The 925,508-nt window shown below is 43.4% G+C and overlaps 1 protein-coding gene and 1 pseudogene across 1 annotated transcript; one reads left to right on the forward strand and one right to left on the reverse strand.

Annotated features, from left to right (window-relative positions):
- Nucleotides 1–24,664: 24,664 nt before the first annotated feature.
- On the forward strand, nt 24,665–846,371 carry LOC126281320 (protein Fe65 homolog). The gene is made up of 15 exons (XM_049980168.1): nt 24,665–24,681; nt 348,293–348,464; nt 604,880–605,198; nt 784,605–784,754; nt 796,364–796,491; nt 798,001–798,119; nt 798,271–798,392; nt 804,465–804,663; nt 804,780–804,907; nt 813,337–813,503; nt 818,748–818,849; nt 820,316–820,518; nt 823,146–823,325; nt 830,340–830,510; nt 840,687–846,371. Exons 2-14 carry the CDS (start codon nt 348,308–348,310, stop codon nt 830,487–830,489), a joined length of 2,124 nt encoding a protein of 707 aa, XP_049836125.1. The 5' UTR covers nt 24,665–24,681; nt 348,293–348,307; the 3' UTR covers nt 830,490–830,510; nt 840,687–846,371.
- Nucleotides 49,445–49,562, reverse strand: LOC126282586 (5S ribosomal RNA; annotated as a pseudogene).
- Nucleotides 846,372–925,508: the final 79,137 nt, after the last annotated feature.

Consider the following 925,508-nt stretch of genomic DNA (forward strand, 5'->3'; position numbering starts at 1 on the left):
CCATTAAAATTGCCACACTAAAAAGAAATGCAGATGATAAACGGGTATTCATTGGACAAATATATTATACTAGAACTGACATGTGAATGCATTTTCACGAAATTTGGGTGCATAGATCCTGAGAAAACTGCACCCAGAACAACCACCTCTGGCAATAACGGCCTTGATACTCCTGGGCACTGAGTCAAACACAGCTTGGATGGCGTGTAATGGTACAGCTGCCCACGCAGCTTCAACATGATACCACAGTTCATCAAGAGTAGTGACTGGCGTATTGTGACGAGCCAGTTGCTCGGCTACCATTGACCAGACGTTTTCAATTGGTGAGAGATCTGGAGAATGTACTGGCCCAGGCAGCAGTCGAACGTTTTCTGTATCCAGAAAGACCAGCACAGGTCCTACAACATGCGGTCGTGGATTATCCTGCTGAAATGTAGGGTTTCGAAGAGATCGAATGAAGGGTAGAGCCACGGGTCGTCATACATTTGAAATGTAACGTCCACTGTTCAAAGTGTCGTCAATGCGAACAAGAGGTGACCGAGAAGTGTAACCAATGGCACCCCATACCATCACGCCGGCTGATACGCCAGTATGGCGATGATGAATACACGCTTCCAATGTGCGTCCACCCCAGTGTAGCCAAACACGAAGGCGACCATCATGATGCTGTAAACAGAACCTGCATTCATCCGAAAATATGACGTTTTACCATTGGTGCACCCAGGTTCGTCGTCGAGTTCACCATCGCAGGCGCTCCTGTCTGTGATGCAGTGTCAACGGTAACCGCAGCCATGGTCTCCGAGCTGATGGTCCATGTTACTGCAAACGTCTTCGAACTGTTCGTGCAGATGGTTGTTGTCTTGCAAACGTCCCCATCTGTTGACTCATGGATCGAGACGCGGCTGCACGATCCGTTACAGCCATGTGGATAAGATGCCTGTCATCTCGACTGCTAGTGATACGAGGCCGTTGGGATCCAGCACGGCATTCCGTATTACCCTCCTGAACCCACCGATTCCATATTCTGCCATCAGTCATTGGATCTCGACCAACGTGAGCAGCAGTGTCGCGATACGTTAAACCGCAATCGCGATAGGCTACAATCCGAACTCTATCACAGTCGGAAACGTGATGGTACGCATTTATCCTCCTTACACGAGGCGTCGCAACAACGTTTCATCAGGAAAAGCCGGTCAACTGCTGTTTGTGTATGAGAAATTGGTGGGAAACTTTCCTCATGTCTGCACGTTGTAGGGGTCGCCACCGGCGCCAACCTTGTGTGAATGCTCTGAAAAGCTTATCATTTGCATATCTCAGCATCTTCTTCCTGTCGCTTAAATTTCGCGTCTGTAGCACGTCATCTTCGTGGTGTAGCAATTTTAATGGCCAGTAATGTACATTCACGTCCAGCTTCTACTGTGAATGGACTCAGTCTCTTCAAAGTTTCAGTCATTCCTCACATAATGGGTCATGAAAAAAATTAACTGTAAGGGTTGGACGCAAAAAATCGCTACTACGCAGACTATAGGAACTCTGGTGAATGGAGATTTCTTAACTTGGAAAATTGTATACTGGGCGGGGCAAATAAAAGTGGACGGACGAGTGGATACCACTGAACGTGACCACAAGGAAAATATCTACATCTACATCTACTTCCAACAGATGAGCGACTGCCCTTCCTTGAAGCACAATCACACAATCTTCACGCCTGACAGAGTTGTTAGCAGACGTCGTTCTGGTCGCGATCCTAGCTGGCCACCCAGGTCATCTGACCTGCTGTGCGATTACTTTGTGTGGGGAGCCCTCAAGTCAAATGTGTATCACAACCACCCTCATAACTGCAGCAGAACATTTCGGATGAGATTGCAGCAATTCCAGCAGTCCAGCTTCGATCTGCCTTCAGAAATTTGCTGACCAGGACCCCAAAGTGCCAAGAGATGAATAGTGGTGAAAAAATGGTTCACATGGCTGTGAGCACTATGGGACTTAAGTTCTGAGGTCATCAGTCCCGTAGAACTTAGAGCTACTTAAACTTAACTAACCTAAGGAGATCACACACATCCCTACCCGTGGTAGGAATCGAACCTGCGACCGTAGCAGTCGCGGGGTTCCTGACTGAACCGCCTAGAACCGCTGGGTCACAGAAACGGTGGGAGTGAAATGTGAATGTGGATTCATGTAGGCACTGTTAACCGAACGTAAATCAATTTTATTAAACAATTTAAAACAATGAAAATACTCTCAGCGCATACGCGAGTAAGAACAAACGAGGAAATAGCGCTCATTTTTTCAAAAAGCGTAATGAAGCAATACTGTATATAACTTTCGTCCCCAGCTTTACAAATGGACGAATTACAAATATACAAAAATAAGAAAGCACTAACCTAATGCACTGCACCAGATGTTGGTATTAAATCCGTCTGAGATCAAAACTTTAAAGGATGCGCAAGTTATTTTATGAAAATAAAAACAAATGGTCGAACAAGAGAATACAATTGCACCTCAAGAAGACAAAACATTTAAACAATTTCTCTGAAGTTTTTTGCGTTTTTGTAAGTGTAATTATGTTCAGCATAAGTATACACTTTTGTATATTTTACCACAATATAGTTGTCGACAATGATTGTACGCCCTGAGAAATTCATAACTTGGAAAGTTTAGTTATTTATGGAATTTGTAAGGGTGGTTAGACAATCTCGTTACTGAAACTTCCTGACAGATTAAAACTGTGTGCCTGACCGAGACTCGAACTCGGAACTTTTGCCTTTCGCGGGCAAGTGCTGTACCAACTGAGCTACCCAAGCACGATTCACGCCCTGTCCTCACAGCTTCACAACTGCCAGTAGCTCGTCTCCTACCTTCCAAACTTTGCGGGGCGTGAGTCGTGCTTGGGTAGCGCCGTTGGTAGAGCACTTGCCCGCGAAAGGCAAAGGTCCCGAGTTCGAGTCTTGGCCCGACACACAGTTTAAATCTGCCAGGTTGTTTCATATCAGTGCACATTCCGCTGCAGAGTGAAAATCTCATTATGGAATCTCATTACTGTGAAGAGGATAATGACAGACCAGATATTGACATATAACATACGTAGTCACTTTGAAGCACTTTTGGGATTCTAATTGGAGGCTTTTGATATCACTACATCATATTAGCACATAGTTTACCTTTTTAAAATATGAATACTGATGTCAAGTAGGAATAAAAACTTTGGTATACTTGTTACGGTGTAAGTTTTTTTTAGTTTTAAATAAGCACACAGCTTCTAAATTGCTTTTATTAATGTTAATGAACGATAGCAACACATAGTTAATGTTGATTAGTGAATAAGTAACAACGTAAAGCTTGTTGCATGCAATCATTAGTCGTATTATGGAGCATTGTTGGAGTCTTTCATATGTCAGCCCATCAGATTCCCACAGGGCGTGGCGTGATTCGTAACTACAAATCACTCGGTTCCACTGACTCAGGAGTTCAATGGTGTGAGTCTTTACGTCAGTCCAAGGGTCGCCTACTGCAGACTCCAGAAATGTGTGGCTTACGAGGAGCCGTTCCACTATTGTGCCCCATTCTTTTCACCCCACTACGCACAGTCATTGTTTTAGCTGGACTGCTGGGACTACATTGTAGTTCACGAGTGACATCTCACTCTGATTCGTGCTATTTTTTACTGCCATCTGCTCGACAGTCCCTTTTCGTTTCTAGGTATATCTTAGGTTTAGTTGTGATTGCTCTTTCGCGTTTACACTCTGACTCCGAATCATTTCACCAACAGCTTTAGGAGGACTGAAATGTCCCTAGTGGATCTGTTATTCTGATGGTATGCAGTGACTACTCCACGTTCGAAGTGACTGAGCTGTTGTGACCGACCCATTTTGCTGTTACTGCTTCGCTACTGACAACACAATACCTCTCCCTCTTCCTCCTTTTATAATGGTGGGTCTGCCTCTCATGACATCTACTGTCCAATTCCTCTGTGCAAAGGGGTGTCTAGATGTTTTTGTTGCGACAGTGTAGAAAAATGCTTGAATATATATATATAAGGTGCGACAATAAAGTAATGAGACTGATTTTCTTTGCAAGATGTGGCAACCCTGCAGGCTTGCATAAGGTGCTTCTAGTCCAAGCGGCACATCAATGCAACTCCTCAGATGTGAGGGGGTATATACAGGCTATATCTGTGATGTAACCCCGCAAGAAAAAACCGAAAGGCGTCATGTCTGGCGACCGTAGTGCCCACTCTAGTTAGCGCTGCGCCAGCGACGGCAACGCGGCCTCCAAGCGACGTGGCAACGTCTCGTTCAGGTAAATGTCGTGCATATTTGTGAAACTGTGATGCGGCACCATCTTGTTGAAAGATGAAGTATCTGCTATCAGTTTTTAGGCTGTCACATGAGCCACAACTGCAGCACGTGGACTCAATAGGTGATAACCGCTGGCGTGCCGTCACCGCCAGTAAGGGGTTCGCAGTCTTGTTGGACAGGACACACAACACGTTAACTTCCTCAAAATCTCGGAAGTGTTCGACAGTTGCATGTAGATTCTCAGCGGTGTGTCGGTCGACCTTTTACCGGACCCAAAAAAAAAAGTGGATGCGTCATTGTGGATTAATTTCCCCACAAAAAGATCAGTGCAGAACTGCAAACGGTGCAGTTTGTGCAGGTTTATGGCTAGCAGGAGCTACAATTTACATCTCTTTACTCTCAATCGCTTACGAGAAATTTTGCACACCGTTGGCTAAGGGACAATCAGTTTTGCACCAGCTCGATTGGTAGACGTTGTGGGACTGTGCAACATTGTGTGCTTGACATAGATCACTGTCAGTTTTGAAACACGCGCTCAGTCCGAATGTTGTGCATCGCACAAACAACCATGCTCCTAGAATTTCCTGTACCATTTCACTATTCTGTTGTAAACTGGTGGTGTGTTGTGAAATTTTCCACGGGGATGTTTTTTAGACACACACACACACACACACACACACACACAGCACCGATTCGTAACAGGCAAATTCTAGCCCACAAAACACTTTGTCTGCCTCACTGGCCACCAACTACGGTCGGTGACGCACCTGGCTGCGGTTTCTGAATTAACTTGCTGGCCCGATGTTAAAAAAGTCTTTGAAAATTTATCTGTCGCGTACTGCATCATTTGTTACGTTCGTATAGCCATTCACCTGTACCGATTTAAAAAAAAAATGTTTCATGGACTTTATAATTATCTTGTGTTCAAGGCTCGTCTCCTACTACCGTGTTGTATACTGATATTTCATTCCCTTGGTCGAATTATTTGACCGTTTCTTTGCTGTAATAGTCATGAACCTTTTTATGAGCGTTGATCAAATTGTGTAGAAGCCGTCGAGAACCGATCTTTTCCACACTCCAGTGTTCATGCGAAACAGAATACACTAGTCTTAAATATGCCTAAGGTTCCCTCTGACGTGTCGGCCTTGTTGTGCACTGCTTGTTCATATGTGTGTGAATTCCTAAAGGAACCAAACTGCTGAAGTCTTCGGTCCCTAGGCTTACACACTACTCAAATTAACTTATGCTAATAACAACGCACACACCCATGCCCGAGGGAGGACTCGAACTTTCGGCGGGAGGGCCGCGGAATCCTTGCGTGGCGCCTCAAACCACGCGGCCAATCCACGCGGTTGCACTGCTTTGGAATAGCCACTGATTTTCGTCGATCCGAAGCACGACCATAACGAAATTCTACAAACCCATTGTGCATTGTTATCTGAAGGTAGTTAATTCCAAAATTTGAACGAAGCGATCAAGACATTCTTGTTCAGTTAGGACTTAATCGAATTCGTAAAATATAATGCAGTGGAAACCTTCTTGTGAAATTTACGTTTCTCATTTTTTCCCCTCAAAACACTGTTTCTTTTTATGATGGTTTACATTCAGAGAACAAAGGATATCTCTTAACTTTCAAAAATATTAGCTTATATTTGCAAGTCTTATATACTTAACATATTTATACATATCACCATTCACACTGAAAAGCTATGATTAAATACGTTGTACTAGAAATACAGAATAAAACGGTTATGACAATTAAAATTGCAACATGAAGACAGCATGCAACAGATGTCAGTATATATGATGTTCCCTGCTCGCTTCTTTTTATATGTACGGGCTAACCGCAGGAACTACTGTGAGGAATATGACCAGGTTTTCATTAATAGATATATTGATTCACAAGGAAGATTCGTGTATATAATTTATAAATGTTTTGTGGAAGATGGCGGAACTATAGTGAATTAAAATCTGCTGCCGCTGTGAAGATGGCTGCATTACCCAACAGCGGCGAAGCCTGAGCAGAATCCGAGTCGCGTCTTGTGGAGGTCGCTGGATCGAATCCCAGGTGAACCGCATATTTATCTGTGTTTTTTGACCTAGCATCACCTGTAGATGATGAGCAGATTGACCAGAAGAGAAACGTGTTTCAGATGGCACATTAAAATGTAGGTTACCTTTTGCCCGTCGGATAACTTGCTACGGAGACACAAGTTGCCAAAGTGACGTCCAACTGAAAGACTCGCACCAGGAAGCTGAGCCACACGAAATTATTATTACCAGAATCTATATGTATATGCATACAGTCTCCTTCTATCGTATTATAAATTAAATTCTATACGTGCTATTAACCAAAGTACCCTGTCGTCTTTTCCTGCCTATGTATGAAAGCTTATTTCAGGAACTGTTGCAGTGCTTTTCAAAACGTTTTCGCTAATAGATACATTGACTCACGAGGAAGGTGCGTGTATATAATTTAGGCGCTTACGCTTCGCCAGACAAGTCGTCCGGCCGTAGTTGCGTCGCTGAGTGACTTGGAACGTGGATTAGTCATTGTATGTCGCCTGATTGATAAATCTCCGAATAACTACAGCAACCTACATCTTTCTGAATCTGCTTGCTGTATTCATCTCTTGGTCTCCCTCTACTACTTTTACGATCCACACTGTCCTCCAGTACTAAATTGGTGATCCCTTCATGTCTCAGAATGTGTCTTACCAACCGATCCCTTCTTTTTGTCCGCTTGTACCACACATTTCTTGTTTCCGCAATTCTGTTCATTATTTCCTCATCAGTTACGTGATCGAGCCATCGAATCTTCAGCATTATTCTCTAGCACCACATTTCGGAAACGTATATACTTTTTTTATCTGAACTGTTTATCGTCATTGTTTCATTTTAATATATGGCTACGCTCCAGACAAATAAATACCTTCAGAAAAAAATTCGTACCACTTAAATCTATATACGAGGTTAACAGATTTCTCTTCTTCAGAAATGTTTTTCTTGCCATTGCTAGTCTACATTTTAAATCCTCTCTTTTTCGGCCGTCCTCAGCCTACAGGCGTCACTGGATTCGGATATGGAGGGTCATGCTGTCAGCACGTCGCTCTCCCGGTCGAATGTAAGATCAGGAGACCGGAGCCACTAATTCTCAATCAGGTAGCTCTTCAATTTACCTCACAAGGGCTGAGTGCACCCCGCTTGCCAACAGCGCTCGGGAATTCGAATGGTCACCCATCTAAGTGATAGCCCAGTCCGTCAGCGCTTCGTGATCTAACGGAAACCGGTATTACCACTGCGGCAAGGCCGTTGGCGCTTGTTCAGTGTACAGATAGAATAACATCGGGGATAGGCTACAACCCTGTCTTACTCCTTTCTCAACCACTGCTTCCCTTTCATGCCCCTCGACTCTTATTACTGCCATCTGGTTTCTGCACGAGTTGTAAATAGCCTTTCGCTCCTTGTATTTCGCCCGTGCTACCTTCAGAGTTTCAAAGAGAGTATTTTTCTCAACATTGTAGATGTTTTCTCTGAGTCTACAAATCCTATGAATGTGGGTATATCTGCCCTTAACTATCTTTTAAGATGAATCGCAGAGTCAATATTTCCTCGTGTGTTCCTACATTTCACCGGATTCCAAACTAATCTTCTCCGAGGTCTGCTTCTATCATTTTTTTCCATTCTTCTGTAAAGAATTCGTGTTAGTATCTTGCAACCATAACTTCTCAAACTTATAATTTGACAGTCTTCACGCATTTCAGCAGCTCTTTTCTTTGGAATTGGAATTACCACATTCTTCTCGAAGTCGGTTGCACACGATGTGTTGTTGTTGTTGTCTTCAGTCCTGAGACTGGTTTGATGCAGCTCTCCATGCTACTCTATCCTGTGCAAGCTGCTTCATCTCCCAGTACCTACTGCAACCTACATCCTTCTGAATCTGCTTAGTGTACTCATCTCTCGGTCTCCCTCTACGATTTTTACCCTCCACGCTGCCCTCCAATGCTAAATTTGTGATCCCTTGATGCCTCAAAACATGTCCTACCAACCGATCCCTTCTTCTAGTCAAGTTGTGCCACAAACTTCTCTTCTCCCCAATCCTATTCAATACCTCCTCATTAGTTACGTGATCTATCCACCTTATCTTCAGTATTCTTCTGTAGCACCACATTTCGAAAGCTTCTATTCTCTTCTTGTCCAAACTAGTTATCGTCCATGTTTCACTTCCATACATGGCTACACTCCAAACAAATACTTTCAGAAACGACTTCCTGATACATAAATCTATATTCGATGTTAACAAATTTCTCTTCTTCAGAAACGCTTTCCTTGCCATTGCCAGTCTACATTTTATATCCTCTCTACTTCGACCATCATCAGTTATTTTCCTTCCTAAATAGCAAAACTCCTTTACTACTTTAAGTGTCTCATTTCCTAATCTAATTCCCTCAGCATCACCCGATTTAATTTGACTACATTCCATTATCCTCGTTTTGCTTTTGTTAATGTTCATCTTATATCCTCCTTTCAAGACACTGTCCGTTCCGTTCAACTGCTCTTCCAAGTCCTTTGCCGTCTCTGACAGAATTACCATGTCATCGGCGAACCTCAAAGTTTTTACTTCGTCTCCATGAATTTTAATACCTACTCCAAATTTTTCTTTTGTTTCCTTTACTGCTTGCTCAATATACAGATTGAATAACATCATGGAGAGGCTACAACCCTGTCTCACTCCTTTCCCAACCACTGCTTCCCTTTCATGCCCCTCGACTCTTATTACTGCCATCTGGTTTCTGTACAAATTATAAATAGCCTTTCGCTCCCTGTATTTTACCCCTGCCACCTTTAGAATTTGAAAAAGAGTATTCCAGTCAACATTGCCAAAAGCTTTCTCTAAGTCTACAAATGCTAGAAACGTAGGTTTGCCTTTTCTTAATCTTTCTTCTAAGATAAGTCGTAAGGTCAGTATTGCCTCACGTGTTCCAACATTTCTACGGAATCCAAACTGATCCTCTCCGAGGTCCGCATCTACCAGTTTTTCCATTCGTCTGTAAAGAATTCGCGTTAGTATTTTGCAGCCGTGGCTTATTAAACTGATAGTTCGGTAATTTTCACATCTGTCAGCACCTGCTTTCTTTGGGATTGGAATTATTATATTCTTCTTGAAGTCTGAGGGTATTTCGCCTGTCTCATACATCTTGCTCACCAGCTGGTACAGTTTTGTCATGACTGGCTCTCCCAAGGCCGTCAGTAGTTCTAATGGAATGTTGTCTACTCCGGGGGCCTTGTTTCGACTTAGGTCTTTCAGTGCTCTGTCAAACTCTTCACGCAGTATCGTATCTCCCATTTCGTCTTCATCTACATCCTCTTCTATTTCCATAATATTGTCCTCAAGTACATCGCCCTTGTATAAACCTTCTATATACTCCTTCCACCTTTCTGCCTTCCCTTCTTTGCTTAGAACTGGGCTGCCATCTGAGCTCTTGATATTCATACACGTGGTTCTCTTCTCTCCAAAGGTCTCTTTAATTTTCCTGTAGGCAGTATCTATCTTACCCCTAGTGAGATAAGCTTCTACATCCTTACATTTGTCCTCTAGCCATCCCTGTTTAGCCATTTTGCACTTCCTGTCGATCTCATTTTTGAGACGTTTGTATTCCTTTTTGCCTGCTTCATTTACTGCATTTTTATATTTTCTCCTTTCATCAATTAAATTCAATATTTCTTCTGTTACCCAAGGATTTCTAGCAGCCCTCGTCTTTGTACCTACTTTATCCTCTGCTGCCTTCACTACTACATTCCTCAGAGCTACCCATTCTTCTTCTACTGTATTTCTTTCCCCTATTCCTGTCAATTGTTCCCTTATGCTCTCTCTGAAACTCTGTACAACCTCTGGTTCTTTCAGTTTATCCAGGTCCCATCTCCTTAATTTCTCACATTTTTGCAGTTTCTTCAGTTTTAATCTACAGGTCATAACCAATAGATTGTGGTCAGAGTCCACATCTGCCCCTGGAAATGTCTTACAACTTAAAACCTGGTTCCTAAATCTCTGTCTTACCATTATATAATCTATCTGATACCTTTTAGTATCTCCAGGGTTCTTCCACGTATACAACCTTCTTTCATGATTCTTAAACCAAGTGTTAGCTATGATTAAGTTGTGCTCTGTGCAAAATTCTACTAGGCGGCTTCCTCTCTCATTTCTTAACCCCAATCCATATTCACCTACTATGTTTCCTTCTCTCCCTTTTCCTACACTCGAATTCCAGTCACCCATTACTATTAAATTTTCGTCTCCCTTCACTATCTGAATAATTTCTTTTATTTCATCGTACATTTCTTCAATTTCTTCATCATCTGCAGAGCTAGTTGGCATATAAACTTTTACTACTGTAGTAGGTGTGGGCTTCGTATCTATCTTGGCCACAATAATGCGTTCACTATACTGTTTGTAGTAGCTTACCCGCATTCCTATTTTCCTATTCATTATTAAACCTACTCCTGCATTACCCCTATTTGATTTTGTGTTTATAACCCTGTAGTCACCTGACCAGAAGTCTTGTTCCTCCTGCCACCGAACTTCACTAATTCCCACTATATCTAACTTTAACCTATCCATTTCCCTTTTTAAATTTTCTAACCTACCTGCCCGATTAAGGGATCTGACATTCCACGCTCCGATCCGTAGAACGCCAGTTTTCTTTCTCCTGATAACGACATCCTCCTGAGTAGTCCCCGCCCGGAGATCCGAATGGGGGACTATTTTACCTCCGGAATATTTTACCCAAGAGGATGCCATCATCATTTAATCATACAGTAAAGCTGCATGTCCTCGGGAAAAATTACGGCTGTAGTTTCCCCTTGCTTTCAGCCGTTCGCAGTACCAGCACAGCAAGGCTGTTTTGGTTAATGTTGCAAGGCCAGATCAGTCAATCATCCAGACTGTTGCCCCTGCAACTACTGAAAAGGCTGCTGCCCCTCTTCAGGAACCACACGTTTGTCTGGCCTCTCAACAGATACCTCTCCGTTGTGGTTGCACCTACGGTACGGCGATCTGTATCGCTGAGGCACGCAAGCCTCTCCACCAACGGCAAGGTCCATGGTTCATGGGGGGTTGCACACTATATGGAGTAGTATTGTCATAGCTGGCTCTCCCATGGCTCTGAGTAGTTCCGACAGAATGTCTTATACTCCCGGGGTCTTGTTTCTACTTAGATCTTTCACAACGTTGTCAGATTTTTCTCGCAGTATCATATCTGCAATCCCATCTTTATCTGCGTCCACTTCGCTCTATAGGGAGTTTAAAGGAATGGGGTACAGTGGTCGAGCAGGTCATCCTAAGCCACCCATTTGTGTAGTGCCCTATGTGACGCTTGAAGTGGTGTAAAGATTGATGTCACTGCCCAATGAATGAGTGGAAACAAAGCCGGAGTCTCTCCTCCATTGCAGGTTAGGCGTGCACACCTGCTGGCCAGTTACGTTGCATTCGTTCGCAGTTCTCCTGCGCTTCCGAATTACCGTCTCCTTTTCCCACCCAGGGCGGTACATCTCCCGCATCAGCGGCCCAGGTCAGGGCTTCCAATTGCAGTTCTGTCCGATCCCTTCTTTCCGAACTGGAGTCCTTGCCTTTACCACCAATACTTGAAGTCCATTCACGTACACCTCCATGGTGTACACCTAGTCCGAGGCTTCGCCGGGACCTTTCACATGGCCCTAAGGACTCAGTTAACCCCGCGGCTCTCTGTTGCCACTTCCTCTCGATTCTTGACATGTACCGAGGCCATAAAGTGGTTTACTCCGACGGCCAGAAGGCTGATGATCACGTCGGCTTCGCGTATGACCATGGAGGTCATGCTGAACAGCATACCTTTCTCGATGGCTGCCGAGCTTTTGGTTATATCGCGTGCTCTTGAGCATATCCTTCGTCCCCTGGAGATTCGTTTCTTCTGTGTACTGACTCCTTGAGCAGCCTACAAGCTATCGACCAGTACTACCCTCGTCATCCTTTGGTAGCGCTATCTGTACCCTGGAATGGTCCAGCCGTCCAGTGGTGTTTGCCTGGACCCCAGGTCAAGTCGGAATCCTAGCCAAAGAACTTGCTGACAGGCTGGCCAAACAGGCTACGCGGAAACCGCTAATAGAGATCGGCTTCTCTGCAAGTGGCCTGCGTTCAGTACTACGCCGCAAATTTTGCGATTTGGGAGACGAAATGGCATAACCTCAGGACGCACAACAAACTGCGTGTCATTAAGGAGGCCACGAATCTGTGGAAGACCTCTTGCAGGGACTGTGTGGTTCTCTGTCGGCTCCACATTGGACACGCTCGGGTGCCACGCAGCTGCCTCCTGCGCCGTGGTGACCCACCTCAGTGGCGCCCGGCTGACAGCGGCACATATCTTGGAAAGCTGTCCATCTTTGGCTGCCCTGCGACGGATTCTTTAGTTATCTGACTCGTTGCCATTAATTTTAGCTGACAACACCTCTTCGGCTAATTTAGTTTTACCTTTTATACCTGACGGTGGGTTTTATCATTCTATATAAATTTTCGTGCATGTCATTTGTCCCTTTGTGTTCTCCACTCTAATGCTTTTAGGCTGGATATTTTAATGTGTCACAGAGTGGCTGGCTTTTCCTTTTTATTCTCTTCGTCAGCCAGCCGTGGCCTCTGCTTTCTTGTTTTTATCCCTTCTACCTGTTTCTTGCTTCTCTCTGTGGTTTTCTTTTCCTGTTTTATCGATAGTAGTGTTGGTTTTCCTTCTGTCGTTCTTCTGGTTCTTCCATTCTCCTGTTATTGTGCTGTACGTCTCCTTTCTTTTCTTCTTTTCCTTGTGTAATTATTTTATCGGGAACAAGGGACCGATGACCTCACAATTTGGTCCCTTCCCTCCCTCCTTTAAACTAACCAACCAATCAACCAACAAGTTACACTCCTGGAAATTGAAATAAGAACACCGTGAATTCATTGTCCCAGGAAGGGGAAACTTTATTGACACATTCCTGGGGGCAGATACATCACATGATCACACTGACAGAACCACAGGCACATAGACACAGGTAACAGAGCATGCACAATGTCGGCACTAGTACAGTGTATATCCACCTTTCGCAGCAATGCAGGCTGCTATTCTCCCATGGAGACGATCGTAGAAATGCTGGATGTAGTCCTGTGGAACGGCTTGCCATGCCATTTCCACCTGGCGCCTCAGTTGGACCAGCGTTCGTGCTGGATGTGCAGACCGCGTGAGACGACGCTTCATCCAGCCCCAAACATGCTCAATGGGAGACAGATCCGGAGATCTTGCTGGCCAGGGTAGTTGACTTACACCTTCTAGAGCACGTTGGGTGGCACGGGATACATGCGGACGTGCATTGTCCTGTTGGAACAGCAAGTTCCCTTGCCGGTCTAGGAATTGTAGAACGATGGTTCGATGACGGTTTGGATGTACCGTGCACTATTCAGTGTCCCCTCGACGATCACCTGAGGTGTACGGCCAGTGTAGGAGATCGCTCCCCACACCATGATGCCGGGTGTTGGCCCTGTGTGCCTCGGTCGTATGAAGTCCTGATTGTGGCGCTCACCTGCACGGCGCCAAACACGCATACGACCATCATTGGCACCAAGGCAGAAGCGACTCTCATCGCTGAAGACGACACGTCTCCATTCGTCCCTCCATTCACGCCTGTCGCGACACCACTGGAGGCGGGCTGCACGATGTTGGGGCGTGAGCGGAAGACAGCCTAACGGTGTGCGGGACCGTAGCCCAGCTTCATGGAGACGGTTGCGAATGGTCCTCGCCGATACCCCAGGAGCAACAGTGTCCCTAATTTGCTGGGAAGTGGCGGTGCGGTCCCCTACGGCACTGCGTAGGATCCTACGGTCTTGGCGAGCATCCGTGCGTCGCTGCGGTCCGGTCCCAGGTCGATGGGCACGTGCACCTTCCGCCGACCACTGGCGACAACATCGATGTACTGTGGAGACCTCACGCCCCACGTGTTGAGCAATTCGGTGGTACGTCCACCCGGCCTCCCGCATGCCCACTATACGCCCTCGCTCAAAGTCTGTCAACTGCACATACGGTTCACGTCCACGCTGTCGCGGCATGCTACCAGTGTTAAAGACTGCGATGGAGCTCTGTATGTCACGGCAAACTGGCTGACACTGACGGCGGCGGTGCACAAATGCTGCGCAGCTAGCGCCATTCGACGGCCAACACCGCGGTTCCTGGTGTGTCCGCTGTGCCGTGCGTGTGATCATTGCTTGTACAGACCTCTCGCAGTGTCCGGAGCAAGTATGGTGGGTCTGACACACCGGTGTCAATGTGTTCTTTTTTCCATTTCCAGGAGTGTATTTAGAGTTATGAATCACTCTGTACTCTGTGAAAATCTGACGGATGGGTTTGGGTTTGGCGAATTCCTGGAGAAAGTTACCTGCCATCGTGTGTGGTGCAACAGTGAACCAAGGAAGTGATGATATTATGATATCGTGATGTTTTTCGTACATAGAGTGTGGCCTCCTTATTGCGCTTCGGAAAACAGATTTGAACAAATTTTACAGCATTGTGTACTGCATACAGTAGAGAAAAAGTGGTACTACGATGATTGTTTGTATCAGCATGACAATGCCTTCTGTCATAATGCAGCGTCTGGGAGGCACTTTTAGTCAATAATAACATGCCTGAAATGGACTGGCCTGCTCCAAGTCCCGATCGGACCCAGTGGAACACCTTTGGCATGAGTTAAAACATCATCTTTGCCCCAGACTCAACCTCCAACGTCAGTTCTTACATTGGTTTCGACTCCTGAGGAAGATTGAGCTGGCATTCCACCACAGACATTCAGAAGCCTCATTGAAAGTGTCCACAACATAAGCCATCATCAAGGCGAAGGGCAGACACATCTCATGTCAATGTCCACTACTAGTTGTCCAGATGCTTAGATCAAAATGTGTTTGTAGTTAGTTTCAAGGTTTGTTTTACAATTTGACTAGTTCATTATAAACAGTGGTAGGTTTATAAGGATTCTAACACTAAAGTAATGGATAATATGCTTCACTGATATGAATACAGAACGAACCTTTATCTAGAACGATTATTGATGTGTCTAAATACATGTTTATGTGGTTAATATATGTTACTGCGGTATCCTCATTTTGTTTTACAGACGTGATAACAGTATCAGCTCCGGGCGTGTATGATTGTGCTGCTCGTGGGTGCCATATGTTGATAACTGACGGTGTAGTCTATCGACCGAGTAGGGAAGTTTCTTATAAAGGCTTTTGACTTTGGAGGATATAAGATGAACATCAACAGAAGCAAAACGAGGATAATGGAATGTAGTCGAATTACGTCGAGTGATGCTGAGGGAATTAGATTAGGAAATGAGACACTTAAAATAGTAGAGGAGTTTTGCAATTTGGGGAGCAAAATAACTGATGATGGTCGAAGTAGAGAGGATATAAAATGTAGACTGGCAATGGCAAGGAAAGCGTTTCTGAAGAAGAGAAATTTGTTAACATCGAGTATAGATTTAAGTGTCAGGAAGTCATTTCTGAAAGTATTTGTTTGGAGTGTAGCCATGTATGGAAGTGAAACATGGACGATAAATAGTTTGGACAAGAAGAGAATAGAAGCTTTCGAAATGTGGTGCTACAGAAGAATACTGAAGATTAGATGGGTAGATCACATAACTAATGAGGAGGTCTCGAACAGAATTGGGGAGAAGAGAAATTTGTGGCACAACTTGACTAGAAGAAGGGATCGGTTGGTAGGACATGTTCTGAGGCATCAAGGGATCACCAATTTAGTATTGGAGGGCAGCGTGGAGGGTAAAAATCGTAGGGGGAGACCAAGAGATGAAGACACTAAGCAGATTCAAAAGGATTTAGGTTGCAGTAGGTACTGGGAGATGAAGCAGCTTGCACAGGATAGAGTAGCATTGAGAGCTGCATCAAAGCAGTCTCTGGACTGAAGACCATAACAACAGCAACGGCTTAGGAGCAACACTCTTCTGAAAGAGCTACAATTTTAAGTCATTCTGGATCGTTACGAACCACGGAGCATTTAGTATTATTCGAATTTTTCTTATTGTGGACAATACGAAAGTTATTAATTTGTGTAAATTGGTCATTCCCCTTATGATACGGTATACAACATCTGTGGTTTTATTACTTATTTTTAAAGTGGGAAACCTTTTTTTCCTGTTTAGAAACAGACCCCTGTGTATTAAGGGAAAAAGAGCAGCGATCTCACTGTATCTTGTATTCGCTATGTTCATTATGAGTTTTTGAAGATAAGCAGTTTGTTCACGTGGACCCCATGATGTTTTGTGGATTCTTTCCATGGAATGCTTTCATTGAATAACAGCAGAAGTATTTATAAATCTAGCCTTTTTCTTGTATAAAAAGTGCGTAATTTCTGCTGACATATATTTTCGCCCATTACTCTGCAGATCATTTTTCAAGCAAAGGTAACGCTCTTTTGAGTTTGTAATGAATGTCGGTTACGTTTTAATATATTGCTGTGTCATCAGTGATGGGAAGTATGTTAACTACAGACAAGTCTTGGAGTCAGATAGACGTATATTGAACGTGTCTGTGCTAAAAGAGAGCCTTGTCCTATGCCGCCGCGCATATAGGGTAAAATGGAACAGTGTCATCAATGAATATAGCGTACGAATATATTATCGTCACAACGTACGAGGGTCAGTCAAAAAGTAATGCCTCCTATTTTTTTCTACGTTTAATTGTCAGGAAATTTAAATGCAATTACATAGGTTGAAAACCACAACATTGAGGATCATTTTGTCATTTTTCAATGTAATCTCCGCCCATCTCTACAGTTTTGGTCCATCTTTGAACAAGGGCATGTATCCCAGCACGGTAAAAATCACAGCTCTGCTTCCTAAGCCATTGACGCACGGATGTTTTGACGGCCTCCTCATCTTGAAAATGAATCCCACGATGAGCTTCTTTTAGTGGCCCGAACAGATGGAAGTCTGATGGTGCCAGGTCAGGGCTGTATGGGGGATGAGGCAAAACTTCCCATCCAATTTTGACAATCTCGTCAGAGGTGTGACGACTGGTGTGTGGTCTTGCATTGTCATGCAAAAGAAGAACATCTGCCATTGATTTTGTTGGGCGAACTCGCTGAAGATGTGCTTTAAGTTTTTTGAGGGTTGTGACGTATTGAACAGAATTTATTGTGCATCCCTGCTCCAAAAAATCAACCAGAATCACACCCTCTGTATCCCAGAAAACTGTTGCCATAACTTTCCCTGCCGATCGCACAGTTTTGAATTTTTTCTTCCTCGGCGAGCTTGTGTGACGTCACTCCATTGACTGCCTCTATGATTCGGGTTCAAAAAAATGCACCCATGTTTCGTCCCCGGTCACAATTTTTTTCAGAAACTCATCTCCCTCCAAACGGAAGCGCTGCAAGTGTTGGGAGGCTATTGTTTTCCTTGCCTCTTTATTCTGATCGGTTAACATTCTTGGAACCCACCGTGCACAAACTTTTGAGTACCCCAATTGTTTAATAATCGTGATCACACTGCCTTTACTAAGAGAAATAATGCGACACACTTCATCTGCAGCCACCCGACGGTCACCACGAATGATGTCATCAACTTGCTGAATGTTGTGTGGAGTCACTGCACTCACCGGCCTGCCGCTCCGCTTTTCGTCAGTCAACGGTGTTTGCCCTTCAGCTTCCTTACAACGACGAACCCATCGTCTAACAGTGCTGACATCCACTGTCACAACACCATACACCTTCTTCAGTCTTTCATGAATGCGTATGGGCGTTTCACCTTCTGCATTCAAGAATTCAATCACACAACGCTGTCTCAAACGAACATCGATGTCGGCCATCTTACAAACTTCTGCTGTGCTGCCACCTGTTGACACAGAGTTACTACTGCAGTGGATTGCAGAAGAAGGTTTGAGGAATGGCGCCAAATTCAAATTTTTCACTTAACTTAATTTTTTTAAGTAGAAAAAAAATGGGAGGCATTACTTTTTGACCGACCCTCGTATATTATCCTGCAGGTAACAACATTATAAGCGAATTATCTTACAGCATTGTTTAACGTCTCGCTTACCTCTTTTGAGACTATTTGTGGTCCTATTACGCTTCCATGCAGCAAGCTCACTTATAGTTCAGTTTCTGCTTGATATTCGCTGCTCCAAAAAACGTACTGGGTTCTATAAGAATTCTTCGAAACAATCGTATATCTGTGAAGATACTCCGCATGGTCATAACTTTGTCAGTTACTGTATCGAACATCACGCAAGTGGTGTACAGGAGATTGAGGGTGGGGGGGGGGGGGGGGCAGCATATCGACGATGAACATTTCAGCACCAGGAAAAAAGAATCGATGTTAGATTGATACCAACTGCGCGGGGGCTACCGGTACAGGCAATTACACCCGAGTGCATCAGAATAATTCGCTCAAAGCAGTGAGGAAATTAAAAACAAACTGTAGTTGTTTGGTAGAGGCTGCTGAATTAAGTAAACGTGGTTTACTGCTGCAGATAAAAAACACCATCAAATATTCGATTACGTGAGCTTACACGCAAACGAAATTTGCAGAAACCCTGGAATCAATTTTACAATTTGTACCGTAGTAAAATGCTTCCTCATACACCGAAAGCCATTTCTCTGTTGAAGTGGCCGTGCGGTTATAGACGCTACAGTCTGGAACCGAGCGACCGCTACGGTCGCAGGTTCGAATCCTGCCTGGGGCATGGATGTGTGTGATGTCCTTAGGTTGGTTAGGTTTAAGTAGTTCTAAGTCTAGGGGACTGATGACCACAGATGTTAAATCCCATAGTGCTCAGAGCCATTTGAACCAAGAATTGCAACAAACATTAGGTTGACCTGAAGTTTATTACAAGCTTGCGTGTTATGCGTATCATTAGTGTTTCAGGCAACTGCACAAACTAGATGGGAATAACGCCGTCTAAATTCTGCACATAAAGAAAAATTACGCGGCGCGTTTCTCATTCAGAAATCTCTTTCGAGTGCTGCTTGTTTATGAGAAGACCGTATAATGCCTCTAGTAAAAGGGAAAAACGTTTACCAGCACGTTGTGCAAATTCGACAGCAGCATGAACATGGCCTATCGAGACTGAAGCTTACAGTTCCGCGATATTGCTGCGCAGGTTTTCCGGAATCCGTCACTGTAGCACAAATATGGAACAGGGTGTCAAATTAAACACCTTTCTTCCGTGAAATGGTTCTGAGCACTATGGGAGTTAACATCTGAGGTCATCAGTCCCCTAGAACTTAGAACTACTTAAACCTAACTAACCTAAGGACACCACACACATCCATGCCTGAGGCAGGATTCGAACCTGCGACCGTAGCAGCCGCTTGTTTCCGGACTGAAGCGCCTAGAACCGCTCTGCCACACGTGGTTACTACAGCGATACCTTCAACCATCATCTCATGGTTCAAGGTATCGCTATAGCAACCAGATACCTACCACTGTTTTGACCAGCATCGATATGGAATCTTCCTATGCGTCGGTCAGGGGCCTGAAGATGGCTTGGTAAATCGCCGAAACTGGTAGCTAAATGAAATAAATTTGGAAACTAGGCGGCTGAAAGTGTTTAAGTTGACGTTCTGTATCGAGCAGCCGAGTCCCGCAATCATCTCTAAAAAGATGGAGATATAGAGACCAAATACCCAACGAATGGGTTGAGGAGGTCCATACGCTACGACATGCAATTACTAGCGCCCGATAGGTCAGATATATGGGCTGAATAAAAAGTAGTGGCAACACAGTTGAAATTCACAACAGCCTTTATTGACAGACGTTCACCATATTACATGCCCTCATTATAATCGCATCTCGACCACCTTCCCCTACTCAGATGGAGGGTGTCGCGCACCGGTTGATCGTGCATCTCTGTCGACGTATCATCAGGGCCACCTTGTGGCACGGATGATGTCGTCTCTTCTGTTGTAGCGCATGCCACGAAGAATTTCTTCATTTTGGCGGATAGATAGTAACCGCACGGACTCACATTTAGTGAGTACAGTAGATGTTCCAGTATCTCCCAACCGCACATATGCAGGAGCTCCTCCATTGGGTTGGCAGTGTGGCATTGTGGATTGTCATGAAGGATGATGGGATACAGTCCATCGTCGAGCCACATACAGCAGGGGGAAGCAAGGAGCTCTATTGTCATGTTTACTATGGGGGTGGAGTTGGGGGGGACGTCTCGAACGGGGTAGATCTTTACTGACATCCCTGCCATCCCGAAACACTTTCACCCATCTCCCAACTATACGGCAAGCAATGCTGCATCACCACACATCTGACACAATCCCTGCTGCATCACCACACATCTGACACAATCCCTGAAAACACTACTGTGCGCTGATATCAAGTGCCACTTCAGTCTGGATCCATACATTTTGTTTGTTTCCTAACGTACTGTTAGGATACTAGAACTGGTCTCCCGCCATTTTAGACAGTATAGGCCGTATCTGACTCAAATATAGCCGTTGCCGCTCACTGCACTGCTTTGATTGACCTGGCAGCGCGCGTGCACATCTTTCACAATGTGGTAGTATTGCCACTACGTTTTTATCCAGCCTTAATACATTATTGACTTAACCGTGTCGCATCATACACCTTGAAATCAGGCAGTGGGCTTGTATGGAGCAAAACATGTTACCAGATAGATAGTGCGACGACGTCTGGAACGCCACAGACTATCAGCACGTCACCACTGCTACGTCTGGTATTGAGGGGGCACCAGAGAGAGGCGCACAGACAGAGTCCACACTACACACTGTGCACGGGAAAGACACCACGTCCTCTTTTCAGACGATTCTCTCTTCTTTGTGCACCATCATGAGGGAACGTATTCGTGGGTGGAGCCTCGGAGGGGAGTTTACGTGATCTGATTGCCTTCGTTATCGTCATATGTCTCAGCTCCTGACGTGATAGTACTGAGTGCCATTAGCTACACAACAAGGTAATCTATAGTTCACACAGCCGGTAATTTCCATAGCTGCCGTGAAAATTTCTGGCATGTCAAGGCCAGTGGTTGTGTCCTAACTCTGAGATCTCCGTTACGTTATCTTTCAAGAAGATAACGCAAGATCACACTATTTGTGTTCTGCTGACCTAATTTGATGCAGAAGGTGTTCTGTTGTTACCGTGCCCATCATGATCTCCAGATCTCTCAGCCATTGCAAAAATCTGGTCATGGGTCGCCGAGAGGTTGGCACGCCACCACTCGCTAGACACTGTGAGTAATGAACTCTGGCACAGGGTACCAATTCAGGGTTATTCTAAATGATGGATGCATTTTCAAAAGTTCGTATGAATTGAAGTACAAGTCCAAAATGAACAAGCTTGATACCGATAAAAAGAAGAAGTTTAAAAGATTTTGGCGGGCGGATGGTGATGATTTCACATACGGCGCGGCAACAGGGCCGTCATTCCGTTTCACTGTCAGTTGTGAGTGAGATGGCGACTGTGAAACACAGGGTGTTCTGCGTTCTTGAGTTCGCGAAAAGTGAGTCGTAAACTGCAGTGCAACAGGCATTTCGTACCAGATTCGGTATCCAACCACCAACTCGCAAAAACATTATCCGTTGGTTTAAGCAATTTAGAGACTCGGACTGTGTGCAAAGGAAAAAAGCACAGTCCGACCGCATGTGTCAGAGAATTATGTCCGACAAATCCAAGAAAATTTTCTGTGCTGTCCTAGTACGTCTACCAATAGAGCCAGTCGAGAACTTGGAATGCCCCAACCAACTGTATGGAAAGTTCTCAGACGGCATTGGCTGTAAAAGTCCTGCCGGTTACAACTTGTGCTGGCTCTCAACCCCAATGACAAAGAGAAGCGTCTCGGATTTTGTGATTATATGGTAGCGAAGGTAGAAGATGACGCTTTTCTGTAGCGTGTAATTTTTAACGATGAAGCTACGTTCCACCTTAGTGGAAAAATCGACAGACACAAGTTCGCATGTGGGGCTTGGAAAATCCACAATCACCGTTGTAACACGAAAAAGACTCATGGAAGAGCAATGTGTTCTGTCCCGTACCCCATACAAAGGTTTATGGACCATTTTTCTTTGCGGAAGGAACTGTAACGGGCATCACCTACCTGGACATGTTGGTACAACGGCTGTTCCCTCAAGTTATGGAAGATTCCTAGGGCTTCATTTTCCAGCAGGATGGAGCTCCGCCCCATTGGTACCGTGATGTACGAGGTTTTTTGGATGACTCTCTTTCTCATCGCTGGGTCGGTCGCAGGGAACTGTAGGGCCTGGCTCTGCACTTCTGGCCACCGAGATCTCCTGACCTCACACCCCGGGACTATTTCTTTTGGAATTATGTGAAGGACGCTGTTTATGTCCCGCCCCAACCACTCTAAACTATCTCCGGAACCGGATCACTGCTGCCGTGCACTCAGTAACAGCAGGTACGCTTTCGCGTGTGTGGGACGCGTTTGGCTACCGCATCAATGTTTGCCATGCAGCCACTTGTGGCCACATTGAACATTTACAACGTTTACCTCAATTATTACAAATTATTATATTTATTAAATTGATATAAAACATTGTGGAAAAAACATTGAAACCTCGTCTTTTCAATGGTATAAAGCTTGTTCATTTTGGATTTGTACGTGAATAAATACGAAGTATTGAGAATGGTTCCATCATTTAGAATAATCCTGTATATCTCAACCACGCAGAGTTCGACTTGATTCCCGACCGAGTTAGAACCACTGCTGCTGCTAGAAGTTACAGCCCATTGTACTAAACTTCACATCCTGTACGCTCCCAAATTAACTACAACTTAAATCAAGTATACCTCTTGTGTGTCCCGGGAGGAATGGTAATTGTTCAGGAATATGACAGGAACGATCATTCGAAGAACTATGAATATTTCATCCTCGCTACTGTAACACACATCTCTTCTACTGAACTCCTACTCACAGCTCGAAGGTATGTACTTTCGAACCCATTTTTACTAAACCATTTTTTCTTGTTTTGGTCCATACTACATCCTTCCAAAATACGGAAAGCAGAGTGCTTTCAGTAGAAGAGATTTATTTCAGAGTACTGAAGATAAAAAAGTGCTCGTAAGGTATGCACTTAAGATCCATGTTTAATAGAAATTTTTACTTCCAGTGATCCAGATATCCCTGAATATTGACCATTCCTCCGCCGGCCTGAGTGGCCGAGCGATTCTAGGCGCTACAGTTTGGAACCGCGCGACCGCAAAGGTCGCAGGTTCGTATACTGCCTTGGGCATGGGTGTGTGTGATGCCCTTAGGTTAGTTAGGTTTAAGTAGTTCTACGTTCTAGGGAACTGATGACCTCAGCAGTTAAGCCCCATAGTGCTCAGAGTCATTTGAACCATTTTATTGACCATTCCTCCGGGACACCGCGTACACGAAGAATTAATAAAATTTCATTTTTCTCCTTTGTCTTCATTTCCTAGTTGCTTCCAAACGCAGGGAAGTATGTTTCGTTTTGCAGTTATATGAAAGGCAGTTTTTTTTTTGCCATCCCCCCCCCCCCCCCCACACACACACACTTTCAATACACAATGGATGTAGAAGTGAGTGAAAAACGCCGAAAATAAACCATCTGGAGTATGGGGACAGAAAACACGTCTCTAGGGCCACACACTTGGACTAAAACATTGAAAATAGAAAGTAACATCAAATGTTACTGTAGCCCGAAAAGCAAGAGTCTAAACGTATCGTACGTGTACTGCTATATAACGCATATATCGTATACGCAAACATGTATTAAAGGCCACTGAAAATGCTTCATAAGAAAAAGAAGCGAAACGTGACGGCAAAAAAACTAACTGCGTTTCGTTAACTGCATAGATGGATCATACCTCCATTCAGTAAAATTTCATTAATTATTACCCTTCCTCATACTGACATTTTAACGGCCAGCAGTGTATTTCTTTTTCTAGGTATTTAAGTCTTTCTTTTCTTTGCACGTTACATTTCTTTGTGGTTTTGTACATTGCTCGTATTACAAAAGCGCCAGATTCTATCATCGGGTATCAGAAGTATCGTCTGTTGGCTTGCATTATATTTAAAACGTGTTTGCAGTAGCTGTGAGCCTGTACCTTTTACAAGAAGTTTGCCCGCAACGTTTGTGGGTAGTGTGTGGATCGGTGTGACTCCACTTCTGTTGCCTCTCAGGATTAGCTCGTGTTAAAATTCTTAAGTTCCGTGGTTTTCTTGCCATGTCTCTTTGTTATCTATGCTGCACAAGGCGATGGTTTTGTTCTCAATTGTGAAATCTAACGATATTGCATCACGTAGTAATCGAGATTTCTTTTTCTCGTTTGCAGGTCGTCTTTCTGAAACCCAGCGAGAAGATCATATCAGGTAAGTAGCGTTCTCATTAGAACCAATTTAATAATTTTGTATTGTAGTGTGTGTTTATGTTGTTTGTGGTTAGAGGGAGACATCTTGAAACATTAATTCTTCTAAGTGCAAAATGTAATATTCGCTATATGAAGCGAGTTCTTTTCTTTCTTTTTTTTTTTGCATATGCTGAAGATGCATTTTAACACACTGTGCCGCTTTTCAGATGGCATTGTATTTCGTCTAAAGCACGCAGAAGCATGCTTTAGGCCTTCTTGAGAAGTGCTGCCCCGTGTACCTAAATGATCTCCTGAAAGACAATCGACAAAATACTCTCTCGCTTTACTCCAGTTGCAAAAATTGGATGGACAGTTAGCTACGCTCTTGCCGAAACATTGTCACTGCTCCTATATGTAGTGTGGTCATTTCCTAAAACAGGATACATAATTTTGATTTACTGCGCCTTTTCACATGGTTTCGAAATATGTTTTGTAAACTTCAAATTGAATCTGCTGGTGGTGCCATAACGTCAAGGAATGGCGACATTTAGAGAACAGCTAATAAATACGTAGGATTAAATAGGAGAAGTGATTGAGGTAAAAGTTATTAACAGATATTTTTAGTTAGTAAGTGCTGAAATTTAGATATTAATTTTACATATGTTTCCAGTCTGTGCTAGAGATGATCATAGCATATTGATGTTTCTCAGTTATAGAAGCTCTGTCGATCGATTTTTGCGGATCGGGAAGTAATAACGTTACTATGCTATTTTGTTGAAACCTGACATTTTGAAACCGTGAATTAGTTAGGAAAAATCGTATCAAAATCCTTACAGTAGTTCCTGAGATTAGCCCGAACATACAGACAGAGATATGCAGCGGGAGAATTTAATTTACACTCCTGGAAACTGAAATAAGAACACCGTGAATTCATTGTCCCAGGAAGGGGAAACTTTATTGACACATTCCTGGGGTCAGATACATCACATGATCACACTGACAGAACCACAGGCACATAGACACAGGCAACAGAGCATGCACAATGTCGGCACTAGTACAGTGTATATCCACCTTTCGCAGCAATGCAGGCTGCTATTCTCCCATGGAGACGATCGTAGAGATGCTGGATGTAGTCCTGTGGAACGGCTTGCCATGCCATTTCCACCTGGCGCCTCAGTTGGACCAGCGTTCGTGCTGGACGTGCAGACCGCGTGACACGACGCTTCATCCAGTCCCAAACATGCTCGATGGGGGACAGATCCGGAGATCTTGCTGGCCAGGGTAGTTGACGTACACCTTCTAGAGCACGTTGGGTGGCACGGGATACATGCGGACGTGCATTGTCCTGTTGGAACAGCAAGTTCACTTGCCGGTCTAGGAATGGTAGAACGATGGATTCGATGACGGTTTGGATGTACCGTGCACTATTCAGTGTCCCCTCGACGATCACCAGAGGTGTACGGCCAGTGTAGGAGATTGCTCCCCACACCATGATGCCGGGTGTTGGCCCTGTGTGCCTCGGTCGTATGCAGTCCTGATTGTGGCGCTCACCTGCACGGCGCCAAACACGCATACGACCATCATTGGCACCAAGGCAGAAGCGACTCTCATCGCTGAAGACGACACGTCTCCATTCGTCCCTCCATTCACGCCTGTCGCGACACCACTGGAGGCGGACTGCACGATGTTGGGGCGTGAGCGGAAGACGGCCTAACGGTGTGCGGGACCGTAGCCCAGCTTCATGGAGACGGTTGCGAATGGTCCTCGCCGATACTCCAGGAGCAACAGTGTCCCTAATTTGCTGGGAAGTGTCGGTGCGGTCCCTTACGGCACTGCGTAGGATCCTACGGTGTTGGCGTGCATCCGTGCGTCGCTGCGGTCCGGTCCCAGGTCGACGGGCACGTGCACCTTCCGCCGACCACTGGCGACAACATCGATGTACTGTGGAGACCTCACGCCCCACGTGTTGAGCAATTCGGCGGTACGTCCACCCGGCCTCCCGCATGCCCACTATACGCCCTCGCTCAAAGTCCGTCAACTGCACATACGGTTCACGTCCACGCTGTCGCGGCATGCTACCAGTGTTAAAGACTGCGATGGAGCTCCGTATGCCACGGTAAACTGGCTGACACTGATGGCGGCGGTGCACAAATGCTGCGCAGCTAGCGCCATTCGACGGCCAACTGCGCGGTTACGGGTGTGTCCGCTGTGCCGTGCGTGTGATTATTGCTTGTACAGCCCTCTCGCAGTGTCCGGAGCAAGTATGGTGGGTCTGACACACCGGTGTCAATGTGTTCTTTTTTCCATTTCCAGGAGTGTATAATGTGTATAGATGCGTAGATTTTCGTTTGTAGGAGGATGAAGCTGAAGATCACAACTGAATTTGAAGTAAGTGAGACAGTGGGGGTGTAAGAGGAAAATCAAATGATGTAGCTTATACAGTTTCAAATGTGGTCCATCAGAGGAAAATTTTCGATGCTTCAGACGAAAAACGTACAAAGGTTGTCGAATTCAAACAAAACGGTTGTATTCTTGTTTATTCCACCACTACCATCAGAAAACATATTTGCTTCGTCAAAATAAAAATGGGCAGATAACAACGTCTTTGTTATGTCCTTTCTACCAAAAAGCGCTCCATTTGTGTTTTCTTTTAACCTTGGCAACGTTCGTTTATGAATTAATAGTGAGTTGTGTAGCGTATCAATCATTTCTGCAACTTTCTCGAAGACTGGTGTAAATTAATTTTAGTAATTAAGTACCATTTAGAGAATACTCCTCATTCTCGTGTCCTATTTTCTTGTTCTGTCTTCACAGATACAGTAACGCGTGGAAAGCGCGTCTATATCGACTTCATTCTTAGACTTTCTTCCCTAGAGATTAAATATTAAAATAAATTTGCAGCAGTTCTCAAAATAGTTTTTCACATATATATACAAACACATATGTGCATTCATATGTGTGTGGCTCGCGCGCCCGCACACACACACACACACACACACACACACACACACAAATGGTGATTCAGCTGCTCCTACCACTGTCATTTTATGCAACCCGCATTGTTATATCTGTCCTCCGGAAACCAAGCGCGAAATTTTCATATTCTCTGTCTCACTTCGGGGAAGCTATTGGTCCTACACAAAAAATGAACAAGGCTCTTATGTGAAGGAAATTGAATGTAGTTAAATTTTGTATCGTGTTAGGTTCCCACTAGAGACCGTAGTTCTCGAGTTATTCAAGAAAGTCGTACAAAAGTGATCTTCAAATGCACACCCACTCCCACACTCAGCTCCCACCGATCAGGACTTCCAGTATGTTGTTCATGGCACTCCCTCCTACCACTGTACAACAATTTCCGACTGCACGAGTTATTTACCGGCGTAATTGAGAGCTTAAGAATTGTAGAATTGATGTTTCTGTAACTTTTACCTAACAATTTTGTGAATTTTGACACAAAAAATAAACAGTTACATCGTTGTATTTCACGGCCGCTGACAAAGAAACTACTGTGCTTGGAAGGGTCCAGTTTGAATCGAACTGTCAACGTAATTAGTTTTGGCGTAAACATTACAGAATTCGTTATCCTTTCATTACTTTCACGGGCATGTTTAAATTAGTAATGTTAACAAAAGGGCGTAGTATGCTGCTGACATAACCACTCAATCATTCGAGACCAAAAAAGATCAGATATCGGGAATAGTTGGTGCCGTCGAAAATTTTTTGGCTATGGTAGGAGGGTGTGCCACGAACAGGATACTAGTAATCCTGGCTGGCGAGAGATGAGTGTGGGGGCGAAGGTGCGCATGAAGATCACTTTTATACGTTTTTGTTGACTGACTCGAATATGGTGACTCCCAGCGAAAACTTATCTCAGTACAAAATTTAAATACATTAAATTTCCTTGTAAAAGCCCGCTTCATTTTTCTCTGTAGAAGTAACAGTTTGTGCGTAGTGAGCGAGAGAATAAGAAAATCTGGCGAGTGGTTTTTGAAGGCGAGGTATGACATTGCGGGTTGCAGAAATAACAGTGGCAGGGGCAGCGGAAGGAATTGCCACTGGTAACCGATCAGTCATTGCTCTGATTACCCTGGTATCGTCCACTTGTACCCGACAACAGACTCAGGCGACGAGTTTTCAGTTAAATGCACAGCGGCGGATTTGTCGGGCCGAAGCCCTGAACCTACTGAGACGGCGAGTTCGCAGATGACGTCACCGCATCCACTAGCGAGTCTGTAGCCAGTCTGCAGAGCTCATCTATGATCTCTTCCTTGCAATCTAAATGAAACAGTGGGACTGATAAAAACGCATTGAAGGTTTGCTGGAAACAGCAGCTTCAGACACAAACATTATCCATGTCTTGTCGCATACCTCCTGCCGAGCCAACGATTCCCGCGTGCACCACGATGGAACCAAGCGACAGGGTTCCGACTGCGTATCGGTTGGGTATCGCTCGTGCCGGCGCATTACGACGCGATAACGGAATAACGCGTGCGCGTTCGTTCTCGGTCCAAATTATGCGTAGTGAGCGGCCTCGCCCGTCAAAACAACGTGCCCGGAGTGAGTGGGCGGAGTCGCGTGACCCTCCGCTATAAACAGCTGCCCTTGCCGAGTTGCTGCACTACAAGTCGATCCTCTGGCAGCTCCGAGTTTGTCCGCACTTTCCGGGCTTCTGCAACATTCTGGGCAGCCTAAAATTAGGCAGCAGCGGCATTAGGTACCAGTACTGCGCTTACTCCGCACGCCACCTGCCATTCGTGTTCACTTCCAGGCAGCGTCGTGCTGGAGCTGGAAGTAGCAGCCCCAGCAGTACAACGAAGTTCCAAGAAACGCCCAGCACAGCCATCAAACCGGCTTCGTTCCAGTATTAAGACACAATGCTCAACATCTCACACGAAACGATTAATATAATTTTTTTATTCGATAACCGCCATTAATACTTACATTAGGTCACAGTTACACTTGACTGGAATCCTTATTGTGTAGTAGTACATCTTACTATAAAGCATAGCCGCCACCTGTCTCATTTTCCTTATAATAGCCTGATGGAAGCTGTGCGGGTCGAAAACGTTACTTTGATTAGTAGTAGCGTAAAGAGCATCTATTGTGCCAAGGTTTGTTGGAATTTATGTGCAGATATGAGAAAGAAAAATGCGGCAACAGCGCAGAAAGCGACGTCGGATGTGTAATTTAGAGTCGCCAGTGAGAGGTCGCTTGTACTTTGCTGCTGTGCTTTGGAGGTGCTGTGGACTCCAAAGGAGAAAGGATTAAATTTGAATTATATTAATACCTTCAGCTGTGAGGGGCTGACGGGCGTTGGTATATATCAAAGGCGACAGGTGAAAATGTGTGCCCCGACCGGGACTCGATCCCGGGATCTCCTGCTTACATGGCAGACGCTCGATCCATCTAAGCCACCAAGGGAGACGAACATTTTTATCATGTCCAAAAGAACATACACCATATACTTATAAGTTTAAAGAAGAAAGGAGCTTAACGAGAATGGTGAAGCACCAAAGAAAAATGAACGTTTTAACATAAAATTTATGCCAGGCTATCTCTAGCTAAGTACGAACTTACGGTTTGGTGAAGCATAGGAGCACCATGTATGAACGTGATGTGTGAAAAACTTTGTTAGTTGTCAGTTGTCGTGGATTGAGAACCTATTTGAATATAGAAGAATTATGGAATCAGTGCTTTATGATTTTGTAGTTAATTATTTAAATGTAGAATTCTACTATAGCTCTCACCCTCTGCTATCGGGAAAGGAGTCCACGGTTAAATACGTGGCACCGCATAGCAGGACCACAAAAATGGTTCACATGGCTCTGAGCACTATGAGACTTAACATCTGTGGTCATCAGCCCCCTAGAACTTAGAACTACTTAAACCTAACTAACCGAGGCAGGATTCGAACCTGCGACCGTAGCGGTCACGCGGTTCCAGTCTGAAGCGCCTAGAACCGCACGGTCACAACGGCCGGCGCAGGACCACATCTTCAAGAGAAAACAAGATGGCGACCGGGAAATTCGAAAAAGAAGATAACCATTATTACATTGGAAGGAGTAAACACTTGGCATCTCGCAGTATATCGATAACTTAAAGTCAACCCACAACAAGAGACAAACACCCAGCTTGGTAGCGCAAAATCTTTACATCTTTTTTTCTGACAGCCTGTGTTCTTTCCACTGCTCATCTCTTTCTTACTTTATGTTGGCCGTTGCGGCGGCCCTCCTACCCTTTGGGCGCGCACTGTACTTAGGGGACAGGTAGTTGATTGACCAACTGGCCCACCGGCACCTAGGCGCACTGGATAGAAGTTATCGACCTAGGCAGTAAAGTGGCCTGGACAAGTCCCCTGTGTAACTGCCACCTAATAACAGCAGATTAAGCCCTAAATTAATTAAAATCTTACTTCGTACTCAGGGTCGTAAAACGATAGCTCCCACGGCTGTTACTGTCAAAGTAATTAAAGCCACACCGAATAACCGTCTTCCACGGAATAAGCACCTTGATACTTTCATAGAAAAGACTTTCAACTCCCTGTTAAATATGTCGCAGGCCAGTTCTGCGTTCGAGCAGGTAGGAATTCGTCCCATCGGTCCATCTAGACACTTCTCTAAATTCAAGCACAAATCACTGTCAAAATTAGTTTAAATACACTTCACTATATTTATGGTCTACTGAGACACCACACAAGAAGAGTTTGCGACAGGTGATACGTTAGTACTGCGGACTTGGGTGCGCAGCAGGAACATCGCTGCGCGCAACCAATGACGCTGTCCGGTGAGCGGGAGCACCACCAGGAAGAGAGATAATCTGTTTAAGTAACCGTGCACAAGCAGAAGTTGTCAGTTGCAAGTTGTAGGTCTTGCTAGCGAGTTCCTGCAGAACGTTCGCCGCGACTTCAGGTCGTCGAGTGAGACAGAAACAGTGGCCGACAGATAGACAGTGGTTAACTTCAGTAGCAAAGAGTAGTGAATAGAATTATCGTGTATGGGCAGAGACCGCCTGCCTAGAGATGTCACTGAGCACTTTTACTTTGGTACTGTTCTTTCGAATAGTAAATCAAGACAGAAGATTAGCTTTCTTCCGACTTTTGTTCAGAGAACATTATTTAATTTGTGTTCATGGAACTGTAGTCAGCGTAGGACAGGCAGACTAAACCTGCAGTCAATTGCCGTAATAAGTGCTACCAAAGTTTTTTTGACTTCGTTTACAAGAGATCGTGCACAACTTGCAGTAGGAGATTTTGCTCTTGTTTCACGTCTCTTGTGTTTCACATGTTCTACACATAGTGCTACCGTATTGAATAGAACCAGTTACCTAATAAACTTTTAGGGTTTTAATAAGAAGTGAGAATGATGAAATAATTTTTGCCTTATCTAGAAGATCATTGTATGTTTTCACCGCAGTCTTTACACTGACGGAAAAAAAATCGCGACACGAAAGAGGAGTTGTGCGACATGAACGAAAGTTGGTAGGTGTGTTTCTACAAAAGCCGCTATGAGGATGAAAATCAGGTTTGCTTTAAACAGACGCTGTAACTGTCGTGAGCGTTAGTTACGTTTGAGAATCTAGGTAATGAGTTCACGTTAGTCATGAATGACTTTAATGCGACAAAGACGCCATTGTCATCGCCTCATGGACTTTGAACGATGTCGTGTCATAGGGATACGATAATCTGTATGTTCCTGCTGCGATATTGCGGAAAGACTTGGTAGGAATGTAGCTACTGTAGAACATTACTGGAACGATGGCCACGAGAATGTACATACGGTTGCAAGAAGACCTGTCTCCGGACGGCCACGTGGTACTACCGAGAGGGAAGACCATCGTGTTTGGCGTATGGCTCTGTCGCATCGTTTCACACCTGCATCAGCGATCTGAACAGCAGTTGGCACCACAGTGACACAACCAACTCCAAGCTAGACGCCCTGTAGTGTGAATTCCACTGACCTCAAACCACCGCTGTTTGCGACTTCAGTGGTGTCGACCGAGAGCTCGTTGGAGGGCAGGGTGAAGGTCTTCTGTGTCTTCTAATGAAAGCTGGTTCCGCCACGGTGCAGTGATGGACATATATTGGTCAGAAGGAGACCCATTGAAGGCTTGCAACCAACCTGTCTCTGTGCAAGACACACTGGAGTGTCTTGCGACAGGTGATACGTTAGTACCGTGGAGTTATTGTCGTTATTGTCGAGGAACAATTTCTTATGACAGCAGGCGCACCCTGTGGCTATCCTTCACATCCTTACTGCAAATCTGTAGGTTGATCTGGTGAATCGACATTTTGTGCTGCCATTCCTGAAAGTATTCCTGGGGGTATTTTCCAACAGGATAACGATCACCCACATACTGCTGTTATAACCTAGCGTGCTCCACAGTGTGTCGACGTGTCCTATGGCCTGCTCTATCACCTGATCTGTCTATACAGTGCGCGTCATTTATGACGGCGGCCGAGTTTAGGTTCGTTCTGCGCATCTGACGTCACAAAACACAGTCAGCCAATGAACAGAGAACGACGTTGCCAGAGCTCGACTGCAGTGCAGACCACGGACGAGTGTCTTCAGTTTTAGAAACGTTCAGTCATAATTAAAGTAACTGAACAAAAGCAATGTCTTGATAGCGGACCTTCTTTTATAGGAAGTTTGGAAAAAGCATTCTTTATACCAATTGCTTCATATTCTATTAATTAATTAAACCAAACAAGCAATAAGCCTCCTAATTCAGGCGACAGCAAGGAAAGGTGTTTGTATCATTCTCACTAACCGGTTTTTCGCAATAAAGAGCAGCGGTAATTGTATATTTCCTATTGTACTTCGACGAAACGTGGGTAATTCATTGTCATACGAACAGTGTTTGTCAGTATTTTGCGTGATGTTTTACAGTCCTCCAGGAAAGGCGGCACGGTAGCTCAGCCAGTGTGACCGCCCCGAGCAGATTGAACGAACTAAAGCGAATAAAATGAGATTTTAAGATCTTGATGGGTGCTTAAAATTTTCTTTATTTAAAAACAATATCGAATTGCCTTACTTCATAATTTTTTTTCGTTTGAATGTAATTTTTTGAAATTTCTAGTGGCAACTGAAATCGACCATATGGAAAGTATACGCTATGGACTTTACCTCTGCAAACTCTTAAAAACTTCGTGCTATGGTGTACTACATCTAATGCTGCACAATAACTGCGTTGAACATCTAAACAAAATTAAATCATTTATGGGGGGAGGGTATCAGTCAAGAAGATGTGTAAAAATCAAATTTTTGGGCCAAATAGTTCTTGTGAAATAGAATGATAAGTGTGTCAAAGCAGTCGGAACACCATGTGTCTGCACAGGCGAGCAGTGCAGTGATGACAAAATCGCGCACAGCGCGGAATGCGGGGAGCACGTCTCTGTAGCAGCGAAAGGGTTAATGCGGCCGTGGTGGGTTTACTTAATGAACTGCGCGCTCCCCCCTAAACGTTAAGTTTTGCGAACTATACTATCACGCTGCTTCTCTTGGCGCGTACAACTGACAACGCAGCAATCTCCCGCATCTGGGCGGGCATGCGCGAACCGCAAAGATAAAAGAATTGAACTGTAGTCGAGCACATATGGGACATCATCGGACGAAACTTCCAGTGTCATTCATAATCAGCATTGCCATTTTGCCACAAACTGACATTTTGAGCCCGTGGCTGTATATACACTCCTGGAAATGGAAAAAAGAACACATTGACACCGGTGTGTCAGACCCACCATACTTGCTCCGGACACTGCGAGAGGGCTGTACAAGCAATGATCACACGCACGGCACAGCGGACACACCAGGAACCGCGGTGTTGGCCGTCGAATGGCGCTAGCTGCGCAGCATTTGTGCACCGCCGCCGTCAGTGTCAGCCAGTTTGCCGTGGCATAAGGAGCTCCATCGCAGTCTTTAACACTGGTAGCATGCCGCGACAGCGTGGACGTGAACCGTATGTGCAGTTGACGGACTTTGAGCGAGGGCGTATAGTGGGCATGCGGGAGGCCGGGTGGACGTAACGCCGAATTACTCAACACGTGGGGCTTGAGGTCTCCACAGTACATCGATGTTGTCGCCAGTGGTCGGCGGAAGGTGCACGTGCCCGTCGACCTGGGACCGGACCACAGCGACGAACGGATGCACGCCAAGACCGTAGGATCCTATGCAGTGGCGTAGGGGACCGCACCGCCACTTCCCAGCAAATTAGGGACACTGTTGCTCCTGGGGTATCGGCGAGGACCATTCGCAACCGTCTCCATGAAGCTGGGCTACGGTCCCGCACACCGTTAGGCCGTCTTCCGCTCACGCCCCAACATCGTGCAGCCCGCCTTCAGTGGTGTCGCGACAGGCATGAATGGAGGGACGAATGGAGACGTGTCGTCTTCAGCGATGAGAGTCGCTTCTGCCTTGGTGCCAATGATGGTCGTATGCGTGTTTGGCGCCGTGCAGGTGAGCGCCACAATCAGGACTGCATACGACCGAGGCACACAGTGCCAACACCCGGCATCATGGTGTGGGGAGCGATCTCCTACACTGGCCGTACACCTCTGGTGATCGTCGAGGGGACACTGAATAGTGCACGGTACATCCAAACCGTCATCGAACCCATCGTTCTACCATTCCTCGACCGGCAAGGGAACTTGCTGTTCCAACAGGACAATGCACGTCCGCATGTATCCCGTGCCACCCAACGTGCTCTAGAAGGTGTAAGTCAACTACCCTGGCCAGCAAGATCTCCGGATCTGTTCCCCATTGAGCATGTTTGGGACTGGATGAAGCGTCGTCTCACGCGGTCTGCACGTCCAGCACGAACGTTGGTCCAACTGAGGCCCCAGGTGGAAATGGCATGGCAAGCCGTTCCACAGGACTACATCCAGCATCTCTACGATCGTCTCCATGGGAGAATAGCAGCCTGCATTGCTGCGAAAGGTGGATATACACTGTACTAGTGCCGACATTGTGCATGCTCTGTTACCTGTGTCTATGTGCCTGTGGTTCTGTCAGTGTGATCATGTGATGTATCTGACCCCAGGAATGTGTCAATAAAATTTCCCTTTCCTGGGACAATGAATTCACGGTGTTCTTATTTCAATTTCCAGGAGTGTAGAATATAGGTTGACTCTTACACAGAAGATTACTGCAACCAGCCACTTTTTACAACGCTATTTATTTATTTCATCAGCGCCGTTACCGGTTTCGAGCCGACAGGTTCATCTTCAGTCGGCTAGTTCACGTTTTATATCAAATTTTTCCTTTTGTTCCCCCACGTGACGAAATGTACTTGGGGTGTTGGTGCCCAACAACCAAAACAAGATGTGAGAAAACGTCTTTTTACCCGTAAGTGTGCCTGACAAAGATTTTAAGTGACGTAAACAAATTGTTATTATTAAAGGGAAGACGTTTCGGTGACTTACGATGAAGAATCCGCGCCTTTATGATCCAGTGCAGGTTGCTCATCATCTTTCAGCAGCAAAAACTAATATATGTGTTTGTGTATGAGTGTGTGTGTGTGTGTGTGTGTGCGCGCGCGCGCGCGCGCACATAATGTAAGACACCACTTACAGACTAAGTAGTTTCTTCACGTGGAGGTATGTATACAAAGACGGCAATATTACAACCATAACAATGCTAAAGACTTCCACTCTCAGAGATATTTGATTATGTACATTAGATGACAGTAGAAATTTACAATTTGCTAATGTTACATTACTTCCTGTTCACATTGAAAGCGTACTGTTTAAAATCAAGATAAACAAATAAAGCAGTCAGTCATAAAGGGTTACTGTAGTGATATTACGTAAATATTATGGCATACATTTTGAACAAAAGTAAATGATAAGGGCTAGATCTACAGAAACTATGGACATATTATGGCATAAATGAAAACACAGTAAGTGGGTTGGAATGGACGTGAATATATAAATACTACAACAGTGGACACTTTATTTTTACTTTAAATTGGAAAGCAGGCAAATCAAATTTTGGAGAGAGATACGGGAAGTGCGTGACTGCATTTCCATGAACCTTAGTGCACCTCGGTTCCAGTCACAGCTTAAGACCCATATCGAAATCTGTCCTATCAGGCCACTTATGTACTCTAGGAACAGTCCTCCACATAGGTTGAATAACGAACTGCTTGCTCTGCTGAATACGTACTATACCTTTGAAAACAGATTCTCCATTAAGAACACATAGGAACTCATTGACAAAATTAAAGATGTTTATATTCCACTGACAGCCAGATTTGAATCACTTGACATAGTAAACCTTTACGCTAACGTCCCTATAGAGGACTCCATAAACATAATCAGACACAATCTACTCAAGCATTAGAAGCTCAGTGTGGCAGAGATCTGCGAGCTCATTGAGTTACGTTGGTACTGTCATACAATTACTTCAGTTTCAATAACAAGATATACAAACAGAAAGATGGGCTGCCAATGGGTAGCAGCCTACCTGGGATGTTAGCAGATATTTACACAAATCACTTAGGGCAGACATTATTTTGAAGCTAACAGTCACACTAACAGCAAAATCATCTACTACAAAAGATATGTTGTTGGTAAAATCATACTTTTTGATGGCATTAATGAGGACGTAGACACACTAACAACAAATCTGAATAGCATGCCCAAAAACATTAAATTCACCGTTGAATATGAGACCAACAACAGCATAAATTTCCTAGTCGTAAAATTCACCAACAAAAACCATAAACGTCAACAGCTCATCTTGTCATCCAAACCAGCATAAGATGGCATATTTTAGATTCACATTGAACCGCCTACACAAACTTCCACTTGAACCAGTTAAAAAAGAAATAGAAATCAGTACCATTAAAACCATAGTCTCAAACAATGGATACAGCCCTCTCATGATAGTTTGACTATCAGAAAAAAATCCAAAAACAATCAGCCGACAAAGCTGCACACGAGACAACCATTCAACTTACTTGACACAGTAGAAAATAGCAGAAAATCCATTGCGCTATTTTTCTTAGGGAGCATATAAAATAAGCAACCTATTCAAAAACACAAACATTAAAATAAGCTTCTACACTGACAACAAACTCCAGCAGTTAGCAGTTCACAACTTAAAGAATAACAAACCCCCATACAAAAATCTGGCATATACAAACTCAGCTGTCAAAGCTGCCCCTCTTACTATATATAGGACAAACTGACAGAACCATTGAGACACGGTTCAAAGAGCATATAGATACGATACGTTTGAACAAAATTTCAAAATCCACATTTACCATCACACAACAGCTAACAGTCATGAAATAAAGAGCATTGAAGGCCACGTACAAGTATTGCACCATGCTGAGAAAGGTAGCCTTATGAATTTACTTGTGGAGATTGAAATATATCTACATAAAAGCAAATCACCCCAAAATAACCTCAGTGAACAAACCCAGTTAACCAGTGCAGTCTTTCTTCAGAATTTCATTCCCCTGCTTTCCAATTTAAAGTAATAAAATAAAAAGGTATCCACTGTTGTAATATTTATTTATTCACATTCGCCCCAACCTGTTTACTGTGTTTTCATTGTTGTTGTTGTGGTCTTCAGTCCTGAGACTGATTTGATGCAGCTCTCCATGCCACTCTATCCTGTGCAAGCTTCTTCATCTCACAGTACCTACTGCAACCTACATCCTTCTGAATCTGCTTAGTGTATTCATCTCTTGGTCTCCCTCTACGATTTTTACCCTCCACGCTGCCCTCCAATACTAATTGGTGATCCCTTGATGCCTCAGAACATGTCCTACCAACCGATCCCTTCTTCTGGTCAAGTTGTGCCACAAACTTCTCTTCTCCCCAATCCTATTCAATACTTCCTCATTAGTTATGTGATCTACCCATCTAATCTTCAGCATTCTTCTGTAGCACCACATTTCGAAAGCTTCTATTCTCTTCTTGTCCAAACTATTTATCGTCCATGTTTCACTTCCATACATGGCTACACTCCATACAAATACTTTCAGAAATGACTTCCTCACACTTAAATCAATACTCGATGTTAACGAATTTCTCTTCTTCAGAAACGCCTTCCTTGCCATTGCCAGTCTACATTTTATATTCTCTCTACTTCGACCATTATAAGTTATTTTGCTCCACAAATAGCAAAACTCCTTTACTACTTTAAGTGTTTCATTTCCTAATCTAATTCCCTCAGCATCACCCGACTTAATTCGACTACATTCCATTAACCTCGTTTTGCTTTTGTTGATGTTCATCTTATATCCTCCTTTCAAGACACTGTCCATTCCATTCAACTGCTCTTTCAAGTCCTTTGCTGTCTCTGACAGAATTACAATGTCATCGGCGAACCTCAAAGTTTTTATTTCTTCTCCATGGAGTTTAATACCTACTCCGAATTTTTCTTTTGTTTCCTTTACTGCTTGCTCAATATACAGATTGAATCACATCGGGGATAGGCTACAACCCTGTCTCACTCCCTTCCCAACCACTGTCTCCCTTTCATGTCCCTCGACTCTTATAACTGCCATCTGGCCTCTGTACAAATTGTAAATAGCCTTTCGCTTCCTGTATTTTACCCCTGCCACCTTTATAATTTGAAAAAGAGTATTCCAGTCAAGATTGTCAAAAGCTTTCTCTAAGTCTACAAATGCTAGAAACGTAGATTTGCCTTTCCTTAATCTTTCTTCTAAGATAAGTCGTAAGGACAGTATTGCCTCACGTGTTCCAGTATTTCCACGGAATCCAAACTGATCCTTTCCGAGGTCGGCTTCTACCAGTTTTTCCATTCGTCTGTAAAGAATTCGTGTTAGTATTTTGCAGCTGTGGCTTATTAAACTGATTGTTCGGTAATTTTCACATCTGTCAACACCTGTTTTCTTTGGGATTGGAATTATTATATTCTTCTTGAAGTCTGAGGGTATTTCGCCTGTTTCATATATCTTGCTCACCAGATGGTAGATTTTTGTCAGGACTGGCTCTCCCCAGGCCGTCAGTAGTTCTAATGGAATGTTGTCTACTCTAGGGGCCATGTTTCGACTCAGGTCTTTCAGTGCTCTGTCAAATTATTCACGCAGTATCGAATCTCCCATTTCATCTTCATCTACATCCTCTTCCATTTACATAATATTGCCCTCAAGTACATCGCCCTTGTCTAGACCCTCTATATACTCCTTCCACCTTTCTGCTTTCCCTTCTTTGCTTAGAACTGGGTTTCCATCTGAGCACTTGATGTTCATACAAGTGGTTCTCTTTTCTCCAAAGGTCTCTTTAATTTTCCTGTAGGCAGTATCTATTTTACCCCTAGTGAGATAAGCCTCTACATCCTTACATTTGCCCTCTAGCCATCCCTGCTTAGCCATTTTGCATTTCCTGTCGACCTCATTTTTGAGACGTTTGTATTCCTTTTTGCCTGCTTCATTTGCTGCATTTTTATATATTCTCCTTTCATCAATTAAATTCAATATTTCTTCTGTTACCCAAGGATTTCTACTAGCCCTCGTCTTTTTACCAACTTGTTTCTCTGCTGCCTTCACTACTTCATCCCTCAAAGCTACCCATTCTTCTTCTACTGTATATCTTTCCCCCATTCCTGTCAATTGTTCCCTTATGCTCTCCCTGAAACTCTGTACAACCTCTGGTTCTTTCAGTTTATCCGGGTCCTATCTCCTTAATTTCCCACATTTTTGCAGTTTCTTCAGTTTTAATCCACAGGTCATAACCAATAGATTGTGGTCAGAGTCCACATCTGCCCCTGGAAATGTCTTACAATTTAAAACCTGGTTCCTAAATCTCTGTCTTACCATTATATAATCTATCTGACCCCTTTTAGTATCTCCAGGATTCTTAAATCAAGTGTTAGCTATGATTATGTTGTGCTCTGTGCAAAATTCTACCAGGCGGCTTCCTCTTTCATTTCTTAACCCCAATCCATATTCACCTACTACGTTTCCTTCTCTCTCTTTTCCTACAATCGAATTCCAGTCACCCATGATTATTAAATTTTCGTCTCCCTTCACTATGTGATTAATTTCTTTTATTTCATCATACATTTCTTCAATTTCTTCGTCATCTGCAGAGCTAGTTGGCATATAAACTTGTACTAATTGAATAGTCCCCGCCCGGATATCCGAATGGGGGACTATTTTACCTCCGGAATATTTTACCCAAGAGGACGCCATCATCATTTAATCATACAGTAAAGCTGCATGCTCTCGGGAAAAATTACGGCCGTAGTTTCCCCTTGCTTTCAACCGTTCGCAGTTACAGCACAGCAAGGCAGTTTTGGTTATTGTTACAAGGCCAGATCAGTCAATCATCCAGACTGTTGCCCTTGCAACTACTGAAAAGGCTGCTGCCCCTGTTCAGGAACCACACGTTTGTCTGGCCTCTCATCAGATACCCCTCCGTTGTGGTTGTACCTACGGTACGGCTATCTGTATCGCTGAGGCACGCAAGCCTCCCCACCAACGGCAAGGTCCATGGTTCATGGGGGGTGGTGTGTTTTCATGTACGCCATAATATGTTCATAGTTTAAATACTTATTTCAGTGCATCCGGCCCTTATCATTTAGTTTTGTTCCAATGTATGCCATAATGTTTACGTAATATCACTATAGTAACACTTTATTTGTTTATCTTAGTTTTATTTAGTTCTCTTTCGATGTAAATAGTAAGTAATGTAAAACTAGCAATTTGTAAATTTATAATGTCACATACATGTACATAATGAAATATCTCTGAGAGTGGAAGTCCTTGGCATTGTTACGGTTATAGTATCGCCGTCTTTGTGTACATACCTTCATGTGATGAAACTTCTTAGTGTGTGAGTGATGCCTTAGATCATATATATAAGTGAATTATACAGGTTTCGTTGCTGCAAGATGATGAGCAATCTGCACTGGAACATAACGGCGCAGATTCTTCATCGTAATATCGTAAGTAACCGAAAAATCTTCCCTTTAATAATAACAATTTGTTTACATCATTTAAAATTTTTGTTAGGCACAATGACAGTTAAAAAGACGTTATCTCACATCTTCTCTTGGCTGCAGGGCTCCACCATCCCAAGGAACCTGTCGGTTCGAAGCTGCTAACGTCGCTGTTTAAATAAATAAATTGCATAGTAAATGGTGGCTGGTTGCTGTAATCTTCTGTGTAAGAGTCAACCTATATACAACCGGCATTAATCGTCCCTGTATTCACCGACTAAGTGCAACGGGCATGGAACCCCATCCCATAAACTGATATTCGACACCTGTACAACATAAAGCAGGCACGTTTGTATGCTTGCATTCAACATTCCGGTGGCTATACCGGTTATTAACGTACCAGCATTTCACATTTCGAACTGCTTATCTCGCACTTACATTAACCTGTGATTTTGCATTGTTAATCACATTAATATATTGCCTAGACAAATGTATTTTAGAAATTTTGTTACTCTATATTAATTATTTTTTGTTGTTGTGTTTCTTTCCGTCATTGTAGAAATTTTAAAAACTGGTGTCCTTCCTGAGAGGACACGAATCTTTCCTTTTTGCCTCGTATCACGTTTATGGATACTGAACTGTTACTTCTGTAGGGTGCAGACAGGACCTCATGAAGAGGGCATGGAGAAAGGACGAAATACGCTTTTTAATATCGCTAATCGTGTCCATTTTCAGCTGCTGTCATCCGTTTATTCGCCTGAGTCTATCGAACAATCCTACGATCTTCTCGCGGTGTAGTATTTCCGGAGGGACCCATTCAGGAGTCCATCTCATCATCAATTGTTTTGCTGTCATCACACTGCAGTCTACTGTCAGTGCAGTCTGTTGGTGTGATGATGCCATGTCCATCATTCTAATGACTCGAACTGTCACAGAGTCTGAAAGATGGCGAATATCTGCAAGTGCGCATCGGCAGTAACGTTGTACACACTCAATAGCCTTCATGTGCTCGCTCCATTCGTTATATCTAGGAATGTTTTATTTTCTCAAACTGCGCTGAAATAAAGATAAAATTTCAATGAATGTATTCCGGAGGCGTGCAAATACTGTAGTATATACCAAAATCCAGGTAATAATTGTAGGCCGAAGCACCTGCAGTTTTCGCCCCCACGACTTACCATTTACGACCGCCCCATCCAGTCAACTAACACACTCTAAAACACCTCCGACTAACTCTTGATCGCTGACCAAAATGGGAGCCCCATCTGCTAACTATTCAACAGAAAGCCCTTAACTGACTGAAATTACTAACCGACCAAGTATGAGAACTGCACGCTTCCACACTCTTTCACACCTACAAATCCCTAATCGGACCCATCCGCCGCTATACCACTGTGACATTCACTTTCGCCCCTTCTTCCTCTTATTCCACCCTACAGATCCTCAAACGTCGCGTACTCCGATTAGCCTTTCGCATCCGCTTATCCTCCCCCACCTCAATCTCTACCAACTTACCATATCCTCTAGCCTACTCTTCCACCTTGAATACCTCCGAAAATCCTAAGTTACCTGTAAATTCGACACTATCCAGACCTTGTTTCCCCCTGCTTACTGACCCTGGTACTCTTCCCTGCCTGTACCACCACATTCTCACAAAGCAACACCTCCACACCCTCCACCAACGACACTTTAATCGCTTTTTCCAATCCGACTATGAAATCCATTCTGATACCTATATATCAGTCCTACCAAATGTAGGAGATCCCTTCCACCCTCCCCTTGTCAGAGCTCCCCTCCTCTCCACCCATTTTAGAAGTCTTCGTTCGGAACCGCATCCCTCTAAACTCTCCACCCACCGCACCTCCAAACATCAACCCACACAAACCCTTCCTTCGCACTACTTTCAGATGCCACATTCCCATGATATCCTTATCCCTGGCAAGCTACATCCACTCATCACTTCACTCCTGTTTGCATCTATTTCAGTCAGTCAACTCATCGGCATTTCCATTTTACCCTATGCAACTATCTAGCAGTTTCTATACATTTGTGTGTGATACTCATTATCCTTTCACCTGTGTCGATATTGTAATTAATCACTAAATCTACCTTGTATATTTTAACTTACGACTTACAGCTCGGTTCTGATACTGTTAAAGGGTGTCATAATATTAAGTACTTGGGAGTGACAATGTCGTCCAATGGTAGAAGTATGGATGATGTAAACAACAAAATAGGCCAGGGAAAGCGAGCCATAACACAACTAAATGGTATTCTCTAGAACAAAAACATAACGTGCAGAAAAAAACATACCATCTCCCACACAATTATTGAAAGTATCACAACATATGGTGCAGAGTTGTGGGAACTAACTCAGAGGCAGAAAGATCCCCTGCTGGCTGTCGAGATAGATTTCTGGAGACGGAGTTGTGGATACTCCAGACTTGACCATATTAGAAATGATAGGATCAGAGAGTTTATGAATGTCAAAAGCACACTCCTATACTACATAGAAAGGAAGCGCCTTCTCTCGTATGGTCACTTACAACGTATGCCAGATACAAGATAGCCAAAACGGGTATGGAAATTGACTCCACATCAAAGAAGACAGCGCGGTAGCCTTCGAGCTGCTGGAAAGACGACGTCAACGAAGCAATGACGGTGAGAGGTCTTAATGAAGGAGAATGGAGCTTGGAATTCGAGAGGCGGCGGCAGCCGTATATAACTGCTGTTATGTCTTTTGCTATTACAAAACAAATGTATCCACTGACACCCCATCCCCTGCCGATATTGGCCGGGGAAATGAAATAACAATAAAGAAAAATATTCTGGGGTATAGTGTGGTGACGTTTGTGAAAGATGTTGGCGATGTAACACTTCCCAAATGCGTCAGTGCTGAAACATTGAACCATACGGTTGCGTCACGTTCTGAACATCTGCTGTAATGTGACAGGACAGTATACATTACTGAAGTGAAAAGCTGTGTTAGACTGGACTAGATCCGAAAATAAAACGCAATTATGGATTTTTTAATTAATTCCGAGCGCTTTTCAAGTGACGGTAAAATCCTGCCTTCGTCCATTCTCCACTATGTAGCGTGATAACCGGGCGTTTTTCTTTATTTTACAGCCGTGCTGGTATAAAAATGCATTTTTGTCGGTCCCGGGTGCACGTGGAGTCGGGCGGCCGTATTAGCGGCGTTAGGGCGGGGGCTGTGCAGCCGCGTCGGCCGGCTGACGTTTATTGAGCCAGTGGACGCGCCGGGCGGGGGTTCACCGCCCTGCCCTGTTAATTAGTGGCCAGATGCGGTGCACGCGCGCAGATACCACCGCCGCGCCCTGGGGACACCGCCCCCATTTTTCCAGGCCCTGCTGCACTCGTCGGCGCCCAAATAAATGGCTAAAATCTGTCCGGCCGGTCGGTTCATTCGTCACAGCGTCAGTGTCGAGCGGCAGTCGACACAAGCGATTCCACGCGATATGCGCGATTTCTTTTTTCTCGCCGCCCTGGGGACTCGATTTTTTTTCCATAAAGTTGGAAGCACTGCGTTCAAGAACAAGGTGTCAGCAGTACAACGCACGCTTGTCTGTCTTAGTCGGATGAGAACACACGTCATATTGCCTTGTTGAAATGCGTATATTCCAATTCCAGTCAGCTGTGAGGTAAGGAGAGCCATCTAGATTGCCGGGAAGAATTAGTACAGCCTTTTAGAGGTTTCAAATTCACTCAAGATCTATAGTTGCAACAGTGTGTATGGACTACATGAAATGATTATGTTAGCAGATCAATAGGGCAAGTGCTGCTGATGTACCAGGTATCGACCCGTGCTGGTTCAAAATGGTTCAAATGGCTCTGAGCACTATGCGACTTAACATCTGAGGTCATCAGTCCCCTAGAACTTAGAACTGCGTAAACCTAACTAACCTAAGGATATCGCACACGTCCTTGTCTAAGGCAGGATTCGAACCTGCGACCGTAGCAGTCTCACGGTTCCAGACTGAAGCGCCTAGAACCGCTCAGCCACACCGCCCCATGCTGAAACACGCATATTATTACATGGTGTAGCCACCAGTAGCAGCAAAGGCGCTGACATTGGCATCCAGGCGATATGTTATGCCACGTCTTCTCAACCTAATAGCTTTGTAAGAGTTGACGAGTCGCAGGAGTCACTTCCCATCCCATCATATTCCAAACGAGCTCGATTAGAGACAAGTCGAGATATAGTGCTGGCCAGGGAAATGACTGCACGTCTTGCACAGCATGTGTGTGGGCTAGCATTACAATAACGGCAAAAGAACGGTGTAACAAGATTCTGAACGTACCTGGCGCTGGTTATCGTCCCCTCCAGAAGCACCAATGATGAACGAGAGTTGTTGTTTGTAGCCCACAGACCATACGCCTTGGCATGGGGCCGTTGTGTCTTGGAGGAATGCACTATACATGACAGCGCTCACCATATCTACTCGTACACGCGAACGACCGTCACTTGTATTGTGTGGAACTGGAGATCTAGAACTTCGGAGGGGTTTGTCCCCGCCATAGCGCGCAGTGTTACACAACCCCACAACAGGCTACAGCAGTCCACTTACCCCACCGCCGCACCACACCGAACCCAGGATTATTGTGCGGTTCGCGGCCCTCAGTAGCCCCCCCCCCCCCCCCCCCCCCCGGGAACTTTTCGCACCAGATGACAGACGAGTGTAACCCCAATGTTTCCGTCGTAGAGTAATCATGGTATACGCGTACGTGGAGAAAGTGTTTGCGACATAGTGTAGCTGAGGCGGAATCTACATCTGCATCTACATCTAAGGGGAACTAGCCGCATTCGCCGATGGCAGATGGAAAACCGCCTTAAAAACCATCCACAGACTGGCCGGCACACCGGACCTCGACACTTATCCGCCGGGCACGCCTTCCCGGCCGGAAAGCAGTGCGTTAGACCCCACGGCACTTACGTGCAGGTAGTATCTGCTTTCATCGTTGGAAACTACGGCGCGTTTCAGTCTTCCAAGTGATCCCCTGTCGGCACCAGTCGAGCAGAGCACATCGATGTTGTGACGTGAGTGGATCACTGGCTAGAGGTGTGTCGCTGTTGTGGTCTTCAGTCCTGAGACTGGTTCGATGCAGCTCTCCATGCTACTCTCTCCTGTGCAAGCATCTTCATCTCCCAGTACCTACTGCAGTCTACATCCTTCTGAATCTGATTACTGTATTCATCTCTTGGTCTCCCTCTGCAATTTTTACCCTCCACTTGCCCTTATTCCCACTTCTAATAACCAGCTCGGAACAGTTCGTATTGGCACAGCTGGGGACACAAGCACTCTTATCTGTGCTGTGATCGCTTTACCATCCACCGCCGCTGCCACTACGAGTATGACGGTACTAGTGGTCTTCTGTACTGCGTGGACATCCAGAACCTCAACTACGGGTGTGAGAATGTTCATGTGACCGCTATACCAGCATCGTTGCACAACTGACTCGCCACATTAAACTTGAGTGTCAATTCGAAAGTACCATCCGCCGCTCGGAACACCACAATTTGGCCCTTTTAAAACTCGCTCAGTTGGCTGTAGGAAGCACGAGTGCGTCTCTGTGGCATGGTTGCCTGCTTGCTTCAGACTTTTGCTCCGCACTAAACCTTCTGTCTGTGAGCATTTCCTATTACAGGGTTGCACAGGTGGCAGTCTGATTGCTGTGGCACTGCACTGTCTGTTGGTAGAAGGCGCTGAAACCATTATCAGTACATCTGTTGTCCCCCAGGTGGCATATGCCGTCATCGGATCAAAATCGTCGCCGTCTTGTCAGATGTACTAATTTCTTTCCGGCAGTGTAGTTTCTGCTTGCCTCATTAAACTGCACTCACGGTGTAGGCGGCTCTTCCGCTGCGTGCTGCTGTTGGCAATTTGTTTCCCTTGGTGATAGCCAATGGGTGATAGTATGCAATATCCAATGAGACTCACTGAATCTAATGACTTGTTTCGGTCGAAGAGCCGGCCGTGGTGGCCGAGCGGTTCTAGGCGCTTCAATCTGGAACCGCGCGACCGCTACGGTCGCAGGTTCGAATCCTGCCGCGGCATGGATGTGTGTGATGTCCTTAGGTTAGTTAGGTTTAGGTAGTTCTAAGTTCTAGGGGACTGATGACCTCAGATGTTAAGTCCCATAGTGCTCGGAGCCATTTTTTTTTTCGGCGGAAGACGCGAACTGATTACTTTTGTTTTCGACATGGATAGTGCGAGATTGACAATTACTGATCTAGCGATTACGGATTATAAAACTACTTACTGATTTTCGTGTGTATCTCTTGTAGTGTCGTTTTTCGGAATACGACAGGAGTTCTTAGCATATTGTTTTCGTGTTCCAGTGTTACAGTTTTGTTGTGAGCAGGCGAAACCAACAAATGTGACTGGAGGGAAACTGTGTGTGGTAACGAAGTGATCTGTAGCTTAGCCCGAGGTATAGGTTACGTTGAAATGTTGTAGTTTGGTAGTGGATTGTCGAAGCCATTGGATGTGACTAGCTGTGGTGACGGACTGATCTAGAGCATAAGCCAGTTGTTGTTTCAAAAACTTTGTCGATTTTTTTCGAAATGTCTCGATTTCCGACGTTGTAGCTACGCAGGAATCAAAGAAAACAGCTTATATTTTACGGAATAGACTCTTTTATATGGCAACATTGTGCACAATATATTCGATTGTGCGACCACGCAATTTCATACGTTACACATTACGACGACGTTTATAGAACACTACTTTCTCATTGATTCCGCCATTTTGTCTGATCATATTCGAGTTGACTGCACATCATTCACCGCGAAAGCAATTAATAACTGCACCACGCAGCACGAAAGCCGCGAACACCGTAAGTGCACTTTTACTCTGCGCTGCTCCAGCGTTTTAACAATATGAGGATATTTATGGGAATTCTCTAATGAATCGTACTTATGTGGACGAGTTGCATGCTGAGTTCAAAGCTGACAGTACGAATGTTCATAATGAACAAAGCACAAAGGAAAGAGGATTCCTCTATCATGACCGATGAAGCGGCGAACAATTTCGAACCGTCGATTGACTTTGGACGAGATAAACGCAGTGTTCCCAGAAGTCTCCGAAATCACTACTGGGAAACTTGGTTTCCGAGTGCTGTGTATTAGCTTGATATCAAAGCAGCTCACAGATCAACAAAAAGCCAGCAAAATCACAACTTCAAGGGAATTTCTGGAGAGCTTCCAATTGGAAGGTGAACAGTCCCTTGACTCTGTTTTGGTTGGCAACTGAATGTGAGTAGCCACTAGACGTCTGAGACCCCCGAGTCACTTCTGAGTGTACTTATGAAAATTTAGGGTCCAAATCAGTAGATAGACACCGAAACAAATAAAACATAATAGTTTACCTGTAGCTATATCAACAAGCCTTTTTCAATTCCATACATATTTGAATTGTACAGATTGAATTGTAATTTAATACCGTAATTTAACATTCTTGCCGGACGATATGTGTAATGAGCGCTCTGTCTGACATTTCTCATCAAATGTCACGAGCGTAGATTGTGTTTATTACGATAGTAATTTTGTTTGTAACGATTGATTTTTTATGTACTAGTGTTTCTTGAGGATCCTAGTCAGCTAGTTCCTAACGACGGCCCAATACGCTAACAAACTAAACTCCTACCACACAGGCCGTGAAGGCCCAAAGGTACCGACCGTCCGCCGTGTCATCCTCAGACCACAGGCGTCAATGGATGCGGATAGAGGGGGGGGGGCATGTGATCAGCACACCGCTCTCCTGGCCGTATGCCAGTTTCCGATCTCGGTGCCGCTACCTACCAATCTAGTAGCTCCTCAGTTCGCCTCACAAGGGCTGAGTGCACCCCGCTTGCCAACAGCGCTCGGCAGGCCGGATGGTCACCCATCCAAGTTTTAGCCCAGCCCGACAGCTCTTAACTTCGGTGATCTGACGGGAACCAGTGTTACCACTACGGCAAGGCCGTTGGCCCAATACGCTAAAAACACTTTCGAAATAAACAATACCAATTTTTGAAACTTAAGTGTGTGAGAAATCCTAACGAAGCAAATGAGAAACCCTCAGGGAACACGCTTACAGCTACTTTCACTAGAATCTAATACCAATAATTTTGATAACAACGAAGCGTGTTTCCAACTGGATGCGCTTCACACATTGGAAATTGTTAATTTGAAGCATGACATTACTAGATGTTGCACTGATATTAGTGAAAAAGAATCAAAGCGTCAATATTTAGTGCTGATCTCCAAAATATCTTGTTCAAATATATATATTTGTGTACTGATGATCCAAAACATTAAGAACACTACCCACCGCAACATTGAGTGCCACAAGTAGAGCGGTGAGAAAAGTATACACTGAAGTGACAAAAGTCATGGGATAGTGATAGGAAGATGTACAGATGGCGGTAGTATCGTGTACACAAGGTACAAAAGAGCAGTACACTGGCGGAGTTGTCATTTGTACACAGGTAGTCCACGTGAAAAGGTTTGCGACAGGATTATGGCCACACGACGAGAATCAAACAACTTTGAACGCAGAATGGTAGTTGGAGCTGGACGCATAGGACATTCCATTTCGGAAATCGTTAGAGAATTCAGTATTCCGAGATCCACAGTGACAAGAGTTTGCCTAGAATACTAAATTTCAGGCATTACCTCTCACGGACAACGCAGTGACCTACGGCCTTCGCTTAACGATCGACAGCAACGGCATTTGCGTAGAGTTGTCAGTGCTAAAAGACAATCAACACAGAGTCCAACGTATCCATTAGGACAGTGCGGCGAAATCGAGTGTTAATGGGATATGGCAGCAGACGATCAACGCGAGTGCCTCTGCTAACAGCACGACATCGCCTGCAGCGTCTCTCCTGCGCTCGTGACCCTCTTGTTTGAACCCTAGACGACTGTTAAACTGGCATGGTTAGATGAGACCCGATTTTAGTTGGTATGAGCTGACGGTATGGTTCGAGTGTGGTGCAGACCCAATTTGTCAACAAGACATTCTGCAAACTGGTGGTGGCACCGAAGTTGTATGAGCTGTGTTTACGTGGACCCAATTTGTCAACAAAACATTCTGCAAACTGGTGGTGGCACCGAAGTTGTATGAGCTGTGTTTACGTGAAATGGACTGAGTCCTCCTGTCCAACTGAACTTGTCATTGACTGTAAATGGTTATAGTCGGCTTTTCATGGGCTTCATGTTCCCAACCAAAGATGGAATTTTTATGGATGACAATGCGCCATGTCACTACCCCACACTTCTTCGCGGTTGGTTTGAAGAACATTCTGTATCATATTCCTCCCGCCGGCGGTTCGAGTCCTCCCTCGGGCATGAGTGTCTGTGTTGTTCCAGCGTAAATTTAAGTTAGTAAGTCTACTGGCCGATGACATTAGCAGTTTAGTCCGTTAGGAATTCACACACATTTGAACATCGCTCAATATGATTCCCATCGAACATTTATGGGACATAATGGAGTGGTTAGTTAGTGCACAAAGTACTACTCCGGCAACACTTTCACAATTATGGATGACTATAGAGGCAGCAGGGTTCAATATTTATGCAGGGGACTTCCACGTCGAATTGCTGCGCTACGCCGGACAAAGGGAAGTCCGACAGACATTAGGAAGTTCAAAATGGTTCAAATGGCTCTGAGCGCTATGGGACTTAACATCTGAGATCATCAGTCCCCTAGAACTTAGAACTACTTAAACCTAACTAACCTAAGTACATCACACACATACATCCCCGAGGCAGGATTAGAACCTGCGACCGTAGCGGTCGTTCGGTTCCAGACTGAAGCGCCTAGAACCGCTAGGCCACAACAGCCGGCCATTAGGTGGTATCCAATGACTTTGTCCAATCAGTGTATAAGCAGAGTAGTGCCGAATGGGGGAAAGGGGTCAATATGGTGACATAAGCGAGTTCGAGAAAGGGCAGATTGTTATGGCTTGGGGCCTGGGAGCGAGCATCTCGGAAACGGCGAATGTAGTCGGCAATTGGCGAGCTTCTGTCCTAGGCTTCCATGAGAACTGGTTGAAGGACTGTGAAACTACGAGTGTGTGACATTATGTTGGACATTAACCCCCATTACAGAAGATGATGCAGGGCAGGCGATTGTATGTGGCAGATCCAGCGACTGATTACAGTGTTGGTGCAGGGGTAAGAGTTTCGAGGTGTACAGTTCAGTGCACGTTGTTCAACATGGGTTTCTGCAACAGTGACCCCATGTTGAGCTTTAAAAAGTTGAAACAGGACTATGGAGAACATCCCTTATCATCAATAGCGTAGCTTCTCGCTGGTACAAATCATTTTTTGAAGGCCGAGAACATGTTAACAATGAACCTTGCTGAGGGGTTCCTTCAACTTCAAAAACCGACGAAAACTTCGAAAATATGCATACTCATCTGAGATGAGACCGATGTTCAACAATAAGGACGATTGGTGACCTATTAACTTAAACACTTCCACCGTACATCAGCTTTTGAGAGAAAATTTTGGCATTGCAAACAAATGGATGCTGCATCTTGGCAACGCCCCATGTCACATGGCCACTTTCATCACGGAATTTTTGACTTCAAAAGGCATACACGTTTTTCCATACCCTTCGTTTCACTTCATCTGAGTCCTTGTGACCTTTTTCTTATCCTGAAATTGAAAAATATCTTAAAAGGACGTAATTTTGGAACTCTGAAGAATCCTCAAAAGAATGTGACCGACATGTTCCTTTCACCGCTGCTGTCAAATTAAATCGGGTGATGCTGAGGGAATTAGATTAGGAAATGAGGCACTTAAAGTAATAAAGGAGTTTTGCTATTTAGGAAGTAAAATAACTGATGACGGTCGAAGTAGAGAGGATATAAAATGTAGACTGGCAATGGCAAGGAAAGCGTTTCTGAAGAAGAGAAATTTGTTAACATCGAATATAGATTTATGTATCAGGAAGTCGTTTCTGAAAGTATTTGTATGGAGTGTAACCACGTATGGAAGTGAAACATGGTCAGTAAATAGTTTGGACAAGAAGAGAATAGAAGCTTCCGAAATGTGGTGCTACAGAAGAATGCTGAAGATTAGATGGGTAGATCACATAACTAATGAGGAAGTATTGAATAGGATTGGGGAGAAGAGAAGTTTGTGGCACAACTTGACCAGAAGAAGGGATCGGTTGGTAGGACATGTTTTGAGGCATCAAGGGATCACAAATTTAGCATTGGAGGGCAGCGTGGAGCGTAAAAATCGTAGAGGGAGACCAAGAGATGGATACACTAACCAGATTCAGAAGGATGTAGGTTGCAGTAGGTACTGGGAGATGAAGAAGCTTGCACAGGATAGAGTAGCATGGAGAGCTGCATCAAACCAGTCTCAGGACTGAAGACAACAACAACAAGTAATGTAGCACGCCGAGGCATAGCAAACCACGTTCCGGAAGTGTAGCTTATAACCTGAACACAGAAGCAAAAGAAAGACTAGAAAATAGACAAGAATGAAATTTTATGTAATTTTGCTTCAACAGTTTTGTAGTACGGCTGAGGGATGTAAATGCTAATGTTTATGTGGTTAATATATGTTACTGCGGTATCCTCATTTTGTTTTACCGACGTGATAACAGTATCAGCTCCGGGCGTGTATGATTGTGCTGCTCGTAGGTGCCATATGTTGATAACTGACGGTGTAGTCTGTCGACCGAGTAGGGAAGTTTCTTATAAAGGCTTTTGACTTTGGAGGATATAAGATGAACATCAACAAAAGCAAAACGAGGATAATGGAATGTAGTCGAATTAAGTCGAGTGATGCTGAGGGAATTAGATTACGAAATGAGACACTTAAAGTAGTAAAGGAGTTTTGCTATTTGGGGAGCAAAATAACTGATGATGGTCGAAGTGGAGAGGAAAGCGTTTCTGAAGAAGAGAAATTTGTTAACATCGAGTATAGATTTAAGTGTCAGGGAGTCATTTCTGAAAGTATTTGTTTGGAGTGTAGCCATGTATGGAAGTGAAACATGGACGATAACTAGTTTGGACAAGAAGAGAATAGAAGCTTTCGAAATGTGGTGCTACAGAAGAATACTGAAGATAAGGTGGATAGATCACGTAACTAATGAGGAGGTATTGAATAGGATTGGGGAGAAGAGAAGTTTGTGGCACAACTTGACTAGAAGAAGGGATCGGTTGGTAGGACATGTTTTGAGGCATCAAGGGATCACAAATTTAGCATTGGAGGGCAGCGTGGAGGGTAAAAATCGTAGAGGGAGACCGAGAGATGAGTACACTAAGCAGATTCAGAAGGATGTAGGTTGCAGTAGGTACTGGGAGATGAAGCAGCTTGCACAGGATAGAGTAGCTTGGAGAGCTGCATCAAACCAGTCTCAGGACTGAAGACAACAACAACAACAATCAAGACTGGGAACAACGTCTCTGCCGGTGTTTAACCGCCGAAGGAAACTACTTTGAAGGGGACAACAGCTTGAGAAAAAAAAAAAGCTCTGTTAGATAAAAATCAGTCTCATTACTTTTCTCACACACGCCGTACATTTTTTTTCGTCGAAACTCTCCACCGAGGTTCTCTCAAAGATTTCCCTGACCTTTCCAGTAAACCAATTTTTCCTCGTTATTCATGACTTTCCAGGTTTTCCGTAAAAGTCACCTACCTGTTCAGTGATCGAACGACTTATATCGCTGCTTTCAAATCCTAATAAAAAAACGCTTGCTACTTGTCTAACAATCGTTAAAAGTTTTGTAAATGGAGCAGCTGTAGGTCGATGAACGGCCTTCCACGTTCGAGCTTTAAGGTACTGTGCACAGATATGAGAGTAATGCCGCTGGAACTCTTGTGCCCCTAAAAGCAAGTGGCCTGGAAACTTGCCCCCGCAGGCGCTGGGAGCCAGCCAAGAAAGAAACTGGAAGAGCGCTCCCGGGCACAAAAATTCGATTTCATATCCACCCAACTGAAGGACACGAGCACGAGAAACGGCGGTGCTGCGTTGCGTGGGTCAGAGTAAACTCTGAAAAGACCGTCCATTTATTTAGGGCTATCAACTTATCGAACTAAGCACGAGATTAAACAAAAATGTTCATTTGAAAAAAAGAACGAATTTGCATCAGACTGCAATTAAATGAACAAATTTTTATTTGTAACATATTTGACTTAGGGGCTACTTGCCTGATCTTCGCATGTATCTGTTCACGCAAAAAAGTGACCCAGTGCATTATTTGTTGGCTTATTTATTACAACTTCCTCGACCTCTTCCGGTCGTAAGATCAATTGATGCTCTTATGTTCAAGTCAAAATGTACATAAAATTACAATTCGACATTGTCATAGGAAAGCAATATTTATATAATGATATTGTCCATTTACGTACATTTAGTGTCGTTTGATGTTGCTGGTACTTAGTTTCTACCTTGAACTGAAATACATATACAGTGAGAGTGTGTTCTAGTCTCGCATTTTTTCGCCGCGAACAAAGTCAAAAGGTTGTGTTCAACAGGATAACATTTTAATTCTGAAAAGCACAGAAATATAAAAGTCGAACCAGAAAAATTTCTAAAATACCATAATGGAGTTCTGCTGCAACATCGTAATAGTGCGACGTTGCATCCATGGCAGGTAAAGATTGATACTAGTCTACGCTACAATGGCTAGATGCTCATAGACTAAAATTTGGTATTTTGTTCACCTGTCTTGACATAATACGAGTTAGTAAAACCAATAGGAAGCGATTATGTTTAATACACGATACATTATATAGTTCTGTCATGGGTTTGACTTAATTCTTTGAAAGTAACCATGCTCATATAAGATATAAACGTAAGTCAGCACAGTGCTGTAACGAAAAATCATAAAGTACTATCGCGGAGGTGTTATAACTTGTTCAATGCCCAATTGATAATCGGTCCATATAGGTAACTGTTATATTTTACACCTTGCCCTCCATCCTAAAGCTGTCTGACAAACCCCAACTTTTTCTCAAGGAAAACGTACCGACCAATATAATACTGAAATAAGGATACAAAATAAAGTTGTTTTACACTGAACACCACGAAACGGGTACGTATTTTGTAGCCGGCTGCTGTGACCGAGCGGTTCTAGGCGCTTCAGTCCGGAACCGCGCTGCTGCTACGGTCGCATAATGCTTAGAGCTATTTGAACAATTTTTTTGATCTTATTTTGTATCTTAGTTATAAAAAGTGTGATACATAAATTGACTGAGCGAAGCAATTTTATGTTAGCACTCAGCCCGATATAAAGCTCCCTCTGTTATGTAACACCTGAATAGAACCGACGTTTTCTGTATGGCATCAATCATAAGGAATATGCACAAGATATGAACATTTTTGTTGGAAAGACCGTAAGGTCATGTAAATACAGTCTGAGGCAATGTAACACACGTGTTTCCGAGCTTCCGCCAACGATGGAAAGTTTAAAATGTTCATATATACATAAAAATTACTAAATACCGTCTTGACTTTTATAGTCTATAATTAGGAATTCATTTACGGAAATACACTACACTTGGTACGTTTCGCACTTCAGTGGAGAGTCTGTCACTGAGCCAGAAGGAGTAAGAGTAGGTTCCAGTCCCTATCTTGCCATCCAAAATTAGTTTTTCGATGGTTTCTCGGAGTTACTTAACTTGAAAGCTCTGGAGTAGATCAGGCCGTCTTCCTTCCCCTCACGCGGGGTGATTCAAATTATGTCACCTCTGAAATGGTAGATACTGTATGTTTCTGATCATAAAATGTGTATTTAAATAAATGTAAATGGAATTGTAATAATTTGTAGTTTACACTGAAGTCTAAACTTGTTCGTCATCGAGTGTAACACATAGAAACCATCGGTTACCAACAGTACGTGAAGCCTGTATACACATTTACCGGAAAATAGGTACTATGATTTCTCATATTCGATACCTCAGCTCATTGATGTTGCTAATTTTCCTGTTGTACGCACGCTGTGACCACTCCTCACAACCACAAATCACGGTGTGTGTAGCCTGGTGATCTTGGAGACCAGCGCATTGGTCAACCACGAGCGATCTATCTGTCGGGAAATGGTCAAGATAGGCACCATCAGTACTCGCATAAGGTGGTCGTGCGCCATGTTACTGGAAGAAACCCGCGCGTCGTGCTTGTAGCGGAACGTCATCAACGTAGTGAAGCGGATCCTATTTCTCCAGTGACGGCCACACCGCACCAAATATTCACCTTTGTCGAGTGACAGTCAGTTTCATAAATTTCATGAGGATATTCAGTGCTCCGCTTGTATGAAAGGTAGCCTCATCGCATAATGCCAATATCTTCCAAATGTCGTTCTGAATATCGTTAATTCAGTTAAAATCTTACAACTTTTAGCTCAACTACCTGTTTTGTTCCATTGTCATAGACTGGGCGATCTGAATGTGGCTGGTCGCATAAAAGTAGTAAGATCGTATTTCAAGATACTGGAGGAATTTCAGTTTCATAACTGCACCGTCTGGGTCTCGATGGACTATGCACTACATCTTGCTGTACGGCAGCAAGTTTCATTTTATCTTCCTGATGTTGGGAGTACTGCATTTCTTTCATGGTTGTCTGGTGCTGATCCAGCTGCCGCAAACATTTGACAAATGTGGCGAATTGCTAAACAGCTTCGTGGCTCACGTACAAATCGAACCTGAAACGCACGTTAGAACTCTTTTTTTCCTCCAAAGTAAATCAGTCAGCCTTTATGGAACCTCGGGTACTAACAATAAAAACAATAAAGCTCGGCCGGCCATTGTGGCCGAGCGGTTCTAGGCGCTTCAGTCTGGAACCGCGTGACCGCTACGGTCACAGGTTCGAATCCTGCCTCGGGCATGGATGTGTGTGATGTCCTTAGGTTAGTTAGGTTTAAGTAGTTCTAAGTTCTAGTGGACTGATGACCTCAGATGTTAAGTCCCATAGTGCTCAGAACAATTTGAAGAAAGCTCATGACAAGGTTATTAATAGCCTATATGCTAAAGTTTGTTTGATTATTATGTTAGAGTTTCGCATGGTACATGTTTGGCACATATTTAGTTTTGAATCACCCTGTACAGTTACAGCTATACTGTGCAAGTCATTGTGAAACGCATGGCAGAGGTTACATCCCATTGGACCATATGTTAGGAATTTTTCTCTTTCCATTTGCTTATGGGGAGCGGGAATAAAGACCGTTTCAGTGCCTCCGTGCGCCCCTGAATCATTCTACTCTTGTCTTTGCGATCCCTACAGGAGCGATACGTACTGGGTTGTAGTTTATTTGTACAGTCGTCACTTAGTAGTGACTCTAGAAACTTTTTAAGAAGATATTCCCGGCGTGATTTGTGTCTGTCTTTAAGCGTCTACCAGTTCAGTTTTTATTTCACTATTTCTCTGACTCTCTCCCACGTGTCAGATAAACTTGTTTTTCTGCGTATATGTTCAGTATCACGTGTTATCCTACTTGGTGCGGGTCTCACACAACTGAACAATGTTCTAGGATTCTGACGACATTTATTCCAGTGTGCCACCAGTGAACCTGCTTTACCCACGACTAAGGCTGTGTGATCATTTCATTTCATAGCCTCACAAATTGTTACAACCCGATATTGATATGAGTTGAGTGATTCGAGTAGTCATTCATTGATATTGTGCTCATACGATACTATCATTCTGCGTTTTGCGGAATACTCTGTTGTACATTTCTGAACACTGGAAGCAAATTTTCCGTCGTTGCATGTCTGAACAAGATGTGCCTGAACATTTGTGCAGTTCTTTTCCGTATTCATTTTAGATAACTTCATCATCTGAGGGAAGTATTGATATTATCTGCCGAGTCATTAATAGAGACGATGAAGAGGGAGGGTGCGAATACAGTTCCCTGGGGCACGTCTAAAGTTACTTCTACTCCGGTCTATTCCTCTCCACTCAGTATACATCACAGCGGTCGTCCCTACCAAGAATTGCCCAGTCCAATCGCAAATTTAGTTTGGTATCCCATTTGATCTTACATTCGGATATGATCGTTGGTCTGGTACTGAGTCAAAACTTTACGGAGGTCAAGAAACATCTTCGAGGTGCTTTGATCCACAGCTATTACGATGCCATGAGAAAAAAAAAAAACTGGGTTTCGCATGACTTGTTTTCAGAGTCCAAGAAGGTTGGCACCGAATATTCCGAAAATGTGAACTATCTACGACGTCGTTGCCAATGAAATGGAAAACAGTGATCATCCTTCTGTGGAAGTACTCTGTGAGACAGGACACACACACATTGGATTGAAACTAAAAGTTGTTTCTTACAAATGTAAGGTTTAAAAATATCAGTATAAACAGACCTTTTGTGATTTGTGCGGATCACGATGTGATAAAGATGAACGCATCGATAGAGATGCCGTAAGCAAGCTGCACGTGGCGGGGGTGTGCAGGTCTCAGGTTAATCGTGTTCTCGTTTCTCCGCTCCTCCCGAAGCCATCCACCGATGGACGCACACGCAGACATACGTTTCAGCATAAACTACCTGTTTAATCTCTTTTCCCCGGTGACTCATGTATCACACTCTTGTGAGATTAGAGGACAAAATATTACTCGTTCTCTTAAAAGAGCACAGTGGTCGCTTTGGGGCGCCTTAAATGGTGTAAAACTGGCAGCAGGCGGTCATGTGACCCTCCACGCGTGACGTAAGTCGTGTCAGTGTCGTGGTGTGCATGTGCACGGCACCTGTGCGGGATCAGCAGTGAGATAGCTCCAAGTTGAGTTTGGCCGAAAGAAATAAGAGGTATGGTGTTCGAGATGACCGTGAACACACAGAGTGAATGGAGTTAAGAGATTTGTTGATGTATAAACCCGGCTGTCGAACGTTTTTACAAGGAGTGGTGGTCCACTGAGTGCCGTGTAACGCAGCATCAGAACAGTGGCCATAAAAAGATACTAACCATCCGAGACCCGAGTACAGTGTGCAAAATCCCCTCGCTTCTAAACTGATACTGTTATTACTCAGCTTAGCCGCGAGCCCGTAGAGGGTGGTACAACTGGTCAGCATCTCCACCCGGAATTTGCGAGTGTAAGTCGGACCTTCCTTGATCCGCCTTGGTGAGTCGTGTCGTCGGATTTCCTCCTACCTGTGCGCAGTGCAGCTCACGTAAATACCGCCCCGTGCAGATTCTTCATTGGCGCAATGGATGTCTCTGTCGGTGGAAGCTAATTATCTGAAATTGCCGTCGATCAACTTTGGGGTATCTATTTACTCGAAATAAACATTCAGAATGCCGTAATATCACTTTTATTCCTATTAGATCAATAAGGAAACACTCATCTCCCAAACTACTCGTAACCGAGAGCAAGGCTACCATCGAACAAGACAGGAAGAGCTCTTAATGCCGACTGCCGACTTTGGCACGCAGTCCGTATCTCTTACCAGTTTCGTCATAGTTCGTGGATTTCCGTAAGTTCGCACTTACTAAGATATGCATTTGTTAATGAACGGGTGTGAATTTTAACGAGGCAAAATTATGATAAATAGTTTTAAACATCCTGAGGCTCCTCCTAGTATTCATGTTGTCATAAATGACTTTAATTATTAAATATAAATAAACAAAATCGGTGACTTTGGCGCCAAGATGGCGGTACTTCCCGTCATGTATATTTCCCAGGCTGACGCTTGTTGCTACGGTCCAGCACCGAGCCCCACCCCACTACGTGCGACTTATGGTCGCTTCGTCACCTAGCCAGCCAGCGTGGGAAATGCTCTCCGACTCATGGCCGGCTACCGACTACAGCACTTCCCAACTGTCCTGAATACATCTATAAGAGACAATAATTTATTAAAATTGGTAAAAATGTCTTCCTCGCGTAAGAGGCACCTTACAAGTGTCACGTTTTCTAAGGGAAAATCAGTTTCAAACCGATCAGAAATTACTATTATCAGTTAACGCGGCTTGATATAAACTTTTTTCCCAGCGAACATTGCGAAAGGAACTGCATGTAATGAACACTTGGAGTCAGGTACATCACTAAAAACCATTTCCCACAGCGGCATGTAATGGGTTAGTTCATAATTTCCTAGCGTTTTTCCATAAGTTAGTAAACATAGCAGAGAGGCATAACAGCGACCTTAATCGTCAACAAGATATTGTCCTTCACTATTTACAACAGTCTCCCAACGCAGGCGTAACTTTCCGATTGTGCGGCTGTAGAAATCACGTGGCTTTGAGGCGAAGAACTTGTCGTCGAGCATTTCGGAGAGCATTTTCATCCGGAAAGAAAGTTCCTTGACGCTTGTTCGATAGAGAAGGGAAAAAGGAACAGTCTGAGGGAACAAGATCAGATGAAGGTGGGGGTGCGGAATGGCTTCCCGACCCATCTGCTGTGCTGTGTGTTTTGTCTGTCTAGCAGAATGCGGCCTGGCCTTATCACTTCACACAGTGTCCCTGGTCGCTGTTCTTGGGCAATGTTGTTGACAATAAAGGTCAACAGTGACGTTTACACATCGGGGAAGCTATTCGTACTACACCAAACCGTCTCTGTTCCATCAGATGCATAGCAGGTCGTTGCATGGGCAGTTGCTGCTTTGTTTGGGCTCAGCATCCCTTTCTTTTCCTGATGTTAGCATAAAGACACCATTTCTCGTCACCAACAAGGATGCAGGATAGGAATGGTCGGTGTTGTTCACAAGCCAATTAACGACGAGCAAACAGGGTTGCACATATAACTACCCGCTGATATTTGTGATTTTGGCTTAGAACATGCAGTGCCCATTCACCCTATTTTTGAACCTTCTCCATTGTATGCAAACGTTACATGGTGATTGAATGATCACAGATCGTCAAATTTGCCATTTCTCGAGAACACTGACGTGAATAACTATGGATTAATGCCTTTAAATGGATAAGTCTTCTTGAACGTGGATTCTCACTAATATCAAAACGATCCCCCTGAAAACGAGAAAACCCTGTCCTTGCAGTGCTCTGTTCAATGGCATTATCCGCACACCCGGCGCAAATGTTTCTGGCTGCCTCCGCTGCTGCCACCTCTCAGCTGAACCCAAACAGCGTAATGTGTTGGAAATATTCCGATTTCTCCCCTTGGCACTCCATTTTCTAGCGTCCACAGCTCCACTCACTATCTCCAAATCACAAAATGGCAATATGTAAACTCAAATAGCAACAGTGAACAATAAGTAAAAAATGACAATCGATAAATGGACTCAATGGGCCAAACAAAAAACAAACTGGACTGTGACTGACTCTAGGCTTGCAGTGTGATCCAAGTGGCAATTTTTGCCTCCTTCCATATCATGCAAGGCGTCGAGTTTATCGACGGCTAAATGAGATTTTTAACCCCCAATGTGTGGAGGGTACAGTTACGGCCGGAGCTGGTTCTGCGATTTTTAGGGAGTGATTTTCGTTCCATGACTTGGGTCCACTCGTTCATAGTACAGTGGATAAGAGCCACAATGTTTATTTCACCTTTCTCGGTGACGAAGTGTTGTCCTTTTTTCTACACCTCCATGATGACTATGATGTGGTCACTACAAGATAACAACAGCCTTCTAGGCGGAGCAGAACACATGCCTGATGAGCACTCGGGCATCCTATCGTACCTTGACTGGCCCGCTCTAAATCGACAGATTTCATTCCTGCGGAAAATGTGTGCGGCTGATTGGAAACGCAGATGAATTGTAGCAACCAAGTATACGACTGGTTTCAGGTGGATATGACATGCCAGAAGAAATCTGCATACTCTCGTCCTCGCCGAATTAAGCCTTTATCATACGATAATAGTGTGATGTATCCTGAGAATGATTAATTATTTGTCTGTTGAGCGTGTGGCTCGCTCGTTTCTTTTAACTTCGGAGAGATCGCAATGAAAGAAATGGAAATGAGCGTATGCCATCGTTTGCCGGGAAGCCTCTATTCGGGGAAGTTGGGCCGCCAAATGCAAGTCTTATTTCATTCGACGCAACATTGGGCGAATTGCGCTCCGGGGATGACGATGAAATGATGATGAGGACAACACAACACCTGGTCCCCGAGCGGAGAAAATCTCCAACCTAGCTGGGAATGGAACCCGGGCCCACTTGCATGGAAGGCGAGCACGTTACCATCCGGCTAAGCAGGCGGACAATGAAAGAAATGTATGAGTTCTGCATGTCACCGTCTTGCCTTCTGTCAGATTAGAAGGAACTCTCCCGATAATCTCCTGCTCTCCGAACCGTAATGGTGTCAGATTCTTCTTCACTTACTGCACGGATATCGATAGCTGATTGAAATTAATTGGGTAATGAAGAGAACAGGGGGGACTGAGGACCAGTAACAGGCCAGCTAAACGAAAAGCAGATATATTATCGTAAACACATCGAAATAGAGAAGCAGTCTCGGTACGAATAGGTGATAACTAGCTAGTCCACAATTCCGGGCTACACAGTCGATCCTTAGGCTTGTAGTGGGTGAAGCCACAGTTACATGGACAGACATAAAATATAAACAAAGATAACGGTAACTATTTCACTCGCTAGAGAGAGTGCTGATGCAACTTAACAAAGATGAACTCTAAGACTCGAATCACATTTATGGGAAAGAACCTTGAGTGTAGCATACGGACAGGAGCATGGTCTCTTGCGGTACATCTTAAACACTGCCGAATTTGCTATGAGCAATCTGCTGCGAATGATTTGATACAAACTGAGCATAATAGTGCATGTTTCCTACCATGGCGGTAGAAAAGAACACATTCAACGCAAAATGGCGACTGCTGGTAACGAAATATATCCTACAATATGGTGCCACGAACTGACCCTAACAAGTACTGTCACGAAATGAGCACTAGAAGGATACTCTCAGTAATTTTGTAATCTAGAGTCCTCCTCCTTCTTCTCACAGCAAACGGTCCCTGCTGCCAACATGGGCAAAGGCGGAAAAGGCAACAATCGCTTAGACTTTCAGCCGAGGGGCAGTTCAGGCCGCCCAGGCACAGGTTGGCGTTACTGGACTGGTGTCAGGCATCTGGTCCCCGGAGGGACCCATTCTCTCCGCGCTACCTTCGCCTTGGCGTGGATTTTTTGAAACCAACGGCCACTGTATCTTCTGCATCGCTACGCCGTTTTGACGAATTTCTGAATTAAATGACTGGTGAACGCAGACGTTTCTCCGCCCCCAACAACTGTTAGTCCTATACTCAGACAAGCTATCTTTGGTTAGCGATGGCTTGAAAAAATTAATGCATAACTAAGCGAATTTAAAATCCTTATCTTGCAGTCCAGTGCCTACTGCCATTGAACTCAAAATTGTATAAGAAACCCGAATCTGTGGTTGGAACAGCAGTATTAGTTTTACTTCATCCCCTCTCTTTATATACGAACTGGGCTGGACCGTTACAGAGACTTCGACAAGTGCTCTAAACGTCTATGGAAAGTCTCCATGTTGCAAACGCATCTGAGAGTATGCTTGTAATGCGCATTAAAATGGAATTTACATGAAACTAATCTTACGGAAGGCAATGCCAGATTGAGTTTCATCAGAAAAATCCTCGGGAACTGTAGTCCATCGGAAAATGACGTAGTTTGCAGATCGCTCGTTCATCATCGTGGAACCCTTACGAGGTAAGATTCATAGAGGAAAACATCACGGAGATGTTCGTCCAAGTCCAGTGGCAGGCGGTACAAGCAAAGCGATGTTGGTCGTGGAATGGTTTACTGTCAAATTTCAGAGAGCATAAGTTCCTACAGGAGTCAACCAACATATTGCTTCCACACTCATCATCTCAGGAAAGGATCGCGATTGCAAAATTAGACAGATTAGAGTTCCTACTGAGGTTACCAATACTCTATCTTCCCGTGCACCATTCGCGACTGGAATAGGAACTGGAAGGAATGCTGGGCAGGAAGATAACGGTTTCACGACCCACTTACGACGTGGTCATTAGAGGCGGAACGTAAACTTGAATGGTGGATGGAAATCGTCCGTGACCTCTCAAATGAACGGGCACGGCGTTTACCGTAATTTAGAGCGTCCGCGGAAAACCTAAGTATCGATGGCCAAACAGTTGTTTGAACTGCGTCCTCCTGAACGCGATTCTAATGCCTCAGGGCTAGTGACAACGGCACACGACTACAGGTAGATGCGATAACGATGTGTGGATGTATCTGAAATACTCATATTTTGTAGAAATGTAATTGATTTAGACATACTGATATGGATGATGCGGTTATCAGCGCCCGTACAAATTCCCAACCTTTGCTCAGCCCAGTCTCGCCACTTTCACGAATGATGATGAAATGATGAGGACTACAGAAACACCCAGTCATCTCGAGGCAGGCGAAAATACCTGATCCCGACGGGAATCGAACCCGGGACCCTGTGCTCTGGAAACGAGAACGCGACCGCGAGACCACGAGCTGCGGAAACACTGATATTGAGATGTCAGTATTTCGATGTTGTCAATACTTTTACGTGACGTATTGGGATTCTCATAATTACATTTACTACGCGCTTGGATTTTAAATGAAGGTAACATAACAATGTTCCATTAAATATTTCTCGTGTCATGTTGAGGTGACACGTGATAAAGAAGATTAGACATATTGTTTGATTCAAAAAGCGCCCCGTAAATACCAGTGATAATTTGGGGCGAGTAAAAATAGAGAGGATTTCTCGAAGGTGAAAATTTGAAAATGGTGCGGGGCGTGTGTATGCCTTGGAGTTCAAATTCTGCATGACGGTATGATTTTTGGTCCCGTCGGGCGATGTCAACACTTTCCCTTTTTCTAGGTCATGTTCCCTACCCATTGAGAGCTATGAAGCTGGATAGGTCCAAGTAACGGAAGAACTTATAGCGTTGGTCTAGTTAACTATCAGAACAAACCTATGCCATAGCTCGTAAGGTAATTCCACTGCGTAATTGTTTATCAAATAAAACGCGCCTTGGTTACATTTGAAGAGAATATGTTGTAGAAGTACATCTGTATATCTGAGTTTTCGTACATTCCAGTTTAATTTTAATTTGGAACTTACCATCAGTGGTACCGTTACATGAAGAAAAATATTTCTTACGACTAACTCGTTGAAGGATGTAATTTCAAAGAGTAGAATCAAAATGGCGTATTTATATCCATATTAATCTTTTTGTTCTATTGCTTACTGTTGATCGCATCTAGCGTAGGGTCCTCTGTACAAGATCAGGAAAATTTTTTTCATTTAATTTTGTGGCAGGATGCCTTCCTGTCATCGCAGCTTTCAGTTACCAGCAGGAAGGAAGTCGTGCGCGCCATTTGTCGATGAATTGTGTAAGTTTTGTAAGTAGGCTGTTTGGGTTTTTTTATTGGTAACGCCGCCGCCACGTAGCGCTCTGTATGAAAATCACTGGCTGTGCTGTGTGCAGCCAGTGGCTGGTTGGCATTGTTGTAATACTCGCCATTGTAGTGTTGGGCAGAGGCAGCTGGATGTTAACAGCGCGTAGCGTTGCGCAGTTGGAGGTGAGCCGCCAGCAGTGGTGGACGTGGGGAGAGAGATGGCGGAGTTTTGTAATTTGTAAGACTGGATGTCATGAACTATCATATATATATATTTTAACTATTAAGGTAAATACACTGTTTGTTCTCTATTAAAATCTTTCATTTGCTAACTATACCTATCAGTAGTTAGTGCCTTCCGTAGTTTGAATCTTTTATTTAGCTGGCAATAGTGGTGCTCGCTGTATTGCAGTAGTTCGAGTAACGAAGATTTTTTGTGAGGTAAGTGATTTGTGAAAGGTATAGGTTAATGTTAGTCAGGGCCATTCTTTTGTAGGGATTATTGAAAGTCAGATTGCGTTGCGCTAAAAATATTGTGTGTCAGATTAAGCACATTCGTGTATAATTTTTCAAAGGGGACGTTTCAGTTTATACTGCGTGTGATCGTATTTTAACTGTTTGCATACCTTCTTTTGGGGCGGAAATTGGGGACCATCTCAACATTTGCCTAAACGAAGTGAGAAAAGGCCTGAAAGTTACACTGAAGCTCTGCCGTTGCATCAGCCACGATCGTAAATCTGCTGCACAGATTGAATCGCCTGACCTTCCCGTTTCTCAAACTACATCGCTGCGCTTTACGCTGTGCGAACAGGTAATTCATGTTCTTATTAATAATACAAAAAAATGTATTTTAAATGTACCAAAGAAATTTGCTTACCATTTCGTTATCGAAATAGTCTACCTAAAAGAAAACTGATTGGTACCTATCAGCTGTATGAGATGCAATAAGTAATTCCTACTAAATTTAGTTTTTTGGGAACTGTATTGTACAGCCGGTGTAGTCAGTCGCAACGTGAACCTATGAAAATTAATAATCCTGATATTTTCTTTGCTTGTTGAGATCTTAAGTGTAGTACGCAGACGTCGTATATCTCACACAGGATACGGTGTGCGATGCACAGTGATCAATTTTCGTCCAAAGCGCTGGTCGAGTTCATCCGTTTGCTCGGAAGAGAAAGGCGGCAGTATCTGAAACATTTCGGCCGGTCGGCGATGACAGAATCGATGTGCACGCTCTGCGATCTTTTTCACACGATTTTCCAGAAAAGCTATGACGATGTGTTCAACATTTTGTTATTCGTCATAGTTATTGTGATATTTACGTGGAAGGGAGACACTACAGGGAATTCGAAAAAGTTTGTAATGAAAAACAGAGGTCGCTATGATTTTGCGTTTGGTGCATATTACATAATATGATGCAGCGTATGAAGTTTAGCTAACATATTAAATTTTTCTTTATCTGTCTTTATCTATCTGTCACCAATCTCGAGAAAATTGATCTGATGTAGCACACTCATTTGCGATCGTGCCGCGCCAGCGATAAAGCTAGAATGAAAGTTCCGCAACATTCCTCATATTTCATTAATAGTTTGAGATATCGGAAAGAGATTTTAACAAGTAATAGCACACAAGAAGAATACTATTTGTTATGCGAGCCTTCATTAACAACTGTGTTATTCCACTAACTACAGACTTTTTCGATGAAGGAACGCACTTTTCAAGAGCTATCGATTGCTGGTGAAATGAGGAATGCTGTGGATTTTGTAACAGCATAGGTTAAGACACTGCACATTCATTTTGTACCGAGAATGTGCTTTTTCATAAACCAATGACCTTGATTTTCCTCAGTTCCTCACATAATAAACATAATAAATCGCTTTTTCAGAATTCTCTTGCAACTGCATCTGCACAATACGTCAGTGAAGTGGAAACTACACTTTGTTTTCGTAAAAGAAGCAAATTTTAACATGACAACGAGACAAATGTAGGTCTTACTCAATATTCGCCGCTTATGATGCCCCTCTGAAAGTTACAAATGGTTAACAAGCCAGGCGAAAATAAATCGATGTGCATTGTCAGCGAAACTCTGATTGGATACTAACCAAAGCAGAGGTGACAGAAGATCTTTTGAATAGCCATCACGCAACTGTGGACATAAAGAGTTCGCACTTAATACTTAAGCAAATGTGAGCATAGGCTTCCGTTTAGTGCAGCACTTGCCCCTCCAGCGCTCGGGATTTCCCCTACAGCGTCTGCCTATAACCCCCCAACACTAGCGCTCTCCCCACGTGTGCCCTGCCGTCTGCACATCTAGCGACTACAGCATTCTATGTGCACTATAGCCAAAGACACAGGTCACTACGTGGGTGCTGAATGTTGTTGTTGTTGTTGTTATCTTCAGTCCTGAGACTGGTTTGATGCAGCTCTCCTTGCTACTCTATCCTGTCCAAGCTGCTTCATCTCCCAGTACTTTCTCCATCCTACATCGTTCTGAATCTGCTTAGTGTATTCATCTCTTGGTCTCCCTCTACGATTTTTGCCCTCCACCCTACCCTCCAATGCTAAATTTGTGATCCCTTGATGCCTCAGAACATGTCCTACCAACCGGTCCCTTCTTCTTGTCAAGTTGTGCCACAAACTCCTCTTCTCCCCAATTCTATTCAATACCTCCTCATTAGTTATGTGATCTACCCATCTAATCTTCAGCATTCTTCTGTAGAATCACATTTCGAAAGCTTCTATTCTCTTCTTGTCCAAACCATTTATCGTCCATGTGGCCAGGGTGGCCGAGCGGTTCTAGGCGCTACAGTCTGGAACCGCGCGACCGCTACGGTCGCAGGTTCGAATCCTGCCTCAGCCATGGATGTGTGTGATGTCCTTAGGTTAGTTAGGTTTAAGTAGTTCTAAGTTCTAGGGGACTGATGACCTCAGAAGTTAAGTCCCATAGTGCTCAGAGCCATTTGAACCTTTTTTTTTTTTTTCTTACATGCCAGCGGAGTAGAGGAGATCGTGTGTCAGACGTCTTCCATACTGGAATTCTTGAAGTCTGAGGGTATTTCGCCTGTCTCATACATCTTGCTCACCAGATGGTAGACTTTTGTCAGGGCTGGCTCCCCCAGGGCTATCAGTAGTTCTAATGGAATGTTGTCTTGTTTCGACTTAGGTCTTTCACTGCTCTGTCAGACTCTTCACGCAATGTCATATCTCCATTTCAACTTCATCTACATCCTCTTCCATTTCCATAATATTGTCCTCAAGTACATCGCCCCTCTATATATTCCATTTTTACAAGTACAGTCAGTTTCTAGGGATACAGCGGTTTTCCTCCCGTCATCATGGTGTGGAGATCCATGGAGTACAATTTCAAGGCACCGTTGGTGTTAATTGAGGAGTGTACAGTCCATGAATGCGTCGTGTCTGTTCTTTCGAACATGTCCGAAAGAACAGACACCACTCATTCATATACTTCATTCTCCTATACGGAAATTGGATCCGCTTTCCCGCGGGAATCTCAGAGTAGTGAGCAAGGAGGAAATAGGCAGGGACTGTGGATAGGTGGCGCTCGATGGAAATGTGGGTCGGTCATGAGGCGCGCCTAGATAGTCCGCGCAGTTCGATAACACTGTGGCGCAGATGCCGCAGTCGTTAACGCACCTGCCTAGTAAGCAGGTTCGAATCCCGGTCCGATACACATTTTCACTCGTCGCCGCTGATTCCGCGTACCGTCCCGATACAGCGGACATCAGTAACCCCTTTCCCTTCCTTTCTCCTCCCATCCACCTTCCATCAGCATACGAAGTACAGTCTGTTAAGTAAGTCATCGTCGGGATAATCGCAGGAAAATATATTTGACAACAAAAGGAAAATTATGGATATATAGCATATGAACAAAATTAAAATGCAGTTAAAATCTATAATACACCGATTCACCCGCAGCGTCTATAATTTCTTGGCATCTCCGAGGTATGTTTGCAACCAGGTTTTAGCCGGCCGCTGCGACCGAGCGGTTCTAGTCCTTCAGCCCGGAACGGCGCTGCTGCTACGGTCGCAGGTTGGAATCCTGCCTCGGGTTTGGATGTGTATGATGTCCTTAGGTTAGATAGGTTTAAGTAGTTCTAAGTCTAAGGTACTGGTGACCTCAGATGTTAAGACCCATAGAGCTTAGAGCCATTTGAACCATTATTTGAAACCAGGTTTTCTGCGTATTCACGTGTAAGTGATCCCCAAATGCGTGGAAGTTGATTTGACAGCTGCTGCAAAGTGAAGACCTTTGTTCCTTACAACTTCTTTTTGATGTCAGAACATACGTTTTGAATAGTCGTAGTGTCAGGTGACTTTGATGTTCAATCCAGTACCAGCACACCTCTTTTTTTCCATTCGTTGCAAATACTGGTGCGGTGCTTTGGATCATTTTTCTCCTATAGTATCCTGTCTTAATTTTTGTAGATAAACCAACGTTTGGCAGTCGGCTTCAAACATCTTCCATAATCGCGATGCGCAAACTGCGCTCATATCCCTTCTTGTGTATCTCTGTCGAGAATTCAAAGTAAACTAGTGCTATATGGACATTCCACGAACGAGAGAGGTTGCCTCTGTTGAGTTGTGAAGAAACTAAGGCGATATCTTTTACCATCTCTGTTTAATGCCTACTTCCATCTTATTTAACAGACTGTACGTCGTCCGTCCTCATGCCTTACCTGTCAAGCTACAGAACCGTGGTTCCATTTTTGTTCAGGACATTACTCATACGCACGTAACAAGTGTCTTACTGTCTGCGAAATGCTGATATTGCTGTGCGCAGCGAGAACCCGAGATCTGTTCCCATTAGAAGGGCGTCAACTCCATCCCAGTACCAGTATCCGCGCGGTGGCAGGTTCGAATCCTGCCTCGGGCATGGATGTGTGTTGTGCCCTTAGTTAGGTTTAAGTAGTTCTAAGTTCTAGGGGACTGATGACCTCAGATGATAAGTCCCAGAGTGCTCAGAGCCATTTGAACCAGTATCCTCAATATCAAGGATCAGCTGGAACAGTTGTCAACCAGCTTGCCTTAAGAGAGTGTACAACGGCTTCATAACATTCTTCCCGACTGAATGAGTACATGCATCCGAGTACGGGGTGGAACATCATAGATTGTTGTCCAAAATGAAAGCAACAAACTGCTGTTTCCTCGTTCTGTGTGTAATTTACGATATAATTATACAAACTGTCAGCAGAAGTTGATACGATCGTATTCTGCACGGAAGATGGCATTCCGATCAACGGACAACAATGCCTGTAATGATGTCAGGGCACCTGTGAAACGGGGTAGTGTTTGCCAGGTAATCCCTCATCCCCAGTTTGTGTGTACACGGTCACAGCTGGTGCAGCATGGCACAGAGAAGACGCCTGACAGACTTGCTGCAGTGGAGGGTCACAGGAAGAATGCAAGCAGGACAATCACAACAGCTGTGGCTCGATGGCTTAATGTGAATCGTGCTGTTGTTTGTCGGATGTGGCGACAGTTTATAGAGACCGCAACAGTAGCCCAAAGACCAGGGCGGGGCCGATCAAGTGTGATATCAGAAAGAGAGGACGGTTATTTGGCTGTGAGGGCACGACTGTTCCACCTTAGTACGGCACAGCAACTGGTGTCTGCCCCCGCAGCATCCACCGGACGCGTTGTATCGAGGCAAACGGTGTACAGGCTTCGGCAGAGCCTTTTCTGTCAGAGACCTGATGGACGTGTACTTCTGAGACGTCCTCACAGAAGGAAACGTCTAAAGTGCAATCGTCAACATGCCTCCTGGACGGTCGAACAGTGGGCCAATGTCCTTTTCACAAATGAGTCCTCATTTGTTCTGGAGAGTCATTCGCGACGGATTCGCACCTGGAGGGAACGTGGAATTCGCTTTCGGGACTGAAACGCTGTGGAAAGAGACCGATATCAAGGAGGATACCTAATGGGTATGGGGCAGGGGGTTATGTTAACCGTACGAACAGCACGAAATTGCACAGGTGAAGTGGCAATATTTCACTGCTGTCAGGTATCGAGACGAGATCTTGTGATCTCATGTGCGGTTGTTGCGAGGTGCTGTGGGCCCAGACGTCGTACTGATGGACGATAATGCTCGACCTCATAGAGGACGGATGGTTATGTTCTCTTGGAGACGGAAGATATTGCACCCATGGTGTGGCTTGTTCGCTCTTCTCGCGATTTGAATCCCATAGAGAATTGCTCAAATGGCTCTGAACACTATGGGACTTAGTATCTGAGGTCATGAGTCCCCTAGCACTTAGAACTTTTTTTTTTTGGTCATCAGTCTACTGACTGGTTTGATGCGGCCCGCCACGAATTCCTTTCCTGTGCTAACCTCTTCATCTCAGAGTAGCACTTGCAACCTACATCCTCAATTATTTGCTTGACGTATTCTAATCTCTGTCTTCCTCTACAGTTTTTGCCCTCTACAGCTCCCTCTAGTACCATGGAAGTCATTCCCTCATGTCTTAGCAGATGTCCTATCATCCTGTCCCTTCTCCTTATCAGTGTTTTCCACATATTCCTTTCCTCTCCGATTCTGCGTAGAACCTCCTCATTCCTTACCTTATCAGTCCACCTAATTTTCAACATTCGTCTATAGCACCACATCTCAAATACTTCGATTCTCTTCTGTTCCGGTTTTCCTACAGTCCATGTTTCACTACCATACAATGCTGTACTCCAGACGTACATCCTCAGAAATTTCTTCCTCAAATTAAGGCCGGTATTTGATATTAGTAGACTTCTCTTGGCCAGAAATGCCTTTTTTGCCATAGCGAGTCTGCTTTTGATGTCCTCCTTGCTCCGTCCGTCATTGGTTATTTTACTGCCTAGGTAGCACAATTCCTTAACTTCATTGACTTCGTGACCGTCAATCCTGATGTTAAGTTTCTCGCTGTTCTCATTTCTACTACTTCTCATTACCTTCGTCTTTCTCCGATTTACTCTCAAACCATACTGTGTACTCATTAGACTGTTCATTCCGTTCAGCAGATCATTTCATTCTTCTTCACTTTCACTCAGGATAGCAATGTCATCAGCGAATCGTATCATTGATATCCTTTCACCTTGTATTTTAATTCCACTCCTGAACCTTTCTTTTATTTCCATCATTGCTTCCTCGATGTACAGATTGAAGAGTAGGGGCGAAAGGCTACAGCCTTGTCTTACTCCCTTCTTAATACGAGCACTTCGTTCTTGATCGTCCACTCTTATTATTCCCTCTTGGTTGTTGTACATATTGTGTATGACCCGCCTCTCCCTATAGCTTACCCCTACCTTTTTCAGAATCTTAGAACCACTTAAACCTAACTAACCTAAGGATATCACACACATCGATGCCCGAAGGACGATGCGAACCTGCGACTGTAGCGATCGCGCGGTTACAGACTGAAGCGCCTAGAACCGCTCGGCCACTCTGGCCGGCCCATGGAGAAGGTCTGGGTTGCACTAGGAAGACGCATTGCATCACATCAGCATCCACCAACCACTCTAAAACATTTGTTAGCAGCTCTGTTGGAAGGATAGGCGTTATTCTGTCAACATGAGATTGATGACATCATTCACCGCGTGTCCCGTATTGATGAAGGTTTCTCGGGTCTCCAGTCGGGTGGCAGCGTTGATATCTCGCGACGTTTCGGGAAGTGTCATACTACTCATGTTCGCCTCCGGGTGGTAGCCTTGATATCTCGCGACGTTTACATATGGTTCAAATGGCTCTGAGCACTATGGGACTTAACATCTATGGTCATCAGTCCCCTAGAACTTAGAACTACTTAAACCTAACTAACCTAAGGACAACACACAACACCCAGCCATCACGAGGCAGAGAAAATCCCTGAACTAAGGACAACACACAACACCCAGCCATCACGAGGCAGAGAAAATCCCTCACCCCGCCGGGAATCGAATCCAGGAACACGGGCGCGGGAAGCGAGAACGCTACGGCACGACCACGATATGCGGGCGACGTTTACATATGTCCCGTATTGCCGCCAGAGATGATCACACCCCATACTGAACCCACTAACCAGGTTTCAGAATGTCTACGTAAATCCGCCAAGTTGGGAAAAACGAAGAACATTTTTGTCTACCGTTATGCATGTTGCAGTTCATTATGTTCTGCATTCCTTACATTGTTTCTGCTTTACTACAGTCTGGAACCGAGCAATCGCTACGGTCGCAGGTTCGAATCCTGCCTCGGTCATGGATGTGTGTGATGTCCTTAGGTTAGTTAGTTTTAATTAGTTCTAAGTTCTAGGCGACTGATGACCTTAGAAGTTAAGTCGCATAGTGCTCAGAACCATTTGAACCATTGTTTTCTGTTTTACTGTCAGCTGTTTATACTTTTTCGTGGCAAAATAAAGGCAACCTTGCAAAATTTCCGTTTGTTGTTTTAATTTTGCACATCCAGTGTAGGGCTAAGTGAACCCGTACTGCGTCGTTCTTTGTAAATTGATCTTCATTTTTGTAATCACTGAAATAATATCACATACCATGTCAATGCATGAAGTTGCGTGTTATTGTGTTTTCTCCTGCCATTGTAGGTGGTAGCGGTTTTCTTTTTTTCTTTTTTTGTCAATTAATTTCGTTCAGGGTTTTGAAAAAACGAAGTTGATAATTTGATATATGGAGACCTGTGCGCGTCTCGGAGGACCCTGTAGACCTGGATACATACCCCGTGGGAGGCGGCGGCAGATGGCTCGCGTGCCGACGGCGCGGAGGCGCAGCGCATTCCTCCGACTTCATCAGAAGGCGGCGCGGCCAGGACGTGTTGTTTGGGCCGGGGACTTGTGGCGCATTGTCGTGGGGCCGCAAAGCGAGAGGCGAGGGGCGCGTCCCCGTGACGTCACCGGGCCGGCCCTCGCGGCGCGGCGCGGCGCGGCGTGCGAGAGGGAGAGTCGGCAAAAATCAATACGTGGCAGCGGGGCCGCCGACGCCGCCGGCACTCGGCACAGCGCACGGCCCGTACTACAGGCAGGGCGTCGCGACGCATCTGCCGTTCCCTGCTGTGACGCTCGACACCGGACGCCAGTGGTCGCCGCTTTAGTGTCGTCGCCGTCGCCGTCGCCGAAGTCGTGAGCCGCTTCTGGTGAGTAACCGCCCCAGTCGAGAGACACGCCCTCGCCAGCGTGCATGCGCTTTGGCCGTGGCCGGCGCCACAGGTCCCCCTCTCTATCGTCTCTTCGAGAAGGACCACCGCTAGCTGCGCTCTCTCCTTGTCACTTTGGCGCATTGCTCTTCCACGGCTACAATTCGAAGCATCTGCGGTAGAAAGTGTTAACCTTCATCCACATGGATACTCTGCAAATCACATTTAAGTGTCTGGCACACCCTTCATCGAACCACCTTCACAATTCTCTATTATTCCAATCTCGTGTAGCGCGCGGAAAGAATGAACACCTATATCTTTCCGTACAAGCTCTGATTTCCCTTGTTTTATCGTGTTGATCGTTCCGCCCTATGTAGGTCGGTGTCAACAAAATATTTTCGCATTCGGAGGAGAAAGTTGGTGATTGGAATTTCGTGAGAAGACTCCGTCGCAACGAAAAACGCCTTTCTTTTAATGATTTCCAGCCCAAATCCAGTATCATTTCTGTGACACTCTCTCCCGTATTTCGCTACAATACAAAACGTGCTGCCTTTCTTTGAACTTTTTCGATGTACTCCGTCAGTCCTATCTGGTAAAGATCCCACACCGCGCAGCAGTATTCTAAAAGAGGACGGACAAGCGTAGTGTAGCCAGTCTCTCCTTAGTAGGTCTGTTACATTTTCTATGTGCCTGCCAATAAAACGCAGCCTTTGATTAGCCTTCCCCACAACATTTACTATGTGTTCTTTCCAATTTCAGTTGTTCGTAATTGTACAACCTAGGTATTTAGTTGAATTCACAGCTTTTAGATTAGACTGAGTTATCGTGTAACCGAAGTTTAACGAGTTGCTTTTACTACTCATGTGGACGACCTCACACTTTTCTTTATTTAGGGTCAACTGACACTTTTCGCACCATTCAGAAATTTTTTCTCGATTTGCAGTTTATTTTGAACTTCTGATGTCTTTATTAGTCGATAAACGACAGCATCATCTGCAAACAACCCAAGACGGCTGCTCAGATGGCCCCCAAATCGTTTATATATATGTGGAACGGCAGAGGGCCTACAACACTACCTTGGGGAACGCCTGAAATCACTTCTGTTTTCCTCGATGACTTTCCGTCAATTACTACGAACTATTCGTTCAACAAATACTAGCTACTGTGATACTACCTCTTGTGTTTTCGAATTGACCACGTGCTGGAAATGCGTTTTCCCGTGTGTACCGCTAGAAAGAGCTGTCCGCTATAGCATTTGTCTTACGGAATTCATGCTCTTGTCTTAGAATTTAACCAAACATATAACGCGCAGTAATACAAAATACGCTCTTGTAGGTTAACACTTTCTTCCGCAGTCTCCTTCAGTTGTTTCCTTACTGCCGTAACTACTTTCGAGATTTCAAGTCATCAGTTTAGTTTCCTTCACTGCGTAAATTAACAATTCTTGTGCCATTTGACTGGTATTTTATTTCCTTCAATATTGCACTTTCAGCTTCATACCTGTTTTCTGCAATTCAGGTACAGATTTCAGCATTAGTACGTTATTACAACAGTACAATTACACCCTGATAAGTCGTACTGAGTATCCCTACTAGGTAACATATCATTAGTGTCCTTTCGAAATTAGTTGCATTTCGTGTGGTGTTATACGTCAGAAACATCGTTATTCATTATCTGACCATAGAGGCCACTGATACCGAATGTATCAGTGCGAAGCGAAAGTATTCTATACGTAGTCACTGATGTTACAGAACGGCAAAATAAATAAATCTTCCGCGGCTACAATATAGCTCTTTGCTTATTCTGTCATAACCAGTTCGCAGCCTGACTCCACGTCATTTTATTTTATTATGTAAATGATAATGCATACGCTTTTTGACTTATTGTGTGTCCTCCTGTACGCAGTATTACAATGTTATATTCATTTTATAGATTCCAACGCCTTCCTCTTGTTGGCAGTGGATAAAATTATGCAAAGTTGCTTCTTTTATTCTGCCAAAACGTGCGTTTTCTCTCACTTGGCAGGACAAACGAATAAACTAGTAACTGTAATTACTATTTTATTCCTGTAGGAATTGTGGTGTGATCTATGTCCGATCTGCAAGATTCGAATTAAAAGCAGAACTAATTATTCCAGATTAAATCCGTTGAATATGCCTTAATATAAAAAGCGAAACACGTAAATGAACACTAGACTGCAGCAAGAAAAGGGCATTTCAATTTATAAAACGATTATTTATATACATGCTGCGAAAGTGACCACATCAATTTGGTGTTGGCTTTGTAACTAAATTTGAGAGGCCTTCACAATTAACATATACATTTCGGCATTAGTACGTGATTACAACATTATAATTTATACCGTGAGAACTCGTACCGATTATCAGTTGAATACGTAACGAGCTCTTATTGTCATACACAAATCAGTTCATGCCATGATAAATGTCAAGAACATCATATTAATAATTTAACCACACGGTATGTTACAGAACGAAACGAAAGTATAATGTATGTTGTCAACAGTTTTTCAATAGGACCAAAGATAATTCTACAGGGAATAAACCTTCCACGGCTACAGTTCAGTCGTTTGTTTATTTTGTCATAATCCGTTTCGCTGTTAGACCCTCATTTGTTAATTTGATTTTATTGTCCAAATAACAATTGTTTCGCCATTCAACTGTTTTTTGGTTTCCTCTTGTATATACTGTTGCAATGTTACGTTCCTTTTATATTGTCAAACGCCTTTTTCTTCCTGTATTCTAATATTTATTTACGTTCCGGGCACCTTAACATCAAAGGCATCTTCAGTGGATTTTTTCTCATAAGTACGGTTTTGTCTTTGCTTACATATCCTAAACAGTTGGAACCATTATTGTTACATGAATAAAACAGTAGTTATAGTTGCTCGTATGGTGTGCCAAAATCTGTTTTTCCTTAGGGCAAACAACTAACTGGATTTTTGATTAAACCCACTGAAGTTGCCTTTAAAAGGCGAAACGCATCTGCAACGAAATAAATAATAGACTGCAGCAATACAGACGTTTGCATTTATAAAACTAACATTTATGTACTTTCTGTGGAAACGGCCATAAATTTCTTATTTGGTACTCAATTTTGCTCTGTAGCCATTTTCAAGAGTTTCTTCAAACAACATGCACAGTTTAGTGTTAGTACATCACTACAACATTACAATTTACATCACGAAAAGTTGTGCATTCATATTTCATGTCGTTTTACATGTCAAGAACGTCATATTAATCACTTGACCATACAAGGATCGTCCTGTTAATGCAATATCTCTGGTAAGTCAGAGCACGAAATGAAGTTGTCAATATCTGGTCAACAATTTACAGAAAGACTGTAGGTAATTCTGCAATAATACCATAAATGCAGTACATCTTTGGCATATATGTCTTCAGTGGCGTCATTAGTAACATGATACGTCGTGTATGACCCCTAATAACAAGCACAATTTTTGCATAGGAAACAAGATAATTATTCTTTTATAAATTACAGCCAATTGCAATTCGTATAAATTAAGCAAAAATGTTAACCCGTATCGCTTTTAAACCTGCATAGCTATATTTTGTCAAGGATCAACATATTCCTGTTACAGGGTACTAAATATTTTAATTAATAACGTTCACCTTCTTGACACATTACTCACGAAAATGGTAATTGAGTAAGGAGGGAGGGAGGGCATACGTAAAGAAAAAAAAGCGAGAAACCTTATATTCCGCAGTTCCATCTGGTCACTGAACAGTACATCCAGAGCGCTGTGTAAGCAGTTATGTATTTCAGATTCTTCCGTTGTATCAGTTTGCTTACTCTTGGGAAGTACTTGTAAGATGTTAAAGCTGAGTTTCTCTAACCTGGTGTCCATTTTCGCGTAAACGCTTTCCAAATGTAGAACGTTTATTCTGAGTCAGTCTTATATGTTAATTAAGGCTTCCACCGAATGTGAGGTCAGTTTTCACTGACACTCATGTACACCTGATCTTCTCGCCAGATAGGTCGTCTCGATTTTCTATGTTAAAAAACTCTCATAGTTACTAGTTTTATGGAACGCAAGAGGTGCACTCGTTTTGTTAAAATTTTTTGCATTGTTTCTGATATGGTACCAATATATGGCAAGGTATTGAATTATTGAATTTATATTCTGTCGTCTGTCTTTTCCCTGATTGTACCCAGAAAGAACTCAAAGAACATTCACATAGCAAGTGCATTATGATTTAGACAACTCTACATAACTGTAAGACCTGATAGTATGATATTCGCGATAACTCGCTGTGATGCATGTTTCGTTCTATTCATTTAAAACACTTTAGCGCTCTGAACTGAGCGTATGTGCAGTTCTGGTTTGCTTCTAGATCTAAAAAAGTTTGTTACAAAACTTAGATTTATAAGCAAATACGGATACAGTAGCCGCACTAATGAAGAACACATACTTTATATTCAGAAGTTAATCTGTGGAACAGATGGACGTGTCGAGTAGAAATTATTTCAGTTAGTAATTGTGCCAAATCAAGATTTTTCAAAAAACTATATTATAAATTTTCCTTTGACTCAAAGGTTCTCAATGCCTTTTACGTCTACTTGCTCTTCTAGTACGTGTGAAAGAGCAGGATTAAGTTGTGGGCAGTGGAGGCTATTTTGAGACCCCTACGATTATTTTGATATTGTTCATGATCCTCCATAACAGACTTCAGTTCATTGTGAGACTGCTGTCATTCTGATTAATTTTTGTAAAGAGCTGCCTACTCGTAGTTCGAGGTTGGGTATCTGATTTTAGCCTTACAGCACGCTTCTGTGCAATGAATACTTTCTCGCTGTACGGTATTAGAATTGCCCCAGAAAGCTATTCCATATAACAATTAATGTAAATACACATAGTAAACTAATTTTCTAACGATTTCATGCAGTCCTCATCGTAAAGTCTGAACACTTATAGAGAGGTCACAAAGTATAGAAATGAAGACAAAAATTAAAATAAAAAAAATGCTCGTTGAAACCAAGCCATAAACTGACATCCTATCATTTCTTCCATTCTCTTGATTGGTCCATGTGTGCAGGAATGTACGGTTTGTGAATCCGACTGGATGAAAAATACTGTCTGTCTGTCAGGTTCCATCTTCTTCGAGGAGCATGTGTAACTTCAGCCTTCGTTTCCCTATTTTTTGGCCTCTTTTCAATTGTTAAGGCTATATGATGATAAAACATTTAGTGATGAGGCTTTTGCATCGGAACTGGTTGTGACGAAATAAATAAAGACGTAAATTCTAGCTGTAAAAGATTTATTCGCTGAAACTGTATCAGCTGCAAACCCACGTTTGTTTTTCCTGCAAGAATGGTGATAATCATTAAGTTTCCGTTTTACTTATTCGGAGGTACTATCAGAGTATATTGCAGTGGCCATTCTGTCAGTTATGCTTTTATCTCGACTGGTCTGTACACAGGAAAGAACGTACGGGTTATGGATCGACCTAGATGAAAAAATATTCCGTCATATCAAATTTGTTTAAGTAATTTATTACCATTATCACCGGCTTCTTTACAGTTGGGAACATGTGAAATACAGAAAATGTACAGTCAGATTAATTTTTTGATGTTACGGGTTACTAATAACTACGCTGAATTATTTCCTGTGCCAGTCAAAGTATTTGTACTGGTTAATCATCCACTAAAGATGACGACACCTTGCTGCAACTAATTTGGATGAGACGAATAAAGTGTTTCACGTCGAGGGAGACCCGTAAACGCATAATTTGTACGAGTTATTCGCCAGGAATGTTGGCACAAAGTAAATGGTCTTTTTCAGTAAGGAAATAAATGAGCTTTCCGTAGCCACTGTTGCGATTTTTTTCTTCAATCACATGACCAGTATCAAAATTGTAAACCTCATTATCATTTATTTTATACTTTATTTTGACATATACTCGAGCACTGGAAATCAGAGTCGGCCGTTGTGGCCGTGCGGTTCTAGGCGCTACGGTCGCAGGTTCGAATCCTGCCTCGGGCATGGATTTGTGTGATGTCCTTAGGTTAGTTAGGTTTAATTAGTCCTAAGTTCTAGGCGACTGATGACCTCAGAAGTTCAGTCATTTCGTGCTCAGAGCCATTTAAACAATTTTTGAACTGGAAATCATATCAATACAGTGCAGCCCGCCTTACATTTCCGATTGAATAACTAGTAATAGAGCTTCATTTATTGAAATGATCCTCGTCATTTTAAGAAGTGTTTGAACGAAATACACCAACTGTTATGGACATGTCCTAGTTATCTCTATCCCGTGACCCTGAAGATATTGCTACTGTCATAAAGGTGTTAATTTAGGGGTTCGTCGTAACTTCCTTACACCCATGTGGAAGTAATGTCTAGTTTATACATGTGGAATTTTCATGCAAACGAAGCTGACAGACATGAAACTTCCTGGCAGATTAAAACTGTGTGCCCGACCGAGACTCGAACTCGGGACCTTTGCCTTTCGCGGGCAAGTGCTCGCAAAGGTCCCGAGTTCGAGTCTCGGTCGGGCACACAGTTTTAATCTGCCAGGAAGTTTCATATCAGCTCACACTCCGCTGCAGAGTGAAAATTTCATTCCGGAAGCTGACAGACATACACAAAGCCACTCGGACTTAGTTTTTAAATGAATTCTACATTTACAGTTAACCACTACGAGTCGCTGTAAAGTGTGTGATAGGGTACTTTTAACTGTGCTACAGTCTGGAACCGAGCTGCCGCTACGGTCGCAGGTTCGCCTTCAAAATAGCAGCGTACGAAGAAAGATCGCAGTAAGCTATTGGAACAGCTGTTATTAGTCCAAGTTAATCTCCGTGTCGCTGCGCAGAAAGCTGATCAATATTTATCGTTTTTGCACTGGTAATGTGTACTCGGAATTACCTAAATCCATTTTCACAACCGATAAACCTTCTTCCTTCCCATGTTATTCGTCTGCATATTTGTACCCTTCGTGCTTCGTGCGCGCTCATGTCTACTGTTAATCTCTCTTATGTGAAAACTTCACACACGAGCAATAATTCAATATGTGAAGTGTTTTATAAGGAGAAGAACTGAATCGAAGTCTCCATACGCTTAATGTAAAACTGACCCATTAATCGTATAGTCTAAAGTAAACCCATTTTTACGTTTACTGAAGCGTAGAACTGTACATTCCTCCAAATAATGTATTCGAAACAACTTAATAGCTACGGCGATGGCTAATATACATACATGAATGTGTCTTTCAGCACCACATTACTTACATTCCATATCAACATTGATCTTAATGTTATTTAAACGTCGACAGTACCAGCTTGGTAATTCGAGCTTATAGGCGCCATAACTACAGTCAGTCAGTGTGTTTTTAACACGCTTTACGTAGTTATTGTTCACTGTCCGTCCAAAATGCTTTGAGATTGGTTCTATTCCTGTCGTATAAGCGACGTCAGCCCAGTAACTACGGTGACAGCTTGAACTAACAATTGTAAACAACAGATGTGCATTCGACCAGTTACCTGTGAGCAGGAAGTGTTCAGTAGTGGACGTGCAGGCGTTATGCGTCGATGTTCTTGCGTCAAAAATCCCAGTGGAGCAGCACCTCTACATCAGATGTTCAAGATATTATGATCAAGAACAACAATGCATGAGCTCCTGCCGAGACTTGACTGAAACCCAAAACCCAGACAGTTTTTTTCTGGAAAAAAATTGCAACGGGTGACAAAACGGTGTTATCAGTACAAACCTACCAAAACACGTCAAAGTGCAGAAATTCACATGAAGGGTCAACGCTTTGACGAAATAACAGACATTCATGCTAGTGTGAAGCACGAGTTGAACAATATCCCAAAGGAGGAGTTTCCTGACAGTTTCACATGCTTGTATGAACGTTATTAAAGCCTACAGCTTAACGTCTTTTTTTTTAATTATTAATTCAGTCCTGAAACCTTTTGGACTGACCGGGTACATACTTCGGAGTGAATCTCTTCGTTAACTCATAATTTCCATATCATTATTGGAATACCGTAATTTGCAGAAATTATGGCGCATTCAGTATTATACGCAGTTGTTTGCGATCATATGGAGATACTTGATGTCTGTGGAGGTATCATGTATCTTTATGGGGACCAGCGTGCAGCGTGACTGATAGTGGAAAATCATAAACTAATGTACAACTTGAAAAAGCACAATATTCTGCTGCAATCACGAAGACGCTTAATTATATATTTTTTTAAATTCTGATTGACAGTCGTAGGCCTCAAGACATAATTCGTAATGGATGTAATTAATGAGATGCAACTTTCTGCTATTTATTGATAATCTCCTACCTGCTGAGGTGTACAATACAGTAATATACTACTTGTTTTAGTTGAATTTTCTTTCGTATGTTCATAGAAGGTAGGACTTCTTTGGTATTTCTTCTGTAGCTGAAGCAGTGTGAAACATTGGCTCTTCGGCTCACGCATGTACCAAGAACGTCGACTTTGTTTTGCAGTGCAGTATACACTCTCCGCCATTCGGGAGCACTACAGTACATGTACATTTTTACACGACAGCCTGCGAACAAAAAAGATTAAGAACTAAAAATTATTATTTTCTGGAGTTGCTTTGTAATTTAATTTGTAACCGCTATAGCAAGTTACTATATTTAGTTAAATGAATAAAGGTACAAGGTGACGACAAATAAACTTAGACTTGAATGACTTTAAAATTGCACTAGAACAACGAACCCGACAATGATATATATATATATATATATATATATATATATATATATATATATATATATATATATATATATATATAGGGCGAGTCACCTAACATTACCGCTGGATATAATTCGTAAACCACATCAAATACTGACGAATCGATTCCACAGACTGAACGTGAGTAGAGGGGCTAGTCTAATTGGTTAATACAAAGCATAAAAAAATGCACGGAAGTATGTTTTTTAACACAAACCTACGTTTTTTTAAAAGGAACCCCGTAAGTTTTGTTAGCACATCTGAACATATAAACAAATAAGTAATCAGTGCCATTTGTTGCATTGTAAAATGTTCATTACATCCGGAGATATAGTAACCTAAATTTGACGCTTGAGTACCAATCCTCCGCTGTTTGATCGTGTGTATCAGAGAGCACCGAATTACGTAGGGATCCAAAGGGAACGTTTATGGACCTTAGGTACAGAAGAGACTGGAACAGCACATTACGTCCACATGCTAACACCTTTTTATTGGCCTTTTTTACTGACGTACATGTACATTACCATGAGGGGTGAGGTACACGTACACACGTGGTTTTCGTTTTCAATTACGGAGTGGAATAGTGTGTGTCCCGACATGTCAGGCCAATAGATGTTCAATGTGGTGGCCATCATTTGCTGCACACAATTGCAATCTCTGGCGTAATAAATGTCGTACACGCCGCAGTACATCTGGTATCATGTCGCCGCAGGCTGCCACAATACGTTGTTTCATATCCTCTGGGGTTGTAGGCACATCACGGTACACATTCACCTTTAACGTACCCCACAGAAAGAAGTCCAGAGGTGTAAGATCAGCAGAACGGGCTGGCCAATTTATGCCCGTGTTTGTTACAACACGCAACTGAACGTCGGAGGTTTCAAGCGTCAACTTTAGGTTACTATATCTCCGGATGTAATGAACATTTTACAATGCAAGAAACGGCACTGATTACTTATTCGTTTATATGTTCAGATGTGCTAAGAAAACTAACGTGGTTCCATTTAAAAAAACGTAGGTTTGTGTTAAAAAACATACTTCCGTGCATTTTTGTATGGTTTGTATTAAACAATTACACTAGCCCCTCTGCTCACGTTCGGTCTGTGGAATCGGTTCGTCAGTATTTGATGTGGTTCACGAAATATATCCAGCGGTAACGTTAGGTGACTCACCCTCTACATCCCCACTCTGTCCATCCCTCATCCCTAACTAAGGTTAGTTGTGATAGAGGTAACAAATTAAATTTCAAACCAATTGCAGAAAATCTTAGTCTTTATTGTTCGCAAGCTGTTGTGTAAAAATGTTATTGACGACGAAATCATTATTGGGAATTGAAGTTGCTTAAAATGAATGAATAAGTCGGTTGGGATCATTGGCACACGGGGTATGAGAGCGACCTCTCAAACTGCTGCATCTGTGAGGACAGTAGCTTCCAAGACAGTATTTCGCATGCTTTTAATCTGCGGACGGATATGATTACAAAGTTTCTCACGATTCAGATTCCTTAGGAGTATTCTAATCATAAGCCGACAAGCCATAAACACAACACTTTAAACCGATTGCAAGAAAGAAAACAAAGTAGGACATTCACTACTGGCCATTAAAAATGACCAAGTAGAAATGCAGATGATAAACGGGTATTCATTGGACAAATATATTATACTAGAACTGACTTGTGATTACATTTTCACGCAGTTTGGGTGCATAGATCCTGAGAAATCAGTACCCAGAACAACCACCTCTGGCCGTAATAACGGTCTTGATACGCCTGGGCATTGAGTCAATTAGACCTTCGATGCCGTGTACAGGTACAGCTGCCCATGCACTTCAACCCGATACCACAGTTCATCAAGAGTAGTGACTGGCGTATTGTGACGAGCCAGTTGCTCGGCCACCATTGACCAGTAGTTTTCAGTTGGTGAGAGATCTGGAGTGTGTGCTGGTCAGGGCAGCAGTCGAACATTTTCTGTATCCAGAAAGGCCCGTACAGGACCTGCAACATGAGGTCGTGCATTATCCTGCTTAAATGTAGGGTTTCGCAGGGATCGAATGAAGGGTAGAGCCACAGGTCGTAACACATCTGAAATGTAACGTCCACTGTTCAAAGTGCCGTCAATGCGAACACGAGGTGACCGAGACGTGTAACTAATGGCACCCCATACCATCACGCCGGGTGATACGCCAGTATGGCGATGACGAATACACGCTTCAACGTGCGTTCACCGCGATGTCGCCAAACACGGATGCGACCATAGTGATGCTGTAAATAGAACCTGCATTCATCCGAAAAAATTACATTTTGCCATTCGAGCACCCAGGTTCGTCCTTGAGCACACCATCGTAGGCGCCCCTGTCTCTGATGCAGCGTCAAGGGTAACCGCAGCCATGGTCTCCGAGCTGATATTCCCTGTTGCTGCGAACTCCGTCGAACTGTTCGTGCAGAGGGTTGTTGTCTTGCAAACGTCGCCATCTGTTGACTGAGGGCCCGAGACGTGGCTGCACGATCCGTTACACCTCTGCGTATAAGACGCCTGGCATCTCGACTGCTACTGATACGAGGCCGTTGGGATCCAGCACGGCGTTTCGTATTACCCTCCTGAACCCAGGGATTCCATATTGCGTTAACAGTCATTGGATCTCTACCAACGCGAGCAGCAATGTCGCGATACGATAAAGCGCAATCGCGATAGGCTACAACCCGACCTTTATCAAAGTCGGAAACGTGATGGTACGCATTTCTCCTCCTTACACGAGGCATCACAACAACGTTGCACCAGGCAACGGCGGTCAACTGCTGTTTGTGTATGAGAAATCGGTTTTAAACTTTCCTCATGTCAGCACGTTGTAGGTGTCACCACCGGGGCCAACGTTGTGTGAATGCTCTGAAAAGCTAATCATTTGCATATCACAGCATCTTCTTCCTGTCGGTTATATTTCGATTCTGTAGTACGTCATCTTCGTGGTGTAGCAGTTTTAATGGGCAGTAGCGTAAAATTATGTATGATAAAGAATATATGAAGGGAACGATTTGTGTAATGGTTTAAATACACTGCTGTCGCAGTTAAAATTGACAACGAGAAAGAAAATGTAACCGCACTTTTTCACTGCACATTATAGCAATGACGTCGGTTTTAACATAAAACCTGTTCATTGTTGTGTAGCTTATGTCAGTTCGGACGCTTATTGCAGTATTGTGTAAAAATATGAAGTAAATCAATCAAAAACTTTTCGATATTTTTGGTAACAACGCTAACGAACCCCTGGTCTTCATGCCCTAGTGTAGATGATAACAACTGCTTTTGAACATATGACAAAAAACTCATAAATTTTTGTTTCTTAGTTCATTCACATCAGCCCGACATCCAGGTACGATAATCTGGGGTGCCTTTTCTTTCCTTAGCACGACCCTGTTTGGTTTGTTATCCGCGGCAACCTTACAGTACTGCGGTACGTCGACGATATTCTACGAGGCTTTTGTTGCCCTTCATGGCAAACCATCCTGGGCTTACGTTTCGGCAAGATAACGCCCGCCCACCAGCGGCGAGAGTTTCTATTATTTGTTTTCGTGCTTGTCAAACCCTGCATTTACAGTAAGGTCGCTGGGTCTCTTCGCAAAGGAGAGCGTTATGGGCAGGGCCCTCCAAGCAGCTCTGTTTTTGACGATCTAAAGAGCCAATTGAAAGACATCGGGAGGATACCTCTTCGGAGGACATCCAATAACTCTATCAATCAGTGCCAAGCCAACTAACTGCCTGTATAAGGTGGACTAACGCGATATTGACTTGCTCGATTTGTGAAGAAGCTTTTTCTGTTGAATAAATCATACAGTTTTTCTGAAATTCTAATCATTTGTTTGTCCGTACATGTACATCGATCTCCGTCATATTCGGACAAGTGTTTCGTTCTGCGCCCTTTTTTTCGGGTACTTGAGGAAATCAGTGCACCCTTCGTTGTAAACAGATGTATCTGTTGCTCAATAAACATCGTAGTTTTTATTTTTTTTCCATAGCAAAATTGTTTCTCCATCAGGCGCCACAAAAGTGAAGAATGGCGTAAAAGAGAGTAATTATTCATTCGTGATGTTATTAAATTATTAAATTTCCTTCTTTTTTCAGATTATCTCGGATACGGTCGTTCCACTTTTTCTCCTACGCATGAGATTTTCTCGTACGACATACAGTATATTGTGAGTCAGCGATGCTACTTCATGTAAACAAACAAACGGAAAAGAAACTCCACGTACGTACGATTTTAAATTGAGGTGCCAAGTGTTGACTCCATTCTAAAACACTCACAAACAAAAGCACATTGTATCATGTAGGCTTACATGGAATGTGGTTACTTCACTTAATACTTCAAGGCTGAGAGGCCTTGGTCGATATGTACAGCATGACAAACACGTGAAACACCCAGGAGGGGAGGAAGAAACGAAATGAAGCTTTTCTGGTTGAGAAGGTACTAGATTTTATTTTAGTGAATACAAAATCGAATCAAATTTAGAAGCATGTTTGCAGAATAAGACCACATATTCATAAAACTGTTATCTCTTCTCCCGAGGCAAGATAGCCCACAAATTTTGCAACTGGTCCTTTATATCCTAACACTGGCACCGGGACGGAGTAAACGTCCGGGCTGACACCACACAGTTTCTATCGGGGACAGATCTGGGGATGTGCTATGTGTTGACGAACATTGTCTATTAAAGAATGGCGCCGTGGTACTGTCGCACGAGAGGATGCAGGATGTCCGTGACGGATGTTGTGGCGTCGAATTCCCTCTGTTACTACCAGCCGTTGCGTGAAGTCATACCATGTGGCTCCACACACCAACAGTGTTATCCCTCTCCAAAACATTGCGGTAGTTGGGTCTCTCCAGGTCGCTGACATAGCCGCGCGGGCTTAGCCGAGCAGTCTTAGGCGCTGCAGTCGTGGACTGTGCTGCTGGTCCCGGCGGAGGTTCGAGTCCTCCCTCGGGTATGGGTGTGTGTGTTTGTCCTTAGGATAATTTAGATTAGGTAGTGTGTAAGCTTAGGGACTGATGACCTTAGCAGTTAAGTCCCATAAGATTTCACACACATTTGAACATTTTCGCCGACATACTCGCCAGCGATGGTCATCCGGGGTAGTGCAGAACCACTATTCATCACCAACACGGTTCGACGTCATTCATCAGCTGACCATGCTTTTCAACCTCGGCACCACAGCTGTTTTTGTTTTGGTGTTAATGACAGCTTGTATATGGGATGGTAATTCCCAAGTACTCTCTGTCAATGGTACGGTACGACACAGATTGTGGTAGTCAGTCCATTAGTTGTTCTCTGATAGCCGGCGAATATGTGAAGGAATTAGGATGTGCTTGGTGCACAATGCAGTCCAACATTGGGCCACTGTCATATGTGGATGCCCGATAAACATGGATATTGAACAATTCGACCGTTTGTCCAAACAGAGCCCAACAATGAGGCCCCTTTCAAACTCTGTTACTAGCTGATAACGCTTTCTCACATGAGTAAGTGGCAACTCCGTGCCATTCACAGTCGTCACTCAGCATCTGGCAGTGTTCACGTCCCTTATGTCCCGTATCAGGCCTCATGACAACACTAAAACGACCAGCACTGGGGCACTTCTTGTGCCGTTCTACCTGCCACGAAGATTACAACTCTGTTCATTTTCATACCCGCAGAAGGCATGTACGTGTACGAAGATACACTGACATCCTAACATTTTTTATGTACATTTATTATAAAAGCAGTCCTCATCACGATTTATTTATTAAGGTGACCGGTTTCGACCACTACTGTGGTCATCTTCCGACCATTGAGTAGGAACTCCCATAATGTATTCAAAAGTAATTAATTTTTTATGGATGATTCATTTTTTTGTCATGTAGTCTATAAAAGTATTCTCTGAAGTTTCGTCTCCGACAGTGGAAGACATCTTCAGAGGTTAAACAGCATGTGCACTCGAGGACGCCAAGCAGTTGCTATTTTACCTTCAAATATGTCTTCTGCTGTCGGAGAATAGTTTTGTATGTTGTACACCGTCTCTCAGCTCGGAAGCTGTAATTGGAGAAAACTACTTGCTTCTTATCTATTCCACACGTCAGATTCTGGAACGGGATATCTCTTCCGACATCATTCCATGATTAGATCACATCTCCTTCAATCCCATCTTGCTGAAAAGAACACAATCATGCATAATTTGGGGCACGCAAATATAAAAACAAGGAAAAACTAATGTCTTTCAATTTTTTTCTGCACCTCCCATTTTATACTTCAATTATGGATGGTTGGATTACATCACAGACATGATTTGTTCCCGAATAACAAACTGTTGCGCTCTGCATACCCAAATCTACAAAATAAGATATTTCAAAGTGGCTGGATTTCGCGGCACTTGTTATTGATAAAATACTCAAACTGTTTCATACTTTGGAGTCTTGACAGAAACGGAGAAACTCTGCTCCTTGCCTGAGCATGAAAATGGAATGTTTTCATTCTCTAATTTATACATTTGGACCATATTATCGCTTGTTCCCGAAGTACACTTGATGTATGTTTAACGGAACAAGGCGAAAATAAATCCGTCATTGTTTAAGGCATTATTTCAGTCCCTACAAGTTTGCTAGGCATGTAAGACTGCGATATACAGTAGTCGCTCACGCTAAGTTCAACTCAGGTTGCAGCTACTGTGCACCAGATTACCTCGCTTTACCGTGAAAGGTCACTGAGAAATGCAACGCGAGCTCCGTATTTCATTTTGTTCCATCTTTAACTTCTGTTGCCCTGTCGACCTCAGTTGCGTTTAATATTATGTTGATTATTATTGCTGTGGATCCGTCTACTCACATGTGAATAAAACGATTCATTTATATGCGTTTCGCCTTTATTATTTGCAAGGCATCTTCAGTGGCTTGAATTAAACTCAGTGTTTGTTTTAATTTGAGAAAACTAAGTATTTTTTATTTCATTTATTTATTTATTTATTGCCAAATTATAGACCTGCTACCTGCTGTTTAAAACAGGTCGTACACCTTACAATTTTCGTTCTTCATCTTTTTACAGTTTTCTTTTGTTTTATCTAGAGAATTTACAAAGAATGATACTTTTAAAAATAACAATAATTTAAGGTTGAAATATAAATAATTTTTTAAGAAGAATATAAAAAGATGATAGGATAGAGGAGAGATTTGTCGGTACCATGACCATGTGACTGACGGTGAATACCTCGGAATGGTTTCTTCGAGCCGTTGACCGCCAGTCGCACACACACAGAAACACACACACACACACACACACAAACACACACACACAAATGATTATTAGTAGAGAAATAATATTGCTTATTCTATTTATTACTAATCATATGTATTAACTACTGTAGGTGCCCATCCATGTACAGCATTTGGTGATTTCTTGGCTAGATCGCCAGCATCTTATGCTTATTAACTGTCACATCTTAGCTTCCTCCTCCTGTTTCTCCTCATTGTCACTATTTTCGCTGTCACTTGGGTATCGCTGTCCACCATCTGGAGATTGTCGTTACGCTGCACATAGGCATGTCTGTTATGTCGTGTCCGCATGTACTCTTCCTGTGTTGTTTTTGAAATACTGTTTGTCAGTGCCTTTAATTGTGCCCATTGTTCTTCGTCTCACATTGCTGTGTATATATCTGTCTGTATCTGTGTAGTCTAAGTGTAGTGTATGTCTATTGTTCGCGTATTGCCCGCAGAAAAAGACAGTGTGTTCTGGGGAACCTTCTTCCCCGCATGTGCATGTAGGTGTCTGCCTCAGACTCACGCGGTTTAAGTGCGTGGGATAAGGTCCGTGTCCGGTTAAGAAATGTACCATACCGTGGCTGGGATCCATATGTCTCATTCTTAACCGCTCCCTTATGTCAGGGAGAAAGTCGTGCAGTCTACGTCCCTTATCACTTACATCCCACTCACCTTGCCATGTATTCAAACGCCAACTTTTAAGGTGACGTATCGTCTCTATGGGCACACCGGTTATTGGGTGTACCTTATCTAGTCTCCCCACCTTTAACCAGTACCTTGCAGCTCTGTATTTGATCGTGATATCTATGGAGCATATTCCGAGCACCACACACAGTGCATCCGCTGAGGTGGTACCGAAGGCTCCATATAGCCTAAGTAACACACTTCTCTGAACTCGTCTGACCAATGCATTGCTGGTGACCACTTTCACTGTATGTGCCCACGTGCTAGCTACGAAGCTGAGTACCGATTCGAACTCAGTATCTCGAAAACGGCGTATCGCACGAAAAAGATGTTCTAGGTGACAAGTTATGTTAGTAAAGGGGACATCTGTCTGTGCTACAGCTGGCCACCTCCTAACCAGCCCTTCAATCCCTCCTGCATGAGAGGTATCAACTTTGTTGCAATTTAGAAGCATGTTTGCAGAATAAGACCACATATTCATAAAACTGTTATCTCTTCTCCCGAGGCAAGATAGCCCACAAATTTTGCAACTGGTCCTTTATATCCTAACACTGGCACCGGGACGGAGTAAACGTCCGGGCTGACACCACACAGTTTCTATCGGGGACAGATCTGGGGATGTGCTATGTGTTGACGAACATTGTCTATTAAAGAATGGCGCCGTGGTACTGTCGCACGAGAGGATGCAGGATGTCCGTGACGGATGTTGTGGCGTCGAATTCCCTCTGTTACTACCAGCCGTTGCGTGAAGTCATACCATGTGGCTCCACACACCAACAGTGTTATCCCTCTCCAAAACATTGCGGTAGTTGGGTCTCTCCAGGTCGCTGACATAGCCGCGCGGGCTTAGCCGAGCAGTCTTAGGCGCTGCAGTCGTGGACTGTGCTGCTGGTCCCGGCGGAGGTTCGAGTCCTCCCTCGGGTATGGGTGTGTGTGTTTGTCCTTAGGATAATTTAGATTAGGTAGTGTGTAAGCTTAGGGACTGATGACCTTAGCAGTTAAGTCCCATAAGATTTCACACACATTTGAACATTTTCGCCGACATACTCGCCAGCGATGGTCATCCGGGGTAGTGCAGAACCACTATTCATCACCAACACGGTTCGACGTCATTCATCAGCTGACCATGCTTTTCAACCTCGGCACCACAGCTGTTTTTGTTTTGGTGTTAATGACAGCTTGTATATGGGATGGTAATTCCCAAGTACTCTCTGTCAATGGTACGGTACGACACAGATTGTGGTAGTCAGTCCATTAGTTGTTCTCTGATAGCCGGCGAATATGTGAAGGAATTAGGATGTGCTTGGTGCACAATGCAGTCCAACATTGGGCCACTGTCATATGTGGATGCCCGATAAACATGGATATTGAACAATTCGACCGTTTGTCCAAACAGAGCCCAACAATGAGGCCCCTTTCAAACTCTGTTACTAGCTGATAACGCTTTCTCACATGAGTAAGTGGCAACTCCGTGCCATTCACAGTCGTCACTCAGCATCTGGCAGTGTTCACGTCCCTTATGTCCCGTATCAGGCCTCATGACAACACTAAAACGACCAGCACTGGGGCACTTCTTGTGCCGTTCTACCTGCCACGAAGATTACAACTCTGTTCATTTTCATACCCGCAGAAGGCATGTACGTGTACGAAGATACACTGACATCCTAACATTTTTTATGTACATTTATTATAAAAGCAGTCCTCATCACGATTTATTTATTAAGGTGACCGGTTTCGACCACTACTGTGGTCATCTTCCGACCATTGAGTAGGAACTCCCATAATGTATTCAAAAGTAATTAATTTTTTATGGATGATTCATTTTTTTGTCATGTAGTCTATAAAAGTATTCTCTGAAGTTTCGTCTCCGACAGTGGAAGACATCTTCAGAGGTTAAACAGCATGTGCACTCGAGGACGCCAAGCAGTTGCTATTTTACCTTCAAATATGTCTTCTGCTGTCGGAGAATAGTTTTGTATGTTGTACACCGTCTCTCAGCTCGGAAGCTGTAATTGGAGAAAACTACTTGCTTCTTATCTATTCCACACGTCAGATTCTGGAACGGGATATCTCTTCCGACATCATTCCATGATTAGATCACATCTCCTTCAATCCCATCTTGCTGAAAAGAACACAATCATGCATAATTTGGGGCACGCAAATATAAAAACAAGGAAAAACTAATGTCTTTCAATTTTTTTCTGCACCTCCCATTTTATACTTCAATTATGGATGGTTGGATTACATCACAGACATGATTTGTTCCCGAATAACAAACTGTTGCGCTCTGCATACCCAAATCTACAAAATAAGATATTTCAAAGTGGCTGGATTTCGCGGCACTTGTTATTGATAAAATACTCAAACTGTTTCATACTTTGGAGTCTTGACAGAAACGGAGAAACTCTGCTCCTTGCCTGAGCATGAAAATGGAATGTTTTCATTCTCTAATTTATACATTTGGACCATATTATCGCTTGTTCCCGAAGTACACTTGATGTATGTTTAACGGAACAAGGCGAAAATAAATCCGTCATTGTTTAAGGCATTATTTCAGTCCCTACAAGTTTGCTAGGCATGTAAGACTGCGATATACAGTAGTCGCTCACGCTAAGTTCAACTCAGGTTGCAGCTACTGTGCACCAGATTACCTCGCTTTACCGTGAAAGGTCACTGAGAAATGCAACGCGAGCTCCGTATTTCATTTTGTTCCATCTTTAACTTCTGTTGCCCTGTCGACCTCAGTTGCGTTTAATATTATGTTGATTATTATTGCTGTGGATCCGTCTACTCACATGTGAATAAAACGATTCATTTATATGCGTTTCGCCTTTATTATTTGCAAGGCATCTTCAGTGGCTTGAATTAAACTCAGTGTTTGTTTTAATTTGAGAAAACTAAGTATTTTTTATTTCATTTATTTATTTATTTATTGCCAAATTATAGACCTGCTACCTGCTGTTTAAAACAGGTCGTACACCTTACAATTTTCGTTCTTCATCTTTTTACAGTTTTCTTTTGTTTTATCTAGAGAATTTACAAAGAATGATACTTTTAAAAATAACAATAATTTAAGGTTGAAATATAAATAATTTTTTAAGAAGAATATAAAAAGATGATAGGATAGAGGAGAGATTTGTCGGTACCATGACCATGTGACTGACGGTGAATACCTCGGAATGGTTTCTTCGAGCCGTTGACCGCCAGTCGCACACACACAGAAACACACACACACACACACACACAAACACACATACACAAATGATTATTAGTAGAGAAATAATATTGCTTATTCTATTTATTACTAATCATATGTATTAACTACTGTAGGTGCCCATCCATGTACAGCATTTGGTGATTTCTTGGCTAGATCGCCAGCATCTTATGCTTATTAACTGTCACATCTTAGCTTCCTCCTCCTGTTTCTCCTCATTGTCACTATTTTCGCTGTCACTTGGGTATCGCTGTCCACCATCTGGAGATTGTCGTTACGCTGCACATAGGCATGTCTGTTATGTCGTGTCCGCATGTACTCTTCCTGTGTTGTTTTTGAAATACTGTTTGTCAGTGCCTTTAATTGTGCCCATTGTTCTTCGTCTCACATTGCTGTGTATATATCTGTCTGTATCTGTGTAGTCTAAGTGTAGTGTATGTCTATTGTTCGCGTATTGCCCGCAGAAAAAGACAGTGTGTTCTGGGGAACCTTCTTCCCCGCATGTGCATGTAGGTGTCTGCCTCAGACTCACGCGGTTTAAGTGCGTGGGATAAGGTCCGTGTCCGGTTAAGAAATGTACCATACCGTGGCTGGGATCCATATGTCTCATTCTTAACCGCTCCCTTATGTCAGGGAGAAAGTCGTGCAGTCTACGTCCCTTATCACTTACATCCCACTCACCTTGCCATGTATTCAAACGCCAACTTTTAAGGTGACGTATCGTCTCTATGGGCACACCGGTTATTGGGTGTACCTTATCTAGTCTCCCCACCTTTAACCAGTACCTTGCAGCTCTGTATTTGATCGTGATATCTATGGAGCATATTCCGAGCACCACACACAGTGCATCCGCTGAGGTGGTACCGAAGGCTCCATATAGCCTAAGTAACACACTTCTCTGAACTCGTCTGACCAATGCATTGCTGGTGACCACTTTCACTGTATGTGCCCACGTGCTAGCTACGAAGCTGAGTACCGATTCGAACTCAGTATCTCGAAAACGGCGTATCGCACGAAAAAGATGTTCTAGGTGACAAGTTATGTTAGTAAAGGGGACATCTGTCTGTGCTACAGCTGGCCACCTCCTAACCAGCCCTTCAATCCCTCCTGCATGAGAGGTATCAACTTTGTTTTTCAAATGGGATCCCCGTATCTTAAGCCATATTCGGATTCTGTACAACAAAAAAAGACAAACGTACGTTTTACTCAAACCACTGTTTTGCGTTCGTGGTAGATAGCGCTATAATCGACAAATATCAGCTGTGCTTGTTGTTGTAATTAAGAACCGACGAATTTGATCCTACATTTCACTCATTATAAATTTAACCCTTTGTGTTCTAACGGTTGATATTGATGTTCAGACGCTACTTGTGTTGCAGATGTGATTGTGCAGTACATTTCTGGCAAATAAGGTACTTGTTTGGTAACTCAGTTTTCTGTTCTCTACTGGATTAATTGTGGTGAGTTCTCAAACCATCGGACAGCATGATTACGGTGGCCGCCCTCGAGTCCTTCAATCAGGATGACTGATTCAGGTGCGTATTTCCATCCATCTTATCACTCGCCCTGGCCGCACGTGGCTACCGGAGGGATACAAACCAGAACAATTACAATAAGGTAAAATGTCCATGAAGTGATAGTGACAGGTGCATCTGTCACGGGTACTCACCGAAATCAAGCAATCGTTTTTTGCCTTATCATTTCCTTTATTAAGGTCTCTTCGTTATAGCGGAAAATGCGATGTGTCTTTTTATATAGGCAAGTAATTTTTTATATTTATAAATGCCGGATTACGACAATGATTTTAATGGAACTCATGCACTTTTGCCATGGTTGTCGCTGATGTCTGGAATGGTGTATTATCGTGGGGAAAGAACACTTTCTTTCCGTGCCAACCTTTGTCTTGAAACTTGCTGGCAGATTAAAACAGAGTGCCGGACTGACACTCGAACTAGGGGCGTTTTTCCTTTCACGGACAAGTGCTCCTCCGGCAGAACTACCCAAATACGACTCACGACCCGTCCACACAGCTTTACTTCTGCCAGTACCTCATCTCCTACCTTCCAATGTTTACAGAGGGTCCCTTGCGAAACTTGCAAGACTAGCACTCCTGTAAGAAAGGTCCAAATCGGCGCAAAAAATCTTGCGCTTTGCGATTTAACATCGCCAGAATTTTTCTTGAAACGTTGTTATGCGCTTTTGGACGACTATGAGCAATCGCGGCACCCACTTCGCACACATCATGTTCACAGTGAGGTCTCCATGCAAGGTATTATACACTCGCTCACTTGAGTCTTAAATTAGCATATCATGGGTTTTGTCAATGATTTCCTTGGTGTTGACCTCAGTTTGACGGCTGGAGTACATTTCGTATTCGGTGTTCATCCGACCACGTTTGACTTTAAAAACCGAAAGCTAATGGTCTTCAGTGATGGTGCAGACTCCATGTGGAAGTCATCCAGTTCTGTGTTGATTTGTGTGCCATTTCAACCCTTCAAATGAAAATGTTTAAGAACAACACGGCCGGCCGGAGTAGCCGAGCGGTTCTAGGCGTTTGAGTCTGGAACCCCGCGACCGCTACGGTCGCAGGTTCGAATCTTGCCTCGGGCTTGGATGTGTGCGATGTCCTTAGGTTAGTTCCGTTTAATTAGTTCTAAGTTCTAGGGGACAGATGACGTCATATCTTTAGTCCCATAGTGCTCAGAGCCATTTGAACCATTTTAATAACAGCACGAAAATTTGTTTTCTCCATTTTCAGTTGCAGTCGACATACCGACCAATTCAGTCAATAAACTGTACGCTATATATTGTTGAAATCCTTTCTACGATCCTTACCAACCATGAAGGTGCAATAAACGTGTTCCATAATTCCATGGAAATTTTGCAGGTGTAACAAACCGCCCCCGTACTTTTTCTGTGGCACTGGAAAAGCCTTCGCAGAGAACTCCAGTGACGTAAGGTGTCTGCAACTTTATTAAATGGTAAAAAGATAACAGCGCCACAATCCACTGTCCCGCCATCAGCATCATATGTTTCACAAACGTCTGCCCGTCTGCACCAAATGTATACAAACATGTCGCTCAGGTACTGTCCATGTGTTTACCTGTGCATCCAAAGCCGATCGCTCTGTGTTCTGATGATGTGACGATCAGACAACTTGCTAACCAAGCTCTTCAACCTTCCACAATGTATATGACAGGCAAAAAAGTGGACATGGCTTCCAATTAGGGCGAATGTTGCTGACCTTTAGTACAGCGGTGCGGTTCTATGCAGATGGGATCCTGATCGTAAAAGACGAATCGGATGATTCACTCCTAAGAAGCGCTCCCAGTCACACTGTAAAGTGATACGTTGCATGCTTAGTTGGGGGAAATGCACTAGACGCAAGATAGGTTACAGCTATGTGGTACACTAAGTGATCAAAAGTATTCGGAGACCCCCCAGAAACATACACTGTGCTGCCACGTACTGCCAGGTACTCCATATCAGCGACCTCAGCAGTCATTAGACATCGTGAGAGAGCAGAATGGGGCTCTCCGCGGAACTCACGGACTTCTAACGTCGTCAGGTGATTGGGTGTCACTTGTGTCATACGTCTGTCATACGTCTGTACGCGAGATTTCCATACTCCTAAACATCCCAAGGTCCACTGTTTCCGATGTGACAGTGAATTGGAAACGTGAAGGGACTCGTACAGCACAAAAGCGTACAGGCTGATCTCGTTTGTTGACTGACAGAGAACGCCGACAGTTGAAGAGGGTCGTAATGTATAATAGGCAAACATCTATCCAGACCATCACACAGGAATTCCAAACTGCATCAGAATCCACTGCAAGTACTATGACAGTTAGGCGGGAGGTGAGAAAACTTGAATTTCATGGTCGAGCGGCTGCTCATAAGCCACACATAACGCCCGTAAATTCAAATGACGCCTCGCTTTGTGTAAGGAGCGTAAACATTGGACGATTGAACAATGGGAGAAGGTTGTCTGGAGGAACGAATCAGGGTACACAATGTGGCGATCCGAAGGCAGGGTGTGTGTATAGTGAATGCCCGGTGAACGTCATCTGCTAGCGTTTGTAGTGCCAAGAGTAAAATTAGCAGGTAGTGTTGTCTTAGTGTGGTCGTGTTCTTCATGGAAGGGGCTTGCACCCCTTGTTGTTTTCCACGGTACTACCACAGCAGAGGCCTACATTTATGTTTCAAGCACCTTCTTGCTTCGCACTGTTGAACAGCAATTCCGGGATGACGAATGCATCTTTGAACACGATCAAGACCTGCTGAAAATACACGACCTGTGGCGGAGTGGTTGCACGGCAATAACATCCCTGTGATGGACTGGCCTGCACAGAGTCCTGATCTGAATCCTATAGAACACCTTTCGTGCGAGGCCTCACCGTCCGACATCGATATCACTCCTCAGTGCAGCACTCCTTGAAGAATGGGCTGCCATTCCCCAAGAAATCTTCCAGCACCTGACTAAAAGTATTCCTGCGAGAATGGAAGCTATCACCAAGGCTAAGGGTGGGCCAACACCATACTGAATTTCAGAATTACCGATGGAGGGCGCCACGAACTTGTAAGTCATTTTCAACCAGGTGTCCGTTTACTTTTGATCACATAGTGTATCTCTACACTAGATATCGAAAACGGAGTGAGTACAACTCCAGTGTTGAGAGTTGCATACTTTAGAAACGAAGGCACCACTATTACGTCAGAGCAGTACTGTCATCTTTCCATTCCTCTGTAGCTCTGCAAGTATGACGAGCCTGGAGGAGTGTAAAGCAGTGGCGTGTCCTGGAAGTCGAGTGCACGGTGTTGCTGTTGTAATGTAGCAGCGGTAGTACGGAAACGACCGACTCTCGGGATCAGATGGCCTCTAACGAAGCTGTGCTTCGTGAGGCTGTGGAGCGTGTAAGGCGAAAGTTAAGTGATGCAGAGTATCTCTCTTTTTCTCTCTCCACTCGTTTAGTCGATATCGACTCTCCCTGACGGCATTAACCAAAGCACGCCAGTTTCTTCTGCCCCCTCTCCCATAGACTTTCCATGTCGGTATCCATTACTTCTGTGATGCCATCCATCCCCCTCATCCTCTCCCGCCCTCTTCTCTTTGTGCGTTCGACTTTCCCCAGCATGAAAGTCTTTTCCAGTGAAACAAGTATTTTCAGGATGTGCCAAAAGTAGGCCATGTTTTGTTTCCAAGGAGCCATCTCGTATTACTTGCTGTAATACTGACCTATTCGTTCTCTTTGCGGTCCATGGAACTCTTAACGAGTATGCCGTGAAATGATAAGTGTAGTTGCCATAATTTTCGTGTTCTTGGCGTTCAGCATTGGATAAGCCTATGCTATTTCTCTTTTCGCCAGAAGACGCGACTCCATATTTTCTCCATAAGCGGAAGAGTGATGTCTGGAATACGTTCGATAGTACAATCCAGACTTCAGACGGTAAACATACAAACTTCATCCAGTGCGGACAACATGGTTGTGTTCTTGTTTAGTAAATTGACAGCAATCTTCGAATATATTCTCCCACTGTTCAGGCAGCATATAAATCTCGCGGCAGGAGAACTGGGAGCCTTTTGAGGAGACTCATGAATCGTTCCAGTTTTGGATTTCTGCATAAAACCAGAATTACTTGTCAGCGAGACCATGTGTCACTGATCGAAAAAGATGGTAGTCAGGCGTAGCATTGTCTGAAGAAAACGGTTGGTGGGGTAGGACTTCCCATTTCAACGTTTCTAGGTATGTTTTTACGGATTTTGCGACGTGGGGTCGAGCAATATCATGTTGCAGAGTCAATTTTTAACTGTACTGAGTCCATTTGTGTGTCAGCGCTCAAACGCATCAGTTGCTTTCGATAACGATCTCCAGTGGTTGTTTCCGTCGGTTTCAGTGGCTTTGAAAGTCTCCTCACTTTCACTGCTATGCCCGTCTTCAACACCAAAATCACCGTTCTTGAAGCGTTCAAACTATTCTATGCACGTTATTGCACTAAAAGGTGCTCACCATAGAACTTACACGGCAGCGTCAGCCGCCGATTTCTTCATGTTAAAGCAGAAAATTAGAACACCCCGTAAGTAACGAGAATTGGGCTAGTATGTCGATAAATTCAGCCGAGAATAACTTCACTATGCAATCGCAAATCAAGCGAAATTTTGATGGCGTTAACTTTAGAAACTCTGAAGGTTATTGTATGATGCCTGCGTCTCACCGTTTGCACCACAACTTGCCGCTCATGCCATTTATTACAAAACGGCGGAAATGAAATTGCAGAACTTATGTATATACCCGACGGTTTGCGCTTGTAGCGGCGGTGCCACGATGTCCCAGCTGTACTTGTGATCTCGTGTACTCGCTCTCAATTCTACGCTGGTACAGACTACTTGTATCTCGCAACAGACTTAAGCCACGAGTTTTCCATTCTACATCTACATGCATACTCTGCAAATCACATTTAAGTGCCTGGCAGAGGATTCATCGAACCACCTTCACAATTCTCTATTATTCCAACCTCGTATAGCGCGCGGAAAGAATGAACACCTATATCTTTCCGTACGAGCTCTGATTTCCCTTATTTTTTCGTGGTGATCGTTCCGCCCTATGTAAGTCGGTGTCACCAAATTTTTTTCGCATTCGGAGGAGAAAGTTGGCGATTGGAATTTCGTGAGAAGATTCCGTCGCAACGAAAAACGCCTTTCTTTTGATGATTTCCAGCCCACTTCCTGTATCATTTCTGTGGCACTCTCTCCCACATTTCGCGATAATACAAAACGTGCTGCCTTTCTTTGAACTTTTTCAATGTACTCCGTCAGTCCGATCTGATAAGGATCCCATACCGTGCAGCAGTATTCTAAAAGAGGACGGAGAAGCGTTGTGTCGGCAGTGTCCTTAGTAGGTCTGTTACATTTTCTAAGTGTCTTGCCAATAAAACGCAGTCTTTGGTTAGCCTTCCCCACAACATTTTCTATGTGTTCTTCCAATTTAAGTTGTTTGTAATTGTAATACCTAGGTATTTAGTTGAATTTACGGCTTTTAGATTAGACTGATTTATCGTGTATCCGAAGTTTAACGAGCTCCTTTTAGCACTCATGTGTATGACTTGACACTTTTCGTTATTTAGGGTCAACTACCGCTTTTCGCACAATTCCGATATTTTTTCTAAATCGTTTTGCAGTTTGTTTTGATCTTCTGATGACTTTATTAGCCGATAAACGACTGCGTCATCTGCAAACAACCGAAGACGGCTGCTCAGATTGTCTCTCAGATCGTTTATATATATAAAGAACAGCAAAGGGCCTATAACACTACCTTGGGGAACGCCTGAAATCACTTCTGTTTTACTCGATGACTTTCCGTCAATTACTACGAACTGTGACCTCTCTTCAGGAAATCGCAGATCCAGTCACATAACTGAGACGATATTCCATAACCACGTAATTTCCCTAGGAGCCGCTTGTGTCGTACAGTGTCAAAAGCCTTCCGGAAATCCAGGAATTCGGAATCGATCTGAAATCCCTTGTCAATAGCACTCAGCACTTGATGTGAATAAGGAGCTAGTTGTGTTTCACAGGATCGATGTTTACTAAACCCATTTTGACTGTGTGTCAATAGACCGTTTCCTTCGAAGTAATTCATAATGTTCGAACACAATATATGTTCTAAAATCCTGCTGCATATCGACGTTAACGATATGGGAGTGTAATTTCGTGGATTACTACTACTACCTTTCTTGAATAGTGCTGTGACCTGTTCAACTTTCCAGTCTTTAAGTACGGATCTTTCGTCCGCCGAACGGTTTTATATGATTGCTAAGTATGGAGCTAATGTATGAGCATACTCCGAAAGGAAACTAATTGGTATACAGTCTGGACCAGAAGACTTGCTTTTATTAAGTTATTTGAATTGCTTCAGAACACACGTTGAATGGGCAGGCGCGGAAACTGGTGAGTCGAGTCTCCGATCGTAAGAAGAAGACGAGGTCGGAGTTGACGTCATGGGACCTGCTGGCAACGTTAAATCGAGTGTAGAGAGTCATTTGTGAGCTCAGCTCTACACACGTGGAGTGGCTTCCTCTGAGCTGCGTCGTAAGCAGACGTTGTCGGCTCTGGGAAGCGCGTGCGTTTCGCCGCCACAGAAGGGGAAAGCGTAATTACGACGTTAGTAGGGCGCCGTAACTCAGCTGTGCCGTGCCAGTGCTGTTGCAGCTACAACAGCCGTCCGTCACACGCAGTGCTGCCCGCCACACGGCTTTTGGAGTGCTGGGGCGCTGACTGTCATCTGCTGTCCGGCGCACGCAGGCTGCACAGAGCAGCGATTTACACGCACCGCCATACGTCTTGCTACTGCAGAGGGGCCCATCTCGAATGCCGGCGACAGCTTGGTCAGTGCTCCGCCTGCAAGCACTTCACGACTGCTCCCTCGGGCTCATCGCCAGCTCCGCCATTCCGTACAAGAACACCGTGCACCTGACGTTGATTAGTATTCGTATGGCTATACACGATTTTGACTGGAATAGTAGATTTGCAGTTTTGAACTTAAGAGGGACAGCTAATTGTATCTCAAACTTGCACAGAAACCAGTCTGCGGATACAAGACCGAAGGATATCAAAAGGAAGCTATGGCGACGGGGAGTGAGTGGTGCTTGGGTAGCTCAGATGCTAGCCGGCACGGTAGCTCAGCGTGTTCGGTCAGAGGGCTGCGTGCTCTCTGTAATAAAAAAAACTGAGTCAAGGAATCAACGATCAACTTAAACGGATGTCTTCTGACGTCCGCCCAGACCAAACGCAACAAACTTTATCGAACAAAACGGGAAAAAAAGAAAAATATGGTAGAGCACTTGACCGCGAAAGGCAAAGGTTCCGAGTTCGAGTCTCGGTCCGGCACACAGTTTTAATCTGCCAGCGAGTTTCTTAACACATTGGCGTCCGTACGTCTCATACAAATTTATTTGGCTTGGCGCCGGCAGCGATAAGTTGGATTATTTGGCTTGTCGCCTGCTCCTTGCCACCTTTCCGTTGATGACAAACTTCAAACACATTGACTTTTCCGCGCTTTCATTTCCCGGAAATCCTCTATTTTGCTGTATCGTTCCACAAGCTCGAATTTTCTTTTCAAGTAACTTCTCTGTAAGTTCTACACTGTTATTATAATTATCCATGCAGAGGTGACGCCACTTCCCATCAGAAGGTGTCAATAGCTCCATCACTGTTTTTGCTGAAGGCAGTCCTGCGCTATAATGCACACTGCTGGCCATTAAAATTGCTATACCAAGAAGAAAAGCAGATGAGAACCGGGTATTCATTCGACACATATATTGTACTAGAACTGACATATGATTACATTTTCACGCAATTTGTGTGCGTAGATCCTGAGAAATCAGAAAATAGGAAACACCAGCTCTGGCCGTAATAACAGCCTTGATACGCCTGGGCATTGAGGCAGAGTTTGGATGGCGTGTACGGGTACAACTGTTCACTGGCTTCAACACGATACCACAGTTCATAAAGAGTAGTGACTGGCGTATTGTGACGAGCCAGTTGCTCGGCCACCATTGACCAGACGTTTTCAATTGGTGATAGATCTGGAGAATGTGCTGGCCAGGGCAGCAGTCCAATATTTTCTGTATCCAGAAAGGCCCGTACAGGACCTGCAACATGAGGCCGCGCATTATCCTGCTGAAATGTTAGGTTTCGCAGGGATCGAATGAAGGGTAGAGCCACGGGTCGTAACACATCTGAAATGTAACGTCCACTGTTCAAAGTGCCGTCAATGCGAACAAGAGGTGACCGAGACGTGTAACCAATGGCACGCCATACCATCACGCCGGGTGATACGCCAGTATGGCGATGACGAATACACGCTTCCAATATGCGTTCACCGCGATGTCACCAAACACGGATGTAACCATCATGATGCTGTAAACAGAACCTGGATTCATCCGAAAAAATGACGTTTTGCGATTCGTGCACCCATGTTCGTCGTTCAGTACACCATCGCAAGCGCTCCTGTCTGTGATGAAGCGTCAAGGGTAACCGCAGCCATGGTCTACGAGCTGATAGTCCATGCTGCTGCAAATGTCGTAGAATTGTTCGTGCAGATGGTTGTTGTCTTGAAAACGTCCCCATCTGTTGACTCAGGGATCGAGACGTGGCTGCACGATCCGTTACAGCCACGCACATAAGATCCCTTTTATCTCGACTCCTAGTGATACGAGGCCGTTGGGATCCAGCACAGCGTTGCCTATTACCCTCCTGAACCCGCCGATTCCATATTCTGCTAACAGTCATTGGATCTCGAGCAGCAGGCGGAAACGTGATGGTACACATTTATCCTCGTTACACATGCCATCACAACAACGTTTCACCAGGCAACGCCGGTCAACTGCTGTTTGTGTATGAGAAATCGGTTGGAGACTTTCCTTATGTCAGCACGTTGTAGGTGTCGCCACCGGCGCCAACCTCTTGTGAAAGCTCTGAAAAGCTAATCATTTGCATATCACAGCATCTTGTTCCTATCGGTTAAATTTCGCGTCTGTAGCACGTCATCTCCGTGGTGTAGCTATTTTAATGGCCAGTAGTGTATCTTGAATGAGGAAATGTATCCCGTACTCGCATCACACAGCATCCGAATGACTATGCCGTATTTCGTAATTTTCGAGGGATTATAGTCTTTAAAATTTAACCGTCCGCGTCACGGTATCATTCCTTCATCATTTGAGATGTTTTGGCTTATTTTAAACGTATCTTTAAACTTTTTGAAAAAATAATCAGTTACGAATTGCACTTTGACAACTCGGTCGGCATTATCCAGTTTATTGTTGCTGTCGGTGAAAATGCAAATATGATTATATTTGTCTGAATCAGTTGCGGGACATCGTTTTGCTAAATATCGGTGTGTCTATCAACAGATTCGTTGACCAATAATCGTTGATTCTTGCTTTTCTTACAGTTTCCATAAGGACAGCAAACTCAAACCATTTTCGAAGTTCGGGTCCCGTAACGTCGACGAATTCGTCATTTTTCTTTAAATCCAGTTTCCTTTTATTGCAATTTTGACTTTAGTACTTTTTGGTTTCGTTGCTAATATATTCAAATAGATCGTTCCCAATATACACTCCTGAAAATTGAAATAAGAACACCGTGAATTCATTGTCCAAGGAAGGGGAAACTTTTATTGACACATTCCTGGGGGCAGATACATCACATGATCACACTGACAGAACCACAGGCACATAGACACAGGCAACAGAGCATGCACAATGTCGGCACTAGTACAGTGTATATCCACCTTTCGCAGCAATGCAGGCTGCTATTCTCCTATGGAGACGATCATAGAGATGCTGGATGTAGTCCTGTGGAACGGCTTGCTATGCCATTTCCACCTGGCGCCTCAGTTGGACCAGCGTTCGTGCTGGACGTGCAGACTGCGTGAGACGACGCTTCATCCAGTCCCAAACATGCTCAATGGGGGACAGATCCGGAGATCTTGCTGGCCAGGGTAGTTGACTTACACCTTCTAGAGCACGTTGGGTGGCACGGGATACATGCGGACGTGCATTATGCTGTTGGAACAGCAAGTTTCCTTGCCGGTCTAGGAATGGTAGAACGATGGGTTCGATGACGGTTTGGATGTACCGTGCACTATTCAGTGTCCCCTCGACGATCACCAGAGGTGTACGGCCAGTGTAGGAGATCGCTCCCCACACCATGATGCCGGGTGTTGGCCCTGTGTGCCTCGGTCGTATGCAGTCCTGATTGTGGCGCTCACCTGCACGGCGCCAAACACGCATACGACCATCATTGGCACCAAGGCAGAAGCGACTCTCATCGCTGAAGACGACACGTCTCCATTCGTCCCTCCATTCACGCCTGTCGCGACACTACTGGAGGCGGGCTGCACGATGTTGGGGCGTGAGCGGAAGACGGCCTAACGGTGTGCGGGACCGTAGCCCAGCTTCATGGAGACGGTTGCGAATGGTCCTCGCCGATACCCCAGGAGCAACAGTGTCCCTAATATGCTGGGAAGTGGCGGTGCGGTCCCCTACGGCACTGTGTAGGATCCTACGGTTTTGGCGTGCATCCGTGCGTCGCTGCGGTCCGGTCCCAAGTCGACGGGCACGTGCACCTTCCGCCGACCACATCGATGTACTGTGGAGACCTCAGGCCCCACGTGTTGAGCAATTCGGTGGTACGTCCACCCGGCCTCCAGCATGCCCACTATACGCCCTCGCTCAAAGTCCGTCAACTGCACATACGGTTCACGTCCACGCTGTCGCGGCATGCTACCAGTGTTAAAGACTGCGATGGAGCTCCGTATGCCACGGCAAACTGGCTGACACTGACGGCGGCGGTGCACAAATGCTGCGCAGCTAGCGCCATTCGACGGCCAACACCGCGGTTCCTGGTGTGTCCGCTGTGCCGGCGTGTGATCATTGCTTGTACAACCCTCTCGCAGTGTCCGGAGCAAGTATGGTGGGTCTGACACACCGGTGTCAATGTGTTCTTTTATCCATTTCCAGGAGTGTATAATTGTGCGATATCCTCGACGGTCTGTGTATGTTTGTGATATATGTTTGGACCCGGGGATCCTTCAAATTTGTTATTGGTCCTCGGTATATCAAAATCTGACCACTTGCACAGTCTTCTTCGTCTGATTCAGCCATATCAGTTGGTAACCGTAGCGTTCGCCGAATTCTCCTTGGACGTATTTCACTGTCTTCCTACGATTCTGCTTCACTTTCGTTTTTTTATATCCAACGTCTTCTTGCCTATCGGCCAAGTCGTCCGGAACGTCAGACAAGACGTCCGCGCATTCATCGTTAATAATCCTATTGTCTCTTTCGTCCGCCATGATGAAAGGGCCCAAGTACTTATAAAAACAAAACGCTTGTTGACGTGTGTAACTTATTGTTACCTAAACAAAGTACCAACAGCATGCAAAAGATACTAACGAGCTGTCGGCGGCCACTGAGCGATACTATGCAGACGACAGTACTGTGGTGTCGCCGTCCGTTGAACGCTATTTCGCGCACAACATCACTGTGGTGTCGCCGGACGGTATAGTGTTAATCTGCCAGGAAGTTTCAAAAGAAAAAAAGTAGTTTAGAAGAGGGCGATGCTGGGTTGTAATCTGTCACTGATGTTTTTCGATATGCACATTGTGAAAACAATAAAGAAAACAAGTAGAAATTGGGGAAGGAATACTTGGAACAGCAGTTGAACAGAACAGAGTGTGAAATGTGCTTATAAGATGAACATCAGTAACAGCTAAACGAAGTTGACCGACAAGAGCTGCTGATAAAAATTTCTGTCTTATAGAACCAGTTCTGGTCCATACCATCATGTATTATAAAACACACTTACAAAAAAAAGAAACAACTCACCATGAAGGAATTGTCTGAATGGGGCGGAAATGGACAAAAATGGTTCAAGTGGCTCTGAGCAATATGGGACTTAACTTCTAAGGTCATCAGTCCCCTAGAACTTAGAACTAATTAAACCTAACTAAACTAAGGACATCACACTCATCTATGCCCGAAGCAGGATTCGAACCTGCGACGTAGCGGTCGCAGACTGTAGTGCCTAGAACCGCTCGGCCACCGCGGCCAGCGGAAATGGATAGATGTGATGTACGCGTACAGAAAAACAAACGTTTACAATTTTTGAAAAATTGCATGATTTATTCAAGAGAAAGCCTTTACAAATTGAGCAAGTTGGAATGGTTCAAATGGTTCTGAGCACTATGGGACGTAACATCGGAGGTCATCAGTCCCCTAGAACTTAGAACTACTTAAACCTGACTAACCTAAGGACATCACACACATCCATGCCCGAGGCAGGATTCTAACCTGCGACCATAGCGGTTGCGCGGTTCCAGACTAAAGCGTCTAGAACCGCTCGGCCACAACAGCCACACTGAGCACGTCAGTAAGGCGTTAGACAATCTCAGGCCCTTATGCAAACAGTTATTCGGCTTGTCACTGATTCATAGCGTTATTGGATGTCCTCCTGAGGGTTATCGTGTCAAGATCGTCAAACTTCCGAGATGGTTGAAGGGCCATGACCATAATGATGCGGTGATTTGTTGGCCAAGGAAGTGTTTGGCAGGTACACAGACAAAGAGTAGAATGTCTCATCGTGTGCGGACTGGCATTATCTAGCTGAAATGTAAGCCCAAGATGCTTTGGCATGAAGGGCAACAAAACAGGGTGTAGACTATTTCCGAACTACCGCTGTGCTCTAAGGGTACTGCGGATGACAACCAAAGGGATCCTGCCATGAAAAGAAATGAAACCGCAGACCATCACGCCTGCTTGTAGGTCCTTATGGCGGGCTATAGCCAGGTTGGTATCCCACCACTCTCTGGGACGTGTCCAGACACGTCTTCGTTCTGGAATTTCATTGACTAGAGTAGAATTTTCTTCAGTGATGAGCCCCACGTCGGAATGAGCCCCGATAACTGGCGAAGACATGTCTGCAGACCCTCAGACAATGGTGGTATGCCAAACTGGCTGTCGTCCTCCATATGACCCAACAGCCATGAGTGATGATCTGGGATGCTATTTCTTCTCGTAGCAGGTCCCCTTCGATTGTCATCCGCAGTACCCTTACAACATAGCGGTGCTCCTATGATATTCTACGCTCCATTTCGTTATCCTTCATGGCAAGCCATTGGCTTACATGTCAACAAGGTAATGCATGTCCGCACACGGCGGACAGGTGTTTGCCAGATCATATCTTGGCCAGCAAGGTCGCCGGTTTCTCCCCAATTGAGAATGTTTGGATCACTATGGACAGGGACCTCCAGCCATCTCGGGATTTTGAAGATGTAAAGCGCCAGTCGGACATAATTTGGTACGATATTCCAGTAACGCTATGAGCCAATGCTAAGCCAAATAACTGGTTGCATAAGAACCAGAGGTTGACCAATGCGGTACTGACTTACTCAGTTCGTGAAACTCTTTCTCTTGAATAAATCATAGAATTTTTCTGGTCATCTGTTTTTCAGTGCATGTACGTTACATCTGCATATTTCCGGCCAATTCGGAGAATTCCTTCTTGGTCAATTTTTTAATTTTATTTTCAATTTTTTTGTTTTCTTAGATTTTATTTACAACGGCATACAAGGCGATGGTAGTCTGTGAAATGTTTGTGTAAGAAAAGAATTTTTGTCAGCAGTTCATGGCGATGAATAATGACTCTCAATATTTATAAGCTGTTAGGTACCACCATCTTAATATGTTATGAAATGTAGTCGGATGAAATTGGGCGATATTGAGGGATACTATTTCTACGACAGAGCACGAATAGAGAGCAGATGGGTATTGCTGTTCGGGCAGCAGAATACGTAATGACGACCGATGTTGAGAGGATGTCAAATTCCAACTGACAATAGCAAGGAAAACATTTCATAAAAAGAGAAATTTGTTAAAATCCATTATAAGTTTCAGGAAGTCTTTCCTTTTGTATGGAGTGTAGAAGAGAGGAGAAATTTGGGCGATAGTAAAAGACGGGAGAATCGGTAGTTAGAGCACGTTCCCGGGCATATGAGGCATCTAAGTGGAGGCTGGGGGGGGAGGGAGGGTTGGCGTAAAATGGTAGAAGATGACGATGACTTGGCTACAGTAAGCGGGTTCTGATGGATACAATTTGTAGGAGGTACACAGAGATGAAGAGGCGTGCATCGGATTGACTAGAGTGACCGTCACTAAATACCTCAAGATCTCGGCCTCTACCCACTGTCCTGAGGCACTGAGCGTAGTGATTCGCCCGCCTCATAACTTTGTTGCGACATACACACTGTTGACAGTGCAGTACATCAGCTCCAGCCTGTACGTACAGTGTTTCTGTGCATTGTGTGTTCACTGTTTGGTCGGGTCTTCTGTGGAACGGGGCATTGGAGTGTGCTTGGTAGTGAGCAAAATGAAGGAGCAAGAGGCTACGTGTAGTGCTACTCCAGTCAGCGTGCACAAGGGGCGAAAGGACATTCGAAGACACTCTAAAATTATCGCACCGAATGCACTGAATTTTTTACTGATTTTGCCAATAGTAAAGAAGCCTCAAATAACAAATTTTGTGCTGGTTCATAAAACTACAACCAAGTCGTATGGCATGTCCGAATTGACTGTACTCCGTATTAACAATGCAGTGACATCCACAGAATCCCTAGACCTCAGCACATGTTTTGAATCTGGAAGAAAGCGATATAAATGAAAACGAAGATCTACGAAATGTGACGCTTTTGACCCACAGTTACTGCGTAGGACTAAGATACCACGACAGAGGAGAGTATCCGACGGCTAGAAAAAGACAGTGTGATCTCTGAAGAACACTCAATATTGTAGAACACTCAGTATAATGTCGTTTATTGAAAACTGAACTACACTTCTCGAACAATTACTATATACACACAAAGAAAACAAGTAACATGTAGACGACTATTCATCAAGAGGTCCGTCGGACCTGGTCCTAGCTCGGCGAGGAACTGGGGCTCCACTGCTGCTGCACTGGCCTTATAAAGCCGGCGGAGGTCGGCGGAGTACTCCAACTTCCCTGTGTCTGTGAGGCGACCTCAGCAGAAAAAGGTTCGCATTTGTCTCTAGCAAGTTCTGTTTATTTTGAAAAATTGTTTCCCTCTTGGTTGGTTGCGCCTGCAAGTGTTTGTGTATGTGATATGGTACGCAGGGATGTCTTCAGTGTAGTCTGCCTGGCAGGGGCCGGCTAGTGGCAGACGTAACAATCTCCATGAAAAAATTATTCTGGCTCAGAGACTTCCATTCTTTATCTTCTCCGTTCACTTGGTTTTTGATACAGAAAGTGTAACGAAGGACGAAACTTTTTAATGGAGTGCAGAGACATTGTTTCAGCAAGAATGCAGTTTGGTGTACAGTGTACTTATTTCGTTCTGAAGACAATAATCTTGTAGAATAATTCGATAAAACGTGGGTAGCACAAAACCATACAAATATATGAGTATTTTGCTCGACTTCGAAGGATGTACTGACCTGCAGCTACTTTTGTATAGTGTACATTGGCGATCTGTGTGACGGGTCCAGTGACGAAGAGTCCGTAAGAACTGCAAATAAAAAATTTTCAGGAAGTGGGGAATATGTTCTGTTCTATTAAGGAGAGCTGTCGGAACAATTTCTGGCGGCAGCGCACAGAGTCTCTCGTAAATAAAATGCGTTCATACGTGACACGATACAGTAATGATGTCTCAGATGGTACCACAAGTAATTGTGTATTTTTCTTAACAACTTTTTCGCTGGAAGTTTTCAGAATGTCCAACAGAACGCAGATTCATCAGCGATAACATTTTTCGTTACACAGGTGGAACACTTCCACACCTCTTACGATACTTTTTTTTTATCTCGGAATACTTTTACGTTGTCACAACAAAGTATGTATCACATGTTTCTATAAACTCGCCATATTGGCATTCATTTCAATTCAATATGTATATATGCCGTTTCTGAGCACCAGCAAATTGAAAATCACTGCAAAACCCGTTGTTAACTGTGTGATTCGTTGCAATAAAATAATGAGAAACATCATATTTGTGGCAAAAGAATTATTGTAACGAGCGTATTATGAGAGTAGGCTATTTGACGTCAGTGACACACTGAAGATCAACCCAAAACACATTGTTCTTGGTACAATGTTATAATTAAATTTCAATTAACATAATTATCTAAGATTAACGTTTTTAGCTATAGGTACGATTACCGTTTTGAGCAAGGGGTATCACAGTACAATTAAGGAATCTGAGTCCGTTGTTGGTTTAGCGTAATGGGTAGCGTCTCTGTCCAATAATGAGCCTTTGGGGCTTAACAGTCTCAATTTTTTTTCCTAACATTCGCGTTTTTTTATGTTCTGATACTTTATTGTTAGATTAATATAGGTATATGCTATAATATTTGATGTTATGTAAGTATATTTTTTGAGGGGTGACTTTGTTCGATTGGCTTAGTCTACAGGACAGGTTACGCTACTTGTATATTTTGCTCCTTTTTCTTTTACTTTTCGTTATTCACATGTTGCAAAGATTCTGTCACTGGGTAGGAACAGTTACCAAGTAAGACTGACCCTGGAGTTTTACTAAAATGTGGGAATGATGAAATAATGTTTATCTTATGTGAAGTATCGAAAATTTGTATCTCAGTGTATGTAATGGATCTTTTATAAGCCTGTGTCTTTATTGATTGGACATGATGCTTTCCTTTTCGTGGACGATGGAGGAAATGTGTGTTTTAATAGAGCTAACGTGGTAATTTTACTCGCGCTTATTGAGTAAACAGGGTGATTTTCGAACTAGGAACGTCGCTCAACTGCCGCTGGAGTGCGTTGCGATCGCGTATACCACGTTGGGGCCCACGTACCGTATGCACAAGTAACATAGTTCCTGAGCGTTCAGCAGCACGTTGAACTTGGCACGCTCAACGTTAACGTTCGACAGCACGGTCAGTGTGCCGACGGCTTAACGAAGTGAGCCGCTGCGAGTCGAGCAGCGGAGTGCGTGGCTGCTGGCACTCGTAAGTCCTGCAGTGTCACGTGCTCTAACGCAGGCGCCACGGCCTGTCTTTCTTGTGGGGATCAGTCGGAGACAACTGTAAGGAGAGGTGGCTGGGCAAGACCGCTCTGGAAGTGGGTTGGGGGACGGGCCCGTGGCGATTGTGGAGCGCGCGGTTAATTTAGTATAGTGCGGCGGGCTAACAAAACTAGGAGCACGGCGGCAACTAGGCCGGAGTTACGGGGAGGCCCCGGGACTAACGAGCTTAGGCCGAGGCGCGCCGCGCCGCGTCGCGCCGCGGCTGGCCGGCGCGCCAAGTTTGGCAATTTGAGTTAAGCCGTAGCCCGGCACGGCGCGCCAAGTTTTTGCCGCGCACGGCAGGGCAGGGCAAGGCAGCTGGCCGGGCCTGCTGCTGCTGCTGCTGCTGCTGCTGCTGTTCCCTGGTGCAGGCATCACGGGCGCCACGGTCTCCGCCAGATGCTCCCAATATCGCGGCCATACATCATACGGACCGGCCTATCAGCGCGCGATGAAGAAAAACTGCCGCCAGCGCTTCCCCGCTATCTCCCTCCCTCCCTCCTTCTCTCTCTCTCTCTCTCTCTCTCTCTCTCTCTCTCTCTCTCTCTGTCTCTCTCTCTCTCTCTGTCATCCTCCCTCCCGCTTGGCGCGCGACGTCCGACACACACAGCTCAATAATTTTCTCTCCTGTCGAGGGCCAGTCTGGCTCGAGTGGCGAGCTAGGTCGAGATTTTTTTTTTTTTTTAATCTTTGCTTTCGGTGAAGAGTATTCAGCGTTGTTACTGACTGCCCATTCTCCTCTGAGTGTAACGTAGTGAACTTAGAACTACTTAAACCTAATTAACCTAAGGACATCACACACATCCATGCCCGAGGCAGAATTCGAACCTGCGACCGTAGCGGTACGCGGTTCCAGACTGTAGTGCCTAGAACCGCTCGGGCACTCCGGCCGGCTTTACAGTAATAAAGAGCATTCTTAAAGCTGCTTCTGCTATCATACCCATCAATTAAAGTCGTTAAAATAGTACCTACTGAATTTATTTAATTGCAGTCTTTCATTTATAAATTTCTGTAAACATTCAAAATTAGCAATTCCCGAGTGATAGGAACCTTCGACCATTCGATTCATATGTATATTCAAATTGTAAGCTGTGGACTCATCAGTATCTGGCCTGTAATGCGGCAACTACGTGTACGAGCTCCTAGACAACGAAACCAGCCAAAACTTTTAATATTTCAACTCTGAGTCTTCAGGGTACGCAGATGAGGGCCATAATACCTCATTCATTAATTCAAAGCCCGCATGCTCCACCATTGTACCCCATTCCTTTTAACTGCCTACGCACAAACAGTTTGCCGGCTGTACTGCTGGTAGCACTTTGCAACTGACGAGTCGCTCCTTCAGCTGCTTTCATGTGATTTTTTACCACCACCCGCGTAATGATCTACTGTCTCCCGTCCTTCATTTCTGTCTGCTCTTGGTTTAGGTGTCGTTGTTCATTCGCATTCCCCCGTGACAGTCACGTTACTAACAGTCAACTTGGGCAGTTTTAGAAGGATGGAAATGGCCATGAAGGATTTGTTACTCAGGTGACATCGAAGGATTATTCCACGTTGGAAGTCACTGACCTCTCCTGTTCGACAAATTCCACCTTTAGTGCTTCTCCACTAGCAACAAAGTGTTGCCTGTCTCCTTTTATACTGGCGGGTCTGCCAGTCGTGATTATTTCCGGACAGCGGTCTGTTCCACATTACGTAGATAGTGTTCTGTTTGCTAGTAGGTACGATACATTAGAGTATTACTTTCGTAGCTACGTTAAATATTGCCCCTGGTTAATTCCAAGTTAAGATTTGATAAGGTCCAGCAAGTAACGTATTATTTGCTTAATAGATATGATTCATTCAAGCTGATCAGTATTTGTGCTGCATTTTAGCGAGGTCCAGGCTTTTGGGCCTGTGTCTGTGGAAACCCGTTTTCTTGAGGTCTACATGGAGGTTAACTAGCCAACGTGGCCCACCAGGTCTCCCAATAAGTCACATACCATCGGCTTTCAACAAAAACCTACGTTTTGCCAATGTTCCTTGATCTGCTCTAAGTACGTGTGCACACTATTTTAGACTGCCTGCCCCCATCTTCTTAACGATAGGTGGCACTAAGTACTGCTTCCGATTTTCATCATTGGTCGGACCATCATGACGTGTCGGCTAAATGTCGACCGAAGTATTTTGAATTCCATTACAGCAAGATACGATTCATTAAGGTTGTTATTCGAATTAGTTAGTAAACCATCCACCGTCGCTAGTTAAAGCGACGTTAATCCTCTTCCACTAGGTTGAGTGTGGTGACATTTGATTCGAGTACACCGATAAACTTTTTCTTGCTCGTAATTGGTGCAATCTGTCTAGCCTGCCGCACATCGCTAGGACCGACCGCGGTCGATAGTGACATTTCGCGCGACGCCCGATCGCGGATGAACGTTTAAGTCTCTCAGACGAAAACGTCGCGTCGTGCCGAGTGGACTACTTCGCTTTGCTGTTCCTTATCTATATAAACGATTTGGGAGACGATGTGAGCAGCCGTCTTTGATTGTTTGCAGATGACGCTGTCGTTTATCGACTAATAAAGTCATCAGAAGATCAAAACAAACTGCAAAACTATTTAGAAAAGATATCTGAATGATTCGAAACGTGGCAGTTAACCATAAATAAAGAAAAGTGTGATGTCATCCTCATCAGTGCTAAAAGGAACACGTTAAACTTTGGATACACGATAAATCAGTCCAATCTAAACGCCGTAAATTCAGCTAAATACCTAGGAATTACAATTACGAACAACTGAAATTGCAAGGAACACATAGAAAATTTTGTGGGGAATGCTAACCAAAGATTGCGTTTTATTGGTTCAAATGGCTCTGAACACTATGGGACTTAAATTCTGAGGTCAGCAGTCCCCTAGAACTTAGAACTACTTAAACCTAACTAACCTACGGACATCACACACATCCATGCCCAAGGCAGGATTGAACCTGCGACCGTAGCGGTCTCGCGGTTCCAGACTGTAGCGCCGAGAACCGGTCGGCCACTCTGGTCGGCTGCGTTTTATTGGCAGAACACATAGAAAATGTCACAGAGCTACTAAGGAGACACTTGTCCGTCCACTTATAGAATACTGCTGCGCGGTGTGCGATCCTTACCAGATAGAACTGGCGGGGTACATCGAGAAAGTTCAAAGAAAGGCAAAACGTTTTGTATTTTCGCGAAATATGGGAGAGAGTGTCACAGAAATGATACATGATTTGGGCTGGAAATCATTAAAGAAAGACGTTTTTCGTTGCGACGGAATCTTCTCACGAAATTTCAATCACCAGCTTTCTCCTCCGAATGCGAAAATATTATGTTGACACCGATCTACATAGGAAGAAACGATCACCACTATAAAATAAGGGAAATCAGAGCTCGTACGGAAAGATATAGGTGTTCATTCTTTCCGCGCGCTATACGAGATAGGAATAATAGAGAATTGTGAAGGTGGTTCGATGAACCCTCTGCCAGGCACTTGAATGTGATTTACAGAGTATCAATGTAGATGTAGATGTTTATCGCATTGAAAAGCATTCGTATTTAGCCAAGGAAGAAAGAAATCCCTCCGCCGGTAAGGGCAAAACCCCTCAGCAGCAATTTCGCGGTTAGCAAGTGTGAGCAAAAATGGAAGGCTCTTAATCCGAAGTGCCTTTTCGCAGCGACAGTCGGCAGGAGCGCGAGGTGTCGATAAAACGCGGTCCAGGTGCGTTATTTTTCGTAGTGCCGAACCTCAGAGGCGGTGCTCGTTAGGCCAGTAAAGGTGAGCTGTGAGCCGCGCCGCGCTCGGGCGCAGGTTGTAAGAAGGGGGAGCGAGTGTTGTGGCGTTGTGTTTGTGAGCGAAAGGAAAGCGGCGAGGGGCGGCCGCACTTTGCCCAGTGGCGCGTGCACTCGTTTTGGCGGAGTTAAAGCGCTGCGCTCAAAAACCCTCCCTGCCCGGTCCTACACCTCACCTATTCGCAACACGTGTACACGCACCCGAAAGTGCTCAGCAGAGGCACTGAAATACACTCGAATTTCTTTTGACTCGCACCTCGAGGCACTACTACGTGTGACAAAAGCAGAGATTTTAATAAGTATTCGTTGTTGTTGTTGTTGTTGAGGCCATCAGTCGGAAGACAGGTTTGATGGAAATATCAGGTTAATCTATCGTATGCAGGCGTCCTCCTCTCTGCGTAACTACAGCAGCCTGCATCCTTTAGAACCTGCTTACTGTTATGAGGTCTTGGTCTACTCCTACAATTTCCCCTCTCTTTCCCCCCACACTTCCCACCATTGCCGGCTGCTGTGGCCGAACGGTTCTAGGCACTTCAGTCTGGAACCGCACTGCTGCTACGCTCGCAGGTTCGAATCCTGCCTCGGGCATGTATGTATGTGATGTCCTTAGGTTAGTTAGGTTTAAGTAGTTGTAAGTCTAGGGGACTGATGACCTCAGATGTTAAGTCCCATAGTGCTTAGAGCCATTTGAACCATTTTTGAACCTACTGTCACCAGCTTACCGATTTTGTGATGCTTCAGTTTGGGACCTAGTCATCCGATCCCTTCAATTTTTCTACATCTACATCTACATTTATACTCCGCAAGCCACCCAACGATGTGTGGCGGAGGGCACTTTACGTGCCACTGTCATTACCTCTCTTTCCTGTTCCAGTTGTGTATGGTTTGCCGGAAGAACGACTGCCGGAAAGCCTCCGTGCGCGCTCGAATCTCTCTAATTTTACATTCGTGATCTCCTCGGGAGGTATAAGCAGGGGGAAGCAATATATTCGATACCTCATCCAGAAACGCACCCTCTTGAAACCTGGCCAGCAAGCAGCACCGCGATGCAGAGCGCCTCTCCTGCAGAGTCTGCCACTTGAGTTTGCTAAACATCTCCGTAACTCTAACACGCGTACGAAATAACCCTGCGACAAAACGCACCACTCTTCTTTGGAATTTCTCTATCTCCTCCGTCAACCCGACCTGGTACGGATCCCACACTGACGAAACGCACCGCTCTTCTTTGGATCTTCTCTATCTCCTCCGTCAACCCGACCTGGTACGGATCCCACACTGATGAGCAATACTCAAGTATAGGTCGAACGAGTGTTTTGTAAGCCACCTCCTTTGTTGATGGACTACATTTTCTATGGACTGCAATGCATGTCAAAAATGGCTCTGAGCACTACGGGTCTCAACTGCTGTGGTCATTAGTCCCCTAGAACTTAGAACTACTTAAACCTAACTAACCTAAGGACATCACACACATCCATGCCCGAGGCAGGATTCGAACCTGCGGCCGTAGCAGTCCCACGGTTCCGAACTGCGCGCCTAGAACCGCGAGACCACCGCGGCCGGCTGCAATGCATGTCATTTCACTCCAATTCGATTTATTACCTCCTCGTTAGTTCTTTCATCTACCCGTCTGATCTTTAGCATTTTAGATATTTCAGTATCTTCCCACCGTTTCAGTATCTTCCCCACGTTTCCCTTGCACTCATGGCCGTAATCGAGGAAAATACTTTTACAAAATACTTCCTAAGACTTAAGTTCGTAGCGGCCTACGGTTCCAGACTGAAGCGCCTAGAACCGCTCAGCCACTCCGGCCGGCCCTTATCTTGTCTTCGCGGTTCTTACTCAAAGTGTACGTTGGCGGCAGTAGAATCGTTCTGCAATCAACTCCTACAAGTGGCGCTTCAGTAAATTTCCTCAATAGTATCTTCCATTTTCTTCTGTCCAATTATTTACATTTGAGATCCGTATTACTCGCTTGTTGAGCGAACCTACCCGCAACAAATAGCAGCAGGCCTCTGAATTGTGTCGAAAAAAAGAAATAAGGAAGAAAGATTAGGATCTGATGTCCTGTCGACATGGAGGTCATCAGAGACTTTGCAGAAGCTCGGAGCGTTTCAGCGATGGGAAGGAAATCGGCAGAGGACGCATCGCGGCATTTGTCTGGAGCGATCTAAAGGACACCACGGAAAACCTAAACCTGGGTGACCGGACGGAGATTTCAACCGTCGTCCTCCCGAATACTAGTATAATGTGGTAACCACTATGCTACCTCGCTCGGCGGTAAATTGCTTCGATGTGTTCCTTGAATCCTGTGAGGACCCTAAGCACTCGACCAGTACTCAAGAATGGGTCACACGTATCCTTCATGGATGAAATTCGTTCTCCATTCTCGTATAAACCAAAGTCTACCGTTCGCCTTTCCCACTACCGATCTTACGTGCTCTTTTAATTTCTTATCGCTTCCAACGTTACGCCTAGGTATTTAATGGACGTGAATATGTCATGCAGCATGCTACAAATACTTGGAACATTATAGGATTGTTTTCGCCGCTCATATGCGTTAATTTACGTTTTTCTACATTTAGAGCAAGCTGTCATTCATCACACCAAATAGAAATTCCGAGTCATTCTGTATTCTTCTACAGTCACTCAGTGTACTACAGCGTCATCCGCAAATGGTCGCAGACTGCTGCTCAACCTATCCGTCATATCATTTATGTAAACGGGGAGTAAGAGTGGTTGTATTTTGGTTCCCATATTATTGCTGGTTATATTGAACAAAAGCGAATTCTACGTATAATACAATTACGATATTATCTAGCTTCCTGTGCGGTTGCTTACTATACATGCTTGAAGCGTTCTTTAATTAAAATTACTCACTAAAATGAAGCATAATCAGATCAATCCTCGAATCTATAACGAACGATTAGTAAATTTGTTGTCCTTAGAAATTGATGAACCCTCTATTCAATAGTAACCCAGCGACTTTTCTAAAAGGTAGGTTGAAGAAAGACAAATGTTTCTTATTAACAATGTCTGAAGAAACAGACATTAATGACGACCTTGCAGTTGTATTAATTTTTTGAAATTTATTCGCCATTATGGTACCTCTCTGACACTATTACTTTATATATGAAGCTGTTACCTATTGCTGACACATGAAAATTAGTGCCGGACCGTGCATCGAACCTGGATTTCCCGCTTGTCGCAATCGGCTATCCTAGTGCGCTTCACTGTGGCAAGAATCCAAGTAAAAGTTGGGAACAGTGGGGTCGTAGTCAGTATGGAAGTTTGGATTGGTCCTGGAAACGTACTCATGTAGCCGAAGTTTTTAGGCGAATGCTTACGACAAGCGGGAAATCTGGGTTCGAGTTCCAGTCGGGCACTGATTCTCATGTGTCGCCAATAGGTAATATCTCCATACCTAACGTAGCTAATGTCAGAGAGACTCTGCAATTGTGAATAAATTTCATAAAGACAAATGTTTTGACACTGTTGATTGAAATATAATATTTGGAATTTTGAAGTTATCAGAGGTTAAAAATGAGAGACAAAAGGATATCTGCAGTTTATCTACAGATCTAAGAGTCGAATGACATTAAAGGGAGCCAGTAGTTCGGCACGTATCGAGCCAGGATTCCTCGTGCTATTCCATATGTCTAAAAGAAATTAAGGAAAAACTTGAAGTAGTAAGAAAAGAAACAAAAATTTTTAGGTTTGCTGATTACAATGTAATTCTGTCATAGACAGCAAAGAATCTTGAAGTTCATTTGAGGGGAATGGATGGTGTTATAAGAGGAGCGTCAATAAAGGGGAACAAGAGTAGTCGAATTAAATTATTTTATGTTCAGGAAATTAAATTCGGAGATAAGACACTGAAAGTTCTCGTCGTGTTTTGTTATTAGGGCAGAAAAAATGACAACGGCAAAAGTAAATAAAGTATAAAACGCCCAAATAATCGTATATCATAATTGTCATCATATTGATGGTCTCTGTTTCTTTTTGAGTGGTGTATCTAGTACTCCACTTTTCAACATTTAAAACTACGTGTGGGAGTGACGCCCTACTGGGTGCGAGTTTCCGGCAGCTCGTCAATACCTGCAAAGTCTGCTTAGGTGCGTTACACACTCGCAGCGACGCGCTGTGTGAGTTTTTGAGGCCGGAGAGGAAGCATAAAGCGAGATGGCTCCGACCCATCCTTGTTGCAGTTCATCCTCTCCGCCATCAGCGCCTTCCCCAGGGCATTATCGCCGGAGTAAACCGATAAAATTATACGAGGTGCTATGGCGGAACGGAGAGGCGCGCCGCTTTTGAATTATGCGCCCAAACTAAATTACCCATCCATTAGCGTCCCGCGGCGCGCGCGCCACGGTTTGTTAGCGCTTAGATTCTTCTCTCCTCCCTTAACTTCCCTACCTGCGCCGAATTTCCTCTATTCTACGCCGTGATAGGAACTTCAGCCCATCTCGCTTCCCTACGGGACAAGGAGAGGGCAAAGAGCGGAACCCCCACCCCGTGGCAGCCTTAGGCGCAAAATCAAAACCAGCGTCGCAGCTGCACCCCTTCTACATCACACACACAACACACACACACTAGCTCTCTCGTCAAATTCTTTTTAGATCCCCAGGGGTATTTGCTACGTATTCTGTGGGAGCAGGTAACAGCCGAAATGGGAACACAGCGAAACGAGCTTTTCGCGGCCAAGGAGACTTGCTCTCTCCATCTTCCACCTCGTTCAGTTATCACATATGCGACGGGCATCTGTTGATCGGTGGCCGATTGGCTTTTTCATGAGAAGCAATAAGATGTCGTCAGTTAAAGCTACAGTGCGACAGTGACTAACGTTGATGTGGGCATCCGGCCCGGACGAGAAACAGCGCGATCGGCACACGTGAGGAGGTGGTTAACGTGGCTTTGTACTGGTCCGTGACTGGCAGTACCCAAGATCGATTGACAACGACAAGGGATCGTCCTGTACCAACGTCTCTATGCCGTTATTGCAGAGTATCCTGTTGCGCAAAGTACTTAGGCCACCAGCCGACGACCACACCTTTACTTAGGTATAGTTTCTTATTTTTAAATAGGTGTTAAGACTGCAGAAGGCTATCTAATTGCAAAAGATTCCAGTTGGAGAGGAGCCTCTGATGACTACAAGAATCTAGCCCGCGCCACAATCACACTGCCAATGAACTAATCGGACACGAAATCAGCCTTAGTACAATTAATATTGCAGCCACCTCAGCAGATGACTATGCAAACAGCCTGTCTGCCAAATAAGGGGAATAACACCCTCCCTAGAGACGACGCCGAAATCGTACCAAGCCACGACAGAACTACGAATAATCACTTAACAATATTCACACACCAATGATTACTTAAGTTAAGCAGTAGTGAATAAATGGGCCTCTTTGGCTCTGAGCACTATGGGACTTAACATCTATGGTCATCAGTCCCATAGAACTTAGAACTACTTAAACCTAACTAACCTAAGGACAGCACACAACACCCAGTCATCACGAGGCAGAGAAAATCCCTGACCCCGTCGAGAATCGAACCCGGGCGCGGGAAGCGAGAACGCTACCTCACGACCTGGGCCTATTTAATGAACCACTCTCGTTGTCTACGATACTGATCTCGTCAGAGCAACAAATTATTTTAATTTCAGTACCTGATTATCTTTCGTGATGATAAATGCGACGTCCAACTAGCAAATGCTATCTTTCACAACGAGCTTTTCACAACGCAGTACGCACTCTTTGATATAAACTCGGAACTATTTTATCACTTGTACTAAAATACCAATCTGTCTACCGTCTTGAAATGATTATTATGTTTATGGAAATTTCCATCACTACTGTTAGGAATTAAAACATTTTTAATTCTCCCTTACATATTTTTCCAACTCGACGCAGCGATAATATGTCAGTGATGAGACTTCGCATGCGTCACAGAATAACGAATCTTTGTTAGTAGCAACATCTTTGGCCTTTCCGTAAATAACTCCTGGAAATGGAAAAAAGAACACATTGACACCGGTGTGTCAGACCCACCATACTGGCTCCGGACACTGCGAGAGGGCTGTACAAGCAAAGATCACACGCACGGCTCAGCGGACACACCAGGAACCGCGGTGTTAGCCGTCGAATGGCGCTAGCTGCGCAGCATTTGTGCACCGCCGCCGTCAGTGTCAGCCAGTTTGCCGTGGCATACGGAGCTCCATCGCAGTCTTTAACACTGGTAGCATGCCGCGACAGCGTGGACGTGAACCGTATGTGCAGTTGACGGACTTTGAGCGAGGGCGTATAGTGGGCATGCGGTAGGCCGGGTGGACGTACCGCCGAATTGCTCAACACGTGGGGCGTGAGGTCTCCACAGTACATCGATGTTGTCGCCAGTGGTCGGCGGAAGGTGCACGTGCCCGTCGACCTGGGACCGGACCGCAGCGACGCACGGATGCACGCCAAGACCGTAGGATCCTATGCAGTGCCGTAGGGGACCGCAACACCACTTCCCAGCAAATTAGGGACACTGTTGCTCCTGGGGTATCGGCGAGGACCATTCGCAACCGTCTCCATGAAGCTGGGCTACGGTCCCGCACACCGTTAGGCCGTCTTCCGCCCACTCTCCAACATCGTGCAGCCCGCCTCCAGTAGTGTCGCGACAGGCGTGAATGGAGGGACGAATGGAAACGTGTCGTCTTCAGCGATGAGAGTCGCTTCTGCCTTGGTGCCAATGATGGTCGTATGCGTGTTTGGCGCCGTGCAGGTGAGCGCCACAATCAGGACTGCATACGACAGAGGCACACAGGGCCAACACCCGGCATCATGGTGTGGGGAGCGATCTCCTACACTGGCCGTACACCTCTGGTGATCGTCGAGGGGACACTGAATAGTGCACGGTACATCCAAACCGTCATCGAACCCATCGTTCTACCATCCCTAGACTGGCAAGGGAACTTGCTGTTCCAACAGGACAATGCACGTCCGCATGTATCCCGTGCCACCCAACGTGCTCTAGAAGGTGTAAGTCAACTACCTTGGCCAGCAAGATCTCCGGATCTGTCCCCCATTGAGCATGTTTGGGACTGGATGAAGCGTCGTCTCACGCGGTCTGCACGTCCAGCACGAACGCTGGTCCAACTGAGGCGACAGGTGGAAATGGCATGGCAAGCCGTTCCACAGGACAACATCCAGCATCTCTACGATCGTCTCCATGGGAGAATAGCAGCCTGCATTGCTGCGAAAGGTGGATATACACTGTACTAGTGCCGACATTGTGCATGCTCTGTTGCCTGTGTCTATGTGCCTGTGGTTCTGTCAGTGTGATCATGTGATGTATCTGACCCTAGGAATGTGTCAGTAAAGTTTCCCCTTCCTGGGACAATGAATTCACGGTGTTCTTATTTCAATTTCCAGGAGTGTAATTCAGTTACTTCAATTAAACTAATTCATCATTTAGGAAGCTTTTTCCCTTAATTGAAATCTTTTCCTTAATACTGAATACCAAGCACATTTAAAAACACCACATTATACGTGATATCGACTCCACTGTATCAACATCTCTGAATTACACTCGCTTATTTTTCCGAAAATTCTATAGATTTATTCACACTAGATACCAATTAAATAGACTGGAAGGTCTCATTTAACTCCAATAAAATTGGATTTATTTTCCTTCTAGGTATCTCAATACACTTTGGTTATCACCAGTGAACGAGTGCCAAAAAATATATTATCATTCCCCACAATAAGGAAACAAGTAATAAAAAAATCTAACAAAAATCCTAAATGTCACCATCACTTTTCAACTAACCTCAAGTTACAATTTAAAAGCAAAGCTTGACCTCTTAAGGGGCGTTGACCACACGCGACCTGCTAAGTTCCCTAACATTTAAGTCGGCCACTCGTCACCTTGATGAATCAAGTTTTGGTTTAGCTACGTGTAGCTCGTTGAATGGTTCCTTCAATTTAGTATCGCTTGTCTACTCAGTGATGCGTGCACACCATCACCGTATAGTGAAACAGTTCGTCGTTCTATGAGCCACTTCGCTGTCCGCTGCAAGCTAGTGGTCTTGAAAATATAACTACCAACACGTGTTCGAGGCTTTCCCTTCTCGTTACACACACGCACAATACCCAAACCACCTCAATAAAAACGACAAGCAACCCAATTGCCTCTGGGCGCGTCGCGACCACTCAACATACAATGCAGACGGGATATCGGTCACACCGATTCCACAAAGCTCAGCACCTAACAAATCAATTCTCAATTAAATCAGGCTCACGCGGGACTAACCCCAGCAAATTTTACGAACGAAACTGTTCCTACAACTATAATCGACAAAATTCCGTGCACTCTCCCAAGACTTTCGTTTCAACTGAGTAGCCTCACTACACCACGCAGTGAAACGCTAGATCAGACCTGATATACACCACTACCACCACTCGGTCGGTGAGAGGTCTATCCGAAACTAAGTAACCCTTTTCGTTGTACAATAGGAACCATTTAAAACGAACAAACACGCAACGCCACGCCAACTTTTAACAATTAATGTAATAATCATCGATGCTGTCGATTCTTCGCAATAGCGGCCTGCTACAGCGCGTCGCTCAGGCAGCATCTCTGGACGCAGCGAGGGCGATATGGTATGCATGCTCGCCACCTGCTATTCCGTAGACGCTCTCATATTATCTAGAAAACAATTTGATTTTGGTTTTACCACTTCATACACGTATATCGTGACCACCAGGTGTTATCATTGATTTAATACGCAGGACGCTCAGCACCAGTAAGGGCGAGCGTACCACGTGCGTTTTGGCACAGCACAGCTTGCGCACAGCGCTCTCCAGCAGCCGTTGTCGGCTTTATTTGGCTCGTAAACCACCCAGTTTCTTTACGAAATGGACACGCGTAAAATGGCTGCGTTAGGTCTGTTAGCGATCGTCCAAGAGGAGCGGAGAAAATTGCGAAGAAGGTTCTGGACTCGTCGATGGGTTGAACACCGAATTGCTGGTAGAGGAACGTGACACGATGCTGTACAACGATCCGAAACACGTACTAGCAGAAGTCATTCGGTAACTCAACTGCATTTTCATCTCATTTTTTGTTTTAGATTTAATATAGTTAAAGTATAGTGTCTATTGTCAGTTTGCGCGTGCATAGTCTCCATATTCTCGATGTTGCATTGACTACTAACACTTTGAAATTATGCCCTTCATCACATAGATTTCAAGATCGAGATTCATTTCGTAATTTCATTGAAATTGAAGAGGAGTTGTTTTTGGAAGCTCCTTGCGATCATTGTAGAAGGTATTTATCGGAAAGATACGAACATGAGTCAGTCCATAAACGCAGAAATATGTATATATTTTAGAGGAAGTTTCATAGTAGCAAAAGCTTTCAGTTTGTAACTTCTCTTTTCGACATACCTCCAAGTTAATATTTCCGGCCACTGGTGAAACATTACATTCTTTGGCCTTTGCAACAAGGATTGCACGAAATACATTATTTATAGTAAATAATATCGATTTTGCAGACAATACTTCAATAAAATGAATAAGAAAGACCCAGAATCTGAAGAAAACATGAAAAGAAAAAAGTTTAAGAGCTGGACGTGGAACCAAAGGTGAAAAGGAAAAAACTGTAAGAGCTGGAAGTGAACCAGCTTTTTTAATAACGTATATAAACTTTTATTTACTGATTTAATAATTACAAGTGTCTACATGAAATTTTATGATTTTAAAAAAAGTAAGTATACATTGTTCTCGTTTTTGTTTGTGGTTATCATACTCTTGATAGTTCACAGTTCACGACGCAATGAACTGCGGTACAATTTCGACATAGCTACCACACCTCCGTATGTGATATACACTGTCTAAATACCCTATCTGCAAATATCATTATTTGATATTTAATATGTAAATTGTACAGAAAGACGAGCTTTTGATAGATCATCATAGTGCCGTAACACTGAAACGGCATACTCTCGTAGCACATAAGTTATAACAATAAAAACATCAAGTACAGGACGTAGATACCTACTGATATAGATTTGTAGTTTTTTTGTCATTTTATTATAACAAATCGTAGCTAAAACGACGCGTTTTCGAGAGATCCTCAATTTGCTGGTGCTTTGAAACTGGTTATATTCGTACCACCTCTATCAGAAAGAAAATCCAGAAAATACGATGTTTAACGCCATACAGTACGGCGCCTCCTACTTTCAGCGTGTAACATAAAACGATGTCGCACCTCACTGTCCACATTCCTCTGCACATTGCAAAAATGTAACGTGCCAGCTTCTTTATTTCACGCTCCGCTGCGTAGTGGAACGTGGAATTTCTCGCTGTAACCTCACCAGCTCCTCGTCTACATGCTTTTTAACATCACATAAGAGGACGGCTTAAGAGTGCTACATTGTCATGTCACATAAGGATTGCAACTAGGCGGTAGAAAGCACCTGTGGGTGCGAAGGTTGTTTGAGTCTATGTTACTTGATATTGTTTTTAGTTGCCTTCTTAAGGTGACTACTGTGTTTTAAATTTTGTTAGTTGTGATCGTGTGTTGTTTGTTTAATTTTAGAGACTTTTAGAGTTTTCTTAAGAATTTCTTACCACATTAATCTCTAATTATTTTATGTAAGGCTGCTGATAACCCAGCTCCCTAAAACCGTAATAATCATCACCAACAACGAAGAGTTCGCCGCCTTGTCGAACAGGATGTACCGTTGACGGGGCTCTTCCCTGTATGGTAACCGTACACGACAGTGAATGGTAACCGTACTCGACAGTGCAACGCGCTTCACAAAAGGTTAGAAGAATAGTGCAGGGAAAAGAGTAAGAAAAATACAACCGAATTATTTTTTGTAAACAATGCTACACAGCATTTCCATCTACAATTCTGTATTAATATTAGAGTTCCAGCGCCGCGCGGGATTAGGCGAGCGGTCTAAGGCGCAGCAGTCATGGACTGTTCGGCTGGTCCCGGCGGAGGTTCGAGTCCTCCCTCGGGCATGGGTGTGTCTATGTGTGTTTGTCCTTAGGATAATTTAGGTTAAGTAGTGTGTAAGCTTAGGGACTGATGACGTTTGCAGTTAAGTCCCATAGAACTATAAGAGTTCCAGCTAACAGTTTCATATGTACCTTTCAGGACGTCCTTTTCCTGGAGAACTATTGGATGAATTCGTTCACGTTTTGCTCTGCAGCCACATTCAGAATCGACATGTGTGGTATAGCCTAGAGGACCCTCCGAATTTTGCCGGCCTTTGGTGGCCGAGCGGTTTTAGGCACTTCAGTCTGGAATCGCGCAACTGCTACGGTCGCAGGTTCGAATCCTCCCTCGGGCGTGGATGTGTGTGATGTCCTTAGGTTAGTTAGGTTTAAGTAGTTCTAGGGGACTGATGACCTCAGATGTTAAGTTCCCTAGTGCTCAGAGCCATTTGAACCGTCCGAATTTTGTTTAGGCGTCTGTATTTCAAACTTTGGCGCTGGTGTAGTGGGATAGTGGAAGCCGTTATCATGGAAACTTCCGTTTGACTTCATATCTCTCTCCACGCTACCTCCAGGAGAAAAGGTTGACGCTGTAACAGGACATCATCTTCCCGCACGCAGGTGTACGGGACTTCTGGACCTCTGGCGGACGCGTGAGGCCTTATCCATTAAGGTACGGTATGAGAGCGTGAAGCTTGCCTACTATCGAGAACATTTCCTTTCTCCACCAAACTGGATAACGCTACACGCTTCCGCCTGAAATTCTGCAAACGTATGAGAGGGAAGATGATGTTTTATTTTGATTTTTGTTGTATTATAAGGACATTTCAATACAGTTTCGTAGTCGAAAGTGCACAGTGTTGTGCTGAGTAATCGTGACAGGCGGTCATTGAAGATGATTGTGACGAAAAAGACGGCCGCTGCAAAAGTCACTGCAGAACTGAAAGTCGCACTCGCGGACTCTGTCAGCAACAAAACGAAGGCAATAAAATGGCTCTGAGCACTATGGGACTTAACATCTGAGGTCATCAGTCCCCTAGAACTTAGGCCTACTTAAACCTACCTAATCTAAGGACATCACACACATCCATGGCCGAGGCAGGATTCGAACCTGCAACCGTAGCAGCCGCGCGGTTCCGGACTGAAGCGCCTAGAACCGCTCATTCACAGCGGTCGGCCAACACGAAGGCAGCTCCCTAAGTTGAGAACTTCAGGTCGAGCAGGAATTCGAAATAAACATGTCAGTGAATCAAATGCCTGCGGCAGGAAAACGTGATGCTGGAGCCAACAAATCTGGACTATGAAGCAATGGAAGAATGTCATTTTGTCGGATGAGTCTTGTTTCACACTGTTTCAAACTTCATCTCAATAGTGAAACACGGCGGGGGTTCGATGATAATCTGGGCAGCCATATCGTGGTATTCCAAGGGCCACATCGTTACTCTACTGGGTCGCCGTACTGCCAAGGGTTATGCGACCTTTTTGGCTGATCAGGTCCATCCCATGGTACGAGGGTAATCACTAAAGTAACGTTTCCTATTTTTTTATAAGTACATAGACCTGTTTATTTCTACAGTGGCTTACATCAGTTTACAGCTTGAACATTTAGCTATTTTTCGACATAATAACCATTTATGTCGATGAATTTTTGTAGACGCTGTGGCAGTTTTTGTATGTCCATGTCATACCAGCTCGCCGCTATGTTCAGAAAACTATAAACCTCATCTTTCACCTCGTCGTCGGAGGTGAATCGCTTTCCGGCCAAATGTTCTTTTAACCTAGGAAACAGGTGATAGTCACTGGGCGCCAAGTCAGGACTATAGGGTGGGTGGGTGATTATATTCCACTGAAGCTGTTGCAGGAGAGCAACGGTTTGCCGAGCGATGTGTGGGCGAACGTTCTCACGGAGAATGTGTACGCCCTTGCTCAACATTCCTCTTCTCGAGTTCTGAATTGCCCGTTTGAGTTTTGTCAGAGTCTCACAATACGTGTGGCGTTAATTCTGGTGCCAGTAGGCATAAAGTCGACCAACAATAACCATTTCCGAACCCAAATAACGGTTGTCATGGCTTTACCGACAGACTGTGCCTGTTTGAATTTCCGCGGCTTTGGCGAAGAAGGATGCCGCCATTGGCGTGATTGTTGCTTGGTCTCAGGTGTAAAATGATATGCCCAGGTTTCGTCACCCGTGACAACTGAATCCAGAAAGTTGTCCTGTTAGGCTGCAAGACGGTGAAGAAATGCGCGGGAAGCATCAGCTCGTTGCCGCATGTGGTCCTCAGTCAGCATGCGTGGCACCCATTTTGCGCACACCTTCCGGTAGTCCAATGTTTCCGTTAAAATTCTGTGAGCGATGCTTCGGAAAGCCTCAGGAACCAACGTGCTGACATCATCCAGGGTGATCCGCCGATCTTCACGCATGCTTTGCTCAACCTTCAACACTGTCTCCCCAGAAATTGACGGTTCTCGCTCCTTTGTTCGTCGTGAATTTCGGTCCGACCAGGTGCAAACTCTCTACACCACTTCCGAACATTTTTGACATGCATGCACGACTCACGATACACTTCCGTCATTGGCGATGGATTTCAATCAGCGCAGTGCCCTTTGCGTTCAAAAACCGAATAACTGCACGCAGTTCGCACTTGGCGGTAACATCGAACGGGAGTTCCATTCTCAACGGATGCCAAGCCAAGACTGAGCGCCTCAGCGCGGCGTTCGCATGTTTACACACGGCGTGACCAACTGCCACGCAAACAGAGTTCTGTACTTATAAAAAAATAGGAGATCTTACTTTTGGAATTACCTTCGTAGAAGCTTTGTTCCCCAATGGTGATGCTGTGTTCCTCGAAGACGGGGCCCCGGTTCACACAGCTCGCTTAGTACAGGACGGGTTTTTTGAGCAATCTCAGTATTATTGAGCCTTTTCGGTCTACTTTGGAAAGGAAGTCCATGATCACAACCCTCCTTCATCATTGTTACCTGAACTTACGAATATTTTTGCGGAAAAATAGTATAAAACTCCCGTTAAAACCATATAGGACCTGGTATTTGTCCATTCCTAGACGACTGGAAGCTCTTTTGAATGCGAAAGTTTTGGTTATGTGTTGTGCTTTTGGTGCTGCCATGTGCGCCCCCTGTAAATGACAGAGTGGATATCGTCCTAAGTTGCGTGAGGCTTTCCACGTACGATGCTGTTACATACAGAGAAATCGTAAAGCTAGAAAATTGAAGCGAAATGGAAGAAAAACTTCAGAGGATCGACGCTTGATGCAGTTGAGCCATAATCTGAACAAATGTAATATATTTAGCATAAATAGGCAGAAAAGAAGCATTATTGTTTGATTACGCGATTGCAGAGCAACCAATAGAAGCAGTTACTTCCATAACAGTATATGTAGTAGTATGTGTACGGAGCGATGTAAAGTGGAACAACCACGTAAAACTGATCTCAAGTGCGGCAGGTGCCACGCTTAGACTGACTGGAAGAATCCTTAGGAAATGTAGTCCACCTACAGAGGAGGTAGCTTACAAACCCTCGGTCGAATAATACTTGAATATTGCTCGTCTGTGTGGGCCCGTACGAGGTAGAGTTCGTAGAGGAAATATGGAAGACCTAAAGAAGAGCAGTGCGTCTGGGTACAGATTCATTTACGAAGCACGAAATCTACAGAGGTGGCGCTCGGAGAACGTACATTCCTAGAAGAGTTAACGAATGTATTGCGTCCTCTTACGTGTATTGTAAATGGAGGGAGACTGGAGCACGCACAGAGGCTTACCGGCAATCGTTCTTCCCACGAATTATTCACAACTGTAACTGAAAAAAAGCGACGTGACAGTAGTACATAAAGTGCCCTCCGCCACACACCGTAAGGTGACTTGCAGAGTATAAAGATAAATGTAGATGAAGTGGTTCAGAACGCTTTCTCCGAAAGCTGTCTTCAGAAGCTACACTCATGCTCATAAATTAAGGATAATGCTGATAGATGGTGAAACAACGCTCTGGTGGGCGGTTTGCGGGTTTAAATCATTTAGGGTATGACCATACGGTGCGTGTGACCTGCGATCGTCGCACGGTGGCGCTGACAGCAGACCACATATGCAGAGGTGTGTTGCTGCATATCAGAGAACGGTGCAGCGAGTAAGTGTGCAGACGTTTTCAGACGTGCTAATGGTAACTGTGTGTTGAAAATGGCCCAAAGAACACACATTGATGACAGTCTGATGGGTAGAATACTAGAGCGACTGAAGGCTAGTCAAACGCAGCAAGTCGCAGCGCGGGCCCTCCGTGTGTCACAAAGATTATGGCAACGATTCCAGCAGACAGGAAACGTGTCCAGGCGCTACATTATGGGACGTCCACAGTGTATAACTCCACAAGAAGACCGATATCTCACCATCAGTACCCGCAGACGGCTACCGAGTACTGCAGGTAGCCTAGCTCGGCACCTTCCCGCAGCCACTGGAACAGTTGTCTCCAGACACATAGTCTACAGACGACTCAGCAGAGATGGTTTATTCGCCCGGAGACCTACATTCCACCGACCCCTGGTCACAGGAGAGCCCGTAAAGCTGGAACAGTGGTCCCAGGTTATGTTCACGGACGAGTCCAGGTATAATCTGAAGAGTGATTCTAGCCGGGTTTTCATCTGTCGTGAACCAGGAACCAGATACCAACCCCTTAATGTCCTTGAAAGGGACCTGTATGGAGGTCGATGTTTGATGGTGTAGGGTGGGATTATGATTGGTGCACGTACACCCCTACATGTCTTTGATAGAGGAACTGTAACAGGTCAGGTGTATTGGGACGTCATTTTGCACCAGTATGTCCGGCTTTTCAGGGGTGCAGTGGGTCGGTCCCACCTTCCTCCTGATGGATGATAACGCACGGCCCCACCGAGCTGCTATCGTGGAGGAGTACCTTGAAACAGAACATATCAGACGAATGGAGTGGCCTGCCTGTTCTCCAGACCTAAACCCCATCGAGCACGTCTGGGATGCTCTCGGTCGACGTATTGCTGTATGTCTTCAAAACCCGAGGGCACTTCATGAGTTCCGACAGGCACTGGTGCAAGAATGGGAGGCTATACCTCAGCAGCTGGTCGACCTCCTGATCCAGAGTATGCCAACCCGTTGTGCGGCCTGTGTACGTGTCCATGGTGATCATATCCCATATTGGTGACGGGGTACATGCGCAGGAAACTGTGGAATTTTGTAGCACATGTGTTTCGGGACGGTTTTAACAACTTATCACCATTACCGTGGACTTACATATCTGGATCGTGTGTGTTCGCTACGTGCCTAAGCTATTAGCGCCAGTTTTGTGCAGTGCCGCGTTGTGTGGCACCACATTCTGCAATTGTCCTTAATGTAGCATGAGTGTAGTTCGAGAACCCAAATGCAGTGGAGATGTTTTAGGCCCTGTAACTGCAAGGCTATACGTGTCAGATGAAAATCATAGAAGATCGAATATGGGACCTTTGAATCAGTAGTCTTGCACTTTGCCACCGAGTCACACTGGCGGTATGCTATACAGGAGCAGGCGACGTGCTCATGGCGATTCTAACGCATTTGCAAAATATTTGGAGCTGTCTTAAGACATGATAATGGCTCGGAACCGGTCATGGCGTTAAAGTAAAAATTTTCAAAATTATTTGTGGCTGGTTTGCGTTATCACTCAACAATTCTTAATAAAATGGTGCGGTATTTTAAGCCGTGAAATGAAAGTCAGCGACGCAGAATGTCATCATCGAGGCTACGTGTGGAACGGATGCAGCACTCCGCCCTGCGGAAAGGGAAGCGCGGCGGAAACAAATTCGGGCGGCAGCTGCGGCAGGTCCCGCGCTGTGCCGTGTAGCCGCAGCTGTCGCACCTGCAGCTGCAGCCAGCTGCGGCGCCGGCGGACGGCCATGTAAATCGCGACACGCGCGGCCGGCCGCCTCTTTTATATTCGGTCCACCCCTCCTCCTACACTTGTATTCCCTCGCAGCGGTATCGTTCCCAGCCAGTGTTTCGTTGTGTCTGCCTGCTCTCCAGCCACTCACCGAGCTTCTACCTCGCTTGTCGAATTGTCTAAACCATCGGTCGTCAACCTCTTTTGCTCGGGAGCCAATATCGCCCTCGGGCCGTTAATATTTATTGATTGGTGTTACTGATGGGTAACAGACATAAATTAATACACTAATGGCCATTAAAATTGCTACACCACGAAGATGACGTGCTACAGACGCGAAATTTAACCGACAGGAAGAAGATGCTGTGATATGCAAAAGAGTTTCCAACCGATTTCTCATACACAAACAGCAGTTGACCCGGCGTTGCTTGGTGAAACGTTGTTATGATGCCTCGTGTAAGGAGGAGAAATGCGGACCATCACGTTTCCGACGTTTATAAAGGTCGGATTGTAACCTATCGCGATTTCGGTTTACCGTATCGCGATATTGCTGCTCGCGTTGGTCAACATCCAATGACTGTTGGTAGAATATGGAATCGGTGGGTTCAGGAGGGTAATACGGAACGCCGTGCTGGACCCCAACGGTCTTGTATCACTAGCAGACAACAACCATCTGCACGAACAGTTCTATGACGTTTGCAGCAGCATGGACTATCATCTCGGAGACCATGGCTGCGGTTACCACTGACGCTGCATCACAGACAGGAGCGCCTGTGGTGGTGTACTCAACGACCAACCTGGGTGCACGAATGGCAAAACGTCTTTTCTCTTTACAACACCATGATGGTCGCATCCGTGTTTAGCGACATCGCGGTGAACGCACGTTGGAAGCGTGTATTCGTCATCGCCATACTGGCGTATCACCCGGCGTGATGGTATGGGGTGCCATTGGTTACACGACTCGGTCACCTCTTGTTCGCATTGACGGCACTTGGAACTGTGGACGTTAGATTTGAGATGTTTTACGACCCGTGGCTCAACCCTCCATTCGATACCTGCGAAACCCTACATTTAAGCAGGATAATGCACGACCGCATGTTGCTGGTCCTGTATGGACCTTTCTGGATACAGAAAATGTTCGACTGTTGTCCTGGCCTGCACATTCTCCAGATCTCTCACCAACTGAAAACGTCTGGTCAATGGCGGCCCAGCAACTAGCTTGTCACAATATGCCAGTCAGTACTCTTGATGAACTGTGGTATAGTGTTAAAGTTGCATGGGCAGCTGTACCTGCACACGCCATCGAAGCTCTGTTTGACTCAATGCCCAGGCGTATTTTTTTAACATCTTTTTAAATTTATGATGGCGCCATCTATGAACTATGTAGTAAATATGATAAAAAATATTATGTTTAAAAAAAGGGAGATATAATATAAATGTATTTAAGGAATATCAACTAATAGGTGTGTCGGCGTCGGTGGCCGAGCGGTTCTAGGCGCTTCAGTCCGGAACCGCGCGACTGTTACGGTCGCAGGTTCGAATCCTGCCTCTTACATGGATGTGTGTGATGTCCTTAGGTTAGTTAGATTTAAGTAGTTCTAGGTTCTACGGGACTGATGACCTCAGATGTTACGTGCCATAGTGCTCAGAGCCATTTGAACTAATATTTGTATACAGCACGTGTGTTCTAGTGTTTTTTACATTTAAAAAATGTTTTAAAAAATCACGAAAGTTTTACCCACCTGACGTAAATTAAATGTTTTAATAATAATAATAATAATGGACTCACAAGGAGTGAACTTGAAAATTTTATTACTTGATGAAAAGTATGAAATAAGTCTGGCGACAATCCCGCCTTCCTCAAACAGTAGTATTCAATGAACTGTGGATGAAGCGCAAGCAACAGGCATTACATGCATTGATAGAAAATGATAGCGGATTGAGAATGGCTAGTTTCTAGCTGAAATCTAGATCTGCCAATAAAATTTAAAAAGGACGACCGATAGCTGAAATCTTTTGTTTACAATCAATATAACGGTCGCCGCGTGGAAGGTAACCTGATGAATAAAAGAAATATTGTGTATGGCGTTCTTTGCTAGTCAGGCGTGTCGTATGCTACAATAGTTGACTCTGGATCGATTGCATTACAGGATCGGTCCTGTGTAGTAGTTTTCACATTGTGAATGGCCTGAAATCACCTACAAATTTAATTACTTATTTTTTTCTTTTATACTGCATACTCCAATTAAAAATTTCATTTTTGACAATGCTTGCTGGCATTCCGATTTAAATAGCTGACTGCTTTTGGTGATGTGTGCAGATTGCGACTATTTGATCTGTTCTTATCTCTGTGTCCAACACCACGGCAGTACAATGGTTGGTCGGTTCATTTGGAGGAAGGGAGCAAACAGCGAGTTCCTACGTCCCAGCCGGCCGGTGTGGCCGTGCGGTTCTAGGCGCTTCAGATAGGAACCGTGAGACCGCTACGGTCGCAATTCGAATCCTGCCTCGGGCATAGATGTGTGTGGTGTCCTTAGGTTAGTTAGGTTTAAGTAGTTCTAAGTTCTAGGGGACTGATGAACTCAGATGTTAACTCCCATAGTGCTCAGAACCATTTTCCTAGGTCCCATCGAATTAGGGAAGAAAACCGGCAGTACCCTTTCAAAGGAACTATGCCGGCATTTGCCTGAAGCGATTTAGGGAAATCACGGAAGACGTTAATCAGAATGGCCAGACGCCTGTTTGAACCGTCGTCCTCCCGAATGCGAGTCCAGTGTGCTAACCACTGCGCCACCTCGCTCGGTGCACTACAATGTAAGCGATCTGCTCAAAGTGAGAATCGCTGTCGAGTATCTGATAAGCCGTGCAGTGTCGTCCATTTAGAGACGCGCGAGCCCTGGTACTTTCGCCCCAAGCGGTCCTCGCTCCCCCAGCCAACACACACACACACACACACACACACACACACACACACACACACCTCCGGCAGCCACATTTTGACGTGCTCGCTATTACAGGAGGATTCGGCTTACCCCAGCTCCCAGCCCCCTCCAGCAGATAGGCCGCGCACGCAAATTGCTGCTGCTCGTCCCTCGCCCGCTCCACAGAGTGCAGAACACACAGTAATCGATTTGAGCCCCGCTCTAGGGATCGGATGCGCCCCGCTATCACGGGCGGACGGGCGTCCCGACGACCTGAAATACGCGCCGGCACCTGCTAGCCCTGCCGTCAATCGTGAACTCCCTGCGCACACCCAGCACCGAGCTGGACGACACGTGGGACTCCGTTTCGTTCCTCTCACTCTACCCCTCTTCCTCACTCGTGATGGAACAGTCCGTAGCGATCAACTTACAGCCCTACGTTGGAAAGCTACTTTTGGGGTCAGGAATTTACAATGTTTCCCAGGTAGACTGGCTTAGTTACTCTAATTGCACTTGTTGATTCTAAACAATGCACATAAGGGGGCAACTTTGCAGTCAACAAAAAAGGAACAAGTATTACAAAAGAAAACACAGTTTCTCCAGCCGAGCGGTTCTAGGTGCTTCAGTCTGGAACCGCGGGACCACTACGGTCGTAGGTTCGAATCCTGCCTCGGGCATGGATGTGTGTGATGTTCTTAGGTTAGCCACGTTTAAGTAGTTCTAAGTTCTAGGGGACTGATGACCTCAGATGTTAAGTCCCATAGTACTCAAAGCCATTTGAACCATTTGAAAAGATTCTCCCTAAGTTTCGCATCTTGTATCATTTCGTGGCAGTCCATACGTGCTAGCCCTTTTCGATAATCACCTACGCCAGTTTCTGCCTGCTGGATAGGAGTAAGGTCGCATTTGTTCGCCCTAAGATGATGGGCTGGTCTTTCCGTAATCATCCTACATAGCTGTGATCAGAGTCGCCTGGGCTGATTTTAAGGGCGAGTACGATGGTGGTTTGATAAGTCTGGTAAAAAAAAGCAAGAAAAATATTTGTTCCGCCAACAGCTTAACTCACTTCTCGACATCGTCTACTTTGGAGGAAATGCGCTTGGTCTAGCAATCGTCCAGCTTTTTCATCCCATAAGAAAAATATGTTCCATCAAACTCTGCAAAGTACTTGTTGACTACAAGTATCTCTTCATCATTTGACGAAAATTTCTTCGCAACAAGCGGAAGTTTCAGTTTAGTGAACGGGATCAAGTCACTTAGGTCTAAGACAGTGAATAGGCAGGATGAGGATCCAATTCAAAGCTCAGTTCATGCACATTTATCATTGATAGAGATGATGTTTGAGATTCCTGCGAAAGAGCAGATTGTTGCATATCAACATCGATCGTTTTTCAGCCAACGGTTGCTTCAGTCGCAGGTTCGAATTCTGCCTCGGGCATGGATGTGTGTGTTTGTGATATCCTTAGGTTAGTTAGGTTTAAGTAGTTCTAAGTTCTAGGGGACTGATGACCTCGGCAGTTAAGTTCCATAGTGCTCAGAGCAATTTTGAACCAGCTAATGCAGGTTTCAGACGATTCAACAATGAAACATTGTAGGCTCCAGTTACGGTTCCGCCTTTTTCCAATAATCTGTTAGGATTATTCGTGGGGAATCCCCAAAAAACAGTGACCATCACCTTACCAGCTGACGAAATAGTCTTTGCCTTCTTCGGTGCAGCTTCTCCAGTCGTTGTCTTTTGTTTCGACTGCTGTTTTGACTCTGATGTGTAAGGATAGGCCCAGATTTCATCAGCATCCAGAAATCGGCGCAGAAAGTCTTACGGCTTGCGATCAGACATCGCCAGACATGTTGAAATGGTGTGCCGGATCCTTAGCCTGGCACTTTTCCACCGACCCATGGAATGGAATTACGAGATCCGACCGCAGGTGAAAATTCAGGTCAGGCGCAATCGTACCGCCAGAACTCCGATGTACCGAATGGGATAACGTAGTTGACAAATCGAGGGAGCACATAAAAGGCAGGCGGAGTGTGATAAGGAACTTGCGGACAAAATGTTTTTGAAATTTTTGGAAAACATAGTCAGCAATCTTAAAATTTGTTAAAATTAAAATTTAAAACGGTGTTGATCTCAATTTTTTTTTTTATCGGAGTGAGTGAGCGGTTTCTACTCTTTCATAGAGTCATCTTCAGACTCCAGAGTGGTGGATAGAGGGGTGGATAGACACTGCCAGATGAGTTCCATGGACACTCGACGCACGTGTAACTGCTCAGCTGACTGGGGATCGAACCCGAGAGCTTTGGATCGTTTACTCGGAACTCGTCTGGCAGTGTCCATCCACCGCTGTGGAGTCTGAAGATGACTATGAAAGAGTCGAAACCGGTCACTCACAGCAATAAAAAATTGCGATCAAGGCTGTTTTAAATTTTAATACTTGCGGACAAGGTGCGGATTGCAATTCTCCTACCCGCGTAAGAAGATGCGTTCATGTCTTCGTGTGTGTATCAGGGGTTTGGGAGAAATACTCTAACTTAGACATCGTTGGGGATCTTACATGATAAACTCTTTGCCAGTAGTAGTGAAATGAGCAACTTTTGTCGCTTGTGTATCGTTTTACTGACTGCTGGAGGAAAACAATTCGGATGGAACTTTTCTCCAACTCGAAGTAAGGACAGTATGATGTGCTAGCAATTCCCTGTTTTGGAATTTTTTTTCGTAATACAAACACTGTTGTTAAGACGGTGAATCAGAACTCATTAGAGACTTGTATTGCACAGTTGTACAATGGCACACTATACTAGACCAATTAGTTGTGCAAACAGATCGAACAATGGCAATCCCATGGCACGTAGCGCCTAGAAACACACATACACATACGCGCGCACACACACACACACACACACACACACACACACACACACACACACACACACACACACACACAATGCCACCATTAACTCCTACATATCTGCTGAGCGATCGCGCTGCACACAATGGCCGCAGCCAGCAAATGAGCTTATCCATACCTTTATGAGCATGCTATTCCGGATGATTGCAGCCGTCTTTGCACCTTGACTGCAAACGTGACTTCGAGTGCCTCTGAGTTGTTGTACTTCTTAGTGACATTACCAGCCGCCGATGACATTGCCTTATCAGTCAAATCTTATGGTCTAACTGTAGGTCGAATAAAATACACTGCCGGGAAAAATTAGTACACCTGAAAAGACGACGGCAATTATTGATCCGATGACGGCATAGGCCAGCTGTGGGAGAGCAGATGTACTGTAATGGTTTCAGCACCGTCCGCCAACAGATAGCGTAGTGGCCTAGCTACCAGAGCGCCATCTGTGTGTATCCTTTAATGGGGGACGCTCACGGACAGAAGGCTCAGTGTTCTGCAAACGTGTGAAGCAAGTAGGCAACCGTGTCACACAGACGCACTTGTGCTATCTACAGTCAACTGAGCGAGTTTGAAAGGAGTCAGACTGTGACCTTCCTAGCGGCAAGGTGGTCCTTTTGGTGAATTGCCACACAAGTTGGACGTGCTGCGTCGGTTGTGCAACTAGGCTGGTATCAGTGACCACATGAACACTCTCACAGCCGTAGAGGAGGTTCTGGACGTCCACGCATCACAGACGTCCGCTAATACCGTCGTATTGTAACGGCAGAAGAGGCAGACCGTTCTGCTACCACAACACAGAGCCTGTGAGCCCAAACGTGTCGACACGAACTGTTGCATAACTGTTATTAACAGTGGGACTACGGGAACGCACACCTCTAGCCCATCTTCACTGATGGCACAGCATTCGAGATGAGCGGCTCTATTGGTGCCAGAGGGAATATGGAATGGTGCTAAAATGTAGACTTTCACGGCCGGAAATGTCAATCCCATTATAATTATCCGGGCTGTTATGCCGTGGTCGGTTGATGAATTCTGTGTCAATTCCCAACGTTTCGTTCCTGTCTGCGGAGGACATCTTCAAGGGGGTCTGTAGCTCGATAGAAGGTCCAACACAGCCACTAGCTCGCTACTGACTGGCGCTAAATTCCGTGTCCGCGCGCTCCCGCGCCGAGGCGTGATGTCACGTGTTTTGAAGACGTCAGTGCAATTGGCCGCTGTCCGCTGCCGTCGATTGCCGTTGCCATCACCCAGTAGTGGACGGGTAGTACACATCTTCTTCAACACCGCCATCCATATACCGTTTAATTTCACACCCTCCTCCTTTCGACTGAAATTATTTGGGTGTTTGGCGATTTCGATTACCTCCCTGTAGAGCCATTCGTAATATCCGCTTGTGGCCGCTGGTACTTGCGTCTCATCGAAACGAATATGGTAGTTACCTGGCTGGAAAGCTCCGCAACAGCTGATCGTTCCGTTTCTCCTCTTTTATAATTTCCCTTATGCTCTTCCAAACGTTGTGAAGCAATTCTTTTAGTGGTACCCACATAAACATCTCCACAACTTCATGGGATCCTATACACTATACACTCCAGCTTTTTCCAAAGGTTTGCGAGCGTCCTTGACAGGCTTAAGGTATTCCTGTATCTTCCTGGTTCATCTTGATCTTCAGCGGTGAAAGAAGATGCAAGTGATGGTCATTTGCACGCGTATGAAGTACACCTAGTGAGCGCTGCCTCGTAGAGAGCATCCAGCCAATACACACATGCCCTATCCCAGGCATTATGGCCTGCCGTGCGGCAAGCTACAACTCTCTTTCACCTTTAGTGTTTCTGAGTGGACGCTGACCAGCGCTCGGTACGGGTAGAATGTTATTGGATTAGTTCTTTTGCAGTTATTACAACAGGAAAGCGATGTGTTGCTGCATCAGGATAATGCTGATTCGCACGCTGTCCGTGAAACTCAACGTGCTCAGCAACTTCTCTGGTCAGCAGGATCTTCGGACTTGTCTGCAATCGATCGCGTGTCACGTGTGGGACATGATGGGACGAGAAGTGACTCAGTTGACCCATCGACCAATAACTCTTACAAAACTATGTGAACAGGTCGAGCAAGAGTGATATAACTTGTCCTAGGACAGTATTCGCCGTCGGTACCGTCGCCTGTATGCCAAATTAGCGTCTGTATTGCCGCCTATGGAGGCCACACCACGAACTAATACGGGTCTTCCAGCATGGTTCGATACGTACTCCACATATATTGTTGCAACAATATATCTTCAGTGAATTGGAAACCTCTTAAAGGGTGTACAATTTTTTTTGGCAGTATAACTGTTTGATTGACATATTGTAATGGTGTGATTCCAATCACACTTGATAAGGCATTGCATGGAGTCTGTCGCAGTTGAGCTGAATGATTCTTGTGCAGAGACAGACATTTATGCGAAGCTCAAGACACTCCAAGCACCTTTTTGTTTTCTGACATTCAAACTGTCACATTCGAACATAACCTAAACCTCGGGCTAAGCTACAGATCACTGTCACCCCAGCTAGGTGTTTTTTTGCACGTTTGTTGGGATCGACCATACACAAAGCGCCTACCGGCAGACGTCAGTCACAGAGTAACACTCTTAAAAAAATTAAGAAAACTGCATTACTAAGAAGATATCCGAATGAGACAGAAATCTTTATATGTGATGCACATTTATAGACAAACAACATTCCAGAAAAGCTGGGTGATTTATTCAAGATTAAGAGCTTCACAAATTGAGCAAGTCAATAACGCATTGGTACAGGTCTGGCCTTTAAGTAAACAGTTTTTCATCGTGGCATTGTTGAATGTGCTCTTGAGAGATATCGTGCCAAGTTCTGTCCAGTTGGCGCGTTAGATCGTCAAAACTCTCGAGATGGTTAGAGTCCTCCGCCCTTAATAATGCAAACGTTCTCAATTAGGGAGTGATCAATGAAGCCGGCCTTTGTGACCGAGCGGTTCTAGGCGCCTCAGTCAGGAACCGCGGTGTTGCTACGGTCGCAAGTTCAAATCCTGCCTCGGTCATGGATGTGTGTGATGTCCTTAGGTTAGTTGGGTTTAAGTAACTGTAAGTCAAGATCTGGTGATCTTGCTGGCCGACGTGGGGTTTGGCAAGCACGAGGAGAAGCACTAGAAACTTATGCCGTGTGCAGGCGGGCGTTATCTTCCTGAAGAGTAAGCCTTAGCTTGGCTTGCCATGAGGGGCAACGAAACGGGGAGTACAATATCGTCGCTGTTCCGCTGTGCTATAAAGGCGCCGCGGCTGAGAGCCAAAGGTGTTCTGCTATGAAAAGAAATGGCATCTCAGGCCATGATTCATTGATGTCGGGCCGTAGGATGGGCGACACTCACGTTGGTATACCACTGCTGTCCGGAGCGCCTGCACACGGCGAGTGTTTCCACCGCTTGTTTTCGTGCCTGATACCTTGGCCACTAACGCCGTCCCATCTCTCCCCAATTTAGAATATTTTCAGCATTATTGTCAGGACCCTCAAATCAGCTCCGTATTCTGACGATGAAACACACCAATTGTACATAATTTCACACGATACTTTTCAGGAGTACATCCAACAACTCTATCAAGCTGTGCCAAGCCGAATCAACTGCTTGCGTAAGGGCCAACGCATTTTTGAGTTACTCAAATCGTGAAGCTCATTCTCTTGAATAAATCAACCACTTTTTCTGAAATTGTACTCATTTGTTTATCTGTAAATTTAAATCACATGTACCTATTTCCGTCCCATTTCGATAATTCCCTCTTACAACGTCAGTTTTTTTCTCCTTATTTCTTAGAGTGTATTTTAATCAGAGTGTAACAATATGCACTCTAAGAAATAAAAAATAAAATAAAAAAGCGACGTAGGAAGAGGGACTTAACGAAATGGGATGGAAATATGAACAAACCTGATGTGCCGGCCGGGGTGGCCGAGCGGTTCTAGGCGCTACAGTCTGGATCCGCGCGACCGCTACGGTCGCAGGTTCGAATCCTGCCTCGGGCACGGGTGTGAGTGATTCCTTAGGTTGGTTAAGTTTAAGTTGTTCTAAGTTCTAGGGGACTGATGACCTCAGAAGTTAAGTCTCGTAGTGCTCAGAGCTATATTTGAAGCCTGATGTCATGAGAACTGATGAAATGACATACACTGCTGAATTCGCTAGGTTTTTCGGTGGAAAATACCTTGCGTCACTATTCATTGAAGCTCTCGTGACTCGAATGGTGGCTGGTAATATACCCTGAAGAGCCAAAGAAACTGGTACACCTGCCGTGTACGGCCTTATCCTCGTAGAAATGCCGCAAAACGATGTGGCATGGACTCGACTAATGTGCGAAGTAGTGCTGGAGAGAACTGACACCATGAATTGTTCAGGGCTGCCCATAAAACCGTAAGAGTAAGACGGGGTAGAGCAGTAAGTTGCAAGGCATCCCAGATATGCTAAATAATGTTAATGTCTGGGGTGTTGGATGGCTGGCGGGAGTGATTAAACTCAGAATGGTGTTCCTGGAGCCACTTTGTAGCAATTCTGGACGTGTGGGGTGTAGCATTGTCCTGCTGGAATTGCCAGAGTCCGTCCGTCGGAAAGCACAATGGGCATGAATGGATGCAGGTGATCAGACAGGATGCTTACGTACGTGTCACCTGTCAGAGTCGTATCTAGACGTATCAGGGGTCCAATTTCATTCCAACTGCACATGCCCCATACGATTACATAGCCTTCACCAACTTCAACAGTTTCCTGCTGACATGCAAAGTCCATGGATTCACGAAGTTGTCTCCATACCCATAAACATCCATTGGCTCTATACAATCTGAAACGAGACTCGTCCGATCGGGAAAATGTTTCCAGCCATCAACAGTCCACTGTCGATCTTCAAGGGCCCAGGCGAGGTGTAAAGCTTTGTACCGTACAGTCATCAAGGATACACGAGTGGGTCTTCGAGTCCGAAAGCCCATATCAGTGATGTTTTCGTTGAATGGTTTGTAGGCTGACAATTGTCGAGGGTCCAGCTTTGAAATTCGCTCCAATTTACGGGAGGGTTGCACTTCTGTTACATAGAATGATTCTTTTCAGTCTTCGTTGGTCCCGTTCTTGTAGGATCTTTTTGCGGCCGCAGCGATGTCAGGGATTTAATGTTTTACCGGATTCCTGATATTCACTGTACACACGTGAAATAGTCTTACGGGAAAATCCATACTTCATCACTGCCTTGGAGATGCTGTGTCCACTATAACACCACGTTCAAACTCACTTAAATCTTGCTCTTGAATACGCATGCCGATACCAGTTTCTTTGGCGCTTCAGTGTACATAGGGGTTGCACAAAAATATTGAAACACCGCGAGAAATGCATGCTTGAACATACCCGCCGATGGTAGCCAAGCCTGCAGGTTGTGCTATTGTATTTCAGCACAGAGGCCGCCTCTGCACATTTGTCAATACTATGCAAGTGTCAGTTGTGGTCAGAACATTGTTCTGTGTGGTGGTGAGTGCGTTATGTCGGAGCTAAGAGAACTAAACGCGGCCAGTTTGTGGGTGCTCGTATGGTGGATACTTCCGTAACCAAGTTAGGCGAAGTATTTGTTGTTTTAAGAGGCATCGAACGGAAAATTTATACCGCATGTGGGGAAAGAGGAAAAGCATCCAGTAACTCATAACGCGAACGCAGCCGTGTTTTAAGTGATCGAGAGAGTCCGTCACTGAAGAGGGTTATCATGAAAAATAAGAGGACGACAGCTGCAAAAGTCACTACAGAACAAAATGTTGCACTTGCGAACCGTGTCAGGACCAAAACAATACTAAGGGAGCTCCATAAGGAGGGAATTGCATGGAAGCAAAACTCAAGACATCAGTGATGCAATAACTCTTATCAGGAAAACGTTGTGCCGAAGCCGTAAGACCTGGACTGTGGAAACAGGAAGAACATCATTTGGTCGGATAAGTCTTTTTCTCACTTTTTACAACTTTTGACCGAGTTTTTCTACGTCCCAAGAGTGAAAGGTGACGAGATCTCGGTGACATTTGGGCATTTATATCGCGGTGTTCCATGGGCTCTGTCGTTATTCTGCAAGGTCGCATTACTGACAATTTTGGCTTATCAGGTCGATCCCATGGTACAAGTTTGTTTGCCAGTTGGATGCTGTGTTCCAAGACGACACGGCTCCTGTTCAACCAGCTCCCATCTTCGAGAACTGGCTTTTTGAGCACGAGTATGAACTGTTGCTTCTCCCCTGCCACTACAGTCACCAGATCTCAACATTATTGAGCCTCTTTGATCTACTTTGGAGAGAAGGATACGTGATTACTGTCCACCTCCGTTATCGGTACCTAAACTTGCCACTATTTTGCGTGAAGAATGGTATAAAACCATATAGGACCAGTAAACCTCGACTGGAAGCTGTTTTGATTGCCACCTATTTTCCTACACTGTATCACGCATGGACTGTGTTTTGTTTTTGGTGTTCCCATATTTTTGTCCACCCCGTATATATACAGGGTGCAAATTTTAAGTTGACAAACTTGAATAACTCGAAAAATAAGCTTCACACGAAAAAATGTGTAGAATCCAAAGTTGATTATTTTCGAGGGGGACATCTGCTGGTGCTAAAATAAGCCCGCCACCCCAGCCCCCTGGGTGGGGGGGGGGGGGGAGGCAGCTCTAAAATTTCAAATGAGAACCCTTATTTTTTATTGCAGAATCTGGTTCTACATAAAAAACTACGTACATTTTGTCTTAAACATTTGTTTTGATTCTTGGTAGTTGGCGCTGTAATTCAAGAAAATCCATGTTCTCATTTTTGCGTGGAAAATGGTGACGGATTAATAAAAAATACTTACTTACTTACTTCGTAAATTTTGATTCGCTAAAACTAAAACTCTCCCTCTCTCCCCATAGGGTGGGGTTTGAGAGAGAGTAATTAGAGTTTTACAAATGTTGACCCAAATATTAAATTTTTCCGCAGATTCGGGTAAGTTTTGTTTGTTTCGTGGTCATGAGGCCACACAACTTTTAATTATCAAACAAATCATCTGACTAGCTAACTAACCAAAAATCCTACTTACTAACGAGTGAACTCATTAACTAAATAACTAACTAACTCACGAACATAATTTTTTATTAGATTTCGAGTAATCGCTCTTGTTTGTCGACAAGTCTCACAACTGGGGTGCTTGCTTAATTTGAGTCTTATAGTTTCGGGTGGAAAAACGTAGAAAACGACATTCATAATTCTATGGCCTTAAGTCACATTGTTCACGCCTTTATTTTATTTCGGATTATCGCGGCTGTTACGTCGTTTACATTTTTATAATTATGTACGATAATCGATATCCCACTCAGCCCTGATCGACAATCGTTGCTCTTTTCCAGCTCTTGCCGATGAGCGGCGTAATGTTTCGGGGTTAGTTTCGTGAGTTATTTAGTTATTTAGTTAATGAGTTCACTCGCTAGTAAGTAGGATTTTTGGTTAGTTAGTTAGCTAGTCAGATGATTTGTTTGATAATTAAAAGTTGTGTGGCCTCATGACCACGAAACAAACAAAACCTATCCGAATTCACGTAAAAAATTAATAATTGGGTCTACATTTGTAAAACCCTTAATTCCTCACTCTCAAAGCCCACCCTACGGGGAGAGAGGAAGAGTTTTAGTTTTAGCGAATCAAAATTTACGAAGAAAATAAGTATTTTTTATTAATTCGTAACCATCTTCTATCCAAAAATTAGAACATACATTTTCTTAATTACAGCGCCAATTATCAAGAGCCAAACAAATGTTTAAGACAAAATGTACGTAGTTTTTTTTAATGTAGAATCTGATTCTGTAATAAAAATGAGGGTTCCCATTTGAAATTTTAAAGTTACCTCCAGCCCACCCCTATCGGGCTGGGGTGGTGGGCTAATTATAGTACCAGCAGATGCCTCCCTCGAAAATAATCAACTTCTACACATTTTTTCGTTTGAAGCTTATTTGTCGAATTATTCTGGTTTGTAAACTTAAAACTTACAGACTGTATATAAAAAAAAAACGGAATCGAACAGATTAATTTCACAGGTTGTGGAATTTTAGGAAACGCGCAGTAAAGCTATAATTGAAACAATAAAATGGATAGATACAGTAAATGAAAGCGTGAAGTAAGCAATCGGCCTGGCAGAGAAACCCAATAAGAGTCGAACAACTTGGATCTGACAAACGAAGTGCTCATTCCGAGTAATGTGGGTACAAAGAAAAGCGGAAACAAAAATCTGAAAATGCGTACTTCGCGCTCTCCCGCAGGACCCAAACGCCCTGTGGTGCTACGATCTCTGATACTGTTGCACGCAGCGATGCTACAATTTGAACCCAGAGTACTGTTTATAAGTGTTGTGTACATAGTTACGCGGTAAGTCAGCGCGTACACAACTTTCCCACTAGAGCGCGCCCCGCTAAGCACCACAGCGCAGGTACTCCGCACTACGAGATGGCGCTGTCTTACAGACCGATCAAACTCTGCTTCTGCCGATCCGCGTATTAATATGTAACGCAGCCAATGAGATTGCTGCTAACGTAGAACCTTTTCTCCTCGCGGATCACATTCGCGCAGTGATACCTGAACGCTCGAGGTATTATAACGAGTGTACAGGCCTCCGATTAGTCAGTCTGCATTAGTCTGCATTAATCTGTAGTCAAGTTTCAGTCTGCGCCTAATAAGATTATCATATTCCTGTACATAGCAACGAAGAGAAATGTATAGATATTTTCTCAAGTATCAGAGATATGTGAGAATAAGATTAACTTACCAAGACCAAAGGAACTTCAGAGTGTCAATTGTAAACAGCCTCCATAATCAAGTTAAGTAATTTCTATGCTTTTTATTATTTTAAAAAATGTGTGTGAAAATTAATCAAGTTCTGTTTAAAGTTGGTCACTATCAATCTGCTACTCTAAGCGTGCAAGTGCCATTTCTGTCGTCTGACCTAACAGCAGAAGATAAACACGCCACGATAAGACTACGAGACATATTGCTGACACTCGCCTACTTCGTTAGAGCGACAAGTCAAATAATCTGATGGTGTGTGTACCGAAGGTCTTACAGTACGCACACCACAATAAGATTGATGCTTTCTCCTAATGTAATATTATGACTTAGTCATCTGACTTCTCAGACCACGAATCTGTTATAAGATTATAGAACTAAAGTGCACGTAGAGGTGGGTTACACATGAATGGAGAAGTTAGCGAGCACTAAACTAAACAAAACAAAATTTCGTTCAAAGACGGCTGTTTTTATTATCAACATTATACTCGTGGCCTGAAGAGGAGAGGCCGAATGATTACTGGATTATCCGCAAGTTTGACACTGATTCTGAGCTTACCGTGCTCACTAAATTAAAATTTGATCGTTTTGCAAACTTCGTTCTTGATTAAAAAGCGCTTAAATTGCAATCTGTCGATTTTACGTCCGGTACTGCGGGGCGGGCTAAAACCCAATATACTTGGAATTTATCAGGAAATTAAAAATTTACGAATAACCACAGCAGTTTGCATTATTTAATTCAACAAAACATCTACCCATATCGAAATGAAGGTCCCAGAATTAGTATCGGTAATTGAACGTTATAACGGCCAGGCAGAATTAGAAGCTGGTTGAAACTGGAAATGAATAGCAATGGAACAATAAATTCAGTTAGGAATACTTGTCGCCAATTGTGTCAGCGTATTTATTGCAGTAAAGAATTTGGTAATATCTAGCGAGGTTATCGCGAATTCCGAATGTCAATTGATCTGGGTGAAGCTAAGCAACAAAAGTGGGTCAAAAATGGTAATCGGGTGCCTTTACAGACCAACTGCGTCAGGAGCTGTAGTGATAGAGAGCTTCGGTGAGAACTTGCAGAATTTCCTGAATAAGTTTCCTGATCATGCTGTTGTAGTGAGGAGTGATTTCGGTTTGCAAGTTACGGTCTGCGAGAGTCGTGCTTTAAAAATTGCTGCCAGAGACAGGGATTCGTGTGGCATCATTCTGAATGTCTTGTCGAAAATTACTTCGTGCAGATGGTTAGAGAACCAACTCGTGAAGGTAAAGGCTTAGACTTCCTAGCAGCAAAAAGGCCTGAGCTTCCTGAACGAGTTAATATAGAGGAGGGAGCATCTGTGTCTACGGGTATTACAAGGACTGTTAGGTAGGAAAATATTTTTGCTTAGTAAGAGTAACAGAATACAGATTTCAGACTATCTTAGTAGTCAATATCAAATATTCAGTGTTGGATACGAATATGTGGAGCACAAATGGAAAAAAAAAAATGAAAAGCACCGTTCAGTATATTTTAGACAAGTATGTTCTGAACAAGGCCTTAGGGTTGTGAAGGAACCACCGTGCTGTAATAGCCGTATTAGAAAATTGCTACGTTAACAAAGAGAGCTTCATCACACATTTAACAGAAGTCAAAACCTAACTGACAAGCAAAAGCCGAACGAAGCGAAAATGGTAGTAAGGAGAGCGACGTGAAAAACGCTCAATGACTTTTAAAGTAAAACTTTGTCAGTCGGTCTGGCTAAAAGCCCTAAGAGGTCAAGTCAGTAAGCTGTTCGAAAACACTTATTGAGTCACTCAATGACTATAATGGTACCGAAAAGCAGAGTGACGGAGAGGAGGCGAAATACTGAATTCGGTTTTGCGAAACTCTTTCACCGCCGGATATCGTTACACAATATCTCCTTTCCATCATCATATGAACCTAGAAATGGCAGATATTCAGATAACTGATCGAGAAATAGGAAAACAACTATAATCGGCTTGTTTTTAAATGATCAGGTGAGATATCTGCAAGATTGCACATCGATGATGGGAAATAACTTGCTGCTCTTCTAGCAGCAGTTTATCGTAGATCGCTAGAGCAACGAATGGTACCTAGCGACTAGGAAAAAGCGCTGGTCAGTCCCGTTTTCAAGATGGGTTCTAGGCAAGACACACATAATTATAACGAAATTATAATTCTAGTAACACCTTCAGCTGCTAACGGGCGTTGATATATATTAACGGGGACAGGTGAAAATGTGTGCCCCGACCGGGACACGAACCCGGGATCTCCTGCTTACATGGCAGACGCTCTATCCATCTGAACCACCGAGGGCACAGAGGATAATGGGACTGCAGGGACTATCTCGCGCACGCCTCCCACGAGACCCACATTCTCGCCTTGTATGTCCACACATTACATTCGTAGTGTCCCACCCCAACACACTCATTACTCGTGGAACACATTCTTACCAAGTCCCCTAAGAGTTCGGGAAATATGTGTGCCTTCACACAGAAGGAGTTCATGGCTAGTGTTGCCAGAACTACGAGGGTCGGTCAAAAAGTAATGCCTCCCATTTTTTTTCTAGTTAAAAAAATTAAGTTAAGTGAAAAATTTGAATTTGGCGCCATTCCTCAAACCTTCTTCTGCAATCCACTGCAGTAGTAGCTTTCTGTGTCATCAGGTGGCAGCACAGCAGAAGTTTGTAAGATGGCCGACATCGATGTTCGTTTGAGACAGCGTTGTGTGATTGATTTCTTGAATGCAGAAGGTGAAACGCCCATACGCATTCATGAAAGACTGAAGAAGGTGTATGGTGTTGTGACAGTGGATGTCAGCACTGTTAGACGATGGGTTCGTCGTTGTAAGGAAGCTGAAGGGCAAACACCGTTGACTGACGAAAAGCGGAGCGGCAGGCCGGTGAGTGCAGTGACTCCACACAACATTCAGCAAGTTGATGACATCATTCGTGGTGACCGTCGGGTGACTGCAGATGAAGTGTGTCGCATTATTTCTCTTAGTAAAGGCAGTGTGATCACGATTACGTATTAAACAATTGGGGTACTCAAATTTTGTGCACGGTGGGTTCCAAGAATGTTAACCGATCAGAATAAAGAGGCAAGGAAAACAATAGCCTCCCAACACTTGCAGCGCTTCCGTTTGGAGGGAGATGAGTTTCTGAAAAAAATTGTGACCGGGGACGAAACATGGGTGCATTTTTTTGAACCCGAATCAAAGAGGCAGTCAATGGAGTGGCGTCACACAAGCTCGCCGAGGAAGAAAAAATTCAAAACTGTGCGATCGGCAGGGAAAGTTATGGCAACAGTTTTCTGGGATACAGAGGGTGTGATTCTGGTTGATTTTTTGGAGCAGGGATGCACAATAAATTCTGTTCAATACGTCACAACCCTCAAAAAACTTAAAGCACGTCTTCAGCGAGTTCGCCCAACAAAATCAATGGCAGATGTTCTTCTTTTGCATGACAATGCAAGACCACACACCAGTCGTCACACCTCTGACGAGATTGTCAAAATTGAATGGGAAGTTTTGCCTCATCCCCCATACAGCCCTGACCTGGCAACATCAGACTTCCATCTGTTCGGGCCACTAAAAGAAGCTCATCGTGGGATTCATTTTGAAGATGAGGAGGCCGTCAAAACATCCGTGCTTCAATGGCTTAGGAAGCAGAGCTATGATTTTTACCGTGCTGGGATACATGCCCTTGTTCAAAGATGGACCAAAACAGTAGAGATGGGCGGAGATTACATTGAAAAATGACAAAATGATCCTCAATGTTGTGGTTTTCAACCTATGTAATTGAATTTAAATTTCCTGACAATTAAACGTAGAAAAAAAATAGGAGGCATTACTTTTTGACTGACCCTCGTATATACTTATATGGATATTGTGTCTGTTCTTTGTGACATGTCCGTGTTCTTTCAGACATGTCCGTGTACATTCGGACACATCCGAAAGAACAGATACCATATCCATATAAGCACATAATTATAGGTCTATGTCGTCGACGTAAATCTATTGTAGACTTACGGAACACGTCTTACGCCTCGAGAAATATAACGTTTTTGGAGAACGAAAGTCTCTTTTATAAATATCAATGTGGATTCTGCAAACGGAGATCGCTCTGTTGCTCCGTGAGATCCACAGCGCTGCAGACTTCGGCGCTCAGGTTGATGCCGTGTTCCTCGACTTCAGGAAGACCTTTGACACCGACCCGCACTGCCGATTAGTGAAAAACATACGAGCTTAGCAGAATTGGACGAGACTTCCGACTGGTGTCACGCCTTCCTTGGAGACAGAACTCAACACGTCGCTCTTAAACAGAACAAATTCGACAGAGGTAAAGGCAATTACAGGGGGACCCAAGAAAGCGTGATTGGACCGTTACTGTTTACAATGTAAATAAATGATCTGTTAGAAGGCGTCGCAAGCTCTTCAATAGTGTGCATATGACGCAGTTGGCTATAAGAAGGTAGCAACACCAGATGACAGTACCGATTTGCAGAAAGACATGCATAAGATTGATGAACGGTGCGGGGACTGTAAGTTGATCCTGAACATCAACAAATATAACGTATTGCGCATCCATTGGAAAAGAAAGCCAGTACTGTATTACACTGTTGATCACAAATTTCTGGATACAATAACTTGCTTCATACTCCCCAACCTACCTAATGGTATGTGGCAGAGGGTACTTCTGATACTGATCTCCTCTTCCCTGTTCCGCACCCGAATGGCGCGTGGGAAGAATGATTGTCGGTAACCCTTGGCATTGGCTCTGATTTCTCGAGTTTTCTCGTCGTGGTCATTACGCGAGATGTATATGGGAGAAAGTAATATGTTGTCCTACTCTTCACGAAACGACCTATCTCGAAATTTCAGTGGTAAATAACCCCGAGACGAATAACACCTCTCTTGTACAGTCTTGCACTGAAGACTGCTGAGACTCTCTGTAACGGTCTCGCGTCGACTAAGCGATCCCATGACGAAACGGGTCACTCTTCGTTGGATCGCCTCTTGGCTTGTGGTGAGTCTGGTGGGGACGTGGTGTTGGGTGCTGGCGCAGCTCCACTCGCAGTATGTGCGTACATACGTGATACGAGCAAAACTTTCCTTGCGACATGGTGGCCTTCTCACTCTCAGGGAAAGAACACAGTTTCGTGTCACAAATACTCGATAATGTGATATGGGACACAGTGAATCAGTAGTAACCAGATTGTGATCATATAGCATGTAGCTACAATGAGAAGTTACACTTTTCTTTTCTTTAAAAATTAAGTATAGATTCCGAGTGCCGGAGCTACAGTTGCCCCAGAAACGCCGTGACGTAATTCCATCTACTCAAAGTGACTCAAAGCTTTACGAAATTAGTGTTTGGTTCTTAAAACAGATTTTGTTAGCTAACTGTAGAAAACCTTTTGAATAGTCAAAAATGGTTCAAATAGCTCTAAGCACTATGGGACTTAGTTTCTGAGGTCATCAGTCCCCTAGAACTTAGAACTACTTAAACCTAACTAACCTAAACCCGTCACACACATCCAGGCCAGAGGCAGGATTCGAACCTGCGACCGTAGCGGTCGTTCGGTTCCAGACTGTAGCGCCTAGAACCGCTCGGCCACTCCGGCCGGCAATCGTTGAGAGGGACAGGAGCAAGCCGATGGCCGGTAGTTCGTTGTCCGCAGCAAGTAGTTGTAGGCTTTCGCGGTGGCTACCAATTTAGCATGTTTTCACTTGTCAGAGTAGGACCCTGAACAAAGAATTTGGTTGAAGACTTCGGTGAGAGGTCGATGGACTCCCGGTGACAAGTTCTTGAGCAGGACGTCGTTTTTCCCATCGCTGCCTTCACTCCTCCTGGTGGTTTCTCGGAAGCTGAAGCGGACGTTACAGATCGTGGACTACTTTGCGTCACATGACTTGCAGGATACAGAGAGAAATAGTGTCGTGCTGGCTGGGCCTCCTGTCGTCGGTTGGAAAGCCACGGGACAGCGAGAGTAACGGTGGCTTCCTGAGTTGCCGGTGATAACAAGCCACGACGGCGATGTTGGGATAGCTTGTTACCCGGAAGTCGTAGTCACAGGTGGCCTGCGGACGCCTGTGCAGTTGAGACTAGGCCACCCACAGGAAGTGCCTATGTAGGCGTATGCTGTCCAGTCAGAGAGTATATATGAAGACAGTAACAGAACAGATACCATTGATGACCATGGAGGTTCTCTAGAATAAATGATAATTAATTGAAGCCCTCAGCTGCCGACAGGTGTTGTTGATTCACCTCGATGGGGACAGCAGAAAATGTATGCCCCGACCGGGGTTCGAACCCGGGACCTCCTGCTCACGCCGGCCGGAGTGGCCGAGCTGTTCTAGGCGCTACAGTCTGGAACTGCGCGACCGCTACGGTCGCAGGTTCGAGTCCTGCCTCGGGCATGGATGTGTGTGACGTCCTTAGGTTAGTTAGGTTTAAGTAGTTCTAAGTTCTAGGGGACTGATGGCCTCAGAAGTTAAGTCCCATAGTGCTCAGAGCCATTTGAACCATTTTTGAACCTCCTGCTCACATGGCAGACGCTCTATCCATCTGAGATGCCGAGGACACAGATGAATAGCGCGACTGCAGGGACTTAACCCTTGCGCGCTTCCCGTGAGTGGACGGGCAAATATGTATTTGGTACATTACGTATGTAGACTGTGGACAGTTGGGAATGTGGGTCTCACGGGATTTGGATTCAGCTGCTTTCAGTTAAGTGACGTACAAAACGCATCAACTATTTCTGTGGATCCACTGAAAAGTTGTACTATTTTCTTCTCAAGATGTTGATTACGCTCTATTTCTGTTTAAAAACCTTTCATTCGTTGATGAACTTTAACTCCGCAAGAGATAAACAATACAAGAGCGAAGCAGAGTTGGCTCAGGTAAGGTCTATCAACACATAATCCTACTTTTTTCCTGTCTAGGGATCAGAATACTTTTTCTGAGGCTGCTGTGAATAGAGTGGGCCACATGTATTACACTTGTTACTATATGCGTTGTGATTAATTACTTGGGTTGCGATATACACTGTATGAATACTGATTTCGAATAATATAGACAGACGTTGAGAATTGCATTTAGTGATTGATAGGTTCCAAACCGAGGCAAGAGAGAATCTCAGTTAGGCTGCTGGTCTGTCTATTCAGTATTTGTCAGCGAACAGTACCAAATGAGTCGTATCTTATTTTGTTGATTGTTGTTGTTGTGGCCTTCAGTCCAGAGACTGGCTTGATGCAGCTCTCCGTGCTACTCTATCCTGTGCAAGCTTCTTCATCTCCCAGCACCTACTGCAACCTACATCCTTCTGATTTTCTTGATTATTGTTGTTTTTGTTTCGTTTTTGTGTTGGCTTAATTTGCATATTGAATGTGACTCATAATTAAGTTCTTGAAGCAAATGTATTACGTTGGTGTGTAAGGCTGTAGCGTTTTTCTATAAGCTTAATAAACACAACTGATACACGTAACAGAGACCTTAGTCTTAAATAATATATTCTCCTTCACTATTTACAAGTCTGCCAACGGTGGGGTAACTCTTCGATTCCGCGACTGTAGAAATCACGTGATTTCGAGGCGAAGAAGTCGTCGAGACTTCTTCGGAGCGCATTTTCATCCGGAATGGAAGTTTTTTGAAGGCTGTTCGATAAAGCGCCCGAAAGGTACAAATCTGAGGACGCAAGATCGGCTGAATAAGGTGGGTGTGAAATGACATCCCAACCCAACTCCTGTAGAGCGTTTTTTTCTCAGTCTAGCAGAATGCGGGCGGGCTTATGGTGCAGTAGCATCATTTGACACAGTCTCCCTGGTCGTTGTTCCTGGACTGCATGTGCAATACGTCTCAGCTGTTGACAATAAATGCCAGCAGTGATTGTCACATCTCAGGGGAGCAATTCGCAGTGCACCTCACTGTCGATGTTTCACCAGATACATAACATTATGTTTTGTGGATGCACGCAGGTTTTTGTATTTCTTTCTATTTGCTTACGCTACCATAAACACATCATTTCTCGTCACCAGGAACGATGTAGGATAGCAATGGTCGGTGTCGTTCACGAGAAGATAAATGACGAGGAAGTAGAGATGCGCATACGGCCAACCACAGATTTTTGTGATTTTGGCTTAGAGCACGCCGTCCACATGCACCCTGCTTTTGAACCTTCCCCATTGCATACAAATGTTGCACAATAGTTCAATGATTACAGTTGCGGGCGAAGTGGCCGAGCGGTTCTAGGCGCTGCAGTCTGGAACCGCAAGACCGCTGCGGTCGCAGGTTCGAATCCTGCCTCGGGCATGGATGTGTGTGACGTCCTTAGGTTAGTTAGGTTTAACTAGTTCTAAGTTCTAGGGGACTAATGACCTCAAAAGTTGAGTCCCATAGTGCTCAGAGCCATTTTTGAATGATTACAGTTCATCACATTGCCAGTCATCGAGTACACAGATGTGGATCATTGTGGGTTAATGGGATTAAACGGTCTTCGTGCAACCTGTAAGGTCTTCCTCGACGTAGAGAGTCACTAATGTCAAAACGATGCTCCTTAAATCGAGAAAACCATTTCTTGCCGTGTTCTGTCTTGTGGCATTGTCCCTATCCAGGGCGCAATCTACTTCCGCTGCTGTCACCCTTCTGCTAAACTCAAATAGAACGGTATGTCTGAAATGATCCGATTCCTGCACTTGGCTCTCCATTCTCCAGCGTCCACAACTCCACTCCATCTCCAAATGACAAAATAACAATATGTAAGCAAAAATAGCAACAGCGAACTACAAATAACAAATGATAATCGATAAATAAACCCATAGCAACCAGAAACCAAAATGGTTCAAATGGCTCTGAGCACTATGCGACTTAACTTCTGAGGTCATCAGTCGCCTAGAACTTAGAACTACTTAAACCTAACTAAACTAAGGACATCACACACATCCATGCCCGAGGCAGGATTCGAAGCTGCGACCGTAGCAGTCGCTCGGTTCAAGACTGTAGCGCCTAGAACCGCATGGCCACTCCGGCCGGCAACCAGAAACCAACATGCAAAACAAGAAAACTACGAACTTCTGCAACAGCTTAATAAAAAGGGTGCAGAAGGCACAGCGTATACTATATATGAATTCTAAATGAATAACAAGTGTTCAAATACCTGCCAGGGTAGCCGAGAGCGGTAATTAGCTGCTTCCTGGACTCGGGTAGGCGCACCGGCCCCGGATCGAATCCTCGTGGCGGATTAACGACGAGGGCGGTATGCTGGCCAGCCTGGATGTGCTTTTTAGGCGGTTTCCCACATCCCTCTAGGTGAATACCGGGCTGGTCCCCAAGTTCCGTCTCAGTTGCACGACTTAGACATCTGAAAAACGTTCGAACTATTTCGTGACTTACACTAGACGCAGACAGCTGGGACACACTACTTCAGTCCCAATTGGTTCGGGGTGGCGGCAGGAAGGGCATCCGGCCACCTCTGCAATTAACACTGCCAAATACGTCATAACAGAGCCGACCCCGCGTTGGAGCGGGACAAAGGCCCGAGAAAGAAAGAAAGAACAAGTGTTCAAATGTATCGGAGAGAGCCTTTCACAAAATTTCGGGAGTCCGCATTCCAAAACCACTAATTGCAGATATATCTACTTCGAATATACATCTTGCTCAATGACCAGAGTGCTCAAGGTAGAAAAAAAAAAATTTCCCAATCTTTCACGTACTTCAGTTGAAGTGTATGTTACATCAGGCGCATTTCGCTTCTCTTTACAAAGCGTCATCGTTGTCATTGGAGGTTATTACTGCTTTTCTCGTGCTGTGAAATCAACTGTTGTTTTTCCTCGATATTACCAGAGCTTGAAGTCGAAAAAACTTGGTTGCAATTTCACTCTTCGTGATTTTCCAGCTATTATCAACCTATTTTCTTTTTTTCTTTGCTGCGTTTGCCTTCGTAGCATTTCACTTTTTTTTTTTATTTAGCATTCGTTGCTGCCATAGAAATTTGTGTGAAGTTTTAAAAAATGGAAATTAAGTGCAAAAACGTTTGTAAATAATAATTGATATACGAGTATAACAGCTACTGCGGAAGACAGCCAATCAAACAAATATCATAAGCGAATGGAATGCGAAAAGGGGTGGGGCTGATCGAATGTGGTACGTTGTGTACCTTTCACCACAGCTCAAAGAAAATATGTAAATGTAGAATTCATGAAAGGTAGTAACACAAAAAGCCTCCAGTGCGCGTATTTCTGATAAATGTGTTAGGACGTCTTTGACCTGGGGTTTCTAGTGACGCTTTTTGCCTGTTACCGTTTGCTGCAGGAGTTGTGACGAGCAGCCCTTGTGCAGTAGCAGCAGGGAGGGAGTTCCGCGCCGTGTGAAAGGCCGTATTAAGCGCGCCGAGGGCTGGGTGTGAGGTAGGCTCACACACGTTCCAATCCCGTACGTGCCGGCACTGCGCGAACAGGTGGCCCCACCTTGCCTTGCTCACCACTCGCTGAAGGGATCGCCTGCCCAACAAGGCGACCCTGCCCTGCCCTCTGTCACCGCCGTGAGGGGTGGTGGGATGGGGTGGGGCTGATAAAGGGAGATTGTTCTCCATACCCTGTGGCACTCACATCAAGCAAGAGAACCATCTGGCGCATTTACGAGGGTAAGTCGAAAAGTATCCGCACAACATTATTTTAAATTTTTTATAGAAAACAGTACCTTAGAGAATGGAAAGAAAAGACGACTTCTGCAGTAGACAGCTGCTGAAAAGGCAGGTATACATTTTTTTTTTTGAAAAGACCGAATAGGTGACAAGTCACAGCAAGAAAACAGGCAACTTTAAATATCTGTGACGAAAATATAAACTTAAAAAGTAAAAAAAAAGCAATAGCCTTCAACGTCGAAGCGCGTCAGCAATCGTTGGTTAATATATTAAAAAACTAAAAACCCGCCTCGATTGCGAAAAAAGTACCTAGAGTTAAGTGTTAACCTAGGTTTCGGCGTAGATAACTACACCTTCTTCAGAACAATTAAACCCACAAGTGCCTAGAAAGACGTTTGTCAATGATTAAAAGAACACCATACCTCTTTTTCGTTTATAAATGTGTAGGTATGGTGTTCTTTTAATCATTGACAAAGATCTTTTTAGGCACTTGTGGGTTTTATTTTTCTGAAGAAGGTGTAGTTATCTACGCCGAAACCTAGGTTAACACTTAACTCTAGGTACTTTTTTCGCAATCGAGGCGGGTTTTTAGTTTTTTAATTAAAAAAAAGCAGTTGAAATAGAATGGAAAAATGAATAGGGCATATACAAATTATGAGTTTTCAAACCAGAAATCCTATACAGGGCGGAAGCACTACTTTTGCTAGGATGCAGAATCGTATTAAAAGATTTGGAAACGAAAGAAAGAAGAATATATCGAAAGATATTAGGGCCAGTCGAGAACAATATGTCAATTAGATATGAGACCAAATAAGGAAATGGCCTGATTTTGCCCTAAAATAACAGATGAGAGTAGGAAAAGATATGGTACATATTACATCGGCCTTTGGAGAGAACGTAGGAAGACAGGTTAACATAGAAGATCTATATATTATTTCAAAACAGGAAAGCAGTCAGAGAAAATGGGTACGGAGGCAAGACAGGAAAGGACTTAGAAGAAATGCTGATTGAACAGGAGACACTACTCAACAGAGACAAATTGAACGTAGAAGTTAAGAAATTCAGAGTTCTTTCAGGAAGATAAAACAAAGAGAAAAAGAACTGGAATTTAATGTCAGACGGGAAGAAAAGAGTTCATTCCAAGAAAATGAGAAAGGTTCGGAGAAGGATGAAGGAAAAAACAAACAGTTGTTGAAGTCTTCCTTAGTTCGCCTCAAGCGAAATAAAAAAGATATTTACAAGGATGTTGTTTGCAACCGTGCAATCCTGCTTTTCAATGCAAGTTGTCCATCGTTGCACAAGAATTCCAATACCTTCAGAAAAAAGTTTTCGGTTACGCAGCAAGCAATGTATGCACTGTTTCCATCACCCCATCATCTAAAGTGATTCACCAATCTCTTAAATCATCTTTCAATGGCCCAAACAAATAGAAATCCGACTGGGAAAGGTCAAGGCTTGTGGAAAACGCTTCAACGCCTCGAAACACACATTCTGATAAAGTGGGCGGCGATAGGTGGACTCGCGATGTAATGAAGAAAAAAAATGTACCGTTTGTTCAAATTGTAGGCTTCAGATCATTGCAAAGCATGTCACTGTGACGTTGACTGCTTATCGTTGATACCTTTTCAAGAAGTAACACTCCAGAATCGTCCCTTGGCCCTTGCGTCTCGCAGAACACTGTGGACATAAATTTTATGCAGGCTGTAGACTCTTGAATTTCTTTTTGGCTGGACAAATGAGGCGCTTTTATTCCGTGCAGTGGAGTATTCTCTGTGATTCAAAAAGGTTCACATGGCTCTAAGCACTATGGAACTTAACATCTGAGGTCATCAGACCCTAGACTTAGAACTGCTTAAACCTAACTAACCTAATGACGTAACACACACAGCCATGTCCGAGGCAGGATTCGAACCTGTGACCGTAGCAGGGCAAAATACCCTCGTAAGGAAAAAAAAAACCAAAAGAAGAAAAAGACGCATCACTAATTATCGAATTGGAACGGAAATGGGCAGATGTGACGTACATGTACAGGAAAAAGTATTAGAATTTCAGAAAAACTGGATGATTTCTTCACGAGAAAGAGCTTCACAAACTCAGCGAGCCAACAAAGCATTGGTCTGCCTCCGGCTTTTATGGAAGCAGTTACTAGGTTTGACATTGATTCACAGAGCTGTTGGACCATTTCCTGAAGGCTATCGTGTCAAATTCTCTCCAGGTACCGCGTTAGATCGTCGGTGGTGGTTGTTGGGATGTTTAAGGGGGACTAAACAGCTAAGGTCATCAGTCCCCCTAGATCGACGTAATCCAGAGTTACTTGGATGGCCGTGCGCGTAATGCTCCAAACGTCGTCAACTGGGGAGAATCGGCGATCTTTCTGGTCGAGGCAGTCTTTTCCAAGCACTAAGACAAGCAGTAGAAACTCCTACCGTGTGCGCGCGGGCATTATTTTACTGAAATATAAGTCCAGGATGGGCGTAGAATATTGTCTATGAAAAGAAATGGCATCCCAGACCACTACTCCTGGCTGTAGTGCCGTGTGACGGGCGCGAAAAGTTCGTCGGTATCCCATCGTTGCCGGGGGCTCTCCAGATACGTCTGGAATCTCATCTCTGATTGTCTTCACTGATGAGTTCCGCTTCAAAACGAACCCATATCACCAGAAAAAAACTTGTCTGGAGACTCTCCGGACAGCGATGGACAAGCCTGACTGTAGTCCGCCATCCGACCCGACAAGTAAAAAGTGTTCAGAGGTGTGTGGAATCTTATGGGACTTAACTGCTAAGGTCATCAGTCCCTAAGCTTACACACTACTGAACCTAAATTATCCTAAGGACAAACACACACCCATGCCCAAGGGAGGTCTCGAACCTCCGCCGGGACGAGCCGCACAGTCCATGACTGCAGCGCCTTAGACCGCTCGGCCCGACAAGAAGGAGTGATGTTCTGGGTTCCCGTTTCTTTCCGTAGCAGGACCCCTTTGATTGTCATCCGCTGCACCCATACAGCATAGCGATACGTCGATATTCTACTACCCGTTTTCTTCTCATCCATGGTAAGACGTCATTTTGGGTTTCCCGCCATGGCGAGCCATTGTGGGCTTGTATTTCAGTCAGATAATGCCTGCCCACACACGGTAAGAACTTCCGTTGCTTGTCTTCGTGCTAGCTTTGGACAACAAAGTCGCCGGGTCTCTCCCCAGTTGAGAACGTTAGTAGCATTATGGGCAGGGCGCTCCAACACATGCGTCAGGAGGACACCCAGCAACTCTCTCTGTCTCAGTGTCAAGCCGAATAACTGCTTGTATATGCGTCGGAGGTTGACCAACGCATTACTGGCTACCTCAGTTTTTGAAGATATTTCTCGTCAATAAATCACCTAGTGTTTCTGAAATAATAATTTGTTTGTCTGTACATGCACGTCACATCTACCGATTTCTGTCCCAGTCGGACAATTCCTACGTGGTGTTTCGTAGTCACTCCCTTAAGAAACGACACATTCAGTTAGGAGCGCTGAAGAACTGTTGGCAGGTGCCAGCGTGACTCTCCATTGTTTAGGCGAAAGCCACTGTATTCAAATGGTTTGTACGCGCGAGTCGGCTGTAACGGAACAGCTCGGTACAATGGGTCGACGGGGAGAATGGTGTACCGTGCGACTGCTACGGTCGCAGGTTCGAATCCTGCCTCGGGCATGGATGTGTGTGATGTCCTTAGGTTAGTTAGGTTTAAGCAGTTCTAAGTTCTAGGGGACTGATGACCACAGCAGTTGAGTCCCATAGCGCTCAGAACCATTTGAACCATTTTTTGGAGAATGGTGTACCAATCGCAGTCATGTAACGCGGCAAGAGAAGTACTGTTAACCTTGGGACTGGAAGCGAGCGCCACGTCTGTTTATAGCAATCGGCTTCAGAAACTGCTGTCAGTGAACGCAGGTCCAGCTCAACCAGTTGCCGACGGAGCATTGCAAAGGGAACTGCATGCAGTGGGTATTTGAAGTCGGGTACGTCGCAAAAGCTATTACTCACAGCGGTACCTCTGCAGTGGACCATGCAACGCAGAAGTTGGACAGTAACTGACTGCAAGTGTATAATGTGGCCAAATGATTCACGATTTCCAAATGATGCAAGATGTCATCTATACGAACGGCCCAATGACTCATTTAACCCGCAGTGATTCCAACCTTTCAGTTTACTTTGGCCACATTGGAAGAAAGCAAGTATTTTTGGAACGCACATATCATACATAACACAACCAATAACCGCTGGGGGAAAGAAGCGGGATGAACCGATCGTGTGATAGATTCAACTTCTTGGACCTCACTGATATTTCCTATGGGCCGAGGATTGGGTACAGCTGGTGTAGAGGGTGTAGTTCAGGCCGAACTTTTTTACATATACAGGTTACCGTGAACATGAACCAGTATGTTTATTTCGACATTCTCTGTGACCAAGTATTGCCGTCCCTTCTACATCTTCGTGATGAGTTTGCTCGTGCAAGCCTCTACTCCGAAGATGACGCAAATGTTTCTGGCTTGAGGAACGCTCAGGCCCGCTAGCGCGCCTCGACTGACCAGATAAATCATCCGATCTTAATGCCATAGGTGATGTCTGGGAGTTTTTGGAGCAACTGGTGCAACAGTCCCTCAATTTGATAGCTGTACGAGACGTCGATTTCGGTGTATTTGGAGAGACTGAAGAAAGAGTGGTTGACCTGTAAAGGAGGTCGCATTTAGGACGCTGAAACTACCTACCTATTCTTGAGTATTGCTCGAGTGATTGGGATCAGTACCAGATGGAATTGATAAAGACATCGAAGCAATTCAGAGGCAAGTTGTGTGTATTTGCAGATGTAAAGACGTAACGATGAATGAGCTGCTTCGGCATTAGATGGTATACCTGAAGAAACTTGTGGAATATCTTCCCCTCTAACTTCTGTAAACTACACCAACGTCCACAAGCCATGGCGGCCCCATCGGTCAAACAGCTCCTCATTTGGCATCACGATGCTAACTGCACCCCGTTCCAGTCATTCCACCAAGGAGAAATCCCTGGCAGGACCGGGCTCGAACCGAGGAAAGTCCGCTTTGCAGTCAGCGACGCTGAGCATTCAGCTGTGGATGCGGACCGCTTTCTAGTGTACTCTCTTAGAAACAGATGTAACACTCGTAACACATCCTTAAGCTCATTAAAGAGCTGCCCTTGCTTTTGTCTTGGCTAATGTGTCAGTTATATTATTAACATTTGGTTGAAGAGCCAAAGTCAATTTTATAGCAGGTGCACCTAAATTTTGTAAGCTTTTTTTGTGGATACTATGTCCCAAACATTGCTTCAGCCTTGGTGACTGACACTCAAAGGAAACCAAATATTCTTTGAGAAACACAGGCGTTAAGGAATATGTTGCTCAGTTTTTTGAACTGGAGTAGAATCAGACGGCCACTGAATCTCGCGCCTTAAACTTTCAGATGATTCATTTACTCTAGTGCATCATCTTTTACGCCACTGGTATACACGTGAGATCTCACTTTCGTCCTCTTTGAGATCATTATCAAAGCCAGAGGCGATGTTAGGGTGGCACACAGAGGTGACAAAATCGTGGGCTACCCATGTGCACGTATACAGATGGCAATAGAATTGCCTACACAAGGTATAGGGTAAATCCGACGGAGGCGCCGCATCCGGTGTAGACTGCACGCCCCTCGTAGTTACACACAGTTACACACAGTGTGCGTCAATTGCCACTGAAGTTTCTCAGTGGACGCCAGACCGTAACAAAAGTGTTTACGTTTCGATAGAGGTGTTTATACGTACGCTCTGGGCGAACAACTGACGTAAGTCTATAAACAATCACTACTGGTCATTAAAATTGCTACACCACGAAGATGACGTGCTACAGACGCGAAATTTAGCCGACAGGAAGAAGATGCTGTGATATGCAAGTGATTAGCTTTTCAGAGCATTCACAAAATGTTCGACTCTGTTTGACTCAATGTCCAAGCGTATCAAGGCCGTTATTACGGCCAGAGGTGGTTGTTCTGGGTACTGGTTTCTCAGGATCTATGCATCCGAATTGCGTGAAAATGTAATTACATGTCAGTTCTAGTATAGTACACTCCTGGAAATGGAAAAAAGAACACATTGACACCGGTGTGTCAGACCCACCATACTTGCTCCGGACACTGCGAGAGGGCTGTACAAGCAATGATCACACGCACGGCACAGCGGACACACAAGGAACCGCGTTGTTGGCCGTCGAATGGCGCTAGCTGCGCAGCATTTGTGCACCGCCGCCGTCAGTGTCAGCCAGTTTGCCGTGGCATACGGAGCTCCATCGCAGTCTTTAACACTGGTAGCAAGCCGCGACAGCGTGGACGTGAACCGTATGTGCAGTTGACGGACTTTGAGCGAGGGCGTATAGTGGGCATGCGGGAGGCCGGGTGGACGTACCGCCGAATTGCTCAACACGTGGGGGGTGAGGTCTCCACAGTACATCGATGTTGTCGCCAGTGGTCGGCGGAAGGTGCACGTGCCCGTCGACCTGGGACAGGACCGCAGCGACGCACGGATGCACGCCAAGACCGTAGGATCCTACGCAGTGCCGTAGGGGACCGCACCGCCACTTCCCAGCAAATTAGGGACACTGTTGCTCCTGGGGTATCGGCAAGGACCATTCGCAACCGTCTCCATGAAGCTGGGCTACGGTCCCGCACACCGTTAGGCCGTCTTCCGCTCACGCCCCAACATCGTGCAGCCCGCCTCCAGTGGTGTCGCGACAGGCGTGAATGGAGGGACGAATGGAGACGTGTCGTCTTCAGCGATGAGAGTCGCTTCTGCCTTGGTGCCAATGATGGTCGTATGCGTGTTTGGCGCCGTGCAGGTGTGCGCCACAATCAGGACTGCATACGACCGAGGCACACAGGGCCAACACCCGGCATCATGGTGTGGGGCGCGATCTTCTACACTGGCCGTACACCTCTGGTGATCGTCGAGGGGACACTGAATAGTGCACGGTACATCCAAACCGTCAACGAACCCATCGCTCTACCTTTCCTAGACCGGCAAGGGAACTTACTGTGCCAACAGGACAATGCACGTCCGCATGTATCCCGTGCCACGCAACGTGCTCTAGAAGGTGTAAGTCAATTACCCTGGCCAGCAAGATCTCCGGATCTGTCCCCCATTGAGCATATTTGGGACTGGATGAAGCGTCGTCTCACGCGGTCTGCACGTCCAGCTCGAACGCTGGTCCAATTGAGGCGCCAGGTGGAAATGGCATGGCAAGCCGTTCCACAGGACTACATCCAGCATCTCTACGATCGTCTCCATGGGAGAATAGCAGCCTGCATTGCTGCGAAAGGTGGATATACACTGTACTAGTGCCGACATTGTGCATGCTCTGTTGCCTGTGTCTATGTTGCTGTGGTTCTGTCAGTGTGATCATGTTATGTATCTAACCCCAGGAATGGGTCATTAAAGTTTCCCCTTCCTGGGACAATGAATTCACGGTGTTCTTATTTAAATTTCCAGGAGTGTATATTTGTCCAATGAATACTCGTTTATCATCTGCATTTCTACTTTGTGTAGCAGTTTTCATGGCCAGTAGCGTATTTTATAAACGCCGTAACGCTGTAAGTGTTGTCTCTCAGCTTCCGTATGCCTCGGGCGGTTGTTGAGTGTGGTGCTGACGAGAGGAAAACGAGCCCGGCGGTGGCCCAGCTGGATTCCGCTGGAGGACTGGGTGGCCTGGGGGCTCGCGTGAGGCCGGCCGCCTATCGCGCAGCGCTGGCGCCGGCCCGTCTGCCACGCGCCGTGCCGCATCGATCACCGGACGCCGCCCCCGCACCGCCCCCACGCAACGGCCACGTGAGGCCAACTGCCCCACCGCTCTGCTCTCCTACCGACCTCTTCCCTCCCTCTGCCTCCCCGTGCGCTGCAGGTGGACGCATGCACTGGTGCTTGACGAGATTGATGAACTCTTATTGACAGCACTTCGTAGAATGAACCGCGAACAATAAGTAATGCAGTATACTTTTATCTGAAAGCCAGTTGGTTTTATTCAAAATTCTAATACACCCTATTATTTCCCCGTTATTTTCGCTTTCCGTTCAATGCGGCACCCTTACGCCACCTTACTGGGAGGGCGTGAATGTCCGCATTGTACCACCCTACTGGTTATCATCGGAGACAACGTCTTCCTACATCAAGAACCTCCCAATCATCCACTTACTTCTTCCCGCTGAGTGCACACTCTATTGGGCCAAACAGATGGAAAGTGCGAGATCCCGGTTGTGGGCTGGATTAGGAATAACAGTCCAGTGAAGTTGAGTGAGCTCCTTTCGGGGGTGCCCAACTTGTCTGAGGCCTTGCGTTGTCATGGAGAAGAAGAAGTTGGTTTGCATTTTTGTGGCGACGAACACTCTGAAGTCATTTCTTCAGTTTCCTGAGTGTTGATCGATGCGCTATGATGGAGGACATCATACAGAATAATCCCTTGAGAGACCCATAAGACCGTCGTCACGATATTACGCACAGAGTGTACGGCTTTGAACTTCGTGTTCGGAGGAGAAGTGGTCTGGCGCCACTCCATAGACTGCCGTTTCGTTTCCGGTTCGAACTGACGAAGCCATGTTTCATCGCTTATAATGGCGTTCGACAAAAACTCCGCACAGATTGTCCCTCGTTGCTCGTTACGGTCTTGCCTTAGGAGGCGAGGAACCCAGCTGGAACACACCCTTGAGTGCCCCAACTGGTGGACGAGTGCGAAACCAACTGTCCGACCGTGCTCCGTCTGTCACCTGGAACTGGAGTGTCCGCACAGCCCAGTGTGCGACCGGCCGGCACGAGGGAAATCGATCAGCTTTCCGCGACCTTTTTGCGACGATGATAGATGTCTCGCCCGGCTACTCACCGTGCTTTTGTTCAAAATCTTCGTAAATATTCCTCAAGCGCCTATTAGTATCCGCTATTTTCTGGTTTTTTCGCCAAAAGAATGTCAATGACAACTTTCTTCTTGGAACGCTATTTTGAAGGGTGCCACATAGCAACGCCACCTATAGGTAATTTCATAAAACCGCAGGGACTGAAGCGGAAATATTTCATGATGTCACACAAAAAATTCCGCATTTTTTCAACCGAAACTGGTCGAGGAAAGAGAAATTGTTCCATTACTTAATGAACGTCCCTCGTACAGGAAACAAACAGTGATAGTGCCCAACTCGCCTCGCTTTGTTTGTTCAGGATATACGCAAATTAGCAGGTGGCCACGTGTTCCCTGCCTTCTGCGAGGCACTCAATATACAGCTTCGCGCAGTGATAAAATAATGTTTTCAGAATGCATTTTCATACTGCCGAGGGATTTGAGATTTATACTGAATATCGGATTGAGACTCGAATCTGGTACCTTTGAAATTTGCGGGGAGGTGCTCTACCGACTGAGGTAGCCAAGCACGTCCCACAACCATCCGTAACAAAATTATTTCCGGCGGTTCCTTCTACCTTTCAGACTTCTCATCAGAAGCTCTCCTCCTTGCCTTGCGGAATTGGAGCTCCTTCAAGTAATGATATTGCGGAGAATTAACTTACCCGAAGCCTAGAGGATTTTTTTCAGTAAGTTGGAGACAAGGTACTTAGGAAGTAAGGATTTAAGGACGGGCAGTTGTAGTTCAGGGTGGTTGAACAGAGATGTGACAAAACGTATAGAATACCTCTTAATATTGTGTGGGGCCTCTTTTTTCCTGGCGCAGTGCAGCAACTCGACGTGGCACGGACTCATCGAGTCCCCTGCAGAAATAATGACCAATGCTGCCCCTATTGTTATCCGTAATTTCGAAAGTGTTGCCGGAGCAGGATTTTGTGCACGAACTGACCTCTCCATTATGTTCCGTAAACGTTCGATGGGATTCATGACGGGCGATCTCTGTGGGCAAATCATTCGCTCTAACTATCCAGAATGTTCTTCAAACCAATAGCATATAATTGTGGCACGATGACAGAGCACATTTACACCGATAAAAATTCCATCGTTGTGTGGGAATATGAAGTCCGTGAATGGCTGCAAATGGTCTCCAAGTAGCGTAATATAATCATTTCCAATCAACGATCGGTTCAGGTAGACTAGAGGACCCAGTCCATTCCATGCAAACACGGTCCACTCCATATGAAGCCGCTATAATCTTGCGCAGTGCCTTGTTCACAACTTGGGTTCATGGCTTCGTCGCAACTGCACCTTACTCGAACGCTACCATCAGCTCTTACGAACGGAAATCGTGACCCATCTGACCACGCCACGGTTTTCCAATCGTCTAGGGTCCAACCAACATCGCAGAGGCGCTGCAGGCGATGTCATGCTGTTAGCAAAAGCACTCGTAAAACAATATACTGGTAGCCAAAATCGCAGAAATTCTTTTTATTCCATCATTACCGGTTTCGGCGAAACTAAAGCCGCCATCATCGGATCTCAGTACACATACAGGTTACAACGTAAAGGCAAACAATGCTGATATTGCCTTGATGTTGTAACCTGTATGTGTCCTAAGATCCGATGATGGCGGCTTTAGTTTTGCCGAAACCGGTAATCACGGAATAAAAAGAATTTCTGCGATCTTGGCTACCAGTATGTTGTTTTAAAAGCATCTAGATCGCTCCCACATGAGGACAGTGTGGTCCCTACAAAAACATTCTTGTCAATCGTCTACTGCCATAGCCCATTAGCGCCAAATTTCGCCGCACTCTATGCAAACGCCGCTGCTCTCGGTCATTATTTGAAGGCCGTCGACCACTAATCCGTCTGTGGTGAGAGGTAATGACTGAAATTTGGTGTTCTCGTCACACTCTTGACACCGTCGATCTTGGAATAATGAACTGCCTAACGATTTCCAAAATAGAATGTCATTTCCGCGTAGCTTCAGCTACCATTGAGCGTTGAAAGTCTCTTAATGTCAGTCGTGGTACCATAATGAAGTGGGACACATTTCACATTAATCACCCGGGTACAAATGACAGATTCTCCAGTGCACGGCCCTTTTATACCTCCTGTATGCGAGCGATACTACCGCCGTCTGTATATTTGCATATTGCTATCCCATAAAGTTTGTCACCGTAGTCTATACGCTTTCACAGTATCGATTAGTGAAAAAAGGACATGTTTAAGAATGAATTTTCGCACTGCAGAGGATGCGAGATTAAGACTGTATGAGGATGCGAGATTAAAACTGCTTGCCGGACTGAGACTTGAATCTGGGATCTTTGCCTTTCGCAGGGAAGTGCTTAATCGACTGAGCTATCCAGGCACGACTCACAACCCGCCCTCACAGCTTTACTTCTGGCTGTACATTCTCTCCAACTGTCCACTGTGGGGTCCTGTCTACTGGTCCCATATAGGGTGCCTAAAGGATGCTGCGTTCTCAGAATGCTATATAACAATTCAAGCAAATCGCATTAATAGTACAAGAAAGAAGATTGACAGTACTTAACTTGGGATTTACAATAACGTGTCGCAAGCGGTGGTTGAAATGCAAGTAATGAAAGTCCTTTGCTATATACTATGCCCATGTAAGCAAAGGATGTGGATTACACGTCACTGCTATCGTAGTGCAGGTCTACTACTGTGCCGTCTAATAATGTCCCGGTCTGTTACTGTGCGGCCGAGGCGGGCAGAAGCGGCGCTTATATTCTCTTCGGCTAGAGGGCGATCCTGTCGTGGTGAGGCCCTTGTCAGCGAGCTATCGGCTGACGTCGTCTCACTGCCTTCTCTGCTCTCTGCGTTCTTCGTCTTCGTGCGGGGCTTGTGGTTACGCCAGAACGTTCAGACTCCCCAAAAGTTATCCTGTATACATTGCGGCTTTAGTGCTCGTCGAAGAATCGATATTACGGAGAATTAGGTTAGTCACATCCTAGGGGATTTTTTACGACAGGTTGAAGAGAAGGTAGTGGCGGAAAAGTTACAGGTTGGTTATATAAGTAAACTTCCTTCCTTGAGCCAGTGTAGGTGGAAAACTACTTACCGTATGGGTCCCCAGCTTTATAGGAATGACGTTCAGACTGCGCGCTGCAGGATTTGTGTTGTTGGTAGCGCTGTTATCATGACTTGCCGTGAGGCGCTTGTACTGATATGGTGACGTAACTGGAACGCGACCCAGAACATCTACATCTACATGGTTACTCCGCAATTCACACTTCAGTGCCTGGTAGAGGGTTCATCGAACCATTTTCATACTACTTCTCTACCATTCTACTCTCTAATGGCGCGTGGGAAAAAGAAACTCCTAAATCTTTCCGTTCGAGCTCTGATTTCTCTTATTTTATTGTGATGATCATTCCTCCCTACGTAGGTGGGTGTCAACAAAATATTTACGCATTCGGAAGAGAAAGTTGGTGATTTAAATCTCGTAAATAGGTCTCACCGCAAAGAAAACCGCCTCTGTTTCAGTGACTTCCACCCCAACTCGCGTATCATATCAGTGACACTCTGACCCCTATTTCGCGACAATACGAAAGGAGCTCCTCTTCCTTGCACTTTTTCGATGTCCTCCGTCAATCCTACCTGGTAAGGATCGCACACCGCGTAGCGATATTCCAGCAGAGGATGGACAAGTGTAACGTGGCTGTCTCTTTAGTGGGTTTCTCGCATCTTCTACGTATTCTGCCAACAAAGCGCAGTCTGTTTCGCCTTCTCCACAATGTTATCTATGTGGTCTTTCCAATCTAAGTTGCTCGTAATTGTAATTCCTACATATTTAGTCGAATTGCCAGCCTTTAGATTTGTGAGATTTATCGTAGACCCATGTGGATGACCTCGCACTTTTCTTTGTTTAGTGCTAATTGCCACTTTTCGCACCATACAGAAATTCTCTACAGATTACTTTTTAATAGGAATTGATCGTCTAATATTTTACTAGACGGTAAATCACAGCGTCATCTCCAAACAATCTAAGGTGGCTGCTCAGATTATATATATATATATATATATATATATATATATATATATATATATATATATATATATATATATGTATATATAAAAGGTACAAATGCCTCTGAGCACTATGGGACTTAACATCTGCAGTCATCAGTCCCCTAGAACCTAGTACTACTTAAACCTAACTAACCTAAGGACATCACACATATCCATGCCCAAAGCAGGATTGGAACCTGCGACCGTAGCGGTCGCGCGGTTCTAGACTGTAGCGCCTAGAACCGCTAGGCCACCCAAGGCCGGCTCTCAGATTATCACCGAGGTCATTTATGTAAATCAGGAACAGCAGAGGGTCAATGGCACTACCTTGCGAAACGCCAGATATCACTTCTGTTATACTCGACGATTTACAGTCTGTCACTACGAACTGTGACCTCTCTGAGAGGAAATCACGAATACAGTCACACAGCTGAGACTATTCTCCATATGCACGCAATTCCATTAATAGTCGCTTATGAGGAACGGTATCAAAAGCCTTCTGGAAATCTAGGAATATGGAATCTATCTGAGATCCCTTGGCGACAGCACTCATTACTTCATGGGAATAAAGAGCTAGCTGTGTTGCATAAGAACGATATTTCCTGAATGCTTGTTGGTTATGTATCAATAAGTCATTTTCTTCAAGGTGATTCATAATGTTAGAGTACAGTATATGCTCCAAAATCCTACTGGAAACTGAGGTTGTGATATGGGTCTGTAATTCAATGGGTTACTCCTATTTCCTTTCTTGAATATTGGTGTGATCTGTGCTGCTTTCCATTCTTTAGGAACAGACCTATCGTCAAGTGAGCGGTTGTATATTATTACTAAGAAAGGCGCTATTGCGTCTGCATACTCTGAAAGGAACCTGATTGGTATACTATCTGGACCGGGAGACTTGCCTTTAAGTGATTTGAGTTGTTTCGCAACACCTAAGATATCTACTTTTATGTCACTCATGCTAACGGCTGTTCTGCTTTCGAATACTGAAATATTTACTTCGTCTTCTTTCGTGAAGGAATTACGGAGAACTGTGTTTAGTAAATTCGCTTTAGTGGCACCATCATCGGTAACATTTCCATCGTTATCGCGCAGTGACGGTGTTGACTGTTTTATGCCACTGGTGTACGTTACATACGACCAGAATCTCTTTGGGTTTCTACAATATTTTGTGACAATATTTCATTGTGGAAACTATTAAAAGCATCTTGCATTGACTTCCGCACTAAGTTTCGAGCTTCCGAGAAACTTATCGAGTCTTCGGGATTTTGCGTTCTTTGGCATTGTCTTTTCGTTGCTTCTGCAACAGCGTTCATCAAGACCGAGGTCATGCAGCGTGATCATCACTCGTTACTATGATCCGCATCGCCAAAATGTTATACCAGCTGTAAGAGAGAGACGTGCTTTGGGCTCTGCTGGTTTCGAAGCACAATAGAGCTGCACCTCCCATAGCTCCTGACGCCTGTCGCTTATTCTGTAACACATTTGCAGAAAATCTAATCACTGGGCGACCGTTGCTCACTGCGTAACCATCAAGATCACCAGATTCGAACACGTGTGGTGTATGATGTGGGGTTACCCGAAGGACACGGTTTATGAACGGGACACAGAGAAATGTTGGGGATTAAAGGTGAGCATATGGAGAGCGGTAGCCAACATCCCACGTCTGATATTTGGGGCAGTAATAGAGCAATCCTTAGTGCGGTTCCTGCCTGTCGTGTGTGCAGAAGTCCGTCACAATGAGCAACGTTTGTGACGGAAACGTAGACATGCCCTCTCGTGTGGGAATTAAAACGTATGTTTTTGGATATGGTCCCCCTTCAACAAAACACAGTTTTGTTTTTTAACTCAAACATGTTTCACTGCAGTTGCAGCATCTTTAGTGGGCTTTTATTTTTCATCTGTTGAAGATAAACATTGTTCTATACCGTTTACATAAATGTAACTATTAGTTTTTAAATCGTAATTACAGATATTTGAAGAACACATAAATTGTGAATTTATATCATTCTGACCAGGCCACGGGTTTCCAGTCTTGGGTCCAACCGATATGGCCAAGAGCCAGCAGACGCACTGCTGGCGATGTCTTCGTGTCAGCAAAGGCACTAGCGTCCGTCGTCTGCTGCCGTAACCCATTAACACCAAATTTCGCTGCAATGTCGTAACAGATATATTCGTTTTACGTTTTACATTGATTTCTGCAGCTGCTTCACGCAGTGTTGCCTGACTGTTAGTAATGATGACTCTGTGCAAACACCGCCGCAATCGGTCGTTAAGTGAAGGTTGTCGGCTACTGTGTTGCCCGTGGTCAGAGGTAATGCATGAAATGTGGTATTCTCGGCACATCTTCGAACATTCAATTCCCTTAACGGTTTTCGAAATGGAATGTCCCATGCGTGTAGCACCAACAACCGTCCTGCGTTCAGAGTCTGCTAATTCCGTCGTGCGGGCACAATCACATCGGAAACCCTTTCACATGAATCACCTGAGTCCAAACGACAGCTGCGCCAATGCACTGCCCTTTTGCACCATGTGAACGCGATACTACCGCCGTCTATGTACGTGCCCACGACTTCTGTCATCTCAGTATAATTCACCAGCATTACTTGATTCCATTACACTGTGTTACCGGTGCTTTGCTCTTATTGATGTCCATCTCACATGTATAGGCCATTTTCAGGAAATCGTCCGTGTCGTATAACTAATCTTCGAAGTTTATTATCATCTCTGTCAGAATTGTAATGTCAAAAAAATTTTTAATTTCTCACATTGGGTTTTAATTGATTTCCAAGGTTTCTCATTGGTTTCCTTTAATTCAGTTACAGTAACTGAATTGCCTTCCATTACAATTCATTTTTGTCCTTTAAGATGTTTATACCTACCACCCAGTTGCTCTGTCGTGTGACTACGCACGTACACTACTGGCCTTTAAAATTGCTACACCACGATGATGACGTGTTACAGACGCGAAATTTAACCAGCAGGAAGAAGATGCCATGATATGCAAATGATTAGCTTTTCAGAGCATTCACACAAGGTTGGCGCCGGTGACTACACCTACAATGCGCTGACATGAGTAACGTTTCAAACCTATTTCTCATAAACAAACAGCAGTTGACCGGCGTTGCCTGGTGAAACGTTGTTGTGATGCCTCGTGTAAGGAGGAGAAATGCGTACCATCACGTTTCCGACTTTGGTAAAGGTCGGATTGTAGCCTATCACGAGTGCGGTTTATTTTTATCGCGACATTGCTTCTCGCGATGGTCGAGATCCAATGACTGTTAGCAGAATATGGAATCGGTGGGTTCAGGAGCGTAATACGGAACACCTTGCTGGATCCCAATGGCCTCCTATCAGTAGCAGTCGAGATGACAGGCACCTTATCCGCATGGCTGTAACGGATCGTGCAGCCACGTCTCGATCCCTGAGCCAACAGATGGCGACGTTTGCAAGACAACAACCATATGCACGAACAGTTCGACGACGTTTGCAGCAGCATGGGCTACCAGCTCGGCGACCGTGGATGCGGTTACCCTTGACGCTGCACCACAGACAGGAGCGCCTACGATGGTGTCTCAACGACGAGCCTGGGTGCACGAATGGCACAACGTCATTTTTTCGGATGCATCCAGGTTCTGTTTACAGCATCATGATGGTTCCATCCGTGTTTGGCGACATCGCGGTGAACGCACATTGGAAGCGTGTATTCGTCATCGGCATACTGGCGTATCACCTGGCGTGATGGTATGGGGTGCCATTGGTTAAACGTCTCGGTCACCTCTTGTTCGCATTGACGGCACTTTGAACAGTGGACGTAACATTTAAGATGTGTAACGACCCGTGGCTCTACCCTTCATTCATTTTAGCAGGATGATGCGCGACCGCATGTTGCAGGTCCTGTACTGCCCTTTCTGGATACAGAAAATATTCGACTGCGTTATTACGGCCAGAGGTGGTTGTTCTGGGTACTGATTTCTCAGGATCTATGCACACAAATTGCGTGAAAATGTAATCACATGTCAGTTGTAGTATAATATATTTGTCCAATGAATACCCATTTATCATCTGCATTTCTTCTAGGTGTAGCAATTTTAATGGCCAGTAGTGTATCTCGCTTGATTCCCATCGCCACGGCCCTCCTTAGTCTGTTTTTGGAGGGTCATAGACCGCCACTGCGCACAGACAGCGCGGCTCCTGGCCGCTCATTTGTCGTGGCTTCCACGTGACGATCCGGCATTCGTCTCTCCCGACAGCCCCGCAGCACGCTTAGTGCTGCTATCGATCACGCGGCCTAAAGTTGGCCACGTAACGGCTATCCGCCCAGCACTAACCGATAGCGTTCACCCTGCACAGACCGCTTACAACTACCGACCACCTGCAGGTCTCGCCTCTCTTTTAGTACCAGTGGGTGGTGCCTCACGGTGACAAAAATGTCGATCGCCCACGACTAGAGCTGCAAAGCTATAGTAGCCTACCGTAGACTATCATAAGTTAGCGTAGACTACGGTAGTTTTCTTGGTAACTATGGTCAGATAGGTTAGTAACCGCTTCACTTGTACATTGGATGTGTTACATACCTATCAGGCGTTACCTCATAATGATAGTTTTCGTTACGTATGCAATCAGTGTCTTATCGGGTTCCTCTAAAAACTGGAAGCGGTGTACTGTCTAGAAACTGAGTGAGGATATACACAGAACTGGGTAACCTACAGAACATTTTCGTTCTGCATTCTTATCCTTCTGTCTGTTACTTAAGAATAAACAGTATTTACAACAAAACTGAAATTGTTAATGTTTAATTCAGGTTTTGGTCGAAAATTGTTGATTCGTAATGTTAAAACTTCTTTATTAAGTTTTTACTTGGACTGAAATAACTGAAAAGCTGGAACGTCTTAATTTAATTCTGAAACTCCTAAGAGTTAAATTGCTTAATGCAACTGAACCATCTGAAACTGCTGAGTAAAATTGAACGTACAGTCTCTTTGCGATTTTTTTTATCATTTCTGACCTACAGAATTATTCCTGACAAATACAATTCAAATTTATTTATTTATTACCCACAAAATACAAGGATAACGCGATCTGATTGCTTTAAGAGTAAGTCAAAAGAATGGCCCTGAATTGGAAAAAGTCCTAACAATAACCCATACATCTCAATAAGTCACTTACTTCACAGAAAATCTTCATTATACGAACTACAGCAATACAGCAAGCACAAATACAGCCATCTAAATAAAAGATTCTAACTAATGTAGTCTCTAACTACTAATACGCATGTGGTTAGCAAAGGAAAGATTTTGTTGCAGAGCAAACAATGTATTTCGCAGATTTTACCTTAATCATGTGATATCCAGTTCAAAAAACTATATAATCGTCCGTGACATCCAGTTCCAAAAATCATATAATCATCAACAATATTTTATCTCCATGACGGACAGACGTCCAAACCGACCGCTCCTGCTAATACTTCAGATATCTAACCTCCATCACTACTAACCACACACTTCCAACCTCCATCACTGCTGATTATTAACTTCCATCACTGCTGGCTATTCAACTCAAACTGCGAGTCCGACCAGCCACAGCTGTCACTGACTTACAATGTGAAACAGAGGGATGTTGTAGTAAAAATAGAGAAAAGAATACAGTTTTATCATATTGTGCTAGTTTACGCAATTTCCTCAACAAAAAGGTTAAATTAAAATAAAGGAAAATAAAATAAAAATATATCAGATATCGTTTCAGTTCATTTTCGTGACCCTTGACCTCACGTATGTAGTCTGTGTAAGATAATTTCAGATCCAGCACAGTGTGTAAAGACGTCGCTTGCTTGGCTAATGCATCAACTTCCTCGTTACATAGGATAACTGCTGGGGGGGGGGGGGGGGGGGGTTGAGAGTCAGAACACAATAGAGAAATAAATAAATTTTGAGGTTAAAATTCAGATTTTGAATCCGTGTTTGCTTTCAAAAAATACGTCTAGATCGAATAGAATTTTCTTCTTGAACACCTATTCATGTTTTCACATTCCCTTCATTGTCAGTTGAATAACACGTAATTCAACAGAAAATAAAGGCAATCCATTGATAATGATCAAACAGCGTTGAATCCTTTTGCAAAACACATTTACAGAGGTGAAGAAGCTTCAGTTTTTAAGTGACTTTTTTCGGTTGTAAATTATGCTTTTTGAATTTATTAAAACGCGCTACTTCCCGGATTGCTCTCGTACATTAGCTAATAGGCTCTGAGCACTATGGGACTTAACAGCTATGGTCATCAGTCCCCTAGAACTTAGAACTACTTAAACCTAACTAACCTAACGGCATCACACAACACTCAGTCATCACGAAGCAGAGAAAATCCCTGACTTCGCCGGGAATCGAACCCGGGAACCCGGGCGCGGGAAGCGAGAACGCTACCGCACGACCACGAGCTGCGGACATTAGCTAATAAAGTAAGCTGTTGTAAAGGCAGTAAATTGATTTTCGTCATTACTTTGGAGTTGTTACTGACAACTTTTTATTCACCTCGCACATACCCCTTCAGCTAACACATTGACGTACTTGTTGTAATGCGTATACATTACTGAAAGCGAGCCGATTACATGAATCGATTAGATGTTGACGGCGGTCGACCCTGCAGGTAATACAGAGAGTGGCGCCAGTAATGTGGCGTGGGTGGGCTGCGCGTGCATTATCCATCACAGCTGAGCGACCTGACCCGTGTAAATGTTTACGTCCTCCGCGGCCGCCGTATCGATTCCCCGCGCACTTGCTGCCCGGGCGACTACTTGCTCTGGCGGTGAATGTTGTCAGCTTCAGGCCGATTCCTAGTTGTTCGCTGATATCTCAAGGAGCACTCACACGCTCAACACAGGGCCTTTCAAAAAGTATTATTTTGTCAAAAATATCGATCGCTGCGCCACTGCTCGGTTATTGGAGGAACGAATACATTACCTAGTTTATATTCATTGTCGCTAGAAGTCAGTTGTCTTCTGTTTGCTTGATTACCATCACATGTTGCAAAATGGCTACTCCGTAGCAGAAATCATTTTGTGCTCTCGAGTTTGTGAATTTTAATTTTGTGATTACATTGCAAAGACGCGTCTGGCTGAGGTTCCAAACTTATCCCCCGAATGGATGGAATATTCGTAGATGGTATCCACAGTTTGTAGACACTAGATGTGTATGTAAAGGAAAGAATCCTAGCCGCCCTCGTGTTTCCGATGAAAATGTCGTACAAATTCAAACTGCTTGCCAATCTAATCATAGAAAATCAACTGATCGTTACACCTGCGTACAACAACAATTTGACGTGCTCTGAAACGTCGGTTGCTTATGAAGCCTTAAGAGTTACAGCTGTTACAATCTCTACGTCATGTCGACCAACACAAACGTGTGGAATTTTTTGAAGAGTTTGAGAATGCTATTGACAGTGATAGGTAACACTATCGCGCAGCGCAACGTGTTCAGTGACGAAGCCACTTTCCACCTTAGTGGAGAAGTAAACAAACATCGTGTTCGAATTTGGGGCCCACAGAACTCACATCCACACAATGAATACGTACGAGATTCATCCGAAGTCAATGTGTTTTCAGAATGAGATTTTCACTCTGCAGCGGAGTGTGCGCTGATATGAAACTTCCTGACAGATTAAAACTGTTTGAGTCTCGGACCGGCACACCGTTTTAATTTGCCAGGAAATTTCATATCAGCGCACACTCCGCTGCAGAGTGAAAATCTCATTCTGGAAACATCCCCCAGGCTGTGGCTAAGCCATGTCTCCGCAAACTCCTTTCTTCCAAGAGTTCTAGTTCTGCAAGGTTCGTAGGAGATCTTCTGTGAAGTTTGGAAAGTAAGAGACGAGCGAAAGTAAGGCTGTGAGGACGGGGCGTGCGTCGTGCTTGGGTAGCTCAGATGGTGGAGCACTTGCCCGCGAAAGGCAAAGGTCCCGAGTTCGAATCTCGGTGTGGCACACAATTTTAATTTGCCATTAAGTTTCGATGAGTTTTGTGCAATATCCCACTCATCAGTTCACGGCCTATTCTTCTTTGATGGAATCGCGGTTAAGGGCCAGCAGTACCTTGCTGCATTACAGATCTGGTTGTTTCCGAAACTGAAAGAGGACAACGTCAATGTTAAACAGTACGGTGTAGCCAGTCACCGGAGTTGCCAAGTACGTGAATATCTGAATAAAACTCTACCGGACCGTTGGACTAAACGTCAAACAGCCGGTGACTTAGGATTCTTCAGTTGGCCTCCACGGTCATCGGGTTTGCCGCCCTGTGAATTCTTCCTGTGAGGTTTCATTAAGAACAATATTTACGCACCAACACTACCACAGAACCTACAGTAGTTGAAGAACCGGATCCGTAGTGCCATAACATCAGTAACGATAGGCACGCTTGCCCGAATACCGATGTAATATTCTTCGACTCGCTGGTGGAGAATGTATTGGCCATCTGTAATCTAAACTTGAGAAATTCGTAAATTTATGTTCCAAGTTTCGTAGTTGTATATCTTATTTAAACAAATATATGCGTTCGAAATATGTATTAGTAGTAGTCAAGTCTGGATTTTGTCTTGGATAGAGAGTGGAACCATTCAAGGTTAGGTTAGTGTTGTTTAACGTCCCATCGACAACGAGGTCACTAGAGACGGAGCGCAAGCTCGGGTTAGGGTAGGATGGGGAAGGAAATCGGCCGTGCCCTTTCAAAGGAACCATCCCGGCATTTGCCTGAAACGATTTAGGGAAATCACGGAAAACCTAAATCAGGATGGCTGGAGACGGGTTTGAACCGTCGTCCTCCCGAATGCGAAAATATGTATATTGTCTGTGAAACACCCTGTATATTGCGCAGTAATATTGATGTCTGATATCGAAATTGAAGTTTTATGTAATGTACTCAAGAAGAAATTAGAGCCTTAAAAATATTGACGCTCGGTCAGTATACTGTAAAGTATGTGGAACATCGTTTGAAAACGTATTAAATGCAGCTGAGCTCAAAACACAGTTTGATACATTTTTATCCAACTGTGGTATATTCTTTAATGCTGTGAGTCAAATCGTGTTATTTCTTTTTCTTTCCCCTAGTAATTTAGTGCTTAAAAACATGAATCGTATTAAATCTTATTGTACACACCGTAGCCGACGGTTCAAAACGTATTCTGTTCAGGACATGTTTACCAGCCTTCGCTATTATCCGGCTCTGGTTGCCTGTTCCCGCTGTTTTCATGTTGCAGCACACAGTGTGGCGTTGCTTGCCTGACTGTGCACTATCGATCAGCACCGAGGGCTGTGTACCCGTGGCAGTGCGATCGGAAGAAAGTACAACGACAAATGGAGCTCCAAAAACAAGACAGCGTAAAAAGGAGGCTCAGTAATTAACGACATCTGACGCATTTTACGAACAGTCTATTTCAGTGAAATTTGTAATGTCGGTGCATTAATGTGTTATTCGTGTGAGAAAGATTGCATAGATGCATGTTTTTATACTTTGATTGAGCTCTGCTCGCTACGTTTATGACTTGAGAATATGAATTTCGTTTTAGGTACTTCAACCGAGATCCACAGTAAAGTATTATTGAACCACGTTGAAATCTCAAAGAAGCCAGATTCATGTGTGGACACATACCAGCATTATACATGGTGAAAGCTGAAGTAAAACTTAAGGTACAAACAAAGTGCAACAAGGTCGCAGACTCAGCTATTTGATGAAAGTTACACCCCACAAATTACGGAAAACTGAGGCTCATCATACCCGAGAGCGTACGAACTCTGGTGTTTACGTGGATCCGCTGCATTGCTTGTTCACGTGGCATGTTACATGTTTGTGATCGCCTTCCTATCTCTGCACCAAGGTTGTCCTCCTGGTCCAAATTTAATGTTTACATATTTCGCTCTAGCCATCTGTTATTGAGACTTCCCATTATCTGACTAATGTGGCTTCCGTTGTTTCAATATATTCTAAAGATGCGCCAACCACACAAAACGCGTCATTAGCAACAGAACTTTTTTCCTTTTGTAACATCTTACTAACTTGTTTTCTTACGTTTATTTTCTTATGTGATGGGCTTCGTCAAACAATGAAAAATTGCTGTGAATCTATGTGAAAACATGATTGCATCAAAACGTATTTTATTCAGTGAACTGATTCAAAACCTATTAAGTGCAACTTAAAAATGAAGATGGCGTCAAATGATTTCACTCATGGCTAGTTCTAGAACATAATCTAAATACCTACGACGTTTCGTTGAGAATTTTGACATATTTCATTTGGTTAGGAAGCAAAACGTTTTTTTCGCTTCCTGTATAATTATGATATTCCCACTTAATACGATTTTAAAAGATGTTCGTCATATGTTATACCGTGTAAGGATGACACTGCGAAATACACCGAGATAAATTCAGTTCACTCCGAACAAACTTCAGCAAAGAATTTCAAAAAGTAAATTAGAAATTCAGGAAGTGGGCTCAAATATTTGAATGAAAACGTCGTGCGGTACTTTGAGAAATGAAGTTTCTCATTGAATACGAAACGCCAATTACCTCATTGTCTACAGCTGCAGAGGGAAATTAAGATGGGGATGTCATGAAAGTAAGCAGAAATGTTTATTTTACTTGTAGTAATAATCGTAATTGACGAATTAGATGACGTCAGCTGTCCAGTGAGCGCACATGTTTACTTTTCTTGCAACAGTTGTCGCAGCACAGGCGTGATATCATGTAAGCTTACAATCAGTAATCGGTAAATAATTCCTTTATTTCGTTTACAACAGTGGTTGCAGAAACAGCACATATACGCGATAAATTGCACAGTTAGCTCGTGTAATTTGTGGTTAGTTGCTGTTGTGGTTTACGAATCTATGTTTCCGTGAATGAGTCCCTGGACCGCTGATACGTTCACTGGAAGCTTGTCAGACGTTTGTCTCCCGTTCTGAATCATTTGCGCCTGTGTTTTGTAAGGCAGGCAGTTCATTTGCAATACATGCGAGTTCCACATCGCCTATCGCAGACATATTAGCTATGGAGGCTGAATTCTAACTGACGCTTCCCGGACATTAATAATGCACAGTATTATTGTGCCGTTGTGACACAGTATTATTGTGTCAATAATACTGAGCTTGTGATGGTGGCTTCAGTTTATCCCATATGCTGCCGACTAGTAGTTTCGGACTCACAAATTGGTGCATGAGGCTTCTGAATTCCCACGCACAATAAACCTGTGTCTACATATACGAAGTGAAGCCGCATACCCCCGCCAAAATCCTGGTGGCTATTCAGTGGTATTTCTTGAGTATTTTGCTTGACTCGTTACAGAGTAATCTAGTAACGATTTATTCGGTTTGTTACTCCGCTTATCTTTGTTTCTGAGAAAATACCTTCAAAACAGCGAAAAAGCCCGCAAGATGCAATCACCAAACGAAAATAACACAAGAACCCTCGTCCGTGAAAGTACTGTGAAGTGGTTGCCATGCTGTGCCATTTTGCCCCTCTTACATTGCAGTCAGTGAGCCCGTTTCCGAGGTGCATATCTACTAATTCAGCGTCATTCAGTCATCCATAATGTTTATTATCACTGTTAACGCACAACTAGCAGTGTCGGATAAACAAACACGAGACAGAAGCAAGCAGTACTGAAGACAAGGTTGAGGGCGAAGAGCCAAATGTAAATTACTGTTGTCAGCAACAAGTAGGCCTATTGTAAGTGAAACAAGGCTTTTTATGTAAATAGACTGAAGCGGCGAGTGAAAATTTGTACCTAACCTGGGTCTCTTGCTTACTAGGCAGGTGTGTTAACCACTAAGCAACCTCAGCCCAGCAGTTCACACAAGTGCATGGGTTACCCTGGAGCGGCAGTGAGAATTTGGGTCCAGGGGGGAAGCATATAAGGGTAATCCATGCAGTTGTGTGAACTGCTCTGCTGAGGTTGCTTACTGGTTAACACACCTGTCTAGTAAGCAGGAGACACAGGTTGGATACAAATTTTGACTCGCCGCATCAGTCTGTATACATAAAATCATATCTGTATGTGACCAGTGAAGTCTATGAAATTGGTCATTTAATTTATATAAGTACTTGCCTCTGGGTTTGGGGCTGGGTACCCCCTTTACCTTCGATACTGAAGTGCTTTTCCAGAACAGGGAAAAGTAGACTGCGGTGGCAGTGAGAATTTTAATCAAGGAGAAAGGTGTGCCAGGGTAATCAGTGCAGATGTGTGGACTGCAGTGTCCAGGTGGCTTAGTGGCTAACGCACCTGCGCAGGAAGGAGGGAATCCTGGTTCGATTCATGGCCTTGTTACAAATTTCCAGTCGCCGCTTTAGTCTGTATACATAAAATCATATCTTTATGTGGCCAGTGAAGTCACTGAAATTGTGTCATTTCAACTGTATAAGTTGGTTTTGAGTCTAGTCAATTAAGCAAAATTAATGGAAAAGATTCGTGTAGTCGGAAATTTTTGTACACTGGTAAGAGAGTGTGCCATGAAAACGTAGTACAAATCCTGACTGGTGGGATGTGAGTGTCATGGTGGAGGGTGAGGGGAATGACGTTTGAATGTCACTTTTTTTTCTTTTTCTTGAATAACTCGAAAATCGAAGCTTCTAGCGAAAATTTGTCCCGGTACAAAATTAAACTATATTTTTAAGTTACAAAAAAAAAAAAAAATTCTGTTCATTTTTTCCCCTCTAGTTCTAATCCTTTCAACGTTGTAGGGGTTGGAAGACTCTGGTTAACACATTTAATTTTTGTTCTTAACTCATTTCATTTAACAGTAAATATTAACATAGTACCATTTAAAAACTATTTTCAATACTAGTGTTTAAATGGTATAATATTAATGTTTACAGTTAAATGAAACTGGTTACGAACAAATATTAAATGTGTGACCTAGATGTAAAAGCAGTAGAGGAATATTAAGGGACAAATTGTGCTCAGCAATTATAATGGGCTGGAGGTGGACGCATGAGGGAAGATACGATGGCGGATTGCGGTCAGGTCTGGAAATTGAACAGTGAGAAGGAGATTCCCCACACTCTTTGCACCACTACATCACAAGAAGCAACCATAAGGTGTTTTTGAAAATTATACTGACTGTTCCACAGCTCGCCTTATGAATCACTGACGCCGTGCGCAGATATGCCCGGGTGATGGGGGGGGGGGGGGGCGGTGTTTATTTTCCACAGTGTGGGTTAACTATTTTCTCCATATCCGCATCCAGTGACGCCTGTGTGCTAAGGATGACACGCTGGCCGGTCGGACCGTTCGGCCTTCATGGCCTGTTCGGGAGGAGTTTTTTTTAGTTTTTCTTTAAGGTTAACTATCATACTAATAATATTAACGAAAGAATCGCTTATAGACAGGATCTACGTAAATCTTTGAACACTGTTCTACATTGCTGAAGGGGAAATTTGGGCTTAATCATTCTCTCCAGCAGCTGAAGCAGTCTCTGGGGAAAGGCAAATTCCTCTACCACATATGTTGTTCACTTTTCAGTATACAGACTGAGTATCCGTCACCAGAATTTCGAACTTATTCGGATCCAACTGCGCTAACATCCCATTTTGCTTAACACTGCATGAAATAATTAAAGGGCTGATGCAAGCAAGGCTTCTCGTTGACTATACCAAGTTAGCCCGTCCGGTTGGCCGTGCGGTCTAACGCACGGGTTTCCGGGCGGGAAGGTGCGCCTGGTCCCGGGCACGAATCCGTCTGGCGGATGTGTGTCGAGGTCCTGTGAACCGGCCTGCCTGTGGATGGTTTTTAGGCGGTTTTCCATCTGCCTCGGTGAATGCGTGCTGGTTCCCCTTATTCCGCCTCAGATACACTATGTCGGCGATTGCTGCGCAAACTTCTCCACGTACGCGTACACCACCATTACTCCACCACGCAAACATTTTCCCTTGGGGGTCCACTGGGAGCCGAACCGCACAATAAACCTGGGTTCGGTGTGGGGCGGCGGTGGGGTGAAGTGGACTGCGGTAGTCGTCGTGGGGTTGTGGACCACTGCGGCTACGGCGGGGACGGAGCCTCTCCGCCGTTTCCAGGTCCCCGGTTAACATACAATACAATACCAAGTTATCTCTCTCTTATAAAAACTCAATCCACTACTATAATTTCATTCAGATGTCTTCTGCTGTGGAATTTCCGCCCGCTTAGCTGAGTGATAACGTGTTTGCCTACCAAGCAGCGGGCCCGGGTTTGATTTCCAGCTCGGTTGGAGATTTTCTCCGCTCGTGGACTGGGTGTTGTGTTGTCCTCATCATCACTTCATCATCACCGACATGCAAGTTGCCCAATATGGCGTCACCTGAAATAAGATTTGCACCCGACGGCCGAACTTCCCGGGATGGGGCCTCCCGGCCAACAATGCCGCACGATCATTTCATTTTCTTTTTCCTGAGAAATATTCCAGTAGAGAGTTATAACGTACAGTTTGTAGAAGTGGAAGGGGAAAATAATACAGGGTCATTCATAAGTGCCTCCAGGGTTTCAGCAGACTACTGTGTGACTACTACAAGATAGGCAAAAAAATTACACATACCAATGGTCGGCGGTTCTAGTTTCGATTCGTAATATGACCCGTGGCGTAGTTGCAGATCGCTCCACTAGGGGGCAGTCGTGTCAGAACAAAGTGCAAGATAAAGCATTTTGTGTCCTTGAATTCGCTAAATGTGAGTGAACTGTGACGGTCCAGCGACGAGTTCATATTAAATATCAGCTGAAACGTCAAACAGAATAAGCAAACCGTGGGTGGTACAACACTTCCAGTGAGACCAGCTGCTTGTGTGGCGCAAAGGAAACAGACCGGAGCCGTCAGCGAAGGTGCAGAGTGAGCGTGAAACATTCACCTAGAGCATGAAGAAGTAAACGACTCGCGCTACGAAACTGCAGATAGCGCAGTCAACTGTCGAGTGCATTCTACTCAAACGCCTGCGTGTTAAACCATACCGGCTGCATTCGTTACATGCGCTGACTGCTGACAGTGAGCTTCGCTCCGACTTTTGTAATGACCATCATTGGTAACTGGTGGCAGACAGTTTTTAACAGAAGCTTGTTTTTAGTGATAAAACCATGTTTCATTTATCTGGAGATGTGACTCGTCATAACGTACGTGTGTGATGCACAGAACTTTTACACGAGATTACGTAACGCATTCCTGACCGACCTAAAGTTAGCGTCCTTATGTGCTGTGTCCTCGTAAAAAGTTTATGGAGCATTTTTCTTTATGGAAAAAACTGTGCCAAGTTTCGAGTACCTGGACATGCAGCAGCAATGGCTTATGACATAACTACGGCAAGACAGTGGAGGCTTAATTTTGTAACGAGATGGCGTTCCAGGACAGTTTCTTTCAGACCTTCATGATAACCTCGGTGCTGAAGCGCCTCAGCGTTGCACTGAATGTGCTTCCCATAGCGACTCTCCTTAAGTGGCTGCCACGGTAATCTGACTGAAGTATACTTGATTTTTCCTTACGGAGTTTATGTCAAACTCGTCTGTTCCTGCCTTTCCTGCCACGTAATTTTGAAGAGTTTCAAAGGAGGACAATTAATGCGGTCGCTGATATCGTCCACGATGATTTGCAGCGTGTGTGACAAGTTTGACTATCGCACTGACATTTGTAGCGTCGAAGACGGTGCCCGTAGTAAGTACCTGTCTGTTTTCTGTATTTCTTGTAGTTTTCGCTCAGCCCTCTTCAGAAACCCCAGAGGAACTTATGAACAATCCTGTACTGTGTATCATTCGTAAGATTTAGCTTATAACGATAGTAGCTTGTAATATTTCTAGCTTTGGGAGACATAATATTCAATCCCAAGCTCAACTTTGGGGCTGAGACAGAACACCTCTGCTGATGATGTAAGAAGTGAACTGAAGTGTGGGCACCGTGTGGTAGAACGGATTGCAATTCCTTGTGAAACTGTGTCAATTTATTAGTCGGGTAATGTGATTGATTGCCACAACAGGAGACGTAGGGATTAGCCTTGGGCGAGCGTGCCAAATTTCGGATTTTAATTTATTAATATGTAGAAAAAAATATAAGTCAGATTTAACTGTGAATTGTAGCAGCTATCGTGTCAATAATAAGCTGCCATAGACTCAATTCACATTTCATTTCTACAGCCATTTTAATAACATTAGAATTGCGATATGCAGACGAATCAATTCTTGCGTTACGGCTCCCGCCATAACTAGGCACCCAGTGAATTGCTTAGCGATGCCCAGTTCAATTGAGCTCGAGAGTAAGGGCTACACGATGTAGGTGTAAGCTGTCCGCCGTAAATGAAAACCATCTTAAGAAATTGCGACTCAGTGAGCAATACGGAGACGAAGAGACTGTAGGATGTATTACTTAATCTCTGAATGCTATGTCTGCAATATATATTATTTTACTAGTATTAGAACTGTTATGCCGGTCGTTGTGGCCGAGCGGTTCTAGGCGCTTCAGTCAGGAACCGCGCTGCTGCTACGGTCGCAGGTTCGAATTCTGTCTCGGGAATGGATATGTATGATGTCCTTCGGTTAGTTAGGTTTAAGTAGTTCTAAGTTCTAGGGGACTGACGACCTCAGATGCTAAGTCCCATAGTGCTCAGAGTCATTTGAACCATTTATAACTGTTGTGTTTGAGCTACTTTACGTCTGACTTTGTAGCTGTACGTTTTTATCCTATTTTTAGCAAGTTATGGCTTTTTGTGTTTGCTGTGTCATTAATAAAAAGCAATCTGCATCCCGCTTGACACTGTATGTGTGTTTAGTAGCTTTGTGAGCACGCTCTGCATTGGCAGTACAAGTTTGGTCAGTTACGCACGACATGTGGGTGCACAGAGGACGGAATCTGCGAACTGAATTTTGCACTGGACCCTGACTGACGTCATTTTCAGTTGCTAAAATTTTAATACGCTCTTATAGTATCGTACCGTTGTAGGCTGTGCCGTCTTGTATATTAATATGCGAACACTACTGTACTACGCTCTCGTTATTCACAACTTCTTCTTATCGGTTTGGCTAGAGCTTGTGTATTAGTTTGCATATGTTACGATAGTGAGCGTGTATGGTATGCGGGATGTGCTGGCATCAACTTGGAGAAGTTACACTTTTAAGTTTATTAAAATAAAGTGAAACCAATTCAGGATTTTACATCCGACTCAAAGAGCCCCTCTACAGTAGCAAAGGTGAAGAGCAACAGAAATGAAGCTCATAAAAAATAATGTAGTTAATCGTAACCAAAGCTCGAGGCATGTGCCACCCATACAAAATTGATTCAGTAAGTAATCTGAGTGATATTTTTTTAAGCTACACACTCAATTGTTGTCAGGATATGTAAGTATTTTTAAACTTCAATTATTCTGACATCAAGGAAATATATTTTCCTTAAAACAACGCCAGTTAAAACGTAAATTTTAAACTGGAATAATATGCAGTACCAACAACGCTTTACCACTTTGACACAACAGTTGATAGCCACATGTGGACACTTTCCATAAATCGTGTAACAGATTAAATATTACACTAAAATATATGTAGTAATCCGTTATTAAAATTTGAATGACATTTGACAGTGCTCATAACAGGGCAAAACATGTTATTCTTAGTGAACTGGGGAATCAATGAACTTATACTGAACACACATGCAATTAAAAAAAAAAGCAATGTGGTACTCTATTCTAGGACACAACTTCCTGCCACATGCATTGACAGTGTATACGGATCAGAATCACACTCAAGAAACTAGGGTTATTACCGGTTGTCAAGCTTTAGGGTTCGTCTCCGTATCCTGTAGAACGCAGTCCTCCAAATCTGGTGTACGCACAGACCGCCGCCTCGTTGCACTTTCGTCTGTCTGAAAGAACTCATGCCGAAAAACGGCTTGAAATGTTGTGTGGTGTGGTTGGCTGGGATTGTTTTGGTATAGCCGTGCTATCTCTTGACCGTTTACACCTGCTTGGCCGTACACAAAGATGATCACGGCTTGTTCCCCGAAAGAATACCGGACGCAGCGTCATTCACACAGCCTGCAACACGCAATTAACACACTGTAGAGGAACTTTCATTCGTCAGCGCCATCTACCGTGGCAACGACGGATTTCCGGATGTTCACAGGACCTTTCTTCATTCATTTCTAGTCAGGAATTCGTCCCTGCTGTTTAGGTTCCGCTCCACCATCTTGCTTCCTTGTTGACTCTTCGCTCACTGCCCTCCAGCTTCGTGCGCATGCCTTACTCTGCCGTCGGCCAAAGAGGCTGCTAGTCCATCTCAGCACTAGCCTCAAGACGTCGCAGTAACGGCTCAGCAACGTGTAGTCGCACTCAGTCTTCACGCCTGTCCACCGTCCAACGATAGAAAGGTGACAGGCCTTCCGCTCCTTGGCGCACCTTCCACACTCGTTTTACCACGTTTGAAGTCGGACACCCAGTTTTTCACTGTTGCATAAGACGGAGCACTGGCATTAAGTGTATACCGCAGGTCCTGTGCAATCTATTCGCCATTTTACTTACACTACGGTATACAACGCATCCTAGCACCAAAACCAACGAAGCTGGAGCCACGGTATTTGACTTGTATACCCAAAAAGGGGCACCAAAAAAGTAGGTGGTATTGTTTGTGCGAGACATTACGGTAACTATCTCGGGCTAGCAACTTTTCGACCGCTCCTCGTACATGGAATCGCCAACAGCAATCTGATTTATGCTGATATTTGGTGTTAAACTACGGGTTGATGTGAAAATATCTAAAGCCCAGTCAACATACTGATAACAAACAGACCCGAACTTTTCGACTCTGTAAGCGCAGAACAGGGAATCAGTGATCATAAGGCCGTTGCAGCATCGCTGAATAAGGAAGTAAATAGGAATATTAAAAACAGGGAGGAAGGTTTATCTGTTTAGCAAGAGTTATAGGAGGCAGATTTCAGACTACCTAACAGATCAAAACGAAAATTTCTGTTCCGACACTGACACTGTTGAGTGTTTAAGGAAAAGATTCAAGGCAATCATAAAATCCGTTTTAGATACGTACGTGCCGAGTAAAACTGTGAGGGACGGGAAAAACCCACCGTGGTTCAACAACAAAGTTAGGAAACTACTGCGAAAGCAAAGAGAGCTTCACAGCAAATTTAAACGCAGCCAGAACCTCTCACACAAACAGAAGCTAAACGATGTCAAAATTAGCGTAAGGAGGGCTATGCATGAAGCGCTCAGTGAATTCGAAAATAAAGTTCTATGTACCGACTTGACAGAAAATCCTTGGAAGTTCTGGTCTTACGTTAAATCAGTAAGTGGCTTAAACAGCATATCCAGACACTCTGGGATGATAGTGGCATTGAAACAGAGGATGACACGCGTAAAGCTGAAATACTAACCACCTTTTTCCAAAGCTTTTTCACAGAGGAAGACCGCACTGTAGTTCCTTCTCTAAATCCTCGCACGAACGAAAAAATGACTGACATCAAAGTAAGTATCCAAGGAATAGAAAAGCAACTGAAATCACTCAACAGAGGTAAGTCCACTTGACATGACGAGATACCAATTCGATTCTACACATACTACGCGAAAGAACTTGTTCCCTCCCCCCCCCCCCCCCCTCCCTTTCTAACAGCCGTGTGCCACAAGTCTCTAGAGGAACGGAAGGTTCCAAATGATTGGAAAAGAGCACAGGTAGCTCCAGTTTTCAAGAAAGAGTCTTCGAGCAGATGCGCAAAACTATAGGCCGATATCTCTGACATCGATCTGTTGTAGAATTTTAGAACATGTTTTTTGCTCACATATCATGTAGTTCTTGGAAGCCCAGAATCTACTCTGTAGGAATCAACATGGATTCCGGAAACAGCGATCGTGTGACACCCAACTCGCTTTATTTGTTCATGAGGCCCAGAAAATATTAGATACAGGCTCCCAGGTAGATGCCATTTTCCTTGACTTCCGGAAGGCGTTCGATACAGTTCCGCATTGTCGTTTGATAAACAAAGTAAGATCCTACGGAATATCAGACCAGCTGTGTGGCTGGATTGGAGAGTTTTTAGCAAACAGAACACAGCATGTTGTTCTCAATGGAGAGACGTCTACAGACGTTAAAGTAACCTCTGGTGTGCCACAGGGGAGTGTTATGGGACCATTGCTTTTCACAATATATATAAATGACCTAGTAGATAGTGTCGGAAGTTCCATGCGGCTTTTCGCGGATGATGCTGTAGTATACAGAGAAGTTGCAGCATTAGAAAATTGTAGCGAAATGCAGGAAGATCTGCAGTGGATAGGCACGGAGTGCAGGGAGTGGCAACTGACCATTAACATAGACAAATTTAATGTATTGCGAATACATAGAAAGAAGGATCCTTTATTGTACGATTATATGATAGCGGAATAAACACTGGTAGCAGTTACTTCTGTAAAATATCTGGGAGTATGCGTACGGAACGATTTGAAGTGGGATGATCATATAAAATTAATTGTTGGTAAGGCGGGTACCAGTTTGAGATTCATTGGGAGAGTCCTTAGAAAATGAAGTCTATCAACAAAGGAGGTGGCTTACAAAACACTCGTTCGACCTATACTTGAGTATTGCTCATCATTGTGGGATCCGTACCACGTCGGGGTGACGGTGGAGATAGAGAAGATCGAAAGAAGAGCGGCGCGTTTCGTCACAGGGTTATTTGGCAAGCGTGATAGCGTTACGGAGATGTTTAACAAACTCAAGTGGCAGACTCTGCAAGAGAAGCGCTCTGCATCTTGCTGTCCAGGTTTCGAGAGGTATCGAATATATTGTTTCCCCCTACTTACAGGTATACCTCCCGAGGAGATCACGAATGTAAAATTAGAGAGATTCGAGCGCGTACGGAGGCTTTCCGGCAGTCATTCTTCCCGCGAACCATTCGCAACAGGAACGGGAGGTAATGACAGTGGCACGTAAAGTGATCTCCACCACACACCTTTGGGTGGCTTGCGGAGTATAAATGTAGATGTAGAAGGGAAATGTAGAATATTGGAAACTTTAAATGGTTGCTGGTTGATTTGAACCCTTTCTCGGCTGCATAAGTAACGCCAAGATTCAGATGCAGAACCCCCTATGAGGTACTAGTGGAACGTCGCCCGTTCCTCCTGCTTCCAGTTACTTTATCGTGTCGGTCGTGTCCACGAGAGCTGCGAAGAAGAGCGCGTGGCGGCCGCGGGGGCGGTGTTTCTTGAAAGGCGGCGCCGGGGCCACCTCGGCCGGTCGTTAGGCGCGCCCCAGGGCTCGTTACGCGCCAAATTGGCTCCGGAAGCAATCGCGGCGCTGCCCGCCGGCGGCCGTGTGTTCCAATCTCGCGGCCGTCCGCCAGACCGCGAGGTAAGCGCGCGCGCCGGCGCTCACACACCGCCGCCACTGTGCCGGCCCGGGCCCCGCCGAATGAATATTGCAGCGCCGCTTTCTTCCATTACCTGCGCCCGCGCGCCTTTCTTCTGCCGAGTGCACTCTCCTTATTTTCTTCGCGTCCACCTCTCCCTCCCCGCCCTACCGTTCCAGACGCCGTCGTATACCGTTGTGTTCGCCCCTTCAGCCACCGACCCGAGCAGCCCTTTTATGTCGAGTTTCTTTCAGGCAGCCACTAGCAGAGGTCCGGCGTGCCTCGAGCCAGTGTGGTAGGACCGCTGCTATTTACTATACACACTGCTAGTCATTAAAATTGCAGCAGCGGCAAAGACAGCTAACGAAATTTTTCTTATTGTCCTTGTTGTACAGCACATCAAGTCCACGTCATTTCATTTGTAGGTGATTCGGGGGTCTACAGGTTAATTTAGTACGGACAACTACCAGCTCTGGGGCCAACAACGTCTCTAACCAGGTTGGGCATATAGTCCAACTGACAAGGGGAGGCCACAACACAACAATCAAAACTTGTGTGTGAAATCTTATGGGACTTAACTGCTAAGGTCATCAGTCCCTAAGCTTACACACTACTTAACCTAAATTATCCTAAGGACGAACACACACACCCATGCCCGAGGGAGAACTCGTACCTCCGCCGGGACCAGCCGCACTTTCCATGATTGCAGCGCCTAAGACCGCTCGGCTAATCCCGCGCGTCATAACGCAAGAATCTTCATTTAACTTCAGACATTGCACACTTCCAATAATATATTAGAAAACATAATGGCGCAAGTAGTAAGGGGTACTACTTAAAGGCGATTTCCAGAAAATCACAAGAGAATTTTCATGCGTCAATCATGTACATGTGCGTTTCTACCTTAAGATCGAGCTGGCGGCGTTCATGTGATGAATGTTCAAGCTGCGTAATTCGTTGGGTCACGTCCAGCTCACGTTTTGTAACTTTTTTCAACACTGATAATTTTATCTCGTACTTATTACGTTTGATAGGTAATAGGATGAAAAGACACATGTATTTCCGTGGTCTTTTGTTCAACTTCCAACGTCATTTGGCTGTTTACTGACTTTCAGATGGTTCAAGTGGCTCTGAGCACTATGGTACTTACCATCTGAGGTCATCAGTCCCCTACACCTTAGAGCTACTTAAAGCTAACTAACCTAAGGACATGACACACATCCATGCCCGAGGCAGGATTCGAACCTGCGACCGTAGCAGTCGCGCGGTTCCAGACTGAAGCGCCCAGAACCGCTCGGCCACAGCGGCTGGCTACTGATTTTCATTATTACAACCTTTATTTCTATTGCCAAGCAAAATACTTTATCAACCGCCTCCAAATTAGTTCGTATTTGACTGACAACGAACGTGAAATTGCTTCTCGTGAAGATTCCGTTCACCGAAATTTACGAAAATGTTGCTCTACGCAAGTTTTCCATCAAATTGTCGGAACAAAGAGAAATTTTACAAACTGTCAACGAGATTTTTCTTCCTTAGAAACTCTGAAGACTCCTTGTGCATACGGGAAAATTGCATTCATTCTATGTAGTAGATATCGTTTCCGCGTGTGTATGAAAAATTTCGTCCTGCAACTTGTAATGTTGAAAGCATATCCTACAATTAATCGTGCATTACCCTCATATTCGGTTGTACCCGTGGTCTAGGGGTAGCGTCTTTGATTCATAATCAAAACGTCTGCGGTCCCGGGTTCGATCCCCGCCACTGCCTAAATTTTGATAAATAATCAGCATTGGCGGCCGAAGACTTCCGGCATAAGAAGTCAGCCTCATTCTGCCAAAGGCCTTGTCAAAGAGGGCGGGGGAGCGGATAGACGTTCAGGGCACTCTCTTGTCCTAGGGGTGGGAAATTGCCCCTAAAGGCGGAAGAATCAGCAATGATCAACGACATGAGGATGCAGAAGGCATTAAAGACACGTAACGTGTATCCACAGGACATGTGGCCTGTAGTTAAAGAAGTGTCATGATGATCTCTCCATTGGCAAAAGATTCCGGAATAGTCCCCCATTCGGATCTCCGGGAGGGGGTTGAATAATCAACGAAAGGATAATGCTCTACGAGTCGGGGCGTGGAATGTCAGAAGCTTGAACGTGGTAGGAAAACTAGAAAATCTGAAAAGGGAAATGCAAAGGCTCAATCTAGATATAGTAGGGGTCAGTGAAGTGAAGTGGGAGGAAGACAAGGATTTCTGGTCAGATGAGTATCGGGTAATATCAACAGCAGCAGAAAATGGTATAACAGGTGTCGGATTCGTTATGAATAGGAAGGTAGGGCAAATGGTCTGTTACTGCGACCGGGTTGTTCTAATCAGAATCGACAGCAGATCAACACCGACAACGATAGTTCAGGTATACATACCGACGTCGCAAGCTAAAGATGAACAGGTAGAGAAAGTGTATCAGGATATTGAAAGGGTAATGCAGTATGTAAAGGGGGACGAAAATCTAATAGTCATGGGCGACTGGAATGCAGTTGTAGGGGAAGGAGTAGAAGAAAAGGTTACAGGAGAATATGGGCTTGGGACAAGGAATGAAAGAGGAGAAAGACTAATTGAGTTCTGTAAAAAGTTTCAGCTAGTAATAGCGAATACCATGTTCAAGAATCACAAGAGGAGGAGGTATACTTGGAAAAGGCCGGGAGATACGGGAATATTTCAATTAGATTACATCATGGTCAGACAGAGATTCCGAAATCAGATACTGGATTGTAAGGCGTTTCCAGGAGCAGATATAGACTCAGATCACAATATAGCAGTGATGAAGAGTAGGCTGAAGTTCAAGACATTAGTCAGGAAGAATCAATACGCAAAGAAGTGGGATACGGAAGTTGTATGGAATGACGAGATACGTCTGAAGTTCTCTAACGCTATAGATACAGCAATAAGGAATAGCGCAGTAGGCAACACAGTTGGAGAGGAATGGACGGCTCTAAAAAGGTCCATCACAGAAGTTGGGAAGGAAAACATAGGTACAAAAAAGGTAGCTGCGAAGAAACCATGGGTAACAGAAGAAATACTTCAGTTGATTGATGAAAGGAGGAAGTCCAAACATGTTCCGGGAAAATCAGGAATACAGAAATACAAGTCGCTGAGGAATGAAATAACTAGGAAGAGCAGGGAAGCTAAGACGAAATGGCTGCTGGAAAAATGTGAAGACATTGAAAAAGATATGATTGTCGGATGGACAGACTCAGCATACAGGAAAGTCAAAACAACCTTTGGTGACATTAAAAGCAACGGTGGTAACATTAAGAGTGCAACGGGAATTCCACTGTTAAATGCAGAGGAGAGAGCAGATAGGTGGAAAGAATACATTGAAAGCCTCTATGAGGGTGAATATTTGTCTGATGTGATGGAAGAAGAAACAGGAGTCGATTTAGAAGAGATAGGGGATCCAGTATTAGAATCGGGATTTAAAAGAGCTTTGGAGGACTTACGGTCAAATAAGGCAGAAGGGATAGATAACATTCCATCAGAATTTCTAAAATCATTAGGGGAAGTGGCAACAAAACGACTATTCACGTTGGTGTGTAGAATATATGAGTCTGGCGCCATACCATCTGACTTTCGGAAAAGCATCATCCACACAATTCCGAAGGCGGCAAGGGCTGACAAGTGCGAGAATTATCGCACAATCAGCCTAACAGCTCATGCATCGAAGCTGCTTACAAGAATAATATACAGAAGAATGGAAAAGAAAATTGAGAATGCTCTAGGTGACGATCAGTTTGACTTTAGGAAAAGTAAAGGCACGAGAGAGGCAATTCTGACGTTACGGCTAATAATGGAAGCAAGGCTGAAGAAAAATCAAGACACGTTCATAGGATTTGTCGACCTGGAAAAAGCGTTCGACAATATAAAATGGTGCAAGCTGTTCAAGATTCAGAAAAAAGTAGGGTTAAGCTTTAGGGAGAGACGGGTCATATACAATATGTCCAACAACCAAGAGGGAATAATAAGAGTGGACGATCAAGAACGAAGAGCTCGTATTGAGAAGGGAATAAAACAAGGCTGTAGCCTTTCGCCCCTACTCTTCAATCTGTACATCGAGGAAGCAATGATGGAAATAAAAGAAAGGTTCAGGAGTCGAATTAAAATACAAGGTGAAAGGATATCAATGATACGATTCGCTGAAGACATTGCTATCTTGAGTGAAAGTGAAGAAGAATTAAATGATCTGCTGAACGGAACGAACAGTCTAATGAGTACACAGTATGGTTTGAGAGTAAATCGGAGAAAGACGAAGGTAATGAGAAGTAGTAGAAATGAGAACAGCGAGAAACTTAACATCAGGATAGATGGTCACGAAGTCAATGAAGTTAAGGAATTCTGCTCTCTAGGCAGTAAAATAACCAATGACGGACGGAGCAAGGAGGACATCAAAAGCAGACTCGCTATGGCAAAAAAGGCATTTCTGGCCAAGAGAAGTCTACTAATATCAAATACCGGCCTTAATTTGAGGAAGAAATTTCTGAGGATATACGTCTGAAGTAGAGCATTGTATGGTAGTGAAACGTGGACTGTGGGAAAACCGGAACAGAAGAGAATCGAAGCATTTGAGATGTGGTGCTATAGACGAATGTTGAAAATTAGGTGGACTGATAAGGTAAGGAATGGGGAGGTTCTACGCAGAATCGGAGAGGAAAGGAATATGTGGAAAACACTGATAAGGAGAAGGGACGGGATGATAGGACATCTGCTAAGACATGAGGGAATGACTTCCATGGTACTAGAGTGAGCTGTAGAGGGCAAAAACTGTAGAGAAAGACAGAGATTGGAATACGTCAAGCAAATAATTGAGGATGTAGGTTGCAAGTGCTACTCTGAATTGAAGAGGTTAGCACAGGAAAGGAATTCGTGGCGGGCCGCATTAAACCAGTCAGTAGACTGATGACCAAAAAAAAAAAAAAACCCTCATATTCTGGCATAATGGAACTCGTGGTGGCACTCGATTCAGCGATCCACGGATACAGAGCCTGAAGGCTAACCACATGACCGCCACCTTCTCATGCTCAGAATCTCAACGCACCGGTACATCACTGATGCGTTTTTTCTCGAAATCGCCTACATAATACATCTTACTACGTGCACATTATGTTGTCCTAACGGAATATTAAAAGTGTACAATGTCTGAAGTAAATTCGTGATTCGAACCTCGCGGCCTCCACTTGTGATGGTGGATAAGGCGTGGTTCGTGGTTTCCAACATGAGGAAGGCTGTGACATTCATCAAATGGAACTACGGTCCCAGGTTTTCCTAAAAAGTTTACAGACTGTAACACTTTTTCTTTTCATAATCAACTACTAAATAACATCAAAAGCTAATTCTAAAATAAGATCTACAAGTAGCTTGTTTAGCCGCTGTTGTTACCATCCCCGACGTTTAATCACAACAAACGGTATTGCAAATGTGGCGTTTTGGAGAGTCTTTATGAGGTGTATGCTAGTTTCGGTGCGTGCATAATGCTTTTCGTGTTTCCATTTTGAAATTGCAACGTTTATTTTCTTCCGTGCGTATTAAGTCCACGGCGTCTATGAGTTCGCGCGATGAAGCAGCGACGTTTCCGTGACGTCACTCATCCTATGCTTCTCTTGGGTAAGTCAAACCGAGCAGGCGATAATTTAAGTAATTGAGGATCTAACATGCCATATTTCGTCATTTTCGTATTTATACTTACGTATTACGGAAATATGTAGTTCGAGGAATGCACCACATTATACACTGAAGAGCCGAAGAAACTGGTACACCTGCCTAATATGGTGTAAGGCCCCCGCGAGCACGCAAACCGGCCACAACACGACGTGGCATGGACTCGACTAATGTCTGAAGTAGAGCTGGAGGGAACTGACATCATGAATCCTGCAGAGATGTCCATAAATCCGTAAGAATGCGAGGGTGTGGAGATCTGAACAGCACGTTGCAAGGCAACCCAGGTATGCTAAATAATGTTCATGTCTGGTGAGTTTGATGACCAGCGGAAGTGTTTAAACTCAGAAGGGTGTTCCTTTAGCCACTCTGTAGCAATCCTGGGAGCGTGGGGTGTCGCATTGTCCTCCTGGAATTGCCCAAGTCCCTGAGAGTACACAATGAACATGAATGGATGCAGGTGCTCAGACTGGATGTTTACGTACGCAAAACCTGTCAGAGTCATATCTAGACGTATCAGGGGTCTCATACACTCCAACTGCACACGCCCCACAGAGCTTCTACCAGCTTGAACAGTCCCCTGCTGACCTGCAGGGTTCATGGGTACCCGTACACGTCCATCCACTAGATACAATTTGAAACGAGACTCGTCTGAGCATACAATGTGTTTACAGTCATCAACAGTCCAATGCCGGTGTTGATGGTTCCAGGTGAGTCGTAATGTTATGTGTCGTGCAGTCATCAAGGGTACACGAGTGGGCCTTCGCCTCAGAAACCCTATATCGATGATGTTCCGTGGAGTGGTTCGCACGCTGAGGCTTCTTGATGGCTCAGCATTGAAATTTGCAGCAATTTGCGGAAAGGCTGCACTTCTCTCACGTGGATGATTCTCTTCAGTCGTCGTTGGTCCCGTTGCTACAGGATCTTTTTGTGGCCGCAGCGATATCGGAGATTTGTTGTTTTACCGGATTCCTGATATTCATGGTACACTCGTGAAATGGTCGTACGTGATTATTCCCACTTCATCGCAACCTCGGAGATGCTGTGTCCCACCTCTCTTGTGCGGAAACTGTAATACCACGTTCAAACTCACTTAAATCTTGATAACCTGCCATTGTGGCAGCAGTAACCTATTTAACAACTGCGCCAGACACTTGTCTTTCATAGGCGTTGCCGACCGCAGCGTCGTAATCTGCCCGTTTACGTGACTCTGTATTTGAATACGCTTGCCTATACCTGTTTCTTTGGCACTTCAGTGTAGATCTCCCCCAAGACGTGTCGTTTTTAGCGTCATTTTTAGTAAGATTTGTTGTGCTAAGTTGTCGGAAAATGTGACGTGACAAGCTAAACTTATTACCTCGTGTTGTGCCATTTTCAGGCGGTAGCATTTGATCTTTGGTGGAAGTAACTGTAGCAGATTATTAAAGGCGCTCCAACTAACAATATTCCCTAGCAGATCACTCAGCTGAGGATCTTCTGTCTCAGGCGCCGGAGTTCGACCTTTCTGCAGGTGTTTCGTAGCCTGGTAAAAAATTGTTTCACAAATGGGATAGTAGGGAAGTCACAGGCAATGAAATTCGGGGTAATTTGGTGAAACATATAATCAGATATGAACACATGAATTCTGAGGTAGATCTGTCACAGGTATTCATAACTTGTTACACACGGAACGTAGCCGCTGGGCGAGCATACTTGCTGTGGAACAAGTTGAAAGTACACAGGATCACTCACAAACTCGTCTCCAGTATGAAGACCAGTCTCCAGAGAGAGCACAGTAATGAAATAGCGGTTATCACTATAACCAGATAAACTAACTATGTGTCACAATGATTTTATCTTGGAACTCTTCCATTTGGTCCCTGTTTCCATAGAAAAACAATAATACCGGAATATTGAGTCCGCCTTGATGCAAAACACCTTGTTATACGTTTATTTCTTTATTCTCCCAAACTAGTTTCGGCGACAAATATCACCATCATCAGTGTTCTTTTTTTAAATCTAAAACATGCAGAAAATAGCATGGTTATACAAACACAGTAGCACGTTATTACAATTTTACTATTCGTTTTTTAAATACAGTTTTTTATATACACTTTTATACTGCCTTATTTTTTTATGTTGCAGCATGGTTTAAGAAGTTATTGTCGCTGTCTGCGACATATTTTCTGTGCACTTTTTGTTTCTGTTGCCGTTTTTTACTTAGCGAACATCATGTCATCTGCAAACATGTGAGCGGCTGTTAGTGAACAAAATTTTAAAAGGTGAACTTGGTATGTCAGCAATATATACTTTGGGTTGTGGTAGTGTTGTGGAAAACCAGTTATTTGGTGTGTATTAAGCTGTTACTTAGCTAATCGTATACTCACGTTCGTTAGATGGTATGTAGCTGCTTTTATACACCGAAAAACAAAACTTTCGCACTCTGTTTCTGATCCAGAACATTACGCCATCTTGCTGTTCGCATGTGTCGCGTGAGGTGTATCGCATGTGGCGAGAAAGGCTATGCAAAACTGTAGCGCGAATTACGACGACTTCTGTTCATTATTTATGTCTCTGTGAGTGATGGGGAAGTGGTTCTTTTGCGCGTGTGTGCTTTTTGTTCTGTGTCGTTGGTCAGTTCTCTCAGAGCGGTAAAGAGTGTGTTGTTACAAATTGTTGTGTTTTCGTTTATTACATTTTTCCCTTCGACTGTAGCCTTTTGTATGTAGTAATTTTTTTCTATTGTTAGTTGTCGGTATAGACTGTTGCTGTTTCTCAGAATGTGTCGATCGTTTCCGATATTAGTGGGGTTATGGTTTTTGTTCATTAGATGTTCTGCAAATGGTGAATGTGTGCTGTCACTCTTTAAAGCTTTCATGTGCTTTGTGTACCTCGTTCGGAAATTTCTGCTTGTCTTTCCTATGTGTCAGGCTAACTGCAGCAGGGGTCGGCCAAAATAGCTGTCGACGCTACTTGCCGGTCTGCAGCGCTAGCATCTTGCCGTACAGACGTAGCGCTAACGCAGTCACGACCGTCGTAATTGCGGAGTGCTTCAGAAACAGCAAGAGTCCTCCTGGATAACTAAACCGGTGCAATTCCCAGGGCAGTGGGAAGCACTAGCCATTAAAAGACAGTAACTGCCGTACACTGAACTTCGCGATGTTGACTCCTCTAGAAAATGCAACAGAATGGGCCTGGAGAGCTGCTCTCCAAGTTATTTAAAGGCTCAGTCAATAAGCTACAGTGCACCTCACCGGTACACGAGAGTGTACTCGTAGCTAATCTAACGGGTCCGAGAGGTGGTTCAAATGGTTCTAAGAGCTATGGAACTTAACATCTGATGTCAGCAGTCCCCTAGAACTTAGAACAACTTAAACCTAACTAACCTGAGGACATCACACAATCCATGCCCGAGGCAGGATTCGAACCTGCAATCGTAGCAGCAGCGCGGTTCCGGACTGAAGCGCCTAGCTACCGGCCGGAGAGGTAGAACAGTTCCTACTTTTACGGCCGGCAGGAGTGGTAGAGTTCGCCCCTGGGTGCCCTGAACGCGCGAGAGTCCTCAGAAATGAAATGAAATGTCGGGTGTCTACGACCTCCCGTCAGGTAGACCGGTTGCCGGGTGCAAGTCTTTGTAGTTGACGCCACTTCGGTGGCTTGTTTGTCGATGGGGATTAGATAATGATGAAGACAATACCTAGTCCCTGAGCTGGAATCGAACCCGGTCCCCTTTGCATGGCATTCTGCCGCGCTGACCACTCAGCTATCGAGGCGGACGGAGTCCTCAGAAGGTGGGAGAACCGTGTGTGCTTCGCGGCAGAGTGACTCCAACGACGATTTGAAATAACGGCCAGAACAGCAAGCTAAATTTGGCTCGCCATCTTGGGGATTTTCTACTTTAATTAAACGGGGAATGCTAAAATTATCCTGCCCCCGCTAACCAACGGTACTCAATGTAGTCAAAACCGTGGAAGTATCTGCGGACTTGGAAAATTAATTTAATGGTGTTAATTCACTGAGCAAGTTTGATGAATTGTTAATTAATTATTCGAGTGGTCGAAGTTAGGTATCAGTTGGAATTTTATATAGAATTCGAATTATCAGAAAAAACATTATTTCTCTTCCTTTCCCCTGTGAGAGGACTGGACTGGACAGATTTTGTGGCCTTGCCACATGCGTGACGAAGTCACTGCATTACAAGGTTTTTTTTCCTTTATTGTAATTTCATTCCTCTGCCCCATATGGGCAGGGGAGGGCTGACAGTGGCACAGTCCACCGCTCTTCAGCCAAATGATTTTACCAAAAATACAAGGGGAACTCTTAGAAGCAAAAAGGGGGACATAAAAATACAGTAAGTGGAGATGATGGGAATTAAAATATACACTAATACAGGGACATTGGGGGACTATTAAAAAGTCGATATAAGGTTAAAAGAACACAGCTGGCAATTCGTTGCGTACTTAAAATCAATAGGGTCAAACACAAGGTAAAAGTGAGCCACAGTATAAAACTCACACAGAGCAACACGCTTAAGAAACAAAACCACTGGAAACGATGAAACACTCACAAAGAATTTAAAAAAAAAACCACTGGTAGGGACCTGCCGAGGGATTGGAGTGTGGAGGGAAGGAAAAGAAGGCGAGGGGAAGGGTGGAATAGGAAGAGGGAAGACAAGGTAGGAAAGAGTGCAGAGACACTGAAGGGGAGTATGGGAGATGGAGGGGAAGTAGGAGTGGGAAAGCCACTCAGGAGAAGGGAGGGGGAGGAGAGGGAGCCCTGAGGAGGAGGTAGGAGGAAGGTGGGGTTAGAGTTGGTAGGAGGGCTAGACATCAGGGCAAAGCTCATCATCCAGGAGGAGTAGGTGTTGGAAGTTGCATTGGGAAAAAAGTTGGAGAGTGTAGAAATGGAGAGAGGGTGGGACACAGTGGTAAAGGCATGGCAAGGGGCCCGGGGTGGATAGGAAGGGGGACCCCAGGGAGTGGGGGGGGGGGGAGGATTGTGTTGGCTGGCAATATACAGGTGCGGATGTGTTCAAGGAGAAGATGGGGAGGGGGATGAGGTCATAGAGGATGTGTGTGGGGAACAGAAGGCAGATATGGAAAGCAAGGCAGAGTGCATGGTGCTCGAGGATTTGGAGGGCGTTATAGAATGTGGGAGGGGCGGAAATCCAAGTAATGCTGGCGTAACAAAGGATGGGGTGAATGATAGATTTGTAGGTGTGAAGGATGGTGGAAGGATGCAGTCCCCATGTTTGGCTGGACAGGTGTTTCAGGAGGTGGAGTCTGTTGTTGGCTTTGTATTGGATGGTAAAGAGATGGGGAGTCCAAGTGAGGTGGCGGTCGAGTATGAGGCCAAGGTATTTGAGGGTAGGAGGGAAGCAGATAGGATGGCCATAAATGGTTAGGTAAAAATCGTGGAGATGGAAGGAGCGGGTGATACGGCCTATGTTGATCGCCTGGGTCTTGGAGGGGTTCATACCAACGAACCACTGGTTGCATCAAGTGGTGAACTGGTCAAGGTGGGTTTGGAGGGTACGTTGGGACAGTTGAAGGTTAGGATAAAGGGCTAGGGAGGCGGTGTCATGAGCAAGTTGGAGGAGGCGAACAGGTGGGGGAGGTTTGGGCATATCAGCAGTGTACAGGAGATAGTGGAACAAAATAAAGTAAACATCTCACTAAAGCCACTTTTTCACAATCAGCCAACCGAACATAAAACAGAACTCTGATTACATTTTCAAAACGATGATGTTGGTGCGTCAGTGTCATAACCTGGCTTTTGCCAAACGTATCCTTACATAGGCTTGTGTTTTCGTGTAGAAAGGAGATTGTGTAGCGCATAGTTAAGTCTGATGATGAAATGGCGGTCGTCTAACATTACTTGTGGCTTTTCACATTGCAGTATTACAAAATGAACGCTCTTTCTCGTGTAGAGCTAATATTGCCTAAAGAACTACACATCAGGAAATAGCAATATTTTGTCGCCTGCGTCTGTTACACCTTGAATAGGTGACCATTCAAGTGGCTATCGTGGTAATAGCGCAGTTTTGCACGTGAATGACTCATAGTACTGTTTATGAGATTAGCTATTTGTGTTCGAAGCCCATTTCCGAGCGTTACTAGCCGTTCGAGGTTATGAACCTTCCTTGTTGGTCTACTACTACTACTGCTGCTGCTACTACTACTACTACTACTATGTGATCAGGCCCAGTGGACCACACGCATCTACAAGTTTCCTCCTCTGTATTCTGTTCATTGCTGCTATCCGCCATCCGTTCACATCTATCGACAGTTGGTTTAAATCTTCATGGAGTCCATCCTTCCAGTGCTTCTTGGGTCTCCCTGGTCTCTTTCCTGTAGGTGTGAAATCCAGAAGCTTCCGAGGCCATGTGTGATCCTCCATCCGGGCAACATGGCCGGCCCACTGCATTCATTTGGCTTTGACAGTTCCTCCTATGTTGGGCTGCTAGTATAGTTCCTCAAACTCTTGGTTCTATCTGATCCTCCATTCCGCTATATCTGCATCCCCGTCAGTCACGAAGGCTAATCTTCTTGCTGCACACATCGACGGAGCCTGGTATGAGAGCACCGGTTTCTGGTGTCTACATCACAGTAGCTGACTCTTACCGCCTTGTTTTCCAGTCTTAGCACATTTCTCGGATATCTGTGCCAAAAGTTTCAGCACCAACTGCACTCATCTTTTGAAGATTTTTCGAATGTACTTAATAAAAGTCCCGAGGCAACGGCCTTGCCGCAGTGGATACACCGGTTCCCGTCAGATCACCGCAGTTAAGCGCTGTCGGGCTTGGATGGGTGACCTTCTGGGCCGCCATGCGCTGTTGCTATTTTTCAGGGTACATTCAGCCCCTTGATGCCAACTGAGGAGCTACTCGACCGAATAGTAGCGGCTCCGGTCACAGGAAACGTTCATAACGACCGGGAGAGCGGTGTGCTGACCACACGCCCCTCCTATCCGCATCCTCAGCTGAGGATGACACGGCGGTCGGATGGTCCCGATGGGCCACTTGTGGCCTGAAGGCGATGTGCTCTAATAAAAGACCCAGGTTCAGTGGTATGTTACAACCATTTAATTTAGGCTCTTTACAACAAATTATACATCAAATTGAAGATAAACATATTTTTTCGTACAAATGTTCAGTATATGCACCTTTGTTTATGTGGCACACATCCATCCTAAAATACAGTTCTTCACTGAACCTAGAGGCCTGACAATACGAACTGTTGTGAATCGGATGTTAGCAGTGGTACTATGGGCACACACATCTCTATCCCGTCTTCCACTCACGTCACAGCATCGACGTGCCGGTTTGACTGGTACTGTCAGAGGGTCACTTGGAAGATGGAATGGCGGGGCGTGGTCTCCGGAGATGACAGCAGATTTTGCCTCTACACAAGTGATGGTCGTTTGCGCATAGACGTAGAACTGGTGAGCGCTGTCTCATAGAGAGCTTTCGTAAGACCTCATTCTGTGGGACGACTGTTCAGTCCCGTGTCCAGCCATCCTGATTTAGGTTTTCCGTGATTTCCCTAAATCGCTCCAGGCAAATGCCGGGATGGTTCCTTTGAAAGGACACGGCCAACTTCCTTCCCCGTCCTTCCCTGATCCGATGAGACCGATGACCTCGCTGTCTGCTCTCCTCCCCCAAGCAACCCAACCCCAACAATGGGCCGACGCAGGGCCTTATGGTCTGGAGTGCGATGAATTATAACTCTTGTTTTCCTTTTGTTATTTGTCGAGGGGTTGCTAATCGGCACTCGGTATGTACAGAATGTTTTAGATTCGTTCTGTTGCCGTTCTTGTAACAGGTAATTGATATGTTTTTCAAACAAGATAATGCTCGCCCACATTCTGCCCTTGAATCTTAAGATGCTTCGTAAGACGTGCAGCAACTTCGCTGGCTAGGATGATCTCCGGAATTGTCTCGAATCAAGCTCATGTGGGGTACGATGGGACGAGAAGTGATTGATGCGACTCATCAGTCAACACCTCTTACAGAACTACGTGAACAGTTGGAGCAGGCGTGGCATAACGTATCCCAGGACAGTAATCGCCTTCTGTACAGTCGACTGGATGCCACAGTCAACACGTGCATTGGAGCTAGTAGAGGCTGCACCATTTTGTGATACGGATGTTTCAGCAATTGTCGACACCTGGTATCTCAGAACCCCTTGTGGCAGTGCTCTGTAAATGTAATCATTTAATGTGCTCCATATCCGCTGTTACAAAATGGTTCAAATGGCTCTGAGCACTATGGGACTTAACTGCAGTGGTCATCAGTCCCCTAGAACGTAGAACTACTTATACCTAACTAACCTAAGGACATCACACACATCCATGCCAGAGGCAGGATTCGAACCTGCGACCGTAGTGCCCCGCGCTTCCAGACTGTAGCGCCTAGAACCGCTCGGCCACCACGGCCGGCGCGCTGTTACAACAATAAGTCTTGAGTAAATTGGGAACTGAACCGTGAATTTACTTTCAAAACCTTTTCTTAAGAATTTACTTTATCTACTAGCGATTTATCAAGAACAACAACACATTTAATCACACTATGTGAGCCTGGAAGTAGTTGCCAGAGGCTAACTGATAAAAACAAATTAAATTTCTTTCAACAAATGGAAATTTTATTCCTAAAAGCCCCACCCCCTTTTTTTAAAAAAAAAAATAAACAGATTTAACATTATAATTAGAAAGCACCCTCAAAATATCAAGTTAAATTTTATTCAGAGGCAGAAAGAACAAATATGGACAGTATTAGCTTTCGGGCTGAGAACCTTGCTGCTGCCTTTTGACACGGCTGTAGTCTCGACCGCTCAAAAAAACCTCTGAAAGACTACACTGGTGCAAACCTGCAACACACCAGATTACTTTAAACTAAAAATTTTAACAACTCACAGAAGCATATAAACTATGCACCCCCTAGAAGGGGTGGAAATGGTAAAAAACACTAACATTAAAAAATTAACTTACCACCGAAGGTGCAACTTGATTTAAAAAACTCTTGCGGTGGAAGGGCGTCAACTTTATATACTAAAATGACTCTTTTAAATAAAAACCCATGAAATGCAGTCTTACATAAAATATAAAAACATGCTCTACACTACACATATACTGCCTCACAAGATGATAGACTAGATAAAAACATATTTCAGGAATTCGGCCGTTACACTTCAAGCAATAAATTCGTTAACACCGAATCCGACAAACATGACAGAGGCAGCTATTAAAGTACGGCAGGCAGGCAGACAGACAGACAGACAGACAGACAGACACACAGTAACTGCCTAACAAATGCGGACGAGAGACAGACGAGCAAGCTGGGCACGAGAGACTGACCAAGAACACAAGTAGAATTAAAAAAAAAAAATGTTCAAATGGCTCTGAGCACTATGAGACTTAACTTGTGAGGTCATCAGTCCTGTAGAACTTAGAACTACTTAAACCTAACAAACCCTAAGGACATCACAATCGATGCCCGAGGCAGGATTCGAACCTGCGACTGTGGCGCCTAGAACCGCTCGGCCACTTCGGCAAGTAATGAAACAACGTATCGCGAATCATTTGACTTTTTATAAACTGCGATGTCTGGCGAAGACCTGGCGCAGCATCCCCAAAACGCTCACCCGAACCGCACGCTGCCAGCCGCTTCAACGGACGCAGGAAGGCGCGCCGATCTCCCGTCTCACGGCATCGCAGCTCGCACCGGCCAGACCGACGTCGTGGGTTGACTCCTGTTGCTCTCGTGTCGGCCGCGAAGCCACTACCCCTCGCTATACGGCGCGGCCCACTCGACTGACGTGGTGTGGCGATACCTGTAAGACACCGCTAGCCCACGCCTCTCGCGGTGTGCGTTTAACCCCATTTAAATGACGCGCCAAGCGCGCGCCCAGCGGCTGTACGATTAATTAAATAATCGGCGTGCTAATCACAGTTGAAATCTCTGGTCCAGAGGGACGTGAAGAGGCTGTGGTCCAGAGAGAGAGTAGAGTCAGTCGAGTCTTGTTCAGTCTTAAGAGTCAGTCGAGCTAGAAAGTGTCTTGTGAAACGATCATTCTGTGGATAATATTAGTGTGATGATTTCTTTTATATGTGTTGTGTTGTCTTCTTCGATGAAAAAAAAAATATAGGTAAAATAAATTTTTGTGATGTCCATCAATAAGTTCATTCCAGTAAAAATAGAACCACTTCCCTTCACCTTTATTCACCCTTTTTTCTTTCTTTCCTTACAACAAACAAGAAAACAAAAAATTACCACCCTCCCTTTTTTTTTTTTAATTCCGGACATCACAGTGGCGACCTCACATGCGCCGACGCTCAAGACGGACAAGTCATCTTGTGTCTCAGTGCGCGACCGACCAACCGATCGATCCAACCGGCAATGACCATTGCCTGAACAACTTCAGCAGACTGGCGTCCTAACACATACTAGCAGTCCGGACGACAGACAGGCACTGACTGACCAACTGATCAGATTCGCCGAGACTGACAGACTGACTGACTGCCGAGTTTTTTTCTTCTTCTTTATTGTAATTTTAAAACCTTTACAACAGGCAGGCTGGCAGCAGCGTTCTATGCTGCTCTACAGCCAGAGGAGACAAGATGAGAAAAAACAGAAAGATTACACATAGGTTACAGAACGGTGGGCAAGAAAACAGTTGACACAGAAAGGCAAACACGGAGCCGTTCACACTTGACGGTAGTCCACACTTAAAACTGGTGACACGACGCACAAACACGGAAGACGGCGATGGCACAGGTGAACGATGGAGTGCGACGGTGAACACTGAACACTAAACACGACGGCACACACGAGACACTGATGGCGATGATCTCCGGCGCGCGAAAGTCCACGTAGCGTGTGCGAGTCCGGGGACCTGCCAAGAGGGGAAGAAGGGCGGGGGGTGGGTGGAGAGGGGAGAACAAAGACGCCAATGGCTGAGGACATGGGAGGAGGAGTAGAGGGACAGGGGAGGGGAAGCCCGGGGGGGAGGAGTGGGGAGAAAGGGATGAGGGAGGGAGAATGCCCAAAGGAACAGAGACAGGAAGAGGGAAGGAGGATCAAAGTTGGTAGGAGGGGTATATGGAGGGAAGGAGGACATCACCAGGGAGGGGGAGCTAGCGGAAGCCACCTTGGGGAGGGTAAGGAGGGTAGAGAGATGGAGACCGGGTGGGACGTGGGAATACAGGCGCGGGGGCGGCCGACGGCCGAGCTCATAGCGCCCCTTAAATGCACGTGAACAGGCAACTTTTCCATTTTCCCACCAGAGGGAGACACCAAAGCTGCGATTGCCACAGCGGCGCCACCGCCACAAACGGAAGGCGACTGCTTTACACTACGCGCTGCGGCGCGCTCTTCAAAACAGCAATTTTTGCCACGGCTCAGGAACATCTGAAAGAGTGTGCAATTTTTTTTTTCAGTGTATTTTTGAATCTTCATGAATAAGTTACCATGTAAGTGAACGAATGATCCTCCACAAGCACAGACGCATGAGAATCACGAAGCCTGCTTCAGCAGGGAGCTGCTGCTTCAGTTTACAGTGCGCAGCGAGAGAGGCAAATGAAGTGTTAACGTGAACGGAGCGCAGAACAGCAGCTAACAAAGAGGATAAGGCCGCCTCTGGTACCACCGACCGCAACTGCTGTTTTCGAGGAGGCAGGCGGGCAGGCGCAGACTCCGGTCTGAGCCTGGAACGGCTGGGATGGCTCGCTGTTCGGTGAGCGCCTGCCGGGAATTGGGCGGGAGGTAGCATTTAATTTGCATCCCAGTCGCGGCTACAGAAGTAATCACGGGCCGACTGCGCCGCAAGAATTGGCCGCCCAGCGTTCCGCTTATAGCGGGCGCGTTGCAGGTGCGCCGTGGGGACGCAGCCGAAACGCCAATTCTACGTTTTTGTGTTCCACACTCAGGGAGTCGTTTCGCGGTTACCAAGGAGACGGACGACGAGCGCTACTCGAGAGGCTGGTGCCGAATTTGGCCACGGTGGCGTAAAAATTCTGATCAGAAGATTCCTCTCTTCTTCTTCTTCTTCTTCTTCTTCTCTTTGTCCGTCTCTTCTGTGGGTCGTCACTGTTATGCGGTTGAAGTAATGTTAGTTTTAGTTGGTGGCCATATGCCATTTGTAACCACTCCTCCTGGAACGGAATGTACGGGTGTTCAGCTTAAAAAAGGCTCCATCACTTGCTTTATTTTATAAGTAATATTTTATTACATCGTAAGTTGTTATAAATCACAGCAGGTTCAAAAAAATGGTTCAAATGGCTCTGGAACTATTGAACTTAACTTCTGAGGTCATCAGTCCCCTAGAACCTAGAACTACACTACTGGCCCTTAAAATTGCTACACCACGAAGATGACGTGCTACAGACGCAAAAATTTAACCGAGAGGAAGAAGATGCTGTGATATGCGTATCATTAACTTATCAGAGCATTCACACAAGGTTGACGCCGGTGGCGACACCTACAACGTGCTGACATGAGGAAAGTTTCCAACCGATTTCTCATACACAAACAGCAATTGACCGGCGTTGCTTGGTGAAACGTTCTTGTGATACCTCGTGTAAGGAGGAGAAATGCGTACCATTATGTTTCTGACTTTGATAAAGCTTGAATTGTAGCGTATAGCGAATGCGGTTTATCGTATCCCGACACTGCTGCTCGCGTTGGTCAAGATCCAATGACTGTTAGCAGAACATGGAATCAGTGGTTTCAGGAGGGTAATACGGAACGCCATGCAGGATCCCAACGGCCTCGTATCGCTAGCAGTCGAGATGACAGGCATCTTATCCGCATGGCTGTAACGGATCGCGCAGCCACGTCTCGATCCATGAGTCAACAGTTGGGTACCTTTGCAAGACAACAACCATCTGCACGAACAGTTCTACGACGTCGAATATGGAGTTGGTGGGTTCAGGAGGGTAATACGAGGGCTATCCACAAAGTACATTACGTTTTGGAAGTAAAAATAAATAAAGTATTGGATTTTTTAAAAATTATATACAGATTAAAGCCACACTTAAATACTACTTTTCTACATAGTTGCCATTTAAAATAAGGCACTTATCGTAGCGATGGACGAGTTTGGAAATTCCTTCGTCGTAAAATTCGGCCGCCTGCGCCTTCAACCACGTGGCGACTGTCTTTGCACTTATCGTAGCGATGGACGAGTTTGGAAATTCCATCGTCGTAAAATTCGGCCGCCTGCGCCTTCAACCACGTGGCGACTGTCTTTTGGGACAGAAAAGGTGTGATTTATGTGGATTTCCTGGAAAGAGGCACTACAATAAACTCCCAAAGGTATTGCCAAACTCTGCACAACCTCAGAAGAGCAATACAAAACAAGCGCAGGGGAAAGATGGGCTCAAATATCATGCTGATTTACGACAACGCCCGGGCCCACGCGGCAAATGCCACTCGTGAAGTTCTCAAATCTCTTAAGTGGGAGTTGTTGCCTCATTCACCGTACAGTCCCGACCTGGCACCGAGCGAATTCCACTTATTCCCAGCAATGAAGAAGTAATTGGCTATGCAGCGTTTTGATAACGACACACAGCTTCAAGAAGAGGTAACCACGTGGTTGAAGGCGCAGGCGGCCGAATTTTACGACGAAGGAATTTCCAAGCTCGTCCATCTTTGGCTCTAACTAGTTTTATTGTTTCTCAAAGTATTGGCATTTAAAATTTAAGTACTTATGCATGCGTTCAATATAATTCTGGCCTCATTTCTTCCCACCCTTATGTTAGTACCTCTGAAACACGTTTTTGAAATGCTTCAACAGCTTCTTGAAGTTATGGAGAACCTTGTCCAAGCATTGTTAGTTTGGCACAAGGAAACAAAAAGACGATAAGCAATAAATCTGATGAATATCGGTAAGAATGCATTAGTTACATGTCTTCCTATAAGGTGGGCAAAATCAAACCGTCTCAGAAAATACACTCCTGGAAATGGAAAAAAGAACATATTGACATCGGTGTGTCAGACCCACCATACTTGCTCCGGACACTGCGAGAGAGCTGTACAAGCAATGATCACACGCACGGCACAGCGGACACACCAGGAACCGCGGTGTTGGCCGTCGAATGGCGCTAGCTGCGCAGCATTTGTGCACCGCCGCCGTCAGTGTCAGCCAGTTTGCCGTGGCATACGGAGCTCCATCGCAGTCTTTAACACTTGTAGCATGCCACGACAGCGTGGACGTGAACCGTATGTGCAGTTGACGGACTTTGAGCGAGGGCGTATATTGGGCATGCGCTAGGCCGGGTGGACGTACCGCCGAATTGCTCAACACGTGGGGCGTGAGGTCTCCACAGTACATCGATGTTGTCGCCAGTGGTCGGCGGAAGGTGCACGTGCCCGTCGACCTGGGACCGGACCGCAGCGGCGCACGGATGCACGCCAAGACCGTAGGATCCTACGCAGAACCGTAGGGGACCGCACCGCCACTTCCCAGCAAATTAGGGACACTGTTGCTTCTGGGGTATCGGCGAGGACCATTCGCAACCGTCTCCATGAAGCTGGGCTACGGTCCCGCACACCGTTAGGCCGTCTTCCGCTCACGCCCCAACATCGTGCAGCCCGCCTCCAGTGGTGTCGCGACAGGCGTGAATGGAGGGACGAATGGAGACGTGTCGTCTTCAGCGATGAGAGTCGCTTCTGCCTTGGTGCCAATGATGGTCGTATGCGTGTTTGGCGCCGTGCAGGTGAGCGCCACAATCAGGACTGCATACGACCGAGGCACACAGGGCCAACACCCGGCATCATGGTGTGGGGAGCGATCTCCTACACTGGCCGTACACCTCTGGTGATCGTCGAGGGGACACTGAATAGTGCACGGTACATCCAAACCGTCATCGAACCCATCGTTCTACCATTCCTAGACCGGCAAGGGAACTTGCTGTTCCAACAGGACAATGCACGTCCGCATGTATCCCGTGCCACCCAACGTGCTCTAGAAGGTGTAAGTCAACTACCCTGGCCAGCAAGATCTCCGGATCTGTCCCCCATTGAGCATGTTTGGGACTAGATGAAGCGTCGTCTCACGCGGTCTGCACGTCCAGCACGAGCGCTGGTCCAACTGAGGCGCCAGGTGGAAATGGCATGGCAAGCCGTTCCACAGGACTACATTCAGCATCTCTACGATCGTCTCCATGGGAGAATAGCAGCCTGCATTGCTGCGAAAGGTGGATATACACTGTACTAGTGCCGACATTGTGCATGCTCTGTTGCCTGTGTCTATGTGCCTGTGGTTCTGTCAGTGTGATCATGTGATGTATCTGACCCCAGGAATGTGTCAATAAAGTTTCGCCTTCCTGGGACAATGAATTCACGGTGTTCTTATTTCAATTTCCTGGAGTGTATTTCAAGCACCTTAAGATAGACAACGCTCATCTACAACTTGGCAAGTTAGTTTGTCTATCTTAATGTGCAGGAAATATTTTACAGTCCAGCTTTAATTGCCCTCCCTGCAGTTCAAATAGTTAATTGTTTGGGGTGCTGTGTGAAAGCCGGCCTTGTCGTGATGAAGAAACACAGTAAATCATTACAGGAGCCCATAAAGAATAGCGCAGCCCATTGTTTCTGTTCCTCTAGAGGCGTGTTGCGGTACAACGTCGCAGGTATTTCGTGTTTACAAGGACTGCAGACTTGTACCTGGAAATAACGTGAAATTTAATTACGTAGATATATTTTTTCGTAATGATGATTGAAACTTCATGACTACCCATCGTAATTGACAGTCGATGGCTCGTTGCGACTGAAAGGTATTTTTCTTTTTCATGATGCGTATATGTTCCTCAGTGTATTGTACATTTATATATTTGGTGAGAAGCTTGTTTCTATCTTTTAAATGCAAATATATTTAAACTTTTTTACTTATTCACATACATGAGGCTCATTGCTCTTGGGATCTGTGGAAGGTAAATTCTCTCTCTGCCCCCCCCCCCCCCCCCCCCCAAACAGGCCTCGGAAGGCCCAACGGTACCTACTGACCACCGAGTCATCCTCCGCCGACAGGCGTCGCTGGATGCTGATACGTGGGGGCATGTGGTCAGCACACCGCTTTCCCAGCCATTGTGAGTTTTCGTGACTTGAGCCACTAATTCTCAAGTAACTAGCTCCTCGGTTGGCCTCAGAAGGGCTGAGTAAACGCCGCTTGTCAATAGCGTTCGGCAGACCAAGTGTTAGCCAAGCCAGACAGAGCTTAACTTCGGTATTGACGGGAGCTGGTGTTACCACTGTACCAAGGCCGTTGGTGTAGGTTGCAGTAGCATACCTTTTTTCCTCCGTAAATATTTATTGTGTGTTCTTATGTTTTTATATGTTCCACAGCCGGGAGGATCTCCTCACTACGGAACTTTTGGAACGAAAAGTACATTTAATCTAATCTATTTTCATCAAATTACTGTGTCTCGAGACACTTTAGTATCCATTTGGATGTGCTTACTTTTTTTATTGAAATTTTGTAACGAAATTATTTTCTTTACTAAGTCATTATCTCTGTAATTAACATTCCGAGTCATGAAGACAAAAAAATTATATCGCTGGTGCCAGTCCACATGCTGACATTTGTTTTGAATTAGTTATTTAGTTATCAGACGTCTGTATGATCTAGAAAGAGCGGTACGAATTCTGACTACTTCTTTGAAGCTGTAATTTTTTTACATCGAAGAATAAGATATATTCAATCTTTGACTTAGCTCTTGATCTTTCAAACATATTTAAATTGCAGCGCTGGGTTACTGTAATGAAACAAAGGTAAAAGTTTAATCTTTTCACAGTTCATAGTCTGGTCTACGTCTACATTTACACCAATATTCTGCAAACTACTGTAGAGGGCATGGCAGAGGGTACGCCACATTTTACCAATTCTTAGGGTCTCTTCCCGTTCATTCACGTATGGAAGGCAGGAAGAATGACTGTTTGAATACCTCTGTGTGTGCAGAAATAATTCTAATCCTATCCTGACGATCCCTACGTGAACGATGCTAGAGGATTGTTGTATATTCCTACAGTCATCATTTAAAGCTGGTTCTTGAAACTTTGTTAATAGACTTTCTCGGGATAGTCTTTGTCTGTCTTCAAGAGTCTGCCACTTCAGTTTGTTCAGTATCTCTCTGACGCCTTTCCCATGGATCAAACAAATCTGTGACCATTCGTGCTGCCCTTCTCTGTATACTCTCAGTACCCCGTGTTAATCCTATTTGGCACGGGCCCACACACTTGAGCAGTATTCTAGAACCGGTCGTACGAGTGATTTGTAGACTGACTGCACTTCCCCAGTGTTTCACCAATAAACCGAAGTCTACCGCCTATTTTACCGATGGCTGAGCCTATGTTGTGGTCGTCCCATTTCTGCAAAGCGTTACATCCAGGTTTTCTTATGAGATCGCCTATTCCAACAGTGACTCATTGATGTTACAGTCATAGGATACTACGTTCCTTCGTTTTGTGAAGTGCACAATTTTACATTTCTGAACATTTAAAGCAAGTGGTCAGTCTTTGCACCACTTTGAAATCTTATCAAGATCTGACTGCATGTTTATGCAGCTTCTTTCATATAGTACTTCATTACAGTTAACAGCATCGTCTGCAGAAGGCCCAGTGGAGTACTATTAATAGTGTCTTCGAGGTTATAAACAAACAACATGAACAGCACGGTCCCAACGTACTTCCCAGGGGCACACCTGAAGTTACTTTTACATCTGACGGTGACTCTTCATCCAAGAGAACATGCTGCGTCCTCCATACCAAAAAGTTCTCAGTCCAGTCACCAATTTTACTTGATACCCCTTATGATCGTACTGATCGTACTTTTGTCAATAAGCATAGGTGTGGTACGGAGTCAATTGCTTTCGGAAATCAAGAAATACTGCATCTACCCGACTGCCTTGATCCAGAGGTTTCAGTATATTATGTGAGAAATATGCGAGTTAGGTTTCACATGATCGATGTTTTCGGAATCCATGCAGATTGGCACTGAGGAGGGCATTGTGTTCAAGATACCTAATTTGTTTCAGATCAGAAAATGTTCTGAGTCTACAACAAACCGATGTCAAGGATACTGGACGGTAGTTTTGTGAATCACTTCTACTGCCCTTCTTGTAGACGAGTGTGGCCTGTTCTTTTTTCCAAGGACTGGCACGGTTTTTTGTTCGACGGATCTACGATAGATTAAAGTTAGAAAAGGGGCTAACTCAGCCGCAAATTCAGTGTAGAGCCTGACAGAGATTCCATCGGGCCCTGGAGCTCTGTTCAGTTTTAATGGTTTCAGCGGTTTCTCAACATCACTGACACAAATACTTATTTCATTCATCTTTTCAATGGTTCGAGGATTAAATTGGGGCAATTTTCCTGGGGTTTCCCTTGTAAAGGCACATTTGAAAACGGAGTTAAGCATTTCCTACCCTCTATTTCAGTTCCTGTCTCATTCGATAGGGATTGGACACTAACTTTGGTGCCGCTAACACCTATACATACGACCAGAATTTCTTTAGGTTCTGTGAAAGATCATTTGACAATATTCCGGTATGGTAGTCATTGATGGCATCACGCATTGATAGACATCCATACTCGTTTTATTCAACATATCTCTATTTATATACCTAAGCTTTGTTTTACACCTATTATGCTTTAATGCATATTTCTTTACAGTGAATTTCCACCATGGATGTTCCCTCCCGTTATGAACTGTTCTACTAGGTGCATATCTGCATATCTATTCAGTGCATGGTCAACTTTTTTTTTAAACCTGAGCCAGAGTTCTACTACATACTCCTGCCCTTTGCTGAAAGTTTCAAGTTCCTCAATGAGATATAAAACTGCTGATTTTGACTCTAGTTTACTGAACATACATATCTTTCTCTTGTTTTAGTTGTCCTTTATACTTTGGTAATCATTGTTACCACAACCGCGTCATGTTCACTGATACCAATTTCGATGTGGCCATCCTCAAAGAGGTCTCTTTGCTGCCATTAGATCCAACATATTTCCATCACGAGTGGAGTTCCAAACTATCTGTTCTAGGTAGTTTTCAGAGAAGGAATTTCGTAATGCTACACAAGACGTCGTATCACGCTCACCACTAACAAAACAGTACTCTTCGCAGCTAGTTGTTGAATGGTTAAAGTCTCCACCAATGGTTAAAGCATAATTGGGGAACTTACGTACAAGTGAACTGAGGTTTTCTCTAGAGTTTTCGGCTACATCAGGAGGTGAGTCTGGTGGGCTGTAGAAGAATATAATTATTATTTTATGCCCACCCCTGATACTACGTCTTGCCCAAACAATCCCACATGCAGCTTCAGTTTCCATCTCTGATTTGAGTTTCTTTTCTACTGTGACAAATATACCACCTACATACTTACCATTTGCCTGTACTTTGATACAAACTTAAATTTTCCACAAAAATCTCACTGCTGTCAATTTCAGATTTCAACCTGCTTTCTGCGTCTACTATTATGTGAACTTCACTGCTTTTCATGAGCATTTCAAGCTCTGGCAGTTTGTTGGAAATACTTTGGTAATTTGTAATTAGGATTTTAATATTATCACCTGTGGGAGTCATTTCTTTTGATCTTATATTGATACTTCTGGGCTTCCTACAGCTACCGTTATCTGGATTGGGCCACGATCAGTTCTGGGGACAATGCTGTAAATTGTGGACTTCGTTAAAACTCCAGGCGCTAGGCTGGCTTCTCAACCTTCTATGCAAGTCGCTGGAATGACCCAGGTATGACCGGAGCATAGACGAAAGACATTATTTGCTCCAACGTGCCCCACAATCTGCAGTTGGTTGCATCCTGTTCCCTCAGTGACTGCTGGAATAGCCTCTTCAACGTGTTGAGACTCCCATGCATACAGACTTGAGTACAGCTGGTGTCCTATGCTGTCCGTTGCTGCCATTTCTGTAACGGATATCATCATTCGCCGTACGTTTGAACTGTCGATGATTAATAGACCTGTACCCTTTTTCATCTGCCTCCTCTTGACACCGTGCAAAACAGGTTCCTCCAGAACAGGTGAAGTGAGACCAACTGGCTCAGTTTCAGCGGTCAAGTCCATTGTTCAGTTAATCCTGGCAGTTTACGAGTCTGGGAGGCCTGCATATTAAACGACCTCTGGTGGTGGGAGATAGTTTTTTGTGTATTTTGCGAAACTATTTATATATTCGTCACCGTATGCAAGCGGGCACAGATTGTGGATGTGCCGGCCGCGGTGGTCTCGTGGTTCTAGGCGCTCAGTCCGGAACTGCGCGGCTGCTACGGTCGCAGGTTCGAATCCTGCCTCGGGCATGGATGTGTGTGATGTCCTTGGGATAGTTAGGTTTAAGTAGCTCTTTCTAGGGGACTGATGACTACAGATGTTAAGTCCCGTAGTGATCAGAACCATTTGAACCATTGCGGATGTGCCTTTGTACTAAAGGAAATGAAATCGTAAGAGAAATTCAGACCAAAAGCATCTCATGCTTATATCTATATGTTGACCCTAAAAGTCCATTTAAATTAGTAGCACATTTTCTTTTCTCATTGAAGAAATCACGTCACACAGCATATGTTGTCAGTGACATCAAGGTATAATCTATAGGATATGTAATGAAATCCCAGTTTGCTCGTCTCGCCTCAAATCTCCTAATAAGGAAATTATTGGTCCTGACGCAATCAGACTGTATCATGATCATATTAGTATATGATGTCGGTTTTGTGGCAACTTGGTGTAGCAATTCCTGGCTATGAACTGTTGGTAGCTCAGTAGTCATTGATAGCCATCTGGTTGCCGGGACAGAGGCTTATTGTCAGCATACGTAATGCAGAGGAACGCAGATCATTAAAACAACAGACTGTGGCAACAATATGATAACAAGCTGGCATTTGAGTACTATGCACAGTCGCACCAGCAGCTACACACGGTAAACATACGTACATGTGATGTAACGTAGGAAAAAGCACCATAAACGGTAGTAATAGTTGTTAAGCACCTACTAAATTTGTAGCAGGCACTGTGGTTCTCTGTTAGCATGCTTTACCAGTAATTTTAAGCAGTGTAATTGTGTCTAGTTTTTACATTTACATTAACTATGTGAATATTCAGTTTACCGCGTAGCAACGTCAGCTGCGCGACATTAGTCCACACGCAATAATAATGTTGCTCTGGTGTCAACCAACGAGTTCATAAAATTGCAGCCTGAATTATTTACAGTTTTAAGTATACATGACGAAATACAACTTTAGCAATTGATTATACATACTTTGCCTAAGGAATAACACTTGCAGAACTAATGATGTTTTCCCTATGTGTTTAGTACCCTGAAATCACAGCAGAGTTCACATAAGGAATTTGAATTGCACATTTGAGTTCCAGAATAAATGTGTCAAGTCAGTACACTGTATTAAATCCACTTATATAGCGGATGATACGAAATCAAGTTACTATTAGATTTCAAGAAGAAATTAGGTCATAGAATTCGATAGTGGAAAACATTTCAGATACAGTCAACTATCATTAAAATGCAAATAAAAGGTTTCACGCTTCGTCACTCACTGTAAGTTACTGAACAAAATAAAAGTGTTTGTGTGAGAAGTAGGACTGAAACAGTTCCGGCTGACTTTTTACAACCAACAATTTTACTTCTGTTAGTGCTAAAATCGCGTGATGGTGTCAGATTTTGTAAGATTGACTTGAAGAATTCAGTATAGTGAAAAAAGCGCACTTCAGCTATCTATAGTCCGCAGCTCGTGGTCTTGCGGTAGCGTTCTCGCTTCCCGCGCACGGGGTCCCGGGTTCGTTCCCGGCGGGTCAGAGATTTACTCTGCCTCGAGATAACTGGGTGTTGTGTGTCTTTCATCATCATTTCATCATCATTGACTCGCAAGTCGCCGAAGTGGCGTCAGCTAAAAAGGACTTGCAATTTCGGCGGCCGAACACCCCGCATGAGGTCTCCAGGCCAACAGTGCCGCACGATCATTTCATTTCAGCTATCTATAAACCCAAGGAATCCAAAGTCTGGTGTGGCAATTGGAAAACAGACCAATTGTAAAACATGGTATTGTGGAGTAATGGTTAAGTGTACTAATATTTGTTTGTTTGAGGACCAAAATTACACAATTTCAGTTGTCATAGCAACGACCTGCATACTGCCATAGTTGTTGGGTAAGTTGTCCTCAACCTGAAGGTCGATTCGAATATTACGGAGTGTTGTTATGCAAGATCCTATTGGAGGAGCTCGCCCTTGTTTTCCTCTGACCGTTGTGTTTGAATTACCTTGCCATTTACAAGTGACCCTACATTTTAATATGGACCCTTTATCATAGAGCACCTTGGTTTACCTCGTATTAATAAATCATTACCGGAAGTGAAAGAAGTGATGAATAACGGAACAAATCCTAGGGATGACTGAAGATTGGCCCCTAAACCTGTGGATTTGTAATCTCACACCTAATCTTTCAGCCACTCAGCCACACTACGCTAAAAAATTAATCGTAATTGCATGTTCAAATACAGCTTGCGAGTCTCCGTCACCATGTTGCTCTCCTTCCCTCTGAATTTAAATCTGGATCTACAGATCACTACGATTATGGCCACATTCTGTCTTTGTTCATCGTTGGCAAGAGACGAACCAGTTTTTCCCTGCTGCAATGTCATCGGAATCAGGAGAGAGTCAACATGTGACGAAAATACTTTCTTCGCCCTGAAATGTGCATGATTTCCATTGACACCTCGCAAAATAACAGCTGGGGACTCTTTCCTGCGATCGCAATACACACAACAAAAATCAGTAGTAGGAAACCAGATGTGATCTTTACACAGTTTCTTGTTTTTACTGAGTGATGTTTTTGTATCACTATTAAAGTCCAACACCTGAATGGTCCGATAATCTATCATCTTCCTACCCTTTCTCGTAATTGAATAATTAAATATAATTCTAAGATTCGGGGCAAATTTGCGACTCTGAATAATCATGTGGGCTCACTGTCGTTCTTAGGAGTGGGTCACACACCACTACCATTCACACAATGCGGAAACACCGGCTGAAATTCATAAACATTGAAGTGATCTTACGGTCAAATGCCTAAATTGGCGAAATTTCAAAATTATGTGAATGAAATTATCATGAAAGAATAAACAGTATAAATCTCAAAGTATTAATCAAGTGTGCCAGAACAAAACAAATAAATTTTAAATGAAATCAGGTTTGTTTAAACCAGTTCGAAAACATTCTGTGAATGGTGGCCTCACACAGTGAAATACAATAAATGAAGACCTAAAGTGCTGTTGACTTTTACAAAATATGCAATCCAGAAAAGGAACGTCTGTACCACACTTTAAAAGCATTCACTCCAAAACGCTGGAAAAACAACGTTCAAAGCTCCACAGAAGTTAAACTGTCTTAACCGTTAATCAGATTCAATCGCCAAACTCGCCGAAATTACGTTATCTCATCAAGAGTTAAAGTTATTTCACATGCACGAGCTACTCAGCACCCAAAATTGATTACTTCAAAATCCACACCGCACCGCCAAATGACCCAGGTCCCTTCCAAACTGACGGCTAGATACATAAGAATTTACAGTAGAGTCACCCAGTTCCATTGCCTAGCGTCTGTATTACGTGCCAGGATAACTGCTTACCCAGATCATCGTTACGTCCGATAGAAAAAAAACATGCATTACATATTAAAGCCAAGGTTAAAGAGAACTAGGTTTCGTGTACTGGTTCATATATTGTACAACTGCGGAGAACTGAAAATTCTGATATGATTTGCATATTCATTATTAATTTATCTGGTTGTAACTAGTTCTGCAGTGGCCACAGATATGAGACAGTCGGTGGCATTAGCTGACACCTTAAGCTAACATCTGATACACTGATTGTGTAGAAATCTCTACCGATTACTTAGTTATTTATTTTTATTTGCCAGGAATACACGTTTCATAAACATCGTAAATACACTACTCGCCATTAAAATTGATACAACAAGAAGAAATTCAGATGATAAACGGGTATTCATTGGACAAATACAGTATACTAGAACTGATATGTGATTACATTTTCACGCAATTTGGGTGCATAGATCAGGAGAAATCGGTACCCAGAACAACCACTTCTGGCCGTAATAACAGCCTTGATACGCCTGGGCATTGAGTATTGTGACGAGCCAGTTGCTAGGCCACCATTGACCAGACGTTTTCAATTGGTGAGAGATCTGGAGAATGTGTTGGCCAGGGCAGCAGTCGAACATTTTTTGTATCCAGAAAGGTCCGTACAGGACCTGCAAACATGCAGTCGTGCATTATCCTGCTGAAATGTAGGGTTTCGCAGGGATCGAATGAAGGGTAGAGCCATTGGTCGTAACACATCTGAAATGTAACGTCCACTGTTCAAAGTACCGTCAATGCGAGCAAGAGGTGACCGAGACGTGTAACCAATGGCACCCCATACCATCACGCCGGGTGATACGTCATTATGGCGATGACGAATATACGCTTCCAATGTGCGTTCACCGCGATGTCGCCAAACACGGATGCTACCATCATGATGCTGTAATCAGAACATGGATTCATCCGAAAAAATGACGTTTTGCCATTCGTGCACCCAGGTTCGTCGTTGAGTACATCATCGCAGGCGTTCCTGTCTGTGATGCAGCGTCATTGGTAACCGCAGCCATGGTCTCCCAGCTGATAGTCCATGATGCTGCAAACGTCGCCGAACTGTTCGTGCAGATGGTTGTTGTCTTGCAAACGTCGCCATCTTTTGACTCAGGGATCGAGACATGGCTGCACGATCCGTTACAGCCATGCGGATAAGATGCCTGTCATCTCGACTGCTAGTGATACGAGGCCGTTGGGATCCAGCACGGCGTTCCGTATTGCCCTCCTGGACCCACCGATTCCATATTCTGCTAACAGTCATTGGATCTCGACCAACGCGAGCAGCAATGTCGCGATACGATAAACCGCAATCGCGGTAGGTTACAATCCGACCTTTTTCAAAGTCGGAAACGTGATGATACGCATTTCTCCTCCTTACACGAGGCATCACGACAACTTTTCACCAGGCAACGCTGGCCAACTGCTGTTTGTGTATGAGAAATCGGTTGGAAACTTTGCTCATGTCTGCACGTTGTAGGTATCGCCACCGGCGCCAACGTTGTGTGAATGCTCTGAAAAGCTAATCATTTGCATATCACAGAATCTTCTTCCTGTCGGTTAAATTTCGCGTCTGTAGCACGTCATCTTCGTGGTGTACCAATTTTAATGGCCAGTGGTGTACTATAATGCTGATGCTACGTTGAGTTAATGAATTCCTCTCATTGTTGCATTATTATCTGGTTATCGTGTATGGCCTTCCTAAAGCGTAGTTATAAATTTCATGAATAGAATACGTCGCCATACTTCGTTGCTTTCACCTATTCCGCCATTGCAAGCCACTTCACAAAAGAAGCGTGGTTCTGAAGTTTTCACACCTTTCCAGACTCAAGGAAAACAGTAGTACTGCTCTTCTCTTACCTGCGGTATGGTCCCCCCAGCGTGGGTGACCGATGTTCTCTGCTTTTAACAATTCTATATTAGCTTCAGGCTGCAATGACCAGTCCCAGTCTGATTTCTTCAGAACCCGTCCTCGCGGCTACCAGTCACAAGACAGTGGGCGTAATCTTCGAACTCCTAACCACATTAATCATGTTTTACCACATGTTCAGCCACCACCACCGTGGGTGTTGTGTTACACAATGATGCGTACTGCAGTGTCGGCTGGACGTGACCAGCTTTGAGCCACGTACCTGGAGATGTCGGCGCCGGCCTGGACGGAGAGTTGTGCATTGGTGTGGTGTGTGTTGCAGGTGTTCGCCGCGCCCTATCATGGAGCTGTCCGCGCTGCCTGGTCCCGCCGTTGACAGCGCGTGCTGTCACCAGTGAGTATCGCCGCCATTGGCTGCATGCGGTGCTCTCCAGTTCCCAACCAGCATGGTCTCCATCCCACGTAGATACTAACTGTGGCTGTGGTTTGCTGTTGTGGTTGTCTGTTGCCCTCACTCTAAATGTTATTTCCATATACCTGTAGCCCCTTGGACGTAGCACACCGATGTCCGTAGAGCTAAGAATGCTGTCCGGCCTATGTGATTGCTGCTGTACTCTCACTGTAAGTTGTTCACAGCTCTGTGAAGGATTGCCAGCATGTGTCTCTCTTCCTTGTTAACCTCTGTGTTCATCTAGTAATAACGTGATGTTTCTTCATTGACCTACGCTTTTGATTTCGTCGAACTTCGAATACCTGTTTTGCTCACTATTAGTCCCTAAAATGTCTTTAGCTGAAACTGTTCAGAGTTGTTCGAGGAGTTCAACCGCAAGCTGATACGAATTTTAATGTGAAAATTTCTGGCGTATCTGGAAGCGTCGTTGAGTCAAATGCACTCTGTGTCGAACTCACTGTTGGAATCTGTTTATCCTTTTCTGTTGAGGGACTGGAAGCTGTCACTCAGCATGAGAAGGGAGTCCTGAAGAAGGTCCCATTAAAGGCACAGAAAAGTCAAAACGGAGAACAGAGTATTTATAGTACCACGTCGTCAGAGTTTTGAATATCGGTAAGTGACACATAGAGAATTAGTTTGTTTTTAACACGCCGTTTACGTAGTGTGCTGTGAGACTAAAGCTGTGACGCTTCCCTTGGCCTATCTCAAAGGAATAGAGAGCCCGCCGGCCGCTGTGGACGAGCGATTATAGGCGCTTCAGTCTGGGACCGCGCTGCTGCTACGGTCGCAGGTTCGAATCCTGCCTCGGGCATGGATGTGTGTGTTGTCCTTAGGTTAGTTAGGTTTAAGTAGTTCTAAGTTCTAGGGGACTGATGACCTCAGATGTTAACTCCCATAGTGCTCAGAGCCATTTGAACCATTTTGAATACATAGCCATGATCCCAACCGCTAATGCCGTGAATATAATTTAGATCTGTCTAATATTATTATGCTACAGTGTACCACAGCTCTTAAGGGAACGTAATAAATTGCCAGGAGAGAGTATTTTCTCCAACACAATGTACGCTCGGGATCCTAAATAATATTCCGCCGCTGCACGGAATGTCTCCCCAAATAGTTAAATTAAACGTTGACATTCCGAAGAATAAACAACTATCATAGTTTGGAAACGGCGATTATGATTTTACGTATAAAGCTTTGTATCGTTTGAAAAAATGTGACTATCGCAGACACCCTTTTCTCATCAGTTCGCATATGCTTCATAAAGTGCAAAATCAATAGAAAGGTAAATGTTTGATATATTCTTGTTTAAAAACTGCGCCCCTTTGTTTTCTCTAACCTCCAAAATTGAAAAAACCCGAATGTATGATGCAAATGGGTCACAAATTGATATTGATACGGGTACCGACGGTAAATACAAACTTGTGAACTTTGTTGGCCGATGTATGAACATGTCATGTTGCAGCACAGTTTCACCCCACAGTTGACAAGGATAATAAACAGGTGACATGTCGATACCAGGGCATCAAGTCATCGGTCTGACGTGCAGCTGGTACTTTAGGGACCACAAGGACTGTTACTAGGGGGCTCACAGAAAGAGGGCTGAGCCACCAATTCAGCCGACTACCATTGACCTCTGTACACCAACAAGCGCGGTTGCAGTGTTGTGTGCACATACGGCCAGGAATCTCATCGTCTTCAGTGATGAGCCCCATTTCGATCGGAGCCCCGATAACCAGCGAATACATGTCGATGGAATATCAACCTGACTGTCGTCCGCCATACAGCTTGACTTCTAGAAGTGATGGGCAGGGGCGCCAGTTCATTTTATAACAGAACCTCTTCGTTAGAATGCGCGGCATCCTTACAGCGCAGTGGTACGTCGGTCGACGATATTCTGCGCCCTGTTTTGTTGCCCTCTATGGGAAGCCATCCTGGAGCTTATATTTCAGCAAGATAATGCCCGCCCACACACGGCGAGAGTTTCTAATGCTTGTCTTCGAGCTTTCAAAACCATACCTTGGCCAAAAGGTCGCCGGATCTCTCCCTACTGACAATCTTTGGAGCATTACGGGAGGGCCATCCGACCAGCTGGGGGTTTTGTCGATGTACAGCTCCAATTGGACAGAATTTGGCACGATATCTATAGTTCATCAAGTACCGATAGCAGGAGGCGCTATACGCAGCCTTCAAAATGGCATCTGTAGCGGAGAGCAGTTCCAAGCAGAGATTGTCACTGAGTTTCTTTTGGCGGAAAACCACAGCATCGCAGGTATTCATAAGCGCTTGTCGAATGTCTACGGAGACCTGGCAGTGAACAAAAGCACGGCAAGTAGTTGGGCGAGGCTTCTTTTATCATCGCAACAAGGTCGCGCAAACCTATGCGATCTCCAGCATGCCGGTCGGCCGCACAACTGTTACTCCTGCAGCGTTGGAACGTGCGGACACACTCATTCGGGTGATCGACGGATCACAATGAGACACCTCGCTGCTTAACTGGAGCTCTCTGTTGGTAGTGCTGACACACTCGTCCTTCAGTTGCGGCACTGAATTGTGTGTACCCGCTGGGTTCTTCGCCGCCTAACAGACGACTGTAAAGAGCAACGAAGGCCAATCTTTGTGGAACTGCTTCCGCGTTACGAGGCTGATGGTGATAAAACGGTTCAAATGACTCTGAGCACTATGCGACTTAACTTCTGAGGTCATCAATCGCCTAGAACTTAGAACTAATTAAACCTAACTAACCTAAGGACATCACACACAGCCATGCCCGAGGCAGGATTCGAACCTGCGACCGTAGCGGTCGCTCGGTCACAGACTGTAGCGCCTGAACCGCACGGCCACTCCGGCCGGCTGATCGTGATAATTTTTGTCACATTCGATAAAACCTGCGTCCATCACTTCGAACAGGAAACAAAACGGCAGTCCATGGAGCGACGTAACAGCACTCTCCTCCAAAGAAAAAGTTCTAAGCTGCACCCTCAGCCGGTAAAGTCATGGCGACGTCCTTTTGGGACGCTGAAGGGGTTATTCTGTGATGTTATCCCTCATGGCACAACGATAAATTCTTAACAGCATTGTGCTATCCAAGGAAATTGCCAAAGAAAGGCAAATGAACTTCTTCTCCATGACAACGAAGCGCCCCACAAAAGCCTGCGCTCCGGAGTGGAGCTCACTAAACTTCACTGGACTCTTCTCCCTCATCCACCTTACAAGGCGGAACTCGCACATTTCGTCTTCCATCCATTTGGCCCAATGAAGGCTGCACTCAGCGGGAAGCAGTACGTGGATGATGGGGAGGTTACTGATGCAGCAAGACATTGCCTCCGACGCCGACCAGCAGAGTTGGACCATGCAGGCATACAGACCCTCCCAGTAAGGTGGTGTAAAGCCGCCACACTGAACGGAGACTGTGTTGAAACATAGAGTTTTGCAGTCAAAAGAGATGGGAATAATATGGTGTATTGGAAGCATGACTAAAACGAAACTGCTTTCAGAAAAAAATGTGTCGCATTACTTACTGAGTGTGTCTCGTATACTACACACAGTGATCATGTTCACTCACTCCGTCTGCAGGCCACAAGTGGTCCATCGGGACCATCCGACCGCCGTGTCATCCTCATTGAGGATGCGGATAGGAAGGGCGTGTGGTCAGCACACCGCTCTCCCAGTCGTTATGATGGTATTCTTTGACCGGAGCCGCTACTGCTCGATCGAGTAGCTCCTCAGTTGGCAGCACGAGGCTGAGTGCACCCCGAAAAATGGCAACAGCGCATGGCGGCTGGATGGTCACCCATCCAAGTGCCGGCCACGCCCGACAGCGCTTAACTTCGATTAAATAAGATTAATTATTCATTCCATAGACCCATAAAAGAGGGAATCCTCCTGGGTGTGGAACATGTCAAATAAATACATTACAAAAATATAATAAGAAAAATTTGAGTTTCATCAATTTTAATGATACTCTCAGTCAATAAACAGAAAAATTATGTACATGAATTAAATTTAAACTTCTAATATTTACTGGTATAATACTTACATCTGCTTTCGTTAAATCCATCATTCAGACATTTGCTAGTTTCTTTGCTATTACAACCACGTATTGTCAAAAATTAAAGTAAATTATTCATTTCAGTGATCCTCAGTTAAGAACAGTTAAATTATGTACAAGATTTGGAATTATACTTCCACTATTTACAGACTTAAGACTTACATCTGCTTTCCATACATCCATCATGCACCTAGTACGTAGTTACTTGGCTGTTACAACCAAGTATTGTCAAGAATTAAAGTATAATAAATTTTCATTAAAATGCTCTACTGCACTTGTTGAGAAACTCATGGATGGAAGGAGTTGGCCACCAAAAATTCTTCTAAATTATGTTTAAAATGTGCCTTGTCTGAAACTAAACTCTTAGTGATTGATGGTAACTTATTGAAAATATGCGTTGCTGAATAATGGAATCCTTTCTGGCCACGAGTAAGTGACTTTAAATCTTTATGTATATTGTTCTTATTCCTAGTATCGATACTGTGTACTAAGCAGTTAATTGGAAAAATAGATGTATTATTTACAACAAACTTCATTAAGAAATAAATACACTGAGAATCTGTGGTTAATATGCCTAATTCTCTGAATAGGTTTCGACATGATGTTCTTCGATCCCACGCGAACCGGTGTATCCAATGCGGCAAGGTCGTTACCCAGTGATCATGAGAATAAAATATAAGAGATTACGATGCGTAGGTAGAGATATAAGTGTTGGTCAAAAATAATGAAACACCAAAAACACAACACATTTCCAGCCTAATGAGATGTAGGAAAATCGTTGACATTCAAAACAGTTCCCTTTCGTCTCTGATTGGACGAATACAGGTAACGCGTCGTTTTCAGTGGAATCTTGTACTAATCTTCATGCAAAATAATGGCAACTCCAGGTAACGATAATGGATCTGGGTAGTGATCACACGACCTTCTCTCCAAAGTAGACCACTAAGGCTCAGTAATACGGAGATCTGGTGACTGAGCTGGCCAGGGGAGATGCGAGAATTCATGCTCGTACTGACAGAACCAGTCGTGGATGCTGCGAGCTGCGTGAACACGAGCCCTGTCGTCTTCGAACACAGCATCCTGTTGGGGAACAAACATTGTACATTACTGGCCACTAAATTTGCTACACCAAGAATAAATGCAGATGAATAACGTATATTCATTGTACAAATATATTATACTAGAATTGACATGTGATTACATTTTCACTCAATTTGGGTGCATAGATCCTGAGAAATCAGTACCCAGAACAACCACTTCTGGCCGTAATCACGGCCTTCATACGCCTGGGCATTGAGTCAAACAGAGCTTGGATGGCGTGTACAGGTACAGCTGCCCCTGCAGCTTCAACACGATACCACAGTTCATCAAGAGTAGTGACTGGCGTATTGTGACGAGCCAGTTGCTCGGCCACCATTGACCAGACGTTTTCAATTGAAGAGAGATCTGTAGAATGTGCTGGCCAGGAGTGCAGTCGAACATTTTCGGTATCCAGAAAGGCCCGTACAGAACCTGCAACATGCGGTCGTGCATTATCCTGCTGAAATGTAGGGTTTCGCGGGAATCGAATGAAGGGTAGAGCCACGGGTCGTAACACAAATGTAACGTCCACTGTTCAGAGTGCCGTCAATGGGAACAAGAGGTGACCGACAAGTGTAACCAATGGCACCCCATACCATCACGCCGGGAGATACGCCAGTATGGCGATGGCGAATACACGTCTCCAATGTGCGTTCACCGCGATGTCGCCAAACACGGATGCGACCATCATGATGCTGTAAACAGAACCTGGATTCATCCGAAAAAATGACGTTTTGCCATTCGTGCACCCAGGTTGGTCGTTGGGTACACCATCGCAGGCGCTCCTGTCTGTGATGCAGCGTCAAGAGTAACCGCAGCCATGGTCACCGACTATAATAGTCCGTGCTGCTGCAAACGTCGTGGAAACGTTCGTGCAGATGGTTGTTGTCTTGCAAACGTCCCCATCTGTTGACTCAGGGATCGAGACGTGGCTGCACGATCCGTTACAGCCATGCGGATAAGATGCCTGTCATCTCGACTGCTAGTGATACGAGGCCGTTGGGATCCAACACGGCGTTCCTTATTACCCTCCTGAACCCACCGATTCCATATTCTGCTAACAGTCAGTGGATCTCGACCAATGCGAGCAGCAATGTCGCGATACGATAAACGGGAATCGCGATAGGCTACAATCCGACCTTTATCAAAAGTCGGGAACGTGGTGGTAAGCATTTCTCCTCCTCACACGAGGCATGACAACAACGTTTCACCAGGCAACACCGGTCAACTGCTGTTTGTCAGCACGTTGTAGGTGTCGCCACCGGCCCCTACCTTGTGTGAATGCTCTGAAAAGCTAATCATTTGCATATCTCAGCGTCTTCCTCCTGTCGGTTTAATTTCGCGTCTGTAACACGTCATCTTTATGGTGTAGCAATTTTAATGGCCAGTAGTGTAATATGTGAGGGACCTGATCAGACAAAATGGGCATATAATCCATGGCAGTAATGCGAGCTTGCGGGGCAATCATGGGGTCAATCGAATATCCTAATACGGCTGCCCTCATGTCACAGAACCCTCCCAGTATTTCACTGTTGCGACGTAAACTCTGCCAGAATTTGGAAAGAGTGTGGTACAAGATTTGTCCGACCAAATGATTTCCTTCCGTTGCTCCATAATTCAGGTTTTATGACTGTGGCAGCACGTTCTTCTGGTACAGGCGTTATCATCAGCGATGACTGGTTTTGGAATTCCAGCTGGCTCAGGAATTGCCTGCCTATGGAGCAACCTTCGTGTTATTTTGGTGATGATAGTGTTCGCGATTGCGAAATTCCACTCTGCAGTGGCTTTTGCACTTTTCGTCCTCTGATTTTTGTCACAATCCTCTTCAGTGATCATAAGTTACGACCTCCCAACGCGCACTTTCCTGCTCCTGTGAGGAGGCTGTCGACAGGACTAGTGTGAAAGACGCTGGTAGCCAGATGCACCCCATAATGATGAACAGGGCCAGGTAGATTCAGAGTGTAGCTGCCAAGCCATAAACCTGATGACTGTAATCTAAATTGGACAAAGTAAAGATGGAGAAGAAAGTAAAGATGGAGAAGAATAGCACGGTCTGCACCCCAAGATGTGCGGGCGACGAGGCGGAGAGCATTAAGCTTCTGCATGCATGTAGTCTTCAGGTGACGAGTATGGGACAGCCACATCAGCTTTTTATCAAAAAAAAAAGGCTGAAGAAATGGAACTGTGCTACAACATCTATGTGCTGGTGGCCTAAACGAAGTTATGGATCAACAGAGAAAAAAGGAAGCATAACCTGAGTTTTGTAGGTAGAAAACTGGCAGCCATGGGAAAGGGCCCAAGCAAAGGCCCATTAGATGACAGCTTGAGCTGGCATTCAGCAGATACTACGGAGGGGGAGCTGCGCCAGATGCAAATATCGTCATACAATTCTGGGGTTACCAGAGGCCCAACAGACAGTACAAGCCCATTGATGACGATGAGGAACAGTGTGATACTTTACACAGAACCTTGTGGAATACCATTCTGCTGGGTCCAAGTGCTGGGTGAAGTAGTTTTGAGCAACAAGGAACCCGATAATCTTATTGAGAGACTCCACTTTGCCGAGCTTGTGGCTTTGTGGCAGTGAATGTGTACCCATCTGTACTAGTACAGACCAGGTAGCGGGGAAAGGATTCATCCCAAAAACGGCAAGCGAATTCGCTTAGGTTCGACATAGTGCACTCACAATTAGAGATCTGTTCTGATCACTACTCACACTTTCACCCTACTGACGACATTGGACAGGGGCCGCTCGTGGTCAAAAATAGCAGCGCTTACGTTCAGGCATGAATTTCTCGCGGTTTTTCCATATTTATGTCCAATTCCTTCGTATGAAGTGGAGAACAGTTACCTTGAAGACTACATAAATTGTTGAATTGTACTATGTGACAAAAACTATCAGTTTTAAAATTGCGAAACAAGCTGTTGTGGTTACGAATTTCCTCCAACAATACACCTGCGCAGTTGATTGTAGTGTATAATTGTACGAAAATTGTAAATTTTTCTCGCCTATTACAATCTGAAATTGTAAACTGTAGTGAGGAGGAAATGCTGGGGTCAACCGAGAATTCCCAAAATAAGACCATGTTGTTAGCCTTGCATTTTATTGATCTAGCCGTCACTAAGATGCCAAGGTCCTCCACTAACATGTGAAACGGTCGTGCCCTCTGACCATTTAGTCTTGGACAACAAGCTGCCTCTTTCGCCAGCATCGCACCTCCGAAGTCCATCTCCTCCGCCTCCCCTGCCGTTAACGTGTTCTGCCACTGTTTGCTTTCCATTTCTAGTATCCACGTTTTTACCGATTTATTATTTCTTCTGCCTTGAAAATCTTGTATAATTAAGAATGAAATACTAAATTTAGACGGCCCCTCTTTGGAAAATATCGTTTACTAACTCTTCTGTTGATTTCTCTCTAAAGGGGGTTATTATGACACTAGCATCGTCTGCAAAAAGTACCAATTTGGTTTGCTGAACGGTAAGTAGAAAGTCATTCACATATATAAGGAATATGAGTGGTGCGAAAATTGAACCCTGTGGGACTCCCTTTGTGATAAATTTTTTTTATCCCAATCGCTATAATTTTCTACCTGTCTAACATTGTATGAATTATTAAGAACAGCCTTTAGCATTCTGTCTGTCAAGTATGTTTTAAACCACCTAAATGAAAAGCCATCAGTTCTAAAAAACCTGAGTGTCATGATCTATGCAATAGAAGGCTTTGGAGAGATCACAAAAAATACCAGCTGGCGATATTATTTAAAGCTTGTACTATTTTATGAGTGGATGTATAAATAGCATTCCCAGTCGAGTAACCTTTGTGGAATCCAAACTCTGATATGCTAAGCAAATCGTTTCTACTTAAATATGCGACTAAATACATTACTTTCTCGAATATTTGGAAAAAGATGTCAGTAAGGAAACTGGACGATAATTATTAAAGTCTGTCTTATCACCTTTCTTATGAATTAGTTTCATGATTGCATATTTTGAACTGTGTGGAAAAATTCCCTGTGCCATTGATTTCTTGCATATATCACAAAGGACATTACTTATTATTTGGAACAACTTTTCAAATTCTGTTTGAAATTCCATCTTTTGTTCTTTAGTATTTTTATAATTGTATTAATTTCAGTGAAGGATGTTTGTGCTAGTCCTAATTGAAACTTCCTGGCAGATTAAAATTGTGAGCCGGACCGAGACTCGAACTCGGGACCTTTGTCTGGGCAAGTGGTCTACCATCCGAGCTACCCAAGCACGGATCACGACAAGTCCTCACATCTGTACTTCCGAAAGTACCTCGTCTCCTACCTTCCGGACTTCAGAGAAGCTCTCCTTTCTTCCAGATGTGCTAATTCTGCAAGTTTCGCAGGAGAGCTTCTGTGAAATTCGGAAGGCAAGAGACGTGGTACTGGCGGAAGTAAAGCTGTGAGTACGGGTCGTGAGTCGTGCTTGGGTAGCTCAGGTGACGTTAGCACGGTATCTCAGCGTGTTCGGTCAGAGGGTTGCAGCCCGCTGAGCGAGCGGTTCTAGGCGCTTAAGTCGGGAACCGAGCGACTGCTACGGTCGCAGGTTCGAATCCTGCCTCGGGCATGGATGTGTGTGATGTCCTTAGGTTAGTTAAGTTTTAAGTAGTCGTAAGTCTAGGCGACTGATGACCTCAGATGTTAACTCACATAGTCCTCAGAGCCATTTGAACCATTACCCTCCTGTCACTGGTTTGCGAATTCCAGACTCGAGCTCGTTTCTTTTGCCGGCATGGTAGCTAAGCGTGTTTGGTCAGAGGGTTAGCTGCCCTCTGTAATAAAAAACTGAGTTAATCGATCAACAACGAACTTAAACGGATGTCTCACGACGTCCGCTCCGAGCAGATGCAAAGAACAAAAGCGAACAAAATGAGATTTAATTAAAAAAAAAAGGAAAAAGTGGGTTAGCTACTCTCTGTAATAAAAAAAAGAAAAATACTGAGTGAACGGATCAACGAACAACCTGAGGGGGTGTAATCGGAAGTCCGCCCTGAACAAATTCAACGAACAATATCGAACAAAATGAGATTATTTCTTTTTAAAATAAATGTTGTAGAACACTTTCCCGCGAAAGGCAAAGGTCCCGAGTTCGAGACTCGGTCCGGCACACAATTTTAATCTGCCAGGAAGTAAGAGCATATGCTCCGTTGCAGAGTGAAAATTCTGGACACTACTTCTAGTTGTTGAAACATTTAAGTTCGGTTACTTTTGCCCTTAGTATAATTGTACATCTTGATACAAAAAGTATCAATCTCGTGACATATTTTGCTTATTTCCACTCAGTAATGTCGTACGGAATAATTTTCTAGATAACTCCTCGATAAGAAAGAAACTATTGATTTCACAAAAGCGGAGAAGTAAGAATAATATTTTGTGTTAACCCACGGACGCTACGCAGGTACCTCTTCAAGGAGGTAGGCATTGTAAGTGCCAATACATATTCTCGCTATTGAAATTCGTCATAAATAATCTGTCATCATCTGAGAACAGTGATTTGCATTCCTACAAGACTGGAAGGAAAAATGATCTTTGTTACCCGTAGTTAAAACTGCCAGTGGCTCAGAGAGTTCAGGGTGCAGCAATAAAAATTGTTGATCCTTGGCCTAGTAACAATATGTCTGATAGGTAGCAAAGCAAGTTTAAAACGTAATTTAAAATTATTTCCTGTGTAAATTATTCCTTATTCATTGACGAGTTTATTCTTAAAAAGTGGTAGGCTGTGAAAAAATTAACATTTTTTTATAATGTAGTTGCATAAGTAGGAATAAAATAATAATGTGTTCATTAATGTTAATACTAACCATGTATACATATCCTGTAAACTGAGTCGTTCTACATCATTTCGATTAAATAATCGTCCAAATGATCTGTGAAACATGATGTAACTAAGTAACTAATTAACTCACCTAGGCCGCGCGGGATTAGCCGAGCGGTCTAAAGGCGCTGCACTCATGGACTGTGCGGCTGATCCCGATGGAGGTTCGAGTCCTCCCTCGGGCATGGGTGTGTGTGTTTGTCCTTAGGATAATTTAGGTTAAGTAGTGTGTAAGCTTAGGGACTGATGACCTTAGCAGTTAAGTCCCATACGATTTCACACACATTTGAACATTTGAACTCACCTAGGCAGAAGAAGTAGTAGATGGGGAACAAAACTTGTAGGAAAAAGGAGAAGACAACACTGGGAGCGGATGGAGCTGTTCTGGAAAAAAAGGGGATGATCAAGAAAGAAGAAGAACTGAAGTTGTTACTGGATTCTAGATGGTCAATCGAAGGAAAAAAAAATCTTCCACTGTGGTTGGTTATAGGAGTGAGTCTCTGCCATGGACGTCTCGGGGAATTTTGATAACAGTTTTATGCGGTCGTATATGCGTCAAGTACCTAGGAGGCCACAGTCCGCAAAAGCCTTACTCCACGTACTTCGTGGAATCCTTCGAACGCTTTACGTCGTTTTCAGGCGGCCTGTATGGCGAGAGAAAATGGTATCTCTTCAGACAATGGAGCTTCCTCACAAAGGGTTATTTACTCCGGCAGGCCGCCGCAGGCTCAGAGGAGCTTTTCGGCGAAATGAGAATCAAAGCGGTGGAGCGATGTCGGGGGATGCTTCCCTGGCTCCGGCTTTGCCGCTCAGCGCGGCGTAAACAGCCCGCGGGAGAAGCCACAAACTGGCGCTCGCTGGCCGCGACGGCCGCTCCGCGGATATTGCAGCCAGCCGCCGTGGCACCGCCTACCGAAACAGCAGGGTCGCTATTTCACAGCGCAGAAGAAACTCCAGGTCGATTAGTATCTAACTGTTCACGAAGAAATGCTACAGCCGAAAGAGACAGTCAATACAGTCTTCCACTGCGCGGTAGCGGTGGTTATGTTACCGATGACACGGCCACTAAAGCCGAATTACTAAATACGGTTTTCTGAAACTCCTTCACCAAAGAAAACGAACAGAATATTCCATAATTCGAATTAAGATGTGCTGCCAACATGAGTAACTACAAAGTAAACCTACCCAAGGGATATACTTGGATTTTGATCGGCTTTGAATATGTTGTAGTGTACAGCAAAACAACTCAAAATGATCAGATGTGTGTGAAATATTATGGGACTTAACTGCTCAGGTCGTCAGTCCCTAAGTTTACACACTACTGAACCTAAATTATCCTAAGGACAAACACAGACACCCATGCCCGAGGGAGGACTCGAACCTCCGCCGGGACCAGCCGCACAGTCCATGACTGCACCGCCTTTAGACCGCTCGCCTAATCCCGCGCGGCGCAAAATAACTCACGAGAATATTTTTATACGGGACAATACCACCGTTAAATACATGAAACACACCCTTGAAAAAAAAAAGAATTTAATGTATCTGAATGACTACTGTTGAAACGGTAACACTTATGAAATAAAACTTCAAATAAAAGTTCTATAGTTTTTAATGCACGTTACAATCGCGCATCCAGATTTGATGAAAAAGTAATTTTCGCCGAAATCTCATGTACCCCGCTATTTTGTTTTTCATTTTGACATCTGATTAATAGCAAAACTTGTAGCATCACAAATACCAAATTCAATCATATATGATGAAGTGGTATTCCAAAGATGTATTTGTCATAAGTAAGCTAGAAATATCTCTATATCGAAGTGCATTCAGCATTTTTTGACCCGAAAAATTGGCTCTGAGCGCTATGGGACTTAACATCTGAGGTCATCAGTCCCCTAGAACTTAGAACTACTTGAACCTAACTAACCTAAGGACATCACATACATCCATACCCGAGGCAGGATTCGAACCTACGACCGTAGCTGTCGCGCGGTTCCAGACTGTAGCGCCTAGAACCGCTCGGCCACCACGGGCGGCCTTCTTATCATGGACTGAGCGGTATTGACATGAAAACACCGTTAGACGGTTTTGCAATACAACACTAATAGACACGGTAAGACTAGTATCGTCGAATCAAGCGAATGTGAATGATGTATTCCTTTGAAGAACAAGTCGATATGCTTCTCATTTACGGAGAATGCCTACGAAATTCAGTGGGAGCTGGAGACTTATACGCTGAAAGATATCATCAACGTACTCACCCTACACGTCGTACATTTAAATATGTGTATGATAAATGGAGAACAACTAGATCTTTAACGCATCGAAAAGGTATCCGGCAAAGGAAAGTTACTAACGAGCAAACGCAAATTGGTACTCTTGCCACTGTGGTCCGATATCCTTGTGTTAGTTCGCATCTGCATCGCCATAAATATCATCCTTACCATATCAGTCTCCAGCAAGAATTAACTGTTACGGATTGTATGCGTTGCATTGAATTCTGCCGATGGGCTTAATTTCAGATTCAGAGGGATGACACATTTATTAACTAGATTTTACTTACTGACGAGGCGACATTCACGAACCATGGAAATGTTAATTTGCATAACACGCATTGCTGGGCAACTGAAAATCCATGTTGGCTTCGACAAGTTGCACACCAAAAATAGTGGTCGGTGTATGCATGGTGTAGGATTCTGGAGGACAGAATTATAGGCTCATATTTCATCGAAGGAAATTTTAATGGTAGGAAGTACACCACATTCCTGCAAGAAACATTTGGCTTTTATTGGAAGAAATACCTTTAGGAACAATGAACAGAATGTGATATCAACACGATGGGTGTCCGGCACATTTTTCGCTAATGGCTAGAAATGAGTTGCACAGACAATTCCCATATCGTTGGATTGGACGCGGAGGAGATGTGTCGTGGCCGGCACGTTCGCCAGACTTGACGCCTCTGGATTTTTTCTTGTGCGGTTTCGTGAAACACATTGTTTATAAAGACGTTCGAACTACACCTCAAGATATGCGAGAGAGCATTGTCAGAACATGTGCTTCGATAAGTGCCGAAGTGATAAGGAATACCACTCAATCCATGATAAGAAGATTGCAGCACTGAATTGATACCAATGGTCATCACTTCGAACACCTTCTGTAAATGGACGTTCATACTATCTTTGTGACCTTCGTTGATATTCAAAGACCTTACCGTCACACATCGTTGGATTCGTCTCGATAGCCGCCATCAGGAAATAAGTGCCAAACTATAGCATACAATTTAAAAAAAAAAAAAAGCAAAGTTGACCTTCATATCTCTGAAGTGACCTCTTCTAGCAACAAAAAAACAACGTCATATTATGGCCCCCGTTGTCCCATGCATCATTTGTCCCACAAACCTTTCAGCTCCTATCGTACTTTTGGAGTTAATCTAGGTGGCAATAATTAGTGACTCATCCTGTATATCCTCAATGTAGCGAAGCAATTGAAGTCACTTAATAAAAGAAGTCCTCCGGTCCAAACTGCATACCAGTTCGATATTTTTCAGCATATGCTGATATAATAGCTCTATAATTAGTAATCATATGCAACCAATCTAACGACGAAAGATCTGGACCTAAAGATTGGAAGCTTACAGATGCCACATCAATAATCCATAATGTATATAGGAGTTATTCGCTGAATTACAGACCCATGTCGCCGACGTTGATTTTGGAACATACATCGTATTATCAACAGAAAGAAAACTGTCGTTCTACGTATCGGAGCGTGGAATGTCAGATTCCTTGATCGGGCAAGTAGGTAGGAAAATTCAAAAAGTGTACTGGGTAGGTTAATGTTAGGTACAATGGGAATTAGTGAAGTTCGGTGGCAGGAGGAACAAGACTTGTGCTCAGGTAAATACAGGGCTATAAATACAAAATCAAATAGGTGTAATGTAGGAATAAGTTTAATAAAGAATAAAAAAGGAGTGCTGCTAAGCTAATACGAATACCATAGTGAACGCATTATTATAGCCAAGATAGACACGAAGCCACGCCTACCACAGTAGTACAAGTTTACATGCCAACTAGCTCCGCAGATGACGAAGAGATTGATGAAATTTATGATGAGATAAAAGAAATTATTGAGATAGTGAAGGGAGACGAAAATTTAATTGTCATGGGTGGCTGGAATTCGATAGTAGGAAACGGAAGAGAAGGAAAAGTAGTAGGTGAACATGGAATGGGGATAAGGGATGAAAGAGGAAGCCGCCTGGTAGAATTTATCTTAGACAGTAGATTAAGGAAACGCAAACCTACGTTTCTAGTATTTGTAAACTTGAAGAAAGCTTTTGACAGTACTGACTGGAATACTTTCTTTAAAATTCTGAAGGTGGCAGGGGTAAAGTACAGGGAGCGAAAGGCAGAAGCCAGATGGCAGTTATAAGAGTGACATGAACAGGAAGCAGTTGTTGGGAAGGGAGTGAGACAGGGGTATAGCCTATCCCAGATGTTGTTCAATCTGTATATTAAGAAACCAGCAAAGGAAACAAAAGAAAATTTGGAGTAGTAATTAAAATCCATTTAGAAGAAATAAAAACAAAATTAAAGACCTTCCAATACCATGTAGTGCAAAACTAGTATCCTTTGACGTAAGCAGCTTATTTACAAACATACTTACACAAGAGTACCTTGATATTCTGACAAAACTATTATACAGAGCAGGTGTCAGCCCAGTACAAATAGAAGACATAAATTTTGCCACCCAAACATGTTTGAAACAAAATTATCTCCAATTTGAAGGTACCCATTACAAACAGCTAGAAGCACTGGCAGTGGGATCCCCTCTCATTCCCCTCTTAGCCGAAACATTCATGGACAATTTCGGAAAACAGTTTCTAGATAATGAACCCCTCAGTAATAATATTAAATACTGGTACAGATATGTAGATGATGTACTGTGTAAGTGGACAGGTGCCAACAGACAACTGAACACATTCCTAGAACATCTAAATTCACAACACTAAAAAATACAATTCAGCATGGAGCTAGGTGAAAAATCCATTAACTTTTTAGACTTCAACATAGATATCACCACAAATACACATACTTTCAAAATTTACAGAAAAACCACAACAGACACAGTAATATCCTCGTGTTCACAACACCCAATAACACACAATCATGCAGCCTTCCATTCCAAGGTACATCGCCTTACATCCATACCAAAGTCAAAACAGAATTTCCAAACAGAAGGAAACACCATTAAATATATTGCATATAACAGTGGATATAACCCTGAATTAGTTGACAAAATCCTGCACAAGAAATCCTGCCCTACATTTATGTTGCCTCTGCAATTAAAATTATACCTTAAAACCAACTGTTGCACTATACCACATCTAGGATAGCTATCAGACAGACTAGTCAAAATACTGAAAGCCCAAAACTATAAAACTACATTTTATGTAATAGGTACTACAGTTAATCATCTACTCAACAACAAGGACAAAACAAATAACGGGCCAGGCCATATCAACAAGGCTGACTGAACATGAACGCACCCAGAGATGAAATAAATCAGACTCCACCTTTGCTGAACATGTGCTCAAAGAAGGACACATATATCTAACACACACAGAAGTACTACATATAGCCAAAAAAGGCATAAAACTCAGCCTACTAGAAACACTTGAAACTAACAAACTCTTAGCCCTAAATCCCCAGCTGGTCCTAAATGACCAATCGCAGCTGAGCACATCACCACTCGTTAAACTTTACACAATAAAGTAAACCTGCTACTAACCACAAAGTGTCCCAATTGTAAACAAATTCACACCCCAATATACTGTAATACCCCTAATGTGTTTACATTCCTAACTAACTCAACTGTAACAGTGTAATATTTGGTATATATTAATGCACAATTTTGTATTAACAAAATGTAACCCCCCAAAGGAAACATCTCTGTTGTACAACCAAGAACCGGCCGGGGTGGCCGAGCGGTTCTAGGCGCTACAGTCTGGAACCGCGCGACCGCTACGGTCGCAGGTTCGAATCCTGCCTCGAGCATGGATGTGTGTGACGTCCTTAGGTTAGTTAGATTTAAGTAGGTCTAAGTTCTAGGGGACTGATGACCACAGAAGTTAAGTCCCATAGTGCTCAGAGCCAGAATTAATGTCCAGTGCAACTGTTCACAACAAATACCAAAAAATTTTAATTTGTAATAATGTGTATTCTAAATAATTCTAACTGTTGTCGTACATGGTACTGACAAACCATAAAATGTGATTTTTTATCTTGAAGGACAGTTTTACAGAACAAAAAGTCAAAAGACCCGTTTGACAATTCCAAAGACCATACCACAACTAAAGATCGTATGTAAGTGCGTTGTATCTTAGTCCAGAATGTTTGGTTTATAAGAACACAAGCTCCTTGTAAACAATAGCCAGTAGTTATCTGAAGACGGCATAGTAAGCCAAAAACTACAAATCAAAATCAGTAGCACAAAAAACCGCCCAAGTGTTGCTCAACCCTCAATATCCCATGATTTTTGTGACCTCAGTGTAAGCCTTGTTACACTTAAGAATTACATAAAAACGAAGGACAGTAACGCAGACAACGGCAGTATTGCACCGAGCGGTGTCTGGTTAAATTAGTCATCTCTGGCGCTTGCTGTTACACCTTTCGCGTTGAACTGTACAGGTGCGCACCTCAGTAAAGCGTTATTGCCACTTGTTATAAGTTTACACATGAAATAAAAGGAGTCTGTACGAATCAAATACTTCATAAAGAAAGAGCAAGTGCTGAAATGGTTTCTAGCAGGTTGGTGACGCGGATAAAATCGGAACAGTAGGACAGAGACGCGCCCGCACAGACTGGATTGCGTGCGATGCGACGTAGAACTCCTTCCTCGTCTGAGATTGCGGCTCGCAGAGATCCTCCTCCAGTCTGTTCCAGCTTACTGCGGCCGCCAGGCAGACGACGATGGCGCGGAATGGATGAAGTTGCCGGAATGAGGGATACGCCGTGACTGCGCCGTAACAAGAATTCATTCCTTTCCCGGGAAAGAAGCCCGGCTTGCGGCCGGGATGCACCGCACGTCGGTGCGAAAGCGCGGCGTCTCAACTGACTGAAATCCCAACGCCCTGAGTACCTGTAGCACTCTGCTTTAGACTAGTGAAGGGCCAGTGATATCGGCACCACGAAACCTGCGGAAGAGATTTCATCTGCATCTGAACTCTGCAGAAACGTCGAAGTGCAAGCAGAGGGTGCTTCCGTCTCTACCATTTATTAGTTCATCTTCGCATTCCATTCGCGTATTGCTTAAACACCTGTGTGAGCGCTGTAATTAGTCTAATCTTGTCTCGTCAGGTTTGCAATACATTCCCATATTCCCAATACTGATTCTTCAGCCTTTATTAATTTTAATTTTAACCAGAAATGGTTCAAATGGCTCTGAGCGCTATGGGACTTAACTTCTTAGGTCATCAGTCCCCTAGAACTACTTAAACCTAACTACCCTAAGGACATCACACACATCCATGCCTGAGGCAGGATTCGAACCTTCGACTGTAGCGGTCGCGCGGTTCCAGACTGAAGCGCCTAGAACCGCTCGGCCACCCCGGCCGGCACTCTGCAGACAACTTCCAAGTGCAATCAGGGGGTGTACCATTTATTAGTGCATCTTCACATTCCATTCGCGTATTGCATAAACACCTGCGTGAGGGCTGTAATTAGTCTAATCTTGTCTCGTCGGGTTTGCAGTATATTCCAATATTTCTAATACTGTTTCTACAGACTTTTGTAACTGGACGTACGCGGTATAAGTTCAGGCTTATCAGATCTCAGTGACGCTCTCTTATGAGTTAAGGAAACTTGTCACCATACGTGCTGCCCTTCTGTGTTACTTCAGTATCCCCTGTTACTCTTAGCAACAAATAACGCTGACCAAATAGGTACTATCATGACAGATGTCGGGATTAATGACCACAAGGTTATTGTAGCGAATCTGAATACCGTACATCCAAAACCACCAAATATTAACGCAAAGGACATCTACTTGGAAAGGCAGACAAAAATTCGTTTGACACCTTTCTAAAAGAGAGTGTCTACTCCTTGCGTTCAGGCTATACAAGCGTAGACCAGATGTGGTGTAAATTCAAGGAAATAGTACCCAGTCGAGAGATATATACCAAATAAATTAACACGAGGTGGCACAGATCTCCCATGGTACACGAAACAGGTCAGAACACTGTTGCAGAAGAAACCAAAAAGGCATGCCAAATTTGAAAGAATGCAAAATCCTCAAGATTTTCTAATTTTTACAGAAGGTCCAAATTTAGCGCGAACTTAAATGCGAGATGCTTTTAATAGTCTTCACAACGAAACTCTGTCTCGAAATACGGCAGGAAAAAACCCAGAGAACTTCTGGTCGTATGTAAATTACACCAGCCTTTATCCCGCATTGTGCGCAGGGTCAAGTACGGATTTGGCATGGTGAATTTTAAGGGGTGGCCGGATGACCATCTTGCCGCCACCTCATACCCCCCGGGACGAATTTAGTGTACCCCAGTTGTCTGCGTCTAGTGTAAATCCTGAAATAGTGTGAATGCGTTTCAGATGTCTGCGAGTCGTGTAACTGAGGCGGACGTGGGGATCAGCCCGGTATTCACCTAGTAGGATGTGGAAAACCGCCTAAAAACCACATCCAGGCTGGCCGTCGTCGTTAATTCGCCGGTCGGATTCGATCCGGGCCGGCGCGCCTACTCGAGTCCAGGAAGCATCTCGTTAGCGCTCTCGGCTACCCCGGCGGGTCATGCATGTGAAGTACACCAGTGTCAAGGCATAATCTATACCTTCACTGCTCAATAACAATGATGATGTCGTTGATTACAGCACCACTAAAGCAGAGTTACTAAAAACGGTTTTCCGAAATTCGTTCACCAAAGAAGACGAAGTAAATATTCCAGAATTCGAATATAGAACAACTGAGAGCCTGAGTACTTAGAAGTATATATCCTCGGTGTAGCGGAGCAACTTGAATCACTTAAGAAAGACAAAACCTCAGATCCAGCTGGTATACAAGTCAATTCCTTTCAGGGTATGCTGATACAATATCTCCATACTTAGCAGTCTCATACAACCGGACGCTCGTCGAAAGACCCGAACCTGAAGACTGGAAAGTTTCACCAGGTCACACCAAGAACCGAGAAAGGATATAATGTAACCTGCTGAATTACAGGCCCATATCGCTGACGTTGATTTGCAGTAGGATTCTGGAACGAATACTGTGCTCGAACCTCGAAGATAGCGGTTTATTGATAAATAGTCAGCACGGATTACGGCAATTTCGTTTTTGTGAAACACAACCACGCTTGAGTTCCCTCTTCTGGAGTATTACTGTGCGGTGTGCGATACGCATCAAATAGACCGACGGAGGATGTCAAAATAGTTCACAGAAGGGCTGCTTGGTTTGTATTATTGCGAAGTAGGTGACAGAGCGTCACGGATATTATACGTGAATTTGGCGGCAATCATTCAGACAAAGGCGTTCCTCGTCACAGCAGGATCTCCTCGTGATATTTCAATCATTGACTTTCTCCTCCGACTGCACAAACATTCTGTTTATGCCCATCTATATAGGGAGAACTGATAATCATGATAAGATAAGAGGTCGGCCGCTGCATCCGAGCGGTTCTAGGCGTCTCAGTCCGCAACTGCGCTGCTGCGCCGGTCGCAGGTTCGAATCCTGCCTCGGGCATGGATGTGTTTTGATGTCCTTAGATTAGTTAGGTTTAAGTAATTCTAAGTCTAGGTGACTGATGACCTCAGATGTTAAGTCCCATAGTGCTTAGAGCCATTAGAACCATTTGATAAGATAAATCAGAGCTCTCACAGAAAGATTTACGAGTTTGTTTTCCCTGCGCGCCGTTCAAGAGTGGAATGGTAGAGAAGTACCTTGAAGGTGGTTCGATGAATCCTCTGCCGGGCACTAATGTGCATTGCAGAGTAATCAGGTTTACTCATATTTGGAATGATTTCCATATACTTTAGCAGTATTCTGGGATGGATCGCATCAGTGTTTTGTGAGCAGTTTCCTATATTGGTTAGTTGCATTTTCCCATTATCCTACCAGTGAATCGAACCCTCTCGCCTGTTTTGTCTACGTCTGAGTTTCCTCCATACCGTATCAGTACAAACTGTTACACTTTCATAGCGGTGTGAGTTGACAGAACCTAATTATGGATAACTGATGATATAGTGATAGGAGACTACGTTTTTTCCGTTTTGTGAACTTTTATATTTCTAAACTTTTAAAGCACGTTGTCAGCTTCTGCACACTTTGAAATCTGATAGTAAATTTTGAATTCAGTTATCTTGTATCCTAATGTAACAAAAAAAAAACAATAAGTCCAGATCGCAAATGGTGTTTATTTTTATTGAATGGTAACCGGTTACGGTCGCACTTAGACCACATCCAGACCCAGCCTGAATATAGGTTGCACTTGTCGTCAGCACGCCTCCTTAGCTGAGAGCCGGCGCGGTAGCTCAGCGTGTTCGGCCAGAGGGTTAGCTATCCTCTGCAATAAAAGAAACTGAGTGAACAGTTCAACGAAGAACCTTACCGGGTGTCACTGGATGTCCGACCCGAACAAATTCAACGAACAATACGGATCAAAAGGAGATTTAAAAAAAAGTTGTAAACGCGTCTCCCATGTAGCAGGTCCGGGTTCGATTCCCGACCGGGTCGGAGATTTTTCTCCACTCGGGGACTGGGTATCGTGTTGTCATCATTATTTCGCTATCATCGATACACAAGTCGCTCGTTGTGGCATCACCTCAAAACACCAGCAGCTTCGCGGCCGAACTTCCGGCCATCAATCTTGTACCATCATTTAATTTCTCTCTCTCTTTTTTATTCCTTTTTATTTATTTTCTCCTCCACCAGACATCAAGTGCGGTTCCTCGCATCGCCTCCACGCTGCACCAATAGAGACATTACTGGTTCTAAGACGGTGTATGTGCGACTGAAATTGGTTAGCATACCATAAAAAGAAACAACATTTGCGATCTGGACGGTTTATTTCTTTGAAATCTTACCAAGAGATTACTGAATGTTTGTGCAACCTTTTCTTTCAGACAATACTTCATGGTAGATAACTGCTTCATCTGTGAAAAATCTGAAATTAGTATTTATATTGTCTGCATTGTCACTAACACACACTATAAACAGCAACGCTCAGAACACATTTCCCTAGGACACACCGAAACTTTCGTTAGTTTTTCTTTTGTTGACGACTTTCAGTCAGAGATAACATGTTGCGTCCTCGTTGTCAAGAAATTCTGGCTCAAAAACGGCTCTGAGCACTATGGGACGTAACATCGGAGGTCATCAGTCGCCTAGAACTTAGAACTACTAAAACCTAACTAACCTAAGGACATCACACACATCCATGCCCGAGGCAGGATTCGAACCTGCGACCGTAGCGGTCGCGTGGTTCCAGACTGAAGCGCCTAGAACCGCTCGCCCACACAGGCCGGCAATAAATTATAAATCCAGTCACAAATTTCGTTTAGTGCCACTTATGATCGTACTTTCGGTAATTAGCGTTCGTGTCGTACTGAGTCAAAGAAATACTGCATCTACCTGGTTTCTCTGATCCATGACTCTCAGGATGTTCCCTTTCGCACAATTCGTATTGGTTGGCACGGAGGTGGCCATTCATTTATATGTGGACATGCTTTCGTGGTCCTACTGTATTTCATTAAAATTCTTTTGATCGTGTATACAAGGTGAAGCAGAACTCCACAGACATTCAGAGGCTGTTCATGGATACCTCCACGGACCCACGGTCTCCCGCGGCTCGTTACAGAATGAAACTATGATTTATTCGGTTTGTTACCTCAGTCACCCGTGTTTCTGTGAAAATACGTTCACAAAAGTGAAGAAGCCTGTACAATGCAATAACCAAAACGGACGACACATAACATAGCAATGACCAACCATCAGATGCGAAAGTAAGGTGATGCGGTTGCTGTCGGTGCCGGGAACAGTTGAGCAAAGAGTCGTTGTGCTGCCCTTCCATTGCATTCAGTGAAGACGCACACGATGTGCGTATTGGCCAGCTCCCCACCAGTAAACCTATTTATAGCATTTCTATTTATCACCATTAACGCACAACTAACGCTGCTGGACAACAAATCAGTAGGTCAGCCACTGTGGCCGAGCGGTTCTAGGCGCTTCAGTCTGGAACTACACTCCTGCTACAGTCGCAGACTTGAATCCTGCCTCGGGCATGGATGTGTTTGTTGTCCTTAGGTTAGTTACGTTTAAGTAGTTCTACGTGTAGGGGACTGATGACCTAAGATGTTAAGCCCCATAGTGCTGAGAGCCATTTCAACCATTTGAACCAACAAAGCAGTAGACAGAACCAAGCAATACTGAATGAAGGACAGAGGTGAAAAAGTTAAAAAGGTCATTAATGATGTCAACAGCCGCTATCGTGAGTGAATTTAAACAAAAGAAACAGTGCATATCGTCGACATTTGCACTGCTGTGCACTATTTTCATTGCAGTGCAGATACAAACCTAACTGCCGTTAATAAACCAAACTAAATGCAGTAGGTCCCAAACGAGCAACTAGAGCCTTGGGTCTGTCATACCAAAATACCCAGAAGACATCCCTGAACAGCCTCTGAAAGTTGGGCAGTACACTTCTGGTTCACCCTGTATATGCAGGGCGCACCCCCCCCCCCCCCCCCGCCCCCCCCCCACCCCCTAAAAAGAAGACAAGCTTTAGTTGATGTTTTCTTACAAAAATGGTTCAAATGGCTCTGAGCACCACGGGTCTTAACATCTGAGGACATCAGTCCACCAGAACTTAGAACTACTTAAGCCTAACTAACCTAAGGATATCACACACATCCATGCCCGAGGCAGGATTCGAACCTGCGACCGTAGCAGCAGCACGGTTCCGGGCTGAAGCGCCTTGGACAGCTCGGCCGCAGCGGCCGGCTGGTTTCTTACACCAAAAAAGAAAATATGTCTAGTAAACATGAGCTACGAGCAGTTGTTGGTCTTCGATATTATGGAACAGATCTATCACAAGGTTTTTGCCTTCTATACTGTAGTGGTTCAAATGGGTCAAATGGCTCTGAGCACTATGGGTCTTAACATCTATGGTCATCAGTCCCCTAGAACTTAGAACTACTTAAACCTAACTAACCTAAGGACATCACACAACACCCAGCCATCAAGAGGCAGAGAAAATCCCTGACCCCGCCGGGAATCGAACCCGGGAACCCGGGCGTGGGAAGCGAGAACGCTACCGCACAACCACGAGATGCGGGCTATACTGTAGTGGCAACTTCTGCCACCGACTGTATCATGATGACCAATGTAGCGGGAAGAGGTAGAAGGCACCGTATTAAGACTCGTCCGAGCATTCCAAATGATTTCTTTGCTTCCACTACCGTGCCCCATTCAGCTCGGTCCGTGTCACAGGGTCCCGCAAGTCTGAGGCCAGCGCCTTCTTCCCCGTTGACTCAGCGCCGCTCCGCTGGGGAGGCTCTCGTCCCGGCATGCCTCCAGCGTGCGTTGGGAGCCACGACGACTGCTCACGATAGTGAGCCGAAGCGTGGCCCGCCGCTGGATGGCTGGCTTCCTACGGACCCCGCGTCGGCCTCAGAGGGTCGAACCAACGACCTGCCGTGGACTGGAAAGCTGACGCACCATCTGCTGCTGCTGTGGTGTGACACGCCCCGCCGCCCAGGAGAGCTGTCACACTTGAATGAATCTCGTTAGAAACCTGCACCTATGCTAACGCGCTGCTCCGAATCACGTACTCACAACACCTAAATTGCGCCAGTGGGCCCCTTCTGCCTGTAACTTGTGCCATGCAAGCCGCTGCGTTTACACCAAAACAAGCGGAAAGGTCTAGTAAACATGACTTTTAAAATGCATACCTTAAGAGCTATAAGCACTTGTTTATCTTCGCTAGTGTGAAAGACATCTACTGAACAAGTGTTCATAGTTCTTAAGGTATGCATTTTAAAAGTCATGTTTACTAGACCTTTCCTCTTGTTTTGGTGTTAGGAATCCGTCTCTAAATATTGCCGAGACCCTGTAGTAATGGAACGCTTCAGCAACTGTGCGTGCCTGACCATTAGCCAAAGACTTACTACATTGCAGTTTATATCTGCTGCATGCGTGAAGAGATTTACTTGTAGGTAGCATATTAAACGTTTATATTCCTTCCCCCCCCCCCCCCCCCCCCCGCTCTCTCACTCTCTCTCTCTCTCTATCTCTCTCTGACACACACCACACACACACACACACACACACACACACACACACACACACACACACACACACACACACACACACACACACGCGCGCGCGCGCGCGCGCGCGCGCGCGCGCGCGCGCACCAGAATCTAACAGCACTGAGAAACTTCGGAAGGTTGGAGAGGCTTTATTGTTTGGCAAAGTGAGTATAGGACTCCATCTCTGGAAAATTCTTTGCCGACGATACAGGTTGTTGCGTTGTTGTAGGTACAGGGATCAACGCCTTCCGTTAGGTCACCCTTTGGTCAGTGTTCTTACGCAGGCAGATCGGAACCGGATCTTCCCGCAAGGCACCTGGCAGTATTGCAGGCCATAAGGGGACATTGGGTGCGGACACGTATGCTACAAGAACGATATATTGTGTGAACCTCAATCCACCGCCAAAATTTCGGTAGTTGTTCAGGGGTATTTTCTGAGCATTTTGTTATAAGGAATCCCTGGAGTCCAGTGGCGTGTTACAGATGTCTCAGTATTACTATTACTCTGAAAATATCTGCATAACAGTGCAAATATTGGTCGTTTGCCATGTGTGTCTTATTTGGAACCAAACTCGTTCGACTTTGCCCTTCGGCCTCAAACTTGCATTTAGAACGTTCCATCTCGCTTCATTTCTCCGGCAGTGATAGTTGTATGTTATCAGTGATACATACCAGTATGGGTAAGTTTACTAATGAAGAGTTAATCGATATGAATCTTAAGTGTGTATACACTGGATGCAATGCAAAAAGTGTAAATGTCGTACGACATTTTTAGCTGGGATGTCCTGTGGGATGGATTCAGCCGGCAAGTGAGAAAGATTTTACTTTTACAATGCACATTGACTGCTTTCTCTGCGGATATACACTAAAGCACCAAAGGAACTGGAACAGGTGTGCGTATTCAAATACAGGGATACGTAAACAGGGAGAATATGACGCTGCGGTCGGCAACGCCTATATAAGACACCAAGTGTCTGGCGCCGTTGTAAGATCGGTTGCTGCTGCTACAATGGCAGATTATTAATATTTAACTGTGTTTGAACGTGGTGTTATAGTTGGCGCACGAGCGATGAAGTGGGAATTTTCGCGTACGATCATTTCACGAGTGTACCGTATCAGGAATCCGGTAAAACAAAATCTCTGACATCGCTGTAGCCGGAAAAAGATCCTGCAAGAACGCGTCCAACTACGAGTGAAGAGAATGGTTCAACGTGACAGAAGGTGCAACCCTTCCGCAAACTGCTGCAGATTTCAGTGCTGGGCCATCAGCAAGAATCAGTGTGCTAACCATTCAACGAAACATCGTCAATAAGGATTTTCGGAGCCGAAGGTCCATTTGTGTACCCTCTATGACAGCACGACTCAAAGCTTTACGCCTTGCCTGGGCTAGTCAACACCGACGTTGGCCTGTTAATGCCTGGAAACACGTTGCCTGGTCGGGCGAGTCTCGTTTCAAATTGCATCAAGCGGATGGACGTGTACGGGTGTGGAGACAACCTCATGAATCCATTGACCCTGCATGTCAGCAGGGGACTGTTCAAGCTGGTAGAAGCTTGGGCGTGTGCAGTTAGAGTATATGGGACCTCTGATACGTTTAGATACGACTCTGACAGGTGACACGTACGTAAGCATCCTGTCTGATCTCCTGCATCCATTCATGTCCACTGTGCATTCCGGCGGACTTGGGCCAATCCAGCAGGACAATGCGACACCCCACACGTCCTGAATTGCTATAGAGTGTCTCCAGGAATACTCTTATGAGTTTAAACACTTCCGCTAACCACCAAACTCCCCAGACATAAACATTATTGAGAATATCTGGGACGCCTTGCAACGTGCTGTTCAGAGGAAATCTGCACCCTCTCGGATTCTTACGGATTTATGACAGCCCTGTAGGGTTCATGGTGTCAGTTCCCTCCAACGGTACTTCAGACATTAGTCGAGTGCATGCCACATCGTGTTGCGGCACTTCTGCGTTTTCGCAGGGCCCCTACACGATATTGGGAAGGTGTACCAGTTTCTTTAGCTCTTCAGTGTTTGAGTGCTGTTTGTTGTACGGTAGTGGAAATCAATATAAATGGATAACTGTAGGAAAGTTAACGTTGTCGGTTGGGGTGCACAGTGTATATGAAATAGTCAGAGATCCCGTATAAGTCAAATGGTATCGCATTTGATGCCAGTAGCATAATATATAACATTAACGATTCAGTTGGTGGAGGGTGCAAGTCGACGTAAGGGCAGTCGCTTCTGTGCGATGTTAGTGTATGGGTATGTGCCTTTACTGCAGATTGGAAACAGACACCATTGTTTACAGTACGTGTTACGTACATAAATAACGACTGTGATAATGCCACACGAAAAAGTCATGATGTGACGAAAAAGCTAAAATCGTTGCGTACAAGGAAACGAGACTCTTCCTAATCCTCAAATCGTCACGAAGTTAGCCGGCCGCGGTGGCCGAGTGGTTCTAGGTGCTTCAGTCCGGAATCGTGTGACTACTACGGTCGCAGGTTCGAATCCTGCCTCGGGGATGGATGTGTGTGATGTCCTTAGATTAGTTACTTTTAAGTAGTTCTAAGTTCTAGGGGACTGATGACCTTCGGTGTTAAGTTCCATAGTGCTCAGAGCCATCTAAACCATTTGTCATGAAGTTGAACTGTTGAAGTAGAGTGATTCGTAATTTCGTTAGACTGATCTAGCGGTGTGAAGAGAACGGAAAGTATGGGCAAAGCAGAAAATTATCTGATGCATCGAAACGGTTACTTTTGCACAATTTATGGACCGCAAACCGTTAATTCGTTGCTGATTTACAGTTGCCGATAATTGTCAGAAGTGTACGACAAATTCTGTCAATCGACGGTCATCTTGCATTCATGAAACGACTGGAGAAACCGCTTCTAACAGCCAAACATAAAAATGCTCGATAGGAGTTTGCTGAAATCATATGTCATGGACATCAGAATGGGATGAAGTGATGTTTAGTTATGAGAAGAAGTTTAATTTAGATGGATTGGATGGATATCATTATAACTTGCATGATTGGATAATAGAGCAGCTGGTAAGTATGAGGTGGTTGAAGGGTTATGATTTGGGCAGTCTTCTATGCTAAAGGTAAATCATGCATTGCCTGGCTGAACGCTGGAATGAATCGGAACATGTACACTTATTAAAATATATGAGGACCAAGGGCACGGAAGTCTAATGTTTCGAAAAGATAATTTATCTGTGAATGTTTCTGCTACAACTAGGAAGTGATTTGAAGATAAAGATACCAACGGCTGGCCCTGGCTTGCAGGTAACCCGGATTTGAATCCCGTGGAAAAGCTTTGGGGAATATTTGCAAGGCGTGTTTATCGCTATTGAAGGCAATTTGAGGCCGCATGAGAGTTGAAAAGAGCGATACGAGAACAGTGGGGGCAATTTCACTGCAAGAACTACAAATCCTAACAAAATCGTTCCTGAAGGTAATTTTGAGATAGTTAGGAAGAATGGAGGTTCGATAAAGTACTGACAATGCAGTTACATGATAGGACGGTGAGTGAGTGCTTTTGTACCCGTTTCCATCCAGGAAATGCAAACGCCTTATTCTGTTACCTGTGTTATGAGAAAACTATGTAATTCCGTCATGATTGTTTGTCTTACATGAACCTACTACTTTCATAATAAATTCGATACATGTATCCTTCAGACATTATACTATTACTTTGCATGATGCTGCTGCCGCTGCTTATGATGCTGATGATGAGAGAAGGCTGAGCGTAAAACCCGATGGCGTCACATAGCCTTCTCCCTTGGAACAGCACCAAGGGGGGCTGCCGTGGTTAAGGTCCGCATCCGCCGATCGGATCACCATCGACTGTGTCGCTTGCCGTCACTTCAAGACACTCTTCAAAGAGGTTTAGAATGTAAACCAGGATACTGACGCATAGGCCAATGACCAGGAACCTTACGACACCACCTGTCCTTCCCTTACCTGCCAGATACTGCAGTGATCCGGCGTACCTCAGAGTCGATCGTCGCCGCACAGGAGTGTTAGCAAACACAGCACAATAGTTTCTCACCGAGAAACTAGATCTCTCAGTGCTGGATTGGAAGACTGGATTTTACAGGATTCTTCACTGTTGCTAATCTGTTTCCACATAAACAAAGGTATTTGGGGCAACAAGAGAAAAATGCATAATCAGGTTATAACTAGCCATTAGAGACTACGGTTCCTGATACAAAAGTGCTCAGAAGATATCCCTAAACAACCTCTGAAATTTTATCGGTGAGTAACCACTCAGCCTGCAGATATTGTTAACCACAGTGCAGAGATGTCAGTCCACACTATCTAATTTTACTGGACACTAACATAGCTTGTGTCCTCTTTTTACTTTTATAACGGCTTGAACTGTATTGGGGGCTATTTCAGTGAGGTGTTCAAAACGGTTCAAATGGCTCTAACCACTATGGGTCTTAACATCTGAGGTCATCAGTCCTTTAGAGCTACTTAAACCTAAGAACATCACACAGATCCATGCCCGAGGCAAGATTCGAACCTGCGACCGTAGCGGTCGCGCGGCGCGGTTCCGGACTGAAGCGCCTAGAACCGCTCGGCCACAGCGGCCGGCTCAGTGAGGTGTCTGAAATTCTGTGGAGGAAAGGCAACCCATTCTTCCTCAAGAGCCGAAATCAGAGAACGTAGTGATGTTGGACGCATGGGTCTGGAGTAACGTTGACGTACTAACTCATACCAACGGTATTTCATTTGGTTCCTATCCTATCCAATCCAATTCAGGAATGTCACTAAAAAATGGTTCAAATGGCTCTGAGCACTATGGGACTCAACTGCTGTGGTCGTCAGTCCCCTAGAACTTAAAACTACTTAAACCTAACTAACCTAAAGACAACACACACATCCATGCCCGCGGCAGGATTCGAACCTGCGACCGTAGCGGTCGCGCGGTTCAGACTGTAGCGCCTAGAACCACTCGGCCACTCCGGCCGGCCCGAATGTTACTATCCCCAAACTATTGTCTCACAGATGTTGCTTTATAACAGGGTGCATTGTCATGCTGGTAGAAACAATCCCCGTCTCCGACCGGATCCTCTACTGTAAGCAGTCCACGAAAAACAGCCCCATACTGTAGCAACACCTTCTCCATACACCACTGTCAGCCCTACACATGGTGGCAGGCAAATTTCTTCATATATTAGCAAAACTTTTTCGTCGGACTGGCATAGGGTATAGCATGATATGTCTCTACAAATCATCCGTTTGCAGTCATCAGCTGCTCAGTGGAGTCGATTTCTTTATCACCCAAAGTTTCGCTTAGCACTGAATACAGAAATGTGTTCTTTTTAACTTACTACGCACAGTGAATGTACTACATGGACTGCTGGCAGCACTTTGTAACAGACGAATCATTCTTCCCCTGATTTCACGTGATTCTTAGAACCATCCTCCACAACAGTCGACGTCCCCTATCTACACTGCAGGCCATTCAAATTGCTGCACCAAGAAGAAATGCAGATGATAAACGGGTACTCATTGGACAAATATAGTATACTAGAACAGACATCTCATTACATTGTCACGCAATTTGGGTGTATAGATCCTGAGAAATCAGTACCCAGAACAACCACCTCTGGCCGTAATAACGGCCTTGATATGCCTGGGGATTGAGTCAAACAGAGCTTGGATGGCGTGTACAGGTACAGCTCCCCATGCAGCTTCAACACGATACCACAGTTCATCAAGGGTAGTGACTGGCGTATTGTGACGAGCCAGTTGCTCGGCCACCATTGACCAGATATTTTCAGTTGGTGAGAGATCTGGAGAATGTGATGGCCAGGGCAGCAGTCGACCATTTTCTGTATCCAGAAAGGCCCGTACAGGACCTGCAACATGCGGTCGTGCATTAACCTGCCGAAATGTAGGTTTCGCAGGGATCGAATGAAGGGTAGAGCCACGGGTCGTAACACGGCTGAAATGTAACTTCCACTGTTCAAAGTGCCGTCAAAGCGAACAAGAGGTAACCGAGAGGTGTAACCAATGACACCCCATACTATCACGCCGGGTGATACGCCAGTATAACGACGACGAATACACGCTTCGAATGTGCGTTCACCGCGATATACGTTCGCCGTCGAGTACACCATCGCCGGCGCTCCTGTCTGTGATGCAGCGTCAGGGGGAACCGCAGCCATGGTGTACGAGCTGATAGTCCATGCTGATGCAAACGTCGTCGAACTGTTCGTGCAGATGTTGTTGTCTTGCAAACGTCCCTATCTATTGACTCAGAGATGGAGACGTGGCTGCACGATCCGTTACAGGCATGCTAATAAGATGCCTGTCATCTCGACTGCTTGTGATACGAGGCCGTGGGATCCAGCACGGCGTTCCGTATTACCCTCCTGAACCCACCGATTCCATATTCTCCTAACAGTCATTGGATCTCGACCAACGCGAGCAGCAATGTCGCGATACGATAAACCTTAATCGCGATAGGCTACAAATCGACCTTTATCAAAGTCGGAAACGTGATGGTACGCATTTCTCCTCCTTACACGAGGCATCACAACAACGTTTCACCCGGCAACGCCGGTCAGCTGCTGTTTGTGTATGTGAAATCGGTTGGAAACTTTCCTCATGTCAGCACGTTGTAAGTGTCACCACCGGCCCCTACCTTGTGTGAATGCTCTGGAAAGCTAATAATTTGCATATCACAACAACTTCTTCCTGTCGGTTACATTTAGCGTCTGTAGTACGTTATCTTCGTTGTGTAATAATTTTAATGGCCATTAGTGTAACATTACATAAGTTCTGCCTGGTCGTGATTTAGTTGTGAGAGCTTCTTCGCGTTTCCACTTCACAGTCACATCACCAACAGCAGAAATAGGCAGCTTTAGAAAAGTTGAAATGTCCCTGATGAACCTGTTACTAGCTGACATCCGACACTAGCGCCCACTGGAATGCAAGTCACTGACTTGGCCTGTCCGACCCAGTAGCCTGTTACTGTTTCTCTACTGACAGCGCAATACTCAGCGTATCCTTTTGCCCTAGCGGGTTCGCTTCTCGTTACACCTAGTGGTCAGTTCGGCGTTACAAAATTGTGCCCGGATACTTTTAATGGTATAATGTGTACACGCATTTTTTGATGCGAACGGGCGGCCTAGCAGCAGGCATTTTCCCTGTAACTTCGACGAAACGGGGTGTCATTGTACGACGTTTGTGTAAATGGGGTTCTATCCTCAATTTGTTCCTCAGTAATCACTCCAACTTTCTTAGTATTGTGTAATTACACCCCTTTGAATGGAGCTTTGATTAGCGTTTTTACAGTAAAAAAACCAAATAAGCTAAACAAAATACAACAATAACGACCACACATGTGTCTCCTCTTCAGGCGTTCATTAAATGTATTGGAAAAAGTAGATTCTCGTACAAAACAGATGCTTCTGTATGGAACGAACGTTAATTTCTGTCCGTTTATAAAGGATGAGCTTTTCTGTTGCTGAATCACGCACCATACATCGTTCTGCTAAGCCTGTTCTGAAACTCAGAGGCACCCTAATAATAAAATTTTAATCTAGTTTCTCGACATAATAAACGGATTTTAGTTGAATCAGCCTCATTTCGTTCTAGTTATTGGATTCCTTTCACAACTGAAGTCGTAAGTAAATGCTCGTAATACTATTTGCTGAATGTTCCTTCAATCATAATATTTTTTAAATATAAAGCGATAATGGACCTGCTAGGTGACAACTTTAAAACGGAAGCACGTAAGTAATGTTTTTGAGTATAACAAGCTATTTTATTCGGTTATCAGTTTTGATTAAAACCACACACAAAATGTTATTTCCCCATTTTTTAGCTGCCATCTAAAATTCATATCAAGTGACCTTGTCTCATCAGTTTTGTACAGGCATGCAAAACTTAAGTTAAATTGGTAGCCGGCGTGTGTGGCCGTGCGGTTCTAGGCGCTTCAGTCTGGAACCGCGTGACCGCTACGGTCGCAGGTTCGAATCCTGCCTCGGGCATGGATGTGTGTGATGTCCTTAGGTTAGTTAGGTTTAATTAGTTCTAAGTTCTTGGCGACTGATGACCTCAGAAGTTAAGTCGCATAGTGCTCAGAGCCATTTGAACCATTTTTAAATTGGATTACAAGAAGTGGAGAAACCATTGCTGAAGAATTTTGAACCACAGAGATACTTTCGGCAACAACTCAGGTCCTCTTTTTTATTTTATTGTAGCTAGGTGCATTTTTAAATTTGCTTTTTGTTGGTTTTCACTGTTCAAAAATGTTTTCTGTCATGGTCAGTAATACCGGCCGGCATGGTCAGTATTACTTACTTTCTGAAAGTGGATTTGTTTATCAAAACCTCGAACAACTTTCTGTAGGTTTAGTCCCGGTAACCGTTGTGGTATTGTGAAATTCTGGCAATAGCGTTATGGCGAGGGAGCTTTGTGGGCAGTCATTTTACAGCTTAGCACTAGTACCTTGGCTTGCATTAGAAGACTATAATCACGCTGCACATTAAAGAAGTTAAACTGAACAAATATTGGAATACTTGTGGATCATCGCTTTTAATGTAACAAGTCGATCATCCAAATGCACTAGTCCTATATGTAGCCCTACGCTTAATTTTTATGTACTGTGTATGTATGTTTGTGTGAAATATTTCTCTGTTCTATATGTGGACTGAAGTATAGCCAGCATCTGTAACCGAACCTATTCGATATTCTTTTCTTTCTAGACAGAATGCCGACTGCTTGCACTGTGTTATTTAGATTCATTTACATCCAGAGAAGATAATTTTTTTTAACATCTGTAGTAGCATTTCGGACGCAGAGGCTGAGGAAATACATGTCAGTGAGTGCTTCTTTCGTCTTCCGAACGTATTTGGTCCGAACTCTGCTAGTTGACATGAGATATGAATGCCGACACATCGTTAAGATAACGCCTGCGAAAAATATTTCCGAGGCGAAACTTTACACAGACAACAAATATCCATTAGAATGAAACGGTGAATAGCTGTCAAGGGGCGGGAGAAGAATGTGGCCATTTTCTCCAGAAAGCTTGCTGGCACATTTCCATGAGTTGGTCTTTAATATCAGCATTTGTTGGTAAGAAGAACGTAAAGATAAGCTAAAGGAACTCCTTACAGATTCCCACAGGCCATCCTTTTCGCGCCGTCTTATTGTTGCAGAAAAAGTATCGGTAACTTGCTGAGTCGGTAAGCAGCGACGGTTGATTTATAGGACAATATAAAACCGTATTACACAGTCAGTTCCTTTAATCGTTTACTAGTCACAGGAGAATAATAAATAGCGGTATTTCTTGATGGGCTTCTAAGAAACGCATTTCGCCACTGCCACGCGCTGCAGACGACCTAACAGAGATCTTCAAAATGACAGAGTTAGCATATATATGGTACAAACATGGTTGGAGGCAGAAGCTGTAATGTATTCTTCGGGTAGGAAAAGCTGAAAAATCCGCCAAGTCAGCAGCAGGTGTAGAAGTAATGTAAGCGGAATTTCCCTATAGATGGTGATAGCAGTCGGTGTAGGGCCCGTGAGACACCATCTGCAGCGGCATCTGCTTCTTGTAACGGGTGACGACGAATGTCAACACACACTCACCCAAGTTCCATACATCGGTATCTGTTTCAAACCAGTAAACGTGTCGAGTTTTGTGCCTACGAACTGCGATTTGCGGACAGCGCTGGTTTTCTGTTATCGTTTGAAGAAAACTGCTGCAGAACCGCATCGAGTGCTTGTCGAAGCTTTCGGCGAACATGCTCTTGGGAAAACACAGTGTTTCGAGTGGTTCAAAAAATTCAAAAGTAGTGATTTTGACGTGAGAAACGATGAGCGCGGGAAACCACGGAAAAAGTTCAAAGACAACGAATTGCAGGCCTTATTGGTTGAAAATGATAGTCAAAATCAACAGTAACTCGTGGAACAATTGAATGTGTCGTAGAAAGCCGTTTATCTTCGGTTGAAAGCTATGAGAAATGTGCAGAAAGTGGGAACACGCGTTCCGCATGAACTGATCGACAGACCATGTATGAAATGCTGCTCGCCAGATACAGAAGAAAGTTGTTTCTTCATCGAATAGTGAAGGTGATGAAAAAGGGGTATGTTTTTAGAATCCTAACGGCCTGTTTGCTACCAACAGCAAATGATAGATTTAAATCGAGTATTACGTGAAAAACGACCGGAATATGCAAAAAGGCAACACAAAGTCATACTGCTCCATGATAACGCCCCATCACACACAGCAAAACGGGTCAGGGAAACGATCGTGGCGTTCAGTTGGGAAATACTAGGCCATGCGGCATATTCTCCAGACTTGGTTCCGTCCGATTATCATCTATTTGCATCACTGGGACACGCTCTCGCTGAACAACGCTTCAGTTCGTATGAAAATGTACGAAAATAACTCGCTGACTGGTTCGCTTCAAAAGAAGAACTTTTTTTTGGCGTGGCATTCATAGTCTTCCGGAGAGGTGGAACACATGTATAAATAGTAATGGAGATTATTTTGAATAAAATATTGTTTTTCAGTTTCAATCAACAGACATGTAATTATTGCAACCAGATTCCTGTTTCATACTTCTGCACCTGGTAAAAGGTTTGTTGAAAACCCATTGATCTAGATTTCGACGTCTTTAAAATCGTCTTCTCCAGAGGGCTCAATGATTAACTCTGGTTAAATGATGTCAACGGACAGAAAGAAAACCGGACTTTGTCGATCATTCGTAATTTTTTGCCATTGACCGACTTACATCGCGGTAACGTAGTACTGTTCGTAAGTGAAGGCTATGTTAAACTACGAGGTAGCCGCAAGAGGATTTGTTTAATACCTTAGCACTTAAGTAGAGGCATGATGTCAGTAGCTGATCAGTTGTGTTGCCAACAATGGAAGGATATTGTTTCGAGTGCAGTCTGTACCTCATGCGCAAATTGTAGCACTTCTCCTTTGGTTTTGAGGGATATGGTGTAAATGTTTTGGTTCAGACTGAACAATAAAGCCACGCGTTTTCACCTCTTGTAAAAATGCCTGGCTTCAATGAGATTTTAAGAACCGTGATCTCACGAAATGCAGTGCACGCCGCCAAAATCAGAGCTAAGCTGCACCCAAATCGGACACAGGTAGACGTTTGACGCGTGACGGTCCAGAGAAGGTCTAATTCAAATCGAGATTCACACGACAAAACGATACAATTAACGTAACAGCAACGTTTCTCTTCCGCACAGTCTCCTAGCCGCTCTCCAACAATTAAGACTTCCAATCAGTCATTTGATTCACAGGTCAATTTCAGTCCAACAGTATAGTTCTGGAGGAAGCTTTCATACTTTGATTCTTAAATAAGCATAAAATTAAAAACTGAATTTCTTTTCATAAACAGTACGCCCCGCATAAGAAACTATGACGTTTAAGAATTTTTCATACGTTTTTTTAGATTTCTATTTTAAATTACTAATATCCATATTTTAATTTCTTAACATCTAAACACGACAGTGAAAAGCGATTCCAGAAATTTACATTTCGTCTTCCCGAAGTTGTTTCGCATGTAAATGTGGCGAGACAAAAACGCGTCGTATTTGGTACGATTTCTTTCAGTGAAATAACGGGAAACGACACGTTGGTGATTGAAGGTTCTCATGAGGATGCATAGAGCGAACACCCCGATCGTGGTGGTCCCACAGATTCTGGATAGGACTTAAATCCGGGAGTTTGGTTGGCAGGGGAGTACTGCGAGCTGTACAAGACGTTGCATAGTCCTGCGGGTAAAATACCATCGTGCTGTTGAGGTCGACATGGTTCCCAAGGCTAGATGCATACTTGTGTTGATCCATTGTGCTTTACAGAATGACGATGTCAACCAGGGAGTGTTACGAAATTATTCCCCAGACCATAACGCTCCGTCCTGATAGCCGGATGTTTGCTTTCAGACGTTGCATGCCACACATGCCAACGGGCATCTGTCTGATCGAACATAAAACGAGATTCACCTGAAAAGGCCAACTGTCGGCACTCATTGAACGTCCAGTTGTGGGTGAACATATGGCAGCCTTCGTCGTTGGTGTACAGCGTACAGCAAATGGTCCGCCCCCGGTAGCTGAGTGGTCAGCGTGACAGAACGTCAATCCTAAGGGCGCGGCTGGGTCGGAGATTTTCTCCGGTCAGGGAATGGGTGTTGTGTTGTCCTAAACATCATCATTTCATCCCCATCAACGCGCAAGTCGCCGAAATGGCGTCAACTCGAAAGACTTGCACCCGGCGAACGGTCTACACGACGGGAGGCCGCAGTCACACGACATTTACATTTTAGCAGCAAGGGTGCATGAATTAGGCGCCTGCAGCGGACACCATACGCAGCAGCGTTCACAGCACTGTCGTTGACGGGACACTGATGGCAGCTCTTTGGTTCATCCCGGCCTTCAGTTACGTCTATTCGCCCATACTAATCTGTGCAGCCGTCGTCCACCCTTGTCATCTGTGGCCCATGGTTCACCACAGCTGCACCGACGTCGGATGTGGATAGTGCCATTTTGCTATGCACGATATACTTCAACCACGGAGGCATACGAACAGTTCACAAACTCAGCCGCTTCTGTAATGCTTCCACCCTTGATCCGAAAGCCAACGACCATTCCATTATGGACGTCAAGTGAATCGCTCCGTTTCCACATTATGACAACGACTACACTGTTTTCCGCTTCCTCCGGACACGATTCACACAACACTAACTGCTGGTGCTGCCACCTTTCATCTGTGTGTGGTTATTGCACGTAGACGTCGAACGTAGGCAGTGGTGTGCAGTACGATCAGAGACAGAGACTGATTGAATATACAGGGTGGTCCATTGATAGTGGCCGGGCCAAATATCTCACGAAATAAGCGTCAAACGAAAAAACTACAAAGAACGAAACTTGTCTAACTTGAAGGGGGAAACCAGATGGCGCTATGGTTGGCCCGCTAGATGGCGCTGCCATAGGTCAAACGGATATCAACACGTAATATTCCGCCAGTGCGGACGGTATTTGCTTCGTGATACATTACCCGTGTTAAAATGGACCGTTGACCAATTGCGGAAAAGGTCGATACCGTGTTGATGTATGGCTGTTGTGGCCAAAATGCCCAACGGTCACGATCAATGGACCACCCTGTACAGCAAGTCTCACCGGAGAGTTATAAGGCGCATTTTATCTGTCGTTTCAGCAGCTATTAGCAATTTCGTTTTCCATTGTGTAGCTGGAGTCAGCCCAAACAAATAGTGCTGATCACGTATTTCATGCGATCCCCAATGTCGAGGGAAAGAATCGGTTTGTTTCCTTCACAAACAAAGTAATTTTCAAAGCGGAATTTTACGTGCGGTGCAAGGTCAGTGACGTATTTGTTCTATCGATATACAGCAGTCACACAAAACATTATGACCACATACCTCCTAGCTGGTATGTCCACCTTTGACTCTAACAGCGGCGAAGCGTCGTGGCATGGAAGCAATGATTCCTTGTGTCACTGGAAGGAGTTGGCACCCCGTCTGTACCCACAAATGTTCTAATTTCCGTAAATTCCTGGGAGGGGGTGATGAGTTCCGACGCCATATTGTCACATCACAAATGTGTTCTATTGGGTTCAGATCTGGCATGTTGGGGCGCCAGAGCATCAATTGGAACTCGCCACTGTGTTCCGCAAAAAACTCTATCGTACTCCTGGCCTTGTGACATGGCGCATTGTCTTGTTGAAAAATGCCACTGTCGTCGGGAAACATTATCGTTACGTGACCTCCAGCCGGAGAACGGTGCTCCTTGGCCGTCATGGTGCCTCGAACGAGCTCCACTGGACCCAAGTTAGTTAGTTAGAGACGAGATCAGTCTCACAGTAACCGTTGTGATGTGGAACGTGTCAAGTGCACAAGAAATGCATACATGAACCAAGGGTATTTTGTAAGATAAAAAAGCTTAAAATTTTTATTACCTATCGCATTCCCTTAAATGGCACAAAATGCACATATTATACCCATAGATTTATTTATTCCTATTCAAGAATTCGTCTATGGTATAGAAGGAACTGTCAAGAAAATGATTTCAATTTATTCTTAAAAGTATTACGGGTGTCTGTCAGGCATTTTATTTCATCTGGTAATTTATCGAAAAGTTTTACAGCAGCATATTTTACTCCTTTCAGTGCCAAAGATAGGTTCAAGTAGAGGATAGTGTAGGTCATTCTTTCTGCTGATATTATAATCGTGAATATCACTGTTGTTTTTAAGCTGCTCCATGTTGTTGAGAACAAATTTCGTTACTGTGTAAATGTACTGTGAGGCTATTGTAAGAATCACTAACCTTTTAAACAGAAGACTACAAGATGTGCGACTATGAAGCCCACGCATTATTCTAACCACTTTCTTTTGAGCAGTGAATACTTTCTGGCTAAGTGCTGAGTTAACCCAAGATATTATTCCATATCATAGAGTGAAAGTATGCAAAGTATGCTAGCTTGCTAATTTTTATATCCTCAGTGTTAGCAGTTATTCTGATTGTAAAAGTTGCTGAACCTAATCGCTGTAATAAATCCAAAATATGAATTTCCCAGTTAAGATTCTCATCTATACGTACATCCATAAACTTAGTATGTTCTATCCTGGCTACTGACTTCTGTTGATGTATTATATTTATTGAAGGACTTTACTCTTTGCAGTAGAAAATTGAATTTATTGTGTTTTTTCTAAGTTCAGAGAAAGCCCATTCTCAGAAAACCATTAAATAACTTTTCCAAGGACATTATTGGTATCATTTTCTATTGGAGTTTCTTTTACTGGGTTAATAATGATCAGCAAACAGTGCCAGTTTAGCTTCTTGTTTCATATAAGAAGGGAGGTTATTGACATACTCGTATATCAACAACAGAAGGGGACCCATGATCGAACCCTGTGAAATATGTAATGTAATTTCACCCCATTTAGATGAAGTGGGAAATTTCCTTAAATCGCTTAAACCGTCAGCATCACCGTCGATTGTAAGTTACAGCATTTATTCATGCTTCCGACATCCGTTGATCTTATGGTGAGTCACATTTATTTGTGCTGTAGGCCCACATTGTAGACACGAATAATCATTCACGAAAAGCTGTGTCAGTTTCCCTGATAGTCACTTAAACGTGGGATTGACGCTGTTAACTTTGGGTCCTTATGGTTCTCGGAGCCTCATTTGCATTCTAGTCAAGTGACCATGTTTGTAGACATTGCTATTTGACTTTAACCATTATCACAAACGTCAGTTTATGTTTGGAGTTGGTTATGTACTATGGGGAAATCGGGTTTCGTGTGTAGTGTCAACATGAACTCCATTGAATCATTGTTAAGTGCTAATAGAAAAGTAAATTACCAAGGGCAGTTAGCCGCAAAGGAACTAAGACCTCAGAAACCAGATCCGTTGATTGAGAAAGTGGCGAAATCAAATAAGCGGGACTACAAGCTAACATTTAACGAAAAAGTGTACAATAAGCGTAACTGTTGTGTAGGTGCAACTAAGAATGTCCGATTTGTAGCCTCTAAGTTAAATTGTGAACTAATACCGGTGTTATGGATCTTGTACATTTGTCCGAAGAAATAAAATAGCACAAAAACTCCCACAAACACAAAACTACGAAACGGAGAGTGACGAAAGGTTATACATTATTTCGCTCTTGCCCTAATCTGTACCTAATTGGGTACAAAACAAACAAATTCCACAGAAACAATATTTCTTTAGTCTGACAAGTAATGCGTATTATTATTATTATTATCGTTATTATTATTTTTATTGTTGTTATTATTAGCGGCAATGGATGTAGATGTAAAAATTTGTTCATAATCGTAACTGTTATACAGAAGATGCATTTCATGCCTCGCGGTGTAGCCGCGCCGTCTCAGGCGCCTTGTCACGGTTCACGCGGCTCTTCCCGTCGAAGGTTCGAGTCCTCCCTCGGGCATGAGTGTGTGTGTGTTGTCCTTAGCGTAAGTTAGATTAAGTGGTGTGTAAGACTAGGGACCGATGACCTCAGCAGTTTGGTCCCATAAGAACTTACCACAAATTTTTAATTTTTTAACCATGTCACATTCTCACGTTTATCTGAATCTAAAAATTTGTGATCATCTAGAATACTTACTCAAGAGCCGCCCCTGATCGAGATTCCCAGCCTACGACGTCCGACATGTGTAATGAGGGGCGGACGCCCAACCCCACGACGTCTGGCCGTGGTATCACCTTGGTGTCGCCACGTGTTGAATACATTCACCGTATCACCTCAAACACCCAGCAGCTCGTGTAGTTTCCGAAATGCTCGTGCCGAGCCTCCCGACCATCACCGTCTGCCCTCGGTCCAACTCAGGTAGATCGCGTGATCTACATCTACATGACTACTCTGCAATTCACATTTAAGTGCTTGGCAGAGGGTTCGTCGAACCACAATCATACTATCTCTCTACCATTCCACTCCCTAACAGCGCGCGGGAAAACGAGCACCTAAACCTTTCTGTTCGAGCTCTGATTTCTCGTATTTTATGTTGATGATCATTCCTACCTATGTAGGTTGGGCACAACAAAATATTTTCGCATTCGGAAGAGAAAGTTGGGAACTGAAATTGCATAAAAAGATCTCGCCGCGACGAAAAACGTCTTTGCTGTATGACTTCGCGTATCATATCTGCCACACTCTCTCCCCTATTACGTGATAATACAAAACGAGCTGCCATTTTTTGCACCCTTTCGATGTCCTCCGTCAATCCCACCTGGTAAGGATCCCACACCGCGCAGCAATATTCTAACAGAGGACGAACGAGTGTAGTGTAAGCTGTCTCTTTAGTGGACTTGTTGCATCTTCTAAGTGTCCTGCCAATGAAACGCAACCTTTGGCTCGCCTTCCCCACAGTATTATCTATGTGGTCTTTCCAACTGAAGTTGTTCGTAGTTTTAACACCCAGGTACTTAGTTGAATTGACAACCTTGAGAATTGTACTATTTATAGAGTAATCGAATCGCGCGCCTTCCCCATTCTACATACGGACTGCACGCGTACAGATACTAACGACATGCACCGTGCGTGCGGCTGACTAGCAGTCATTCCTCGCCAGGTGACGTTGCTATCGCCTGGACGGGTTTATATAGATGGTAGGTCTGTGGTCATGGTGTTCTGTCTGATCTGTATGTTAACAGGGAAGAATGATCAGTACTGCAGCAGCGACTGGTGCCGCCAAGCTTGCAGCTCTACAGACTCACTGCTAGGCTGCTGTTCATTCTTCGTGTTTTACTGTCCCTGTTAATACTTATCGACAAAACGAATATCGGAGTAGGCGTTTTTGAGAGCGCTCTATCGAATGGGCACGTAAAATACCGATTTAAAAAGAAATTGTTTACTGTGGGTAACAAAATTGCGCTTTCAGCTGTCACTGGGTGTCACATGAAAGACGTGACGAGCGGTTTTGGGCTGATTCCAGCTACACAGTTCAAAAGCGAAATTGCAGATATCTGCCGAAACACCAGAGAAAATGCGCCTCGCGTCTCTTAGGAGAAACACGCGGTGTGTCAACTGTAGTGAAGTGAATAGAGACGTGGACTGCGATCTGAAAGGTTGAACATTCAGCTTTCTGCAATTCTTTTTATTCACAGTCTGTGACGCCTGGCCACCAAGAGCTGTTGCAGAACGATTTGATTCACGGATCCAATTACATGGCTCCTTCCGTGTATAGTGTTTTTACGAGTATGACGAGTGTGACCTGAAGATGGCACCAATGTAACGCCGAAACTGGTAGCACATACAAGTTCATAAAATAAAATAAATTTCTGCAATACATACGGCTGTTGGTAAATTGTTGCATCAAGAAGGACATCGAAAGCACGTCACGTCACAGACTGACTCGGCTCATGCGCCGACTCACTCTCCTCGACTTGCGCATGCGCGCCACCATAAATAGCTTGCCTCAAAGACGCAAAGCGAACAAGTCACAGGGACAACGATCAAAGATGGAAGTAACAATCGATATCACCTGGCGCCAGAAACTCACCGGCTCATCTAGAATGAGTGAATAATCTCCAGTTCTCTGAGATATAGTAAGCTTTTATGGTCGCCTATGAAGTTTTGTTCTTGTGGCATGACGTGTGTCAAAAAATTGCAATTTTGGAGCCTCGCCGTTTTCCCTGGATAAATTTCTGCGGACACCCCTGGGTAATTCTTTCACAGTTCAGTTCGGTATATATTACAGACTAAACGGCATGGCTATCTTGTCGAAAATGGAGAAAATGCCTGTTTTAGTATGCGCAGTCAGAGAGGAACAGTGTTTGTGTAATATTAAAAGTAACAGTTAGTTGAGTAAATATTACCGAATCGAGGCACTTACTTGCGTATTTCAAAAGGTAGAATGCCTTAGGTGCATTTAATGACTCCACAGGAATGTCAAAGCAAGTTTTTAAAAATGCGTTAAATGTCGCAAGTAGAAAAACAAGTGAGAGCAAAAGCGTGAGTTGAGTTAGAACATCTCATCGTCGGCGATCGCTAACACAATTAATGTAGCTATTTTCCGCGCGTCCATTTTCATAACAAATAGTGTGGTTTTGGGCATCAGATGTACCGACAACTGCCGCCGGAGAGCGCTGTGGTCGCAAATCACTCGAGGAGCACCTCCCGTGTGAGGTAGAACTTCGTTTCCGAGCGTGCACCAACCACGTAGGAATCTGCGTATGGCGTGCTGCACGTCGAGAAACACGTCCCTTGTGAGTGTGGCATTACGGACTCGATATATGCAAGTAAACATGAAACGTACTCCTTTCACTTTACACAGCCGAATCTCATCCGTGTGCGTTTTCTTGTGGAGCTGAAGGCTGGGTAACTTGGACGACGGTTCTATTTGACTGATGTTATGCAAATGAACAAAGCGCGGGCTGAGATTGTGTCCTGAGGGGGTGGGGCTGCAGGCAGGTACAGATTGGCTGGTGAGGGCGCGACTGGCGCGGAATATGAATGGCGCGCGGCCATTGCGATGCGGCGCGCGCGCCCGAGATTGCAGTAAGACGAGCGGGGGCCTAATTCACCTCGCGGAGGCCGTCCAAACAAGGCTGCTCCCCGCGCCAGATTGTATTCCTGCGCCGCACTTCTGCGTCTCGCGGCGGGCGCATCAGCCGACAGCGACCGCCCATTCGCTTCGGCCCGGGATCCTCGGCGCGTGTGATATACGGAGAGGGATTTGGAAGGCGGCGCGGATCCCGTATATCAGGCCGCCTCTACTTCGTTTGGCGCCGCCACTACGGCACCAGGTGCGCATAAAATGTGGCGGAACAATGGAGATTCTTCTTAGGTACTTGCGTCTTTCGTGATTCTGCGTTACGTAAGTTCCGTTTCCGCACCAAATAAGATACTTTTAATATTGGACTGACGTTTCGTTTTATCTTCAGCGAACCGTAATATTCGACTGGTACTAGTATAGACCAGTTGTTCTCAAGCTTTTTTCCTCTGGCATTCCTTCACGAGCAAAAATAGTATCAGACCCCTGCCTCAACCTATTTTATTAATAAAAATAGTCATTTTTGATATTTTTCCCTTATTCTTTGTTTTAGCAAATTCAATTTAGAAGGATTTTACGTAACTGAAACCAAAATTGCATGAATTCTTACAATGAAGCCGGTCACTGTGGCCGAGCGGTTCTAGGCGCTTTATTCCGGGATCGCGCTGCTGCTACGGTCGCAGGCTCGAATCCTTCCCCGCACATGGATGTGTGTGTTGTCGTTAGGTTAGGTTTAAATAGTTCTAAGTCTAGGGGATGTTAAGTTCCATAGTGCTTGGAGCCATTACTACGAAAATACGGAACAAATTGTTTATTTTCAGTTATTCAGACTTTATGAAATGAGTAGTATTTACAATATAGCAAATGAGAATTACAAGAGCATTAAAAACTTAAATCACAAAGTTGATTGTGAGGAGTGAGCTTATCTTATAGCTTCGAATAGCAGTTCCACTACATAGTCGTAGCTGCCAAAGCAGAAAAGGCAGTCACGCAGAAGTATGGTGTTGCGAAAGGAATCAAGATCTTTACTGCATTTTGGCTCAGCTTTAGGAATTCTCTGCTAATACGTATCCAAATATCCAACAGAGACATTTCATTAAACTTGCTCCTCAGTAAAGAATCACAAGTAAGATCAATAAGCTGTTCTTGCTCTTTTGTTTTCTGACATGATGGTCCAGCACCATTTTGAATGGATTTTGGATCCAGTTAAATTTTATCAAAATAATCGCTGAAATACTTGTACTTTCAGAAGTCAACTTTAAGTGTTTCAAATTGATGAAATAGGCAGGCTTTAATCTCCGTTGGAAGTAATGGATTATCTGTCGCCGGCCGGAGTGGCCGAGCGGTTCTAGGTGCTTCAGTCTTGTAACCGCGCGACCGCTACGGTCGCAGGTTCGAATCCTGCCTCGGGCATGGGTGTGTGTGATGTCCTTAGGTTAGTTAGGTTTAAGTAGTTCTAAGTTCTAGGGGACTGGTGATCTCGGATGTTAAGTCCCATAGTGCTCAGAGCCATTTGATTACGTCTTCTCTAACGGCGACACTAGAGTGGGGAACATCTGTAGCATACCACTTTCCATTCAGTTCTACTACAGCTCTAATTTTTTTGTGAATGCCTTCACTTTGTCATTCCAAGTTAGTACAGTTGCCTCATTACTTTGAAGTGTGGTATTAAGAATATTTAGTTTGTTAAGAACGTCAGTGAGGTAAGCAGTTTTGAATTGAAAATTATGATAGTGAGGTAATCCATTTTCAGTAGAAAAGCTCCGTTGCTGAAACATTCTCCCTTAGAGTAACTTCTCATCTTTAAAAAACACAGTATCTCATTCCACAGCTTAAACTTTCTCTTTAGTACTTCACCCTGTGAAAGCCATCTAGTATTGCTAAAAAAGGGCAGCTGAGTGTGTTGAGCACCCATCTTCTCACACAAATTTTTAAAAAAATTGGATTTATAGATTTTTACCTTAATAATACTGTTTCTATAATTGTTTTTAGCACTTCATGAAGGGTTGGTCTAAGTGTTTTATCACCAAGAGCCTCTTGATGTATCCTGCAGTGTGTCCACACTGCTTTAGGAGCAACAACTTTAACTTTGAGTGAGTTTTATCTGAGCACACTCAAATGCACCTATACCATGATATTCCATTTTGATTAAAAATATATATCATGACAAAAAATCTTTGACATCTGGCTGTTTTCACTGCCAGCTGACAGAAAAAAAGTGCAAAACAGTTACGCAGTTTATCGATTAGCTGTCGGAGTAAATTGTCAGAAAGATCTGAAATTCTTCTACGCAGTATTGTCATTAGAGATGGGGATACTTTCCAGTTGTTGAGCAAATGAGTCACCAAACATTGTTGATAATGCATCAGTTGCTGCTGGTAAAGCCAGAGTTTGAAGAACCGTATATGGTTTCTTGTATTTAGTAGTCCCTTGTGAAATCTGCCAAGAGGCTAAACGGTCATTATCTTTAACTTATTAGCTTTCATGCTGTCAGCATCTAAAATACTTAGACAAATTACACACTGCGGATGTTCTTCACCATTGGCTATTTTCGTGAAGCCTAGCAATTAGTAGTTCTCATCTACCTTAACGTTTTCGCCTTTGAAGCGCCTCACTCCCTTCCACCAGTTGTTGGACCACTGTTATCTCCATGTCTGTCAGTAAGTAGGAACCTCTACATACTGCACGGAAGCCTTCCTCGCGAAGTCTGGTAGGCTGTAAGGCGTCGACAACAAATCTTGCGCTGCGCGCATTAGTTACGAGCCAGTCATATTAGGCAATGAGACACTAAATGTGGTAGATAACTGGGAGAAAACACAGGTCACTCCCGTTTTCAAGAAGGGTCGTCGAACAGACGCACCAAACTATAGGCCCGTGTCTGTTAGGTCGGTGTGCTGTAGACTCTTGGAACATGTTTTGTACTCTGTTTTTCTGCAGACGGAAAGTGTCGTTTGTAGGAAACAACATGGATTCCGAAAACAAAGATCGTGTGAAACCCTCACTCTGTTCGTCCGGCCCCTCCCGCCAGAGGTTAGAGTACTCCCTCGGGCATGGGTGTGTGTGTCGTCCTTCGCATAAGTTAGTTTAAGTAGTGTGGAGTCTAGGGACCGATGACCTCCGCAGTTTGGTCCCTCAGGAAACCACACATATTTGAACGTTTTGAACTCTGTTTGTCAACGAGACCCAAGAAGCAGTTGATACAGGCACCAAGGTTCATGCCATGTCTCTTGAGTTCCAGAAGGCACTTGATAAATTTTCACACTGTTTCCCAGTGAAGAAAATACGAGCGTACGGAATATCAGGCCAACTGTGTGGTTGGTTTGAAGAGTTTCTAGTGCAGGGAGTAGCAGCTGACCCTCGACAGCTATAACGTAATGTGAGTATATGGACAAAGAGACCCTTTGTTGTATGATTACACAATTTCATAACAGTCATTGGAAGCAATTAATTTCATAATAAATCTAGGAGTATGCTACGGAATTATCCGAAATGGAACGACCGCATATAATTAATCACGAGTTAGCCTGATGCCAGACTGAGATTTATTTGGAGAATCCTCAGGAAATATAATCAAACAACAAAGGAATTGGAACATGTTTTGTACTCTGTTTTTCTGCAGACGGAAAGTGTCGTTTGTAGGAAACAACATGGATTCCGAAAACAAAGATCGTGTGAAACCCTCACTCTGTTCGTCCGGCCCCTCCCGCCAGAGGTTAGAGTACTCCCTCGGGCATGGGTGTGTGTGTCGTCCTTCGCATAAGTTAGTTTAAGTAGTGTGGAGTCTAGGGACCGATGACCTCCGCAGTTTGGTCCCTCAGGAAACCACACATATTTGAACGTTTTGAACTCTGTTTGTCAACGAGACCCAAGAAGCAGTTGATACAGGCACCAAGGTTCATGCCATGTCTCTTGAGTTCCAGAAGGCACTTGATAAATTTTCACACTGTTTCCCAGTGAAGAAAATACGAGCGTACGGAATATCAGGCCAACTGTGTGGTTGGTTTGAAGAGTTTCTAGTGCAGGGAGTAGCAGCTGACCCTCGACAGCTATAACGTAATGTGAGTATATGGACAAAGAGACCCTTTGTTGTATGATTACACAATTTCATAACAGTCATTGGAAGCAATTAATTTCATAATAAATCTAGGAGTATGCTACGGAATTATCCGAAATGGAACGACCGCATATAATTAATCACGAGTTAGCCTGATGCCAGACTGAGATTTATTTGGAGAATCCTCAGGAAATATAATCAAACAACAAAGGAAGTAGCATACATTACCCTCGGCCGGCCGCGGTGGTCTCGCGGTTCTAGGCGCGCAGTCCGGAACCGTGCGACTGCTACGGTCGCAGGTTCGAATCCTGCCTCGGACATGGATGTGTGTGCTGTCCTTAGGTTAGTTAGGTTTAAGTAGTTCTAAGTTCTAGGGGAGTGATGACATCAGAAGTTGAGTCCCATAGTGCTCAGAGCCATTTGAAACCGATGTTATTCAATCTGTATATTGAGCAAACAGTAAAGGAAACAAAAGAAAAATTCGGAGTAGGAATTAAAATCCATGGAGAAGAAATAAAAACTTCGAGGTTCGCCAATGACATTGTAATTATGTCAGAGACACCGAAGGACCTGGAAGAGCAGCTGACGGAACGGACAGAGTCTTGGATATAAGATGAACATCAACGAAAGCAAACGAGGTTAGTGGAATGTAGTCTAATTAAATCAGGTGATGCTGAGGGAAATAGATTAGGAAATGAGACACTTACAGTAGTAGATGAGTTGTGCTATTTGGGGAGCATAATAACTGATGATCGTCGAAGTAGGGAGGATATAAAATGTAGACTAGCAATGACGTTTCTGAAGAACAAAAATTTGTTAACTTCGAGTATAGATTTATGTATCAGGAAGTCTTATCTAAAAGTATATGTATGGAGTGCAGCCATGTATGGATTTGAAACATGGACGATAAATAGTTTAGATAAGAAGAGAATAGAAGCTTCCGAAATGTGGTGCTACAGATGAATGCTGAAGATTAGATGGGTAGATCACGTAACTAATGAGGAGGTATTGAATAGAATTGGGGAGAAGAGGAGTTTGTGGCTCAACTTGACTAGAAGAAGGGATCGGTTCGTAGGACACGTTCTGAGGCATCAAGGGATCACCAATTTAGTGTTGGATGGAAGCTTGGAGTGAAAAAATGGTATAGGGTGACCAAGACATGAATACACTAATCAGTTTCAGAAGGATGTAGGTTGCATACTTACTTGGAGATGAAGCAGCTTGCACAGGATATAGTAGAATGGAGAGCTGCATCAAACCAGTCTCTAGACTGAAAACCACCACAGCAACAACGTAAATTCCGTAGTGATTAGTAGTAGTGGTAGTACTGGTTAGAAAAGAAACACAAATGAAGGCATAAGACAGAAACTAGGAGCCGACGACTACGCTTTCTTTTTTGTTTCTTTTTCATATAATTAGAACCGCACGTCGTTCGCTGTTAATCCAGTGTATATTTTATATTCTTAAAAAATCTGAATTGCTATTTATAAATAATAAAAATTCGTTAATCACGTAACTTCTGCGCTTTGATGTAACCAAAGCAATTAATTTTGGTGCAAGTAAAGTTTATATGAACAAATATAAGTAAATCTGTATTATTACAGGCTGGAAATTTTCGAATAAAACTTGTCTTAAACAGTGACAATTTTAAAATTTCAATGTTGCTATAAATACTGTTTATTTTTAAGTAACAGACAGGAGCATAACTGTGTAGAACAAATAGGTTCCTTTTATATATTCTCACTCAGTTTCTTGACGTTTCACCGTTTGCAGTTTCTGGGGGAAGCTACTGAGACATTGATCCTACACGAAACAAAGAGATTGAAATGAGGCATCTCCCGATAGGTATGCAGCATACCTACTTTACAGGTAATGCAGTTATAATCTTAACTAACAAAGGCTGCTAGGAAAACTACCGTAGCCTACGCTTATTTATGATAGCCTTCGGTAGTTTTACAACTCTAAGACAGAACGGTGAACGTGGAGAACTACGTCAAACCATTGTACGAATTGAAGACCAAAACAACAATATCTAAAAGAGTCTGCTACTTCAGGTTTTTCAACATTTCTGTAACTCTCTCCCCTGAGTCAAACAAACTTGTTTCCATTCGTGCCGTCCGTTTTTGTACGCGCTGAACAGCCCCCTCCCCCCCCCCCCCCCCCCCCGTGCCCTATTTGATATAGGTTGCATATATGCGTAAGAAAACAGCATTCTTCATTATCTGTGTGATAGGACGTAGCAAATCCTGTAACAATTTCTGCTGTCGTATTAATGTCAGTACTGCACTCTTATTTATCATTGAACTTGCACCGGGTGTGATGTTTGACAAATGTCACAGTGATAAATAACACTGTACTATGACTAATGCTGCGCCATCCTTCCTTGTTTTTGAGAGTTTCCATTTCTTCTACAACTTGTTTCATCCAGTTTTCTTTCGCTTTTCTACGTTTATTCGTTTTTTTTTCATATTTCCGAAATGTCTTAAAGCGGCTGTGTCTGCACACGATGTTATAATTTCCTCATCACAGTGGAGATAGTTATTTTATAAGTACTGTCAGAAATTCAGTTACGGTCCAAATTAGGATGATCCACATTGACGACCCGTAATTATCTAAGGTTCTTGATGAATCTTTCATCATCAATTGTATTTGATATTGCCAGGATATGTGTCTTACAAAAAATTTGGAGATCGTATTGGTTTAATGGCTCAATGTAATCCAGCCAAATTAACCTGAAGATGCGATTCATTATTGGGAATCCGTCTGTATCTTGATCCCACAATAAATGAGAATTAGTTGCTGCAGACGAACTACACAATTTTTAGAAGATTTTACCACACAGTTTTTAAAAAGATATTTTAACTATATTCTTAGAAAAGTTCTCAAATCACTTCCCTTCCTAATCTTTTCCCTGATGTATATAAAATTTCATATTTCTTCCACTGCCCAAGATTTCTTAGGCTTTGTGTTTACCTCGAATAAAATGTCGACTTTGGCTTTTGGAATTGCAAATAGTACTAGGTTCACTGTCTTTTACCTTCTCTGTTCTTTTTCCTGGCTACATTGAAAAAAGTCCTCCACTGTTTCTGCTACGCTATTCCGGTGCTGTTTTTATATAATACTTCAAACCAAGCTTCAGTATAACTTTAGACAGTACATCATCAATTGTCTGTGTACTAACGAAGTCAATAAGTTTTTAATATTAACATCAGTCTTGTGTAATTTATATGCCTGAATATAATAATTATGATAAATTATAGGAGTGAGTAATAATAGACCTTTTTTGTAATAGCCAGGAACATTCATTTCATTTCTGATGTCTACCGGCAATCTGTTATAGAGTTTTGCATCAGAATACAAACTGCATTCTGAGCTCTCAACAAGAATGCATAATCCATATGTAAATTATTTTTACTTTTTGAACTGTGGTTGCGATTTTCACAGTTCATCCTAAACTGAGTCCTGTTTTTAACCATTATACCGTTAGGGAGAAAATAAATTGTTATATAAGTGTAAGAACTCCTAAGTACATGAATAACGTTTGACAAGATGTTCTGCAAGCAACTTCTTGTACGCGCTTCTGTAGAGTTTTCGTCATACGTCAGTGTTAAGTGGAAGTATGCAAGACACGATAGCAGTCCCGACTGCTGTTGAACACCTACGAAGAAGGCAGAAACGAAAACAGTAGGATAAACAGAAACAGAGGGAAACAGCATGTGAAGTGAATGAGAAACGGAAGACTTCTTAAGAAAACCTTTAATTATAGTCCTGGACGAAAAAGGCACTTAAGAAGACGAAGACCTTATAACTGTTGTCAGGACGAAAGAGACAGAAGTGTAACACATGTAACGTAGAACTGCTGCGCCTAACAGAAAACGTAATTGCGAAGCAGTTGTTACTGCATTTTTGCTTTCCCCTCTGGTTAGCGAACCTGGTTTTGACTTACATGGTCATTTACCGCTATTCAGGCTTCGTTTGCCTTGATCCCAAGCAGGATTAAGTCGGTTCTCTTGCATAAATAGGATCTGCAGCGGAGGAGAAGAGGGGCGTAATAAAATGTTTTAAAAAATTGCAATAATTAACGGCATTAAGATAGGTAGTAGCAGAATGAGTCAATTAGCGAGGTACTTCTCTATGTTCGGAACAGAAATGTGTCGCCACTCTTCCCCGCGAATTGGCGTGTAAAAGATAACTAAGAATGTGAAAAATCTTCTATGCTACGTGTTCCGCAGCATTTATTTGGTGAACGATATCTTGCTGTTGTGACAACCCAAGGTTAATTCCCTCTTTCAAACTGACTCTATGTATGCCGGTCTCACTGTTCATCAATTGCTCGATACCACTTACTGTCCCTATGTGCGTAGCCTAATTCTCGGCTTTAACTGGGATGTTGGTTTTTATTGTATTTATTCATAATTTCTATTTCTTTATCGAATTGAATAATTGTGAAAATATTCGGTACGCTTTTTATATAAAATTATGTGCATTCGAAAAAGACCAGTCATCGAGATATATTACACTCAACGTAAAATCGGATAAACATAATTACTTTTGTTAATATAAATTATATTTTACACTAATGTTTTTCTAACGAAGGAAATTGCCACAGAATCAATAAACGTAACTTCTTTAAAAATCATCTCTGATATGCGAGAATCTTCGATTCTAAGTTGCTTCCATGAGCTGCAGTCTGTATTTAGTTATGGTTATGGCTCTACTGTATTAAGTTTCGTCCCTATTTTGTGAAGTAATGTCATGTATAGAAGTTATGAGCTTGAGTTCAAGGACTATATGATGAAAAGCATTGACAAGTATTAAGATTGGTTTCCTGAAAAACGCCGAAATAAATCAGGAACAGTAAAGGAAAATTAGTTTTTTCTGTTCTTTAAAAATCATGGCTCGGGCCAGCAAGTTAAAAATTTTTTGTAGGTGTATTACAGCCCCTGGACACTGAAGGCATCAAACTACAAGATAAGTACAGATCGATGTTTTAAGTACCGTTTTACTGGATTATTCTTGTGTTGCAAAAGTACTTTGGTTCGAGAAAATGGAAGATAGATATTTTACGTTGATTTTCAATGAATTATTGTGGAAGTACTTTATACTGTACATCATCATGGGCTGCATGTAAAAATATTTGTCAGACCGGTACTGAGGCATGTAGCTCATAATGAGCCGGCATATGTTGTGTACGTCTGTATCAAATGACGCGTATCTCAAGCATGAAATCATACCATGTTAAAGTTGATGTGGATCTCTTTGGTACACAGGTTGTCGTGTGTGTGTGATATAGCTGTCAGACACTAAATGGCCACACTTCTTGGTCGTATTCGACACTATTGTTCCATGTGATCATCCCGTGACGGTGTGTCCAATACGATCAAGAAGTGCAACCTTTAGCGTTGATAGCTATAACATGACACATGACAATCAGTGCACCACGGATATCAACATCAAATATAACATGATAAAATCTTGGCACACATTTAACTTCATAGTGGCATACACAATATATGCCACTGATTATGGATTATATGTCCGAAACCAGTCTGCTAATAAAATATTTTTTCATGCAGCTTGTGGTGTAAGTGTTTTAACAGATAGCGAAGAATGTACAAAACAAATTAGTTTAAACTGCAGACGCTTTTCCAACGAATTTGTGTGGAGGTACCGCCAATATCACTAAACTAGAAATTATGATATTTGCGTATGTCTTGTTCGAGCCTCCACAAGCGACACTAAACTATGCACAGTCTCCTGGGACATGTCGTAAGCTAGCTACTCTAGTACGCCGAACGGCCGTCCGTGCCGCTGATGTCGTTTGCCGCCGTTGTCGTGTGCTGCCGTCTTGCGCGACCGAGTGAAACTACCGCTTTCGTCCGAATCAATACGAAACTCTGCAAACTAGGTTGGCAAACAGTCAGCTGGCCATAAGAAACGGGTCACTTGGACGTTATGTCTGTCGTCTTGGCTCCTAATGCATGACGATAGACTCCGCAGGGACGTCAACACTGCAATCGCAGATCTTCGAAGTTAAAGAATTTTACTGTCATTACATGCATGTATAGAATGATATTAACTTGTCTGATAGTGAGTAAAATGTCCTTCACAGCGTCTTGGTTTTACTTCGTATTACAGTTTTTAATTACACCATGCTACAGGAGTAACAGCTTAACAGTTTGATGATGACTCACATGAAATCAGGCTAAAATTATGAATCGAAAAAACAAGGTTTAGAAGCTGACATCAGTTTCACATAGCTTCTGTAACAACTATACAAGTTAAATCGTGAGTCAGGAAACTTAGCAGCGCTGTCGCAAATCCTAATGTAATTCAATTCCAGAAGAATGAACTTGTAATTACCATATAAATTATTAAATCTTATAAAAGGCGTTGTAGCAAATTTCACTGCGGTGAACAGTTGCAAATCCTAATGTAATTCAATTCCAGAAGAATGAACTTGTAATTACCATATAAATTATTAAATCTTATAAAAGGCGTTGTAGCAAAGTTCACTGCGGTGAACAGTTTTTTAAAAGAGCAACAATAATTACACAACTTCAGTTAGCGAACACTTAAAAATTTAAACTCGAATGCACAAATACCAAATAATGTAAGCAACAGGCACACAGCCTTTTCAAACAGTATCTACCTATAGGAGATGATGCATCTCATTAGTTACAGTGGCAGTTCCAAGAAAACAATAGTGGCTGCTATTTTCTGTAACTAACACCAAGTAATAATTACCACTGACTGGCTTACAACACGACAAATTAAAACACAGGTACAAGCCTCACTGTCAGATGGCTCCTTCCTGGGCTTTTAACAAGACATCAGTCATCAACGCTGGCTTTAGAGTGCATTAACAAACACCAAAATTTGAGTAGAAATAGATGAAACATAACAAATTTATCACAAGCAACGAACGTAACTAAGTGGTGGCACTTATACACTTGTTACGTGGAAAGGCTATTTATTGGAAATCACTACGAACTTAAGGCTACGGTACTGTTCAGACATTGCCACGAGAATAAACAAAGCTCGGCTTTCAAATTAATGATAGCGCAGGAACAGTATAAGTGATACAAAAATTCTCGCCGCTTTCTTGAGGAATCTGTAGAAGAAAACCGTCCCACCGGCACAAAGGGTAGCTCTCTAGACCAGCTAGAGTTAACATGGTGGCTACAGGATACTAGAGTAGGAATAATTGACGAGTGTCCCACAACGTGCCACAACATCACCAATTCATCACAGGCTCCAGAAGAATCCTCTCCACAGAGTTCCAAAATAGCAGTGGCAAGCCGGACTACGCTACTACACAGGTACACTATATGATCAGAAGTATCCAGACACCTGGCTGAAAATGACTTACAAGTTCGTGCCGCCCTCCATCGGTAACGCTGGAATTCAGCATGATGTTGGCCCACCCTTAGCCTCGATGACAGCTTCCACTCTCTCAGGCATACGTCCAATCAGGTGGTGGAAGGTTTCTTGGGGAATGGCTGCCCATTCTTCACGGAGTGCTGCACTGAGGAGAGGTATCGATGTCGATCGGTGAGGCCTGGCACGCAGTCTGCGTTTCAAAACATCTAAGGTGATCTATAGGATTCCGTTCAGGACGCCGTGCAGGCCAGTCTATTACAGAGATGTTATTGTCGTATAACTACTCCGCCACAGGCCGTGCCTTATGAACAGGTGCTCGATCGTTTTGAAAGATTCAATCACCTTCCCCGAATTGCTCTTCAACAGTGGGGAGCAAGAACGTACTTAAAACATCGATGCCGGCCTGTGCTTTGGCGGCGCGGCACGTTTCTTTTTGCCGTCGTGCCAATGTCCAGCAATGTTCATTTGCCTAGCTAAAAGCTGTAGTAGAAAATACTAGACCACTACTGTCTATTGCAGGTCGCAACATACATAGAATTGTCCGCTAAATGGGATGTGGCTAGTACTGAAATAAAAGTTTTAACTTGGCAATGTAAATTTTCAGACGTATTTTTACGATCAAGATCACAGTTAATACTGCCAAGTCCGTAGTAAGTGGTAACACAATGTAAAAGTTCACACGCACACAGCCACCACAATCACACATGTAGCCAGTTTATGGCATTTACATCCGTTACCGAAGTTAAAAGAGTTCACCGTATCGTTTAATTATGAAAATGCTCGCTCAAATGTTGTGCACTCTGATGTACACATAATTCCTGTTCCAGTGTTAGATCGCACAACACGCCACGAGGTTTTAACTAACAGTCAAAAGCAATATTTTGATATTCCGTCCGAAATTCCACACGACTTTCACTATACTGTTCACTTAAATACACTTTGAACTACTTCGCGAACTCGTAATTAGCATTTTCCCGCGATTTTATAGTACTTTCGTCGGACCTGCTTTCAATGACATGTTACTAGTTCGAACCCTCAGCCCAGACTTACTTAGATCACACCAAACGCTTTGTTCCCAGCATAGATTGGCGCGAGTCTGCATTTTTCTTATTGGCTGATACCACACACAGCAAATCAGGTTGCAGTATTATCCCGCGCTAACCCGCGCTTTACTTCAATGATCAATCATTGTAAAACATTTCTTTCTATGGAAATTGCTAAATAAATAAATTTAGAAAAGTATCAAATATAAAATTACTCCTTCCGAAATTACCGATTAATTTGTGTTCTACTCACAATTTATTAGTACGATAAACTGACTGCACATTTAATTATAGTAAATCCCCTGTATAATTTAACTGGTACTTCGTGAATCAACAAAACAATTTTCATTTACTTCTGTTCTTCTTCACTCATACAACACTCACACTGCTAATTACTACACATATAAAACAATTATAATTAGGCAAATACATTCAATATTAATCAAACATAACTTAACAACATTGTTTTGACTACGACTTCTAGCACTGTCCGTCAACTGCTGACCTCTGCCGCCTACTAGTACAACTACGTGCAACTGTGTAACTCAAGTCCATGTCAGCTGGTGACATCTGTCGATGACTCATGCCTATAACGATATCGTCCGAACAAGTGACAGGAGTGATGCGAAGGCGCTACGCCTCACTGTGATAAACAACAAGGGGTGCAAGCCCCATCCATGAAAAACACGATCACGCATAACACGCTGGCCGTGGTGGCCGAGCGGCTCTAGGCGCTTCAATCCGGAACCGCGAGACTGCTACAGTCGCAGGTTCGAATCCTGCCCCTGACATGAATGTGTTTGATGACATTTGCTTGGTTAGGTTTAAGTAGTTCTAAGTTCTAGGGGACTGATGACCTCCGATGTTAAGTTCCATAGTGTTCAGAGCCATTTGAACAACAGCACCACCGCCTCCGAAATTTACTGTTGGCATTACACATTCTGGCGGATGACGTTCCCCGTGCATTTTCCATACCCGCACCCTGCCATCGGATCACCACACTGTCTACCGTGATTCGTCACTCCACACAGCGTTTTTCCAATCGTCCAATGTTTATCAAATGGGGCTTGGTTTGGGATTTACTGGCGTGATGTGTGGCTTACGAGCAGCCGCTCGACCATGAAATCCAAGTTTTCTCACCTCCTGTCATAGTACTTGCAGTGGACCCTGATATAGTTAAAAATTCCTGTGTGATGATCTGGATAGATGTCTGCCTATTACGCATTACGACCCTCTTCAACTGTCGGCGGTCCATGTCAGTCAACAGACGAGGTCGGCTTGTACGCTTTTGTGCTATACGTGTCCCTTCACATTTCCACTTCACTATCACATAAGAAACAGTGGATCTACGGATGTTCAGAAGTGTGGGAATCTCGCATACAGACGTATGAGACAAGTGACACCCAATCACGTTACTACGTTCGAAGTCCGTGAGTGCCGTGGAGTGCCCCATTCTGCTCTCTCGCGATGTCTAGTGACTACTGAGGTAGCCCGCATCTCGTGGTCGTGCGGTAGCGTTCTCGCTTCACACGCCCGGGTTCCATTCCCGGCGGGATCAGGGATTTTCTTTGCCTCGTGATGGCTGGGTGTTGTGTGCTGTCCTTAGGTTAGTTAGGTTTAAGTGGTTCTAAGTTCTAGGGGACTGATGACCATAGATGTTAAGTCCCATAGTGCTCAGAGACATTTGAACCATTTTTTGAACTACTGAGGTCGGTCTAAGGCGCTGCAGTCATGGACTGTGCGGCTGATCCCGGCGGAGGTTCGAGTCCTCCCTCGGGCATGGGTGTGTGTGTTTGTCCTTAGGATAATTTAAGTAATGTGTAAGCTTAGGGACTGATCACCTTAGCAATTAAGTCCCATTAGATTTGACACACTTTTGAACATTTTTGAACTACTGAGGTCGCTGATATGAAGTACCTGGTAGTAGGTGACAGCACAGTGCACCTTATATGAAAAACGTATGTTTCTGGGGTTGCCCGGATACTTTTGATCACGTAGTGTAACAGCCACCAACGTAGACACTTTACACCTCGCGGTGAGCCACCACGCAACCCACGGCGCTGCTATCGAAGCCAGAACAACGGCAACACGTGCGAGTTCACAGTGTCTCGTGCTCGCTGCACAAGAAACCCTCTGACGGGAAAATTTCGAGAGAACAATCGAATTATCCAACATGTTCATCTACATGTGCATGCATACTCCACAAGCCACCATACGCTGCGTGGATGAGGGTATCCTTTATCACAACTAGTTGTTTCCTTTCCTGTTCCACTCGCAGATTGAGCGAGAAAAAAACGACTGTCTATATGCCTCAGTATGAACATTAATTTCTCGTATCTTACCTTAGTGGTCCCTACGCGAAATGTATGCTGGCGGCAGCAACATCGTTCTGCTGTCAGTTTGAAATGCGGCTTTTATAAACTTTCTAAGTATTTTTCTTCGAAATTGTCTTCTTTCCTCCAAAGTTTGCCAACTGTGCTTCCGAAGAATTTCCGTTACAGCTGCGTGTTGATCTAACTTACCGGTAACAAATCTAGCAGCTCACCTCAGAATTGCTCCGATGTCTTCTAGCAATCCCACCTGATGCGGATCCCAAACACTCCATCAGTACCCCAGAATACGTCGCACTATCTTCCTATATGTGGTCTCCTTTACAGATGAACCACACCTTCCTAAAATTTTCCCTATTAACCCGAAGTCGACTATTCGCCTTCACTACCACAATCCTCACATGCTCGTTCCATCTCATATGGCTTCGCAGCGTTGCGCCCAGCCGGCCCTTGTGGCCGAGTGGTTCTAGGCGCTTCAGTCCGGAACCTCGAGACTGCTACGGTCGCAGGTTCGAATCCTGGCCCGGTCATGGATGTGTGTGATGTCCTTAGGTTAGTTAAGTTTAAGTAGTTCTATGTTCTAGGGGACTGATGACCTCAGATGTTACGTCCCATGGTGCTGAGAGCCATTTCGCTGGCCGACCCTTCCGTGTTAAATCAGCCAAGTTTGATTGCCCTTCGGCTCCTCTGTCGCGCCGAAGCGATTGTCTAACGTTGCTGTGCACCACTGTGTTAGTTCTTCACCCTTCAGTGAATGCGACTGGGCATTTCTCCTTCGGCGGTAAGGAATTCAATCACAGACCGTCAGTACCACTAATTTTCTAAATTTATACAGTGCTGCGCTCTTTTGGTGTAGGGCGCTGTTACTGGAGTGGGCTGGATGGATGGTCGTGTGACTAAGGCCTCCCGTCGGGTAGACCGTTCACCGATGCAAGTCTTTCGATTTGACGCCACTTCGGCGACTTGCGCGTCGATGGGGATCAAAGGATGATGATTAGGACAAAACAACACCTAGTGCCTGAGCGGAGAAAATCTCCGACCCAGCGGGGAATCGAACATGAGCCCTTAGGGTTGACATTCTTTTTTTTATCTCATTTTGTTTCATATTGTTCGTTGAATTTGTTCGGGGCGGACGTCCGATGAAACCTGTTCAGGTTCACCGTTGATTTCACTCAGTTTTTTTTTATTACTGAGTATAGCTAACCCTCTGACCGAACACGCTGAGCTACCGTACCTGCGAACCACTCAGCTACCGGGGGCGGACTCTGCAGTGGGCTGTACGAGGCGGTTTACCGAAGTACAACAAGTTCATGATGACTACGAGGGACGTTTAATCAGTAATGCAATACTTTTTTCCGTCCAGTTTCGGTTGACAAAATGCAGAATTTGTTGTGGAACGTCGTTGAATATTCTCACTTCAGTACCTACAGTTTCATGAAGTCACGGTTGGTGGCGGCGCTATACGAGGCGTGTTTTTTTTTAAAGTAAGTACCGTTTTGAAATTAAAAAAAGACGTGCGTAGATAGCTGAGTAATTTTAATTTTTACATGACAGCCTGTACCTTAATCTAATTTTCTACATAATTTCCGTCATTATAGAGGCACTTGTCATAACGTTGTACCAGTTTTTGAATACTCTTCTCATAGAAGTCTGCCGCCTGACTTGTTAACCACTGCATCACCACTGTTTTGACTTCGTCAGTGTCTTGAAGACACTGACCGCCCAGGTGTTTCTTCAGGTGCAGGAACAGGTGGTAGCCATTGGGCGCAAGATCGGGGCTGTACGGAGAATGATCTAGAGTTTCCCATCGAAAAGATGTGATGAGGTCTTTGGTCTGATTCGCCACATGCGGACGGGCATTGTCTTGCAGCAAAACGATGCTCTTGCTCAACTTCCATTGACTGTTGCTTTGATTCTGGTGTGACATAGGCCACGCATGTTTCATCGCCCGTAACAATTTGGCTTAAGAAATCATCAACGTCGTTGTGGTACCGCTCAAGGAAAGTCAATGCACTGTCTAAACGTTTGGTTTTGTGCACCTCTGTCAACATTTTCGGTACCCAACGTGCGCAAAATTTTTGGTAATTAAAGTGCTCGGTCACAAGGCCATACATAACACTACGAGAAATATTAAGAAAGTCATCCCACAAGGAGAATATCGTAAAGCGTCTGTTTTCTCACCTTATTGTTCACTTCCTGCACCAAACTTTCATTAACGACCGAAGGACGCCCACACCGTTGTTCATCATGCACATTTTTGGGGCCATCTTTAAATGCTCTCACCCATTTTCTTACCATTCCATCACTCAATGTTTTCTCCGTAAACTGCACAGATCTCACTATGAATATCGATCGCTTTTAGGCCTTTAGCACTACGAAATCTTATAACAGCCCGTATTTCACAGTCGGCGGGACTCAACGATTATCGGAGCCATCTTAAACACTCAGTACACAACTTAAAATAGGGAAAACAGACTGTAATGGCGTCAGTGCGTAGATTAAGGTACAGGCTTTCATGTAAAAATAAAATTGAGATATATTCGCACGGCCTTTTTTAAATTTCAAAACGGTACTTACTTAAAAAACATGCCTCGTACATAGCCCTCAGCCTGGCATCTGTAATGAAGGTGTACTCTGTGGTATCACGTATCAATAGCACCGCACGGGCGTTACGGCAACGTAATTGCAAGTTTCCGTCTAACGCCGACAGCGGTCTCGCGGGATCTGGCGACCAGTGGTGCGCGACCACTGAGCCTCATCTTCATCGGCCTTGTACTTAGAGCGCCGCCTGCCGCCGCAGAATGGGGTGGCGAACGGCAGCTGCGCCTTGTGATGGTAAGCAGACGACGCCTAGTTGTGGCACTGAGATCATCCGTTAGGCTCCACCTGATTCCTTGTTCACACCGAGACGTGGAGTCTATTTGTTGTCGCATTTTTTGTAACGAGTCTTCGTATGTTTGGCGAAATACACTCCTGGAAATGGAAAAAAGAACACATTGACACCGGTGTGTCAGACCCACCATACTTGCTCCGGACACTGCGAGAGGGCTGTACAAGCAATGATCACACGCACGGCACAGCGGACACACCAGGAACCGCGATGTTGGCCGTCGAATGGCGCTAGCTGCGCAGCATTTGTGCACCGCCGCCGTCAGTGTCAGCCAGTTTGCCGTGGCATACGGAGCTCCATCGCAGTCTTTAACACTGGTAGCATGCCGCGACAGCGTGGACGTGAACCGTATGTGCAGTTGACGGACTTTGAGCGAGGGCGTATAGTGGGCATGCGGGAGGCCGGGTGGACGTACCGCCGAATTGCTCAACACGTGGGGCGTGAGGTCGCCACAGTACATCGATGTTGTCCCCAGTGGTCGGCGGAAGGTGCACGTGCCCGTCGACCTGGGACCGGACCGCAGCGACGCACGGACGCACGCCAAGACCGTAGGATCCTACGCAGTGCCGTAGGGGACCGCACCGCCACTTCCCAGCAAATTAGGGACACTGTTGCTCCTGGGGTATCGGCGAAGACCGTTCGCAACCGTCTCCATGAAGCTGGGCTACGGTCCCGCACACCGTTAGGCTGTCTTCCGCTCACGCCCCAACATCGTGCAGCCCGCCTCCAGTGGTGTCGCGACAGGCGTGAATGGAGGGACGAATGGAGACGTGTCGTCTTCAGCGATGAGAGTCGCTTCTGCCTTGGTGCCAATGATGGTCGTATGCGTGTTCGGCGCCGTGCAGGTGAGCCCCACAATCGCGACTGCATACGACCGAGGCACAGAGGGCCAACATCCGGCATCATGGTGTGCGGAGCGATCTCCTACACTGGCCGTACACCTCTGGTGATCGTCGAGGGGACACTGAATAGTGCACGGTACATCCAAACCGTCATCGAACCCATCGTTCTACCATTCCTAGACCGGCAAGGGAACTTGCTGTTCCAATAGGACAATGCACGTCCGCATGTATCCCGTGCTACCCAACGTGCTCTAGAAGGTGTAAGTCAACTACCCTGGCCAGCAAGATCTCCGGATCTGTCCCCCATTGAGCATGTTTGGGACTGGATGAAGCGTCGTCTTACGCGGTCTGCACGTCCAGCACGAACGCTGGTCCAACTGAGGCGCCAGGTGGAAATGGCATGGCAAGCCGTTCCACAGGACTACATCCAGCATCTCTACGATCGTCTCCATGGGAGAATAGCAGCCTGCATTGGTGCGAAAGGTGGATATACACTGTACTAGTGCCGACATTGTGCATGCTCTGTTGCCTGTGTCTATGTGCCTGTGGTTCTGTCAGTGTGATCATGTGATGTATCTGACCCCAGGAATGTGTCAATAAAGTTTCCCCTTCCTGGGACAATGAATTCACGGTGTTCTTATTTCAATTTCCAGGAGTGTACAAGTTAAGTAAATCTTCTACTTGTTGTGTTATCTGTTCGCTAATCATTTCTGCTCCTATCCAGCTTTCCTACGACTGTGTAGTCCACCACTCCTTACCAATTTGAGTGAAGTACACAATACACTTCAAGTAGAGAGCTATCACTGAGTTTCTTTTGGCGGAAAATCAGAGCATTACAGGTACTCGTAGGCGCTTGCAGAATGTCTGCAGAGACTGGCAGTGTACAATAGCGTAGCGAGTCATTGGACGAGGCGTGCGTGTCATATCACAAGGTCGTGCAAACGTGTCTGATCTCCCACGTGTCGGCCAGCCGCACACAGGCGTGACTGCTGCAGTGTTGGAACATGATGACACTCTCATTCGAGGTCCTCGACGGATCACAATAAAACACCTCACTACACAACTGCACGTCTCTGTTGGTAGTGGTGACACACTTGGCTACCACTTGGGGGTCTCGAAGATGTGTGCCTGCCGGGTTCCTTATCTAGCCAACAACCCGCATCTCGCCCCTTTCAAACATTGGGCTCATTGAAGGATGTACTCCATGGGAAGCAGCTCATGGATGATGGAGAGGTTATTGAAGGAGCAAGACATACAGCTCATTGAAGGACGCACACCATGGGAAGCAGCAAATGGATGATGGAGAGGTTATTGATGCAGCAAGACATACAGTTCATTGAAGGACACACTCCATGGGAAGCAGCACATGGATGATTGAGAGGTTATTGAAGGAGCAAGACATACAGCTCATTGAAGGACGCACTCCATGGAAAGCAGCACGTGGATGATGGAGAGGTTATTGATGCAGCAAGACATACAGCTCATTGAAGAACGCACTCCATGGGAAGCAGCTCATGGATGATGGAGAGGTTATTGAAGGAGCAAGACATAGAGCTCATTGAAGGACGCACTCCATGGAAAGTAGCTCATGGATGATGGAGAGGTTATTGATGCAGCAAGACATACAGCTCATTGAAGGATGCACTCCATGGAAAGCAGCACATGGATGATGGCGAGGTTATTGAAGGAGCAAGACATACAGCTCATTGAAGGGTGCAGTCCATGGAAAGCAGCACATGGATGATGGGGAGGTTATTGAAGGAGCAAGACATACAGCTCATTGAAGGACGCACTCCATGGGAAGCAGCACATGGATGATGGAGAGGTTATTAAAGGAGCAAGACATACAGCTAGCTCATTGAAGGACGCACTCCATGGGAAGCAGCTCATGGATGATGGAGAGGTTATTGAAGGAGCAAGACATACAGCTCATTGAAGGACACACTCCATGGGAAGCAGCACATGGATTATGGAGAGGTAATTGATGCAGCAAGACGTACAGCTCATTGAAGGACGCACTCCATGGAAAGTAGCTCATGGATGATGGAGAGGTTATTGAAGGAGCAAGACATACAGCTCATTGAAGGATGCACTCCATGGGAAGCAGCACATGGATGATGGAGAGGTTATTGATGTAGCAAGACATACAGCTGTTTGAAGGACGCACTCCATGGGAAGTAGCTCATGGGTGATGGTGAGGTTATTGATGCAGCAAGACATTGGCTCTGACGTCGACCAGTAGTTCCTTGCGAGCATTTAGGCCGTCGCAGTAAGGTGGTGTAAGACCCTCGCATTGAACGGAGATTATGTAGTAACATAATGTTTTGTAGCCAGAAAAGTGGGGAACAATATGAAGTACTGGAATGCCTGCTACTAACTGCTGTAATCGCCGATTACAGTAAGCAATAGGATGCTTTTTTATGTTTGAACATTCTTGTTCCCTCTCTTTTTTTTTTTACAGTTAGGGGCATAATCCACTTTTGTAAAAAGTGCTGTTAACAAGAGAATATTCAAGACGTTAATGACTATAAGAGCGACAGGCGCCAGTTTGGAAGGCCACAGTCGCTGGTCAGCTACACGCTAGATACCTGCGACTTCCAAGCAACAGCGATTAGCGGTGCTCGCGCGTCCCATTGCAAGGTCCATCCCCTCTATCGCTTCCGCTAGAGCAAGAGGAGGAAGAGGACTACGCAGCTGTTAAAGATAGTTGAAAATCGTGTAGCGCCTACGATTCTCTAGATCTTTTAAAGACACGTGTGTTATTCTTTCGCGCGTTACAGTGCTGAAAGTGTACAGATATAAATCAGGGTACATATTTTAGAGTTTCATAGTGTTTTAGTACGTATTATGATTTACTCATAATAGTTTTATGGGAACAGGTATATTTTAATGATTTTAATTAGTTTATGCGTAAGTATGAAGTTGGGTTATTGTAGGAACGTGGACGAAGTAGCGGACTCCTCAAAACATACAAACAAATCAGACTCTAAGGGTGTGCTGAATAGTCTGTGGCATCATCCATTTTGAGGACTCAGTTTTGCATGGATATGTGACGTGATCAAACAGGAACGGCCAACATCAAATGTTCCACATCTAAATACAGCAACTAAAAATTGTATTAAACATTTTCAAGTAGCTTGGTACTCCTCTTATAAATGCTTATGTGGCTGTAAAGAGACACAAAAATTGTACTGTTGCTCGTATGTTTTGTTTTCTTCCGATATGTTGTGGGCAAACAATTGAGTGGAGAAAGGGCACGAAAATTCAAAGGACCATATTACATCTCTTTGGGCACTCACAAAATTTGGCAGTACAAGGGAAGCTTTTTGTTCGAAAAATAATTAACAATAAATGTTGAGAAGCATAACGAACAAGCGAACGAAAAAAATTGTGAGCTGTTTCATTGATGTCATGTCCTTGCTGGCTGCACAAAAACTTCGTTTCAGAGGACACTATGGAACAAAGAACAGTGATAACCATCGAAATAATGTTGAACTGTTAATGACTCAGAAAGATGGATGTTTGTCAAATCACTTGCAGAGTTCGCCTGTTTTTCAAGCTATCAGATGAGTCCCAATGCTGAAAACATTCGTATAGAAATTGCGAAACAACTGAAATAAACGCCATTTGTTGCGGTTGTTTGTAATAACTCTACATGTTTCGAGCCAGACCAACTTTCATTTGTTTTGCGATATGTCTTACCCACCGGTGAAGTGTGAGAGACTTTTGGGATGTATTGCCGTTAGTGATAACCGAAGTGTTGGTAGCTTAGAGGATCACCCGTTTTGCTGCATCCGTAAATTTGATTGTGGTAGAAAACCTGTTGTTCACAAGTACGATGACTGTGCCGTCATGGCTGGGCAACATATTACAAAAACTTGTGAGAGATAAATACTCCTCAGCTCTCTTCGTACATTGCTGTGCTCATAAAGTGTATTTAGTGCTGAAAGAGTGTGGAACATAAACGGGAGTACAAAATATTTTTTTTGACTCTTTTTTTCTCCAGATCGTCTAAAAGATCCAACGCTTTGGATGAATTGGTGAGGCAATTCTTCCCTTCAATATCCAACACCAGAACACCGAACTCGAAGAGCTTTTCAAATCTGCGAAAGATGTGTGGGATGGCGACACATGAGAGAGTGCCAAAGGATTGTACCTGGCACTCTAGTAATTTAGTTTCAGTTTCTTGCTTAATGATTTTTCGTATATGCTTCCCAAGTCAGCAGATCTCTTCAAAATGCTACATACTAAACTCTTTGATGTCGTCTATTGTGTGAAGAAAATAGGCTAGGTTCAGAATGAGTTACAGGAACTTCGCGATACATTTGAAGAAATGTGGTCCAAAACCGAGCCCAAAGAAAGCGATAGTGAGCCTCGAAGAAAGAAGCAATAGGATGGCATGGCTGACAGAGAAATATCGTACCGTGCTTTGGTTTGTGAAACTGGTACTATGTCGTGTCAGTTAACTGACAGGCATGCTGACTTGCATTATGAATTATGAAGAGTATAACCAATATAGAGATAACTTCCCTGAGGCTTCATTTAATTTCTTTAAGCTATCCCATGCTGGGAATTTTGATGCCCCTCGACTAAGCACGAAACTGTCTGTGATGTATTCTTGAGACAAATTCCAGAACCGGCCAGTATTTAGACAAAGTCAACATCTCACCTCATGTTGTCTGCGGTCATGGACTGTGCGGCTGATCTAGGCGGAGGTTCGAGTCCTCCCTCGGGCATGGAAGTGTGTGTTTGTCCTTAGGGTAATTTAGGTTAAGTAGTGTGTAAGCTTAGGGTCTGATGACCTTAGCAGTTAAGTCCCATAAGATTACACACACATTTGAACTTTTTTTTTCATGTTGTCTCAGTGAAGCAATACCTCAAGCATCAAATTAATTAAATTAATTTTAACCATTCCTGCAACCAGTGCTTTGGCAGAAACATCATTTTCGACAATGAGGAGACCCAAATCAATCTTCGGAATAAACAGTTGCAAACCAGACTTTTTCACTTTGCTTTGTTGTTCATTGAGAAACGTTTCCTCAATCCCGTGAAACAAGTGTCATTCTACGATTCTGTGGTTGAAGTTTTCGACAAGAATGATCGCAGAATTGACCTCCAATATAAATTAAAATGTGAATACTTGCACTTTTAGCATGATCTTTATTCGTGTACTTAGATATGCTAACAGATATTTTCCAAATATTCGGCAACGCTCAGTAGGCATAATTTTTATGAGGTTGAGAGTTGTACTTTAATAGACGGCACAGAACGTTAGTCAGTGTAATACCAGGGCGTGATGAAGCTAAACTCCGTCCGAACAGGCCTCGAAAGGCCCAACGGTACCGACCGGCCACCGTGTCATCCTCATCCACAGGCGTCACTGAATACGGAGATGGAGGGGGATGTGGTCAGCACACCGCTCTCCCGGCCGTGTCTCAATTTACGAGACCGGAACCTCTACTTCTCAATCAAGTAGCTCCTCTGTTTGCCTCACAAGGGCTGAGTGCACACCGACTAGAGCGTGATGCGACGCAGTAATGGATATTCGTAAACAGTAACGTAATGATACTAATAATAATAATTGCGACAGCAATTCTGTTACTTTGAACATTTTTTTTTTAAATCGATTACAGTTACGAATTCCTTACGGCTCGCCACTGACTGGAATGTTGAATAAAACCAACATTTTTTTCAGAAAAAAGAAATGTTCTGCGTTACGTATTGAACGCCCCTCGTACATATGTGGGACAAAACGAAGTAGGTGGCATTACTGTTTGACTGCCCCTGGTAGGTGAATGAATAAAATTCTTTCCTTGAAACAACTTTCCCGGCATTTTTTGGATACACTTTTCACAAGCGATTTTTTTGGATTGGTCAGGCATGTACTGAGATAGTGAAGTGTACTACAAATTCTGTGAGACTGTCGTTGTGCGCTTTGGAGCGCCGCTGGTGAGTCCCCCGTAGCTCCTTTCGGTCCCCGCAGCGTACCGAGTGGCGCGCACAGCGACGATTGAAAGCGACCGGCAGACATTTGCGGGAAGGTGGAAAGTTTCACCGTGGAGGCGAGAGCGCTCGCCTACGGGCGCTGTCCCAGTGGGCGCCGGGGACTTGTAAAACTTTGATTACGGGTCCTTTATGGCTCGTATCTGCTAAACACATCTGCAGGCGCGCCCCTTCCGCAAATAGCCGGTCCTCTGCAGGCGAGCCGTAGCGCCAGACTCATCTGTGCAGGCGCGCTCACGGCCGCGCAGCTTCGCCATCCGCCGCAGTATACGGCGTTCTCCCTGCCCAGCTTGTCACGAGAACGTCAGTTCTTCGCCATTACGTGACGCGATACCCGCGTACAGCGGATCACTAGCCTCTAACTAGACGACCATAAGCCGTCCTCATACGCGGCGAGAAGGCGGTCGTGGGCCAGAACCTGGTCGAGTTTTGCGACGTCACAACGTAGAATTCATGTTCCACAGCATTCTGTGGCGTGGAAGATTGTTGTCACCCCTCTATTGGATATACGTTGAAAAATTTGACACTCAATCTTCAAGCGTCCACAGCTCCACTCACTATCGCCAAATGACCAAACGAGAATATGTAAACTCAAAAAGCAACAGTGAACTACAAATAAAAAATGACAATCGATAAATAACGCCGTAGCAACCGGAATACCAACATGCAAAACAAAAGTGTAACAGACACTTGCACCAATCTAATATGAATACAGTTTTTACACACACACACATAAAAATTTGATACAGTAATAATGAAGCAAATGAATGATTTTTTTTTTTTTTATCTAGAAGCGAGCTTACACTACTACGATATTTTCCACTTCCATGTTCCAAGTCTTGTATTTCACATGTTCTATATATTCTGCCACTAAATAGACGCAAAGTTTTAGCAAGAATGACCTTACGGTTTCGCTAGAAATTGGAAATGGTGGAACAATTTTAGTGTGGAAGACTGTTGTAAATATGTATCAAACTACTTGTAATCGAACTTTTATAATTTTATGTTCTCCCTGACTAGATACGGAACCCTCCTCTTTTCCTTATTAAATGTCCACGGATTTTGAGTTCTTCATTTATTCTACAGGCAGAACAACGTGGCTAGCATAAGGACAGGAGAGCAAATGTGGATTTCACCACCTTCAATTTTCGTAAACAGACTGTATGATTCGCAGGCCAGATGCAACCGACAGCTGCCACTGGAGAGCGCTGCGGTCGCAAATCATGATGAGTAGAACGTTCTGTGTTAGGCACCAGCTCGTTTCTAAGCGTGCGCCAGCCACTATACAAACCACGTCTGGCGTGCTGAACGATGAGATACACGGCCCAGGTGAGCCGTGCTTTAACGGACTATCGCTCTTCAATCTCTTAACACTTATAGAGTTGGAAGGTCAGTGCCTGGACATCGGCTTCCTAAAACAAAATAAAAATAATAAAAGTGAAAAACCGCCTTTGAAGTAGCCGGCAGCTGTGGTTTGGCATAGAAGTCTTGCAACCATGAATTCACTGGTTCGATTATCGGTTGGAGTAACTTTACTTTAAAGTTATTGATTTATTATCAAAAAGGAATATTACTGTATCATTAAAAAAGCATTTACTTCTAATTAATAAAGCAGAGGCAACGTGCAGAAACGGTGTATAAATGAAGAGACGACAATACATTGACTTGTAAAATTTTGATTAAAGGGTCTTGACACAGACAGACTCACAGACATGATCAGAAACGCCGACAGACATTCCATGGATGCGTACATAGAATGACTGACAAAGAGGATTTGTGATGTAGTTAACAGCTCAGTCAAAGAAATGCAATTGCCTTCAAGAAATAGAAAAGGACTTAAAACAAGCAGGAATCAATAGGGAAATGGTGAATGAAAAAGACAAATTCAGAAACAAAGTTATGAACAGGAAATCTGAAGTAAAATAAAGGACGAAAACAGGGAAAATATGAATAGAACAAAGGAAAGACGGGCACAGTTAAAGAATGAAGAGATTTTGTGAATAGCTAAAGAAGGAAACAAGAAAAACTTGAATAATCATGTGATGTCCAAGTTCAGACACTGTCTTCAAGGCAAAAATGTGTCATAATTATAGCATTTGATTGTTTATCGTTACTGAGGACTGTGACTGTTTGCAGTAGAATATAAAGAACATGTAACACAATGTTAACACTGTCGTGAAAAGCGAAGGATAAGAAAATTGTGTTTTGTTAGTTTTGTGAATTTTGACTGTGATGGAGTTACTAACAGTCAGATTCAATATTACTTATTCGTCTCTGGAAACATGTTATAATCAGGATGTAAAATAATAAAAATTGTAAAACGTTTCTGTTAGGAACCACAAAACTGTCATTGCAAGTTGTAGCAATCTTCAGTTACGGTCGCCAGTCCTAATGGAACTACATTTCAATAAGTAAGGAGATTGCTGCATTTAAACCAAACGTATGAATAAGTAACTAAACCTTTACATCGACTCTTCTGTGATAAATTACAGAATCAAATTTTAACTCTAGTACTGATTATGCACTTTTGTGTCAGGCACTAACCAACCTGAAAGCCATACCCTCACATTAACGATTACGAAAATAATGCAGGTGGTTCTGAGTGAAGCAACATGACCGGCCGGTGTGGCCGAGCTGTTCTAGGCGCTACAGTCTGGAATCGCGCGACCGCTACGGTCGCAGGTTCGAATCCTGCCTCGGGCATGGATGTGTGTGATGTCCTTAGATTAGTTAGGTTTAAGTAGTTCTAGGTTGTAGGGGACTGATGACCTCACATGTTGAGTCCCATAGTGCTTGCAGCCATTCAAACAATTTTTTTGAAGCAACATATAAAGCAAGGGCCCCCAATTATTTGGCTCGCGAGCAGTGCCCTGGAACGAGTGCCGTAGTGTTCAGCCTCGCTGCACTTTCCTCCACCTCCACAGCACGCTGAGTGCGAGGAGGAGAAGCTGCAAACATGCCGCATTTATAGGGCAGCGCAGTAACACTGCATATGATTTCGTGTTATATTTCAAATTTTCCAACAAGACAGATCACAAAAACAACAAATTTTTGGTGTTGTGCAACTGTTTTTTGACACTCTCAAGCGTGTCAAAAATTAATTTTTTTGTCTGGTACGTAGTCAGCATACAGACCGACACCGACAGTTTCACAGATATTTACACTCATGTTGCCACGTAATAGCGAAATATTTAGTTGCATGATCGAGAAAGTGTCTGTTACACAAATATGTCTATCGAAATAAAGTAGCACTTTTGCAACCTCATAATGGAGACCTGGAAACTATCTAAGGTAACCACCCTCTATGTTCAAAATGGCTCTGAGCACTATGGGACTCAACTGCTGTGGTCATTAGTCCCCTAGAACTTAGAACTACTTAAACCTAACTAACCTAAGGACATCACACACATCCATGCCCGAGGCAGGATTCGAACCTGCGACCGTAGTAGTCGCACGGTACCCTCTATGTCTCGGACAGTTTCAACGTAAAAGGATTTGTCATTAAAACTTGAATTACCTTGCCCGTCAACCAGTTACATCTGCACATGGAAGGGGGCACTTTTAAATGATGTGGCAAACGGGCTCGAAAAAAAACTGGAAAGCAGATGTAAGACTGTCCCAGCCGGCACGGTAGCGCAGCGTGTTCGATCAGAGAGCTGGTTAGCCTCTGTAATAAAAAAAAACTGAATGGACGGGTCAACAAAACGAACTTGAACGAATGTCATGTGACTTCCGTAACGACCAAACACAACGATCAATAACGAAAAGATGCAAAAAAATAAAAAAAAACAAAAAAAGGATGGTAGAGCACTTGCCCGCGAGAGGTAATGGTCCGTAGTTCGAGTCTCGGTCTGGCACACAGTTTTACTCTGATAGGAAGTTTCATATAGCGCACACTCCGCTGCAGAGTGTAAATCTCATTCTGGAAATATCCTCGTAATTCTTTTAAGGCCACAATGAATAACAATGAATTCTTGAAGCCTCGCGTTTTCTTTAACGGCAGTGAGCTTAGCGAACTAGATTATATGTTTCAATATGTGTCCATTCTATAGTGCTATTTTCTTTTTAAATGCATCTCCATTAAATCAGAGGGATGTTTTTTCTCGCCTTGAAATGTCTTAATGGCTTAGTGTGCAGACTAATTCAGTAGAATTCGAGGTCTGCAATCCATCTTGGATGTTCTTATTTTCATTCCTGTGCCTTTTCCTCCATAAATTCAACAATAGCTAGTTTTAAACCGAAAAGTCGGTCAGGCTATGCCCGTCGTCTTAACCAATATTTTTTGCAGTAACATAAAAACGCTCCATACTCTTCTTTCAGTTAGTTCAAAAACTTTTGCCGTTCATTTCCGACCCCAACTATTGCAACTGACTGTGGATTAATGCATGTGACTTTTACTGTGAATTTTACTATTCGTATTCGCCGCCAGACAGCATCGTAGTTTGGAATTCCACACAAGCAGTCCTAACGAAAGCGAGACACATGGTGTACATCTTTAGAAATTGTTCATATCCAGTAAAAAACCATTAATAAACGTAAATAGTGAGTAAATATACACACGAGACAGGTAATACATTACTTATAAACAACCAAAAATTACAAACGACATGAATTGTTTGTGTTACAGCCAAAACTGTTCGCTCAACCCACTGTTTGAGATATATGTTCTACACTGCTCAATCACACTATTAACGTGTCTCTCGGCCAACAATAAAATGCCTAACTATATAGTCGATTCGAAGGGGCGACGATACAACTGTTGTTTGTACTGTAATTGCTCGTACAGTGTCTATTACGACTGTGGCTGGTTCCAGACACTTATGGTCAAAGGTACGAGCAAAACATGTTTATTTGTTTAATCTCACGACGCCGTATAGATAGTAGCCTGAGACAGGTGACATATTGGCTGTGGACGAGAAACATCCCTGTCACTGAAGCAACGGGAAGAAAAGTTCATTTCAGGTGCGAGCTCGTGCGGTCATACGCGCCACGCAGAAAATAATAAATCAGGCAGTGGCGCAGGGAAACGAGTAAGGCGTAGGCCCGTAATGAAGGAGGAAGTGGCGGCGGCACTAAAGTGTCTAACAGGGCGCTTTTTATTTTACGACTGCGCCGTAAAGGGCGGCCGCAGCCGCAGGGCGATCGCACGCAGCAGCAGCAGCAGCAGCAGTAGTAGCCGGATACACGACGCACCTGCACGCGACTCCACTTCCCCCTCTGCAGAGCGTGTGACGCTGCGCAGGGATGCGGCGTCTCGGGAGCAACACTAGTGGCACCGATGGAGGTGCTGGAACGTTCAAATGAAAATGTTTTTGCCTAGAATTGGCTCATCACGAAAACAGTACCCCTCTAACAACGGGCTGTTGTTGTGGTCGTCTATCCGAAGGCTGGATTCATGCAACTCCGCATGGTACTCTGTCCTGAGCAAACCTCTACACTCTCGAACAACTACTACAACCTACATACATACGAACCTTCCTACCGTATTCATGACTAGGTCTCCCTCCGCAGTTTTCATCCCCTTTCCCCCTTAAATGGCTGTGAGCACTATGGGACTCAACTTCTGAGGTCATCAGTCCCCAAGAACTTAGAACTACTTAAACCTAAGGACATCACACACATCCATGCCCGAGGCAGGATTCGAACCTGCGACCGTAGCGGTCACGCGGTTCCAGACTGAAGCGCCTAGAACCGCAGGGCCACACCGGCCGGCTCTTTCCCCCTTACTGTGCGGCTAGTCCCGGCGGAGGTTCGAGTCCTCCCTCGGGCATGGGTGTGTGTGTTTGTCCTTAGGATAATTTAGGTTAAGTAGTGTGTAAGCTTAGGGACGGGTGACCTTTTAAGTCCCATAAGATTTCACACACATTTGGACATCTTTCCCCCTTGACTTCCATCCATTTCCATCAACACCACTCCATGATGCCTCAGTTTGTGTCCTGTCAACTGATGCCTTCTTTCAGTCAAGTCGCGTCATAAATTTCCTTTTTCCGCAGTTCTGTTGTGTATCTCCTCAATTAGTTACGCGGTATACCCACTGAATCTTCAACGTTCTCCTGAAGCACCACCTTTCAAAAGCTTCTATTTTTTACTGGTCTGAAATCATTCTAGTCCATGTTTTACTTCCGTACAGGACTATACTTGTGACAAATACCAAATTATCAATTAAGTCATGAAAAGTTTTTCAGTTATAAAATGACTGTTGTTGCTAATTAACATAAAATGTTATTTACAGTTATTCTTTTCAAGACGTTGAATAGTATCAAATGCATTTTTAATTAAGGTAATGTAAAGCTTCCATTACAACTATAACAAAACTTCGAGTAAGGTTTTATTTATATACATTTTTTAAACAATGATTTTTATTTGTCAGTTTCGTATTTTTACATACGAGCACCAGAGTGATACAATATCATAAAAACATTTGAAAGCAAAAATTATTTTGACACTTTGCTCAGTTTATGAAGGACGACTGTTTGCACGAGCCGGCCGGAGTGGCCGAGCGGTTCTAGGCTCTACGGTCGCAGGTTCGAATCCTGCCGTCCGCAGCTCGTGATCGTGCGTTAGCGTTCTCGCTTCCCGCGCCCGGGTTCCCGGGTTCGTTTCCCGGAGGGGTCAGGGATTTTCTCTGCCTCGTGATGACGTGGGTGTTGTGTGCTGTCCTTAGGTTAGTTAGGTTTAAGTAGTTCTAAGTTCTAGGGGACTGATGACCTCAGAAGTTAAGTCCCATAGTGCTCAGAGCCATTTGAGCCATTTTTTGTTTGCACGAACAACCTATTTTTCTGAAAGATCTGTAGGAAAACATCTCTCTTTCATCAGAAATCCTGGAAGCTTTCCAGGCATACCTGATGGTTTCATTAAAATTGGCTATGATAATTTATGATGCACTATTAAATGTATTTTTATACAGTCTTCTATTTTTTCAATTAGACAAATGGAATTTTGTATACGCGTTATCAGCTTTTTTTAGCTGTCTATAAAAATGGTCTGCAGGTTGAATAGGAGGAATTTATTTTGGATAAATCATTTTCATTGTACACGTCGGTGATTTCTCGTCATCCCGAAAGATTTCGGCATATAATTCAGACTTTGTTTGTCCTCCCCAGCAAACAGTAAGTTATAAAAGCTGTTCTTTTCGCACCTGAGACTTTAGTAGAGATTGTCAATATACAGCCGTGTCAGCTTCCCAGATTTCGATGGTAATATTTTAGCTCATGACGTTAATTAAAAGTTATTATTTTTAAAGCAACTGAGAAAGCAAAATAAAAAGTCAACCGAAGGTAGGATGATATGCGCGTGGAACTTTAGAGCCATTTCCTCTGAATCTTCGAGGTACTGCACTTTACAACTTTTATGAGGTGTTAGCCTTGAAATATACTACTACCCCGTGAAGTCACATTCTGAATTTCCGAGACTAAATGTTCCGCAAAAGTTGAGCGGCTTACCCCATATTTCACTGTTGAAATTTCAGCCACGGTGAACGTTAACAACAAATGCAGTGCTACTTCAGCACGTTCCACGTTACGGTTCAGTGAACACTCATACGAGTAAACGAGGTGCTCCAAGTGTCGCCGTGCAATTTGTTGCAGAGTTGCAATGGTCTCTGCAGTGAGTAACGAATTCTTCCAAACAGCGCCGGAGTATCTCGTAGATCTTGACCAGACCGTACAGTTCGCTGCCGCAGTTCTTCAATCGTGTCGATGGGATTCCTGTATACTTTTGGCCGGCCGCGGTGGTCTAGCAGTTCTAGGCGCGCAGTCCGGAACCGCGCGACTGCTACGGTCGCAGGTTCGAATCCTGCCTCGGGCATGGATGTGTGTGATGTCCTTAGGTTAGTTAGTTTTAAGTAGTTCTAAGTTCTAGGGGACTGATGACCATGGATGTTAAGTCCCATAGTGCTCAGAGCCAGCCTGGATACTTTTCTTTCGAGATGACCCCAGACAGAACAGTCCAGAGAGGATTGAGGTGACCTTTAAAGCCTCTTCGTTTGAGGCTCCATGTCACAGATTGCGAGGCTCCTCCCGCCGGAGGTTCGAGACCTCCCTCGGGCATTGGTGTTTGTGTTGTTCTTAGCATGAGTTAGTTTAAGTAGTGTGTAAGTCGAGGGACCGATGACCTCAGCAGTTTAGTCCATTAGGAATTAACACATTTGAACATTTGAAAGTCTCTTCCCTTATATTCGCGCTGTTAACCGCTCCGTATATCTCTTCCCTCTTCCTTGTTCTAAACCGGGATGCAATTCAAATCGGGAAATTGAATCTAATTGTCTCACACGAAGTTTCCGATTCGTAATAACTGATTATTGTTGCTGTTAGTTTTCTTCACTATAACCAAACTACACTGGATAATGTATGCCTGTGTTTGTAACTGAGCCGTGCGATTAGAATTTAATTAAACCTTACTACGTTAGCTCCCAAATTGCTGTGCCGACTGACTCCTACTACCCGCTGTGCTTAATTATAGAGCACATGCCGACCATTCTTGTGGCCAGAGAAGCTATTGCTATGGGAGTGTGGATCCGCCTTGATACAAAACAGTTTTGTTATTTATTTATTATTGATTCCCGACCTGTTTTGTATTTGCTTACCAACAGCCACTCATACAGCTGCAGATGACATGATGTATACCGAGAAAATCGATAAAACAAAACAAAAAACCCTGCAGAAATTATGCCGGAAACAGCGGCAGCAATCGTAAAACCATGCTGTGACGTATAGTAACTAAGATATTATCAAATTATTCACAGAAAACAGTATCTGGAACCAAACAGTACACATGTAATAATGTTTTACAGTGTTTTATAAGTATGTTATTTCTGCATGTTTTATAATCAAAGAACTCAGTGATGATGGGTGATACTTGTCGCTGAAACTAGTTAGGCAATATATAAATAAATAACAAAAGTGTTTTGCATCAAGGCGTACCCACAATCCCATATTGTTGTTTTTGTGCGCAAACACGGGTCAATCAGAGTTCCAAGACAAAATTCGTGAAGCTATAGCTCGCTAGGCATGAATGCGCTTATCAGTTTTCGCACTAACTCTGAGAATACCAAACTTTCATCCTGGAAGCAAAGCCTGCTCGACCTGTCCACATTGCATCATGCTGGCTTTTAGACATCGTCTTAAACCAGCAGTAGAGTTGTACAACTACCGTATGCTACAGCAGACTACCATACGTAAGCACAGACTACGGCTGCTTTCCTAGTAGCTGTCGTTATTTAAGGTCGTACCAGCGATGCTTGTATGTTGAGTGTTTTACCTCGTAACGAACGCCATCCTTACGTGTGCTATCAGTGTCTTACTGGACTCCCCCCAAAACCGGAAGCGGTGAACCGTCTAAAAACTGAGTCACGATACGTATAGAGCCAGGTAACCTAAGAAACTTTTTTGTCCTACATAGTTATCCACTTATCTGTTTGTTAAAAGTGAACAGTATTTGTAGCAAAACTGAATTAGCCAATGTTTAATTCACATTTTATTCGAAAATTGTTGATTTGCAACATGAAACAGAGGGCTCTTGCAGCAAAAATAAAGAAAACAATACGGATTCATCGTACAGCACTAGGAAACGAAATTCGCTCAACAAAAAGATAAAATAAAAAAATTGCAATAATATATGAAACATTGCTTCAATACTTCGTCGAACTTTAATAAAACATGTTTTTATCATTCATAAACAACTTCCGCCTTTATCAATAATAACAGGAAACTCTTGCCTTGGATCATGATGAAGAACGTTCTGCTGAGTACAAATTAACAAAATAACTATATGAATTTCTTATATTTGTAGATGTAAACATTACAAGTAATTGCTTTTGTTACATAAAAGTGCATAAGTTAAGCCATCAAGAAATTTTTGTTATATATAAAATGCAATATATATTTTGTAACGATATAAAATACACTACTGGATAACACTGAATGATGTGCAGTTAAAACTATGTGCAAAACAAACTATCAAACAAATAAAACGAATAGCAAAGAGAAGTCGTCGGCTCTCATTTTCTTTCTTACACATTCATTTACATTTCTTTCCTTACCAAATCTACCTATACTACCGGTAATCGTACCTTTTACTACGTCATTGGGAAAAAATGGAAATGATCTAATGGCATTGTTGGCCCGGAAGCCCCATTCGGGGGAGATCGGCCGCCGTATTGCAAGTCCTCTTTAGTTGACGCCACCTCGGCGACTTGCGAGTCAATGGTGATGAAAATGATGGACTAACAACAGCCAGTCCCCTGTCGGGAATCGAACCCGGTAACACTACCGCTGTGCTACGGAGGCGGACAATACGTCATTTATGTACTGTATCAAAACCACCTAGCCCGTAGTTTTGGTAAAGAGTAACTCTGATCAGCAGCAGGAGAAGCAGAATGTGCCAGTGCGCCATCGTGCGTGTAACACATTCCCTAGTCGTGGGCCACGGATGGAATTTGAGCCATATGAGATGAGAATTTTATTGAAATTATTCCTACTTACTAGGACACTCTTTCAAATTGATGTCAGTGGTGATCCGTAATTATGGATTCGTGCTAGCGGATACATGTTTGTTAGAACTTGTTCCTTCTGTTATCGTATACTTTCATGCGTGAGAGTTTTCACCCTTAATTATACACCTTATGTACTGGGAGATGAAGAAGCTTGCACAGGATAGAGTAGCATGGAGAGCTGCATCAACACTTCATCATTAGTTATGTGATCTACCCATCTAATCTTCAGCATTCTTCTGTAGCACCACATTTCGAAAGCTTCTATTCTCTTCTTGTCCAAACTATTTATCGTCCATGTTTCACTTCCATACATGGCTACACTCCATACAAATTTGTAGACTTAGAGAAAGCTTTTGACAATGTTGACTGGAATACTTTCTTTCAAATTCTGAACGTGGCAGGGGTAAAATACAGGGAGGGAAAGGCTATTTACAATTTGTACAGAAACCAGATGGCAGTTATAAGAGTCGTGGGACATGAAAGGGAACAGTGGATAGGAAGGGAGTGAGACAGGGTGGTAGTCTCTCCCCGATGTCATTCAATCTGTATATTGAGCAAGCAGTGAAGGAAACAAAAGAAAAATTCGGAGTAGGTATTAAAATCCATGGAGAAGAAATAAAAACTTTGAGGTTCGCTGATGACATTATAATTCTGTCAGAGACAGCAAAAGACTTGGAAGAGCAGTTGAGTGGAATGGACAATGTCTTGAAAAGACGATATAAGATGAACATCAACAAAAGCAAAACGAGGATAATGGTATGTAGTCGAATTAAGTGGGGTGATGCTGAGGGAATTAGATTAGGAAATGAGACACTTAAAGTAGTAAAAGAGTTTTGCTATTTGGGGAGCAAAATAACTGATGATGGCCGAAGTAGAGAGGATATAAAATGTAGACTGGCAATGGTAAGGAAAGCGTTTCTGAAGAAGAGAAATTTGTTAACATCGAGTATAGATTTAAGTGTCAGGGAGTCATTTCTGAAAGTTCTGTATGGAGTGTAGCCATGTATGGAAGCGAAACATGGACGATAAATAGTTTGGACAAGAAGAGAATAGAAGCTTTCGAAATGTGGTGGTACAGAAGTATACTGAAGATTAGATGGGTAGATCACATAACTAATGAGGAAGTATTGAATAGGATTGGGGAGAAGAGAAGTTTGTGGCACAACTTGACCAGAAGAAGGGATCATTGGTAGGACATGTTCTGAGGCATCAAGGGATCACCAATTAAGTATTGGAGGGCAGCGTGGAGGGTAAAAATCGTAGAGAGAGACCAAGAGGTGAATACACTAAGCAGATTCAGAAGGATGTAGGTTGCAGTAGGTACTGGGAGATGAAGCAGCTTGCACAGGATAGAGTAACATGGAGAGCTACATCAAACCAGTCGCAGGACTGAAGACCACAACAACAACAACAACAACAACAATGTATAAGATTTTGAAATGTTACATTGTAACCATTTTGATTGTCTTAGTGTTTTGGTTAACAACCAAAAACAAGATAATGTGGCGGAACCTAACCTGTGAGCGGTCTTCCGGCTTGCCTGCTGCATTTCCATAGCCGCGACTCACACTAGGGGAAGGGGAGGGGGGGTTGGAGGGTGGCGAGCCAATCGCCAGGACCGCGTTTTAACAAAGCCTCCTAGTTAGGGTGGTGTTGCCTTTACTTCCGGGAAATGTCTTGTTCTAAATGTAGAAAAATGTAACTTAATGTGGATGAGTAGCAAGCACGTCAAAAATGTTCAAATGTGTGTGAAATCTTATGGGACTTAACTGCTTAGGTTATCAGTCCCTAAGCTTACATGACTTAAACGATCCTAAGGACAAACACACACACACCCATGCCCGAGGGAGGACTCGATCTACGTCAATATCTACGCGTAACGTTGGAGTGCGACATGAAATGGAACGAGCATACGTTTTAGGAAGGAATCTGAATGGCCGGCGTCGGTTTATCCGGAGACCTGTGGGAAAGTGTATTTCATGTGTAGAGGAGATCGTATGTAGAGCACCAGTGCGACCAATTCGTTAGCACTTCTCGAGTGCAGGGATTTCCCCCCCCCCCCCCCCCCCCACACCTGCCTACGCCCTCCCCCCCCCCCCCCCGGACTAAACGAAAACATCGAAAGAATTCAGAGACGGGCTATTAAATTTTTACACGCCGTTTCGAACAAATCGCTAGTATTACGTAGGTGCTTCGGGAACTCAAACGGGAATCCCTGGAGCGAAAGCGCCATTTTTTGCGAGGAACACCACTGAAACCATCTTGATCATGTGGAGCAACACATCTGACACTAATGTTAATAATTATTGAAAATTATTTTAGCTGTATCACTACACATTTTTTGTGTTACAATTGGGTTCGTTCACGATCTTCAGCTTTTAGAATTGTGCTAAATGCATGGCCAGACTATTTGTTCAAATGTTTGTGAATTCGTAAAGGACCAAACTGCTAACACACTGCTTAAACTAAAAGAATGCTAAGAACGACACACACACCCATGCCCGAGGGAGAACTCGAATCTCCGGCGGGAGAAGCCGCGCAATCCGTGCATGGCGCGTCAAACCGCTCGGCCACTCCACGCGACAGATCATTATCGTGACTTTAGCACAACCCGGCAACCTGAACATAGTAGACGCACAAAACCGGTCGTAAGAGAATAAACGCGTAGTAATACAGCTTAGACGATTTTCGTTAATCATTAACACTACTGAGAAAATTTAGTCAACGGCAGAACGATTCCGCTGACGCCAACGTACATTTCGCCCCAGGACCACGAAGAAAAGATAGGAGTCTTAGGTCTCGTACGTAGGCGTAGGGCCGGCCGTTGAATCCGAGCGGTTCTAGGCGCTTCAGTCTGGAACCGCGCGACAGCTAAGGTCGCAGGTTCGAATCCTGCCTCGGGCATAGGTGTGTGTGATGTAGTTAGGTTTAAGTAGTTATAAATTCTAGGGGACTGATGACCTCAGCTGTTAAGTCCCATAGTGCTCAGAGCCATTTTAGAAGGCATATAGACAATCGTTCTTCCTTCGCTCTATTCGGGAATGGAACAGGAAAAGAATCGAATAGCAGTAGCATAAAGTACCCTCCGCCAAGCACAATACGCTGGCTTGCGGACTATGTATGTAGATGTAGATGTGTATAGCAGGCTGAGTACAGCCCGGGGCAGTTTTGGAGGGGCTAGAACGAGGAATAGTCCCCGCCCTCTGTCGGGGGCTGAAGCCGGGACCTCCAAGGCATCAACTTCTGTAACTACAAGGAAAAGTAATTCCGGACGCTGTCTGGGGGACGAGTGCTGTCCACCAGAGTGGTGCAGCGCCGCAGTGTATCGCACGGCCGCCGAGCCTCTGCAGCACGGATGGCGGGCGCTCCTCTCTCGTCCGCAGAGTTGGGAGGCGCAGCCGTTTTCCACGCAGTTGCGCCGACAACTTTGCCAAGATTGCCGCCCTAACTTCCTTAATGCTCAGGGCGTGCGTGCCGCCCACCATCTCTCGAGGGAGCGACAAACAGATCGATGCTTTCATTTAAGAGTCTAATAACGAGGTTTTGTCCATTTAATGAAAGCAACTTCTTCCTAACTCGCCAAACTTGGCAGATTCGCCGACCCGCGGTGAAGGAGTAAACCTTCTACCTTCTAATAACGAAGAGCTCTTCTCTTCTTTATCCCCGAATTTCAATTTCTTCTGAAACACTCACTCGAAAACCATAGTTACACCATGCCGTAGTTTCTTTGCTGTAAGGGAATGTCTAAAAGATGTTGTTGCAACAACATAGAGGGAGGCGTGTGTCACTCTTTTACATACTGCAGTGCTTCGGCGTGAGTCGTCAGTGCTATTCAAATAGTGAAAATAAATATATATAGTCCGCTTGTACCTACTACTCTTCTTTTATTATAGAATCAAGGCACAACCAGTTCAGTGATAATGATTCACATCTTCAGGGCAAATCTAGCTGTATTACGTTAAGCCATTAAATCAATATCTACATCTACATCTACATCCATACTCCGCAAGCCACCTGACGGTGTTTGGCGGAGGATACCTTGAGTACCTCTATCGGTTCTCCCTTCTATCCCAGTCTCGTACTGTTCGTGGAAAGAAGGATTGTCGGTATGCCTCTCTGTGGGCTCTAATCTCTCTGATTTTATCCTCATGGTCTCTTCACGAAATATACGTAGGAGGGAGCAATATACCGCTTGACTCCTCGGTGAAGGTATGTTCTCGAAACTTAAACAAAAGCCCGTACCGAGCTACTAAGCGTCTCTCGTGCACAGTCTTCCACTGGAGTTTATCTATCTTCTCCGTAACGCTTTCGCGATTACTAAATGACCCTGTAGCGAAACGCTCTGCTCTCCGTTGGATCTTCTCTATCTCTACTGTCAACTCTATTTGGTACAGATCCCACACTGGTGAGCAGTATTCAAGCAGTGGTCGAACAACTGTACTGTAACCTACTCCCTTTGTTTTATGACTGCATTTCCTTAGGATTCTTCCAATGAATCGCAGTCAGACATCTGCTTTACCGACGATCATCTTTATATGATCATTCCATTTTAAATCACTCCTAATGCGTACTCCCAGATAATTTATGGAATTGCTTCCAGATGCTGACCTGCTATATTGTAGCTAAGTGATAAGGGACCTTTCTTTCTATGTATTCGCAGCACATTACATTTGTCTACATTGCGATTCAATTGCCTTTCCCTGCACCATGCATTAATTCGCTGTAGATCCTCCTGCATTTCAGTACAATTTTCCATTGTTACAACCTCTCGATATACCACAACATCATCCGCAAAAAGCCTCAGTGAACTTCTGATGTTATCCACAAGGTCATTTATGTATATTGTGAATAGCAACGGTCCTTCGACACTCCCCTGCGGCACACCTGAAATCACTCTTACTTTGGAAGACTTCTCTCCATTCAGAATGACATGCTGCGTTCTTTTATCTAGGAACTCTTCAATTCAATCACACAATTAGTCTGATAGTCCATATGCTTTTACTTTGTTCATTAAATACTGTCTCCCAACGTTCTATAAGACACATACCCTGTCATCGTCAGATGCAATGGATGTTGAAAGGTTCATCAATAATTGTAGATAATTACAGGTCATCACTGAGACACACTCTAATTTGGACAAGTGGTGAATTACTGATCTAGAACAACAGCTGTCTCGGCATGCGATGAAGAAGTGATAACATCGTTTGCAGACGCACACGATAGTACGTCATAGCGGAAACAATGATTACACAATAAACTGGATTTAGATACTACAAGCGGACTCTACATTTTTAGAAGATTTTACCACAATCACCTTCTTTAAAGAATTTTCAACTATGATTGCATTAAGCCAAGATAGAAAATTTATTTGACCGTTTAAATGTTCTTCACATGTAGAGCATCGTCAAATTCATCATCATCATCGTCGTCGTCATTCTTATTTCTCCGTTCCTTAGGTGCTTGTCTATTATTGTCACTACTAATACTTCTTGCAAATACGCTCCTTCTGTTCAACTAAACAAAAGGCTTTCTATTTTTATGTAATATGCGTTTGGGTTCTTTTTATTCGCTAAATGTCCATAGTAGCCTGTAATACATGTTAGTTATATGCATATAAGAAATCTGTTCACACACGTACAGTAGAGCCCCAATAATTCCTGATAATTGGGAATGAGGCTACCCCGATTTACAAAAAAACTTCCATAAAACGGAAGTACCACTAAATCAATAGGTAAATCATCAATAAATGTTTAAAGAGCACAATAATGATTTAAAAAATAAACCAAGAAACAATATAGCACATATCCGTGTAGCATGTACATATATGGGCACACATTTCCTAGTTGCAAAAGTATAAGTTACGTTTTAAAAAAAAAAATTGCCATAGTCTTTTCCTTCAAAATAGAACTTCATTTGTCGCCCGGAGTGGCCGAGCGGTTCTAGGCGCTACAGTCTGGAACCGCGCGACCGCTACGGTCGCAGGTTCGAATCCTGCCTCGGGCACGGATGTGTGTGACGTCCTTAGGTTAGTTAGGTTTAAGTAGTTCTAAGTTCTAGGAGACTGATGACCACAGCAGTTGAGTCCCATAGTGCTCAGAGCCACTTGAACCATTTAGAACTTCGTTTCTTAGCAGCAATGTCACGCCATGTTCTAAGAAGCTTGGTGTCAGTTGGAGGAGCTTCCTCTTGATGCTTGACATAAAGCAATGCCACTTCTCGCGCTGTCAAATCCGAGGCGTGAGTGATCACATTTACAATTTCTTCAGACAATTTCTCGTCGTCACTGTCTTCAGCTGGTTCACTAACCATTTCAACAAAGATCGGTCACTGCAAACTGTTCATCACTGTTCATCCATTCTGAAACATTACTCGCATTCACATTTTCACATCGAGCAAGCTTTTTCATCAGTTCTGCCACGATAGGCTGTCTTCTTCTGCACTGCAGGTATCCTGTTCATTTCATGAAATATGCTTCCAAGACTTTTTTAGAGTCTCCGCCTGTTTTTCAGACCATGGATCTGCTGTCCAGAAAACTACGCTTTTATCGTAGCTTTTTTTAGAAAAATTCGTTGATGCTTTCTTCACGTTATGTTTGTAGAAACGTCTGAGCCAACGACGATAATACGTTTTTGTTTTTCAAGATTGTAAAACGCCTTGGCCCATAGTCTGTATTAAAATACACACGTTAGGGGGAAATAACAATGCGCGAATACAATCACATTATAATTCTTTCCTCATTAGCGTTTCAACTATCGTTGTCAAGCGTTAAGATTGCTTAGCAAGGCAAGCACTCTTCCTTTAGGTATCTTTTGGTCTCTGGAACAAATTCTTCGAAAAACCGGTCCTAAAAAATATTTTTGTCCATCAAAGCAGATTTTTGGTGAACATATGTAATAGGCGGTGCAGAAGCAGTGATACATTTTAAAGCTCTTGGCTTAGTAGACTTCCGTTTTACCAGCAGCTTCAGTTTATTGGTCTCCACTTCAGTGGATGCAGCAAGAACTGTTAACGTCTTTTTATGCTTTTTGTAGCCCAGGACAGCTTTTTCTTATTTTGAGACTAGAGTTTTAGATGGCAGCATTTTATAATTTAGCCCTGTTTCATCGCAGTTATACTGTTGAGTAGAATTAGTAAGATTTTCTTCTTGTATATTTTATCTTAATTTCTCACAAAATAGTATAACAGTTTGAGAATCCACAGAATGTTTTTCACGGCAAATTTCAAATTATCTTATGCCATACCGCTTCCTCCACCTACCCAACCATCCTCAACTTGCAGTAACATCGTCCTTACCTTCCTTTGACTAATTTCTAAGAAATGCAGCTTTTTCTTGCAGAGTAGGCCCTGAAATTGGATTTCCTGTTTGTCTTTGTTAAGCGAACCAAACAAAAAACGCTTCACTCGTTTTTACGTACTCAGATTTCTTCACTGACTTCCGTTCAAATGACGAAATACAACACTTGTTTCATGACAATTTCTCAGGTTTCCCTGTTTCTACGCCAATCTCGAACTGTCACTTCGCCGACTTTATACTCACCGGTAAGTATTTTTAAATGTATCTCCTTTGCCGTCTTTTCAGAGCCTCCAGTTTCACATTCAGCGGCACAAATTTCCTCTTACTCCTACCGCTTATTATAACGTATGAATGAAAACGTTAAGAAACACACAGTTATGTATCTACACAACACTGTGTATACATACAGCTCTTTAAAATTAACGTCATACAGATGGGCTCAATAGAGTACAGATGTTATTACACAACCAACTACAATACATGCAACAATGGTCAGCAAATGTTGTAATATGGTTACTGTATTATAATTTAGGCGACTGTATTTCAATGACCACTGTTACGGAATAGGCACAGCAATAAGGATGGTATGCACTGTACAACAACTGATTGTCGGACTGTCCCAATTAGTCATAGGTCAACAAAGTAAAAGCAAGCGCATTCCTCGAATCTTAATGGTATCTGTCAGTCTGTAATAGAAATGCATTAGCAGTCTGAGACCAAGATTATTTTTGTGCATTACGAACGAAAACCCCAAGTGAGACAGTTTTACCCACAGTGTAGGTGGAAAATTGGAAGAAAGTTCAAAATATAATATATTCGAAAGTGCGTAAAGCATGCATGTAGACAACCCATGGAAACGGATTTTTACTCTAGTTTTACGTAAAATTTTAATTTTCTTAAGACAAGCCCGAATTACATGGAACCTCGAAATACCGGGGTTCGAATTAACGGGGCTCTACTGTGTTACTGTTTTATCGCTATTCTCTTACTGTTGGGTAAGATACAACTTCTTGCAGCGCAAGTTTTGTGACATTAAGTTTGTGTTACAATCTACTTACAACTTTTTGGATCTTGTTATCACATATCTTTTGCGCTGGAGTGGTGCCTCGTCGTCTTATGTACACCAGTATGTCCGATTTTCAACGCTGGCGGCCACATTTCACCTCAATGCTTCGCTTTCAGACTGTGTGTTTGCTGTATACGTTTACAATTATATACAGGTGACTCATCTGCCGCTACCTATTGGTTTTATGCAACCCGTAACGTCATCAAAAATTAAGCGCAAGATTTTCATATTCTCTCGCTCGCTGTTTGCAAACCGTTAGCCCCACAAAAAAAGAAAAAGAATGGGACTTTCTTAAAATTGTGTGGTGATGATGACGGTGATGTTTGGTTTGTGAGATAAAAGGCACGCGGGTGTTTCGAACGCGGCTCATCCGGTTTGCACTCCAACACCGTGACCGCTTAAGCACGATGCCACGTTAAAATTGTATTGAGGTACGTTTCCACTGGACGCCATGGTTTTCGAGTTATTCAAGAAAATCACATTTGAAGGTCAGTTTTGTACGTTTTCTTGCACAATTCGAAAGCAATCTGCGACATGGTCGCTTATAAAACAGTGACCCGGATATGGTCACAAATTTTTTGTCATCAAACTACCAGTTTCGGTCTATGATGACCATCTTCAGATCTGTTTTATAAAAAAATGTCCTAATGTACTGCATTCCTGGTTATATCGTCAAATGTTAAACACTAAATTAGCACCAGCATCATCAAATATAAACAGTATATATAAATAACAGTACACGCAAGAGCCATCTTGCTTCTGACTAGATACTATGTCTTTGAATTCTTTTCACGTATTCAGACACCGTGTCTGACTGCTGTAAGTCTAAAATTGCAATACACATGTATAGTAGACTTTTTATTTTACCTAAAGTGCTCCAGGTCACTTATGATATTCTATTCTTTTATTATTTTTACTCTTCTGTTTATTTGTTGTCCTGTGCATTCTGCCGTAATCTTGAATCGTCCTAAATACAAAAACAGATCACCTGGTTTTATATCTTATTTTGAAGTTAAACTGTTGCCTTATTGATATTTGTCTTCCACTCGTTGTTGAAAATTTACGTGCACTTTAGGTGAACAGTATAAATCATCAGGTAGGTAAGGGTTTCACCCTCCATTGAGTTCATTAGAGTCTTAACAAAAGCTCGAGTTGTTTGAAGGATGGGAAAGGGAATCAACCACCCCTTTTAAACAAACCATCCTAGCATTTGCCTGGGGCATTGTAGCGAACGCACGGAGAACCTAAATCTGAATGGTTGGACGTGGATTTGAACCGTCGTCCTCCCGAATGCGAACCCAGTGTGCTAAACGTTCCACCACCTCACTCGGTACAAGATCATCAGCAAAATGATGGTAATTCATGTGAGTCCCGTCAAAAGGCTCGGCTCCCGCCCCATTTCGGAGATCTGAAAACCTTCCATAGGGCTGATAAGAAATCTCCGAGTTTGAATACTTTATTAAATTCAGATCTGATACAATTCTGTAAAAGTCCAGTGCTTCAATAAGGTATGCAAGTTATACCGTTTTAATTTTTGCACTAGAATGCCTGGAGAAACATACATGCTAGGAGAATAGAGTTGCGGATGAAGGGGGTCACAGCTTAACCACATTGGTTTACATCGTAGATGGACCTGCAGCCAGTAAAAATTGTTACAACTTCGTATTGTGGATATACAGCATGACCGCTGACCGCCACTAGTTCGCATAGCTGGCGATTTGGGTAGCAGCCGGTGGATATGTTCTGTCTCAGTCGTTCAACAAGATAACGCAAAACTCCACATTACCCATTCATACCGGACGTACCACGATAATAGAGGGTGTTCAACTGTTCCCCTTGCCAACATGTTTTCGATGTCTCTTACGTACTGAAAAGATCTAGTGATGGGTGCTATACTGTATACGGACAATAAGTAAAATTTCCTCATTTTCTGTCCTTCCTGTTAATACATTTTTTAATGGTCAACAATGTAACTTGAAACGTCCCCTTAGAAAAACTGTACACGACTGTGCTTAAGCTGACACACAATATTTTTAGCGCAACGCAATCTGACTTCCAAAAATCCCTACGAAAGAATGGCCCTGATTAACATTAACCTATACGTTTCAAAAAATCACTTACCTCACAAAAATCTTCGTTACTCAAGCTACTGCAATACAGCGAGCGCCACTACTGCCAGCTAAATAAAAGATTCAAACTACTGAAGGCACTAACTACTGATAAGCAGAGTCAGCAAATGAAAGATTTTAATAGAGAACAAACAATGTATTTACCTTAATAGTCATAATATAAGTATCAGTTCATGACACCAATTCTTACAAATTTCAAAACTCCGCCATCTCTCTCCCCACGTCCACCACTGCTGGCGGCTCACCTCCAACTGCGCGACGCTACGCGCTGTTAGCATCCAGCTGCCGCTGCCCAACACTACAATGGCAGACAACAATGCAAACCAGCCACAGACTGCACACGGCACAGTCAGTGATTTTTATACAGAGCGCTACGTGGCGGCGACGTTACCAATAAAAAAACCTAAACAGCCTACTTACAAACTAACAGCTACTATGTACTCAGAGTCTACTAACAAAACTTGATGTAGACACGATGTAACCACTTATGTAATATCGTAATGGCTGCATGATTTGGACACCAAGCACCAATGAATTAATTATAGGGTGTCAGATTGACGAACAATAATCAAAGATCCATCGGACAAGGTTTGTTTCTTCGTGTGTGCACTACATTTCCACGAAATTCTTATTCTGAACCTCAGTCTTGAACCAGTTTTTCGTAACGTTCGCACTGTAGTGTATGATCCATCGCCAGTCGTGTAATAAAGTAAAACCACCTGTTATTGCGTAACACTTTGTATTTGTTTGTATTGAGAATTCATTGCTAGTCCCTGCACGATGCATAGTAATTTATATTGCCCCCACCCTCCTTCCTCCATGCGTTCGTCTCACCTCCTTTTGTTTCACTTTCATAGCTCACGATGTGATTTCCCCGTACTGGCTCTACACAACACACTGCCTTTTTTTTTAAATCGATGGATAGCACGTTTAGATGCACCGAGACTTCTGTGCTGACATAACAGCGCGTGACACATCGACAACCTCTCACTGCAGGTAACAGGCAGCGCAACACCGGCGCTGTGGATTGTTCCGGCATTGTTTTTGCTTTCTTGTTGCTAACAAGAGCTTTGTCATTGTCAGCTATTGCGACTGCAGCGCAGTAATCGTAGCGATCGTCCCCACACAAAATGCACCTGTCACGTAAGCAGTCCAATTTTTCCATTCATCTCTTTCGCGCTGTTACTGTCGACGAAACGGTGATAGCAGTACGCTATGCCACAGTTGCATAACAATCAGCTTTTATTTCTTCTGTTTTTCCGTACTTATCCCAGATAATTCTGTCCGAACCTTGTGATGGGTTCATGATTGACACTTTTCACTTTGAATAAATATTTAAATGTTTAACGAAGGTCCTGGTCCCCAGAAAAGGCGTTCCTTGAAAAAAAAAAAAAAATATAGCGAGGAGCGAGTAGGATCGGGTTCCGTACAAACTAATTATGCAAATACATAGTTCATCCATCCTGGGAATCGAGAAGCTCAACAGTTATTGCGTGTTATCGATTTCGATACTGGCAAAATCCTGGTTCCGGGAATTCTAATACCATAGCAGAAGCTCAACAGTAGTTCCTCAGACTAGTAAGGACAAACAAAAACAAGCGAACATGGGACCTCAGTAAATATATGTGAAGAGAGAAGATTTAATTAAACATTTTTATTTACTTACTAAAACATGGGATAACTTACGTTTTATGTTTCCACGCGCTAATGTGCGTCTCTTCTACTTTTGTCGGATGATGAATGCAATATTTGTTAAAATGGCAAAAGATTGTTCGCTGTTCGCTCAGACAAATTCAGCAACGCTGGAATACATCAACTCACTTGCAACTCCTGTCAGGCACAATACATAGGACAAACAAGCAGAAACATCCGAACAAGGTACACAGAGCACATGAGAGCTCTCAAGAGTGACAGCACACATTCAACTTTTGCAGAACATCTAATGAACAAAAACCATAACCCCACTAATATCAAAAACGATCTACACATTCTGAGAAACAGCAACAGTCTATACCGACAACTAACAATAGAAAAAATTACTACATACAAAAAGCTATAGTCGAAGGGAAAAATGTAATAAACGAAAAACAACACTTTGCAACAACACCCTCTTTACCGCTCAGAGAGAACTGACCAAGGACAAAGAACAGAAAGCACACACACGCAAAAGAGCCACTTCCGCATCACACATAGTTTTTCATAGCCTTTCTCGCCACATGCGATACAGCTTTCGCGACACACGCGGATAGCGTGATGGCGTAATATTCTGGATCAGAAACAAAGTGCGAACGTTTTGTTTTTTTGTGTATAAAAGTAGCTACATACCATCCAACAAACGTGAGTACACGAATAGCTAAGTAACAGCTCAGTGCACACCAAATAACTGGTTTCCACAAGACTACCAGAACCCCAAGTATATATTGCTGACGTACGAAGTTCACCTTTTAGTATTTTGTTTACTAACAGCCGTTCACATTGCTGCAGATGACATGATGTTCGCTAAGTAAAAAAACGGCAACAGAAAAAAAGCGCACAGAAAATATGTCACAAATAGCGACAATAATTGCTTAAAACATGCTGTAACATACAATAAATAAGGTAGTATGAAAGTATCCATAGAAAACTATATTTCAAAAAACGAATAGTAAAAATGTAATAATGTGCTATTGTGTTTGTATAACCATGCTATTTTCTGCATGTATTAGATTAAAAATAAGTCACTGATGAACGTGATATTTGTCGCCGAAAGTAGTTTGGGAGAATAAATAAATAAACGAATAACGAGGTGTTTTGCATCAAGGCGGACTATTTCTGATATTACTGTTTTTCTATGCAAACACCGACCAAATGGAAGAGTTCCAAGATAAAGCTATAGCATAAGTTGTTATAAAAATTATTTGTTTGTGCCAATAAAAAAAACTGTGAGGGTGAATCAATACGTAAAGGCATATTCTTTCCTCCATAGATAGGCATAAACTCACTGCTGTTCACGTGTATTGGCTGTGCTGGTTCAATGAATAGCTTTATTCGTAGTGACTCCTTGTCCGTTTTCACCCAGGGGTAAATGATGGAGGTAAATTGTGTACTTCTCATGGAATAAAGTGGCAGAGACTAAAACTTTCTGGCAGATTGAATCTGCGTGATGGATCGGGACTCGAACCCGGAACCTTCACTTTTTGCTGAAAAATGCTGTACTTACTGAAGCTCCCAGGCAGGACTCACGCGACGCCCCCCCCCCCCCCCCGCCGCCCCCCCCCCCCCCTCCTCACAACTTTACTTCCAACCTTTCAAATTTTACAGAAATTCTCGTGCCTACCTTGCATGCAGGAGTAGCACTTTCACAAGAAAGAATATCCCGGAGAAACCGCCATTGAGTTTCAAATCAGTGCTTACTCTCCGCTGCAGAATGAAAATTTATTCTGATGGCGGCGATTATTCATGGAATGTAGTGCAAGTATGGTAACAGCTCCCTTAACGATGAATTAGTTTTTGGGTAAACTGTCCATTTTAAAAACGGACAGGAACATCAAGACAAGTTTTATTGCACAATTTGACTTAAAGCTTTATCTTCTTCCGTCATCAGTTTAGCTTCCCTTTCTGTGTCTTTATCATCCCATTCTATTTACGTTTTGTACTTTCAATCTCATTTGCTAATCGTACACCACCACTACACACTCTTCAGTTGGTCAGTCAGCTTCTGTTCCACAATGATTCCTTCTGTACTGCTGTCAAATTTTCTGTTACTGTGATTACTCACATTCGGAACCAAGCACTCTTTCAAGTAAACTTCCTCCATTCAGATTGCGAGACATGAATTGGTCACATGCTAATGTAACGTCTACACATTGTCGGCGAGCTTAGCATAGACGAATTCCTTTAAATGTCCCTACAGCCAGATATCCAACGAATTCAGTTACACTGAATACGGAGGCCATGCCCTCCTAACCACCACGACAAGTCCATTGCCGGTGAAACGTTACGGTGAGGTACTGTCGCACAATCCGTAGTAAATAGGTTAGTGCCCCATTGTGCCCAACAACAGTCTACATCTACATACATACTCAGCAAACCACCGCACGGTGCGTGGCGGAGGGTACCCTGTACCACATTTAGTCATTTCCTCTCCTATTCCAACTGCAAATAGAGCGAAGGAAAATGACCATCTATAAGCCTCCGTGAGAGACCTAATTTCTCGTATCTCACCTTCGTGGTAGTAACGCGAAATGTTATGTTGGCAGCAGAAGTATCCTTTGCTGTCAGCTTCAAATACTGGCGCTCTTAATTTTTTCAACAGTGTTTCTTCGAAAGAAATGCGCCTTCTCTCCAGTGATTCCCCTTTGAGTTCCCGAAGCATCCCCGTAACACTTGCGTGTTACTCCAACCTACGAGTAACAAATCTAGCAGCCGGCATCTGAATTGCTTCCATGTCTTCCTTTAGGCCGACTTGGTGCGAATCCCAAGCAGTCGAGCAGCATTCAAGTATAGGTCGCACTAGCGTCCTCTATACGGTCTCCTTTACGGATGAACCACACTTTCTCAATATTCATCCAATAAACCGAAGTTGACCATTCGCCTTCCCTGCCATAATCCTCTCATTCGCATTCCATTTGATATCGCTTTGCGACTTCACGCCCAGATATTTAAACGACGTAACTGTGTCAAGCAAGTCACTACTAATTCCGTATCCGAACATTACGGGTTTGTTTCTCTAGTCATTCCCATTAACTTACAACTTTCTACATTTAAAGAGTTTTCTTTCTGCAAGGATAACATTCTCCTGTAGAGCTGGTAATTCATCGTGCAACCTCGACAGCCTACATCAACGAATACAAGACATTACTCGTCACAAGTAAAACGGACCGTGTCTCAACAAGTGTTGGTTTCCAGACATGTAATTACAGGAACTTTCGTTCTAGTCTCGATCATTACTAGTTTCTGTAGCGATATGTGGCAGATTCTTTTAACTCCCTGTATATCGTGTGGTTTTAGATACCCTGTACACTGCTCATGTGTCATACAAATTGTAAATCATAAATAACTCTCTGTATATTATAAAAATTATGTGTGTATGAATGTATGCATGCACAACTTTTCCTTCTAAACACTGGATTGAGTCAACCAAACTTGGTACGCATAACAATTACTGTCTGGGCAGATGTGCCGTGGATGTCAGAACACCTACGTCCCAAAGGGATGGGAGTGCAAAAGGAGCTCTTCCTTGCCGTGAAGTGTACAGAGAACAGCTTGTCGAAATGGATTTCTTGCAGAATCATGATACTGTGGGGATAGTATTGGAGTGTGTTTCAGACGGTACACGAGGGGGGACTCAAAAGAAATCGGATTGTTGTCAAAGAAAATTTATTGATGAACCTTTTTACAAAATTACTTCAGTCACCTTCAAAATACTCTCCATTACATGCGATATACTTGTCAAGTATCTTTTCCCACTGTTGGAAGCATGTTGGGAATTCTTCAAGTTCGATATTCTCCAGCGCCCTTTGCGAAGCTGTTTTTACCGCCTCCACATTGCCTTTTAGCGTTTTTCTCATTCGTGGAAATAGGAAAAAGTGACACGGGGCTAGTTACGGCGAATACGGAGCGTTGGGAACGACAGACCACCTCTGAGGTGCGAAATAGGTCAACGTAAGGCCGTGTGTGCTGGAGCGTTGTCGTGATGCAGAAACCAGTCACCTGATCGCCAAAGTTCCGGGCGTTTCCTCTACACACCCTCTCGCAGACGCCTTAAAATATCCAAGTAAAAGTGCTGGTTTACAGTCTGGCCAGGGGGTACGAATTCCTGATGCACAATTCCACGAACATCAAAAAAGACAATGATCATCGTCTTCGCATTTGACCTCACTTGCCTTGCTTTTATTCGTCTGGGAGAGTTGTGAGTTCTCCACTGGCTTGACGCTTGCTTGGTTTCTGGGTCATACCCGTAGCACCAGCTCTCATCCCTTGTAATGACTTTGTTCAAGAAGTATGGATCACGAACAGTCTCTGTTTTCAAGTCCTGACACACATTCATGAGGATGGGTTTTTGCTCCTGTGTGAGAAGACGCGGAACAGATTTAGCAGCAACACGTCTCATGTGCAAATCCTCACTCAAAATCCGCTGGCACGAGCTGCAGCTGATTCCTGTCTCTGCTGAAATTTGGTCGATCGTTTGTCGACGATCCTCGTTGATCTTTTGGCGGGCCTTTTCAATGTGCTCCTCATTTCGCGATGTTAAAGGGCGTGCAGAACGAGCTTGGTCTTCAACACACATCTCACCACGTTTGAAGCGCCCAAACCACTCGAAAACCCCTGTGCGGCTCATAGCGTCCTCCTGAAAAGCTTCGTTGAGCATTTGGTGTGTCTCCGTTGCAGTTTTTTAAGCAGGAAATAAAATTTCACCCACACTCTTTGTTCTTTTAAAGTTGCCATAACGACTTCGCAGAGGTAACCCGCCAACAGTCAGAGAAACACAATACCACACTTGCACGCTCAGCTCTACACTGACGCAGTCTGCACAGCTGTTTCATGAAGGTCTCTACTAACACCATCTAGCGAGAGAACCTTGAACTACCCCTACGAGTGGTAGCGCCCTCGTAAAAGAGGACCGCCGCAGCCTTGTAGAGAGAGGGGTAGGGGGAGATTGTTGTTGAGGAGAGTGGAAGCAGAGGAAATGGACAGAGTATGGGACGAAGAGGGTACGGACAGACAGGGCGAGGAAGAGATGGACGTGGACAGAGTGAGATAGTGGAAGAGGAGACAGACAGGGACACGGGGGGGGGGGGGGGGGGGGTAGAGAGTGAGAGGGAGCAAGAGGAGGTGGATAGAGAGAAGGGGAGAGGGAGGAGGAGACGGGTTAAAAGAATGGAATAAAAAATATCCAGGAAACACCAGCTGGAGTATAACTTAAAGAAGAGACGGTAATAGGACACATTCTGAGGTATCAAGGAGTATTTATTTCCATAATAAAGGGAAGTGGAAGTGGGATAAGATTGTAGAGAGAGACCAAAGCTTGTCAAATGGAGATAGAATCAACAGGACGTAGGCTGCAGGAGTCATACAGAGATAAAGAGACTTGCTCAAGTCAGAGTAGCACGGAGAGTTGCGCAAAGCCATTCTTCGGACCGAAGATCACAGGAACAAGAGCTGCAAGGTTACGACTCTTCCTTAGAAACAGTGGAGTTGGGAAGGGAACTGAGAGGCTGAGTACAGACGAAGCGGAGTGCCGCAGCCGGCGAGAGCGCGGCTCGGCTGTGTGGACGTCCGTGTTGTCGCAGTCACTTTGCGGACTGTTTGCGGCCGTGTCATTAGGGCCGGTCGGCTGTCAGGCAGGGTCAATCACGGCCGCGCGGCCGGCGTGGCGCTGGGAGATTGGCACGCGCCCACACCACCAGCCTCCCACCACCCGCTAGCGGCCTGCCGCCGGGTCGATACCAGCAGCCGTATCGCTGCCACACACGCTCTCCCTGAATGCCGACATCTCAGCGCCCAGTGGACGCCTCACTTTACCGACCACCCACACCTCCACCCCCGCCGTCCCAACCCCGATAATGGCAACACGACTTGTCCGGCTGCTCTACCCCGGCATGGAAGCACGGGGGCGGGGAAGGGGGTGGAGAAGGGTGTGGTGGTGGTGGGGGGGGGGGGGGGAGGGTCCCTACGAAAGCAGGAGGCCTATGCTAAGTGTCCGAGGAGGGATAGCCTTTTTCGAGAACTACACTACTGGCCATTAAAATTGCTACACCAAGAAGAAATGCAGACGATAAGCGGGTATTCATTCGACAAATATATTATTCTAGAACTGACATATGATTACATTTTCACGCAATTTGGGTGCATAGATCCTGAGAAATCAGAAAAACCACCTGTGGCCTTAATAACGGCCTTGATACGCCTGGGCATTGAGTCAAACAGATCTTGGATGGCTTGTACCAGGTACAGCTGCCCATGCAGCTTCAACACGATACCACAGTTCATCGAGAGTAGAGAAACATAGAATGTGTCATCGTCGTGGCCCTCAGTCGTTAGCTGCAATAACCCAAAACTGTCCCTTACCTGTTTTACTGCTACTCGATTACCATCTAACTGCTACATCGAACTGCGACATGAATATACTTACTCTGTTTTACTATCCTGTATTAGCTGCTGGTGGGCTGTCATAATAAGAGGCTGTATTTATTACCAAAGCTGACGTTATTCCTTAATGGCAAATGGCAATAAAATTTTGCAAAGTTTTACGTTGATGGTTTTTGGGCTCGATTACAATCAGTAATGCAATATTGCTGGCAAAAATTAATTATATTCTGAAAACGATTCTTCAAATATTTACTGTTGGTAATGAAATGATTTTACAAACGTTCAAATGGGACTTACTTTTTACAACATACCTTCAGTAGTCTTGAGTTTCCCAAAAAAAAAAGCAATAATATTAGTTCCTCTTATGATAATAGTTAGCTGATGTGTCTGTACATATGTACATCCGTTTATAATCTCTTGTATATCATAGTTGGTGGCTGGCAGGCACACTGCTCCTCTCAACCTCTCGCTTTAGACCTGCTACCGACTCGCTTCACATCTCGCTTACTACTGACTTCCTACGAAGGCTAAAGTGCGGTCTCTCGTGCCAACAATGCTTTCTGGTGCAGACAATCCCTGCTACTATTACAAAATGCATCAATGCGCGGTCTTTCGCGCTCTTTTCTTAAAATGTATCCATACGCGGTCTCCCCTGCCCTTTTTAAAATTATATCAATGTGCGGTCTCTTCCGTCAACAATACTTTGGTGTAGACATTCCCTGCTACCACAATTATTTCCAAAATAACAAATATTAATTATTCCTAATTAATCCAATTAATAAAATATAAACATCTTTCATAAATTGTGGTTTGACAATAGACAATAAAAATATACACGTCTTACAATGTTTAAGTAGTTCTAAGGCTAGGGGACTGATGAACTCAGATGTTAAGTCCCATAGTGCTTAGAGCCATTTGAATTTAGCTGGTTTGTGCACAAATGTTCCGCATATTTCAATTTATGCAATCAGCTAATTGGAAGCGAAATTTTAATTTACCTGTAGTTAACACTAACTTTATACTTAATGAAGAAACAGTGTTGCGGATTTGAAATGAGAGTGGAATGAAAACCATTTTATCACAAAATATCGAATTACATTTTTCACAATATAGATAAAGGATTGTCCTCATTCGGCCAAATCAACAAAAATTGTAAGTTCGTGTAGTTTCCGATAAAGTATTCATTTCAGGCCATAAATATTTTTCATCCTCAGTATGCGACAACTCCTTCATCCTTGTACTAAACTTATTAGTTTCTTACAATTAATGTTTCTATGTGGGACCGTCACAAGATTCAACCGAGAAAAACTACTGATTTGGATTACGCGGGCCTTTGTTCGAAGTCTGTTCGGGCGTTTAGGTCGGTTGCACTGAGAATGTACACGTACTAGGTTGCTGATTTGGAGAGATCGGTTGCCATTGGCAGATGTTGGTCGTCGGCGGAGTCCTCTGATGGTGCCGCTGCGATCACAGTCTGAGGTGACGTCGGAGTGACAAAGGGGACTACAGCCGTCATCTTGGTGCCACAACGTTCCTGCACTCAGTACGCATCCAGTGGTGGTAGTGTGTGGTCCATGTCTCTGATACTTTGCTTTCTGTGACATGTTAAAATGTGCGCTGCAATAGAATGTCCCATCAGTTCTGAGGTACGTCGTGTGATTAGATTTTTGTCAGTAAAAACTGCAAACTAATTGCAGTTTATCGCGACCTTTATGATGTATACGGAAAAGGTATGAGTGAAAGCCGAGGGGGTGTAATGATGCATTAAAAATAGCCGTACCATTGTTCACGATGAGCACGCGGTGGTAGGCCCACCTTGAGACTGACGAACTGGAGATGAAAATCAACAACAAAATTCGTGAAAATCGTCTTTTCACGGTTATAGCACTTTCACAACATTTTACCCAAATTTCACAGAGTTTGGTGTATGAAACTGGCGGAGAAGTTTAGTTACCACCAATTTGTGCTGGGTGGGTTCCCAAAATCCTGACGGAAGACCACAAAAAACAAAGATTGGTTCCAGCAGTGACCTTCCTCGAAGATTACGAGGGAAATGAGAACAAAGTTATGGATCGTATCGTAATTGGGGACGAGACTGACGTGGAGCATGTTACTTGTGAAACAAAAAGGCTGTCGATGGAATGGGAACTCATAAATTCTCCAACAGCCAGGGAAGTGGTTGCATACGCTGTCAACAAGAAAGATGATGGCTACTGCATTTTGGGGCTCCAGTGATTCTCGTTGATTTCCTTGAACGTGGCGCAACAACTAATGCAGAGAGGCTTTATCAAACACCTACAAAGTTAAAGCAGGCGATAAAAAACAAGCTTTGGAGAAAACTTAGCGGAAAACTTTTGTTTCTTCACGACAACGCACATTTACCCACGGCCGATTATACACGAGAGCTCCTACGGGGTTTGACCATACACCATACAACCGGATTTGGCACCGAGCGACTACCGCTCTTCCCAGGAATGGCGACACGGCTGAATGCACAACGTTTTGATACTGATGCCGAACTGCCTACCGCTGTAAACCAATGGCTGCAATCAGCAATCGCTTGCGGCAGTTTTTTTGCAGGGCTTCACTGAAAAACGTATTCTTGGCTCCATTTTGCATTCTATGTAATTCTTTTCGATGTATCGCTGTGCATTAAATAGTTACGTTGTTGTTGTTGTGGTCTTCAGTCCAGAGACTGGTTTGATGCAGCTCTCTATGCTACTCTATCGTGTGCAAGCTTCTTCATCTCCCCATAGCTACTACAACCTACATCCTTCTGAATCTGTTTAGTGTATTCATCTCTTGGTCTCCCTCTACGTTTTTTACCCTCCGCGCTGCCTTTCGATACTAAATTGGTGATCCCTTGATGCCTCAGAATATGTGCTACCAACCGATCCCTTCTTCTAGTCAAGTTGTGCCACAAATTTCTCTTCTGCCCAGTTCTATACAGTAACTCCTAATCAGTTACGTGATCTACCCATCTAAACTTCAGCATTCTTCTGTAGCACCACATTTCGAAACCTTCTATTCTCTTCTTGTCTAAACTATTTATCGTCCATGTTTCACATCCATACATGGCTACACTCCATACATATACTTTTAGAAAAGACTTCCAGACTCTTAAATCTATACTCGATGTTATGAAATTTCTCTTCTTCATAAACGCTTTTCTTGCCTTTGGTAGTGTACATTTTATATCCTTCCTACTTCGTCAATCATCAGTTATTTTGCTCCCCAAATAGCAGAACTCATCTACTACTTTAAGTGTCTCATTTTCTAATTTAAGTAGCTCAGAATCACCTGATTTAATTAGACTACATTCCACTATCCTCGTTTTGCTTTCGTTGATGTTCATCGTATATTCTCCTTTCAAGACACTGTCCATTCCGTTCACCTGCTCTTCCTGGTCCTTTGCTGTCCCTGACAGAATTAGAATGTCATCGACAAACCTCAAAGTTTTTATTTCTTCTCCATGGATTTTAATTCCTACTCCGAATTTTCCTTTTGTTTCCTTTACTGCTTACTCAATATACAGATAGAATAACATCGGGGAGAGGCTACAACCCTGTCTCACTCCCTTCCCAACCACTGCTTCCCTTTCATGCCCCTCGACTCTTATAACTGCAGTCTGGTCTCTGTACAAATTGTAGATATCCTTTCGCTCCGTGTATTTTACCCCTGCCGCGGTTATTACTCCATTCATTTTGTATTGCGTTCTGCAAAAAAAGTGCCGGCCGGAGTGGCCCAGCGGTTCTAGCTGCTACAGTCTGGAACCGCGCGACCGCTACGGTCGCAGGTTCGAATACTGCCTCGGGCATGGATGTGTGTCATGTTGGCCCTGAGCACTATGGGAGTTAACTGCTGAGGTCATCAGTCCCCTAGAACTTATAACTACTTAAACCTAAAGACGTCACACACATCCATGCCCGTGGCAGGATTCGAACTTGCGACTGTGGCGGTCGCACGGTTCCAGACTGTAGCGCCTAGAATCGCTCGGCGACGCCGGCCGGCGATGTGTGCCATGTCCTTAAGTTAGTTAGGTTTAAGTAGTTCTAAGTTGTAGGGGACTGTTGACCTCAGCTGTTAGGTCCCATAGTGCTCAGAACCTTTTTGCAATAAAGTGTTTGTCATATCTTGTGTTGTCCACCGGTAACGCACCCCTCTGAGCGTAATAATGCAAATTTGTGCAGTTTGTCAATACTTTTTCGGTAACTTAGTACGAAAAAGCAGCTGAAAACAGCGATTTTGGAGGAGATGTGGGTGGTTGCGCTGTGTAGGATTGCATCTCCCGTGACGGCGCTGCGGGTTGCCTATTGGGTTTGCGCTTCGTAAACAGGCCGCCGTGTCGGTCGCTGATTGATCCGATAATGCCAGCCTAATGACGGCCGGTGAAGCCGAGGGTGGCCACCAGCCGTCAATTAGCGGCCGTCTACTTGCGTCACTGCGGGCACCAACCAACACCCAGCACGGCTCAACAGCCTGCAGGCGGCTACTCGCGGCCAGCAACGCATCGCAGCTGTCTTCTTTTACGACCTAACCTCGTTACATTTTCTTCATGCTTAACCGAGCAGTGGTGTGTAGGGATGTCGTACACCGCTTATGACGAATTTCTGTACTTAACTGCTGGCTGGCATGTCTCACTGTTTTGTGGTTACAGATAGAGTGGTAGAAGTGAGTTCTTGTGATTTTAATTGAGAATAGGACTTCGTGAAATGCCGCTGAAACAGGGTTGAGCAATCCATGGTTTGTGAAACCCCAACATTGTTCCATAAGAAGAAAAAAATCAACGTAGCTACTGCATTTCGACGAGGTAATGTAAGAACTACGGTCTTGCCGCAGTGGATACACCGGTTCCCGTGAGATCACCGAAGTTAAGCGCTGTCAGGCGTGGTCGGCGCTTGGATGGGTGACCATCCAGGCCGCCATGCGCTGTTGCCATTTTTCGGGGCGCACTCAGCCTCGTGACGCCAATTGAGGAGCTACTCGACCGAGTAGTAGTGGCTTCGCTCAAGAATACCATCTTACGACCGGGAGAGTGGTGTGCTGACCCCACGCCCCTCGTATCCGCATCCTCCACCGAAGATGACACGGCGGTCGGATGGTCCGGTACGCCAAAATGGCTCTGAGCACAATGCGACTTAACTTCTGAGGTCATCAGTCGCCTAGAACTAATTAAATCTAACTAACCTAAGGACATCACACACATCCATGCCCGAGGCAGTATTCGAACCTGCGACCGTAATGGTCGCTCGACTCCAGACTGTAGCGCCTAGAACCGCACGGCCACTCCGGCCGGCTCCCGGTAGGCCACTCGTGGCCTCAAGACGGAGTGCCAATGTAAGAACAATGTTGCACAATATTATTACCTTCTTTCGGGCATCCTTGGTGATGCCCAGCCGGTGTGGCCGTGCGGTTTTAGGCACTTCAGTCTGGAACCGGGCGACCGCTACGGTCGCAGGTTCGAATCCTGCCTCGGGTATGGATGTGTGTGATGTCCATAGGTTAGTTATGTTTAAGTAGTTCTAAATTCTAGGGGACTGATGATCACAGATGTTAAGTTCTATAGTGCTCAGAGCCATTTGAACCATTTTTTGAACCATGGTGATGCAAAACAATGGTCTCCACCATGAGAGAGTTTAGTCTCTTGGTATTTTCTGATATTATTGAAAAATATTTTTGATTGCAAATAATGATATAGAGGGAAGAGAAGCATTCACAAGAAAACGTACTAAAACCTATAACGAAGCACGAAATTATGGCAGTGGGCTTCAGACTGAGTCTGAAAGAAATTGGGGATCTGGCGGATCTGGGATAAAGATTTTTTGGGGCTACTATGTCCCTCCAAAGATTCAGATTACTCTGCGCTGCCGTCGTTTTGATGACCAACATAATCAAGCAGCCAGGAAGGAAGTAAACTCATTGGCTCCAATTAGAGACGTTATTGACCAGTTTGTAAATGTAAGAAACTTTCCTGTGTCAGTAAATATGTTAAATTCGATGAGAAATTAGTAGGTTATGACTCAATATATGTAATTATTATGTGACTAATAACTGATAAATAATATTCCATTTTATTATTGTCACCTTTTATTAAAAATATACAACAATATTAATCTATAGTAAGAACTTATAGTTGATTAGACCGCTAATTTAAATGTTAAAATATTCGAAATGTATAAGCAAATAGATGCCGTGTTCTACTCCTCACACACCTCTACCGGTAGAATCCCAGGCCACGCCACTGTCTGGTTAAAGGATTTAAGGTCGATGGCCGTACCGTGGGTGCAACCACATCGGAGGGTTAACCTCGAAGAGACGGGTCTGACGTGTGGTAGCTGAAAAGGGACCAGAGCCTTTACAGAAGTTGCAGTGGCAACTGTCTGGATGAGTAGCTGCCTTCGATCGTCCCATCTGCTTGTAGCTGAAGGGGTCTTCGTCTCTGCAAACTACGCTGAATTTTTATTTTCGCACCTGATACCATTCTTACGCCAGTCCTCTAACCTACCTGACGGCCCACTCTGAACTCCAATTCTTCCTCCCTACTGCACGACAATTTCTTGTGGCCGTTGATATCTACCTTCCATTCTGATATTCAAGTGAATCAAAATAAAACTGCCTCGTGACACCAAACTCAGATCACGACGCGGTTCCCACCGGTCTCTCTGTTATAAAAGTGGACATTCATGTGCATAGGTTTCCATCTGCTTCCATATCTGTTGTAGACTGCAGTCCTAGTAACTCTGAAATAAGCGTGTGCAGGGAAATGACCAACCAGTGCCAGGGTTGTAGGTTGAAATATATAGCATCGGGCGTTATTTTTTAAACAGTTTATTTAGGCCACTAGTTTCAACACCTTAGTAGTGTCTTCTTCAGCCCCCAATACAACGAACGTCCACAGTATTCCAGCATTATATGTGCATAATATAGACTACTGGCCATTAAAATTGCTACTCCAAGAAGAAATGCAAATGATAAACGGGATTTCATTGGACAAATACACTCCTGGAAACTGAAATAAGAACACCGTGAATTCATTGTCCCAGGAAGGGGAAACTTTATTGACACATTCCTGGGGTCAGATACATCACATGATCACACTGACAGAACCACAGGCACATAGACACAGGCAACAGAGCATGCACAATGTCGGCACTAGTACAGTGTATATCCACCTTTCGCAGCAATGCAGGCTGCTATTCTCCCATGGAGACGATCGTACAGATGCTGGATGTAGTCCTGTGGAACGGCTTGCCATGCCATTTCCACCTGGCGCCTCAGTTGGACCAGCGTTCGTGCTGGACGTGCAGACCGCGTGAGACGACGCTTCATCCAGTCCCAAACATGCTCAATGGGGGACAGATCCGGAGATCTTGCTGGCCAGAGTAGTTGACTTACACCTTCTAGAGCACGTTGGGTGGCACGGGATACATGCGGACGTGCATTGTCCTGTTGGAACAGCAAGTTCCCTTGCCGGTCTAGGAATGGTAGAACGATGGGTTCGATGACGGTTTGGATGTACCGTGCATTATTCAGTGTCCCCTCGATGATCACCAGAGGTGTACGGCCAGTGTAGGAGATCGCTCCCCACACCATGATGCCGGGTGTTGGCCCTGTGTGCCTCGGTCGTATGCAGTCCTGATTGTGGCGCTCACCTGCACGGCGCCAAACACGCATACGACAATCATTGGCACCAAGGCAGAAGCGACTCTCATCGCTGAAGACGACACGTCTCCATTCGTCCCTCCATTCACGCCTGCCGCGACACCACTAGAGGCGGGCTGCACGATGTTGGGGCGTGAGCGGAAGACGGCCTAACGGTGTGCGGGACCGTAGCCCATCTTCATTGAGACTGTTGCGAATGGTCCTCGCCGATACCCCAGGAGCAACAGTGTCCATAATTTGCTGGGAATTGGCGGTGGGGTCCCCTACGGCACTGCGTAGGATCGTACGGTCTTGGCGTGCATCCGTGCGTCGCTGCGGTCCGGTCCCAGGTCGACGGGCACGTGCACCTTCCGCCGACCACTGGCGACAACATCGATGTACTGTGGAGACCTCACGCCCCACGTGTTGAGTTATTCGGCGGTACGTCCACCCGGCCTCCCTCATGCCCACTATACGCCCTCGCTCAAAGTCCGTCAACTGCACATACGGTTCACGTCCACGCTGTCGCGGCATGCTACCAGTGTTAAAGACTGCGATGGAGCTCCGTATGCCACGGCAAACTGGCTGAAACTGACGGCGGCGGTGCACAAATGCTGCGTAGCTAGCGCCATTCGACGGCCAACACCGCGGTTCCTGGTGTGTCCGCTGTGCCGTGCGTGTGATCATTGCTTGCACAGCCCTCTCGAAGTGTCCGGAGCAAGTATGGTGGGTCTGACACACCGGTGTCAATGTGTTCTTTTTTCCATTTCCAGGAGTGTATATTATACTAGGACTGACAAGTGATTACATTTTCACGCAATTTGGGTACATACATCCTAAAAAATCAGTACCCAGAACAACCACCTCTGGCCGTAAAAACGGTCTTGATACGCATTGGCATTGAGTCAAACAGTGCTTGGATGGCGTGTACATGTACAGCTTCCCATGCAGCTTCAACACGATACCACAGTTCATGAAGAGTAGTGAATAGCGTATTGTGACGAGCCAGTTGCCCGGCTACCATTGACCAGACGTTTTCAATCGGTGATAGATCTGGAGACTGTGCTGGCCAGGGCAGCAGTCGAACGTTTTCTGCATCCAGAAAGGCCAGTACAGGACCTGCAACATGCGGTCGTACATTATGCTGTTGAAATGTAGGGTTTCGCAGGGTTCGAATGAAGGATAGAGCCACGGGTCGTAACACATCTGAAATGTAACGTCCACTGTTCAAAGTGCCGTCACTGCGAACAAGAGGTGACCGAGACGTCTAACCAATGGCACCCCATACCATCACGCCGGGTGATACACCAGTATGGCGATGACGAATACACGCTTCCAATGTGCGATCACCGCTATGTCGGCAAACACGGATGCGACGTTCATGATGCTGTAAACAGAACCTGGATTCAGCCGAAAAAATGACGTTTTGACATTCGAGCACCCAGGTTCGTCGTTGAATACATCATCGAAGGCCCTCCTGTCTGTGATGCAGCATCGAGGGTAACCGCAGCCATGGTCTCCGAGTTGCTGCAAACGTCGTCGAAATGTTCGTGCAGATGGTTGTTGTCTTGGAAACGTCCCCATCTGTTGACTCAGGGATCGAGACGTGGCTGCACGATCCGTTACAGCTACGCGGATAAGATACCTGTCATCTCGACTGCTAGTGATACGAGGCCGTTGGGATCGAGCACGGCTTTCCGTATTACCCTCGTGAACCCACCGATTGCATATTCTGCTAACAGTGATTGGATCTCGACCAACGCGATCAGAAATGTCGCGATAGGATAAACCACAATCGCGATAGGCTACAATCCGACCTTTGTCAAAGTCGGAAACGTTGTGTTGTGCATTTCTCCTCCTTACACGAGGCATCACAACAACGTTTTACCAGGCAACGCCGGTCAACTAATGTTGAAAAATCGGTTGGAAACTTTTCTTATGTCAGCACTTTGTAGGTGTCGCCACCGGCACCAATGTTATGTGAATGCTCTGAAAAGATAATGATTTGCGTATCACAGCATCTTCTTCCTGTCGGTTGAATTTCGCGTCTGTAGCACGTCGTCTTGGTGGTGTAGCAGTTTTAATGGCGAGTAGTGTATGAACCATTGTTGCAACTGGATTTTATAGAAGTATTTCAAACAGTGTGTGCTCTACAAACACGCGACAGAAACTATCAAAACAAAGAAATTACTCTTTTTGAAACATTCTGACACCGGTAGACGAGGTTCTGGACGTCGACGCAGCATAGATGGCCGCCAGGATCGTAGTTTTGTGAGGCCAGCCGTGGCAGATCGTACGGCTACCACAGCACGGGGAAGAAGGCTTGTGAGCCCGGATGTGTTAACACGAACTGCTGCGAACCGGTTATTAGCAATGGGACTACGAGCACGTACACCTAGCCCGTCTTCCATTCACGCCACAGCTTCGACTTGCACGACTGTACTGGTGGTGTCAGAGGATCTCTTGGAAGATGGGATGGCGCGCTGTGGTCTTCAGCGATGGAAGCGGATCATGCCTGCACGTAAGTGATAGTCGTTTGCGCATTGGCAGAATGTTATTATACCCGTTCTTTTGCCCTTCTTGTAACTGGAATGTGAAGTGTTGCTCCAACAGGACAATTCTCTCTCTCTCTCTCTCTCTCTCTCTCTCTCTCTCTCACACACACACACACACACACACACACACACACACACACACACACACACACACACTGCCCGTGAAACTCAGCGTGCTCTGGAAGGCGTGCAGTAACTTTACTGGCCGGCACGATCTCCAAACTTGTGTCCATTCGAAGACATGTGGGATATGATGGTACGTGGAATAAGGTATCCCCGGAGAGCATTCGCCATCTGTAGGGTCGACTGGATGCCAAAGTCGGCCGGCCGCTGTGGCCGAGCGGTTCTAGGCGCTTCAGTCCGGAACCGCGCTGCTTCTTCGGTCGCAAGTTCGAATCCTGCCTCGCGCATGGATGTGTGTGATGTCCTTAGGCTTAAGTAGTTCTAAGTCCACGGGACTGATAACCTCAGATGTTAAGTCCCATACTGCTTTGAGCCATGCCAGAGCCAGCGCGTGCATTGCCGCCCATGGAGGCTACACCACGTGCTGAAATGGATGTTTCAGCATAGGTCTATAACTGGTACCGCAGAACCGCTTATGCTCTTGATCTCTAAATGTAATCACTTCATGTACTCCATATACACTGTTGCAACAATAAAATTTGAGTGAATTGGAGAGCTCTCAAAACGTGTACCAATGAAAAATGGAAAAGATCAATAAGTGGTTCAAAGGTATACCTAAGTAAACGTTAACTGCATAAAAAACGCATTGACAACGCCTATTAGTGTTAGATAAAACATCATGCGACGCAGTAAATGTTGATAAATTTGCTGCAACCGAGATACTGAAACACTCAAAGCAGTTTGCTTCTTGGGCGTTACAGTAAGTTACATAACAGAACGCTCAAACTTTGCCCTGGAAGAATACATACAGTACATTGAAAGTCAATTCGTTAGAGAAATTCACCCACTGGGCATACAGAAACAATCGGCAAGTGGCTGAAGCTAATGTTACAGTACAAGGGAAGAAATGAAAGGAAAACAAAAGAACAAAAGGGAATTTTACCTTTTGTCTTCCATTTTACCTTTATTATTTTATACATTCCTGTACATTTTAAAAATGTTACTATAGATACTTCTGCCAACTTAAAGCATTTTAGTTAGAAGGAAAAAAGGCCTCCCGTGTCCAAGGTTCTCGGTGGGCGCACCATTCTGTGGCCGCGTCAAAGGAAGGCGCAACGTTACTTGAAATGTTGAGAGCATCCCGGGTACTGGCGTGCATTTTTCGTACTCCCTCCGCTGCCCCAGTGGGTAATTCTCCCTGTTGCTGTCTGCCACAGTCGTGCGACGTGCTTTGCGCACTCATTAAAACGTTTCTTCCTTCCAGTTGGTTTATAGGCCAACATAAAGTCAATTAGGATCGAATACATGTATTAAAGAAGAGAATGAAATAAAATTAAATGTCGTTTTCTGTGAAATGTTTGAAAGCCTGGAGCTACACGTACAGTAACTTCACATTCTGTACTTCAGTAAGATGTATTTTTTGGAAGACCTCTTCACGTGCGTACTGTGCAGCTCGTTGTTGGCGTTTTCTTTTTATGTTTGGAAAAAATTCTGCAAAATTCGGGGCCATATGACGCCAACACGGTATTTATACAACCAAATAGCTGGTACATTGACCTGAGTTTCGGCACCCACTAAGAGTGTCTTCATCAGAATGAAATTTTGAGAAACCGTAAAATTACATTGCGAGAAAGCAATGGTCAGAATTTAGAGCAGCTATACTCAAGTGAAAAGTAAAATAAAACAAGTTCCAGCCTCTGGCACGTATGTCTAGCAAGGAACAACATCAGACTCAAGTGTTTTACACTCTGTCTCCTTTACGGGCGAGCCACACTTCCCCAAAACTCTCCCCTTTAAAATCAAGACCAGCATTCGTCTTCCCTTCTACCAAACCGACATGTTCATTCCGTTTCTCATCGCCTTGCAACGTTGCGCTTAAATATTTAATTGAAGTGACAGTGTCAAGATGCAGCCTAGTAATACAGTATTATTCGAACATTAGAGGACTGTTTTTCCTACGCATCTGCATTAACTTACTTTTTTCTACATTTAAAGCAAACTACCATTCGTAACACCAAGTAGAAATTTTGTCTATGTTACCTTGTATCACTCAACTACGACACCTTCCCGTGCTGCTCACCCTCTCCATCAGGTCATTTACGTGTGTACTGTCTACATGTCGTGTACATTATTTAAGGAAACTAAACATTGTGGAGGCACGGTTTTCTTCTGCCTACCTGCTTACATGGAAACTGCTCACCTTAGTGAGTTCTTCAGAAGTAGAGGCTGTCATGAAGTGTCGTATTAAGTTCCTCGCCCGAGAAAAACTGTGAAAAATTTAGGTGCAGTACACGTGTCAACTAGATACTCCGGTGTTTGTCGTATTACTTCTGCTCCACACTGCTGCTGGCTAGCGTGATATTATGTCTATAAATATGCAAGCGCGTTTAGGGGAGCTACTCAACACTAAACACAACACTGTCCCACGTCTGGTATGAATAATTATATTCTGAGACGATAAGAAAATTGCAGGTTGCACTGTTTACACTTGTAAGTGTAGATGCCCATGAACATTCTTGCCGTTTTGATGAGAGGTCTTAATTACGGTTCCCTTATTACAGTAAAGTATTCTTGACGGTGATAATGTCTGTCACTGTAGTGCTTCATGTCGTCATACATATATCACAGTTTTACTCTGGCCGAACCTTCGGCGTTAGATACGCAGGCAATGATGATGTTTATCTGCCCACAATTATCACTAGGACGAGCGTACACGTTACCGACACGACGGGGCTGATTGTTGATGATGCGTACACACGATGACCGAACGCATATTCTCACGCTCGCTACAATACACTGGCGCTAGAATACTCTTCTTTGTGGTAACTATTTTACTGATACACATTAATTCCACTCTTGGAGACCGAACACGACGCGGATGATTGATGTACGGTACGACAGGCAATGTGCGGCTACTCAAAATAGGTTATCGGCGGCACTGCTCATATTTAATTACGTCTTTACGCACTTTTCTCTGAGACCACTTCCATATCTCATTACTTCACTGTAACAGTACTTGTAGCAACACTTGAACTTCCATAATAATACCCTTCCCATGTAGAGCTATCCACAAGACGACATAACAGATCCGTGTCCTGTGCTCGACTCTGCAAATGCAGCCACTCTGAAAGACATTTCGCATCAAGCCAGCGATATGACAATACGCTTACAAACTGACACTAATGGTATATGACAGGCTGCTTGAATCTGTGCGCGCACTGATGTGACTGGCTAATTTCAGCGTTAAATAACTCGGAAACAACGCAACCTATCGATTTTTGTTTCGTAACTATTATTTCTCAGCACAGCCTACTCTGAAAAAGACTTACAAGCTTTTCACATTATTTCTGACTATCTTATACGAGGGTGATTCAAATGAAAACCTTAAATACTTTTTAAAATATTATTTATTGTGCAAAAGTGGTACAAAGCTGTATCACTTTTCAACATAATCTCCCCCACGCTCAATGCAAGTCCTCCAGCGCGTAGAAAATGCATAAAGACATTTTTAAAAAAATTTTTGGTTGTCCGCGCAACCAGTCATACACCGCGTGGCGTAACTCTTGATCAGAACGGAACTTCTTTCCTCCCATTGTGTCTTTGAGTGACCCAAACATATGGAAGTCACTTGGGGCAAGGTCGAGTGAGTATGGTGGATGAGGAAGACACTCAAAATGCAGGTCCCACATTGTTGAAACTGTTGTACGCGCAGTGTGGGGGCTTGCATTGTCGTGTTGCAAAACGATACCTCCTGACAGCAATCTAAGTCGCTTTGATTTAATTGCAGGCCGCAGATTATTTTTTAGGAGATCTGTGTATGATGCACTGGTGACAGTGGTCCCTCTAGGCACATAATGCTCCAAAATGACGCCATTTTCGTCTCAAAAGAGATTCAGCATAACCTTCCAAGCTGATGGTTCTGTTCGAAACTTCTTTGGTTTTGGTGATGAGGAATGGAGCCATTCCTTGCTCGCTCTCTTCGTTTCCGGTTGGTGGAAGTGAACCCAGGTTTCGTCCCCAGTAACGATTCTTGCAAGGAAGCCATCACCTTCTCGTTCAAAGCGCCGAAGAAGTTCTTCACAAGCATCAACACGTCGTACTCTAATTTCAGGAGTCAGCTCCGTGGCACCCATCTTGCAGAAACTTTGTGAAACTGGAGCACATCATGCACCATGTGGTGTACTGATCCATGACTAATCTGTAAACATTCTGCAATGTCATTCAGTGTCACTCGGCGGTTTTCGTTCACTATGGCGTCAACACGTGCAGTGTTCTGTGGAGTCACAACTCGTTGTGCCTGACCTGGACGAAGAGCATTTTCCAATGAAGTCACAAAATTTGCGAACTTCCTACTTCATTCGTAGACTTGCTGCTGTGACAAACATGCATCACCGTACTGAACCTTCATTCATCGATGAATTTCAATAGGTTTCATACGTGGACTACGTAAAAACCGAATAACAGAACGCTGTTCTTCCCTGGTACAAGTCGCAAGTGGGGCGGCCATCTTTATACTGATACTGCGACGCTGTGTGTGCATCGACACCATGCTGCCACCTACATGCCATTCTGCACGATGTTTGTAGCACGCTTACCAACTTACAGGATAACGGCACGAAATTTCGATTTGTTATTACAAATTTAAGGTTTTCGTTTGACTCACCCTCATATATAAATGCTGTATTTTCTCGACTAACTTTCGGAGAATAAAGTGCAACGGAAATTTGTAGTCTTGAAACCGGCAAGAAATTTTACAATTTGAGATTTACGTTAAACAAAGGGTACTTGTGGTTTGCTTTTCTGAGGCCGTGCCCACTTGGATCGCTTGTGGCATAACCGTCTGCAGGTAACATTCCTCCTAGGTAAAGACACACTTTCACGGCATGACCGTACCTGTTGTGAACAACAAATCCGCAACTATTCACGGCCCGAACGTAGGCTGAAACATCTGAAAAGGGATACCATTATATTTATTTACATGCTAGAAAAAGCATTGCCTATGAGGCCGTGCTCTCAATGGTAATGTTAAGTATAATACTGACAATGCTGAGTGTTAAATTATGACATAGACAAAGTTGTAAGAGTTATTAGCTACCATTTTTTTAAAAAATCAATTGCATGACTTCTAAAATTTACAGACGAATTCTTCTTTGAAAATGGTGAGTTTCCTCGAATTGCTATTTCTGGAAAGGTGCTACATGTACAATATGCATTTCAATAAGTAATACAATACTTTTTTTCTGAAAGCAGGTTGATTTTATTCAGGATTCCAGTACATTCATATTATTCCCCACGCTTATGGCTACAGAACCCTGTTTTTTACTTTGTTTTATTTTTTCAACGTGATATCCGTTCAATGCGAAGGCCTTATGCCGTCTAATTGTGAGGCTCTGTATCCCCAATTGTGCAGCAAGGTGTTTAATTGTGATCCGTTGATCGCCTCGAGTGAGAGCGTCCGCACGTACCAACATTGCAGGAGTCACAGCTGTGTGCGACCGGCCGGCACGCGGGGAATGGGACAGGTTGGCGCGACCTTGTTGCGGTGATGGCAGACACAACGCCCAACTACTCACCGTGCTTTTGTTCACTGCCATGTCTCTACAGTCATTCTGCAAGCGCCAATGAATACCTGCGATACAGGCGTCATTTAGAAGGCTACGCATGACACCACCACGTGTCGGAACTTAATAAAACTATAGGGCCTGAAACTGGAATATTCCACAGCAAATTCCGCATTTTTTCAACTGAAACTGGCCGAGAAAAGCATGTATTGCATTACTTATTGAACGCCCGTCTCTTATATGCGTAATAAATAATACTTAAAAATGTTAGTTTTTATTTCACTCTCTCTTGCATATCATACCGCTTTTATTCTATTTATCGGCTATAAACCACAAGATTCCATTGTCTCAGTACTACTAGACTGTTTTCCGCGGTCACCTTTCTCAGGAGAAGTGCAGTATCTCGTACAATCCATCTCACGTTCGTGCGGACGTTCAGGAACGCAGTTTCATTACCGCGCCCACCACCTTGCCGCCGGGCACGTGGTAAGTGGGCCGACGAGTGCCGCAGTGCCCTGGCGTGGCCTGACCGGACTCGCTGACGGTTCTCCCTCCGCCGCCAAGCGTGGGAGGTGTCGCGTGGGCAGCCGCTGCCGCTGCCGCTGGCGCTGCGTGGCGCGCGGGGGTGTGTGTTCCGCCTCGCTGGTGCGTTCCTCCGCCCTGCGATAACATGCCGACGCGGCCGCCACGTTGTTCTTTTTCCCAGCCATTGATACGCTCGCCATTGTATCAACATCGGACCGTCTGAAGCGTTGCCTCTAGAACGTATGAAGTTTCATTTTTGTTTTTCGCAGCCGCACTGATTGTTTTAAGGTAGAGCATTGTGTACGTACCAGGTACTGTTTCTTCTCTTCTTCCCCAATCAATCAAGATTAATTTTAAATGTCATTTATCAGTGGCTAACTACACTACTGCCCATTGAAACGGCTACACCACGAAGTTGACGTGCTACAGACGCGTAATTTAACCGTCAGGAAAAGATGCTGTGATATGTAAATGATTAGCTTTTCGGAGCATTCATTCACACAAAGTTACCGCCGGTGACGGCACCTACAACGTGCTGACATGAGGAAAGTTTCCAACCGATTTCTCATACACAAACAGCACTTGACCGGCGTTGCCTGGTGAAACGTTGTTGTGATGCCTCGTGTAAGGAGGAGGAATGCGTACCATCACGTTTCCGACTTTGATAAAGGTAGGATTGTATCCTATCGCGATTTCGGTTTACCGTATCCCGACATTGCTGCTCGTCTTGGTCGAGATCCAATGATTGTTAGCAGAATATGCAATCGGCCTCGTATCACTAGCTGTCGAGATGACAGGCATCTTATCCGCATGGCTGCAACGGATCGTGCAGCCACGTCTCGATCCCTCAGTCAACAGATGGGGACTTTTGTAAGACAACAACCATCTGCACGAACAGTTCGACGACGTTTCCAGCAGTATGGACTATCATGTCGGAGACCATGGCTGCGGCTACCATTGACGCTGCATCACAGACAGGAGCGCCTGCGATTGTGTACTCAACGACGAACCTGGGTGCACAAATGGCAATATTTCATTTTTTCGGATGAATCCAGGTTCTTTTTACAGCATCATGATGGTCGCATCCGTGTTTTGCGACATCGAGGTGAACGCACATTGGAAGCGTGTATTCGTCATCGCCATATTGGCGTATCACCCGGCGTGATGGTATGGGGTGCCATTGGTTACACGTCTCGGTCACCTCTTGTTCGCACTGCCGGCACTTTGAACGGTGGACGTTACATTTCATATGTGTTACGACCCGTGGCTCTATCCTTCATTCCATTCCTGCGAAACCCTGCATTTCAGCACGATAATGCACGACCGCATGTTGCAGGTCCTGTACGGACCTTTCTGAATACAGAAATTTTCTACTGCTGCCCTGGCCAGCACATTCTCCAGATCTCTCCCCAACTGAAAACGTCTGGTGAATGGTGGCCGAGCAACTGGCTCGTCACAATACGGCAGTCACTACTCTTGACGAACTGTGGTATCGTGTTGAAGCTGTATGGGCAGCTGTACCTATACACGCCATCCAAGCTCTGTTTGACTCAATGCCCAGGCGTATCAAGGCCGTTAATATGGCCAGAGATGGTTGTTCTGGGTACTGATATCTCAGGATCTATGCTCCCAAATTGCGTGAAAATGTAATCACATGTCAGTTCTAGTATATTTGTCCAATGAATACCCGTTTCTCCTTGCTGCAGCATTTTTAATGACCAGTAGTGTACTTCTGCTCACTTTTCCCATTTTCCAGCCAGCCGGAGTGGCCGAGCGGTTCTAGGCGCTACAGTCTCGAATCGTGCGACCGGTACGGTCACACGTTCGAATCCTGCCTCGGGCATGGATGTGTGTGATGTCCTTAGGTTAGTTAGGTGTAAATAGTTCTAATTTCTAGGGGACTGATGACCTCAGAAGTTAAGTCCCATAGTGCTCAGAGCCATTTGAATTATTTGAACCCATTATCCAGTGACCACCTTTAGACTTCTTGCGTGGCATTTGACGTTGGGAGAATTCATTTAAACTTCATTCACTTCGGTCAATAAGCTCACCAGACATACATTGAGGTAATAAAAGTCATAGGATAGCAAATGTGCACATATAAAGGTGGCGGTAGTAACGCATAGAGAAGGTATGAAAGGGCAGTGCGTTGGCGGGGCTGTGATTTGTTCTCAGATAATTCGTTCGCAAAGCTTACCGACGTGATTGTGACCACACGACAGGAGTTATCAGACATTGAGCGCGGGAAGTAATTGGAGCTAGACACTTGGGACATTCCATTTCGGAACTCGTTAGGGAATTCAGTATTGCGGGATTCACTGCTTTCCTCAGAAACGGTCGAGTATCTGTGGATAAGCCGAGAAACGTGTTCGGTCACTTTGACTCCTCTTCCACTGAGGAAAGTTTCTGGATTATGGGATTATGGCACTTGCCATGTTCTCCTCGTTAGTGCCATTCATTCAGAGCACCGTGAACGTGAAGCAGCATGTTCGTTTCGACAATTTGGGTTACCAAGTGTTGTAAAATCGGCAAAATATCTTTCAAATATGTAGAAAACAATAATATGTAGGGAAGTAAATATAAACTTACGTTGGGTAGATGTCACATTTCTTCGGTTAAGATGGTAAATGGCTCAGCAGCTAAGAACAGATAGGAAATGCCTCGGCTCTGTAACGTTATGAGACGGATCAGAAATACACGTGTTAGTCAGTAATGAAATTGACATTCAAGAATTAATTCCACGTGAGACGGACAGGGGCATTTTGTATATGAGGAAAGGGAAACGTGTGCCATAATAGAAATTCTTAATTCAAGAGGGAGAGTAAGACGAAAAGAAGTGGCAAAGTCATTAACGGGATGTCTGCGGAAGCTACTTCTCATCAGACAGAGGAAACTATAGACACCAGGAACCTCCCATTCGTAAAGTACAAGGTGTTCAGTAAAATTCACATCAACTACATACAAAGAAAGAAACACTGGATTTTAATCAAAGAAAGGAGCAAGCAATTGCAGAAGAAGATTGATGCAATCTCTTCATCAGAATGATGGGAAATAGAGAGTAGAAATCAAGCAACAATAACCGCTATTCTCAACATCTCTGTAGGCATAGACTGCGAAGACAAAAAGATATTCTTATTAATGGTGCATTTTCGTTCGTTTTGCTGGTGCCATTTTACTCTTTGTGCCCAGAACTGATAAAGTTCAAAATGTGTTGTTAACAGCAGAAGAAGCTTTGAAACCAAGCGTAAGAACCTGTTATAATAAGACTAAAATAAAGTATAGTCAATTCAGCTAAAAGAAAACTACACAATTTAGCAGTATAGTGATAGAATCAGTTGTGTACTTAGGGCAGGTGAAGAATGGTCCGATGCAACAAGATAAGGAAGTATGGCATGGTGTGCATCCATTTCCGAAGTGTAGAAGCACTGTGTACTGCAAAATTTGACTTACAGAGGGGAAACGGACTCCAAAGGCGAAATCTCTTTTTAAAAACTGCAGTTTCTCATCTAGCAATGAAGAAAGGCATGTTAAAAATTATTGTTAGAGGAAGGAAAACCAGTCGAAAGATCTGGGATCAAACTGGAATGGAAGACGAAATTACAGCAATAGTGCAAATGAAATAGAGGTGGATGCTATATATAGTTGGCGGATCGATGGTGGATGGACGAAGGAAGCTCGCCGCTGAATTCCGAGAGATAAGCAAAGATCTTATGGAAACAGATAAATGCAGGACCACTTTGAGGCCTAAACGACAAAAGAGGTCGCTTGGGGCGCCAGACGCATCCGTGCCCTGTATTTGTACACTGGGCAAATTGTCATTAGTAGTGCAAATTGACAAGTGTTAAAGTGTGCAACAGTAGCATCAAAATCGGTCCAGTAAACATATGCCCACGTGGGAGCCGTGTAAAGGATAATTACTAATGTGTGGTTGTGCGAGGACACTGATTTCAGAATCAGATGTTGTCGTAGTTAGTAGAAATGCGTTTTTAATGTAAACTATCTAATTTGGCTTAAATTTCACCAAAAGATGGATTCGAACTTACGGTTCAAATGGCTCTGAGCACTATGGAACTTAACATCTATGGTCATCAGTCCCCTAGAACTTAGAACTACTTAAACCTAACTAACCTGAGGACAACACACAACACCCAGCCATCACGAGGCAGAGAAAATCCCTGATCCCGCCGGGAATCGAACCCGGGAACCCGGGCGCGGGAAGCGAGAACGCTACCGCACGACAACGAGATGCGGGCTGAACTTATGGACAGTCACAGTAAGAGCTTCAGTTTTGTTTACCATATTCGTGGCCTCCAGATATGGGATGGTGGGCAACTAAAAGCCGCATTCGTGCCTCTCGAGATGGTGGTGATGATCGTGATGAATGTGACATTGATGGGGAGAAACTAAACAATGAATTGTTCCTCATGCAAAGTTAATTAGATTTCAAAGAAGCTATTTTATTGGCATTTTCCCAATACTTTTGTTCGCTTACAATTTCTTTGGATTTTACCTATACCGGTGCGTCCGCAGCATATTGAACAACTACGGGACTTACTCATGACTTTATTAATAGACTATTTCTCTATGGTATAACAGACAAATTTGTGTTTTTATTTTCACGTACGTACATGAAAAATTTGACCATGTTTGTCAATTTTTAACTACTTTGATGGCAAATGTTCTAAAATATAACTACTTACTGGTTAATTTTCTTCACATTTAACATACAATGTGTTCAGTTCAACAGCGTCTCATGTTTAACACGTCAGTATAAAAGTAATTATTTTGTGTGCTTATGTCCTACTTTTTCCGATGGAAAATAGAATAATTTGTAAATTACAGAATCTGGAAGTACCATTATTAAATTAAAAACAAATCAGTTTTTCTGTTTTTATTCTTCCCACTGAGTTTAATACGTTGTACGTATTTAACGAAGCCAGAACAATACAGTAAGTCTGTCAGCAACAGATTTAAACATCTCAGTAATTATCTTAAGTCGGAATTAATTTTTTTCGTTTGTTATTCAGCAATGGAGTAAGATACATATGAATGTCTGTGTATTATTTATTTTAAAAGAAATGCAGTCCACATCCGCGATCACACTTAGATTTACTTTTAAATGTCTTATAAAAAGGCCAAGGAAACGTACCGAAGGCGGAAATCGGGCGCTGCCATGATAATTGGCTTGTGTGGAAAAGTGTTCTCGCACCAGCCCCTAGTTACTTAGTAAATGGCATTGCAAAGCATGCAGGAGAAACATGGAAGCCTCCGGCTAAAACTGATGATGCGTGGAGAAGCCTGGAGGAGCGATTTACACAGCAGTAGAGTCAAATGGCTGATGATGATGATGATGATTATACCAACCTTGTAAAGTGGCCCCCAGGAACCGAACCCTAGATCCGCAACTGCAATGATACAGACAGTACCATGCGCTACATTCTGTACGATGGCTTGAATAGATGTGGATATAGAGGGTGGCCAAAACACACAGAAGCGCACAGAAACAGTTATAGGCATGCGTATTTAAATACAGAGATACATAAACTAGAGATGGGTCGTTCGCGAACTAACGGGTCCAAGTAAATAGTTCACCAAGGTGAACGAAAGGAGAGAGTAACGTATTCTAAGGAACGTTGTTTCATAGTTCACTTGGGTCGCGGCTTTCTACTTATAGTTCCCGGGAAGGGAAAACGATCGGTCTCGTTTCCGCAACGGCACGTCGGCCGGTCTCGTTCCGTCTTCGGTCCTGCTCCAGTCTGTCCCGGCCTCGTTCGGCCGTACTCGTGCTTCTTCGCGAGGCCATTGGTCGCAGTTCCACTGCCGACTGCTCCTAGTTAGTTCAGCATCGAGTTGTTGCTCGTTTCCTTCGCTGCGCACGCCCGTTCTAGATCTGTTTCAGACCTTTTTTGATCTCTGGACCGCTGGTTCTTTTCGTATTCTATTCAGCGTCCACACTACATTGATAAACAGCAGAAGACATACTTATAAAAAGCCAAGCTTTTTTTTATTACACATGGAAAGGAAGTCGGCACGGCACGGCACACACGACTGACCGTTTTCCGTCTTTTTTTGAATCAAGGTAAAACAGCATGTTCATTTGTTATGGAAGACAGAACGACTTACAACCGAAAGAAGCCCGCGCTCCGCAGTAGTGTGTCTTTTCTCACATTTTATACGGAGAATAAGATAACTTCAACAATATTATTTCAATGGTACAGGGTGGCGCACGAAAAATCTGCCCCGAGTACTAAACTGCTCATTGTCGCCCACAAATCGTCATCCGTTGTTTCGAAGTTGTTGTTAGCATTGGCTTAGCTTATTTGTTATTTCTTTACTACCTAATTATTACATGTTTATCAATTCTGCTCGTAGCGGTCAACAAATCACGCGTAATTGACGAGCAGTCTGTGCTCGAAGCCAGCTTTTCGTGCGGCAGCTTATATTGTTTCAGTGCGACCAGCCACATAACGCTACAGTTGGCTAAACGAGAGGTTTTGCAGAATCACAAAAATTACTTCTACAAGTGTGTGAGAATTCTGTAATGAATAAAAACTCTGTACTCCAGGGGCGAGGCAAGTGCCCCCTCTTGGAGCCTTCCATCTCCAGTCACCTACGCTACTAATTTTCAATTTTTCATAAGAACCATATACTATGCACAAATGGACGGTGAACGAGTAAAAATGAACGTTTCCAAAAAAAGTGCGATCACCAGTGAAGTAGTTCCCAAGGATGAACGAGTTTGCCCATCACTAATATAAACAGACAAGCGCTACAGTCTATGAAAGACAACAAGTGTCTGGCGGAGTTGTTAGATCGCTTACTGCTGCTACTATGGTAGGTTATCAAGATGTAAGTGAATTTGAACATGGTGTTATAGTCGGTGCACAAGCGATGGGACAGAGAATGTCCGATGTAGCGATGAACTGGGGATTTTCCCAATACGACCATTTCACGAGTGTACCGTGACTATCAGGAATCCGATAAAACATCAAATCTGTGACATCGCTGCGGCCTGAAAAAGATCCTACAAGAACGTGACCAACGACGAATGAAGGGATTCATTCAGCCTGACAGAAGTGCATCCCTTCCCACAAATTGCAGTACATTTTGGTGCTGGGCCATCAACAGGAGTCAGTGTGCCAACCATTCAACGAAACATCATCGATATGGGCTATCGGAGCCAAAGGTCTACTCGTGTAGCCGACTGCACTATACAAAGCTTTACGTCTCCCCTGGTCCCGTCAACACCGACATTGGACTGTTGATGACTGTAAACAAGTTGCATGGTCGGACGAGTCTCCTTTCAAATTGAATCGAGTGGATGGACGAGTACGGGTATGGAGACAACCTCATGAGCTGGCTGGAGTGGCCGAGCGGTTCTAGGCGCTCCAGTCTGGAACCGCGCGACCGCTCGGGCATGGATGTGTGTGATGTTCTAGGGGATTGATGACCTCAGAAGTTAACTCCCATAGTGCTCAGAGCCATTTGAGCCAACCTCATCAATCTATGGACCCTGCGTGTCAGCAGAGAACTGTTGAAGCTGGTAGAAGCTCTGTAATGGTGTTGGGCGTGTGCAGTTGGAGTGATATGGTACCTGATACTTCTAGATACGACCCTGACTGGTGACACGTACATAAGCATCCTGTCTGATCACCTGCATCCATTCATGTCCGCTGTGCATTCCGACGGACTTGGCCAATTCCAGCAGGGCAATGCGACACCCCACACGTGCAGAATTGCTACAGAGTGGCTTCAAAACCCTCTTCTGATTTTAAACACCTCCTCTGGCCACTAAACTCCCTAGACATGAACATTATTGAGCATATTTGGGATGCCTCGCAACGTCCTATTCAGGAGAGATGTGCACCCCCTGGTACTTTTATGGACCTGCAGGATTCATGGTGTCAGTTCCCTCCAGCACTTCTTCAGACATTAGTCGACTGTATGCCACGTCGTGCTTTTTGTCTCTCGCCTGGAAGGCGGCGCTTGGGTCTGCTCCTGTAAACTGAAGGGTTGGCCGAATGTAGGAAGTGAGTAGGAGGAGGAAGAGGTGACATGCTTCGGTACTGCGTTTAACTGAACAGAACGTTTAATACAGAATATAGTCAATGGCATACGTAACTTTGCACTAAAGATGAGCAAGTAGGTGCGAAGTCGTACATCAATCAAACATCGGCTAGAAGGCAAATTCCGAAGAGGCTCGCCCACTATGAAATAGAAACAATGTTTCTTGGTCGTCTCATCTTGGTAGAATCTGGAGCGGCGCTCGTAGAGCTGCACAGCGCCGGCTAGAGGGCGCTGTCCCGGGGCCTTAGTGCCAACCTAGCAGAGCGCACCTACATTGTGGCATCGTAGTTATCGATATCAGTGTTGCGGCATGCTTGCGTGCTCACGGGGGCCCTACACGATATTGGGCAGGTGTACTAGTTTCTTTGCCTCCTCAGTGTAAAATTGGCCTGGGGAACACATCATGCACGTTAAGATAGGCAAACCAACATACATGATCCGCTTCCGCTCCAGGGGCTGTTGAGGTATGTCGTGTTGCCTACGTTTAGGTGCGTGAAACACTTTTCAGCGCCAGCTTTACTCTGCCCACGCTGTAAATTAAAGCTCCCGGCTCCACGTGCCTTGTACGCCGCTGCAGCGCAGTCTGCTGTTGTGTGTTGCAGGTGAGCCGTAGCGGGATGTTGTGCGGCGAGTTCTCGAGCCGAGCATCGCCCCTCAGCCTGAGTCTGCACCTGAGCCTGGCCGACACGCGCAGCCCCTACTTCACTCTGCTCGCCTTCTGCCAGGGCATGGCCGCCTTCACCGCCGCCCCCGACGACGACGACATCTTCCTCGGTGAGTACCCTCTTCAGTTACCTCACACTCCTTCCTGCGTACGAGTCCTCTGGTCATGAACACGGTGTCACGCTGCGAAATGGAGGACCGACGTTTCACCCACTGTTGCGAGTGTCTTCGTCTGGGTGTCCACACTACGGGCCATTGCTACACCACGAATATGACGTGCTACAGACGCGAAATTTGACCGACAGGAAGAAGATGCTGTGACACGCAAATGAGTAACTTTTCAGAGCATCCACACAACGTTGGCGCCGGTGGCCACACCTACAACTTGCTGACATGAGGAAAGTTTCCAACCGATTTCTCATACACAAACAGCAGTTGGCCGGCGTTGCCTGGTGAAACGTCGTTGTGATGCCTCGTGTAAGGAGCAGAAATGCGTACAACATGTTTCCGACTTTGATAAATGTCTGAATCGGTGGGTTCAGGAGGGTAATACGGAAAGTCGTGCTGGATCCCAGCGGCCTCGTACCACTAGCAGTCGAGATGACAGGCATCATATCCGCATGGCTGTAACGAATCGTGCAGCTACGTCTCGATCTCTGAGTCAACAGCTGGGGACGTTTGCAAGACAACAACCATCTACACGAACAGTTCGACGACGTTTGCAGCAGCATGGAGTATCAGCTCGGAGACCACGGCTGCGGTTACCCTTGACGTTGCATCGCAGACAGGAGCGCCTGCGATGATGTACTCAACGACGAACCTGGGTGCACGAATGGCAAAATTTCATTTTTTCGGATGAATCCAGGTTCTTTTTACAGCCTCATGATGGTCGCATCCGTGTTTTGCGACATCGAGGTGAACGCACATTGGAAGCGTGTATTCGTCATCGCCATATTGGCGTATCACCCGGCGAGATGGTATGGGGTGCACTGGTTACACGTCTCGGTCATCTCTTGTTCGCATTTACGGCACTTTGAACAGTGGACGTTACATTTCAGATATGTTACGACCCGTGGCTCTACCCTTAATTCGATCCCTACGATACTCTACATTCCAGCAGGATAATGCACGACTGCATGTTACAGGTCCTGTATGGGCCTTTTTGGACACAGAAAATGTTCGACTGCTGTCCTGGCCAGCAGATTCTCCAGATCTCCCACCAATTGAAAACGTCTGGTCAATGGTGGTCAAGCAACTGGCTCGTCACAATACGCCAGTCACCACTCTTTATGAACTGTGGTATCGTGTTAAAGCTGTCTGGGCAGCTGTACCTGTACCCGCCATCCAAGCTCTGTTTGACTCAATGCCCAGGTTATCAAAGCTGTTATTACGGCCAGAGGTGGTTGTTCTGCATACTGGTCTCGCAGAATATATGCACCCAAATTGCGCGAAAATGGAATTACATGTCAGTTGTAGTATAATATATTTGTCCAATGAATACCCGTTTATCATCTGCATTTCTTCTTGGTGTAGCAATTGTAATGGCCAGTAGTGTATATATCCACTGCCAAGCGCGTAGGTGCGCACTGTAGAGTAGTGATGTAGATGCATCCAGCTGTGGAACAAAGCCGCACCAACTTGGTCTCGCCGTTATATCTTTCCTGCTTGTAATGACCGCAGGTAGGATTTTTTCGTTGCATCCTCCTGTAATGTTGCTCTTGACCGGCACGAGCAAACAGATTACATCGAAGCGTTATCTCCGGTTTGTTTCATAGAAACGTATCTCCTGCTTTCCCCGTTTTGAGCACCTTGTTCGAGCTTTCGAACAGTTTAAAATTCAGGGTCTGCTAACATATTGATTTCCATGTCCGTCTTCGATGTATTCGCTGCACCCTTAATGAATATAGTTTTTAACACAAAATAATTCATCAGTCCACCAAACACTGCGAGTACGAGTTGCTTGTAACTTCGGTTTTCGCACAAAGCAACAGGTAGCTGTGACGAGTACGGGCGTACAGAATGCAACAGGTGTCTCGGACATGAATAACGAATTTCTCACGTTGCCTTCTGGTTCTTTGCAACGACCAAGCGGAACATTGCAAGAGGAGACCGTCTGGAGAGCAGTTGGCATTCAGTAGTAAGCTAATAATTTAATTTACAATATCTCTTTTAAAGTCCAGAAAAGAACCTTCAGGGAGATATATGTTGATTCAAAACCACGCCAGCACCTACATATTTGCTCAAAAACCTTCTATAAAGTGTAATATATGTCGTAGGGGATTTATTACTAATATTAAGAGACTATCTCTATTCCGTTCACTTGGTAGTGTCATTCGGGAGGAAGACAGTTCAAAGCCGCGTCCGGCCATTCTGATTTAGGATTTCTGTGATTTCCCTAAATCGCTTAAGGAAAATGCCAGGATGGTTCCTTGGACGGAGCACGGCCGCATTCCTTCTCCGTCCTTCCTACTCCGACCTTGTTCTCCGTCTTTAATGAACTACTTGTCGACGGGACGTTAAACACTAATCTCCTTCTCCTCCTCTTCCTCCTCTTCTTCCTGCTCTTCCTCTTTTCCATTCACATATGTTTGTTGTTGTTTAGCCGGTCTGGTGCAGCTCACCATGCTACTCTATCGTGTACAGGCCTTTTCAGCTCCGCATAACCATCGCGACGTACGCCAATATGAACCTTCTTGTAATACACCATAACCTTCTAATCGTAGTTGTCTGTTATACTGTACTCTTTCTTCAGCATCTTGATCTTGAAATATACTCTTAAGATTAGTCTGCTTTAAAACATCCATTGCGTACCTATACAGAGCTTAAGCCAGGCGGTTTGAGCCCCCATGTCACGGATAGCACGGCCCCTCCCACCAGAGGTTTGAGTCGTCCCTCGGACGTGGATGCGTGTGTTGTTCTTAGCATAAGTTAGTTTAGGTAATGTGTAAGTCTAGGGACCGATGACCTCAGCTGTTTGGTCCCTTAGGAATTCACACACAACTGAACATCTCAACAGAGCTTAACCGATAGTTGACATTTATGGATGGTAGAAAAGGCACATCTCTATATTTTAAAATCATTTTCGTTCGGTTATAGCCTTTCGGGCTCTGGAATTCCCTTGTGAGGCACATGACATTCAGGCGCCTAATTTCTCATCGGCGCTAAGCCACTGATTGTGTTACGCAACTTCGTGATAATGTGGTGTGGCCGGCCGGTGTGGCCGAGTGGTTCTAGGCGCTTCAGTCTGGAACTACGCGACCACTACGGCCGCAAGTTCGAATCCTTCCTCGGGCGTGGATGTGTGCGATGTCCTTAGGTTAGTTAGGTTTAAGTAGTTCTAAGTCTAGGGGACTGGTGACCGCAGATGTTAAGTCCCATTGTGCTCAGAGCCATTTGAACCATTTTTCAATGTGGTGTGACTTACGGCGGGTGGTTGGGCGATGCGCCGTGATAAACAGTAGTGTGGAACGGGACTCTCCATCCAGTAGCGTTGTAGATGGTTTGGCTTCAGAGGGATTTCCATGGAAGAAATAAATGAGTTCTGCGTCTCACCTTCCTCCCTACTATCAGATTAGAACGACCCCACCTACTGATCCATTGATCTCTGGGCCGTGATGGCGCCGGGTTCTTCTTCAGCTACTGCAGAAATTTCGATTTCTGGAGAGACTACAGACCAATGGCAGACTGCTAAAAGAAAAGCACATTTAGTCTTGTAAACACATTGAGATGACAGGCAGTCTCGATACATATAGATGGTGAAACTTCCTGGCAGATTAAAACTGTGTGCCCGACCGAGACTCGAACTCGGGACCTTTGCCTTTCGCGGGCAAGTGCTCTACCAACTGAGCTACCGAAGCACGACTCACGGCCGGTACTCACAGCTTTACTTCTGCCAGTATCCGTCTCCTACCTTCCATTCTGGAAACATCCCCGAGGCTGTGTCTCCACAGTATCCTTTCTTTCAGGAGTGCTAGTTCTGCATGTTTCGCAGAAGAGCTTCTGTAAAGTTTGGAAGGTAGGAGACGGATACTGGCAGAAGTAAAGCTGTGAGTACCGGGCGTGAGTCGTGCTTCGGTAGCTCAGTCGGTAGAGCACTTGCCCGCGAAAGGCAAAGGTCCCGAGTTCGAGTCTCGGTCGGGCACACAGGTTTAATCTGCCAGGAAGTTTCATATCAGCGCACACTCCGCTGCAGAGTGAAAATCTCATTCTGGAAGCATATAGATGGTAACTAGCCAGTTCACATTTTCGGACTGCGCAGGCGATCCGCGGGCTTGCTGTTGTTTAGCTCACAAGTACAGGGAGAGACATACAACAGAATGTAAACAGGGATATCTACACCAGTTCTTAGAGTTTGGATGCAGCATAATAAAAAGCGAGCTCCAGGATTCGAATAACACATTAAGGTAAAGAGCCGTGAGTTGAAACATGTTGGGAGCACACGGACAGAGGCAGCACGGCAAGGATTACCGAGTTAACATTGATAAAACTGCGAAGCTGATCTCTCGCAGTCTAAATCGAATGTTTGCATCTTCAACACGGTTGGCTTTGCTAGGGGCGTTCTACGACGAATGATTTGAGCGTAACTGTCCACAGTTGCTTCCAAGGCGGTGGAAATCAACACATGGTGGTTACGGCCGCGCGATTGCTGGTCGTGAAGTAAAGCTTGCCAAGTAGTGCCACGAACTAAGAGCGACACGGCGTCTCTCAGCACTTTTGTAACGTCAGATGCACGCACACTGCGTGCTTCCTCCGAGAGCAAACGATCCTTGCTGCCACCATGCCAAATGCTCACGGTTACTTAAGCTGTCGGCACATGGACCGTCCCGAGTTCACCGTGTTGCTGAACGCTCAGAAACAATGCAACTTGTGCATACGGTACGGTGGCATACGCGATCATAGCGCGCTCCAGCGTCAGTTGCCGGCTGTATCTGGCTCACAAGTCATGAAATAGGCGGGCATAAAATTACTACGTACCTTTAATAAATACATGATCAAACCTATCGTTAACATCGATATGCAGCAGGATTTTAGAACATATATTGTGTTCGAACATCATGAATTACATCGAAGAAAACGGTTTACTGACACACAGTCAACATGTGTTTAGAAAACATGGTTCCTGTGAAACAAAACCAGCTGCTTATTCACATGAAGTTTTGAGAGCTATTAACAAGGGATTCCGGATCGATTCCTTACTTCTGGATTTCCGGAAGGCCTTTGACACTGTACCACACAAGCGGCTCGTAGTGAAATTGCGTGCTTATGGAATATCGTCTCAGGTATGTGACTGGATTTGTGTTTTCTCTTCAGAGAGTTCACAGTTCGTAGTAATTGCCGGAAAGTAATCGAGTAAAACAGAAATGGTTTCAGGTGTTTCCCAAGGTACTGTTATAGGCCCTTTGCTGTTCCTTTTCTATATTAACGATTTTGGAGTCAATCTGAGCATCCGTCTTCGGTTGTTTGCAGATGACGCTGTCGTTTATCGACTAATAATGTCAATATAAAACCAAAACAAACTGCAAAACGATTTAGAAAAATAATCTGAATGGTGCGAAAAGTGGCAGTTGACCCTATAAAACGAAAAGTAGGATGAGTGCTAAAAGGAACTCGTTAAACTTGGGTTACACGATAAATCAGTCTAATCTGAAAGCCGTAAATTCAACTAAATACCTAGGTATTACAGTTACGAACAACTTAAATTGGAAGGAACACATAGAAAATGTTGTGGGGAAAGCTAACCAAAGACTACACTTAGAAAATATAACCGATCTACTAAGGAGACAGCCTACACTACACTTGTCCGTCCTCTTTTAGAATACTGATGCGCGGTGTGGGATCCTTACCAGATAGGACTGACGGAGTACATTGAAAGAGTTCAAAGAAAGGCAGCACTTTTTGTATTATCGCGAAATATGGGAGGGAGTGTCACAGAAATGATACAGGATTTGGGCTGGAAATCATTAAAAGAAAGGCGTTTTTCGTTGCGACGAAATCTTCTCACGAAATTCCAATCACTAACTTCCTCCTCGGAATACGACAATATTTTGTTGACACAGACCTACATAGGGAGGAACGATCACCACGATAAAATAAGGGAAATCAGAGCTGTTACGGAAAGATATGGGTGTTCATTCTTTCCGCGCGCTATACGAGATTGGAATAATAGAGAATTGTGTAGGTGGTTCGATGAATCCTCTGCCAGGCACTTAAATGTGATTCGCAGAGTACCCATGTAGATGTAGATGATGTAAGGTAAAAAGGGAAGTACCATGTCCGGTAGATTAAAAACAAAGCGATAAAAATTCACAATAGTTCTCCATATAAGATAAAAATTATTTCATCGTTCACACTTTTTAGTAAAACCCTAAGGTCATTCTTAATTATCACTGTTCTTCTTCAGTAGCAGAATATTTATAACATGTGAAATACAAAACTTGAAAGAAGGAACTGCAGAGATCTTATTGTGTTCTGGATAATATCAATCGTGCACTCACTCCTCAGAAAGAGCTCACATATACAGGATTAATCACCTAAAATTTGGGGAAATGGAAAGTTCTGTTGGTGTGCCGTTTTCACATAATGAACTGGTAGTCAGGAGGTCGTATCGTTAATCAACGGTTTGTGATAATACTTGGAATGTGTGTTTTTTGTGTAAACATAAACCTTTTAAATGGTACAGTGCCTGTTGACATTAACAGACTAAAAGTAGGCTAAATTAGAATGTCAGTGTGTTTGTTGCAGGATTCCAGTGCGCATCGTTTGTGAGATATGGTATTTTGAAAAATTCGCATACCGACATTTGAACGATACCTGCGGTAGCACACACTAAAGAACAGCCCAAATGCGTACACTAGTTAAGTGGATCCTGATCAGTACCGAGGCGAGTGACCACCAGAAGTTGCGTTCAAAATAACCACCGGCAGCGGCAGTATAGGCTTCCAGTTTGGTCTGGAACGACTGCTGCACGCGTGCTAGCATTTCAGTGGAGATGTTCGAGCAGGCTCCAGTAATACGTTGTTGCATATCATCAGATGTAGTTGGAGTGTCCTTGTAAACAGCGTCTTTCAGCTTTCCCCGAAGAAAAAAAAAGACTACGGGCATCAAATCTGGGTTTATTTATTTATTCGTATGGCTAGGGCCCCCCCGTCGGGCAGACCGTTCGCCGGGTGCCGGTCTTTCAATTTGACGCCACTTCGGCGACCTGCACTCGATGAGGATGATAGGATGACGATGACATCAAAACGCCCAGTCCCTTGGCGGAGAAAATTCCCCGACCCAGCCCGGAATCGAACGCGGGCCCAGAGGATTGACAGTCAATCACGCTGACCATTCTGCTATCGCGGGCGGACATCGAATCTGGGTAACAGGCTGGCTAAGGTCCAGGTCCTCTTCGTCCACTCCAGCGATTTGGAAATAATTCATGAAGAGGTGCTGTAGTACTTCGTGCACTTTGGGCTGGACAGCTATCATGCTTGTATCACAGTTCCCTCCTAGTCTGCAGAGGAACGTCTTCTAGCAACTGTGGAAGATGATCTATTAGGAGACTGCGATACCTGTGCGCGTTCAGAGTTCCGTCTATGAAAAACGGGCTTATGAGCTGATGGTTCACTATTCTACATCTACGTTTACATTCCATGGACGCAGACGTCCCATCTGACCAAGCCAACATGGACCGTCAACGGACCAATAGCGCGGTTTACCTGGCCACGATTGAAAAATGTGGCTTCATCACGAAACGAGATACATTCCCATGCAGAGAATGTAACACGATTCTCATAACCTTCTGCTCAGCTCTTCATGGAAGGAGATGTGATAGGGATGGAACGTGTGTCGAAGGAGAATGCGTAGGTCACTTGCCTCACTCATGCCACTTCTTCGTGTGATTGCGCGGGAGGACCTAACGGTCCGAATCAACTGCAGCAGTAGCAAGAAAATTAATTTCTCCCTGTTCTGTCGTCACTTGTTTCTTTCTCTTACGTTGTCTACTTTTACTCTACCACTTTCACATAATTGAAGAGGTGATAAATAACTGCCGAGATAGTTGACATACAGGGTGTTACAAAAGGCACGGCCAAACTTTCAGGAAACATTCCTCACACACAAAGAAAGAAAATATGTTATGTGGACATGTGTCCGGAAACGCTTACTTTCCATGTTAGAGCTCATTTTATTACTTCTCTTCAAATAACATTAATCATGCAATGGAAACACACAACAACAGAACGTACCAGCGTGACTTCAAACACTTTGTTACAGGAAATGTTCAAAATGTCCTCCGTTAGCGAGGATACATGCATCCACCCTCCGTCGCATGGAATCCCTGATGCGCTGATGCAGCCCTGGCGAATGGCGCATTGTATTACAGCCGTCCAGAATACGAGCACGAAGAGTCTCTACATTTGGTACTGGGGTTGTGTAGGCAAGAGCCTTCAAATGCCCCCATAAATGAAAGTCAAGAGGGTTGAGGTCAGGAGAGCGTGGAGGCCATGGAATTGGTCCGCCTCTACCAATCTGTTGGTCACCGAATCTGTTGTTGAGAAGTGTACGAACACTTCGACTGAAATGTGCAGGAGCTCCATCGTGCATGAACTACATGTTGTGTCGTACTTGTAAAGGCACATGTTCTAGCAGCACAGGTAGAGTATCCCGTATGAAATCATGGCGGTGAATCGAGGAAGTACAGTACATACTGACGAAACTAAAATGAGCTCCAAAATGGAAATTGATCGTTTCCGGACACATGTTCACATAACATCTTTTCTTTATTTGTGTGTGAGGAATGATTCCTGAAAGTTTGGCCGTACCTTTTTGTAACACCCTGTATATTGGGATATTTAGCCGCATACAACGTACAAGAACGAACTGCAATCTTCCCACGCTCTCCATGCTCCACACACCATGGACCATGAGCATGTCGACTTGTTCTGCGTTGGTAAATCCCATCGACCATTCACGATCTACTGCTCTGATGGAACACAGAGGCACACTGTAAACAAACATGACATCATAACTAACAACTACCTATGGTTAATGGCACAAGCCAGTATCGGTGTGGAAACTTTGCACAACACGATATCTCGTAAGCGACTCGTACTAGACTCCTGCAACAATCGCCACTCAGATTCTAATTTACCCTGCGTTTAGTTTGTTAATGTGAGTAGGCATTGTTGCATTCAAAAAATGTATGTTTGCACAAAAAAATAAACTTTCTAATTATTACTGCAATATTTTTATTGGCTAACAATACGAGCTCCTTACTACAATCCCTTCTGTGAAAACCACACATCAATAGCAACTTACCACTCGCTAAAAGGCACATAAAATCCCTAGAAAACTAAGTTTGTCGTTTTCTGAGCAACGGCCGAGTATCTACGCATAAGCCGAGACAGCTCTCCGCTTATTTTCACCCCTCTTCCACTGAGCGAAGATTCTGCGAAATCGGGTTATGGCATTCGCCGTGTTCTCCTCGTCAGACAGAGAGGACATCAGCGCCGCCACAAAGTATTCTCCGTCGGTCTCTGCGCGGAATGCTTGATGCAACCGCCTTCTTACTTGCCACACCACTACACCGACAGAGTGGTGCGTTTGTGAGGCACTTACAAGGGAACCTCCCCATCGCACCCCCCTCAGATTTAGTTATAAGTTGTCACAGTGGATAGGCCTTGAAAAACTGAACACAGATCAATCGAGATAACAGGAACTATGAAAAAAATAAGCAAAATATACAAACTGGGTAGTCCATTGGCAAGATAGGCAACATCAAGGATAACGTGAGCTGAAGAGCGCCGTGGTCCCGTGGGTAGCGTGAGCAGAAGCGGAACGAGAGGTCCTTGGTTCAAGTCTTCCCTAGAGTGAGAAGTTTACTTTCTTTATTTTCGCAAAGTTATGATGTCCGCTCATTTATTGACGTCTCTGTTCACTGTAATAAGTTTAGTGTCTGTGTTTTGCGACCGCACCGCAAAACGGTAACAGATAGGCAACATTAAGGGTAACGTGAGCTGAAGAGTGCCGTGGTCCCGTGGGTAGCGTGAGCAGAAGCGGAACTTGTACACTTGGCGAATGGGTAAAAAGATTCTTCTACCTTGCCCGATTTAAGTTTTCATGTGGATGTGGTAATCACTCCAAAAAAGTGAATAAAAAAATTAAACTTTTCACTCGAGGGAAGACTGGAACCAAGGACCTGTCGTTCCGCAGCTGCGCACGCTAACCGCGGGACCACGGCGCTCATCAGTTCACGTTAGCCCTGATGTTGCCTACCTTGCGCATGCACTACTCAGTTTGTATATTTCGCTTATTTTTTTTCATAGTTCCACACAACTTCTTCCTGATATCTCGATTTATCTGTGTTCAATTTTTCAAGGCCTGTCCACTGTGCCAACTTATAACTAAATCTGAGGGGGGGGGGGGGGGGGGTGCGATGGGGAGGTTCCCTTGTTAGTAATTGCGTGGTCTCTTACGAACAGCAAAGTGAGTTTTGTCTCGAGTGATACAGCCTACCTGTGCCTCGCGGAGGAGGGTCGCTCATAGCGTTTGGTGCGCCGTGTGCTGCCAGGTAATTGTGCGGTCGCGTATTCTACGGGCAGAGACAATGGCGGCAGCTTGTGCAGTAATTGCGCGAGCAGCCAATCACTCAGCGAACGCACAATGCGCTGTAAGAGCGCCAGATGCTTGCCAGCGTCTTCTCTGTCACAGAAGGAGCATAGCATGCACTCACCTCCCCGTCTCAACACTTATAACACGTACAAATACCAATACGGCCAGTAACCTTCTCAGGTTTGTGCTTTCCTCTTCATGTTTTCGTATCTCCAGTGGTTGCGCTACAATTTTCTTGCTTTTCCTTCCCAAAATTATTCGTCCTAACATACGTGTTAAAAAAAATGTTTCTGAATAAATATAGTGATGTTGGATTTGACTGAGGTTAAGGCCACACATTGGGCAGCGATTTTGTAGTGATAGAATTTGCTCAAGTTAACGTTTAAATTATGTATATATATAAAATAATTGTTCTTGCGTAGAGTATTTGCAAATTAGTAATAAATGAAGGGCCTAGGTGCGCCAGGCACGAGAACATAATTACGAGGGATAGTCGTAAAGTTTCAATCGTCATCACAGAAATAGTAAAGAGGAGAACACGGCAAGTGCCATAACCTGATCTCCCAGAAACCTGGCTCAATGGAAGGGGAGTCAAAATAACCTAATGCGTGTCTCAGCTTATCCATAGATACTAGACCGTGTCTGAGAAAAAGATGGTCAAAAATTTCGAAGTGAGTGAGATGCCTTTTAACTGGGGATAATATCAGACGATATGTTGGCACAGTGACTAGTGTTGCAGTCTCTCACTTTTGCGCCTCGTGTTCGAAACCCGATTATTGTATTTTTTTATTCATGTGAAAAGAATATTGCTTATCTAGCTGTAAAATCACAACTAGGTTTCACGATAAGTGCCGTACGTTTGTTACACAGGGTGTTACAAAAAAGGTACGGCCAAACTGTCAGGAAATATTCCTCACACACAAATAAAGAAAAGATGTTATGTGGACATGTGTCCGGAAACGCTTAGTTTCGTCAGTATGTACTGTACTTCCTCGATTCACCGCCAGTTGGCCCAATTGAAGGAAGATAATATTGAACAAGTGCCTTTACAAGTACGACACAACATGTAGTTCATGCACGATGGAGCTCCTGCACATTTCAGTCGAAGTGTTTGTACTCTTCTCAACAACAGATTCGATGACCGATGGATTGGTAGAGGCGGACCAATTCCATGGCCTCCACGCTCTCCTGACCTCAACCCTCTTGACTTTCATGTATGGGGGCATTTGAAAGCTCTTGTCTACGCAACCCCGGTACCAAATGTAGAGACTATTCGTGCTCCTATTGTGGACGGCTGTGATACAATACGCCATTCTTCAGGGCTGCATCAACGCGTCAGGGATTCCATGCGACGGAGGGTGGATGCATGTATCCTCGCTAACGGAGGACATTTTGAACATTTCCTGTAACAAAGTGTTTGAAGTCACGCTGGTACGTCTCCTTGCTGTGTGTTTCCATTCCATGATTAACGTGATTTGAAGAGAAGTAATAAAATCAGCTCTAACATGGAAAGTAAGCGTTTCCGGACACATGTCCACATAACATATTTTCTTTCTTTGTGTGTGAGGAATGTTTGCTGAAAGAATTTAAAAAGATTGTAACCCGAAAAATACCATAGAAACATGTATTATACAGGGTGTTACAAAAAGGTACGGCCAAACTTTCAGGAAACATATTTTCTTTCTTTGTGTGTGAGGAATGTTTCCTGAAAGTTTGGCCGTACCTTTTTGTAACACCTTGTATAATACATGTTTCTATGGTATTTTTCGGGTTACAATCTTTTTAAATTCTCATGTTCGTATATTTCATTCTTATACAAGTTCTTCTATTAATTTTAATATTTTATTTTGCACTGAACACACAGTGTGTAGTTGGGCGATCACTCTGTTGTGGATATAATTTAAAAGCCAAGATCGCTTAAACACTGTTTACTGGATAACCGGTTTCAACACACTAAAGATGCCATCATCGAATCTCAATGTAGATTCAGATCCGATGATGGCACCTCTAGTGTGTTGAAACAGGTTATACAGTAAAAAGTGTTTAAGCGATCTTGATTTTTGTATTATTTCTTAATATTTTATTCTTCTGTTCATCGTCCAAGAAGATCTGGCGTATTCCCGTGGATAACACCGATCGTAGTGTAAGCGTATTGTCATATCGTTGGCGTTGTTGCGGAGTATCTTTGGGAGCGGCTGCATTTGCACAATCGAGCACGGGACACGGAATTGGATATGGAAGTGGATTCAGTGAAAAGCGCGTAAAGAAGTAATTAAAAATGAGCATGCCGCCGATAACGTATTTGAGTATCCGCTCGTTTGCGTGTCGCACCTTACATCAATGATCCGCGTCGTGTTCGGCCTCCCAGAGTGAACCTAATGTGAAACAGTAAAATAGTTTACCACAGAGGAGAGCAATCAAGTGCGAGTGTCTTGTAGCGAGCGTGAGAACATGCGTTGGGCCATCGCGTTTCCGCATCATCAATAATCTGCCGCGTCGCGACGGTTACGCGCACTCACGTATTGGTGAGACTGTAAACTGTAAATTAACTTTTAGAACAGTGTTTCATTATTACAAGTGTCAAGAAGGACTGGTACCAAGCATATGTGTGTACGTGACGAGCGTAAGAACTGTCGTTCGAGCATTCGGCTTCCGGATCATCAACTATCAACCGCGTGCACTCGTCCAAGTGATGACTGTGGACAGATAATCATCATAATTGCCTGTGTATCTATCACCGAAGGTTCGCCCAGAGTAAGACTGTGAAATACGTGTGATGGCGTGAAGTACAATAGTGACAGACGTGAACATCGTCAAGAATAATGTACAGTAATAAGGGAATGATAATTATGGCCTCTGAACAAATCAGCAAGAATGTTAATTGGCTTCAACACTTACGACTTAGTGCAACCTGAGATTTTCTTATTGTCTCAAGGTATAATTGTTAATACCAGACGTAGGACCGTGTTGATTTTATTGTTGAGTGGCTCCCCTAAACCCGCTAACCTATTTAATTTCAGGCAAGCCAGCAGTCAGTGTGGAGCAGAAATAATACGACCGCCGCGAGAGAATCAGGTACGTGGCGTCAAAGAGAGTACACATTAAGGGTCTCCCACCAGTTGTACCCCCGGGCGTGTTACAGTAGGAACATTCGAAACATAAAAATTCCGAGCAACAAGAGCATTTCGCGATGACAGGATTGCCACAGCGATATTTCTTCTTATGAATCTCACTCTGGAAAGAACCGTCATTGACATTACTGAAGATTTCAAGCAATGACAGTAATTTCATGGCAAACCACGCATACCAGATCATTTTATCGAATACTTGGCGGTTGAAACTATATACTACTGGAATTTTGCAGAAAACAGTTTCAAAAAGTCAACGGTGGATAAATGAAAAAAAAATTGTAAATTTGTGGTAAGATCTTATGGAACCAAACTGCCGGGGTTATCGGTCCCTAAGCTTACCCACTACGTATTCTAAGTTAAATCAACTTACGCTTTGGACAGCACACACACCCATGCCCGAAGGAGGATTCGAACCTCCGACTGGAGGAGCCGCGCGGACCGTGACAGGACGCCCTTGACCGTGCGGCAACCACGCGCGGCATAAATGAAAAAAAGTAAAAAAAATATCTGCATCTACATTTATACTCCGCAAGCCACCCAACAGCGTGTGGCGGAGGGTACTTTACGTGCCACTGTCATTACCTCCCTTTCCTGTTCCAGTCGCGTATGGTTCGCGGGAAGAACGACTGCCGGAAAGCCTCCGTGCGCGCTCGAATCTCTCTAATTTTACATTAGTGATCTCCTCGGGAGGTATAAGTAGGGGGAAGCAATATATTCGATACCTCATCCAGAAACCCACCCTCTCGAAACCTGAACAGCAAGCTACACCGCGATGCAGAGTGCCTCTCTTGCAGGGTCTGCCACTTGAATTTGCTAAACATCTCCGTAACGCTATCACGCTTACCAAATAACGTTATGACGAAACGCGCCGCTCTTCTTTGGATCTTCTCCATCCCCTTTCTCAACCTGACCTGGTGCAGATCCCACACTGATGAGCAATACTCAGGTATAGGTCGAACGAGTGTTTTGTAAGCTACCTCCTTTGTTGATGGACTACATTTTCTAAGGACTCTCCCAATAAATCTCAACCTGTCACCCGCCTTACCAATAATTAATTTTATATGATCATTCCACTTCAAATCGTTCCGCACGCATACTCCCAAATATTTTACAGAAGTAGCTGCTACCAGTGTTCGTTCCGCTATCATATAATCATACAAAAAGACGATCCTTCTTTCTATATATTCGCAAAACATTATATTTGTGTATGTTAAGGGTCAGTTGCCACTCCCTGCACCAAGTGCCTATCCGCTGCAGATCTTCCTGCATTTCGCTGCGATTTTCTAATGCTGTAGTCTAGTTATAATCGGGTTTCGAACGCGGGTCGCAAAAGTGTGAGGCCGCGACCCTAGCGACTGTGCCATTGTATCAGTTGAACTTCTTTATTTATAGTATGGCTACAAATATCTGCAATTTACAATTATATATTTAAGGAGTCAGGTGCAGAGCTAATATGTACAAATTCTTAAAGTTAATAATTCAATAGTACTAAAAGGAGGACATTTGAACTATAAAATTAGGACTCTTAATTAAGACAAATACATTTAACCAATCCATAGCTGAATGGTCCTTGGTACCTTCTCAGAGGCCAGTCTCTGACAGTATGCTGAACGGTTTCTTTTTGGGCTCCACAATCACAGGGGTCCCCACTTGTGCATCAGGGCATTTCACCAGGCGTGACTGATTCTTATCCTGTTCAGTCGCGTCCACTCGCTTCTGTTCAGATCAAATCCTGGTAGACTGGCAGATGAATCTTGCACTCCTAGATGTTTTGTTGCTGCAGCATTCCGACTCCTGTGCCACTCTTCTTTAAGGTCAAATTTCTTGTTCTTATTTCTTCCATTACTCTACAGTGGAATCCGTGACATCAAGCGGTGTGGAGGAGGATCATGTAAGACCGTATGAATTGGAAGGTCTCGGGTGTAGTCGGAGTAATGCAGCTTCCTCCATTCTCCATCGGTTGCTTCTTGGCGTCGCAGCTTAGGTGATGGAATGTTACTGACGGTGTGCAGTCAACGGATCGGTCTGGATTTTAATGTATTAGTAATAATTCCCATTGATCCATGTAGATGAATATCTAGTTTGCTTGTATGAACACTGTGTTGCATTACTGGAGCACACTGTTTAGCTACAGGGTATTTTTTTTTTTCCTTTATTGAGATTTCATTCCCCTGCACCATATGGGCAGGGGAGGGCTGTCAGCGGCACAATCCGCCGATCTTCAGCCGAGTGACACTACAACTAAAACAAGAATAAAATGATACATACATAAGGAGATAAAAAAGGGGAACATAAAACAGACTAAGGGGAGAAAATGGAGGTAAAAAGGCACTGACATGGAGACGTCCATGGGGGACAATTAAAAAAAGTCACCAGAAAGTTGAAAAACACAGTTTGCGATTCTTAAAACACAGAGAAGACACTGAATGCACATGCACAGGTTAAATGTCGGCCACAGTATTAAAAACACTCCAGAACAGCACGCTTAAAACCCACTTGGAGCACACACGATGAAAAATAAAACTGCCAGGTGGGACCTGCCAAGGGAGAGGTTGGAGAGGATGAAAAAGGAGGGGAGAGCAAGGGACAGCACTACAGGGTATGCTAGTGTCATCAGCTGAACTGTTTACTCGCTTAAAGGCACAAAAAGTTGCTCGAACACTTTGACGTCGTTTTCTCAGAATCGGCCGAGTGTGCATGGATAAGCCGAGAGACGTTTTTACTTATTTTTACCACTCTTCTACGGAGCGAAATGACTCGTAAACTGGGTTCTGACACTTGCTGCGTTCTCCTCGTAAGTTATGTACTGATCGCAGGTACAGCACGCTTAGAAATCCCAGCGCTGCAGCACCGTAACAAATCGCTAGGGGAGCTGTGTCGCCTTTAGCGCCGTGGGTATTTCAATACTCTTTATGACCGTAGATACCGGGTGGTTATAATTTAAGTGTAGCCACTCACGGAGGTCCAGTGTGTGTTGTAATTATCGTATGGTAGCGAAACTTGGTAGATTTTCTAATGCTTTTATGCAGAACCGATTTACGCTGGGGAAAAAATAGTTCCAATTTTGGTCACCAGGTGCAAATCTGGCACTATGAATTCAAGAAAGACGCAGAGAAATATTTTCATATGTCATGGATCAGGAGCGGGAGGTGGGCAGAAATGGTCAGACAATTGAGAAAGGCATAATGTTGATTTTTTTATTAACCGCCTCTTAGACCGTTTAATATGAGCACCGGATACGCCGACGAGATGTTGCATCCGTAAAACGACGTGATCAGTAGTTGCTCGCAGCAGTTCCAGTGGAATATGTGCAACGCTTTTCTGTCTACTGGCCTTCAGATTACGTACAAACCAAAAGTGTTCTTGGTAAACGGGCTCTCCGCGTCGGAGGTTCGAGTCCTCCCTCGGGCATGGGTGTGTGTGTGTGTTGTCCTTAGCGTAACACAGTTTTAGTTAGATTAAGTAGTGTGTAAGCTTAGAGACCAGTGACCTCAGCAGTTTGGTCCCATAAGACCTTACCACAAATTTCCAGTTTTCCTAATAACGCGTGCTTTAAATATCCCACAGGGAAAAGTCAGAGGGATTCAGAAGAGGTGATCTTGCAGGCCACGCATGTGGGAAACCTCTGTAGGTATCAAGCAACATCGTGTTGCAGGTAAAATCTTTCATTCCCAGATACCTCTCGGGTGGCAGGTAAAATGGATGTTTGCGGCATATGGAATGGCTCTGAGCACTATGGAACTAAACATCTGTGGTCATCAGTCCCCTAGAACTTAGAACTACTTAAACCTAACTAACCTAAGGACACCACACAACACCCAGCCACCACGAGGCAGAGAAAATCCCTGACCCCGTCGGGAATCGAACCCGTGAACCCGGGCGTGGGAAGCGAGAACGCTACCGCACGACCACGAGATGCGGGCTACGGCATGTGGAGATACACCCCACCGGTTACGGTATCTTCAATGCAGAATGAGCCAATCAAACCGCGCGATAACAGACCACACCATACATTAAGACTCGGTAGATTAACATGTTTGTCTACGTGAACGTGAGGATTTTCAGGAGCCCAGCACGCGCAGTTGTGACTTTTTACGGTACCGTTCAGACTGAACTACGCCGGATCGGATGACCGTCCGTTCAAACAGTTCATCCTTGCGAAGCATGCCTTCAAACCACTTGCAGTACTCCATCTTTCGATACGGGTCGCCCTCGTTCATAGTGTGCACCGATCTTGGAATTTACACTTTCCGCTTTGCAGCCTTCACAATTCGTCGTACTCTTGATCAACTTACCCCACTATCTTGTGCACCATGCTTCACATTTTAGGTGACGTAGTAAAATGTGGCGACACAGAAGCGCTGGAAGCTGGACTCACTGACGTTTTTGGTCGGCCAGATGTTTTCTTATGCACATCCTGAACAGTTCCGTCGGCTTCAATTTTATCCTGAGTACGACAAATTGTTGCACGTGTTGGCGGCTTAGCTCCGTACACCTTACGCCATTCCTGTTGTACCTGCATCATGTTTACACATAACCAGCACCACTTCAATATGGCCTTGCCTTGCTCAAACGACAGTCTCACTTCAATCATTTCTACACCGTCACCTGCTGGAAAACGCGCACCAAGATCTATTGAGAAAAAAATGGACTACGCTACCGCGCAAAATTGCAACGATATGTCTTTTGTTCCAAAGATACACTACTGGCCATTAAAATTTCTACACCAAGAAGAAATGCAGATGATAAACGGGTATTCATTGGACAAATATATTGTACTAGAACTGACATGTGATTACATTTTCACGCAATTTAGGTGCATAGATCCTGAGAAATCAGTACCCAGAACACGCAACTCTGGCCGTAATAACGGCTTTGATACTCCTGGGCATTGAGTCAAACAGAGCTTCGATAGCGTGTACAGATACAGGTGCCCATGCATCTTAAACGCGATACCACATTTCATCAAGAGTAGTGGCTGGCGTATTGTGACGAGCCAGTTGCTCGGCCACCATTGACCAGACGTTTCCAATTGGCGAGAGATCTGGAGACTGTGCTGGCCAGGGCAGCAGTCGAACATTTTCTGTATCCAGAAAGGCCCGTACAGGATCTGCAACATGCGGTCGTGCATTATCCTGCTGAAATGTAGGGTTTCGGAGGGATCGAATGAAGGGTAGAGCCACGAGTCGTAACACATCTGAAATGTCCACTGTTCAAAGTGTCGTCAATGGGAACAAGAGGTGACCGAGCCGTGTAACCAATGGCACCCCATACCATCACGCTGGGTGATACACTAGTATGGCGATGACGAATACACGCTTCCAACGTGCGTTGACCGCGATGTCACCAAACACTGATGCCACCATCATGATGCTGTAAACAGAACCTGGATTCATCCGAAAAAATGAAATTTTGCCATTCGTGCACCCAGGTTCGTCGTTGAGTACACCACCGCAGGCGCTCCTGTCTGTGATGCAGCTTCAAGGGTAACCGCAGCCATGGTCTCCGAGCTGATAGTCCATGCTGCTGCAAACGTCGTCGAACTGTTCGTACAGATGGTTGTTGTCTTGCAAACGTCCCCATCTGTTGACTCAGGGATCGGGATGTGGCTGCACGATCCATTACAGCAATGCGGATAAGATGCCTGTCATCTCGACTGCTAGTGATACAAGGCCATTGGGGTCCAGTACGGCGTTCCGTATTACTCTCCTGAACCCACCGATTCCATATTCTGCTAACAGTCATTGGATCTCGACCAACGCGAGTAGCAATGTCGCGATGCGGTTAATCCGACCTTTATCAAAGTCGGAAACGTGATGTTACGCATTTCTCCTCCTTACACGAGGCATCACAACAACGTTTCACCAGGCAACTCCGGTAAATTGCTGTTTGTGTATGATTAATCGGTTGGAAACTTTCCTCATGTCAGCACGTTGTAGGTGTCGCCACCGGCGCCAGCCTTGTGTGAATGCTCTGAAAAGCTAGTCATTTGCATATCACAGCATCTTCTTTCTGTTGTTAAATTTCGCGTCTTTAGCACGTCGTCTTCGTGGTGTAGCAATTTTAACGGCCAGTAGTGTATTAAGTCTCAGAAGAATGTATTTTTTCTGGTCCCATCTGTACGCAGAAATGAACTAAATAAATGTGGGATATAGGCAGTGTTTCGTCCAGCTCTGTATTGCTGCTGCTGTTGTCGGCAGTTTGAGCCTTCGTAGCCGCCTGCGCCGCGGCAGAAAGGCAGGTACGTGACGGCCTCACAAGCGGGATGTCCGGGTTGATTTCAACGTGTGTGCCCTGATAAGCCGGGCGATATTTCCGGGGGCGCTCTTTACGGCGCCGGCAGCCGTGTATATTGCCGCCGGCTTATCGCCGCTGCCGCCGCCGCCGCCGCCGCCGCCGCCACAAAGCGTCACCCACCCCCGCAATATCGCGCCGACCCGTGTTATTGGCACCCGCAGACGGCTGTTTATGCTCCACTTAGCGCTACGTCGCGCCGTGCGGTTCCCAGCCCGGCGCCGGAACTGGGAAAGCAACACGGCCTACAACCAAATGTCGGCCTGTATGCGACGCGCCGCGCGCTGCGAGACCCCGCATCACCACGCGGAAGTCGCCAGCCTCAGCAACGACCATGTTTCCCTTGCTTTGCCTTCCTCGCCCTGCTAGCAGACGTGGCAGAAAATCCTAAGGAATTTTGGTCTTATGTCATAGCGGTAGATGGATCAAAACAAAATATCCAGACACTCTGCGACCAAAATGGTAGTGAAACGGAGGATGACAGACTAAAGGCCGAAATACTAAATGTTTTTTTTCCAAAGCTGTTTCAAAGAGGAAGACTGGACTGTAGTTCCTTCTCTAGATTGTCGCACAGATGACAAAATGGTAGATATCGAAACAAACGACAGAGGGATAGAGAAACAATTAAAATCGCTCAAAAGAGGAAAGGCCGCTGGACCTGATGGGATACCAGTTCGATTTTACACAGAGTACGCGCAGGAACTTGCCCCCCTTCTTGCAGCGGTGTACCGTAGGTCTCTAGAAGAGCGTAACGTTCCAAAGGGTTGGAAAAGGGCACACAGATCATCCACGTTTTCAAGAAGGGACGTCGAACTTATGTGCAGAACTATAGACCTATAGTTGTAAAATTTTGGAACACGTATTATGATCGAGTATAATGACTTTTCTGGAGACTAAAAATCTACTCTGTAGGAATCAGCATGGGTTTCGAAAGAGACGGTCGTGTGAAACCCAGCTCGCGCTGTTAGTCCATGGGTTCACAGGTGGATGCCGTGTTTCTTGACTTCCGCAAGGCGTTCGATACAGTTCCCCACAGTCGTTTAATGAGCAAAGTAAGAGCATATGGACTCTCAGACCAATTGTGTGATTGGAATGAAGAGTTTCTAGATAACAGAACGCAGCATGTCATTCTCAATCGAATGAAGTCTTCCGAAGTAAGAGTGATTTCAGGTATGCCGCATGGTAGTGTCATAGGACCGTTGCTATTCATAATATACATAAATGACCTTGTGAATGAAATCGGAAGTTCACTGAGGCTTTTTGCGGATGATGCTGTGGTATATCGAGAGGTTGTAACAATGGAAAATTGTACGTAAATGCAAGAGGATCTGCAGCGAATTGACGCATGGTGCAGGGAATGGCAATTGAATCTCAATGTAGACAAGTGTAATGTGCTGCGAATACATGCAAAGAAAGATCCCTTATCATTTAGCTGCAATATAGCAGGTCAGCAGCTCGAAGCAGTTAATTCCATAAATTATCTGGGAGTACGCATTAGGAGTGATTAAAAATGGAATGATCATATAAAGTTGATCGTCGGTAAAGCAGATGCCAGACTGAGATTCATTGGAACAATCCTAAGAAAATGCAATCCGAAAACAAAGGAAGTAGGTTACAGTACACTTGTTCGCCCACTGCTTGAATACTGCTCAGCAGTGTGGGTCCCGTAGCAGATAGGGTTGATAGAAGAGATAGAGATCCAACGGAGAGCAACGCGCTTCGTTACAGGATCATTTAGTAATCGCGAAAGCGTTACGGAGATGATAGATAAACTCCAGTGGAAGACTCTGCAAGAGAGACGCTCAGTAGCTCGGTACGGGCTTTTGTTGAAGTTTCGAGAACATATCTTCACCGAGGAGTCAAGCAGTATATTTCTCCATCCTACGTATATATCGCGAAGAGACCATGAGGATAAAATCAGAGAGATTAGAGCCCACACAGAGGCATACCGACAATCCTTTTTCCACGAACGAAACTAGACTGGAATAGAAGGGAGAACCGATAGAGGTACTCAAGGTACTCTCCGCCACACACCGTCAGATGGCTTGCGGAGTATGGATGTAGATTTAGATGTAAATGAATCACTTTCAGTCGCACGAACGTGCAAAACCCAGTTGTGAAGCCATCGTAGCAATACTGACTCTTCATTTCTGACTGGTAGCATTCTTTCTTACACAAGCACAACAGACAAAAAGTAATTAGTCGCCCTCAGGACGCATCTCTCTAAGGTTGCGTTTACAGTGGCACCAACAATCGCCAGACTCCATCGCCGGAGGTCGCCCGATAACATTGAGCGACAGCTTTTCCACACTGCGTCCGATGCCCTTCGTCAGTCTTCGGCAGGACCAAGGAATCTCGGCTAGTTTTGGTTAGAATCTATTCCATCGAGGAGGTTACAATCTACCGGGTGATCAAAAAGTCAGTATAAATTTGAAAACTGAATAAATCACGGAATAATGTAGATAGAGAGGTACAAATTGACACATATGCTTGGAATGACATGGGGTTTTATTAGACCCAAAAAAATACATAAGTTCAATAAATGTCCAACAGATGGCGCTTCATCTGATAAGAATAACAATAATTACCATAACAAAGTAAGACAAAGCAGAGATGGTGTTCTTTACAGGAAATGCTCAATATGTCCACCATCATTCCTCAACAATAGCAGTAGTCGAGGAATAATGTTATGAACAGCACTGTAAAGCATGTCTGGAGTTATGGTGAGGCATTGGCGTAGGATGTTGTCTTTCGGCATCCCTAGAGATGTCGGTCGATCACGATACACAATCGACTTCAGGTAGCCCCAAAACCAATAATCGCACGGACTGAGGTCTGGGGACCTGGGAGGCCAAGCATGACGGAAGTGGCGGCTGAGCACACGATCATCACCAAACGACGCGCGCAAGAGATCTTTCACGCGTCTAGCAATATGGGGTGGAGCGCCATCCTGCATAAACATCGTACGTTCCAACAGGTGTTCATCAGCCAGCCCGTCACGGTAGCAGTTACAAAACCAAAATCACGCATTTCCTCGAAGAAAAAAGGCCCCATAACAGTAGATGTGGTAAATACAACCCATACCGTGACTTTCTCGTCGTGTAATGGAGTTTCCACGACAGTTCTAGGATTTTCAGTAGCCCAAATTCTGCAGTTATGGGCGTTGACAGACCCTCGTAGCGTGAAATGAGCTTCGTCGGTCCACAACACGTTACTCAGCCAATCGTCATCTTCCGTAATCTTTTGAAACGTCCACACCGCAAATGCCCTCCGCTTCACTAAATCGCCAGGTAACAGTTCATGATGCCGATGGATTTTGTACGAATAGCATCGGAGGGTACGCCTTAGTGCCAACCAAACAGTAGTGTATGGAATGCCGGTGCGACAGCAAAAGCGCTGACTTCCCCGTGCATAGACGAACCCGATACAGTCCCCATTTCGTCCTGAACTGTCTCAGCAGCATTACGCCTTGTGCTCGGTCGGCCACTATGGGGTCTATCGTCTAAAGAACTCGTGGCTTCGAACTTCGAAAACAGCTGCATTTGTCAACGGACCTTTACCCGTTCAAATTCCCTTCCTATGGCGATAGGATCGTAACACTGAACTAGCACATTCCCCATTCTGATAATACAGCTTCACTAAAAGCGCCTTTTCAGGTAACGTCAACATGCTGCGACTGCCGGCGCATCTGATTCTCTCTCTCTCATTACAGCTCCTTTTATACACGTTTGTAATGCTCAGTCACTGACGTTTCGCTGTCCAGCGCCATCTGTCGGACATTTTGTGAACTTTTTTTGTTCTAATAAAACCTCATGTCATTCCAAGCATGTGTGTCAATTTTTACCTCTCTATCTACATTATTCCGTGGTTTATTAAGTTTTCAAATTTATACTGACTTTTTAATCACCCGGTATTTTAACCTCCGGGAGAGGGATGGCTGCCTCGACGTCTCTGTGTTTGGAGAATAATACTGCATTGTGACTTTTGCCATTAAAAAGACGCCGTGTGTATGAGATTGAGCTTTATCTCCCGAGAACTGTACACTTTTTCCTGAGTTAGTGCAATTCCCAGACAAGTTTTACCAATATGAGAGATGAAGAGAGGAATCTTGTATTAGATACGAGGGTTTGTATCAGCGTCTCATGCATATGCTCTGGATACGAAAAGTATCAGATTACGAGGCTCAGCAGTGCCAGTTGTGTTGACAGTTCGAGCGGCGTGGTCTATTGCCCGACGAATCTGTAGTAGTTCTGAAGCGAATGCCGTGAAGTGTTTCCTTCAGTTTAGAAATCGAGTTGATGTCACGATGGCATAAGTCAGGGGAGTGCAGTAGTTGGTATAGCACATAGCAGCCCCATCAGTCAAACAAATCAGTAATAGCTTGCACTGTACGTGCTTGAGCATTGCCTCACAAAATGATGGTCAGGTCCTACAGAAAGTGTCATCACTTCCGTCTCTATGCTGTTCATTTTTGGAACACATTACGACCAGCATAGACAGATCTCTCAGGCACTGAAAACATGTGGCGACGGGTTGTCTGGAGACAGGCGGGCCAGCCGAAATGATTGAACTCTGGCGTAGAGTTGAAGCTTGATGGAATGATGTACCAGTATCTGCCATCTAAACTCAATTCGATTTGTTTGTCTAGCCATGAATGAGCGATTGTTACTGGCAGAAGTGTCAGCTGTGGATAGTAAATTTCACTCCTTGAACACCCACAAATTAAGTACCAAATTATTCGTGTATTGTCATTTCTTTTCTTCCTGGCGTCGAATTTTTTATGGCCAGAAGTTTACGTTTTCTCTGTTCGCTTTTGTGGGTGTCAACCTTCGACCGAAGCTTCAAAGGAACAATTAAAATACGTCAGCGTCTCATGCGTATGCCTTGAATACTAAAAGTATCAGATTACGAGGCCCTTAATCGAATGAAAAGGCAGAAGTAAGTGCCACATTTCATAAAACAAAGAAAGACTCAATACATAGGACATGTAGCGAAGGGTAGAAATTGACATTGTTATAATTTATTAGTGATGGAAATATAAATGCAAAACCCATTGAAAGAAGGCAGTCTCGCTTTTGAGAGACATCCAAAGACAGCACAGATGTACACCATGCTGCACTGTCAACTTTCACTAGTCTACGGCGTATTAAAAAGAAAAAAAATCGTGCATCTTTACAAATACCTTGCGTGTAGTCTACATGCCTAGTATCTCAGGTACGGATGTCGCGCATAGCTTCTCTGGAGCGTACGCTAATAGGTGTCTTAAGTGTCACAACGTAAGCATCCAGCTACATACAGGATGGCCAAATGAACATGACCCGAAAAATATTTCATGATAACAAGGTGTAAACAACCAAAATATTATTACAAATTCATCCGAAAAGAGTCGGTGGTCGTGAGGTTCTAGGCGCTTCATTTCGGAACCACGCTACGGTCGCAGGTTCGAATCCTGCCTCGGGCATGGATGTTTGCGATGTCCTTAGGTTAGTTAGGTTTAAGTAGTTTTAAGTCTAGTGGACTGATGACCTCATATGTTAAGTCCCATAGTGCTTAGAGCTATTGGAACCATTTTTGAAGAGAGTCCGGAAGATCGCTCAATCGAAATAAGGCCAGTAATATCGCGTCAGCCTTTAGCTATGAGCATGATAAAACAGCATCACTTGTATCTTCATCCTTTTAATGTTTTGTGTTATGTGTGTATCAAAGTTTCGCCCGCATCTCGTGGTCGTGCGGTAGCGTTCTCGCTTCCCACGCCAGGGTTCCCGGGTTCGATTCCCGGCGGGGTCAGGGATTTTCTCTGCCTCGTGATGGCTGGGTCTTGTGTGATGTCCTTAGGTTAGTTAGGTTTAAGTTGTTCTAAGTTATAAGGGACTGATGACCTTAGATGTTAAGTCCCATAGTACTCAGAGCCATTTGAACCATTTGTATCAAAGCTTCCAGAACAACTTGTGCATGTTCAATTCCTCAGGAGCTCCTGAATGGAGCTGTAGCGGAAGATTTTGATCCTTAGTTACGGTTTAGAGTACGGTTGTCGCTGTTTGATCGAAAACTTCCCCTCCCCCCCACTCCTCTCTCCCTCTCCCTCCCTCTCTCTCTCTCTCTCTCTCTCTCTCTCTCTCTCTGTGTGTGTGTGTGTGTGTGTGTGTGTGTGTGTGTGTGTGTGTGTGAGAGAGAGAGAGAGAGAGAGAGAGAGAGATAGAGAGAGTTTTCAGTAAGTGCTTTGTTGTAGGAATCGAGGACTGAACGTGGACTGCTGCGCAATGGTTCCGGGTAGCTATACTTACCAAGTACTGTTCGTCGATTCCCGGAAAAATCGTTTCCACTGACAGCGTCGCGCTTCCTCTACACACACTGCTGCGACGCTCGCCCTTATTAACGGGGTGCTATCTCTACTTCCTACGCCTCGTACGGGACGCTGCTAGTACGTAGCAGCTCATGAATGATTCGGGGAAAACTGTCCACCGTTACGTTCCGTGGAGCATCTCTATGAATATATTATGTAAGTAATTTGCAAACTGAATTGCACTGTTCTGAGAATGTGTCACCTCACTTTTCCACACGAGTTCCTCTTCTTCTGTTTTTGCCTTTCTGCTGTCAGCGCCTTAGATCTCACAATACTTGCTGTAGTTCAAAACAACTTCCTCTTCCCTGCTGGGTGTGACAAACTGGTATCTTTATGCACATATTAGCCACAAGCTATAAATTGTTCTGGTAACGCAGTTCACATAAAAGAGCTTATTTTCAAACTGATCATCTCAGACCAATATTCAATTTATAATGCCAAACCGTTGGCTAGATGTTTTTCTGCCGTGCTACTACTTTTTCTGGGGAAGCCATTATATTTGCTGAAACATTAATAGAAAATTGATGTTGTTTCCAAAGAGAAGATCCCCTTCCCCACTCCCAAATTGTCGCATTTCCCATCAGCCAAGAGAAAACGTTTTTGCAAATCACGTGCTGTTTATTTTACATTTCTCACACGTCCTGTTGACTTTGTTAGAGACCGGCAGACGTCTATCCCGTACTGATTTGTGGAGCTTCGTACGAATTTCTTGGGCTGTGTACAATATGGTGATGTGTTCACTGAATACACTTGATGTCCAACATAAATGTGGCAGGAAGAGGGACTCCAACCGCTGAAAGTGGGTGCTGTTATTGAGGTGACTTGCTGAACAGAGTCGTCAGAGGATGTACTACTGTGCAAGCTTCTTCATCTCCCAGTACCTACTGCAACCTACATCCTTCTGAATCTGCTTAGTGTATTCATCTCTTGGTCTCCCTCTACGATCTTTACCCTCTACGCTGCTCTCCAATACTAAATTGGTGATCCCTTGATGCCTCAGAACATGTCCTACCAACCGATCCCTTCTTCTAGTCAAGTTGTGGTACAAACTCCGCTTCTCCCCAATTCTGTTCAATACCTCCTCATTAGTTATGTGATCTACCCATCTAATCTTCAGCATTCTTCTGCAGCACCACATTTCGAAAGCTTCTATTCTACTCTTGTCCCAACTATTTATCGTCCATGTTTCACTTCCATACATGGCTACACTCCATACAAATACTTTGAGGAACGACTTCCTGACACTTAAATCTATACTCGATGTTAACAAATTTCTCTTCTTCAGAAACGCTTTCCTTGCCATTGCCAGTCTACATTTTATATCCTGTCTACTTTGACCATCATCAATTATTTTACTCCCCAAATAACAGAACTCATCTACTACTTTAAGTGTCTCATTTCCTAATTTAATTCCCTCAGCATCACCGGACTTAATTCGACTACATTCCATTATCCTCGTTTTGCTTTTGTAGGTGTTCATCTTATGTCCTTCTTTGAAGACACAGTCCATTCCGTTCAACTCCTCTTCCAAATCCTTTGCTGTCTCTGATAGAATTACAATGTCATCGGCGAACCTCAAAGTTTTTATTTCTTCTCCATGGATTTTAATACCTACTCCGAAATTTTTCTTCTGTTTCCTTTACTGCTTGCTCAATATATTGAATAACATGAGGGAGAGGATACAACCCTGTCTCACTCCCTTCAAAACCACTGCTTCCCTTTCATGTCCCTCGACTCTTATAACTGCCATCTGGTTTCTGTACAAATTGTAAATAGCCTTTCGCTCCCTGTAACGACACTTAACAACGATTTATTAATGGAATCATTACACTACTTAACTTTAGTAGACTATTGTTGCTTGACAATGTGGATAAAAATTCACTTGCGCTCTTATAACTATGAACACCGGCCTAGTCCTGACTCCTGTGAACGATGACGAACTTAGCTTGCAGAATAACAAGTGAATCTCTCTTGGCACTGACGGCACGTGAGTCCTGATGCCATCTTCACGGACTGTTGATGCTGGCAGACTGCAACATCGTGCGGATGCTGTGAACATTGTGTCTAATAAGGAGACCGCACAGCAATTGGATTTTCGTGTTTTTATCTTATATTTATGGCACGTGAAGTTCAGAAGTCAAATATCAGTCAAAGCGGTCCCATGCAAGTCTCAAAATTTTTTGAGAAAACTGACTTTCGATTGCCTGGAGCGACTTTAATGCCGTGAAGTACGGTCGATTTTTCTATTGGCAGCTTTGGGTGGTTGATGACCTGAGTTCGATTTCCGGCTAATGCAAAATTTTAAATAAAGTTGCATGTTCCACCAGCATTTCTGTGGAGCGTAAAATACATAAAGATGGCAGAAAACTCGGTAGACTGTTTATCACGGATTCGAGTCTCGTTTCGATTATCGTTGTTTTTCATTTTTCCGTTCAATTCGAATACCTACGTCATTTAAATATAGAAATTCATCAAATGTATACCAATCGCACACACCTAAATGCCATTTTTATAAAAAATGCACGTCGTCTTATTTCTCATTGCGTATCACATAACCTGAGGTGACAAAGTTCATGGGATACCTCCTAGTATTGTGTTGGACCTCCGTTTTCCCGGCGTAGTGCAGCAGTTCTGCGTGACGTGGAGTCAACAACTCGCTGGAAGTCCCCTGCAGAAATAGGGGGCCATGCTGCATCTATAACCGTCCATAATTGCGAAAGTGTTGCCGATTCACGATTTTCTGCACGAATTGACCTCTCGGGTACATCCCGTAAATGTTAGATGGTGGCCACACCATTCACTCTAATTGCGCAGATGGTTCCTCAAACCAGTCGCGAACAGTTGTGGCCCGGTGTGTTGGAGCATTGTCATCCATAAAAATTCCATCGTTATTTGAGAACATTAAATCCACGAATGGTTGCAAACGGTCCCGAAGTAGACGACAATAACCATTTCCAGTCAGTGATCGGTTCAGTTGGACCAGAGGACACAGTCCATTCAAGGTAAACACAGCCCACGCCATTATGAAGCAACCATCAGCTTGCACTGTGCCTTTTTGACGTCTTGGATGCATAGCGTCTTGACGTCTGCACCACACTCGAACCCTACCATAAGCTCTTACCAACTAAAATCGGGAGTCATTTGACCACGCCACGGTTTCCCAGTAGTCTAACGTTCAGTCGATACGGCCAGGAGTCCAGGAGTGGCGTTGCAGGCGATGTCGTGCTCTTAGCAAAGGCACTCGCTTCAGTCGTCTGTCGCCATATCCCATTAACTCAAAATTTCGTCGCACTAATGGATGCGATTGTTGTACGACCCACGTTGATTTCTGCGGTTATTTCGAGAAATGTTGCCTTTCTGTTAGCACTGACAACTCTACGAAACGCCGCTACTCCCGGTCGTTAAGTGAAGGCAGTTGGCCATTGCGTTGTCCGCGGTGAGAGATAACTTGGTGTCCTCGGCACACTGTTGACACTGTGCCTCTCGGAATATTGAATTCCCTAACGATTCCCGAATCGGAATGTTCCATGCGTCTCGCCTCCCACTATTATTCCTCGTTAAGAGTCTGTTAATTCCCCTTGTGCGGTCATAATGACGTCGGAAACATTTTCACATGAATCATCTGAGTGCAAATGACAGTTCTGGCAACGCACTAGCTTTTTATACCTTGAGAACGCGATACTATCACCATCTGTATATGTATATATCGCTATCCCATGACTTTCGTCACCTCAATGCACAAAAATCCACTTTTTACTGAAAACGCGGTTTTTTGAAGAAAGATTGTTAATAAAAATCGTTCAAGTAAACAAAAAAAAATACAAATTAAAATTTCTTCTTCAGGGAAATGATCGTCGTACATGCATTTTTGTTTAAGAATTTATCACGACTCCATATTTAGCCATTACATACAACCACTTGCTCACAGAAAGATCCGTACCTAAAGACTGGAAAATTGCTCTAGTCACACCAATACCCAAAAAGGGAAGTAGGAGTAATCCGCTGAATTACATGCCTATATCACAAACGTCGATTTGCAGTAGGATTTTAGAACATATAGTGTGTTCGAACATTATGAAGTACCTCGAAGAAAACGATTTATCGACATATAGTCAGCTCGGATTCAGAAAATATCGTTATTGTGAAACACAACTAGCTCTTTATACTCATGAAGTAATGAGTGCTATCGACAGGGTATGTCAAATTGATTCCATATTTTTAGATTTCCAGAAGGCTTTCTATACCGTTCCTCACAAGCGGCGTCTAACCAAGCTGCGTGACTACGGAGTATCACCTCAGTTGTGCGACTGGATTCGTGATTTCCTGTCAGAAAGGTGACAGTTCGTAGTAATACACGGAAAGGCATCGAGTAAAACAGAAGTAATATCCGGCGTTCCCCAAGGAAGTGTTATAGGCCCTCTATTGTTCCTGATCTATATTAACGACATAGGAGACAATATGACTAGCCGTCTTAGATTGTTTGCAGATGATGCTATCATTTACCGTCTTGTAAAGTCATCAGATGATCAAATCGACTTGCAAAATAATTTAGATAAGATATCTGTATGGTGAGGAAAGTGGCAGTTGACCCTGAATAAAGAAAAGTGTGAAGTTATTCACATGAGTAGTAAAAGAAATCAGCTAAGTTTTGATTACGCGGTAAGTCACACAAATCTAAGGGCTGTAAATTCAACTAAATACTTAGCGATTATAATTACAAATAACCTAAATTGGTACGGTCACATAGGTAATATTGTGTGTAGAGCAAACCAAAGACTGCGATTCGTTGGCAGAACAGTTCGAAAAGGCAACAGGTCTACCAAAGAGACTGCTTACACTACGCTTGTCCGCCCTATTCTGGAGTATTGCTGTGCGGTGTGGGATCCGCAAGAGGTGGGACTGACGGATGACATCGAAAAAGTACAAAGAAGGGCAGCTCGTTTTGTATTATCGCCAAATAGGGGAGATAGTGTCACAGACATGATACGTGAATTGAAGTGTCAATCATTAAAACTAAGGCGATTTTCATTGCGATGGGATCTTCTCATGAAATTTCAATCACCAAATTTCTCCTCCGATTGCGAAAACATTGTATGGCACCCACCTACATAAGGAGGAATGATCATTACAATAAAATAAGAGAAATCAGGGTTCTCACAGAAAAATTTAAGTGCTCGTTTTATCAGCGTGCCGTTCGAGAGTGGAACGGTAGAGAGACAGCTTGAAGGTGCTTCATTGAACCCTCTGACAGACACTTTATTGTGAATAGCAGAGTAATCACGTAGATGTAGATGTAGACGACTAGGATTAAAACTAGCCCACCGACATAGCATGCAAAGATTCTGCTGTAGAGCCACATTGCCTGTTGAATAAATCTACTTTTCTTGACGGCCTTAAAAATGGTCGGAAAATTTCACAGTAGATTTTCCCGAGTATCTTTGAGTATTGCGTCGAAATGCCCTATACGATTGATATTTGAGATCTGAACTTGAGGCATCATAAATATCTGGTTGCCGGATGGTCCCCCGAGAGCTTAAAACGCGCAGTCAAGAATTATTAAATGCACCTGAAATAATTACTCCTTCTCAGCCGGAGACAGCTGCTGAGACCCCTTTGTATCTGCAGTGTCACGTGCTGTGACGTTCGCGCCACGACCTGTCTTTCTTGTGCGCCTCGGAAGCATGATATGGTCACCTCCCCCTCTGTGGCGGCTGACCTGAACTGTGTTGCAATACACTGGAGGCTGGCCTTGTGTGACGCACTTTATGTGCCTGTACACCATCTCTCTGGTGGACAGAGAGCACGGGCACGTTTAAATAAGAAATACTGAAAATATCCACCCGGAACACCAGAAGAGGTCAAATATTCCGTCAGAACGACAGAAGAATAAAGATAAAGTGCAGGGTTGTCCTCATCATGATCAGTAGCCAGCGCTGGCTTGTAAATAAACACAACGATGGACTTACCCAATCAGTGACATTCCAGCTAGAACATCAAGATGATCACCATAGATGTCATGCATTGTTATACAGTCATAAACGTAAACCTCAACAGAACCATTTTATTAATAATGTTGTTCTAAGAAAGGAAACTACAAAAAACTGAGGGAACAATGATCAGCAGCAACTGTTTTTAACGACACAGTTTGCGCGAACACGCTATGGGTATGTCTTGTTACCTTTTGCAGCATATTCATGGCCTTTGGAAGGGTTGATGACGTTATTCATCTTTAACATAAATTTGAGATAAATGATGGAAATTATTCTAAAGTATTTTATAACAGCTTTGTTTCCAGGAATTGATCATTGCTATTTTTTCGACATTTTTAGCCCAGTATCAATATTTTTTTCTTAAATCCTTTGACTTAAACAGTGCTCGGAATGATAGAATGGCGAACCTTTAAAATTATGCTTGTTTTGAATGCCAGTACACGAGCAAATCCTTTTTGAACGCCGGTACACGAGCAAATCGTGTGGTTTTGCTCCCAAGTGATTTAATTCCAAAACTTAAATGGCATTATCTACCACGCCTCAAGAATCCAGACAAATAAAGCCATGGCCAAAAAACAGACCTGAGGAATGAAAATTAAGCACATTATTTAAAAATTGAGTTACCGGAAAAATTTAATTTCTCGGACACACATCACTCCGGAAATAGCCTCTTCTATTTACAGGCTTTTATTAAAATATTTAAATTAAGGGTATCATGAGTTTCTTGCCGATAAAACACCGGAGCGATGGGAATGCGTACAGAACAGCCCGAAGAGATGCAAAACAGGCTATAGCAGCAAGCAAATCTTCACGTTATGCTGATCTATATGCAAAACTTGACACACGTGAAGGAGAGCGGGATGTAAAGCAAGACATCGCAATTCAGATGTTCATCGGTACTACTGAGTCAATGATAAAACTGCTAATCAGATCGTTGACTGGAAGAAGGCCAGAGAACGATGACGCAGCTACTTCAAGAAGATCTCAACAGAAGAGTTCCCCTATCCACCAATACCCACCGGCCATGCTGTTGAAGGGCCCGTAAGAGTAATTGCATTCGAAGAGGTCAAGACTTCTTCGAGGAAAATGAAGCCTGGGAAAGCCACCGGCCCATATGACTGACCTTCCAGCAGAGTTATGGTGTTCCCTTGATTGGAAGACAGTCGAATGGCTAACGGAACTCTTCAGCAAGATCATTGACGAGGGACACACACCAAGTGATTGGCAGCAGAGCAACACCGTGCCTATCTTCAAGAAGAAAGGAAATCCCGCTGAGTGCACCAACTACCATCCAGTTCGACTTCTCTGCCATGGCATGAAAATCTTCTAGCGTGTTCTGGACCAAAGAATCCGTGAAATCACACAGATTTCCAGAAACCAAGCTGGACTTGTGAAGAACTGCGGCACAACTGATGCGAATCATGCGGCAAAGCTCTTAGTCGGGAAACATCATGAGAAAGGCAAGCCGCTGCATCGCATTCCTGGATCCCGAAAGTGCCTTTGATCGGGTGCAACACAGTCTCATCTAGCTAGCACTTATTAACTGGGTGCAGTTATGCACAGCCGAGAAGTTATGTCCGTACAACCTCATGAGTATCCAAGGACTTCCCCATCATAGTTGGCGTCCATCAAGGTTCTGCACTATCACCACTTCTGTCCATTCTCGTAAAGGGCGCGACTGCTACGGTCGCAGGTTCGAATCCTGCCTCGGGCATGGATGTGTGTGATGTCCTTAGGTTAGTTAGGTTTAAGTAGTTCTAAGTTCTAGGGGACTGATGACCACAGATTTTAAGTCCCATAGTGCTCAGAGCCATTTGAACCATTTGAACTCGTAAAGGACACTGTGACATATGACCTGCACCGGTCATTACCATTGAAGAAAACCCAGTACATGACATCAGACATACATGAAATCGGAACCATCACGATTATTGGTGAAGATCTGACTCGTGTGACTAATTTTAAGTACCTTGGTTCCACCTTTGACGGCACACTCGCCGAAGAGGTCAACACTAGAAGTCAGCCATCCTGGATGAAGTGAACAACAACCAGAGTCACTTGCGACCACAGGATGAAAGATAATTTAAAATAAAAAAATCCATCTCACTGTCATCCGACCAGTCGTTTTGTTCGGTTGTGAGTGTTGGCCGACTACAGTTGAGACAGAACGCCGCCTAAGTGTAATGGATGCTAAGGTGGACAGCGGGCCTCACTAAGAGTTAGATCACGTTTGTAATGACAACATTAGGAAGCGGTTTGGTGTTGCACCGATCCAAGACAAGATGCATGAGAGTCGTCTTCGATGATATGTGCATGTTTTACGGTCCAGGGACGACTCTATTGCCAAGGTGAGTTACACACTTGAAGTCGTCGGCAATAGACCCAAAGGACGACCTAAGCAACGTAGGGCCGATACAGTTCATAAAGAGCTTAAATAAGTGAGCATCCACCCAGATGCAGCCCTTGATAGAGCGAAATGGAGACAACGTACCCATATAGCGGACCCCGCAGGCACGCGGGACAACGCTGAAGGAAAAGAAGAAGATTTACATTAAGGGTCCCCGTCTTTATCTGAATGGTAGGGCGTGAGTGATTGCCGCGGGGAAGACTAGCGTTGATCCTGAGTGTGTGACACTTGTACTGAGCCAAATACACTGCAGCTACATCTACATGGATACTCTCTGAATCACATTCAAATGCCTGGCAGAGGGTTCATCGAACCACCTTCGCAGTTCTCCATTATTCCAATCTCGTATACCCCGCGGAAATAGCTCTGATTTCCCTCATTTTATCGTGGTGATCATTCCTCCCTATGTAGGTCGGTTTCAACAAAATATTTTCGCATTCGGAGGAGAAAGTTGGCGATTAGAATTTCGTGAGAAGATTCCGTCGCAACGAAAAACACCTTTCTTTTAATGATGTCCAGCTGAACTCCTGTATCATTTCTGTGACACTCTCTCCCATATTTCGCGATACTACGAAACGTGCTGCCTTGCTTAGATCTTTTTCGATGCACTCCGTCAGTCCTAGCTGGTAAGGGTCCCACACCGCGCAGCAGTACTCTAAAAGAGGACGGACAAGCGTAGCATAGGCGGTCTTCTTAGTAGGTCTGTTACATTTTCTAAGTGTCCTTTGGTTGGCCTTCCCCACAACATTTTCTATGTGTTCCTTCCAATTTAAGTTGTTCGTAATTGTAATACCTAAGTATTTAGTTGAATTTACGGCCTTTAGATTAGACTGATTTATAGTGTAACCGAAGTTTAACGAGTTCCTTTTAGCACTCATGTGGATGACCTGACACTTCTCGTTATTTAGGGTCAACTGCCACTTTTCACACCATTCAGATATCTTTTCTAAATCGTTTTGCAGTTTGTTTTGGTTTTATAATGACATTATTAGTCGATAAACGACAGCGTCATCTGCAAACAACCGAAGACGGCTGCTCAGATTGACTCCAAAATCGTTAATATAGAAAAGGAACAGCAAAGGGCCTATAACAGTACCTTGGGAACACCTGAAATCATTTCTGTTTCACTCGATGACTTTCCGGCAATTACTACGAACTGTAACCTCTCTGACAGGAAATCACAAATCCAGTCACATAACTGAGACGATATTCCATAAGCACGCAATTTGACTATGAGCCGCTTGTATTGTACAGTGCGAAAAGCCTTCCGGAAATCCAGAAATACGGAAGCGATTTGGATTCCCTTGTCAATGGCACTAAACACTTCATGTCAATAAAGAGAGAGTTGTGTTTCACAGGAACGACGTTTTCTAAACCCATGTTGACTGTGTGTCAATAGACCGTTTTATTCGAGGTAATTCATAATGTTCGAACGCAATATATGTTCTAAAATCCTGCTGCATATCGACGTTAACGATATGGGCCTGTAATTTAGTGGATTACTCCTACTTTTTTCACATTCTTTGGATTCGCCGAATCAAAACCAGTGTGTCACATTCCCGCGTAACCTAGACGCCGGGCTATAAACTACAGATCTGTCTGTCACCACAACCAGGTTTTTTGCGTTCACAATCGTTGACTTCCCAGCAGCAGTTGGGTTTCCGAAGCTACGAAGAAGCGTGCCCCCGCAGAAATGTGACTCCGTACAAGTGTTCCAACCCCGTTGATTGCAGCTACTGCTAAGAAATTTTCGTTAAGAACTGCAGTTAGTTGCAGTCAGTCACGCGAGGACATCTGATGTGTTACACGAGTAGCGTCTGCGGTTAGCTGAAAGCCGACGTTACGCGCTGTGTACTGTCTGTGCTGTTTGTTGTGCTACATTGCTGTCACGCGACGCATTAATGGCTTTATTTCATCCACAACTACTACTATTAACAATTTCGTTGCTTCATTTTTAGGGTTCCGTGCCTCAATCGCTAAAACCGAGCCTTTATACGATTCGTCTGTTAAAAACGCTTTTTTCTCGGTAATGGGTAGACATATGAAATTGAAATGTAAGTCGCATACTGAGATCTATGGTCCCTTGGAAGTTTATAAAATTGAAGCTTCAAGGTCAAAACAGTCCCGCAGGGTTTCCGACGACTCGTTACAGAATTGTTGCATTTTGTTTGGGCAGCAGTACAGTGGTCGCGGCGGTCCTGTTCAATGGAGAGACCGTCTTACCAGACACGGCACTAAAGTAGTTCCTCTTCAGTGGGAATTCGAAGGGCCTAGCTTACGAGATTCCGATAGATACTCGTACTGACCTGGTTGCCAGGATTGCAGCAGCCTCGGGAGCCTTAGGTCAAACTCCTGGGACTGTTGGGCATGTAACACAGATGGTGGTGGTTCGCTGTACACTCTGTTCAAAATTCCGACCACCGTGATCAAAGCAGTGTCTGTGAAGGAACAGATCCGCATTTGTTACGTGTACACTGACGCATGCACGTTTACTCTACAGTTTCGTGAAGAGAATGGCTGTAAGGTTGACAGTCGAAATAACAAGAGTTAATAATATCACGGATGCACGCCCGAACGATGATGAACTAATAGCGGGTCAACTATTTTTGGTTATTACTCTTATCGCTCTTTTTTTTGTAATTCTAAAACTGTGTCCGTATTTTGAGCCTTTGTTCCCCAGAGAAAAATTCCATAGCTTAAATCGAATGTACAGATGAAGAGAATGTAACTAAAAAACGTTAGCTGTTGCACATTAATGACAGGACTCTAAGGGAAAGTCCGGCTGATGATATCTGTTTTCAAGTATCTTTGTGTGTTCACACTAATTCAATTACGAATCGGTATCCATTCTAATAAATTTTGTGTTTGTTACCCAGTAGGGTGAAACCACCTTCTTCTAGGGTTTCAGTCACTACTCTTGTTTTATATTTCTCCGTGTCTATTCTGCAGTTGAGATTGTCTCCAATAATGGTGGGTTTGCTGTCGCATTGTTTGATGAGTGTCGCTACTTCGTCAATTATTTCTACTGCATTTGTGTGCGGTTTGGAAAAGGCTGCAATTATATTCATGACTGATGCTTCTACTAGCATACTATTTTCTTGTTTTTTAATTTATTTGGTGGGGGTTATCCAGCGTTTCAGTAGGGTAGATATTCCTCCCATGGGTCGTCCTCTTTCTCCCTTCTTTGTCATTACGTGAAAATTATAGAAATCTGTATGTTGTGAGTTGTCTATCAGGGAGGTTTCTGTCAGAGTTGCAAGATTTGAGTTTTGCAGAATGTCTGTTGGTGTTAGATTAAGAGCACTTTTTATTCCCTCTGTATTCCACAAGAGTGCTTTTATTTCTTGTTCTTCTGATTTTCTTCTTAGTTCAGTTGATCTCTGCTCTCTCTTCCATTGATCTTCTTGAGAAACGAAATCGACGTATTTGCATGTTTTCAGGCCACAATTCTGGTTCTTGTGTGGGTTGTGGATCTTCAAACGGAATGCCTACTTAGAAAACTTTTTCGTTCCCCAGTGTGCGCAGTTCTTCACATTCTCATTGTCCCAGTATTCCGTTCTTGTGATTGGGCAAATGTTCAAAAAATTTATTTCTGCATATTGAACTCTTCTCTGAGCCACTATCAGCTTTAACAATAGGTAATAAAGGTCTTTTTCTTCTCTAGTGTTGTAAATATGTACAATGAAAAATTCTGGATGTTTCTTGAATTTCACTAGCGGAAATATGTATTGTGACGGCACATTTAACATACCTAGCTCCTGGAAGAGGTACCTAAATGACGTCCATGGTTGAAAACCACGTATTACTCACACTGCTCGCTTTTCTGCTATCAGTACTTTCTTCCTAAGTGATGAGTTAGCCCAGAAAATTGTTACGTACATTATTGAGTGGAAATATGCAAAGTACGTCAGGAGACTGATTCGTTTGTTGCCAAGATTACCAATTATAAGTAGAGCAAAAGTAGCTGAACGTAGGTGGGCATATCAGATAAGGAAAGAGGTGATTCTCAGCAGAACTGTCGATGTAAGGACATATGAAAAACACTGACAAGAAGAATGGAAGTTCGCACAAGGGAGGAATTCATAGCGGGTGACACAAAAAAAAAAGAGATACGTCTTCAAACTTCTCCACATTGAGGTAATGTTCATAAACATTAACGTTCGCGGTGGTTCTACATACCAGTGGCAAATCGACGGTTTGTGAACAGGAACCGAATCATGTCTCTGTATTGCCATAGCTGTTAGTTCAGTTTGGATTGACAGCCTTGTTATCCAAGATGTAAACAGATATTTTCATGTACCGAGATTTTTGCGCAGATTAAAAAACACGGGAAGGTTCAGAAAAAGAAGCGCTTGCACTAAAGAGTTTACTTTATATTTGTTTTCTCTCTCTTACCCCTTAAGAAGCCAAGGGGAACGTAAACGCAGCTACGTTTAAAAATTCGTAAAACGCATGGGATGAGTGGTCACCAGTTTCTGCTAAAGTAACGCAGATTGCGTAGCCATTGCCTGCGCGCGGATTACGGTACTTTATAGTGCTAGAAGTTGCCGAACCATTTCCACAAATTTCGTTGATTGCGCGGTGTTTCGCGTTAATTCGGAACACTGCAGTCTGCGCAAATTGAACAGATAATTCGAGTGATCGCTGGCGGACTTTATAACCAGCTCCACTCCATTTTAATCAGTCAGAGAGCGGTAATTGTACAGGCGCCATTCTCACGCGCCAGGCACTTCTGTACATTTTGTGGCGAATTATCGCGCTCTTTCACATAGTGATAGAGCGCGTCCCTGACGATGCCAGCAACTAAACTAATATGTCCCTAAGAACATACGTGGGGCGTTTGAGAAGTCTGTGCAAAGTCCGAGAGATGGAACCTCCGGCGCGTATCAAGGTCATGTTTAGTTAGTAGCATCTTTGGAAATAACGCACACTAAGTGCCAGCCATATTGGTCTATTTCTTTGTGTTTGGCATTCATGTGAATCAAGGAAGTCGAGTGACGTCAAAAACTGTGCGAAAAAGAATTTCGTGTGGTGATTAAACATTACTTTATGAAAGACAAAACGCCTCAGGAGACTAAAGAGAAGCTTGATAAACATTACGGTGACCCTGCACCTTCGGTTAGAAAAGTTTATAAGTGGTTTCTAAATTTTAGGAGTGGCCATATGGGCACAAGTGATGCTGAAGTTTCTGGACGCCCTGTGGAGGTTACGACTCCAGAAATCATTGATAAAATCCATGACATGGTGATGGATGACAGAAGAGTTAAGGTGCGTGAGATTGCGAGTTGGGATGGAAGTCATTACAGCATAGACGTTTTTCGTCGCGGCGAGAGCTTTTTACGAAATTTCAGTCACCAACTTTCTCTTCCGAATGCGAAAATATTTTGTTGAGCCCAACCTACATAGGTAGGAATGATCATCAAAATAAAATAAGAGAAATCAGAGCTCGAACAGAAAGGTTTAGGTGTTCGTTTTTCCCGCTCGCTGTTCGGGAGTGGAATAGTAGTGAGATAGTATGATTGTGGTTCGATGAACCCTCTGCCAAGCACTTAAATGTGAATTGCAGAGTAGTCATGTAGATGTAGATGTACTATGGGCGTCTTGAATGAACGGGTACATAGTATTTTGCATAAACATTGGGACATGAGAAAGCTATCCGCAAGATGGATTCCGCGATTGCTCACACTTGATCAAAAACGGAATCGTGTGAAGTGCTGCAAGGATTGTTTGCAACTGCTCAGGAAGAATTCGCAGGACTTTAAACGTCGTTTTCTCACTGTGGATGAAACGTGGGCACATTAATATACTCCTGAGACCAAAGAACAAATTAAACAATGGGTTACCAAGAATGAATCTGCACCAAAAAAGGCGAAGACCATTCCTTCGGCCGGAAAGGTTATGGAGACTCTCTTTTGGGATTCGAAAAGGATAATTCTCTTCGACTCTCTGGAAAAGGGTAAAACTATTACAGGTGCACATTATTCATCGTTATTCGACCGTTTGAAAACCGAGCTGCAAGAAAAACGGCGGCGATTGGACCGTAAAAAAGTCCTCTTCCATCACGACAATGCACCAGCACACACCTCAGCAGTTGTGGTCGCAAAATTAATGGAAATAGGATTCCAACTCGTTTCACATCCCCCCTATTCTCCAGACTTGGCTCCCTTGGTCTACTATTTGTTTCCCAATTTGGTGTCTGGTGGGACAAAGATTTTATTCAAACGATGAGGTGATTGCAGCAACTAATAGCTATTTTGCAGACTTGGAAAATTCCTATTATTCGGAAGGGATGAACAAATTACAACAGCGTTGGACGAAGTGTATAAGTCTAAAAGGAGACTATGTCGAAAAATAAAAAAAGGTTTCCCCCAAAACACGTAAGCAGTTTTTATTTTTGCACGGACTTTTCAAACGCCCCTCGTACACTGAGATGACACTGTTCATGGTATGGCGATAGGCACACATGCAAATGGCGGTAGATCGCGTACACAAAGTATATAGTGGCACTGTAGTGACGGAGCTGCCATTTGTTCTCAGGTGATTGTTCTGAAAAGATATCCGACCTGATTGTGGCCGCACGACCTGAATTAACGGATTTTGAATTCAGAGGTAGTTTGAACCTAACGTATGGGACACACAATTCCGGAAATCGTAGAGATTTCAATATTGCGAGATCCACAGCGTCAAGAGTGTCCCGAGAATCACAGATTTCAGTCATTACCTCTCGTCACGGACAACGCAGTGATCGATGGCTCAAATGACTGTAAGCACTATGGGACTTAATTCAGAGGTCATAAAACCCCCAGTGCTCAGAGACAAGCAACCCTGCCGGAAGTAACCGCAGAAATCAGTATGGAACGTACGACGAACGTATCCTTAGCATAGCGCGGCCCTATTTGGCGTTCTTGGGCTATGGAATGAGACGACCGACGCGAGTGCCTTTGCTAACAGCACGATATCGACTGTAGCGCCTCTCTTGGGCTCGTGACCATTTCAGTTTGACTCTAGGCGACTGAAAACCGTCGTCTCGTCCCGATTTCAGTTGGCAAGAGCGGATGGTAGGTTCGAGTGTGGCACAGACCCTACGAAGTAGTCAAAGCACTATGCAAGCTGGTGGTGGCTCCATAATGGTGTGGGTGTTAGTACATGGAATGGACTGGGTCCTCTGGTCCAATTGAACCGATCATTGACTAAAAATGGTTGTTTGGCTGCTTGGAGAGCATTTGCAGCCTTTCATGGGCTTCATGTTCCCAAACAACAATCCATTGTGACCGGACGTGTTCCCAAATAACAATCCAATGTCACCGGACCACAGTTGTTCCCGATTGGTTTAAAGAACATTCTGGACAATTCGAGCGAATTATTTGACCACCCAGATCGCCCAACATGAGTCCCACCGAAAATTTATGGGACATAATCAAGAGGTCAGTTCGTGTACGAAATCCTGCACCGGCAACACTTTCCCAATTAAGGACGGCTATAAAAGCAGCATGCTCAGTATTTCTGCAGGGGACTTCCAACGTCTCGTTGAGTCCATACTCTGTCGAGTTGCTGCACTACGCCGTTCAAAAGGAGCGCCGATACGATACTGGGAGGCTCTAAATGGCTCTGAGCGCTATGGGACTTAACATCTGAGGTCATCAGTCCCATAGGACTTAGAACTACTTAAACCTAACTAACCTAAGGACAACACACACATCCATGCCCGAGGCAGGATTCGAACCTGCGACCGTAGCGATAGCGTGGTTCCAGACTGAAGCGCCTAGAACCGCTCGGCAACACTGGCCGGCATACTGGGAGGTATGTCATGAGTTTCGTCACCGCAATGTTGGTGTTGGGCCTGCCCCCTACGACCTGAGAGGTGTGTTTACTCTGACGTTTCAGCAGATATTTGTAATTTTAATTTTAGCGAAGCGTAGCTGGAGTCACGGTAGAAATTACTGCTTATAAGATGTTTAAAGTGGCACCTAGTTTTAACAGGAGACTTGGATTTATTTCTCGTTAGAAACAAAACGATTTTGTTTCAACCATTAGAAATGGTTGGTGAATACCTGCGAGTGAAAAACAATGAGTTTGTTTATAAAAGAACTTTTTATATTACGAGTCAATATTTTCTTTTTATTTATTTTTTGCACGATGCATTTCCGGAAGTTACTACCATTTTTAAATTCGGTTTCCGTGCGTTATACCATTTATTTGTAATGTTTTCTATGCGTGAGATGCATCACTGTTCTGTTTCTTTTAGATCTCTTTACACTGGAATTTTTCCTGTGCCCATTTGATAGAGCGGTTCCAAACTGGTGTAGCGCGAGAATCCACTAGATGTTTCAAAAACCGGTTTCTTGTTAGACGATTTTCCTGTACCGCTCTATGTTGGCTATGTAGACGCTTAGATACCGTTGTTGGAAATGCTGGTTTCACTACCGGATTTCTACTCCCGCAATCGATTTTCGCTCCACGTAATCGATTTTGCGTATTCGAGTCGTTACTCCATGATAAGGTTGCTACTTGTTCTTTAAAATTTGTTTCACAGTGGTGAAGTGATTTTGATGTTTGCACAACATGGTTGTGGAGTAACAGCGATTGAAATAAAATTAACTTATTATTAAGAAAACAGTCGTAATCGCGATTACGACTGTTTTCTTAATACTAATTTAAAGTGATTTTGTGAAGGAAGAAACTGAAGAAAAAGAAGTACTGCACTGGTCACGCAACTGAAAAGACGCGTTTGTTAGATGTAAATGCTGATATATTTGCCGAATGCTGGATAACAGTCTTATGTCGTGTATAACTGGGTAATTTGTTCACTATCATACGCAAGAGATTGCGGCAGTTGTGCGAAATGACACTTGCCACGGAGATCGAACCCAAGACACTTTAGGTAGCTTTTTGCTTTCACATCTTGTGCCTTCACCAACTCGCAACCAAACTGTCGCATTCCATACGAGCCCGAGCGGTACTAGGCGCTACAGTCCGGAACCGCGCGACCGCTACGGTCACAGGTTCGAATCCTGTCTCGGACATGGATGTGTATGAAATCCTTACGTTAGTTAGGTTTAAGCAGTTCTAAGTTCTAGGGGACTGATGACCTCAGAAGTTGTCCCATAGTGCTCAGAGCCATCTGAACCATTTTAACCAAACGAGCAAGAATTCGGGATAATCTGTAGATTAGTGTGTCACCGATTTTGCTTCAGAATTTGGTGCCTTCGCCATCTCAAAACTGCCCTAAAACTCGGGTTAAGCTGCAGTTCCGTTAGTCAACGTAAACACTTTCTAGAAGCCGCTAACCCCAGATAGAGCAACCCGTCTTACAGAGATCTGTCTTTTCAGAAGTGTCACTTCGCTCAAGTGTTCCAACCCCTATATACACACTATCTTTTAGAGACAGACTCATATACACGTATGGCGACAAGACAGCCGATAATTTTATGCCCAGAAATAGGCACGCGTCTTTAGTTAAAAATTTTCAAATGTGTGTGAAATCTTATGGGACTTAACTGCTAAGGTCATCAGTCCCTAAGCTTACACACTACTTAATCTAAATTATCCTAAGGACAAACACACGCCCCTATTCCCGAGGGAGCACTCGAAGCTTCGCCGGGATCAGCCGCACAGTTCATGACTGCAGTGCCTTACACCGCTCGGCTAATCCTGCGCTGCGCGTCTTTAGTCATTCGCAAGTTTTCTGTCCATTCCAAGTCTTCATAATGCTGGGGTACATTAACGTTACAGCTGTAAGCTCTTCACTTCTTTCCACAATGTAGTGATCTAGGTTAGTGTAATAAGAATTCCTTATACAGTAATTGGATCAGACAAAGTTTTAAAACAATTCTTCTTGAATTATCTTCCCGCCCTCCTCCTCCTAGCGAGTTTAGTGACGCATGCTGCTGTCGTAGGAAGCGCCTGGACACGGATGACGCGGTCATTTGACGAAAGATAGCAGACTGACATTGATACAGTCTTTTTTAATAAACTTTTCGGTCATACAAAGAAACAGGTAAGTTACGTTTATATAGACTTGTGGATTCTTCATGCAAAAGTTATTTAGCGGAGAATATTGCTACATTTGTGGTCGTAAAATATAAATAAAAAAGGATTCAGGGCGTCAGTTCCGTCCATCACTATTTCAGACATTAGTCGAGTCCATGCCATGTCGTGTTGTGGCGCTCCAGCGTGCTCGCGGGGGCCCTACATGACATTAGGCAGGTATGCTAGTTTCTTTTGTTCTTCAGAGTAGCTGATAATGTCCTAATTTATGGGTAATGTATAAAGAGAAACATAACTTATCAAGAACTAGTACTCTGCAACAAATACGGCAAAGCTTAATTCAATAAAAAAACATTGATAACTTCACCTTGGCGGTTAGCAAGGTTACCGTAACACGCTGCTCGTTAAATTTATTCGTCAGTGTACATCACCAGTTTCTGTAGCATCTTGAAAAATACGCTAAGTCACATAGATGCCTCACCCTGTGCTGTGCTGTGTCCTGTGGTAGGATTTACCTTAGCAGCGAGGTTTGCTATGCCTCAGCATTCTGCAACGCTTCACGGGCATGAAAATACACTGAGGAGCCAAAGAAACTGGTACACATGCGTAACATCATGTAGGGCCCCGCGAGCACGCAAAAGTGGCGCAACGCGACATGGCATGGACTCGACTAATGTCTGAAGTAGTGCTGAACGCTATTGACACCATGAATCCTACAGGGTTCTCTATAAATCCGTAAGAGTACGAGGGGGTGGAGATCTCTTCGGAACAGCACGTTGCAAAGGATCCCAGATGTGCTGAATAATGTTCATGTCTGAGGAATCTGATGGCCAGAGGAAGTGTTTAATCTCAGAAGAGTGTCTCTGGGCTTACTCTGTAGCGATTCTGGACGTGTGGGGTGTCACATTGTCCTGCTGGAATTGCCTAAGTACGTCGGAATGCACGATGGACATGAATGGATGCAGGTGATCAGACAGGGTACTTACGTACTTGCCACCAGCCAGAGTCGTATGTAGACGTATCAGGGGCCCCATATCACTCCAACTGCACACGATCTACACCATTGCAGAGTCTCCACCAGGTTGAACAGTCCCCTGCTGACATGCAGGGTCCATGGATGCATAAGGTTGTCTCCATAGCTGTACACGTCCATCGGCTTGATACAATTTGAAACGAGACTCATCCGACAAGCAACATGTTTCCAGTCATCAGGAGTCCAATGTCGGTGTTGAAGGGCCCAGGCGAGGCGCAAAGCTGTGTGTAGTGGAGTCATCAAGATTACACTAGAGGGCCTTCGACTCCGAAAGCCCATATCGATGATGTTTCGTTGAATGGTTCGCACTTGCTGATGGTTCAACATTGAAATCTGCAACAATTTGCCAAAGGATTGCACTTCTGTCACGTTGAACGGTTCCCTTCAATCGTAGTTCGTCCCGTTCTTGCAGGATCTTTCTCCGGCCACAGCGATGTCGGAGATTTGATGTTTTAGCAGTTTCCTGATATTCACGGTACACTCGTGAAATGGTCGTACGGAAAGTCACCACTTCATAGCTACCTCGATGATTCTGTATCCCATCGCTCGTGCGCCGATTGTAGCACCACGTTCAGATGCACTTAAATCTTGTTGTGGCAGCAGTAACCGAGCTAACAACAGCGCCAGACACTTGTTGTCTTACATAGGCGTTGCCGACCGCAACACCGTATTCTGCCTGTTTACATATCTCTGTATCTGAATGCGCATGCGTATACCAGTTTCTTTGGCGCTTCAGTGTATGTCATGTCTACTAAGGTGGCTACGAATAATGCAACTCCTGTGTATTCAGAGTGGAAGTTCACACTATTACATATCAATTGTGTATAGTATGTAGGACTTCACGTACAATATTTCATAAGCACCACTCTGAATGAACGTCGTAATCTGGTTGGTAGATACTTTCAAGAAAGTCTTCTGAATCCAGTCATGATGCGATGAGCTGTTTGACTTGCGGCGGACGTCGAAATTGTTTGTAGGCTCTTGTCCGATGCTGTACGTTCTAATTATAAGACTGAGCTTCAGCTGATTCTCCAATCAATCTGTTTGTCAGTCCGTACTGACCACACAAATAGCCACAGGGCTGAATGACACCGAACAACGGTCTATTTGACCACGTGACAGTCGATGAGTAACGTGGCGAAGATGAGTTCTGTAGGCCAGACAGGTACCACGGCCTTAGCCGTAAGTCGTTCCGCCGCTAAACGCCTTCGGAGGTGGCAACCCGAATTACACTGGTGTACCGCGTGGAGCCTCTGTGTTCCGTGGTGTACACACACTACGGGGTATATCAGGGATGACCAAGAATTCATCTTGCAGACCTTGCTCTGGAACGAGAGCCATAACGTTCACTGTAGCTGGCACATTTCGCCACCGCCAAGCCAGGTTGTCTGAGCGTGAATAGGGGAAAACCTTGAAAGCGCAGTTGCATCCCGTACAAGTAGGTGTCGTATTTCAAATTTATGTTACAACTTAGGTCAAAAACAAAAAAGTGCTGAATTGATTAATTATTTTTGACACGCTGAAGACGTATAATTTTTGTTTGGTACAAACTGTCGGCATACGTACAGATGCAGACAATTTTAGAGATTCTCGTACTCAGGTTGCCATGTAATTTCTCACTCGTTTATTTTCACAATAAACGTCTTTTATACATATATGTTGATCGAAATATTTTAGCACTTTTGCAACGTCGTTATGAAGACGTGGATACTTTACGTGAGGAAAGCAATGTAGACGTTCTGGAAAATTGTAACGTAAAAGGGATTTGTCTTTAAAATGGGAATTACCTTGCAGATTTGTCAGTGACATCTGCACATGGGCAGGGGTGCTTTCAACCGACACGGCAAACGGTCTCGTAAACAGCTTGAAAAGATATGTAAAACTGGCTGTGTCATTAAAACGATTAGGAAACTAGCCTCGTAATTCTTCCCAGTCCACAATGAATTCTTCAAATCTCGGGTATGTTTAACGCCAGTGAACTTAGTCAACTAGACTATGTTAATCAGAATGTATCTCTTCTATAACGCGTTTTTATTTTTAAATGCATTCCTGTCAAATCATAAACGAGTTGTTTCTCTTCTCGTAATGCCTTACTGTGGGCAATGTGCACTGAACTGTACTTAAATTGCGAAGTCTGCAATCCATGACGGGTGTTCTAATTTTCGTTCCTGCACTCCTTTTTCTTCATAAATTCAACAATAGCGAGTTTTAAATTGAAAAATCGTTCCACGTGTTCTCCTTGAATTAAACAATCTACTTTGCAGTGATATATAAAGTCTCCATACTCTTCGTTCAGTTTTACGTTTGCAACAGCAAGCCGAATAGTGAGTGCGACTTGATAAATTTTACTATTCGTCGCACTAATTACTTCACGTGCTCAATGCGTGCAAATTTAGCACAAAGTGCTTCTTGATGTACAGAGGAGTCAATCCCATTTGTCAATCGTTGTAATTTTTTTGCTCTTTCATTGATTTCTTTGTGCATGATATTGTAATACCATTTCATACGAATGTAGTTCATACCCGTCGCTCATGCGACTGCATAATAGGCACTGAGAATTATCACACCACTCTTCTGTCATTCCTACTCATTCTTAAAGACTTGTTTCAGTAGAGCGCAGGCTACCTGTTTTTGTAGAAACAGCCACTGGGCCTGAGAACGCCCTCCAAACCACGAACAAATAGCGAACACTAAGCGGTCCTGACAGCACGATTATGCGGAAGTGAAGAGCGTTATGACGACCGAAAAATGCCGCAATGCTAAATGAAATGTCGCCCTGTACCGAGTCCTTCCGAGAAGAATCGAGCAAAGCCGAGAGAGACTAGGCTTTGGACCGAATGCGGCCCGCACACGCTGCACGCGTAAATTTTGTCTCGCTTTGGCCGGCAATGCTCTGTAAGTAGGATTCTCAGGAACGACACTACTGCTGTTTGAAATCCCCTCGCTCTCTATTTAGTCGCAGCTACTATGAGGCTCTGACTGAAATTTTGTAAAAGCTCCAATTGCACTAATACCGCCCCATAGGAGCACAAATGCTGACGCAAGCCAGACAGCTGATTTACAAATATGAATCCCCTCAAACAACTGACACCGGCAGTGCCGACATTTGATATGACTTGCAAATTCTCTTCGGGCGCTACACATAAACACGCCAAAGAAGTCCGGTTTCCGCAATTCGACGTTCGTGTTCGTCACGTTGTGTGGCGTGTGAACGTAGTGTGTGCCCGACACGAGTGCAGGAGCTACCTGTTAGTGGGCGTGCTCCGGCAACAGGTAGCGCCGTGCCCGAGCGCGGCCGTTGGGGCAGGTCGCCCGTACGCCGCACGCCGGCTTTCAGCTTCCGGCTGCGGCCGTATTGATCGCCACTACCGCCGCCGACGACGACGCCGCCGCCTGGGCTCGAATCCCGGGCCGGCGCTGACTCACGCCTCCCGGCTGCGGCGTTGCGACAGCCTGCAACTCGGACCACACACGGGTTAGACAAAAAAAAGGGAAACACCACCAGAAATACACTACTGGCCATTAAAATTGCTACACCACGAAGATGACGTGCTACAGACGCGACATTTAACCGACAGGAAGAAGATGCTGTGATACGCAAATGATTAGCTTTTCAGAGCATTCACACAAGGCTGCCGCCGGTGGCGACACCTACAACGTGCCGACGTGAGGAAAGTTTCCATCCGATTTCTCATACACAAACACCAGCTGACCGGCGTTGAAACGTTGTTGTGATGCCTCATGTAAGGAGGAGAAATGCGTACCATCACGTATTCGACTTTGATAAAGGTCGGATTGTAGTCTATCGCGACTGAGGTTTATCATATCGAGACATTGCTGCTCGCGTTGGTCGAGATCCAATGACTGTTAGCAGAATATGGAATCGGTGGTTCAGGAGGGTAATACGGAACGCCGTGCTGGATCCCATCGGCCTCGTATCACTAGCAGTCGAGATGACAGGCATCTTATCCTCATGGCTGTAACGGATTGTGCAGCCACGTCTCGATCCCTGAGTCAACAGATGGGCACGTTTGCAAGACAACAACCATTTGCACGAACAGTTCGACGACGTCTGCAGCGCCATGGACTATCAGCTCGGAGACCATGCCTGTGGTTACCCATCACATACAGGACTGCCTGCGATGGTGTACTCAACGACGACCCTGGGTGCACGAATGGCAAAACGTCATTTTTTCTGATGAATCATTCTTCTGTTTACAGCATCAAGATGGTCGCATCCGTGTTTGGCGACATCGCAGTGAACGCACATTGGAAGCGTGTATTCGTCATCGCCATACTGGCGTATCATCCGGCGTGATGGTATGGGGTGCCATTGGTTACACGTCTCGGTCACCTCTTGTTCGCATTGACGGCACTTTGAACAGTGAACGTTACATTTCAGATGCGTTACGACCCGTGGCTCTACCCTCCATTCGATCCCTGCGAAACCCTACCTTTCAGCAGGATAATGCACGACCTCATGTTGAAGGTCCTGTACGGACCTTTCTGGATACAGAAATGATTTGAAATTATGTGTAAATATTTTTGGAGATCGCTAAGCGGTCTCATTCCCAAATACTAGATGAATATAGTCTGGGCCATTTGTTTGCCGTGTGCCTCGTGCATCATGACTTGCAGGGTGATTCAGGTGCCCCTATCACTGCCCATTTATGCATTCCGCAATGTTTAATGTGGCTTTCAAAACCGACGCGCAAGGTTTGCATATTCTATGGCTCACTACGTGCAAACTAACTCTTACAGAAAAAATCAGCAAGAATTTTTTTTTAGCCAATTAAATGTTGTTACGTTTTGTACTGGAATGTGTTGTCATTGGAGGGCACAATTTTCGAGTGATTCACGAAAAAAAGTATAAAAGTGCCCTTCAAGCGCATCCCTGCTCCCACACTCAGGGCTCAACGGCCAAGATTTCTAGTATGTTGTTTATAGCACTCCTTCCTACCACTGTGCATAATTTGCGACTGTACGAATTATATCCTAAGTTTGATCTTTTTTGGTCTTCATTGACTAACCTTATTACGCCACCAGCTTAGTAGAGCATTTATAAATAGTAAAATTTGTTTTTTTGTAAATTCTACCTAACAGTTTTGTGAATTTTGACAGCTTAAAATAAACAATTACGTCCTGGAATTCGTTAGCTCTTCTGACTACAAAACTACTGTGCTGGTACGAGTTAAATTTGGATGGAATTGTCAATGTAATTCGCTTTAGCTTAACGTTTACAATAGTTAGTTTTCGTTCAATACCCTCAAGGGCACGTTTGAATTAATAATGTTAACGCAGCAGGCGACTATGCAGGTGGCGTAAGAGCCCAATCGATAGAGACCATGAGAACTCGAATATCGGGAATAGTTCTTGCAGATGGAAATTTTTGTACAATGTTAGGATTGAGCGCCGTGAACAACTTACTAGAAATCCTGACTGGTGAGCGATGAGTGTGGAGTGGAGGTGCGCTTAAAATCTCTTTTGTGCGGTTTTCTTGAGTGGCCTCTAGCGAAGACGTATTCCAATACAAAATGTAATTTCATTGAATTTCCCAGAAAAGTGTTCTGTTCATTTTTTTTCTGTAGGACTGTGTTGGTGCGTAGCGAGCGAGAGAATGTGAAAATCTCGCGGTGGTTTATGTAGGCCAGACATAACATTGCGGATTGCATAAAACGTCAGCGGTAGGGGCAGCTGAATCACTCTGCGTTTACAGTTTCTAACTTTATTACTTGCTGTGTTCAACCTTTAACGTAAGATTGTTCTTCTTTATGAGTTTATATCAGCATCCCAAATTTGTAAATTCGATCAGTAGTTATGCGATTTAATGAAAACTAAAGTTTCGTTGCCCCTGCAGACCGTTACATGGGCAACTTGCACTTGGGTGACCGATTTAGCCGTTTAGTAATATAGAGTGCTCTTGCTCAACGTTACTGTCTCTTCTGTTGATCGTTCACCGTCCAGTACGGGATTGTGACTTCTATTAATGAAAATTATATCGAGGCAGGCGCATATCTATGGAGATACTCCGCAGTATTGTATTTCTGTTATTAGTCGACGATATAGTTCAGAGTCTTCAATCCAGGAGTGCAGACTCTACTTGTGTACCTGGCTCTGTAGTAAGCAAGAAGGGTGGATGAATAAAGCAAGCTGTTTTCCTCTAGAGTGGTTTCTCTGAATCTGTGCCGATTGTATGAGACAGCCCTTCCTTGGTGACTGTTCACGAAGGGATTAGGGACGAGTAGTAAGATGAGTTGCGAAATGTACAGGGGGGACATTTATTAACTATTATTATTTATTTATTATTTATAAACTGCAGGGACCCATTCCTGACTGGAAGTGGAGGAAAAAAAGTCGTATGAACATGTATTTGAAAATGCATCGTTGCCACGGTAGATGGCGCTGACGAATGACAATTCCTCTGACCACGTGCCGTGTGATCTTTGTGTATTGCAGGTTGTGTGATTGACGCAGCGTACTGCAAGCAGCAGAATGGTCCGTTATTCATGTCGGGAACAAGCTGAGATGGTGTTCATGTGCGACCAAGCAGACGGAAACGGTCGAGAGGCAGCACGGTCCTCCAAATTCGGTGTACGCTACGCACAGACCGTCACCTCCCTGCACGTACGTCTGTCTGAAAGGACCCATGATCACACAAACACCCATAAAGGAAATGTTGTGTGATCTGGTTGGTGTCTGTGAGGCTACTTGTTTAGTATAGCCGTGCTCCCTCTCAACCGTTTCAATCTTCTTGGCCGTACACTATCACCAACTCGGCTTCTTTCTGACACGAATACTGGGCCATTCCGCTTTTTGCAGTATTCTGCGTCAACCACACACCCTGCAGCACACAAGGAACACACAGTATGTGGTCAGAGGAAGCTGCCATCTACCTTGACAACGAAACATTTCCGGAAACATGTTCATACGAACTTTTTTCCTCCATTTACAGAGAGGAATACGTCCCTGCAGTTTGTCGGTTTTATTAATATTCACTGCGCATATGGAGCAATGAATTAATGCTGTAATTTGTGATCTTCCAGATGTGCTTAACACTTTTTGTAATGAAACTACAACGGCAAATGAGAATTAGCGCCAGATCGGGATTTGAACCCGGTTTGCAGTTTGAACTCGGATTCTGTTCGCGAGCAGTCGCTTTGAAGATTACAATCTTCCGGCTTCTGTTCCGGATATGCCATAAAAGTTCAGTTCCCGCTGTAAGTTCCATACGCAGTATCCACGGCGCACTGTGGCTTCACGCGGTACAATAGAGTCAGCGGGGTTGCCTGCAAAGCAGGCGTTTGCGGCAATAACACACCTTAGTGGCAGTTTGTCGTACACAGGCCGTCGGTTATACCGCACAATTTTGTAACGCCGGTCACACAGGCGGAATCAGAGCGTTGTTCAGTGTCCTTCCGCCACAGAGTGTCTAACGGGTTGTACGGACCGACAACAGCGTAATGAAGTGGAGAGTCAGATGGAACTCAACTGGACACACAACGCTTCTACTCCAGGAGCCAGCGTCCAGTCAGGTGGTACGACGAGCACTACCACCCATCTTCGACGGCCGCCACTCGCCCACCAAATCATGGCTCCGCTGATGTACTTAAAACTTCTTGGAAGTCTAACTCAAACTGATTAGGGCGTTGGATCTTGTCAGATATTGTGTCTAATGTCGGTATTCTTCAGAGAGAGCTAAGCACTTTATTCAGCAATAAATGTTGTCAACGTTTACTCGGAACTGATTATACGTGCTCAATATAGCACGTAACATGTGTAGTTTTCACTGAAGTTCACGGTTTAGCTAGTCACTACCTCAGGCATTAACTAATTCGTTACTGTGCATCATGTTGCATCAGAGTCTCTAATTTTCTTCGACGGCTTCCGCCTGACAGACTCCGAACGTTTGGTTTCCTTCTGTTCTTTATCAGTATTATCTAGCATTTGTGTTATTTTTAGTGGCTATCACTCCGAAGACTGGTTTGATGCAATTCTCCTTGCTACTCTATCTTGTACAAGTCTTTTCATATCTGAATAACTGTTGCAACCTAATTATTCTTTGAGTCCTCTTTTTAGTCCAGGTGTTCCATGAGCTTCTTTTTCGCCAATCCACGTCTTTACCGCTGCAGTAGTTGCTTGATTTTATCTCCAGTAGCAGCACATTTGACAAGCTGCTGTTCCCTTGCATTTGTCTGCATTTGAGGCAAGATACCAATTACTCCAAGTAGTACTGCTATGTCATTCAGCATTTTCTTTGTCATCCTGCGACGATAAATTCATGTATACAACTGCATCATCATCGAAAATTGCGAGATTACTGCTGGCCCATTGTGGTATCCCACCAGTTGCTAAGGATGTTCTTTTGTTTATAATGATATAATTTTTGTTTCCTTCTTCTTACTGTCGTTAATGTGTCATCAGACTGGTTACTCCTGCTGAACTTACTGGATTGAAAATGTAATTTATCAATTTTTTTAAATTTTTTTTACAGCACACTTCAGTACGAGTAGGTCACTGTATGATTACAATGAAAATAGAGAATTAAGTGATTCAGTTTCATTATTTATTCACAATATGAATTGATTTTGCGTGCGTTCAAATAGTAAGAGCTTATCGATTCTCCAAGTCAATAGATAATACCGATGCTTTTCCGGATACTTCCCTTTCATTGAGTTAATTACAGCTTACCTCCTTTTAAAAGACACTAATTTTTTCCTCCTTGTTAAGAAGCAAACCAATGAAAATAAAAGAAAGGATCAGTGATGAAAAAGTTTTAGGTAAAATATCGATTGGTAACAATTCCTACCACAAACTACATAAAAATAATCATTTGACGAACATTTTTGTGCAGTTAGTTGTGCGGCAAACACTGCACTGTCTTGTAAATCGCTTATGTACCCTGATAACTTACATGAATGCGAAATGAGAACACACACACACGCAGAATCCGCAGCTGTGAAACATGTAAACTGAAGGGGGATAATTGCTGCCAACTGCAGTGGGACGTTAAGCGGAATCAGCGCCGACGAGCGAAATGTGTGCCGGACTGGGATTCGAACCCGAGACCTGCTTACTAGGCAGGTGCGGTAACTACTGCGCCATCCGGGACACAGCTTTATTACAACTGCACCGACTATCTCGGTACGCCTAACGGCCGATCCTCGCTCGCACCGAGCGCCACCTATCTGCAGTCCCTCTCCATTATACAAACTGGGCAACGCATTCACATTGTTCAGTGCGAATGCAGAAATACGTCTGACCTGTGGGCATCTCTGAGTAGCGAACGGGAATAGAGCAAGTGGACGATTTAGCCGGCAACCCGCACAACTCCGCTGCTTAGCGGATTGCTCCTGTCTGCGCCTGTCGACTACGAGGCTTAAACTGTGCTGCATAATTTCTGCATTTCAGTTTTTGATCTATGAACTTTTTTTGTTGCCTTCATTACTAGTACTTAAAATCCATTGTGATAGCAGACTGATATGACATCCAGTGCTTATTAGAAAATTCACAGCAGTTGTTAACAGTATGCGTATGAATATGTCGTTAGACTTTAATAGGCGCGTGCGTTTCGGTAGGAAGGAATTTTAATTACTCTTCTGGTGGCGGAAGGCATGTCCAATTTTCTCATTTTCACATATTACGCGTTATTTTGCGCTACACTAGCCACCAGTCGCTGATTGATGAACTGAGGCAAAGAATGCGTATCACGTCAGCCAGTACGGTGAAACGATTTTAATATAATGCGTAGATCCATATGATACGAGACCGGCAAAGCTATCCTTATAGCATTTAGTTGTGCCCATCTGAGCTATAGAACAAAAGCTCTGTCGAGGATGGCTTTTACAATGTTAACAAATTAATTAATAATTCTTTTTTCCCCTGTGTGGTATTCCAATCATTGTTACGGTTTCTTCGGTCTTCTGCTTGCTTTAGGGCTGGAATTTAAGAATTTCGTAACACCACAGTGGACTGATGATGATTCGCCCAAGAATTTAAAGAAAAAAAGAAAAAAAAAACGCGTTGTCGCTTCAAGATTACGATAATTAGAGCTAGTGAACTTCTTATCTGAGGAACTTAACGAAATTACAGACGGAGTTGATTATACTGCCGTACCAAGAAGGCTCCTTTTTAAGGAACACAACGTGAAATTTCCTTAAAAATTCATCATTTTGCTAATAACATATTTTAAGTATCTATGTCAGAAAATTGATCACGAACACGAATAAGAGGTGGGAATCATGCTTTAGACATTCACATCACGAACCAGAGACTCTAATGGCAAATACGACGGTCTGCTTGTACCAGTGTTCAACGTAAAAGAAAGTAGATGATGTACTGAGTTTATGTTCGAAGAGAATTCTTAGACGCCATGTATTTCGAAAGAGCATATGAAAATCAAGTGCCGATACTTAAAATGAAACGGAAATACCATCTATAAAGCTGTGTGTTATGGAGGGTGTTAAGAATACCATCACTCTCCTCTTTTTTTCTTTTCGAGAATGGTGCGAAGGACAAATGAATCACGGTAAGTCTTTGTACGAGTTCCTAGTTCTCTGACTTTAGCGACCTGTATGTGGGACCGAGCGAGGTGGCGCAGTGGTTAGCACACTGGACTCACATTGGGGAGGACGACGGTTCAATCCCGTCTCCGACCATCCTGATTTAGGTTTTCCGTGATTTCCCTAAATCGTTTCAGGTCAATGCCGGGATGGTTCCTTTGAAAGGGCACGGCCGATTTCCTTCCCAATCCTTCCCTAACCCGAGCTTGCGCTCCGTCTCTAATGACCTCGTTGTCGACGGGACGTTAAACACTAACCACCTGTATGTGAGAGGAAATCATATATTGCCTGCCTCTTCTTGGAACGTACGATCTCTGAATTTTAAACGTGAACTTTAACACGATGCACTACGCGCCTCCCTGATAACATATGGCGCTGGAGTTTTATGACAGCCTACCTGAGGCTCATGCGATTACTAAACGAACCCGTAAAGAAACGTGGTAAAGCTAACGACCGCTACTGAAGAATCTGCCGAAAGAGGGTTCCGAAAGCTACTTATTTCGTAAGTGTTTTATATTTCTTTTGGATTATTCTAACGAATCTTAGTCTGGCATCCGTGTTTCGAGATGCATCTGTATGCAGTCTTTCCAGGTAAGAATGTTAGGTAGTTGTATAATCAAAAAAAGTAACAGTTTTTTCCTCCCATTTACGGGCAGTACGTTACGTTTATTTACGTTTACAATGAACAGTCAGACTCTGTGTAAAGTGTTGACAGCTTCGTTCCACATTCCGATACAATTTTCTGGCGGCTGATCATTCACATACATCACGAGGAGCAGAGGTTCTATAATATCACTTGCGGCCCGTCTGAAGTTACATTGACATGCAAAATTTCCTTCCCGGTAAGAAGGGTGTGTCGAGATCTATCTACCAAGGTTTCTCAATCTTATCGCGAAGGTTCTCCGATATTCCAGAATCTCGTATACTGTTCACTGCGTAGCTGTCTGTATAGACATAAATATAGTATTGTAATCGTTGTTGCACGATCCAGAGAGACTTGTGAAAGAAGAAGAAGAAGAAGAAGAAGAAGAAGAAGAAGAAAGAAAGGGCCTGATAGTATGCAATTACAAGGTTACTGATGGAAATATTGATAACGGCCAATTGTACAGGTATTTACAGATAATGTTAAAAAACTATAATAAATGACCTGATGACATAAAATCATTATTAGGGAAGCCGAATGGAAAACTTGAGTTAGTTCGATGCTGTCTGGGAAAATGTAATCCATCTGTAAAAGAAATAGCACAAAAGACGCTTGTGTGATCATTTCCAGAATATGGTGCCACTATTCGGAGTCCGTATGAGACAGGCGTGGCAACAGAAATAGAAAAAATTCAGAAAGGCGCTGCTAGGATCATTGTAACTGTTCGGTGTAACCCCCACGAAAGTGTAACATAAATACACGGGGAACAAAATAGGATCCTTGGAAGACTGATTTCTCGCGAACTCCTGTTGATTACTTTTATTCTAACACGACTGTGCGAGCATTATGTTGCGGTATCGTATATCTCGTGTAGTAATCACTAGACTAAGATAACGGTGGTTAGACGCAAATAGTCATTTTTCCCTCGCCCAATACGCGAATGGACTAGGATGTAAAATCGCTGATACAAGGGGTGGACAAAAACATGGTAGCACCAAAAATGCAACACATTAATAGGCTTCCAGTCGTCTTGGAGTAAAGAAATACAGGTCCTGTACGGTTTTCAAGGGAATATCATTCGAGTCTTCCCACAAAATAGTTCAGTTAACGATGATGGAGGTGAATAGCGATCACAAATGACTCTGAGCACTATGGGACTTAACTTCTGAGGTCATCAGTCCCCTAGAACTTAGAAATACTTAAACCTAACTAATCTAAGGACATCACACACATCCGGGACCAGCCGCACAGTCCATGACTATAGCGGCCTAGACCGCTCGGCTAATCCCGCGCAGCTGCGAGCTTATTGTTGGTTAGTTGCCGGAGAGCGTATTTACCTCGTCCTGTTCCTGTGAGTTTGCAATTTTTCATTGGCTCACCTGAGAGATCAGCTTAATCCGAAAAAAAATTGTTATGAACTACCGAAAGCTCCCTAATAAACGGACCAAAGATTGAAACAAGCTTTTGGAGACTGCGTTTCATCGACTGATGACGACTGTCCTGGTCGGCCATCAACTGGAATCACTACTAATATGTTGAGGACGTGAAGGGTCTGACTCTGCAAGATCGTAGACATACCATCCAAGATTTTCACATCACCTTACGAGTAAGCTGTGGTAGACAGAAGATATGAACATTGGAAGGATCGCAGCGAAGTGCGTGCCATCATAGCATCGAGACAATCAGAAGCATCACCGCGTGGAAAAATTTTAAACAACTGTTTTCACCGCCGGCCGGTGTGTCCGAGCGGTTCTAGGCGCTTCAGTCTGGAAGCGCGCGACCGCTACGGTCGCAGGTTCGAATCCTGCCTCGGGCATGGATGTATGTGATGTCCTTAGGTTAGTTAGGTTTAACTAGTTGTAAGTTCTAGGGGACTGATGACCTCAGATGTTAAGTCCCAAAGTGCTCAAAGCCATTTGAACCATCCTCCTTCACCTCAGCTCGACAAGTCAAGAGTTAGATTATGTATACGGCGTTGTTCATAGAAATGTGCATCTTCGCGTTTTCGCGGCCCAGTAACTGACCCATCAGATTTATGGCGTCTTTATGGCGTCGAACCGCCAAAACCCTCTTGTTCTCCTAATATTTCGGCCGTATATCATTCGGTCATTTTCATAGTGAGTCGACAGACTGAATCTACAGCGCTCGCTCCGCATTTTTAAATCCACGGATCGCCGCACTGTGTAAGCGGCCGCTTGTATAAGCATGAGAGACGTTGACCGGCGACAATGAATTATGCATAAACTGAATCTGTGACTACGCGGTCGATCCATGTTGGGCTGTCGATGTGTTATTGTGAGCTGCATTGTCACGTCACAGAGATGAAATCGATGCTAGAACTGGCAGAAACTTTGGGATATCTACAGTCGCTCTTAAGGGGCCTACTTCGAAGGCAATGGTCCAACATAAGTTCTGGGTTGGACATAATTTTAATCAATATATTTCGAGACCCTTCGGATTCCACTTTGTATAAAGTGTCTTTCAAAAATAAAAGTACCGCTGCAGCTGTGTCTCTCTCGACAGACTGACAAGTTCTTGCAGCGTCGCTGCCTTCCCTCCCCCCCCCCCCCCCCCCCCCCCCTTCCGGGCGGCGGGAGCTTCCGGCAGAGCCGTGCTCAAGTGGCCGTCCAGGGCGTTTTCAATCTCCAGAATTGGATTTGCAGCTTTTGTTTTTGGCTGCGCCTCGGAGCGGTAAGTGCGTTGTTCCGGCCGCTGGAGGGGATTTGTCGGACAGGCCGGGCGAGGCCAGCAGGTAGCAGATGAGCTGCGCCGGCCCGCCATGTCATTTCCCGACAGGAAATTTCGCCGGCTGATTTGCTGCCGCCGGCGAGCAGCAGTAATTGGCAGGGGTGGCCGCCACACTATCAGCGCTCCTCCCCCACCACCCGACAACCTGACGGTCCCCTAACCGTGCGGGGCTCAGATGTGCTGCCGCTTATCCCCTGCGGCTTCTGCTACACGTACAGCTCAAGTGCTGGTCGTAAATGTATAATTATCGCCTCGAAAACATACACTACTGGCCATTGAAATTGCTACACCAAGAAGAAATGCAGGTGACAAACGGGTATTCATTCGACAAATATATTACACTAGAACTCTTATGAGATTACACTTTCACGCAATTTGGGTGCATAGATCCTGAGAAATCAGTACCCAGGACAACCACCTCTCGCCGTAATAGCGGCCTTGATAGCCTGAGCATTGAGTCAAACAGAGCTTGGATGGCTTGTACAGGTACAGCAGCCCTTGCAGCTTCAAGACGATACCACAATTCATCAAGAGCACTGACTGGCGTATTGTGACGAGCCAGTCGCTCGGTCACCTTAACCAGAAGTTTTCAGTTGGTGAGAGATCTGGAGAATTTGTTGGCCAGGGCAGCAGTCGAACATTTTCTGGATCCAGAAAGGCCGGTATAGGACCTGCCACATTCGTTCGTGCATTATCCTGCTGAAATGCAGGGTTTCGCAGGGCTCGAAAGAAGGGTAGAGCCACGGGTCGTAACACACGTGAAACGTAAAGTCCACTATTCAAAGTGTCGTCAATGCGAACAAGAGGTGACCGAGACGTGTAACCAATGGCATTCCATACCATCAAGGCGGGTGATACGCCTGTATGGCGATGACGAATACACGCTTCCAATGTGCCTTGACCGCGATGTCGCCAAACACTGATGCCACCATCATGATGCTGTAAACAGAACCTGGATTCATCCGAAAAAATGACGTTTTGCCATTCGTGCACCCAGGTCCGTCGTTGAGTACACCATCACAGGCGCTCCTGTCTGTGATGCAGCGTCAAGGGTAACCGCAGCCTTGGTCTCCGAGCTGATAGTCCATTGTGCTGAAAACGTCGTCGAACTGTTCGTGCAGATGGTTGTTGTCTTGCAAACGTGCCCATCTGTTGACTCGGGGATCGAGACCTGGCTGCACGATCCGTTACAGCCAAGCGGATAAGATGCCTGTCATCTCGACTGCTAGTGATACGCGGCCGTTGGGATCCAGCACGGCGTTCCGTATTACCCTCCTGAACCACCGATTCCATATTCTGCTAACAGTCATTGGATCTGCCCAACGCGAGCAGCAATGTCGCGATACGATAAACCGCAGTCGCGACAGGCTACACTCCGACCTTTATCAAAGTCGGAAACGTGGTGGCACGCATTTCTCCTCCTTACACGAGGCATCACGACAACGTTTCACCAGGCAACGCTGGTCAACTACTGTTTGTGTATGAGAAATCGGTTGGAAACTTTTCTCATGTCAGCACATTGTAGGTGTCGCCACCGGCTCCAACCTTGTGTGAATGCTCTGAAAAGGTAATCATTTGCATTTGACAGCATCTTCTTCCTGTCGGTTAAAGGTCGCGTCTGTAGCACGTCATCTTCGTGGTGTAGCAAGTTTAATGGCCAGTAGTGTAATATTCAGTATTTTATTAAATTTATATGCAATATGGATGTCTGTAGTCCTGGTAGACTTTGAAATCCCGGCGCCACTGACCGTAGCACGTCACTAGAGGATCCAAAACAATCCGGTGCAGCCAGCTGATAAATTGGAATATCTTGCGGTGGTTTGAAGAGGAACAACAGTTCAACAATCAGTGCAGAGTTGGTGGACGTGTACGGCATCAACGAAGTATTGTGACACTGAGGTTAACTGGCGCAGACACGTACGCTTTCTCATCAAATATTCCGGACATCTATTAGTGGAAATTAATACGGCTGTAACCATCCTTCGACTTTATGACCGCTTGAATTCTACTGGCGAGACATTCACCGATGGGTGTGAATGTTTATGGAACAATGGCAGTTCAAATGCCTCTGAGCACTGTGGGACTTCTGAGGTCACCTGTCCCCTACACCTGGAGGTTCTGGATGTCCACGCAGTACAGAAGACCACTAGTACCGTCGTACTCGTAGTGGCAGCGGCGGTGGATGGTAAAAATGGTTCAAATGGCTCTGAGCACTATGGGACTCAACTGCTGTGGTCATTAGTCCCCTAGAACTTAGAACTACTTAAACCTAACGAACCTAAGGACATCACAAACATCCATGCCCGAGGGAGGATTCGAACCTGCTACCGTAGAGGTCGCGCGGCTCCAGACTGTAGCTCCTAGAACCGCTCGGCCACTCCGGCCGGCGAACAATGGCCGTCCATTCCCCTCTACAGCCGAAACTAGTAATGTAGGACACTGCGGTCTGAAGCGAAGACGGCGTTCCAATTCACCTCGAAGGTGCCCCGACTGTTTCTCCACAATAAACAGTACACAATAATGAAAATGATTTTTATGTCATCCTGCATTCAGCGTTTTCATAACCGTAATAAGGGGACCAGACCCTAACGCCTCTGCCCTCTCACCATAAGGTAACACCACCTCCTCTGTACATAATTATTGGTACTACACTACAGTGTGGTCCTTTGATAGTGAACGTGACAAATATCTCACGAAATAAGCGTCAAACGAAAAAACTACAAAGAAAGAAACTCGCCTAGCTTGAAGGGGGAAACTAGATGGCGCTCTGGTTGGCCCCCTAGATGGCACTGCCATAGGTCCAACGGATATCAACGTTTTTTAAAATAGGAACCCCCATTTTTATTACATATTCGTGTAGTACGTAAAGGAATATGAATGTTTTAGTTGGACCATATTTTTCGCTTTGTGGTAGATGGCGATGTAATAGTCACAAACGTATATGTACGTGGTATCACGTAACATTCCGCCATTGCGGGCGCTATTTGCTTCGTGATACATTACCCATGTTAAAATGGACCGTTTACCAATTGCGGAAAAGGTTGATATCGTGTTGATGTATGTCTACTGTGATCAAAATGCCCAACGAGCGTGTGCTATGTATGCTGCTCGATATCGTGGACATCATCCAAGTGTCCGGACCGTTCGCCGGATAGTTAACGTTATTTAAGGAAGCAGGAAGTGTTCAGCCACATGTGAAACTACACGAATATGTAATAAAAATAGGGGTTCCTATTTTTTAAAAACGCAGTTGATATCCGTTTGACGTATGGCAGCGCCATCTAGCGGGCCAACCATAGCACCATCTGATTTTCCTCTTCAAGTTAGACAAGTTTCATTCTTCGTAGTTTTTTTCATTTGACGCTTGTTTCGTCAGATATTTGGCCCGGTGACGATCAATGTACCAGCCTGTATTGGCGAGGTTCTCCAGACGTTTGCCAAATCCAAATCTTCCATCAGACTGCTGCACTGTATAACGTGAATCGTGTTTCAAATCCGCTAGTTTCCAGTTATCCACTGTACACTTAGGTTTTCGAGCGAGATGGCGCAGTAGTTGGCACAATGGAAACGAATTCTGGAGGACAACAGTTGAAATCCTAGTTCTGCCATCCAGATTTAGGTTTTCGTTATTTCCCTATGTCACTCCAGGCAAGTGCCGGGATTGTTCCCTTGAAAGGACACGGGGGACATCTTTCCCCAGCCTTGGAAAAATCTGACCTTCTATTCCGTCTCCAATGATCTCGTTGTACACGGGACGTTCCATCCTAGTCTTCCTTCCTCCCACTAAGTTCACAACACAATCTCATCTGATTCGCATAGCCAATAATTTGGAAAGCAAGTGCTACATTTCTGACGTATTAAAGCCGGCGGCAGCCTCCGTTACGTTATCTTTCAGGAACATAGCTTAAGACCGCTTGTACGTCGCTCGCCGAACTAGATGGCGCGGTGGTTAGCACATTGGGCTCGCATTCGGGAGCTCGGCAGTTCAAATCCGCGTCCGGCCGTATAGATTTACGTTCCCTGTGAATGCCCTAAATAGCTCCAGGCAGGGGCATGGCCGATTTCCTTCCACAATCTTCCCAAACAAGAGCTTGTGCTCCGTCTCTAATAACTTCATTGCCGACGGGACGTTAAACTCTAATCTTCCTTCCTGCCTTGCAGTCGCGTCGCGCTCCAACTCAAGCGTTACTTAGCACTTACTACAGAAGTGTGTGGCTTATGAAGAGCTGCTCCACTATTGTGCCTATTCTTTTTAACTCAATCGTGCTGGTGGTACTTTGGAATTCCGAAGTAATTTCTTCCGCTGATTTCATGCGGTTTGTCATAACCACCCTCCTCAATGCTCGGCGGTCCCTATCCGCCAGCACAGTCCGTCTATTCTTCGTTTACCTGTGGTTATTCCTTCGCTTTTCCACTTCACAGTCACATCATCAACAGTCGACTTCGGCACGTTTAGAAGGATGAACTGTCCCTGATAGATCTATTTCTGAGCTGTTAATCAGGGACTAGTCCACACTCGAAGTCACTGGCCTGTCATGACCGGCCATTTCTGTACTGAAAACACTATACTCGCAGCCTCCTGACGGTTCCACCTCGCGTTACATTCTAGTGGTCAGTTCTGTAGTGCTGTTGGGATACTTTTGATCAAATAGCGTACATTGTCGCCAAATAATTCGGATGACGAAGATCGAAGCGGCGGACTATCCCACTGTGAAGAAGTAGGAATCGCAACGGAAGTGGAGGTGTGAGTGTTCGAAGACCACCGTGTCTCAATCGACATGACTGTGCAACAGGTGAAGAACAGTCATGGATCATCATACAACGTCTTGTACGACAGTGTGATCATGAACGCCACCGCCCAGCTAGGTTTCCTGTCTGCTCGCTCTCGTTCAATATGCCTACCACATCAACGTAGCTTTGTAAGGCAATACCGTCGACTTCCTCAGACACCTAATCGCCACGAACGTGTGCGTAGTGTATTACTACGCGCATGAGACAAAAGAGCACAGTAGGAGCAGTGGAGACATTTTGATTCATTACCACCGAAAAAGGCGAAGATCCAACCATTATTGGAAAAGGTAACTCTGACTGTTTCTTTGAGACTGCCACGGTGTGGTGCTAACAGATTATCCTCGTGAAGGGAAAATCGGCCCAGGAAGGTGCTACCATAACTTCCTGATGACGAGACTGGGAAGTCATAGTATCGCGGGAAACTGTTGCTCCAGGGCAACGCCCGAGCTCATTCTGGACAGGACGCAGTGACACACTACTACATTAGGCTATCAAATTTTGATTCAACATCTTCCTGCCCTCTCACACACCCCCAATCCTCCACCACATCTTACGTATTCTTCTCGCATGGCACCCAGTGTGTTTTTCCACTTTCATCAAATTTTGTGTCGTGCGGTAGCCACTTCCTTAGCCACTTCCTGAATGACGACGAACTGTATTTTGACGGGAAGGGAGGGGGGCACACATTTCCTAGACACCCACAATGCAGACTTATACAATCAAGATCCCCAAAAAGTCATCTACACTTTGGAAAGTATATCGTATTGACTCTCCAATATGCTAAAGAGGACTGAATCTATCGAAAAGTTTCGTGTTCTCATGTTGACTTTTCCGATTTGATTCTTAAAACTGTATGACTGACCCTCCTACTGCAGATAACTACTCACAGTCGTATCCAAAAAGACAAAGCACAAGTCGAAAGAGATAAGCGTATTTCCTAAACAGCAAGACTGTAAGTTACAGGAGACGCCAAATCTGGAACGGGAAACGGGGGAACTGGCAGTGGTAGACAAAGTACCCTTCACCAAACATTGTAATGCGGTTTGCGAAGATGATCATGATGTTTGGTTTGTGAGGCTCTCGACTGCGCGGTTATCAGCGCCCGTACAAATTCCCAACCTTTTCTCAGTCCAATCTCGCCACTTTCATCAATGATGATGAAATGATGAGGACAACACAAACACCCAGTCATCTCGAGGCAGGTGAAAGTCCCTGACCCCGCCGGGAATCGAACCCGGGACCCCGGTGCTCGGAAAGCGAGAACGCGACCGAGGGACCACGAGCTGATGATGGTTTGCGAAGAGCAGATTTAAACGTAGAAAGCTTAATCACTACATATTAGATGTACAGGGTGACCTAAAAGTCCGTCAACATTCAAAAATGTACTAATTCACGGGATAATGTAGGTAGGGAGGTAAAACTTGATATATACGGCTGAAATGGCATGGGTTTTTACTGAAACCAAAAACGAGCGCAAAAACCGGTTAACAGTTGGCACTAGACGGTAACACTTCAGTGACGCTGCATGAAAATCGTTGTGAGAGAGGGAGTCAGATGCATCAGCAATCGCGGCGTATTGATTTTACGCGAAAAGACACTGCTAGTGAATCTTTACTCTCAGAATGGAGAATCCGCTACTGCAGATTTATGATCTTGTCGCCATAAGAAAGGTATTCGAACTGGTGAAGGTCCTGTGACAAGTTTCGCTGTGAAGAAATGATTACGAAGTTCAAAGCCATGCGTTATTTAGACATTCGGTCCCGTAGTGGGCGACCACACACAAGTGTTTGTGCTGCTCGGACAGTTTGGGAAGAAACGGAGACTACGCAGGTTCATCTCCACCGGGGCCGCCAAGATACACGAGCCCTGCAACGAATTTGTGACGTTACGCTAGTCAGCCGCCACACTTCGTGAACGATCGACTTCGTGCAGTGCCCGCGGAAAATCAATATTTAATTAAAGATGCACCCACTAAATGTCTTAACTTTGTCTTGTGCTATCGAGAACTTGCATGCTTTTAAATACGCAGTCAAGAATTATTAAACTCCTCTGAAACAGTTACTCGCTCCCCGCCGGAGACGGCTTCTGGCAGTCAAGACCTGCAGCGTCGCGTGCTGTGACGTACGCGCCGCGGCCTTTCTTTCTCGGGAACTCGATCTCCGCATACCGCTGTGGCCGAGCGGTTCTAGGCGCTTCAGTCCGGAACCGCGCTGCTGCTACGGTCGCAGGTTCGAATCTTGCCTCGGGCATGGATGTGTGTGATGTCCTCAGGTTAGTTAGGCTGAAGTAGTTCTAAGTCTAGGGGACTGATGACCTCAGATGTTAAAGTCCCATAGTGCTTAGAGCCATTTTTTTGACTCGTTCTCCGCATGGTGGAGTCAGCCTCGTGAAGTCGCCCTGCCATTCCGCTCACTACTGTTTGGAAAGCCTCAAGGCGTACCCTCAGTGCTGTCTGTATCCAGCGTCGTCATGGACTGTTAGTCGGTGATTTTTGTGTACTGGAGAGCATTTACGGTGTGGACACCCCAAAAAATGGAGGAAGATGACGATTGGTTGTCTAACTTGTTGTGGACGTTCGAAGCATATTTCACACTCCTAGGGTCTGTCAGTACCCACAACAGCAAAAGTTTGGCTACCGAAAATTGTAGAACAGATTTGCAAACCCCACTTCATGACGAAAAAGTCACGGTGTGGTGTGGATTTACCACATCAGTCGTTGTTGGGCTCTTTTTCTTCTAATACACGCGGGTCTATGTAGTAGTAGTAGTAGTAGTAGTTGTTGTAGAGGGGTTTTGGGCGCACGACAGCGAGGTCTTCAGCGCCCGTTCAGTAACTTAGTGAGACGGGTGTCAAGAAAAATCCCAGAACAGGAATATAAAACGGAACAGAAAACATGGGTAACAATCGTTGAAAAACATGTGCTCACCCACAGCGTGGGATGAAGCAGAGCGTCAGCAGTAAAACATGGACAACACAGGAAGAAAATGATAGAGGAAGCTAAAACAATGTAGCAGATGGAAGTGGCTGGCTGACCGCAAGGGAAAAAGGGGAGGAATCAGCCACTCTGCAATACACTAAAACCTACAGCCTAAAATTTTAGGCCAGAGTCCAGACACACCATAAAACTTAAAAACCCTAGACACACACGTCTCATCATTAGCTAAAACAGAAGGCAGATCCCCATCAACTTGTGCTTCTGCCCGTGGTTTTTAAGACTGTCATCATGAAGGATGCGATATGGTATGGAATGGCATCCCCAGCATTGTTGATAAACACGCGCTTTAAAGGATGACTTTTATGCAGAATGGGGCTCCATCCCATTTTGCTACACTTGTGAAAGATTTCTTACGCACATTGTTTGGTGAAGATCGCGTGCTGAGCCGCCACTTACGTCACGGTTGACCTCCCAGGTCCCCAGACCTCAATCTGTGTGGTTATTGATATGAGACTACCTGAATTCGCAAGTCTATCGCGATCGTTCGACCTCTTTAGGAATGCTAGAAGACAACATCTGACGGCAATTTCTCATCATACCTACTGATACACAGTGGTGTTCACAACATTGCCCCTCGACTACAGGTATTGTTGATGGATGACGGCCGACATGCTGAGCATTTGAATAAAGGGCATCGTCTGTGCTAAACATCAATTGTTTTGCTAAGTGGCGCATAAGCTAAGCGGGTCACCTGCTTTGTAGAGGATGAGGATTCAGTTCCCAGTCCGGCCATCCACATTCAGAGTTTTCGTCTTTTCCCTAAATCTCTCAGTGACAAATCTCTGTATCCTTTTTTGATAGGAACGCAGACAATATCCTAGAAACCACTTCTCAGTCAAGCAGCTGCTCGAATGGCATCACGAGGCTGAGTGCATCCCTGTCCAGTTCTCGCACCAAGGAAAAATGCTTTGCAGTACCCCTAAATGGGGTCTGTAGCGTACTCGGCTACGAAGGCGGAGCGCTTTGTTCATAGGATTCTGAATATATTATGATCAGCAACACTGTAGTAACCATTTCATTTTTAACACTTCATATAACCTCTCAATTTAAATTTACACCAAGCGTTAAAAATTCGACGCGGTTCGTGTCTTAAGTCCTCTTCGGAAGAGATTATGGAAACTTAACAGCGGAAAAGCTTTAAAAATACTGCTGCAAATAGTAAATAATGAAGGATTGGTTATACAAAGTGTTGACGATAGAAACTGCTGTAGGGAGCGAAGTGGGAGACTATTTTCGTCTCAGGGTGAGATCGTATTCTAGATTCATAGTCATAGCGAAATGAATAAGAAATAACGAAAGAGAAAACTTATTTTACGTTGTCTCTTCCTTTTTTGTTTATACAGTGTGGTCCATTGATTGTGACCGGGCCAAATGTCTCGAGAAATAAGCGTCAAACGAAAAAAACTGCAGATAACGAAACTTGTCTAGCTTGAAGGGGGAAACCAGATGATGCTATGGTTGGCCCGCTAGATGGCGCTGCCGTAGGCCAAACGGATATCAATTGCGTTTTTTTAAATATTTGTTGTCACATATTCGTGTAGTGCGTAAAGAAATATGAATGTTTTAGTTGGACCACTTTTTTCGCTTTGTGATACATGGCGGGTAATAGTCACAAACATATGGCTCACAAATTTAGACGAACAGTTGGTAACAGGTAGGTTTTTTAAATTACAATACAGAACGTAGGTACGTTTGAACTTTTTATTTCGGTTGTTCCAATATGATATATATACCTTTGTGAACTTATCCTTTCTGAGAACGCATGCTGTTACAGCGTGATTACCTGTAAATACCACATTAATGCAATAAATACTCAAAATGATGTCCGTCAACCTCAATGCATTTCGCAATACGTATAACGACATTCCTCTCAACAGCGAGTAGTTCGCCTTCGGTAATATTTGCACATGCATTGACAATGCGCTGACGCATGTTGTCAGGCGTTGTCGGTGGATCACGATAGCAAATATCCTTCAACTTTCCCCACAGAAAGAAATCCGGGGACGTCAGATCTGGTGAACGTGTGGGCCATGGTATGGTGCTTCGACGACCATACCCGTCATGAAATATGCTATTCAATACCGCTTGAACAGCACGCGAGCTATGTGCCGGACATCCATCATGTTGCAAGTATATTGTCATTCTGTGATGCAGTGAAACATCTTGTAGTAACATCGGTAGAACATTACGTAGGAAATCAGCATACATTGCACCATTTAGATTGCCATCGATAAAATGAGGGCCAATTATCCTTCCTCCCATAATGCCCGACCGTACATTAACCCGCCAAGGTAGCTGATGTTCCACTTGTCGCAGCCATAGTGGATTTTCCGTTGCCCAATAGCGCATATTATGCCGGTTTACGTTACCGCTGTTGGTGAGTGACACTTCGTCGCTAAATAGAACGCTAGCAAAAAATCTGTCATCGTCCCGTAATTTCTCTTGTGCCCAGTGGCAGAACTGTATACGATGTTCAAAGTCGTCGCCATGCAGTTCCTGATGCATAGAAATATGGTACGGGTGCAATCGATGTTGATGTAGCATTCTCAACACCGAAGTTTTTGAGATTCCCGATTCTCGCGCAGTTTGTCTGCTACTGATGTGCGGATTAACCGCGACAGCAGCTAAAACACCTGCTTGGGCATCATCATTTGTTGCAGGACGTGGTTGACGTTTCACATGTGGCTGAACACTTCTTGTTTTCTTAAATAACGTAACTATCCGGCGAACGGTCCGGACACTCGGATGATGTCGTCCAGGATACCGAGCAGCATACATAGCACACGCCCGTTTGGCATTTTGATCACAATAGCCATACATCAACACGATATCGACCTTTTCCGCAATTGACAAACGGTCCACTTTAACACGGGTGATGAATCACGAAGCAAATACCGTCCGCACTGGCAGAATGTTACGTGATACCACGTACTTATACGTTTGTGACTATTACAGCGCCATCTATCACAAAGCGAAAAAAGTGGTCCAACTAAAACATTAATATTTCTTTTCGTACTACACGAATATGTACTTAATAATGGGTGTTCCTATTTTAAAAAAGGCAGTTGATATCGGTTGACCTATGGCAGCGCCATCTAGCGGGCCAGCGATAGCGCCATCTGGTTTCCCCCTTCAAGCTAGACGAGTTTGTTGCATTGTAGTTTTTTCGTTTGATGCTTATTTCGTGAGATATTTGGCCCAGTCACTATCAGTGGACTACCCTGTATACTGTTCACATAAAAATGACTTTAGCTGACTATACTATGACGATATTAATGAATCGTAAATAAAATCTCGGTCATTATTTTTAATTAAGAAAACGAGATACAGCACCGGAGCTTTGAACGGGCGCAGCGAGGGTTGGAAATCCCTCGCCGTTTCGTAGGACACACAGTCATAGGGATGCTGCAAGTCGGGCGCATCCCCGCTACCGGGGAAGTCCAGGCCGCGTCGGATCCGGAGCCGCGGTTGGGCGGCTGCGCGCGTCACGTGACGGCCCGCAGCGCTCCGGTTGGTCGGCGGCGGCAAGCGCCGAGCACGCCGCTCGCGGGCCGTCAGCCAGTCTTGCGCGGACCACGGGCAGAGTGCGATCAGCGAGCAGCGGGCAGCGGACCGCCGCAGCAGAAGCGCAGCGCCGACAGCTGACGGCCGACTCGCAGCAGGCATGGTGCTCCACCGCAGCGCGGCCGCCGCAGCCGCCGTGCACCCCAGGCGTAAGTACAGGGGAGGCGCCTCCTCCGCTGGACACTCTACTCGCTACGGCGGCGGCGTGCGGGCAGCGCCGCCGGACATCGATCGCACCGGCTGTCGCCACCTGAGTTATCGCCGGTCGCGCCCTCGCAAGAACTTCATTTAAGGAACGGCGGCCGTGCTTCCCGCAGCATATGATTAGCCCACTGGATGTCACTACGCAGTTCTTACTATGCGCCCTCCTTCCAGCAGCAGGAAATATTCGCGGTGACTGTATTATTGTTCGACTGTCTTGTTTCCACGACAGAATCTCGGCTACAGACAGACGAGAACTAATGTCATTTAGCATGCGCCGTATGTAACTTTGTCATTGAAGGAACTGTAACAGGATTGAAGGACCGTCAATTTAACGTGCGAAACGTTTTTCCATGACCCCTAATGTTACGTGTTGTCTATCACATATGTGGACAATCAATCGCAATCTCGTCTTTCATTTGTATGTAAAGCAACAAATGAGGAATCTATCGTGATTATTCTTTCCAAGAATTCTCATCAGTGCTCCCAAAAACAAGATTAGTTCGCTCAGATGTTACCGTCTTCGCAGCACTTGTGCTCCCATGTAGTACGAACTAGTACAGTCCAACTGCCATATGAATTTTGCGCATATTGGTATTTCGATTCCGCCTTGAAGTTACACATAGGGTACGAATTGCATTTTTTCTGATTTCCTTTTGATTTGTGTATAGTTGATCGTGAAGATTTCCAAGATATTGTGGGCACAGTTTGCTTAGTTTGTTGCAGAATCGTAAAGCATATGCTAAGTTTAAATATAATGACGCTCCTGGGGAAAAAGGCGCTTGAGAATCGGCAAGTATTTTACCAGACGCCACTCGCGTGAAGAACAGGTCACATTTTTCACACACGAACGTTGCAAATAGTACGTACATATCGTTAGATTTCATGCTTATAGATTTCTGAAACGATTGACATATCACTGCAAAATCGGCTTATAACCGTCATGTGAACTTATGGAGTCTCTTTACAAAATCTCTCATCGACATGACAAAGTTTTTTTAACATATACAATCTAGTACGATATGACGGAAGCGAGTGTTCTATACAAGTGAATATAACGTCGGGTGTGGCTCAATAAAACATAGTGCGGTCGCTACTGTTTTGAGTATATAAAAACGAGTAATCGGATAAGATTACCACCACTCGCAGGCTCTTCACTGACGGTACTTTAGTCAACCAGAAAGTAGCTCTGTGGATGATTCTAAGGAAACACAGAATTACGAAGTCTGTTCGGAAAGTAAGGTCCGATCGGTTGCGAAATGAAAACCACAGTGAATTTTTTTTTCGCATTTAATTTTATTCATATAACCTCTCAATTGAAATTTACACCAAGCATTAAAACTTCGATGCGTTTCGTGTCTTAAGTCCTCTTCGGAAGAGATTATGGAAACCTAAAAGCGGAAAAGTCTTAAAAATACTGCTGCAAATAGTAAATTACGGAGGAATGGTTATACAAAGTGTTGATGATAGAAACTGCTGTAGGGAGAGAAGAGGGAGGCTGTTTTCGTCTCAGGGTGCGATCGTATTCTAGATTTATAGTTACAGTGAAATGAATACAAAAGAACTAAAGATGAAAACTTATTTTTTGTTGTCTCTTCCCTTTTTTGATTATATATTGTTAGTAAAAATGACTTTAGCTGACTATAGTATGACGATACGAATGAATCGTAAATAAAATCTCGGTCATCATTTTTAATTAAGAAAACGAGATACAGCCCCGCAGCTTTGAACGGGCACAGCGAGGGTTGGAAATCCCTCGCCGTTTCGTAGGACACACATTCATAGGGATGCAGCAAGTCGGGCGCAACCACACCTTCCAGCTGCCTCACTAAAATAGTCGCCGTTCCGTCTTAGATAATTGCCGTGTCGTTGTACAAACTTTCCAGTACCCTTATCACAGAAAGCAGCCGCCTGTGCTTTCCGCCAATTCTCTACACTGCTCTGCCTTTCGTTGTTGGTGCCAAAATGTTGTCTTCGTAGCCAGAGGTTCATGTGAGCAGACATGAACAACGGCGGGAGCCAATTAAGGGCTTTATTGAGGGGGATCAAACACTTCCCATCTAAAACGCTGCAGGAGCGTCTTCATTGCCCCTGCAAAATGCGGATGAAAATTGTCTTGAAGAAAGAAACTCATGACATTTATGTTATGTGGGCTGCATCGCTTTAGGCGAAATCTCTTACCAGATCCACATACTTGGCGGGAGACGCGTTGCTGCGTGATCACTTTGCGCTCTGAATGAAATATGCGACGTGAAGCAATCGACAGGCACAGTAAAGACATTGCCCAACACATCTGTGCAAAGTTCCATTGGATTTTCACAGTGGTTTTCCTCCGAATAGGACCTTACTTCCCGAATACGCCTCGTACTTCGATCTAAATTGCTGCCGATGTAATGAGTGACAGCTGTCTTTGAATGTGAATAAATACAAGTTGAATCCCATAACAAAGGGATAAAACCCAATAGTACCCAATTGTAACATAAGTGGCACAATTCAGGGGACAATTACATCGTTCACAAAGCGATATCAAATGACTCAAAGAGTTAAAATCATAGGGAAGGAGAATGAAAGAGTTCTGGGAAAGTGCAGTTCACATGTAGGAAGAATCACACACAAGATGCTAGTGCGAGCGATACTAAAGTGTTGACACAGTGTTTGGAATCCTTAACTGAGTATGCTTGGCAGCAGAAAGCGATGGAATTTAAGAGACGCGCTGCTAGGGTCATAAAAGTCAGTACTGTCGCAACAGAAGTGTAACAGTGATGTTCAGGGAAATGAAATGCGATTCTTCGGAAGGAAGGCGACAATGTTCTCTTCAGGCACTTTGATGGCCGGTATTCGAAGAAGACTTGACAACCATTCTACTGCCACCGTCGCGTAATTTGTGCAGGGAGCGTAAGAGTGGGGTAGGAGGTATTACGTTACAGACGGAGTCTTACAGCCCACGTTTACCTCGCTCAGTGCTCGAAAGCAATAAGACAGGCAGTCAGTGATATTGTCGTGTCCTTTACGGAGGTCTATGGAATCAGTTGGCAGATACAGAATGAACTATTATCCAATCGTAACGAGATTAAATCCTATCTCCCACCACCAGTCAGTTGGATATATTCATCGTGCAGCTTCCTTTCGTTTCCTAAAGTAACACGAGTGGGTCTTCTAGCACATATTTCTCTAGATTTTGAAAAACGAAAATAATTTGTGTTGTTGTTGTTGTGGTCTTCAGTCCTGAGACTGGTTTGATGCAGCTCTCCATGCTACTCTATCCTGTTCAAGCTTCTTCATCTCCCAGTACCTACTGCAACCTAGATCCTTCTGAATCTGCTTAGTGTATTCATCTCTTGGTCTCCCTCTACGATTTTTACCCTCCACGCTGCCCTCCAATACGAAATTGGTGATCCCTTGATGCCTCAGAACATGTCCTACCAACCGATCCCTTCTTCTGGTCAAGTTGTGCCACAAACTTCTCTTCTCCCCAACCTTATTCAATATTTCCTCATTAGTTATGTGATCTACCCATCTAATCTTCAGCATTCTTCTGTAGCACCACATTTCGAAAGCTTCTATTCTCTTCTTGTCCAAACTATTTATCGTCCATGTTTCACTTCCATACATGGCTACACTCCATACAAAACTTTCAGAAATGACTCCCTGACACTTAAATCTATACTCGATGTTAACAAATTTCTCTTCTTCAGAAACGCTTTCCTTTCCATTGCCAGTCTACATTTTATATTCTCTCTACTTCGACCATCATCAGTTATTTTGCTCCCCAAATAGCGAAACTCGTTTACTACTTTAAGTGTCTCATTTCCTAATTTAGTTCCCTCAGCATCACCTGACTTAATTCGACTACATTCCATTATCCTCGTTTTGCTTTTGTTGATGTTCATCTTATGTCCTCCTTTCAAGACACTATCCATTCCGTTTAACTGCTCTTCCAATTCCTTTGCTGTCTCTGACAGAATTACGATGTCATCGGCGAACCTCAAAGTTTTTATTTCTTTCCATGGATTATAATACCTACTCCGAATTTTTCTTTTGTTTCCTTGACTGCTTGCTCAATATACAGATTGAATAACATCGGGGAGAGACTACAACCCTGTCTCACTCCCTTCCCAACCACTGCTTCCCTTTGATGTCCCTCGACTCTTATAACTGCCATCTGGTTTCTGTACAAATTGTAAATAGTCTTTCGCTCCCTGTATTTTACCCCTGCCACCTTCAGAGTTTGAAAGAGAGTATTCCAGTCAACATTGTCAAAAGGTTTCTCTAAGTCTACAAATGCTAGAAACGTAGGTTTGCCCTTCCTTAATCTAGCTTCTAAGATAAGTCGTAGGGTCAGTATTGCCTCACGTGTTCCAACATTTCTACGGAATCCAAACTGAGTCATTTGTGTAATATACGGTAAATGTGATGCCGTCTCAATACGAACTTAGTCCAGAAAGTAATGACGACTGAATAAATCGCTCAGCTCACAAAGTGTTTTGTGTGCATTACAACTCTGCTTTTAGATTTATTACCGGAAATTGTAAATTTTTTGTGAAGAAAGAACGGCATGAGTATTTAGAATTTGTTCATCCTTTACTTTCGATTGCCTGCATTCCCCCGTTCGGCCACATGAAACCGGATGGAATTGAACGAATAAACCTCTACAAATCTCACACTGCAAATGTAACCCTCCTCACAACTGTACCTGACAGAGAATGAGTACAAACAGAAGTAAATTGGGGAGATCTATTGATTTTGTTCATACGTAGAAACGATTATTAATCTGTTTTTCCCGTATGGTCACATTTTAAACAGAGGTGCGAAATATTTTAAACCACACTTTAAAAGTGATTCTTCAGACTCATTTGGACGATTTCATTAACAGTTCTTTCGGTACTGAAAGACCTGAAATGCTCCTTTATATTTGAAAGTTATTGCCACATTTAGCTGGAAGTAATGACTGTATCATTCAACTGTATAGGTGCTTGGTTGCGATTAGTGATAAACTGCTTATGCCTGCGAAATATTGTGATTTCCTTATGTAACCTTTCACCTAAATCTCGTCACATACGAGGCAATCTTGTTTCAGAACCAACAATAATTACAATCTCATATAAATCAGTGAGGAAATACGAGTATATAGTGGGCGTATCGTAATTAGTAACGAAAACGGAGAGGAATGAAAGTATACGATAGTAGAAGCAAAAACCATATGATGAACTTGGGTATGCAGACTAATCATTTACGACATAATAATTGCGGATGTATGATTACTACCCGCCACTGACTTCAGCATGAAAATTAATATTGTCCTATTTATAACAAATGTACTGTAGATGTAAACTTTTCAATTAAGTCTACATGTAACTGGACTCGAATTTCACCCTTCGTCTAACTTCGCAAACCGTACAATATTGCTTTAGCACGTTACATATTAAAATGTACTGTACGCTCGCACCTAAGAGCTATTCCATGCCTCGTCGTCGCATTTGGATGCAGGACTACAATTAACTCTACAGGGAGACACGAATTCTTTAAAATACTCCCGTAACTTCTCGCAAAACTAGACAAGATTGTGCAATTCTCCGCTCCATTTCTTCAACCATGTCAACGGGGGTACTGTACACTTCGCTTCTGAGTGCCAGACTGAAATATCCAGGAGATTGGTGTGAGGTGATCCTGGAGATCGTGTTCGACCTATTAATAGTGAACCATTATGTTCGCGTGAGCAGCAAAATGTGCTGGTGCCCCATTTTCTCCAACCGTGGGCCCTGGTAAAATTAAGCCCAGTCACATGGGGACTTGATCGAAAACGTTTCAAATACATTTGTATACCAAAGTCGGCGTCCGAGTAGCAACTACACATGTGCGGTTGCCTCGCAGACAGCCACTTTGAGGCCAGATGTTTAGTGGAGCGTGTTTGCTTCTGACGCCGTATACTGTCCGCCGCTTTATTATTATACGGTTCTCCCTGTTTCAGGGAGTGCGACACCTTTGGGTCAATATTATACATACGGCAGAGGATCCTCGTATACTCAGTGTTTTGCGATGAGAAACAAATGGTCAAAAATTAATATTTCAGACAGTACAAGATATGCAGTATGTGCGAGGGAAGTGTCTGTAAGTTGATCATTTTTCTGCAAAGTCTCTGTGGCGCTCGCCGTTTTGTAAAACGGTAAACAATCTTCTGTGATGTGTCCACGATAGATTTTTTGCTTACGGGCTTACATTGTGTACGAAATCCTAGTAGAAACTGAAGAGGAACTGGTCTTTTAAATCCGGTTTTGCAGCTGTTTACTTTACTATACGCGTTTTGTTTTGTTTTATTTAAAACGTCGTCAGTTGTCTGGAAAGAAGCATGTTTACAGTTTGGTTTATTCTAGATCAATAACTTTTAGTTTAAAAAGGTAATGAAGTGTGATTTGTACTTTCAGCATTTCATATCATTTCCGCTTACGTGTAGAAGTGTTGTCTGCAAGCACATTTTCCACGTTTTTCTGCATTTGACACTAATTCCAGCGAAAATGATGCAAGCGAAAATCACGACTCAATATCATTCGCAACAAAGTATTTTTAGATCTAGAAGCGAACCATTGTAAATACGTTTTATTTCAGACCACTGATGCCGTTTAAAATGAGATAAACAAAACCCGCCTTGTAAAGCAAAGACTCGTTTTTAATAGTTGCAAAAACGGATTTAAAATACCTTCAATAGCCAGTGTTGGAAGTTCTTTAGTCTGTAAATTTATTACCCAAATATTCAGCACATCCTGTGAGTTCTCTTTGTACTGTTATTAGCACCACATTATTTGTGACAAGGACATTGCGTTATTTTAGTCGAGCTTTATCCCGGTGCTGACACGCAATTGTTTCTTACGACTGGCAGAATTAGGTCAGCAGCACAAGATAAGGTTTCTCGATGTCTCCGAAAGCGCTTCAAGGAGCTAGTTATGGCGAATGCTTTTTCAGTTAGTAGCGTCATCCGGCAGTACATCTAAATCTACCCTCTCCATCTACATAATTACTCGGCAATTCACAATTAAGTGCCTGGCAGGGGGTTCATCGAACCACCTTTAAGCAGCTTCTCTACCGTTCCACTCTCGAAAAGCGCGCGTGAAATCTTTCCGTGCAGGCTGTGATTTCTCTCATTTTATTATGATGATCATTTCCCGCTCTGTAGGTCGGTACCAACATAATATTTTCACACTCTGAGGAGAAAGTTGGTGATTGAAATTTCATGAGAAAGTCGTGCCGCAGCGAAACACGTCTTTGTTCTAATGACTGCCACCCCAATTCATGTAATATATCTCGGTACTCTCTCCTTTATTTTGCTATAATACAAAACAAGCTGCCCTTCTTTGAACTTTTTCGATGTCCTCCGTCAGTAATATCCTAACTGACAGTGATGTGAGTTAGGCGTTTCCAATGGACCTGCATTCGAGACGATCGTGGTTTAAATCCCGGCCTATTTACAATCAGTTACACTGCACATGGCTTCCCTAAATCTTCTCAGGCCAGTGCTGGGATGTTTCCTCAGTACATGATATTGCAAACTGCTTCAATCGTTAGTTGCCAACTGTGCTAGTACTCCGTCTCCATCGATTTCGGTAAGGACGACATGTGAAGTTCCTACCGTTCTTAGCTCTCTGTTGAATTACACTTTGTATGTGTACCTTAACGTGTTACTTCTGAAAACATCTAAATCCATTCTGTCTCCAAACTTCCTGCGCACAGCAGAATATTTATCAGTGAAATGACGGAAGTACGGACATGTAAACCGTTCCATAAAGTGTCCCAAGTAATTCATTTGTGCTAGTTGTACTTAGCCGTTCGATTTCTCGACAAGAGCACTCATAGTGTTAATAAATAATTCACGACGGTTCTAAATTGTGTTTACCTGGTTATCGATGAAATACACAAACGGACTCTTTTTGAAGATTGCTTTATTGATTGGCAGAGAACCTTTACAACTGGGTGACATTACTGAAGAATATCGTGTAGCGACGCACAATGCCATTACGGTGCGCACCGAATAAGTAGCTGGTGTGACGAATGTAACAAGACGTATCGTACGTAATACTCAGTGGATTCGAGGTGTGTTTTAATAAACTTGACGATGAGCGCAGCGGATAGTGTCTTGAAGATATGTTTGAAAGTGAAACGAGAATGATGGTATGTATTCGCATAAATCAGGTGATGCTAGGCGAATTAGGCAAGGAAATCAGACTCTGAAATTAGTAAACTGGATTTGTTATTTGGACAGGAAAACAACGATTGACGACAGGAATAAAGAGTATGTAAAATGTAGTTTGGTAGTAGCAATAAAAGTTTTTGAAAAACAGAAACATTTGGACAATGAACAGAAATTTTTTAAAAGCATGTGTTTAAAATCGCTTTATATTGAAATGTATAATGCAGACACTAAACAGCACACTCTGGAAGCGAATAGAAGCTTCTGAAACGTGGAATTACAGAACAGTGTTGACGATTAGGTAATTAGATGTAGTAACTAATGAAGAGGCACTCAATCAGATTGGGAAGAAAAGTCCTTTACGACACAATTTGACTAAAGTAATAAACTGAATGATAGAACAATCTTGAGGCAGCGCGTGAATGGAAGGGTGAGGGTTAAAACTTATTGAACGGGAACAAGGCTTGACAACAGTAAAATCGTTCAAATACGTATAGGTTTAAGATTTGTATCAACCCAGTCCTTGGACGATTATTGGCTTTGGGGTTACCTGAAGTCGCAAGTGTATCCTGATCGACCGACATCTCTAGGGATGCTGGAGACAACATTCGACGCCAATGCCTCACCATAACTCCGGACATGCTTTACAGTGCTGTTCACAACATTATTCCTCGGCTATAACCATTATTGAGGAATTATGATGAAAATAGTGAGCATTTCCTGTAAAGAACATCATCTTTGCTTTGTCTTACTTTGTTATGCTAATTATTGCTATTCTTGTTAGATGAAGCGCCATCTGTCGGACATTTTTTGAACTTTGTATTTTTTTGATTCTAATGAAACCCCATGTCATTCCAAGCATATGTGTCAATTTGTACCTCTCTGTCTACATTATTCCGTGATTTATTCAGTTTTCAAATTTATACTGACTCTTTGATCACGCGGTATTTTCTCTCTTCGTAACCTCTTGTCTGTAGGTCATGTGCGTTATTCTGCTTTTTTATCTTTTGCCAATAGTCGCAGTTTTACAGGCGACAGGCAGAATCAGAAAAACTGTTCACAGAATGCGCTTTACGTTCAGTTACTGACGGCGATTCTGCTTTCTTGCATGTCGTGTTTTGTTCATCCGCCTCAATTTTACATCAGACTAAACCCTACGATGACAACATTTTGACTGATTTGCGCTCTAGAGGTTCAATAAAGTGGTCAAACTCTCCTCGAAAAAACATCAATGGAACATACGCTACAATATCTGGCTCTAGACTTAACTATTTTAGATAGTGCAGTATCTATCATCTCTGCGTCGTCGTCTATTTACGCTTCATGTCCTTGTAATATTGTTCATACCATAGCATGCATATCTTCGTGTACGTGGCCTAGGAAATCACAACTGCGTTACAGTAAACTGTGAAGCACGTAATCCCACTGGATAAAAATGTCACGTACCACGCGGTACATGGTCTATGGCGCCTTGCCATGGTCCGCGCGGCATCCCCCGTCGGAGGTTCGAGTCCTCCCTCTGGCATGGGTGTGTGTGTTGTCCTTAGCGTAAATTAGTTTAAGTTAGATTAAGTAGTGTGTAAGCCTAGGAGCCGATGACCTCGGCGGTTTGGTCCCATAGGAACTTAATACAAATTTCCAAACATTTCACCTACTGTGAAAAAACTATCAGGTACTTCTGGGTGTCGTGCGGCAAGTTTGAGCGGTAGGTAGGGTACAGATTAATGCCCGCACTAATAATATGGCACGCCGGTGTTGATAATGGCGCAGCTCATTATGCTCGTACAAAGCATTTTGGTGCCCAATGTCTTAGCGTCTGCGACGTTGTCATGTTGTTTTGACATATATTGTAGTACTTGTGTGCTGAAACGATTACAACAAAATCACTTAAAACGATACCAAAACAGATGATGTAAATAATGCATTACATTTTCTTACCGTTCATACCGTCTTGTACCTGATACGCTGTAATCAAGATTTGGGAAGTTTGTTTTATTCTAGTCTTTTTCCGCCTGCTTCGCCCGCGTACGGGTATGACACGTACATTGCTCATTTCTCCCTCTCTCTGCCCTCCTCCTCCTCCTCCTCCCTCTTTCTATCTCCTTATTCCCCATATCTCTGTCAATTTCCACCTCTCCTCTCTCTGTCTTCTCCTTCTTCCTCATGTTTTTGTCAATCTCTTCCTCTCCCATCTCTCTTTGATCTCTTCTTATCCTCCCCTGAGTCAGTATCTTCCTCTCCCCTCTCTCTGCCCATCTCTTTCGACCCCCTCTTTCTATCCATCTCCACCTCACACACTCTCTGCCCATCTCTTCTTACCCTCACCCTTTGTCCGTCTTCTCCTCCCCGAACACTCAATCCATCTCATTCGCGCCCTGTCTATCCATCACTTCCTCCCTCCTCTTTCTCTGTCCATCCCATCCTCCCAGATAACTTTTCAGCCCATTGCTCTTCCTGTCGCCACAGTCGTCAAGGTAGCCTAAGAAGGAAATCTGTGTCCCCAATCTGTCTGTGAAGTGTGTAAACTTTGTTCAGTGTGTGATCGTATTTTAACTGTCTGTGCATCGCATTTTCTGAGGTGGAGACTGGGGACCAGCTCAATAGTTGCCTAACAGAGAGTCGTAAACCACCTAAAATCCACACGCAGGCTGGACAATGTAACAGCCCACAGTCCTGTAGTACGCCATGATGATTCGGTCCGAGACTGTCTCTCCGCCCTGTTTCGCAAGCTAGCGCAATGTACACTGCGCTATATGAGCAGGCCGTGTAAATACTGCCTTATTCCTGAAATGAATTAAATGTACTGAAATACAGTGAGTGGACGAATGGGGATGAAATTAATGAAAAAGATGGTTGCAGTGCAAACTGTTCACGTGTTCTGAACACTCAGGCTCAGCCTAATGAACCTGCAGTGACAATCGAGAAATTGGGTTTCAAGCTCCGGTTTCCTGCTTTTCGCGGAGAGTCGCCTTAAAGATTAGGCTCTTTGAGCACGAAATCCGGGTTCGATTCCCAAACTGGCAAATGAACAGTCGGTTAGAGGAAGTATTGTAGTGGTAACCAAGTAGTACACAGACTTTTACAGTCTCCTTTCTACTAAAGAATATTGAACAGCAATTCGCGAGTAGTGAATGTCTACAGAGATCGAACCATTCATGAAATCAGAAGTTTTATTCGAATCCTGTGCCATGATTTTGTTACTGTAATTCAATAGGCAGCTTTCAGCATATCAACCGATCACCAAATGAAGAATGGAAATGGAAAATGTTCTATGATAGGAGAATGAAAAAACAATGAATTTTTGTTTGTTCGTAACTGATTTCTTCAAAAAGTTGATAAGGTGTTCTGATACGATAGAAGTACGCTGCACAACGCATTATTTCAGAAAATAATGAGTCCAATTCGAAAATAAATACTTCATTAAGACCTTTCTGGGTCGCATACAAATAAAGTAGCTGGTTCTAAGTGCCAATGATATAGTTTTTACAAGTTGATTCTTGCAGAGAAGAAAACAGCAACCAACTATTGGTGCTAATGGTATCTGTTTCCACAAATAGCGCCGTTCTCGGTTTCGGACCGACAGATTCATCTCCAGACGGCTGTTCATGTTTATATTACATCTGTTGTTCTTTAAATTAGTTGATGGCTGTTTTCTTTTCCACAACTAACATAAATAACAACAAACGTAATACTAACGTACACAGTCGTCTGAAGATAAACTTATCAGCTAGAAATCAGTACTGACGTCATTTGTGCAAATAAATAGCATTAACACTGACTGGTTGCTGTTTTCTTCTCTGCAGGAATAAATTTGTATTTTTACACAAACACGCTCTCAAAACGTCAATTTTCGACAAAATAGCAGAGAGAAAGTTTTTGGTCCAAGTGCCATTAATACTAAGGAACAAAGTTTTAAATGTGATCCTGTAAGTCGAGAAATACAGCACTAGGTTTTTAACTACTAGAACTGTAGTCAACAAAAAGCACTTACATTTTGAAACTCCATAGGAAAACACAGATTGTTACAAAAAACATGGACCATCTGCTAGCGTATTTTTGAAAACGTCCTCCATGGTTTGGCATCTGGATAACGTATAGTGTCCTACAACATAGTACCGGGTTTAAACAATACCACAGAAAACGCATTTTTGTGAAATGCCATTTAGAAAGCACTTCATTGCCACACTTCAAATAACGCTAGCGGTGAAACAGTTCATAATCGACAAGGAGAGGAATAATTACCAATTCTAAGTGAGCGAGCGAGGGAACTCAGGATGAAAGTTTGAGTCAGACCAGGAGGCGTGTTTAGATAGATCGGTGTTTAGGGAAGTGCACTCTAGAAGCATGAATTCCAGCTATGAGTCACAATGTGGCACAAATTTACAATTGTTACTACGGGTTTACCATCTGGTTACGATGTATTCAACTTCGGAAAACGTTATGAGCAGATGGCAATATTAACTTATGACCGAATACTATGCATTATTATGTGTTTTTTATTTTTTTTTAAGTGCTGTTGTTACTATGTAGCTTTGTGTCTAAGTTCAGGGCTCGCTCTGGCGGTTACGTTACCCCAGGCAAAATGACAAATTGCCGCCCTATTAAGAACATGTACACCAATTTCTTGGTTTTCGTAGATGCTAATCAAGGCATCGTATACATCTCCCAATTGGAATCTCAAAGGTTTTAAGGCGTCTTAAAAATGGTTCAAATGGCTCTGAGCACTATGGGACTTAACATCTATGGCCATCAGTCCCCTAGAACGTAGAACTACTTAAACCTAACTAACCTAAGGACATTACACAATACTCAGTCATCACGAGGCAGAGAAATTTAAGGCCTACTCTATCATCTAGTGCACTCCATGGTTTCAAAGTTAAACTTGAACATGTTTCAAAAATATTGTCCATGGAAAAGTAGATGCCTAAAATAAATATATGTTTTGGACAATATTGGCAAAATTAGTGGCTTCCAAGAGTGCTTTTGTCATGTCCTTAACAATAAGATCGAGAGAGTGGCTACTAGACAGGGCATAGAATGCTCGCATGTTATAGTGTTAAATTCTAGATTCCACTCCTGCTTTATTGACCCTCATTGGAGCCTTTGTCGTATGCCTGCCATCTGATATCGTGAAAATTTAAACTGAAGTCATTAAGTCCTACAACTATAACGTCAGACATTTGTAAATTGTAAAAAAAAAAAAAAAAAAAAAAAAAAAAAAAAAGGTTTATGCTAGTTATTTATAACCGTAACTTCAAAATTACCTTTTGTCAATTGATATAAAAATATTTGTGGTCTACACAAAATACTTCTCGTATCTTGTTAACATATAATGTATTTTATAGCAACAAATATATCAACGCCGGCTGGAGTGGCCGAGCGGTTCTAGGCGCTACCGTCTGGAACCGCGCGACCGCTACGGTCGCAGGTTCGAATCCCGCATCGGGCATGGATGTGTGTGATGTCCTTAGGTTAGTTAGGCTTAAGTAGTTCTAAGTTCTAGGGGACAGATGACCTCAGAAGTTAAGTCCCATAGTGCTCAGAGCCATTCATTCAAATATGTCAGCAAATCACCAACAATAAAAGACAATTGTATAATTCTTGATCTTGAAATTTCATTCAATGCAGTTATTTAAATACAAACTCGTTTTATAGACTCAATGAACTTAATAACTATCTTATATTACCAATTCAAAAAAGTATTCTCGTCAAACAGAAATATAAGTAACTTTACCTATAGATTACTTTCAAATTTTATACTAATTTTATTGATTCAGTGACACCCTCTTTGGATAAATTAGGTATTTATTTTATTGTTTTGATTCGATAATCGATTTACGATAAACTGTACCTATCAAACTAAACAACATCTTGACGGGGCGTGAGTCGTGCACGGGTAGCTCAGTTGGTAGAGCACTTACCCACGAAAGGCAAAGGTCCCGAGTTCGAGTCTCGGTCCGGCACACAGTTTTAATCTGCCAGGAAGTTTCTTAAACAATAGCTTGACTATAGATGTTCAAATGTTCACAATGTGTGTAAAATCTTCTGGGACTTAACTGCTAAGGTCATCAGGCCCTAAGCTTACACACTACTTAACCTAAATTAACCTAAGGACAAACACACACACCCATGCCCGAGGGAGGACTCGAACCTCCACCGGGACCAGCCGCGCAGTCCATTAATGCAACGCCTTAGACCGCTTGGTTAATCTCGCGCAATTATAGATGTATTTGCCGTTAAAAAACCGGACAAGTACGAGTGTGAATCGCGCTCTGAGGCGAATGCCGCTTTACCACGATCCACGTAATAGCAGGTCACACGACCGCGGCAGTGGCGTCTCGGAGCGAGAGCAGAACCTTCGCCAGCAAGGGGAGCGTCGAAGGTCAGACGGACACACTCGATGACGCGCAGCGAGACACGTCGACGTAATAATGATGTAGGTGGCCGACACGATGGAAACCACTCGCAAGACTACAACTTAACATTTCATGTTCGCACGCAGTAATATTATCCGGTTATTTAACAAATCAATACGTTTCGTACACTTACCGGCAAAATGGCGCCCCTAAATTTTTGGCACCCCTACAGCGGGTTTGCTAAGTGAGTGAATTAGCGTCGGAGTCTGTGTCGCCTGGCCACTAAGAGCTGTTGCATACCGATTTGACTCACGGATCCACTTACAAGGCTCCTTCTGTGTATAGCGATTTTACGACTATGACGTGTGGGGCCTGAAAATGGCATCAATCTAATGCCGAAACTGGTAGCACATAGAGGTTCATAAAATAAATTTCTACAATGCATACGGCTGTAAGTAAATTAATGCATCAAGAAGTTCATGCCAGCCGATGTCCTACGGTCCATAATGGATCAATGAAGAACAAATCCAGAGGTTCAGTATTTAAACCTAGGTGAGCTCTGAATTTTTTTCTGTCACTAGTTGTTTCATTCACTTAGAGAAAAGATATAAGTGTGCGAAAAATGCAAAGTTTCGCCTGGTTGTGAGGTCGCGTTAAATTGTAGATCCCCGTGTAACTAGCTACGTGTTGGAGGGAGGCAACGGACCACATCCAACAGGACCACGCCTAGCAAAGCGCTGTGGTGTCCAAACTAACCTACGGGTTGATGACAGTGTTACTTCTTACGTGGTTATTAAGTACATCGTTTTCGTACGAAAGCAGGTCTGACTCTGCACTCGAACCCCTGTCGTGTTCTTAGAGGGCGTCGCAATACAGCTCCACGGAATTGCAGCGCAAACTCCACGCGCGGGTCGCCGATCAGATCCAGAGCCCTTTTTGAACTTGCCTTTGTCATTATTATTAATGACATGATCGTTAACAGGTTAACAAACTTCAGCATAACGCGAATACAATGAGGTGCGTTGGGTCGTTTTAGAACAGGTCAGCCGTGCGAGGTTTGTGTGAATTTTTTTCCGCGCAGAGCGATGTCTCGCAATGAATATTCAAAAGGCGTTGTATCCTGCCGCTGTTAGCGGGCTGTGTTTATATTGCGACAGGAATAGATGCGACTCGTGATGCGGCAGAGTAATGATGGGCTAGCAGCTGACAGGGACGTAAAGACCTCTGTAATTCGCGGCCGACAGCGGCAATTTTTTCCATCTGCATGGCAATCGACATTCTTGGAACTTGCAGTGGAAAGGGCCTAAGCCATTTTGTTTGGGTTCTTCTAGCGGCGTGCTAGGGTACTGTGCCGCGGGCGTTTGAATGTGTGCCATGATCGCAGACATGTACGTGCAGTAAACAGAAAATAATTACTTACCATTGTTTTTCCCGGATGATGATTGAAATTTAATGACTACCGCACGTAATATGTCGCCTGACTCTTTTTTCTAATAGAATACATATTGCAATTTCAACATCAAATCTCGCCGCGATCTGCAAAGTATCTCTTGTAGCGTGATGCTCTCGCTGTTACTGAATGAAGCCGTTACGAAATACGCTGCTCTGCTTTTGACCATTTCTACACGGTAAGAGATAATAAGGGACGAATGATACTCAAGAATCGGTCCATCGCCTATTTTGTAAGCTATCTAGGGTAAAGTAGACTTCCTTCTGATTCGTGCTCATTGTCTTATTGCAGAGTTAACTTCCCTCTGTACGTGATATACTGACTGAGTAAAAATAACCACACATCGGATAGAGCTCTCATCAGTCCGACGGTGAACAGTAGAGCCAACAAAAGAACAGACAGTTTTCAAATGTGATTATACAGAAGAATGCTGCAGATTAGATGGGTACGTCGAGTAACTAGAGATTCTCATTGGAGTGGGGGAAGAAAAGAGCTTTATAGTAGAACTTTAGTATTGTAAGGAATGGGCAGATAAGACAAATTTTGAATCAGAAAACGAAAGTTGATCTGGTAATGAAGGTAAGTGGGTGTGTTTGTAAGGGAAGGAGAGAGGTAGTAAAAATTGCAGAGGGAAAGCGAGGCTTGAATAACAGTAACCGGGTTCAAGTGGATGTAGGTTGCAGCACTTACGCAGACATGAAGAAGCATAGCGTGGAAGAGATGCGTCAAACTAGTCTTCGCGCTAAAAGCAACGAGAAAATTATTCCAGTTACTCTTTTGCTTGTTAAATTTCCCACCACGTTCTTCTTCCATTCTTTCGTTTGTTTTTCCCCTACTTTAGGTCACTCCAGACGCATAATCATAGATATTTTACTATTGTAATTGTTTCAAGTGATCGATCACTAGTCGTGTAACCAAACAGTAAGGAGATCTTTGGCGAGTTTATCCACTCGCCGGAATTGACATCTTGCACTTCTTAACACGTTTTGCTAGGTCGATTTCTTTTCTGTCTTGGCTTTAAATTAATTTCTCGGTGAGCTAGAGATTCGAAATTTTAGATATAGCTCAGAAATAGACGACAATGCAGTAGAGTGGGGGATAAGAACCACCTACCTGCAGTAGGGTAAGGGGGCGGGGCGAAAAACAAGCTACAAAGGAGCCTATCCAATTATTGGGTTCCTATATGACGACTGGGCGTAGCAGAATGCGTCACTGCCCCTACAAGCGCAATGTGCATAAAATGCCTGGCATAAAATGCCTGCGTTGCCGGAAAAGTCTGCGACAACTCAGTCCATTTAGAAGTGCACCTCTTTAACGCCAGTCTCTACCAAACTGGGCACTTGAATCGTTTGCAACCTTGAAAAGAAATTGCTATGACAGTAAGACCATCTAGCACTGCTACAGCTGAGGGTGGAGGGATGAACAGGGGTGATATAAACGCTTAACACAGCGATACATGTAGCAGTATTAATCAAACCTGGCACATACAATACTCATTTTACCATGTTTCTATTAACTTGGTGTCTTGTCTGTTTGTCTTTTCAAGTTCAAGTCTTGGAATTGATTTTAAGTTAACTTTCCTGCGAGCTAGAGACTTGAAACTTTCAATATAGCTCAGAGCTGGAGGACATTGCCGTAGTAACTCGTTTTCTTGTCTGGCGTTTGGCAGAGGGTACTTTGTGTAACACTGCAATTCCCCCCTCCCTCTTCCTATCACCAACGATTCGTGGGAAAATGGTTGTGATTGAACTTTATTGAAAAATTTCACACTTATAAAACTAAAAAGGAGAAAATAATTATTTAAATACTTTTTTCAATGTAACAAGTTTTTAAATCCAACAAAAAGATATAAAACAATTTCTCCTAGCCCCATGCAAATTCCTAAACCCATATGTATGGTTCTGAAAATATATTGTTGTCAATTTTTAATATGATGGGCACATAGAACATTAACAAACATTGTGAAAAGCTTTGAGAATTTGTCTTTGATGACTTACAGTATCATTTGTTACGTTGTTCGTGGCCATTTACTGTACTGATTTTTTAAAATGCTTTATGTACTTTTAACTACCCTTTATATAGAGCGGTGATAGGAAAGTGGCGTAGTGAACGACAGATGAGCAATTCGTCGAATATAGATTCGGAAACAGACTTTGATGGAGAACTCATCCTGTTTGTTTAGCAGTTTTTCAGTTTTTCTTCTTTTTGAACATAAATTTCCATTTCTTTAAAATTTCTAAGCGTCTCACCTTTCTCCTTGACATGTAAGATCTTTTGCAAAATGTGCGCCTGTTACCTGTGTAGGGGCGTTCTTTAAATGTTGTACTGAATGATCCACACGTCTGGCCTGTTTGTTTCATATTATAGCGGTATAATGAACTTTATAATTTCCCGAGCGTTTGTCCTTACCCTCCTTCTTTGATAACATCTCATCTGTGTGTATAACCAATCCTCAGTAGTTTGCGAGGTATAGTTTTACTTGGAATCCGACCGACGGTGTATACCGCTATTTATTCCGTGTAAAATTCGGTGCCAGAGGTAAAAGGAGCGATAAGTAATAGAAAAAAATCTTCGGACAGACTCAGGAACAAACTCTGAATCTTAGAATTTATAGAATAACGTCTTCTCATTTCACACTTCCATCATCAGCGTAAAGCGTGTCGATACGAGACTGCCGAGAGGTTTTTATTTGGCGCGAGACACTGTGTCGCAGTTTAGTGACAGGGACAAGAGCTGTCTACCCTTATCGGCCAAATTCACCTGATGAAAAGATTGGCGCATAATTTGTGCCAGTTTGTGTATGGTACCTGTATCTCATTAATGCAGTTTGCTGCAATTCCAGTTTAAGTTCCATTTATTTGTGCGTTTTGTGAAGTAGATATTTCTGTTGAAAATGAAGAGGAGGAGCGGAAAAGGAAGCGGATTTTCTATCTGCCAGAGAGTATATATTGCGATCGCTAGTTCTCCTGTTCAGACTTAAGCGTCAATGTGGCGGACACACTTATATAAAACTTCCTGGCAGATTAAAACTGTGTGGCCGACCGAGTCTCGAACTCGGGACCTTTGCAGAACTAGCACTCCTGAAAGAAAGGATATTGCGGAGACATGGCTTAGCCACAGCCTAGGGGATGTTTCCAGACTGAAATTTTCACTCTGCAGCGGAGTGTGCGCTGATATGAAACTTCTGCAAGTTTCGCAGGAGAGCTTCTGTAAAGTTTGGAAGGTAGGAGACGAGATACTGGCAGAAATAAAGCTGTGAGCACCGGACGTGAGTCGTGCTTCGGTAGCTCAGATGGTAGAGCACTTGCCCGCGAAAGGCAACGGTCCCGAGTTCGAGTCTCGGCCGGGCACACAGTTTTAATCTGCCAGGAAGTTTCATATCAGCGCACACTCCGCTGCAGAGTGAAAATTTCATTCTGGAAACACTTACATAAATGTGTGTGTGCGTAGCATGAGGGACAATCTGGCAGAGGGGGCAACCACATGCCTTCATGTATACTGACAGTCCTGTGTGCATGGAGGAGCTACTGTGTAGGCCCCACGTGAGAAAAAGTACTTTAGACCAGTAGTACCTTTGACGCCATGCAACACACGTTATTTACGTCCGGACACAATTTTTGCCTCAGATTGTGATTACACTCCAATTAAGGGCCGGGAGCAATGTGCCAAACTTTAGAAAACGCAAGAAGTCAAAAATTCCATTACCGCTGGCAGGACATTTCGAACTTACAAGGTTTTAGATATGGCAGGACAAAGCTTCGTTTTTTATAGTCCCACAAGAAAATACATAGGCATTTGAATACTTGCTGTCAGCCAGGCATCTTGGTTGTCAACTGTCGTTTATTTGTAGATAGTCTCCTTGCGTGGAAGAACCAGTTTATTCAAAAAGTAGGTATCCCTCTCCCATCACGTGAGATCAGCAGAATTTTCGTTGTTGCTTTGTATAATGTCTTTGACTAAAACAGAGAAAGTGAACAGTGGTGCTATGCTTGAAATATGTAGTGAAGAAAACAAGAGATATTACAACAACATTCAAAGCATCTAACGACTTATTTAAGGACTGGACTTGGATCACGTTGGGCATTTCAACATGGACATAGACCTTCTTTGAGTTTGGAAATTTTTAAAAAATCTGTGTGGTTGTGTGTTCACAAAATTGTCGCATTTTCGCGGCGACATGCCCGTATAAATACTTTTCCGTTTACAAGCGGCGTCATTTTGAATAAAACACTCAAGCTTTCGACTGCTATCTCCTCCACCATCGTGGGTTGACTGCCGGGGCTGCACGGTGTTCCGATTGTGTTGGCATGATTGCATGTAATAATCTACTACTGCCATCTAAATTCGCTGCGCTTAAGAAACTCCACCAGCGCGATCAGCAGATAATGCTAACGATGAAACAATTCATAATCGACGAGTAGTGGAATAATTTGTCAATGAAGTGAACAAACGAGGGAAATCACATGGTGGAAACATTAGTGACGAATGTTTGAGTCAGCTCTGGAGGCGTGCTTAGATAGGATAATGGTTACGGTGAGTGCAGGCAAATAGCTCGAATTCCACATATGACTCTCCATGTTGCATAGATTTACAACTGTCACTGTATTTTATTAGGTGGTTTACATATCTGACGATAATGTATTAAACTTCAGATAATGTTGTGAGCAGACAGGACTATTAATTTCTGACGACATAGTGTGTGTTATTTTTTTTAAAAACTAGTGTAGATGTTGCGTAGCTTTGTAGGTAAGTGAGTAAATAACGGTAATGTTACAAATCCAAAGATTCAGTGTTCAAAGCTCAGTTAGTCCTGCAATTTCATCTGTCATTAATTGCTTCTTTCGTTCGAGTAATGAACTCTATGTGTGAAGAATGCGAGTTTGCATCTGGTTTCGAGGCCACGTTAAACTGCAGTTCCTCCTGTAACTGGCTAGGTAAGTCAGTTCGATGGTCGGGCGAAGGCGTATATCACCTCCAGTAGAATCGTGCTTAGCAAATCACTGTGCTCTCCAAACCAGAAGAAAACAATGAATTTTATAACAGCGTTCAAAGCGCCTAACAGCTTATTCAAGGAGTGATCTAAGATTACTTTTGGCAACTCAACATGGGCATCTTTTCTGACCTTGGAAAACTTAAAAAAAAAGACATTGGGGTTTTGTTTTCACGAAAGTCTTGCTGTTTAACGGCTTGCCCAAATAAACTATTTTCGTTTCTCAAACCTCGTCATTTTGAATAAAATACCTGAGATTTTGACGGCTATCTCTGCCATCGTCGTCAGGAGTAAACAGGGATGATTGCCGTGGCTGTTCGGTGTTTCGCTTATATGGGCACGATTGCAGCACCTGGAACCAATCAAAACGGGGCAAACTGACGCCTGCACGAGAGATGAGTTGCGTAGCTCGTAGAAGCTCCGGTCCGCCGAGGGACCAATGGCGTCACGGACAGACGACGTTTCGAAACTGCCGCTCTTACTAAGTGCTTTGTTTTCGCTCCATATCGAAAGCTGTAGTGTTTTATTTCAATTTTTGCGGCCTGTAAACCGAGAAGAGCGTTCAAATTTCTTGCAGTACATAAACTTTTGTATCCCGCCTGGAAGGCGGCGCGTGGATCTGCTCCTGCAAACTGAAGGGTAGGCCGAATGAAGAAAGCGAGTAGGAGCCGAAGGGGACAAGCACTTCGGTACTGCGATTCAAATTATAGATGTTTACTGTAGGCAAAAACAAGTTAATAAATGGTTACACAACTTTGCGCACATCCCGTCGTGAGTAGTACAAAGTCTCGATAGCAAGTCAACACACACTGTAGTTCAAGCGATGTTCCAGGCCGTCTGCTCTAGATGAAATGTGTAGAATCTGTGGTGTCACCACCAAACACCACAGTAGGTGGTAGCCTTTAAATCGGCCGCGGTCCGTTGGTATCCGACGGACCCGCGTGTCGCCACTATCAGTGGTTGCAGACCGAGGGCCGCCACACGGCAGGTCCAGAGAGACTTCCTAGCACTCGCCCAGTTGTACAGCCGACTTTGCTAGCGATGGTCCACTGACTACAGACTCCCTCAAGCGCAGAGACGACAGTTTGGCATAGCCTTCAGCTACATCATTCACTACGACCTAGCAAGGCGCCATATTCAGTTACTTCAAGAATGTATTCTGAGCAGATAAGATTGTGAATCATGTACCGTCAAGAGCGACGTTCATCATTAATGGATTAAAGTTAAGTATGAAACTAATTACGTCCGCTTTCTGAATTCTAATACATTGTCATGTTCCGGACCTCACGTCATTATATTCCTTCCCTCCTCACGCCAGCCTGCGTGAGCTAAAACGCGTGCATTTCGCCCTCCAATCGTAACACGGTGTTGGCTCTTCTGCCAACACAAGAGAATCTGCAGCGGAGCTCGTAGATCTGAACAGCGCCTGCTAGAGGGCGCTGTCGTCGGTGTCTCGTAGTAGTGCCAACTTAACTTACGCCGTGCCATCGTAGCTATCGATACCACATAAACGTGTTCGTCTTTATAATCAGGGAACAAAATAATAAATAAAGAATTTGTTTGAGTTCTTACCACCACATGGTTTTTTCACTCTCCTGAAAAAAGATTGTACCACTTAGACCAATAACTTTTTCTGCTCTATAAATTTTCTGCCATTTGGGGTCGACTCCAGGTGTACCCTCCCTGCCGAGACGAGTACTGGCTACCAATGAACAGAGTTTGGAAAGACCGTATACCGTTTTAAACGTGACCCGCTACACGTGCAAGATCGAAACTTGTCTTGTGACGGAGAACTTTTCCTGTTTTTTCTTCTTTTTTTTCCCTGAAGGCAGCAAGCGGCACGGGAACTCTTTTTCGCATGCGGCAGCTGGCATCCCTTTGTGAGGTAGCGACGTGGAAGACAAGTAAGGTAGGCGGCCTGGGCGCCTGAGAATTCCGGGGAAGGGTGGCGCGTGGTGTGGTGTGGGCGGAATTCCGGGATCGATGCTTGTTGCGGGTTACGCCACACGGCGCGGCGCCTCTGGATAGAGAGCGTGGGACGGCGGCCCGCCTTTGTGCCTCGAGTGCCCTGCTTGTCCACAGCGCGGGGCGGCCGGCCGTCTCCCAGCTCAACGAGTTTACGTGACGTCCGCCCGCTGTTTCCTAAGACTCCTCCTCGCGCGCAACACCTCGCCAGCGGAAGCCAGCCCCTGTATTCCGTCTCGCCTGCCGAGCATGTTCGTGCGGAATGTGTCTCAGAGATGTTTCTACCTTTCTCCGGCGGGCATTCATGAGACCTAAATCTACACCTGCAGGAGTAGCAAATGTTACGGACGAAAGCAAATTTCTCATGGATGTATCATTACCAAGTAACGTAGTTATATGAAATTTGGCCCGTGCTTCTAGAGTGAAGTACAAAAGGTTCCTGAAACAGGTTGGAAGATACCCTCGCTTCTGAACTGATACTGTTATTACTCAGCTTAGCCGCGAGCCCGTAGAGGGTGGTATATGTGACGTACCGTACAACTGGTCAGCATTTCCACCCGGAATTTGCGAGTGTAAGTCGGACCTTCCTTGATCCGCCTTGGTGGGTCGTGTCGTCGGATTTCCTCCTACCTGTGCGCGGTGGAGCTCACGTAAATGTCGTCCCGTGCAGATTCTTCATTGGCGCATTGACTGTCTGTCGGTGGAAGCTAAGTATCTAAACTGCTGTCGATCAACTTTGGGGTATCTATTTACTCGAAATTAACATTCAGAATGCCGTAATATTACTTTTATTCCTATTAGATCAATAATGAAACACTTATGTCACATCTACTCGTAACCGAGAGCATGGCTACCATCGAACAAGACAGGAAGAGCTCTTAACGCCGACTGCCCACTTTGGCGCGCAGTCCGTATCTCTTACTAGTTTCGTCACAGTTCGTGGATTTCCTATCAAGTTCGTACTTACTAACATATGCATTTGTTAATGAACGGGTGTGAATTTTAACGAGGCAAAATTGTGATAAATAGTTTTAAACATCCAAAGGCTCCTCCTAGTGTTCATGTTGTCATGGTTCAAATGGCTCTGAGCACTATGGGACTCAACTGCTGTGGTCATTAGTCTCCTAGAACTTAGAACTACTTAAACCTAGCTAACCTAAGGACATCACACACATCCATGTCCGAGGCAGGATAAGAACCTGCGACCGTGGCAGTCGCACGGTTCCGGACTGCGCGCCTAGAACCGCGAGACCACCGCGGCCGGCCATGTTGTCATAAATGACTTTAATTATTAAATATAAAAAAATAAAATCAGTGATTTTGGCGCCAAGATGGCGCTACTTCCAGTCATGTATATTTCCGAAACTGAAGCTTGTTGCTACGGTCCAGCGTCGAGCCCCACCCCACTACGTGCGACATATGGTCGCTTCGTCACCTAGCCAGCCAGCGTGGGAATGCTCTCCGACTCATCGCTGGCTGCGGACTACAGCACTTCCTAACCATCGTGAATACATCAATAAGAGACAATAATTTATTAAAACTGGTAAAAATGTCTTCCTCACGTAAGAGGCACTTTACAAGGTTCGGAATGAAATGCACAGGCATGACACTTTACGGTTTTTAATACGGTGTGTGATCACTACAGACGCCAATGCATGTTCTGCAACGTGCTCCTTTGCTGTGCGGAAGGCTGGCACGGAATTTTTGTGGTAGAGTGTTCCATCTCTCCGACGGCGCGGTTGACAACAGCACTATGGTGAATATGTAGACTTTCTGCAGTAGGTCTGTCCAACGTCTCCCACAGGTGCGTGGAGGAACTGAAGCCCGGGGCACTGTCGGCCAGTCCGTTCCCAATATTATCATTCCCACAGCTCCTCAACCTCCGCTCTTCCATGCGGTCGCACACTGTCGTCTACACTACTGGCCATTAAAATTGCTACACCACGAAGATGACGTGCTACAGACGCGAAATTCAACCGACAGGAAGAAGATGCTGTGATGTGCAAATGAGTAACTTACAGAGCATTCACACAAGGTTGGCGCCGGTGGCGACACCTACAACGTGCTGACATGAGGAAAGTTTCCAACCGATTTCTCATATACAAACAGCAGTTGACCGGCGTTTTCTGGTGAAACGTTGTTGTGATGCCTCGTGTAAGGAGGAGAAATGCGTACCGTCACGTTTCCGACTTTGATAAAGATCGGATTGTAACCTATCGCGATTGCGGTTTATCGTATCGCGACATTGCTGCTCGCGTTGGTCGAGATCCAATGACTGTTTGCAGAATGTGGAATCGGTGGGTTCCGGAGGGTAATACGGAACGCCGTGCTGGATCCCAACGGCCTCGTATCACTAGAAGTCGAGATGGCAGGCATCTTATCCGCATGGCTGTAAAGGATCGTGCAGCCACGTCTCGATTCCTGAGTCAACCGATGGGGACGTTTGCATGACAACAGCCATATGCACGAACAGTTCGACGATGTTTGCAGCAGCATGGACTATCAGCTCGGAGACCATGCCTGCAGTTACCCTTGATGCTGCATCACAGACAGGAGCGCCTGCGATGGTGTAGTCAACGACCAACCTGGATGCACGAATGGTAAATCGTCACTTCTTCGGATGAATCCAGCTTCTGTTTACAGCATCATGATGGTCGCATCCGTGTTTGGTGACATCGCGGCGAACGCACATTGGAAGCGTGTATTCGTCATCGCCATACTGGCGTATCACCCGTCGTGATGCTATGGGGTGCCATTGGTTACACGTCTCGGCCACCTCTCGTTCGCATTGGCGGCAGTCTGAACAGTGGACGTTACATTTTAGATGTGTTACGACCCGTGGCTCTACCCTTCATTCGATCCCCGCGGTACCCTACATTTCAGCAGTATAATGCACGACCGCATGTTGCAGGTCCTGTACGGGCCTTTCTGGATACGGGAAATGTTCGACTGCTGCCCTGTCCAGCACATTCTCCAGATCTCTCGTCTGGTCAATGGTGGGCTAGCAACTAACTGGCTCGTCACAATACGCCAGTCACTGCTTTTGGTGAAGTGTGGTATCGTGTTGAAGCTGCATGGGCAGCTGTACCTGTACACGCCATCCAAGCTCTGTTTGACTCAATGGCCAGGTGTATCAAGACCGTTATTACGGCCAGAGGTGGTTGTTCTGAGTACTGATTTCGCAAGATCTATGCACCCAAATTGCGTGAAAATGTAATGACATGTCAGTTGTAGTACAATATATTTGTCCAATGAATACGCGTTCATCATCTGCATTTCTTCTTGGTGTAGGAATTTTAATGCCCAGTAGTGTACGTTGTCTTTGTCAGCTCCTTCGTAACTGGAAACGTACCGAACCCGCCCGCAGTTAACCGAAGGAATGTACTTTTTCTTCTGTGTTCCGTTTTCTTCGAGCTGCCGCTCTTCTAGACCGAGTTTGAGTATTGTCGTCTGGTAGTGACAAATGCCTCTGACCACTATGGGACAACTTCAGAGGTCATCAGTCCCCTAGAACTTAGAACTACTTAAACCTAAGGTCATCACACACACCCATGCCCGAGGCAGGATTCGAATTTGCGACCGCAGCATGGGCCCAGCAACTTGCCGAGTGGACCGCTCAGGATTGGCATCACGTTTTCTTCACCGTTGAGTGTCGTATATGCTTTTCACCGGACAATCGTCGGAGACGTGTTTGAAGGCAACTCGGCAGGCTGACCGCCTTAGACACTTTATCCAGAGAGTGCACCAAGGTGGAGCCGGCGTACGCCGCTGCTGGTCACCGAAAGCGCCGTAGCGGCTGTACGACATGTGAATGCAATCCTCCGACCGATAGTGCAACCATATCGGCAGCATATTGGGGAGGAATTCGTTTTCATTTACGGCAATTCGCGCCCCCATTGTGCATATCTTGTGAAGACTTCCTTCAGGATAGCGACATAGCTCGACTACAGTGGCCATCATGTCCTCCGGACATGAACCCTAGCGAACATACCTCAGATAGACTGAAAAGGGCTGTTTATGGATGACGTGACCCACCAACCACTCTGAGGGACCTACGCCGAATCGCCTTTGAGGAGTGAGACATCCTGGACCAACAGTGCCCTGATGAACTCGTGGATAGTATGTCACGACGCATACAGGAATGCGCCAATGCAGGAGGACTTGCTACTGGGTATTAGAGGTACCGGTGTGTACAGCAATCTGGACCACCACCTCTGAATGTCTCACTGCATGGTGTTACAACATGCAGTGTGTGGTTTTCATGAGCAATAAAAATGGCGGAAATGATGTTTATGTTGATCTCATTTCCAGTTTTGTGTACAGATTCCGGAACTCTCGGAACCGAGCTGATGCAGAACTTTTTTTTGATGTGTGTATTTTCGAATAAGAGATGGAGTCGAACATGAAGCCACACGAGAAGCAAGTCTCACTAGAATAAATCCAACCCACCATGGCCGACCCGCATCATCAGCGGATAACGATGGAACTAAATTTTCCCACTGCTTTGCTAATAAAGGTAGATTTGAACATGCTGATCGTGCGATATGAACGAAAGTGTGCTTGTTACAAATAAAGTATATTCTACAATGATAGCATTTTTCTACTTCGCTTATTACGTCGATATCAATATCTCGCCCTCAGTTATACTCATGTTTCTCAGCGTCAAACAAAAAAAGATAACAACGACACACAGAAATTACGTGTGGTCTCGACGGAAACGTGCGACCACTTTTACAGCGCATGGGCGCTACCTATCTGTCTAACAGCGCATCTCCTCTATGTCTAGGCTGTAGAGAATTTTCCCTTGGACACTGCGTCGTTGCTCCTTCATATAATCGGTTGTAAGTTCGATGTTAGATATCTAATCGCACGTCATATTGCCAGCATCTCAACTTAATTTAAAACACTACGTGATCGATAACGCGTTCTTTGTTGCGTCTGCCCTGACGGACGAGCAATATGTCTGGAAGATGGCTGTTCAGATCCCCATCCTCCATCCTGTCACCAAATCTAGTTTTTTTCCACGGTTCCTATGAGTCGTCTAAATCAGATGCATGCATGGTTCTCCTGATGATGTCACTGTCAGTTTTGCTCCCTGTCCTAGCTAGTACTGTTGATATTTTTAAAAATATTGGGAATCCGATAATCGTTATTGAAAAAAAAAATATTATTTCCGGTTGTGACGTATCGAGTAATATGTCTATATATCGATATATCGACGGAAGAAATATCGTCCTTCTTGCCTATAAAAATATCGCCTGCACAGTGTAAATATAGTGCCGGTTTTAGAGCTGTATGTTCAAGTACTCATTTATTATTAGATAATCTGTACACCAACAAGCTAGCAGCCTGCCTACCCCCCTGAAAGCAAGAACTGAAAGGAAAACGATGGACTTTCACGGAACACTTCATGTCGACTTCCCCGTTTTTCCATTTCTGCCAACGCCAGCGATCAAGCAGTTGTGGTGTGAAAACTGCGTGGTGAAAGTAAACTTTGCAGTTTCTGTTGGCAGTGCCGAGTGCCAATTATGTTAGCGTTTCCCCTCACACGTCTTGTCATTTAGATTTTTGTTCTTCATTTTCAGCAACTGTTTTTGACGAATAACAAGAAGAAATAACACACTAGTTGCGTTAAAAATTGTTTTTTGAACATAACTGGTGTGTTGTTTCTTCACATCGGAAATATTGTTGTTCCATTCACACAGTCACCCCTCAGTGCAATCACACTCCTTCCCTTATGCCACGAACATTAGCTTCACACAGTCAAAGAGAAAGATTGTACGTGATTAAACCTAAAAAAATATAGGAGTCCTTCACACAGTGAAAGTAAAATTACGTTCTACTACAATTGCAAAAGAAAAACTTCAAATACTTACCGAAAACTGTGAAAAAATATACTATAAAATAAAAGTATCGACACTTGATATTATCATTTTGATATCGATATATTGTGGTGAAAAACATAGCCGACATATTTCGATATTTGTTGGACGAAGTGTCGATATATTGACATTTTTTTATCAGCAGCCCTAGTCCGATTTTTGCACCGTCTAAGTGGCATCACTGTCGACGTGACGTTAAACGCTGATGCTCCTTTTTGTGTCTCTACTTACGAAGTTCTGGGAAGTCAGGTGTAACCAATTCTTATCCCCCTGTGATACTACGGCTGTGAAACTGCCAACCATACTCTGAACTTAGCAGAATGCAGCCAGAAGGAGGTGTCAGCAAGAATGACGAAACGTCGGATCCATAGTTTCTGGAAAGAATGGCACGGTAGGGAAGCGTAAGAACTTTTGACTACATCCTTATTGCCCATAAGATTGCTCTGTGTTTTGTGGCTGAAATATCAGAAACTGAGAAAAATTGGTTACGTATGCATTTGGGGGACTTCATTGGCAAGGTAATCATGTTGACGAAATAGTTCGCATACAAGAAATATGCATTGGCTTCTCATCAGCTTTCTCTGCAGACAGCGTGATCAATCCATGTCTGAAGTCCTCTAGACTTGAAGGCACTGCAAAAGATGGGGTTAGTGCCAAATGGCTGATGATTATGGTGGTGATGATGATGATGAGAATGAGTTGAAGCGCAGCACTAAATCTGTTCTGTCTACAGTGGTATGTGCCCTGCTGTCAAACTGTTATTGACGTATGGAAACTGTGAACCGTGCCGGGACTTGAACAGACACCCTCGCTTTTTGTGGGCAATGTTATTATGATCTGAGCTATCAAAGCGTATCACTTGCGGTGGTATCGAAATATTTTTTTCTCCATGCAGAAAATTTAAGAAACTGCTACTTCCAGTGCTTTCTCCTACACTCGCGGGTCCACGTTGGTACGAAATCCTTTGTTTTACCCGATCTAGTTTCAGCAAGGTATCTCTATTAGCAGATACCTCTCCCTCCTTCATGACTTCCCCGTATCTCCGTGCAGGTTTCCCACGTGAACTGCACGCCACGTTGTACCATCAAAAACTCAGTGATGGAGTGCCGGGCACATCTAAACACAGATACAGCCAATGCAAATTTCCCAGCTGCAGATGGGTTCTACATTGGTAGCAACAGTTTTCAGTATGCTGCGTGAAGGAGGCTTCTGCATTGAATGTGTGTATTTTTCATGCTGTTGACAAGCCGCTGAATATTCACTGTATGTAGCTTTTCCCTTCACTCCAACCCCCACCCCCCACAAAACCTTTCAACGGTCTCGTTTGGGATTTCGCCTTCGCATTTAGACTTGTGTTTCGAGACTATTATCTGTTTGTTCAGTATCGTGGGGATGCATGTTTAAATATTTTACATTCGTTGCGCAGTATTTGAATATGCTATTAGGAGGCATATTTGCGGAAGTCGTGTCGTTCGTACTGATTTATTGAAAGAGCGGCAGTCGTTGTATATGTATTCATTTACTGCGCTTTGAAGGGAAATCTACATCCCTTCTCACAAAAAAAAGGTTTTATAAAATATATGGTTCGCTTACAACTCGCTTAAAAACCAGTGGCTTTCTGAGAGTGATTTTTGATCGTTGATTTCATATAAAATGGAAAAATCGGGTGATTTTTCGTCGTTCCTGATACAGTGCCATATTTTTCTTCGCCACCTTTTAATCCTCGACTGTGGAGTCTTATGCTTACCATTTTATGATGATTTCATTCAACCGTCAATGGAACAAGAGGTATACTGCCACATGTGTAAGGAGAGCTAAAGTGTGGTCGAGAACTTCATTTTTGAAACCTAAAAAGTTAATCATTCGACGGGAAAAGCAGACGGTGACATCAAATAAGTCGAAAGAAGAATGCCTTATGTCTTCATACCGTCTTCTCTGCGACACCATTAGAGTTTCTGAGTCAGATGTAGCATATCGATGAGTCTTTCGATGTTTAGTTTGCCATTCAAATATGGCATACCACTAGCATGTCAATTATTACACTCTTCCTGGTCTAGAAGATAGAAACGCGTACATAAATGTGGAAGCTTGATGACCGAACCAACTTTTCCTGCGGTGAAATTGTGTTTGAGGCCAGAGGGTCTAGTGAGAGCAAGAATAATCCAGCAGAGAGTTTAAGCTGTTAAAGGGGGTCGTGTTGAAAGGCTTACACTGAAATGTGAATGATTCCAAATGGTTCAAATGGCTCTAAGCGCTATGGGACTTAACAGCTGAGGTCATCAGTCCCCTGGACTTAGAACTACTTATACCTACCTAACCTAAGGACATCACACACATGCATGCCCGAGGCAGGATTCGAACCTGCGATCGTAGCAGGAGCGCGGTTCCGGACTGAAGCGCCTGGAACCGCTCCACCATACGGCCGGCCGAAATGTGAGTGAAGTACACGCTCTTTTGTCGCGGCTTAGAAACTTTTTAGCTTCCAGAACTTAAAAATTAAGTTTTCATTGCAGCTGTGCAATTGCTAGTGTAGTGTTGATTCCTGGATATGCGGCGAAATTGGTAATAAATTTACCAGTGCTTCATATACTTGAGTCGTACAAGGGAAGGAAGATTACTGAATTTTACATCCGTCGCTGTCGACGCCTTTCCAGGCGAAGCACATGCTCATACTGGACAAAGACCGGGAATAGAACCAGCGTTTGTCTGCTACTCATCTTCAACTGTATTCGACAAGCAGCCATATGGTATCTGGCTGAAGGTGCATTGTGTAACAGAGTAACACACTGGTGTGCAAAATTTAAGGACGAAAAAGACTTTCGTATGATGTGTCATATCCAAGTAATGTAATTCGATGAAACTTGAACGACACATAGCAAGAACTGCTACAGCGTAGTACAGGAGGTAAGTGAAAGAAATCGACAATGAGATGACGAAGATGGTGATGATGTCTGGTTTGTGGGGCGCTGAACTGCGCGATCATCAGCGCCCGTACAAAGTCCCAATGTTATCGCAGTCCAATTTATTCACTGTCACGAATGATGCTGATGAGGATGAAATGATGAGGACAATACAAACACCCAGTCCCCAGGGAGAGAAAATCTCCAACCCGGCTGGGAATCGAACCCGGGACCCCGTTGTCTAGAGGCAGCAACGCTAGCCACAAGACGATCTACTGACCCGCAGTGAGATGAACGCAAATAACACTTTATTAAAGACAACAATTAAGAGGCGTGTTTTTTAAGTAAGTGCCGTTTTGAAATTAAAAAAGGACGTGCTAATATATCTCAATAATTTTATTTTTACATGAAAGCCTGTACTTTAATGTACTTTTCTTCATAATTTCCGTCAATACTGAGGCACTTGTCATAACGTTGTTCCAGTTTTTGAATACCCTCCTCATAGAAGTCTGCCGCCTAACTGTATCACCACTCTTTTGACTTCATCGTCTTGAAGACGCTGACCGCCCAGGTGTTTCTTCAAGTGCGGGAACAGGTGGTAGTCACTGGACGCAAGATCGGGGCTGTACGGAGGGTGATCTAGAGTTTCCCATCGAAAAGATGTGATGAGATCTTTAGTCTGATTCGCCACATGCGGACGGGCATTGTCTTGCAGCAAAACGATGCCCTTGCTCAACTTCCATGGACTGTTGCTTTGATTCTGGTGTGACGTAGGCCACCAATGTTTCATTGCCCGTAACAGTTTGGCTTAAGAAATCATCAACGTCGTTGTGGTACCGCTCAAGGAAAGTCAATGCACTGTCTAAACGTTTGGTTTTGTGCACATCCGTCAACATTTTAGGTACTCAACGTGCGCACAATTTTCGATAATTCAAGTGCTCTGTCGCAATGCCATGCAAAACACTTCGAGAAACATTAGGAAAGTCATCCCGCAAGGAGGAAATCGTAAAGCATCTGTTTTCTCTCACCTTATTGTCCACTTTCTGCACCAAACTTTCAATAACGACCGAAGGACGCAGACTCCGTTGTTCATCATGCACATTTGTGTGGCCATCTTTAAATGCTCTCACCCACTTTCTTACCATTCAATCACTCAATGTTTTCTCCGTAAACTGCACAGATCTCACGATGAATATCGATCGCTTTTAGGCCTTTAGCACTAAGAAATCTTATAACAGCCGGTACTTCACAGTCTACGGGACTCACGACTATCGGAAGCATCTTAAACACTCAGTACACAACGTAAACAAGCAGGAATCAGGCTGTAATGGCGTCAGTGCGTAGATTAAGGTACAGTCTTTCCTGTAAAAATAAAAGTATTGAGATATCTTAGCACTTCTTTTTTAATTTCAAAACGGTACTTACTTAAAAAACACACCTCGTACGTTGGAGACAATTCGGTTAATGGTGGTCCCCTGGACATTACAAAAGGCTGGACATGGTTCTTAATGCGGTGCGCGATCACCACGGACGCAAATGCAAGCTCTATAATGTGTTCCCAGGCTGGTCATGAGGTTAATAAGGATTTGTTGTGATAAGGCGGTCCATTCCTCCAACCGCGGTTGACGCTGCTTGACGGTCGTTTATACGTTTCGACGTTCTGCAGTACGTCTTCCCAACGCATCTCACACGTGCTCGATGGCATTCAAGTCGGAGGAACGGGCAGGTGTCTCCCTTAGCCGAATATCCTCTCGTTCCAAGAGCTCCGCAACCAGCGCAGTCAGATACGGTGGCGCGCTGTCATCCATAAAAATGAAGTCAGGGTCTAATGCACTCCTGAAAAGACGCACAACGTTGAGGGGTGAGTGTACCGTGTTCAAAGATTTAGAGGTCAGTACCCCCATGCAACATTATGCCTTTCCACACCGTGACACACGGACCACCAAAACTACCATCTTCGATCGTGTGTTCCCGTCTCATATACGAGTTCCCACCTATATGAGGGTTCGTAATCCTATTGTTTAAACGGCAGAGGGTTTTTCCCCTTCTCGTAGACGGGCAAGAGGTCGATCTGCTAATCAGTTCATAAGGTATAACAACATGACTAGAGACAGGGCTCCGGCGAAGGAAACCCAGCAGGGACTACATGGGAGTGCTGGAATTCAGCGCCAGAAGCATGCAATCACACGCGTCCATTTTCGACATTCACTCTGCAGAAATTATCCTCTGCTGACAGAACGAAGCGGTGTGCTCCAAAGTCAGATATACTCTCCTCATCACTAGCCGCGCGGGATAGCCGTGCGGTCTGAGGGCACTTTGTACGGTTCGCGCGGTTGTCCCTGTCGGAGGTTCGAGTCCTCCCTTGGGCATGGGTGTGTGTGTTGTCCTTACATAAGTTAAAGTTACATTACATAGTGTGTAAGCCTAGGGACCGATGACCTCAGCAGTTTGGTTCCATAGAACTTACCACAATTTTCCAATTCCCCTCATCACTGGTGAAGAATGTTCTCTCTCTCTCTCTCTCTCTCTCTCTCTCTCTTTCTCTTTCTCTTTCTCTCCTCTCTCCCTCTCGCTCACTCGGGAACAGACTGAATAGTAGTAGGAGAAGGAAAATGTGGACTGGGCAGATTATGAAACGCCAATCCTAGCGTACACGTTCGAGGTACATCCCACACTGATACATGCGTTGTTTCACGCTATGTTACTTGTGTGTTAGCGCTGAAAACTCTACGCAAACGCCGCTGCTCACGGTCGTTAAGTGAAGTCAATCGGCCACTGCGTTGTCCACGGTGAGAGGTAGTGCCTAAAATGTGATATTCTCGGCACAGTCTTAATACTGTGGATCTCGGAATATTGAGTTTGCGGATTTCTTTTAGTTACCTCCTGTACTACGCTGTATCAGTTCTTTCTATGTCTCGTTCAAGTTTCACGGAGTAACATTACTTGGCGGTGACACATCATAGGACAGTTTTTTTCGTCCTTAAATTTTACACATCAGTGTGTTACTCTGTTACACAATACTCCCCCGCCAAATACCTTTCTCTTTGTCCAGTATGAGCTTGTGCTTCATCTGGAAAGGCGTCGACAACGACGGACGTAAAATTCAGTAATCTTCCTTCGATTCAAGTATATGAAACAGTGGCACATTACTTCCCAATTTCAGTGTATTTCCAGATTCTGAAGGTGGACGTTTTCTCTATGACTGACTGTTTGAAGAATTCACATGAGAACTCTGTACTCAGTTAAAGCTTTATACTCTCGCTAAGAGTAAAAATGCACTCACTTGTGCAATATGTAGAGGATTTAATGGCAAGAACGTGTAAAAACGATTAAGCTCTTATTTTTCTTTAACTGGTACTCTAGCCGAAACGCCAATATAACCCAATCAAGTGTAATAGTACACTTAATAATCTAGATATAGGTTGGCGTATAACTCACGTAAGTCGACAATGTAACTGAATCGCACTTCGGGAAGTCTGTGCTGTCTGCTGTTTATTGGGAGTTTTTCGCTTCGACCAAGCTACCGAATGAAGGGCGAGACGAGTGCAAGCAGAGTCCGGAATGAGTTTTTATTTAGCCACGGATTGTAGATCAGAGCCGGCCAGCTGTTGCCTGTGTACGTAGTACAGTTCCTCGTGTTTGATCCTACACTGAGGTAAATGTCAATGTCGTGTGACTAGGGCCTCCCGTCGGGTAGGCCGTTCGTCGGGTGCAAGTCTTTCGATTTGACGCCACTTCGGCGACTTGCGCATCGAGTCGATGGAGATGAAATGATGATGATTAGGACAACACAACACCCAGTCCCTGAGCGGAGGAAATCTCCGGCCCAGCCGGGAAACGAACCCGGGCCCTTAGGATTGACATTTTGTCGCGCTGATCACTCAGCTACCGGGGGCGGGTGACAAAAGTGAAGTACAGATGGCGGTAACATCACGTACACAAGGTATAAAAGGACAGTGCATTGGCGAAGCTGTCATTTATACTCTAGTGATTCAGATGAAAAGTTGTTCGACGTGATTATCGCAGCATGACGAGAATTAAGTGACTTTGAACGCGGAGTGGTGGTTGGAGCTAGACGCATGGGACATTCCATTTCGGAAATCGTTAACGGATTCAATACTCCGAGGTCCACAGTATTAAGACTGTGCCGAGAATACCACATTTCAGGCACTACCTCTCGCGACGGACAACGCATTGGCCGGTGGACTTCACTTAACGACCGAGAGCAGCGGCGTTTGCGTAAGGTTTTCAGTGCTAACAAACAAGCAACATAGCGTGAAATAACGTAGGTATCAATGTGGGATGTACGACGAACGTGTACGCTCTGAAAGTGCGACGAAATCGTTAACAGGCTTTGATAGCAGACGACCGACGCAAGCGACTTCACTAACAGCACGACGCCACGTGCAGCGCCTCTACATTATCGGTTGGACCGTGGACGGCAGGAAAACCGTCGCATGGTCAGAGGACTCCCGATTTCAATTGGTCAGCGGTGATGGAGGGTTCGAGTGCGGTGCAGATCCCACGTAGCCATTGATCGAAGTTGTCAACAAGGCACTGTGCAAGCTGGTGGTGGCCCCACAACGGTGTGAGATGGATTACAATGTGCCATGTCACGGGGTCGTAAGTGTTCGCAATTGGTCTGAAGGACATTCTGGACAGTTGGAGCTAATGATTTGGTCGCCCTAACCGCCCGAAATGAATCCCATAGAACATTTATGGGATGTAATCGAGAGGTCAGTTCGTGTACAAAATCCTACACCAGCAACTCTTCCGCATTTACGGACGGCTGTAGAGGCAACATCGTTCAATATTTCTGCAGGTTATTTCCAACCACTTGTCGAGTCCATGGCACGTCAAGTTTCTCCACTACGGAGGGCAGAATGAGGTCGACACGATATTAGGAGGTATCCTGTGACTTTTTTCAGTTAATTTTATATGAGGGCAGAAAGTGCGAGAAAGTGTTGTAGGTACATTAATGATTAGCGAGAACCATGACGAAGCCATATGCGAGGGCGGACCGTTGAACGACCTGCATCATTCTGTGAACCGAAAGAACTGATGTTTCAAAGTGAGGCGGAATACAACCCGCGTCACTGTTGCGCCAATTTGTCGATCGCTAAAGTCGTTTCACGTATCGGCACCAGAACAGCGGAGAGTGATGAAGAGGCGCTAAATCAGATTTCAGTTCACGCCAGTCTCCCTAAAACGCGATTAAGGTTGGAGATGCAAGGTAGGAGCTAAGTTAATTTTACGTTAATCTTACTGGTATATCAAATGCGAAAGTCGGTAAATTATGTTTCCGAGTAGAGAGTTAACGCCATAGGATGAACCCCAACGAAAGTGACAGAGGAGATGAAGCAAGAGCGGAGGAAGCAAGGCAGATAGAAGATAACGTTATGACCTCAACACGTCGTCGATGTCCATTAGAGTCACTTAGTTCGACAATAACAGTTGAAACAAGTAGATGAGGCTCATTAAAGTAACCTTACTGGCATTTACGTGAAATTAATTACTGAAACCTTGAAAAACTCTGTATCTGTCGGATGAACCGGGATATGAAGGTCGATCATCAAGCAAAATGACCCAGCGCTGAAAGCAGTGAAGTTCTGTCAAAAGGCTGGGATTCAGTTCCCCGTCCGGTTATAACTTAGATTTGACCTTATTTTCCTAAATTACTTGATGCGAAATGAAATTTTCACTCTGCATCAGGTAACAGAAACTTACTGGTAGATTAAAACTGTGTGCCGGACCGAGACTCGAACTCGGGACCTTTGCCTTTCGCGGGCAAATGCTCTACCATCTGAGCTATCCAAGAACGACTCACGCCCCATCCTCACAGCTTTACATCTGCCAGTACCTCGTCTCCTACCTTCCAAACTTCACAGAAGCTCTCCTGCAAACCTTGCAGAACTAGCACTCCTGAAAGAAAGGATATTGCGGGGACATGCTTTGCCACAGCCTGGTGATGTTTCCAGCCTTCGCATATGCCTTCGTCATGGTAGAGCACTTGCCCGCGAAAGGCAGAGGTCCCGAGTTTCTAGTCTCGGTCCGGCTTATAGTTTTAATCTGCCAGGAAGTTTCATACTTGATGCGAAGTTTGCGATAATTTCTTACAAACCGCGATGTGCGTGACAACTTGAGTGACAACGTTATTCCGTGTTTGTGATTGTTCGCAGACGAGTTGTAAACAGGGATATGGAAAACTGTAACAAAATACAGATGCATATTCTCGTTATTGCTATTGCTTCTGCTGCCTTCTGTACTGCTGCTGCCTAGTAATTGGTGATACTTCATAAAATGCCGCTCTGGTGAGTACTCTTGCCCGAAAGTCCACTAGTTAACAAAGTATCGTCTCGTTCCATCATCTGATGCAGATATCCCATATTACGTGGACAAGGGGCAAAACCATTTACACTTGACAGCTAATCGAATAAATTAAACTGCATTGACTGTTTAAAACCGCTTAAATTACGAGCTGCGTTTTCTTACTTGAGATAAAAACGCTTTCTTACCAAGAAATAACAGAGGAGCAGCAGCAAATGTCTGGTCTGTGACACTAGCGTAATCAGTCTTCGTCAGTCAAAAATTCTTTGGAAAAACTGTATATATTTCCATCTTTGTCACCTGAAATTGGCACCATTTTGCGGGAAGAATGATATAAGGCTCCCTCATAAACCCGTGTCCATTCAGACACGATTGGAAACAGTTTTGAATGCCAACATTTTTTCCTACATCGTAGTAGCCATGGCAGTGTATTGTGTTTTTCGTGTTTCCGTATTTTTTCCCTCAAATAATGTCTTTGTGATCTAGAGTTGTAAAGCACACACACTCGTGGTCGCGTATGAGTTGTTACTTGTTATTTGTGGATGGCTGGTTCCGATCTCCTACAGAGATCATCAGATACGCATTCCTTGGTGATACTAAAGATCCCTGGCGTGGAGCAGGCTAGTCCGTACTGGCGTTCAGAGCATTGCTCACGCCAGGGATCCCTAGTATCACCAAGGAATACATCTCTGATCATAATCTCCGTAGTACCTCGAAACCAGTCATCTACAAATAAATAGTAATAACTTTTACGTGCGTTTGATACGCTGAAGAGCCAAAGAAAGTGGTACACCTGGCTAATATCGTGTACGGCCCCCGCGAGCATGCAGAAGTGCCGCAACACGACGTGACATAAACTTGAATAATGTCTGAAGTAGAGCTGGAGGGAACTGGCACCATGAATACTGCAGAGCTGTCCATAAAACCTTAAAGGTACGAGGGGGTGGAGATCTTTTCTGAACAGCACGTTGCAAGGCATCCCAGATATACTCAATAATGTTTATGTAAAAGTGTTCCTGGAACCACTCTGTAGCAATTCTGGACGTGTATGGTGCCACAGTGTCCTGTTGGAATTGACCACGTCCGTCGGAATGGACAATGGACATGAATGGATGTAGGTGATCAGACAGGATGCTTACGTCAGAATCAATCTAGACGTATCAGTGGTCCCCTATCACTCCACACGCCCCACATCATTACAGAGCCTGGACCCACTTGAACAGCCCCCTGCTGACATGTAGGGTCCATGGACTCATCCGCACGATACAATTTGAAAGAGACACGTCCGACCGGAATACGTGTTTCTAGCTATCAACAGTCCAATGTCAGTGTTGATGGGCCCAGACGAGGCGTAAGGCTTTGTGTCGTGCAGTCATCAAGGGTTTCGGCTCCGAAAACCCACATCGATGATGTTTCGATGAATGGTTCGCACACTGACACTTGTTGACGGCCCAGCATTGAAATCTGCAGCAATTTGCGGAAGGATTGAACGATTCTCTTCAGTCGTCGTTAGTCCCGTTCTTTCAGGATCTTTTTCCGGCCACCGAGACGTCGGAGATTTGATGTTTTACCGGGTTCCTGGTATTCACGGTACTCTCGTGAAATGGTCGTACGGGAAATCCCCTCTTCATCGCTACAACGGAGATATTGTGTCCCATCGCTCGTGCGCCGACTACAACACCACGTTGACACTCACTCAAATCTCGATGACCTGGCATTCTGGCAGCAGCAACCGATCTAACAACTGCGCCAGCCACTTGTCTTTTATGTAAGCGTTGTCGAACGCAGTGCAGTATTCTGCCTGTTTATATATCTCTGTATTTGAATGCGCATGCTTATACCTACACTACTGGCCATTAAAATTGCTACACCACGAAGATGACGTGCTACAGACGCGAAATTTAACCTACAGAAAGAGGAGGCTGTGATATGCAAATGATTAGCTTTTCAGAGCATTAACACAAGGTTGGCGCCGGTGGCGACACCTACAACGTGCTGACATGAGGACACTTTCCAACCGATTTCTCATACACAAACAGCAGTTAACCGGCGTTGTTTGGTGAAACGTTACTGTGATGCCTCGTGTAAGGAGGAGAAATGCATACCATCACGTTTCCGACTTTGATAAAAGTCGGATTGTAGCCTACCGCGATTGCGGTTTATCGTATCGCGACATTGCTGCTCGCGTTGGTCGAGATCCAATGACTGTTAGCAGAATATGGAATCGGTGGGTTCAGGAGGGTAATACGGAACGCCGTGCTGAATCCCAACGGCCTAGCAGTCGAGATGACAGGCATCTTATCCGCATGGCTGTAACGGATCGTGCAGCCACGTCTCGATCCCTGAGTCAACAGATGGAGACGTTCGCAAGACAACAACCATCCGCACGAACAGTTCGACGATGTTTGCAGCAGCATGGACTATCAGCTCGGGGACCATGGCTGCGTTTACCCTTGACGCTGCATCAGAGAAAGGAGCGCCTGCGATGGTGTACTCAACGACGAACCTGGATGCACGAATGTCAAAACGTCATTTGTTCGGATGAAGCCAGGTTCTGTTGACAGCATCGTGATTGTCGCATCCGTGCTTGGCGACATCGCGGTGAACGCACATCGTAAGCGTGTATTCTTCATCGCCATACTGGCGTATCACCCGGCACGATGGTATGGGGTGACATTGGTTACACGTCTCGGCCACCTCTTATTCGCAGTGACGGCACTTTGAACAGTGGACGTTACATTTCAGATGTGTTACGACCTGTGGCTCAACCCTTCATTCGATCCCTGCGAAACCCCACATTGCAGCAGGATAATGCACGACCGCATGTTGCAGGTCCTGTACGGGCCTTCCTGGATACAAAAATTGTTCGACTGCTGCCCTGGCCAGCACATTCTCCAGATCTCTCCCCAATAGAAAACGTCTCGTCAGTGGTGTCCTAGCAAATGGCTCGTCACAATACGCCAGTCACTACTCGTGATGAACTGTGGTATCGTGTTGAAGATGCATGGGCAGCTGTACCTGTACACGCCATCCAAGCTCTGTTTGACTCAATGCCCAGGCGTATCAAGACTGTTATTACGGTCAAAAAAAATGGCTCTGAGCACTATGGGACTCAACTGCTGTGGTCATTAGTCCCCTAGAACTTAGAACTACTTAAACCTAACTAACCTAAGGACATCACACACATCCATGCCCGAGGCAGGATTCGAACCTGCGACCGTAGCAGTCGCACAGTTCCGGACTGCGCGCCTAGAACCGCGAGACCACCGCGGCCGGCTATTACGGTCAGATGTGGTTGTTCTGGGTACTGATTTCTCAGGATCTATGCACCCAAATTGCGTGAAAATCTAATCACATGTCAGTTGTAGTATAATATATTTGTCCAGTGAAGACCCGTTTGTCACCCGCATTTCTTCCTGGTGTAGCAATTTTAATGGCCAGTAGTGTATCTCTGTATTTGAATGCGCGTGCCTATACCTGTTTGTTTGTTGCTTAAGTGTACATAAATTATAAGTTTAGATCACCGTTTCCCTGAATAGAGTTCCAAAAAATTGTAAATGGCTTAGGTGTTGATTTAGAGACAGCTGTGCATGGAAACTTGTGAGGCTGAAGAAAAATATCGCTGGGGTGTGGGAAACAAGAAAGCTTCGATCAAAGCGAGTTTCTCCGCAGCACTGAAATTGGCGGCACCATACTCGAGGCTGAGTGAGCCAGTGAGGCAGTGTGCCGGCGCTTGCAGATGTGTGCCAGCAGTAGACCTGTGGGTCGGGTCACCGCGCCGTGCATCGTACGTGCCCTGGTGACATGCGGCACGCTTTCCCGCACAGCTTCCGTATCCCCCTTTGTCAGCGCGCTTCTCCGAGTACCCATTACACGTTGCCACGTTTAACATCTGACACGGCACCATCCGTCCTAGCGTAAACCGGAGGCCGCCGGTTCGAGTTCCGCCTCGGCCATGTTCTACATCTAGCATGTTCCGCTGCATTTACACTGCGAATGGGCTCCGAAACTAATTGTTCAAAATGTATCTCAATAACAGAACAGATTTATAAAATCATTTTATTTGTATGTAAAGTTTGCCGTCTGGTGAATATGACAAACCGTGCTGGCTACCACACAAAAAGAAAGTTATACCTAGTTCTCATAAAGCAGACTCGGCTATTACGTAAATTAAAGCATAATACAGTGTGAGTCAGGAGGAAATGCACATGCTTTGAGGGGCGTTAGTATTGGTGATTCTGCACAAAAACTTCTTATGGACATATCCCCTATTTGAAAGGTTCCCGAGGTAGAACATCATTGTTTATTTTCTGTATCATTCAGAACATTGTCATTGTTTACAAGCTGCTACTAGAGGCGGGTGTAAAGGGAATGTGCGCAACCGAAAATAATAAACGCTAAAATGATGATTAGGTCCTGTCTGACTACCCCTTGAAGCAGATCTTAGGATCTCTTAATTCTATAAATTACAATCTATACATAAATGAATGATGAAAGCAACTAATCTTACTAAATGATAAACGATGCCGCGCGGGATTAGCCGAGCGGTCTATGGCGCTGAAGTCATGCACTGTGCGGCTGGTCCAGGCGGAGGTTCGAGTCCTCCCTCGGGCATGGGTGTGTGCGTTTGTCCTTAGGATAATTTAGGTTAAGTAGTGTGTAAGCTTAGGGACTGATGACTTTAGCAGTTAAGTCCCATACCATTTCACACAAATTTGAACATTTTTTGATAAACGTTGTTGCTTAATATACTTTATTATATATTAAAAGCAACCGTCTAAGTACAATTGTCTATATTTCCTAACTAAAATTATTAATCAATTGCCCAATACTGCCTCATATTATGACTGCTCGATCTAATATCAATAACGCGAAATGACTGACATCATCTATGTACCAAACACTAGAAGACACTACTTTCAAAGATGATATACGGTGGTGTGGAACCTCAGTGGAAATAAACTAACGTGATCACAGCTGTTTAGCTTTTGTAGCCCTAATATGCCGAATCAATTTCCGATATCACCGTATGTACTGCGTCCGATGCGTCGAAGTGATGGTTCTTGTACTCGTCTCCGACGATGGAAGAACTCCAGCCACAAATAAACTCTTTCAGACGCTAGGACGGCAGAAGGCGTTCCTCTGAATAATATACCCTATTATAATGCCTTCTGCTCTGTGTGTTCTACAGACGAGAAACGCCAACTCCCAGCCACAAGGACGGAGTTCTGATAACGTCTCAACATAAGTATAGGCAGAGGAAGTGCCCTCAATTACTGAACGCTGCGTACTCAACGACGACTTCTAACCCGGAGATGAAGTTCAGAATCGTATAGGTTCGCAACAGCACAGTGCCTAACTGTTCTAACTATGAACTCTCCTGACAGCAAAGACAGCAAGTCCGTCCGTATCAACAAAGCTGATATCGAGCGACCGTCACACACGGGCGCTCACAACGGAAGACCTCGTCTCTCCACCCCTGGCCTCCCAGCAAGGCTCAGCTCCCCACCATCGTAATTCCGAAAACGAATCATATTCCCGAAACCATGGAATATTCTCCGTCTAAGCAGATTCTTCCGACAGCCAACCAACCATATTTTAGTCTTTTGTCGTCTAGCGTGGGAAGTTTGCGAGGAGAAACCTATACTCATACAATGGTACGCTTCTGAGTAAAAATCCTTGGAAATAACCCAGCCTGCGTGGTTTTCCGAGCTGCCGATTCTTCGTTCCTCTCACCTGTGTCCAAGATCTGCAGAGGATTCAGAAGTATTATCCGCTTATCCTTCCGGCCCTACTGCAGTAGCGGCCGGTCGCCCCTGTATTGTTTCTTCGCGCTCAGGTGTCCAGACTGCCCGTCTTGGCGCTTCCTGTATGGAGCTGAACCACCACACCTATCTGGGCCTTTCACTCAGGCCTTGAATTCCGCCTCCCGTAGTTAATCAATTGAGAGCCAGTCTAAGCTCAATGTATACATCAAAGATCGCGATTTCTATCACTTATCAAGCACCATGAAAGTTAACAAAAACATCTCCACACGCTCTCGATGGCAGTACAGTGAAAGTTACAAAAATATGAATATCTCCATACGATTTTGATATCCGTACGACACTGTACAAGAACATTTCCCGAGGCCGAACAATACTTTCACTTAACTGGAATAACACAAAATACCCACTCGCCGTACGCACAGGATGTAGGCGCGAAGATTAGTGCTAGACTGCGTTTAAAAATATTTTCAGAGGCTAGTTTTAACTTTGATTCACTTTTGATAAAATGAAATATCACTCGTAAGAATAACATGTTACTGGCATGAATACGTCTGCTAGACTTCCTACTAAACTAACCTGTCGTTTTGCTCCTGCCCGCACAGGGAACGCTGGTTCAATCCGTCAATAATTTAGTTTTTTGGAACATTAATTGAAGTCTTTACTTACGTTTTGAGCGTGTTAGTTACAAAGCTGTCAGTGTGGTTAAGGTCTTCAATTTTTAGAACTCTGCGTAAGGGTTTAAACAGTAAGTGTAGCTAATCAGACACTACCGGCCAAGTTGATGCACCAAGAAGAAACGCAGATGATAAACGAGTATTCATTGGACAAATATATTATGCTAGAACTGACATAGGATTACATTTTCAGGCAATTTGGGTGCATAGTTCCTGAGAAATCAGTACCCAAGACAACCACCTCCGGCCGTAATAACGGCCTTGATACGCCTGGGCATTGAGTCAAACAGAGCTTGGATGGCGTGTACAGGCACAGCTGCCCATGCAACTTCAACACGATACCAGAGTTCAACAGGAGTAGTGACTGGCCTATTGTGACGAGCCAGTTGCTCGGCCACCATTGACCAGACGTTTTTAGTTGGTGAGAGATCTGGACAATGTGCTGGCCAGGGCAGCAGTCGAACATTTTCTATATCCAGAAAGGCCGGTACAGGACCTGCCACATTCGTTCGTGCATTATCCTGCTGAAACGTAGGGTTTTGCAGGGATCGAATGAAGGGTAGAGCCACGGGTCGTAACACATCTGAAATGTAACGTCCACTGTTCAAAATGCCGTCAGTGCGAACAAGAGGTGACCGAGGCGTGTAACCAGTGGCACCCCATACCATCACGCCGCGTGATACGCCAGTATGGCGATGACCAATACACGCTTCCAATGTGCGTTCACCGCGATGTCGCCAAACACGGATGCGACCATCATGATGCTGTAAACAGAACCTGGATTCATCCGAAAAAATGACGTTTTGCCATTCGTGAACCCAGGTTCGCCGTTGAGTACACCATCACAGGCACTCCTGTCTGTGATGCAGCGTCAAGGGTAACCGCAGCCATGGTCTCCGAGCTGATAGTCCATGTTGCTGCAAACGTCGTCGAACTGTTTGTGCAGATGGTTGTTGTCTTGAAAACGTCCACATCGGTTGACTCAGGGATCGAGACGTGGCTGCACGATCCGTTACAGCCATGCGGATAAGATGCCTGTCATCTCGACTGCTAGGCCGTTGGGATTCAGCACGGCGTTCCGTATTACCCCCCTGAACCCACCGATTCCATATTCTGCTAACAGTCATTGGATCTCGTCCAAAGTGAGCAGCAGTGACGCGATACGATAAACCGCAATCGCGATAGGCTACAATCCGACCTATATGAAAGTCGGAAACGTGATGGTACCCATTTCTCCGTCCTACACGAGGCATCACAACAACGTTTCAGCAGGCAACGCCGATCAACTGCTGTTTGTGTATGAGAAATCGGTTGGAAACTTTCCTCATGCCAGCAAGTTGTAGGTATCACCACCGGCACCAACCTTGTGTGAATGCTGTGAAAAGCTAATCATTTGCATATCACAGCATCTTCTTCCCGTAGGTTAAATTTCGCTTCTGTAGCACGTAATCTTTGTGGTGCAGCAATTTTAATGGCCAGTAGTGTAGTTAAGCTCTTGGCGCCAAGCCAAGTTGGTGAGTCACTGCTCTCTTTCTAGACGCTCAAGCATGACACCGCTTCTACTCACACCACCGTTCTCATGTTTCATGACTATGTGCCGCTTTGTGGGATGGATCTGTCTACCGATCTTGATTGCTCCCTAACTCACATCAGTGTAAGTCTTCACATATTGTATGACAAAACATGACCTGAAATGTCGCATAAACGCCACAACATACTGGGCACACCCACAGAATCATCGATGCTCTTGTGTTAGTGTATTCTTTTGTCTCAGTATGCACCTTTCTTCGTTTGTTACATATCTATGCATTGCATACTTCATGATAATATTCTCTGGCGATCCAAACTGTTCAGACACATGCATCACCGTTTTGTTTTTTAAACCATTGTAGGTACTCTGCCTTTTAGCCATGACATGATATAAAGTGCGTCACCCTCCAGGTTCGCGAGATCGCTCCCATTAGTAATCATTCCTCGATTTATCCAGTATCGCTATCATCCCACGCTTCCTACCACTTTTCACTAGCTTGTCTCTTATTTCTAATTTGCTATCAGCAAAATCGTCGAAAATGTTACGGAGCTCCTCTGTCGAAAATGTTACGGAGCTCCTCTGTGTGTACCGTCCGGGGCCAGTTTTCTGATACTCTTATATCGCACAATATAGCCAGTTGGCCATATCCCTAAAACCACCGTGAGGGCATAACAACATTGCCAGTCATATTTGAAGAAACACTTCAGAGCCAAACTCGCATATTTCAACTATCTCTTACTCTGTTTTGATTGGTTGGTGGGTTAATAGACTTTCATATGACGCATTAATTTGAATTTATTATTGCATCCATTAGGGTTAGTGCAGCCAGTATTCCATTATATAGGGAGTGCTTTGGCGTCCAGTATTTGTTACCACCAGTTTTGTAGATGTGCCAATAATTGAGGTCCTGAGCATCTGCTCGATGCAAACCTGACCCAGCTTTAAAACCGTCAAATTCTGGTTAAATTCAGTTCTGGTAGCCTTGGGGACCTAACCGTACAGTACGGGTCTTTATGCGTTTAATAGGTTTAGAATGTTGCTATTTGTAGTCTACAGCTCTTTCACACATGCTAGATCGATCCCTTCCTTATCCTAGTTCGAGTAATTCACTCATTTCGATAGCATTTCTCGTGCCGTTTAACTGCACCCTCTGTTTGGACTGCCAGCCATTTTAGTAGCGCAAATGTCATTTCCCCTTCATAATCGGTAGAGAGACGTCATAATGTTAAACGCCCACGAGCCGGAACTAGATGTCTATACAGGATGGTCCATTGATAGTGACCGCGCCAAGTATCTCACGAAATAAGCGTCAAACGAAAAAAACTAAAAAGAACGAAACTCGTCTAGCTTGAAGGGGGAAACCAGATGGCGCTATGGTTGGCCCGCTAGATGGCGCTGCTATAAGTCAAACGGATATCAACTGCGTTTTTTGAATAGGAACCCACATTTTTATTAGATATTCGTGTAGTACGTAAATAAATGTGAATGTTTTAGTTGGACCACTTTTTTTCGCTTTGTGATAGATGGCGCTGTAATAGTCACAAACGTATAAGTATGTGGTATCACGTAACATTCCGCCAGTGCGGACGGTATTTGCTTCGCGATACATCTCCCGTGTTAAAATGGACCGTTTACCAATTGCGGTAAAGGACGATATGGTGTTGATGTATGGTTATTGTGATCAAAATGCCCAACGGGCGTGTGCTACATATGCTGCTCGGTATTCTGGACGACATCATCCAAGTGTCCGAACCGTTCGCCCTTATTTAAGGAAACAGGAAGTGTTCAGCCACATGTGAATCGTCAACCACGACCTGCAACAAATAATGATGTCCAAGTAGGTGTTTTAATTGCTGTCGCGGCTAATCCGCACATCAGTAGCAGACAAATTGCGTGAGAATAGGGAATGTCAAAAACTTCGGTGTTGAGAATGCTATATCAACATCGACTGCACCCGTACCATATTTCTATGCACCAGGAATTGCATGGCGACGACTTTGAACGTCGTGTACAGTTCTGCCACTGGGCACAAGAGAAATTACGGGACGATGACAGATTTCTTGCCCCTATTTAGCGACGAAGTGTCATTCACCAACAGCGGTAACGTAAACTGGCACAATATGCACTATTTGGCAACGGAAAATCCACGATGGCTGCAACATCAGAGACCTCGGCGGTTTAATGTATGGTGCGGCATTATGGGAGGAAGGATAACTGCGCCCCATTTTATCGATGGCAATCTAAATGGTGCAATGTATGCTGATTTCCTACGTAATGTTCTACCAATGTTACTACAGGATGTTTCATTGCATGACAGAATGGCGATGTATTTCCAACGTGATGGATGTCCGGCACATAGCTCGCGTGCGGTTGAAGTGGTATTGAATAGCATATTTCATGACTGGTAGATTGGTCGTCGAAGCACCATACCACGGCCCGCACGTTCAACGGATCTGACGTCCCAGGATTTCTTTCTGTGGGGAAAGTTGAAGGATATTTGCCATCGTGATCCACCGACAACACCTGACAACATGCGTCAGCGCATTGTCAATGCATGTGCGAACATAACGGAAGGCGGAGTACTCGCTGTTCAGAGGAATGTCGTTACGCGTATTGCCAAATGCATTGAGGTTGACGGACATAATTTTGAGCATTTATTGCATTAATGTGGTATTTACTGGTTCTAACGTACCTATGTTTTGTATTATAATTTTAAAAAACCTACCTGTTACTATTACAGCGCCATCTATGGCAAAGCGAAGAAATTGGTCCAACTAAAATATTCACATTTCTTTACGTACTACAGGAATATGTAATAAAAAATGGAGGTTCCTATTTAAGAAAACGCAGTTGATATCCGTTTGACCTATGGCAGCGCCATCTACACTCCTGGAAATGGAAAAAAGAACACATTGACTCCGGTGTGTCAGACCCACCATACTTGCTCCGGACACTGCGAGAGGGCTGTATAAGCAATGATCACACGCACGGCACAGCGGACACACCAGGAACCGCGGTGTTGGCCGTCGAATGGCGCTACCTGCGCAGCATTTGTGCACCGCCGCCGTCAGTGTCAGCCAGTTTGCCGTGGCATACGGAGCTCCATCGCAGTCTTTAACACTGGTAGCATGCCGCGACAGCGTGGACGTGAACCGTATGTGCAGTTGACGGACTTTGAGCGAGGGCGTATAGTGGGCATGCGGGAGGCCGGGTGGACGTACCGCCGAATTGCTCAACACGTGGGGCGTGAGGTCTCCACAGTACATCGATGTTGTCGCCAGTGGTCGGCGGAAGGTGCACGTGCCCGTCGACCTGGGGCCGGACCGCAGCGAAGCACGGATGCACGCCAAGACCGTAAGATCCTACGCAATGCCGTAGGGGACCGCACCGCCACTTCCCAGTAAATTAGGGACACTGTTGCTCCTGGGGTATCGGCGAGGACCATTCGCAACCGTCTCCATGAAGCTGGGCTACGGTCCCGCACACCGTTAGGCCGTCTTCCGCTCACGCCCCAACATCGTGCAGCCCGCCTCCAGTGGTGTCGCGACAGGCGTGAATGGAGGGACGAATGGAGACGTGTCGTCTTCAGCGATGAGAGTCGCTTCTGCCTTGGTGCCAATGTTGGGAACTTGCTGTTCCAACAGGACAATGCACGTCCGCATGTATCCCGTGCCACCCAACGTGCTCTAGAAGGTGTAAGTCAACTACCCTGGCCAGCAAGATCTCCGGATCTGTCCCCCATTGAGCATGTTTGGGACTGGATGAAGCGTCGTCTCACGCGGTCTGCACGTCTAGCACGAACGCTGGTCCAGCTGAGGCGCCAGGTGGAAATGGCATGGCAAGCCATTCCACAGGACTACATCCAGCATCTCTACGATCGTCTCCATGGGAGATTAGCAGCCTGCATTGCTGCGAAAGGTGGATATACACTGTACTAGTGCCGACATTGTGCATGCTCTGTTCCCTGTGTCTATGTGCCTGTGGTTCTGTCAGTGTGATCGTGTGATGTATCTGACCCCAGGAATGTGTCAATAAAGTTTCCCCTTCCTGGGACAATGAATTCACGGTGTTCTTATTTCAATTTCCAGGAGTGTAGCTCGCCAACCATTGCGCCATCTGATTTCCCCCTTCAAGCTAGAGAAGATTCGTTCTTTGTAGTTTTTTCATTTGACGCTTATTTCTTGAGATATTTGGCCTGGTCACGATCAATAGACCACCCTGTACAATCAGACCTTAATTAATATCCAAATTGTATCTCAATTCACGAATTTTTAATTTGCAAGTATGAAGTGAACAGAAGAGCACAATGACGATGAATTTTATAAAGAACTGCAAAATGATGTCTGGCCAAAAAGTTCCTCTGCAGTACAATGTCGCTGTCAGTCACGGTCGGGTAAGTACCTGCTTGCGATAAGGGCTGGTATGAATTGACTGTTAATAGCAGATAAAGCTATCCGGCGCTTGCTGGCGACCCTCCAGTGGAGTGGCAGTAAACGCCACCACTTGCTGGATATAGCCGCCGTAATGGCGAGCCGCAGGCAGATAGCACGGCCGCGCGTCCTGTTACGGAAGCAGATTCTCTGCCAGCGATAGCGTACGCCCCACAGTGGGGCCACACGGCAGCGGGGCTACAGCTATGTAGCCGCACACACGAAACGCATCGGCGGCGTTTCGCTTCTTGAGCAACTATGTGCTACTTCATCAGATATCTACTAGATTTCGCTGTGACCTCTTACAACTTTATCCGATTTAATAGAATCGGGGTTCTGCTTCCAGCTACAGAGCCAACTCATCTGTTTTGACGTCTCTGTCATCTTTACACTAACGCGTCCTTCTTTAATATCACATACGCTATGGCCATTAAAATCGCCACACCACAAAGATGACGAGCTACTGACGAGATATATAACTGACAGGAAGAAGATGCTCTGATATGCAAATGATTGGCTTTTCGGAGCATTCACACAAAGTTGGCGCCGGTGACGACACCTACAACGTGCTGACATGAGGAAAGTTTCCAACCGATTTCTCATACACAAACAGCAGTTGACCGGCGTTGCGTGGTGAAACGTTGTTGTGATACCTCGTGTAAAGAGGAGAAATGCGTACCATTAGGTTTACGACTTTGATAAAGGTCGCATTGTAGCCTGTCGCCATTGCGGCTTATCGTATCTGCGACATAGCTGTTCGGGTTGGTCGAGATCCAATGACTGTTAGGAGAATATGGAATCGGTGGATTCAGGAGGGTAATACGGAACACGGTGCTGGATCCCAACGGTCTCGTATCAATAGCAGTCGAGATGACAGGCATCTTATCCGCATGGCTGTAACGGATCGTGCAGCCACGTCTCGATCCCTGAGTCAACAGATGGGGACGTTTGCAAAACAACAACCATCTGCACGAACAGTTCGACGACTTTTACAGCAGCATGGACTATCAGCTCGCACACCGTGGCTGCGGTTACACTTGACACTGCATCACAGACAGGAGCGCCTGCGATGGTGTACTCAGCGACGAACCTGGGTGCACGAATGGCAAAACGTCATTTTTTCGGATGAATCCAGGTTCTGTTTACAGCATCATGATGGTCGCATCCGTGGTTGGCGACATCGCGGTTAACGCACATTGGTAGCGTCTAGTCGTCATCGCCATACTGGCGTATCACCCGGCCTGATGGTATGGGGTGCCATTGGTTACACGTCTCGGTCACCTCTTGTTCGCATTGACGACACTTTGAACAGTGGACGTTACATTTCAGATGTGTTACGACCCGTGGCTCTACCCTGTATTCGATCCCTGCGAAACCCTACATTTCAGCAGGATAATGCCCAACCGCATCTTCCAGGTCCTGGACGGACCTTTCTGGATACATAAAATGTTCGACTGCTGCCCAGGCCACCACATTCTCCAGACCTCTCGTCTGGTCAATGGTGGCCGAGCAACTGGCTCGTCACAATACACCAGTCACTGCTTTTGGTGAAGTGTTGTATCGTGTTGAAGCTGCATGGGCAGCTGCACCTGTACACCCCATCCAAGCTCTGTTTGACTCAGTGGCCAGGTGTATCAAGGCCGTTATTACGGCCAGAGGTGATTGTTCTGAGTACTGATTTCCCAGGATCTATGCACTCAAATTGCTTGAAAATGTAATGACATATCACTTCTAGTACAATATATTTGTCCAATGAATACCTGTTCATCATCTTCATTTCTTCTTCTTGTAGCAATTTTAATGGCCAGTAGTGTACGTTGTCTTTGTGAGCTCCTTCGTAACTGAAAACGTACCGAACACGCCTGCAGTTAACCGAAGGAATGTACTTCTGTGTTCCGTTTTCTTCGAGCTGCCGCTCTTCTAGATCGAGTTTGGGTATTGTCGTCTGGTAGTGACAAATGGCTCTGAGCGCTATGGGACAACTTCAGAGGTCATCAGTCCCCTAGAACTGAGAACTACTTAAACCTAACTAACCTAAGGACATCACACACATCCATGCCCGACGCAGGATTCGAACCTGTGACCGTAGCGGTCGCGCTGTTCCAGACTGCAGCGCCTAGAACCGCTCGGCCATCCCGGCCGGCTGGAAATGACAGTGTGGGTATATACAATGTGAGACGTGTCGTTGTGTTTAACAGTGAGTCCGCCAATTGATTTCATAGAGTACAGTTGACATATATGTGAGATTTAAATCCAGTCGCTGGCGTTTTCATAATGTTTTAATCATCAGTTAGGGTCCTTTTCCGATGAGTCGCAGTATATCAAAAGTCTCCCTGCCACAAAATCATCAAGAACAGGCCGACCTAGTGTAGATTTAATTGAAGTGATGATTGCATACTTGTAGTGGCTATACGATGATTGTTCAACATACTTAAAACATGGACAGTCAAATCTGCGCTGATATGAAACTTCCTGGCAGATTAAAACTGTGTGCCCTTCCGAGACTCGAACTCGGGACCTTTGCCTTTCGCGGGCAAGTGCTCTACCAACTGAGCTACCGAAGGACGACTCACGCCCGTTACTCACAGCTTTACTTCTGCCAGTACCTCGTCTCCTACCTTCCAAACTTAACAGAAGATTTTTAATCTGCCAGGAAGTTTCATATCAGCGCACACTCCGCTGCGGAGTGAAAATCTCATTCTGGAAACATCCCCCAGGCTGTGGCTAAGCCATGTCTCCGCAATATCCTTTCTTTCAGGAGTGCTAGTTCTGCATGTCTCGCAGGAGAGCTTCTGTAAAGTTTGGAAGGTAGGAAACGAGGTACTGGCAGAAGTAAAGCTGTGAGTACCGGGCGTGAGTCGTGCTTCGGTAGCTCAGTTGGTAGAGGACTTGCCCGCGAAAGGCAAAGGTCCCGAGTTCGAGTCTCGGTCGGGCACACAGTTTTAATCTGCCAGGAAGTTTCATGGACAGTCAAGTTTTGCGACTGCTACTGATAGGAGCAGCAAACCGGACTCGCGTTGAATCATGTTGCCGAAGTCTAATAATCTGATATCTCGGTTAATGGTCTACTCAGATAGAAATACAGCATTGTGTTACATACTGGGTGGTTGTAATTAAAGTGTAGCTACTCGCAGCGGTCCACTGTGGGCTGTAGTTATCGTATGGCAGCGAAGCTTCGTACATATTCTAATGTGTTAATACGGAACCGATTTACGCTGGAAAAAGAAATTGTTTATAATTTTGGCCACCAAGTGCATATGTGTATCATGTGTAAAGGTGCGCTCATTGTAGTCTTGGTACTCATATTGAACAAACTGTGTAAGTGGTGGTTAATAATAACATCAACATTATGCCTTTCTCACTTTTTTGAGCTTTACTACCCGCATCTCGTTCTTGTACATGTTTCTTGCATTCACAGCGCCGGATTTGCTCTGAGGGCCAAAATTGGAACTAATTTTTTTCCAGAGTAAATCAGTTCTGCATTAATGTATTAGAAGTTTCGCTGCCATACGATACTTACACCCCACACTGGACCTCAAGGATTAGCTGCACTTTAATTATAACCAACCAGTAGATTGAATGTGTGTGGCATTGCTGACTATTTGAAAATACACTCTAGCAATTTTGAAATTCAAAGTTACAACTGTTCGTTTAAAAATTTCCTTTCAAAACAGTGAAAAGCAAAAATGATTCAGGACGCCGACGACATCAGCAGCAAGAGAGGAAGCACTACAAAGACTAGAAACTTGCGCGAAGAAAAATGACCTGAAATTAAACCAAGAGAAGACAGGAAGGAAGGATGAAATGAGTCAAAGGCAGTAAAACTCTGTTCAATGAATCGCTACAAATATTAGTCATTTATCATACCCGGGAATTACATTACAGACAACAGGAATTACATTACAGGCAACAGCAACAATTGTCCGCAGCTCGTGGTCGTGCGGTAGCGTTCTCGCTTCCCACGCCCGGGTTCCTGGGTTCGATTCCCGGCGGGGTCAGGGATTTTCTCTGCCTTGTGATGACTGGGTGTTATGTGATGTCCTTAGGTTAGTTAGGTTTAAGAAGTTCTAAGTTCTAGGGGACTGATGACCATAGATGTTAAGTCCCATAGTGCTCAGAGCCATTTGAACCATTTGAACAGCAACAATTCAGAAAAGAGCAACAGCAGCCATCAAAGTGTCATACATTATGCTCAACATAACCAGTTTTTCGACAAGCATAGCGATAACACCGTTCAAAGCGACAGTGGCATCAGTCATAATCTATGGAATAGGGATCATAAGGGAAAAGCTTAAGATCGGTGATATGAAAAGAATAGAAGAAGTGAAGATGATCATTTGCCTGCAATGAACATTTGTAGTTACGTAAATCGCAAAAGGCCATTGTTCACAGCAGCACACGAAGCTCCACGCCTTCAATGGACCAAACAACACAGTTGACTGGAAGCCTGCAGTGTGACCCAGCGAGTCTCTACTTTGCCTCTTTTGAAATGACGCAGAGTCGATTATTCCGGCGGTCCAGTGCGGTGTTTATGCCGCAGTGTGTGGTAGTTCAGATCTGACGTGTTTATTTGATATTTTTGGGGTCCTTCTTGCACCCTGACTTGCTCCATTCAAGTTACCGTGAACATGAACCAGCATGTCCACTTAAACATTCTTGGTGACCAAGTGTTGCCTTTTATACTACTTTTTCAGGATGAATATTCTGCGGAAACTTATACCTTCCAAGATGACAATCCAGGGCAGCTCGCATACACTACCCATAAAAAGGTTTCGATGACCCATGAGAATATCTGTATACTTTACTGCAATATCAAAGACCTATGGTACACACTAAATAGACCAAAAAAGTAAATATGTTCTCTATAATTAAGTACAATACAATATGGTTTAGATTTTGCCCTCTTCAGAGTATCCTCACTATGGTTTCAGAACAGCTGCATAATCTCTTGGCATTCTGGAGATAAGATTTTGTATGGCTTTGCAGATTTTGCAGTCCAACGTTTCTGCAAATTATTATTTCATATATCTTCAACGTTAGATGATGTTAGTTTTCTGATCTCCCTGTCAAGTTCATTCAATAAGAGTTCAGTGAGATTTAAGTCAGGTGACTGATTTGGTCGAATCATAATCATCAGTTCCCCACATTTTTCTTTTCTGTTTACATGCCATCTGAACGATTTAGAAGCGTGCTTGGGCTCACTTCCCGCTGCAGAACAAACTCGCGACTAATAAGTCTCTTGCCAGATGGAACTGCATTGTTAATCAGTATCCTGTGATATCATTCCTTCTTTAATGTTCCTTTATTTCTCACTAGATCACCGATTTTATCAGCCCCAAAACATGCCCACAGCATGACCGACATTCGACGATGGCTTCCAAATACTTCAAACTTAGATTCATCAGTGAATAACGCCTAGGACCATTGCTGCACGGTCCTGTTTTTATGTTGTTGTTCTTCTCACTACAATCGTTTCACCTTTTTTGCGTAGTAAAGGTTTTTTGACCGCTATGCACCTCTTTAACCCTTGCTCACGAAGATGGGTTTGCGCTCCTGAGACAAGAGATTGGAGCTGCTCGCATACTGTTTAGTTCCTCGCGAATTTCAGGTACAGTATGAGCCCTCTGACGTTTAGTCTTAACAGATATATACTGGTCTTCCCTATATGATGTTTGCTTGGACTGCTGCAATGTACATATCGCTGTAAATTGGGCTGTGCCAGTTTTTGTGGCTATTGTCTTACTAGAATAGCCTTTTTATTGTATAGTTATAATTACAGCACGTTTTTCAGTTGCAGCCTGCTCTTTCCACGTTAGGAGGCAATATGGTAAGAACCTGATCAAGTCTACAAACGCACTGCTAGATGCACACACTGTACTGTAAACTAATGCGAACAGCTTGCTACATACACAGCGGAAAGCAATGCGGTCTATTCGAACTGAACTGTCTTAGGTAAGGGCACGTCAGTGTTGTTAGCTACTCATCAGCGCCCCTCTAGGCGATCAGCCAATCAAATACACAACAGAGAGACTTGGGCTTTAAATGTCTATACTTGATTTATTATCAAAATGGTGATAGGATGGAATACTCAAAGCGAAATCCCTGTTTCAGACACAAATCTATAGTTGTGTTAGGTGATCGAAAACTTTTGAGCGTTAGTGTACGTTCCTGGCTTGACAAACATACAGGCATTCTGTCGCACTTGGACCAGCCTGCGAAATCACTGGATCTTAAATCCTACAGAAATTGCCTGGAACTATTTGCAATAGCAGGTGGAATGGAGCAGTCCACATACCCGCAGGTTGTTAGCTCTGTGGGATCTGATCTTCAGCGAGTAAATTCAGCTGGATATGGAAGAAACATGCGGACTCTCTTCGTCGCCAAACTCAGGCCATTGTTTTGGTATCACTTATCGATACCATCGTAGCGGCAAGTTGGCAATAGGTCTGCAAGCTTCCGTCTAACGCCAACAGCGGTCCTGCGGAATCATGCGGACCCAATGGAGCACGCCCGCTGAGCCACGCCTCCACTGGCTCTGGACTTCTAGCGTCCTCTGCCGCCACGGTATAGGATGGTCTGGATTTTTTTTTAATTTTTCGTTTTTTATTCCAACCCTGGATGGGGGAAGGCGGGCACATGGAGAACCTAATGTCCTTTGGTGCCTTATATTAGCTTATTTAATGCTGTTGTGGCTCTCTTTATTTAGGTCATTGAGGATTCTTATTTCTATTCTTCTGAAAACTGTTTAGTTATCTTGAAGATCTATGTTATTTTACTCGCTCTAGCGATTCTGTCTGTGTGGGAGGGTGTGTCGATCCTGGCATTCGCCCTTGTGCTGAGGGAAAACTCTCTATAACTCCAGCAAGGATCCATGTTGTGCTGTTGTAGTGTCTCTCTTTGGTGTTTCTTATGTGTTGTTTTCTTGTGTTGTTGCTTCGTATATTGTGTCCTCTTTTGCTTCTGTTAGATGTTTTATTCTGTTTTCTTGCGTGTCCGAGTCGTTGAGGTTTGCTGTTGTCGGTGTGTCTGTAGCTTTCACGCATGTCTTGATGATTTTCGGGGGATAGGGATATTTTATTTTCGGAAAGTTATACTCTCGATATGTTTCTTCAAGTAATTTTGTAGTGGCGGTTCTGTGTGTGTATCGGTTTGCCCCTATTTTGGCAGTTAGTTGAATCCAGCGTTGGCTAATTGGTTTTATTTGTGTCAGCTGGTATACTTGGTCGTTTCTGGTCCGGTAATTCAGCTTAGTGGTGGTTCCGAGTATTTTTCTTTCTATCGCCATAATTTTTTCTGTGTTTATTTTGTTTGCTAGCCAGACTAGGGTACCACATTCCATGATGGGACGTATGAAAGATTTGTATGTATAAACTATTGTGTCGTTATTTGCTCCGTTTGTTCTCCCTCTGAGTAGTTTCAGCAGGTTGGGTCTCGTGTTTTCCAGACAGCTCACTCGCACTCAGAGCCTCTTCGCTACGCGACGCTACGCAGACGCCGTCTTCACACAGCTGTGACACCGTCATTCGTGCATTAATCGTGAGAGCCTTTTCTTTGTTGACACTGGAGAAATACGAATTACGTAAATCTTTTGTTAACTGTGTTAACTGTTCGCTACTGTAATCATTTCCACTCCTGGCCAGCTTTCCTCTGACGGCAGTTGCCACACCTGCCCTTACTTCTTGGCTACGCGACGCTACGCAGACGCCGTCTTCACACAGCTGTGACACCGTCATTCGTGCATTAATCGTGAGAGCCTTTCCTTTGTTGACACTGGAGAAATACGAATTACGTAAATCTTTTGTTTACTGTGTTAAGTGTTCGCTACTGTAATCGTTTCCACTCCTGGCCAGCTTTCCTCTGACGACAGTTGCCACACCTCCCCTTACCTTTTTGTTGTCGTACACAACAGTTTATAAAGGCTGAAGGCGTCGTCGTACGGTATTAGCGTGGTGTACCCTAGGGGCGATTAATATTTTTGTCCAGTGAGCTTACGTCAGGTAGCGGCACCTCGTGTCTCGTAAAGCCTCAAGGAGCGCGTGATGCGGCACGGACGTGCTTTTGTGATTTTGCGCTGCGATGAAGAGCAGAAGCGGCTTACTGCAAAGTGAAGAGGGCAGCTAGCCGCCTGCCGGCGTCAAAGTCAGCAGCGGCCGCGGCGCAGCATCCTGTCTGCGGGCCGCACGTGCTCATTAGAGCCGGGCCCACGTAAGCACACTCGCCTCGGCCGCCCCGCCAGAAATAAGATTTGCCCTGCCTGCGCGTTGTAATTGTATTAGGGCAAGCGGCAGTGCTAGGACTTCCAGCCGCCCGCTGCTCCCCTGCGCTGCTCGTACCCTCCTGTCCTTACAGTGGGGACACCTGCGTCGCAGTCGCGCTCCTCGCGTGCGTTGCACTCGTTAGGGAAGATAATCTACACCGGCAGCTGTCGAGAACAGCTCGAAAGAAACTGCGGTAGTTAGTAGAAGGTGTGCAGGGGAAACTATCTGTCTCTCTTGAGGTAGGAAGTTCGTACGTACTATTGTTCTTCTCTTGTGTCGTTTAGTCTTCATCGAGTAGAGCAGACGCCTTCTAGCTAGCCAAAATAGAGTCGGTGGATATAAAAGTCCCGACAACAACTCGTCAGTATCATAGACATCTTCCCCGTTGAGAGAGTCGTCATTGTAGGCGCTGCTACGTTTCGGTTATTCCTTCAAATAGGACAAGGAATTTACTCAGGGGAACATTCCGAATTCCCAAAAATAAGAAGAGTAAACAGTATGAAGACTTCATGTATACTGCTTAGGCGTTCATTTGCAATGCAGGTACGAGTGGTACTAACAAAGGAAAATCCCCGTCGCACCCCCCTCAGATTTAGTTATAAGTCGGCACAGTGGATAGGCGTTGAAAAACTGAACACAGATCAATCGAGAAAAGAGGAAGAAGTTGTATGGAACTACGAAAAAAAAAGCAAAATATACAAACTGAGTAGTCCATATGCAAGATAGGCAACATCAAGGACAATATAAACTAAGGATCTGCGTGGTCCCGTGGTTAGCATGAGCAGCTACGGGACGAGAGGTCCATGGTTCAAGTCATACTCAAGTGAAAAAATTTTTATTTTCACACAATTATCAAAGTTCAGGCACTCACACATAATCAAAATTCCAGGATATGTTCAGATTTGCTTGGACATATGCAGGATTTGACGATCTTCACACCGAAAAAATTGAAAACTTTAAAAACATATGTTTTGACAGAGCACAGGGAAAACTGTGCGAATGTGAAACTGTTGCATTCATTTGTTGCAGTTTATGTGTCTAACTCTTATGTTTTAATCACTTTTTTGGGAGTGATTATCACATCCACAAGAAAATCTAAATCGGGCAAGGTAGAAGAATCTTTTTACCCATTCGCCAAGTGTACAAGTTAGGTGGGTCGACAACATATTCCTGTCATGTGACGCACATGCTGTCACCAGTGTCGTATAGAATATATCAGACGTGTTTTCCTGTGGAGGAATCGGTTGACCTATGACCTTGCGATCAAATGTTTTCGGTTCCCATTGGAGAGGCACGTCCTTTCGTCTACTAATCGCACGGTTTTGCGGTGCGATCACGAAACACAGACACTAAACTTATTACAATGAACAGAGACGTCAGTGGACGAACGGACTGATCAAAACTTTGCGAAAATAAAGAATGTAAACTTTACACTCAAGGGAATACTTGAACCATGGACCTCTTGCTCCGCAGGTGCTCACGCTAACCACGGGACCACGGCGCTCCTGAGCTCATTCTATCCTTGATGTTGCCTATCCTGCGCATGAACTACTCAGTTTGTATATTTTGCTTATTTTTTTCATAGTTCCACACAACTTCTTCCTGTTTTCTCGATTGATCTGTGTCCAGTTTTTCAAGGCCTATCCACTGTGCCAACTTATTACTAAATCTGAGGGGGGTGCGATGGGGAGGTTCCCTTGTAAGAGAAAGATGTGTTAACAGGTGGTGAGCTCCAGTTTCCACAGTTACGCTACCCAGAGATCATTGACCACAGCCGGCCAGGGTGGCCGAGCGGTTCTAGGCGCTTCAGACCGGAACCACGTGGCTGCTACGGTCGCAGGTTGGAATCCTGTCTCGGGCATAGATGTGTGTGATGTCCTTAGGTTATTTAGGTTTAAGTAGTTCTAAGTCTAGGGTCTAGGGGACTGATGATCTCAGATGTTAAGTCCCATAGTGCTTAGAACCATTTGAACCATTGACCACATGACTGAGTGTGAGATGTCGCTTGCAGTGCTGCGAATATCGCCGTTATTGACATTGAGAACAGAGGAAGAATTTGTTGAGCGAATTCGCGATGCATGATGTGGAGTTCAAGTGTGTGTGAATGAAATTCGTAGATCTCTGGCGCATGACATTGACTTCACAGGTAGAAGAGGAAGAAGAAAGGAGTAGAAGAGAGTGAAAGAGGAAGAGGATGAGAGTAGAAGAGGAAGAGAGTGAAAGGCGAAGAGGAAACGAGTGGAAGAGGTAGAGAGCAGACAGTGGAAGAGGTAGAGAGCAGACAGTGAGCAAGAGAGTAGAAGGGGAAGAAGAGGAAGAGGAGGAAATCGAGTGTAGATCTGTAAAATTCCCCCTTCAAGTTTCTGACACGATTAACCTTCTATCGAACTGGTAATGGTGTAGTTAGTTAAATGTTCCATTGATTATCTGAACGATTCTTTTATCGCAATGGTGTGAAACTAGCTAGTTTAAAGGAATGTATGTATGATAAGTGTTAACATTAATGAGCACATTATTGTTTTTAGCTGTTCTCATGCAACTACACTATTTTTTTTAATAATGGGTGCCAGTTTTTAAGTGGGAGCTAGTCGGTGGACTAGAAGAAGTGTAATTCAAACTGCTCTTCTACTAAAGATTACATTCATTAAAAAGTGATTTAGGTTATCGTGATTTCCCTAAACGACTTCAGGAAAATTCCGGGATGGTCCCTTTGAAAGGACACGGCCGACTTCCTTCCCCAACCTTCCTATCCGATGGGACCGATGACATCGCTATTTGGTCCCCTCCCCCCCAACTCAATCAACCAATCATTAAACAGATTATAGTGGGTCCACAATGAAGTTATAGGGCTTACTCATGAAGTACGATTAATATTCGCAAGGTGCTTGAACGATATCATCGACTTGAAGGTTTTCTTTGCTTCTCCTCGTTTACAGCGTTCTCGCGTACTTCTTACTCTTTCAGTTGACGTTCTTTGCTGAATTCTGTGTATTGTGACGTGCAGGTATTTCGGTAGTCAATGCAGTACACCCCATTTCAAGTAAAGGTGCCATCAATTGTTTTGAACACTACGGTGGTTTGCTAAGCATGGTCCTATTGGAAGTCGTATGTTGTAGCTGCCCTCTGGTTTGGAACTGGCTTACCCTGCCAGTTAAAGAGGATTCTACAGTTTAAAGTGGACTCATAAAGACGACGCACTTTGGCGTTTTCCACATCAGCAAACATTGCGAGGGGTGAAAGAATTAATAAGTAACAGGTTAAATCCTGGGAGTGAACGGGACTCTAACCCGTTACCTTTTGGATTTATAGCCTCACACCTAACCAGTGATCCACTAAGTCTCTTTGTATTTATCTCTTCTGACTGACATTATACTTTTCTTACAAGCCAAGAGCATCTTAATTTTTCTGAAAAGTCACGTGCATCACGCTTCTTGTCCGCACTACGAATTTCGAAAGCTTCGACAAATGACTTTCTTCCGTGTCCATCCTTGCAGTTCTTCAGAAAAAGTCAACTAAAATATCATTACAGTTTTTCCATTTCTAAAACAGTCTCATGTTGTAAATTGATATTTTAGATTCCACAGCCGTCTAGATACATTCTTTAAATGCTCTGCAATTATTCGCTGCAGATATTGTTCATTTCATAGTAAATTCGTAAGCTTGTGTATTTGTATGCAATGATTTGGCCATTTACTATGCGTCTCGCGTACCGTGTTTTTCTAAATGTCCGTTATTTAGTGCGGTTAGAGGGATAGGACAAGGTACTGACGAACATTGGAAGAAAAGATGAGAAGTTTACACTGGCACAAAAGGATATACACGTTTCGTTCGTTCTCTGCGCCCATTCTGTTGTTACCATGTCGCTGACATACGTAATAATTACGAGAATTGTGTAAAATTACTGTCTCTCTTTCACCCAGCAGACAATTTTCAGCGATTGCGATACATACCAGAATCCCCATCACAACCCCGCATGGTGTGTAAAAGGCTTTCATAAACGTCAGGTATGGCTGGTAAATCAGTGAAAAATGTGTATTTTAAATCCTACTAACATTTGCATAACAAGATTCGCGTAATTCGATATTCCTTAATACCGTTGATCGATGGAAGAAGCACAATTGTCGTTTCCTGCGCATTGAATGAACTTAAAAAGACGCAAAAGAGATGAAGAAGAAAATAAAAGAAAAAGAGATGAGCAAGAGAGGAAAAAGAGGAGTCATTGGACGGAAGAATAAAAGACGTGGAAATGAAAAATAAAAGGTGAGGAGATGAACAAAAGAAAAAAAGAGTGTACTCTGGAGTATGTATTGTGTAAATTAAAAACAGAAACGTGCGATAAGAAATGTGAACTGTGGTCTGTGAATTGTGTGATGTTTAGTATGTGAGAGTTTCTGCATAAGAAAACTACAAAAACCCGTAAGTAAAAGTTATTTCCACATTCGCCGTTACCTACAGAGTAAGATCCATCATTAAATACAATTTCCCGTCTGTTTATATTACAGTAAAGGCACGCAATCCACACATCGTAAACATCACCAAAAAAAAAAAAATGTTGTAATAGACAAACAACGCAGTTAAGAATGGCAATTATTTCCAGAGAGCGTGTTACAGGGGAAAAAAATGGAAAATCGTCACTGCTAGCAGCAAATGTTATTTTACAACAAACAAAAACGTTAGACATGCTAATGCAAGGTGAAGAAATTAATGAAACGTTAGTAATAACCCTAAATATGTCTTTGCTTTCGTCTTACAAACCGCACACGATTAAATTTATAGATAAATTAATAAAAGGAAGTCACTGAGAACACTGGAACTACGTTGAATCATAGGAGGGACATGAAACAAAAGCAAAAATAATTGTCTGTTGCAAATACGTACCTTCGCCAGTGTATTGGAATAGAATTGGAACAAACGACTGATTGCAGCCGTAATGATTAAGTAGCCTGTGTTTGGAATTAAGTGCTGCGCCCAGCAGTTGCAGTCTTTCGGTGAGGAACAAAGCCAGAATCGTAAAAAAGCCGGAATTGTAAAATTCGGCCAGTCGGAAAAATCTGCAGGGGTCGGGACGGGACAGCGCATTAGCCGCGCGCATTGTTCGGCGAGCGCGTCCGACTCGAGTGCTCGTTAAAATTGGATCGACTGGTGCGTCCGGTCGGCGAGCGATCGATCGATGGCGTCCTCGCGTGCCCTTGCCGCGCTCGATATCTCGCCGTGTGCTGGTGACCGACTGCCTGAAGGAGCGGCTTCTCGTACGGACACGCTGGCGACAATACCTACTAAGTTTGTGTAACTGTGTAAGGGGATACAACTGTGACAGGTGCAAAGTAAATTCACATGGTTTTATACACTCCTGGAAATGGAAAAAAGAACACATTGACTCCGGTGTGTCTGACCCACCATACTTGCTCCGGACACTGCGAGAGGGCTGTACAAGCAATGATCACACGCACGGCACAGCGGACACACCAGGAACCGCGGTGTTGGCCGTCGAATGGCGCTAGCTGCGCAGCATTTGTGCACCGCCGCCGTCAGTGTCAGCCAGTTTGCCGTGGCATACGGAGCTCCATCGCAGTCTTTAACACTGGTAGCATGCCGCGACAGCGTGGACGTGAACCGTATGTGCAGTTGACGGACTTTGAGCGAGGGCGTATACTGGGCATGCGGGAGGCCGGGTGGACGTACCGCCGAATTGCTCAACACGTGGGGCGTGAGGTCTCCACAGTACATCGATGTTGTCGCCAGTGGTCGGCGGAAGGTGCACGTGCCCGTCGACCTGGGACCGGACCGCAGCGACGCACGGATGCACGCCAAGACCGTTGGATCCTACGCAGTGCCGTAGGGGACCGCACCGCCACTTCCCAGCAAATTACGGACACTGTTGCTCCTGGGGTATCGGCGAGGACCATTCGCAACCGTCTCCATGAAGCTGGGCTACGGTCCCGCACACCGTTAGGCTGTCTTCCGCTCACGCCCCAACATCGTACAGCCCGCCTCCAGTGGTGTCGCGACAGGCGTGAATGGAGGGACGAATGGAGACGTGTCGTCTTCAGCGATGAGAGTCGCTTCTGCCTTGGTGCCAATGATGGTCGTATGCGTGTTTGGCGCCGTGCAGGTGAGCGCCACAATCTGGACTGCATACGACCGAGGCACATAGGGCCAACAGCCGGCATCATGGTGTGGGGAGCGATCTCCTACACTGGCCGTACACCTCTGGTGATGGTCGAGGGGACACTGAATAGTGCACGGTACATCCAAACCGTCATCGAACCCATCGTTCTACCAACTACCAGGCCAGCAAGATCTCCGGATCTGTCCCCTATTGAGCATGTTTGGGACTGGATGAAGCGTCGTCTCACGCGGTCTGCACGTCCAGCACGAACGCTGGTCCAACTGAGGCGCCAGGTGGAAATGGCATGGAAAGCCGTTCCACAGGACTACATCCAGCATCTCTACGATCGTCTCCATGGGAGAATAGCAGCCTGCATTGCTGCGAAAGGTGGATATACACTGTACTAGTGCCGACATTGTGCATGCTCTGTTGCCTGGGTCTATGTGCCTGTGGTTCTGTCAGTGTGATCATGTAATGTATCTGACCCAGTAATGTGTCAATAAAGTTTCCCCTTCCTGGGACAATGAATTCACGGTGTTCTTATTTCAATTTCCAGGAGTGTATAAGTAGCATCATCTGTCGTGGCAAAAGAATGAAACGATAGACCAGCATTCCGAGGTATACTCAACAATTCAGTTTTTATCTCCGTATGTTTCCAGCGTTCGAATCTGATTCTGAATGATTACTTTCAGCACACAAAAATCCGTGTTATAACTTCAAACGCTTTTATTTTAAAGGCATCTTCAGTAGATTTTTTTAGCCACACGTCTGTCATGCCAAAATATGCGTTTCCTCTCATTTGGTGATTTTGGCAGGACACACGAGTAACTAAAAATTGACTTTAATATAAAACGTGAAGTGCGTCTGAAAAGTAAATAAATATTATGTTAAAACAAAAAAGGAGCTTGAACTTTTAAAACAAATACTTATCTTGCTGCTGCGGAAAATTGCAGCAACAACAAATTTGTTATGCGTAGCCTCTTTCTAATTCTGTATACTTCCCACACAAACATGGACAGAAGTGTTGAACTACCCAAGCAGCCTCTGTCAACAATTCGTAAACCAAAAATCTGTAGCGCTGTTGTAAAATCTTCTTCGACTGAATGGCAGTTCAAACCTACGAGCGTCACTCCAAAACAAATGCACACTATTTTTGTAAAAATACAGTTTTCATTCTGCATGTATGAAGTTTTATAGTGTATAAATACATTCTTCCCGCTTGTTTTCAAACTTAGTTCAATCTGTTAGCGTGAGTGGCGTCGTCACAGCATGTCTTCATCATGGCTGCTAGGCTGCTACACTTGACGTTCGTCAGAAGCAACGCGCTGTCATAGAATTCCTGTGCTGTGGAAACGAGACAATGGGAAACATCCTCAAGAGGTTGAAAAAGGTGTATGGAGTTGCTGCTGTCGATCGCAGTACAGTTGGTCGGTGGGCAAGCAGGTTACGTGATGAAAGCGGGCACGGCAATATTGAGGATTGTCCTCAGAGCGGCAGGCCTCGTGCTGCACACACTCCAGACAATGTGCAGAGAGTTAACGAATTGCTGGCTGTTGACAGACGCATCACAGTGAACGAATTGTCACGCTACGTTGGAATAGGGGAAGTAAGTGTTCGCAGAATACTGAAAGTGTTGACGTTAAAAAAGACTTGTGACAGGTGGGTTCCCAGGATGTTGACAAAGAAACAAGAAAAACGGTATGCAGCGAACTTTTGGAACAGTACGTGAATGGTGGAAGCATTCTTGGAAGAATTGTGAAAGGTGATGAAACATGGCTCCATCATTTTTCACCAGAGACGGAGAGGCAATCAGTGGAGTGGCATCATGCAAATTCACCCAAGAAAAAAAAATCGAAACCACACCTTCTGCTAGAAAAGTTATGACTACGATGTTTTTAGATTCCGGCGGACTCTTGCTTGTGGACATCATGCCAAATGGAACCACTATAAATTCTGATGTATATGTGACGACACTGAAGAAACTTCAAGCTCGACTGAGTCGTGTTCGACCACACCGGCAAAAGCAGGATGTTTTTCTGTTGCACGACAATGCACGGCCACATGTCAGTAAAAAAACCGTGAAAGTGATCACAAAACTTGGATGGACAAAACTGAAACACCCGCCTTACAGTCCTGACATGGCTCCATGTGATTATCATCTCTTTGGGAAACTGAAAGACTCTCTTCGTGGAACAAGATTTGAAGATGATGACTCCCTTGTGCACGCTGCCAAACAGTGGCTCCAACAGGTTGGTCCACAATTTTACCGTGCAGGTATACAGGCTCTGGTTCCAGGATGGCGTAAGGCAATTGAGAGGGATGGAAATTATGTGTAGAAATGAAAATACTGTTCCTAAAGGATGCATCAACACACTGTAAAACTTTCAGACATGTAGAATAAAAGATGGATTAAAAAAAATAGTGTGCATTTCTTTTGGAGTGACCCTCGTAAAATGCGAGCGCTAACGTTAACAATCATTCATGTTCTGCAGATCACATGCTGTTATTTCCACAGATATATGCACCACAAAATAATTAGGAATTAAACTATGTAATATTTTACAAAGGGGTATAAAAATATCAAAATACTCTCCAGGAGTGCCCCTATATTAAGTTCCAGAAGAAAACGAATGGCCAACTGAAGACGGCAGAACAATACAAAAACATCTATTGCTATTAAAAATACCTGTCTCTGAAGGCCGCAGTCTTCCACTAATTATTGATATATTATAGTTCAACCAAGATTTCGGATGTTGGACTGCTGAAGACAATGGCTAGATGCCTAGGAACAGAAATACACGGAAGAGTAAAAATGACAATGAAAGGTTTGGATAAACCAAATACAGTTTTCAAAACAATGGTTTTAAGTGTCTGAAGCGGGATGTTTACAATCAGGACGTATTTCCAGTTGTATAGATTGCAGTGCGGCATGGACTAAAGAAGTTATCATTATTTGATACTGAAGTTCTAACAATAGCCATGTTGGCATATTAACTTACGGGAATTCAGACCCTTATATTATCCAAACAACGATTATTATCTTTTTTGCCCAAATATGTTCTAGCATCTTCGTGGCGCAAACGGTGTGTGATTTTATTATGATCTTATTCTCCAGGTGACTGCAAGATCATATTTTGATTATTGTGTAAGTTGCTGTAGTTATTTTTGTTAAAGCTGTCTTCATCTCCATTTTCATCTGTCGCAGAAACACAAACACCAACATGGTATACAGCCTTTTACTGAATCACACTTACAAGTTAAAACTTCGGTAACTTCACAAAGACGTGCGCCATCAACAGCGACAAAATACAAAACATCAAACAAAACTTGTGCAGTTCGTTAGTGGGTCTCGTTATATGACAATCAAGCTCGTTATGCGGTATCGCTTGTTATTATAAATGAAATGTTAAAGGGCACGTAGAATTTTTGGTATTCTAACCCGATAAAACAGTGTTCTTTCCTTTTTTTGCTGTAAATGTCTAGCTCGTTAAGGAAACGCTTTATAGGTTGCTCGCCGTAAAATAAAATCAGTGGATTGTAATGGATACGTTGTCGATCGTAGCATTTATGACTATTATGAATATCAATATGTTTACTGCAATTGCTGCCAATTTATGCATAATTTGTGAGTTCCTTTCTATGTATAGCATTGGAGACGTTTTTGCTGTTTGCTTTCCCTTGTATTATTCAGCCCAGTCCGCACAAGTACACAGAACAGAAGCACGGGTTCTTGTATAACGCCAGTTACCCGTTTTGCTTGTTAGGCCAACTTTTTCACAGTAGTCGGATGTTTCCCACCACGATCTCTGCTCGTCTAATTGTGAAAATGAACACCGTTCCATTGCGTGTTTCTTTCCTTCAACTGCGTTTCTTTGGCAAATTGGAACGTTCCCATGTAGAGAACGTAGGCAGCATTCACATTAAATTGTGAAAGCGTTTCTCCTATACCTCGCTGTCAGTTAGGAGGCGGAAAATGAATGTTTCACCCTTATTATCCTGAATTCCTCCCTACCTCCCTCCTCCACCCTCCCCCCTTCCCCCCCCTCTCTCTCTCTCTCTCTCTCTCTCTCTCTCTCTCTCTCTCTCTCTCTCTCTCTCTCTCTCACACACACACACACACACACACACACACACACACACACACGCTCGCGAGGCAACGTTGCTTGGCGTATGTTGGAAGAGGGATATGAACAGTTCGTATGGTGGCACTGAAAACACATCGCAGGAAAAAAAAATGGAGATTAAATCGAAGAAAGTATAAGAACTGAAGAAAATTGTGATAAGAGCAAGTAAATTTGCAAAAATTGTTTACCCATAAGGCAAAACCGATTATAGATTTATAATGACGTTTTGGGCGTGTCAGTGCGTTAGTTAGGAGTTAGGAGAAAGCTTATTTTATGCTATAAGAAACAGGCAACTACCTGTATTTATTCTCAGCCATACAGTGTGTTTCAAGAGTGGTAGTAAATATTTTAGGACACACTATTATATTCGAAGTCGAATAAAACATTTCATATAATATGTGTCCATTCTGGTTGCTTACGAGATACAGCTGCGTTCAGAGAGAAGTTTTCATTGTGTGGGTTGGTACCCCCGTTGTTATGACTTTATTTATCGATTGTCATTTTTGTATTGAAGTTATGCTTGTGAAGTTGTGCTTTCTGGCGACACATTATCAAGAATGCTTCTTTGTAAATGTGTGGTGTGCTGCGATAGGCAATCAGTTGATTGGGCGTGTTGTGTTACCGCATCGTCTTACAGGTACCCATTACCTAGACTTTTTTTTAAAAAAATGGGCTTCTCATTATTCAAAATGATTCAAATGGCTCTGAGCACTATGGGACTTAACATCTAAGGTCGTCAGTCCCCTAGAACTTAGAACCACTTAAACCTAACTAACCTAAGGACATCACACACATCCATGCCCGAGGCAGAATTCGAACCGGCGACCCTAGCGGTCGCGCGGTTCCAGATTGTAGCGCCTAGAACCGCTCGGCCACACTGGCCGGCTTCTCATTATTGAAAGAGGTTTCTTTGGCTGCAGGGATGGGTATACCCTTCCAGCATTATGGGGCCCCTGCACCTTCTAGTCACCAGGTCACGCATCATATAAACCTAACATTTCCCGGAAAATGGATCCGCAGAAATGGTGACGTTTCTTGGCCACCAAGGTCCCCGGATCTTAACATTTAGATTGTTACCTATGCTCAAGGTTGAAAGGCGGAGTGTACAAGAAGAACATAGACACAGGAGACAGACTGACCATTCGGATTACGAATAGTGCTGCCAATACAAAAGAAAACAAAGACGTTCTCAGAAGAGCTACATGTGATGGTGAGAAGACAATTCGAAACTGGGTTGAAGTTGGAGGTGAAATTTACGAAAATATAGTTTGTGCTTTCCCGGCAGATTAAAACTTTGTGCCGAATCGGGACTCGAACCGGGGACCTTAGCGTTTCGCGGGCAAGTGCTCTCGCGATTGACGTATCCAAACACGGGTCACGATACACGCTCACAACCTAACTTCCGCCGGCACCTCATCTCCTACTTCCGCGAGAGACAGAGTATCCAGGTTCGAATCCTGGTCTACCACACAGTTTTAATCTTCCAGGAAGGGCAAATCGGCGCGTACTCCGCTGCATAGCGAAGATTCATTCTGCAACTTTGAATTGAATCATTTGCCTTTGCCTATGAATATTTGTTTGAGTTAAACTCTAAACAGCTGTATCTCTGCAAATAGTAAAAATTAGACCCAAGTTATATGGAATGTTTTATTCGAATATGTCTAAAATAATTACTATTCCTCCTTATAAACATTGTATTAAACAACACCTTGCAGACCCACAACGTCTATATGTGGCATTAACATCACGCAGAAGGCACATAGCAATGTTGGCTGGCAGACCAAGAGGAGATGCTCTTCTAAAGCTGCTAAACATGTAGCGTATTCAAGAGCCAGGTTCTGCGGTCATAATACATATACCATCAACAGTGTATGTGTGAAGTCTCTCTGTGTACAAATCATGTGGTGCAGCTCAATTTTGCGGAATCTTTTCAGTTGTCATTGGAGATGCCGGGGTACTATTAGGCTCCCAGACTACGGTTACACCCCGAAGGCAAAGACAAACGACAAATTAAAGGTGAGGAGATGTGGGTTCCATACACTGGTCGGTCAGCTTTCATTCTGTGCAACTCACAACTTTCACGTGAGGCAGCTGTTCTCTCTTTCTCTTACTTACTTTCTGACTTATAAGAGAGAGGCATCTCCGTAACATATGAAATTTCTGGGCGGGAAGGAGCGCCTGGTCCCCAGCACGAATTCGCTCGGTGGATCTGTGTCGAGGTCTAGTGAACCGGCCAGTCTGTGGATGGTTTTTAGGCGGTTTTCCATCTGCGTCGGCGATTGCGGGCTGGTTCCCCTTATTCCGCCTCAGTTACACTATGTCGGCGATTGTTGCGCAAACAGGTTCTCCACGTACGCGTACACCACCATTACTCTACCACGCAAATATAGAGGTTACACTCCTCTGGGGGGTCCACCGGGGGCCGAACCGCACAATAACCCTGGGTTCGGTGTGGGGCGGCGGAGGGGTGAAGTGGACTGCTGTAGCCTGTTGTGGGGTTGTGGACCGCTGCGACTGCGGCGGGGACGGAACCTGTCCGACGTTTCTAGTTCCCCGGTTAACAAACAATACAATACAATACAACATATGGAAGGTACTGCAGGGCTATTTAGCTTTGTTGGGAGAAAAAAAAGAAATAAACTAAAAGCATGTTATGATAAGCATACTAAAGGGTACATCTGAAACTGAATAGCAGTTCATGCTCACGTAGTAATGGTCCATAAATCTAGCTGAAAAAAATTTTTTTTTTACTTCACTCCTTATTCGACCATTCTGGGATTAACATTTTGCTTTCGGGGTTATTGTGTGTTAGGAACTGTATGCACTGCTCATAACATGTAAGCTTTCACGGCCGGCGACTTCACTAATTAAAACTTCCGGGCTGAATTGCCGTGGTCCATATATAAAACTGCTTCTCCTTCCTGACGTTTCGTTGCCTACTGCGGGCAACGTCTTCTGCGGCGACTGGTTGCTAGGCGCTGGAGGTTCCGCTTATATATAGTTCTTAATGAATAATGTATGCACTGCGTTTTGTTGCAATTAAGGTACCATCTGTTGTTGTCTGGAAACCTCGAGCTGATGCTACCAGTCCTGTTCAGTCATTTATGTTACGTTACACATCTATCAGAGCGACACTTTTATACGAATAAAATAATTTGTCACAACCTAATGCCCGCTGTTTGCTAGGTACGAAACGAGAATATGCATCAGCGTTCTCTGTACTTCAACCATGATCAAACTTATGCGAAAGTACATCATCTTCCGCGCACCCCAATGCTTACGTTAAATGAAAACCGACACATAATGCCCGCAACTGACTAACAAGTAACTCCCAAAAGTATAATTTGCCTATTTTTCTCACGTTCCTTTCTTTCTCTGTTATCCTTATCTACTTTTCTGGACAGTTCTTTTAGTTACCTGTACTCAAATTTCCCCTTTTCTCAGAGAACCACACACTATAACACTCGTACCGACAGAACAAGCAAACGGATATCCAACTACGCACAGACACCACAACACAAACATCAGACGACCGAACAACACACAGTAACGGTGGTGGTAACACTGTTATGGAGTAAAGACACACAGCCAACATACGTTTTGGAAAAGTGTAATGACAGTGAAGTGTCTGAGTGAAATGTGTTAGTAAACGCCGAAAATCGGACATCCTGAAGTACATAGAACAACGAGGAACAGTACCAAGGCGACATATATAGGATGATAATATTAAATAAATAAATGAAAAATAACAGTACCGAGTGAAGTGGCAGTGTGGTTACCACACTGGACTCGCATTCTGGAGGAGGACTTACCAGACTGGTGTGCGACCATCCATGATTAGGTTTTCCGGGATTTCCCTAAATCTTTGAAGGCAAAGGCCGGGATGGTTCCTTTGAAAGACCGCGGCCAGTTTCCACACTGATCCCAGAAACACTCAGAGCTGGTGCTCTGCCTTCGATGACCTCGGTGTCGGTGGGACTTGGAACCTAATTTTCCTTCCTTCTTTCATGTTTATGTGTAAATATAACGCATCACCTCTGCTATCCGTAGACAGAGTCAGAAAATGGACTTAGGAAAATTAATTCAGTATTTTCTGTGCGGAATTGAGTAAGGACTCAACTGGCTATTAAAAAACTTAATAGCTGCTTTATAACCTATTAAGGGTTTAAGTCTCTAGCCTAATTGTCCTAATTAAATCACGGTCTCTGCAAGGGACAGTTACAACAAAGAGTGCTTCGGTGCATTTAAGCAAAACGTGAAGTGCTTCTCTTAATTACCTATTTTTATCCGAGTTCTTGCACTCGGAGACTGTATCAGGTAGTTTGGAATCTGCCCGACGAAGAAGGAAAGAAATTAGGCTTCGTAATAAAAGTCGTTTGCAAAAAGTGTGTTACGTAAGGTCATTAGAGACTGCATACAAGATCGGGTCGGTCTCCAAATTGAAAGAAGTCGGTCATCCTTTCTTCTCTTCCTTCTTAAAACAAACTACCACAACGATTTAGTAATCGATTGAAAGAAACGGTAGATGGCAGCAATATCAGACCTTAGGAATGAAATAAACAGGAAGTGTCACAAAGCAAAGGCGAAGCGGCCGCAATACGAAGAACTCGAAAAATAGTCCTCGGAAGGACCGATTCAGCATATAAAAAAGTCAAGACCGGTGGAGTTAAAAGCAAATGCGGCAACATTAAGAGTGCAATGGGAATTACACTGTAAATCGCAGAGGAGAAGGAATAAACGTGAGTCCATATGCAAAAGATAAGGGATACAGTATTAGATTCAGAAGTTAACAGAGCTTTACAGGACTTGCGACAGAATAAAGCAGAAGGGATGCATAACATTCCTTTTGAATTTATGAAATCATTGGGGGAGTGACAACGAAGTGACTAGTCAAGTTGAGTGTAGAATGTATAAGTCTGGGGATATACTATCATACTTCGGGAAAACGTAATCAATCCCGAACATAGCAAGGGCAAGCGCGAGAGCTATCCGAAAATCAAGTTAACGGCTCTTCCATCCAGGTTGCTAACAAGAATAATACTCAATAGAATGGAAAAGAAAATTGAGGATCTGTTAGATGATGATTAGTTTGGCATTAGGAAAGGTGAACAGAGAAGCAGTTCTCAGATTGCGCTTGATAATAGAAGCAAGACTTGAGAAACTCCAGGAACATTCATAGGCTTTGTCGACATAGAAAAGGAAAATGCGTTCTACAATGTAATATGGTGACAGATATTCGAAATTTTGAAAAACCATGAGTAAGTTATTGAAAAGACGGGTATAATATACGGCATGTACAAAAAAGCCAACTTCCTTGCCGCAGTGGTAACACCGGTTCCCGTCAGATCAACGAAGTTAAGCGCTGTCGGGCTGGGCTAGCACTTGGATGGGTGACCATCCGGTCTGCCGAGCGCTGTTGCCAAGTGGGGTGCCCTCAGCCCTTGTGAGGCAAACTGAGGAGCTACTCGATTGAGAAGTAGAGGCTCCGGTCCCGGAAATTGAAATACGGCCGGGAGAGCGGTGTGCTGACCACACGTCCCTCCATATCCGCATCCAGTGACGCCTATGGACTGAGGATGACACGGCGGCCGGTCGGTACCTTTGGGTCTTCATTGCCTTTTCGGGAGGAGTTTGGTTAGTTGAGTTTTTTATGTACAAGAAACAAGGGGGAATAATAAGAATAGAAGAAACAAGAAGTACGTACTCGGATTGAAAAGAATAGAAGGCTGGATTGTAGTCAAATGGCACTGTTGATCAATATATACATCGAAGAACCAATTACGAAAATAAAAGAAAAATTCAAAACATTGCTACCCTTAGTGAAAGTGACGAATTGGAGGACATAGTGAACAGAATGAACGGTCTACTCAGCTACGAATGTGGACTGAGAGTAAATCGAAGAAAGATAAGTAATGAGGAGAAGAGGAAATGAGGTTAGTGAGAAACGTCCATGAAAATTCGCAACCTGGACGTTGACGAAGTGAAGGAATTTTACTGCCTTGGAAGCACATGACGGACTAAGCAAAGAGGGCACAAAAAAAAGAGATTAGCACAGGTACAGAAGGCATTCTTGGCCAAGAGAAGTCTGACAGTATCGAACATCGGTCTTAACCTAAGAACTTTTGACAATGTACTCGTGGAGTGCAGTATTGTGTGGTAGTGACTCTTGAACAGTGGAAAAAACGTAACAGAAGAGGTTCGAAGTTTTTGAGTGTGGTGCTTCAGACGAATGTTGAAAATTATGTAGGCGTAAGAACTGAGGAGGTTCTCCACAGGATCGGCGAAGCAAGGAACATATGGAAAACACTGAGGAATATAAGGGACAGGGTTACAGGACATGCGTTAAGACATCAGGGAATAACTTCCATTGTTACTAGGGAGGACCGCAGACGGTAAAAACTATAGGGAAAGACGGAGATTGGAATACATCCAACAAATACTACTACTGGCCATTAAAATTGCTAAACCAAGAAGAAATGCAGATGATAAACGGGTATTCATTGGACACATATATTATACTAGAACTGACATGTGATTACATTTTCACGCAATTTGGGTGCATAGATCCTGAGAAATCAGGACCCAGAACAACCACCTCTGGCCGTAATAGCGGCCTTGATAGGCCTGGGCGTTGAGTCAAACAGACCTTGGATGGCAGCTTCAACACGATACCATAGTTCATCAAGAGTAGTGACTGGCGTATTGTGACGAACCAGTTGCTCGACCACCATTGACCAGACGTTTTTAGTTGGTGAGAGATCTGGACAATGTGCTGGCCAGGGCAGCAGTCTAACACTCTGTATCCAGAAAGGCCCGTACAGGACCTGCAACATGCGGTCGTGCATTATCCTGCAGAAATATAGGGTTTCGCAGAGATCAAATGAAGAGTAGAGCCACGGGTCGTAACACATCTGAAATGTAACGTCCACTGCTCAAAGTGCCGTCAGTGCGAACAAGAGGTGACCGAGACGTGTAACCAATGGCATCCCATACCATCACGCCGGGTGATACGCCAGTATGGCGATGGCGAATACACGCTTCCAATGCGCGTTCACCGCGATGTCGCCAAACACGGATTCGACCATCATGATGCTGTAAACAGAACTTGGATTCACCCGAAAAAATGACGTTTTGACATTCGTGTACCCAGGTTCGTCGTTGAGTACACCAGCGCAGGCGCTCCTGTCTGTGATGCAGCGTCAAGGGTAAAAGCAGCCTTGGTCTCCGAGCTGATAGTGGATGCTGCTGCAAACGTCGTCGGAATGTTCGTCCAGATGGTTGTTTTGCAAACGTCCCCATCTGTTGACTCAGGGATCGAAACGTCGCTGCACGATCCGTTACAGCCATGCGGGTAAGATGCCTGTCATCTCGACTGCTAGTGATACGATGCCGTAGGGATCCAGCACGGCGTTCCGTATTATCCTCCTGAACCCACCGATTCCATATTCTGCTAACAGTCATTGGATCTCGACCAACGCGAGAAGCAATGTCGCGATACGATAAACCGCAATCGCGATAGGCTACAATCCGATCTTTATCAAAGTCGGAAACGTGATGGTACGCATTTCTCCTCCTTACACGAGGCATCACAACAACGTTTCACTAGGCAACGCCGGTCAACAACTGTTTGTGTATGAGAAATCGGTTGGAAACTTTCCTCATGTCAGCACGTTGTAGGTGTCGCTACCGGCGCCAACCTTGTGTGAATGCTCTGGAAAGCTAATCATTTGCATATCACAGCATCTACTTCCTGTCGGTTAAATTTCGCGTCTGTAGCACATCTTCGTGGTGTAGCAATTTTAAGGGCCAGTAGTGTAATTGGCGCTGTAGGATGCACGTGCTACTCAGAGATGTACAGGCTGGCACAAGAGAGAAAATCGTGGCGGACCGCATCAAACCAATCACAAGACATGACTCAAACATGTGACAGAGTGATATTAGAATACAGCCCGTCAAGGCAGCGAGCCCAAAGCAGTAACCAATGCGCCAGCTCGTTTTGTCAGTTGAGGGGCATCGATGTATAGAGTGGGTGTTAAAAACACCTCTAGGCGCTATGTGCCCATGTATATATTATTATAACAAAAAAGTTATTGTTGCTTCGTTGCGGTGCATTTGTTGGCAGTTGCTTCAAGACTGGGAGAGGTTTCTTCTGTCTTTCAGAAATTAGGCCTACCGATAAAAACATTTGAAAACCTTTTTCTCGCGGATACCCTTCACATAATGACTAAAAGATAAAGTTGTATCGCTTACTATCTTTTCGCTGTTCGCGCAGTAAAACGTTACCATCAGGCATGACGTTGTAATTCACCAGTTTGCTTTTGTTCTACAATATTGTAGAACGAATACAATCTGGTGCTTTTCATTTATTATAATGTTGTTCTACCAAGAACCGACGGAAGATTCTGTTAATACGTTGTAATTCATTAATTCTTTACTACAAACCCTATTCGCAACACATTTTGCAGAGAATATCCGCAGTATCACTGAATTACGTCATGGTGCGCCTCATAGTTCAGGAGATATGACGTTACAAATACTCAGAAACTAGCAGAAACTAGCTTAAAACAAAGTTTGATTGCTTAAAGAATGGGAAATTGGGGCTGGATCGGGGGGAGGGGGGGGGGGGAGTGTCACTGGTTTTAGACTGATTCGTTCCATGTAACATGTGTCCGGATTTCATTGTTTTTCAAATGGCACTATATTCGCTTTTAGTGGTAACTTCATTGCGCAATAAAATAGTTGAACTAAAAGCATGCATGCCATCATTTAACAAACAATAAGCATTGCACAAATGTTATATGGAATTCTGTAATCTAATTAGTCTAAAATATTTGTTATTCTTCCAGAACACGCGCTGTACTATGTTGGGGTTCAGTAAAACAATTTTATAAATCGTGGTCCCGTACTACAAGAAGGCAGTTCTTACTGGTTTGAACGATACAGCTGTAAGAACGTAATCCAAACAGATAGTCATAGGAGGTTTTATGCAAAGGGAAATTGGTAATTTGAAAGTTGGTTTTCAAAAATGCTATTACCGACTTCAGCGCCCTCTCGAATTCTCTTGGCAACATCACGAGTAGCTGTTTTGAAGTGGTCTTGGTGTTCTTTTGTAAGGACACTACCCATAATCCGAACGACCAGCTCGTCTCTTGTGTCTTCTTTCTCTTTGTAGATTTCGCTTTTCAGTCGTCATCGTAGGCAAAAACCTAAATGTTAAGGTCGGAGTCGCAATCGGACACACAATTTCAATCTGAAAGGAGGCATCAGCATACACTCCACCGCAAACCAAAAATTAATTCTGCAGACAGTGCTCTAGACTGTGGCTTAGCCACTTTTCTGCAGTATCCTTTCTTGCAGTATTAGTCCCGCAAGGTACCTATGCAGGAGAGCTTCTGTTGAAACTTCCTGACAGATTAAAACTCTATTCCGGACCAAGACTCGAAGTCTGTAAGGTTCGCAGGAGAGCTTCTGTGAAGTATGGAAAGTAGGAGACGAGGTACTGGCGGAAGTAAAGCTGTGAGGACGGGGCGTGAGTCGTGCTTGGGTAGCTCAGTTGGTAGAGCACTTGCCTGCGAAAGGCAAAGGTTCCGAGTTCGAGTCTCGGTCCGGCACACAGTTTTAGTCTGCCAGGAAGTTTCATATCAGCGCTGCAGAGTGAAAGTCTCATTCTGGGAACTTCTGTTGAAGTTTGCAAGGTGGTGGAGACGTACTGGTGGAATCACAGCCATGAGGGTGGGACATGGGTGGTGTTCTAACAACGCAGTAGATAGAGCATTTGCCCGCGAGAGGCAAAGGTTCTGGGTTCAAGTCCTGGTCCATCTCAAAGCTTTACCTTCCGGACAGTTTCAGCATTAGTCCCCACTTTTAAAGCTTCCACGTTCGAGTCCTCGTCGATCTCACAGTGTTAGTCTTGCAGATAGTTTCAGCAACAGTTCTCGCCTGTAGCCTTCTTACTGCGGCAGCGGGCGGAGAAGCAGGCTCGAGCCACTTGGCTGGGTACACGGGCGCAAGTAGGTGGTGTGGATGTCACGGCGCCTGCCTCGTGACGTCACACGGCGTGGGCGGCAGCCGCGTCGCCCGGCGTGGAACGCTTCCTCCTCGCGCACCGCCGGTCTCCGCCGCTTCCGCTGAATGCGCCGGCCACCGCCGCTGCGTCTATTACCGTACCGCCCTTCCGAGAAACGGAGCGGCGCAGCTCTGCCTTTCATTAAGCTGAGTGCCGTTCATGAAGCACGGGAATTCCCCTGAAAAACCAATACCCCCACTAGTGTAGAAACGGGCGTCTGGCGTACTATTCTAGGATCGTCAATTCGGCACACGTCTTTGTTGCGACGTAGCTATTCGTTCTTCATCCGCCTCCACAGCCGATGACACCTACAATGGGACCATGCCTACTCGTCATCACAGATTTCTTCCAAATAAGTGCTATATGTAGGACTTGAGCGGAAATGAAAGTGACAGAAGTGGGAGAGCCAGATGGTCAAGCGTTAAGGGGAAAAAAAAGCCGGCCGGGGTGGCCAAGCGGTTCTAGGCGCTACAGTCTGGAACCGCGCGACCGCTACGGTCGCAGGTTCGAATCCTGCCTCGGGCATGGATGTTGTGATGTCCTTAGGTTAGGTTTAAGTAGTTCTATGTTCTAGAGGACTGACGACTTCAGAAGTTAAGTTGTTTCTCCTTCCAAGTATGTCCTTAGGTTACTTAGGTTTAAGTAGTTCTTAGCCTAGCGGACTGATGATCTCAAAGGCCCATAGCGCTCAGAGCCATTTGAATCATTTTTTTGAAATATGAAAGAATGTTACAGAGCATGTATTGCGGACCGTGGTAATCACAGACCCTATTAAGAACCATGTCCCCCTTTTGTAATGGCCAGAACATCTTAACAAATTGCGGTGACTTCAGTGTTATTATTGTCTTCGTGTAAATTTATTATTCGTCTCATTCCGTATTGTTTCCGTTATCTTTTCCACTGTAGTGTAGCAACTCTTTTCATGTATGGCGCAAGTTTCATCGAGCTATGTTACTGTGATATCACGTGACGGTTACTATCATCCTTACATTTTGCACACCACTGTGCTATCTACTTCGTGCAGTTGCGCTGAAATGTTAATCATTTTCATATCCAAGCACGTTTTACACATCACGCCAATGGTTCCTTATACTACTGCAGTTTTAACGACCAGGAACCGAGTGAGTTGGCGCAGTGGCTAGCACACTGGATTCGCATTCGGGAGGACGACGGTTCAATCCCGCGTCCGGCCATCCTGATTTAGGTTTTCCGTGATTTCCCTAAATCGCTCTAGGCAAATGCCGGGATGGTCCCTTTGAAAGGGCACGGCCGACTTCCTTCCCCATCCTTGCCGAATCCGATGAGGCCGATGACCTCGCTGTTTGGCCTCTTCCCCAAAATCAACCCAACGACCAGGAGTGTACATTTAGTAGCCCACCCTCCATCTGACGCAGCGCTGTCATACCGACAAAGAACAAGGTGCAACCCATTCACGGCGATATGGTCTCGGTGTCGGGCAGGAACCGCAAACACAGGGAAAATAAAAACTGTTGTGTTCTGTAAAAAGCACAGTACTACGCCGCTCTCGTCTTTATAGTTTTAAATTTGTGCTTTCAACGAAAGCCATGTTAACCTAAAAGATTCGTTGGAGATGAATGAAAAGAAGAGGCTGCAGGTTTTAAAAATTTAGAAGATTTGCAGAAGGCAACGGTAGTCCCAGTGAACCGAAAAGGGGTCGTTATAGCGCTCGGAGAAAGGCGTCGCAAACGAGAACTGTGAAGAATTCTCGTGGGAAGGCCGTAATTAAAGAACGCACCGCGCCGCCTGCGTCCGCACACTAAAGCTGCGGCAGTAGCAACGGCAGACGGCGCCCGCGAAGACCCAGGGCCGGCCGGTCTCCATCCTGGAGATGTCTGCGCGGGCTTTTTAATCAAGAAGCCACACACAACGCGTGCTGTGCCCCTTGATTAAAATTAAAGCACTATAGGAAACCTCCCTCCTCAAATTCTTCGCCGTCTGCGGCGAGGAGGCGGCCGAACGTTGCGGCTTTCATTAAGGGAACAACTTTCACAAGGCACCTTTCTGATACTCTTGTAGTACGGTCAGAGAAAGGCACTGTACTTCAGCGGCGCCCCCTGAAGGATATACATGGTGTTACACATGAATGATCACTATTCAGGGACATGACTAAAATGGTTTAAATGGCTTTGAGCACTATGGGACATAACTTCTAAGGTCATCAGTCCCTTAGAAATTAGAACTAATTAAACCTAGCTAACCTAAGGACATCACACACATTCATGCCCGAGGCAGGATTCGAACATGCAACCGTAGCGGTCACGCGGTTCCAGACTGTAGCGCCTACAACCGCTCGGCCACCCTGGCCGGCCAGGGACATGAGAGCAACGATCACTGGAAAGACAAAAGTCCAGATAACGCTGGCTATAAAATGTACAGTAGTGGAAATCAGTATAGAGGCATCGACATTTGTAGGAAAATTAACATTTACAGTTTGAATAGTTTTGTACAGTGTATTTTCATCTGTATGAGATCCAGCATACTGACAAATACAGTCATTTGTTGTCGCTTTTGAATACATTGTGGGAGTGAACAGTGATCAAAGTGTTACAGATATTTACTATCAAAAACAGTCTTGATCGCAATTTATTTATTACGGTGACCGGTTTCGACCACTACTGTGGTCATCTTCAGACCAATGAGTATGAACCTTCTTCTGCTGGAGAATCACTACTCCTGTTTTTTGCCAGTCTTATAAACAAATAAAAATAATGAAAATGAAAGGAATTTAAAATTATAATACTATGAGCTGTAATGTCAAAAATAAAGGAATGTGAATTAGCAATATGTAGTCTTAAAGCATATAAGCAAATATTCTAAAAACAGATAGTCAATCATAAAATAATGTTTGGCGAAATAAAATTACAAAGGAAAAATAAAAGATTTCCTAAATGTCTTAATTTTAAAAACGAAGGACAGAAGAGCGAACATTCTAAAGCAGATCGTCGAAGAGCTCAAAGAAATGTTTGTCTTTAAATTCAAGTTGTTCGTTTAAAAGAGATAACGGATTACTTTTTTGAAGTGAGTAGATGTCAATTTCTTCTAAAGTATTTAGCTGTAATCCTTTTGGTACAGTATGTAATATTTTCAAATTGTTAGAAATGCAACCCTGAGAATGATTGTATCCATCGAGATGTTGACCAAATATTGGTTTGGTACGTGCAGTACCAGTAGTATGTTCCTTAAAACGTGTTAGAAAGTTACGGCCAGTTTGGCCAATATACTGTTTCTCACAGTCATTACATTCCATTTTGTAAACGCCTGACTTTTGGTATATATTTGATTCCCTAATTGTGTGTTTCACTTTCATCTGTAGTGAGTTATTGGTTTTAAATGCTATTGTCACGCTTGTATTCTTAAATTATTTATTTATTTTATCTGAAATAGGTCCCATGTATGTCATTTTTATAAATCTCTCCTTGGAATTTGTAACAGCACCATTTGTTTCTTGTAATTTTTGATATAACAGATCAACCTGATGGGAATTACAAATGTTAGCATCTGCTATCTGTTTTAAGGTATCACTTTCCTTCTCGACTGCATCAGGTTCAAGAGGTAATTTCCATATCCTATGTATCATTTCTTTAAAAAATTCCTTTTTGTATCTTAATGGATAGCATGATGAGTAGTGATTCTCCAGCAGAAGGAGGTTCTTACTCATTGGTCTGAAGATGACCAAAGTAGTGGTCGTAACCGGTCACCGTAATAAATAAATTTTGATCAAGACTGTTTTTGGTAGTAAAAAAATTTGGTATCGTATTTGATGTAAGTAGTACAGTACATAACAAGACATCAAAGATTCGGGTGCCGGCCGCGGTGGTAGAGCGGTCCTAGGCGCTTCAGTCTGGAACCCCGCTGCTGCTACGGTAGCAGCTTGGAATCCTGCCTCGGGCATTGATGTGTGTGCTGTCCTTAGGTTAGTTAGCTTTACGTAGTTCTAAGTCTAGGGGACTGATGACCTCCGGTGTTACGTCCCATAGTGCTCAGAGCCATTTGAACCAAAGATTCAGGTTGTAGATGGTGGAACTCAGTATAAAGGCAGTGGGCTCTACGTGAGCTTAGTTTTAGCGCATGTGCCTTTACTGCAGACAGGAAAAGGACACCATTAGTGACAGCGCATTTCATTTACATAAACTACGATTGTAACAGTCACGCGGAAAATAGTTATCGTGAGATGAGAAACTAAAAATCGGTGCATACAGAGAAATGGGACTCTCTAATCGTCAAATCGCCAAGACTTTGAACCGTTCAATCACAGTGACTGATAATTTCGTTAGATTGGATGTACGATATGGATGGAAAGGAAAAGATTGGCTGCCGGCCGATGTGGCCGAGCGGTTCTAGGCGCTTCAGTCTGGAACCGGGCGACAGCTACGGTTGCAGGTTCGAATCCTGCCTCAGGCATTGATGTGTGTGATGTCCTTAGGTTAGTTAGTTATATGTTCTAAGGGACTGGTGACCTCAGCTGTTAAGTCCCATAGTGCTCAGAGCCATTTGAACCATTTTGAAAATATTGGCTAAGCAAAAAATTATCTGAGCCATCCAAAAGGTTCCTTTTTGGGGAAAGAAAGGGGCACAAACCGCTGCTTTTCACAGTTTGTTGCTGGTTTACAGCTGTCAGAAATTGCTAGACGAGTACGACAAATTTTGTCAAATTACAAACATCTTGCATTTAAAAAAAAAGATAGTAGAAAACTGCCGTAGCACCCAACATAAACAGGCTAGATTGGACTTTGGTGAAAAACATATGCCACGGACTTCAGTGTAGGATAAAGTGATTTTCAGTGATGAGAAGAAGTTTCATTTAGATGGGTCGGATGGATTTCAGTGTTATTGGCATGATGTGATAACAGAGGAGCAGGTAAGAATGAGAATGACGTGTTATGATTTGGGGAGCCTTCTACGCTAAACGTAAATCGCCCTTTGCTTGGATGAACAATAAAATGAGCCCTAACATGTACACTGAGATACTAGAGAGAACTGATTAGAGCATCTGGGGAACGAAAGTTTAATGTTTCAACAAGATAATGTATCTGTGCATGTTTCTACTACAACCAGAAAGTAGTTTGAAGATAAATATATCGATGTCTTGTCGTGGCCGACATGTAGCCCGGATATGAACCCTGCGGAAAACCTTTGGGGATTACTTGCCAGGCCTGTTTATCGCAGTGGAAGGCAATTGGAGGCCATGAGAGGTAAGTGAAGAGAGGTCGACATTTTCATGCAAGAACTACAAACCGTAGCAAAGGCAGTGTCGAAGAGACTCTTTGAGGTAATCAAGAAATAACAGAGGTTGGGCAAAATACTAACAGCGCAATAACACAATAGAACAGTGCCTGCCTTTGTGCCAATTTCCATCCAGGAAATGCAAACCCCTTATCTTGTTACTTGTGTTATGAAAGAAACTATGTAACTGTTTATGTCTTATAAGTATTTACTACTTTTATAATGAACTCGATACAGTATGCTTCAGACATTATACTCTTACTTTAGCAGGAACACTGTCCTTATACTGATTTCCACTACTGTATAGTTAACACTTCTTCATCTTGGATACTGTGAAACTCGTGTCGTCTGCTGCAAGCTCTTTGCCTTCCATGTTTTGCAAGGAGGTATCGACCAAAACAAGAAAAAATATTCTGTTAAATACGGGCTGTATAAAGTATACACGACGATCTATGAGCGAATGTTCATTAGAAGAGATGTAATTCACGGCAGCAAAAATGTACAAGTGTTCATAACTCTTAACGTATGCACTTTAGAGCTCGTATTTGAGTCTTTCGCTTCTAATGATCGATCGTCTTAAATCCCTGAACGTTGACCGTTCCTCCAGGGACTGAATGTAACTTGGCAAGGAACATTTAACCAGGTTTGTGATTGAATGAAACAGTTGGTGATATCAGTCGCATATGCGCCTTAGACAACATAGTTGGACAGTCCGCGTTGATACATTAAGAAATCGGGTAGCTTCGTTCGCGGTGTGGTTTCACGCACGTCCAGACACAGTAGCTTCTTTTTGCCGTCCTGTCACGTTTCCACGCAGCCCCATCTCACTGCGCTGATACGATACAACCGACTGGCACATACACACTGCTTCACTGTCATGACTAGGGTGAGCGATGGACGGTCACGTAGTACCAGTTCTGCACCAGCTACACCTGCCGAATGCGACTAGGCACGTGGTCTCCTAAGAGAGTAACCAATATTTTGTCCGGTGAGCTTAAACTATATACTAAATTAATCTGTGATTTAAATATCATATTCTGTTCGTAGGGTAGTGACCGTCTTAAGTGCGTTTCCACGTGCAGTGTTTCCCGACAAGGTGTGGCCGTAAGCCCCGCTGCAATGTGAGTGAAATACACAGCAGCACTCCGTTATGGCCGGAGAACATTGCCTACGTACTATCGAGGTGTTTCCAGTGTTGTATTCCACAAGTGGACAATATTTCGTAGGCTGGGCTCCACCACCTGTAACTGCCTATCGCTTCCACCTTTATTTTCTACTTCTCTCTTCGACAGCGCGGTAGCAATATTGTTTCATGTCTGTTCGAAGATGTCTGTGCAAATATATAGCCACTTGTTTTGTTTGTTCTCTACAGCAGTGGAGAACTGGACAAACGAGAAAACAGCCACTTTCATGAATGTAATACACCGGCAACGAAGGCTATGGGACGTAGAAAGTCATGTACACAAACATCTGCCCGCATCTCGTGGTCGTGCGGTAGCGTTCTCGCTTCCCGCGCCCGGGTTCGATTCCCGGCGGGGTTAGGGATTTTCTCTGCCTCGTGATGGCTGTGTTTTGTGTGTTGTCCTTAGGTTAGTTAGGTTTAAGTAGTTCTACGTTCTAGGGGACTGATGACCATAGATGTTAAGTCCCATAATGCTCAGAGCCATTTGAACCATTTTTGAACACAAACATCTGCAACAGTGAGGCCTACTTTGTTGTTTGAAATTTTTTTTGTGAGCTCCGTCACACATGTTTCTGTGTTTATAGACTGCAGCTTGTCTACTATTCTTCATGATTATGCAATCTTTACTTTCTACATCCCACATCTCTGGTCGCAGAAGTATCGCAGTTATGAAATTCGTAGTTCTGTCACTCTTATGCTTAATAAAAATAAAATAATGACTTCAAAATTACATTATTATTGTAAACTTACCTTAATGAAATCGTCCATTCATTCTACCAAAGTACCGCGTATTCCTGCCCCCAGGAGGCTTATTGATGAACACTACACTTTAAAAACATACATTACAGTCCTGTACGAATCACTAGTAGCTTAAAACTGAGGGTTGGTCGCCAATCAGGTTGTAATAACTGGTGTACACACTCTCATATTTGTACAGGTTGTGCCAGTTCTTGGACCAGTTACTTGACTGACATGTTAGAAACCGTCATTCGACAGTATGATGAAATTCTCGAAAAGATATGTCAGTCCACAAGTTAAATTTTCTGAAGCAGTCCGCTTACTTAAAAGAGAACGCAACCACAAGCCCCATTTCTCTTGTTCCAACTTTATTCCTTGTGTACTGTAAAGCCAGGAGATTCACACTAGATTCCACTAGCACCCTTTCCTCCGTTTTGTGGCAGTAGTGTAGCTTGTAGCAACACTTCGTAAAGTCCATAGTGATCAGAATCTGTGCGAGTTCGAGTCATACGTTGCGGGCTGCATACTTTGTAAATCAAGGTGCCGTTGTTGTGTCGGTATTACACCAGCTTCCTTCTTTCCCACTGTAGTTCTGTCCGTTTGACGAGTCTGACAATTGTGGCGCTGCGGTCGCTTCCTACACGTCGACTTGTTCTCTCTTACTGATGAATTCAGGAGGAGGAGGAGATTAGATTAGTGTTTAACGTCTTGTTGGCAACGAGCTCGACGGATCCCAAGCTCGGATTAGGGAAGGATGGAGAAGGAAATCGGCCGTGCCCTTTCGAAGGAACCATCCCGGCATTTGCCTGAAGCATATTTCACACATATTTGTAGTCGGCGGCGGTGGTCTAGCGGTTCTAGGCGCGCAGTTGGGAACCGCGCGACTGCTACGGTCGCAGGTTCGAATCCTGCCTCGGGCATGGATGTGTGTGATGTCCTTAGGTTAGTTAGGTTTGAGTAGTTCTAAGTTCTAGGAGACTGATGACCACAGATGTTAAGTCCCATAGTGCTCAGAGCCATTTGAACCATTTGAACACATATTTCACATGTATGTGTAGCGAATTTCGCCCTGCAGTGTCGTTTTCACTGTGCTAAATGTTAATGACGTCATATCTCGCCGAGCGAGGTGGCGCAGTTGTTAGCACACGGCACTCGCATTCGGAAGGACGACGGTTCAAACGCGTCCCCCCATCCAAATTTGCTTCGTTACTTCCCTAGGTCACTCCAGGCAAATTTTGTAACTGTAGTGTTGCCGGGGAACATTTCCTGTCTATATTGCCGGCAATTGGATATTTCTACTGTTGTTGTAATAGTTACCTGAAGAGTACCAGTACAACACCTTTTCAACAAAAGCACATTCGTATGCTTATGGCTGTGTGGGATCGTTGCTTTGTCAGTAGCCTCTTCGTCGTGGGCCACTTATAGACGTATTCCGCCAGGATGGTATTTTTGCAGGACCTCGGCCGGCTACCAGCAGAGCGTGGCCAGAGGTAGGCGGCGCCGTATTGGCGGCCAGGGCACAGCCAGACGCGGTAAATATTTGCGCCTGCCGGACCAGGCCAGAGGAGAGGAGAGGAGAGAGGCTAGCAGGGAGGAGAGAGCAGGGCAGCTGGCGGAGAGGCGCGCCGATATTGCGGCCGGTCCGCGTCTTCATAAGCCCGCCTCTGCCGAGATATCCGTCCTACGTGCGACGTCGACCATCCAGCGGCCGTAAACCACAGCACTCTTCCCCCTTCACTTTTATTGCGACGCTACTGACGTCACCCCGAAATCCAGACAGAGTTAACGCCAGCTGCACTAGCGGCGCAAGTTACGTCCTCTAAATGGATTTGACAAAGTTTAAATGGATTTGACGAATTTACAAAAACAACCAGAGTGTCGTGTCTGTCTGGGGATACTCATGTGGGTGCACAGATCCTGAGAAATCAATGCTCAGAACAACCACCTCTGGCCTTAATAACGGCCTTGATGCGCCTGGGCATTGAGTCAAACAGAGCTTGGATGGCGTGTACAGGTACAGCTGCCCATGCAGCTTCAACACGATACCACATTTCATCAAGAGTAGTGATGGCGTATTGTGAGGAGCCAGTTGCTCGGCCACCATTGAGCAGACGTCTTCAGTTGGTGAGAGATCTGTAGAATGTGCTGGCCAGCGCAGCAGTCGAACATTTTCTGTATCCAGAAAGTCCCGTACAGGACCTGCAACATGCGGTCATGCATTATCCTGCTGAAATGTAGGGTTTCGCAGGGATCGAATGAAGGGTAGAGCCACGGGTCGGAACACGTCTGAAATGTAACGTCCAGTGTTCAGAGTGCCGTCAATGCGAACAAGAGGTGACCGACACGTGTAACCAATGGCACCCCATACCATCACGCCGGGTGATACGCCAGTATGGCGATGACGAATACACGCTTCCAATGTGCGGTCACTGCAATGTCGCCAACCACGGATGCGACCATCATGATGCTGTAAACAGAACCTGATTTCATCCGAAAAAATGACGTTTTGCCATTCGTGCACCCAGGTATGTCGTTGAGTACACAATCGCAGATGCTCCTGTTTGTGATGTAGCGTCAAGGGTTACCGCAGCCATGGTCTCCGAGCTGATAGTCCATTCTGCTGCAAATGTCGCCGAACTGTTCGTGCAGATGGTCGTTGTCTTGCAAACGTCCCCATGTGTTGACTCAGGGATCGAGACGTGGCTGCACGATCCGGTGCAGCCATGCGGTAAGATGCCTGTCATCTCGACTGCTAGTGAAACGAGGCCTTTGGGATCCAGCACGGCGTTCCGTATTACGCTCCTGAATCTACCGATTCTATATTCTCCTAACAGTCAATGGATCTCGACCAACGAGAGCAGCAATGTCGCGATCGATAAACGGCAATCGCGATAGGCTACAAATCGACCTTTATCAAAGTCGGAAACGTGGTGGTACGCATTTCTCTTCCTTACACGAGGCATCGCAACAACGTTTCACCAGGCAACGCCGGTCAACTGCTGTCTGTGTACGAAAATCGGTTGGAAACTTTCCTCATGTCAGCACGTTGTAGGCGTCGCCAATGGCGCCAACCTTGTGTGAATGCTCTGAAAAGCTGATCATTTGCATATCTCAGCATCTTCTTCCTGTGGGCTAAATTTCACGTCTGTAGCACGTCATCTTCGTGGTGTAGCAGTTTTAATAGCCAGTAGCGTGTATTTCAGAATGGCATATGTAAAGGAGGAGCGTTCCAAGTAGAGCTGTCACTGAGTTTCGGGGGGAAACCAGAGCATCACAGATATTCATAGGCGCTTGCAGAATGTCTGCACAGTCCTGTCCGTGAGCACGGCGAGTCGTTGGGTGAGGCGTCTGCCATGATCGCAACAAGGTCGCACAAACCTGTCCGATTTTCCTTGTGGCGGCCGGCCGCTCACAGCTTAGACTACTGCAATACTGGAACGTGCGGACACTCTCATTCGAGATGATCGATGGATCGCAATCTGGCTGCTCAACTGTACGTCTCTGTTGGTAGTGCTGACCCCCTCGTCCACCACTTGGTGCACTCAAAGACGTGGGCCCGCTGGGTTCCCTCACTGCTTAAAAGAAGACCATAAAGAGCAACGAAGGACCAGCAGAATACTTTTCGCATTTCGAGGCTGATCGTGACAATTTTTTGTCGAACGTTACGCATGCGACGAAACATGAATTCATCACTTCGAACAGGAAACAAAACAGTAATCAATGGGATGGTGGCACACCACCTCCCCTCTGAAGAAAAAGTTGAAAGTCACACCCCAACCCGATAAAGTCAATGTGACACTCTGATGCCCTCCACCATGGTCCAAGATGCTACTGCAGGCGGGTGTCAAATGAATGTGCGAAACGGAAAATAATAAACGCTAAAATGAAGATTTGGCCCTGTCTTACTACCCCCTGCAGCAGATCTTAGGATCTCTTGATTCTATAAATTACAATCGAAACATAAATGAATAAGAAGGCAACTAATCCTGCTAAATGATAAACGTTGTTTATGCTTATATATTTATTGTAGATTAAAAAAACCTTTATATTACAAACTTACATTTCCTTAGTAAAATTACTAATCAATTGCCTAACTCTGCCCCTTATTATGATTGCGCGATCTAACATCAATAATCCGAAATGACTGACATTAGCCGGCCGTTGTGGCCGAGTGGTTCTAGGCGCTTCAGTCTGGAACCGCGCGACCGCTACGGTCGCAGGTTCGAATCCTGCCTCGGGCATGGATGTTTGTGATGTCCTTAGGTTAGTTAGGTTTAAGTAGTTCTAAGTTCTAGGGGACTGATGACCTCGAAGTTAAGTCCCATAGTGCTCTGACCCATTTGAACCATTTGACTAACATTATTCACGTATCAAACACTGAAAGACACTAGTTTGAAAGATGATCTTCGGTGGTGTGGAACCTAAGCGGAAATAAACTAACTTGATCACGGCCGTTTAGCTTTTATAGCCCTAATAAGCCGAAGCAATTTGCGATATCACCGTATGTACTGCGTCCGATGCGTCGAAGTGATGGTTCTTGTACTCGTCTGCGACGATGGAAGAACTCCAGCCACAAATAAACTCTTTCAAACACTAGGACGGCAGAAGGTGGTCCTCTGACTAATATACTCTAATGCTGTCTTCTCCTGTCTGTGTTCTACACACGAGAGACGCGAACTCCCAGCCGCAAGGACGGAATTCAGATAACGTCTAAACATAAGTATAGGCAGAGGAAGTGCCCTCAATTACTGAACGCTGCATACTAAACGACGACTGCCTACCCATAGGTGTTGTCCAGAATCGTATAGGTTCGCAACAGTACAGTTCCTAACTGTTCTAACTATAAACCCTCCTGAGAGCAAAGACTGCAAGTCCGTCCGTACCAACAAAGCTGATATCGAGCGACCGTCACACACGGGCGCTCACAACGGATGACCTCGTCTCTCCAGCGCTGCCCTCCCAGCAAGGCTCAGATCCCCACCTTCGTAATTCCGAAAACGAATCATATTCCCGAAACCACCGAATATTCTCCCTCTCTACAGATTCTTCCGAAAGCCGACCAACCATATTTTAGTCTTTTGCCGTCGAGCGCGGAAAGTTTTCGTCGAAAAACCTATATTCGTTCAATGGTACGCTTATGAGTTAAACTCCTTGGAAATAACCCACCGTGCGTGGTTTCTGAGGTGCCGCTTCTTCGTTCCACTCACCTGCCTCCAAAATTTGCGGAGGTCTGAAGTATTATCCGTTATCCTTCCGGCCCTACTACAATAGCACTCGCCCGTCACCCTACTGTGCTCCAGAGCTCAGGTGCCACTACGTCCGTCTAGCTACTTCCTGTGTGTAAGCAAGATCAACACCTGTGCGGGCCTTCCACCCAAATATTGAGTTCTGCCTGCCGGTTCATCTCTACTGGCGTTCTAACCTCTATTAGTATGATACTAAAGACACTCCGTCACCTTTCATGCAGTAAACGTCAACAATTATTTACAAGGTACGTGACAATGTCAGTCTCCTCTATATATCCATATATACGATGTACAACCTATCACATGTATTTGTACACTCCTGGAAATTGAAATAAGAACACCGTGAATTCATTGTCCCAGGAAGGGGAAACTTTATTGACACATTCCTGGGGTCAGATACATCACATGATCACACTGACAGAACCACAGGCACATAGACACAGGCAACAGAGCATGCACAATGTCGGCACTAGTACAGTGTATATCCACCTTTCGCAGCAATGCAGGCTGCTATTCTCCCATGGAGACGATCGTAGAAATGCTGGATGTAGTCCTGTGGAACGGCTTGCCATGCCATTTCCACCTGGCGCCTCAGTTGGACCAGCGTTCGTGCTGGACGTGCAGACCGCGTGAGACGACGCTTCATCCAGTCCCAAACATGCTCAATGGGGGACAGATCCGGAGATCTTGCTGGCCAGGGTAGTTAACTTACACCTTCTAGAGCACGTTGGATGGCACGGGATACATGCGGACGTGCATTGTCCTGTTGGAACAGCAAGTTCCCTTGTCGGTCTAGGAATGGTAGAACGATGGGTTCGATGACGGTTTGGATGTACCGTGCACTATTCAGTGTCCCCTCGACGATCACCAGAGGTGTACGGCCAGTGTAGGAGATCGCTCCCCACACCATGATGCCGGGTGTTGGCCCTGTGTGCCTCGGTCGTATGCAGTCCTGATTGTGGCGCTCACCTGCACGGCATCAAACACGCATACGACCATCATTGGCACCAAGGCAGAAGCGACTCTCATCGCTGAAGACGACACGTCTCCATTCGTCCCTCCATTCACGCCTGTCGCGACACCACTGGAGGCGGGCTGCACGACGTTGGGGCGTGAGCGGAAGACGGCCTAACGGTGTGCGGGACCGTAGCCCAGCTTCATGGAGACGGTTGCGAATGGTCCTCGCCGATACCCCAGGAGCAACAGTGTCCCTAATTTACTGGGAAGTGGCGGTGCGGTCCCCTACGGCACTGCGTAAGATCCTACGGTCTTGGCGTGCATCCGTGCGTCGCTGCGGTCCGGCCCCAGGTCGACGGGCACGTGCACCTTCCGCCGACCACTGGCGACAACATCGATGTACTGTGGAGACCTCACGCCCCACATGTTGAGCAATTCAGCGGTACGTCCACCCGGCCTCCCACATGCCCACTATACGCCCTCGCTCAAAGTCTGTCAACTGCACATACGGTTCACGCCCACGCTGTCGCGGCATGCTACCAGTGTTAAAGACTGCGATGGAGCTCCGTATGCCACGGCAAACTGGCTGACACTGACGGCGGCGGTGCACAAATGCTGCGCAGCTAGCGCCATTCGACTGCCAACACCGCGGTTCCTGGTGTGTCCGCTGTGCCGTGCGTGTGATCATTGCCTGTACAGCCCTCTCGCAGTGTCCGGAGCAAGTATGGTGGATCTGACACACCGGTGTCAATGTGTTCTTTTTTCCATTTCCAGGAGTGTATATCACGGCGAAGTATGTGAATTGGTGCTCGTAAGGTTGCGAAATTATAGCCACCTTACGGTGGTGGAACGACCAAGTCGGAAGTATATTCTGCTGTCCTCACCAAACTGAAGAAACGGCTTGAGCGTGCTCGTTGACACAGAAATGCAAACTAACTTCTCCTTTTCCGTGACAAAGCAGAGCGTCACCCAAGAGCAGATGAAGAAACTTCGTAGGACTGTGCTTCCTCGTCGACCCTACAGCTGGGACCTCGCACCTTTCTACTTCCATCTGTTTGGTCCAACGGAGGATGCACTCCACGGGAAGCAGTTCGTGGGGGTATCGGAAGACGTTGGCTCCGACATCGACCAGTAGACTGGTGTTCCATGCGGGCATACAGACCCTCCCACTGGGGTAGCGTTCAAAAATAGTGTTTCATAGCCAGAAGAATGGGGAATAACATGGTGTGCTGGGATCCTGAATAAAACCAACTTGCTTTCACCAAGAAATATGTTGCATTACTTACTGAACGCCTCTCGTATTAAGAAGAACGCTACATATTATGCTACACCTACTTTGGATCCTCGGTTCTTACGATCCGATGTCGGACGACATCGTGATGAAAACAAACACCAAGACTACAATGTAAATGCCTACAGTGGAAATAGAATTCCGACACGACAACTAATGGCGCCTGCTTTCAGACCAACGACTCGATGGACCAAACGTATTTGTTTCTAGTCTGACGGAACATAATGACTTTCTCTAGTTCATACATAATTATTAACAGTTCTTTATTAATGATTTCCATTATCAGCGTGATTATGTTACTAAACAAAATAAATTGTGCTCTTCTGCAATAATAAGCTTTTCTTCTCCACTGTTGCATACACATAAATCAGATCATTTATATCGTTATTTATGCCTTCAAAAATGCGGTAAAAGGTTCCTATAGTCCTACAGTGGCAGTCCTCCAGTGTATCTGGGTAACCTCGTAAAGATTGGGAGGCCTTTAAAAAAAAGGCCCTGCAGATCTGTCTTCATTAAAATGGTGCACCCATACGCTTTTTCGAAGCCTGTTATTAAGCAGAATCCTCTCCTCCGTCATAAACCAAAATCATACTCGTCACAATACGACTGTAGCTGCCTCCAGTCGGTCGTTATCTGAAGCTTATGTACGCTTTCACGACGCACAACGGGGCACATAATAATTTTCTATCTGATTGGCGGCATTACAGATCCAATGCAGACGTAGCTATGCTCAAGAAAGAGTACCGCAGACACTGACTTTTTCACGACCCAACTTGGTCACTTGGCTAGCTACAGTTGACTCTTGGTAATTCGAACCTCGATGAATAGAAGAAATTGTAATATTTTCGTCTACTGGATAAATCGAAATGATTATCATGGCCGACGGCCCACAAACACATTGTTTACAGATCCATTGCAGACGTAGCTATGCTCAAGAAAGAGTACCGCAGACGATGAATAGAAGAAATTGTAATATTTTCGTCTACTGGATAAATCGAAATGATTATCATGGCAGACGGCCCACAAACACATTGTACTATTAATTCGAATTTGGCTAACTAGTTCAAGTTGTCCGTCACTTGTTTCCGTTCTTGTTTTGTCGTCCAACTTCTTCCGACACTCTTTTGTTTACTCTTCAGTGCATAATGTACTACAGTACATGAACCAGCTGTAAAAATGACCTGAAAAGAAGAAAAAATGCGTGACTCTCTCGGAAGAAGAGCGAGTAGTTGAGGTCGCGGAATGTGGAGTAATAAAGAATGCGACAAAATTTTCGAACACCTCGCCGTCCACGGTTATTAAGAAGAAAATTCAAATTGCTGGAAACATGTCATATGGAGGGAGGAAACTGAAAACTTCTTCCTAATGAACATCTCTCACTAGCTTAAAATAATATATAACATCTTTTGTAAGAAAATCAGTTGGGAAGTTGTTGCTTTGTAAAGAAATACGAATGTTATTGAAACTATAATAATTTTTAAACTATATTTTTGGGCTCTTGACTTTTTTTGATTTCTTCTTGATCAGTGAAACTTTCGTTGAATCGAACTCACCACTGTTGAAACCTTTTCTGAAACTGGTATACGTTGTTACGCCCCCCCCCCCCCCCCCCAAGTGCGAGCCCGGAAAATGGTCACAGAAAACACCTTCGCAGGTAGCTGCGACGTCTTGATATTAAAATCGTCAGGTTTATTGACGAGGAGGAGGAGAAAAGAGTGTCAGTGCTAACAGGAAAGATGCCAGAACGTCGAAGCAAAATGTTAAAGTTGAGTGAGTTGATAAAGTGACAGTTAAGCAGCGAGGGACACGACGCCGACCGGAGTGGAATTCAAATGTCTACGGCAAAGAAGAAGAAGCCAAGCGCACACAATCAGTATGATTTGGCGGTATAAATAAGTATGCTATTAGGTAGCGATAACGAACAATACAAAGAAACACCAGTCTTGTGCCTCTTCGTTGTTTTCTTTGCTCGAGAGCACTTTATTTAAGGTTAAGACATTCACACTTTACAAATTTTGCCAGAGATGCCAGTAAGCAGTGAATGCCTTAAGCACCAGTTGCAGTGTTCTGGAGGAAAGTACTAAACGCAGATGCACAAGACAACGGGTATTTCAAAATCGTTGATTTCCGAGAAAAATGTACCTGATCTAAATATCGGAACTGTCTCGATGACGATGGCATCCGATCTATAACTGTAGTGTCAATAAAGTTCGTCGAATGTACTATCATGGAAAAAAGTGTTCATACACCTTCGTTAATGTATAATAACGTTATTTATTGGAACTAAAGGTCATAACCATAGATGTTTGGTAAACTAACAGTATGGAATTTCCTTCCTAATCTGTACCTATAAAAGAATTAACTACATTAGCCTTGTGGAAAAAGTAAATAAAAATTATGTAAGAGTTGGCTTCACACAGTGGGGGGAAAAAACTATTCATACATACGAAGAAAATTACAGTGAACGTCAATCTAATGTGACTTCTGTTAACCTCTTTAGAATGGAATGAATCACTTTTTTTTATAGTCTCTGAGGAAATATTTTGACTTTCTTGTTTTAATTGTTTCATGTTTTCTGACCATCGTTTCAAGCGTACTCCACCCCCCCCCCCCCCCAGATGCAATTAAATTAAGGTCTGTGCTGGAAACCTGAGAACATGGGGAGTATGGTACAGCAAGCACAGATCAACAATTTTCGTCGTTTGCCTAGGATCAGTGTCTTGTTGAAAGTAGTAATCTGTCCCTAAACCTATTCAATCAACAGTTTCTTGCAGTTTTCTCGTAGATTATTTAAATTCTGGAATCCGTCCATGTTACCTTCAACAAAAACAAGTTGCCCAACACCAGATGAAGCCACATATCGCCATTCCATAATACCGTGCTTTACTGTGTGTTGAAGTGTTTGGGACCGAGCTCAGTATTTGGTCGTCAGCACGACAAAATTCTACCATCATTTACAAATAATTTACAAAATGTAGCGAATAGCCCATGGTGTGATTTCCTTCGCGAAATGATCATTAACTTGTGCTGAAGCCGTTAATTTAGGATCTTTCTTGAGCATCGTTATTAATAGATTTCGGTCTTCTTGCCCAACACCAGATGAAGCCACATATCGCCATTCCATAATACCGTGCTTTACTGTGTGTTGAAGTGTTTGGGACCGAGCTCAGTATTTGGTCGTCAGCACGACAAAATTCTACCATCATTTACAAATAATTTAAAAATGTAGCGAATAGCCCATGGTGTGATTTCCTTCGCGAAATGATCATTAACTTGTGCTGAAGCCGTTAATTTAGGATCTTTCTTGAGCATCGTTATTAATAGATTTCGGTCTTCTTGTGTCAGCTTCTGTGATCCACCTCTTCTTTCGCCAGTGATGAATAGTTTGTCTTTTTTTTCCCCCTCTAATCGCAATATTATGGACTGCACAGTTGCCCGGCTTCTTCCTACAATATCAGCTATTTCTGAAAATGATTTCCTCATTTCATTTTGGGAGGCAGTAAGTGGTAGGGAGGAAGATGTCCGGTAAACGGGTTCAGGGTTTTCCTGTGTTGCTACCACAATCGTTGCCACCCGGAACGTTTCTATGGTTGAGCACCTGACCAAGACGAGCGGAATTTCCGGCGGAGCTGCCCCATTAGCCGTGCAGCTGTTGGTCGACACCGGTCCAATGGGCACTTCCCTCGCACTTCATAAGCCGTATTCACTATCCTCTAGTTTCATCGCGCACCTTCTTGCACACGTTCACACGTTTTGTGAAATTACGTTCAGAAGGTAAGTCCACGCAATGCCTCATTTCTCGTGCGCAGTCGCAAACCCACGGGAATAAAAGGGCATGCACAAAAATTAGTGGCAAGAACGCTTTCTCGTGTCCACACGCTACCTCATTGCGCAAGCAGTCGGCAATGCACCACCTTCTTTGCTCGGGAGTTTGTGCTGCATTTACTGTCACGAAAAGGCGACAGAAAAAGAAAATACAAAGGTACGAGAAATACAAAGTGATGGCGATGGGTCTTTTTTTTTTGTTTGTTAACCAGTTTAAACTATTTATTTCGCACTTCAGAACAAAGCATTTCAGTTGTTACTTCTGTAACTGGGAAGTACTTAACGAAGGGTGATTGTCGTTATGTGAAGTTAATTGGCTTTCGATACGTCATTTGTATTTTATTCTAAAAAAACTGATTTACACTACTTCAATCATAAAACATTATGAGTAAATTAACATCCTCCGACTGAACCAATTAGGGAACGCCACTGAGCCCAGAAACCATAAGAATGGAGTTTAGATTTTCCACTTTTGTATTATCTGCGCCATCGGTATCCTTGATTTCAATTTTTAGTGGTCTGTTGGGGAGCTACACATACCCCATTTTTTTCATTCGTTCAGATTTCAGGCTCCTCAGTTGTTGTACTATTAAGCTGCCATGGCATGAATATTGGTCTACAGTTGGCATATGCACGTCTCATACATTTGTATTCTTCTCCATTTTTCTGCTTACAAATGTGTCTTATTCCTTACAGTAATGTGAGTAGACGCTTAATATTTAAAATTTGACGCTCAGGGTGACATATCTCAAATTTTTATTCAAATAATTTTCAGAAGTGGCATTTCATATGACTGCTCTTTATCTATAATCATCTGCAAAATTCAGCATGCTTTCTTTGGCGTCAACAGACATTATTGCACAAAAGCCACCATAAACATAAAGCATAAACTCAGCACAACTACACAACAAAACCCATATGGACCGCAGCAGCCTGTCACCTAAACAGCACAAGAGATTGTCACGTAAACCAGCAAGAGATGTGCGATTATACATGACAAATAGCTGCGGCTCGTGTGTGTTTCGTTGTGTAATGTGTTGAGGTTACGTTTTAAGACGATTTATATGTAATTATGTCTGCTGGCGCAAAAGAAAGCCCACCAAAATTTTGTAGGTGATTACAGACAAAGAGAAGTCATATGGAATGAAGTTTCTGAAAATGATTTGAAAAAAAAAATTGAGATTGGATGCCTTCACCGTTATAAGCTTGATGTTGGCGGAAACTGAAAATAAGATTAAAAGTCTCCGATTATGTTACCGTAAAGGTTAAGATAAGTTTCGAAGTACGAAAGAAAAGAAGAGCCTTCAAGTTTGTGAAAAGTGAATAGGAAAAATGTGGACGAATATTCATGTTATAGTGACTTAATAGTGTATCATTTGGGGAGCATGACATCTGAACGAACCAAAAGGAGATCCTACTGCTAATTGAAATCGGGGTACTGACAAAAAAATGGAAAATACAGCCTCCATTTTAGCTGTCTCTGCGGTCTATCACATTCCGGAATTGGTCGAGTCCAAAATTAAAACAACAAACGACCGTTTCCCCATCCTGTGTGTAACACACGATATAAACATACAGTGTCAACAGATGTCCGTACGATTGTGTGCTGCACGGAAGATGGCATTCCGGTCAATGGACAACCACGCCATCTATGACCTCAGGGCACCTGTCAAACAGGATAGTGTTTGAAACTTCCTGGCAGATTAAAACTGTGTGCCGCACCGAGCCTCGAACTCGGGGCCTGTGCCTTTCGCGGGCAAGTGTTCTACCAACTAGGTACCCCGACTCACGCCCCGTCCTCACAGCTTCAATTCCGCCAGTACCTCGTCTCCTACCTTCCAAACTTCACAGAAGCTCTCCTGCGAACCTTGCAGAACTAGCACTCATGGAAGAAAGGATATTGCGGAGACATGGTTTACCCACAGTCTGGGGGTTGTTTCTAGAATGAAATTTTCACTCTACAGCGGAGTGTGCGCAGATTAAAACTGTTGGACCGTGACTCGAACTCGGGATCTTTACCTTTCGCGGGCAAGTGCTCTACCAACTGAGCTACCCAAGTAGCTCAGTTGGTACAGCACTTGCCCGTGAAAGGCAAAGGTCCCAAGTTCGAGTCTCGGTCCGGCACACAGTGTTAATCTGCCAGGAGGTTTCATATCAGTGCACACTCCGCTGTAGAATGAAAATTACATTCTACGATACTGTTTGCCGGGTAGTCCCACAACCACAGTCGCTGTGTACACAGTCACAGCCCTTAGTACTGTACACCTGACATTGCAGCATCCACTGGACGTGTTGTAGCGAGGCAAATGGTGTAGAGAAGGCTTCGGCAGAGTGTCGTTTATTGTGACAGACCTTCTGCACGTGTGACACGTCTTCAAAGAATCTAGCGTGGAGCCGTGAACATGCTGTTGTGTCTAGGAATCCTGCATACTCGGTCCGTTAGACAATCACTCAGACAGCTCGTATTAATGAATTTTATTACAACAATCCAAGTACAAACACTTAACATTGATCTGAGAATTATTGTAGTCCTTTATACATGATCACCCACAAGCGCAAGTACACAGATGTGTCGCAAGCAACGGGTGACATACAAAATAATCAGTCTTTTTCAGTATACACAAACACAACTAACACTTCTAGTCCTAGCGACCGCTTCTAACAAAAGTCTGCCAACTGAACTACAGTGACCACTGATCTGTAAATGTGCCACGTAGAGATTCCTAATAATAGAGGCTAGGAAGCGTCTGCTAACGAAGTGGCTAACGTTGAAGCTGCTATCGAAGTGGGCTGCGAACAGTCCGGCGAGGTGCTTATGTCTTCACCTAGGGGTCGCTGCTGTCACGTTGTCGTCCTGGAGGGAAGTGAGCCATCGTGCGACTGGCTGACCTCTCCTCACAGCCTTGTCTTCTCTGTCGTTCTCGACTGGCGTGGCGGCGCTGACTTTACGCCGTAACACATGCCACTTGGACAGTCGAACAGCAGGCCAGTGTTCTTTTCGCAAATGAGTCCCGATTCGGCCTGGACAGTGGTTCTCGACGGATTCGCGCCTGGAGGGAACCTGGAACACTATCTCCGGACCCAACCCATTGTGGAAAGAGACTGATATCGGGGATGATACCTAATGGTGTGGGCAGGGATTATGTTGACCGGGCGAACACCTCTTCATGTAATTGTACGGTTAAATCGGCAAGGTTTAACTGCTGTCAGGTATCGCGAAGAGCACTTGGGACGTCGTGTGCAGTTGTTGCAAGGTGCTGTGGGCCCAGACATCGTATTGCTGGCCGATAATGCTCCACCTTATATAGAGAACGCGTGGTTGATGTTGTCTTGGAAACGGAAGATATTGCACCCATGTCATTGCCTGCTCGCTCTCCCAATTTGAATCGCATAAAGCATGTTTGGGATGCACTAGAGCACGGCTTGCATCACGTCAGCACCCACCAACCACTCTCCAAGACTTGCGAGCAGCGCTGCAGGAAGGATGGGCGTTATTGCCTCAACATGAGACTGACGAGATCATTCATAGCGTGATTTGTCAGGCCTGTATTGCCGACCTCGGTGGCTCAGATGGATAGAGCGTCTGCCATGTGAGTGGGAGATCCCGGGTTCGAGTCCTGGTCGGGTCACCAATTTTCAGCTGTCCCCATTGATGTATATCAACAACACCTGTCGGCAGCTGAGATTTTCGATTTAATTATCATTTCATTCTAGAGAAGCTGCACGGTCATCAATGGTATCTGTTCTTTCGGGAACAGATATCATCTTCATATAGTTAACGGCTATCCGGCCATTGGCCTTCTTCTGTACGAATGCGCACGCTTTGCCCGAACTGTTACGGGACTCGTCAGCTTAGTCTGGCGCGAGTAATGAGTGACTGGGCAAATATACACTCCTGGAAATGGAAATAAGAACACTTTGACACCGGTGTGTCAGACCCACCATACTTGCTCCGGACACTGCGAGAGGGCTGTACAGGCAATGATCACACGCACGGCACAGCGGACACACCAGGAACCGCGGTGTTGGCCGTCGAATGGCGCTAGCTGCGCAGCATTTGTGCACCGCCGCCGTCAGTGTCAGCCAGTTTGCCGTGGCATACGGAGCTCCATCGCAGTCTTTAACACTGGTAGTATGCCGCGACAGCGTGGACGTGTACCGTATGTGCAGTTGACGGACTTTGAGAGAGGGCGTATAGTGGGCATGCGGGAGGCCGGGTGGACGTACCGCCGAATTGCTCAACACGTGGGGCGTGAGGTCTCCACAGTACATCGATGTTGTCGCCAGTGGTCGGCGGAAGGTGCACGTGCCCGTCGACCTGGGACCGGACCGCAGCGACGCACGGATGCACGCCAAGACCGTAGGATCCTACGCAGTGCCGTAGGGGACCGCACCGCCACTTCCCAGCAAATTAGGGACACTGTTGCTCCTGGGGTATCGGCGAGGACCATTCGCAACCGTCTCCATGAAACTGGGCTACGGTCCTGCACACCGTTAGGCCATTTTCCGCTCACGCCCCAAGATCGTGCACCCCGCCTCCAGTGGTGTCGCGACAGGCGTGAATGGAGGGACGAATGGAGATGTGTCGTCTTCAGCGATGAGAGTCGCTTCTGCCTTGGTGCCAATGATGGTCGTATGCGTGTTTGGCGCCGTGCAGGTGAGCGCCACAATCAGGACTGCATACGACCGAGGCACACAGGGCCAACACCCGGCATCATTGTGTGGGGAGTGATCTCCTACACTGGCCGTACACCTCTAGTGATCGTCGAGGGACACTGAATAGTGCACGGTACATCCAAACCATCATCGAACCCATCGTTCTACCATTCCTAGACCGGCAAAGGAACTTGCTGTTCCAACAGGACAATGCACGTCCGCATGTATCCCATGCCACCCAACATGCTCTAGAAGGTGTAAGTGAACTACCCTGGCCAGCAAGATCTTCGGATCTGTCCCCCATTGAGCATGTTTGGGACTGGATGAAGCGTCGTCTCACGCGGTCTGCACGTCCAGCACGAACGCTGGTCCAACTGAGGCGCCAGGTGGAAATGGCATGGCAAGCCGTTCCACAGGACTACATCCAGCATCTCTACGTTCGCCTCCATGGGAGAATAGCAGCCTGCATTGCTGCGAAAGGTGGATATACACTGTACTAGTGCCGACATTGTGCATGCTCTGTTGCCTGTGTCTATGTGCCTGTGGTTCTGTCAGTGTGATCATGTGATGTATGTGACCCCAGGAATGTATCAATAAAGTTTCCCCTTCCTGGGACAATGAATTCACGGTGTTCTTATTTCAATTTCCAGTAGTGTATATTAGGAACACTGCGAATGTAGGTTGTGGACAATTGGGAATGTGTGTCTCACGGGAAGCGTGCGAGGGATAAGTCACTGCAGTTGCACTATCCTCTGTGCCTTCGGGGGCTCAAACGGATAGAGCGTTTGTCATGTAGGCCTAAGCAGGAGATCCTGGGTTCGAGCCCTGGTCGGGGAACACATTTTCAGCTATCCCCATCGATGTATATTAACACCTATCGGCAGATAAGGGTTTCGATTTAACTAACATTAAATCTGTTAAGTTGCAAAAAACGAAGAACATTTTTGTCTAAAGTTATGCATTTTGCAATTCAAATGTTCAAATGTGTGTGAAATCTTATGGGAGTTAACTGCTAAAGTCATCAGGCCCTAAGCTTACACACTACTTAACCTAAATTATCCTAAGGACAAACACAGACACCCATGCTCGAGGGAGGACTCAAACCTCCGCCGGGATCAGCCCGCACAGTCCATGGCTGCAGTGCCAGAGACCGCTCGGCTAATCCCGATCGCCCGCATTTTACGCGTTATGTATTCCTTAAATTATTTCTACTTTACTACCACCTGATTATACTGTATTGTGGCAAAATAAGCGCAATCTTGCAAAATTTCAGTTCGTTGCTTTGATTTTAGACACCAGTGTATATATAATCTTTTTTATTGTAACTGTGTAAAAACATTTTTGTAAAAAAGAAATACAAATGACATTAAGTTAATTAACCTACTAAGGACAAAGAGCCTCGCTGAACTATTTCTTGCTTTTAGCAACAATCGTTGAAATGCTTTGCTCTGAAATGCAAAATAAATAGCTCAGATTAATGTATAAGACACCGGTTTACGCTAACGAAATTTTATTGCCAATCTAATCGCTGCAATTTGCAAACCAGAAAATCAAAAATCTTTGTGACGTCCTGGTATATTAAAAAAAAGTCGCCGTCACTTTCTATTTCTCGTACATCTGTTGTTAGATCATGTTTTACCGATAGTCGCCAACATGTTTTCTTTTTGTATTGCCTTTCATCGGCTCAGCTCAAATTGGCGAACGTAGCAGTAGATGCATAACAGACTACTTGACCAATGAGGCAAAGTGTGGACACGGCAGTGCATTCAGTCCACTAATTTATACGCATGGTTTCTGTTTCCATATGACGGTTCTAGCGAGAATAGAGGCATCGTCTGGAGGTACTTTAGGGTACGTTTATGCTGCAGCCTCGCTGCTCATTGTCAGTGATTTCACTGCCACTTTTTATATAGCAAGCAGAGAGCTAGCAGAGTCGAACACGGCGCTGCTGGAGTATCCTTAGAGCAGACAATCGCAGCTCAAGTTTCGGGACATGAGGTGATGGTCGCGACACCCGAAACACAAACCAACTTGACATCATCGCCTGGCGAGGATCGTAGCGAGCACCGATGGTACACGTTAAATGGGTCGGTAAGACTCACTGGCCTTGTTTCATCATCGCCTGGCCAAGTCGGCGAACAGCAAGTTGGCAGAATAAACGCACCCTGGTTGATTCACCAGCCTTGCTGCATCAGTATCTCCGTTATATTTGGCGCCGAAGTCAGCTGTACATTTTTCACGATAAGATACAGAGCTTTCATTTAAGGCGCTTCCTGACAGGAAATTAAAGTCAGATGAAATGAAATGAGATGCTTTCCATTTCACTCATTTTTCACTTTCCAACTCAAATCGTCCAATTCCACTCAGAAGCCTTCGGTCAAATAGAATATTCGCTTCAGCGCTATCTCGCCGAGCTTTGATAAGATTCTGAATACCATAGCGTAGTACCAGCAAGAACTCGGTTGTTCGACGTGGGCGGACTGTATAGGAGGCAGCTGTGTAAACCAGGCGCACTGTTGCCCCATAAACCACGACAGCAGCAGACAGCTGTTCGATACTAGCGGTTTCTTTATGATGCTACTTGGACGTTAAGACACCGTACCAACAGCGTGCATTTGCAGTCGCGAGCTGAGGGATAGGACTCTTCTCATGAGGGGTTAGGAGATTTCACATACTCCTGTCGATTAATTCTTGAACCGTATTCCCCTCTTGCTTTTTTTTTTTTCGCTTAGGTTTGCGCGCCGTCTATGCGTGCGTCCTTGGTGGTGAGGGGGCTTATCTCGCCACCCTTTAGGTACAGCCAAGGTTGAACGAGACGACACACGTTCGCGGGCAGATAGGAGGGCAAATAAAGAAATCTCAGACATGGAGGAGGAAATAAACGTATGCAGAACTACCAATGTTACAATTTGCTTAACATGATTTATTTCGTTTATTAGGCGTTAAGTTCCTAATTAATTCAGTTTCTTGTCTCATCTGAACGTTACCATCCTCTTTTCAGACTGATTACAAACTGACAACTTACTTCCTCTTTTTTTCTGCTATGTGAAAAGGGATCGACATGCTCACTTGGTATCCAACTGAGAAATCATTGGCGTATTGTGTCTAATAATCAAGTGGAAATGTTATTTCTTCTTGTACTGGTTTCAGAGTCAGGTAATATTTTTCGAAGGACAACATTTTCGCCTAGGACTGATAGCTTTACTTAAATATCACCACAAATGTTGTAATTCCGTACATGCCATGAAAATTGTTGAACGTTTGTTAAAATGCATTCTAAGACAAAACAGACGCTCCACGAAGGAATTGTCCGACTGGGACGGAAACCAGTTGATTTAATGTACATGAGCCCACTACAATTCCCGAAAATGGGATGATTTATTGAAGAGAAACGATTTCACAAAGTGATCAGGGCACGCGTTGGTCCACCTCTGGCTTTTGTGATAGCAGTTATTCGGCTTGACATAGGTTGGTAGAGTTGCTGGATTTCTCCCCTGAGAGATATGGCGACAGATTCTGTCCAGTTGGCGCGTTAGATCGTCAAAAAATCACGAGCTCGATAAAGGGCCCTGTTAAAAGTGCTCCAAATGTTCTCAACTGGGGAGAGGTCTGGCGATCTTGATGGCCGAGGTGGGGTTTGGAAAACACGTAGACAAGCAGTAGGAGCTCTCGTCGTGTGCGGACGGGTATTTTCGTGCTAGCACAAGATGGCTTGCCATGAAGGGCAACAAAACTAGGCGTAGAATCCCGTTGACGTAACGCTCTGCTGTAAGAGGACACTCATGGCAACTAAAGGGGTCCTGCTTTGAAAGATATAGCATTCAGACGGTCCCTCCAGGTTGTCGGGCCGTATGACGGACGCTGTACCGAGTGTCACCAGCCACGTCTTCGGCCTGGAATCTCATTGACTTCGTCTTCAGTGAAGAATCGCTCTTCGAACTGAGCCCCAATGACCAGGAAAGTCGTATCTGGGGCTGCTGCGTACAGCGGTGTGATAGTAACCTGACTGTTGCCCTCCATACTGCCCAACAATCAGGGATGATGATCTGGAGTGCCATATTTCATAGCAGGACCCCTTTGGTTCTCATCCGCGACATCATTACAGCACAGCGCTACGTCAACGATATTCTACGGCGCGTTTTGTTGCCCTTCATTTCAAGCCATCCAGGGCTTAAATTTCAGCGCGACAGTGTCCGCCCTCACGCAGCGAGACTTTCTACTGCTTGCCTTCGTGATTGCCAAACGGTACCTTAACCAGAATGGTCACCGGATCTCTTCCCAACTGTAAACGTTTGGAGTATTAGGGACAGGGCTGTTCAATCAGCTCGTGATTTTGACGATCTAACGCGCTAATTGGACAGAATTTGGCACAGTATCCGTTAGGAGGACATCCAATTCTCTTTCTATACTGCTTGCATTAGGGCCAGAGTTGGATCAACACGTTACTGACTTGTAAAATTGTGACGCTCTTTCACTTGAGTAAACCATCCAATTTTTCTGAAATTGTAATTATTTTTTTCTCTGTACATATAGGTCGCTCCTACTGATTTCCATCTCATTCGGATAAATCCTTCGTGGCGTGATTTTCTTCCGAGGCGGGGAGGGGGGGGAGGAGGGGGAGGTGGGGGGGAGACTGTGCGGTGGCAGGACTCAATGCTATTTTCTCCTGTGTTCCAGGAAACTGTCAAATTTTAAACAGATCTACAGTTCATTGTTGTGGTCAGTTCGTTTCTTGCACCGGCGCCGCGCGAGTTAAATGGCGCGTGCTTGTTCGAGCAATGATCAATATTGTATCGAGGTTTCCGACATATCGGAAAATCTGTTCTTCCCGTTAGAGCGGAGAATTGTTTGCCCTGCCCTAGCTCAAGCGATTGCTCGCGAAAACAGGAAATCCGGTGGGGCAAGATACGAGCTTTCCGACGTATTGGAAAATCTCTTTTTCCCGTTCGAGTGGAGAATCGTTCGCTCTACTCTAGAGAGCAGGAAATCCGGTGGTTTGAGAGCGGGTCAGGCACAAATTTTGATTAGTCGCTACAAACCAGACTACGCTGCGTATTAAGATGAATGGAGAGTGGAAATTGCCGCCCATCAATCTGCAAAGAGAGAAATTAAGGACATTACTGAGACCTTCTGTTTCAAATAGCACACGTTTCATGTGAGTAAATAAATAAAAGTGAAAATACGGCTCGGCTGACGAGAATCTGTCTCGTCTGGGTGCGGGCGCAGCGTTGGCGGCGTCAGAGCCCTCTGGCGGCGCGGCAGGTAATGAAATACGGCGCGACGTCCGTCCGGCTTAATTGAGCCGGGCCCGGCCCCTAGCGTGTCGCGTTTATTAACGGCGCCACAAAACAGACGCCCGGACGCCGTAAAGCTGCCAGTAAACGCGATTATATATAAAAAAGCGCCGAGCTGCAGTAGTCTGGCTACTGCCTCACCTCCACACCGTACACGCTTATAAAAACGGCGCCTCGTGGCACTACCCAAAGAACCCTCAGTTACGCAAGTATGCCACATAGGGATGGCAGTCATCTCTCGAACAACCGGTTTTTGGCTATACCGGTTTTTTGCATCTCCATTTTAACCTCAGTGCGATGGGAAAAACTGACCAGTTAAAACCAATACCGGTATTTTCGATCCGAATAACCAGTCTTTTCCGCATTTCTTTGGTCTTTGTTGCAACAGGTTTTCTTTATTTTTTACTAATAACTGGGTAAAAAATCGAAATATCAGTTAGTCATAGGGTAACGCCCCTTGGAAAAATTAATGAAGTACTGTGGTGATAAACCTCTTACGTTATTTGATTTTCAAACAGCTGAACAAAACTGAACGTACTCAAACATTTCTCCCTTTACTTATTCTGATCAACACTAAACTGACACACAATATTTTTAGCGCAACGCAATCTGACTTTCAATAATACCTACAAAAGAATGGCCCTGACTAACAATAACCTATACCTTTCATGAATCACTTACCTCACAAAAATCTTCGTTACTCGAACTACTGCAATACAGCGAGCGCCAATACTGCCAGCTAAATAAAAGATTCTCACTACTGAAGGCACTAACTACTGATAGGCATCGTTAGCAAATGGAAGATTTTAATAGAGAACAAACAATTTCAGATCGTCCGCCCTCAAAATACTGCCATCTCTCCCCCCACATCCACCACTGCTGGCGGCTCACCTCCAATTGCGCAACGGTACGCGCTGTTCGCATTCAACAGCCCAACACTACAATAGCAAAAATTCCAACAATGCAAACCAGCCACAGACTGCACACAGCACAGCCAGTGATTTTCATACTGAGCGCTACGTGGCGTTACCAACATAAAAACCTAAACAGCCTACTTACAATAGCAGGAGTGCTAAAATTTTTGGGGTTCTTAATCAAACTTTTTTTTTAAAAAAAACGAGTAAAGCCTTAAAAAAACCAAGTAATTTTTGTTCGGAAAATTTCCATCGCTTTCTAATTTAGAGTTTGTAGAAAACTGGGAAAAGGAATCAGTGCTATTTTAATTACGACGGCGACAGAAACAAACAACAAACACATGGCATAACAATTGGTACAGCATTGCTGAGACAGTAATCTACCTGTTGCCACGTGGTGTTTCCTATAATATGGCACGTATATACGTGCAGTGTGCATGACTTGCCCCATCTGGTCTGTTATGTACGGTGGTTTCTCGCTGTCGTTGTCGGACATCAGTTGCATCACATACTGGAAGCATCCCTAGTCTGATAGTATTTTACGAAGTACGGTGTCAGTAAAGTACAATGCTCTGTTTGCTTAAAATGATTGAAAACGGGAGGAGGCGCAACAAACTTGCGTCATCGTATAAGAAATTAACTTAAAATATGCCTTTATGTGCTTCTCTTCTTGGAAATTGACAAATTAACACGAAAACAGAGTTCTTCGACTTCAGTTCTCACTCTTTAGCACTGACTATTCGTATCGACCAGTGCTAACATCTCGACTACAACAAGATTTTTTAGCAGAGTTTAAAAAAGATAGAATCAACATGAGAATATTGCTGATTTTTTTTTGGTATTCAACCATTTATAACTTTTTGAGGAAACCAACAAACGGCGTACGGACTAAGTTTTCGTTTGTGTGCCTGTTTACTTTGATATTGTGATGCTACGCATCTTGTAAATGTGGGAGGCAAAATTATTCAATGTTTGTTCGATTTCTAAGTTTATATCATAGGAAATAATAGGAATAAAAAACCGAAAAATCATTATTTTCGATGGTTTTAACACTCTGGTTAAACTGACCTTGGAAAGAAAACCATATAACCGAAATCGGTTGTTCCCTAAACCCGAGTGTATAAAACTACTCATAACAACCGGTTTCTGAAATAGCCGATCTTCAGTTTCTTATTGCTGTTATTTCTAAAAATTAACGTAGACATCGAACAAAGATTAAACAATTCGAATACTCCCTCAAATTTTTTCATTATATGTTTTTAGGTTCTTAAAATCAAAATGTCAAATAATGTAGGTAAATAAAGGAAAACTTTGACCGTCCATCCTTCGCACTTGATCTCGAAGATTACTGAGGGATTGTGAATGCTACAAAAAATCACAAGTGTACTCCTATTGATTCTGATTTTTTTTTCTTTTCCTTTAAATTCTGCTCGAAAATCAGACTGTAATCGAGGATTATACCGCTATTTAGGCGTTGTGCCACCGTGGGAAAAGTGAGGTTTGAGAATTGTTTTTCATGTTAATTTATCGGTTTCCAAGGACTACAAGCCGATAAACTGATTATTTCGAAAGCTTATATTCTCTTACTGTCCAAACTATTTATCGTCCATGCTTCACTTCCATACATGGCTACAGTCCATACAAATACTTTCAAAAACGACTTCCTGAAACTTAAATCTCTACTCAATGTTAACAAATTTCTCTTCTTCAGAAACGCTTTCCTTGCCATTGCCAGACTAAATTGTATATCCTCTCTACTTCGACCATCATCAGTTATTTTGCTCCCAAATAAAAAAACTCCTTTACTACTTTAAGTATCTCATTTCCTAATGTAATTCCCACAGCATCAACCGACTTAATTAGACTGCATTCCATTATCGTCGTTTTGCTTTTGTTGATGTTCATCTCATATCCTCCTTTCCAGACACTGTCCATTCCATTCAGCTGTTCTTCCAAGTCCTTTGCTGTCTCTGACAGAATTAGAATGTAATCGGCGAACCTCAAAGTTTTTATTTCTTCTCCATGGATATTAATACCTCTTCCGAATTTTTCTTTTGTTTCCTTTACTGCTTGCTCAATATACAGATTGAATAACATCGGAGAGAGGCTATAACCCTGTCTCACTCCCTTTCCAACCATTGCTTCCCTTTCATGCCCCCCAATTCATATAACTGCCATCTGGTTTCCGTACAAATTGTAAATAGCCTTTCGCTCCCTGTAGTTTAACCCTGCCACCTTCAGAATTTGAAAGAGAGTATTCCAGTCAACATTGTCAAAAGCTTTCTCTAAGTCTACAAATGGTTGAAACATAGGTTTGCCTTTCTTCTAAGGTAAGTCGTAAGGTCAGTATTGCCTCACGTGTTCCATTATTTCTACGGAATCCAAACTGATCTTCCCCGAGGTCGGCTTCTACTAGTTTTTCCATTCGTCTGTAAAGAATTCGCGTTAGTATTTTGCATCCGTGACTTATTAAACTGATAGTTCGGCAATTGTCAAATCTGTCAACACCTGCTTTCTTTGGGATTGGAATTATTATATTCTTCTTGAAGTCTGAGGGTATTTCGCCTGTTTCATATATCTTGCTCACCAGATGGTAGAGTTTCATTAGGACAGCCTCTTCCAAGGCTGTCAGTAATTCTAATGGAACGGATAACAGACGAAATATCGGAAAATGAAGCATTGTTGTGCAGTAAGTGTTCCATGGATATGACGGATTATTCTGGGCGCCGGAAAAACTTAAAGATATACGTTTACATATTTCCTTACCAATTTCTTGCAGTAGTTGGATTGCAATCTTTCACTCACTCTAGTATTAGCTTTAGTTTTTTCATAATTACTAGCCTTTCTCTTTCATTTAGCGATCTGGGCTGCCCTTTTCAAGGGACAGACACCGTGCAATCGTCCGCCTCAAATCGCCTTACGAAATTCCCTACTGTACTTCTGCAAATGTGCAGCAAACTAGCAGTGTGTGTGTGACTACGACCTGTCGCAAGGAGAAACATGACAAATGGTCGTTGTTCGAATGTCATGCTGCTTCCCTTGGGTCCTATTACGACTTTGTCCGACCGAGCAATAACTGAGTGGACACGGAGAAACAGGCCGTACATTAACACACACATACGCACGCAAAGCAATTCAAATTGCACCCTTAGTTAATGAATATTGGAGACTCATTGATTGACGTTCTTCCAAATTAATTATTTTCAAAAATATGGTTACTGACATTTTACAGTCATTCAGTGACGCGTTATTATTTAACGGTTCTCTCTCGTCTCATCCGGAGCGCTTTCGTGTCCGTGTCATGCGTAGTGTGCTGTAACGGGTCACTTTTACACGTATTAAATGCGTGTGCTGTCCCGACCCTACCACATCTTCCTCTAATATTTAATTCTTTGTGATTGTATGTCATGAATGACAAGAACATAGGCAGGTTCGCGTCATTTGAGAAATTATGTGATAACAATTGATAATTCTTTTTTTATAATCACTACAAGATGTAACGTAATTTCAGTTGTTCATTATGTTCGGTGTCCAGAACACCAACGGTGGTAGTTACTCAGACACTTAACCAAAATCGGCGACCACTAGATTCTGGGCTAAGGGTCATACTTGAAACTAAATATTCAAATATTCACGTTCCGTGTGCATATTTTCAAGTAGTTGGAGTATGTGTTTTTCATCTCAGTGCAGTTTATAACTCATTCCGTTCTTTGAAACTCCAAAGTACTATTTTGTAAATACTGCTCGGCGGATTACTGAAAAACCAAAGATATTCTTCAGACGTTTTTCACAGTTTAAAAACTTTTCCATAGGTGTGTAACAAGTAGATTAAAATTTCCGAAATGGGCACAATTATCACTTCTGCTACGTCTACTTGAAAGTGAGTGAAGCGAATTTTTCGTGCCGTACGTACTTCGTCTTTATTATTAGAAAGGCATCATATGTGGTCTGAAAGACATACATATGTGTGTTTAAACTATTTTTTATTACATATGGGACATACTACTTTGAGGTTATAAACATTTTGGCATTTTCTTATTTTTTATGACGCAGTAGTAGTTTAAATTTCATCTTGTACAGTTTGTCTGCATTAACTTGAGACAATTAAATATCTCGCAAACTACGTATCACACGAAAAAAAATGTTCTAGGTGAAGAGGTAATATCGGTAAAGGGGACGTCTGTCTATGGTACAATTGGCCGCTTTCTAACCGCTCCTACCGCATTGGCGGGATCAACCTTATACTTTCAGAAAGAAACCCCACATTTTGTTGCATTTTCGGAATCTACACCAAAAGATACGTACGATTTACCCGAACCTTTGTATCCCATTCATGATACATGGCGCTGTGATCGACAAATATCAAGTGTGTCTGTTTTTGCGGTTGAGAACCGACGCATTTGATTTCACATTTCATTTACGATGTAAGTGTAAACCTTTGTGTTCTAACGTTTGCTGTTGACGTTCAAATGATACTTGTGTGTTGCAGATGTGATTGTATAGTACATATAATATGGCTGGACATTGACATTTCTGACAAATAACCTACTTGCATGGTAACATAGTTTTCTCTTCCGTATGGGGTTCATTGTGGTCACTCCCCAAACCACTGGAATGCCTGATTTCGATAGCTACCCTCCAATCGCGCCTTCAGGATGACTGATTTCGGTGGGTGTTTCCATTCACCCGCGCTGACCGCTGTGTGGCCACCGGCGGAATATAAACCACAGCCGTTGTAGTGAGGTAAAATTTACATGAAGTGATAGTTACAGGCACACCAGCCACGGATACTAGCCGAAATCAAGCACCTCAATGGTAAAAGGCAAGGGGGGACACCGATATCAAGTAGCCCAATGGGACAGAACACTTAAATCTACCTTGCTGTTCCTGGATCACGGAAACATAGCTTCTAACCAGACATTGAAAAGGCTAATCATGTTGTACCGCACAATCAAATTTTCAACAATAAATTACGAACATAAATATGAACCGTTACGACGCGAACGATTACAGATACATCGTTTATGAAATGTACACTACTGGCCATTAAAATTGCCACACCACGAAGATGGCGTGCTACAGACGCGAAATTTAACCGACAAGAAGAAGATGCTGTGATATGCAAATGATTAGCTTTTCAGAACATTCAGACGAGGTTGGCGCCGGTGGCGACACCTACAACGTGCTGACATGGGGAAGGTTTCCAACCGATTTCTCATACACAAAGAGCAGTTGACCGGCGTTGCCTGGTGAAACGTTGTTGTCATGCCTCGTGTAAGGAGGAGAAATGCGTAGCATCAGGTTTCCGACTTTGATAAAGGTCGGATTGTAGCCTATCGCGATTGCGGTTTATCGTATCGCGACATTGCTGCTCCGTTGGTCGAGATCTAATGACTGTTAGCAGAATATGGAATCGGTGGGTTCAGGAGCGTAACACGGAACGCCGTGCTGGATCCCAACGGCCTCGTATCGCTAGTAGCCGAGATGACAGGCATCTTATCCGCATGGCTGTAACCGATCGTGCAGCCACGTCTCGATCCTTGAGTCAACAGATGGGGACGTTTGCAAGACAACAACCTTCTGCACGAACAGTTCGACGACATTTGCAGCAGCATGGACATTCAGCTCGGAGACCATGGCTGCTGTTACCCTTGACGCCGCATCACAGACAGGAGCACCTGCGATGGTGTAGTCAACGAAAAACCTGGGTGCACGAATGGTAAAACGTCATTTTTTCAGATGAACCCAAGTTCTGTGTACAGCATCTTGATGGCTCAAAAAAATGGCTCTGAGCACTATGGGACTTAACTGCTGAGGTCATCAGTCCCCTAGAACCTAAGGACATCACACACATTCATGCCCGAGGCAGAATTTGGACCTGCGACCGTAGAGGTCGCGCGGCTCCAGACTGTGGTACATAGAACCGCTCGGCCACTCCGGCCGGCCATGGTGGTCGCATCCGTGTTTGGCGACATCGCGGTGAACGCACATTGGATGCGTGTATTCATCGCCATACTGGCGTATCACCCGGCGTGATGGTATGGGGTGCCATTGGTTACACGTCTCGCTCACCTCTAGTTCGCATTGACGGCACTTTGAACATTGGACGTTACATTTCATATGTGTTACGATCCGTGGCTCTGCCCCTCATTCGATACCTGCGAAACTCTACATTTCAGCAGGATAATGCACGACCGCATGTTGCAGGTCTTGTACGGGCCTTTCTGGATACAAAAAATGTTGGACTCCTGCCCTGGCCAGCACATTCTCTATATCTCTCACCAATTGAAAACGTCTGGTCAATGGTGGCCGAGCAACTGGCTCGTCACAATACGCCAGTCACTACTCTTGATGAACTGTGGTATCGTGTTGAAGCTGCATGGGCAGCTGTATCTGTACACGCCATCCAAGCTATGTTTGACTCAATGAGGCGTATCAAGGCCGTTATTACCGCCAGAGGTGGTTGTTCTGGATACTGATTTTTCAGGATCTATGCACCCAAATTGCGTGAAAATGTAATCACATATCAGTTCTAGTATAATATATTTGTCCTTTGAATACCCGTTTATCATCTGCATTTCTTCTTGGTGTAGCAATTTTAAAGGCCAGTAGTGTAAAATGAGATACGTCGATTCTTGACTGCAGAAACAGACACACTTGATATTTGTCGGTTACAACGCCATCTACCACGAATGGAAACAATGGTTTAAGTAAACCATACGTATTTTTTGCCGTTGAATCCGAGTATGAGGGAGGGGGGTATTTGCTGAAAGTACAAAGTTGATCTCGCCCACGCATGAGGAGTAGCCAGTTTTCACCTAGAACATTTTTGAGTCCATTTCGACTGTTTAGATGTCTCACGCTAAAAAAAAAAACTGTATACTACGTAGATGCTACTCTACATATCTTCTTGTTAACAAAACGTAACGATGACAAACGAAATAATCTTCTTCACAGGCATATCAGAGTATATGAACAATTGAATGATTGTCAATTGTTGTCAAAAACACTTCAGCTGAGTTTATTTTCACCAGATATATATAATAGCAGGCAACACTATAAAAAGTATGAACTCGTCAATTCAGTATTGAACTTGATTCTGTCGTGAGAAAGAAGAGACTGAATACTCATACTCATTACATCCGTTATTCATTCAGTTATTTATTTATAAAAATCATCGCCGCCACTGGAACTTGACGCTTCTCGATGTGGTGACAGCGTCTACCACGTGTGTACTGCATCAGGCATCGTGATGTGGTCGTGCCGGGCGAATTAGTGTCTCCAGCGCTCGCCAGGACTCCGCGATGTAAAAAAAGAAGAAATAAATAAATAAAATGCTTTATGCATTAAACACGCGTATTATTACAATCGATAAATTCATTCTGTATAATACCATACACTACTTGACTACTAAGTTCTCGTTGACACTGCACAACTTCTGTATTTAAATGACGGCACCTGCATTGTTTTATTACCACGAGACGTTTCCTTAATAAATCGTTGTCTTCAGTTGACCACTACGAAATAACTACGTTTCGACTGACGCGGTGTCATTCGCTTTTGCCCCCGTCTCACCGTCACAGGTATCCCTATTGGATCTGCTCCCTCTTTCATATTAGCAATGTTGCTGCCTCATGGAAATACCTTTGTTACTATCATTAACTGTCCTAACATCCAGGAAAGTTCTACTGACGTCAAGGGAAAACCACTCATGAGCACAGGATAGCCGAAGCAGAAGACAGTTGCCGGCATTTGCCTTCTGAAGCCTGGATTATTAAACTCTTGTAAAATATACGATTGTAGTTGGTACCAATTCGCGGTTCCTTCTAATGTGGTGTAGTCAGGATAGGGTGTAAAGCAGGTCATTTTGTACTTATTTTGTGGTTGGCATACCACTGCAGCCATTATAATTGTAATTAACTAGTGCATAAACTACGAATTATGATTTCCTTTGCATAAAATATGGAGTAGTAAAATTTACTGTGCTCTAGTAACAGTGTAAAATTTCCTCTCCATCAGTTTCTAGGGTTAGCTGAAAATTCCACCCCGCGCTGCGTGACTTTCTTCAGTTGTGTTTGCTACCACAAATTATTGCACAGTTTCTGAACCACTGAGGCATACCGCATGAAAACTGTGCTGAATGCGCAACTGGTGAAACTACAGTAACACTTCTTTGAAGACAATGTTTGTGAAATTTTGGAAAAGTGAAAAAACAGCAAATGCAGCAAAAAGAAGCAGGTTTCTAATAGCCGAAGAACTCGCTAGAGGTGCAAGTGGAACCAAGTTTTTTTCGACATCAGCATCCTTAACAAATTGAAAAAAGTTGTCGAATTTAGAGCGCGGAGAAATAGGAATAAACAGCAATGACCACTGAAGATGCTTTGTAATTAAAAGCGATACGTGTCTGGGGACACACATTCTTAAATTGCGGTAAGCTTAATGCGGGAGAAAAATAGTAGTTGATACACATGGTATACAAAAACTACATTTACAAAATTTCAGTGCTTAGTAGCAAGAAGAAACACTTTTTATGTGACAGAAATGTCAGCTGTCCACCGTTTCCCTGCTAGGGGCCTATGGTGGTTTAGTGATGTTCATAGACGGTGTTCAAACTGCCGTATGATGAATGTTCCTGTGGAGATTTGGCTGAAAATGACGTCTGTCTACATTAATGTACGTTTGGAATATGCGTGCTATTAATTATCTAACACGCTCAAAATTACCAGGTGTCTCACGGCTAAAAATTACCAGGTGTCTCACGACTAATTGCTGCTTCTCCAACCAAACGGGCAACCAGCTCTTCAGTAGTGCCTATCGGTGACTTGTGCACGAAAAACTTTATCTCGCTCCACAAAAAGAAAAAAAAAGAAAAACAATAGGTCAGCAACGTCTCTAAAACGAAACGATATTCACCACATAGCAGTGACAAATGTGAAAATTACCGAACAATCAGTTTAATAAGCCACAGCTGCAAAATACTAAGACGAATTATTTACAGACGAATGGAAAAACTACACTCCTGGAAATGGAAAAAAGAACACATTGACACCGGTGTGTCAGATCCACCATACTTGCTCCGGACACTGCGAGAGGGCTGTACAAGCAATGATCACACGAACGGCACAGCGCACACACCAGGAACCGCGGTGTTGGCCGTCGAATGGCGCTAGCTGCGCAGCATTTGTGCACCGCCGCCGTCAGTGTCAGCCAGTTTGCCGTGGCATACGGAGCTCCATCGCAGTCTTTAACACTGGTAGCATGCCGCGACAGCGTGGACGTGAACCGTATGTGCAGTTGACGGACTTTGAGCGAGGGCGTATAGTGGGCATGCGGGAGGCCGGGTGGACGAACCGCCGAATTGCTCAACACGTGGGGCGTGAGGTCTCCACAGTACATCGATGTTGTCGCCAGTGGTCGGCGGAAGGTACACGTGCCCGTCGACCTGGGACCGGACCCCAGTGACGCACGGATGCACGCCAAGACCGTAGGATCCTACGCAGTGCCGTAGGGGACAGCACCGCCACTTCCCAGCAAATTAGGGACACTGTTGCTCCTGGGGTATCGGCGAGGACCATTCGCAACCGTCTCCATGAAGCTGGGCTACGGTCCCGCACACCGTTAGGCCGTCTTCCGCTCACGCCCCAACATCGTGCAGCCCGCCTCCAGTGGTGTCGCGACAGGCGTGAATGGAGGGACGAATGGAGACGTGTCGTCTTCAGCGATGAGAGTCGCTTCTGCCTTGGTGCCAATGATGGTCGTATGCGTGTTTGGCGCCGTGCAGGTGAGCGCCACAATCAGGACTGCATACGACCGAGGCACACAGGGCCAACACCCGGCATCATGGTGTGGGGAGCGATCTCCTACACTGGCCGTACACCTCTGGTGATCGTCGAGGGGACACTGAATAGTGCACGGTACATTCAAACCGTCATCGAACCCATCGTTCTACCATTCCTAGACCGGCAAGGGAACTTGCTGTTCCAACAGGACAATGCACGTCCGCATGTATCCCGTGCCATCCAACGTGCTCTAGAAGGTGTAAGTCAACTACCCTGGCCAGCAAGATCTCCGGATCTGTCCCCCATTGAGCATGTTTGGGACTGGATGAAGCGTCGTCTCACGCGGTCTGCACGTCCAGCACGAACGCTGGTCCAACTGAGGCGCCAGGTGGAAATGGCATGGCAAGCCGTTCCACAGGACTACATCCAGCATCTCTACGATCGTCTCCATGGGAGAATAGCAGCCTGCATTGCTGCGAAAGGTGGATATACACTGTACTAGTGCCGACATTGTGCATGCTCTGTTGCCTGTGTCTATGTGCCTGTGGTTCTGTCAGTGTGATCATGTGATGTATCTGACCCCAGGAATGTGTGAATAATTATTTCAATTTCCAGGAGTGTTGTAGAAGCCGACCTCGGGAAAGATCAGTTTGGATTCCGTAGAAATATTGGAACACGTGAGGCAATACTGACCTTACGACTTATCTTAGAAGAAAGATTAAGGAAAGGCAAACCTACGTTTCTAGCATTTGTAGACTTAGAGAATGCTTTTGACAATGTTGATTGGAATACTCTCTTTCAAATTCTAAAGGTCGCAGGGGTAAAATACAGGGAGCGAAAGGCTATTTACAATTTGTACAGAAACCAGATGGCAGTTATAAGAGACGAGAGACATGAAAGGGAAGCAGTGGTTGGGAAGGGAGTAAGACAGGGTTCTAGCCTCTCCCCGAAGTTATTCAATCTGTATATTGAGCAAGGAAACAAAAGAAAAATTCGGAGTAGGTATTAAAATCCATGGAGAAGAAATAAAAACTTTGAGGTTCGCCGATTACATTGTAATTCTGTCAGAGACAGCAAAGGACTTGGAAGAGCAGTTGAATGGAATGGACAGTGTCTTGAAAGGAGGATATAAGATGAACATCAACAAAAGCAAAACGAGGATAATGGAATGTAGTCGAATTAAATCGGGTGATGCTGAGGGAATTAGATTAGGAAATGAGACACTTAAAGTATTAAAGGAGTTTTGCTATTTGGGGAGCAAAATAACAGATGATGGTCGAAGTAGAGAGGATATCAAATGTAGACTGGCAATGGCAAGGAAAGTGTTTCTGAAGAAGAGAAATTTATTAACATCGAGTATAGATTTAAATGTTAGGAAGTCGTTTCTGAAAGTATTTGTATGGAGTGTAGCCATGTATGGAAGTGAAACATGGACGATAAATAGTTTGGACAAGAAGAGAATAGAAGCTTTCGAAATGTGGTGTTACCTAAGAATGTTGAAGATTAGATGGGTAGATCACATAACTAATGAGGAAGTATTGAATAGGATTGGGGAGAAGAGAAGTTTGTGGCACAACTTTACCAGAAGAAGGGATCGGTTGCTAGGACATGTTCTGAGGTATCAAGGGATCACCAATTTAGTATTGGCGGGCAGCGTGGAGGCTAAAAATCGTAGAGGGAGACCAAGAGATGAATACACTAAGCAGATTCAGAAGGATGTAGGGTGCAGTAGGTACTGGGAGATGAAGAACCTTGCACAGGATAGAGTAGCATGGAGAGCTGTATCAAACCAGTCTCAGGACTGAAGACCACAACAACAACAGCAGTAGTTTGAAGACAGTCTCTGAACATCACAACCTCCATGCACTTCGGAACTGTGCGTCTGTGACATACTTGTCCACAAGTTTTTTTATCCCCTCTGAACACGCTACAACTTTCTATATGTAGTCTTTTTACACCTTATATAACAGCTGCGGAGGAAAATGGCCAAGCTAACATACATTTCAATATTTCGTTTACTGCTAGTTCTGTTGATGCACCCCTCTTCCACAGTTAACGAATGCCTGCACTACATCTACATGTATACTCCTTAAGCCACGTGAGTCTGGGTGACGTAGGATACTTCTAATACTAGTGACTGGACCCCCTTTCCTGTTCCATTCGCGAATGTCGCTTGGGAAGATAACCGTTCCAAGAACTATTACACCGTACCATTTTTTTAAAAATTACTAGCTATTTTTTCTTAGGGTCACTTTTGGTTTCATTCGTCTTTTTAAAAGAATACTTTAAAATTTGAGTATATCTTTAATGATAAATTATGTATGGTATGATAAAATGTCATGGCTTTTGTTCTAATTGTTCAGCCGAAGTAATTTACTTTGTTGCCTTCTTGCACCGTTTTAATTATCTTTTATATTTTTAATGAAATCACAACAATGTCCTGTTTGTATCATTACGCGCAATTATTGTATCTGTATGAATGGGCAGTGCCTGAAACCAAATTAAGTAAAAAAATAAAGAACAATTGTTAGTAAACCTCGGTATGAGCTCATTGCTCGATTTCTCTCGTTGTGTTCCGCGACAGGATGTGAGGAGAAGTAATATATTGTCCGTTCTTCCCAGGACATAATCTCTCGGAATTTCAGTAGCAAACCTCTCCTTGATGCATAACGACTCTATTATAGCGTCTGCTGGTCGATCTTCTTGACCATCTCCGTAACGCTCCGTAACTACTCCGTAATGGAATGCGCCGCTATTCGTTGGATCTTGTCATTCTCTTCTTTTAATCCGTTCTGGTAAGGGTCCCATACTAGTGATCAACACTCAAGAATCGGTGGAACAAGAGCGTTTAAGCCACTGCTTTCATAGATCAATTACGATGTGTCTTATTGTGTCATACTGCAGTCATGAGGTAAATACGAGGGTGAGTCAAATGAAAACCTTAAATATTTTTAAATATTATTTATTGTGCAGAAGTGGTACAGAGCTATATCACTTTAGAACATAATCTCCCCCACGCTCAATGCAAGTCCTGAAGCGCTTACAAAGTGCATGAATTCCTTTAGAAAAAAATTATTTTGGTAGTTCGTGCAACCACTCATGCACCGTGTGACGCACCTCCTCACCAGAACGGAACTTCTTTCCTCCCATTGTGTCTTTGAGTAGTCCAAACATATGGAAATCACTTTGGCGAAGGTCTGCTGAGTATGGTGGATGAGGAAGACACTAAAAATGCAGGTCTGTAATTGTTGCAACTGTTGTACGGGCAGTGTGGGGCCTTCATTGTCATGTTGCAAAAGGACACCTACTGACAGCAATCCACGTCGCTTTGATTTGATTGCAGGCCGCAGATGATTTTTTAGGAGATCTGTGTATGACGCACTGGTGACAGTGGTCCCTCTAGGCATGTAATGCTCCTTTTTCGTCCCAAAAGAGAGCCAGCATAACCTTCCCTGCTGATGGATCTGTACGAAACTTCTTTGGTTTTGGTGATTAGTAATTGCGCCATTCCTTGCTCGCTCTCTTCATTTCCGGTTGGTGGAACTGAACCCAGGTCTCGTCCCCAGTAACGATTCGTACAAGCAAGCCACCACCTTCTCGTTCAAAGCGCCGAAGAAGTTCTTCACAAGCATCAACACGTCGTTCTCTCATTTCAGGAGTCAGCTGCCGTGGCACCCATCTTACAGACACTTTGTGAAACTGGAGCACATCACGCACAGTGTGGTGTGCAGACCCATGACTAATCTGTAAACATGCTGCTATGTCATTCAGTGTCACTCGGCGGTTTTCCTTCATTACGGCCTCAACTGCTGCAGTTGTGCCTGAGCTGGACGAGGGGCATGTTCCACCGAAGTCACAGCATATGCGAACTTTCTACTACATTCGTAGACTTGCTGCTGTGACAAGCATGCGTCACCGTACTGAACCTTCATTCGTCGATGAATTTCAATAGGTTACACACCTTCACTTCGCAAAAACCGAATAACAGAAAGCTATTCCTCCCTGGTGCAAGTCGCAAGTGGGGCGGCCATCTTTATACTGATACTGCGACGATATGTGTGCATCTGCACTATGCTGTCACCTAGAGGCCATTCTGCACGCTGTTGGTAACACGCTTACCAACTTAACAGGATAACGGCGCGAAATTACAAATTTAAGGCTTTCATTTGACACCCTCGTAATTAATGGAATACGATCTGCCTTATAATTGACGATAATGATGACGGTTAGGGGCCTGATGTTTCGTTCCACTGAGAGAGGTGTTTACCGCCGATATTCAAATACTTCTTGTGATACAATGAAATTCTCGAATGCTTGGTAGCTATACCAACACCATAGGTATGGAAACAAAAGTAGCGATGCTGTTATCAGTAACTTTGGAACGTCCGCATTTGTGAGAACAATGGCGCCCGTGGTGCAGCGCGTGTTTTGTGGACAGCAAGGCCTGGCGAACTCCACGCGGCGGCAGCTGGCCCACCCTCGCAGCGGGCGCTGTTGGCAGACGTCAGCTGTTCGCGGCATGCCTGAGTTATGAAATGGGTCAACGGTCCGCGCGCGTTCCCGTTTAACGATGCGTGTTTAGGTTCGTTGTTTTTTGTGCGGCAGCCACTCACCCGCCTCGGTATACATTCGTCGATCAACCGGATTACAAGTTCATGCGTCACAGATCTACTCGAAAAATGCTGTCTCCTGCCGCTACGGGTACGCGTAACTGGGAACGCAGCTGGAAACTCTACTATTAAGCTGCGCTTTAATGGTTGGAGTTGATTTAAAAAGCTATCGGTTTCGCAAAATAACGGTTCTATCCTCAGGTACCATAAGCTGAGAAAGCGCACATTTGCCTCAGTGGCAAACAACTCGCCATTGCGTCAGCGTTATCCAGAGACTGGCACCATACACCCAGAAAACAGGGCTTGATAAATGCGTAAGAGGAAATACGACATGATGGGTAGAAAGCCGTACGACGACTCCTAATGCAAACAATGTAATAATTCTTCTGGCAGAACTCCGCTTAATAGCAGAATACTCTCTAGTTTACTGTAACTTTCATTACTAAATAGGGGTAAGTGGGAATGTCGATATACGGGAACAAAATAGAACAAAACAAAAACGGCTTAAACTGCAGACCATGAATGACCTGAAGTATGGACCCCTCTTATGTCTTGAACGATTCAGTATGTCGAAACTAATTTTTCGCCAACGACTGTAGGTAGAAGCTTGTATTGGTAATTGTCGTTCTTTTGAATCAACTAAGAACTTGATGTAAGTATGGTTTCTTTTGAAATGGAACGATGTACGTCTTTTAAGGGCACCCTGAATCTTTTGAAACTACGAGTGTAATGCGCTTGTCACCATTGGCGTGGAAACTTCCCGAAAAAGCATTGCAGAAATGTGCTACAGCTGGAAGACTAGGCAGCCGGAATCGTCACTTGTGGTACACATACCGTGAAGAGGAACTCTTACGGCCACGCTTCGTCTTTGTAAGCAGCAATATAGTAATACAGTAGAGTCTCGATAGTTCGAGGTGAACGGGACCGGAACCACCTCGAACTACCGAAAACTCGGACTATCGAAATTTAAATAAGAAAAAGAAATATTATGATATTGTAAGTAATACAGGTCAAAATATGAACTCTATTAAAATAAAAGTATTTACACGTCCATTTGTATTGGCAGAATAACCATAATTATTTATTTAGGCAAGTAATAGTGAAGTGTCTTTTGTTTGGTGAAGCTACAACGTTTCCTCGCGGCAGTGTCACGCCACCGTCTCAGGAGCAGGTCAGTTGGTGTTGCCTCAGGCTGTTGTTCCACGTAGCATAAGGCGGCCTCGAGAGCAGCGGAGTGATTCATCATCGGTGCAGCCTCTGCCTCGTCATCCTCGTCAGTCTTACACTGTGATGGAATGTTAACCGTGTCAATTATAGAAGAGTCTGTCACTTCCTTCGTCCGAATTTAACCACTCACCTACTTCCACCTCTTCTGCCTCTTCACACCCTGGCAATCTTCTGATTAAATTACACAATGGTTGTCCGTCCTCATCTGCTAAATCTTCAGTTTCTGTGTCTGGCATACTTTCCTGTAGAATTTTCCTCCATGACTTAGAAATTGTGTCTGACTTTATTTCGCTCCTTGATTCGCTAATCCAGTACACGACGTCCTTCAAAGTCACTTTCTTCACAGCTCCTACAATGCTTTCGTTGTCTTCGGAATGCAGGATTGACTGTAGCAATCGCCGTCGATACTTATTTTTTAGACATTCCCGAACGCCCTGATCCATGAGCTGATTGAGACAGGTAAAGTTTAGTCGGTAAAACAAGGCGCGGATACCGTCACACTGCAGTTCTCCTGCACTTGGATGTGAGGACGCATTATCCATGAGCAAAATTGCTTTGCATGACAGTCCCATTTCTTATAAAAAATTCTTGCAGTCAGGTACAAATGAGTTAAAAAACCAGTTCTTGAAGTTACCTGATTCATCCAGTCATTATTCTGATGTGTATAGACAACCGGAAGAGCTGAGATGGATACATTCTTGAATGCTCTTGGCTTGGCAGACTTCCCAATCACAATTAGTTTTAGTTTGTGGTTTCCAGTTGCATTTGAGGCTGCCATAACTGTGAGCCGCTCTTTTTTTTTTTTTTTTTTTTTTTTTTTTTTTTTTTTTTTTTTTTTTTTGCCCAGGAGCACTTTTTTCTTCACAAGAAGCAAGTGTTCTCGCTGGTAACATTTTAAAATTTAGCGCAGTTTCGTCACAGTTATATATTTGTTCATTAGACAAATTTTCGTCATTTATGATTTTTTAAAACTCGACGATGAATTTTGAAACGGCCTGAGCGTCACCAAAGAGCTTTTCTCCACATACGTCTAGTTGACGCACTCCATACCTCTTCTTCCACTTGTCGAGCCAGCCCACACTAGCGGCGAAATAGTCATCTCCTTCCTGCAACTGGTTTCTGAAAAACAAAACTTTTTCTTGCAAGATTGGGCCATAAATCGTAGCACCTTTCTGTCTCTGTTGGGTAAACCACATGAACAATGCCTCACTTGTTTTTTCGAAGTCTGACTTCTTTATACTACTTCGACTGCGAGATTCGTGCGAGCATTGCTGTGAACAAAACTGTTCCAATTTAAGTCTGTTTCCTCGCCAGTGACCAACAGTAACTTCACCGGCACCATATTCGAGAGTAAGTTTTTTTATTGTTTCACTTTTGTCAAGTCGTCTTAGTGCTTCTAATTTTAGTTGCAAAGGCACAAATTTCCTCTTTTTTGATACAGCACTCATCTTTGTAAGATGTACAACGAACACACAGTCAACACAGCGACACACAAAACTGTACAGTACAGGTACTGGGAACTACAGCAGCGTATGAGCTCCCCAGTTTTGATCGGTAGCAGCCGGCAGCAGTCAGGGTATTTCGTGCCCTACTGACAACAGATGTTCGTGCAACAGGGCAGCCAGCTAATCGTCGGTGTTGATTGCATTGTTGTCTGCTTTGTCACTGAGCTGTACTCTCCCTGTCTATCTTTTGCAATGATGTTTTCATTATTTATCATGTCAGTAAAAAAAGAAAAAAAGAAAGTAGGTCGTTGCAACTTTTTTAAAGAGACTCGGATATTGGAAACTCGGACTATCAAGACTCGATCTATCGAGACTCTACTGTAATAATAATAATAATAATAATAATAATAATAATAATAATAATGGCCGGCCGCGGTGGTCTCGCGGTTCTAGGCGCGCAGTCCGGGACCGTGCGACAGCTACGGTCGCAGGTTCGAATCCTGCCTCGGGCATGGATGTGTGTGATGTCCTTAGGTTAGTTAGGTTTAAGTAGTTCTAAGTTCTAGGGGACTAATGACCACAGCAGTTGAGTCCCATAGTGCTCAGAGCCATTTGAACCAATAATAATAATAATAATAATAATAATAATAACTGCGTGTGGCTCTATCGGCCAGGTGTAAGTCTTTTAACTGGACGTGAAATTAGGCCATTTGTACCTCCTGAGGATTCCACAGATCTTTGTATTAGGTAATATTATAAAACTTAGTGTCTTGGTTGCATACTATTTTATTAAAATTGATTAACGGTTTTGTGGTAGCTACGATGCGATATACTGCTTTTCGTGTGGTGCCTTTGTGATTCAACTGCACAGATAAAACCTTCAAGAGCATTTAAAATTGTTTTTATGCATTTAGATTCTATGTTAAATAATTGCCTGTATTACGTTCTTTTATAATGCGTGCAGCGAGCTGATCTACAGCTTTCATATTATTTAAATTTAATATTTGCTTTTAAAGATACATTCTATGCGACATTCTAGAAATGTATGAAAGGTATTCCGTTCTAGATCTTCTAATATACGCAATTTTCATATACATATACTTTCAATTGTCTTATTAGCGCCACTTTATTTATTCTATAAATATGCACTCCTCGCTTTTGTTCTTGTATGTACTGACTACGCGCCTGTGTGTCTCTCCTAAATTTGTAGACAAGATATTCATTTTATTAGCACATTTAATGACGATTTATGTCTGATAAATTTATTGAAATGCATTTGTTAATATTTTCCTTTTTTGAGATCTGATCACCGGAAAAGCGAAACTAGTAATAAAAAAAGTATTACGTGACCGATACATAACCTTCTTATAAAATTTTTACTGGTCGCCAGTTCGGTGACTTGCATGTTCCTAAGCTACCCCAATTAACCAACCGGGGAAAGGGGACGTACGCTTTAACGTGGAAGCCGAGGCCCACGAGAAAGACAGGCCGCGGCGCGTACGTCACAAAGGTAGTCCGGAACTCGCTCACTCGCTCAAATCAGCAGACAAAATGCGTTTCTAAACATGTTAACTCGTAGCTGGGCGTGTAAGTACTACCTAGAATTGCATCTTCCACTGGAATCTGCTATTATGAAGTCTTACTGATTAACAGTACTACAGAGAAACTTAATTTAAGATCAATACTCGATATAAATGGTATAACGGCTTGTTTTTGGCATTTAGTCTCTTCTGCTTAACAGTACTCATTACATGCTGGAAGTGGTGCCGTATGCAACTGATAATCATTTTAGCATTATTTTATTTTATTGTACGCCAGTACAGCCGTAACAAAATATAAGCAGGCCCATGAACTTCCCATCATTATAGGACTAATAACAGTAAGATTCCATAATACCGTATTCCAGTAGAAGATTCAGTTTTCGTTTGTAGGGATACGCTGATATGAGCGAGCGAGCGCAGGACTACCTTTGTGACGTACGCGCCGCGGCTTGTCTTTCTTGGTGTCTCGCGTGGAAGCCGAATGACGTGTCTTTCCTAGCGACTCCTCATATCTTTGAGAGGCGCAGCTTAGATTAAAAGAACACAGAACATTTCCTGTGGCCCGGCCGGGATTCGATCCCGCGGCCTCGCCTTTTCCAATTACCGCTTTTTTCCTCTTTTGTTTCGATCTGTTTCATCGTCATTTTTCATCTACAGATTTTTCATTCTCAGATTTCAAGGAGGGAACTTCGCTCTGTTTCTTGATAACAAAGGGTGCCCAGTCCCCTGACCGAACACGCTGAGCTACCGTGCCAGCTCAGCTAGACCGCAGGGTCCGACAGCTTGAAGGCAGGCCTATTCGCAAAGTTGTGATCTGTCTGTCCGTGCACTGACGTCTCTGTTCACTGTAATAAGTTCAGTGTCCGTGTTTTGCGACCGCACCGCAAAACCGTGCGATTAGTAGACGAAAGGACGTGCCTCTCCAATGGGAACCGAAAACATTTGATCGCAAGGTCATAGGTCAACCGATACACGTCTGGTATATTCCATACGACACTGGTGACGGCATGAGCGTCACATGACAGGAATATGTTGTAGGCCCACCTAACTTGTACACTTGGCGAATGGGTGAAAAGATTCTTCTACCTTGCCCGATTTAGGTTTTCTTGTGGATGTGATAATCACTCCCAAAAAAGTGACTAAAACATAAGAGTTTGTCACATAAACTGCAACAAATGAAAGCGACAGTTTCACAGTCGCACAGTTTTCCCTGTGCTCTGTCAAAACATATGCTTTTAGCGTTTTCAAATTTTTCCGTGTGTAGACTGTGAAATCCTGCATATGTCCAAGTAAATCTGAACATGTCCTGTAATTTTGGAGAGCGAAGTTGATTATGTGTGAGTACCTGAACTTTGATAATTGTCTGAAAATAAAAAATTAACTTTTCATGCGAGGGAAGACTTGAACCAAGGATCTTTCGTTCCGCAGCTGCTCAGAACCAAAGATTGCGTTTCGTTGGCAGAACTTACAAAACGGTGCAACAAATCCAAGAAAAGAGACTGGCTATACTACGCCTCTGCATCCTCTCCTGAAATATTAATGTGCAGTACGGTACCCTTACCACATAGGACTGGTGGAGGACATCGGAAAAGCTCACAGAAGTTCAGCTCGGTTTGCAGAGTGTCATGGATATGAGTTGGTTTGGCAAACGCTAAAAAAGAAAGACTTTTTCCTTGTCGCAAAATCTTTTCACGAAATTTCAGTCACCAGCTTCTTCCTCCGAAAGCCAAAATCGAGGCGTGTTTTTAAGTAAGGTCCGTTTGAACATAAATACACAACGAAAGGTTATTTCAAAAAACTCAGCTGTGCAGTCAGCCCACCCTTCACCCAGTTAAGAACAAAAATTAAATGAGGCGAAAAAATAAGAAATAGAACGGTGAGATATTACAGTGAATTAAAACTTTTTAAAGGTGAAAAAAATGGAAGTTTTTTATTTGCTCGAGAGATACGACTTCTTGCACTTGTAGTTAAAAACAGTAATAATAAAAGGTCAAACGAAACTCAATAAGAGCATGTTGAAAAACATTTAAAACATATTCAAAATATCCACGGGTGTACTGCCGGTCTATAGTGTCCAACGGGCACAATATTTCGGCGATCAAACATGTCGCCATCATCAGGTGAACTGACGGACTGAGCTCCTGTGAACGTGCCGGCACGGAGATCCGTACGCTATGGCTGCTCCGCCGTCCGCGCCCCGCGCCACGGTAGCGCGGTGGAACAGATTGCGACGGCGTCTGAGATGACGTCGGTGTGATGGCTCTGTCCGCCGTGGTCGTCACAACTATACGTTTGCTCGATTTACTCTTGATTAACCCAATCGCTGGTTCCCAAGCCTTGCTAAGATTATAGCCACAGTCACGGTTTATGAGGTCGTCATTGGTGCGAATTTCGATGGCCTCTCTAACAACTCTGTCCCAGTATCTCGACGTCTGTGCCAGAATCCTCGTGCGGTCATACTCCATAGCGTGATTTTCCGACAAACAATGTTCAACGACCGCCGACATGCTCGGATACATCAGTCGAGTGTGCCTCTGGTGTTCACGGCATCGATCCTCGACGGTACGCATCGTCTGACCAATATACGACTTGCCACATTGACACGGAATCTGGTACACGCCGGCCTTCCTCAAACCGAGGTCATCTTTGGCGCTCCCCACCAGTGCACGAGTTTTATTCGGAGGACAAAACACAGTTCTCACCCGGTGTATCTTCAGAATGCGGGCGATTTTCCCCGAGAGTGCGCCTGTGTATGGAATAAATGCAGTGCCTACCTCCTCCCTCGTGACTTCATCCATCTCAACAGGTTGTGCTGCAGTGGTTGGGCGGAGAGCACGTTGAATCTGCCACTCTGAGTACCCATTTTTTCGAAATACAGTTCTCAGATGTTCCAATTCCTGGGGTAGACTCTCTGCGTCAGAGATAGTGCGCACCCTACGTACTAGAGTTTTAAGTACCCCATTCCTCTGTGGAGGGTGGTGGCAGCTGTCTGCGTGCAAATACAGATCAGTGTGCGTTGTCTTCCGATACACCCCATGACCTAGGGTGCAGTCAGCCCTTCTCTTGACCAAGACGTCAAGGAAAGGTAATTTACCCTCCGTTTCAGTCTCCATAGTGAATTTTATGTTGGGGTGTATGGCTTTTAGATGTGTAAGAAGTCAAGGAGTTTATCCATACCATGTGGCCAGATGACGAACGTGTCGTCCACGTAACGGAAAAGTAGGTTTCCATTCGGATGACGACAGGGCTTCCTCCTCGAAGTTCTCCATGTACAAATTCGCTACCACTGGATATTTGATTATCAAATACGCCGGGAGAAACTCAAGAATCACATTTAAAACATGATGCCGAAACACTGGTATTTAAACGAAGCACTTTCCTGGCACTGAAAACTGGAAGGATCTGCGCAGGGATAGGGAATCTGTTGCTGAAGGGAAAAAGGTTGGCCGGTGAGGAGGGTAGGAATGTGGTAGTATAAGTATGGAGGACTGGAGCATTGCAGGGATGGGGTAGGAGTGACAAGGAAATGTGGGCAGGGGAGGGAAAGGTAGCCCTGATGACGTGGAATGGTTGGGATGGACTTATAACAGGATGGCTTAGTAAATGTCAAAGCGGAGTTCATCTGGGAGGATGACACGGTTGAAGTTTATTCGGGAGAGTATGTGGAGGGTGTATTATATTTGCAAACAAAGTTCCGGTGGCTGATGGGAGCGACTGTATATGGGAAATGCCTGTACAGTCGCTCCCAGCAGCCCCCGCGCCAAGTGACAGTCTGCGGATACGATACAGATGGGGTAGGATGGGCTGGTAAAGGCGCAGAAGCCTACGAGGATTACAAAGAAGAGGGGAAACTTTAGATTTGTTGGAGCGCGGATTGCTCTTCGCCGTCTCCCGATATGCTTATATACCGCCCAGGGTTAGTGCTGCCACCTATCGTCTGAGAGTGGTGAGTGCACGTTGACGTCGAACAGAGGCGTTGGTCACATTAAGGTGACTGGACCGTATTTTTTGTTGACTGCCATCTGTATATGAAGAAATGACCATTGTGATAAGATAAATCAGTAAGATTAGTATGTATATTTTTCCCACGTTCTCTTCGCGAGTGGAACGTAAAGAGAAATAGTCTCGGCACCAGCTACTAAACACTTGCATTTGAATTACCGAGACAGCATGTAGACATAGATTTCCCGCATCTGGTTAGACAGTCGCCGTGCTGACTCTCCATTTAAGCTCCAGAAACACAAAACGTAGATTAGTGAAATGAAGAGAAACACTGATCACAATTCGTAAGACTCACATGAGGAGGATACACACGAGTTCCAGCGCTTATATTAATATGACGTTGTGGCGTGTGGAAGCGCACCCGACATCCACACACGGGCCAGAACCACTCTTTAGCAGCAAACGGTGCTAAACGGTGTAAGGCCAGAAAGGAAAAGGAAGCCTGTTTCATAAAAGCCCGTTGAGCGTAATGAATTCTGTTGCTGGGACAACCACAAAACCGGCAACGTATTAAACAGACCTCCCAAGAAATTGTGCAGTGCGTATTATACAAATGAAGCCCAACAGCTGGTGTTCTGTACCATAGAGAAAACTAGAAAATTGTTGAAAACGCAGCCCCCATGTTTTTTATGCACAGTTTTATGTTAAACAAATGCAGTTGCATTTTTCAAACAATTTCATCATTAAATGAAAGACTTACTTCTGTCTATGTCTCGTCATAGTTGCCTCCAGTGTTAACGCTCTTGTCAAAGCAACCAACCAACTTATGAACGGCAGTATCACAAAAATCAACCCCTAACATGCAAACTATCGCTGAACGGCCGTTTTGACGTACGAGTATTCGTAGTCATTGCCGTTGCACCGACCACCCAATGAACGCTACTTGTAACTTAAGGATGCTTGTCGGACAAGGGTGAAGGTAGGAGACGGATACTGGCACAAGTAAAGCTGTGAGTACCGGGCGTGAGTCGTGCTTCGGTAGCTCAGATGGTCAGCCTTCTCGACGGCGCTTGCTGACGTATTAAACGTGTAGCTAGACATTGTGGGCGACTAATCTGCCTCAACACATTCGGAGTCGGGCCTCCGTAATTTCAGTGCTAACAATTAACCGCCGTCGGCAGCATACGCAATGAACAACGGCAGAAATAAAAATATGTTGTGGTCTTAGTCCCAAGACTGGTTTGAGGCAGCTCCCCACTCTAGTCTATCCCGAGTAAGCCTCCTCATCTATACGTAACTATTGCAGCCTACATCATCATTTTGAATGTGCCTGATGTATTAATCTCTTGGTCTCCTTTTTACCCCTCAACACACACACACACACACACACACACACACACACACACACACACACACGTAATCCGGTACTAAATCGGCGATTCCTTGATGCATGACATTTTCACCTATCAACTGATCCTTTCTATTGGGCTGCTCCACAAATTTATTTTTTACTCAGTTCTGTTCAGTTCGCTATATATTTGATCTACCTGCCTAATCTTCAGCATTCTTCCTTAGCACCACATTACAGGAGCTTCTATTTTCTTCATGTCAAAAATGTTTACCCTTCACGTTTCACTTCCGTACAAGGCTACACTTCACACAAATACTTTCAGCAAAGACTTCCTAAAATTTATAGGAGGCACTCAAATGAAAATGAGACAGATGGAAAAATGTAAGTAAAGACTTTATTATTTGAAAAGTAGTCGCCACAAATGTTAATACATTTATCTCACAGTGGGACAAGACTTTACGCCGGCACGGTAGCTCAGCGTGTTCGGTCAGAGGGTTAACGGCCCTCTGTAATAAAAAAAATTGAGTTCACGATCAACAATGACCTAAAACGGGTGTCTTACGAAGTCCGCTCCGAGCAGATGTAACGAACGAAACCGAACAAAATAAAGCGCCGGCACGGTAGCTCAGCGTGTTCGGTCAGAGGGTTAGCTTCCCTCTGTAATAAAAAAAACTGAGTTAATGGATCAACTGCGAACTTAACCGGATGTCTAACGACGTCCGCCCTGAGCAGATGAAACGAACACAAGCGGGAAAAAAAAGATGGTAGAGCACTTGCCCGCGAAAGGCAAAGGTCCCGAGTTCGAGTCTCGGTCGGGCACACAGTTTTAAATTGCCAGGAAGTTTCACATCAGCGTACACTCCGCTGCAGAGTGAAAATCTCATTAAGGATGAAACTGTTTTAGGTAGTGTTGTTTTTGTCGGCTGATCGTGGCAATAAGACGGATGAATTAATGAACCTGTCTGCCCCCTGATTCCCAGTTACCTGGAACGTTTGGTCTCTCCTGCTAATTTTGCTATTCACTTGACCGTGGTCGCAAAGGTTTCGGTTTCATGGTAACTGTATATTCCGTCGGTTCTTTGTAGAACGACATTATAATAAATGAAAAGCACCAGTCTGCTTTTGTTCTACAATATTACTTTTATTTTGATAACCGGTTTTCGACTTACAAGACCATCTTTAGACATTTACTGAGTATTGTCACCAAATAAGTTACAATGTTTGTAAACAAAAGTGGGAGAGAAGTTACATGTCTAGTTTGACGCAGGAACGAACAGTAAATAACATCTTTGACAGTGATGCAATGTAAAAAGTAAAAAATTGAACAGTAAATAAATAAAAATGGAGTAAACAGGAAAAAAACTTTAACACAAAATAGGAACAGCAAGCCTACAACACATTTTATACTAATAAACAAAACCAATAAAACAAAATATTTAGTACTTGACAAGGCTACTCCAGGAGGTATAAAACATGGAGAGTGATACACAAACCAATTAACAGAAGAAAGAATTATCAATGTAACTACAGAATACATAAGAAACTTAAGCAATATCAATAAGATAAACAGAAATGCATAATGGAGGAGTGTAAGAGATGATACAGTAAATTGTCTTTGAGAGTGTGGTGGTACTGCATATTAAAAGGTAAAAAAGGCTGAATAATGCACAAATGCAAAAGGAGCAAACAGGAAAAACATTAACATTATACTCAAAACTGTGACTGTGTAACAGTTTCCGTTAAATAACAGAACCAAGTAAAATAAAAAAAAAGAATACTTGATGAGAGAACTACAAGAGGTACCAAACATGAAAAGTAATGCACGTACCAGTTAAAAGAAAGCCTTAACAATTGAAACTACAGTATATATGGCTTACACAGACAATTTAAATAAAATAAAAGCGAAACTTTCTGGCAGATTAAAACTGTGTGCCGAACCGAGACTCGAACTCGGGACCTTTGCCTATCGCGGGCAAGTGCTCTACTAACTCAGCTATCCAAGCACGACTCAGGCCCCGTCCTCACAGCTTTATTTCTGCCAGTATCTAGTCTCCTACCTTCCAAACTTTTCAGAAGCTCTCCTGCGAACCTTGCAGAACTAGCATTCCTGGAACAAAGGATATTGCGGAGACATGGCTTAGCCACAGCACCGTGAAGCATTTGTATCCTTGAAAGTGTGCATCTGATTTCTACTGCAGGTCTTCACAGTGATGACAGATGGTCGTCCACTTCACACTAGATCAAGTACGTTCTTTAAAGGCTCTCATCCGTTTTCTCATCATTTCGTAGCTCACAGGGTTTTCTTCAACAACTTCAGAAATCTGCTGATGAATTTCGAGCACTTTCACGCATTTTCCACAAGTAAAACGAAACACTGTGCCTACTTTATAATCGACCGGATTTTCTAATAGCTGAGGCACTTAAGTGAAATAAGCACAAACATTCGTTACCACGGATATGGTATATGTGGGTACTCAATAGATTTAGGTATTCATCGCTCCACAGCGGCTAAATTATAAGCCTTTTGTTTTTAATTTTTTACCTTATGGCCATTAGTCTTGTGGCAGGTTTGATGCGAGCCTCCACGACTTGCTATCCCGTACCAGCCTCTTCATCTCAGTGTAGTACTTGCACCTAACATCCTCAGTTATTTGTTGGCTCAGTTTTTGTCCTCTTCAGCTCGCTGTAGTACCACGGGAGTTGTTCTCTGTGCCCTTAACACAGGTCCTAACACTCTGCCACTTCGTCTGTATTTTCCACATATTTTTTTCCTCGCCGATTCCTCGGAGAACCACCTCATTCTGCATCGTATCAGTCCACTTAATATTCATCATCCTTCTATTGCACGACTTCACAAACGTTTGCATTGTCTTCTTTTCCGATTTTCACACAGTCCGTGAGTCTTTTCCATACAATGCTGCGCTCCAAAAGCACATTCTCAGAAATTTCTTATTCAAATTAAATGTTCGATGCTCCTACACTTCTTTAACGAGGAATGCACTCTTTGCCTACGCTAGTCTGCTTCTCATATCCTACTTGCCTCGTCCATCAAGCGTAGTTTGGCACAATCCCTTCATTTGGTCTACTTCGTGGCCCACCTTTTTTATGTTAAGTTTATCACTAATCTCATATTTGCTACTTCGCATTGCCTTCTTATCTCTGTGGTTTCCTTGCAGTGCTCGTAAGACTGCGTATTTCATTTAGCATGCCCTCACTCTCACTTCGGATACCAATGTCAACTGTGAATCTGATAACTGATATCCTTTCATTCCGAATTTGAATCCCACTTCTGTAATTCCGTGTTATTACCATCACCAGTTTTTCGATGTACAGATACAAAACTTGTCAGGAATGAGAAAGTCTCAAACATCAGCATTGTAATGTTATTAGTTACTCGTCTCACCTTCGAATGTTTGGGTGGTAAAAGTAAGAAAAACATTCGAAAACTGAATTTTCGACAGACGGAGGCTACCAAGACAATAGAGTAATAGGAGAAAAACAGCGGCAGTTCACGTTGATGCAGTAAAAAATGGGCTGTGGATACAAGTAATTAGGAGAGGATAAAGAACAACAAGCAATGTTCACGTATTGAAGTAGCCTTATTTTCTCGTTATACATTTATAACAGGAAACGTACGGTGCTTGTTTAGCTGCCAAATACTCATCTTCCTTTGACTTGGTTAAAGCGGCGCACTTCAGTTTCTTCTCTTCCCTAACATGCTCCTTACGCGTTTCCACATACAAGATACAGCCATTAGGCACCGGATACTCTTGGAAATGGCTTATCTGAATAGGTTACGGTGTCGGCATTGCGTAGATCCGGACTTCGCTGCATACGCATCCTCAACTCCTCCAGCAAGACTAAGTGCGTTAGATTACTGTCGCCATGTTCGTCTATTCCTCCTGCAACGTCATGAATGTTGCTCTAGACGTTTTAATGCATTCTGGCTTGCCTGTCAACCATCGATGTAATTCATCTACATCTACATACGTATTCCGCAATCCACCATACGGTGCGTGGCGGAGCGTACCTCGTACCACAACTAGCATTTTCTCTCCCTGTTCCACTCCCAAACAGAACGAGGGAAAAATGACTGCCTATATGCGTCTGTAAGAGCCCTACTCTCTCTTGTCTTATCTTTGTGGTCTTTCTCGCGAAATGTAAGTTGGTGGCAGTAAAATTGTACTGCAGTCAGCCTCAAATGCTGGTTCTCTAAATTTCCTCAGTAGCGATTCACGAAAAGAACGCCTTCTTTCCACCAGAGACTCCCACCGAAGTTCCTGAAACATTTCCGTAACACTCGCGTTATGATCAAATCTACCAGTAACAAATCTAGCAGCCCGCCTCTGAATTGCTTCTATATCCTCCCTCAATCCGACCTGATAGGGATCCCAAACGCTCGAGCAGTACTCAAGAATAGGTCGTATTAGTGTTTTATAAGCGATCTCCTTCACAGATGAACCACATCTTCCCAAAATTCTACCAATGAACCGCAGACGGCTATCCGCCTTCCCCACAATTGCCATTACATGCTTGTCCCACTTCAAATCGCTCTGAAATGTTACGCCCAAATATTTAATCGACGTGACTGTCAAGCGCTACACTACTAATAGCGTATTCAAACATTACGGGACTCTTTTTCCTATTAATGTGCATTAATTTACATTTATCTATATTTAGAGTTAGCTGCCATTCTTTACACCAATCACAAATCCTGTCCAAGTCATCTTTTATCCTCCTCATCTTAGACAACGTAGCTGGTGGCCTAATAAGGCCACTCATTGAAGACCAAAATGATCGAACGGGGAAACCATTGGTGCTGTACAATGGTAGGAGCGAGTGCTGTGAACAACATACTACAAATTCTGAACGGTAGGGCTGAGTGTGGGAGTAGGGATGCGCCTGAAGGTAACTTTTGTACGTTTCTCGTGAATAACTGGAAAACTGTGCCTCCAGCGAAAACGTATCCCAGTACAAAACTTAACTACATTAAATTACCTACAAAAAAGTTTTCTTTAGGACTGATAGTTTGCACGTAGCGAGCGAGAGAATATGAAAATCTCGCGCATAGTTTATGAAGGCCAGATATAACATTCCGGGCTGCATAAAACAACAGCGGTAGGGGCAGCTGAATCACACGTCTAGAATGAAGGATCACATCATGGAGCACGGCTGTTGTCCGGGACAAAACCGTCTCTAATGACATCGTTGTCGACGGGACGTTAAACACTAACCACCACCACCACGACAAAATTTTCGCTGACAAAATGTTCCCGGTAATAGTTGCCATCCATTTGTAATAACTATGCTTTTCAGAGGCAGTAAGGTGCAGGCTTCCTGCGACTTGCTTATGTAATGTGTGTTGCCAATAATCCAGACGTTTACTCCGCGTGAAATGGGATAGGCTGATCCAGTGATAGATACAGAATCGCTTCTAAAATATATTTCTTCTGAGATTTTCTTGTTGGAAACCACTCTATCGGTTTAGTGGAGCAAGTAGTATGCAGCAGACCTGATTAGTAGACTATGCTAGTTTGGGAAATTTTCAACGTCCCACAGCCGCTAAATACAGTAAAACGACGCATACCTTTGCCGAGAAGTGAAAAAAAAAAGTTCGAATGTGTGTGAATTCCTAAGGGACCAAACAGCTGAGGTCATCGGTCCCTAGACTTACACACTACTTAAACTAACTCATGCTAAGAACAAGACGCACACCCATACCGAGGGAGGACCCGAACCTCCGGCGGAGGTGGTCGCACAGTCCGTGACATGGCGCCTCAAACCGAGAAGTGACAGTGAACATTTTGTCGCTAGCAAAAGTTGTTCCCTATTACGTGATTTATCACCCGTGATTAAAAATATACTGAAGAGCCAGACAAACTGGTATAGGCATGGGGATTCAAACACAGAAACAGGCAGAATACGGCGCTGCGGTCGGTAAGGCCCATATAAGGCACCAAGTCTCTGGCGCAGTTGTTAGATCGGTTACTGCTGCTATAATGGCAGGCTATCGAGATTTAACTGTATCTGAACGTGGTGTTATAGTCGGCGCAAGAGCGATGGAACACAGCATCTCCGAGGTGGTGATGAAGAGGGGATTTTCCCGTACGACCATTTCACGAGTGTATCGTGAACATCAGGAATCTGGTAAAACATCAAATCTACGGCATTGCCGCGGCAGTTAAAAGATCCTGAAAGAACGGCACAAACGACGACTGAAGAGAATCGTCCAACGTGAGAGAAGTCCAACGCTTCCCCAAATTTGCTGCAGATTCAGTGTGTGTTAGCGTGCGAACCATTCATCAAAACAGCGTCGGTATGAGCTTTCGGAGCCAAAGGGCCACTAGTCTTCCATTGATAACTGCACTTTACGCCTCGCTTGGGCCTGTCAACTCTTGTCATTGGACTGTTGAGGGTTGGAAACATGTTGCCTGGTCGGACGAGTCTCGTTTCAAATGGTATCGAGCGGATGGACGTGCACGGGTATGGAGACAACGTCATGAATCCATGGACCGTGCATGTCAGCAGGGGACTGTTGAAGCTGATGGAGGTTCTGTAATGGTGTGGGGCCTGTGCAGTTTGAGTGATGTCGGACCATTGATACGTCTAGACACGAGTCTGGCAGTTGACTCGTACGTCAGCTTCCTGTTTGATTACCTGCATCCATTCATGTCCATTGTGCATTTCTACGGACTTGGGCAATTCCAACAGGACAATGCGACAACCCACACGTCCAGAATTACTGTGGAATAGCTCCATAAACACTATTTTACTCTCCAGTCGACCATTAGCGACACTATTCGTGCTTGGCGTGTTGTTGTAGTCTGGCCATTGGCGCACGTGATCTTAGATTTAGTCGTGCTACAAACGGGCGTTTCGTCGATCGTGCGTGCGTCTGTACGACACATATGTCCAGAACTTGGACTACAGTTGTGGGAATGTTCCACAGACCGCTGCTGAAAGCAGCGAAATACTACCGCTACACTGTGTCCACCATGTTCAGTTATGAAACTTCCCACAGACCCACAATGCGACCCCATTCAAATGACTAAAGCTATTCAACAGGAGTACGTACTGTGGACAGAGCATGGTTGTACCCTAGAATGAATGTTGTAACCATTTTTCATCTCTAAACTCAGTAAAGTTACTGCCAACAGAGTCAAGGCAGATGGTGCACATACAGGAATCGTGAGCCCCATCTGATAGCTGATACTCGTTAAAAATGTACCATTAACACTACAGCGACTCAGCATGCACGTATTAAACTCAGCTGTCATCGAACAAAGTCCTTGAGGGTCTTGAATATTTTCCAGCAGTGTATGTCACTAAAGAAAAAGAAAACAATGTAACAGAACCGTTAGATCCTGTGTAGCTGCTGAATCTGCGACAGGCACCACCAAAAAAACCTAGGAAATCTTGAAGTTATGACTTTACTAACTAGATGCTTAATATACTGGAGTGTGCGGCTATTTTACCATTTATTTAGAACAGCAAAAACTATTACTGAGGCGCCAACGTTGGAAGCGCTCTTGTGCGTGAGTCGAACGCGGCAATAGGTGCGCGGAAGTGCAGTTCTCGGGTTGCGTGGTTCGCAGCTGACGCTGGAACGGGACACCTCAGCTCGTGGCGTAACGCTAACACCACGCAGCCGTGCTGACGTCATACCAGCGTGCGTACCAGCCACCCATCCGACTACAGCGGGCCTTTATACTTGGTGAATCCTTCACCCACAAAATTACGGAGACCGTTGAAGGATATTTTCTGAGTATTTTCGTACAAGGGACCCGCTGTGTCTGGAAGCTCGTTGCAGAGTAATAATGTAATTATGACATATTCGGTTTGTTACGCCAGTTACCTTCTGTTCTGTGAAAATAAACTCTAAGGCAAAAAACGAAACAAAAAAAGGAAGATACAACGCACCACGAAGGCTTTATTCGAATGGTACAGAAATCGTTGATGTGGTGCGTGTCTGTACAGACAAGCAGATGATTACAGTTTAAGAAAAAATTGATGTTTTATTTAAGAGAAAGAGCTTTAGAAAATGGTTCAAATGGCTCTGAGCACTATGGGACTTAACATCTGAGGTCATCAGTCCCCTAGACTTAGAACTACTTAAACCTAACTAAACTAAGGGCATCACACACATTCATGCCCGAGACAGGATTCTAACCTGCGATCGTAGCAGCAGCGCGGTTCCGGACAGAAGCGCCTGGAACTGCTCGAGCACAACGGCGGAAAATTGCAGATTTTTGTATGGACGCAAGTTTCACTGGACGGACGCATTAGCCACAAGCCACGGAGTTGTTCTGCACCGGAGTCTACCTGGATAGCTCAGCTAGTACAAACATTTTCCATGAATGACCAGGTTTTTTGCCCATCACACGTTTAATCTGCCTCGAATATCCGAGAACATTGGATCCTGGGAACACTCTTCGATCACACGATTTTGGAACAAACACGTCGCAGAGGCCCCTAACCCGCAGGTAAAACAACAGCAAAAGGATGTCCGTTTGCCGCGCTATAACTACACGCTTACGCTCCGTCGTGGACATGGCGTGGCGAGCCAGTGTGTACAAGTGTTTCCGGTGTTTGCGTTAGTACGGACAGCCGGCGGCCAGTGAAAAATTGACGACGTGACAAAAAGGGGACCGCTGTTTGTGTGGGCACGGCTCCGACACGCTTCTGCAGCCACGACTCTCGTCTCCGGAGTCTTTTGTCCAGCACAAATTTACTGACAACGGCGGACAGAGGTACGTTGACGTCGCAGCGGCGCGTTGAAACGCTTAACGGTTTCCAGTCACTGAAGCGCCAGTGTAAATACAAGAGGCGTAGTCTGATACAAAACGGAATGCTTGTACGACACGGAACACTTCACAGCGACATTCTAAGCGTGCTAGTATGTAAACACAAACACTTGCAGCAAGAGGTCTGCGCAAAGATCCGGAGTAACAATTAATTTGCCGATAGAAGCTCACGCCGATGCAGGTGTTTGCGAGTGTATCATCTCATATTCTCAAAAACGATTACTTTGTGTCTTAAAAAGTTAAAGAATAGTAACTGTAGACCGAGGTGCCAAAAGTCACAGGATACCTCCTAGTGTAGAGTCGAACTTCCATTTGCCTGGTGGAGTGTAGCAACTCGACGTGTTATGGACTCAACAACTCGTTGAAACTCCTCTGCAGAAATATTAAGCCGTGTTCCCTCTGTAGCAGTCCATAATTGCGGAAGTGTTGCCGATGCACGATGTTGCGCGCGAACTGACCTCTCGATTATGTTCCATAAATGTTGGGATTCATGTCGGACGCCCGCATCTCGTGGTCGTGCGGTAGCGTTCTCGCTTCCCGCGCCCGGGTTCCCGGGTTCGATTCCCGGCGGGGTCAGGGATTTTCTCTGCCTCGTGATGGCTGGGCTGGGTGTTGTGTGTTGTCCTTAGGTTAGTTAGGTTTAAGTAGTTTTAAGTTCTAGGGAACTGATTACCGTAGATGTTAAGTGCCATAGTGCTCGGACGATCTGTATGGCCAAATCATTCGCTTGGATTGTCCACAATGTTCATTCATTTCCGTGTCCGGTCAGCATGTCCAGAAGGTAGCAGTTCCGATGGCCTTGTTGGTTCCCTCGATCAGATCATGTGTTTTCAGGGTTGTTCAAGTTGAGGACAAATTAGTAGGTGGGCCGGGTCTTGTGTTGTTCCGCACTCGCAGGATGTATCTTCATCAGCTGGAAGAACGCCCCATTTTCGCATGTTGGTCTTGCATAGAGGAACGCCCACCCTAAAGCGATTGCGCGATCTCCAAATATGTTAGGGTAAGTCGTTTCCTGGAGCTAGCTCTTCCTTTACAGGGATATCAGGTGGTAGCTTGCTCTTCCACCTGGTGATGCGGTTAGACTCTGGTGTTCCATCTAGTGGTTGAGTCCTGGAGACGAAGCTCTTTCTCGACTTCAGTCGATTGACTACAGCCTGATGATCATGCAGTGGGTGTCAGGGATCATACATTTGCTCAGCCCTCTCTACATCAGCAGCAACAGCCCTTCTAATACTGGGGGGGGGGGGGGGGGGGAGATATCCCAACAATCGGGTAGATTTTATCGACTAGAGTTGGCTTCATACATCCAGAAAGAATCGTATGGTCTCATTGATTGCAATATCAACATGTTTGGTGTGAGTGTATGCACTCCACACTGCTGAAGCATACTCTGCAGCGGACACACACAAAGTAAGAGCCGTAATTCTCAGGGCGGGAGGACTTGCTCCCCAGGTGGTGGAGCCGTCCGGGATGGCTGAGCGGTTCTAGACGCTACAGTCTGGAACCGCGCGACCGCAACGGTCGCAGGTTCGAATTGTGCCTCGGGCATGGATGTGTGTGATGTCCTTAGGTTAGTTAGGTTTAAGTAGTTCTAAGTTCTAGGGGACTGATGACCTCAGAAGTTAAGACCCTTAGTGCTCAGAGCCATTTTTTGAACCAGGCGGTGGATGTTGTTCAAACCAATCGGGATCATGACATCGCCATTTGGGGACGTGCAGTCCATAATGGCTGCAAATGATCTCCACCATACTTGAACCCTAGAATCAGCTCTTACCACATTAAATTGGGACTCATCTCACCAGGCCACGGTTTTCCAGTAGGGTCCGACAGATAAGGTTACTAGCCTAGGAGAGTCGCTTCAGGAGACGTCATGATTTAGCAAAGGCACTCGCGTCGGTCGTCTGCTGCCAAAGTCCATTAACGCCAAATTTCGTCACAGTGTCTTAACGGATACCTTACTCGTAAGTCCCACATTGACTTCAGCTGCAATTTCATGCAGTGTTGCTTGTCTGCTATCGCTGTCAACTCTACGCAAGCGCCGCTGCTATCGGTCGTTAAGTGAAGGTTGTGGGATACGGCGTTCTCAGTGGTGAGAGGTAATGCCTGAACTGTTCTATTCTCCTCACACTCTTGACACTGTGGATCTCGGAATACTGAATTGCCTAACGTTTTCTGAAATGAAATGTCCCATGCGTCTAGCTCCAACTAACATTTTGCGTTCACTGCCTGTTAATTCCTGTCGTGCAGCCATAATCATGTCGGAAACTTTTTCGCATGAATCACCTGAGTACAAATGACAGCTCCGCCAACGCACTGCCTTTTTGTACCTTGGGTACGCGACAGTACCACCTTCTGTGTATGTACATACTGCTATCCCATAACTTTGTCACATTACAGTACTACTCAGCATGCAGTGAACAGCAATAATTTTTAAGCCATTTTCACCATCTATTAGGGATGAAGTGACGGTATGTTATCTGGAATGGCCAGTGTCTTAAAAGTGGAGGTGCGTTGTTGACATTTGCAAGTGGTAAAGATGCTCTTACTCCTGCTTTTGCGCCCTGTTACACGTACATTCTATTTCAGTCGTGCTAGCAACTACCTGACTGTATGTATGGTCACCACTATTTCGTTTTCATTATCAACTGTCATTAATGCAATTACCAAAAGGAGCAACAAAGCAACATGCAATCTCCAGGACATTATCGTTTGGAACCTTCGTTCCTTTTCCTGGGTGCTGTTCCCATATGACATAAATAATGTACGGCATAAAAGCAGTAGGTCAACGTTTCCTTCAAATATACGGTATTCATAATCACGCAAGCCGTCCGTTGTGACTGCGCGGTTCTAGGCGCTTCAGTCCGGAACTGCGCTGCTGCTACGTACGCAGGTTCGAATCCTACCTCGGGCATGGATGTGTGTGATGTCCTTAGGTTTAAGTAATTCTAAGTGTAGGGGACTGATGACCTCAGATTTTAAGTCCCATAGTGCTTAGAGCCATTTGAACCATTTTTGTTCAAGCACGCATTGCGAAATTCCTTTTATTGAGATGTGTAGCACGTTAAATGATTTAATATTGCGGTCAGTCAACTTCCATTTTATAAACGAACTACATTACAAACCTGTGACGACAACTTGCAACGTCTTTATTTAACTTCCATTGCGAAAATGTCCTATACAAAAATCTTCAAACGCGGTTTCGGTCGTTACGACAAGAAACTGTAACGTGATATGCAAATGATTAGCTTTTCAGAACATTCACAGAAGGTTGGCGCCGGTGGCGACACCTACAACATGCTGACATGAGGACAGTTTACAACCGATTTCTCATACACCAATGGCAGTTGACCGGCGTTGCCTGGCGAAACGTTGTTGTGATGCCTCGTGTAAGGAGGAGAAATGCGTACCATCACGTTTCCGACTTTGATAAAGGTCGGATTGTACCCTATCGCGATTGCTGTTTATCTTATCGCTACATTGCTGCTAACGTTGGTCGAGATCCAATGACTGTTAGCAGAATATGGAATCGGTGGGTTCAGGGATGTAATACGGAACGCCGTGCTGGATCTCAACGGGCTTGTATCACTAGCAGTCGGGATGACAGGCATCTTATCCGCATGGCTGTAACGGATCGTGCAGCCAAGTCTCGATCCCTGAGTCAACAGATGGGGACGTTTGCAAGACAACAACCATCTGCAAGAACAGTTCGTTGACGTTTGCAGCATCATGGACTATCAGCTGGAAGACAGTGGCTGCGGTTACCCTTGACGCTGCATCACAGACAGGAGCGCCTGCGATGGTGTAGGCAACGACGAACGTGGGTGCACGTTTGGTAAAACGTCATTTTTTCGGATGAATCCAGGTTCTGTTTACAGCATCATGAAGGTCGCATCCGTGTTTGGCAACATCGCGGTGAACTCACAGTGGAAGCGTGTATTCGTCATCGCCATAATGGCGTATCACCCGGCGTGATGGTATGGGGCGCCATTGCTTACACGTCTCGGTCACCTCTAGTTCCCATTGACGGCACTTTGAACAGTGGACGTTACATTTCAGATGTGTTACGACCCGTGGCTCTACCCTTCATTCGATCCCTGCGAAACCCTACATTTTAGCAGGATAATGCACGAACTTTACGGGCCTTTCTGGATACAGAAAATGTTAGACTACTGCCCTGGCCAGCACATTCTCCAGATCTCTCACCAATTGAAAACATCTGGTCAATGGTGGGCCAGGAACTGGCTTATCACAATACGCCAGTCACTATTGATGAACTGTGGTAACGTGTTGAAGCTGCATGGGCAGCTGTACCTGTACACGCTATCCAAGCTCTGACTCAATGCCCAGGCGTATCAAGGCCGTTATTAATAGCCAGAGTTGGTTGATCTGGGTACTGATTTCTCAGGATCTATGCACCCAAATTGCGTGGAAATGTAAACACGTGTTAGTTCCAGTGTAATATATTTGTCCAATGAATACCCGTTTATCATCTGCATTTCATCTTGGTGAAGCAATTTTAATTACCAGTAGTGTATATAGTACGTGGTGCAATGGGAAGTCCCCGTGTCATGAAATTGACACAGCTTTGCAGAGCAGAGGTGAAGATGTACAAAACTAGTAGCTATAACAGAAAATAATTAGGGAAAGGCGGCGAAGAGTGAATTATTTATGAGACGCCTTTTTCCCCGTCGTAGCGACGCGTGGGAAGAGAGAGAAGTGAAAGCATTTACTGCAGCGCGGGAACACGCAGCGGGAGTATAGAGGCACGTTATTGGCGGCGGCACGGCGCTCGGGCTCACGGTAAGAGGGTGGGCGTCGTTGGCGCTGGAGACGCAGGCGGCGCCGCCGTAAAGCCCGCCAAAGGAACGTCCCCGCATTACTATTGCAGCACGTCGGCCGTGCCGCGAATTCCGCAACACTGCTAAGGCCGGGGACACGCTGCCTGCCTGCCGCCGACCGACAGCCGGGTCTCCTTTGCATCGGACACTACAGGCAAAAATCTGTGTGCCAAGTCACGTATGGAGTGTGACGCACGGGCGCAGGTCCTACCTAAAAGAGACAATTCGTTGTTGGGAACTGCACTGCTGGCGATTTAAATTGCATCAAGGGAGAATCACAGATAACACACATGGAAATGACACAAAGAAAATGTTGTGGGGAAGACGAATCAAAGGCTTCGTTTCACTGGCAGAACACTTAGAAGATGCAACTGATATACTGAAGAGACTGCCTGCACTACGCTTGTCCGTCCTCTTTCGGTGTTCTGCTCCGCGATGTGGGATCCTTATCAGAGAGGGTTAACGGAGTACATGGTGAAAGTTCAAACACGTTTTATATTATCGAGAAACAGGAGAGAGATTGTCACGGACATGATTTGGGGTGGACATCCCGTTGCGGCTGAATCTTCTCACGAAATTTCCTTCACCAGCTTTCTCCTCAGAGCGCGAAAAGATTTTGTTCACTCCGAACTACATAGGGTAATACATTATTATTCCAGGCATTTAAGTATGATTAGCAGTGTGTCCATGTAGGTAACGGAACTTTATTTATTGTGCGTATACAGTACGATAGATGTTGTGTACATAGTTCCGCGTAGTCAGCGCGTACACAACTTTCCCACTAGAGCGCGCCCCGCTAAGCACAACAGAGCAGGCGCAGCGCTCGTCCGTCTCCGCACTACGAGATGGCGCTGCCATAAAGACGGACCAAATTCTGCTTCCGCCGATCCGCGTATTAATATGCAACGCAGCCAATGAGATTGCTGCTAACGTAGAACCTTTTCTCCTCGCGGATCACACTCGCGCAGTGATACCTGAACGCGCGAGGTATTATAACGAGTGTACAGACCTCCGATTAGTCAGTCTGCATTTGTCTGCACCAGTCTGCATTAGTCTGTACCTAAGAAGATTATCATATTCCTGTACATAGCCATGAAGATATATGTATAGACACTTTTGTCAAGTATCAGATATATATGTGAGAATAAGAGTAACGTACCAATACCAAAGAAACTTCAGATTGTCAATTGCAAATAGCATCCAGAACCAAGTTAAGTAATTTTTATGCTTGTTATTATTTTAATAAATATATGTGAAAATTAATCAAGTTCTGTTTAAAGTTGGTCACCGTCAATCTGCTACTCTAAGCGTGCAAGTGACCTTTCTATCGTCTCACCTAACGGCAGAAGATAAACACGCCACGGTAAGACCACAAGACATATTGCTGACACTCGCCTACTTCGTTAGAGCGACAAGTCAAATAATCTGATGGTGTGTGTACCGAAGGTCTTACAGTGCGCACACCACAATAGAACACATGACTAATTTTTTTGGTTGTTAAAGAGTGTACGGGGCGTCGGATTTACCGACAACAAACTGGCAGTACCTGAATAACTAGACGGCCGGTGTGGCCGAGCGGTTCTAGGCGCTTCAGTCTGGAAGCGCGTGGCCGCTACGGTCGCAGGTTCGAATCCTGCCTCGGGCATAGATGTGTGTGATGTCCTTGGGATAAGTAAGTTTAAGTAGTTCTAAGTTCTATGGGGACTCGGCTGTGTTCGTTCCTTCGTGGTTCCACTTCACTATACCATCACTAGCAGTCGACTCGGTTAGTTCTAGGAGGGTTGAAATGTTCCTGACGGATTTGTTACTCAGATGACATCCAGTGGCTAGTCCACATTTGAAGTTGGAGAGATCTTCAAACCTACACATTATGTTGTTACTCCTTGTCTGCTAACAACCAGAGTTTAACGCTACAGCAGGCCACTGTAAACTATCATAAGCAAGCTTAGATTACGGTAGTTTCTCTATAAGCATTGGTCAATTAAGACAGTACTTGCGTTACCTGTACGTAAGGTGCCTTGGGTACCTAGCGCTCATTACTTCATATCAATCGCTTTGTTTACACATGCCATCAGTTTCTTACTAGATTCCCCTAGAAACAGGAAGCCGAGAACCGACTAGAAACTGAGGATACATAGAGGTCCACGTAATCTGAGGAACATTTTTGTTCTACATAGTTATCCTACTGTCTATTGCTTAAAAGTAAACAATTTTATAGCAAAATTGAAACGGTTAATGTTTAATTCGGTTTTTATTCCAAAACTATTGATTTGTAACGTGAACAGAAGGCTCTTGTTAAAATTTAAAAAAAAGATCTGTAATGATTTATCATATAGCGCTAGAAAACGTAGTTTCCTAAAAGAAATAATTTTAAAAATCAGTGAAACAAAAACATATCAGACATTTCTTCCATACTTCGGCGAGTTTATATAAAACATGTTTCTGTTATTCATTAACAACTTTAACGTCAGTAACAACAGGAAACAGTTGCCTTTGATCATGCTGAACTTTCTACTGAGTACAAAATAAAAACGATATTTTTTTGTGTTTGTGCGTGTAGACTGTACTTGCATCAAAAGTAATTGCTGTGCTTACATAAAAGCGCAGAAGTTAGATCAATCAACTAATTTTTATCACTCAATGCGATTTATATTCTGTAATGATATAAAACACACAATGGTGTGAAACTGAATGAATGGAAGTTCTAATTATGAAGGCAAAGAAAAGTCGGCAGCTGCCTGCTCCTCTCTTACACATTGATTTATCGATCTGTTGGAATTATATTTTCCTGGAAACATATGATTCTCATGTGTATCTTCGAAAAGCTTAGGAGCTGAAGCAATGAATTAAAATTTTTTGCCACGTTCGTTGCTTGAACCTGGGTCTTGTGCATACTAGGCAGTTGTGCTAACCATCCACTACTTTAGCATACCGACGACGATAGCTCCATAGACTACCTTACTCCAGTGCCCATCACGAAGTACAAGTTAACATCATCAGCGAAGTTTTTCCTTCTTTAAATCGTCAGTATTGCGCAGGCTCTCCGCCATTGAAAGTTGAGACTCGTATGTCTATTATAGAAAATGTAATTGCATCAGATCAATACATCACGTACACCTGAGGTACAAGCAGGATTTCCCCATTACGCAGAAAGCCAGTGTTCTGTTCCATTGTTGGGGAGCCTCGGCAGTAGTGACGATTTAAAGAAGGGGAAAATGAACTGAAGTCTGTATTAGGGAGGGCATTGGACTAAAGCAGAAGTTAACCACATCGGCATAATAAACAGGACACCCGGGTTCAAGCCCCACCTATGACAATTTTTAATTCATTCCTTCAGCTTCCGTCCTTATCGAACTTTCATTTATGTCTCTGTCCTAACCAATGCTACCATTACTACTGATAATCCTACCATTTACTACGTCATTTATGTATTGTACCATAACTACCGAACTGCAGTTTTGGCAGAGCGCAGCTCTACTACGAGGGTCACTCCAAAAGAAATGCACACTATTTTCTTTAAAGTCCATCTTTTATTCTACATGTTTGAAAGTTCTACAGTGTGTAGATACATCCTTTAGCAACAATAATTTCATTTCTCCACATAATTTCGTTCCCTCTCAACTGCCTTACGCCATGTTGTAACCAGCGCCTGTATACCCGGACTGTAAAATTCTCTACCAACATGTTGGAGCCACTGTTTGGCAGCGTGCACAAGGGAGTCATCATCTTCAAACCTTGTTCCACGAAGAGAGTCTTTCAATTTCCCAGAGAGATGATAATCAAATGGACCCAGGTCAGGACTCTAAGGCAGGTGTTTCAGTGTTGTCCATCCCAATTTTGTGATCGCTTCCATGGTTTTTTGACTGACATGTGGCCGTGCATTGTCGTGCAACAGCAAAACATCCTGCTTTTGTCGATGTGGTCGAACACGACTCAGTCGAGCTTGAAGTTTCTTCAATGTCGTCACATATGCATCAGAATTTATGGTGGTTCCACTTGGCATGCTGTCCACAAGCAATAGTACTTCGGAATCGAAAACCACTAGCAGAACGTGTGGTTTTGAATTTTTTTGTGTAAATTTGCATGATGCTACTCCATTGATTACCTCTACGTCTCTGGTGAAAAATGATGGAGCCATGTTTCATCACCTGTCACAATTCTTCCAAGAAATTAATTTCCACCATTCTCGTACTGCTCCAAAAGTTCGCTGCATACCGTTTTTCTTATTTCTCTGTGAGCCGCTGTCAACATCCTGGGAACCCACCTGACACGTACCTTTTTTTTAACGCCGACACTTTCAGTATTCTGCAAACACTTCCTTCCCCTATCCCAACGAAGCGTGACAATTCGTTCACTGTTATGCGTCTGTCAGCAGTCACCAAATCGTTAACACTCAGCACATTGGAGTGTGTGCAGCACGAGTCCTGTCGCTCCGAGGACAATCCTCAATATTGCCGTGCCCGCTTTCATCACGTAACCTGCTTGCCCACCGACTAACTGTACTGCGATTGACAGCAGCATCTCCATACACATTCTTCAACCTCTTGTGGATGCTTCCCACTGTCTAGTTTTCACAGCACAGGAATTCTATGACAGCACGTTGCTACTGACGAACGTCAAGTGTAGGAGCCACCTTGAAGACATGCTGTGACGGCGCCACTCACGGGAACAGGTTGAACTCCGTTAGCGAGGAAACATGCATCCACCCTCCGTCGCATGGAATCCCTGATGCGCTGATGCAGCCCTGGAGAATGGCGTATTGTATCACAGCCGTCCACAATAGGAGCACGAATAGTCTCTACATTTGGTACCGGGGTTGCGTAGACAAGAGCTTTCAAATGCCCACAAAAATGAAAGTCAATAAGGTTGAGGTCAGGAGCGCGTGTAGGCGATGGAATCGGTCCGCCTCTACCAATCCACCAATGTTGAGAAGGGTACGAACACTTCGACTGAAATGTGCAGGAGCTCCATCGTGCATGAACCACATCTTGTGTCGTACTCGTAAAGGCACATGTTCTAGCAGCACAGGTAGAGTATCCCGTATGAAATCATGATAACGTGCTCCATTGAGCGTAGATGGAAGAACAAGGGACCCAGTCAAGCAAGACATCACCAGCAATGGCTGCCCAAACGTTTACAGAAAATCTGTGTTGATGACGTGATTGCACAATTGCGTGCGGACTGTCGTCAGCCCACACATGTTGATTGTGAAAATTTACAATTTGATCACGTTGGAATGAAGCCTCATCCGTAAAGAGAACAATTGCACTGAAATGAGGATTGACACATTGTCGGATGAACCATTCGCAGAAGTGTACCCGTGGAGGCCAATCAGCTGCTGATAGTGCCTGCACACGCCGTACATGGTACGGAAACAACTGGTTCTCCCGTAACACTCTCCATACAGTGACGTGGTCAACGTTACCTTGTACAGCAGCAACTTCTCACACGCTGACGTTAGGGTTATCGTCAACTGCACGAAGAATTGCCTCGTCCATTGCAGGTGTCCTCGTCGTTCTAGGTCTTCCCCAGTCGCGAGTCATAGGCTGGAATGTTCCTTGCTCCCTAAGACGCCGATCAATTGCTTCGAACGTGTTCCTGTCGGGACACCTTCGTTCTGGCAATCTGTCTCGATACAAACGTACCGCGCCACAGCTATTGTCCCGTGCTAATCCATACATCAAATGAGCATCTGCCAATTCCGCATTTGTAAACATTGCACTGACTGCAAAACCACGTTCGTGATGAACACTAACCTGTTGATGCTACGTACTGATGTGCTTGATGCTAGTACTGTAGAGCAATGAGCCGTATGTCAACACAAGCACCGAAGTCAACATTACCTTCATTCAACTGGGCCAACTGGCGGTGAATCGATGAAGTACAGTACATACTGACGAAACTAAAATGAACTCTAACATGGAAATTAAGCGTTTCCGGAAACATGTCCACATAACATCTTTTCTTTATTTGTGTGTGAGGAATGTTTCCTGAAAGTTTGGCCGTACATTTTTGTAACACCGTGTATAATTGCGTCCACATTCTTTTCATTTCATCCGATAGTTTTTGTATGCTCTGTCGCCTGGCCTGGCCACGAGAGAAGCGTACAGCGAGGGCGATCTATTGGTTCCGGTTCCGCTTTGAGATGATAGAGTAGTGGCAGCAGAGTGATGAATAAGAGAGGAGAGCCCCGGCTGGGATGCGACGAGCGTTGCGTGCCGAGGCGCTCGCGTCCGGCTGGCGGCGCCGTTACTGGCGCCAGCGTGTCTGGCGTCCGGCCGGCAGGCGCCAGTCCGGTGACTCACGCTGGGCATCGATCAGCGGCCAAGGCCGCGCCGCCACAAGCGCTGGCGCCAGCGCGGGCCGCTAGCTCGCTCAGGTGAGCGACTAGCACCGAACTACAGTAACAGCAGTTCCGCGAAACCCTCAGTACATCTACATATAATTCTGCAAGCTGATGTACAGTGCATGGCGGAGGGTACATCGTACTGGTACAATGATCGAAAAAAATTACACAGAAAATAATTACTGTCGAGCAGGACTTCCCAACTTTTTCAGATGGCGGACCCCTTCTTCAGTCGAACATCCATGGCGGACCCATAGTCAGTCAAGAGCATAGCAACTTCAAATTTCAGAGCAAAACCCATGGGAACTGAAAGCTTCTTAATGCAGCTACCATGTTCCCAATTACCCCCCCTCCCCCCCCCCTCCGAAGTATCAATGGTCTTTGGTTTAGAGATGAAAGAAAACAAATTGAAATTAACGATCCAATTGGAATACTCACTGTATCCAGACACTTACTAGTGGATTTACTCTCTTTGTTCAACAACTAAAGCCTCGTTAAAATTACATGTTAATTGAAATTTCACACGATGGACCTGTCTTCCTCCAAGAGCAATCAACGTCACGTCCAAGCTGTTCGCTGTTGACAAGCTGTCGCTTATGGTCTGTTCACTTCCAGAGCATAGTTTGGACAAGGAGAGAATAGAAGCTTTCGAAATGTGGTGCCACAGAAGTATGCTGAATATTAGATGGGAAGATCACATAACTAAAGAGGAAGTATTGAATAAGATTGGGGAGAAGAGAAGTTTGTGGCACAACTTGACTAGAAGAAGGGATCGGTTGGTAGGACATGTTCTGAGGCATCAAGGGATCACCAATTTAGTATTGGAGGGCAGCGTGGAGGGTAAAAATCGTAGAGGCAGGCCAAGAGATGAATACACTAAGCAGATTCAGAAGGATGTAGGTTGCAGTAGGTACTGGGAGATAAAGAAGCTTGCACAGGATAGAGTGGCTTGGAGAGCTGCATCAAACCAGTCTCAGGACTGAAGACCACAATAACAACAATGTAAGGAGCATGCATGTTTCGTAACAGTCGTGTGTGTGTGTGTGTGTGTGTGTGTGTGTGTGTGTGTGTGTGTGTGTGGTTTTTCGTGAAATCCGAAGAAAAATGTTCAAATGTATGTAAAGTCTTCCTTTGATCGTCCTCGCTCCTCATTCATTTCAACTGGAGACTTCCCTTGTTGTGAAGGCGATGGAGAAGCTGCAGCCTTCTTCAATGATCCTGACTTCAGCCACCGATCCATGTTAGAAGTAATAAACTGGTCAAAAATGGACTTATGAAATTGGTAGTGCACTGACAAGGCAAGTTTAACATTTAATGATGCCTGGGGCCGAATACGTGCCAGCGAGCGCTGTGATTGGTCGACAAAGCTCGCTCCGCGCATGAGTAAAAGGTTTCAGCGCATCTAGCGCCGTGAGCCGGCGCAAAAACGACTCCCGTATTGTTGTCAGAGAAGCCGCATTCTGCGGCACTAACCTGTTTATACGTTATCACTTAGGTACCGCAAAGGCTGCTTCGGGATACGATCTGAAGTAAAAGTACACATGTTTTTCACACGAAAAAAATAGTGATGAATTTGATTTTCACATTTTTATTAAATAATTTTACTCATTATTTTACACGATTTGGTGAAAGGTGGCGGGGACCCCCTAGAAAGAGCCGGCGGACCTTTAAGGGGTCCGCGGACCACACGTTGGGAAGCCGTGCTGTAGAGTAATGAAGTTTTGGGAATACATTGTCTAGATAACATATTTAAGCGATTAACAAAAAAAATGGCTCTGAGCACTATGGGACTTAACTGCTGAGGTCATCAGTCCCCTAGAACTTAGAAGCACTTAACCTAACTAATCTAAGAACATCACACACATCCATGCCCGAGGCAGGATTCGAACCTGCGACCGTAGCAGTCGCGCGGTTCCAGACTAAAGCGCCTAGTGCCATACGCCCGCGAACGCGGTGGTCTTCTCTCTCGGTAGTGCCACGTGGCCGTCGGGAGATTGCTCTTCTTGCGACCGTAAATTCTCCTGATCACAGCTGCCAGCAACCATACACAGTGGCTACATTCCTGCCAAGGCTTTCTGCAATATCGCAGAAGGAACAACCAGCCTCTAATAAACCCATTGTACGACCTCTTTCAAATTCAGTGAGGTATTGATAATGGCGTCATTGTCACTTTAAAGGCATTCTTGAAAGTCAGCTCATCACGTCCAATCTCAGAGATAACTAACGCTCACAACTGTTACAGCGTGTTATTAAACCAAACTTGACTTCCATCCTCATAGTGACGCCTTCATGTCCCTCGACTCTTATAACTGCCATTTGTGCAGAAACCAGACGGCAGTTACAAGAGTCGAGGGACATGAAAGGGAAGCAATGGTTGAGAAGGGACTGAGGCAGGGTTGTTGCCTATCCCTGATGTTGTTCAATATGTATATTGAGCAAGTAGTTAAAGAAACAAAAGAAAAAATCGGAGTAGGTATTAAAATCCATGGAGAAGAAATAAAAACTTTGAGGTTCGCCGATGACATTGTAATTCTGTCAGAGACAGCAAAGGACTTGAAAGAGCAGTTGAACGGAATCGACAGTGTCTTGAAAGGAGGATATAAGATGAACTTCAACAAAAGAAAAAGGAGCATATGGAATATAGTCGAATTAAGTCGGGTGATGCTGAGAGAATTAGGTTAGGAAATGAGGCACTTACAGTAGTAAAGAGTTTTGCTATTTGGGGAGCAAAATAACTGATGATGGTCGAAGTAAAGAGGATATCAAATGTAGACTGGCAATGGCAAGGAAAGCGTTTCTGAAGAAGAGAAATTTGTTCACATCGAGTATAGATTTAAGTGTCAGGAAGTCGTTTCTGAAAGTATTTGTAAGGAGTGTAGCCATGTATGGAAGTGAAACATGGACGATAAATAGTTTGGACAAGAAGACAATAGAAGCTTATTACATGTGGCACTACAGAATAATGCTGAAGATTAAATGGATAGATCACATAACTAATGAGGAGCTATTGAATAGAATTGGGGAGAAGAGAAGTTTGTGGCACAACTTGATTAGAAGAAGGGATCGGTTGGTAGAACATGTTCTGAGGCATCAAGGGATCACCAGTTTAGTATTGGAGGACAGCGCGGAGGGTAAAAATCGTATAGGGAGACCAAGAGATTAATACACTAAACAGATTCAAAAGGATGTAGGTTGCAGTAGGTACTGGGAGATGAAGAAGCTTGCACAGGATAGAGTAGCATGGAGAGCTGCGTCAAACCAGTCTCGGGACTGAAGACCACAACAACCACAACAACAATAACAGTGACACTACTAGCGCCACTCTTATGTATCTTTCAGATACAGAAACTCACTTACCAACTTTCGTTTATGTCTCACAACTCCTTCTTGGAGTTGCGATTTTTGTTTCCTCCGTGCATCAGCTATTCTGTCTCCTAATCCATTAACGCATAGAAAGAGGAAAAAAGACGGTCTGTATAACTCTGTAGCACCCGAATCTGCTATCTTGCAGGTCTGTGGCAGCATGATGTTCACACAGTCATGTTCCAATACATGTACTCTAAATTTACCCAACAGGGTTTCATTACCTTGTCTTTCTTTCAGGCATTCTCATTTGTAAATCCCGCGCATTTCTGTTATACTTTCGCAGGCGCTACACCTACCCGATACTATGCTGTCAGCACTCTCCGAAATCGTTTTAATGTCTTAATTCCGTAATCTGTTTGATAAAGGTTGCGAACACTGAATCAATACTCTGCAATTGCTCGCACAGTCTATTTGTATTCTATTTGCTTTAGAGATGCAGTGCACTTTGCCATAACCGTTCTAACAGATCCAACTTTCCATTTGCCTTCCCTAACACTGATTTTTCGTGACCGTTCGATTTCACATCGCGTCCTAGTATTACACCTAACTACCTGTATGATGTGGTGAGGTGTTAGTACTGATGTTGTTACTGATTAGTTTCGAGTTTTTGCTCTTTGTTATACGCATTATCCGCAAAATGTGAGCCGCTGTTTATTACACGAACTAGAAATTTTCTGTATTCGTTAGGATCGTCCAGCGACTTCCTATACGCAACACCATCATCAGCGGACAGTCGTATCGTGCTGCAGACACTATCTGACAGATCATTTGTGTACATTGAAAACAGTAGGGGTCCTACGACGCTTCCTTGGGCACACCTATTGTTAGGTTCGTTTCTGTGGAAGATTTGCGATCCAGTATAACGTATTAGTCTAATACCAGTGAACCCCCTATACTTTAAAGAATAGAACTCCCGCATATAAAACAGATTCAAAAGCTTCGTCAATTTAGAAATGGGTTAATGTATTACATTTCTGGGAGAAAATTCTATAAAAAAATTTGAAATTATACTAAAGTTTGTTCGAAGTCCCTAAATGGTGCGAGTCTGAAATACTGGATAAATATAATCTGGGTAATTTGCGCACTATGTGCGTCCTCAAGACATGTACGCAGTTTATGACTTGACTAGTTTTGCTAAACCTTTAACGTAAGATTATACCTCTTAATGTGCAGATTATGACAGCAGTTTAAATTTTTAAATTCGGTCAATAATTACACGAAATATTGAAAATCAAATTTGTGTTGCCCCTCGCAACCGTTTGATAGGCAACCTGGAACTGGAATTGGGTGCCGGCTTTCGGGATAGTCGCATATTGATATAGATGAACTTCGAACTAAGGAACAGTCAGTTTTTGAGTATTTGCGGGTAAAGCAAAACCGACAGAGTTTACTGTTCGAGAAGCACTTCCAAGAAAATGATTGCTTGTTACTTTGGGTACTATGTACTGGTCGCAGGGACGTAGAACAATCAATATTACTTAATGGCTAAAACGCCTGGTCACCCGATCCTGGCTCCACGATGCCTGTCTAAAAGCTGTACTCCTTGAGAGGTATAACTTACGTAATAGGTTCAACGCAGGAGGTCAAGTATTAAAGTTAGAATCTATGTATATGTCTTGCAGCAGCGTAAATCTCGTCATGAAAATTACCCAGACTATATTCTTTACTGTTTAAGAATAAGAGCACTTAGCGCTTCCAACAGACTTTACACATAAGTTCAAACCTTCACGAACCTTTTCCTCACTGACACCCCCACAAAACAATGAAAGGAAAAAAAAATATCGCTTCTACATTTTTGCTGTTCATGCAATAAGTCATCAGCATCACGTTTTGACGTATTATTTCTTTACTACTAACTCCATACGTGACAAATATTGCAAACAGTATCCACATATACTTGGAAAAATATAGCATCGTGTCACACAGAGTTCTGGAGATACAGCGTCATAGAGAGTGAGATGCGTGAAAAACTAACATTTCGCTGAAGCTGGATTCTTTAAAGAATCGCGCTTGGAAGGTTAGTTGTTAATGGTGAATGGTGTGCAACAATTTGTTCGCCGCAAGTGATCAATTTAACGAGGAGAAATAACCAAATACTTGACGTAATTCAACATTAGAATGTCAGCTGTCACACAACTCGTCCAAAAACTGATTATTCGACAACGAAAAACATGGGTATAATGTCTAGTTGTCAATTTTCACCTGATTTATCTCTTGATGACTTTTTATTTGCCGGCCGCGGTGGTCTCGCGGTTCTAAGCGCTCAGTCCGGAACCGCGCGACTGCTACGGTCGCAGGTTCGAATCCTGCCTCGGACATGGATGTGTGCGATGTCCTTATGTTAGTTAGGTTTAATTAGTTCTAAGTTCTAGGGGACTGATGACCACAGATGTTAAGTCGCATAGTGCTCAGAGCCATTTGAACCATTTTTGAACTTTTTGTTTGTTCTCTTATGTGAAACAACAAGTGGGCTAGCGATTTTCATCATCTCAAGATGTTTAAAGAGGACATTGTGTGTCCTATGCCGCCAATGTTAAATTATCGAGTTTTCTTACCCATTAATTTGGAAACGTTTTAAGACATCAACTTACAGTTGTTCATAATTATTGAATGCACCTTTCTAGGTATACTGAAATAGAATTATTACTAAAACTGTATTGTGGGGTATGTTATCTTTTTTTTTTCAAACACTCAATTTTTTGACAGAATTTTGTAAATAAAAGAACACAAAAATAAAACAACTCAGAATAATTTAATTATTCTAGGTCCATATGCGTTGAATTTCACACTTGGCATGCTGTGAAAAATTCATGTCTCTACCATCAGTACTTTTTTTAGAAAACGGTTCATTTATTGCAAAAAATGTAGTTCAGGGACATTGAGGTTTAAAACTTTTTAATTAGAAATTCTTATAAGACTTATATTTCTGCGTCTTTTAAGCACTATAATTGGACTGGAACATAGTCTGTGTCTTCTTCAGTGTCACAACAACCCAGTGCTTGCCTCCTCCTTTTCTTTCTTACCTACTTTGTCATTTGCTGAGCAGCTAACTCTGCTTCACGTACACGAAGCTCCAGTGCCCGCAGTCCTTTAGCTGTGTTCGCTCCAAATCTTAACCCTAACTTCACCAGAACCTTAAGTCTTTCATAGTTCCCACCATTAAAAGTTATGACAACATCAGACACGGTAACTTTAGATTCATTAGGCTAACAAATATATTTTTAGGCACACGGCACCACACAACATTATTGAAGGTCTCATTCACATTCTGGGTATTTCCATGTAAGCACTTCTTTTGTAGCTCAGGATTTGGCAAATCTCTTTAAATAGGTTTGGTTCAAATGGCTCTGAGCACTATGGGACTCACTTGCTGTCGTCATCAGTCCCCTAGAACTTAAAACTACTTAAACCTAACTAACCTAAGGACATAACACACATCCATACCCGAGGCAGGATTCGAACCTGCGACCGTAGCAGCCGCGCGGTTCCGGACTGCGCGCCTAGAACCGCGAGACCACCGCGGCCGGCTTTAATAGGTTTGATTGCCTCGATTACTACCAAAGGAAGAGAATGTTTATGTGTAAATTAATGCGGGGTGCCAGAAAATTCAGCTTGCCTATATTTACACCAAGTGTTTGGTGGAGGTGGACACAAAGCATGACATGGCTTTTCGTCGGTTAATATTCGATGAAAGAAAGTGCTCCACACAGCTCTTTTCATCATCTCTAAATTGTCACAGTTATCTCGAATGGTCTTCCCATAATATTCCTGTAATTCATCAATTACTTTGTCCGTTAGTCTTCCAGCAGATTTTATTGTCTTGCCGTCAGACAGTTTCGTGTTACCCAGCTTGGTTTCTTGGTGTATTCGTAATTCCAACTTCTGAGACGTATCAGTAGGCACAAAACGAAGCAATTCACAGCCTTCTAGACTGTGTAGTTCCCAAAATATGACTGCTCAACTGTGACATTATATGCATAGCCGCGAAATTTGACAGTCACACGTCAACATTTACAATATTATTTGAAGGTCTCACAATTGTCTGATTTTAATGTATTATATATCAAAATGTTCAGGAAACTCCTAAGTACATTATGGAGTAGAAAACAGAGAATGTCAAATTTCAACGAATTTCACGTACAGTGTCCCCTTTATCCAAAACCATGTTATTCAGATAATCATCTTGCCGGGATTGGAAGGTACTGTTGACCTTTTTTGGTCCCTTCTGCAATACACAAGGTATTTCTTTTTGTAATACGTTTCTTGCAATGGCCATTTTCGCAGCAGCTGTATATAAATTGCAACTGTTTTAAAGAAAATACGTTTCTCGCATGCTGCGTATCGAAATTTTTATATTTATGCACCGAGAAGCGTTCCATTCACAAGGCATCTTCAGTGGGTGTCAGGTAACTTCTAATTCACTGCATTTAAGCAAACTGCTTTCCCTCACCTGGCAACCGGGTGGACACCTTACTGTTCACTGCATTTAATATAATTTAATTAAAAAGATGGCAGTTACAGTGATGTGTAACACAAACAGTGAACTGTAAGTTGTCCACCTGGTTGCCAGGTGAGGAAAAGCAGTTTGCTTACATGCAGTGAATTAGAAGTTACCAGACACCCAATGAAGATGCCTTGAAGAAAAAAAAAAAAAAGGGGGGGGCGAAACGCGTCTGGCTGCATAAAACTAAAAATAAAAATAAAAATTTCAATGTGCAGCATGCAAAAAAGGCATTTTCTTTAAAACAACTGCAATTTCTTTTTATGTCTGCCCAAACATAGTTAGATACCACTCCTCGGTGGGTCTCGATTTATTTCTGAAACTACATTACTTGTGAAAAAAGGTTTCTAAAGGTCTGCTTGCTTTTATGCATTTTATCGTTTGACAGAATGTCATGATTTTCGTCCAGTTGCGCGTCTGTTTTATTTTTCTGTTGTTTCCCAAACCTCCTTGTACTTCGTCGCGCTGGGGCGCTGCAGTCACAGACTGCGCGGCTGGTCCCGGCGGAGGTTCGAGTCCTCCCGCGGGCATAGGTGTGTGCGTTTGTCCTTAGGATAATGTAGGTTAAGTAGTGTGTAAGCTTAGGGACTGATGACCTTAGCAGTTAAGTCCCACAAGATTTCACACACATTTGAACATTTTTTTAATACTTCACTCTCACACGATTTTTGCAAAAAGAAACTAGATTTGCGAAATGACTTGTGCCATCCTTCTCGTACAGAGGCGCATCTCTGGGTGCATGTCCGTTTTGTGAAGGTCGTTCCACACACTGGCGTTGGAGGTATTTAATTCCTTGGCATTGACACTAAGGGTCGTTTCTAACACTGAACGGTTCGCTTCGTGCGAGGTCTATCAATTTCCCGTCTGTCTTGGCTAACGGATCCTGATTTAAGAAGGCTGCCGTTGCTCGGTGTTAGCGTGACGGCTGTGGCTGAATAATTTTTTGCTAATTTACGACCAGTAGATTTCACTAATCACGAATCGTTTTTTGCGGTCCTGGACAATGGTGACAGTCTGACACACTGGCGTTGGAGGTATTTAATTCCTTGGCGCTGGCGGTAAAGGTTGTTCCTAACACTGAACGGTTCGGTTAGTGCGAGGTCTATCAATTTCCCATCTGTTTGGCTAGCGGGTCCTGATTTAAGAAGGCTGCCGTTGCTCGGTGTTAGCGTGATTTATCCTGTGACTGAATAATACTTTTGCTAATTTACGACCAGTAGATTTCACTAATCACGAATCGGTTTTTGCGGTCCTCGAGAGTGGTGACAGTCTGTATGACTGTGTATTTTACGACTGCAGCCATAAACAGACATTGGAGTTGGCGCCGCGGGTTTTACAACTGCTGACAGACCCCGCCCGTCCTGTAATCACAGTACAGCAGTTTGTGGTTGGGGGAGGGAGGCGGAGGGTTGCTGCTGCACACCCCTCGTGCGTGGCGGCAGACCGTTAACTGCAGCCGCTCGGCGGCCCGGCGCCTCTGACGTCACGGGCACGGAAAAACCCTGCCGTCGCGACGGCGCCGGGTTGGAGCCCGTGCGCAGGCGCGAGAGCACCGGCAGTCACCGGCCCGCAGGTAGCTAGAGCAGTCACCGGACCGGGACAGCGGAGGCGACGCGCACGTCGACACCCGCCACTGCACCATGGCACCCTCGGGATCTGCCGGTGAGTGCGTGCTCCGACCTGCACGAAGGCGGCGTCGCGGCTCGGCCCGCACCGCCGACTTCTGGCTGCTTCGTCTCAGCTACCTCTGATAACGCTCACTTACATTCTCCACTCTGTCGTTATGGACCCGGAAGTCCAGCCTAGCATGTCTGCTTCATACTAGGGCAGTAATTAGTGCAGTGACGAGTGATAAGTAACCGTACTCAACGAGGAAACAGGAAGTGGGGGATTTGGTATAATTTTCTTAGCTGTTAGGCGAGTTCTAAAATAATAATGTTGTTGAAACTTCCTGGCAGATGAAAACTACGTGCCGGACCGAGACTCGAACTCGGGACCTCTACCAACTGAGCTACCCAAGCACGACTCACGTCCCGTCCTCACAGCTTTACGTCTGCCAGTAACTCGTCTCCTGTCTTCCAAACTTTGCAGGAGCTCTCCTGCGAACTTTTCAGAACTAGCATCTGGAATAATGTTGTTGTTGTTGTGGTCTTCAGTCCAGAGACTGGTTTGATGCAGCTCTCCATGCTACTCTATCCTGTGCAAGCATCTTCATCTCCCCATACCTACTGCAACCTACATCCTTCTGAATCTGTTTAGTTTATTCATCTCTTGGACACCCTCTACAATTTTTACCGTCTACGCTGTCCTCCAATACTAAATTGGTGATCCCTTGATGCCTCAGAATATGCCCTACCAACTGATTCCTTCTTCTGGTCAAGTTGTGCCACAAATTTCTCGTCTTCCCAATTCAATTTTTTTTCTTCTTTAAAACCTTATGGGACTTAACTGCTAAGGTCACCAGTCCCTAAGCTTACAGACTACTTAACCTAAATTATCCTAAGGACAAACACACACAGCCATGCCCGAGGGAGGACTCGAACCTCCGCCGGGACCAGCCGCGCAGACCATGACTGCAGCGCCCAAGACCGCTCGGCTAATCCCGCGCGGCCCCAATTCTATTCAATACCTCCTCGTTTGTTATGTGATCTTCCCATTCTAATATTTAGCATTCTTCTGTAGCACCACATTTCGAAAGCTTATATTCTCTTCTTGTCCAAACTATTTATCGTCCATGTTTCACTTCCATACGTGGCTACACTCCATACAAACACTTTCAGAAACGACTTCCTGACATTTAACTCTATACTCGATGTTAACAAATTTCTCTTCTTCAGAAACGCTTTCCTTGCCATTGTCAGTCTACATCTTACATCCTCTCTACTTCGACCATCATTAGTTATTCTGCTCCCCGAACAGCATAACTCATTTACTACTTTAAGCGTATCATTTTCTAATCTAATTCCCTCAGCATCACCTCGTTTAATTCGACTACATTCCATTATCCTCGTTTTGCTTTTGTTGATGTTCATCTTACATCCTCGTTTCAAGACACTGTCCATAATAATAATAATAATTCTAAAATAATAATTCGATCCAGTATCCACAATGAATTAGGAGACAAAGAATGTCAGACGTTGGTTGCGTGAGAGCGTTGATTTAAATAAACGGGGATATTTGAAAATTTGTGCTGGACTGGGATTCGAAACCGGGTCTGCTGCTTATTAGGCAGATGTTCTAACTTATCCATACACTACGTTAGTAGTGCTCCTTAGCCAACATCCTCATTAATCGCGGAATTTCGCCGATTCTCGTAGGAGTTCGAACACGGTGTGCATCCGCACTGAAAAGATCAATGGCTATCTTCGCCTTAACTTTATATGTCTGATCTTTAGGATGTGACGGCGGGCGTGCTAAGGTGACCTGTGCAGCTGCAACGACCACCGCGTCCATAGCTGTGTGCTCAGGGCACCAGCCTTGTAAGCAGAGGACACGGGTTCGAATCCCGGTTTGGCACAACTTTTCAGCTTTCCCCACTCATTTAAATCAATGCCCACACACAGCCAATTCCTTTGTGTGTTATGATAATAGTGTTTCGATCCCTCTGCTGGGATTCTCTTCGCGATTGTGCGATTGTTCAGGAGTCTCCAGCTGGCGGAACACTTGAAGACATCGCTACAAACCTGAAGATGATCCGAGCAGAGGGATGGAAATCTCATTATTTTAGAATTTCGTGGAGTCATATGACGTGGCCTCATAACTAGGAAGACTTTTCCATCGATGACAAACGGAGGAAAGCTTGTAGTCTTATGTAAGTGGGATTGTTTCCTAGTGCGTTCTCGACTATTATTGTCCACCGGAAGATGGCTCGAAAAGGGAGGGTGAATGAGGCCAATCTGTAGTGGTTACGCTTGTCCTGAAAGAGTAGGGACATCTCACTCTTGCCGATTACGCACTTGCACTGGTTGCGAGCGTGAAGCGGGGATACCCTATGGTGCGACTACCGCATCTCAGACAGTAGCCAACCGGGCACCTTCTAGGCACTGCCCAGAAGCCACAAAGACGCATACGCATTCGAGGTTAATGAACGGACCTCACTTCGCGTTGCACTACCGCTATCTGTACGAAGTACTCCATAAGCAGTTAATATGAAAAGTATGTAAGCTGTGTCGTAATTCTCATTTTTGCCATAATTGTCCTCGGCATCACCATCATCATCATCATCATCATCATCTACTTCGATCATCATCTTCCTCCTCCTTCTCCTCCTCCTCCTTCTCTGTACCTTTATTTTCCACTGTATCATCAGCATCTTCTTCCTTTGTCTTCCTCTGCCATCTTCACTTTTTTACTGTGCATCAGCATCAGAACATTTTTATTCATTCTATGAATCTTCTCCTTCCCCCGTATCATCATCATATTTTACCACTTCTCTTCAGACTCATCAACATCATATAGTACTTCCTCTCTGTCAGCATGATCATCTTCTTCTTCCTCTTCCTTATATTTCCCTTTTCCTTTTTCTACATTATTACCATTATCAGAGTGCGTATAAAGGTCATGCAGTATGACAACACTTTACAGCGTATTTCAGAATTACACCTACAACTTCGAGGGGATGTAGAATGTATTTTGAGGAACAAAATGAGGATAGAATCCCGTATCCGGACACGTCATCCAACGATGCTACAGAGCATCGTACTCATAGGCGCCGGCGCTTCTACATGTACGTATATAAAGGGTGATTCCGTGACGATGTCACAGATTTTCAGACATGATGCAGAAGGACAAGTCTCTCAGTTTAAGCTAAGGAACTCTGGTTCGGAAACGAAAGTTATAAGCGAAAATATCTCTGACGATGGAATACATCTACCGGTACTGTTTTAGCTAAGAATGTAGAGTTTGCAACTTTCGGATGTGGTAGTATGGATCAAAACTGAAAACAATGTCTTGTAAGCACCCTTGTTTTTATCCATACTACCACCTCTGGAAGGAAGGTGCCTACCCCACAATCATAGCAACAACTGTACCGATGTATGTAATCCACTGTCAGAGATATCAGAACGACTTTCGTTTATAACTTTCGACTCTCTCCTATCTTGTAGATCCCCTCGAAGACTGTCAGTTTAATTTTGAAACACTCTACATCACTTACACCTGCCAAGCTCTCCCCCCCGCCCCCCCCCCCCACCCGCCCCACTTGGCTTATTTCAGTCGGTTCAGACAAATGTGGGAGTGTTTCCTTAAAAAGGCACCGCCAATTTTCTCACGTTCCTTGGCCCAGTGAGAAAGTCTTTATCTTCGTAGTGACCTACCTTCCTTAGACATCAACACGTGACGGTTCGTAACACGACGAAACACAGCGATAAGTCCCTTCTATCGATGCTGTACCTTGGGCATCAATAATGGCTTCTCGCATTGTGCCAACAATTGAACAAGATTCAGGTGTTTCATTCAAGTGTACCGTTCTGTCTCTTCTGGTAATACTGCATTCTTCCTTGTGCTGCTTTATTTTGTGGTTAACGCAGGGACATGCAATGTATCATCTTTCACTGGAACGTGTGTTCGAGTCAGATTCTGTAAGACAGACCTTGAATTGTGGCCAGGGTAGAACATTGAATAACAGGTTTGGTAAGAAGATACTGAGCTCACAGGAAAGGAACCGTATTGAACTTCTGATATTACTACGAGGTTCAAACGAACTTTTGAGCATTTTATCCCTTTATACCCAAGGAACGAGCGTTCAGCTTACTCGACAGATTCGGTTCGACGTACTAATGACACTCACATGCTACGAATGATGTGAGCGATACTGAAAAGCTGTATATTGCTACATTTGGGTCTATACTGATAACAGGGCGCAAATTTAGCATTTTGTGATAACTGGTTTGAAACATCCCACTATTACATTTTTTTCCATTTTTGTGTTACTGTTTGGACGGAAAAGTTAGCAGGAAAAACGGGTAGAAAGGCGCTTTAGGAGCGGTTGCCATCGTAAGTCGCTTCTGTTTGCTAGGTTAGTTTCTATTTTGATCTCTCCTAGTGTGCTCTGCAGATCACTGTCAAATCTGTTGCAGGAGGTGTTCCACTGAACTATATAGTATATTAAGCTTTTCTCCTGTTGTATTAACCGAAGGGGAGTGGGAAAAACGACTGTTTCTACAGCTCTGTACGAGCTATTATCACTCTAATTTTATCTTCAATGTGACTGCGGGATCAATAGTCAAGGGGCAGGTGAATATCTGTAGTTTCCACCCAAGAAAACTATTAGATCTACAACTTTGCTTCCGGCGTCTTGCAATAGAGGGCAGTAGCGGCAAGTGGGGTTCACGTGGTTGGTCTTAGGTGTAATGCAATAAGCTTAGGCATCTGTAAACATAATGCCATAAAAATATTAGCTGATTTGTGATTGCATCATAAGGTTATTCTCGATTAAGTACGTCAACGTACGCACTCATTTCTCGCCATTTGTTTTAATTTTTTGCTTTAACATGAATAAATATGAGACTGTGGCTCTTAAATTGCTGGGTAAGACCAATGGTGAGGAAACTTCTTTTAGTGGAAGAACGTGCAGATAATATTTTCAACGCCTTAAGAATGGTGTTTTTGACGTCGAAGTCCGGCATGGCGGGGGAAGACAGAACGTTTTCGTAGCTACTGAAACAGACGAAGACAGTCACAGGACATCATTATCGAAAACAACTGATGCGTTCGAGCCCAGCACTGAAACACGAACGGCCACAATACAGCGATAAACACGTAAAGTTAATTTTGCAGCAGGTCAGTGCTCGACCCCATGTCGCAAAAACCGTCAAGATATACATGGAAATGTTGAACTGAGAAGTCCTATCCCTCCCGCCGTATTCTCCATACGTTGCTCTCTCTGACTACCGCCTTTCTCGTTCAGTGGCATACAGTCTGGCTGATCATGTGAACAAGTGCAAAATTGAATCGATTTATGGATCCCTACAAAAGACGCCCAGTTCTTCCGGCACGGGATTAGTATGCTATCCGAAAGATGGGAGAATGTAGCGGCCAGCGATGGTCAGTACCATAAATCATAATTTTTTTGTAAGTTTTTCACAATAAAGCCCCGAACTTCGAGAAAAAACGGCGGAAGCAAAGTTGCAGACCCAGTAGCTTTTGTAGCTTTTGACATTCTCTAAACAGGTTGTCACGAGATATGCAGCATCCTTCTACGATGGCCTGCTATTGAATATTTTTCAGTATTTCGGATAGACTTTGCCAGTAGTGAAACAAACCGTTTTTGTACACGTCGGATATCTGCTCTTAGTCTACTAGCTATAGTAGTGCACAGTTAGGATTTCACGACTAACAAGCGACGTTTGGAACATGCGTCTTATTACTATGGCCAGTTCAATGTTGTAAATTAAACAAATGCAGCGTGATAGATTAATAACACATTGAATTTTATTTTACATTTTAAGAATTGTTATGCTTGAGGAAAGAGAAGGAAAATAAAAAGATGAAGTGTGGTAGAAATGGAATATGCCCAGATAAAATTTCCTACTGAAGTAAGTATTAAAATAGGGAAATGCATGATAGTTGTAAATGGCGCCTTTATTGTAAAGAGAAGAGAGATTGACGCAAATATGGAATTTGAACAGCTCCTTCCACTGTAACAGGACCACCGTTGATCCATTGTGGACATTCTAGCAGCGGTGTACCGTAGGTCTCTAGAAGAGCGAAGCGTTCCAAAGGATTGGAAAAGGGCACAGGTCATCCCCGTTCTCAAGAAGGGACGTCGAACAGATGTGCAGAACTATAGACCTATATCTCTAACGTCGATCAGTTGTAGAATTTTGGAACACGTATTATGTTCGAGTATAATGTCTTTTCTGGAGACTAGAAATCTACTCTGTAGGAATCAGCATGGGTTTCGAAAAAGACGATCGTGTGAAACCCAGCTCGCGCTATTCGTCCACGGGACTCAGAGGGCCTTAGACACGGGTTCACAGGTGGATGCCGTGTTTCTTGACTTCCGCAAGGCGTTTGACACAGTTCCCCACAGTCGTTTAATGAACAAAGTAAGAGCATACGGACTATCAGATCAATTGTGTGATTGGATTGAGGAGTTCCTAGATAACAGAACGCAGCACGTCATTCTCAATGGAGAGAAGTCTTCCGAAGTAAGAGTGATTTCAGGTGTGCCGCAGGGGAGTGTCATAGGACCGTTGCTGTTCACAATATACATAAATGACCTGGTGGATGACATCGGAAGTTCACTGAGGCTTTTTGCAGATGATGCTGTGGTGTATCGAGAGGTTGCAACAATGGAAAATTGTACTGAAATGCAGGAGGATCTGCAGCGAATTGACGCATGGTGCACGGAATGGCAATTGAATCTCAATGTAGCGAAGTGTAATGTGATGCGAATACATAGAAAGATAGGTCCCTTATCATTTAGCTACAAAATAGCAGGTCAGCAACTGGAAGCAGTTAATTCCATAAATTATCTGGGAGTACTTATTAGGAGTGATCTAAAATGGAATGATCATATAAAGTTGATAGTCGGTAAAGCAGATGCCAAACTGAGATTCATTGGAAGAATCCTAAGGAAATGCAATCCTACAACAAAGGAAGTAGGTTACAGTACACTTGTTCGCCCAATGCTTGAATACTGCTCAGCAGTGTGGGATCCGCACCAGGTAGGGTTGATAGAAGAGATAGAGAAGATCCAACGGAGAGCAGCGCGCTTCGTTACAGGATCATTTAGTAATTGCGAAAGCGTTACGGAGATGATAGATAAACTCCAGTGGAAGACTCTGCAGGAGAGACGCTCAGTAGCTCGGTACGGGCTTTTGTTAAAGTTTCGAGAACATACCTTCACCGAAGAGTCAAGCAGTATATTGCTCCCTCCTACGTATATCTCGCGAAGAGACCATGAGGATAAAATCAGAGAGATTAGAGCCTACACAGAAGCATACCGACAATCCTTCTTTCCACGTACAATACGAGACTGGAATAGAAGGGAGAACCGATAGAGGTACTCAGGGTACCCTCCGCCACACACCGTCAGGTGGCTTGCGGAGTACGGATGTAGATGTAGATGTAGATGGGACACCGGTCGGGCAGATTTTTACCTAAGAAAAAAGACCAAACAGCCGTATTTTTTCGTAAGTTGTTTTATTTACATGGCCATTTTCGGCATCTCATTAATGCCATATTCCATCGATGCAAGCATAACCGGAGCCATCAGTACCTGGACTCCTGATTCTCTTGTGGAGTGTGTACTTCAAAGACTTGGCAAATAAGCGTAAGGTCACCGAGTCGGAAGTGAGATTCACAACTGTGCAATATTTTTCAACATTGTTGAGGTGGATACTAAATTTAAATTAATTCCGCGAAAATGTGAACTTGGACCAAGTAGAACGTTCAAATTTAAGTCTATTGAAACGAAAATAGTTGAAATTCTGCAATATTTTATATCTGAGGCTACTTGGAATAGGTGACATCACCCAAGCTATCTTTGAAAGAATGAATTAAGAATTAGCAGAAGACATTAACATCCTCTGGCTTTTGAAGTGTCTTTAGCCGGCAGTTTTAACGTTTTACAAGCGTCGTTGCTAACGAGGAGAATACAGGAAATGCCGTAACCTGATTACTAGAAACTTCGCTTGGTGGAAGAGGGGTCAAAATATGCGAAAACATGTCTCAGCTTATCAATAGGTACTCTACCGTTGGTGGCTCAGCGTTTAGCATCGCGGGTTCTTAATTTTGACCCCGTGTTCGAAATCCGAGTATGATTCTTATTTTTGTTCTTCATTTAACTACACGAATGTTTCCCAGTCTATAGTGATATATCGTTGTGCTATTCATCTACTAACAGTATGTCAGGTGAATGAATTAAAAATAATGATAAAATTATTTTAAATTGTTTTTGGTGAAATTCATGTTGCATATCTTGATTCATAATCAATTACAAGCCCCAGTCTTCGGCTCAAATGGTTCAAATGGCTCTAAGCACTATGGGACTTAACTTCTGAGGTCATCAGTTCCCTAGACTTAGAACTACTTAAAACTAACTAACCTAAGGACAGCACATACATCCATGCTCGAGGCAGGATTCGAACCTGCGACCGTAGCAGCAGCGCGGTTCCAGACTGAAACGCCTAGAAACCAGTCTTCTGAGAGGTTATCCATTATGCATGGCTTTTTCCGAAATTATTGCTAAAGCTCGAAATATTCAGCAATGTTAACGACGTTTTTTTCCCGAGTGAAACCATACAAAAAAAATGTCACTGTGACAAATCTACCTTCGCACGGTACTCATGGTGTTTGGAATATCTGTGTTTCAAATGTTTCTACGATCGGTATCATCCAGGGGAATTCACCAAATATTCCTGAAAAATAAACTATGAATAAAATTTAAAAATTATTATAAGAATTGGTATGCAAGTGAAATATAATAATATGAGGATTTAAAAAGATTGTAACACCTCAACATACCATTCAAATATATATTATATAACACATGTTTGACACTTATTATAATTTTATTATTAATATAACGTCGTTTCATTCCTTAGTTTGATAAGAAACATTCGTGTAGTAATCTTCTACGGATATTAGTAGATAAATGAAGAAATAAATAAAAACAATAATCGGGTTTCGGACACGGGACGCAAAAGTGAGTATCCGCGACGCAAAGCACTGTTCCATCAGTGGGCTCAGCCAACTCGGAACTAAAAGGCATACAAATTATGTGGAAAACTTTGACGGTCGTTTTCTCAGGAACGGTCGAGTATTACCAGATAAGCGGAGACACGTGTTCGCTCCTCTTCCATTGAACGAAGTTTCTGGGAAATCGCGTCATGGCATATGCCGTGTTCTTCTGAGTTCTTTACCGACGCAACGACAACCACATCACAGTTTATGTGTTTCGTCTGAGGATTGTTTCATCTCTCTGTGCTGTGTGTTGTACGTTGTGTTGATCCCATATTACAGACTTTCCCGTTGTGGACTTGGTAATTACGAAAATAAACTGAATAAATCGAAATTACGTTATTGGGCTGGTCCCTCATAGCAAATTTTTCAAAAAACCTAAAGGACCTCTGAAGTCGTCTGTTGAGTTACTTGCCACTACTTTTCAGGAAGAATGGTGTAAAATTCTCTTGAAATCTGTTACGACTGGTAACTATTTTGAATGCCAGCTGTATTAAACATGGTAATGTGTTGTGGTTTTGGTGTTTCTGCATATTTCTCCACACCCTGTATGTAATACGTTGTTGCATTATTGAGTTGTCGTTTCTTTGTTTGTTTAGGGCGCTGAACATCTTGGTTATGGATACCTTCAAAATTACCACAAGAGATGAATAGGCTTAAAACATATTAAATGCAAGCATGCTGAAAAGCTACATAAGATCACATTCCCTTTCTTCCACACTTACTCACATTAGCGCACACAGTTACTCTTAACTGTACATAAATGAAAACCGATACAACGAAGAGTATCAAAATATTGTTACCTGACCAGAAAAGTCACGGAGAAGCAATGCAGGAAATCTTTATAATAACTGTATGAGCCAACCATCCCGTACACACCGTAAAAGCTACTTCCTAACAGCGTAGGCACAAGATAAGATAATACACAAAGTTACAGAACACGTGCCACCCTCGCTTAAAATTGAGGGCAGATATGCTAATAAACTGGCTGCTGCCCTCTCCTCATTATGATACTCAGTTAAAGTGTGGCGAATGGCAGTCATCACGTCGCATCCATCACAGCAGGGCAGCCCTTGCATATGAGCAGGAAGCCATGTGTTAGGTGTCTGTCGTACTCTTTTCCTGGAACGTACGCTCACGGAATTTCAACTGTAAACGTCTGGATGATGCACAGCTCCTCTCTTGTAACGTCTTCCACTACAATTTGTTGAGCACCTGCGTAAAGCTCTTATGCATACCAAACTATGCCATGTTGAAGGGTATCGCTCTATGTTGGATTTTCTGTATCTCTTCTATTAATGCAAGCCGGTAAGATCTTAGACTGCGAGCAGTAATCAAGAAATGGTCTCACACGTGTTTGTTGGATGAATTAAATTTCCTTAAGATTGTATCAATTGGTCTCAGTATCTGCGTTTCCTAAAGTTTGTTTTATGTGTACATTTCACTTTAGGTCGCTCCGCATGCCCACTCGTAAATACAGAGGTAATACTGTATAATCGGTTAATTCGTTTTCAAAATTTTACATTTTCCAAAGTGTTACATGTGCAGATATGACTGATACATAAATGGAACCTTAAATTCATCTAGTTTACATTTTGCACTCTACAGATTTTCTGTGCATATTCGTCTGGTCACACGAAACTCGTCCAAGCGTCAGTGAAGTTCTCTCCATACCTTGTGTAGCAACATTCTGTTAGTGGTCATCACAGCAACATTGATGCGTTCTCCGAGTTGTTCCAGTATTCTCGGCAGTGGGGGTTCGAAAATACGGTGCTTAATGTAACCCCAAAAGACAAAGTCACAATGCGTTAGGTCAAGCGACCTGGGGGTCAAGAGAACATGGCCAGATCTTCACCGCTATGCCCAATCAAGCAATGCGGTCATACGTCGTTTATGCAACGAAGAACATTGATGCTCCATGAGGGAGGTCCCCTGTCTTTTTCGTAGATGAAATACTCGGAATCATAAGTCGGCAGGGGAAACAAACACAGTCGAAACTTATCCAGAGAAGAGGTACCCATCACAGTCTTCTCTCAGAATAAAACTGCCGGTAAAGCTTCTTCTCTGACATTGCACAGAAAACACTGACCTTCGGCGAATCGCGTCTTTGCACCATTATTTCCTGAGGACTCTCAGTGTCCCACTCACAGATTGCGGTGAATAAGCGTCCCAGATAAAAAATGTTCTCCCGCAAGTGCTTTCTCTATTGCAATGCAGAACTGAAGGCGCCGACTGTAATGCTCCGGTTTTAGTGTCGCAGACGGTACGGCTTGAAATGTAACCGTCCTCACAAAATCTTCCACACAGTTTGCTGGCGTATTCCAAGTTCATGGCTTGCTTGGACCGTAGATTTTTTGCACCGTGTAGGAAACTTTCCCTCACCCTCTCCACGGTTGCGCCTGGCTCATTTGGTCGACTGGTACTTTCCTGTTTACAGAGACAACAAGTGTCCGGATTTACATATCGGTTCTTATTATCAATTCCTTCTGAATGCACGCTGATTGTTGTAACAGATAAACATCTCGCAAGCTCCAACACACAGAAATTGTTTTCTTGCCTTGCCGCCATCTAACATGGTTACTCTGCAAATCACACTTAAATGCATGGCAGTGGGTTCATCGAACCACCTCCACAATAATTCTCTGTTATTTCACTCTCGAAGAGAGCGCCGGAAAAACGAACACTTTAATCTTTCAGCGCTAGCTCTGATTATCCTTCTTTTATTATGATGATCGCTTCCCCTGTGTAGGTCGGTGGCAACAAAATATTTTCGCATTCGGAGGAGACAGTTGGTGACTGAAATTTCGTGAGAAGATCCCGCCGCAACGGGAAACGCCCTTGTTTTAATGATGTCCACCCCAAATTCTGTATCATTTCTGTGACACTCTCCTACTTCTTGCCCTTCTTTGAATTATTGTCGATTACTCCGTTAATCCTATCTGGTAAGGATCCCACACCGCGCAGCAATACTCCGAAACCTTTTGCCAAGGTGCCGCACTCGTAATGCCAGGTGGTGGGCACAGCGCAAACTAGGGGACTTTACGGTGCTATTCATGCATCAGTCATATCTTCAAATGGTTCAAATGGCTCTGAGCACTATGGGACTTAACAGCTATGGTCATCAGTCCCCTAGAACTTAGAGCTACTTAAACCTAACTAACCTAAGGACATCACACAACACCCAGCCATCACGAGGCAGAGAAAATCCCTGACCCCGCCGGGAATCGAACCCGGGAACCCGGGCGTGGGAAGCGAGAACGTTACCGCACGACAACGAGATGCGGGCAGTCATATCTGTACAAGCAATACTCTGAAAAATATAGACTTCGAAAACGAATGAATCATTTATAGTAGCACTGTATTTTTCGGTTGTGGCTGCTACCAGTGGTTTGCCACCAATATCTTAATCGAAGAATAATGCATTTTCCCGCGTCCTTATGAGCAATGCGTTAAATTTATAGTAATGATGTAAACATGGATCCTCCACAGGTCTTCCAACATTTCTGTTACAGCTTTCCTACAGACAACATTGTCTGCAAACATTCTGCTGGATCTTACGACATATCCACTAGAATTCATTTATCTACACTGAAGAACCAAAGAAAATGGCACACCTGCCTAATATCATGCAGGGCCCTCGCGAGCACGCAGATATGCCGCAACACGACGTGTCATGGACTCGACTTAGGTCTGACGCAGTGCTGGACGGAACTGACACCATTAGTCCTGCAGGACTGACCATAAGTCCGTAAGAGAACGAAGGGGTGGAGATCTGATCTGAACAGCTCGTGGCAAGGCATTGCAGAAATTTGGAAATTTGTGGCAAAACTTCTGAGGTCTTAGGGTCATAGGTTTAACACTACGTAATCTAACTTAAACAAATTTACGCTAAGGATTACACACATAGCCATGCCCGAGGGGGGGGGGGGGGGGGGGGGGGCGAACCGTGGCAAGGCGCCGAAGGCCACGCGGCTACCCCGCGGCATTGGAGATATGCTCAACAATGTTCATGTCTGGGGAGGTGGACATCGGAAATGTTTAAACTCAAAAGAATGTTCCTGGAGCCACTCTGTAGCAATTCAGATGTGTGGGGAGTCGCATTCTCCTGCTGGAATTGTCCAAGTCCGTCGGAATGCACAATGAACATGAATGGATCGCAGCGCCGTATTCTGCCTATTTGTATATCTCTACATTTGAATACGCATGCCAATACCAGTTTTTGTGTCGTTTCAGTGTTTATTGTAAACGGTCACGGACCTGTAAGACTCCCTCCGTTGCTCCCGAAATGACTTTTACATCCGTCGATTTCGTCCCATTAAGAACACCGTGTCGGGTTCTATTTTTTAGAAAGTTCTATATCCAGCAATTTATCTGTCCCCTTAATGTTTAACATTCTTCTGTACCACCACATTTCGTAAGCTTCCATTATCTTCCTCTGCTGATTTCTGACGGTGGGCGCTTCACTTCCGTATCGTGCTGTGCTCCAGGCGTCCAGCTTCACGAACTTATCCGTCACGTGTTACGATAGTGAAATGCCTGAATCCGGCGCATTCTACTGGGGCACCTGGCTGTGGATGTTTTGGCCCGTCGGGCCGTGTTGCGAGGGCATACGTGCAGCGCGGGGCAACTCGTTAATCGCGGTGAATTCCGCAGCAGTTACGTAAGGCGCGCTGGCGTGTGTCGTTTTGCCCTCAGCCGTTTACAGGTGGCCCTCGGGCAGCGACACGCGTTGCTGGCTCAGCAGCTCGTCCTTTTATCAGCCAGTTACGCAGTGCGCCATTCCTGCCTTCGCAACACCAGCTCAAACTGAAGCATGTGTACGCGCCATTTTTCCACGCCGCCACTTAATTATCAGTCACTAATGACGCGGTAGCGCACAACTGAAACAGATTTAAAGCTATGTTTGTTAAGATTTATAGACGAAACTTTGAGTGACACTCGTTCGTAATTAGACTGAAAAGTTGAAACCTTTTACTGATTTTTTGTGTAGGATTACGAAGTTACGAAAAATATACAGGTATCTACTCAAACTTTGATTTAACCTTTGACCTTCCACGAGACTTTAAACAATGTGTCACAGTGCCAGTACCAAAGAAAGCATCTGCAAACAGATGTGAACAATATAGGACCTTCAGTTTGGTAACAGACACCCTCGAGATCTTGACCATTGTCAATAAGGCGGGTTGAAAACAGTATAGATGAAGTGACCACAGATGACGACTTTGGCTTTAGAACAGGTATAAGCACACAAGAAGCCATAATCAGCCTGCGATTAATTCTCGGGAAAAGACTAAAGAAGACTCAAAACACATATATTGTCTTCGTCGACTTAGAAAAAGCATTTGACAGAGATAGTGGAATGTAGTCGAATTAAGTCGGGTGATACTGCGGGAATCAGATTAGGAAATGAGACACTTAAAGTAGCGAAGGAGTTTTGCTATTTGGGGAGCAAAATAACTGATGATAGTCGAAGTAGAGAGGATATAAAATGTAGACTGGCAATGGCAAGGAAAGCGTTTCTGAAGAAGAAAAATTTGTTAACTTCGAGTATATATTTAAATGTCAGGAAGTTGTTTCTGAAAGTATTTGTATGGAGTGTAGCCACGTATGGAAGTGAAACGTGGACGATAAATAGTTTAGACAAAAAGAGAATAGAAGCTTTTGAAATGTGGTGCTACAGAAGAATGCTGAAGATTAGATGGGTAGAGCACATAACTAATGAGGGGGTATTGAATAGAATTGGGGAGAAGAGGAGCTTGTGGCACAGCTTGACTAGAAGAAGGGATCGGTTGGTAGGACATGTTTTGAGGCATCAAGGGATCACAAATTTAGCATTGGAGGGCAGAGTCGAGGGTAAAAATCATAGAGGGAGACCAAGAGATGAATACACTAAGCAGATTCAGAAGGATGTAGGTTGCAGTAGGTACTGGGAGATGAAGAAGCTTACACAGGATAGAGTAGCTTGGAGGGCTGCATCAAACCAGTCTCAGGACTGAAGACCACAACAACATACTGGCGATAGGTTTTTGAGATGCTAAGACAGTAGCATAAAGCGTTGGAGTAGTGCAAGGACCCTATGAAGAAGCGGTGGCTGTGATAAGTCGTGAAGAACATAAAGAAGAAACTACTGTAAAGCAGGTGCAAGACAAGACTGCTCACTCTCTTACACACTCAGAGAGCACTGGATGAAGTTAGGGAGAAACTGTACATACTGATATTTGCTGATTATATCGCAACGTTAAAATGCAGAACAAGTGAAGTGATCCTGGCCCAGATGGAAACCACCATCAAATCTTCAAATGACATGATACTAGATAAAGGTAAAACGAAAATCTTAGTTGTGAGCCGACGAAACACCATTGCCCAATGATCACTTAACAATGAGCGACTGGAGGCCGTTGAATGTTTGACTACATAGGGTGTAAAATTACATCAGACGGGAGATGAAGTTAGGATACTGCAAGTCAGATTCACCAGGCAAAAGCTATTTTCAACAAGGGAATCCAGTCGGACAGACAAACATCTCAGAAAGTCCTTATAAAGAGGTTCGTTTGGATTGAACTTATATATGGAAGTGGAAAATGGACACTCGAACAAGCAGAAAAACACAAAATAACAGCCTTCCAGATGTGTTACTACCGAGAATGCTAAAGATTGCCTGTGTATAAGAGGTGCTCCAGAGTGTATAAGAAGAGAAGTCTTTTCTCCTTAAGCTTATCATACACAGATGTGCCACATGGGTTGGCCATCTAATGAGACATGATGGTATCATTACAAGTGTCATCGAAGGCAGAGTAGAAGGGATGAACACAAGAAGCTGATTAGAATACATCAACCAGATTATGGAGTATACCAGCTGCACCACCTATACAGCTCTCAAGACGAAGTCCGAAGAGAGAAATGGGTGGCGAGCTACTACTAACCAACATAATGATTGCAGATCTAAGAAGAAGAAGGAGAAGGTCATTTTAGCTCCTACATGTGAGTCATTATAAAAATAAATGCATTTTTATTCTTAAGACAGATACTAAGATTGTTAGTACGAAAAGGTTCTCTGCGTACTTTTATCACACAGGCGTGCAGAAGGACACATGTAATAGGGGCAGAGTTCGCACGTCACAGAGAGAACGCCGTAGAGCTTTATAATCAGTACAGTCCTCAAGCGACGGTAATTCCGTCAGAGACGGCAAACCATTTATAAGACAGTTGAACAAAAGGTACAGTGTTTGAAAACAGGTTGTAAAGTAAACATCAACGAAAAGTAAGAGTAATAGAATATAGTCGAATTAATTCAGGCGATTCTCAGGGTAACAGAGTAGGAAAAGTGTCACCAAAAGCAGTAGATGCTTTTTATTATTTGAGCAGCAAAATGCCGGCGATGGCCGAAAAAGGGAGGATGTCAAATGCACACTAGCAACATTAAGGGAAGCGTATCAGACAAAGAGGAATTCGTTAAAATCAATTATAAAATTAAATGTTAGGAAGTCTCTCTTGAATATTTGTCTATGCGGAAAAGAGGATAATAGAAGATTTTCAATTGTGGTCCTGCTGGAGAATGGTAGAGATTAGTCTGACACATCGGATAGCCAATGGGGTGGTACTGAATCAGATTGGACAGAAAAGAAATTTATGGTAAAACTTGACTAAAAGAATGGATCGATTGATAGAACATATCCTGAGGCAGGGAGGAATCGTCAGTGTTTTAATGGAGAGAAATGTGGGCGAAAATTGTAGAGAGAGCTGAGGGTTCACCTCAGTAAATGAGATCAAGTGAATGAGGTGTGATTGTAAAATAACTGGACTATTACTGTAAAACATTTTATTTCTAAGACATACATTCTTATTTTTTGTCCCCCCTCAATATACGAGTATTTAGCTCTTGCGGGCCTACAACGCTCCATGCGAGAATTCCATTGATGGGAACAGTGTTAGAAGTCTTCCTCTGTGAGCTCCTTGGTCAAGCGTGCCGCTTTTTCTTTCACTGCATCGAAGGACTGAAACCTACTGTAATTCCTCTTAATGCAGGTTTGACCTTGAGGAAAAGATAAGTCACGTGGTGCTACGTCATATAATAACGTGGGTGGTCCAACACTGGAGTGATGTGCAGCACTGCGCTAGAAATTTCTTAACAGATAGTACCGTATGAGCCAATGCTTTTTGTCTTGATGCAGAACCCATTTATTTTTCTTCCACATTTGTGGTCACTTTCTTTCTTAAGGATTTGAGCAAGAATTTCAATGCTGGAATGTTGATTAATAGTTTAACGTCCAGAAACCCAGTGAAGATAAATTTTTCCTTTAATATCGAAAAAAACTGTCATCATCGTTTTGCAGCTTTTTTCGCTATAGGAAGTTGGTTCGGTGCTTAGTTTCTGGATCATAAATGAAAAACAAAGGTTTCTTGCATGTTACCACTATTCCCAAGACATTAAGATAATTTTCAATGGTATTCAAAGTGTCAGTATAAAAGTTTTCACGAGATTCGTTTTGTTTGATCGTAAGTGTTTTCGGCACTAACATCACACACACGTTTCTCGGTTACATTGGTTTTGTAAAATTTGCCTTACGCTTTATTTGTCAATTTCTACAGTTTCAGCGATAGATTGTATAATCAACCAACGGTCATATCGAATCAGATTATGTACTTTTTTGATATTTTCTTTTGTTTTTAATGTTAAAGGGCGTGCCAGATGTGAGTCACCTTGAATGTCCTCTCGGCCATCTTAGGAAAGCTTGAGGCTTGGAACAGCCTACGACTTACAAAAATGGCTCTGAACACTATGGGACTTAACTTCTGAGGTCATAAGTCCCCTAGAACTTAGAACTACTTAAACCTAACTAGCCTAAGGACATCACACACATCCATGATCGAGGCAGGATTCGAAACTGCGACCGTAGCGGTCGCGCAATTACAGACTGTAGGCCTAGAACCGCTCGGCCACTCCGGTCGGCAACGACTTACACTTCTTTTAGTAAGTGATAGGCGTCAGTAGCAATTTTTGTAAGTTACATATGAAACTTCATGACAATTCGTACTCTATTATTATACTTACCGTTTTTCCGGCAAAATAAAATAACAATTCTTACACAAACGAAGGCCACGCCGCACTGATTTGTCTACTAATACCAGAGATACCGCATTCTACTGAGAAGACTTCACAGTTATTGGTCGTTCATCTTCAGCACATGGGTACTTTCTCCTTGACAGCATCAGTCCCGTTATTTTATAGGCACATCTCGTGTAGACGAGCGTGCAGAGCTACAACAAACCAGTATCTGGATAGATGATGGTAACATCATCATCATGAACCTGAGTGAAACGTCTCGTCGTCACTTATTGAATAGAGTGTGTGTATGATGTTAGGCAAACTACAAACGTATCGTTTGGGGCAGGATGAAAGCATTGTTATGTTCGAGGATTATCGAAAACGCTTTTGATTAGAAAAAGAGTTTTCTCCACAGCTGCCTTTCTTCTCTCCACGAGCCAGATTTTATCACTAGCTTACGATGTAATATCGCCGTTGTTAGGTCATATTTGACGCTGTAAAGCTTTATATTGCATGCACCGACTGACGCTTTCCAACAAAGAGCAACTGACGGTGAACGTTTAATGCAGGCATGTTGTGACAGAATGGGGGACGGGTTGTAATCTAAGGCTTTGTATTATCAGCAGTGAGTTTGAAATATAACGACGGAGGCTGTTATTAGAGTCTTCGTGGTTTATTATCGTTGACGTAAAAATCTGATTCTTCGTTGCTGTGCCACACCCCATACTGTTGTAAAACATGCAACCTGACGTGTCGTACGTTTATACTGACAGGACATCAGTTCTACCACAATAGTGGATCACTTCCTTCACTCCCTTCATTTGTAACAAACACACGCAGTTATTATTATGTCAAACATTTATTACTTAATTCATTTATCCTTGTCCACTTTCTTGACAACAACACTCAGTCGTTACATTCATGTAAATCATTGTATCAATGATATTGAGGCTGCTCTTTTCTATGCTGAATGCTGATCTAAGTTTACAGTATATATCATATCACTTTTTCTCGCTTTTTATATTTTTTATTTTATTGTATTTATTTCTTTATTTTTTGCTCTAACATTTCAATTGCTTCTTATACGTGACACTAAATTCAGTTTACCTATAGCATTTCTTTCCACTTTCAGTCTGGTTTTCCTTTCCTGGTGCCGAGAAAGGGCATATATTTTAGTAATTACTGCAAATTTCAAAGATGTTATCCACAGATGGTCAGCTTCGTATGTATAAACGTGTGCTAATCGGAGAATTCATATTGAATTAGTAGTGCACGCTGACCAATTTCGACTGTTCGTATTTGGACTGCAAACTTCTCAAATATTGGATTTTAGCACAGCTCATTTACCCAAAATGTATCTTTTTTTAGATTAACTTCCAGGGAAGTTGAAAAAAAATTCGGACATTCTCAAGGATTCGTAAAACTTAGCTTAATTGTCTATCGACTCCCTGTTCTCAAGTAACCATTTCCCATTCTCTTTGTAAATTTTTGCAAGCGTGATAAACCCGCATCAGTTTGCCTCGACTCGTTTAGATTTTAGCTTTGCCCGCATCTCGTGGTCGTGCGGTAGCGTTCCCGCTTCCCACGCCCGGGTTCCCGGGTTCGATTCCCGGTGGGCTCAGGCATTTTCTCTGCCTCGTGATGGCTGGGTGTTGTGTGATGTCCTTATGTTAGCTAGGTTTAAGTAGTTCTATGTTCTAGGGGACTGATGACCTAAGATGTTAAGTCCCATAGTACTCAGAGCCATTTGAACCATTTTTTTTTAGCTTTGTTCTTTTCATTAAAAGTTAGAACGATCATCAAGCGTTCATCTTCCGAAAAGATCACCTATTTACTTATTCAAATGCAGTGAAAGCTGTGCTGAGTGAGTAGACGTCAATATGAGATCAAGGTGGGTGGACTCACGGGCCAGTCACAGCAGTGTCACATCATGATTCTGTGCGAATCGACCTTAAGTGCAGCAGCAAAGCAGAACTGCATCTGTAGAGTTCGGAAAGCATAAAAAGAGTTCTTGTATCAAGGTGAAAATTTAGGGCGGTGTGTGAGGCGACCAAGGATCGATTTGTGTTTTTATTTATTTTGTTTTTTCACACCATTCAAGCCGAGCTATTTGACTCATCATTACAGTTGCAAGTATGTAGTACTTTGGTCTGACCGTAGTAGGTGGCAGGATAATTACTAGCAGTGTAATCCCTGCCCAGTACTGTCCATTTTCCTAACTGCTGCCGTACGTGAGTTGAACAACATGTTCATCAAAGCGGACAATATGAACATCAAGGACAGCACTGGACGACATGATTTCTGGGCAAGGAGGTTGTAAACATTGGGGATAGCCACAGGCGATTTGTGGCAATGTGTGGACAGTGTGCACCGTCACGAAAAGCATTCTTGCAACACAATGGTCGTCCCCATACGAATCGGAAAACCACGGCTGCCATCTCTAAAATGGGGTTCCAGTTACTGCCACACCCACCATACTCTCCTTACGTGACCCCTTTAATTTCTGAAGGTCCCCCCCCCCCCCCCCCTTGTACCACATTTTTGCAGTCTGTGGGCTGTGGCACCGACCACCGGTTCCTGGAAATTTGCGAAGTGATGTCCGCGCAGACGTTTCTCCACAGCTTCGAATTGGTGGTAATCAGAAGAGGCCAAGCAGTGCATGGGCTGTGTCACGACAGCTAAACATTCTATGGTCCACTGGAAAGTGCTGCGAACAATGGTGAAATGGTATCTCTAGCGCGGTTCCAGGCTCTAGTGGATGCAAGATGGTCGTGACACTGAGCAATGTTTATGACCTGGAACGTAAATACGGTACGCAATTTTTCAAATGTTACCTTCTCACATGTAAATTGAAATGTGGTTCTCTGGATGGTTTATTCGTTATCCCTCTTCCCCATGTCCTTACTAATGTTTCGGCAAAGTTTCATTGAACAATTTTAATAAACATTTTTGGAGCAGCGATGAAAAAAATTAAAAAAAATTTTTTCTTTTTAAAATTCAATCTTGCTCGCACCACGTATTCTACAAGAACATGGGTGACCGGTTTCGGTCATATCACCATCGTCAGACTTGTAATTTAATTTAGGAAGTAATAGAAACCTTACTAGATTGACAATAAAATATGACAAAATGCTTATAAGGATAAAATAGAACGAGACTTGTTATACCCATGGCAGCCTTCGAAGACGGTAGGTGGAGCACTCTCCTCAGCTGCTGTGATGTCACCAAGTGACCGGCATACGCTTAAATACGAAGATGCTCCGCCTATTCTTCTCCCTCTACCTCACGTCAACCAATCAGTGCAAAACAGGTTCACATAATCGTCAAAACGTAAAAAACAAAGTACATTTTTATGAGAGTGCTCCACCTATAGGATGCCGCGGGTATAACAAGTCTTATTGTATTTTATCCTTACAAGCATTTTGTCATATTTTATTGTCAAACTACACTCCTGGAAATGGAAGAAAGAACACATTGACACCGGTGTGTCAGACCCACCATACTTGCTCCGGACACTGCGAGAGGGCTGTACAAGCAATGATCACACGCACGGCACAGCGGACACACCAGGAACCGCGGTGTTGGCCGTCGAATGGCGCTAGCTGCGCAGCATTTGTGCACCGCCGCCGTCAGTGTCAGCCAGTTTGCCGTGGCATACGGAGCTCCATCGCAGTCTTTAACACTGGTAGCATGCCGTGACAGCGTGGACCTGAACCGTATGTGCAGTTGACGGACTTTGAGCGAGGGCATATAGTGGGCATGCGGGAGGCCGGGTGGACGTACCGCCGAATTGCTCAACACGTGGGGCGTGAGGTCTCCGCAGTACATCGATGTTGCCGCCAGTGGTCGGCGGAAGGTGCACGTGCCCGTCGACCTGGGACCGGACCGCAGCGACGCACGGATGCACGCCAAGACCGTAGGATCCTACGCAGTGTCGTAGGGGACCGCACCGCCACTTCCCAGCAAATTAGGGACACTGTTGCTCCTGGGCTATCGGCGAGGACCATTCGCAACCGTCTCCATGAAGCTGGGCTACGGTCCCGCACACCGTTAGGCCGTCTTCCGCTCACGCCCCAACATCGTGCAGCCCGCCTCCAGTGGTGTCGCGACAGGCGTGAATGGAGGGACGAATGGAGACGTGTCATCTTCAGCGATGAGAGTCGCTTCTGCCTTGGTGCCAATGATGGTCGTATGCGTGTTTGGCGCCGTGCAGGTGAGCGCCACAATCAGGACTGCATACGACCGAGGCACAAAGGGCCAACACCCGGCATCATGGTGTGGGGAGCGATCTCCTACACTGGCCGTACACCTCTGGTGATCGTCGAGGGGACACTGAATAGTGCACGGTACATCCAAACCGTCATCGAACCCATCGTTCTACCATTCCTAGACCGGCAAGGGAACTTGCTGTTCCAACAGGACAATGCACGTCCGCATGTATCCCGTGCCACCCAACGTGCTCTAGAAGGTGTAAGTCAACTACCCTGGCCAGCAAGATCTCCGGATCTGTCCCCCATTGAGCATGTTTGGGACTGGAAGAAGCGTCGTCTCACGCGGTCTGCACGTCCAGCACGAACGCTGGTCCAACTGAGGCGCCAGGTGGAAATGGCATGGCAAGCCGTTCCACAGGACTACATCCAGCATCTCTACGATCGTCTCCATGGGAGAATAGCAGCCTGCATTGCTGCGAAAGGTGGATATACACTGTCCTAGTGCCGACATTGTGCATGCTCTGTTGTCTGTGTCTATGTGCCTGTGGTTCTGTCAGTGTGATCATGTGATGTATCTGACCCCAGGAATGTGTCAATAAAGTTTCCCCTTCCTGGGACAATGAATTCACGGTGTTCTTATTTCAATTTCCAGGAGTGTAGTAAGGTTTCTATTACTTTCTAAATTAAATTACAGGTCTGATGATGGTCATGTGATATGACCGAAATCGGTCACCTATGTTCTTGAGGCATAGGCCGCATCTCGTGGTCGTGCGGTAGCGTTCTCGCTTCCCGCGCCCGGGTTCCCGGGTTCGATTCCCGGCGGGGTCAGGGATTTTCTCTGCCTCGTGATGGCTGGGTGTTGTGTGTTGTCCTTAGGTTAGTTAGGTTTAAGCAGTTCTAAGTTCTAGGGGACTGATGACCATAGATGTTAAGTCCCATAGTGTTCAGAGCCATTTGAACCATTTGAATCTTGTGGCATACGTGGTGAGATCAAGACTGAATTTTAAAAAGGAACAAGTTTTTTTAAAAGTTTCATTGTCCTATGATGGCTCCTTTGTCGTGGAGACCCTCTCAGGTGGCGAGGTTTAGTTGCAGCTACCCCGCAGTACACTCGACTGTAGCCTTGCTTGTGTCAAATACGAATGAATCGCTAAAGAGGAGAGGCGTTGACGTGGTGTGTGACGCGGTGTTTTGCAGAGAACGGGCTGCTGAGCTACCGGAACCCCAACTACCACCTGGACCCGGCACGGCTCGACGATGCGCTCAACTCCAACACGGAGCAGCTGTACGAGGAACTGTTCAGCGAGCTGGACGCCGTGTGCAACCTGTCGGCGGCGCGCGCCGGCGGGGGCGGCGTCGGCAAGCAGCCGCAGCAGGCGGCGCCCACCGCCCCCGCTTCGGGGCCGGGCCGGCGCGCTTACGCCGCCCTCGACATCGGCTCCATGGGCGTCGACGTCAGCACCGGGCCCGTCACCGCGCTCGGCGACGCCGCCGACGACAACCTCAACAACGCCAGGTGAGTGCCGGCCAGCGCCACACAGTAGTTCTCTGCGCAGCAGTCCACACCTACACTATCCCAAGACGTCCTCACCTGGGACATGTTTCTAATCGTGAACCACCAATGTGCTCGGCACGTAACACGAAGCTTATTCCTCAACACGATTTGCGACTGATGATGCCTTGGGCAGATGGAGGGAATATTTTAAAGAGTTGCTCAATGTATGTGAAAATACGATCAGTAATGTTTCAGATTTCCATGTACAATGGCATAGGAATGATGATGGAAATAGGATCACATTTGAGGAAGTGGAGAAAATGGTCGATAGATTGCAGTGCAATAAAGCGGCTGGGGTGGATGAAATTAAGTCGGAACTCATCAAAAACAGTGGAATGTCAGGTCTTAAATTGCTACACTGGATATTTGAAATGGCGTGGGAGTCGCGACAGGTTCCATCAGACTGGACAAAAGCAGTAATCACACCAATCTTTAAACATGGAGACAGAAAAGATTGTAACAACTACAGAGGTATGTCTTTAATCAGCGTTGTGGGTAAAATCTTCTCAGGTATTGTTGAAAGTGCGAGTATTAGTTGAGGACAAATTGGATGAAAATCAGTGTGGGTTTAGGGCTCTTAGAGGTTGTCAGGACCAGATCTTTAGCTTACGGCAAATAATGGAGAAGTGTTACGAGTGGAACAGGGAATTGCGTCTATGCTTTATAGATCTAGAAGAGGCATATGACCGGCTTCCTAGGAGGAAGTTATTGTCTGTTCTACGAGTTTATGGAGTAGGAAGCAAACTTTTGCAAGCAATTAAAGGTCTTTACATAGTCAGGCAGCAGTTACCGAGTTGACGGTAAATTGAGTCCATGGTTCAGAGCAGTTTCAGGGGAAAGACGAGGCTACAACCTGTCTCCACTGTTGTTCATATTATTTATGGATCGTATGTTGAAAACAATAGACTGGCTGAGAGAGATTAAGATATGTGAACACAAAATAAGCAGTATCGCATATGCAGATGACTTAGTTGTGATGACAGATTCGATTGAAACTTTGCAAAGTAATATTTCAGAGCTAGATCAGAAATGTAAGGACTATGGTATGAAGATTAGCATTTCCAAAACGAAAGTAATGTCAGGGGGAAACAGAAATGAACGGATTGAGTGCCAAATAGGAGGAACAAAGTTAGGACAGGTGGACGGTTTCAAGTACTTCGGATGCATATTCTCATAGGATGGCAACATAGTGAAAGAACTGGAAGCAAGGTGTAGCAGCAGTTATCGGGCCGTCATACCCATCCCATGAATACAATGCTTGTTCGCCAGTGGTAATGCTGTGTTCCAAGACAACAGAACCCCTGTTCACACAGCTCTCATCGCACAGGATTGGTTTTGTGAGCACGAGGATGGATAGTCGCATCTCGCCTCACCAACAGGCACCAGATCTCATTATAACTAAACCTTTATGGTATATTTAGGAGAGAACGCTACTTGTTTGGTATCCGCGAGTATATTCCAGGAAGAATGATATCAGTTTTCCTTGAAAGCCATACAGAACATGTATTTATCCATTCCGACACAACTGTAAGCTTTTTTGAATGCCTACGGTTTTCCTACACGGCATTAGACACGGTAATGTGCTGTGTTTGTGGTGTTTCCAAATTTTTACCCTTCCCCTGTACCTGTTGTGCAAACCACACAGCTTGATTATGAAACAGGACGGGCGTAAAATAGCTCCGTTATATCAGTAGCGATCGTCGCAGATCAGCTAAGGAAGCACTGCGAGGAAATGAATCGGTGATGTAGATAGCCGTCTTGCAATTTGTGGTTAATCTTGGTTAGCACGTCCACAAAAGAGAACAAACTCATTTCTTAAAGCAGAGCTCTTTTATGTTTCGCACAAATTTAATGAGCTGACAGGGGAGTCTATTTTAGAATAAGAACTTACAGTCTTGGAAGTAAAAGTGAGCCGGTGAAAGCTTTCGAATGTCAGCAACAAGAAGGACAATCAGCGCATATGCGCAGTATGTTCCACAAAAGTAATGTACAGTTCTTGTGTCATGTACGTGACATAGTTCCCGAAGAAGAAATACTTCTCACCAGGATACTTCCTGCGTCTGATGAGGTTCGTGCGATACATTGTGTGCTTGGTAAATGGCGCCAGAATTCTTTACAAAGTGTTATACCTATACTGAATGTTCTCGTCACCCTTGTATCTTTACTAATTTAAGGCGCGTAGGCAGTGATTGTCCTCTTTGTTCCTGACATTCCAAAGCTATCATCGGATCAAGTTGACTTCGAAGACTACAAATTCTATTGCAGAGTTGTTGTGTTTCGACTCCACTATGAGTTCCTTCCATTTGCCCGCAATCTTTTGAATCGAGTCGTATATGTGTAACGTCGTATTGTGCACGAGAAACTTAGATTAACTTCCAGATAACATGAAGGGGATTTTAAAAAAAGTATTTGTAGAAAGCAAAACTAGAATCTGGACCCTTTCATTTCAAAACGACCTCTGTGTCCACTACGCTGCTGTCGACACACGTAATTTACGTTTATTTCTTTTATTTTACGATGTTATAAAACCTTTAACCGCTGATATCATTACTTGACATACACTTATAACTAACTGTACCAAAACTGGCGCATTATTGACAACTATTGACTGCGTCAGTGCATTGTGACAACATACTTTCGTACCACGCAAGTTCACACACTAAATGCCTTTAACCATTCCTTGTAACAAATCATACCAAAAACTACGCTTTTGCCGGCCGCGGTGGCTGTGTGGTTCTAGGCGCTGCAGTCCGGAACCGCGGGACTGCTACGGTCGCAGGTTCGAATCCTGCCTCGGGCATGGATGTGTGTAATGTCCTTAGGTTAGTTAGTTTTAAGTAGTTCTAAGTTCTAGGGGCTGATGACCTCAGATGTTAAGTCCCATAGTGCTCAGAGCCATTTGAGCCATTTTTTGAACTACGCTTTTCATATTATTCTCTGTGTGCCAGTATATTCGTAATACATGCTATAATATTAAATCCGCCAAACAAGGGACACAACAGCAAGTGATGCAATCCAAATTCTGCTTGTGGCGTAGAAAGCGATTTTCCATCCTATTGGCTACATTGTTCTCCACCAGATCCTCGTCCACGTTTGCTTTCAAGTCCCATGCGAGGACGGCTTCTGGTGTTCATTCGAATACAACATCCGAGAACGAGATATTTAAATATCGGCTCTTGTCTGTAGCTCTCGATATCAGAAAGACAACAGTTGTTGATTGTTCGTTACTCTCGTAAAAGGCCTCGGGTGCATATTCGTATCACCTAATATAAACCAAACTCCACTGCAAAACCTTAGAAATAGGTTGTGTTGTGTTAGTTAATCTTCATTTCGTAGCGTCTTAATAACTATCAGTAACGTGCTCATTACCAAGCGGCGATGTAAGACTACAATAAGCGAAAGAATCTTCCTTTGTATCGGGTAGTTTCCTTGGTATTGAGCGAGAAGGTCTGCCTGAGTTAGAAAACACGTTAATTGCAAAAGAGTGTTGTTTATATGCGAAAGTAAATTGTTATCTGTAGAACTAATTTCAGAAACTGTTGTACCTTTCCTTCACTTACATAAAACTACTTTATCTAGAGACACAGTAGACGCCATGAAATCTCATATACGTAACGCAGATTGTCTAGGTAAACGACCGAGAATCGAGAACTTTGCAGATAGATCCCTCGAAGTTGCTGGAACTTACGGTGTTCTTAGCAGTTGGGGTATATTCCTAAACATTCTCGTATATGTATTCGAATCCTTGAAGTTCTCGATTCTGCCCATCCCTTTGCTCAATTCCGTTTAAGAGGGATTGAAGAACGTACTGCCACCGTCACGATAACGCAACTGTAGAAAGATATGTAGGTAGGTGGTAAGTTCCTAGGCCTACACACTACTTAATCCATCGACAACACACACACCCATGCCCGAGGGAGGACTCGAATCTCCGACGGGGGAAGCCGCGCGAACCGTGGCAAACCGCCCCAGACCGCGCGGCTGTAGAAAGCTCAAGCAAACTGAAGGTGATGCAAACCCATCTGTTTGGCGCAGGTGGCAGCGTACTACTGTCATTAAGGAAAGAACTCTATTCGAAGTACGAATGACTCGGCTTTAATTATTTTTATTTAATACAATCAGAATCGTTCGTAGGTGCTTGGCAGAGAATGACAATAATAAATGTAAATGAAAACACTTGCTTGATGATTCGCCACTATGATTTATCCGTTTTAAGGAGGTAATGATTTACTGCTTTTATATACTTCTGAAAAGTCATGTTTGGCAAAATAGTTGTATTTTACTTCCATATCAAAATTAATCAAATTTGGTGGAACAAAAGACCATCCTCAGACATAAAGGACGACATTAATTAGAGGACATGCTTCCGAACATGCTAATTTGTAACTAGATCAACGTTGTTCAAAACTACATTCTATAATTTGTTGCGCTTAATGTAAAACGTTGATCAAGGGGCAAATGATGATGTTTGGACGCATGTCCCGTGATTAAATTCGTTCTTCATCTCTGAGAATGATCTGTTATTTAATCATAATATATAGTTCTAATAAGGAAGTGACATACAACTATTATTTGAACCCATAAATTTTCGAAAGTATCAATTATTTATTCACAAACCAGTTTTCAGCTGCTTAGACCCTTCACATGTTCTGAGGCACTAAGGGACCACAAATTTGATATTTGAGGGCAGCGTGGAGAGTAAAAATCGTAGAGGGAGACCAAGAGATGAATACACTAAGCATATTCAGAAGGATGTAGGCTGCAGTACGTACTGGGAGATGAAGCAGCTTGCACAGGATAGAGTAGCATGGGGAGTTGCATCAAACCAGTCTCAGGACTGAAGAAAACAACAGACACTTATGAGGTGAAAACATAATGTTGCGGTCAGATATCGAGCGAGTTATTCAGACATTAATGATACAGAGTTCTTGAAAGGGAAAGAATTCCTTTTTAAAGCATTACCAAGGAAATCGCTACATTTTAAAATGAATAAAAAGTTGGCCTCCTCATTGTGGTCTGGATTTCTTGCATATGCATAAATGAAATTTAATTTAGCAGATGATACTATTAGAAAGTAAATCTATAAATTATGGCACAGAATGCTTAGTTTGAAAGCGCTTAATGTAGCTTAGTTTGAAAGAAACATGCGTAATTTCTTTTTTCTCCCTGCAAAAGATTGTTATTTATACATACGTGACAAAACAAGACTGCAATATAGAAGTCTAATTTATTATTGATTTCAAAAGGTAACAATTTTTGTGTAAGAATTCCTGTATCGCTAATATCTCAGTAAGTAACATGTCAGGTTTTATGTGGTTGGTACAGTCACTTGTCACTTGATGATGTCGTATAAAGCCGAAAACCGTTTTGTGAGTAAACAAAAAAACAGTTACGGAATATTGGGCAAGTGTCTGCTGTTTCCTTATTGTTTTCATTTATATATTTATTCCTGCTACTCACATCACGATCTGTCGTTCTGTGGCTAAAGCCGTCGATAAACTACACAACAATGTAAAAACTTTGTTTCTGGGATAATATGACGTAGGCAAAAATATGAATAACTACAGTATTTCTGAGTATCTGTAACTATATTTCTGAACAAAGTCAATCATTTGCATAATATGTTCGGTGTACACATTTCGTAATGCCTCGATTTAAAAAAAAAATCTTTCATTACCTATTCAAGAGAACTGAGCTTGCTGTTGTAAACCTTTCCTGTTCTAGCATAATAGCCAGTAGGATCTAAGTCGGGACAGGGATTTCAGTTCCGGTATTTGCCAGATAAATAAGGAAAATATCCCGAAAACCGTGGTACGAACCGAGGGCTTAGATCTATTTTAATCTGTTTCTGGGAAATGTTGACCACTGTCCGAGGTCAAAAATAAAATTTTGTAAGTATTTCTGGAACCGGAAGTACGTTGCAGTTAGCGCCATAAGGAGTTGAGGAAATACCGTCTTCAGCTGAGGCTGGAGGCCCGCTTATCAATGAATGATATCCAACGACGCTGCCTCTAAAGAGCAGTACCGCTTACGCTACACAGGGTCGCTGCAGAGCGAGCTTTTAAGGCTGCGGCTAATCCTTTCGGCACTGGCCGGGGCTTCGCTACCCGCGGGAGACAGCTGGACAGTGCATGGAGCACACTGTTCGCTGTGAAAGAAAACATGCTGTCTTCCGCACATCACGAGTTTCGGCTCCTAATTTCATCATATGCGTTGTTTAACTAACCTTAATTAGTTGCTCGGTATCACCGATCACTTACCCCATATATTGAACGATTCAGTTCCCCGTACCTCTGGGTTTTATGCGGCCTGCAGCACACTCAGATACCATGCACAAGATTTTCATATCTTCTCGCTCGCTATACATAAACTGTTAGTCTACAGGTAAAATGAACAGGACCTTTCTGTACGGATTTTAATGTAGTTAAACTTTGTAATGGGTTACGATTTCGCAAGAGGCCGTATTTTTCGAATTATTCATGAAAAACGTACAAAAGTGACCTTGAGATGCGTTTTTCTTGAAAAACTAGGAAACTATGGCGTTCAGTATAAAATTTGAACGGATTAAGCTTCCTACGAAAATTCCGGTTCATTTCTTCTGTAGGACTAATATTTTGTGCATAACGAGCAAGAAAATGTAAAACTCTTGCACTTGGTATTTGAAGGCATTGCGGGTTGCATAAAACTCTATGGTATGCTCAGCTGAATCGAGATGTACATTTCGTGCTTTAGTTCTGGAAGGAGACAGTGTTTTTAATTTAGGAAGCTTTGAAATCTTGAGAGACGTTGTGTATTTTCATGGCGGCAGAAATGTATACACCATCCAGTCCTCGTATGCGATGTAACATAACCACCCAGACCACACTTCGCTTCTCCAGTCAAATTAACATATATCTCGAACATTTTTAGAGCGGTACGGTGCTGTGAATAAAGGTATGTTCACACAGGACAATTTTTTGGTAATGTGTGACTGCAATAGTGTTGCCATTAATATTGCTGCAGTAGTATATGGCATTATTTCGGAATGGGCGAACAGTATTGCTGAGGGAGTGTTGTGTTGCAGGGAATTTACGATTTACTGACGAAGTGTTTGTCCATACTGCCCACCAATGGCGGAAAATATTTCATATGAGAAGGCCATGTAGAGCCCGTCCTGGGAGGAGTGGTCAGTATTGAGGTATACGACAGGTTCGATCATTCGATGCAAAAAAGTCTAGTAGACACGGGATCTTAAATACATACCTTAAACGTTATGATCACTTCTTCGTATTCGTTAATGTGAAACAGATCTTTTCTATTGCAAGCTCTTTGCTTTCTGTATGTTGATACACTACTGGACATTAAAATTGCTACACCAAGAAGAAATGCAGATGAGAACCGGGTATTCATTGGACAAATATATTATACTAGAACTGACATGTCATTACATTTTCACGCAATTTGGGTGCATAGATCCTGAGAAATCAGTACACAGAACAACAATCTGTGGGCGTAATAACGGCCGTGATACGCCATTGCGTCAAACAGAGTTTGGCGTGTACAGGTACAGCTGCCCATGCAGCTTCAACACGATACCACAGTTCATCAAGAGTAGCGCCTGGCGTATTGTGACGAGTTGCTCGGCCAACATTGACCAGACGTTTTCAGATGGTGAGAGATCTGGAGAATGTGCTGTCCAGGGCAGTAGTCGAACATTTTCTGTATACAGAAAGGCCCGTACAGCACCTGCAACAAGCGGTCGTGCATTATCCTGCTGAAATGTAGGGTTTCGCAGGGATCGAATGAAGGGTAGAGCCACGGGTCGTAAAACATCTGAAATGTAACGTCCACTGTTCAAAGTGCCGTCAATGCGAACAAGAGGTGACCGAGACGTGTAACCAATGGCATTCCATACCATCAAGGCGGGTGATACGCCTGTATGGCGATGACGAATACACGCTTCCAATGTACGTTGACCGCGATGTCGCCAAACACTGATGCCACCATCATGATGCTGTAAACAGAACATGGCTTCATCCGAAAAAATGACTTTTTGCCATTCGTGTACCCAGGTTCGTCGTTGAGTACATCATCACAGGCGCTCCTGTCTGTGATGCAGCGTCAAGGGTAACCGCAGCCTTGGTCTCCGAGTTGATAGTCCATGCTGCTGCAAACATCGTCGAACTGTTCATGCAGATGGTTGTTGTTTTGCAAACGTTCCCATCTGTTGACTCAGGGATCGAGACGTGGCTGCACGATCCGTTACGGCCTTGCGGATAAGATGCCTGTCATCTCAACTGCTAATGATACGAGGCCGTTTGGATCCAGCATAGCGTTCTGTATTACCCTCCTGAACCCACCGATTCCATATTCTGCTAACAATCATCGGATCTCGACCAACGCGAGCAGCAATGTCGCGATACGATAAACCGCAATGACGATAGGCTACAATCCGACCTTTATCAAAGTCGGAAACGTGATGGTACGCATTTCTCATCCTTACAAGAGGCATCACAACAACGTTTCACCAGGCAACGCCGGTCAACGGCGAAGCGAAGTGTAGTGTGAGGAGGGCTATGCGAGAGGCTTTCAATGAATTCGAAAGTAACGTTCTATGTACTGACTTGGCAGAAAATCCTAAGAAATTTTGGTCCTATGTCAAAGCGGTAGGTGGATCAAAACAAAATGTCCAGACACTCTGTGACCAAAATGGTACTGAAACAGAGGATGACAGACTAAAGGCCGAATTACTAAATGTCTTCTTCCAAAGCTGTTTCACAGAGGAAGACTGCACTGTGCCTCCTTCTCTAGATTGTCGCACAGTCGACAAAATGGTAGATATCGAAGTAGACGACAGAGGGATAGAGAAACAATTAAAATCGCTCAAAAGAGGAAAGGCCGCTGGTCCTGATGGGATACCAGTTCGATTTTACACAGAGTACGCGAAGGAACTTGCCCCCCTTCTTGCAGCGGTGTACCGTAGGTCTCTAGAAGAGCGAAGCGTTCCAAAGGATTGGAAAAGGGCACAGGTCATCCCCGTTCTCAAGAAGGGACGTCGAACAGATGTGCAGAACTATAGACCTATATCTCTAACGTCGATCAGTTGTAGAATTTTGGAACACGTATTATGTTCGAATATAATGTCTTTTCTGGAGACTAGAAATCTACTCTGTAGGAATCAGCATGGGTTTCGGAAAAGACGATCGTGTGAAACCCAGCTCGCGCTATTCGTCCACGAGACTCAGAGGGCCTTAGACACGGGTTCACAGGTAGATGCCGTGTTTCTTGACTTCCGCAAGGCGTTTGACACAGTTCCCCATAGTCGTTTAATGAACAAAGTAAGAGCATACGGACTATCAGATCAATTGTGTGATTGGATTGAGGAGTTCCTAGATAACAGAACGCAGCACGTCATTCTCAATGGAGAGAAGTCTTCCGAAGTAAGAGTGATTTCAGGTGTGCCGCAGGGGAGTGTCATAGGACCGTTGCTATTCACAATATACATAAATGACCTGGTGGATGACATCGGAAGTTCACTGAGGCTTTTTGCAGATGATGCTGTGGTGTATCGAGAGGTTGCAACAATGGAAAATTGTACTGAAATGCAGGAGGATCTGCAGCGAATTGACGCATGGTGCACGGAATGGCAATTGAATCTCAATGTAGCGAAGTGTAATGTGATGCGAATACATAGAAAGATAGGTCCCTTATCATTTAGCTACAAAATAGCAGGTCAGCAACTGGAAGCAGTTAATTCCATAAATTGTCTGGGAGTACGCATTAGGAGTGATTTAAAATGGAATGATCATATAAAGTTGATCGTCGGTAAAGCAGATGCCAGACTGAGATTCATTGGAAGAATCCTAAGGAAATGCAATCCGACAACAAAGGAAGTAGGTTACAGTACGCTTGTTCGCCCAATGCTTGAATACTGCTCAGCAGTGTGGGATCCGCACCAGGTAGGGTTGATAGAAGAGATAGAGAAGATCCAACGGAGAGCAGCGCGCTTCGTTACAGGATCATTTAGTAATTGCGAAAGCGTTACGGAGATGATAGATAAACTCCAGTGGAAGACTCTGCAGGAGAGACGCTCAGTAGCTCGGTACGGGCTTTTGTTGAAGTTTCGAGAACATACCTTCACCGAAGAGTCAAGCAGTATATTGCTCCCTCCTACGTATATCTCGCGAAGAGACCATGAGGATAAAATCAGAGAGATTAGAGCCCACACAGAAGCATACCGACAATCCTTCTTTCCACGTACAATACGAGACTGGAATAGAAGGGAGAACCGATAGAGGTACTCAGGGTACCCTCCGCCACACACCGTCAGGTGGCTTGCGGAGTACGGATGTAGATGTAGATGTAGATGTAATGCAGAACTGGTGTTTGTGTATGAGAAATCAGTTGGAAACTTTCCTCATGTCAGCACGTTGTAGGTGTCGCCACCGGCTCCAATCTTGTGTGAATGCTCTGAAAAGCTAATCGTTAGCATATCACAATATCTTCTTCATGTCGGTTAAATTTCGCGTCTGTAGCACGTCATCTTCGTGGTGTATCAATTTTAGTGGCCAGTAGTGTAGTTGGTAGTATGGAAGCAAACAAGAAAAAAGTTCAGTAGACATGGGCTATAAAGTGAATATCTTTATGGCTTTGAGCACTTGTTCATCTTTTATACTATGAAACGTATCTCTTCCGCAGCAAGCTCTTTGGTTTCGATACTTTTCTAAGAGGTAGTATGGACCAAAACAAGTGCTCGTAGCTTTTAAGGTGTGCATTTTAGAGATAATGTTTACTAGCTTTTTTGTTTTGAATAAAGGTTTCTGTCATATCCCTGAGTACTGACGATTCCTTCTCTACACCCTGTATGTCTGTCCTTGTCTGTATGTGTATCCCTCTCACACTCAGCCTTTCTTCCTCTTTCTCATGCCGACAGCCGTTGCAGTATCAAGTCAGGCGAAACAATATTATTGCGCTTCATTTCGAAAGCTGGAGCACGTACATAGAGACACTCGAATTGTTTGGCATCTACAGGACCGCAGAAGTGGGCAGATGAGACAACCATGAAATCCGTAAATGTGGTACGCACATCTGCGACCAGAGATAGGGACCACAGAAAATAATACATGCTAAGACGAAAATTTGGAGAGGTACACTCTCACTGTTAGATTCGTAGTAAAATATCTACTGCAGTGTACCATAATAGTATTCTGCATAGGTCCCTAAAACGTCTAAACGTTCTTGAAGTTGCGTCATGTTTGTTCCATTGACAGCAATTTGCCCACTTTTTCTTTTATTACCGTCTTGTATACATTACTTTTTGTGACCCACAACTCTGGTCGTAGATGTATCGCATTTATTAAATTAACAGTTCTGTACTGTACTGTTGAACCCCAATATCTAAGGCACTGCAGTCATGGACTGTGCGGCTGGTCCCGGCGGAGGTTCGAGTCCTCCCTCGGGCATGGGTGTGTGTGTTTGTCCTTAGGACAATTTAGGTTAAGTAGTGTGTAAGTTTAGGGACTGATGACCTTAGCAGTTAAGTCCCATAAGATTTCGCACACATTTGAACATTTTTTAAACCCCAATAAAATATTAACATAAACTTTTGACTGTTATTTCAAACTACTTTAAGGGGGGTAGGACGTCAAACGGGCCGACTTGGAGCAGGAGAGGCACCACAGGACATTTTAATTTCCACTGTCTATACTTTTACATATAACTTCATAAAACTTTGTCAGAATGACGAGGAAGGATTCAGAATTCACACTCATAGTAGTAGAAGCTCGAAAACATAACGAAATGATTTTTTTACATGTGAAATTTCATCATTTTTTCACTTACTAATGACAGTACTTGTTGCTATAGGTACACTTTTCTTCATAAGTAAGAGAGATTCTTCGATGAACTTTGCACAGCATACAAACCATACTTAAAGGTGTATGAAACTCTAGAATTTTCAAAATATATTAAAAACTGTGGTAAAAATTGAGGTAATTAACTACAAAATTGTTTTTTTTTCGAAACATGAAGTTTAAAAAATAACAGTTCATTCGTTTTTTCATAAATTAAATAAATGTGAGTATGGTATGTATGCTGTGCAAAATTCATCTAAGAATCTCTCTAACTTATGAAGAAAAGTGTACTTATAGCAACAAATGCAGCCATTAGTAAGTGAAAAAATGATGAAATTTCGCAGGTAAAAAAATTTGTTTTGTTATACTTTCGAACTTTCACTGCAATGAACGTGAATCCTGAATCCTTCCTGATAATGCTTTCAGTTTTATGAATTTATTTGTAAAGGTATAGACATTGGAAATTAAAATGTCCTGTAATCTCTTTCCTACCCCCCCCCCCCCCCCCCCTCTTAATGAATTCCTTGAGTGCTCCACCGAAGTGTAAACGCCTTGTGTCCAAAGGCATATCGATGAAATTTACTTCGAACTCCTGTAGGAATCAACACTTGACGAAATCGGAAGAGTGATGGCCAGTCTGCTTCTATCTGGTATACAGTCATTCACATTGGTGTTGGTGTTACCAATTTCTGGATTTGCCAAAATCGTCCTTAGCGTCCTGGAAAAGATGTGTATCAGTTATTAGTTTACATGTTAAAAGTTTCGGAAGCAGCTGGCTCACTTAAAAAAGAACACATCATCGAAGCCCATTTCCCTTTCCTTCTAATTTTTTTCCTTGGGGAATGCAAATGCAAGAGAACCGCTGTGACTTCCACTATCTCGCTTTCGTCGATTTCTCGGCCATAGTGTAGCTCGTGTAAACGCTCATGGTCCGGAACTGTATTGCCGCAAATATTAACGGGCAACAGTGGATGCAATGTTGCCAAACATGTGGTTGCTATTCGTGTGACCGCAATGTTACCGAAAAACAGTGTCGGGCTACATTGGCAGCTGTATGCAATTTTTACAACCCGTGTGAACATACCTTAAGGGAATACCCAGATCTGAATCCCGCCCGACCGCCCAAGTTTAGGTTTTCAGTGGTTTGCCTTAAAAAACTTTTCCGTTGTATCCTTGTCAGACAGCGGACAAATGGAGTTGATTATCATATTCATTCGCCATCTTCATGGAATTACGAATTTCCATATCCGCTAAGATATCACAAATCTAATTATGCTGATAAGTAGGCGAGGATATAGGATGCAATGGCTTCTCGCTCCGTAAGCCAACATACCCGGAAATCAAACATAGAAGTCTAAAGTAATCAGAAATTTACGTATGCTGCATGGTTCCTTCCGTCAGTGCCTGTCTCAAATCTACTGCCACAATCTGCGGCGTGCAGTCAGTAAAGGCCGAAATGAGATACAACGTGCAGGCAGCAGCCAGGGCCACGGAGGAAGGAAATGTGGATGGAGGGAGGGCTGATGTATTGGTCTGACTTGAATGTATTAACCTCAATTGTCGTCGCGGGGCTGTGTTAGGGAGTTGCGTGTGCCGGTACCAGTGGCCGCAGTGCAGATGATCGGGAGATATCTCCCAGCCTTACGACTTAACGTCGGTATTTTCCGTGCGCTGTCTGCTGCCTTCTGACTTCCTGAACGGTAGCCACTCGACGTTTGTACTGAAAACTTCTGTGACCTCGAAGTACAATGAATGAAACGCCTAGCAATTCTCAAGGCCCAGCTTGTGACCAGTTTTGGTAAGTTAAGTAACACGCCTGTTACTTTATCACTAAGGATGTAGTGTGCATTAAAGCTAAAAAGTTTCCTTCTGGTTCCTCGGTTTTCACAATTAAGGAGCTTCGCTTTTTTTACTGTGTATCATGTCCGCCATCCTTAGAGTCACTGACTTCACATGATGAGTGGACTTCAGGTATTTAACTTCAGCATGAGTCCAGAGTAGCAGTATTAAGCAGCATTGCCGGCAGGTAATTTGATTGAAATGAATCAGATTTCCAGCGTTGTTGTTTATTCGGCATGAACTTGTGTAAGGCTTAAGTTATTCTCGGCGAATCATTTTGACAGTATATTGCTACTTTTTTATTTTGATACTTTGGGAGACCCCCCATGAACCATGGACCTTGCCGTTGGTGGGGAGGCTTGCGTGCCTCAGCGATACAGATGGCCGTACCGTAGGTGCAACCACAACGGAGGGGTATCTGTTGAGAGGCCAGACAAACGTGTGGTTCCTGAAGAGGGGCAGCAGCCTTTTCAGTAGTTGCAGGGGCAACAGTCTGGATGATTGACTGATCTGGCCTTGCAACATTAACCAAAACGGCCTTGCTGTGCTGGTACTGCGAACGGCTGAAAGCAAGGGGAAACTACAGCCGTAATTTTTCCCGAGGACATGCAGCTTTACTGTATGATTAAATGATGATGGCATCCTCTTGGGTAAAATATTCCGGAGGTAAAATAGTCCCTCATTCGGATCTCCGGGCGGGGACTACTCAGGAGGATGACGTTATCAGGAGAAAGAAAACTGGCATTCTACGGATCGGAGCGTGGAATGTCAGATCCCTTAATCGGGCAGGTAGGTTAGAAAATTTAAAAAGGGAAATGGATAGGTTAAAGTTAGATATAGTGGGAATTAGTGAAGTTCGGTGGCAGGAGGAACAAGATTTCTGGTCAGATGACTACAGGGTTATAAACACAAAATCAAATAGGGGTAATGCAGGAGTAGGTTTAATAATGAATAGGGAAATAGGAATGCGGGTAAGCTACTACAAACAGCATAGCGAACGCATTATTGTGGCCAAGATAGATACGAAGCCCACACCTACTACAGTAGTACAAGTTTATATGCCAACTAGCTCTGCAGATGATGAAGAAATTGAAGAAATGTACGATGAAATAAAAGAAATTATTCAGATAGTGAAGGGAGACGAAAATTTAATAGTAATGGGTGACTGGAATTCGAGTGTAGGAAAAGGGAGAGAAGGAAACATAGTAGGTGAATATGGATTGGGGCTAAGAAATGAAAGAGGAAGCCGCCTAGTAGAATTTTGCACAGAGCACAACTTAATCATAGCTAACACTTGGTTTAAGAATCATGAAAGAAGGTTGTATACGTGGAAGAACCCTGGAGATACTAAAAGGTATCAGATAGATTATATAATGGTAAGACAGAGATTTAGGAATCAGGTTTTAAGTTGTAAGACATTTCCAGGGGCAGATGTGGACTCTGACCACAATCTATTGGTTATGACCTGTAGATTAAAACTGAAGAAACTGCAAAAATGTGGGAAATTAAGGAGATGGGACCTGGATAAACTGAAAGAACCAGAGGTTGTACAGAGTTTCAGGGAGAGCATAAGGGAACAATTGACAGGAATAGGGGAAAAAATACAGTAGAAGAAGAATGGGTAGCTCTGAGGGATGTAGTAGTGAAGGCAGCAGAGGATAAAGTAGGTACAAAGACGAGGGCTGCTAGAAATCCTTGGGTAACAGAAGAAATATTGAATTTAATTGATGAAAGGAGAAAATATAAAAATGCAGTAAATATAGCAGGCAAAAAGGAATACAAACGTCTCAAAAATGAGATCGACAGCAAGTGCAAAATTGCTAAACAGGGATGGCTAGAGGACAAATGTAAGGATGTAGAAGCTTATCTCACTAGGGGTAAGATAGATACTGCCTACAGGAAAATTAAAGAGACCTTTGGAGAGAAGAGAACCACGTGTATGAATATCAAGAGCTCAGATGGCAGCCCAGTTCTAAGCAAAGAAGGGAAGGCAGAAAGGTGGAAGGAGTATATAGAAGGTTTATACAAGGGCGATGTACTTGAGGACAATATTATGGAAATGGAAGAGGATGTAGATGAAGACGAAATGGGAGATACGATACTGCGTGAAGAATTTGACAGAGCACTGAAAGACCTGAGTCGAAACAAGGCCCCCGGAGTAGACAACATTCCATTTGAACTACTGACGGCCTTGGGACAACCAGTCCTGAGAAAACTCTACCAGCTGGTGAGCAAGATGTATGAGACAGGCGAAATACCCTTAGACTTCAAGAAGAATATAATAATTCCAATCCCAAAGAAAGCAGGTGCTGACAGATGTGAAAATTACCGAACTATCAGTTTAATAAGCCACGGCTGCAAAATACTAACGCGAATTCTTTACAGACGAATGGAAAAACTGGTAGATGCAGACCTCGGGGAGGATCAGTTTGGATTCCGTCGAAATGTTGGAACACGTGAGGCAATACTGACCTTACGACTTATCTTAGAAGAAAGATTAAGAAAAGGCAAACCTACGTTTCTAGCATTTGTAGACTTAGAGAAAGCTTTTGACAATGTTGACTGGAATACTCTTTTTCAAATTCTAAAGGTGGCAGGGGTAAAATACAGGGAGCGAAAGGCTATTTATAATTTGTACAGAAACCAGATGGCAGTCATAAGAGTCGAGGGGCATGAAAGGGAAGTAGTGGTTGGGAAAGGAGTGAGGCAGGGTTGTAGCCTCTCCCCGGTGTTATTCAATCTGTATATTGAGCAAGCAGTAAAGGAAACAAAAGAAAAATTTGGAGTAGGTATTAAAATTCATGGAGACGAAGTAAAAACCTTGAGGTTCGCCGATGACATTGTAATTCTGTCAGAGACGGCAAAGGACTTGGAAAGGCAGTTGAACGGAATGGACAGTGTCTTGAAAGGAGGATATAAGATGAACATTAACATAAGCAAAACGAGGATAATGGAATGTAGTCAAATTAAATCGGGTGATGCTGAGGGAATTAGATTAGGAAATGAGACACTTAAAGTAGTGAAGGAGTTTTGCTATTTAGGAAGTAAAATAACTTATGATGGTCGAAGTAGAGAGGATGTAAAATGTAGACTGACAATGGCAAGGAAAGTGTTTCTGAAGAAGAGAAATTTGTTAACATCGAATATAGATTTATGTATCAGGAAGTCGTTTCTGAAAGTATTTGTTTGGAGTGTAGCCATGTATGGAAGTGAAACATGGACGATAACTAGTTTGGACAAGAAGAGAATAGAAGCTTTCGAAATGTGGTGCTACAGAAGAATATTGAAGATAAGGTGGATAGAGCACGTAACTAATGAGGAGGTATTGAATAGGATTGGGGAGAAGAGAAGTTTGTGGCACAACTTGACTAGAAGAAGGGATCGGTTGGTAGGACATGTTTTGAGGCATCAAGGGATCACAAATTTAGCATTAGAGGGCAGCGTGGAGGGTAAAAATCGTAGAGGGAGACCGAGAGATGAGTACACTAAGCAGCTTCAGAAGGATGTAGGTTGCAGTAGGTACTGGGAGATGAAGATGCTTGCACAGGATAGAGTAGCATGGAGAGCTGCATCAAACCAGTCTCAGGACTGAAGACAACAACAACAACAACAACAACTTTGGGAGAAATAAATGCTAATTTTTTCCTCTTTGTCTTCCATTTACTGATTTTGAAATTCTCAATGCAACCTCGTACATTTTAAATGTAGCTGCTTATGTCCGAGATAGTGCAGAACATTTAATTTTTCAGTCACAATTTTTCGCGTTTTATACAGTACACGATGCATTTCGGATCCTGTGGATCCATATTCAGGTGTAATTCGTTTTAATACATGATTTATTTGTTCTTTTGAATGAGATGAAATGCATATTCCTGTCACGAAAAGATCTGCTGTTAGGTTACGAATGTCAGACGCGGAAAATATGTCTGACTTACGAAATTCGTAACCTAACATCAAACCTTTTCGTGACAGGAATATCCATTTCATCTCATTCAAGAGAATAAATAAAGCATGTATTAATACAAGTTACACCAGTAGATGGACTGACAGGGTCCGAAATACATCGTGTTCTGACTGAAACACGAAAAGTTTTCACTGAACGCGTTTTTTAATTCATACATCGAGTGTGTTGAGTACAGTCACGTTTGTTGTTGTTGTTGTTGTTGTTGTTGTCTTCAGTCCTGAGACTGGTTTGATGCAGCTCACCATGCTACCCTATCCTGTGCAAGCTTCTTCATCTTCCAGTACCTACTGCAGCCTAAATCCTTCTGACTCTGCTTAGTGTATTCATCTCTTGGTCTCCCTCTACGATTTTTACCTTCCACTCTGCCCTACAGTACTAAATTGATGATCCCTTGATGCTTCAGAACATGTCCTATCAACCGATCCCTTCTTCTAGTCATGTTGTGCCACAAACTCCTCTTCTCCCCAATTGTATTCAATACCTCCTCATTAGTTATGTGATCTACCCATCTAATCTTCAGCATTCTTTTGTTGCACCACATTTCGAAAGCTTCTATTTTCTTGTCTAAATTATTTATCGTCCGTGTTTCACTTCCATACATGGCTACACTCCATACAAATACTTTCAGAAACGACTTCCTGACATTTAAATATATACTCGATGTTAACAAATTTTTCTTTTTCAGAAACGCTTTCCTTGCCATTGCCAGTCTACATTTTATATCCTCTCTACTTCGACCATCATCAGTTATTTTGCTCCCCAAATAGCAAAACTCCTTTACTACTATAAGTGTCTCATTTCCTAATCTAATTCCCGCAGCATCACCCGACTTAATTCGACTACATTCCATTATCCTCGTTTTGTTTTGTTGCTGTTCATCTTATACCCTCCTTTCAAGACACCGTCCATTCCGTTCAACTGCTCTTCCATGTCCTTTGCTGTCTCTGACAGAATTACAATGTCATCGGCGAACCTCAATGTTTTTATTTCTTCTCCATGGACTTTATACCTACTCCGAACTTTTGCTTCCTTTACTGCTTGCTCAATATACAGATTGAATAGCATTGGGGAGAGGCTACAACCCTGACTCATTCCCTTCCCAACCACTGCTTCCCTTTCATGTCCCTCGACTCTTATAACTGCCATCTGCTTTGAAGTCATGTTTGAAGTTTCAAAATATGGATAAAATTAAATTAAATTTTTCTATTTCCTCGTGCTATGATCTGTTTTTGTCTACGTTTTACTGCTTTTACAATAAGATAACTGAGGATAGTAGAAGCAGAATACATAAAAAACATAGAATTATCGAAACAAAGTAATATTTGTGGCTAAATGAAGTAATGTGTTACTCAGACAACATAAATATTAATTTGAGGAAGAAACTGGTTAAAAGCTGCTTTTGGGATTTGTTGTCCTTGTCACATGCAGAAACTCGTACATATCATAAATTACTGACGCAATTGACAACCTACAGTGCATGTTTTGTGTTTCCAACGTGTACTGTGGACTGTCAATTGTGAAAGTGCTGCATAATGTGTGAGTTTATGCGTAAGCGAACACTACAAGTGGCAGGTTCAAAGTCAGCATTACTTCAAAACTCGCCGTTACCTATAAGGAAAGATTCATCATTAATTACATAACTACGCATGTGTGTATTACAATACAGACTGCAAAATAATGGAGGTGCTCACACATCGCAAATATCACGCATGAATACCATAATACACGAAAAACGCACTTGAAAATAAGAATTATTTCAAATGGTTTTGAGCACTATGGGTCTTAACATGTGAGGTCATCAGTCCCCTAGAACTTAGAACTACTTAAACCTAACTAACCTAAGGACATCACACACATCCATGCCCGAGGCTGGATTCGAACCTGCGACCGAAGCGGTCACGCGGTTCCAGACTGAAGCGCCTAGAAACGCTCCGCCAGAGAGGCCGGCGAGAATTATTTCCTGACACGCGTAGTGCAGAAGTGAAGTAAAGGAAACTTAACAACTGGTAGCACCAAGTGTTATTTTATAACCAACAAAATAAATGTTATTACGCTTGCAGGCTTTCATAAACCTTTCCTAAACGAATATATATATATATATATATATATATATATTATGTGTGTGTATCTGACAGCATGGACTTGTAAATACTTCTCTCGTGTTTATGCTCACACTGATTACGACATGAAGTACTATTGGACTTTAAGCAGTAAACAACTTCAGAGATTTCTTTAAAACAATGCTGACTGAGAAGACTGGCCAAGTTATGTTCAATAAGATAGCTGTCATGTGTCACCTTTTCACTTCATTTACGAAGAATACATTTGCTTATACCTACATGTGTACCGCGGATGGATTAAATGACCATGGGCTGGCACTCTTGTCAACCTGTATGTGGTTTTTAGGCGGTTTCTCTCGCCCTTTGTGCAAATGCTGAGCTGATCCTAAAATTCTGCCTCGGAGAATACACACAAACTGCCAATATACGCTCACGCACAAAAAAAGTTTACACGTTTCACAGACAGACAGCGCACACGACAGTTGAACCTTAGGTTGCCTTGCCCACTGTTGCGTCGTAAAGCATCGGCCACAAAGTTAAATAGTAAAACAAAATTTGTCAAACACTGGAAAAGCGGACTCCTCAATAGTCGGGATAGGCGGAAGGGAACGGAAGAAAGACGCAAGAAGCAACTTTAGCAACGTGTCGTCGTGCGATCGATGGCTTTATTCTATAGCGGTGAACGGCCGAGGTCGGTGCCCTGTTTGACAAGCGCAGTGGGTCAGATTTCGCCCGGTTCTTCGCTACGGGGAAACATACGTCTGTCGCCTCCTGCAGTCACGCAGGGAACTGACGGACACGCCACGGATACAGAATAAAAACTGATTTCAGTATTCTTATAATGATTAGTTTACATTGGTGTACATCTGCATGTACAGCTATACACCGCAAGCCGCCTTGCGGTGTGTGGCGGAGGGCAGTTTTTGTACAATTGTCTCTTCCCTCCTTTCCTGTTACCGTCGCGAACGGTGCGCAGGAAGAACGATTGCCGATTGGGCCTCTTCCGCATGGTCTCGTAACTCTGTAATTTTACTTACGCGGTCTTTTCGTGAGATGTACGTAGGAGGTGTAAAATATTCGGTGACCCTTCTAGGCACGTACGCTCTCGGAGCGTTAACCAAGTTTTGGTAGAAGGAAGATTTTGTAAGCTGCCTCCTTTGTTGACAGGCAACATTTCCTCAGGATTGTTACAGTGGATCACAGTGTGCCATTGCCTTTCATGCGATTAGTTTTACGTGGCCGTTTAAATCGCTCCGTTCGCTTAAAAATGGTTCAAATGGCTCTGAGCACTATGGGACTCAACTGCTGTGGTCATCAGTCCCCTAGAACTTAGGACTACGTAAACCTAACTAACCTAAGGACATCACACACATCCATGCCCGAGGCAGGATTCGAACCTGCGACCGCAGCGGTCGCGCTGTTCCAGACTATCCGTTCGCATCTCCTAGATATTTTATGGATGTAGTTGCTTCCAATGACGGCTCCTTTTGCTTATATACGATCGTATAAGCAGCAAGTTACATTTGTTTACGTCACTCCCCTCGCCATGCATGTCTTCCAGCATTTCGCTACAATTTTCTCGCGTTACGACTTCTCTGTGCACAACAGCACCATCAACGAAAAGCCTCGTGGAACTACCGGTGTTGTGTACTGAGTCACTTACTTCTTTGAACTTATTCGAGTCGTAAGGATACCGTACCGCACAGCAGTACTTTAGCAGAAGACACACAAGCGTACGCATTGTCTTTAGTGGATATGTTGCATCGTCTGCCAATAACACGCAGTCTGCTTTGCTTTCGCTTCAACATTATCTACGTAATCGTTCCGATTTAACCTGTTCGTAATTGTTATCCCTCAGTAGTTAGCTGAATTCACAGCCTTCATTGTGATACAGAAATTTGGCGTATTCCTTTTAGTAGTCATATGGACGACTCATTATTTAGAGTCAATTGCCATTTTTCGTACCATCCTGATATCTTATGGATATAATTTTGTACTTGTTTTTTATCACCTGATGATTTTACGAGATGGTAATTGACAGTTTCTTAGATCGTCTCGTAAATTGTTTATGTAGACTCATAACAGCAGTGGACCTATAACATTTCCATGAGAACCGCTAGATACCACGTCCTTTCTCGACTACATAGCTACAATGTTAACGCTCAGGTCACAGTCCATCACGCGAGTAACTGAAAAGTATCATGCGTTAAAAATATCTTTCAATTTATAAATGGTGGCGCACGAAAAACCGGCCCTGAGTACTAGACTGCTCATTGTGCCCGCCAAATGTGATCTATTGTTTCGAAGTTCTTGGTTGCATTAGTTTGTTATTTCTTTATTATTTATTTATTACATTTTTATCTATTTGTTGTTGTATATGCTCGTGGCAGACAACAATTCATGCATAATTGGAAAGCAATCTGTACTCGGGGCCGGTTTTTTATGCGCCATCTCATAGAACTCCTTGCTATTTTTCAGATTCTCAGCTCTGATGCAGTTTTAGTCTCCGAAAGTCAGCCGTGAAATATGGAAATTGCTATATGTTCCCCAATGATGTTCTAATTCTAGAATTGTGTTCTTTGTACATTGTCTTTATTACCTTAATGTATCCCTCTTCTATATCTATTTTCTTGACTTCTTCCCAGAGTCTTTCCCTGTTAACTGAGTCATATGCCTTTTCTATGTCTACGAAAACCATTATCACCCTTCTGTTATACTCTCAACTTTTTCCAGCAGTTGACGGATAGAAAATATCAGGTCGATTGTGCTTCTTCCTTTCCCAAACCCATGTTGTTCTTCACTCAGCTCGTTTTCTATCTTTTGACTTATCCGATTTAGTAAAATTCTTTCAAAAATCTTGGCTTTATGACTCATAAGGGTTATTCCTTTGTAGTTTTTACAGTCTTTTATTGCCTTTTTTGAAAATGGGAACAACGTCTCCTGTTCTCCAATCGTCAGGTATTGTAGTATTTCTCCACACACTTGATAGTAATCTATACAGCCACTGCATTCCCACTGCACCTTCTGCTCTTATCATGTCCACTGATACTTCCTCAGGTCCTGGGGCTTTCCACCCATTCATCTTCTTCACAGCTATTTCCATTTCTTCCCGTGTAATTCTGCTTCACAACTTCTCTCAATTTCTCCACTATTTGTTGTTTCCTCGCGTACCTGGAGACCTCAGCGTTTAACAACGTAAAGTTAATACTGCACCAGGATAATCTTGCTCGGACACTCAGAGTCAACACACAAAATAGTTTCTAAATGGCCGTCACAGTAACCGTTGAGTGGGTGGCGTGTTGATGGTAGCACAGTTGAAGGACAGTGAAGCGGAACCCTTCCGCAGAGTCTCTGAGCGTGAGAGACTGTTGCTGGAGGTGGTGCGAGGGAAGTTTATTTGCGTTGCAGCGCGGACGCATTCTTCACGTGGCCCAGCGGACTCCCGCCAACCTGTGTCGACAAGCGGACCGCCGGGAGGCGCGTTTACCCATCCCCACCCCCCCAGCTCAGCTGATAAATATTTCATGGCCGCCCCTGGCCCTTGTAGGGCCAACTCCCAAGGGCGTGTCGCCACCCGCACACCAGGTACTACCACTGCGCGATACATCTGGCGAGCTTGTTTCTCTCACAAAGGAGAGCAATGTTACCTTGTTCTATTTCTTTGAAACAGAAATGGTTCTCCCGAGTTGCTACGCAGTCGTAGTCAAATACACAGAGATCCAAGAAATCGTTTATTTCTTTATTCCAGTTACAGATTGCAACATTATAAAGTAGGTAATTAATTTCGATTTATCATCAACGCTTAAAAAACAAGCCGAAGGCATCCTGCCATCCAACATCACCAAATACAAAGTGCACCAAAATTGCGTAATAAAGCGCCCAGAAATCTCAATTTAAACATAAATAACACATTTCATAGAAGAGAACGGACTCTTTTCCGACGTATGTAAGAATGGTACGGTCGGAAAATAAGAATAAGTCGGAAAAGCTACTTCGTTTCTGGTAAAAAAAAAAAAAAAAAAAGTAAGTACCACATTCAACATATTGGAACAGGTATAATTAGTCCTTTTCGCATGACCATTTCTACAGAAGTCAAAAAACGTCCGTGAAAACATGATGACAAAAAACATCAGCACATTATAATATCAAATTACAGAGAGGTGGGAGACTTCAATTAAGAAATGGTTCAAATGGCACTGATTACTATGGGACTTAACATCTGAGGTCATCAGTCCTCTAGAACTTAGAAGTACTTAAACCCAACGACATCATACACATCCAAGCCCGAGGCAGGATGCGAACCTGCGACCGTAGCGATCGCGTGGTTCCAGACTGAAGCGCCTAGAACCGCTCGGACACACCGGCCGGCTTCATTTAAGAGAATCTACTTTTATTACTAATTAAATATAGTCTAGAAACATAAAACTGCGTTAGTTAAACATGTCGCTTAAACTAATAATTTCAGAACAATGTTAACCTTTGGTAACAACGGAAAATGTCAGGACATGTGCTACAATGGCAGGTCTTTAAGACCCGACTCAGTTTTTAGGTGCAATGTGTCTTTTTCAACATTTTAGAAAACAATAACGTACATTTTTTAAATATATATATATTTCTCCCCCACCACCCGCCACCTTCGCATGCACGTATTTGTCGCTCTCAAGTCACTTTGATCGCCGTTGTAGAGGGAATGTTAAGGAAATGTATTCTTCCAAGTTCGCCAAATTGTTCCACACATACATCGAAATCGATAAAGTTTTTTCTTCACTTCGTCATCATTGCTGAAAGGTGAATCACAACCACGGTAGGGATGCTGAAAACTTGTTCTATTGCTTGATTATCAACATTCATCGTGGCTCTAATCGTATATTTTCCTTGCTTTGTCATAACTAATGTTCTTTTCCTAAGTATCAGAAAATTACAACTTCGACAAATGACATTTAGCATATTTAATTATCTGCGAAACTTATCTTCATCATGTCGTAGGATAAATTGGTCATCTGCAAAAAGCTCAGTACTTATGTACCGGGAATGGATGTGTGTGATGTCCTTAGGTTAGTTAGGTTTAAGTAGTTCTAAGTTCTAGGAGACTGATGACCACAGCTGTAAAGTCCCATAGTGCTCAGAGCCACTTATGTACGTATAGTTATTCAATTTTATTCCAGTGTGCACATGTTCCTTCCAGTCCCTAATTAGTTCTTGTATACTGAAGAACTTTGGAGAGAGGCTGCAAACTTGGCGTACTCCTTGATTAATTAGTATTTCTTCCGTTAATTTATGCCACAGATCGAAAACAATTTGTCTTTGCATACATATCTTGGTTAACTTGAATTAGGTGTATAATGGTACCCGGCCTTTTTCTTTACGGCCTGTAACTGTTCCGTATGTAGCAAGTCAAAAGCCTGTACGTAATCAACGAACGCGGTGTGACCTCATAAATCTCCACGGTACATTAATAAAATTATTTCATTCGAGTGTACGTAGTTAGTTAACAGTACAGACTCAAAATAAACTGTATCAGCGAAATATACGAGGGCCGTTCAATAAATAACGGAAACTTTTTTTCTCAGCTTATTTCGGTTGAAAAAATGCGGAATTGGTTGTGGAACGTCGGGGAATATTCCCGCCTCAGCCCCTGTAGTTTCATGAAGTTCCGATTGGTGGCGCTGTACGTGGCCTTCAAAACAGCGTCTATAACTGTGGAGCGTTTCTAGCAGAGTGCTATCATTGAGTATCTTTTGGCATAAAACTAGAGTATCACGCATACTGATAGGCGCTTCCAGAATGTCTATGGAGATCTGGCAGTGAGCAAAAGCACGGTGAGCTATGGGTCGCACAAACCTGTCCGATCCCACGCGTGCCTGCCGCCCACACACAGCTGTGACTCCTGTAATGTCAGAACGTGCGGACACTCTCATTCGAGGTGATAGACGGATCACAGACGCCTCGTTGCTCAACTGGGCGTGTCTGTCGGTAGTGTTGACACACTCGTTCACCAGTTAGGGGACTCAAAAGTGTGTGCCTGCTGGTTTCCTCGCCGCCTAACGGAAGACCATAAAAAGCAACGAAGGACCAACAATGCGGAGAATGCTTGCCCGTTACGACGCTCATCGTGACAGTTTTTGTCGAACATCGCCACAGGCGATGAAACGTGGGTTCATCAATTCAAACCGGAAACAAAACGACAAACCGCCTCAGCTGTAAAGAAAAAGTTCAAAGCCGCACTCCTAGACGATAAAGTCATGGCGACAGTATTGTGAGACTCTGAGGGGGTTATTCTGTTTGATGTCCTCCCCGTCCGCCCCGCTTCACTGCTAATTTAAACGCAGCCAAAACCGCTCAGACAAACAGAAGCTAAACGATGCCAAAAGTTAGCGTAAGGAGGGCTATGCGTGAAGCGTTCAGTGAATTAGAAAGTAAAATTCTATGTACCGACTTGACAGAAAACCCTACGAAGTTCTGGTCTTACGTTAAACCAGTAAGTGGATCGAAGCAGCATACCCAGACACTCTGGGATGATAATGGCATTGAAACAGAGAATGACACGCGTAAAGCTGAAATACTAAACACCTTTTTCCAAAGCTGTTTCACAGAGGAAGACTGCACTGCAGTTCCTTCTCTAAATCCGCTTAAAAACGAAAAAATGGTTGACATTGAAATAAGTGTCCAAGGAATAGAAAAGCAACTGGAATCACTCAACAGAGGAAAGTCCACTGGACCTGACGGGATACCAATTCGATTCTACACAGAGTACGCGAAAGAACTTTCCCCCTTCTAACAGCCGTGTACCGCAAGTCTCTAGAGCAACGGAAGGTTCCAAATGAATGCAAAAGAGCACAGGTAGTTCCAGTTTTCAGGAAGGGTAGTCGAGCAGATGCGCAAAACTATACGACTATATCTCGGACATCGATCTGTTGTAGAATTTTAGAACATGTTTTCTGCTCGCGTGTCGTGTCATTTCTGGAAACCCAGAATCTACTCTGTAGGAATGAACATGGATTCCGGAAATAGCGATCGGGTGAGGCCCAACTCGCTTTATTTGTTCATGAGACCCAGAAAATATTAGATACAGTCTCCCAGGTAGATGCCATTTTCCTTGACTTCCGGAAGGCGTTCGATACAGTTCTGCACTGTCGCCTGATAAAGTAAGAGCCTACGGAATATCAGACTAGCTGTGTGGCTGGAATGAACAGTTTTTAACAGGCAGAACACAGCATGTTGTTCTCAATGGAGAGACGTTAAAGTAACCTCTGGCGTGCCACAGGGGAGTGTTATGGGACCATTACTTTTCACAATATTTATATAAATGACCTAGTAGATACTATGGGAAGTTCCATGCGGCTTTTCGCGAATGATGCTGTTGTATACAGAGAAGTTGCAGCATTAAAAAAAAGTAGCGAAATGCAGGAAGATCTGCAGCTGATAGGCACTTGGTGCAGGGAATGGCAACTGACCCTTAACATAGACAAATGTAATGTATTGCGAATACATAGAAAGAAGGATCCTTTATTGTATGATTATATGATAGCTTAACAAACACTGGTAGTAGTTACTTTTGTAAAATATCTGGGAGTATGCGTGCGGAACGATTTGAAGTGGAATGACCATACAAAATTAATTGTTGGTAAGGCGGGTGCCAGGTTGAGATTCATTGGGAGAGTCCTTAGAAAATGTAGTCCATCAACAAAGGAGGTAGCTTACAAAACACTTGTTCGACCTATACTGGAGAAATGTTCATCAGTGTGGGATCCGTAACAGGTCGGGTTGACAGAGGAGATAGGGAAGATCCAAAGAAGAGCGGCGCGTTTCGTCACAGGGTAATTTGGTAAGCGTGATAGCGTTGCGGAGATGTTTAGCAAACTCAAGTGTCAGACTCTTGCAAGAGAGGCGCTCTGCATCGCGGTGTATCTTGCTGTCCAGGTGTCGAGAGGGTGCATTTCTGGAAGATCGAATTTATGGCTTCCCCCTACTTATTCCTCCCGAGGAGATCACGAATGTAAAATCAGAGAGATTCGAGCGCGCACGGAGGCTTTCCGGCAGTCATTCTTCCCGCGAACCATTCGCGACTGGAACAGGAAAAGGAGGTAATGACAGTGGCACTTAAAGTGCCCTCCACCACACACCGTTGGGTGGCTTGCGGAGTATAAAAGTAAATGTAGCTGTAGATGTAGATAGCTGAATGGTCAGCGTGACGTACTGCCGTCCTTGGGGCTCGGGTTCGATTCCCGTCTGGGTCGGGGATTTTCTCCGCTCAGGGACTGGGTGTTGTGCTGTCTTCATCATCATTTCATCCCCATCCGGTGCGCAGGTCGCCCAACGTGGCGTCGGATGTAATAAGACCTGCACCGAGGCGGCCGGACCTGCCCCGTAAGGAACCTCCCGGCGAATGACGCCAAACGCTCATTTTATTTCACGTCCTGCCCCATGGTGCAACGATCAACCGTGAAGTGTATTATGCTACCCTCAGGAAACTGAAGGAACAACATCAACGTGTGCGCAGCCACAAAAATGCAAACGAACTACTCCTCCCCCGTGACTATGCCAGGCCTCAAGACCAGACTGCTCACCCCAGAGGAGCTCACAAAACAATGAACTGTTCTTCCGTATCCACCGTATAGCCTGGATCTCGCACCTTCCGATTTCCACCAGTTTGACCCCATGAAGGATACATTCCGCGAGAAGCAGGTTACTGATGCAGCAAGTCACTAGCTCCGACGTCGACCAATTGAGTGGTACCGTGCGGTCATACCTGGGACTCTCAGTATCGTTTCGTAAGGCCGTCGCATTGAACAGAGATTATGTGGAAACATAGGGTTTTGTAGCCCAAAGAGTGGGGAATATATGGTGTATTGGAATCCTGAATAAAACCAAGCTGCTTAAAAAAAAAGTGTTGCATTAGTTATTGAATGCTCCTCCTATTACTGCGGCGAGATGCATGTTGGAGATACTACTAACAGAGGTCGCTAGATCGAGGGGCCATCTAAATCTCCATCATCTACATCTACATCGACACTCTGCAAATCACATTCAAGTGCCTGACAGTTCATCGAACCACCTTCACAATTCTCTATTCTTCCAGTCTCGAATAGCGCGCGGAAAGAATGAACACCTATATGTTTCCGTATGAGCTTTGATTTCCCTTTATCGTAGTAATCGTTCCCCCCTATGTAGGTCGGTGTCAACAAAATATTTTCGCATTCGGAGGAGAAAGTTTCGTGTGAAGATTCCGTCGCAACGAAAAACGCCTTTCTTTTAATGATTTCCAGCCCAAATCCTGTGTTCATTTCTGTGACACTCTCTCCCATACTGTGCGATGATACAAAACATGATGCCCTTCTTAGAACTTTCTCGATGTACTCCGTCCTATCTGGTAAGGATCCCACACTGCGCAGCAGTATTCTAAAAGAGGAGGGACAACCGTAGCGTAGCCAGTCTCCTTAGTAGATCTGTTACATTTTCTAAGTGTCCTGCCAAAAAAATGCAGTCTTTAGTTAGCCTTCCCCACAACATTTTCTATGTCTTCCGTCCAGTTTAACTTGCTCGTAATTGCAATACCTAGGTATTTAGTTGAATTTACGGCTTTTAGGTTAATGATGTAACTGAAGTTTGAGTTGCTTTTAGCACTCATGTGCAAAACCTCACGCGTTTCGTTATTTAGGGCCAAGTGCCAATTTTCGCACCATCTAGATATCTTTTCTAAATCATTTTGCAATTTGTTTTGATCTTCTGATGACTTTATTAGTCGATAAACGACAGTGTCATCTGCAAAAAAACCCAAGATGGCTGCTCAGATTGTCTCCAAAATCGTTTATATAGATAAGGAACAGCAAAGGGCCTATAACACTACCTTGGGGAACGCCTGAAATCACGTCTGTTTTACTCGACGACTTTCACTCAATGACTACGAACTGTGCCCTCTCTGACAGGAAATCGCAAATCCAGTCACATAACCGAGACGATATTCCATAAGCACGAAGTTTCACTACGAGCCGCTTGTGTGGTACAGTGTCAAAAGCCTTTCGGAGATCCAAAAATACGGAATCGATCTGAAATCCTTTGTCAATAGCACTCAGCACTTCATGTGAATAGAGAGCTAGTTGCGTTTCACAGAACTCGAATGTACCCGAGGTGTGACGTAAACTGCTCACGCCGTTTAAGGCATGCTCAAACACAACACTAATAAGTACAAAAGTACAACATCTGATGACATTTCATCCCGTGAAACACCTCGAACTATGCAGTTTGCTGCGGCGGCAGCAACACTCCCTCTCCCCTCCCCCTCCCCTCCCCCTGTCTCTCTCTCTCTCTCTCTCTCTCTCTCTCTCTCTCTCTCTCTCTCTCTCTCTCTCTCTCTCTCACACACACACACACACACACACACACAAACACACCACCTATCTGAAATTCCATTACTAATGAGTGCATTCTAGCGAGTGCACGTGCTTTACAGGGATATCACGCACTGCCGCAGGGTGACGCAGCTCTGTAGCATGGCATTAGCGCGCTTGCTGTGCGGTGCTTTTCCAGGAAGCGACGCCGGGACATAGTTCTCGTCACGTCCTGAATAGCCAGTACATTCCCCTCGCTCGCCCTAGCCGGCTGGCTACAGAACGGCACTGAAAACTGTTATCGCGATGTTATCTGGGCTGCAGCGCGACGCATAATTACCTCCCGCTACACGGCTAATTGTGTCTGCGCATGCGCGCCGGCGACCGCGCGGAAGCGTGTAAATATGCGGTGATAGCGAGAGCTCTTCCATCACGTTTTTGTGCTGCGGCGACGAAGCTAACGGTAGCACGTGCTTTATGCTCTTTACAGACGCAAGAAGACCGCAGCACTGACAATTAGAGACGATTCTCGTAAACTTCCTGTTCATAAAACCCTCCTGTTAGGGTAATTACAGAGTAATTTACCTTTTGGAACTACGCCCGGTACTCTACTAAATATCCCTGTTCTTCTTGCGGACGTTTAGAGTAACACGCAGTTTAATGTTTGTATATTCAAAATTTACAGCAGGTCGTTGGCACAGCGAAGATTCCTGCTCCTTTAATTTTTTTGTTGAACGTTATTATATGGCCACTACCTGCCCACATATTTAACAAACTACATTACTAAATTTAATTGCATAATTTTTTGATATTTTTACACTATGTTTTCGATTCATCGTTTTACTCGTTCTCAATTACATACTGTCACCCTTGTTAAAAACAAACATATAAATTTTATTTTTTCTCTTTATTAAGTGGAATAATAATGTGATTAGGTCGATAAAGGCTTAAATCGAGCGGAGCTTTTAGTGACTTACATGGGTTTCATCAGCCGAGGTAACAAATAAGGACTGGGGATTAACATTCCGAATAAAAATAAAAACCTCTTTCCTGTTTCAGTCGCGAATAATGCACTGGAACAACCATTGTTGGTAACCCTCCGTGTGGGCTAAAATCTGTTTAAATTCATCCTCATGGGCATAGCGAGGAGGAAGCAACATGTGGGTTGTCTCTTTAGGATAGTAACTCACTAAATTTTAACAGTAAACCGGTGCATAACGCCTCTCTCACAGCACCTGCTATTGGTTTCGGTTGAACATCTCCAGTACGCTTTCACGCATACTAAAGGAACCTCCGACGTAGAGCGCTGGTCTTCTTTGGATCTTCCGTATTTTTTTGTGTCAAACCTTTCCGTTATGGCCCTATATTGGCGGGTATTAACGGCGGAACAAGAGTTCTGTAAGCTATCTCCTTCGTGGGAGAACAGTTCTATCTGAGGTTTTGACCACTGAGTCTCAGTCTACGGTTAGATTTATATGTCGCTCCACTTCACACATACTCCCTTATGTGTAATGGATGTGATTGCTTCTGGTTGTTGTCCTGCAGTCTCGTAAAGATACAGTTCTGAAAAACGATATATGCGATACGGACAAACTGGAATGCTTGGATGTAAACCTTATAAGATCAAGAAATGTCAAGACAACGTGAACAAAATCGGAGACAGTTATTAAAGAAAGTTGTGTGTATACGCACACGATGGTTCATGTTTATTCACCTCCTACTTCTTTAGTTAGTAACAATTTGAATGCCTTTCAGTAATTTGGATACAAATGTTCTTTTTTTTTAACCACGAAAATCTATCAGAACTGAATTAATACAATTTTTGTACACAGTGCGATATTCTATTCTCAGTGATATGTGGAACAAAAATTTCATACCTTCGTGTGTTTCTCTTTACACCTCTCGAAATATATGTAAAAAAACATACTAAATTTTAGAGCTGGGCTGTTTCATAAATACCTCGATCCTGTGTTAGTTGAGGAAAAAATAGACGGGGAGTGTAACTGTAGTACTGACTGCTTTAAGTTACCTACTTTAACTTCACATGTTCATGAGAAAGAGGCATGTAAAGATTCCAAAAAGTTTGTTAATGGGAACTTCCATCAAATGTATCACAGCTTTTGTATTAGATCGTATCAGTTTCACGTAGTGCAAACCACATTCGTGCTCGTCTTGATCCTCAAGCAATCTCTTCATATTTTGTTATCGTTGGTTAACCTGATTTTCAAATTTGTTTGCAATAATATCAGCTGCAGCAGTTAAAAAGAAGTTCAAATGTGTGTGAAATCTTATGGGACTTAACTGCTAAGGTCATCAGTCCCTAAGCTTACACACTACTTAATCTAAATTATCCTAAGGACAAACACACACACCCATGCCAAAGGGAGGTCTCGAACCTCCGCCGGGACTAGCCGCACAGTCCATGACTGCAGCCCCTAAGACCGCTCGGCTAATCCCGCGCGGCGCTGCAGCAGTTCTACAGCTATTTACAGACTATTATTTTTTTCGTACTTAGAGGTCGAACTGGAACGTAGTATTAGGTTGTTAAAATTTCAGTACTGTGTAGTAAATAAATAGCAGAGAAATGAAACTTCCTGCCGGACTGGGACTCAAAGCTTGTGATCCTTCCCTTTCGCGGGCAAAGTCTCTCCCGACTGAGCTGCCGAGGCACTGACAGCTTTACTTTCGCCAGAACCTCAGCTCCTACCCCCCAAACTTCACACAAGTTCTCCCTGCCGCCGTTGGATAAGCAGCTGCCAGCAGCAAGTCGTATAACCCTAGCTTACTTATTTGTTAGATAGTTTAATTAATTTCTTTGCGTGTTTTTGGGTACTTGCATTGTTTAATTCATATATTTCGGGCGTATTATAGTATCGTATTATAGCATCGTCGACAGAACCGACTGCGGACCTTAGGTGCGGAGCCGGGTGGAGGGTCTGAATCAGAGGCTCAGACGGTTTTGCGACCGTGTTGGCTGCAGATTCCTTGACTTGCGCCATAGGGTGATGGGGTTTCGGGTTCCGCTGAATGGGTCAGGAGTTCACTACACTCAGCTGGCGGCTACACGGGTAGCGGAGGCTGTGTGGCGTGGACTGGGCGGTTTTTTAGGTTAGAAGGCCTCGGGAAAGTACGGGGTGGGCTGCAATGTCAAAGGGTACATGGCAAATACAGGACGTGCTTGGATCAAGGAACAGTCGGAATTATAGGTGTAAATTGTTGTAGTTGCGCTGGAAAAGTCCCTGAGCTTCAAGCGCTAATAGAAAGCACAGAAGTTGATATCGTTATAGGTACAGAAAGCTGGATAAAGCCTGAAATAAGTTCTGCAGAAATTTTTACGAAGTCTCAGACGGTGTTCAGGAAAGATAGATTAGGCAGAATTGGTGGTGGAGTGTTTGTGTCTGTCAGTAGTGGTTTATCTTGTAGTGAAGTCGAAGTAGATACTCCGTGCGAATTGGTATGGGTGGAGGTTATACTTAACAGCCGAATTAAGTTAATAATTGGCTCCTTCTACCGACCCCCAGACTCCGATGATACAGTTGCGAAACAGTTCAGAGAAAGTTTGAGTCACGTAACAAATAAATACCCCACTCATACGGTTATAGTTGGTGGGGACTTCAACCTACCCTCGGTATGTTGGCAAAAATACTTGTTCAAAACCGGTGGTAGGCACAAAACATCTTCCGAGATTGTCCTAAATGCTTTCTCCGAAAATTATTTCGAGCAGTTAGTCCACGAACCCACGCGAATTGTAAATGGTTGCGAAAACACACTTGACCTCTTAGCCACAAACAATCCAGAGCTGATAGAGAGCATCATGACTGATACAGGGATTAGTGATCACAAGGTCGTTGTAGCTAGGTTCAATACAGTTTCTTCCAAATCCATCAGAAACAAACGCAAAATAATTTTATTTAAAAAAGCGGATAAAGTGTCATAGAAGCCTTCCTAAAAGACAATTTCCATTCCTTCCGAACTGACTATGCGAATGTAGACGAGATGTGGCTCAAATTCAAAGATATAGTAGCAACAGCAATTGAGAGATTCATACCTCATAAATTGGTAAGAGATGGAACGGATCCCCCGTGGTACACAAAAAAGGTCCGAACGCTGTTGCAGAAGCAACGGAAAAAGCATGCGAAGTTCAGAAGAACGCGAAATCCCGAAGATGGGCTAAAATTTACAGACGCGCGAAATTTGGCACGGACTTCGATGCGAGATGCCTTCAATAGGTTCCACAACGAAACATTGTCTCGAAATTTGGTAGAAAGTCCGAAGAAATTCTGGTCGTATGTAAAGTACACAAGCGGCAAGACGCAGTCAATACCTTCGCTGCGCAGTGCCGATGGTACTGTTACCGACGACTGTGCCGCTAAAGCGGAGTTAATTGAACGCAGTTTTCCGAAATTCCTTCACCAGGGAAGACGAATGGAATATTCCATAATTTGAAACACGAACATCTCCTAGCATGAGTTTCTTAGAAGTAGATACCTTAGGGGTTGCGAAGCAACTCAAATCGCTTGATACGGGCAAGTCTTCAGGTCCAGATTGTATACCGATTAGGTTCCTTTCAGATTACGCTGATACAATAGCTCCCTGCTTAGCACTCATATACAACCGCTCGCTCACCTATTGATCTGTACCTACAGATTGGAAAATTGCGCAGGTCGCACCAGTGTTTAAGAAGGGCAGTAGGAGTGATCCATTTAACTACAGACCTATATCATTGACGTCAGTTTGCAGTAGGGTTCCGAGCATATACTGTATTCAAACATTATGAATCACCTCAAAGGGAACGATCTATTGACATGTAATCAGCATGGCTTCAGAAAACATCGCTCTTGTGCAACGCAGCTAGCTCTTTATTCGCACGAAGTAATGGCCGCTATCGATAGGGGATCTCAAGTTGATTCCGTATTTCTAGATTTCCGGAAAGCTTTTGACACCGTTCCTCACAAGCGACTTCTAATCAAGCTGCGGAGCTATGGGGTATCGTCTCAGTTGTGCGACTGGATTCGTGATTTCCTTTCAGGAAGATCGCATTTCGTAGTAATAGACGGCAAATCATCGAGTAAAACTGAAGTGATATCAGGTGTTCCCCAGGGAAGCGTCCTGGGACCTCTGCTGTTCCTGATGTATATAAATGACCTGGGTGACAATCTGAGCAGTTCTCTTAGATTGTTCGCAGATGATGCTGTAATTTACCGTCTAGTAAGGTCATCCGAAGACCAGTATCAGTTGCAAAGCGATTTAGAAAAGATTGCTGTATGGTGTGTCAGGTGGCAGTTGACGCTAAATAACGAAAAGTGTGAGATGATCCACATGAGTTCCAAAAGAAATCCGTTGGAATTCGATTACTGGATAAATAGTACAATTCTCAAGGCTGTCAATTCAACTAAGTACCTGGGTGTTAAAATTACGAACAACTTCAGTTGGAAGGACCACATAGATAATACTGTGGGGAAGGCGAGTCAAAGGTTGCGTTTCATTGGTAGGACACTTCTAAGATGCAACAAGTCCACTAAAGAGACAGCTTACACTACACTCGTTCGTCCTCTGTTAGAATATTGCTGCGCGGTGTGGGATCCTTACCAGGTGGGATTGACGGAGGACATCGAAAGGGTGCAAAAAAGGGCAGCTCGTTTTGTATTATCACGTAATAGGGGAGAGAGTGTGGCAGATATGATACACGAGTTGGGATGGAAGTCATTACAGCAAAGACGTTTTTCGTCGCGGCGAGACCTTTTTACGAAATTTCAGTCACCAACTTTCTCTTCCGAATGCGAAAATATTTTGTTGAGCCCAACCTACATAGGTAGGAATGATCATCAAAATAAAATAAAAGAAATCAGAGCTCGAACAGAAAGGTTTAGGTGTTCGTTTTTCCCGCGCGCTTTTCGGGTGTGGAATAGTAGAGAGATAGTATGATTGTGGTTCGATGAACCCTCTGCCAAGCACTAAATGTGAATTACAGAGTAGTGATGTAGATGTAGAAGGTCCCTGCTACGAATCCTGGTCCGGCACATGGTTTTAATATGGCAGAAAGTTTCAAATCAGCACACAACACACACACACACACACACACACACACACACACACACACACACAAACATACATTAAGGAGCTAAAATACTATGACCCCTTGCTTATTCGCGTTTTGGTTCCCATTTGGAATGCAATACAGCAGTCCTCTGCGCGGCAATGATTGAACAAATCCTTGGTAGGTTTCATGATGCATTTGGCACCAGATGTCTAGCACAGGTCTCGCAGCTGGTGCCCGATAACGTCCCAGATGTGTTCCATCGGGTTCAGATGGCCGAAACATTAATGTGAGTACTCTGTTGTGCTCCTCAAACAGCTGCAGTACTTTTCTGAAGCACGGTCAGCTACCTCGCTGTAAGATGCCATCGCTTTTGGGGAAGACATCAAGCCTCATCGGATGCAGATGGTCCGCAAAAATTTCTGTGATTTAATTGCATCGAAAGCCCACACATACTGATTTGTATTTAAATTCGTCCAGCTGCCATCACCCATCGCAAACAATGAGTGTACTTAAAACACTTGTACACAGAGATCATGTAGTGTCAGATGCAGATAGTTTGCCTGAAGAGCTTGCCCACCTGAAGAGAGTTTTCAAAGAGAATGGATATTCTACCCGGCAAATTAGCAAGGCACTTGAAAGCAAGCGAAAGAAACAGGGAGTGGAGAAACAAGAGAGCATCGCCTACTAAATCTTTAGCTTTTCTTCCCTTTGTTGGCTACATTTCCTTCAAACGGTTTCGAAGTGAAAGTGATTTTCAGTCCATCATCGAAGATTTCCGACCTGCTGGGATCAGTGAAAGACGACCTGGTATTGCGGAAGGCGGGATTTTATAAAATACCTTGTCAGTTTGGCATGTCATATATAGGACAAACATTGCGAACAGTAGAAGAACGTTACACTGAATATCAACGCTGTACTCGCCTTTTGCAACCTAGCAAGTCTGCAATTGCTGAGCATTGGATTTCCACTGGACACTCAATGGAGTATGACAGGACAACAATTTTGGTCACAGCAACATCCTTTTGGGACTCCGTCATAAAAGAATCAGTGGAAATTCGCATGACAGACAATCTTATGAACCGTGTCATTGGATACCAGTTAGATAATGCGTGGAACCCCGTCATCTCTAAGATCTGCTCCAGACGAAGACGTCAGAGTACTCCGATGGCCGCGGCAATTGACAATGCCGAAGACAGCTGAGTTCTGCAGTTCCACCTGGGAGGGCGCTGCTGGCGGGCGGTGTGATTCGTCTCTCCATATGATTTTGACGCCTGCGCGGAATACTCGCTGCACGCTACATATTGCGGAACGGAGGGTGACTTCGTCAGTCTTCGATGGCTCACGGAGGACTTCTGGCAGTTGTCCAGTCGAAATAGCGTGGATGGAAGGTGAGGACGACCGGCTGCAAGCCCGAAATCTTTTTGAATATTTAGTTCGCCGGGAAAATTTCAAATTTCATAACCTAAGGACATCACACACATCCATGCCCGAGGCAGGATTCGAACTTGCGACCGTAGCAGCAGCGCGGTTCCGGACTGAAGCACTTAAAACCGCTCGGCCATAGCGGCCGGCTGGAGCTCGTTCACTTCCGGCGGAAAAACAGTGTACCACGGAGCACAGTTGGAAATCCCTGGTCTAGAGGGCAAAAATGCTTGAACATGGTAGAGATTAGAATGTACGCAACAAATAATAGAAGATGTTGGGTGTGTCTGTGACTCTGAGGTGCAGAGATTGATAAAGGGGAGCGTATCGTGATGGGTCTCATCAGACCACTCTGAAAACAGGTAACAAAAGAAAAAATCTGTAAAATTTGGACAAGCGAATTTCAGTGTGGATACGTCTACTAATTCCTGGCCGAATGTCGTTACTCAAACGTGCACAGAGATTGGTTCACTTCTCATTACAACATGAAAAACGGAGTCCGACGAAATAATTCGGTTACGATATTTTTAACCGATTATTAGTTAGACCAGGACTTTCATCCGTGAATTAAAGCTTCATCAGACCGGTATGTAAGCGATAAATTAAATCGACCGGATGATCCCCTACGAAGAGTGGTCCTGCCGGGCGCGACCGCAAATGATCCGTTTTTTAGCCCCGCACTCCGCCAAATTATTCGGTACGCTCCGGCGTACGGGCCGGCCATATTTTGCGGCAGCGTGCTGACGTGAAGTAATTAGTACGTGCGCTGTAGGGAGAAAGTCGAATCGGCTGCGAGGGGTATCGATTGCGGGCGGCCTGGTGCAGACGGACGGACGAGGCGAGTGTACTGCGAGTGCGGAATTAACCGCTGCCATCGGTTTCCGATAGCGCAGGCGGGCGCAGCAACCGTCCTCTCCCCCCTCCTCCCCCCCTTCTCCGCACAGCCAGGAGCAGCGCTAATCTCCCGCGGATGACTCAAATCCTCGCTCCTGCCAGCCAGTCTTTTGGCGCAGCGCGGAGAGCCCGGGCGACGCACCTTTGTCTGCGGCCGCAGTGAATGACTTCTCCGCGGAGAATGCTCGCCTTTTGCGCAAATCCGGGACGCCTGCTTCTTACAGGGAACGCCATTCGCCGACGTCAGCTCCACTCTAGCCGTCTGCTCCCGCTGTTTACTTCTAGGCGTCATTGTGTAGCGGATTACTAACATACAGACGCACACCGGGCCAACTCGCTTCAAAACCTGGACTCAAAAGAAAAATGGATATAAAATTAAAAAAAGCTGTGTCCTTTCTATATTCTTTGGCTCTCTGATTAAGAATCCGATGTCGGAATTACGAAATTCAAAATGGTGGATCCAATTTGGATGATTAAAAATTAAAAAAAATTAGCGGATTAGCGTAAAACTTCGGACGTAAAGTATTGCTACGTCGCTGATAACGAGTTAGAAGTCGAAATTGCCATATTCAAATGTTTCATTCGATAATTTGTATTTTATAAATCCAACTCATAATCTCATTCGTCACTTGTGCCGTTATCGATTTTAGAATGGTCGCTGTCGGGTTAGCCACTGTGAGATGGATCGAAAAGCAGATCTTTTACCTCAGGTGCAAGCTATTTATCTTCTTTAACCCTTCGGTGGGCACGCCTTTCATACTTCCATGACTGCCGCAATTAGTATTACACTTTTAACTTAAGGAAAAATAATATTTATCTAGTCGCCAGCTACAGTTTATTGGAGAAGGCATAACATTACATGGCTGTATAAAAATAATCTTTTATTTATTTGTTGCCTTCACAATCGTCTATTATAGTCATTGTTCAAAATGGTTCAAATGGCTCCGAGCACTTGGCACTTAACGTCTAAGGTCATCAGTCCCCTAGACTTACAACTACTTAAACCTGACTAACCTAAGGACATCACATACATCGACGCCCGAGGCTGGATTCGAACCTGCGACCGTAGCGGTCTCGCGGTTCCAGACTGTAGCGCATACCCCGTCCGGCTATTGTCATTGTTAATTTATAACAAGCCGATATTCTTTATCGCCTTCATGGGTGTTTTAATTATATCACTTAATTGCACTGATGCACGTGAAAAGAAAGTAAAAAGGGAACACATTATGAAATGGAGCATTCATAAACTCCCACTCCTGTTTATGATTGAAAACCAATTAGTCTACTTCCATCTGCATCTCATAGTCTTCGGACGTACAGTTAGACGGTGCCTGTCAATTGCCTTCTTTTTCTCAATTTCCACGCTTTTATGAGACCGAATTTGAAACACGTTTCCATAAAACTAATTTATTGTTGCAAATCAATATCCCAAATTGTAAGAAGTAATAAAAATTGCATATGGGGACTTCGATTCGATTCGAATATTCATTATATACTAATATAAAAGAAAGATTGCCTTGAAGCGAAAGAAAAACACAAGTATAGAAAATACTTACACCACAAGGCACGTAGCGGCAAACACCGCAAACACAACACTCACGTTTTAAACAACAATAGCGACCAAACTCCAGAAAGTGTGAATCGCGCACATGTAGTTAAGTGGTGACATCTGTTGAGAATAACAAATACGTATCTGGATGTGGACGCAACTGTAATGCTATCTGTGATACTAAATGAAAACTATATCTTGTGGCTAACTGCCGCAGGCGCGCCCACTGAATAGTTAATTGCCATTTCCTGGACTCTAGACATGAATGGCTCCGAAGATGCCAGAAGTCGATGGGAAACGACATGCACTTTTTACTCACAGGCATATTTACGTGTAAAATCTTCTCGGTAACGCTGGGTATCCTTATTCCTGGCTTCGTGCGCTTCTTCAGATAGCCAACCAATCGGGAACGGAAGAGCTTCAATAATGGCGTATCCGTGAATCAAAACCAAGTGAAGTGATGTCGGCATCGGTAAATATTGCAAAATATTCTGAATCCGGTGAAGCTTGCACCCAACTTTAAAGAAATATATATTTTTCAGAGTTATTGGTAGATATGAATTCTCTGTTACAAGATTTGAATAGTTGTGCTGTATTTCGCGAGAAAAGCAATATTACTCGGAGAAATTTTTATCTCGTAAATCAATTATTGGCCAATTTGCTAAAAAATTATGATCGCAATTCCGAATATCCGCCACAGAACTCAACAGAACATCCTAAGGCCTTTTTTGTGCTTATAATAGTTTCTGAGATAACTGCAATAACGAGGAACCAATTTTTAACGTCTGCAATGCCGCTTTGTTGAAAAATAACTGTCCACTAACTACGTGCAACCACGTGCACGCAAATAATCTGAACTCGTTAACTATACGATTAAGGTGGTAGAAGAGCCATTTAAAAAAATGGAGCCACTGCAGAACTTTCGTAGCCAGGAATATAGGAGAATGCCGGTAGTAGTTTAGTTTTAATTCGATATACGTCGTAACCGGACTAAAAGTGTCATAAACGTACCTTCTCCAGTGTTATCCGTATTATTTCATCGTGCCAACTTGGCAGGATCCCTATTATATATTAAAAGGATACACAACAATATCTGAAAAAAGAGTCGTTACCCTATTCACAAGCCGGCCGCTGTGGCCGAGCGGTTCTAGGCGCTTCAGTCCGGAACCGCGTTGCTACGGTCGCAGGTTAGAATCCTGCCTCGAGCATGCATGTGTGTGGTGCCCTTAGGTTAGTTAGGTTTAAGTAGTTCTAAGTTCTAGGGAACTGATGACCTCAGGTGTTAAGTACCATAGTGCTCAGAGCCATTTGAACAATTTTGATCCCGATTCACTTTTTACCGTCGACTACACGGCACGTCTCATATCGACTTGACACTGGAATGTACCAGCGCAGTCTACACGCGATTTCACTGGGTTAAGGTTGGAATGCACACCTTTTCTTTTTTATTATTCTGTCGAGGTTCTGAAGCGAGTTGGCCCACTGTGCGACACCGCCATTATTTACTGATGTGCAAAACGTTTGTATGATTTGCCGCTGCCAAGTACCATAGCTTGATGAAACTTGGACCATACACAGAAAGACCTGCTACAGCACAGTACAAAAGGTAACTGAAAAAATTCGCCATGATACGAACAGAAATGACATTTTTATTCAAAGACAGTAATTACACTGAAGTCACCACCATTTATGAGGGTCCGCTGGACATTACAAAAGACGCGACGAGGTTCTTAATATGGCGTGTGATCACCACCATGCTCTGCAACGTGCTCCCAGGTGAGGAGTTCTTGTGTTTGGACGTTTCCATTCCCCCACTAACGGTTGACCACGGCAGGACGGTCGTTGATTTCTGTGGACCTGCTGCAACACGTATCCCCAATGATCCAACTCGTGCTCGATGGAATTTAAGTTAGGCGAACGGTCAGGCCAAACCATTCGCCGAATATCCTCCACATGCGCTGTTCGATGCCATCGCACACTGTCATTCATGAAAATGGAGTCAGGGCCCAGTGCACCCATGAGAAGATCACATGGAAAGGACTACTGGGCCACATGAACGTTGATCAGTGAGTGTATCTCGTTCAAAGATGTGGAGGTCGATAGGCACATGCAACATTATGCCTCCCCGTGCCATAATATCTGGACCACAGAAACAATCGTGGCCGACAATGTTCCTGTGTGCATTACATATTTCCCACCTCTCGCCATATAAGGGTACGTCGAGAATCACTACTCAGCCTGAATCTGCCCTCATCCGAGAAGAGCAGACGACCCCAGTCCTCGTTCATCCTTGCCACCATCGCAAACGGAGCCGCCGATGTGCAAGTGTCAGCGGAACGTAAGTACTGGTCGTAAGCCTGTGGTCAGTTGCAGTGCCACTGTGGAGCTTGAGATTGCGTGCCTTGCAGACCAGATAAATGTGATTGCAATTGCATCCACTGTTTGATGTGAGTACCTCCTTGCTTGTTACACAACGTAGCGGTCATCTGCTGCTCCAGATCGCCGTTGTCAGCCGCTTCCTCTCCTTCGCGCAGCAACCGAGTGGGGTGGTGCAGTGGTTAGCACACTGGACTCGCATTCGGGAGGACGACGCTCCGGCCATCCTAATTTAGGTTTTCCGTGATTTCCCTAAATCGTTTCAGGCAAATGCCGGGGTGGGTCCTTTGAAAGGGCACGCCCGATTTCCTTCCCAATCCTTCCCTAATCCGAGCTTGTGCTCCGTCTCTAATGACCTCGTTGTCGACGGGACGTTAAATACTAATCTCATCCTCTCTACCTTCACGCAGCAGTGCCTGTGGTTCGGTACGATCCCCCATGTGAAACAGTGATGTGAGGAGTACCAAACACCTGGGCTACACTTGTCACACTTGGTCCTTCTTCCAGTTTCTCCATGATTCTTCCCCGTGTGAAGTCATCCAGATGTTGTCTCCGGGCCATGTTGTAATGAAGAACACAATTACAGTGCTCCGTTCCTGCTCGCTGATTAAAACAAACACACACACACACACACACACACACACACACACACACACACACACACACACACGCAGTATTTTCTCGCGCTTTAAACCTCCTCGTGTTGCGCTGACAGCTCCATTTGGCGCTATAGTCACATGGACCTCACGCCATGTTACGTGCAGCTTTCTGTGCGCGTCTGAGAGTCCTCTCGCAGAATTTTCCCACACTTTTACTCATTACCACCGAGTTGTGAATATGTTATGTTACTTTACGTATCTCGCCCTTAAGTTTTGCCCTGACATTGCCAACCCTGAAAGTTAACTTGTCTGTGCCGTCAAGATACAGGATAAAAGACCAGGAAAAAGAAGAGTGTGAGTGTCAGCATAAAAAAATGGACAAATGGCTCTAAGCATTATGGGACTTAACATCTGAGATCATCAGTCCCCTAGACTTAGAACTACTTAAACCTAACTAACCTAAGGACATCACACACGTTCATGCCCGAGACGGGATTCGAACCTGCGACCGTAGCAGCAGCGCAGTTCCGGACTGAAGCGCCTAGAACCGCTCGGCTACACCGACCGGCAGTGTCAGCACAAACGTGTCCAGTTGTTATGGATTAAGAAACATTGTGGTAACCAACGTAACGAATTAGCGGAACCGCTTGTCGACATGTTGTGTGATCGATGTCCAACTTTATCATACTTGTCTACCTTTGCCGGTTTCAGGAAGGGACACAGATGTGGCAGATCTCACAGCAGTGGAAAGGAAGATATTACGCTGCAGTACAGCTAGACATTCCACCAGACAGCTGGCCGTGACAGATAAAACTGCCTAGTTGAAACATCACAACAGTAACACGCATCTGGTTGGACCACCTTCGCACCTGCATACGATAAAAGTTCAGCCATCTCCATACCGCGAAGAAATATGAGATCGCAGACCTCAATAATATGATAATAGCTGGCACGTGATGTGAAAAACACTAGATAGTGTTCTAAAGGACTTGATAAGAGTAGGAATTCCGCATCCTATGTTATTGACAGAATTCTTTCGATAGCTGTCTGCAGCGGAAAGTCAGTATTGCTCGGTTTCTGAAAGGACCAGAGAAAATTAAGTACCTCGATATACTCTATACGCCATCTGTTAAAATTTTGCCCCCTCAATTAGAAGCCATGGACTGTTGAACAATCAGTGGTAAGCAAGAAGGATACCGCTGAAATACGCTATTGGTATCGTGGGATGAGGAGCTACCTGAAACTTCGTGGCACGTTCAAAATGTGTGACGGACCGAGACTCGAACTCGGGACCTTTGCCTTTCGCGGGCAAGTGCTCTACCATCTGAGCTACCCAAGCACGACTCACGCCCCGTCCTCACTGCTTTACTTCCGCCAGTACCTCGTCTCCTACCTTCCAAACTTCACAGAAGCTCTCCAGCGAACCTTGCAGAACTAGCACTCCTGGAGGAAAGGGTATTGCGGAGACATGACTCAGCCACAGCGTGCTGGATTTTTCCAGAATGAGATTTTCACTCTGCAGCTGAGTGTGCGCTGATATGAGACTTCCCTGGCAGATTAAAACTGTGTGCCGGACCGAGACTCGATGGTAGATCACTTGCTCGCGAAAGGCAAAGGTCCCGAGCGACATAGTTCGGGAGATATAACGTCATTAGCGTAAAAATGTATTTTTTATGAAAAAGGAGAGCGTCTTTGTTGCCCCTGCAAGTTTGAAGTTGTTTCATACATCACAGTTCGGATCTTTAAAGAATCGGTGGTGAGAGGGTACTGATGTTGATTTGATATTGAATAACAATCTGTAACCACTTCCGTGGCTAAATATCTAATGCCAAAGGCCGTTTCATAAATGAGAAAAAAGAGTTGTCTGGGCGTTGTTCACCCAGTCATAGGGCGGCCCGAAGTAGCGCCCTTCTGATGCCCCATTGCGTGGATTGTGGAGCGCGCGGGTCAACTGGGGGTATCCGGCAGTAGTTGTGTGCGACAACGGCAGTGGTATAGAGGAGAGGCCTGGAGCGGCCTGGCCCCATCTGCGGTTCCGCTCATTGCATAAACATGGCCGTCAGATGGAACGGCGGTCGCCGCGCCTCCTGGGAGACCGCCTTATCCTCGCTGGAACGTCCAGCTCGCGACGCCCTCGCAATATCGCCCTCACCCGTCCGCGGGGTCCCTTCCATTCGAAATGGACACCCGTCAGCATAACCGCTACGCTTCTAGGCGGAAGGCTGAGCAAAATTTGCATTTTTAGAGAAAGTCTTGCAAGAATATTAAAAAATAAGCACACTAATACAGCAGGATTGGTAGTCTGCGCTCAATACAGACAAATGAAAACAATGTTAACATATGTAAAGTACTTCGTATAACTAGAGCAAAGACCGGTTACTGTCTGTCAACCTGTAACATTTTTTCAAGATATTATCCGTTCCATTCACCTTGTCTCTCTTAAAAGCCGCCACAACAGTTGTACAAGTCCAGCTGGTAACGCAATCATTGGCTTTCTTATCGACATTAACAGAAAACATAGAAAAATCGAAATCGATGAAAGTGCAAAATAGACGCCTTCGCTAAGCAAGCATCTCCAAACGGACCTCTTAAGTATGTGAAAATCCGATATAATTCCCATATTCAGAAAGCAGTTGACAGGGAACTGGCAAGACGAATACTAAATAACATCTAAACTCAAAGGTCGCCGTCATGCGATAATTGAGCTACTGATTCAGGTAGTGCCGTTGTTTCTTAAGAGAAAAACATTAGCAAGTTTCACAACAGCTATGGTGAGAGTGAGGTATAATCATTGCAGTTATAATAAACAACTTCATAAGATATATCTTAGTGCCATATCCCTTTGTATCCCACAGGGAGAAAGATGATGTGTCTACGGTGAGAGCCGGCCATGGTGGTCGAGCGGTTCTAGGCGCTTCAGTCCGGAACCGCGCGACTGCTACGGTCGTAGGTTCGAATCCTGCCTCGGGCATGAATGTGTGTGATATCTTTAGGTTAGGTTTAAGTAGTTCTAAGTCTAGGGGACTGATGACCTCAGATGTTAAGTCCCTTAGTGCTCAGAGCCATTTGAACCATTTTTCTGCGGTGATGAAGTTCGAGTCTCGTTCCGTCTTAGAGGTTTAATCTGTCAGGGAGTTTCATATCAGCGCACACTCCGCTGCAGAGTGAAAATTTCATTCAAGATGATTATTTGTTCAAATGGCTCTGAGCACTATGGGACTTAACTTCTGAGGTCATCAGTCCCCTAGAACTTAAACCTAACTAACCTAAGAACATCACACACATCCATGCCCAAGGCAGGATTCCAACCTGCGACCGTAGCGGTAGCGCGGTTCCAAACTGTAGCGCCTAGAACCGCTCGGCCATCCAAGACAATTAAAACCAGAGATTTTCGTCAATGTGTTACAGATAAGGATCAGATAGAAATTCGTCAAAATAACCTGACAGAAATTGGCCTTCGTTTGCCAATTAGCCTGCTCACTTTGCCAGCTGTTAACGGTATAGCAACGTAAGAGGGTAATTCTGGAAGTAAAGTTACACATTATGTCGGAAAGCCAAGTAAATATACAGTATGCCCCGGTTCCGTTACGACTGCCTGTGTGAAATTTCAGAGTCTGACACTCGTCGGAAAAGTGGCGGTGGAGCAATGAAGCGACATCACGTGTTTTGAGTCCTCCAGCGTTTGTGGGAGAGAATTTGTCGAGTTCTATCCAAATACTGAGAGGCATGTTCCTGATAGTGCCTCCATGACGACATCCAAGCCCACAAAGCGAAGACTGTGTACGAGTTTTTGGCCAGCAAAAGATCACAGTATAGGACTACCCACCGTATTCGCCGGATTTGAGCCCAGCTAACTTCTGGTTGTCCTCCAAACTCAAGTTGGGAATGGAAGGACACCGTTAAGACGCAGTTAAGGACATACAAGAAAAAAATGTACTGCAGTACTACAAGCAACTCCAAAACAGGTCTACAGTGACTGTTTTGAAAGACTTTTACAAACGATTTCACCTCTGGTTTGATTAAGAGTAAGAATATTTTGAATAAATACAGTGATTTTATGAACGTAATCAATGAATTTTATCTTTCTCAGCTACAGCCCTAACGGGACTAGGACACGCTGTATTATTCAGTGATCCACTACGCATCAAAGTGACACACACACATATGGCACTGTTTTTCAACGACTGCTACGGTCGCAGATTCGAATCCTGCCTCGAGCATGGATGTGTGCGATGTCCTTAGTTTGGTTAGGTTTAATTAGTTCTAAGTTCTAGGCGACTGATGACCACAGATGATAAGTCGCACAGTGCTCAGATCCATTTGAACCATTTTTTCAACGTAATTACTCTCTTTAACGCTCGCAACGTTTTAGAGAACCGGTGTGTGAACGTCCTCATCGTTGGAAAATCTGCGACTGCTTCGAAACACTTCCTCAATTGTCGTCTGTGCCCGTCGCCTTTCCTTCCCGATTGGCGACACCCACGCACTTCTGTGAGGCCTTGGTCATTTTGTTGGCACCATTTCACTACGTCTGGACGCGACTTTGCTTTCGGTCCACGAAACTCCAGAATTTCTCGGTGAAGCTGATGCAGTTTAGACGTTTTGCCAACAGGAATGGTACTGCCCTGTGTACTTCAGCTTTGTAGTACGTTTCTAGTTAAACTTGTCGACGTCGGGTGTTTGGGACGAGAACCACACATGTCCAGGACTTGCTTTATCATTGCACCAAGTAGTCTGATACTGGCATCTGAAATACACCCAAGAAGTTAGCTATGGTTGATGTTACACAACGTCTCTTAAGATTTCTTGTTCCGCCAAAATTGTTGCTTTGCTCCAACATTTAGAGTGCTGGTAATGAGAAGTTAACCGTTTCGAAGTACAAGCTGTGTGAGTACTCCACAGCACACAAGAATGTAGTTCGCTGTAGTGCATCGTTATCAATAACTAGCATAATAAGTCTTAGTTCGGTTATGTAATAAGCCGTTACGGTTTTTTTGTGGCCTAAATAAAGGTTAGTAATGGTTTTGCAACTTCTGGACGATTCTTTGTATATTTTATTCGAAAGTATTGAAACGTCCCCTTAGAACAATTATACAGGACTGGGCTTAAACTGACACACAGTATTTTTTCAGCGCAACGCAATCTGACTTTCAATAATACCTACAAAAGAATGGCCCTGACTAACATTAACCTATACCTTTCACAAATCACTTACCTCACAAAAATCTTCGTTACTCAAGATACTGCAATACAGCGAGCGCCACTACTGCCAGCTAAATAAAAGATTCAAACTACTGAAGGCACTAACTACTAGGCATAGTTAGCAAATGAAAGATTTTGATAGAGAACAAACAATATATTTACCTTACTAGTGTTCAAAAGTCATAGTGTGTATAGCAGTTCATGACATTCAGTCTTACAAATTTCAAAACTCCGCCATTTCTCTCCCCACATCCACTACTGCTGGCGGCTCACCTCCAACTGCGCAACGCTACCGGCTGTTAACATCCAGCTGCCCAACACTACAATGGCGAGTATTACAACAATGCCAACCAGCCACTGACTGCACACAGCACAGCCAGTGATTTTTCATACAGAGCGCTATGTGGCGTTACCAATTAAAAAAACCTAAACAGCCTACTTACAGTACGTAAACGTGACTTATCTCGTTTTTGCGCCGCTGCCTTCAGTTCTGGCCATCTACACATGTAAAATAACGGTTTCGAACCTCACTTTGACCCGCAGGACAGGGTTAAGCTTGTCAGGGATAAAAGCCGTATAGCTATCTATCTACGTTCCAGAAAGATTTCGTGGTCAGAATACTGAACTGGAATAGGCTCACTTCCAACAACAATCGCTACAATAACTAAACCGGAATACAGTTCAAAGCCAATAGGGAAAAGGTCACTCGGGAAGACTGCACTCAAATTTGCACGGGAACAAATAAAACTTATTGGGTGTCAGTTTACACTAGCCATGTCCATTACTTTTATCCAACACGTCCAGCTAGCCAGTGTCACGTACACCCCCCCCCCCTAAATCTACTCTGGGCCATTTTATTTGTTTATCCGCAACACCCACGGAGGTGCTCAACACCTAAAGAAAGACAGGAAACTACCTAAGCAGAATTCCATACCCGTTCACGGGAAAGCACTTTCGAATGCTTTGCTGGTTATCCTTACCGGAGAAGTAACTTCGTTAATCACGAAGGATTGCTAACTCCCGTCTTCCCAAATCAAAAATACTTAAAAACACAAATTGAGCTCCACAGGGCCCAGGACTTACCACCAAACCCCTCGAGGCCTTCCGGATGGTACACTGATTTCGCCAGCTGCAGACCGCTCCACGAAATCATTCACGTTCAGTCTAGGCATTCTCGGTGGCCATTCCCTGCTTTCGCTTACAGGTCGCACGTTAGGAGGTGCCTCTTGGCCGGACATTAGGAACCTTTTCTGCAACAGATGTTGGAAACACTGCCGTCATGGGGAAATTACTGTCCCTGTAAACCACGCACTTAGGCGCCGGCTGATACCCATTTAGGAGGACTTTGGAAAGGCCAACCCATCAACTCAAGGTTAAAAACGAAAGCCCATTATCCTGGTAACCGGACAGTGCGCCAGGTGACTACGACAGCGAGCAGGGTTAGTACACATGGCAGGTTTGGAAATTAGGTGTTACTCTATCACTAATGTTCTCCATTCAGAATACATTACACCAAATTCACATTTAACACTTCTTCGAGCTCGTGATAATCTAATGTTGTATCATTTTTTGTCAGCGTCTGACTGATACCTTCCGTTAGCGTTCAACGAACTAGGTAAAAGTCGATGAGAAACAAAGAAAAAGACCGAAATATGCCACCATCGCTTCGTTTTTCATAAACAGCAATATTATTATGAGCTAGTAATAAGAGTCAGATGTCCTTGTAGAACATTATATTGTAATTTTTTAACATAGTGTCAGAACGCGCAGGGCAAATAATTCCGATGCGTTTTCCGTCTACACATTTTTTAACATAGTGTGAGAACGGACAGGGGAAGTAATTCCGATGCGTTTTCCTAAACTGCAAGGAAAATTCTAAATATTGTAATATTCGTCTACTATCTTTCTGAGATCGTTGACGTCTATAGTTTTAATTTTTTGACAGTTTGACACTCTTCCCATGTAACTTTAGTTGCCTTTGTTAAGATTTCAGCAGTAGTTGCAACTCAACACGAAATGGAAATGATAGACCCCTAAATGGCTAACCAACAGAAGGACATCTGGAAAAAATCGGAAAAATATAGCACATTCATATTTTTTTCAGTGTATCTTTCAAGACTAAAGTATTACTAATCACATAGCATTTCGTTTTCAGAAACTACATCACGAAATAAATGGAAAATCGTACTTCATAAATTTAGATACAACTAAACTTCCACTCCATCACCAAAGAAACTACACTTCATGTCTAAGCTGTTATCAAAGCTTAGGTGTGAACGTCTCATGTAAATGGGAACCATGTTGTTTTCGGTCGCTTCTTTCTTTGATGCTTCTGCCTTTTATCACGTCTCAAACGTAAAACGCACCCTAAGAGATAGTAACTCTGAGTTAAGACATACGTCTGTAAAGAGGCACGCGCTCACAAGTTTTGCGCTACGGGACTAGATTCAGCAATAAAGCTTCGCTAGTGTGAGAACTGCAGGACCATATGCGGAATTATCATTTTGTTAATGACGAGCTACTGACGTGCCTTATTCGAGAATGATTACATAGCTGTGATGAAGGTTAAACAGCGAGAGCGTGTATCAACAATTGTAATTTTTTTAAAAACAATCCAGCAAGTAAAAGACGTCCGTTCACTGACCGACCGTGCTTGATGCAACAACTTATTTGGTGGGTCGACAGGTAGAACCGACTAACCACTGGCAAATGGGTAAAGAAGATAGAAACGGAAAAACCCTCACAGTGCACATAATGATCACGGTGAGTCCAGACTTTGATATTATATCGTGTAAATTACAAGTTATCGAAGTTGTGAGAGCGTCCTGCACTACTTGAATGAGACGTGTACTTGTCAACATTTTGGACAAATGTTTTCCGTCCGCAGCTCGTGGTCGTGCGGTAGCGTTTTCGCTTCCCGCGCCCGGGTTCCCGGGTTCGATTACCGGCACGGTCAGGGATTTTCTCTGCCTCGTGATGGCTGGGTGTTGTGTGATGATCTTAGGTTAGTTAGGTTTAAGTAGTTCTAAGTCCTAGGGGACTGATTACCAAAGATGATAAGTCCCATAGTGCTCAGAACCATTTGAACTATTGTTTTTCAAACAATGAATTTCTCTGAAATGTCTTACATTAGAAGACAGCAACTTCCTTGAGACTTTCTGGATGTTGGCTTGCTGTCATACTTCTTTTTTTTCGGATTTTGATGTGGAAGATTGTCTTCGTTAATTGTGCGTCCTCTATTTGTGCTACATGTCCATAAAACTTCAGGAGTCTTTTCCGTAATATGTCTTTACGTCTGAAACATATTATTTCTTTTCGAGTGCGGCCTACTGTGGACCAAGGGAAACAATTGGTTTGCTGGTTAGCCTTTTCTTCTTCCTGAATAATTTCATTCTTTCCCTGAAGTTCCTCCTCCTTTTGTCTGCCGAGACGGTCATGCCATATTTTTTTCTGATTGCTGCCAGCTTCCTCCATGCCCTTTCTTATTTCCTCAATCTATTTTGTGTTCGCCTTTAGTTTGGTGGTGTAGATGAAGATTTTCTTCGCTAATCTACCGTCGCTCATTACGAAGAGGTGCCCGTAAAACTTCATCCTTTTCTTACATTTAGTCGTGTGATCTTCCCCACCTGTTTATACAGATATTAATTTTGTCCTTCTTTCATGTACTATGATTTCTTTTTTGGTCGGTACCAGAAGCTTCCTTAACATTTTTCTTTCTTTCTTTAGTTCTTCCATTTCTCCTTTCTCATTGTGACCTATAAGGCATTCTGAACTGTGAAGTAGTGTCGTACCTCGTCCTTGCTCTCTAGGAGCTGGCCCTATTGTTATACCTATTCATTAGCAACCTGCATGCTAGTTCTATCTTTCTGGCTTGCCCTTTGTTATTTCACTATCAGTTCCGTTCGGTCGGATCCATTCACCAAGATACTTCAGTTTGGCTGTTTTGTTGATTTACCCAAATCTTATACCCAGATGAGTTTCTCCATCGTGTTTGTACTGCATGTATTCTGCTTCTTTCTCGTATTTCTTCTTTTTAGGATGTTATGTATCCTGTTTTTTGCAGACGCTATCTCCCATAGCTTCCTTTCTTGTTCTTACTATGTTTTCCAGGACGATGTTAAAGAAAACTGGTGGCAGATCATCTCCCTAGTCCCTGACTCATTACTGTCTTAATGTCAATGGACACTGAAATGTCCCCGTGAAATTTTACTCATTATTATTATTGTTGTTATTATTAATAATATTTTTATTATTACATCACTAGATACAGCAAATGAGTTCACTATGCTGGATTTCGTATTTTATCAATAGTCAGGCACTTTCCGAATGTCTAGGACTGTTTGATGTATCGCACATTATCCATGCAGAGTCCAGTAAAGTGGCTTTTTGTAGTTCAAAAATGGTTCAAATGGCTCTAAGCACTATGGGACTTAACATCTGAGGTCATCAGTTCCCTAGACCTAGAACTCCTTAAACCTAACTAACCTAAGGACATCACACACATCCATGCCCGAGGAAGGATTTGAGACTGCGACTGTAGCACCAGCGCCGTTCCAAACTGAAGCGCCTAGAACCGCACGGCCACAGAGGCCGGCATTTTTGTAGTTGGCAAATAGAATTGTTATACTTATCCTAAAGCATTTTATTTATTTCATTGTTATTATTAAAATCCTAGGTAGTTGTGGGATGTTAAAAGTGGGGGTAAGAAGAAATTATATTGAGGGGGGGAGGGGGGGGGAGAGCAACAGATTGTGAACCTCCCACTCCCTACCTCCCCTCTTTCCAGAACCGAATCATTGATCTAGGCCTGTTAACAAGGCCATTTAGGCCACAAACTTGTGGAAACAACTTGCTTAACCGGACACGGGAAAGAAAGGAAAGACTCACTATATCGGCTGGTAGGCTAACGACTGAACTCGGAAAGAAACAGTTTTGCTTCGAGTCCCAGGGCGGAAAACACTTTTAATTCGTAAGGAAGTCTCATAACAGCGTAAACTCTACTGCAGAAAAAAAAAAAAACGCGTGATAAAGAGAGAAAAATACAAAGGCATGACCTTTCACGTGCTTCGTAAAAAGGAAATTGAAGGAAATAGAGGAAAGACGCGAATATTAGGGACTCGCGTATGGAGGAAGCGTGTACAGCAGGGCTCCGTGAAATGGAAAAGTTTTTTGCCGGAGACATGGAAATTGCATTTGTCTGAGAGATGGGAGGAGCGGCGCGTTGTTTGGGTACATTCCTGCCCCGCCGCCGTCGCCGCGGAAAGTAGGCTCCAACTGGCGCTTCGCAGCGAGCGGTCCCTTTGAACCGGCGACGCCTTTGTTCGTACCGCACCTTCTCTCACCCACCCCCTCCCCCCACCACCGCGCCGCGGGCCTTGCATTTAAAGGTGCTCCTCTCGTCTGGCAGAAGTACTCCAGCCCGAGTGGAGAACCGGGCCTTACAATTCAAACAGCTGGAGGAGCGTTACAGAAAACTTTTCCGGCTCGGCACGTGTGTAGAACCTCCGGCTTTGCACTCTTTTTACCGCATTGTCGCAGACTCGGGAATGAATGCCTTCCCTGGCGCCGGCTGTACCTCTGACGCGGGACGTCGACAGCGACAGCAATATTAGCTGCCCATTATGTTCAACTTCCTCGGCACTGACGGCGCGGGTATCTTTGTTCTCGTCTGCGCCACGTCTCCCAGCGCGCAGAGCTCAATAGGTTATGCCGCCGAGGACGCAAAGACAAGATCGTCTGTCGTCAACCTGTAAGTTCGTTTGAACGCCACACTGTTCTACTAGGCGTGGTCCTATTGGAAGTGGTGGGCCTCTGACCTTTGAATTGGCTTACTCACTCCTTTTTTTTAACAGCGCAACTCGGTACTTCACACACAGAATGATGCTGTGAGAATTGAAAGAAACGATTCGTCGTCGTCTTCAGTCCGAAGACAGGTGTGATAAAGCTCTTCACACCAATCTATCTACATGTACATACCTACTCCGCAATCCACCATACGGTGCGTGGCGGAAGACACCTCGTACCACAACTAGCATTTTCTCTCCCTGTTCCACCCCCAAACAGAACGAGGGGAAAATGACTGCCTATACGACTCTGTACGAGCCCTAATCTCTCTTATCTTATCTTTGTGGTCTTTCCGCGAAATGTAAGTTGGTGGCAGTAAAACTGTACTGCACTCAGCATCAAATGCTGGTTCTCTAAATTTCCTCAGTAGCGATTCACGAAAAGAACGCCTCCTTTCCTCTAGAGACTCCTACCCGAGTTCCTGAAGCATTTCTGTAACACTCGCGTGATGATCAAACCTACCATAACAAATCTAGCAGTCCGCCTCTGAATTGCTTCTATGTCCTCCCTCAGTCCGACCTGACAGGGATCCCAAACGCTCGAGCAGTGCTCAAGAATAGGTCGCACCAGCGTTCTATAAGCGGTCTCCTTTACAGATGAACCACATCTTCTCAAAATTCTGCCAATGAACCGAAGACGACCACCCGCCTTCCCCACAACTGCCATTACATGCTTGTCCCACTTCATATCGCTCTGCAATGTTACGCCCAAATATTTAATCGACGTGACTGTGTCAAGCGCTACACTACTAATGGAGTATTCAAACATTACGGGATTCTTTTTCCTATTCATTTGCATTAATTTACATTTATCTATATTTAGAGTTATCTGCCATTCTTTACACCAATCACAAATCCTGTCCAAGTCATCTTGTATCCTCCTACAGTCACTCAACGACGACACTCTCCCCTACACCACAACATCATCAGCAAACAGCCTCACATTGCTATCCACCCCATCCAAAAGATCATTTATGTAGATAGAAAACAACAGCGGACCTACGACACTTTGCTGCGGCTCTCCAGACGATACTCTCACCTTCTGTGCAAGCCTCTTCGTCTTTGCATAATTACTGCACCCAATTAACTGTAGTCAAGATCTGGCCTCTTTTATAAGAGGTCATACACACACACACACTTGGTGCATCAGCATATGGCCAATCACCTGAACTCTTAATTTTTTTGTGTAAGACTTCAAATGGTTCAAATGGCTCTGAGCACTATGGGACTAAACTGCTGTGGTCATCAGTCCCCTAGAACTTAGAACTACTTAAACCTAACTAACCTAAGGACATAACACACATCCATGCCCGAGGCAGGATTCGAACCTGCGACCGTAGCAGTCCGTAAGACTTCGTGCACAATGGTAAGGAGAGGTGGGCTACAGACTGTGTGTCAACTGTCATCGTAGGAACACGTGGCAGGATCAGAAATGATTAGCGAATAAGTAACACAGCAAACCTGCCCGGTTGCCCGTGCGGTCTAACACACGGCTTTCCGAGAGGGAAGGAGCGCCAGTCCCCGGCACGAATACGCCCGGCGGATTTGTGTCGAGGTCCGGTGAGCCGGCCTGTCTGTGGATGGTTTTTAGGCGGTTTTTCATCTGCCTCGGCGAATGCGGGCTGGTTCCCTTATTCCGCCTCAGCTACACTTTGTCGGCGATTGCTGCGCAAACAAGTTCTCCACGTACGCGCGCACCACCATTAGTCTACCACGCAAACATAGGGGTTACATACACACGGCTGGTGTGAGACGTTCCCTGGAGGGGTCCACAGGCGGCCGAACCGCACAATAACCCAGGGTTCGGTGTGAGGCGGCGGAGGAGTGAAGTGGACTCCGGTAGTCGTCGTGGGGTTGCGGACCACTGCGGCTGTGGCGGGGACGGAGCCTCTCCGTCGTTTCTAGTCTCCGGTTAACATAACATAACACAGCAAACAGAAGATGTACTTAATTTGTATTCCTCCAAAAGCCAACGGCCGTGCCGCAGTGGTAACACAAGTACCCATGAGACACCGTAGTTAAGCGCTGTCGAACATGCCTAACACTCGGATGGGTTAGTGTCTGGGACTGCCGAATGCTGTTGGCAAATGGGGTGCACTCAGCCCTTGTGAAGCCCATTGAGGAGCTACATACTTGATTGAGAAGTAGCGACACCAGGCCGAAAACTGATAACGGCCAAGAGAGCGGCGACACGCTCCCTCCATATCTGCATCTGGTGATGCACTTTGTGATCAGAAGTACCCGGACAATTGGCTGGAAATGACTTACAAGTTCCTCGCGCCCTCCATCGCTAATGCTGGAATTCAATATGGTGTTGGCCCACCCTTAGCGTTGATGGCAGCTACCACTCTCGCAGGCATACGTTCAATCAGGTGATGGAAGGTTTCTTGGGGAATGGCAGCCCATTCTTCACGGAGTGCTGCACTGAGGAGAGGTATCGATGTCAGTCGGTGAGGCCTGGAGTTCCAAAACATCCCAAAGGTGTTGTATAGGATTCAGGTCATGACTCTGTGCAGGCCAGTCCATTACAGTGATGTTATTGTCGTGTAACCACTCCGCCTCAGACCGTGCATTATGAACAGGTGCTCGTTCGTGTTTTGAAAGTTGCAATCGCCATCCCAGAATTCGTCTTCAACAGTGGGAAGCAAGAAGTTGCTTAAAACATCAATATAGGCCTGAACTGTGATAGTACCACGCAAAACACCAAGGGGTGCAAGCCCCCTCCATGAAAAACACAACCACACCATAACACCACCGCCTCCGAATTTTACTGTTGGCACTACACACGCTGGCAGATGACGTTCACCGGGCATTCGCCATACCCACACCCTGCCGTCGGATCGCCACATTGTGTCCGTGATTCGTCCCTCCACACAACGTTTTTTCACTGTTCAATCGTCCAATGTTTACGCTCCTTACACCCAGCGAGGTGTCGTTTGGTATTTAGTGCCGTGATGTGTGGCTTATGAGCAGCCGCTCGACCATGAAATCCAAGTTTTCTCGCTGAAACGCCCCCTTAGAAAAATTAATGAATTACTGTGCTGATAAACCTCTTACATTATTTGATTTTCCAACAGCTGAGCAGAACTGAACGTACTCAGACATTTCGCTCTTTACCTATTCTGATCAACACTAAACTGACAGCCAATATTTTTAAGCGCTTGGCAATCTGACTTTCAATAATCCCTACAAGAGAATGGCCTTGACTAACATTAACCTATAAGTTTCACAAATCACTTACCTCACAAAAATCTTCGTTACTCGAACTACTGCAATACAGCGAGCGCCACTACTGCCAGCTAAATAAAAGATTCAAACTACTGATAGGCATAGAATATTACAAATGTACTGTCTCTGATGGACACACGTCCACATTATGCGCTCTCAAAATTCCGCCATCTCTCTCCCCACATCCACCACTGCTGGCGGCTCACCTCCAACTGGGCAACGCTATGCGCTGTTAACAGCCAACTGCCCAACACTACAATAGAGAAGTAAGTAGGCTGTTTAGGTTTTTATCTTGGTAACGCCACGTAGCGCTCTGTATGAAAATTACTGGCTGTGCTGTGTCCAGTCTGTGATTTTCATACAGAGCGCTACGTGGCGTTTCCAACATAAAAACCTAAACAGCCTACTTACATCGCTTTCGCCTAACTGTCGTAGTACTTGCAATGGACCCTCACGCAGTTTGGAATTCCTGTGTGATGGTCTGGATAGGTGTGTGCCTATTACACATTACGGCCTTCTTCAGCTGTCGGCGGTCTCTGTCAGTCAACAGACGAGGTGGGCCTGCACGGTTTTGTGCTGTACATCTCCCTTCACGTTTCCACTTCGCTATCACATCGGAAAAAGTGGACCTAGGGATGTTTAGGAGTGTATGACACAATTGACACGCAATCACGTGACCACGTTTGAAGTCTGTGAGTTCTGCAGAGCGCCCCATTCTGCTCTCTCATGACGTCTAATGACTACTGAGGTCGCTGATACGGAGTACCTGGCAGTAGGTGGCGGCACAACGCACCTAATATGAAAAACGTATGTTTTTGATCACATAGTGTATCGTAGGTCTGAGGATGACAAGGCGGCCTGTCGGTGCTATTGAGCATAGTGTCTGCAACCGCAAGTGGGTGAGTCTGTGCCACCAGCCGTCCTATATCGCAGTGGCAAAGGGGGCTCATGGTATCGACCTGCCAGAGTCGTGGCTCAGCAGCCATGCTCCATTGCGTCCACCGGATTCCATACGACCGCTATTGGCGCATCACGGAAAGTTGCAGTTCTGTTATTTGACGCCCACGGGGTGGTATCGATACGTGATACAACACTTTTAGTCAAATTATCCCATGTGTTGCTTTTATCCCAAACCCGATTCAGTGCCGCGTAATTAGCTGTCAGATCTACCCATCTAATCTTCAGCATTATTCTGCAGCGCCACACTTTAAAGGCTTCACTCTCTTCTTGTCGTCCATGTTTCACTTCTGTACAGGGCTACTCTCCAAACAAATACCTGCAGAAAAGGCTTCGGAACACTTATACTTATTTTCGATGTTAACAAATTCCTCTTTTCCTTGCTGTTGCCAGCCTGCATTTTATGTCCTCTCTGTTTCGCCATAGTCAGTTATGTTGTTGACTAGTTCAGTAAATTAACTGTTGTAAGGAGGAAAAAAATTTAAATCTGGAAGAATTACGACGTGATGAGCACAATTAGGGTGAATGAATTTTCAGAAGGAACAACGTGGTTGCGCGAAGATAACATTCATTAGATGTTCTTGGCATCGCAAGTGTATTTGCTTCAAAAGCTTACGACAAACACCATCCATCTGTTTCTTCGAAGCAAAATGAGGACATATAATATTGCGAGTGAAAGAGGTATTGTTGGGTGACAAGGATAAAATTTAACGTTTTGCTAATTCAAGTAGTTTGAAAAATTATTTGCCATCTTTTTATTATTCCTCACTGATTTATTTGCATTATTAACCCTCCTATTCATACTTATTTCAATACGAAAAATAAAAATGAAAGAAAATACACCTGTAGAATCATTTAGAAATTGATCGATGGAAGTTCTTTGCTCCCGATCCAGATGTCTTGCATGCTACACCAACGCAATTCCATTGAACAGCGTTTACCTTAATAAGCATAGGTCGTAACAGTTTCTTTCTTCAATTCTTAGGCAAACATGCGTTTGGCTTTTTTTTATGGCTCTGAGCCTTATGGGACTTAACATCTGAGGTCATCAGTCCCCTAGAACTTAGAACTACTTAAATCTAACTAACCTTAGGACATCACGCACATCCACGCCCGAGGCAGGATTCGAACCTGCGACCGTAGCGGTCTCGCGGTTACAGACTGAAGCGCCTAGAAACGCTCGGCCACGTCGGCCGGCACATGCGTTTGCTTACCTCATGTATGATGATGAAAAATGCCGGCTTTTCAATTATCAACCGAGACTGTCAATCTTGAGTCGATTGCGTGTCATGAATTTTAGAAGTGGTTTTCTAAAAACCAGTGGGCGGGGGGAAAGGGGGCGGGAGTAAGACGAAATATGTTAAGAGTTGTCCACAAACAATCTACCAAATATGAAATGAATCAGCTGGCTTTTATTGCATATATATCATCAATAAACTGAGGAGCTGTTCGAAAGTGGATCGGTCGAGAAATAGCGTGAAAGTAGATTTGTGAACGATCTGCCAATATTTAATTGTGAACTGCAGAGTAGCGAAGTAGACGTAGATGTACGTGCAATTTTTCCAAGTTCCTATTTAATACATGCTTTACAAGGTGCACTGTTTGCGATCCTTGTCGAATAGTGGCGCACAGCCCCCGTTGCCACGTTGCCTATCTATGCTGCCAGGGGCAACAAAAATATCGTTTTCAGTATATCACGTACTTATTGACAGAATTTAAAAACTGAAACCTCCTATGGTAACAGGGATAATGTGTCACTCGAGCGGTAGTTTGTTTCATCTCTTAGGTTGGCTACAGTAGTCTTACTTTTCTGTCGTACCCGTCTATTTCTTTGTCATTGTGGCGTAAATTGGTTACTAGGCAGTTACCTTCAGGTGTTACTTGAGACTGAATAATCCTTGGGTTTATAAGTCACCCTTGATGTTGTTGAAACCTCTTTGATAACTTTCATATGTTTTCCAAGTGCGGAATTTGTCTATAACAGTGAACATGACTTACTTTCCAGTGACGAAGATAATTTAGAAATACAATCTGAACAGAATTTTGAGATTCAAGCTGCAACTCCAGAAGATAATTATGAGGAGGAGGCAGCATTATCAATGAACACAGTCAAAGGTAGGAATGGATTTGTACTGTCTGCCGGCCTGAGTGGCCGAGCGGTTCTAGGCGCTACAGTCTGGAACCGCGCGACCGCTACGACCGCAGTTTCGAATCCTGCCTCGGGCATGGATATGTGTGATGTCCTTAGGTTAGGTAGGTTTAAGTAGTTCTAAGTCATAGCGGACTGGTGACCTCAGATGTAAGTCCCATAGTGCTCAAAGCCATTTGAATCATTTTGACTCACCAGTGTACAAAAATATTATGTCTCAAATGAGGTTCCAGTTTATTCTAATTGTTTGAGGGGATAAGACCAATATAAACAGGGAAGATATGTTTTCACCTATTCTTGAGCTCAGCAGAGGTTTTGTAACCAACTGCGGCGCAAGTTATTCTCTTCATACGTGTGTGACAATGGATTAGCAGCTTTCAGGATTCTGTGGCAAATGCCCTTTCCGTGTTTACATGTCTCGATACATGACAAATACGGCATCAGAGTAATCACAACTCGGCCTCAATAGCTGCGGGGTCGACACGGCAAATTGCTACCCGAAGGGGCCCGTGTTCGATTCCCGGCCGGACTGGAGTTTTTTCCGCATGGGGACTGGTTGTGTTGTCCTTATCTTCGTATCGTCACAACACAGTTTGACAGTTTATTGTTGGTACGATGATGATAAAATAAGGTGGAATCCCCACCAAGTTTCTTACCAGAAAAAAGGAAGAAACTACTGTCGTCTGAATTAGCTTTTAACACCCCCCCCCCCCCAAAAAAAAAAAAAAAACTTGCGTCCTTCACTCTTAAAAGTCAAAATCTGTAGTACTTTTGTCTACGATGTTAATGTTCCTGATGTTGATCACACAACAAAGAACAGTTTTGTAATTGTGGCAAAGGAAGACTGTATGTATTTGACAAAATTGTGCAGGCATACTCTGTTTCAAGGGGCACATGACACTGGTCACTTCGAATGTATTGTGGAATTTTAGACCAGGGAGCAATAAATGCTCTCTCTTCTGCGTAAAATAACAGCAACAGATGAAAAGAAAAGGATTTTCTAAAGAATCTTAGATTTAAACTTGTTTCACCACACATGCAATGGCGCCTAGAGCAAAGTTCGCAAGGGGAACTGTCGGAGGAAAATGTAACATCACTTCTGGTAACCAAGAGAACTAAGAACCGCCAAGATCAAGGACAGATATCGCCAAATCGGTAGAAGCAAGCGAGATGTCATGTGTGCTCTTGATAAGAGACAGAAAAGTGAAAATAGTTTGCGTGAAACGTGACAGACCTGCATATAATGGCCGTAGATAAGAAATTTGCTTATCTCTTTTTTCTCAAAGCACAGTGTCCTAATAATCGTCATTAAATTGCTCTAGTGTTTGTATGTCAATAGAAATGCTAATACCTACCACTGGAGCAATTTTCATTCTAAAAGTTTTTTTTTATGTTGCAACCAGGAACAAAACAAAACATTGGGGTGACGAGACACCCCTGTTATTATTGAGTGTTGTACTATTCATGTTACCAGCGGAGGGCAATGTAACTTACGATGCGCAGTTACCTCGACTATATTCATCCATTATTTGAGAATGGGAGCACTTAGTGACTTCCAACAACCTTTAAACATAATTTCAAACATTTACTAAACTTTTTTTATGGCATACATGCTTAAAGTAGCATATTTAACATATTAACTCATTTGTAAAGTAATTAGACGTTTGAAGCTGTTTTATATTTGGGATTTCGATTCTTTAAAGAATCGGGGGATTACTGGTTCTTCCGAACCTGCAATAATTTCAAAATTAACTGGAACGTCCAATTTTCAGGGAAACAAATTATGTAGAATTTCGATCTATATGTCAATTAACAGTATATATTATTTGAAAGCCATTGTGTTATGGCAGGGCGGATGCATTACCTACGTAGTCCATTCATGCATGTATTGTTCTTATGCGCCTGCAGCCGTAGAATTGTGTGTTCTTAAGTTGGAGATTCTGTCTGCTGCCGCGGCGCAGTATCGATGCGCCACGGGCAGAACCTACAGTGCCATCTAGCGGCAACCTGGGGAACCTCGTCCAGCACTCATGTACCCCACGTAATAGGAGCCTGCGGTTTGTTATAAGTTGCCCTAGAGGTTGGCGAGCAGTAACTAGACCCTGTGCTACCACTGCTTTGTGATTTATTAATCGTCAGGTGTTTGTAACAGCCATCAGATTGTCAGTTTCGAACGCAGAACAGTCGGATTCCAGATTTTCTCTCGATTATTATTTTCCTACTCACTTTCAAATTGAATTTAAAATATATTTCGCATAATTTTGTATCTGTTGCTTTTATTGCGTTTTACTTAACAATCTCACGACCTCCGTGCAGATAAGGATTCAAATTTTATTGTTCTCTTCTTGCAAGAACATGAAAACGGAGTAAATAATTTAGTACATTTTGAAAGTAGATGTTCATAAGCGACTTACATCATTTCATCGACGCAAATATAAGCAACGTTGCCTACAAACAAAAGATACGACCTTGGTACTCTGTTTCCACATTCCTAAATTATGAATTTTATACATCAAGAATTGGCACATCTAAACAGGTGTCTTTGGTTTTCTTTGGATACTGTTCTATCTACCAAGAAAAGTAAACCATGAGTTACGGTTAATCTGTGCAAGAAACGGGCAAGAGATTCTCAACGGTCTTGTTAAAGCAATCATTTCGGTATTCTCTTGGAGTAGTTTAAGAAACCATATGGATTCCTTGTTCACCAATTGCCCATAGCAACAACAAGTTGATTTTTTCTACGACGCACGTGTTTTGAAAGATTGCATAGCTCTGCTGCCATAAACCGGGTAAGAGATAAAACATTGGAACCGACTTTTTAACGTGGCTAATAGCTTCTTGTTGGTTGCTCAGTTCCATCCGCCTATAGGTTGCCTCCAATCTGACACGATGAAATACCGTGCGCGGTATCCGTTTTGAGCATTAGCCAAAACAGCCTTTTTTTCTACAGCATGTTCAACTTGAAAGCGAAATACATTAAGAGTGACAAATTTCTAGCTTTGCCATGTAGGAATTTTATGCAATTGCTTAAAAACTGTTTGCCAATTTACTGAGTTAGCTTAGACCTATATTTGTCTGCATTGCATGTAGCACAAATTGTATTGTTACGAAATAAACCTGCTAAAAGTAACTTTATTAAATTTTTTTTGCCATTTATTCATCCTGGAATGGCAGTATGTTAATATTTTACAGTGTTTTGTGTGCGGGTTTCTTTCGGGATTTCTAATTAAGACGGTGCACGATTCAAGAGTCAGATTAGGTCAGGTCAGTACAGGTCAGGTCAGGTTGGGTAGGCTGGTGTCGTTCATGCGTCTAAAATGTTTGGGATTACATATTTTTATCAGGAATGCAGTCTCGAAACGGTAAATAAAGCGTACACATCGTTTTCAGTTTGTTCCACGAATGATAAATTTTTTGTTTACCAGTCCTGCGGAAGTATAGCAATGCCACTCAAAATAACTTGTTGACACTTATTTCCAAAGACTTCTCTTTTTTTTATTATAGATGTAACACGACGGTATACGCATCTGTGCCGGAATATGCAGAGAGCTCACTTTTATTATTTTGTGGAACTTGTTTCAAAGCAGTTAAGACTTTTTTGAGAAATAGCAGAGACTTAGTTCCTTACTTCATAACGTCATCAAATACTTCAATTGAACTTCTTTTGAATGCGCTGAAGTGTCACATTGCTGAGAGATTTCACCTAAAAACACAGTAATAGGTATTCACCAGTGCTTCACAAAAAACTGGAACAAGTTTAGCGTTCATTTAATCCATATTTACTGGAATGCCTCTACAAGTTATAGACTAAATGCTGTAGCGGTAGCAATAACAAGCCTACACAGTTTCCATGGCCGGACCCTTTGCAATGGAAAATAACATATTGTGTCAAGAGATCTTTTGGCCAAAAGAGCGTGTCCAGAACCTGAGCTCCAGTGCGCAGCTCATACTAGGTTCCTGGAAAGGGCGATGTGGAAACGAAGCATTATTTCTTACAAAATAAAACTCAGAACTATTGAAAAACTATGTTTATTGAACCTCGAATCAATTATCCTACTTCTGTTTTTAAATAAATGACCATGTTGTTACGACCTTATAATGTTCTGACAATAATTTAGTATGTCAAGATCGCCACTGTCAAGATAGATTACTGTAAACATGTACGTTAGGGATTTCAGAAGATTCAAGAAGATATTTTTCAAATTCGTATTGCTTCCATGACATAACAAATAAATTCCAAGACAAAGAGAAAGCACGCACCACGAAGGAATTATCAGAATGGGAAGGAAAGAGGTAGATGTGACATACATGTAAAGAAAAACAAATGATTAGTTTTTCATAAAAACTGAATGATTTATTGACGAGACAGAGCTTCACATACTCAGCAAGTCAATAAGGCGTTGATCCACCTCTGACCCTTATGCAATCATTTTTGCGGCTTTGCATTGATTGACTGAGTTGTAGATGTCCTTCTGAAGGATATCGTGCCAAATTCTGTCCAATTGGCGCGTTAGATCGTCAAAATCCTGAGCTGGTGAGAAGGTCCTGTCCATAATGCTCCAAACGTTCTCCCTTGCGGGGGCTAGCCAAGGCAGGGCTTCGTAAGCACGAAGGCAAAAGCCGCCCGTAGTAGCCGAGCGGTTCTAGGCGCTACAGTCTGGAACCGCCTGACCGCTACGGTCGCAGGTTAGAATCCCTCCTCTGGCATGGATGTGTGTGAGCTCCTTAGGTTAATTAGGTTTAAGTAGTTCTACGTTCTAGGGGACTGATGATCTCAGAAGTTAAATCCCATAGCGTTCTGAACTATTTGAAGGCGAGCAGTACAATCCCTCGCCGTCTGCGAGCGGCCATTATTTTGCTGAAATGTACGACCAGGATGGCTTGCCATGAAGAGTAACAAACCATGGTGTAGAATATCGTCGAAGTACCGCTGTGCTTTTAGGGTGCTGCGAAGGACAATCAATTGGGTCCTGCAATGAAATGGGGTGGTACTCCAGACCATCACTCCATGGTGTCCCACCGCTGTCTGCGGCGCCTTCACTTGTCATCAGGGCTCAGTTCGAAGCGGGACTCATCACTGAAGACAGTTCTACTCCAGCCAATGAGATTGCCTCCGCGCTTGACGAGGTTTTCGTCCGCTGCTTCAAATGGCTCTGAGCACTATGGGACTTAACTTCTAAGGTCATCAGTTCTCTAGAACTTTGAATTAGTTAAACCTAACTAAGGATATCACACACATCCATGCCAGAGGCAGGATTCGAACCTGCGACCGTAGCGGCCACGCGGTTCCAGTCTATAGCTCCTAGAACCCCTCGGCTACTCCGGCCGGCCCTTGCCTTCGGGCTTACGAAACCTTGCCTTGGCTAGCCCCCGCAAGGGAGAACGTTTGGAGAGTTATGGACAGGACCTTCTCACCAGCTCAGGATTTTGACGATCTAACGCGCCAATTGGACAGAATTTGGCACGGTATCCATCAGAAGGACATCCAACAACTGAGTCAATCAATGCAAAGCCGCAAAAATGATGGACTAAGGGCTAGAGGTGGATCAACGCGTTATTGACTTGCTGAGTTTGTGAAGTTCTGTCTCTTCCATAAATCATTCAGTCTTTATGAAAAATTAATCATTTGTTTTTCTGTACATGTATGTCAGATCTACCTATTTCCGTCCCAGGGTTCGAACCTGCTACCGTAGCGGTCGCGCGGTTACAGACTGTAGCGCCTAAAACCGCTCGGCCACCCCGGCCGGCTTTCTACTGCTTTTCTTCGTGCTTGCCACATCCTACTGTGGCCAACAAGGTCACCAAATCTTTCCCAGTTGAGAATGTTTGGACCATTATGGGCATGGTCCTCCAAAAACATTTCGGGGTTTTCACAGAATTTTGCACTATATCATTGAGGAGGACATCCAACAACTCTATCAATCAATGCCAAGCCGCAAAAATGATGGACCAAGGGCCAGAGGTGGACCATTGCGCTATTGACTAGTTCAGTTAAGTTCTTTCTCTTGAATGAATTGTCCATTTTTTTCTTAAATCGTTATCATCTGTGTTATCTGTACATGTGCGTCACATCTACCGATCTCCGTCCCGTTTTTGCTTTATCGCTGACTGGCCGTGTAAATGGAAAGGAGGAAGCAGCTTTTTCGGTGAGCGGATAGCTGCGTGGGATACAGGCGCAGGTGGCGTGCGCGACGCACAGACACCGCAGGGAGCGGTCGTATGCAAAGCAGCCAGACACGTGCGAGCCGCGGCGAGAAAGCGTGTTTATGGCGGCCATTCCTCCGGCACGCATTGCGAGGTCGCATCATCTCTGCGGCTCTCGTAAAAAAACTTTCCTTATATAAGTTGGCGGCGCTTCTGCGCCTGACAGCCGCTCATACCGCGCAGCTTGTTGTTGCTTCTCATCGCAAAACATAATTGCAGCGAGTTTTTTTTTAAGGGGGGGGGGGGGGGGGGCAGGGTAGGTGGAGTGGAAGTAAGCGGTAATCAGTTGCTGCGCATAGACAGGGCGTTGAAGATTCATGCACGTATTACTTATAATTCTTCCCAGTCGGCACTGCCCATATGGAGCCACTGTCTTATTTTAGTGATAATAAAGTACATACGAATGACCAGCGGCGGGCTCACATGGTGCTATCGCGGTCTGGTACACAATTGAGCACGTGCCAGATGGCTAGAATCTGGCACGACACCACTCACGAGGACATCAGTCAATACCAAGGCGACTAACTGCTTCCATAATGACCAGAGGTGGATCAAAGCGTTGCTGATTTGCTCAATTTTTGAATAAATCATCCAATTTTTCTGAAATTGTAATCTTTTGTTTGTCTGTGCATGTAGATCACATCTACCAATTTCAGTAGTATTTGGATAATTCCTTCGTGGTGAGTAGTTTTCATTGTCCTTGACTTAGAATGTAGGTATCACTGAGGACATTTATTATTACTATTGTTACTATTATTTCATTGAGGTCATCTAGGACCACGTTAAGTGTTGTTACAGTTCGCAATGAACGTTTCTGTCTTTGGATTTCCTTCATTCCTTGTGAGTGGACTTGCTCACGCTCCTCCGTCCATGAACATCGCGTCTTCTTTTTGATAGCTCGTCGCTCGTCTCGTTATAGGCGTTCGTCACAGTTTTCTTGCGGAATAGATCCCTGTAAATGGAGGCTTCGGGTTTGATTTGTAGGAGTCGGAGGCGTTCTTTGGTATTTCTAAAGCAGGGCGTTGTGGTTTTGAGGTTAGAATAAAACAGGTGTAGGGTCTTCTTTATCAGTGTTTCTCGTCCATTCGTTTGAATTGTGGTTGAAATTTACTCTCTTTTGTCATAGACATCCTTGGTGGTTCTGTTTCGATGGATGCCATTCCTTCAATTTGTTCCCATGATTGCTCTAATGATTTTGCGCTCTTTTTTCCAGTTCTTTGAGGAGGCCCACTGCTTCAATACTGCTCAAAAGTGTCGGATCCGTACCAGATAGGGTTGATAGAAGAGATAGAGAAGATCCAATGGAGAGCAGCGTGCTTCGTTACAGGATCATTTAGTAATCGCGAAAGCGTTACGGAGATGATAGATAAACTCCGGTGGGAGGCTCTGCAGGAGAGACGCTCGGTACGGGCTTTTGTTGAAGTTTCGAGAACATACCTTCACCGAAGAGTCAACCAGTATTTTGCTCCATCCTACGTATATCTCGCGAAGAGACCATGAGAATAAAATCAGAGATATTAGAGCCCACACAGAAGCATGCCGAAAATCCTTCTTTCCACGAACAATACGAGACTGGAATAAAGGGGAGAACCGATAGAGGTCCTCAATGTACCCTACGGCACACACCGTCAGGTGGCTTGCGGAGTATGGATGTAGATGTTTTTAGTAATCAGAACACAGCATGTTGTTCTCAATGGACAGACGTCTACAAACATTAAAGTAACATCTGGCGTGCCACAGAGGAGTGTTATGGAACCATTGCTTTTTACAACATATACAAATGACCTAGTAGATAGTGTCGGAAGTTGCATGCGGCTTTTCGCGGATGATGCTGTAGTATACAGAGAAGTTGCAGAATTAGAAAATTGCAACGAAATGCAGGAAGATCTGCAGCGGACAGGCACTTGATGCAGGAGTGGCAACTGACCCTTAACATAGACTAATGTAATGTATTGCGAATACATAGAAAGAAGGATCCTTTATTGTATGATTATATGACAGCAGAACAAACACTGGTAGCAGTTACTTCTGTAAAATATCTGGGAGTATGCGTTCGGAACGATTTGAAGTGGAATGATCATATAAAATTAATTGTTGGGAAGGCGGGTACCAGGTTGAGATTCATTTGGAGAGTCATTAGAAAATGTAGTCAATCAACAAAGGAGGTGGCTTACAAAACACTCGTTCGACCTATACTTGAGTATTGCTCATCATTGTGGGATCCGTACCAGGTCGGGTGGACAGAGGAGATAGAGAAGATCCAAAGAAGAGCGGCGCGTTTCGTCACAGGGTTATTTGGTAACCGTGATAGCGTTACGTAGATGTTTAGCAAACTCAAGTGGCAGACTCTGCAAGAGAGGCGCTCTGCATCGCGGTGTAGCTTGCTGTCCAGGTTTTGAGAGGGTGCGTTTCTGGATAAGGTATCGAATATATTGCTTTCCCCTACTTATACCGCCCGAGGAGATCACGAGCGTAAAAGTTAGAGAGATTTGAGCGCGCACGGAGGCTTTCCGGCAGTCGTTCTTCCCGCGAACCATACACGACTGGAACAGTAAAGGGAGGTAATGACAGTGGCACATAAAGTGCCCTCCGCCACACACTGTTGGGTGGCTTGCGGAGTATGAATGTAGATGTAGATGTAGGCCTACATTTCCATTTTGGGGTATTGTTTCGGTGCGCGCACAACTACTGGTTTCAGAACCGGTTCATAGGGATGCTTCTTACTATGCTTGTGGGTGGTGCGCAACATTTGATATGCAGTTTGTAGTTTACCTGCTGTTCCTTAAGTGCTTTCTTGTCCAGTCCGTTTTTCACAACTATTTTACCAAGTTTCTTAAATGTTTCTACGCTTTTTTTGCTTTCTTTGGGGTGGGGGCGGTGTGGCGGCATCTTTGGTGTCAATTTTTGCTTCTGTTTCTTTTCAAATATCATCTTCATGTCAGTTTGCCCAGCGTTTACTTTTAACAGTTCGATTTCAATTGCAGCAGTTTCTACGTCGTTTGACACTGTGGCGATATCACCCGCCAAAGTCAGACACTCTACCAAGACTCCCTTGGATTTAGTTCACATTCTCGTCGGGTTATAGTCGATTTACAACATTCTAGTTTGTCAGTCCTTAAGATATTTTCAAGAAAACAGTTAGAAAGCATCGGAGACTCCCATCACCTTATCCGACTCCTATTTATCTTATTACAGACATCGGTTTACAAATTTTTCAGATGACTTTTAGAAATAAGCAACACGAAAATTGCAAGAGATTTTTATAAAATTTGGAGCTATGTTTAACATAATATACCTTTCATATATATGTCAACGTGGATCCTAGCGTCCGGACCGGCGGCGGAAAACGTTTCCAGCCACGTAAAGGCATTGTCCCATAGGCTAATCGTACACGCCAACAAATCTGACACAGTTCGCGTGGAGAACTGTCGAAGTACAGGAAGTTGAATAAGGAGTACAGAAAGGGAAAGAAAAAAGCGACTGGCTTCCCGGAACACGGACGGAAACAATGAAAGAAACAGCATTCTCTTTTTATACGCTCGAATAGACAGTCTGCAAACCTGGGTTCTCAATGGAACCAATGCTTCTCAAGTTACATGTTCCGGCTAGCCGCAGCTGAGACGGAAGAACCAGGAAAGACGGTAACAAATCCTTTCAGAGCCGAGCTTACTCGAGGCTCTTCGTCTTGAGGCTACATTCTTACGTGAACGTTGGCTGTGAAATTTTGGAAATTTATATATACAAACATTTAAAGCTTCTATGTGACACAGGGAGGGGGGGGGGGGCGGGGCTGAGGGGCTCCTCATTAAACCGCTCTTCCTTTCCCTTATCACTTATCTGCCGAAAACGTGATCAATTTGTAATATTTCCAGCTGTTTTGAAGTGCGTCCGTCCATCATAGACTAGGAAAATAATTTAAAAATCCTTGGCGACAGTCTTACGGAGTTCCTCTGAACTATGGCCACTCGAAATGAGACAGAAATACCAAATTAGACACTGACCCTATTCGCGCGTGCAATGTATGAAATCACGGCTGCAGATGTCCGCGGCTCGTGGTCTTGCGGTAGCGTTCGCGCTTCCCGCACTAGAGGTCCCGGGTTCGATTCCCGGCGGGGTCAGGGATTTTCTCTGCCTCGAGATAACTGGGTGTTGTGTGTCTTTCATCATCGCTTCATCCTCATTCATTCGCAAGTCGCCGTAGTGGCGTTAAAGAACTTGTGGAGCGGAGGCCGAACCGTCCCGCGAGGGTTCTCCCGGCCACCAATGCCACACGCTCATTCATACGGCTACAGATGAATCCGTTATCCGTTTCAGATTTTCGATGATGAGAGTGCAGTGTGATCGTACTCTATTCATAGGCGAGTTCTACCTACGTCACTGAGACGTAGTATTTCGTGGGACTGTTCTTTTACCATACGTAAAGGATGATTTATCGGACCCAAATTGTATGAAAACTGTCGCAAAGTTTCCAGACGTAATAAAAATATATAATGCTTCAGTTACCGTGATACATTAATTACTAAAGTGACCTTATTTAAACCAATAATGAATGCATATCATTTGACGTTTATTACTAACTACAAATACAGCTTTAAAAAGTTCATGTGTAAAAGGGTAAATAAAATAAAATTAGAAAACAGTTTTCACATTTTTCATTATATTACCAGTTATATTTCTGTTCTCAGACCACGTTTCAATCTTTTTTGCATTCCATTTACACCGAGGTGCCAAAAGACATGGGAAACCTCCTAATATCGTGTCTGACGTCCTGTAGCCCTTCATATTGCAGCAGCTCAACGTGGCGTCGACTCAACAAATTGCTGGAAACACACTGTAGAAATACTGAGTCATCCTGCCTCAACAGCAGTCCCTAATTGCGAAAGTGTTTCCGCTGCCGGATTTTGTGCACGAACTGATCTCTCGATTATGTCACATACATTTCAGGTGGGTTTCATGTCGGGCGATCTGGGTGGCCAAATCATTCGCTCGAATTGTCCAGAATGTTCTTTAAACAAATCGTGAACAATTGTGGCCCAGTGACAGGCGCATTGTCATCATCCGTAAAAATTCCATCGTTGTTTCGGAAAATGAAATTCACGAACGGCTGCAAATTTTCTCCAAGTAGCCAAACATAACACTTCTAATCAATGATCGGTTCAGTTGGACCAGATGATACAGTCCATTCCATGTAAACTCAGCCCACACCATTGTGGAGCCACCACAGGTTCCACAGTGTATCACTGATAACCTGTCTTCCAGGGATCGTCGAGTCTGCGCCACACTCGAACCCAACTACAGCTCTAACCAACTGAAGCAGGGAGTCATCTGACCAGGCCACGGTTTTCCAATCGTGTAGGATGCAACCAATGTGGTCACGAGTCGGGGATAGGCGCTGCAGGCGATCTCGTGCTGTTCGCAAAGGCTCTCGAGACGGTGGACTGCAACAATATGGTCACGAGTCGGGGATAGGCGCTGCAGGGGATCTCGTGCTGTTCGCAAAGGCTCTCGAGACGGTGGACTGCAACAATATGGTCACGAGTCGGGGATAGGCGCTGCAGGCGATCTCGTTCTGTTCGCAAAGGCTCTCGAGACGGTGGACTGCAACAATATGCCATTAACGCCATATTTCGCCGCACTGTCGTAACGGATACGCAGCTCGTACGTCCCCCATTGCTTTCTGCGGTTATTTCATGCGGTTTTGCTTGTCTGTTAGCGCTGAAAACTATGTAATCGCCGCTGCTCTCGGTAGTTAAGTGAAGGCCGTCGGTCACTGCGTTGTCCGTGGCGAGAGCTAATGGCTGAAGTTGGGTATTATGGGCACATCTTGACGTTTTGGATTTTGGGGTATTGAATTCCCTAACGATATCCGAATTGGAACGTTCAGTGCATCTAGCTCCAAGGGCCATTCCGCTTCACAGTCTGTTAATTCCCGTCGTGCGGCGTCAGTCACGTCGGAAGCCATTTCATACGAATGAGCTGAGTACAAATGACAGCTCCACACCTTGTGTACACGATACATACTACTGTTAACTGTATATGATATGTGCATATCGCTCTGCCGTGCCGTGAGTTTTGGCTCCTCAGTGTAGAGCTTTCTTTTAAAAAAATGCAAATTTAATTAAAAAATAAAACCAGAAAACAATTTTCACGTTTTAACTTCCTGGCAAATCAAAACTGTGTGCCGGACCGAGACTCGAACTCGGGACCTTTGCCTTTCGCAGGCAAGTGCTCTACCATCTGAGCTACCGAAGCACGACTCACACCCGGCACTCACAGCTTTACTTCTGCCAGTATCCGTCTCCTACCTTCCAAACTTTACAGAAGCTCTTCTGCCAAACCTTGCAGAACTAACACTCCTGAAAGAAATGATATTGCGGAGACATGGCTTAGCCACAGCCTGGGGGTTGTTTCCAGAATGAGATTTTCACTCTGCATTTTCACAGGAGAGCTTCTGTTGGATGGTAGGAGACGATGTACTGGCTGAAGTAAAGCTGTGAGGACGAGGCGTGAGTCGTGCTAGGGTACCTCAGATGGTCGAGCACTTGCCCGCGAAAGGCAAAGGTCCCAAGTTCGAGTCTCGGTCCGGCACACAGTTTTGATCTGCCAGGAAGTTTCACATCAGCGCACATTCCGCTGCAGAGTGAAATTCTCATTCTGGAACTGTATATGATATATGCATAACGCTATGCCATGCCGTGAGTTTTGTCTCCTTCGTCTAGTTTCTTTTTTTTTTTAGTGCAAATGTAATTAAAAAATAGAGCCAGAAAACAATTTTCACATTGTTCATCGTATTACCAGTTATCTTTCTGCCCACGTTTCAGTATTTTAAAAATTCATTTTTGTATAGGAACAACAGACACTATTACCTTTGCAAAGATCTAAAATTCTTTTTAGAATCTTATAATTTCTTATGTTATACATTCGTAACTAATCCCCGTTAGTTTCTAAAATACTTGGTTCAAATGGCTCTGAGCACTATGGGACTTAACATCTTAGGTCATCAGCCCCTTAGAACTTAGAACTACTTAAAACCTAACTAACCTAAGGACATCACACATATCCATGCCCGAGGCAGGATTCGAACCTGCGACCGTAGCAGTCCAGCGGTTCCGGACTGAAGCGCCTGGAACCGCACGGCCACCGCGGCTGACTTCTAAAATACTCTGAAGAGAAAAAAAAACAAGAGTGAAAAAAATACAATGAATCCCGTTGTCAGGACAAATTATGTCGAGACATCCTCCTATGCCTTGCATTCGCGCTAGGGAGCGTGGGTAGTTGGACCGTCGTTAGAGTACGCTTTCGCTGGTGAAAACGAGTTACACGGCTGCTTGGTGTAAGCCTCCTAGTGTGTGTGTGTGTGTGTGTGTGTGTGTGTGTCTGTGTGTGTGTGTGTGTGTTGGTACTAGTACAGAGCGGCAGCAGAAGCAGAGGGGGTGTTCCTCTCGGCCGTGCTGGCCCCGCGGACCGCATCGACCGCAGAGCGAGCCTAACTGGGTCACCGATCGACTCCGGACAGGGAACACCGCAACCCAGTGTGCTGCTAGTCCGGGCCCACTGCACAGCCTATCACAAGGACCGCCTTAGAATCACCCGAAGTCTCCCTTAAAAGAGGCGAGGCGTGAGGTGGGCTACGGCACTCAGTTCACAGGAATCGCATGGCAGAATGGGGGATCAAATGTCCCGCCTCGGTGAACTGCCCATTTGCCAATTGTCTTCGCTTCGGTAGACGGTCGAGCGACCTGGTAAAATGGAGAAAGGGAAAGAGGATGTACACGTTTCTAATATACCGGGTGATCAGGAAGTCAGCATAAATTTGAAAACTTAATAAACCTAGGAATAATGTAGATAGAGAGGTAAAAATTGGCACACATGCTTGGAATGACGTGGGGTTTTATTAGAACAAAAAAAGAAAACACCCCATATTGCTAGACGCGTGAAAGATCTCTTGCGCGCGTCGTTTAGCAATGATCGTGTGCTGAGCCTCCACTTTCGTCATGCTTGGCCTCCCAGGTCCCCAGACCTCAGTTGTGCGATTATTGGCTTTGGGGTTACCTGAAGTCGCAAGTGTATCGTGATTTACAGACATCTCTTGGGATGCTGAAAGACAACGTCCGACGCCAATGCCTCACCATAACTCCGGAGATGCTTACAGTGCTGTTCACAACATTATTCCTCAACTACAGCTATTGTTGAGGAATTATGGTGGACATATTGAGCATTTCCTGTAAAGAACATCATCTTTGCTTTGTCTTACTTTGTTATGCTAATTATTGCTATTCTGATCAGATGAAGCGCCATCTGTCGGACATTTTTTTTAACTTTTGTATTTTGTTGGTTCTAATAAAATCCCATGTGATTCTAAGCATGCTTGTCAATTTGTACCTCTCTATCTACATTATTCGGTGATTTATTCAGTTTTCAAATTTATACTGACTTTTTGATCATCCGGTATATGGGGATTGGGTATCATCTCCTCTCCCATGCCTTCGTCTTTAGCCTCCAGCGTCTCCTCTCTCTGTCCGTCACGTCCACCCTCTTCTCCTCCTCCCTCTCTACCCATCAGTCCTTCTCTTCTCTCTCTCTGCCCGTTACCTACGCCCCACTTGTTCTGTACAACTTCTCCTTTCCGCTTTCTATGTCCACTTCCTTCCACCCCTCTGACCACCACCACCACCTCCTCCTCCTCCTCCTCCTCCTCCTCCTCCTCCTCCTCCTCCTCCTCCCTCTCGCTGATCTTCAGGCTTGTTTATTGTTTCTGCAGATCCAGATTCTTTAGTAATATTCAAATAATGAGACGATAAACCATAAATACAACTTACAACGTTATAAAAGCATTCCGTCTTCAGGCCACCAGTGGCCTACCGGGACCATCCGACCGCCGTGTCATCCTCCGAGGAGGATGCGGATACGTGGGGTCAGCACACCGCTCTCCCGGTCGTTATGGTGGTATTCTTGACTGAAGCCGCTACTATTCGGTCGAGTAGCTCCTCAGTTGGCATCACGAGGCTGAGTGCACCCCGAAAAATGGCAACACCGCATGTCGGCTGGATGGTCACCCATACAAGTGCCGGCCACGCCCAACAGCGCTTAACTTCGGTGATCTCATGGGAACCGGTGTATCCATGCGGCAAGGCCGTTGCCGCTTATAACATTATACAGCTTATAACGTTACATTGATTTACATTTTATTTATTTAGTTATACTTAAATATATTAAAAATGTACATCCTACGTCCGTACGAATGTTCATTAGAGTACTGCATAAAAATTCGAAAGAAATCGTCCAAGAACATTTCGAGATTTTTAATAATAACGTTTGCCCTTTTTGTATCACTTACACTATCAAAAGTATCCGGACACCTGGCTGAAAATGACTTACAATTACGTGGCGCCCTCCATCAGTAATGCTGGAATTGAGTATGGTATTGGTCCGCCCTTAGCTTTGATGACTGCTTCCACTCTCGCAGGCATACGTTCAGTCTGGTGCCGGAAGGTTTCTTGGGGAAGGGCAGACCATTCTTCACGGAGTGCTGCACTGAGAGGAGTCGGCCGGTGAGGCCTGGCACAAAGTCGGCTTTCCACGACATCCCAGAGGTGTTCCATAGGATTTAGGTCAAGACTCTGTGCAGGCCAGTCCATTATAGGGATGTTATTCTCGTGTAATCACTCCGCCACAGGCCGTGCATTATGAACAGGTGCTCAATCGTGTTGAAAGATGCAATCGCCATCCTAGAATTGCTCTTCAACAGTGGGAAGCAAGAAGAATGACGTTCACCGGGCATTCGCCATACACACACCCTGCCATCGGATCGCCACGTTGTGTACCGTGATTCATCACTCTACACAACGTTTTTCCACTGTCCAATCGTCCAATGTTTACGTTCCTTACACCAAGCGAGGTGTCAAATAATGTTTCAACTGGCTCCGAGCACTATGGGGCTTATCATCTGAGGTCATCAGTCCCCTAGAACTTAGAACTGCTTAAACGTAACTAACCTAAGGACATCACACACATCCATGCCCGAGACAGGATTCAAACCTGCGACCGTAGCGGTCGCGCGGTTCCAGACTGAAGCGCCTAGAACCGCTAGACCACCGCGGCCGGCAAGCGAGGTGTCATTTGGCATTTACCGGTGTGATGTGTGTCTTATGAGAAGCCGCTCGTCCATGATATCCAAGTTTTCTCACTATCCGCCAAACTGCCGCAGTACTTGCAGTGGATCCTGATGCAGTTTGGATTTCCTGTGTGATGGCCTAAACAGATGTGTGCCTATTACACATTAGACCCTCTTCAACTGGCGGCGGTCTCTGTCAGTCAACAGAAGAGGTCGGCCTGTACGCTTTTGTGCTGTACGTGTTTCTTCAGGTTTCCACTTCACTGTCACATCGGAAACAGTGGACCTAGGGATGTTTAGGAGTGTGGAAATCTCGCGTACAGACGTATGACACAAGTGACACCAAATCACCTGCCCACGTTTGAAGTCTGTGAGTTCCGCGGAGCGTCCAATTCTGCTCTCTCACCTTGTTTAAAAATGAAAAACGTTTGGTTTTGGGGGTGTCCGGATACTTTTGATCACAGTGTGTATATTATGTACATTTTAAAAAGCAGATGAAGACATCCACGTGTTAGAATGCAGCGCAAAGAACTCGGTGAAGAACTTTGGGAGGTTTACGATTTTATACAAAGGAATTTCCGCAGCTCGCGGTCCCGGGTCCGATTACCGGCGCGGTCAGGGATTTTCACCTGCTTCAAGATGACTGGGTGTTTGTGTTGTCCTTATCATCATCATTCATGAAAGTGACGAGATTGCACTGAGCAAAGTTTGGGAATTTGTACGGGTGCTGATAACAACGCAGTTGAGCGCCCCACAATCCATACATCATCGTGTGTGTGTGTGTGTGTGTGTGTGTTTGTGTGTGTGTGTGTTGCGCTGCGAAGATGTATTGCAGCTCGTCCATACGCATCAGCTACCAACCAGCATCTGTCAACCGCATTGGTACAGGAATGGAACGCACTACCGCAAGAACTCGTTACCAACTTTGTGAGCAATATGGGTTGGTTAGGTTAGTGTTTTTTAACGTCCCGTCGACAACGTGGTCATTAGAGACGGAGCACAAGCTCAAGTTGTGGAAGGATGGGGAAGGAAATCGGCGGTGCCCTTTCAAAGGAACCATCCCGGCATTTGCCTGAAACGATTTAGGGAAAACACGGAAAACCTAAATCAGGATGGCCGGAGACGGGATTGAACCGTCGTCCTCCCGAATGCGAGTCCAGTGTGCTAACCACTGCGCCACCTCGCTCGGTAGCTATATGGGGGCACGTTGCAGAGCTTGTATTTCTGTCCGTGGTGATCAGACACCCTATTAAGACCCATGATCAGCCCTTTGTAATCTCCAGGAGACCATCATAAATCGCGATGACTTGAGTGTAATGTACTATCTTTGAATAAAAGTGACATTTCAGTTCGTCTCATTGCTTATTTTTTCCAATTACCTCGTGCACTATAATGTAGTGGGCCAAGTTTCATTCAACTGTTACTTGACAGCGACACGTCACGCGAAAGTTACTTTCGTCCTTAAGTTTTGCACACCAGTGTTTTGCTTTTTCGTTGAAATGCATATTCAGTCATGTTGTACAATTCACGACAATATGACGTATGTTACATTCGGCCTTCATGGTGTCTCAGTTTTGATGCTCTCCTATGCAATAAGCCAATGTAGTTCCAGCTGACACGGACCAGAGTGTTTTGTCGACATGTGCTGTCGGAACACATCGATGTTATCGGCTGGCCCCTGAAAGCCCTCTGCACAATGCCGGCCGGCTCGTGTCGCTTCTGCCCCCCCCCCCCCCCCCCCCCACTCCACGCCCCTGGTGCCTCCTACCCCTCTCCCTTTTTTCCGTCCCTTCTCTTGTCGAGCGACCAACTTTTCTCCCCTCCTTTGTCGTCTTACGTGTTCTACGAAGGCAGCCATTTAGAATACCCAAGTGGCTGCCAAAGGGCGCTGAGTTAACTCGGCGGATCTGTTGTCGTCTGCACGACTTTTCCTGGAATGGTATTCGGAGGGGCCTTTTACTGCTAACGAAGCTGTCGGCGGCGGATTGGTAGCTCCGAGGAACAAAAGGACCCAACATTAAGTAGGAGCTTCCGGTTCCCAATAAGTTACTCTTCGGCGGTGACTTTAAAAACCAGAACCGTAATACTCTTACTGCTCCGGAGCCAGTTGATGGAGTCGCTTTTATTCGGGGTGCTCAAATACAGCAGGCGTAATGTTTAGTAGATCATTTAGGATGTGAAACGTTTTTTGACAGTTAAGAAAAAACCTAAGAGCGAGTGTTTTGTTGTATTACAAATTTTCATTCCTTTTTTTAATTTCTTCAATTGAATACTTAAAGATGTCATGCCTAATATTTTAAGACACAGCAACCATTTTACAGTATTCATTATGTAATTACACAAATTTTTCCACATTACAAGCAAATATTGCTTTCAGCAAAGAAAAGTCAAAGTAACAGCAATAAGTTACAAAAAAACTTAAACAAAATAGGAACCGCAAATTTCTTGCAGGAACAGGAGGATGTTAAGCAAAAATGTTAGTAATTTAGAATAGAGTGAAATTGAGATACGAGGTGCATTCAAGTTCTAAGGCCTCCGATTTTTTTCTAATTAACTACTACCCGAAATCGATGAAACTGGCGTTACTTCTGGACGTAATCACCCTGCAGACGTACACATATTTCACAACGCTGACGATATGATTCCATGGCAGCGGCGAAGGCTTCTTTAGGAGTCTGTTTTGACCACTGGAAAATCGCTGAGGCAATAGCAGCACGGCTGGTGAATGTGCGGCCACGGAGAGTGTCTTTCATTGTTGGAAAAATCCAAGTGTCACTAGCAGCCAGGTCAGGTGAGTAGGGAGCATGAGGAATCACTTCAAAGTTGTTATCACGAAGAAACTGTTGCGTAACGTTAGCTCGATATGCGGGTGCGTTGTCTTGGTGAAACAGCACACACGCAGCCATTCCTGGACGTTTTTGTTGCAGTGCAGGAAGGAATTTGTTCTTCAAAACATTTTCGTTGGATGCACCTGTTACCATAGTGCCCTTTGGAACGCTATGGGTAAGGATTACGCCCTCGCTGTCCCAGAACATGGACACCATCATTTTTTCAGCACTGGCGGTTACCCGAAATTTTTTTGGTGGCGGTGAATCTGTGTGCTTCCATTGAGCTGACTGGCACTTTGTTTCTGGACTGAAAAATGGCATCCACGTCTCATCCATTGTCACAACCGATGAAAAGAAAGTCCCATTCATGCTGTCGTTGCGCGTCAACATTGCTTGGCAACATGCCACACGGGCAGCCATGTGGTCATCTGTCAGCATTCGTGGCATCCGACCTGGAGGACACTTTTCGCATTTTCAGGTCGTCATGCAGGATTGTGTGTACAGAACCCACGGAAATGCCAACTCTGGAGGCAATCTATTCAACAGTCATTCGGCGATCCCCCAAAACAATTCTCTCCACTTTCTCGATCATGTCATCAGACCGGCTTGTGCGAGCCCGAGGTTGTTTCGGTTTGTTGTCACATGATGGTGTACCTTCATTAAACTGTTGCACTCACGAACGCACTTTCGACACATCCATAACTCCATCACCACATGTCTCCTTCAACTGTCGATGAATTTCAATTGGCTTCACACCACGCAAATTCAGAAAACGAATGATTGCACGCTTTTCAAGTAAGGAAAACGTCGCCGTTTTAAGTACTTAAAACAATTCTCAGTCTCGCCGCTGGCCGTAAAATCCCATCTGCCGTACGGTGCTGCCATCTCTGGGACGTATTGACAATGAACGCGGCCTCATTTTAAAACAATGCTCTTTCCAGTCTGGAGAAAAAAAAAAGTGTAACTAATTTGTAATACCAACCATTGATGTGCAGTAAAATTGTATAATGAACCAGGGAAAAACGACTGTCTGTGTGTCTCCGTATGGGCCATAATTTCTCTTATCTTCGTGGTCCTTACGCGAAACGGCAGCAGAATCGTTATGCCGTCAGCTTCAAATGCCAATTCTCTAAACTTTTCTGTAGTTTTTTTTTTCAAAAAGAAGGTCGTTTTCCTCCATGCATTCCCATATGACTTCACGAAGCATCTGCGTAACACTTTGGTGTTTTTCGCACCTACCGGTAACAGATCAAGCAGCTCGCCTCCTAACTGCTTCGGTGTCTTCCTTTAATTCGACCTGCTGTGGACCCCAAACATTTAAGCAGTACTCAAGAAAGGGCCCTTCTTGTGTCCGATACGCAGTCTGCTTTATAGATGAGCTACACTTTCCTAAAAATACTCCCAACAAATCGAAATCCACCATATACAGGGTGTCCCCAGAGGAATGGTCAGTGATATGACAGAAACGCTCATTGGAAGGAAGAAAGGTTGGTAAGCATGGAGTCTAAAACTCACACCTTAAGACCTATGAGCACCTCTTCATGTTGGACACTGTGAAAGAAATCTGTTCTACTGCAAGCTCTTTGCTGTCCATGTCGTAAGATGTAGTAGTAGGATCAAAAGAAGAATAAAAATGTCCAGTAAATATGGGCTGTAAAGTGCATTCCTTATCAGATGTAAGCACTTGTTCATCTCCGCTACTGTGAAACACGTCTCGTCTACAGAACCACTGCTCATAGTTCTTAAGGTGCGCATTTGAACCCCATATTTATTAGGCAATTTTTTCGTTCCATTCTGCCTCCTTGTAACGTATGGAAAGCAAAGAGATTTGTTTCACAGTATAGAAGATGAAAAACTGCTTATAGCTCTTTAAGGTACGTGTGTTTGAGCTCATGCCTACAAGACTTTTTTGCTTCGAATGATCATTCCTATCATACCTCTGATCATTCCTTCTGCGAAACCGTATATACAGAGGGGTCCAAAAAATGTATCCACTGTTTAAAAGTCCATAACTGGCAAACTAATAGACAGAGTTATCTCATTTTGGTAGTGTAATAGTTTGTAGTTCCGGCAATCGCCACACGAGCGTTGTATTGCGTTGTTTCGTTTTGTCATATGACAGTCGCCAGATAGTGTTTTGTTCTTAGTTGCTCATACTTACTCGAGTAAACATGGCTGGCGAAAGGCTTACATTCGACGAAAGGAAGTCAGTTTTGAAGTGGTATTTTAAGTACGAAAACATTAATGAGGTTGAACGGCAATGGCGGCATGAGTATCAAACAGAGCCAGCGACACGTTTAACGATTCGTCGCATTCGAGACAAATTTGAAGCCAAAGAATGTGTTAAAGATGTACACAAACAACGGTCTGGACGACCTGTAACAGCAACACGTCCAGCTAACTCCTGTCGTGTGTTACAACAATTCACTCGCTCACCACAGATGTCTGTGAGACAGTGTGCCCGAGTAACTGGAATGAGTCGCTCAAGTGTTGGCGAATTTTGAAGACAGCAAAGTGGAAGTGCTACATCCCACGATTGCTACACGTATCCACCACGTCCCCAGACCTAACTTCTGTGGGCTTTTGCCTGTGGGGAACACTAAAGGACGTCATTCATCGACAAAAGCCACGCACATTGGATAAACTTCGAGAATCCATCGTACATTCATGTGCAAATATCCAACTGAACACGTTGCACTCAGTAGTTTGTGCTGCAGTTCGGCGGCATTGTTTGTGTGTGGATGCTAATGGTGACCGTTTCCAACACCTACAGTGATATCTCTTAGTTAGACAATAAGGTACACTTTCACCAAAAATGAGACAACTCCGTCAATTACTTTCCATGTTATGGACTTCAAACAGTGGACACATTTTTTGGGCCCCTCTGTATAGCTGCCAACCAAGATATTTTCCTCAGTCGTATAAATCCCATTAGTTTTCTTCCTCTTATACTGTCAGATGTATTTCCCTCATTTGCCATTGCGTCAGTCCATTACAATTCAAGCACGCTTCAAAACCATCGAAGCATTTTTTTCCTCCTCTTTCTTTTTGACTGCCTACGAGAGCCACAGATAGTTATTTTTCAGGCCTTCGAGAAACGGATATCAGTGGTGAAACATATGTTGTTGTTGTTGGTGTTGTTGTTGTGGTCTTCAGTCCTGAGACTGGTTTGATGCAGCCCTCCATGCTACTCTATCCTGTGCAAGCTTCTTCATCTCCCAGTACCTACTGCTTCCTACATCCTTCTGAATCTGCTTAGTGTATTCATCTCTTGGTCTCCCTCTACGATTTTTCCCCTCCACGCTGCCCTCCAATACTAAATTAGTGATCCCTCGATTTCTCAGAACATGTCCTACCAACCGATCCCTTCTTCTAATCAAGGACTGCCACAAACTTTTCTTCTCCCCTGTTCTATTCAATACATCATTAGTTATGTGATCTACCCATCTAATCTTCAGCATTCTTCTGTAGCACCACATGTAATAAGCTTCTATTATCTTCTTGTCCAAATTTCAGAAATGACTTCCTGACATTTAAATCTATACTCGATGTTAACAAATTTTTCTTCTTCAGAAGCGCTTTCCTTGCCATTGCCAGTCGACATTTTATATCCTCTCTACTTCGACCATCATCAGTTATTTTGCTCCCCAAATAGCAAAACTTATTTACTACTTTGTCTCATTTCCTAATCTAATTCCCTCAGCATCACCTGACTTAATTCGTCTACATTCCACTATCCTCGTTTTGCGTTTGTTGATGTTCATCTTATACCCTCCTTTCAAGACACTGTCCATTCCGTCCAACTGCTCTTCCATGTCCTTTGCTGTCTCTGACAGAATTATAATGTCATCGACGAACCTCAAAGTTCTCCATGGATTTTAATACCTACTCCAAACTTTTCTTTTGTTTCCTTTACTGCTTGCTCAATATACAGATTGTGTAACATCGGGGATAGGCTACAATCCTGTCTCACTCCCTTCCCAACCACTGCTTCCCTTTCATTTAGAATGGACAAATGTTGGAACGTGAGCGTTGGCCTGAAATAGAACTACGTAGAAAACTGAAAGCATTTATTTCCTTAAAAAAACACTGTCTATCACTATAGGCTGATGTCGGTAGGCGATTGTCTTTCAGAAGTTGGCGATTTCTGCCTGTGGATACCTGCACGAGCGCCAGTGGGTATAGACGCTATACGTCATGTCAAATTCTCTGCGGTGTGCCGTGTAAACTATGTCGATTGCGTGTACCCCTGCGTATTATGCTGTTGCACGGCCGACCGGGCTTGCGCCAGGTAATGTGAATGGATATGGCTGCTGTAACAGCCCCCGTAACACGGAGACAAGCCATCACTAGCCGTGCCTGCACTGCAGCGCTCCTGGCGGCCGACACGTGTTGCGGCTAATGCTGGCAGCCTGGCACTGACGTACGAGCACAACTGCGCATCTCGGCCCGTAAGGGCTTTAACAACAAATAACATCAGGAGTACAACACCGACCTGGCTGGAATTTTGTCGGATTATTGGGGTCTGGAGATCACCCACCCGAATAGTCGCACACCTTAACACACCTCTTAGGGGATTCAGGTAGAGGCGCCTGTGGAATGTGCCCGACGGGTTAACGATGAGGCTCGGTGCGCCGGTCAGCATGGATGTAGTTTTTAGGTGGTTTCGCACATCCGACTAAGTGAATACCGGACTGGTACGTCCCGCCGCCTCACTTACACGATTTGCAAACATATCGAAAACGTTCTCAAACTTTCACTCAGGATAATACTGAACGCGAAGACAGATAGCATGTACAAATTTTTCCGGGGAGGGGGGGGAGAGGGGGGGTGACCCATTAACATTGCCTAACCCAGAATGCCGACTCTATGGAGATACGGGACAAAGGCAGAAAAAAGAAGATAATTGGGAACTGGAGCACCTCGACGTTTCTCCATTCGGTTGAGTACCACGACATACTGGGACCGGAAGAGAGAGAGAGACAGACAGACAGAGAGAGGAAGGGAGTGGTGTGCAGTAGGGGGAAGAGAATTTAATTTTACATGATGACCATAAGCAGTTTGGAGGGGAGGTAATGTATGTACTGTACTCGTAATTCTTCTGCTGTGGCAAAGAGTGTTTTATTGGACACTGATGTGTATTTATTTAGCACTTTCTTTGGGCTATTGGACTTCGAATGTGATAATTTTCTTCTGTTATCAGTTTTTGGTAGAGGTGTGATTCTGTGCCATTAGGTAATCTGCAGATGTTGAGTGGCAGCTATTACGTTTCAGTGCTCTGAGATGTTCTGTGTATCCGATTCTATAATTCCTAGATGTTTGGCCCACGTATGCAGATTGACAGCACTAGCAAATTAATTAGTATGTACCACAGTGGTTACATTTGTCAGTGTCAGTGGTATGTTTTCCAAGCCTGTTCTTTACTACGTTGTAGGTTCGGTATCCTTTGTTGAGTCATTACCTCTTTAGTATGTTCACCACCCTCTGTGTAACTTTGTTGTTCTAAGCTGTAAGTCATTACGTGCCATGTTGCTTACTGTCTGCTGATTTGTTGTGTGTTGTCTTTTATCTCTCTCTCTCTCTCTCTGTCTGTATGTGCGTGTGCGCCTGTATTTGTTTTTTTGTTGTTTATTTTATTGGTTTCGTGCATAAGATCGTAGCGAGTTTCCAAAAGTTTAAAAAAACACTAACAAATACACCAAACAGAGACTGTAGTAATAAACAATGTATTCTCCTTCTTGGTAACTTGTCGATTCCCGAACTGTAGAAATCATGTTGTTATGAAGCAAAGAATTCGTCTAGCCATGCTCGGAGCGAATTTTCATCCGAAAAGAATGTTCCTTGAAGATCGTTCGATAAAGAGCAGGAAAGGTGTAAATCTGAGAACACAGGATAGATTTAGGAAGATGAGTGCGGAATGACTTCGCAATCCAACTCTTGTATAGTGTTTTTTATCACTCCTGTAGAATGCGGCCTGGCGTTATAGTGGAGCATTTGTATCTGTTGCGCAAACCACACAGCTTGTTTACGAAACAGGACGGGTGCAAAATGGCTCCGTTATATCTGTAGAGATCGGCAGAGATGAGCGAAGGAAGCTCTGCGAGGAAATCAACCGGCGATGTAGACAGCCGTCTTGCAATTTGTGGTTAATCTTGCCTAGCACGTTCACAAAAGGGAACTAAATCACTTTTTAAAGTAGAGCTCTTTTATATAGGGTGATTCAGAACGTTGCGCACAAATTTAATGAGCTGACAGAGCAGTCGAATAACAACTATTTTAGAATAGGAACTTATAGTCTTGGAAGTAATAGTGAGCCAGTGAAAGCTTTGGAATCTCTGCAACAAGAGGGACAATCGACGAATACTCGCCGTATGTTCCGCAAATATAATGTACTCTTTCTTTGCACGTCATTCGAGCCTCGTGTACGTGGCATAGTTCCACAAGAAGTAACACTTCTCACAAGGATACTTCCTGCGTCTGATGAGATTCGCGCGGTGCCTTGTGTGCTTCGTAGAGGGCGCCAGAATTGTATGCGAAGGCCTTATACCTATATTGAATGTTCTCGTCGCCCTTGTATCTTCAGGCGCGTAGGCACTGATTGTCCTTGTTCTTCCTGACTTTCCAAAGCTATGATCGGATCAGGTTTACTTCGAAGACTACGAATTCCTATTGCACAGTAGTTGTGTTTCGACTCCACTATCAGTTCCTTCGATTTGTCCTCAATCTTTTGAATCATGCTATATATACGTAACGACGAATAGTGCACAAGACACTTAAAGGCCACAGTGTTCTAAGAGCTGTATGTATTCATTCCGAGAAGACTGGAAGCTGTTTTGAATGTCAACGGTTTTAGTTCATCGTATAACATCGTATCAGGCATGGTAATGTGTTGTGTTGGTGATGCCATATTTTTGTCATCCTCTTGTTTGTAGATGTAGATATACACTACTGCCCATTAAAATTGCTACACCACGAAGATGACGTGCTACAGACGCAAAATTTAACCGACAGGAAGAAGATGCTGTTATATGCAAATGATTAGCTTTTCAGAGCATTCACAAAAGGTTGGCGCCGCTGGCGACACCTACAACGTGCTGACGTGGGGAAAGTTTCCAACCGATTTCTCATACACAAACAGCAGTAGATCGGCGTTGCCTGGTGAAACGTTTTTGTGATGCCTCGTGTAAGTATGAGAAACGCCTACCATCACGTTTCCGACTTTGATAAAGGTCGGATTGTAGCCTGTCGTGATTGCGGTTTATCGTATCGCTACATTGCTGCTCGCGTTGATCGAGATCCAATGACTGTTAGCAGAATATGGAATCGGTGGCTTCAGGAGGGTAATGCGGAACGCCGTGCTGGATCCCAACTGCCTCGTATCATTAGCAGTCTAGATGACAGGCATCTTATCCGCAGGGCTGTAACAGATCGTGCAGCGACGTCTCGATCCCTGAGTCAACAGATGGGGACGTTTGCAAGACAACGACCTTCTGCACGAACAGTTCGACGACGTTTGAAGCAGCATGGACTATGAGCTGGGAGACCATGGTTGCGGTTACCCTTGACGCTGCATCACAGATAGGAGCGCCTGCGATGGTGTACTCAACGACGAACCTGGGTGCACGAATGGCAAAACGTCACTTTTTCGGATGAATCCAGGTTCTGTTTACAGCATCATGATGGTCGCATCCGTGTTTGGCGACATCTCGGTGAATGCATATTGGAAGCATGTATTCGTCATTGCCATATTGCCGTATCACCCGGCGTGATTGTATGGGGTGCCATTGGTTACACGTCTCGGTCACCTCCTGTTCGCATTGACGGCACTTTGAACAGTGGACAATACATTTCAGATTTGTTACGACCCGTGGCTGTACCCTTCATTCGATCCCTGCGAAACCCTACATTTCAGCAGGATAATGCACGACTGCATGTCGCAGGTCCAGTACTGGCCTTTCTGGATACAGAAAATGTTCGACTGCTGCCCTGGCCAGCACATTCTCCAGATCTCTCACCAATTGAAAACGTCTGGTCAATGGTGGCCGAGCAACTGGCTCGTCACAACACGTCAGTCATTACTCTTGATTAACTGTGGTATCGTGTTGAAGCTGCATGGGTAGCTGTACCTGTACACGCCATCCAAGCTCTGACTCAATGCCCAGGCGTATCAAGGCCGTTATTACGGCCAGAGGTGGTTGTTCTAGGTACTGATTTCTCAGGATCGATGCACCCAAATTGCGTGAAAATGTAATCATATGTCAGTTCTAGTATAATATATTTGTCCAGTGAATACCCGTTTATCAACTTCATTTCTTCTTGGTGCAGCAATTTTAATGGCCAGTAGTGTATATTACTGACCACGATTGTATTTGTGGCTACCAGACACGGTGGCATGTCATCTACGGATATTGTGTCAGTATAATGATATAGGACGGTACTATCTGACGACCGGGCCGAACCGTGCAGTAAGTGCGTCGTGATGCTGGACGGCATGTGGAACTGCCCCAGGCGATGCTGGGTGAGGTGGCAGGGTGCCAGCTACACCGTTAGCTTTGGTTTGATGTCTGCCGACACCTGGTCGGTCCAGTCTTTTCGCCGCAGGGAGTACTTACACCGTTCATCGTCCTAAACGCTGGAAACAGGCCAGTCTACAAGATCTGGTTCTTAAGTTCACGTTACTAAACCACCCCTCTCATTTTCAACAGCAGTGGGTCATATTCTATCTACCTATGCGTAGCCGCAGCATTCAATACTTCTCCTATACTTGAACGAGTCGATATAGCACAGTTCGAGCGTTAAGTGTATGCTTATCCCTGACTCCAGCGCCCATTCCTGTTCGTAAAATTTGACTCCGTCACCTGAGCCATGTGCGACGTCGTGCTACTATAGTCTACATCTACGTATACATCTTCATGATTACTCTGCAATTCACGATTAAGTGCTTGGCAGAGCGTTCATCAAACCACCTTTAACCTATTTCTCTATCGATCCACTCGAACAGCGCACAGGAAAGATGAACACTTAAATCTTTCGGTGGAAGCTCTGATTTCTCGTATTTTATTATGGTGCTCTCTATGTAAGTGGACACCAACAAAATATTTTAGCACTGTGAGGAGAAAATTAGCGACTGAAATTTCATGAGAAGATGCCGCAGCGAAAAGCGCCTTTGTTTTAATGATCGCCATCCCAATTCGTCTGTTATGTTCGTGGCACTCTCTCCGCTGTTTCGCGATAATACTAAACGAGCTGCCTTCTTTGAAATTTTTCGATGTCCTTCGTCAACGGATCCCATACCGCAAGGCAATACTCTAGAAAAGAGCGGACAAGCGTTAGGTAAACAGTCTCTTTAGTAAAACTGTTAATTTTCTAAGTGTTCTGCCAATAAATCTCAGTCTTTGGTTTGCTTTCCCCACAACATTACCTATGTGACTTTTCCAGTTTACATTATTCATAATTGCAAATTTTAAGTATTCAGTTAGTTTACAGCCTTTAGATTTGTTTGATTTAGTATGTAATGTCATTTTGCGGATTTCCTTTAGTGCCCGTGTGAGTAACTTTGCACTTTTCATGATTTAGCGTCATTGTTACTTTTCGCACCATACATATATGTAATCTAAATCATTTTGCAATTCGTTTTGATCATCTGATCTACATGACGGTTAATGGCATCATCATATGCAGACAGTCTAAGAGCACTGCTCAAATTGTCCCTAAATCGTTTATGTAGATCAGGAAAAAGAGAGGGCCCTTCTTGTGGAACGCCAGATTATACTTCTGCACCACTTAATGAATGTCCGTTAATTATTATGAACTGTGACCTTCCTGACAGGAAAGCACGAATCCAGACACACAACTGAGACGACAGTCTGTTACTTCGTGAGAATAAAACGGTAGTTGTGTTTCATAAGAACAATATTTTCTGAACCCGTGTTGGCCATTTATCAATAAATTGTTTACTTCGAGGTGAATTATTATGTTCGAGCACAGTATGTATTCAAAAATCGACGTCAGTGATTGGGCCTCTAATTCAGCGGAACACTCCTATTTCCTTTCTTCGATATTGGTGTGACTTGAGCAACTTTCCAGTCTTTCTACGAGCGAGCGGTTGTATATGACTGCTAAATATGGAGCTATTGTGTCAGCATACTCTGAAAGCAACGTGACTAGTATACAATCTGGACCGGAAGCCCTGCCTTTCTTAAGTGTTTTAAGCTGCTTCGGTACACCAAGGATGTCTACGTCTAAGTTACTCGTGTTGGCAGCTGTTCTTGATTCGAATCTTGGAATATTTAGTTCGTCTTCTTTTGTGAAGGAATTTCGGAAACTGTCATCAATAGCATCACCATTGTTATCGCGCAGTGAGGGTACTGATTGCGTCTTTCCTCTGGTGGACTTTATATACGACCAGAATCTCTTTGGGTTTTCTGCCAGATTTTGAGACAGAGTTCTTTTTGTGGAAGTCATTAAAAGCGTCTCGCATTGAAGTTGGCCCTAAATTTCGAGCTTCTGTAAAAATTCGCCAGTCTTGGGGATTTTACGTTCTTTTAAATTTTGCGTGCTTTTTTCGTTGCTTCTGCTATAGGGTTCTGACCTGCCTTGCGTACCATGGGGGGATCAATACGATCACGTATTAATTCACTTTGTGTGTAAATTCAACTAAATACCTAGGAATTAGAATTACGGGCAACTTAAATTGGAAGGAACACAGAAAATGTTGTGGGGAAGGCTAACCAAAGACCACATTTTATTGGCAGGACACTTAGAAAATGTAAAAGATCTACTAAGGACCCTGCCTACACGACACTTGTCCGTCCTCTTTAAGAATACTGCTGCACGGTGTATGATCCTTACTAGATAGGACTGACGGACTACATCTAAAAAGTTCATAGAAGGGCAGCTCATTTTGTATTATCGCGAAATATTGGAAAGAGTGTAACTGAAATGATACAGGATTTGGGCTGGACAACATTAAAAGAAAGGCATTTTTCGTTGCGACGGAATCTCCTCACGAAATTCCAATTACAAACTTTCTCCGAATGCGAAAATACTTTTTTTGACACCGACTTACATCGGGAGAAACGATCACCACGATAAAATAAGGGAAATCAGAGCTCACATGAAAAGATATAGGTGTTCGTTCTTTCCGCGCGCTATACGAGACTGAAATAATAGAGAATTGTGTAATTGGTTCGGCGAACCCTCTGCCAGACACTGAAATGTGATTTGCAGAGTATCCCTGTAGATGCAGATCTCTCAATAGCGGTCGATACAATTCCTTTGAATTTAAACTACAACTTTCTCCTAGGAAGGTGTCAAGCGAATTTTTATCTGCTTTTTAAAACAGATGTTTTTTTCGTTTATATTGTGTTGGTTTGGATGTTATGGTATTCAGTCTATCTTCAACAACCTTGTGATCACTAATCTCGGTATCTGTCATGATGCTCCTAATTGGGTCAGGAGGTTAAGTAGTGCACTTCGGGTGGGTTCCAAACTAGCCGTTCAAAACAATTTTCTGCTAAGGCGTTAAGTACGATTTCGGACGACGTTTTATGTCTATCACCGGCTTTAAACATGTATTTTCCTCAACATGTCAAGGGTAGATTGAAATCACCACCAAATATAATTGTATGTGCAGGGTACCTATTTCAAATGACCGCAAGTTTCCTTTGAACTGTTCAGAAACTTATCATTATTAATTTATTCCTCTACCTATACTAATTCACAGGAACTGTCTAATTCAATTTAACCACTAGGTAAACTACTACTGACAGTATTGCAGTCTGACGTTGATTGCCTATAATGCTGTCCCCATTATTCGCTTCCATATAATGCCGTGTCTCAGAGGTAAAGTTCAATAACTTCTTCAGTTATGAGCGAATATTTGGTACAGAATCTTCCATTGTTGAAGATTTTTGTTTTCTTATGCAACATTGTTATGCCGATACCTACTTTGTTTCCATCATCTAGAACTTTAAAAAAAATCTTTTCGAAGCTGTTGCAATAGCAACGAAACTGTTCACCATATAACTGTAACAAATTAGTCATGAATTTAGGAAGATTTTCTACAATACCCATGTTTCTACAGCAGGTGTTGCAACTGCAACTATTTTACAGGTTCATTCTTACAATAAAGTAAAAACAGCACTCAACTGCGATTAATAATCCTATATGTTAAGAACAGTTAGCGCCATTACCGTCTTCGAACCCGCAGGTTCATCCTCAAAAGGCTGTTTAAAATTAGTTATTGCTTATGCTCTACATGTGATGTTCGCTGAATTTAGGTGTGGCGGAATTTCCTGGGAGTTTTTGTGCACCGCAGCCAAAAATGATCTAAGAAAATGGTTACTTTATTGGAATTGGACCTATCAGTGGATTGAAACAACGTAAGCTGATCCCTAAGATACGAACTGATTTAGTTTTGTGTTACATCGAAAATTCTGCTTCTTTTTTTATTGCACCGTTGTGTGCTTTCGAAGACGTGCGTTTTTCGGCGAATGACAGGAAAGGTACAGCATTTTCCCGAGGACTTAGATGGTACAGAATTACACACACACACACACACACACACACACACACACACACACACACACACACAAGGCTGCCGTACAGCCAACACCGTAAGAGAAACAAACCTACAGCGGGGAGATAAACCGACATTTCCAGTAAACTACGTCCAGGTTAACGTAAGTGAACTCTGGTGAACTCTGCTGTTTGCAGATGAAAGTAAATATAGTGGATGCGGCACTGAAGGCTCGACTTTTGTGTCACTTAAATAAATAACAGAGCGAGGCAGAGATTATATTCGCGATGGAACCAGTAGGGTAGATCTACAACTCTTGAGCAATCATAACATTTAGGATTTAGTTACAATGAACAACACAGTAACAAACAGTTAAATTATTTTGCGAAGTAAATTATTAAAAAGTCGACAAGCCATGAAATATCAGTTTTTTTTCTATTTTCATGTATTTTTCTCACACTCGGGCTTTCATACATTCCAAAATTACTAAAATGCGTACTGGTTCCTCATAGGCTGTCTGTGTCGTGTGGATGGCTGATGGGTGTTTATACAGAATAATGTTGCGTTGCTTTAAGGGAAGGTAAAGGCTGAAACTGTGTGCCAGCTCACAGTCAGTTCCTTTCAGCATTCTTTCGGAAGCTGCTCTACTTCTCCCTCTCTTAACTGCCTGTACGGCAGCGGGATGACACTTTTCTGCCCCACCTGCGCGTCGCTGCGTAAGACAGGGCGTTACGGCGCAGCTGACGTCATGGCGTGCCAGTGTCTTATATACTTGTGTGACGTCAGCCCGTTTGTTTCGCACTCTGGTGCGTCGCTCGGGGACTCTGCCGGCCGCAATATCAGCAGCTAACGACACTGCCTACCGATCCTCCTGGGCACCCAACACTGACGTAAAACATGTTGTTTATGCTGCCGCTCTGCGAATGTCGAGGAGTGCGGGAGTTGTGCTCTGGGCGTTCACTGGGTGTTGGCTTGCTACGTTCACTTGTGTTAACGTGCCTCTGCAATGCCGGTGCGACCTGATTATCGTCGCCGATGGCGGCTCAGTGTTTCTGTGTACAAGTCATTGAAGGCAATAGACATTGACCTTGCTGGCCAATTCAATAATCAGCAGCTTATTGGTGGTCCAAATGTTTTTTCGTGGACTATGATTGCAATTCAGGTGTGATGTTTATGCTGTGTTTGGAGGCAGTATATGGCTGACCTTGGCTGCTGTTTGGTGCAATCATAGTGATTATGGTGGCCTTGAAGCTTTCCCTGCAAAAATCTTGGTTTGGAAGACATGGAGTATAGCTGAGAGTACAAGCCTACTGGCTAAATTTCCCTATGGTACATTGAAAGAAGAAGCTGAACGCAAACGAGTATCTGTTTATATCGGCCAAAGTAGGTTGGTTCAAATGGCTCTGAGCACTATGGGACCTAACTTCTGTGGTCATCAGTCCCCCAAAACTTAGAACTACTTAAACCTAACTAACCTAAGGACATAACACACTTCCATGCCCGAGGCAGGATTCGAACCTGCGACCGTAGCGGTCGCGCGGTTCCAGACTGTAGCGCCTAGAACCGCTCGTCCGCTCCGTCCGGCGCCAAAGTAGGGAACAACAATTGTGAAATAAAGATTACTGGTGACTGTATGTTGTATTATTGTCAATAAAATTCCTTATCTCCTTTACTTACGTCTCGAGAGATTTTTTTTTTTTTAATAAAAACATTGACTCACTTCCATGATTACGCGCTAGGCGCAGTGTGACCTTGAGCGGGACTCGTCGCGCCGAGCTCGCATTGTTACTGATGCAGCTCTCCACGTTAGTATAAACTGTCGAAGTCACAGATGTACTTCCAGCTGTACATTACATGCAAAATACCATCGTAAAAGATATTTTGATTTTAACGGATTCTGGTAGCTTGCACTAAGAGATGCAGACCCCAGTCCTCAGGAAAAGCAATCCAAGGGAAACGAAAATCTCCGTTAATTTAATCGTATCGAGAAAAACGCTGTCATTAAGTATAAGTAATCAAGTAGTCGATGACCGCCACACAATACGACACATTTAAAAATATCAAACGACAGCCATCAGACGTTAAGCATATTACAGCAGTGCAAGATGCCAGTGGGAAGACGAATATTAGTTACCGCAGCACAGCAAAAGGACAAATTATGGATAAATACCGGTGACCATTCCGTCGAAGCCCTGGTTCCAAACAGTTAAGGCATAAAAAATTCCATAATCCTCACGCAATTTAATCATGGATCATTCCCCAGCCAGCTTCGCCGTATTGACGTTTGAATTACCCAAACTGTGAATGTGATGGAATAACTGTAGGAATTACACAACAGTTAATCAGATATAATCAAATATTAACCGATAATACGTTAATTCTGTTTCATCAAAACAGAATATTAATTTTAAAATTTATTATGAAATTTTCGAATACACGTAACCTTACATCATAAAATTCTTGAAATGATTGCATACCCCACAAGCCAAGACGCAAAAGAAGAGAGAGACAGAGAAGCTCTTCATCTATGAGAAACTGCATCCATTCGCCTCCGCTTAGTGTGATCAAACTTTGTTTTCCGTCTCCTATTTTAAACCCCATAGTTCTCTCAATTGCCAAAGTAACTATTCCTGATGTCTCAGGATGTGTCCTACCACCTCATTCCTTCTTTGAGTCCCCGGCTTGTTCAGTACCTCTTCTTTGGCTATCTGAACTGCCCATCTGATCCGCAGTATTCTTCTGTGACTCAACATCTCCCAAACTTCCATTATTCTCTCGTCTGTCCAAGTTTCACTTGCATGCAACGCAACAATCTGGCCAAATTCTTTGGAGAATGACTTGCTATGACTTAAATTTATTTTGCTTGTAATGATCTTGCGCCCCTTTTTCAGAAAAGTTTTTCTTGCTGTTGTAAGTCTATATTTTTCATCCGCTTTACTTACTGTTATTGTTAGTTATTTTGCTGACTGCATGGAAAACCTTGTGTATTAATTTAATCTCATTACCTCGGCATCATATGATCTAATTCGACGGCATTCCATTATTCTTCTGTTATTTTAGCAGATATTAATAGAATAACTACTTTTGAAGACTTTATCTATTTCGTTCAGCTGACCTTCTCTGACAGAACTACAGTGGTATCGGCAAGTTGTTGTTTCATCTACTTGAATTCTTCCTCCAAGCGTCTGCTTGGTTTCTTTCACAGCGTACTCAGTGTACAGGTTGGATAACATTGGAAATGGGCTACAACCGTTGAAACTTACCTTTCATCCATGCCTCGTAGTTTCCATGCCTTGGCGAAATCACACTCTTGGAATCCACGTGCTCTTATCGATGGGCAGCGCGAGAGACAAATTATGCGACATACTGTTCAGCGGATTTGATACTGGAATCGGTTATTGGCGAAATCGGATTAACTGCCAGTACTGCAGACGCAGGTAAAATCCGTTTAAAAAAGAGTCGCCAGTCAGTTTGATCCACGATACTGTGTTAAATCCAAAGTCAATTGATGCTCTGTAGCACTGTAAGTACTTTCAGGATTCTGATATCCGACTACAGGAATGAATTATGTTCACCGCAAACAGTTCTGTCCACGCTTCTAACTGACCATTAAATGCCCTCGTGAATGATCAAACTTGTTTGTCAAATTGCTCTTACGTGGCCACGAATTTCTTTTAACTAGGCTAGGAGACCGCGATAGTGAACCGAGCTAGCACATATGTGTGGCCATAAATGATACGCTGCACTGTGTCTCCGTTCTTTCTCAACTTATACTCCTTCTTCATGTCCTTCGGCACTTATAACTGGAATCTTGTTTCGTGCAAATTGTAGACACTCTCTCGTTTTCTATATTTTATACATAGTACCTTTGGAATTTCAAAGAGCGTATTCCAGTCAATATTGACGAAAGTTTTCTGTTAATTTACAAATACGATTAACGTAAATTTATCTTCCTTGAATCTCCCTTTTTACGATAGCCGTAGTGTTGGTATTCCGTAGCACGTTCCTGTATTTCTTCGGAAACCAAAGCACATACCGGTATTAGCGTAAGAAATATAGGAACCAGACCCTTCTTATTTAACAAAGAAATTCGCCAAACAGCTGTGCAGACTGAGAAGTTATTTTATTTTGTTTTTGCTACCAGTTTCGGCAATTCAGTATGCCATCTTCAGGCCGCATATGCGCCTCTCAAGAATTATGGAGCCGTCTGTTTCTGGATGTCGTGAATTTGTACCTCAAGTGCTTCCTTCGAAGACTTGACTGCAGAATTCACGACACCCAGTAACAGATGGCCTCAGTCTGCAAATATCGATAATTTTGTAGAATTGCATGTGGGGTCTGAAGATGGCATGTTGAAATGGCGAAACTGGTAGCGAAAATAAAATAAAATAACTTTTCAGTTTGCACGGCAGCTTGGCGAATTTCTTTGTTAAATATTTGTCCAGCCGCTGTCCCAAGTCCACAACGGATCAACAGAGCCGTCCCTTTTTATGTATTCGTTAACTACGAATTGGTAATTTACAGTATTTTATTCGTTTGATGCACTTACTTTCTATTCTGCTTGTTGGTCCTGCAACTTTTCTCATTTTCAAACATAGCACAAACACTGTCTCCTTTTCATGTTGTACGAAAACAACGCAGTATCCGCCGTGTTGTTGACTGACGTATTTGTGTACGTCGGAAAATTCTGTCTGTCGTCACAGTTACATTTTGCTTAATGGTTCTGAAAGTGCGGCTGATGTCAGTTGGATGTACTCATTAAATATTTTTAATTTGCGCTTCTGAATGACTATAAAATTGAAATTATTTGGCTAAGTACCATGCTGATAATTTACTAATCGCAGTAATAACTGATTAACTAAACTATTCTGAATATTACAAAAATAATACAGTGCCGGTAAATTTGGTATAAAATAATTAATATTTTACCCACAGTTAATAACATTGAAGTACTGAAGTGATATTTACAATGAATAAAGTTAGAACAACTGATTGAAAAATGGTTCTGAGCACTGTGGGACTTAACATCTGAGGTCATCAGTCCCCTAGAACTTAGAACTACTTAAACCTAACCAACCTAGGGACATCACACATATCCATGCCCGAGGCAGGATTCGAACCTGCGACCGTAGCGGTCGCGCGCTTCCAGAGTGAAGCGCCTAGAACCGCTCGGCCACACAGGCCGGTATCTGATTTACATGATGCGGAGATACTATAAACATTGGACGGACCCACACTCGATAGAACAATAGGAGTGTGTGGTGTTTTATTTATTATTAATAGTATTACGTTTATGAGTGTACTTGGTGTTTGGTTGTATAAGTAAGCTATCGAAATGTCTTAGAAACATTTTGTTGAGTAACTCTGTTCAGTCATTTAGACTGCTAATAATTTTTCCATAATGTGGGCCCACAGTCATAATATATTTCTTTAAAGTCAGTACCACCATTAGACTGCTTTTTATTTGCAGTGTTACATTTATACGATCATGATTTCGGATTTAAAGTGCCATTATCAAGTGTTTTAATGTTATACAGTGCCTAAGATGGCAGACTGTCGTATTTAAAATACACTATTAGACACATTGTGTAAGGGTCAATATTTCTGGTAAAAGCAGTAAGCTAATAGTGTATTTTAAATACGACAGTATGCCATCTTAGACACTGTATAACATTAAAACACTTGATAATGGCACTTTAAAACCGAAATCATGATCGTGTGAATGTAACACTGCAAATAAAAAACAGTCTAATGGTGGTACTGACTTTAAAAAAATTTAGACAGTTATTCGGAGATGCACTTTCGTGAGAATAAATGTCAGTTCCATCGAGTAGGTTAAAGTAGTATAATCCACAGCCACGGAGCTCTGTAATCACTAAAATGCAGAAATTAACGAAAGAAGAAACTGAATGATAGAAAGAATTCCATGGCCGGTAGCGGACTTAAGTCCAAACAGTTTCATTTGACGTGCTGACGCTTACTTAGTCAACGACCCAAGTGTTTCCCAAACACGCCACTCTCGATAGTGCCACTATTGTTGTAGTGGTCATCAGTCCTGAGACTGGTTTGATGCAGCTCTCCATGCTACTCTATCCTGTGCAAGCTTCTTCATCTCCCAGTACCTACTGCAACCTACATCCTTCTGAATCTGTTTAGTGTATTCATCTATTGGTCTCCCTCTACGATTTTTACCCTCCACGCTGCCCTCCAATACTAAATTGGTGATCTCTTAATGCCTCAGAATATGTCTTACCAAGCGATCCCTTCTTCTAGTCAAGTTGTGCCACAAATTTCTCTTCTCTCCAATTATATTCAATACCTCCTCATTACTTATGTGATCTACCCATCTAATCTTCAGCATTCTTCTGTAACACCACCTGTAAAAAGCTTCTAATCTCTTCTTGTCCAAACCATTTATCGTCCACGTTTCACATCCATACATGGCTACACTCCATACAAATACTTTCAGAAAAGACTTCCTGACACTTAAATCTATACTCGATGTTAACGAATTTCTCTTCCTCAGGAACGCTTTCCTTGCCACTGCCAGTCTACATTTCATATTCTCTCTACCTCGACCATCATCAGTTATTTTGCTCTCCAAGTAGCAAAACTCATTTACTACTTTAAGCGTCTCATTTCCTAATCTAATTCCCTGAGCATCACGCGATTTAATTCCACTACATTCCATTATCCTCGTTTTGCTTTTGTTGATGTTCATCTTATATCCTCCTTCCAAGACACTATCCATTCCGTTCAACTGCTCTTTCAGGTTCTTTGTTGTCTCTGACAGAATTACAATGTTATCGGCGAACCTCAAGGTTTTTGTTTCTTCTCCATGGATTTTAATGCCTACTCCGAATTTTTCTTTTGTTTCCTTTACTGCTTGCTCAATATACAGATTGAATAACATCGGGGAGAGGGTACAACCCTGTCTTACTCCTTTCCCAACCACTGCTTCCCTTTCATGCCCCTCGACTTTTATAACTGCCATCTGGTTTCTGCACAAATTGTGAATAGACTTTCGCTTCCTGTAGTTTACCCACGCCACCTTCAGAACTTGAAAGAGAGTATTCCAGTCAACATTGTCAAAAGCTTTCTCTACGTCAAATGCTAGAAATGTAGGTTTGCCTTTCCTTAATCTATCTTCTAATATAAGTCGTAGGGTCAGTATTGCCTCACGCGTCCCAACAATTCTACAGAATCCAAACTGATCTTCCCCGAGGTCGGCTTCTACCAGTTTTTCAATTCTTCTGTAATGAATTGGTGTTAGTATTTTGCAGCCATGACTTATTAAACTGATAGTTCGGTAATTTTCACATCTGTCAACACCTGCTTTCTTTGGGACTGGACTTATTATATTCTTCTTGAAGTCTGAGGGTATTTAGCCTGTCGTATATATCTTGCTCACCAGACGGTGAAGTTTTGTCAGGGCTGGCTGCCCCAAGGCTATCAGTAGTATGCTGCCACCATTTGGTGGAAAAGTTTGTGGACTTGTGGAGTCGGCTGCACGTTCCGGATAGTGTGAAGCAGCTGAGTAAGGCCGGAGCGCTGGTGTCGCCGCGTCACTGATACGGCGCCCTGCCGCGTCCTCTCCTCCCTGCGGTTTAGAAGCTGCTGCTCCTGCGCTCAGTTGAGGAGCTTCCCCCTGCCCCAGTATCAGGTGTCAGCTCGGGACGTGCCACCACCGGCGTCTCGAAGCGGCCGCTACCGCTGCTTGCCCAGCAGCCTCGCAAGGCTAGCATATTCACAAACGGCATAGCCCATTTTCACCGTAGATTACTTTTTTTTTTTACTGGAATACTCTGTTTCAAATTCTAAAGGTGGCAGGGGTAAAATACAGGGAGCGAAAGGCTATTTACAATTTGTACAGAAACCAGATGGCAGTCATAAGAGTCGAGGGGCATGAAAGGGAAGCAGTGGTTGGGAAAGGAGTGAGACAGGGTTGTAGCCTCTCCCCGATGTTATTCAATCTGTATATTGAGCAAGCAGTAAAGGAAACAAAAGAAAAATTCGGAGTAGGTATTAAAATCCATGGAGAAGAAATAAAAACTTTGAGGTTCGCCGATGACATTGTAATTCTGTCAGAGACAGCAAAGTACTTGGAAGAGCAGTTGAACGGAATGGACAGTGTCTTGATAGGAGGGTATAAGATGAACAGCAACAAAACAAAACGAGGATAATGGAATGTAGTCGAATTAAGTCGGGTGATGCTGCGGGAATTAGATTTGGAAATGAGACACTTATAGTAGTAAAGGAGTTTTGCTATTTGGGGAGCAAAATAACTGATGATGGTCGAAGTAGAGAGGATATAAAATGTAGACTGGCAATGGCAAGGAAAGCGTTTCTGAAGAAGAGAAATTTGTTAACATCGAGTATAGATTTAAGTGTCAGGAAGTCGTTTCTGAAAGTATTTGTATGGAGTGTGGCCATGTGTGGAAGTGAAACATGGACGGTAAATAGTTTGGACAAGAAGAGAATAGAAGCTTTCGAAATGTGGTGCTATAGAAGAATGCTGAAGATTAGAGGGGTAGATCACATAACTAATGAGGAGGTATTGAATAGAACTGGGGAGAAGAGGAGTTTGTGGCACAACTTGACAAGAAGAAGGGACCGGTTAGTGGGACAATTTCTGAGGCATCAAAGGATCACAAATTTAGCATTGGAGGGCAGCGTGGAGGGTAAAAACCGTAGAGGGAGACCAAGAGATGGATACACTAAGCAGATTCAGAAGGATGTAGGTTGCAGTAAGTGCTGGGAGATGAAGAAACTTGCACAGGATAGAGTAGCATGGAGAGCTGCATCAAACCAGTCTCAGGACTGAAGACCACAATAACAATACGTTTCCTTTTTTGTTATTTACATTGTGACAACAGGGCCTTGTAAATTAACTAGCGACCTGCTAATAAGTCTATGTTACAAGGAGATTCTCGTACAGGCTCTTAAAATTTCTAGTGTGTTGTTTGCATTCGAGTCTGGGCTACTAGATTTTGTGGATCACACTTTTCGAATTTCTCAGGTTATCTCAGATAAAAGAAGCTCACCGAACCAAAACTGCTCTTGAAAGCGCTCCCATGTTGCTTTGAAACGCTGTAAGTGGCGGAGAATTGGTTGCAGCTAGGTATGTGACCCGCCAACGCTGACTTGGGTCATTGCAGTTGAGTGACGTGTGTGTGCTAGCAGGTTTTATCCAATCAGTGCAGTAAGATATGTCGTCGTGGAAACATCACTGACCGGCTGAATGGAGCTACCGTTTTCGGACGAGCTCGTTACCGTACAGAGAATGAAATTGCTCGATTTGTTGGTATATCAACGGGAACTATTCAGTGTTTCTACAAGGTATGGTGTGCCACTCACAGTTGGGTGATATGGCGTAAAAACAGTGCTCGTAAGATGATCCTAACCGACGGGAATCTAAGACGAGTATACCGTATTGTCAGTAACTATCTGTTTCAAACACGACAGCAATTGCGGCTGTCAGTGAATGCAGGTCTTCCTGAACCATGATAAATACTTGCAGACTGAAGTGAGGAATGAAAATTTGTACTAGAGCCGAGAGTCGAACGTGGGTAACCTCCTCACAAGGCAGATTCACTAACCACTACGCCACACTGGCACAACGGTTGGAAAACCAGGGTTGCTTCAGTCTGTATGTATACATCATACGAGTAGATGTTTGAGACTTGAAAAGGTCTCTGGAACCATATAGTTTCATTCTATCTCAACCGGTTTACGAACGAACATTGCGAAGGAAACTGCAACCAGTGGACTTCGAATTCTATACCAACGAGAAGTACTCTACAGCTTTTGATGAGTGATTTTACGAGTATCAAAAAAATGTAACATAAACGGCCGTATCTTTTCATTGCATTGACTTGTAAGCTAAGGTTTATTATACCGCCAACGAACCATAGACCTTAGTAAGTGCCAAAAAATTTCAACATGATACGTTTATCAGTTCCTTAGGTAAAGGCTTTTAACAGTCGCACAGACAGACAGACTGACTGACACCTAACAGTGTGATCCTAAAAGGATTCCGTTTTTATTGATTGAGGTACGGACCCCTTTTGGCTTGTTCCGGCATCACCATCTCTTCGACGCTCACATCTTCGAGTGGGTTGGTGTTCCATCGTTTGTTGAGGGACTCTTTGAGATGACTGCTCTATCCAATCCCAATTTCTTTGGATTACTACGTCACTTAACCCTTTTCTTTCGTTATTTGCCGGCCGCGGTGGCCGAGCGGTTCTAGGCGCTGCAGTCCGGAACAGCGGGACTGCTACGGTCGCAGGTTCGAATCCTGCTTCGGGCATGGATGTGTGTGATGTCCTTAGGTTAAAAAGGTTTAAGTAGTTCTGAGTTCTAGGGGACTTATGACCTAAGCTAGTAAGTCCCATAGTGCTCAGAGCCATTTGAACCATTTTTTTCTTACGTTATTTCTTCGTTTCTTATTTTGTCTTCACTTGGGCAGCCTTCCACAGAGCTAATGTTCTTCATTTCTGATGTATCAAGTTGTCTTTTGCCTTGTGGTCGTAATATCCAAGTTTCTGCTCCATGCTGTACTGTACGTAGCACCATGACTATAAAATTTCGTTTGGGTTTCTCTTCTTGTTTTATCCTCTGATATTCGTCTTATCGTGCTACATACATGTTGATAGGTGTTAATTTGCTTCTTTCTCATGTGTTCAAAAGTTATGTCACATCGTAGTACTGGAAATAGGACACTTGAAATGATCCTTTCATTCATTTGAGTTGACCGTAGAATCGTGCCCGCGTTTTGCAGATCGTTTCTAGGGAGTTTTCCTGATTTATCGTATTGTATTTCTGGTTTGTATCATATGGGGCAGCGAAGGTGAATTACAAATAAAGAAGAACATTATGATAAATTAGAAAAGCTCTTCAGAAACAATCTTCAAAACACGGACACTATTCTGCGGTCATCCCAAATGAATGGCCGGTTATTGGAATTTTTAACACACAATCGAAATCCGAAATGTCCAAGTTTACAAGCACTGAAGACTGGGCTTCAGTAAATTTGGACCACTGTACTTTTAGGAAGCAGTAGTATACACGGATGTTTAGTGCTGGTATTTCCTTCTGTCACTCTAATTTGTTACCTTTTTTCAGGTGATGCCCGTTTCCCAGCTGCAAAGCCCAAACGATATGTATCAGCATTTCCATCAGCAGGGCGTGACACTCACACCAACACCAGAAGAGTCCATCGTGTGTCATAACGAGTTTTTAGTCATCGCTCCGGAGCCCCTCAGTGTATTAATGAGCCATTTCCGAACGCTGATATTGCCCTAGAGTGCTTCAGATAACTGCCTTTTAATTACTGCGCAGTCGTTCCCGCAATAACGACTCAGACCCTAACGACTTTGTCGCTTAGTATAAAAGCGCTAATTTCTCGCTACATGTGTCACTGAACCAAAGAACAGTTCGTTCTTTATTTGGTCTTGCCACATTTTTACTGGTTCTGAAAAAGAGCAGTTGATGACTTACATCATCCCGTTACTCTCATTCTTGTCGTTGCCGTCATCCTTGTTGTTATAGCAACTGTTGTTGTTGTTGCTGTTGTTCTTTTATACCTCACAATTTTTTTATCGTATCTTCAGACTGCAACGTATAAAAAGGGGAAACAAAGAATCACTGTATAGTCAATAAATTCTGCCAATTAACTATCTACCTAAGGACAAAAAAAGAAGAAAATCATGCTTAAAGGAACATATTGCAGGCGGTTTACATTGCTTTGTCAACAACACTGACGGCAATACTCGGTAGATGGGAGATTTTGTAGGGGGAGTGAATTTGCTCTTTGTCTATTGATATGTATCTTTAGTCACGAAAGGAACAGAGATTTTATTGCTACATTAATTATAGTAATGTGATACGCTTTTTGAAAAAGCTTTAATTTTTAAAAAAAGGCTGGAGAGGGATGGTCGGGCGTGGAGAGTGGTTCATAGGCACATCATGAAGTGTATACATTAAACAAGGAAATTATTGGATAAATACTAAAGGATGAATTCTAAAGTAACGCAGAAAAAGAAGAAAAATAATTATTTTTACTTTTTTGGTAAAAAAAGATCGAGCTGCACGCTGACGTCAAGGTGGATCATGTGACTGTGTCGTAAAAAATATAAAAAATAAAATAACGTGTCAATCACTAAATCTCCAAGACAGTATACCAGTTTTTCCTAGTTGCTGTTGAGGATTACGATGCATGGTAGCGCTGTCATTAGCGCTGAAGCATATGTAAACAGCATAATTATCACTGAAGGAAGAACCGCAATCGTTCACACTTTCGATGAATTTTCCATTTCGCCGTAATTAGTTTCGGGCCTGAACCCACGTCAGACGACTGTGAGTATTACTTGCAGAAATTTCACATTTATTTCGTCCTAAGATGTAACGCAATTCGTAGACTGCGATCACACTATAGAAACCTGTATTGTTCCAAATCGACCACTTTCAACAGTCTTTCGCTGCCATCGTCTGATCTTATAGTGCCACGTTGAATCAGATAAAGTCAGAGCAAAAAAGGCACTCCACACATATCTTTATTTTGGTAAAAAACACACACTTGATAAAATGCACACAGTTGAGATCACCGTCGTATCATGCAGTCACATTGGCGTCCAAGAAGACTCTCACAAGTTTGCCGCAGTGCCCAATGCTACAGGTTTACCAGTTCCATAAGATCAGACGATGGCAGCATAAGGCTGTTGAAACCGGTCGTTTTGGAACAATAAAAGTTTCTATAGTGTGATCGCAGAGTACGAATTGTGTTCTTGGTTTCCAAACTGGGCTAACCCCGCAACACTGAGGCGCTTGAAAGAACGGGAAAACACAGTGTGCGACAATTAGCGAGCAGTTATGGCGGACTGTGGTGGTGTTATTAATTACAACACGGCACGGAAGCAACATCCGGATGACTTCCCATGCTGAAGAGTCATTATAAAACTGGAAGAAATACGAAGTGTGACGAGGGAAACTCCCCATATCTAACACACCCCCCCCCCCCCTCCCCCGCACTCAGGTTTAGTGGTAAGAGGGCCCCCGTGGACAGCCTGTCGAAAACTGAACACAGATCAAGCATGAAAACTGGAAGAAGGCGTACTGAACTGTGAAAAGAAAGCAAAATAGCAACATACAGCAGCGTGATCCAGCAACGTTGTCGTGGTTAAGGCCGGCACAGTAGCTCACAGTGCTCAGTCAGAGGGATGGCTGTCCTCTGTAATAAACAAACTGAGTGAAAGGATCGACGATGAACTTGCACAAGCGTCATGGGACATCCGCCCCGAGTAAATACAATAACCAATAACGAACAAAATCAAATTAAAGAACAGAAAGTGGTCATGGTGTTGGACTGTCAAGCGGCTGAGCCATGTTCAAAACCTCACTCAAGTATTTTTTTTTTATTTTTCGCTGATCTCTTTATTCAAATTTGTGTTGTGTCGTGTTGTAAGGTCCGTTTGCAACAGCGAAGTGTAAGGATGGGACATATAATGACAGTTGATTCTGCACACTACTGTATTAGCAGCCGAAAGGTGGCGGCTTTCGAACGGGAACCGCAATCGTTTGATGACAAAGCGACAGCCGGCCGTTCTGACCGAGCGGTTCATTCCGGAACCGCGCTGCTGCTACGGTCGCAGGTTCGAATCCTGCCTCGGGCATGGATGTGTGTGATGCCCTTAGGTTAGTTAGATTTAAGTAGTTCTAAGTTATAGGGGACTGATGACATCAGATGTTAAGTCCCATAGTGCTTAGAGCCATTTGAACAAAGCGACATGCCAACCGAATCCTCCACCGGAAAATACGTATGGTGTGTCACACACGGCATTAGTGACAGTACGTGTGTCATAGGAATCTCTTATCGACGCACCTAATTTGTACGCATGGTAGGTGAGTGAGATATACCTCTTTGCCCGATTTAGGTGTTCGTATGAATGTGAATACTCCCAAGGAAATGAAGAAAACATAATAGTTTGTTACATAAGGTGCAACAAATGAAGACAGCAGTTCCACAATCACGCGCTTTCTCCCTGCCCTATAAAAACATACATTTTTAACGTTTTTTAATTTGCTTTCCGTTTTGGAAGCCCTGACTCTTGAATTACTTTGTTGTAAGATAGTTTAAATCCGTTAATTTGTTGTTTTCATTTCTGTGAGACGTCTATGTGGTATCTCGCCTGGTCTGACTGTTCACCACATGTATTTGCGACGGTAATGTTTTCTTACCACATGACGCATATTCTGTAACCAATGAATAGAATGACAACTGCGAAGACTATAGGAAAGGAACAGACGTTCCAATCACCGGACGGACAGTTCGTAATGTTGTGAAAAAATTAATAAAAATAAATTGGACGCTGATGTTTCCAATACGGCTCATCCGGTGTACATCCAACACCATAACCACTTTTTTGATGATCTTATTCTGTTCTATATTGCTCGTTGAATTTGTTCGTGGCGGACGTCCGATTACACTCGTTCAGATCCTTCGTTGACCCGTTCACGCAGTTTTTTTTTTACATAGGGTAGCCAAACCCTCTGAGCGAACACGCTGAGCTACCGTGCTCGCTCACCTGTAATATACTTTCTGAGGTTCCTGTTCAAAAACAGTGTCAGAATATGCAGCACCCCTCACCACGTAACGCGCGACTGTCTATGCACAACTAACAGATCTATGACAGCACTCCCATTCATTTCCACCGAGTTCTTAATACATTATGTTATTTTATCTACCTCGTTCTTACGTTTTGGAGAACAGTGTATGTAGCAGTGGGATAGGATTCATAAATTTATTGCTTTTACAGTGGAATTTCTATGTAGTATTCATCGGGAAAAACCCATTTCCACGATAATTTGATTTAGATTTAGCTGTGAGGGTGTTCCACAAGCTCAAGGAGAGAGAACTAATACCTAAGGGTGGGAGGCACCAAATGATATGTCGCTGGTGTGGGAAAATATTTCTATTATACAATCACCATGATCACGATTTTCTTCAGTCTCGAAACCTGGCAGAAAATCCAAAGAGATTCTAGTCGTATGTGAAGTATGTTAGCGGCAAGAAACAATCAATGACTTCTCTGCGCGATAGCAATGGATATAATATCGAAGACGGCGCTGCCACAGCAGAGTTACTAAACACAACCTTCCGAAATATCTTCACAAAAAGAAGAAGAAAGTAAATATTCAAGAATTCGAATAGAGAACAGCTGCCAACATGAGTAACGTAGAAGTAAATACTCTCGGAGTAGTGGAACAACTTAAATCACTTAATAAAAGCAAGTCTTCTGGTCTTCTGGTCCAGACAGTATACCAATTAGGTTCCTTGCGGAGTATGCTGAAGGTTCGCCGGTGACATTGTAATTCTGTCAGAGACAGCAAAGTACTTGGAAGAGCAGTTGAATGGAATGGACAATGTCTTGAAAGGAGGGTATAAGATGAACATCAACAAAAGCAAAACGAGGATAATGGAATGTAGTCGAATTAAGTCGAGTGATGCTGAGGGAATTAGATTAGGAAATGAGACACTTAAAGTAGTAAAGGAGTTTTGCTATTTGGGGAGCAAAATAACAGATGATGGTCGAAGTAGAGAGGACATAAAATGTAGACTGGCAATGGCAAGGAAAGCGTTTCAGAAGAAGAAAAATTTGTTAACATCGAGTATAGATTTAAGTGTCAGGAAGTCATTTCTGAAAGTATATGTACGGAGTGTAGCCATGTATGGAAGTGTAACACGGACGATAAACAGTTTGGACAAGAAGAGAATAGAAGCTTATTACATGTGGCACTACAGAAGAATGCTGAAGATTAGAGGGGTAGATCACATAACTAATGAGGAGGTATTGAATAGAATTGGGGAGAAGAGAAGTTTGTGGCACTCCTTGATTAGAAGAAGGGATCGGTTGGTAGGACATGTTTTGAAGCATCAAGGGATCACCAGTTTAGTATTGGAGGGCAGCGTGGAGGGTGAAAATCGTAGAGGGAGACCAAGAGATGAATACACTAAGCAGATTCAGAAGGATGCAGGTTGCAGCAGGTACTGGGAGATGAAGAAGCTTGCACAGGATAGAGTAGCATGGAGAGGTGCATCAAAGCATTCTCAGGACTGAAGACCACAACAAATACAACAAGTTCTCCGCCGACGTAAACTGTTCACCGCGGATGCGCCAGTCGGGGCCTCGGCAGGTGCCGCGAGAGCTCGAATAGGCCGGATTTCTCGCAGCGCGCATCCGGGGTCAGACGTGGGCGTGCCGGCGTGTCGTCTGCATTGGCGTCTGGCTGTCGCGCGGCGCGGCCTTGTGTTGTGTGAGTCAGGGCGCGCTGGCTGGCTGGCATTTGGCCGTGACGCAGCACCCGCCAACTCGGCCGTCCCTCTTGCTCTCTCGAGCCCCGCCAGAAGGTGAAAGCCCCCACCGTTATGTTGTGTGCCTCCACGCCTGCGACGCGACGACTACTGCAGGGTCTTCACATCTAAGATTTCTACACGCAAGGTAGGACCAGTACGTTCGGCAGCGATCCGGCATTTCCGTGTGGTATCACTCTCGAAAACGGGAGAAATTTCCTCACTTTCTGGTGTCACACTATTCCGCTTAAACCATCATTCATTCTAGAAACATCCCCCTGGCTGTCTCCGCAATATCCTTTCTTCCATGGTTGCTAGTTCTGCAAAGTTCGCAGGAGAGCATCTGTGAAGTTTGGAATGTAGGAGACGAGGTACTGGCGGAATTAAATCTGTGAGGACGGGGCGTGAGTCGTGCTTGGGTAGCTCAGTCGGTAGAGCGAAAGGCAAAGGTCCCGAGTTCGAGTCTCGGTCCGGCACACAGTTTTAATCTGCTAGGAAGTTTTAAATGCTATGCCGCCACGGTAGCTCAGCATGTGCAGTCAGAGGGTTAACCGTTCTTTGTAATATAAAAAAAACTAAGTCCATGGATCACCGACGAACTGAAACAGGTGTCTTGCGACCTCCGCCCCAAGCAGATACAACGAAGCGAATACGAACAAAATGAGACTAAAAAAAAAAAAAAGTTGGTAGAGCACTTGCTCCCGAAAGGCAAAGGTCCTGAGTTCTAGTCTCGGTCCGGCCCACAGCTTTAATCTGCCAGAAAGTTTCATACCAGCGCACATTCCGCTGCAGGATGAAAATTTCATTCTGGAATCAGCTTTCTTGTTGAAATGGATGACAACTAAACAGGGTTCATTTTCATATGGAAGAACCAAGCCTATGAAGCTTTAATGGGAAGTTTCTTACTTTGGAACTTAAAAAACAAACTATAGCGTGCGCACAAGTGAAACACAGCGCAGAAAGTATTTCGACAACAGCTGGAGTGCCATAATGAACATGTCGATAACGTCGCAGGACTGGGTGCACTTGGTTCATATCAGTCTTGAAATGCGTGGTTACAGATGATGTGCCGGCCGGGGTGGCCGAGCGGGTCTAGGCGCTTCAGTCCGGAACCGCGAGACTGCTACGGTCGCAGGTTCGAATCCTGCCTCGGTCATGGATGTGTGTGATGTCATTAGGTTAGTTAGGTTTTAGTAGTTCTAAGTTCTAGGGGACTGATGACCTCACATGTTAAGTCCCATAGTGCTCAGAGCCATTTAAACCATTTTTACAGATGACGTGTTTTTAGTATTCTTTCTTTGACTTAGATGCAAATGTGTAATAATCGGCACCATAACGATAGCCCATTTCAAAGGTGAGGATGATAATACAGAATGATAAACCACAAAGGAGGATAAAATTAACCTTCACTTTACCAATCTGGACATTCTGACTACCCCAAGGTGATTTTTTTCGTATTATAAATTTATCTGAAGTGCTACATACTTGTGGTTTCCTTATTTTGTCCTAATATGATTGAAATTGTATTCACATTCGTGACTGACACATTTTACGTTTTGTTTTTATAGTTATTGATGGGATATATTGCTAGGGTTGTGAGACTACCGCGCTGGGGATGAAAAATCTAATTTTCCAAATTGTGGAAAATGAAGATTTTACGAAATATTTCTATCATTCATATTACTTATTCAATTTTTCAATTGCAGAGCTCCAATAAGAAGTAAATTCGGAAGGAATTTTTGCCCGACGGGAAGGAAAAAAGTTCAATCTTCAGTATTTGGTTTTTTCACAATGACTTGATTGTAGTTTCCTATGTTCCAAAAAGGGGCAAGTCGGTAATCTTACGCTCTACTCAGCATCATGAGAAGGAAGTGAGTGGTCGATAATGGCGAAAAATGGTAACAGAATACAGCTGTGTTGGAGGAACCAGGCGGTGACCACAAAGAATTTTCGTGGAAGTACTGTGACACTGAATTCATGTATTTCGCACACACAAATATTTTCTGAGTGGCAGGAGAAACTGTTCATGATCGAACTCAGAAAGAGTAACATGGAGGAAAGAGCTAGAAATACCAGTGGTCTTCATAAGGATGTGTACACGATGGACTGGAAGTATGTGGTATTGAAATTCCGACAGCAGTTATCCAGCTCCAGTGTTCCAAGTTACCGACACCCTGCGATGTCAAGATTACAAGAGGCACGACGATGGGAAAACAAGATTCCGTTGGATAATGTGCAAGAAACCACTTTGTAACATACGCAGCGCAGAGAAGAGATTGTTATTGTGAGATGTATTTTGTGCAAAAATGTACATGAAGGAACAGTTCAAAAATGTTATTTGTTATTTTGAAGCCCAGTGCTGATCTACTGCATTGACTGCCAAAATGTATACATTTTTTAATTTGACAGATGTCCAATATTGAATTTCTCTAGTGAATGATATAACATTTATTGTACTTTCCATCTGTGTTCAGTTTAAAGACTATCAGTAATTTCGAAAACTGTATTTCAGTGCTAAATAAAGCTACTCAGCGAAAATAATAGTATCTAACAACAAATATTACACTACTAATTTCCCAACTGGTAGCAGAAGTGAAAACGTACAACAGTCTTTGAAACTGAATCTGTATAGATAATGGGAACTGTATGTTGGCCGAACAAGCCGACTATTATTTCTAGACAGTACTTGTTGAGCAGTCGTGCGAGCTCTATAAAGGCCATTAAATGTGAAGGGAAGGGAAATAAATATAAAACTGTGCTGCAAAACTGCTGGTAATGCTAATTGGTTGGAGCGCTACTGAAAGATGCTATTCACCGTAGGCTGTGATATTAAAAGTTACGAGCCAACAGACGACATTTGAAAATAATAAATCGTGTTGCCGTTACTGCTGTGAAAGGACGTTCGCTAGGGTATTACAAGCCATGTGAGTCACCCACAGCTTAGTCAGTCGATTGCTGTGTGCCCTGACGTAACGCGCTTGTTTTGGACAGAGTCGTTTTTCAGCCTCTCGAGCATGTAACACTAACGATCTTAGAACGAGACACTGACTAAGTGATTTTCCAATAGTTTGAAGAGCATGCCCCTCACTGCACGTTATTGTCTTGCCCACCAAATCTGTATGATCTGAATCCGAAGGAACACATCTGAGACGCAGCCTGGCAACAGCTTCGCGCACAATAACCACCGGCGCGTAATTTACGGGATTTACTTGGCCTGACATCTGGTGCCACATAGGGCTGGAAACCAACCTCGTACGTTTCAAATCCATGCCACGCAAGTACGGTGCTGATTTGAGTTCCAGATGTACACCAACATATTGTTAACCATGTGTTTGACCTCATCGGTGTAAAAACTACTACATTTAGGATTGTTTCTTCTCTTGTCCCTCTTTTTCGTAAGGTTTTCTGCTCTAATTTCATAAATGGTTCATGGTGTTCGTCTGTTTCTCTGGGTGTGTTTGGGTGACAGCCTCGTTCCACTCTGTTTCAGCGTCTACTAGAATATGTTTCAGTCACAGAAGCCATAATTTAACCCCAGACAAGTTTCAATAACATTAATGTGCCTTTAGTACGGTGTAAGACGTGTAATCATGTGACCATGTAATAATGTGGCCATGGTTCTGTGATAATGAATGACATAAAAACTCCAGTTTCTGTCATTTGTAGATTTGTAGACGCAGTTGGTATCTTATTTAGCTGTACGGAATAGTACAGCGTATTATCCATGACAAAAGCACTACCTCAACTAATATTGGATAGCAACCTCACATCGCCAGTGCCAACTGTTCAAAATATATATGCGGATTACCATGGTAATACACTCCTGGAAACTGAAATAAGAACACCGTGAATTCATTGTCCCAGGAAGGGGAAACTTTATTGACACATTCCTGGGGTCAGATAGATCATATGATCACACTGACAGAACCACAGGCACATAGACACAGGCAACAGAGCATGCACAATGTCGGCACTAGTACAGTGTATATCCACCTTTCGCAGCAATGCAGGCTGCTATTCTCCCATGGAGACGATCGTAGAGATGCTGGATGTAGTCCTGTGGAACGGCTTGCCATGCCATTTCCACCTGGCGCCTCAGTTGAACCAGCGTTCGTGCTGGACGTGCAGACCGCGTGAGACGACGCTTCATCCAGTCCCAAACATGCTCAATGGGGGACAGATCCGGAGATCTTGCTGGCCAGGGTAGTTGACTTACACCTTCTAGAGCACGTTGGGTGGCACGGGATACATGCGGACGTGCATTGTCCTGTTGGAACAGCAAGTTCCCTTGCCGGTCTAGGAATGGTAGAACGATGGGTTCGATGACGGTTTGGATGTACCGTGCACTATTCAGTGTCCCCTCGACGATCACCAGAGGTGTACGGCCAGTGTAGGAGATCGCTCCCCACACCATGATGCCGGGTGTTGGCCCTGTGTGCCTCGGTCGTATGCAGTCCTGATTGTGGCGCTCACCTGCACGGCGCCAAACACGCATACGACCATCATTGGCACCAAGGCAGAAGCGACTCTCATCGCTGAAGACGACACGTCTCTATTCGTCCCTCCATTCACGCCTGTCGCGACACCACTGGAGGCGGGCTGCACGATGTCGGGGCGTATGTCGGGGCGTGAGTGGAAGACGGCCTAACGGTGTGCGGGACCGTAGCCCAGCTTCATGGAGACGGTTGCGAATGGTCCTCGCCGATACCCCAGGAGCAACAGTGTCCCTAATTTGCTGGGAAGTGGCGGTGCGGTCCCCTACGCCACTGCGTAGGATCCTACGGTCTTGGCGTGTATCCGTGCGTCGCTGCGGTCTGGTCCCAGGTCGACGGGCACGTGCATCTTCCGCCGACCAATGGCGACAACATCGATGTTTTGTGGAGACCTCACGCCCCACGTGTTGAGCAATTCGGCGGTACGTCCACCCGGCATCCCGCATGCCCACTATACGCCCTCGCTCAAAGTCCGTCAACTGCACATACGGTTCACGTCCACGCTGTCACGGCATGCTACCAGTGTTAAAGACTGCGATGGAGCTCCGTCTGCCACGGCAAACTGGCTGACACTGACGGCGGCGGTGCACAAATGCTGCGCAGCTAGCGCCATTCGACGGCCAACACCGCGGTTCCTGGTGTGTCCGCTGTGCCGTGCGTGTGATCATTGCTTGTACAGCCCTCTCGCAGTGTCCGGAGCAAGTATGGTGGGTCTGACACACCGGTGTCAATGTGTTCTTTTTTCCATTTCCAGGAGTGTATAATTGCGTCAGTGATATCAGCGAGTGCCTTTGCCATGTAATATTAAACCCCTCGTTCAAGACACTATACCGAGCGAGGTGGCGCAGTGGTTAGCACACTGGACTCGCATTCAGGAGGACGACGGTTCAATTCTGTCTCCAGCCATCCTGATTTAGGTTTTCCGTGATTTCCCTAAATCGTTTCAGGCAAATGCCGGGATGGTTCCTCTGAAAGGGCACGGCCGATTTCCTTCCCAATCCTTACATAACCCAAGCTTGCGCTCCGCCTCTAATGACCTCGTTGTCGCCGGGACGTTAAACACTAACCACCACCAACCACCAAGACACTATACGCTGGAGATATACGCATTGTAAAAGGTTTTTTATCTTCTGTAATGCTGTTGAATCTATATGGCACCGGGTACAGAACTGCGTATTGATCATAATTAGTCGGCATACTTAATTAGTTGGCATACTTATTGTTCCGTGACACATATATTCTTCCAAGCGACGGATCGCATGTGACACTATTAACTTGTTTCATCCATTCGTTTTATATTCTCCATATTCAGCACGAGCATCCCACGAAGAACACGACGACTCAATGCCGCATTCACTCCGCGCCCCATTAATAAATTTTTATTTCAGATCTTTTAACGCCTGTAGCTAATTTTCCTTAGAACATTGGAAGCCCATGTCGTCAGCGCAGCAAACTAATCGCTTTCTGACCGTGGAACTGTCAAGTTCCAAGTGCCTCAAGTACTCTTCTACTGTAGCACATATATGCAGTGTGACTAGTAGATGAAGAATAATATTTTGAGGATCTCACGCTGCTATGCACAAGTCGAGAGTCATTGCTATTATCTTTTCTGCTGTAGCTATTACCTACAAAATAAAGCAAAAAAGTGAACCATTTAACGAGACGCTAAAGAAACTCAATATTCTCATACAAATGTATCACATGACAGAAAGTTCTCATAGTTTTTAGCCAGAGAGGAGAAGCCACGAGAAAGCATTAATCTCATCGCAGAGTGCGAGCAGTCGAACAATTGTGGACAACACGTTGCCGATGGTGATGGACAGTACATCTCGTCAAGTTTGAGCTCTAAGCGGAAATTGCGGTCCACATTGATTACTAAAACGTTCGCAAGTTGTGCAGTCTTGCCGCTTTGCCCCCTGACTTACGCAGGCACACGGCAACACACGAAAATCCTCTCCACTTTTATCGATTTTATCAAATTTGCATTGCCTTTTCTCGACAAAATAACATAGAAAAAAATTAATTTGTGTTGATAACCTTATGTATGACACTATGTTGGAAATATTTTCCTCATTTATTACTCATCCAGTATACGCTGCTTGAATGCATAATCTACAAAGCTGTCAACATCTGTTATGCGGCACTCTCTCTTCCGGGCACCGCAAGAACAAAACTTCAGGCCAAATTTGCAATCTCCTGCGCATTTATCGCTCTGTACGCTTTCACCGTAGATAAATTCAACGCTTCTACCGCTCTGTACATTAATTTACTCACTACTATGAAAACTCAGCCATTACCCCTTTAACGTTTCAAGGGAAACGCCTAATCTGCCTATAAATTATCCTGCTTGAGTCCTCAGCGTAGCTCCTCTTCGGAATCTCGTCTTCCTTTCGCTACAAGACTCTATTTTTAACGCAGAATGTCAGAAAAACTCGGATCTAGTTTAGCAGGGGATACAACCCGTCAGCTTTGACCAATGACGTCAGAATTGGCCAGAGAACAGCATGTATTATAAAGATGAAAGAGCTGAGAAGAATGTTCAGAAACAATGGAATGCAAGAGAGAAAAACTGTACTTCACATATATAAGGGCCAGTAGTATTTTCACGTTAACGATATCGCGTGTTTGTATCTTAGCATTTCTCCGCAAAATACAATGGAAAGAAATGAATGAAATATATTACTAGCAAAGAAGACATCACGTTACATGTATGTCAGTTGTATCTCGAAACTCTTTCGAACTGCATTGCTTAAGTGTAGTATGGGATACAAGTTCAGTGTACTTTGATTTCTTAGTTTCAACTAGCATTGCTGACTTGTTGTTCACTTGAACTATGTATCCCCTGCTTCACTAAACTGTAAGTGAAACACCCGATACAAAGCAAAACCTCATTCGAAGTGTGTTGCCTAAGTACATTACGGAATACGAGTTTGTCGTACGTCGATTTCTTCGTTTTCACTAGCATCACTGTCCTGTTCTTCACTTGAATGATGTATCCTCCAGTTCAGTAAACCCTAAGTGGAACACGGGATACAAATTGTAGACGTGTTGTTTATTTCGTCTCCGCTATTACTAACAGTCTTTTCTTACGTACATATCAGTACTACTGGTGACAGAAGGACCTACGTATGTAATATATGTATACCAGACTTGCGTTGACCTCTATATATGTACACTGGTAACGAAGAAGTGGAAATAGACGTACGTTATATTTGCAACCTGTACCTCAATTGAACTACACGGAGACAAGAAGACGACACGTGTACAATTTGTATCCCGTACTTCACTATGGGGTACAGTTTTCTTGTTGCCGTGGACGCTAATAGTATCCCATTCGTCACTTGAGCTATATAGCTATAAGCAACATTTGCATCTTGCTCGCCAATTGACATATATAGTGTCACTGTACGGGCGAAGTGAAGGACGCGATACAAATTTTAGTTATCTCGTCAGTGTAAAGGTGAAGGACTGGATCCTAATTTTAGTTGTGTTGCGGGTTTCTCCTGTAATATAGCAAGTACACATTCGAAAATGTCACGCTGATACTAGTGCTGGGAAACGAAAGAAGATCGACGGCTGAGAAATTTCTATTACGTACTTCACAACACGAAAATACACATACTGGTGGAATAAAACAGTGAAATATGTCAAAATAGTGAAGAACAGTGAAAGAAGCAAATGGAAAAGTGAACTTACCACACGGAAATATCGAGGAATAACCGAAGCTCGCGTAGATAAACAGTAACGAAAATTACATAACCACAAAGAGACAAATCCATTCCAATAAACGAAAATAAGACACTAAAAATTGTTCTACAATAACAAACTAATACTCCAAATTACCTCAATATCATTGCGAATAATTATTTTAATGTACAATGATAGCCCTTACCCGGAACACAGAACTGTTTTATTATCTATGCCTCGAAGTGAAGACATTACTATCTATGACTAATGTATGACGTCATTAGTCAAAGCCGACGGGTTGTATCCCCTGTTTCACTAGACCCTCTATGCCTCGAAGTGAAGACATTACTATCTATGACTAATGTATGGCTTCATTGGTCAAAGCCGACGGGTACTATCCCCTGCTTCACTAGACCCAAAGACTCACCTGTATGATGCGTGGGATATGTACACGCAGGCCTTCCGAATAAAAGACGCCGCAATGCTGACCGAAAACCGTAGTGGCCTAGAACTGCGGCAGCAGCTACACGTTGCCACGGAAACGTAAACAGTTTCGCGTTATGTGATTGCGCGCCAGATGCGCTCTAACCGAAACAGGTTTTCTCTGGCCGAATATGGAGAAGTTTATTGCTTTACGTCGATAATAGCCCTTGAACGTGAAGAGACGCGAGACAGCAGCTGCAGTGTGCCGTATGGCGTTTCTCTCGCCTCCCATTAGCTGGCGTCTCTCTGAGGCACGGGTTTGCCAGCTGGCCTCTTAAGCAGACGCTGCGCCACGCAGTCGCGACACATGAGTTAGTAGATACCGGGCGCCGTTGGCAGCCGGCAGTGGGTCACGTTGTCTCCCGCAAGTGGGTCGCAGACATCACACAGTCTTCTGTTTGGTCGGGAAGGAAGACAGTCACATTCCAGGCTCCACAATGAGTCAGGTCGTTGTATCCTGCGGATATAGGCGGCTCATAAAAACAGGTGCATGATGGGCAAGTTTTTGAGCTGCTCTTCTTTGTACGATATTTCGAAACTCTCTGTTTGCTCGCAAACCGTACTGTGAACGGAGCACACTGTGCAGCACACCAGTGATTGTCTACCAACTCCATTAAACGATAAAACAATCAACAAAAATACAGAAAGAGCACATGATATCTTGCGGACCATGGTTGAAGGGTATCAGACGGATGCCATATTCCTTGACTTCCGGAAAGCGTTTGACTCGGTGCCCCATTGCAGAATCCTAACTAAGGTACGAGCATATGGGATTGGTTCCCAAGTATGTGAGTCGCTCTACGACTTGTTAAGTAATAGAACCCAGTACGTTGTCCTCGATGGTGAGTATTCATCGGAGGTGAGGGTATCATCTGGGGTGCCCCAGGGAAGTGTGGTAGGTCCGCTGTTGTTTTCTATCTACATAAATGATCTTGTGGATAGGGTGGATAGCAATGTGTTGCTGTTTGCTAATGATGCTGTGGTGTAGGGGAAGGTGTCGTCATCGAGTGACTGTAGGAGGATACAAGATGACTTGGGCAGGATTTGTGATCGGTGTAAAGAATGGCAGATAACTCTAAATATAGATAAATGTAAATTAATGCAGATGAATAGGAAAAAGAATCCTATAATGTTTAAATACTCCATTAGTAGTGTAGAGCTTGACACAGTCGCGTCGATTAAATATTTGGGCGTAACATTACAAAGCGATATGAAGTGGGACAAGCATGTAATGGCGGTTGTGGGGAAGGCGGATAGTCGTCTTCCGTTCATTGGTAGAATTTTGGGAAGATGTTGTTCATCTGTGAAGGAGACCGCTTATAAAACACTAATACGACCTATTCTTCAGTACTGCTCGAGCGTTTGGGATCCCTGTCAGGTCGGATTGAGGGAGGACATAGAAGCAGTTCAGAGGCAGGCTGCTAGATTCGTTACTGGTAGGTTTGATCATCACGCGAGTGTTACGAAAATGCTTCAGGAACTTGGGTGGGAGTCTCTAGAGGAAAGGAGGCGTTCCTTTCGTGAATCGCTACTGAGGAAATTTATAGAACCAACATTTGAGGCTGAGTGCAGTACAATTTCACTGCCGCCAACTTACATTTCGCGGAAAGACCACAAAGATAATATAAGAGAGATTAGGGCTCGTACAGAGGCATATAGGCAGTCAGTTTTCCCTCGTTCTGTTTGTGAGTGGAACAGGGAGAGAAGATGCTAGTTGCGGTACGAGGTACCCTCCGCCACGCACCTTATGGTGTATTGCGGAGTATGTATGTAGATGAAGATGTAGATGTAGACGCTGTGTCAAGACGTGTGCGTATTACAAGTCAGCAAATTGCCGTAAAACCAAACACTTCACCAAAAAGCCTATAACAGCTAGACTGACATAACATAAGCGAACTGGAGACTGAAGAAGAAAGAGTCCACCTTCGCTGAACATGCTATGAATGAATATGTTCCCTATAGAGGAACTAAAAGCAGAAAACTAACATTATTCGAAAAGCTGGGCATTACTAAATACCAGTCAAACAGCCCTGACTTAATCTCCTTAATCTTACTTCTCTTCGCCACGTGGTCTAGGGCGCCTTGTCACGGTCCACGTGGCCTCACGCCCCCCCCCCCCCCCCGCCCCCCATTGGAGGTTCGAGTCCTCACTCGGGCATGGGTGTGTGCGTGTTGTCCTTAGTGTAAGTTAGATTAAATTAGGTCAAGTAGTGCGTAAGCTTAGGGACCGATGACCTCAGCAGTTTGGTCCCATAAGACCTTACGACAAATTTCCAAATTTTCTTACTTGTCATCGCGGTAGCGATTCGTAAGGGACTGAAGTACTTCATATCTTCACATAAAGGTAGTTCTCGAAACTTTGTGAGTGCCGGTACGCTTTCACGGAATAACTGACATTGCTCTTCAAGCGTCCGCCAATTCAGGTTTCTGAATATTTTCGTGGTGCTCTCCCCTGAGATAGTCAGACGTGTGCTATTCGTGGTGGCCTTCTTTGGCACGTTCAGCATCCAGTGTTAGTCCTATTTGCTATGGTTCCCACCTACTGGACAAACTTTCTGACACGGGACGCGCAAGTGATTTCTAGGCAGTCTACGAACGACTGAGGCTATGTAATCATTCCACTTCGTATCCACTTTATTTCACTTTTTGTGGAAGCACAATTGAAGACATGTGGGAAAAAACGGCAAACCCCCAGTATTTAGAAATGGAATTGTGTAAATGAGGCTGGAAAATGTATATAAAATTAAATAATCTTACTTTTTTAACGAAAATCCATACAGTACGGACCAGTTATTGTTTCTGATCTTTCATATCCTTTATATTTGAACGTAACATGATATATAATAATTAATAAAGGAGAACAATAATATATGAAGATTTGTTGTGTGCATTATCAAACAACCACAGCCACAAATTACCATTAACTGTAGTAAAGAGTCCTGTAAAAGGGAATATGAGCCAATTGCCACTATCATAGTCTGATGTCGCAAAAAATGGGATCCGTTGATGAAAGCAATGACCGTAACAGAATTACAAGTTTCGGAATATTCTGAGTCCGCTTTCAGATTTTCATAGGCAGTACTAGCCTGTTTTAAAATGGAAGTTCAGTTTTTCTTCTAGTTCTTTCTTTTTATGGCCGTTTCTCTCACATGAAATTTGCATCTTAAGGTGATAACAAACTTGACAGGTGCTACTAAGTGGTTCTGCAAAGGCAGTACTGGAAAACTGATAAAATATTTTACAATGCATGCTATTACTAAGAGGTACGTTGTTGCTGTCGTTGCACTTAACTTAATAAAGACTGTACGTCCTGATAATGTTTCGATCTGCACAGTGTACCTCATGTTGGGATTCTTTTTCCTGGAGTATTTGCATGACTGCGTAGAAGAGGTATTTACTCGTACATGAGTCCATGCAAATTCCTGGCCCTCCTCGCTGCATTTGTTTGGGCGGTTGTTACGTCTCTCCCGTATATCCACCTCAAATAAAATATTAAGCTGTTTTGTCATGTTGCACATAAATCTATCATTGTTGCCTAATGAAACGCAGAAACTAACTTCAGGAGTTTCAGAAGTTTTGTTTTGTTGAATCACATGCGATAGGCCTATGCCAAACATTGCTAGACAAACTTTCACACAAATCTGAACGTCTGCTTCACCTACAGTAACCTCATAGATGTTGGTTGTCAGCCGTCTACTCCTCTCTGGATCATCAGTATACCTCCGCGTGACAGGATTCATATTCCCACAACCAAATGTACAAGAATTTGGAAGATCATTGTTACTTAGATTTAGGAAATCACGAAACAACTTTTCCCGTGTACCTCCACGTTCAATATCGAAGCATATGTTCAGTCTGAAGCCTGTGATTTTGCGTTTTTCACTACACCGTTATAACTACTGTGCTCTTACCACTGTTCGCTTCCTCCACTCAACTTCTTTACGCCAATTCTGTGCATTACGCTTCCTCTTTCGATAACTTCCTCTGATTTTTCAGACTTTCCCTTCTCTCCATCCTCCATGTTCACTATCGGTATTTGCGTTCTGTACGGAACGTGCCAACTGAACACTTCAGACACTCTAAACTAGATTCATAATGCGATTTATATTACATATTACACAAGGATTATATCTCGTATTTACACTTTTATTAATTTCGATATAATCTACCTCAGCCCCCGAACCTTTTCAAATTACAGTTAATTATCTGTTGTCTGTTTATCATAAGGCACAGGATTGGCTATCGTACTACTCAGCTATTGAGCTTCTTTCCGTTGGGGAGAAGCCGGAGTGTAGCGGAAGGTTACCCCATTTTTGACATTACAGAAATCATATCTAGTGAACACAAGAAATTCTCTGCGTTGTATTACACCCTAATGTTATATTTAGGAGTGAGACCAATATCAATCTTGATAGTTCCAGTCCCAGAAACAGATGCTCCGTCTTCCCTACAAAGAAATCTTCTACAATTCAAAAATTGCAGCGACAACTGATTTAATTCCCTGCCTGAGTTGGGTGCAACGATTGTCTTCTTTACGCCTTCGTTCCATATTTCTTATAGTATGCCCAACATACTACAAGTCACATTCGCACAGTGTGAACATAAGCGTTACCAATTATTCAAGGAGCCAACAAAACGAAGTGTCTCCTAATGCAAGGGTAAGTCAATTATTATTCGCAATTTAGCTACATTTTTGTTTATTTTGCTAGTACTTTCGTTTTACGTTGATAACCCATGCTTTATTTATTTGTTGTTATATCTTTGCAATTTTCGAGCTGCTAAGTTAGTTTCGTTATCGCTGCCATGCTGTTAATCATGGCTGCTTGCATGGCTCTCAGCTGTCTATTTGCACTAAAGAAGAGCAACGTTCAGTGATCCGTTTTTTTGTGGTCGGAAGGCATATCAGGGGCCGAAATTCATCGAAGACTTTCGGTACAGTACTGAAACAGAACAGTGTTTTGGTACTACGGAGTGTCTACGAATGGATGGAAAAATTTCGAAATGGTCGCACAAATGTTGCACACGACGAAGGAGCCGGGCGACCGTTTACCGCCACAAATGAAGAAACCATCGAGTGTTCACGTGAAATGATTCTCTTAGACAGACGATTAACTATTGACGAAGTGCCACATCGTCTGCAAATTAGTCACGGTTCTGCCTCCGAAATCATCCACAACAGATTTTGGTTTCATAAAGTGTGTGCCAGATGGGTCCCAAAACAACTCATGTAGTTGCATAAACAAACGCGCTTGGACATCTGCAAACAATATCTGGATCGCTGTAGTAACGAAGGGGACAACTTCTCAACTTCTTAGGCAGGATCGTTAATGGTGAAGAAACATGGATCCATCATTACGAGGCGGAGAGTAAACGGCAGAATATGGAATGGAAACATCCAAATTCGCCGTGCAAGAAAAAGTTCGAGACCTAACCGTCCGCAGGAAAACTGATGCTTACGGTTTTTAGGGACGCACAAGGTCCTGTACTGGAAAATTATGGAGAAAGGGGCACAACAAAAAACAGTGTACGTTACAGTGAGATGCTTACTGGCACGCTAAAGCCTGCAATTTGAATCAAACGCCGAGGATTGCTGTCAAAAGGTGTTGTGTTATTGCACGAAATGCCCGTCAGCATACTGCTGCCCACACTGCTGAAACTCTGCAGAAACTCAAATTTGAAGTATTCGATCATACTCCATATAGACCCGATCATGCCCCTTCTGACTATCGCTTGTTTGGTCCACTCAAACAGGGATTAAGGGACCGACGATTTGCCTCGGACGAAGCAGTGAAAGAGTCGGTGCATTCCTGGCTCGCAGCTCAACCGAGAACCCTCTTTTATGAGGACATCAGGAAGCTTGTACAACATTGGACCAAGTGAGTTGAAACGCAAGGAGACTATGTCGAAAAATGATGTTCTTGTGAGTTTCCTATTTGATTACAATATAACTATTTTGCGGGTAATAATTGACTTACCCTCGTACTACCTCCTCTGTGAGGTGGCAATAAATTATATACACGAATCAAAATTCTTACGTACGGTAGTTCCTGAGATTAGCCTCAACATACAGGGAGAAACCACGGCGGGCATTTTAGTTTATAATATGCACAGGTACAGATTATAAGGTCAAAGAAATTCGTCCCCTTCCCGAAGAACAGTATTCACAAGACAATTTCCTCCTGTCGCTCAAGAAATCTCAGCATCATTCTGAAATGTCCGCTTCTTGTACACAAATACTTGGATGGCCTCCGAGTTTCAATTCTCGAGACCTAGTCCAAACGCGTTTCATTGAAAATTAGATTTACAGCCACATCCTTGCCCATTGACAACTCCATCATCATCATTATCACCATAATCATTGTCATAGTCGCCATCAGCGATTTGACAACCAATTCTGGATAAAGCCCCCCTCCGTATTTCGATATACATAACGATCTTCAGCTATTAACGCTCATGTTTCCTAATGTCATCCACCCACCTGCCATTGCGTGGTCGCCTCGGCCTTTGCTTACCTCTTGGTACATACGCAACCTATTCTCGAGAGCACATTACCCATGCACCTCCTTTCGATTTTGAGTTCTGTCATAATCATGTCTTCCACTCCAGTCTGTTCTCCAATGAATTTGTTTATCTCCTTGTCTCTCCATTACTCGTTGAGCGATGCTCAATTTTTAAGTGGTGCAAGAGTTAATATCTGACTGACGCAAGTCAAAACTGGTAAAACGCACTGACTGCAAACTTTCCTTTATAGGCAAATGGATAGTTTTGATTTGAAAACCATATTTATATTACCAGAAGGAGTCCACACTTTCGTGACTCTCCCGTTTATTTCATTTCTTGTCCGCCCAGTCATTGCTTTCAACAGCCATAAATACGAAAATTCACTCTCTGGCCTATGGTTCAAATGGCTCTGAGCACTGTGGGACTTAACATCTGTGCTCATCAGTCCCCTAGAACTTAGAACTACTTAAACCTAACTAACCTGAGGACATCACACACATCCATGCCCGAGGCAGGATTCGAACCTGCGGCCGTAGCGGTCACGCTATTCCAGACTGAAGCGCCTAGAACTGCACGGCCACATCGGCCGGCTCGGGTCTATGAGTTCGAAGTTAATTATCAGTTTCCTCATACATTGTTCTTACATTAATTGGCTTCCATGTGTACCCTTCAACTTGCACAATTAAGTTTTTCCAGCAGTTATTGAGGTTTATCAGGACCAGCGGAAAACAGTGCAAAATACGAGTAAAAAAAAGGTGATTATGATTCAGATATGTTCAGTTAACAAGTATTCCTTCCTCGTTTTCCATACTCAATGACTTGAAAACCTGCTCTAAGGTTGCTAAGTATGGTTTCAGTGATACGGAATCTCTTTCATTGAGTTTATCACTATCCTGATGAAATCTTACGCGAGCTATATAGCGAATAGTCAAAAGCAGGGCATTTGTTTCCCAGCGGCTGCTATTACAAAGTTTGTTGATATTGAATGAAAAGTTCGCTCAATCTTGTGATCACGAAATGCACTTGGCAGGAAGAGAACTCCTTGCCACCGTAGTAGTTGCTTTTGTGGTGTCTTGCACACAGTTACTATACATATTTGTCCCAGGGCCAAACAGGTTAGGCAACAGCTATGGCAGAAATGTATGGCAACTCACATTGACAACTATTGATAGAGCTTTTATAGGGTGCAGTCAAATGAAAACGAGACAGATGGAAAAGAAGTAAGTAAACTTTATTATTTTCAAAAGTAATCGCCATAAGTGCTAACGCTTTTATCCGACTGTGAGACAAGATGGGCCAATGCCTACGGAAACATGATTGTAACCAGGTGTGCTCTTCTTCGTTTGAGGTTGGCGCCCACAGGCGTTTCATAGCCAACTGCAAACATTTTTCCATCAAGGCGTTGACCGTATTATCTCAAAGTGGGGTAAATATATCAGCAGTCGTAGCGATTGCTTTTGAACTAATAAACAGTTTACTTACTTTTTTTACATCTGTCTCGTTTTCATTTGGCTTCCACTTAGAGAGTATGAAGAGTGTGTGTGGTAATGTACGTAGTTCAGTGCTCTGTCTTTAAACGCTATTAGAGTCCGAGATCCAGTGTTCACTCATATTCACATCTGGCTGATAAATATCGAGTCGAGAATTATTAGTTTGACGAAAGTCTGATGCGTAACATAGCCCTTGTCGCGTGCGGTATCTCGGAGTCAAGCGCAAACTATGTTGCGCCTGAGTTTTAGGGAGCCCGGCGTTCTGTTATGTAGACTGTATTCCGTATCTTTTGGAGGACCCAGCACTCGAAAATACGAAATTGTAATTCCTACTCACTGGTCTATTTCGAAATCAAGTTCTCGAGCTCCATACAATCCATTGTGCAATATCCATTTGTAAGTCCAGCTCATTCGTTTGCTTGGTTAAATTGATTGGTTCTTTCAGTATGGGTCGTGGAAATCAATTTCGGTATTTTACACATGGCGGAGGGTGTAGTTTTGTTGTTCATTTATATCTCCTTTCTTGTGGGGCTACACCGTTGTTCCAGTTTTGATAGCTGTATTATTTCGCAAACATTGTGTAAATATTTTTGCACATTCCTTTTGTATTAGTTTTTCTCCAGCTTTGTTTTTGTTGGGATGCCGCCAAATCCAGTCTCCTTAACTTCCTTCGGACCTTGAAAGTCTTGACACGCCTCATCTGGCATTACTACAGGTTATTTTAGTTGTTAATTACCCGTTTTGTTGTGATTAATCCCTCAAACTGTATAAACATTTCGAGTTGCTATTAGGGATTTTTTTCAATTTTTCACTATATTTTTATAGTTCAACAGATAAGACAATATTTTTAAAAGTGAAAATCTATGGTCAAGACTTTTCGTTTCAGAATAAGTCAATTTTTCACACTGAAGTTCCTGAAAAATATTTTCAAACCAAACATGTTGATTTTATCATAAAAGTTTAAGGAGGTATTCCACTTAGCATACATCAGTATTTACAAAAGGGACTGAAATTCTATGTAGTGTAGTGATTGCAGACCGGACATCTTTCAGCCAACAGACTTTCGTAATTGAAGCAGGGTTATGGGGCTGACACTCTGATACAACTCAATCAGGAGAATATATAAGAAACTATCGGCCTCGATTGTGGTAGTGAAACCAACTCTTACCTAGGTTTCAGCGTAAGTAATTGAGCCTTCTTCAGAAGATATATCTAATTCTATAATATGTCTACGAGGACATGGTTTAGAAATAAAACTAAAACAGGCTTGGTCACATTTTAAAAATGCGACTACGCTTATTCAGGCGTAGACATATTATAGAATTAGGTATATCTTCTGAAGAAGGCTCAATTACTTGTACTGAAAGCTAGGTAAAGGTTGGTTTCATTATCGCAATCGAAGCTGATAGTTTCTTATATACACTCCTGGAAATGGAAAAAAGAACACATTGACACCGGTGTGTCAGACCCACCATACTTGCTCCGGACACTGCGAGAGGGCTGTACAAGCAATGATCACACGCATGGCACAGCGGACACACCAGGAACCGCGGTGTTGGCCGTCGAATGGCGCTAGCTGCGCAGCATTTGTGCACCGCCGCCGTCAGTGTCAGCCAGTTTGCCGTGGCATACGAAGCTCCATCGCAGTCTTTAACACTGGTAGCATGCCGCGACAGCGTGGACGTGAACCGTATGTGCAGTTGACGGACTTTGAGCGAGGGCGTATAGTGGGCATGCGGGAGGCCGGGTGGACGTACCGCCGAATTGCTCAACACGTGGGGCGTGAGGTCTCCACAGTACATCGATGTTGTCGCCATTGGTCGGCGGAAGATGCACGTGCCCGTCGACCTGGGACCAGACCGCAGCGACGCACGGATACACGCCAAGACCGTAGGCTCCTACGCAGTGCCGTAGGGGACCGCACCGCCACTTCCCAGCAAATTAGGGACACTGTTGCTCCTGGGGTATCGGCGAGGACAATTTGCAACCGTCCCCATGAAGCTGGGCTACGGTCCCGCACACCGTTAGGCCGTCTTCCGCTCACGCCCCAACATCGTGCAGCCCGCCTCCAGTGGTGTCGCGACAGGCGTGAATGGAGGGACGAATGGAGACGTGTCGTCTTCAGCGATGAGAGTCGCTTCTGCCTTGGTGCCAATGATGGTCGTATGCGTGTTTGGCGCCGTGCAGGTGACCGCCACAATCAGGACTGCATACGACCGAGGCACACAGGGCCAACACCCGGCATCATGGTGTGGGGAGCGATCTCCTACACTGGCCGTACACCTCTGGTGATCGTCGAGGGGACACTGAATAGTGTGCGGTACATCCAAACCGTCATCGAACCCATCGTTCTACCATTCCTAGACCGGCAAAGGAACTTGCTGTTCCAACAGGACAATGCACGTCCGCATGTATCCCGTGCCACCCAACGTGCTGTAGATGGTGTAAGTCAACTACCCTGGCCAGCAAGATCTCCGGATCTGTCCCCCATTGAGCATGTTTGGGACTGGATGAAGCGTCGTCTCACGCGGTCTGCACGTCCAGCACGAACGCTGGTCCAACTGAGGCGCCAGGTGGAAATGGCATGGCAAGCCGTTCCACAGGACTACATCCAGCATCTCTACGATCGTCTCCATGGGAGAATAGCAGCCTGCATTGCTGCGAAAGGTGGATATACACTGTACTAGTGCCGACATTGTGCATGCTCTGTGGCCCGTGTCTATGTGCCTGTGGTTCTGTCAGTGTGATCATGTGATGTATCTAACCCCAGGAATGTGTCAATAAGGTTTCCCCTTCCTGGGACAATGAATTCACGGTGTTCTTATTTCAATTTCCAGGAATGTATTAGATTATCACGATTGCTGACTGGGCCGCAATGTTGAAAGTACTAACATACCATCAAGAGAATATACCAGTGTGAAATACACTTATATTCGGAAGAAACAGAACGCCTTGAAAGATTAGAGATGGGGCGTTCATATTCGCGTTAGTATGTTCTGCAGATTTATTAGCATTTGCACCCCGCCGGCACGCGAGTTCAATGTCACCATCAATATTACGACACAACGCCACCTGCCGGTAAAATGTGCCTGTAGCTCTCTTTGTCGCTATAAACCGTAGGTAATGGATCAGAGTGACTTGAACAGACGCGCAGGATGCTTCGCAGACGTGAGCGCGAACCGTACCGTCAAATCAGGGAGTTTCAAAGAGGGCACATTGTTGGCATGAAAGAATGTGATGCGTCCGTACGGGAAACTACTGCTCGTGTGGGACGAAGTGTTTCGGCAGTGCAACGGGTGTGTGCGGAATGGTTCACGGAAGGCCGTAGAGCACAACGAGATAGGTCAGGTCGCACCACCCAGGTCCCTCCCTCCCGGGAAGACCGTCATCTCGTTCGAATGGCACTGCAGGACAGATCTGCGCCGGCCGGAGTGGCCGAGCGGTTGTTGGCGCTACACTCTGGAACCGTGCTGCTACTACGGTCGCAGGTTCGGATCCTGCCTCGGGCATGGATGTGTGTGATGTCCTTAAGTAAGTTAGGTTTAAGTAGTTCTAAGTTCTAGGGGACTGATGACCTCTGCAGTCAAGTCCCATAGTGCTCAGAGTCATTTGAACAGATGTGCGTCCTGCTCGGCTCTGGCGCAACAGTGACAGTGTAACACATCGCACACTATCAGGGGTGACAGTCTGTCTCCGTTTATTACGGCATAGTTTATGTGCGCGTCGTCCACTTTTCCGTCTATCTCTGACGAATGTGCAGAAACGTGCTAGACGGCGATGGTGTATGAAACGACGACATTAGGGACACCAATGACATCAGTGTTTGCGGACGAATCTACGTTCTGTTTGTTCGAAAATGATGGTTGCATTTTGGTTCGCCGCAGAATTGTACATTTCAATTTTAGAGGCGTATGTAAGCAAAACGTTATTAATGGGATACCAGAGAAACGTAAATCAGAGAATATTTGACCTCTGATGTAAGCAATTAAGTGGACGAGACGAGCTAAAAGGGATAACTGGGGAATAAATGTGTGGAAAAGCCTTGCTACAAAAAAGCTCAAGGCCGTGTTAGTTGATACGCCAGGCAACGTAAACCGCATCCAACACTGAAACTATAATATAATAGGACTTTTTGGAAAGCGGTCCATTGCGGGTGGAGAAGAAGCAAGCTGCAGCTTCCCGACAAGGCTATGTGAAGACATGAGTCTTAGATCTGAAATAAGAAATTACAACTGATGTATAAATATAAATGAAGATGGTATCTGTTCTTTGGACATGTCCGAAAGAACAGATATCATATATAGTTAAGGCTCACCGGCCATCATCTTCTGTGCGGATGCACGAGCAGTTCCCGAACTCTTACGGCAGTAAAGCCGTGAGCAATGAGTATAATGGGCAGGGCACTATGAATGTAGTGCGGGACAACAAGTTGCGCATGTGGGTCTCACGGGAGGCGTGTCAGAGATACGGCCCTGCAGTCGCACTATTCCTCTCTGTCCTCGGTGGCTCAGATGGATGCCGGCACGGTAGTTCAGCGTGTTCGGTCAGAGGGTTAGCTGCCCTCTGTAATAAAAAAAAACTGAGTTAATGGATCAATGACGAACTGAAACGGGTGTCTTGCGACGTCCGCCCCGAGCAGATACAAAGAACGAAGACGAACAAAATGAGATTGAAAAAGAAAAAAAAAAGATGGATAGAGCGTTTGCCATGCCATGTAAGCAGGAGATCCTGGGTTCGAGTCTCGGTCGGGTAACATATTTTCAACTGTCCCAATTGACTTATATCAACGCCAATATGCAGCTAGGGGTATTCATTTAATTGTAATTGATGTATAAATGTTTATATCACTCGTTAACAATACCATACATGAGGTACAGCCTGCATGCTCCAATACTTCGCGACACCCAAAGAATTTGGAGTGGCTGCATGAGATCATCCACTGAGCAAGCTGCCGAGGCCAGAGGACTATGTAGCATATGGTCTGTGGTTTGCTCTTATCCCCATTCACATTCAGCGTCACAAAAGGTAAAACACAGCACTCCCGTACTGTGGTACCTCTACGAAATCTAATCACCAATGAATGCTTTGTGGTCGCCCATAGTGGAATATTCCCGCTTTTGTACCTGTAGTTTCATGAAGTTTTGATAGGTGACGATGGCTGTATGTACCCTTCAAAATGTCGTCTGTAACAGATGTGCGTTCCAAGAAGAGAACTATCATTGGATTTCTTTTGGAGGATATCCAGAGCTCGCAGATATTTTTAGGCGCTCACGGAATATCTACTGGTGGTGGACAAAAGCACAGTGAGTCGTCGGGAGCGGTGTCTGTCATCATCGCAACAAGGTCGCTCTAATCTTCAGATCTCTCGCGTGCTGGCCGGCCGCCCACAGCTGTGACTCCTACAATGTTGTAAAGTGCGGATACTCTAATTCGTGCTGATCGCCGGATCGTAATTAAATACCTGCTCAATTGCGTGTTTCTGTTAGTAGTGCTGACACACTCGTCCACCAATTGAGGCACTCAAAGGTGTGTGCCCGCTGGGATGCTCATACACCCTGCAGCCCGAAACTCGCACCTCCCGCAAGTGCTAACCACTGCGCCACCTCGCTCGGTCGCAGCTTCCGGCTTCCATCTGTTTGTCCCAATGAAGGATACACTCGACGGGAAGCAGTGCATGGATGATGGAGGGGGAGGGCGGTGGTTATGAGTGCAGCAAAACGTTGGCTCTGATGTTGACCAGTTGAGTGGTACTATGCGGACATACAGGCCCACACAGTACGGTGGTGCAAGGCCCTCACATTGAACTGAGATTATGTTAAAAAGGGGGTGGGGGGGGGGGGTTGTAGCCAAGCAGGTGGAGAAAACTGTGCTGTATCGGAATCCTGAACAAAACCGACCTGGTTTCAGAAAAAAATTGGTTGCATTACTTGTCGAACACTTCTCGTGTATCTGAAACTTGTGAACTCTTGTCCACGCCGAATTGTGGCCATTATAAAAGCTATAGATGGTGTTCCACGGTATAAGCGTAATGTCTGCTGCGGTAGATAAAGTTTTTGCCCAGTGCGCTACCTTCTGTTTGCCCGTTTGTGGCAGTTGCATGGAATTCACTCACTCAGTCTTTTTGTTCATGACGAACGTCTGGTGTTAAGAAACTTCCTGGCAGATTAAAACTGTGAGCCCGAGCGAGACTCGAACTCGGGACCTTTGCCTTTCGCGGGTAAGTGCTCTACCGCCTTTTTTTTCTTTTTTTTTCTTTAATCACATTTTGATCGTTTTCGTTCGTTGTATTTGCTCGGTGCGGACGTCGCGAGACATCCGTTTATGTTCTTTTTTGCTCGATTAACTCAGTTTTTTATTACAGAGGGCAGCTAACCCTCTGACCGTGCTGAGCTACCGTGCCGGCCATGTCTGAGCTACCGAAGCACGACTCACGCCCGGTCCTCACAGCTTTACTTCTGGTGTTGTTGCTGCCTATTTAGTGTTGAAAGGCAGGTAGAGACACCCGTTAAGGGCGAAAGCCGCGTGAATGGCGAAGGGGTCGATTTTTCAGCTGATCAGGGCAGCCAAAGTGCAGTGAACGGTGTGACCGCATGAATGCTAATTTTGTCAGATCGCGAGCGGTCGATCGTGCACTGGCAACCTCCCCCCCCCCCCCCCCCCTTCGCCGGTGCAGGTGTCGAGGAGTGTCGTCTCGTGTGATGTAATCACACTGTGTGGCAGTTTGCCCGCTATCGATCTCCTCCTTCAGTGTGTGTGTGTGTGTATGCGCACCCTATCAAACGCTCTGCTATTTCACTGTGGGAGGTGGGGTGGTTCGATTGGCCTGTCGGTTGGGGAGAGCGGCGGGGGAGAGGGGGGTCTGGACCCCGTACCGCCGCCCTTTCCCGATTCTATTTATACGGGCCGGTGCGCCACCTACATGCGACCGAACCGTGCCGGACGCGGCCGAGCGCGGCCGAAGCAGCGCGCAGCGGCGCCGGCGGCGCGAGCGACGCCGCCGCCGGTTTCCCCCCCCCCCCCCCCCCCCTCCACTCTCGCCGCCGCCTGCGACCGCTCCTTCAGGACGCGCCAGTTTGCTCTCCGACTCTGCTCCGCCGGCGAGAAGACAGTTGCGGAACCGCCTTGCGTGTCGCGCCTGCCATGAACAACAATTCCGTAATGGTGTCCGCGTACGCAGACCCCATCGATTCGGACGCGCCCTTCTTCGTGGACAGATGACTGTGAGTGACCGTGGCGGACCCCGTCGAGCCTCCTCCCGCTGCACGCGGCTTCTCCTTTGGTGCTGCTGCTGCTGTACAGAATGCCGTATGTCACTCCTGGGCTTTTGTAACGCTGCCGTTCTGCGCTTCTAGCTGTTCTGTGCGCTCCTCTGCAGCTGCGCAAGCGACGATCACGGGTTCTGCTCTTTCAGTTGTGTCCAACAACTGCGCAAAAAAATTAAAGCTCTGCCTGCGCTGCTTATATAAACGACAGAAAGTCTGCCAAGCGTATGAGCTGTCTTCTTTAAAAGTACAAAGCGTTTCGAAGAGCAACAGTACACTGGATCGCGTCAGTGCGTAATTTTACTGCTGCTGCCTCGCTGCGCTTCCAGCAGCCTCACGCTAGCCAGCATCATATCAACTACATTTTGCAGGCATACTACAAAACTGGAGAAAATTGGGGCTGTTTATGTTTAGAATTGTACAATCATTATTTTAACACCTCACATTTCATGTTTGTCTCACTACTAATGTTACTTGCAGTCTAGAATACATTATAACGTTTTAATTGCTTATTGCCATAACCAAAGGTTTCTGAGACTGTACTGCTTAGCTGACGTCGTCCACAAAAAAAGTTATTGGAACTGTTGAGAGGAATCTACGCACTTGTGAAATACTCTTTCACCGCTTCTAATGCAGGTGTGCTCCGGTGATATTTACTAATTATTAATTTCATTGTCACCGTCCCGATTAAGTTAATAGGCGAGAGGGTCCTACAAACAGATTGACTTCTATGCATTGTTGGTCACGGAGATGCGGACGATCAGTTGGCTTTGTTTGGAGACCAATACACGAATAACAAATTTTTGCTAATCGCGTAAATTAATAAATTATAATTACACTTTCGGAGAAAGAATTATTCTATCTCTTACAATCTACACGAAAAAAGGTTGACAACTACAGATTCTTTGTATTTTTTAATTTCTCTCTTCGTACTATTTTTTCTAAGCCAGTTACTAATAACTATCAGAACCACACGACACTGAGTGAACTTATAGTCTAAGAGCATCAAGATGCAGGCCATAGAAGCTAGTGGGCTAACTGTATTCGATTGGCGACAAATATAGTTATTAGATTTAGGTATTATCTTCGACAATGCAATAACTTCTATTTTTTTGGGTCTTGGCGGTGCAACTAACATTTCTTTCGCTTGCAACGATATTCTGTAATAACGATAAATATAAAAAATATCAGCGAATTACGACTATTACAAGTGGAGTGAAACTTTTCTGTCTTTCGATTTGGTTTCATAATTTTACCGTCACTAATTTATCGGCATTGCGCAAGTGGGATGGTAAATGCAATTGCAATGGTTTTGGACTCTTCTTCTATCGAGGTAAAATCCTCGCCCACTGTGCTTTAAACTTATACGTCATGAAGATAGCCTGCGTCTTATAGTGGTTTTCTTATTTGTCACAAGTTCTTTCTTAATTTTTTTGCTAGGATTCTCTAAGACATTCCCACTGAATGCCCTCCCATATTTCCTGGACGATCACTCGCAGGTTTATCTGCACGTCACACTCAACGCACAGTTTTTGGAATAGCCATGATGTGCGGTTGAGTCAAAGATACATTTTTTGTTATGGTCTTATTTCGTTGCCATCTCGATCATTATGTATGACGTTAACGAACTCCTTCTGGCGTCATTCGAAGACTTTTCTTCACAAGATCCCAACCGACACTCACCTGGACCTCAACTGTCGCTGCCGATCCAGTTGTACAACAGCTCCCGGGGATTACAGAGGTTATGCAACATTCCATGATGCTTTTCTCTACAGTCTGTCGAGGTCTTAGAGACAGACAATTTGAACAGCTCCTGTAAAGAAATTCTTCTATGTGTTAACGAAGCAAATGAGGCGTTTACATGTAAAAAAATACGCCAAGCGTCTTAACGTTATTTTTAACTGCCATTGATATTCTAGCTTACTAGTGGTACTATTTTATTTCAGTGCCAAATGGTCGAAACATCTACGCGCGGGCGCTTATGTTTAACTTAAATAAAGGTATATGTAAATATGTTCTAGCCTCATTCCTATATTTCGTTCCCCATCATGCTACCTCAAATGTGCATGTCCATAGAATTAACTTCACAGCATACTGCAGTTCTCCCAATTGTAAGTTGAGGTCTGGCATTAATCTAGCCCTCATAGGGAAGTTAACTGAAGTTTTACTAATTAACAACAGACAAAAGAATAATGTTTCCCATCAATAGGAATGTAAATGCATTTTCACGCTATGTATCTGCATTGCATAACAGCTAAATTGATTGAAGTTACCCATTTCAAATCTTATTCTGATATCATTGATATCTTTCCACACATAACAGTACACATTACAATAAAAATGGAGAACAATAATAGACCTGTTGTCGTAACGAAAGTCTCACGGTCACTTACCCTGGATTTTAGTTGTTATCAGGGATCACTTGTCCTGGATGTTAGTTATTGTTCTGTGATAAAAGGAATATTGGCAGACAATTTTCTACACGAGTACTGTTACGCACTTCCTGTGCGAAGCAGCGCGTGACGATGAGACGATGTGGGACTTTTTGACACTGATTGCTTGGTATGGCAGCATTCCTGAGCGGAAGGTCGAATTTTCAGATAACAGGCGTCGCATTGGCTGTGGCCGAGAGCGAAAACAAACTCTAATCCTTTTCAGCAATGACTCCCATAGCTTGCCATCACTTGTCCCCATAACCAGAGCCGTACACCCACAACCTCTCAACAGATTTCCAATGTCTTATATAAAGCATAGCAGCAAAGCAAACCTGGCAAGGGATGTACCTCTCACGAAGCCTCCCAGTGAAGCAAGAGTATATTGTTCCTCATAGTTTGCTATGGGTGTGTCCACACATCTGATTGGCCAGCTCACATTCTTCGTCTCATCAGGCGAACTACTTCGTAGGAACGTTTGTAACTGTTTTGTGAGACCGTCCTTTAACACGGCACTAAAAGATATGTGCTCAGCAAGAAAGTACCTCTTTGAAAACATTCCTGTCTTATATCGAGTATTTTTCAGCTTCTCCAGCATCTCCAAATAGAGTCTCCAGGAAAGTCATAAGTTTGTCAGGTCCGATCGACTGTCTTAGTTGTGGCATTCAACAACGAACCACGAGTCGCGTTCATCCGACGTGGATCTACACTGGTCCATTCTACTCCAGGCAGCTTGTGATCTACTCAGTACAAGATGTTCTCTGAATCGTATATTTACGATTAATAAAACGTGACGTCGACGGAGCCTTTTTATTAACGTTTCATTTCGCGCACTGTCAGACTGCCAAGCAAAAGCGGAAGTTATGTTTCTCTTGCCTGAGAGGTTTTCGCATTAGTCGTATAATTTACTTTTGCAAGTTCTAGTTATACACACATGCACGCCTGACATTGTGCTTTTTAGATCATGAAAAGTAATCAAGTGACATATTTTCCACATAAAAATTCAACGTTCGCGGCCCAAGAGAAATCATATGACCACCAAAGCATTATGGAGGTAATCGTTACCAGCCTAGGGGCACCACACAACCCTTATATCCGACCACTAATCAAACATTACTAAACAAGAATCGAAACTGGATCTGGTTGTTTTTAGAAATACTCAAATTCTTCTGGATACATTTATTTAAATATGTTTCGGCACTTCTGTATATGAGAAAGTTTAAAAACATGAATATTAAAATAATAAGTTATGGTTGGTATTTTGATAGATACTTCCAAAAAGCAGCTGTAAACAATATGCTGCAACGCTTTCGCCTATTTCGTCGTCATTTGACAGGCTTTAAGACCCCCGCAATCAGAATTTTTAATCATTATAGAATTCTCATACATGTCTAAGAATGATTTCTCTGGATTGCGCTAAACGTCTCGTTTAACCAGTTTGTAGCATTAGTGGCCCATCGCAGTGGGATTGTACTATCACTTTAACAGTTGTTACCTTACTTGCAGTGGGTGGAGAAAAATGTGGAAACACCAAGACACAAAACTTTACCATGCCTAACACGGTGTAGGAAAACCGTAGGCATTCAATATAGTTCCCAGGTCCTCTATGGTTTTCAGTGGAATCTGATATTCTTCTTCTTGCAAAATAGTGGCACTTTCACGTAACGGTGATGGAGATGAAAACAATCGTGCACTCTTTCTTTCCAAAGTAGACCACAGGGGTTCAATAATATTGATATCTGCTGACTGTGGTGGTCTGTAGAGACGCGATAGTTCAGCCGTGAACAGGGCCCTGACGTCGGGGAACACAAAATCATCATTGGGAAAGAAACATTGTATCATAGGATAGACATGATCAGCCAAAATGGTCGCACATTCGTTGGCAGTAATGCGGTTCTGCAGAGTAACCATAGAGCCCACGGAATATCACGATGTGGCTGTCGAAATCATCATTGGCCCTTTTTCACTCTTGGTACGTAAACTCGGCCAGAAGTTGGAAACAGTTTGAAACAAGACTCATCCGACCAAATTACTTCCTCGAATTCCTCCACAGTCCAGGTCTTATGCCTTCGGTATAACATTTTCCTGCTACCGGTATTTGCGTCACTGATGAGTGAGTTTGGAATTCCAGCTCTCTCTTAAATTTCCTGCCTTCGTGTTTTTTTGGTCCTCACAGGGGTCGCGAATGCGACATTCAGTTCTGCAGTGACGTTTGCAGCAGTTGTCGCCGAATATTCCGCCACAAACGTTTTCAAAGACCGTCCGACAGGATCACTCAATACACATTTTCGTCGGATGATGCTTTTCCGCTTTGCCTGTATGTAGTATAAATCTTCGTTACAGTGCCTCTTTAAACATCACATTTTTCGACTACCTTTTTATGGAATCACCCACCATAGGAGCACCAGCAATTTGCCCCTATTCTAATTTACTTGGATTCGACATAATGCACTCACACCCTACACAGAATACTGTTCTCACGATGAATGACAGCTGCAACCTATTGAGGACATTGCAGAGATGCCTTTCGTGGACAAATACAATCATTCATTTCTGTTCAAACATGCCTTACTCTCGCTGTTTCCATATTTATGTACAATCTGTGTACATGGGTAGAGTCGTGCCACCTGCCTCCCTGGACAAATTTCTGCAAACGCACGTGCCATACATACATGGGGCGTTCCCCATATTCAGTTTTGAAGTCTGATAGATAAAGAAGCAGGTTACAGTGGTATAAAGTTCCATAGCATAGCAACTTTTTGATGGTGCTTATAAAAAGTATTTTATGAAAGCTGCGGTACATAATTTAAACAAGATTTCATAAATAGTTGGTCTTCTCTTATGTTGTCATTTGAACTTTGTTTCTTATCTTGGAATCATATTTTGGTTGTATAACATTTATTCCTGGGTAGTTTTCCTTCTGCAACATAACTGTTTAGGGATCTAGGTGAAAAAATAACGATAATCAATTTCAGTTGAATGCCATTCGAAAATTTTCTTTAGTGGTTACTCCTGCCGCCCATGTTGTTCTCGTTATGTTATATGCTCCAGCCTAGGGGCACAAACACTATGCATGTTTTTTTTTAATCACTGACAGACGTTAATTGATTAGCGTGCCAGCGAAGAAGTACAGTCTTCGTGCCATCCTACATTTCCACGAAAGGAAGTTGTGTATTACCAGAATCTGCATACGGAAGTTTTTTCACAGCGCACACGCACACACACACACACACACACACACACACACACACACACACACACACACACACACACACACCCTCTACATTGATGCCTAGTTTCGTTAATTGTCAATCATACTCTGTAAAAACTATGCTTTTGCATATGACAGACTATCTAGTAGCTACAAATACAGCCATAAGAAACTACTGATTAAGTTAAAGCATAAAGCTGATTTGACACTAACACAAGGTGGGTAAATCTTATTTCTGGAATGACAATATTGCATTTATCATTCAAATACGAGAGCCATTCGAATAGTAAGGAATGATCGGTTGTGAAATAGAAACCACTGTGAAAATCTGATGAAGTTTTGTACAGAAGAACTGGGCAGTGTCTCTAGTATGCGCTTGATAGAGTCACGTCATTCTACACAGTTCTGGGCGCACTGTGAGCGCGTAAAGAACCCTAAAAAATAGTGACTTCCGTCGATTATGGGTGCCTGCTGAGCGATTTCTCCTGATTTCATGCAAATTCTTCTTCGTGATAGTTCTAGACCGCACATTGCAGGGGAAACAAGAACGTCCCTGCAGCGTTTTCGGTGGCAAGTGTTTTGGTCACTTACCATACAGCCTGCACTTAGCTCTCTCTGATGTTAATCTCTGCTCAAATGAACTGCTGGCTATGAAGACAATATTTTGACACAGACAACGAAATGTAGCACAGCGTAAAAAAATTGTCGGAAAGTACTGGAGACTGCGTTCTATTTCGAGGGTACTGGGAAATTGGTACAACCCTAAGATAGATATCTAAGTCAGAGTGGCGACTGTGTAAAGAAGGAGATGCAAGGTGTAGCTAACGGCTGCAAATAAAACAGTTTTCATTATCGCTGTGGTTTCCGTTTCGCGCCCGTTCGTTCCTTACCTTCCAAATAATCCTCGTATCTTCTAAACTTGCAGATGTAAAATATAGGTAAATTACACAGTACAAAAACGCGTTGAAATGTATGTGAAGAAACAGATCGAGGAGGATTTGTATTTATGTAAAAAAATGTAGATCTCATTCTCAACATTATTCAAAAAGAAGACATAATTTCCACCATGTTTCTGATTAAACGCCATCGTATTAACATACCTAATCTGTCATACTTGCTAGCAATCGGCGTGATATCTACAACATGAATAAAAGTATAACCAAACATTTCACTTGTAGTGATGAGACTCTAAATACTTAAATTCAAAACCTTAAATTTAGCTATGGACAACACTTGCATTATTATTGTAATCTTGTTACCGAATGGGGTTGCTCCGTAGCAGATCACGACAATTCAAATTACACACATTGAATTAATTTAGACAATGAAATCCCGTACTGCAATGTTGTATGAAGTAATTTCTATTCAGATTAAAGCAACATAATTAGCGCGGCAGTAGTCAGAATACTGAGACAAAATCATTATGAATACTCTCTTCGTACTACTCTTCGTATCACAGAGTTCCGTATTTTCATACAGCAGCCACAAGAAGAATAGTCAACAAAAAAAGTCGCAAAACTATAAGTAAATTCGACGAAGAGACAGATGCATTACCATCGACAACAACATTTTATAATGAATACATAAAGCTACCAATTCCAATACATAAAGCAACCAATTCCAAGGTATCAAGGCATATAAAATATATTTAACGATACCTTTAGCTTTGCCTGGTTACAATATTCTGTTTATCGCACTTAAATACAACGATACTTAATATTGCCCCCACAAAAGTGATAATGATCTCGTAGAATGAAACAGGACACGCGGCATAATTTTGAGGTGACTGAAATTTCAAAGTCAATTAAACTGGGCAATAGGAATGAGTAAGCATAATTTGTTTTATCAGCCGCGCCCTCGGTTCGAATCGTGCTGTTGAACGGCGTCATTATTCCTGTCGGGAATTAGCAGATCCAACCAGGCTATTGGTTCTGGTTCGGTCGAGCTGTGTAGTACACAGTCGATAGGCAAATTTGTTCCCTTTTATAGATCTTTCATATCCACCTCCCTCACGGAGGACAGTTCTACGACATTCCACTCTTCACCCACAAACATTTATACTAACACAGAAAGTTTTCTGATTAAAAAAATCAATAGTAAGATATTACATTGTTTTTACAATTATTAAAATGTTGATTATACATTCATTACATTGAAGATAAAGCTGATGACGCACTTCACTTTTTAAAAAACTGGAAGGACGGGAGGGGATAATTTGGAAGAGGAGAGGGTGAGCGGTTCTGGTGGTGTAAGGTGTCAGATATTAATGGAGCAGGTAGTTTGGTATTTGGGAATAGACGTAATGTAGGAGGGCGAGTGCTGGCTAAACATCGCTTTTTAGGATAGGTGTAACTATTATGGAGAACAGATCTTAGTTATGAAGAGCAAAGAATAGCAGAGGATGGAAAGGGTGGAGGGTGCCTAGATGTAGAAGAGGATAGGGAGTGGTTGAGATCTTCTATGAAAAGTAAATGTCAGCGCGAATTTCACTGTCAGTGGGATGGTGTCTATTAAAATTGCGTAGGGTAATGATATGGCGAGTAAATACTTGTAGGGCTGGTGCAATATTCTCGTATAGGTGCAGCAGCGTACGAGAATTGGAAACTAGAGGGGAAACAATAAAGTTGTGGAACCTTCTCGCAGGCGTTGATTGTGTGTGAGGGTGAAGGGGAAATGATGAGCTGGCAAGGAATGCATGTAAGGAAGGTTAAACGGATGGGAAGGCAGGCAGGGTGTATGCTGTCCAAGGATTCGGAGACAGTGAAGGAACTTACATGGGGCAGATTTCCTGGCTACATTGGCATGGCGGAGGCTATAATCGATCCTGGCGTTGTAGATGTAGAGATGGCAGAGGGGTGAAATTTCCTTGTTCGGTCAGTTAGTAGTTTGTCTGTTGTGGGCTTTCTCTTTGATAGTTTCCATGTTAGCTCAGGGACAAATGTTCGTCTGAAGTGTCTTAGTATGTTAGTTAATTTGATAGGGCGGTCGTAAATGGCCACATTGAAGCTGCGAGAAGTTTGTCCTGTAATTATTTCCTGGGTTTTGCATGGGTTGAACGGCTGTCAAAGTACTGTTGGGGTTTCTGAAGGATAAGGTACAGGACTGGTGAGGCGGTGCCATCGGCGTAGAGGATGAAATCGACAGGAGGTGGTGGCTTGAGGATGTCGGCCGTACAAATACATGTAGGAACGAAGAAAGGACGGAACCTTAGGGCCGTTACTGCAGTAGGATGGAAGGCACGAGGATTGTTGTTAGTATGTCCACAAGAGATGGGCTATTGGATAGGAAGTACACAATAAGGTAGAGATAATTAATTGGAATTGCATAGTTCTGGAGTTCCTCAGCTAGATACCTCATAGCTACTCTTGGTTTCCAGTCCTTATCGAAACTTATACCCAATTCACATGTTGCAACTGGGGAAGCGAGTAGCAATGCAGACATCATTTCATAGTTATAGCTTTTAGCTACGATCTTCGAGCTCTGCTCGCCCGCTCGAATTAAGTAATGTCTCTTTCGTACAAAGACAGTTCCTTGTTATTTCTTTGTACTGTCTACAGACAATTTATACACAAAGTATATTGCTTAAATTCATTAGTTTTCACTCTCCTTTTATTTCTTTCTGCATTTCACTATGTCTTCGTTAAGGTTAAATATCTTTAGTTCCCTTCTAATATCTTTAGAACTCTATCCCTCAGATAAAGTATACCCACCCACATTATATCCTGTATCTTCTACTGTTCTAGTTTGTTGTGTCGCCAGTGTCCAATATACACTTCCACAAGGAAATTTTGTCAGTTTCATTCCTGTGTAGAATTTTAAAATCGTCTATCGCCTGAGAAGTTAACTGGTTTTACAAAGTAATTTAAAGTTGCTAAGGTTTTAAATAGATCTGAATCAGTACCATAGGAACACTCACTAAAGAAACAATGATCATATGAGTTATCAAACAAAATTTGTAATTGGTTTGAGGATTTCTTGGGAGGTGCAATCGTACACATACGTAGAAGTAGCTTCAGGTGTGTCCCGAGGAAATGTGTTGGGACTCTTTCTGTTCATGATGCATGTTATTGCCCTGGCTGACAATATTAATAGTAAGAGCAGACTTTCTGCAGATGAGGCATTTATGTGTAATTAAGTACTTTCTATAAACAAGTACACAGTCAGTGAGATCTGGTAACATTTTAAAGTGGTGCATGATTGGTAACTTACTTGAAGTGTTCAGAAGTGTAAAATTGTAAATGTCACAAAATGGAAAAACAGATTATTGTGTGATTACAGAATGAATCGATCAAATGGTACGAATACCTGGATGTAACTATTCGTAGGAATGTGGTATGAAATGATCACACAGACTCAGTCGTTGGTAACGCAGGTAGCAGAGATCGCTTCGTTGGTAGGACCCTGGGAAAAATGGTTCAAATGGCTCTGAGCACTATGGGACTCAACTGCTGTGGTCATCAGTCCCCTAGAACTTAGAACTACTTAAACCTAACTAACCTAAGGACATCACACACATCCATGCCCGAGGCAGGATTCGAACCTGCGACCGTAGCAGTCGCACGGTTCCGGACTGCGCGCCTAGAACCGCGAGACCACCGCGGCCGTCTAGGACCCTGGGAAAATGCAATAAGTCTACGTAGAAGATTGCTTACAGAACACTGTGCGACCCATTCTAGAATATTGCTGAAGTATGTGGGATCCGTTCTAACTAGGACTGACGGGGAATACTGACTGTATACAAGAGGGCAGCACGAGTGACGACACGTCGTTTGACCCACGGGAGACTCTCGAAATCCTGAAACTTCCTGGCAGATTAAAACTGTTTGCCGGACCGAGACTCGAACTCAGGACCTTTGCCTTTCGTGGGCAAATGCTCTACCAACTGAGCTACCCAAGCTCACGCCCCGTCCTCACAGCTTTACTTCTGCCAGTACCTCGTCTCCTACCTTCCAAACTTAACAGAAGCCCTCCTGCTATCAGCGCACACTCCGCTGCAGAGTGAAAATCCAATTCTCGAAAACCTGTTAAACAAGAATTTGTAAATGGTTGAAGGTAGACGGGAACGATTATACGGAAAACTACCTCCAAAGTTATGAGAACGAGCATCAAGTGAGGAATCTAAAGATATTCTTCAGCCCCTGGATATCGCTCCCGTAGATCGCTAAGGACATGATTAGACTGATTACTGTGCGCACAGAGCTATTTAGACAGTATTTTCCTACGCTCCATACGCGAGTGGAACAGAAAGAAACCCTTACAAGTGGTAAAATGAAAAGTGCCCGCTGGTATGCACTTCAGAAGGTCTAGAAATGATGCCTGTAAACACCGGTGACCTTGAAACAGCCAATCACAGTTCAGGTTTCAGGGCGGCCGGCGAAGATCTGTATTCCAAACACAAACCAATTTGATTTCCCCGCTTGCCACGGATTGGACCTAGCGGCGATGCTGCAGGTTAAATGCGTCTGTAAGACGATGCTGCAGGTTAAATGCGCCAGTAAGCCTTGAGTAGACTTGTTTCTTTTCAGTGTGTAGCCACGCCGGCGATGTGCAAGAAGCGAGGGAGCAGCATAAACGTACTCTTGTGGCTGGCGTCACAGTGCGCTCAGGTTAAACGCTCACACTGGAAAGCTCGAGAACCAGAGAAGTAGGAATGAAATCGTAAGAAGTCGACGTGGAAGGGGAGGGGAGAAGAGGGTAAGACTGGAGGAACGCAGAGAGCTGGCAGCAATGCAGGGCGCGCGGCGTCGCGGCGCCGTCCAGTGCAGCGTGGTGGGGGCGGCTGAGAGAGGCGAGGGGGGGGGGGGGGATGGGGTGTCTGGCGTCGGCGTCGGCGTCGTGGCGCTGTAACGATCCGGCCGCCATGTGGCGCCGCGGAGGGCGCGCCCCGGCTTCGAACTCCGTTGCGGACACTGCGCGCTTCTGCAGTGGCCGGGCTGCCCGCTGCGGGGAGGGGGCGTCGCCCCACGTTGTGTTCGATACCTACACCTATACACAGTAGCAAGCACTCTCAAGTGCACGGCAGAGGGAACTTCTCGCATTATCACACATCAAAACTGCTTCCCATTCCTTTCTCGTGTGGAGAGCGGGAAGCAAGGCTGTTAAAATGTCCCTGTGCACTGTAAAGAAGCGCTCGACTCAATAGACGGGGAGGCCCTGTTAAATACTTCGCGATTCACGTGATTCTGGCTGGAACAAAATACAGGACTACTGTACACCGAGGTGACAAAACTCAGATGATAACGATATGCACATATAAGGTGGTGGTAGTATCGCCTACACAAGATATTTAAACGACATTGCATTGGTAGAGCTGTTATTTGCACTCAAGAGATTCGTGTGATTATGGCCGCACAACGGGAATTAACAGACTTTGAACGCGTAATGGTTAGGTAGTATTACACTCTTGGGACAATCCATTTCGGAACTCGTTAGGGAATTCAATATTCCGAGATCAGTTCAAATGGTTCTGAGCACTATGGGACTTGACTGCTGAGGTCATCAGTCCCCTAGAACTTAGAACTACTGAAACCTAACTAACCTAAGGACATCACACACATCCATGCCCGAGGCCATTACACATATGTGTAGTTGTCAAAGATAATTATTGTAACTTGTCTTTTTGTAATAAAACTCATTAATACGAGCTGTTTGTTTGTCCATGATATGTCGTTGTACTAGAAGTGTGTACATTCCTCTACAGCCAGTCCCATCTGGGAGCCACACGGTCAGTAGCGAGAGCAGTTTTGCATGCTGCAAGCAGTCTGTACACAAGCGACTTTGTATGGCACGGCAGCTGATCTGGGAAACGTGCTAACTTAAACCGCAGGAAATGGCTGACTGGAAGTGTTCTTGCACATACACAGATGCAATCCAGCCACAGAAGCTGCGTCATGAGACCATCACAGCCTGCCAGAATGATTTAAAACACCACGTGGCGGCCGAACTTCCCCGAATGTGGCGTCGCGGACAAGAATGTCATACGACCATTTCATTTAATTTATGAAATCTTATCAGGTCTCCATGTAATCCGTGGGTTTTCCTGCCACGTGTGTGCCGAAGGATCTTTACGGAAGTAATCAACCATTTATTGATAAATCTCATTGAACACATTATAGAGCCTTTGCAAACATACATACCTTCTCCCTCCAAATCGAAGAATAATAGCAAGAAAGTTCACTAAAAGTGCAAACATGACCAAAAAACCAAAAAGCAAGCGGTAATCAACAAAACCATAACAAAATTGGATACATTGAATGAACAGAATTACCTGAATCTCCTGGCCGAGCGGTTCTAGGCGCTCCAGTCTGGAATCGCGCGACCGCTACGGTCGCAGGTTCGAATCCTGTCTCGGGCATGGATGTGTGTGATGTCTTTAGGTTAGTTATGTTTAAGTAGTTCTAAGTTCTAGGGGGACTGATGACCTCAGGTGTTAAGTCCCATAGTGCTCAGAGCCATTTTTGAACTTGAATCAACAGCAAACATACAAGTGTATGCGTTTTCTGTGTTGTACAGATAACTTGTAAGACCACTCTAGTGTATGCTGTAATTACCTCCCGTCCCAGTTTGGCGTAAACACAACGATGCTGCCACACTGGCATAGTCCAAATTTCGCCTTACCGGTTAATAAAGAGTATAAAGGGTAATAAAGGGTAGCCCTCTGTATCAGAATGTTTGTTTACAATGTTTTCCCCGAAAGTCGAGTTTATGAAGAGAGATGAGTCAAATCCTCTATCTCGTATTTTGCGTTTCTTCATTTTTAGTGAGTAGTTCTATAGCAACACGCTGGCAATTCAGCTAGCAAGTGGCTTACTGCACCCAGAAGCACGGCTTCTCGCATGAAAAGGGCATTGTACTATTTCCTCATACTGCGACGCGAAGATTCATACGTAGACGAGAGTCCCGTTGAACGACGAATACATCTCCGTTGTTCCACGTCAAGGTATTCTTCTTGGCGAGAGAGAAATATGCTGGCGTCTCCGCTGCAGCGCGGCACTCTTCTCACGGACAATAGTGGGTGAAACTGCGTAGAAAGCCGCATATCCTCCGCCTTGACTGACACTCGCGGCGGGCACAATACGGCATTGTTATTTTGTGTGCGGCCGTGCAGGAAGCCGACAAGAGCCGCCGACATTTTAATTATCGCTGGCGCGTTTTGTTCCGCGCGCTCCAGTTCCTGCTTTGTGCCTCATTAAATGTAGTTTTTAATCGCCACTCTCGCCGTCAGCTATACCTTCCTTGCGGCACTGCAGCTACCTACAAACGCGCGCAGAGAGAACTTTTCTTTGCATTTTCCCGCCGTGTGCGTAGCAGTTGAGACTGCAAGGCGAAGGTAACTCTGCTACAAAACTTGCATTTGCTCTTCAGGGATGTCATAAAGAGGGTTAAAAACACGTAGAGTTTCCAGACCCGCAACAACATGTGTCTTAGCTATGCGGCTATGTAATGACTACGTCTGCCGTTACACAGGCTTAGGAAACTGTCTTTGGGAATACAGTGACCGACTAGTTTTTTTAAAATATATATTTCCTCCTCTGATCACACAAGTAATATTACAGGGTGTTTATAAATGAATATCTGGGTTTTATCGCTTTATAATATTTATTATATTAAACTTACTTATAAATGATATGTCAAATGAAAGAGAAACTCAAACAGCTTTACCAAGAAACTTATAAATGTTCAATGTGAGCACCGTTTGTCACACAACACATTTCACTGTATGCATGTGCTGCATAGACCGCAAGGGGCCCAATGACAGAGCTTGCTTTCCATGTCCTCCACGTTCATCTGACTTAACGCTATGCGATTTTTTTCTTTTGTGATTCGTCAAGAATCGTGTGTACTGCTACAATCACTAAAGACACATTTATCAACGTTTGGGAAGAACTAAGCTATAGATTTGATGTGTGGCGTGTGACAAATGGTCCTCATATTGAACATTTATAAGGTTCTTGGTAAAACTGTTTGAGTTGTTCTTTCATTTGACATATCATTTATAAGTGTAAGTTTGATATAATAAATATTATAAAGCGTTAAAACCCCGATATCCAGTTATAAACACCCTGTGTTACAAGATTCGACTTATTACCAAGCCATCATCAAATGATATATTAAAAAAAAAGACAAAGGGCTACAGTACAACTAGAAAACTAAATGACTAATCAAAGTAACTTCCATGCTCTACTATACATGTTTGAACACGTTACGTAGTTACGAATCATATGATCAATACGATTGAATAACCCTATAAATTCTTTAAATGTTAATGCATTCAGTCTGGCTTCTTGTTCTTAACGTTGCTACAAAGGAATGCTTACATGCAATATAAAGATCAGTGCAGTACCTTCTTCTGCAAGAATACGGAATACGTTTCTTAAAGAAACATTCTAAGCATTGGCAAGGTGAGATGATATAGCTGTAGCCTGCTGATCATCTCCGATTCATATTTAAAATTCTGTACCCCAATCGGTAAAAATGGAACTTCTATAGGATCTCTTTTCGTCCGTTTATCTGCCAGTCTGTTAAGATCCCTTTTTCTCAGGAACGGTTGGAGGTATCAAGTTGAAATTTGTGTCAAATACTGAGGTCGACGGTCACTTGACAGTGAAAAAATTTAAGTTTGTAAGTGTTGTATTCTCCAACAGTTTATTGAACGTAACTACTTCTACAATACAATAGCTGGCTGAACAATAGATGTAGACGTCCGTCGATCTAGCCGGGTATGTGGTTTCTTGCGGTCGGCTGGTACTTCGATCGGCGGTGCAGTACAGCGGCTTCGGTGATATCTTCTCGGAGACTCTGCTATAGCGGTTGCCATTAGCAGACTGTTGTGCCTTCGACCGGCCGGGCCTATATAGTGAGCTGGAGCCAACAGAAACCCGGCGTAGGAATCCGTGGCTGGATATGTCGCGGCGACCTCTGCAAAGAAAGGTTCCTAATAATCGACTGGAATCTTCGTCGTGTTTACCTGATGTCTTCGCCTGTTTGGCTGTTGGTTTGTTTCCCTTATAGCCTGGCTGTTATGCGGTGCTGCCTGCCATTTAGGGGAACCCGATGGCGGACAGTACAGCAGGGCCGGCCAAACGCTGCACAGTGTGCAGACGTGCGGAAGTGCTGCACATGTGCACACGTGTGCGACAGCGACATCTGTTATTAGACATGTGTCCTAAATGAAGGGCGGCAGCTGTTTATGTGGTACAAGCAAGAGCGCAACATACCCAGCCTCCCTTACCCCTGGTAACCGTAACCTTAAGAGAGAAGTACTGAGAAATGGCAGGTACTGTGAAAAAGCAAAGAACGGGAGATTTATGTTCTCAGTCCTTTAAAAATGGCTGGGAACTACAATTCTTTTTTTGTAGCCGTTGGTGAAAACTCAGTGTTTGCTGTGCCGTCAAATAATAGGCGGCCAGCGTAAGTTTTCAATTGAAAGACACTACAATACACATCGCAAAGACGAGTGTAGTGTACTCAACAGTGAAGAACGGCAAGCAAAATTAAATGTCCTTAAGAAAATGGATGAGAGACATCAACTCGATTATGATTTCTCATGACCAGTGATAAACTTGTTTGGACTTATTCCTTTCATAATTACAAATTGTTTACTAACTGTGCATTATTGCCTCATTCTGCTCCATGTTACATTATTATCAGGAAAGTTGCTCATTAAACCGATTGTTCCAACGTATACTTACATTTAGGGTTTTTTTAATGTGAAGGGCTACGCTTAGCTGAAGTCGATAAAACATAACATTCATCTAATTGTCGGTTATTATGCAGATTTCAGACGTAACTGATGAAAGATATAGCAGTAATGGTATTGAAATAACAGATCATCGAGAGATCTGCGGTAATCATTCTGTTCAGAGTTCAGTGAGACAGAAATTATGTGGGTGTAACTGAGGGCATCTTGAATTAGTTATAGGAAACCTTACATTAGTTTAATGTTACTTGAAATCATGAATAAGGTTCGTTGGAAGTCGCTAAGTGCTCTCTTTCTTAAATACTAGATCAAAAACGTTACGCGTATTTACGTGCCGTCAGCCAAGCTGCCTTAATAAAAACCGACGGTTGTTAACTGTATTACTTGTCTTACTGGGTTAAACTGTTAACATAAAAGTAGACGTCTCAATGAGTAGACTGTGAGAGTATTTTAAATGTTTAATACGCGAAATACCTTCCCATGGTTGGCTTGCAAGCTGTGGAAAAAGCACTAGAATGCGCTGGTACAGAGTATCCCAGCAAGTGGTTAAAGCGACATCTGTGTGTAGAAACACGCACTACATGAACGCTGACGGCTGCGGCGTTCACACTGTGACACGGAAGATGCGCAGTTGCAGGAGCACCGCACGCGTGCAGAATTTCTGGCCGGCCCTGCAGTACAGTAAGTCAATGCAGTCAAAAGATAGGACCGTTTATGTCACGTACTTCGATATTGGCAATCTCACTCTTCAAACATCGTCAAAACCCATAGATTAAGTAACTCTGTACATAATTAAGTTTGTACGGAACCCTTACAGTCTGCGTCCTCCTCGCACTTCCCTAGTCTTTTTTGCTCTTGGTCTATCTCGATCTTGCAACAAGGTCTGTTTCTTCCGCTGGAAAAGAAGCTGCATTTTTCGTTAGCGTCCTCTGGAGCCTGCCGAGAAATTGTGCACCAGCCTCGGTTTGCGTCATCGCTGTGACGGCGGCGCCGGCTTTTGGTTCGAGAATGGCCACTTTGCCGAGGTTAGTTCCAAAAAGGGGGAGGGGCGAGTGTGCGCTGGCGCGGACGCCGCCGTATTGATCTGCTGCCCGTGTGTGTGGGCCCTAGGGCAACAGCTGGCGGTGCACCCTCGTGCCGCAGTACCCCCACTTCGTTTACAAGATTCACTGTCATTGCAGTACTGCACACTGCGACCGAAAAGGTTATTTTAAACTGGGTGCCACCTACGGCTGTTGTACCTTCCTTCATTGGATAACGTTCTAGGTACGTTCTCTAACTGCCAGCTATAGCATTGTAAATAGTTTAACATGTTCGATAGTGGACGAAATTAGTACTGGACATCTGAAAAAAACGTTGGTTTTTTTTCTGTCGGCTTTCATTTTCTACACGGCAAGTCATAACAGTTTTGGCAAATAAAAGCACACGAAGTGGCGAGTATTTTGCCGTATGGTTGACAGAGCAAATGTTATCATCAATTTTGCAGGATGCTCCAGGAGGAATAGTAAATATTTTAGATGGCATTATAGACTACTTCGAAGAAAACATTCTGTATAAGATGTGTCCAATTCTTATTGGTTACAGAGATACGGAAGTTAGAATGCAACCCAGGCGAATATTAACAGAAGGTGTTACGCAAAGGCGAATGACTAAACTGAAAGATTGAGGTTTTTAATGTGGCTGTCAATCAGCGACTGTTGTATAATACAAAATTTTGAAAAACACAGCCCTCAGTCACGAACACAATTAATTTGTGACCTTGGTTTCAGTGTCACAAGGGACACATTCTGCGGACAAAATTAAAACTAAATGTTACAGCATAACGTACCAAAAAATACGAAAGTTGCGGTCATATTTCACAGCGTCAGATAGTCAGAATTAAAATAAAATGCAACAGAGGTGCAAGCCACTGAAAGATGATTTTCGTAAATTCCACCTCCGCCTTGGACCCCCTTTTAGAATTATCTTCACAACTCGACGTGTAGGTGTTGTGACGTCGTCTTGGCATTTCTTTATGAGGGCAACACTATGAACGATCAGTTAGTCTCTTGTGTTATTTTTCCTTTGTAGGCTTCGCTTCTTAATCATCCCCACCAGGAAAAATCTCAAGGGATGTGGTCGGGGGAGATCTGTCGCCAAGAAATGTGACCGTTTAAACCGGTCACTCATGCAGGGGATGTTAGATGTAGATGATGTGTCACCTGATGACTAGAACATGCAGGGGTCTCGTGATGCTGGAGGAATATACCCATCCGTGTAGCCCCAGCAATTTCTTCCAGTAATGCTGGAATCTCCTTTTCAAGGAAGTGTCTTGCATGATCACGCAGTAACAGAATAAGCCCAGTTAACAGCTCGTCTATCATACCACACCGCAACCTAAACAGAACCTTTCTTGAGAATGTGTTCCCACAACAGCAAGTGTACGACCGATGTGAGTTACGAATATTACTGATACCGTCACGAGTAAAAGTGGCTTCATCAATAAACAATATTAATGTTGTTAATCTGTGATTTGCAATTAGTTAGTGACAGAAGTTCAATCGTCTACCTCCACTTCCTCTCAAAGATGTTGAATCCGCAGTATGTGATAACGACAGACTATAGATACATGATGTACCTCATATTCGTGTATCTTTGCCGTAGTGGTAACACTGGTTCCCGTCAGATCACCGAAGTTAAGCGCTGTCGGGGTGAACTAGCACCTGGTGGGTGACCATCCGGTCTGCCGAGCTGTTCGCAAGCGGGGTGCACTCAGCCCTTGTGAGGCAAACTGAGGAGCTACTCGATTGAGAAGTAGCGGCTCCGGTCTCGTGCACTGACATACGGCCGGGAGAGCGGTGTGCTGACCGCATGCCCCTCCATGTCCGCAACCAGTGACGCCTATGGGCTGAGGATGACACGGCAGCCGGTCGGTACCGTTGGGCCTTCCAAGGCCTGTTCGGACAGTGTTTATTTTACTTATATTCTTGTATGTCCAACACCACTAAGTGCAGAAATTCTGCGTGTGCTAGTTGTAGGACTACATTCTACCACCTGAATAATGTCTTTTAATTCATCCACACTCATTTCATTTGCAGGTTCTGATATGATATGCTGGCAATGCACCAGTCTCGTGTCGTTTAGTGAAAACCTTATTTATTGTTCTTCCTGAAACGACCTGTATGTTAACGGAAGCTGGATGGGATGCGTCGTATCGTACTTTGGAATAATACAGGCACTGCTATTTCGTGTTTATTTGTCAATACCTCAATCAACAAATATGTCCTTCCTGGATTGGAGTATGTAACGTATGAGTGCAGGTTGTGACAAATAGATGACGACATATGGAAGTTTAGTCCAGCCGTGATTCGTGCACGGATGACCGAAGCGGTTATGGCGACCGCTCACGTAAAGCGGGAATCCAGGTCCAGCAGTAATGTTCATTGTCGTCATTCCAATATACCGCCGTTGGTGATTCATATTCGCAACTGCGAATGAATTTCCTCTATGCGATAATACAAGCAGAAATGTTCCACTCAACATGAGCGAGCCGTTTGCGAGATAGTTGCGAATTTGTAATTACGAACCGCCACTGTCTTCTGTATGAAATATTGTCGTAGTACAAATGTATCTGAAATGTAATCCTTGGATCCCAGTCCATCTCTTACAATCCACTGATCTGTATACGTGTTGCGGTGATGTTCTCTTACAGCTAAGATGGCGTGTATCACTTACTTCAACCATCTATCCCGAACTAAAAGCTACGATTTGGCGGCATAAAGGAAAAAAACCACTTGATTTCTTGAAGACTTCTGAAAGACATGACGTTTTTCCGAATTTGTCTTACTCATTATAATTGCCTTCTTGCCATAATTTAGTATGAGCCTAAATGAAAAAGCCATCACTCGTATAGTTCTGAGGAAGAAGAAATCCGCTTGGTTTTTTCCGTATGTCCTTTTTCGTCCCGCCTTATATAGGGGACGCTACGTGAAATCCGTATCATGGTGCAACTTTGCAGTCTTCGTATACATAAAGCATTGATGTATATATGCAGACTGAAGCGACGAATGAAAATTTGTACCAAGGCCAAAATTAGAACCCGGGTCTGCTGCCCACTAGGCAGCTGCGCTATTCACCAGCAGGAGACCGGGCTTCGAAACCCGGCCTTGGTACAAATTTTCATTCGTCGCTTCAGTCTGCATATATAAATCATAGATACTTGAGACTTGAAAAGGTCTCTGGTAGCATACCGTTTCATTTGACACAAGGCATTGGCAGAGATGAAAGTCGCGATGAGGTATGAATGAAGATCATGGTTCAACATCCCATGGATGACGAGGCCTCTAAGACGAAGCACAAGCTGGCATTGTGGATGGAATTCATTCCGTGTCCTTTATGAGAGAATCAACCGCGTATTTGCCTTATGCTATTTAGGAAAACAGCGGAAAATGAAAATCTGGATGACCGTCCAGAGTCTTACCATTGTCCAGCCATCATAAATACAAAGCGATAACATTAATGGCACTGATGCTTATCACTGACGAGAGATCAGTTGTAGCAGTTTTTCAGTCTGTCGCAGAGAGTTTGGAACGTGAACTGGGGAGATGGGTATTCTGCGTAAAAGGAAAGAGAAATACAGAGCAAAATCAGTCTGTTTTCTTTCTTGATTGATTATGTACAATTTAAGTCTGCCCAGAGTCACCAGTTTCATGCAGATACTTACTGAACAGCCAAAGAAACTGGTACACCTGCCTAATATCGTGTAGGGCCCACGAGATCATGCAGATATGCAGCAACACGACGTGGCATGCACTCGACTAATGTCTGAAGTAGTGCTGGAGGGAACTGACACCATGAATCCTGCAGAGCTGTCTGTAAATCCGTAAGAGTACGAGGGGGTGCAGATCTCTTCTGAGCAGCACGTTGCACGGCATCCCAGATATGCTCAATAACATCCATGTCTGGGGAGTTTGGTGACCAGCAGAAGTACTTAAATTCAGAGTACTCCTGGAGCCACTCTCGCCACATCATTGCAGAGCCTCCACCAACTTCAACAGTCTACTGCTGACACACAGGGTTCATGGATTCATGAGACTGTGTCCATACCCGTACACGTCCATCCGCTCGATACAATTTCAAACGAGACTGGTCCGATCAGGCAACATGTTTCCAGTCAGTCATAAAGGGTACACGAGGGGGCGTTCGTCTCCGAAAGCCCATATCGATGATCTTTCGTTGAATGGTTCGCACGCTGACACTTGTAGACGGCCCAGCAGTGAAACCTGCAACAATTAGTGGAAGGGTTGCACTTCTGTCACGTGAACGATTCTCTTCAGTCGTCGTTGGCTCCGTTCTTGCAGGATCTTTTTCCGGCTGCAGCGATGTCGGAGATTTGATGTTTTACCGGATTCCTGATATTTATGGTACACTCGTGGAATGGTCGTACGGAAAATCCCCATTTCATCGCTACCTCGAAGATGCTGTGTCCCATCGCTCGTGAGCCGGCTGTAACAAATATGTCTCTCTGAGTCAACAGCAAAAAGTAGGCTGTAACATGGTAGTGAAATAAAGGGAGACGGCGCTACAGACTTAGTCCGTACGTTGTTCTTAAATCAACGCCGCTATGTTAGATGCCCAAAATATCAGCAGGCTACTGTTTACGATTGCCTCTTGTTCTTAGCTTCTGTTATGTGCACGGAAAAGTTGCTCCAAGTAAAAAACGTCACAGTGCTTTCGTGAATAATACAGCCGTCAGTAAGGCATTTACTACTTATTTCCCTCGTTAATTTAACTTTCTTTGTGTCACACGTTTCCAATAAATAACTAGAGAAGTCCGTGATATGACAGGACTGCTTTCGTAACCAGCGTTTTCCCATGCCACGAAATGACAAAACTGATGCTCGATCTACGTCCTCTTTGCGAAAACTTATTTTGCTACCTTTGATTTGTTTCCATGCTTTCCATCTCATAGCGTTTCACCAGAGAGCTTTCGAGTAAGACTGACGGAAAATGTAAAGTAAAATGACAGAAATATAACAACTATAGTAAACATGGCAATCAAAATTCCTGTTTATAAAGGAAAATATCACTTGAGCGAGTCGATTTAGGAATATAATGTGATTCCATTACATTTTAAGCTATAATGACGCAGGCTGGCAATTTTTATCAAAACACTTTCATCAGAAACTAATGTCTGGGGCGGCTGTCATGGCGGATGTCGGCTTCAAGTTTGTGACGTCATGACAACTCCCCGTACCATGACTCAACGGCTATATATCAGAAAGAGTCGGAGTATCTATGGAGTGAGCTTAATATTCGCAGAATAGGAATTGCGTTTGTCTATACACATTACCTTCAAAATCACTCGACTGTGGTGAAGTTTAAATGTCATTACATCACTAGTACAGACAACTCTTGTTCACAAATACGCTTTTCATAGGAATCTTTTTAATGTGCATTCGATATCTGGAATTAACTTGGTTTAAGGCTTGATTACAACTCAGATGTCTATTTTTTATGCGGAAATAACCACCGCCTTTTTTTAGCTTCTGTTGTGCACTTTATCAATTAGCAATCTGTTTTTTGATAAATTATACTGCGGTGACACTGCGAAATGGCTTTATAGTACGCCAAAGTGAAAGTGTCACAAGAAACAGAATTTAGTGCTATGAAATGCAACAGATTACCGATTTATCACACTTTGAATTATTTTTAAGGACGGAATACTCTGTTTAATCGTCGTTTATCTTTTAGGACCAAAAAATATTAACCGCACATATCATTCTCCGCGTCATAAGTCTTAGTAGTCCACTCTCCCAATGTTAGTAGAGCACTTGCCCGCGAAAGGCAGTGTCACGAGTTGGAGTCTCCGTCCAGCACACAGTTTTAATCTGCCAGCAAGTTTCACACTTTAAAATTATCATAATATTTTGGAGATTTTGACACTCTGGAGAAAATGACATACTGTCAGATACAAATTGCTTGCATTAAGTTTACGTTAAGCGGATTTAGTGATAGCACAGTCTCAGATTTATCTAACACATGTCTCACAAATACACTGACGAAAAAAAAAAAATCGCAGCACAAAGAAGGAGTTGTGCGACATAAACGAAAGGTGATGTCCATTCAAATTTCGCGCCATACGCTGGAGAGTTGCGCTAGTGGCGCCACTATGAGGATGCAAATCAGGTTTGGCTATAATGGCCGTGAGCGTTAGTTATCTTTCAGATTCGATATAGCGAGTTGACATAAGTCAAGAATGACTTTTAACCGAAAAGACGCCATTATAAACACCTCACTGAATTTGAATGGGGTCGTGTAACAGAGCTACGAGAAGCTGTAAGTTACTTCTCCAATATTGCAGGAAGATTTGTCCACTGTACATAATTGCTGGCTGTGGTGGTTACGAGTCGTAAGAGACCAGGCTGCGGACAGCCACGTGATACTTTTTTGGTCATCAGTCTACTGACTGGTTTGATGCGGCCAGCCACGAATTCCCCCCCTGTGCTAACCCCTTCATCTCAGAGTAGGACTTGCAACCTACTTCCTCAATTATTTGCTTGACGTATTCCAATCTCTGTCTTCCTCTACAGTTTTTGCCCTCTACAGCTCCCTCTAGTACCATGGAAGTCATTCCCTCATGTCTTAGCAGATGTCCTATCATCCTGTCCCTTCTCCTTATCAGTGTTTTCCACAAATTCCTTTCCTCTCCTATTCTGCGTAGAACCTTCTCATTCCTTACCTTATCAGTCCACCTAATTTTCTACATTCGTCTATAGCACCACATCTCAAATGCTTAGATTCTCTTCTGTTCCGGTTTTCCCACAGTCCATGTTTCACTACCATACAATGCTGTACTCCAGACGTACATCCTCAGAAATTTCTTCCTCAAATTAAGGCCGGTATTTGATATTAGTAGACTTCTCTTGGCCAGAAATGCCTTTTTCGCCACAGCGAGTCTGCTTTTGATGTCCTCCTTGCTCCGTCCGTCATTGGTTATTTTACTGCCTAGGTAGCAGAATTCCTTAACTTCATTGACTTCGTGACCATCAATCCTGATGTTAAGTTTCTCGCTGTTCTCATTTCTACTACTTCTCATTACCTTCGTCTTTCTCCGATTTACTCTCAAACCATACTGTGTACTCATTAGACTGTTCATTCCGTTCAGCAGATCGTTTAATTCTTCTTCACTTTCACTCAGGATAGCAATATCATCAGCGAATCGTATCGTTGATATCCTTTCACCTTGTATTTTAATTCCACTCCTGAACCTTTCTTTTATTTCCATCATTGCTTCCTCGATGTACAGATTGAAGAGTAGGGGCGAAAGGCTACAGCCTTGTCTTACACCCTTCTTAATACGAGCACTTCGTTCTTGATCGTCCACTCTTATTATTCCCTCTTGGTTGTTGGACATATTGTATATGATCCGTCTCTCCCTATAGCTTACCCATACTTTTTTCAGAATCTCGAACAGCTTGCACCGTTTTATATTGTCGAACGCTTTTTCCAGATTGACAAATCCTATGAAAGTGTCTTGATTTTTCTTCAACCTTGCTTCCATTATTAGCCGTAACGTCAGAATTGCCTCTCTCGTGCCTTTACTTTTCCTAAAGCCAAACTGATCGTCACCTAGCGCATTCTCAATTTTCTTTTCCATTCTTCTGTATATTATTCTTGTAAGCAGCTTCGATGCATGAGCTGTTAAGCTGATTGTGCGATAATTCTCGCACTTGTCAGCTCTTGCCGTCTTCGGAGTTGTGTGGATGATGCTTTTCCGACAGTCAGATGGTATGTCGCCAGAGTCATATATTCTACACACCAACGTGAATAGTCGTTTTGTTGCCACTTCCCCTAATGATTTTAGAAATTCTGATGGAATGTTATCTATACCGTCTGCCTTATTTGACCGTAAGTCCTCCAAAGCTCTTTGAAATACCGATTCTAATACTGGATCCCCTATCTCTTCTAAATCGACTCCTGTTTTTTCTTCTATCACATCAGACAAATATTCGCCCTCGTAGAGGCTTTCAATGTATTCTTTCCACCTATCTGCTCTCTCCTCTGCATTTAACAGTGGAATTCCCGTTGCACTCTTAATGTTACCACCGTTGCTTTTAATGTCACCAAAGCTTGTTTTGACTTTCCTGTATGCTGAGTCTGTCCTTCCGACAATCATATCTTTTTCGATGTCTTCACATTTTTCCTGCAGCCATTTCGTCTTAGCTTCCCTGCACTTCCTATTTATTTCATTCCTCAGCGACTTGTATTTCTGTATTCCTGATTTTCCCGGAACATGTTTGTACTTCCTCCTTTCATCAATCAACTGAAGTATTTCTTCAGTTACCCATGGTTTCTTCGCAGCTACCTTCTTTGTACCTATGTTTTCCTTCCCAACTTCTGTGATGGCCCTTTTTAGAGACGTCCATTCCCCTTCAACTGTGCTGCCTTCGGCGCTATTCCTCATTGCTGCGTCTATAGCGTTAGAGAACTTCAAACGTATCTCGTTATTCCTTAGGACTTCCGTATCCCACTTCTTTGCGTATTGATTCTTCCTGACTAATGTCTTGAACTTCAGCCTACTCTTCATCACTACTATATAGTGATCTAAGTCTATATCTGCTCCTGGGTACGCCTTACAATCCAGTATCTGATTTCGGAATCTCTGTCTGACCATGATGTAATCTAATTGAAATCTTCCCGTATCTCCCGGCCTTTTCCAAGTATACCTCCTCCTCTTGTGATTCTTGAACAGGGTATTCGCTATTACTAGCTGAAACTTGTTACAGAACTCAAATAGTCTTTCTCCTCTTTCATTCCTTGTCCCAAGCCCATACTCTCCTGTAACCTTTTCTTCTACTCCTTCCCCTACAACTGCATTCCAGTCGCCCATGACTATTAGATTTTCGTCCCCCTTTACATACTGCATTACCCTTTCAATATCCTCATACACTTTCTCTATCTGTTCATCTTCACCTTGCGACGTCGGCATGTATACCTGAACTATCGTTGTCGGTGTTGGTCTGCTGTCGATTCTGATTAGAACAACCCGGTCACTGGATTGTTCGCAGTAACACACCCTCTGCCCTACCTTCCTATTCATAACGAATCCTACACCTGTTATAACATTTTCTGCTGCTGTTGATATTACCCGATACTCATCTGACCAGAAATCCTTGTCTTCCTTCCACTTCACTTCACTGATCTCTACTATATCTAGATTGAGCCTTTGCATTTTCCTTTTCAGATTTTCTAGTTTCCCTACCACGTTCAAGCTTCTGACATTCCACGCCCCGACTCGTAGAACATTATCCTTTCGTTGATTATTCAATCTTTTTCTCATGGTAACCTCCCCCTTGGTAGCCCCCTCCCGGAGATCCGAATGGGGGACTATTCCGGAATCTTTTGCCAATGGAGAGATCATCATGACACTTCTTCATCTATAGGCCACATGTCCTGCGGATACACGTGACACTACCGAGAGGGAAAACCATCGTGTTCTAAGTGTGGCTGTGTCGCATCGTACTGCATCTGCAGCAGCAGTTTGAGCAGAGGTTGGCACCACAGTGACACAACGAGCTGTTACAAATCGTTTACTTCGAGGATAGCTCCGAGCCAGATGGCCTGTAGAGTGCGTTCCCCTGACCCCAAACCACTATCATCTGTGGTTTCAGTGGTTCAGTCGAGAGCTCATTAGAGAGCAGAACATAGGTATTTTTTTCTGATGAAAGCTGGTTCTGTCAGTAATAGTCGTGCGTTGGTTAACAGAAGGCAAATCGAGGACCTTGCGCTGAACCGCCGATCCTGTCGCAGCAACTCAGCAACGATGTTTGCAGCAGGGGAAAGAAAGGCAATATGCAAACCAACAGGCTTCACAACAGCCTAACCGTGTACCCAATATCGACGGTCCGCCGCAGATCAAATTATAAGTTCTTTTCCCAGTTACTTGAAAAATCCATAAAGAAAAGATTAAGCTGTAGCAGATTCAACCTGGAAGATAAAGATAGACGCAGAAAAATTCACCAGTCCCTTATGTAGAAAAGTTTTATCGTAAAAAATTTTTGGACTGTTCAAAAAAGTCACAGAGTTTTTATACGTTAGTTGTGCTGTCTGAGACTCCTTGATGCCTTTGCCAGAATAAATTGAAATTCTCCTAATTTTTCCTTAAATAATTAATTAATGTCACTAAAGAATCACTCTTGTTCTCATTTAACGAAATATTCCACTTCAAAACCGATCTTCTTGACCACAATCGCCGGTAAAGTTTTAAAACAGAAATTTCACAGTATCGATTATTTTCAAAATGTCAGTACGTGTCGACTTATCATTAATAAAACTTTAAACTAGCTAATTATTGAAGATAGTCCACACTCCTGATAAAATTCTGCCAGAATCTCTTCAAGAAGTCTGAATTTTAATAAAATTTGCAAATTTCACACATAATTAATATTTACGATGTAAGTCGTAACAAGAGAGTCAACTGACTGTTTTAACTTCCAACTCGAAGTTTATTTAACAGTTGATAACCAATTGACATCCGCTTACAAACTTTATCATTCCACATTCAACACTGAACTCATCTTCATTTTATAAAAAAAAAACATAAAACATTTTTTAATAATGGTCAGCATGATATTTCAACGATTCTTCCAGGCGCCGGCCGTCGACTACGAAGCAGTAGTGGTTAGCTCTCATCGTCCACCACGTCTGGAGTCCCCACTGGATCATCTTGCTGCCACGCTCGACATGAAAGAAAAGAAACAAAATATTTTTAAATAACAAGTCAAGCATTTCTTACCTGGCGTCGCTCAAGCGGTAAAGAAACGCGATGTTCCCTGATTAGACTTTTGAAACACCACAGCCTGCAAACAACCTGTCCTCGTGCTAGGCACGTTGGACCTACACTTGGAGTTATGGTCTGGGATGCGGTTTCATAATTATGACAGCAGGTACTCTCTCGTGGTTGTACCACACTCCCTGACTGCAAATTTGTACGTCACTTTGGTGATTGTACCTTCATAAACAGCATTGCAGGGGGTGTTTTCCAACAGGATAACTCTCGCGCACTCTACGGAGTGTCGGGATGTACCTTGGCCTGCTCGATCACCATATTTGTCTCCGATCGAGCACATTTGGGGTATCATCGGGCGACAATTCCGGTGTCACCCACAACCAGTATTAATTGTACCTGTATTGGCCGACCAAGTGTAATAGGCATGGAACTCCATCCCACAAGCTGACATCAGGCACCTGTATAACACAATGCACACATCTATGCATTCTCCAAATAGAAACAGTAGAATAATAGTTATGCTAAGGTACATGATTCCCGCTAGCTTATTGCCAAAGGTAAACTGAGGCGTGGGACATTTTGTGAATCATTACGTGTGCGCGTGGGAGTCCATTGGCAGAGATGATTTGAATAGAATAGCGTTTCAATTAACTGTGAAGGTCGTTCCAGATTAGGCGGCGGTGTACCATGTAAACATTACTCACGCTGATTTTTAACGCCACCCGCTGTAGTAAAGCGTCACGGATGGCTTGCTGACCATTCCCGGAACGATGACGCCATGCTGTTTGCTATAGTAGGTCACTGTGTACTTCGTTCCGTTGCGTACTATGTTAAGGCACGTACAGGCGATACTATTTGTCACAGAGATTACCTACGGTTTCAGAATTACACGTTCCAAACTTGTCTGCTGACTGTTTCTATTACTACAGTGCTTTAGTTCCGAATATGTAGCCATTTATTAAAATACGCCTCTGAGCATTTGAGCTGGCACAAAATTATTGTAGTTTTCAGTCTTATGGAGTCTCCATTTTCCTTCCTCCGTCCTTTGTCTCTTCCGCTATTTTTTTAATTTCATTCAGCATTCCAAGTCTTCTTGTTGCTCTTCCTGTTTTCCGTACACTCTTTCCTTCATTGACTCTTCGTTACAAGTGATTTCTTCGCACTATACATCCCATGCAAGATTATTTCCTCATTAGTAGTTTCTTCCCTCTTCAGTTCGTAGAATTACTTCTTCATTAATGATTCTGTTAGTCCATTTTGCTTTTGGCATTTTTCTCCACAACCACATTTCTTTTTGTCTATACAGCGTTCGCCGCTGTACGATACTACACACAACACTTGGCGAATCTATTTCCAGACAGCTTCCATTATCTGTCATGAAACTTCCGAAGTACCAAAAGATTTTGCTTGTTCAAAAATCTTTCCTTCCAACAATATTTTGACGGAGCCTTCATGCATACGGATTCTCATCCCTTCGGCTTTTTTCAATATATTTATCCTCGCTCAGTATTCTTTCTCACTTTTACAAGCTCTTCCTATACTTCAGTAAACACTGCTTTATCAACAGTGTACTTAATTGTCTTCATTCTTTCTCCTCTTCATATTGTGCTACTTGTTTACCAATCAACAAAACATGTGCATATATCTCTGTTAACTTCTAATAGGAAGTATATTTCGTAGTGGTAAACAGTCGCACTATATGTGTGGGTAGAACACAACCCTGACGCTGGAACTCGTGACTTGCGCCTAATAAGCACAATGACTTTGTCATTAGTTGTGAGCAGGTAAGCAAACAGCGACTATGGTAGTAGTATGATTTCTTGCAGTATGCAAGTCAGACATCATTTCGGTCTCTTTCGCCTCTGTGGCAATTTATTACTTAATAAGGGTGTGGGTTTTACAGCCTCGTTATTCTGCATAATTTCGCTAGTTATTTTTAGTATACGTTTTGGTTTTCAATGGTTCAAACCTCTAAACGAAAATCCCACGTCTCGTTTGCGACTTGCGCATGGGAAACGAATTAAGTGATTGGCTGAAATGTGGTATGCTTATTTATTTATTACATTATAGCCTGTAACCTATAGTTTATAACACAGGCTGTATTTATAACTACAAAAAATATTACTATCAACACGTTATTTCTGTGCAAACGTGACCGACCACGCCAGTAAATTAACTTGAGTGTTCTGACCTCACTGAATATGATAAATTGACAAAATAAACATTCGTGGTTTCATGAAATGCATATAAATGCCCCTTGTTTGCAAAGTACAAGCATTGGAACAGTTTATTCAGTTTTCTTCCATTTACTCGTCGAGAACACTGTTATCTTGTTTGCAAAAGAAAAGTTTTATCACTGTTCTGACGATAGTTGAGAAAAAAAAGAAAATGTATGGTAATAGTACAGTATTCTAGAGCAGTTGCTAAATTACGACAGAACTCTAAAGACTACTGAAACACAAATTTTGAGAGTAAGCAAAAGAGGAAAAAAGTAGGCAGAACGAATTGATAGAGATTATTCTTTTTATCCCAGATAACAGCCATATTACAGAACACGAATCTCACACGGGAGAGATTAGGCATAAGAGAATAATGCAACAGTGATATCCTCGATGACTATTTCTGGAACTACAGACAGATTCAAAAACGAAGAACAGTTTTCAGTTGTTCAATACAAACTGTGAAAGACAGAAACTCGCTGCGCGTCTATCTGTATAGAGGAAAGTCTTATGTCCGCACAGATACTATACCATACATACTACATGAGCACCATGCGTTGCTCAAGAAACATCGAAACGGCAGTCCATTTCATTCCACACGCGAATCAACACGCCACTGTTTACTGAATCGACAGCTTCAACAGTACGATGTTTCAGCTCTTGAAGAGTAGCTGTCATCTATCTGTCATGTATACCCACAGAAAAAAATTACAGGGTGTGAGCTCTGGTGACGTGGAACCCAAAAGCAATGAACGAGACCTTGTTGTCCACCCCTTCCAATCCAAAGTTGTGGGATGGTCTTGTTAAGATAACGTCGCACTTCAAGGTGCATGAGAGGCGGGGCATAAAAATGAAATCATTGGAATATTTGTGGAACTGAGGAAACAAGCAAATTTATAGAATATCCAGGTATGACACTCCTGTCACAGTTTCTTCTGCGAAAAAGAAAGGTCCATAATCTTTGGGAACAGAAACAGCACAAAAGACATTCAGTTTCGCTGTTTCTTTCATGTTCGAGGACGACGTCAGGATTCTGTGGTCGCCAAATTCTTACGTTATGGCGGTTTACTTTATCTGATCGATGAAAAATCGAATCGTGCGTAAAAAGTGTCCTCTGCCGTATTCCAGAGAACTGAAATGCAAAATTCGTACCATCCGTTGTGGTTGCCGAGACACATGCGAGCGGCATTTCAGAACACGCCACACCGATGTTCGAGGAAGTTGTAGTTCCTGGCCTGCACGTCTCGTGGACTTTCGGGGGCTCTGTGTGAACGCATTTCGGATACGCTCGACATTTTCATCAGACGCGCGTGACCGACCAGTGCAACCAACATTCAAGAATTTTGTAAGCGAGTCCTAAATCTGTTTATGGACAGGCTGCTTTTTGCTGAATCGACGGCGGATTGCTAGTTTTCTTGAACAATAGAGTGACTTTGCACAAATTCCAACACAAACTTATTTCTCTTGTGGTGTAGTAGCCATGTTGCTACAAACAGAAAACAGCGCAGCTATGTCAAAACGTTGAATTTTACTCTGTCCAGTGACTATCTTTTATAGTTTGTAACAAACAACTGAAATCTGTTCTTTCTTTTTGAATAACCGGGTAGTACTTAATGTCTGTGGCAGTGAGAGATAAAACAATAGATTTCGGCCTTTAAATTTTAGAACGCAAGTAATGCTTCTGTAGGTAGCCTCTGTTGAGGAGCGCTGCATCTTTACTGGAGTAGTTCGTTTGATTCCTCAGCTTCTTATTTCCCTTAAACCACTCAAAGGTGACCTACTATTCTCCGAAATTCAGAAGTCTCGGCGGTCATCTTGTGTAATCCATACCCATACTTCCATACCAATACCCATACCTATACCTTCATGTAATATTATAAATGCGAACTTAACTGTGTCACCTTTTTACGGCTAAACCGATTGCAATGAAATTTAATATGGAGATAGCTCGAAACCTGAGGAAGCACATTGGCTACTTTATAACGAAAGAAAAAGAAATCGACACCTAAGGGAATGAAGTAGGGAATGGAACATGTTTTTTTTACATCAGTGGACATAAACATTGTTAAAGATTTAATAATTAGTTGCGTAACATGCATAGGAATGGCGGCTATCGCTGAAACAGCCAGTTTTCGATTATGTCGGTTTTTTCCACTCAATTTAGCCTGACTTTTAAAACTGCTCAACATAACCGGCTTATGAAATAATCGATTTTTCTGTTTTTATTCCTGTTATATCGTGTAATAAACGTAGAAAATGGAACAAGATTGAAATCTGAAAATCCCTCAGTTTCAGGGTACATGAAACAGGCAAATGAAAGAAAATTTAATCCGCCCATCGTTTGCTGCTTTCTTCGAAAAGTGATAAGTCGTTGAATACTACGAAAAATTTTAGCACTGTTGCTATGGCTACTTGATAATTCGTTTTTTTACTCGCCTGTTAGTAAAAACCAGAAAAAATACCTGTTATTCAGAATCAAAATACCGGTATCACTTTTAACAGGTCGGTTTTTCCCATCCCTATTACCGTATTCTGCAGTCGGACAGTTGAGGGAGGAGGTGATGGTGTGAAAATCATGAGTTAGGCTCACCCGACAGGCACACACGTGCAGGCAGCTGACGTTATTGCACATACGATACCTTATTCACCATCACTCATCATACAACACCAGTAATATGCAAGCGCAGCTGCGGAGACTGCTACTGGTGAAATAAATGTAGTAATCGGCAATGTTTAAACCTAAACGTGTTTTCCGCACTTAGATCCCATATACTAGCAAACCTATGAACTGTATATTGTTGGGTATATAACTTTACAGCCGGGGTTTGGTAATCAGATTCAGCGAACTTACTTCATAGCTTTATAGTTGACTTAAATTTCACTCTAAGGCACAGCTTGTAGCTCGAGTTCCAAGTCACTACAGAATCCGCATTTATGTGACATGGAGTGGAGGGTTTGTTCATCAGTTTCATTTTAGCAGAAGTCACGCCTTATAAGTACTCACGTGACACGCCATTAGATTGTTAACGATGACATTTTCCTTCCTCGTAAGGTTGAACTTGACGAGGAATTTGTTGTATCGGTCAATGTCAGTCCACCTATAATTGGCTGGGTAAGTCAGTTAAGAGATCGTAGGAAGGCAACGGCATACCACCTTCACCAGATCCGTGCATAGTAAGCACTGTGAAGTTCAAAACACCCTTGGGCTTGATGACAGTTTACTTTTTTTACCTCTTAATTAGTTGTCCGGTCTACTCATGTAATCTACTACATTTTTCTGTAGAACCACATTTCAAAATACTTATTGTAGAAAACTTAAGTTAGATATTAAAGTATTTCTTTCTTTTTCAGACACACGTTTCTTGTTTACGGTGTTGAAATAAGGTTTTGGAATTCGTCGGGAATGAGGCTTGATTATCGTGGTAATTTATTCTGAAAGAACATTGTTCGTCCGCAGCATCGTCGCAACGTTTACTAACCCAGCACGATATTCGAACAAAGTAATAGCAGTGTACGGGCATCATTCTCACTAAATGGTTCCCACTGCGGATGGGTGGTATTTAATTCTATAATAACACTTTTACTGAGTCGTACATATTAAGTAAATAATACATTCCGTGCTGGATGCCGGCCGGGTTGGCCGAGCGGAACCGCTACGGTCGCAGGTTCGAATCCTGCCTCTGGCAATTGTGTGTGAGAGTGGTCTAGCGGTAGCGTTCTCGCTTCCTGCGCAAGGGGTCTAGGGCTCGATTCCCGGTGGGATTAGAAATTTTGCCTCCCTCGAAATGACTAGGTGTTCTTGTGTTGTCTTCTTCTTCATCATCATCATCATCATCATTACGGTCGGAGGAAGGCAATGACAAAACACCTCCGCTAGGACCTTGCCTAGTCGGCGGTGCGGGTCTCCCGCATCGTTCCCTACGCTCCTCGGAGTATGGGACCTCAACATCCTCACTATAGAAGTGTAGAGTGTAGAAATTTTACTTTCAGTTTTATGTGTAGTTGCTTGTGGCTGTCAACAATGAATACAAGACTGAATACCAGTTATCTGTGTGGATTTTTTTTCTGTAGGGTATGAAAGTAACCAAAAAAATGGCCCTGAGCACTATGGGACTTAACATCTATGGTCATCAGTCCCCTAGAACTTAGAACTACTTACACCTAACTAACCTAAGGACATCACACAACACCCAGCCATCACGAGGCAGAGAAAATCCCTGACCCCGCCGGGTCGAACCCGGGAACCCGGGCGTGGGAAGCGAGAACGCTACCGCACGACCACGAGATGCGGGCTATCAAAGTAACAACGTTGTACTGTGTCATATTTATGGTCAAACATTGTGATTCAAAACGACTATTCCTCGAGAAAACAACTGGAACGTAGACATCCGACAATAAGTTTATCAATTCTCACCTAAGTGCTAAAGTAATGCTACTTCGCTGGGTTTGATGTACTTTAAGATTTATGTGAAACCAATTAAATAGTTAATAGGTTTCTGGACCTCGTTACAGGGATGGAGCTGTAACTATTCGTAATGAATAGTTGGGTCGATCCCGAGTGTCTACAGCTTCATTCCCTCTACCGTCGTCTGTCAGTGCCCCATTCAAATCAGGTGTTCGTGCGTCACGTCTTCCAGTAGTGCAAAACGCACTAGACAGCGACGGACTTTTAGAGCACATAAAAATCGCACGCCCCGCTCGGGACTGCTAGAGCGCGCTCTCATTGTTAGCGAGGTGCTAAGAATTTAGTGTGCGCTATGTTAATGAGGCGCTCGTGTCTGCTGCTTTCTTCTTATAAACTCGGCTACAGAAGGCTCACAAAGCGAGAGGTGCGCAACTGTTAGGACCGGCGCGCCTTCCCCAGAATGTAAGGGTAAAGGTCAGCAGTCGTTTTGTGAGCAGCTGCAGTCTGCTTCACCGTCGCTGTAAAAATAAATCGCTTTTAAATCCGCTCTTTTGAGTAACGCCTCAAAGGATCAGGGGACGCACAGTCTGACCAATATAGCTATCTCTGAGGAGCGCCTGATGGACGCAACCGAAATACCCATTGTTTTGACACCGTAGCTAGGAATATAACCTGGTGCTGTTTATTTTGTGCGTTCGTATAGTTATTTATTTTCAGCTCCTCCTGAAATACGCGGGAAGACAGCTTCATTTGTGGAGAGATAAGCCGATAAAGCAGCGCGACGAAAACATTCTTTCCCTTTAGCCTCGGCGAAACTCGACCACTGCCATGGTCCTCTATAGTGACCTAGATGTCGATGGGACCTTTAACGCTAACCTCGTTTCCATTTTTATCCACCCTCCGTAACTACTGTCATTAGTTAGTAACAATATTTTTTTCCTGACAATTTTGCCGCAACTTCTACGCGTTCCAGTTTTCGTATAGCATCGGAGTGTGGAAACGTTTAGACTTCAGCAGATGCGCACAGATCGCATTTTCGCACATTCATCTCCGCGCAAAAAGGTGTTGCGCAGTTAAAACACGTTTTCAAAGAAGCCTTACAGCACCACGTACGGATAACGGAGAGTCTTCGAAAGGGGCTTTATGTAACACAGCTGCCTTTCAAATTACAACTGCGCTGTGGTGAGTTACTTAATCAAAGAAATGTAAGCACTGAGAAATATTTCGGGGCTCCCTCAGGGCATAAGGCCAATTAATGAAGAGAAAAAAAGAGCTGAGCGCCTTTTGTTGTGTTCATTTTTAATACACACAGACACACACACACACACACACACACACACACACACACACACACACACACACGTACACCACAGTATCCGAAACGAAATGAGGTCGCCTTGTGGTGTACGGAACAGTATATTCCACGCTGGTTCGACTCGCACAAATGTGCGAGTGGCGCTAGAACCGTTTGAAAGGGACAAAGCTCAGAACACGAAATATGTAGAGAGACTAACCCTTTGATCGTTCTTCCGTGCTTGTCTGAGATAGACAGTTATAGTATTTTCCACAGCAAGAGCTCCAAATAGCATCGTTACTAAACTTATACTTTGAAGTTAGTGGGTTTATATCAAGTTCGTGTCAAGGACAGAGGTGAAATGCAGGTATTACTGGGTACGTCGGATTTTCGAGTACAACGAAGCCGACTCTGTTATACGTTATTGAATGTTAAAAGAGTATGATGTCTCGTCGATGCCACTGTCAATAAAGACGACGCCTTAGCCTTGTACAAGTACGTGGTTATTCCAAAGCAGCTCTGGAGCTTCAGAAAACGCCTGCGCGGAAACTACAGAGCATACAGAAAAATGACACATATCAGTGGACCGAGCACCTTTCCAAGTTTCGATTAAAAATACGTGGCGTCGCATAGTTGCAGAGCACATCAGGAGGCAGACGTGTTGGGCCATGTAAGACAGACACATCGAATTACACTGAGGGAAAAAAAATCGCAACACCAATAAGGGGTGTTTGACGTAAACGAAAGTAGTCGTGTTGACGGCTATTCAAATCTAGCGCCAGTAGCATAGGAGTGCCGCTAGTAACGCCACTATGAGGGTGCAAATCAGGTTTGTTTTAAATACGCGCTATAACGGTCGTGAGCGTCAGTTACCTTTGAGATAATAGGGCTACGAGAAGCTGGGTGTTCCTTCTGCGATATTGTAGAAAGACTTGGCAGTAATGTAGCCACTGTACATCATGCTGGCAGTCCGTAGCTCAGTCTGGCTTTAGGTGTCGCAGCGGTCGCACGCTCCTCAAGTTTACACCAGTGTTTCGTGATCGTTTATTGACGTTTTGCACGTGAATTACGCGTTATCAATTGAGCATTTGGTCTTCGTTCGTGTCGTCTTTCTACGTAGTGCCGTTGGGATTTCGGCGTTGTCCGAGATTTCTTCGCTGCAGAACACCATGGCAAACTCCATGAGAAAAAACACCGTGATTTTCACCTTCGACAAGTACACCCGTCGAGTACGGCCCTCTGCACTTGAAATACACGACTGGATTACCGAGGTGATTGGCCTTCATTCTGAATCTGTTCATACCATACAGCTAGACGCTGATGAATACTGTATTTTTGTAAAGTTTAACGATTCCGTGAGTGTAGACCGCTTTCTGGCAAAATTTGGTTATGAAACGGAATTTATACACCGTGATGGTACTAAAAGTACTGTCAAACTCCGGAATTCCGAGTCTGTAATTAGGAATGTTAGGGTTTTGAATATTCCCATCGAAGTAGACAACTCGAAAATGAAAGATGTCCTTTCAAAGTATGAGATCGTCAGGCAAGTAGTCAACGAAAGGTGGGCTTCGCATTTCAAGCTGCAGTGCTTCAACGGCATTCGCTCCGTGGAGATGGAAGTGAAGGCAAACATTCCCTCCCACATCTTTGTTGACGGGCACAAGGCGCATGTTATTAGCTCGGGGCAAACCCCTACATGTCATGTATGTAACGAGTCTGGTCACGTCCGTCAGGACTGCCCTCGCCGTGCTTTTGTGCTAACAAATAACCTTACGCAACGCCGGAAATTGACACTCAACGATTTGTTGCCAGCTAGTAATACAACAGAGCCGGCGGCTGTCGTGGATCCTGTTACTACCTCTGAAAATGTTGCACTAAATGTTAATGACTTTCCGCCTTTAAAACCTGCATTAACTGCTGAAATTCCGTCCCGTGACAGTGAGATTCCCACTAAAAAGCGTCCTCTAGAGGACACTGAAAAAAAATGTTGACGAGGACTGTTCGTGTGAAACACCCGTTGCCAGGAGGCCGAAGACCAGTCCTGAAGATCCGTTGGAAGTGGAAAAAGGAGATGGAATGCAGGTCGATATGGCTCCCACTTCCGCACAAGGGTTTATACCGCCACGAACAGATAGTGACGCAACTGTTAGTGACCTTTCACGGAAATGTGACCCTGAGCCTGAGGTCACGGCTGAAATAACCGCATCAAGTGCACAGCCCATACAGTGAACAGTACGAGGAAGTACCAAGTAAACAACCTGCTGGCTCCGAAGCGCAACGCCGCGCCGAAGGAGGGAACAAACTAGCATCACCGCCTCGCCAGCAAGACAACACAACAGACACCACGCCGGACCCACATATTGACGACTCGCAAGCCACGGCCGTTGCCCCATACAACCACCGCCTGCGGCAGCGACCGACACCGGGTCTTGCTGTCACGCGTCATCAAGCGAAAGCCACACCAGAGAAGAAAGACATCAAGAAAAAGAATATCAAATACACTCCTGGAAATTGAAATAAGAACACCGTGAATTCATTGTCCCAGGAAGGGGAATCTTTATTGACACATTCCTGGGGTCAGATACATCACATGATCACACTGACAGAACCACAGGCACATAGACACAGGCAACACAGCATGCACAATGTCGGCACTAGTACAGTGTATATCCACCTTTCGCAGCAATGCAGGCTGCTATTCTCCCATGGAGACGATCGTAGAGATGCTGGATGTAGTCCTTTGGAACGACTTGCCATGCCATTTCCACCTGGCGCCTCAGTTGGACCAGCGTTCGTGCTGGACGTGCAGACCGCGTGAGACGACGCTTCATCCAGTCCCAAACATGCTCAATGGGGGACAGATCCGGAGATCTTGCTGGCCAAGGTAGTTGACTTACACCTTCTAGAGCACGTTGGGTGGCACGGGATACATGCGGACGTGCATTGTCCTGTTGGAACAGCAAGTTCCCTTGCCGGTCTAGGAATGGTAGAACGATGGGTTCGATGACGGTTTGGATGTACCGTGCACTATTCTGTGTCCCCTCGACGATCACCAGAGGTGTACGGCCAGTGTAGGAGATCGCTACCCACACCATGATGCCAGGTGTTGGCCCTGTGTGCCTCGGTCGTATGCAGTCCTGATTGTGGCGCTCACCTGCACGGCGCCAAACACGCATACGACCATCATTGGCACCAAGGCAGAAGCGACTCTCATCGCTGAAGACGACACGTCTCCATTCGTCCCTCCATTCACGCCACTGGAGGCGGGCTGCACGATGTTGGGGCGTGAGCGGAAGACGGCCTAACGGTGTGCGGGACCGTAGCCCAGCTTCATGGAGACGGTTGCGAATGGTCCTCGCCGATACCCCAGGAGCAACAGTGTCCCTAATTTGCTGGGAAGTGGCGGTGCGGTCCCCTACGGCACTGCGTAGGATCCTACGGTCTTGGCGTGCATCCGTGCGTCGCTGCGGTCAGGTCCCAGGTCGACGGGCACGTGCACCTTCCGCCGACCACTGGCGACAACATCGATGTACTGTGGAGACCTCACGCCCCACGTGTTGAGCAATTCGGTGGAACGTCCACCCGGCCTTCCGCATGCCCACTATACGCCCTCGCTCAAAGTCCGTCAACTGCACATACGGTTCACGTCCACGCTGTCGCGGCATGCTACCAGTGTTAAAGACTGCGATGGAGCTCCGTATGCCACGGCAAACTGGCTGACACTGACGGCGGCGGTGCACAAATGCTGCGCAGCTAGCGCCATTCGACGGCCAACACCGCGGTTCCTGGTGTGTCCGCTGTGCCGCGCGTGTGATCATTGCTTGTACAGCCCTCTCGCAGTGTCCGGAGCAAGTATGGTGGGTCTGACACACCGGTGTCAATGTGTTCTTTTTTCCATTTCCAGGAGTGTATGAAGTCATCAGGGCCCACACTGACGAGGAGAAAGAGAAGGGCCACAGTGACTCATAGCCATGCATTGTCAGTATTTCAGGATACTTTTCTTCCCAAGCTTTTTGTTTAAACGCAGTGCAAGTTTTTCTAGGAAGTTAGTACATGTAATGGGCACACAGCTTGTAAAGATCGTGCCTTGTAGGGAGCACGTTTCTGCTATAATCATACCGATCCTAATCCCAAATAGCTTCTTCTGGTATGTCTGTGATGCAAGCATATAGCATTACTACTATTAACATTGATAAAATACAGTCGCCCTTGAAATTGGCAGCACTAAAAGAATTCTTGTACCAGTCCGGGACAGATGTTGCATTGCTACAAGAAGTTGCGATAACGGAATTTCGGATCCCAGACTTCTTTGAAATTGTTAATGTTTCCACGGAAGCCAATATCGGTACAGCCATTCTTATAAGGGAAGGCATTCCGGTGACTGAAATCGAACGACTAGAATCAGGAAGAGCCATAGGCATAAAAATTTTCAATGTGACAGTGCTCAACCTTTACGCTCCATCAGGAAATTCCCACAAATTGGATCGTGCGAAGTTTTTCAAGATGAACTGATTTATTTATTGAGGAAAAATCCGTGTTCTCTTATACTAGGTGGAGATTTTAACTGTGTTTTGAATCAGAAAGATCAACAACCCAACTTCAACTACTCGCCACAGTTAAAAAAGTTAGTAAGTGATCTACACCTTAAGGAGTGTGGGAACTTAAGCACTCGACGTCAGTCGGGTTCACTTATATAACCAGCCACTTCCGCAGCAGACTAGATAGAATTTACGTGTCACCAAATTTGCAAAATTATTTATTAAACGTTGAAACTATTCCCGTGTATTTTAGCGATCACAGTACACTTTTAACTTGCTTTAATTTAAGTGTACAGCCAACCCGTCGATTCAGAGGCCAATGAAATTTAAATATCTCTGTTTTCACTGACGAAGAACTGGAACAGTAAATAAGAGTAGCGTGATCTATGTGCCTCCGCACAGCAGACAAGCACCCAACAGTCATTGACTGGTGGAATAGGAGGGCTAAACCAAGGCTGCGGAAAGTTGTCATGCAGTTTAGTGCAGCGAGGCACACGGAGTTGAGGAATACAATGGAGTTTTATTATAAAGTTTTAAGAGACTTATATCAACAGGCCCATGATGACGTAATTCGTCTGAATGATATCAAAAAAATAAAAGCCAAGTTATTAAGCATTAAACGGCAACAGATGGAGGGACTTAAAATTAAATCAAAAGCCACATCAGTCGTAGCCGATGAAACAGCTTCTCTGTATCACTTGGTGCGGCATGCTAAAAACAGACGTCAAACTTTAATGGATGAAGTCCAGATGCATGCTGGTACGAAGCTCACATGCCAGAAACAAATACTGGACGAAGTCCACAGCCACTATGAAACTTTATATGCCCCTACCACAGTGGAAGATGCAGCTCTCGAGAACTTTCTCACTATTTTAGGTCCACCGTTGTCGGGAACAGACAACGCTGACATTCTGTCACCGATTACTAAAGATGAAGTGCATGAGGCAGTGCGTAACTCACCTCTCAAAAAATCTCCGGGAGTTGATGGCCTCCCTGTGGAGTTTTATGCCCGCTACTGGTCTATAATTGGGGACAAGATCACTTCCATGGCAAATGAGGTCCTGAACGGAAAACCGGTCCCTGCAGATTTTAAGGAAAGTAAAATAGTACTGATTCCTAAGAATAAAGGCAAAACTAACTTAAACAATTTTCGGCCTCTTTCGCTACTAAATTATGATTACAAAATAATTTTGCGTATTATCAACAAAAGACTCTCTGCCTTTTCCAACAAAATATTGAGTCATCATCAATCTTGTTCTCCGACCAGAACGATATTCGAAAGTCTATCTGCATACAGAGACGTCATTGCAATTACCTCAGTGACAAGTATAAAATGTGCGTTAATCTTTACAGATTTCAACAAAGCTTTTGACGGCGTTAGTCACAGATACCTCTTTGCGACGCTGTCAAGAATGGCTTTCCACCCCCAGATTGTGAACATGCTAAGGAATATTGCAACAGGTATAAATGCGAAAATAGGAATCAATGGCCAAACATCTAAACCCATACAGATAAGGTGAGGGGTTCCACAGGGCAGTCCCTTATGTATGTTTTTATTTTCCGTATCTTTAGAGCCCTTCCTCCGCACTGTCCACGCAAGATTAACAGGCATAACATTGAGTGGTGAGAAAACTGTCATACGAGCTTATGCTGATGACGTGGGCGTTGTAATAAGGAATAAGGAGGAGACAGTTACACTGGAAAGAGAAATCCAAAGGTATTGTCTAGTGTCGGGAGCGACAGAAAATGAAAACAAAAGTCAAATATTGAATCTACTGGGCCTAGATCACCTTCGACTGACATGGGCAAAACAAGACAACAAACAAAAACTTTGGGAATAACCTTAATGGCATGTCCGATGAGGATGGCTGCTTTTAACCGGACGGAAACTAGGAGGAAAGTTCATGGTGCTGTAATGGAGAACATCCATCGAACTATGGACCTGGTGCAAAAAGTCAGATTCATCAACTCCTGCGTTTTGTCTAAAGCGTATTTCACTGCGCAGGTATTTCCAATCCCTAAACTAGTAGCGAAAGGGATCATGTCCACTGTTACCAATTACTTATGGCGAGGAGACACATTCAGGGTTGGTGCGACTACCGTTATACTGGATGTCAGAAACGGGGGCCTCGGTTTGGTGGATATTCGCAATGAAGCTTCTGCTCTGTTCCTCAAACGGACTTTCCATACACTCAGAGAACTTCCACAATGCATAACCGCAAAGCTCTTTGAGGCTGTGACACCCCATAGCCTGCAAGCACCGATTGATGTGCGAAAGATTAATGCTCGTCTGCAGTGTGTGAGGAACTTTTTCGTCGAAGCAAGTTATCTTAGTGACGAAATCAGAAGCAACACACGTATCACAGCGCGCGACATTATACTTGGAAGGATGTTAAATGAGGGTAGAAACAAAATTGAAACGAAATTCCCAAATTGTGACTGGAAAGCTGTATGACGGAACATCAACCTTGCCGGTATATCTACAGACGCTATTTCCGCATGGTACAAAACAGTTAATAATGTCATCAGCACCAACGAGAGATTATATGGGATCGATTTAAACCAGATACACCTTTGTGGAAAATTCAATCTGGTGGATACACTCAGCCACAGATTCACCTGTGGTGGCAATGTGCATAACTGGAATTGGATCAGGCAACAAATCGCCTTTCTCACCAGATCCTCTACGGAATATATTAAAAACCAACGCCATTCGCTGGTTACTGGGAAAATATGTCAGTTAAGTCGTCATCCACACACTTGGGTCGGACAACGAGATAGAATTCCGCGTTTACATGAAGCGTGAATATGCAAAAATCAGCACGTATCGCAACCACAAGAAGCACTACGGCAACATGCTGAAGATCATTTTTGAAAGAATGGGTGTTGGTTAAATATGTGGAACCACTACAACACCTTGAACGAGAACGAACAGAAGTAAATGAAAAGTCACTAGGTTTCTTATAATTATTTACTATTGCCTTGCTTCCGGAACTTTTTTTTTGTGCTTCGAGAAGAATTGTTAAGTTTTTTTCTTTTCTTTTATCAGTGTTCAGTTTCTACTCAGAGAAGAGGTTTCTTTGTCTTTCTTACATCGGAGAATGGGAATATTTGTGTTAAGATTTGTGCACACTTAGTACTATGACCCAACAGGGAACATGACAAAGGGGTGGGAGGGGTTTGGGCCTCGACGCACTGGCAATGCCGTGAAGAGACCCCACTGCTAGTGCTGCCCTGACCATCCTAAAACATACAAAAATAATTAAATAAATAAATAAATAAAAAGAAAAAGAAAATAAAAGCGGTTAAAAAAATTGGATTGCTGGAAAAAAAGGATGAAAAAAATGGTCTTGCGGTTGCGTTCACGCTTCCCGTGCACGGGGTCCCGGGTTCGATTCCCGGCGGGGTCAGGGATTTTATCTGCCTCGAGATGACTGGGTGTTGTGTGTCTTTTGTCATCATTTCATCATCATTGAACCGCAAGTCGCCGAAGTGGCGTCAGCTAAAAAGGACTTGCAATTTCGGTGGGCGAACAATGCCGTACGGTCATTTCATTTCACTGCTGGCAGTGGTGGTCACGAGAATGTATGGTCGTAAGAAGAACGAGCTATGGACGAACACGAGGCACTGCCGAGAGGGGAGGCCGTCGTGTTCGGTTTACGGCTCTGGCGCATCGTACTGCATCCGCAGCAGCAATTTGAGCAGCAGTTGGCACCACAGTCATACAACGAACTGTTACAAATGGGTTACTTCAAGGACAGCTCCGAGCTGAGCCAGACAGCCTGTAGCGTGCATTCCACTGAACACGTATTATGTTCCAGTATAATGACTTTTCTGGAGACTAGAAATCTACTCTGTTGGACTCAGCATGGGTTTCGAAAAAGACGATCGTGTCAAACCCAGCTCGCAAAGCGTTTGATACACTTCCCCACAGTCGTTTAACGAACAATGTAAGAGCATATGGACTATCAGATGAATTGTGTGATTGGATTGAATAGTTCCTAGATAACAGAACGCAGCATGTCATTCTCAATGATCTGCCACAGTTTCCATCTTCTACAACTAATACAAGCCCTTGAATGGTGCACAAGTTTGGTGCATCCTTATCATACTTTCTTTGAGAGCATTCTGAATCTCGGCATAGCTGGCAAATGTATTTTGTGACAATGAATTCCCCACTCTACATCCACATGTACACTCAGCAGGCCACCTTATGGTGTGTGGCGCAGGGTACTTTGGGTACCACGAAAGTTGGATGGGAATCTCGGCGACTGTTTCGCACTTGGTAAACGTACCAGTTACCGAACATGTTGCTTTCCTTCGGTTCTTTTTCTGTCTCCTCTGTCAAGCCCAGCCGGCGAACAATATTCAAGTACCGATCAAACAAGAGTTTTGTAAGCTACCTCCTTCGTGGATAGCCTTCCTGTAGATTCTCCCAATGAATCTCAGTCTGGCATCTGCTTTTCCTGCGATTAATTTTATGTAGTGGTTCCACTTAAAACTGCTTCCTAAACTTACTTCCAGATTTTTAATAACTATGAATGGTTCCAGTGTTTATGCGGCAGTTGCGTAATCATATAACAATGAATGTTTCCGCATATGCATGCGCTATTACTTAAATTTGTTTACCATGAAGGTCAACTGCCAATCCCCGCATCATGCATCTATCCTTTGCATTTCTCCCTGCATTTCGCAAGGATTATCTAGCATTGCGACTTCTCTGTATACAACAGCACCCTCTGAACAGCGCGATGGAGACTCCGACTAAATACACTACAGGCCATTAAAATTGCTGCACCAAGAAGAAATGCAGATGATAAACAGGTCTTCATTGGACAAATATATTATACTAGAACTGACATGTGATTACATTTTTACGCAATTTGGGTGTACACATCCTGAGAAATCAGTACCTAGAACAACAATCTCTGGCCGTAATAACGGCCTTGATACGCCTGGCCATTGAGTCAAACAGAACTTGGATGGCGTGTACAGGTACAGCTGCCCAGACAGCTTCAACACGATACCACAGTTCATAAAGAGTGGTGACTGGCGTATTGTGACGAACCAGTTGCTCGGCCACCATTGACCAGACGTTTCCAATTGGTGAGAGATCTGGAGAATATGCTGGCCGGGACAGCAGTCGAACATTTTCTGTATCCAGAAAGGCCCGTACAGGAACTGCAACATGCGGTCGTGCGTTATCCTGCTGAAATGTAGGGCTTCGCAGGGATCGAATGAAGGGTACAGCCACAGGTCGTAACATATCTGAAATGTAACGTCCACTGTCCAAAGTGCCGTCAATGCGAGCAAGAGGTGACCGAGACGTGTAACCAATGGCACCCCATTCCATCACGCCGGGTGATACGCCAGTATGGTGATGACGAATACACGCTTTCAATGAGCGTTCACCGCGATGTCGCCAAACACGGATGCGACCATCATAATGCTGTAAACAGAACCTGGATTCATCCGAAAAAGTGACGTTTTGCCATTCGTGCACCCATGTTCGTCGTTGAGTACACCATTGCAGGCGCTCCTGTTTGTGATGCAGCGTCAAGGGTAACCACAGCCATGGTCTCCTAGATGATAGTCCATGCTGCTGCAAACGTCGTCGAACTGTTCGTGCAGATGGTTGTTGTCTTGCAAAACGTCCCCCTCTGTTGACCCAGGGATCGAGACGTGGCTGTACGATCCGTTACAGCCGTGCGGATAAGATGCCTGTCATGTCGACTGCTAGTGATACAAGACCGTTGGGAAACAGTACGGCGTTCCGTATTACCCTCCTGAATCCACCGATTCCATATTCTGCTAACAGTCATTGGATCTCGACCAACGCGAGCAGCAATACGATAAACCGTAATCGCGACAGGCTACAATCCGACCTTTATCAAAGTCGGAAACGTGATGGTACGCATTTCACCTCTTTAAACGAGGCATCACCAGAACGTTTCACTAGGCAACGCCGGTCAATTGCTGTTTGTGTATGAGAAATCGGTTGGAAATGTTCCTGTCAGCACGTTGTAGGTGTCGCCACCGGCGCCGACCTTGTGTGAATGCTCTGAAAAGCTAATCATTTGTATATCACAGCATCTCCTACCTGTCGGTCAAATTTCGCCTCTGTAGCACGTCATCTTCGTGATGTAGCAATTTTAATGGCCAGTAGTGTATTAAGATTTTTATCCGTTAAGAATGACATACTGTGTTCAGTTAGCCAAGACTCTTCAATCTAATCACAAAGCTGGTCTGACATTCCGTATGCACGTATTGTATTAGGTAGCAGTGCTGAATTGTATATAATGCGTTTTGGAAGTCAAGGTACACGGTATCCACCTGGGGACGTATCTACTACCTTCTTTTTTCTCATGGACTAATAGATTCTTGATGATACTCTCTGGTGTTATCTGCAAACCTATTTTTTCCGTAGTTGACAAGGATGATTCATGCAACAAAAAAGAAACTTTCCTCGGTAACGTTAAGTAGCTTTTTGGATCACCCCCCCCCCCCCCCCTGTATCTGCACCTGTTTTTTTCCGCATTCTTGGGATGTAGTACGTGTTGTAGAGAGCGCCTTGCTTCGGTGTTTCAGGGACGAAGAGAACACAGCGCTGGCCGGCGCGTTGGACAACAACTCATTCAACGACAACGCCAACACTGTGATGGGCCGGCGCTCTCTCGATCTGACGGCGTCCCTGCGCGCCAAGCCAGACCTCATCGAGACGGCGGAACGCCGCGACAGGTGGGGTCTGCTACTGTCTCTCTCCCGCTCTTCCTTAGGCCGGTATTACACTATCAAATTTTTTTGTCAAATATCTTTGTCAAAGATATTTGATGGTGTAATAGGGAACTTTGTCAAATGTCGTCCAATATTTAATGAAATCTAGGGCCTCACTGTAGATTTGATCAAAGAAGTCGCTTGTCTTCTGTTTACTGCAATGGGACATGTTACCAAATGGAGCGCTAGCATCGCTGCATTCTGTCGTCTGTAGTGTTTTTATAAACATTTCGAGTAAATACAATTGGTGTGTGCTGACAACTACAAAATTAATAGAGATGTAAGAAGCTGATGAGGCACTTTACAACGTGAGGCACGCTGAACACAAAAATAGATTACGAAGATTGGAGAACTGACCTGACCAAACCTAACCTAACCCTCTCCTGTAGCAAGGTATCGGAGTGTTGCAGTGAGCCTGTCTTCTGCAGATGTAGCAGTTCTTAAGTGAATATTGCGCTTTGTGATATGAGGACACACTTTATTGAGCACATACAGAAATGTATACTTATCCATTCTTAAGTAATTGATGTACGATTGACGTCCTTCACTATAAGCTCACGTAACAAGTTTTGTTGAATGCTTTTTTCGTGTCGTCGTAAAACCCACGGCTTCACCCAGTTATGTTTCCTTTTTTCCCCCGCTTCTCTTCCGCATATGCACACCGTGCAATTGTGGTACATGCAAATGCTGCGGTTAATAACAAGTTCTTGTTGTCAGACATCTTGAACTTTGACGAAAAATATGACGGCGGCGTAATACCCCTTCTAGCGCTACGTCAAAGATCTTTGTCAAATATCTTTGATCAAATCTTTGAAAAAGAAATTTGATAGTGTAATACCGGCCAGACTAGCGCGCACAAAGTAACTTGGCCAGCACCTGCGCAGGAAACGCGGCAGGGGAGGGGATAGCAGATGTGAATGGTCAGTGTGCGATAGCGGAAGGGCAGTTCGGCACGAGCGTGATGCGCACAAATGCATATTTTGGATAACTTGTAAGCTACAAATAGCGAGTCTACTAATGTTAACGTTAACATGTTATGATTATACGAGCAACAATTCGACAAATATACGGGGTGAGTCGCGTAAGACGTAACACCCCCATTATTCCGGGGGCGATTGCACGTATCGACAAACGGGGTTGTGCGAAACATAGCCGGCTATGGGGCACGTACTTTGGTACATGCACAATAATCACAACGTTTATATTGACCGAGATAATGAGGCAAGTACATGTTTTTTAAATGGGACGCTATACTTTTTTGACCATCATTCGAACGCTCTGCAAAAGCCGCGTACAGTAATGTAATGCATGTTGCTTATTGAGATTCAAACTTCACTTAAAAGACGCTGGCAAATGTACGATTCAAGGTCGAGGCGGCCGGAAGCGGCTGCAGACTGTAAACACGCCTTGCGCGACCCGCAGGCCGAGTTGTCGTGCTCTATGCAGCATGCACGGCCTACGCTTCGTAGGTAAATCCTCACCCGCCCTCTTTTAAGCAAAAATTTTGAATCACAATAGCAACATGCGTTACATCACTTACGCATCTTTTCCAAAGCGTTCGAATGACGGTAAAAAAAGTATAGCGTCCCATTTAAAAAACATATACTCGGCTCAATGTCTCGGACAATATAAACGTTGTGACTATTGTGCATATACCAACGTATGTGCCCCGTAGTCCGCTATGATTCACCGGAAACCGCATGACGATACGTGCAATCGCCCCCGGAATAAAGGGGGTGTTACGTCTTACGCGACTCACCCTGTAGATGTCCTTCGTGGATTATAAAACAGCTTTCGACAATGTGAAATGGTCAAAGCTATGGATTGTCCTCTTCGAGACGGGTACGCCGAGACACCTGGTGTACCAGATCCAGCAACTGTACTTTTCGAACACTGTGACAGTAATAACGCCTTCTTAAACATCTTTTCTACTAATGCCGGCATGAGACAAGGGCACATTTTCTCTCCACTATTCTTCAGTGCATACAGTGAGCATAGTGTAATGGATGTTCTTGAAGACTGGTGTAGGCGGCAGGAAAATTAACAATCTCATGTTGGCAGCTAACACTGTTGATAACTGCAACAGACGAGCGTCAGCTGGAAACTGTAATGTGGAAGTTGGCCAAACGAAGCAGAGAATATGACCTTGAAATTTATAGTACAAAGACCAAAGTGTTGTTTGTAAGTTGCAGAAATGACAATAGACTTGACATTACAAATATTGCTGGCTACAAGTTCGCCAGTCGCTTTGAGTATTTAGGATCTTGTTACTGATACTGGAAATTTCGAGCCTGAGATCCATAGGCACATTTTTCGATTGCGAGAAATTCTACAGCAAAATTTACTCGTATCTGGAAGGACACCTCAATCACTGTCGAGACAAAGCTGTCTCTCGTACTAACTTTAATTTTCCCTATCGTAACCTGTGCAGCAGACTTGGACGATGGTGCCAGCAGATAGTCGCACGATTGAGGCTCCGGAAATGTGCTGTAGAAGGTTACTTCGAATACCATGGGCACCAAAACGAACGAACGAATCTATCCTCAGGCATCTCGGCATCAGAACAAGACTGCCGACACATGCCAGTCAGAATCAGTTGAAATATTTTATCACATTGCCGGCCGGAGAGGCCGCGAGCGGTTCTGGGCCCTACAGTCTGGAACCACGCGACCGCTACGGTCGCAGGTTCGAATCCTGCCTCGGGCATGGATGTGTGTGATGTCCTCAGGTTGGTTAGGTTTAAGTAGTTCAAAGTTCTAGGGGACCGATGACCTCAGAAGTTAAGTCCCATAGTGCTCAGAGCCATTTTATCACATTGCCAGAAGACAAGAGGCAATGCAAAGAACAATGAGGGAAAAGTCGATGGCTGAAGACTAGAGGATGCACAGCATATTGTGAATAGTGCAGATTAAGAGCATGACTGGGATGGACATGCAGCAAGCAATTCATCATGCCTAAGACAGCGCTTCATTGGGGACAGATGTTCAAAGTTAGTAGATTGTCACTAGACTAGGCATATCAAAAAAGGAGTAGACAGTGTCGCTTACTGCGATACTGGCAATGCAAAATAAAGAACATGTGTCATGTGGTCATTATTTGTCAGTCTCCCGACAATCTGTCTGGAAATATTAGCAAAATATATTTATTTCATTTATTTATTGTGTGCCCAACAGTAAGAGTGTCTGAATCACAAGAACAGCTGCACATATACAAAGATAATTAAACAACTAGATATCAACATTTCAACACAACTCTCCAGATACAGCTCAATCTGAAGGCATTTTATATAGTTTACCGGTATCATCCCAATTGTCACTGTAGAGAAGTTTTCTGAAGGACTCTTGTAGGCACGTGTGGGATATATTGATACAATATGAGCAACTGTCTGTCGTTCCGCATCTTTAATGAAACAGTATGGCACTGGGAAGTACATATTTACAGTAGTTTTCCCCATCCTTCTTTATTCCCTTTATTGTATGATTTGAATAACTAGCAGTGCCTGCAGGTCTCTCAGGTACAGTTTTTAATGAGATTTTTCATTCCTTGTTTGACTTGTCTGACATAAAATTGATGGCTTTGCACATCACCACCACATGGCTGATTATGAAGAAATTTTCCTGCACCATTGATTCGTGAAGACTGTGGTGTCATGCTATGCAATAAAGAGTTGGCAACAAGACTGCTTGAAGAGCACAGGTCAACAGGCGACACTCAGCTGAAGAGGCTGCCCTTTCCGAACATAGAGATGGACCTGCCTAACATTCAACACTTTCTTGTGGATGTGCATAGGCGCAAAGTTATTTTGCGAAGCAGTGCATTTGTGCATGTTGGAGGGCAGCGGGGGAAGGGGGGGGGGGGATGATGGCATGGAAAAGTCAAAAGTAACTATACTGTTGGCCATTAAACCTGCAACACCATGAAGGGGGCATGAAATAAATGTAAATTTGCATGAAGTGTAGCACAAGCTTGGACATGCAAATGGTTAGCACTATAGTTCAACCATACAAAGTGGGTAAGAGTACTGTAATCTACATTCTAATAACAGCGTGAATCACCTCAAACATACACTGCAAATATCGTGGAAGTGGAAACTGCTACTGATGTGCAGTTTTCACAGAATCGATTGGTAGTCAGGGGCACGTACTGTTACCCAATCAACAGATTGTAATGTGATTCTTGAGTTTCTCCCAGCGTATTTGATAATCAAAATATCCACTGGTGTACTGCTGGTCTACAGTGTCCAACGGGGACAATATTTCGGCGACCATACATATCGCCATCATAAGGTCAACTGACGGACTGAGCTCCCAGTTGCCTCTGAGTAGCCATAGCGTACTGATCTCCTTGCCGGCACGTTCACAGGAACTCAGTCCGTCAGTTCACCTGATGGTGGCGACATGTATGATCGCTGAAATATTGTGCCCGTTGGACACTGTAGACCGGCAGTACACCCGTGGATATTTTGACTAACAGATTGTAATAATATTTAGAAAGTATGTTTTTTGTGTAAATACACACTTTTTAAGTGGAACAATGCCTATTGACATTAACAAACGAAAAGTATGGTAAATTAGAATGTCAGTGGTGTTTGTTGCAAGATTCTAGTGAGAGTCGTTTACGAGATATCATATGTTGAAAAGTTCCCACACTGACACTTGTACAATACCTGTCGTAGCGCACACTAAAGAAAACCACAGGTGTTTACCCTAGTTATGTGGTCCATGCTACCATGAAAAGAATTTATAAGATGAACATGAGCGAAAATGAATAAAGAATGATGGCATGGAGTCAGATTAAATCAGGCTAAACTGAGAGAATTAGGTTAGGAAGTGAGATACTAAAAGTAGAGATGAGGTTTGCTTTTTGGCTATCAAAATAATTGTCTGATGGCAGAAGTATGGAGGATATAAAATGTATGCCTCCAGTACCAAGACAACCTTGTCTGAAACAGAGATATGTGTTAACACCGAGTATTAATTTAAGTGTCATGAAGTATTTTATGAAAAAAAAAATTGTCTGGAGTGTAGCCTGTATGTGAATTTCACACGAATGGTAAGTAGTATGGACGAGAATAAAATAGGAGCTTTTGAAATGCAGTGCTACAGAACAATTCTGAAAGTTAGATGGGTGCATCCTGTGTTGATCAAAGCAGAACAATATGCATTGCCTGATATTTTCAGGCAGCAAAACATTAAAAACATTGCTCACACAGTTAATAACAATTCAGTGGTTAGTACATATGCAAGTCCACACAACTAAAATTGATTCATTTGAGGGATTAAATCATTACTATTCAAAAGAGGAAACAAAGTTTAATTGTTCACTCAAATGTGAATGAATATTTAATTAGTCACTGATTGACTCTGTCAACTAGAAAATTTATCAATTAGACTAAGTCCAACAGGGAAGTTCCTCACAGAGAGACAACTGAAAGTTTACTGTCATTTAGTGACAGAGTTCATGGTGACAACACTGGCTATATACTTGTAAATGGTTTGGCAGCACACTGAAAATACTAGTGTTGAGTGTATCTGAGACTGTTTTACATCTGGATCTGACTGGGTAGGTGCCGGACAGCCACTTAAATATTCATCCAGTGGAAGGTTACTTGTCCTGCATCCAGGTGGGAACATGACAGGCGTAGAAAAATAGCCTAGGAACTGCAGTGCCACAGGTGGTGATGTAGGGGCGTCAGGCAGTGATGCTAACGCTATGAGTTTGCAAGGAGCCTTTCCCATGTCAGCTGGTAAATGTGTCGTTATTTACTGTTGGTGAATGAATGACTCACTCCAGGTACAACTTAGAAAACTAAAGCACAGGTAGACACTGAAAAGCAAGTTTGTTGAAATGAATATAAAACTTCAATCTCCTTCTTAGGAGTGTAATTACACAACACAAGAAGTAGTCCACAAAAGATTCTGTCTTCGAAGTGGGTGAGATAAACAAACCCTGTAGACCGTCAGCTACTGAAAACTGTATCACAGTTACTAGAGTGAAAGTACGTGTTCGCAAGGAACTGATAGTCTCTAATTACACAAGTGCTGAGTCAGGCCAGAATGCAAAGTACCAAAGCCCCTGATGTCTGCACCAGCATAGCTCAAGGACGATTGCTGGCGGCTCCACATAGTGTCAGAGATGAAGATCCCAGGCATGTACACTGGCATTGGATGACAGGTCGTGGCAAGTTTGCAGAAGAGCTTCTCGTTGAGGGATCATGGCAGCAGCTGGTGTAAAGCCTAGATAGTTCATCTATGGAGAACTGACTAGCCATGGCTGCTGTCTGCCCTAAATACTGTTGAGGCACCAGGAACCAGTGAGATCTATTTTCAAACAGGTGATCTCTCTCGTGCCAGTGAGGGGTGCCCTCAGGACTGCAGTGGTGGTGTTCATCATCATAGCCCCTGCGACTTGCAGTGCAGGCCACTCATGGTGGACTGTTGTTGTGCTGGAGGGCTATGACCCCTGACATAGCAGTGGATGTGGTGGGCGCAGATCGGTGATAGTACGAGGGGATTCAATAAGTAATATAATATTTTTTCTTTGGCTAATTTTGATTGAAAGAAATGCATAGTTTTTTGAGGGACATCGTGGAATATTCCTTCTTGAACTCCTATAGTTTCATGAAGTTCTAATATGTGTTGGCCCTGAACACAGAGAGTCATCATTGAGTTTCTTTTGGCGGAAAACAGCTGATAAAATCATGGCAGTGGTCTTCTAGGACACTGAAGGGGTTATTCTCTCCGATGCCTTCCTTATCGTGCAACAATCATGGAAGTGTATTGTGTTACCCTCAGGAAATAGAAGAAATAATTTCAATGTGTTGGGCGCCACAAAAATGCAGACAAATTTCTCTTTTTCCACAACAACACAAGGCCTCGCCAAGCCTACACACCCAACTAGATGTCACAGAACTTCATTGGACTATTCTTTATTGTCCATCCTACAGCCCAGATCTCGCACCTTTCTTTTTCCGTCTGCCTGGTCCAATGAAGGATGCCGTATGTGGATGATGGGGATATTATTGATGCAGCAAGATGCTGGCTCCGATGTCGACCAGCAGAGTGGTACCATGTGGGCATACTGGCCCTCATAATAAGGTGGCGTAAGGCCGTTGTATTGAACAGAGATTATGAGGGTGGTTTGAAAAGTTCTCAGAATGAAATAGAAAAAAAAGTACTTACATCATTGACACTTTATTTTTTAATTTAGTCTCCTTGTAGATTATTGCACTTGGTCCAACGATGTTCCAGTGCCTTGATCCCATCTCGAAAGTGAGTTTCCACCATGCCTGCAAAATAGTTGTCAACTCCATGTCTGCAAAATAGTTGTCAACTCCAGCCTGCAAAATAGTTGTCAACTCCAGCTATTAATTTGTTTGAATTCAATCTTCGTCCACCAAGAAAAATTTTCAGTTTTGGGAAGAGATGGAAGTCTGACAGAGCCATATCAGGTGAATAAGGTGGGTGTGTCAACAATTCATAACTTAGTTCGTGTAATTTTGCCATGGCCACGGCACATGTTTTTGATCCAGCGTCAAGAGTCGTGGCACCCATCTTGCAGATAATTTTTTCATGTCTAATTCTTCAATTAAAATGTGATATACAGTTTCAGATGACATCTGGCAAGCGTGAGCAATTTCAGTTGGCGATCCTCCATGACCATTTTGTGCACTTTTGCAATGATTTCTGGAGTAGTGACACATCTTGGCCGACCACAGTGCAGATCATCATCTAAGCTCTCCCAACCAAATTTAAATTCATTTGTCCACTTGGCAACAGCTGAATATGAAAGAGCAGAGTCCCCCAGTGTATTCTGGAAAGTGGCATGAATGTCCTTTGCTTTCATACCTTTCTTTATAAAGTACTTAATCACTGCTCGGATCTCTTCACAAATTACTATGCAGGAACAACAACAGAGTCATGTCACAGCTCTCTTCCAAGAGCACTGACATGGTACTTGTTTACTGGCAACAGTCCAATGAATATCACGTGAACAACTCGTTGCACTAGCACTGACCTCTCGTGGAGATTCCGAGTACTTTTCAAACCACCCTCGTACGTTGAAAAATAGAGTTTTGTAGCTGAAAGAGTGGGGAATAATATGGTGTATTGGAATCCTGAATAAAACCAATTTGCTTTCAGAAAAGGACATGTTGAATTACTTACTGTATGCCCCTTGTATTTACTGTTAGTGGGCACCAGCCATTGTTGTTATTCACTGGTGGTTGACACCTGCTGGCAACAGCCCATCAACCTTGGCTATGTTACATTGAAGCTGAAGTCCTGAGGTACAGCAGATTGGGCGAGTAATGAAGAGGAAGTAATAATGTAAAGAAAAGAGCTTTGTGACACAATTTGGCTAAAAGAAGTGATAGGTTGACAGGATATGGCCTGAGGTGCCAAGGAGTAGTTAATTTGGCAATGAGGGAAGTGTGGAGATTAAAATTGTAGAGGGTGGCTTGTGGCTATTTTATTTTGTTTAACCTGTTTTGTTTACATCTGTGGTTTTAAATAATAGTATTTGCTTCATTCTGCCACTATGCATAATTGTAGCATATGAACGTCTTACCGAGAAATAATATTTTGTTGTTGTTAAATAGTATGTTTTATTATTTAAAATGGCATTTTGTACTGTTACTCTAAACTCGACACTTGCCTTTTCTGGTAGATACTCTCCCTCCTGAACAACATGAGCACACGTAATAGGCAAACTTAGAGCTTCAGCTTGCTCTTGCTTCTTCCAGATTCCTTGGATGTTCTCTTATGATGCTCTCAGACTAGCCCCCAAGGGAGAATAATAGTGATTTCACCAGAGCTTTGAGGCTGCAACTATTCAAAATGATGTTACGATGTGTACGGAAAATAACACAGTGCACAGGTAATCCTGAACACTGTTTTTCTGTAGCACACAAATGAACCAGAAGAATATAAAACTTCCTAACTCATTTGTATATAAAGATATCACAGAGCTGCTTTGTCTAAACTAAGCACAATAATCACAAGAAAAGTTCCAGTAGTGTGCCAAGTGAAAGATATTACCTTTGGGAAAAAATGTACTTCCTCTAGGCTTGGCTGGCATGCCACTTTGTGAATGATGTCGACCAAATGTGACATAATTTTCTTTGTATATGAGTTTCATGCTTGTCATTTTTTAACAGCTGTGCCTTGGAAAACTCATCTGTCTGTGGCGTGGGTGCTTTAACAGGCTACAGACGATTTTCATAGCTCTTCCCTATAAACAGAAAACACTGGGTGTGTGTGTTGCCCTCATCAGCAGTTCATATTTTATCATCATCATCAACACCACCACCACCATTTATGCGCAAGTTGCCGATGTGGGATGTTGTGGATTGGTGGTCAGGGGCTGGTACAGTTAGCCAATCAACAGATTGTAATAGTACTTAAGAAGTATTTTTTTCAACTATATACTTTTAAAGGGAATAGTGCCTATTGACATTAACAAACTAAAGGTAGGACATATTAGATGTCAGTGATGTTCATTGCAGGAGTCCAGTGTGAGTTGTTTACAAGATATTGTGTTTTGAAAAATACCCACACCGATACTTGTGCAATGCCTATGTTAGCATACACTAAAGGACAACATAAGTGCATACAATATTTATGTGGATTCTGACCTGCATCCAATCCAATGATTTGGATGACATTGTGTAATACTTCAGGCAGTATAGGCTGGACAGCCATCATGTTGATACCACAGTTTCCTCGTAGCCTGCAGAGGAACGTCTTCTAGCATCCATGGAAGATGGTCTGTTAGGAGGCTGCGATACTTGTGCACATTCATCATTAAACAAGATACATGGTAGATCTGGAGCATCCTGTCTTAATGCCCATGTTCAGAAGTCAGCATGATTCTCATAACCATTTCCTTGCTGCTCTTAATGGAGAGAGATGTCATAGGAATGGAACCTATGTCGATAGATAACTCGTAGGACATTTGCCTGATTTATGCCACTTCAAAGTGCGATTGTGTGGGAGTTAACATACAGATCAACTGCAACAGCAGCAGGAACATCAATTTCCCCTCTTCTGTTCTCACTTGTTTCTGTTGCAGGTGTTGGTGTTACACTACCACTTTCACATAACTGGTTAAAGAGGTTGATAAATTAACTTTCAAGATGGTTGATGTCTATTGGGATATGTTGCCAATTACACTGTAGAAGAAGGAACTGCATTCTTCCTTCATTCTTCGTACACCATGAACATGTCGGCTTTTTCTGCATTGGTAAAACCCATCGTTCACTCACAATCTACTGCTTGGACTGTCACATACTTAATAGCAAGTCATAGTGCACCCAAGAAACACTCAAGTACACTGCAAGCAAACATAACAACTTCGTACCTTGCATTACACAAGTTGAATGGCACAAACAAGTGTTGGAGTGGGAACTTTGCAAAATACAAATATCTTGTATACGGCTCGCACTGGATTGCTGCAACAAACACCACTGACATTATAACTTACCCTACTTTTAGTTTTTTAATGTCAATAGGCACTGTTCCATTTAAAAAAGTGTATGTTGCACAAAAAATACACTTTCTAAGTACTATTACACTGTGTTTATTGGCTAAAAATACGAGCCCCTGACTACCAGTCCATTCTGTGAAAACCACACATCAGTACCACTTTCCATTCCTGTAAATTTTGCTGTGCTAGTTTTAAGTGGTGGTTAGAAGCAGTCTGGAAAGCTTGTAAGGGTGTTGTAGAGTAGGCTATACTGAAAAACAATTGTTAAGAAAAAAATTTGATACATTGTACCATTTCCCAATTAATTAGCATTGAAGTTAGCCAATCAGCCTGTCGTGCACCAGTATTCCAGCAGCCTGTCAAATACAATTGGTGTCAGTTGTTATCACACCATAGATGGTAGCACACAAGATTGCTCAGCCTTTGGCTCGGTTTCAATCCTTATTACTGTCCCATGTCCAATTTTTGTATCGCTTTCTTATTCAGTATTAGGAAACCAAAGGAAGAACCTGTTTGGTGACACAGTCTCTCGAGGTCTGCTTGAATTTGACAGTCTCTCGAGGTCTGCTTGAATTTGCACACACAATGGTCTGATTGGCAAACTTCAGTGCTAATTAACTCAGAAAGGGGGCAACATATTTTTATTTCTCAGGACAACCTACCCACCCAAATTCCCCAGCACCATGCAGGGGCATAGGTGTGTTATTCCTGTGTGTGTGTGTGTGTGTGTGTGTGTGTGTGTGTGTGTGTGTGTGTGTATGCTGTTGCTCATCAAAGGATAACTCCAAAAGCTAGCAAGTTTTCCTTCTTTTGTATGTGCCTATCAACAACTCAAGACTTCGGTGTTTTGGTGAGTTGTCTCCTTTAAATCTAAAGTATTTACCTTCTACAAGAAATTTGGTATAACATTTATAAGATTTTCATACTGGTTCTGAAGACCCTGTATACATAGCCTGCAAGTCATCACTATTGAGAAATGAAATATAAGGATGAAGTTTCAGTTATTTTCTAGATCTGTCAACATCTGTAATTTTCTTCCATTATTTGTGTCACAGTGAAACTGATTCCATATTGTTTGTATATTGCAGCAATGGAGAAAAACCAGAAATTCCTCATGTTGCTGGATCTTTAAACAATGATCTTTATGCAGTCCCTGTGAAGAGGCGACCACATAGCCTCGAGAATGATTTGCCACCCGGATGGGAGAAACATGAAGGTAGGTTATCATGTGCAACAGCTGTGATTATCATTTAAATTTACTTTAATTTCTCTTCAAAAACACTTGAAGCAAAGAAACCCGGAACACTGAATCTGTTCTTAGGCTGTTACATATTTTGATATTTAAACCTTCCACTTATTTTTCCAGTGCAATCTGGGGTGTAATTTATAATATTTAAGCCATTTAACTTGTCCACAATTTTATTCTTTGTTAATTACAGCAGTCCTATAGTGCACGGAACAGTTGTGCTAGTATGTAACTGAATGGCCTTATGAGGTTTTCACTGGCTTTGTTCATTCGGGAGAGTTCTTTTGTGAAATCAGCAAGATGACCTCATGAATCGGAAAGTAGCAGCTGTTTCTTTAGATGCTATCTTTTACCCAGCATCAGAAAACTCTTTAAAAAATTATGTTCACCTGTGACTTTCCTCAAATACCATCTGGCTGTCTTTTTGTATATTTTTCTGTGTGTAGTCCCTGACCATCTCCTAGAAAGCAGTCTGCCATGTGAATTGACACAATCATAAGCTAGTGAACTAGAAACGGGAAGAAAGGGGATTCAGTTCCCCATTTGGCCTTACAGATTTAGGTGCTCCTCTGATTTTCCTAAATCAATTAGAGAAAATGCCCAGGCTGTTTCTATTAAAATATTATGGCAGATTTAATTCCCTATCCATGTCCAACCCTATCTTTTTATCCACCTCAATGATGATATCATTGTTGGTGGGACTTTAAGCTTCAGTCTTTCTTAAATAGCATTTAAGAATAGCATTTAAAAATAATACTCATAATCTGAGATTTAGAGAATAAAATGATGGACACTTCACATAAGTTCTGCATGTTATTTTCATTCATTCTAGTTGATCCCTTTATGTAACTGTTGTTTCATTGCTGACATCAAAATTTCTAGACAGGACTGAAGAAAAGCTGTTAATTTAGTAACAAACTGGAAAAAAGAGCAATAGTAGAATTGGTATTCTGAAAAATTTTAGTGAAAAAAGAAAGTGCATTAAAAAGGTTGTTTCCACTACGTTAAGAATTCCAGATTTGAGTATAAGTGTAAAGAATCAGTTCGTGGCAAGCATTTAGCATGCAAAATGTATCTTCAAATATCTCGTTGTGCTGAAAAAAATGTGATATAAACTGAAAGATTTCAAACAGTTTATCATTAAATTTAAGTTAGTCTTATATGTGAGGAAACCTAATTTTCATTTCTCATGACAAGATTACATCACTTGAGGTTCACATGTTGCCTTAAAATTCTATTGTAGGATTTCTACACTATCTTACTTATGGTCTGTTTCACCCTCTGAATGACAGCACACAACTATGAAAGAAAAAAAAAACATTGCAGAGGCTAAAAAAAGAATTGAATGTATATATTGAATGGAATTTTCTTAGATAGCCAACTCAAGTCAACTTTGTATCAATTGGAAGCAGCTAGAGATTCTGAAAATTGTACATAGTGTTTCTTTATATTGCTGCCATTTGAACATTAATTTTTCAGATAATGATGGGCCATATTACTGGCATATTAAAAGTGGCACAATCCAGAGAGAACCTCCATCAGCTACATCAGCCATTAAAGCAGAAGCTAAGAGACCGCTCGTTCAGGAATCTGAGAGTGTGAGTCAAATATATTTCTTTCAGTATTATTTATGGTGGTACTAATATTTAAAAAAAACATCTCTCTAAACCATATTACACATAATGACTATTAAAAATTTATGCTCATTCATAATGCTTTGTTCATAAGTTTATTTTTTTCTTATTGCAGGCAATTAGTAGTAGTTACCAGTCTCCTGTGATTGCGTCTGTCACCAGGAGTAATACAAGCTCTGCTTTGGAAGAATTAGATGGCAAGAAGAAGGAAGAACGTAAAGAAGAATTAGCTCTGAAGTAAGCAGTAATGTCAAAATTTGTTCAAGCTAAGTTGAAAAGATAGTTTGCTACTGGCCACAAAGAAAAAAAAAACACACACACACACACACACACACACACACACACACACACACACACACACACAAATTCAGATATATTCAGTCACACAAGGAAGCACACCTCATGCACACATGACCACCATCACTGGCAATTCATACCAGTCCAAACTGCAGGAGATGGCATTTATGTGTGTGTGAAGTGTGCTTGCCTGTGTGAATGAATGTGTATGTTTCCTTTTATGAAAAAGGCTTCAGCCAAAACCTAACATGTAAGTGCCTTTTCAGTGTGTCTGTCTGCAACTCAGCATGTCATCTTTATGTTGAGTAGCAATCTATCTTATCCTTACATTGTTGTTCTTTTTTACTTGGTTGGTAACACAGCAAATTGGAGAATAGCTTTGTAATATTTTGTTTTTTCTCCTAATTCTCCAATACTTTCTCCATATAAAATGTGTTACTTTCTACTGTTCTTTTTCTGCGGTGACTGAATTACAAAATTGAATTTATATCATCATTAAATGTATTCTAGGAATACTTGTTGAGAGATTTACAAATTGGCTATAATATTCAGACTGTCATCATCTAGTGTATCTAGTAAGATTATTATCTAGTGTACACATAATGACTAAAGAGTGTGTCATCATTATTTAAGTATTTAATCTTTGATGGAAATACATACAGAAACACTGAAAATAATTTCTTAATTTATGTTTTGTTTTTGTCTTATTTTGCTACTATACATGTAGAACTAGATAGTTCTATTCATATCACAAAGTACACATACTGGTCTATATTTGCTATAGTAATTTTCATGTGTGTGCAACGAATAGGCCTGTGCGGCTCCATTTATGACAATGGCCCATCATTTGTTTTTTAAAGGTCTTTAAGTTCTTTTTCTGCTCATCTTCCATTCTGTAACATGGCTGCCTTCATTTCAGTCTTGTTCATTGTGATTTTTATCTCTTTCCTAAAATGCAAAATAATCCAAAATTCATCAATATTCATACCCTATAATCAATTTTGAAGTGAACGGCATAGGGTACTTCCCATTGTGCCTGCTTTTGAAGCTTCTTCCCATTCCATTCATGTATGGAGTACACGAAGAATAATTGTTTAAATTCCTCTGTGTGCACAGTAATTATTCTGATCTAGGGAGTTGTAGTATATTCTTAGCTTCCTCATCTAAAGCTGATCCCTTAAACTTTGTATGCCGGCTTTCTAAGAATGGTTTGCGACTATCTCCAAGTCTCTGTCAGTTCAGTTTTATCAGCATCTCTGTGACACTCTCCCATGGGTCAGACAAACCTGTGACCATTCACTTTGCCCTTCTCTGTATGCTTCATACTCCCTGTTAGTCTTATTTGATGTGGATCCCACACACTTGAGAGATATACGAGGACAGGCTGCACAAGTAAGCAATTTCCTTTGTGGAGTGACTGCACTTGTGCAGTGTTCTACTAATGAACCAAAGTGTTCCACTTGCTGTACTTATGACTGAGCCTATGCAGTCATTCCATTTCATATCCCTACAAACTGTTACACACAGTTATATGTATGACTTGAGTTGACCGACTCGAGTTTTGACTTGTTTATATTTTAGTCATAGGATACCACAATTTTTCATTTTGAGAAGTGCATAATTTTACATTTCTGAAGAACTGAAACAAGTTGCCAGTCTTTGCACCATTTTACCAAGATCCAACTGAATATTAGTGAAGCTGTAGCGAGACAGTCCTCCATTATAGGTAACTGTATCATCAGCATGAAGTTCGAGGTTACTATCAATATTGTTTGCAAGATCATTTATTTACAGCATGAACAGCATTTGGGCTTTAATCTCATGTTAAAAAAATGTAAATAGGAACATGGAAACCATGTAGATATAAAATTGAACAAGTTATTGTCAAATTATAAATACTACTATGATATTTCATTCTCTCTCAAGAAAATGAAAATAAACAAAAAATAAATTCATGGATAACATGTGAAATCAAAGAGTCTTAATATGCTAAAAAGTGTGCAAAGCAAAATGCTACCCTTGAAAGCATATGTAAAGTGTTATAGGAAAGTGTACAGGGAAGCTATAGTTGTTGCAAAAAAGCACAATTATTCATATATCAGCAAGGGTAACAACAAAATGAAATCAATGTAGAAAGTTATTAATAATCATACAGGCAAACATGAAAATGCATATAATAAAATCACCATAAAACACAGAAATGAAATTGTTTATGATCCACTTGTAATAGCTAATATATTTAATGATCATTATGTTAATGTAGTCCAAAACCTAATCACAACTAAATATAATTCAAAGACAATGGCATTAACTCCAGTAAATGAAAGGACAATGTACCTATATCCTGTGACACCCAAAGAAGTTCAAACAGCTACCTGTGAACTAAAGAGAAAAATGATCTGCAGATTTGATGGTATTCCTGACAAAATTATTAAATGTAGTGACGATAGTATTGTCACTCAACTTGACATAATCAGTGACTCCTTTGAAACCGGTGTTTTTCCAAGTAAACTTAAGCACTCAACAGTAATATCAGTTTATGAAAGTGGCGACAAGTTTGACATTAAAAATTTCAGACTTCTATCATTCTTATCTGTATTTTCGAAATAATTGAAATAATAATGTATGACAGATTGCCAGACTTCCTAAAACAAAAATAAATTTCTTGGAAATGCACAGAATGGTTTCAGAAAAGGCAAATCTACACAAGTGGCTCTATTCAGATTTTCTAAAACTTGTTTACAAAGCTATTCAGGAGAAGGAACTGATCTGTGGGTTGTTTTTGGACCTTTCCAAAGCATTTGCTCTTATAGGTCATAATCTAATACTGTTAAAACTATATAAGTATGGTGTCTGTGGTGTTTCCTACAAGTAGTTCAGGTCATATGTAACTGATAGGAAACAAAGAGTGCAAATTTCTTGTTATCCTTTGAACCACCAAGTGAAGCATCTCTTCCTTGGCTACTTTTTTAATCAGATTCCTCTAATATCCCTATCACAATCTCATCATTTTGTGAAATTAAATTGGGTTTCTCATTCTTTCTACCTCCACCACTCCTCCAGTTCAGCGGTAGTCCTATTAGAACTAGCACAGAGCATGCTTCATTGACAGGCATATTGTTTGTTGATATAAGATGAAAACATAAATTGTTTTTGGAGACATTGCAAATATGATTGTGAGATAATTTTTCAGACAGCATTTGAACTACATAATTTTGTCAAAAGAGATGCTAATTATCAGACCATAGCAGATCTTGGAACACAGCTCAATCTAAGGGATTGGTTTCCAGCTGATAATCAGTCATTTGCACATTGGAGTAATTATCTTAGGACACCATTGGGGATGACTACAAGAAATGCAATATGTGATTTCTTGCAACATGAAGTGACAGTAGTTTTCACAATACTGGATTGACTTTTGAGGTCACTATATCTTTGAAACATACATACAGGGTACTTATAAAGTCCTTGGAACATTTCAAAACACAGATAAATGATCATGAGTAATGTTACAAAAGTACATAAAAACAAACTCTCAGAGTTACCGTCTTTTATCTACAATGTTTGTAAGTGTCTTACATGTCCACCCCCTCCCCCCCACCCTCTTTTATATAGCACACGCCCAAACCAGAATATCAGAAATGAAGGTAAGAACAGCTGCTATGATGTGATGTTGCAGTTTTTTTGAGGGTCCACATTAGATATGGGACATAAACACTAGCTTCGATGTAGTGGCCCATACAGTGATGTGGCAACATTACACTATGTTCGAAAGAAAAATTTCAAAAGTTTGTTTTTCATATGCTGTATCGTTTGTTAATTTATGTTTAGCCACTTACCTACAGCAATTTTTTTAAATATTTCACAGAGGGCATAGTTACCTGTATATTAGTTATAAATAAAATGGATTGATTTAATATACCAGATGTTTTATGAAGCATCCTATATTCTTTCAGGTGATAGTACTGGTGAAAACTAGAAAAATTTCTGTACGGAAACTGGGGGCCATTTTACTTGTGTCAAGAACTTCAAGTGCTCATAGATGTTGGCCACCTTACTGTTGATGGTCATTGGTCTTTTTTTTTTTTTTTTTTCCCCCTGTACTTAGTCCCTGACTGTGCTGTAACTGTTAAACATACCACTTGCAGCTATTTCCTACTTCAGCCACCCTGTACACATTGGTTTGAGATTGTGCTGTCCACCTACTTAGCTGAGTGGTTACGTGCGTACTTACCATGCAGCAAACCCAGGTTGATTCACAGCTGGGTTGGAGATTTTCTCTGCTCATGGACTGGGTTTTGTGTTGTCTTCATCATCACTGATCTGCAAGTCACCCAATGTGGCATCACCTGAAATAAGACTTGCCCCCCAGTGGCTGAAGTTCCCCAGAAAGGGCCTCCTGAATGCTCATAAATTAACAGGTACTATTCATCAATGTAGTCTGCTTAAAATTACATGCTGGTTGACACTTCACATGTAGGGGTTTCCTGCAATCACAGCACTCAGTGTTGTAACAAAGATGCCTGCTTCATACACAGCACTTGCCAAACACTACTGGACCCTTTTGTACAACATGTGATTTGGTGTTGCATATACAGTTATTGTGTGCAGCCATTAAGATAACAGTTTAATGCAGAGATGTGGCATAGCATAGTGGTGAAGACACATTCCTGCTGTATAGAAGGTCATGAGTATGAATCTTGTCAAAGGCTACGAATTTTGCATTTTTGTCGAAATCACTTTTTTCATTTTTATTTGATAATGTAATGTTTTTATGTCCATCCTTTGGTGCATCATTTTCATCACCATGTTGACTTTTTGTTTGCTCTTATTTTTTCATTTTACCATTCTTTTTTTGTTTGGAATCTGCCTGTAATGTGTAACCAAGTGCCAAACAGGGCAACTCATGTAACAAGAGTGAGGATGTTTTCAATGAACATGAGAAACTACAGTTTGCTTTTAGCACTGAAGTTAATTTTTTTTTATTATTTTTTTTTGTGAGTTTGCTCATAGAGGTTTGATTCAATTGCTGTGAACAAAGCAAGCCTGAGTAATAGCTCTTCCACAAGTTGTTGATCACCATTTACTTGTTACAATGCACATGACAAATTTGTGGTTTGGTCAGGGATGGATTTAAATACAGGACTACAAAACGTGTCATTTGCCACAGTTCCTTCACAGTAGCCACTTCCAATATTGCTCCATGTTACACGTAAGTAAAAAAAAAGCTCTTGCCAAGTGACCTGCTATGCTTGTGTGTTGCCTGTTATGCACTCAGCAGCCAATGTGCCAACTCTGTAGTTACAAGTGACAGAGTCAACTAACGAGTAATTTTAACCAGACTGTAATTGGTGTGTGCAACTTGCTTGAGTTATTGGACAATGCTACTCTTGCAGAAAAACAACAGGTATGGTTTATGCACAATGTGGCACATCTTCATATTCTACAACACAAATGATGGTTCCTAACACAAATGTTTAGTTGGTAAAGGATTGGTCATTTAGGTCCAGTGGCATGACCTCCCCATTCATGTGATCTTAATCCTTTAGATTTCTAACTATGGGAAAATTTATAGAGACTTAGTGTATTCCTCATCCATAGGCAATTTGCACATGGAGGAGCATCTCTCTGATGCATGTGACAAAATCCTAAGACAATCGGGTGTGTTCACATGGGTACATGGTTCTATCTTTGAGAAGCAGAGCTGAGGGATGTGCGAGACTAAACACTAACCCGATTGAGCACTTCCTGTATTGTAAAAAGACAGGTCACTATCATAGGATGAAATGACCCATATTTCAGCAGTTATTTGTTACCAAACAATGGTTTGTAAGACTTTTCTCCTAGACCTGACCAGTGCTATCTCCTGTAAGAATGTGTGTGTGTGTGTGTGTGTGTGTGTGTGTGTGTGTGTGTGTGTGTGTGTGTGTGTGTGTGTGTATGCGTGCACGCGCTTTAACATAAATCATATTAGAAAGGCTTATTGTGTTTGACAAATCTAATGTCTTCCAGGAGACGTAGTTACCCTGCTCGGCCAGAACCAGAGTGCAAGGAGCGCCCCATAAGATTTGCTGTTAGGTCTCTTGGTTGGGTTGAAATTGCAGAAGAAGATCTCACACCAGAACGTAGCAGCAAGGCTGTTAACAAATGCATTGTTGACTTATCACTAGGCAGGAATGATCTGCTTGATGTAGTGGGAAGATGGGGTGATGTAAGTATTGTTGGTTTGCTAATGTAAGATTAACCAAGGTGCTTCAGAACTATCATCTTTAATAATTATTTATGTTGTTGTATGTGGTACTCATTGAGCTGAAACTTTTTTTCCAGGGCAAAGACTTGTTCATGGACTTAGACGAAGGAGCACTGAAGCTTATTGATCCTGAAAATTTGACAGTTCTAAATACTCAACCAATTCATACAATTAGAGTGTGGGGAGTAGGACGAGACAATGGAAGGTAAAACAATTTATATACATGTTTATCTCCTCAGTCATCCTTACATAATAATAAGTTATATTTGCGTTATGAGAAAGAGGACATGTATTATAACACAGTTTATGTAACCTGGAATGGATAGTTAGTGGTAAAGAACATAGCTGTGATGTTAGGACATAAAAAGAGAAACAACAATTGAAGAAAAAGATTTTGTTTGCTTTCTTAATTCATCATACACTGCCACTCCCCACCATTACCCCAAAAAGTCATATAAAATTATATAAATTTTGTTGTTACATAAATATCACAACTAATAGAGAATACATATTATTAACTGTTTTCCCCATTTGTAGACAAGTTTACATAAAATAAAAGGCTTTTAGTTTAGTCTGGAATTATGTTGTATGTGTTAACTATACTTCTAGATTCTGCAGGGGGCATGATCAGAGTTTTGACAAAATTGCAAAAGGAATATGATTCATTACATTATAGGTACATAATGTACAAATAACTATTTTAGTTTATCAGATATAAATAAATGAAAAGTGAAGGATACAAAGAAAAGTGAGGACCATGTACACATCACCACACACTGGTTATCACACAGAAACAATTGTGACTGAAAAAAAATGTTTTGGAACTACTTTGTGAAGCTTTGCAAAGCAGGCAGAATCCCTTCGAAGATTTATACCACAAATTATTTATAAAGAAGAATCACAATTCAAAGAATAATTGGAATGTTTACTGCTACTGAAGCCTGCATATTAATACTGTCTGATGCAGAGCTAGTATGTAAAAATAGTTGCCTAAATTTTCATATTAGGATATCCCTTCAATTTTTATCAGGTTTCTGTATTTGTGGTTTAACTTTTAAGTCAAACCAAATGAATTACATTTAATAATGAATTGTGACGAAACATTATCACTTTCATTTTGATATAATATTGTAGTAGTAGAATCAGAAATGTGATTTTTCATGAAACACATTCAAACTGAATTCATATTTTAGGTTAACTTTGACATAAGATTTTTTGTGCAAATTTATCTTGGAATGATTCATTCTATACTTACTAGTAACTGTCAATTAGTTATGTCCGGATTAACTGTGAATAACCACTCACATTTAGACCAGTATTTCTTTGTTTATATTTTTGTGAACTTATGCCATTGTTTCTTAGTATCTAATAGTGCCATGTTTTTCTCCACATATAATGTGCCTTGGTGACTGGATCATCTTCCACAGGGAGAGGTAATTGATTTAATATAAACCAGTCCAGTCTTGCAAACAGAAGCATGATGCATGTTGCCCGGTGCACTGATCGTTATTGTCTTGGCTTTCAGAATGACTATTCCACTAAGAATAATTTTATTCTTTTGCTTGATGAGCTCAGTGCAAATTAGGATTTGGTTATTGACAGAAATAACACACAAAGCATTTATGGCAGAAAATCTATATACAGTCATTTCTTTTATAATGCTTTGTAGTATTATCTAATTTTGAAATTATGAGAAGAAAATTATTTACAATTTCTTAAATAATCAATTTTAATTATGTCTTGTGAGACAAATTCATATGAATATAAAGTCAACCATGTTCTTTCACCATTACACTTTCTACCCACTGTATGTTACCAGAGTATAATTTTATCACAAAATGTATCAAAATAATACATTGTGGAATATTGACAGGCATGAAAGTTTCCTGTGAGCTTATGCATTGTAGAAGAAAATTCCACATAATTACTATTAAATTTGGAGATGTGGTTTCATTATTATGTCAGAGCCATAATGTCCCCACCAAAGATTTCATTATGTATGCAACATTCTGATACACTTCTTGCAATCCCTCTAGCTAACTTTTTGAAATGATGTTGTAAGCTGACATCTTACAGAAAATAATAGAGAACAGTTCTTCAAGTTGATGATCATATTACAAATTAGCCCTATAGTCAGGTGCATTATTTGCTTGTTTTTTCATACAAACATACAATGTAAACATGTTATTGATGATTACATGATTATTACTGTCTAGTAACTCGTGTAAAATAGTCTGATTCAATACATGCGTCTGTTCAGAAGTAGAGACCGCATATGTATCTTCAGCAAGCTGATCATCAATGCTATAGGCATACTAACCATTTTATTTTATGAGGAATGAGATTGCATTGTAAAAACCAAAGAAGAGTAACAGTTTGTACTGTTGAGTGCATGAATGAGCTCACCATACTGTCAGTGAATAACATGCAGAAGCAAGTGGTTTTTAATCATTGAGTTTGCTTCTTAATGTGACTACTGAAAGGCAACCCATATTTCCTAGACCTTTAATTGTCATTTGGAAAAATTAAAGACTGTTGAAACTGTGGAATTTGCTAGGTATGCTGTGAGGACACAATATACTAACTATAAAACAGTTTCATTGTTAAGCCCTCATGATTTCTCATGCCAGGTCTGATTGATAAGAACTTCTTAGTTTTTAAGTCAAGGGCTATCATGTGTTTTTTTTAATTTTATTTTTTAAAAATCCATCAGGCTTTCACTTCATTAGTTAGTGTGGTGGCAAATGCTGCAAAGCTCACATTCACCGTCACTTCACCTATAACTGACTGTTGTTATGTCAGAGAAAAGAAAGGACATATCACATCACATCACATAGGATCATGCCTATAGCCTGATTAAAATTTTATATTACTTAACACTTTTTTCATGCCTTGGAGCTTAGGCCAGCCAATCAGAGCTCACAATGTCAACTAGTGTGCCACACAAAGCTTCAGTTCAATGTTCCATGGGAGGAGTTTTCACATAGCAATAGTATACTTACAGAATCCAGTATCTGGCCCTACAGGGCACTTAACTGTTGATAACTGCAGCATTCTACCCTTTTGGAAGTGCATGCCCTGTTGTCTGAGCGTTAACTGATGTGTAGCTGACAGTAAATGTGGCAACACCATTATGCCGTGTGGCAAATGAAAAGTAGTTTTAAGTGGGATATTGTAAAGTACTATGGTATTCAAACTGCTCCTTGGGTTGAAGACAGCTTTACTTTCAAGCAGACACTTTTTTTTATACATCATTATACATCTGCAGATAGTAATACACTTGTCCAGGTTTCCCAACACACCTGATAAATAACTGTTTCTTGGTCTGCTGCCACATTTCACTGTGTAAGGCCCACAGTGTTTCATTGAGACAGCTGCCTGATATGGGTGGCTGCTGTTACTGATTGTTGGCAAGGAGGTTATCATTTGCCAGCCTTCAGCAACAGCAACCCGCTGAATGATACCATGTAGTTGCCTTGATGAAAAACTGTGATAACCACATAATACGATCTGACAGCAGACCTGAGAACCATATATTCAATAATGAACTCCGCTGTTCATAATCTATACTGTTTTAGTAGCTGGCTGATTTAGATGCTGATTCAAGAGCACTTCATAGAAAGTCCTTCCTCAATCACAATTTTGCTGAAGAACTGCATTACCAACTGTCAAAAAATTTCTTTTTTTTTTTTAATTAAATCTACAATGACAGTTTGAAGATGATCTGAGATGATGTATCAATACCTCTTATCCACATGGATTCAGTTGTATAACATCTGTTTAATCTTCTGTAAGCTTACAACAAAAATGAGAAAAGGCAACCATTTGCCCATAGAAGAATGATGCACCCATAGCTTGTGTCTCAGATGGCAGTTGAGTTTAAGATCATTCTGTACACCTACATCACACTTTCTCTAACAGCCAATCAGCATTCAGTAGTGCTCTGAGCACTCTGCTATAAATATCATAACCAATGTGAGCATTAAACGTGACTGTAGTGAGTTATTTAATGAATTTTTATTCCATTTGTTGTGAGCATGTCACCATTGATGGTGGTATTAAGCAGCAAATTCTACATAAGCAAATGTGAGATGTAATTTGCAGGACACAGGCTTTCTTCAAGTGCAAAGCACATGTGTGCATGTACTGCAACTGCCACTTGGAAGCAGCAATAATGCAAACCCCATCTGGCCTTGCCCAGCATGAACTGCCTTCATTTGTAAATTGGACTATAACAGCACAGAGGCTTTTCTGATTTCAAGCTACTATTTTTTTCAGTTTTTCCTTCTTCTCCTAGTTTAACTACATGTACTCTCCATGCTAATGCTCAGAAGTTACCGTCACAGTTGCGTGCATTTGTTTATTTATGTAGTTGTGTGAAAGATGGTGTCAGAAAAAAAGTGGTAGCTCCGAAGCTAGTGTAAGCTGTCTGCTGTTATGTTTCTATGTGCTGCTGTCTGCTGTTACATGTTTCTGTGTGCCACACAATAATCAGGTACAGGTGAATATTCACCTTTTCTTATTTTTGTTTATTGTCTCCTTCTTTCAACTTCAGTTATTGTAATAGTGTATAAGCCTGCCTTATTTTTATGAAATGAGCATTATAATTTGTGTTTTTCCCCACAAGCTATCTGTTGTTATTTTCTATTTCAAAATGCAGTTATGTAGTTTTTGGTTATAATTTCAGATATGTATTCTCACCTATCACTTTGTTTTCATTTATCTTAATACTTTGTGGATTGCTGCCAATTACATGTGTTTCGTTAACCTTTCTTCTGTTGGTAGACTATCTCTTTCTGCCTCTTCCTTTGCTCCATTTTGGACTCTCTGTAATTTCATTGTATCATGTGTTCATGTTATTAAATTTCATTGCTGACCAGCAGCATGTATTCAGCTTCATGCTTTCAGCTCCGTAGTGTCATTTCCTGACTCATGCAGTGTCTTATTCTCTGTCATGTATCACTATGAAAGAAGAATGCTCCCTGTTTGTCCTCGAAACGCATCTGTTTCTTTACTTACATTGCAATGATATTAGCAGTCCTTACATGAGTGAGTTCAGTAAACACAGGAGGGACTGGAGCTTTGATAGTCAGGTCAGACCTTTGAGCAGGGATCAGAAATGTGTTAACAGGTTCAGTACTGATAAGTACCTGACTGCTAAGTGTAATCAGAACAGAAAAAAGCATGAAATTTTGCTGCACTCTTTTTTTAAAAACAACATTCACAGCTTTAACAAAATCTAGTATATATCTGTCTTATAGCTTATAACTCGAGTCACTTTTCAGCTGTGTAATTAGTGTGCGTGTAAAGTTTTACGCATTTTTATTTCAGTTTATTATTACCAATATATAAAACAGTGTAACAATAACCAAGTAAATATGTTGGTGGTAGAGCTCTTTTTGTGATGTTTCATGTCTGCTTAAAACAGAGGAAGAGAGAGAGAGAGAGAGAGAGAGAGAGAGAGAGAGAGAGAGAGAGAGAGAGAGAGAGAGAGGGGGGGGGGGGAAGAGAGGGGGAGAGAAGGAATAAAAAAGAAAACATACAGTATGTCTGATGAATTGCAGTTTATGCACAGATTACGTTTCTTAACCCAGAGTGTAAGTAACTGTTCATGTTTTTCAGCACTGGTATGTCTATTTTTTTCTGTTCTATTGGCTGAGGCAGGAAGACAGGTACATGCCTTGAGGGGTTGATGGTATGAGTGATCCTGAACAAAAAACTTCATATGGACATATTCCCTATTCATAATGATTTCTGAGATAGAGCACTTTTAATGCACATTGTAATTTATTTTTCTATATTATTCAAACATTGTCATTCTCTACAATGTATCCCATTGGTGTAGATGTAGTTGAGATGAACAATTTGATATAAAACATTTGTGGTCTGTTAAGTGGGGAAACTACCTCAAATTATCCTACAAAAACTACATACACTAAAGCACATGCATTTCATAAAACATTTTCAGTATTCTCAAGCTATCTTCACACAGTCTGTTAATCCTAGAGAAAAAATTAATAGGACCCTTTTTGTGCAAAAATTAATGTTAAGATTCAACTGTTTATTTTAATTTCGGTGGCTGCAAGCATTCCTCTAGTTGTTTCCAATTCAGCAGCACAGGTTATCCCATGACTTTGATATTTCTCTCTTCATATTTCTGGGAATACAAGAAACAAATATGTCTTTCTCCATGTATCAGAAAATCCCACTAATAATTTCTTTAAAAATATAAAATTTATTTGCTGTCATCGTGTAGGCTACATCCTCTATTATAACATGTCATTCTCTAATATCAAAAGTATGTTCATAGAACCTTAATTCTATATTGCTTCTTTCCTTGCTATAGGCTGCGTGTTCAGCTGCTGAAACTGAATTGCGTTTCTTCTAAAATTGGTCCAGGATGCTAACGAGTGTTCCATCTATCCCTCATATTATTTTTATATATGTACTTGTTCTCTGTGGAGTAATAATACTGCATTAGAGTTAGACATCTGCAGGAAAAACTGTTAGAATTAATACTTGGGTCTAGCCAAATGGATATCTTATTTTGGAAAGAAAAAAAAAGCTTGTGGTTTACAATGACCATTGAAATGGATTGTATTTGAAAAAGTGTGCACTGAGAGATAGCTTTATCTGACTTCAGAGAGTAAAGAATGACCGAATTTCACTTGTCATGTAATCTGCCTTGAGTGCTGAAGTAAAAAATTTAAACAGCTCTTATCAGCGGAAAGCTGTACCACCCACACTGCCCAGAAAGGCATAGACACTGTTATTTTTTATTGGATTCTTACTCAAAAATTGACATGACAGTGATGGCACTAAAAAGTACCTAAAACATTTGCTCAGTAATTTTTTATGGTGGCCTTAAATTGTAATTTGAAATACATCAGGTTACTAATTTGCTATAGTGGACTTCAATGTGCAATTTGAAATGCCACATTCACCTCCACCAACATCATCATCATCTGATTGACATTCCAGCAAACTGTGCATCTACTTATATACTCCACACATCACTGCTCAGAGTGTGACAATGGGAACTTCGTAAAAATATTACCCACTTCCTTTCCTACTCCAGTTACAATTGAAGAGAGAGAAAAATGATTGATTTCTGTACACACATGTCACTGTCTTACCTTATTATCAAGAGAGAGACACATCAAGAGACATTGCACTGTCTGTCTTGTATACTTCTTTAAGTAGAGCTGAAAGCATCCCCACGAGACCACACTCACCTTTCACCTTGCCAGCATATTAGCGCCAACAACTGCCCTTTAAAGCCAGCAGTGCAGCAGTACTACAGTCAGTCGTGATTTATCTGTGCTACTGTGTTGACCTCACTGCACATCATTATCTTCGTTCTGAATTCACAATGATGTAGGTTTTTGATCTTTTTTACTCACTGGGTTTGTTCTATCTATGTTGTTTGTCTTCATTTTCCTGTTGTCCACCTCTTTACTCTCAGGTAGCTCACCGTGATGCCCTTCGCCAGTCAGCTTGTTTCTATTGGTTCTCGAGTCTTTCCCAGTTCTGGATGCTATGGACACATGAACTGGGAATGGATGATGGACAGAGGAAGGGAAGTTGTCGGGCAGAGGGTGTGGGGACAGGATGTTTTGAGGAGTGAAGGAAGTGTTTCAAGTATAACTCTCATATGTGTAAATCAGAAAAGCTGGTTGTGGAGTGAAGGATATAGATAGTCTGGGTCATAAAGCAGCCACTGATATCAAGCATGTTATGCACAGCTGCATGTTGTGACATCAGATCATCTATTTTGTTCATGGCTATAGCTCAGCAGTAGCCATTCATTCAGGTTGACAGTTGGTTAGTTGTTATAATGACATAAAAAGTTATGCACTGATTGCAGCAGAAATGATATATAACATGGCTTCTTCCACAGGTGGTACAGTGTCTGTTTGTTAGTCATGATAGTGTAAAAATCTGCGAAATGATTGCAGCAGAGCTGGTAAATAACATGGCTGCTTTCACAGGTGGCCCAGCCCCTGGTTGGGTAGGATAAGCCAGTGACAGAACTTGAGTAGTAACTGATGGGTGTGTGTGTTGGGCAGGTCTTGCATTGAGGCCTTCCAGAGGGATGTGACCCCAGTGGCAAGGGGTCAAGAGTGGGAGTGGTATAGGGATGAAATAGGATACATTACATTCCACCAGAATTTTCCTACATAATTATACCATCTAAAGTTCTTGGTTCGTTACATTTCTCATACTACTATTCTCTTTTCACTGTGTCCTCCTAAATAATTTGAGGTCTTCCTATAGAAAGCTGTTTTCTTCATGTGCCCATAATTCACTCCTTTATCCTCTCAATGTATTTATCAGGCCTCTATCTAAATTAAGTCACTGTCATAATTACGTACTCTAGTTGTACTTTATCCTTTCTGGTTTACTGAAAACAAGAGCAGAGGAATTTAAATCAGTGTGTGTGTGTGTGTGTGTGTGTGTGTGTGTGTGTGTGTAGTAGTAGTAGTAGTGCTGAAAGGCACAGTGTTCAATATTTTTGTTTCTGTATTTTGAGTTAACTGTGTATATTTAGTTGTTTTGCCACTAGTTTAACTTTTGTGTTGCATTTAACTGTCTACATTGTAAACAATAATTTACTGTGGTAATTTCTTACAGAGACTTTGCTTATGTGGCTCGTGATCGTACAACAAGGAAACACATGTGCCATGTGTTCCGTTGTGATATTCCTGCCAGGACGATTGCCAATACTCTTAGAGACATCTGCAAGAAAATAATGATTGAGCGAAGTCTACAGCAGAATCTGGCAAAACCCATTGATATTAGTAAGTAACACACCTATTTAAATTTAGTGATTACCAAATTCCTTGATTTATTTATAATACATGATTAAAGTCTATGTTCATGTGAATTTGGGATAGCTGTAGGTCAGTACTGTACAACTTACCAAAGTACTTTCCAGGACAATCTACACAGCTTAGTGACTTCCGGGATTTGTTGCCTGAAAATGTGCATGTGTGCCTAAGTTTCTGTGGATGTTGATGAAAATTAAAGAACAGAACAAGATGAAACTCTTGTTTCCCTGCAAGAGCAACAGGAAGAGTGTTAAGTTTAGCATCGTCATTGGATGAATGGTTCATCATTGACTGCCTTATGTGACCTAATTCCTTAAAACAAATAATGTACTCCACTTAGGAATACATAACAACATAGGAAAAGATAGATTTCTACTTACCGTAAAGAAGACATGCTAAGTTGCAGACAGGCACAATTAAAAGACACTTACACAAAGTTTTAGGCCAAAGGCTTCATCAGAAAAAGAGAAACATGTACCATTAAATAATGGAAGATCCAGGATGGAAAGTAACAATATTATGAAAAGGAAAGCTGCTGCTCACCATGTAGCGGAGATGCTGAGTCGCAGATAGGCACATCAAAAAGACTGTCACAAATAAGGCCAGTAAGGCCTTTGTCAACATTAGATGACACACACACACACCTTCATGCAAATACAACTCACACACACGACTGCAGTCTCAGGCAACTGAAACCACACTGTGAGCAGCACCACCAGTGCATGATGTGAGTGGTGACTGGGTGGGGTTAAGGAAGAGGCTGGGGTGCGGAGGGTGAGGGATGGTAGGTTAAGAGGGGGGGAGGGGGTAGACAGTGAAGTGCTGCAGGTTAGACGGAGGGCAGGGGAGAGGTGGGGAAGGAGGGGGAAGGGAAGTAGCGGAAAAGGAGAAAATTAAAATGACTGGGTGTGATGGTGCAATGACGGCTGTGTAGTGCTGGCATGGGAACAGGGAAGGGGCTGGATGGGTGAGGACAGTGACTAACAAAGGTTGAGGCCAGAAGGATTATGAGAATTATGATGTATTGTGGGGAGAGTTCCCACCTGCACAATTCGGAAAAGCTGATGCTGGTGGGAAGGATCCATGTGGCACAGGCTGTGAATCAGTCATTGAAATGAAGGATGTTGTGTTTGGCAGCGTGCTCAGCAACAGGGTGGCCCACATGCTTATTGGCCACAGTTTATCAGTGGTCATTCATGTGGGCAGACAGTTTGTTGGTTGTTATGCCCACGTAGAATGCACCACAGTGGTTGCAGCTTAGATTGTACATCATATGACTGGTTTCACAGGAAGCACTGCCTTTGATGGGATAGTTGATGTTTGTGACCAGACTGGAGTAGGTGATGGTGGTGGGAGGGTGTATGGGACCGGTCTTGCATCTAGGTCTATTACAGGGGTATGAGCCATGAGGTAAGAGGATGGGAGCAAGGGTTGTGTAAGGATGGACGATCGTATTGTATAAATTCGGTGGACAGTGGAATACCACTGGGGGAGGGGGGGGAGGGATAGTGGGCAGGACATTTCTCATTTCAGGGCACAATGAGAGGTAGTTGGAACCTTGGCAGAGAATGTAATTCAATTGCGAGGGGAATACTCCTCTGTGCCCAGCCCATACGACTTTGGGAAATAGTGAGAGACTGGAGAGACAAGGCACGGTAGTATTTTTTTTTTGGGGGGGGGGGGGGGGGAGGATAATTCTGGTCTGTGAAGGCTTCAGTAGGACCCTCGATATATTTCGAGAGCAGCCACTCGTCACTGCAGATGCGACGACCACAGGTGGTTAAGCTGTATAGAAGGGACTTCTTGGTGTGGAAAGGGTGGCAGCTGTCGAAGTGGAGGTAATGCTGTTGGTTAGTAGGTCTGATATGGACGGAGGTACTGATGTAGCCATCTTTGAGGTGGAGGTCAACACCTATGAAGGTGGCTTGTTGGGTTCAGTAGGACCAGGTGAAGTAAATGGGGGAGAAGTTGTTGAGGTTCTGGAGGAATGTGGATACGGTGCTCTTTACCTCATCCAGACAGCAAAGATGTCATCAGTGAATCTGAACCAGGTGAGGCGTTTAAGATACTGGATTTTAGGAAGGATTCCTCTAGATGGCCCATGAGCAGGTTGGCATAGGATGGTGCCTTGCTGGTTCCCAGAGACATACCCTGGATTTATTTGTAGGTAATGCTTTCAAAGCAGAAGTAATTGTGGGTGAGGATATAGTTGGTCAGGGTGACTAGGAAGGAGATTGTTGGTTTGGAATCCATCAGACATTGGGAAAGGTAGTGTTCAATAGTGGTAAGGCCATGGGCATTAGGAATGTTAGTGTAAAGGAAGGTGGCATCAATGGTGATGAGCAGGGCATTGTGATCCCATAGCCATCCTGGTCTCAACCTTCATTAGCCATTTCCTTGCCCATCCAGCCCCTTCCCTGTTCCCATTCCAGTACTACACAGCTGTCATTTCACCATCACACCCAGTCTTTTTAAATCTCTCCTCTTCCACTACTCCCCCCCCCCCCCCTCCGTCTAACCAGCAGAAATTCACTGTCTGTCACACCTACCATACCATCCTCTCGCCCTCCCTCTCTCCATCCCACCCTCCTCCTTCCCCCATCCAGCCGCCACTCCTATCATACAATGGTCCTGTTGCTCACAATGTGGTTTAGGACGCCCGTCGTGTATGTTGGTGCGCGCGCGCGCGCGCGTGTGTGTGTGTGTGTGTGTGTGTGTGTGTGTGTGTGTGTGTCATCTAGTGTTGACAAAGGCCTTACTGGGCGAAAGCTTTATTTGTGACAGTCTTTTTGTTGTGCTTATTTGCGACTCAGCATCTTCACTATATGGTGAGTAGCAACTTTCATTTTCATAATATTGAAACACACACCATTCATACACACAAGCAAGCACATCTCATGGACACATAACTCAGTCCGAAATGCATTTATCACATGGGATGGAAGTAGCAATCTGGAAGGGATGGGGGAGGGGAAGAATTAGTAGTACACAGGTGGTGGGAGAGAGGAACACTGTCTGGTGGATGTGTATGCACTAGAATTTCAACAGTTGCAGGGTCATGAGGTTGAGGGGGAGGGAGGTGGGGAACAAAGGAGCAAAAAAGGACAGGAGCAGGAAAAGATGGGTGGGTGCATTGGCAGAGAGCAGGATGGAGGGTGTGGGGACATGGCGGACAGCTGTTTGGTAGTCATGCTAGTGTAAATGATTGCAGCAGAACTGGTGAATAACATGGCTGCTTTCACAGGTGGCCCAGCCCCAGATCGGGTAGGATAAACCTGTGACAGAAATGGAATAGGAATTGCTGTGTGAGTGGATTGGGCAGGTCTTGCACCTGGTTTTTCCACAGGTATATAATACTTGTGGTAGGGGGTTGGGATTTGGACTGGCATAGGGATGGACTTGGATCTTTTGGAGGTTGGGACACCACTTTAGGAGGGGTGGGAAGGTGTTCGGGTAGGATGTCCCTCATTTCAGGGCATGATGATAGGTAATCATAGATGTGTGTGTGGTGCACTTGCTTGTGTGCATAAATGGCATATGTTTCTCTTTTGCTGATGAAGGATGTGGCTGAAAGCTTTGTGTAAATGTCTTTTAATAGTGCCTATTTGCATTTTCAACAGTTTCTGGATTTGATCTAGCTACCTGGTGTACAATCTGTAAATGAGGGAATTATAATCACCATTCTTCCTGTGTATGCCAGGTCATATATATTTATAAAAATGGCTTTTAGCTATCAGAGTTCAAACCACCTATCTCACAACTGACTGATGTTGCATTACTAAGACTTATTGGCCTTGGGCACAAAGCGGCATTTTTTGGTTAAGACATGAAAGCTATTGAGAGATGAAGATCAGGTCATTATTAAGTAAACAGATAGTGGATTTGCTATAAATCACACCTCCATGTCAGTTTAAGAGTACTGTTACTTCGTTATACTTCATGCTTTTCTCCTGAGAGTCATCAAGTGGATGTGTTACAGTCTTTCAAGTTCATATGGTTCCCATGCTATGTTTCTATAAATGCAGTTTGTAAAACTTATGTGTGTAGTTATTAAAATAATGGCAACCATGAATGAGAACTAAACAGGATGAAAGTTTACCACCTTGACAGCAATTCAACTCAACTTTTTACTTTCCTGTCCCCTCCACCCAGAACTCTTTGACATTGGCAGTTTTTTGTTCACCTTTATTGAGTATTCTAGATATAATTACTTGTTAATCAAGCCTTTTTAATTTGTATCTATCATTCTTCTTCTTACATGATGAAGCTGGAGGATTATTTCACAATTCAAACATCAGAGCATCTGTTGGCTTTTGTAAGCATTTGGAGTTATAATGTGGGAGAAGTACAGTGCTATTACAAATGGGAAGAGTAGCTTTGCACATTTTTAATTAAGAGCTTGAGACATTGTTTGTATTATCAACAGAGAGAGAGAGAGAGAGAGAGAGAGAGAGAGAGAGAGAGAGAGAGAGAGAGAGAGAGAGAGAGAGAGAGAGAGAGAATTTCTTACTCTAAAATTTGCAAAATGACTAAGAGAGAGAGAGAGAGGGAGGGAGAGAGGGTGAGAGTTGTATGAAGATTTACACTAGGTCCACAGAAAGCTGTATTTTAGTGCCAAGTCAATCATTTGGTCAAATGTAAATTGGTGATACCCAATGGTACATACCCAAGGCATGCAGCAGCAGTAGCACTTTAAAATGGAAACTGTACATAGTTTGATAGCCATGGGAGAGGCATTTTTACACTGCGACCCAGTGATTGTCTCCTCTTCCTGTAGATATAGGATGTATGTAACAACAAATTGTAATAAGGTACCATGATAAAGTATTTCTTTGACTCTATTATTTGGATAACTGTGGTTCTGATTGCAGCAAACAGTGAACTTTGCATCACAAATATCTATCTATCCAGCATAAATCACAAATGTTAAGAGGAGAGCACCTCAGTACCGGTGCAGTGATTGTAAACAGCACTTTATAATTTTAGTACAAGAGGATGTAAACTATAATATTCATTTAGATACAAAGTGTTTAAATAATGAAAACATACAAAACATAATTTGCTAGAAAAATATTGGCCAACAAAATAGTTTTGCTGGATTCTGCACAGCTCATATTTTGACCAGTTGCCATAGGCATACTTTTGCAAAGTTCATTTAGCAATAGATTGTATGGGGACAAGACAGAAGACTTTAAACAAACTTTTGTTTGACAGGTGGTACTGGAGGAGGAGGACGATCTGGTCTAGCAGCTCGTCCCACAAATCTGCCAACAGAACACAGGCGATTCCATCACAGGAGTGGTCAAGCATTAGTCAGTATGTACACATACAGTTATTCATTTCTCTGTTTGCTGTTCTGGAGATAGGCCACATATTTACTGAATTATATGTTACTTTGAAGTGACTTTCCATTATGATTGAGGGGCATAGCCCAGAGAAAGTTGTCACAAACTTAAAGTGAAGTTTGGATGAGAAAATTAGCACTGAAAATTTGAGAATGATAATAATCAATATTTGTGCAACACTGTTGCCAATAGGTTGGAATTCCTGGTAATAATTCTTTTGAAACAAGACTCGGCATTCTCTGCCAGTCACCTGCCTCTTATTATATATGTTGTTCATCGGTATTTTCTTGTTTTCTTAATCCACCGATGTTTAGTTGTTTGTATTATACACATGCTTCTTTCATAAAATAAATATAATATATTTTAGAAAATAATTTCTAAATACAAATTATGAAAACATGCCCACTTAAAATCAAAACTGATCTGGTGTTAATTTATTTTCATATCTTTTATCATTTTTATGTGTAAAAGTCACATTTTTCTACTGCTTACTTTATATGATCATATATGACACCTGCTATCTCGCTGAGGATGGAGCTGATTTCTTTCTTATTTCTTATTACACAACTTGAATTGTTTTGGCTGTACTCCTCAATAACATTTCCAGTAACTATGAGGACTCAAAATTATATGAAATTTACATACTCCTAAGTCAAAGCGTGTAAAGTTCTTCAGCTTGTACACTGATGCAAGCACCTCTAGCTTTCCTACCTGATTTTTTTTCTGACTGCAGCATATTTCATACAGTTACTACACTTTATTTATAAGAAAATTAATTTTTCAGTTCTTGCTACAAATCATAAAGTTGATTTTCAGTTGCTTGTATTTTGTGACACACACACTATGCTATCCAAAGATTTACTAGTTATGTACATAAGTCTTTGTACTTCTCGATATTATGTGACCATATCAAAGTATTGGAAAACAAGCACAGCCAACAGATTTAGTGGCTAACAGAGGCTCTGCTTTCAGAACACAATGATGAGTGTGATGGGATGTATTGAACTATGGATTTTAGCCAATTTAAATAACGAAATAACAAATGCAGAATTGATAGAAGTCATATGTGACTAATCTCAATATTTCTAAATGTGAATGTGAGAACAATTAAAACAACATGGGAGGTATCCTTCTCCATCCTTTACAATCCGAATTTGTGCCTTCACCTTTTCTAACTGCTGCATTTCTAACAAAACCATCTGTTCTTCTGTCCAGTTATTTGGTAAATCCAAACCGGTTCATTCTGATAATTTAGCCACAAAGTTTTAGTTACTCGTCTTGCAAGTGCCAAAGATTTTTCTTAAAATTAAAATTTAACTTTATTCTTTGTGCTGATATTTGTCTCATAATATAAAGAATGTACCAAATAGGTTTGAAATTAATACAGTAAAATGTTCGCTATAACACTAAACAGTTCTGTGGTTTCTGTTTTCACAGCACAGTCCTTTCCAACTCCAATGGAGGAACCCAAAAAGGTACTCAGAGCACAGTACCTCGGATCAACACAAGTGACTAAGGCCACTGGTATGGATATTCTCAATGATGCAATTGATCAGATGGTGGCCACAGTCCCTCATGACAAGTGGTGTACAGTCAATGTTGCAGTTGCTCCATCAATGATTTCCATTATGCTGCCAGGGGTGAGCTCAAATAACAACTGATACCAAGATATTTAATTTACATATGAATTTACATCTTCAATCAATTTTAGTTTTCAGGATTAATCATACTGACTGATGTTTGTTCATAATATGCATCAATGGAGATGAATAAAGACAATTATTGCTAACAGTATGCTTATATAATAGAGGGAAACATTCCACGTGGGAAAAATATATCTAAAAACAAAGATGATGTGACTTATCAAACGAAAGCGCTTGCAGGTTGATGGATACACAAACAAACACAAACATACACACAAAATTCAAGCTTTCGCAACCAATGGTTGCTTCATCAGGAAAGAGGGAACGAGAGGGAAAGACGAAAGGATGTGGATTTTAAGGGAGAGTGTAAGGAGTCATTCCAATCCCGGGAGCGGAAAGACTGACCTTAGGGGGAAAAAAGGACAGGTATACACTTGCATACACACACATATCCATCCGCACATACACAGTCACAAGCAGACATTTTCCTTGACGCTGCATCACAGACAGGAGCGCCTGCAATGGTGTGCTCAACGGCGAACCTGGGTGCACACGAATGGCAAAATGTCATTTTTTCGGATGAATCCAGGTTGTTTACAGCATCATGATGATCACATTCATGTTTGGCGACATCACGGTGAACGCACATTGGAAGCCTGTATTCATCATCACCATACTGGCATATCACCCGACATGATGGCTCTACCCTTCATTCAATCTCTGCGGAACGCTACATTTCAGCAGGATAATGAACGGCCGCATGTTGGAGGTCCTGTACGGGCCTTTCTGGATACAGAAAATGTTCTACTGCTGCCCTGGCCAGCACATTCTCCAGATATCTCACCAATGGTCGGTGGTGGCCAAGCAACTGGCTCGTCACAATACGTCAGTCACGACTCTTCATGAACTGTGGTATCATGTTGAAGCTGCATGGGCAGCTGTACCTGTACACGCCATCCAAGCTCTGTTTGACTCAATGCCCAGGCATATCAAGTCCGTTATTATGGCCAAGGTGGTTGTTCTGGGTACTGATTTCTCAGGATCTATGCACCCAAATTGTGTGAAAATGTAATCACATGTCAGTTCTAGTATATTTGTCCGAGGAATACCTGTTTATCATCTGCATTTCTTCTTGGTGTAGCAATTTTAATGGCCAGTAGTCTATAACAGGGACCAGTGCTGTGGTAAGTCCAGGTGAAAGACACTCGGCTGGTACAAAGCGAAGGTAATGTTTAACAGGGAATGATTAATGCATAATAATTTCCTAAGCATTAAGAATAAAATTACTGTTAGTCCTCTGATGGGTTGCTGGTGCATGGTAAGTTGTAGTGTCAGTGGCAAGGATATGTCCCCAACAGTTAAAAGCGAGTTTCGTCCGAATTCTTTACACATCTGCCACAGAACGTGATACATTCTACATTCCTGTGGCAGTGTCTCAGCATTATTGCAGTGTTAGGCAGCTATGGCATTTAGCTGTAGCTGCTTACACCTCATGGTTGAAAGAAGGCAGCAGAGCTGCTGTCAGGTATCTTTTTTCGTCATATAGAGTACATTTAATAATTATACTTTTGGACAAAGTCATTCATCAGGTGACTGAGAATCTGATTAAAGACTTTTACCGAAAGGTGATATTTTTTAGTATCCTCCTTTGAAATGTTCATGTGTGCCACTCAATTCTTCTGTGCAGTGGGTAGCAGTCTCTGTGTCATATTTGTGTAGTTATTGATGATTATGAAAGTGAAAGGAAAGGAGAGAATGAAACTTAGTTGTGCCACGTCTACTGCTCTCGAACAGCATTAAAAAAGTGGTGTGGAAGATGTATATTTTAATGCTCTATTTAATTGATATATCACCTTCAGTTTTACTGTATATGTTATCACTTCATGAGGCAATGCAGAGAGGTTTGAAGTTTACTCAGTTTCAAAGAGTTATCTTGGCTGCGGAGACGGGTATTATGCATGGCTATGGAAATTTTTGCTTTAGTATAGTGCGTCATTATTCTATTACCAACTAAAATGTATGTCTTATAAAGTGTTCCTTATTGAAGGAAGAAACCACAATTTATCCACACCACCAGTGCCAAACTTTTTGTAGTTGATCTTTCTGTGAAACATAACAACAGGAACCTGGGTTCATCTGGATTGTCTCTCAATACTTCCACTTCTCAACTCTAGAGCTGGGAAGTGATTCACCATTGGCCTGGTCTTATTTTAGACTGATGTCTCTCTCTCTCTCTCTCTCTCTCTCTCTCTCTCTCTCTCTCTCTCTCTGTCTGTGTGTGTGTGTGTGTGTGTGTGTGTGTGTAGCTGTAAATGGAACCATGTTGTTATTATGAACAAACTGAGGTGTGGAAACAATGGTACATACATTAGAAATAACTCTTATGCTAACTTTGATAAACTATAATTTTATCAAGTATAGTGTCAAAATAATTACTTGGAATCTATTGCAGTTTAAGAAGCTTATTTTTTTATTACTGTACTAGCAGTTATCATAAATTTAATATATGTGGATGACTGTTTTTGTAGCTTTGTGCAAAGTATAATTTCTACAATAATTGTGGATAAAATTTTCTCTAAAGTACTTGTTCCATTTCATTTAAAGTTTCAAATTTCTGTTCACAGGAGGAAAGTAAGCTAATTGCCGAATGCCGAGTTCGGTACCTTTCATTCCTTGGGATTGGACGGAATGTAAAGCAGTGTGGTTTCATCATGCACACTGCACAGGATCTCTTTATGGCCCATGTATTCCATTGTGAACCTTCATCTGGAGCATTATGCAAGACTGTTGAGGCAGCCTGTAAGGTAAGACAACAGAACAGGCCTTCAACTTTTCGGAACCTTACAACCTCAACTGAGGAAAAAGTGACGAAAAGGTCGTGTAATACATATATGAATAAAACATGACTTTGCTTTCTGTTGGTAGGCCTATTTTATCCAATGTTTTTGAGGGCTTAAAAAGTTATGATTTTGATTTGTTTATAACAGATAAGGGTCAAGGGAAGAATTGGAAAACTCATTTGTGCCCAGACCTTTTTATGACTCTTTAAAGTATTATAACAAGTGTCTGACTTACTCAGAGCACATACCCTGTTAACAATACTGGCAAGGGATATTGAAAGTAAAAATGCCGTTAGTTACTGTCCTACATTACAAGGCACAATTTGATAAATACACTGAGGTGACAAAAGTCATGCGCTAGTGATATGCACATGTACAGGTGGCAGCAGTGTTCTGTACACAAGGTATAAAAGGGCAGTGCATTGCCAGAGCTGTCATTTGTACTCAGGTGATTCTTGCCAAAATGTTTCTGATGTAACTCAGGTCACACAAGAGGAATTAACAGACTTTGAACATACAATGGAATTTGGAGCTAGACGCATGGGACATTATGTTTTGGAAATTGTAAGGAAATTCAATATTCCAAGATCCACAGTATCAATAATGTGCTAAGAATACCAAATTTTAGGTATTATCCCTCACCATGGACAATGCAGCGGCTGATGGCTTTCACTAAATGACCAAGAGTAGCAGCATTTGTGTAGGATTGTCAGTGTTAACAGACACGGAACACTGCATGAAAGACAGTGTGGCGAAATTTGGTGTTAATGGGCTATGGCAGCAGATGACTGACGCGACTTCCTTTGCTAACAGCTCGACACCGCCTGCAGTGCCTCTGCTGGGCTTGTGACCATATCCGTTGAGCCCTAGACAACTGGAAAACCACAGCCTGATCAGATGAGCCCCAATTTCAATTGGTAAGAGCTGATGGCAGGGTTCGATGTGGTGCAAACTCCGCAAAGTCATGGACCCAGATTGTCAACAAGGCACTGAGCAAGCTTGTGGTGACTCCATAATGGTGTGGGTGGTGTTTACATGGAATGGACAGAGTCCTCTGGTCCAATTGAACCAACCATTGGCTGGAAATGGTTATGTTTGGTTACTTTGGGATCATTTACAGCCATTTATGGACTCCCTGTTCCCAAACAACAATAGGCTTTTTATAGATGACAGTGTGCCCTGTCACTGGGCTACAGTTATTAACAATTGTTTGAATACCATTCTGGACAGTTTGAGTGAATGATTTGGCCACCCAGATCACTCAACATGAATCCCATAAAACATTTATGGGACATAGTTGAGAGGTCAGTTAGTGCACTGAATCCTGCACTGGTAACACTTTCACAATTATGGATGGGTATAGAGGCAGCATAGCTCAATATTTCTGCAGGGGACTTGTTGAGTCCATGCCGTATCGAGTTGCTGCATTTTGCCGGGCAAAAGGAGGTATGACATATTAGGAAGTATCCTATGATTTTTGTCACTTCAGTGCGTGTTGTGTATGAATTATGTACAAAGTAAAGATGAAGGTGATGAAACCTGTGTGTAACTCACAATTTAAAATCTTCAGACTTAAACGACATCTTGGTCAGCTGATAGTGACTGAAGAAATAGTTGTTTTACATCCACTTGCAACCTTTTCTTACCAGTGTCATTTACATGAGAGTGTAGGAGTGAAATTTTAAAGTATTTCTATTACAACAACAGGTGTACATTTTTCCTGATCTGAGTTCATGCTCCTTGGTCTGAAAGTGACAGAATTCCTTGATCTGATAACCAGTGCAGGTAGCAGTTCAAGTAACTGGAGGCAGGTAACAGTAAACTGAACAAGGTCATCACACACACACACACACACACACACACACACACACACACACACACACCAAGTGGGGTGGGCACAGGGAGAAAGAGGCAGGAAGAGTGAGGAATGGCTGAAGAGGGTTAGTTGGTGGCTTGGAGGGAAACAGCAGGTTTGTGGTATAGGAATTTAGGAGGGAGAGGCAGCACATGCACAGGATAGGAAAGCAACTCACAGTCACTGGAGCCAGTGAGTGCGTGCAGCACACAATGCAGATAATGTAAAGGCATGGACTGGGGAGGATATGACAGAACAGAGGCGGGGAAGAGTGTTGGGTAGATATTGTGGGTGCAGTGGGAGATTACACCCAGGAGGATTACAAGAACAGAAGGTGTGTGACTAACTCCTACCTAACAGTCTACTATTAGAGGTAAAGACCAAGGTGCCATGGGTCGTGAAGCATTCATTGAACTTGAGCATGTTGTGCTCAGCAACATTTTCTACCATGGGTGGTCCACTCTGTTCTTGCCCACAGTTTGGCAGTGACCTTTCATTCTGGTGGACAGCTGGTTGGTGGTCCTGTTGACATAAAATGCTGAATATAAATTGCAGCTGAGTCAGTATATGACATCACTGCTTTAACAGGTGACCCTGCCTCACATGGAGTAGGACAAGCCTGTGACAGGATTGGAGTACATGTGCTGGGTGAGTGAATCTGGCAGGCTTGTAGCTTAGTCTTCCACAGGTATATGACACATGCAGCAAGGGGCTGCATGTGAGAGTGGGATAGTGGTGGCCCAGCATGTTGTGTATGTTGAGTGGGCAGCAGAATACCACTTTAGGAGTAATAGGAAGGATCATGGGTAGGAAGTTCATCTTTTCTGGGCATGATGATGGACAGCATGATGAAGGACAGGATTCAGTTGCTCCAGTCTGGGATGACATTTGGTGATATGGATGCGGGAGGTGCTCCTTTGCAACTGGTTTTTGCAGACAGTAGGAGGATTAGGATTGTGTGAAGATATGGCACAGGAAATTATTTGTGGACTGGGCTTGAGGGGTAGTACCTGCATCTGAAGGCTTCTGCGAGATCTTTAGCGTACTGGCCAAGGGAATTCTCATTACTTCAATTATGCCATCCACTGGCCAGGCTAAATGGGAGCAATTGTTTGGTGTGGCAGGGTTGACAGCTGTCAAAATGCAGTACTGTTGGTGATTGATGGTCTTTATATGGACAGAGGTACAGCTGGAACCGTCAGAGGTAGATCTCAATTTGCAGGAATGTGGCAATTGGGCCGAGGGGGACTGGGTGAAGTGAATGGGGAGAATATCTCGAGGTTGTGGAGCAATGAGGATAGAGTGTTGTGGCCTCATGTCTGGATCATTACAATATCATCATTGAACGTAAATGAGATAAGGGGATTGAGAGGCTAGGAAGGTTTCCTCTACATGGCCCATAAACAAGTTGTTGTAGGAGGGTGCCATGCAGGTTCCCATGGTTGTGCTGTGGATTTCTTAAAGTTCAGTGGCTGCTTCACAACCTGTGCCCTCTAGATCCTTCCCTACAGCACCAGCTTTTCTGAACTATGCAGATGGTATTTATTTTTGCTACACATCCTTCACTCTTTTAACACTGTTGGCCCCACTCTCACTAACCATTGCACCCACATTCTCTCCCCGATAGTCTCCCCCCCCCCCCCCCCCCCCTCTGTTCTGTCACCCCTCCCAGTCCACACATTCACATCACCACCACTGTGCACTACACGAATTCACCGGCTGTTGTGCCCGTGCACCTGATGCCTCCTTCCCTGTACTGCAATCCCAGCATTGCACGTTCGGCCAGCACAGTCTAGTTACACAGATGTGTGTGTGTGTGTGTGTGTGTGTGTGTGTGTGTGTGTGTGTGTGTGTGTGTGTGTGTGCACCTGTTGACAATGAAGTGCTTCTACCATTTAGTGACTTTTTTCCTTTACTCCGAAATTATTTATATTCTGCCACAACTCTTGTTACCACATTTCAAATCACCATCACCAAGCTATTTATGTGAAATCATCTTCCTTGCCCATCATTCAGCAAAGCATGTTGGAGGTGCCACAGGATGTCTTTGTTGTTCATTTTTCTTACTGGTTTCCTTAATGTTCTGTAATTTACTTTAAGACAATATCATGGAAAGGGAAAGGAAGTAGGTGTCGAGTATTAGATAAGAGGTATGACACTATGAGAACAACTTACAGAACACTGAGATAAATTACAAGGAGACTTTGATAAAAGCAATGAAAGAATGGATCAGGGGTACATCACATTCCCTCAGAATTATCAATAACCTTGGGCAGAACCAATCATGATAAAACTATTCCACCTAGTATGCAAGATATGTGCGACGGGCTAAATACATTCAGACTTGTGAAGAATTTCATAATCCTAATACAAAAGAAGGTAGGTGCTGATATGTGTGAATACTACTGAACCATGGGTGCAAAATAACAACATGAAATATTTATGGATAAATGGAAAGACTTGTAGCAGTTGACCTCAGGAAGATATCAGTTTGGTTTCCAGAGAAATGTAAGAACATTGAAGACAATATTGATTCTGACTTGTCTTAGAAGGTAGATTGAAGAAAAGACTAACCTACATACCATTTGTAAATTCAGCAAATGCTTTTGACACTATTGACTGGAATACTCTCTTTGACATATTGAATGTGACAGCAATAAAATACAGGAAGTGAAAATTTATCTGCGTTCATATAGAAACTGGACGGTAGTTATAAGAGTCAACAGAGATGAAAGGGAGGCAGTAGCTGACAAGTTGTTATGACTGTGTAGTAGCCTTTATTTGAAATGTATACTGAGCAAGCAGCAGAGGAAATTTGGAAAAGTGATTAAGGTTTAATGAGAAGAAATAAAATCTCAAGGTTTGCCGATGACATTGTAATTCTGTAAGAGACAGCTCAGGATTTGGAAGAATGAATAGTGTCCTAAAAAAGATAAAATGAACATCAAAAAAAAAAGAAAACAAGAGTAAAGGAATACTATGTATTTATTTATGAACAGTCTAATGAGTACACAGTATGGTTTGAGAGTAAATCGGAGAAAGACGAAGGTAATGAGAAGTAGTAGAAATGAGAACAGTGAGAAACTTAACATCAGGATTGATGGTCACGAAGTCAATGAAGTTAAGGAATTCTGCTACCTAGGCAGTAAAATAACCAATGACGGACGGAGCAAGGAGGACATCAAAAGCAGACTCGCTATGGCAAAAAAGGCATTTCTGGCCAAGAGAAGTCTCCTAATATCAAATACCGGTCTTAATTTGGGGAAGAAATTTCTGAGAATGTACGTCTGGAGTACAGCACTGTATGGTAGTGAAACATGGACTGTGGTAAAATCGGAACAAAAGAGAATCGAAGCATTTGAGATATGCTATAGACGAATGTTGAAAATTAGGTGGACTGATAAGGTAAGGAATGAGGAGGTTCTACGCAGAATCGGAGAGGAAAGGAATTTGTGGAAAACACTGATAAGGAGAAGGGACAGGATGATAGGACATCTACTAAGACATGAGGGAATGACTTCCATGGTACTAGAGGGAGCTGTAGAGGGCAAAAACTGTAGAGGAAGACAGAGATTGGAATATGTCAAGCAAATAATTGAGGACGTAGGTTGCAAGTGTTACTCTGAGATGAAGAGGTTAGCACAGGAAAGGAATTCGTGGTGGGTCGCATCAAACCAGTCAGTAGACTGATGACCAAAAAAAAATGTATTTAAATTAGATAATACCAGGGGAACCAGGTTGTTGTTTGAGCAGCAAATTGACAATGGCTAAATTAGAGGGATATAAAGTGTAGAAAGGCAATAACAAGAAACATTTTCCTGAAAAATAGAAATTTGTTAGCACCAATTATAAATTTAAGTATGGTTACCTGACATTGTCAGCAGGAGAGTTGATCTCTGAATTTTGAGAAGTTTTATTTACGCAGATTGCAATAAACAGGCTACATATGTGGATGAATTGATTTGGCAATTAAAACTGACATTTTCAGCTCATCCGCACACATCAGTTATTATGACCCTTAGTGCAATGCACTGTCATCTTGTCATAGGTATATTTGGGAGCAAGTCGTTGAAGAGGCTTCACCAGTTAACATTATGTATTGTATAATAAAACCATAATTGGTGGTGTACACTCAGTAAAGAAATAGTAAGGAAAACACTGTGAACAACATGTATTTTATAAGAAATTTTTATGTGGGTTGACCACAAGTATGGTTTTGTTATATAATATATAATGTTACACACTGCATCTCCTTCAACGAGTTGCTCCCAAATATGCTTATGACTAGATGACAGTGTGCTACATCGAGTGGCATAATGACCAATGTACATAGATGACGTGAAGCTGGCAATTTAAATTGCTGACACTAGTCATATGTGTATGTAGTTATTGTGATATGGGCAAATAAAACTTCTCTAGTAAGAAGATTACATTTTTCAGGAGTTTAAATATTTGGTACTTTTTTCTGAAAGTAACTGTTTGCGGTGTAACCTTGTACAGAAATGTAGACTAAAACACTACAGACAACACCAGAGTAGAAGAATTTGAAGTATACTGCTACAGAAAAATGTTGAAGACTAAATGGTTGGACCGAATAGCTGATGAAAAGGTATTGAGTCGTATTTGGGGGGGGGGGGGGGGGGGGGGGGGGGAAGGGGAAAAAAAAAAAAAAAAAAAAAAAAAAAAACAGAAATTGACTAAAAGAAGGGATTCACTGATAGGGCACATCCTGAAGCATAAAGGAATTACCAATTTAGTGGTGGAGGGAAGTGTGGTGGGTATACATTTGTAGTGAGAGACCAAGGCTTGATAACAGAATCAAATTCAGATGTATGGTTGCAGTAGTTATGCACAGATGAAGATGTTTCCACAGGGTAGACTAGTGCAGAGATCTGCATCAGACCAGCCTCTGGACTGAAGACAACAACAATCACATGATTTAATATACTCTAACTTGAGTGCTCATTATGGTGTTATTTAGCACTCTTACCAAATGACAATTTCCTCGTGTCTTATTTTTTATGTTGTTCTGCCTATGCCATAGTCTTATATTGTCATGCTGTTGTGAATCTTATAATATGCTTTTTCAATGTGTAATGAATAAAAACTGTATCTGTTCACAGCTAAGGTATCAAAAATGCTTGGATGCACATCCACAAGGACTAGGTCGTGGCCAGCAAAATGCTCAGACCCCAGGGAAAGGTCTGGGTGCTACACTGAAGTCTCTTGTTGGAAGCCTTACTGGCAGAAGGCTGCGTGGCAGTGAGTCCTGAGATGAGGCCCTCTCACTGCAGGTAACTGGCACTGAAAAACAGCTATATTATTGACCTGAACTTAAAATCCTGTATCTCTCAAATTTAATCGTTTGGTTTAAGAATAATGTCAGAAGGTCATATGTCTGGAAGGACCTGGAGACACTGAAAGCTTTCAGATTGATTGTATAATGGTAAGACAGAGATCTGGAAACCAGGTTTTAAAGCATAAGACATTTCCAAGGGCAGACGTGTACTCTGACCATAATTTATAGGTTATGAAATTTAGCTTGAGAAATTGTGAAAAGCTACCAAATTAAGGAGATGGGACTAGGATAAGTTCAAACAACCAGAAATTATTGCAATTTTCTGAGGGAACAATAGGCAAAATTTGACTGAAACAGGGTAAGGGAATACAGTAGAGAATATAAATTGGTAGCTTTCAAGAGATGAAATAGTGAAGACAACAGAGGATCAAATAGGCAAAAAGATAAGGCATATAGAAATCTGTGAATAATACAGAATATATTTTATTTAGCTGGTGAAAGGAAAAAAGGAAAAATGCATCAGATAAAACAGGTGAAAGGGAACACATATGCCCGAAGAATGAGATTGAGGAAGGAAGAATGGATGGCTAAGCAGGAATGGCCAAAGAATAAATGCAAGACTGCTGAAACATGAATGAGCAAGCGGGTGATAGATGTCACCACAGGAAAATGAGAGACCTTTGGAGAAAAGAGAAGCATCTGTATAATTATTAAGAGCTCAGGGGTAAGCCAGTTCAAAGAAAAGGAAGAGAAGCTGAAAAGTGAAAGAAATGTGTAGGAGGGCAGTATAAGAATTTCTAGTCATATTATAGAAAGGGGAGGGGATGTAAATGAAGATGAGATGGGAGATATACTGTGACAAGAATTTGACAAAGCACTGAAAGATTAAGTTGAAACAAGGCTCCTGGAATAGATGACATTCCCTCAGAATTATTCAGATCTCTGATAGAGCCAGCCATGAAAAAAATATTTACCTGGTGTGCAAAAAGACTTCAGGAAGAAGACAGCAATTCCAGATCCAAAGAAAGCAGGAGCTGTAGGTTGTGGATAATACTGAACTGTCAGTTTAATAAGTTATGGCTGCAAAATATTGACACAAATTATTTACAGAAGAATGGAATAAGTAGTCGAAGCTGAACTCAAGGAAGATCAGTGTGCATTCCAGAGAAGTGCTGGAACACACAAGACTGTACTCACACTATAATTTACTCTAAAAGATTGGTTGAAGAAAGATAAAGGTACATTTATAGCATTTTTTAACTTTAAGAAAGTTTTCGAAAATGTTGACTGGAATACACTCTTCGAAAATCAGAAGGTAGCAGGGATAAAATACAGATAGTACAGAAACTGCACTATGATTTGAAGAGTAGAAGAGCATAAATGTAAAGCAGTAGTTGATAAGGTAATGAGACAGAGTTGTAGCTTATCACTGATGTCATTCAGTTTGTACTTTGAGCAAGCAGTGAAGGAAACCAAAAAGAAATTTGGAAAGGAATGAAAGGGAGAAGAAACTTGGGAGGTTTACCGAGGGCATTGTAATTCTGTCAGAGACAGCAAAGGACTTGGAAGAGCAGTTGGGTGGAATGGAGTGCAAAGAGGTTACAAGATGAACATCAACTAAAGTAAAGCAAGGGGAATGGAATGTAGCTGAGTTATATCAGGCATTGCTGAGAGAATTACATTACGAAGTGAGATGCTAAATGCAGTAGATGAGTTTTGCTGTTTGAGCAGCAAATTAAGTGATGATGGCCAAAGTAGAGAGGATATACAATGCAGACTGGCAACAGCAATGAAAGCATTTCTTAAAAAGAGGTATTTGTTAACATGGAATATATACAGGGTGTCTCGTATCAGTTGTCAGGCACATTTGATCTGGTGTTTCCGGATATATTTGCAGTTTTGTCTTTGCAAATTGTAGCTGAAGACAGCCCAAACAAATTCTGTTGCTTGTCACTTCTTTCATGGAACACCCAGCAGTGATAGAAAGTGCCAATTTGTTTCCTGTTAAAAAGAAAATGATTTTTGAATCAGAAATTAATGTGGTCATTCAATGGAGCAGTTTTAAATTAGTCAAGTGCAATAGTCTTTTTATCAGCATGGATTAACAAGGACAGTAAAATGGGAAGAATAGCCAGTACTGCAGCAGCAACAGCACCATCTTGGCCTGCACTATCACCTTGCAGTAGCACTGCTTGCTCTCTGCTAGAATACTAGATTATTCTTCATGTTTTACTGTCCCTGTTAGTACAAATTAAAATAATGAATTTTGCAATAGACTGATTTGGGACCACTCTGTCAAGTGGGCACATAAAAATTCCATTATAATAATGATTTTGTTTTGCAACGGGAAACAAACCGATGCTTTTTGTCAAAACTGGGCATTACTTGAAAAGGGTAATGAGCAGCATTTGTTTGGGCTGACTCCAGCTACACATTGCAAGAATGAATTTGCTAATAGCTGCTGAAACATCAGAAAAAATTTGTCTGAGGCATCAAGGAGTTATCAGTTTGTAATTGGAGGGAAGTTGAAGGGGAAGGGGGGGGGGGGAGGGGGAGAGATAAAAATTGTAGAGGGAGACAAGGATGAAGCAAGCAGCAAACAGGTACAAACAGATGTACGTTGCATTGTGCATTCGGACATGGAGAGGCTTGCATAGGATAGGCTGGTGTGGAGAGCTGCACAAACCAGCCTTCGGACTGAAGACTACAACAACAATAACAACAACATCCCTCAAATAACTTTAGTGTGTTGTGCTTTGCTTATTCTGCTGAAACCAGTATTCACTTTTCTTACCTTACCTTACCTTACCTTACCTTACCTTACAGATTGCCCTATTTTAGGCTATTACAACCTTTTTTTTTTCAAAATGTGTGTCAGATCTTTCACTTGTGATCTCCTGAGTTCATGTTTATTATTAGCATTTCTTTCTTTGTGTGCATTTCATCCTATTCTTATGCATTACCTATCACAGTGTGGTCTGGTTGACTTCTGACAGCCTTTCTAGTTTCATATTGTAAAACATTCCACATATGTTCACTTCTTTAAGTCTTTGTGGAAGGAAAATAAGAAAAAAATATGCTTGATATTGCAAAAATCAAACAGGAATTGTCTAAAAATCTCATGTGATTTCTAAACTGGTATCTAAAAATTTAAGACATTAAAAAGCTTACAGATTTACAATCTTGTGTGACTGTGGCAAGCTGTGCAAATAAATACAGTAAAAGAATTATACAGGATAATTTTATTATACAGTCTTAGTAATTACTTCAGTGTCAGACTTTAGCACTTTCTAATCTTTAGTCCTTAACAGTGTGACAAATGGATTTTGCTCAAAATTCTGCACAAACTGCTTTAGTTCCAAGCTAGCCACATATATTGAGATTCATTGTGAAGGGACAGTACTATTCACTTATCTTTAACTGATCAGAAAAAAAGACTACCTGAACTAAATTGTAATTATGGGTGTGGCTATTTGAAAAAAATTAAGATGTGTGATTATTATCATAAACATGATCTTTGGAACATTTAATTGAGCAAATTGTTCCATCTTACAACATCCATAATCAATGTGGTCTTCTTTCCATGACTCAAATAACTCAATAGTGTGTGAATATAGACACAATAACATACATAAAATTTTTAATTGCGTAGTAAAAAAATACAAAAATTTTGTAATTTTGTGGATGATGTATTCTGTGTTATTTTCAAACAAAACATTTTTATTGTTGATGAGTTTTGTATCATGCCAGTCACCACCACACTCTCTTTACATCTTTTCATCATGTGCTATTACTTTTATGATATTCAAGCAAAATGAAAAACATGTTTGCTCAGCTATATTATTCTTTAAGATTATCTGCAGTTGTCAGACATAGTTAATCATACAGGGTTACAGAGTTACAAGTATGAGGTGCATTCAAATTCTAATTAACTACTCACCCGAAATTGATGAAACTGGCGTTACGTCTCGACATAATCGCCCTGCAGACATACACATTTTTCACAACACTGACGCCATGATTGCATGGCAGCGGTGAAGGCTTCTTTAGGAGTCTGTTTTGACCACTGGAAAATCGCTGAGGCAATAGCAGCACGGATGGTGAATGTGCGGCCACGGAGAGTGTCTTTCATTGTTGGAAAAAGCCAAAAGTCACTAGGAGCCAGGTCAGGTGAGTAGGGAGCATGAGGAATCACTTCAAAGTTGTTATCACGAAGAAACTGTTGCGTAACATTAGCTCGATGTGCGGGTGCGTTGTCTTGGTGAAACAGCACACGTGCTGCCCTCTCCGGACTTTTTTGTTGCAGTGCACGAAGGAATTTGTTCTTCAAACCATTTTCGTAGGATGCACCTGTTACCGTAGTGCCCTTTGGATTGCTATGCGTAAGGATTACCCCCTCGCTGTCCCAGAACATGGACACCATCATTTTTTCAGCACTGGCGGTTACCAGAAATTTTTTTGGTGGCGGTGAATCTGTGTGCTTCCATTTAGCTGACTGGCACTTTGTTTCTGGATTGAAAAATGGCATCCACGTCTCATCCATTGTCACAACCGACGAAAAGAAAGTCCCATTCATGCTGTCGTTGTGCGTCAACATTGCTTGGCAACATGCCACATGGGCAACCATGTGGTCGTCCGTCAGCATTCATGGCACCAACCTGGATGACACTTTTCGCATTTTCAGGTCGTCATGCAGGATTGTGTGCACAGAACCCACAGAAATGCCATCTCTGGAGGCGGTCTGTTCAACAGTCATTCAACGATCCCCCAAAACAATTCTCTCCACTTTCTCGATCATGTCGTCAGACCGGCTTGTGCGAGTCCAAAGTTGTTTCGGTTTGTTGTCACACGATGTTCTGCCTTCATTAAACTACCACAACGTGGTCTCATTTTAAAACAATGCACATGTTTCTCTCTCTTTCAAGTCCGGAGAAATAAAATCGGAGGCCTTAGAACTTGAATGCACCTCGTAGCAGTTATTGTAGATTGTATTTCTGACATAGCTCATTTCATGTACAACACATAATAGAAACTCCAGGTTAAACATAAAAAATTCACAGAAAAAATAGATTGCTACTCACCATAAAGATGACACATTGAGTCACAGAAAGGCACAATGAAAGGACAGTAACACATTAGCTTTCTGCCAATGCTTTTGTCAGAAAAGGAAACACATTCTGATCCAAGCTGTTGGAGATGGCAGTCATGTGTGCAAGCGGTGTTGCTTGCTTGTGTTTAATAAATGTGTGGGTGTTTCCTTATCTGATGGAGGCTTTCACTGAAATATAATGTGTCTTCTGCCAGTCTGCAACTCAATGTGTCATCTTTATGGTAAGTAGCAACCTAACTTTTCCTTGTATTGTTTATCTATGTCACATTATAGACAATACCTTGTGTCAGAATACTGAAAACGCCTTTTTTTTTCTCTAGCTGCACTATATTTATATCTACATTGTCACCGTAGTTGCACATATTTGCTACTTTTTTTAATTTTTTGAACATCTGGTAGTTATAGGAATGTAATAAAGTTATTCTCAGAAATAAGTTTAATGAACTTCGACTTCATATTGATACCCCCCTCCCCCTCCCCTCCCCTCCCACACACACAGATACAAACTAAACCTGTTTCTGACTATACTTTGCAACACACACTACAGCAGTAACCAACGTCCACATCCACATACACACTCTGTAAACTACCATAAATTACATGCAGAAAGTAATTTCCATTGTACCAATTATTAGGAACTCTTCTTGTTCCATTCGTGGGGTGCAGGAAAAACCACTGTTTGTACACCTCTGTGTATGTGTGCTGTAACTAATCTAGTCTGATCCTTGTGATTCCGGTGGAAGTAATAGAACTTCTGAGTTTCATTATTTAAATCTGGTTCTTGAAACTTTATGAGTAGTCTTCCTTGAGATAGTCTGCATTTATCTTCAAGTGTCTGTCAGTTCAGGTTCTTCAGCACCTCTGTGACAATCTCCTATGTGTCAAACTAAGTTATGACCATTTGTGCTGCCTTATTCTATTCTTTTTTATACATTCAACATCTGATGTAGTAATATCCTAAAATATCCTAGGAGGGATTGCATAAGAGTTTTGTAAGCAATCTCCTTTGTAGACTGGGTGCATTCTTCTAGTATCCTACAAGCGAACAGAAATCTACCTCCTGTGTTACTTATGATTGAGCCTTTGTGATTGTTCTATTTTGTATCACCTACAAACTATTACACCCACGTATTTGTATGAGGCGAGTTGATTGATTCAATTTGTGACTCATTGACTTTAGTCATAGGATACTGCATTTTTTTCATTATGAGGAGCACATAAATTTATATTTCTGAATATTTAAAGCAAGTTGTCAGTCTGTGCACCACTTCTAAATTTTATCAAGATCTGACTGAATATTAGGCAGCTTTATTCACAAATTACTTCATTATAGATAACTGCATCATCTGCAAAAATTCAGAAATTACTATTAGTAATCCCAGTACCCTTCTCTGCAGCACTTCTAAAGTTACTTCTATATCTGTCGATGACCCTCCATCCAAGATGACGTACTGGATCCCTCCTATGAAGGAATCAGTCACAAATTTCATTTGATACCCCATATGATTGTACTTTCGATAATAAGCGTAGGTGCGGTACCGAGTCAAATTATTTTTAGTAATTGAGAAATACTACATCTACGTGACTGTCTTGATACATTGCTTGCAGGACATCATGTGAGAAATGTGCAAATTCAGAATCCACATTTTTTGGTATGGGGGCATTCTGTCTGAGATACCATATTATTTTTGGTACCATATTATGTTTGAGCTCTGGATATGTTTTATGATTCTACAGCTAACAGATGTCCAGGGTATTGGATAGCAGCTTTGGATCCCCACACTTATGCTTACTGTCAAAAGTGCAATCATATGGGTATCAGGGGAAATTTGTGACTGGATTGAGGACTTTTTGGTAGTGAGAATGCACCATGTTATCTTGGATGGAGAGCCATTATCAGATACAGATCTGCAGATGATGTTTTTTGCAGTTATCTATAATGAGGTACTTCTGACAGAGGCTGAATTATTTAGTCAGGTTGTGATAAGGTTTCAGAGTGGTGCAGAGAGAGATTGGCAACTTGCTTTAAATGTTTAGAAACATAAAATTTTGCACTTCACAAAATGAAAAAGAAAAATCGTAATATCCTATGACTATAATATCAATCAGTCACTGTTGGAATCAGCCCACTCATACAAATACCTGAGTGAAACACATTGTAGGGATATGAAATGGAATGAACATGTTGGTTCAGTCATGGTTAAAGCTGATGGTTGACTTTAGTTTATTCATAGAATACTGGGGATGTGCATTCAGTCTACAAAAGAAATTGCTTGCAAATCACTTGTGTGACTGGTCCTAGAATATTGCTCAATTATGTGGTGCCCATACCAGGGTATATTGGACGTATACAGAGAAGGACAGCATGAATGGTTACAGGGTTGTTTAATCAGTGGGAGAGTATCACAGAAATACTGAGGCAACTGAACTTGAAAACTCTTGGAGATAGTCATAAACTATCCCAAGAAAGTCTATTAACTAAGTTTCAAGAACCAGCTTTAAATAATTATTCTCAGAATATACTACAACCTACTATGTCCCCCTCACATACGGATTGTGAAGATAAGATTAAAATAATTACTGCACATACAGAGCCATTAAAACGGTCATTCTTTCACACTTCACATGTGAAGGGAACAGAAAGAAACCTTCATAACTAGTACAGTGGGATGTACTCTCTGCTATGCGCCTCTTGGTGGTTTGCAGAGTAGAGATAAAGGTGTAGTTTTGTGGATCACTCCTGATACTTTTCTTGTAGTTGGGCCTGACCTGTTTTCTCTTCCAGTTACTGGGCAACGTACATTTTTAGGGACCTAGAGTAGATTACGTTTGAAAGAGTGGCTAATTCAGCCACAAATTGGTATAAAATTTGATTGGATCTACATTAAATACTGGACCTATGTTCAGTTTAAAAATTACAACTGTTTCTCAATGCCAGTGGTACTAATATCTGTGTCACTGATCTTTGCAGTAGTGCAAGAATTAAATTGGTGCAGTACCTCTGGATTTTTACTTTGTGAAGGAACATTTAAAAACAGAGTTAAATATTTCTGCTTTTGCTTTGCTACCCTCAGTTTCAGTTCCTGCCTCATGTGCAAGTGTCTGGACACAAACGTTGGTTCCTCTAACAGCCTTTACATCTGCTTGAAGTGTCCAGAAGGATGATGCCCATCTGCTGGCTTTGCAACCAGCACTGTGCAGAGCACCTGGACTGAGGACTCTTAGGATATTACCACTGCATATTTTTGAATTAACTTGAAGTTTGTGCTATTGACACCATGATCCAACACAAATTTTTCACAGAATTGGTATCTTTACCTTCCATTTGCAATAACTGGAGTCAGTCTTCAATGCCTTATTCTTGTGGTACTCTCATATAAATCTATATCAGCATTGTATGCTCCAACTTATTTATAGTGGAGGGTACTTTTTAGTTTGCATATTTGTGTATTCTGTTCACTCTTGCTTTATTTTGATGACAAAACCACTCTGGAGTTGTAGTGTAGGCAGCACTGAAAGCCCAAATAACAGTTCAGTTCAGATAAATCATCAGTGTTCCTCATTCATGTTGCCATAGATTATTCTCCACCACTTGTGTATATTGTTGAAAACCCACAAACTTCACCTTTGTCTGTCATAATTACCCACCATACTTCCTATGTGCTTCTGCACTTGAGACTGAACAAATGCTGTGCTCTCACTAAACAAATCCACAAAATTTGCCATCTTACTGCTCTAAGGAGTGCTTGTATCAATCTACCTTAGTAAACATTGGCACTACTACAGCTGGTGCAGCTTGTCAGCATTTGTGAAACAATCGTATATAAGGATTAGTCATAAAGTTTTAATTAAGACCTAGAAAATTCCAGCTGAATCCATGGAACTAGGTGATGGTCTTAGTCATACCATATTTTCCCCAGCAGTGGATGACTTGCCAGATGATGGCTGCAGAAGTCTTCATTTTGACTTTTCAGGAGACTTTCCACCTGGAAAATTTACTCCTCGTCATTTGCAAAAGCCTGCCACACAATGGTTTCTGCATCCAATAGTTGTCAAAAATGTCACTGGGTGCTGTGCCAGGAGAATAGGGGGATGAAGTACCATTTGCTAACCCAAAGAAGCAGCATTTATAACTGTGCTCAGTGCAGAAACAGCAGGGGCAACATTGTGGGCAAAAACGTCCCCTCGGACAGCTTTCCGTGACTCTTCATCTTGACAACATCATGTAACCTCATCGGTAGATTTCAGCAGTTAACTCCCATGATTTTTGCCATTTCTCAGATTAATCAGTTATAGCATCAGACCATAGTACTCCCAAAAAATACTCAGTGGCACGTTGCTCGATGACTGTTGCTCCTTCACCTGTTTCTGCAGTGGAGCATCCACTGCTTGCTTTGTTTCTTTGTCTCGGGTCATAGTAGTTAACCCAGCCCTCATCCATAGTCAGTGAGTGGCTAAAGAAGTCATCCTGATTGGCCTGACACAGCAGCAACATTTCCATTGTTGCCTCAGTCCGACAGTCTTTTTGATCAGTTTTGCAGCCTTTTCAAAGAGTTGTACAAGGTGTTAAAAATTGATCCATGTATAATTTTCACTTCTCACACTATTGTGTCAATTATGATACACAATTGTTCGAGCACCAGGGCCTCGACTTCTCTTGAGATTCCCTGTCATGGTTCTTCATGGAGAAAGGTCTACCACTTCATTCTTGATTATTTGAACTTGTTTTACTATACCAGAAGCATCTGCATCAAAATGATGGTACACTGTTGCCGTACACTTACAACAACTCCAGATGGATTGTTGCAGTATCGTACTGCTTCAAATGCAGAAAATGAATTGCCGCATGATACTCCACTTAATCAACTGGCTGTGCCTCCAGTGTTGTGCTACTATACTGTGGCAGGTTTTTTAATATGTACCTACATACCTACAAATGAACAAACAAAATAATAATCACACATTTTTTTAGTTCATAATTAATTTTTTTCATTCAAGTGAGTACATAACTCATCTTGGAGTAATAAGACGCCAATTTTAAACTAGTATGTGTGCTTCCAGGAGCTATGGCCGCTGCCTGCCGAGCGTGAGGTCATCAGGCACCGCCACCTGCAGTCACCCCTGACTTTTCGCTACTTCAGCAGCAGTCCGCCCTCAGCCAGCTTGCGTTCCCTCCTTTCACCTACACTCGACACCAGGAGGCTACCCCATCGCTGGCACTAACACTTCATTGTGTGTGTTTGTGTATATGGTAGAGGAATATCTACCTTCAAGATTAAGGACATGACATTTTGATTTGTAATCAGCAAGTTTGAGACTTGATATTGTTTGTGAGATCTGAAAGTGGAATGTTTAAAACTTAAGCTCTCTTCAGAAATATCATTGGTACTGATTCTCTGACTTGCAGCTTAGAACTGTAATTATATATGTTTTGAAAATAAATTGTACTATTTTTTAAAAGAAAGACGTGTCAATGCAGTGATGTGAACATCTGCATAAGAAGGAAACCCATTTACAGATTCAATGATGAAGGTTTAGGTCCCAAGATCAGAAGAGACAGCTTTCCATCCAGCTAATTTCTTTTAGAGATCTGATTCATTAATGTGTGTATATAAGTTTACTATATTTGTTGTAATCTTATATTCCATCTTAATATGAAAGCAAATTTTGTGTATCCACTGATATGGTAATCATAGTACCAAATTAGTTTGTAAGTGTGTAAATATTATTTTAAAAAAATTAAGGAAGTTTTAAATTAGTTATTGCTGTCTTGCACAGAGAAAGAAGCAGTCAACATTTTCTTTCCAACCTGTAACAGATCTTGGGCAGTTTTATATGAAAAATAGATTAATTTGAGATTACAAAGTAAAATTATGTATTCATCTGTAGAACATGGTACATATTCTTGCCACTGATTTTCACCTCTTTTCTAAATTTTTCCTTAAAGAATTGTAGCAACATTTGTGTTCTGATCTATTTCTCCTTTAAAGTACAATTTAATTAGGAACAAATTTAAGAATTTTTTAGTCATTCTTTAATTTAAGTAAAGATGTCAAGACAGCAACATGCATAATATTTTGATTACATGAATTTAAAATGTCTGAAGTGTGATTGCAAATGCTGACTGGAAAAGAAGAGTATGTATCTGCTTTTGTAAAGTTTGTATGTACATATATAAATGTTACATAAGAATGCAGGATGAGTAGAATGGCCTGGTGTGTGACATAGTTCTTTCTCATGTAAATAATTACACATAGAGGCTTTTCTTGGAGTAACAGGGAACAAACACGTTGCAAAAATGTAGTAGTGTCTTCATGTCACTGAGTGTGTTAAAATGAACCTTTAACTTCTAATGGCATTGAAAAATATTTTGTGTGATCAAAAGACAGAAAAGATTAAGTAGCAGTTAATTCGCAAGAATAATTTAATTTTTTGTTTAATATTGCACCAGAAACCCCACAATTTTTATCATTTTAATTCCTTGATCTGTAATCATTCATCATTTATTTGAATGAATTTCATTGACTAGTATATACATTTTCAATTAACAGTTTAAAAAATGATGTGTTATGTGTTAATTTCAAAATTTAATTTAGTTCAGAGATGATCTGCAGGATACCTACATCTATTTTTACATAAAGTATTTATTTTATGCTATGTGTATTCAGGCAACCATTGTAGTTAGAAGTAGAAATTATGCAGTGTTATAAAAAATACTATAATCTTGTTATTAATGTCACGTTATACTTCCTCATACTATACAAAGTACAGCACAAATTAAGAAATTTATTTCTCAAAAAACAATATAAGTTGACTATAGACTGAAATAAGTTGATTAATGATTCTGTGCATTCTAGTGGAGAATACTGCACACAAACACACATCTAGTACTTTCAGAAGTTTCAAATCTCTGTATTTCATAACTGTTGAAAAGTGTTACTTATCGAACATCAATTAAAAACAGCTTAATAAAAATCTTCGAGAATATTCACATGAATAGGAATTTACGGCATGTTGTTTTTTAAAAAATAGAGCATTCATGAACTCCCATTTATTTTGCCAAAAAATGTGAGTCTGTTAACTTGCACACTTGAATGTGAGTTACAGTAGTAATGAATCTTTGGCAAGGTTAAAAGTACACTGTGGTGACTTCATTTTGATTGTTCTTAGTTTAAGTACATCAATGGTAGCTCTTTATTCATGCCCAGAGACCTGTTTATATTACCCAAAGACAATATGGTACACAATGACACATATAATAACTTCTACAAGATGATCAGTGTATTAGAAAGATCCAATGATAGGCTCAAATTTCAGTTGTTCAGTACATACTGCTCTGTAATTGCTGCATCTGGCAGTATTGCTGATTTTTATTACTTTTCAAAATTTTTATGTATATATCAGTGTATGCAAAATTTGCATAAGCACATAGGAATGGCTGCCATGCCTTGTCTGTGTTATGTTTTGTACTTTCCAGGGCAGCAGGCTTGGCTGTTGTGTAATATAATGATGGAACTTTATGAACGACTTCTAAAGTGTGACCACTACATCAGACATGGTTAATATTCTTTGTAAAAGACTTGCTATACTCATTGTCATTTTCTCATAGTAAAAAATATGTGTATAAAACTGTTATTTATTTTACATAATGCTATGACAACTAAAAAATTAATGTATGTATTGCAATCAGATTTAGAAAATGTTTGTGTATTGTGTGATGTCAATGCTTTCATAGAAAGTGGTTTGCTAAAACTGCTGAATTCTGCAGTCAGACAGAATTTTGCACATTCCAAGTCTTAGTCCATTTAATCCTAATGAACAGAAATGTCCTGCTCTGGCATTTTGACATGATTAGCATACTGGCTTCTGAACAAAAGTAATATTTGATAAAAGGTTAATTGTCACCTTACTTTTTTTTTACTGTGAAGCTGGTAAACTCTTGGGACTTTATTATTACAACACAAAAAAGTAGTTTCGTTAAAACATCAGAACATGCATAAAGCAGCTTGAAGCATCATGTAAGCTTTCTAATTAATATTCATTTAAGGAAACAAACTGTTCCTCATGTAATAAGTGCAGATATAAACAAGACTGAGATAATTAAAGGTGGACACACCAATCAATATAGATGGAAAATTGTTCCATTTCTATTGAGAAGGGCCTGTACCTAGCCTCAGTTTTGCATTTAATACAGTGTATAGATTTTGCATTTCATGACGCAAGCAAAAAATAAGATATTTATAAAGGCATTTACTTTAAAACTTTATAGAGAAAACAACATTACTGCATGCTTGTTTCAAATACTGCCCTCACCATATTTAAGAGGTGTGGTTTGTAAACTATTTTCCTTTAGATTTAGTCATCTTTGTAAATTGTTTCAAGTTTTCATTTCATATGAGTAACAAATAGGTACAGTTTTTAAAATTATGATACCGTCACATTATTAATTTGGAATGTTTATTTGACATTCATGGGTAAATGTTTCTTATGTTTTGCGTCTGTGAATTTGAGAGTACTGTATTATGTACAGTCTCATAGGCGGTCAACCTGTAAGAATATTTTTCACATGTTTTATACTTGGTGCTCCAATCCTTAATTGTTTTATTTTATCAGAATACACTGTATTTTGGAAGAGAGTTTCTTGTTACGTTAGTTATGTAATTCAGTTATCTTGAAATCCCTTTTTGGATTATGAAAAAAGAAATTTCAGTGACTCTTCCCTACTTGAAAAAAAAAAAAATTACAGATTCATCCATGTACTTCCCTACACAGTTGAAAGACAACCAGCAATGAATACTAGATACTTGCGTTACAACACTACTTGTAGGAGAGTAGTTAACAGGATAACAAACAACTTCATATATGTTTAGGTATGGGTGGTAACTATTTTTCCTGCTGTAATGTGAAGTAACAGATGCACACAGGTACGGCTGTCTTGAAATGATTTGTTAATATGTGTATTGATATAATGATTAGCAGTTTTGGATTGGAACTTACTGCTGTCATTCTGTTTTTTTCTTTTGAGGTATCCATTTATTTTAGTGTCATGTCACCATTATAATTAAGAAAATGTTGCTTCCCTATTACCTGAACATGGTTACCAACTTACTTCTTTTCAAATGGTAGCATAAAATTGAAGCATGCAGTACTGGAACTGTAATGCCACAACCTCTTACCAAACTATGCAAATTCAACAATTTAACAATATTATGAAAAGGATAGTTACTACTCACCATACAGCAGAGATGCTGAGTCACAGATATGTACAACAAAAAGACTGTCAAACAAAGCTTTTGGTGTGTGTGTTCTATCTATTTTGATGAAGGTCTATTCGGCTGAAAACATTTGTTTGACAGTCATTTTTTGTGCCTATCTCTGCCTCAGCATCTCTCCTATAAGGTGAGTAGCAACTATCTTTTTCATAATACTGTCATTATTCCATTCTGGATTTTACATTGTTGCGTTTTGACAATTTCATGAATATATGTTTTCCTTTTTGTGTAAATTATTAGAGGTTATGTATTCCAGTGTACACTTTTTCTGAGTATTTGGAAAAGCATTGTTATTCCTGATACACAACACTGATTAATTACAGTCACCAGGGGGAGAGAGGGGAGGAGGTGGAGGAGGGGGTGTAACCGGTACAATTTGTAGCAAGAGAGAAAATTTGTCTACTGTTGGACTTAATTTCTGGTGAGAAATCAAATGTAAGATTGTCAAGTCACAAACCCTAACTATTAAGAAAATGCAAATAAAATAAAGTCTGTTAAATGTGCCACACCTACAGTTTGCAACATCTTAAAATCAGCACTGATCTATCTCTCCTGCAATTTTAATAGATTTGATGTATCGTGTAATGTGTGTGGCAACAGGAGATAATTTGTCTCAACAGACACTAATCGTAAATTTGTTTCTGTGAAACACAAACTCAGATTTCATCGGCTGCTTCATAAAAGGACTCTGCTCAGATAAACTGTAAAGCATATTTAAATTTAGAAAAATAACCTCATGAATGAAATATGATTTATTTAAACAGTAAAATAGATCACCAGGTAATACTGCACACATGCTCACAGTACAATGAATAACAACAATGATAAAAATGTTTCATGTTGTACAGTGTACATGATAAGACATGATAGGCACTTGCAGTAATATGGTGATAAGGGAGACAAGACTTAAGATGTATGAGTCATCATAGAAACCAAATAATCTGCTGCTTAAACATATATTTTCCAAATAAATTACTATAAAATGACCTATAGGAAATATTATTTTTTTTTTCTTCTACTGTCCTCAAAAATGTGTACGGTAAAACATTTTTGTTAAATTATATTTTCTCTCAGACTCCGAGCCATTAAAACAGCATATAAATATTATAAGGGTAACTATACCACAAACATTCTTACATATGTTGAACAGAAAACAGTATGCTAATGTGAAGTAATTATCTTACTTTAGATGTGTCATAGACTGCAAATATGAATGAGTTCATCCTTTGCTTGCAGTAATTGTGTCAGTCTGCAGAATATGAGTGTAAAATAAAATCTACAGTTGGTGTTAATTTTATGTTTTAGAATCATGAACATCTTTATTGCATCTGTTATAATGGTGAAAATGTACTTCACATTTCATCTAATGATAGCTTTGGGTAAATGTTATTCAAACCCACATGTAAATTGCTTGTCTGTTCACAAGTGAAAGAAATGATATAAAAGTCATTACAATAAAAGGAATATCTTTACACAAAATTTTTTCATTGAATTTTAGACATCTTCAGGAGCTACAATGTAAAAAAAATGGGTAATGGAAAGTATGGTAAGAAGTTATGACTCCACACCAAGGGTATTTTAATTTCTTTATTAAAATCACTTCATTGAGTGTGCAACTAACAGTACACAATTTGCACATGAGAGATGTAAGCTCCAGTGGACACACCAAGCATAGTAAAAAAAATTACAGTGTTATTAAAGTAGTATGGTAATGGAAAATCCTATGCTTTATACAAGGAGGTGCTGAAAAATAATCCCTCGAATTTTTTATAGAAAACTCAGTTTTTTAAATAAAACAAAACATTATTTAACTTTCTACACCCTTATTCTTTGTGTCTACATATATATTTCTCAATATAGTCTGCTTATTCAGGTTTTTCAGCATTTTCCTGATGCTCTCCCATCAACTGAACAAATTTTCTAACCATTTATGCTGTCCTTCTTTGAGTATGTTCACTATCCCCCCCATTAGTCCTAACATGGTTGTTGGCCATGCTGACCCACTTTTGTCCCCACTCACCCACTCACTGGATGCACAAACTTGAGCCTATTTTAAGATGGGAGGCACAGGTGCTTTGTAAGCAACCTTTTTTGTGGAATTACTGCATTTTCCCAGTATCCTGCCATTGCAATGAAGTCTTCCACCTGCTTTACTTCTTGTAGTAAGCCACTGGTTAAATGTGTTAGAGATGTGTAGAAAACTTCCATTGCATTCTTGTTGATGTCACTCTGTGGACCAATAATTTAAATCTCTGGATTTCCAGCATGCTGCATTAAAAGCAGAACAGCAACTTGTGTTAACTAATTTGATGTAGAAAACAGTCAAAGTTACGAAGTTTGGTTCTTTTTATTTAACTGATGACCAGTTTTGGGTATCAGAACCCATTCTCAAATTATCCAAACAGAAAAAATAATTTATTCTGTGACAGCATGCAAATCATGTTAATATTATACATACTTGTTTCTAACTCAAGTTTTTCAGTGGCCAGTGGCAGGACAAATATTTTTTGTGTTTTCTGTGAAAGCATGAAAACTGAGTTAATACTGTACAGTGTATGCCTAAGTCAAGTTTTTCAGTGACCGCTGGCAGGAGATAAATGTTTGTCCTGCCAACAATCACTAAAAACTTGACTTACAGATGGGTATGTACAGTATTAACATGTATTGTGTGCTATCATGGAATACACCATTTTTATCTGTTTGGATGATTTGAGAATGTGTTCTGATACCTGAAAATGGTCATCATTTAAATAAAAAGAACAATTTTACAATTGCAGCCATACGTTTCCTTGCATTCCTAGTTGTCTTATAACACTGAGAGTTGAACTTTCATGTATTTTGCCATTCTGCCACTCAACTCTTCTATGGATGTGCACATGGCCATATTGGAATGGTTGTTAGCCATGCTGACCCACTTTCGTCCCCCCCCCCCCCCCCCCCCCCACCCTTTATGACGTATCTGTCAAAGACTGGACGCTTGTAAGAATGGCTTTGCCAACATTTTGTGGCACTCTGGGTGGCCAACACAGTCTTAAAGCCTTTTTCTTTTATCATAGATGCTTGCTCTTGCGTATCAATTACTATCCAATTAGCTTCTCTGCAAGCACCACATGTGTCATTTGCTATCCTTCTATCGCCACAAGCATAAATGTGTGGTTGCTGTACATGTTGAATTCTACTATAGTCACAAACAACCACAGCAATTGTGTCGAGTTTGGAAGGCTGAGCTTCATGGCTTCAATTATAAGTCTTGATTCATCACAACTCTGTCTCAGTAGTCTTATACAGACACCGTGATCATAAACGAAATCATTCATTCGGCCCCATATGAGGAGGTGCGTCAAGATGCCCTACAATTTGAGCACCCTATGTTAGAAGAGGTTTTGAGTATTGCACAGTCATTCGATGTCTCCTGCGCTGTGGGCTGTCAATTAGAAGCTTGGGGTGATGTCACCACTGTTGACAGTCTGCAGCCCTGGTGCATGGAGCCTAGCGCACTGGGGGATGAGTAGGTAGTCACAATACAACCAAGCCCACTGGGCTGACATGGACAAACAGACTGTCGGCAGAAAATACAGTGTGCCCAAAGCAGTGGGCATCTTGCCATAAACATAAAAAAGTAAGTGACATAGCAGGGGTAGCTCAATCTCTGCCACCCACTCCCCCCTTTCCTCCCCCACCCAACTCACCCCCGGGGGTCACTGCAGGAATTAATGAATGTCAATATTCATCTGGTTTTGTCATTGTGTTTGTCACTGTCTTCATGCCAGAACAAAATTTTCATTGAAGTGCAGGCAATGGATAAGCCATTAATCCTACAAGTTAACACAGGGGCCGCTGTGTCCCCACTCAACTCACAGACATACATCAGACTAGGGTTCCCACCATTGGCATGTGTTGAGTGTCGATTGGTAAGTTATAACAAACAGCAGATTCTTATTCACAGCTGACACAGTTTACAAGTCAGTTGTCCATTTTGTTTTAAACATGGTAGTTAATAATGAAAGTACTGGAAATTTGTTTTGGTTAGGTGTGTTTGTTCTTGGTTTTTCTGTCATGGATGTGATGCATCTAGTGTCAGACCAAGTGCCTTATCACAAACTGGTTTTCTTGTGTCCGAGTTTTCAGATCTGTTTGCCCCTTGATCAGACTGCGCAAAAAATTTCACAGTACACATCACCCACTACCCTCTCCCCACCCTCACTTTTTTTGCATGCGGCCTGTGCCAGTAGCTTTATATAACCAGGTTACAATGGAGCTGGACTGCTTAACATCACTGGGAGTAGTTGGAGAGATTTCCTCAAGTGAGTAGGCTATGTATGCCCTTAGTGATCGTAAAGAAGCTTTCCAGTCAGCTTCGGCCATGTGGCGACTTCAACGTCACTATTAATACACAGGCAGTCATATGCACTTACCCCTTGCCTTGCCCAGAGGAGTTGCTCACAAAGTTGGTTGGGGTCAATTCTTTTTGAAAACTGACTTGACTAAAGCTTATCTTCAGATACCATTGGACAAGACTTGAAAAAAGCTGCTTGTGGTTAATACACCTTTTGGCCTCTATCAATATCAACTGGGTAGCTAATATGCTTGCCGTCTTTCAACATTTTTTAGAAAGGACTATGATGGTTGTCCCTCATTGTGTTAAATATCATTTTTTCCAGCCATCCAGTGTTTATTTGGGTCATAAAATTTCCTGACAGGGTTGCGATCCATGGAACAAACATACTATCATAAGTTCATTCCCACAGTGGCTACTATCGCCTGCCTCTTGCAACTGTTATTCTGCAAAAGTGCTCCCTTTGTTTGGTCTGCAGCCTATGAATGTCCTTTTGTGCAGCTTCAATTTGTGCCATGTCCGCACGAACAGTTCGACGACGTTTGCAGCAGCATGGACTATCAGCTGGGAGGCCACGGCTGCGGTTACCCTTGACGCTGCATCACAGACAGGAGTGCCTGCAATGGTGTACTCAATGACGAACCTGGGTGCACGAATGGCAAAACGTCATTTTTTCGGATGAATCCAGGTTCTCTTTACAGCATCATGACAGTCGCATCCGTGTTTGGCGACATCGCGGTGAACGCTCATTGAAAGCGTGTATTCGTCATCGCCACACTGGTGTATCACCCGGCGTGATGGTATGGGGTGCCATTGGTTACAGGTCTCAGTCACCTCTTGTTTGCATTGAAGGCACTTTGAACAGTGGACGTTACATTTCAGATGTGTTACGACCCGTGGCTCTACCCTTAATTCGATCTCTGCGAAACCCTACATTTCAGCAGGATAATGCACGACCGCATGTTGCAGTTCCTGTACGGGCCTTTCTGGATACAGAAACTGTTCGACTGCTACCCTGGCCAGCACATTCTCCAGATCTCTCACCAACTGAAAACATCTGGTCAATCAATGGTGGCTGAGCAACTGGCTCGTCACAATACGCCAGTCACTACTCTTGACGAACTGTGGTATCGTGTTGAAGCTGCATGGGCAGCTGTACCTGTACATGCCATCCAAGCTCTGTAGAATCAATGCTCAGGCATATCACGGTTGTTATTATGGCCAGAGGTGGTTGTTCTGGGTACTTATTTCTCAGGATCTATGCACCCAAATTGCGTGAAAATGTAATCACATGTCAGTTCCAGTATAATATATTTGTTCAATGAATACCAGTTTATCATCTGCATTTCTTCTTGGTGTAGCAATTTTAATGGCCAGTAGTGTATTACATGAAGGTCAGTGTGGGGCCTCTCCCACAAAACTGTTGACGCACTTCCATATGCTTCGGTCAGGGCATCAATCTAATGGTGGAGCACCTTGTTGCAGCCTGCCACAATTGTTCAGACCAGCAGGCACTGCTGTGCGCTGTTTTTTTCACCATGGTCGGCTCCTATACACACTTGGGAAAAAGTCCACATTGATTTCACTGGTCCTTTTTGTAAACACCTTCTGGCTATTGGCAGTTGATGCTTTTTCTCATTTTTCTTACACGTCATTCATTGTCTGACTGTGATAGCAGAAGTGACTGTCAAAGCCCTGTCGAAGACATTCCCCACAGAACGCTTGTCTCGCACCTTGGTTTTGTACAATGGTCCTCAGTTTGTGGGCAGTCTTTCAAGGACTTTTGCACATACAATAGCATTTGCCACAAATTAGCGTCTCGCTTCCATCCACAGTCGAGGTGGAATGCCTTGTCCAAACGTTCAAGATGCAGATGCACAAGTACGTAAGAAATTCCCCAGCTGAGGAGGCTCACACTTCTTTAAGCTGTTACAGAATGTAGCCTATAGTGCCAAAAGTCCTGCCACACACTTGCATGGCAGTCAGCTGTGAAAGCTGCTGAGCCTCTTGGTACTGAGGAGGTGCCCCCAGTGGTGTCAATTTTGTCAACATTTGCACCTATCACATCAGTCTGAGCCAGGGCATTTTGATGGTGCCCTCACTGGAGTCCAGTTGTTGTCCACAGCCAGCACAGTTGCCGTGTCTTCATGGTTCGCACCAAAGATCGACTCGTAGCATGCCACCAGAACCAATTACATAACCATATGGGTACAGGGTCCCCTCCTCAGGCCATGGGGCCAACACCAACACAATACTTCCAAAGATTCATGAAGTTTCTCTGTGCCTACACTGACTGCTGTCACCAGGTCTGCTGTGCACGCGCAACACTATGCCAGCGACACTTGACATTGATAGCATCTTTCCTCCGCACCCTCAGTTGTTAAATGTGTAGAGGCACATACGCTACTATCATTGTATTCTTGCTGATATCACTCCATGCCCCAATAAATTGTGTCTCTTTTATGGCTATGTATTTCCTTGTGTTCCTAGTTGGAATACCTATGACTGAACAATTTTAGATCACTACACACTGTTAAACTGAAGTATTTGTATGAGTTGACTGATTCCAATTGTGATTCACAATTTAAATTCTTATGAGGTGAGTCTGCTGCTCTTATGGATTTTTTAAAGAACATCATTTTTCACTTATGGCTGCAGTACGTTTAATTATGATATTGCAATTTGGCAGTACACCACCGTCAACCATTTAAAAATATCTGGTGCCATATCACAGCACTGATATAAGTTCTTTTTTCCCATGGCTTAGTCTGTGTTAACTGTATTTTGTTTTGCTAGTAGTTATTGAAGTTGCAGTTATAATGGTACCCAGAATATATTATTGGTAGAGCCCTCAATGCGTAAGGGAAACGTTTACCATTCTTGCTGATGCAAAAATGGTCATCAAAAACAGACACTTTACCTCTGATATTATGCAAACACTACACACCTTAGTACACTCCCCCCACATACTTCACGTATGAAGAACATCTGCCACCACAACTACACGATTAATGGATTTGGAGCCATTTCCAGCAGGATAATAGACTGTTGTTTGAAAAAGTCTCATTGTTGCTTGCATACTGTACATCAAGCTGAGCATGTCTTTGATGGCTGATCAAAATTTCCAACATGGTAAGTGTGGGTTTGAGACTGTCTATAGAAATTGTAGTTGAGCCATTCACATCAATGTCATACATTTTCTCGTGAGGTGCTACAAGGTACTGCATGAAGTCCACAACAGTGTGGCTGCTAAAGTTTGTGTGCAACATAGTGCCTATGCACAGACTTGTTTAATCAACAGAAAACCATAGAAAATGGATGTGCCCTTTTTATTTAGATCATCATAGTCAGCAGATCTGTGTTCTTTGGAGCTGCACGAAGTCATAAATCAGTAATGGAGATTGATGTGCCAAGGAAAAATCTGCAAGGTTATTGTTTTGCTTGTCCGTATACCACTTTGCTTCTATTTGCATTAATGTCTTTGATGGAGGTAGGCCATAGACACAGTAAAACCATTTGTAGACACTTGGTCACACACTCAGTGGAATGACATCTGTGCACACACTTTTACTGATAGTGCACACATTCCACTATGCCATTTCCAGCAGGATAATGGGCTGTTGTTTGAAAAAGTCTCATTCTCAACAATACTGGTAACACTTTGAAGAGATTTAATTTAAACTGCCTACCCTGGTCAGTCATAATGTGAAATGCTGCTCCAAATCTCGCACTGTATTCCCAAACAAACATCTTGGTAATGGTTATTGCATCTTCTACCAGAAAAATATTCAGTTTGTGTGGGACGTGATCAGTTACCATTAGAAAGTTGATATATATGTGATAAAATTGCTGATTTGTTCGCGAAAAAGAATGTTATGCTACAAAGCACCATGTGATTTTATTACGTTCAGACACATTACATTTCCAGACAAACATCTTACAGTTCTTATCAATACTTGGCCGGAAAAATGCTGCCTCTGCTACAAATAAAAAAAGCGTACTCTTGGATATGAAAGACTGTGAACCAACAAGATGGAGGTCTAATAGAATTCCTTTGTCACAAATGGTTACACTTGCAGTGAGCCCGTGTCGCGACAACTCTGCTTAGAAGTTTGGCACTGTGGAAGTCTGTGTACAAAAATCAGCTCTGAGAAAAGACTTTAGCTCATAATTTGTGGCTGACATTTGAGAGCAAGTGACTAAATCCAGTGCTTCAGTAACAGCATCAATGTGAGATATTGTGTATGTCGGTTTTTTCATGAATGTGTAATATGTTATGCTAGAAAGGGCAAGTAACACAAAATGGTTCAAATGGCTCTGAGCACTATGGGACTTAACATCTGAGGTCATCGGTCCCCTAGAACTACTTAAACCTAACTAACCTAAGGCCACCACACAGATCCATACCCGAGGCAGGATTCGAACCTGCGACCGTTGCGGCCGTGTGGTTCCAGAATGAAGCGCCTAGAACCACTCGGCCACACCGGCCGGCGCAAGTAACACAACTAGCATGGTAATGCAGTGTATAGTTGTAACTAAAACTATACAAAGCATATGCTACTGGTTTATGTTCAGTGATGAGCATTGACTTGTGTTCTTCCAAAATGTTTCAAAATTTCATTACTGCATCTGTGTTAGCGACCTTTTGACTAAAAAATGCTAATGGTTGTCAATGCTGACCAGAGCATCTGCTCTCATGGTTGCTGTAGACGAGTCTATCACTTGTGTTACAGGTGTAAGTGGAAATACATTTTGCAAGAGCACCACAACTTCTGTGATAGGAAATTTCACTTCTGTCCATTATAGGTTGTGCCTCTGAGAAATACATAAAGTTTTGCCACCGAATGAAATTTCGCAGCTAAGGAGGCTCTCACAATCTTTTTAAGCTCTTGCAGAACGATACCAAGGAGGCCGAGAGTCATATCAAGCTCATTCACAATTTTCAGCTGTGAAAGCTACTCAGTTTACAAGTTACTGCTATTCAGATGATCACACAGTCGACACATTTTATGTTAATGTCATGACGTATTAAACTTTAAAGTAAATTTAAAGTTTTAAACAAAATGCTTGTTATACTTGACAGATAAATAAAAATGTTTCTTGAACTCTTATGCAATACAGTGTCTTATCAGCTTATTGCTTACACATGAGAGATAAATGATTTTTTAAATTTTCTGGAGTCATATTGAGTCTCCTGTCAGATAACACGTTTTCCATCTAAAAAAATTATCTCTTAACATCTACAGAGGTAACTAGAGGACTCCAAAATATTGAAAATTCCCATTGTAAATGTATTGTCATCTTGTAGAATTTTTGAAATGTCTCTAAGTTTTTCAAGATCAGGATTTTTCAAAAACACCACTTTACACTTTTTCTTACTAATGCACCCAATTTCATTGGCATATATTCCAATCTATCCACTGCATCATCCAAAATTTTCACTGACTTTGTAAAATGCTATCCTCTTTCTTGAAGCTGGCAGATTACTTGTGGCACGAAACTGAACTCAGCCGTAATGAAACTGATGTCATTCCTCACTTCCAAAGATGTGAGAAGTTTCTTTGAGACTACAAATGAAGGTATTTCATCCTTCAGAGTGATGATGATCAGCAAATTTGAAGCTTAGTACACTGCTGCCGAAATCCATATCCCCCATCTTGTTATGATAAATTGAGGGGACAGGGGTACATCTGGCGCCATGTTTTTAAATGTCGGAATCCTTGATCAGGCTTTCACAAAGATCTTCTTGGTACTGGAAATCAATTTGTAGACATCCAGAAATAAGCATCATATTTCTTCTGATGCCCTGTGTAGGCAAGTCATGTAAAACATCTTTGGAAATAGCACTGTTAATATTGTCACTGCTTTTTTCTTATGTATGATGCAACCTCTGAGATGAAAAGTAATACTTTGCCATATCGAACTTCTTCTGACCACAGTAACAGTAATAAATTCGTAAATAACTGTGTGACAGCTGAAGTGTTGATTTTTCCTGGTGGTCTGTTGTAAGCAGGAATGTTTTTATTGATTCATTTTCTGAAGGGTCTATGGTCCAATAATGACTTTGGCAATAAAATTACCTGTAAGATCAGATAATCATTAATTGAAATCCAGATCTTTTTATTTTTCACTAATCTTTTATTATTTCCATTATTTCTTCATAACATCTACTTACATCACATTTTTGCAAAATTGACTCAGTGGACAGAGATTTGTCTGTATACTTCTTAAAAAACTGTCTTAATTTAAGGATTCTGTAGTTTTACACACAAGGATTGCAGCATCAATAAAATCTTTACATACGTCAAATGCAATTTTCGATTCAATGTTGCAATAGCTATTGGAAATGAAAAGACCTACTACTCCCAGTAGTCTTGGAAAGCATTTTATTTTTTTCTGATATGTTGAGAAACGAAATATTTCTTTTTGAAGTTCACACAATACTCACATATTTTGCACAGAAGTTGAAAATATGTTTGGTCTGAATTAATTTAATTTTGCGATTTACTGCATACAAGAACAACAAATTTTGGCAAATTTAGAACAATAATGAAACCACATTTGAGTTCCAGCACTCATTGTTGCTTTTGAAAGCAAGTAAATACAAGCGATACTTAAAACATTTACCTTTTTAGGAGGCAATCATGGTTGTTTTTAATAATAAATTAATAAATAATAATAAAACAGACAAGAAATGGTATTTATTTCAACAGTGAAGGTTTACATAAAAAAGGCAGGAAAAGGCAACTGTGTCATTTCAATCACAAAGATGGAAATCATACAGATTCACATTCAAACTGCAGATAGATTTATTACTTTTAAAAATGCATTCTGCCAAAGTTCTGGTCTCTGCTGATAACTATTTGTCAAGCCCAAAATTCATTGCAATTCACATATTGTTTGACATCCTGAAAAATGAGAGGTGATTTTTGGCTTATTCCTGTAATGGTCAAATTCCTTGTGGACTAATAGCTGCATCTCTGTCTTTGGCCAAATGTGCTCTAAAAACACCCTGAGGGATACCTTGGAAATATACTCCCTTGGCTAGACAAAATATTTCTGGTAATTAGCCATGCAAGTACCACCCTACCAGGAACATCAGATGCAAACCATGCAGTGTAACACGGAAGCGAGAAAGGTGTCGTGCATCGGTCATACCCATGGAAGAATGCTGATGTCTCCTGGTGGGGTTTTCAAGCTCTGCATTAACACAACTCACAGATGAACCACGGCGTATCTTACTGAAGAGTGACACAATCTTTACACTAATGTGCATGCCCAACATCATAATCAATTGTATAACTGAGGCTTTAGTCGAAACTGTTGCCTGCATCTACTAATATTATCATGTGATCTTTCCAACATCTTTCCACAAACAACTTGGATCTAGACGATGTTTCTGAGCACTGAACTTGGCTTAAAAATACTAGTTACCTGGTAATTATTTCCCAAAGAGTTTCAAATCACTCCATCATATTAGTTCTGACATTCCCCTTACAGGGGGTACAATCCAGCAATAAGACTTTCTTTGTCTTCTTAAAACATTTATTTCCAGCTTTAGCTTGCACTTTATATCCTTTATTGCCAGAATGCTTCCAAACTTGTTGGGTGCCTGTCTGATTTTTACCACTGTTTCCAAACCACTTAAGCTGTTTGAGATAGATACAATCTTTCAGAGTTGCAGCATCTCTTTTATGTTTTCACTGATTTGAAAGGCTTGATAGGGATCCAGTCTTTTGATCTAGCACTAACATCATTACTGGAAACTTCTTCTTCGTTTAAAGGTTTTGTCCCACATCAGCACAGTGTTGGCATGGTTATTAACAGATCTGGCAAGTTAATTTAAGGGCTCGCTGTATGTCGTACCTATCACCATTCTGTTGCCCCCAATGAAGAGAATATGTGTACACCGATTTTCTGTGGTAGTGTTGTTATTGTTGGTAGTGTTATTCTCTTGAAACTGAGCAAAAACTTTCTGAATGTTTGTGAATCATGTAACTGAGGCAGGACTTGGGTAACAGTCGAGTATTCATCTAGTGAGATGTGAAAAACCACCTAAAAAAACAGATCCAGGATGGCCGGCACACCGACTTATAACACTACCATCTGCTACTGCTCTCGATTGCATTGTGTTCTCGCATGTCTAGATTTATTTCTAGATTTCTGTCCATTTTAATTACTGTTAAGTACTGATATCTTTAATTTTCAATTTAAGCTGAACTCTCACTATCCGTTCTGTCAAATAATGTACAGGTTTGTGTAGCTGGACATTTTATGTTCACTCTATGTTTGTAAAATGCTAAATACTTATAATTTTTTCCATCTGTAGGTGCAAATTGAACAACGTCCTGTCACACGGTGCCACGTATAACACTACTGTCTGCTACTGCTATACCATAACCCCAAAGCTGGAGGCAGTTTGTATAAATGAAATTATTTCGTTACAGTAATTATAGTATGAAGAAGCAGAGCAGTGTTACCCTCTGAGAGGAATTTTGTTATGTTGACTGTGTTGTACCTAACAGAGGTGGCTTATCAGAAGTGAAAGTCAGAAATACGTAAATATTTAAACAGTAATAAACAATTTTTTCCTATTTACACAGTTCAAAGAATAAAGAAAACGGTTGCCAGCCTAATTAGGCAAGAGAATGATTGACATTCTTGTTCAAGAAAATTAGTATGAGTATCTTTAATGGACAAACACAACCTATACTTTACCACACGTGAGTGCAATGAACTCTTGACACTTGCATATGTTCTTGGTAAGATCGGAGCTGACAGATCATAACAAACTATTTGCATAAATATAACAGATAACAATACACACTATTACTTTCAGGGCTTATTTAAACTGAATGGTCTTTATAACATTACTATTAATATTCACTGTAGAATCATAAATTGGACATAGGTTCAGTATTACTTTTCACACATTTTCCTAGCTGACATAAAATTGTAAATGTAGTTCACTGCAAAATTATGAACTGATCACATGTGAAGTCTCTCTCAACTAAATACTATTCTATTTAGAATGAAACTTAATTGGAATTCACTAACAGGTTACTTCTCACTGTCTTTTGAATAAAGAAATTACTGTTTTCATAAATAGTGGTCTAACTATTAATTGTTATTTATCATGAGCATAAAGGATAACCTGTGGATCCTATTACACTATTAATATGCACTTTCAATACCCAAAAGAAACAAGTGCTTAGCAAGCATGAGAATATAACTTTCCTCTATTGCAGTTTTCCACTTTTACTACAGTGAGACACAAAATTAACATATCTGTAAGATACTGACTCACCTTTTGCGATTTACATCAGGCAGGTTAATGTGATCATTTACTAAGAAAAGCTTTATAAGCCTCAGTTTTAAGAACTTTTAATTTTGAAGTTGGCAACAACATATTAATAAGCAGTTTTAATACGAAAATTATTTTCAGCAAGCATCATTTACTTTAACTCACTCTGTTGCCACTTTAACTTTCTTTTTACTATATTCAAGAGGCATTAATTAGTTAAAACATTAAGCTTTAATGTTCTTTCAATAAGGACACTTGGTAATCACTTTAGTTCAAACCGAGAGGAACCTGAGAGGTGTTATGATAAGGAAAAAAAATCGAGGTAGGTACATAAATTCAGTTATAAATTACCTTATATTTGAGCACACTAAAACATCCAGTGAACTGATCATTCACCCTACATTTCTACTATTCCTTGGTTCCTTTTCAGTGATTGAGCATTGTGGTATGAAATAACGTGTGGCTAGGGCCTCCTGTCAGGTAGACCGGTCGCCTGGTGCAGGTCTTTTGAGTTGACTCCCCTTCAGCGACCTGCGTGTCGATGGGCATGAAATGATGATGATCAGGACAACACAGAACCCAGTCTCTGAGTGGTCATGCTGACCACTCAGCTACCAGGGGCGGATGGCATTGTGGTGATGATCGCATATTGGTAAGTGGATTTGCAGGTAGAAATGCCGGACTCTTGTCATTTCTTGGTTGCGATGATAGACATCAATTCTAGAATTGTTCCAGCTCTTTATCCATCCATCTGAGGCATTGGAAAGCGACACGGAAAGCCTCTCTCAGCACCAGCACAATATACAACTTTTACATGGGCAGTTCACCATTTTTGGTAGCTCGTCCCCAACTGACGCTTGCTTCCACCTTTTCTATCTAGACCAACCACAATTTGTGCACACTACTCAGTTCTGTTCCCGAGGGGAACCACAACACCTTTTACATATGACATAACTAAGAACCCTAAGTGAAGGTCAGCAGTTTACATAACAGCAAACAAACATTTTAAATAAAACAAAACATTTGCATATATTGGCAGTTCTACACAAAATTATGATAACCAAAGACATTAAGTGAGAAAGACAAACATATCATTTACTCATATTGTATATATTACATAGGTCAAACTTCCCACATTCCAAAAGACATCAAGTTTATAACAGAGAAAAGAATAAACACTCCCATGGTATGGATTCAATCCAACAACATTTACAGAAACTCAATGATGTAAGATTAAATAAAACAAAAAGGCAAAATAAATTAATAGAGCAGTAGAGCTATGGTGTTACAGACTCTCATCATTAACCTATTGGGCAGATTCAATCTGTGGCCGGTGTAGCTCCCCATCGTGGAGGCAGCTATTTAAAACACACAGCTATCCAGTCAGGTAACATCACTACAGCAAACTGAAGCTCTTAAAACTGATGACTTTTTACATGCTACTGACAAATGAATTCAAAGGTTTAGGTTTACCTGTTGATTTTTCTTTTTTTACAATATTTTGTAATGATAAAGACAGTCACTGCATCTTCAATAAATTTCAGAATCTTGAGTTGTCTATCCGTTATTGTAGTTTGAGCCAGTCTTCTGTGAGCCACGTAATCTACATGTACATTTCTACTCCACAGCTTTCTTACAGTTTTACCTGAATAGTGTAAAATAGTATAGTCTTCTTCCGCTGCTGAGCAGTGTGTCAGCAGTGTGCAAGTAGCAGCATTACTGCATTTACTAGGCAATCTTGTATTTTAATAAACGTTTAAATTTTGCCTCGATTTGTTTGTGCTCTCTGTAGATTAGTTCAGACATTCTTCGCACAACAGTTTTTATCATGGATAGGGACTGCAACTGCTGTGTTCGGATGCGGGCTGAGTTGGCATCCCTTCACTCCCAGCTTCAGGCAGTACTGGCTTTGGTCACACAGCTTGAGGCTGTTGCCAATGGGCATCACTGTGGAGGTCCGGATTTGGGTTTGTCCGGAACAGCCAGCTCATCTCACGCATCTCTGTGCCTGCTCAGAATACTGCCCACATTGAGGCTGATCACTCACCTGTGGTAGAGTGGGAGGTCGTCTCGAGGTGTGGCAAGGGGCGAAAGACATTCCAGAGAGCTGAACGGAAGGTATCTCCAGTTTGACTGACGAACCGGTTTCAAGCTCTGTGTCACGCTGATACTGATCTTCGGCCAGACATGGCTGCTTGTCCTGTTCTAGAGGTTGCCCCTCAGTCTGCAAGATCCGGGCAGTTGCAGAGGGTGGGCTTACTGGTAGTTGGGAGATCCAACATCAGGCACGTAATGGGGGCCCCTTAGGGATATGGCAGCAAGAGAGGGGAAGAAAACCAATGTGCACTCCGTGTGCATACCGGGGGGAGTCATTCCAGATGTGGAAAGGGTCCTTCCGGATGCCATGAAGGGTGCACCCATCTGCAGGTGGTCGCTCACGTCGGCACCAATGATGTGTGTCGCTATGGATCAGAGGAAATCCTCTCTGGCTTCCGGCGGCTATCTGATTTGGTGAAGACTGCCAGTCTCGCTAGTGGAATGAAAGTGGAGCTCACCATCTGTAGCATCGTCGACAGGACTGACTTCAGACCTTTGGTACAGAGCCGAGTGGAGGGTCTGAATCAGAGGCTGAGACGGTTCTGCGACTGTGTGGGCTGCAGATTCCTCTACTTGCGCCATAGGGTGGTGGGGTTTCGGGTTCCGCTGGATAGGTCAGGAGTCCACTACATGCAGCAAGCGGCTACACAGGTAGCAGGGGTTGTTGGCGTGGACTGGGCAGTTTTTTAGGTTAGATGGCCTCGGGCAAGTACAGAAAGGGCAACAGCCTCAAAGGGTGCGGGGCAAAGTAAGGACATGCGGGGACCAAGCAGCAATTGGTATTGTAATTGTAAACTGTTGAAGCTGCATTGGTAACGTACCAGAACTTCAAGCGCTGATAGAAAGTACCGAAGCTGAAATCGTTATAGGTATAGAAAGCTGGCTGAAGCCAGAGATAAATTTTTACAAAGGTACAGACGGTGTTTAGGAAGGACAGATTGCATGCAACCGGTGGTGGCGTTAGTAGTAGTTTATCCTGTAGTGAAGTAGAAGTGGATAGTACCTGTGAATTATTGTGGGTGGAGGTTACACTCAACAACCGAGCTAGGTTAATAATTGGCTCCTTTTACCGAGCTCCCGACTCAGCAGCATTAGTGGCAGAACAACTGAGAGAAAATTTGGAATACATTTCACATAAATTTTCTCAGCATGTTATAGTCTTAGGTGGAGATTTCAATTTACCACATATAGACTGGGACACTCAGAAGTTTAGGACGAGTGGTAGGAACAGAGCATTGAGTGACTTATACTGAGTGCACTATCCGAAAATTACCTCGAGCAATTAAACAGAGAACTGACTCGTGGAGATAACATCTTGGACCTACTGATAACAAACACACCCGAACTTTTCGACTCTGTAAGTGCAGAACAGGGAATCAGTGATCATATGGCCGTTGCAGCATCCCTGAATATGGAAGTTAATAGGAATATAAAAAAAGGAGGAAGGTTTACCTGTTTAGCAAAAGTAATAGAAGGCAGATTTCAGACTACCTAAGAGATCAACATGAAAATTTCTGTTCCGACACTGACAATGTTGAGTGTTTATGCAAAAAGTTCAAGACAATCGTAAAATGCATTTTAGACAGGTACGTGCTGAGTAAAACTATGAGGGACGGGGAAAACCCACCGTGGTACAACAACAAAGTTAGGAAACTACTGCGAAAGCAAAGAGAGCTTCACTCCAAGTTTAAACGCAGCCAAAACCTCTCAAACAGAAGCTAAACGATGTCAAAGTTAGCGTAAGGAGGGCTATGCATGAAGCGTTCAGTGAATTCGAAAGTAAAATTCTATGTACCGACTTGGCAGAAAATCCTAGGAAGTTCTGGTCTTACGTTAAATCTGTAAGTGGCTCGAAACAGCATATCCAGACACTCCAGGATGATGATGGCATTGAAACAGAGGATGACACGCGTAAAGCTGAAATAGTAAACATCTTTTTCCAAAGCTGTTTCACAGAGGAAGACCGCACTGCAGTTCCTTCTCTAAATCCTCTTAAAAACGAAAAAATGGTTGACATTGAAATAAGTGTCCAAGGAATAGAAAAGCAACTGGAATCACTCACCAGAGGAAAGTCCACTGGACCTGACGGGATACCAATTTGATTCTACACAGAGTATGCGAAAGAACTTGTCCCCCTTCTAACAGCCGTGTACCGCAAGTATCTAGAGGAACGGAAGGTTCCAAATGATTGGAAAAGAGCACAGGTAGTCCCAGTCTTCAAGAAGGGTTATCGAGCAGATGCGCAAAACTAGACCTGTATCTCTGACGTCGATCTGTTGTAGAATTTTAGAACATGTTTTTTGCTCACATATCATGTAGTTCTTGGAAGCCCAGAATCTACTCTGTAGGAATCAACATGGATTCCGGAAACAGCGATCCTGTGAGACCCAACTCGCTTTATTTGTTCATGAGACCCAGAAGATATTAGATACAGGCTCCCAGGTTAATGTTATTTTCCTTGACTTCCAGAAAGCATTCGATACAGTTCCGCACTGTTGTCTGATAAACAAAGTAAGAGCCTACGGAACATCAGACCAGCTGTGTGGCTGGATTGAAGAGTTTTTAGCAAACAGAACACAGCATGTTGTTATCAATGGAGAGACGTCTACAGACGATAAGGTAACCTCTGGCGTGCCACAGGGGAGTGTTATGGGACCATTGGTTTTCACAATATATATAAATGACCTAGTAGATAGTGTCGGAAGTTGCATGCGGCTTTTCGCGGATGATGCTGTAGTATACAGAGAAGTTGCAGGATTAGAAAATTGTAGCGAAATGCAGGAAGATCTGCAGTGGATAGGCACTTGGTGCAGGGAGTGGCAGCTGACCCTTAACATAGATAAATGTAATGTATTGCGAATACATAGGAAGAAGGATCCGTTATTGTATGATTATATGATAGCGGAACGAACACTGGTAGCAGTTACTTCTGTCAAATATCTGGGAGTATGCGTGCAGTACGATTTGAAGTGGAATGATCATATAAAATTAATTGTTGGTAAGGCGGGTACCAGGTTGAGATTCATTGGGAGAGTCCTTAGAAAATGTAGTCCATCAACAAAGGAGGTGGCTTACAAATCACTCGTTCGACCTATACTTGAGTATTGCTCATCAGTGTGGGATCTGTACCAGATCGGCTTGACGGAGGAGATAGAGAAGATCCAAAGAAGAGCAGTGCATTTTGTCACAGGTTTATTTGGTAACCGTGATAGCGTTACGCAGATGTTTAGCAAACTCAAGCGGCAAACTCTGCAAGAGAGGCGCTCTGCATCGTGGTGTAGCTTGTTCACCAGGTTTCGAGAGGGTGCGTTTCTGGATGGGGTATCGAATATATTGCTTCCCCCTACTTATACCTCCTGAGGAGATCACGAATGTAAAATTAGAGAGATTCGAGGGCGCATGGAGGCTTTCAGACAGTCGTTCTTCCCGTGAACCATACGCGACTGGACCAGAAAAGGCAGGTAATGACAGTGGCATGCAAAGTGCCCTCCGCCACACACCGTTGGGTGGCTTGCGGAGTATAAATGTAGATGTAGATGTGTGGTGAAGGGTACTTCTGATATCACTGTACTCCCATTCCATGCTCCACTCATGAATGGTGTCTGGGAAGAGCGATTACTGGTAAACATATGTATTAGCTCTAATTTCTCTGATTTTCTTGTTGTGGTCACTTTGTGGGACATCTGTGGCAGAAAATAATATGTTGCCAAACGCTTCCTGAAACAACTCTGTAGGAATCTTCTAGTGTTAAAAGGTTTTGCTTTTCACATTTAACCAAATATAACATTATGGAAATGGAAGAGGATGTAGATGAAGATGAAATGGGAGATACGATACTGCGTGAAGAGTTTGACAGAGCACTGAAAGACCTGAGTTGAAACAAGGCCCCCGGAGTAGACAACATTCCATTGGAACTACTGACAGCCTTGGGAGAGCCAGTCCTGACAAAACTCTACCATCTGGTGAGCAAGATGTATAAAACAGGCGAAATACCCTCAGACTTGAAGAAGAGTATAATAATTCCAATCCCAAAGAAAGCAGGTGTTGAGAGATGTGAAAATTACCGAACATCAGTTTAATAAGCCACGGTTACAAAATACTAACTCGAATTCTTTACAGGCGAATGGAAAAACTAGTAGAAGGAGACCTCGGAGAAGATCAGTTTGGATTCCGTAGAAATACTGGAACACGTGAGGCAATACTGACCCTACGGCTTATCTTAGAAGCTAGATTAAGAAAAGGCAAACCTACGTTTCTAGCATTTGTAGACTTAGAGAAAGCTTTTGACAATGTTGACTGGAATACTCTCTTTCAAATTCTGAAGGTGGCAGGGGTAAAATACAGGGAGCGAAAGGCTATTTACAATTTGTACAGAAACCAGATGGCAGTTATAAGAGTCGAGGGACATGAAAGGGAAGCAGTGATGGGGAAGGGAGTAAGACAGGGTTGTAGCCTATCCCCGATGTTATTTAATCTGTATATTGAGCAAGCAGTAAAGGAAACAAAAGAAAAATTCGGAGTAGGTATTAAAATCCATGGAGAAGAAATAAAAACTTTGAGGTTCACCGATGACATCGTAATTCTGTCAGAGACAGCAAAGGACTTGGAAGAGCAGTTGAACGGAATGGATAGTGTCTTGAAAGGAGGATATAAAATGACCATCAACAAAAGCAAAACGAGGATAATGGAATGTAGTCAAATTAAGTCGGGTGATGCTGAGGGAATTAGATTAGGAAATGAGACACTTAAAGTAGTAAAGGAGTTTTGCTATTTGGGAAACAAAATAACTGATGATGGTCGAAGTAGAGAGGATATAAAATGTAGACTGGCAATGGCAAGGAAAGCGTTTCTGAAGAAGAGACATTTGTTAACATCGAGTATAGATTTAAGTGTCAGGAAGTCATTTCTGAAAGTATTTGTATGGAGTATAGCCATGTATGGAAGTGAAACATGGACGATAAATAGTTTGGACAAGGAGAGAATAGAAGCTTTTGAAATGTGGAGCTACAGAAGAATGCTGAAGATTAGGTGGGTAGATCACATAACTAATGAGGAAGTATTGAGTAGGATAGGGGAGAAGAGAAGTTTGTGGCACAACTTGACCAGAAGAAGGGATCAGTTGGTAGGTCATGTTCTGAGGCATCAAGGGATCACCAATTTAGTATAGGAGGGCAGCGTGGAGGGTAAAAATCATAGAGGGAGACCAAGAGATGAATACACTAAGCAGTTTCAGAAGGATGTAGGTTGCAGTAGGTACTGGAGATGAAGAAGCTTGCACAGGATAGAGTAGCATGGAGAGCTGCATTAAATCAGTCTCAGGACTGAAGACAACAACAACAACAACAACAAGATGAAGAAGCTTGCACAGGATAGAGTAGCATGGAGAGCTGCATTAAATCAGTCTCAGGACTGAAGACAACAACAACAACAACAACAACAACAACAACATTGATGATGATAATTTATGGCAATGTTTGCCGACAAGATAAAGAATGCAACCTTTAACACTAGACTGCGTACTCACGGCAGTTCTCCTTGGCCGTTTTTTGGTACGACTTGGAAAGAGAGAAACATTAATGAATGATCGCTGATGCGTCGGTTCTCGATTGTGTTCAAGAGACGTACAGATTGATTGCGCGAAAATAGTTTCTCAAATGACCTCTTAACCTGGATTGCTTTCACGCAATCAGACTCTTCAATGAAATTACCTAAGGGACCTATTTGAATAATAAAAAAAATTTGAAATGAATGCAAAACAGTGAAATTTTGTAAAGAAAGTTGTCAGATCGGAAATTGAACACATTAATGGTCTCCCAAATACAATCGAGACACCGCAATAAAGAGCGAACCTGTAACAAAGTTCATTTAAACATAAGCATTATTTGTCGTTAATTTAAAGAAAAGAATAAGCATAGATTTTCTGTACAGTGAAGCATCATTATATTCTCAAAGAACAAAGACGTTAAACTATAAACATTAATAAATTTACAATGAATACAAAACTTACATTTTTATGTTTTTCTCATACATGGAGCAGTACAACAATCGCTGCTTTTGTATGTGTGATATTTTGTAAAAATTAAATGTCCTGGCATGCGCGTAAGTATTTTTTTATCGTCACAAGGTTTACAAAAGTGTTTTTTTTTCTTGGTGATAACATGGTTTTTCACACTAACTGAAATACAACTTGTAGCAGTGCTACACAACACGTCCTAACAAGTCGGCGACCAAACATCAAAGGTAATGAAGTACATGTTAACATATCGGCAACCAGAAGTACAACTAACTATAAAGACTCTAGAATTTTCCTAACAAACGATAAACTGTTCTTTCTTCTGTTTCGCAGCTTCTTGCTATCAAGTGCTGTGGCAATGATTTTAAATATCTGCGCCCAGCAAGCCATAGTGTTTAAAAGTACCTTTTAAACGCTGGCCTTGCATCTTGGTATAGGTGCACATTATAAACAGATTTCATTTCTTTACTCTCGCGTTGTCATGCTTAGTATCATTACAAACTACAGCTCAATGGCTCTCCTTTTCTCATATTCAAAATGACTGAAATCCAATAATATCACAATCTCCATCAGTAACCTCTCCTTGATACACCAAACCTCTCTTGTAGTGTGTGACACTGGAGTTTATATGAGCACCTCTGTAATGCTCTCGCATTGACTAAATGATTCTGTGATAAAACGTTGCCCTTCTTCAGATCTTGTCTATATCTGCTGTTAATCTGATATGCTAAAAGGTCACAGAGCGATGAGTAATACTCAAGAACAACCCAAACTAGTATTTTGCAAGCCACTTTTTTGTGGATTAATTACATTTCCTTAAGATTATTTCCATGGATCTTAGCCGGACATCTGCTCTTCCAGCAATTTATTTTATGTGGTCATTCCACTGTAGGTCACCCAGATTCCTTGTTCTTTAATGATAGTTATTGTTTCCAGTGATTTGTTAACAATTGTGTAATTGTTCAGTAGTGTATTTATTCACGTATTTATGCACAATATGTTACATTTACTTATGTTCAAGTCACACTGTCAGTCACTGCATCAATCATTTTAGCAGGTCTTCCTGCATTTTGCTGCATTGCTACAATGGTCTGACATTGCATCCTTCCTATAGACAATGACCTCACCTGCAGTCTCCTGGACTTCTGAATTATCAACTGGAACATTTATACATTTATTGTAAATAGTAATGGACAAATAACAGTCCCTTGAGGTCTCCTGAAATTGACTTCGTGTCTGTCAATTTTGTCCTATCCCATCATGAGTGATGTATTAAGTTCCATCTCCTAAGAAGTCTTAATCCAGTTACAATTCTGGTCTGATACGTGGTAAGTTTGTAATTTGTTCCCTAAACAACTGTGTGGAATAGTATCAAATGTCTTTCTTAAATCAAGGGACGTGCCATCAACCTGGGCAACAGTGGCACTCTTGATCCAATAGACAGAGAGAATAAGCTGAGTTTCACAAGAGTTCTTTTGTGGAATCCAAGTTGATTTATATGTAAGAAATTTTTGTTCTTTATGAATGTTATAATATGTGGGTATAAAACATGTTTCACAATTCTACAACAGATTGACATCAGCAATATAGACCTATAATTATGTGCATCTGCTCTATGTCCGTGCATGCTAGAAGGGACATAAGTTCTTTCATATAATCTATGTAGAGCCCTACAGGTAAATCAATCAATCCAGCTGTCCTTCCACAGATGAGCAGTTTTAGTTGATTTTCTTTTCCACAATTACTTACATCAATAGCTGCCATTTCAGCATTCATGTGGGAGTTGAAAGGAGGAATTGTGTTGTTATCTTCCAAGGTGAAACTAACTTTGAGGACTGAATTCAGTGTTTTGGCCTGCTCTCTCTCATCTTGCATTTCAATCCATTGCTGACTTTACACGAGACCAAAATTTATTACAGCTTGTAGCCAGATCCATAAGTAAAATTTTGTTTTCAAATTCATTTAATGATTCTCTCCTTGTCCAACCATTTGTGCTTAGCTCAGCTTTTGTTTGTCAGTTATACTTTGACTTCGCATATCTCTAAAATTAAGCACTCTTTGGTTTCATTAAAATGTGGAGTCTTTCCCATTCCTTACACATGTCATACTTGTCTAATGTATTTTGAACAATGTTTCTGAATTTCATTCATTTGTGCTCCACACATTCATCCTCAAAACTGAATATCTGATGTTGACTATTCTGATGCTCTGCAGTTTTTCTCCTGCCATTCTTGCTAAGCAAAAATATTTTCCAACCTTTCTTAACATTCTTTGCCATTTCAGCATTCATGTGGGAGTTGAAAGGAGGAATTGTGTTGTTATCTTCCAAGGTGAAACTAACTTTGAGGACTGAATTCAGTGTTTTGGCCTGCTCTCTCTCATCTTGCATTTCAATCCATTGCTGACTTTACACGAGACCAAAATTTATTACAGCTTGTAGCCAGATCCATAAGTAAAATTTTGTTTTCAAATTCATTTAATGATTCTCTCCTTGTCCAACCATTTGTGCTTAGCCTTATGGACACTGATCCTTTCCTTTGCACTGACTGATTTGGAAAGATCAGGTTTGTTTGTTGCTAAGAGGTCTAAGACGTTACCTTCATGATTTGGTTCTGTTATTATCTGCTTGAGTAATTTTTGTCAAGGCAGTCAGAATAAATCACAGCAAATATCTGCCTCTGATACCAATTTTGATAGTACAGCTCTCATATTCTATAACTTGTGAATTAAGATCTCCATCTTTCACAGTAGTATTACCAGGAAACAATCACAATATGCTGCAAGTTCTTTCTGAAATGCTTTGCCACAGCAGCATATGTTTAGCATATTTGACCCATCCACAATGCTCTCTTTCTTCAAATTCATAATATATAATTATCTCAATAGGTACTACTGAATTCTTAATTGCAATAAATACATTGACACCATTGGCACATAACGTATCTTTGTGATATAATCTTCACACTGTTAACCATGACAGTTTATACTGTACAAGGTGTCATGAGGACACTAAATTACATAAATGAAAAGACAAAGAATGAACAATTACAAATAAATATTTTACCATTCTGAAAGTGAACTACACAGGAATCCAGACTCATTGTTTGAGTATAGTTATGTGAAAATGTACTCCCAAAGTTTGGGTCATCTCCCAATAGTGTAATTATAAGACAAGTGATTAAATAAGAAACAATTGCTCTGAAGATTCTGTGTCCAACACGTGTTAACTGGATGTAACACAAAATCTTCACGAAGTGAATAAACAGTAGTAAAAGGAAATTTGATAATCTATCAGCTGTTATTTACATGGTCATTGGATCCAATAAAATGGTTCGTGATGGGTGTCATCAATTTCAAAAACTTGTTGAAAATCAATTGTCACAGTGGTTTAAAGAACTCATTAAAACTTTGCCAATAGAAGACTGAAATGATGAACATCTCCTTATTGCTGTGGGACATTATGCAGTAAATGAACTTAAGGCTACAATCACTGAAATAATATTCCTTGCCTTCTCAAATTCATGGACCACATGGCCTCCTTCTGTGGATACTTGATGGACAAGTTGCCGCCGCTCATACCTCACCTGTCTTTCAACAACTTCTTTGCCTCTGTACTTCCGCCTCGACTGACATCTCTGCCCTTACTCTTTGCCTTTAAATATGTCTGCTTGTGTCTGTGTATGTGCTGATGGATATGTGTGTGTGTGTGTGTGTGCGAGTGTACACCTGTCCTTTTTTTCCCCTAAGGGAAGTCTTTCCGCTCCCGGGATTGGAATGACTCCTTACCCTCTCCCTTAAAACCCACATCCTTTCATTTTTCCCTCTCCTTCCCTCTTTCCTGACGAAGCAACTGCCAGTTGCGAAAGCTCGTAATTCTGTGTGTGTGTTTGTGTGTTTTGTTCATGTGCCTGTCTGCCGGCGCTTTCCCGCTTGGTAAGTCTTGGAATCTTTTTTAATATATTTTTCCCATGTGGAAGTTTCTTTCAGTTATATATATATATATATATATATATATATATATATATATATATATATATATATATATAGCCATGTGTTGGAATAATTCTCAGTTTCAATGTCAGCTGTTTTAACAAGTGTTGTCATGGCTGTGGTATATATATATATATATATATATATATATATATATATATATATATATATATATATATATATATATATATATATATATATATATATTATTAGAGAGGGGCAGCAAGTACTATAATTATTATAAGCTTCTGCCACTTAATCCACAATGTGTGCTACATGTTTCTGGATTATTTTATAATTTACAAGTGTTGATACTTATCCATGGGCAGTAAGAGAGCGAGAGAGGGGGGAGGGGGCAGATAAAATTCCTAAAACCCATGTAAACTGTATGGGAGAGGTGGGGAGGGTTTGTAAAAGCTTTGGTGGGCTTCACTATGAACCCTATGTAAGAAGGCTAAGTTTCTAAGGAAATTACTTTTCTTTCATGTCTTGTTGTGTACATCAATGCTCAGTTGAATCTGACATTTGTCAAGCACAAATGGCATAAAAGAATAAATTTTCATTATAGTTTGTGTCTCAATGGAAAGCGTAATATTTATAGCATATGCAGCTTTATTAGATTGTAGATGTATTCATTAAATTAAGCACCGAACATTTAGTTTATTCCTTAAGAGAATGAATTTATGAAGTCACTGCATTCAGCACGCAGCACTGATGTTTGACTTTGGTGTCAGTATAGCATACTGCTGCTGTGCAGGACAACAAATGACATTGTACATGAGAAGGGAGTCTATATACTGCTACAGGATATGTGCCATCAGTCCACTGAAAATGCTGAATGTTGGGTTAACTAACAGCTGAGGTCCAAATCTAAGTCCATAATACTATTATTAATTTAATAACAAAGTGATTATTGTAGTCACAAATTTATGGAGAAGCTATTTAAACAAAACAGGTTTAGTACGATATATTTCATGTTCAATTTGGCTCTTTGTGACCTAAATAACTGAATTAACAAATGTTAATGAGTCAGCTTGAAAGCTGTCAAGCACTGTAGAGATAAGCTGTACATGAGACAGTCTAAGCAATGAAGTGTCACTTAAAAGTTAGAGTCATACAGGGTGTTTCAAAAATGACCGGTATATTTGAAATGGCAATAAAAACTAAACAAGCAGCGATAGAAATACACCGTTTGTTGCAATATGCTTGGGACAACAGTACATTTTCAGGTGGACAAACTTTCGAAATTACAGTAGTTACAATTTTCAACAACAGATGGCGCTGCAAGCGATGTGAAAGATATAGAAGACAACGCAGTCTGTGGGTGCGCCATTCTGTACGTCGTCTTTCTGCTGTATGCGTGTGCTGTTCACAACGTGCAAGTGTGCTATGGACAACATGGTTTATTCCTTAGAACAGAGGATTTTTCTGGTGTTGGAATTCCACTGCCTAGAACACAGTGTTGTTGCAACAAGACGAAGTTTTCAACGGAGGTTTAATGTAACCAAAGGACCGAAAAGCGATACAATAAAGGATCTGTTTGAAAAATTTCAACGGACTGGGAACGTGACGGATAAACGTGCTAGAAAGGTAGGGCGACCGCGTACGGCAACCACAGAGGGCAACGCGCAGCTAGTGCAGCAGGTGATCCAACAGCGGCCTCGGGTTTCCGTTCGCCGTGTTGCAGCTGCAGTCCAAATGACGCCAACGTCCACGTATCGTCTCATGCACCAGAGTTTACACCTCTATCCATACAAAATTCAAATGCAGCAACCCCTCAGTGCCGCTACCATTGCTGCATGAGAGACATTCGCTAACGATATAGTGCACAGGACTGATGACGGCGATATGCATGTGGGCAGCATTTGGTTTACTGACGAAGCTTGTTTTTACCTGGACGGCTTCGTCAATAAACAGAACTGGCGAATATGGAGAACTGAAAAGCCCCATGCTGCAGTCCCATCGTCCCTGCATCCTCAAAAAGTACTGGTCTGGGCCGCCATTTCTTCCAAAGGAATCACTGGCCCATTTTTCAGATCCGAAACAATTACTGCATCACGCTATCTGGACATTCTTCGTGAATTTGTGGCGGTACAAACTGCCTTAGACGACACTGCGAACACCTTGTGGTTTATGCAAGATGGTGCCCGGCCACATCGCACGGCCGACGTCTTTAATTTCCTGAATGAATATTTCGATGATCGTGTGATTGCTTTGGGCTATCCGAAACATACAGGAGGCGGCGTGGATTGGCTTCCCTATTTGCCAGACATGAACCCCTGTGACTTCTTTCTGTGGGGACACTTGAAAGACCAGGTGTACCGCCAGAATCCAGAAACAATTGAACAGCTGAAGCAGTACATCTCATCTGTATGTGAAGCCATTCCGCCAGACACGTTGTCAAAGGTTTCGGGTAATTTCATTCAGAGACTACGCCATATTATTGCTACGCATGGTGGATATGTGTAAAATATCATACTATAGAGTTTCCCAGACCTCAGCGCCATCTGTTGTTGGCAATTGTAACTAATTTCAAAAGTTTCTCTGCCTGAAAATGTACTGTTGTCCCAAGGATATTGCAACAAACGGTGTATTTCTATCGCTGCTTGTTTAGTTTGTATTGCTGTTTCAAATATACTGGTCATTTTTGAAACATCCTGTATATTTGTGTGTATGCCTCCATCTGAGTAATACCTTTGCAGACAATGCAAGTGGACTAACTTTGAATAAATGATAAATACAATATCTTGTGATTCAGTTATTGCTTTGTATGTATAACAAATATTTTAATTATAAATTGTTTTAAGGATTTATGTCAGTTCAATGCAAAGCTATGTGCAGTGAATGTTAAGTAACACAATTTCAATGATTTTAAAATATCATAAAGGACAAATGTTCAGCTCAATAAAAATGGTATTGGTATCCTGATTATATAATGTTCTTTTCAAATTATCACTGAATCATGTCCCTAAGCTTGATCATAAAACATATTGGCAATCCAATACTATAAACATGGTGACAATTATAAATCCAGGCTCGATGGACAATCCTACTGTAAATGGATACATCTATACAGGACTGGACTTGAGTGGAAATAATGGAGCTTCCTGATCCAATATCAATGTTGTTGTTGTGGTCTTCAGTCCTGATACTGGTTTGATGCAGCTCTCCATGCTTCTCTACCCTGTGAAAGCTTCTTCATCTCCCAGTACCTACAGCAACCTACATCCTTCTGAATCTGCTTAGTGTATTAATCTCTTGGTCTCCCTCTACGGTTTTTACCCTCCACACTGCCTTCCAATACTAATTGGTGATCCCTTGATGTCTCAGAACATGTCCTACCAACAGATCCCTTCTTCTAGTCAAGTTGTGCCACAAGCTCCTGTTCTCCCCTATTCTATTCAATACCTCCTTATTAGTTATGTGATCTACCCATCTAATCTTCAGCATTCTTCTGTAGCACCACATTTCGAAAGCTTCTATTCTCTTCTCAATGTATGCTCTATCAAAGAAAGTAGACTATGATTTTATTTATCCTTCCCTGTATACGAGAGGTCAGCATATTTGAAACACTGGAAACCTATTATTAGCATCTTTTTAATATATAAATACAGTCTATCAAAAATTTATGCAAATAGATACTAATAATCACATCTGTAACCTAGCAATCAGGGAAGACAGATGAAATGATGCTATTACACCCATACCAGACATTTTGAGGTTGCATGTTTAAGATGATTCATCTCAAGACAGCCAAACAAATGACCTTTTATTTAGTCATAGAGATGGAATTTATACACTAAAGAAGACACTAATAATCAATTTCATGATATGGAATGACAGAAGATACAGAAAATGATGGAAATCTAGTTTAAAATCACAGAACTCTCAAACATTTTTACTTACTGGAAAAAAATTGAACTTTGGTCCACACAAATTGAGTTTATTATGAGAAATGTTTTCTACTAAACTTTGTTATCATAAGAAAAATTCAGATTAACAAAACTGGATCATTGGAGAAAGACAGTTTATTACATCTGGGTACATGCTCCTTCACACTTACTGCAACATTATTAACTCCCTCACCATCCTATCTGTTGTATCCAGGAAGTGCAGAACAACAAAAACTGGAGCCGTGAGTGGGAAAAAAAGTTCAATCTCTCAACTGAAGTTCACACAAAATCTGAATACAAACACTGTCAGACAGAATTGTCCACTGAGGCCCTATCACAGTCATGCAACACTGTCCGTACATACATGCTATGAGTCCAACCAGTGCACAAGACTGCAGCCTTACTTTGCACTGCCATATGTGGCAGGGCATGCACTTTTAACTAGACTGGGCACACAGGAGAACACAGACTGCTGGTGAGGTGGCAGTGGTGGGGCATGGCATGATTGGCCCATAGTCGGTAGGTTGCTGTTTTCTGTATCTAAGCTGACTGGCATTGCTGGGGTTACATCATAAGCGGATTAGGGGTGGTTGTGCCTGCACTGCACTATTAAGTGGCGGTGCTGCTACTGCCTATCAGTTGTGAGCTGAATGCCGTTTAATTCCTGGGTGTGATACACTGTGCACCACATTGCAGTCATTGATGATGTGGCACTATCATTACACGATACAACAAGCTTTCATATCCTGTCAACAAGAAGGTCATTAGAGACTGAGTACAAGCTTGGATTGAAGAAGGATGGAGAAGAAATCAGATGTAAGCATCTCAAAAGGAATTTGATTTATGGAAACTACATAGACCTTACATCTAGAGAGCAGAATAGAAATTTGAATCCTAGTCATTCAAAATATGAGTGCCACATCTTACCATGCAACCTCACTTGGCAGTAGTATAGGATATTTGTAGTAATGGTATTAGATGGCTAACAAGTAAAAAATTGTGTAATTCTTTCAGAAGAGAAATTCACCTGAGATAACTGTAGAATTACAAAGAGACAGAATGTTTAGGCTCTATACAACCTCAGGAAGCAAAATTCCAGTACTGCAAGCAGAGGCATTTAAAAGTGAAAAATTATGAGGGCCAGACCTAAAAATGAATTGTGGGAACCACTATGGGAACCAAGATGGCCATATCCTGTGCTAACCTTTCAAAACCCACATGGAAAAAGCTGTGCTCCTTGGCTTGATACAGATAATCAAAGACATATTTGTGATCTAGACTCAAAGTGAAGAAGAACTCTCACTCTTCCTGCAGTCTGCAGCTTGTGGTCTAGTGGCTAGCATTGCTGCCTCTGGATCACAGAGTTCTGGGTTCAATTCCTGGCCAGGTTGGAGATTTTCTCTGCCCGGGGACTGGGTGTTTGTGTTGTCCTCATCATTGTTGTTGTTGTTGTGGTCTTCAGTCCTGAAACTGGTTTGATGCAGCTCTCCATGCTACTCTATCCTGTGCAAGCTTCTTCATCTCCCAGTACCTACTGCAACCTGCGTCCTTCTGAATCTGCTTAGTGTAGTCATCTCTTGTTCTCCCTCTACGATTTTTACCCTCCACACTGCCCTCCAATACTAAATTGGTGATCCCTTGATGCCTCAGAACGTGTCCTACCAACCGATCCCTTCTTCTGGTCAAGTTGTGCCACAAACTTCTCTTCTCCCCAATCCGATTCAATACTTCCTCATTAGTTATGTGATCTGCCCATCTAATCTTCAGCATTCTTCTGTAGCACCACATTTCGAAAGCATCTATTCTCTTCTTGTCCAAACTATTTATCGTCCATGATTCACTTCCATACATGGCTACACTCCATACAAATACTTTCAGAAATGACTTCCTGACACTTAAATCTATACTCGATGTTAACAAACTTCTCTTCTTCAGAAACGCTTTTCTTGCCATTGCCAGTCTACATTTTATATCCTCTCTACTTCGACCATCATCAGTTATTTTGCTCCCCAAATAGCAAAACTCCTTTACTACTTTAAGTGTCTCACTTCCTAATCTAATTCCCTCAGCATCACCCGACTTAATTCGACTACATTCCATTATCCTCGTTTTGCTTTTGTTGATGGTCATTTTATATCCTCCTTTCAAGACACTATCCATTCCGTTCAACTGCTCTTCCAAGTCCTTTGCTGTCTCTGACAGAATTACGATGTCATCGGCGAACCTCAAAGTTTTTATTTCTTCTCCATGGATTTTAATACCTACTCCGAATTTTTCTTTTGTTTCCTTTACTGCTTGCTCAATATACAGATTAAATAACATCGGGGATAGGCTACAACCCTGTCTTACTCCCTTCCCCATCACTGCTTCCCTTTCATGTCCCTCGACTCTTATAACTGCCATCTGGTTTCTGTACAAATTGTAAATAGCCTTTCGCTCCCTGTATTTTACCCCTGCCACCTTCAGAATTTGAAAGAGAGTATTCCAGTCAACATTGTCAAAAGCTTTCTCTAAGTCTACAAATGCTAGAAACGTAGGTTTGCCTTTTCTTAATCTAGCTTCTAAGATAAGCCGTAGGGTCAGTATTGCCTCACGTGTTCCAACATTTCTACGGAATCCAAACTGATCTTCCCCGAGGTCGGCTTCTACCAGTTTTTCCATTCGTCTGTAAAGAACTCGCGTTAGTATTTTACAGCTGTGACTTATTAAACTGATAGTTCGGTAATTTTCACATTTGTCAACACCTGCTTTCTTTGGGATTGGAATTATTACATTCTTCCTGAAGTCTGAGGGTATTTCGCCTGTCTCATACATCTTGCTCACCAGATGGTAGAGTTTTGTCAGGATTGGCTCTCCCAAGGCCGTCAGTAGTTCCAATGTAATGTTGTCAACTCCGGGGGCCTTCTTTCGACTCAGGTCTTTCAGTGCTCTGTCAAACTCTTCACGCAGTATCGTATGTCCCATTTCATCTTCATCTACATCCTCTTCCATTTCCATAATATTGTCCTCAAGTACATCGCCCTTGTATAGACCCTCTATATACTCCTTCCACCTTTCTGCTTTCCCTTCTTTGGTTAGAACTGGGTTTCCATCTGAGCTCTTAATATTCATACAAGTGGTCCTCTTTTCTCCAAAGGTCTCTTTAATTTTCCTGTAGGCAGTATCTATCTTACCTCTAGTGAGATAAGCCTCTACATCCTTACATTTGTCCTCTAGCCATCCCTGCTTAGCCATTTTGCACTTCCTGTCGATCTCATTTTTGAGACGTTTGTATTCCTTTTTGCCTGCTTCATTTATTGCATTTTTATATTTTCTCCTTTCATCAATTAAATTCAATATTTCTTCTGTTACCCAAGGATTTCTACTAGCCCTAGTCTTTTTACCTACTTGATCCTCTGCTGCCTTCACTACTTCATCCCTCAAAGCTACCCATTCTTCTTCTTTTGTATATCTTTCCCCCATTCTTGTCAATTGTTCCCTTATGCTCTCCTTGAAACTCCGTACAACCTCTGGTTCTTTTAGTTTATCCAGGTCCCATCTCCTTAAATTCCCACCTTTTTGCAGTTTCTTCAGTTTTACTCTACAGGTCATAACCAATAGATTGTGGTCAGAGTCCACATCTGCCCCTGGAAATGTCATACAATTTAAAACCTGGTTCCTACATCTCTGTCGTACCATTATATAATCTATCTGAAACCTGTCAGTATCTCCAGGCTTCTTCCATGTATACAGCCTTCTTTTATGATTCTTGAACCAAGTGTTACCTATGATTAAGTTGTCCTCTGTGCAAAATTCTACCAGGCGGCTTCCTCTTTCATTTCTTTGCCCCAGTCCATATTGACCTACTACGTTTCCTTCTCTCCCTTTTCCTGCTACCGAATTCCAGTCACCCATGACTATTAAATTTTCGTCACCCTTCACTATCTGAATAATTTCTTTTATTTGATCATACATTTCTTCAACTTCTTCGTCATCTGCAGAGCTAGTTGGCATATAAACTTGTACTACTGTAGAAGGTATGGGCTTCGTATCTATCTTGGCCACAATAATGCGTTCACTATGCTGTTTGTAGTAGCTTACCCGCATTCCTATTTTCCTATTCATTATTAAACCTACTCCTGCATTACCCCTATTTGATTTTGTGTTTATAACCCTGTAGTCACCTGACCAGAAGTCTTGTTCCTCTTGCCACCGAACTTCACTAATTCCCACTATATCTAACTTTAACCTATCCATTTCCCTTTTTAAATTTTCTAACCTACCTGCCCGATTAAGGGATCTGACATTCCACGCTCCGATCCGTAGAACGCCAGTTTTCTTTCTCCTGATAACGACATCCTGTTGAGTAGTCCCCGCCCGGAGATCCGAATGGGGGACTATTTTACCTCCGGAATATTTTACCCAAGAGGATGCCATCATCATTTAATCATACAGTAAAGCTGCATGCCCTCGGGAAAAATTACGGCTGTAGTTTCCCCTTGCTTTCAGCCGTCTGCAGTACCAGCACAGCAAGGCTGTTTTGGTTATTGTTACAAGGCCAGATCAGTCAATCATCCAGACTGTTGCCCCTGCAACTACTGAAAAGGCTGCTGCCCCTCTTCAGGAACCACACGTTTGTCTGGCCTCTCAACAGATACCCCTCCGTTGTGGTTGCACCTACGGTACGGCTATCTGTATCGCTGAGGCACGCAAGCCTCCCCACCAGCGGCAAGGTCCATGGTTCATGGGGGGGGCCTCATCATATCATCATCATTCGTGACAGTGGCTAGATTGGAGTGAGTCAGAAATTGAACTGTGTAACAACTGGGACTTTGTACAGGTGCTGATGACCAAGCAGTTGAGCACCCCGGAAACCTAACATCATCATCATTCTTCATGGAACAAATTAACTCCTTTTTGTGAAACAAATTCACATGACTCTTTTTCAGTTCCAAAGCCACTTTGATATTGACCTCCATCTTCTTGAAATTAACACTTACACCTCAGTCGACATACAATCTACAAATAAGCAACAATCTTCACACTCTTACTACTGCCACCACTTCCCTACAGTCTGAAGATCTGTGAGACACATATCTGCTCCACTACTGAATCCCTCAACACCTATCCCATCAGCCTCATCCATGCTTTCCTCTCCTGCAATTGCCCCCAAATCTTTTTCACAAACAATTCCCCTGAGACAGTATCCTGCTCTCACCTCTGGCTCGACACAGTGCTTGCCAACATGTGAAACCACAAATGCTGTTCATCAACTTACATATGTGCACTGAATGGTATTTTACACAGGAACGGCCACTACCACATTACTTCAATGCATGAATGGACATAGAAGAACTGTCCATTTCCACAAGTTTAATAAACACAACAGATACTTTATTCACCAATAATATATTCTCCTTCACTATTTACAACAGTCCTGTAGAATCCACGTGGTTTTGAGGTGAAGAATTCGGTCAGTCCTGTTCTGAGCACATTTTCATCTGGAAAGGAAGTTCCTTGAAGGCTGTTTGACAGACAGTGGAAAAGATGAAAATCTGAGGGTCCAAGATCAGGTGAATATGATAGGTTTGGAATGATTTCCCAAACCAACTCCTGTGTAGTGTTTTGTCTGTCTAGCAGAGTGCAGGCAGGCATTAATGTGGAATAGCATCACTTCACGCAGTCTCCCTTTATTGTGTAATAGCATCATTTCACACAGTCTTCCTGGTTGTTGTTCTTGGATTGCATCCACAAGACATCTCAGTTGTTGACAATAAACATCAGCAGTGATACTTATACCCCAGGAAAGCATTTTCTGGTGCACAACACTGTCAAAGTAGCACATCACGCTTTTGCTATTCCACCGGATGCATAACATTATCTTTTGTGGATGTGTGCAGGTCTTTGTGTAGGGAGTTGCTGCTTTGTTTGGGCTCAACAGTTCCTTTCTCTTCCTTATGTTAGCATAAAGACACCATTTCTCGTCACCACTAATGATACAGGATAGAAACGGTTAGTGTTGTTGACGAGTCAATTGATGATGAGCAAGCACAGATGCACATATTGCCATCCACTGATTTTTGAACCTTCCCCACTGCATTTTATTGCTGTACTGTGTCCAATGGCATTATCCTCATACACAGCACAAATATTTCTAGCTGCCTCCACTGCTGTTACCCCTCTATTAAACTCAAGGAGAAGACTATGTCAGAAATGTTCCTATTTCTCAACTTCACACTCCATTTTCTAATGTCCACAGCTCCTCTCACTGCCTCCAAATAACAAAATGATAACATGTAAACTCAAACAACAACAGTAAACTACAAATAAAAAACAGCAATTAATAAATAAACTCATAGCAAGCAGAATACAATATGCAAACAAAAACACAATGAACTTATGCACCAACATGACATTATTATTTATGCTTGGAATCTTATATGGCAACATGGCTAAATAAACTCTTCTTGTCTGATGTGATAGAAGAAGAAACAGGAGTCGATTTAGAAGAGGTGAGAGATCCAGTATTAGCATCAGAATTTAAGAGAGCTTTGGAGGATTTAAGATCAAATAAGGCACAAGTAACAGGTAACATGCCATCAGAATTTCTAAAATTGGTGGGGGCATGGGAACAAAGTGGCTATTCACATTGGTGCATAGAATGTATGAGTCTGGCTACATACTACCTAACTTTTGGAAAAATATCATCTATACAATTCAGAAGAGCTGACCCAAGCGCAAGGATTATCGCACAATCAGCTTAACAGCTCATTCATCAAAGTTGCTGACAAGTATAATATACAGAAAAATGGAAAAGAAAATTGACAATATGTCGGATGACGATCACTTTGGCTTTGGGAAAGGTAAAGGTGCCAGAGAGGCAATTCTGACATTTCGGTTGATAATGGAAGCAGGATTAAAGAAGAATAAAGGCACATTCATAGGATTTGTCAATTTCAAAAATGGTGCAATGTTCGAAATTCTGCAAAAAATAGGGGCAAGCTAGAGAGAGAGACACGTAGTATACAATATGTACTACAGCGAAGACAGAATCATAAAAGTGGACGACCAAGAACAAAGTGCTCAGATTGAAAAGGATATAAGACAGGGACATAATCTTTTGCCCCAACGTTCAATCTGTACATTGAAGAAACAATAATGGGAATAAAAGAAAGGTTCAGGAGTGGGATTAACAATTCTTGTGAAAGGATGTCAGAGATACGATTTGCTGATGACACTGCTATCCTGAGTGAGAGTGAATAAGAATTCTGCTGGTTGGAATGAACAGCCTAATTAGTACAGAATATGGATTGAGAGTAAATCAAAGAAAGACAAAAGTAATTAGAAGTAGCAGAAATGAGAACAGCAAGAAACTTAACATCAGGATTGATGGTCATAAATTAGATGAAGTTAAGGAGGTCTGCTACCTAGGGAGCAAAATAACCAATGACAGACAGAGCAAGGACAACATCAAAAGCAGACTAGCACTGTCAAAAAGAGCATTCCTGGCCAAGAGAGGTCTGTTAGTGTCAAACACAGGCCATAATTTGAGGAAGAAATTTCTGAGAATGTACGTTTGAAGCACAGCATTGTATGGTAGTGAAACAAGGACTGCGGGAAAATCGGAACAGAAGAGAAACAAAGCATTTGGGATCTGGTGCTGCAGATGAATGTTGAAAATTAGATGGACTGACAAGCTAAGGAATCAGGAGATTCTGTTCACAATCAGAGAGGAAAGGAATATGTGGGAAACACTGACAAGAAGAAGGGGCAAGATGACACAATATCTGTTAAAACGTCAGGGAATGACTTCCATGGTACTGGAGGTAGCTGAAGAGGGCAAAGACTATACAGGAAGGCAGTTATTGGAATACATCCAGCAAATAATTGATAATGTAGGTTGCCACAGAGTGGTTCTTTTATTCCTAACAAGAATGCCAGAGAAGGCTGTCGAAAGCTTGAGTGTTTTATTCGAAATGATGCAGCTTGTAAATCAAGAAGAGTTTATTCATCGTTATTAATACTATATATTTTATGTATTTATTTACATATTTACTCAGTTTTCTTTATTTATCTCTATTCGCACCCATCCTCTTCCATTCTTTGTCTTTTCCCAATTGTACTTTAATTTTTTAATTGCACTATTCGGTTAACTTCGCACTTTCCTATTCTTTCTCATTTTCTCAACCTGTCCTTCTTTCCTCCACAAGGAATGAACTAATAGTTCTGAAAGAAAGATAGATAGTTTTTTGCTTTTACATGTTTCTACCACCTCCCAAAGGCAAAAACTTGCCACTGTCCCTTTATAACTTTATAGATTGTGCAAGTTGGACATAAGAAATGAGAAGACATTCATGATTAGCTAAAAAATACATATGATTATTTAAAAACACCTAATTATAATTAAAATATCAAGTATTAGCTAAAATAGGTATATAAAAATAAATTTTTAAAATTTTAAAGATACAAAATGACATGGAACTTACAGTTTTGCAGTTAGTGATATTCGTAATCAAGAATTTTGATAATATCAAACTACATACACAGTGGAAAGAAATACACGAATAGATAATTTAAAAGCTAGGTAGTAAAAGGTACTGCAAAACTATCATACAACGTTTCTGTTCAAGAAAAGGTTCAGTATGCTAACAAAAAATCAGATGCAATTTGATACACAGATCATTATGCAGAGAAGTCAACATTTGGTCAGTTACATGATAAAAGCCTTACTCGAAACAGCCCATGTCATATTATTACATGGAATCGTTCACTGTCATTGTCGTCTTCTTTCTTACAGAGTTTAGTCACTGGTCTGTCCATCATGTTTTTGGTCAATGTACGCCCCTCTTCCTTTTGGGTTACAGTCTGTGGTTTTCTGAGTTACACTGGAGATGTATGGGACTAATTTAAATGGATCAGAGTCTAATAGGATTACAATGAAGAAAATAATGCACCTAAATATAATGTAATGACTTCTCTCAGGCAGCAGATAAAATTTTTATATTCATTACTGAAATCTCCCTTTTATGCATATCTAAACATCAAGGGACACGACCACTGGAAATGTGAGGATCTTCCCAATAAACTACAAAGGAATTTCATGAGCAGGCATTCCTGTAGTCAGTGTGTAGAGTCCATCTACGGAAGTTGGAATCTGAACAACATCCTCTTGCTAGAAGATGAATTTCTTCTGCCCAGTGGGTTCAAGAAGTACTTTGCTGCTTTGAAATATCTTGCCTCAGAAAGCAATACTGCTCCCAAATTGATAAATGACAGACTGGATAATGAGTGCAATAAAAATGAAACAAATGAGTCATGTAACCAGATGAAGATCAATCAATGAAGTTATTTGCTGAGTTCCAAGACATAAGACAGAGATGTTGGTCTAATGTTGGGAACGCAAGAGGGTGGCATAGGTCATCTGCAATCAGCAATATTCCCAACAATTAGCAATTAAATGATGTTTATTAAATATGAAGAAATACTCAACTTAAGTGGCATTTATTTTTGTGAAATGTCCAGCACAATTATAAGTCTGAAATTATTACAAGTCCTGTAAAATATTTAAGTCACTGTGCTCTAAGTGATGTCCTTATAGAGTCCAGACCTGGCCTATGAAGACTAAGTCTCAGACACAATGGATGAACACTGCAGTTTGTACACTCAGCAGTTTCTGAAGACTGTTCACGACTTGGCACACTGGAGAGAACTGTCCGCCATAGCTCAGTGCTCTGATATTTAACAAGGCCCTTGAGTTTGCAGGTGTGACCCCTGGTGGATCTCAGTATAATTCGTACCACCAACCCATTCAGCTGATGTGCTACGAATGTTTCGAGAGAGGCTTATCGATTGTGGTGCAATACTCTCTGGAGTCGTGGGTACTGTCGCCACACTGCTCCCTCCAAAAATCGACGTGACATCATTGGAGAACTACGTGGAGAATGTTGGCAAGACAGGCGGTGGGGGCAGGGGGAGGGGGATCATGTACTGGTGCCAGACATAGACGAGGAAACTGGTGGCAGAACTATGACAAATAGTGCCTGCCAGCCTGCACCCAAACGTCTGTCTTGTGAGCAGAAGGAGGGAAGATGGTGCTGCTGGCAAATATTGCTCAAAGGTGTACAGAGGCAGATGTATCCTGGATGAGGGGCAAGCCAGAGGAGATGCTATGAAGCCCAGGGGAGGCCCTGCAGCCTGAAAGCTGACTAAGCGGTCTGCTGAAGCCTGGGGTGGCAATTGGCCAGAATGTGTGGAAGAAAATCTCATGGCAGAATCACCACAACCACCATAAGATTGAAGCCTCAATTGTTTCTGGTGCCGATGACAGATGTGACCAGAACCTGATGTGGAATCATAATGTGACCAACCATGAACGGCGACCCCAGTGCCTGGCTCCCAGGCACGTCACTGATTGTATATTCAGAAGTATACTTTGGCAGACACTGTGAACTTTGTATGAAACTGCTGAGGAGATGGCACAGTTTGGGGATGCAATAAGCTCAAAATAAGGACATTCATGTAGAAGTTCTGCTGGAAACCTGCCATTAGAAGGCAGACAGCAGTAAGAACTGAGGAACAAGACAAGAATATTCTTGGCAGAGCTTTGTCATCTCCATGTTAAATGTTCTTACGAAGTGTTTGGCTTCTCCATTGCTTTGTGGTGAAAAAGATGCCGTAGTCAAATGGTTGATTCCATTAAGGGAACAAACCTGCTGAAATTCTGCAGAAAGAAACTGAGGTCCATTGTCAGAAATAATCACTTTTTGTAATCACTTTATCAGGAGAAAGAAAACTGGTGTTCTACGGATCGGAGCGTGGAATGTCAGATCCCTTAATCGGGCAGGTAGGCTAGAAAATTTAAAAACGGAAATGGATAGGTTAAAGTTAGATATAGTGGGAATTAGTGAAGTTCGGTGGCAGGAGGAACAAGACTTATGGTCAGGTGACTACAGGGTTATAAACACAAAATCAAATAGGGGTAATGCAGGAGTAGGTTTAATAATGAATAGGAAAATAGGAATGCGGGTAAGCTACTACAAACAGCATAGTGAACGCATTATTGTGGCCAAGATAGATACGAAGCCCATACCTACTACAGTAGTACAAGTTTATATGCCAACTAGCTCTGCAGATGACGAAGAAATTGAAGAAATGTATGATCAAATAAAAGAAATTATTCAGATAGTGAAGGGAGATGAAAATTTAATAGTCATGGGTGACTGGAATTCGAGTGTAGGAAAAGGGAGAGAAGGAAACGTAGTAGGTGGATATGGATTGGGGCTAAGAAATGAAAGACGAAGCCGCTTGGTAGAATTTTGCACAGAGCACAACTTAATCATAGCTAACACTTGGTTTAAGAATCATGAAAGAAAGTTGTATACATGGAAGAATCCTGGAGATATTAAAAGGTATCAGATAGATTATATAATGGTAAGACAGAAATTTAGGAACCAGGTTTTAAATTGTATGACATTTCCAGGGGCAGATGTGGACTCTGACCACAATCTATTGGTTATGACCTGTAGATTAAAACTGAAGAAACTGCAAAAACGTGGGAGTTTAAGGAGATGGGACCTGGATAAACTGAAAGAACCAGAGGTTGTACAGAGTTTCAGGGAGAGCATAAGGGAACAATTGACAGGAATGGGGGAAAGAAATACAGTAGAAGAAGAATGGGTAGCTTTGAGGGATGAAGTAGTGAAGGTAGCAGAGGATGAAGTAGATAAAAAGACGAGGGCTAGTAGAAATCCTTGGGTAACAGAAGAAATATTGAATTTAATTGATGAAAGGAGAAAATATAAAAATGCAATAAATGAAGCAGGCAAAAAGGAATACAAAAGTCTCAAAAATGAGATCGACAGGAAATGCAAAATGGCTAAGCAGGGATGGCTAGAGGACAAATGTAAGGATGTAGAGGCTTATCTCACTAGGGGTAAGATAGATACTGCCTACATGTAAAGAGACCTTTGGAGGTAAGAGAACCACTTGTATGAACATCAAGAGCTCAGATGGAAACCCATTTCTAAGCAAAGAAGGGAAAGCAGAAAGGTGGAAGGAGTATATAGAGGGTCTATACAAGGGTGATGTACTTGAGGACAATATTATGGAAATAGAAGAGGATGTAAATGAAGATGAAATGGGAGAAGAGTTTGACAGAGCACTGAAAGACCTGAGTCGAAACAAAGCCCCCGGAGTAGACAACATTCCATTGGAACTACTGATGGCCTTGGGAGAGCCAGTCCTGACAAAACACTACCATCTAGTGAGCAAGATGTACGAAACAGGCGAAATACCCTCAGACTTCAAGAAGAATATAATAATTCCAATCCCAAAGAAAGCAGGTGTCGACAGATGTGAAAATTACCGAACAATCAGTTTAATAAGCTACAGCTGGAAAATACTAACAAGAATTCTTTACAGACGAATGGAAAAGACTAGGAGAAGCCGACCTCGGGGAAGATCAGTTTGGATTCCGAAGAAATACTGGAACACGTGAGGCAATACTGGCCCTACGACTTATCTTAGAAGAAAGATTAAGGAAAGGCAAACCTACGTTTCTAGCATTTGTAGACTTAAGAGAAAGCTTTTGACAATGTGTAGTAGCATTAGTAAAAGATATATGAAAAGCCAGGTACAGCACTCTGTCTTGTATTTTCAGTTTAAAGGCATCAAAAGCATCCAAACCAAAAATGTTCTGACTCAAAGCTACACAAAGTACATTGCACAAATGGCACTGATTTCGTGGTGTTTTGTATAAGTAGCAGTTAAGACACATACCTAAAATGTTAAGTTTAGCACCACCAAAAGTCATCACACACATATTTTAGGAGAGCAGTGGCAGATTGTGAAGCAATTTGGAGGTTTACGATGTCTTTATCAACTTGACATTTTGGTGGCATTTATAACATTTATATCCATGTGGTCTACTTGCTATCTATGGACTGAAGGCTTTTGTGACTGTAACTTGAAAGCAGACTTGCTGTACATGACAAGGTTTGTTAAAACAAAACGTACAGTGTCTTTATTAGGACAAAGTTACATTCGTGGTGAACAAAGCACCATGGGTATGACTTTAATTTATTTCAGGCAGATGTATGTAATTAGTATTTGTGCTTGTGCAAATGCATCTCTCATTCACGAACATACTATTGGCTGTGCCGGACTGCAGGAATGTGGCTGGCTGCACACATTGGCAGCTGTTTGCTGCAGCACTTTGTCAACAGCAGCAATTACAGAAAATAGCATGTCAGTGTTTGCTGAATTACAAGTCCCCCATGATTCAAGAATTTGCACAACATCTGACAGGGTTGGATTCTGGTGCTACAATATTTTAGAATGGATTCTTTCATCAGGAACTTTCTGAGTAATTGCATCATGGAGCATTTTATCAGCCAATAATTTTCCACGTGAAGTCGGATTTGCAATTTCTTGTAAGACCACTTAGCTCAGTAAGCCATTCCTTGTGGGGTTTTCTGTGATCGTTGGGTACATCAAAAGAATTTCATTGAGTGACAGCAACAAGAATTTTGCTGTCATAGAAATCCATCAGAGATGTAACAACCTGCTCATAAGTGTCCTTGTCTAGGTGAGGTTCAAGAAAAAGTTTGACAAGGAGACTGAAACTCTCCTTGCCGATCTAGCTTAGAATAAATGATCAACAATCCTCACCTTCGATATTGTAGGCCACAAAGTGCTGTTGTAGTTGCAGAAGATAGATTTTCTAGTCTTCTGCCTTCTCATCACAACTACGAAAGGGTGGAATAGCGATCTTATTCCTTTGTCCTTCTTGTCTATGAAGCAGTGTTTGTAGAGCAGCCATGAGCAGTGTCATCTGTTGTGACTGAGGCAAAAATAATTCATTTAAGTTCATGTTCTTGTTAGGCATCATGGTAAGTAATGAAGTACACAAATATATATGATAAATAAGGAATACTGTTAAAAGTTCTGCTCTACACCTTTCTGAAACAGAAAATTGCCCACATCCACAGTAATAAAAAAAGCACTACACTCTTTTCCCCTGCTATCTGCTGATCACTGTAGAGAAAATAATGAATTAAACATAAATTGCCAACTGTGCCATTTTGTTGGGATGCAGGAGGATGACATAGGTTATCTACAATCAGAAAGATTCTGAACAATTAGTACTAAAATGAGACTTATTAAATACGAAGAATTACTCAACTTAAATGATACTTCTTCTTGTTAAATGTCTGGCACAACTAGACATTTAAAACTATTACAAGACCTCTAAAATAATTAAGTCCTGTCACTGTGCGTCTGAGTGATGCCTAAGTAGAGTCCAGAGCAGGCCTACAGTGCCTACAGAGCATGAGACTAAGAGAAGACAGACTAACACTGCAGCTTGTAGCGGCCAATCAGTATCCACAAATGTGATGCCCATGGGTTGGCAGCTGCGGCCCCTCGCGGACCTCTGTATAGTCCATACTGCCAACACATACAGCTGCTGCACTATCAGTGTTTCGGGTGTGGCTCATCAATTGTGGGCAGTACTCTCTGGAGTCGCGAGTACCGTCACCATATCTAATTGTTATTATGTAGAAGAAATTAGAAAGAATGCGAGAGTAATACTGCCCTAAGCTGTTGTGCTTGCAGTTTAATGTAATGGTTAGCATCACTGCCTGGCCTGCTGCAGGCTGCCAGTTCAAACATATAATCAGCATTACCTGTTATTTAATATTCATTATTTCTGGAAAGTTATTGAAATATCTTACATTTGTAAATTATACACTAGATTATTTGGTGATCGTATAACATTCTCCATCCATGCGTTAAGTTCTGTTCTGGCTGTATGTTGGTGTTCATAATAAATGTGATCTTGGCCCTAACTGTTATAGTTCGCTGATAACCCTGCTTTCAAATTTGGACTTAGGTGTGGTTATGGTGTGACATTGTTCAGTTGACATGCCAGATACTTCTACATTACATTGGCTCCAATTAGGCAATATGAAAGTCATTGCCTATATGGGCTGGACATAATGAAATGGCTGAAAGGATTTGATAAAATCACAAAATACAACAGGGGGAATGACATGTGTATTTGGCAAATGTATACTTTTAATTGGATGACACGGCCCAGTTGTGGTTCAAGAACAATGAAGAGAAGCTCAATATCTGGGATAAATTTCAGACTGAACTGAATAAAACAGTTTGCCGACAAACAGCAGCAAGTCTGCTTAGCAGATGAACAACTGAAGAACAGGATCCAACATCTTGGAGAAATGACATAGTCCTAGATATAATATGTTTTATCACTATGCCACATTGTGAATCCATATGACAGAAGCTGACAAAGTCTAAGACTTGATGAAATGAGTTGCAGAGGAGATGTGCCAAGCTCTTCTGGTTATGAATGTCACAGCAACTGAAGAATTCATCAAATGTTGCCAGTACATCAAGGAAATGCAACAGAAAGAATTCGGATCACAGAAATATGACTGAGTTCCGAACGTGGTCCCTCTGGCAGCTGTGGAATACTGCCACAACGTCGTCCCTCTCATATGCCAGGTAGTTAGAGAAAAGATACAGAATTTTAAGGCAACCAGAACTGTTTGACCGACTAAACAGGAGTGAGTAGCCATGAATGTCAACCTGATATATCAATGGGTAATAGAGAATGTTGAAGAAGAGGTATATCAAATGTTTGCACCAACCTCTGCCACCAGCCAAATGCACCAGGAAGAATGGACTTGGTCAAGGTGGACTTATGCTGAAGCCATCAAACAACAATCCAGCACCTGGCCGATATAGGTATAACCAACTCCTCTGGCAAATATAGTGCCCCACATACTAACAGACATTTAGAAGACAGACAACAACAAACTAGTGTGTTTCCACTGTAGATGCCTAGCCCAGGACACATTGTACACTACTGCCGGCAAAGACGGTGGGTTTTCCATGATTACCATGTAGTCATCAAGATAGCAGGAAGTCTCTCTGATGTCGCCATCAACAGCCAACCTGTCTGCGGCCAGTTTTTATTCGGGTGCTTCCTTTTCTGCAATGTCGGCTGGCTATCACTGTCTTCTAAAGAAGACATCTTGTGACATGAAACTGATAGTGCTGAAAGTCACTAAAGGGAACTGTGTCAAGCTGATAGAACCATGTACTGCATTACTGCATGAATAACTGTCAATAACAGAACACAACAGACTATAACCATAATGTTATTCTCAGTTGGGACATCTTGTGGGCATCACAGGCAGTCAAGGACTGTGGATGACCACAACTCCAGACTAACAAAGCAATTCCAACAGGCACAAATAACAAATTTCTTTGGATGGCTGTTTGCTATTGATGATGTTTTATCCCACCATCACTAACAATATGAGTTCCAGAAGTCGGTCAACATGCTCAGTTAAACTGCAAACTTTTTGTCAGTTACAAACAGCTATCAGGCTCACAAAAGAAAGCTACATGCCAGCAATGATAATAAACATTGTAGGTGGGCAGGGAGAACTTTGTATCACTGAGGCCAAATCTTTCTGGAATGAGGGTGCAAGAAAGATCTTTCCTTGTCCTTATGGAAGTGCTAACATCTTACCCAATCCTAGCATTGAATGACAAGAATACTGAGATAGAAGTTCAAACCGACACTAGCAGTTAAGGGATAAGTGCAGTTCTAGTGCAAATTCGGGAATGTGCTTAAGGGGTAAGGTGCCCATACTATAGTTTATATGCAGGAGTGGGAGCTATACATATATATTGTGTACTTTTAATATTTTAGAAGATGAATGGCTAGTAAATAGCCGGAAAAAAATTTCCGATTCCGATTCTGTTAAAAATCTGCCCAATAATAATACCGTGTCGATGTGGTATGGCCCATGTAGGACACAACGCATACAGAGGAAGAGCGTTGTATGGAACATCAGTGTTGCACTCGCCTACTTCAACCCAGTAAGCCTGCAGTCGCAGAACACTGTATCTCCAATGGACATTCAATGGAGTATGACAAAACTTTGATTTTGGCCACAGCAATAACCTTTTGGGACTCCATTACCAAAGAATCCGTCAAAATATGTATTGTGGAAAATCTAATGAACTGTGACAGTAGTTACCAACTGAATAATGCGTGGAATCCCATCATCTCCAAAATTTGCTCAGGTCGAAGATGCCGGAAGACTTCGATACCTGCGGCCAGCCACAGTACCGACGGCAGCTGAGTCTTGCAGTTCCACCAGCGAGGGCGCTGTTGCTGGGCGGTGTGGTCCTTCTATCTCCACGACTTCAACGCATGCACGGCAGTAACATTAGCACACTATATAAGACGGAGCAGAGAATGTCTTCGTCAGTCCTTGTCTGACTGACCTGAAGATGACTGGCAGTTGTCCCGCCGAAATATCGTGGAATGAAGTTTACGACAACCGGCTGCAATACCGAAATCTTTTTGAACAGTTGATTCACGGGGAAAATTTTAAATTTTACAGGTTAGTATTACTAGGGGTTGTGACCAATAAATGGCGCTAGTGGTCTACAACACCGACCCCGTCTGTTAGGTGACGTTTGTTGCTGGCGAAATGGCATTGAAGCAGTAGAAAGTGCAATGTGTGCTTTTGTTTCACGAAATGAAATCGCCCATGAGTGTTCAGTGTAAATTGAGGGCTTCTTGTGGACACAGCCCCCCTGACATTAAATCAATAAAGCGATGGTATGCGAAGTCTAACGAAACAGGCAGCTTCGAAGATCATTCTCGAAATGGCAGGCCTCGTGTGAGTGATGCAACTGTTGATCGTGTTTGGCTATTGTTTCAACGGAGTCCGTCTCAATCATCTCGTCATCACGTGAACTTCAAATACCGCAAGTGTGGTGACGATTCTTCATGAAAGGCTTAGGTTGCATGCTTACAAAGTGCAAATTGTGTAGGCCTTGCAACCGAATGATTTGCTGACACGTGCTGAATATGCAACTGAGATTTTCAACAGGACTGCTGGCACTAACGATTACTTAAATCACATATGCTTTACTGATGAATCTACCTTTCAAGTCAGTGGAATGTTAAATAGACATAATGTCAGTGTATGGGGTTTTGAGTCTCCACATGCTACTGTACAATTAAAGTGGACAGTGAATTTTTGCTGCAGCCTCATGCATAACAAGGTTTTTGGTACATTTTTCTCCGCAAAAAAACAATTATCACTAAAATTTACTTAGACGTTTTGGCGGATACTTTTCCAGCAAGGTGGACCAATCCCCCCCCGCCCCCCACCGATAGTACGTGATTTCCTGGATGAAACATTTCCGGATCGGTGGATTGGAAGGAACGGTCCAACACCCTGTTCTCCGGGCATTACGCCCCTATACTTTTTTTTTTTCCGGGGGCTATTTCAAACACAGAGTCTTCATCGCACCAGTTGCTGACGCCAACAAACTGAAGGCTACGACACAAGCTGCTGTGGGTACTGTGACAGAACACAAGTTATGAAACACCTGGCGGGAATTGGCATACCACCTCGACATTCTCCAAGCTACCAAGGGGGCACACGTTGAGGTTTACTAACGTAAGTGGTCTTTAAATAAATAAATAAATAAATTTAAATTATTACTTCAGACGGTAATTCTGTAGTAAACTGTTATAATCAGGGCAATACTTTGTGCTCACTCTGGACAAGGTTGAGATGTGAAACACCCAAAAAGGGGCGTGTGCTGCAACTACAGTACGTGAACTACAGCTTCCAGCAACAGAAAACAATGAGTCCGAGAATAGTTCCAAAAAAGAAGTGACTGGTCACGTGTTAATTTACTGACAAAAATCAGAACCATGGACCCGGAAGATCTCATAAATTATTTTCCAATGAGTCCTGCATCACATGACAAGTTAATATTGATATGACATAAAATAGAGAAGCAAAACATGTTAATTTGAGAGGCAATTGCAGTTGACAAACGATTAGGAGTAATTTTGAGATTTCTGGAGCCTACCAGGTCATTATAATGCTCGAAGTTTAGTTTTGCAATATAATTTGCCTGGGAAGGATATGTTCAGGCACTTAACGTAAAACATTTTTTTACGCTTGGCGATAATTTGGTGAAACTGACTTCCATTTTCTACACCTCTTGCTAGTCATTGCAGCCATACGATGTTTTTTTTGCAATCTGTGTAATACACCAATCTATACTATACTTGCAAATTAAAAAGGTAAGCAGTGTCACAGAGACTCCTCCGTCAACAATCCCAAAGTGGTATTCATAATGATCTATTCTTGCACAGACCTATAAAAATGTTTTGTGTTCATAGTTTACCAAAAAATTGAATCTCATATACACAATGGTGAAATGATAACATAAGCAGTTCACACTAACGCGTGCGCCTGATTCTTGAAGCGCTGTCAACATCTGAACGGTGAGTGGAAATTTGGAGAATATTTTCAGTCAATAGGCCTACCTAAGAAGTCGATCTGCAGCCTGATATCAGTTCTCAGAGAGACTAGTCAGCAGAAAAAGCATTCTGAAGATCACGAATAGTTGGATGGCCGAAATACAGAATGGAGTTGATTTTACGATCCGGCAGCGAACCCGATGGTTTTCAAGACTTATTACGCGGGGAAAGCCTACGAAGTCACATCAAGTTGGTACCGCAGTTAACCTCACACGTGCAGTATGTATTGACAATACTGAGAATTTTTGAGAGCCTCGAATTTAGATCGTCGACATTTCTGTTATCGACAATATGCAATCACAGACGGTAAATATATTGACGGTATTATTGAACAAGTGAGGGCCTCTTAAGGCTTATACTTGAGTTCCTGCCGAACTAAACATTTTGCAATGCAAGAATCATCTAACATAACGCTATTAAACTCATTAGTACAGTGACTAGAACAAAAAGTTTGTTGATGTTTTACCATGTGCCCTGTGTTCACTCGTTTGAAGTTTTACAACAATGACAACAATACGACTATCGGGACGACACAGGTACAGCTTGCCTATCGTACTACTCTATTCTGACAATGACAAGCGTGTAACTGTTACAACATTTCAATTACTCTCCAGCCACAGTACAACTCAAAATAAATTATTGTTCCAGTGTACCAACATTGAATTATTAATACTGTGATTGCTGTGGTACTGTGGAGATCAGAGAAATAAACTAAAATATACTAATTTTTCTTGTTGTATTTCGTTTCATCATAATTAGTCGTTTTACTCATTGCTGAGTGTCGTGGCCTCATTGTCTCATTCATTATTTCGTTTAGTCGAGCGAAAACTCGGAAAAATTGTAATTTCATAAGGTACATTTAACAACTGAATGCCAGGGCTTGTGAGCGTTCCAAAATAATTTTCCGGGTCACCATATGTTACGAAAAACTGGGACGCTACCAGTACCGGTTTTGCTGGGCGTTTGGTCAGCCTTATAGGGCAACATCGACAGGTTGCAAACTGGATAAAATGGTTATATAACGCCGAAGGTATTCAACATTTTTCGATTTTTCTGGTACTACTATGCATCTAATATTCCTGGATCACTCAGGGTCTTATGAGTTCTTCTATGGAAGAGACACATTCCAAAACGAAGGCATAAACATATAAAATAACCTGCACATGCACACGCAAATGATCAATCGGCGAAACTATAAAAAAGATGGCACGTTTGCGTCCATCTAAAACTGTTTGGTAATCGACAGTTAAATATCACAGATCTTGTGGATGGAATTTTACTTACGGACCAACACCGGTCCCCGTGGAGGATTTCTATTTTTAACATCCATAAAAAGTTGCTTTCACACCTGGTGATGTGTCTATAAACATTTTGTTGAACATTTTTACTCTTGCACCACAATGACTGCACATAAACGAACACAGCGACATAAATGATCACGGAGCAATAGTAACATCTCCAAACATAGACATATACTTTTAGCGCACTTGCAGCTGTAACAATATTCGCATATCAGTACCTGCTACATAGAAGACGATTAGTGTTATTGTGAGAAATTTTTTTCTGTATTTTGCCTTCGGCAGCTAACTGCTATTAACCATTGGCAAGGAAATAGTATGGAGGTATTATACCTCAATGGTAATAGGTTGCAACAACTTTGTTCAAAAAAATTAAGTTTTAACATTTAGTTTTAAGTAAACATAGGTAAATAAATACAGTTACTAGTTTTGAGTAACTTTACTATTCACAAACCTATCACCGTAGTTGAATCTAACTGAGCAAATAATACAGTTTATCTCTATTGTATATTGCCGTGAGCCGGTGACCTAGTATAACCTTTGCTTCCTTCTGTAGTAATAAACGTTTGTGTCGACTCTTCAGCCCCAGTAATAGCCAGTTTTGGTCAAATAAGTCTAACAAATCGTGCGTGTAATCTTTCGTAAATCATTTCAATTTCTTTTTGTAAACAAAGTTATTTTTTGTGAATAATTTTCATTTTCTTTGGTAAGTAAATTACATAAAGCAACGTAATTAAGCTTCAGAGGTACCTTTAAATAATGCAAAGCAATTTTCGTTAATAATACTCGTTTGCAAAAAATTTTTATTAAAAGCCCGTCACGCAGCGGGCGAATGACCTTTAGTAGGCTAATGCAACACTAGGCGATTTTCTATCTTCCATAACAATCGCGCCTGAAATAATCGCCTAGGGTGAAACACTTCAAACGATTCTAATCGCGGCAGATGAAGTCGTGCCGACGAAACTGGGTAACGCACTAGCGCCAAAAATGGATGGCTTCTGCAGTTGTGTTAAAACCAGCCACGAGAGATACCATGTATGATGACCTGTAATTCAAAACTGAAATATTTAGCTACAGCAGTATTACACATAGTTCGACATGGCAGAGGCTGTAATCGCCAACGAAAATGGTGGATCCATCCAATTACTATGAACCATCCAAGAGAAGGAAAGTTTGTGTCGTTACACGATGAACTTAGTTATCTGGAGAAATTCTCTGATTATTATGTCCACAGCATCTTCCCACTTACTGCTCTGGAATATAGAAACTAACTTAAAAAAGGATACCAAGTTACGTGACTGTGTTGGTGCGGAAGAAAAACTTGCAGTAACATTGAGATCCGTTTTTCTAATTAAATAGATTAAGTAATTCATGGGCATGAACATACACCTAACTACGAGGGTGAGTCAAATGAAAACCTTAAATTTGTAATAACAAATCGAAATTTCGTGCCCATATCTTGTAAGTTGGTAAGCGTGCTACAAACAGCGTACAGAATGGCCTGTAGGTGGCAGCATAGTGCAGATGCACACATAGCGTCGCAGTATCAGTATAAAGATGGCCGCCCCACTTGCGACTTGCATCAGGGAAGAACAGCGTTCTGTTATTCGGTTTTTGCGTGGTAAAGGTGTGAAACCTATTGAAATTCATCGACAAATGAAGATTCAGTACGTGATGCATGTTTGTCACAGCAGCAAGTCTACGAATGAAGTAGGAAGTTCGAAAGTGGCGTGAATTCAGTGGAAGATGCTCCTTGTCCACGTCAGGCACAACGAGTTGTGACTCTACAGAACATAGCAGCAGTTGAATCCATAGTGAAGGAAAACTGCAGAGTGACATTGAATGACACTGCAGCATGTTTACAGATTAGTCATGGGTCAGCACACCACACTGTGCATGATGTGCTCCAGTTTCACAAAGTGTCTGTAAGATGGGTGCCACGACAACTGACTCCTGAAATGAGAGAATCACGTGTTGGTGCTTGTGAAGAACTTCTTCGGCACTTTCAATGAGAAAGTGATGGCCTCCTTGCAAGAATAGTTACTGGTGATGAAACCTGGGTTCACTTCCACCAACCGGAAACGAAGAGAGCGAGCAAGAAATGGCACCATTCCTCATCACCAAAACCAAAGAAGTTTCGAACACAACAATCAGCAGGGAAGGTTATGCTGACTCTCTTTTGGGACGAAAAAGGCATCATTTTGGAGCATTACGTGCCAAGAGGGACCACTGTCACCAGTGCATCATACACAGATCTCCTAAAAAATCATCTGCTACCTGCAATCAAATCAAAGCAACTTGGATTGCTGTCACGAGGTATCATTTTGCAACATGACAATGCAAGGCCCCACACTGCCTGTACAACAGTTGCAACAATCACAGAGCTATACTTTGAGTGTCTTCCTCATCCATCACACTCACCAGACCTTGCCCCAAGTGATTTCCATATGTTTGGACCACTCAAAGATGCAATGGGAGGAAATGAGTTCTGTTCTGATGAAGAGGTATGCCACGCGGTGCATGAATGGTTGCGCGGACTATCAAAAGAATTTTTTTCTAAAGGAATTTATCCAGCGCTGGAGGACTTGCATTAAGCGTGGGGGAGATTATGTTGAAAAGTGATACAGCTTTGTACCACTTCTGCACAATAGATAATTTTTAAAAAATATTTAAGGTTTTCATTTGACTCACCCTCCTAAGTTGCAGTGAAAGAGGTTACATTATAAGTTCATGTCAGCTGCCTAATCACTTGTATTAGTTGTCAAATGACAAGATCGAGTCTTCATCCGGCATCCAGTAACTGGTGAAAAATAAGTGATTGGACTCTCAGGTGTAGGGCTTGTGTGTTTCTCGATGTCGACGTACCTGACAGCAAAGTATTTGTGGAGGAGTACATTGCAGCGCTGCTCTCTAGTCTTTTGGCTGTGAGGTTTTATTAATTGTAATGTTTTTATTTGAAAGGCTAGTTTATCGACGGTAGTCATTTTTTTTTTAAGTAAGGCATAAGAGATGTCAAAAACAGCACAAGTGTGGTACAGCGCAAGTTGAACTATATGTCAAAACTCTTATCAACTATCTTTCAACAAGGGTCCTGAAGTTTCCTTTTATTTGCTTTAGCAGCGGGAGGCTTAGCAGCAGTGTTAGGTGGCGGTGCACTATCTTCATGATGCTTTTCCGCTTCCTCATCCTCAACAAAAGAGGCATCTTTCATATTTTCTGGGGTCCTGAAATTAAAAGAAGCATTTCTGAAAAAACCCGAATGCCACTTTGTACTGTGTAAATGTGTGTGATGTGATAAGTATATAGTAAGATGGTATTGAGTAGGTAATTAACTACCATATCGTTTCTTACACATGCTCATTAAAATTAATTAATTCCCATGAACCAGATATTGTGTTTTATACTCTTTTTATTTATAACAGGTATCTTGGAACGGGATGCTCCATAAGTTCTCTGCACCATGAGTTTTTACTATGCTCAACTACGTATTTCATCTATAATCGAAGATACGTGCAGAGAAATTTGGAACTACTTACAACCAAAGTACATGCCAGTGCCAACGAAAAATGACTTACAAGAAATAGCTCTGAATTTTGAGAAAACTGCATAGTTGCCATTGACGGTAAGCACAAATGGTTGGTGAAGCCCTGGAATAGCAGAAGTGAATTTTTTTGTCATAAACAGTTTTATACGGTAGTGCTTATGAGAGTTGTGGATAGTGACTATTGCTTCCTTAACATTGATATAGGAGGATATGAGCACGGTGGTGATTAAAATATTTTAAAAGAAACTTTGGAAGATCATTTTATAGTGGCAGTTACCTTCTCCTCATGCCAAACCTTTGACTAATGAACCAAACAATGAAAAAGTCCCTTTCCTATTTATAGATGAGGAATGTTTGGCTCTTGATGAACGCTTGATGCGGCCTTTTGCAAGAAAATAACTCACATGCTCGAGGAGAGTGTTTTATTATAGCCTGGGTAGAGCAAGACGTGTAGCAGAATGTTCGTTCGGCATCTTTGCTAAGAAGTGGCGAATTTTCCACAGGGCCATGATGTTAATACTGACTTGGCTGAAAATATTATAAAAACTTGTTGCATGCTGCATAACTTTCTGCGAAAGCATGATGGCTATCGGTTTGAAAATACTTTAACTTGTTTTCTGGAATCTATGGAAAACGTAGGACTACGAAGTAGCCACTGTGGTTGTGACATTAGAGATATGTTTTGGAAAGACTACTGCTCTGTGGAAGGATCAGTTTCTAGGCAAAATGCATACATTGTGGGAAAAGATAACTGGAAGTCTGCACATAATGATGTCATTGTTGTCATAAGCTGTACTTAGTTGTATTAATAGTTGGTACATTTCATGTTCACATTGTCCTGTTGCACTATTTGGCTTGTGACTTGAATATGTAATGCTGCAAATACATTCACAAGAATACCGTTCTTTCAAACATCCCTTTGTAATTTGCCTTTTTACTTTTGAAATAACTTATTCCTTAAAACCATAAGATTTCGATTTTTTTCAACTGTATTCTCATAACTTTTTTTTACCTTAGGTCATATTGGATTAAAATATTAGTAAAAAATTTGTAGAAATTCAGAGTATTAATTTTCTGACTTTTTTAAAATATTAAAAATCATGCAAAATTTCAACACAATTAATTACATTGTTTTGGCACAACAGGTTTGTATGCACGTCAAACTATTAGAAGGAGAAGGAAAAATAAAAGTCAAATTACTTTTTTAGTAGTTGTCTAGCCGAAAGTTACGCTGATTGTCATGAAACTTTGCAAGCACCTACAGTGGCGGATTTAGGTATAGGCCCACTATATATAGACCTAGGGGCGGCACATTAAGGGGGGCGCCATTTTTTGCACTGTACTCATTTTAGCCTTTGACGTTTTAAAATAACTGCGCTTACAACTGACAAAATTTTTTAATATTGTTAAACAACTTGCTAGTTTAAATAAGCCTTAAGAATGCAATTCGACAATACAAGCTTGGAAATATAGATAGTAAACTTGGCAACTGAAAGGAAATTTAAAACTGGGTTTCTGTCTGGTATCATCTTCATCATTGTTCAAAATATTCTGAATTAAGCTGTCAGGATGGCAATCTACAATAAGATATTTGAAACGTTATTATTCCGAGAATGTTGCCGGCTTCTACTTAACCCTACCATATCTTCCCCTTGAAAATACGGGGACCGCTGAAAAGCTGTGATAAACTAATCTGCAGTTTCTTAAATATTGCCACATGTGTGGGCCTCAGTATGCAGAACCCTAGTTTACTTAAATTTCTTGTAGGAATTGCGGGGAAGTATCAAGTCAACCCTCCATTACTGTAATTAATGTAAAAGCTTTGTGGTCTTCAATATCTAAGCTCTGATTTAATGACACACATTTAACAAAACATGTTGATACTGGGTATGTTTTACAATTTTAAACACATGTTTATATGAGAAGAACATAAATAGAATATCTAACAATGAGTGAAATACACTTCACAACATTATGAAAATTATATTTGTTTATTTATTTAGTTACTTTTGGGGAAAAAAGAAGAAATCAACTTTCACTTGTCTCATCTATTGTGCTGCAACCTGTACGATATCAAAAGATCCCACTCTGTACAACCAAATAGTATGTGGCATTGAAAATTTTGTATTAAACTTCTCAACTAAGCTTTTTTCTTCGAGGAAAGGTTATTTTTATTTTATGTTGGAACAAAAGGTGCATTTTCGTGTAGACATAACAGCAGTGTTCACACAAATGACAACATAGCACATTAACTGCCAACAAGACTACTTAAACTTTGTAGTCTCTCTTCTCTGCCCACAGAAACCGTTAAAATGTTAAAAGAAAAAGTGGGATAAGAGTCGATCCAGCACACCTCACTACAAGAAACAGCAAAAATTATTCGCTTTGTAAATGAGAAAGCATATTCAGAGCATATTTACGTCTCAGCTAAAATCCCGGTGACGCAGGAAACAGAAGCCAAAAAAGGTAACTGTCCCGTTTCCTTTACGAGACGAATTCCAGCCGGCAGATGTCCTTCTACTGTTCACTGGCAACAGAGAAACAGACGACAACGAAATTAAATTATTCTGCATTGTTGTTCTCTCATAGAACAGTTACGTCGACTAATCCGAGTTGATCAATTCATCGCTTCGTGTTTAAAGGAAAAATCTTTGTGCTCGTGTGTGTAAAAAGCTTTGTGCTCATGCGCGGTGTAGTACGATTTGAAGTGGATACAGTCTTTCTTTCTTTCCTTTTACAGATTTTTTCTTTTGTTTTGACTGCTGGTTGACAATTTTGTTAAGTGCCTTAACATGAATAACAGTGAAAGAAGCAAACGTGGAAAATTAAGTGGGATGGCATTTCGGAAATTATCGAAGAAAAGGCGAGAACGAGAAGCCAATGTTCTAAAACGCTTGATAGAGTAGATAAATATCTCGCAAAGAATGTTGCTAGTTCGACTTGGAGTTGATATTTCTGGCACTGCAGCTGTTGTAAAAGAAGTATATACACAGAAAACAAAAGTTAAAAATGAAGAAAACCAAATTGTTCCTGATTTCGAGTCTCACGGAATACTAAGTGTCTAGTCAGACATCACAAAAAGAAATAACCTTATTAATCATGATCCTGCAGAATGGTGTGTCAATGAATCAACAATCGACATCCTCTTACAACGTGGCGTTAATCAAAATTGTAACGGTGATTTCTCTAATTCATGAAGATCAATAGGCGATAAAACCAGTTTTTTTTAAACAAAACTGTATTTTACCGTAAACTTTTAAATGGTGAATCAACATTGCACGATTTTCTATTATACTCCTGTAGCTCCGGTGCTGTTTCCCGTGATCCACATAAACTGTTTGGAGATAAGGCCGCGTTTGCTACTAATGGTATTGCAGATTGGAAAAATATTTCCAATATTTTATCCCATCATTAGAATTCACTTGAACACAAAACTTCTGAGTTATTGCTCTTAACAAGAAAAAAGTCATTTGGAACAATAGAAAACCATTTCGAGTCATATGTTGAGGCAGAAAATTGTACTGGCGCGGGTTGAAAAGGCGTTTGTAGTAGTGAAGAAGCGAACTAGTCCTGGACTTCCCAACGTGGACATGTTGAAAGATTCCATTCACTACATAATTGTCAATTTATGATGTCTCTTGAACTTATATAGCCGAGTTTGATTCTTTGATATGGAAATCCAGGGCACGGATATTCGAGTTATGTTTCTTCAACAATCTGTGATGAAATACTAGAGCTTCTTCCTGAACAAATAAAAATAATTATTGGTAGTGAAATAAAACAGGCCAAATGTTTCTCTGTAATAGTTGGGTCTACTGCAGACATTTCACATATTGATCAATTATCTTTCATATTAAGATATGTGAACGAGAATGGTGAACCTGTTGAACGTCTCCTTCTCTTTTTAGCAAACCCGGGACACAAGTCCGAAAACTTAGCTGAGGCCGTACTGAAAGTCCTGTTTACAAATTCCATTGATATTACTGACTGTGGAGGCCAGTCATATGACAACGCAAGCAATGTCAGTAATCTACACTGGTTTGCAGGCAGGCATAAAGAGCGAAATCCGAAAGCGCACTAAGTACATTTTGCAGGACATTCCTTGAAATTTAGTCAGCACTAGTGCTGCAAGCTGTTGTCGGGAAGCATGTTCATTTTTCAATGAAGTCCAAAAACTTTATAATTTTTTCTCTGCTTCTACACAGTGGTTAGTGTTTAACGTCCCGTCGACAACAAGGTCATTAGAGACGGAGCGCAAGCTCGGGTTAGGGAAGCATTGGGAAGGAAAGCGGCCGTGCCCTTTCAAAGGAACCATCCCGGCATTTGCCTGAAACGATTTAGGGAAATCACGGAAAACCTAAATCAGGATGGCTGGAGACGGATTGAACCGTCGTCCTCCCGAATGCGAATCCAGTGTGCTGACCACTGCGCCACCTCGCTCGGTTTCTACACAGCGCTGGAATAAGCTTGTTTCTTTCATGAAACCAGGAAGCAAAACGGTAAAAAGTTTATCAAAAACACGTTTATCACATATTGCTAATATAACGTTTGAAAAACCATTTGTGCGAAATGAGGCTTCAGCTTTACTGAATCAACTCAGCAGATTAGAAACAGTATTCATGATGACAATTTGGAAGGACATACTCCTGAGATTTAATAGCGTAAATCTGATATTGCAAAGTGTAAATATTGATACTAAAATAGTGCATGAATTAAATGAATCACTTGTAGGATTAATTACATCTATTCGTGGCAGGTTCGACTATTATGAAAATAAATCCACGGAGATTGTGACTGATATAGACTGTGAACGCATCTATAAAAGATCACAAAAACGCAAATATCATGATGACGAAGAAGCAAACTCTGAAGTTTTTCTGACCGGAAGGGAAAAATTTAGAGTCGAAACATTTCTCTAGTACTACGCCGAATTAGTGAGGAGGAAAGAAAGCTATAGAACACTGTTGGACTCCTTCACAGTTTTCAGTAACCTTAAGAACAGTTCACCTGACGGTATTTCTGAACGTGCAGCATAACTCCAAGCGTCATATGACAGATTTAGAGCGTTCCTTCCCTAGTGAATGTGTATATTTCGCGAAACTTTTTAAATCTTCTGAGATTAGTGATATACCAGACGAAATTAGTAAATTTTTTGCGAAAAGAGAGGTTACAGTCCGTGTTTCCGAATGTTGACATTGCTCTTAGAATATTTCAATGTATGGCACAAATTGTTCAGCAGAATGCTCGTTTTCGGCTCTTAAAAGACTGAAAGCGTACCTACGTTGTGCATTGTCTGAGGAGAGATTGAACGCCTTGTCCATTCTTCACATCGAAGCCGACACTAGTCGGTAAAAATATTTAATAGCAAATACAGTTCTGTGTTTGTTAGTCGGTATTTAGTTAGTTGCACCTAAATTTCTATTTCATTTTCATTTCTTAAGCTTTCCTATAGATTTACGTATTAATACCGAACGTGTTTTTTTATATCTGCTACACATTCAAGTTATTAGATCTTAAAACGACAGTTTAATTTTATTTTTGAACGCATCTCTGTAAAAGTACATATTAATTTCTACTGTATGACACGTTTGCTTCAATTTTTAGATCGTACACCAGTAGTGTACAAGCATGTACGTACATCATCTTACCTATTGTATTTTGTGCATCTAGTAATAACGAGTTCCACTTCTCAGCCCAAACAACATCTGCACACACCTTCTTCCATGCTTCTGTCTTCAGCAGACAATCTGTATAATCTTGTGATTTTATGTTGTAGAGACAGGGATATTTCTCCACTTCAGTTATTATCAGATCACTGTCCAAATGATCCATTGGACCGACATTTACAGAGTTTTCGGGCATGGCCACACACAGACGAAGAAGAACTGAGTGCAGTGTTCTTGTGTTTGCTGCGCTACTGGCGATAATAATAGTCAAGTGTGGCAAGGATACCAACGACTACTGCTGCACCAAAAGTAGGGCCAGGTCCATCCGACAGGACAATTCCAATTAACAGAGGGATAATTACAGCCCAGTGTGGCACCTACCGTTTGCAACATGAAGATATATTTCTGGCGCGACGAAAATCGTTGACCTTCAGCGGAGAAAATCGCCTAGTGTGGCATTAGCCTTATACGAGGTCTGTCTAAAAAGTATCCGGCCTTTGATTTTCCCGCGCAAAAGAGAGGCGATAGCGTGGCGCCACTGTACACAGTAAAGGAAGAGACCTTTATGCTCATGCGTGAATTTTGTCCCCGCCTTCCAGCACGCCAGTCGCTGCCTGACGGTCGCTGAGTGAGGTGCTACACAAAGTGTTCGTCGGATTACCGATTCTCTCAAGATGACTGCGCGTGTTGAACAAAGATACTGCATCAAATTTTGTCAAAAGCTTGGTGATTCTCAAAGCGAAATGATCCATAAGATTCAGCAGATGTTTGGGAAACATATGAGGGGTATAACACAAATTAAGGAGTGGTTCAACCGATTCAAAAATGGCCGCACACCAGGGGAGAGTGACCAGTGTGCTGCCAGGCCTCAAACTGCTCGGAGTACAGCTGTTGTTGAGAGGCAGCAATATTTGGCGATGGCGGATAGTCGTCTGACCGTGCGGGAGATTGCCCAAGAGGTTGGAGTGAGTGAAGATTATGCTAATGCAATTTTGCGTGATGATTTGAACATGCACCGAATGACTACGAAATTCGTACCCAAGTTGTCGCCAGTACAAAACGACCTCTATTTTGATATTGCACAGGACCTTCTGGACGCCACCTGGGTTTCTGAACACTGTGATAACTGGAGATGAGTCGTGGGTGTACGGGTACAACCAAGAAACAAAAAGGCAGTCGCCACAATGGAAGCATACTGATTCTCCAAGGCCGAAGAAAGTACGGCAGGTGTGAAGCAGAATCAAGGTCATGCTGACTACCTTCTTTGATGTCCGTGAAATTGTGCACCAAGAATACACACCGGAAGGACAAACAGTGACAAAGGAATACTATCAAGATGTTCTCTGGTGACTCTGTGGTGTAGTTCAGTGCAAACGACCAGACATGTGGATGGCGAAAAATTGGCAACTGCATCACGACAATGGCCCCGTACACTCATCCCACTTGACCCAAATTTTCTTGGCCAAGCTTGGAATTACAGCCGTTTGCCAACCTCCCTACTCTCCAGACCTCACTGAAAGGATCCCGTTTTAGAGAAGAAAAGAGGTAATGCAGAACATGACGACAGAGATGAACATCATTACGAAAGAAGACTTCCAGAGGTGTTTCTAGCAGTGGAAGGATTGGTGGGCTAAGTGTGTGTAAGCATAAGGGGCCTACTTTGAAGGCGATTAGGGTCCCAACCCCGTCGGGTTTTCGAAATATTTTTTCTGGCCAAAGGTCGGATAGTTTTTAGACAGGCCTTCCATGTAGTTAGCTTACTAGCTCAGGGCCAACGAGACACGCAGATCCTGCAACGAACTTATGACCTCACCCTAGTTGGCTTGTCTGCCACACCCATGAACTCTCGACTCGATGCAGGGCCCATGGGAAATCGATATTTAATTGAAAAGGTACCCACTAAGAGTATTGGGACAACCTATGTTCTACCCCACTTTCCATTGTTGCCAGAAGCATCCAAGATGGCGGGAAGATGGGGAAATTGGGCAACTTCCACTAACCTAACCCCCTCCCCTCTCCTCCCCTTTCCCAGAAAAATGGCGGAAAGTTCAAATTCCAACAGGATAATGCATCACACCACAGTTATCTCTATTAACCTAAGAAAATCGCAGGAAGATAGGTCACTTGGGCTACCTCCACTAACCTAAGTCATCTGACCGCCACCTGTTCCTAGGAACTGGTACCAAGTTTGAATTTTGGCGGTAAAGAAAGGTCACTTGGGGTTTCTCTACTAAGCTAAGAAAATGGCCCAAAAGAAGGGACACTTGGACTACCTCCACTAACCTAATTCACCCGACCGCCACATCCTCCTAGGGATTTGTGGGAAAAGGACTCGACGTGTGCTGGACATAAGTCTTTATTATTTTGCATGCACCAGTCTTAATTTAAACAATTTCATGCAGTACAGCCATCCAGTGTGTTCACTACGAGGTCAGGACTCCAACTGGCCTAGTACACACAACCACCAGCAGAGGGCGTTGTCGTCCAAGATGACAGACATGATGTCCGCTGATGACATGAGTACCATTATCCAAGATAGTGGGAAACAGTGTGTTCACCACGAGGCCCAACCGTCCTAGTACACAGTACTGTCACTAGAGTGCGCTCCCATTACGTAATCCAAGATCGTCGTTCGCAGTATGTGAAAGTCCCGTCACCCCTTCCCTACTTGCAGTCAAGCACTGAGAGAGAGATGCTTTCTCTCTCATGTGATTCTAACAGGGCATGCACCACGTGTATAGGCCGTGAACGCTGACATCACGACCTCTAGCCCACACACGCATACTGGCGTCACAGATCGTCTTCTAGAAATATGCTGGCGATTCTAACAGAACATGTGTGACACATCTCGCATCTAACGTGTGAATTACCTAAGTACTTTATTCGAATCCGATTTTAATGATATTGGATAACTGAATATATCACTTGGAGATTCAATGATCAAATGAGAAGTTTGAGGTTTTCTCACTAGGAGCGGAGCCATCATTCATTCATTCATTCATGATGTAGCAGCCCCCACCCCTAGAATGCCATGCTCCTATTGGCTACTGCATCACTGACATGATTCGATGTCATAAAAGGTATATAAGCCAAGTCACAACCAAACTCGCCGTCATCCTGTTTCTGTACTTCTACAAGTTTCCAAAAGATCAAACGCTTGTACTTTCATCATCATCACGAAGCCTAATAACCGCAGCAGCAGCGATAGCAGCAGCAGCAGCGGCGGCAAGCGCCGCCGAGGAGATGAAGATCAATTACCTGGTAAGTACTTTTTCAGTGTTCAAATATCCATTTGAGTCACAGTCCACAGACAGACGTGTCCTTTAACAGATTCTGTGTCCATACTCAATGTTTGTTTGTGTTATATCTGTTTTTGACCATGGTCTACATATACTGCTGCATCCTTTCACAGACTGTGTGTTATATCTGTTTTGGACTGCAGTCTACTCAAACTACTGCGCCCTTTAACAGATTCTGCGTCTGTATTCATGTTTGTGTTATATCTGTTTTTGACCATGGTCTACACAGACTGCTGCGTCCTTTAACACATTGTCTCTGTGTTCTATGTTCTGTGTTATATCTGTTTTGGACCACAGTCTACACAGACTGTTGCGTCCTTTAACGGATTGTTGTGTGTGTTCTATGTCTCTGTGTCATATCTGATTTTGACCGCAGTCAGCACAGACTGCTGCGTCCTTTAACAGATTCTATGTCTGTGTTATGTGTTTGTTAGTCAAATATCTGTTTCAGCCACAGTCCACAAACTACTGCGCCCTTTAACAGATTCTATCTCTGTGTTATGTGTTTGTTTGTCAAATATCTGTTTGGGCCACAGTCCACAGACAGCTGCGCCCTTTAACAGATTGTGTGTGTGTGTGTGTGTGTGTGTGTGTGTGTGTGTGTCTGTGCTACAGAGATTTTTTTTCCATACTGGATATTATACTCAGTCTTTTCCATCTTTCTAGAATTCATCCCTCACATGTTGGCTGAGCTAGCCCATTAGCTAGAGGTGAAGAGGGCTGGAGCAAAGTGCAAATGTAAGTACCTTTATAAAACATAGTTCTTAGATAAAATAATTTCGTGTAATATATATTGGTTTTTCAAATGCCTAGATTGAGCTGTCTGAGATGTATTCTTTTCTTTTCTTTCTAGATGATTCTATGCATAGGGAGGGAGCCACCGCAGGTGTCATGTAAGCAGAGCAAGGCGGGAGTGAAATCCCTGATGGGGGTCATGAGATAGATGGCGGCCGCTGCGGATGAAGAAGAATAATTCGAAAGGCGCAAGCGTATGACCCTTTTAGATGTTGAAGAGGATATACCTGAGTGGGTGGGAGAGTTCACTGAATGCTGATGACTTGCTCAAGCCATGGATCCAGAGTGGAAAAGGTGAACATTTTTGAACTTTATCATTATAGCAAATAATTACCATTATTTAGTCTTATTATTTATTGTTTTAAATCTAGGTCATTAAACTTATTTTTTCTTATTTGTGATACAGGTATCTCACTTGAAGTATATAGTGTATCTAGAGTGATGGTTGCATGGGCTGAAATTGGCTACACACCACAGAGACATGCAGCGCTGTGTATGGCACCGATAACAGCTGCATGAGAGGCGACAGCAGCATCTGCCCCCGCACCGCCGCAAGCCCTCTGGCGCCCATGGGTAACTCAGGCAGCAGAAGAAGAAAAAGAAGAGGAGCATCTGTCTCCCACCTCACTGGCTGGTGATGGGGCATCAGACCCTGGGAACCATTGCAGCAGCCTGGTTGTTCCCACTGACCATCACTGCCTCTGCCTCCTCAGACAGTTCGTCCCTGCCGTCAACAAAAGGTGTGTGTACCGAGGCGCATACCCCTCCCTACAGCTGACGCACCCTCACCAGCCCCCTCATCGACATGGTGGACTCCTAGCTGTGGTAGTAGTAATAGTAATATTGATTATCCTATGGCTAGCGGTAGTGCTCTCCCCCGTTCTATTGATAGTGAAGGACATCAGAATAACGGTATAATGACCTCTCTAGAATACTCAGCAGGGCTTTTGAGGGGCACATCTCATTCACAGGGATTGTGATCTGGGAGGGAGGTATCCTGACCCTGTCGGGTTTTTCGAAGCGTGCCTCCCTGTCTCGGAGACCAAGCTCCTCAATGTTCTACACAATCCGAGATATAACACCATTAAATGCAGCACAGTACTATGCTGTGAGTTGAATCACCCACCTAAACATCCAGGTGATGCAGAGGTTACAACTGTGCACTATATATGGGGTGATAATGAATCCACCTTGAGCACTATTATGGCCTGATTTTCCGAGGTGGAAGTACACGGGTCCACTAAAGCGCTCAGCCATATACCACATCTTGACATCCATATACATGTCTATGGTCTGGTAAATGGAGGGTCTGGCTATATAAAACTCACTAAAGATATAGCTAACAAGAAATCATGCATTGATGTCAAAAATCGAAAGGATCAAGCTTGTTTTGCCTGGTCAATCCTGGCTTGCGAAAGAAAGTACAATTACAGAGATCATCCTGAGCGTCACAGCACATAGTATGTAGGTGATAACATTCATTCGTGTTATAACTTTGATGGTATCGAGTTCCCCATAAACATCCAGGACATATCTAAATTTGAGGCGCAGAATACCAGCATATCGGTTCATGTTTATGGCCTGGAGAAGAAAAGGTAGTCAGATGAGCAAGACAAGCACACCATCATCGGCCTCCTCCACTTTTCAAAATTTGCTGGTGAGCGAGAGCTACATCTGAACATGCTGCTCTTCTCTGAAGGTGATAATTATCACTATGTTTGGATCAAAGACATGTCCTGTCTCCTTTCCTCCCAACTATCAACTGATTGTTGTGTAAAACATATTTGTTTAAGGTGTCTAAATTATTTTTCATCAGAAGAGTGGTTAGTGATACCTCTATTAGATTGTGCTTCGAAGGATTTGGTATGTGTTATTATGCCCCCAGAGGAAAATAACTTCACTAAATTTCAAAATGCTCACCGCCAGCAGCGATGTCCGTTTGTAGCGTATGCCGACTTTGAATGCCTGCTGGCTCCTATTACTCGCTGTGAAGGGAACCCCTTAGGCTCACATACAACCTTCACACAAAAACACGTACCTTATGTGGCAGCATTCCAAGTTGTATGTGGATATGATTCTAAACTTAACCGATACGAGTCTTATGTCAGGGACAATCCTGCGGTTTGTCTCCTCACAGAGCTTGAAAAACTTTCATGGGAAGTTGATAAGCTCTACAGCACCAACATTCCCACGACCAAATCAAAGGAAGATGATGAATTGTATGACAAGGCAGTTAATTGTCATATTTGTGGACTACCGTTAGATAGAAAAGGAGAAACTCCCCATAGAGATCATTGTCATGTTACGGGAAAGTTCTGTGGCACAGATCATAATGCATGCAATTTGAAGTATAAGTTACCACGCAATTACCTGTCTTTTTTCATAATTTGAGTGGGTATGATGCTCATTTTCTCGTTGAGCACTTGGCTAATTTAGGTATGAAGAATGATCAGGTCAGTATCCTCCCTGAAAGCGTCGAGAAGTACATTTCTTTCTCAAAATGAATGATGCCAAAAGTTATGCTCCACTTTCTTGACTCTTTACGCTTTATGCAGACTTCACTCCAGAAACTCGTTGAAACTTTACCTCAGAATGATATGCATATCACTCGATCTGCATTTCCTGATGAGGAAATTTTGCAATTTTTCGACTTGGAAAGGAGTTTTCTCATACTAGTATGTTGATAGTGTGGCAAAACTAACTGAAACCAGGCTTCCTGATGGATCTGCATTTTTTCAGTATTCTCACGATGCTGTAACTACAGCAGATTATGAGCAAGCCTTGAATGTCTGACAGGAATTCAACATCCCCAATTTGGGAGAATATGCAAGACTATACATGGGCACAAACGTGCGTCTGCTTGAAGATGTTTTCAAAAAGTTCCAGAGTGTGCATATGGCCATGTACTCTCTGGACCCTGCCTTTTATTGCGCAGCACCTAGATTGTCTTGGGGCAGTATGCTGAAAAAAATGGAGCGCAGCATTGAACTTTTGATTGATGCTGCAGTGCTTCTATGTTTTGAGTGCGGGATCCGTGGGGGACTTTGTCAATGCGTTCACAGGGATACCAAGGAAAATAACCCACAGATGGGTGTCAGGTTTAACGCATCCCTTGATTTGAGTTACATTATGTACTTAGATGTGAATAACTTATACGGGCACTCTATGATGAAGCCACTGCCGGTTGGTGGGTTTCGATGGGTGCCCGAAAACGATTTGAAGGGATTAGGTGGAAAAATAATGGGTCTTGCGGCCGATTCTGATGTAGGGTATGTGGTAGAGGTAGACATCACACATCCTACTAATTTGCATGGAGAGGCAAGAACATGCCGTTAAGAAGCACCATTCCTAAACTGATGGCTACCATTGGAGATAAGCAGAGGCATATTACTCATTATTGTAATCTCCAGCAGTGCCTCAGCTTAGGGATGAAGCTTGTCAGAATCGCCCAGGCTGCCTCCTTCAAGCAATCCCCTTGGTTGAAGGAGTATATTGAACTAAATACCGAAAAGAGGATGGTCGCGAGTAATGATTTTGAAAAACATTTCTATAAATTAATGAACAATTCCATTTTGGGGAAAACTATGCAGAATGTAAGAAATGAACGCACTATTTTGATTAGAACCGCATGTGGGCCTATGGGGTATCGTCTCAGTTGTGCGACTGGATTCGTGATTTCCTGTCAGGAAGGTCGCAGTTCGTAGTAATAGATGGAAGATCACTGAGCAAAATTGAAGTGATATCAGGTGTTCTCTAGGGAAGCGTCCTGGGACCTCTGCTGTTCCTGATCTATATAAATGACCTGGGTGACAATCTGAGCAGTTCTCTTAGGTTGTTCGCAGATGATGCTGTAATTTACGGTCTAGTAAGGTCATCCGAAGACCAGTATCAGTTTCAAAGCGATTTAGAAAAGGTTTCTGTATGGTGTGGCAGGTGGCAGTTGACGCTAAATAACGAAAAGTGTGAGGTGATCCACATGAGTTCCAAAAGAAATCTGTTGGAATTCGACTACTCGATAAATAGTACAATTCTCAAGACTGTCAATGCAACTAACTGCCTGGGTGTAAAAATTAAGAACAACTTCTGTTGGAAAGACCACATAGATAATATTGTGGGGAAGGTGAGCCAAAGGTTGCATTTCATTGTCAGGACACTTAGAAGATGCAACATGTCCACTAAAGAGACAGCTTACACTACACTCGTTCGTCCTCTGTTAGAATATTGCTGTGCGGTATGGGATCCTTACCAGGTGGGGTTGACTGAGGACATCGAAAGGGTGCTAAAAAGGGCAGATCGTTTTGTATTATCATGTAATAGGGGAGAGAGTGTGGCAGATATGATACGCGAGTTGGGATGGAAGTCATTAAAGCAAAGACGTTTTTCGTCGTGCGAGATCTTTTTACAAAAGTTCAGTCACCAACTTTCTCTTCCGAATGCAAAAATATTTTGTTGAGCCCCACCTACATACGTAGGAATGATCATCAAAATAAAATAACAGAAATCAGAGCTCGAACAGAAAGGTTTAGGTGATCGTTTTTCCCGCGCGCTGTTCGGGAGTGGAATGGTAGGGAGATATTATGATTGTGGTTTGATGAACCCTCTGCCATGCACTTAAATGTGAATTGCAGAGTAATCATATAGATGTAGATGGAAGGGCATTATGGCGTAAGAAAGTGTAAAGCCAGGCCAAATTTTAAATGTGCCACCATCTTCAATGAAAACTTTGTTGCTGTGGAGATGTCGAAGACTAGTACAGTTTATGAAGCCTATTTATTTGCGGCTGTGCTTACTGGATATCTCCATATTCTACATGTACCACTTCCACTTACGAGTTTGTGAGACCTCATTTCATAGAACCAAAGTTGATTTATATGGAGACAGACAGCTTTATCTACTGGATCAAAGAACTGTAATCCATATGAAGTAATTAGGTGTCACAGTAAAGAATTTGACGCATCTTCTTAGGAGGTTGGTAAGTCTTATGGTATTGTTCCTAAGAACGAGAAGGTTATCGGTCTCATGAAAGATGAGGCGAATGGTTTACCGATTGTAGAGTTTGTGGGATTCAGGTCCAAAATGTATGTATACTGTACAATAGATGGGTGCACCCAGAGGCGGGCAAAGGGTGTTAGACATATGGCATCTCGCGCTCTCATGGCTGAAGACTATTTTCAGAGCCTGTATGGTTGCAGCATTCAAGGCACTCCTCCACACATCATTTGACAAACTAGCATTCGATTGTGAGGTCACAAAGTGTACACTGTACTGCAATCTAAAATTGAATTGTCTCCTCATGATGATAAAACAGTCATTTGTGTAGATGGGGTGGAAATCCTCCCATACTCACACTATTTACTTGACGCGAAAGTAGGGGTGGGGTCTCTTATTGAGACATAGAAAGAGAATGAGTGTGTGAGTGGGGTGAGGGGGTTTGTGCATGAAATAGTATGGCTCTTTTATAATAGTGTAATTATTGGTTGTGTGTGTGTGTGATGTACGTTGTGAGAGTGTCTGCATATGTGGGAGTGTAAAAATATGTATGAATTGAATGTGTGTGCGTATACATATTTTTACACTCCCACATATGCAGACACACTCACACCGTGCATCACACACACAACCAATAATTACACTATGATAAAAGAGCCATACTATTTCATGCACAAACCCCCTCACCCCACTCACACATTCATTCTCTTTCTATGTCTCAATCAGAGACCCCCACCCCTACTTTCGCATCAAGTAAATAGTGTGAGTATATCCTCTCTTCTCGTTACCCACCAGGCCTCAAGCTCCAGTAATTTCAAGTTGCTGCCGCTCATACCTCACCTGTCATTCAACAACATCTTTGGCTCTGTACTTCCACCTCGACTGACGTCTCTGCCCAAACTCTTTGCCTTTACAAATGTCTGCTTGTGTCTGTGTATGTGCGGATGGATATGTGTGTGTTCACTTGCATTCTCAATGGTTTGAAATCACACACACTTTAATGTATAACTTGCTTTGTGATGCCATCACTGCTGATGCAGGTTTGGAAAGGGGTTACACACAGAAGCAATGTGTCCTTTCTTATGACACCTATTACACATTGCCCAACACTTGGGATATGTGGTCCATTCATGTTGAATGAAGCAGTATGGGCATGAAGGCAGTGGAGCATGAGGCTGTCGCTGTTTCAACGTGGACTGTTGTTATTGCGAATGATGATTACCTACACAAAGTTGAGGCATCTGCTCTGGTTTACTCCCTAATGAACTGACTGAAGGCTGGGAGGGATGAGAGGAATTGATTTCTGAAACTTTGAATCGGTCTTGTATCTGACTACTTGCAGGCTGTGAAACTTCAAATGACTGAGCTACATTCAATACTTCTGTAAGAGTAGAATTTTCACACTGTAGAGCTCACTCACAAACTCCTCCATCAGAAGCAAAATGTGTGATTCCACCACAAACCATTTCATCTGCATAGGATTCCTTATGAACATGTCGCAAAATTATTATGATGGGTAACTCCATGTAGTTCTACTGCCTACAGCCCTTATGACAGTTTTGGCTGCTTTTGGATATGGTAAAACTCCACACAAGCAGAAATGACATGACTATGTGTACACTGATTGATAGAAAGTAACTCACATATCTGAATGAAAGACAGACTTACAGGTTTTTGTAAGGTGGTGAGCAAACATAGCAACTAAAAGATGCAAGGTGAAATCCATGACAGAAAAAGGGTCTTGCACAACTTTACATCTGTTATGCCAAATGCCACGAAATGTTACTGCAGACATTTTTCGTAAGTGTCCCAGTCTTCAGCTACATTTTCATATGCAGGGAACAGCAGCAGATATGTTGTTGGTGAGGCCACAGATTGTGCCAATGTAGTTGTTAAACTGGAAATCACAACTGTCATTGCCTGCTGTTGCTCAACAGGAGATTTAAGCATTGCCTCCATGGAATTTAAACTGAAAGGATTAATGACTGAAGTGGAACACATGTAGTTGAATGTTGAATACCAAAAAGCATTCTAACCCAAGAACACTATAATTTATTGCTTGAACAGTACACACATATGGGAGACAAGGTACAATACAATTAGCAACACACAAGTAGCCAGTGAAGCCTTGCACTCCAGCTTATATAAACATGAGTTTCAACATGGGGTGCAAGTAGCAGGATGCGCATGGAACTGCTGTCATATCAAAAGGTTGGGCGGCCTCTAGTGCCTGAATCAAGCACAAACTTCACTTGCAAACTATGAAGCAGTGCACACAGAAAACTGGCAATTACAGCAATAGCAGAGTTCCATATATTACAAATAGAGTCAACCTGAATAACATTGTAGCCAATATGATAAATCTCTTTCTGTGCAATCCACTGCTTGTGTTATAATACTCGGAGAAGAGACAAAGAATTTGTCGTGACTGTCAGAGGTTGCACTCGAGGATCAGTGCCATCTGGGTAGTGGCAACAAAGTGATTTCAGTTTCCTTCGTAATGTCAGGTGATGCCATTACATCTCTATCCTTCTCACGAGCGACAAATGCGGGGAGAAGAATCTAGGCGGTGTATGGTCCAGAGGAGCAACTCTGGAAATAAGCTGCTGATCAATGTGTGTGGACTTCACTGCAAAAAGCCAAGACAGTTTGATGCGTGATGGGAGTTGCATGTGTTCCTATGGGACTGGAGAGCCCACCAGAGACAATGAAACCAGTGGCTGCTGACCAAGATAGTAGAGGTGAAGTGGGTTCCAATGGCATTGCAAAAGACCATGGCTGGATGCCACAGGACACAACACAGACCTATGGCAAGCAGAGATTGTTCTGCACTTACAGGCTGGGTGGTTCTGCACTCGTGGGAATACACCAGAATGCATACCTGGAAGGAAAAAGACTTGATGATGTAAACATGAGTGGCACAGTTTGCATTAGGAGCTGTAAATGTTCCACGATTGAAAGCCTGCTCTCTTGCCTAATCACAAAAATGTTATTAGTCTGATTTGCATGTATCACTGGTCCTGAGCATTGCCAATTTTGTAAAAAGGCAAATTACTCACACAAAACAACAGAGTTTATTCACAAAGTTACACATGCTGAGGTGACAAAAGTCATGGGATAATGATACTCACCTATACAGATGGTGGTAGAATTGTGTTGACAAGGTACAGCATTATTCTAAATAATGGATCCATTTTCAAACCTTCATATTTACTCAAGTACAAATCCCAAATGAATAAGCTTTATACCAATGAAAAGAGGAAGTTTCAGAGCTTTTTTCATAATGTTTGATATCAATTTAATAAATTTAATAATCTGAAATAATTTCTAATTAATTAGTTTTTAATAAATATTTAATAATTATAAATGTGATAAATGTTATAAATGTTTAACGTGGCCACCGTCAGCTGCTTAGCAAACATCAATGCGGCACCCAAACTCATCCCACACATGCGAAAGCGTATCTGCTGTTACTGAGTGCATGGCAGCAGTGATCCAGTTCTACAGATCATTCAGAGTGGTTAGTAGAGGCAGGATGTGAACAGCTCTCTTCATATAACCCCATAAGAAATAGTTGCAGGGTGTGAGATCAGGAGATCTCGGTGGCCAGGTGTGCAGAGCCAGGTCCTCAAGTCCCTCGTGTCCGATCCACACTGAGGAAGAGAGTCATTCAAAAAACCTCATACATCACAGTGCCAATGGGCAGAGCTCCACTCTGTTGGAAAATGAAGTCCTGGGAATCTTCCATAACTTGAGGGAATAGCCATTGTTCTAACATGTCCAGGTACGTCATTCCCATTACAATTCTTTCTGCAAAGAAAAATGGTCCATAAACCTTTGTACGGGATATGGCACAGAACACATTGATCTTTGGTGAGTTTCTTTCATGTTGCAATGGTGAATGTGGATTAAACCCCATATGCAAACATTGTGTCTGTTGACTTTTCCACTAAGGTGGAACATTGCTTCATCACTAAAAATTACATGCTGTAGAAATGCGTCATTCTCCATCTTTTCTAGCTCATAACCACAAAATGCTATATGCTTCTCTTTCTCATTGGTGTTCAGAGCTGGCACAAGCTGTAATCGGTAGGACTTGTACAGCAAACGCCATCTCAGAACTTTCCACACAGTTGGTTGGGGTATTCCAAGTTTGCGACTAGCTCTATTGGTAGACTTTCTGGGACTGCACACAAAACTTTCTTGAACCCATCAGACATCATCCGATGACACACACGGTTGGCCTGTCCATTTTCCTTTGCATGCCCTCCCAGTCTGTTTAAATTGCTTAAATCAGTGGCTAATGCTTTTGCCAGTTAGTGGTTGAATACTGAATTTGGTATGAAATGCCCACTGCACTCCAATTTGCAACTCACTTTTCACAAACTCAAGAACACAGAAAACCTTGTGCTCCACAATCACCATCTCACTCACAACTGACAGTGAAATGTAATGACAGCCATAGTGCCGTGTGAACATCCAGACAAGGATGGAATTTTTATGGATGACAACGGCTGTGTCACCAGGCCACAATTGCTAATGACTGGTTTGACGAATATTCTGGACAATTCAGGTGAATGATTTAGCCACACAGATCGCCTAACATGAATCCCATTCAAATTTTATGGAATATAATCAACAGGTCAGTTTCTGAAAAAAATCCTGCAGTGGCAACACTTTCGCAGTTATGCATGGCTGTAGCCGCAGCATGGCTCAATATTTCCGCAGAGGGCTCCCAATGACTTGTTGAGTGCATGCCACATGGAGCTGCTGCACTACACCAGGCAAAAGGTGGTCTGACATGATGTTAGGAGGTATACCACGAATTTTGACTCCTCAGTGTATATTGCAAATGGAGTTTACCAGACAGCTTGCTTGATAACATTAGGTGGTGCAACTACAGGTTTATTTAAATATGTCTCATTTCAAAGGAACTATCTAATTTTTAATGTTACATAAGGTGAGGTTCAACAGCCATAAAGTATTTTATGAAATACATTTTAACAATCATCTGTTTATTTGTCCCATAAGTCATGTCCCCCCCAATGAACCATGGACCTTGCCGTTGGTGGGGAGGCTTGCGTGCCTCAGCAATACAAATAGCCGTACCGTAGGTGCAACCACAACAGAGGGGTATCTGTTGAGAGGCCAGACAAACATGTGGTTCCTGAAGAGGGGCAGCAGCCTTTTCAGTGGTTACAGGGGCAACAGTCTGGATGATTGACTGATCTGGCCTTGTAACACTAACCAAAACACCCTTGCTGTGCTGGTACTGCGAACGGTTGAAAGCAAGGGGAAACTACAGCCGTAATTTTTCCCGAGGCCATGCAGATTTACTGTATGGTTAATTATGATGGCGTCCTCTTAGGTAAAATATTCCGGAGGTAAAATAGTCCCCCATTCGGATCTCCGGGAGGGGACTACTCAGGAGGACGTCGTTATCAGGAGAAAGAAAACTGGTGTTCTACGGATCGGAGTGTGGAATGTCAGATCCCTTAATTGGGCAGGTAGGTTAGAAAATTTAAAAAGGGAAATGGATAGGTTAAAGTTAGATATAGTGGGAATTAGTGAAGTTTGGTGGCAGGAGGAACAAGACTTTTGGTCAGGCGAATACAGGGTTATAAATACAAAGTAAAATAGGGGTAATGCAGGAGTAGGTTTAATAATGAATAAAAAAATAGGAATGCGGGTAAGCTACTACAAACAGCATAGTGAACACATTATTGTGGCCAAGATAGACATGAAGCCCACGCCTACTACAGTAGTACAAGTTTATACACCAAATACTAATGCGAATTCTTTACAGATGAATGGAAAAACTAGTATAAGCCGACCTAGGGGAAGATCAATTTGGATTCTGTAGAAATATTGGAACACGTGAGGCAATACTGACCCTACGATTTATCTTAGAAGCTAGATTAAGGAAAGGCAAACCTACATTTCTAGCATTTGTAGACTTAGAGAAAGCTTTTGACAATGTTGACTGGAAACTTCTCTTTCAAATTCTGAAGGTGGCAGGGGTAAAATATAGGGAGCGAAAGGTTATTTACAATTTGTACAGAAACCAAATGGCAGTTATAAGATTTGAGGGGCATGAAAGGGAAGCAGTGGCTGGGAAGGGAGTGAGGCAGGGTTGTAGCCTATCCCCGATGTTATTTAATCTGTATATTGAGCAAGCAGTAAAGGAAACAAAAGAAAAATTCGGAGTAGGTATTAAAATCCATAGAGAATAAATAAAAACTTTGAGGTTTGCTGATGACATTGTAATTCTGTCAGAGAAAGCAAAGGACTTGGAAGAGCAGTTGAATGGAATGGACAGTGTCTTGAAAGGAGGATATAAGATGAACATCAACAAAAGCAAAACGAGGATAATGGAATGTAGTGGAATTAAGACGGGTGATGCGCAGGGTATTAGATTAGGAAATGAGACACTTAAAGTAGTAAAGGAGTTTTGCTATTTTGGGAGCAAAATAACTGATGATGGTCGAAGTAGAGAGGATATAAAATGTAGACTGGCAATGGCAAGGAAAGCGTTTCTGAAGAAGAGAAATTTGTTAACATTGAGTATTGATTTAAGTATCAGGAAGTCGTTTCTGAAAGTATTTGTATGGAGTGTAGCCATGTATGGAAAGGAAACATGGACGATGAATAGTTTGGACAAGAAGAGAATAGAAGCTTTCGAAATGTGGTGCTACAGAAGAATGCTGAAGATTAGATGGGTAGATCACATAACTAATGAGGAGGTGTTGAATAGGATTGGGGAGAAGAGAAGTTTGTGGCACAACTTGACTAGAAGACAGGATCGGTTGGTAGGACATGTTCTTAGGCATCAAGGGATCACCAATTTAGTATTGGAGGGCAGCGTGGAGGGTAAAAATCGTAGAAGGAGACCAAGAGATGAATACACCAAGCATATTCCGAAGGATGTAGGTTGCAGTAGGTACTGGGAAATGAAGAAGCTTGCACAGGATAGAGTAGCATGGAGAGCTGCATCAAACCAGTCTCAGGACTAAAGACCACAACAATAACAACAATTATCGAATCATTTTCTTGCTATCGTGTACAACTTCCGCTATTCATTTCCGCATCACGGTTGATTATGTGATACTAATTTATTTTCTCTTCTCCAGTGTCCCTGAAAAGTTACAACATTATTCCATGTATAATATGCCCACGTGCATCCTATTTAAATACCAATAGTATTAATGAGTCTCTGTAAATGTTAATCGTACATACATGCTGAAATTGTATGAAAATCGCTCTCCGACTGGTTCGCTTCAAAAGTAGAACTGTTTTTTTGGTGTAGCATTCATAGCTTGCTGGAGAGGTGGGAGAAATGTATAAATAGCAATGGAGATTATTTTGAGTAAAATATTGTTTATTGGCTTCAAACAACAGATGTGTAATTATTGCAACCACATTCTGGTTTCATACTTCTACACCTGGTAATTTATTTGTCTTCTGTATGCATATGTTTATCTTTGTTTTTGTATTGAGGTATATGTCTGTGGCTATTTTCTGGCATTTAGGAGATACCTAAATCCACAACTGTTATGACTATGCTTAGCTTAGCTGATGGTGTTTGGTCTAGAGTTGCAGATTCACAGCTTCATTTGATGTCTGAGGTGTTACTGTGGTATTGGAATAGCAAAGAAAAACTTTACAAAAAGTTTACTCACTCTTAACATAAAAAAAGCCTGACTCATATGTGTGCTGCTGCCAACAGTGTTTTCCACCATACATTTATTTGAAACAAGACTACAGTTACAGTCTTTATGATATGCAGCATGTTTTCACAATCCCTTTGCAGACTCCATGCCAGAGTTCAGCAATCCTAGTGGATGGTGAGTGGTTCTGTGCTAGTCTTTTGGCAGCCCATGACCGAATATTTTCATGGATGAGAGTTCTGGTGAATGTGCTTAGCAGGGCATGGCAATAGTTAAATGCAAATATATCAGAACAACAAGTGGTCTTTAGTTATGTTGCTGAAAGATGTCATGGGACATCACATATGGGGAATGACGATTGTGCTGAAACATGTCAGAAGTGTAATGGCTGCTGTCCAAATTATCAACTACACAAACCAGAGCTAATCATGGGGGACACTGTACCATCACACCTGGTGCTGAGGCTCTATGACAATATCTAGCAATATTCATTCATCTCCAACTTGGTGCTGTATGCAGAATTTGGACACATCCTAAAAGATGTGTCCTGTGTTGCTGTTTGGTACACTATTGCCAGCATGCCTCTATCTGTTGCTGCATCAAGAGAACCCAAACAATTATCATTATACTGACAGTTGGTGGTGCTCTAGATGTTGTCATGCTGTCTGCGTGAATATATCTTTTAGCAAGCAATCCTTTTTCTTGCCATAAAGTGTGTGATGCGATTCTGTAATCTGGATGGCTAAACAAATAACTGCTGGTGAGAAATCAGCTGGCCACCTTTATCCACCTCATTACCATCTTGAACTAGCTGGCCATTAACACAGCAACACTAGGAAAGATAGCAGGTAATGAAATTGAACTTTTTGTGTGTATACAGACAGCTTAGTTGGAAGAATATGTAATTAAATTTGGAGGCAGTGCGTTTCTACTCAGTGCAAAATTTAGTACACAGAACTGCCACTGCGGCAACACATAACCAGGTTATTTTCAGTGATGAGAGAGATATATGTGCCAGGCCAACATTCGAACGTCCTCTGACTGGGGTAGTTTAGGACAGTACAGGCAACAAGATACCTTGCATTATATTGTTAAAAGGTAACATCACAGAGATCTTGAAGCTAGGGCAACGCATGTGTCCGATATATTTTAGAAATGTCCCAATAACAGGCAATTAAAATCAGAGGTGACCATGTTGTGAAGCTATTCGTGCTCCATACCATCACAACAGTTGCCCGTTTTGCTGCAAGTGAGCCCATTATGTGACTCAAGGTCTGTGATAGTCCCGTCTCGTCTTTGCATGGCTGAGCAGACTTGGATGCTAGTCACATGGGGTCACTGAGATCCTGCATGGCATTGACCGTGGCTCTTCTGAAACCATAAATTCCATATTCATATGACAGTTGTGGGATGCCAACCAATGAGAGCAGCAATAATGCGGAATGGTAAAATGCAGTCATGATAGGCCATGATCCTGCCATGTCAAATTTGATATTTGCTGGTAGACATTTCTTCTTCTTCTTCTTCTTAGGCAAGGCGCAAAAACACAATCTTCTCACAAAGAAGATTTCTGGATGAGAAATTTGTTCTATAATCTTTACTTATATACACAATTTATATGGGGTTACTGTCTACTTCCTGTGATTGTGCTGAAATTGTAATCATTCATATGCCCAAGCATGTAGTGCACTTCATTCCAGCCTGATGTTTGTCACATGCCAATTTATGTTTTTGCAATTTTAATGGCCAGAAATTTATAAGCAAAATGACTAGTACAAAAAAGAGATCAATAATTTCAAGTAATTTTATGTAGTTGTCAGAAGAGTCTATTATGTTACAGCAGAACCAGCTTTTACTATGTAAAAATTTATGCTATGGTGGACAAAGGCCTTTCCAGTAACAGTAATTAGTTTTATGTAGGTTGATTGCTTACAGTCAATCTTAGATTGATAAAAAACAGTAGGGAATTCTACAGAATTATATCACAGTATGTTCTCAATAGATGTATGTTGGGAAAACAGTTCTTGTACCCTAGCATTATGTGCTTTGTATTTACTGGATTTTTGGATTAACACACTGACTGTCCTGAGGCCTTTGATGGCCATAGCCATGCCTCCCTACAGGATTCCTGAGACTGCCAGTGGGCACATGTTCCACTTTGTAACGTGAGTGTTGGCATAGAGGTGGATAATTCGCAGCGTGTGAAATTGTGTTAAACAATTTTCATAAATAATACAAAATGTATGTATTATGCATTAATATTTAAAAAAAGAACATTGGTAGAAATATGAGGCCTCATTGAAACATATATTTTCTATATCTCTGAAGATGCTGGCTGCTGATTGTTTTCACACAACAAAAATTAAAAACAAAGTAGACATTATGAGAAATAAACAAACCACAAATGAAACTTCGTCCTTCAAATATAAAAGATAAAGAGTAGAGGAGTAAATTTATGATTACAGATACATATCAATTATAGTGTTTGTCAATAACAAAGAAGTTAGTACTATTTGTTGCCTGTTTTGAAGCATGCAGCTATCTTCTTCACTTGTTTCAAAGTTACAGATCTTCTATGTGTTTTAACAATCTTCTAAAAACACTCCTGCTATCTCTTCCACACGTCTGTATTTCTGTTGTGTTTCCCTTGTGTAACTATATCTGTCAGCTAGTGGAACTGCATATTTTTCTGATACTGTACTATGAGACAGTAAGTGGACCACATATCCTTGCAACACTTCTTGTTCACTGGACATTTCAAGTAAGTGTTTTACAGTTTCTACCCTGAAGCTCTTTGTTTCCAATATTCTCCCTGTTAGCTTTCTATAAAATGTGTCTGTTTACAGCTTTACCAGACTCACTGCAATGAGTCACTATGCAGTGAGTTTTATGTTCAGCTGTTATTCCATGCTGTTATTGTGTTAAAAATGGAGTTAACATTTCAACAGTTTAGTAAGCTGTGTCTGATAGCATGTGGTGTTACTTAATATCAAGAAGTACAGGATGTATCAAAAAGAATCATCCGATTAAAAAAAAAAAATCATACCTATTATGTTATTTGAGGTAAGTGCATGAACAATGTTCTGCTGGAAAGAGCAAGCACTCAAGTTTTACATGGTACAAGATGAGAGAGACTCTCCAAAATTTAATGTGTTTTGTGCACTTCCATGGAAAAGGGTGTATGGCCCATTTTTCTTTGCCAAGAACACTGTTACAGAAAGCATATATCTCAATATCCCTGAGAACTTTCTTTTCCCACAGTTGGAGACTTATTCAAACACCTTCATTTATGAACAGGATGGGGGCTGCCACACTGGCATCTGGAAGTGTGGGAGTTTTTAAATCAAAGGATTACTGAATGATGGATTGGTTGAACTGGACCAGATGTTCAGCATTCCATTACTGGTCTCTAAGGTCACCAGACCTTACCGTATGGGGGTTTATAAATGATTCTGTTTATGTGCCTCTGTTTCTGACAACAATTAACGAACTGAGACATCACACAACAGCAGCTGTGGAAGCTGTAACTCAAGACACGCTCGCTGTAGTGTGGGAACAATCTGAATACCACACTGACATGCTGTGCATCGCAAGGGGAGTATACTGAACACCTATGAAAAGGTATGAAAGAAGGCTTTTATGTAGACATGCCAAATTGGATGATTCTTTTTTATATGCCCTGTATTTTAAAATTACCTAAAAAAAGTTTTCACGTGTGTATTGTGGTTTATGCAGAGCAAAACCTTTGAAATGTCAGAGAAGATTCTCATTTATATTTTCTACCAGTGCAGACAGGGAGACAAATATAGCTTTACCCACAGTATATCTTTTTAAAAAACAAATTTTTAGTAACTAGAAATCAATTTTGTACAATGTGCCCATAAATACTGACAAATAACCTTTTCAAATACCTTTGAAAACTGCCATTTTTTTGTCTGATTGTTGCATGTTTCAATCCACTTCTATGGCTGATCTCAGTATAATGTTTCTGTTTACTGAGTAAGACTATTTTCTCATTGATTGTTAACTAAGATAAATTACTAAATCTGCGCACTATTCCAATACCTTACTTAATACACCATGAGAAGGTGCTTTTGATGGATTTTAATTTTTTATCTTCAACTCAGAGTTATGTATTTAGAACAGAGTGCATATGTGGGCTGTGTGAGAGCAATTTTACAATTTCTTATGCATATTATTTATGTGCAACTCCTGTTTTTAAATCACGGTGAGGAAAGATAACAAAATCATTATCATTGGGTTTCTGGATACCTGAATTGGTGGTGTTTATATGGTGATTATTGTAATTGCTAATTTATTGTCCTCAAAATAGTAAGGAGATGAATTG

This window comes from Schistocerca gregaria, chromosome 7, assembly GCF_023897955.1.
Source record: "Schistocerca gregaria isolate iqSchGreg1 chromosome 7, iqSchGreg1.2, whole genome shotgun sequence".
Classification (NCBI taxonomy): domain Eukaryota; kingdom Metazoa; phylum Arthropoda; class Insecta; order Orthoptera; family Acrididae; genus Schistocerca; species Schistocerca gregaria.

Bases quoted from the DNA above. Each gene is read 5' to 3' on its own strand.
- LOC126281320 (XM_049980168.1), top strand. From the start codon at position 348,308: ATGTTGTGCGGCGAGTTCTCGAGCCGAGCATCGCCCCTCAGCCTGAGT. The intron at 348,465-604,879 runs GTGAGTACCCTC...GGTGTTTTGCAG, and splicing joins CGACGACGACATCTTCCTCG to AGAACGGGCTGCTGAGCTAC. The intron at 605,199-784,604 runs GTGAGTGCCGGC...TCGGTGTTTCAG, and splicing joins GACAACCTCAACAACGCCAG to GGACGAAGAGAACACAGCGC.